General features: G+C 43.1%; 1 protein-coding gene and 1 long non-coding RNA gene across 2 annotated transcripts; one reads left to right on the top strand and one right to left on the bottom strand.

Annotated features, from left to right (window-relative positions):
* Positions 1-2,494: 2,494 nt before the first annotated feature.
* Positions 2,495-542,175, bottom strand: LRMDA (leucine rich melanocyte differentiation associated). The gene is made up of 6 exons (XM_054983958.1): positions 542,129-542,175; positions 541,649-541,775; positions 522,860-522,999; positions 496,167-496,293; positions 184,203-184,287; positions 2,495-4,802 (listed from the first exon to the last, which is right to left on the bottom strand). The coding sequence occupies exons 1-6, from the start codon at positions 542,173-542,175 to the stop codon at positions 4,723-4,725; spliced, it is 606 nt and encodes a 201-aa protein (XP_054839933.1). The 3' UTR covers positions 2,495-4,722.
* LOC129332881 (uncharacterized) lies at positions 233,870-240,171 on the top strand. The gene is made up of 3 exons (XR_008597348.1): positions 233,870-234,048; positions 234,132-234,279; positions 239,967-240,171. It is a non-coding gene; the product is annotated as an uncharacterized LOC129332881 (long non-coding RNA).
* Positions 542,176-1,153,433: the final 611,258 nt, after the last annotated feature.

Here is a 1,153,433-nt window from a genome sequence, read left to right on the forward strand (position 1 = left end):
GTGCTCCTTGCCCAGCCTTGAGACCCTTAATGAGGACAGTATTTTATTTATTAATTTAAATATCTGCCTTTCTACCTTAACATCACTCAAGGGGGCTTACAACTAATATAAAAATACATTTAAAAAAAAACTCAATTTAAAATCATAATCTAAAACTATCCATCAAATGCAGTTCTAAATAAAACTGTCTTCAGTTACCTCTTAAAGATCAAAAGAACCTCCCTGGAGAGGTTGTTCCATATTTGTGGGGCTGCCCCTGAAAAGGCCCTTTCTTGTGTGCACACCAGATGAGATTCTTTAGTCAATGGGACAGTCAAGTGGGCCTCTCCCTAGCAGGAACATATGGGAGAAGGTGGTCCTTAAAATACCCTGGCCCCAAGCCATGCAGGGCTTTAAAGGACAAGACCAACACCTTGAACTGTGACCAGAAATGGATCCGTTGCCAGTGTAATCACTGTAATATTGGGGTCACATGTTCCTGGAAGCTGCCCCCCTCCCAGTAGCTTCTGAATACCCTTCAAAGGTAGCCCCAAGTAGAACACATTGCAATTGTCCAGTTGAGATGGTCCAGATGAGCTTGGTCCAGTTGAGGGCCAAGCTACAAGTGACGAATGACACATGACACTTGAACATCATGTGATCAAGTGGAGCACAAGCAGAGCACAAGTGAACAGGGAGGAATACACGTGAGTCTGTTCACTTGCCGTTCAAGTGTCATTCGTCTCTTGTAGCTTGGTCCTCAGGATAGATATGATTGAATAAAAAATAGGTGCAGCTGACGTACCTGCCATGGTTGGGCGAAAGCACTCCAAACGACTGAAGTTACCCGGCTTTCTGCAGTGATTGCTGGGTTGAGCAGCATTCCCAAGCTGTGAACCTGACTTTTGAAGAGCAGTTTAACCCCACACAAGACCACAGACATATCAAGTCCTTGGTCTGCCTTTTTGTTATCAGTACTGCAGATAATCCTGCCCTTAGAGTCTTCCTGGATTCTCATGAGGGTTGCTGGCCAAAGGTGAAAGTGTCTTGCAGGACTTTGCCTGCCAGAGCCTGGTGGTGGCTGTAATCCTACCACGGGCCAAGCTGTCTTGCTGTCAGCCACCCAAGATGTCTACCATGAGCCAGGAGCAGTGGTGGCCTGCTAGTTCAGCTGGGAATCCCTTTTCCCTTCCCCAAGCCAGTGGGTAAAGGTTGGGTCACCCTGGTGACCCTGGACAGAACTGATCGCTCTCAAAATCCCCAAAACCAAACACACTTAAATTTCAGGAGCTGCATCCTATACTAGCACGTAACCAGAAGAGTTTAAATTACAAAATGAAAAGTATGACTAGTTACTAATCATGAACAAGCTCCATTGAATCAAAATTGCAATTGATCCATTGGAATGGACTGATGCCCAAACATAATCCTTGTTTTAGTAGATTAATCCTGAATCTGCAAAGCCTGTACACTTTAGCATGCCCTCTTGAAGCACATTCATGGGAGACCTAGGCTGTTTCCACACTACTCACCTTCTTCTAGAACGGGGCACAATGTCACAAAAAAAAACGTGGAAGATAGCATCTTCTCGTGCGAGTTTTGTGCGACGTCGCACAAAACTCGCGCGAGAAGATGCTATCTTCCATGTTTTTTTTATGACGTTGCACTCCATTCCGGAAGAAGGTGAGTAGTGTGGAAATGGCCCTAGAGGGCTCCCTGCAACCTGCAATCCACTTGGCCACCCCAATCTATCCTCCAGTATTCCTGGGGGGAGAAAGCTTTGTTCATTTTAGGAGCCTCTCTACTGGTATCTCGCTGTGGGGGGCAATGACATCATCTGCCTCCCTATAAACGTAGTCACCAGATTATTACAAACTGTGGCCCCAACCCCACCCCTTCTGCATTGCTTTGTTTTATACTACGATTGGGGAAGTTGGAGGGGGCCTGCCATCCGAAATGCTGTTTTGTATGCATTTGTGGTGTTTTCTGGTTTTTAAATGTATTTATATGTTTTAATGCTCATTGAGCATTTTACTGTAACCCGCCCTGAGTCCGTTTCTGGGGAGGGCAGGCTAGAAATCGAATAAATGAACGAACGAACAACAAGGTTACTTGAAGAACTGTCTGCTATACTTACTCACTGCAAGAGAACAAATGCCCCCACCTCAGCACATTATTTTATTGATACTTAGTAGGAGAACTGTAGACAGATACTGGTTTGTAATCTGGTGTGGCCAAAAAACAGACATACCGCACTGTCTGGCTGAATAGCCCAGATAATTATGCTGATTTTAATTAAAGTTGCTATATGCAACACTGCAAGAAACAAAACTCAAAACAAATTAAGCTGAGAACAATACTGAACTGCGGCCACCTGATTCATTCCTAAAATACTTTCGCCTCCAAAGAAGGAAAAACATTTCTGAGAATGATGCACATGGTTTTGACAGTAAAAAAAAAAAGTGAAGGGGAAAAAAACACAAAAGTCGTGTGGTCAGTTTGCAAGTGCGTTTTATTGTTTGAGGCAGGGTTAAAAAGCCCTTGATGTAGACAAGAAGAGAGATGCAACCAGACTGAATGAGACACAAGGTTATTCCAAACATCCCTGTGTGAGCTCTGCTGCCTTGGTCAAAGCATGTACTTGCACTTCCAAATCAAATGCAAAGTCAAATGGAAATGAGGACAGGTTGTGGCTGTTTCTGGCAAACCAGGTAAGACATGAATCTTCCCCCCTCCCCTGAAAGCTGTAAGAACCGATGCCATACCCCAATCCCCTACTTTTAATCATAATTCTGTTTAATAACTGGTGTACAGAGTATATTCCTATGACTTGTTTCAAACCAATCCCAGCCTTCTCACGATGGACAAATCTCACCTTCATGTTCCCCCATGCTGAGAGTCACATTGACATTTTTTTAAGTTAATGCATGAATCATCACATCATGAGCACGTATTTTTGGTCCTGATCCACCCTGTTGGAAAGCGATTTATTGGGTGGGGGGGGGGGAAGAAAATCATGCCCCAGTGAGTCAAAAATGTTCGCATTATCAAGAGACATGTTAGTTATGGCTCACTTCTGAACAATATGTACAACTCAGCACTTGCACTTCATCCGGCTATTTACAAATAGCTCAGGTGAGATGTGCTATGTGGTGTCTGCAACTGAATAAGCAAAGAAAATATTGGTCATCCGATGGGGACTTAGCTCTGTATATATATAAACATTGTTTTTAAATGGAACTGTTAAGACAAGAATCAGTACATCGTCTGTCCCTCATATCATGCCACATAATCTGTTTTCCCACACTGAGCATGCCGTTAACCCAGGAACTGAATTTATCCAGGAAATCAATGTTACGGCAGATGCAAGGCTGCCACTAAAAATGGCACCATCACTTTTCTTCCCTCCTCTCTTCCCTAGTAATACAGAATACATGGTGTGAATTCATCATATTCTCTTGCAAGTGGCAGACAATGAAGCAGAACAGGAAAATTCAGAGTACAGTGAAGCCACATTACACACTTTGGTGTTGACGTTACAGGAAAGAGAGGAGAAAACACGGGCCTGCTTTTTTCAGTGGTAGCCATGTGTCTGCCCTGACAGCTACTCACAGAATGTGTCACGTGCCCTCAGGAGGTAATGGCTTTCATCAAAGCAAGCAGAGGCTGCAGTTGGTTTTATATTTAAGAGAATCCTCAGCTCCCTCTGAAAACCGAGTCTAAACAGTCCATTCTGAAAAGATCTCCAAAAAGTGAGCAAAATGATGGGAGGCTGTGACTGCTTCATTTGCATACATACCAATGAGTAATTAATATTAGCAAGGCTACCAATACTGCTTAAGGATATTCTAAACAATGTACATGGCTTGGATTTCCAAGAGTAACCATAAAGGACTCTTCATGTCTCTTCCCCATCCCCCAAATTAATCCAGCTCTGTAGCAATTTTTACAGCCCTTCTAGATCCTTCCGTGTCCCTGTATTTTGATTTCTAAATCTAATATGTCCACACAAACACACACACAAAATCGTAATATCCCTGCCCAACAAGCCAGGAATAATTATAAACATTCCCAAGGCAAGTAATTTTTCCCTCTCCAGCATTTAAACGTTAAATAATACTTTTGATGGTTTTGTTCTCCCTCCGCTTTTGATGGTTTTGTTTTCCCTCCACCCCATGAAAAGAACACAAAAGCCACAACGTTCTGCTTGTAACAGGCCTACTGGTGTCCACGTGAAGCACCTAATTCCTGAGGGAAATGCTATTAGGTAGGTGGTGCTTCTGGAAAAATCTCAAACTGCAGCCAGTTCTTTTGATAAACATGTAGCTTTCTCACTCAAGCAGGCAAGCTGCAGATTTAAAAAAAAACGGTCTCTTTTTGTTGAAAACAGCTGAGCATGCTCAGTGAGGCCCCAGGTGTGACCTCTGCTCTTCTGTGAGTAGCATCTGGGCCAGGCAATCCATTACGGTGCTCTTCCTGTCAGGCCTGGTGCTTCACTGCAGCTGTCTGTCACACTGGTGGATGGGACCTGCTTAGAGGCAATCCTGTCAATCTCTGTGTGACTACTCAGACTAAAGCAGAAGGATGATTTTGACAGGTCTGGCAAAGTCAGCAGAAGGTACTGGAGGACTTTGGTTTACACATTCTTAAAAAAAAAGACAATACGCGGATACAATTTGTGCTTTTGTGTGTGTGTGTGGTATGTGTGCTTGCGTGGATGGTTCTGCAGACCCGCTGGGTGCCTCAGAGCTGGTCGTCGCGTATGAATCGGTTGCCCTCGGAATGCTTCCCGTAGTAAACGTAGCGGCATTTTCCTAGAACACCTGCAGCACAAGGGAAACAAAAGAGCCAGCGTTTAGCATTGGGTATAGACAGGGCTTTTTTTCAGCAGGAACGTGGTGGAACGGAGTTCTGGCACCTCTTGAAAATGGTCTCATGGCTGGTGGCCCTGCCCCCTGATCTCCAGACAGAGGGGAGTTTAGATTGCCCTCCGCACCATGGTGCGTAGGGCAATCTAAACTCCCCTCTGTCTGGAGATCAGGGGGCGGGGCCACCGGCCATGTGACCATTTTCTCTGAGGGCAACCCACTGAGTTTCACCACCTCTTTTCCCAGAAAAAAATCCCTGGGTATAGATGAGGATGCATTGCAAATGGCTGGGGGCAGGGGAAGTTAAGGCTGTGAGTCTGGTATGGTTAACAACCTTTCAGAAGCGTGAGGGGATTTAGCATTGGTCCTGGATAAGGCAATGCATCTTCTCGCATGCCTTGCCACCCTGGCCACTAGAGGCACCAGTCCTGCTGCACACCTAGTCATGGACATGATGTTTGAAGACGACTTTGTATATGTGAAAAAATCCAATAGTCAGCCTAAATTATGCAATTGGTTCCAGTTTGTAAGTGATGGTCACACTGCTCAGGTCTATGCATGTAGGATTTTATGTGTATCCTCTATTCAAATATTACGCCCATACAGGATTGCCTAATGCAATGTACATAGCCAGTAAAAGAGATGGGAAAGCATATACTTAGTTCCCCAGTTGGAGGAAGGAGAGAGCTGGGGGAAGAACCATCCACTCTGTCCCATTCATAGGAAGTGGCTTTCAACACATCCAAATCTGCAAGCACTTAATCAGCAAAAGTTTAGGATAGGGCACGGGGCATCCTTAACTCACTATTTAATTTCATGAGATTGGGTGAGGTCTACATTTTTTTTAAACAAAGAAAAGATAAATTAAAGGAGGATTAGTAAGTGGTTATTATTGATGAGCTAAATGGGACCCCCATGTTTGGAGGTAGTGTGTCTTATTCTAAGGCTAAAATTAATATTCTCAAATATTCAAAACAAATTTTGAATCTTTTGCTTATTGTTAATTTGAAATTGTACATAAAAATTCAAGAGTTTTAGACTTTGGGGCATCTTTTGATAGTTTTGGCAGGCATCAAATATGAAATCTCAAATAGACTGCTGTCATCTATCAAATGAAGTCATTTATTAAATATCAATCTACCTCCAATATAAAAACAATCTGTACCAGTCTTCAAATTCAGATAGTAAATAAAATTACATATCTATCAACTTCTGTCAGATACTATATACCAGCTATTAAATATTATCAAATGCTAAATAATAATAAACTTTAAAATACTGTCAAATATCAACTTTCACTTCATAGGATGTCAAATAGATATCAAATATTGGGAGAAGTCAAAATATATTTGCGTTATAGTTGTGTTTTACAGTTTTAATAAAATTTTATATATATATATATATATATATATATATATATATATATATATATATATATATATATATATATGCGCACTCACAGAATTTTGGACCAGTACTTAAAATATTACTGGACTCAAATGTTGACCAATACTTGGCATCACAATTCATATAATAGACCATTAAGGAGAATTTCAAAAAGCAAATTTGTTCCAGCTCTTCTGAATACCAAATACTGGCAACAAAAACCAAAGAACAGCCATTACTATCATAAAGTTCTATTCAGGGCTTTTTTTCTGGGAAAAGAGGTGGTGGAACTCAAGACCGCACAATGATGTCACTTTGGGTCAGTTGTAACAAGGGGGGAGTTTTTTAAAGTTTGAATTGCCCTCGGCGAAAATGGTCACATGGCCAGAGGCCCCGCCGCCTGATCTCCAGACAGAGAGGTGTTTAGATTGCCCTCCGCGCAGCGGAGTACATCTATGTACTTCTGAAGGTCTGTCCAGACCGCAAGTTTGTAATGTGATCTGCCACTGATGGATGTACAAGAAAATGGTGCAGACTCCATTGCATCCCATTGTCTGTCTAGCAATATAATATAGAGATCTTTTTAATAATAATAACAACAACATTCAATTTATATACCGTCCTTCAGGATAACTTAACGTCCCCTCAGCGTTTTACAAAGTGTGTTATTCTTATCCTCACAACAATCACTCTGTGAGGTGGGTGAGCTGAGAGAGCTCCGAGAAAGCTATGACTGACTCAAGGTCACCCAGCTGGCTTTGAGCGGAAAGCGAGGAATCAAACCCAACTCTCCAGATTACAGTCCTGCCGCTCTTAACCACAAACGGGCTTTTATGCAGAAGCATGTATCTTATTAAAGAGGTGGAGACCTTCCTGTGATTAGTCAAAAAATCTTGTGATACTCTTTCTGTCAGCCATTGTCTACGCCTCCCCTGTATTGCCAGATACAGTAAGTTCAATTTTTAAATCATTTCTAGTATCAAATTTGAATGTCCTCCTCCTCAAGAAATTCTGAAAGTCTAATTCAAACTCTTTTTTCTTCCCATGAAATTTTTCAAATATTTCATCCAAACAGCAGGAACGCTAGCTATTTTGGCTTTTCAAACAATGGCAGATATCATCCAGTGAAACAGCATCAATTTAGAGAGTCTGTCAAAATGGTAGTGACCCAGCAAATGCATATTGTAAGATGTAGCGAAGGATTTCCCACGGCTAGCTAAGGAAGGCTATGCATTTGCGGTTGTGTGTCTTCCCATAATCAACCAGGGGGAAGGCAGGGAGTACATGCAGTTCTCTGAATGGCAGCCATTTTCAGGAAACCGGAATGCAGAGAAAACTGGGCTTTTATTCTCCAGAATGTCTTTGCCTTGTGCACTGTGAAGATATCAGTACCCTACGTAATGTGGTTGGAAGGACTTGTTGGTTTTTAGGCATCAAAACATAAGGGCTATGAGTTAAATTTTTATTAGTATTGGTTGTTTTTTCCTTTACAACACTGCTCAGGCTCCTTTGTAGGACGGCATCGCTAAAAGCCGCATTTGAGGGCGGCTGCATTTCTCAGAGACTGGGACCGAGCCTGTTTATGGAGACCCTGGTGAGAGAGTGCGGCTTGATGGATGCTGGAGACTGCAGCTAGGTGTCAGCGCTTTGAAAATGAGGCAAGGACATGAGGTATTAATATTGTCAATGATCTCTTGACAGGAAAACAGATACTGCATTCACCATCAGATTTTAAATAGACATCAAGTGCGTTAATGACAAAAGGGCAGGCTTCAAACAAAGGGGGCTATCTGGCGGTGTACAGAGTGAGTCTTTGGGCTGGCAATAACCTGATCTGAAAAGACACTGTCAGGGCTACAGACAGGCCTGGAATTGTGTGCGGTGACAGAAAACAGAGATGCTGACAGAGATACCAGTGCCATATTATGCCACGTATATTCTAACACTGTCTCCAGCCCTAACAAAACCTGACATCCTTTCCTATCACTTATCGTATTCTCCGTGGTTCCTGCAGAAGATTTCTCCCCAGACATCATTACAGACTCCACTGTAGTTTTAAGGTTCCTGGCAGGCTAGTTCTGTCATGGAGGTTGGGTCCTAGGGGCCTAGGGATAACCTCAGTCAATCTAAATTTGGAGTTTGCGGCAGAAGCGCTCTCATTTTCACTGAGATCTCAGCTACTTGAGGTGATCTGAACGCTTAAGTGTGAGGAGCTGTCACCTTGAATAAAATCCTTAAAGTAAAGGCTCTCAGTTCTTGGGATGTTCAGCAAAGATGTCGGACAGTCTGGCAGCAAAGAACGGATTCCAGCTGCTGCTACTCGCCTGGGGATAAAGGTGCTTGGGCTAGTGACAGTTAAAGTCAGCTGAATTTTTTTTTGGAACTCCTTCAGCCTACAATTGTTTAAATTAACCAAGTGTTGTCTTCACCCAGAGTCTCCACCAAGGCGCACATCTATGATTCCATTGCCAGGCGGATTGTGTATACACTTCTTCTCAGAGGGCCCTGATAAAAGCACAGTTGAAAATAGTGCGTCAAGAATGTATTATTTTTTTCCTGTCATGAAGGTTATTTGTAAAACAATGGGCTTCCTTCTAATCCAAATGAGGTGACAGAGATTCACCCTCTTTTTGTCTATATAAACGCACATACCCTCCCTGCCTTTCCTTAACAATTGCAGAAACTGTGAAAATTATAGGGGGTTCTGTGTAAGACCATTTGATCTGATATACCAGATGTGCACACCTAGGAAATGTGCAGCTTTTATCTCTATAGGGGACACCGGTCCCCCACCCCATGTCATTGCACGTGTCGGCAATGTGTTTGCTCAATTGCATCCTCAGAAAATAATTCCAAAAATGTGTGTGCCAGGAGAGAGCGAGAGCCCCACATTTAATGACATATGTGGCGTTTTTAATTAAAATATCCAGCACTGGTCATAATAAGCTATGTATACTTCCAATGCATCAAAAGCTGTGAACGCCATTTGGAACGAGCTATCTGTTGGGGCTCTTGAAAAATGGCACCACGAGGCCTCTTGAGGGATCATCTTCTCCCAAATGAGGCTCCTAATTTTTCTTAAGTAGCCGCTTCCACTATCACCATAAGCTGTTAAAACTATAATTATGAAAAAATTGCATTGAGAAGATTCATTTTTAAATACACTCTTTATCTTTTAAATGTTTTCCCTCTGCGGAATGGATGTTCTAATTATACTGGGTAAGTAACAATCTTGCAATCGCTCGCGTGTGCTGAGAGATCAGCCACACTTCAACACTACATTGTAATGTCAGCACAGTAGACCTTCCAGAGCTGGAGTGCAGAGGGATGGAGACCCAATTATCCTCATAAACAAATACATGCATGCATGCTAAAGTAAGCTTTAAAAAATGTATCCCTCCCTCCCCCCCAAAAAATCAGGCATGCATTGCTCAGATAATTAGAATTCTGGGTCTGCTTCTTAGTGAGAGAACAGTGAGTATGTTTCCAGATGTGAGATTATATCACTGGGTCAAGTTTCATTCAAAATGATACTTAAAGCTATGGAACTCTCTCCCATTGTCACTTTTCAGATGTATCTTTTCAAAATTCTTACCAATAAAGGGGGTCTTCAGGTCTCAAATGGACAATGCTTCGCCAAGAAAAATTACAGTCAAGAACAAGTCACAAGCTCTCTTAGAAGGGCAGGTTCATAGAGTGGAGATACTTTTGAGTGGTGAGGTGGTAATTGTGGCTCAGAAAGCATTTTCCAATCTGGTTGGCTTCCTAGATCCACCAACTGCTGGGAACAAAGGCTGTTTCCTCATGCTATGAAAACATGGCTGTTTCCACACGGCTTACCTGATTCTGCAAAATAGTGAAATCTCGCGCGAAGACACTGTTATCGCGCGAGAAGACCCGATAACAGCATCTTCTTGTGAGATTTCGCGCGAGATTTCGCTATTTTGCAGAATAAGGTAAGCTGTGTGGAAATGGCCCATGTGTCTGGTAATACCATTCGTCTATCCACTCCCCCCTCCCCCAGCTCTGTAGCAGCAGACACCGTCTTCAGATCCTGCAGCACTGCCTCTGTCAGTATCTCAGCTGCAGGTGCCTCTACAGAGCCCCAGACCACCTTCACCATTGGGACAGCAGCAGCCGACACCCAGGCACAATCTGGGCCACAGCCTGCAGCCACCCAGCTGACTCACCTTTCTCCTGCAGTTGCCCAGGCAGCTCAACCTCACCTAGGCCCACAGGAGATTGATGGCAGCATGAGCCAGGCAAGCACAGGCCCCAAGCTGCCATGGGGGCCACTGTAGAAGCTTCAGAAGCAGCAGGGGTGAGCCAGGCAGAGAACAGAGCAAATGCCCCGCCCTGAGCTTGGATGGAGTGGGTGGGGTTGGGAGACTGCAGTCTACCTGGCCCTCTCATTGGATAGGTTGGGAGACGAGCCACTCAGGGAGGCTGGGTGAGGATTGGGAGAAGACCCAGGGAGGTGGGGCAAGGGGGATTCTTTAAAGGCGAGTTCCTGTGAGAGCTGAGGAGGAATTGCAGGGAGAGGTCGCTGGAGTGTGCTGTCACTTCCAGGGCAGGTGAAGGAACAAGGTGGTGCAAGCTCCTTCCCTGCCCATCTGAGGCCAGAGGACACCTGCTTGGGGAGCAGGCAGGATGGCAGACCAACAGGTGGGGGCACTGGTGAGGGAGGAGGCTCACAATATGCTCAATGAAGACTGTTCAGAAGTTTCAACTAATACAAAATACAACTGCTAGACAGGAATTGGCACCCTTCAAAACTCGGTCAGATTTAGAACAACCTTCATTGATTACCGGTTTGTTTCCAATCCATATTCATAATGCAGATATTAATTTGTAAAAGTCCTAAATGGTCTGGGTCCAGCTTATTTTAGAAAGTGCCTTCACCCATATGATTCCACCTTTAAGAACTATCAGTAAGGCCCCACTCCAAATTTTGGCTCCATCTGGATGTTGGCAATCCTAAATGCCCACAGTCTTTTCTGTGCTGCCTCCAAAACTGTGGAACACTTTCATACAGTGGTCCTTTTTGAAGCAAATAAAAACATTCCTAATTCTGCAAAACCTTGAGAAGATGAATTTGTTTCATTTATGTAGCATTTAATTTTTTTTAATTGTATGTTTTCAGTGTTTTGTTCTATAAACTGCTTATAGCTGGGGATGAGAGCATCTAGTATGACTTGGCAATCCAGAAGACACTATCTTCACCATCACTTGATTCTCTAACAATTTTGGCTTTCTACTTTTGTTTGTGTTCCCAGAACAAGGAAATGCTGTTTCAGCCTCCCCCAGAATGCTGCAGCAGACAAGACCTAATTCATACATTGCCTTCCTGGCACGGGAACGGCATCCAGTCCGCTGAAGGGAAACACACAATGGTGGAGCTTCTTCCCATCCAAATATTTCATAGCCAAAAGCAGGGCTTTTTTTCAGAGGGAACGCGGGGGAACGGAGTTCCGGAACCTCTTGAAAACGGTCACATGGCTGGTGGCCCCGCCCCCTGATCTCCAGACAGAGGGGAGTTTAGATTGCCCTCCGCGCCGCTGAGTGGCGCGGAGGGCAGTCTAAACTCCCCTCTGTCTGGAGATCAGGGGGTGGGGCCACCAGCCATGTGACCATTTTCTCCAAGGGCAACCCACTGAGTCCCGCCACCTCTTTTCCCAGAAAAAAAGCCCTGGCCAAAAGGCAACTCAGATGGGAAGGAACTATAGCAGTGACCGCACACACGTGATCTCCGGAGGCGGACATTCCTAGAGCAGTAAGGGAATATCATGGATCTGAGCCAAGGAGAAAGTGTGAATCTGATCCCAAACTACAGCTTGGAGGTGTTTCACTTGTTTGGGGTTATATAGTGGATGTAACACCTTCCGTGTTTTTTGTTTTTTAAATCCGCATATGGCATAAATTGAACCCAAGAGGCAAAAAAAGCACTCTTTGGTGGTTAAGTGTATGGCTACATCTACAACTGGAAAGTCCCTCCAAGAAAACTTGGAAAGATTTCAGCAGAGTCTTGAGACTTGGGGATTTGAAATGTTTTTTAAATGGAAATTTCATTTGTTTGGGTCCCCCCACCCTTTCTTTAATGTAAGAATGAAAGATTTATTTAAGCTGCACAGAGCATCAAGGATACATCAAGATATATACACCGAATAGATATTCTGTTATTGGAGAAATCACAAAGATGGAAGGAGGTGGTTGACAAAACAGTTCCAATTTGCTAAGGTTTATTTGTGGTGATCTTTTTGGTGGACAGGAGTGATTTGTAACTCAATGGGATATGATCGAAGGCAAAACACATACACACCCTGGCAAAGAGCTCTTGTACTATCAGTACCTGAACTCGTTTCTCGGACTGCAATTAAACCCTTTCTTCTAAGTAGAGAATAATGCCAATATGTGGGGTCCCTACTGAAAGCATAAGGAAATTGCAGTGAACTTAAATTTTATTTGTTGTGTATGGGAAGATCTTACTTTGGTTACCTACTCTGAAACTCCTGGGTGGGTGGGGTATTTATAGCCTGCATTTCTCACTGAGACTCAAGATGGATTAGTGAGAAGACATCCAATGAACAAGGCAGTAGGACCAGGGATACAAAATTCAATGACAATGCAAGCAATACTGAGAATAGCAAAATGCCTGAGGCAAGGTGTCATGTGAGCAAAGCAGAACATGGGATTACAGGGGCCATTTCCAAATGTCTTACCTGCCTGCGGAATATCGCGCGAAAGACCCGGAAGACAGCGTCTTCTCATGCGAAATCGTGCCAGGAAGATGCTGTTATCCGGGAGTTTTGCGCGATTTTGTGATTTCATTATCCGGGATTGCGCGATTTCGTTATCCGGGAGTTTTGTGCAATTTTGCACAAAACTCCCGGATAACAGCATCTTCCTGGCGCGATTTCGCAAGAGAAGACGCTGTCTTCCAGGTCTTCCGTGCGATGTTCCGCAGGCAGGTAAGACATGTGGAAACGGCCAAGTTATAAAATGATACGGTAAACACCAGATTACACCTGCAATAACAGATGACACCAGCAATAATAATTGCAGTGGTCTATTCCCACATGAAGCCGTTTTTCAGGATTGTTCCATCTCACAACAGTTCTAATTCCATCATAAGAAGGCCCTCCTGAACATTTCTGCTTTGCACTTTTCGCAGAATGATCGTCCTGTGGGAGTCAACATGGAGTCCTGGGTTGGAAAAAACTGCAATAGCAGCAGCAACATGAAAATTGCAACCTAAGATGGGAGAAGCCAGGAGAAGTGCAATTATATTCAGTGTAGACTAGCAGTTAAGCTGTCTGGTGTTGATGTGCTTCAGAGTTTCCACTACAGTTGCAGGTAAACTTCCTTCTCCAAAGTGAGGAAATGGGAGAACAGGATGGAGACGGCTTCAAGATTATTTTTAAATAAATACATTTTCCCCATCATCAATTGTGGGGGTGGGGGCACTTAGGCATTTGTCCAAGTCTCTGGAAATAAGCAGCCAAATTGATATTTAATAATACACCAAATTGTATCAGGACTATATATGTCACTCTGTTCAGTGTCCGGCCACAAACTACAGGTCCTTTTAGAAGGCACCCAGGTTGAGATACATTTTATAGCCCTCTAATCTACTGATAGTCTAAAAAAAGTCTCAGAGCTAATGTTCCCATTTTGGATACACCTGCAAAAAAAATACGGGCTAATGCTGTGCTTAAGGGTTAACATTAATATTGTACATCGGGGATTTTTATTGTTTTTACTGTTTTAACTGTGTATACTTTTATTGTCCTATATGAATTTGACAACCAGAAATGGTTTAATGGTTGTATCTAGTTTTAAATTTTAATGCTTTGATCATGTATCAAGTTTTAAATTTTAATGCTTTTGACCATGTCACGTCAATTTTATTTAAGCTAGTGTTTCTGTTTTGTTTGTTGTTTGTGACTTGTAATGGCCTATGGCTGAATACAATAAACCTTCTACTCCATTTTGGATACGGGGCAATGGAACAAACAACACACTGTTCTCTAGATGTCATGCTTAAGTTTGGAAGGGGGAAAAAAGAAACAGAGACAGTCTCTTCTTTCTTGAATGACAGTGACATAATGACCTTTGATCTAGGTATATGTTGCCTACAGAGTGAACAAAAGGGTAACTGAATTAAATTGTGGCAGCATCCGGAAATTGTAAAAATATTAAGAGTCTCTCTACACAAGACATCTGACCTGAGAAGAACACATGTTGGGAGAGGCAATGTTAGCTGGGAAGGGTAGTTTAAAAAGACAGAGCCGGCGGCAGGGCAAAGGCTTTGCTATACACTGGAGCTGTGTGAAGGGACTGTGAAATGCCAGAAGGGAAACGTTAGCCCATTATAACCTCTCTGGGTCCAAGCCCGGCTCTGGAAGGCAGCTCCAGCCCATTTCCATTCCTTGCTGCCCTCTGGTTGCGATTCCACATAGTTTTAGACTGGAGAGATGAAATTGACAGAGCCTTAGGGGAGACGAAGATGAAATTAACAAACCCTCTGAGGAGCAATCTCCACCAGCGCTCTTTTTAAACTACGCTTCCTAGCTAATATTGAGTCTCCCTACACTTGACGAACACGCGCCGAGGCATCTTGTGTAGAGACACTCTCAGTCAGAGATCTAAAATGCCCAATGAGAAAATCTCCATGCAAACGGGGATTCCCATGTTCCCTGCTGAATACAGCATTTTGCCCGGCATCAGAAGCTGCTCCTGAAATTCCCAGATGCTTGAGAAGCATTTTTAAAGCTTGGGGGCATCTATAGGAAAGGAGATCCTTGGACACTCTTCTGTCTGTATGGGAGCTCTCCATGTGGCCCTTGGGTCCCCAAGTTACGGTTGAATTTCTGCTGCCCAGATAGGAAAACTCAAATATAACACTAACAGATGACATAACTCGTAAGTACAAGGCACCATTAGATTAAAGAGTTCTTCAGTACATCACATCTCAATGGCAGTCCAAGTGGATGCTAGCAGTTAAAACACAGGCCAGATTTTAAAATATACACCAGTCACTGGACATGATTATATTCGCATTTGATTGATGTTGCTCTGCAGAGTCCAAATTTGCCATTAATAATTAACACCACTAATCCTAAACACATGACTTGGAAAGAAGTCTCATTGATCTGAGTGCATTCAAGAACGGCAAGCAGCTTCCCAAAGGTCTAAGAAATCTAGTCCCACCACGCTTAATGATGCTTCTGAAGTAAAGGCCTTGACCACTAGAGGGCAGCATTAATTTGTCAAACGAAGAGGCCCGTCCAGTGACAAACTAAATATTCTGCCAGGATAATTAAAACAATCCTGTTTGCTTTCTTCACAGCCCCATTTTATGTTCCATAATGATCAGTGGTTTGAATTTATACATTCAATGCTTTCTGGTTTGTGTCTGGAAATCTAAATTTCTGGTAGGCTAAGCACAGTCACTTGCCATTTATCAGTGTGAAAAACTGAAAGCAGCAATCAGGTGATGTTATTTTGTAGCCCAAATGGAAAGATCAGAATGTTTTTCTTTAATGGCAGGACAGCCACTACATTTCATCTGCAGCAAACTTCTTAGGTGAATCTGTAATTCCTACCAGGATGAAATTCATGTTGAATGCACACAGAATAGGGGGCAACGTTTCTCATGGTGGAGGAAGAGATTCCACACAATACCCAATATGGGACCCACAGAAACAATTAACCCTCATTGTTAGTTGGTCTGTAGCATGAGCATCTCTTATCAGTACAGGACACCATGTTGGGAGTCCAAAACCGTTGAAGAAATCAGTAAGACATGCGTCTAGAATACCCACTAAATTTCCTCCAAAGCAGAATGTTGAGCCTATGTTAAACTTTTTGGAAGTACAAGTATATAATAACTAGCTCATTGCCCTTCTTGTACGTTCTCAAAGACCTCCAGAAAATTTGAGCACCAAGATTTCTCCATCATAGAATCCATGCCGATTTTTGCTCAGCAGGGCCTGTACCTCTGTATGCTCAATAATTCTATCTTTATTAAAACTTGCCACCATTTTAATGCCCCCAGCGTTATCCTAACTGGTCTGCAATTTCCTTGCTCCCTTTTTAAAAAAAAATCAGCATTACATTTGCTTCATTCCAATCCTCTTGTTGATTTAAGTGACAAATTGCATATTTTCATTAGAAGATCAGAGATTTCACAGTTGAGTTGGTTAAGAACTCTTGGGTGTGCGCCAGTGACTTGTTACTTTTTAATTTGTCAACTATCCATTCACTATAATGTTATCTTTTGTCACTCTGTTTGAAGACTGAAAAATAACTGTTTTCCCATCTCCATACAAATACAAATAACAGGGACTAAAGTTGCTGGGACCACTCTGCAAATAGATAACTAAAATAAAATTATCGGGAGAGTGAAACAGCTTCCTTACAGCCCTTTACAGTTTATGACAACAAATGAAACTCCTTCAATGGCAAAAAGGCATTTTCATACTTTGGGAAGCATAATTTTTCCACTGAAAAACTTGCAGGCTTTGTTGGGGCAAACCTGCATTAAAATGCATCGGAAAACAGCAACAACAACAATAATAATTTTCAGCACCTCTATGAGGTTTACTTCCTGTCTTTGGGTCATTTGTGGGGGGGAATGACTCACTGCTTCCTCCTTTTTTGCTGGAGATCTGTGAGAGGGATCTTCCATGGAAAAAGAACTGTCAAAAATGAAATTTTGGGACATTCCATTCAAGAGACCGACCATCATTCTGTACAGTTATGCACATGACAGTTAAAACTTGATATGGTTTGGGGTCGACATACCCAAAGGACTGCCTACTTCCTTATGAACCTACCCAACCACTACAGTAATTTTTGGAGGCTCTATTTTGGGTGCCCCTACCTTCTGAGATTAGGCTGGTGGCAACCCAGGAGAGGGCCTTCTTGTTTATGGCGCTGAATTTCCTCAGGGAGATTCATCTGCCCCTTTCTGTTGCCATCTTCCGTCAGTGGATGAAAACAACTTTTTTGTTTTGTTTGACATTCTGGATCATATCGTGATGGATGGCAGTTCTAGAGTTGGCGCTCTTACCCCTGATCCTAACGGGTGTCTTTGCTTCAACTGTGCCATGTTGGTTTAGTAGTTATAGTGAGCCTCTGTCCGAGACAGGGAGGGCTGCCTCCCCACTCTGTAAAAGCTTCTTAATGCCCTCCTGGAAAACTCTGGTGGGGTATACGGCAAAAGTGGCAAAGAAGCCTCTCATTTTGAGTAGCATCAATGGGATAGTTGTTTGTGTTTGACATTCTCTCAGAGACCCCCTCCTTCCTGGCCAATGTTTTAATCGTTGTTTTTTGCGGATACCATGGATGGCCAAAAAGACGAATAAGTGGGTACTAGATTACATCAAGCCTGAATTCTCCCTAGAAGTTAAAATGACAAAACTGAGGCTATCGTACTTTGGTCACATCATGAGAAGACAAGATTCTCTGGAAAAGTCAATAACGCTAGGAAAAGTGGAAGGCAGTAGGAAAAGAGGAAGACCCAAAACGAGATGGCTTGACTCAATAAAAGAAGCCACGTCCTCCGGTTTGCAGGATCTGAGCAAGTCTGTTAATGATAGGACATTTTGGAGGTCTTTCATTCATAGGGTCGCCATAGGTCGGAGGTGACTTGACGGCACATAGCACACACACATGTCTCTGTGTGCATTTTAGCTCTAGTTTTAACTGTTCTGACGATGTGTTGTTGATCTTTTGGGTTGGTTTTAATGGGTTTAAAATGCGGTTTTATTATATATACTTTAATTTGTGAGCTGCCTTGGTGGCTCTTGTGAGGGCAGAAAGGTGGGATATAAATTTTGTTAAATACACACATCCACACAATTGTCCCTGTAGTATGTGGCTTGGCTCCTCATACCCTTTCGAGTAAGTAGAGGTTTTGCCTCATTATTTCCTGCTTCTAGTTGCATACATGTAAACTGGATCCTTGCATCTCTGGGATGCTGAGCCAGCCCTCATTTTCCATCCCTGATGTATGTGAGCTCCTCTTTTTGTTCCTCTGCAAGTCAATTAGGCACCCATTTTTTTATTGTGTAACTCATGTACAAAAACATTAGTTTTTAAGAGAGGGCCAAAAGACTATCCAGGTTGTCTTAATGGTCATAATGAAAACTTCTCCAGGATATATATTTGTATGGAAGGAAGTAGTGCTGAAATTCCAAAGCCTTCTTCAAAGCTTAACCACCCTAACCTAGAGAAAGTTGATCGGGCTTCCTTGATTGATTACATTCCTGACTGAGCGGTCCCTCAGTGGAACAGGCTTCCTCGGGAGGTGGTGGGCGCTCCTTCTTTGGAGGTTTTTAAGCAGAGGCTAGATGGCCATCTGACAGCACTGCTGATTCTGTGAAACTAGGCAGACCATGAGAGGGAGGGCAGGAAGGGTTACACCAGTGCTTAGTTCTCGTGGCCCCTTCTTACGGGCCTAGGGTAAGGCTGATCGCCACCTTGGGGTCAGGTAGCAATTTTCCGCAGGCCAGTTTGGCTAGGGATCCTGACAGTGTTTTGCCATCTTCTGGGCATGGGGTAAGGGTCACTGTGTGTGTGGGGGGGGGAGGTATTTCTGAATTTCCTGCATAGTGCAGGGGGGGGTTAGACTAGATGACCCTAGAGGTCCTTCCAACCCTGTGATTCTATGATTCATTTCTACATGCATCTTTGTAATGAATGAGTGTACAAATGAATGGAAAAACAAGAGGCAAGGCCCAGGCTTGGATCTGGCTTTTAACCACATGCTTGGGGGTGTCTAGTGAGTGATCGACAATGACTTGAAACAGTAAAAGTCTCTTCTCTTCAGACACAACCGGCACAAGGCAGAAAGTAATGAATTCACCATCTCTACTACTTTCATCGCAAGGATGAATACTCGTTCAAGTGTCTTGCAATGTATGTGTGATCATGATCTTAGCCTCATAATAACAACAGAGGCCAAAAAGTTGCATTCCTTTGCGAGTGCCAAATTTAGACTTCAGAACAGAAACATATCAGATGTCGGCATGTTCAGATTCTTTCATCACCATCAACTATACCTTCTAGTAAATTATTACAAGCTCAGGAGCTAGGATTGCCAACTCTGGATTGGGAAATTCCTGGAGATTTGGCAGAGGGAGCCTGAGGAAAACAGGGCTCGGAGAGAGGAAAGACCTTCCAAAGTGTTATCTCTGCAGCCTGGAAATCAGTTGTAATTCCAGATGATCTCCCGGACCCTCCTAGAAGTTGACAATCCTATCAGGAGTTGATAGCCTCTTATTTGCCTACAGTCACATAGGAGTAAGGTGGAGGCAGAAAACTGCAACCTAGAAGTCCTACATTCTAGTTCTTGCTATATGTTAACATCAATTCCCAAGATTTATTGTGTGGCTCAATATACCCCATTCTGGAAGTCTATGGATGAGTTCCTGCAGAATTCCTGGCCGCCAGATACGGTGACAACTACCAAGCATGTTGCGCCCTGGGAGACCGACCGGTGTGTGCTTTCCCGGGTTGCCTGTTGGTGGCGGGCAATTGCCAGGGGCTTTGCCACCTCCTATCAATTGACAGTGATTGGCAGGCAACCCAGCAAACCCTCAGGAGATTGCCCACCACTTGCAGGCAACTAGTAAGCCTAGTCATAGCAGACCCATTGAATGCTTGGCAACGGGGGGGGGGAGAACTGCATATTGGCAGCAGTTGTGATAAATAACCATGGTTAAAAATAAAGGTATATCCTTTTGGGAAGAAGTTGGTTGAGAGAGTGAATGCTGATAAGTACTGGAGAAATGTTCAAGCAAACTACAAGACAAGACCAGCCTTGCATTTTGCCTCAATTACATTTCTGAAAGGCCAAACAGCATGAGATGAGAACTCCAGACATATAAAATGAAAAGAAGACACAGAAGGCCCTAATAAGGATTACAGCTACAGCTCTGGGGAGGGGAGGTTAATACTTATCCTGGGCTGCTCCCCACACTGGAAATCCCCCCCCCAAGAGGTAGGCCCAGCCAGCATGGATGCCATTCTCTATTACCAGGGCTAAAAGCAGCCTAGAGGGCCCAGGGGTAAGAAAGAGTTAATCCCCCTGCTCCCTGGAATTACACTCCTCACACAGATTGTTCCTCGCACAGCTTCTTTTGAGGATCAAATGGTAATCTGGAACTCCAGTCACAGAACCCGAACAATACCTGTAAAATTGACCCCCTAGGATTAAAATTAAGTCTTCACTGGAACCAAAGCAGGGTATAATTTTACAACACGATTTTTCAGTTTTTCCATGTAGGGGTTATAGTCTTTAATTACAGTGCCCAGTGGCCTCAGCTGTTTATTTCTCTCTAGGGGCTAGGGCTGCCAGGTCCCCCAGTGGGCTCCTGGTTCAGGTCACGACAATGTCACTCCTGGGAATGACATCATCACATAGGCCACGGGGGAAAAGGGCGACTGCCAAGTCCCCCCGTCCTGCCAGGAGGGAAAGGCGACCTGTCAACCCTACTAGGGGCTCTACAGCAGGCTTTTAGCGCCTAAGGTGAACCATCTTATGCTGCATATTAGACTGTGGTTTTAACTTTTTGTATTGGCACAATGAAATGGTGTGTTTTACCTTTTATTGTGTATTGTTGTTTTAATTTATTGTGTTACTGTATGACGTTGTAACCCACCTGAGCCTGCTTGTGGGGAGGGTGGGTAAGAAATCTAATAAATTTAAATTAAATTAAAAGAGGTTTGTTATAAGGCTAAAACGCTGCTTTTGGAGGACTCTGGACCACCCCTGGCCTGCTTAGGCTGCCCGAGGTGTCACCCCCTCCTGGCCACTCGTGCACTGCCCATTGACCCGCTAGCTCCACCTCTCAGGTATCTATCAGTCTTTGTTCTATGGAGACTTTGCAGTGCTAATTCCTTGGCCCACTCCCATTCAGAAGGCCAAAACATGCCGCTTATTTTTTAATCTTCAATTTGCCCTCCTACTTCAGCCTCCTTTCCAAAAACATGTGGAGCAATGGAATCCCAAGGGACCTCAGGCTTCAGTTACCAAGAGTAGTTTTGTATTCAGTGGATGACTTTGCAGAAGATAAAAGATAGAGGCACAGAACCAGTACGGTATAGAGGGTCAGACTAGGATCTGGAGGAACCAGGTTCGAATCCCCACTTGGCTATAGAAGCTTGCTGGATGGCCCTGGACCAGTTAAACTCTCTCAGCTGAACCTACCACACAGGACTGTTGTAAGGATAAAGATCCAGAGGAGTTAGCCATGTTAGTCTGTAGTCGCAAAATAGTAAAGAGTCCAGTAGCACCTTTAAGACTAACCAACGTTATTGCAGCAGAAGCATCTGACAAAGAGAACTGTGGTTCTTGAAAGCTTATGCTATGATAACGTTGGTTGGTCTTAAAGGTGCTACTGGACTCTTTACTCTTTTGTAAGGATAAAATGGAGAAGAGGAGAATTATGTAAACCACGTTTGGTCACCACTAAGGAGAAAGTAGATTATAAACAAACCATTCAAGAAGAAACATTAAAACCCCTCTATTAGGGTCAGATGCAATGAAGAAGGCACCAAAGACTTATCTAACAAACATGATGTTTAGCCTCAAACCCAGAGAGCTGTGAGAGATTTTGGAGTATGCCGGTTAGTCAGTATTCACTCACTCTGACAACGTACTATAACATTCCTCTATAAAGCTGTTTGTCAGAAAACCTTGCAGTAAGCTCGTATATTCCTATATTCAGAAGGAGCCAACAGGAATTTCTGCGTGCAGGACCTAATAATAGAATGCATCTGGCAACACAGAGATGGTTCCAGATGTGTTCACAAAACACAAACTTTCAGTGACGTTTGAGCACATTCTCCCAAACAGGAAGGGAAATTGCAAAAGAAAGAGGCATGCCAAAATGCAATTAAATACATCAAATTAAAGAAGGAAATTAGACACCAGTTCTAGGGTTGCCAACTCTGCATCAGGAACTTCTTGGAGATTCGGGGGTGGTGGAGCTTGGGAAGTCTGTAGTAACTAAAGAAGTGAGCTGTGAAATCTCATACCCTACCACAAATTTTGTTAGTCTTATAGGTGCTACAGGACCCTTGCTCTTTTCTTCATGTTTTGCGTCATCTACTCTTCATTTCATGCTCCAGAGAGGGAACAGGAATGAACTCATGTGCCCCACCTATGCATCACTTCCACAATGGGAGCCCATACGTGCTGTCTGCAGGATCGGAAACTCTGCTTTTCTGAGTGTTTCCAATCACAGGGATAGCGCTTAAGAACATACACTTTGCACATACATGCGCAATTACGTGTAGGTAGGTAAAGGTAAAGGTGCAAGCACCGAGTCATCATTACTGACTCATGGGGGGCGGGGGCCATCGCATCACAATGTTTTCTTGGCAGACTTTTTGTTATGGAGTGGTTTGCCATTGCCTTCCCCAGTTATCTACACTTTACCCCGAAGAAACTGGGTACTCATTTTACCGACCTCGGAAGGCTGAGTCAACCTTGAGCCGGCTACTTGAACCCGGCTTCCGCCAGGATTGAACTCAGGTCATGAGCAGAACTTGGGCTGCAGTACTACAGCTTACCACTCTGTGCCACGGGGTTGCATCACCCCAAACAAATAGATCTCCATGGTGGCCTCACTCTGCTCCATCAGGACTAAACAACAGCTGCTGTGCCTGATGGCACCAAGGATTTAGATAGCAGCCTTTTGAGGGTACAAAGCTTAACAGGGGCACTGAACCTCTGAACTAGCCCCCTTTAAAAAAAACCCCAGTGGCAACCAAGCCCTGCTGAGCTGTCTGACTCTCCAGAAGGCCGTGGTGGGGGGAAGCACAACATAGTTAACATTAACCAAACAGTGATATATATTCATGTATGGAAGAAAGCAAGAGCAAAAGTCAAGAGGCAGATTGTGTCTGTGTAAAGTGTTAAGGAAATAGAACACTGTATAAAGTTTCTCTGATCTCAGTGAAGTAGGGCAGGGTAGGACCTGACACCTGACATTACAGACACTAGCAAGGAAAGTGGGGAAAATGAAAATTCCAACACCTGCAGAACACTCAAACTTCCATCGGGAAGCTTCAGTAGGCAGGACAAATGTGTGGGCCTCATGAAAGAGACTCATGCATACAGCTAGTCCTACAATATCTTTTTATGCATCTTCACATACCCATTCAAAATCAAAAAGAGTCCAGTAGCACCTTTAAGACTAACCAATTTTATTGTAGCATAAGCTTTCGAGAATCAAGTTCTCTTCGTCAGATGCATGGTACAGAGACTGGCATACCCATTTTGGATCACAAACCCAGCCATGTGACCTCCAAATCGGCATGATCTGGAGGTGAACTTGGGACACCATCAAGTGCAGAAGATAATAAACATGTCATTACTTACATTCATTTTCATAAGATACGTTTGCAAGAGAACTTCCCAATCAATTGCACTCCTCTTAAGTCGGTAGAAGGGTGAGGTGTCCTGTGGATTGATTGACTGATTTGTCTCAGGCACCCTAATATGAGCAGATGTAGCCCCCGGACCCTTCCTTAAGGAGGAGGCCATTTTCGGGCCTGCACTTTGGTTCTAACATGGGCTTGGGGCTAGAAAATTAGAATCTGCCTCTTACTAAAGGTAAGCTAACAGCAGTGGCAGTGAGCCATGCCAAGGACAAGGTGGTGAGTTGTTAAGCAGCAATGGAATGCAGACTTGCTCCCCCCTAGGGTCCACCTCAGGCTGATTAAACCAGAGGGCCATTCTCCCCAAGGACTTTGGAGCCTCCTCCATGAATAATTTGGCCTTAATGAACGACCCAGTCTCCATGACGATGAGCAATGGACTGGCCCCATTTACTTCCTCCATTTATCTTGGGGACCATACAGGAAGATTCCTGCCCTCTCCTTAATCTTGTTATTCACCCCTCCCCCACCCCAGAGCTGTGTTTCTCCAAACTTCCTCTAGAAAGCATTTTTAACTTTTATGCAAACTAGGAAAACTCCCCTTGTCAATGTCAGCTTCCATCCCACATTTAACTTGGGTGATTCGCCAGAATTAGGTTTTCAGATTACCGTAATGCAGGGCAGGATCTAGCAGGTGCTCAGCCTTATCACAGGCCCATCATCACTTATCTTTGCCCTACCTTATGACCGGCACATTCCAGGGTTCTGCAGGGTTTTTTTTCTGGGAAAAGAGGTGGTGGAACTCAAGACCACACAATGATGTCACTTTGGGTCAGCTGGAACAAGGGGGGAGTTTTTTAAAGTTTAAATTGCCCTCGGCGAAAATGGTCACATGGCACTGATCTCCAGACAGAGGGGAGTTTAGATTGCCTGCGCGGAGGGCAATCTAAACTCCCCTCGGTCTGGAGATCAGGGGGTGGGGCCACCGGCCATGTGACCATTTTTAAGAGGTGCCGGAACTCCGTTCCACTGCATTCCAGCTGAAAAAAAGCCCTGATCTTCTGTACTATAAATATGGCCCCCAGATCTTGAATACAGTTTTTCCAGCTACTGCCCTGTGTGGCACAGGTTTCTTGGAGACATGAGCTGGACTCTGTCTTTACACCCCACTCTTCTGCTCTTCATATACAGGACTCTACAGGGTTTCCATATACTACAGAACAGGCCGTACGCCCCTCCCCCAGCTTTTGTTTTCTCTTATAAACAGGTAGCTGTGAGGGAAAGAATTTTGGTTTGCTGCTTTGCACTCTCTCTCAGAGCTAAACTACAAGAGACAAATTACATGAGAACGCTCACATGAAGAGGTAACAGATTCTCTTTACAGAGAATCTTTACGCCTTTACAGAGGCGTAACAGATTCACAGGTAACAGATTCTCTTTACAGAAGCATGATCTGGGGGAGCCCAGTGACGCATGGTGTGAGCTTTCGGGGACCACAGTTCTCTTTGTCAGATGCAACTGGCAGGGAGAGCTGTGGTTACCGAAGGCTTATACTACATAGGAATTGGATACCTTCACTGCTACAAACTGACTGCACACCAAAAGGAAATGTTTACATTTCCAAGCAAAGGAATGTTTTGATTGCCTCTATTCTAATTGCATTCTGCCTTCTTGTGATTTATGCTCCCCTCCTTCCCTCTCTTTCCCCCTCCTCTTCTGTATTTGCCCAGTTTTGATCAGGCATCTGACGAAGAGAACTTGATTCTCGAAAGCTTATGCTATAATAAAATTGGTTAGTCTTAAAGGTGCTACTGGACTCTTTTTGATTTCACATGAAGAGAGTTACAGTGTTAGCCAGGAAGCCGAGTTTTAAAAGATAGATCTAAAGGCTCTGTCAATTTCCCCTCTCTACAGAGCCAGCAAAGATAGCTCCTCAGAGGGTTTATTTCCTCTTCACCTGCCAAAAGCTCTATCAGTTTCACCTCCCCCTCTATTCTTCCCTCTAGTTATTTTGAATTGGATCTAGACCTTAGTATACACTGGTTGAAGATCTCAAATTATTGTTTTAAATACCCCACAATGCATGTGTTGTCCTGGGCCAGCAAGGGGGTGCATTTGCTCATTACAGGGCCTCCAGGTGTGTAGTAATTCAGGTAACACAGAAGACCCTGAGACAGTGGCCGTTTCCACACTATTCACCTTCAATCAGAACGCCGCAGAACGTTGTGAACTGCCCCCCCCCCCGTGTGCGGAAGATAGCGTATTCTCGCGCGAGTTTTGTGCGACATCGCGCAAAACTCGTGCGAGAAAATGCTATCTTCCGGGTTTTGTTCACAACGTTTGGCAGTGTTCCGATTGAAGGTGAGTAGTGTGGAAACAGCCAGTATCTCCCCCCCCCTCCATTTCTACTCAAACAGGGTTAAAGAATCCTCTGGTGGCTGGAAAACGGCTGCTGTTGTTACTGGTGAGGCCTTCTCTTTAACTAGATCCTTCAGGAAAAAAAACAAATTAATCAAGAGGCAGCTGAAGTGGGTTTAATGATTGCATTCTGCATACAATCAGCTTTTCCCTTTTCTCGGGCCATCAATATGTCAAGGGAAGACATATCTGAAGGATATAGCTCTTAACATCAAGGTTATCTATTCTCCGCAAGGCTCTCACTCCTTACCGGGGCTGCTACTTTACGCTGCCTGTGCCTAACATTTTCATCAACTCGGCAATCAATCAAGGTAATAATGTTGTGCAAAAAATCAATTAACAACGCAATTAAACTTTCCTTATTATCTCAAAGGGCTGAAATAATACCTGAAGGGGAGATAGACTCTCTGAATGCAGACATCCATAACCCAATGTGAAAGTGAATTATGAGGTTAGACAGATGTAGGCATGTTCTGGCGTGGTTATTTTCAATGGGGTATAGCTCATCCAGGCAGCCTATCAGTCATTGCCAATCCTATACCCTAAAATTCCAAATTACTTTTAAGAAATATATGACGTGCAATATCCAATTCATATTCCTGTTTAAAGATAACACACACATATAGAGCTGTACACACATACACACACACACATACCCTGCCCATCCACCCTCAGAAATCTGAACAGGAATATTATTCAAAGACAAAATGATATTTCAGAGAGAACATAAAATATAAAAGCTATAATAACATTTACATCTGTATACCTAATACCACCCATGTCAGTAAATGCAGGCCATCAATTATACATAATCTCGAGTGTATATAAAGGAGCAAAAAAACAACATGGCACAACATTTTAAAACCTAGAGGCTTAAATTTGCAAACACCTATATCTGTGGCACCGTCAAACATTGTGAAGGAATAGCCCCAGCTTACACATATACAGTAGCATCCGTTACGACTCAAGTATTACTCATTTAAAAAAAGACAGAGCAACTGTATTATTGAGCAATTACACTCAGCTATCACTGAAATACTGTTCCCCGGAGCCAGGATTTTAAAAGTGCATCAAAATAACAAATGTTAACCCCTCACACATGGAAAGATATTTTGAGGTCTGCATAAGGCAATTTAAAGTTGAAGAAACCCCACAAGCACTTGACCCATGTGTAAAACAGGTCAAAGGAGATGAGGGACAATGTTCAAATATACCTAAACATAAACGAATATTTGAATACTTGTTGAGGTTTCCAAGGGAAAAAAATTAAAATGAATTAGGCTGCTTTGTCTAAAAGCAATCTTTGTCATCCCTACCCCACCTTGAACCTAGGCATACAACGCCAGCACTTCTTGTTTTAGCAAAGAGGTTAAAAATAAAAGATGATGAACCTACAAAAGTATTCAAGGAATGAGAAATCCATTTGGAAATATACAGTGAAGCGCCTTTCCTCTCATCTGGATCCCAAATCTTAGGACACAACAACGCAAGAACCCTTCCCCCCATTCCCTCTCAGACATTGCCCTTTATTAAGTATCTCTTGATGCCTTTGATAGCAGAAGAGCACTACAAAGCAATTCTCCCAGCTGTGGTTCCTTAAGTACATAACAGCAGCATTTTCAAAATGGTCTATTTTTACAATTAGCTCATGTAGGGCAAAGAAACTTGTTTGGACCAAGAATCTTTCATCCTCACCCCCTTCCTCTCTCCTTTCCTCTGTACTCAATTCTCTCTGGTTTTGTTCTCTGTTAGCACCACATGCTGTCGTCTCAGCTAGGAAGCATGTTATAAATGCAGGATTATGCCAAGACAATCCTCAGCAATTCTCACAATTTTTTGGAAACATCGAACATTTTTCCCCACATGAATTTCTGGAAGATTAGCATTATGGGACAACATGGGACTCTCTCCTCTCTTAATCTTAAAGGAACATAATTAATATGTTTTCATCTGCAGTGACTTCATTGTGCGTCTATCAACTGGAACCACTCCTGCTGTGCGCTTGATTCCGCAGACGATGGGGGTGTGTTGGATTTTAAATGATGTACTAGTGTGTCTGCTCTTTATATGCCATAGTTTATGCGTTATTCATGGGCTGCATTTCGAGGCATGGATGATACACAGATGTAAATGTTATTAAAGCTTATTGCGACTTAGGTCTTTTGTGAAATACATCTTTGTTTTCAAATAATTCTTTAAACTATCACAAATAACTAGCAGTACATGACAATGTCTTGGGGGGGGGAGCTTTTTATTACCTTGCTAAGCCTTTGTGATGAAAAGTGGGTTCCCCCTCCCCACTCTCTCTCTTTCTATTGCTCTCTCTTTGTCAAAATATAATGCAGTATGACTTGGCAGACAGCAGAGTCAGGTCTACAGGGTAAATGCTGAAGATCACCCCGTTTTGATAACATGCTCATTATACAGTATCAAAACAACAGATATTATTTGATTTCTGATTTGGCTGTCAAGGATATGGGTCCGAACACCAGAGGCCGGAGACTAACATGGTTCTCAATCTGATTTCCCTTCAGACTGTCATTAATATTTACCCAGAAATTCAAGATGGACATGGCAGAGGGACAATGCCTTGACAGATAACAAGCACATCAGTTTGCTAACCTCCACTTCAATGTATATTTAGACAATTTCCGATTAACAAAACAACATTTCCACTGACTGTGTTCACCTCTGAATTGGGTTAAGCAGAACAATGACCAGATTTAAAACTGAAGGCACCGATAACCATCCCTGGCTCCACATCACAGAAAAATAAAGCATATGAATAGCTTCTAAAATAAAACTTTGCTGCTTACATCAACCTTGGCAATAAGTATACAAAAGTAACTAGTCTACATTTTTTTACTCAAGCATACAAACACGTATTTAAGGTTGCCATCTTCTGCCATGACAAATTATGGACACTCCAGCTATTTTCAGCAGCACTGGGCAAAATGAGTACATTGAATTTCATCATGGATTTAGAAAGAAGTTACGCTGCTCCCAATTGTGTTGCTAGTACAGTTAACTGCATCACTTTCTTTTAACTATTACATACAGGACTGCAAAAGAGAGTACAAATGGTGCTTAGAGCTTGCAGTATTTCTTACTCACATTTTATAAATGGTGCCAGAGGAGCCACTGTGTGGAACAAAAAGTTAATTAACACAATGCAACTCTTCCTACAACAGATCTCAAAATGTCTGTTGCTGTAAGGTTTCCTTTCTCTTCTGGTGTTTCCCAGAAATGCTCGCAGAACCACTTATTTCCCAACACAGTCAGTTTGCAGAGCAAACAAACCAACAAAACCTAAGCTGCTCCTGGGCCGTCGTCACACGGGCTTCTATTTAGCGTGAAAATGGCGCAATTTCCCGGCAAACACCCACCTTATTCCAACACTGATGCAATTTTCTCTCTTCTGCTTTGTGCTTGATAGTCGCAATATTTTGCGCCTCAGTGTGAATGCCTCACATTGATGTTTTTCGCCTCGCCACACCATAGGCCCACCCTTTTTCTCTCTCCTCAATCCCAGAATCCATTTCTCCCGTGACTCCCCCCCCTTTTTTGTAATAATGTCCTTATATCGCTATAACGACATCACACAATGAAAATTTTCTGCTGAAGAAAACAAGTAAAAATGACTGAATTGCCATTAGAGAAATTTTTATTTTAACCCAAAACCAAATGGCCGTGTTCAGTCATTTTCTGTTTTTTTTTAAATTACAATGTTATAGCGATATAATGCCTTTTTTTTTTGTGCGGGAAAATTTTAAACTCCACAACCGTTCTATCCGACTTCCGCTTTCAGTTTTGCGTTACCGAGAGGATCTTAGGCGCGGAAGACTGCAGCCTCATCCAGCTGACTATTTCAGTTGTGCACACGGATTTCAGATTATTCAGGAAACAGCAGATTAGGAAGTTAATGTTATTCCGTTATAGCAGAATTAAACGCCCAAAAAAATTTTTTTTAAAGGGGGAGGAGCTGCTTCTGCACCCATTAGAGAGAACGGAACAGAGCGCTTAGGTGTGGACAGCTGGGAGCGCGAAGAAATGCGAGGTGACCCACAGAAACGTTACTGTGCCGATATCAGCGATAACGCTATATGCTGTAAATTTAACGGAACAGATGCCCGTGTGACGACGGCCCTGGTTTTAAAAAGTTTGCTGCCTGTAGCAGCCTTTGTCTTACAAATATTGTTTTTTTTTTTAATCCAAAAGGCATAACTGGTTGGAGACTCCGATGAAAGAAACTATTTTGACTGCTTAGGGAAAAAGGGAAAACTCTGCCTGTAATATGACTTCTACTTATTATGGACAAAGATCCCAAAATATGAAGGTCCCAAAATCAATTACAGACAGGTGGCGAGTGGCGACCCTACATGGTAACCAAGGGAACCTCTTAAATATTTAAAACATAAGATAGGGTTGCCAAGTCCTCCCTACCTATTAGCAGGTGGGAGGATGGGAGCAGTCACTTATCCCTCTCTTTTCACTTGAACGAGCTCCTGTAACACTTTTCAATGATGTCACTTTTGGTGTGGCATTTTCATTCAGTTGGGGGCCGATTCCTAAAGCATCATCCATTGCTTCCGGTCACACCGGAAATGATGCCATCAGAGGAGGACATGGGTGCATTCGCGCCCATTTCCCTGGCTGGCTTGCCTCCTCCTGCCGATGGCCAGCAGAGGCAGGAATCCCTGGGAGATTGCCCATCACTGGCAGGCATAAGGGAACCCTAACATAAGAACAGCCCTGCTGACTCAGACCTGTGGACCATAGAGTCCAGCTTCCTGTTTCACACAATGGCCAACCAGTCACCCTGGAGGGCCAACAAATGGCACAGAGGCCGAGGCCCTTCTGTAGGGGGATACAAAACTCAAGATGAAGTCAGGAGATCTCCTGGAGTTACAGCAAATTTCCAGATGACTGAGATCAATCCCCTTAGAGAAAATGGCTGCCTTGAAGGGCGGACTCTGTGGCATTATACCCTGCTGAAATCCCTCCTTCCCCAAACCCCACCCTCTCCAGGCTCCAAGTCCAAATGCCCAGGAATTTCCCAGCCTGGAGTTCACAACCCTCCTCTCCACTGATATTGCCTCCTAGCATTGGGTTTCAGAGATTGACTGCCCCTGAATATGGAGGTTCTCTTAACTCACCATGGCCTGTGGCCATTGATGAACCACTTCTCCGTGAATAGGCCACAGCAGTCCATGTGGTAACTTCCACAAAACTGCTCTACGGAAGGAACTCTGCTGCTGCTCCTTGCCTCCCCCTCCATTCACATGTCATCGGTCAAGTCTGGTACTTGATGGCTGATCTCATGTTCCATCACACACCCACGTAGGAGAGGGCTGTTCTCATAATTAGCTTTACATCCCCTAAGAGGTTCTTTGTTCCAGTCCAACATTTATGACAGGATAAGAGGAACTAATATGCAGGGGTATCTACATAATACACACTCTTCTTTTGTTTACAGCAAAAATGAGAAAGTTGACAGCTCGGAAATGTATGGACTTCAAGCCCAATTAATATCAGTGTTTGGGAAAGGATATATACAGCTATTACTCTGCTCCAAAGGGCAGGTCTGTAGAAATGAAGGTTCTAAAGTCATTGCTATTGTTCTCCTTGTCTTACTGGGGTGGGGGGGACCAATTATGAATCTTCCCAAACAGCAACTTGTGAAAAGACACTGGAGACAATCTGCTTGTGAGAAAATAAAGAATATCTGGCAGCAGTCGGTTCTTGTTTTCCCTAATACCCATTAAAAGCCTTCCCCCCGTAAACCGGTTTACAGCGACGCTGGAAACAGAGTTAACATTTTTATTTAATGAATGGTTGCAGAACGTTAAAAACAGACGATGCGCTTTTGCAAATGTGGCTCCTTATCCTTGGCTTTGTCTATATTGGCATTTTTTTCTCTCCCCCCCTTTTCATTTCCAATGACATGTCAGCCGTCTCTCACCAACCACAAAGGAAAGTTGAATGCAGGGCTTACAAAGTTAGGCTGACATTTGCTCTCTTCCAATAAAAAATATTTAGTCCATTAAACATAAATACCTGTCATTATGATACATGGACTGGGTACAAGCCTCCCGTTTCCCTCTGATGTTTATTACATCCAAACAACTGCAGTGCCTGCATGTTTTCAACTTTAGTGTATTGATTAAACTTTTAAATGGCTGCCATATAACCCAGGGACATCAGGAAGATTAATTTGCGTCAATGTTCATCTGTAATTCATTAGCCATTTATTCTTTACAACCACATGGGCTATCAAGAAAATGCAGGCCATTTTTCACTCCGCACAGGCTTGGGAACAGATCCTGAAATTGGTGCCGCATACCAATCAGTTCCCCAGGCCCAGCCTCTTAAACTGCTTGGCTTTTCAAAAGTTAAAAGTTGGGAATAAGGGTGGCACGAAGTGGAGGGAGGGAAAGGGACATAAAGAACCAGGAAAACGGACAAAATATATGTCCTCCGGGTACTCAAGATTTAACTGAGTTTGTCCACTGTCTTTTCATCCATGGATTATGGTTTCTTATTTCAGTCGGATTAAAATAACTGAAACTTGTTTCAGAGCAAGGGGCCATAAATAAAATGAGACACACAAATTCCCCACTCTCCCCTCCGCCCCATTTATCCTAGATGCAGTTACTGGGGGAAAGCCGCAGAGAAGACTTTGAGAGGGGGAACTACTTGTGCCTTAAGGAAGTAATGGCTGTAAATGTAAGGAGACGTGCATATTTTAAAACCAGCTCTCCCACTTATTGTAAAATTCTGGTCTGGGCTTTTATTTGGTACAATGCCCAGTTAAGTATCACTATGTTTCCTTAGGGCAGAGGTAAGCCATCTGGCTGCTGGATTCGCCCTGCTGACCCTTCTACTTGATAAGAAGTGCATATTAAAGACAGAAAAAGGGAACGAGTACAACTGTAAAGCAAATGCTAGATGCACACAGTTCTTCCACAGAGTGCAGAAAGATAAACAGAGTGCAAGCTGCATTTTCCCCCTTCCTCATCAATTAATATTGATGTCCTTGCTGCACTTCAATCCCTGATTCAAGTGTGCATTTTAGTGATGAAACCTCAAGAGGGCATAATGTATTGTTACCTCTAGGACCGCCAGGCCCATGCCTAAACCCCGATGTTGCATTTGGAGAAAAGACATCTTCAACATGTGGACATCACTTGCAGCTGAAACTCAGAACTGACAGCATTGATGCTCTAGAATTTCACTGATCTCATAGAGATCCCATGGTTGCTGTGCTGCCTCAGAGCCAAGCTACGCCTGACACAGGTTGGACGCTTGTCAGCTTCCCTCAAGTTTTGATGGGAAATGTAGGCATCCTGGTCTTGCAGCTGTAATGGAGAGCCAAGCTGTAAAACCAGGACGCCTACATTTCCCATCAAAACTTGAGGGAAGCTGACAAGTGTCCAACCTGTGTCAGGCGTCACTTGTAGCTTGGCTCTCAGTGGTGACCTGTGGTAAGATACCCCATCACTGTAACTACACTAACCAGGTTGCACTGGTTCCAAGAGCAGCCAACAAACCCTGAACAGTTTTGAGGGATAGAATGGGATTATGAAGAAACTGTGAGATACTTAGGGGTTGGACGACTTTCCCCAAAGGCTTAGCAAAGCAAACGGTTCTCTGGATTAGAATGATGAGACCATTTTATGCCTGGATTATTCTGTTGGATGCTACATTCGCATATTTAAACTCAGAAAACGCAAACTTGCATGAATGAGCAGAACTACTTCTACAGGAGTTAGGTAGGGGGTTCCCTGACCCGACTCACAGTCACACATACATCATGGGAACTTGCCTTAAACTCTTTCATGCTCAGAGTGCTGGGGGGGGGGGGGGAGGAAGTGCGTCTCATTCAGTCTTTCACTGTTTTCCAGTTCCTCGGGCTCCATGTGTTCTTGGTGATGTGATCCTTCCCTCCTTTTCCCTTCTTCCTTCCCTCCTGCACAGTTTTTCCGTGGTGGAAACAGCTGCAAAGGGTGCCTGATTGCCCCTTCCTTGGGCTTCGTGTGTCCTGGAAAGGGAAACATCCCCCCCCCCGCCCCAGCAATTTCTGCTCAGGAAAAGGGATGGGGGTGAAGTAGAAGCCCCGCCCCCCTCTGGCAGCATGCTCCAAGCTGCACCAAGTTTTTAAGGTGAGTTCTCCTGATCTACATGTGACTGTGTGTTGGTCTGAGGGACCACAACCTGAATCCTATCACACCTCGTATAGCAAGGAGAGCTGATCCAAGGAGAGCTGATACAAGGAGATTTATTTTTATTGCTTTACTTTTGTTTTACACATTCAGAAAACCAAAACTAGGTCATAATGAACCATAGAAAGAGCCGGCAACATGGTCTAAGAATCTAATGACGTTATCTTGAGCATCGAGAAATCAAATCCAATACTGAGAAAAAGGTAGCCCACTGTAATTGAAAATTGTTCATTCTTATCATTTCCGTTATCAGTTTCCAGTTTTTACTTTCAATGTAAGTCAATTTTATCATTTCTACTATCTTCCAGATTTTCCATAGAAGTTCTAATTTCAGCTGTCTAATTTCCCAATCCCCTTCTTGGCCTGTGCTCCAATTACAATAGCCATGATTAGTTCTACATCCTTACTTTGCACAACCATCTTCAGATATCTCCGCAACATCGCAATAAAGAATATATCTAGTCATTACTGCAGTTAGTTTCAATTCCTTCAATTGTGTTTAACTTCCCCATTTAAGACCATCAGTGGTGAAAACAGTTTGCTCTTCATTAACCGGCTGTGTTCCCCTGACACTTGTGGTGCTGCCTTTTCTTCTATTCCAAACCTTGAATATAGCACAATTCATTGGAATTTCTTTTCCCTAAAATTGGGACAGGTTGGGCACTGAAAGGTGCCACCCCTCACCCACCCCAGCAACACAGCAGCTGATCAGAGCAGTGCTAGGAATTAGCTAATCGAAGCTCTGGGCTGGGGTGCAGGTTAAGATATGACAGGAGAAGATTAAGATAGTCAAAAATTAGGTTTTGAGGGTTGAAGGAAAAGGATTAGTTTAACAAGAGTATGAATGAAGAATCTAGTTCTTTGGTTAAGTTCCTCTTTGTAGGTAACTGATTTAAGTCAAATGTGCGTTAAACTCATGTGTGATTGGGGGAAACCCCAACGTTGAGTTTAAATTTTGACCACATTCACTTTCAAAATGGTTTTGGAGAATAGGGGTGTGCACCAAAAAAAAAAATGGTTAAATCCAGATCTGGGGATCAGGGATACCATACATATTTGGTATCCCTGATATCCAGGTCAGATTCTCTAATCTGGTTCTGTAAATGTAGATAATCTCAAATATATCCAGCCATTATTCTCTATGGGGAAAACTATCCAGGGGGTTGGGGGCATTTTTCAAGCAATCTCCACCAAATTTTCGGGGAACCCACTCCTTACTGTCCACTAAAGACCCCCAAGTGTTAGAAGATCCGATTCTATGGGTCCCTAAACAAGGTGTCCCAACCACTCTCTGTGGTATCCTATGGGGGAAACATTCCCAAGGCTTTCCAGACAAAAAAGCAAAAGGGAACCTCTGATCAAAGGACACTTCCCAATGTAATGCAAGATGAACCAACTTTTTAAACCTTTGGTTTTGGATTGTAAGTCCAGCTCCCTTTTACTTTATCTTAACCTTATACCTCATGAGGGCCCTGGTCCTTATAAACACTCCTCATTATTTCCACTCACACAGAATTTAGGTATTCTGTACTCTACCCAAGCAGTAACCTCAAGAGCACCTTCCTTTCTATATTTATGTGACCTCTATATTTCTGCCTCCCCAAAAGGTTTTTGCTGCCACCAAAAGTTTTGCCTTAGATCTCTTCTACTCAACTGGTTTTACTGGAAGGTTTTGTTATAGATGGTAGTTTGACAAAACTGTCAGCAATCAAAGTAGTTGTGAGGGGGGAAATATACTTTTTTTGAAAAGTAGAATTTATTTGTAGGTACATAAGCTTGATGGTTGTGCAGTTTTGATAAGCGTATTGGTTTCAGAATATTTGGTGGTTATATGTTCTTAAAAGTATTTTCACAGACTCAGTCACACAAAGTAATTTTCCACACAAGTCTTCACTAAACACCAGCATCCAGGCTTACCTGGGGTGACCCGGTTATAACCCACAGGCGGCCTCCATCTTCCCAGCTTCTAGAAGCCCCCTGCAGGACAGCACACACTGCCCAGTTTAAATTTCTGCCTGGCCAATCAAGGCTGGCCAGCTGGGTTGCAAAGGGGCGGGGACAGGTGATGGACCTGAGAGGTGCGGTTTCCTCTCAGGTTTGCCACCAGGGCATAACAACTGGTGCCAGCCATGTCCCTCATTACTTGGCTTGTGGCCAGCAGTCCACCTGGTCCTCCCTCAAATCTTCAGTTTCCAGGGCACTGTTCACTGTCTGGCTACTAGGGGTCTTTGGGTAGGTGTTGCATGTCGGTGTGTGTGTGGGGGGGGCGTGTTCAGGGGACAGTATTTGTAACTACTATTCTTTGTCACAACTTTGGGTAGAGCATTATGAGGGAAAACAGGGCCTGCTAGCCTTGTTTCCCCAGTAAAAGGATCCCTTTTCAGAGCCAAGCTACAAGTGACGCCTAACACAGGTTGGACACTTGTCAGCTTCCCTCAAGTTTTGATGGGAAATGTAGGCATCCTGCTCTTGCAGCTGTAATGGAGAGCCAAGCTGCAAGACCAGGATGCCTACACTTCCCATCAAAACTTGAGGGAAGCTGACAAGTGTCCAACCTGTGTAAGGCATCACTTGTAGCTTGGCTCTAAGGGATCTTGGGAGTGAGGCACGGCAAGTACACAGGGCGTCTTCAGTCCCTGGTGGCAGGAGAGCCACACAGAGCATTTCACACAAGGACATCACAACAGCATTCTCTAGCTTCATTTGGGGGGTGTTTCTAAGGTTTGCTTCTTCTTGTTTATGGCATAGGGTTGCCAACATCCAGGTGGGGCCTGGAGATCTCCTGGAATTACAATCGATCTCCAGATGACAGAGATCAATTCCTCTGAAAAAAAATGGCGGCTTTGGCGGGTGGAATCTATGGCATTGTATCCTGCTGAGTTCCAGGCCCTCCCTAAATCCCACCCTAACCCAAGCTCCACTCCCCAAATTCCCTGGTCCGGAGCTGGCAACCCTATCAGCATGTAAAGGGTGTCAAATTCTCTATTTTCCCTAACATCTCTGAATCTTCCTGATCCAGTGGCAAGGCAGCAACATTTCTGGTGCGCTTTTCTTAATTTTCTGCACAGGTTTGGGACGAGGTCCAAGGAGTGTGCTGGCTGGGCTGGTGTTTTTTGACTGGGGGCGGGAGATTCCAACTTGGAAAGTGCATTTTACGGTGTGCCAACTGGATCAAGTGTCCATCCTGCTAGTTTTCTACTTAAGTTTAACTTTGGGAAGAGCGCTTATCTTCCACCTGCGCAACACAGACTGACAGAGGATATGATCAGTATAGCTGGATTATGCCAAATTGGCATATATCTGGCAATATATGCGGTATATGAATACCAAATTGCACACCCTTATTGGGAGAGGGAAAAGGGCTCCTGTGCGCGCGCCACACATGTAGGCTCTTTCTCTCTTTTCCTCATGTTTGCCTAGGAGATGTGTGGAACTGACAGCAAGAGAAAGAACCTGCCCCCCGGGGCAGCTCTTTTCTATCTGCAGAAGCAAGCTGGGTGGACAGACAAAGCTGCTCCTGCCTCCACATACACACATACACTGGAGCCATTTACCCCTTACCCCAAACCATTTTGAAGGTAACATGTTAAACTCAAGTAGCATTGGGGTTTCCCCCATTCACACACGAGTTTAGCACATGTGTGACCAGGGCTTACTGCTGAGTCTAAGGTGTGACTTAGAGCAGAACCACAAGTGACAAAAGGCACAGGTTGGACCCTTGTCAGCTTCCCTCAAGTTTTGATGGGAAATGTAGGCATCCTGGTCTCACAGCTTCGCTCTCCGACTGTTGTCCAACGGACTTTTCAACTGTCACTTGTCCAACATTCCGCCAAGCTGCCTACTTTTCCCATCAAAACTTGAGGGAAGCTGACAAGTGTCCAACCTGTGCCTTTTGTCACTTGTGGTTCTGCTCTTAGAAGTATGGGGCTTTTGTTATATGTTATAAACCCAGCTGGGAGAGAGCTTTTCTTTGAGGATGTTCTGTTTGAAGCCTAATATCCCACAACTCCTGGTGGAACGTTAATATTTGCTTCAACTGTACATGCATTTTTCAGAATCAATTTTGTTCTTGTTCGCTTTTAAAAAGCAAATCAGCTTGTACATGCCTCAGTTTACTTCAGTTATCAATCCAGGCTTGGGTAGGTTTATACCCAGGCCCAGAGTTTACTCTCTCAAACTGCTTTTTTAAAATTTTCCATTGAGAACCCTGGTGTAGTGGAGTATGGTAATGGAAGAGAAAAGCCTACGGAGTGGTGCCTAGCCCCCAGGAAATTTTCCTTTTTTTCACTGCCTTGATTATCAAGCATTCATGTCAAACCATGTAACACTGCTCCAACCAGTAGCTTTATCTGAGGCACGTCCTTCGCTTTCCATGTAATTTTCTACAATAGAGGATAGTTCTACATCTGAAAAGGTTATTTACGTTGACCTGCAGTTTTCCAACACTTAGATTCTCAGCAAGCATCCTTCCCCTCATCAATCTAATACCAAATTCCCACTATAGGCATTTAATACAAGCGATTCTGGACTTCCCTCCCCCATATTTCTCTTTCCATTAGTTTGCTATGATTTTTTGCTCAGCGAGGAGATATCGTTTTCCTGTAACTTTACAAGCCCTGCCTTTTGTCAGTTTAAGTCAGACCTTTAAACTACTTTAAAATATTTTTTGTTTGCATTGAATTATTTATGCAGTACGGACAGCAGGCCTCCCCCCACCCCCAGGCTTCAAGTGCAATAATGGTCTTGTAAGAAATGGTTTGGAACTATTACATAATTTACTTTACGTGCATTTTTTTAAAAATGCAAGAACATTACATAAAGGGGAAAAAAGGAAAATGCAATCCTGCTGTGACTATGGTTTTGAATGTCTATTATGACATCTCTTAATAAATACACACAAATATCCTAGAACATAACACTTACAGTGATAGAACCTAACCTATCCAGAGCAGTCCAATTCAAAATCATTGTCAAAATGTTTCCATTAAATGTGAAAATAAATTCTGATATTTTCCCCTATGATTAACAGGGCATTTGAATCAGGAACATGACAACTTGAGTCTGGGACCTATTCTAGTGACCTACCTGGGACAGTATAAGCTCAGAATCCTCTTCAGGCCCAGAAAAGGTGTGCAAGGGGTTCTAGTAACTTCAAGGGCCAATTTGCCATCGGCTACAGTCTGGGCTGGTATGGTACTAAGTTTAATGGCAAGTTTAAAAGATCCAATACCATTACTAAAATATGTTTTTAGTAATTAATGTTTTTAAAATTTAGAGGCCCCTCATAATCTGAAGCCCTAAACTGAATATAAATTTATCAAAGATTGAGCCAATGACTGTTGCAGGGCAAGCAACCTGTGCATGTACACTGAGAATGGAGTGATAGAAATCTGCTAGTACCAGGAGAAAACAGGCAGAGGCACAGGCAGAGAGGGAGAAGAGGCTACCCATGAAGAAAGGCATTTCAGGTTTAGAAATGGTTGGACTCCCCCCCCCCCACACTCAACTAAGATTGCTTTTTAAAATTTTATTGTTTTACATTTTTACACAACAGCAAATAGCAACAAGAAGATAAACAAAACACAAGGAAAAAAACAAAAAAAGGGAAGGAGAGAGGGCTTCTGTCCAATTTGGCTATAATTTAAAATACATTCATTTAAATCTGTTTCTGAATTATAATATCCTGTAATATAAATATTCAACACCTTAGTCAAATTTCAGGTAAGGGTCTCCATCCAATTAAAGAACATTTCTAAAACAGCTATATTCTGAAAATTCCATTAAATACATTATTGTCAGGTCATAGCCAATGACCTGACAGAGAGCCAATTTGGTGTAGTGGTTAAGAGCACAGGACTCTAATCTGGAGAACCGGGTTTGATTCCCCACTCCTCCACTTGAAGCCAGCTGGGTGACCTTGGGTCAGTCACAGCTTCTAGGAGCTCTCTCACCCCCACCCACCTCACAGGGTGTTTTGTTGTGGGGATAATAATGACATACTTTGTAAACCACTCTGAGTGGGTGTTAAGTCATCCTGAAGGGCGGTATATAAATCAAATGTTGTTGTTGTTGTTATTGTTGTTATTATTATAAGATCCTGTGTATTGTTTGTGCTCTAATGTTATGGGTATAGCTACAGGCTGATTATTTCTTGACTGTGGGCCAAGCTACAAGTGAGGAATGACACTTGAACAGCAAGTGAACAGACTCACATGTATTCTTCCCTGTTCACCTACACTCCACTTGCCCTCCACTGATTGAGTGGAGGGCAAGTGGAGGGCAAGTGAACAGGGAGGAATTCACATGAAAGCCAAGCTAGAAGTGACAAATTACACTTGAATGGCAAGTGAACAGACTCACATGTATTCCTCCCTGTTCACTTGCACTCCACTTGTACTCCACTCGATCAGTGGAGTGCAAGTGGAGTGCAAGTGAACAGGGAGGAATACATGTGAGTCTGTTCACTTGCCATTCAAGTGTAACTCATCACTTCTAGCTTGGCCCTAAACATTACCAGCCCTTGCTTTACATACTTTCACATCTCAGAGCCAAGCTAGAAGTGATGAGTTACACTTGAATGGCAAGTGAACAGACTCACATGTATTCCTCCCTGTTCACTTGCCATTCACTTGCTCTCCACTTGATCAAGTAGAGTGCAAGTGAACAGCAAGTGAACAGGGAGGAATAAACATGAGTCTGTTCACTTGCCAGCCAAGTGTAATTCGTCACTTGTAGCTTGGCTCTGAGATGTGAAAGTATGTAAAGCAAGGGCTGTCTCTCTCTACTGTCTGTACTGTCTCTACTGTTATCTGTGTGTTCTCTTAACCTCCTCTCTCCTTAGCCTGGGAAGAAATGCTTGCATGGACACTCACGGCCTTGAGGCTTCTCATTTATCAACTTTGCTCTTCCTGCCTAGATGCTTCCTTTTGAACATAGCTGACCATTACCTTAAAGGGGTGGGGATTTGAGAATTCACCAGTGCTTAGCATCCTATATATGTCTTGTGCTTGTAGGAAAACACCATTCCTGTCAAAAATGGAGTAGGATACTTAAACTGGTAGCTTATCAATAAAATTATTTAAACCATGCAGTGAAGTCTTTTGAGAGTTACCTGGTAAATCCTTACAATTATGAAACCATTCCAGATAATCTTAAAATATTTTTTTCTCCTCTGAATTAATCTAATCTTATTTATTAATTTTTCAAGTGCTGCTATATTTATAGCACCACCAATCCATGGAAACCCCTTTAGCATTTTTCCAGCACTGGGCAATAAGTATCCTAACCGCAACTAAAAGAAAGATAAGTGGGTTTTTTTGTTTGCATTGAGAATTTTCATTGGTAAATAAGTTGAGCAGAGCTAATTCAACAATCGATTTTATTTGATCCCAGGTTACTTTAACAATCTCTATAAATACTGATTTCCTAAAATTTGCTATAACTGGACAGGACCACCACATATGTAAGAACATATCTAATTCACCACAACCTCTCCAGCAATTTTTATTCTCTATTTTCATTGAGTGGGCTATCCTCCTAACTGGGGTCAAATACCACCTTTGAGACACCTTTAATGCATGCTCTTGTAAGCCTCTTGAAATTGATTTATGGGGAAATAACATGGTAAGGGGGTTTGAGTGTGTCAGTGAAGCTAAGAGCAACACCATCAGAAGCATAGGCTTGATCAAGAGTCTAAATTCCTGGAAGAGTCACTCAAGGCGGAATGGTCTAAGCTGAGACACCAGACTAAGATGTATCTACCTCCTTTGGGAATCAATGGTAACATCAGCAGAAGATCATTGAATGTTCCAGTGGTGATGGGAGCAGAGGAATTCTTGCAGATTAGCTACTGGGCAGCAGCAGTAGTGGAAGGTGACACTAGTGGAAGATCTTTCACAGATAATGGTAGTGTCACTTCAACTAACCCTCGTTAGTGCTGCGAAGCAGAAGAAGGCAATGGTAAACCACTTCTGCTAATCTCTTACCTTGAAAACCCTATAATGAGACAATCCAGAATGAAAAAAGATATACTGCTGGAAGACAGGACCCCACAGGTTCGATGGCACTCAATTGGCTACTGGGGAAGAGCTAAGGACAAGTATGAATAGCGCTATTCTTAATGATGGGACTGGATTAAAGCCAAAAGGACATCCAATCCTAAAATCTAGGGTTGCAAGGCTGATCCTGACAACCAGCAGGAGGGTTGGGGGGCAAGTAATGTAAGCAATGTCACCAACTTCACTATGTCATTTCTTGTTACAACCCAGAAATGACAATGGGTAGCTCTAGGAATTGCCAGAAACTTTATGGTTTTACTATAGAGTCTCTGGAGAGTCATAGAGCCACCCATTACCACTTCTGGGTTGTATCCTGAAGTGATGTATCAATGCAGAGGCCTACAAAATTTGTATTTTTCTTCCACTGCCATTCAGAGAGGTGATAGACAATAGAGAAAATTGATGGTAGGCCTCCTCCATAGCAGGGGGCCTGGTAAGCCTAGTAAATTACATCCAGAACAACTGTTAATTCAGCAGCTGATGACTCCTAGGAGTGAGTCATGTAATGAGACAGATTTGGCATTTAGATGTGAAATGTATCTGCATTTCTTTGCCCATAAAATCTCTCAAATGCAATACAACTTGGGCATTAACTTATTAATAAATTAGAAATACAGAATATAATATAGTACAGATAGTAGAGAAGCTTGAGCCTATGAAAGAGAATGAACAAGCATTATTAAAAATCTACCCAAATGTTTCCACATGATTAAGCTAATTGCTACGAAAATATAAATGGCTGCTGATCTTTCTTCTCCCAACATTCTGACTACCACCCAGTGCCCCATATTATAAAGAAACCAAGCATATTAATACAGTAAATTCCAGTAAGATGCACTATCAAGGCCATTCAATAGGTTAGGCTGTTTCCACATGTTCTTAAAGGGACAGCCCACTCACCGAACACTGCCAGCTTTTCTTCTTCACTCCACACGTCTCCAATTTCAAAACAGTAGCAGGCTGTTGTGCTTCCGTTTTTTTAGCGCCTTTTCTGAGAACACATTTCCCAAGTTCCCTGAAAAAGCATTGAAAAAATGGAAGCCAAACAGTCTGCTACCATTTTGAAATCGGAGACGTGTAGAGTGAAGGAGAAAAGCTGGCAGCGTTTGGTGAGAGGGCTGTCCTTTTAAGGATGTGTGGGAAAAGCCTTAGTTACTTGTGTAAGCATTTGTCTGGCTCTCCAGATCCAGCCATCTATCTATTAGATTATCCTAACGTGGTGCCACTAGTCTCTTGAGGCTCAGACTGAGAAATGGAAGGTGGAGCTAGGCAGACAGGAAGGTAGATCCTGGTAGGACAAAGGTGGACCCTAGTAATGCCTGATGATGAGGGTGGAAACAAAGCAAATCTTTATAGCCAAGCAGAAAACAGTCTGCTTCTGTTGCTGAAAGTTTACTCCTTTCCCTGGAGAAACTGAGAAGGCATTTCAAACCCTGAAACTATAGGCCAGACCCCGAGACTTGGGAACCCGACCACTAACATTCATTACTTACAAATCTATACTTTTCTACATTTAATCAATCTGTTTTAAACTGGCAATCTCTGCAAGGGGTGGAGGTTTCATAGTAGGGGTGCCAGGATCCCTTGCCCACAAGCATCTCAAAGGACAGCAGAAAAAAATTAGGGGGAAATGGGGGAAGTCACGCGAGCATTGAGCTGGTTTAACCATAGAATTTTCGAGACCCCTAGAGTGTTACTCCTCCTGACATCATGATGTCATTTCCATTTTTCCCACTGGAAGTGATGTTGTGCCCTGGTGTGATGCTGGTGCGCCCTTTCCTCCAACAGCCTGTCATCCCTATTTCAGAGACATTGAATGTCTAAAACCACTGAATAAGTAACTTGTGACACTGAACATGCTGCATGTTCTAAGACAAATAAATGGCAAAGTAAAGAAGGACTCTGAGGGATGTGGCTGCAACCATTTCAACAAGGGCCAGCTGAGTGACCTGGAACATAAGCCCACCTCTCTGGCGGTACAGCAGTCCCACTGCATCTTCTTCACTATCTTGTCTACAGAGTGCTTTCGCGATGAAAGGCACAGTAACACATGTAAAATATTATGGTTACAACTGCAAAATGAAACTTCTACGAGGAAAAAAGGCAGGCCCCGCCAAGAACAATAAAGCAATCAGTGACGAAGGAACGCAATAATGGGTTCTCTCTGCTTTGCTCGGCAGACATGGATTAAATTGTTTCAGCACCAGTCACCCAATCCAATTTAACAAACAAAGGGAAGGGAAGCGGGGAGAAAGAAGAGAAATGAGAAACATTTGCTTTTAAAAGCTCATAACTGCCGGTGTGTTCACAACACCAGCATGTCCTGTTACACCTAATACCTTTGTCAAGGTGGCCTCGTCTGGAACTACTCACTCACAATCCCTGCAGACGTTCATTGCAGGTTTTCCCCCCACAGTGTATTTGACAGCCCTAGATCTCTGCTTGGGGTCTTTGCTTGAGACAATCCAGATCTGCACCCCCTCTCGCACACACCCCGCTTGATATCACTCATCACAGCTTAAGCTTGTCTGGTTTGCACTAGCTATGACCTGGACTTGCGCACGCTACAAAGCAATAAGGGAACAATACCAGAAAAGTGACTGTTTGCACAATGCTGGTTTTTTCATAAAGATGTGCTTAACCTTCTTCCAATAAAATTATTGCTATAATATTTTTTCCATACGATGATTCTACAAATCGGTCTTAAATTACAGCATATAAAGAGCATGCTTGGTCTTATTTCCTTCTACTAAACAGACCCTTTGAACCAAGGTTTAAAGAGATTTATTTCACTATCCCCCCCCCAAATCTTTTAATAAATCAGCGCCCCAATTCTTAATACTCTTTTCCCTCCCATAAACAGATAAAATTGTAACCTCCGCTTCCTTGCCTTCTCTCTCTTTATATAAAAAACATCATCGCTGTGCTTCAAATTGATGGGAAAACCAAACCAAATGCAGGCTTTTGTTTTCAAGTATGTGTCTTCTGTAATAATGTCCTGTATTTTGCATGTTTGTCTGTACGTCCACTTTCTCCTCCAAATCAGATTAAGCGGAAAGGGCAGAAAAACCACCATTAGAAACCAGAGAGAGGTAACAGACTGCATGGGGAATTCCCTCTCACCTCTCAGGCTTATTTCCATACCTAGCAATTGGAAAGGGATGGAGATCACCATGATTAGGCAGGGTTGGACTCGAAGCAAATGACCAAGAAGAAGGTCAAGAACGAAGACGCAAACAATTAGCTTCTCCCTACGCATTTATGTATATTTCCAATTCTCTCCCGAATATGGACCCAAAGCAGCTAAGTTACAACATTGCTTCCCATGCCTCTATTTTATCCTTACAACAACATTCCTATAAAGCAGGTGATGTCGCGAGAGAAAGAGTGGCTCAAGGTCACCCCATTGGCAGAGTGGGGATTTGAACTTGGGTCTTCGGGATCCTAGTCCAAGCTTCTAAGCACTAGACCATTCTGGCATAGTGAACTACACCACAACTTCATTCCCAGCAGGACAGAGAAGTGCTCTGGAGCACAGGAGTGAGCTTGAGAAGTTCCAGGCTCATTCATGATAGTTTCCCTCCCATGCTGGCCAGGTAAGTGGTAGCAGGGGGCAGTGGCTGGGAGCGGGAGATCCCCTACTCTCATCAAGGGAATGGGATACCTAGTCCATCTACTCTTTATGAACGTATCTGACCACTATAGTCATCTTCCAAGGCCCTACTTTGGGTACCCCTGCCTTCTGTGATTAGGTGAATGGCAACCCGGGCGAGGACCTTCTCAATCATGGCACCAAAACTGCAGAATTCGTTCCCCTTCTACTGGTCCCCTTCTGTTACCAAGTGAAAACTTTTTTAATTCGTCTGGCATCCCCTCAGTGATCCCTCCTTCCTGCTTTACATTTTAATAGATTTTATGGTTTTGCATTATTATTTTATTTACATCATTTATAGTCCACCTTTCTCAGTTGGACTCAAGGCAGATTACACAGTGTGAGCTTAGTACAGTCAGTATCGAGGACATTTCCATAAACAATGCCATAGGGTAAATAAGTGCAAGTTTACAGGTGCAAGCACCAAGTCAGTGCTGACCCATGGGGGCACGTCGCATCATGGCGTTTTAAAAAGATGGAAGGCTGAGTCAACCTTGAGCCAGTTACTTGAACCCGGCTTCCACCAGGATTGAACTCAGAGCGTTAGCAAAGCTTGGGCTGCAATACTGCCGCTTACCACTCTGCTCTAGTTTACAAAGTTTCATAGCATTAGCAAGGATCCAACACAAGAGTTGAAGAAATGCTGAAACAGAACATAATCAATTCCAGGACTGATATTAGACAACATGAAGCATGGGTAGTACAGAGGAGTACATATTTAAAGCAACAGATACTATGTAAGGCAACATAGTGGTGAAGTCTATGGTCCCTAACTCATTAGCGAAGCATCTGAGACCCCCTCTCTATAATACAACCCTCCTATCTGAGTAAAAAACTTTTTTGAATTATTAAGTTTTGCATCATTTGCAAAAAGCCAGGCAGGCCGTTCCCTAGATTCCCTGGCAACCCTGGGCCTCTCTAGTTATAATTGTTTTAATTAGATGCTTTTGCTTGTTTTTTAATGATTTTTAAGAGGCATTTTTTCTATGTTTTTAATCTGTTAGCCACCTTGGTGGCACTGATGAGGGCAGAAACGAAGGAAATAAATCTTGTAAATCAATCTGTGTCACTCTAATTTCTTTCACTTCATTGTACAGCTGGCCATGTCTCCCAATCTTCCTTCCCTCTGCATTTATGTCTTCCTGTAGAAGCAAAACGTCTTACTTTCCAGTTCATATTCCCGAGTGTTCAGTTCAGAGTTTATTGTTTATAGCCATAGGCCATCACAAAATTACAAAGACCCCATTAAATAAGATAAAAAAGTAAGTAAAATATAACCATATACAGTACAGCTTTGCCAAAATTCCATTAAAACAGGCATCGATTAAAAGTCAATCAATAAGATCTGCAAGTTCAAGTAACGCCCTGAGTGCCAAACCTGGTCGGCTTGGAGTGAACAAACAATACTAAGTAATGCTGAAGTGGGCCTCATTGCGGCACTCAATTATATTTCACACATTCTATCACTCTCATGTCCTTCTCTGCTGAAAATGGCTTCTTCGGAAACCTGCTCTCTATTATGCAAACTGGCCAGTGGGGTTTTGTGTCACATGTCTATATATATTTAGTGTGCATAATTTCCACATGGCAAATGGAAATGAGAAAAGTGCATAAAGGGACAATGCTAATGTGCATTGCTCTTTTGCTGCTCACACGGAGGAAAGGGTTCAACAACCATTTGCCTATCTTTCAACTCGTGCAAGTTAAAAGAACCTGACATGCACTGGGGAGAGGGAGAGGAGCTCCTGGATTGGCAACTGTATATGTGGGTATATGGGCAGCCTGTGAGGACTGGATGTTAATCCTCTGCCACCAATTCCCCAACCGTGTTCTACGTACTTAACCTTAGTATAAAAGAGATTCCTGCGGTACTCCAGCTTTAGTAAAGCTGACTGAAAATCAGACTGAAAATCTATTTTTAAAACAGGTTGCTTCATTGTATATTTAAAACATTTTTAAAAATTAACCAGGAAAAACCAGCAGAATACATTTTTGATCTGAGGCCTGGTAATTTAATTTACTGTAAAAACTTAAAGGGGAGAGAATCTAGTTGATATTTCTCTCTCCTCCTCCAAATAAGCATCCAGTAAAGGAAAGCCCCTTCTGCACCAGGGACATTACTCTTCAGTTTCCCCTATAAAGTCAACAGGCATGGAATCAGCTTGTATGTGGCCACTCACATCTCTCATTTAGCTGCAAAGCTCCATTCCTGCCTCTCTCTGTTGCCCCCAAGCATCTGTTTCTCCACCATGGGATAAAAAGAGAATCTAAAACTTAATTATTTCTGATACCTAGATTTTAGCTTCCTATATAATATTCCCACCAGTGCCAAAGCAGAAAGAATAAAAAGGGAACGTCCCTGCCTGCTTTCAAACCAGCAATTCATCGATCCTGCGCGGGACTTTAATAAAAATTAATAAAGAGGAAAGGGGAGGGGGGAAGAATGGAAAGGAGGGGAGAGGATGTGGCTGTCTAGATGAGAGTAGCCAATCACAATGCAGTGGGCTGGCAGGGGGCAGGACAGGGGGGAAGAGGGTGGAATATCAAAAACGGAATAAACAGCATGCATGGGGAAACAGCTTACCACAAAGTGGATTTTTTTTTAAAAAAGTTGTGGTATAAGCATTTCCAGGAACCCGGGGGAAAGCCACATGATGGCTGGAGTGACTACTCCTGGTGGAAAATCTGGTGCAGGTGGTCACAAAAAAATGCTGCAGTATGGGAACTGAACCGTTGAAATAGAGCCATGCAGACTCGGCTGAAGACTTGGCAAGATAAAATTTACACCTTAAATTCAAAGGTTTAAACTCTCAGCAGTCTCCCCCCCCCCCCCCCGTCCACTGCAACAAAACTACACTACCATGACCCAGAGGCATTAAAGTGAAACTTTCAGGCTGTTTCCTACAGAAGGGGTGCATTTCAGAAGAAGGAATCTGTCACCCTGCAAAGTAGTGCTACATATAGGCAATACAGCCACAGACACCTGGGCTGGTACAGCCAGATTTTCCTCCATTCATCTGCTCTGGAGCAGCAACAGTGTTACAGCTGACTAGGAAACTTAGAGGAAGTGAGGCAAATGCTATCATGGTGCTGGCTTTCACTGAGCATGCAGACCACCACAGCTGTAGGGGCATAAAGAAGAGACAACTGAGAGCCAAACTACAAGTGATGCCTGATGCTAGTTGGACACTTATCAGCTTCCCTCAAGTTTTGATGGGAAATGTAGGCATCCTGGTCTCGCAGCTTCGCTCTCCGACTGCTGTCCAATGGACTTTTCAACTGTCACTTGTCCAACATTCCGCCAAGCTGCCTACATTTCCCATCAAAACTTGAGGGAAGCTGACAAGTGTCCAACTAGTGTCAGGAGTCACTTGTAGTTTGGCTCTGAGACGCTCTAGATAGAACAGAGGAGTAATACGTTGGAGAGAAGACAACTTACAGAAGACAGGCAACTTGCTGAAATACCATATACCTCAGCCAATTAAAAAAGATATTACTCATCTCCTGCAAAACAAGCTTTATTTTATAAAACTATTGATGCAAATTTGAAAGGTCTCTGAAACAAAGCACTGAGGAATCTTGATGGACACTAAAAGAGTTTTGCTAAGATTTGTGGAGCTACTTCAGTTAGAGAAATCTTGGGTTCATCAATCTAAGTCACAGCTGAGCTTTATCTACAGGGAAAGACAAATTTGGAGGATCTTTCTCAGGCAAAACATTTGAGGAATTTCAAGGAAGCAAGTTTCACTGAGACAAGTGAAATTTCTTAGAGGGGTTTCACACATGCGTTACCAATTATTTCACTAGGAGTGAAATTCAAACCAAACCCATCCTCCTCAGGAAACAACATCTGTGGGGATTTTGAGGGAAATTAAAAGAGAAGTGATGACCAGCAAAATCTCACAGGGGGTTCTGGTCATTTCTGGGTTATCACCAGATGTTTCCTAAAATGAAATTTGGTGTCAGTGTGAAGGTTTTCCCCCCAGGCAAAATGACCGAGAAACGCATTTCAGTAAGACTAGTAAAATTTCCAAGAGGTTTTCACACAACTCCAAAGGACAGCATGTTCGAGCCAAACTACATCTAGTGCATGATCACCACAGAGACTTACAGCAGAATACTCGCTGCAAGTTCCCCACGGGGACTCAATTTAGAAGTGCCACAGGAGCCCAAATCAAATCAGAACTGTGGTGCAGGGGGAGAAGGCTCTCCTTCCTTTCTTCCTTCCTTTCCCTGATCTGAAATGACCAAATGGGAATGATTTGCCTTGTCAAGCATTCAGTACACATGCAGCCCCCCTGCAGGGAAAATAACTCCCCTGGAGTCATTTTGGGTAGGGAAAACAGTGTGTGGAGGAAGGCTGGAGTTCCCTCTGCACTGCAGCCCCAATCCAAATGAGGCCCCTGCATGCTTCTAACTGGAGTTCCCATGGGGAACTTGTAGCCAGAGCCCTGCTGCAAGTTTCTGGCAGTAGAGGTGGGCATGAACCGAAAAATGGATCAAAATTTGACATGGACTGGCCCAGTTTGGCGTTTGCGAACAGTCAGATTGTGGGATGCACGTCGTTCACAGACACAACGACTTTTGGGGCGGTCTGGCGGTCTGTGAAGCCAGACTTCCTGGTGGCGATCAATCAATTCTCTAGGCCATGGAGGGGATGTCCACAGACCTTCTCTGGTTGTCAAAAAGAGAGCTCCTGTTCTTCTCTATGAGAGCAGAAGGTGTAAATTCCCCTCCACTTCTCAGGGAAGTGGTTTCAGTTTCCAACAGGCAGTAAGACAGTAAGAGAAACTGCAGGGTGGATTTCTCAGTGTAAGAGAAACTGCAGGGTGGATTTCTCAGTCACAGAGGGAGGTATTTGAAGCTTTTGCTTAAGATTTTGGCTGCTTCTGTTCCACAGCCAGGCTCAGGGGCTAAGCCTGTGAGGACTCACAGAATACTTTTATATATTATACTTATTAATAGTATCGTTATTATTTAGAGCGCTTGTCCCGGCTGGGAAGGTGCCTGGGAGGGTCAGGGCTCTGGATCACACCTCATTCCCCATGGGTCCTCCTGTCCCCTAGCCCACCAGTGCTTGCTGTCCTCTGGCTGCATCCCAGCAGAGGGACTCATTGTCCATAACTGGAGGACAATGGACTCATTGTCCATAACTGTTCCAGGAGGATCTGAACCTTTGGGAATTCCTTGCCACCAGACCATAAGGATTTGCGGTTTTGAAGCATGTTTTTGTGCCGTGGTGGTGCAACAAAGTGGTGAGTGCATGGGGGTTTTGGGTGCAATTTGTGGCAAGAGACATGATATGGGATTGTATGGTGGATTTGGGGTGGCCCCATGTAAAAATCAAGAGGATCCATGAAGATCCGTGCTTTTGAAGCATGTTTTTGCACTGTGGCGGCACCACAGATTGGTGAGTGCGTGATTGTTTCGGTGCTGTCTGTAGACTAGGACATAATCTATAACATGACAGCCTTTTTGTTTTGTTTCAATATAAAAATCATATGAATTTATGAGGATCCATTTAAAATATCTGGATCCGACTTTTACCCGCTCCCTTTGATCTGTTCCCAGAGACTGTCATTCCACTCTGGTGGCTGACATTCCAGCCCCAGAGCAATTTAGCTGCTCGTAGGGACTGTCATTCTACTCTGGGGCTGGCCTTCATTCCAGGCCCAGATAGGGTTGCCAGCTCCAGGTTGGGAAATTCCTGGAGAATTTGGGGGTGGAGCCTGAAGAAGGCAGGATTTGGGGAAGGGAGGAACCTCAGAAGGGTATAATGCCATAGAGATCTCCCTCCAAAGCAGCTGTTTTCTCTAGATCAACACATCTCTGTGGGCTGGAGATCAGTTCAGGGAGATCTCCAGCCACCACCTAGAGGCTGGCAACCCTAGGCCCAGAGCAGAGCAGTGCATCTAAGCTTGTGCAGAAATAACAGAGAACAGTGCCTCTGCAGAGCACTTTCTGTTCTCAGAGGAAGATTCTCGAACTCCATTCCACGTTTTCATTACAACTTTTTGGTGCTGCAGTGGATCTCAGTGGAGCCAATGCAAGTCAATTGGCATTTGCAACTCCTTTTATATCTAATGGAACTTTCCTGGGGGCAGCCGTTTTGGGTGTCTATAACTTGGACATCCAAAATCCAATCTTCACCAAACTTGGAGGGCGGCTGGAGGAGAGCCTGCTGAAGACTCCCTGTGAGTTTGGCATCTCTGAGTGTGTAGGGGGTCATCCTAGGGCCCCCAGAAATGACAGACCATGGACCGATGAATCAGTCTGCATACAGGGGTGGGTCCATGAAAGGTTTGTGGTTCGTGGACTGTGAAATGTGATGGACCACAGACCAACAGCCCATGTTTTTTCAACCCAGTCTGTGCCCACTTCTATTTAGCACATAGTTAATTTCCATGTGGGTCCATGAAAAGTTTGTCACCCATGGTCAGTGAAATGTAACGGACCACAGACCATTGATCCATGGTTTTTTCCCAGTCCATGCCCATCTGTCTGCTTTGCAGATATAATCTGTATTTTGGACCTTAGTTCATAATACATAAAAATCTATCCAGATTTTTTGTAACCCAAAGTCGCTTTCACATCAAAAAGAAGAAAGGTAAATCATGCCAACAAACTTAGTTAAAAAGAAGCTTTACTTTTAGAATATCATAAAAAATATGCAACTGAGAAACTGAACAGTACTTGTAGTACTTCTTTAACACAGGGTAGAAAACTGAGCTGTTCTGTAATCTGGTCATACCTTTTATTTTGTTTCAAATTTTACTAAATTCTGGGGTGGAAAGCAAAGGGCAAAAGGGCAACACTAACTTGACAGGTATTTCGGTACTGAGCAGGAATAAAGAAAAGGCCTACTCTTAAAAACTTCAATAAGTTATGCCAAAATCTCAGGCATTACAAAACAGAGCTGTGATGAGGTGACTGATTCGGATACTGTCAGGCTTATTAGAAAGTTCAGGATGCCAGGATTTGATTTTTAAAAGTGTCAGTTCTGAAGTCACCACCCCTCCTATATGTTTCTAATTAAGACAACATTATTGTTCACTTCTGCTGGCCACTACAAATAAAAGTGTTTTGGCAGGGGACAGGGCCAGGGGTAGGGGTGGGGGTGGTAGTTAGCTTAAAAAGATTAATGCAAAGGACTTAATAGAATGAGAAAACCTGCTGCGAAGAGCATAAGCAAGCCTCCAGCAACTTGGGTGGACTGCCTCAAGTGGATAATCGTCTCAAGATTGTTTTGAATTTGAATAATGGAGGATGAGTTTTTTTCCTTAAAAAAAAAAAACAAGCAAAAGCACTCATTAGGTGAATTTGACAACTTCTGCCGAGCCATTTTCAGCTTCACATTCAAGCTACATTTCATGAGAAGCCACTTCAAATTAGCTACAAATATTTTCACATTACAAAAATGAAGTTCAGTATTCTGGCTGGAAGAAGAGAATCGAAACTCTGGTGTTTGGAATCCTGATCATTAGTTGCATTTTCAGCACTTTCTGGAGATTTTTAAAAACACTCTTCTCATTCAACGGGCAATTTACAATATTGTGTTACTTGCGCTAACAATTTAAATGCAAACTGGAAAGCAACTGCCAAGAAGTGATAGTTAAAAGTTCCAGCAGGAAAAAAAAACATGGTATAATGCATTACAAATTTGTTAGTAGGATGCATAAATGCCAGGAAAGAAAAACACAAAGTAAGGATGCAGCTGTATACACACTCATCCTGGGACTAAGGGAGCAATCCTAAGCAAGTCTGTTTGGAAGTAAGTCCCATGTTATTCAATGGAGCTTACTCCTAGGAAAGCGAGTTCAGAATTTGAGGGCCAAGCTACACATGATGAATGACACTTGAACGGCAAGTGGATTGAGTGGAGGGCAAGTGAACAGGGAGAAATACACTTGCCGTTCAAGTGTCATTCGTCACTTGTAGCTTGGCCCGAAGTCCCAGGGCCAAGCTACAAGTGACGAATGACACTTGAACAGCAAGTGGATTGAGTGGAGAGCAAGAGAACAGGGAGAAATATACTTGCCGTTCAAGTGTCATTCGTCACTTGTAGCTTGGCCCCCAGAGTCAAATTAAACGTGCAGGTTTTTAAAGAACTGGGTCTGGTTTCCCCAGACCCAAATTGAGTTCCCCACATCCCCACAGCAGTTGTTGGGAATGATGGTTTAAAAATAAAGGAGCATCCCAACGGCCTCAGAATTCCACTGCGGGGGGAGAAAGAGCACCTGCCTTCCCCACAAGCTGTTTTCCAAAATAGAGCGCAGGCGGGAGGGGGAGGGTGTCTCGGTTTTTGCTGCTCCATGTGGAGTACTCTGTGCATGTGGAGCAGCAGAAACAGGGAAATACCCTCCCTGGTGCTATTTTGACACAGAGAAACAGCTTGCGGGGCAGCTCTTCCTTTCCCTGTGGTGGCGTTCTGAGGCCGTTTGGGCTCTCTTTTATTTGTTAACAGCCATTCCCCACAGCTGCTGCGTGGTTGCGGCCCGGGGAACAGATCTGGGGAACCTGCACCCAACTCTTTAAAAAATTGCACATTCAGGGCCAAGCTACACATGACGAATGACACTTGAACGGCAAGTGGATTGAGTGGAGGGCAAGTGAACAGGGAGAAATACACTTGCTGTTCAAGTGTCATTCGTCATGTGTAGCTTGGCCCTCAGTCACTCTACAAGAGACGTTTAGGCCCGTGTTCGTCAAGTGTTGGGAGACGCAATGTTAGCTGGGAAGCATAGGGTTTTTTTTAAAAAAAAATATATAGAAATTTTATTTAAAAAGTTATAACAATAGAAAGTGCATAAAGATAAACTTATACAAACACTACATTTGAGATTAAATTGAGACTTATACAAAGTGATATAAACACTACACTTGGAATCAGTTTGAAACTTATACAAGCACTGCATTTAAAATTAAACTATTATTAAAACTATTATTAAAATTAAATTAATTAAATTAAAATTAAATTAAACTAAAATTAAACTAAACTATTAGAAAAAATCATTCAGAATTTGTCATAACTGAACTTAATTGTGTAATGGCTCTCCTTCCTGGTTACTTATACAGACTATAATATCAACTTTTTTAGTTAGTCATTTCCCTGTGTTTTATATACTAAATTAATTAATGTTAATTTTACCTAAGTAGTCAAAAAAATCTTTCCATTTCCCCCAAAATTCAGCTATTGGTCTATTATGGACATAAGCAGTTAATTTGGCCATTGATGCATACTCATAAATCTTATCTATCCACGCTGACATATCAGGGCATATATCTGTTTTCCATTTTGCTGTGTATAGCACTCTTGCTGCAGTCACCATGTAAAAGGTCTCCCTGTTCTTTTCTAACATTAATTGGCAGGATGTTTAACAGCATGTTTTTTGGATTTAGCTCAAATCTGAGTTTGAGAATCTTTTGCATCTCTTCATGTATCTTTATCCAATATTTTTGTGCTTTCTTACAAGTCCACCACATATGGTAAAATGTTGCATCCATGCATTGACATTTCCAGCACTGTCCACTATAACCCTTACTAATTCTTGCAACGTATTTGGGAGTAGTGTACCATCTGAAAAACATTTTATACCAATTCTTTCTTAGTAACTGACAGCCTGTAAATTTTATATCCTGAGTCCATAGTTCTTTCCATAGGTTCATTAGAATAGTTTCTTTGAAATTTTCCATCCATTGTATCATATAGGTTTTAACTTGTTCCATTTCTGTGTGGCATTGCAGTAAAATTTTGTAAATTTTCCCTAAGAGATGCTTCAGATATCCAGATATTAATAGTTCAAATTCTGTTTTTTTTCTCAACCTACCACCTTCTTTAAGAGTTTGTTCTTTTAGCCTTGATACTGTTTGATCATACATCAGCCATGGAATATTTTTACCTTGGGCTTGAATTTCTTGCCAGGTTTTTACATTTCCTTTCATATCACTCACTGATTCATAGCTGAACTGATCAATTCTGTTTCTCGTGGCTTCATCATAATGAGCATTTATTGGCGTCATCAATGGGGAGATCGGTGGACTCAATCTATTTCTGCATTGTAACCATGTTTTAAGTAGTCCATCTCTTAATATGTGGGTCCATTCCTGTTTTTGAACAGATTTCAATGATTTCTTAAACCATAAATAATTATGGATGCCTTCTTTGGCATCCACTATCTCCAATTTTATGTGTCTACTATTCAGATTTATAATCCATTCTGTTATTCAAACTAGTGCTGCCACTCAGTGATACAATTTGATATTTGGTACTGCCAGTCCTCCTTGGTTTTTATCATCCTGTAATACTTTGAGTCTTATCGGTTTCATCATTTCCCATATGAAGTCATTTATTACTTTCTGCCACTTGTTTAGAATATTTTGGTCTACATGAATTGGGATCATTTGAAATAAAAAGTTCAATGTTGGTAATATGTTCATTTCGACAGCAGAGATTCTTCCTAGCCATGAGATATTCAATTTTTCCCCATCTCTGCAAATCTTCAGTAATTCTTGTCCAAACTTTTTGATAATCATCTTTATAAAGATTCTCATTTCATGCTGATACATTTATCCCTAAATAGTAATGGCACAATCCATTATTTTTCCAATCTCTTCTTTTTCTTCTATGGCTGTTGAAAGTAACATTATCTGTTTTCTTTTGATTTAGCTTGTATCCAGAGTACTGTCCAAATCTTGATATTTGTTCTATTACTATTGTTTATCATTGCATTGGAAATCTTGGCAGTGAGAATCAGGCAGGAAAGAAGAATTGCCAGAATAAAGGCGGGAAAAGAGACATATAAAATGAAAAGTTACGCAGATGATGTGGTCATATCAGTCATGGATAGATCTGTCTGTCTGTCTGTCTGTCTGTCTGTCTGTCTGTCTATCTATCTATAACTTATAGTCTGCTCTCCCTGCAGGTGGGCTAAGAGGAGATTGCAACAATAAGCAGTACACATAAAAAGATAAAATTAACAATAATATAATACAATAAAATCATCAATATTCCAGATTTGATAAAACAGCATCAGCTAGAGTGCTCATATTGATCAACCCCCATCTCAAATGCTATGATATGGGGGGGGGGAGCTGTTAAGTGGACAATAAAACCAGAAGTTTTGGAGAATTCGTCCACCTTAACCACCATAAGCCTGGAGGAACTTCTCCATCTTACAGGCCTGGTGGAACGATAACAGGTTCTGCTGGGCCCGAGTTTCCACAGACAGTGAGTTCCACCAAGCTGGTGCCATGAAAAAGCCCTGATCTGGTCGAGGCAAGGCGAACCTCCTTGGGGCCAGGGCTTTAGTATCTTGTGCATGTGGATTTTTTCAAAACAACAGGATTGTGATTGCACACCTTCAGATACTCTATCATACACTTCCTAACAGTGTATGGAACTATGGCCGCTGACATTGCTACTCAAAGTGCTATTACTGGGCCTTGCCTTATGAGTCTTGGTTGCTTGCGAAGCTGAGAACTAGGCAAGCCTAGGCCCAAAACACTCAGTGAAAATTACTGAGAATCCAAGTCAGCCCTTGTCTGCATAGCTCAACCTATAGGTTCTGTTCTTTGGTCATGTTAAGATGAGACGATGTTGGGAGCTGTCGTTATATATGTACAAGATCAAAAACTCATTGCACTAAGTCAGGCTGTCAGGCAGTGACAGCAAGCAGCTAATACATTGGGTGTATCATTTATTAATTTCTCATACACTGCCAGAGGAAAAAATTCTTAAAAGGGGGGAAGGCATTAGGGAAATATTACCACAGAATGAATTATTCCCTATTTCACTTGATATTGCTAGTTGTATTTATCTCCCTGAGAAGTTTTTTTAAATTCATTGGAATGACCTTTTCATTTTAAGCTTCTGATCAGAAAAATCAGTTGTACCACTTTGTGGCCTCAGAGTCATGTATAAGAGGACTTTATACTCCAGCGTCATGATAATTTCTTGTCTCATCAAAGAATACACAACTCAAAGAAAAATAAATTGTAAACAGGAGGAAACACTTCGGTGACTGCAAAATGTGGTTCAACACCTTGAAGGAGAAATCTACCGTCAATGCCTGCATTTTCTTTAAAATTCTCTGCAGCAATATTTCTATGGTAATATGCTCTTTTCATTGCTAATGAACTATATTTTCAACCCGCTCCAAACACATTTCCCAATTACATTATGCCTCAAATGTTATATTTTCTGTATCTGATTAAAAACTTGTAAAGGCAACTAAGCTATCTAAACCACAATTACATTATGCCGCAGTAGAATATTTTCTATACCTGATTAAAAACTTACAAAGGCAACCACATCACCTAACCATTTCACTCTTTTCTGGCTTGTCCTACAGATGAAAATACTGCAGTCTTAAGACTGGGGGCCAAGCTAGAAGTGACGAGTTACACTTGAATGGCAAGTGGAGTGCAAGTGGAGCACAAGTGAACAGGGAGGAATACATGTGAGTCTGTTCACTTGCCATTCAAGTGTAACTCGTCACTTCTAGCTTGGCCCTAAGCATTACCAGTTCTTATGCCTCACGTTTATGGCCACTATATACTTGCAGGGGCAACTAATTGCACCCTGTTTCGATCACAATGACTGATGGCAATTCTTATTGCTCCATGTATGGAAACACAGGTGCTAAATACTGAGCACAAAGTTCTGCTTGGTGGACGTCATAGCGTCATAAAGTCATAGCTAGCTATGATGTTAAGTACATAAGTAAAAGAAGGCAGGGAGATTGTTTCCACATATAAAACCATAAAGAAGCTAGCTGTTTAAAGCACACTGTGTCATTATGGATCCTCATTGAGGCCCTCTGTAGGTGAGGTGAGGGAAACATGAACACTCATGTGATCTTAACGTGCATACAATATCATGTGTCATGCAAGCTGTAATTCTTCCCCCGTCCCCTTTATGCAGGGAAAGGTCACACAAACTATTTGTTCTGGATGACTCTGGTCATACCTGATTCAGATATAGGCACGCACTTAAGAAGCCCTGAACATCTAGTTAGGACAGCAATTACATCAGTCCAAAAAGTATCTTACCCAAAGATAAGAAGGTCACAGGCAAGGAACCCCTTCTAAGAAGAAGCTCCCTATCAGTTTAGCTTGTCATGTTTATAGGGATTCAGAATCTCCTTTTAACAATAGCTGTCTATCCCAATTCAAAGACTTAAATTCTTGGCTAATTGATTATTAACTGGAGAGACAGTTTGGTGTAGTGGTTAAGAGCATGGGACTCTAATCTGGAGAACCGGATTTGATTCCCCACTCCTCCAAGCCAGGTGGGTGACCTTGGGTCAGTCACAGCTTCTAGGAGCTCTCTCAGCCCCACCCATCTCACAGGGTGATTGTTGTGGGGATAATAATGACATACTTTGTAAACTGTTAAGTCATCCTGAAGGACGGTATATAAATCGAATATTATTATAATTGTTATTATTATCTTATGACTTCATGCACCAAACAAGGTTATCCATATTTGAAACACCTTCTTGAAATATATAACAATAGTTAGTTCATCCTTGCTATTTGTTGTCTTAAAAATATCTCACTTAAGGACTACCTTATGTTTCTCACTTGCTACTGAATTTATTGCCTATACGTTTGCATAATTGTCGCTTATATCAATCATATGTATTTGCTATGGCTATAAAAATTGAGATAGCAGAGTTTATGTATATAGTTTATGCTATTTCTTCAACTTGAATGTTTATTGATTGTGTATTTTATTTCAATTTAATAAAAATCTTAAATCTTTTTAAAAAAAATTTAAAAAATAAAAAACAAAGTTTATGTAGAATTAGTGATTGGAAGTTTCTCAGACATCTGAATATCTTTTGGCCCTCTACCAGTACATCTATACTTGAATAAATTGCCGGCTTCTATAAAGTTAAACATTCCTGCCATTCCCAGATACACCCTGCATCTGGGCCTTGGTACATTGTATATATTGATATAAGTTACATGGCTCTTCTAATCTACATATGGCAATACAACTGTGTGACTCTATTGTTTTATACCCTTCTCCAAGGTTGTTTTATTCTAGGCCTCTAGACTCTAGTTATGGGGCTGAGCTAGTCCTGTTCTGTGTGCGTACGTATCTTAAATGACTTTCTTGGTCATATCCAGCAACTGTTCCCCTATAGTTATAGCTATATTCATGTTTTAGCTATATCCATGACCTATTAATTGGGTGTGGTGCATGTCACGTCTTATGCACATATTAATGTTTCCTCAACATACATACAAAGTTCCCTCATTGTTAAGTATACAAATCTGCCCAGGGGTAGATTGGGAGGCAAAAATGGCCATGGAAAGGGGGCCTGCATCCAATCCATGTTCCCCAAACAGAGGGAGAATGGATGTAGGAAGAGGGTCAAGCCCCACCCACTGACAGAGGAAGGGAAGAAGCATGTTCACAATTCCTACATGGCTTGCATGCAGCTACCTTATGTAGTGAGGGGTTGCACCTCACATCATATGGAAGATGGTGGCTTGTGGTGATGGACTGTGTCCAGCTTGCACTTCACATGTGGCAGTAGCCACTAGCTTCAGGGAGGCAGGGACTCTGGTGGCAGCCTGATGCGAAGTGGGGACTTCCCACTTGTGGTGGAGGTGGTGGTGGTACCTGCCAACCTCACGTTGGGCCACCATGGCCATCAGCCCACTGGGACTTTCTCTAGTGCTCTTAATCTGCCCCTAAACTTCCCATTGTAGAGGCTTGTTTTACATATAATCAATCAGGCAACAGTCTCTGTTGAAGCATTTAGGGTTGGATCCCACAGTTCAGTGGAGGGCGTCAATGCTTGCATATAAACACACAGCACATCCAGAATATTCAAAGTACTTTACACGTTTTATTTTTAAAAAACCTTTGCACCAGTCAAACAGGTTTGTATGATTATCCCCTTCTACAAGACAAGGTGGTGGTGGTTGAGGCTGAAACATGAGGGATGCCTGAACACCTGCTGGTTTGGCCTGTAATGTACTTGCCAATCACAAGCTAGAAGCCTGTTTTTCATTGGCAATTTGGCTCTTCATGAGCAGCTTCAGCCTGTTTGGTGAGTTACTTTCCACATGTTCAAAAAGTATAGTGGCGTACAGTACAATCTGCAGTATTTCATACATCCGTTTTTTCACACAACCTTCACACAACCATTGAATGCCTGGAAAATTGTGTTCTAAATTTAACATGAAATCCATGAGGAACACTGAGGGAAGATGATAAGGCGGAGTCTCCAGGAATGGGTACGGTTGCCAGGCAACTGGAAGAAGCTTGGGGCAAGGACATGGAGAGGGCACCAACATTACATGGCACTTCCCGGTAAAATCATAGAGTTTTCAGAGATTCCTAGAGCAAAATAATATTACCTATGGCATGAGAATGGACCATCCAAAGAGGTGGTGCTTTGACAAGAACTGTGTTGCCAAAATATCTAGAAAGCCAATGCAGCTCCAGAAAGTTTCATACATTTAAGATGAACAAAAGCTGTCTAAGCTTTCCTATAGAACTTCCAGAAAGCAAGGGACTCCACAGTCATTTCACAAATGTGGATAGTTGTATTCACACCAGGGACATGTGCTTGGGTTGTCCTCTCATTGAAGAGAATGAATACATATTTTTGTAAAAGCTTCATATGTGCACTAAAGTCTTCACCCCCTCAGTCACTTACAGAGCATAACTGCATTGCATGTGTATTCCAATTCATAGGCTATCTTTTGTTGGATTGGGACCCATTAAAATTCCTGTTCTAAAAACATCCATTCTTTATGAAGAACGAGAGTTCAAATCTACCCAATAAACGAGTTAAGTGCCATTTGTTCCTGAATATACTCTCTCTTGCAAATAAAACAGATTATGAAGGAAAATTTAATTCTAGAGGGAAATAAATTTTTGACTGAAATGAGAAATCACACTAAAAAGCTAATTTAAGGGAGATGAAATTAATTTGGGTGACATTTATTCTCTTTAGCAAAAATGGTGACACAACATATAGAGGCTCTGTTACCAGCAGATAAGAGGCTAGTAATTTAAGGCCAGGCATTGCTACCGTCTCCAACGATTTAATCCTTCTGATACAACATCCCTTGTGACCTATCATTAAAGGTTTAGCACAAAACTGACAATTATTATTAGCTGGTAATTGGATTTTGGAGATTCAGTACAAAGTTAGGATAATTTAAATGACTGCTGACATTGGAAAGATTATGTAAACGTTCTGAATCAGCGGTATTTATCAATATATTAGAAGAAGGGGGAAAACCCAAGTGTTATCACAGGCATGTGTAACAAAAAGAGGAGAAAGGTACAAGGTTCCGCAGAATATCTGTGACAAAACAAAGAATGAAACAGACTTGCCTGAAGGACCAAGTAGAGCCACATCTTCAACTGGCACTTTTGCTTCAGTGTATTGGGTACCAACCACAGCATAAATTCATTACCATGGCAATAGCGCTTCATAATGAGTAATGTGATGTTAACAGAAGGGCGGGCAAACCTTTACCTGTGGCTACACATGCACCCTTGTAGATTCCAGCGTATCAGGGGAAGAGATAGCCACATATGCTGCCCTGCACTAGCTAGAGGAAGAGTGGAACAAAAATGGGTGTCCCAAAGTGTGAGAAACCCCTGGACTTATCTAGGAGTCTCTGGTGGCTGCCACTTTAAAGAGACACTGCCTCCCAACAGCTGATTGGCAGCATCCCAGGAAGGAAGGAGGCCAGGATTCTACCATGGAGGAAAGGCCCTTGTGAGAGGTGAGAACAACCAGTGGGGATAGGTGTGATCTGCCATATTGTCTTAAATGGAGTCCAGGAGACAGTCTAACAAAGACCTTTCTGATTTCTCTTCACTGGATAGACCAGTTAGGAAGAGGAAGAGTAACATGGTGGCTGAAAGCCCCTGCCCAAGTGTTTTTGAGGCCTTGCAGTCCAGCCTGTAATTGTTTGCCTCATCTATAAAGTGAAAGGCACCCATCATCCAAAGGATGCTCCCCTGCCAAATTTTAGTCAGACCGGAGAAAGCATCTCTACAATTCTTGCTTGCACAGTGTGTTATGTGTTATGTGCCGTCAAGTCGTTTCCGACCTATGGCAACCCTATGAATGAAAGACCTCCAAAACGTTCTCTCTCTAACAGACCTACTCAGATCCTGTAAACTGGAGGATGTGGTTTCTTTTGTTGAGTCAAGCCATCTCATTTTAGGTCTTCCTCTTTCCCTGCTGCCTTCCACTTTTCCTAGCATTATTGACTTTTCCAGAGAATCTTGTCTTCTCATGATGTGACCAAAGTACAATAGCTTTAGTCTTGTCATTTTAGCTTCTAAGGAGAATTCTGGCTTGATTTGATCTAGTATCCACTTATTTGTCTTTTTGGCTGTCCATGGTATCTGCAAAACTCTCCTTCAGCACCACATTTCAAATGAATCAATTTTTTTCCTGTCAGCTTTCTTTACTGTCCAACTTCCACATCCATACATGGCAATGGGGAATACCATAGTTTGGATTATCTTGATCTTGGTTCCCAGAGAGACATCTTTATCTTTAAGGATCTTATCTAGCTCCCTCAAAGCTGCTCTTCCAAGTCTCAATCTTCTTCTGATTTCTTCATTTCAGTCTCCCTGTTGGTTGATGATTGAGCCAAGGAATAGAAAATCTTGAACAACTTCAATTTCCTCATTGTCAACTTAAAAATTGTGTAGTTCCTTGGTAGTCATTACTTTTGTCTTCTTGATGTTCAGTTGTAATCCTGCTTTGGTGCTTTCCCCTTTAACCTTCATCAGTAGTCGTTTCAAGTCTTCACTATTTTCAGCTAGTAATGTGGTGTCATCTGCATATCTCAAATTGTTAATGTTCCTCCCACCAATTTTCACTCCACCTTCTTCTAGATCGAATCCAGCTTTCCTTATGATATACCCTGCATAGAGGTTGAACAGGTAGGGAGATAATATGCATCCTTGTCTGACACCCTTGCCAATTGGAAACCATTCTGTTCAAAAGCTTGCATAGTAGGTATCGAAGAATACGGATTATTGCACATGCAGCCCATCACTGGGGAAAATAACACCCCCTATTGCTGTTTCAGTTCAAGAAACCAGCATGGTGGAACTAAGCCCTCCTTCCTCTGTGCTGGGGTACCAATCCAAATTGGGCTCCAGCGTACTTGGGAACTTTGTTCCTATCAGCTTCGTCTGACTCTGGGCAACCCCCCCCTCACATTTCCCAGGTAAACATTAGAAAACGAGACTGACAGGAAAAAGGATACTAGGATTCATGGTCCTCTAATCTTCCTCACGTTTAATTTGCCTCCTTAACATATACAACCTCTTATACTATGAGCTTCCAGTAGACTCCCAGTCCAAGGGATGAGACAACTTCAGCAGTGCTGCAACATCCAGTCGTGCATTCAGTGGGCCTAGAATTACAAACGTTTTCCGTATCTGCTAGAGAATCTCAAATTATGCCTCTGTTAAATCAACAGCATAAATTATGGATGTTAAGGTTGTAATGGAGCAACTGTTGGTAATATCCCGTTTTATGTAATTAGTCTGTTAGGTGTCCAATGTTGTAATCGCACTAAATTAACACACATATTCTCATATAAGTATATACAGAACTTCTTCACACAGTTTTCCGCTGCTTCTTCCCACTCGGAAGCGCCTTATATGTACCTCTTCCAGCGTTTACCGCTCCTTTTTTAAAACCTTACTAGCATCAAAATGTGTTTCTTCAAACATGGGAATTAAAATAGACCAAGAACTTTAGGTGCTGTTAATCAAACCTGACATCCAGGTAACAAGTGAGCATTCAAAGCAGTGTCCTCCCTGCACACACTTTTGTGTAAAAATGTCAAGACTGAAAATCCCACATTCAAGCCCTGCACAGTTCTGAATGCACGTCAAGAGCATGAACTGATGGAAGAAAACCTAGTTAATTCCTTTAACAGATTTGCTTTTTGAAATCAGTGTTCTGTTGTTCTCTTTTAACACTGACAGTGCAGTAGAAAAGTCTGGCCACTGCTGAAACGGCAAACATCACAGGTGTCAAATAGCAGGACCAAATGCACTAACTATTCTGTGCTGAAAATTTTAGAAATCCATCCAACTGATTTTACATAGTTTGAAAATGGCAGATACTGTTTGTCTGTATATATCACTTAATATTATGTCAATAATAATAATAACATTCGATTTATATACCACTCTTCAGGACAACTTAATGCCCACTCAGAGCGGTTTACAAAGTATGTTATTATTACCCCACAACAATCACCCTGTGAGGTGGGTGGGGCTGAGAGAGCTCCAGAGAACTGTGACTCGCCCAAGGTCACCCAGCTGGCTTCAAGTGGAGGAGTGGGGAATCAAACCCGGCTCTCCAGATTAGAGTCCCGTGCTCCTAACCACTACATCAAACTGGCTCAAAACCGAGATACCTGTCTGATTAGGTTCTTGTTCAATTCAAAAGGATCCAAAGCAATTTTGTTTTGTTTTAATGTATAGAAAATTAAGATAGAGGCGAAGGGAAACAAACAAACAAGCTATCAAAGGAGATGCCACTTAATATGTACTTGAAGGGCTGTCATATAGAGGATGGTGCAGAGTTTTTTCCCCGCTGCCCCAGAAGGTCAGACCAGAACCAACAGGCTGAAATTAAATCAAAAGAGTTTTCAGCTAAACATTAGGAAAAACGTCCTGGAACAGTCTTCCTCGGGAGGTGGTGGGCTCTCCTTCTTTGGAGGTTTTTAAGCAGAGGCTAGATGGCCATCTGACAGCAATGCCGATTCTGTGAACCTAGGCAGATCATGGAGGGCAGGAAGAATTACATCAGTGCTTAGTTTTTGTGGCTCCTTCTTACATGCCAATTGCCATTTTGGAGTCAGGTAGCAATTTTCCCCAGGGGAAAAAACAAAGGTCAAGTTACAACTTAAAATGTATACTATATCCCAAAAGGGTATTTATTATAGGTGTGCACAAAATTCAAATTAAAAACAAGTTAAAAACATAAGGCCTGAAAACAGGCTAAGTGCATATGTTAAAATTGCTGAAATGTTCTCCATACACAGATGATGATAGAGCCCAATGACCAACACAAAGACAGACCATATGCGTTTCAGCCCTAAGGCCTTCCTCAGTGGTCAACTGTACAACATTTATGAAAATCAAACACACCCACACATTCAGAAACTAATATAAAAATGCTCCCAATACTCTTATCTTTTGTATTGTGTGGTATATAATACAAATTGTTGCAGCAGGCCATGGACGGCACCCACACAATGCACTTCATTTGACATTTATTCTGAAGCTTGGTTTTCAATGTATTCAGGTGTGTTTCATCAATCTGCAGTTGCAGTTCCCTCTTTCAAAAACTGCAAGGAGTTAAAAAAGCAGGCTTGGCTCAGCGCAGACTCCATTTTGTGTGGATTTCTCTGGAGACTGTACTGTGAGAACACTGCTTTTGCTTGCTCTGGCCTGCTCTCTTTGCTTTTGGGTTTACCACCTCTGGATTTACCTGACTGCTGCCTGGAAGAAAACCTGAGAGCTGCTTGCCTGAGGAGGGTCAGCTGACTTCACCTAGTTTGAGAGTCTGAAAACTCATTGTTGGAGGGGGCAGGGGGGAGGAAGGTGGTAGGCCTTGTGTTGGGCGGAGAGGTGGCAGGGGAAGGGGGGAAGGGCCAACGATTTTCTTAGTAAAAGTTTAGTCATCACTTTTACTGTTTTGGAGGGTTGCCATTAGTTTTTCTGCTAAGTTTCGCTAGCTGTTCTGGAGGTGGCAGGGAAGATGGCTTTTTTTCTTGTTGTTACTTTAAAGACGAGATGCTTGTTTTGCTGCTTACTGGTGTATTTAAGAGTTGTTCTTGGGGAGGGGGGAGGGTTGCTTAAGCAGTTGCTTGCTGTAATTTACTGGTTTGGTGTTGAGGTTGATTCCCCTGCCTCAATTTAGTTATGTTGGGCTTTGTTGGTTCAGCTTGCATTGGGACTTGCATTTTGAGACTGGCTTTTGGTCAATGGCCAGGATGGAGTTGCCCCTTTGCTTAAGGTTTCTTTGGCTAGAAAGCCTTGGGATGTTTTCTCCCATAGGAAACAACGGAGAGTGGCTGGGGGTAGCTTGTTCAGGAGCCCATAAAATTGGACTCCTGGGTCTAATCTTCCTGAAATTTGGGGAGGGGTAGTAGTGGACAGGAAGGACTAGTCTCCCTGCAAAATTGGGTAGAGTTTGTTCAAAAAATGCCCTGCCCAGGCCCCCTGATCATTTTCCCCATAGGGAATAATGGCCGGATATAGATAGGAGACTCTAATTTTGCCAAACTAGATTAGAGAATTTGATTCAGAAATCAAGGATACCAAATATTTATGGTATTCCTGATATGCAGATCTGGATTAAACAAAAAAAAATGGCACACACCCCTACTTATAGCCCCTGTATTATTATTTTCATTTTATAGTTGATGGAGCAGAGACTTACTAACTTCCCTAGAAGTGAGTTTGAACTAGATAAGTATGTCATAGTACACAATGACGATGCTAACCACTATACTGATGTCATACCACATCAGCTCATTTAAAGAGAATATTGGTTTTGGCTTGTTTGTTTAAACCAGCTAAACACAGCATTAGGCATAGCCATGAGACTAACTGGATGCACATCTTAACCAAAGGCTTTTTTTTATTTAATAAAATGAAACAAGAAAGGCTCATGTGTAAAAAGCTAAGCCACTTAAGAGAACCAAATGATGTTTTTAATTTAAGATTTCTGCTGCACCCTATGTTTCAGGATCAGAAGGGATTTTTAATCTATCTAGCCTCTTGTTTTTCCTTACAACTGAGTCTAAGGAGGCCAACTTAATAACTACAAAATAAATTTGATCTTCACAGCTCAGTGAAAATAACTCTCTCTTTCTCTCGTCCTGACAGCTGAATGGTGAACCATCCAGTGATGGACTCCATTATGGGAAGGCAGGAGCCAAGATATCCCTTCAGCTCCTTCATTGTATGGGAACTCTAGAGACCTCATAGCCACTGATGAGATCAGAATATTGTTGCCAAGAAAAGAAAACCTATAATGACTACAGTCAAAGATTTGAAGGGTTTTAATACACTCCTTACTTAACTAAGAAACTAATAAGCGCCAAGCAGTCTTAAAATTTAAAAGAAGAAATTTAAATCAACACTTGCACACATTCTTTTTTCAGACAAAACCAGGGCTTTTTTTCAGAAGGAACGCCATGGAACAGAGTTCCGGAACCTCTTGAAAATGGTCACATGGCTGGTGGCCCCGCCCCCTGATCTCCAGACAGAGGGGAGCTTAGATTGCACAATCTAAACTCCCCTCTGTCTGGAGATCAGGGGGCGGGGCCACCAGCCATGTGATCATTTTCTCCCAGGGCAACCCACTGAGTTCCACCACCTCTTTTCCCAGAAAAAAAAGCCCTGGACAAAACTAACTTTAATTGCTATGCATTTATAAGCAAGCACACACAAACATTCACAAAATGCCCAGGATAGTAAGGAAGTCCTGAAACAAACTATATTCTTTATGTCAAAACCAGAAAGACACCTGGTGCCTCATGAGAAGTTCTCCGTGACAAAGGAGGATGTTGTTTGACACGGGCACAATCATCTGCTTGGGAAATATGCTTTTTCCTTTCAGCAGTTATTTGTCTCCTAGAAAAGGGATGCTTTTGGCTTTCTGCCGTGTGTGGCATTCAGCGCTATGAAAACCTGAAAATCATTTTCACCTGAGAGCATGTCAAGACACCAAAAATTAGACATGGGCAATGATAGCTCTACAATATTGCTTCACAAAGCTATCATCTGTTCCTAGCCAAAGATGCCTTTCTACTAGGAAAAAGTCCATGAACAAGATTTTGTAGATACTCACCAGCCCTGCTGTCCCAATTAAAAGTTTAAGACCCCATATAGCCTTCGACAATACACCCATATATTTATGCTTTCATAAATTCACTATCAATCTAGGCTGGACTACTTGAAGTTGTGACCTAACCTACTGACCTTTATGATCTCATAAAAAACTCTTACACTATGTCATTTTATTGCTGCTACAAGAGCAATAGCAAGCTCATTCAAGCTAAACTAGGAGGCAAGGTTAGTATGTTTATGTTTTTAGAGGTTTGCAAGGAATCTAAATTGCTTGTAGCTATGGAGGACTTTTACCCCTTTTTAATTCAATCAGCAAACTTGCATAATCCTAGTTTGCCCACAGTCTAAAACAGAGCAGGTTCCTCCAGGGCTAATAGCCCAACAGACACTTTAGGTAGACGTGCCACAACCTCTATCTGAAACAGATAGAGAATATCACTGTAAACTATCTTGGATGCCTGAAATGAGCATAAATCGTGAGAAGAAACTTTTCAAAGTCCAGCCATATTCTTTGACTTGGATTGGAGAGTGCCCTCAAGTCATAGCTGATGTATGGCAACCCCTGCTGGGGGTTTCATGGCCAGAGATTAACAGAATAGTTTTGACATTGCCTGCCTCTGCAACCCTAGTTTTTGTTGGAGATCTCCCACCCAATTACTAACCAAGGCCACCCCTGCTTAGCTTCTAAGATCTGATAAGATCTGACGAGATCAGGCTCACCTAGCCTATCCAGGTCATGGCAGCGTTTGACTTAACCAACCATAAAAGGTCCCCAAAGTTGCCTCATCTTGAACCAGATCATTCGTCTATCAAGGTCAGTATTGACTGTTCTGGAAGACTGTTGTGGGGGGACCATGGCTCAGTGGCTGCGTATCTGCTCTGTATGCAGAAGCTCTGAGGTTCAGGCCTGGTGTCCCTAGTTGAAAGGAATCAGGTAACAGGTGATGTGAAAGACTTCTGCCAAGGACCCCAGAGAACTGCTGCAAGTCAGAACAGACTGAATGTGCACACTTATTTGGAAGTGTCCAACTAAACCACCAAAGGGAAGATTTGATGATCAAAAATTTCAACAAAATGAATATATAGCCCATTGTTTCAGCCAGGATTATCCTGTTAGTATAGCATACTTTATTTTGAGGGTGAATGGAATAATGTTAAACTGTTGAGGGGGTTGGGGACTTATGGTGATCCCTGGTAAGGTTTTTCATGGTAAGAGACTAACTGAGGCAGTTTGCCTTTGCCTGCCTCTGCAACCCTGGTCTCCATTGGAGGTCTCTCGTCCAAATACTAACCATGGCCAACCCTACTTAGCTTCCAAGGCTTGGTTTGCAAGCAGTCATGGCTGTTGAAAACTGGATGTTCACCTACCAAATATGTTTGCCATGCAGCACCTGTAATTCTCTCCATTATACCAAAACACAAAAACCATCTTCTGACAACTGGCCAGAAGGGGGAAATACCAGTTATGTCAGAGGAAAATCATCCAGTAGGTAACTCTAGGTTCCTTGGCGTGAAATTTTATTGTCTTGTGATATGCAGCATGAGGACATTGGGTATAGGATCTGTGGATCCCTCTCTATCCTTGTTTCTACAATACAAAATAGGCTGTTTTTGTCTTATTATCCAGCATTATATTTTCACTCTCTAAATAAATCAATGGAGCTATTAAGAAGAATGAATATTATGAAATCTGACAAAAGTATCAATAAACCATTCTATGTATATACTATCAATAGGTTAGTTTACATTCAACTAAATGTTTACATGTAACTAAAAGAGAGAGAGGTTTCATCAAGCCTGACTTGTACTGGTAATGCCAATAATATTATGTATCAGATGCTGGGACGAAGGCGCCAGGATTTATGTCATCCATCACAATCTTAACCTGGAACTCAATAAAATCCATACAGTCTTTTTTCAAAGAAAGAACTAACACACTATATGGCATTCAGATTTCAAATAGGTAGTGAACTCAGACCAAAATATTTGAACAAAACTGCCTTTGTTTTTAAGAAGGAAGCGAAGGGGGGGAAAAGAGCTCATAGAGCTTCACCATTCGGTAATAATAATAATAACAACATTTGATTTATATACCACTGTTCAGGACAACTTAATGCCCACTCAGAGTGGTTTACAAGTATGTCATCATTATCCCCACAACAAACACCTTGTGAAGTGGGTGGGGCTGAGAGAGCTTCAGAGAACTGTGACTAGCCCAAGGTCACCCAGCTGGCTTCAAGCAGAGGAGTGGGGAATCAAACCCGGCTCTCCAGATCAGAGTCCCACGCTCTTAACAACTACACCAAACTGTGGGCTTTGAGATTTTCTGATAGGCCCCTGTTCCTTCCAAGAGTCTTCTCTGTCTGAAAGGAGAATAACATCCACAAAAGGCACAGCCTTTTTGCTGGCAAAACTCCTTATGAGGAATTTCCTTCCTTAGAGGACCTGTGTATATACCTTTCCCCCAAAAAACAGATTTAACACCTTATTCTACTAGGCATTCAAGGGATAATTTCTTGTTCTTATTTTGATATATATTTTGTAGGAATTCTGTTTTACATAGTTGCATTTGTTTTATGAATTTTATAATTAATAATTAAATTATAACTAAAGCTCTACATGACTCAGGACTGGGGTTTCTGCTCCTGCCCGGGAGTTCCGATCATAAAGAGAAGCCCATCTGACTGTCCCAACCAAAGATACTCATCTGGGGGGTACATGAGATAAGGTCTTTTTGGTGGCAATCCTGCAATTATGGAACAACCTCCCCAGGGAAATTACAAGGTCCCCTCACTTTTGATCTCTAGGTGGCAGTTGAAGGCATTTTTATTGAGAACTGCTTTCAATTACTTTGCTATTTACTGTGATTATAAAGTGATGTCTTTTTATATATATTTGATGTCTGTTGTAGGCCACCTTGAGTGCTGTAAGATAGAAAGATGACTAATAAATGTTTTAAATACATACATAAACATATATACATGTTAGACACCTTGTGGATCAAATGGATCGAAAGCTATGAAGTAAACATACCAAATAATAATAACATTAATAATAACATTAGATTTAAATATTGCCCTTCAGGACAACTTAACACTCACTCAGAGTGGTTTACCAAGTATGTCATTATCATCCCCACAACAACAAACATCCTGTGAGGTGGGTGGGACCGAGAGAGCTCCTAGAAGCTGTGACTGACCCAAGGTCACCCAGCTGGCTTCAAGTGGAGGAGTGGAGAATCAAACCCGGTTCTCCAGATGAGAGTCCCGCGCTCTTAACCACTACACCAAACTGGCTCTCTGTCATGATTCTGACATGATTCTGTCATGTATATAGAGAATACGGTGGTGGTGGAGAGTGCCTTTAAGTCATAGCTGACTTATGGCAACCTCTGGTGAGGTTTTCATGGCACGAGACTAATAGAGATGGTTTGCCATTGCTTGCCTGCCTCTGCAATCCTGGTCTTCATGGGACGTCTCCTATCCAATTACTAACCAAGGCTGACTCTGCTTAGCTTCTGAGGCTCACTTGGGCTATCCAGGTCAGGGCATATATAGCACATAGGTCCATTTAATTGTCTATAATAAAGTGATCTCTGAACTAAACCATGGAGGTGACTAGAGATAAAGGCACTTTTAAGAAATAATTATATGTGGTTAAACCTTGGCAAAGAGGCAGGAGAGTCTTGAACAACTTGCAAAGTTCACCTCTTGTTCAAAGGCCCATCATGTTAATATCTCCAGGGCTTTAAGAGGTAAACTTTTGAAAGCAAAATAAATTCTTTTTAGATGCAATGAAGAATTGGCAGTAGACAACCAAGAAAGGCAGTCCGCTATCCACCGACCAGGGCAGAACTGGATAAAAGAACAGGGTAGGACAGGAGTAGGAAACCTCTGCCACACAAGCCAGAAAGCAGCACACCATTAAGCTTGACATGCAGGGCCACTTTTCTACCCCAAAGATCAAGGTAGGCCCATATGGGGTTGACTATATATGGCTGATTCTGCACAGGTTGGATAATGCACTTCCAATCCTCTTTAGAGATCATTTGGAACTGAACTTTTTGAGTGTGAAACAAAAAATCCACTTCCAAACGATAGCTAAAGTGCATTGAAAGTGCATTATCCAACGTGTGTCGAATCAGCCTATGTCACACTGGCTCAGCTTACTCCAGGATCTCTGCCGAAGTACAACCCACACCTACGCTTGCTTTTATTTACCAGCACACCAAAAGCTTCACAGGTAGATGCTGTAGGTTTCTGGGCATTCAGGCCAAAAAGACTGCCTTCCTGTAGGGAAAGACATTGGCAGGGAAAAATGATATATATGGCATTAGTTGCTTCCAGGCCAAAGGAATGATCCAAAATGTTGTAAGCATAAGCTGGAAACAATGCTGTGATACCTCTTGATGTGATACATCAGATAATCCATTTTATTATACTTTATAAGAAAACTTGTTTGAATTGGGCTTGATGCAACGCAAAGTGCTCACTTTGCTTCTTCTTCTTCCTCCTCTCTCTCTTTCTCTCCCTCTCTCATCTGAGGCTATCAGGCAACCGACTGCCAATGTGCTGTGGAGAAAATCAAATTTTATATCTCAATGGGAGCTATGAAGCTGTAGTTAAAATGTGCTTATTGTGCGCATAAGCCTCATAAAGCAGAAAGGAAATAAAAGAAACCCAAATTATTTCCCCTTTTTTCATTTTTCAAGACAAACTCGGGATGCCTGGATACACCTGTGAAGGGTGAAAAATGTGAGGAAGTAATGTAGGAACAGAATAATGTATGTTCTTACAGTTTATGGATCTCAAATGCTTACTTGACCTCGGCACCAAAATCACCTCTAATCTTTTTTTTAAAAAAGTGAAGTTTCACAAATGATTGATTCTCTTGAGAAATGTCATTTTATCATCATTTTAGCATTCTTCATTGTTTCTTTTCTTTTCTATTTTTGCACCCCCCCCTAAATTATGTTAAAAATAAAGGTAGCTGGGTAATGAACATTGATCACTAATTTAATAAGGGTTATTATTATTATTGCTGCAGCTTGACGATCCTAATAAATTTCCCCCAACGTTTATGTACAAGAAAAGACATTTTATTCCCATTAAGTCATAGCTCCTCCCTAATCATTTTAACAGCTTGAATGTTAAGTACTTGTGTCCTCAGCTCTGCTATTTCAAAGCATTGCTCTAATACTCTTCCACAGTTCCCTACTCATCTCACCAAGGCTTGTGTAAGAGAATTCCTGGTGGATTGTTCCATGGTAACTTTAGACTGCTCATAACATAACCATGAATCTTCAGGTCCACTCATTTTTGGAAAAGCCATTAGCACAAAGTGTTGGGAGCTATACAGGAGGAGAAGCGGTTGGCAGAAAGATCTTACGCAGCTTGCATCTGTGATGTTTGTATTACTGCTTAATTTTAACGGTGGTACAGTCAGGGCTTTTTTTCTGGGAAAAGAGGTGGTAGAACTCAGTGGGTTGCTCTCGGAGAAAATGGTCACATGGCTGGTGGCCCCGCCCCCTGATCTCCAGACAGAGGGGAGTTGAAATTGCCCTCCGTGCGAGGGCACTCTAAACTCCCCTCTGTCTGGAGATCAGGGGGTATGGCCAACAGCCATGTGACCATTTTCAAGAGGTTCCGGAACTCTGTTCCACTGCGTTCCTGCTGAAAAAAAGCCCTGGGTACAGTAATGCTTCAAGCAATATTCTAACTTGCTATGAATATTCAGTGGTCTGAGCTAAAATCATCATTGAAAACAAAGGGACTTAAGATAGCAGCAAAGAACTTGTCCCATTGTTTCAAAACTTCAGATGGATCAGGAGGACCTCCGTATCTAATCCAGCTTAGTTTATACGTTCACAAAGAGAGGGGGAGAAAAGGAAGATGACCTGTCATTTGTGAAATATGGACTGGATACTGGCAATGGAATGGAAGCACTGCCTGTCCTCAGAACAAGTGAGAAAATCCATTAGCTTGGGTCAATAAAAGAGAATGCCTATTTTGAGACTTCCCAAGTCATCTCGGTGGCAGTTAGCAGAGATGAATGAGTCCTCCCTCTAGCTTGATTCAGAACTGGGCTTGGGAAATTGAGCAATTTTGATGAAAACATTGGCAAAGTCGATTGGGCTTCTTCTCAGTTCAGCTCCAAATTGTGGGTGGAAAACACATGGGTCTCCCAATAAGGTGACCGAGAGTGCCACAGGTTTCCAAAACCCACCCCAACCATCTCCATATCTCAATTTATTTGATTGTGATAGTTAGCACTGCTGCAATTGTTGTGGTATCGAGGGGAGAAACAGTTTCTTTCTTTCTTCTCCCCAGTTCCTTCGTGGTTTGAGGTGTCAGTTGTAAATGTAATCTTCAGGACACCCGATATCAGGATACCACCAAAACATTATTTGAGGATCTGGAATGTGTGGGTTGTCAGTACAAATGACAATGTCGACCTCAAGAAACAAAACTTCCAGAACACTATGGCAGTTTTACTTAAAAATGAATTTGAGCTCTAAAGTGAGGTTTGTTTTTTCCTTTGTGTTTTCCCACCTCCTCTTTCCCTTCTAATTAATAACCTATTCATTATTGATTTTTACAAGTGAACATTCAGCAGACCCTGGTGGGAAAGAAACAGGTGGGGATTCAGGTGGCATCTGCAGAATATACTACGACACTTCCTTTGCATTGCCAGCTGCTTCAGATTCCAAGTCTAAGCAGACACATTTGAATGGTTTCCAATGCCCTTTATGAACTTTATCTTCAAGGTAATCTAAGTACAGAAAGGTAGACCAGAAACAGAAAAGGCAGACTGGGAGCCAAACAAGGCTCCGGAAACTGTCAAACAACCAGCCGAGATGGTTATTTTATAGTCAAAGTTGGCAAGTCAGACAAAGCTTTTCATTCACAACCATGTTCTCGCTGGACTCCTCACCACTTTCCCCACTTCTTGCCCTTCTCTCTCTTTTTTTTTAATAAAATTTTTATTAGTGAGTGGTAAAACAAAGAAAATTTTGCAAATTTGACACAAATAATCCCATTTTACCCCTTGCTCTATCCCCCACCCTTTTCCTCCCCCCTCCCTATTGACTTCCAACAGCTTTCCAACCCCTAACCCTTCTTATTACTTAAATCTATTTCATCCCACTTCTTGCCCTTCTCAATCACAATCCAAGAGAAAATGGATGTGGTAAAATATATAGGGTCAATAATTAGACATCAGAGACATGGTATCAAGTAAGGTTCTTCCCATTTTAATTTCTACGTGAGAAGAGGAGAGGAGAGGAGAGGAGAGGAGAGGAGAGGAGAGGAGAGGAGAGGAGAGGAGAGGAGAGGAGAGGAGAGGAGAGGAGAGGAGAGGAGAGGAGCTATATGAGCAAATGGGTGCTCCGCATAAATTTCCCAGGGCTAAAGAGTCTGATTGAAGAGCTCAGTTTCCCCCCACAATGGTCCCCCTAAAATAAATGATTGTTACCAGTTAATACAATGGGTTGGATCCAGACTAAATTTTCCAATGCAGAATAGAACTTTCCAGTCTCCCCCCCTCCAATTTCAGCAAACTGATCTCCATGAAATGCTGCTCCTGTGAGGATAGGGAAACCTGAGGAACAACACGAGGGGGGCTAGAGTGAGAAGGGAGAATGGATGGAAATGGTCAGAAACCAACCCAATTTGACTAGAATTTGGCACCTGCAGATCTTGGGGAGGGGGGGGCTTCTCAGCTCAGATAAATGCACACATAGAAACTTGTTGTGTTCACATTTCCCCCTGTTATACTTATTTTTAAAAGAAGACTACATAACCACTGCTGTGACTGCTAGCTTGATGTACAGGTATTTCTTGAATCTATAAACTGGAACGGTGCTGAAACACACTGCTTCTTTTCTATAAACATAATATTTTAGTGCCTTTGGGCACAGAGAGTCATAGCAAGAAAATTTATGATTTAAACTAAGTCTAAAACACACTGATACGGTTGATACTGCTGGTCCACCCTTTATGATTTATTCATAAAACAATGTAAGACTAGATAATCCATAACTCTACAAACGAATGTGGTCTGGTTTAATTCATACCTTCCATGGAAACAGATGCTCATCATAGTTTCCTCAAAATGAAACAGATGTTCCACAGTTAAAATCCTGGTCATAAAGATTATTTTGAAAATCCATCTTACAGTCTGTGACAGACTGGGGGAAAAGACTGAAGGTATGTACTTAGAGGCATCTCGGATAATCAAATTGGAATTGGTTATTTTGATCATGTAAAGATTATCAATTATTTTTATCTACAGTCATGACAGTTGTGGAGTTGGAAACACTCCTAAGCCTTCATCGGGGACACTTGAACACTCTTTTGTTCAGCAAAGTGCAATCGGCAATCTTGAACACTTAAAAAAGTTCATTTTTTATACGTTCAAAAATGTCCAGATATGGTTTGTGAATATATGGTCTCAAAATGCTTTCCTTATTCCTTCCTCCCACCATCCATTCAATACATCTTACGAAAGAGATGCTTTTCTTTTGTTGTCTTGATATCGCTTGGGGGCTGTATGGCTTCTCTCTTTCATATTCCAGTCCTGCTTCTTTTGACTCCTTGGATCATCCAATGCTGAGTATTTTTGCATTAATCACATAATAATTATCTGTTCTTAACCTGGCCACTGGGGAGTGTAATTCTGTCCTGTATATGCACCAACATGATGAATGCTGCAAATGTCCTGAGTAGACATGGGCACGAATGGAAAAAAAAACCCCTGAACACCCTGTTTGTCGTATTGTCGAAGGCTTTCACGGGCGGAGAACGATGGTTGTTGTGGGTTTTCCGGGCTGTATTGCCATGGTCTTGGCATTGTAGTTCCTGATGTTTCACCAGCAGCTGTGGCTGGCATCTTCAGAGGTGTGAAGATGCCAGCCACAGCTGCTGGCGAAACATCAGGAACTACAATGCCAAGACCACGGCAATACAGCCCTGAAAACCCACAACCACCACCCTGTTTGTCGTTTGTTGCCATTCACAAACAACGAACAATGAACATGGACGACCATGAACTGTTCCTGGACATGTTTGTTGTTTGTTGTTCGAGGGGGCCAGAACTACCCCCAACCCCCCCACTTAGCCCCCCTCCCCTCAAACCCACTTACCTGGCCCTTTAATGATCCCTTTAAACTATCAGCTGGCAGGCGGCGGGGGGGATTCCCCCCTGCCGCCTGCCAGCTGATAGTTTAAAGGGCCCTGTCTTGGCAAAAACAGTAGTGTCTGCTGGCAGCTAGTTTGAGGGGTTACAAACTGACCTTCCCAATGTCCAATACCCACCAAATTTGCAGGGGACATAGTCCTCACTGTCCTCTGAAAACCCCCAAGTTTCAGAGAGATTGCACTCCGGGAAAGGCATGATCCAGGGGTCTCCCCGTTGGCTGTCATTTTCTCTTCACAGTGGCAAAAATGGGACTCTCTGCTGGAAGTACGTTGAACTCTGGGTACTTTAACTCTGGGTTAAAGCCAGAAGGAGTTCAGACAGAGTTCAGTCCCTGTCTCTGGTTGCCAAGGGGATTGATTGCATGTGCCAGACTGTCTGGCTTGACAAACAGCTGCCGAAGACAACAAACAAGGCTTGCAACGACCACCTGTTCATTTAGGATGGGGCTTCATGAACAGCTTGTTCGCGAACAGCAGATTGGGCTGTTCGTGGGTTTTTTCTGTTCATAATGCTGTTTGTGCCCATGTCTAGTCCTGAGTGTATGAAAGTCAGTGTGGTGTAGTGGTTAGTGTTGGCTGAGGATCTGGGAGACCCAGGTTCAGATCTTCACTCCACCATGGAAGCTGGCTGGGTGAACCACTCACACAGTCTCAGCCTAACCTACCTCACAGCGTTGTTGTGGTGATAAAATCAAGCACAAGAGAATGATGTAAGCCACTTTGGATTCCCATTTGGGAGATAGGTGGGCTAAAAATAAAGTAAATAAAATAAATAAAAAGTAACACATATACTCGAATGTACTTGATTTAATGACCTGGGAGCATGCATAATACAAGCAAAAAGGGAGTACAAAGCAGCTATCCAACCAGCCACAATGTTGAACGCTGCCACTGCACAGAGGCAAATCCACTCAAAATTCTGTCATTTCAAATGTAAGCAAACCATCAAGGTGACCATTCAAGTCTGAATGCTAATTGCATCTTTTGTGACATTTATAGCACCCTAGCCTTCATGCCATCAACTGGAAAAGCGAGAGGGACTTGAAAAGCAGTGCACTGAAAAAAGAGGAAGTTTGCACTTACAAATGGTGACAATCTCCTCTCCCCTAGCAAGCTCAGCTGACAATCTTTGCCCTGTTTCTGAACTGACTATTGTAATGCACTATACATAGGTCTCCCATCTAATTTAACTAGGAAACTCCAGTTGGTGCAAAATGCTGCAGCTCGGCTATTATCAAGAGCAAGCAGGAGTATGAATATCACTCCTATCCTGGAGTCACTCCATTGTCTACCTATCAGTTATCATGCTCAGTTCAAGGTATTGGCTATCACACTCACACAAAAGCCTCTTCACAGCCTCAGTCTGGTATACCTAGGGGACCGCCTCTCTTCCTATGTTGTTCCAAGGCAGCTTTGCTCATCTGAACAGGATCTCCTGCCTGTGCCACCATGCCCATAGGTAAAAGCAACAGCTGCCTGTACATGTGCATTCTTTGAGGTGTCCCCTACCCTGTGGAACAGCCTGCCTGAGGAAGTCAGGAGAGCCCCCACTGTCCTGGCTTTCTGCTAACAATGCAAAATCGAATTATTCAAAAGGGCTTTTTACTCAAATAGGAGGGCTGCATTGTAAGGAGGTGGTCTCAGATGCTTTACTAATGAATTAAGGACCATAGACTTCACCACTGTGTTGCCTTTTGTCCTATCTGTTGCTTTAAGTATGTGCTCCTATGTGCTACCTGTGCTTCCAGTATGATCCTACTGGGTAGTTATATGTTGTTTAATATCAGTCCTAGAATTGCTTATGCTCTGTTTCAGCATCTCATCAACTCTGTATCAGATTTTTGCTAATGCTAAACATAAAGGCAGTCCCTTGTGCAAGCACCAAGTAATGTCTTTGTAAACTTGCATTTATTTACCCTATGGCATTATTTACTGAAATGTCCTTGATATTGACTGTACTAATCTCACACTATGTAATCTGCCTAGAGTCTCAGTGAGAAAGGTGGACTATAAATAAATAAATAAATAAATAAATAAATAAATAAATAAATAAATAAATAAATAAATAAATAAATAAATAAATAAATAAATAAATAAATAAATAAATAAATAAATAAATAAATAAATAAATAAATAAATAAATAAGACAAACTGCCCATGAATAACCCGACGAAGAATGATGAGCAAGAGATTTCTACCACTACTAGACACTACAGATGGGCACGAAGCGGAAAAAACTGAACCACCAACTTTCACAAATCTGCCCCTGGTTTGCGAACCAGTTCGTTTGGTTCGTGAAAACGTCACATCCAGGTCAGAAAATCATCACTTCCGGGTCAGCAGAAGGTCACTTCCAGACCAGCAGAAATTCACTTCTGGGTCAGCAGAAGGTCTGCAGGAAGTCCATCCCCTGTTGCCTAGGAAACTGATTGATTGGCACCAGGCTGTCTGCAGTGACAAACCGAAAAACGAACCAAATGAACCAGCCTAAAAGTTCATTGCGGTTCATCAGAAATGGGATCTGACGAACCGTGGTTTGCGAATCACGGACCAGCCTGGTTCATGCTTAATTTTGGTTCGTATTTTCGTGCCCATCTGTAGTAGACACCTGGTTGTTCTGGAAATACAGTGGGTAATTCAATTTCTGTGTTCCTAACCAATGTCTAGGTATTCCTAAGGGTTTGTGCCTCTGGATGCAGGTTCATGCCTCTGCCTCTTCTCGACTGCCCATCCCCACATGCAGAAACTGAGTCCTGCAAAAAAACATTCATGTTCAAGATGTTTGTAGAAACCTTTTTCAGATGACCGGTCAAAGGGTGATCAGAACCCACCCTTCCCTTTTTATTGCAGCCATCATACAGCCTGTTTCCTATCATGATGTCATCTTAGATCTGTTCTGATTAAACATTTGATATCAACTTGCCAGCCTGAGTAACTGGAAGTTTGTGAAAGAGAAGGGAAGAAATAATGGTTTTCAGAGACCGTACAGGCTGTCTAAACTCCAGTGTGGTAGATGATGATGACCTGAGAAAAGCAGCATGGAGAGTGGGAAAATGCATTCCCCCAATGCACTCTTCCACAAAACCAAAGTGCAAGTTGATGAGGAAACTCTGTTAGCTCAATGATGATATATTTATATAGACACAGTTATATAGAGAGGTAAACAGAGAAAAACGTGAAACAAAGACTTAAAATATTACTGTCATCGTGACCACCTGACTACACAAATATATGTGTAATAAAAAAGCATAACAGAATGCCAAGAAAAAATAATAAAAGGGCTAATAGTTCCTAGCATTATAGAGCCAGTGGAGCACTGGGCATGCCCCCACGCACTCCCAGCAGTGTCACACCTCATGACAAACAATATTGGAAATTGATAGGGTTTCAGGAGCAATCTGTTATCTAACATGGAGGTCTCCTCTATAAAGAAATAAGAAGACAAAAATGCCATTAGATGGGTGCATAGCTTTTTGGATCTTAATTATCTGCTGCCAATTATTGATCCACAGGCCTCCCTGTGCTAGCAACTAGGGTTGCCAATCACCAGGTGGGGGCTGGAGATCTCCCAGAATTACAACTGACCTCCAAGCTACAGAGATCAGCTCCCCTGGAGAAAATGGCTGCCCTGGAAGATGGACTCTATGGCATTATATCTTGCTGAAGTCCCTTCCCTCCCCAAAATCTCCAGGAATTTCCTAACCTGGATCTGACAACCCTACTAGGAACAGCAAAGGAACCGGTCTGTTGGTGCCTCATCTCTACAAAGATACTTAAATGCCTACAACAAGCAAAAAAAAAAATCTCTAAGAATAAAAGTTAAGCGCTAACTACAAAATCAATGCAAGGAGGCACAGACCTTATTGGAATAAGCATATGCAACAATTGTATGAATTCACAGATGCCTTGGAACTCACATACCAGAACACCCTGTAATGTGTTGCCCTGTATGTGTGGCCAAATTTATTGCTTGAAAAAGGCTAACAGGACCCATTTGGTAAGCTCAAGACTCCCAAACGTTATGCAAACAGTACAACAAACTGTTGCGTGCATATCAAAAAGATCACACTGAAAGCACCAAGCACAGGCAGCACTGGAAAGCTGAAGATACTTTTGCCATCCTTTCAGAAGAAAAGTAGAAACCCTTCAAAGCAGCAGTGAAGGTCCAGCACATCTGCTATGTGTTTAATGAGAAGAAAATATTCCGATTGACCCTAGTTTGCGTGCTGAGCCTTACTGAAACAGTATACACACATTAGGAAAATTTCAGGCTTTCTGTCATAAAAACTTTACAACATAACATCAACTGAAGTTTTTAAGAAATGCATCCAGTTCCACCCAAAGCTCAGTAATGTCTTCATATAAAAATCTACAGTTTAAAGCATAACAATCCAAATATGAAGTGAGTCAATACCAAATCAGACTATTTTGCCACCTTGCTCAGTATCATCTACTCTGGTCAAGCCAACAGTTCTCCATGGTCCCAGGCTCTGACAGCAATGTCACCCAAGATCCTTTCAACTGGAGATGCCATTGTAACGGACAGGGCTTTTTTTCTGGGGAAAGAGGTGGTGGAACTCAGTGGGTTGCCCTTGGAGAAAATGGTCACATGGCTGGTGGCCCCGCCCCCTGATCTCCAGACAGAGGGGACTTTAGATTGCCCTCCGCGCCGCCGAGCAGCACGGAGGGCACTCTAAACTCCCCTCTGTCTGGAGATCAGGGGGCGGGGCCACCAGCCATGCGACCATTTTCAAGAGGTTCCGGAACTCTGTTCCACTGCATTCCAGCTGGAAAAAAGCCCTGGACAACGTGTTAAAGAGGGATGGGAAAACCAGGGTTCAAAAAAGTTACCTTGGCCAAGTCATTCTTTCACAGTCTAAGTTATCTCATGGGGTTATTATAAGGATGAAGGAGAGGTGGGACTTCATCTGCTGTCCTGGGCTCTCAGCAGGAAATGTAGGAGGAAATATAATAAATCAAAACAAATAGAAATTAGCTGAAACTGCTCACATTTTTTCATGAACATTTCCCAGCACTAATGAAAGTCACTTCTCTTTTTACAGCAACCACCCCAAGTTGCCATTTCCTGCCCGAAGTTCCTTGAGATGATGTACAAGTTTTAAAATCAGAACACTTTCATCTAAGAAGGTGGTAGATAATGCTTATTAATTTAATTTGCCTTTAGTTATACCCTCATATCATCCAAACCTGACTATGCAATGTTGTGATCACAATCCAACAATGTAGCATCAGCCACTGGTGTAAACAATGTTGGGCAAAGAGGTCAACATTCACACAGTTGGTGGCTTGGGGGAAACTATTTCTACTCCAACAAAATTGCTGTTTTCTATCAGAAAATTGAAGCTGGAAAACATTTGATGCAGCTCTAGCATAACCCTCAGGAAAGATGCCCAGTATAGAAAAATGCTACTGAAATGGGCCTGTGCAACTGTGGCATGCGAGAGATGCTTTAAAAGAAGTCTGAAAATTTAAAGTGCAGAAGAATTGAAGGCTTGATCAAGACGACTCGTCAATTACAGGTCCCACAATTGAACATTCTTCTAAATAATACACACCTGTCTGGAGCTGTAGATTTAACATTTGGCAGATTCCTTTAGACAAGTGTGATGAAAGGCATGCACTGAAGGGCATATTCGTAAGAACAATAAAGTCAGCAAATCTTAATGCATTTGAATTGCAGTGTTGTACAGCATATTTAGTAGAACTTGAAAGGCTATGAAGTGTCTACTTTTATTACCTTCTTACAAGGAAGTGTTTACTGAAACACATTCAGAGGCAATAAGGCATATTTAAAGTTCTGTCAGAAAGCAATATCGATGGAAAGAATCACTCAGGTTTCAACACCCTCTCACCAGAGGCTCAGCCAGAAGAAAATTCAAGAAATCAACGTGAAACGAGAGAATGTCATAAGTCAAGCTGCAAATCGTCGTGGGCACAGCACATCCCAAAACATGAGATAGGCCACCCTGAAGATAAAACACTCCCTCAGCTAAGGCCATCAGGAGATGGCTGCTCCCCTTCTCATCCCATTGCTAGTGCCGGGGTCACAGGATCAAACCTTCATGGGGGTAACCATTTTGCTTCCATACTTCCTGCTCCCGCCTTTTCCCCGGCTTTTTCTTTCCTACCTCCTCCTGAGTTCAGAGAAAGTGGTTTGTTTCATCTTTATTTCAGGTTTTCTTCTTGGATTAACATAAACCACTAAAACTGCCAACCTAAACAGGTAAACTTTTTTTAACCTCAAGTTTTTATTTCAAATTCTGAATGCTGCATCTTGAGAACAAAACTTGACGTGAGAGACCAGTTTTCAAGATTTTGTCAAATTCTGAAATGTTGGTTAATCTTTACTGTTTTGTAGGCTGAAAAATTGTGCAACCGAAGGACAGAAAACTAAATCACTTTTATTGCCCTAGCAGTTTCCCAATCTGGATAAAACATTACAATTTTACCAAGCTATAGACAACACAATTCAAATGATTCCGACAACAGGCCAGTCATATGAATATGGTGACGTCAAACAGCCAGAATTAAAATGAAAACCATAATGCAGCAAGAGCTGTCCCTCAACACTTTCTGTCAGTCTACATGCAGAGATGTTGCTTTATAAAGGTACATATTACAAAATTAAGATACGTTGATGCCGTACTTCATTCACAGTCTGTTGTGTCCCCTCAATAATTTTGAGGGAGCTTTCACCATCTCGAGACCTCACTCATTCACCATGGTATCCAAAGTGTTACAAAACTTACTAGTGACTTAGAAAGGTGGGGATTTTATATACACATGGCCAGATACATCTTGATAATTAAAGAGGTCTAAAACTGAAGGGTATGAAGTATATCACAAAATGTCCTAGATCCAGAGGACTTAGCTGTGTTAGTCTGTAGTAGCAAAATCGAAAAGAGTCCAGTAGCACCTTTAAGACTAACCAACTTTACTGTAGTATAAGCTTTTGAGAATCACAGTTCTCTTCATCAGATGCGTATCTGATGCATCAGAAGCGTATCTAACGCATCTGATGAAGAGAACTGTGATTCTCGAAAGCTTATGCTACAGTAAAGTTGGCTAGTCTTAAAGGTGCTACTGGACTCTTCGATATCACAAAATGTGTTATTCTCACATTGGCTAGCAAGCAGAAATTTAGTACATGGACAGTTTCTGATTATTCTTTCTTTCTTTTTTAAAGTGAACATGTGACATTTCGACATCTAACAGTCAAAACTTCATTTACCTTAAAATTCAGGGCAACATCTCGGCACAGAGTAAGTAAAATCACATTTCAGTTCCACACACTTTCACCAGTTTTAGAAGTATGACTGCAGAATGCAAGCTAAATTTTCTAGTCCAGATAAATTTATATTAAAAAATTTATACCCATTGTTCCTCAGAGGAAGCTTCCAAGCGGGCTTATGCAGATGATAGATAGTCAGGAAGATAACTCCTTGTCTAAAATGTTTCTAAACTAAAAAGGAATGGGACAGATTGACAAAAGAAAAGTAAAAGACAGACAGTAAAACAGTAATATTAATCTTCATCAAGATTGTTCCCTTTTATTCTAGATCTCTCATGCTTCTTCCAAAAGTTAACTCGCTATTCCCACACAACTCATTCATCAGTTGTGGGATCATTAAAACAAAAACTGTTATTTGTTGCTGACACTAACAGCAACATTTATGTCACCCTAACCTTGCTTGAAAAACAAAGCCTGTACATTTTAAACTCCTCAAGAGATGTACCCTATCAGCAATTGCCAAAAAACACTGCATGTATGTTTTGTTTCAAGTACCTGGTACTTCTTGCATACCTGCTAATTTACACAGCAGGGAAGGAGTTTATGTTTTCCCGGTGTAATAAATTTCAAGTGTCTACATCCTGCAACGTGACAATTATAAGGAGTTGTGAGTTTGATTAGTGAAGGGTAGATTCAAAGCAAATCACACTCCTACACAACTTGCTGATTTTCTATTGAAACAATTCAAAGTTTCTCTTAATGAGAAGAAGGCATAATTATACTGATATACACACTTGCTTTGTTCTTGTACTCACAGAACTCCGTGGTGAATTAAATGGAGAGGAACATTTAAAGAGGAGAGCACCGTTTCATCTTCTGTAAACTTAACTGGCAGTACTAGAGCTGTTTACATTGACAGTCTTCCCAGGGTCACACTACCAGAGGTTACCATTACTAGCCAAGCCCATCTCCACTGAAGCCGATAATTTACAGATGTTGTGTCATGGGGAATAAATTTTTTAAATGACAGTTTCTTGTAAACCCAGAGAATTCACTAGCAATGGAATCTCTCCACTACATTTCTATGTGAATTTCTGCTTAGGCCTTGCTCCTTTTCAATCAAAGAATTGCAAATTCCCTTCCACTGGGGGCAGGCAATTCTACCACAGCACAACTTCGTGGTGTACCTTGATCCTTCAATTATTCCTAATGTAAAGATGCAGCAGAATTATCCATCCACAGAGACGTATGCCTGTGGCTCTGCATGATTCACTCCTCTGGCTTCCTTTCAGTTAGGGGGCACTTTCAGAACAAACACTGAAGCAGAAACATAGGAGGTTGGATCCACTGAAATTGAGTAATTTTTACTATTATAAATTCTATTTTAAAATATTTTTCTGGTGTTACAGTGAACTGTGCCTCCATTTTTAATTCAGGAGAAAAGTGCCTTACCTAAGGTTGCCAGACCAAGCAACGAGTGGGAAGTTTGGGGGTCAGGGACATGGAGGGGTGAGAGATAACAGCCAGTTTTATTATAGTCTCTGGTGATTCCTAGAATTTTCCATTGCCATTTCCAGGTTGTACCCAGAAGTGACATATTGGTGCAGAGCCATGTGTGTGTGTTATGTGCCGTCTAGTTGCCTCCGACCTATGGCGACCCTACGAATGAAAGACCTTCAAAATGTCCTATCATTAACAGACTTGCTCAGATCCTGCAAACTGGAAGACATGGCTTCTTTTATTGAGTCAAGCTGTCTCATTTTAGGTCTTCCTCTTTTCCTGCTGCCTTCCACTTTTCCTAGCATTATTGACTTTTCCAGAGAATCTTGTCTACTCGTGATGATGTGACCAAAGTACGATAGCCTTAATCTTGTCATTTTAGCTTCTAGGGAGAATTCAGTCTTGATTTGATCTAACACCCGACCAGCTTTAAACTAGTAAAATAAGACATTCCCTTATTTGTTAAGAATTATACAAGTTAAAACTTCAGTTAAAATAGTACAAATATAAATATTATAAAATCTAATTAGCATATATCACATATCTTACAACAATTATCATAAATATAAATATAGCCCCGCATAAACACTTAAAAATTAGAAAGCAGAGATCTTAAACAGCCACCATATGGTAACCTCCTAAAGTGGTCTGAATTAAAGTCCAGATACGCCTAGTTGGGATCTAACACCTACTTATTTGTCTTTTTGGCTGTCCATGGTATCCACAGAACTCTCCTCCAGCACCACATTTCAAATGAATCACTTTTCTTCCTGTCAGCTTTCTTCATTGTCCAGCTTTTACATCCATACACAGCAATGGAGAATACTATAGTTTGGATTATCTTGATCTTGGTTCCCAGAGACACATCTTTATCTTTAAGGATCAGAGGCCTTTTTTATTTTTATTTTTCTCAGAGTAGTGGCAGGAAATAGACACCATAGGAAAGCCTAGCCTTAGCAGAAAAAACAAATCAAACCAGAACAACCAAATTGTTGTTTCCCTGATTGTTCAGCAATCCTAGCAAAAGTGCCCGTGGCTTAATTTTTCCCAAAGCTTTCAGAACTATCTGGCATAATCACAAAGTCATTTTTTTTGTGGCATTCTAAAATTCTAACATTTTGCATTTCCAGTGGAAGCACAATATCGGATCTTTGCTGGTTTTAACTAACTAGTTAAAAAAGGTGTTTTAATTAAAGACGCCTAGGAAATAAAAATGATCTGATCTCATGTTACCCCTGATACTTCTGAGTTCAGATTGCACATAATTGCTAAAAAATTGCTTCCTTAACTTCTATGTAATGAAAAACCAAGAAATAGATATTTTTCTCAATTTCTATTACATTTCTGTCTACATTGAGATGTATCAGACAAAATCTTAAATGTGACACCAATGTGAACATCACAAATATAATTTCTTTGACCACTGAATCTAAATGAAAAATAGGGGAAATGTGAACTGTTATAAATTTGAGCTAATCTCTTCAAGATGGGGGCTAAAGATGATCTACCACCAGGTAATCTGCCAGTTTAACAAGAGCTTGTCTCTCTTCGCCTCAAGTGACTATGTCAGCATCTTCCAAACCACATGGATAAATACATTGCTTTCCACCATTCCAATTCCATAGCTGTACAACTTTGTCCCCAAAACAATTTACCACAGCATTGTGGAATTTCTATAATTTTATATTCACAGTTAATTGGGAAATGAGTGGTCATAAAATGCCAAACAAAATTTCCTCAATGGAGAATTTTCCTCCCTGAATAGTTTCAGGTGGGTAGCCATGTTGGTCTATAGAAGTAGTAACCTTAAAGACCAACTAGATTTTCAGGTTATGAGCTTAAGAGTCAGAGTTCCCCGTGTAGAAAAAACCCAAGCTGAAAACTCAGAAGAGAACTCTTGCAAAGGCACATTGAAATCTGCAGGGGGCGCTAATCATTTGGAATTTCAAAGAAAACCCACAAAGATATAGAGCCAAATGCAGCAAAAATCGCCCGTGCAAAAAAGGTCAAAGTCCTGAACAATGTGATTCTTAAATCTTCCCCATGATATAGGCTGACCTCTAAAGGGAATCTTCTGACATGACATGGCTTATGTAGTTATTAAAATGTTTGTATTGTGCCTTTCAAAAAGAAATCTCCAAGGCAGCTCACAATCTAACAAAGTCCATAAAATAGAAAAGAAAATCATCAAAATAACAAAAGCTGCAAACAGCATGACTCAAGCAGCAGAAAACCAACAAAAAAAACCCCACTGATAAAAGTGCATTTCAGATTGCCTTTTCCCTTGGTACCTGAAGGCCCACAAATACGGAGCAAATAGACTTCCACCGGGAGGTTTCCATAACTTGGGTTTCACTGCTGAGGAGGGCGTACTTGACATATCTACCCACTGCTCCTCAGACGGTGGAAAAGCATGCAGCAAGGCCTCCAAGAAAGATTTTAAAGACTGGGTAGTTCATAGGGAACTTAGATCCAAGGCCATTGATTAATTTAAAGGTCAGTAACAGCACCTGAACTGAGCCTTATTACCAATTCGATCCATTGAAGGTTTTACAAAATAGCCCCTAATAAGTCCCATCCTGCCAACTACAGGCAATACTTTAGTGTGTCCTAAAATTACCAAGTCCAAGCCGTTATCTTTCTGGAAAACATGTAACTGGTGAACCAGATTAAGCAAAGTGTAGTCTTCACCACTATGGCCATATGGGGATCCAGGGGCAGTTGCAGAGTCAAAAACATCCCCATACTGCAAACTAGACATGGGCACGAACCTCATTACGAACAGAAAAAACCACGAACAGCCCAACCTGCTGTTATCGAACAAGCTGTTCGTGAGGGCCCATCCTAAATGAACAGGTGGTCGTTGCAAGCCTCGTTCGTTGCAGCCGTTCATCAAGCCAGACAGTCTGGCACCTGCAATCAATCCCCTTGGCAATTGGAGGCAGGGACTGAACTCTGTCTGAATTCCTTCTGGCTTTCCTTCTGGCTTTAACCTTTCAAATACTTCCAGCAGAGAGTCCCATTTTTGCCACTGTGAAGAGAAAATGACAGCCAATGGGGAGACCTGTGGATCATGCCTTTCCCAGGGTGCAATCTCTCTGAAACTTGGGGAGTCTTCAGAGGGCAGTGAGGACTATATCTCCTACAAATTTGGTGGGTATTGGACATTGGGAAGGTCAGTTTGTAACCCCTCAAAGTAGCTGCCAGCAGACACTGCTGTTTTTGCCAGGACAGGGCCCTTTAAACTATCAGCTGGCAGGCGGCAGGGGGGAATCCCCTCCTGCTGCCTGCCATCTGATAGTTTAGAGGGGAGCTAAGTGGGGGTGTTTGGGGGTGGGGGTGGTTCTGGCCCCCACGAACAACGAACATGTTCGGGAATGGTTCATGTTTGTCCATGTTCATTGTTCGTTGTTCATGGTTGGCAACGAACGATGAACAGGGTGTTCGGGTTTTTTTTTCTGTTCGTGCCCATGTCTACTGCAAACCTACATCTTACTAGAGAGCGCAACCCCTTCCAGTACAGGTCATGCTCCTAGCATTGGCTCTTGCTGAACATGTCTGTTGATGGAAGTATTTGCATCAGAGGAGAACATCTTTCTCTCGGTGCGGGGGGGGGGCAGAGAATTCTAGAAACAACTGGATTGAGCTGGAGGAAGAAGGAAGGAAATTGACAAAAATTATCACCACTTCCATCAGTGAAATTGCTCCACTGAAATTGCTCCACTGCATGCAACTTGTAGCCCAGTATTTGACAGATATACTAGTTTTTAGTTCAAGTAACAATGGCATTCATTTTCAAGATGCCACAAAAACCTACAAGATACGTTTCTCTAAGTGCATACTGACACAAATACAAACCCTTCCCATACTACAGTTATGGGAGGAGGGGTGGAAATTGATTCTTTTCTCAGGAATATCACCAGAGCACCAGATTTCCATAGCAATCATATGGCTTTGGCACTTCAAAAAAAATCTTGCAATCATTTTTTTCAGAATTGGGCCCTCCCATCCTATCCCAATGGCTGTGGAAGGTGAAGATACAGTCAATTAAAATGATATCCTTTTGGAGATTATTTAGGCTTGGAATCGAGAACCTTCAGAGTAGTTAATTAAGAAACTAATAACTGGCCACTGGCTAGAAACTTACTTGGAAAAGAAAAACAGGATTCTCTAGATTCCAAGACCCTGGTCTGCACACATTGCTCCAATCGTGTTCCAGCTGCATGCCATGCAGGAACTCCTAACAGTGTGGAAAATTTCCATGTGTTGTGTTGTCACATGTATTACCCCCAGGGTGGAAAGAATCAGAAATAGCCAGGCTGCAGCTAAGGTCAGCCTTGGATGACTGGGCAATGGAGTGTTTGCATGTCTCTTTTAGCAATAGGTATTTAACTTGGTAAATACAATGCAATATTGCAATCTATCAAACTTGGATAAACGTGGCCCTTAGAGGGCGTTTTGTCATTTTAATATGCAACAGGAAAAGAAAAGCCTCAAAAGCAATAGTTTAAATAAGAAACAACAGCATAATAATGATATCCTGGTATTAGCATAGCTATGAAACAACGTGGAAAAATAAACAGATGACAGAAAAGAGAGGGAAAGTAATGACACATTTTATGCACCCAAGAATAAGATTTAATCTTTAGAACATAACATCCTTTGTGGCTGTAAACCTCCTGAAGATCCTTGGCTGACTGTATTTTAACATCCAATTTCACCACAACATCGCACAATCAGAAAGATCGATGCTTCTTAAAAGAAAAGAAAGAAAAGATATGCAGCATTGCAAAATTGACCAGATATTAAAATCCCAAGAGAAGCTTCGGGAATGGAAGAAATCCAGCATGGCTAGAGCAATGACAATTTTAAGATAGACAAAAAATGGACCAAAAAATGACTTGAGGGAACTCATGGCAAATCTATGCTGAATCCTACTGAGTGGGGGACATGATGCACAGACAAAGAAGGTAATCCTTCAAGACCCTTTGAACACTGTGGGAGACAGAGTTATTTGAGCCAGGGAATCCTTAGCTTGAGTGGTGGTGATGAGGGGAGTTTTTTGCAGCAGTTCCCTAGTCTTGGCTTCTTATACCCAACTCCAGAGAGAACTTGTTACAGTTTTCTGCTTGAGTTGGAAAATATTTAGCATCAGCAAAGAGGCTGCAGAGGTGGTGTCCAGACTAGAGATGGGCACGATCCGCATTACGATCGAAAAAAACCCACGATAATGGCGATCACGCGATCGTGACCCGGCGGATCGTGATCGTCCACGGCCAATGATCCAGCGATCGGGAGGGACCTGGATTGGGGCATCTGGGCTCGGATCGGGGATCCAGACACTCAGTCGCCGGCAATCTATTCCCCTGGCAACGGAGCCAGGGCCTGAGCTCTGTTTGCTCTCCTGCCAGGGCCTGAGCTCTGTTTGCTCTCCTTCTGTCACCCTGGAAACCCGAATGGAAGCCCAGCTTTCCTTGATCAGCAGGGCTTCCTTCCAACCATGGAGCAGCAAAGCAGTCACAAGTTGGGAGAAGACACATAGGGGAGGGAGGGGGGTGTTCTGTAGCCATAGGCACTCCAATCTTATCCCTGCAAACCCTGATAGGCAGCTCTGACGGCCAAACACAGATAGCCAAGCACAAACACAGATGCCGCCAGCATCACCCACCGTTCCTGTATCGCTGGAAACAGTGGGGCGCCCCTCCGCTTTTGCCTCCATGATCCACAATCCACGGATCGGGAACAGGAGATGCTTGGTGTGGATGGTTAATTCGGGATCGTCGCCGGCGCCGATCCATGATCAGCTGGATTGTTAATTTTTTTGGGATCGTGCCCATCTCTAGTCCCAACTCTGTAGGCCCACTTGTTCCCCATCAACCTAAATGCTAAGGGCTCACCCTGCAAAGGTGAGGCGTTGCAGGGACCAGACTGTATGGATCTGCCAGTTGAATCTCAATAACTTCGCTGCAAGAGTCCAAGACTGCATGAGTTAAAGATTTATTGATGATCCCCAGTTCAGCATCCCAAAATGTTCTTTGATAGGAATAAAGTCTGGTTCAATACCCAGCATATATAGACATTTAAGCACAGCCCCCGTTCCCCCCTTCTATCTACAGCAAATCTACCTACAGCGAATGGGAAGGAATCTAGCTACAGTAGATATCTACAGGAATGTGAGCTAAGAGAATGTTTATAAAGTCAAGGTTATATATCTATGGCAACGGCTCTTTTCTTGCTAAAAGTTCAACATACAAGTAACTAACCAAGGGACCTAATCCAAGGAGACTATAAAGCAAAGTCAATCATAATCCATAGCAACATTTACCAAATGCTCATGTCAAAATTACAAGGTAGTCATACATATATAGTAATGCCTTTATAGTTAGGGTAACCACTCCTGAACCACCAATTTGTCAAGTGTGGCCAATGCTTCAAAGTACATGTATCAATAGGACATATCAAAACACAAGGTAAACTTTATATAAAGTAGTCCATTGTAGCCCACCAGTTATTTTTCTCTTTCTCCGTTCTTTGCAGGCAACAAGCCATTGTGAACAGTGTAGTTCCGGCCCACGGAAAGTAATATTCCTGGAGAGTTGGCAACGGGTGTGCTAGCATCTAAGACATCCCGTTTCACACAGCTTCTTCACTCGCCACTTTTAAATGCAAAACAATGAGTATTAATCTGTTCCAATGCATTGGTATCTATTTCATACAATTGTATGAAAGTGACAATCAGGTTGAAAACAGAGAGAATCAGGTCTGCTGTTGGATCCTAGGTATGATAGCTGAACAGGGTGCTCAGGCAAAATGTGTTTGACTATCAGATGCCAGGCAGAACATGGTAGACCAGGGCTGTTGTCTGGGGATTATACTTGTGGACAGGGCTTTTTTTCAGCGGGAACGTGGTGGAACAGAGTTCCGGCACCTCTTAAAAATGGTCACATGGCCGGTGGCCCCGCCCCCGATCTCCAGACAGAGGGGAGTTTTGATTGCCCTCCGTGCCGCTCAGTGGCACGGAGGGCTATCTAAACTCCCCTCTGTCTGGAGATCAGGGGGCGGGGCCACTGTCCATGTAACCATTTTTGCTGAGGGCGATTTAAATTTTTAAAAACCTCCCACCTTCTTCCAGCTGACCCAAAGTGATGTCATTGTGCGGTCCTGAGTTCCACCACTGAGTTCTACCACCTCTTTTCCCAGAAGAAAAGCCCTGCTTGTGGACCTCCCTTTGACACATGAATGGCCGCTGCAGATCTTTCCTTGTCAGTTTTTGAATGCTTCTCCTAGTCTATTTTGGTATAGGTCCCTGATTTAGATAAAATGATGGGAAAGTGCTGAAAGTATCCTCTGTGGTCTACTTCTGGCATTTCTCGACTTTTTAATTCATATAAATTCACTTGTTCATATTACCTATTTTAATTCCCTTGTCTACCCTCATGCTTACTGTACAAACATTATATAGTACAAACTAGGGCTGCCAAGCTCCTGGAGGTGATGTGGATCCCCCATCGCCAGGTCCTGTTGCCTGCTGTTGCTCAGAGCGGCAGTGGAAGAATTTTTTTTTAAATGCAGCCTCATGTATTTACCAGAAATTCTTACTGGAAGCTCTAGGAATTGCTGGAAATTCTATGTTTTTTCTGGTTTCTCATAGAGTTTCTGGCAATTCCTAGAGCTACCCCTTGTCTCTTCTGGGAAGAACTGCCTAGCCCTGCCTGGCAACCCAAGTACAAACACTGGCAGCATATTTTTGAACAATTCTTTAACCTGTTTTAGAAATATTCACCATTTTTTCCCTCTCAAATTTCTTTTAACCTCAGCTCTACATGCTCTGAACTGTTGTTAAATTGTTGGTGACCTAACTTGACCATTATTGTTTCCTTATCAATGACTTTCCTGAATATGCCTGCTTTTTTTAAAAAAAAGTGGGATTGGGGTATGTGAACATCCTTTTTTTTTGTCGAGTTATGAGAAGTTCTTATTCATACAAATCTCTCTCATACTAGAGTTATTCTATGAACTTTATAATTTGTCGATTGCGCATTTTCTGGAATGTAGGTGCTGCTGTCAACATGTGTCTCCCTCCCAGTAACAAATTTTTATAACTGTGTTTCCAACAAATTTTTGTGAGTGTGTCTGGAAATTTCCCATTTGTTTTATGTACAACTATTTTACTATTTGTTTGTTTGTTTATGTCATTTATAGTTTGCCTTTCTCACTGAGACTCAAGGCGGATTACACAGTATGAGATTAGTACAATCAATATCAAGTACATTTCAATACAGTATCAAGGACATGGCAAACAATGCCATAGGGTAAACAGACACAAGTAGAAAAAATACTGAAACAGAACATAATCAATTCTAGGACTGACATTAGACAACATGGAACACAGGTGGTACATAGGAGTACATATTTAAAGCAACAGATAATATGTAAGGCAATATAGTATGAAGTCTATGGTCCCTAACTCATTAGCGAAGCATCTGAGACCCCATCCCTACAATACAGCCCTCCTATTTGAGTAAAAAGCCTTTTTGAATAGTTTGTTTCTGCATCATTTGCGGAATGCCAAGAGAGTGGGGGCTCTCCTAACCACCTCAGGCAGGTCATTCCACAGGATAGGGGCCACCACAGAGAAAGCCCATTTACAGGATGCTGTTGATTTTGCCCATGTGCAGGATGGCACCTGCAGGAGACCCTGTTCAGATGAGTGAAGCTGCTGTGGAGGAACATAGGGAGGGAGGCGGTCCCATAGGCATGCTGGACCAAAGATGTGAAGAACTTTGTATGTAATAACCACTACCTTGAACTGAGCACAGTAACTGATGGGTAGCCAATGGAGCGATTGCAGGATGGGAGTGATGTTCATACTCCTGCTCGCTCCTGATAACAGTCGAGCTGCAGCATTTTGCACTAATTGGAGTCTCCTAGTTAACTTAGATGGGAGAACTATGTATAGCGCATTACAATAGTCAAGCACTGATGTTACCACAGCATGGATCCAAGTGGCCAGGTCGGCCATGTCACGATAAAAAGCCATCTTCCAGGCTAGAGTGAGGTTGTAGAAAGCATTTTTTGCTGCTGCCTTAACTTGTTTTTCTAGTAATAATGCTGGATCCAGTATAACTGCTAAGCTCTTAACTGAGACTGCAAGGGTCAGACTAACTCCATTGAAACTGGGGAGTACGATGTCCTTCAAGATCTCTGGCTTCCCAACAAGCATCACTTCAGTCTTGTCTGGTTTCAATTTCAATTTGTTGTTTTTCAACTATTTCACCATGGCTGTCAGACACTGATCTAAGATTTCTACTGCATTCTGTGGGGACCTGGATAGCGAGATATATAGTTGGGTGTCATCTGCATATTGATGACATCCAACTCCATAGCTGTGAATGAGTTCTCCTAAAGGCTTTACGTAGAGGTTGAATAACATGGGAGATAAAATTGCGCCCTGCAGAACCCCGCAAGATAGTACATTCTATTAACTTACTTAAATATTAACTGTTTGTTTTCTGCTAAATTTCCACTGTTTTCAGCATTTTTTCACTCATGTTAAATCTTTCATCTCTCCTTATTTCCCCAACATTCATTTTCTGAGTTTTGTTTGGTATTCTTCTAACACGGGCATCGTATTGAAGATTTTTCTTTGTCAGGTAATATTTTTCTTCCTTTTCTTCCACACATGAAAAGAACGTTTCTTTAACAGGTTTTCACCTTGTTTCTGTTACAAGATGTTGTTTCATTCTTCCCTAGAGCCAGATACATGTCTAATTCTGGCAAATTTCCAAACCTTTTTGATCCTGCAGGCACCTTTGGAATTCTGACACGAGGTGGAGGAGGAGCGTAACCATAAAATGCCAAGGAACGAGGTTATACATAGCTCGAATAGGAAATCAACATTTCAGGTAGAACCTCTGTTTAACAGGATGCCTTCTAATATGAACATATTGTTTAAAATATTTTCTTGCATACATGCACAGTAATGCAGAGAAGACCCTTATGCTATGGTGGTAACTGTTGTTGAAATAATGTTTAAAAAATCATCACAGCCAATCAGAAAGCTTGCTGGGCAAAGGCTCCACCTCACCCCATACGATTTTTTAAAACAGTTGGCAGGCACCAGGAATGGTGTTGGTTGGGGACCGATGGTCTACATCATCTGTGAATAGTTGGTTATATTTTTAAAATGTCTGTGCTTATTATATGTTCCCTTCTGTTTCCACACTGCATCATGGATGGAGCAATTTTGAATATGGTCCCTGTGCAAGGTATACAAGAGGCAAGATGTGGCACAGCCAGCATGAATTGCCTCTTGTGGGCTGCAAATGGGAGTCAAGGGGCAGTTGGTTATTTAAGGCTAAACATGCATGTTGTTTTTCCTACTGGGTCATCATCCATCCACCCCAGTTGTTGCAATGTGAAAGAAGTACCCACCCCAGAGCCAGTTTTGTGTGGTGGTTAAGAGCAGTAGGACTCGAATCTGGAGAACTGGGATTGATTCCCCACTCCTCCACTTGAAGCCAGTTGGGTGACCTTGGATCAGTCACAGCTTCTAGGAGCTCTCTCAGCCCCACCCACCTCACAGGGCATTTGTTGTTGTGGAGATAATAATAACATACTTTGTAAACTGCTCTCAGTGGGCGTTAAGTTGTCCTGAAAGGCGGTATATAAATTGAAGGTTATTGTTGTTGTTGTTATCCTGTATGTGAGAAAAGGGTTCCCCTCTGCAGTACACCTCTGGAAACCAATCGGATTTCTTCAGTGATAATTGCCAAAGCCAATTTATTTATCACACCTTCCAGAACCAGCAGAGGGAAAAGGTTGAAGAGGAAAAGATGATAATTTGCTGAGAACCCCGAGACATTGCTTGGTGGGTGAAGAAGACTTCCCTAGACTTGCCTTTCAGGATTACTTGAACTGGGAAGGGAGAGCAGAAACTAGAAGTCATTTAAGGCCTACCCCCTTTACTGATTCTAAGAGCCAAGCTACAGGTGACGCCTGACACAGGTTGGACACTCGTCAGCTTTCCTCAAGTTTTGACGGGAAATGTAGGCATCCTGGTCTTGGAGAGCCAAGCTCAGAGGGTGGTGTCTTGGGTGGTTCTTCTAACTCCTGCTGAACTCATAAGCTGTACTGAGGCTCGGTATTCAAGACATGGTGATAAAATGGATGTATGGGGATGTGTGGCACATGGACAGTAAAGAGGCAAGTTGACAAGTTAAACAGAACACGTGATAATCTTATCACAGATTTTATTTATATACCAGCTTCTCTCCTCCTCCATCCCACTAATATCAAGATTTTTCATCAATTTTTCTGCCCCACCTAGGGTTGCCAGTCTCCCACTGGAGACAAGGGATCCCCCACTCCCACCCTCCACCTTCCGCCCCTACTTACCTGGCCGGCGGGAGAGGCACGGGCCTCCCGGGCACACTCCCAGGCGTGCGGCATGCTCACGGGTGGCACCATGCACTCCCACGGGCCTAAACAAACCTAAAGCAGCCAAGACCAGGCCGCTGCTGGGTGGGGGAGTGCTCCCTTATGCAGCAGCAGCCTGTTCCAGGCCATTTTGGGCCCAATCCAGGCTGTTTTGGGCCCGTTTCAGCCATTTTGGGCCTTTTCGGGCCCAATCCAGGCCGTTTCAGGCCCAGTTCAGCCCGGATTGGGCCCCGCGTGGAGTGCAAGATGGAATTGATGTCATCACACAGGCCCAGAAGTGCATGTGTGCTGCGCACATGCACGAGTGGGAAGAAGGCAAGGTAGGTTCCAGGTCTCCAGTCTCTAGCTGGGGAGGCTGGGGGACCTGGCAACCCTAGCATCACCCCAACAGCATGAGTCCCATTTCTGTCTTCTACTGAGGCTTTCTTAGGCACCCTAAGTGGAGGGGGGAGAGAGATGCTCTTGATGCCATTTCATATTTACATCAAGTTATGGAAACCTGCCACAAATCACAGATATAAAAATAAATAATCCAACCACCATTTTTCAAGAGATGTCACAGAAGCAATTCTATAAATCAGGTGCCGCAAATCTTAGTTAGGTATTTTATGCCAAACAGTAGAAAATTAAACATCTTGAATCTTCTGATTTACGAAGGAGCTCCTGGTAAGCTCTCTGAGTGGGAAAGTATGATTGAGTCAGTCAATCAGTCAAAGATTTATTGGCCAACCAATTAGGCTATTACAAGTCTTCATCACACTGCAGATGTGTTGTGTGTGTGTGTGTGTGTGTGTGTGTGTGTGAAAAAACCAATAAACTTCTGAGATAAAAAACAAAAACAAATAAGATATATGTGTTCCAAATGATTAAAAGCAAAGCTTAATACATATGCACATTTTAACAACTTATGGCATTTTTTGCAATAAATTTAGTTCTTGGTTTCTGTACTGCTGTGGCAAATCTAGCAACCCGGAATATAATGTATGATAGAAGATAACTTATTTTAACCGTATCATCAAAATTGTCCAGACAGTAGAACAATGGCTCAATAAATTTTCTCTTGGATTTAGCCGAAACTTTGCAGTAGAGTAAAGAATGACAAGAGTCCCTGGTTAGCTGAGCTCCTCAAATATTCACCATTGGTCTGAAAGGTTCTGATTCCATTTCTCAAGACACTGGGGACAGAAAGTGTGGAATCAAAGTTTGCATGAGCTGTATGCGAGGAGGGGGATATTAGTTCACAAAAGTAGATTTCAGAAACATGCTGTTGGGATGGTAATGGGGTATGGCGAAAATAAGGAGGACTGAATTGATTTTAGGAATAATCATGAGTCCACTTAATTTAGAAATTATTTTGTGGGTTAATTTAACATTCATTTGGAGAATTTTACAGCAATGCATAAAATGGCAGTATAAGAACGCAGAATGTTACTGTCTTAACCTGTAAGAGAATTTATGACTAAGATACACATATACTCACTTCCAAAGTATTATTCTCCTATCCCAAATGAAGGGATTTTAAAATTGTCTCACCATATGCATATTCAGGAAATCCACTTCTCTCTAAGTGTAGGATGAAAATACAAATTCTGCAAAAAATTACGCACACTGAGCAAATATATAAATATAATCTACTGAAGAATCTGGGGACTGAATCAGGGTTTAGATGATTAAACATGAGTAGAGAACAAGAAAGGAATTTTATGCCAGCCACTGAAACCAACCTTTCCAAGCTTTGCTTTGCAACTGGGTAGGCTAAACACAGTATCTTTCTCCATGTTGGTGGAGCCACAGAATGTCAGATCACTAAGGGTAGAACTGCATATTGTCCCAACCACAGGTCTGCTGCCTGCTCTGTTCCCATAACTCTCCTATGTAATACGTAGTATTGAAATTGATGGTGTGGCGCCATCATGGTGTCTATCTCCACTTCTCTAGTTGCTTTGCTGGGGATGGTTATACAGGGAGATGGAAAAATTAGCAAGCATATCACATGCATTAGAACTATGCCTTATGAAGGAGAACTAGACATGGGGCTGCTTTTTTAGCAGCAGGCCCATGTACTGTGCAACACTCAGTTTAGCTGGTGCTTACATACTGCATTCAAAGGTCCACAGAATACACACAGCCTTTTTTATAGCTAAAAAGGCCGAGCACCAGCAGCTGAGATGATCTATCAGAGCTCTTTATTCAGCACACTGCTTTAAGTATAAAACACTTGGTAATTATTTGGTCATAAGCATCAGCAACTGTGATTTTCCTCTTATGTGCACTAGCCTAATAAGCAATCCAGAGCTTTCTTATTGCAACTTGTTAGAGGCTCATGAGTTCTGGCTCATTATACAGATTACACCCAAGAGTTGTTACAAGGGCTGATAGACTGACTGCCCTTTTCTCTGAGGACAAAATTCTTCAAAAGAAATCTTTCCAAGTACCTAGTGACAAGAGTAAACATGAATAGGAGGAGTGGAGGAGCCCAGAGTGGTTATCAGTCTATATTCTGTAAAATTTTGATCATTATAGGGAAGATGAGCGCATAAGAATTTCTTGTTAGCTTCTGCCAACTTTTTGTTCGTAAAATTATAAATGAAAAGAAAGCTGACCTGTAACTGTAAACACCGGTATATGATATTTAAACTAATATTAGATGGACCAATCAAGCACAGAAGACAGAATCTAAAAGTCAATGTAATGAGTAGACATGGGCACGAACAGGAAAAAAACGAACATGGTGTTTGTTGTTCGTTGCCATCCACGAACAACAAACACTGACAAACATGACCTGTTCACAAACATGTTCGTTGTCCATTGTTCGTGGGAGCCAACAGGCTCTCCTTCAGTCATCAAGATCCCTACCGCACCCCTCCCAGAAACCCTACCTGAGCAGACAGCAGGAAATGTACCAATAATAAATAATAGCTTAGCCCCAGAGCCTGGCAGCAGCCCTGGAACCTGAAGGGGTAGATCCCTATCGCACCACTCCCAGGAACCTTACCTGAGCAGGCAGCAGGAAAGGTACCAGTAATAAATAATAGCTTGGCCCAGAGCCTGGTAGCAGCCCTGGAACTTGAAGAGATAGATCCCTATCCCACCACACACAAAGAAAATTCAAGCTCCAATGCACTCTCCCTGTCTCTCTCTCCAAATGCCAACAGCAACTGTCTCTCCCTCACTGTCTGCAAAACCAGAGCTGAGAGCCCCCCTCCTCCCTGCTCTTTACTTCCTTGTAACAAATTTGGAGCTCCACACTTGAACGGAAGACCTGCCTATCAAGCTAAATTGGGCTTAGATTGGGGTTTCCAGGGCAACAGCAGGAGTTCAGACAGAGTTCAGGCAGTCCCTGCCTCCGGTTGCCAAGGGAATTGAGTGCAGGTGCGATTGTCTGACTTGAGGAACAGCAATGAACAGCAACGAATGAGGCTTGCAACAACCACCTGTTTGTTTAGAATGGGGCCTCACAAACAGCTTGTTTGCGAACAGCTGATTGGGCTGTTTGTGGCTTTTGTTAGTTTGTATTGCTGTTCGTGCCTATCTCTAGTAACAAGTTGTTTTAGGTGTTTTTGTTCCCATAATGCTTTGTGCGATTCTGCATTGGTCAGGAGCACAGCTGGCATATACATTTTAAAAATAAATATAAATTCTGACCCCAGCTTACCTCCTCAGGTCTGAGCTACCTCTTGCTCCCACACAAATCTGCATTTGTTTGACTGTCCTGTCCACATTTACTCACATCCTTAAAAGCTCTATCTGCCTGCTACTTAAGCCAAGTCTCCAACCCTGACAGCATCCCTGGCTGAACAATTTTGAATGATACCAGGGTAAGGATGTGGATTACCTCATCCATCAATTGATTGCCTGTTTAACAACATGCAGGAGTGTTGATGTAGTGTGGTGGCTATGGGACTGGGCTGCTAATTGGGAAGTCTCTGGTTCAAATCCTGCCATTTCCAGCGACTCAATGGAAGCCTTCAGATAAGTCACTTTCTCTTGGCCTCACATCTGCCATATGGGGATAATAATAATAATACTGACCAACCTTACAAGATGATTCTATGGGTTATAGGTTATACTCTGGTTACTCTTGAGTGCTGTGAAAATATACGAATTGTAACATCATCATCATCATCATCATCATCATCACATGTATTACTGTTGTTGTTGTTGTTAAATGTTTCATAAAGCCAAGTATGCTCTTTTTTAAAAAATTAGAAAAGAAAAAGTAAATGTTCAATATTTTATTTCTCTATATCCAAATATTTATATATGCCAAGACGAAGCTATTTAAGAGAAAGGAACAATACATTTTCTTTATTTCTACCAAACATAAGACTACAATACACATTAACATTTCTTGCTGTACATTTGTCATTTCATAAATGTTCAATATTCAATAAACAGTCGCCATTGTTCTACAAAGTTATCTTGTTCATGTAGGAAGTGGTCTACCTTTCAAGCTGCATCATGGTGTCATCAGATTCTAAGAAGATTCAATCCTTCTTGCAAACATGGCAAGTCTTCACATTACACAGTCCTTATGTTTATTGGGAGAAGCCATGAGGACATTGGATGAGAAAACACAGTGAGACTTTTATGCCCTCCAGATGAATGCTATCCTGCAGCATGGAGGGACAAGCAAGATCATCCTTCCCATTGCACTGTTTGTGTATACTCAAAGTGCCCCATGGAGATGTGTAGCCATATAAAGTAACATGGGCCGTTTCCACACATCCTTAAAAGAATGCTACCGGCTTTGCTCCTTTACTCCACACGTCTCCCATTTCAAAATGGTAGCAAGTTGTTTGGCTTCCATTTTTTCAGCGCCTTTTCAGGGAACTCAGGAAATGCATTCTCAGAAAAGGCGCTGAACAAATGGAAGCCGAACAGCCTGCTACCATTTTGAAATGGGAGATGTGTGGAGTGAAGGAGAAAAGCCAGCAGCGTTCGATGAGTGGGCCATCCTTTTACGGATGTGTGGAAATGGCCCATGTTACTTTATATGGCTATACATCTCCATGGGGCACTTTGAGTATACAAAAACAGTGCAATGGGACGTGTGGAAATGGCCATGATTTTACAGAGCCAATAGTAACTCCATATGGTGATTTAAGGAGAAGAAAACAGCCCAGGGGGGGAGGCTGTGGCCACTTCTGCCTGCATTCTCTGATCATGAGGAAAGAAGGGATTCAGAGGAGGCACAAAACTCCCATCATATATCTGATACAAAGTCCTTGCATTGTCCTCCTAACCATCATGAAGACTTCATAAGACTGACCCTAATACACAAACACAGCCACCCCATTTTATATATTCTAAAAGTATGCTTCATTTATTGTCAAAGGCTTTCACGACCGGAGAACGATGGTTGTTGTGGGTTTTCCGGGCTGTATTGCCGTGGTCTTGGCATTGTAGTTCCTGATGTTTTGCCAGCAGCTATGGCTGGCATCTTCAGAGGTGTAGCACCAAAAGACAGAGATCTCTCAGTGTCACAGTGCGGAAAAGATGTTGGCAGGTCATTTGTATCTACTCAGGAGGGGTGGGGTTGAGCTGAGTCATCCTGTAAGAGTTTCCCAGGGTGTGGAATGCTAATGGCAGGAGTCTTCACTGTATCCTGAGGAGGTTCTTTTGCATATGGATTGGTGCTTGATGTGCTAATCTTCTCTGCAGGGCCCTAAAATACATAAGGATTCAGTCCCACTCCGACTCATTGTGAGTGCCATTGGTTCACCGACATATGAATTAGCTAGACATCTGGCTGATCTCCTGCAGGACCACATCGGGAAAACCTCGTCTTACATCAAAGATTCAGCAGATTTCATCAACAAAATCAGTTCTCTGAAACTCAATCCACAAGACATACTTGTCAGTTTTGATGTTGTATCCCTGTTTACCAAGGTTCCAGTAAAAGACACTATTGCACTTATTAATCAGATTTTCCCAGAGGATGTAACAGCCTTATTCCATCATTGTCTGACAACCAGTTACTTCCAATGGGATAACGAATTCTATGAACAGATGGATGGGGTGGCCATGGGGAGCCCTCTCAGCCCAGTTATAGCAAACTTCTACATGGAACATTTTGAAAAAACAGCTCTAGAATCAGCACCCCACAAACCTAGTGTATGGTTCCGGTTTGTGGATGATACATTTATCATTTGGAGCCATGGGGAGGAAGAATTGATGGGGTTTTTAAATCATCTCAACAACATCCACCGGAACATACAATTCACAATGGAGAAAGAAATCGAGGGAAAACTCCCATTTCTGGATACCTTGGTCATCCGCAAAGCAAACTTTCAGTTAGGTCACAAGGTCTACAGGAAACCAACTCACACTGATCAGTACTTACACAAAAACTCCAATCACCACCCCCGACAGAAAAGAGGCATAATGAAAACATTAGGGGATCGCGCAAGACGGATATGTGAGCCGCACTTTCTCAATGAGGAAATTAATCATCTAAACCATGCACTTCAGGCAAATGGCTACTCCAGAAATGAAATCCGAAGAGCAATCAAACCCAGGATGAATCAAAAAACCAAGGAAAAACAGTCTCCTACAGGAAAAGTGTTTTTGCCATATATCAAAGGAATTACTGATCAGATGGGAAAGCTTATGAAAAAGCATAACCTTCAAGCAGTATTCAGACCCACCCGAAAAATACAACAGATGCTACGATCAGCAAAAGACAGTAGAGACCCCCTCACCTCTGCAGGAGTATACCGTATACCCTGCAGCTGTGGACAAGTGTACATCGGGACCACAAAGCGTAGCATCCAGACAAGAATAAAAGAACATGAAAGACACTGCAGACTTGGACAACCTGAAAAATCAGCAGTGGCTGAACATAGCCTAACTCAAACAGAGCACAGTATCTTATTCCAGGACACCAAAATACTGGACAACACTTCCAACTACTTTGTCAGACTGCACAGGGAAGCCATTGAAATTCACAAGCATAAGCAAAACTTCAACAGGAAAGAAGAAACCTTAAGAATGAACAGAGCATGGTTTCCAGTTCTGAAAAACACCAGGCTAACAAAACACTCTATACTTGACAATAGCCCTGCAGAGAAGATTAGCACATCAAGCACCAATCCATATGCAAAAGAAGCTCCTCAGGATACAGTGAAGCCTTCCTCCATTAGCATTCCACACCCTGGGAAACTCTTACAGGATGACTCAGCTTAACCCCACCCCTCCTGAGTAGATACAAATGACCTACATCTTTTCCACACTGTGACACTGAGAGATCTCTGTCTTTTGGTGCTACACCTCTGAAGATGCCAGCCACAGCTGCTGGCGAAACGTCAGGAACTACAATGCCAAGATCACGGCAATACAGCCCGGAAAACCCACAACAACCATATGCTTCATTTAATTTAACGAAATGTAACTGTTTGGGTTACTGAGGGGGGGCTGTTTTCACACTGCTTACCGGCCATGGAACATTGCACCAAGCTCCTAGAATGACAGTGTCTTCCTGGCACGATTTCACACGAGAACTGCATATAACTGTGCCCAACCTTTCTCTCCGATTGCAGCTTATTGCATTCAGACAGGTGCATATGTGTGGGCACATGTATGTGTTTGACAAGGGACAGTATTCCTAAATATCGCACACACACACACAAGTCTGAAGTGGTACAGACAACCATGTTTTCACCTTGGTCTATCCCTTTATTGCATATAATGCATAGTTAGGTTCTGATATATAGTTATTCTGCTGTTTATACCCTGCTCTTGAACACATCACACCGAACTTCCCTATACCGAATCAGAAGGTTGGCCCATCAAGGTCAGCCTTGTCTATTCAGCCTGGCAGTGGCTCTCCAGGGGTCCTTTTAACTGGAGATACCTTCTCTATTGTATCTTCACAATCACAACCCTGTGAGGTAGGTCTTCCAGCAAATTTTCATAACAGAGTAGAGCTCTGAACCCGGGTCTCACGGATCATGGTCTGACTCGCTACATGCTACACCACACCAATAATTTAATTGTTCCCAAACCTGTAACAGTTTAACCTAATCTCCTAATATATATACATGCCCTATATTCTCCACCTGTTTGCCTCCACTGAATGAGGGAGATGTTTTTGCAATCCAACATCATTGTTTTGCAAAGAAAAATGCACACTTGGGTTTGAATGACATAACAGATGCAATTAACGTACTCCAGACATTTTGTCTCAGAAATAGCCTGAGTTGTGTTAACAGTGACAGACTCAAAAGTAAGTCCAAATTAAATCTGACCTTTGTTGCTCTAAATAAAAAATAGATTACCCTTCCAAGCACTAAAAAGGCGCAGGAGAGAAACAGATGGTTCCGAGGAACACATTGGTAAGCCACCAATCACTTTTATTTTCAGTTACAAACTAATTATGTTAAATTAAAGACTAAAATTCAAGGCAGTCTGTCAGTTGATGGGAAGAGAAATAGACAGAAGGGAACTAGAGAACAGCAGTTAAGCTAATGAAGAAGAGACAAATAGGTTTGCATCCCGTTACATTAATACAAGGGCAGGATAGTATTCCATACTATAAGCTTGCTCTCTCACTCTCACTGAGACAAACACACCTGGTGGTGGATGCAGAGGAGTTAGCCGTGTTAGTCTGTGGTAGCAAAATCAAAAAGAGTCCAGTAGCACCTTTAAGACTAACCAATTTTACTGTAGCATAAGCTTTCGAGAATCAAGTTCTCTTCGTCAGATGCATGGTACAGAAACTGGTCAAATATATTTGACCAGTTTCTGAACCATGCATCTGACGAAGAGAACTTGATTCTCGAAAGCTTATGCTACACCTGGTGGTGGTGAGCTATATCCCCCTGTGCATTCAATCAGGATGGTAGAAGGTTTCAGTTCTATCTACCCTGCTGGCAAAGAATGCAGCCCTCCTGAGTTTTCCTAACAACCATGTGGGGTCGAATGACTAGAATATTGGACTAAGCTTAGGAAAACCTGGGTTCAAGTCCCCAAGCTCATTAGGTGACTTTGGCCCAGTCACTCCCGGTCAGCCTGACCTATGCCCTAGGATAAAACAGAGAATATTTACAAATGTTGCCCCAAGCTCCTTAAAGGTAAGATGGAGTAAAAATATACTTGAGCCATAAATATGACAGGAGCGTCAAAGTCACCTGCCTTCTACCAGAGGAGCAGAGAATGCTCTCCTCCCTTTGCCAGTTCAATGCAGAGCCAATGGTTCCGCACTGTACACTGTATTTTGATGGGCTGTTTCTTCTGGGCTTTCCCTGCTGAAAGGGAAGGGAAAGCTGACCTCCCAGGGACAGGAAAGGCGAAGCACTCTAACCTTGACTTGACATTTCCACTTTGAGCATCCACCATGTTGTGCTTTCAGCTAGAGTCGAGTGTTATAGATTAACCTGCAACTGGGGAATAACCAGGGTTTTTTTTCAGCTGGAACGTGGTGGAACGGAGTTCCGGCACCTCTTGAAAATGGTCACATGGCCGGTGGCCCCGCCCCCTGATCTCCAGACAGGGGGGAGTTTAGATTGCCCTCCGTGCCACTGGTGCAGAGGGCAATCAAAACTCCCCTCTGTCTGGAGATCAGATGGCAGGGACACCGGCCATGTGACCATTTTTGCCGAGGGTGATTTAAACTTTTAACCCCCCCTTGTTCCAGCTGACCCAAAATGACATCATTGTGGGGTCCTAAGTTCCACCACTGAATTCCACCACCTCTGTTCCCAGAAAAAAAGCCCTGGGAATAACAATGCTCACTGATAACTCTCTTACCAGGATTCTGCAGTTACTATTCAAGTGAAGGACTTGAAACATTCAAGAGGTGCTACTGAAGGGCTGACAGATTTTTAAATACTATTTTTATATCTTTACTGTGAGGGGCTTTGGAAGTCCTTATTAGACTGAGAGAGCAGGTTAAAATGTTTTTTTAATAAATAAAGGCCAGGGAACAAAATGTTGGGCTTGGGTTGGGAAGACTTAGCTTAAAATCCCTTGAAGCCTCACAAAGTTCACCGTTTTGCTTCGTGCCAGTCACTGGTTGCAAACTACCCCTCTGCTCAGCAAGGCTGAAGACTTCGCCCAGCCTAAAGCTCCTTTCTCCAATTTTGCTGAGCATATCTAGGTCAGGATTTCTCAACCCACTCTACTCCCAAAGGTTGAAAAATAGGAATTCCAGATATTCTATCCTGAGCTTCTCAGATAAAGGGAGAGGACACATGCGCAATAAGATAATGAAAACATACTAAACATTTTAAATGGAAATACCTCAATTCAAGGCTTTGGCTATCCCTTATGAAGCCCTTCTCATGGCCTTGGTTCCTCATATTTACAGGACCACCTCTCTCCCTATGCACTGCCCCCCCCCCATGGCAACTTCACTCACTGGAACAGTCTTCTACTGGTGCCACCCTACAAATGGAGAAAATAAACAGCTTCCCATACACATTCACTCTCTGTGGCAGCCCCACCTTATGGAATGGCCTGCCTAAGGAGATCAGGAAAGCTCCCACTCTCCTGGCTTTCTGCAAACTATACAATTATTCAGGAGGGCTTTTTTACACAGATAATAGGACTGTGTTGTAAGGAATTGGTTCAGAGAGAGGTGTTAGTAACAGGTTAGGGACTGAAGATTGCACTGCTGTGCACTGTTTGTTGCTGTAAGTATGCTCCTTCTGGGTAGTTCTGCATTCATTTGATATGGCATTTCTAAGCATTGTTTTCAACTCTATATCGGATTTCTGCTTCTTTTCAAATTTCTGCAGTCCTTACCCCATTGTATTGTTTATTGAATGTTCTAGCTGTTGATCATTTTGACTTACACTGTGTAATCCACTTTGAGTCACAGTGAGAAAGGAGGATTATAAATGAATCAACAAAACAATGAATGAATGAATGGATCTGTTAGTGGGCTTTTTTTCTTTTACTAAATGTAACTTGAAGAGTGGGGGGAGATCACAACAAGAAAGGCTCTTTCAATAATGAACTGAACAGCAGAAAACAATAGAAGCACTGGTAGAAATATGTGGATGAAAAAAAGATGAAGAAAATTCTGCATAATTTTGGAGTGGCTAAAGTTGCTAGGCTCAATCACGTGGGGGGGATGCACTGAAATTCTAAATGTCAGAGAAATTCATTGGATCAGGCTAGGGATAACTGACAGAAATCCCTAGGAAATGATATTTGACTACCTTCCCCCAACTCACTGCTTCAAAGCAGGGTTGATTACTGGATAACCACTGCCCTTACCGTTTTCTCAAATAAACAGCTTGACAGGCTCAAAGTGACAGACATCAATACTAATCTTCCCAGCCTGCCTCTAACCAGACCCTGAGACAAAGCAAAGTACACCTGCCTGTCCGCAGGACATACTTCTAACTTCAGCCTCACAGAAACCACTAACAATACTTATTAGCTGCTTCCTTCCATGATATGAGGTCTGTGCTATTTTTTGCTCCCCATTATTATATTCATTTCACTGCAGCCGGAGATCTCCCTGAAAGTAATTTAGGGGTCCTATATCTGCTGCTACACAGTGATTTGACATGACACAGCGACAGGAAACAGGGGAAAGGGATAAAAATAAAAGGACAAGGGATCAAAACAGCCTCAATTGGCTGTCTATGCAGAGCATGCCTATCAGCACCAATAACAGTTAACAAAGAGGAAGGTATCACACTCACGGAGGAGATGGATCGCCCATGGCAAGGCCGCAACTGACTGGAAGGTATCGATCCTCTATACTGATATTAAGGGACATACTAAATACATAATGGACCAGAAGCTTTGGGTTTTGCATAAATATTTGTTTAATTTTCATCTTGGAATGGGCTCATTGCAATTTGCTCTTAAACCATATTGCAATGGTTTTTGTTGGGTGGGGGTTGGAAATTCACCTGTAATTTGTGGTATACCCTAGAGTTTGCCCTCTGAAGATTCCATTTCCTCCTGAGGAACTGGTCTCTCTAGCCCGGAGGTAAGTTATAGAGATGTGCATAATGGGAGAAAAGAGCCAAAATTACACACAGAACTCGCTGTTTCAACTAGTTAAAGCAGCTTCTGTAATGCTGAACCAAAAACCAAGAAACGAAACCGAAAGGAGTCCATCCCACAAAAAGTCTGTGTTTCATTTCGGTTCATACCTTGCAGGCAGGCATATATTACTGCAAAAGTGTGCCTTTTCGGGGTTAAAGCCAAAGAGTACCTTCAGTTTTAAATAGCCCTCCCCAAAATATATGTCTCAGCTATGAAAAGTTTGAAAACAATGCAACAGAATAGCAATAGTCACAGTTTCCACTGTAGCTCAACAGTAGCCTGAAATTTTAAAAGAATTACATTCCTAACATACAACTAAAACACTGCAGTTGTCTGTTTTGTTTTGGGAAGTTCCTGCAGGTTTGGAGAGGGTGGCGTTTTGGAAAGGGAGAGAGATCACTGGGGATGTACCATGCCGTCCGCCTGAGAAGCTGACGTTTCTTTCAGGGGAACTGATCTCTGTGGTTTGAAGTTGAGTTGCAATTGTGGGAGATCTTCCGGTCATACCTTGAAGCTGGAAACCTCATAAAACACAGTGTGAAGTCTGCCCCAGTGGCCTCAGAGTAGGTGCGGCTCCTTTAGCTGTGAGCTGCAGCCTCCCAGCTTATTCCTGGCCTGACTGGGTCTTCCTGGCTTCTGGGGTTTCCCATGCTCCCATCACCTGCGTTCCTCCCGAGCTCAGTGCTGGGTTGCTCCCCCAGTGGGTAGACTGTAGCATCAGTCAGGGCGGGGAGTCCTGGGTTGCCTGACTGAGCTCAGCTCCAAGCAGCTCTGCCCTGCCTCACTGGCTCACCGAGACCGGACCTCTGTCCCTGCTGCCCAGTCTCATGTTGCCGCCAGTTGCAGCAGCTTTGCCCTTGCGCCTCAGCCCCCTCGCTCCTTCCTGCCTCTACCTCTCGCTCTCCACCTCCACCACTCCGCTCTCCAATGCCCACTACGCTTGGGGCTACCTGTCCTCCCTCTGAAGCTCCCGCCTTGCTGCCTCTGCCCCACCCCTCAGGCGGGGCATCCCATGCCAGTACATCACGCACAGCAACTCGCCATGGCCCTCAAAATGGAGCTCTGTTTTTCAGCATGGCCATTAGAGATCTAGAGGCTGCTGCTCCCTTCTTTAGAACAAAGTGCAGGCTCCATCTCTCACTCTTTCCATTGTTTGTGACAATTAAGCTACTTGTATCACAAGCTAGTCCTGAAAGGACGCTGCAGCTAATTTCATATAATAAATTACCACCTTAATGCACACGCTCAAAAGTGATAGGGCAGGATTTTTCTGCTTCAAGGCTGTTATCTTGCAGTCAGTTACTTAACCATGAAGATTTAAAGACTCAGAAGCCAGTTCCTTACGTGTGATATACTTCCAATTAAGATTTCCTACTCCTTAAATGAACTATAAGCTTCTTTACATAATAGAGAAAACTCCCCTTTTATTTTAAATGTTTCTGCCAATACTTGTTGGGGGATATTCTTCACCTGAAAAGGAAAAGGCCCAATACATACCTCAACAAATTATTAACTAAATGCCATTATAAATAATTCTCTTTAAATATATATCCCTAAGCATTTTTATACATTATGCGCCAACCCAAGAAACAAAACATTACATGGAAAGAAAGAAAAAGTCAACTGCATTCCCAACATAATTTTTAAATTGATTAAAAATGCAACACAATTTTGTCAAGAATACGTATTTCCAGCTGTTACATCCTAAGACAAATTTACAGCGAAAGTACCAAAATTGTAAAAGAGAAAATGTGGAAATAGGATGATGTATCAAATGCTGCGACAAATATGCACAATCAAAACTAGCTTGGATCACCACCGCCTGAACTGATTTTTGGTGACGCATTCATATTTCTTGTAGCCATTTTAAAAATACAGGCAAGATGTGGCATTTAAAGCACTTGAGGCTAAAACGTACATACAGGTTTAAACCGAGTCAGTCAAAAACACACGTCTGGTTTTAGTCCCTAAAACGATTAATTTATTAATTGTGGCCGGGAGGACTCAACCCAGGTTCAACAGATGCCATCAAGGCCAGAGGCAAGCAGAGAGCCCCAAATAATCCTGCCTCCTCAACAGGCAATACACATTGGCAAACACCCACATTTATTTTACATTTTGTGTGATCCTGCGACAATTCACAATCCAGAAAAAGACACTCTCCTATCCTTGCCTCAAAGATCACCACCCAAGCCTCCCCCCCACCAATATTATTATACCCTCGCCTACTGTTTTCATTTATTTTGCAGAAGGCTATTCGGTACTGATTTAAAAGCGAACGGCCATTTGTTCTTTTAAAGATCACTGCCCTCTAATGAAAGGTTCACAGTGTACCTTCACACCAGTTCATGTGGGCACAGCAATCTGTATGTGCCCAGATAAAATGGGCATACTCCAAGAGGGCTCCAGCTGGGCTTCAAACCCATCACCATAGCGCCTGTTTATGTCATTTCAGAAATTGAACAGGACTATCCTTTTGCAGTTCATGGGACTGGACACGTGGGATAAGATGGGTATGTGAGTATGCATTGCAAGTATGCACCGGGCTCGGAGCATGGGATTCTTCGTGCACTAGACAGTTAACATCATGGTTAATTATCTTCATGGATTTCTCTTTTTAATGCTGGATAAGTTAGTGGCCATTTGCGCATCTTGTGGCAGAGAATCCCATAAGCTATCAACACAAAGTGTAATGTACTTTCTTTTTTTTGTCTGGCCTTAAACAACTGCCCGTCAATTTTGTTTGGGAGATTACAGGTTCTAATATGATGCCTTCCCCACTTCATACCTTACGTTTGCCTCTATCTCACTTCTAGGACGTTAGCCTCTAACTTGGCAGGATCTTGGCTCGAAACAACTAACCTTCTCCCTCTCCCAAATTCCACAGTTCATCCATAAACAAAGCATGACACACTCTTTATTGCACACACATTTCTTTAAGCTGGTACTCAGCCTAGATGCAGACCGTCTGTTATCATCTCTCCGACCCCAGTTTTGCAAAAGAAAAAAACCTGACAAACCGGTTCTGATTGAAGGAGAAAAAAGGTTGACCCTGTTCCAGGTTCACTAAGCCAGACTGCCTCACCAAGCTTTGAAAAGCTTGAATTCCCTTCCAGGGCTAAAATGAAAAGGAGTTTCTTTTCTCAGTGACTTTGAAAAGAATGGAGTGGTGATTAACAGCAATATTTTTTTTTAATGAAACACAACCCTTCATCCTTGCCATCTTCTGACCATCCTCGCTGGTATGCAGCTCCCTGACAAGTAGAATAATAACGGTCATACATCACTGCCCTGAAAGTCCAATCATCTAAATCTTCACTCGCTCCAGCCTCTGAGACTCAATTACTTTATTGACATGCAATCTTCATAAGGGGAGAAATATTGTGCATGTAAGGTCACTTGGTTATGAAGACATATTATCATATTATCTGCATGAGGGTTGCAGGGCTAAGACCTGACAGAGCTAATTATAATGGTACATGATAGAGTGCTCAGTACATATTATTTGCTTGGCTGCAGCTAAAGGTGAGCTAAGACCCCAGCATCACACCAGCTCACATGAAAGGAATGCAGTTCCGCATCAAAAGGCTGTAACTTTTCAGAGACAGAGCATTTGGCACATGATGCATCCCGCTGTTCGGCTTCTTTATGTAACACATGAAGAGGCCTCAAAGGAAGGAGTCCTAAAACTTTGCAGAGGCAGTGTGCGAAACTATAATGTGCAAACCCCTACACATGCATGCACCTACCCCATGTGGCATAATCTGGGCATGTGCATGCATGCAATGTTCTCCTGAGACAGTAGCATTCATGAAGAAGCTATGGCTAAAATTAAAGAATAAAGCACATTTGCAACAGACAAACCAAATGGAACACGTACATCTTTCCACTGCAAGCACTATCAAGGACAAATGCAGGTGTGAGGCAGATGGGATCGAGCTCCCTGCCCTGGATGGGACACCACTGGCAACTTTGCCAGTGGTGAAGAGTCTGGGTGTGCTCCTGGATGCCTCCCTATCGATGGAGGCCCAGGTCACAGCGGTTGCCATGTCTGCATTTTTCCATCTTCGTCAGATCAAGCAACTTGCTCCCTACCTGACGCCCCAGGACCTGGCTACAGTGATCCATGCAACGGTCACCTCCAGGCTAGATTACTGTAACTCACTCTACACTGGGCTACCCCGGGCCTGATCCGGAAACTACAACTGGTCCAGAATGTGGCAGCGCAGGTCCTGACTGGTATATCTTACCAGTCACATATCACACCTGTCCTGCACCAGCTGCACTGGCTTCTGGTTGAATTCCGAATCACGTTCAAGGTGTTGATTCTTACCTTTAAAGCCCTGAGCGGGTTGGGACCGGCATATCTTCAGGACCGCCTCTCCCTGTACGTTCCCCGGAGACCGCTTCGATCAGCGGATAAATGTTTACTGGTGGTCCCCGGCCCGAAGGAAGCCCACCTCGCTTCAACCATGGCCAGGGCCTTTTTGGTCCTGGCCCCAGCCTGGTGGAACGCTCTGTCAATGGAGACCCGGGCCCAGCGGGACATATTATCATTCCGCCAGGCCTGTAAGACAGAGCTGTTCCGCCAGGCGTTCGGTGGTTGAAGGGGGCGGTGCCATGTCGGCCTCCCACCTTTGGGGTGGGGGAGGGTTCTCCCCACCGTTGCACTTGGTTAATTTATTTCATTATTGCTTTGTATATTGATTTTAGTATTGTTGTTTTTTGTTTTTATCGATTTTAAACTGTTCACCGCCCAGAGCCCCTGGGATGGGCAGTATATAAATTGAAATATAAATAAAATAAATATAAAATGCCACCAGAGCAACTCCATGAGCCAGCACAAGGAGACTTAGGCAGGCATATCTGAAATAATTTGAGATGGGTTTTGATGTGGGACTATAAAGGGGGGCGGTGGTTATGAATAGTAGCGTGCAATGTGTTTATAACTTGGATTTCAGTGGCTCAAACAGCTGTTCTGGGGTATAGGATTCTCTGAAACTTGGCAACTTATTCAAGTATCCACGGAGGGCCAAACCAGAAGTGATCCATGAATAGATCTCCCAAGTTATTTAAAAATTTGGTAAATAGTGGATGTGGGCAATGAGATCCAATGAAGTGCGTGTGATGAGATCTGATAAGGCATGGGGAATGGGGCTGTTCCTTCTAGCCACACCATTTTCTGGTCCTCAGGTTATCTCCTGGATCTGCAATTTGCCTCACTGATCTATTTTTTCCCAGCAGAAAAAAGCAGCCCCACAGGACCAGTTGGTATTAGGAAAACGGCATGTGAGAAACCCTTTTGCCACCCACCATTGCAGCCTTTATTTATTTATGTCCTCCCCAGTAGCTATTATTTGCCAAATAAAAATGAGCTGGAGGTGCAGCTACAGATCTCTCAGCATCCATCTAGTATGGCTGTGAACTTCGCACTCAGATTTAGCATTGCACAACAACGGTTTTCAAACTGTATTCTGGGAATCCTGGTGTCCCTTGGAACCTTATCAGAGGTCTTCTCAGTTGCATCCTAAGTCCAAACAATGCAATGGTGAGATCCAGGAAGTGGGGCTAGAGGTGGTCTTAGCTAATGGGCAATAGGGATGGCTGCCCTAGGCCCTGTGCTGGAGGGGCACCATCGTCCCATGATCCTGACTTCCCCCCAATGGAGGAAGGAAATGAGAAAATGAGCAGGGTTTCACCACTGCCACTTGCACTCGTTCTGTCCAAGGCTCGGATCACCTGCTCGTAACAACAGATAATAGAGACTGCCCTGTCCAGGACTTGGGCAGCCAGCTCATTGGTGGCCAACTGTGCCTGCTCCATCTGAGGCTTGTGCAGGTAACTTCTGGCGATGGCTCCCACTGCTTCAAATGGGGCAAGGGCTGGCCCTTGCCCAGCCCTGGCAAGTGGGGGGCCAGCAGCTGACAGAATGATTCTGTGGCCCCACCCTGGACTTTTGCCCAGGGTACAAAAATCACAAAGGCCACCCCTGGGTGGGGCCAAACCCTCCTTGAACCGAGCATGCACCATAGAATGTCAAAAGAATAACCCTTTGCAGGACACAGCAGTTCTGTGATAAGCGAGTCGATGGTGAAAGTGTTCTCTGAAGGTGGAAAGTTTGAAAGTCGCTGCTCCGCAACCAATTGGGTTAGGATGTGAAATAATTCATGGACACAGGCCCTTTGCATGGTTACAAAGAAAGGACCCGTAAGCCCCAACGGTCCCCTACAATTTTTAAACTAACATCTAAAAATCAGTTGAGGCCTTTTTCTTCCCTTTCAGTTTCCCTCAGCATCCAAGTATTCCATTCATTGTGCTGATGTTACTGGTTAAGTCTGACAGTCAAACTGTGTCTTTCCGAACTATTGGCATAACACAGAACAGATTATTCTTTGATGTTCCTTCTTTCCATTTTCCCCTCAGCAAGGAGCAGCAGCCACAGGAAACACACAGAGAATGGAGGGGATACTGTAAAGATTTAGGCAGTTAACTAGCAATGATATTGTCTCAGTCTCACCATGGGAAGTTCAGAGAGTGCAAATTAACAGGCTAATATGTGTTAATCTATTTCTTTACATTCAGGATTTCCTTTTGTGGTATTCAGTCAGACTTGGGTTCATTGTAACACCTACTCTATAGTTACCTTAAACAATAAAATTGTTAGTGCATCACATTGCATAGTTTTCAGTAGCCTTAAACCTGAAGGACAGCAAATGCACCAGTGGTCTCTTACCAGGGAGGAAGTTCAGTTTTCTAATTTCCCTCCCCGATTTTGCTGGTACGAGTTTGCAAAGTCTCCATTCTTCCGGTTTTCTGCAGTATTGCAAATTACGTAATTTGGGACTTCGAACTTAACGTTCTAGGCCCCCTTCCTTCATCATAATTAAAGTCAGGCATCTTAAAAACAACAACTCCCAGAGTTGGGGGAGAAAAGTGGAGTATTAAAAAGCAAGATGAGATCATCAGAGCTTGCTCATCTCTAGCTACAACCTGCCTTTGGGAGCCCCACTGCTGAACCCAGGGGCTGGGGCCTTCGACTTTTGTCCTTAAGTCCAAATGACACCATGTGACTCCTCCCAGACCCAGGCCTTAGTCCCAGAGGGTGGGGGACTCTAAAGCACCATGTCGAATACAGACATCCATCCACGCAAATGGTTCATTTTTGGTTCAGTCTGAAGAAGAGTTAACAGTTCAGGCGTCCTGATGCAGGACAAGTTATAGTTAATTTCTTTTAAAAAAATTTCATCAAAAGAACAAATACCTGATCTGTTTTAAGCAGGGGTCATTTTGTAGAAAAAGAGCTGGAGGAACTCATTATCATAACTCATTAGCATAACTCATTAGCATATGCCACTCCCTTTGCCATCACTGGAAGTGTGTCATTGGCATGACTGATTTGCATATGCCACACCCCCTGACATCACCTACCCTGGCTGTTTTGGACCCAATCCTGGCCATTCAGGGCAGAAATTGGGCCCAAAATGGCAAAAAGGGGCTGAAAATGGCCAAAAAGGGGCCCAAAATGATCAGGATTGGGCCACTGCTAAGTGGGAGAGTAATCCACCACCCGTCAGAGGCCCGATCCTGGCCATTTCGGCCCCAATCCAGGGTGAAATGGGCCCAAAATGGCCGAGAGTCAGGTGGGTGGGACCACCTGACATGTGACCTCTTTGGGGAACTGCTGGAACTGCATTCCTGTGCATTCCCCCTCGAAATGAGCCCTGGTTTTAAGTCAGAGCAGGACTGGATATGAAAATAGCACATGAACAACTGGAAAAGGGCAGCTCGTTTTATTTGTTTATTTCATCTATACCCCACCTTTCTGCAGAGGCAGGCAATGGCAAACCACCTCTGTTAGTCTCTTGCCATGAAAACCCCACCAGGGGTCACCATAAGTCGATTATGACTTGAGGGCAGGGTTTCATTTTTCCATTCTCCACAATGGGGACCCAAAGTGGCTTGCATCATTCTCCTCTTCTCCATTTTAGCCTCACAATAACCCCATGAGGTAAGTTAGGCTGAGAGGGTGTGATTGGCCCAAGGTCACTCAGTGAGCTTCCATGGCAGAGCTGGAATTTGACCCTGGTTTTCCCAGATCCTAGTCTGACACACTAACCATTACACCATGCTCGCTCTCGGTGTGTGTGTGTGTTTGGAGTGGAAGTCAATGAGCCTCTGTGTGGCAGATCAAAGGGACTGTAGTGTCCCTGTTTTCACCTGCAAAATGTTTAAGGGGAAGGAGCAATTTAGTTAAAGCCCACTCTTGAAATTCAGGGTACAGAACAAACTATTACTCAGAACATCCAACTGGTAGACCTAGGTCTGCTTGCATTCTCATTCACATTATTTACTACAAAAAATTAAAAGAATCTCAACTCAGGTAAAAACAGCTTAAACAATACATCGTGTTTTTTAAGAAGCTGCAGCAATTAAAAACAAGAAAAATCCAACCCTCAAAACTTAGCAGAATAAGAATCAAACAGAGGAAGACATTAGACCTTCTGGAAGAGTACATTCCATGATTCTGCAGTCACCACAGCAACATTTGTGCTCCTGGCAAATGAAAGTTGAACTTCATAAAAGATAGTGCTCAGTTCAAGGTCTTACATGAAACCAGCAACTAGTGTGTCACACACCATTTAGCTACTTCACTTAATTTTTATCATTTCCAGGAGCAGCTCTTGAGGTGGTTTACAGAGAAGACCCCAGTCCTTACCACTGAGCACTACTGAAGGGTGAGGGGACGTGGTTAGGGATGCCAGGTTGCCTGTTTTGACGGGCAACCTCTTGCCCTTCACCTTAGTCCCCCACTGCCACTTGATAGGGTAATGGGGGGGAATGGGGGGACAGCATCCCACAACGTCACTTCCGGCTACATAACCAGAAGCGATGTCCTAACACCATGTGGCACTCTCAGATCCACCTGGTTTTTATAGAGTTGCCCACTCCAGGTTGGGAAATTCTTGGAAATTTGGGAATGGAACCTGGGGAAGGGAGGGTTTGGGGAGGGGAGAGACCTCAATGGGGTATAATGCCATACAGTCCACCCTCCCAAGCAGTCATTTTCTCCAGTGAAATTGATACCTGTAGTCTGGAGACCAGTTTTAATTTCAGGAGATTTCCAGGCCCCACTTGGAGGTTGGCAACTCTAGGTTTTTAGCATAGAGTTTTGGGAAATCCTAGAACATCCCGTGATGCAGTGATGTCATTTCCAGTTATGCAGCCAGAAATGATGATTCAACATTGTGGAAAGCCATTTGACTAAGCCTCTGCCCCAGTCTCCTGGGAGATGCAAGCCGAGATGCAGCTCTCTGATGGGTTGGCATTGGGACATGGCAATGGAGTTGCTGGGGTCACAGCAGTATGGTGCTGGTGCTGCAGCTACTGATTGGATAGTAAGCCAACAAAGGACATAATCACCCTACATTTGTTCCTGGTTCCAGTAGTACCTTTGTGGTTGTGGTCCTGGCAGCTTGATCACCATCTCCCTATATCTACCAATATAAGAATACCACATCATTCTTTTCCCTCTTCTTCAGCAGCACTCAGTTTGAGGGACTGGGATATTCCTTGATTCCTACCCAATGAGCCACTGCTGATCTTTTCCAGTTCCCTGAGTTACTGATGTACACACAGATGGTAATAAAAATTACAATAAAGCAACTTGGATGTGACTACATCGAGATTCTTTTAGTGTGGTGTTTTACCAATGCATACATCACCATCGGTAAGATACTGCACAAAATGGGAAGGAGACAAAAACAAATTGAAAGAATACAAAGCCATTGCAAACTATACACACTTATCTTTCAGGTTTCATTTTATAAATTCTCCTAGTTAAACTGGAAATAAGGAAGAGGGGAATGTAGTGTAAAGTTCTTGAACAAGAAAGGTACAAAACAGAAGAGATCCATTCATTCCAATCATACTTTAAAATGATTCACAGCCAGATGCGTTCAAATCAGCTTGGCTGAAATTACCAATTAATTTGTTTTTGTTGGCAATTTGTTTTGTGTGAAAAGAAATGAGCTGTCTTGATAAAATAAATACAAGCTACTCTGTTTTATGTGTCAGTACTCAATCCCCCTACTCTGTGACTAACTTCTATAGAAGTCAGCAGGCTATCTTGAAATAAATGGTTTGCAGGTGATTATAAAAAGTCTGAAAACTATTGTTCGTAAGTAATCATGCAGCTCAGACAAGGAACACAATATGGTTTTCACATGATCCGGTGGTCTTATTATAGCTTTAAAGATCCTTCACTTAATCTTCAGGAGCAAATATTAGCCATTCTATATGTATTTTATAAATAAACAAATGCCGGTGATATCTATCCAAGCTACCACCTTTCAGTACAGTGAAACTTCTCTGCTACAGCTAACCACTTAGGAAGACTCACTCACAGGTCAGGGATATGCATGTACCTTCATCTAGATGTGAGGCAGAGGGAGAATATACCTAATATGGTGCAGTTATTATAGTGTCAGAAAAAGGATCTGGGGAACTCAGGTTCAGATCTCCTCTCTGCCATGGAAACGTGCTGGTTAACTTAAGTCCAATCACTCTTTCCCAGCTTAACCTGCCTTAGAAGGTTTTTGTTGCACTGATAAAACAAAGGAGGGGAGTACAAAGTTGCAAACCACTTTGTGTTCCTATTGGGAAGAAAAGTTGGGTATAAATATCTAAATATATAAATTTTGTAGAGAATTTACTATTATTTTAGGATGCAGAAAAGGTGATTGATTGCCTAAACTGGCATTCAGTATGGTCAGTTTGGGCTTTGGATTTAGACTAGCATCACATTCAATAGAAGCAGGGACCCATGAACAACTCACAGGGAACTTACCTCACAGTCCCCTGACTTCATTCTGACACCCATTCCCAGCCACTTTTCTATGACTTTTCCTCCCACTTCCACCTCCTCCTCCCATATTTTTCCTTCCATACCCTACTTCTTCTCCTCTCCTTCATCCCCTCACCCCCCCCACTATTTCCTCTGTCCCTCCCCTGAAAGCCTCCATGTGGTCGTTTCCCAAAAGATCAAAAAGAAACTTGGTTTAGTTTTATGTCCATTACATTTGTATTGCATGCTGGTAGCACACACACAGAGAAGCACTAAATACTTTGATACGAAGTAGAATGCATAATATTAATGACTTCGTTTGTGGCTAGTCACATAAAGAGAGAGAGATAGGCCAATCAAAATGACTAACATAAAAACTGAATGGCAACCATATCTACAGGTTTGTAAATTAATTACTTGCAAGCTTGTCAGGACCATAATAATAGAAGAACTGAAGCTCTTTGAAAACCTATTTACATGGAGATCAGGAAGTGGATAGAAATTTCATAATCTCTTTGCATAAAACTCTCTTAGGGTGTATACCTTTAGTCCACATCCTCAGGAAGTATACACGATGGCTTTGCTGTCCATTTCTAAGCACAACTAGTCCCTTCTCAGCCCACGAGCCTGTGTGCTTAGAAAGACATATCTCTGTTTAGGATGCCGCTGTTGGGCAAAAAAAAAAAGGATACATTTTTAGCGTGGAGAAATTTGACACTGAGGGGCACCACTTTCTAAGATGTGTTAGTAATATAGAAAGAAGGCAGTTTGCAAGATGATCTGTCTGTGGTGCCTAACACCTGCCAGGTTAGAAACCATCTGTAAGTAGGATTCACTGTTGGAGTTTATTTGCATGTGTGATGCCAAAGGACTCAGGTATTGAATTTGAAACAAACCAGCGGAAAGCCATCAGATTCCAAACAGGCAAATGTTCTTTACTGCTTAATTCTGTACCTGCTCGTAAGAAGGAAATTTACTGCCACTCTTTCTCATGACAGTTATAATAGCACTTACAAAAGAACTGAAGTCCAATACAATTCAACTGGTCAGTCGATGGTTGCACAAAATAGGAGGAACTACTAATCATGAAGATCTCATTTTTAAAAAAATAAAAGAATCAATGGGTCATGCTAATCTACACGATTTCTAATGTAAAACTCTTCTATCCTATGAAGAAGCAATCATTTTGCTAGTAAACGCTAAAATGTCCCTGTACGATCCTTTGAATTTGTTGATTTTCTATTTTTAAATCAACAACCATCACAATTTGGCTGATCCTAAATTGATTGCATAGAGATAGGGTGCTGGAAGAATTAATATTAAATATATTTCAGACTGATTTAAATTATTGTAATATGTTACTTTACTTACTTTTTGTTTCATTGGCATTACTTCAAATGATAATTGTAAACTGTTCTATAAATATAGATGTGAACAAGTACACAAAATGAGATAAGTTGTTGAAGCTCAGCTCTCATAATATGGAGCTGATCCAGCCAACCTCCAAGGAGCCTTCTTCCAATTTACATGGCTCTTCTTCCCTCAGAAGAATCACTTAAGTTGAAGGAAGTTTCCTTAGGATGGAGAAAGACTTTAAACTTTGCATAGTGGAGTGGGTGGATAGAGGTAGGATCCACCAAAATAAATAACAAATTATTATAATTGTTAATATTATTTATAAGAAGAAAACAATTTCAGTTGAGTTTAGATAGCCATAGTTTTTAAGGATGCTGATAAGTATCTTGCAATAATGTCATACTGTTTGCCTCTAACAAAAAACTGAAAGAGGGTTTTTGTTGATTTTTAGCTAAAAGATAAACTAGCTCTTGCTTTTGACAAGAGTTAGAGCTAAACTACAAGAGACGAATGACACGAGGACATTCACGTGAAGGGAGTTGCAATGTTAGCTGGGAAGCTGAGTTTTAAAAGACAGATCGGAAGGCTCTGTCAATTTCCCCTCTCTACAGAGCCAGCAAAGACAGCTCCTCAGAGGGTTTGTTTATTTCCTCTTCACCTCCTAGAAGGGGAGGTGAAACTGACAGAGCCTTCAGGAGAAAAGGAAATTAACAAACCCTCTGAGGAGTGATCTTTGCTGGCTCTGTAGAGAGGGGAAATTGACAAAGTCTTTGGATCTATCTTTTAAAACTCAGATACCCAGCTAACATTGCGACTCCCTTCAGCTGCATGTCCTCGTGTCATTCGTCTCTTGTAATTTAGCTCTAAGTGCATCTTCTACTGAGCTCTGAATGCAGGAAGAATAGGTAACCAAAGTCAGAATTGTGGAAGAAAGTTGTTGTTGGTGGGTGCAATTTTGTGTCCTAGCACTAGCTGTTTAGACAAGCAGCCAAACCAACCAGTCAGTTATTAAAACAACAAAATCTTTCAAGCAGTAAATCTCTGTCTAATAAAATGAGCTGTTTATTTAAACTTTGCTGTGCCGAGATGGCCTTTTGGAACGAAGGAAAGAATCCTCACAGCATAGGCCTTGGCAAGAAACATCGGAAGAACAAAGCCAACGGATGACAGCAACAGCAGAGAGAACAAGATGTGGAATGTGAACAGGAAAAGCTACATATGTAGTTTTTAGTGACTACATGAACATTTTGTTGATGGGAATACAAAGGAAAAGGTCACCTCTTTGGGCCTCAAAGCCATTTTATTAAGGAAATATGAGGGCTAAAAAGGAAACAAATGCTAATGGCAGCCCAAAACCATGAAACATTATTTTTTTTACATTGCCAAAGTTACTTTGAAGCTAACAAGGCCGGGCATGTAATTTCAGGTCTCTAGTGTTTCAGATGAACTATGGAATGTAAAGCATTCAGGACGCTGGCTAGATTGGGAGGTGTACGTGACTCAGTGTCTATAACGCATGTGGACAATATGACAGTGAAGATATCACCCACAGCAATGACAGAGCTGGGCTGGTCTCCAGAAGATGGGCACTGGAGAAAAAAAAAACTAAAATGAACGAAAATGAGCAGCCAGCTGCCTTTGGGGTAACAAGAAGCCCAAGCTAAAGTGGAGGGCAAAAATGAGAGTGGGCTTTACGGCTGGAAATACATGGCCATAGGGAGAGTGGGGTTGTCAAAACAAGGTGCCATTCAAGCTGAACAGGCATACAGCATTTTTAAAGGGTTTTGGTGAGTGGAATACTATGTGCATGGCAGACATTTTGCAGATGCTCTTTTGTTTTTGTTTTTTTAATTGTTTTTTATTTTTATTATGGTAAAGATAAAAGATAGAGCAATAGAAGGAAAATAAAATATAACAAAAACACAACTACAAAGACCCAACAGTGGCCTACATATCGATCTACAAAGTTAAAAAAAAAACAGTAAAAAGCATAATAAGCATATTACAGTTTTTCACCTACAACACTTCCTCTTTGTGGTCTAATTAATATCTTTTTTGTATATCTCATCTTCTTGATATCCCAAATCCCTATTCTTAAAAATCAAACCCACAAATCATTAATTCATTTTTCTTCATCTCTCACAAATGCTCTTTTGGTGTCATGAATGAAAACATTTGGAAGGAAGGCCAGCACACATGTCACTGAGTGGGGCACGAATATGTCAAGAAAATGTAACACGCTGGTTATAAATTTAGAATACATTCATTCATGTGGGCTCTAGGAAACAACAGTTTATCTAGGTCTTTTGACGAGCATCCTAAAATTTAACGAAAAACACTCCTGGCACGACACTATTCATTGAAAATAAGAAATGCTGCATCAAAACCTGTTGATCTCTCTTCAGAGAGACTCTTTGGTAAGCTCTGGCTCTCTCTCTTGGCATGAAACTGAAGCCTGTTGACTATTGCTAAGTACTGGAGCAGGGAAGCAAACAGAATTACATCAAGACAGAGGTAATGGTGGTCTGAAAGCCTTGTGGACTGGGCATGGTGGGAAGAGGAGAAGGGAAAATAGGAACACTTGCCTTTAAAGGGGTTGAACCTTCTTTCATCACCCATCAGCTGTCCCATCTTTGATCATTTCTAGGCGGCAATGAGAGCCAGGAGCCCTGACTTCAACCATCATGTTTCATTTATTTCCAAGAAGTGTCATGATTTCTAATCAGTAGACCCCCTAAACTGGCTAGCAAGAAATCTGGAGCCACTTGTCTCAAATTCAGACTTGGTTGCATTCTTTCAGGCCTTTATGCCCCCCAGACCAGATTACCGTAACATATTCTGTGTTAGGGCATGTGTTCGAAGACTCTTCAGAAGCTTTTGTTCATTTAGAATGCGGCAGAAATTCCACTGTCACATCACAATCTCAAATATTTAGCTCGGGACGTCCAGAATGTCAAGCCAGGACTCGTTAATCTACCTTGGGGTCCACATAGGAGAGCTCCTGTGGAAGTGCTGTCCTTATGTGTGTTGCACAAGATGGGAGACCTCATGTGCATGCATGTGTATTCCACATGGAGAGGTATGTGCTCACCCTTCTGGCTCAGCTGGCAACTTGCAAAGCATCCTGGAGGAAGCTGTGAGGAAGGACCAAGTCCGCCTTTTGCCTTCTCCTCCTTCAGCACTGATGGTTAGTGTATTTCAACACATAAATCAATACGGGCTCCCTTTCAGCAAGTCAAATTATGCAAGCAAATGTAGAGCATGAAGGCCTCCCCACCTTCCCTGAAATAGCTCCAATCTTTCTTAACCCACAGAGTCAGCAGTTCTCCGACGCCATCCAAATTCTGAATAAATAACATATGCGAATAGAAATGAACTCTATCCAGTTTATCTTTTATTATTCTTGCCTTGTAATTTATTGAGCTCCATCATTAATCAGACGAGGAGTTTTTAAAAAATATATGGAGATAAAAGAAAAACCTAAAGCTTTTTGGATGTTTTGATCACCTTCTTATATTACAGGTTATGTAAAGCCAAAAGAACCCCAACTCCCTTTTTAAACGCTAAGGTTAACCACGTAATTGCAGATCATTTTTTGCTGGATAACATCAAGTCTGTTACGAGGCAAAGTAACAGGGCCCGAGAATCAGCTGCTGGGTATGACCTCTGAAATTCACTCATTTGAATCTTCTTGAAGTGACACTGCCTGTCAAAAGTCATCAGCCAATCGCATTCCTAAAGTGAGTTGTCCACTCAAATTACCACGATATTTCCCCCTCTCCACATATTAAAATATATTATTGGACTCTCTGCCTATTCAGGCTCCTACTTTTGTGTTGCTACCTTGGAGAGAGGAAAAGATTCTTTTCTTCTTTTTTTTTTGCAGCCATGTCCACCCACAATATAAATCAAAACTCTGCTTCAATTTTCTAAAGAGTTCAGCAAGAGCTATAAAAAGAGGTGAGAATGTTTCTAACACATCCAACAATTATTCTGAAGCCAGCTGAAAGACAGAGAAATCATTACACTTATGCTATTGATGACATTCGGAAAACATCATTAGGAGAACATGCCTTGAGGGGTGAGTGGAGAGAATAGTGTTGGCCTAGTAAAATATATCAACTTTGTTTTTTCTTTCATTCTATGGGACACATTGCAGTTTCAACCTCCTCACCTATTTACCACAATATGCAAATTTCCTCTTTGTCACAAACTTTTCACCACATCAATGATCTCCACATATTTTCACCCTCAATATTAGTCCAATAAAAGAATAAAACCAGCGACTGCCTCTCCCAAGATACTCCTCCCTTGAGCAGAACTTCTATTTAACAGGAACTTATGTCTAAATATAGCTTCAAGTTTCCCAAGGACTTCCATGTTTAGAGCCAAAGAATATATCATATTGTGATCTCTGACTGTATCTCCCTTACCTTTTAAAAAAATTACCGAGGGAGGGAGGATGTCCAATTTCTATTTAGCATTTGTATGCTGCCTTTCTACCCAAACAGGGTTCCCAAGGTGGTAAACATTAAAAAAAAATTTAAAAAATTGAAACATTTCTAAACATTTTAAATAATATAAAAATAATTCTATAGAAACACACACAAAAACAAACAACAAAAAGATCAGACAGGAGGGCCAATAACTGTTACTGGGAGTATGCCAAATAGAACAAAGAAGTCTTCACCCACAAGCAGAAAATAGCAACAGAATGAGAAAGACGAATCTACCTGAAGAGAGAGTTCCAAAGTTTTTCTACCACTACCTTTCTCTGGTTGCCATTTGTCTAGCCCAGGGGTGGGCAAATTGCGGCCCGCGGACCACATGCAGCCCACTACAGAGCCACATGCGGCCCGCCAAGACAGTCACCTACCGGGCGCCTGGCACCGAAAGAGCAACGCTCTGCAGCTTTTCTCCCTCACATAGCTTGCAGCTATAGATGATATGAAATTAGCACAATAAATAAATTGAATAAAACTACCACTATTTTATTTAATTTATATTTATTGATTTTTATGATACAACTTATACCTTTTCTGAAATGCAAAGTTAACTAATGAATGCAATCATTTTAAAAGGTGCGGCCCTCCGCTAACCTCCGCTCCCACAAAGTGGCCCCCGAGCCAAAACAATTGCCCCCCCTTGTCTAGCCTAAGATGGTGGGGGCACATGAAGCAGGGCCTCTGAAGATGACCAGAGTGAATCGGTAGGTTCATATGGAAGAAAGTTGATGTTACAGTATGCTGGGCCCAAGCTGTATAGGGCTTTAAAGGTCAATACAAGCACCTTGAATTGGGCCTATCACATTCTGAAACCTACTTGCAAGGTAGAACGGGAACCACTGCAGAACAGTGCCTCCCAGGCCCAATCCCAAAAGATGGTCCGGAAGGAAACCACGATCGATGGTATTAAGAACTGCAGAAGAATTTACAGGGTTGCACTCCTCCTCCCGGTGCATGTCATCCACCAGGGCAACCAAGGCTGTTTCAGTCTTATAACCAGGCCATGGATAAGGGCCATGGTGCTTGAGCAGGGGCTTAATGATTCCTCCTCCAGGCTGTTTCCTCAATCGTAATCGCCTGCCTTTGGAGCTGTTCTTAGTGTCAGGTCCAGTGTATATCTAAACTGTACTGACTCCATTTTCTAATGCTTCTAGTGTTTAAGTGCTTTCTTCCCAGGTGCACCAGTTCCCATGCAGCATTCCCACCGGAGGAGACTGTTTTGTCTAACACCGTTCCACCAAGCATTGGCCTTGAAGAGAGCAGTTTCCCAGGACTGAGCGATGTTGTTTTCAGAACTGTGGGGGAAGGCTAATCCAGATGGGTATTGTTACTCTGTACCTTATGCTTGCCCTTCATTGGTAACAATGATCATGTACCATCCTGAGTCTCCTATTCAGGACAGTGGACTATAATGGACCTTTTCTGCAGTAAAGTTTCCTTTTTCAAACAATGGACTTGTGTTTGCTTCTAAAGGGAATTCTGTAGTGAGAGCCTTATTTAGCCACAGTCTGACATTTTGTTACCAATCATGTCTGAGTCGGGCCCAGCGGAATCCAAGGTTGTCCCGGACAGGGATCCTTTGTTTGATCCGTATGCGTCTCCCGACAATCAACCAGTGCAAGCCCAAGACTCCCAGGAGCTGGGAGCAACCGGGAACGGGACCAGAGCCTCCACTTCCACCCCGCCTCTCATCGATCTCGGTGCTGAAGGGGCAAGGCCGAAGGCGACCGCTCTCCCCTTGATCTCGGTACCCACCCCGTCGGAGTGGGGAGCCAGACCCTGAGAAACGAGAGAGCGCCGGGCCGGTGGACTCCATCCACGAGTTTCGATGGAAGGGCGCCAAAGCCTAGACACCGTCCCTGAGCTAGATAGCAGCCAACCATGGCGATATTGGAACAGGACGTTCGAGCAGACGGAGGGGAACACGTCCCACCGCGGCGCCCTGAGTTGGGATTATTCTGAACTTGCTCCGTGGAAAGAGCCAACGGAAGTTCCTGAACAAAGTTGGGAGCAGATGCAAGGTCGCACCCATGCTGTAGATACCGGCATCTCGGCAGTGACGGGCCTGGCCAAGGGAATTCTAGCAGCGAGATCGCGAGTCGTTCAAGGAGACCCTCCGCCTTGGGGCCCCTTTTCCCCGGTGAGTGCAACAAATGAAGGTTCCGTGAGGGAGCAACCGGGGCCAAGTCGAATGCAACAGTTAGAAGCTAAACTGATGGATATGGAAGAAAGTTTGGCTCATGCCATTCATCTAATCTCGGCCATGGGAGCAGGAGAGAGACTGTCCCCTGAAGAGATGGCGGTGCAGATAGCTACACTGCAAAGTGTCATCTCCTATCCGGTGGAGGGAGCCCAGCAACGGTCGTCACCTACGGGAGAGGGGGACGCCTGCCCTGGCGAATCGGGAGAACAACCCAAGGAATTTCCCAAACTGCACGAAATTCCACCGAGAGGGGATAACCCGGTTGAGCCACCCGGAGAAACTCCCACCGAACCCCCTAACTCGGGAGGGGATTTACCGCCAGACGAGACTCCAGTTGAGCGGCCTACGGAAGGGGAAGAAAAGCCAAGTGGGACACCGGTGATACCCCCTCATACTTCTCCAATAACGGTCCGGCCGGACCAATCGGGAGAACACCCGGCTCCATCCGAGGTGGGAGCCCCTCGTCAACCGCGGGAAACTGTTCCCGTCGGGCAAACTTCAGGGGACAGTCTACCAGCGCCACGAGGCCAGCCTTTGCTTCCCAGAATAACGACGCCTGGAGGAGCAAGCCCGCGCGGCCTTCCACCCATCCGGCCTTCGCCGCTGCGGCCCCTCCCGCCTCGACCGCAACTCATCCCGTTGCAGCAGCCACAGGACCAGCCCGCCTTACCACCCCCGAATCAACCGGGAAGCCAAAATACAAGCGATCCAAGAATGGCAAACACCCACCACCCGTAAAGAACTGCAATCCTTCCTGGGTTTTGCTAACTTCTATAGAGACTTTATAGCAAATTTCGCCCAAATCACGCTCCCCTTAACAGAACTGCTGAAAACAAAAGATAAAGGGGACCAAGCTAAAAAACCCTCCTCCAAACTACAATGGACCCCCGATTGCCAAACTGCTTTTGAAAGCCTAAAAAAGCAATTTGTAACGGAACCCATCCTCTCCCACCCCAACGAACAATCCCCTTTCATAGTGCAAGTCGACGCCAGCGATACGGCAATAGGGGGAGTTTTACTGCAGAAGGGGGAGGATGGAAGATTGCGGCCTTGTGCGTTCTTGTCTAGAAAATTTTCTGAGGCGGAAAGGAATTGGAATGTGTGGGAGAAGGAGGCTTTTGCAGTAAAAGCAGCTCTTACTAACTGGAGGCATTGGCTGGAGGGGGCGCGATACCCTTTCGAGGTCTGGACAGATCATAAAAATCTGGAGGCCCTCCGAAGCCCACGCAGACTGAATGCCAAGCAATTGCGATGGGCGGAATTCTTTTCCAAATTCAACTCGCCTACGCAACTTGGGGGCGTGGTAACTACTCGCAGTCGTGCCAAGCCGCCCCTCCCGGCCAACCAGGAGTGGAAATCGAAACTTAAAACTGAAGTGGAAAAGGAGGGGGATAAAGCTCCGCGAAACAAACTGACCCAATCCCCACAAGGGGATTGGCTAGCGGGGAGCAAGTTTTATGTCCCTGACAGCCTCAGGCTGGAGGTCTTGCAACGCTGTCATGATGCTCCCACTGCTGGTCAATATGGGTATCTGAAAACATTGCACCTAGTCCAAAGGCAATTCTGGTGGCCGGGCATGCGCAAAGACATTTCCCAATATGTTAGTTCCTGCCCCGTTTGCCTCAGCGCCAAAACCAGAAAAGGAAAACCTCCGGGTCTCCTGCAACCATTGGAAACGCCAAACAGACCTTGGGAAATAATATCTATGGACTTTATCACTGATCTACCTATTTCAAAAGGACATAATTGTATTTTAGTCGTGGTAGATCTGTTCTCCAAACAAGCTCATTTTATTCCCTGTACTGCTATACCCTCCGCTCGAAAACTAGCGGATTTGTTTTTGAAACACATCGTAAAATTACATTCTTTTCCGTCCAAGGTGATTTCGGATCGCAGCGGACAGTTCGTTGCCAACTTCTGGCGGGAGCTTTTGAGAATGTTGAATATTGAGCAAGGAATCAGTTCAAGCCACCACCCACAAACCGACGGACAATCCGAAAAAACAAACCAGATCCTAGAACAGTTCCTTCGTTGCTACATTAATTTTCAACAGGATAATTGGGTGGACCTTCTCCCTCTAGCCGAATTCTCATATAACAACAGTGTACACGCTTCAACCGGAGAGGCCCCTTTCAAAATTGTCTATGGAGCTCACTTCAATCCCTTCCCGTTGGACGCTCCTCCTCTCCATTCCTCTAAATTGCCAGATGTATCTTCGTGGTGGGGGGAGGCGGCGCAACAGTGGACTCTTATTAAGAAACACCTTGAAAAAGCCAAACTGGATTACAAAAAATACGCAGATCGCCATCGTGTGGCCGAATGGGATTTACAACCTGGAGATCATGTGTATATTTCCACAAAGAACCTGAAACTAGCTCAGACAAGCCGCAAACTCGCTCTGAAATTCCTGGGACCTTTTCCTGTGCGCAAAATAATAAATAAAGTGACTGTTGCTGTAACTTTGCCCAAGAACTTGCGCCATGTTCATGACACGTTCCATGTCAGTCTTTTAAAAAGAGCTCCCACCGATGACAAATGGCACATCAAAGCTCCACCCATTCCAACTTTAATTGACGACCAAATACACTATGAGGTACAACAAATTTTGGACTCTAAACTTAAGCGAAATCAGCTTTTTTACCTCATCAGATGGAAGGACTTTGATTCTGGTTACGATGAATGGGTGAACTCTGCCCATGTTCATGCTCCTAGATTAACCAAAGCTTTTCATACTCGCTACCCATATAAACCAGGGGGGGATCTGTTTTAAGGGGGGCAGAATGTCAGGTCCAGTGTATATCTAAACTGTACTGACTCCATTTTCTAATGCTTCTAGTGTTTAAGTGCTTTCTTCCCAGGTGCACTAGTTCCCATGCAGCATTCCCACCGGAGGAGACTGTTTTGTCTAACACCGTTCCACCAAGCATTGGCCTTGAAGAGAGCAGTTTCCCAGGACTGAGCGATGTTGTTTTGAGAACTGTGGGGGAAGGCTAATCCAGATGGGTATTGTTACTCTGTACCTTATGCTTGCCCTTCATTGGTAACAATGATCATGTACCATCCTGAGTCTCCTATTCAGGACAGTGGACTATAATGGACCTTTTCTGCAGTAAAGTTTCCTTTTTCAAACAATGGACTTGTGTTTGCTTCTAAAGGGAATTCTGTAGTGAGAGCCTTATTTAGCCACAGTCTGACACTTAGTCCTGGTCGGGGAAAGAGACACCGACTTGTATTTTACCAACTGTACAAACTGGTAACTCCATGTTGGATCCAAAAGCGTGGACTCATGTTGGATAAAAATTTGCAATGGTAAGAGGCCCCTCAGATGTCTAAGCTTGGCCCAGTGCTCACAGTCCTTTAAAAAGAGAGTACATACTTCCATAATATGGCACAGTGAGAAATACCTAGCTCGGTCTACGCTTTGAATGAAGACTTTATTTACAGTATTCTGGAATGAAAGACAGTCTGGTTTGACACGAAATACCTAGTGGGTCCTTTGAATGGGAAAAAAGCACAACAAATTACATTTCCTATGGACTTTATACATTCAAGAGCTTCTAGGGCTAAAGAACAAGACCTCCCATACAAGGCCTCTCTTGGCATTGGTTCCCTCCTGCTTAGGGTATGTTTGCAAGAGAAGAGGTATGGGGACCAGCAGGGAGGACCAAGTTTTTGTTTGGTTTGGGCTTGGTTTATATGGTCAGTGGGATTTCCAAACATGTTCAGTTCTCTGATTCCATCATTATCACTAATTCTCAAAGTGCACAACTTACAGCCTCCTAAAATTTATCTTTGATGAAAGGATTCACACACATACTGGAATATACAGGTAGAAACTTCAGATGGTAGAGGCAGAAATTAGGTTCTCTTAAGGCTAGAGATCTGAAACAAATTCTTATGTTCCTCAGTTCTCCTCGAATTCAGATGTTTAGAATAGATTCTTTTGTGTGACTGTACACAATTATACACAACTGAACATGTTTAATTGCTAGCTGAAGTTGCCAAGGTTAGAATGTCCATTTTAATGTTATATAAACTGACCATTAAATCTACCGTAGTTCTGTCATTTTCCTAATTTTTTAAACATTCCTTTACTGCGTTTGTTTCTTCTACGAACTGGTGGTAGCCCCCTGCTAGGTAATAACTAATTTGGTCTGACCTCTTTCAGGGGCTCAGAGTCGGACCAAGTGTCTCCCTGTACCTGCCATAACATTTTAAAACTATTCTATGATATATGTCATTAATCATTTGTTTTCACAAAGCAAAAATAATTCTTAATAAATGAAATAACATATGAAACTTTTTAAAAATATCATGTTCTTTTTGAGGTAATGACTGCTTTGTTTGTCTTTCCTTGGGGGCTCCTACTTAGACCCATCTCAAAAATAATGACAGCATTTTAACTCCCCCCTTTTGAAATACTAACAGTGCCATCTGAAGCCGAGTGACACACTTCTAAACCTATTGACTTCAATGGACTAAGAAGGGTGAAACTCTGCTTAGGATGGCCCCCCAAAGCATCTTCCTTCGTTAATCTGCAATTTTTAAAATGATTTTTATGATTCTAGGTTTTATGATTATCTGATGTTACTGTTTTATCAATGTATTTTTATCTGTATGTTGTAATCCGCCCTGAGCCTGTTCACGGGGAGGGAGGGCTATAAATTTAATTGTTGTTGTTGTTGTTGTTGTTGTTGTTGTTGTTGTTGTTGGTGGTGGTGGTGGTGGTGGTGGTGGTGGTGGTGGTAAAAAAGAAATTGTCAAGCTCAAATTTAAAAATTTGATACCTGTCTTGGAAAAGGGCTTGTTTATAAAAAGTAATCTGTTACTTCCCTTTTCTTAAAAAAGCAGAATGGCATGGGACCGGAAACATTTGTTCTGGATCAGAAAGGGAGATTTTGCTTAAGAAATACCCACTGGAACTGAAGAGTTTAAGCCAAATTGATTTCCAGCAGTTCAACAGCAAACCTGCCCTGGTCTATTCGAAATCCTGTTCACTGAGTGAGGTTTACTACCAAGAATGTGTTCTTAGGAGTCTGCATTGCCTTTCTCAGTTGCCATAAATAAGGAAACAAAAGCATAATGAATGCACTGTAATTTTATTTTTTTCAAAAGACATCTTAAACCTCAAAAAATAAAAATTAGCATACTAATGTAGAGAAATCTTAACAATTGAAGCTGTGGTGGTGTTACGAATGCAGGGAGGGATGAATAAGAGGGCAGGATAAAAAAAGCGAAATAAATAATAGCAATAATAAACAATCCCCAAACAACAAAAATCGACAGGTTCATGTATCTCTAATTATTGCTCATCTTGAAGAATGAAGATGAGGAAATATTAATCTTTTTTATGGTTTCCATGATAATCCTCCATTGACAACCTTTGATATAAGTGACACCACCTCTGGACCAGCAGGTGGCAAAATGTGCAAATGCAAACGCGCAAAGTCCTTTTGCAGACACAAATCCATGCAAACTCACACAGTCCTTTTGCAGACACAAATCCCTGGGTTCTGAATTTCTATCAAGCAGTTTTTCAGAGATCTGGAGTCAGCTGTAAGTTTTGCCAGCAGCAGGTCGCATCTTAATGCACCACGAAGCTCCATACCTGACGGCTACAATGACCCAAAAATATAGGGGACATTCTTGAATTGTGCATATCTATTTAGCTACTCCATAATTACTTTAAGCAATAAATAGAATGTCACCCATGAAATCCAAACCACAAGAGAAAAAAAATTCCTTCCATAACTGTCAGAGAAATTGGATTACGAAATCAAAACAGTATATATAATATTTGCTAAATGTTGTCTTTCAGGAAACATTAGGCACATTTTTTTTTAAAAAAACTTGCCTATGGGCTTCTCCTGGTATTGGATACATCAAAGGGTTTTCTTACTAGTAATTTGGGAAGTTTATGCCTCTAGGAGTCACTGCTATGATTTCAAAATAGAATTATCTGATGCTATGTGATTTCTTGAATCATTAGTTTTTCATCTCCTCCACCTTATTTCCTTCCTCTTCTCTTTTATTTTACATGAACACTGCAGCCAAGCCAAGGCCAGTCCAAGAAGGTTCATGGGTGTGGGGGGTGAGGGGGAAGCATCTTCCATTGATACTCAAACAACTCTTCATATACATTTTCTGCTAAAACGATTAAGACATTTTATAATACTGAATGTTTGCAACTGTATGTACTGGCATCTCAGGGTAAATGATATGCATTCACGTGCCTATATACACATATACACCCTTCAATGAAGCTCACCCATCCTGAAGCTCACTGGGAGACCTTGCACCAACCAACCCTTTTCCCCCTAGCCTATCTCATAGAGCTGCAATGAGGGTAATTGCATGCTACTGAGCTCTTTGGAGCACAAATGTGAGAAACAAATAATAAATCACATCATAATCCATGTTAGGGAATTTGAATAGTCAACATTACTAACTAAATACTGTGCCAAAAGTTATAATATGACAAGCCTATGAATTTCCACTGTACAGATTGTGCCTAAATGGAACACAAGATGGATCCCTGCAGAGGGCAAGGTCCTAGACCTCTATCTCCAGCCCCAATGGTGCCAGCACCAGATATATATCATTCTGTCCCATATGGGTAGTTGATAAGAGATGGGTCAATTAAAAAGAGGACTATCCAGCATAAAACATGATGCTTGGCCACTGTGCCATGGACTTAAGAGAAGTCCACATGAATGGTGCACTGTGTCAGACAGAGAAGAGGGTTACACATACCTTCAGACATGCTGCCACCAAATGCTCTGAAGTTGGGTGACTGTGTGTGTGTGGGGGGGATCACAGGTTAGATTGCTTGCCAAATCCACAAGTGACTCCTAATGCTTCCTGTTAACCTGGAAGGAGTGGAGGGCACTTGTGCTTTTGGCAAGAATCCACACATTTGATCTCCTCCCCAAGTTCACTCTCCCATCCCAACTAGCTCAGCATCCCTGTTAAGATGAAGACTAATAGAATTATTTTGGCAGCTGCTACTCTTTAAACGTTGTATTGGAGAGGTATCAAGAACACCTAGGCTTAACATTTGCCGGCTTACAGTGGGCAAACTCCTTAGGATTTGATTTGAGTGGCAGTGGGAGAAAAATAAAAGGGGGGGGGAGGCTCTGGGCCAGCATGTCGCTTCTGGATAGAACCCAGAAATGACACCAATAGCTCTAGGAATTGCTGGAGACCATGGCCGTTTCCAGACGGCTGACCTGCACCCAGGACGTCGCGCCACGTTTTGGATCGTGCCGGGGAAAACGCGAAATATCGCGTTTTCTCGCGCGAATTTTGTGCGACGTCCCAAGTGCAGGCCAGCTGTCTGGAAACAGCCCATATGGTAAAACCACAGAGTTTTACCATAGATTCCTGGAGCTACCATTGTCACTTTTAAATATTGTAGTTATAAACATATTCTGGATTTTTCTGTTGTTTGCTTATGATTGTCTATGAGCATTATTAATAAATAAATTGTCTATGAGCATTATTAATAAATGAATGGAATGGAATGGAATGGAACTCTGCTATTGCCATTTTGGTAAAGTCGTACCTGGAAGTTTTTTATTTTATTTATATTTCAATTTATAAACCGCCCATCCTCAGGGGCTCTGGGCGGTGAACAAGTTAAAATCAATAAAAACAAGAAAACAACAATTCTAAAATCAACATACAATAAACAATAATGAAATAAATTAACCAGGTGCAATGGTGGGGAGAACCTCCCCCACCCCAAAGGTGGGAGACTGACATGGCACCGCCCCCTTCAACCACCAAACACCTGGCAGAACAGCTCTGTTTTACAGGCCTGGCAGAACGATAATATGTCCCGCTGGGCCAGGGTCTCCATTGACAGAGCGTTCCACCAGGCTGGGGCCAGGACTGAAAAGGCCCCAGGACTGAAAAGTGACATATTATAGTTGGTAATATCAACAATGTCACTCTCCCAATCCCCCAATCCTCCTGTTGCTTGCCAAGCTCAGCCTGGCAATTCCAGGAACACCACAAACACCACCTTGACCATTTCTGGGCAAAGTGATGGCTTCTCCCTTTCTGATTTTTTGCCGACAGTCCATCAGTTGCTGCTCCTTACTCTTGAATTCCTTACACTCCAGAGACGTGTGTAGTGGAAAAATCAGGCAACAATCTAATTTAACATTAGAACGCACTTTAGATTCAATTAGTAACCCACCCAGATGAACATACTACAGTAGAATTGCAAAATACCAAAAGCTGAGAACGCGCTTTTTCAAAGAAATCTGAATAATGCTGTGCGTATTTCAAAAGTATTCTTTCCAGCTGAATCAGTACAAGCCTGGCAGAATAAAGGTCTTTGATACAAGGTGGAAAAATAGAGTTAAGATCTTGCAATGGCCCCACTGAGGGTCATTTATTGCACACACTTTTCAGCAGTGCGTTTGAAATGAACACCGTCTTTTTGCGAAGCAACGGGAGGTCATGTTATAATGAGAATACAATCAGCAAAATTGGTTATGGCTCGTTTTCTTTCTGCCATTACATTAATATTCTGTTTTGCTGAAAAAGACAAAAGTGGTGAGTCTACCATGTAGCTGTTTAAAGATTGTACGAGCTGATCAAGACCCACACAGTCCACCTTTAAAATACCCAAACCATCTGGCTGGCTGTCCCATGATAAATCTCTATGATAAATGTCTTCGTTTTGATGTTACAAAGGAACCACAGACCCGCGTTTTTGGCACAGCTGAACACACACTGGCAACAGTAGAATAGAACTCACATGTCCAAAAATAGAGAAGTAAATCATCTTGACCTGTGGGGGTGTACCAGATTTAGAAAAAAAAATCTGATTGTAATTAAAGGAAAAAATGGTTTAGACATCATAATTTCTCTCTGGAGAAGAGGAATTTTTTTATATAAAAAGTTCATTTACGGCATTATTCCAGACACACTGCTTCAGATCATTGTATGTCAGCATAACTGTATGTTTCAAATTCAAATGTAACCACATTTACAGTTTTCAGGGGGGAACATACCATTTCACCCATCATCACATATTGGATACATGTGTCAGCTGGCTCTATTAGTGATTAAATTCATACTTAGGGCATTTTCACACATTATGCAGAGGCAAACTTAGGTTTAAAATTGCATATGCACAGCAACAGCCAGTCAACTACAACTCCCTGATGAGTATAACTGTATGACACAAGTTATATCCTTACATCACATTTGTAATCTTCCATGTATAAAAACATGTGTGATACGTTCCTTGGTGTGCAAAACAAGCCATATTCAGAAGTTAACCAAAGGTTGAAGACCTGCAAGAAAAAGGGGCATTGCAAATATTGATCAAGATTTCTTTACATTATCCACAAGTGACAGCGGCAGCTCAAATCATTTTGCCACCTGAGGCTGCCTCTTCCACCTGTTCCTATTCTGCCCCTGCCTCCATACAGACCCAGGGAGCCAGAGGAGCCAATACCTCCTCTTCATTCCCCACAGCCTCTCTAAGTTGCATACACCTTATAGGGCTTACCAAAGTCTGAGATTTCTTCCTCTCGTGAAAGTCTAGCTATCATTTGGGTTGCTCTGGAACTGTTACTAGAGTCTGAGAGAGAGTTTGGTAGTCGGGTTGCTGATGTGAGTTGCTGATGTGATTCTGTGTGAATTTGCCCTTGCAGTGAGAGTCCAGATAATCACCGCTGGTGCCAGGGTTTCTGGTGCCTGTGGCCACCCTCCTGTGCATGTGCGCGCAGCGTGCATGCGCATGCGCCCCCGGACTGCGTGATGATGTCATCATGTGACAACGTTATCACACAGCAAAGCTGGGCCCATTGGCCGGCAGGTGGCTGGGGCAGCGCGAGGAGGCTGCCCACACTCGGCACACCGCCCCAGCCGCCTGCTGTGCCTGGCCAATGGCTGCTGCACTCGGCCAGGGGCGTGTGGTGGTGGCGGTGGCGCAGGGGTGGCCGGCTGCAGCAGCAGCTGTGGGCCAGGCACGCCAGCTCCGTAGCATGCACCTCCACCACCAGCACCCCCTCTGGCCCTGCGTCGCCTGTGGTGCCCACCTCACTGCCTCAATGGTGGCGCCGGCCCTGCAGATAGTCCAGGGTGATCCATTTAATCTCCATTTTTAGCAGTGGTCTCCTTTACACAACTGATGTACATTGATGTACATTGAAGCTCCCCTGCTGCATTCTCACATGACCCTCAGGATTCTCTGCCCACCCTGTTTTTATTTTTTTTTTGTTTTAGGAACATGGGTAACACAGCACTGCATAGAAATAAAGCCATACTTAATTTTAAAAAAAACCTCCATGTATTTACATACCACCTCTGATGATCCTTTCCTTCCTCCCTAAAAGGCAGGCCAAGCTGTGGGTGATTCTCTTCCGATTGGAGAGCAAGTGGAGCGCAATTGAACACAGAGGAATACATATCAGGGCCAAGCTACAAGTGACGAATGACACTTGAACAGCAAGTGTATTTCTCCCTGTTCACTTGCCCTCCACTCAATCCACTTGCCGTTCAAGTGTCATTCGTCATGTGTAGCTTGGCCCGTAGTCTGCTCACTTGCCATTCAAGCGTAATTCGTCACTTCTAGCTTGGCCCAAAGTCTTTAGTTTACTGAGAGATCTCTGTCTTTTGGTGCTACACCTCTGAAGATGCCAGCCACAGCTGCTGGCGAAACGTCAGGAACTACAATGCCAAGACCACGGCAATACAGCCCAGAAAACCCCCAACAACCATCTTTAGTTTACCATTATGAGCTCCCTGACATTCTCAAAAGTTGTGCTATCAGAATCCATGCTCTGAAGCTATATTGGGTTAGGACCGCTTGCAGCCATGGCCTGATCCTGGTCTTACATGCTCAAAACGCTCAAGCAAGTGTATCGTCCCCTTCACCTTCCTCAGGCAGACAAGGGCTGACGCAGCTGCAAGGGGTGTTCGGAGGTCAACCACCATAAATCAGATTATGCTTTATAAAAAATGCTACATTTTGGAAACACTCACCCAGGCCTAGGGAGTTACAGGAGACTGCTGCTGCTGTACACACAGCCCCAAGTAGGGCTCAAGGAATGTGGTAATGCATGCGGTTCCATGTGCTTAACCACAACCCTTGATGCAGTTTGCTGCCCCCCCCTTTGCAGCAGTGCTGTGCATATCCATTATAGCAGTTCTAGTTTCTGCATGTGGATTGCATTTACTCTCATGATTAGTTCTGCATTACCCAATGGTGGTGGGTGGGAATGGACGAACATTTCTTGAACAGCAGCCATCTTTCAGAAAACAGCTGTTAAAACTCAACTGAGTTGCAATAGCAGCTTGCGATGTGACACTGCATACTTCCCTTTCCAACATTTCATAAAAGAAAAACAAGGCCAACCGTGTGTACTTTTAATGCTGCTCTGATCTCCAAACAAGTATTGTCTTATGTGCTCCAATCCCATTCAATGCACTATAATTGGGGGGAAGGCTCTTCCCTAAGCCTGAACAATGTGGTAGCATGTTCTACAACAGACTGTCCTGCACTGATTTAAAAGGGTAGGGGGTGCACATTCAGACACTAACCAATCAAAAACACATGGAAAATACCCTGTTCTTTAACACGGTAAGTATAATTAATCTGTTTTTTGGAAAACACCTTTGGAAAAACAGAAAATGTGGTCAAACCTTACTTTGGCACTTCACTGGCTCAGTAAAAGCAGCAGAAGGAGGAGAAAGTGAATTTGCAGAAAATGCAAGTGAAAAGGATGTTCAACCAGCAGAATATACCAAATTGCTGCCACTGAAGGAAATGTCCAGATGGTTTTCTGCCAATCACTGCAGTGTCTTTGCCTTTAATTGCCTAGGAAACAGAGACCCATTCTCCTAGCTGCCTGAGGGCCAAGTTAGAAGTGAGGAGTGACACTTGAATGGCAAGTGAACAGACTCACATGTATTCCTCCCTGTTCACTTCCGCTCCACTATCATATGGCAGGCCATGCACCCGATGGTTTGTTAGTGCATACGATATATTATTCATCATCATATACCTTTATTGACGTAAAAACAATCACAAGATTGATAAGGTATCCGATCCATCACAAATAAAAACTTTTAACTATACAAATCCATTTCAGACTACTAAAATTACCTTTCAGTTTAAGAACCAGGTAGGGCCTCAGGCTCTGATAGGCTTCCTGCTGAACTTTTTAAGAAATATGCCGATTGGTGGGCACCGCTACTAGCATACGGATATACTTGTGTACACACTCAGGTGTTCAGCTACTAGACATAGGGTTACCAGCTCCAAGTTGGGAAATTCCTAGAGATCTTGAGGGTGAAACCTGGAGAAAGTGGGGTTTGGGGAGGGAAAGGACCTTGGCATGGCATAATTCCATAGAGTCCACCGCCCCCAAAGTAGCCATTTTCTCCAGGCGAACTGATCTCTGTGGCCTGGAGACCAGTTGTAATTCCGGGAGATCTCCAGCCACTACCTGGAGGCTGGCAACCCTACCTAGACACCAAGGGGATGAGGCTGAGTCTTGAAGGCCAGCAACTGAAGCTTCTCACACTTGTAACTCATTCTAAAAAATCTGTCCCCAACATCTCCCCTCAGGAGAAAATAAGGACAACATTTTACCTGTGAAAGGCACTAGAAAATAGGGCCTGGGCCTAGTAAATAGGAACATATGGGAAGGGAGACCTCGCTTATTCAAACGACCCACCCAGAAACACAATGGGTCATGCATAAAAGTTTTTTTTGGGGGGGGGGTGCTTCAAGTAGGTGTTTGATTCCCTTAACCCTTATACTGACTCCAGTTTGAGCCCACTAAAATAAACCGGTTTAGAATGGAGGCCCTATGCAGAGAATTGCACTGTTAGCCCCTTTCACGTCAACAGGAGGGACTTTTCTTGAATACAAGCACCCTGAGACAGTGAAACAAGAGCCCATGCAAATATCACTGACTAGCTCAGGAACCTCAGGCGATAATCTGATGACGGTCCAAATGCACAGCACAATGTGCATCTAAGCACCGAAGTTGCCTCGGCAAATTACATTGCTTGCAGCAGCATGAGCCTTCCCCTACACATTCTGGAGCGACTAGCAGTGCACAAATAACTTTCCCAAAGCATGAGCAGAGACAGATCGGGCAAAGGACTGGGATTTAAATGGCCTGTGAAACGGGCAGGGAGACAGCCGGGTTCATTGATTTGTGATTGCATATTAGAAAGTCAAAAATTAAATACAGTTGTAGGCTCATAATAGCCATCATTTTACAGATGCATAAATCTTCCAGCAGAATCATAAAAAACCAAATATATATAGATTACATGCTAAAATGATCTATACAGCCTGGACACTTCACAAGAGAGAAAGGAAAGCATTTTACATTACCCTTACAACTTTCAATTACACATATTGAATCAGCTCTTGATGAATTATAATGGGAACATCTACAGATTTGATATTAAGGAAACAACTTGATTGGATTCTCCCTTTCTTTAATAATAACTGTCCCCAGAATCAAAACAAACTGTCTCCTGCATAAAAAACATTGATTATCATTTTTCCTCCAAAAAGAAAAAGAAAAAACTCAACCTTTTCCTTTGCTTGCACGCAAATATATACGGCCCACATTCAGGGCCCCATTTGGCCCTAAATATTTGTCAGTTGCGGGGAGCAGCATCAAATGATAATCTGGATGAGTGAATAAAAGCTAGAGAGCCAATGTGGTGTTAGATAGTAAAAAGTCCAGTAGCACCTTTAAGACTAACCCGCTTTATTGAGGCATAAGCTTTTGAGAACCACAGCTCTCTTTGTCAGATGCATCAATATGGTGTTAGTGCTGAAAGACCTCAAATCCGCATACAGCCATGGAGCTCACTGGGAGACCTTGAGCCAATCACTGTTTATCAGCCCAACTTACCTTACAGGCTTGTGGTGCTGATAAAATATTGGATGTGTGCAGGGCTTTTTTTGAGCTGGGACATGGTGGAATAGAGTTCCGGAACCTCTTGAAAATGGTCACATGGCTGGTGGCCCCGCCCCCTGATCTCCAGACAGAGGGGAGTTTAGATTGCCCTCTGCATCGCAATCTAAACTCCCCTCCATCTGGAGATCAGGGGGCGGGGCCACCAGCCATGTGACCATTTTCTCCTAGGGCAACCTGCTGAGTCCCCCCCCCTCTTTTCCCAGAAAAAAAGCCCTGGATGTGTGTCTAGAAACCATCCTAATCTCCTTGAATGAAAGATAGAATAAAAATAATAAATAAAGAAATATGAGTTGTGGGACCTGATTTTTTTTAAAAAGTTCTGTATAATCTGCGATGACTCATTTACACTTGCAAGTCAATCCTAATTTGCAATTGTTGCATCTTGTAGCTTCCCCTCATGGAAAGTGGTGAGATGGTCTCTTTAATCGATCCGTCATTCATTACACATGTTAATGCAATGTGAGATTTATTGAAAAAAAAAAGATGAGGACCATGGGGTCTCTCAATTTTCTGTGGTCTCTTCTGAATTTTTTAAAAAAGTTTTCCATGTTAAACTAAACTGTGATTTGAAGAGTCTTTCTTGAAAAGGAACTGTACTAGTTCAAGTTCAGAGTTTATTGTGCATAGCCATAGGCTGTCCAAAAATTACAAAAACCCCATTAGATTAGATTAAAAAATGAGGTAAAATACAATTATATATACAATACAGATTTACCAAAAAATGGGGAACATTCCATTAAAACAGAACTCTACTATAAAGATGTACCATAAAGATGTCCTCCCCTTCGCTACACCATTCCTCCAACATCTTAATGGTAAGAGTGATTGCCAGAAGGCAGGATCGCCTTTCCAGCTGATCTTAATGAATGGGTAAATCCATAGAGGTACATCCTCTGCTACCTATCAAGAACTCTTATGGTGGTTTATGCCTCTGACATCCCACCCCAGTTCATCAATCTCTCTCCTGCACATGGTGAGCTGCCATGTGCAAGGCATAGACTAGATCATGCTCAGTACTGATTAAACAATAGCAGGATTATTCCAATGCAGAAAAACGTTCTCTGTCTGTATTTGTAGGATGATGGTGACAATATGCATTGATGAATATCGGAATCGCTTTCCCTAGTGGATGGTTGAATTATTCCTTAGCTTATCTCAGTAATGATTGAATGACCTCAGTAATTTCTCTTTGGCTTTTCAGATTTCAAACGGCTTTCTGAGTTATATTTTTCATGCTGTGAAATATTACTCAGCTCCAAATGTCTAATGTCACATGGGAAGGGTCAATACGCATTACTACTCCTGATAAATTACATAAAGAATTATGAAACAAAAAAAATTATGGGAGAAACAATGATTCATCATCCATTTAGAGATAGATCAATAAACCACATTAGACACTCATAGTATAAAATATCATGGACACAATCCAGCCGCAGGTTGTCCTGCATAAATCCTATTTTAAGTCAACAGAAGCTACATGAGAACACCACAATGTTCTGGTGCAGTTCCTGTCTATTGCAGTGTAACCTTGTGCAGAAGAACTGAGCATCATTGTGGTGTAGTGGCTACAGGATCAGACCCACCTGCAAATCCCTACTCGGTCATGAAGCTCCATGAGTAACCTAGTTCCATCACAGGGTTGCTGTGACTAAATCTCAAGGAAAGAACCATATCTAACCATAGTTTCAGGTGGGTAGCTGTGTTGGTCTGCAGCAGAACAGTGAGATTCGAGTCCAGTAGCACCTTAAAGACCAATACATTTTCAGGGTATAATTTTCTGAGAGTCAGAGCTCCCTTTGTCAGATACAGTTGAGGTATCTAATGAAGGGAGCTTTGACTCAAAAACTTATACCCTGAAAATCTTGTTGGTCTTTAAGGTGCTACTGGACTTGAATCTTACATATAAACATGTATAATTGGAACGGAAGTACCAAAATGTAACAGGTAGAGAGCGGATGAATGTCATTACTTATTTCCACTGTGTCTCTTCTACATTTTCCAACACTTTTGAGGCAGCTATCAATATATTAAAAACTGATACGTTTGAATGAAGCTTCCTTAAAGTCTTAGTGCATCTAACCTAGTGTTGTCCCATCAGTCTAGCAGTGGCTTTCCAAGATCTTGGGCACTGGTGGACCAGGAGAGCTGCACTATGCTGGGCAGGAATTTGGGCAACCGCTGGGCACCTAGATACCTTGGAGGGCTGGAGCTGGAGCCGTACTCACAAGTCACTGGGGCCATTCTACCATATGGGGCCGCCAACTCACATAGGCATTGGCTCCCACCCACTTTGCACAGGGCCACCCAGAGTCATGGTGGCCCCAACAGGCGGATGGCCCTCCAAGCCATCATCCCACTGGGTTTTTTAAATAGTGGCCTTAATGGCCAATGTGCCCCTGGCTGGCCCACATATTAACTCTTTACCAGTTGATTATGCCTACTTTTGGTGACTTTGTTCACATAGGGGATATTTCAAATAACCAGTTCCCGTTATCCCAAAATTTAAGATATAAAGCAGGGTTTACTATCTGCAGCATTAACTGGGGTGACTGTGTGTTTGTTGGTTTACTTGCCTGAGCCTTGAAGAAGCTCTTACCTGCTCTTGTGCCAAGAATTTGGTTCACAGAATCAAGAGGGTGCATTCTCAAGGAATGTACCAAATTTGAAATTTTCCTGCTCTTGCTGAGACCCTTCCTTCCTTCCCATTAACTTCCCATTAACTTCCTTGGATACTTTTCTCAGCAGAAACCTTTAAATCCATTCCAAAATTTCATATTCAGAAATGCTTAGAGGCATAGTTAGTGATGGACACACCCTCTGTTCTCCAACTTGCCCTCAGATTAGTTTAGACAAACCAAGCAGCTATGTGCTAATAAAACGGCCCATAGGCCAGCCTATGTAGAGCCTGATTCCAAGCACCTGGAAGGGGCCCAGAACTACATTGTGCACGGAGTGTTGTCCATCCAGTTTTTTTCCACCTTACACTATCTCCCAGTTTGCTTCCGGGCCCAATTCAACATGCCAGTATTGACCTTTAAAGCCATATACGGCTTAGGACCTCACAGACTGCTTATTCCCATATGAACCTACTCTACCACTATGGTCACCTTCAGTGGCCCTGCTTTGGGTGCCCACCACCTGAGGCTAGAAGACTGGCAACTTGGGAAAGGGCATTACCATCTTAATCAGAAAAGCATTGTGGACACTGCAGTGTATACCTTGCACTGCAAGCTGTGGAAGCTTAAAGAAAGCACAGCCATCACACCATGCAATTCATACCATTAAGATTGTTTGAGGAGGATTCAAACATTTTAAAGTGTGATGGGTTTGTTACCCCATGTCCCCAGCAACCAGCTTAGAACTGCCCCATTCTAAGTTTGCTATGCCCTCGCAGAGGATATTACTCTGGTCATACAGCTTACAGTTACGAAAGTATGAACAACTGCCAGGCTTGTCTTGCGATTGTGAAAGAGTTTCCAGGAAAGGTAAAATAAATTAGGGCTCGGATCTGATGAATCATTCTGCATGCCTGGAGGTTTGGATCCCATGCTGTTCTGATAACATTTGAAGTTTTCAGTCACATTGCGCAGGCACATCCAGGGCTTTTTTTCAGCTGGAATGTGGTGGAACGGAGTTCCGGAACCTCTTGAAAATGGTCACATGGCTGGTGGCCCCGCCCCCTGATCTCCAGACAGAGGGGAGTTTAGATTGCCCTTTGTCTGGAGATCAGGGGCAGGTCCACCAGCCATGTGACCATTTTCTCCAAGGGCAACCCACTGAGTTCCACCACCTCTTTTCCCAGAAGAAAGCCATGGGCACATCTATCAGGTACAAGCCATGCCTGTTTCCCCAACACCACATCTGCTGATGCCAGCATGAGCAGCAGCAGTGTACTCTCAAAGAATCCACATGCCCTGGCCTATGAACATTACTGGAACATTGTGGGATCCAACCTCAGGAAAGCAGTAGTCAGTCACATCCTTTCCAGTACTACATGAACCCAGAATAAGAAATAATCCTTGAAACGTGGAAATGTTTTGGACATATTTTTCATTTTCTTATCCTGCCTATCAATTTCTTATGGTTTCTTCTGCTCCCGGTCCCACCCCTTCCCACCATCGCACTGTGGAGAACGTAGAACAGGTGTGGAGAGTTTGTGATATTATCACACTTGCTTGTATGTGTGCGTGAACGTGCATGCATGCATGTGTGTGTGAATTAAGCCCAGCAGAAGGCAACAGAGAACAAATTACATCTTTCTCCCTGTGTTATTTGAATTTCATGGTACAGACCATGTGGGAAAATGGCTAGCATCCCTCAGAAAACCACTACAGGGTGACTCCATAGGGAGATTAAGTCATTACACTCTTCCAGTGATTATAGCACGGCTGCTTAAACTGCAATGCAAATTGGAAAACACTTCTCTGATCACATTCATTGCAAGGAGCTGGGCGCCTAGTGTTTCCATTGATGCTCTGTTTAATCAAATTATATCTCCATTTTCATCACATTGTAAAGTGCCAGTGACTGTCACAGCCCAATCAAAGCTCATGTGCCACCAACTTGTTTTTGCTTTGGAGGAAAAGATATTTAAACAGACTGTTTAATGATTTTTAAAGTTTGTCTTAAGCAAAACAAAATATAATAATAACATATAATAACATATAACAACAACAGCAACAACAACAACAAGAGCAGAAAGTTTAAGGGAACAGGTGGGGGAGAGCTGCAAACTGTGCAGTTCACCAAATTTATAGACTATGAAAGCAGATGAAATTATGCAGCAACTTATTGATAACATAGAGAGTTGCTATGGTTAATGATGGATCGACAGCACCCCAGACATTTGGCAGGCTTTCGTGCCATCCATTCTAGCAGAATTTTCCTTTTATGTAGAATTGCTTGGCCAGCTTGATACAAGATCTGAGAAGAGATCAATGTCTCTGGAACAACACTGTAGAAGTTCGGGTTAGAAAACGCCAGGTGAAATGCTTTGCTAATGACACTTGCGGCAGTTTTCAAAAAGTACACAGGATAACTGAGACATATTCCCAGAAATGGATTCTAGAAAGAAAGAGTCTCCCTGCCCTCAGTATGAAAAAGGAAGAGACTGTGGAGAATGCTATGCATAAAGTTTCAAAAATTAGTCTGGATATTGTTAGCACCCAAATCATAGACGTAGGAATCAACATGTCACACCACCACTGCCTTTACTTTTCTGAAGCAAAATTTCAATACAAGTTTGGAGGCTCCTTCAGAAGGCAAAACATCTCAGAAATTGGGAGAAAGATATTTTTAAAACATTAGCATTTCTCCAGGGCATTCTTCTGTACAGCCTTACTTGGGGATCCACAAAAATCATAACATCGGGACTTCCGTTATGGAGTTGGGCTGATTCATCTGCCCCTTATCCGCCTGGGAGTTCAGAATGGCATGCAGTGAGGTAAGGTGTCAAGAAAAAGGCCTATTTTCTACACTGAACTTCACCCAAAAGCAAAAGGTTGCTTTGGGGAATACTACAAGGAGTTTTAAGGGAAAGTCTCAGGGATTGGAACTTCTCAGAGGGCATTCTATGTATCTCTAGCTAGATCCTTGGGGCTAAACACACAGGCTTTTCCTTTTGTCATACCATGAAAGTGATATGAAACAGCTTCCCTCAGCCAATACAATAAATACTTAAGCCTCTCTAACAATCAGTAGGAAGGACTAAACACAGACAGATGATTTACCTGGCAACAGAAAGACAGAGAGAGAAGTTCCAGCACTGGCAATCAGAACAGGACTGCAGATCATTTTAAAGCCAACTGAAGAAGTGGCTATCCTGTGGCAGTGAATTCCACAAGTAAATAGTGTATTATGTGAACAAGCATTCTTTTTGTCCATCCTGAATCTACTGCCCATCAACTTCATTCAATGGCAACAAATTCTAGCATTATGGGTAAGGGAGAAAGACTTCTTTTTATCCTCTTTTCCCATCACATGTAGACATGGGCATGAATCGAAATATGAATTAAATTTAGTGACGAATTGGGCCAATTCATGTTTCGTGAAACATGTTTTGTGGGGCTGTAGTTTTCATGAAATTAATGACTTTTGGGGCCGATTCGTTCAATTCGTGACTGATTTGTGATGCCAGACAGGCTGGCGCCAATCCATTCATTCTCTAGGCAACATAGGCCTGGAAGGTCTGTAGACCTTTTGTTGCCATTGGAAACTCCAATCTTAGCCCACCCAATCTTGATAGGCAGCTCTCCCTGCCAACTGGAGAGCTTCCATTCTGCCTTATACAGCAAGGAGCAGGGGGGTTAATCCCCGAGACAACTGAGGAGATGAGCTTTCTGTAGCCATGGGAACACTAATCTCACCCTCCAAGCCCTGTTAGGCAGGTCTGTCTGCCAACCAGACTTCCTGTTCTGCTCTATCTGATCATTTCTTATATAAGGCATAGCGACCTGTTGCTGGGATTTGGAATGAGAGAGTGGAATTGGGAGCTTTGGGCTGGATTTGCTGCTGCTTTAAAAGAGACTCTTTCTTATTTTTAGCTCTTGGCTTTGCTAGGAAGGTCGTTGGGTGAGGGTGCCTTCTTTCCTCCACCCCATCCAACCCCAGTCTCAGAGCGTTGCCTGGCTCTGGGGCCTAGCTTGACTGAGCCCTACCTTTCTCCCCCCCCCCTTTAATTTTCTTTGCTTACATTCTTATTTAGAGCATTTGTTCTTGCTGACTTGTTGGGTGAGGGTGTGCGGAGGAGCGCCTGCTGAAGTCTCCTTGCGAGTTTGCATCTCTGGGTATGAAGGGGGCCATTGAAGTGCTTCTGACGAATCATGAAACTAATGAATCGTTTCGTGAAATGGGACAATTTTGTGAAAGTTCGTGATTTGTGATTCATGGAGTGCGACGAAGCACCAAACACTCATTTTATTTTTTCCCCACTTTGTGCCCATCTCTAATCCCATGTATGCTTTTATATATCTCTATCACATTTTATAGATCTCTATCTCCTCTTCCTTTGTTGTCTTTCCTCTAAATGAAAAGCCATAAACTCCTTAGCTTTTCCTCTGAGTGCCTACCCCCTGATCATTTTGGCTGCTGTTTCCAGCACTACAATGTCCTGTTTTGAGATACAGCAATCGGAAATGTACACAGACAGTATTTCAGATGCAGCCACATCAGATACTTACATGAGGTCATTACGATACTCGCCATTTTGTATTCATGCTGCTCAGCTATTATGAAACAACTATCTCTGAAGAACCGGGAATGTGTCATAATCAGGCAGCAGAAGGACTAGGGAGGGGTGGGGTGGGGGAAATCACCAAGGACCTCTAATCCATGAGAACACCACACTATGGAAGTAAAGGATGGACAGTGATGCACTTGTAATAATCTGCCAACAGAAAACAAGTGAGGCTATAACGTGTTTTTTATAATTACCTGTTGTTATTTTCAGACAGGGGGGGGTCATCCATTTCTCCCATCCTAAAATGAACAAGGCCTGATTGAAATCTCTTAGCATAATTTACAGCAGCATTATATTGTCTAATGTATTCCAGACTAACCTCAACCTTGGCAGCTGCATCTGCCACAACTGGAGAGACCCTCCTATCACACTTTTCTATGCATAATGAGATCTTCTAGATCAGAGGGGAAATCTGAGGGAAACAACGGAGACCATGTTAGAGCTATAAAAAGAACCCTGATGTCACAGTGTCACAGCCCCAAATGCTTTATTTAGAGCACTTGATAACTGATTTAACTTGACAACTATAACCGATAAGTCAAACAAAGCTAAAGCCTGGATTAAATCTGTTTTAGGATTAATTTTGTGTGTTACCTTGACTAGTGTAGCAACCATCTCTGTGAATCTTTGTCTGCGTGGGGACCCTAGATGCCTCCAGTTGTTACCATATCCGTCAAAAGACATATAAAGACTTTTACCCACTTGCTTTGGTTCCTATAGATGTGAAGTTGGACCCTTACCAGAATCTGATGCAAATCATGTATATTCTTTGATACTCTGAATGTTCAAAATCTGGCCAAACTAAGTTCTGACATTCAGAAACAGTTGAAAATGTGAGTGTTATTACTTCAGATAATGTATTTACTACTAAAAGAGTTATTATACTTTTAATGTAGCCATTGAGACAAGATCTTGGACACTGAAGGAATTAAGTTGACCAATCATCCACACATACTATAATTTGTTTCAATGACTGAAAGAGGTCCATTGATTGTATAATAAAGCTGGGGCAAGTTGTTCTGATGTCTCAAGATCTGGTTTCATTTTCCCAATCAGCAGGTGGTAGGATAGGCACTGAGGGCAAGAATGGCCTAGCAGATATGTCGGTGACAGGGCTGACATTCCTCCCGACTGGCATTTCTGTGCACAACATATACGGTTTCTGTTGATTACTATACTATCTCAGGCTTCAGGAGGGCTTTCTGGCTTTATGTAAGCAGGGGCCCTACATATATGAGATACTTTGTTCCCTGGGGAACATGAGCTATTTTGTTCCCTTCATCATCCAGAAGTACAACATTGTTTGTATATGCTGGCAGATAGATAACAGTGTAGTAAAGGCAAGATTCAGTCTTCCTCCTGGATAAACTTCTTGATTACCCTACAGACTGAAAGGCTAGAATAGAGGCAGAAGCAAACCACTCTAAACTCCTCTATATCCAAGCAGACATAGCAGGGGGCTCAGAAGGAAGAGAAGCACATGAGGATTTAATTACAGTTGGGAGGGCACCTCCATAATCATGTTTCTCATTGAAGCCAATGGAAACACTCCGATTGATAACTGATATGTTAATTTTAAAAAAGATAAAGGCATAGTTGCCAAATGCAAATATATTTTGCGCATTGTCTTTCTTGTGGGTATATATAACCCATGGAAGCAGAGCACCTCCCAAGGGGTTCTTGGGTGTTATGTAAACACATGTGGAATTTAAAGCATAAAGACAACATGGGCCATTTCCAACTACAAAGTTTTACGCAAATTGCGTCTTCCTGGCACGATTTTGCACAAGAAGGTGCTGTCTTCCAGATGTTTTGCACGATGTTCCAGCGGCAGGTAAGATGTGTGGAAATGGCCATGGTACTCAGTTTGCATAGCAGCAACCACAGAGGCAGTAGCATCCGTGCCAGTAAGAGATACATATAAAGAGGGGCTTCAGTTGCTCTCCCTGATGAGAGTAAATTGCATAGTTGCATCATGCCAGTGATGTTCAACACACTACTAAACCCTGTTCAAATGGCATGAAAAATTTTAATTACTTGGGGCATAATGAACATTTCCTCTGCTTGTAATGTTCTGCTGATCTCTGAATTAAAGAGATATCCCCTCTACATTGTCTTAAAATGGTAAACAAGCTTCTACATGTACACTGCCTCTTGTCCAGCCCTCTAAAGCTAGTTAAGTTTGTACAGCCTTGCAGAGAAGTTTAGATTTTTTATTTTTTCTGAAACTGACTGCAGTGAAATTCATGTGAATTGTTTCAAGTGGACATGCATATGTCCTCTGTTGACTGCTAAGACATCAACAGGAAATGGGCAGCATGAACATGTTCAATAGCATGTGCAACAACTGAACTGCAATGCTGAGGAGGCAATGCATGATGTGCACCATTATAAATATGGAGCTTGAGAGAAGGGAAAGCTGAGCTTTCTCTGAGTGCTTACTAAGAAAGCATGGGAAACTGAGCCCATTGTTAATTGATCTAGGGAAACTTACCCATCACTGGTGTATCTTGTTAAATACAAAGAATGTAACTTTAAAACCTAGTCTGGCTTTTGGTATGTTTGCGACTGCCACCATCCTCCCCTCCCCGCTCAACATATGTGACAGGTAGTTTTCCATTTTACTTAAAAGTATCGGTAGAACTAGAAAGCTTGCCTACCTTTTCATCTACATAAATTGTTCCAATAAAGATGTCGCATATTCCAAGTCTACACCACTTGATTACAATTGGCAATTTATAAAAACAGCATAAAAGAATCCCTAAAAGGTACAGTAAGTCTTTACAATCATTCATGTAAGATAATGGATTCCATTTTGAAAGTAAAAATAAAGAACTGAAATAAGATCTCTGGATATTTTATTGTTCTCCCTGTGCATTAACGGTGTAGTTTAATATTTCCTGCACTTATCGATGAAACCTTGCATCTTCGAAATACAGGAAAGTTTAAACTCATGATTTCCTTTAATATCTCAAATTAGTTGGCTACCATTGGTTTATAGGGATTATTAATGCATCTGTTCTTGGCATTTTGCCCTTCACCATTTGTCTTCAAGATCTTGCTCCAAATTCAATTTTTGCTGGATTTTAGTTACATAAAACTTCCAAAGAGCATTAACTCTTTTTCACCATATAGGCACTGCTTTAGGCACACAAAGAGCTTTAAAAGGCATCCCTCTTCATCATATGACATCTTTAATTTTAAACTTTACTGGATGTAAGCACATCTTAAATTACTTAGCTAAATAGGACCCATGGCCAGTATACACCAGTTACAGACGATTGGATTGGTACAGAAAAGTCAATCAGGTGTTATTCCTAAATGCTACTAAACCAGTATGTCTAAGAATGATTATACAACTTCATTGAAAGATGTCTGTGCTAGGATCTGCTCCAATATTCAGCTGACACTGCAGTCCTAAACAGAGTTATGTCATTCTAAGCCCATTGACATTAATAAATTTAGGTATGGTATAACTGTTTAGAAACGAACTGTAAAAAATAAAAAAGATAGGACTGAGGGTGTGCAATACAGCTTTCCTGAACTGGCTATATAGCTGGATTTATACTGATTCAGCATAATCTGGCTATGCTGCTTCACATCAGAGAATCCTGGATCAGATCCAGGAAGCTGAATCATGATGGGCTGGATTAAACTAGATTTATTTGGTTTAAGATGGAAAATGCTGCAAGCTGGCTTCTCCAAGCTTTTTTTCTGTTTCTTTCCAGGCATTGTGGGGGAGGCAAGACCATCTCCCTTGGCCTGTGCCCTCATGGCTTGCCACGCTCCTGGTTGGCTCCTTCTGCCTCCTGTCCCCAACTGGCTTCATGCCATGTTCCTGCCATGGGAGCCTGCCCCAGCGCTTTGAGCCATTTTGCCCTGTTGCCCTCTCCCTTGCTGCTGCTCTGACTCTGTCCATGAGGTCAGAGCTGTGGAGGGATTTCCATCCAGTCACCACTCCTGTCCGAGCTCCAAGAGAGCCCTTCAAACCACTGCCAGCCACCTTTTAAATGCTGTGGCTTGTTGTGCCTCCTCCTCACTCCTCCACTTCAGTTTTGGACTTTCTGGTTTGATATTGGGATTCTCTGATTTGACTTTGGTTCCCTTGCTTCACTTTGGTTCTGTTGGGCATGATTGGTTCAGTTTGCATGGAAGTGAGACTTGCATTTGGGACTGGCTTTTGGCCAGCAGTTGCCTTTGCTTAAGGTTTCCCTTTGCCTGGAAAGCCCTGGAAATATTTCCCCCATAGAAAACAATGGAGAGTGGCTGGGGACAGCTTGTTCAGGGGCCCATACAATTGGATGCTGGGTCTTATCTTCCTGAAAATTAGGGGGTCTTTAGTAGACAGGAAGGAATAGGCTTCCTGCAAATTTGGTAGAGTTTGCTTGAAAAATGACCCCCAACCTTCCAGATAGTTTTCCTGGCGTGGTACGGCCAGATAAATTTGAGATTCTCTAATCCTATCAAACTGGATTAGAGAATCTGATGCAGGCTTCGGGGATACTGAATGTGTATGGTATCCTTGAGACCCAGATTCATATTGAGACTTTTTTTGGGGTGCACATCCCTAGTTTTTTGGGTGGGTGGGTGGGTGGGGAGAAGGCATGGTATAGACCGATCTCATCAGATCTTGGAAGCTAAGCAGGGTCAGTACTTGGATGGGCAAAATCAAGGGAGACTCTGCAGAGGAAGGCAATGGCAAACCACCTCTGCCGCTCACTTGCCTTGACAATGAGTTTGCACAGAAAGTATCACTGAACTCAGTCCTAAACACTTATTGCAGGCTGAAGGACCCCCAAGTGTATCGATTCTAACAGATTGTTCAAAGAGGTGAAATCATTGTCAGGGGGGAGGGGTTCTATGTTAAAACAGAGAGACAACAACATTCCTTCCAGATGTGCAATAAGAAGTGAAAGTCACAGTATTCCCAAAGGAAGTAAGAATGCTTAGAATTTCAAAGCCCAATGCCAAAGAATACTGCCAGATCCACTCCACAAAAAATGTTTGATGAATTACCACAGTGAGCATTGACTCTGCAGATAAATGACTGCGAATAGACTACATTTATGCCTCAGCGGAGGAGGATAAATTTCCCTTTTGTTTGAAATGGGATGCATCAAGAATGTTGTTGTCCATTCCTCCTTTCACTAGAGTTAAAACATGTTACCAGAATCTGCAACTTTCTAAATTTAATTTGAGGCTGCTTGAACAGATTTAGATAAAAGACCACACAACTGTAAAACACATTGTGACTTGCCCTTTCTCTCCTGCTCCAGGCGGTACAAACACAAACAAAACAAGAGTGGTCAAACCACAACTCAAATCTGCTTCCCTGGGTCGAAAACTCCAGGGTTACGATCAGGGAATTTCGCGGCCAGCCCTGAAAGAAATAGTGGATGCCTACCCTACCATACTTAGTGGGACAACTGCTCAGCACACCCCAAACAGCAGAACAGATTCATCTATGGTTGCCCAGGGCCTTAGCCTCGAAAACGCAGGTACTCTAAGTATGCTCTTTCACCGAAACATTGCTATTGGTTTTCTTATAGCCTCCCTAGGCTGAATAATTCATGCTGAGAAATACTTGTATAGCTATGCATAAGAATCCCCTCCTCCTCTCTTCACCATGTTTATGTTGTGTCAGTGACAACTAAAATGGTAATGAGAAGAATTCCTTCTTCCATTAATCTGCCTATGGATTTGCTCTACTCTACGTTCCTTTCAATCTGCCTTCCAGAAAAACTTGGAAAACTGCTCACATTGGTTTCAGAACTGGCACAGTAAGAGTTTGCAGCGGTCTTCAGTTTGAATTCCCCCCTCCCTTAATCACTGCACACCAGCCCGTCAATACATATTGATGAGATCAGAGCAAAGACGAAACTTGACATGAGCCGAGTCTGCATGGGTCAATTTCGCTGATTCAGTTCCCATACTGCAGCGGATTTTTCGTGACCTTCTGCATCAGAATTGTCGCCATTAGTCACTCTGGCTACTATGTGGCTTATCCCTGGCTTTCCTAGGAGCGCTTTGACTTTTTTTTTTAAATCCACTTGCGGCAGGCTGTTTCCCCGTGCATACTCTTTGTTCCATTTTTGATGCCCCCCCTCTTCCCCCCTCTCTTGCCCCCTGCCAGTCCACTGCATAGTGATTGGCTACTCTCGTCTAGCCAGCCACTCCCCCTCCCCTCCTTTCCATTCTTTTAAGTCCAGCACAGGATCGAAGAATCACTGGTTTGAAAGAATGCAGGAGGAAGTTCTTTTTATATTCTTTTTGCTTTGGCACAGTATAGGGGGCTAAATATCTGGGTATCAAAAATAAAGATTTTAATATTGAGCTTTAGAGAGGTGAGAACAGCCACATACAAGCTGATTCCATGCCTTTCGGCTTGATTTCAGGGAATGTGAGGAGTCATGTCCCCATGCAGAAGGGGCTATCAAGACTCCTTTCTATACTGCGATTTAATCAACGAGCGCAAGCATCAATAACATGCAGAACAGTCATGTTATCAAACCAAGTCCAGACATCAAAAGAAGCAGAATGGTAGGCCACAAACACATCAATGCTACTCTGGAAACAAGTTGAAATCATTTGGAATAGCAAAATCCAGGAAGAAACTAGGAAAGGGGGAATTTTATATAGTTAATTAAGAATTTGTTGTTGTTCTCTTTTACTTCTGTATACTGTTTTTAAAATAAAAAATAATAAGAAAGAAAGAAAGAAAGAAAGAAAGAAAGAAAGAAAGAAAGAAAGAAAGAAAGAAAGAAAGAAAGAAAGAATGAATGAATGAATTTTGGAATGAAGGCATCCCATTGTCTAACTAGATTACAGCAAATATCTATGCTTGAGACACATTCTGTAATAATTCTTCAGTAACCATATCAAAACAATTCAGAACTTTACTGGAACAGAGGCAAGGCCTTCTCTGTTCCCTGCTAGGCCATAACCAGCTGCAGTAAACAACCAAAATAAGAAGCAGAAACTGAAACTAAAACAAAGGTGCTTTTCTCAAGGGGTCATGTTAAAATAACTATTCAGTACAATAAGGGAACATTACCAAAGTCAATGATATAAGAGTTTTTATTTAACTAACAAACTAAAACAGAAATTGGATGACAGTTAAAAGACGCCGATATAGCAAAACGTATTTGGATAGGTTCCTCCCCCCCCCCCTCTGAAAAGCAGCATTGGAGCCTAGGGATCTCATTCTCCTGGTGAGGGTGGGGGATTCTCTGCTCCAACCTTTCATTCCCAACAACCACTTACCTGGCCGGCAGGGAGGGGGGAAGGCAGGGAACGGGCTTTTCAGGCGCACTCCCAGGGCTGGCGCGAGAATGTCACTGACGTCATTATGCTGCCCCAACCTAGGAAAGGTGATTTTGAGTGGCAAAAAGCAGGAGGCAAAAAGGATTAAGCAATAGATCCCACTGCCTCTCTTCTGTTCCTAACAGCTGACAGGTCTCCTCCCAGCAGCAGCTCCTGACCCCCACCATCACTCAGTAGATTGGGACAGGAGAAACTACTGCAAAAATCACCATTGCATCATTTCTGGGGTGAACATGGAAGTGATGTCACGCTGCCCTAGAATTCAGTGAAAAATCCATGATTAACCATAGAGTTTCTACTAAATCCTAGAGCAGCATGACATCACTTCCAGGTCTGCTCCAGAAATTATGACCTTGCTATGATGGTGCTCCACCCATGTCCACCCCTGACCTTGCTATGATGGTGCTCCACCCCTGCTCCAGTATCACAGTAGGTGCCAACCACTGGCCGGCAGCCCTAACTTCAACAGATTCGATACCACTTATCAGATTTTTTTAGTGAACAAAAACTGGCTGAAGACTATTTGCGTCTCCCAAGCATCATCTGATTTGCCCTAAAATTTCATTTTAAGAGAGCATCCTTAGAATATCTAAGCACTAGTTTAGCAGTTACTTTGTTTTGTCTATATATAATTAAAATGACTATTTGTATATAATTCAAGGAATGTTTCAGCATGGCCACAGCCACCTTTAAAATTTTGCAAACAAGTGTTTAAAAATCATGACAACAGTGGCAGATCAATATGTGAACAACACTGGTTCATACTTGAGACTTGTGTCTTTTATTACATCTGCCCCTTAAGACCTCTGTGATTATTTTCTGGATCCCAAATTATTTTCTGGATTCTTATGCATAAGAAATAAGGAAAAACCTGCAAATGCTTATTACCACATTTCTTAACTGGCACAAAATCTAAGTAAAGCCTTGAGGTGCAAATGATCTGCAGTCTATTTAACATCATGGCTATTTATTTTTATGGGCACTCATTATTGCTCTTTACTTTAAAGTATGGGTACATTCCTGGCTGCAGTTTCCCTGCTTTGCAAACTTCACACTGCCTTCTTTCTTAATTTCCAAATCATCCTTAATATTTCATCAGTCAAAAATGCACTGCCACATATACTACGGGTTAGACTGTGCAATTACGAATTTGGGCCTTAGTGACACTTTTATTCAGGTCTCCCTCTCCCCCCCCCTCTCTCTTTCTTTCTTTTAAAGCCAGTCCTTAACCTTCCATCCCATGCTACCCACTTTAAAGTGTGACAGGGTGTGACATTCAAACAGAAACCAAGTTAGGACATGCAAATAGAACCAGAACCTATTCGTTTTGGCTGCTCTCAACTTGGGAAGGGAACAAATTTAATCTCCATCCTAATGGCGTCCTTGGGGGCACACCTGTTCAGTGCTAGCACCTCCATTGAGGCAACCCCGGTGATTGCCTCCAGTGCTGAGGTGCCGGAGGGGGCGCCAGGGGCAGGGGCGGGGACAAGCACGGCGGAGCTGGCAGTGGCAGTGTGCGGGCGGCTGACCGGAAGGGATGGGAAGCTGTCTGTGCTCCGCCCCAGCCGCCTGCCATGCCTGGCCTGCAGCTACTGCAGCCTCCCAGCTCTCCCGCGCTGCTGCTGCCGCCAATATGTGCCCCCGGCCAGGAGCGGCCGCAGCAGGCCAGGCACAGCAGGCATCCAGGGCAGCACACGGAGCAATGGAGCAAGAGGGCTGAGAGGATGCACGCGCACCTTCCAGCCACTCACCGTGCCTGGCTGGGCCGGCAGCCTCTCAGCCCTCCCACCCAGCCACCTGCTGCCCCGCAGTCTGGGTGCACGTGCACACTCTGTGCGTGCACGCATGAGGGGGCAGGAGCAGTCCAGAAGCAGTCCAGAAGGGGGCAGGAGCAGTCCCCGGCCTCAGGTGCCAGAAACTCTGGCGCCATCCCTGCACCCATTACTTGTTCATATGTACGCAAATGACTAACATTCCTGCTATGCGGGAAAATAAGTGCAGTACTTGTATGGGGAGAGGAGTGTGTCAGAAAGATTTATTTATTTATGTCATTTATAGTCCACCTTTCTCACTGAGACTCAAGGCGGATTACACAGTATGAGATTAGTACAATCAGTATCAAGTACATTTCAATACAGTATCAAGGACATTCCACAAACAATGCCATAAGGTAAACAGACACAAGTTTAAAAGACACAGCATTAGCAAGAATCCGATATAGAGTAGAAAAAATACTGAAACAGAACATAATCAATTCTAGGACTGACATTAGACAACATGGAGCACAGGTGGTACATAGGAGTACATATTTAAAGCAGCAGATAATACGTAAGGCAATATAGTGATGAAGTCTATGGTCCCTAACTCATTAGCGAAGCATCTGAGACCCCATCCTACAATACAGCCCTCCCATTTGAGTAAAAAGCCTTTTTGAATAGTTTGGTTTTGCGGAAAGCCAGGAGAGTGGGGGCTCTCAGGGGTGGAAAGAGAGTGCCAAGGAAATATAAGAGAAAGTAGAAAAAGAGAAAGTGGAGTATTGGGAGACACTGCCTTTTGATATTAAGTAAGAAAATTTACTTTTGATGGAAACTAAGAAACAAGCAAATATTTTTGGGAGGGGGTAGGAGGAATGGTTTGGTGGTTAGAGATGAAATTAGGTTTCGGAGCTGAAGGGAAGAGAGGTACAAAAGTCCCATATTACAAGTTTCACTTGCTCCGCAGCACTTATTCACATCTCTTTCTTTTTCTACTTCCAGCTTCAGCAACTGGTGATCTCAGGCAATAAGGAAGACAAGACGGGTGACGTCCCATGATCACACAGTCAAACAAACTACGTGGTAACAAAATAAAGCCAAGGAAGATTAATGATGCAAGGGACTGACTTCGCTCTCAATTGACTTCTTGATGTGCCACACAGCCCTGATGACACCACAGAGCTAATTATGCTTTGTTACCTCACAAAACCAAATCCAAGTAAAAGCAATGCTTTCTCCCCTTTGAAAAGAGAGCACTTCTGTTCTGTTATTCATACTCTCCACTGGCACTCTACTATGTCAACACAGCCCTATTGGTAAGAATATATGGAGCCTTCCACTTTACCAATCCACTGATATGTGACATTTCACATTCACCAGTTTGTAATAAAATTTACAATATCTTAAAACTGAGTCTTTGCTTACAAACCGGAGTGCTTAAATAAACACACACCGTTTTTATTATGGATTATGTGCTGAACCAGTTCTGCCAAGTTTAAAACAGAATGCCATAATTTCGAACAAATCTGAAAACATGCATATTTTTTCTTCTATGGAAAGCTTTTGACACACATGCCTATTTCTCCTGTCACGGAAAATGTCCATGAATATTTTGATAAACAGCCATTCCGCTACGGCACTTTAGCGCTGTAACAGCATCAGCTTTAGTGAACAAATGACAGAGGTTTGAAAACAATCACGTAAAGCTTAATTGTTTTTAGGAACAACTCAGCAGAAGTATGGACGATGAGTTTCGGAGAATACAGGGGGAAAGTCCTTGAAGAGTGAGAAATTTGGCATGCATGGATTCTGACCTTCATGATGGCTTTTAGTTAATTCTCAGTTGGTCGCTGCCTTTCCCAACAACTCAGAAAGGTGACCAAAGCTGTGAAAGAGAGAAATGGAAGAACAAACATCTGCTTTCAAGTATATGGATGAGGAAGCACCTCCTCAACCAGCCTGGGTGGCTACACCATGTTGCCCCCTTCCATGGCATTTCCTAACCAGGCTAGTTTGGTCTTGAAAGATGGCTCCAACCTTTGCCTTTAAGAACGGGAGAAGTGCTATATAGGTTCTAAGTAGGAAAGGTTCTCTTTCATTTGCTTTGCTGCTTTTTTAAGGTACATCCTTTATCATTCTTCAGTGGGCTTTTATTGCTTGCTGCGTGCAGTGAAAACTTTTGTAAGCCATCTCAAGAACTCCAATTAGGAAACAAGATGCACATTTTTGTTAGTTTCTTTGCTTTGCACCTGAAAAATCTTAGCCTACCTAGCAGGTTAGAACCTAAACAATCCAGGAATTGCAGCATCTTCCCTTTGAGACAAAGTATCTGCCATTTAAACCACAGTTTAAAACTAGAGTTTAACATTTGTATCCAGGGTTTTTTTTTCTGGGAAAAGAGGTGGTGGAACTCAGTGGGTTGCCCTTGGAGAAAATGGTCACATGGCTGGTGGCCCCACCCCCTGATCTCCAGACAGAGGGGAGTTTAGATCACCCTCTGTGCTGCAAGTGGCACAGAGGGCAATCTAAACTCCCCTCTGTCTGGAGATCAGGGGGCGGGGCCACCAGCCATGTGACCATTTTCAAGAGGTTCCGGAACTCCATTCCACCATGTTCCCGCTGAAAAAAAGCCCTGTTTGTATCCAAACTCAAGTAAAAGGTAACCATTGTTAATTTTAACTTTGTTACAAAGGCAACATTATGCCATGTTTAAGGGACGAAAGGGGACGACTAGAAGGAGTGATTGACCCCCACAGGTTGTTCCCCTGGAAAACACAACTTCTGCCCCAGGACAGAATGCAGAGAAGATTCTTGCCATGGGAAAACCAGTAGATCTGGTGAGAGGCCCAGGAAGAGGATGACAACTCTGTGCAGGAAGTGTTTCAGACCATTATGTAGAGCTCCCCTGTAAAGTATTACTAGCAATGTGATATAGGCCCAGGGGAAGAAGCTGCTTAGCCTCAAATCATGGTTACAAATACTATTGCCAATGCAATCGAATGCAAAGGCTGGAGATGGCAGGTGCCAGATCTTTTGTTAATTGTGCCCCAAGGCTGCACAGCCCTCTGCCTTCTGACATTACATCATGCTCTCTCCCCTCTCCCTACATTCTAAACAGCTCGTTCTCCAAAGCATTTGGAGTACTTTAGCCAAGCATTGCAGATTATTGTATTCTAAAAGCCCGGGGCCATACTGCATAAAGCACACTCGCGTACACTTTGTAATAAAACACGGCCTGGATTTATGCACTGGAACCTCTTTGGTTCCTTTCCCCTTATTTCCCAGGCAAATAAACTGATTTTTTTTTGTATCAGTGACATTGTTGTGGCTTTGCCATTCAACCCCAAAATGAGCCCAGTGAAATCAGTGGGGTGGGGGATAAGCGTACCTGTCCAGGTATTGCATACCATGGGACCGATTAAGATATATGAGAACAGATAAGTTTATAATCTTCATAAAACTTCATAAAAATGCTGGCTTTCTTTTGCCATTCTCCATATGCTAAAGGACTTCCATATGTGAGGGCTACCCTCCCCCTCATGCAACTTAGTCTATGGAAGGAACTTCTGAATATATATATATATTAATACAACTTTCCATCTAGTACTCTTCATTACCTGACACATAAGTCATTTTTGCACCTGAAGGCAAAAGGCACAGAGATCACTACTTCCACCCAGTCCAGAAGGGAGCTCCCTTTGTAAACACAACAAGGAAACAAGAGGCCAAAAAAATTGTGTACGTAGCCAAGGAGGAGGAATGCAGGCTCTTTACTGGAACCCCAAGGGATCCCCATTTATACTGCTAGTCTGTAAGGTTTGTGCCATTTGCTGTCAAGAATGCTGAGATTACATCTACTGAATTAGGGTGTAGCATGTTACAAGTTCATACCTGAACCAAAGAAATGATGCACAGAAAGTCATGCACACACCAACGTCTCTGCTTCTGTAAACAACTGCTTCATGCTGCCGGCCTGCCTAAGATGTTCTTAGATTTGATGTGCATAGAAGACACATACAAGACTATTTCTACATGGAAGTGTTTCTACAGTCCATAGCTGAGTCAATGTGGGAAGTGCCAAGCCTTAAGGAGCAGCCAGGATTCATGATGAGCTTGGACTTGACACAGGAAATACAATCATTACCCAAGCAGGGGTAATGACCTTGGGTATATTCTGTTGGGGTATATTGCCTCCAAACAGGGCACCCATGGTCAACTTCAGTGGGCAGGGACATTCCAGATGGCAGGCAGTATTCTGACCTGCAACTATGACGGTTCACCACACAGGACGCAGCAACACATCGATCCACTGTATCCTCTTGTATGCTCTGGACAGACAAGCAGTTCTGGGAATGCTGAACAACAGTCTGGAGATCAAAACTTTCTCCTGTGACTAAATGGAGATCGTTGGCATTGTCTGATCTGGCTAAGCGGAACCTGAACTGAGGGTGCACTTGAATATCATAACATCAAGTTGGAGGAGGATGAGGCAAATGGCACTTCTGCTGGGCTGTCTTGTTAGGATTCGGTTTAGGTCTGATTCCCAGCTCCTAGAACCTGTGACTATTGATAACTGTTCCTTTTCTAACTGTTCACCTCCAATTATTGGGACGTGACTTCTGAGATACAGAAAAGAGCTGGAAGGTCATGTCTGTGGCTGGGTCTTTATTGGTACCTGATGAGAAGAGGCTCCTTTATAATACAGTGATTGGGGTTGCCCCCTATCATATCTTGAAGTGCTCCTCTAAGGAATATTGGCTGAGAGATTAGCAATAGAGAAAGACTTCGGCCTACACACTCTGCTTGTACACCTTCTGGGGCACTACCTGGCCACTGTGGGAAACAGGAAACAGATAGATAGCTGGTCTGATCCAGCCAGGCTCTTTTAATAAAAGGAGAAAACATATAATTTGCACTTGCTTCTACATCCTTACAATGCTATACTAGATGGACGACCAGTTTAACATGGTCTGAAGCAGCTCCATATGTTCATATATACCTAATTATTCCTTTGTATATATTTCCTAATTTTGCGGTGACTATAAGGGTAGTTGTGATGGAGATCCTCATTATTTGTGCAACATGGCTTTAAACACCTGCATTTAATTGGTCTCATTTTTTTTAAAAAAAGTACAAGAGATGACTACCATGTGTACAGCTTCCTTGGTAATAGGGCGATGCAAGGATTCAGAGCAGCAGGGGGGGAATCAAGTTGGCACTCTCCCAAAGATTAACTACGGAGCTTTTGAAACTCAGAGTCAAACCACTGCCTGAATGGAAGATAGTTTCAGGTGGGTAGCCATGTTAGTCTGCAATAGAATAGCCAGATTTCTAGGTTATAAGCTTTCAAGAATCAAAACTCTCTTTGTCATATACAAGTAAGAATTATAGCTGAAGAAGGAACCTTGGGCTCTCAAAAGTTTATACCCTGAAAATCTCATCGGTCCTTAAGGTGCTACAGGACTCAAATCTTACCTGAACTAAAGGCCATTTCCACACTACTCACCTTTATCCGGAACGCTGCAGAACATAGTGAAAAAAACCGCGGAAGATAGCGTCTTCTTGCATGAGTTTTGCGCATTTTGCGCTATCTTCCGTGTTTTTTTCGCGACGATCTGCAGCGTTCCGGATGAAGGTGAGTAGTGTGGAAACAGCCAAAGTCTTTTATATTAAGCCAGTGGTTCTCAAACCTTGGGTCAGGATCCAAAACTGGTTGGCAATTCTCTCACAAGTAGGTCTTAGAACAAAGAAGAGCAATGTGAGTTGGGAGGTAATGGGAGGTCTAATGGCAAATTTGAGTTCCCATGAAACAGTTCTTCAGTAAAGCTATCTAGATTTATAAATAACCAATGTGAAAAATGCAATCTAAATTTGCCCCATGTTAAGTGGATTCCTACATTGCTTATCAGAGAAGGTGAAAGTAGCACAGAGTTATTTTGCATCCAGTCCTGAAAAATACAGGAAGCAGGTCCCACTTCAAAATTTTTGAGAGAGCGAACTATTTTATTAAGTATATTAAATAATGGGAATAAGCAAGACAACCAAAGGTAGGCATACCCTTTCATTATAAAGATATACAAGGGAAAAGTGAAAACAGAAGATACGCTCAAAGAAGACTGTATAGACCACCATCAGAGAATGGATGGAAAATCTTAAGGGATGAAGAAACATTTGTGGTGGGGGAGAAATACTCTTTTTGATTTTGCTACCACAGACTAACGCGGCTAACTCCTCTGCATCTGTTTCTCTGTTTTATATTTGTTAAGAGATGTGAAGGGGGGAATTCAGGTGAAAAAACTTCAGGTCTGATAGGAAAGTAAGTACAAAATGTATTTTCCCTTCCCAAATTTCTGTTTTTTCCCCAAAGAAAAGACATGGAAAAAAATGTCACCCCTCATGGCTTCAAAATTTCTGAAATTTTGCTTCTCTAATTATATTTTTACAACTCTTTCCCTTCCAAGCCTCTCTTCCTATAAGTTAAGGCAGAACACAAAATTACATTTAAAAAACCAATATAAAAGGGTCACCGGAAAGATCAAAAGCCAAAAACGATTCGACAACATTTTAAGCAGACCACAAAGCATCCTGAAATGTTTGCTCCAGTCCCTTATCTGTTCACCCATCTAGCACTCTAAAAAGTCAACAGGAAAAAACACTGACTCAGAGCCAAGCTACAAGTGATGCCTGACACAGGTTGGACACTTGTCAGCTTCCCTCAAGTTTTGATGGGAAATGTAGGCGTCCTGGTCTTGCAGCTTGGCTCTCTATTTAATTGAAGTTTGCAGAGCGGCAGTCTATGGGAGGGAGAACATGTAGTCAGGAGGGGGGTGCAGGCATTGGGCTCTCGCCAGGCGCCCCCCTTCCCCTCCGCTGGGTGTGTGTGTGTGGGGGGGGGGGGTCTGTAAACTTGAATTAAATGGAGAACCAAGCTGTAATACCAGGATGCCTACATTTCCCATCAAAACTTGAGGGAAGCTGACATGTGTCCAACCTGTGTCAGGCATCACTTGTAGCTTGGTTCTGAGCTAGCTAGGATTCTAAGTTACGAAAGGCCTGTTGGTGGACCCAGATGTAAAGCTGTGATGACAGTAGATGAGGACACAGGGTAGGGTTGCCAGCCTGCAGGTAGTAGCTGGAGATCACCCAGAATTACAAGTGATCTCCAGGCAACACAGACCAGTTCCCCTGGAGAAAACAGCTGCTTTGAACGGTGAACTCTATGGCATTATACCCCTCTGATGCTTTTCCCCTTTCCAATCTAAACTCCCCTCTGTTTGGAGATCAGGGGGCGGGGCCACCAGCCATGTGACCATTTTCGCCGAGGGAGATTTAAACATTAAAAAACTCCGCCCTTGTTCCAGCTGACCCAAAGTGACATCATTGTGTAGTCCTGGGAGCATGTGCGCACTTTGCACATGTGCATGTGGTACAAGGGGCACTACCTCCTGCCAAGAGTTGCCCCCTGTGCTGGCAACTCACTGAGGTCCACCGCCTCTTTTCCCAGAAAAAAAGCCCTGCACATCCTGCATAACCTTTATCATTTCACCCTCATATAAAAAGCCCCCCAATGCATCTATATCTTTAATTGGTTGTTTCCAGATATTCCATTTCCTTTCCATTCTGACTTTATAGCCTGGAATGCAACTGACGGAAGGCAATTTTCTTATTTTTCTCTCCTAGAAAAAGTTCTTCTTTTTAATCATCAGTTAAAATAGAACACATTGTGAATACGGGCTATGATTCATAATCCAGATATGGCTTTTCCCTTGAATTCCTGTGGTCTCAAAAATCCGGGCTCTGATAACTGAGCAAATGCCTACCCTTTGAGGTTCTTTGCGCACATCTCCATTTGGCTCCAGTGAAACTCCCCACATTATATTTTTTACCCTTGACATACCCCATTCCTTATGTCAACAATGGCCCACATTAGACTGCACTAAATTGACCTTGACTGATTTTAACCATCTACCGGGGTTTATTTCTTTTTAAAATCTTACTGCAAATTTACATTATTTCTTCATTCCCTGGCCCCACCATCTCTAAATATCTCACTAACTTTGGAACTGCCTAAGAAACTCCAACTTAATTCAGGGGAGAATCCCTTCAGATTTCACAGACAGAAGATGCTGCTGTTGCCACCCCCTGACACTTTTATTTATAACACCTTGCAGTCTTCATTTATAACCCTTATTAATAAAGTTCAGTCCTGTTGAACAGACTTTATTTTTCATTAATAGAAAAAAAGGGGGAAATGCGAGAATAAAATTATCTTCTGGATACATTTGCTTCTCATAAATTAAGCTGGCGCTTCTTCCAACTCTCCATTCCTTTAACACACCACTCTCAGTAATAGTGAATGCAGAGCAGGCCTCACTATTAACTGAGTACTTTGATATTTATTTGTATTTTTATCCTGTTCTTTCTATAGTAATGTAGAAATTCTGCTCAGTCTTATCTGTGTTCTCATCAGATGGGGATATGGAAAGGAGTAACAACCGGCTGTCTAGATTTTTAAAAGCAGCACAATTTGTGGGGGTTTTTTTTTAAAAAAAATATTTACTTCATTTATATCACACACACACACACACCACAATGGGGATCTAAAGCAGCTTACACCATTCTCCTCTCCTCCAGTTTATCTTCACAATAATTCTGTGAAGTTAGTTAGGATGATCTTGGGCAAGTTTTCATAGCAGAGTGGAGATTCGAACCTGGGTCTCCAGCACTCTAACCATTACACTACTCACCACAGCTAAAAATGGGGCATGTGTCACTGGGTCAGTTCCTTACATACTTAGATTGTCTCCATTTAAATCAATGGTGCAGAGGCACTCCGACCAAGTTACCCCACACCACAGCCCAGGCAAAGAGATATCCCGCACACAGCATGTGCTACAGTTCATTCTGCCACGACTGTCTGCTTCTCTCCATGGGTCTGTCTTTTGCCCACTTCCCACCATGCTGCTTCTTTTCATCTACCTGGCCCTACTACAGCTAACTGGAAAACCCTTCTCTCGCAACCTGATGGACACTTAGCCAGTGCCATTAAGGGCAGAGTCACACATTACTAACACCGCATGATGGACATGTAGACTCTGGCAGACATATATCTGAAGTTCCATGCTAGAACTCAACTCCCAGGTGTACAGAGATCAGGCTGTGGCATGCAAGGAAAAGGGGCTTCCGCCTTCTCCTCTGCATTGATTTCCTGACCTGAAACAACCCCAGGGAGCTGCTATTAGCCCAATCAGGGCAACTGTGTATATGTGTATGTATATGTGACTTTCTCCAACAGGCAAACAACAGCTGCCTAGGACTGTTTCAGGTCAGAGAAACTGTATTGTGTGTGTGCATGTGTGTGTGTGTGTGTGAAACTTCTTCTCCTTGCACACCATGGTCCCAATCCAAATTAAGCGCCACACCTGGAAATGAAGTTTCTAGCTGAAAAAATCCCAGAATATGTCTGTACGAAGACCCCATGGGGGAACACATGGACTTTGTAATTTATGAATGGGAATGAAGTGCATTAACATTTCTTTTGTCATGTGGCTCAGACTGATCTGAAGCTTATTGCAATATAAATATAAAAAGAAATTAAACAGGAAACAGTCACTTGTTCCCTATGAGAGTCATTTACATATGCCAAATAAAGAAAACACTTAATGCTCACAGAAAAATAAAAGGTGCCGTGGGCTCTTGGTTTTTATACAGTGAAAAAAGACATATGGAAAAGGAATGGATTCAGAGTTAGGATAATTAAAATTTTAGACAGAAAAGAAGGAATCATCACATCGGTCTGGGAAAATGGAACTCCTGATAGAATTTCTCCTGAGTGCTCAAGAAGACCATTTCTACAGACAACTCAATACTACATAAAGCTGTAAATAACTCCAGCAATCAAGATATTTGACTTAGGAAACTGGCGCCTGAGACAGTGTGACCTTTAAATAGAGACCAGATTGCATCTACTAACTAGCGCTAAAACTTTAATCTAGATCCTAAAATGCAAGTGCTTTGCAAACGTGCAATATGCATTTTAAATTGCATGAATTCCCGGAATGAAGGCCAAAGATTAGCACATGTGTACATATGTAGGCAACCACTGAAAGACAGATGACAAGATGGGAGGGTTTTTTTCTCCAACCAAGACAGAGAGACATTGGGTTTTGTAGCTTCAAAATCCATAAAACTGATGTGTTAAACTCTGATGGCATTCAAATTTATGCAGACTTTTGTGTCAGATTTCTGCTTAAAGGACCCAGATTCTGTGACACTTCTAAAGAAACAAAGCAAACTGGATAGACTCCTTATTCTCTTCCACTGTCACATGACCCTCAAATCAGAGTTTAAGGACAATTTCCACAGCCGTTAGTTCTTCACTGGTTTTGTCAGTTTATCACGTTAATTGCGTACAGTGGATACAAATTACAAAATCTTCTGAACTTGAGAAGTAAATCTAACATTTTATTACATTTCAAAACAGACACTTTATACAACTAATATACTGACCCCCCCCCCCTTCACTAATGTGACGGAAAGTGTCTGTTTTCCCTAGCGGCACGTAAGTACTAAAATTGCACCACATTGCATTTTGCTCTCAGCAGGTGGCAAAATGGAAAGTCAATGAGTGATTTTCCATTCTTTCTTTCAGGTTTCGGCTACCACAGGGTGATGGGGGAGGTTTCGAGTGATCCCCTGGATCTGGCAGATACCATAGGAACTGCTCATGAGTTTTCTTAAAAGACACTTTAAAAGATACCAATATCCTCAGATGTGTAAGAAATGTGTGATTTGTTCCTATGTCAATTTAGACTTATTGCCACACAAAATCAATAGAATCTGCAGCTCTCAAACAACAGAAGCTGACATTGTTGAGAGCAACTAGCAAGGATCAAGTCCTCTCCCCTTCTATTTGTGGAAGCAAAATACCACCCTCTTGCACAAAATGAAGGCATTCTTGTTGGTTGGCTTTTTTGTTTCTTTCCAAATGCAGACAACTGAGTGCTCCCATTACAGCAAGTATTGTCAGGGGCATGGGCCACACCGTATCCCGGTGCTTAACACACTAAAAAGCAGGAGTGGGGGTGGATTTCAAAGCTGAAAGAGGAAAGTTTGCTCAATACTGCCAGATGATGTTTACTTTGGGAGCTATGGAAGGAACTCTGATCATCCAATGAATACAGTCATTCATATTCCATAATGGGTAGCCAGGGCTTTTTCCACCCCTACTTTCGCAGGGAAGAAGTTGCAAAAGTTGTCCCTCTCTGAAGATGTCTCTCTCTGAAGGCAGAAAAAGGACAAGGACATACATAAAAATGAAATTCGTGACGTCTCTTTAATCGTATTTCTATATGTAGAAGGAGACAGGAATACAGTTGCCAACCAGTCAGTGTTGCTATGACCTAAACATGAAAACCATATTCCACTCTGTAACTAGTTTGGAGGCTAGGTAAAAAACGGTTTCAGCTCTGCCATGTTCCTGGCTGTGCCATAAAATTCTCCAAATATAATGCACACTCCTATCTCGAGATGCAACACACACACACACACACACACACACACACACACACACACACACACACACACACACACACACACACACACACACTAGAAATCAGATCTCAGAGAGGGGAAGACATATTTCAGTTCTGGTGTCCATGCATGTAATTGTACACCCAAGTGCACTCATTGTATAACCCTGTCCAAAGTTACTCCATTCTAAGCCCATCAACAGGTGTAGACTGGGGTAACTCTGCATAGGACGGCATTACAAATGCTTGTGTGCCCATCTCCCTTACCTCCTCCTCCTTCATCATTGCCTTTTTCTTGGTTAGCAGATGTTACTGAACGTGTTTTAAGCTACAACAGCTCTATAATAAATACAAACTGATCCTCTGCAAATTAAGGATTCGCTCATTTCTATTTAACATTATTAATTTTAAATCCCATTACGGATAGTTTACTAGCTCACTCAGGGAGATGAATGCCCATCATAACAGCTGCAAAACATGCCTTTGTATGTTAAGCATGGTCCCTGGTGGGATGGCAATAAGGTGTCTACCCGGTTATTTAATTCATACATGCCCCCAGTGATATTAGGAATGCTCCATGGGGGAATAGCTTCTGTGCTTCTGGGTGTGTGTAGGAAGGTGGGGGTTAGATATCAGAATTGGCAACAGGCACTTCAAAAAGGCTAGGAAACAGTCTCATGGGTTGTACCATAATAACCTCAAGCTTTCCTTAAAAACACTATCACGCTGTCCCCAACCCTTCCTTAAGTTCAGAATTCAGGTCCTCCTAAAGAGCACTAGCCTGCCCATACAGAATTTCCATGCTTATTTAGTATTCCAGTCCTGTCTATTTTCTTTCTTTCTTTGCAAAAATTCTCCATTTTGATTGTGTAGTCATTTTACAGCCTCACTGGAACAAATAAACAAACATCTGGAATCGTGGGGTATATTTAATTAAAAAGCATTCTGCTGGCCAAAATGGTAAAATCATGAAAAATTGCCTGTCTGCAGATTTTGAAAGGCCAAATGATGAAGCTGTTTGGCTACAGACTTGCACAGTCAATTGAAATTTATTGAGGTGCACACCTGCTGCACTCCCTCGGCACGTACCTACAACACCCATCACCATTTAATATTAAATTTGTGAGTGTTTTAATGGCAACTATTGTTTCAATAAAAGGGTGCGGTGTGCTCACTGCCTTTTAAATCCACATACTGGCTTTTTTAAAGGCTGCTTCTATACTGTGCTGATTCTTCAGTCTCCATTCCGGGCTGCTGCAAATGAAGAGCATTTCCCCTAACAATGTAGGATCAACATGGGATTTTTCTATGCACTTTCCTCCATCGGCAATTGGCAATACTGATTTAATTTTAAAAGCCCCTGAAAAGCCTTCTGGTGGGGGGGGGGCAGGAAAAGTGACAGCCATAAGTGACTAACGGAAAGAAAATGGTGTCAAGAATGTGTACCTTGCCATCCAGATGGCATGATGACAAGCCTGGCCTGAGTGCTTTCAGAAAAGATCAAACTAAATCAAGTTTGAAAAAAAGGGAGCTGAGGATGGGGAGAACCTGGAAAGTGGATGATTACAGGACAGCTTTGCATAGATGGATAGATGTAGGGATAGATGAGTCAGCATGCCTTGGACAGTGGTGGGAGCTACAGTGTGCTCGCTCTCTCTGTATGTGTTATTTTCCTGATAAGTAAGTTGCTTTTTCCTTGTCTAACATGAGAATGCCTCCTGACTAGAGATGAGCACAAACTGGAAAATTCCAAACCATGCGGTTCATGGTTCATCGTGTTTCACAAACCACGAACTTTCATGAATTTGCCCCGGTTCGCGAACCCATTCGTTCAGTTTGTGAAAACATCACTTCTGGGTCAGCAGAAAGTCTGCAGAGAGCCCATCCCCCCTGTTGCCTAGGAAATTGATTGATCAGTGCCAGGCTGTCTGCAGTGATGAATCGAAATACGAACCAAATGAACCGGGCTAAAATTTGTCATGGTTCATGAGAAATGAGCTCCCACGAAATGCCAGTTTGCGAATCACGAACCGGCCCTGTTCATGATGAACTTCGGTTTGTATTTCAGTTTGTGTCTGCCTCTACTCCTGACTCATCCTCTCCTCCTGTCTCCACTGAGAGAGATTCTCATGGTCTTCCAAAAGAGGATGACGTACTTTTCCAGAGCTCCTGCCATAAAGGCCTTATCCACATATCTGTCTGCAAGTGTGATATCAAACTAGTTGGCCATGTCAAATAGGAAAAGTTCACTTTATATGAGGATTCTTTCTTCTGTCTTCTACATGAAAATTCTGTGAATGGAATCTACCTCAATAAAATGAAAGTTCTATTTTTTCTACAATCTAATTGCCTAAAGATTACTTTCTGCATGTTGGAAAAACACTTCTGACTGGGTAACTCTGCTTGTAAACAAAATATCAATAATTGTTTCCAATAGAGACAACAATAGTTAAGTAGGACCCTCCCATATGATTAATTTTCTAAGGGAGAGAGAATGGCCCAACATTGGTTCTTTAGCACCCAACTCCTAGTCAAAGCAAATATTTCAGAGCTCCCAAGTGAAAACAAGATAAACCAAACATAGCAGCCAGCACCTTGAAAAGGAACGGGTCCACATATCAACAAGACAGGCAAACCCACACCAACTAGCAGCTTATTCTACTGGCTCCAAGCACCACTGTGACGGACAAAAGTTGCAAACAAAGATAAGCAACATAACACCCACCTCCTAAATTAAGTGAACAGCTGGCTCCTCTCCTAGCACCCACCCTTGCTAGACTAAACACATGTATTAACAGCAGCAACTGGTAGACTAATAATAGCAGAACGGCTATCTGCAGTGACAACCCCTACGGCATGCTTTCCCCTATATCTACTGATACTGACATAACTTCTTGGAATGCTCCAGATATGTCCGCCAACAATCAGAGGGTGGGAGGAGAGATTCTTTTGGTTCCAATTATTGGGTTGGAAGATCAATTCTCAATATTCCCAGCATTATTGGGTTGGAAGATTGATTCCAGTTAATGAAATTTGAGCAGCATTGTAGCCAATGTAAACACTCTTTCTTCAGGCTTTTGCTTCTTGAGGTTCCCTTGCCCGCGATCCTGATGAACTTTAGCTTCTACCAGTACTGTCCACTTGCTAGTTCACTCTTTTTCTTGGCAGCAACTGCTTTGCGCCATTTTTTTAAAAATAGAATTCCTCTTGATGCTTACTAGCCAACCAAAAATCCTATAGCCAGCAAGACGATAGTAGATTGTCAGAATGGCTATATGAAGATGTCACAAAATCAAATCCAAGCGAGGCAACATTTATTGCCCTCTCTTTGAATAAGCAAGATTATTTGCCCCATCTGGCAGGCTGCCCTGAACTTTCACTGAAAGGGGGCAGTATCCTCTCAGTTCCTGCTCAGCTCTTAAGTTTTACTTCTTGTAACATAGGGAGAATCCTGCAGTCCTTGGCCTAGAAATGTCCTGGGAGTAGGGTTGCCAGTTCTAAGTTGGGAAATTCCTGGAGGTTTGTTGTCGCAGCTTAGAGACAGTAGGGTTTGGGGAGTGGAGGGACCTCAGGGGGATATAAAGCCTGGAGGCTGGCAACCCTATGTGTGGGAGTGACAGCTTGAAGACTCTACAGCCTGCTTTGAATCCTCCCAGCATTCCAATCTCTCTTCCAAGCATTTTGTGAAAGGATACGTGGCTCTATACACCTAATCACAGGGCTCCACAAAGACCAATTAGCTGTCTTGGCAAAAAAAAGAAAGAAAGCCAGAGATCATGTCTTCCTTCTTTTTTCCTTCCAAGTTCCATTCTTCTGGCTGAAAACTGGGAAGGTAGATGATCTCAGTCACTGAAAACATTCAAGCCTATTAACCACTCTCCTTTTCTGACTGCCTCAAGAAACGGTTCATCCAAGTTTTTAGCAAATCTTCAGAGAGTTCATGTACAATTCCAAGTTTCTTACCCATCCTTCATTCCACATGACTGGCTGCTCTCATCATTATTATACACAAGACAGTGGCATGTTTTAATGCCAGAATTTTAACAGCCTACAGTATCCGTCCTGATAGAAATCCAACATTCTTTTGAAGAACAGACAAGAAATTGCTGAGCCTGAAAAATGACAGCAACACGAATCCAGTGACCCAAATAAATGTATGTTTTGAACCATACTAAGTCAAGGGTCAGAATCAAAACCAACTGCAATGTATTAAACATTCAGTAACATCTGTGTGGTTTCTGGAAAAATGCAGACACAGAAATAGAGACTTCTTCAACCGTTACGCAAGAAATGAAAGCTCTGTTCAAGGAAACATTCCATTTTGAACACAAGGGTAAGGAAACAAATGGCACAGTCAATGCCGGTAGAAAGATCAGAGTTGCCAGCCACCCTCCAGGTGGGCCTTGAAGATCTCCTGGAATTATAACTGATCTCCAGACTATAAGAGATCTGTTCCCCTGAAGGGTGGAAGGAGGGTGGACTCTATGGCATTATACCTCACTGAGGTCCTCCACTCCCCGAACCTCCCCAAACCTCCACACCCTCAAATCTCCAGGAATTTCTCAACACAGAGTTGGAAACCTTAGAAAAGATGGATGGCAGAAGTTGGGTTAAGCTGGATGAATGTCATATTAAGTAGCTCACTTTAGTTTTAACAGCATTCACCTGAGAGTTAGGTTTCTCATTGAGGTGGTAAGCCTCAGCCAACGTCGTACCATTTCAGTCTGCAATTGAGGGTTTGCATGATATGCTCCAGTTTTCCTGTCAGGAAGGCTTTTAACATGTTAGGAGGGGGGAAAGCTAGGCAAACCCCCTTCTTTATGACATGTGGAAGGAACGCTATGCATGGAGGAATATTTCATCATGTAGCCTAGACACTGATTTATCACATCACTGAGAACTAGACCTTAGTGCCAGGACTACAAACTGGCCAGTCTTACAAGTTATGCCATCAACAAAAGAGGCAAAAGAAGAAACAATAGCTGATTCCGCACACATTGGATAATGCACTTTCAATATGCACTTTAGCAATCGTTTGGAAGTGGATTTTTTGTTTCACACACGAAAAATTCAGTTCCAAATGATCTCTAAAGAGGATTGGAAGTACATTATCCAATGTGTGCAGAATCAGCTAAGGCAATCAAGCGGAAGTTACTCATTGAAAGGATGCACTCGATTGTGCAGGTGCAGAGAGGGAACGAACTGCAAACAATTCCATTCATTATACATCAGTGACCCAACCTATGTTCCTGGGGGAAATAGGTGCTTCTTCGCTGTCAATCAAGAACATGCAGTTTGCATATAGTGGAAAAAGGGTGGTGGCACTGATATGCACTTTATCTACCCACATGCAGCTCCTGATAGTTTGTCACTCCTACTAGTGCATGGGGGGATTGACAAGCATGTCTTACCATACCCATAGGACATACATGGGAGGAGTATGATTGCAAAAATGAGAAGATGACTCTTCTGCAAATGGAAAGTCACCTTCAGGTGAGGCAGAAGTGGTTTCAGCAAACTTTACCTGTCCTGTCCTGGGCTGGATCCAAAGATGGTGTTCTGCCGATGACAGTAGAATGGCAAAGGAGGGGAAGACAATTTTATCTGATTCTTATGCATACAGCAGATACAGCACTTTGGCCCCACACTGTTCCTGAGAGCCCCTTGACCCCCAAGAACAGAATTTGGTGGGACTTAGTGGACCGCAGCAGGGAAATTTAAGTAACTGATATTTACTTGCATAATTTATCTTCAGATTAGTCTTTCTTGCTATAAAATTGGTATCCTCTAGCTGTAGAGTTTTTTTCTGGATCTCCAGCTATTTTTTAAATTACTTTTTACTTGTATACAGAACACACACACATATACATAAATACATATACCTATATACATAGATCAATATCCAAACATTTAAAAATGAATCCATACACAATTGTACTCTGTATACCGTATGTTCAAACATTGATAAAGTTGTATGGGAGGTGAAAGTCTTTTAGCTACAGTGAGGGCATGGAAGGTCCTTTTTGTTAACCTTTGGTTAGGCTCCAGGAAAAAAGCAAATAGTTTAGAAGTACATAAATCAATGAACATTCTAATATAAAATTAATATGAGTAATGTTTTCATCCCCCAAACACTGAATAACTAGACACGTTTAAAGCATATACTTAAGAGACATGCCCCGTAATTTACAATGCCAGCAATCAGAGACTGCACTTACTTCTTTACTAAAAAGGTGTTGTGGTGTCCGATATGCCCTAAACAATTTTTTTTGCTTAATAAAGCCTTTTTCACACAGCCTGTGTAAACCATTTTGGCTGCTGGTTACTAGTGAATGCCTTGTGCCATTTCAGACACAACCAGTTTGACTGCTTATTGCTAACAATTTTTTAATAAACCTTTCCCCAAAAAAGCTGCTTCTGTCCTGTTTGCAGTGTAGAGTTGGGCCGGTTTTCTTTTAAAACTGGTTTTTCTGTTGTCAAGTTTTCAATCTTCTCCCCATTTGCTGTGGAGTAATGTTTGAAATGTCTGTGGTGCTTCTGGCTGCTACCTTTTAATTTTCCCACCAGTGTGGGTTTTTTTTTTTGAAAGTATATAGATTAGCGCTATAGTGCTATAGCATTGTAATGATATCTGTAGCAAGTTCTCTGAATTCCCAGCTTTCATTTTTCAAAAACGTAAGTCTCTAGTCCCTTAACCTTGGGGAGATTTGCTTTTTTTCTTCATATCGCATTCATCAAATTACACATCATAGTTCTCTAACAGCAGAAACTGCAGCAGGTATGAACAGATCCGTTTAAAGAGTGGCACCAGACCTTCAAAAGAGCCCCAAATGGATAATCCAAATAAGAGGAGGAATCCCAATCATTAGTACAAGTTAACAAATATGCCTATAACAACAATGACGACACTTGATTTATATAAAAGTAAAAGTACTAATATATATATTTATTTTAGCAATTTATCAATTAAATAATAACATTTGATAATAACTTTTGATTTATATACCACCCTTCAGAACAACAACACCCACTCAGAGCAGTTTACAAAGTGTGTTATTATTATCCTCGCATCAATCACCCTATGAGGTGGGTGGGGCTGAGAGCACTCTGAGAGAGCTGTGAGTCTGACCCAAGGTCACCCAGCTGGTTTCAAGTGGAGGAGTGGGGAATCAAACCCAGTTCTCCAGATCAGAGTCCTGCTGCTCTTAACCACTACACCAAACTGGCTGATGATATAAATGAAGATTAGGAAAGCCAAATCCTCCTTCTTTAACTGGAAGTTGCGTCCTCTTTAAAGAAATCCCAAGCAGTAAGGAACCCCATCTAAATTTCCAAAAAAGTATTAATGTTGCAAATATATCTACAAGGTATATGAAAAGGAATTGTGTGCAAAACATATAAATCTAGGTATAATATTTATTTTGAGTGTTTTTGAGTATTTGCTGAACTTGGCCTAATTTCCTTTCTCTTGCTGGAACGTTTGTGTCCCTTAGCTGTAGAGTTTTTTCTGGACCTCCTGCTGTGAGAGTAGCCGGATCAAAGGGTTAAGGGGCATGGATAAGATTGTAGCAACAAGTTCAGAGAAAAAAGGTTTGGTTTCAAAGAATATTGAGATAATATTTGTAATTACATAGCAATTCCTCCTGATACCTTATGGCTTCATGTCAGTTTGGCTTCCTTTGTGCCATATTACTTGCCGAAAACACCAAAAATGACTTATAAAATTCTGCAAATATCCTACAGAAACCAACAAAACAAGGATCTTTAATATTCATAACCACTTCTGCTTGGAACTCCAATATATTTTCCGCACTTACATTTCCCCCTTATTCATCTCATTGCACCGTATGAAAAGAGTTAAAGCAAGTGCTTCCTATTTATAGTCCCTGATTAAATGTATTTTACGATTCCTCAGGTTAACTAAATGATAAAAAACTACCCACAGGTTTTTTTTGGGGGGGATGGGGGATGGCACACATTAAGAAGCTTCATGCAGATATACAGAAAAATCAATTGCTAAGCATAAAGTGCAGTTCACATTAAGGAAACTACAGACTCTGACTAATTATGATAAGTTGCTATGTAAATTACTCCGTGACATTCCCAGCAATCAATTTCAAACTTAAATAGATGAAGCCTCTGGCTGTAAACTGAGATGGGAACCTAACAACTGTATCAATAACAACTAACAGTAAAGACTGCATGAGCAGAATAATTACCTGGGGGGGACACACTGTGTTTATATCCAATATTTTTTAAAAGAAAGGTATTTGGAGAATAGAAGAAGCATTAATCCTAAAACATTTTAACCTACTCTGAGACCACCTGCTCAACACCCGATCTTGTATACTTAACACACATTGCAGAGTTTTGATATTGCTGATACAGTTTGTATACATACAATGGCCTAAATCTGCTGTAAGATGTCAAGAATGGAAGGAATTTCCAACAGTCCTACAGGACTTCCCTGTTACCCCCTCCACTTGCAGCCCAATATGATCCCCCAAACAGACTCCTAGGAACACCATGTGTGTTATGTGCTGTCAAGGCACCTCCAACTTATGGCAACCCTATGAAGGAAAGACCTCCAAAACATCCTATCATTAATAGACTTGCTCAGATCCTGCAAACTGGAAAACGTGGCTTCTTTTATTGAGTCAAGCCATCTCGTTTTAGGTCTTCCTCTTTTCCTACTGCCTTCCACTTTTCCTAGCATTATTGACTTTTCCAGAGAATCTTGTCTTCTCATTGTAAGCCTGTACTGGAAAAAGGGGTTAGGGCCTAGGATCTAGGTCTGATTAATAGGCTGCAGATACATAGATAGACCAAACTAGCATATAACTGAGCTGTACCTAGGGTTGTGTTAATTTGCATGTTTAGCAAAGGCTCACGGGACACGTGTATAAAAAAGAGGTCACCATGACTGGGAGAGGTGGTATAATACAGGACTGGGCTAGCTGAAAAGACTGGAGAGAGCTGCTGCTGCTGCTGCTGCTGCTTGGAAGGCAAAGCTTGTTTTCAGGCTTTGGAGCTAAGAACATCATAGAGCTGAGACTACTGGCTGGAAGAGCTGAACTCTTCTCCCTGGAAGAACTGCAGTAGCTGGGAAGAGCTGAAGAAGCAAGAGCAGGAATCGCTGGCAGCTGAACTCATTGACTGCTTGAGACCAGCACCCTAGCACAGAGCTGCCCCACTTGCTAGGAGAAAAGGGGAACTGCTCCTAGGGCAACAAGCAAGCCCCAGGATTCAGACAGCAACTTCACAAGGAGAGTCTTAACTCTTAGGGGATGGGGGACCCTCAGGAAGAGCTTTGGGGGGATTTGGAAGTTAATTGCAAAAATCCCTCCCTTGTGTAGATGGAAATTTTAGGAGTGATATAACCCTGTGACTATAAGCGTTTCCTATTATATTAAAAAGCTATAAACAGGAACAAGCAAAAGATGTTTTAAATACCATTTTAAGACATGGTTGTATATTTTATCTAAAATCTACCCCTTTTGTTTGATCAACAAATGCTGATGACAGAAGAGGACTAGATTTTGCTTCGTTCTACAGTTTCCCTGAGATTTAAAGATAAGCATGGTGCTTGAAGATGAGGTATAGGAGGCTAATGTACATGAAACCTTTACAAGTTTTAACAAGGTCGCCGGTTAGTTCGGCAATTAACCTTCTGCCTGTTCATTTAAAGAAAAATGGTATTTCAGTATTTCTTCTTACAGCAGAATTACCGTAACGGAACTGCTGATAAATATCAGCGCAATCAGCTCGCAAACTAAATTTCTCCACCTTCAAACACAACAAGTCCTTCTCACTCTTTTGTGGACAATACTAGCATCTAACAAACTTGCCAAAATCTGAAGCTTAATGCACAAGTTGGAAATGTTAAAAAGAGTCACAAGTTTTGTTCATTCTCATGCCATGGTATTAGGAAAAAGCGCCATGGTAAAGGAGCCTAGCAGAGGCCCAGATTTTATTTCTATTTATTTAAAACATTTATTAGCTGCCTTGCTACCTTGCAAGAACTCGAGGCTGCTTCCAGGAGAGATGAATGAATGAATTCCTGGAGGTGGGGGGCAGGGGAAGAAAAAAACAGTCATTCTGAATTGTTCAAGAACATCAAAGAACCGAACATTTAACTGGAGTCAGCTAAATTGGAACAGCCTTGACTACACTGTGGGTTCTTGGGGATCTCATATAGGATTATTAGCTGTGCTGTCTGCTTGAGATATCAGTTTGCTTCCTATTCTAAGACACTGGAACTCAGATTAAGTTATAGTGAATCACAAGTATCACTGAAGCAATTGGACTTCAGTTAATTGTAACTAATCTGCTCTATTGATTCCCAAAGGGACTTACAGCGCAGTCCTAAACAGAATTGCACCCTTCTAAGTTAACAGAAGTTAATAGGCTTAGAAAGTACAACTTTGCTTAGGACTGCACTGTTATTCCCAGCTAATTTTAGATGGACTATGAACCCAAAAGTTCCAGTGCACTTTGTCTCATTAAAAAGAGAGAGATGTTTTAAAAGCACACCCCTGGAATTCCCTCCATCCCTATGTCTCCTTCCCTTCACTCACAGTCTGAAACGTTTATTTCTGCTTTTTGTGGACGGTGGGTTCTAAATGCCTCATAGTTCATTTCCATCAATCCCATTCTAAATGTAACCAGGACCGAGGGCAGCAGTAATGTTCTCCTTCTCTGCAAAGCACTTCTCAAACTTTCCTGAGTTTTAAAAAAAAGTTTTGCTGTCCAGCATAAAGGTATGGCTTCAGTAAACACAAATTGAACACTACCTTGAGTTTCTGGCGCTAGTTTTGTTGCTCTTTAGGAGTGGAGAGAGGGCAGACTTCCCTGAGGCCCCCAGCATGTTTACAGTGCCAAAGGTTAGCCGTCAAACTACCGTTTTGCCCGCCTGACCTTTCACCTTTGACCTTCAGGACTATGGCTCACAGAATCAAATAGGAAACTTATTTGCCTATCTAGTGAATTGGCATTCCTGGTTATCATAATTAAATACTACATTCTAAACTATGTAACCACATTTATTATGTTTATATTCTTTGAACACAAATACATTACTTTTGGTAGTGGTACAGGAGGGCGGTCTCAAGACTACGTTTTGCCCTAGATCCCAGATTGCTCTGGGTTCTTTGACATCAAGAAAAAGAATGAAAATTAATGTCATAGGAAAGACATTGCTTCATAAACTAAACTAATTAGGAAACGCATCACATTCATATGTTTTCTTTGTTCTGAAAAAGGGTGGGGGTGGGGCCAACCAAAGTGGAAACAAGGCCAAACACAGATGAATTTGGTCGTCTTGAGCCTCAAGCAGAGTTAATTTATGGCTGCCTCAAGTTGCTCACAAGAGACCCAGACTCTTGTAAACAAGCCCCTCTGGAGACGAACAAAGGCCGTGGTCATTTTCTCCCTTAGCTTCAGGTTGCAAAGAACTCTGAAAAGCTGCCAATATTTACATATGCAATCGCCAATTCCATCTTTTATGTGAGATTGAGACCATTCAGGGAATAGAAAAACCTCAAGAGTGGGATTCCAAAATGGCATGTTTATGTGTCTCATTCTTTTCTTGGTACACTCTTGACTCCAATTAAGTGCACTTTAAGGTTTGTGAGCTCAGAGAACTTCCTTATATTCTCAAGAATTCATTGATGGCTCACATGCAGCCTTCCAGCAGAATGTTCCAAACGGAATATGCAACACCTGGATTTCTGGAAAACATTCCTTAATTATTATTTCCTTGAGGATATAAACATGCTGACTGTCCAAGTGAGCCAACAGTGTCTTGCTTAGAACCAGCTTTACCGAGCCCTTGGATAGCTCCTCTGCTCTTGTTTCCTAAGGTGCAAATCTGGCCAAAGCAAAATATATTTAACTCCCAAAAGGTAAGCACGTGCTTAACAATCTCCCTGGAAATCACAGGAACTTGGAAGTGCTTAACTTTGGCTGGACTGTGCCCACCCACTTAATGTTTGAAATATAGACCACGTTATTTATTTACTGATTTTAATGTATATAAAACTCTGAATATAGCCAAATGAAGCTTCATAAATAATGGACTACAATTAAGAACAGCTAAAATCTGAAAACTAAGCATATGTTGTAGAGGAACCAACCATTGAGAACCTTTTTTTCATGTCCAAGTTGTTTGGACAAAGGTGTAAAGCTATATGGATGCTCCTGGGTGATAGAAGAAACATTGTTGGGACACAGAAAGACCACAGCATAATTGGTGTCACTATTAAGACTGCAAGACATGTTTCATCATACATTGCTCTCCAATATTGCAAAATCCAGTAAAGCAAACATTGCTGGGCATTGCTGCAAAAATAATTACATAATAAATGGCTGATTCAGCGGGTGGACTTTATGACAGCTGAGATCCCTCCCCTTCCCAAACTCCTCCTTAGGCATCCCCCCCCCGCAAATCCTCCTTAGGCATCCCCCCCCCACAAATCTCCAAGAATTTCTCAGCGTGGAGTTGGCAGCCCTAAACAGTACTAATATATTTTTAAATAAATCACAAATTCAGTTTTTAAAAATCTTTAATTGATAAATAACCACTTTAAAGAGCCAGTCTGGTATAGTGGTTAAGAGCAGCAGGACTCTCATCTGGAGAACTGGAGTTGATTCCCCACTCCTCCGCTTGAAGCCAGCTGGGGGTGACCTTGGGTCAGTCACAGCTCTCTCAGAGCTCTCTCAGCCCCACCCACTTCACAGGGTGATTATCGTGAGGATAATAACAACACACTTCGTAAACTGCTCTGAGTGTGGCATTAAGTTGTCCTGAAGGGTGGTATATAAATCAAAAGCTGTTTTCGAATGTTATTATTTAATTGATACATTGCTAAAATAAATATATATTTTAGTACTTCTACCAGTAGAAAAAGAGTTAACAATGTCAACATCATTAGTAAAATATGCAATTGTCTATTTAGCAATATTTGAGTTTATCACACTTTTGTTGCTGTTGCTAAGCATTATTTAATACATTCATTTGCTCTCCCAGTACAGTATTTCTGTAGCCATCTGAATATGTTCAACATTCTATTTTTAACCATTGCACTCTTCTCAACAAGAGCAGAACATTCTCTCTCCGGAGCACCAACACAGCTGTAATGAGCTCTAATGGCCCTCCACAGCAACGTGCCATCACCCGCTTAGAGCCACACACAAGAGCGCTTTGCTTTTGGTTTACCTCTGTGGTTGGTAAGGTCCCTTGATCCAGATGGAAGTGGTGTATAGTGCATTTCGGGGGAAATGGAAGCACCATCACTTGAGGGCTGGAAGAAGAATAAATAAAAATTTAAAAAATTCACATGCACATCCTAGAAGGATGATACAATAATACAAAACACAACAAGCCACAATAATTTAACATATAGAGTAAGAAACAAAACTGTTTTTAAAACCATGATGCCAGAGATGTACCATGAACTCTGGCAGGATCTATCAATATGTATTTCAAGTGACTCAAGTGAGGCAAATCCTCCTGTCCACTCTCATTTTAAATTTCTATGAACTTTTATCATTCGATATCTCAAATTTTCCTCTACCAAGGCCTTGATCTCTACTACTTGTCAGATACACCTCCAACGTATCTGCCATGTGTTATGAATTTCTTGCTGCAGTGTGTAGTGCACCTCTGAAAACATGCAGAGGAAACCTGTTTTGCTGACTGGTTGCTAGTAGAGCTGGGCATGAACCAAAATATGAACCAAAATTCATGACGAACCAGGCCGGTTCGTGGTTCGCGAACCAGCGGTTCATCAGATCCCATTTCTGACTAACTGCCACAAACTTTAGGCTGGTTTGTTTGGTCTGTTTTTTGGTTCATCACTACAGACAGCCTGGTGCCGATCAATCAGTTTCTTAGGCAACAGGGGATGGACTTCCTGCAGACCTTCTGCTGACCCAGAAGTGACCTTCTGCTGGCCTGGAAGTGACGGTTTTCTGACCTGGATGTGACGTTTTCACGAACCAAACAAACCAGTTCGCGAACCGGGGGCAGGTTTGTGAAAGTTCATGGTTCGTGAAATTTGACGAACCATGAATCACATGGTTCTTTTTTTCCCCGGTTCGTGCCCGTCTCTAGTTACTAGCTGCTTATCTTGCAGGTGTTTTGGTTACCATTTCCTGGCCGGCCTGCAAACGTGGCCTTGAAGTTCCAGCTCAGACTGCACCAACCTCCTAAGAGACTGAGCAGAGCTCATCCTTTCCCTCCTCCCCTCTCTCCTGGCTCCCTTGCTCAATGTGCCAAAATCCTTTCTTTCCCTTTGGGGGCAGAGACCTTGCCCTATAATTAACCTTGCTTTGCTACCTTGGGTCACTTCAGCCAATGATCCTGTCTGACCATCTTGATACTGGTATTCTTCTTTAATAAAGTAACTTTAACTCATATACCTGAGTGATACAGTGAAGTGCTTGGGGGAAATACCTGGCAAGACCGGACACTACTTCAGCACTCCTGAGCCCCTTCAGAGATTACTATTCTTCCCTACAGTTTCTTTAATTTCTCTCTGCTAAAAACAAGAAGGAATGCCAATTTTTGGGTTGTGGCTAGAGTGATGGACTAGGATCTAGGTGACCCAGATTCAATTCCCCATTTGCATGGAAGCTCGCTGAGTGACTCTGGGCCAGTCACACATACTCAGCCTAACCTACCTTGCAGAATTTGTCATGAAGAAAAAACAGAGGAGAGGAAAATGATGCCGGGTGCTTTGGGTCCCCACTGGGGGGAAAGGTGGGGTACAAATAAAGTAAAATAAAATAAAAATTAAAAAATTAAAAGTAATTGCTCAGTCACACAGATATATACAATTTTCTCTTTCAGGCGCACACAGTTTGCCTGCTTCAGATAATTAATCTTTCACTCAAATACACAAAGACTTTCTCTCAGGTGCACACAGTTTCCCTGCTACAAATAGAATATTTGAATATTTACTCTCCTATACACACATAGTTCAGGCTTCCACACAGGTTGTCTAACTGAACTAGAATGTGAATCCCCTCAGGCTTCCACACAGGTTGCCTCCTTTGCCCAGACTCAGTATTTCTCTCAGAAATGCATAGACACCCTCAGACTTCCACATAGGTTGCCTGCTTTGCCCAGACTGAATCTTTTTCTCTCTACTCAATAAATAAAAACTTCAGTTCACTCCACCCACTCTCTGGGCCAAGCTACAAGTGACAAATGACACAGGTTGGACACTTGTCAGCTTCCCTCAAGTTTTGATGGGAAATGTAGGCGTTCTGGTCTTGCAGCTTGACTCTCCAACTGCTGTCCAATGGACTTTTCAACTGTCACTTGTCCAACATTCTGCCAAGCTGCCTACATTTCCCATCAAAACTTGAGGGAAGCTGACAAGGGTCCAACCTGTGTCAGGCGTCACTTGTAGTTTGGCCCTCAGTCATCAGCCAATCATCTCACTCACTCATCCCTCTCTTTCACTCCCTTTTCATCTGTACCACACCAAGCATTTAAAGACACACACACACACACACTTAAAATCGTTACAAATCCCTCCTCCCCTTGTCTTTAAGTGGAACACATCTCTTTTTCAGAAGAGCTGTGTGCAGCTTCCTCTGTCTTAGGGAATATTTTATCGCCTCTGTAGTTCTACAGAGCACAGCCTATGCAGGTACCTCTATGGAAGAACGATAGGCAGTGCCCTCCATCTATTTCAACCTATGTGCTTATTCTTCAGGAGTACATTTATCTCAGGTTATTATAAAATATAAAAATGTAACTATACAAATACTCTTTAAAAACACTCTTTTTGGCAGGATAATCCTGACTGAATCCAGAAGCAGGCTTTTGAGCCATGCTGTGAAACTTGCCACTCGAATTCCAAAATCTCTTTATGCTTCCATGCAACGGAAACTTGAAATAGCATTCCCTGACAGTCTGTCAATCTGTTTGGGAGTCAAGCATGGAGGGGAATCTGGCAAGTATTAATGTGTGCCACCTGGGAAGGTACCAGCCTCCCCTGTTCTTGGAAGAACCCCCCCAGAAATTGGGGGAAATTGAAATATATGCAATACTTACATTCTTCTTTTACTGATTTAATAACACAAATGCATAATTTATAACTTAAGTTAGTATGTGAAATTATATTATTTGGCATATTTATGGAAATTAAAAGTATAAACGTCTTCATTTTCTATACCTGAGGGAAAACTACAAACCACTGCACACTGCACAGAATTCTCTAGTAACATTTTGATACATTATGGCATATCAATTGTTGCCAAAAATACGTAAGAATTATACATAGGAATTATCAATATATCTAATTCTCAATGTGGCCAAATTTGTGAATACTTAAATCAAGAGATTACAGCCATAAACAGACAAGAGGGATCTTTCTACAACCGTGAAAAAAACTCCAGGTTTGCAACAATTTTTTTTCCAAAATACAAGATGAAAATAATAGAAGCAGCACCTGTAGCTTTAAGAAAAGAAATCTCAGTGGCCGTTGTGGGGGTTGCTAGGTAACCACAACAGTATAGCCAGACTTCTAGCCTTGGTTTCTGTCAATAAAAGGCAAAAGGAAGTGGCAGGGCCCTTTCCAGGGCTGATTTGGCTTTTGAGAGAGGATTCATCAGGGACAGATGTCCCAGCAACCACTAGGTGACTTAATACCACATGATGTTCATGACTCAACCGAGACTGGTTGCTTGCTACTGTTCAACAGCAGCCAACCACTCCACAAAAGCCAGTGTAGCATAATGGTTAAAGACTGAGATCTGGGAGACTCTAGATTCAAATCTCCACTCTGCCATGGAAGCTTGCCAGGTGACCTTGGGTCAGTTACACATTCTCAGCCTTACCTAACTCCAAGGGTTGTTGAGAGGGTAATATGTAGGAGAGGAGAATGATGTAAGGTGTGCTGAGTCCCTACTGTGGAGAAAGGCAGGGTATAAATGAAATAAATAATATAGCTGAAGATGGGGGCGGGGAGTAAAAGGCTGGTTGGTGGGAGGGAGAGATGGATGCACGAAAAGCAGAGAGTCTATGGTAGCTTTCAGGGAGGGAAAAGGGAAATAGTAGGAGAGGGGAAATGAGATGCCCTCCACAAGTCATTGCTGGTCTCCCTCTTGTCATTATCTAATGCTGTACATTGTCTACAGTTGAGGATATGGGGGTTGCCAGAAGAAGGCAGATAAGAAATAGTGTGGATTGGGGATTCCGGGGAAAGTGAGCTTCTCCACCGTGCAATTGTCTCAGCAGCTAGCAACATGGAACTCAGGCATCATTTTCCCCGGTAAAGAATGTCGGGGGAGGAATGGAGGGAAAGCTGAAGGGGGGGCAAGTAAAGATGGGCTGGCTGGGAGAGGAGTGGAAATGAGATGCCCCCCACAAGTCCTTGTGATTGCTCTGCTTGTCATTATCAAATGCTGTAAATCATCTTACATAAACGTTTTCATACTACAAATTTTGAGTAAAACTTCTCTTTAATTTTACTTATTCCAAAAAGAGCAGGGAATCAGAGGAGGTTTTGTTCAGTGCTCCCCCAAATTTCCCAATTTTTCTAATAGAAACACTGATATACATTTTGCATGTGAAAACCCTTGCCCTAAGAAGTATTTCACGCATTCCAAGAAGAAAATATTTCACGGAGTTCCCCTTCCCACTAGTGAAAAGTCCTCAGGGGGGAAATGTATGTTTTCCCCCCTGAAATTTTCTGGGTTTTTTTTTCTAGGTCTTCACATCTCTACACAGAATTCTGCATAACATGGAGTTTGGCCTCTAACAGTGCAATCCTAAGCAAAGTTATACTCTACTAAGCCATATACTTATGTCTGCTTAATAACACACTCTAAATTTCACATTTTTGTAGGAACTGCAACACTATGCAGATACGCTATGCAATTTTTTAAAAAAGGAAACCTAAAACTGTGACACTATAATCTTCCACCAAAACTCCAGTACAAGATCCAGAGTGATATACTGGACAGAGTGTTGGACTGGGATCTGGAACACCCAGGTTCAAATACCTAGAGTCAAACTTTCTCACCCTAGCCTATCTCACAGGGCTGTTGTGAGGATCAAGTGGAAATGGGAGGACAATATGCATTGTCCTGAGCACCTTAAGGGACAAGTTAGATAAAAAATCTACCAAACATTACACAGGATATATGTATCTGGAAGAAAGCCACCAGGTGCAAATTCATAGCTGTCTGTTCCAACTGGGCATCACATACTCTTTATTTATTTTATTTGTAACCTGCCCTTCTTACAAAGATTCAAGGTAGATTACACAATGTAAAGCAACACAAATAGCAAGAAAATTTGGGCTCCAGCTGTGGTAAATGGCTGAGACTCCTTCACCTGTACAAAATGAAGGTGCTTTGCATTTTAATATACTTTTATGTGCTTTTAGCATTATAGTTTTATCATTTGATGCTTTCTATTCATGTTTTTCCTGTGTGTTTTAATTATTTAATTGTAATGGCCTTGGGCCTCATACAATAAACATTTTCCGACTTCTCACAATCAAAGAGCACGCGGCATCTAATAAACAATGCAATTGGACTAGGAGGATTACAAACATTAGGAACAATGCAAAAAGTATCAGATTCAGTGTGTCATCATAAACATTGCAAAAAATGGAATTACAAAAGTAGAAAGTGCAATAAGGGCAAGATAATGCATATAATAAAAAGTAAGGTAGACTACAATCCCATTCCCTTTATAAGTGCAGCCTCTTGAACCATTCAATTAAACTACAGTCCTATTCCTTTTATAAAGATGCCCTGATGAACAACTCGGCTTCATACAGTTTGTGAAATGACAGAAGGGTGGAAGCTTCCTCAAGCAGGCCATTCCATATGATTTCTTCCTTGGGATAAATGCAGCCCCAATCAGATACCTGTCCATTGTGCTGATCAAATGTTACGGGGTGGGGTGGACACCATGAGGTGGATTTAGTCTGTCCATGTCCTATTCTTCAAACAACTGACAAGCCCATTCGCTCATTTTCTTAACGTGGTTGTCTTCGTACTACCCCAGATATAATTTTGACCAGTAGAGGTGTTCCTCCCATTCAATGTGTTAGCTATTATCCCTGACCACTAACTGTATACTGTCAGTCACATATACAACACATATCTTTGACACAATCTGTACTGCTAATTTACTGATGCATATTTTTATTGAAAAATCCATGCATTTTATGGAAATGTTTGGAGTAAGAAAACAAAAAGAAAGTGCAAACTAATAACTGAGACTGAAAACACAAAGCTTCCTCATACTGACTCGGACCTTTGGTCTATCCAGGTCAGTTCTCATCTAACTGGCAGCAGATCTTCACAGCTTCAAAGTAGAGGCCTTTTGCATCATCTTCTACCTGAGCAGGAGATTGAACCTGGGATCTTTTGCATGCAATGCAGATGCTCTACCATGGAACAAAGGAAGCAACCTTACACTGAAGCAGACCCTGATCTCCATGTGCTGGAGCCAGTATTTCCTCAAGCCAAATGGCAACCTCAAATATTGGCTGCCTAGTGAACACATGAAGTTGGCTTATTGGTCTACCCAGGGTCAGTAGGTTATTGGCTGTTTTCACACTACTAACCTGCTTCCGTAACGTTGCGAAACATCGTGTGAAAGACGCGGAAGATAGCGTCTTCTCGCGAGAGTTTTGGGCGACATCGCAAGAGTTTCGCAACGTTATCTTCCCCGTTTTTTGCACGACGTTTTCAATGCTATGGAAGCAGGTTAGTAGTGTGAAAACGGCCATTGTCTACTCTGAGAGCAGCTCTCCAGGGACTCAGGCAGAGGTCTGTCACATCACCTACTGCCTGATCCTTTTAACTGAAGATGCCAAGGATCGAACCTCAGACCTTCTGCACACAAAGCCTACCAATCACCCAGGCAAAGTTAAGCATATTTGCCCATCCTGGCTTTGGACTGTAGACAAGTCCAACATTCCCAGTGAAAAGAAAATGGCATGCCAAGTACAGGTGCATACAGAACACTCTATTTTGACTTTGCAAATCTAAGGCAGTATGTTTAAGCTTTTGTCACTTACTTAAAGAGCGACCTTTCCCCTCTGAAAAGTTCCTCTAACAGATAAAAAAGAAGCAGCTCCATTTGAGACCTTTCAGATATTTTCTGCCTGCTCAAAGGCTCATAGTTGAATCCATGATAATAGCAAAGATTTCTCTTCAGTACTTTTAATCTCAATTTAGGCTGTTGACAGTTTGATGATAGCTCTTCTTAAAATTACTGGAAGGAAACTCTGCCTTTTCAGCAAATACTACTGATGGATCAAAATTCAAGAACTTCTAAAAAAAAAACTGAAATGAAGGGACAATTTTGCTTTATTTTCGATGTTAAGAAAAGTAAAAACAGACAGATTTCTTATGGCCTTCTGCTGGTCTTCCTTTCAGACAATAGCCTCATTAATGCCCTACTTAAGTGTTCAGTGACAAATGCTAGTTTAATTCTACCTGAGAACTATTTCTTACCGATGACAAGTGGTTGAAAAAAAAAACCAATTCAAATAATTTGAATGAAGTCTGAGTGAAAGCCGAAAGAAGAACAATAGCTTCCTCTTTTAAAAAACCCTTCTTTAATGACACTGCGCCCTTCCCCTATTTTCCAGACATGAATTGCAAAGAAGAACTATGATTCGTTTATATTCACGGCAATATTTTGATACAGAAAGGATTGGCATGCATCAGCTCATGTGTACAGATAGTTCTGACAGCCACATCTGAAGTTTCAGTTATGCTGCAAAAGTGACCTTCCTAAGAGATAAAAAGAAAAGTGCAAACAGAAATTGAGAATGCCTTACCAGGTGATAAGTGAAATCTACCCCCAAATACATACACCATGCATTCCAGAGATCATCCAGAAGAACTGGAATAATTTCCCAAATATCCTGTGAATGTTCAGAAAATTAACCCATTCTGAACGAAATCCCTGTAACTGTACTTGAAATGGTTCAAGATTTTCTATTCCTTGGCTCAATCATCAACCAACAGGGAGACTGCAATGAAGAAAACAGAAGAAGATTGAGACTTGGAAGAGCAGCTGTGAGGGAGCTAGAGAAGATCCTTAAAATGATGTCTCTCTGGGAACCAAGATCAAGATAATCCGGACTATGGTTTCCCCGTTGCTATGTATGAATGTGAAAGCTGAACCGTGAAGAAAGCTATCAGGAAGAAAATTGATTCATTTGAAATGTGGTGCTGGAGGAGAGTTTTGCAGATACCATGGACAGCCAAAAAGATAAATAAGTGGGTGTTAGATGAAGCCTGAATTCTCCCTTAGAGCTAAAATGACAAGACTAAGGCTATCATAATTTGGTCATATCATGAGAAGACAAGATTCTCTGGAAAAGTCAATACTGCTAGGAAAAGTGGAAGGCAGTAGGAAAAGAGAAAGACCTAAAACGAGATGGCTTGACTCAAAAAAAGAAGCCACGTCCTCCAGTTTGCAGGATCTGAGCAAGTCTACTAATGATAGGACGTTTTGGAGGTCTTTCATTCACAGGGTTGCCATAGGTTGGAGGCAACTTGACGGCACATAACACACACACAACTGTACTTCCAAATGGAGAATAATGTGAATGAGAGACATTTCTGCAGAATTCACCTGAGCCCTAATCACTCATGTGCATTTGTGATGCATTCCAGGCAACTGGACATCATGGGGTCTACTGTTCCCATGGGGGCAGTGGAAGAATATAGCTGAATCTCATCAGATTTGAGAAGCTAAGCAGGGTTGGTACTTGGATGGGAGACCACCAAGGAAAAATGGGGTTGCTCTGTGGAGGAAGGCAATGGCAAACCACCTTTGCTTCTCACTTGCCTTGAAAGCAGTTTGCTGGGGTCATTGTAAGTTGGTTGCAACTTGATACATGCACACACACAGATCCTGTGAAGCTGATCCATCATAGATGTACCATGCACATGCAGGAGTAGAGTCCATGAGTCTAACCTGTGCATCTGCCATATACTTTGTAACAGTCTGCATCTGGCTTCCTGTTTTTCAAAACTGAATATTGAGTGATCCAACTCGTATTTGTCTGCTACTGAATGTTACCAAAGGAAAAGCCTCGTCGGTCTTTTATAGCGAAATAAAACAAAAGTCCTGTGACACATTAAAGACTAATACTGAAAGAGATGCTGTTAGTCTTTAAGGTGTCACTGGATTTTTTTTTTTTGCTGAATGTTAGCCAGTTGATGATGCCATTATTTTACCTACCCTCTAATTACCCGTAGTTTATATGATAATTGGTAATTACAGGCATTGAGGCGACTTACTACTACGGAGTTTAGTAGAAACATTGAGGGGTCTTGAGAGGTCTTACTTCTGGGACTCAAAACACCATCTTACCTAAAATGAACAGTATTTTTAAAATCTCTGTATATGATCTCTAGATATCTCTGTATCCCTACATTTGATGCTAAAAATGTAAAACAAAATTTTACTCTTTTGATGTATTGCTCTTTTGGCTCAGTTTGGCAAGCAATTTCCTTATTAGTTGGAGAAAACAATAGGGGGAATAGCCTCCCTGCTACTGTCATCCTTTTTATGCGAGTATGCAAGGATGCTGTGATGCCTGTATTCTCTCCACCTATCTTAGAGTTGACAGATACCACCTGGGAGCCAGTTTGGTGTAGTGGTTAAGAGTAGAGGGCACGAACCAAAATACGAACCAAAATTAAGCACAAACCAGACCGGTTCGTGGTTCATGAACCACGGTTCATCAGATCGCATTTCTGACGAACTGCCATGAACTTTCAGGCTGGATCATTTTGTTCATTTTTTGGTTCGTCACTGCAGACAGCCTCGTGCCCATCAATCAGTTTCCTAAGCAACAGGGGATGGACTTCCTGCAGACCTTCTGCTGACCCGGAAGTGAACTTCTGCTGGCCCGGAAGTGACCTTCTGCTGACCCGGAAGTGACAGTTTTCTGACCTGGATGAGCCGTTTTCACGAACCAGATGAACCGGTTCGCGATCCAGGGGCAGGTCCGTGAAAGTTCGTGGTTCGTGAAATTTGACAAACCATGAACCACATGGTTTGGTTTTTTTCCAGTTCGTGCCCATCTCTAGTTAAGAGCAGCAGGACTCTAATCTGGACAACCGAGTTTGATTCCCCACTCCTCCACTTGAAGCCAGCTGGGTGACCTTGGGGTCAGTCACAGCTCTCTCAGAGCTCTCTCAGCCTCATCCACCTCACAGGGTGATTATCGTGAGGATAATAATAACAACACACTTTGTAAACCACTCTGAGTGGGTGTTAAGTTGTCCCGAAGGGCAGCATATACATTGAATTATCATGAGGATAATAATAACAACATACTTTGTAAACTGCTCTGAGTGGGTGAAAAGTTGTCCTGAAGGGCAGTATATAAATTGAATGTTTTTGTTGTTGTTTTTAATGAGGGACTAATATGTTGTTTTTAACAAGGACTCATCCACAGACTGAAGACTGCATATTGATAAGGTCATGGTTGTGTTTAAGAGCCTGGAGACTTCTAAAGATGCGAGGAAAGAACCAGGTGACACAAGACTGGCTAAGCCAACAGTCAGGGATTCTGCATGGAGAAGGCCTCAGAGAAGCCTGCCAGAGAAAAACAAGTTCTGAGAAGATGATCAGTCCCTTCTCGATAATGGAAGGCAGTTGATGGGAGATGATGTTTAAGCCTTCAACTACCACACATTTTTGCTAACTTTTCTCATTTAAAGTGCTAACAAAACAGAAGAGTCAGTTTTGAAGAGCAAAACAAAGTGGCAACCAAAAGGTTTGAATAGCTTCTCCCTTCCGTCCTAAGGCAAACTGATGATGCCCAAGCCAGCAATATGTATTTTACAGACAGTGAGCTTCATCATCCCACCTGAGCCTTCAGAAAATATAAAGCACAAAATGTGAGGGAAATATTTCAAAGAGATATTCATGGAATCCATAAAGTCACAAAAATAAAAACTGTTTTTAAAAATTGTAAGTATTTTTTTAAAAACTAGAGGTTCTGAAGCCTAAAAACAAAAAATAACTAGGAGTTCAGACTCTTAAAAGGACATATTTGCATGCATGAGATCTGTGCAACTTCACACAATTAGGTTTTCTTGTTGCTGCTGCCCCACTGATTCTGTTCCTACTAGAGATGGGCATGAATCGAATTACAACCCAAAAAACCACACGAACCAGGCCAGTTCGTGGTTCATGAACCAGTGGTTTGTGGAAGCTCGTTTCCACAAACTGGTCTACTGGTTCGTTTGGGTCGTAAAGGGGCAGTTTAAATGGCCATTTACCCAGGAAAATGGCCATATAAACCTTTCCTGCTGCTTGGAAGCTGCAGGTCCCTTTAAACTATCAGCTGGTATGCAGCCATTTGAGGGGCAGGAAGGCCATTTTCGGCCTCCTCCACTGCCGCGTGGGCCCACGCAGCCAAAAACAGCCTTCCCACCCCTTGCGGTAGGAGGGGGAAGATACCACAGGCCCACAGGGCAAGGTAAATTTGGGGCTGGGGCTGGGGCTAGGGCTGGGGGCCCTTACCTGCCTTGCAAGTGGCAGGTCCCTTTAAACTATCAGCTGGCAGGTGGCAAGGGGGGATTCCCCTGCTGCCTGCCCTCTGATAGTTTAAAGGGACCTGCTGCTTGCAAGGCAGGAATGGGCCCTTTAAACTGTCAAATGCCCATTTCCCTGCCATTGCTAAGCTGCCGGAAAGAGGCATTTAAACCCCACAACCACGAACTGGTTCGTAAACTTGCCCCAGTTTGTGCCAGTTCATGGTTCCTGGTTTGTGAAAACCCATGAACCACGAACCTCATAGTTCAGGTTTTTTGTGGTTCATGCCCATCTCTAGTTCCTACTGCAGCCTCCAGTTTTCAAAAGGGCATTTTGAAATTTCCATGAGCCCAGCTAATCTTTCAATAAATTCTTGGCAGTCACTTCTTGTTTGTTTGTTTGTTTGTTTGTTTGTTTATGTCATTTATGGTCTGCCTTTCTCACTGAGACTCAAGACGGATTACACAGTGTGAGATTAGTACAATCAGTATCAAAGACATTTCCATACAGTATATCAAGTACATTTCCATATAGGACATTTCCATAAACAATGCCATTGGTAAATATAAACAAATCTACAAAGACATACCATTAGCAAGGATCCAATACAAAGTAGAAGAAATGCTGAAACAGAACATAAGCAATTCTAGGACTAACATTTGACAACATGAAGCACGGTAGTGCATATATGAAGCAGCGGATAGTATGTGAGGCAACATGGTGAAGTCTATGATCCCTAACTCATTAGTGAAATATCTGAGACTTCATCCCTACAATACAGCCCTCCTATCTGAGTAAAAAGCCTTTTTGAATAATTCTGTTTTGCATCGTTTGGGGAAAGCCAGGAGAATGGGGGCTCTCCTGACTTCCTTAGGCAGGCCATTCCACAGGGTAGGGGCCACCACAGAAACAGCCCGTGTATGGGCTGCTGTTGATTTTGCCCATGTGCAGTCTGATACCTATAGGATACACTGATCAGATGAGCGAAGCTGCTGTGGAGGAACATATGGAGGGAGGCGGTCCCATAGGTATGCTGGGCCAAGGCCATGAAGAGCTTTGTATGTAATAACCAATACCTTGAACTGAACATGGTAACTGATAGGTAGCCAATGGAGTGACTGTAGGATGGGAGTGATGTTCAAGCTCCTGCTTGCTCCTGATAATAGTCGAGCCGCAGTATTTTACACCAATTGGAATCTCCTAGTTAACTTAGATGGGAGACCAATGTATAGTGCATTACATTAGTCAAGCCTTGGTGTTACCATAGCATGGATCCAGGGGGCCAGGTCGGCTGTGTTGAGATAAGAAGCCATCTTCCAGGCTAGAGTGAGGTTGTAGAAAGCATTTTTTGCGGCTACCTTGACTTCTTTTTCTAGTAGAAGCGCTGGATCCAGTACAATGTCTAGGCTCTTAACTGAGTCTGCAAGGGTCAGATGAACTCTATCAAAAGTGGGGAGTACAATATCCTTCAAGATCTCTGCCTTCCCAACAAGCACCACTTCAGTCTTGTCTGGGTTCCATTTCAATTTGTTGTTTTTCAACTATTTCACCATGGCTGTCAGGCAGCGATCTAAAACTTCTACTGCATTTTTGAAGAGACGGTGCTGGTCATGCAATCACAAAAAGTAGGCACTGGTCAACGTAATGACCCAAATATTCCCCATCCTTGGGGATAATGCCTCTTCACCAGTAAATGAGATGACCAAATAACTACCGTGCAGGCGCAAAGCTGCTTAGCACAGTGGTATTCTTGAAACAAACTTTGCCAGGCAACATGTTCAGGAGCTCATCATACATAGAACTGATGGAATTTTCAGCTGTCTGAGGACCAAGCTACACATGACGAATGACACTTGAACGGCAAGTGGATTGAGTGGAGGGCAAGTGAACAGGGAGAAATACACTTGCTGTTCAAGTGTCATTCGTCACTTGTAGCTTGGCCCTGAGTAAGAGAAGGAAAAGGGGACTTGGGCCACTGTCTTGAGATTCAATGACAACATGCAGTTCCACCCTGAGCATAAACAGCAAATTAAATTCTAGCCTTAAACAGTGTCTCTCAAATGGCACCGTTTCCCCAACAACATCTGAAATGGAAATGCCCTTTGAAAATGTTGAGATTGTTTTATTTTCATGCCAACAAAAGCAACTGCTTATGAAAAGTGAGATTCTGTCAAATCGTTTGTCCTGCTTTATAGGACACGAGGTTCCTTTATTCCAAGGAGACCTGTTAACTGGCTATCTTTCCATGTGCCGCCGCCAGTGGTTATGCCTGTTGCAGCGTTCCCCTACCTTTGACTCTTTAAATATTTATCCAGGATATGTGAGAAATTGTGCTCATTTCTATGGCATGCCATAAATTCTTTACACATGCACACACATCAATAACCATAATAGCCACTAATATATTGCGCCTGACAAAATTTTTACAACACAGGAAGAAGAGCCGTAAGCCAGCATCCTCTCCAAAAAGGATTCAAAGCGTGCCATGAGCACTTTGCAGAAAGGACACTGAAAATCATTAAGTGTGTGCACACACACACTTACATAGCCCTCATTTCCACTGCTGAATATATTAAACATGACAAACTTGTCATTACAAGGAGCCAGTGTCCTGCAAAAGACAGACTTATGAAGGATTCTTTTTTGGAATTGCTCCCCTATGTTAAAAACTCCCTGAAGACAGAAAACTAGGGAGCAAAGCACATCTCCTTGAAATACTAGTTTTCTATTCCCATTGTTCGTAAACCAAAACTCAACCCCTGCTATCTGCAGTCACTCCTACCACTTCATTCTCCTGCATGCAAGAACCAGGCTACTACGTTGGGCTGTTGTGAGAAGGAAAATGGTATAAACCCTAGAACAAAGCTCAGGCTACAAATGTAATGAATAAAATGAATGTTGCTAAAAGAAATATCTCCTCTTGCAGACATTTTCCTGGCTGATACAACAGAAATCCAATGCAGTAAGACAGCTATGCGGGCTGACCTACTTCAAATAGAGATGCAGTGGCTACAGACTCATTCCAATAGAAACATTTGTCTAGAAGCTGAAGTCTTGCAATTCTGTTAAACAAGAACCCTACAAGACAACAGTTTCACAACACATTCAAAGCTGGATGCCACATGGTTTGTGCTTATGTCATATCTGCTCGTTTTCAATATGGATAGTTTTTGTAGGGGGCCAAGTTGGAAAATCTTCTGCCCGGTTTCAGCAGCATGTATTCCTTCTATTATTAATGAGAAACAGAAAGAATCTAGCCTTCATCTCTTCTGAATAATAAAAAGCGAGCTGATCTCTAGGTTATCATCAGAATATTTATTTCTTTGCCTCATTCCAGGACCACCCACCCATTCCTGCAAAAGCAATCTTTCTCCCTTCCACTGACAAAGTCAAAGCAGAAGGGATATTCTATCCATGTGGGTCACGCCTACAGATCTAAAATTATCCAAAGTACAGCTTACTCGGCAAATGGTGTAGCGTGGTAGCTGGAGTACCCTACAGCTGAAAAGACCTCAGTGTAAACCTCACCTGAGCTACGAGCACACTAAATGTGGTTAATCACTAAATGTGGCTCGTCATCTGCAGTACAGGGATACTAGACTTACCTACAGGGTAGAAGTGCTGATATTATTATTGCCAGTAATAGAACATATACATTTATGTTATTTAACCAGCTCTTCCTTTAGAAAGTTCAGGGGTGGCACAAAGACGTCACTTCCCAGGAGTAATATTATTGTGCTGCCCCATGAGTGCTCCCATGCTTCTCAGTGGAGTGATTTGGGCCACCAAACAGGCCGAATTTGGGGCCCAAATTGGGCCACTGTGAAGCGCTCAGGTGCTCCTGCACCTGTGCAATGATGCTGCCAGGAAGTGATGTCACTAGAAGTGATGTCATCAGGGCTTTTTTTCTGGGAAAAGAGGTGGTGGAACTCAGTGGGTTGCCCTCAGAGAAAATGGTCACATGGCTGGCGGCCCTGCCCTTGATCTCCAGACAGAGGAGAGTTTAGATTGCCCTCCATACCGCACAGAGGGCAATCTAAACTCCCCTCCGTCTGGAGATCAGGGAGTGGGGCCACCAGCCATGTGACCATTTTCAAGAGGTTCCGGAACTCCGTTCCCCCGCGTTCCCCCTGAAAAAAAGCCCTGGATGTCATTGTGTGGGCGTGGGCCCACAGGCACATAATGGGAGCAATGAAAAGATAAGTACCTAGTCCCCCCTGTCCTGCCAGGAGTGTAAGGCGACCTGGTAACTCTAGGCACCAGAGTAAATGGCTGGTCTAGAATTTTTCAGCAGGTTGAATTCTATTCAATTGAAGACATCTTTCTATAACAGAAAATGGCCATGCCTTTTTAATACAAAATTCACAAGGCAAGACAAGCAGTACTATTATCACACGCACATATATGTACCAACTGAACCTAAGACTTAAATCTGACAAAGTAGACTTCAGTCTACAAAAGCTTGCATCAAAATATATTTGTTATTCTTTAAGGTACCATATGATTCTTAGTTGATTTTCAGTTCACCCTTCTGGAAATCTGTAATATAAATATTACATGGTCGACAATTTTATTTATTACCTTGAAAGAAAGAAGGAAGAACTTTTGCTTTTTAAGGAAGGGACATAGATCTTGCCTTCTGCCAAGCTACTGCAAACTAGGAGAGGAAGGTCATTTCTCCAGGGAGATTTATAACACAATGCAACCGTTCTTTCAGAAGATCCAACATGTTGTCGCTGCCCAGCCCAGCATCTCAGCTTTCCTTACTCGTGCTCCCAGGAGCTTATTTTTCCTTCTAAACGTTGCAATGGCGTCGTACACACTGGGAGGCATCCGTGTTGGTAAACTTGTAGCATAGATTAGTGATGAGGAGTCATTTTAATTAGGAAGAAATACCAGCTGTGTGGCGTTATCACAAGTGGTCTAATCTTTGCAGGCTTAATGAAGTGACCTGCTAACCCCACATAAGAACAGTGACTTGCTTTAAAAAGTAATTTGTCAGACATTTGACCATGGCACCAAACGCGAGACAAGCATTCGATTAAGGGTGCAGGAAAAAAACTTCACTTTTCATCTTATCAGCCACTAATCTACTTAAGAACAGCAGTATTTTGAGTCTAATGGTGTCTTATTATAGTAATAATAACAATAACAACAACAACATTCGATGTATATACCGCTCTTCAGGACAACTTAATGCCCACTCAGAGCGGTTTACAAAGTATGTCATTATTATCCCCACAACAAAACACCCTCTGAGGTGGGTGGGGCTGAGAGAGCTCCAGAGAACTGTGACTAGCCCAAAGTCACCCAGCTGGCTTCAAGTGGAGGAGTGGGGAATCAAACCCGTCTCTCCAGATTAGAGTCCCGCGCTCTTCACCACTACACCAAACTGGCTTATTGACCAACAAGATTATCAGGGTTATAAGCTCTTGAAAGTCAACGCTCCCTTCTTCAGATAATTTTGACACTTGAAATCTTCTACTCTTAAAAAATCTTGTTGGTCTCTAAGGTGCCAATTGGACTCATATCCTGCTGTTGACTGCAGACCAACATGGCTACCAATCTGAAACTAGTCTACTCAAGAGGTTCCTAAAACTGACTCAATGTACTGAACACTGCTGAAATTATGATAAATTTATTAATATAGTTTGAGGAAACACTAACTTGAAAAAAGGCAATTATGTAGGGCTCTGATTAATCCGAGTCGCCAGAGGTTTATTTCAGCAAATTATCAGTAATCATAGGGTGAAGGATTTTTTGAAAAGGGTTTTTGATAAAATAAATACCAGGAAAATCCAGGAAACAACAAGGATGTTCAAAGGATATTGCACAAAAAATTCTTTAGTGCACTCTACAGTGGTTTTATTATTGGGGGAACTCTCAACAAAATTCAGGAAAAAGAAACCCTGGATAAAATATCACAAATATGTTAATGTTACCTACACTTGCAGCTCTTATAACATTCAGAGATGGGAGGAGGAGCTTAGTAACACCCTCCCAACAACCATATTTAAGGGAAGAAAAATTAACTCATGGCATAATGGTTAGAGTGCCAGACTTGGACCATAGGGTTTTGGTTTTGAATCTGCACTTTGCTTTAAAGTTCACGGGATGACTTTGGGCCAGTTGCTATTTCTCAAGCCAATTTACATCACAGGATCATTCTGCAGGACAGCCAGTTTGGTGTAGTGGTTAAGAGCAGCAGGACTCTAATTTGGTGAACCAGGTTTGATTCCCCACTCCTCCACTTGAAGTCAGCTGGGTGACCTTGGAACAGCTCTCTCAGAGCTCTCTCAGCCCCACCCACCTCACAGTGTCACGAGGATAATAATAACACACTTTGTAAACTGCTCTGAGTGGACATTAAGTTGTCCTGAAGGGTGGTATATAAATCAAGCGTTATTATTATTATAGAATAAAATGGAATGGTCTTATTTATGTTGTCTTGAAGAAAAGTGGAGATAGACATGTAGTCAATCAACTTGCTGTCCAGAAATAGACTGGGCCCATCTCTGGGCTGTACACATGCTGAACGAGACATCAAAATCCTGCTAACACAGGTGGGTTTTCACAGGTTACCTAAATATCAACCAGGATGAGACCTAGTGACGGCGCCTCAACTAGGATTGCCAGGTGCCCCTGGCAACTGGAAGGGAGTGGGGATTTAGCAGGTTGTGGGAGGGGGTTTCCTGGTGACATCATCACATAGCTGGCAACATATTGATGTCACTCCATGCGCCCAGAAGTGACAATAGAGCTTCTCCAGATGATGCCGGGGATGCTCTCGTATTTGGGCAAACTCTACGGTTTTGCTATAGATCATCCCACATGTCCCACTGACATCACTTCTGTGTGCACAGAGAGTGACATCAGCACGTCAGGACACTGATGAGACTCCTCCCATTTCCCATATCCCCCCCCCCCCAGCCAACTGAGCATTAGCGGGAAGCACCTGCTGGTGGCAGGGGATTGCCCACCCCAGCTGGGGAAATGGCAAACTTGACCTCACCTGTGGAATGCCCTTCCCCTCAAGCCTTGTCTGGCACTTGCTTCACTGTCCTTTAACTGATAGGTCAAAATATTTCTCTCTACCAAGGTTTTAAACGGAGGGATTCCATCTTTTTTAGCTGTTTATGGTCTGCTTCTAGTTTGAGTACTGTTATATCATTTTAGGCTGCTGAATGTTGTTAGCTTGTTATGTTACTGATTATTCTTATGCTGCTTTTATTATTTTATCAAATTGTTTTTACACTGTGAGCCATTTTGAGCAGGTCTCAGGAGAAGCAGCACACACATTTTCTAAGCAACAACAGTAGGGCGACTTCCTTTGGACCACATTCTATAACTGTGACACCACAACAAGTCGCCAGGCCTAGAAAATCCTTGCACGAGGAAGTCATACTAAGCAGTTATTTCCAAGATGATCTTGGGGCACAGAAAAGAACAAAAGAACTTCCCCTCAGATGGTGCTGAGATTTTATTATCTTGTTTTCTGTCTCTTGTGTACATAAATGAAAAATATTTATTTGCATAAATATTTGAGTTTTATTTAAATGAAAACTACAAATTAGAGCAAATAGGTGACATTTTTGTTCAGCCCCTCAAGAATATGGTTTTAACTGTCAGCTGTTGGTGTGTGGAAACATGCTTATTAAATTAAAAATGTATATAGCGGTATATTTCTTTCCTGAACCTCCAAGGCACAGTGGTAAAACCTAAAACTAAATGCAAATTCCATGCAGAAGGCAGGATATGTCTTATATAACAACCACATCCATCTACATTTCTAGGGACCACTGGTTAAAGACAACACAAAATAGTCCTGTTATGTTTGGAGACCAACCGTGTTCTTCCAAATACTTCACCCTCAGATGGAAGCAGAAAGAGGCCTGTGGTTCATCTCATCCAATCCCCATTTAACCACAGATTTTTTTAAAAAAAATTCCATGTCTTAAATGATGCTCTATTCCAATTCAAAAAGCATTACTCCCCCCCCTTTTTTTTGCTCTTGTGAAACCTAACTGCCACTGTAAGCCAAACATTTCTAGGTAATTTACTTCAAGATTTAAAGAAAATAATAGTTTAGCATTTCAGACATTCATCTTTGACTTTAATGAATAGCACTATTGTCTCTCTTGTAATCAACAGGGTGAATTTTGCATTTTGCCACAAGCACATTTGTCTTATTTTTAAGCTATTTTATTATATGATGCTGTTTAAAAAACGACAACAACAACTGCTGGGATTATTTGATGAGAAGGAAGATATAAAAGGTGTTTAATAGGTTTGTTATAAGCTTTTTAAAACAACAAATGAAGCACTTTATATATTGTAAGGAAAATGGGAAGTTTTGACAAAATTCCTCAGAATCTCCTTCAGGTACAGGAGAGGCAGGTTGAAGCTTCCAAACTGGCTGCTCCCAGGGGTGGTTTGGTGGCACCAGGGCTTAGTCTGGTCAACCGAGGCTATGGTCATGGGATTTCAGGTTGAAACTTCTCCAGATTTAGCTACTGACCTCAGTAATTCAAAAACTAAAAAATAAGCCTTTTGTGTCTAAATTTGGGCTCCCTTAACCATGGTCACCAATGGAATATATGTTACAATGGATAACTTAAATGCGAACACTGTCGCTCATCACAGGAATATTGACAATTCAAGGTAGTGAATGTTCAAAGCAATGGAGTTGCAATGTTGATGTTGTCCAACATTCACTGATTCATCTAAATGTTTTCAGACATTCGGTAGATATATAAGGCGGGATTCTCAACATCCTGCTGTGAAATGTTGCCATTCTCCCATTTTGGGATATTCCTTGTCTCGTGTAATTTTTCACTCCCATTCATTAATCTGGTTAAAACCAGCGGCCAGCAAAATGCTTACCATGGGAAAGCAATTTATTTACTGTACTATTCCAAACTTATGGTGGTACAAAATACACGAAGGAGTTGCAGACTGCAATCCTAAGAAGAGTTACTCCAGTCTACGCCCACTGAAATCAATGGGCTTAGATTGGAATAACTCTTTTTATTATTGCATTGCCACTCTGTAAGAGTCTTACTATATAATTTTTAGTTTTTCTTTCCTCCACCTTGCAGAGAAATGTGAGGTTGAGTTGGGTGTAGCTGTTTCAGAAATGTTAATAAAGGGAAGAGATTTCTTATTCATTTAAGCTTTAATTGAGTGTAATCGATAAGTACCTAATGTATGGACATTATTTTTGGGGCCTCCTAGATGCCAAAAAAATTATGAGGCAGCAAGCATGTTTGGTGAATCAGACCTTGAATTTTCATCTAAAAGTGGCTTTGAATTATGGCTAGAGATAAGGTGTAAATGTGCAAGGGAATTTTATCCATGCTTCTCCCATGAATCATAAATGAGGGGAAAAATTACAGTCTAAATTGCACTTAAAAGGAATAAAGTCTTTTCATGTCATACATGATTTATCAAAATGATCTCATTTTAAGGGTACTGTGGTTATCTTGATTAATAACATTAGCAAGCATGATGAACAGCCTCTTTAATGGTAACACAGAATTTATCAGCAAAAAAAATCTACTTTTTCCAAAAAGGAAAAGAAGTAAAATATACAAAGGAACAGTTTGTCGCAGATACTGCTTAAGTAAACTTTCCTGTAAGCGCATTTCGATTTTGCTGGTCGAGGAGGAACACAGAGTGAGGGTGGGGGGAAAGCAATATTTATTTTACCATGAAATTACGTGCTGGCAATGGACAAACAATTTATTGTCAAGCACATTTTGAAATGAATAATGAATTTTACCTTCTGCAGCAGGCAAAACCACCATGAAAACTGATGGGTCACTAGCTAGCCACAAACATGTTGAACTCTGAAGGTACAGTGAACAGGACAAAGTGTACAATAGTTGTGGAAAATTACTTATTTTGTCTTTCAGCAAAGTTGGTCCCCTTCCTTCTCCCATACTACTAAATAGTTCAATATCCTCTTCAACATTTTGCTTTAATATCCTGCCTCATCTCCAAATTCTCCCTTAACTGAGCCCCTACCTATCCTCTGTTTGTTGAAAAAGCCTGATTCAATCTGCCCTGACTAATTTCCTTTTGGACTGTCAGATCAGAGGCCTTATTACCACTGTTCCTTTTATACCCATGAAGCCCACCCTCCAATAATCCTGCCCCTCAACCACAATTAATCTTTCCAGTTGCTACATTATTAACACTACCACCCACAGTCAGAAGATGCCTTAGCCTGGCTGGACCCCAGTTCCCCACCGAAGCATCAAAGATGTCAGTCACACACTAGTCAGAAAGCTACCTGCTGTCAACTTCAGAGGTTTTCTTCCTCTTCTACCCACTGATCAAACATTTTTTTTCTCTTTCTTTGGGAAGATTAATTCAAACTCCCCACCCATTTCCTCTTTCTCCTTTTCAGTTTAGTCAATGACCCGTCATTCTTGTATGAAAAAGAGGAAGCCGCAAATAATAGAAATCCTTTCAAAACAAAAAGTTGAGGGAAAGCAAATTTCAATCCCAGCTGTTATCAAGATTCCCCCTTTGCTTCCCACCCCCACTGCTTAAACACCTTGAAACAGTCTGAATTAAGGACCCATTTGAAATGTCTTTTGTTGATCAAAGGCCACAAGTCTTTCCACAATCATGAGGTGATGAGACTGCTTCAGAGGGGCCTGAAAGTGATTTGTTTTACTGTACCATATTGCACATTTCTAAAACCAGACCATTTGTTCCCTTTGATTTTTTTCAAGGACGTTAGCTATTCATTGCGTTTGCCCCCCCCCCAGTCCTGCCACCTTTGCCAACCTCTAGGTGGGGCCTAGACGAGAGTTCCCAGAATTACAACTAATCTCTAGAGACTACAGAGACCAGTTTCCCGGGAGAAAATCAAGATAGGTAGCCGTGTTAGACTGTCTGTAGCAGTAGAAAAGAGTAAGAGTCCAGTAGCATCTGTTAGTCTTATAGGTGCTACTGGACACTTGCTCTACTCCTGGAGAGAATGACAGTTTTGTGGGGCTTGTCATCACGCCAGATTTCTCTAAAAAGGATGCAATTTCCATTTAATGAAGAAAGAATTGTAGCGTTTCTGATCTTAGTTTATACCAGCAGGCATACTTGTTAGCTTGTACTGATTATTAGGGCTGCTCCTCTAAGGTGGATTGTCCATCTTGGGCTCTTTTGGAGGCTTCTTGTCTGGTCCAGAGATGGGCACGAACAGCAATATGAACTAAAAAAAGCCACGAACAGTCCAATCTGCTGTTCGCGAACAAGCTGTTCGTGAGGCCCCATTCTAGACAAACAGGTTGTCGTTGCAAGCCTCATTCGTTGCTGTTCGTTGCTGTTCGTCAAGCCAGACAATCTGGCACCTGCAATCAATTCCCTTGGCAACCAGAAACAGGGACCGCTTGAATTCTGTCTGAACTCCTCCTGTTGCCCTGGAAACCCCAATCTAAGCCCAATTTAGCTTGATAGACAGGTCTTCCTTTCAAGTGTGGAGCTCCAAATTTGTTACAAGGAAGAGCAGGGGGGAGGGGGGGCTCCCAGCTCTGGTTTTGCAGACAGTGAGGGAGAGACAGTTGCTGTTGGCATTTTGAGAGAGAGACAGGGAGAGTGCATTGGAGCTTGAATTTTCTTTGTGTGTGGTGGGATAGGGATCTACCTCTTCAGGTTCCAGGGCTGCTGCCAGGCTCTGGGCCAAGCTATTATTTATTACTGGTACCTTTCCTGCTGCCTGCTCAGATAAGGTTTCTGGGAGTGGTGCAGTAGGGATCTTGATGGCTGGAGGAGAGCCTGCTGGCCCCCATGAACAATGAACAACAAACATGTTCGTGAACAGGTCATGTTCGTCAACGTTCACTGTTCCTTGTTCGTGGATGGCAACGAACAACAAACATCATGTTCATTTTTTTTTCTGTTCATGCCCATGTCTAGTCTGGTCCCCTCTTTAGATGGAGTGCAGCAGGGTCTACTCATGTTAAACCAGATTATGTTCCTCCTGCAGTTTCTTCAGTTAGAGAACTATGGCGCATAATCATAGAATCATAGAATCATAGAGTTGGAAGGGGCCATACAGACCATCTAGTCCAACCCCCTGCCCAGTGCAGGATCAGCCTAAAGCATCTCTGACAAGTATTCATCCAGCCTCTTCTTGAAAACTGCCAGTGAGGGGGAGCTCACCACCTCCCTAGGCAACTGATCCCACTTTTGAACGTCATGATATTGTCATGACAATATCAGTTTGATCCATTTTCAGGTACTAAATTAACATTATGGGCCAATCAAGATTTTAAAACTGGGAGAAAAACTTTTCTGTGGAATGCTTGAACAGATGAGGATTTTTAATTTAGATCAAATGATAGCTTCTGAGCATGAATTTTTGTCAGTTTCTCAGCTGAGGTTTAGATATGATTCATTAACGCTTGCTGAATGGCAATATTTACAGCTACAACATGTGTTGGTATCCAAGTATGGCCCTGCAGCATTGAGTATTTTAGAATCTCCCACACTTTTGGTAAATTTTATTGAATCTGTGCAAAAAAAAAAAAAGAAACCTACAACATCTGTTTACAGATATTTCATATTGGTTAATAAATATAATATGCAGAATCTTAAAAATGAACGGAATAAAGAGTTAAACCGCCCAATTTTGCCAAAGCGATAAGGCCTTAAATGCTATCTCTAGCTGTTACTTTTATGGATCTTAAACAGCAACTTATTCAGCAAAAAAATTATGTTTACAGTATATTGGACACCATAGTACCTTTACAGTAAAGGACTAAGAACAATTTTTGGTGTTATAGTTTACAGGATACATCTCTTAAGCATCTGTTCTGACTATGTCCAGTTATTCTATTTTTTTGAGGAGGAAGTTATTACTCCTATTAACTTTGTATTAACCCATTGATCTTTGATGATGCTTACAAATTTTTAAATTATCTATCTGTATCCTAAAATTTAACTGATGGTCAACAAAAATGCCCTTATTTAGCTAAAAGACTTATATTACATCATTGGAGAATGGAGAGTCAAATGACAACCTCCTATAATTCAACAAATGGCGGACCATACAACTTTATCTATACTCGAACATATGGTATATAGGTGACAACTGTGGATAGACTTATTTTTACACAATTGGAAACCTTTTATGGATGATTATGCATCAATTTCTCACTATTGTTGTCATATGTTTATTTCTATTATTTATTAGGCTTTTTATTTTCATATACAATAAAACAGAAAAGAAAATAAACTGATCTCCAGACTTCAGAGCTCAATTTGCATGGATAAAATGGGTGCTTTAGAGGGTGAACCCTACGGCATGACATGTCGCTAAAGTCTCCCCCACCACCACCATTTTGCTAGGAATTTCCCAACCCAGAGATGGAAACTTATTGTCATCTCAAAGTCCTCAACCCCAGGACAGTTCAACATTCTATTGCATTGCTTATAATTAATATATTTTAGGAGTAAAAATAGCAATAATTTTATATAGATAAGTTACTTGGAGCTCATTAGATAAATTGATTTGGCTCATACAACCACTTTTTTTTACCCCTGATTTTCTGCAATCCAGGTTTGTGTAGACCTGGTCCAATGTGAGCTCAAACAGCTGAGGCTGTATCAGAAGGATGGCCTGCACGAGCGTGCAGGAATGTGCTGGCCCCGCCCCACCACCTGCAGGGTGTACAGGTGATCAGGTGATCGTGCAAAAGAGGGAGTAGGCCCATTATGCTTGTGCCCATTCTTCTTCCTCACACATTTACAGTGCAATCCTAAGAAGAGTTACTCCAGTCTAAGCCCACTGATTTCAATGGGCTTAGACTGGAGTACCTCTTCTTAGGATTGCAGTGTTAGTCAATGTGGGTGTCTGTACCAAGCTACCATCATAGAAAAGTGCTTTCATAGGCATTGTGAGGAAATTAAGCCAAAGAGGTTCCTGCTTACAGGTGCCCAACCTAAAAAAATAAAAACCATGAAACAATAGGAGAGGAAGCTAACAAAGAAAAAGAAGAGCCGGCATGCATTCTGAACACTTCCCATAAGCCACCAAGGATTTCAACTACAAGATGAGAGGAGAAAGGCTATTTTAAAAAGAAAAACACACACATTGGAACCCACCTTGTGTAGGGTCAGGGACGTTTAAGGGCCTTCTCCTAGGTGAACATCCTAAGCTAAGCCAAATTTTTCATGGGGTTCATTTTTCTGTAGTGAAAAGTGCCATTTCAGGGGCTTCAAAAGTTCTCTAGGAAACAGCATATTTCCCTTAGAAATAAAAATCCCCTTTTGCTGTAGAATCACAGCCATTTTTTTCTTCTCTTGGCAGAGTGCTTGTTAAGAGAGGGGAGGATAATGCACTATGTATTGTGTACATTTTTTACCACACAGTTCTACCGATCATGTAAACTGATCCAGAAGCCGTGCACAGAGACATGAATCTAACAACTGCATTGCCAGCAGTGGTTCATTTTCTTTTCAGTTTGCTTTGCCCAGCCTTCCCCTTCTTAAATTAATGATCTCCCCCCTCTCTTGTGACATATGAGTGATAGGAGATTAATCTCTATGATGGAAACTTGACCCTCCAAATTAGAGGTCAGAGCAAGTTTACTGTTATTAAGCCACTTTACTCTCTTTGTTAAAAGGCCTGGGAAAGTTACCTAGATGCTTTAGGAAATCTTCATGCTGTGCTGGGGAAAAAAAACTTTAAGCTGTACCTGAGGCCTCTTGCCAGACAGCTTAGTTAGCAGAAGGGGGTGCTGTAGTGTAACCTTTTTAAAGGCACAAATAGAGAAACTTTTTACACATTAAAGCTAGAATTTTAGGCACTCAGCATGCCTGCCAGTACAAATGCAACAATCAGGTTGCTACCACACTTCTCTGATTATTGATAGAGTTTAGAACAACATTGCTAAATGTGCAGACTTAAAATTTTAAGGGAGTAATATGTGACGCTAGCTCTCAGGGAATGTTCAACTAGCTCTAAACTTCTGCTTGAGATCAAGCGGGGTCCAAAACTTTGCTGTTGAGGATTAGATTGGCCACCTTGAGATCACCATCAAAACCTCTTCCAAAATGAAGAATACTTTGCAATTTGACTGGTATTTTCAAAATGTGTGAACAGGAAAGAAACTTGTACTATGCAATAATTCTCTCTACTGCTGAGACGAGGAAAGGCAGCGATTCCCAAACTGTGTATAAGAAGGCGCTCCGGCATGCATGTATTCATTAAAATAATTAAAGGGTCTTGTGATTCCAAGCTGGGAGGCTTGGGACATTCCAGCAGCCCTGGCGCAAGCTGAACCAAGTGAGCCCTGCAGTGCTGGCTGCTCTGCAGGGACCTTCTTGCGCCAATCAAGATTGCTGCAACAATGACAATGACAAATAATGGCCCATTGTTATTTTTGACCCAGCCTGTGTCTGAGCCAAATGGTGCTTGTAACATTGCCACCCCTCACACTGGCCGCGGGAGCATCCCTGCACTCCAATTTGGCCCCAAACTGGCCAAATTGGAGTGTGGGAGCGCTCTCGCGGCCAGCACGATGACATCACTTACAGAAGTGACATTGCCACACACTTGGCGCGATGACATCACTTCCAGAAGTGACGTCATCATACCACAGCCAGAGCAGCATGATGAGAGGCTAGAGGGACCTGGCAACCCTATGAAGCAAGTTAAAGGACCAACCCACCCCTAATCCAAGTGTACACCCCTCCCCCAACAACACTGCTTGCTGCTCACCCCCTCTTCCTGATTCACTAGCCTTCTTCTAACCATCTGTCTATGGCAGCGCATAATTCCGTTCTGTGAGATCATCGACAAGGGCAGAGGCACAGAATTCCTATGCCTCTGAGAAAGTTTCCCACTGCATCTCTGTCTGAGTTCCTGCTCTAGTCTTCTTTCTTTTTGATCAGAAGTCATCAGTGAATCATTGTGTTGCACAAAGGAGGTGGATCCTGTTGGTATCTGGTAATTTCTACACAAACTATAAATCATCCATTTCAGGGATAAGGGAAGTATCCCTCCAGATATAGTCCCAAGAAAGAGTCCCTCAGCTATCAGATGTTTGGGATACAATGGTCAAAGGTTTCAGCACAATCAAATCCACACAGCCTCATGGCTTAATTTTTTTTTTAACATGTCAGCTGTTAGACTAGCAACTGAACTTATTCCACTTCACTCCAGCCAATTCCTGCTTTCTATTTCATCTCCAATCTCCCAGAGACTCATCAAAACCACAATTTAATTACATCTTAAAGGGTGGAGGGAGAGTGTAAACATGACTCCTTTTTATCTTCTGATACATCTGGACAAGTAGACAATGTGCTAAAACAAAATAAATCTGGCCTGACAGTCACTTCAAAGGGTTCGGCAAGGGGCTTGCAGCTACTTAAGGCCCAGGAATGCTGTTGCTAAGCGTCCCTTCTCCAACCTACAAGCCCTAAAAGAAGAGCTCTTTCTTTCCGAAGGAGCTGAGCAAAGCAGAGAGTGGGAACCAAGCAGCAAAAAGGAGATTGGGGATTTGGTGGGGATTTTGAAACCAATAGCAAACTGGATGAGGAAAACCCATTGGCCTTGCTTCTTAATAGACATGGAATTTTACAATGCGATGGAAGGATGAATGCAAAGGGTCTTCTTTATTTCTCCTATCAGAAAATAAAAAGGCTGGGCAGATAATACGTTCCTTCTTGGGATACATTCAAGAGCAAGTTGACTCTTGCTACAATCCTTTGCCTTTGCTTCAACGGGCCAGAGGTGCATAGATCTTATATGGTGAAATCGCCTCCATATATTAACCACATTCTGGCACAGAGAAATCTACAGTGCAATCCTAAAAAGAGTTATTCCAGTCTAATTGATTTCAATGGACTTAGACTGGAGTAACTCTTCTTAAGATTGTACTTCTAGTGTATCAATGACAAGCTAGTGTGGCAAGGAGAATGCTAAGTTAGAATCCTTGTTATCTAGCTTATTATCTGACGGAAAACTTGTATGCATAAGCATTCAATTATATGAACCCCCGTTTGCAATCTGAAATGGTTACAGACCACACACCAGCTTTTTACCGAAAACTAGGCCTCAGTTCCCTGGGCTTCAAAATAGCTCAGAAAAAAAAGGACTTCATTGGGATAAGAACTCTCAGATCCCTTCCATGTTCTTACTCATTAATAATATTATCTCTTCTATTTTTTAATTTTCTAATAGCTATTGCCTGTGTACAATAATGGCATAAAACACAAGTATGGTATTGCAGGGTATGAAGTCTTTTAAATAGTACATTTCCCCCATCACAAGGATTGATGAAGAATTTAATTCTCTCTGTATTGCTGGACTATTTAAAGTTTCCACAGGCAAAAATGCCCTTCTGGGGATGCAGTGCCTACCAGAACATTTTATGCTGAAACCAGGTTGCTCTACATCAGGCAGATGTAGGGTTGCCAGTTGCCTGCTGGGGTGAGGGATGGTGGCTGGTGGGGGGGAAATATGCCTCCCAGCGTGCGTTCCTGGGTCACAGCGGTCCAATCTGGCCCCGGATTGGGCCACTGTGGAGTGCAGCAGTGCTCCCACTCTTTGCAGCAGCCCGATTTGGCCCAGACTGGGCCCAAATCGACCTGGATCAGACTCATATCAGCCCAGATCAGGCCTCTGCGGAGTGCAGCAGTGCTCCTGCGCTCTGCAGAGGCCTGATCTGGGCCAAATCAACCCAATTCAGGCCCCTGCAGAGCACGGGAGCACTCCCAGTGTGGCCCGTGGCCTGCACAATGACGTTACTTCCCAGAAGTGATGTCATTGCGCAGGCTGAGAGTGCACGTGCGTGGACACTCAACAGCAGGTAGGTGTCAGGCCTCCCACCTCCCGCCCAGAGGGTGGGGGACCTGGCAACCCTAGCCAGATGTGTTCACTAGAAGCAGCTGTCATTAAAGAAAAGGCTGATGTTGGCAACCTCTTGTAGATGGTAGTATGGGAGACCCCCCATTTACCTGATTGAAACATTCTGATGGTTATTCTTCAGTATCATAAAGATATCATCAATGAGCTTCCAGAATTTTTTTTGTTCATAGAACAGACTGGAAGCTGAACAAATTCAAGAGGCCAAAGTAGACATTATTCCGTTTCACATCTATATCAATCAATGCACAAGGCGAGTACTCATGCCATTCTCCACCTCACAACTAGGAATACGGCAAAATTATCTTGTTTACACCAAGTTTCAGTGAAAACTATAAAATGAATGAGTTACGGGGTTGTTTTCTGCCACCGATTATTTTCTGTTTCCAGAAAGAAACCTGTCATTGGTAAATGGCTGTACTTTGGGAACTTTGATTATTAATGTGCAGGTAACAAGGGACAAAATTATAAAATCCTGTTCCCCATGTAGAATTGAGGCAGACATTTCCCACCCCTCCATACACACACACATACACTCACCAGTTATTTCCAAAAGTTTTAAAAGGGAAAAGTAAAACAGGTCCTCTAAAACCCGTATCTTCCTTGAAAGAGCTAACAGCTGCAGAATTGGGGTGTGTGTGTGTGAATGATAGTTTTGCTTAAAAACTGTATGGACGTGAAAACGTTTTATTTCCTCTGCCCTCTCAACACTGCAACAAACCAAACCAGGGCTGTGTATGTCTGTAACATGCCTTCAAAAAGCAAACAAAAAGCCGTGAACTTTGCTTTATCTCTTACGATTCCTAAATACGAATCCAGAGTGGTACAGTGCAGTGGTTGAGACACAGGGGTACCAATCAAACAGGAAGTTCTTGGTTGGAATGTCATCTTTGCTCCAAACTCAAGGGGCAGCATTAGCATCTGGAATGGCTGCTATCTTAAAGAACCCTTTGGGTAGCCTTTGCAACTCATCTTCTCTAAATCATGATAGACCCTAATCTGGAATGTGGAGAGGATACTATTTATTTATTTATTTATTTATTTATTTATTTATTTATAGTCTGCCTTTCTCACTGAGACTCAAGGTGGATTACATAGTGTGAAATCAGCACAATCAGTAGCAAGGACAAGGGTAGGCAATCCACTTTGCAGAATTTCCAAGACGCTCAATATTATCTATACCAATTTAAATTAAATTTCAAAGTATCAATTAACATAAGAAAGAACTGATTTGCATATTTTGCATTATTTATTTTAGAGCTGCTTCGGTCTTTTTGCAAAAAGCAAAATAAAAGTTTCCTTTCTTCAATTTTATGAATTCCCAGAATATTTTCTTTTTTAAAAGCAGCTTCTCATGCATATATGGAAACTATCAACAATGTGAACAATTACAGAGTCTGTGATATTGCACAAATAAATATGCTTGGTGTTATCTGGAGTGCAATCGTATTTCCTAAACAAAGACAGAGGGCAGCCGTAACCACTTTTACTGCCTCGTATTGCTCTCATGTTCTAATTAAACAGGAGGTTATTTCTACTGCTTACACTGGCATTTATCTTATTTGAGGGTTAGATAATAATTATTTTCCCATTGCCAACCTAAATCTGTACATTAAAAAAAAAATTAGTCCTTGCTATGGTGACTTTGCTTTGGCACCTGGCAATAAGAGAATGGGTCATTTTGCAAAAGGTTGATAAATAAAACTTTTTTTTTGCAACTACTCCTAAAACAAGATAAAGCTGACACTTTCTCTTCCCCTCTAGCTTTAATAAAAGGGCAATGAGCTGTATTATTAAAGATATAGGTCAAGCAAACCTGATGATTTCAATCCTGTGGGGTGCTTTAAGACTGTTGTCATATTACCAAGATTGTTCTGCTGGCTCCTAATTATTCCTCTTGGTTGCATCACATTTTCATGTGATTTCTTGCACACTTAATGTCAAAATTGATAAGCTGCTCCATGTAAAAACACTACATTATTTCCTCACTTGTTATGTTAATACAGTGCAGAAACTGAGGAATGCTTTAATCTGGCTGACAAGGATAACACGGTCTAGAAATGTAATAAACTTTGTATCCTACCAAGGTGTTCCTGCCCTGAAACATTCCATACTGATTGACATCTTTTAATACACACGCACACCAACACACACACATACTCCAAGTTGAATATATGCTCTTATCTCAGTCCTCTTTAAAAAATCGGGTACGAAATGGATCTAGGGTAGAGGCAATTCACCTGATAGCTATGATCCTCTCCAGGGCTTTTTTTCTGGGAAAAGAGGTGGTGGAACTCAGTAGGTTGCCCTCGGCAAAAATGGTCACATGGCTGGTGGCCCTGCCCCCTGATCTCCAGACAGAGGGGAGTTTAGATTGCCCTCCGCACAGCAGCATGGAGGGCAATCTAAACTCCCCTCTGTCTGGAGATCAGGGGGCAGGGCCACCAGCCATGTGACCATTTTCAAGAGGTTCCAGAACTCCATTCCACCACGTTCCTGCTGAAAAAAAGCCCTGATCCTCTCCTAGTTCCCAGGGGTAATTGCCCACTGAGGAATACAAAGTTGTTCATTCTGTTAAAAAAACTTATTAGCAAACACGTGAAACATGAGCTTCATGTTTCTTAAGAAGAATGATGGCAATCTCTTGGGGAAAATATACCGCATTACATTCAAAGCACAAGACAGTATATGGTACATCAAAGGCTAAACCCATGGCTTTCTCAGTCCTGGCTCCTACCTGGTGGAACGCTCTGTCTACTGAGACCAGGGCCCGGCAGGATTTACTATCTTTCCACTGGGCCTGTAAGACAGAGTTGTTCCACCAGGCTCATGGCTGAGGTTGGGCCTCCACTGGCCAGAGGATGCAACGTCTACCCCCCTCCCTGTGAAAGCTGCCCGCCACTGTTTGTTTTTCAGCTGCTGTTACTGTGCTGCTATATCTAATTGTACTGCTGTATTGCTTCTTAATAGTTGTATTGCTGCTGCCAGGCACAGAGTGCTGCTATTTTTATATGATGTTTTAATGTTTTAATATGGAATGTTTTTAAATGATTTTAAGGTTATCTGCCCTGAGCCCGCTTGTGGGGAGGGTGGAATACAAATATGATATACATAAAATAAAATAAATAATACAAAGAGCCCTTATGCCTTGGGCTCCAACTCTAACCTAAGCCCGTAAAGTTTGTGATCCACTACGGTTAATACAGATCTCCAGACAAGGAGGCCCCTCCTCCTATCTCAACCCTGCTACAAACTTCTTAGATGGCCTTACACAAGCCATCATTTCTCACCCTTAGCCCTACATCAACAATATGAAACGAATAGTGAACTAACTAGCAGGGCAGGATTACTGAGAAAATGTGCTGGATCCAAAGGAGACCTCCTATCAGCAAAGGAGGTGAGGGTGTTTCTTGTCAAACCCGCCCCCCCCCCCCCACATACACATATACACCTGTAGAGCCTCACTTTGTCCCTTCACAGACAAGAATTTTGTACCGTTCAAGTAGGATGCAAGCAGGAGGAGGCAGGTGGGAAGTCCTGTTCCACTTGTTGCATCTTGCTGGCAAAGTACTGGATCTTCCAATGTATGTGAATCTTTGTAAATGTTCTAAAGTGTTACATTAAGGCAAAGGCAAATGCTGACCACAATAACAGCTTGAATCCCATGGCACATATGTGTAAAGTTGCATATGGCTATGGTTCTTTCTTACCCTCACATTCGCCAGCATAGTTACCCTGAGATTTCCAAGATGTAAATGTGGGATGCTGTGGGACTCACATGGACAAAAAGCCATATGGCCTTGGGGGCTGCTGTGAGAAGGAGCAACCAGGCTGGTGCCATCAGAAGAGAAAGGGGGAGACAATTCCACCTCGTTTCTCCTCTCCTTGCTACAGCTTCCTAGGCTACATAGCTTTTTGTCAACTGGAGTCCCAAAACATTCTGCACCAGCATCTTGCTCATCTTGCCATGGAACTGCAAGTGAAAGGAGGAGGGCAATAAAGAACGCAATGAATGTCCTTATATATGCATTCCGTAGGATGCAAGCCAATATAATTCTTTTCACCTGTGAATTATTTCTCAGTAGCTTACATGATTTCTAAGAAGGGACACTCAAGGCTATTCAAAAAATTGAAGATTCTTATTTGACAATAGAATTTGCCATTGCCATGTAGTGTGTGTGTGTTATGTGCCATTAGGCTGCTTTTGACTTATGGTGACTCCATGAATCTATAACCTCCAAAGAGTACTAACGTTAACAGCTTTGCTTAGGTCTTGCAAACTGAAAGCCATGAGTTCCTTTATTTTATTTTATTTTAATTAATTAATTAATTAATTAAATTTATAGTCCACCTTTCTCACTGAGACTCAAGACGGATTATACAGTCAATAGCAAGAACATTTCCCTAAACAATGCCACAGGGTAAATAGATATAAGTTCACAAAGGTATAGCATTAGCAGGAATCCAATACAACACAGCGGTGAAATCTATAGTGGTGAAGTCTATGGTTCCTAACTCATTAGCGGAGCATCTGAGATGCCCTCCCTACAATACAGTCCTATCTGAATAAAAAGCCTTTTTGAATAATTCAGTTTTCCATCTCATGTTGGGTCTTCCTGTTTTCCTACTGCCTTCTGCTTTTCCTAACATCATTGTCATTTCTAGTGATTTTTATCTTCTCATGATGTGACCATGTAACACCAACATGATTTTTAAAAAACTTTTAAGTAGCATCAGGGCAATTTATAAATTGAAGTAAATAATGTAACCTCACAGACAAGATAGAGGCAGACCAACTAGTAAAACCACGAAAGAAAGAAAGAAAGAAAGAAAGAAAGAAAGAAAGAAAGAAAGAAAGAAAGAAAGAAAGAAAGAAAGAAAGAAAGAAAGAAAGAAAGAAAGAAAGAAAGAAGTGTCCCCTTTGACTCTAGCTCCTGAACGTCAGATTTTGCTGCATAACCATAAACAAACTCACTGAGTAAAACGATGTTCTAGGATTTCCCTGAAACTCTATGGTAAAAACTATAGAGAGCAGAAAAGGTTTTGGATTGTAACGTGATGCAGCAAATTCACTTCCAGGTTCCTAGCTGAAAAGTGGCATCACTGGATTCCATTTCCCCTTACAAGCACTAGCAAGGAACAGAGACTACCAGTGAGGGATTCCCCACTCCCAGGAGGCATCTAGTAACCCTAGCCCCAAGTCTTCAGTTGATAGTGAGTGAATGTGAAAGCAGGAAGAAACTTCTTGAACAGTAATCTTCAACTCATGGATCAGAAGCCTCAGTTGGGTCACAAACTTCTAACTACTGGGTTATGGGCCTCTATAGTGGTGGAAAGGGGCTTTCAAGTCACAGCTGACTTATGGCAACCCCTGCTGGGGTTTTCAAGGCAAAAGACTAACTGAAGTGGTTTGCCATTGCTTGCCCCTGCTACCCTGGTCTTCTTTGGAGATCTCCCATCCAATTATTAACCAAGGCTGACCCTGATTAGCTTCCAAGATCTGATGAGACTGGTCTTGCCTGGGCTATCCACATCAGGGTGATCCCCTATGAAGCTGCTAAATTTTTGTTGCTTTTTGGATGGACACGCTGCTTTCAGAGGAAGCAAGAGTGTTTCTTTTTTGCCACACGCTGAGAAAAACAGGAGGACAGCAAGATGAGGTCACTTCACAGTGGAAAAGAAAACTTTTTAGCACAGATTGGAGTTCCTGTCCCATGATTCTAATGTCAAAATGACTGTGATATCATACCATCTTTATTGCAGCCTACAAGCCATAAAAACACCCCAAACTATCAACTCACACAAATCCCAGTTACAACATTCATCCAAATCCATAACCACATTTTAAAAGTTAAAACCTAAACATTTACACACGGGGCATTCACTCATCTAGTATTTTCATTGCAGAAAGCAAAATCGTGGCTACAGTGACCGTAATTCTTTGGTCAACTCCCATCAATAGCATCTGAGCATCCTCTGTTTCAAGCACCATTTTTACCCAGCACCAGTTCCAGAAAATCTATGTATGCTTGGACATAAAATCTACAATGAAATAACACATGAACCAACAACTCAACCAGGTTATTGGAACAGGAGCAAAATATACGAGCAGAAGGAATATTTTAATATCTCCCTGTCAACAATGCAGATTGAAACACGTTAAATCTGGCCAGCGTAAATGCATAGCAATATCTTGGGACAGTTAATATTTGTAAGTAATGCACATGTTGATGTAGGATCATTGCAACTAAATCAAAAAGAAGAGGATAACACCCTACGAGCTTTAGCCAGTGTTTCTTGAAAATCAATATCCTTTACATGGATGTTAATTGCTAAAGTAGCTTTGCTTGGCCCCAATGATTTAAAAAAAGAAATTGAAAGTCCCAAGGTGGCCAATTTCTTATGTATTGGGTTAAACCAAGATGGGATATGAGGATCAATCATTAGGCTATAAAGAAAATTGTTCTATCATTAATGAATAATAGTCAGATTCTGTATCTGAAGGCTGTAACCAGGCCAAATTTGTAAATGGCATAAGGCCAGTTTAACCTAGGACACAGAAGGTACACATCACATTACTTCCTATCACGAGCTTCCCGTCAGTGCGTCCCATACTGCTGCATGAGAGTCAAAGATGAGTTCCGGGTCTGGAAAGAATGAATACCACTGATCTAGAACATGGGTGGTGTTACTAACTGTTTTGAATTTGCAAAATGTCATTTTAGAGATCATTTTAAAAATATAATAGCTTTTTGAAACTGGTTTCTATTAATTAATAACAGTTCACCAAACAGTTGTCGGCCATGCAAATAAGTAAGAGAAACTTACATGTGAAATGTTGTGAAAGAAGACTTACAACCCCTGAAATAACTAACAATGGAATGAAATACTAACAGCGAGTTCACAAAAAGGATCTTGTACCTAGTTAATAAATAAAATTCTAGTAGGAATATTTCACGTACCTGAAAATGTTTGGATTTTTTAGTTTGCTTTGAAATCAACTAGCAGAATCCCGTAACTCTCCCAGCCATTTGAGTTAATCTTACTAATAACTATATAAACAATTAGAAATTGACAGAAAACTTCTGTTATGCATCCATATCTATGGTCCCATCCATACTGCAAGTGGTAACAGAATGGTCTCTTTATCCTCAGCACTGAAAAGGGAACCACATAGTTAGAACGGACACCACATGGGCAAAGGCAACTGCAGATGTCCTTTCCATCTGATCACCACAATGGCATGAAATCTCATCATGAGGAAGAAGTCTCCATGTTGATAGTGGTAAAGGCTATTTGATATGTGATAAACATATACTTAAGTTTATTTTTAAGTGCACATTAAAATGTGGTGCAAATTTATGCTTGCAAATGCATCCATCCTATAGGTCTTATCAGTCAATGCCTTCTCATAAAATATATGGCAATAAAGCTTGGTATATAGCTAGAGATGGGCATGAAAATAATGTTCATTGTTCATTGCCATCCACGAACAGGGACTCATGAACAACCACGGATATGACCCTGTTCATGGTTGGCTGTTCGTGGGGCCCAGCAGGCTCTCCTCCAGCCATCATCCAAGTTTGGTCAAGATCCCTACTGCACCACTCCCAGAAACCTGACCTGAGCAGGCACCAGGAAAGGTACCAATAATAAATAATAGCTTGGCCCCAGAGCCTGGCAGCAGCCCTGGAACCTGAGAGTGGGTAGATCCCTACCGCACCACTCCCTGAAACCCTACCTGAGCAGGCAGCAGGAAAGGTGCCAATAGTAAATAATAGCTTGGCCACAGAGCCTGGCAGCAGCCCTGGAACCTAAAGGGGTAGATCCATATCCCACCACACACAAAGAAAATTCAAGCTCCAATGCACTCTCCCTGTCTTTCTATCAAAATGCCAACAGCAGCTGTCTCTCCCTCTCCACTGTCTGCAAAGACTAGCCAGAGGTGGGAGCCCCCCCTCCCCCATGGTCTTTGGTCTCTTGTAACAAATTTGGAGCTCCACACTTGGAAGAAAGACCTGCCTATCAAGCTAAATTGGGCTTAGATTGGGGTTTCCAGGGCAACAGCAGGAGTTCAGACAGAGTTCGGACAATCCCTGCCTACGTTGCCAAGGGAACTGATTGCAGGTGCCAGACTATCTGGCTTGATGAACAGCAATGAACAAGGCTTGCAACGACCACCTGTTCATCTAGAATGGGGCCTGTTCTCGAACAGCAGATTGGGCTGTTCATGGCTTTTTTTTGTTCGTATTGCTGTTCGTGCCCATCTCTCTATATAGCTAATGTATATTTCATTGAACCAGCTTCTAACAACTGGAAACCCTCTGATGAGTTTACCTGTATGATGCTCATTTACTTTCAGCATTTTTATCACTAGAGGTTTGCATAATGAAAAAAAGGAGCCAAAAATACACAAAGAAATTGCTGGTTCGGCTCGATAAAGCAGCTTCTAGAACGGTGGAACAAATTCAGGAAATGGGGCTGTAATGCCTCCCCCCTGAAGAAAAGTTTGTGTGTTTTGTTTTGGCTCTCACCTGCACAGCAGCCAGCTAGCAGGCCACGCAGTGGCAGGCCATCTGGCAGCATTTGTTTCCCTTAACAGCAAGTCAATCAGCACCTAAAGGGGAAAGACTGAGCCCAAATGGCACCTTGTTCAGGGATCTGTGAAATGGTACCCCTTGGTCTTTTGGGCGAAGGGGTCTTTAGTGGACAGACAGTACCAGGTCTCCTGCAATTTTGTTGTCATTTGGTTGCAAAATAGACACTCCACCTCCCCCTTAAAAAAGTCCTGCATAAGGAATAACAGAACCCAAATAATTCCAGAATCCTGGAAAAACCCAAACCTACATCTCAAAATGGTGTCAAGTGACCCAAATATCTGAATACCTTTCCCAATACCCTAATCCCAAAATACCATTTTCCACCCAGGTGCGTATCCCTCATCTTCTGCCAATAGGTGTAAATTTCTGTTTTGCATGGTATTCACTGGTTCACATTGACCCTTCCTCCTGTTCATGTGATTTGTTTAAATTGTTGTCTCTGTGTGTGTGTGTCTTGTTTTAACGTTTTTATTCTTCACTGCTTTGGGGACCCTAAAATGGATGTAAGGGTGACTTAGAAATGTTTTATGTTTTAAATCAATAAATAATAAATAAGCAAAAATCTGAATTTCAACTGGACACAGTGATGTTGTCTCACTCGTAAGAAAGCTGGCTTTTGCCTAGGGTTACCATAATCAACTTTTTCTAATATGCATATTATACAAACTTGTTGCTGAATATACAAGTGAAGGGCATTACTGTGTTAGCTACCTGATGCTTTGCATCTCAACTTCTTAATAACCACCCCAAAATCAGGAAAGAAGGTGATAGAAAACATCTCTTTCTACTGACCCACTGCTTAGGCCAAGCTTTCCTCAGACTCTTCTGAAGGGCCGCCTAGATGAGACTGACATCCCCGGGTTTACTCCAGGGATGCACAGCCATTTTAAGAAGTGAATTGCTCATTGGGAACTCCTTTTAAATGCACCTTTAAACTCCTTTAAAATGGTGGCACATCCCCAGGGCAAACCTGGGGGACACTCATCTCACCTGGATGAGCCCTGAAACAACAGCAAAGGTTATCTGGAAGCGAGAATGAAGGAACAATGCCCTGTGCTATCCACGCTGGCTCCTTTTTACTTACTAGTGCACCATCTAAAATTATTCTCCAGTTTTGAAAACCTAAAGATCACCTACAGTGCAATCCTAAGCAGAGTTACTCCCGTCTAAGTCCATTGATTTCCAATGGGCTTAGACTGGAGTAACTCTGCTTAGAACTGCAGTGTTCTTTTTTCTGCTTTTCTCAATTGAACTAGTAGAGCTGGGGAAGAGACTGGTGGCCTTTTTATATTTTTAAAGAGAGAATATGCATTCTTATTATGTTACTTTTTAATCTTATGGTCCTAGTGTAATATTTGCTGTAGTTGTATTGATATTTTGTACTCCTTGGAGTTTATGGAGTCGATATTAACTGTATCTTTTATTTGTTAATTGTAAATTTGCTATGGCCAATGGCTAATTTCAATAAACTTACTAATACTACATAACTTTTTTAACAATCTGGAAAATCACACAGCAGCACGATACACTTTTCAATAAAATTACTTCAAACTGAAGAAATCACTCACAGAAGTATGGACTACTGCAGCAGACCCTCAACTAAAGCAAGCTCAGAAGCAGCAGCTTCGGACCGTAGGGAATTTCTTCCCACATCTGTCAGCTATAGTCATGATTTCCCATACTGGCTAAAACAAAGAAAGGCAGTATAGGCTCATTTCTATTCACAAATAAGAGAAAAATTGGCATAGAAGCTTGCCTTTAATTTAAAAAATAATAATCTGGCCATTTACAGGACCAAATACACACCAGCCAATGTGCCTGGATTCCAAGCAACTCTATTTTACCCTATTCGTTCGTGTGTTCGTTCGTTCATTCATTTGCAATGAAAATTTCGTACTGCTAACACACAACTGCGGCTCTTTGAAATAACTGTTTAAAGAAAAAAAAATCTACATGAATAAGAACTTCAGGCCAGGATACAGGAATAAATTCAGTAGAATAACAAACTGACACCAAAGTAAACTTTATATTATCCTAATTGCACATAATAAGTATAAATTAAATCCAATGAAACTCCTTGTTAGTTTGGTCACACTGATACTTAATTGCATTGAATTTAAGCCCCACATTTAAAGTATATATGGAAAATAATCTGCCTGGCCATTTAAAGGCTGACTCCACACAGCCCAGATGGAACTGTGTTTTCTCTTTGATCTCCTCCCTATGAGAGAAAAATCATGTCTTCCTATCCAAAAATCCATATTTAAATAGGGTGCACATTGGCCCAAATTAGATGGGATGATTCCCAAACTGCATTAGGGAACATGACTGTACATATTCGACCTCTGGCTGCTGGATTTTTTGTGCCTATGCACTACCCTAACCAAAGATTAACTACTTCAAGCAAGGGATCCCAGTCCTCTGGTGGGGGCAGGGGATCCCCTGCTCTCAGCCCCCACTCCCACCACCTCCCACCTGGCTGGTGGGAGGAAAAGGCACAGGGAATGGGCCTGGGAGGCACAAAACCTCCAGGGCATGCTCGTAGTGGCCACACTCCCAGAGGGGCATGATGGCATCACTTCCCCAAGTGATGTCATTGCGCTGGCAACAGGCATGCTCCCATGATTCACAGGGGCCAATTTTGGCTCCAAATGGTCTGAATCGCCCTACACAAAGTGCAGGAGCATGCCTGCCACCAGCACAATGATGTCACTTCCGGAAGTGACATCATCTTGTCTGTGTTGAACATGTACTGGCTGCACAAGCATGAGAGGAAGATCCTCCTGGTAAGTACTGGGTCCCTCCCTCCTACCAGGAGGGCAACCCGTTTCATGAAGTAGTAGCTGGTATCCATTGGAGCAGAGGGCAGGGCAGTAAGTGCTATGCAGAAGCAGAGTCAACAACAGAAATATCTAATTTAAGAGGAAAAATCCTGCCATATGCCCCCCTTTCCTACAGCCCACTAATCAGAACAGCGAGGTTTATGAAACAAAGAGGGGTATGAGCACATTATTCCTTCTGTCAACCTATACTTTTAAATACAGTTTTGCACAACGCATTATTACATGCACCAAGCCCTTGAGCGATTAAGGCTGGTGGCAATCGAAAGCATTCCCCCTCAACAGCATCCGGCGAATTCCTTGTATTTTTTTTTAATGGGCTAGCATATTCTGTAAATGCATCTGGTTATTCGTAAACCCATTGCTGCAAAAACTAATGTATCGCTAGCTGCTTAGTGAAAGTGGGGGAAATTATGTTAGCAATGATGTTCTACTCAGCAGGAAGAGTATCGGGCGCCTTCTTTAATGATTTACCAGTTCTAGTTGACTGAGCTTGCACCCTGTAAATGGATCATATGATCAGTGATCACAAGTCAAACGGCCTTTGTTATTTGCAGGGCGTGAGCAAAAAGCCCGTTGTATAGAACCAGAGGCTCGTGTGCAGCTGTGTGTAAGACATGGCAAGGTTACATCCAACGGGCGGTTAATGGCTCATACTAGCAAGCCTCCAGCAGCAAGGCAGCTCATGAGGTTGAATAATAAAGATGTAGATAACCCTGCAGGTTGGGAGTTTGGGGCACGCATTTGTAAAGACTAAAGGCACCGTTTTACCCAAAGGCAACAGTTATTATTCCTCTTCGGATGAAAGAATGCAAAGCAAAACATCTTTTGATCCCGAGTAGTGCAAAGGTAAGGAGGGCATCTGTTTAATTTTAATGTTTAAAGCTGCCATTGTATGGGTTTTTCATCAGAACACATTTTTTTAAAAGTACTGCTTTATGCAATACTTAATTTTACTTCTATCGATTTAAATCTATCACCTAGCTACATTCGTGGTATTACTACCAGCAGAGAACATTGTCCAAGTGACTTATCTAACAAGAAAATCAGGTGTGGCATGAAATTCCTGGGCCTGTTGTAAAGGGCTCTCATCTCACAGGGAATTGGTTAGGCCAGAAGACCTCACCTGTGTAATCGGAGGACTAAAATAAGCCCACCACTCTCCAAGAACATGCAAGATTGGTAATGGTGGCAAAATTTATTTTATTTATGTCATTTATATTCCACCTTTCTCACTGAGACTCATAGTGTAAGATTACTACAACCAGTGGCAAGGACAAGGGCATGCAATTCCATACAGTGTCAAGAACATTTCCATAAACAATGTGATGGGGTAAAAGAATATAAGTTTACAAAGATATAGTATTAGCAAGGATCCAGTATGGGGTTGAAGAATTGCTGAAACAGAACATAATCAGTTCTAGGACTTACATTGAACAACATAAAGCACAGATAGTATATACGAGGACATATTTAAAGCAACAGATAATATGTAAGGCAACATAATGGTGAAATCTTTGGTTTCTAACTCATTAGCAAAACATCTGGGATCCCTTTCCTACAATACCGCCCTCTTAGCTGAGAAAAAGGCCTTTTTGAATAATTCAGTTTGGCATTGTTTGTGGAAAGCCAGGAGGGTGGGGCTCTCCTGATCTCTTCAGGCAGGCCATTCCATAGGGTAGGGGCCACCACAGAGAAAGCCTGTGTATGAGCTCCTGTTGATTTTGCCCATGTACAGGCTGGCACCTGCAAGAGACCCTGTTCAGATGAGAGCTAGTTTGGTGTAGTGGTTAAGAGCGTGGGACTCTAATCTGGAGAACCGGGTTTGATTCCTCACTCAACTTGAAGCCAGCTGGGTGACCTTGGGTCAGTCATAGCCTCTAGCTCTCTCTCAGCCCCACCCACCTCACAGGGTGTTTTGTTGTGGGAATAATAATAACATACTTTGTAAACCGCTCTGAGTGGGTGTTAAGTCATCCTGAAGGGCCGTATATAAATAGAATGTTATTAATATTTATTATTATTATAAGGAGAGAGGTGGTCTCCGTAGGTATGTTGGACCAAGGCCGTGAAGGGCTTTGTATGTAATAACCAATACCTTGAACTAAGCACGGTAACTGGTAGGTAGCCAATGGAGTGACTGTAGGATGGGAGTGATGTTCAAGCTCCTGCTTGCTCCTGATAATAGTCGAGCCGCAGCATTTTGCACCAATTGGAGCCTCCAAGTTAACTTAGATGGGAGACCAATGTATAATGCATTACAATAGTCAAGTTTTGATGTCACCATAGCATGGATCCAGGTGGCCAGGTGGGCCGCGTCGAGATAAGAAGCCATTTTCCAGGCTAGAGTGATATTGTAGTAAGCGTTTTTTGTAGATGCCTTAACTTGTTTTTCTAGTAGTAGTGCTGGATCCAGTACAACCCCTAGGCTCTTAACCGAGTCTGCAAGGATCAGACGAACTCCATCGAAGGTGGGGAGTACAATGTTTTTCAAGATCTCTGACTTCCCAACAAGCATCACTTCAGTCTTGTCTGGGTTCAATTTTAATTTGTTATTTTTCAGCCATTTTACTACGGCTGTCAGGGAGCGATCTAAGATTTCTACTGCATCCTGTGAGGACCTGGATAGCGAGATATAGAGTTGGATGTCATACGCATATTGATGACACTCAACTCCATAGCTGCGAATGAATTCTCCTAAAGGTTTTACGTAGAGGTTGAATAACATGGGAGATAAGATTGCGCCCTGCAGAACCCCACAAGATAGTTCCCATTCTGGAGATAGCTGATCTCTGACGGCAATCCTTTGTGTCCGTTCCATGAGAAACAATTTTGTCTGTTAAAGAAGTCTGTCCACTGTTACTGATCTTCAATAAGCTTCCAAGGAACCACAGACTTCCTAGAAACTCAGTTGGAAAATAACTCACCTTACATACATTCTTTGGGATGGATCCCATGGATTTGTTTCACTAACAGTGGTACCTTCCTCTAATGAAAGGCTTTGCATCAGAAAAAGATGTCTCCATTGGCAAAACAAACCCATGGAATCTAACTCTTTGCTGTCTATCTAGTGGTACCCAATCACTCTGCTTGGCTCAGGGCAGCATATTTTGCCAGTCCATGGAAGATCCTCTTGTGTTGGTGGGATACACCTTGCACCAAGAGAATGTACCCTGAACTGAGCAGAGTAGTTGGATGCCACCCAATGTAGAAACAAAAAAAGCTTATTATAAAATAAATTACTAACAACACACTGATTCAATAAAAGTACTCTTTCTATCATTCTAGACCCATTCCCAGATGCAGAAGAGTAGCAAAGGCAGGGGATACTACAACAGACTGCCAGCCACTCCCCATGATGACCTGGCTTCTACATGTTGAGTGTAAAAGAGGGTAGCCAACTCTGGGGTTGGGAAATTCCTGCAGATTTGGAAGTGGGATCTGGGGAGGGTGGGGTTTGGGGGGCACGGACCACAGCAGGTATAATTCCATAGAATTCACACTCCAAAACAGCTAGGGAAACTGATCTCTGTCATCTGGAGATCAGTTGTAATTTTTTAAGATCTCCAGGCCTCAGCTGGAGATTGGCAACCATACCATAATGTCTAGTTGGTGCACATTTTTTATATATTCTAGATGCTTATAATCTGGACTCTATCTGAAGATCCTCATATGCGTATGATCATAGCAATAATAAATATCTACCATTAAAACTGAACTCACAGTAAGAAAAAAATAACAATAACTAAAAATAACTTACCAGTAGGAAATGTTAAAGCCCATTTACAACACACATCAGTATAAAAGCAGCATAAATATCTGAAAAAACCCAGTTCACAGCATAAAGCTATTAATGCAGAACTAAAACCATTCCTAAAAAAAGAGAGTGTAAGTGCCAATGTCCAAACAGAGGTAACGTAACAATCAAGACGAGGAACAGGGTTAAAAAAAACCCTGAATGATATTCAGAGCTTAAAATAATGTTTTTATCTGGCACCAAAACCATGCAGTCTTCGTGGTAGGCAAACAGTTGTGGGCAGGCCCTATTCCAAAGCGCAGAATCCACAACAGAGTGCAGGAACTGACAGTCTCTCTACACAAGATATTTTACATGGGGACGCTCAAAGGTAGGGAGACACAATGTTAGCTGGGAAGTGTAGTTTAAAAAGACAGCCAGAGGAGATCGTTCCTCAGAGGGTTTGTTAGTATCATCTTCACCTTCCCAAAGGTTCTGTCAATTTCACTTCTCTACAGGAGGGTAGTTTATCGCCTCAGAGGGTTTGTTAATTTCATCTTTGCCTCTCCTAAAGGGAGATGAAATTGACAGAGCCTTTGGGGAGGCAAAGATGAAATCAACAAACCCTCTGAGGAGCGATGTCTTCCAGCTCTATTTCTTAAAACTATGCTTCCCGGCCTCCATTACATCTCCCTTCATTTGAGCATCCCCATGTAAGATGTGTTGTGTAGAGAGACTCCCAGTTCATTGAGAATGTTGGCGTTTTACACCTTTTCTTTCTTTTTTTAAAGTTACCAACCATTTGGCTGGAACCTAAGGAACACGTGTTTACATTGAATGGGGAATGAAAAAGCTGCGTCTGTTCCTCTCTCTTCTCCCATAGGTTTTCAGTCGATCTGTCTCTGCTGCTTACCATACAGCAAATATGAACACTTGCTTCTTGCCACTGCAGATGGGGGGGGGGAGGGCGGGACAAAGAAGGAAATGGACAGCCAAGCCTCTGCCTTCATCAGGCCACATCTCCTTAGCTACACTCCTCAGGCTCTGTTGAACAAGATAGCCATAGACGAGAAAGAAAATGATGAACCAAGGGGCAAAGGCGGCATGGTGGCACCATAGCCAGAGTGGTGGGGTTATCCTCACTGCCCCACACAACTCTTCTACTCATCCCTGTAAGGCAGCATAAGCGCAGGCTCATCTGGGGGAGGGAACAGGAAGCATTTGCTCTTGGGCCCACCCCATCTCCAAGCCTGCTGGAATCCATGGACTTTACTTCTGGACCCGCCCAGTCTCCACCCCGCCCCAAGTCCCAGCCAGAATTTTTAAAATCAAAAGCGGGCAGCCCCACAGATAAAGTATATGATCCACATTCCTGTGTACCGAGCTGGAGCCGGATCTGACAAAAAATGACAGTGTGAACCAGTCCATCCATACCTTTTAATCGTGCTAATGCTCAGTATTGCAAACATTCCTTCCACCAATGGTACTTACTACTGAGATCTCATTTTCTGCCTTTTAAGAACTCAATTCACATGTCACAGCACACCCCTTGGGCCTTCCAGAACTCTATTTCAATATCTAACTGGGAGGAAAGGAAAAAGCATTCCAGACAGCCAGGTGTTACTGATCCACCCATTAAACCTTCAGTTATATAATATCCCACTTCACAGTAAAACACTTCAGTCATTAGGCGATCGTAAATAGATTAGAACTACATTTTCCCATTATTATGACTTTATGTGTTTAAAATGTATGTGGCTCACCAGAATATCAGAGGTGTCTATGATAAAGATTATCTGAAGCTTAAAAAGTTCATTACAAATTTAAAAATGAAGAGTGCTGTTTTTTGCAAAAAGGAGAATGATGATTAAAAAAGAATCAAATCTAGAAACTACTGTTCCATTGACCAGAGATAAGAACAAAGCCTTCAGAAGATGCCACCATGCAAATGGATAAGAACAGACATTGCCTGTTCACGCTCATTCTCTGTGGTGGCTTGTGGAATGGCCAAAGAGGTTATGAAGTAGGGTTGCAGGTTCCTTTACCCTCCTGGCAGGGGGGAGGGGGAGACCTGGCTCTTACCTCCTTATTCCCCTCTGTATGATGTCACCACGCAAGCACAGGAGTGCGTGTGCACTTCACTGCAAGCTGATTTGGGCCTCAAACGGGCCCGTTTGGGGCCCAAATCAGCCTGTGGCAAAGTGCAGGAGTGCACTTGGGGTGGCGCAATAATGTCAGCGACATCATTGTGCCACCCCAAGTGCAGCGACATCATTGCGCCACCACAGGAGTGTGCCCGGGAGGCCCATTCTCATGCCTTCCTCCTCTGCCAGCCAGTTAAGTGGAGGCGGGGGGCGGGGGGTGAAAGTAGGCGATCCTCCGCCCCCACTAGGGGAATGGGATCCCTATTATGAAGGCTGCCACACGTCTATTGTTTCTCATAATGTACAAAACGTAAATGTTTAGGAGAACATTTATACAAAAGTATTAGAATGGTAATATAATGGAACAGCTCAGGAGGCTGTTTCTACAACAGACAAGAGAGATGGAAGATTTCATGCTACAAGGAGAGAAAAAGGATTCGACAGGAAGCAGGTGATGAGTTCCTGTGGGCTGCAGAGTGCCCAGTAAGAAACCATTAGGGCATGAGGTAAGGGTTGCCAGATCCCCTTACTCTTCCACTTTCCACTTCCACCAGTAACCTGTGAAAAGAGGTCATAGATCCAGAGGAGTTAGCTGTGTTAGTCTGTAGTCGCAAAATAGTAAAGAGTCCAGTAGCACCTTTAAGACCAACTTTATTATAGCATAAGCTTTTGAGAACCACAGCTCTCTTCGTCAAATGAGAACTCTTTACTTCTTTGAAAAGTGGAAGCTTGAAGTCACAACTTCCCAGCAGGAGGAACTGCTGTGAGGGGGGATATCAGGCAATATTGCACCTCCTTACTTCTCTGCTGATGAAAGATTCTGTCAGCCTGAGAGGGAAGTGGGGGTGACATTTCAAGGTCCCCCCTTTTCACAACAGCCTGTCCATACTCATGATACCTTGTCTGTGGAACTCCCTGGCATCAGTTCTTTGGAGCTGCAGGGGGAAAGGTGAGAGCTGCAACTGCAAGCAGCCATTCATACGATATGCCACACGATGTGAGAAGTGGCCCAAAGAGACACAGCTGCTCTCATGAGGTGCATTTATGTCTGATATATACAAATGTACTAGTGGCATAGGAATATCAGGAGAAATGCAAACCACCAGGTGGGGGCTGGAGATCTCCCAGAATTGCAACTGATCTCCAAAAAATGGCCACTTCCGAAGGTGGACTGTACGGCCATATACCCCACTAAAATCCCTTGCTTCTTCAAAGGCTTTCTTCCCAAGCTCCACCTCCAAACCTCCAAGAATTTCTCAGCCTGGAGTTAGCGACCCTAAAAAGATTTGTGAATGCTCAAACTGCTGATGGAGTTGTGTCCTAAATGGGCTCTCTGAAGCAGACAGCTGTGTGCATTTTGACACTCCTGTTACATTTGCATCTGTCTTACGAAATGCCTACGCTCACCCATGAGAAGCAGCCTTTAATTTCCAAAAATGCATTTGCTGGAAGTATGCTAAAGACTGTAATTAAAAACATATTAAACATAACCTCCTTTAATTCTCCAATTATATAGATATACTTTACAGATACATATACACAGTTCTTAGTTGCAGTCAATTATATCATTTATTTTCATGCTGAAGCTGTTTGCTTCGCTGCTGCCTAGGTCTTGTGGCAATTGAACACGAACTTTATTCTAGGACAGGGGTCCCCAACCTTTTTGAGCCTGTAGGGACCTTTGGAATTCTGACACAGAATGATGGGCGCAGCTCAAAATGGCCACCACAGGAGGCCGACCCAACCAAAAACTGGCTGCCAAAAGGGGCAGAGACAACCACATAATGTTAGGGACTGAGGTCATACATGTTGGGAAAAAGGTTAAAAATAGCTTTCAATCAGAGGTGCAATGGATCTTGAATCAACAGAGAGTCGGCACACGAGTTTAGCTTTTAAAATCGTTTACTTCTAAAGGAAAAGGGTCACAGGATTGCTACAAAACAACAAACGCCTAGAGCTACATTCTTACCACTTGTTACAAACAAAGAGCTGGGATAACTGAATGGAGAATCTTCTTCTTCCTCCGTCTTCTTGACCCTAGAAAGAAAGTCACTTGACCTGTTGACCAATAAGAGTTTACAAACACACTTCAGTTTCCCGGGCTTGCAGATTATTGGCTCTGTGCCAGGTTCCCTTTCCAGGTCAATCTAAACAATAGCATGGTAGGTAAACACATTTACCCCATAATGACTGAATATCAGACCTTGCAACACACATATATTCCAACAATACATAATACTAACTCTTCCTCATTTCAGGCAGAAGCTTAACAGGATACCTTATAAAATATTTTCTTACAGGCACGCAGCTTGCCTTCGGTCACACAGTGAATATCTTTAAGCTGTGGTGGCAGCCGTGCTGAAGCGACTTTTAAAAAATCTGCACAGCCAGACAGATCTCCAATGGCCAATCAGAAGCCCCATCTGACCCCACCTACTTTTAAAAAACACTTGGAGGGTCCCCTATTTTAGGAGGTGTGGGAAGAAACCTGCAGAGAGTACTTGGGCTTAGGAATACCAAAAGTAATATCTTTTTGTATAGGTTATACAGGGCTAACTTAGGAACCAAACTTGCAAGACAAATGTAAATTAATAAATTCCTTTAATTCCTGTAGTATCATCCTTAGTACAATTATATAGTTTTATATACTTTCTCCAGTTAGTTTTCTTATTTGATTCCAAGGTTTCTAACATATCCCAAAGGGTACAATTGAACCTCTCAACTTTGTCCCGACAATTTTACTTAGCTCCACAACTAGTTCTGACTCAAAACTTGGGCCTTGGTCATTGTGGAATCTTCTGGGGAAGCCATAGTGGCTTACAAAATTTCCCCAAAGAGTTGTAACAACAGCTCTTGCTGTTTGATCCCTTGAGGGATACGTTTGTGCATATTTGGTGAAGTGATCAGTAACTACTAGAATATTTTAATGCCTGTTAACAACAGCAACAGCAACAGCAACAGCAACAGCAACAGCAACAGCAACTGTGCTTATATACCGCTCTTCTAGACAGATTAGTGCCTCATCCAGAGCAGTGAACAAGTTAGTGTTATTATATCAGCAGGTAAAACTCAGCTAGTTCCTTCTCTGAAATGCACATCACTGGTTAGATCAATCCTGTGAGCCACACCTGAGACTCTGCCAAGGTCTAAAACACGTACTTCAAAAACTCATGATGCTTCTCTTGCTATAAATTGAGAAATCCTTCCTTGTTCTGATATACTTAGTGGTGAAGCTTCAAAATTCAGAAGTGGTAAATCATTTTCTTTTGTATTTGCAGTGGGCAAACAGGTATGGACATTCTACTTCACAAGCCCTTGTAAGTTGTAACTACAGCGTGAGGATTCAACACAATATCCCTTTGTGTCAAATTCTTAATGCACATCCCTTTTCTCATGTTAGTTATAGTGAACTTCACTATCTGTGGGAAGACAGCCATCCCTCCTGGCCCAGCAACAACTTCTGGATCTTCAAAAAGAACTGTAGTTCCCTCCTGACATCTGCAACATACCCATTACTGTGCAAGACCCTCCATCTGGAACACTGACAGGTCTTCCCTACAGCATTCATATTTCACTCCCATCTTTAGCTTCAACTTTCTCCCTATGAATTTCCAGGTGATATCTGCAAGCTTCTGTCTAGCAGTGTGGCCAGCCCATCCTCTTCAAAGAACTAGATACTTCTTGATTACTATCGGCATCCATGTTAAATACATTTGTTCCAATAATAGCAGACACTCCTTGATTCATGAGCTGATCTGGACACACAAGAGCTAGAATCTCATATCCATCCTCCATCCCTTCCACATCATGTGGGATCTGCAATTCCAAGACTACAAATCCCAAATAAGGCATTGTCTGTCCTCCAGCTCCTTCTGTTTCTAATATATTCCCAATAGGCTGCAATGCCCAATGAGATAATTGGGTTTTATAAAACACTTCATAAATGCAGGTTACTTGTGAACTCATGTCTTTTAAACATGTGCATTTTACTCCATCCAGATACACATAATCATTACACACAAGTCCTACCACATCTTGCAATCTTTCTTTTTCACCCATGGCCAGAATCTCTTTTCTGGAGGCCCACTGACTAACTGTTTTGATCTCAGTTGTTTCCTTTGAACCCATTTGCTCTTGGTTCTCTGTGGTTCTCATTAAAATTTTATGAATATTAATTTAGGCTGATTGACACAGTCATGCTTAGGATTCCCAGTCCCCCACTGGGGGCAGGGGATCCCTCACTCCCACCCTCCACCCCCACCCCTGCTTACCTGGCAGGCAGGGGAGGCAGGGGCCTCCCTCAGGGGTGCTCCCTCGCGGTGCAGCATGCTCCCAGGCAGCACAGCAGGCTCCAGTGGGCCCAATCTGACCTGTATCAGGCCCAAATTGGCCCACATCAGGCCACTGCAAACAGTGGGACCACTCCCACGTGCTGCAGTGGCCCATTCCAGGATTCAGGCCTGATCCAGGAGATCCAGGCTGGAAACAGGCCGGATTGGGCCGGTGCAGAGCGCAGGAGCACTCCCGCACTCCGCAGTGGCCTGTTCCAGGCCAATTCAGGCCCAATTTGGGCTGATTCAGGCCCGAATGGGCCAAACTAGGCTGCTGTGGAGGGCAGGAACATTTCCCCGCTCCGCAGCATCCTGATTCAGGATGCATTGGCCCAAATCTGGCTTGATTCAGGCCCGCTCCTGGAGTACTCCTGGGGGCACCCACGAAATTGATGTCATTGTGTGGGCCCAGGAGTGCACGTGCACTTCGCGCACATGTGACAACAATGGAAAAGGTAGGTGCCAGGTCATCCACCTCCCACTGGGAGGACAGGGGCACCTGGAGACCCTAGTCACACTTAAAATGTCCTTTTAATCCACAATTAAAGAACCATAATCCTTGGTCATTCCTCATAGGTGCTAATTTGAACAAAAAGTGGTTTTGAAGACAAGGTTATTTGCTTGCTGAACAGTTAGCTTTAATTTAGCCATCTCTCTTTCAGATTCAAAATGTTTGGCTTTCCAATTTATTTCTCTGTCAACATAACTCTTTGGAGCCTTCTCTGGGATTTTTTGTTGCCCCCCCTGGTTTTACTTAAAGATCTTTCCCTTTAATGTTATCTCTTGTTGAAGTTTTCTTTCCTGTTTATCAAGAATTTCACTCTGCAAAGATCTCACAGCATAAAGAAGCTCTCTGTACTGGGCACTGCTTGGATTACTTCCAGCACCTGTTCCTTTTATTCTAAGTGCAATTAACAGTGCTTCCTACCAGCATCCTCTGAAGAACTGCTGCTGAACATACAAGTTTAAACCATCCTCTGTTACTCTCTTTCTTCTACAATTTGCATTGCCAGAGTGTAGAAATGATTTAGATAGTCTGAAGGGACATCTTTAGTATGCTGATAACTTAAATCTCATAAAATTTTGTTTTCCGTTCAGAAACAGGGACAATATTGTCATTTGCAGTTTCTAATATTGCAAAACATTCTTTTGCAGTATTTTTTTCCAGCTCCAAAAAGTACATGCAATGCAGGTGGAAGCAAACTGTCTATAATTTTCCTCCTTTTTGTATTTGCAGGAATGTTTTCCTCTTCCACTAACTCTCTTGCATGTACTCTCCAATCAGAATAATCTATTTCTCCAATAGGTTTAGGTGTAACTCTTGAAAAAGTGTTTAACTGCAGTTTTACGTCTGCTGGTGCAATCTTGGTTTCACTTTCAGCCTGCAACAGCTTGATTAACAATTGTTGCAATTTATGGGAAAGATTTAAAGCAGGGGTAGAGGTTCCATTGGTGTTCTTTCCTCCCCCATAACTTCCACTTAGCATTTTTTTCCTTTTCTGTGTTATATCATTTGCTCCTTCTCTAAACAACTTCTATATCTACAGGGATTACCTCCCACTTTCCATACAACCTGTGCTTCCAGCATGCATTCCCTATCCTCCAAACAGCATTGGGAGTCTGGAATTCACACAGTAATGTTCCTTTGTCTTGCATCTTTAGTCTTTGCATTTTATAATTGCACCAAACAGTTCAATAGCATTTTTATCTCTGCATTTACATCACTAGAATCTATATCATTTGACAGAACAATCCTATTTACATCAAAGCCCACTGTTTTGCACAAATCCATTTCAGGGATCTCTCTTTGCAAGTTCACTCTCAAGTCCCACACTAGTCAGGAGTAGGGTTGCCAGGTCCCTCTATCCTCCCACCAGGAGGATTGGGACCTGGCACTTACCTTTCCCCTGCTCCGTGGTGACCTTCCGCGCACACGCAAAGCACGCGTGTACCCGCCGGGCTGGTGTGATGACATCACTTCCAGAAGTGGCGGCAGTGGCGGCGGCCATGCAGGTGAAAGGGTACTCCCCGTGCTCCCGAGGGGTTAAATTGCCTGCTGCAGAGCCTGATTCTACTCAAAACAGGCTTGGTGTGGGGCACGATTCAGAGCGCGGAGGTGTGCCACGCTGCCCGGGGTGCAGTGCACCACCCAGAGAGCACATCCCGGGGAGCGTTCCCCCTGCCAGCCAAGTAAGTGGGCACAGTGGTAAAAGTGTGGGAGCTGGGGATCCCCCGCCCCGGGTGGAGGAATGGCACTCCTCGTTGGGAGCCTCTTTTGTAACCTCTTTTTGTATGGGTTCTATGGGGCTAATTTCAGAATCAAATGTGCAAGGTAAGTGTAAATTAAGAAATTCTTTTAAATCAAAACCATTTCAATAGTTAAAAAAAATATAACTAGATTTTTTTTACAACCAAACCTATAGGTGCAACAAGAAACTTGCAGCTTTGTCTTGGTGGTAAACCAAATAACTGGTTGTTTGGAACCACTTCAGAGCAAGCAAAGTCCAATTTTCAGGTCCTCCAAGTACCAGACTCCCTAGCTACAGTCTTGTTGGTTATGGAAACAAATTGAAACCCAGGCTTCTGTCTTAACTTTAGGAATTACAGCCCTTATTCAAGGTGATAAGAGCTCATAAAAAAACTACCAAGCACCCTAGCAACCAGCCAACTTCACCTTCCTGGGCTAAACCAACTAGTTCATGGGGGTTACACAAACATACCCCCTTTCATGAGTGAAGAGAGAAGAAGGGTGATTGCTAGGCTAAGCTTCCCATGTGCCCCCAATTCAACTCTCTGCCTGGCTATTACTGACAATCAGGAGGAGGAAGCAGACTGCTCTGAGATTGCCCATCATTGCAAGGCTATCCAGGCAAATGTCTGCAGACACGCTCCCGTGCCCTGCATGATAACATCACTTAATTATGCAGGAGCACCTTTTGCATAAGCACAGTGGAAGGAAATATGAGTATGCTGCACACATCCCCCATAGGGTTGCCAGGTCCCTTGTCTCCCCCAGTGGGAGATTGGGAGCCTGGCTCTTACCCTGCTGTCTCCGTGGATTCACATGTGCATGTGTGCTCCTGGCTTGCGTAATGATGTCACTGTCAGGTTCTGCCATACGCACCGCTCTGTGAGATTCCGGCCTGCCTGACTTCCACCTTAAAGGACCTTCAGGGAATATGCGGGATCCCGCTCTGTGGAAGGAGGAGGGTATACCTCACCCTTGCACCCTCTCAGTCCTCTCGCAGTTCCCTTCAACCTGACATTGTCCCGGCTGCCTTCCATGACAGCTGTCCCCATCCAGCTGTCGGTCTTACTCCTCTTACTCTTCGTCTTCTTTCCTCCGCCTCCTCTCTGCTGCTCTCTGCTGCTCTCTCATTCTCTCTCTCATTTGCGCTCGCGCACTCGCTCGCGCACTCTCTCTCCCCCTCCTCCACTCCACCACACTTGTACACAACAACCCACTGTGCCCTGTGGGTGGACTTCCCTTATATCCTTTCCCTCATTCCTGGCCCCACCTGCCAGTCACACCCCTCTTTTGCCCTCTAGCATTGGCCTTGGCTGCCTCAAGCAGCTGCACCTGGGATAGCTAGTTTGGCTGCTTTGGGCAGCTACAGCTGTGCTTTCTTGGCTGGCTGCCAACCTCCTCTGCTCCGAGCTTCAGGCCCCTGGGCAGCTACAGCTGTGTTCTCTTGGCTGGCTGCCAAGCCTCCTCTATTTGGAGCTTCCAGCAGCCTCAGCTGGTCTCTATTATTCCCTTCCTCCCTGTTTGCAGGTTGGGGCATGGCCCTGTGCTGCTTCTGCTGCCCTGCTGATAAGGTTGCTGGCTGGCTGATGGCTGGCTGTCCCTATCTCTTGTGCCTTCTCCCTCTGCCCTGGTCCCCTCCTGGCTGTCCTTACTTCCTCTGTCAGGGCTCTTAGCCTCCCACTGGAGGGTGGGGCTAGCTGGCTTCCACCTGCTCCTTCTGACCCTCTGGGGCTTGGGAGCTGCTCCACCTTCCTGTGGCTGGGGTGCCTCTTTTCCCCCTTCTATTGTTGGTCCGTGCTGGCCCAGGGTGTCCGTTGGGGTGGCTGGGTAGTTGTCCCTCAACTGTCTCCCACCCCTCTTCCTGGTAAGTCCAGGGGCTGAGCCTCAGATTCAGGACAGTCACTTCCAGGAAGTGATGTCATCATGCGGGTCAAAGGGTGTCCCAGATGTCAAAGGGCATTACCTGCACTCCCTGACAGGCCCAATTTGACCTGAAACAGGCCCGCTGTAGAGCATGATTCAGGCCACTGGGGGTCCAGGGGGTGCCCTGGGGAACATGCCCCCTGCCAGCCAAGTAACTGGGTGCGGGGCGAAGGGTGGGAGTAGGGGATCCCCCACCTCGGGCAGGGGAATGGTACCCCTACACCCACCTGACAATTGCCTGGGGAGCTGGCAATCCTATGCTGGGCAAATCTTTAATCCAGTTTGCTCTGTTGCCTCTCTTCCTTTTGTCTGCCAAAATAGTTTTCACAGCAGCCAGGGATCATAAACATTGTGAATGTGGCCAGATCTATTCCCAATAAAAAACAGGACAGTCATGGCACTTAAAAACTAGGCTATAGTCTTGAAATTGCTGGCACTGCTGTTTATTTTTGCTACAACAGGGTAACATGGCTACCCCTCCAAAAGAATGATACAGTTTCCAGAGGGGCTATGGGGAGAAGCAATAGCATAGGCTCTGCTGATGTCTTCTCACCAGCATTTCCTGGTGATGTGAGAAGAAGCAGTGCTGTGTCTGTCATGATGCTAGAATAATGTAAGTATCAGGCCAGGATGACAGAATAATGAAGCAGAGTTATGAGATGGTGGAATTTATCTGTTTTACTGATTGATTTCATTTATACACAACACACCTATGTCACATCTGGATTTTCAGAGTGATGTGACGTGATCCTGTTGGAAGAAGCAATGTCTGGTATACAAAGAGGAAGAAAAGAAGACCCTACAGGGTGCAGCAAGAGCTAGACAGGAGTGTGAGATCAGCAGTTTCCTTGTCTTGTCTCCAGATTGGTACTCTCAAAGTAATATCCTGCTTCTTCTCAGAACCTCTCTCCCTCAGGCAGCTAGATAGCCAGAAGTCTATCTCTCCGCTTTCCTGTCAAGTATGTTATTATTCCCCAAATAAACTCTATATCATGAGAATATTCACCTTTTTTAAAAAAAAATGCCTATTGTGAACTCTACGCTGCAGCTGCCTCCCCCCTATCTCTTTACTGCATCTTCTTCCTCAGTTGGGGACACCATTGACCTTGGCCACTCAGGAATGAATTAGATGATTTCACGAAATATGGTTGCCAGAACTGAGTTGGGAAATTCTTGGAGATTTGGGGGATGGAGTCTGAGGAGGGGGGAATGGGGGGTGTCCTCAGAATAGTATAATGCCATACAGTCCACCCTCCAAAGCAGCCATTTTTTTCTCAGGGATACTCATCTCAGTAACCTAAAGATCAGTTATAATCCCAGGAGATCTCCAACCAACACCTGAAGGTGTTGCCAATTAGGTTCTTGCCAATCAGGTTCAGCAAGAACATAAGTAGCCAGCCAATCAAGTTTGGCTATGTGACTGGGGGACAAATAAAGCCAACTGAGAGTAAAGACTTCCTGGACCAGCCACAATGGTAATTCCCATCTGGAAATATGATGATCAGTATACCACAACGGTACAAAACTAATTGGATTTGGCTATATGTTAATAACATGAAGGCAAATTAAGTCAATTCAGAGTGAGGATATTGCTTTTTTAACCCCCTTGCAATGACATGAGAAAATTGTCAAAAGGGGGAAGGTACTCTGCTGCTACTGCAAATGTTCATAGAAAAGTGTCTCCCTTTTGGCTCATACCCAAGTAAGTACACTTTGGAGGGAAAGATAGCTGCTTTTGAACAGTACCTTCTACAATGCATGTCTCAGTTTCTAATACCATCAGCAGCACTGCTATAATATCAACAGAAATACTTTAGTAATTTATATCTCAGGCTTCCCATTTCTAGGATTTATTATCCTTTGACAGCTCTTCATGTGTGAATTATTACTAAGACGGAAAAAAGGAAGTTTGTGCGGGCTTTACATTTTCTCTACCCCTCCCCCAGTGATACGTCAGAGCTCGGTTACCTTGGCAATCACATGTTATTTAGGAGCTACCCAAAAATAATATATCAGCAAAAGACAAGAAATTATCATACAACAATCAATACTGCCTTAAGCTCAAGTCATAAACCATAAATGCTCAATCATAAACCGGAGTGGGTAGAAACAGGGTACAAAAATTAAGGCAGAGAGCCGCCACCTTTGACAATAAAATTTAATCCACTTTTCTGCATAGCAGTAAGACTAATGACATTCAAGGAAACACAGCAAAGAATGGAATCTACTTTCTCAGGAATAAGAAATCTAGGTGGATGAGGAACTGAAAATTTCTAAATCATTTTGTCTAATTTTTACTCTGCTTTGTCTAATTTTTTGTCTAATTTTTTACTCTTAAGGAATGTCGGAGCATGATAAACATCGAACAAGTAGAACCGATATAACCTAAGGTGTTTACTTATCTGCATTTCAGGTATTCTTACACCAGCCATAGTTGTAGCCCCTAGCGCCTGCAATTCCTTCGTGAGATGATACAAAGACCTCTGGAAACTAGAGATGACAAGATTTCCTCTATTTGTTGTTCCAAAACATTTTTCTACTCTCCTTGAATGTGGTTTAAGAATTTCCAAAATAATTCCAGAATTAAAGCATGACAATTTATTTTCAACTTTCAATTCCTTCAGTCCATTACCAGATCTGCCCCCCAAATTCTAAATGATTAATATACAGGGAACATTGATTAAATATATAGAAAGCAATCTTGTCATGTCTGTTTGTGTGATGGCATGAAGATTCTTTTTGTGCTGTGTTTTATTTCAGCAAAACACTGCACCTGAAGGTCCAGATACACTCATGTGTACAATTACATTGAGATTGCTTTTTTATAGTGTTTTTATCTAGGTATTATTTATTTATTTAGAAACTGTCTTGGGAACTTACCCAAGGTAGCTGACAAGCATATGTGCACATTAAAACATTTCACAAAAGGCATCTTGATGTAATCCTTCTTATGGTGTACAAGAGGTCAAGATGAAGGAATGGAAAAGCTGTGGTAAGTTATGCATACACACAGCTCTGTATATAATTTGGAAATAAAAATGAACCTGAGATCTTTTAATGCATCAGTTGCACTTTGGAAACAAGACCAGGTTAGGAACCCCAGAATCTGGAAGGGAGAGAAAATTTCTGATGTGGAGAATCTTATATACTAATAGCTAAGTGGCCCTGATATGATGATATTTAAATCTGGAGACTGGAACGATGAAAAGTCAAGACAGATCTTCCCACACATCTGAAAAATGCCACCAGTTAGCAGAAAAATCTGAAATCTAAAAAAAATGGTTTTTTTTTAAAAAAAAACCCTCCAAAATCATAAAAGGAGTGCCTGTAGCTTTAACCAGATGGCCTCAGTGGCTGTCGCTAGGCAACCATGACATTTCAGTCAGTATTCCAGGCTTGCTTTTCATCAGTAAAAGGCAGGGGCAGGGTGCTTTCCAGGGCTGAGTTGGCTCATGAGGGAGGACTCATTGGAGCCAGGCCCAGAAAACCACTAGGTGCCTTGAAACCACATGACTTGCATGACTCTCCCAGGCCTGGCTGCTTGCAACTGTTCAACAGCGGCCATCTCCCCCAATAAAAGCCAGTGCAGTGTAGTAGTTAGAATATCAGAGTAGAATCTAGGAGACCCAGGTTCGAACCACCACTCTGCTGTGAAAGCTTACTGGGAGACTTTGATCCAGTCACACACTCGCAGCCTAACCTACCTCTCAGAGCAGCTGTGAGGATAATACTGAGGAAAGGACAATAGTGTAAGCTACTTTGAGTTACCACTGTGGAGAAAGGCAGTATATAAATGAAGAAAATTAATAAATATAGATGAAGATAGGAGGCAGATGATAAGTTGTTTAGTAGGTTTGAAGGAAAGAAGAATGTAGGGAAAGGTGAGCAGGTGGAGGCTGCCAGGAGAAGGTAAAGAAGAATTTATCTAGGGAAGGGGATACAGGGAAAAGGGAAGTACCTACAGCAAGTCCTTTCAGGTTCCCCACCATGCATTTGGGCCCAGCTCAGCCAGCACCTAGGCCACATGGGAGAGGTTGCAGGGACAGGTGAAAGGTGAACACAAGGGTACAGACAAAGGTGGGTGGGAAGGAGAGAAGGAAGCAGGAAAGGGAGAAGAGGCTACGAGGGGCAAGGAAGGGAAAGAGAACATGATGGGAGAGGGGCAAATGAGATGCCCTCCCTGCAAGTTCTTGCAGGTCCCCACTTGTGTATTTAATAGCTATTCAGGTTGGAAGGCTGCAGCGGGCAGGGGATGAAATTGCCCTGTCTCTTCCATCAGCACAGGTCTGTGCTCCCGGCTGGCGTGATGATGTCACTTCCAGGAAGTGATGCCATCATGTGGGTCAAAGGGTGGCCTGGGAGTGCTCCTGCACTCGTGAAGGGCTGAACTGCCCTCCCGCAGGGCCCGATTAGGCCCAAAATGGAACTGTTCTGGGGCATGGGAGTGTGCAGCGCCACCTGGTGGTGTGCTGTGCTACTGGGGGGAGCCCCAGGGGGTGCACCCCCTACTGGCCCAGCAAGTGGGGGTGGGGGTGAGAGGTGGGAGCAGGGGATTCCCCACCCCTGGCAAGGGAATGGCAAGCCCCCAGCTGGAGGAACATGGAAAATAGTGACCACCAGTGTCTTCTACAGGTTGACCACAGAACCAACCCACTAATTTTTCATCCAGATTGCTAAAATCTGAAAATGTCAATGGATGTAACCCAGGTCCACCTCACTACGTCTGCTGGGTGTTGCTTGACTTGCCAGGAATAATCATCATCTCTAACAGAATCGTGCTGTTGCAATCCATTTGTAGATAACTGAGCAAGCCTCTTTCAGAAGGAAAGGAGATTGTGATAGTTTTCATAGTAGGCAAAGGGGGTATCCTACACATATTTCCAAGTTTCCTTCTTGAGGTGTGTGTGGGAATTTCCGCATCAGTTAATTTGGAAGTCAGCTCTGATTTTTATGCATAGCCCAAAATATGTAAACGTGGAATCATCAAGAGTAGCAAAGAAGTCACAATCATGTCAGAAAATATCAATGAAACATTAGGGATGGAAAACACAGGCCTGACTGGAACTTCATACCTATAATACTTCAAATAATTATAATGGCTGCCATCACCTGGACATCCCAGGCAAACCCAGTCTTGTCACATCTCAGAAGCTAAGCAGGGTCAGCCTTGGTTAGTAATTGGATGGGAGACCTCCAACAAAGACCAGGGTTGCAGAGCCAGGTAACAGCAAACTACTTCTGTTAGTCTCTTGTCTTAGTGGTCACCATAAGTCAGCTATGACTCGACAGCACTCTCTACTACCAATTATAATGGCTAAAAGTGTACTCTGCAGGCCAAGAAACCATTGGTTCTAATCTTACCTCAGCCCAGAATTCATTTAGAGTCATAGGCAAGCCACTATTCTCTCAGTTTCTGCCTTCTAAAACCTGTCCCAATCTATAATTTATAGCAAATAATGTTGGCCTACTTTATGAGACTGTTTTTTTTACAGAGCCCTGCCTATAGAGCTAGCATATATAATAAACAATCCCATTTTATTTAAAAATAGCTATATTGTCCCCAAAACATGCATCCTGCTCACAGAAGCAGAACTTGATTATATATAATATTCAACAAAAGACCATGAATCCACAAACATACTTTTTTTCTCATATAATCAATCACTTTTGATGTTGGAATATAATCTATGCTCCTAATTGCTGATAATTTGGGATATTACTTGTGCAGCAGTCCTTTGAACAGAGTATTTTTGCTGTGGTTATAGGTAGAGATGGGCACGATCCAAAAATTTTTAATGATCCAGCGGATTGTGGATCAGCGCCGGCGATGATCCCGAATTAATGATCCACGCCGATCATCTCCTGTTCCCGAGCCGTGGATCGTGGATTGTGGAGGCAAAAGCAGAGGGGCATCCTGCTGTTCCCAGCGATACAGGAACAATGAGTGATGCCGGCGGCATCTGTGTTTGTGTTTGGCCGTCTGTGTTTAGCCGTCAGAACTTCCTATCAGGGTTTGCAGGGACGAGATTGGAGTGCCCATGGCTACAGAACACCCCCTTCCCCCTCCCTCCCCTGGGTGTCTTCTCCCAACTTGTGACTGCTTTGCTGCTCCATGGTTGGAAGGAAGTCCTGCTGATCAAGGAAAGCTGGGCTTCCATTCGGGTTTCCAGGGTGACAGACAGGGTGACAGAAGGAGGGCAAACAGAGCTCAGGCATTCCCCTGGCGCCTGAGTGTCTGGATCCCCTATCCGAGCCCGATCGCCCCGATCCAGGCCTCTCCTGATCGCCGGATCGTTGGCCTTGGCCGATCACGATCCGCTGGGTCACAATCGCATGATCTCCATTATCGTGGGTTTTTTTCTATCGTAATGCGGATTGTGCCCATCTCTAGTTATAGGCTATGATGTCCTTAATATTTATATTATTGCTATATGTTAGAAGAAACAGGTGGAAAAGAGGGAAATGGTACTTCATTCTTGCATTTCCAAAGTATGGGATTGCAGGTGTTAATCAGCATTTTTCTGCATTCTTGGGTGGATTACTAAAGTCATAGGAGAAGCTATGTGACCACTAATGGTGACGAACATGATAAGAACGTAAGAATAGCCTTGCGAGATCAAACCAGTGGTCCATCTAGTCCAGCATCCTGTCTCACACTGTGGCCAACCAAATTAATATGGAGGGTCCAACAACAAGGCACAGAAGCCAAGGCCTTCCCCTTATGTTGCCTCCTGGCATTAGGATTCAGAGGCTTACTGCTCGCTTTAGTCACCATGGCTAAGTAGCCTTTCATGAATCTCTCCTTCATGAACCATCTCGTAGTCATCTCTCATCCACTGGCAGTGAATGCCACAGTTTAATTACTTGTTTGAGTGAAGAATGATTTCCTTTTGTTTGTCTTGAACCTATTGCCCATCCACTTCAATGGATGCCCCTGAGTTTTAATACTATGGTAAAGGGAGAAAATCTCTACCTATCCACTCTCCTTCCCATGTATAGTTTGTTAATCCTCATGTCGCACACCCTTTTCTCTAAACTGAAAGGCTCCAGAAACGTTCCAATGAGAAAGATTACTGCTGCTACTGGCTGTGCAAATTGCATTGCTGTACATTTGGCCCAGGTGAGCTTGATCTCGTCAGATCTCAGAAGCTAAACAGAGTTGGCCTTGGTTAGTAATTGGATGGGAGCAGGGCTTTTTTTCAGCTGGAACACGGTGGAACGGAGTTCAGGCACCTCTTGAAAATGGTCACATGGCTGGTGGCCCCACCCCCTGATCTCCAGACAGAGGGGAGTTTAGATTGCCCTCCACGTCGCTCCTGTCTGGAGATCAGGGGGCGGGGCCACCGGCCATGTGACCATTTTCACCAAGGGTGATTTAAACTTTAAAAAATGCCTCCCTTGTTCCAGCTGACCCAAAGTGACGTCATTGTGTGGTCCTGAGTTCCACCACCTCTTTTCCCAGAAAAAAAGCCCTGGATCAGAGACCTCCAATGAATACCAGGGTTGCAGCAGGCAATGGAAAACCACCTCTGTTAGTCTTGTGCTATGACAACTCCACCGGGAGTTGCCATAAGTCAGCTGTGACTTGAGGGCACTCTCCACCACCACATATCAGAATTAAACGTTTCTATCTCCTACTTCTAGGTAAATACTGAACACATTGGTAGCTAAGCTTCTGAAGCTGGAGTGGTGGTGGTCCAGAAAAGACCCTGGAAGGAGCCCCAAGTGACTCCTTACCTGACTGTACAGTTTTCTCTATATAACAGTAAATATGCTACATTCACTCAAATGATCAGCTCCAAGGCCTGGCAGGTGCTTCTTGAATAACAGGGAAATTATCATTCCTAACATCAATTTCAAGCCAGATTTCGATGGTGGTTTAAAAATACTTCTCTAACCTATCTCAGAAAAGATATTTGGAGTCATAATTAGAGATGGGCACGAACCGGGAAAAAAATGAACCATGTGGTTCGTGGTTCATCAAATTTCACGAACCACAAACCATGAACTTTCACGAACCTGCCCCTGGTTCACAAACCGGTTCATTTGGTTTGTGAAAACATCACATCCAGGTCAGAAAACCATCACTTCTGGGTCAGCAGAAGGTCACTTCCAGGCCAGCAGAAGGTCTGCAGGAAGTCCATGCCCTGTTGCCTAGGAAACTGATTGATTGGCACCAGGCTGTCTGCAGTGATGAACCAAAAAACGAACCAAATGAACCAGCCTAAAAGTTCATGGTGGTTGGTCAGAAATGGGATCTGATGAACCGTGGTTCGTGAACCACGAACCGGCCTGGTTCGTGCTTAATTTTGGTTCGTATTTCGGTTCGTGCCCATCTCTAGTCATAATGCGCGACACAGTTAGGGTTGCCAAATCTGCGTTGGGAGGGGAAGGACCTCAGCAGGATATAATGCCGTAGACTCCACCCGCCAAAGCTGCTATTTTCTCCAGGGAATCTGATTTCTGTAAGCTGGAAATCAGCTGTAATTCCAAGACCTCTTCAGGCCTCACCTGGAGGTTGGCAACCTGAAGCAAAGTGCACTCCGATTACCCTTTGCCCATGTGAAGTACACAAAATGCTGGTTCTTTCTGCCCACTTTGGAACTGCTTAAAAGGAGAAAGATTTTCTCCTCCTTGACATTTGACATAATACTGAGCCAGGAAATGCTGCCGAAGCCAGTTCAAAGACAGTAGGAACCAGTAAAAGCCGCTTCGAAACGCCTCAGTGCTTTTCATAAGTGAACACATAAGGCGGGAGGAACATCTGTGAGCTCAGTCTTTTGGACTTCCAACCAGGGGAAAGGACTTGTGAAGGTGAATGGTTTGCAGGCGAAAGAGGTTATAAAAGAGACAAAACCAGGATAAAAATTAAATAAAAAGTAGCTGTCTTAAACTGTAATTGCACTTCTCTGCTGAGCATGCTTTCGGATATATAAATGTGATTTACCATCAGCTCGCAACTACAAATCAGGTCTTAAGAAACACTTGTGCTATGAAATTGTTTAATCTCATCAAGCTCTGCTTTCACAGCAAGCCATAAATCACAAAGTCTTTGTTATCATAGACCTCCATGAGCGCCTCTCAGGCAGGCAATGGATCGTGGGTATATATAATCCTGACTGCACAAACAGTGGGGTCGTTGCAGGCTGAAATACTTTCATAATAGCCACTGTGCAGCTGGTGGAACACAACCCTATGATGGATATCTCATTTCCTACAGTCGGCATCTATTTCGAGCAAATTATTACCACATAAATTTCTTGTCAACAGAAACGGCCAATTAATTAAGTTAAAAATTTACTCGTGATCACATCTACAAACCAAATAGAACTGCAAGGCAATTTTCCAGTTACTGAATATACTGCAGGTCAGTTTAATGAATAATTTTTAACTTTGTCATAAACTCAAAGACAGGCTAATATCTTGAGGAACCTGAATGGAAAACAGCTGCTGACAGATTTACACAAAATATATTTATGCAGATTCCAATTGCTGACATCTGGGGACAAAAATAAACTTTATACAAATTACAGCAGTGTCATTGGAGGAATGTGCAGTTTTGTTTTGTTGTTTTAACTATGAGAAGAATAACCCAAGTTTTCACCACAGAAATGCTGAATTTTCAATGGGAAATGTGCTTAGAAAAGAAGGGTTTTTTCACAGAGAGAAAAAAATAGAAGCTATAATCATATCAAACTCTTACGGTGCCATCCTAAACAGAGTTACTCCCTTTTAAGCTTAGAAGTGTGTAACTCTGCTTAGGATGGCATGGTAAACTGAGGCAATATGTTCATTATTGACTGAGAACTACTATATAAAATGGTATGGATTCTGGTTATGCTCAAACCTGTGTAACTTCTAAGCCTTTAACAGGATATTTTCCTTTCATAGTTGTTATACAGAGATATCATTTGATAGGTGTTCCTGTTAATAGGTGGGCAAATGACCAGGAGGACTCTTGCTTTGTGAAGAGGGGCAGAAATGCTCTTTTTGATTCCACTTGTGTGTAAAACAGGAGAAAAATTAGAACTACAGCCTCCATTCAAGCCCAAGGAGGCAAATTGATAAGAGCTATAAGCAGCTACTGACTTTGGATTATTATAGGCATAAAACTGGCCTGCATGATAACAGGCCTCATTTGAGAACACTTCATAATTTTTACTTTAATCTTTTCCCAGAGTGAAAGCACATATCTCTGTCACACATGCCATGTGATTTTTTTAAAAAGGGAGGAGAAAGCTAATGGTATAAGGAGACTCTCACCTCCAGGTCAGTGGGTCAAATTTATCCTGGGTAGCTACTGACAGAAAACCATTAACATCTACGGCTTCCTTTCATCCCTCTGTTTTTTGGAAAGGCAGCTAAATATCAAATTTTAAGTATATTACGGATGTTTATTAACTAGGGATGGAAGGGAAGTTTTCAATGTTCAATATATCTGAAACACACTTTAGTCTATAAAGATAATTCAGAAAACATTCAAATCATTCCAGATTCAGAGGGAAAGCATTTATCATGGACTAAAGACCTTTGGATGAGAACAGCTTCACGCTCAAAAATCATCCATTCAGGAAGTACAACCAGATACTCTGAAATGTTGAGACAAATATGTTGACGTATGTCTTTACTAAATGTTAATGACCTGTAAATATGTTTATTATCTAACCTGTATATAAGGTTTTTTTGTTTGGAATCTTGTTATTGTTGTATTACCATTTTATTATTGTTAAAAATTTAGAAATAAAAAGTTATAAAAAAAGAAATAGGGAGGACAGCTTCAACTAACCAAATCATGTTAGGCGGTGCTACAATTTTCCTTGCCAAAACAGAACTAACTTAAACTAGACTGAGCAATAATATGGTAAAAAATGGGTTGCAGTGAAGCAGTCATGCAAACTTACTCCAGATATTCTCAACTCCACATTCTCAGACTAATTTCAGAATGTGAATTCCTTGAGATTCAGATCTCAGCCTAGTCCTCTATGGACGTTATGGTGTGGATCTGTTCGCACATTGCAGGAGCACAATACATATGATCACATGTAATTTGAGTATTGGCCAACGTGTGGATTAATCCTGGAGGTACAGCTTCCATTCTTGTGAACTAAGCGTTGAAAAATCTGGGTTCTGGTTCACATGAATAGAAGCTGAACTGACATGGAAAACCTATGCATTGTCCGATTCACACATTATGGGATCATACATATCAGGTGCATTGTATGAACCCCACACACATCCAATTCACATGGTTGACAGGCTCCCATAACGCATGAATGGAATGCCACCTTAATGTCTGCAAAGGGCTCTGTTGCCAAACAATTCAGAAATCCATCATACTGATTATTCAATGGAAGTTGACAAAAAATGACAGTTTGTCCTGGGAAAAGGTCACAAAAACCCTCTTGTTGGCAAACACTTGTGACAAATTAAAGCTTTCATCTAATGAATTACTTCAGGTGCGTCCAAGGACTTGTGTTGCACTCTTTGGAATGTTTCATGGGTTCTTTCCCCTCTCTTTGAACAGCATCTTCTAATGGGTATATCACAAATGACTCGAGGAACCCGCCCTGAATTTCCAGAGTTGTTCCAGGGGATTGCTATTAGAGTAGCCACCCAAGAACATTAGATGTGGAATTAGATGTGCAGTTCCTTGGATTTTGAACTTTAGGTGTTACTGCCAGTGAACCCTGTGACCAGGGCTGGATCGAGGGGGGGCAGAGGGAGTAGCCTGCCCCCGGCACCACCAAAGAGGGGACACCGGGCGCGGCTGCCAGCTGCCCAGGAGCGCGCTGCGGCTTGCCACGTGGGTGGCTGAGCGCAGGGTTGGGAGGCCCTCACCAGCCCCGCCGATGGGCTTGCTGGCTTGCCGTGCGCACAGGATCTCCCAGCCCTATGCGCAGCCACCCATGCAGCAAGCCAGCTACCCCAGCGCACGCCCTCGCCACCGCTGCCACCAGCTCTGCAGCACACCATGTGCTGGGGTGGCCAGCTTGCTGTGCAGGTGGCATGGGGCAGCGGGGCATGTGAACCGCGTGGAGGACCTCCTAGCCCTGTGCTCAGCCGGCCACGCAGCAAGCCAGCCGCCCCAGCACATGGTGCACTGCGGAGCTGGCGGTGGCAGCGGCGAGGGCATGTGCTGGGGTAGCTGGCTTGCCATGCGGGTGGCTGAGCACAGTGGTGGGAGGTCCTGCACATATGGCAAGCCAGCAGGCTGCCCCAGCGCATGCACGCACCACCGCCACCACCAGCTCCACACCGCACTGGGTGCTGGGGCAGCCGGCTTGCCGTGTGGGTGGGCACGCCTCCCACCCTGTGTGATGATGTCACGAAAGTGACATCATCACGGAGCGCCTGGAGCGTGCATGCTCTGTGCACATGTGTGCAGAGACCAGGGCAAGGGCTGCACTGGGCGTCCATGCCCCTAGATCCGGCTCTGCCTGTGACATCCTGAAAATAAAACACATTGAAAAGAAGCATGATGCAGTACCATAACCAAGCAACTATCAGCTATGGGGCTGAGAACAATAATGAATAACCCACCCCATTGCCGACAGAACAGGAGATCTTACTGATGCAGTGAAAGTTTAAGGACAGCTTGGTGACTGACTCTGTGAAGGCTGACATACTTGTAACCATGATGCTTCAAAGCCCATTTCAGAAGCTTTAAGATGTGGAGTCATTTCTCCTGATTTACAGCTATTTTATGGAACTGGGAAAAGGACATAGCAGAGGTGTCAATAGTTCTAAATGAAGTTAAGTGATGTCCTTGAGACCAAATTCAGTTTTAACCCAGACTCTATTGTATTCCTGCAACCCACACCTCTATTGTATTTGTACATTGAATATCTTAGCTGTTGATCTTATTGACTTGCGCTGTGTAATCCACCTTGGGTCTCAATGAGAAAGGTGGGCAATAAATACATAAATAGTTCCAAGTAGTTTAGAATATTGAGAATCTTCTTTTCCCAAGTCAGAGCAAACAAAATCCAAACTGCGGCACAGAAATCAGAAATTCCCTCAATTAAGCTGTACATGTACACAAAGTGGGACTGGGTTGTAGATTTTGGACTCTTCTATGCCTTCATCCTACTTTCTTATATTGTGTACAACATAAAATCAGAAACCACAGTTACCATAGCTAGTGTGGTGTAATGGTTAGAGTGTCAGACTAGGACATGGTACACCCAGGTTCCAATCCCTACTCTGCCTTGGGTAGTCTCTCGCTCAGGGTTATTTCCCTAGCTCCTTGAAGGAGGCTATAGTTAGAGCTTTACTGAAAAAAATCCTCCTTAGATAAGAAGGACTTAGCTAATCACTGCCCAATATCTAATTTGCCATTCTTGGGAATAATAAGGGCTCATTTTAAGGGGAATGCACAGGAACGCATTTCTAGTAGTTCTCCAAAGAGGTCACATGTCAGGTGGCCCTGCCCACCTGATTTTTGGCCATTTTGGGCCCATTGCAGCCTGGATTGGGGCCAAAATGGCCAGGATCGGGGCCAAAACAGCCAGGAATGGTCCCGAAATGGCCCAGATTGGGCCTCTGATGGGTGGTGGATCACTCTCCAGCTCAGCAGCAGCCCGATTCTGACCATTTTGGGCCCCTTTTTGGCAATTTTCAGCCCCCTTTTGCCATTTTGGGCCCAATTTCAGCCCTGAATGGCCAGGATTGGGTCCAAAACAGCCAGGATAGGTGATGTCAGGGGGTGTGGCATGTGCAAATCAGTTATGCTAATAACACACTTCCGGTGATGGCAAGAGGTGTGGCATATGCTAGTGAGTTATGCTAATGAGTTCCTGCAGCTCTTTTTCTATGAAATGGCCCCTGGGAATAATAACATACTTTGTAAACAGCTCTGAGTGGGTGTTGTTGTCCTGAAGGACAGCATATAAATTGAATGTTGTTGTTGTTGTTGTTGTTGTTCAGCTACCAACTATTGATGGGGTCCAGTTATCTTTGCTGAACTCTGGGAGTCTGATTGGAAACTGTGCTTTCCTTGGAGAAGCAGGTCCCACAGTGGCGAAGTTGGCATTTTACTATCTTTGTCAGGCTCTCCAGCTGGTCCCCTACTTGTCTCTATCAGATCTGGCCACAGTGATTCATGCTATAGTCACCTCCAAGTTAGACTACTGTGATTCATTCTGTGCAGGGCTGTCACTGAAGACACTCCAGAAACTGCAGATTGTTCAGAATGCAGCTGCTAGGCTTCTTAATGATTCTTCATGGTTTGCTCACATACTGCCTATTCTAAGGCAGCTGCACTGGCTTCCAGTTGCTTTCTGGATCAAATTCAAGGTGCTGGTTTTAACCATTATGGGCAGACAAATTTATTGTATGTAGCTATAGGCCTTTACAAGTTAAAAATATATTTACAGCTCTAAAATTTAAAAATTTCTAAAATTACATCTTTCTCTAAAAATTCACATGTAGACATAAAAACTACATTTCATTTCAACAGATTGCTTTCTTAAGAACCACGTTTGCTCTAATTTTTCTGGCAGCTAGAGCAAAAAGTGCCATCCTGTTGAAGACAAAGGGATCCACATCTGACAGCATAAATTTTAGTTTGTTGGAATCTGAAAAGGAATGTAAGCTCTCCAATGTCTTTGCCAGAAATTTATTTCTGGGCTCCAAGTATAAAGGGCAAACCAAAACATAGTGGGGAAGATCTTCCACCGAACTTTTGCATATACAAATGCATTATACCTGGGGTATTTTTAAATATCATCCAGTGAGTAGCTCTGTTGGCACAATTTGGAAGCACAGCGATGTAAACACTCTTCTGAGGTTATAGCTACAAAGTACGAGACTCTGAGATGATCTTTTTAAAATAGTTTTATACCATGGAGCAAATTTTGATTGAACTATGAACGAATAATCGATTAAGGTGTCCCCATTAAACACCCATTCCCACAAATCGAGATTATTCGCGGAGGGATTCGACAAATCATCTGGAATGGTACAGTGAGAGATAATATTGAAAAATTCAGTGCGGGCTATGTTCTTACTTTGCAATAGACTAAAACTAAGTTTATTAAATGAATCAATATTTGGGTTATAACCATTAAAGTGCTTAATGGTCTGGGACCATCATACCTGAAGGGCTGCCTCTCTCAATATGATCCCCCACAACGTCTGTGTTCTTCATCTTGTGGCTTATTGGTGGTGTGCCCAGCCTCCAACTGGCTTGTCTCTCTTCTACCAGGTCGAAGGCTTTCTCTGTGGTGGCCCCACCCAGGTGGACCTCTTTAGGTACTGCTGGGCATGCAAGGTGGAATTGTTCCAGTAGGCTTTTAAGCAGCCATGATGCAGCATTTGGAAATTTTTCCACCTGGCTGCTTAATTTTGGGCTGTCCCAGTTATTGGGATTACATTGTTTTACTGACTGTAGTCTGGTGGGATCTTCCTGATTGTAATGTATATTGTTTATTATGGTTTTAATCTTTGTAAACTACTTTGGGCATTGTTTCAAGCAAGAGGTGGTATAAAAGTTTGAAAAATAAATAAAAATAAAAGCAGAACTTATGTCAATACAAGCGCAAAGAAATGTAAGTATCTGGTATGTGTTGTGTGGATGGAAGTATACTTTTGGGAAATGATTCCAGATTTCCCCTCTGGCTTTAGTCTGAATTGTTCTTGTATGATATAGAAACAGTTTTGACTGTTCGCATCTGACACATGTTTAGATAGAATTTGATTTTTTTTACTATATACAAGCATAACTGTGTAGCCTTAAGAACACCCTTATCCCCCGTCCCTCATCATGCCTCCAATATGACAATATCTATAACAGACCAGGAAGGACACATTATTGTAGTCCAATAATTAGAGCAAATGAGAAGATACAACTTTAATCAGAAGGGACGAACTCCATGGCAGAAGCTGATGTTCCTGATCCTGACCATCAACAAGAGCATAAATCCCAGTCAAGGGGCCTCTCCTTTCTCTTGTGAGTCCTTTCTACCATTAATTACCTCCTCATCTTTCTTGTAGAAAGAGTTTTTTAAAAATATACAGATGGAAGAAGGACCGGAAAGAAAGGGTGAGGGTGGTTCCTTTTGCAGGGGGAGGAGCTTTCTTGTGAAACACAAAGACTTTGATGTTTTCCCAAGAGTTCTTGCAAACAGATTCTAAGGCACGTGGCTGGGGGAACTTGTCTATTCACTACAAACATGTTATTTTCTTTGTTTTGGTGTAAGAACATGAGAAACCTTGTTGTGCTTATAGATGGAAAACTACCACTTACGTCAGCTTTAGTATTAAGGTTTCTCAGATATCAGTGATTGAAATTTCAAGATTTCAGCTTCCTTCTTGGGATCCCTGGGTGGGGTGCAGGAGTAAAATCTTAGGGTGATGTGCCAGAATCAGGGGGATGTTGTTATTTTCTTCTGTGCTTGACACTACTCTTTCTCTTCATCTTCCCTCCCACATACCTTATTCATTGGTTTCCACCCTGAGAGGACCAACACAGCAAATTAGCCCTTTCTTGGTAAGTTAAAGTTCCCAGTGAGTAACTTCCAGCCAAGCTCTAGCCATACTGACAATAACACAGAGCAACTTTCTTTGGATGTGATAAGAGTGACTGATGGACCCATCATGCAAGAAGCTCCTACAGAGGGGTCACTTAACTTGTTTTCAAGTGACCCCTCTGTAGGAGCTTCTTGCAGCCCCTCCCATCCTCTGTACAATTCCCCCACTAGTCAGGATCAAACATCATCCCCACTGTAACCCTAAAGCCAGCAGGGGTGTGAGAGGGGGAAATAGTGTGAGAGAAAAGTGGCGGCACATTATGCCACAATCTGTTCCCCATCCTAGAACCATGGCCAATATATATGTCTCAGTTCCTGTGCCTGTGGTCCAGAATGTCAGCTCATTATAATTGTATGGAAAAGTCAGTTTTATACTCTTTGGTTGGGGGGCACACACAATAGTTCAAAGTTCTCATAAAGCATAAAGTTTTCTGTAATGAACCATTCACAAGTCAGTGCTTAGCCTTGCAGACTCTTAAACATCTTTGTAACCAACAGTCCACAAATGCAGGCACAGGCGTGAACGCACATACATATACATATAAGCATTGCCTGAAAGCTGTGAACATCGTGAAGAGAGGGGAGAGCAAAAAACGCACAGCAGCCCGTCGGGAGACATAGAGGATAACTGTCATTGCAATTAATAGGATTTGAATGTATCAAAATTGCCAAAAGATTCCTTCACTTTTTGAAGGGTGTCTGACTCCTGCTGTGAATCAGACTAAGTGCTTGACTATTTGATAGAAATGGTGAGGATGTTTCCGTCTATGGTTGACTAAAACTCATTTAAATGCACTGAGATTGTACCCCTCCCCAAAAAAGGGGAAAGGGAGGGGAGAGGGCGACACGGTTGCAAAACACAAAGGTGCCTGAGGAACTGAATGCTCCCTCTTCTGTTCTGCTGCATTCAGCTGTCCCACCATTCTCCTGCCCCATCCACTGCTAATTCGCTGGCTACACAAACATGTGGCATTAGTTTAGTGGCCTTAAGCAAGCTTCTATCCTTCTGAGTTTCAGTGCCATCCTCCCTATATGGTGATTGTGATAAAGGCGGACCTCACAAGGCTATGGTAAAGATTACTGGGAGAATTAGCAGGATACACTTTGAATTCTGAAAGCGCTATAAAATGCTCTCCATGGAAATATACAAGAGTCAGCTTTTGGCATGGATCTTGTTGCAGTCAGGGGTATGGCTGTGGACAGGATTGCCAAGTGCAAGTTGGGAAATTCCTGTAGATTTGGGATTTCCACCTGGGAGAGAACTCAGTGGGGTATAATGCCAAAGAGTGCACTGTCCAAAGCTGACATTTCTTCCTGGGAACTGTATTCTGGATATCAATCCTAATTCTGGGTGATGTCCAGGCGCTACTTGGAGGTAGCTGTGGAGAGGGGCAGAGGACAACTTATATAAACCCTGGTCATCCTGGAGGTCCATAGAGCAAGGCAGGCCATGCCATTTATTTTCACATTGAGGTTGGGTCAAGTCTGAGTGGTATGAGAGGGACCCAGAAAGAATATTTGCCTGGAGGGGCCCACAGTGACTCTTGGCAGTCCTTGGCCGATTCCAGATGACTAACCTGAAGGCGCTGCATGCCACCATGTTCCGGATCGCGACGGGGAAAACGCGAAATATCGCGTTTTCTCGCGCGAGTTTGGTGCGACGCCGCATGAACTTTTGTCTCCATGATTAGCAATGTTTGGAAAGCAATATCACTGATCATCTGGAGGGAGCGAAGCCAGTGTGTTCACATCTGTTCTCACCCTCCCCTCAACCTTCAGTGAATGCGTGGGGCTTTCATCTCTATTGGGCTCCTGTGAAATAGTGGGAATGGAGTGGAATTCGTAATACAATGGCTTACAGTCTTATTCATATGGCTTTTTCTGTCACGGTGAAATAAGTTTAATTCAAAATAGGGTGAAATTCATGTCATTAATTGGGGGTCATCATGGCTCAGCAAAAGACCCCCTGGTTTAATCCCAGGGATCTCCAAAAAACTCAAGAATTTCAGATCAGAGAAAAAAATCTCTGCCTGAGACCCTGAAAATTCGCTGGCCATCAGAGTAGACAGTTCGAGGCTAGGTAGGCCATGGACTGAATTCATGATACCCAGTATAGTACAATGATTAAAATGTTGGATAAGGATCTGAGAGACCAAAGTTCAAATCCCCACTTATCCATGGAAGTTTGTTGGGTGACCTTGGTCCAGTGACACACATTCAGCCAAACCTACCTCATAGGGTTGCTGTGAGGGTAAAAGGGAGAAGAAGAGAATGTTGTCACCACTTTGGGTCTGTATTGGGAGGTAGTGGGACATGTGTACATGTTTATGTGCCATCAAGTTGCCTATGACCTAAGGCGACCCTATGAATGAAAGACCTCCAAAACATCCGATCATCAACAGCCTTGCTCAGGTCTTGCAAACTGGCGGATGTGGCTTCTTTTATTGAGTCAAGCCATCCCGTTTTAGGTCTTCCTCTTTTCCTGCTGCCTTCCACTTTTCCTAGCATTATTGACTTTTCCAGAGAATCTTGTCTTCTCATGATGCGCCCAAAGTATGATAGCCTTAGTTCTGTCATTTTAGCTTCTAGGGAGAATTCAGGCTTGATTTGATCTAGAACCCACTTATTTGTCTTTTTTGGCCATCCATGGTATTCGCAAAACTCTCATCCAGCAACACATTTCAAATGAATCAATTTTCTTCTTGTCTGCTTTCTTCATTATCCAACTTTCACATCCATACATAATAATGGGGAATACCATAGTTTGGATTATCTTGATCTTGGTCCCCAGAGAGACTTCTTTATCTTTAAGGATCTTTTCTAGTTCCCTCACAGTAGCTCTTCCAAGTCTTAATCTTCTGAATTCTTGGTTGCTGTTTCCCTTTTGGTTGATGATTGAGCCAAGGAATAGAAAATCTTGGACAATTTCCTCATTGTCAACTTTAAAATTGTGTGATTCCTCAGTAGTCATTAATTTTGTCTTCTTGATGTTCAGCTGTAATCCTGCTTTGGCACTTACTCCTTTAACGTTCATCAGAAGCCGTTTCAAGTATTCTCTTCACTATTTTCTGCCAGTAACATGGTATCATCTGCATATCTCAAATTGTTAATTTTCCTTCCACCATTTTTCACTCCACTTTCTTTTAGATCTAATCCATCTTTTTTATGATATGCTCTGCATAGAAGTTGAACAGGTAGGGAGATTATATGCATCCTTGTCCGACACCTTTGTCAATTGGAAACCATTCTATTTCCTCATATTTTGTCCTAAAAGTAGCCTCTTGTCGAGAGTACAGGTTGTACATCAAAACAATCAGATGTTGTGGTACCTTTGTTTCTTTTTAACACTCTCCATAACTTTTCATGATCCACACAGTCAAAAGCTTTGCTGCAATCTATAAAACACAGGCTGATTTTCTTCTGAAATTCCCCGCTAAATTCCATTAGCCATCGCAAATTAGCAGTGTGACCTCTAGTGCCTCTTCCTTTCCTGAAAGTGGGGCATAAATGAAGTAAATAAATGAATGTTCATGATAACTACATGTTCACGGTCAAGAAACGCACTCTGTTTCTCGTTCAGATGAATCATTCTTGAATTGGGCCCTTTTGGCTTGGCTAGGACCCACTTAAGTTTATTGCTCTTCTTTTTATGCCTCCCTCGCTTTGATTTGGTCAGAGAGAGTTTTTTCTTTGAAGACTAAGGCTGCCAGGCATTGCCACTTCCCAGCCTATTAAGACTAGCACGTCTCTGGAGATGTGAAGTTCTCAAGGACAGAGCCCTGGAAGACCACCTCTGGTGTTCCAGCAGATTAGCGCATAGCTTCCTGGGAGTGAAGAGTCGTGTCCTTCTCCTTCACCAGTGAGGCTTGGTAGCTGCAGCACTGCCCCACAGGCCTAGTCCATTTTTGATTGGTTATATAGCTCTGACCTGCTGTGGGCAGCGTCCCTTTAAAATGTGTCAGTCTATTCTTTGTTCCTCTCTGGGTTCCTTCATGGTTTCCTTTGGGATCCCTTTGTCTTACTTTACTTTGGGTCCAACTAACTTTGGAAACCATGCTATGGGCGGGACCCCATAGCTGGTCACTCTGTCTTTTGTCTTCTGGATTTTTGGATTTGTCATCTTAAAACCTTGTAGGATTCTGCTGCCTGCCTAAAAGGTAACATCTGGAATAAGCTTAGGGATTTTTAGTGTATGCTAATCAAGGTGTATTGTTGTATTGCTTCTCCTGCTGCACTCTTCTATAACACTTAAGAGTCATTTGTGTTACTGCTTCAATATGAATCCAGTACCTAGGCCAATTTGCCATATGCTACCCAGTTAACTTGTTTTGGACACAGCCTGCCAGGTGCCTACCTTGCAAGGTTGACTTCTGTTTGCTTAGAGCCCGGAGGGTTTGAGGCTTCCCCTTTGGCCTTGAGCTGTGGGCTAGTGAAAGGGGCTAGTAGTGGATGCTACCTGGGAAACTGAGGATTCAATTCCCAGTTTTGTATTTTTGATTCTGTCACCACTGAGAACTAAGACAGTCCTTCTGGGGGATCCTGGACAGGGCTGTTCTCCTTCTCCTACAGTCACAGAATATGTTGGTTGTTTGAAATATATTTTTTAAGAGGTATCAAAAGGTATACAAATAAACAAACTGTTTTCATTCTCTCTCAAATCTGGCAAGTCTGTTTGCATCTCAAGACAGAAATTCTATAGAATGTATAACAAAATCTGCATTACTAACACTTGATACAAATCATTGTAGCAGCATGACTGGGACCCATTTGAAATAAGCCAAGACTATTTCCTCAAAATAGACTACATGCAAGTTTGAAAAAAATCAGATTAAAAACATATGAACCTGAAACCATTTTATTGATGACTGTACAGTATATATTCCAACAGCTTACTCCCCGTGGAACTCTAGGGAAAAATCAAGAAAGAAGACAGGACAACCCAGGAATTTGCTGGACAAGTCCCAGAGTGTACTGTGAACACAATCCTTAATTTTCTGTTTACAAAAATCACACATTTTAGAATCAGACACTGTGACCATCCGCACGCACATATACTCCTGAAACACAACCAGCTCCTCCAGAAAGGGGAAAATTGAGGGAGGGGGATTGCAGCATTTCCCTCCCAAGGCCGTGAGGAGGCCAGCAGAGTTGCCATATTCTATACACAAAACATTTAATTTATAATAGTTAGAATCTGGCCCTTGACCAAGTTGAAAGAACTATGTCTTATTTCACTTGCTCTTGAGTACGTCTCTTTCGGTGATAAATGACTACGCGGTTTGCCAGTTCTCTCTTCTGTTTGGCGTTTTGTTTAGCTCTGCTAGTGACAAGCCAAGAGCTGATGCATCTGCTTGAATGTGTAATATACATCTTTGGTCAACTTAGCTTTTTTCCTTGACAATATTATGTCAAACAATCACATCACAACTGGCTCTGATCTCTTTGTTGTTAGCTAATAAATTAAAGGCTATTTATTATCTGCAATCCTTTTTCCCTTTTAATGGTGACACATTTGTGGTGAGTTATGGGGCAGCTTTATAAACTAGGCATTGGGCCAGGATCGGCCCCAGCGTTCATGTGAAAGTTCCCTCCCCCACTTGGCCTCCCAGCCTGGTGGTAAATCAAGGCCGCTGTCAGAACATGCTAAGTTAGTGTGCGTCATTGGGGAAAGCAGGAAGCATTGGGGGTATAATTCTGTCCATCAAACTAATATGTTATATCAGTAGCTTTGTAATCTTCAACAATAAGTTATAGGAAGTGACACCTAAGAATTCACTTTGAAAGCAACATGTTCCTCAGACCTTAAGCCAAAACAGACCCATTCTGGGGTGAGGATTTGTTGGATTTGCTGTTGCTGCTACAAGCCCTGTCACGAATCAAGAGTTGCCACATTTTAGACAACCTAGCAAACACTTCCCTCTATTTAGAGGGCTTGCAGCGAATACATAAACATTTGAAAGCACCCATTCCTTCTGGGGTTTTTTTTGGTCCTTTCCCCCTTTTCTTCTGCTTCACTCTTGCTATAGCCTCCGGTAGCAGGGTAGATAAATATACCACTTGAATGTTATGGTGACAAAGTGAACTCCTGACATACAGGAATGAATGGGTGGCTTATTTCCTTTGTGCTTTCCTCATCCCCCCTTTTCAACCTCTGCCTTGACAAATGTGGGAAATAGTTGTGGACAACAGGAACACCACACACACACACACACACACACACACACATCGTAGAGCATTTTTTTACACTCAGTGTTCACATGGAACAGAAAGACAGACCTAAATAAGAAGCATGCAGAGCTTCAGAGAGCTGAAGCTCCATTTTGCCTGTCAAATATTCATCTTCAGTGTATCATTTTAAAGTGCCACTGGAAACCAAAAACAAAGGGACTTGGTATTTTGTAGCAAAGTGATCAAAATTGAGAACAGGTTTACGGATACTCTTCACAGCAAGACCGCATGCCCTGATCTCAAGAATGGAGTGAATGTCTGTGACATCTTGCTTCTCAAGGGAAAGTCACATATACTGATGAGTATGTGGAACAACAAAATATTGCAGGAGCCACAAAATGAATATGAAAAATGCAGTTTGTTGAACAATTAAGCCAGTGTTCCTAGGCTAAGTTTTTGAATGGGGAACGTGTACAATAGTTGGTCATTAAGAAACTAACGTTAAGCATTAGGCAAATGTAATTTGAAATAGCCAGCTGGGCCTGGCTTGTATAAGGAATCAACAGTGAGCAATAGAGATGGGCATGAACTGAAATATGAACTAAAATTCAGCATGAACCAGGCTGGTTCGTGGTTTGCAAACCAGCGGTTCGACAGAGCCCATTTCTGACAAACCGCCACAAACTTTAGCCTGGTTCGTTTGGTTTGTTTTCTCATTCATCCCTGTAGACAGTCTGGTGCCAATCAATCAGTTTCCTAGGAAACAGGGGATGGCCTTCCTGCAGACCTTCTGGTGACCCGGAAGTGGCCTTCTGCTGGCCCAGAAATGACCTTCTGCTGACCCGGAAGTGACAATTTACTGACCCAGATGTGATGTTTTCAAGAACCAAACAAGCTGGTTTGTGAACCAGAGCAGGTTCATGCATGTTCATGGTTTGTGAACTGCGATGAACCATGAACTGCATGGTTCGGTTTTTTTCCAGTTCGTGCCCATCTCTTGTGAGCAATAAGGTACCATGAGTGCACTTGGTAGCAGGATCAACAGGCTGAACCGAGAACAAAATAAGACATACCCCAGCACAATGCACAACAGCAGTCACTGTTTTGAGGGAATGGCAATCTATAGCGAGAACTACATTTCTGCATAGTCATGAATGCAACATACATTGCCAGTGTTTCACAAGGCAGACATATTCATGACACCAACCAAACATATCTGCCAAACAAAACTGAACAAAACATGCACAATAAAGATGTAAAAGGTATAATGGTGAGCTGACTGGAGATTCAATCTATAGCCCGCCCTCCCCCAAAACAGGTTCAGGGCGGGTTACAACAATATAATAATACAAAATAGATATTTTAATACATTAAAACCAGAGTCATCAATATATACACCATCAAAATCTCAGATGGCAGCCCCCTCCACTCTTTCCCAACCAAAATATAAACAATGGAGGAGAGAGGGTACAAACTGGTGTCACCACTGTGACTTCACATATGAATGTGCAGCAGGAAATGGCAGTTGTGCACACTCAGTAGTTGGCATAGAGAATGCATACCAATGAGCAGCTCTAGTGGTAGATTTCACACACTGACCGGAACGATGTTGGGAAATATACAAAATATCCTATCAACCGCAATGTATCCCACAGTCAGTATACTCACATTGCCAACATTAACATGGAGCTCGAGTGTATAGATCAGACCATGTCCCCAATTCTCAGTTCTTTCTCCAAATATGAGTTCATTCTCTATACTGTTTGATGAAACTGCAAAACTGCTTAGTTTTTATGCACATTGTCCATTCCATTCACAATAAACACCATATTTACATGGCCATCCAAAAACTTAATGAAGATAATACTTTTTGTTGTGCTGAGTTGAGGAATTAATAAAGTCCTCCTTGACAGGTCTACTCAAAATCCTAATTAGGTCTATTCAGTAGGGCCAACTCCCTGGAAAGCATTCTTTGAATTGCACTGTAAATCCCAGATTTCTTCCTTCTCAAATGTTCCTTGTAAACTGTGTTTAAGAACAGAAATATTGTCACACTGAGTTGCAGAAAAAAGCCAAGGATCCCAAACCACCAAGGAGGACTCATGTACGTTGGCCACCAAAATAAATGTGAGCAGCACATAGGAACAACCTGTTGAATATCCAATATTTCCAGAAGTCCTTTGAACTAGTAGAAGACCTGAAAATAATCTTGCCCATAAATATAACTCACCTAATATTTCAGACTATTAATACCCAAGTAAGTTTTTGACCATGAAATCCTAAGCAGAGTTACTCTAGTCTAAGCCCATTCATTTCTGTTTAGGATTTTACTGTGACTTGCTTAATATTGAGATGTTACTTTATGCCTTTCTCTGAGGTCAAATATAAAATTCTGAATAATGTTTCAGAAGTTTGTTTAGCAAACTACGTTTTTAAAAACAAAAAATCTTCTGTTTAGCAATATTATGCCTCACTGACATATTTCACAAAACTGAAAAAAATCAGGTCATTCTCTGTTAAATAATATTAGGAAAATTCAGCAGCAGCTTCAAGACTTTTTTTACAGAGCATGAGATGAAGTTTGAAGTAATAAGTAATATTACATACAACCTCTTGCTCTAAACTAAAAAAAACTGTTCAAGTAACATGACTTTCTTAATATTTTCTATAAATAATAATAATAATAACATTCGATTTATATATCACTCTTCAGGACGACTTAATGCCCATTCAGAGCAGTTTACAAAGTATGCCATTATTATCCCCACAACAAACATCCTGTGAGGTGGGTGGGGCTGAGAAAGCTCCAGAGAGCTGTGACTGGCCCAAGTTCACCCAGCTGGCTCCAAGTGGAGGAGTGGGGAATCAAAGCTGGCTCTCCAGATTAGAGTCCTGGACTCTTAACCACTACACCAAACTGGCTCCCATATAAAGACTAACATGGTCACACTTGAATATCTTAAAAAATAATACTGGGGAACTAAGGGTGGCTTTTATCTAAATAGGAACCTACACTAAAAGACTGTAGTCTCTTCTTAAGCTGTTACCAATAGTTTCTGAACTATCACATTTTAGAAAAACAGAGATTTCTGAAAATCTCTTCTAAAGGTGATTTACAAAGGGAAATGTTTGACAAAAAAGTCATGTTGCACATAGACAAAAGTCCAACCATGGTCCTATAGATATAAGCAATACAGATATAGTAGTGAGTAGTGCTGTCAAATCATAGCTAATGTACGGTGACACTTGCTGGGGTTTCAACAAGGCAAGAGACTAACAGATATGGTTCGCAATTGCCTACTCTGCAATTCTGGCCTTCATTGGAGGTCTCCCATCAAATTACTAACCAAGGCTAGTCCTGCTTAGCTTCTGAGATGTGACGAGCAGGGAATACAGATAGAAGTCAAATTAATTTTTTTTAACAAACCTTAACAGAGAAATGTAGAAGGATAACAACCAAATACAACTATGACTGACCATTGCATAGTTCAGATGGAAAAACTGATGCAACTAGATGGTTGTCTACCAGTTATTAATGAGCTTTACTAAACCCTATGCACTGCCATGCCAATTAATTGAAACAGAAAAGTAACTCACAGTAAAGGACTGGCTTTTTGAACTGGATACCTGGAGCCAAACCCCACTGTCTGTACACCTCTGAGGCACATTGCTAGAAGAGGATGTTACTAGCTAATAGAGATGGGCACGATCACCACTGCGATTGAAAAATACCCACGATAATGGCAATTGCGCAATTGGGACCCAGTGAATCAGTTCCGTCAACGGCGACCAATCCAGCGTTTGGGGGGGGGGCTTGATTGGGGGGGACCATCGGAAGAGCCAGACACTCAGGCGCCAATAATCTATTCCCCTAGCAACGGAGCCAGGGGAATGCCTGAGCTGTATTTGCCCTCCTTCTGTCGCCCTGGAAAACAGAATGGAAGCCCAGCTTTCCTTGATTAGCAGGGCTTCCTTCTAACCACGGAGCAGCAACCCAGGGGAGGGAGGGGGAAAGGGGTGTTCTGTAGCCATGGGCACTCCACGTTTTTTGCTTTTTTTAAAAAACGGGGCTTTGTAGGAGGAATGGGTGTTTTTCTGTCTGTCACTCTCTGTTTTTAACCTGCTTTTAAAACACTGTATTTTGTGGGAAAACCTCATTCATGGTTCTGTGTGTGTGTTTAAAATATGCTTTTGGAAGACTGGCTGCTTGCTTTTAAAATCGGGTGGGGAGGAATGGAGGATTCTGTCCCTGCTTTTTTTAAAAGCTGGCTGAAACATGTTGATGGGATGTCTCTCTCTCTCTATTTGGAGAGGCAGGGACGGGTTGAAAACTCCCCCCCTGCTCTAAGTGTGTGTGTGTGAATCAGGGCCAGATCGACAGGGGGGCAGGGGGGTAGTCTGCCCCCAGCGCCGCCAAAGAGGGGGCACCGGGCACAGTTGCCAGCCCCAAGAGCGCCTGGGGAAAGTCGAACGGCGCGGGCAGCCTCCCAGCCACCTGCGCTGCCTTTTGCCTTTCCCGCAGGACAAGGGGTGGTGGGCTTGCGGGAAAAGCAAAAGGCAGCATGGCTGGGAGGCTGCCCGCGCCATTCGTCTTTCCCTAGGACAAAGGGCGCGTGGGCAAGCCAGCTGCCCCTTGTCCTGGGGAAAGGCAAAAGGCAGCGCGGGTGGCTGGGAGGCCACCCACACCATTCGTCTTTCCCCAGGACAAGGGGAGCACGGGCAAGCCGGCCGCCCCTTGTCCTGGGGAAAGGCAAAAGGCAGTACGAGTGGCTGGGAGGCCGCCCGCGCCATTTGCTTTTCCCCAGGACAAAGGGCCGGCCGCCCCTTGCCTTGTGGGGCAGGTGAATGGCGCGGGCAGCCTCCGAGCCATTCGCGCTGCTGCCAGCTCTGCAGTGCGCTGGGACAGCTGGCTTGCTGTGTGGGCGGGGGGGGGGTGACCCAAGAGAGTGCGCACGCAAGAGCCTGACTACGGTTGCCCTGGGTGCTGGCAACTGTAGATCCAGCCCTGGTGTGAATGTCCCCTCCCTGAGGGGAGGCAGCTCGTTGCCGGGTTAAAAACTCCCCCGCTGCTCTAAGTGTGTGTGTGTGTGTGAACGTCCCCTCCCAGAGGGGAGGCGGCTCATCGCCATCTCCCCGTGCCAGCCGGGCCTGGCAGCCGCCACCACCCACCTTCCCACATAGCTGGGAATAGCAGCACGCCCCGCTTTGGCCTCCCCGATCCCCGAACCACGGATCAGAAATGGGAGATGACAGGTGTGCATCGGTGATTTGGGGTCGTCGCTGGCGCGGATCCACGAACAGCTTGATCGGCAATTTTTTTTTGGATCGTGCCCACCTCTACTAGCTAACAATCTACTGTGCTATGGATGGGTGGCTCTGAACATGTTGATTAAGCAGCTATTAGGTGATGTAAAGGGTCAGCTGGATTTTCGCTTGGTCCTACATATCGTCAGATTGTGGTCTGGCTCATCAGTTTGCTGTGAGTCTATCCTGTCTATTCCACCTCTCCTGCATTACTTCTAGGCTGCCTATTTGATTGTGATTGACTTTATTCTTACCTGAGCTCCCTGACCAGACTGCTCACGTTGACACTCATCAACCCCCTAAATGGAGGTCCAAACGCCAACATATTTCTAAACTTTCATTCTCCAAAAGTTTAAGACCTGCTCATCATTTTTATTTAAATATTTTATGCCATTTTTCTCCACTATGTGGGCCCAAAGTGGCTTATAAGTATGCCCAAGCTTACATAAACAACAAAACAGGTTATGTAAGAAAGAAAACACTTGACATCAGAAAAACAACAATAGTAATAAGAAACAACTTAAAGCCATATTCACGGCCTATCAAAACTGCAGCACAAAATCGACAGCTCTCTGGAACAGGGAGGGAACGGCTCTTAAATCCAGTGCTAGGCAGCCCATTCCAGAGCAATATGACAACCACAAAAAAGCCTGGGAACAGGCCATCCCAACCCAACCACTCTATGGGAGGGGCTAGGGAGAGGGAACTGATGCAAAGGTTCATACAAGGAAAGACAACCTTGCAGCTATGTGGACCCAAATGAAGAACTCCTCCAGACTACAAACACACACACACACCCCATTAAGATGTTTCAGGAAGCTCCCCAAATAAGACATTCTCTGCTTTATTTACTGCTATAGGCCACCTGCATTGCAGCATCTTGGTTTTAAATGAAAGAGCGCACATTCTCAATCACCCCATTCAACAACAAACCTTTAGACGTGTCTAGAAACAATATCAGTCAATGTAGACAAAGACAGGCGTAATATGATAAAAACATTCTGCTTTAAACAAAACTTGAGCTGCTGTGTTTTCAGCTAACTGAAGTTTCCATGTTGTCTTACATAAAGCTCATTGTAGTAATCAAGCACCAAAGTTAAAGTAGCGTAGATCCACGCAGCAAGATCAGCTTAGCCTAGGAGAGAAGTTACTCTCCATACCATACATGTCCAAAAATACCCCCAAGTTTTCACATAGTCTTCCAATGAGAATGCCACCCCATCCAAAGTCGGCAGTACAGGTTCTTCCAAACTTTCATACTAGAATCACTCCCGTCTTTTCTGGATTCAGCTTCCATTTGTTTCCCTTTAGCCACCTGACAACAGCATCCAGGCAAAGTCCCAAGACAAAAACAGCTGCTTCTGGGGACTGAGTTATTGTAATATAGAACTGAGTGTCATCAGCATATGGATAACACTCAACCCCCAAACTATGGATAATTTCCCTGTGGCTTGAGATAGGTATTTAACAACTTAGGTGAAAGGGAAGAACTCTGAGGCTCCCAGGGTCAACATCCATGGCATTGACCTGGTTTCACCTACTGCACCTCTTTGCATCCTACAGGACAAAAATGACTGAAACCATCGAAACATCACACTGACTTCACTTTCCAAATGATTTAACAGAAGAGAGTGATGTGCTACATCAAAGACTGTTGTCAGATCTAATGGACTTAGCAAAGATACATTGCTCCTATCCATTTGGAGATGGAGATCATCCAAAAGAGCAACTAATGCTCTCTCTGTCCCAAAGCCAGTCCGATCTGAGCACATCCAGGATGTATCAACAATAATGCATGCCTACCACCACTCAACCTGGCTAGGAATGGATGTTGCAGAAATACCTCTCCAAAGACAGCCAATAAATCTAACAGGCTTAAACCACAAAATAACAATACGTGAATCCTATGGAAATGTTGGCAATCTCTGAGAAGCTTGTTTAACATTTATACTGGATATGGACCTGGACTCGTTTTAAATGTACTAATCTCATACTGCGTAATCCACCTCGAGTCTCAGTGAGAAAGGTGGACTATAAAATGACATAAATATATAAATAAAATTTTAAAAATCTAATGGAAAATTGGAAATTTTGAAGGATAGTAAAAAAAGAAAAAATTCCAGTGTAATATTTTCACTTTTGTGATGAGTGAAATGCTTTCAAGAGTTTTGAGCATAACTATCACCTAAGACAATCTAAAGTTTAGATCATGTTAATTTCAATGTATATATAGATATATACAATATAGTTTCATTCTGACTGAATCTTGTTTGTAACATTTCTCCCACCTCTCCTTCTATATTTAACCCAGCCTGATGGATGGTCATTTCTTTTCTTTTTTTAAATTATTAATAAGATTAAAAGCCCAGTAAAAAGGGCAGAGAAATAGAAGGAAAAAGTAAAGGAAAAAGAATACATAGAGAGAAAAAAAGAAAAACAAAAATTGAAAATAACAAAGAAAATAATATATGTTGCATTTTCCATTTTTCTCTACAACACCTATAATATTTTAACAAACATTACACTTTTAGTTTTAATATCTCCAAAATTTACCTTTTCAATCCTGCCCTCCTGCTATTTATTTTTCCCAAATTTGTCTCCTTAAAAATAAAAACCACAGATCATCAGTTCATTTTTCCTTGTCTCATGCAAAAAGTCAATAAGGAGTTTCCAGTTAACCATAAAAGTAGACAATGTTTTATCACTGATCAAAGCTGTAAATTTAGCCATCTCTGCTAACACCATCATTTTCACAATCCAGTCCTTGATTGAAGGCAATACTGTACTTTTCCATTTTTGCGCATATAAACGCCTAGCCACTGTGGTCATATATAGAAATAAGACACCATGTTCATTTTCCAGCTGTTTATCCATTAGTCCAAACAAAAAGGCTTCTGGTTTAAATTGTGTATTGATCTTCAACATTTTTTGTATTATCATATGAATTTGTGACCAATTTTGTTTTTGCTTTAGGGCAAGTCTACCAAAGATGATAAAATGTTCCTTTAACTTGCTCACATTTCCAGCATTTGTTTGACATACCTTTACTCATTTTTGCTAATTTATCAGGAGACATATACCACCAATACATCATTTTATAGAAATTTTCTTTTAAGTGTGGAACTCACAGTGAATTTGAGCCCCTTTACCCACATATTTTGCCACTGGTCCATTGGTATATTATACCCCAAAAATGGGGATTCAAGAGAATATACATTCTATTCAGAGAGACATAAATTGTTGTCACGTATAGATATGATCTGGGTATCGAAAAATTTGGTGACCAATCCTATAAGCGCAAGTTATAGAACCAAATGTAATACATTTAAGTGACAACTAAATAAATTTTTACTACAAAAAGAGACAGTCATAGAGGACTGTAAAAAAAGGCTAAAATAATTTTTTGAATTAAATTTGAACAAGGGTACAGACTTGAGAATGGTTTGGGATGCAAGCAAAGCATTTATAAGAGGCCACTTTATACGTCATACCTTGGAATTAAAGGGGGGAAAGCAGGAAAAAATGGAAGGTATTCTTCAAGAAATTAAAAAAGGAGGAAGAATTAAAAACTGTGCTGGGGAATGTTAAGGTGCAACAAGAGATAAAAATGCTTGCAACAACAGCTATCAATGTTAACAGTAAGGGATTTAGAGAAAAAGCTGAATTATGCTAAACAGAGAAATTTCGAATTTGCTAATAAACCAGGAAGGTGGTTGGCCTATAGACTGAGAAGAGAGAAAGAGAGAGAGAGAGAGAGAGAGAGAGAGAGAGAGAGAGAGAGAGAGAGAGAGAGAAATGATCTTAAAATTGCAAGATGGGAATACTATGTTAACAGAAAATGGTCCATCCAAAAGACCCATTTTAAGTTTTTTTTAAACTTGTATAGAATATAGGACATTTCTTTAAAGAAACTGAATGACTATTTAACAAAACAGAAGCTACCTAAAATTATGGAGGAACAACAACAGGTGATGAATGGCCCAATAACAATTCAAGAATTGGTGGAAGCAATTAAAAAGATGAAAACTGGGAAGTCACCAGGGCCCTGATGGACTATCTGATCAATATTATAAATGCTTTGAAGATGAGATGATTCATTGCAAAATACAATGAATTCAGTTTTATTGGGAGAAAAGATACCAGAGACTTGGAAAGATGCTAACATTATATGGATACCTAAAAAAGGGCAAGATTTGACACTAGCAAAAAATTATAGACCTTTATCATTGCTTAATAATGATTACAAACTATTTACCTCAATTTTAGCAGAAAGACTTAAGTATATTGTCAAAGACTTTATTCATGAAGATTAATCTGGTTTCTTACCCAAAAGACAGTTGAAAGATATTGGCCGTTTCCACATGCTGTTAAAGAGACAGTCTACTTACTGAAGGCTGATGTTTTTTTTCACAGATTCTAGATGCCTCCGATTTCAAAGCGGAAGCAGGCAGTTTGTCTTGCGTCTGATCAGCGTCCTTGACCCGGCACAGAAAAGAGCGGGAAATCCCGGTCTCAGAAAAGATGCTGATCAGATGAAAGACAAACTGCCTGCTTCCGCTTTGAAATCGGAGGCATCTGAAATCTGTGAAAAAAACCGCCAGCCTTCAGTAAGTAGACCGTCTCTTTAACAGCATGTGGAAACGGCCAATGACAGAACTGTACTGGATATAGTGGAATGTTTGGATAAACACAATGAAAAACAAGCAGCTCTAATTTTCTTGGATGCTGAGAAGGCCTTTGACAATTTGAAATGAATTTTCTTCTTTGAAGTTTTAGAAAAGATGAATTTTGGGGAGAATTTTATAAAATGGGTGAAATCAATCTACACTCCACAGAATGCCAAAATTATTGTTAATGCAAAATTAACCAAACCACGTGAGATTAAAAAAAGAACATGTCAAGGATGTCTGTTGTCACCACTCCTTTTCATTTTGGTATTGGAGGTTTTGAATAGAGACATTAGACAGGAAGAAAGGATTAGAGGTATAAAAATAAAAAAAAGAGTCATATAAATTAAAAGCCTTTGCAGATGATTTAGTTTTAATCCTGGAAGACCCACTAGAGAGAATTGAAATATTGATGGAGAAGTTGACAGAGTTTGGTACTCTGGCAGGTTTCAAAATAATTGAACAGAGAACAAAAATGTTAATGAAAAATATGGATACTAAAAATCAGGAATTGATGAAAATAACAGGTTTTAAGGTTGGCAAAAAGGTAAAATATTTAGGTATCACACTGACGGGGATGAACTGTATGCTATCTCAAAATAATTATGTTAGACATAGAATGAAATTAAAAAAGACATGTTAAGATGGGATGGAGTACAGTTTTCCTTGTTGGGGAGATTATCAGTTATCAAGATGAATGTTTTACCTAGGATGTTATTCCTCTTCCAGATAATACCTGTGTTAACTTCAGATGTACCATTTAAACAGTGGCAAAAGGATATTTCAACATTTATATGGCAAGGGAAAAGACCATGAGTTAAATACAAAATTTTACAAGATGCGAAGGAGAGAGGTGGCCTAGATTTACCTGACTTGAAAGTGTATTATGCTGCCACATGTCTAATGTGGATGAAGGAATAGATGCTTCTGAGAAATGAGAAGCTCTTGACATTGGAAGGTCATGACCTGAGGTTTGGATGGCATGCTTATTTGTGGTATGATAAAGTAAAGGTCAATATAGACTTCAAAAATCATTATATAAGGAGAGCCATCTTGAGAATTTGGAATAAATACAAACTGAGATTATCACAGAAGACACTGCTTTGGATTTCAACACAGGAAGGCTTTTATAGAGGTGGAATAACGACTAAACAGGGACGGTTGACTTATGGAGACTTACTAGAATTATCACAAGGAGACTATACATTTAAGACAAGGGTAGATTTAATAGTTAAAGGTTGTAACCGTCAATGGTTTTTCTATGCTCAACTTCTGGAAAGGTTTAAATCAGATAAAAAAAATATGGGGCTTTGATTATGAAAAGACAAGAGATTGAAAAAGAACTTTGTACAAATGACAAACGTTATTTCCAAAACGTATAAACTTTTGTTGAAATTTGAAACGGAAGAAGAATCTGTGAAAGATTGTATGGTAAAATGGGCTAAAAATTTTGGATATGATGGATGGTCATTTCTTTGCTTCTGAGGAAGTGAGCTCATACTGTCCAAATGACACCTTTCCTTTTATTTACTACAAAATTCATTTTCTATTTTCAACTTTCATTTCCCCCTGCCACTCAAATGGCAAAATCTAAGAGCCAAGCTACAAGTGACGCCTTACACAGGTTGGACACTTGTCAGCTTCCCTCAAGTTTTGATGGGAAATGTAGGCATCCTGGTTTTACAGCTTGGCTCTCCATTACAGCTGCAAGACCAGGATGCCTACATTTCCCATCAACACTTGAGGGAAGCTGACAAGTGTCCAATCTGTGTCAGGTGTCACTTGTAGCTTGGCTCTAAGATGCAAATACTACGGTAGCATAGGGTACAGCAACTAGCAGTTCTCTCTCTCCTTGCCTGTAGAATACTAAAGCATATTAAGGTAGAATATTAAGGCATACTTGAAAGCTCCTTGCATTGGCTGTATAGTACAATTTTATAAATGATGCATTTTTATGCTGTTAAAACGGTAAGGTTTGATAAGAAAGTAATACATGTATTTCTATTTTCCCGGTTTAATTGGCAGTATGATTGGTCAAATTCTTGGGTATATTCTTAAAAAGTGAGCACAGTTTGTGGGGGATCCTGGCAGCCACAATGCTGGTATTTGTGGATGCAAACTCAGACGTATGCTGAATTACTTTCAAAATATTTCTGACTGCACTAGCCTTTCTTATGTCCACTTGTGGTCCTCAACTGGTCAATAAACAGTCAATGTTAATATACTTCTATTGGCCAAAAACCCATCAAAACCAACATTGTGGACACCCAGCTTTAGAACATTTTTCCTTTTACTTGGTTCCCATTTAAATTATAAATCCCAAATCATGAACTACAATTCTTTAGAGCAGTAATCTTCAACCAGGAGGTTAGGATCCTCAGATGAGCTACATTGCTCCACTTGCTGGGTCACAAATCCTTTCCAAACCACAATTTTATTGATGTTTAGGGAAGAACCTAGCACACATGTATAGAGAACGAGGGGCCCGTGTCTCCTTCCTATCTTTCCTCACACATTAAGAAACTGAATAGCAAGGAAAAGACACTCAAGGGTGGTGAAGATTATTCCAAAGTTCTGATACTCGACTTGTTCCTCACTATGGAATACCTCCAGGAACTGAGCTTGAGTTTCCTGTCCTTGGCTCTCTGCTGCCTGCACTTCTTGCCTTGATGCTGGCAAGGTCATAATTCTAGCTCATCTTCCTGTCATATCATCCTGATGACATGCGACTTCCTGTCACATGCTTGCAGCTTACTTGGTCCCATGTCAGGAAAGATGAAGACACACTCAAGGGCATGGCTCAAACCACATATTACTAGTCACACAGTTCTGAACACAGTTCTGACATCAGTCAACAAAGCGTTGAGGGTCACAAAGGGGCTGTTTTCATTCTAATTAAGGAACTAGAATTATATATACTTCCTAAGTTCCACCAAGGTATTTTATTAAATATCAACTATTCAAATGATCAAATTGTATTTTTAAAATTATCAAAGCAGCAAACTGATCACAAATTGAACTCAGAATATACATCAACAGCCTCTTCTCCAGTTTTTAAAAAAAGATCCCCTAAAATGCTTTTATCTGTTCCCAACTGAACTAGATAGACAGGCCATGCTAAGTCACATAGAAGATCCTGTACCTTGTCATCACTAGTTATAGGGAATCAGCCCCAGGCTCAGTTCAGAATGGACTCAAGAGGAAATAAGCTAAAATGTAGCCTCTATTTTTTTCATCCCTGGCCAATGCCAAATTCCAGGTCTCTTTCTGCTCCCAATGATGTAATATTTTAATATTTTGCCAGAGGTTTCCATGAAAATGCTGAGGCTCCAATGAACCGTTTTAGAAGCTCCCCACTGATCTCTTCCCTTTTAATGAGCAGTGACAGGGTCAGATGGTGACAGGATGCTGACCTGTCCAGTTGTTTGGAATACTTTCAGTTTATTCAGCCTGAGGGTGTGGAAAGGATCCTTGGAGCTTTGAGACCTACAACCTGCTTGTATGACCCTTGTCCTTCCTTGCTAATTAAACCATTTGGGGAGGGGGCTTGACTGTGCCCAAGAGGTAGCTCATGCCTCCTTGAAAGAGGGGGTGGTTGCTTCAGCCTTGAAACAGGCTCTGCTTTGCCCACTTTGAAAGAAGCCTACCCTAGACCCAAGAGATTTCAGGAACTATCGATCACTCTCAAACGTTCCATTCTTGAGCAAGGTGATTGAATGGCTAGTACACAACTTCAAGCTTTCCTAGATGAGAGGAATTGTTTAGATCTTTTCCAATCTGGTTTTAGGGCTGGTAATGGGACTGAAACAGATTTAGTCACCCTGGTGGATGACCTGCACCAGGAGATAGAGGGAGTGTGACACTGTTGATTCTCCTGAACCTCTCAGCAGCTTTTGATACCATTGATCATGGTACCCTTCTGGACCGCCATTCCAGGCTGAGATTGGGAGGCACCATTGTGTGTTAGTTCCAGACCTACCTGGAGGGTAGTTTTCAGAAGGTGGTGCTGAGGGGTTGCTGTTCAGCCCCTTGGTCTTTAGGCTGTTGAATCTCACAAGGTTCCATCTTATCCCCTATGCTTTCAAACATCTATATGAAACTGCTGGGTGAGGTCATCTGAAGATTTGGGCTGGAGTGTCACTAATATGCAGATTATACTCAGCTCTATCTCAACTAATCCCAGGGAGGCTGCAAAAACCCTGAAGTGGTGCCTGGAGAGAGTTTTGGAGTGGATGCAGGCTAATAAACTGAAGCTTAGTCCTGACGAGATGGAAGTGCTATTGATGAGCAGAAGGTCTGATCCAGGTTTTAAACTGTCACCTGTCCTGGATGGGGTTGCATTCCCTTTGAAGGACCAGCTAAGTAATTCAGGGGTGCTCTTGGACCCAGGCCTACTGCGGGATAAGGAAAGATCTGGCCGCTGTGCAACATGCCCTTCTTACCTCTAGAATAGATAACTGACAGCACTGTATGTAGGGCTGCCTTTGACAAGTGATTGGAAGCTTCAATTGGTGCAGATTGCAGAACGCTGCGGCCAGGATGCCGACTGGAGTGGGTTATAAAGAACACATCACTCTGGTCTTCGCCCTGCCCCTCCACTGGCCTTTTATTGACCAAGGCTTGAAGGCTGTGTGGTTGCCTAGCAACAGCGACTGAGGACATTCATTTCTTAAAGCTACAGATGCTGCTTCTACTATTTGGGGAGGTTAACACCCCATTTTTTTGTTTTTATTTTAGATTTCAGATTTTTCTGCAAATCTACAACATTTTATCAGGTTTGTAGAAAGATCTGTCTTGTCTGTTCATGGCTCCAATCTCCAGATTTAAGTATCCATAGATTTGGCAACTCTGAGAATCAAATACAATGATGCTGCTGCGAACTTTAATGCCACCATGACTGCTAGCAGGACTTACCTTGACTCCCCTGATTACATGCAAGGAGAGCTCCTGATTACATTGATGGTTACTATCAGGCTCAACTGAATTCATTTGGACACATTGGAGCAACATGCTGAACAACAGGCTCCCGTCCTTACTGGCAATTGCTGAGCAGGGCATGAGCCAGAACAGGGTGTGCATGTGTGTTTGAGCTCAGCTGCTGATGGGGAACCACTGGCTCAAAATGAAGGTGGAAAATCTAGTTGTTTCCATAGCAGGGACTAATTTTGACTTAAAACCATCTTGTTCCAATCCCATACATACTCTGACATTGTAATACAACTGTCAACTTCTCCCCTCGGTCTAATATAAACAGAGAGAATTAGAAAGAACAAACAGCAGTTGAGTTAATCCTGTGCACTGCAAGTCTTCTGCTGACTTCATGATCTTTTGCTAGTTCTTGCCTATTTGTAAATGTTGTGGAGGCTAAAACTGCACCGATTTAGCAAGCTGGACCACAATTCCATAGTGATCTTCGGGGATTACTGTGACTTCCACTTTACCCATTCTTACTAATTTCTTTCCTATATAAAACGTTATGTAGGAGCCCAGCGTCTCGCTCCAAGTCAGACACACAATATCCATCCCATATTGTTCAAATAAGCACAACAGAATGTTGGCTATGCAAAGATCCACAGAGGTTTTCAGCTCTGCTTCAAAGATGCCTTTTGATTTTCCAACATCCATCCCCACATCATCAAATATCAAAACAAACATTAATGAAAAAAGCTAGCTGTGCAAGTGATGATAGATGTTACAGTAGCTATTACAGTGGTTAAATTGTGGATAAGAAAGCTCCCAGTTCAAATCATACCACAGCTGCCAACACCTAGGCAGCCATAGGCAAGCAGAGGTAAATTAAGACACGCTGAAGCACTAATCTGTGTGAAGGTTCAGAGGCCCCATAGCATTACTCAAAATGGTCATTTAGTTGCAGGCCAGCACTGAGAGGGGGAGGAGCGCTAGGAGGCAAGATGACAAAATACATCAGACAACCATGATGGAGGTAGAAGAGGCCACAACTTTATCGATTTACAGCTCACAGAGCACTGGTGCTGCATACAGCACAAATCCAAACACTGGCTGACCCGCCTGCCGGCCGATGACCACCACACCCCCTCAGACCCTTGCTGAAGGGGAGAAACCATGGGATGGCATTTAGTGAGGTGTGAACCCATGTGGGTGTGAACCCATGTGGATCTCCTGCCACCTGGGAGTGAGACTGGCCATCTTTTTGTATGTAGAAGCCGCTCATATTCTGAAGTCCTAAACTGAAGCTTACTTAGCTTGTACGTAAATCTGGTTCTGTAAGCAAGCCACCCTCATTTGAGCCTCTACGTAAAACACAAGGACCACACTGAGCAACCTTTTAGGTTTGCTGTAAGGACAAATGAACACAGAACACAGGAAGTTCTTTAAACATTCAAAATTGGGCTATGACAGTCCTTTGCAAATCAACAGACTTGATGATGTGACCAGTTTGCTCTTTTCTTGGGTGGCTGCCGTAATGGTGGTGCTGATTTTAACACCTTTCCTCAGTGGCCATCTTGCTCACTCTCTGGCAGCTGCCCAAGTGCTTACAGGAGAGTGTAGAGGCTGCAGAGAAGGGTGGAGAGGACAGGGCCTTTACTTCCATCCCTAGCATAAGGTCCACTCCTCAGGGAGGTTCACAGTTTACTCATCCTCTGCTTCCTCCAGTGGTGGCTGTTTCAGTTTGGGAACCACCTGAAAACCTCAAGTCTCACTGGCCAGGGTTGGCAGGTCCCTGGGGGCCCAGACTGAGGGCCAAGCTACACATGACGAAAGACACTTGCCTGGCAAGTGGATTGAGTGGAGGGCAAGTGAGAAATACACTTGCCATTCAAGTGTCATTTGTCACTTGTAGCTTGGCCCTCAGGGAACAGGGGCATGGAGGGCACTTACCTCGAGCATGTTCTGGAGTGACCCCACATCAAGCCATGAATGACACCATTCCCTGTGCGACATGGAAATACTGGGTCATGTTGGTGGCCAATTGAGTGAAAATTGAGCCCAAAAACTAAATTGGGGGCTGATTCTCACTCAGGTGGCCCCTGGCACAAACCATTACTTCTGCATCATTCCAGGAATGATATCGTTCCTGGAGCTACGTGGGAGTGCACAAGGGAGCTCCGGAGCACATGGGAGCACGCTTTGCCCCACCACTGTGTTCCCACACCTTTCTTCTCCCAGCTGGCCAGGTGAGAGGAGATGGGGTGGAGACTGGGAACGAGGGATTCCTTGCCCCCACCAGGGGACTGGTAAGCCCACGAATAGTCTTGCCTGCTTTCCAGAAATATGTGGTGTCAGGTGTCCCACTGAGGAACAGTGACCAGAAAAGTCACAATTGAAATATCAAAGTAGCCTTGCCAACCTGTAGATAGGGCCTGTAATCCTCCAGAAATTACAACTTATCTAGATCAGTTCCTCGTAGAAAATGGCTGCTATGGAGATTGGAATGTATGGCATTATACCATGCTGTGGTCCCTCCCCTCCCCAAACCCCACTCCTCCCCAGGCTCCACCCCCAAATCTTCAGGAATTTTTCAAACTGGAGTTAGCAACCCTATCAAAGAGCCACTAAGTATCACTGCACTTAATTTTAAAAAAATGGTGAATTGCCAGGGACAGAACTATCTCTCATGAATTCGTATAATACTTTCAAAGCCAAGCAAGTTAGTGGCAATCAATGTATACTGTTGTGGTGAACTCATTCTGTTTATTATGCATTGTGTGACGAAGGGTTGCCTTTTGTCAGTCCCAAATTTACAGCTAATAATTAGATGATTTTTTACAAAAGGTACCGCTATTTCATCATCTTTTCTCTTTCCCTACTTCTTTTTCACTTTAAATGTTTTAATTTTTGTTCAAATAGCAAAACCACGTTTTCTGGTTGGTTATTTCACCTCTATTCTCTCTGCCAAATTGTTTCTTAGGACTGCTTTCTACAGAGATTTCACACCAAATTATTTTGCAGAGGTGATTTTCCATACTTTCTGGGTATTGGCCATTCTACAGACTATTATCAGACAACCAAGCACTGGATCATGTTGTAACACAGGGTTGCCAACCTTCAGGTGGGAATGGGATATCTCGCAAAATTACAACTGAACTCCAGATGACAGAGATTGGTTTCCCTGGAGAAAATGGCTGCTTTGGAAAAAGAACCGTATGGCATTATAGCCCACTGCTGTCTTCCCCTCCCTAAACTACAGCCTCCCCAGACTCCACCCCCAAATATCCAGGAATTTCCAGTTACTGTTGTTACAGTAAACTTTGTGTGGGACTAGATAATCTCCCTAACTCTATCAATAACTTGGATGCTTTTTTTCTTCTAGTGAGCTGAAAGGAATGTACATTTCCCCCTTAGTTTATCCCACATCAGCCATGAATTAGATTAGGCCAAGGGGCAGAATAGATGGCTCCATTTCAAGCGGCAAATTGTTCTGAAATAACTTTTTAAAATCTTGTCCTATATGATGGAATTCTCTGCAAGTAGAACAATAACAGAGCAGGGACAGAAGTCCATACAACTTTTGTCCCTTATATGCTATTTTTTCCCATGGAAAAACATGGAAAATGGTATTTCCAGCTGCCACACAGCATGGGAAGACTAAACTTTTGTGTCTGGCTCAAGTTCATCCAATGATTTTTACAGCTTGGATGTTATTAGCAACCTCAAGGTTGCTAAGGAGCCTGGAATTTTCTCAGAATTCCAATTGATCTCCAAACTGCAATGATCAGCTCCCCTGAAGGAAATGGTAGCTTGGACTGGCAGACTCTATGACATCACATCCCGACTGAACTCTCCTCCCCAAACACCATCTTCACCAGGCCCCACCCTCAGATCTCCAGGAGTTTTCCAAGCCAGAATTGACAGCCATGCCTGGGTGGAGATCTGAAACTGCACCTTCCCAATTTGCACCCAACAGTCCATTAGATCACGCTGGCAGTGACCGTATTGTGCTTTTCTATTGCCTTCACAACACTGATAAGGAATGGGGAAAAGAAACAGGATTCTGTGGGATGAAAGCAATAATTCACCGGGCTGTTTTTGCAATCCCAGGTAATTCTAATCCATCAGGTGTCTATTGAATGGGCTTATGCAAATGGCATGCCAATCTCTTCAATGCCAGCTCCCTAAGTTATAACGATCAACTGATCCTCAGCGTAAAAGTTTCAAAATTATCCCCATTTGAAAACCTGTGAACTAAAACAGCATTTCCCCCCAAAGTTGTGGCAGTCACTTTGATGGTGAGGAAGGCTGACACAGAAACACATCTGCACAAAGAACATAATGCTACAAGTTGCCCTCTAAGCCCGCAGCCCGCTCTAATCTCTGAGGAGGAGAGTAAACAGCACAGGCAGGGGTTCTGCTTAACCCACATACGACTAATAAGTTTAAGATAGCAGGGCTATTTTAAATAAAAATCCAGAGTCAGTTTAATAGTATTTGTTATAAAGCTCTATCTAATTATATTAGTCAATCTTTATTAGAAGGCTCGTAAGCGCAAAGAACTCTATTATAATCCTTCTTTCTAATGATCTCTTCACTATCATAGTCATAAAGTCGGGGATGAATTAATCATCTGTTTGCAATCATGAGTAAACAGCGAGTCAATTAACAATTGATAAACAGCAGACTCCAGAGGCCACCGTTATTACGAATGCAAGCGCTGCTCATCTCCACGCCACAGCGCCTGCTCGGCTACTTAATTCACAAGCAGGCTTCGGAGCCCAGTCAAAGTTATCCATTTATCTAACTATGAGGCCACACGGACCGAGGGGAGGGCTCACACTGAGAGCCAAGCTACAAGTGATGCCTTACACAGGTTGGACACTTGTTAGCTTCCCTCAAGTTTTGATGGGAAATGTAGGCGTCCTGGTTTTACAGCTTGGCTCTCCATTACAGCTGCAAGACCAGGATGCCTACATTTCCCATCAAAACTTGAGGGAAGCTGACAAGTGTCCAACCTGTGTCAGGTATCACTTGTAGCTTGGCTCTCAGTCTCTGCTTGAGTTTTTGCTCACAGCCCAAGCACACATTAGGGTGCAGTTTTATCTCACTTCTTCCAGACGGGGTTTTGTTTTCGACAAAAGGGAGGCTTCAGTCAGGAGTAGAGGATCAATGTGCTTAAATCTGTCTCTCTCTGTTATTTTCCCATTCAAAATCATCCTTCTCTGATAAACCTGTTTTCCCTCACACCCTCCAGGGACCTCCTGTATCTTTTCCTCACCAGGTTATAGACAAGTGTGTTTAATGAGTAGTTGAGCCCTGGTTTGTTAAGGGAGTTTCTTCAAGTTTAGCCCTTATGTTAATACAACTCTTTGTGGTTTATGTGCATAGTATGTGGATAGTAGGACTGGGGAATGATGTATCCAGTAGGATGAGCATATCAGAAAGTATTCTTCCTTGCATAAATTTTGCCATGAAAACAAAAAAACTTGGGAAATTTACCTCAGGCCTAGGCTACTGAGAAGATTTTTCTACATTTGCAATGGTTGCTGTGGCATCTGTTTTCATGCAATAGCGAAGAGAAGACCAACAGTTATGAATATGGCCTGCCATACCGGAAAAGAAGTCATGGGTTCACTGTTTCAGGTGGGTAGCAACATTGGTCTGAAATAGAATAAGAAGATTCAAGTCCAGTAACATCTTAATGACTAAAAAGATTTCCAGGGTATAAGCTTACAAGAGTCAAGCTCTCTGATGAAGGGAGATTGACTCTAAAACGCTTATACCCGAGAAATCTTGTTGGTCTTTTAGGTGATACCAGGCAAGAATCTTGCAGGTGTCGCACTATGTCACACTTACCTGTGAAGAACCACCTGGCTGGATCTAGTCTAACAGAATCCTCATGAACACTGCCAACCTTCTCCTATTTAAAATGAGTTTCCCATCACTTCTCTTGCAATGCCCCCCCCCCAATAAATGCTGCAGTTCCTATAGAATGAGAGTTAGAAAAGAGAAGGAGAAGGGCAAGTTTTCTCTAATAGGAAGGGTCTATACTTGCATAGATCATCCTATCTAGTCCAGACCACAGAAAGCAGATTAGAAAGAGTTTGCAGAGCAACCAGTTCCAGATAACACAGTGAATGGAGTTAAGTTGCACTTTAAATGCAGAGGTACTTTACCTAGTCTCCCTGCCCAATCTTGATAGCAGAACTATGCTTGGGAACCTGCAGAATAAATGTGATCTAACAGCCACTACAGCCACCATGAGGCTGTCCTAGAACATTCTGATCCTTATAATGTGGCATATGCTTGATATGTCCCCCACCCCTCGGAGGGACATGGCTTTGTAATGGTGGAATTTTTCACTCTGCCCTTGTCACAGACTGACTGTTACTTGGTAAGATTTAGACTCACGGACATCTAGCACCTCTGTGAAGGTGTGGGGTTGGTTAGGATGATCAGTCACAGGAAGTTGATCGATCCAAGGGCTTTCCTGATGACTCTTGGGGATTTTCTGGCAATGTCAGGTTGGCATTCCTGCCGAAGTCCTGATTGACCTATGAAATGCAGAGATGACCTAGGTGGTGACCACAATTGCTCCAGAGCACTCTCTTTATTCCCAAAAAAACAGAATGCCTCTTGGTTTACTGAGGAGTTTGGGATGGTGAAACTATTGGACAAAAGGTAAGAGCGCAAGCGGACGAAAACTCAAAACAAATGCAACTGCATGTAGGTGAAAGGGCATTACTGTGCCTACTTTGTGGTGGTGCCGGTGATGGTGAAGTGGGATCACTACTTTGCCACCACTGCATCTGATGGAGGTTTTCTAGATTGGTAGCTGGTGGAGGTTTTCTAGACTGTATCTCTGGTCCCTGAAGATGTAGACCTGGAAAATGTACAGGTTCACTGTGATTCTTTTGCAATGCATTTTGTGGATAAAATCATTACTGCCCACTGTAAAAAAAGTAGTTGTGAAACCCAATCTAAAGAAAATATCCCTGGACCCAAATGACCTCAATAATCATTGCTGGGGGGGGGGGGGTGCTTGAACTGGAAGTGGCTACTAGTGAGTATGGATTATCTATAGACCCACTTCACTTTGGATTCAGGGTTGGAATGGGAAATGGATGCCCAAAATTGGCACCAAAAATCTACATGAAGGTGATAACATCTGGATAACTATAACGGCATCATTAGAGATTCTATTTCTTTAATTAGTTAATTCAACAGAAATACAGTCATAAATAAGCAGATGACCATCTTTTGTTTAACTTAATCACTAGCTGAATATACTTGCTCAATGGCTTTTGATGGCTACAAGATTTCCATGTACAAGCATAGCTGAAGGCTACCATCTAGAATGAAGTCCACATCTTCATGTAGAGACTGACACTGCAGTTGGGGCATCCACTGTAGCAAGTCATAGAGGAAAATGCCAGAGATTGGCAGAAGACTAGAGAAAAAGGAGTCTTGGATGGGAACTCCACTTGGATGGACATTTGGGTGTTGAGGAAAACCAATGTGTTTTGAAGGCTATCGCTGACTGGTTAGTTACTTGCCTATGTTCAACGTGATATAATAAAAATACCATAAGGCCTGCTTGGTGCATTCCTCAAAAGAACATAGACCTGATAGCAACTGCCCCCAGAATCACAGGTACACCAAGAAGTAGGGAGTCACACACAGGATGTAATATTGAAAGGCAATATATCTAAAAAAGGCTGTTTTGCAGACCACTTGTAGTCAACATTTCTTCAGACAGCCTGACATTCTTACAAGTTGCTTTATATACTCTTTTAAAACTTTTTTTTCATGGCTTTCCAGTAGAGGTGGGCACAAACTGAAATACGAATCAAAGTTCGTCATGAATTGGGCCTTTTTTGGTTCGCGAACTGGTGGTTTGTCGGAGTGCATTTCTGACAAACCACAATAAATCACAATGATTTTTAGGCTGGTTCGTTTGGTTCGTTTTTTGGTTCATCACTGCAGACAGCCTGGTGCTGATCAATCAGTTTCCTAGGCAACAAGGGGGCTGCCCCAGAAGTGATTTATTCATAAACCAAACGAGCCAGTTTGTGAACCGGCCAATTTCATGCCAGTTTGTGGCTCGTGGTTCATGAAATGCGACGAACCATGAACCGCAATGAGCCGCTATTTTCCCGGTTCATGCTTATCTCTATTTTCCAGTCATTCCTGGGAGATTTCCTTATACACCCAATTTTCCATTTCAGAAAGTCCAGCATTTCCAGGACACAGAAAACATCATGAGCGGAAAAAATGCAACCAAAAGGAAAATGGAGGGAAAGGGCTTGTGAAAGATTTGGTGAGTGGAAAGTATCTGTGGAAATTGCAAAGCTCTGTTAAAAAAATCATACAATCCGTAAATAGCTTAGACTGCATTTTTTTCTAACGGTAGCAATTATTTTGTAGCTTATAACTCAGCAGCAACTCTTGTTAATCAAGAAAAAAGGAGTCATCTATTGCATCTATTCTTTTATAGCAGAAATATTGCTTTATCAGCTTGTACATTTCAAAATAAAAAAGGGAGGGTAGGGGTTAATAGGAGATACACCAGGATTAGAAAATGAGGTCAAAGGCAATATTTTAACTGTATAGTTTTAAAGTTTAGTGAAGTTGGCACAAGCTTCTGGTTTCAGATTGCAACGCCTTGTGTCAGTACCAAAGAAATTATTCACTTGCAACCTTGAGCAATTTTATATTCCTGGCACTCCAATATCCTGTAAACTGTAGTGATAGCCCTCATCACCATAACAGTTAGGAGTTCACCCATAGAAAATATTTTTACGAGGCAAAAGCTCTAGTAAAAGCAACATGGATTCTGAAGAGCAACTGGAAAATCCATATTGACTGTAGGTTGCTTCCCTTGTTCAGCTACAGGTCGAAAGGACTCTGGGCACAAAACTAAGCATTCTAAATACCAGCAAACCATTCCACCAAAGCTCCTATCAATTCTAGTTGGTATTGTACAGCTTTCTGACTGACCTAGAAATCATAGTTTCAGGTAGGTAGCCGTGTAGGTCTGCAGAAGAACAGCAGAAATCTGAAGAAGGGAGCTTTGACTCTTGAAAGCTTATACCCTTCAAAAATCTGGTTGGTCTCCAAGGTGCCACTGAACTCAAATCCTGCTGTTCTAGAAATCATAGTTTCAAAGAAGCAAGATCAAATGGTAGCATCCCAAGATGTAACTCCTGTCCGAGGAAGGAATAGAAAGGGGTTTCTGCTGGGCAATCTTGTTGTCACTTAATGGACACCAGGCACCAGATCTCTAGAAACTGAAAGCCTAACTTGATTAGATGCTAGGAGATTCCTGAATCTCTTCCTTTCCCGTGAAGCTAATCTTCTCCTATCACTTTATTTATTGGTGCCAGACAGCATTCTTTCATTCCATCTTGCAAGCCACCAGCAGATTATCCCTGATCCAAAATGACTGATTTCGACATCCCTTCAACATTATTTTGTTGGCAGGACTGTACATCACAAAAATCAAATGCTAAATCAAAGCACTCCAGAAGGTGTGCATTTCTGCTACATGGAAACAAAACCAATAAGAGAAATGTCTTCAAAATTAGCTCTTTCTGAGCCTTTATTAATACACAAAGGGCTAGTTTTGAAGGGTTTCCTTTCTTGTTTCATTCTGCGTCACAGAAGTGCAAAGTGGTACTCTCTGTATGATAGAACTTTTTTTAAAAAAAACTTCAAAATTAATCCTTAACTCATATTTTTTAATGCTTTTAAAAATATTTCCAGAAAATGACTAGTTTTGAAGGCCTGTTGCTCTCATTTTATATGACGGCTAGGGTTGCTAGGTCTCCCCAGCAACTGGCAGGAGGGAGACCGGTACTCATGGGTGCTCTTTCCTCCACCCACCAGCAGCAGGGAACCTGGGCAAGTGCACGACGCAGGCACTCCTGGCCTGTGGACAATGACATCATTTCTGGAAGCGACATCATTGCGCTGGCCGGAGGAGTGGTCCTGCACTGTGCATGGGGCTAAAATCAGCTCCATGCAAAGCACGAAAGAACTCCCACAGGCAGTGCGATGATGTCCCTTCCAGAAGAGACATCATCACGCCCAGCCAGGAGCACGTACATCATGCATTGGCCAGGCCTACTTGCTGGTGGTGGGCGATAGCTGGGCAGCTTGCCACCTCTGCCAATCACCAGCAATCAGCGGGCATGGAGGCAAACCGGCAGCAGCACCCGAGAACCCGAATGGCAGCACATAGGTCTGCCTTTCCCCAGAATCTTTCTTTCTTAGGGTCTGTTCCTTGAAGTACCACAAAAATCAGTTAAGGGTTATCACTTATCAGTGTGAAACCCTTATGTGATAACCTTGGGTTAAAGACCAAATTAATCCTAATTGGGACAGAGCTGGAGGAGTCTACTCATCCCTAGTAAAAGTCAATACAATAGTCAAACCATAGTTTCACTAAACAGAATAGAATTAGGTCAAGATGGGTAGCCGTGTTAGTCTGTCTGTAGCAGCAGAAAAGAGCAAGAGTCCAGTAGCACCTAGAAGACTAACAAAAATGTGATTGTTCAAACGTAGGCCACTCCATTAACTAACTGCAATTAGAGTATTTCAAACTGAGATCTGAAACCATGATTTGAAGTTGGTTTATTAAACAGGATGAATCTTAACTATGGTTTCATGCAGGTGTCCTATGAATGCTGGGATCCTGCCTTAATCCTAGCTTGTTCCCTAGGGCCTCTCTTGTTGCAGTGCAGGTCAGGATACCATCTAGAACTCTGTAGGGGAAAGTGCAAAGGCAGTGAAGGCAAATATGGGTTTGAATAAGGATCTGCAAGCCAAATCCTGGCTTCACAACCTACCATAATTAAAATAAACCATGGTTTCACATCAAGCCTGAATGAACTGTGGCATCACAGCAGGACTTTGAGGTGGAAATCCAGGACTCTGGACTCACATGTTCAGCAGAGGGGCTCCCAAAGCAGGCTGCAGTTTTCCATTTGAAGTGTACTTCACCATCTGAAGGTGTGCTCCCATTTTACCATTAAATGCAGAGTTCAAAATTGCCTATCTGTACCACAGGCCTGAACTGAGGCTTCTTATTAGTTCCTATCAGCAAATGTGGAATCACATTCAAGATCAGCTGCAGTTTTCAAAAATTTCGATTATACATCAAGCTCATTGTAATGAGCCTGTCTGGAAGTTACCAAGGCTACCAACGGGCCAGGCCAGTCTTCTCCGTTGAAAGGTCATAGTTGGTAAAAGGCACTCTGAGCTATAGCTATTACCAGGATATCCAGAAAAAATGCCAGATCCTGAAGTATACCCAACCTGCAAAACTTGGCTTCTAGGGGAAGTACAACTGTTTTCAACACATTGAGCCCCATCACCCAAGTCCGCTGGCCTCCCAGCATCTCGATTTTTCCAGGATTAAACTTCAGTTAATTCACATTCACCTGGCCCATCACTAGCAAATTCTCTAGAAGTTCATTCTCAAAAAGGCTGCAGACATTCCTGCCTAGGAGCCACCTTCTACATTGAGCTGTAACTTAATGACAGCCGTTTTAATTAAGATCTACCGCGTAACATGGAAATAGAGCACATGTCTTTGACCACGCTAGGTTGTAATTGGGTGACTGCTTTCTTTGTCATTTGATTGAAGACCTTGATCATATTCATTTTAATAAAATTAGAACAAGTATCATTTCAGAAAGAGAAGTAATTATCTCTTAGCTGTAATCTGCCTTCCTTTAAAACGTATGACATCGAAGAGTTCTCCTTAATGGCAAAGTTATAGACCTGAGGCTTAATTAAGCATCTTTTCTAATCAAATTAACTTTCACTTCTTAAGTAGAGGGTTCTATCCTCAAAGTGGCTTTAAAACATTCTTTCCTCCAGCCATTATCTTTCAAGAGAGAAATAATGTCCTCTTGAAGGGATCCTCTTCCACTGAGTTATTATGCAATGGTTAGCAACAAATATTCCTAAAATAACACACACTTTCACAGATTATTTCAGAATGTATTTGGAATCTTTGGAATTATGCTATATTGCCAGGAGGAGGTGATTAGGAATAATTTTTGGTCTTTCAAAATGTAAGCAAATGATCATGAGGAAGCATTCCTTTATGAAGGAACTGCAAAATGCCAGACAACCAAACAACCTTCCCTTGTTTATTACTAGCAAGAGACATGTAGGGTAACTTACTAACCATAAGACTAAAATATAGAGATGCATCCAAAATGAAAATATTTCAAGCATCTCTTTTTGAACATGCTTGTGAAACCGATAGAAGTGCAGATACAGGCAGAATGTTGTTGAAAATTTAAATGCATTGCTGGTTTTGTTTCTGGAGTGCTCACCATGCCAAGATATTAAATTGCTGGTCACTTTTGATATCTGATGAAGAGAGCTTTAATTCTCAAAAGCTTATACCCTAGAAATCTTGTTGGTCTTTAAGGTGCTTCTGGACTCGAATCTTGCTCTTCTACTACAGATCAGCATTGCTCCCCACTCGAAACTATAGTAGCTTTTAAATTACTTTATTATCTTATCTGGTTGATTTTGCAATTCAAGAATACAAATGTAGAGATTATGCAAACTGAGCAGTGAACACATTCGGCAGACAAATATACTATTTGACAGCTGTGGTCACTTGGAAGCTGAGCCTTGGACTTTATTGCCTCTCTGCAGTCTAATTGGAGCAGTTGCTGAGCAGTTTTGTGGCTGTGCAGTAGCTTTAATTGTGGAGACTCTCAATGCTTCTGCTTTACAGCTTCTTTTGTATCCAAGATCAACGATGTTCAGGTCTATTAATTAAATAATTGGAAGAGCTGGGGCAGGGCCGGATCAAGGGGGGGCAGGGGGTAGCCTGCCCCCGGCGCCTCCCAAAAGGGGGCGCCGGGCACGGCTGCCAGCCGCCAGGAGCGCGCCAGAGCTGGCAGCTTGCCACATGGGAGGCTGAGCACAGGGTTGGGAAGCCCTCACCTGCCCTGTCGAAGGGGCGGCTGGCTTGCCGCGCACGCAGGACCTCCCAGCCTTGCGCTCAGCCACCCACGTGGCAAACCAGCCGCCCCAGCACACGCTCGTGCCGCCACCAGCTCCGCGGCGCACCAGGTGCTGGGGCAGTGGGCTTGCCGCATGGATGGCATGGGGCAGCGGGGCAGGCGAGCCGTGCGGAGGGCCTTCTAGCTCTGCGCTCAGCTGCCCACGTGGCTAGCCGGCTGCCCCAGCGCACACTTGCACTGCCGCTGCCAGCTCTGCGGCACACTGGGCGCTGAGGTGATGTCATCACGCAGCGCTGGGAGCATGCGTGCACTGTGTGCGTGCGAGGGGACAGGGCAAGGGTTGCACAGGGCACTGGCAACCCTAGATCTGGCCCTGAGTTGGGGCTATGTGCAAATGTCCGTGCATTGATTAAATGGACTTAGACAAACTCCAAAGGGTAAAACTTCTTCTCATACTGTTTGTTTACTTTTTATTTAAATGATTGGCTGCCAAAAGATGCACAGTGATGACAGGTTTGTGGGGTGGGAAACTACATCTCCCACTGGGCTGCCTAAGAACGCACATGCGTGAAATCTGCTGATTGCACTGCACTGAAAGGCTTGAATGTGCTTAAAGTAACCCGCAAAACAGGATCATGCTGTTCATGAAAAGACGAACATCTTGATGAAAAATTTGCTCCCTGCTAATAACCAGTGAGCAAAATGTAAGCCAAACCAACGGGTGTTCGAGCATTCCTATACAAAACTTAAGCTCCACAAATGAGGAAGTTCACTAGGCTAAATGCAAATTTCAGAACTTGTTTGATTCAATAAATCAAAGCAAATCTGATTTATTTGATACAAACTGTGTTTGGCAAACAGCTTGTTTAAGACAATGTCCGCCATTTCCAGCTGAGTAGTCGCATAAATAGGCCAATACTAAAAGTATTTATACTGACAAAGTAGCTTAGTGAGAGGGATATTTAGACTCGGCACAGCTGAGCATGTACGTCTCTCACGCTGGTGGATGGAAGCCCCTTCAAGTATCTGGGCTGGATGAGTTCTGGAAGCTAAATTTCATGATTGACAGCACAATCATCACCACTACTGGAGTTCAAATCATGTTGCAAAATTTGTCAAAAGTCTCAGCCTGCTTAGGATACCTACCCATCTCTGCCAACACAACTGATTCCCCCCCCTTTTTTTGCCAGGATACTCAAATAGCTTGGCAGCATGAGTCTCATCATACTCATCATGTGTGTGTCTTGGAATCCATTTGTCCTTCTGCTGTCGCCTTTTGGGGTGAGTATAACTGTTGCATGGTGCTGCAAATTAGGATATGAGCAAATAGTTACAAGTTGCTGCATTCATTGGCTTTCAGTAGTAAATAGGAATTTTGCTGAAATGTTACTTTCTTAAAAATACTTTTTTCATTTTATTGATAAGATTAAAAGCCCAATAAAAAGGGTAAAGAAATGAGAAAGTAAAGAAAAAGGAATGCAGAAAGAGAGGAAAAGAGAAGAACAAAAAAAGAAGAAAACAAAGAAAAATAATACATATTTCATTTTCCATTTTTCTCTGCGACACCTATCATATCTTTACAAACATTATCCTTGTAGTTTTGATACTTCCAAAATTTACCTTATCAATACTTCCCTCTTCTATTTATTTTCCCCAAATTTATCTTCTTAATCAAATCCACAAATCATCAGTTCATTATTTCCCATCTCACGCAGAACATCAATAAAGGGCTTCCAATTAACCATAAAGGTAGACAATGTTTTATCTTTGATCAGAGCTGTTAAGTTTAGCCATCTTTGCTATGAAATGCTACTTTTTAAAGGGCTTCTACAGTAGAGAACAATAGAGTTGAAAAAAATGGAATCTCTTTTGCTTAGACTATATGATATGAAGATGTCATACTCATACTCAGAAGTCTCAAGACACAATCAACAATATCTCCATTTGAAAGGGTCCCTTGCTTAAGGGACTTTTGCTTAAGAGCTCTGGGTTCTACAGGTCAGACTAGACAATACAGGACTGGATGGGCCAATTATCCAATTCTGTGAAAAGAGGCTTCATACGTTCATATGGAATGACTGATCGTGTGTTTCTGAAAATAATGAGGCAGAGAAACATGTTATCATCCAAAGACGTTAACTGATGTCAAGTGTGATGCTTTGGTGTTTTACAGTTAGCCTTTTCTGAAGAAGAGAATCGGCTATTTTTCATCATTAGACTTCTGTGGGCATGCCATGTCTTATTTGCTAGTATGTCCACGATCATTAGATTTAACAGCAAAACAGCAGGGAAATAGTCAGAGGAACACACCATTAAGCCTTTACTTTATCATCCCTCCTCCCTTCACTAAGCGTGCTGATTTCCCTCCATTTCTGTTCAATTGTGCTGATTGTCCGAACATTGAACGTGCGAGTTTCGTTCATGGTTGAGCCAGGCTGTTTTGCTCACTGCCACGAGAAGCGCCTGTATTTGAAGTGGAATCTGCTATTGAAATATTTAGTGACTAGGATTTCATTGGGAAGTGATCTGTGTGCAGTGAGGAAAGAGGTCCTTTTACACACTACTTGTAATGGAGTGGAAAATTACATTTCCCATTGCAAGAACATCCCCATTAGTAGGAAAGCATATTCTTTAGCAAAGAGCTGGAAAGCACCTCAGGCAGTGACAGGGCGACGGCCCAAGTAATGGAAGTTTGGAAAGACCTGGAAGATACTAAAATGAAAAAAATGTTTTCCTTTATACATTGTGGTTCCTTCATAACTGTTCTCCCGATACATCAGAGGCAATTGGATTTGGAACACTGAGGTAAAATACCAATTTAAACGAGCATGCTCATTGTGGCTGGGAAGGAAGCATAGCCTTGTAGAAAGGAAAATGTTATAATATTCTCCTTAAGTAACTGTCCTACCATTTCAATTTATGCTAGAGATGCTCCACGGTTTTAGCCTGCTGCTGTGACAGCTTTGCTACGAGGAAGATTTCATAGAGTTTGATGGGCTTAGGACCGGCTTATGAAAGACATGTGGATGCTGCTTGAAGCGGTCTCCACTGGGCCACTGGCTCCACAATGTGACAGAAATGGGAGCAGTGGTTTGCCTGCCTCTTGGATTGCCCCAGGTGGAAATTCGCTATGCTATATCCAGTGACTTCTAGCAGTCTGTGGTTGCATGAAAACTCTTAACAAGATGGCGATGGTTTACGGTGGCCTACTTACATTCTGTGTCAATGGCTGGGTCTGTTGGAAGTGGAGAAAATACACAATGCGGTGAAGTTATGTCATGTATTTCTAGATGTTATGGCTGATAGGGGAAGAGCTTACTATGAAGACATTTTAGTTGCATACACATAGGGTCTATATATATATATACATATTTATTAAAATATGAACACCCTTTTAATGTACATTAAAATATGTACTTATGTAAAATATGTACATGCCTTTCCCTTCTGGTTCAAGGTAGCTTACAATTCCTACAATTAAAAACATATAAACAACTTCCTCAGAAAATATCTGCAGCTTACACCCCATTAAAAAAACTCTTACAAGCAAAATGGCCCTATAATGCCTCTTAAAAACTTCCAATGATATCCCTCACCTGTATCAATGTATCAAACTTCCAATGACATCCCTCACCTGTATCACATCAACTGGATTTTAATGGTACAATATTTCATTATCTTAAATGTTAAGGGTATGCATTGGGGAAATTACCATGCTAATTCCATATTGTAAGTTAAGAAAGGGAAGGTGTTGAATTAAGAATTCTTGAAAATGTTATATTGTTCCATTTCCATTTCGATCAGAACCGATATCTGCCCACTGTTTTCCATGTTCAGGCAATGACAGATTTTCCTGAATGGGCATTTTTTCACCACATGTTAATTCAATACAAGGGAACCTAGTTCACCCTCTCTTCTGAAGAATCTCCAAGTTTCAAGTGAGCTGGGCAAAGGGGCCTGGTTTTACAGTCCCCTGAATAAGGCAACCCAGTCATCCCCTTTGAATCTATCCAGCCAGCGTCTAGCATAATCCATACGAGGTATCTCCCCCAAGAGACACAAGGAGTAGTGAGCACAACATACGCACAGAACACATGTGGCACAAAATGGTGGACATAATGGATGGATGCGGTTTAAAATTTCCCTCCCTTCTGAGGAGGACTGAGATTGACCAAGGCAATTCGCCTGATTGGTCCCACGGTTAAGATTGGCTAGAAGAAATGCTGTTTCTTGGGGAATAGGGAGAAACATTTTTTTAAAAAAATAAAAAGAAGAAGGGCAGGCAGGGTCTGTTAAATTCCAGACAATTAATTAACCAAGTTAAGAAAGTTATTCCAGGAAGATTCTGACTGCCTCAGATATAGCCTACTTGATCCAATGCTGGGTAAATTGGATTACTTTTAGGGTTGACAATATCTAACTGCACATCCTACAAACATTATTAAAATTTTGATATGATCTTTTAGACTTAGCCTTTAAGAATAGCTGATTGATTTTTTTCAATAGCATTTTAGTTATTCATTAAGTGCCTAAAAATAACCTAGGCACTGCCACAATTTAACTCAGAAGAAAACAGAAGTGGAAATACATTGTTGAAACAATGGACAGTAAAGAGTCAAGCAGAGTTAAGAAAAGGTGAATTTAAAGGAATTAAAATTTTTGAAAGAGCTAGTTCGGTAACACTTGGGGGTTGGCTGAGCAACGTAACACTGACTGTCCAAAGTTTCTTTGGTCATCAGCAGGTTGCTCTAAGACCAAAATAAATGGGTGGACATGTTTGGTCTTAGGACAACTGCCAACAAACAAACATAGATATTCAAGAATCAAAACCTACTTTATTTTATTTCTTCTGCAGACAAGAATAATAACCTGTGAGCCAGTTTGGTGTAGTGGTTAAGAGCACAGGACTCTAATCTGGAGAGCCAGGTTTGATTCCCCACTCCTCCACTTGAAGCCAGCTGCGTGACCTTGTGCTAATCTCAGTTCTCAGGAGCTCTCTCAGCCCCACCCACCTCACAGGGTGATTGTTGTTGTGGGGATAATAATGACATACTTTGTAAACTGCTCTGAGTGGGCATTGAGTTGTCCTGAAGGGTAGTATATAAATCGAATGTTATTATTATTATTAATGTGAAGCTTAATCGATGAAAAGTCCTGTAGTACCTTAAAGGCTGGAAAATGTTGTGGAAAAAAATTCATGGGGATATCATCCATCCATCCATCCATCCATCCATCCATCCATCCATCCATCCATCCATCCATCCATCCATCCATCCATCCATCTATCTATCTATTTCGGGCTTGGGTGCCTCTTTTAAAGAAGCCATCACTGGATCCAGCTGACCCGCTCAGATACTGCCCGGTCTCAAACCTCCCGTTTCTGGGTAAGGTGATTGAGCGGGTGGTGGCAGAGAACCAACTGCAGAATTTCCTGAAGGAGACCTCAGCCCTAGATCCCTTCCAGTCTAGGTTCCGCCCAGGACACAGGGTGGAGACACTGCTGGTTGCCCACACAGATGATCTCCTCAGACACCTGGATCAAAGTGGATCGGCACTTTTATTAGGCCTTTCAGCAGCATTTGACTCAGTCAGTTATGATCTTTTGACCCACCGCCTCACCAACGTGAGAATTCAGGGGACAGCACTACAATAGCTTTTCTCCTTTCTTCTCGGTCGGGGACAGAGGGTAGCACTAGGAGATAAGTTATTGTCCCGCTGGCCACTAGTATGTGGTGTGCCGCAGAGGGCGATACTCTCCCCTTTGCTGTTTAACATCTATATGTGCCCCCTCACCCAGTTGGTGCAGAGTTTTGGGCTTGGATGCCACCAATATGCGGATGACACCCAGCTATATCTGCTGATGGACGGCTGGCCTGGATCTACCCCCAGATGTCCTGGAGCATGCTTTTGAAGCTGTGGCTGGATGGTTGAGACAAAGTTGGCTGAAGCTAAACCCTACGAGATCCTGTACCTGAGTCGCGGAAACGTGGATTTGGGACCCCAGCTTCCTGCACTCGATGGGGCGGTGCTTACGCCAGCTCTGAGAGTCAGGAGCCTGGGGGTGATCTTGGATGCCTCATTGACAATGGAGGCTAAGATCATGGCGGTCCTTGTTCTTCTGTCTTCGACAGGCCAGGCAGCTTGCCCCCTATCTTTTGTCCTGCGACTGGACTACAGTGGTCCAGGCAACAGTCACCTCTAGGTTAGACTACTGTTATCACAGGCTTGCCAATGCGTGGGCATATAACACCGGCACTGAGTCAGCTGCACTGGCTACCAGTGGAGTACCGAATCAGATTCAAGATTTTAGTATTAACCTATAAAGCCCTATGCGGACTGGGACCGGCATATTTGCGGGACTGCCTCTCCCCATATGATCATGGCGGTCCTTGTTCTTCTGTCTTCGACAGGCCAGGCAGCTTGCCCCCTATCTTTTGTCCCGCGACTGGACTACAGTGGTCCAGGCAACAGTCACCTCTAGGTTAGATTACTGTAACACACTCTACACAGGGATTCCCTTGAATCTGATCTGGCGGTTACAGCTGGTGCAGAATGCGGCGGCATGTGTTATCACAGGCTTGCAGCTGCGTGGGCATATAACACCAGCACTGAGTCAGCTGCACTGACTACCAGTGGAGTACCGAATCAGGTTCAAGATTTTAGTATTAACCTATAAAGCCCTATGCGGATTGGGACCAGCATATCTGCGGGACCGCCTCTCCCCATATGAACCCCAGAGGACTCTCCGTTCTAGTGAGAAACATCTGTTAAAGGTCCCTGGTGCCAGGGAGACCCACCTGGCATTGACCAGGACCAGGGCCTTTTGGGTCCTGGCCCCAGCCTGGTGGAATGCTCTGAAGAGACTAAGGCCTGGCAAGATTTGTTATCCTTTTGCCAGGCCTGCAAGACGGAGCTGTTCCACCAGGCATATGGGCAGTGCTAGGCAGAGCCCCCCTGGCCGGTTGATGAGGGATTGGGCCCTCCTCACCACCAATACCCCCATTTTAAAAAACTCTTTAATACAGAGGTGCTCTGAAGTTGTTTTAAATTTGATCAGTGGAATTCTGTGCCACTAAGTTGATATTTATAATTGTATTTTAACTGTGTAAATTGGATTTTTTTAGAATTGTTAACTAAAATAACTGTTTTATATATTTTAACCTTTATGTATTTTGTAATCCGCCCTGAGCCTGCTGGAAATGTGGGGGCAGAATAAAAATTGAAAATATCTATCTATCTATCTATCTATCTATCTATCTATCTATCTATCTATCTATCTATCTATCTATCTATCTATCTATCTATCTATCTATCTATCTATCTATCTATCTATCTATCTATCTATCTATCTATCTATCTATCTATCTATCTATCTATCTATCATCTGTTGTCGCCTTTCTCATGAGACCCAAGGTGGATTACACAGTGCATGTCTATAATTTTATTTATTTATTTATTTAATTCAATTTATATTCTGCCCTCCCCGCATCAGCAGGCTCAGGGCGGATTACAATCGGTACAGTAATTGGTATAGTAATTTAAAATACATGTAACTTTATTAAGAAAGACAGCTAGGACATGCAATGATCCAATACTATATGATCAATACCTAGAACATTCAATGAACAGATACTATTCATTTTAGTCAGATGTATTTAGTCCGATGTATAAAAAGCCTGCAGTTTTTAAATGACCTATTTCTTTTTTTAATTTCAAATAATAGGCCAGCTATCCCAGAGGATTATGTGCAATAGACTATCCAAAAGGTGACCTCTGGTTCCTACAAAATCAACCCTTGATCTAATAAAAGAACAATTCCATGCAATCCAGAATTATACACCAATTTTGATTTTCAGCACTTAATCTAAATGGAATACTTTTATGTATTTTGTCTAAATGTACAAAATATCTATGGTATATTATTATGCGCCTTGAAGAGTTCAATTTATTGTTTAAAAATAGAAGAGATATTATAGCAAAGAACATTATGGTAAAATGTTTTAACTTTGAATTATAGGGAGGGGGGCTTAGAAACCCAACAAAAATTTTAATCTCAGTAATACTCCTGGTCATATTTTCCACTGTTAAGTGAGCAAAAAAATGTGTCGGAAAGAAATATAAATTTCTAGATGACACCATCTTTGATATTTCTAAGCATTCCTTTTCTAAATATATTCTTTATCTGAGCTGTCTCGAAGTACTTTTTAATACAATTAAAGGTACCAAATGAGTGCCAGACTTGTCAATTTCGACAACAAAGTGCTGAAAATCTTAGTGGAACCGAAAGATCCATCTCCCACACACTGTAATGAATAGGTTCATAAAAGGAAAATAGTTTAATTACATTTTAGTTCATGGATTGTTAATAGGCTGGAGTATCTAAATTGAATAATGTGATTCTGGTATAATAATTATGTGTAAATGAACTTGTTTAAATGATATTTTACAGCTTCTTTATAAAATTACAGCTAGAGGCAATGCAGTGATAGACACACAAAGGCCGCACAAAAATTATCATAAACTATTAGCTTGTTTGCAAAGGGTTTTATGTTAATCTTTTAGTACTTAAAGCACTCTGCAATTAACATATCACGGGGAGCTGCCTTGAAGCAAAGCCATGCAAATTGAAGTACTCAGATAAAAAGCCATTCACATTGAGAAAAAAAAATCAAAGAAAAAGGGTAGTATAGCACTCAGAGGGGCCTGGTTTTATATTTGAGATTAAGGAGGTGTAATGATTGTGTTATCTAACAACGGTTGTAATTAAAGCTTTTCTCCTGCAGACATGACAATAGATACAGCATTGATTTCACTGTTTTAATTGTGGAAGTCATTTCATTTCAGGGCAGAAGATATGAATAGCCTAAAATCAAAGGGGTAAAAGATGGCTTTGTTGATATTACTTGTTCAACAGCTGCCTTGTGGCTTGATACACAGATGAGAGGGAATGGTGAAAGAGATCTAAGGAGGGACTCCATATTGTAATTTTCCTGCCGGTTTCCTTTTCTTTCATTGGAAAACAAAAAAGAAACAGCAAGCAAGCCATGGATCTGGATAGCGATTGTAAACAAGGAGTCTTTTCATATCTTGATGTCATTTCCCCCCCTCCACTAGACTCCCCTGAACAAAAGGTGTTATAAAAGGACGAGGCCTGAGGCTTTTATGGCTGCACTTCACCAGCGACAAAAGTTTATGCAATAAAACCATCATCTGTTCTCACAGATATCACACTTTCAGTGGAATGTAGACAACTCTGTGCAACAGTAATTCTGGTTATCAGAAACACTACAGTGGCAAGAAAAATACAGACTATAAAGGCTGTTGCATTTTGTTTCTACATCTGCTACTAGGAGCCAAAACACACGTTAAGAAAAACCTAGGTTCAGCACGTGTTCTCTTACCTCAAGGTTTGCCGGGATCTGTAGGAGTCCTGGAAGCTTAAAGTAGGCGTCCTGGAAGCTTAAAGATCTGTAGGGGTCCTGGAAGCTTAAAGTCCTGGAAGCTTAAAGGATCTGTAAGCGTCCTGGAAGCTTAAAGGCGTCCTGCAAGCTTAAAGCTTAAAATACAGGCGCCTGTATTTCCCTTTCCCTTTTTGCTGCTCTGTAAATGCTAAACTTTAAGCTTCCAGGACGCCTACAGATCCCAGCAAACCTTGAGGTAAGAGAACACGTGCTGAACCTAGGTTTTTCTTAACGTGTGTTTTGGCTCTAGGTCTGTTATGATAGGTGGAACCAAAATGTTCCATGAGTAGGTTTGGAGGGGAACAATTTTGGTGAACACCAGCAGAGAATGGAAGCATAGGAAAGCAGTCATTTTAACAGCCCATTGTAACAGTTGCAGAGTGCTAAGCAAAGCATCTTTGTCCCACACTTCAGTCTCCTGTGGCATCAATTTAAAAAGTTTGTAACAACAAACATTATGCCATCTGATTATAGACTCTCTTTTACTGCACACAAAGGGGTTCCATTCTCCCTCCTGGGGCGGGGGATCCCTTACTCCCACCCTTCCCCTTCCCCCCTGCCCCCACTTACCTAGGTTGTGGGGGGGGTGCTTCCTGGGGTGCCCCCTGGGCAGCGCAGCATGCCCCTGGGCAACTCGGGGCATTCCCCCACCCACAGTGACCTGATTCGGGCTGAATAGCACTAGCAGTGGGCCCAATTCAGGCTGAATTGTGCCTCACAGCAGGCCAATTCAGCCCCCTGGTGAGTGTGGACATGCTCCCAGGCCGCCCTTTGACCCATGCAATGTTGTCACTTCCTCGAAACACAAAAACTAAAACAGGGATGCTGCAAGGTAGGTGCCAGGCTCCAGATCTCCCGCCAGGGGAGTCAGGGGACCTGGCAACCCTATGCACTCGTCACTTCACATCTACATCGGATATGGGGTAAAAACTCTTTTTATCCACTTGGTGAGAAGATTCTGATACTCAACTGAGTTATCATCTGCATGAGTTCAGTGTCTTCCTAGTTGTTAAGACTAGAAAAGCTGCTTATAAGTATTAGGGTAGTAACTATACATAAAAAACACAGAACCAATAAATTCCGTGACAAACAACTGGATTTAAGTATAGTGTTATAGCTCAGTGTTAGGACAGTTTCAATACCCAAAGGCAAGGAAATGCAAAATTAAAGATTTACTGCCCACAGCTGCCAGTGGAGTAGTGCAGTACTGCTGCCTGCCACCACTTGTACCATGTGCTTTAAAAAAAGGTTTATTAAATAAATGCAAGTCAGCCCAGTACCATATATTTCTTAGAACGCAGCAATAGGGTGGTGCTAATCTAGCAAGGACATACGTGGGAAGGCAAAACAGCCTAGGAAAAGGGCCCTGCCATACCCAGTGCCATGGAGGGAGGTCTGGCTGGTGACAATGGCAGCTGGCAAACTCAACCCAGGGCCAAGGTCTCTATTGTAAGAGTCTCGTCTCCCCTGCAATGGCCTCATGCAAAGAGTGGCATCTGTCCCTTCACACAAGGTAATGGGGAGGGCCAGCTCCCAGACACTGGTCCACCAGGACTTTTCCTGTTGGCCAAAATGGCTGATCTTCCCATGTAACATAAGATCACTAATGCCCAGTATTCACAGTACATTTATGTGGTTCTACTACTGCTATTTTGATTGCTGCAATGCATCTGCAGATTTTTAAAAAAATCTTATTTTTCACTTTCATAGTTACCATCCTGTGTAATGTTCGGCATTGGTACGAATCTACGTGCATGGGTTAACTTATGATGCGGCAAAAGGTCTGTATGGCATTCCCTCATTGTGCAGTGGTATCATCCCATCATTCCACAGTTTTCTCTCTTGTCTTATTGTGGACAGGCACATTATTCTGCCAGATCCTTGCACGTAAGTATGCTGCTTAGTTGCTACTCCAAACCACACCTGGATTGGATCCCACAGTAACTCTCTGTAGGTAGAAGAGATCCCTGGAGTGGGACTTCCTTACTTCCTTCATCTTGATGCAGCCTAAAATGCCTTCTGGAATTATTTTCTTGCGGGACAGGGGAGTCCCAAGACCAGCATAAAGAGCAGTCAGTGTTCTGTAGTGAGAGAGAGGAAATCAGCAAAACGTGCCATCTCCCCTTCTATCAGTGGAAAATTTCCATTGGATTCCACCCCTACAGTCCACAAATCTGACATTAAAAAGTGGGAAGGGGGACACACAAATATACACCACCAGAGCTGATGGTCTAATCAAACAATGATGTCATATAAAGAAACGTTATGTGTAGATATCATACAACACGCTTACCAAGCACAACTACCAGACTTAAGTGTATGTGTTTATATAAATATTCTCAGGTCTGCACTGAGATCTGATTCACTTTAACTGTGTTTGCTGCAAGTGCTTCATTCCATGAAGCATAAACTAGATCTAATGAAATCTGGAGAGCGTGAGATGTTCCTCTCTGGGTCATAACTGGGTCATAAAGTGACCTACTTATCAAGAACAAAATCACTCACAATTCACCCTCTCTTTGTACTTGTGCAGTTTGATGCATGCTATAAATGAGCGACTGTCTGGAAATGCCCCCCCACCAGTCTGATGCCCCCCCCCACAGCCCAGCAGGCACTGTCCTTAGGCCCTGCACTGTCACCTCTGGCAGTAGCTCAGCTGCAGGTGCCTCTACAGAGCCCCAGGCCATCTTCACCACTGTGACAGCAGCAGCCAACGCCCAAGCACAACCCTGGGGAACTTCCTCCAGCCCCGCCCCCCGATGACTCACCCTTCTCCTGCAGTTGCCCAGGCAGCTCAACTTCAGCCAGGCCTAGAGGAGACGGCTGGCAGCATGAGCCAGGCAAGCATAGACCTCAAGCTGCCAAGGGAGCCACTGGAGAGGCCCCAGAAGCAGCAGAGGCAAGCCAGGCAGAGAACAGAGTAAATTCTAAGCTGGAGTGGAGTGGGTGGAACTGGGAGACTATAGAGTCTACCCAGCCCTGCTATCAGATAGGCTGGGAGAAGGGCCACTTCAGGGAAGCTGGATGGCAATTGGGAGAATTTTCAGGGAGGTGGGACAAGTGGAGGCCTTTAAAGTTAGGTTCCTTTGAAGGCCAAGGAGTGTGCTGTTACTCTCAGGTCAGGAGAAGGAACAAGGCGATGCAACCCCCTTCCCTGCCCATCTGAGGCCGGAGGATACCTGTCTGGAGAGCTGGCAGGATGGCAGGGTGTCAGGCAGGGGCACCAGTGAAGGAGGAGGCTCACACCAACATTAGACTCATCGCCACAAACATGTCCTTGTTTAGAATAGTTTGCCGGCCTTTCCTTTTTGTTGTCATTGTGGGTGCTGTGCACCAAGACAGGAAAACAGTGCTGAAAGTGCAACATGCTCCAACACATCTCTTTAGTGGTGCAAAAAATTTTAAAACATTTTTTCACAGATCTGGAGATGGAAGAAACAGAAATGTCCATGTACAAACTAACCCAGGCAGCTCAGCAGCCATTGACAGACATTGAGTAATGACAACATGTAATGCATACCAATTTGCCAGAGAAGTATGTCTCAACTGAAAACTGTCAATTTCCCCTCCTTTGAACAACATGTTTTTCATCTGGAGGCAACAGTGGCAGACATAGTTAGGGAAGCAGTTGCAGCTAAACAGCATATAGCCAAGTCACCTTCCCCTGCCCAGGGTTCCTGCTGTCACTCCTGCAGCCGACAGGTGAAAAAGAATTTTTTTAAAAAAAATAGCTATTAGTGACATTTTCTCCTTATTAACAGGGAAATCTCAGAAGTTATATCAGTCTGCTCTAGAAGTCACCTAGGAGCCAAACTGGTGGATGATCCAACATTGTGGCTTCTGGAACTATAAACAAGAGTCTTGGCCTGATGAATACCTGGCCTGATCCTTGTGACAGAATCAATTAGATTTCATTTTTCACCTGTCCATCCTCCAAAGAACTCAAGATGTCATATATTGTTCTTCCCTCATTTTATTATCACAAATACATGGTGAAGTAGGCCAGGCTGACAGAGAGGGAATACTCTATGTTCAAGTACTAACAGTCATTGCTGTAGAAGTAGTTTAATTTAGCCACGTACCCTTGCTCATCAGCACAAGGTATAGTGCAAAGGTAAAGGTAAAAGTAGCCCCCTGTGCAAGCACTGAGTCATTACTGACCCATGGGGGGAAGTCACATCACAATGTTTTCTTGGCAGACTTTTTACGGGGTGGTTTAATAACAACAACAACAACAACAACAACAACAACAACAACAACAACATTTGATTTATATACCATCCTTCAGGACAACTTAATGCCCACTCAGAGCAGTTTACAAAGTATGTTATCATTATCCCTACAACAAAACACCCTGTGAGGTGGGTGGGGCTGAGAGAGCTCCAGAGAACTGCGACTAGCCCAAGGTCACCCAGCTGGCTTCAAGTGGAGAAGTGGGGAATCAAACCTGGCTCTCCAGATTATAGAGTCCCGCGCTCATAACCACTACACCAAACTGGCCACTTCCTTCCCCAGTCATCTGCACTTTACCCCCAAGAAACTGGGTACTCATTTTACCAACCTCTTTCCCTTATTTCTGAGCTTCTCCCATCCAATATAGCCAATATAGCCTTGGTCTAACCCCCTTTTCCAACCTCTAGCCCCCACAGAGGATCCACAACTTCTCAGTGGCTGGAAACACACATACATACACACCAGGGCATCAGAGATTAGCTGTGACACCTGAAGGGCACAACTGGAAGCCATCCATCACAGAAAGTACATGAAGATCATAGGGGTGAGCTGAACCTTGTGTGGGGCACAGACATGCCTAGAAACATCTGCACCTCAGTGTGAACTTTTCACAAAATGTAAGGCAGGATAGCAGAAGTATGAATGGGAGGAGAACCTTAGACCAGGTTGTGGCATGCATGTGATCACGTATGTATACCGGTTCCTTTCTTCAATCAATCTTCCAGGGTTTTAAAATTTTTATTCCATTTGTCCTCCAAGCATTCAAAGCTGTGTTCATAGATTCAGTGCCACAATGCCAATTTGGTTCAGTATAGGCAGGGCTTTTTTTCTGGGAAAAGAGGTGGTGGAACTCAGTGGTGGAACTCAAGACTGTACAAAGACATCACTTTGGGTCAGCTGGAACAAGGGGGGAGTTTTTTAAAGTTTTAATTGCCCTCAGTGAAAATGGTCACATGGCTGGTGGCCCCGCCCCCTGATCTCCAGACAGAGGGGTGTTTAGATTGCCCTCCGCACTGGCAGTGCAGAGGGCAATCTAAACTCCCCTCTGTCTGGAGATCAGGGGGCGGGGCCACCGGCCATGTGACCATTTTAAAGAGTTGCCGGAACTCCGTTCCACTGCGTTCCTGCTGGAAAAAAAGCCCTGATCATAAGGTAATCTCAATTGAGCTAATTCAGGATCAGTCGTGCTAGGGCTCAAATTAATTCATTAGAGCTAAATGCCATTTGAGTAATGCTGTCAGAACCCACTGGAGTCCCAGCTGGTCTGCAAGTGCCCCAATACTCCGCTTACCCAGATGGGGAAATTCGGCAGAGAGAAGCCCTTTCAGCAATGAAGGCTTCAGGCCTGGATACAACTCGGGTTAAGTAATCCTAAATGTTTCCTGCCACAAAAAAATTTACCTCGAAAGCCGTTAAAACCGAACAACACATCCAGGTTTCCTGGTACCAACGCAGGAGCACCTAAGCTTGGTCTACTGAAATACACAGAGAAACTTCCATACCTAATTTTGTTGGCTTGCTTTAATTGGGTTAGCCTATTTTTTTATTGCTCATATGTTGACGGTGTTGGCCTGTTTCTTCTTTAATCCTTGTGTTCTAATGGCTTTGTTTTCTAATGCATGTGTTTTAATGGCTTTGTTTCATTAGTTGTAAGCTGCCTCAAGCAGGTCTCTGGAGAGGTGGCATAGATATTTTTAAAATAAATAAATACCTTTCTGAGCTAAAGAAGGATGGGGCTGGGAATACTTACCTCATATGCAAATTGATTATTACAAATCACAAACTTAATTTATGAATCAAATAATAAAAACTTGAGTGGCATGACTAGTCCCTGATCATAGTAACAAAATACCAGGAAATAGTCATTATTGTATATACGGAGGTGGAGGGGGGGAATCACTCCCAATTAGAGATGGGTACGAACAGAAAAAAAACCCGAACATGATATTCGTTGTTCGTTGCCGTCCACGAACAGGGACTCACGAACAACCACGAATATAGCCCTGTTCATGAACATGTTCGTGGTTGGCTGTTCATGGGGGCCAGCAGGCTCTCCTCCAGCCATGATCCAAGTCAAGATCCCTACTGCACCACTCCTAGAAACCTGACCTGAGCAGGCACCCTTACATCCGATAATAAATAATAGCTTGGCCCCAGAGCCTGGCAGCAGCCCTAGAACTTGAAGGGGTAGATCCCTACCGCACCACTCCCAGAAACCTTACCTGAGCAGGCACCAGGAAAGGTACCAATAATAAATAATAGCTTGGCCCAGAGCCTGGCAGCAGCCCTGGAACTTGAAGGGGTAGATCCCTATCCCACCACACACAAAGAAAATTCAAGCTCCAATGCACTCTCTCTTTCGAAATGCCAACAGTAGCCATCTCTCCACTGTCTGCAAAGTCAGAGCTGGGAGCCCCCTCCCCCCTGGGAGCCCCCCTCCCTTGTTGTAACAAATTTGGAGCTCCACACTTGAAAGGAAGCCCTGCCTATCAAGCTAAATTGGGCTTAGATTGGGGTTTCCAGGGCAACAGCAGGAGTTCAGACAGAGTTCAGACAATCCCTGCCTAAGTTGCCAAGGGAATTGATTGCAGGTGCCAGACTGTCTGGCTTGACGAACAGCAATGAACAAAGCTAGCAATGACCACCTGTTCATTTTGAATGGGGCCTCATGAACAGCTTGTTTGCGAACAGCAGATTGGGCTGTTCGTGGCTATTTTTGGTTCGTACTGCTGTTCGTGCCCATCTCTACTCCCAGTACCTAAGATGGCCATGGTATTCTTGGGTATGCCTTTGTTCTCCTACAGGGACTACAAGTGACAGGGATATTTAGGGCAGCAATCTCCAAGCTGAGAAATTCCAGAAGATTTGAGGAGGGGAGTGGGATATGATGTCATAGAATCCACTCTCCAAAGTAGCTATTTTCTTCTGGGGAACTGATTTCTGTCATCTAGATATCAGTTGTAATTTTGGGAGATCTCCAGGCCCCACTTGGAAGTTGGTATCCTAGGGATAGCTCACAACATGCCCACCAATCAGGTCAGGCCCCATTGGGAAAGTAGTAACAATGACTACAGGATTGCCAGTTACAGACTACATGCAACCAGGTATAGTCAGAGCATTGTATAACCGACACTAACCAAGAGTAATATAACATTAAAATCTCTCTCACTGTCTATTTCTTTCATCTTGAAACATTTTCTACTTATTAATAGGGAAAAAATTAACAGGGAAAATATTAAACCACAACTTGATTAAAATTCTGGAGGTCTGCCCAGGATAAGAAGGTATTAGTTTGTGGGTGGGATCCAGATCACCAGTTAGCCATTTTTTGATCTAAAATAGGCAGGGGCAATAACTACAAAAAAAAGTATCCCACTGAATCAGCATGTGAAGCTCCACTTTTTCGGGGGGGAAACCCCAAGGAACTCCAGTTCTTGGAGAAGATAAACAACCCACAGTACAGCCTTTTACTGAAAGAAAGAATGGGCGGGAGGAGAAAGTGTAAACTTGAATTATTTATTTACAAATCACTGCTATTTTGCATTTTGCTAATAGTCTTAATTTTACCACTAGAATGATTCAGACTCATTACCTACTGGAATCCTTCATTCTGAATCTCTCCCCCACTCCGCCCCCCGTAAATAGCAAATGCACTAAACTACAGTGTAATTAATATAATTAAAGTATTAATAAAGATTGAAAGGATTGGACACTGCATGAAGTGCTTAATTTTGTGTATCTTTTCCTCTGATTGACTGTTTAGGTTTGTGTTTCAGCTGTCACCAAGATTACGTGTAATTAAGCCAAACGAAAGATGCTTCTCTCTCTTTAACCAGAAAGGATGGCAGATAATTCATGACTGTTTGGGTGGTGGGTGGTAACTCTGCCCACTCTTTTGTAGCTGTTACAATTTCACATTATTCTTTAGTCATGCATGGCACATTCCAGCGTATTTGGATACTTCCAGTTATCTGATATGTGAGAGAAATGAATTTTGGCCTCCTATAGGCAGTTTTGAAGGATGCTCTACAAAGGTGGCAGCACAGTGTAGGGGTTAGAGTGCCACACTAGGATCTGGGAAATGCAGGTTCAAATCTTCTCTCTGCCACAGAAGCTCATTGTGTGATCTTGGACCAGTCACAGACCCTTAACCTAATCTACCTCACAGAATGGTTGTTGTGAGGATAAAATAGACATGGGGGAGAACAATGTCATATTCCCATTTGAGAGAAAAACAAGGTATAAATATATAAATAAGCATAGATGAAAGCATATCTGCGTCTCTCGCCCTATATTTCCCAGGGGCTGCTTTGATCAGGAGACAAACAGCTACAGGTGATCCCTGGATTTAAATTCCAAGCACAGGACTACCAGCGCACATCTGTTTAGAGGACCTGGGAGCAGCTTATTGTGAAATTAGGACAGAGTATTTTAATGTAGTGCAGCCTTGACTGTCTCCTTAGGCAAACCAAACAGCCCTAATGGGTAGGGTTGCCAGACGGGGTCTGGAATAATACCTGACTTCATCTTGCCTCAACCAGGGCCAGGGCTTTTTTGGCCCTGGTAGAACTCTCTGTCTGTGGAGGCCCAGTCTCAACAAGATCTGTTAACATTTCACCGGGCCTGTAAGACAGAGATGTTCCTCCAGGCTTATGGTGGTTGAGGCAGATGAATTGCCCAACCAGTCCCTCCCAGCCTGGGGGGGCGGAATACGCCCCAACCTATATCTGTTAAATCCTAGCCATCCTGCCCATGTACCTTGAGGATGTTCTGAGATGAGGGGTGCTATGTAAACACCTTTGATGTTTTAGCACAGTATTTTAGTGCAGTTTTGTATTATTACCAATGTTTTATCATATGTTTTTATTATATGTATTTATATGTTGTGAATCTGCTCTGAGTCTTCTTGCAGGGAGTACTGACTATTAGATAGATAGATAGATAGATAGATAGATAGATAGATAGATAGATAGATAGATAGATAGATAGATAGATAGATAGATAGATAGATAGATAGATAGATAGATAGATAGATAGATAGATAGATAGATAGATAGATAGATAGATAGATAGATAGATAGATAGATAGATAGATAGATAGATAGATAGAATGCTGACCCTTAAAACTGGGATAAGGTGTTGGTGTGGTTTAGTGGCTAAGAGTTTGAGTTGCTAACCAGAAATTCAGAGTGTGTGATCAGGCTTTCTGAACCAGCTATTTGGCAAAATCCAGCTATACTAGTTCAGATAAGAGAATCCCTGATCTGATCTAGAAAGTAGGGTTCCCAGGTCTATACCCTCCCAGTGGGAAAGGGGGGGGAGGACTTATCTGATTTACTCTCCTAGCTTTCTGTGATAATTAATAAACCCCACATTTGGTGTTTTATGCTGCCCTGAACTCACGGAAAGATGAGGCATACTTATGGACATGTGGAGCCCAGTACGTGGGGGAAAGCTGGAAATAAATATTTCAAATGACTACATTTTTAAAATAAATAAATGCTTGCCGAATCATGGCAGACTCTCATTGTTCATGTTCTGCTCCATTTCTGATCAAGTGAGGGTGCCTAAGAATTTAAAAGTAGGGAACTAACATAATCAAACAACCCTAGTGGTAATTTCAGCATTTCTGAGAGTAACCTGGGTGAAGGGGGCCCATCTGGGATATTGAAATTTATGTGTGTTGAGCCAGATTATAGGATGTTATATCCATAGATAAGTTATTTTAGTGTTTTTATCTTTTGTATTCTTATTTATTGCTGTAACCCACCTGAGACCACTTGTGGGAAGGGCGGGCTATAAATTTAATAAACAACAACAATAATAATAATTTATGCAGTGTGGACAATCAGAACAAGACTTTCACCACTGGGGGAGATTCCACCCTTTCCACAATTACATGCTAAAAAAATCCCTCCCCCAGTGCTACCTTCCCTGACCTCAACCCAGCTAGTCTTCTTCTTGATCTCAGCCCAGAAGGGGCATGTTAAATGTCATATGCCATTTGGGTCCTCAACCTCGTTACTTTCGATTCTAATTCTCTGGGAATCTCACCAAACTTCTGGATGTGATTCCCATTTCATGGAGAAGCCCCCTTCCATTTTCACTTCCAAAGAACCATGCTTCACCTGGCAAACATATATTGAAACTCAGTTAATACAGATTCAAAAGTGACTTCTCCTTAATCTGGCTACCTTACCTCCCTCGGGTCATCTGCAAACATTATGGAAGTCCTTTGGTCCTTGCTAGAGAAAAAGACCCTCAGGAGAGCCATTATCAAAGTCAATCGGAATATCTTCCACTATGTTTTGGAATCAAATTGGTTCTATGGGTTCCTGGGCCAGAACAAGCTTAACTATCCCACAACACCTATTAGATCTCTGGAGAATGTAAATCTGTGCTCTAATTTCTCCATGTTATATTTCTAGAGCCACACAAAACATTAATGCCAACATTTACCTTTCCTAATATGCAAGGCAAATTATTGAACGTCCTGGCCACTGGAAAATGTAAAGTCTGTAACCACATCTGTTGATTTTATTGCGTTTGTAAATATTGTTAGCCACTTTGTAGAAAGGGGACATTTAAATATCCCAAATAAATACCTAGTCACTTCATTTATGGAAACGTCCCTGATACTGTATTGAAATGTCCTCGATACTGATTGTACTAATCTCATACTGTGTAATCCGCCTTGCGTCTCAGTGAGAAAGGTGGACTATAAATAAACAAACAAACAAATAAATAAATAAATTCCATGCATCTTACAAATGGTCTTCCTAGGCCATTTCATGCATTTTGGTCTACAAAGGTTTATGCCAAAATTAATTTCTTCGACATTAAAACTCTCTCTCATATTAGAGTAAGATGTCAACCATTGTGGAATCTTCATCATGGGCAGCCCAATCCTAAGAAGGGGGGGAAATGCATAGGGAGAGAACCAAGGCTTACGTGGGCGTAAGTGGCTCCTACGTGGGTGCAAATGCCCTTCCGCCGGCGGTGGCATGAGGCGTGCTACTGCCGCTGGGCCGCTGCCATCGGGAATGCCTGGTGGGCGGGTGGAGGTGGAGAAGTGGTGCAGGGCCCCACGCTGGTGCAGGAGGGGGCAGGCGGAGGGCGGGGCCAGAGTTAATTCACTCCCTAAGCCTTGCCAGGCGCGGGAATGCCCACAGCGGAGCAAAAGAGCTATGCCACAGAAAAAGGTGGCATAGCCCATAGAGGCCCATTGCTAGGGAAAACTCAGCCCCCTCTCTGAGCACCCTGCCCCGCCCACATGGCCTGAAGGAGCATACAATGGGAACTACCACAGGAGGCCAATCCGTGTCCGCTTCCAGGGCAGACAAGCCCCCCTCCCCACACCCAATCACCACCTCACACACCCTTCAAAATGTCTGGCTGCGCGGCTCATGACCTCAGGTAAGTGAGCACATGGCCAAAGGCTCTGCCCCTCAGACTTCTGCCATGGTTACTTTGAGCACAAGGCGGGATGGTACGCACGGTGGCGGGCACTGAGTGCACTTTAGGGACTTTGCGAGAAAAGTGGAAGAACTTTGCATTTGCTCAAGGGAAGAAGGGCAAAGTCCTGAATGTCTGGCTAACTAACAATCACCACTTATGTATCCTTGCAGGTTATCTGACTCTGAAGTTCCATCTCAGTAAAGAGCGAGGTAGCACTTAAGAAGGAGATGGGGCGGTGGCTAAGCCAGCTCGCTGATTTGTGCTGGCTCCCCCATCACCTGAACTCGCCTGACCGCTAGCCTTGGTGGGGGAGAGGACGGTGGCAGCAGCCCCTGCCTGCCCCAGAGGCAGATGCCCAGAAAACTAGTCTTGACCAGGTGTTTGTAACTACCTGCTCACTTTCTCCCTTAAAGGTAAAATCACCCCAAGGCAGAGCGCTTCCTCGCCAGAGGGTCTTGCATCAGCTGGTCGCTAGCTGCACCTGTGGAGCTCCCGCTGCTGCTCTCCACTATGTGCATCTTCTCAGATGTTGCAGTGTGGGCTTTGGCTCGGCTGAGTTACTTGCTGCACATTTGTGTCTTTCCCTTGCAGGCACGTTGTGACCCATCCGGGAGACAACCAAGCATGTCTGCTTCAGCCCTCCCCACTAATCCTCTGCGAGTGTCACTCAGATCCAGCCCAGGAAGCAATATCTTAAGGCAGTCAGCATCTTTGCCCCATCTCTGGGAGTGCAGAATGAGGGCTGCTCAAAACGCGTTGGCTACCAAGGGACAGTGGCACTTTTTCCAGTTTAATAAAACGTGTTGAAAAACAACAAACTTCTGTGTTTGCATGCCTGACTGATATTGTCATTAGCCCCTCTCTCAACACCTTGTCACACATGTCCACTCACACATCCCCACAAACGTTTCAAGCGGCACCCTGTCCAGCCTCCCTGCCACCTTCCTCCCCTCAATGTAACTTCAGGCAGAGGGGTGGGAATTGAACTGTGGCCCATAAATGCCTGCAGGGGGTGGGGGGAGGCACTGAGGACTTTCATTCTCTGATAGACTGAGCTGCTGGCATCTGATAAGCCAGGAAGATGGTCGCTGCAGGTGGAAAGCTGCTGCCAGGGGGTGGGGGATGTGTTTGCGGAAGCAGGGATGGACTTGGCATGGGGAAGGGTCTGTCAGTTCTCTTGGGGGGGGCATCTCCCCAGTACTGGGGCATGGCTGTCAAGGTCCTCCCCCCTGCCGTTCTCACTTTGTAGAGATGCAGTGATGTGTTCAAGTAGCTCAGCAGCAAGTCTGAGCACGCTTTTCATTCCCCTCGTTTCCAAACGGCCTCCCGGCCTCCCATGTGGTTCCCAATGGGCATTCCTGTCACTCATTGATGGCTCCGCCTCCCCCACCTGCTTCTCTGGAAATTGGAGACTACTTAGGGTTGCCAGTCTCCAGGTGGTAGCTGGAGATCTCCCAGAATTACAACTGATCTCCAGGCAACAGAGATCAGCTCCCTACTATCTGGCCCTACTTTTCAGGGAGGGGAACCTTTTTCTTTTGGTGGTGGCAGCGGCGGCAGGTATTTGCAGGCACACCAAGCTGCAGCCACCAGCCTGGCCCTTCCCACTGGCTGCACCGCTGTTTGCCCCTTGCCTGAATGTCGGGAGGGGTGTGGCCATTGGCTGGTGTGAGCAGGGTTGTCAGGGGAACGGTGGGCAGGGGCGAGGGCGGGGGCAGGGTTGGCCCTCCCTGCATCTCCCTGCATCTCACCTTGCCACGCTTGGGAACCAGTGGGACTATCCTGCAAAAGTCCATAGGAGGCCGTGCAGCGCCGCCCCATTTACACCGGCGCATGAGCAACGACTTTGCCTGGGGGGTTAGGATTGGGCTGTAAGTCAGAAATATGCATAGAAATATATATAGGTAGAAAAGTGGTTTGAGAGACTGGTTCCCTATGGATATCCATTTCTCACTCATGAGCCCAAGAATATGCATATTAAAACAAGCATTTACATTCTGGGAAAGTGTGTCTCCCTCACAGGATGAATCAGGCAAATATCGCCACATAAGGCCAGATAACATGGGAGAGGAGCAGTAACTACAGGAACTGTTAGGATTTTAAGCAAAGAAATAGCTCAAGACATGTAATCCTAAACAAAGTTACACCCTTTGGAGCTTTCAAAGCTCAGTGACTTCAATAGCCTTAGAAGAGCGTGAACTATGTTTAGGATTGCACTACTGAGTTTTTGGAATGCTGCCGGGGGTGACTTCAGAAGGCACCGAGAAACGACCACATCCAGTTCCTCAGGCCCTGTGACAGCTCCAAAACATGAGTTTTGCAAGGGGGTGACAAGTTCCCTCCCCTGATCACCATGGTGCCAAACTCTTTCCAGCAAAAGCATAAAAACCATAATGTAAACCAATATGCCTGTTTTGTTCACTTAGCAAAACCACCAACTCTAGGAGCATAACTTCCAAAGCTGCAAAAATGCTTTCCAAACACTTGTCCTTTAGCAATTCAGAATGCGTGTTTCTCAGGCCTGATTTTAATACAGCAAGACGGATGAGAAACTCCAAGATAAAATCTTAGCCGTCACCTATTTGTTTCTTAACTTGCTGGCAGGGTATGCTTTCCCCTTTCTTCTAAGCCATTAAAAGTGGGAGAATATAGACATCATACGACTGAACAATGGCTCAATCACAAATATTTTGCATTGTAAAGAGGTCACTTCAGATACATGCCGAGCTTAGTTGAAATATGAAATCTACCCGCCAACTTCAGGATAACCTTCTTTGTTTCACAGAAGGAGGGAATAAAATAAATCCTTACCACATTCACTGCATTGAATGCTAAACGGATTTTTATAAATGGGGAGGGGGGGAAGCACTCAAGGCACAATCAACTTTCTTATTGGAAACAAACATTAACCTTATCTATAATCAAGTACATGTACAGAAAGAGGTCGGATCCATTACAAAACCTTGCAGGAGGTGGAGGAAGTGGAGTGGAAGTTCCTTACTGGGTTTTAGTTAAGGCACGTTAACTCAACAAACTGCACGCAGAAAGCTCTCATCCAAGTTAGAGAAACAGTAACTGTTTATTTATCTAAAGAAATATATTTACATAAGTTTAGTGGAGAGAAAGAACTAGTAACTGATCTAACTAGCTAGGATGGATTTAGATTGAAAATAGGCCATCTCTCTCAGGAGGAGACACCATGCTGCCTCTCCTGGTGCATGCAGGGAAGAAGAGAGAGAGGAGGGGGAGAGAAGGGAAGGAAGGAAGTTCCCCTGGCATGAAGGAAATTGATAGCCGCCTATCTATCTAATTGACTCTATAGTCGATATATTGTCAAAGGCTTTCACGGCTGGAGAATGATGGTTGTTGTGTAGCACCGAAAGACAGATACCTCTGAAGATGCCAGTCACAGCTGCTGGAGAAACATCAGGAACTACAATGCCAAGACCACGGCAATACAGCCCGGAAAATCCACAACAACCATCGACTCTATGGTCGTTGCCTTCCTTCTTCTCTGCTGGCAGTCCTAAAGGCCTGAGCAGGAGACGTAGCCAGTCCCTTCTAACAGTTCCTCTGCCTTTACCTTTCCAAACCAGGAAAAATGGCTTCCTTTTCCATCTTTCACTTGTGATTATATCAGTAGAGCAGGAAGGAGAAAGCCATTTTAAATTATTCTCCCTTGTCACTGCAACATCCTGTTCAGTGGAGCTTATTGTCTACACGTTTCCATCAATTCTTCAGGTGGGCTTTCAGGAGAAAGAGCAGGCTATGTGGGGAAGTTGGGGTATGATCAGGGACAGTCTCAGCGATTCTGTGGCCCTGGGCAAAAGGCCAGGATGGGGCCTGAAAATCACTGCTGCACCATGCTTGGGCCAAGCGGTCAACCCTCACACCATGAGAGGTAGGTGGGATCCATCAGCAGAAGGCAGCTGCCTAAGTTCCAGAAGGGGTTGGTGCAAGTGGTGGGGGCTGAAGCCTGTTCTCTCCCCACTTCCATGTCAGGGGATGGGGTGCATAGTTAGGGGTCCCCACAGCCCAGGGCCCAATCAGCTGCCCCTGTTACACATTGGCTACACCCTGATGAGCTTCTCAATGTATCCAAACCAAGAATTAGTTGACCTTGAAAGTTCTCCTTCTCATTTACTGAATGCATTCTGGGCTATAAAAGGTACTGGAAACTCCTTGGATTTGTCTACAAATTTTGTTTAAAAATACAGATGAATGCTTAGCCTTGGAACATAGTCTGTATAACTGACGGAAAAGATTATAATTAGTGAAATCTATGGTAATATGTGACTTAAATTGTTATCACAACTTTTTGCTAAATGTTTCCTTTTAGATGTTCACTCAAGCAGCTAAGCTGTCTAGCTTCCAACCTTCCAGCCAACCATAGCTCAAATAAAACTTTATCTTGGTGCCTCTCAGCTTATTAGTTGAATATCATCACAAGAGATGGGGAAATGATCCAAACCACCAGTTCCAATGGAACAGCAGAAGCACAATGTTTGGAATGCCCATTTAATTGGTGTGTTGAGAAAGCGCAAACACAACATTATGTTTTGAAGTGAGGCTGTCAAGAAGGCACTTACTCTTGCGAAATATTTTTGGAGGCAATACAGAGATGAATTATTTTGCATTGCATCTCGCTGATATGCTATGAAATAGGTGGAGCCCAGAATGCTAACAAGAATTCCAGCCTTGGCTTGATGCTCATACATTTTTAACCTGCCCTCTTCAACAAGAAACTCAAGACGAGTTACAGTGTTATATAAAAATACAATAAAAACAGATTAAAACAGCATAATATATATATATAATATTATATATCTATATATTTGGCTTTCAAAACAGGATTTTTGTCTGAGAGTAATACTTATAGAAGAAAAGATTTACAATTTAAATACTGAATATATCACATTAACGGTCTTAGGTCAGAATTTCTGGATCTATGCAAAGTTCACCAACACAGAGCTGCTTCTCTTGTTCGGCCAGGCTCAAATTCACATGCTGGAAACAGTAATCTAAGTACCCAATTTTCTGGGATGTGTATCCCCTCCTTACATTTTGTTCATCTTCTGCTTCCTTCTATTTTTCTTGGATATTTTTCCTAAGGCAGAGGCTCAAAATTAGACTATATTCAGTGAATCTAGGGAGATGGAGAAAACCCTGAGAAACGTTTGTACTTTTATTGAAACTCTTTTGGCTTCCTTTCAAATTACTCATACATTTTCTCTGCAGAAGGTTCGCCATGTGATGTAACTGCTGGCATGCTGGGCCGTACTCACCTTTTTCCAGAACGGGGCCCAATGTCACGAAAAAAGCACGGATTATAGCGTCTTTTCGCGCACGTTTTGCGCAATGTCGCGCAAAACTCGCGCAAGCAGACGCTATCTTCCGCATTTTTTTCATGATGTTGTGCCTCGTTCTGGAAGAAGGTGAGTAGTGTGCAAATGGCTCTGGATTAGGATTGGGAGGTTCAAATTCCCACTTTGCCATGGAAACTTTGCCAGGTGACCTTGGGCCAGCCACACATGATCGGCCGAACCTCTCAAACACAGTTGCAGTAAGGATAAAATGGAGGAGAGAAGAATGAAGAAAGCCTCTTTGGGTTCCCATTTGGAAGAACAGCTGACAGTAAATGTAGAAATTAAATAAATACCATGAAATCCCTTAAGATTTCACTGGAAACAATGATTGTATTGCAGATCTTGGAGTTCTGATGCAAGGGAAATAAATGGAGATTACGAGTTGGATCCATGGGTGACTCTGACCTATCCCGGAATCTTCCATTCATGGAAGACTCCCTCAGTGAATATAAGGTGCCTTTCGATGAGTAGAAGACTCCTTCTCTGTATGGAAGATTTTGGCAATTTTAGATCCAACCCTATGTTCCTATCCTGTTATACAGCAGCACTGCCAATGCATTTTAAATAATACTATAACTTCATGCTAACTCGGGTAAAAGGCCATCACCAATGCCAATTTACATATAGAAAACTATATCAATAATGCCTTGACATTTTGCACTTGGAAGTAAGGTATTTTCCCCCACAAAGTGTAAACTTGATAGAGCTGTCATCTTTATCTGCTAAGAGGCATCCAAGGAAGTCACACGCATCTCAGGAATTTAAAATATTCTTTTTCATCTATTCAAAATTATCAACAAAAGGCTCATCGCCACTTCCTCTGGCTTTCACATCATTAAGTGTTGCCTTATACAAGCAAAAATCGTTGACATAACCTTTCATGAAAGAGGAACGACACCCCCCACGTCATTAAATGTGTGTTTAGATTTCTTTCATTTACAGTTGTTTTAAGTAAAGTTTCAGCTGTCAGCTGACTTTCTAGATGCAAAGCAAGGGCTGCCGTTCCGTTAACGAACCTGATGCCTACCACTGAATTCTTTGACAAATCGTTCCTCTCTCGCCCCACCACTACCAGCACCCTTAGCTACGCAAACCCCTACACAGGAAAACTGATGGAGGAAAAGGGAGACTATAAAGGAAGAAAGAAACTGCTGGCTTGGGGCAATCTTTCAATTTGTTAATGCTATACAGTCCTGAAGGCAAGAATGACGTCAGCAGAGCCACATAACAGGGCAGAAGACACTTAAATACTCTTTATGAATCTAGCACTTGGAACAGATCAGTTTCAATTAAGTTGTTTAACAATGAGATATATCTAACCAGGGCTTTTTTTCAGGGGGAACGCGGAGGAATGGAGTTCCGGAACCTCTTGAAAATGGTCACATGGGCTGGTGGCCCCGCCCCCTGATCTCCAGACAGAGGGGAGTTTAGATTGCCCTCCGTGCTGCTCGGCGGCGCTGAGGGCAATCTAAACTCTCCTCTGTCTGGAGATCAGGGGGTGGGGCCACCAGCCATGTGACCATTTTCTCCGAGGGCAACCCACTGAGTTCCACCACCTCTTTTCGCAGAAAAAAAGCCCTGTATCTGACAGTGTTAACATAGTAAACTGAATAAAAGATGACTTTATCATTCTCAGAGCTGAAGTGCACGGGGATGTTCTTTGGGGTCAGTCTCAGCCGATTTGCTTCCAAACTGGCTTACATATTTTTTTCTATTGAGCAAATGGCTGAGATGCACAGTTCCATCTGTTCGGACCTGGCAGAACTTTATTTACTTCATTTACATCCTGCCTTTCTCTCCAGTGGTGCCCAAAGTGATGAAGACATCATTCTCCTCTCCTCCATTTTATCCTCAAAATAATTCTGTCAAGAAGGTGAGACTGAGGGCCAAGCTACACATGACGAATGACACTTGAATGGCAAGTGTATTTCTCCCTGTTCACTTGCCCTCCACTCAATCCATTTGCCGTTCAAGTGTCATTCGTCATGTGTAGCTTGGCCCTGAGAGTGCGTGACTGGACAAAGGCCATGGAAGCGTGGGGATTTGAACCTGGTTCTCCCCAATCCTAGTCTGACATGCTAATCACTACTCCACACTGGCTCTCACTGGATATCAGTTTGGAGAAATGATGGAGAGGGTGGAAGATCCTAGATGCCTGGCTTTCATTCTGACCACTCCCTTCCAAGCTGCTGGTGGCTACAACAAACAGACTTTATGGTACTCCTGTCCAATGAAAAGGGCTTTATTCTTAGTAGTACATCTTAATTTAAAATAAAAAACCTTGGGTCCTACAATCTTTCCATGAAATACTTGAGTGCCCATTCTTATACGGGCAGAGTGGCTTGATATTTGAAGTTACACCATACTAGATTCCATGTCCCTTGTAACATTTTTTTTTCAAAAAAAATTTTATTAGGTGAGTACAGATTACAAATATAATTTTCAATTAAAAACCTAAATATCAATTTCCCCCCACCCTTTCCCTCCCCACTTTTTCAAAGACTTCCAACAGCTTTCCAGCCCATATCTTATTCTATAATTTACTTATCTATTCTCTCTATATGTTATTATCTCATATTTCATTAATAAACTAAATAATATCCATTAAAGTCAAATCTATTCAGAACTTCAGTCCCTTGTAACATTTAGATGACTGAAATTACATATGAAAAGTGGATCATAGGACAACGTTCCATTTCAGCTGTATGGATCTCTCCAACAAACCTTACTTTTGGGAGACATAAAACTTCTCTAAACGTTGCTGCTAGGAAAATTCAGAAAAAGAGGAGGTGGAAGTATAACTGAAAGTGATAACTGAAAATACAAGCTTTACATTTCTCGTTTAACTTTTTGTTCTTATTTACACATGTCATATAATGATTTTAAAAATTTTAGAAAATGTAAAAATAAGTAAAGCAATTGCTCTTTATGTGGACCGGTGTCCTGGAGAATTATGAAAAACAAACAAGGTAAAGTAAAACTGATTTACTTGGTATTGGAATGTGATATTTATAACATCTGTTTGGATTCCGGTTTGTTTTCCTTTGGTATGTTATAAAGCACTGTGCATAGTTCTACTTTACAGCTAAAGATTAATATGATATTTTGCTGGTGAATAGCCATTGCAATCTGCAAAAAGGCAACAATTATGAAACCTATGGCCAAATAGTAACTGGACAGAAAAATCCCATCCTCACTTTTAAGAACATAATATTTCTTCTGCTGGCTTTGTATCATTATTAAGGAAAGAGGTGTTTAATTCAGTTTGAACAAAAGGATTTTCAATGCAAATAGAGGGTTGTGAGATTGTCTGGTTTGTCCCAGCCCTGCCGCCCAGGTGTTCAGTGGAAGCTCTACACAAAGCCTTAAATTTGTATCACACCATAGGGACACACACACACACCTGCAAACAAAGAAGGCCCACAACTGTTTGCACAAAGCTTGTGTTCTTATACTGAATGCATGGTGGCTGGGGAATGGAGCAGCAGACAGAGCTATAATATTTTTTCTTAACTACCAATGCTAAGGAAAAAGCAATAGGCACTCCTGCACTCACCACTGATAACTGAGCCTGAACCAAGTGACCCCTACAGTTCTACCAATGCAACTGGAGCTCAGCTCAAGTCCAATCTCTGCCGACCCTCCAGGGCAGAAGGCCTCTGGGAAATTTCCTGGTAAGTTAAAGGGCCAGTTGACTCCTGCCTGTGGGGCAGTTTAAGCTGAAAGAATATGACTGTCCCAAGATGGCCCCAGTGATGTGAATGTGTTCTTCTTCATCATCATCATCATCATCACAACAACAACATTTGATTTATATACTGCCCTTCAGGACGACTTAACACCCACTCAGAACCGTTTACAAAGTATGTCATTATTATCCCCACAACAATCGCCCTGTGAGGTGGGTGAGGCTGAGAAAGCTCTGAGAGAGCTGTGACTGACCCAAGGTCACCCAGCTAGCTTCAAGAGGAGGAGTGGGGAATTAAACCTGGTTCTCCAGATAAGAGTCCCGCGCTCTTCACCACTACACCAAATTGGCGTAACACGGGAACAGGGTTTGCAATGAACATGAATCTCAAATTGTGAAGGCACAAGTACACAGGTATCTATTACTCTACTCCATGACTCAACATCTCCCTTTCAAATTGTCAATTATGGAAATGTGTTTCATCCAAAGATATCTCCTCGTATATAAAGAAAGGATGCTCTTGCTTTCTTTGAAAGTATAATTCCATAATTAACAAAAATTGCGGGCAGTCATGGGATTGTGTGACATATACGACTATGTAGGCCAGCCCTGATTACTCTGATCCATCACAAGGATTTTCTTGCCTTACTGCACAAATGACTATCCAAGCCGGCACCCCACAGCTTGAAGGCTGTACTGTCACTAATCTAGCTTGCTACAATGCTTTCCTACAAATAAAATAGGTAGGGACTCGGGAGCTATGTAAATGAGAACTGATCATTCTTTTCATTTAATTCCCCCCACCCCTTATTCCAGTCCATAGCAACAATGTTCACTTCACCAACTATGCCACCCTCAGTCACCAAAAGTCACCTCATCCAAATTAGTTCTGCTCATTCATTCTTGCATCTCACCTCTGTCCCTAGAACAGGGGTGGGAAATGTCCAGCCCACGGGCCGTATACAGCCCATGAAATCATTTGGACTGGCCCGCAAAGAGCGATGGAGCTGCAGATGAGCCCTCCCCACCCAACCCTTCCCCCATGCTCCCACTTACCCACTTGGTGGGGGGTGCGCTTCCTTGGGCACCCCCTCCCTGGAGGGCGCGCTCCCACACTGTGAGAGCAGGTGGCAGTGGCAGTGAAAGCAGGCCTCTCTTGCTGTCACCGCCCGCTTTTGCCACCGCCAAGAGCAACCCACAGCGCTGGTGAAAGTGGCCTGTGCCGCCGCGGCAAGAGCAAGGGGTGGCGGTGGCAGCGACAGAGTTGCTGCTGCCACCACCACCACCACTGTTGCCGCCGCAGCGAGCAGGCCGCAGCAGTGGTGGCAGGGAGAAAGGTGACACAAGCGCCCTTTCTCCTGCACACATGATGTCTCTCCCAGAAGTGACATCATCACACGCACTGCATGATGACATCATTTCTGGGAGCAGAGTTGCATGCATGCGTGCGCGTGCAGGAAAAGGGCCCTCCCCGCGTGAGACAACATAAAGTTGGCCCTCAGTGGGAAAAAGGTTCCCCACCCCTGCCCTAGAACAACAAAAGTTGTTTGTGAGAAGCCATGGCAGAACAGCAGGGGCTGCACTTTACTGTGAGTCTGGAATGGCTGCCTGCAACACATCCTTCCAATGCCCAGTGCACCAACACAGTATTTCCAAGTGTATAGGCTAAGAATGACACAGAAAGAAAAGATAGGCATGCCGTAGCATAGGTACCAGTGGCGATACAAGCAACTGTCCATTCTCTAGGATTAGAGCGGAAAATGGAGGTTCATCACCACTCCATTAAACCAGCCAAAGAATACCTATAATGAAAGGGCTGGGAAGTCTTATCGTCTGTGACCTCCCTCTCTTTTCCCAATGAAAAAGTGATCAATTTAGGTTATGCATTCAAATTCTTCATCTTCTCTCAAATATCATTCTGGGACACACCTCCCAATGGGGCAGTGTCTTAGTGACAGAGCATCTGCTTTACATGCAGAATGTCCCAGGTTCAATCCATGTTCAATCCCTATAGGATTGCCAACTCTAGGGCTGTTTCCACATGTCTTACCTTTGCTCAGAATGACCCGGAACATCGTGCAAAAAACATGGAAGATCATGTTTTCTCGCGCAAGATTTGCGCAACGTCGCACAAATCTTGCGTGAGAAAATGCGATCTTCCACGGTTTTTGCGCGATGTTCCGGGTTGTTCCGAGCAAAGGTAAGTCATGTGGAAATGGCCCAGGTTGAGAAAATCCTGGAGATTTGCGAGTGGGGCCACAGGAGGGCAAAGTTTGGGGATCTCAGCAGAGTATAATGGCATACAGTCCACACTCCAAGGCAGCCATTTTTCCAGGGGAACTGATCTCTCTAGTGTGGAGATCAGTTATAATTCTGGGAGTTCTCCATCTTTAGGCCCCAACTGGAGATGTATATGTTATGTGTGTCAAGTCACTTCCAGCTTATGGTAACCCTATGAATGAATGCCTATAGGAAGCATATTGATTCATTTGAAATGTGGTGTTGGAGAAGAGTACAAATAAGTGGGTTCTGGATCAAATCAAGCCTGAATTCTCCCTAGAAGTTAAAATGACAAACCTGAGGCCATCATATTTTGGTCTCATCCTGAGAAGACAAGTCTTGCTGGGAAAAAACAATAAAGTTAGGAAACAATAAACAATAAAGCCAGAAAAAGTTGAAGGCAGAAAAGAGGAAGACTCAAAATGAGATGGCTTGACTCAGTTAAAAAAGCCACAGAATGGTTTCCAGTAGGCAAGGATGTATATTATCTCACTATCTGTTCAACCTATCTGCAGAATTTACAAGGAAAGATGGATTAGGTTTAGATGAAGATGGATTTAAAATCGATAGAAAGAACATTAAGGATTTGAGAGATGCAGATGACACCATATTGCTGGCCACATTGCTTGTGTGAAAGCCAGTTTGGTGTAGTGGTTAAGAGAGTGGGACTCTAATCTGGAGAACCGGGTTTGATTCCCCACTCCTCCACTTGAAGCCAGCTGGGTGACCACAGGTCAGTCACAGCTTCTAGGAGCTCTCTCATCCCCATCCACCTCACAGGGTGTTTGTTGTTGTGGGGATAATAATAACATACTTTGTAAACCGCTCTAAGTGGGTGTTAAGTCATCCTGAAGGGCGGTATATACATAGAATGTTATTATTAGAAAATAATGAAGACTTGAAACAATGACTGGTGAAGGTTAAGGAAGAAAGTGCCAAAGCAGGATTACAGCTGAACATCTAGAAGATAAAAGTAATGATGACTACTGAGGAAATACAGTTTTAAGAATGACAATGAAGAAATTGACATTGTTATTCTGTTCCTTGGCTCAATCATCAACCCAAAGGGAGACTGCAACCAAGAAATCAGAAGGAAATAGACCTAGAAGTAGGTAACCCTAAATTGCTGGCATCTCCAGTTAAAAGAGCTGATGCAAAAGATCTCCACCTGAGTCCCTGAACAGCCTCTGCCAGACCAGTCAAAAGACACAATACTGACTTGGATGGATCAATGGTTTGACTTGATATAATTCAGCTTCGTGTGTGTTAATGTGCATTGTAACTAAGGATCGCAACAATCACAATTGAACCAGGATGTTTCAAGATTAGTTCATCTCATGATATAAGAACTGACTGACTTCCTACTATAATGTTTACGAACAGTATGTTTTGCATGGCGCATCCCGTGTACCTTACCAGGCAGAAACTCAAGCAATGACCATACAGAGAAAGGAGCCATTCTGCCTTTGCCGTTTCAATTCCAGAAGGTTTTCCCCCTTTCCTCCTCGCCAAACAGCAGACTTTTTGTAATGGCTTCTAAAAAGCAAAGCTCTTTGCCTTGTAGAGAAAAAAAGTTCTTCAACTTACTGTCTGAAATCCAGATGACAAAAAAAACCCACCCTTTAAAATGTAAGTAATTGAACAGCCTTTTTGTTTTTTCCCTGGATTGTCTTTCATCAGGTGTCTCAGTGTAAAAAAAATAAAATAAAATAAAAAGAAGCACTTTTTGATGTGTGTGACAAGTGACAAAACGGAGATACAAAACAAAATTATAGGAGGAAGTTTCAAATCATGTGGAAATAACTTCTTTTGTAGAAATTATTTTGTATAGGATTTAAAAAAAAATAATTCAATAACGCTCATAATCCTACATAACATTAACTACTTCAGTGACTTACATGTATAAATGGACTCTAGCTGAATCCTACCACAAGTCCCTCTGAAACATTGCCCTGTTTTGCACAATAGCAACAGGACAGACGCCCCCGCAATACAATTAACAAGTAGCAATTAGAAATTAATATACTTTGCAATAGCTGTTATTTGATTTATATTCTCCCTTAAATTCAAATTAGTATACATATAAATACAATTAACATTGAACAATAAACACAACAGAATGTATTGAAGCTTATATATTGTAGCTCAGTCATACAAACATAAGTACAAAAGTATATAATGGCCATTTCAGACCACAATTTTGATTTTCATTGGGAATCTGACTGTAATTGAAGATCTTCAGAAGTCAATCATTGACCGAGACATATCATCTCTCTAAATTTGTTGTCACTAGAGATGGGCAGGAACTGGGAAAATTCCAAACCATGTGGTTCGTGGTTCTCATGTTTCATGAACCATGAACTTTCACAAACTTGCTCTGGTTTGCAAACCATTTCATTCGGTTCATGAAAACGTCACTTCTGGGTCAGCAGAAGGTCTGCAGAGATCCCATCCCCCCAGTTGCCTACGGAACTGATTGATTGGCGCCAGGCTGTCTGCAGTGATGAGCTGAAATACGAACCAAATGAACTGGGCTAAAATTCATCTTAGTTCATGAGAAATGAGCTCCCATGAACCGCTGGTTCATGAACCATGAACCGGCCTAGTTCATGATGAACTGTGGTTTATATTTTGGTTCATCCCTGCCTCTAGTCACCAAATGCATTGCTCAGTTGGAAACCAAATCCTGGGACGTCAGCACCTTAAGGCTGAGAGCAAATGAGCAATGCTTGACTGGAACAGGGCCGTATTAACCCATGATCATGCCCCAAGGCTTTCAGGTATTTCAGGCCCCCTCCGGCACTTTAATCTTTCTCTCCACTACAGCTGATATCCTGACCCGGGTAAAGTAGGTACTAGAATGCAGTACATAGCCGTATATCCATTTTGAGGGTCTCCTGAAAAATTCTATTCACAATTTTAAAAATATTTTTATTGTGGGAGTAGAACTCTTCAAGAAAGCACATTTTGGGGGTATAATTGTTCAATACTGTAATATTTTGAAGTGAAAAAAATTATTATTTATTAAAATATATAATTTCTGGACAATTGTTTTAATATGAGACAATTTGTTTCACTTCAATAAGGAAGCAATTAATTATCTTATTAATAGAGGTTATATAAGAGAATCTGTTAATTGTAATTTATGTGGGTGTGCCTCAGCAAAAAAAATTGACGAGCCCCTAATCCCTGCGGGGCCCCTAGGCTTCAGCCTAGTCAGCCTTATTAATAATACAGCCCTGGACTGGAAGTCTTTTCTTTCTTCAAGCTTGCAAAATCTTGGGCTTTGCTAGGATAGCTTTTTGATGGGCGATGTAACGTAGCAGCGCTAGTAGGATCTGGTGAGGAAGATAAAGACTAAAAATTGCAGCTTCAATGGTAAACTATTAGTAACAGGTCTGACTTAACTATTTAAAAGTCCTTAACAATGGGGCTGTTAACTTGTAGCCTCTTTCCCCACTTCTCCTCAAACAGTTACAGGTACAGCTGAGGCACTACCTGTACCTTATGCTAGACACAGCAGTCTGTACCCCACCCCCGGAGATTTTGGGGTTTTTAAAGCCAAAATCAGCTGTCAATAATTGCAGGAAGGGTATGTAGAGAGAGATTGCTTCCAATCTGCTTTTACCTCCATACAGCAGCATAGAAAGTCCTCATATTTTTTCCAAAGACTTCTTGTGTGCCACTCACTTCAGAGGCAGCATTCTTAGGCCCAATGGAAGCCTTGAATGAGGGTAAGAGGGAAGATGCTGCCGTAGAGACAGGTTGGGGCTTTTGCCAGGGCTAGAAGAAAATCCATTTTCATCCAGGCCGAATTTCAGATGGCGTTTGGGCCCAGCTCAAGAACTGTAAGCGAAGAGTCTGTTTCTATGTCCCCACCTCCAAACTTCACCACCACCCTTACTAGAGAGAATGAAAGTTTGTCACATTTTGCATACAAGGCCCATAAGAAACAAAAAAAACGGAGATAAGTAGAAGATTAAATCCCTTTATGCCAATGTAGCTTTCCTGAGTAGGTACAGATTCATGAATTAAGAGCCATTTTTTGGGTGCTCACAATTATTCCAGCTGACAAACATCCTTTCAAACTTAACTATGTTTTAATGACTTTTTAATTGGCAGTTTTTAGACTTCACTAGAGACACATAAAATTGTGCTCTTTAAAAAACAGTTCAGTTAACCAACTGATGAAGAGGCTTTTTCCATTTTAATTGTTCAGCTAATTTTATTTCTGTGTTTGAGAGAGACAGATTACGTTCAGAGCAAAAGTGAAAACACTGGGCTCAGTCAGTGTTTCAAAAAATATTTTGATTAGGTTCAGCTCTGCAAAAACGCCCATTGGACATATGTGTTTTTTTTTTAATCTGAATTTTAAAAATGGGAAAGCCCATGTGACTACTCAAATCTATGTATATAATATAAATTATGTAGAAACTGATGAAATGAAAATATACCTCATACTGTACATCTACAAACTCTGAAGTTTATATATTCAATCCTTCATATTAGGCTCATAAAATTTTACTGTTGAATAAACAGATTTTATTACGTGTGACATCTGTAAAATAACAAATACGTTAGGTCTGGATGTTTTTTAAACTATGGTGTTATCAAAGGGCAAATGTCTATAGTAAGCACTGTAACCGAGGGAGAAAAATCTCACAATACATTTAGGCCTAGTTCTGAATGAAGCTGGTAAACCTGTGCCTGGGTTGTATCCAGGGCTTTTTTTCTCAGAAAAGAGGTGGTGGAACTCAGTGGGTTGCCCATGGAGAAAATGGTCACATGGCTGGTGGCCCCGCCTCCTGATCTCCAGACAGAGGGGAGTTGAGATTGCCCTACGCGCTGCTGAGCGGCGCGTAGGGCAATCTAAACTCCCCTCTGTTTGGAGATCAGGGGGCAGAGCCACCAGCCATGTGACCATTTTCAAGAGGTTCCGGAACTACGTTCCACCACGTTCCAGCTGAAAAAAAGCCCTGATTGTATCACAGCACAATATAGGGGAGGCTCATATACTTGAATGCTCCTCCATAAGCAATCTCTGCTCAAAGAAAAGTACCATGTCGCAGAGAAGGCAAGAGCATTCTCCTTGACTTCTACTTCATGTGCAGGAAACTTTTTTTTTTTATGGAAGAGCAATCAGACCCCTTGCCATTTGAAGTGATGCAGTTCAGACACAGGTAAGAAGTGGGCCTTATATTCTTCATTTGATGGTGAAGAGTGCTCTCAAGTCAGAGTTCTCATGGCGACCCCTGGTGGGGTTTTCAAGGCAAGAGACTAACAGAGGGGGTTTGCCATTGCCTGCCTCTGCAACCCTGGTCTTCACTAGAGGTCTCCCATCCAATTACTAACCAAGGCCGACTCTGCTTAGCTTCTGAGATCTGATGAGATCAGGCACAACTGGGCTATCCTGGACAGGGCATATTCTTCATTTACTCACAAACGTTTCTGTATCTGTTCACCACTGACTTAATTCTTATGTATAAGGATGTTTTATTTAATTAATAAAGTCTGTTTGAATTTTTAAAAAAACCACTGACTTAATTCTCAAAGTTCTATTTTCTTATCTTATTCCTGGTTTAAACAAAAACAAAAACTAATCCCCCACCCCCAAGACAAGATCAAAATTCCATCAGAGCGACTTCCGGTTTGGGATTCATGGAGGTCTAACGCAGCTCCATTTGCGGAGCTGACCGGACTGCCGTTTTAACCGGCCGGAGGGGTGAAAATAGCCCGCGGCCGACTGCTCTCAGGCGGGGAGCAGGCAAAGAACGCTCAAGACCCTAGGGTGAGTTAGATCTCGGACGAGGGGGGGCTCTACTCAACGAGTCTCCCACCCGATCCTTGAGGTCCCACCTTGCGACGGGTCGGCTATAATCTCTGCGGCAGTTTCGGGGCCAATTCGGCTGGCATAAGACCTACATACCCAAGCTTCGATCGGGGAAGGAAGCTGAGAGGAGAATTTAAGATCGAAACAGCGATTGCAACCCGAGAAAGGTGAAGAGAAGGTAAAGATCGCTATCTCTTGAAACGGGACAGATTGACAAAAACAGAGAGGAAAGAAAGTAGATTTTTAAACTGCAACAGACTAGTGAAAAGGAGGTGAAGACTCGGCAGGAGTTGTATTTTAAAAGAGACTAAGTTTAAAGAAGTTATTACAAAAATCGGACTATTGTTTTGAATACCTGTGGTTTTGGAGCTGTGGGAAAAAGACACCATCGCGAGACCTGCTGTGGGAAGGCGGGAGACAGGAAGTGCGTAACAACAATAGAGTGGCTGGAGAGAAGCGGCCCTTGCCGAAGGACAGGAAGTAGGGAATCGCCATTTTTGAAAGGGGAAGGGTCGCGGCTTCAGCGGAAGAGGAAGTAGGCCATTTTGGATTACAACAACATAGAGAAACCATAGAGAAAAGACGCCCGACATTTTGGACACTTTAAAATTTAATTTTGGCAAAGATTGGGACATTTGAAAAAAGGAAAACGTTTAATTATACGCCACGGAGCTAAGGAAGAGAGCAGATTCGTGGGAGCGAGCTAAAGCAAGCCCCATGATGTCGAAAAAAGAGTGGCAATCGGCAATAGAAAATCTGGACAAAAAACTTGTAGACATGATGAAAGAACTTAAGGACACGAAATTGGAGCTTATTAAGGAGGTTAAAGAGGTTACACAGACAGTAAAGTCGGAGCTGTCAGAAGTGAAAAAAGGCGTGGAAACGATTAGTAGTGAATTACAAGGAACGCAGCAGAGAGTTAAAACAGTAGAAGACGCGATGGAGAATTTAATAGACACGCAACAAACAGAGATGAGACTGGTGAAGGGGAGGATGTCAGTTGCAGAAACTAAACACATGGAGAAGCAGCTTCGTTTTCGTGGTCTGCCAGAAGTGGAAGGGAAGTCAGCGCAAGAACAGATGACTGAGGTGTTGGCTGAATACCTGGGGAAGGAGGAGGAGGAAGTTGTGGCTATCCTAGATGTGGCGTACCGTGTGAACTCGAGAATTGCAACCCAGAGGAAACTACCAAGGGATGTGATTGTGCAGTTTACAACTAGAAACATGAAAGAGAGGATTGTGACAAAACAATTTCAAGATCCATTGGAGATTGATGGCAAGACGATTATCATAATGAAGGAACTGCCCAGATCAGTGTTATTGGACCGGAAAAAATACAAAGTGCTAATTCAGACTTTGAAGGACATGAATATCAGGTACAGATGGGAGTTACCGGAAGGAGTGTCCTTTGAGTTTGGAGGGGCAAAAAAACGCATCAGATCTGAGCGGGAGATGGAGAGATTTATTAAGGACAATGAAAAAGACTTACCAACAAAACTATGAATATGGAGTGTAAAGTATTATCTTGGAATGTAAATGGACTAAACTCACCGAATAAGAGGAAAAATATTTTTCATTGGCTACTAAAACAAAAATGTGATATTGTTTGTTTGCAGGAGACCCATATTAGAAAACAGGATGTAAAATACTTAAAATCTGGAAAATTGGGCAAAGAATTTGTAGCGGCCTCCAACAAGAAAAAAAGAGGAGTGGTGTTGTACATAAAAGAGGAGCTGCAGCCAAAATTTGTTATGAGAGATGCGGAAGCCAGATTTGTAGCAGTGGAATGTATTTGGAATTTAAAGAGAGTGTTGGTAGTCGGACTTTATGCACCTAACGGTGCAAAAGAAAGCTTCTTTGAGGATTTAAGGAAGCATTTAGACGATCTTGCATACGACCAGATAATTCTTGCTGGAGACTTCAATGGAGTGACAGACTTGGAACTAGACAAAAAGACTACAACGGCACAAAAGAAAAGAGGACTATTACCAAAGCTTTTTTTTGAGTTGATTCAACAAGAGACTCTTGAAGATGTATGGAGGAGAGAATATCCTAAAAGCAGACAGTTTACTTTTTATTCTGCAAGGCATTCCACATTATCAAGAATTGATATGATCTGGGCCTCAAAAGACTTAGCATTATGGACTAAGGAGGTAGAAATAATGCCTATGGTAGGCTCAGATCACAACCCAATTATGTGGAAATTTGGAAAAAAGAGAAAAAGGAAAGCATGGAGAATAAATGAGGACTTGTTACAGGAAAGAGAAAATATGGAAATACTGAGAAGAGAGACAAAGTTTTTTATACAATATAACGTGAATAAAGAAGTACCAACCAATAAAGTTTGGGATGCATACAAGGCGGTTGTAAGGGGCATACTAATGGACTTAAATGGTAGAGCAAGAAAGAAGAAAGAGGAGAAAAGACAAGAGATTGAGGAGAAAATAAAAGCCAAAGAAATACAGCTAAAAAAGAGACCAGGGAAGAAGAAGGTATACCAGGAAATTAAAATACTTCAAGAACAGCTAAAAGCAATGAGCAATAAAGAATTGGAGTGGAACCTTAAAAGACTGAATCAAAAAGCGTTTGAGGGTGCAAATAAACCTGGGAAATATTTGGCATGGCAATTGAAGAAGAAAAAGGAAAAGAAAATAATAAATAAAATCTGTGAAGAAAATAAAACGTACTTGGAGCAGACTACCATTAGTAGAGCCTTTTATAAATTCTATACTAAGCTGTATAATAAAAAAGAAGTAAACAAAGAGTCAATAGCATCATATCTGGAGAAAACCAAACTTCCAGAAATCTCGGAAGCTTGGAGAAATAAATTGAACAGTGAAGTAACTGATGAGGAAATAAGTAAGGCAATACAATCTGCAAATCTAGGAAAGGCGCCAGGGCCAGATGGACTTACGGCTAAATTTTATAAGACAATGGCCAATGAACTGGCACCACTCCTAAAAGAGGTGATGAATGGAGTTTTTAGGGATCAAAGGATTCCAGATACTTGGAGTGAAGCGAATATATCATTGATCCCAAAAGAGGGCCAAGATCTGACTAACGTGAAAAATTACAGACCTATATCACTACTTAACAATGACTATAAAATTTTTGCGAAGATATTGGCAGAGAGATTGAAGGGGTGGCTCTCGGAAGTTATAGAGGAGGAACAAGCAGGCTTTTTGCCAGACAGACAAATAAGAGACAACTTAAGGACAGTGATTAATGCTATTGAATATTATGACAAGCGGTGTGACAAAGAGGTTGGTTTCTTCTTTGTAGACGCTGAAAAAGCGTTTGACAATTTAAACTGGGACTTTATGTTTGCCACTATGGAAAAGCTACAACTGGGAGAAAGATTCGTCAAAGCAATTAAGGAAATTTATAGAGACCAGACTGCAGCAATTGTAGTGAATGATGAACTGACCAAGAAATTGAAGATCAGTAAAGGAACAAGACAAGGTTGCCCGTTATCTCCATTGTTGTTCATTTTAGTATTGGAGATTCTGATGATACAAATACGACAAGATGAGGAAATACGAGGAATAAAAATAAAGGACTATTCATATAAGGTCAGAGCATTTGCAGATGACATAATGTTAATTGTAGAAGACCCACTGGAGAACATGCCAAAAGTGATAGATAAGATTAAAGAGTTTGGAGATTTGGCAGGTTTCTTCATTAATAAAAAGAAGTCAAAGATATTATGCAAAAACATGACTAAGCAGAAACAACAATCGTTAATGGAAACAACGGATTGTGAAGTAACCAGTAAGGTGAAATACTTGGGAGTTGAGCTGACTGCAAAAAATATAGATTTGTTCAGAATAATTATGAAAAATTATGGACTCAGATAGAGAGAGACTTGATCAAATGGAATAGATTGAATTTGTCATGGTTGGGTAGGATTGCAGCAGTTAAGATGAATGTGTTACCAAGAGTAATGTTTTTGCTACAGACAATACCAATCATCAGAGACTCTAAACAATTTGAAAAATGGCAGAGGAAAATATCAGATTTTGTTTGGGCAGGCAAGAAGCCTCGAGTGAAAGTAAAAGTTTTACAAGATGCAAAGGAAAGAGGCGGAATGCAACTGCCCAACCTGAGACTTTATCACGATGCAATCTGCCTAGTTTGGTTAAAAGAGTGGATGACATTAAAGAATAAGAAATTATTAGCCCTAGAGGGATATAAAAAATTTTTTGGATGGCACGCATACCTATGGCATGACAAAGTGAAGGTCAACTCGATGTTCCTGCATCATTTTGTAAGGAGAAGTTTATATACAATCTGGAAGAAGTATAGAAATTATCTACAAGAAGGAACCCCCTTGTGGGTGGTTCCATATGAGGTGATAGACCCGAGAGCTGTTGATAATGAACAACAATGTTTAACGTACAAAGAAATAACTAAAACTGAAGTATCTAAACTTAGAATAAAGACGCAAGAGGAACTATCACCTAACTATGATTGGTTCCAGTATAGACAGATTAGAGACTTATACAATTCAGACTCTGCAAAAGGGGGCATACGAACAGAGAACTCGGAACTAGAGCAGACCCTTCTTAAAGAAGACAAGAAAAGAATATCTAAGGTATACCAAGTACTGTTGAAATGGTATACTGAGGATGAGATAGTTAAAACACAGATGGTGAAATGGGCTATAAATTTCAATAAAGAAATAACAATGGAGGCATGGGAATACTTGTGGAAAACTACAATGAAGATAACGACATGTACTAATATCAAAGAGAACATTTACAAAATGATTTATCGTTGGTACATGACACCAAAGAAGATTGCGCTAGGGAACTTGAATACTTCTAATAAATGCTGGAAATGTAAGAAACATGAGGGCTCCCTCTACCACATGTGGTGGTCCTGTGAGGTAGCTAGGCAGTACTGGGGGAAATAATAAGAGAAATGAGTGAAATTTTACAATTTCAAATTAATAAGAACCCAGAACTCCTGCTACTGAATTTGGGAATGGAGGGAATTCCAGCCCAACATAGGACGTTGATATTTTATATGACAGCAGCTGCTAGACTTTTGTATGCGCAAAAATGGAAAGTACAAGAAGTGCCAACTATTGAAGATTGGATCTACAAATTGCTGTATATGGCTGAAATGGATAAGATGACAAGAAAACTGAGAGATCTGGACTCAGGGCAGTTTAACACGGACTGGGAGAAGCTGAAACAATATTTGGAGAAGAAATGGGAGGTGGGAGGAAAACTGTGGCAGTTTGAGAACTACTGAAGTATAATAAAAGTATAAAAGAGAGGGGTGACTTTACCGGGGGAGGAAGAGAAATGTGAACTTATAAGCAGTTAGATTAATTGATTGGTATATATATAGATATGTATAGGTTAACTGATAGAATATTGATAGAGAATAATCAATGATAAGGTTTAAACATGAGGATTGAGTAACTAACAATATTTTCTTTCTTTGATAAGATTTATATGCACCAAACTGAATGCATAGAAGAGTTAAATTGATGGACTATGTGATGAGCTATATAGAATTACCATAAAAAGATGAAATGAGTAATATATAAAGAACAAATCAAATTGTTTGATTTAAATGTGGGAAATCTTTATGGTTTATGATATATAGGTTTATGATATATAGAAATATTCAAAATTGGAAAATGGGATAAATTGTTTATCTAAAGACGTACAGTTTGGGTGTATAATAAGTAAAGGAGTTAAAGATGCACTGCTTAATATAATGGAGAATGTATATCTGTTTTAGACAGAGGAATTTAATAGAAGTAAGGGAAAAGGGACAGAGGGGGGGAAAGCTGTTGGAAGTCAACAAAAGGGGGGGAAAGGGAGGGGGTTAGAAATGAAAAATTTGGGGAAAATTGAATGTAATGTAAAAACAATAATATTCTAACCCAATAAAAAACTTTTCTAAAAAAAAAAAAAAAATTCCATCAGAGCTGAGTAGGACAGGCGAGAATGACATATATGGGATGGTCAGGCAAAAAAAGGAGACATATGCTTTTGTAATACAGATCAGAATAATATAAAGGCCAAATACAGGCATACTGATCATTTGCAATTGGCTTAAGTGTCTATAATGCTGCTTCCCCTATAAAAGGACAGGCATCTTTGATGTACCACTCCTCTAAGTGAATGATGCACCGGTAATGGCGTCCTCCATTGATTTGTATTTCTGGTCATGACTTCTCTCATGTGAAAGTAACATTATGTCCTCAGACTTTATCCCCCCTATTTTGGACACTTGCCTACAACTTTCAATAAAAAGATTTTCACATTTGAAAAGAAAAATCAATGATACTTGTGACATTCCAAAAAGACATGGCCAGGTTGTGCCATTTGCAGCGGCCGTTCCCACACATCTTACCTGCCTGTGGAATATCGTGCGAAAGACCCGGAAGACAGTGTCTTCTCGCGCAAAATCGCACCAGGAAGACGGTGTCTTCCTGGAGTTTTGCATGATTCCCCCCCTGGGATCCCCCCTGCCGCCTGCCAGCTGATAATTTAAAAGGACCTGCCCTTGCAAGTCCCTTAAAGGGGCAGTTTAAATGGCCATTTCCCTGGGGAAATGACCATTTAAACTGCCCCTGTAAATACGACCCAACGAACCAGTATACAGTTTGTGGAATTTCCGTGAAAAGGAGCTTCCACGAATCCTGGTTTGTGAACCCCGAACCAGCCTCGTTTGTGGGTTTTTTGGGGTTGTATTTAGGTTCATGCCCATCTCTAGCAGTGATACCATGTGGGACATAACAGTGTCCCTTTATAAAAGGGCATTTATGCTGGCTAGGCTAAACTCCTTTCTGCCTACTCAGGGCTACTATGCAGGGATACCTTAGTGGGATACAATGTGTAAGTACGGAGATGGTCAAATTGAGACTGGAATATATTCTGTTGATCTGTTGCTTTTGGGAGGAACTGAGGAAAAATATTTAGGACCGTTTATATGTTATAAATTATGTTTTTCTTTACAGAGAAGAAAAATTCAGCTGTTCTTAATTCAGATGTTCTTATTAGATAGTGATAAAAGGATCACATTGTCAGTTGCAAAATTTCTGTTGGCGGTAATTAAACATAAAAGGGGATAATAAAAGTTCTGTTTGAGTGTGATGATGCTTGTAGCCAGTTGTCCATTAAAGCAATATCATGTAAGTTAGTACTACAATTTTAATGATTGCCTAGATATTTTAAGTTTATATTGTTGCCAAATAATTATGTTTTTAGGACTGATCAATTTTATAAGTAAATTTTAAAAGTGGTAATTGTTGAAATATGTACCTTTTAAATATTTATTTTAAAATGGCGTGTGTCTCGCTGATGTGCAATCATGTAATTTTGAATTGATTTCAAGAATGTGATGGCCTCTGGCTAATAAACTTTGTTGTTGTAAGTTAGTTACCTTGTGGGCATGTCTGAGTGAAGGTCATCCTGCAGTAGAATCATCCCCCGCTCCCACCCTCCACACCTCGCCCAAGCTTACCTGGCCGGTGGGGAGGGAGGAACACATCTCCTGGAGTGCACAGCATGCTCCCATATGCTGCAGCGGCCTGATTCAGGCCTGATTATGCCTGAATTGGGCCCCTGAGGAGCATGGGAGCACTCCCAGGGTGGTGCGTGGCCTGCATGATGACATCACTTCCCAGAAGTGACATCATCACGCAGGCCGAGTGCATGGCCATGCTTTGCGCGGGCATGAGGAGCCTACTTAAGGTAAGTGCTGGGTCTCCCACCTCCCACCGGCAGGGTAAGGAGACCCGGCAACCCTATCCTGCAGATGGTCATAAAGTGCTTTAAAAGTTGACAACAACTTGAACTGACCATGGAAGCAAATTGAAAGTCAATGCCCCACATGGATCATCTTTTCAGAGTTTGAACAAGCAAATTCCTAACAGGAGAAAATAAGGATGCTATATCAACACAAGGAAATGGGAGAGGGGGTTTCACAGTTCTTCAAATCCAAGTTTCCTGTCATATAATCTCAGAAAGCCTAATTCTTCAGAAAGGTATTATCCCTGTCAGTTGTATGAGCAAGCCCAGAGTTGTCCTTCAAGATGGAAATCAGCATGTGTATCTCTTTGATTGTTTGGCAAAATCTCTAATAAAACTTTAGGGACTATTTACTCCATCTCCTGAGGAGGGAGGAAACCATTTGTTTTCCCTATCAAGTTCCTCAGGCCACACAACCAGTGAACCAACTGAGGAGCCTGCCATACTGGTCTCAGAAAATAAGTGATATAGGTGAGATTAAAAAGGCTATGGCTTGTCTGAAATCCAATTTCCTAATAAAACTGTAACAGGCTTCACCTGCCTAGCTCTAGTTTCAGTCACGTCTCAAATGAAATTTAAGCGGCCTATTTAAGTGCGAGAAGGATACTGACAGGGAGATTAAAGCAAATTTCCCATCGGTGTATACTCCATGGTACTTCGGAGAAAGTTGCATTTCGTTCTTCAATAAATGGCTCAAGCAATCCACGAAGCACGTATTAAAACAGCCACTTGATTCACGGAGTTATTTACTGTGTTTGCCCTTTAGGATCTGTTGATTCTGTATTTCCATTTTGAAAAGCTAAATGCCTCAGATCAATCAGTCAAAATTATGCTGGCTGCTCCTGCATCCAACCTTCTGTTGTTTTATAACGGGGACCAGGGTCTTATTTCAAGAAAAAGCCTGACAAATTTACAGCCACAGATGGAGAATTTACAACATTCATTGTGGCAGAAAGGAAAGGAAAAAAAAGGATTGAGGAAATAGGCAGGAGGAGGCAGGGAGAACTCCTATCAGGGTCTGTTGTAGTGTCCATCATAATATAGTTGTAAAATGCATTATATGGGAAATAATCTAAATAGATTGGAAGGATGTTTGTTGGATCAACACAATGCGAGATATTCCAATGGTTAAAGTAGTGCTGCGTTAAAGGATCCTCAGCATGGGAGGGTGGGGTTCTGCGCATATGTTGAATCATGTTCTAAGGCCCCACACTACTTACAAACCTGATACTCTTCCTTTGATCTTCTCTCACACAACTATGGAGAAAAATATACAGCCACCCTTTGTCTATCTTGGAGACCGCAAAAGACAGAATTAGAACCTTCATGTTCAGAGGCAGTCAGCAAATAACGGCAACAAACAGATGCACGACGTGTTGCATTTATTTGGAAAACATTAGTACAGTAGGGGTGGGAAGTTTGTAGGGGGTCCCTATATTGCTACTTTTTACCTTTGGGTAATGCATTTATAGCGCATGCTAATGTATTTGAAACTCAATCAGTGCTGAAAAATGAAAGTGCAAAACAGTATTTCTCTTTCTAGTCCAGCTTTCTCTCAGTCTTGGGACCCAAGGCAGATTACAAGCATTAAACACGCAACCTCTCATTCAGCAAAGCCGCTCTCGCAGCAGTTTGGAATCTGGCATTTCACCTGCCATCCTATGAATATGCTTAGTTATTCTGTGTTGAACCATACATAATGTAACTTATATTTAATGTTATTTGGTATATATTAATAATAACACACTACCTGTGATCTTTCATGCCTATTTGGCACCCTCGTCCTATTCCACACTAGGTTTACTGAGCTCTAGGTGGGATCTGGAGTTTATAACTGATTGCCAGAAAACAGAGACCACTTTTCCTGAAGGAAATGCCAGCTTTGGTGGATGGAGTCTATGACATCACATCCCACCGAGCTCCTTCCCTCCACTTCCCAAACTCCATCTTCTCCAGATTTCCAGGAATTTTTCAATCTGGAGTTGGCAACTTCCCACCCCATTACTACTGTTAGTTTCTGCAGTCTATGACTAGACCCACTGGCTCCCTCAGCCAGGCTCTGCAAACATCAGTTACTTGATCAGTCCACTTCATACAGAATCAAACCTTTGATCGCGCTTGATATTCCTGAGGGGCAGAATCCCATGACCAAGGCTGAATCTACACACCCGCAGAGCGTCCCAGTGTTGCGCTAAATGTTCGCTAAACACCCGGAAGTGTAGCGTCTTTCTAGCGCGATTCGCTAGAATCGCGCTAGAAAGACACTACACTTCTGGGTGTTTAGCGAACATTTAGCGCAACACTGGGACGCTCCGCAGGTGTGTGGATTCAGCCCAAGGCAATGCTCAATGGGGCTAGCCCTATTTTGCCATCACAACAACATGACAGCCCCACACTACAGCATGCTTAGACTTACCTTTAATCCAGCCCTAGAATAAAGAGCTGGTATCTACCTCCCATATTACCATCATCAGTGTTTTACTACTAGCAATGCAGATAAACTTCTAGAGAGATCATCAAAATTGTACGATCAAGAGATCTGAGAGGGCTGGTTGTAACACTTACTGGAGTACTCAAATAGCAAAAATATCAAGCGTCATTTCGCTGGACCTACTGGAAACTTTTAAGATGTGAATACACAATCCCTTCCCAAATGATCTCAGGAGTGTTAAAAAAAAATCTATTTCATTTCTAAACTGAAATAAATAGACCATATCATGGTTAATAAGCATGTAGGCTCTGGTAAAGTGCACTGATTCCCTGCTGTCTCATACTTGAGCCCTGTTGCACAGATGAATGTTTCAAAGTCTTCTGAGAAGCAGAATATTATAAGCCAGTCTGACATCACTAGTTCCAGGCAACTAGCTTATACCTAAGGCATATTAGCAGCGAAGAACATAAACAAAATTCTAGGACAATCATAAAACTAACAACCCAACTTTCCAAGGACAAAACAATAAAAATATTTTCTGCTTCTATAAAAATATTATTAGATGTATTTCCCTCCAGCTTTGTCAATATACTACAATGTCTTCTTGTGTCATTTTGAAACCTTGCTACTTTTCTAATACTTCAAAATGAGCTTCCAAGGTTCTTTGGTTCTGTAATACGTACCACTAATTTATTACCTTTGAAATGATGCTACTTTGTTTATGTTCTTTCATGACCACTACAAGTCTTTGGTATCCCCTACTGAAACACACTCAACTTGTAATAGCTATCATTCTGATAATACATCCAGTTTGTGTTCATCCAATGCTAATCTTAAGTAGGTATCTGTAGAAATATGACCAAGGCCACAAAATGGGTCAATTGGTGAGTATCTATTTTATTTATGATCCCCATATGAGAATGCAAAGGCATCGTGTGGGGAGAGACAAAATATTTCTCGCAGGAGGTAGATCATTTGAAATAACAAGTCTATAAGATCCAGAGGAGTTAGCCGTGTTAGTCTGTAGTAGCAAAATCAAAAAGAGTCCAGTAGCACCTTTAAGACTAACCAATTTTATTGTAGCATAAGCTTTCGAGAATCAAGTTCTCTTCGTGTATCATGCATCTGATGAAAAGAACTTGATTCTCGAAAGCTTATGCTACAATAAAATTGGTTAGTCTACAAGTCTATAAGGTAATAGAAGCCTTCTGGGGGACCTGCCTCCCTAAGCTAGAAGTAGGGTTGCCAACTCCAAGTTGGGATCTGGGGGGGGGGGGGTAAAACCTGGAGAAAGTGGGGGTTGGGGAGGGAAAAGACCTTAGCATGGCATAATTCCATAGAGTCCACCCCCCAAAGTAGCCATTTTCTCCAGGTGAATTGATCTCTGTGAACTGGAGAACAGCTGTAATTCTGGGAGATCTCCAGCCACTGGAGGCTGGCAGCCCTAGCTAGAAGTTATATGACTATTTTGCAGACAGCAGGTTAGAATCTCAACCATGCCCCACCTCATCTCATGACTCACAGTTTCATGAATGGATCAATCACCAAAGTCCGGGCGGGGTGGGTGGGATAAGCAACTTCGTCAAGCAGAGCACTTGTGTTAATCTAAAGATTTCTGACGAAGAGAGATGTGGTTCTCAAAAGCTTATGCTACAATAAAGTTGGTTAGTCTTAAAAGTGCTACTGGACTCTACTATTTTGCAACTACAGAGTAACACGGCTAACTCCTCTGGATCTAAAGATTTCTGCCATTGATGCATTTTATGTTATTCTGTATTTCTTATTCCAGTTTTTGTTAGGTAATGTGTGTTCAGGCGCACACACACGTGCGCACATGCATGCTAAGAGAGAGACTGTGTAAAATAAAACAATTTTAAAGCCTTTAACTTCCTTCCAGATATACGGTTCTACCACTCAAATAAAACTTACCCAAGTTTTTAAAAAATATATATATAACATCTTTAACGTGATTGGAATTTCATTCTATCCAAACTATAAGTGGCTTTTGGTTTAGCATCAGTTATGTCCTGCATTGCATTCTCTGTCAACACTTCACTGCAGTTATGTTTAAATACAAGATATCAATAAAAACATTGTTTAAATTGGACCACTCTTTGCTCTGTCAAATAACCTGCCGTGAATTCTTTAAAAATACACACACAAAAACCCCTAAACAATCAAAAGGAGAATCCCCCCCTTCAGTTTCATTTTGGTGAGCATTTTTTTAAACAGAAAGATATCAGGAAGATTGAAAATACTTGCATAAAAAAAAACAACCAAATGTCTCTAAGATGTTTTCCACACAACAACACTTTCTTTTAGAAGCTCCTGTGTTGCTGTGAATGCCAATGCAGCACAAAGGCAACAGGGCTTCTAGATGGCGAGTTTCCATGCATTTTCATTGCCCCAGGAGAATAGGCTTTTCCCAATTTTTTTAACCAATAATTCACATCCCATGATACCATTATAAAAAAAACTCAAAAAAGCTCCCCTCTCCCATGACAGGGGAGAATGGCTGCACAGAGGCTGGGAAAGGAAAAATGGTTGGACTAATAAAATCCAGATTTCCCCACCGACAAGGTAAGTTTAAGAAAGATTATAGAAAATACAAGGGAAAAACAGCTGGGCCGTTTCCAGACGGCTTACCGGTCCCCGGAACGTCACGCCACGTTGCGGGGAAAACGCGAAATATTGCGTTTTCTCGCACGAGTTTTGCGCGACGTCATGTGACGTCGCGCAAAACTCGCGCGAGAAAACGCGATATTTCGCGTTTTCCCCGCAACGTGGCGCGACGTTCCAGGGACCGGTAAGCCATCTGGAAACGGCCTTGGTGCACAGAAGTACCGTCCACAACCCTGTGCGGAAGTGGGAAAAACCTGTTAACGAACAACAACCAAACAGACCCAAATAACAAATGGGTAGATGACCTAAATATCACTAAACATTCTTCGCAATATCAAAACTGCATTTTTCCGCAGAGGCGTCTGTTGCATTTATTTTGGTATAAGTTCTCCACAATTCAGTTTATTTGCAGAACAAATGTAACTTGGTCAGTTTGCACAAATGATCAAAACTTGGAACACTATATACCATACAATGAATCATTATGTTTGCTAGAGGCAAAGACTTCATTTAATAGCTCTCTTGTAGTTTCAGCAGGAAGTGAGCTAAATACCTTTTAAATACCTATATCTTCAAACTAGGAGCTAAGAAAGATTGTTACTTCATTCAACGACCGTTTGCCTACACATATACTGAAACTCCCATAGGAGAGAGAGGTTTGCACACTAATTGTTAAAAACTTTCGGAGTTTCACAAGAAAACATTTTACTGCCCTTTAAACTTTTATTTTCCCAGCTGCAAAATGACTTTATTAAGAGAGATAAGTTTTAGTCTGCCACGTAACTTGGTACTGCCTGGTAGAGCTCTAAGTGGAAAGATTATAAGTTTGTGCTGCTCTTTCAGACAGATCTGGAACTAAAATTGATATCAGCTTCAAAAGATTTCCTACTTCAAGCTCCTTAGACCATACAAAAACTTTTGTTAGTTGCTGAAATAGCCTTGCTTGGTGTACTAAGCCGCTCATAAAATTAACCTTTCTGAAGGCAAAAAAGAGACATTAGAAGACAACAAAGTAATATGAGGGACCTAGTCTTAAAAACTAAAATGACACTGAGAGTTTGTGGCCCCCCCAGTCAGAATGAAAGGCAGACACAATATTTCGGTTCTAAAATGGGCTGCTTTATTAAATTACAACAACCAACATAAACTACGGCGAGGGCCTACCTAGCAGTACAGGTCAGGCCCTGGGGTCACTCCTAGACCTCTGCCCTGACCTGTATTGGTGAGACACCTGCTGCCCTGGGTGCAAGCCATCCATCATATGGCTGGGACCTGGCATGGCCAGGTGAAATGGTTCACCCCTTTAAAGCTTCCCTACCTGGCCGTACAGCGGAGGGGGGAGACTGGCTTGTCCATGGGTTCCCCACCAGGGCGTCTGTCCTTGCAACTGGGCCGTACAGCAGCCAGCTGCTCCTGACAGACCCCTATTCCCCACCAATGGGGAGGTGTCAAGGGTGCTCACTGGCCCGCTCATTTTCCCCTAACTTCAATCCTGCCCCCAGGGAATGAGTTCGGCCCACCATGCCAATTACTTCACTCATCTCACAGTGCAAGGTAGGCAAAAAAACTCCTCACCCAGGTGCCAATTCCAGACAAGGAGAGAAAAATTCCTAGCTGGCCCCAATAAGGTGACCAGCTAATCCTGCACTGACATAGGGTGAGGTGGGTGGGCTGAGCATGAGGCGCAACTGAGATGCTCGGGGGGCCGGAGCAGCCTTATAAGGCTGTCGGCTTCGCCGCCCAGTGAAGACCCGGATGTCCGGGAGCACGCCATCTGCCTTCCTCTTCTGAGGAGGCAAACTGCGGCCCCCGGCCAAAGTGGCTGTTGCCACTAGCTGGGAGGGCCGGATTCACGTAGGAATCACATGATGGCTTCCAAGGGAGTCTCGTTTGATATCTAAGGCTCCTTCATATATTACTCTGCTGGCCTGGGAGCCATTCTCGCACCACAACTTCCTACACTGAATTCACATGATAAATTCTGTGTCACATGGGAAGAGTCCACAATGGGATTCTTCACTCCACCCTAAAACTAAGCAACATTGGCTCAAAGAGTAGCCACCGAACAAGCAGAGACAAATACCATCTAAATCTGACAACCATCTTTCCCAAAAATTCTAACCATGAGTTGAGTATCTCTGAGCATATGCAGAATACCATACTCCTAAAGCATGATTTTAAGGACCTACAGCCAAAGAAAATTTGAACACATGCACAGTGCCTTTCTCTTCTGAGAGGCAGGTTTTTTTTTCATTTTTAAAAAATATATAGATGGGGCTATATTAAAAATCTATCCAGGCTCATAGGTCAATTGGCAATCCTAATACCACCAATCTACATTAGGAAAGAACTGATTTTATTGTTATGATAATCAATTACACACAAAAAAATTAATATATCCAAAGTATTAACAGCAGATAATCAAAAAAGCAGCCTCTAATCACAAAAAATTACAAATCAAATGTGCTTTACATTAATCATTCATTAACCAAATCATTAAATATACTCTAAAATTGTCTCATTCGCTTCCTTCCTTCCAAGTCTATTCTGTTCCAATAGTTTAAGAAGGGTTTCCAGCAACATAAAAATTCAAATTGAGCAACTCTCTACCCATCCCATAACGTTTTGTAAACTGTAATTTTTCTCATGATCATAACAAACTAAGGCTGTTTTCACACTGCTTACCGGCCACGGAACATCGTGCCAAGCTCCCGGAACGACAGCGTCTTCCTAGCGTGATTTCACAGTTCTCGCGTGAAATTGCACCAGAAAGACGCCGGGAGCTTGGCGCAATGTTCCGTTGCTGGTAAGCAGTGTGAAAATGGCCAAAACCTTATGAGGCCATACCTTTTCTCTTGGTCGTGTAGCTTAACTCCAATATTGTGCTAGCAATATCCTAGCAACAACTAGTAGCTTACTAATAATCTTTCTATGGGCCTTCTTCACCCTTCTTGTACACCAACTTAGAAGAACAATTTCAGTCTTAAACAATAATCTAAATCGTAGAATTTCTTTATGACAAGAATACTTTCCCAATACTTTCTAAAAACCAGCAGCAATTCTTAGAGGTTGTGGGAAACGTATTTGTCAATCTATCAGAGTTAAATACCACATAACTTTTGCTACGTTCTCTCTTAAAAATTAGCAAACAAAAAATTTGGCATTCATTAAAGACAACATAATTATATCTTATATTGATATCAGACAAGCCATGGGGGAAAGAGAGGTGCCAAGATTTCAGCATCTGCAAATCAAATATTTTTTGCAAATAAAACAAGTTCGGATGGGATTGTGTCAACTGAACAGCTTTGAAAGCATCTTAGATAAACCCGAGCATCAGAAAAAAATTGGTGACTAGGTTGCACTTCCTCTAAAGGAGCCGTTAGTTACTTGGAGGTGCTCCTGGACTCTGGGATCTTGTTTGGTGAGAGAGCCAGTTTGGTGAGAGAGCCAGTTTGGTGTAGTGGTTAAGAGCACGGGACTCTAATCTGGAGAGCCGGGTTTGATTCCCCACTCCTCCACAAAGCCAGCTGGGTGACCTTGGGCGAGTCACAGCTCTCTTAGCCCCACCCACCTCACAGGGTGATTGTTGTGGGGTAATAATAACACTTTGTAAACCGCTCTGAGTGGGCATTAAGTTGTCCTGAAGGGCGGTATATAAATCGAATGTTATGTTATTATTATTATTGTTGGAAAAGAGATGGCAGTGGTGGCCAGGGGTGTCTTTTATCAGCTTCTGCTGATGAGCCAGCTGTGGCCCTTCCTGGGCAGGAAAGATCTTCCCAGTGTGGTGCTTGCACTGGTAATGTCCAGATTAGATTACTTCTATGTAATCTCCATGGGACTGCCCTTGAATACTGTCCAGAAACTATAATTGGTAAAGAATGCTGCAGCCATAGTGTTGACTGGAAAGAGTTGTAGGGACCATATAACTCCAGTCTGGTTCCATCTACAGTGGCTCCCAATTTGCTTCTGGGCCCAATTCAGGTTGCTTTTAGATCCCTATATGGTTTGGGGTCAGGATATCTTAAGGTCGACTTTCTCCCATATGAGCCTACCCATCCATTCCAGTCATCTTTGGAGGCCCTGCTTAGGGTGCCCCTGCCATCTAAGGCTAAACAGGTGGCAACCCAAGGAAGGGCTTCTTGGTCATGGTGCCAAAACTTTGGAACTCCTTCCTCAGGGAGATGCATCTGTCTCTCCCAATTGTAGTCCTCTGCCAGTGAGGACTTTTTGGATTGCTTTGGCATACCCACAATAACTGTTATTGGCCTTCTTCCCTGATTTTGGTGTTATCTGTGTTTATATGTTTCTATTGAATTATTTTATATATATATTAAGTGTTTTATTGTTTTAATGTTAAAATGTTTTAATGTTTTTATGTTTATCACCTTGAGGACCTATCTGAGTGAAAAGGCAGCATAGTGGACAGACAGATAGAACACAATATTAGCAAACTTGGAGGGCAAAGTCTTGGTTTATAGAGGGGGAAAGACTTTGCAGTACCTATCTGCAAGGAATCTGGGTAAGCCTTTTTACAGAATCTTTGAAGATTTCAGCTAATGTGGGTTTAGGAAACATCAGACAGTCTTTTATAGTTCCTTATGTTTAATTTGCTCTATATTAATCTCTTCCACTATTGTGGCTTAAGTAGAATTTCTAAAACTGATTCTGGAATTGGAGCATACACAGTTGGAAACAGCTTTCAGTTCCTTCAGTTCAACTACATCTTCTTCACCTCAAGGTTACTGATGCACATGTGTACACTGCAAAAAAGCAATCTTGAAAAGATCATATTATGATTACATTGAGATTCTTTTGGTGCAATGTTTCATGGATTCACACAAAGGTAAATCTGAATACAAAAAGATTCTAGGTGCAACAATATACAATCACAAGTTGTTTTTTTTTGCAGTTTTTAAATAAATTTCAATATGTATATCAGGAGTGGAAAAACAAAAATGAACAGAAGGAACTGAAAGATGCAGCAAGTTGCACAGGCAGAGCACTCGGTACGAAGTTCAGAAAACAGATGTAGTAATTCATCAGTTATACTTCAGGAACATGATCAGATAATTCAGAATTCTAAAATCCAGAGAGGAATTCAGATGCAGAGAATTCTGGAAGCATTCCTAATTTCGGTATATATATCTCGCTTGATTTGTTTAAGCTTTAAAGGGGAAAAAAAGATTTAAGTGGTTTTATAGGAATTGCTTTGGGGGTTTGTATTTAACATGTTCTCAATCTTTCTTTCATTACAACCCTGACAGAATCATTAATTTTAGTCAATCAGCCATTTAACCAAAATAAGTCTCAGGTGACCTCCGAATAACATAATCAACAGAGAACCAGTCACAACAACAATTTTTAGGCTCTCTTGAAAAGGAAAATTAAACCAGCTCTGTGTGGCTCGGGGCGAGCTAAGCTGTAAATCTCCCCTTTTCTGATCTCTTTGTACAGATGAAAGAACTAGTGCCGCTCTGGATTACACAGAACAATTATGTGTTCTAAAACTCAGGGAATCAGCCTTCAGACAGCCCTAATCACTAGCAATTAACCACATTTTCTGACATCCTGTAATCACCCCACCAATGCTTGGGAACTCCTAAAGCCTAGCTTTAGGCAGCCAACCCTTATGGAAAGGGCGTATGTATTATTTTTAAAGCTTTTCATGTTAATATTTGCTGACAATTCCAGTCCCCAAAGGGGTCACCTCTTCTGAATAATCTGTCACTGCACACGTCCACTTTCCCACCTTTAAAGGTGGATAAAGAGATGTTATTTTTATAATTTACACTTGTATGTTGTCTTCCTGCCAAAGTGAGAAACTTTGAGTGTCTCTGCAGGAGACACCTGGCACGTGAAGAATGTCGGGAGATACAATGTTAGCTGGGAAGAGTAGTTTTAACAGACAGAGCTGGGGGCAGGGCAAAGGCTTTGTTATACACTGGAGCTGTGGTGAAGGGGCCATGAAATGCCAGAAGGGAAAATGGTTGTTGTGGGTTTTCCGGGCTGTATTGCCGTGGTCTTGGCATTGTAGTTCCTGACGTTTCGCCAGCAGCTGTGGCTGGCATCTTCAGAGGTGTAGCACCAAAAGACAGAGATCTCTGAGAGATCTCTGTCTTTTGGTGCTACACCTCTGAAGATGCCAGCCACAGCTGCTGGCGAAACGTCAGGAACTACAATGCCAAGACCACGGCAATACAGCCCGGAAAACCCACAACAACCATCGTTCTCCAGCCGTGAAAGCCTTCGACAATACACCAGAAGGGAAACTTCAGTCCATTATAGCCTTTCCAGGTCCAAGCCCAGCTCTGGAAGGCAGCTCCAGCCCATTTCCATTCCTAGTCCTCTGGTTGCAAGCCCACACAGTTTTAGACTGGAGAGATGAGGAGTACCGACCCTCTCTTTTAAAACTACACTTCCCAGCAAACACTGTGTCTCTCTACACTTGACAAACACACACCGAGATGTCTTGTGTAGAGAGATTCTTTGTTTAGGTTCTGTGATGGAATCCAGGGCTTTTTTTCTGGGAAAAGAGGTGGTGGAACTCAGTGGGTTGCCCTTGGAGAAAATGGTCACATAGCTGGTGGCCCCGCCCCCTGATCTCCAGACAGAGGGGAGTTTAGATTGCCATCCAGAGGGCAATCTAAACTCCCCTCTGTCTGGAGATCAGGGGGCGGGGCCACCAGCCATGTGACCATTTTCACGAGGTTCCGAAACTCCGTTCCCCCACGTTCCAGCTGAAAAAAAGCCCTGATGGAAGTCATAGCTCATCAAAAGAAAACAGAGCTCATGTCTTGCTAAACAAGGTCCAGTTTCAATCCCTTACATCTTCACAAAAACAGGATGGCTAGGTGGACAAAATGCATTGCTTCGGAACTCCCACAGCTGCTATCAGTGAGTCAGATTAGATAATAATGAGAGAAAAGGTCCAATGGTTTGACAGTATAAAGTAACTTCAAATGTTCAAGAGGCCCAGGACTGTCCAGGGAGCTCTGCAGACTGACTTTCATCATCCAACCCACAATCTACACTTCCAAGAAACATTGGAGTGTCCTCATATTTTCCATATTCCCCCAAGCTATGATTTGTACAATCAATAGTTTATCATCTAGACTGCAATATGAGTGTCCAAAGGTCAGATTTTTTTTCTCCTATCTGCTCAGAATTTCCATTTCTGTGGAAGTAGGGGCCTCTGGAGGAGATACGGCAATAGATTAGAATTGCACGCCAAATCCTAGTAAGCATAACCATGGCTGCAAGCCTATTTTAAACCTGTGTGGGCTGTGTACTATTTGCCGATCAGCTGTTTAGAAGAGAGAGTGGAGCCTAGATTTAGCCCTATTTTCACCCCTATTTGTAACCAAATACTTGATCAGAAACATTTTAAAATTTCAAGAAAGTATTTAACCACAGTTATTTTACTAGTAAGTATCTATTAATTAAGTAGAATGTTTCCTGAACCTAACATTTACTCCACATCTCCTACTCTGTTTTTCAGCAGCAACACACTATAAAGTTTTTTCTTTCGGTTGGAAGCTACTGTGTTTTTTTCATACTACACATAATAATAAATTGCTATAGAACTCTTGAAATCACTCATTCTAGGGTTTCTCCCCACTCTTCTTTAATGTATTCATTTGCTTTTCATACATTGAACCCAAAGGCCTTTTAGTTCTACAGTTTTTACATATTGCCTTGAATTTTGTTAATGGGTTTTGAGACCCATTTTTCTAGCCGAACCAGGAAATGTTAAATCTTTAGGTAAAGATAGAATGGTAGAAGGCCCTGTCTATCCACATGGACTCTGCATGTGTTAGGCATTCTTTCTGGTACACTCCTCGTATACAGATTGTATGGAAAAAATCTAAAGCATGGAAGCCACTATACAAATGGGCTTTGCATACGGACAGAGATGTGACAAACAGGAAGGATCCTGAGTCCTAGTTGACTTATGGCGACCCCTAGTGGGGTTTTCATGGCAAGAGACGAACAGGGGTGGTTTGCCATTAACTGGCTCTGCAACCCTGGGCTTTGTTGGAGGTCTCCCATCCAATTACTAACCAAGACCAACCCTGCTTAGCTTCTGATATCTGATGAGATGAGCTATCCATATCAGGGTGCACAGTTTTGTACACTTCATTAATGCCAGTGCAAAACATAAGAAGAAACCATAGGAACTATAATATCAGTATGTTTTTGTCCAACAGACATCCACAGACATACTTATGGGTTTCTGCATATGTAAAAATTAATTTGGGAGCACTTAGTATGGTCCCTCATCATAATACTCCCCTTCTTTATATAAACCTATCAATCATTCTTAGTCATGTGTGTAAGAGATCTTGTTGAATTCAAACAGGCAAAGGACTACAGAGAAAAATAACTCTGGCATAATGCTAATTTAAATACAGAGCAATGGATCTCAAGTGTATCTTCCTCTAAGCACAGAGTGATCTTCTAATGGAGAGAGACGCCTCACTTCACAGAAGGATCCAGTGCAGATGACATGCCCTAACTAAGAACTCAGTAGGTTTTTACTGTTTCAAATCTTGCACCACTGATGGTACCAGACTCAAGTCATTATTTTCACACATTTGGTCTCTAGATGCTGAAATTAAAAATATGTAACAGACTTTTTCCAGATGATATTTAGAGGGAAATATCTGTATTTAATTTTCTCACTGTGTTGACATATTTATTGAAAGTAATTCAGTCCTTAAAGTGCTAAGTTTATAAGCAGAAGCATCATGGTATATATTGTCATTCACTCCCACTGTCTCCAATGGAAGGGGAGACTTGACAAAAATTGCTCCCCCCTTATACCCGTGCAAAATTCTAGGTGAGATCTAAGTTTCAGAATTTCACTGAAAATCCCCATAGCCTTGAGTTGTACTATGACACGTGACATTGAGCACAAATAAAAATTTACCCTATTAGGAGCTATATAAGTAAATTAATTGTGGGAATATGGATCAATGGTGGGAATTAATGGTAGGGATGTGTATCTGTGTTGGTTTTTGCTTATCTACCTAAGCCTAGATTCACTCTTGAGTCTTTGCTTCCTAAGCACAGCAGTCAATTTGCCTATTCCTTAGTGCCAGGGACATTGGTTGCTAGACATGCAAATAGGTCTCAGATGAGAAAAGAAATTGGAAAAATCTGGCTGCTTAAGGAACTATGTCTCTTAAAATTGGAGGAAAGCTTTGATCTCTCTTTGTAGTTTGGTGAGGAGGTGGTGGGGCATTGGAGGGAAGCTCTCTCCCAGGTGAATGATCACAGGTAATCTAAATATAGTCTATTTTTTTCTTTCAGTCTCAGTTTTGGGATAGCACATCTCTGGTGCACAGTGGCACAGTAGTTCCAGAAAAGACAGGCAGAAAGACGTTACAGAAATGCAGGACAATGCTACAGAAAACAGTAATAATGAACTGAAGATATTTTAAAGCCCCAGAAATCAGAACTCTGAAACCATTAAGAATTGTATATACACACACAAGTAAAGATAGGTGTCTGGCCTTTTAAATCTGTGTTTGACAAGGTTGATATCAGCTAGTAGGAATGTAAATCCAACAGTATTGCCCCTGAGCTTTTCAGTTTAAAATAAAATATCCCCATAACACTACACAATTAATATTCCACACCTCAGGCTAAACATAACTGCTCCTTTATACGGAATTGCCTGGATATGTAGAATTGAAACAAATACTAAATGTCTTGCAGTAACTTTAAAGAGATCCATTTAATAAATGTTGCATTATCTGTAGTTATTTTTAATAGCTGCATATTGTATTAATAAAAACTACAGAGTCCAAGATTAAAGAGTATGTTTTGCTAAGCTGACAATAAAGCCCATTTTTAATAATAAGTCATACTACACAGGAGCCCTTGGCATTATTGGATTGCACATATTTTCATATTTTTGGCAGTCTAACAGCAATAAGCCACTTTTTATTGGAGAATTCTGAAGTGTATGTTGAGTAAACTATGTGCCTGGAAACATTAATTAGAAGCACAACTGAATGTAACCAATAGATTTCACAAAACATCTGGACAAGTGTGTGAGTGTGGCATGTGTGGGTTTATGTATGTGCTACACACTGAGTGTACTGTACAAGAATACACACACATACACACACACACATATATATATATATATCAACACTATATCGACACTAAATACTAATATAATGCTATGATGACTTAACACACACAAAGTTGAACAAAGATACAATGTATTTCTCCACTGCACAAAAAATGGGTGGGGTAGAGAAGACGAAAATATGTGACTCCCAGGGATTTGTGGAGAATTCTCTTCCCTGAGCCCCCCAACCAATATGATCCCCCAAAGCACCACCCAGACCCCTCTTTGGTCCTGTGGCTTTCAACAATAGTTACCTAATAATTTTAAGCTTTATTCTGTTATGATGACCAGAAAGTTGCTTTTACAAAAAGGAGTCCTGAGACTGAGCTTGGCATCTGGTGGGAGGGTTAGAGATGGGGGTATGACGTGCGCATGTGTCATTTTCACGTCAGTTCCAGGTAAAACCTGGAAGTGATGTAGGGTAGCTATAGGAGTCATCAGAAACTCTACAGTAAAGCAATAGCAGTGGTGGGCAACTAGGGATGCCATTTGGAGGCTGGATTGGGCCAGATCAGGCCCAAATTCAGCTGGATTCAGGCCAATTCGGCCCAAATCAGCTCACTGTGGAGTGTGGGAGCGTGCCGTGCCACCTGGGAGTGCTCTCCAGGAGGTGCATTCCCCCACTTTTCCCCCGCTGGCCAGGTAAGCAGGGGCGAGGGGTGGAGGGTGGCAGCAGGGGACTGGAAACCTTACCCCAATCCCAATTTCACACCCTCAAGTGATTGAGGAGCCGGAGAAAAAATAGCCTGCACATAGTTATTCTTTAGGATTTTCCCTTAGTCTCTATAGTCTTAGAGACTAAGGGAGGCACCCTAGAAAAAATAGCCTGCACATAGTGACTCTTTAGGATTTTCCCTTAGTCTCTATAGTTTTAGAGACTAAGGGAGGCACCCTAGAGTATCATCCTCCATTCCTCTAGGAACTGCCTCCCAAATCTCCCACCATTGTAAGGCAGTGTTTGGAACCCTATTGCCAGTTCCAATGTAATGTGCTGTAAAGCCTTTTATAACCTGGACCCCCATACTTGAATGATGTGATCCTGTGCAGCAAATGTACCCCTCTTAACAAGGTTTCCTACCAACCTACTACAGCGCCGGCCCAGGCAATTTCCTTTGCTACCCCATTGCTATGGAACAATTTCCTGGATGGGGTGTGGCAGGCACATACCCTTGGGGCTTTCCAGCAAGGCTGCAAAGCAGAACTATTAAAAGGCGCTTATGGGGCAACTGGAAGGTTATCAGCCTTATCAAGTTTAACTATCTCTTTTAATGATTTTGATAGATGGTTATTTCTGTATTGTATTTATTCTTCTTATCTGCTTTGGGTCCTGAGACTCCTGACCATATCGAGGAAAAGATGGAGTAAATAAATCTGTAATAAATAAATCTAAAATAAAGAATAAAGAATAATATTTAATAATAATACATTTTAATAAATAATAATTTAATAATAAATAATAAATCTGTAGCTTAAGAATTTCAATAATATTTGAATAGATGGTGATTTTTTCTTTTAACATCTAAGGGAGGCTGAAAATAATAAGTTTGTGGAGCAGGAATTGGCCGCAGATCATGAGGAAACAACTGTTGCCGAACATTGTGCTCTTCTTGGCTATCACCTAGAATGTGAAAATGTATTTAGAAACCACAATATATTGAAGCATTTATTTTCCTGAAAGCAATTAGGAATAAATAATCTTTCAGTTAACCACATCTTCTGCCTTCCCAAAGCTAAGAAGTAAAAGGGAAGGGGGAAAACTATTCTTATATCCCCCCCCCCTTTCTTTACTGTGTCTTTTCCCACTGGCAACAACAGCTACAAAAATGATCTTAGACAACATCAGGAAGAAAACAGAACAGTGTAGATCTAAGCAACAGCTTTAGGCATGGCAAAGGTCTGATGCAGGCCCAAGTGGGATTTTCTTTTTACTTAACCACAGACTCTTTCACTATCTTATATTATGCTGACTGCATTAAGCTTTGCAACCAACAGTGTGTTGTACATTGAGGCCCACAGATCTGTTTCCATTAATGGTGGCTCCTCACTGTCACGCAAGAGGCTCTTCCACTTGTGCAGCAGCCTCATTAACTTGTGTTTCAAGAACTCAGAGGGCAAAAGTCCAGAATAAGATTTAGTACCTCTTCTAATTCAACCACAGTACAGAAGTGGACTCCGGAGCAGAGCAAAACCCACAAAACAATAAAAGAATGTGGAAAACCTGCTATTCCTAATCTAGATGGGCGATGCTAGGATTGCCAGTTGACCTACTTCTTCCACTAGGGCAGGTGGTTGCAGCTGCCTGCTCTGCCACACAGGCCAATGGCATCAGAGCCAGGCTTTGCTGTCTTGGCTGCAACCTCAGAGGCAGTAGGGGCTGGCAGCGTGCTCCATGCTCATCCTGCTGTTGGCACTGCCTGTCAAGCCACTGCCCACTCTTGTGGCTGTGTTCAGGCTGCTGCTCCCTGGGCCGCTAATTGTGTCTGCAGCTGCCACTTCACCACCGCAGCTTTTCCTGACAACTGCCCCCTGGACTTGGGAGTCTTCCTTGACATCAGGTCTGCCAGAAGGGCTTGCGACAGCTGGGTGAGTTCCCTTAGGGTCCTTGGGGGCAGATAAGCTGTGCAAGGCAGCTAGTAGGAGCCTCACTGGTCCAGCGTTCATCCAGGCTGCATTGTGGCAGTGTTCCCAGTCACTGGTATTTGGGCAAAACTCTATGGTTAAACCATAGAGCAGGTCATGTTTCTTGAGCACCAGGGAGTGATACCAGCAGATCGTTGGCAAGATAATGATGTTGCCGGTGAGCCCCACAACCCAGTATGTCCCCTTTAACTCCACGCCAATTGCCAGAGAGGACCTGGTAAACTTAATCCCAAGGCCCTTTTGGTTTAGTACGATGGCATTTCTCTGGATCTAGGAAGTTTATTCAGAATATCTGAATACATAAGCTTTCCTTAATCGGCCTACTTACAGATTATATTGGGTTTGTAAAATTCAATTAATTAATGTATCCTGAACATTATGTAGGTGGCAAATATGATAGATCTGCATAAAGAAACTGCAATTCTTGATGGTTATGTTGCCGCTGCTCTTGGATGGTCAGGCAACAGTGAAACTGGTTACATTCAAGCCTGTTTAAATCTGTATGGAACTTCTCTTTTGGGATCCCTGCATTATACATCTCATTAAACAGGATGGAGGAAATTTGTTCATCCTAACCATTACAACCATCTACCCCCCCCCCACCGCCCTGTATCCACAAATGGCCTGAGTGGGATATCAGGAGCAAAATGTTCAAAACTGGGGGGAGGGGGCACATTACCCCAAGGTAATGTGCCACTACCATGCCGTTTTCACACTGCTTACCAGCCACGGAACACCGCACCAGACTCCTGGAACGACAACATCTTTCTGGCACAATTTTGTGCGAGAATGGCAGTTCTTGCATGAAATTGCTCCAGGAAGGCGCTGTCGTTGGGTTTGTAAAATTCTATTAGTTAATGTATTCTAAACATTATATAGGTGGCAAATATGGTAGACATACATAAGGAAACTGCAATTCTTGATGGTTATGTTGCCTCTGCTCTTGGATGGTCAGGCAAGAGTGAAACTGGATACATTCAAGTCCAGTAAGCAGTGTAAAAATGGCCCCAGTCTCTCTTAACTAAACCCTCAGCTGTGGAATCGAGAGACGATTTCCCAGCCCTACCAGGTATTAAACAGAAAATCAACCCTGCAACATAGGACATCTGTAGATTGAATTTCACAAAACAACTATTTGGGTAGCTGTGACCAAAATGGGCCAAAGTACTGGACTCAGATTGAAGCACTAAGTCCCAAATAACATCACAGAAGTATAATGAACAGAGTTTATTAACAAAAGTGCAAAAGAATAAAACCATAGAAGTGTGCAAACAGGAGAATAAAAGCTAAATAACTATCTTCAGGCAATAGACAGACTTAAGTCCCCTGATGCAGAAGTCACCATGTCCGGTTAAAAGCAGAGTCCTATGCCACACAAACCTCTGTTGGAACAGATCTCCAGACTACAGAGACTACGGAGATCAGTTCCCCTTGAGAAAATGTCAGCGCCAAAGGGTGGACTCTATAGTATTATACCCCCTTGAGGTCCCTCCTAGAGATGGGCACAAACCGAAATACGAACCAAAGTTTGTGATGAACCAGGCTAGTTTGTGGTTTGCGAACCGGTGGTTCGTCAGAGCCCATTTCTGACAAACCGCTATGAACTTTAGGCTGGTTTGTTTGGTTCATTTTTTGATTCGTCACTGCAGACAGCCTGGCACCGATCAATCAGTTTCCTAGGCAACAGGGGATGGACTTCCTGCAGACCTTCTGCTGACACATTAGTGGCCTTCTGCTGGCCTGGAAGTGACCTTCTGCTGATCCAGAAGTGACAATTTGCTGACTTGGATGTGACATTTTCACAAACCAAATCAACCAGTTCTCAAACCAGGGTAGGTTTGTGAAAGTTTGTGGTTCGTGAAATGCGACGAACCACGAACCACACAGTTTGAGGTTTTTTTGGTTTGTGCCCATCTCTAGTCCCTCCTCTCTCCAAGCCCTACTCTCCCCAGGCTGTACCCCCAAATCTCCAGGTATTTCCTACCCAACAGTTGGCAATCCTTGGCGAGGGCCTTTTCCTGTTATTTATTCCCACTCAGGAACATACTACCATTGGCCAAGATGATTAAATTTTAATTTTCATGCGTTAAATGTTAATCTGTTTATATTATGCTTTATTTTAATTGTTACACATACACACAGTGGCAGACCTATATTTTTGGGACCCTGAAGTTTGAACTGTTATGGAGGCCCCTTCTCAATGGTACTAATTACAGGGACATTTTGAGGCCATACGAAAAGGGTATTAGAGCATATTCTAAGGTCAATATTAAGTACTTCAACCCACTGGCTTATGATTCTGTCACTAAAATAGCCTTATTTTAATAACAACCATTTTTAAAAAACTCTATCAATTTTTTTTGAAAAATTCACTCATTAAAAAACGTTTCTTCAGGGCCCCTCCAGGATTAGGGTCCCAGAAGCTTAAGCTTCATTAGTTTCATAGTAGATCTGCCCCTGCATATACACAATGCTTTTTAATGTTTGAAATGTTTTAACATTTACCATCTTGGGACCCTGAATAAAGCTGAAAGGTATCAGAGTTATTTTTCGAATAAAATAAATAAATAACAAATCTTCAAATGCCAATGCTAGGAGGGAACAACAGGGAAAAAATTTTGCTTCTGTGTCCTATTAGTTCGCTCTCCAGGACAATGGATTGGCTACTGTGTACAATAGGATGTATACTGTGTCTGAATCAAGAGGTTCATCTTAGCCAGCATGACTTGTAGGTCATGTGTAATCCTTTTTTTTTTTTTGAAGCCAGCAATGTTGGAGGCCATCTACATATTTTGTGAAAATATATTCCACAGGGCCAGTTTGGTGTAATGGTTAAGAGTGTGGGACTCTAACCTAGAGAACTAGGTTTGATTCCCCACTCCTCCACTTGAAGCCAGCTGAGTGACCTTGGGTCAGTCACAGCTTCTAGCTCTCTCAGCTCCACTCACCTCACAAGGTGTTTTGTTGTGGGGATAATAATGGCATAGTTTGTAAACTGCTCTGAGTGGGTGTTAAATCATCCTGAGGGGTGGTATATAAATTGAATGTTATTATTATTAATGTTATTAAGTTAGCAATGTACTGTGTGAAGAAACAGATTTTTTTTTGTCAGTCCTCTACTGAATATCCTATCATTGAATTACTAGTAGTAATATGAGGAGAAGAAAAATTCCTTCTCCAACCTGTTTTTAATTGGTTTGACTTCTGTCACAGCCCCTTTTCTAATCACCCCCTTTTATTAAAGTATCTCTCTGTCACTATTCACTCACCCACCTAAGATCTTCTACATACTTAACAAACAGGACGATACCTCAGCAAAACAAATAATCAATAAAAACAAAACAAGCCAAGCTCTTTATTGGCCAAATGATCATTCTCGTTCAGTTTGAAGTACTTTATATGAGGCTCTCGGTTGTCAAGAGAAAGGTTTATACCTGTCCCTTCCATCTGTCACCGATCCAAGTATGATAGGTTTTTTTTACTCTTTTTGTTCAGTTTTGTAATCTACAAATACATTTATTGAACTTGCTTGGCTTTAGGAGTAATTGTAAGCTTTGTTTAGCAGTCACTCTAATGTTTAATGTGCTATATTGTTCTGGGAGGTTAGAGAAAACAGAATTGGTTCTCTGCCAGACTGGTCAAGAATATATCAGGATAATTCACAATACAATGATTCATTCATATAATTTATACACCCACGCACACACACACAATTCTCTCCTGTTTTTTTAAAAAAACTCAACACATAATAGTCAAGCCAAATGCCAGAATCAAGTGATCTTAATTCTTAAGCCTTTTACGATGATACACTTTTAAAAAGAAAATTGGCCAAGTGCATGACTCAATTAAACGGACTTAACCCATTTGTCAAGGGAGAACAATGCTATTCATACAACTTATGCTACAATCAACAGATGTCCTAGAGACATTCTTTCTGTATGGACAACAGTATTAAAAAGGGAGCAAGAAAGTATTGGTTTGGTATTAGGTTTAAAAGCCTTCTTTTGAAGGAATTCCTCTCTGCAAATTAATCGATGTACAAAGAGATAGCCAATCTTTCTCTACGGTAGTATCAGTTCTAAAGAAGCCCTGTTCACAAGTTACCTACGCTGAGTAATTCTCATGTTGCAGTCAACACATGCACCGTTGAATGTGTGATTCAGACCCCACATTTATCCAAGTACTGGTCCCCAGTTTCATTTGCTAAATGAACACACCTGATTCTTTCTTACAAAAATGGTACATACACTAAGGTTGTCATGTTCCCATTGGAAGTGAGAGCCTCCAGTCTCCTGAAGGTCCTTCCCACAACCGTTCAGCTGAGCAGCGGGAGAAAAAATGGGAGAGTAAGGGGGATAGTCATCAATAGCGCCCAGATGGGCTGATGTCACTTCCCATGTGACTGCAAGTGATGTAATTGTGCCTCTGGTGATGTCAGTCCCCCCCAATGGTGAGTCTTGCACTGGCAATCTTAATGTACATGCATACACTGTAACATGTGAACAGGGCTACTGACATATAGGAAGACTCATGGATCATAATAATAAATAATGAGATTACCTGATAGCTAGGCATAGTGTGAACAGCAAGTGGCAGTACCCTTCAGATTGTGCCAACTCTTTTTTTTAGCTAGGGAAAGTGTCAGCATTGCTCATGTGGCACATAAGACATACATGGACAGATTTCCACAGTAACACTGGAAACCGACGGGTAGTACTCTAATATTTCTGTCTCCAGTCCTATATTTTTATATTCATAGATTGCAGACCTTGCCCTGAATCTCAAAGCTATGCCTCACTGGTGTCCTTAAAGTCAACAGTGCTTCCTGTTGTCTTTGAACCACAATGCTTGTCATGAGTCAGCCCCAGCCCCAACTGGCCACCTTACCTAGTGCCTCAGAGTCCTCCTCAGAGTCCTCCTCAGAAGATGAGCAGGAAGGGCCAGCAGGATCTCCTCTAGAGTCGGAAGCCCCTGCAGAAGCTATGGGAGAGGAGGAGCAGTCAGAAACCACTACTGCTGCTCCAGAGGGAATTCAGCAAGAACAGCCTGGAACTTCTGCAGAGACTGTCAGGGGCGAGGAACAGCCAGAAACCTCCACAGAGGCTGTAAGAGACAAAGACTCCCCCAGGGCAACAGCAAAATCCGAGCTTCTGGGGCCAGCTGAAAGGAGGAAACTTAGAGATAAGGCAGCGCTGCTGGAGAGGCGTAGGAGTGGCCGTCTGCAAGCACAACGCCGAGCTGAGCTGTTCGAGGGAGAGGCAACAGCTGTCCCTCGCTAGGACAGTAATAAAGGAAGACGCTGAGGAAACCAAGCGTGGAAGCAACTCAGCTCGCCACTCCCAGCTACCTGGACATTCGTGTACCCTGCTCTACTACTTGCTTGGACTTTGACCTTGGCCTGCCTACTGACTACTCTTCTGCCTGCCCCCCTCTCTCTCTGACTGATAGCCTGACCCTGACACCTGGCCTGACTCCTGGACCCTGGTTTGCTGTCTTCTGTAATACTGAACTCCTGCCTGCTGTGTTCAGCCCTGCAGTACCAGTGAGCCTCCTGCCTGCTGTGCCCAGCCCTGTGCGCGACAATGCTGTACTAATTTAGGCATTCATCATATATCCAGGACAATAGAGAGGAATTCTATTGGTTAATACGCGGCACTAGACATGGGCACGATCCAAAAAATAATCCGGATTTAGCTGATCGTGATTCCGCGGCGCTGCCGAACCCTGGTTCCCGAACGTCACCGATCAAGTTCCGTTTCCGATGCAGAATTGGGAATCGGGAATCGGGAAGGCCGACATGGGAGGGCGCCCTGTGGTTTCCAGTGCTAAAAGAATGGTGGGTGACGGCGGCCACCAGGCCTGGCAGGCCCGGGGAGGAGGCGGTGAGCTGCCTCCCCTGCGGGGGCGGGGGGTCTGGCTGCTCGCCGGCAGCACCCCCCATGTGCCCGGCCACTGGGCCAAAGTGGAGCGGGGTGTATTCCCCGCCAAGGAAGGGAGGTGGGTGAGGAGATTAGAGGAGATTCGAGTGCCCATGGCTACAGGAGAACACCCCCTTCCCCCGCCCTCCCCTCTCTTCTCCCAAATGGACGAGACGGGCGCGCGCTTTTCTGGCTGCTCCGTGGTTGGAAGGAAGCCCTGCTGATCAAGGAAAGCTGGGCTTCCATTTGCGTTTCCAGGGCAACAGAAGGAGGGCAAACAGCTCCGGCATTCCCCAGGCTCCGTTTCCATGGGGCTCCGTTCCCTCGGGAACAGATGGCTGGTGCCAGACTGTCTGCAGACTGCAATCCCGAACATAAACCGATCGATCCGAACGAGACCCAGTAGAGCGCCCCACCCGAGCGCTGAACCGGGAGCTGTGAACGGAACCGATCAGCCCAGTCCCGATGGCGCAAACGCCAAAATTGGGGCACTTTTCAGACCGTAATTCCAATCGTGCCCATGTCTACTCGGCACTACAAACTTAATGTACTTCTATAAATTTTAGCAGTCATTTAAAGTCTTATCTCACATTTAAATACAACAAATGCTTTAAAAATGCAGTATTTGTGATTCACAAGCTAAATGCCTCTCTCCAGCCATTCGCTGTCTTCTAGATGCTCGATCACCTTTCAGGTTTTTTCTGTCTTGGAGAGAGAGATGCCTGGGCCGTTTTCACACGGCTTACCTTGTTCCGGAAAACAGCGAAATCTCACACGAAATTGCGCAAGAAGATGCTGTTATCACATGAAATCGCGCAAGAAGACGCTGTTATCATGCAAAATTGCGCAAGAAGACGCGGTTATCACGCGAGAAGATGCGATAACAGCATCTTCGCATGAGATTTCACTGTTTTCCAGAACAAGGTAAGCCGTGTGGAAATGGCCCTGGTCACCCATTGTGGCAAGAGAATTCCTGCTGGCCAACTTTGTTGCCTGCTTCAAGTGGCAGCAGGATTTTTTTTAAAAAAAATGTTGGCACTGCACACAGTATCATATCACTTCTGGGAAAAACCTGGCAGTGACATAACATTGCTCTAGGAATTGCTGGAAACTCTATGCTTTGCCATCGAGATTCTGCCGATTCCTAGAATTACATGATGTCACTTCTAGTTTTCCCAGGAAGTGATGCCACAGCGGACCTGAAACTTACAACCCCATGTTTGCACCCTCAAAGCTCCCACCAGTTGCTAGGTATGGCCTAGCTATCCTACTTGGCAAGGCTGCAAAAATAAGCAATACTTGATAACTGCAATCAACCTGGTATGTCACAAGTTGGTGAGCCAGCTGCAGCCTTTCCTGGATAAAAGGATTTTGTGGTTGTGGTGCGTACCCTTTGTAACATCCAGATTAGATTACTGCAATTCACTTTACATGGGGCTGCACCTGACGAATGTCTAAAAACTACAACTGGCACTTAATGGCAAGACTGTTGACTGGAGTGAGTCCCAGGGGCCATGTCGCTCCAGTCTTGTTCCATTTACACCAGCTTCTAATTTGCTTATCTGGGCCCAGTTCAAGATTTTGGTATTTTAGAGCCTTATGTGGCTGGGACCCAGTATAACTAAGAACTTCCATATGAACCTACCTGGCCATTGCAGTCATCTTTGGGGGCTCTGGTTTGGGAGTCCCCCTCATCTGAGCCCAGATGGGTGGCAAGCTGAGAAAGAGCCTTCTCAGTTGTGGCACCAAAACTGTGGAATTCTCTCCCAGATTGATCTGTCCTCTTTGTCATTCTCTATCATCAGGGGATGAAGACTCTTTCCTCACTGACTGACTCTTCTTCCTGCTCATCTTCTTAATTGGTCTCTCTCTCTCTGTCTGCATTATTCTAAAAGTTGGCTGGTAATATATTTTTAACTGTTTGTTATCTTCAGGGCACTAACTGGGTGGAAAGGTAGGATAACAGTGTTTTAAATAAATGCATAAGCAAGCTGCTTGGGGCTGCTTCAGATGTTTTAACATCCTATACAACCACTAGCTTCACTTCATTTTGGATAAGCAGGTGCCTTTGACTTAATTATGAAATGAAATAAGAACAGATTAGGAGCAGGAGCTTGCTTTATTATGCAAGGTAATTCCTGGAAATGCAAACTAGTGGTCCAAATATATGGTCCTCAGGGAAAGTGAACATTGTGTCCTAAAAGCAAAAAGCACTGGGAACATACTTCTGGAATTTTAAGGTGCTTAAAAAAAATCAGTCCAACTTAAGCCTCATTTGCTTAACAATGAGCCTTCTAAGAAATGTCTGGGTATAAATCATGGATTGAACACAAAGTTTTCCGTACAGAATTTGCAGACATTAGGGCTGACCTCAGAGGTGTCATAAGGGAAGTCAGGGGGCACCCTTACATTTCATGAGATTATTTCTCAGGAGCGCTGGCTCCTAGTTACTGTGAAGCCTAAAAAGGAAACGGCAACAAATGCATTTCAAATATATGAGGACTGGCAATTTAATGAGCAGTATGTGCATATGCAGGCCTTTGGATCCTGCTTTGACCTTGCAAATGAAACCTCTTCTCATTTCCCCGCCCTTCTGACATCGCTGATTTGCTTATCTGAACCAAGACGTATCATTGGTCTTCTGCAGAAGGCAAAACAGGTTTATGGTTTTCTACCTAAGATACATTTTAAGGTCAGGCGTAATATTTAATTGTGAGCTGCTGTAGCACAGTGGTTAAGTGGTTTGCCTGCGAATCAGCACTCTACTGGTTCGAATCCCACTACTGCCATGAGCTCAGTAGGTGGAGCCTTGGGTAAGCCACCCCTCTCAGCCCCAGCTCCCCAGCTGTATTGTGGGGGTGATAATAAAACTAACTTGTTCACCGCTCTGGGTGAGGCACTAATCTGTCTAGAAGAGTGGTATATAAGCACAGTTATTATTAAGATTATGCCTGAAATTTGTAACAACAGCCATACATAAATTCTCAGTCCTTATCAGAATAGAAATGGGGATGGTTTCAAGATAGTTTAAAAGAATACAGGACAGGTTATAAAGAAAGCAGAAGGTCAGGTCCCTTTATCCTCCTGTCAGGAGGGAGGGAGGAAGTTGGCATTCTCCTTTGGGGATGTTTTCACACGTACATGTGCTCTCGGGCCCATGCAATGATATCACTTCCGGGAAGTGATGTCATCACGCAGGGCAGGAGTGCTCCCACGCTTTGCAGCAGGCCAATTTAGGCCCCAAATGGCCCTGATTCAGCCTGTTTGGGGCCCAAATTGGCCTGCTGCAAAGTGCAAGAGCGTTCCCTGGGTAGCTTGATGTAACTCCGAGGAGTGATGTTATCACACTACCCCGGGAGTGTGCCCAGGAGGCTTGTTCCTGCATCTTTCCCTCCCGATGGATGGGGGACTTGGGATCCCTAGGTGTGTGGGTGGGGGCATTTTGTGGAGGATTTTGTGGAGAGCTGACATGGTGCTTACAAGTGGGGTCAGTGGGGCAAGCAGGCTACTACAGAAGCCTGTGAAGGGAACTTTGGTGGAGTTCAAATGACCAGAGGATAAAGAGGGAGGGACGAGAATGTACATGAGAAAGCAAAAAAGGAGGAGTAAGGCATATTATATCCATAGCGGTTATGTGTAAGAATGTTAATGGAGAAGGGGAACAGGGAGCAGACAAGAAAGGGGATAATAAAGCGAACTAAGTGGAAGAGGGAAAAGACTTCTGAAAGGAGAAAATATTTCTGATAATCAAGTGTTTTTCCAACATATCTGAAAAGGGGGGAGGTGTTGTCCAGAACTCTATACGGCAAGCTGCACTTCCTCTCAGTGCACTCGAATGGAGGCAGGGAGGAGGTGAAGTTTTGTGGACTGTAGGCCAACATGGGCAGCACCGGTCACTGCAGTGACTATTAACACAACACTCTTTAATTTTTTTTAACTTTCTTGTGGGAGAGGGATTGTCCCCGTAGCTCTAGAGGGAAAACCTGACTGGTATGTGTAGTTTTTCTGTGTTTTATTTACACCCTTGACAGCACATACCAGGTGAAAGATACAAATTCACAGCTTTGAAACAAACATCTACTGTTACACTTTCTTTAAAAAATGCTCTGTAGACAGGTGTGTCATCAGTGCTTCACCTTAGATCTTTGGCAAGTGGTAGCGAATGGTGCCCCATGCTGTGCCAGATTGAAAATCCACACCAAGAGGTTTAGACATGGCCCTAACATCAAGTGATAGCATTCTTTTGCAGGCAGTCTAGAGCTCTTACAAGCTTGCCATCGGCTCTGTACGGCCTGAAATCACGTGAGTGCTACGATGCCTAAGAATATGCAACAAAAACCAATGAAATCAGTGGTATACAGATTTCAGAAAAAAATAGCATCGTAAGGTTTATCATCTGAAACAACCGGGGAGATGGTATGTTGTTCACATTTTTGATCATTAGATTCATTAACGCATACCAAAATGTGTCAGTTTTCATATCGCACATGAGGCATAGGCAGAGCTTTTTTTCAGCTGGAACGCGTTGGAACGGAGTTCCGGAACCTCTTGAAAATGGTCACATGGCTGGTGGCCCCGCCCCCTGATCTCCAGACAGAGGGGAGTTTAGATTGCCCTCTGCACTGCCGAGCGGCGCGGAAGGCAATCTAAACTCCCCTCTGTCTGGAGATCAGGGGGCAGGGCCACCAGCCATGTGGCCATTTTCGCTGAGGGCAACCCACTGAGTTTCCACCACCTCTTTTCCCGGAAAAAAAGCCTTGGGCATAAGGAAGCCATGTAAACATCACAAACAAAAAACAGGTACCTCTGCTTATTTATGAGGTGCCTTCAAGGTATTTGCTGGATACAGAGCACGCCGTTCTACACAAAATATGTACCAAAGAACGAATGCCTTCTTCAGGCACTACATTACAACAATAATAACTGTGCTTATATACCGCCCTTCTGGACAGATCAGGCCACGCTCAGAATGGGGAACAAAGTCAGTTTACTGTTATCCCCATAGTACAGCTGAGAAGATGAGGCTGAGAGTAGTGGGTTACCCAAGGCCATGGCAATAGTGAGACAGAAACTAGCAGAGTGCAGATTTGCAGCCCAATTACTTAACCTCTGCGCTACAGCACCTCTCACACTGAGAATCCAGCAAGGCAGGTATAGTGATAGAATTTATAATTAAGAGACATTCCTTTATCTCTTCATGTTGATGAACTGGTAATGTATGGAGTTCGTTCTAGAATAAGGATTAGAGACAGCTGTGCAAGATGTATTAGTTGCTTATTCACATTCAAAACTTGTTTTAAGCTATTCCCCATTCTCTCTACAGATGCAGAAATATTATAGCAGGTTTGGGTAGCAGTAAAGAATAAACCCGCAAACAGGTGTAAGCAGGGCTTTTTTTTCAGCTGGAACACGGTGGAACAGAGTTCCGACACCTCTTGAAAATGGTCACATGGAGATTGCCTTCCGTGCCGCTCGGCGTGGAGGGCAATCTAAACTCCCCTCTGTCTGGAAAGCAGGGGGCGGGGCCACCGGCCATGTGACCATTTTTACCAAGGGTGATTTAAATTTTAAAAAACTCCCCCCTTGTTCCAGCTGACCCAAAGTGATGTCATTGTGCGGTCCTGGGAGCGTGCACACACTTTGTGCACATGCATGTGGTACCGGAGGCACCAACTCCTGCCAGGAGTTGCCCCTGCGCTGGCAACCCACCACCTCTTTTCCCAGAAAAAAAGCCATGGGTCTAAGCAAGTAGGCAGGCAGGGGGTAGGCTGAGATCAAGAGGCACTGAGGAGGAGTTAAGTATTCGCTCAGAGATCTTGTGTTCGGACTGAAGAGTGACTCATCATGATCCCGTATGGCCATGTCCTCTTAATTTTGGTACAGCCCCTATTATAGGGATAAGCATGGTACACAAGCAATAAATTATGCCAATAAAGTTCTTCTAATGCTAGGAAAAGTTGAAGGCAGTCAGAAAAAAGGAACACCCAACATAAGATGAATTGGCTCAATTACAGGAAGCTCCGGCCTTCAGTTTGCAAGACCTGAGCATGATGGTTAATGACAGGATGTTTTGGAGGTTGTTAGGGTCACCATAAATTGGAAGTGACTTGAGACAGAGCACATAACACACACAAAGTCCTGACTGAAAGCAGGGAAATCATGGGTTGGCGGTCTCCACTAATTCCCCCTTCCCTCAACAGATTCCTCTCATGCATTCTTCAGAGTTCTGTATCCCCCAGGAGTAGCATTTCAGGGAGATTGGTGGGCTGCAGTGGGAAAGGAAAGGCTGGAAAGGTGCACTCTGTCATTAGAAAACTGAGGGTCAAGCTATACGTGCAGTTTTTAATGCCCAGTTCGGGTTCCCTGCAGCCACACAGCAGCTTTTGGGGAATAGCTGTTTAAAAATATGGGAGAGCCCAAATGGACTTGGAATCCCACCACAGGGGAAGGAAGAGCTCCTTCTCCCCCCTCCCCCAAGCCATTTCCCCATTACAATAGCACGGGGAGAGTTTTTCCTCCCTGTTTTTACTGCTCCATGTGCACATAATACTCCTCCTGGAGCAGAAAAAGCAGGGGGGAACCTCCCTCCTGTGCAATTTGGGCAAGCGGAAATGGCTGGAGGGGGCCCTCGTCTCCCCTCTGAGACATTCTGAGGCCTTTTGGGCCGTCCTTTATTTTTTAACAGCCATTCCCCACAGCTGCTGTGTGGCTGCAGAGAATCCGAGTTGGATCTGAGGAACGAAGACCCAACTCTTTAAAAACTTGCATGTGTAGCTTGACTCTTAATCCGGATCTAATCCCATATTTCTTGAATGTATGTAGGCATACAAACACTGCCCAAACAGAAAACTAACATAGTGACAAGAGGAGCTGGACTAATTTGAACATGAGGGAGTGTTAAAAATGGGACCTCCGCCTGCAGCCTGAAGTGGTTGTCCACACCTCTGGATTCAACCACCTCATTCACTCGCGTGTGCAGGCCAGGCCTAAGGAGCAGGTGCCAGACTACCAGCTGATGCTCAATGACCTGTATCTTGACTCACTAACTTAAGGTGCTTTGTAAATAAACAGAACAGATATCCTTCTGCCACAATAAAACCATAAAATGAGAAATATAAAAGTATAATCGGATTCCAACTTGAGCACTTGCAGAATGCTGACAGTGCCTGGGCACTGCCCCGTGACAGAGGTGAAGCTAATCCCAGGGGCTGCAGGGAACATTCCCAGCCTGCTCTTCCAAGGAAGGCAGTGTCTGCCACTCTGTCAGCAAACTCTTTCCTTTGTGCTCATTGTATCACTGCACCCCAAAGAATCCTGCAAGACTCTTTACATTTGAAGCCTCTCCTTGACTGTAATCCATTTTCATTACAGCCCTTTGATCTCACTCTCTATTCTTTGTACACAAGCCATCATCGCCTTTATTTTCTATCATAATTGCACATGAAAGATTTTCCCTTTTGATACACCCTGAATGCCAAATCATTATCGAAAGGAGAGTGTTGAAAAGTGTCATGTGCTGCTCTCCTCTGCCTCTTGCTGGAGATGGAAACTCATACACCTGTGGAAGACAAACAGCTTTTTTCAGAGATGTGACACATCTATCATCCATCCACAGGATATGAGCTCCTCGGTCTGCTTAATAGTAAGGGGCCTGCGCATAGCGAAAAGACTAACTGCTGAAAGAAATTTGTAGCACATTGCAAACTGTCTGGCAGCCCTCCCGAAGCCTCAGCCCCATCCTGGCCTGCTGATAATTCGCAGACGGTGTTCCTGTGTGCTCATCATTCTGGCAGTAAGAGTGGCTAGATGGGGCCCCCCGTCTCTGCTCCTTGTCACACTGTCATTCAGGTACGTCTGTCTGCCATCACCTGCTGACAGCACCACATGTGTCTCAATTACAGCCCAGGCCTCCACTCGCATGGTTGATGAAGATGTTCAGCCTGCTCTGGCTAATAGCATTCGCTCTCAAAAGATGCATCTTCAGGGGGTTTGTGAAGGCAGGCGCCAGAGAAGAGTCTATGGAAATATTGCACACGGGACTTACCACAGCACCTGGCAATAAGTCACCAATTGCAAGACCGCGATTTTCACCCTGCGTCCATTCCAGTGATGGACAAATGAAAAGGTTGCTTCCCTTTCCATCTAAGATGGAAAACTGCCAGTTTATACAGCAAAACTTTTTTAAAATAAATGATTCTGTATTTTGAAGACAAGAATAATTAACTTCTTTTATGCTGCAACGTATCCAAGCTGGTATTACTTCTAAGGAATTACCCCTAAGTATGACACCCAGGGCTTTTTTTTCAGCTGGAACGCAGTGGAACGGAGTTCCAGAACCTCTTGAAAATGGTCACATGGCTGGTGGCCCAGCCCCCTGATTTCTAGCCAGAGGGGAGTTTAGATTGCCCTCCATGCCGCTCGGCAGCGTGGAGGGCAATCTAAGCTCCTGTCTGTCTGGAGATCAGGGGGCAGGGCCACCGGCCATGTGACCATTTTTGCCGAGGGCGATTTAAACTTTAAAAAACTCCCCCCTTGTTCCAGCTGACCCAAAGTGACATCATTGTGTGGTCCTGAGTTCCACCACCTCTTTTCCCAGAAAAAAAGCCCTGATGACACCCTTAACATTGTAGATGGTAACTCTTCTGCAGCGACAGCAACAACACACGAAATGGCCACCACAGCACATGTGCCTTTGCTAATTAGCAAGAGTACAGGAAAGCTAGGGTGGGCCTGGCCACAGGCAAGATATCCGCACTGTAACCTTTTCTCGCAAGAAAGGTGTTCCACTACACACCACCACCACCTTTGGCTTGTCCTTTTTGTGTCTTTTCCAGTACAACAACATCTCTTTAGAGATGGGGCAAACAGAAACGTACACAATATTCCAAATGCTGCCATACCATAGATCTATACAAGGGTGTTACTTTGCCATCCATATTGTTTGAAGCACAGAAATGTCCTTTTTCATCAGTGCTGCCTGCGGAATTGACAGTTCCATTGAGATTTCCACTGCAATCCCTCCCAAGATTTCTTTTCTGGTCAGATTTCTTGCCTGGCCAGTCACTGCCAGTTCTAACACCATTAGTATACATTTTAAGTCACAGATTTTGCAGCAATGTGCATAATGTAACACTTATTCACACTGAACTGCATATGCCATGTTGTCTCACCTAGTCTGAAGGTAGCATGAACCTACAATCTGTTGCTGAGAAGGAGTACAGCAGATAGGAACTTTGGTATTACTGATTGCAGCAAGGATACCAGACCAGTTCTTACTTCTTATTCCTGGCCTGGCCATTCCTGAGGCTCCACACCTACCAACTGCAGGGGCCAATACTGCACAATCAAACCCCCTCCTATGCTTCCTGGCTCCGTGAACTAAGCCGCAAGCTGTCCCAGATAGCCAGGTCCTAATCTCAATCCATGAGGTTCCTAGATGATCACTAAGGAAGTGGCCGAATGAGTTGGCCTTCCTCTACAGCTTTGCTTTTCTCTAGCTCTTTATAGTTTCCCATCTTTTATTAATCAACTTCTCTAAATATATTTTACCAGTGTTAAGGCACATCCAAGACAATGAGCAACACAAGAACGTAAGAAGAGCCCCACTGGATCAGATGAGTCGCCAATCTAGTCCAGCATCCCGTCTCACCCAGCAGCCAACCAATTACTCTGGCAGGCCAACCACAGGGGACAGAGGCTGAGGCCTTCCCCTGCTGTTGCCTCCAAGCAGTGGGATTTGGAGGCTTCCTGCCTCTGAATGTGGTGCAACAGTCAGAGACATTTAAATAGCCACTGGAAGGAAATGAAATAGAGATGCAGTTTTGAAACACGACCCGGTTACGGAGACTTTAATTTCTATCCTCGTTTTGTCATAAGTTCATTCTTCAGCAGTTGTTCTATTCTTAAGGGAATTAACAAACAGGGACAAGTATTTACGTTTTGGGCTGAAAGCCCATTCCTTATGGAACAACAGAAGGTCACATTTTTCATAACCAGCCCTCCTGTCCAACTTTCTGAGCTTAGTAACCAACAAGCTGCATCAAATTAACATCAGAACGATCTGCCTAGCATAAAATATCCAGAAGACAGTTTGGGTTCCCATGATACCTTTATTTTTTTTAAAACAATCCAGCAGCTATACTGTAAAATACTGCACAACTGTGATTTTTCCTACCAAGTCACCCACTGCATTTGGAAAATTGAAACCACGTGGTCTCAGAATAAAGCATACTTTCCCTAACACGTGATGCTACGAGACCTGAGGCAAGCCAGTGAGCATCCCATTCTGTGAGAAGCCTTGCACAGCATAGATTGCATCCACAGCTTCTTACTGAGAGGAGTGATCATTAGGGATGTGCGATCTGGGTTTGTGAAAAATAGCCAGATTTATGCTAATGTGGCATAATCCAGCTATTCTAATTCAAGAGGAAGAGCCCCAGATCATATCTGGGCAGCTGGACTCTGCCGGGCTAGGCTATCCAGCTGTAGGCAGCTGCCATAGGCAGCCGCAGCAGAGGAGGAGCAGCAAGGAGGGCGAGGGCAGAGGCAAGCTCCACACCACGGAAAGAGAGTGGGGTGGAGCTGGTGGGGTGGGAGAGGAGGGAGCAGGTAGACTGGATTCTATCCCATCTTGCCCCTCCATCACCCACCCAAGCTCCAAAAAAGCTGCCTCTGGTGGCTGCCAGGGGCAAGTCCCCCCCCTCCCCGCACTTCAGTTTCGGTCTGGGATTCTCTGGTTTGACATTGGGATTCTTTGGTTTGAAGTTGGTTCTCTTTCTTCACTTTGGTGCTGTTGGGCTTTTTTGGTTAAGATTGCATGGGAGAGAGACTTGCATTTGGCCAGGGGTTGCCTTTGCTTAAGGTTTTCCTTTGCCTGGAAAGCCTTGGCAATGCTCCCCCGTAGGAAACAACAGAGAGTGGCTGGGAGCAACTTGTTCAGGGGCCCATGGAATTGGACCCCACACTCTGAGCACATGGCAGGACAGTCATATATACTGTGAAACATGCCCAGAGTCAGGACTGAAAGTCTCTGCCCTAAAATAATGCCTGAATGCTTCTTCCCAGGGTTGGACAAAGGACTGGGAAACTGACTCCAGGGTGGGAAAATGAACTAGGAAGGTTTGAACTAGGAAGGTCTTTAGGTCTTCCTAGGAGGAACGATAGGTGTAAAAAGATTATTTGATGACCCATGATGGCTGGATGGGTGAGGCTATAATAGGAGAGTGGGTAAAGGATAAAATTGGCAGGCTGTGTGAATGAATTCATTCAAGTACTTCTGGAGACCTCCATTGTTCTATGGTTGTGCACAAACTCCAGGATGTTGGGCTAAGTTAGTCTTACTTCTCCTCTCACATTCCAGTACTTTTCCATCTCCTGCCTTGTCTGTGTTTTAAACACATGAGCAGAGGGGCTTATGATATTGCTATATTCATAAGTCTTAATATCGTGAGGGCAAGTATGAACCCTTACCCCGAGACTCGAGGGAAATTCTGCAGGCAGGGAAAAAGAGCCAGAGGCAACAGGCAAGGTCATTCCTGATAGTTATCCGAGCAAAGACAAAATCTGACCTTCTATAGTCCTACCAGAACAGGAGGGAACCAACGGGTTGCTTGGGTAGAAAGAGTCCCCCTAGGGCCTGGGAGGATATTGTAGCCTGCTAAACCTTTCAATTTGCCACTCTGACTGGTGGGGCCACAGACAAATGACCCAGAGCCTAGACACATGAACACATGAAGCTGCCTTATACGGAATGATACCATCAGTCCATCAAGCTCAGTATTGTCTACTCAGACTGGCAGTCTCTCTCCAGGGTCTCAGGCAGAGGTCTTTCACATCACCTCCTACATGACCCTCTTAACTGGAGATGCCAAGGACAGAACCAGGGGCCCTCTGGATGCCAAGCATATGGCCCCACCCCAGACAAAGTACAGTCTTGGCGTCCTCTGCCTGCAACCCCCCAATTGCTGTCAACTGAGAGAGTACTTAAATACATAGAATATCAGCACAATAAATATATTAAATCCTATCTACTAAACTACATAATGATAATAAATTCATCAGTAACTATGAATGCCAATTCACTACGAAGGCACAGTAGGTGTCAATGTGACTGTAAGACGCTGTCCTGAAAGTCAACAGACAAATGGGCACAACCGTGTTTATCCACTAACCTTAGGAAATGACTGGGGCGAAATCAGACTTGTAGGTCCCTGGGCAATTTGCTCCTCCTCTCTGTATCCCTAGTGGCTGACTGCCACAGAAGGCAACAGAGGTCTTGGTTTGACCTGCCCCCCTGTAATAATCGATTTTTGCATGATGTGGCAGCTGAAAGTCATATGATGCACTAAGTACAGTAAATAAATGGTAAAGTCCCTTCCTTCTCTTCTGCTGGCACTCACATCCAGTCAGTCTCCCCCTCTCGTCCACACCACACTGAAGGTCTACCATTATAAGGGAAATTGTCATTCAGGTTTTCAGGTATGGCTCTACTGCATAGGCAGGTAAAAGCAACTGCCTGAAGTGGCACAATTCACATCTGGTTCCTTCCTAGACACTTTCCAGTGTCTGGAAATACAAAAGAAAGGAGAAATTCTGCTCCCACATAAGTCTGGTTCTAGGATTGTCAACCTCTAGCTGGTGGCTGGAGATCTCCCAGAGTTACAACTGATCTCCAGGCAACAGAGATTAGTTCTCCTGGAGAAAATGGCTGTCCTGAAAGGTGCATCACCTGAGGTCCCTCCCTTCCTCAAATCCCACTCTCCCCAGGCTCCACCCATAAAAATCTCCAGGAATTTCCCTTCCCAGAGTTGGCAACCCTATCTGGTTCCCAAACCTGCTTCTGAGATGTCCCAGATTACTTACCGCATTTATTAATTACTATTCTAGCAGAATTTGTTACCACCACTATTACATGTTTATGCATGGTTTATAATAAAACATAACTTTAAAATAAAAAAAAGTAAACTGCATTAATAATGTTAATACTCACTAATACCAACTGTATAATTGGCATTATTACATTATGATTATTACATGTTTATGCACAATACTATTATTACTTTTATAATAAAATGGAACAAAATTCAATAAAATGCAACTGCATGAGTAATGTTAATGCTGGCTAATGTAATTTTTCTAACACTGCACAGCTGGAAATGGTCGCTCCTGCCCACAGCCTCTCCATTTGCCAGACTGCTCAATGATAAATGAGGTCTACACCTGTAGTGGAAGAAAAAGATCACTCATCTAACATTTTTTAAAAATGATATCGTCCCTCAACAAGCAGCCAAACATCCCGGTAAGCCATGCAGAGAACAGAATTGAAGCTGCCCGTCTGTAGCGAGACTGCAGGGAAACAACATTGATGCACCTACCATTTAGGTGAAAATATCAGAACCCATTGCTGTTTGTTGTCATGTTTTATATATTCATTTTGTACAGGTTTCCCAGTTTATTAGTTCTTGGTAAGTTTTTGTTACCCATGGACTTTTAACACACAGGCTTGATGAAAGGACCATAGATACTGAACAGAATAAAATTGCCAGGTATCTCCCCTAGTACACAAGCACTATCATTTTCAAAATCTATATTTCTACAGACTGGAAAGCCTGAGCCTTGGGAAAGTGAGATTACTATTCAACAGCAAAGAGCATTTACAAGATTGAATACAGAGGATGAAACTCAAGGACAACTCGGCGGTGCTGGCTGGGATTTAATCTTTCCAACATTTGAGACATTAAATTAAGTTCAGGAACATCCCCACAAGAATGGCAGGAATGAATCATGGCTGAAGTTAGCCAGAGGTAGTAGCACATGAAGGAAATGGAAGCTGGGTTATTTTTTGTCCTTTTCCTGAGATCACAAACATTTACTCCCAAACTGTGTCCTGAAGTTAAGGTTGTTAAGAATTATTCCCACATACTACTTGAATTTTTTTTAAAAAATCACAGGCAGGGCTTTTTTTCAACTGGAACACTGTGGAACAGAGTTCCGGAACCTCTTGAAAATGGTCACATGGCTGGTGGCCTCGCCCCCTGATCTCCAGATAGAGGAAAGTTTAGATTGCCTTCCACACCACGGCGTGGAGGGCAATCTAAACTCCCCTCTGTCTGGAGATCAGGGGGCGGGGCCACCAGCCATGTGACCATTTTCTCCGAGGGCAACCCACTGAGTTCCACCACCTCTTTTCCCAGAAAAAAAGCCCAGTTCACAGGGATATGAATTTGACACATTCATGTGATACAGTGCACATCACTCTCATTTCAAAACTAGCTGGGTAAATAAGATGGTGGCATGAACCCATGAGTCCATCATAGCCCAGGGTGTGGAACTGGCCACAAAATGCAGCTTCCGAAGAACTTCAACTTTCGATATTTTTTAAAAACCCAAGTTTCTGTGAAGATATGCCTATACAGGCAACGCCTCTGAAATCTCAGGAGACAGTGGCATAAATGGCTAAAAAGATTTCTCTAGTAATTTGCAAAGATCTTTACTCCTTCCAGTGGCTAGTAAAACCGGAATAATTGTTCCAAATAGTTTTTAAAAATGCAGAATTATGCAAACTGACACATTCATATGTCCAATTTGCAGAATGTATACAGGCTGTAGAATTCAGTTCTTCTTGGTGCAGAATTTGGATTGCCAGAATTTTGATCTTTCTAGATCACACCCCCCCTAGAACAACAATAACGGCAACAACAACAACAACATTTCAAAATGATCAAATAATACATTATGGGTCTCACTCTATTCTAACAATTTCTAAAAAGAACTGCCACTAATGTAGCAATTCAAATTTGCCAGGAAACACCAGAAAGAAATTTCACTGCTGTAGAAATTTATCATGCAAGACACTCAAGTCACCCTTCTCTAAATAGAAGCATCGTCTGGAGATCTGCCACAGGAAGCTGCTTCCATGACAACTTCTCTGTCCTGCCTTTGAGAGCTAGGCCTGCATTATATCATTGTAACTAATTTTTCTCCCAAAGTAAGAGATAATTGTGGGGGAGATTTTTTGGGGCCTGTGAAGTCTAGTCTACACAGCAAGCTACAGTAACATTCTCTTTTGAAGCAGCGGCATCTGGAAAGTGCTAAAATTGTAGAGCTTGTAACACCACCATTTTTTTTTTAGGGTATCAGCCACTACAGGGCCTAGCAAGTGAAACTTCTGAAAGAGTTTATATATTTTAAGAAACTGAGAACAGTACAAGCTACTTAATTCCACAGCCACAGCAGCACTCCAAAATGAGATTTTTTAGAAAAAGTTCTATATTATTGTCCATTCATTTTGAGAAAAATACATGAGACAGACAAAATATCTCTTCCCTTTCATGTTTTTTCGATTTATCTCCCGGTGCACACTATTTCCCCAGCCAAACATTTCAGAGGTGTCTTGAATATTGCTATTTTCTCCATAATCTCACCTCTCTCTCATTTTTTTTAAGTCTTTCTTCTTATCTGAACCATTTCTCAAGAAGATCCCATAAACATTACAATGATTTAGCCTCCTATTTCTCACTAGTTTCCGAAATCTGCTACAGGACACCAATCTCCAACAGTATGTTTAAAAAATTCTGTAAGATCTCTTTCCAAGACTGATTATGGGAGAATGTGTTCTTTTGATTCATGCTTGGGTGGTCTTTGTATAAAATACACATTGATGGGGAAGGGATATCTAAAAAGAAATGAAACGTAGCTGTATCTCATTCTTTTACGAAAAATTCGGCCTTTCCAAAAACAAGAGAGCTATTGCTTCATTATTTTTTAAATACTGAGGACATTCCTACAATCCAATCATACTAGCAAAACACTCTTAAGGGCAGGGTTGCCAGACCGAGCCAGGCAATGGAAAGAACTGCTGGGAGATTGCCTGCCACAAGTTGGCACATGCTAAGCCTACTTAAGAGGAGATCTGGGTCATGCCCCATAAGTATGATGTTCCAGAACAGTACGCTATGGTGATGTTGTGATAGGATTTTGCATCCAATGGATGTAAAAAGTAATGCTTATCGGCTCTGAAAATCAGGATACTAAAGAAAGAACACCGAGATATTAGAGGTAAAGAAGAGGAATATTTTCTAAACCTTTAAAAGCCAAATAGCAACAAAACGTTTGTGATATTAATAACCGTATCCTAGTATTAAAAGGATTATTCACTGAAAAGATACAATGTTGGACATGAAAAATTCAGAAAAGAGGGAAGGGTGCCACTGGAAAGGTATCCTTAATTAGGGACAGTTAATTAGAACCAGTGGTAATGTCCGCTTATGGGAAAGACACCTCCCCTGGTGTCCATAACATTATTCTACTGTCATAGATCCAGAGGAGTTAGCTGTGTTAGTCTGTAGCAGCAAAATCGAAAAGAGTCCAGTAACACCTTTAAGACTAACCAACTTTACTGTAGCATAAGCTTTCGAGAATCACAGTTCTCTTCGTCAGCTTATGCTACAGTAAAGTTGGTTAGTCTTAAAGGTGCTACTGGACTCTTTTCGATCATTCTACTGCACACCCAATAATTGTTATACTCTTGTATTCAAATGTATACCCCACCAACATGGCTTGTTTAATGCATAATTCGTGTTTAAATATAACTAGTTAAACTTTAGCAATAAGCTATTTTCCTGATAAAAGAAAAAAATATCCATTAATGCACACAAATAATCAAGTACCAGACAGCAATTGAAGAACAAAATATACACATTTGACAATTCAAAAATAAAGAACCCACCAAGATACATGCTAGCTTAATGCCATCATCAGGGCCTATCCCACAAAGTGTCACTGGAACAAAAACTGTCCTCCTGACCTTCTAAAAATAAAATCTGAGTAGGCTTGCTGGACGTCTTCAGGAGAGAATTCCATAATAAGGATAGCTCTACATACCTGCCCTTTGTCATCGGTGGAGCACCTAACAAAGATGTGTTAGTTTGCTCCCGTAATTAACCACTTGTCTATAGTTGGGACAAAGGGAAGTTTCCGAACAGTCTTCAAAGGCAAGTTCATGCAGAGTATGTGGCTGATTCTGCACATGTTGGATAATGCACTTCCAATCCTCTTTATAGATCATTTGGAACAGATTTTTTCGTGTGCGGAACAAAAAATCCACCTCAAACGATTGATAAAGTGCATTGAAAGTGCATTATCCAATGTGTGCGGAATCAGCCTGTATGACAGTCTAGCTTGAAGGTAACCATGGAATTACATCATTTAGGTCTTTAGCTGGGTCATCCTTTTCTAAAAGCTGGCATAGTTGGTGTTACCAACCAACTCCACAGACTCAGAAGTTTTACCTATCAGACCTCAATATTAAAGGGCTGTTTCCAAGCATGGGAAGGTTAAACTATATCAAAACCCTGTGTGGAAAGAATGCCAAAAAAGAGAGTAAATGACAACAGTTTAGGAGACGCCTTGAAGTGTACAGAACTGGCATTCCTGCTTCCTCCTGATAAGGTGCAGAATTCTCAAGTTAAGCTGTCCGGAGGTGAAATTGTGAGGGAGGAAAACTGACTTTGGCAGGCTTAATGGGTTTTAATGGAGCTCCTTCATTAATTACCCGAGTGCTGGCACTGCTTACCATGAACTTGACATTATATAAAAAAGCTTAAAAAAATCATTTGGCTGTGTGCACTTGAAGGTTACAAAAAATGCTTTTCACCAGGATGCTGCATTCGTACACTTATCTAAGGGTTTTTAATGTCATTTTACAGTTAATAATTAGCCTCCCCTTGGTCTCCACAAAGAGTGCCACCAAGACAAAAGGAAACATTAAGTGTGTTCGCTATACTTGCCACCGGTATAAATAGTCAAAGGGATGATTAATGAATGAGGGAGAGAATTAAACAGAGCCGGGGAACAAAGACAAAGCTCGTTTGCTTGGCTGCCCACAAACCAAGACAAGCCACAGTTGTAAAAGAAAAAACAGAAAAGTGACGAACACACAAAACACACACACACAGCTTAATAGACAGCTCAGGAGGACTTACTTTAACCCCCACATTATGACAGCTTCAAGTGCTTTATTAGAGCTTGGACACATTATGATGCAGAGGTCGTCTGAGGCTAAAACGCACATTTGTCGGGGAGGCCAGAGGGGGGAACGGGGGTGGGGTGGGGTGTCCCATTTTTGTGTGTGACAGAAAGAGAAGCAGAGAAGCCCCAAACAACTTAAACAGCACTCTTCAGAGCGCCATTGTGGAGCATGCCAAAATCGACGTTTTTAAAGAGTTGTTTAAAGGCATCAGACAAAGCAGAGGTGGCAGCATCACAAATCGCTCCGTAGAAGCCGCCTGACAAGCCTTGTCCATGACTTCAATGGCTACATTATAGAAAAGGATCCCTTTTTAACTTAAAAAAAGGAAGAAAATAATTGAGCAAGGTTATAGGAGGACAGACAACATGAATCCCACATGCCTTTTTTTTTTTTTGGTGGCAGCCCTGAGAATTCTGGCTTTCAGGATTCCTTTGGGAAGGGGAGTAAAAGCAAGTTGCTAGTCCTTTAAGTTACACAGTGATAACTTAGAAACTTGGAGAGAAAATACATCCTTACTCTCTTTTCTTGAAATGTATACTCTTTAACGGATAATAAACTAGATTCAGGTTTTCTGCACTGCCCGGTTTCTCCAGATGTATTACACTAAAGAATAAGTCTAATATATGGCGGCGAAGCCCCCACCGCCCAGGGCCATGTTCTTCTGGGGAGCAACCATCTTTTCTCAGTGGAGGCAGAGATGAGGCAACAAACAAGAACTGTGAAGTTTGCACTTTTATCGGCTTGTTTCTTTTACACAGTCAGCTCCAGCAGCTAATAAAGCCTGGTGGCTTAGCAAGTGCTCAACTTCACCTCCACCTGCTGCTAGTGCCACCTTTACTGTCGGGACCTTCCACCCAGCTCCTTCGTCTCTTGTCCTGGCTGCTGTACCCTTCCAGCAGGGTTAAGTCAGGATTAGCCCGTTTGCCTGGGTACTATGGGGAAAGCTTTTCCTAGCTCCTCCTGGAGCCAGAGATGCTGATGGCTGAGGCTTCAGTGGGTGTGGTACTTCCCTGCCCCCAAAGGCTCCCCAGTCTATGTTCCTACACCCTTCTGGCCTTCATCCAGCTGCCCATTACCACTTACAGCTGGGGGCTTTTATCCCTCTTCTCCTGGCCACTCCTAGTGCCTAATTCTCTGCTCTTACTCCAGAGAAAGAGCCCCGTGGCACAGAATGGTAAGCTGCAGTACTGCAGCCCAAGCTCTGCTCACGACCTGAGTTTGATCCTCGTGGAAACTGGGTTTTGGTAGCCGGCTCAAGGTTGACTCAGCCTTCCATCCTTCCGAGGTCAGTAAAATGAGCACCCAGGTTCCTGGGGGTAAAGTGTAGATGACTGAGGAAGGCAATGGCAAACCACCCCGTAACAAAAAAGTCTGCCAAGAAAACATCATGATGCAATGTCCCCCCATGGGTCAGTAATGACTCGGTGCTTGCACAGGGGACTACCTTTACCTTTTTTACTCCAGAGAAAGTTTTCCATCAGGCAGGTCTTTACATGAGAGAAGTCCCATTTCTCCATTCCTCCTCCTGCACAAGCTCTTCCCTCAAGGAGGCCTTTGCCCCAGAAGAGTCCTTTGCTCCAGAGGGATCAGACACTGGTTGGCCTTGCTTATATCTGCTCCTCCCTCACTGCTGCTGCCCCACTTGGCTCTCTTCCCAGCTCTGCCCCTGGGTGGCTGCCCTCTTTACAGCCATGCTCCCACTCCACCCCTGCTTCCCCAGTGCTATGGTGGCCTGGGCAGTGACAATGGCTTAGAATCTAAGCAACCCATGATGTCATGAATGGTAGGCATGACCATATAAAGCTACCTTATATCAAGCAATGCCATTGGTTCCCATAGTCCTGTACTGCTTCCTCTGATTGGCTGTGACTACCCAAAGTCTCTGGCAGAGCTCTCCCAATCCTACAACCTGCAATTCTGTTAAATAGAACTATCAAGGACTGAACCTAAATCCTTCTGCATGCAAAGGTGCTCCATCACTGAGCCCTTCCATATACAATATCTAGCCAAAGGATCTCAGGTTGAAGGTGCTGAGAAAGACCTCACACCATCTGAAACCCCAGAGAGCTGCTCCCAGTCACGATAAAGAACATTGGAGCTAGCTGGACCAAATCTCTAAGTTGGTACAAGGCAAGGTTCCTACATGTAATCTTCTGTGCACAATCTTTTGTGTATCTTCATTTCCAAATATCTTTTCCAAATATTTCCTAATTCATATTTACGTACGGGCAGTTTAGTTTTGGAAATCATACCTATCCATATTGCACCATGAAAAGAATATACGTACTACTTATTTTAATGAAAAATAGCTCAACTTTTTTAAAAAGTTAGGCGTTAACTTCTAAGCATTTATCCACACTGTTCTTAATCCACTGATACTTCGCCAGCATCAACCACAGGCAAAGAGAGCAGCTTATAATACTGAACGTCCATTGTTTGCTCAGAAATAGCTATAGCAAATAGCATTTCATTTATTTAGCAATAAAAGTACTTACGTAGCACTTCTAATCTTTACCTTGCAATCTGTAGTGATTAGTTGGAAGAACATTCTCAGTTGCTTTCTGCATCCCCATTTTAATTTGGGGTTTTGTTTCTGAGAATCTGTTACCCTCCCGGTAGGCAAGTAGGTTTTTTTACTGATTGATTTGTCAACAAGGGATGAATTGTTTAAAAAATGGCAAAAAAGAATGAAAATTGAATGGCACCCACCACTTCTTGCTTCCCGGCATTATCGCAAGGAAGGTAAACAGCTCTTAAGGGAAAGGAAGAGTCTTAAACAATTGATGGACAGCCAATCCAAAATGCATTTAATACATTTACTACAGTAGCACCCAGTGCAAGCTTTGCCAGCCCATCATTTTAGAAGTGTGTTCATAATATTATTCTGCATTCCTCAAAGGAAAAGAATGGTTCTGCCTAGTGCATGCTCTTAATTACAAAGCTTGAGCATGTGAATAATATACTAAAGCTGAATCAATGATTCATAGTTGAACTTCCCAGCTGAGCTTGAACAGGCAAAACTGGAGCTGGCAACTTGCAGCCAAAGACTGTGGTTCAAAGGGCTGGACTTGGACCAGAATGAGCTTGCGAGGAGTGTGTGTGTGTGTGTGGGGGGGGGTATCTTTGTTTTCCCAGAGTAGCTCATCACAGCATCTAAAATGTCGCTCCTTAAGAATCTCTCCAGAGCAGGATTCAAAGCAGCACGATGGGAATAGGACTCAGCTGAAACTGAAAATCATTCCCGAATCCACATCGACTGAACCATTCATCTGACATAACAAAAAGGAATCCTGATGTAATCATACAAGATTCCTTCTTTTTGTTTTGCGATTTAATCAAGACACACGTGCAGGGGAATGGACTTGAAATCTATAGGGGGGGAAATTGACATTACTGGATCTTTGCTAATACTATATCTTTGCAAACTTATATTCTTCTGCCCCATGACATTGTTTATGGAAATGTTCTTGACACTGTATGGAAATGCCTGCCCTTGTCCTTGCCACTAATTGTACTAATCTCACACTATGTAATCCGCCTCGAGTCTCAGTGAGAAAGGCGGAATATAAATAACATAAATAAAATAAAAAATAAAATTAATTGAAACTTTTGGCAAATTGGGTACAAGCAGCGGCCTGAACAAAGTCCAGAAGTGAGAAGTAGCAGAATGGCTGATTGCCAATGCATCGGTGCTGCTCCAGGAACACGTTCCAGCCATTAAACCAAGAAGCCCAAAATCCAGATTGAAATTGGGATGGGGATAATTTCATAAGCACCCCCAAAGCTAGTTCTGTGAGCCCAACAACAAGCACATTCTAATAGGCAATCTCTAGTCCAGCAATCACATGACTGGCTGAGCATGTGGCCCAGCTACTACACATGCTACAAGCTCCCTGCTGCCAATGACACAGGGAAATATCACCAGGGGGTTGCCATGTTGGCGGGCTGAATTGTATTGGCTACCACAATGCTGCTTTACACAAGTAAATCCTTTGCAGTAAACCAGTATTACTCTACCTTTCTCTCCAATGGGGACCCAAAGTTCCTTATATCATTCTCTTCTCCTCCATTTTATCCTCACTCAACCCTCCAACGTAGATTAGGCTGAGGCTGTGTCATCGGTCCAAGTCACCCAGCAAACTTCCATGGCAGAGTGATGATTTGAACCTGGGTCTCCCAGGTCTTAGACTAACACTCTAACCACTACACCACACTGACTCTCCCACGAATGATAAATGCATGTTGCAACTTTTCATTGCTTTTATACATGAGATTAATTACATGAAGGCAGGGTTTTTTTTCAGCTGGAACATGGTGGAACGGAGTTCCGGCAGCTCTAGAAAATGGTCACATGGGCGGTGGCCCCTCCCACTGATCTCCAGACAGAAGGGAGTTTAGATTGCCCTGGTGCAGAGGGCAATCTAAACTCCCCTCCGTCTGGAGATCAGGGGGCGGGGCCACTGCCCATGTGACCATTTCCGACAAGGGCGATTTAAACTTTAAAAAACTCCGCCCTTGTTCCAGCTGACCCAAAGTGATGTCATTGTGCGGTCCTGAGTTCCGCCACTGAGTTCCACCACCTCTTTTCCCAGAAAAAAAGCCCTGCATGAAGGAATTGTATTTTCTACATGGGAGTAACTTAGCAAATTCAGTCTTGTCTGAAGCCTAACAAATCACTTTTCTTCATTCCTTGGAGGAAGGGACTTTGGAAGACAAACATTTCAAACTCAAGGACCCCTGCTCCTCTCAGAGCTGGCTTCTCCTTAACTCAGAAGCAAACAAGGATATCGCTGCACAGCCACTGTCCGTCCCCCCCTTCCCCCGTGGCCCCACTGCTTGGCCAATGAATGTCTAAAAGCGCCACCAGGCCTTTGTTCCCAAGGAAACTAATAATCACCTAGCCAGAGGATTCTCTACTTCACTATGACAGTGACAGGTGAGAATCAAAAGAGAGAAAGAAGCCTATAAAATGGCAAAGGAAAACAAGAGGTAAGCATGAAGAAAGGCAGGTGGATGGAGGAATAAAGTGGCAGAGAAGGAGGGGAGGAGAATAAGAGATGAGGAGGGACAATGGGATGTTTTAGTCAGAATGCAAAATGACAAGCAAGGCAAGGCCTTGTTATCATGGACCACACAGGCAGTGCAAGCCTGAGGCCTGCTGAGATGCCAGCACTCGCATGCCCGCGTACCTATGGCATCACTCATCTGCTCCCTAAGGACTTTTGCAGGACAGCCATGCCAGCCACCAAGCCCAGGAAGGTGTGGCAAGGCTGCACCAGGGAGCACAAACCCCTTGGTTCCCCTGACAATCCTGCTGCCCACATGACGGGCACACGAGTGGCAAGAAAACCATGCAACCATGAATGGGCCATGTGCGGGCCATGATCCCCACTGCCCATTGACACATCCATCCCCCTTGTCACAGAGCAAAGGGGAGAAAGGGAAACAGACACATGTGTGGTGAAGGGCCAGGCCTCGTACAGGGCATGGCCAGGTCTCAATAGAAAAGAAGGGGGGCACACCAAGGCACAATGAAGGGGGGGGAAGGCAAATGGCGGAAAGAGAAGAGTCTTTAATGATTATGTAACCCCTTTGTGTTTCACAACAGCTTTGCCAGAAATCCAATACGGAGCTAAAGAAATACAGAAGCAAAGCATAAGCAATTCTATGACTGACATTAAACAACATAGGAACTACCCAGCAGGATCATACACATAGCAATAGTCAGGGCTTTTTTTCTGGGAAAAGAGGTGGTGGAACTTAGTGGGTTGCCCTCGGAGAAAATGGTCACATGGCTGGTGGCCCCGCCTTCTGATCTCCAGACAGAGGGGAGTTTAGATTGCCCTCCATGCCACGGCGTGGAGGGCAATCTCAACTCCCCTCTGTCTGGAGATCAGGGGGCGGGGCCACCAGCCATGTGACCATTTTCAAGAGGTTCTGGAACTCCGTTCCCCCGTGTTCCAGCTGAAAAAATGCCCTGGCAATAATAGTGAAGTTCCTCGATATTTACAGCGCTAGTAGTATAGTCTGTGGTCCTCTTTACCCCTTTACTGATGGATCTCTTTGAGACCACTTCCTTACAGTACAGCCCTCCTATTTGAGTAAAAAAACCTCTTGAATAATTCAGTTTTGCATTGTTTGCAAAAGGCTGGGAGAGTGGGAGCTTTCCAACCTCCTCAGGCAGACCATTCCATAAAGTGGGGGTCACCAACAAAGAATGCACATGTACGAGCAGCTGTTGATTTTGCCCACATGCAAGATGGTACCTGCAGAAGGCCTTATTCAGATGAATGCAGTTGCCATGGTGGAATATAAGCAGAGGCAGTCCCATAGATATGATGGACCAAGGCCATGAAGAGTTGTGTAGGTGAGAGCCAATACCTTAAATTGGGCCCGGTAACTGATAGGTAGCCAATGGAGTAACTGTAGAGTGGGAGTGATATTCGTGGTTCTCCTAGCTCCTGATAGTAGTCAAGCTGCAGCATTCTGCATCAAGTGGAGTCTCCAATTTAACTTAGAGGGGAGACCTCTGTACAGTAGTTTCCAGGTCTCCTGGGCTCACTGGTGGGAGGGGGGGCATTACTTGCTGTTCCTTCTTTCCCTCTCTCACGCACTCCCAGTCTCTACATGATGAAGTCACTTCTGGAGGTGACACTGTCACACTGACTGTGGGAGTGCTCCCATTTTGGTTCCAAATCAGACCCATGCAAAATGCAAGAGCACTCCCATAGCCGACATACTGGTGGCAAGCACTAGGAGGTTTGCAACCTCCTGCTGGTTGCGCCAGAGATCGGTGGGCAAGGGGGAAAACTGCTGGGAGTTTGCCCACCACTGGCAGGCACCTGGGAACTCTATTGTACAGTGCACTACAGTAGTGAAGTCTCAATGTTACCGTGGCATGGATCCAGGTGGCCAAACTGGCCATGTCACACTAAGGGGCCATCTTCCAGGCTAGACTGAAGCTGTGGAAAGTATTTTTTGTATCTGCCTTAACTTGCTTTTCCGGCAGTAGCTTTGGATCCAGTATAATCCGTAGGCTCTTAACTGAGTCCACAAGGGTCAGAAGAACACCATCAAAAATAGGGAGTACGATGTTAAATCCCCGGCATTTCCAGCTGAAAGGATCAGGTAGCAGGTGATGTGAAAGACCTCCACATGAGACTCTGGTGAGCCCCTACCAGTCTGAGTAGACAGGACTGGCCAAAGGTCTAATTCAATATAAGACCACTTCATGCACCCATTGCAGGGGCAATGCCTGCCCCCCCTCATCCATTTCTCATAGATTCACATGCATCCATTTCACATGGATTAGTGCAGGCATGGATCTGGGACCACAGTCTGGGCTTCTGGACCTAACTGAGAACAGCAGCAAGTGGTATTGTTTTGGTGGTACGGGCATGTGAGGAATTATGTTGGACCAACCATTACTTTGGCTTCACAGAAATGCACCCTGCAGAGATGTACCCAGAAATCCTTGCCTCTCGACTCGGGAAAAACAATCTCACTCAAATTGCATGGGTGGAGTTGGTTAGCAGGGGTCTTGGAAATTTAGTGCCAACAATGGTTCTGTAGAGAGTATGACTGTAATCGGGATCCCCGCAATAGTGGATGGGATAGAAAGACGCCAAGAAAAGTACGGTTAGGATGGTATAATGGAAAGTGGCTGGTGTAGACTGAGAAATTCTTCTGGAAACATCACATTGTCTGAGTGGGGTTGTGTGACATCTGCTTGAGAAGCATCACACACAGAGCATTGAGATGTGAGCATAACACCATGCATCTTTTTCAGACGAAAGACTGCAGAACATCTGCCACCTTGGGACAGCCTACAAAGATGGCAACTATTCCAAGCAGTAAGTAACCAACAGCGCTGCTGGTGGTTCATGAAGATCCACTTCTCACCTGGCTCTCCCTCCCAGATCTGTCAAATAGGTTTCACTTTTAGAGTATGTTTTAGATATCTACTTGAGAAAGAAGGCATAGGTCTGTGGTTTACACTGAAAAAGTCTGCGGGGGAGGGAGTATGCTAAGCTTGGCTGGACTCCTCCAATAGCAGAGAGGCCGTTGTGGATCCAGAATTAGCATCACAGACAAGGGAACATTGGGGTATTGTTGAACAAAATTTGAGTTCAGGGGCACCTTAAAGGCCAACACGATTTCCCAGGGTATGAACTGTTAAAAGTCAAAGCTCATTGTGTTAGATAGCTTAGACCCTGGAAAATATTGTTGGTCTTTAAGGTGCTGCTGGATTCGAACGTTGTTCTACAAATGCAGACTAACATTGATGCCCACTGGGTGAAATCAAGGGGTGGGCATTGCCACCTGCTCTGCTCCTGATCCCAGCTGGGCAAAGGGCTGGTGGGCACTGCCACATGCTCCGCTCCTGATCCTAGCTGGGTGAAGGGGTGGCTGGTATTGCCATCTGCTCTGGTGTCTGATTCCAGCTGGGTGAAGGCGGGGTGGGCATTGCCACCTACTCCGCTCCTGATCTCAGCTGGCTGAAGGTGGGGGTGGGCATTGCCACCTTCTCTGCTCCTGATCCCAGCTGGGTGAAGTCGGGGGCTGGCATTGCCACCTGCTCCACTCCTGATCCCAGCTGGGTGAAGTCCGGGGGCAGACATTGCCACCTGCTCTGCTTCTCATCCCAGCTGGATGAAATCAGAGGCATTGCCACCTGCTCTGTGTCTGATCTCGACCTGGGCTTCCCTCTGTGGCACACTCTTGGAGGGACGGCTGCCTCTTCTAGACTTTCCTCCATGGCAGCGCCCTCTGGAGGCACATCAGAGTAAGAAGTGAGTTGTCTGGATCACAATTAGCCTTCTATATAGTAAGATAATAGTAGACTCATCATTCTTTCAGTTGTGAAATTTTATGCACTTACGATTGATTTTCAGAGCTGTTTAGATGCAGTCTTGTTTTTAATATTTTAGTAGTATGCTTAAAACTAACAAGTTAAGAAGCAGTATGAGGTCAAGAGAGAGAAATTAGGACCTCCATTACCATGAGAGATACTAAAGCCAAACTCTACATCGCGTGCTCCTCTGGGTAGACTTTATGCATGGACCTTAGGTTCTGGGCTTTGATTTCCCATGATCCTCAACAAAGTATGGCTTTTTAAAATCCGCATCTGTGTCTTCTATTTGCAGCAGCAGCAAAAGTTACTTAAGAAAAAGCTGGAGCTTCACAAGTTCAAGTAATAGCAAGCCAGCAAGATCTATACAAGGGGCCAAAAAGCTGAACTGGCAATACGTAGATTAAGAGCTAAGTATAACAGAACTCCCAGTCTAATCTGAGCACTTGGCAATTAATTATAGTATAGACAACTGTTGCTATGCTGCTCCCAGAGAATGGAACACGCAAACATAGGTACAATGATATTGTACATTGTACCAACTAAAACATTTGCATTAGTAAGCACAGTCCCCCCCCCCCACCTCCCTCACTCCAGGTATAACTGAGAATCAGCCTTTTTCTCTCCTATTTGATTAAGAGTTCTGTGTAGATCTAAAGATTTTACAACAAACCTTTTAATAGAATGTGATTCAATATAGGCTATTGCTTTACTTCATTTGCAAATAAAAAGAGATTCTCAGCAAAATGTTTTGCTGGCTATTTTCTATTTGGGAGGGAGGGCAGGGAGCGTAAGATGAAATATAAACATGATCTCCAAGAACAAATGTGTATGTAAACAGAAACAAAAAAAATGGTGGCTATAAGATGAAGCGCATATTGAATTGTTCGGTATGCTTTATAGAAATGGTTTTAAAAAATTAGCCTTGCAATTACACTGAATGGTAGATTGCTGCAACTCCAACTTCGTTGATTTACAGCTGAGGTCGAGACCTTACCTAGGGCCATTCAGCGATTCCAAGGATGGTGTAGGTCCGGGAAGATATGTGAGATTCTGCTGCCCCTTGATAATTCATGTTAGCATGTTCTGGGAAAGTATAAATAGGCATTTGGTTTCTTCAGGGCTTTCCTATATGATCTACTATCCACATATTGTATCCTCTGAATCTTTCCTGATTTGTCTACAACTTACTCGAACTCTATAGTACATACCTAAGGAGCAATACTACTTGTGTTGATCAGAGATGTAATATATAGACACCGACTCTAAGCATCAAGATGAAAATGTAGCCAACGGAGACTTTACTGCCTATACAAACAACAATAGTGAAACATTCCCCCCTTCCTGGAGAAATGTATTTTAAAATACAATTAATTCTTTACCTCTCTGAAATGGTCTGAAAAAGAATGTTAAAGCAGCAGCAGAAAATCTCTCACTATTCACTCACTATCTTTGTTTGTCAGAGTAACTCAAGACAGTTCATCAAATGGCAGTACTTTCAGACTCCCTAATGCATGTTTTTTCTTGTTTTTTGTCTTTCTTTGATCATTTCTGTTATCCCCCTTTCCTAGGTTTGCTGAGTACTTACTGATAGCATACAATCTCTCAGCAATTTATGCTTCTGCCTGCCAATCGCCAGCTACTCGGTGGGAGACAGCAGGCTGCGGAAATGGTCATAAGGACACCTGTGTCCCAGGCCAATGACATCACCTCCTGCACAACTGGGAAGCAATGCCATCAAAGCAGGGTTGATTCGTTAACATTTCAACCAAAACAGCATTTTCGATATGTTTCGTGCGGAGTGTTACTGAATCAGCCTGGGCATGATGCCGTGACTTCCTGGTCTTAATGGAAGTGACATCATTGACTGAGGAAATGGGCATGTGTGCTCACATGTGCATGCATTGGTAAGTGCCTGTCACTCCCACTACTTCCCACCAGTTATCAGGGGGAACCTAGCAACCCTACTTCCTCCCGCCTATTTATTTACCTAATTCCTTTGTTTCACTCGCTAAAATCTGCTCCATGAAAATATCATAAGCAACACGCTTAACATGTAGCTTAAATGGATTTAATCAGCCAGGGCATCTTAAGTGTAGATCTGAGCAACATATCAAAGTCAACAATTTCTCTTATAGTGCACGGAAAGAAGAAGAATCTTCACCTATAAATGTTTTTTTTTCCATCCCATCAATTCTACAATTACTGAATTCCCAGCTCCTTTACACAAAGAATACCTCTGGTAGCACTTTAACGCCATTAGCAACTAAAATCAATGTATTTTTAATTCAGCTGCAAGCTCTAATCCATTTAATTGGTAGATTAATACACAAAAACTTTAGTCGATTAATCTGTGGGGGCTAATTTTAAACAGCGAGGGCAAATTTTAATTGAGAATGCTGAAAATTAAGGTGATGTTTGTTCATTTTGGAGTCTCTTTTCTTCTTGTGTATTATTGTCAAAGGGAATAAAGGGGGGCACAAAGGTGGCCTTTCTCTGTAACAACGTGGCACCTTTGGGGCTTTTTAAAAATCAAATGTTACCTCATACTTCCTTAAAAATCCCATGAAATATATTGAGGATGTATGCAGAATTCAGGTTTAGTTGTTTGATTAATGGCAGTCCAAATTTCCAACTTTGCTGACAAATAAGAAATGGGATATTAAGAAAATGTTAGCCTGTATCCTCTCTAATATGAAGTCTAGTCAACTGAAATACCAATACGCAACCAAGGTTAGACACTCATATAGCCATGACTCATATACCCAGTCTGGTAAAGGACTTCCAGTTTTTCATTGTCTGAATGCAAGAATGACATCCAATGAAGTAACATGTTTATAAGATCTTTGTGGCCCTTAATTGGATGTTGCATACTGTATCAGCCGCACTTGAAAAGATATATGCACAGTCACACATAGGAGCTTTTCCAGTATAACATTTCTCTGCCTGTGTTTTAAACATGCATGCAGAGAGACAACTGGAAAATGGCCAGAAGTGTACTTTTATTCATAATGCGAGGAAGGTCACACATAAGTAGGGAAACGGTGAATACCAAAACTGATCCAGGAGTTTTGCACCCAGCTGTTATGATGTGATGAAGACACACATCTTTAGTAATCTATATAGAAAAGAGTCCAGTAGCACTTTTAAGACTAACCAACTTTACTATAGCATAAGCTTTTGACAATCACAGTTCTCTTCTTCTGATGCATGACGAAGAGAACTGTGATTCTCGAAAGCTTATGCTACAATAAAGTTGGTTAGTCTTAAAGGTGCTACTGGGCTCTTTTCTATTTTGCTACTACAGACTAACACGGTTAACTCTTCTTAGTAATCTATGTTTGTCAAACAGGCCAGGGATCACAATACCAGAAACATCACAAAGATGCACGATAATTTTGAGAGTAAGATACTTTTGAACAAGAATCATACTGTCCAGTATTTAATAGATTTAAAGAAATAAATAGGACTCGAACAAAATATATCCACCGTGATAACGGAGATTTTGGGGGGGATGTAGCTGAATATGAAAACATTACTCCACTTGGGCCTTCACATGTACAAGCATCACAAGGAGGCAAGGGAATGCGAGCCATGGCAAGCACACATAGACTTCCTGTGCATGCTCCCATGTGCTTCCATGGGCAAAGGGACAGGAAAAACAGAACCCTATTAAATGCCACGGGACTCCTCTCAGTAGGGGTGCTGTGCCTATGCCCAACTATATAAATAACTTTTCCCCTACTGAGATATCTGATGTAACTGTAATATTACAACAGAAAATATCGATTCTCTTAGGAACACCTGATGTAGTTTCCTGGAACCAGGGTTTGGGAATTATGTACCCCAAAAGCAGCTTTCTGCTCACTGAAAGAGTAAAGGTACAGGTTTTTCTGGCATTTTTTCTCCCACCCACCCCCTTCTTTTTAAAAAAGTACTGCTAGAATGACTTTAATTGCTTGCATTTCTAACATGCACTCTCTTAGAAACATTTAGGCTCCAAAGACATTGAAATTTCCCATAATTTTCTTTCAAAGGGATATTGCATCTCAATCCCTTTCTGGATGTTTGTAGCTTGAGATGAGCTCTGAGCCAGCTAAAGGGCACTGTGAAGATAAGTTTCCATGACACTAGCCATAACTCTTTTATATTACCATCTGGCTATTTTATATGTAGCATTCAGAAGCAAATATAAAAAGATGATGTAAAGCTGAAATTATTTCCTTGATAACACTTGTTTTAAACACCGTGCCACTAAATAGCTAAAAAGTCTCAAAAGTGAATGCATAACGCATATAAAAGCTACAAACCTACTTACATAAATTCTTAAGATTAAAGTAATAACTTCTGGAAAAGGGTGGGAGAAAACATTCTACAATAAATCTATTTGTAATGGTATTTGGGTTCTAGCAACTGCTTTCATTGTTCTCAAGTGGCTTACATATAAAACAATACATTTGATGTATGATTTCAATTCCTTATGGAAAACTGTTCTATCTACAAGCAGCCTGTCAAACAAAACAAAAATAGGTTAGTGCTCTGAAGAAAAGCAGCACTTTAAAATATAAAGTAAGGACATAAGGGTTTTTATATTTTTTAAGGCAGTTTGAACTCTTGATAATCAAGGTTTGAGTAATCTCAGAATGTAAGTCTAGGAGTAAAAGAGGTTGCCACAATGACAAGCAATACTACAGCACTAACATCTTGTAAGATTAGAATTTATATTGCAATATACATGCCAGATCCAAAACAGGGTCTGATTCAACCATTAGCAAGAAGGTGAAATATACAAATAAGCTGTGCAAAAAAAGATGGTGTCCCATCAAGGAAAGTGTTTCACGAACCACCGAGAGGAAACATTGGCTGTTTCCCCACCCTTCCAATATGAGGAGTCACCTGCATGTCAGGGGAAAAAACGTCCCCATATTTTGTAATATTTGAATGGTTGGTATCTTGCGTGTGTGTTTTAATCCACCAGTATAAAGATCAGGTAGCTACAGCAATAGATTTTATTTTTATGTGCATACCTAAGGTAAAAAGAATACACAAAGTGATTACTTTTTCCCCTATGAGAAAGGAGAAAATAATTACCTCAGGACAGTTTTCACAAACACCAGCATACACGACTCTCATCTCTGGGGATATCTTCTACCACTAGTGGCATTAAGCCATGCTTATGGGCTGTATTGTTCTCTGTTTATCTGTTAGGATCCTAATTTTGCAGATTGCAAGATACCTTTGGAGGCTCTCACATAGATTCTGCATGTGGGGTTGTAGAGGCCCAGAGATTTCCACAGTGTGTATTTAACCGGAATATTTCAGTAGGTCATTCATCCCGTTAGGCAGTCAAGACTGAGCCACCTCAAAATGCATAAGAGTGCCGTATATAAATCTTGAAAGCAAACAAATAAATCCTTCAACCCACAGTGAAGAGGGATGCAATTCATAGAGCAAATTTGCTGGTACCCAAAGGAAAGCCATAGATCAGTCCTTCACAACCTGTAGTCTACCAAGCTGAATACAGCTGGTCACAGCTAGACATGGGCTTGAACAGAAAAAAACCCCGAACATGGTGTTCGTTGTTCGTTGCCATCCACGAACAATGAACAACGAACACTGACAAACATGATCCTGTCCCGAACATGTTCGTTGTTCGTGGGGGCCAGCCATCAAGATCCCTACCGCACCACTCCCAGAAACCTTACCTGAGCAGGCAGCAGGAAAGGTACCAATAATAAATAATAGCTTGGCCCAGAGCCTGGCAGCAGCCCTGGAACCTGAAGGGGTAGACCCTTATCCCACCACACACAGAAAATTCAAGCTCAAATGCACTCACCCTGTCTCTCTAACAGCAGCTGTGTCTCCCTGAAAGCCACAGCTGGGAGCCCCCTCCCCCTGAGTCTTTTCCTCTTGTATCAAATTTGGAGCTCCAGTCCACATTTGGAAGGAAGACCTGCCTATCAAGCTAAATTGGGCTTAGATTGGGGTTTCCAGGGCAACAGCAGGAGTTCAGACAGAGTTCAGACAATCCCTGCCTGAGTTGCTATGGAAATTGATTGCAGGTGCCAGACTGTCTGGCTTGACAAACAGCAATGAACATCAACGAAGGAGGCTTGCAAAGACCACCTGTTCGTTTAGAATGGGGCCTCATGAACAGCTTGTTCACGAACAGCAGATTGGGCTGTTTGTGGGGCTTTTTAGTTGGTATTGCTGTTCGTGCCCATCTTTAGTCACAGCTCACAACTACTCTTCCTGCTTTCTTTTTATCTGTGCCTGGTAAATCCCAATCCCGTTTTTCACTTAAAATGGGACACATCATCTTCAACACAATGCATAACTAGGGGTGTGCAAGGAAAAAACTTTCGGCTTTCTTGTTTCGGGATTACCCGAAACAAGATTCTCTACCGTCATTAGCCGAAAGCCGAAACAAGAATCTCTTTCGGGATTCGGGATTCGGCATTATTTCGGCATTCTTTCGGGATTCTTTCGGGTTTTTTTGCTGGGAAAATGCCTCCGTCTTTCAGGACGCCTGGAGGAGGCATTTTCCCACCAAATAAGCCCAAAATTGGTGGGGACCTTCTTCTAACCCTTCTCTAACAACTACCCAAGTTTCAGACAGATTGGACTTTGGGGGGCCATGTTATGGCCCCCCAAAGCAGGTCCCCCCATCCTCCCCATAAGAAAGCAAAGGAGCAGCATATTGTTAGCATGCTGCTGCTGATCTCTCTTCATTATTTCCTATGGGGAAAAAATGAAGAGGCAGGCTTCCTTTGCCAGGGGTGGCATTTTGCATGCAAAATGCCCCCCAGCCCTCAGGGGCCCTTCTACCACCCCTCCTCCCACCCCCCACCAAGGCTCAGCCTGCTCCCACTTGGGGGGGCCATTTCATGGCCTCCCCAAGTAGGTGCTCTAATCTCTACCACTGACAGCTGGGGGAGGCTTGTGTTGCCAGGGGTGGCATTTTGCATGCAAAATGCCCCCCAACCCTCTGGGGCCCTTCTCCCACCCCTCCTCCCACCCCCCACCAAGGCTCAGCCTGCTCCCACTTGGGGGGGCCATTTCATGGCCTCCCCAAGTAGGTGCTCTCAGCCCCTAAAGTCCACCCCTCACAGCCCCACACAAACCCAGTTCCCCCACCCCAGCTGCCACACACAGACCCAAATCCCCCCAGTAGCCCCTCACAGACCCAAATCCACCCCCACCTGCCCCACACCCACCATAACCCCAGGAACAGGCTGGCCTGCCCTCCCCTTTTGGGAACCCCTAAACTCTCTTTCCCAGGGCAGTTCTGCACAGACAAGGGGTGCCACAATGGTGGCAGTGCCAAATCGTCCCTGGGAAAGAGCACCTGCCCTGGCACACAGACAACCACCCCCCTGACCCCCCCACCACCCGCAGAGAAGGCTGGCCAGCCTGCCCCATTGTTCCCTATGCTGGGAACCAACCTCCCATCAAAGAAGGGAACACAGACACACAATCATTAAGTTTAAAAAACCTTTATTTTCTCATTTTCAAATTACAAGTGGTCAACAAATCACAACATATTACACTTATTGTCCCTCATAGCACAACACAACACAATTAACTACACATCAGAGAATCTTAAACACAATTTTTTTTTTGAAATGGACAAACAGTAAAGTTTTGAACATTACAACAGGTCACATAGTGAGCGGGCACAACAGGGCATGGAAACAGAAGATGATCATAATAACTACCAGCCTAATACAACTCTCCCTCCATAACATGACTTAATGGGGGGGAACCACAGCAACAAAATCCCCCCCCCAACCCTCTGGGGCCCTTCTCCCACCCTTCCTCCCATCCCCCCACCAAGGCTCAGCCTGCTCCCACTTGGGGGGGCCATTTCATGGCCTCCCCAAGTGGGTGCTCTGCTCTCATCTCTACCACTGACAGCTGGGAGAGGCTTGTCTTGCCAGGGGTGGCATTTTGCATGCCAAATGCCACCCTCACCCTCAGGTGCCCTTCTCCCACCCTTCCCCCCACCCCCCACCACATGCATTCCTTGACAATCAAGAAATCTGGAGTTAAATATAATGTGCATGTAAGTCCCTCAAAGACAGAAGCAATATGGAGGTAATGACCCATTTGATTTCCACAACCTCAGACACAATTAGGGATCCGTTTCCCCTTGGTGGGGGATCCCCCACTCTCACCTATCACCCCGAAGGGGGAAAGTCAGTGAATGAGCCTTCAAGGTACGCTCCAGGGGCTGCTGCCGTGATGTCACTGATGTCATCTGGCTGCCCTGAGAGTATGCCTGTGCTTTGCAGTGGGCTGATTTGGGCCCTACAGGCCAAAGCAGGATCCCTTGTGGCCCAAATCTGCCTGCTGTGAATTGTGCGTGCTCCCCAGCCTTGTGTGATGATCACATCACCTCCTAGAACAGACATCATCATGCCAGAGCATTGCCATTAAATGATCATGCGTGTGTGAACAGACCCTAAGTATCCTGTAGGCTTCAGTGATGGTATAGTAATGTTTTCACTCACATTATAGAGAGAGAGAGAGACAGAGAAGGGGGGGAGGCACTGAAGCTAGATTATTTCTTCTATTTTACTGTCCCCTTCCAAAGCCAGGGTGGCATTGGCACAATGCCCCCCTCCCCCCGGCCAGAGCCTTAGTACCAGTATGCATTGACAGGCCCATGCATCATAGTCCTTTTTGAGACCCAGCCAAGTTGTGCCTTTTGGAGAAAAATGTTCAAGTTGCTGGTGGGGGTATGAACAATTTTTAGATATCCACTGTAGTGCAATGGCTAGAGAGTTGGTCTAGAATCTGGCAGACTCTGATTCTGTGCCTTGTAGGCTTGATGGATGTTCTTGGCTCAGCCTAAGTAAACAATTGTGTTGTGTTTTCCAGAGGCAGTCTACGTGATTTTGGGGCCCTGGACAAATGTTCTGGACGGGGCCCCAGAACCAGTGCCGCCCCACCACTGGCTCCTTGCCAAGGCCAAGCAATTTGGTCACCTAGGCCCCAGATAGAGTGGGCAGGAGTGCGTTGTTTCCTTCCTCCCCCCCCTCCACCCCCTCCAACAACTAAGAAGGCCATCGGTGGAGTCACTCCAATGTGAGGCATGGAGCAGCTGTCTATTGTTAGCCTGGTTGTGATGAGGGTGAAACAAATCAAGGGAGAACAGCAATGTGTAAACCACTCTAGGTTCCCATGGGGGAGAAAACCGGGGCATAAGATAAACCTTTAATTTGGTGGGGAGGGGGTATATACATTTTATGTGTATGTGTCTGTATGTTTTATGCATTCAAATCACTTGTGGTGTACTTTAGAATTATATTGAGCTCCACAGTATCCCAAAAACCTTGTCCATGTATTGCAAACCGAAGTCAATCTACCACATCTAGGGTATTCTTCTTTTCCCTACTGCCTTCAATTTTTCTTAGCATTATTGTCTTTTCTAGTGAACCTTGTCTTCTCATGATGTGACATAAGCACTATCATCAATTGATATCTTCAAGGGAGAAAGCAGGCCTGATTTGGTCTGGATGCCACTTACATGTCTTTTTCGGAGTCCATGGTACATGTAAATTGAAACTTTCTTCCCACTTCACAGTGTGAATGCTTTTTCCTCCTATGAGCTTTGTCTAAATTTTACTGTACTGATACTGCTCATTTGGCCAAAAGGCCTGCCCTTGATCAATGCCACATTAAATACTTCATAATAAAAAAATGTTTTTAGAACCATTTAAAAGTGTCCTTAAGTGCCATACGCTGATTTAAAAAAACATAAGCTAAATGTTTGGGAACACAACCAGATATGTGAATGACTGAAATGCAGCCCAATCCCACTGCTACTTAAAATCCATTTTTGATGGAGGTCTGGATTGTCTTACATTGGTGTCATTGGGCTTGGAATCAGGAACCTGGAAGCGTTCCATGGGGGCTACAACTTTCATGCCAAGGCTAAGAGGGTGGGAACGGGATCTCTCTGGGGTGGCAAACTCTGGCCTTGGAAGTTACTGGCAATTTGGGGGTGGGACTTGTGGAAAGGAAAATCTGAGTAGGGATCTCCCCCAGAATCCATGGTCCGCATTTGCCCTCTAAAGAGATTGCCCTTGGAAGCAGCCAGTTTCTCTGTAGGGAACTACTCTCTCTAACCTGAACTCAAGCCCAACCAGGAGTTTGGCAGCCCTAGGAAAATTTCAGAAAAAGATGGCAAAGGAGGGCCAGCAACTGATAGAGGCATGGAAGCCCACACCAGGACAGTAGCAGGGGCCTACTTGGGCACAAGGGACAACCAGTGCTCTCATCCCCCATAGTCCACTCCTTACAGCCCCACACAAACCCAGTTCCCCCACCCCAGCTGCCACACACAGACCCAAATCCTCCACTCAGCCCCTCTCAGAACCAAAACCACCCTCAGCTGCCCCACACCCAGTACCCCAGGAACAGGCTGGCCAGCCTGCCCCATTGTTCCCTATGCTGGGAACCAACCTCCCATCAAAGAAGGGAACACAGACACACAATCATTAAGTTTAAAAAACCTTTATTTTCTCATTTTCAAATTACAAGTGGTCAACAAATCACAACATATTACACTTATTGTCCCTCATAGCACAACACAACACAATTAACTACACATCAGAGAATCTTAAACACAATTTTTCTTTTGAAATGGACAAACAGTAAAGTTTTGAACATTACAGCAGGTTACATAGTGAGCGGGCACAACAGGGCATGGAAACAGAAGATGATCATAACTACCAGCCTAATACAACTCTCCCTCCATAACATGACTAAATGGGTGGGGGAACCACTGCAACAGGGTCCAGCAGAACCTATGTCATTTCCTGTGGCTGTGCTTTCAGTTCAGACACACAAAGCTGAACTGGGCACTTCCAAGGCACTGGACAATGGTATTTCTGGAGCAGTTCTGCAGAGGTCTCCCCCCACCCCCACACCAGCCTCAGAATTTACCTGGGAACATCTGTGAGAGATCATCATTGGCCGGTGCCCATCCACCACTCTACCCGCATCCCCCAACCATGCAAACCCAACATTAACATCAAATTTTTTTTTTTTTAAACATGAACATTCAATCAACTTTTAAAAAACATAATCACAACATTTTTTTTTGGTTTTTTTTCCTTTTTTTTACATGAACAGAACATCAACTTTTAAAAAACATAATCACAACATTTTTTTTTGGTTTTTTTTTCCTTTTTTTTACATGAACGGAACATCAACTTTCAAAAAACAGTACAACAATTCTTCTACAATTTTTTTTTACAAGGAGTTCATCTGATAAAAACACCTAAGCAATCCCTATCTAACCTGTTTCTCCCTCCAGTAGCAATCCATGTTTCTGGGGCATTATTTCTCATAATAAATTTGGTCCCACAGGGTATGTCTCAGTGATGGGAGATGTTTTGAATACCCTGGGGGGGGGGCTTTCAAATTGCTGGGTGTTTTCCCTTTGCCACTGGTTCCTAACCACCCTCCCTCTACTGGCCGGTTTTAACTGTATATACAGGGTTTTATACAGGGGAGAGCGCGATTCCAAAGGATTGGACTCATAGAGGATGCAGGCCACAAGTTGGGCTCACCTCAGTCACTCTGGAAGTCCAGTCCTGAGAAATCGAAGAGGCGAGAGTTGACCTTCAGGAAGGTCAACTGCTCGACTCTCCATGGGAGAAGGCGAGTGCGATGTGGGCCGACAATGTCGCCCGCATGTGAAAAGACGCGCTCGCTCTCCACGCTCGTCGGAGGGCATGAGAGCAGCCGCTGCGCCTCGAGGGAGAGGTCCGGCCAGACCGACTCCTTCCTGGCCCAGTAGCTGAGCGGATCGGTGGAGAGCGACTCGCAGGGCTCCGCGAGGTAGTCCCTGACCATCGCCTCCGCCGGATCCTCTCTCACGGTCCTCACGACCCCAGAGGGGACGAGGGCCCACCGGAGCATCTCCATCTCCATCGGCACTCTGGTGGTGGCCTCGGGGGGGGCCTGCGCAGAGGGGGCGTCAGAGGGACCCGCACGGCAGGGCCCCTCTTGCGTCCCCCCTGTCGACAGGCGTCCCCTCTTGGCCTGCCTGCGCCTCACCCAAGAGCAGAGCCCGTCTCTGGCTTGGGTGAGGTTCCCGTCCCGCTCGGCGAAAGTGCCCTTTATGCGCGGGTCACACATGGTCGCCAACATGTATGACTCTTCCTTAGTGAGAGGAGTTAGCCTGGCAGCTATGCCCTGCTGCAGCCTTCTCACTAATGCGCGCACCGCTGGAACAAGGTCAGCACGGGGCGCGACCCGGTCTGCAAGGGTGGCCAGATTCCTCTGGAGCGTGTGCACCAGGGGAATGACCAGACCGAGGGTCGCCGTGTCTGACGAGACCGCCACAGTGAAGTCCTTGAAGGGCTTCAGGACCTCCACTGTCTGGGTGATGGTGAGCCAATCCTCCCGGTTGAACTCACCCACCTGACTCGCACCGCGGTGCTCGGAGAGCCACGCGTGGAGTGCGGCCTGCTGCTCCACCAAGCGCTCAAGCATGGCGCAGGTGGAGTTCCAGCGAGTGCTGACGTCAGTGATCAGAGCGTGCTCTGGCACACCTGTCCTGACCTGTGTCTGGCGCAGTTCGTGCGTGGCCTTCACGCTGCGCGAGAAGTGACCCGTGAGCCTCCGACATTTCTGGACAAGTAACTGGAGTTCACGGGTCCGGGTATCCACGGGTTCCTTCGAGGAGCCCAACCCCAGCGCATCTCTCACCACTAGGTGAAGCTTGTGAGCGGCACAGTAGACGCTCTCTCGGCTCACTAGATGCGCCGCTGCCCTCATGTTCTTGCCACCGTCCGTCACCATGCATCCCACGGTGGTGGGTCCCTGGCCTATCCACTCGTCCAACTGTCTCCTTAAGGTGGCAGCGATGTTCTCCGCCGTGTGGGACACGTCGAGCACCTCGGCGTGAAGCAAGGCCTTGCAGTAGCCGGCCTGGCGGTCTCGCATCCTTCCCTGTCTAGCTGTGCTAGGCACCTCCCCCCGGCCCCCACCCAGAACCGACTCGGGTTCCCACCAGTGAGCAGTAAGCGAGAGGTACGCTTGCTGCACACTTGGGCAGGTCCAGATGTCCGATGTGAAGTGCACAGTTCTCCCGGCAACCCGGGACAGCTGTGCCTTCACATGATCCCTGGCAGCCCTGTAAAACGAGGGCACCACCGATCTGCTCAACGACGTGCGAGCAGGGACGGCGTACCAGGGAAAGCAATCTTGGAGCAGCCCTGAGAAGCCGAAGTCTTCAACTACGGAATACGGTTGCCCATCCACTGCTATCATGTTGACGATGTGGCGCGTGATGCGCCTGCTCGCCCTCCGGATCCCCTCTCTGGGCACACTAGCGCCCTGCATACCAAGCATCTCCGGGAGAGAGGCTTGGCGTCCCTTTCCTGCAGGTACCCTTGGGGGGAGAGCACCAGAGGAGCCTGCCTCCTTCTGGCTAGCTGGCGGCCGTGCGGCGCCACTCGAACCCTCCTCCCGAAGAAGCACCGCCTGGTGGTGCCTCTTCATATGGTACCTCATCCCAGACGTGGAGAGATGCCACACATCTTTGCCACGGCTGACGCGCTGCCTACAATGCAGGCACAGGGCTGCTCGGGGATCCTCCGTTGTCTGGAAGTGCTTCCAGATTTCGGAGGAAAAGGGCATCCCACGCTTCCCAGGAGAAGCGCGTTCGGGACCACCCTGCGGCACCTCCTGTGAGGTGCTCTGGCCGGACACACCGTGTCCCACTCTCGGCCGGGCAGGTGGGGATGGACGAGGCTGAAGGGGCAGAGATGTGGGCTCTTCCACCACAGTCTCTGCCTCTTCCTCCCGCGTCCTCTCCTCCTGCACAGCCGCGAGAGGCCTGCTGCTGGCCTCAGAGGAAACTGGGGTGGACCGCCCCAGGGGGGGTCTCACGGGCAGTTCCTCCAACATCCTCCGGGTTCCTGGGGTGAGCGGGAGCGCAGGGAAAGTCATGTGCTCCGCGCCCATCCCAGGAGACACCACATGCTGCCCCTCCTCCAGCAGCTGGCTCGCAACCACTGGAGGAGGAGGAGCCTCAGCAGCAGGCCCCTGCCCAGTGCCAGCCCCTGCCTCACGCACCCGGGTTGGGGGTGGCCCTCCAGCAGCTGCCTCAGGAAAGAGAGTCTTGCGAACCCTCTTCCTGTCACCAGAAGCCAGGCTGGTGAACGGCAGCAGCGCAGGGGAGGGCCTCCTCCGCTCAGATGGAGGGGCTGCCGCAGCAGTCCCCCTCCCCCTCCCCTCCTCCCCTCTAGATTTCTCCCTAGCCTTTCCCCCGGGGCCCCTCTCTGCTTTCCTCTCTGACATACTTTCCCCTCCCAAATTCAACCCTAACTAATCAGAAAAGATTTAGAAAACAAAGGTCAACTTTGTTTTCAAGACCTAACTAACCTGCTATAAATCTGTGTTTCTAGTGGCTCTGTGACTTGGAGATGAACAATCAAGTGCCTTTTTAAGCAACCCTATTTATGTCAGGGAACCTGAGCCTGCCAATCAGCTGAATTCCTCTGGAATTGAGCTGGCCCTAAACCCCAATAACAGGTGACAAAGCCTTAAACACTCACACACTAGTATGCCCGGGCCGGCCTGGCACCACCACGGGTGCCAGAGATGGGCAGTGGAACCCTAGTTATGGGGGCACTAATGGGAAGCCTATTGACAGCTATTACAAATTTTTATATATATATATATATATATATAGAATTCAAACCTAACACTCACTCACTAATGCTTTCCCTGCTGAGTCCCTATTTAGTTTTTTAAAAAAAACTAGGCTCGGTTTCCCTAATAATTATGTTGAGGGCAATTATCCACTGATCACCTACCAACTGGCCTACCTACCTAAGAGACACTATTTAGCGGGACCGATGTATCTGTGGTATGTCGGTGTGGGGTGTGGATGTGGTGTTTTGAAGATGAGCCTCCCCCCTCCCAAGCTAGCAAGAACCCACCCCCAAGGCCACCCAAATGTGAACCCGGACTCGCTCACAGTAACACCAGTCCTGCAGTCCAGCGATGTTCAGGCGGTCTTGCAGCTGGTCCTCCTCTCCTCCACGATGCTGTCAAGAAAATTGGAAATGTTAGCAGAGTCAACACCACACGCCGCACACGCAACCCCAAAATTCAAGGCCCCGTTGCACAAGCCAAGTCAGCCCCCCCCCCTTAAAGGCTAGGGCCAACCAGCAGCAAAACAAAACACATCCACCCAGCAGAGCTTCTGGCCTGTGCAGGCCAGAAGCTGGCACACTCATTTTTTAGTCCTGTGAAACAGCAGTTCATGCCCACCCCACACTCAAACTTGAAAAATGAAACATGAAAGAAAGCAGGCACTGCGATCAATGCTGGCCCCCCTAACCCCCAAACAATATCCTCTTGCCCAACCAGAAAATGCCCCCCCCCCCCGGCCCAAGCCATAAAGACAGAGCCAAAGCATATGCTCGCAGGTAGGCACAGCAGCAGACATAAGCTCAAAAACCAAATTTAACAACAACCCTACCAGTCCACCAGTGCAGATGTCCAGCAATGTTGACCCTCCACGCAGAGATCTGCAGGCCGATGTCCACCAAGTGCAGTCCAGTCCAGAAGAGGTCCACCAACGATAAACAACCTGAATGTGAAGCAAAACAGTGAGTGCCAGGCCAGCAAACGGGAAGGGTTACCAAAGCCGGAGCAGCAGGCCTGTGTGTGGGCCGAAGGCTGGCACAGTTGATCAGGACGGAGCCTGTTGGGAATCCTTGCAAGCAGGGGACCAGACACAGAAAGGCAAGCCACACCATTCCAGATTGTGGAGCACAACTGTGAGTGCCAGGCCAGCAACCAAAAAGGGTTACCTTGGCCAAAGCAGCATACCTGTGTGTGGCCCACAGGCTGGCACAGTTGATCAGGACGGAGCCTGTTGGGAATCCTTGCAAGCAGGGGACCAGACACAGAAAAGCAAGCCACACCATTCCAGATCGTGAAGCACAACTGTGAGAGCCAGCCAGAAGAAAGGCTTCTGGCCTGTGTAGGCCCGAAGCTGGCACACTCTTGTTTTAATCTTAAAACAGTGGATCAAGCTTAAAGAAGGCAAGCACAACAACCAATGCTGAACCCCCCCCCCACCATCAAACATTGTCTGCCCAACCTGTCCCCCAGGCCATACCTGTGTGTGGCCCACAGGCTGGCACAGTTGATCAGGACGGAGCCTGTTGGGAATCCTTGCAAGCAGGGGACCAGACACAGAAAGGCAAGCCACACCATTCCAGATTGTGGAGCACAACTGTGAGTGCCAGGCCAGCAACCAAAAAGGGTTACCTTGGCCAAAGCAGCATACCTGTGTGTGGCCCACAGGCTGGCACAGTTGATCAGGACGGAGCCTGTTGGGAATCCTTGCAAGCAGGGGACCAGACACAGAAAGGCAAGCCACACCATTCCAGATCGTGAAGCACAACTGTGAGAGCCAGCCAGAAGAAAGGCTTCTGGCCTGTGTAGGCCCAAAGCTGGCACACTCTTGTTTTAATCTTAAAACAGTGGATCAAGCTTAAAGAAGGCAAGCACAACAACCAATGCTGAACCCCCCCCCCCACCATCAAACATTGTCTGCCCAACCTGTCCCCCAGGCCATACCTGTGTGTGGCCCACAGGCTGGCACAGTTGATCAGGACGGAGCCTGTTGGGAATCCTTGCAAGCAGGGGACCAGACACAGAAAGGCAAGCCACACCATTCCAGATTGTGAAGCACAACTGTGAGAGCCAGCCAGAAGAAAGGCTTCTGGCCTGTGTAGGCCCAAAGCTGGCACACTCTTGTTTTAATCTTAAAACAGTGGATCAAGCTTAAAGAAGGCAAGCACAACAACCAATGCTGAACCCCCCCCCACCACCATCAAACATTGTCTGCCCAACCTGTCCCCCAGGCCATACCTGTGTGTGGCCCACAGGCTGGCACAGTTGATCAGGACGGAGCCTGTTGGGAATCCTTGCAAGCAGGGGACCAGACACAGAAAAGCAAGCCACACCATTCCAGATTGTGAAGCACAACTGTGAGAGCCAGCCAGAAGAAAGGCTTCTGGCCTGTGTAGGCCCAAAGCTGGCACACTCTTGTTTTAATCTTAAAACAGTGGATCAAGCTTAAAGAAGGCAAGCACAACAACCAATGCTGAACCCCCCCCCCCCCACCATCAAACATTGTCTGCCCAACCTGTCCCCCAGGCCATACCTGTGTGTGGCCCACAGGCTGGCACAGTTGATCAGGACGGAGCCTGTTGGGAATCCTTGCAAGCAGGGGACCAGACACAGAAAAGCAAGCCACACCATTCCAGATTGTGAAGCACAACTGTGAGAGCCAGCCAGAAGAAAGGCTTCTGGCCTGTGTAGGCCCAAAGCTGGCACACTCTTGTTTTAATCTTAAAACAGTGGATCAAGCTTAAAGAAGGCAAGCACAACAACCAATGCTGAACCCCCCCCCCCACCATCAAACATTGTCTGCCCAACCTGTCCCCCAGGCCATACCTGTGTGTGGCCCACAGGCTGGCACAGTTGATCAGGACGGAGCCTGTTGGGAATCCTTGCAAGCAGGGGACCAGACACAGAAAAGCAAGCCACACCATTCCAGATTGTGGAGCACAACTGTGAGAGCCAGCCAGAAGAAAGGCTTCTGGCCTGTGTAGGCCCAAAGCTGGCACACTCTTGTTTTAATCTTAAAACAGTGGATCAAGCTTTAAGAAGGCAAGCACAACAACCAATGCTGAAACCCCCACCCCACCATCAAACATTGTCTGCCCAACCTGTCCCCCAGGCCATGCCAAGAATAAACTGCAACACCTTTTTGCAGAGGCAGGCCACAGCAGCACATTGCCCAGCATCAAAAAAATTTACAAAAATTTTAAAAAGGCCTACCAGGTGTCCTCTCAGGATGTCCAGCACAGTTGATCCTCCAGGCAGATGTCCTCCAGGCTCCAGGTGCAGTCTCTCTTCTTCTCCTCTCTCGGTCACAGCTCAGCAGCAGCAGCAACAGAAGTGTTCCAGACAGTCTTGCTCCAAATTTAAATCCCCTGCTGCAGCCTCAGCCAAAGATTTAAATCTATTGGCTGGCATGAGAATGCAGCAGTGGGATTGGTGACTCCTAAAGTCCCCAGTCCCCTGCCTTTCCCCACCCACACTCCAAGAGCCACCCTCCTCCTGCTCCCCCTCCCCTACCTGTTAGTTTTGGCGGGAATCTCTGCTGCTTTGCAAATGCAAAGTGCAATGCAATGCTTGCACCTTGCATTTGCAAGGCAAAGCAGGATTCCCTATCCTCCTTTGCAAGAGGGGTGGGGGGTGACAGAAGGAGTGAGTGATTCACTCCTTCTCCCCCCCTCCCCTCTGCTAAGAGCCTGCAGGAAGCCTTTGCTTCCAGCAGGATTTTGCTAGCCGCTTGCTAAGGCAAACGGCTAGCAAAATCAAAATGGCGATTCTCGAATGCCGAAAGAATGCCGAAAGAATCCCGAAACGTTTCGGGTTTTTCTTTCGGCAATCCCGAAACGTTTCGGCATTCCCCGAAACGTTTCGGGATTCTTGAAGAATGCCGAAACACTTTTGTTTCGGCATTCTTTCGGCATTCTGAATGCCGAAACGCACATCCCTATGCATAACCTTGGTTTCTAATACTTACATCTGTAAAGACACACTGGATTTTTTAAAAATCTTACCCTTTTTCCAAGAAGCACCAGCAAGCATTCAGAGTCCCCCCCCCTTTCTATTTTCACAACAACTCTGTGAGATATTTTTGATTGAAGGATAGTGACTGGCTGAAGAGCTCTGTACACTTGACATGTTGAACTCAATGTGCATAGAGGGGGAGAAGGCCTGAGTGATTATGCACAATCATTGGCTCATGAACACAGTCTATGTGCATAGGTTATGTTACCAGGACTGGGAACACTGAAAAAACCCCACATTCTTGGTCACAGGGAGAGTTCCTCTGCAAGTAGACTCCATGCTCACAAACCAACACAGGAATGAACCCAGTGCAAACACGCCTGCTCCCACTTTGTGTGAATTAATTTCAATAGCATGGGAGGAGGCAGAGCTCCTGCCTTCCTCCTACTCTATTTTTTCAAACTGTAATCACTGGGTGAGGGCAGAGTTATTTGCCCATCTTTGTAGCTGAATGTGGCAGCTCCAAAGATGGGCAAATTATGCCCTCTCTACCCTCGCAGCCATTTCAGCTCAGGAAAATGGTGCAGATGGGAAGGGGGGAGCCCCTTCCCATGCTGTTATTCCAGGATCAGTTGGGCTCCTGGGGACTTGAAAATCCCATGTGACTGAAGTTGTGTCCACGGAACTGGGGGTGGGGGACACTTGGACCCAACGTGGAAAAAAAAGTATGTGTTGTGTGGCCCTACACTGTCTCTTATTTCACATTCAGCAGCGAGTAAGTTTTAATTTAAGCTGTTGCTAATAATTCTGCAGAACAAATCAGTTCTGCGAGGATATCTTTAGCGAAGAGACAAAAATCGCCTCTTTGCTTTCAATTCAGAACAGGGCAGGCTAATCAGAAGATGAATGCAGTACATGACTGGTGACAAAAAATCTTGTGTGTTTGGGAGTAGTGATTCTTTGGAGTGAGAAGAGAGCCATTAACACACCGGTATGCCCCGTTTTCATCTTAGAAATATTACAGTCATAACATTGTTGCTTGCCAAGGAGCTCAACACTTCTCCTCTCATCAGATCTCTTGTCTCTGAGATGGAACTTGGGGAGAAGGGAAAGAACCTGTCATCATGACTGGTTGGCAGTGCATGATTATTAATCCTCTTTCACCTTTGCTTTCATATTATGTCTTATTGGGATCCGCCGCAAGAAAGGAAAAGATGGTTAGACCAGAACACGCTGGGAAAAGGGCATGGCTTAACTTCAAGAAAGGAGAGACAGCCCCGAAAAAATTGCATGTCAGTTTCTAGCTTCTGAAATTTAACTCCTTGCATGGGGGACTTCAAAGAGGCAGGTAACAGTCTTAAACACATCAGATTCTAAGACCTTGCAATTCTACAGTAGGCAATGAAAGCAGGTGGTTTATAACACTTTCCAGGAGTTGGTGAGTCACAGCCTGCTGGTTCTGAAGGCCTGCACAAGATATCTGCTGCAGAGAGCTGCCACTCTGGATGCAAGAACTGTGTGTGCCCACTGATGCATTGGTCAGACCCTCTAGTCAAGCTGGATGTTACAGCCTTTGACTTTGGGGTCAAGAGTTTAGTGATCAGCCTACCCCATCAAGCCATCCCTCCAGGCAGCAGATTCCAGAGCAGGCACCATTTCCCCACCTCTGGTCTCTATCACCAGTGAGTCATTAAAACAAATGAGCTCCAAGTCCACAGCAGAGAGCTCCAGGCCAGTTTCAGTGATTAATGATGTTTCTGCTTTTTTTTTTAGTGGTGCTGTTTAAAAGACATTTATATTTGCAAGTTTTAACTCTTCTGACAGTTATCAGCTATTGGCTGCCCTGGGAAGTGGTTTAATAAATAAAATAAGTAAAAACACATGGATATTTTGCTCCAGCTGCAAAAGCATTTCGATGGTTAACCTTTCTTAAAAAGATAATGTCCAACAATGTACCCCCCTCCCCAAATCCTTGCACTACAAGATAGGTAGCTCACAAAAGCAGTTGCATGATGGGAACTATGACTAGAATGTTCTGCTGAGCAAAGCAGGGCTACTCCCTGAATCGACAGTGTAAGTGTATTTGGACTTGTGCTCTTACTTCTAAATAGGCCATTTGCCAAATATCTGTTTGCCTTGAGAGGGCAGCAATAGTGTGGTTGCATCTCCATTGGAGCAGGTTGAGGAGGAGGAAAAAGAACTATTCTCATATCAAAGAAATTTCCAAACCACTCTAGTAACATTAACTGAAGCCCACTTTTTTACACATACCCAGGGTAATGTGGAAGCTGTTGCCTTGATGGGAATGACGGCTGCCAACCTCCAGGAGTGGCCTAGAAATCTCCAGGAATCACAGCTGATCTCCAGATAACAGAGATCAGTTCCTCTGAAGAAAATGGCTATTTTTGGAGGATGGACTGACTCTATGGTATTATACCCCACTGAGGTCCCTCTTCTCCCCAAACCCCACTCTCTTCAGGGTCCACCCCCAAATCACCCCAAATTTCTTAACCCAGAGGTGGCAGCTCTACTGGGAATGGATCAACATCTACCCCAAGGCTTCCTTTAATGCTCCTCCCAAGGCAATCATATTGCTTGAGGTATGGATATAGGGGACAGGGCTTATATTTGCATTTGTGCTGGAACTTCTTCAAGGGCTGCAGCAACACAGAGCAAAAAGAGAGGCCGCAATAGGGTAACTGTACTGTAAGCACACGGGTGCTCTAGGGGACAAGAATACATTTCCAAGCTCTTCTTCCAACCATGAGGTGTATGAAAAGTTTTCTTGATGTTGAATGCTACATACAGGGCCCTGCCACCAATTTTTGTGGCCCCTATATACAGTTGTAACACAGCCTTCCTCTGCCCACCACCCAAGCCAGTTTCAATCCTATCCTATATATACAACCTCGTAAGTAAAAAAAAAAAAGTTTTCTGTTTCATTTCTGAATAGACGATATCATGGTAATGGACCCCAGCAAACTGTACCTTCTCCTCTCCAAACTTGGGCCCTGTCTGTGCATGCCTTCATAACTCACTACAGCCAATCAGCATGCAAAAGAAAAGAAAAATTGTACTGGTGGTGCTACCAAGTTTCGTCATGGAGAATCTTAGAAAATGGTCAGAGATATCCATACTCAAAAGTCTCAAAACAAAGAGGAAAGAAAGCAAGCAAGTTTCAAACTAAAAAATTATAAAGGACGATAGCATGTGTGCAGGTCTTGTGGTTTCCATCCAACACTGCCAACTTTACCCAACACATTATTTTGCTTTTGAGCCGAGGAGCTTGTGATTCAGGTTGTATCCCTGTGTTGTTAAAACAACACTCACCCACCCCGTGATACTTAAATATTTCAAACTGAAGAGTAGCTTCCACAGTGCAGATATATATATCCGATTTCAGTAATGCTTACTAATGAAAGCTTTTAAAAGAGGGCCCCACTGTATAAAATTATCAATCTCTGTCAGGAGTGGTTAACAGCCTGCCTTGAGAATGCTGATTAAAACAAAAGGTCACAGCAAACATCGGTGCTCCAGAGACTCTTGCAGATAGGAGTGTAATTAAAATGTAACTCTAGCTGCGGCAGTGTTTTCCGTGTCAGCGTCTTTTCCAGCAGGGAACGGGGGCAAATCACGTCTTGAACCCAAGCTGCCATCGCAGAAGCAGCAAAGAAATACATCTGAAGTGGGGGGCTAATAGAGAGCCATCCATGTTAGCACTTCAGGTGCCACGCTGGCACCCAAACCGGCCCCCCTCTCCCCTCCCCTGCTCTTCTCCCTCCTTTTCCTTCAGTGCATGCACTATCCTTCCTTTTGTTCTGCTAGAGATAAGATGTATAAATTATGAGCAGTTGACAAAGTAGACTCCAGTGCCTGAGGCAGCTCATCAATCATCTTCCACATGTCAACAGGTAATTGATGTGAACCCTGCAGGCGCATCGCCGTCAGGTAAAAGGAAGAGGGAGGGAGGAATTAAATTTGCTGTCAGGAGCCGAGCAGCTGATCTGTACTTAACATTCTTTTTAATTTAAAAATTGTTTGTTTTAAACCCCGCTTGGTTTCCACAGGGTTCGCTGGCTTCAGAGGCATGGGCTGTGTTGCCAAAATCAAGCTCATTCCCCTCTCTTAAAAAAAAAAAAGACCTGAAAAGGGCTCCCTCACAGGGCAGCCACAGACCACCCAGTGACTGCCAGAAGGAGGTGAGGAACTGACTTTCTGCTTTACTGAAGCTTAACATCAAAGGCGTTGGCTATCAAGCAATTATCTGTCAAGTGAATCAGGTTCCAACCAATCCGCACGAGAAGAACAACAATAAAGAACTTTCCTGCACATATTATCTTATTTGACTCTATTTAAACATCTCCCTCTGTATCGTTAAAGTTAATGTCCAAAGCTTTGAAAACAGGACTTTTTACAAAAACGTAAACTTTAAAAAAAATTGCTGAAATGTGCGTGCTGTGTTTCCTGTGAGGTCTAAACCTGGTTTGTTTGCGAAATTATGTTAAAGAGTACAAGATGGAGCATCACGCATGGCATCACTTAATTTGACTTTGGAACACATTAACTTAAATGCTCCAAATCTGGAAAACATCTTCCCCTCTCTATGAAGAGGTGGCATAACTTCAACCATACCTTCAAAAATGGAATGTATTGCATTTGTGGCAGGGATACCTCCTACTCTGACTGGCTCTGCTGGTGGGACAGCCTGGAATGTTCACAAACATCTCAACTGTTTAGCAAATAAGCAGTCAAATGTATGCAGACACTATAAAACAATGGGAAAGTTATGTTTTTAGTTGAGATTAAAACCACACTCTAAGGACAAAAATAGTTTTTTGGACCAAGCTCAAGCTATGTATGCTAAATTATGAATTACTATTTAACTTAATTACTATGTGTGGCTGTGAGAGTCAGACACTCATCATACATAGATGTGAAAGCTGGGCAATGAAGGAAGATGAGAGGAAGAAAATTGATTCATTTGAAATGTGGTGCAGGAGGAGAGTTTTACAGATACCACAGACTTCCAAAAAGACAAATAAGTGTGTTCTAGATCAAAACAAGCCTAAATTCTCCCTAGAATCTGAAATGACTAAACCGAGGCTATCATACTTTGATCACATCATGAGAAGACAAGACTCACTGGAAACGACAATAACACTAGGAAAAGTTGAAGGTTATAGGAAAAGAGGAGTCAATCCAACATGAGATGGATTGAATCTATAAAGTAAGCCACAGCCTTCAGTTTCTAAGATCTGAGCAAGGCTGTTAATGATAGGACCATTTTTGTAGGCCCTGTTGCAGTTTAGAGGTTCATAGAGATAAAAGCAGGAACAAAGGCTTCTCTTGCATACTTTCACATCACTGGTTCGAAAGACAAGATGAGTAACATTTACAGGCCAGCAAAAGAATAGCATAACCATAACATGAAGCATTAGACCACAGTTAAGACAGCAGGGCGTTGTTGAGTATGACAGGTGATGCTGAGTTATGGAATTGCAATTCCATAACTCCATGCCCTGCCTGGAGTTTGGCAACTCTATGTGCATCTATCCTTTGTCTCCATAATGACAGAAGTCCAAAATCTCAGAATTTTTAATTTTGAAGAACAGGATAAACAGTTGGCTGTAAATGTTTCAACACTGTGCCATTGTCAAGTTCACAAAGTTTATGACCAAGAATCTGGGCAATTACTTTGGTTTCTGAAAAGTTGGGTATGTGTTCCCCCACATTTTAGAAATTTCATAAAAAATCAGTTGGGGGAGTCATAATTTAATACAAATGGTTTATAGTCAAACACAAATTCTGAAGACTTCTTAAGGTTTCTTAAGAGGCAATTTCCCTGAGCTCCCCTTTGATTTTAGACCCCCACTTTGCCCCCATGCAGTCATTGTGGCCCCTGTTGGATACAAGTAGGAATGGAGAGCCCTGTGCCCTTATATCCCAGTTAGAGATGGGCATGAACTGGGAAAAATATGAACCAATGAAAAATGAACGTGGTTTGTCGCATTTCACGAACCATGAACCACAAACTTTCATGAACTTGCCCCAGTTCGTGAACCAGTTCATTTGGTTCATGAAAACATCACTTCTGGGGCAGCAGAAGGTCTGCAGAAAGCCCATCTCCCCGTTGTCTAGGAAATTGATTGATCAGCGCCAGACTGTCTGCAGTGATGAACCGAAAACAAACCAAATGAACCAGCCTAAATGTTCATGGTGGTTCATCAGAAATGGGCTCTGACGAACTGTCGATTCATGAACCCCGAACCAGCCTGGCTCGTGCCGAACTTTGGTTCATATTTTGGTTCATGCCTATCTTTAATCTCAGTCAGAAGGTGTGAGGTATGTTGCAAAGACAAGCGTCAGGATGAATGCAGCTTGATTTGAGAAGAAATTAGAATCTGTAGTGAGATAACAACCCCATGGGATGTTTAAGCTTAAGAACCCCCGGAAGATTCTTATCCCATAGGATTCTTATCTCACTACAGATGCTAATTTCTGCTGTAATCAGGCTGCATTTACCATTGTATCTTTGGATCCTGACACCATTCCTTAGGACACCCAATCCAATTTGGCTGGGATATAAAGGCTCAGAGATCTCCGCTCTTACTTGTATCTAATGAAGCGAACTCTCACTCTAAAAATCTTGTTATTCTTTAAGGTACTGCTGGACTTGAATCTTGCTGTTCTACTGCAGACCAACACAACTACCCACCTGAAACTTTCCTGAAAAAATAAAATATCTAGGACTACTTCCTAAATCATTTCATAAGAAGCTATGTGCACAAGCAACTGTACCATAGCACACAGATACAATAAATCCTTTCCTACTTCCTGACTCTTGAACACACAAAAAAAACTCCCCAGAAAGTTGGGAAACGACCTGAGTCTTGCTGCTTAAATCTTAATCCTAACATTTTTCACTCAGTCTACTACCTGAAACATTTGAGCTTTCACTCCTGGCTGCGTTAGTTTAGGGAAGAGGACTTCCTGGTGTGCATGAAGGTCATGATATATCATACAAGTATGTGGAGAAAGAGACCTTAGGGTGATGCCAACATGTACAACAAGATTATTGTGTTCCTCGAACATGTGAGTATCACCTTGTTGCATCAGTGCAGCCTGAGTTCCTGGATTGAGTTTTTATGTCTTAAATTACAGAGCAATCACACATTGAATCTTGCAAGTCTAAGAAACATCTGTGAGGACAGAGGAGAAGATGTTCATTTTGAAAACCACCCCTCTTGCATTACAAACCAGGAAGAAAAATATTACTGCATGATTAACCTTCAAAGCGAGACCCGTCAAGATGATGATCAAAGTGCTATTGTTTTTAATACACACTTGATCTAATCCTAATGCACTTCACAAACAATGTGCCTCAGTTTAACATATATCAGTGGTAGACAACCATTTGCAATTAATTATTCAAGGCATACCGTGAACCTGGTTCCCTCTTAAGAAATCTCTAAAGGCACTGGAAATCTGAGAGAGAGAACAAGAGTGCTACTATCTCCATTCGCTGTCTAGTCAGGTTCATCCCATGTAACATACATAATAAATAATTAGATTGTGTTAGTTATTTTAAAACATCTGCTATATTATCTATGCCATCCTAGGAGACTGTGGAATGCCACAGTTCATCTCCTAACAGGTACCGCAAAGACAAGAGCCTATTCAAATAGTTTTATGGTAATTGCATCGCCTGCTTTTATCAGTCTCTAGGCTTGATTCACATACTCGGGTCTGGATATCGAAAGGCCAAATTGCACTTAACAAAGTATGCGAATCCACCATGAGGACTCGTAGCAATATTGGAACTGTGTGTTCCTAGTGGGGATTCCATTAAAAGTACCGGGGAGGGGGGCTGATTCATTTTGCAATAGCCCCACAGAGGGAGGTGGAGCTCCTGCCGTATCTCCTGTGCCATTTCCCCAAATGAAATAGCACCAAGGGTGTTTTTTGCCCTATTGTATGTGGCAAATAATGCCTGTTGGTAACATTTTGGCTTCGCAAAATGGTACGGGGGAGTGAAGAGCCTTTCCTCCCCTCACGCACAGACCTGAGCTGAACTGGCGCTTTTTAATCGAGTTCCCAAAGGGAATCACAATTCCAATATGTCCGCAAGTCCCTGTGGCAGACTCCTGTGGTTTGTAACATGTAGCTTGGCCCTGAGGAGGTCCTGTAGTGGTAGAAGACATGTATGGCAAGCATCTCGTCCCAGTGAAAAGGATCTCCAGTAGCAGAGATGAGCAAGAACTCAGCCTGAGACTTTGGAGAGTGGTTACCAGCCACAAAAGATAAACATAACCTTTATGAAGCATTGCCGAAGAGCACTAGCGCAGCCCTGCAGGATCAGAACAAAGGTCTGCCTAGTCCAGCATTCCAATATTGGCTAGTCAGATGCTTCTGGGAAGCTTGTGAGCATCTGGTAGTTGGAAACACACTGCTCTTAGAATAGAACATGGCACGGCATAGTGCCCCCTTCCACTCGCCTTCCTAAGCCATCTAAGCTAGCAGTCCACATCCTGTTGGGCTGTACTCAGCACCAGCAGCTTTATCTGTCCCCTTCCTCTTGCCATTGAGGATCAAGAAGGAGCTGCCTCATACAAAATTCCCTCCAAGGAGGGAAATGAGATCAGTGCCAGCTAGGTAGAAGCAAGGCCTTCACGACCACTGTCCCATAGATCTTCACTGTCTCTGGGAAAATAATTCAATTTTTCGGAAGTGGGAAGGGGTATTTTTAACTGAGAATGAATTTTAGCGGTTGCTTCTAATATTAATCACGCTATTATACCTATTTTAATTTTCATACTTGGATTCTTTCTGGTTAAGGATTTTGTTCTGAACACAGGATGGAGACAGCGTATAAATGAATGGTTATATAAACAGGTGGATTAAAAAAACCCAATGCTTTCATTCAAAACCACAATGCAGGGTTTATAGTGTTGTTGGGTGCACCCAACTCCTGTCACTGTTAATATCAATATTAGCTGGGACAACAGAAATCAATGCTAATGCAGTTATATCAGTGTCTACTGATAGAAGAGAACTTTTGTTTTGCCTGGAGAAAAGACTAATTAAAGTTCTCTAGCCCTGAGTGCATTGCACAGTTTGCCAGATCCAGGCTGTCTGCTGACAGCTTGAATCTCCTCTTCAGCCCTGAGAAGAGCTTTTTCTGCATTCATTTTGAAGTAGAAGCTTTAATCTAGCTGCCACTTCCAACACATGTTAGCCATCCCAAGGAACTTTTTTTCCTGTTTATTTCAGTTAGCAATTCTTCCCTCTGACAAAAAAGACTTCCAAGCTGGAGCTGATGTCTGAAAGTCCAAGAGTCCAAACAATTGTGTTGTTTCCAGATTCACTTATGTGAAAATGCATGAATGCATGAGTGGCTCTGGGAAGGAAGTACACCAGTAAGGATTTGTTTATGCATGATTGTATCTTTCTTGATTTCTTGACATGGACAATCGGTAGCTGAATGTGTGAACTGGATCCATTGCAAAAACAGAACAATTGAGGCTATGAAAAAAGATACAAAAGTTCCATCCATAGTGCTATGTCTGATAGCCCACTGAGAGCCAAGCTACAAGTGACACCTGGCAGGAGTTGGACACATGTCAGGTTTCCGAAAGTTTAGATGGGAAATGTAGGCATCCTTTCTTACTACTGCTGACAGCTCAGGAAGCTTCCCACTCCTGCTTCATGCGCGCCGGCCACAGCCTGCCTGGCCTTTGTGGGCTCTTCCTACCCCTGCTTCGTTGTCCAGAGGAAGCCTCTGCAGCTCCCCTCCTGTGGGATCAGGTCTGCCTGCCTCTCTCCGCCGGTGCCTGGCTCTCTGGAAGCCCCCCAGCAGGTGGAGCAGGCGCTGGGTGTGCAAGGCACGGAAAACTTCCTAAGCAGGAGGGGAGCCCTGCACCTGCTTTGCCGCCAGTGGCAGCACACCCCTCCCGGCCTCTGCAGCTCCCCTCCTGCTCTGTCTCGGACTGGAGAGCCACGTGAGATCCTGCAGGAGGCGGGGCTGCTCAACAAGCTTCCCGCGCCTTGCACACCCTGAGCCTGCTTCACCTGCTAAGGGGCTTCCGGAGAGCCAGGCACTGGTGGACAGAGGCAGGTGGACCTGATCGACGAAGCAGAGGCAGGAAGAGCCCACAAAGGCTGGGTGGGCTGCGGCCGGCACACGAGACAGCAGGAGCAGGAAGCTTCCTGAGCTGTCAGCAGTAGTAAGAAAGGACGCCTACATTTCCCATCTAAACTTTCGGAAACCCGACACGTGTCCAATTCCTGTCCTTGTAGCTTGGCTCTGATGCATGCGAGTCCCTCTTGGAGGATACAGGTATCAAGTGACAACGTGCGTGCATGGTTTTCTGGATCATCTGTTTATTTCTAAACTTCATTTACTAATGCCATCAGACACCACACTTCCATTATAATGGGCTGTGCATGCAAAGCATTAGGAAAAGAAAATACAGATGGGCTAAAGAGTGAAACAGGGGCCTTTGTTTCAGTGCTATATGTATAGGATTGGCCCTACTGTTTTTTAATACGAAGTAATAATATTGTAAAGACCATTCCGTATCAATTATACCACAAAGGACAATCTCACATATATAATGAGGGCAGCAATTCAATTATGACTTTGTAAGTTTTTTCTGAAGGTCCTAGATGCGTTTGAGATACAATCTGTCTTCCTAAGTGGAGTATTAGAGCAGCTCGGCCACCGACGTCTTCTATTGACTATTTTCTGAGACCCCCCAGCTACATTTTTTTCAATTGAATCATTGTTGTCATTTAATATACAGATGTACACATTTGTACCATCCTTCTTTTATCTTCTGCTGCTGGTTCTGTGGTTGCTTACCATCTTAATAATCTGCTTTAATGGCTGAATTGAACTAACTATTGTTACTGTGACTATCTGATTGCAGGCCGCTCCACTCACTATGGTTAGTTAGGGCCCATTAAACCAGGATCTCAAGTAGGGCTGCCTGCACTGCCTCAGCAAATGCTGGGAGATTTTGAGGGCATTGCCTAGGGAGGATGAAGTTTCGGGACAATGTGACATCATTTCTGGGTGACGTCACAGGAGAATTCCTACAGCATCACTATGAAGGCCGTTTTCCAGTAATTTTTTTTCTGCTGCTCCTCAATCTCTTGAGGGTGAGGATAGAAAGCAAATGGCCAGCCTAAAGTGAAGCCAGAGTCTCACGTTGGTTTATTAACCCCAGTTAGTCTTAACCAGGGCTTTTTTTCAGGGGGAACGTAGGGGAACGGAGTTCCGGAACCGCTTGAAAATGGTCACATGGCTGGTGGCCCCGCCCCCTGATCTCCAGACGGAGGGGAGTTTAGATTGACCTCCGCGCCGCCAAGCAGCGTGGAGGGCAATCTAAACTCCCCTCTGTCTAGAGATCTGGGGGAGGGGCCACCAGCCATGTGACCATTTTCTCTGAGGGCAACCCACTGAGTTCCACCACCTCTTTTCCCAGAAAGAAAGCCCTGGTCTTAACTATGGTTTCATATGATATATGAATAAGGGCATCTGAGTTTAATCCTAACTTATTATTTGGTGACACCCTCCCAGGCAACAGAGAGAAGGAAATGAAACAGATATTTCTCAGGGCTAATTAAGATTTGAATGAATTTCTGCAAGATGAATCTTGGTTTTCCTTATCTAAAGTATTGCTTTGCTTTATGTCTGAACAGAATGACGGTTTCATTATGCCTTTATTTGCTTTTTTGGTTTCTTTTGTAAAAAATATATTCATGCATATGTTTTAAAGGGGAGTCTAGAATAGTGATTTTCAGCACAATGAAGTTCAAGACTCACTGCCCCAAATAATAAAAATGGAAAATAGAAAATGGTAAGAAAGAAGACAATGGCTGTTTTCCATGAAATCATGCTAGCCGCTAAGTCAATTCAGAATTGATTTGTGAAAGGGCTAATTTCTAAAGTCAAGAAAGATCACTGTTCACTACCAAGATGACCTGATCTTGGAACTTTGTTTTTAGAGTGAGTGGGATCCAAGATCATTACCGTGGTTGGCTCTAACTACAAAAGGAATCCCAACCTACACACTCCCACTTGCCAGTACACCACCTCTACTATTTCCATACAGATGTGTTGTCCAGAAAACGTTTGATGTGATTGCCTTACAAAATCTCTTAAAGGGCAGAAAGAATGTAAACGTTCATGTAATCATCACAAAGGGAGAACCACAGCAAGCACAATTTTATTTTATAGTGTGAACAAAAGAAATTTTTATAAAACGATTGCATTTACTGTTGTTTGCACTCCTCTGGAGTCTACTAAAGCTTTAAGGTTACAAGGAAAGATTTCCAGTGCCATCCATAAATGCTGCTGCTAGCGCGAAAATTACGTTTTAAATTATTTTGCAGATGGTTAGCAAGTCGAGTGCACATCCATCTGCTGAAATAGTACGTGCTTGTGGCTCTAAATTTGGCTTGCACCTTCTAGATTTAAAGTCCATTTGGACAGACGTGTTCTCCTTTCTACTGAAGGGAGCCCCCATTAGCATACTGTGTTCCATAACTTACAGCCCCGTTCTGAGAACTTGCTATGCCAGCAACTAAGCACAAAGGAGTGGAGGCACCAACCGCTCTGTGCTATAAAACACATTCTTAAGTTGGTGTGACAGGGACAGGAAGATGCGCCAGAGTAAACGTTTAAGCCCAGGAGTGCCAATGCTTACCTCATTCTACTCCTTTAGCAACAGAATCACACAAGTCATTGGAAAAGTTGGTTAACCACTCCCGAGAGTTGCCACAAAAAATATTTGCATCTCAGTAGGCTTAGGAAGGTATAACAGGCGTCTAAGCCTTTCTTTTCCATGGAATATGAATGCCGATGTTTTTAAGCATTGTTCTGGGAAGTTCTCAGAATCACCTGGCTGGATTCTATTGGAAACAAAACACTGAACTAGACTGGCCCTTCATCTAATCCAGTAAGGTTTACAGTGTTCTTAGCCACTGGCACTGCCAGCCTTTGATACTTTTATGCCTTGACAGTCACCCCAACCTATCTTTACCTTGGAATAGTGACCGAGAGTATCAGGTTTGGTTTTCAGTTTAATTCAGCACTCAATCGATTTGTCTGATCGAGCTGCTTGTCGGGGCTACCGCTACTCCCAGCAGCAAAAAGAAATACACAATATGGTGGATGGCGCCAGCCATTATTGGAAGTGGATGTTGGAACCTGGTAGTGCAAGGGGCACTGCTGTCCACTATTCGTGCTATAACACTATAACCATCTTTAGTTCTCTGCTGGAAGTCTCTCTCCTGTCTGTGCTGGCCCATTGAAATTTTGGAGGTGAGCGCCTATGTTTGATTATTAATGCCCTCACAGGTAAACTTGTTAAATCTTTGATCAGTGCTAATAAAGATCACGATACTATACTAATGTAAGAAAAAAATTTACACAACCCAATTCCTGGACTGATCTGCAGGCACAGCAAATCTTGGGATTGGATTGAACACAACATCTGACCGATTGTTCAATATAACTCCTGCTGGGATCTGTAACTGTTATAATGCTATCAATAGCAAATTATAGCTCATATTGATTGCAGTTGTGGGACAGTTTTCTGAAACCATTTTTAACTGCAGCTAAAATCTGCTCAATTTTAGGATCATTTTACAGAGCAGAATAACATGGTACATGCCGTTGGACTACCATTTGAAGGGAGAAATCAGTGCAGAAGTAAGAGGGGCTATCCAACTCTTTCGGACTTGGGCCATTTCAATGCTGAAAATTGTGCCCCTTCACCAATTTTTTGACTTATTTATTTGTTACCCACAGGGGTCATTTCATAGAAAAGGAGTGGGAGGAACTCATTAGCATAACTCATTAGCATATGCCACACCCTTTCCCATCACCGGAAGTGTTTCACTGGCATAACTGATTTGCATATGCCCCACCCCCTGACATCACCTATCCTGGATGTTTTGGACCCAATCCTGGCCATTCAGGGCTGAAATTGGGCCCAAAATGGCAAAAAGGGGCTGAAAAGGGGCCCAAAATGGTCAGGATTGGGCCGCTGCTGAGCAGGAGAGTGATCCACCACCTGTCAGAGGCCCGATCCAGGCTGAAACAGGCCCAAAATGGCTGGGAGTCAGGTGGGTGGGGCCACCTGTCATGTGACCTCTTTGGGGAACTGCCAGAACTGCGTTCCTGTGCGTTCCCCCTCCAAATGAGCCCTGGTTACCCATATTCTCTAACAGTCACTTGGCTCCTGAAAAAAGAAACAAAAACTTGCAGCAATAAAAGCAACCATACCAATGTAACCAAACAGCCTGATTTAAAAAAAAATCAATTTAAAATAAAGTGAATCTGGGGAACAGAACTGAATTTTAAGGATAATCATTTTACAGAGCAGAATAATGTAGTTGCATGACGCAAGACGCAGGCCCTGCCACTAAACTACTGCCCATCCCCTAATCTAGTTTTGTCCAGCTATTGAAACAGAAAAATAAGCCAAATGGAAGCAGGGGTATTGTTCTGGCAACAGAACAGGCCCTAGAAAGCTTTGCTTTGGGTTCTATCTACTTTGAGGGCAAACAGTGCACTTGCAACACGAGCCATATGTTTAGAATGAAACCTGGGAAGTATAAATGACCCTCCCACCTCTCGCACTGCTCAAGGAAATTAATCTGTATTTGCACAACTAATCCCACTGTGTGGTTGGCACTGGCACAGCTGTTTCATTCAGTCATGTTGAGTTCAGCAAGTCAATGATCCTAAGAATAAAAAGGCTGAGGGCACCTCACAGTATTCCTTCATTCATGGGCTACTTGCAACGCAGTCGGCAGCCTTTTGTGCTTAAGTGAACGCGTTTAGTAAGGTAGCGGTGGGTTAAAGATTGCAGCGCCCTAATAAACTCCCAGGGTGGATAGAGAAACAGAGCTACCTCTCTCGGTCTTCCATTTTCCAAAGCACCCAGTTGCATTTTCTATATATATGATAGTCATCAGGGTCTCTGCACTTCATCTCTCCGTGTTCTGCTTCTTTTGAATAACTGTGTACTGAGTTTCTTAATGTCTAAGCCCCTATTTACCTCTGGGATCCAAATTTTTCTTTTTCTCCTTTGCAACAGTGAGGAAAGAACTATCCTTCAGAGCTTGCAAATAACTCTGGAAAAGTATGAAAACTTCCTTTCCCAAAGCTAGAGTGCCTGATCAATACATAGCAACCCCAATCAGAACGCCAACATAATGTAAGGGTTTTTTGTTGGGAAGAAATCCATAATGAAGAGAGGTTAATAAAAGCTGCTTTTTGCATAAAGCAATAGGAAGAAAAGGTGGTAGGAAAAATGGTTCATGACTCCCTAAAACAAGAAACTCTAACATTAACCTAACAATTATTTCATTTATTTAAATTTGTCTTCCCTGCTTGTGTCCTCAGTGAGGATTCACAGCATTTTACAAAGAAAGACAAGTATAATTGCAGCAATCAAACAGAAGATACGCAGTACAACTCCAGCTCCCGGTCTGAGAGAGGGGGCACTCACTGGGCTGGCTCACTCAAGGCCAGAGGCTACAAGCCATTTGCTCAGAGCCAAGTGCCAGGATGCCTTTGATGCATGCTTGTGCCTCTAGCCATTCCCAGGCTTAAATACCTGTAACAGGGAGGGAGACAGAAGCTCAACTCAGACATTTAGCTCATTCGATTAAATAAAAAACATACCGGCATTTAATCTGGCTGTTCATTTGCACATTAATGTCTTCAGGACACAGGTCAGGAATGTATGATGTCCCCAAAACACAGATACACAACTAGTCCCAAATGCAATTCCCTCAGTGAATCCCTGATAAAGTCAATGGAGCTTCCGTTGGCTCAAATGCACTCAACATCCCAGCCTCAGAGGTTTATCCAGGAGAAAAGAACACATCAGTGGGAAAGTGGCATGTTAAAAACAAAGCTCCCCTGTTGCTCATTGCTGTGTAAATCTAATTACAGTACAGTTTTGTACTGTACGTGTAGGGGACACAAGGTGCAGCTAAAAGATTTTACAGGATTGTGTTGATCATGTTACATATTATTCAGATGTTACTTTATATGTTGCTTGGTCCAACAGTTACTAAATCTTCCAGTATTCATACAAATCCTCCTCATTCTGCCTCACATGGCCCATAGTCCAACTGCGAGCAACTTCTCTTGTATTGTCACACTGGAATTATTTTCTGGGTCCACTGGGGCTCACAAGTATTTGCATGTGAACAGCATTTCTGGCAAATCACATATTAGAACTGGCTGGAATTTTGCCTTCTACAATATGTTAATCCACAGACTCTTATTTGGAAAAGAGAAAAGAACGAAGTCATGTCACAGGTAAGAACGCCACTGGACATATTTCAAGTTAAAAAAAAATTAAAAACCAAGATCTGCATGTTATTGTGTATTCACTTTGTGCTAACCTAAACTACTACTATCTAACAGATTAGCCTGCTGCCCCTCCTCCAAGGAGCTTGGGGCAATGTACATAGGTCTTATCTCTTCCATTTTATCTGCCTTGTGGGATAAATTAAGATAAGATGACTGGTCCAAGGTCATCTAGCAAGCCCAGTCTGACACTCTGACCACTATCCCACACTAATTCCACTTATAAAGTACCTGCTAGAGATGGTTTGCTCCTACAGCAGTGGTTTACATTTTCCATGCAGCTTGCTAAGGCAGACAGTGTAACTGCATACATGGTGGCAAATTAAATACCCATATCATTCAATTAAATACCCATATCCTGCAATCAGATCTACCCATAGAAGAGTATTGAGTTAGGAATGGGTGTGACTATTGGTTAAAAGCACTCACGCTATGGTGGATGAGGCATGTAGAAGACCTAAGAACCAGGTTCATGTTAAATATGAAGGAGAACTGGGGAAGTAATAGACCCAAGAGATCTAACTCAGATGAGCATTGTGGGAGAAGGAAACTGGCAGACCTCTGCCCACCTACCTCTGTGAGTAAGTTATGCTTCAAAACCTGAACATTTTTACCATAGACACCGATCCAGTTCGACCTTTTCTGAGTTGGATAGAAAAAAAGCAGGTCCTGGAAGAAGCAAGTCAACTGTACACAGTCTTGCAACTGACCACTCAGGTGCCAGTAGTTGGAGAATAAGAGTGGTAATAGAGGAAGGGAATGAACAGGCATACTGAAAAGTATAGTTTGGTTGAATGCCCCCAAAGAGCAGGGCTTTTTTTCAGGGGGAACGCGGGGGAACGGAGTTCCGGAACCTCTTGAAAATGGTCACATGGCTGGTGGCCCTGCCCCCTGATCTCCAGACCGAGGGGAGTTTAGATTGCCCTCCGTGCCGCTCCAGCGGCGCGGAGGGCAATCTCAACTCCCCTCGGTCTGGAGATCAGGGGACGGGGCCACCAGCCATGTGACCATTTTTTCTGAGGTCAACCCACTGAGTTCCACCACCTCTTTTCCCAGAAAAAAAGCCCTGCCAAAGAGTATTCTTCGGTCAAGGGGGATGGAAGCATCCCCCAAAGTAATTGGTTCTATAAGGCACCTTGACAATCCTTCTTGATCAAAGGGATTGAAATTGAATGAATCTTGAAAGACCCCACCTCCTATGTTCATGAAAGCTATTAAATACAACAAGCGAGCCAGAGGCAGTAAAGAATAAACTGGCTCGCATTCTTCTATCCAGTGATCACAGGCACCAGATCCATCATTTGTGATAATATGCAATTAAGTCCCTCAATGTCACACCTCCATTTCGGTGGACTAATTCACTAAAACTAAAATAAATTTATTTAAATATCCACTGATTGGAGCTCTTGCCACAGCTTGTAATGCCCAAAAGAGAGCCATAATGAGCCATAAATCTTTGTATTTTTACCTCAACATTCCAACATAATTGATGAGACAAGTCAGTCTAGACCTTGAACCTCATACACTTGCCCTCTGATGAACTTAACAAAAGCATCACATTGGGAGTCTCTGTTCTCCTCCATGCCCCCCGAAACTGAGCATTTTTTGAAAATGAAACCATTGTGCACTATTTCTATTATATTTATTTATATAGCAAAATTATATGCTGCCTCTTCAGACTCGTGAAAGTGGCTCACAGTGCAAAACATGATAAAATCATAAAACAGCATAAAAATAATTAAAATGAGCAAAGCATTGCAAACCCATCTATTAAAAACAGCATAAGACACTTAGCAGCCTAAAATGATCCTTGTAAAACTGTCTTCTGGTTTGAAGGAGAGTAGGAGACCATGAAAACACGGTTTGTCAGGATCTCCCCGACAAGCAGCTGATACAAGCCTGCGTAGGTGAAATGCCCCTTTCTGTGCTGCTTCACAGCAGCAGGAAAAGGGGTATTTCCACCCTTAGATCAGCTGCTTGTCGAGGATCTCCCTGACAAGCAGCTGATTCAAGCCAGTGGGGGCGAAATGCCCCTTTTGGTGCTGCTTCGTAGCAGCATGGAAATGGGCATTTAAATCCCACGAACCATGAACCACAAACCAGTTCGTGAACTGGGGCAAGTTCGTAAAAGTTTGTGGTTCGTGAAACGGGATAAATCACGAACTGCACGGTTCGGTTTCCCCCCGGTTCATGCCCACCTCTACTCAGGAGGCACCACTGGTTCCTCCCAGGCTGGGCCGCACTTATCATAAGGTTTCTGAGTGAAGGGAAGCCACTGGACATGTCCCAGGCCTGGCTAATGCTTTCAAAAGGCTTGAGGGAGGCAGCCAAGGAGGACAGACCATCTCTGGCTCCCAGCTCAAGTTGAGGTGATAATTTACTTTATTCTCATTCACTTCATTCTCATTCACTTCTGCACTTCATGTTTGAACATATGTATAGCTCACATTGTGTTATATAAAAGATAATGAAAAACTCTACTTACCCTGCTCTCATTCCTGGACATGGCCTGTGGAATATTCCTCCGTTGAGTTCACAAGGGACAGGACATCTAATTCTATGTTGTGGGGCAGCGGGGGAGACTTTCAGACTGATACAACTGAAAAAGCTAGTTCAGGGCCATTTTCACATCTTTAAATTAGCAGGATACTCATGGAAGGCTGCTGGTTTCCTCGCACGATTTTTGACGCCATCCATGTACAAAATGCCACAAAAGCGCCATCATCACTGCCTTCCTCTGTTTTGTAAATGGATGGCATCAAAAATCACGTGAGGAAGCCGGCAGCCTTCCGTGAGTATCGTGTTATTTTAAAGATGTGTGAAAACAGTTAGTGTAGATCCTTAGCAGCAATCTCTAACTATAGACTGCAAGAGGTGGGGAAAGTTAAGTACAATAGTCATAAAGGGATAGCGCCTAGTGGTGGAAAGAAGAGTAGGCTATACTTGATACTCAAAGACAGAGGATGATCCCCAAGACCATCAGAATCTCAGATTCCTAAGAACAGAATACATGGCTCACGCTGAAAACACTACAGTCGATCTGATTAGCCATAGAATAATATACCACCAGAACAGAACAATATACTACCAAATGTTGTCCAACAGTTGACTCCAAGGATGGGACATCCCAGGCTTAAACCTTTCTGCACTGTGTTTTCGGTTGTCAGATTTTAATTATTTCTTGGGTAACTTGTTTACTGTTTCAAAGGCAGGGTATAACATTTTAATAAATGTATCATTTTAGAATAGATATCACAGAAAAGGGAAGATGTCCCTTCCTGTTCTTAGAGGCATTCCACCCAAAGTATCTGGACTTGGTGAAAATACTGGATTTCCAGATCAAGCTCAGAGGTGAGATAGAAGACACATGTAGGAGAAACGGCACACAGCCAGGAACCCATCCAGGGCCAGACCAACATAATTTATAATATAAACTTGCAAGACCACACAGACACATGAAGGCCTAATGAGGAATTTGCTGCTAAACTGGCTAGATTCCAGCAGGCAGCAAGCATGCAACATTTACAGCTCCAAGAGAAGCATTAAAGAAAACTATTTCAAGGAAGAGGACTGTAGGATTCGGCAGCCTGCTGCAGGAATTAGAACCCAATAATTAATCACCTTCTGCTTAATCTGTGCGACTCAAGGTGCTACTGGATTCAAATCTTGCTGCTTAATCAGTATTATATTCTCTGCCATGTAACAGTATGCAACCTGTCTGTTAACGATTAAAATGCAAGATGTAACTGAAGCAATTGTACATAAATGTGTCAGTTAATGTTTACTTTTATCATGAACAGCCAGCAGCAAGCACATTTTTACTTAAACACTGGAGTTTTTGTCACCACCACCAGAAGTCTATCCTAGGCAGGCTTGCACAAGTTTGTACAACCAATTCAAACTCAGCCCCACTCCGAGCCATATACAGTGGCCCACCCAGGCTTGGTAAAATTTCGTTGTCTGCCTGAGATTGCACAATACTAAGCATGCTGGTTTGGGAGTTGCACAAAGTTGGGTTTCACAATTGCAGTTTTACATGTTTCCAATACATGCCCTGATCTGGTTGTGGAAACCTGTCATCATCACAGCTGAGCTCACTCTCAAAAGAGCCCCCTGGAATCCTTGTGGCCATTTTGACAGTCCCTCCTCTGACTTTTACCATGTGCATATAGTGAGATCACAGTACACAGGGAACACAGTTCCCATCTTGCTTCCCACTAGTATCTTCATCTTTACCATATGCTAAGACAACCAGATTTTTAAAGGCTATTACAGGATTCTGTTCCCCCAGAAGAAATGTCTAATGCATAAGAAATTAAAGAGAGAAATCAAATATTGACCTGGGTTAAACAAACCTGCTGTAATACAGTGCGAGGGACAGTCTAGTTTGGTCTCAAACAGACAAGACAAAAATCAGGCAAGATTCTATAAAGAAAATAACAAGTAAAATGAAGATGTTAGAAAACGACCATAAAACTGCTGGCAATAAGAAACGGAAAGAATTAAAACAATTCAAATCTATTGGATTTATTAGAAGAAGAAGAAATGCAAAAAAATCCTAAAATATTTAAAGCAAAGACATTTTGAATGTGCAGATAAACCAGGAAAATATCTAGCACAGAAAGAGAAAAAAAGGAGGATGCCTGGGATCAGGAAAAGCAAACAAGTGGTTTATCCGGAGGAAGAAATGCATGGACAAATACAGAACTTTTTCTCGAATCTTTACAAAGAAGACTTTATAGATGTCAAAGGAATGGAGAAATATTTATCAGAGATACCAATGAAAAGATTTACATTGGAGCATAGAAGAAATCTGAATCAAGTGATAACAATACAAGAAATTAACTACACTATAAAAAAAACTTAGGAAAGATAAAGCACATGGACCAGACAGCTTGACAGCAACTTATTATAAATGCTTTGAAGAAATATTAGCAATAACTTTGCAAAAGTAATGAATGAAACGCAAGCGAGAAAGTAAATATCACCTACATGGTGAGAAGTGAACATAACTTTAATATATAAAGAAGGGAACATCCCATTATTACCACAATCATATAGACTAGTCTCATTATTAAATGTGGATTATAAAATTTTTACAACAATCATGGCCGAGAGATTAAGAAAATGCATTCCAGATTTAATGCATGAAGCTCAACCAGGATTTGTTCCAAGAAGATATATGAAAGATAATATTAGATATTTGTTGAATGCAATTGAATATTCAAGGAGAAATGGAGAAAAATGGTATTTATGTTCCTGGATGCATAGAAAGATTTTGACAACGTATCTTGGTAATTTTTAATGAAAGTTCTACCAAAAATGAATTGTGGACCAGAATTTTTAAACTGGATGCAAAGTATTTATATAAATCAACAAGTTAAAATTTTAATGGAAAAAAACGAAATAGCAAAAGGAACCCAACAAGGTTGTCCAGTATCACCACTATTATTTATTTTGGCAATGGAAATATTGGCTATAAAAATTAGACAAGATATCAGGATCTCTGGAATAAAAAAAGATAAAGAATATACAATACAAAGTTATGCAGATGATGTCGATATATTAGTAATAAAACCAAGTATTTTCCTGAAATATATAATGGAAACAAAAAAACAGATTTGGAACTTATTCTGGATATAAATTGAAAAATAAAAAGACAAAGATGATGTTATTAGTGGGAACCAAAGTAGAAGAAGAAGAGACACAAAAAAATAACAGGATGTGTTGTTACTAAAAAAATCAATAAAATATTTGGAAATATATGTAACAGGACAAAATGATAATCTTTATAAAGACAATCATCAGAAACTTTGGGCAAGTATTATTGAAATTTTTCAAAGACTGGGAAGATTGAAAATTTCGTGGTTAGGAAGAATTTCTGCAGTTATAATGAATATATTACCAAAGTTGACTTTTTGTTTCAGATGTTACCAATTCATACAGATGAAAAGATTTTTTTTAAAGAATGGCAAAAATGATGTTTGAGGAGGAAAGAAGACAAGAATAATATTTAAAATATTACAAGGTGGGGAAAAAGAGGCTTAGTTGCACCACATATCATATTATATCACCAAGCAGCCGTACTAGACTGGATTCAAATCAAAGAAATATTAAATTGGAGATAATATTATGGATAAAAAGGAGAAGAGGTTTCACACTTCATTTCACTATTTTGCAACTGGGATCTCAGCTTTGTTGTTAGCATTTTAGAGGATAAGAAATGTATTTGGTTACTAATAAGAAAGCAGGGAGATCAATACCCAAGTGTAGGTTGAAGGGTTAATACTTTCTCCCTTCTGTTCCCTGCCCCAAGGCAAACTGAGGCTACACAGGGCTGCAATCCCCATGTTATGTATGGAACAAGACATGTGATCGTCTCTTCATCTGCTAGTCCATATAGTATACCAAAGTATGTGTTCCTGTTCTAGGATTGCCAGGCCAAGCCTGGCAACCAGCAGGAGGGTTGGGGGGGGCAGGGATGTGGGGAGGGCATATGATGTTGCTGACGTCACTACACCACTTCCAGGTGCCACCTGGAAGTGACAATGGTAGCTCTAGGAATCACTGCAAGTCTATGGTGAAACTATGGTGATTCCTAGATCTACCACTACCACTTCCAGCTTGTACCTGGAAGTGATGGGCTGGCAACTAGGCTGGAGCCTTTCTTCCCTTTATTTTTTTCCCTGTTTACACTTGGAGCAGCAGCAGGTAATAGATTGAATCTTTGGGAGTTTGCCATCCATAAGCAGGCAAATAGTAAGCCTATTCGTCATCGCTCATGCAAAAACCTGTTTACATACAGGCCTATGTGAATACACATGAATATGCACAGGCCCTATGTGTGTGTTATGTGTTGTCAAGTCGCCTCTGACCTATGGCGACAGTGTAAAGGGAAGACCTTCAAAACGTCCTATCATTAGTAGACTTGCTCAGATCCTGCAAACTGGAAGACGTGGCTTCTTTTCTTGAGTCAAGCCATCTCGTTTTAGGTCTTCCTCTTTTCCGACTGCCACTTTTCCTGGTATGCTGCAAAAATGCAAAGTAGTAGCATTGGGAGCGTCTGCGTAAACAAACCTTTGAACACATGGAGATTCTTCAACACTACATATTAATTTCTACATGGAATAAACATCTGCATGGGATTTGGCAAAGAAAGAGAAAAGATTAAATTCTGCAGCATGGGACAAAATAGATGAGAAAGGCTAACGGGGTAAGCAAGCAACATGAGTCACAGCTATGTAAAACTGAAATCTTTATGCCCCTTTACAATGCAAGAGTCTTTCAATTCACAAATAATGGGACTAAACACTAGTGGGCAGTGCCTTGCTCAATAATTATAATTTTGTCTTTGTGGAATCTCGAGACATTTCGTGCTTCTCTTCTGTTCCCTGCAGTCTGAAGAGTTGACACTGTCTGCCTCAAAGAAAGCTGGCCAAGAAACATTCTGCCAGAGGTTGACATGGGTGGCTCAGTTCAGCCATCTTGCAAAACCATGGGTTAAACTATGATTAGTGTGATTGTCTGAATGAAGGACACATCCCTCACTATGCCAAGCTAGGATCTGAAAACATGGTTTTTAGCTGATCTATTAACTACAGTTGTTGTGCATCAATGCAGACGTCCTGGCTTTTTCGCACCTACAGAGTGAAGGAGAAATCAGCATTTGTTGGGGCAAACCAGGATTTGAGCAATTATATGCAAACTGAATCCTGCTTTTTGGAACTAACCAGACTGTTGTGCCTGAACTAAGCCAATGTGTGGCTAGTCTGTAAGAGGTGGGCTAGCAGCAGGGCTTTTTTTCTGGGAAAAGAGATGGTGGAACTCAGTGGGTTGCCCTTGGAGAAAATGGATCTCCAGACAGAGGGGAGTTTAGATTGCCCTCCGTGCCACGGCGCGGAGGGCAATCTAAACTCCCCTCGGTCTGGAGATCAGGGGGCGGGGCCACCAGCCATGTGACCATTTTCAAGAGGTTCTGGAACTCCATTCCACCGCGTTCCAGCTGAAAAAAAGCCCTGGGTAGCAGAACATGATTGTCCCAGTCACCCCTGCTACACTTTCCTCACCCTTGGAATGCGGTCTACAGAGTTCCAGGCTCACTGATTAAAATTTGACTTATTCAGGTAATTAAAAAATTGCCTCCCAGCTAAAGATTTAGCTGACTAATTTCCAACCCCGCCCCCAATGCTCAAATGACTCAGCCTTAGTTAGCAGACAGAAACTATGTTAAAACAAGGACAAGATTTCAAATTTGCATGAAATAATTTGTCAAAAAGTGAGTGGGGAGGGGGGATTTATGCCCGCAAAATCCTTGCTTGAGCATCTTTTGGATAGAAATTCCCAGGTCAAAGCTAGCTACTATTAATGGATAAAACCTGGCAACGAACAACTAAGAATTTCAGACGGTAAAGAGCCAGGATCATGCTAGATTGGTTTTGTTAGTAAAAACAAATACAGTACCAGGATTCATTGTGATACAGAAATTCAGTGTCTGTTCAATAGAAGTGACGTTTATTTACCTACAAATTCTGTTTGGAGCTAAAGTTTTAGAAAAGCTGTTGAGGTGCATAAGCACGAGTAATGCAGCCACAATACTGTAAAATAGACAAACCACATGTCTGGCATTGTTAAAGCACAAGCTAAATGCACAACACTAAGATATTAGAGAATAAAGTATTGCAGCCAGAAAATAAGAACCAGAAATCTAAACACTTGCCGCCCTGCTTCCTAGCTTTACATCAAAACACTGTTTAGATGCAACAGCGTCTTTGCTTGCAGGATTTTAACAATGAAACAAAATATTAACTCACAGACAAAGTGATTTTGGCACAACAAAATTGTCTGAATCACAAAAAAACCATTGGCAACACTGGAAATCACTCTTGAGCAACTATAATCATTTGTATTTATGGGAGAAAGAAAAAGAGGAAGAAGAGAAATCTTTATCTTTTTTATAAACGGACAATATGGGCTAGTGTTAAGTGAGTAATAAAATATTGTCAGTGGAATTTCCAGCTTTTCCACATGCACACCTTATTCCTGATTTTCATAGCAGCCGATCTGCAAGGATTGGAATCAGTATGGGTACAGCTCTTACACGCATCTGCCCTCCCTGTGCATTTTTACAGTTGTGAGTTGGTTTATTTTCTTCCTCATGTGCATTAAAGAATCTGGATTTTCAAGTAAGGATGCTGTTGTCATTGATTGCCTCACAGCACACACATGTACACCTTTTTTATTTTGCACATGCTTATATTAATATCAAGATATAAGGTTTGGATTTTTTACAAAGGTGGAAAGTTAACATGCTGCTTGCCTTAGCATGAGGAAGACTAACGGGGGAGCTGCTCCATCACCCATCCCTATGGCACCACCCTCCACGGTCCAAACCAGAGCACCCCACCTGGGTCGACCCAGAGCAAAAAAGCAAAGACCAGCAGCAACAGGGCAAACCAACATCTGTGGGGATGGAGCCTGGAGGAACAGCAGCATTGTCCCTTTCAAAGTGTGTTGCTTTTTCTGAAGCTGGCAGTGGTCACCTCTAGAGATGGGCACAGTCCAAAAAAATTAATGATCAAGCTGATCGTGGATCGGCGCCAGCGACGATCCCGAATTAACGACCCACACCGAGCATCTCTCATTCCCGATCCATGGATCATGGATCGTGGAGACAAAAGCGGAGGGGTGTCCCGCTGTTCCCAGCAATACAGGAACAGTGGGTGATGCTGGCGGCATCTGTGTTTGTGTTTGGCCGTCAGAGCTGCCTATCAGGGTTTGCAGGGATGAGATTGGAGTGCCCATGGCTACAGAAAACTCCCTTCCCCCTCCCTCCCCTGGGTGTCTTCTCCCAACTTGTGACTGCTTTGCTGCTCCGTGGTTGGAAGGAAGCCATGCTGATCAAGGAAAGCCGGGCTTCCATTCGAGTTTCCAGGGCGACAGAAGGAGGGCAAACAGAGCTCAGGCATTCTCCTGGCTCTGTTGCCAGGGGAATAGATTGCCGGCGCCTGAGTGTCTGGATCCCCAATCCGAGCCCGGACGCCCCGATCCAGGCCCCTCCCGATTGCTGGATCGTTGGCTGTGGCTGATCACGATCCGCTGGGTCACGATCGCACGATCGCCATTATCATGGGTTTTTTCCGATCGTAATGCGGATCTTGCCCATCTCTAGTCACCTCCCCCTCCTCTGGGCCCCTTCCATTGCGGATATAGTTCTTTTTCCTCATATATCTGTAAAGGAAGGGGGCAGAGATTTGTTACCCAAATCGCTGTACAAGTGGAGGCCCTGTAACAAGCAAAGGCATCCCCTCACTGGCACAGAACAAATACATGTATGGTGGGGTATTTAAGACAACATTTTGGGATCTTTAACCTGTGTATACCAAGGTCCAGATGCAGCATAGTACCCAAAATAATGAGGGGGAATAAGCATTCTTAAAATGAAAGGGTATTAACTGAATCAACACAAGCTAAATTAAACAACTGTTATAAAATGAGAAAAGTGAAAAAGAGATTTAAAACAGCAAACCAAAAACGTAACCCAAATAGCTACCTGCCTGTAAGGGAAATGAAAAGGGAGAATCAAAGACATACAAGGCTGATCTCAGCAAGAAAGCAGAGGAGGGATCCCTTGGCCAGTTTGGAGTAGTGGTTAAGAGCGCGGGACTCTAATCTGGAGAACCGGGTTTGATTCCCCACTCTTCCACTTGAAGCCAGCTGGGTGACCTTGGGTCAGTCACAGCTTCTAGGAGCTCTCTCAGCCCCACCCTCCTCACAGGGTGTTTGTTGTTGTGGGGATAATAATAACATACTTTGTAAACTGCTCTGAGTGGGCATTAAGTTGTCCTGAAGGCCAGTATATAAACCGAATGTTGTTGTTGTTGTTGGTTATTGGCAGTAGAGAGGCAACATAGGGGTTTGGAAGTTGACCAGGCAGGAAAGAACATGCAGCAAAATGGGGCTGGGAGAGAAAGGCCGACTGTGGAGTTGAGATAACAGGTTGAGCTCCAAACCAGCTCCAAAAATTGGGAGCTGAGGGAGAACTTTTTAAACCTTTTTCTGCCAAAAACGAGGAAGGGAATAGATGTTGGCATCTGAATGGGACAGTGATAAAGATTCAATTTCCCCGTGTTTTTTTCTGTGCGGGGAGAAACCTCAGAAGAGAATCCTTGAAATGCCACATTGAAATCTAAAGGGAGAGTTAATCGTCCAGAATTTGGAAATAAACACAAAAGAGGTATGGGACCAAACATGGCAAAAATTGCCCATGTGAAAAAAGGCCGATATTTGAACCAGATGTATTTGGATAAATAGCTCTTGAGTCAAGGGTAGATGATACACTCCTGATGTGGCTAGTGGCTCTTGGAGTTCTGGAGGGCTTATCCCGTAAGGTATTGCATGCTTCCTCAGGAAGTTGTACAAGTCAGAATTTTGAAATGAGTCATAGACACAGACAGCTAGGTAGTCCCCATTTTTTCAGACCATTTGGAATCAGAACTTTACAGTCAGCCAATACCAAAAGCTTCCTTCTCCAACAGCATAACGCAGACTTGCTACGGACCAAAATCACGGGAAAACTTCACAGAATTGTTGAAGTGGAGTCCTGTGGTGACAAATGCATGCCATAAATCTTATAAACAAACATGTAAAAAAGAGACATGTCCCCATGCTGCCTGCATTTTCTTGACTCAGCCTTAGCTACTCCTTCATACACTAAGAAAGAAGAGCCTTGCTGAAACAGAACGGTGGTCCATCGTCCTGTATCACTAAGCAAACCTTTGCCTTGGAAAGCAGACCAATAGCCCTCAAATGAGTGGATTGGCTGGAAGAGGAGGGCGAGGGAAGTGAGCTTTCAAAACCACAGGCTCGGAGACCTCTCCAGCAAAAAGAAAACTTGAAGCACAAGGTACGCCCGTACAATTGAAGCATGTCATCTTGCCTATTAGTGTGATGTCTTTATTCAGAGGCCATCTGCACCACGGAGAGACAACGAGGCAGCTAATGTCAAGAGGAACAAATGCCTTCTCTTTTACAAGAAATGTCAAATCTAGGACAGTACAGAATTGACCCCAGGAATACCAACAGATGTTAGCTACAAGGTTTTGAGGGGGGAAAAAAATCAATCATTCCTACTGGGACTAATTAAGACAAAATAAAGAGCCAAAGGAAGAAAAATTGTGCCATATTATCAGGAACTTCATACATACTTTCCAAGCTCATTATTGGCTTGTTGCCCTGCGGCCTTTGGAGAAAGGTTAAAAAGAGGTGCAGGAGCTGAGACAATCACAGAAAGGGGAGGAAGAAAAAAAGTTTAATTCTTATCCGAGGTCTGAAATTTGGAAGATGCATCTCTAAGGAAGTTATAATTGTGGCCGTGTGTCAAGCAAGAGGTAAAAGCAATCTTTTACAATCCCAGCATGCCCTGAAGAGTTTTACCCTGCACATTGGCACACATATTGATCCTACCTTTTTGAACCTGATAATGTCACCCAATGCTGGCAGAACAGCACAGACCAAAAGCCAAATGATTAACATTTGCTTAACTGGAGAGTACCAAAGCATCAAGTTAAAAAATTCCATACGCAGATAGTAGAGGAACTTGCTTACCAAGACCAACCTAAAGGATAGTTCAGGTGTGTAGCCATGTTGGTCTGCAGTAGAACAGCAGGATTTGAGTCCGATGGCCAACACGAGACCAACAAGATTTTCAGAGTGTAAGTTTTCACGAGGCAGAGCTCCCTTCTTCAGACACGAGTAGGAATGGAGATCCCTGAGCCTATATATCTCAGCCACGTGGCTGGGGTGTTACAAGGGAGTGCCTCAGGATGCAAAGGTACAATGCAGCTTGATTAGAGCAAAAATTAGCATCTGTAGTGAGATATGAATCCTGTCTCTCTAATCAGCCCCAGGGAGAGAGCGGAGTCATTTTTCTGAATTGTGAATAAGGTCCTTTTCAACAATCTCACATTGGCCATTTCCACACGCCATTAAAGGGACAGCCCACTCACAAAACACTGGCAACGTCTCCGTTTGCAAAATGTTTTTGAGCCCCTTGGCTTCCATTTTTTCTGTGCCTTTCTGTGACCACGGAAAATGCGTTCCCAGAAAAGATGCTGAAAAAACGGAAGCCAAATGGCCCCCAACTCTTTTGCAAACAAAGACGTCTGGATTCCTGGGGAAAACCTGCCAGCATTCAGTGAGTGGGCTGAACCTTTAAGGGTGTTTGGAAATGACCTTTTAATCTCCCCTTGAAGTTTCTCTGTTTGAAGACAGCCACTTTTAGTCAGCAATGGAATGTCCTGGATGATTAAAATGTTCTCCCACTAGTTTTTGAGTGTTGTGATTTCTAATGTCAGATTTATTCTTTTGTGTAAGGACTGACCTGTTTGGCCAGTGTAGAGAGTAGAAGGGCATTGCTGACACTTGATAGCATATATAACATTGGAAGAAGAACCTGCGATGGTTTAACTGGCGTTATTAGGCCCAGTGATTGTGCTGTTGGAGTACATATGAAGACAGAGTTGGCATCTTGAGCTATTGGTCCCACAGTCCATGTCAGCATTGGGAAGTACATTATTATGACTGAGAAGCTGTTTACGGTTAGGGGGCTGTTTGTAGGTAAGAAAATGTTTGCCTCCCAATGCTTGAGAGAGAAGAGTATCATTATCCAGCATAGAATACATTCAGAAAAATGAATCCCCCTCCAGGGGTGAATAGAGACTTAGGATTCTTATCTCACTACACATGCTAATTTCTGCTCTAATCAAGCTGCATTGTACATTTTAAATCCCTTGTAACACCCACTCACCTTTGTCTGGGATATAAAGGCTCAGGGATCTCCATTCCTACCAGTGTCTTAAGAAGGGAGCTCTGACTCGCAAAAGCTTATACTCTTGGAAATCTTGTTGGTCTCTAAGGTGCCACTGAACTTAAATCCTGCAGGACCAACCTGGAATCACGACACTGCATGCAAGTTTCTGAACTCACCAGAAAGCATATGAATATAAAAAGAGCCTTGCTGGATCCAGCATATACACAGTGGCCAATCGGTTACCCTGGATGGCCAAGAAACAGGATACAGAGGCCAAGAATCTAATTCTAATTGCAACTCAAGAGGGACTTTGTTAGGCTACCAGCAAGAGTAAAGAAAAGAGTGTGGTGTCCTAATATCAGTGATGTGGGAGATTGGTTTCTATGGATTCTAACCACTATGCATCATCTCAAATCAAATAGGGTAATATTAACTAGCAGTTGGAGGCCATAGTGTGTGGTCATCCCCCCCCCCCAATTTATACAAAGCCCTGTTGTGGTAGATAGCAGAAGGTCCAGGTGGTGGATTCTTGACTGTCCTTACGTAGCCAAACACCACAGGGAGATTGTTTTACTGTACAATTTATCTTCCTGATTGAGGAACCAAACAGCGCATTCTTATGATGGGGAAAAAACAGCTGCATCAGTGAAGCAATTCCGAAGATACAAGAATCTAAGTGCCAAGCAGAGACAGCTTTTCAATGAGGCCCTTGTGTTGAGTAATCAGCTGTGAAGCTTATAAAATAAGTTGAAGTTAAGTGTGTATGTGTGTCCTTCACCCTCTCCCCGTCTGATCCCTTTTATCAATTCTGGAAAGAGTTGATAAAAGGGATCTCTTGAACTAGTGCTGCGTTTGTTAACACTGCACAATGCTTCAGATTGAGAGAGGGGGAGCAACGGCTTTATCAATTAATGAATGGTCTAAAAGAACACAGATAATTTGCATGTATGTCTAACGTGGCTAGAGTGTGAAATGAGTATACAGTTTTGGTGAACTGATTATTTTTGTTATTTTCAGGTGGGTAGCCATGTTGGGCTACAGTACAACAGCAAGATTCGAGTCCAGTAGCATCTCAAAAACCAGGATATACTTATTTATTATTATTATTTTATTACACTTCTAGACTGCCCTCCCCGTCAGACAGGCTCAGGGCGGTGTAACAACATATGGTTTTTACATAAAGATTAAAAACAATAAAAACATTATAAAAACATTAAAACATTATTCGATATACAATTAAAATTGGCGGATATAAATATTAAAATACAGCATTTTAGACGCAGGGCTTGGCTCTTGCATCATGCTGTGCGCCACACTTATGAGCTGCTGCATGGGTGTTGGATGGTCTTCAGTGGTATGGCTGGCGAGAGGACAGCCTAGGCCCCACCAAATGCCTGGCGGAACATCTCCATCTTGCAGGCCCGGTGGAAATCTTGAAATCTGGAAATCTTGTTAGTCCTTAAGGTGCTATTGGACTTCTTATTTTTGTTATAGATCAAAGAGATCGTTTCAAAATAATGTTCAACTTACAATATTTTTACCCTGCTGTAATAGAATCTGAGATTTTTAAAAATCTAAACTTGCTGTTCAAAAGGAATCAATCACGCAGGTATGGTAAAACTTCAACCTTGCTATGACAGCAGGGGGCATGATGTCTTTTCCAAGATGGTCAAGATGGTGTTCTACAGAAGGTTGTCCCATTTTATCTTCTTACCAACTGCAGGATATAAACTAGACAAAGCGATGGTGACTACCCACATTCCTGCAAGTTCCGTGGAAGGCTAGCAATGTCACCCCATGAACACCTTTCCTGGCTTCTGTGCCCTGAATATATCTGCTTAGGATTGCTGTCTAGAGACTAGAGGTGGGAATGAACCGGGGGGAAAATGAACCATGTGGTTCATGGTTTGTCCCGTTTCACGACCCACAAGCCACAAACATTCACGAACTTGCCTCACTTCACGAACCAGTTCGTGGTTCGTGGCATTTAAATGCCCCTTTCTGTAGTACTGCAAAGTGGCACAGAAAGGGGCATTTCACCTCGCCAGCTTGGAACTGCTGGTAGCTTCTTTGCCACTTTGTTTCCAAAGGGCTGTGCAAAACGCTTGGTTTTTATTCCCTTTGGCAAAGCCTGAAACATACCTGGGAGGGAGGGGAAAGCAGCTATTTAATTCTTTTCTGGCTTTTAAAGCCAAGAGGAAAGTGCAGTAATATTACAATGTTGCAATGTTGCTATGTTACAATGTTACAACATTGCAACACTTTCTTGCCTTTGAAAAGAAAAAGAGAGAGTGTGCATACTCCAAAGGAGGAAGGGAAAACCAGCCATTAAGCCCTTTTCCCAGCTTTTAAAGCCAGCAGGGAATAAACAAACTCCTGCAAACATGGGAAGCAGAACAGCCCGCACGCAGCCGCAGAGAAAGGGGCATTTAAACCTCGAATCAGCTGCTTGTCATGGATCTCCCCAACAATCAGCTGATCCAAGCACATCTCCAGTTGCCTAGGAAACTGATTTATTGGTGCCAGGCTGTCTGCAGTGATGAACCAAAAACGAACCAAACGAACCAGCCTAAAATTCGTCCAGGTTCATCAGAAATGGACTCTCATGAACTGCTGGTTCGCAAACCACAAACCAGCCCAGTTCGTGATGAACTTTGTTTCGTATTTGTTTGTGCCCATCTCTACTAGAGACTTGGAACCCAAGCCTTCCCTATTCAAACCCAGCACTGCTTCTTTGCTCAGCTCTGGAAGACAGTATCCCACAGTTCTATATTGTTTCACTAACAGGACTCTAATCCACTATAAAATAATACTGGCTAATGGGCTTGCTGTTTTGAGACCCTGAAACAAATAGTTCTAGCAGAGGACAGATAAAGCCTCTATGGGTTTTTTTTAGGTATTAGAACTGGGATATGTACAGTAAACAATTATTAGTAATCATGGGATAAAATCTCAATACACCTGAAATACACATAAAGGACTTAAAGAAGAGTTGTACGTATGTAACTACAGGGCAAGATGGTCCACCACTTCACAAAAGCAGGAGTTGACAACCAGCAGGAAAACAGGTCTATGATGTTTCTTCAGAGAGAAGGGACGCATGGCCTGCGGTCAAACGGAATCAGTTACACCAACCATCTTACGTTACAAGCCCTACAACTGAGCCAACCTCTGTGAAAGCCTGTCTTTTAAGCATCTTTGGAATTAATTCGTGGGGGAGGGAGAAAGAAAGAAAGAAAGAAAGAAAGAAAGAAAGAAAAGAAAGAAAGAAAGAAAGAAAGAAAGAAAGAAAGAAAGAAAGAAAGAAAGAAAGAAAGAAAGAAAGAAAGAAAGAAAGAAAGAAAGAAAGAAAGAAAGAAAGAAAGAAAGAAAGAAAGAAAGAAAGAATCAATCTGTGAGGGCAGCTTCCTCAGTCCACCAGTACCCTACGATGTTGTCTAGTTCTTACTAACACAGATGAGGAGATAAATCCATGTCTGCGGAGCATGACTTCTGGTCACAGGTTGATATTTCACACAAACCCTTTTCGGTTTTTATGATTTTGGCACTCCTACCACTCACACCAGTAGACCAGGCTATACGCGATCCAAATGCATATAGGTCGTATTATATGAACAGGGAAATGCATGCCTTTTCTAGCTTTGATACACATGATTGGAAACCCAGATATTTGGGGGTATGCATTCTCATGGGTCAAAACTAGATTCATGGTGGTTTTATGAAAGGCCATCAGCAGCAACAATTAAATGGAACCTCCATGTTCCTTTGGGTAGCCAGATACAATGGTGAGGTAAGCAGTTGTAACGGATGCAATGGTGCAACAGATGTAACGGTGAGGTAAGCAGTTGCCTTCATCCCATACTCAAGGTCTTCACATAAGTATAGGGATTGCCATTGCCACTGCTGTAAGTAGAAGGCTGAACCAGTTGCGCCCTGTGTGAGATCCATTATAGCTCTTCTTAGGTTTCTTAATTAGTCTCCAAGCACCGGCAAGTTTCTCTTCGGAATTCACAGGCTCATTTCTTCTGCCTTCTGTGGGCAGTAACATGTTCGGAATTGCTGTGGCTGATATTGTGTATCTTGTCCCTGGGGCTTCCTAGCATGTCATCTCTGTCTGACAAACAATTCATACACCGGCTCCTTTTTCCTGATTTATTGTCCAAACTTATAAGGAACGATTATACAATCAGGAGCCTGGAAAACCAGAAGCAAAATTTGGAAACAAACACTAGCAAGACAATCTCTTTTACTAGTAACTTACCAGCTATTTTACTGCATGCAGTGTAATGGGTAAAATTTTAAACTGTATGGAGCCAGAGCTTTTCCTCTTCCTTTTTTTTTTTTTAACAAATTTGTCTTCTCTTTATATAGAGATGAGCAGCAGCTGCTAGATTTCAAAGATAAGACCACCATGGACATATATGCTGCACATATATGACGGTGATTTATTTGGTGTCTCTGTCTTTGCGCGAGGAGCCCCGTGGCACAGAATGGTAAGTTGCAGTACTGTAGCCCAAGCTCAGCTCATGACCTGAGTTCGATCCTGGAGGAAGCCGGGTTCAAATAGCCAGCTCAAGGTTAACTCAGCCTTCCATCCTTCTGAGGTCAGTAAAATGAGTACCTAGTATCCTTGGGGGTAAAGTGTAGATGACTGGGGAAGGCAATGGCAAACCACCCCATAACAAAAAGTCTGCCAAGAAAATGTTGTGATGCGACTTCCCCCCACAGGTCAGTAATAACTCGGTGCTTGCACAGGGGACTACCTTGACCTTTGCCTACCTTACCCTCTAAATATTCTATTACTATATCCTAAGCAAAGCTATGGCTAATGCAAGTCCCTGACCCAATGAAGTGCACACACTTCTTTTAAAATGAATTTTTTACTAGCCAAAGTAGATGCAGAGAATTGTAGGTGCAACTTGTGGAAGCAGACCTGATCAAGGGGAAAGGGTCATTTGCCATTGTTAGTATCTGGCTCAGAAAATACAAGAGTGTGAAGAGTATTTAGCCTTGATGGGTCAAGTGTGTACAGCTGCTTCTACGCACTACTCTGTGCAAATACAGTCCCTTGGAAAGGACTCTACACATGGACCCTGGACTAACATGCAAAGAACGAACACAGATTTGGAGGCTAGAATTAGAGTGCCAATAAGAAGAGAGGTAGAAGTGCTTCAAATGCATTCACTGTTCTAAAAATAAATGCCTTGGAATTCAACAAATGTGTGATCACAAACATTTCCAGCACATGGTTGTTGTGGATTTTCCGGGCTATATAGCCGTGGTCTTGGCATTGTAGTTCCTGACGTTTCGCCAGCAGCTGTGGCTGGCATCTTCAGAGGTGTAGCACCAAAAAGACAGAGATCTCTCAATGAGAGATCTCTGTCTTTTTGGTGCTACACCTCTGAAGATGCCAGCCACAGCTACTGGCGAAACGTCAGGAACTACAATGCCAAGACCACGGCTATATAGCCCGGAAAATCCACAACACCATCGTTCTCTGGCTGTGAAAGCCTTCGACAGTACATTTCCATCACACTTTGCAAAGCCTGTCTGTCTACATCCTGTACCAGCTGTGGGCTTCTCTCTGGAGGAAACCATTTTGAGGACAAGCTCTGAAGTGCCAAACCAAAGAATACCGAAGAAATCTCTGCTTCCATATGAACCTCCCAGGTCTTTAGGTTTGCCTGGGAAGGACTTTTTTGGTGCCCTTTATTTTTAAGAGGCAAGACGTAGAGCTGCTACTGACAGGGCTTACTCCATGGTGACATCCCTATTGTGGAGTGGCTACTCAGGGAAATCTACTGGGGCCATTTTGTTATTTGGAGTTAAATGTTATGGGTGATGCAGGTGTCACAGATTATGTTTATTTCATTGTTGTTGTCATGGCCACACACAACAACAACAACATGGTGATTAACACAGCTTATGAATAGACAGCCAATGTGGAATAGTGGGCAGATCTATGGACTTACAGGGCAATCCTAAACAGTTACTCCAGCCAAAGTCCTTTGATTTCATTGGGCATAGACTGGAGTAATTCTTCTTAAGATTGCATTGTTAGACTGGGAAGGGTGGCTCTGGGTTCAAATCTTCACTGAATCTTGAGCTGGTCATTATCTCCCAGCCTAATCTAGCTTGTGGTGAGTTTACAAGGAGGGAGTGTGTGTTATCCTGAATGTAGGGTGGGATAAAGATATAATAAATAATGAAATAAATAGTATGTCTACAGCCAGCATTTCTTAGCAATAAGATAGGTTAGTATTATACACATAATGCTGCCATAGGCTAAGGATATATTAAGCTAGTGGCTTAGGTGGCATGAGGACTTCTCAATAATAATCTACATCAGTTTTTATAGTTGCTGGAACATTGCCGCACTTTGAAATACTGTCATCATAGCTAAATATAAACTGGATGCCTGCAAAGAGAACCAGAATTCTAGTCTAAAGTCAAACTCCAACTCAGACCTGGAATCAACAAGGAAAATCTTGAGAAAGCAACACTCTCTAAGTAAATATGCTATAATATCTATTTATCTGAATTATTCCTGATTAGAAGCAGGGATGGTGTGAAGAAAAAAGTACAAATCAGCAAGGTAAAAGGTTTTTATATGCATCAACAATGCAATGCTATGCAGAGTCACACCTGTCTAAGCTTGACAGATTTCATGGGTTTAGCCTGGACTAGCTCTGCATAGATCTGCAAAATAAATGTAGTAAAAATGTTACAATCAGGAGTCTAATGATCAGTCTTTATCAAGATATGTACAAAAAATTCATTGAAATGGTTTCAGATTTTCTTTTTTTAAAAGAATCCTGTTAGATCTAAAAGCAAAAATGTACTGGATATTGTTGAGGACCGTCAGAAGATCAAGAGGCTCATCCCATTCTCCTGGCATGATTTTAACCTAAATTTCCTCTAGATTATCGTATCAGCATTAGAAAAATGTTAATAATGGCTCAGAATTCTACAACATTACCACCGAGGGCGGGGGGGGGGGGGAGGTTTTCCCTTTTTAAAACATGGATATATCCACACTAGACCCTTGAAACCCATGTATTAGATTACTCTGGTCAGGCCTGTTTCAGATATAGGTGTGCATTTAAGAAGCCTTGAGTGTCTAGTTAGCTTTCATATCATTTACTACCTGGCCAGATGTATACCACAGATAACTTCTCAGGTTTGTTACCGGATATTGTACTCAAGTAATACAATTTTGGAGTCTCTGTTTTCATTTTAAGCCTTTATTATTACAAAATAATTATTCAGTGTTCTTAATATCAACTCAATCAACAGAAAACTATACTATTTATTTATTTATTTCAATTTATAAACTGCCCATCCTCAGGAGCTCTGGGTGGTGAACAACAGTTAAAATCAATAAAAACAAGAAAACAATAATTCTAAAATCAACACACAATAAACAATAATAAAATAAATTAACCAAATACATTAAGGTGAAATGGTGGGGAGAACCCCACCCCCACCCCAAAGATGGGAGGCCGACATGGCACCACCCCCTTCAACCACCAAACGCCTGGCGGAACAGCTCTGTCTTACAGGCCCGGCAGAACAATCATATGTCCAGCTGGGCCTGGGTCTCCATTGACAGAGCGTTCCACCAGGCTGGGGCCAGGACTGAAAAGGCCCTGGCCCTGGTTGAAGCAAGGCAGGCTTCCTTAGGGACTATCCATTATAACAACGTAGATCATTAAGGGAGAGCAATTACATGAGTCCAAAAGGTATCTTAACTAAAGATAAGGTCACAGGCAAGGAGCCCCTTCTAAGAAGAAGCTCTCTATCAATTTAGCTTGCCATATTTATAAGGTTTCAGAACATTCTCTTAACAATCGCTGCTTCAAAGACTCAAATTCTTGGCTAACTTATTATCTTATGACTTCATGCACCAAATTAATTATCCATATTTGAAACATATAACAATAGTTAGTTCATTCTTGCCATTTCTTGTCTTGACAAAGTCTATGCGGAATTAGTGATTACAAGTTTTTCATACATCTGAATATCTTTTGGTCCTCCACCAATGTGACTATCCTCAAATAACGTTGCCAGCTTCTATGAAGTTAGACATTCCTGCCATTCTTAGCAACTTCCTGCACTTGGGCCTTGGGACATTGTACATATTGATATGAGTTAGATGGCTCTTCTAATCTACTTACGTAACTCTATGATTTTCTGCCCTCCGAGGTTGTTATATTCTAGGCCTCTAGACACCCATGTATGGATGTGAAATTTGGACGGAAAAGAAAGCTGACAGGAAAAAAACTGATTCATTTGAAATGTGGTGCTGGAGGAGAGTTTTGCAGATACCTTGGACGCCAAAAAGACAAATAAGTGGGTACTAGATCAAATCAAGCCGGGATTCTCCTTAGAAGCTAAAATGACAAGACTAAAGCTATTGTACTTTGGTCACATCATGAGAAGACAAGATTCTCTGGAAAAGTCAATGCTGCTAGGAAAAGTGGAAGGCAGCAGGAAAAGAGGAAGACCTAAAACGAGGTGGCTTGACTCAATAAAAGAAGCCACATCCTCCAGTTTACAGGATCTGAGTAGGTTTGTTAGAGAAAGAACGTTTTGGAGGTCTTTCATTCATAGGTTGGAAATGACTTGACAGCACATAACACACACACAGACTCCCTTTGTGGCCCGTTTAGTTATGGGGCTAAGCTAGCCTCATTTCTGTGTTCAAAGGCATCTTCTATTACTTTCTTGGCCATATCCTGCCTGTTCTTCTATAGTTCCAGCTATATCTATGACCCCCTAGGTTTAATAACAGTAGCCTGTTCTTTTTGTTACAATATTCACTAATACCACTGCAACTGGAGAAGACAGCAACATTGGTTTTTGAACCAATGACCTGTGAGGTGAGAACACTCTGGGATAAGATAAGATACGTTGCTGATCTCCAGCACCTAATAAAAAAGGGCGAGTGGTTTGTTTGTTTTTTAAATAAAGTATTCCAAGTTCCAGTGATGTCTTGATCTAAGAGTGGCACTGAAAGAGAACAGCATGGATTAAGCTAGTGCTAGAAAGTCCACTTTCTCACCACTAAAACATCATCTCTCACCCTTATCTATTCTGAATCAAAGAATTTGACCATTCTGCTATAAAGCACAGTGTGTGGCAACTTTATCTAGCCTGCAACCTCACACAAACACATATACAAGACACCAGTCATCTGTTCAAGCATATCAGGAAGCGTAAACTGCAGGCAATAGTAAGATGTGTTGTGCGTTTCCCCCAACTTGGCAGTGCTATAATTCTTCTGTAACTATGAAACATCTGCAGGAGCGTTTCTCCCCCTTCTCTGCTCCATTCCCAGGATGCTCTCTGTGTCTGTTCTGAGCCACAGAAAGGTCAAGCAGCCCATCTGGAATCCCCCCCTTCATCCATTCTTGCGCTTCATCTCCCTGGCAAAAAAAAAGCACAGAGGTGGGGGGAGACCAGCTTCTGCTGAATTTGTCACTTCCACCTGTTCCGACAGGTCCCGTTGCCTGACCCACTGATAGCCCTTGGGGACATTAATCATACAGCAGTCAGAGCTGTGAAAGAAACAAGGCTAGGCTGGATCCTGTTACAGCCTCTGTCACCTACTAATCATGTTCCCTGACACAGGGAGGCTTAATCAGATGCTCGGGTTTCTCATTACTCACTAGTCTTGCAACAATTGAACTCTAATGTTCCTGAGAAAAGTTAAGGTTGCTTCTGGCTTCCTGTCCCCTCCACACAGCCAAGCCAGCCAGCCTACATGAAGCCTAAACATTTCCAAAAGTTGTGATTTTAGGCTGATGTTCCATAGCCGAATAGCCATTCAGTCACCACCACCCTTCCCGGAGAATGTTAATATTAGCAATGCTAAGAAGACGTTGCCACAGAAATTCAATGCATTTCTCATTAGCAAGCATTAAGTTTAGGCTCTAAAGATTAACAACTGGTCACAGTCGTGTGAAACTTCGGTTTAAAAGGTGTAACGTGAGGTTGTAAAATGTTTTCCAATATGGAAGTTGAATTTCAAAACATGAAATCCAGGAATACATTTTTAAAAATGCTTCCATATGCTACAACACTTACATTTGCAAACTGGGACATTCATTTTAGCGCCATATAGCAACAGGATATAGCAGGAGAGGTTAATAATTTCATACCAAATAAGGTACAGAGCTTGCTCTTATCCACAAGCAGCAGAATAGAAATTGGTTCTGCAAAGAAAGTTAATGCAAAACTTAAACCCACTTCAGTATTTACACCAGAAGTTATCTGACTCATGTATAGAAAACCTCTAGACTAAAATAAGAAAAGGTAAGGATTGGTAGCATGGTTTTTGAACCCGGAAACGTTTGCTAGTTTGCACCTGGAGGTTGGTAACAAGGGCAGGGAGTTATAGCCTATTTCTGATTTCCAAAAAAGCACAAGTGTACAATGCACCCACTGGCAAACACAAGTTTGTTGGGGGAAGAGGGAAGGATGAATCTTCTTCTCCATGGGCCCCACGGAAATCCAGATTGGACCTGTGTGCATGCCAAGAACCATACACTTTCCAGCACACGTGTGATCCAAAGTCTTTGTGGCTATCATAAAGAACTTTGCCTTTTGTGAACTGGCCATAAGAGCATCTCCATCAGGGAGACACATGGGGTTGCCAGCTTCAGGTTGGAAAAATTCCTGGAGATTTGGGAGGCGGATCCTGGAGAGGCTGAGCTTTGGGAAGAGAAGGGCCCTTAGCAGGATATAATTCCATAGAGTCCACCTTCTAAAGCAGCCATTTTCTCCAGGGGAACTGAACTCTGTCACTTTGAGATGAATTGAAATTCTGGGAGATCTCCAGCTACCAACTGGAGGCTGGCAACTTACATAGGGCCCATCTTAAAACACAGTGATCTATCAGTTTTCACTTTGGTTAAGTTCCCCATTTAGCTTTAGTCATGATTTAGGCTCTAACTGTGGTTGAACATGCAAAAGCTGCCGTCTTTGGAGTCAGACCATTAGTGCATCTAGCTCAGTGCCATGACTGGCAGAGGCTTTCCAGTTCTTTAGGTAGGGAGGTTTCTCTTAGCTTTACTACCTCAGATTCTGGGACCTTTTGCAAGAAAAAGAGATGGTCTATCATTAGAGTTGCCAGGCCAGGCCTGGCAAATAGTAGGACACCAGATGGGGCGGGGACTTCAGGAGTGGCTATCAGTGATCTCACGCCCCTCTAGAAATCGCCAGAATTCCTATGGTAAAAACATAGACGTTCTAGCATTTCCTAGAGATGTGTGATGTCACTTCTGTTTTTTCCCAATATTTTTTTTTATGTCACTTATAGTCCACTTTTCTCACTGAGACTCAAGGCAGATATCACAGTGTGAGATTAGCACAGTCAATATCAAGAACATTTCCATAAACCATGCCATAGGGTAAATAGATACAAGTTCACAAAGACACAGCATTAGCAGGCATCCGATACAACGTAGTGGTGAAGTCGATGTTTCCTAACTCAGTAGCAGATCATCTGAGATCCCCTCCCTACAATATACCTCTCCTATCTATAAAGCCTTTTTGAATAATTCGGTTATAACATCATGCCATGTGATGTTTTTTAAAAAAATATTTCTCCCCATTGGCCCATAGGAACATGGGAGGCCATCTTATACCATCACACCAGTGGTCCACCTAAGTCAAGATTTTCTGCTATGACTGGCAGCAGCTCTCATCCAGAGATCTTTTTCAATCTGGCTACTGTATCGGAGCACAGTGAGAGTGAATGAATGCTATCATACCATTCTCGATTAGTCAAAACCGTAGCATACTTAAAGTGGTAGGAAAGGAAAGGTTACTTAATGCACCATTCGGCCCAACTCATGTGCTGCCATCATTAGCAAAAGAGATGTTCCGAAAACACTGTTAACAGATAAGGTACACAAACTTGGGCAGGTGATGGCTTCCAAGAAAGTGACAGTGGTATGACATTAGCATTGTCACCATGAGGATAGTAGTCTTCAGTCTTTCCAGACCCCAGGCCCACTGAGCTGCAAGCACACGATAGGAAGACTTGTGACGTTTGAGTCACATGAGAGGAAGTGAGGGGACCAACCTCACTACTGTCAAGAGTAGAGCCATGTGCAGCAGATCAAGAAAGCCAGTGACAGCGAACACAAGCTAAATGCCAGGAGCTATACGGGCATGAGACACAAGCCAAGAGGCAGAACTGTAGAAACATCCTCTCCACTAGTAACCTTGCCACACTGATGTGCTATTCCTTGTAGCATGTGTGCAAAGAGAGGCAGGTGGTGTGCATACATGCTCCTAAGAAGCAGGCCTTCCCAAAGGCAGCAAAAATGGCAGCTCCAGAGGAGCTTGTGAATCAGCAACTGGGTCTCAGGAACCTACCTGCAGCCTACAGCTTGAAGGCCACTGTGTTCAAATACAGGCGTTTCTTTTGTCCCGCTGTCACATACATTTCACAGGTTTTTGAAATACTACAAACTCTGTCCACCAGTTACAAGAATGGGATAAGCGTCCACTCCCTAAGCAATGATGCCTCTATTGTATCACCACCGACACTTGGTAGAAAAGACTCATCTCTCTCCAGCTTCATGCAAACACACACAAACAGAAGAAGCACTACTGCCATGCAACAGCATTGACAAATGGAGAGCTGTTTGAAGTGTGCTGGCACATCTTTTTGTCCCACAGTGCAAGCACACCTTTAAGAACACCAAGTGGGCAAAATGCATTGGAGAGACAACTGGGTGACTCCAAGAAAAGGAACAGAAACACTTTGGTTGTTATTTTTTTTGTAATGGGCACAGAGTGGTAAACAGCAATACTGCAGCCCAAGCTCTGCTCACAACCTGAGTTCGATCCTGGCCGAAGCTGGGTTCAGGTAGCTGGCTCAAGGTTGACTCAGTCTTCCCTCCTTCCGAGGTCAGTAAAATGAGTACCCAGTTTCCTGGGGGTAAAGTGTAGATGACTGGGGAAAGCAAAGTCAAACCACCTCGTAAAAAGTCTGCCAAGAAAACGTTGTGATGCGACGTACCCCCATGGGTCAGGAATGACTCGGTGCTTGCACAAGGGACTACCTAAACCTTTACCTAGTCGAACCCTAACACTGCTTATGATTTTCATAATCTCTAGCCAATCAGAATGAAGGCTATGCAGCAGAATTATGTGGTATCATCCTCTGGCAGTAAAACGGGCCACAAAGGGTAGATTACAGGTGGACGAATCACATTTCATGAATTCACAATCTCTTTAAAAAATCTCCGTAAATCAAAAATAACGACAACAGAAAGGCTACGTATTTGTGGTCTTTATTTTTACTTGGGAAAAGCATTTAAACAGGGCAGTCCTCACTTGTTTAAAAATGGAACCAACATTGGCTGCTTCCACACACGTAGGATAATGCACTTTCAATGCTCTTTAGTGATCATTTGGAACTGGGTTTTCATGTGTGAAACAGAAAATCCACTTCTAAAGGATAACTAAAGTGCATTGAAAGTGCATTATTCAACGGGTGTGGAAACGGCCATTCTCTGCTGGCTCAAGACTCTCTCATTCTGTTGCCAGCATACAGACAAAACCAAAGAGCCTTATGATGAGAAAGTGTTCAACTTGAGTTGATGATTGTTCCTGGGGTCTTGAGATGCAAGGTGGGAATGAGGCCTGTAAAGTTCAACTTGCCAGTTGAAATCTTCTAGGTTTGCCTTGACTGGTTTTTTAAGAAAAACCTAGCCTTTTGCCAGACTATTGGTTGGGCTTTGGGGCTCTCCTTTTGTTCCTTCATCCAAACATTTGTTTCACAGAAGGACTGGTGTGAATGCAAAAGCAACACCAACAAGAGAGGGAAGTGCCTGGAAGGACATATTAGCCATGACGAGGGATGGCAAAGGCTAAGCAAGCAGCTATCACCGGGACCTTGGTTTATGGAAGGGAAGAAACAATACAACCCGAAACAGGCTGCAGCTGGTTAAATTGGTGAAATTTACTAGGCATGTACACAAGGGATGTGGCTAATTTATCATAGGGTGCTCCTGGGGGACCTGAGTTGTGCCAGCCTGTCTGGGATTTGCAAACCCCCCATCACACTAGTCTAATAAGCTAGCGTGCTATGCCTTTCTTGCAGAGGCCTGTTCAGTGCCAGCCCCTAATGCCCGGCACTTTCCTTCCTTCTTTCCTACTGCAACAAGCTTGTTAACAGCGGTTACTTTTGTGACCATTGCACAGTGACGGAAAATGAGCATATTTTTACCCTTTGAGCCACAAAAGAATGAGCCCTTTGCAATCAATCCAGATCCTCGTCTCATCTTGTCAGGGAGGGGGAGGGAGCTCCCGACGGCCCCTTACCTGCCTGAACTTGACCTGACAGCCAGCGAGACAAAGTCACCACCCAAGTGACGCTCCGTTCGACAGCCGCTGTTCAAAGCGACGGGTGCTTTAACCAGGTTACCAAACAATAGCTTTCCTGTGAAGCCTGCCACAAAAGGGCCTTCGACGCCCGCCTGACTTTAACTTCACCAAGGCTGAGCCGAGGACGGAGGCTGTTGTGTTTGTTTCTATTCAGTGATCCTTCCATTGCTAGCCTAGAAATGACAGTAGGTGGAAACGCTATCTTTCATTACAAAAAGTATAAATAGTGTAATCTACCAGCGCTGTCAATCACGATGATTGATTACAGGCTGTCATAGAGAAGAGTGACATATTAGAAAAGTTTTGTTAACAATGCCTATTGCTAGTCAGCCTGCCACAGAAGCTGGTGATTAATGTGTTGTCAGGCTGTAATCCCACACCCCTGGCTAATGAGGCAGGAATTTATCATCTTTAAAGAGTGGCAGATGTCAGAAGGAAAGGAATCCAAGTGCTGGAAACAATATACTTTTTCTTACCACGCCTGACAAGCCTGACAGGCCTAAAAAACCACAAAGAAGCTTTGTGTAAGCACAAACTTAAAAAGAGAGAGAGAGGGGAACTTTCGTTTGGTATCTTTGCTTTAAATACTGCCGTAAGCCCGTCCTCTATCTCTCAAAGGAGTCACAAATGAAAAGCTCCGTGAACTTTGAACCTTCCCCCCACCACCACCCTTGACAACTAGGAAATCTCTGAAATAGGGTTTCATGGCAAGTAAACAGGCAGCTTTCTTTAAAAGAGAAGCAGCAAGTAACTTTTAACTCTACATGTGAACTTGTGACTGATTTTTTTTTTTAAGGCAGCAGAGGGAAACGCATAAAACTCACAGCTCTGGCCTTTCTATGGCTTGCCCTGTATTCTCCCTGTCCTGGAAAGCCACTCTCCCCAAAAACTGTTGCATTAAAAGGGCGTGAGCAAATGAAACTGGGCCAACAGCATCTAGCAATAAGAAATGTTCTTTTCGAAGGGATTTTTTTCCTCCAGCAAACTAATTCCCAGAGTGGTAGATTTTCAGTTTTGGTCCTCTCTTTTTGTTTTCTTGCACACGTGTGTGCACATACACAAGAAAGATCACTTGCTTCCTCCTTCTCCATGGTTTTAGATTACTGGAAATTTTTCCTCAGGAGCACAACCAGGGCTTTTTTTCAGGGGGAACGTGGGGGAACGGAGTTCCGGAACCTCTTGAAAATGGTCACATGGCTGGTGGCCCCGCCCCCTGATCTCCAGACAGAGGGGAGTTCAGATTGCCCTCCGTGCCACTTGGCGGCGCGGAGGGCAATCTCAACTCCCCTCTGTCTGGAGATCAGGGGGCGGGGCCACAAACCATGTGACCATTTTCTTCGAGGGCAACCCACTGAGTTCCACCACCTCTTTTCCCAGAAAAAAGCCCTGAGCACAACTATATGGGGGAGGGGACTATACACATGGATTATAGCTAAAATCAGTTAAGTGGGCCTATGCAAATCCCTTAAGAGGGGTCCCTGTTGAAATTGTTTTTAGTTGTTATAAGTCTAGAAGAAAAACAAACAGACATTACTCTTTGCGGGAAGCCATTCAGATGTGGCCTGGCCCATTCTTAGCCATCTCTCACAAATACAGGTTAAACTAGGGTTGCTTATACTGTCTGAGGAAATGGGAGGAGGTTATCAGGTGGTGCTCAGAGAGGGTAGAGTTTGGGGAAGAATGGGACTCACCTCCAGGTGACACTCTGAGAATATCCCAAATTTCTAGGGTAAAAACTATGAAAACCGTTTTGAAGAATTTTTTTTCTCCCACTTGTCTATTTCCTGAGGCTGGGGGATCAGGGCCGATGGCAAGGATTTACATACTATGGGCAGGCAAATAGCTGGCCTAGGTTAAGCCAGTCCTATTACCTCTCTCTCTCTCTTTCACACACACACACACACACATTTAACACTATTGCCATAAGCAACTGAGTAGGCCAAGGCACTAGATATGTATATGAAAGGCAAATACCTTTGCTTTAAAAGGGATAAGTGAATGAACAGTGTTGAAAGCATTTCTGAAGCTGTCTGATGAGAACAGAAAACAAACAAATGCTCTTAAAATACACATGTTTTGAAATGTAATGTTGAACTTAACCAACAGGGGCTTTTAAAACTTATTACACACCCCATACCCCTTAATGAAATCTTTCACTTTCCATTTCTTTCACCTCCCTGGGAATTTGTGCCGGCAACTGAGCAATGGCTTAGAAGCTCCATAAACTATGGCCAGATGAAAACCTGCACACACCCAAACTAATTTGGACTGTGGAAGAATGACAGGAGGAGATGTGGAAATCTCAGGGGTCAAACTAAATGTAACTAAGTGGCCATGGCCTTTTCCTATTCACATGTAAACTGTGTGTTTTTACACCCAAAAAAGGGATGCACAGGGGAAGGGATATTGTGTGCACATCATTTCAGGCACTCTCTCTCCCTCTTTTGATTAGAGATGGGCACGAACCGGGGGGGAAATGAATTGTGCGGTTCATGGTTTGTCACATTTCACGAATCACGAACCATGAACTTTCATGAACCTGCCCCAGTTTGTGAACCGGTTTGTTTTGTTTTGTGAAAATGTGACTTCCAGGCCAGCAAATCACCACTTCCGGTCCAGCAGAAGGTCACTTCCGGTCCAGCAGAAGGCCACTTCCAGGTCAGCAGAAAGTCTGCAGGAAATCCATCCCCTGTTGCCTAGGACACTGATTGATTAGCGCCAGGCTGTCTGCAGTGACAAACCAAAAAATGAACCAAACGAACCAGCCTAAAGTTCGTGGTGGTTCATCAGAAATGGGCTCTGATGAACCGCTGGTTTGCGAACCACGAACCGGCCTGATTCATGCTGAATTTTGGTTCGTATTTTGGTTCATGCCCATCTCTACTTTTGATACCAGAAGCAAACCTGGCATGCCGCAGCAGAATCATATTAGGGTTAAGGCCGGGGTACCCTCCTACTGCTTTTGGTATAACAAGTTAACTACCTCCTCATCTACTATATTTGCATGGGGCAGACACATGAATAAACAAATGGTTATCTCTGCCCTGGACAGTTTTGGTGGGGTGGGGAAAGAAAAGAGAAATTGCATCAAACCTCCTCCCTTTCTTGGCCTTTCAAATGCCCTGTTTTTTGTTTTGTTTTGTTTCTCATTTTCACTGCCTTGAGAAGGTAATTCTCCTGGTTCTGAAATGTCTCTGACACACACTGGAAAAGATTAAATGAGTTGCTTAGGCTCATGCCAGTAAGGGAGGTAAAGGGGCAAATCATTTGTGAAAGGTTTTGACTAACATAATCCTTTTTCAAACACAGATACCTCCACTGATGCTGCCCTCCCCGCCCCCCACAGAGAAAGAGAGGGAGAGAGAGAGAGAGAAAGGGAGAGCAAACTAGAGCAGAGAGTCTCTGTCTTCTTTCAACAGCACCCACCAAGATAAAAAGCACAGTAAAACCTTTAGTCACGTAGAGTGCAATCCTAAGAAGAGTTACATCAGTCTAAGCTCATTGAAATCAATGGGCTAAGACTGGAGTAACTCTGTTTAGGATTGCACTGTGAATCTTCAAAATACAGCATTCTGATGAGAAGACATTTAAGTCTTTAATTCCAACTTTCTATGTGATAGAGGTGGATTATACATAAGTTTCTCCATTCAGGCAAACAGTAGCTCCAAGGAGCTGTTTCAGGCCAGGAAAATGGCACAGGAGGAGGCATAAAACCCCTCTCCCCACATCCCACACTTGCAGTCTGAATCAGGTCCCTGCACACCTGGGAATTGTACTGCCAGTGAGGAACATGCATTGCATGTCTGTCTGAAAGGCCTCAAGAAACATCTGAACCAGATGTTAGAATTGTGCAATGTGAAGTTAGACTACAAAGCTTCCTGGCTGATCTTGGGCCAGTCATTCTTTGTTAGCCTAACTGACTTGAACAGCTAACCTATCAGAACAGTGACAAGAATGAATACAGCTCATTCAAGCGTTCCAGGCACTTTACAGACATCACCACATAATGCTTACAACAGCCCTGCAAAGCAGGCCATTACTATCATGCCCATATTATATTTGGGATGGGAGGCTGAGAAATCATGTCCTTCTGAAGCCAACTAATCAGTTCAAGAAAGAAGCAAGAATCAAATGCCAAACTCAACCAATTAGCAGTTGTGCTATACCAGCTCTAACCATTTAATGGGATGGATCTGGTGGACTCAATCCACTAATGGGGTTTTAGCCTAGCTCAAGGGAAGGCATCACTGTTAGCATAATAAAACCACAGGATCCAACCCTGTTGTTCTTGGAGAAAATAGGGAGATCCAGAGGTTATAATGAATAATATGAGACTTTTATGTCTGATGGCCATCAGCCAACTCCTTAATATTAGGTTTGACTTCTACTTGGTTTGTGGGGAGGAATGAAGTTAGGATCTGAGATTTTATCCTTAAGGTAGAGTGAGCAGTATAAAACAGCTCTCCTCTGCTGGCTGTCAGAAGCCAATGCAAGTAAGAAGAATCTCCCTAAAAATTTAAATGACCCAATTCAACAACAACAACAAAGTTTATTAGCCAGAGGCCATCACATTCTCGAAATCAATTCAAAATTACATGATTGCACATCAGCGAGATGCACGCCATATTTCAACAAATTACCACCTTTAGAAATTTACTTAATAAACCAATCTTTAAATAAAATAAAATAAAATTGATCAGTCCTAAAAGCATAACTATTTGGCAACAATATAAACTTAAAATGTCCAGGCAATCATTAAAATTGTAGCTTACTATAATTTACATAATATAAATACCTAAAATTCAAATTACCTTATATTATCAAATTATAACAATACTTGTCTAGGATTCTGCACACTAAGCCAGGGTTTCCTCCTATTAATGACCATCCAGCCATATTTTGCCACTTGGAGCGTCGTTTCCCTATTCCTGTCTGCTAACATGATTATAATGTATTTTTTTCTCTCTTTCCCTGGAAGACTATCAATTATAGGTTTAATATATATTTCCCTAATATGATCATATATTTTACACTCAAAGAAAACATGTAAATGCCCCAATTTTTGATGCCCCCTCAAAGTTCTCAACACTTTTCAAAATGCGTGTTTTCCCTCCCCCCACCCCATCACATCTCTGTTCAGCAGACTACAATTTATTTAAAACATTTCTCTGCTCCTCTTCAGAGTCCTGGTTGAGGCAGCTTACAATAAAAAAAACAAACAGAGCAGGGCTTGTGAGGCAGATTTTAACTGGTGAGCTGGATAATATGGGAAGAGAGGATCCTTCTGGTACCGGTCTTAGCTCGTGTTCCCAGTCTGGTAAGCGTTGTGGGATTTGAAGAGATAGGTCTCCTTCTGCCAGAGATAAGGGCTTCCACTAGCAGAATGGATCTGTGGGATCCATCCCGTTATTTACAAACCCACATCTATTTGGTGGGAAAGTGATGTTCTCTGGAGTTACCCAGACTCAACTGAAGTCTCTGTTGGAACATCTCCTATGTTCAATGTTGTGTGCTTTTAAAAAAATCCTAGGGGAAAAAGGGTATTTGGGACAACTCAGCAAACCCACAGAAGTGCTTAACAAAGAGAGGGGGAGTGTCACGCATTTGTTAAGGAAAAGAGAATTCAAAGTGATATGCTGACTGTATGCCCCCACATCTAGCCTGGATAACGGGAGGAGGAAAACAGCTCATAAATGTCTACTTTCCTCAAAGCAATGCAGTTAAAGTTCCACTTTATCTCTCTAGGCCTGAAGGGTGTGCTTGCAACTTTGACATTTTTAAGTGTTTTGAGAAGTGTAAAAAATTATTGTTCTCGATTTCCTTTGCGGGGCGGGGGGACTCTATCTAGTAGGGCTGAGAATCATAGTGGTAAACTGTTAACCTCTCCCCCTCCCCTAGATTTCTCTGGGGAAGAAAACTGCTGCTATTCTGCAAAAAGGAGAGATCTACTCAGTACAGTATTGTCCACTGACATTATTTCAAATTCAGAAAACTCCATTTAGATCTTTTCTTATGGAGTCTGGAAATGGGAGACAGTAGCATGTGCACTCCCCTGAATCATAGAATCATAGGGTTGGAAGGACATCTAGGGTCATCTAGTCCAACCCCCATTGTGCAGGGGGTTGGACTAGATGACCCTAGAGGTCCCTTCCAACCTTATAATTCTATAATTCAGGGGAGAGAGGACTGCACGTGCTGCTGTCCAGCCTCCATAAGAGAAGATCTAAATAGAGCTCGTGCATGCAGGAAGCTTTAGGGGCCCTTGCATATATGCTGCCTCAGTTTCTAAAATGGAAAACTCAATGTAATAATAGAGGCTGTGGAGCACTGCAAAGAGACGGGTTCTTGTTAATCTCAACAGGCACAGGAACTGGGCATATTCATTTACTGTTATTCTGAATGTACACATTTTATTTGGGCAGCAATCCGGCCTGAGGAACTCTCTTGGTGTAAACAGGGTAGCTCTACTCATGAAAGGTCTTCTCCATTCTTTCATAAAAGCCAGGAAATACTCGGCATGCTCAGCAGGGCATTCTTGCACACATATCTGTGGATCACTTGTCATCTAAAAGTGAAGACAGAAAATGGTCTTTTTTGTTCAGTTACAAGATGGTCTGAACAAGGGATTGCTGCCTCTTGCACCTACCCTATCTGGGGCTCAGGCGCCTGGCTTCGAGACGCAGTGATGGCTCCAATTCACTTCACAAAAGCTAACAGCCACCCCTTGTTTGGCCCAGTGGGGCCTCATCCTGACTAGAGATGACAAGGTGTAAGAAATGTACAATGCCATAGGAAGCCATGCTTTTTCCAAACCAGTTCCGCCACTCTAAGAATCTCTCTACACAAGATGTCTTAAACAGGGATGCTCAAGTGTAGGGAGACTTGTGCAGAAGAGAGCGACGAGAATGATCAGGGGTGTGGAGACTGAGCCCTACGAGGAAAGGCTGAGGGCCTTGGGAATGTTTAGTTTGGAGAAGAGGAGATTGAGGGGGGACATGATTGCTCTCTTTAAATATTTGAAAGGCTGTCATTTGGAGGAGGGCAAGGAGCTGTTCCAGTTGGCAGCAGAGGGTAGGACTTGAAGCAATGGGCTTAAATGACATGCAGAAAGGTACCGGCTGGATATTAGGAAAAACTTTTTCACAGTCAGAGTAGTTCAAAGGTGGAATCAGCTGCCCAGGGAGGTGGTGAGCTCCCCTTCACTGGCAGTTTTCAAAAAGAGGCTGGATGAATATTTGTCAGGGATGCTTTAGGCTCTTCCTGCATTGGGCAGGGGGTTGGACTAGAAGGTCTGTATGGCCCCTTCCAACTCTGAGATTCTGTGATTCCGAGATGTAATGTTAGCCAGGAAGCATAGTTTAAAAAGACAGAGCCAGCAAAGATCACTCCTCAGAGGGTTTGTTAACTTCACCTTCACCTCCCCTTTGGGAAGGCAACCATCCCTTTCAGGGAGGAATCATCTCCTCAGGCTCTGTCTTTTTAAACTACCCTCCGGTGGAGAGATGAAATTGACAGAGCCTTTGGCTCCTTTTAAACTACACTTCCCAACTACCATTGCGTCTCCCTACACTTGAGCGTACCCATGTAAGATGTCTCGCGTAAAGAGACTCTGAGACACTCCCCTCATAATAAAACTTCAATTTCTTTTTCGAGTGGCTTAAGAGGCACATACAGGAGATTGCGGCTGAAAATGTAACAAGAAATCATGAGGATCCTACGCAAAGGTGGGTAGCATGTAGAGAGTAGGAAATAGTCTTGGGGAAAGGAGGAACTTTTACCTGCTCACCACCATAAATTACTTCCAAATTTATTAGGCAGCTTCGGCAGCTTCCCACTTTAAAATAATTAATAATCCACTGTATTCGGGACTCAAAATATGATTGCAGTCTGTCATAATGACTGTTTCGGCTTACAAGGTATGGTAAGGATTTATTAGAGTTATTTTTACAATCAATCAATGCTGCATAGGAATGGTGCCATCCTGATTTAAATTCCATTTATTAAGCCTTCTAAAATAAACTTAACAGGGGAATAGTGGCATCGCAGAATTGCTTTTCCTTGGCGTTAATTTGAAGATTGCTATTTCCCAGACAAAGTGTTACATCTGGCATGAAAGTCAAATCAGTTTTTGATGGATATAACCTGTTAGGAAGTTTTAACTAAGGCTTTGAAATTACACTCATTATCTAGTTGATTGGAAGTCTCTTCAAGGGGGCGATTTAAAGCAGTAATGAGCTTTTTGGGGGGTTGTGCCTCTAGAACTGCCGACCGAGAAGACTTGCAAGAACAGAAAAGTTCATTTGAAAGTCAAGTTTTTGGTATAAATTATATGCAGTTGTGCAAACATGTCAAACTTTGGTAAATTGGCCTTGTGTTAATGTCAACAATTTGGGGCCAAAACAATAACACAGCTTTCCGGAAAAGACATTACACCCCCACATTTGGAAAGTTTGTATAACTTAACCTACTTACTGTAATTCTGTGTGGATACCTATGCAAGAAGAGAGGCTGACTATGTATTTCTCCTTCATAAAATAGCCTTCTAATCACATCAGTGAGATGGAGTGGAATGAAGTGGCTGAGTTCTGTCAGGAAGACCCCAGTTCAAATTTTGCCCCTACCATGAACCCATCAGGCAAAATTTGGCAAGTCCTCTCTCAGCCCACTGTCCATATCAGGATAATAAGAACCCCCCCACACACACACACACGTTTTGTTTGCAGGGACTGCAAACAACAATCAACAGAAGATAATGGCTAGGATCCATACTAGCACACAAAGAGCTTTCGACACTCGATTAATGCTGTGCTATGAATATTAGTTTCGGCGTATGATTGCCAGGACCAGATCTTGAAAGCCATTCTATTCTGTGAAGACATACACAGAGGATGAAATTCATCCTACTTTCTTTTCACAATGATGCAGATACAGCAGAAAATTCACCCAACGGAATTCTCACATCCATGTGACTCTTAAAAGTACAGACGCTCTCTCAGAGTCTCTCTACACAAGACATCTGACACGTGTCTGACACGTGAAGAACGTGTGTCAGGAGATGCAATGTTAGCTGAGAAGGGTAGTTTTAAAAGACAAGGCTGACAGCAGGGCAAAGGCTTTGCTATATACTGGAGCTGTGTGAAGGAGCTGTGAAATGCCAGAAGGGAAATGTCAGCCCATTATAAACTCTCCAGGACCGTTTCCACATGGCTTACCTTATTCTGCAAAATAGCGAAATCTCATGCGAAATCTCACGAGAAGACGCTGTTATTGCGTCTTCTTGCGCAATAACAGCGTCTTCTTGAGAGATTTCGCGAGAGATTTTGCTATTTTGCAGAATAAGGTAAGCCATGTGGAAATGGACCAGGTTCAAGCCTGGCTGTGGAAGGCAGCCCCAGCCCATTTCCATTCCTTGCTGCCCTCGGGTTGCGATCCTACATAGTTTTAGACTGGAGAGGTGAAACTGACATAGCCTTTGGGGAGGCGATGAAATTAACAAACCCTCTGAGGAGTGATTTCCACCAGCTCTATTTTTTTTTAAATGATGCTTCCCGGCTAACATTGCTTCTCCCTACACTTGGTGAACATGCACTGAGGCATCTTGTGTAGAGAGACTCTCAATGTGATGACCCTATAGTGTAGGCCTACAGCAATGAAACCCAGAATGTAGCCTGTATAATATTTTCAAGTCTACATCTATGCATTCCTCATATGTTTAGGGGAAGAAACAGATGAGTTCATAAATTCAAAATTAGCATCCTCACACGCAGTCTGGAATAGTTCAGTCTATTCTACCTCTTCAAGCTATCACAAAGGAAGACCAAGATTCAAAGGTTCTCCCTTCTGCGGCAAATGCTCAAGGCTTCCTTGGCAGACAGGTTAGCATAGGATAGCTTCCCCGATGCTAGAAAGTTTGAAAAGCTCTGTTGTAATGGATATTCACAATCACCTCATAGTAACATAAACATTCTGATGTTACAAGTTCAGACCAAATTGTGATGCCAGAAGTATTCAAATACACCTCTGTTCATTCCAGTTAAATCATGATCTTCCCATAAAGAATTCTTGGAAAGGAGCCTTTGAGGAGGAATAGCAAGAGGGAATTTCCTTGAAATGTTGCATTCAAACAAGATTTATTAATACAACGTTTATTTTAGATGGCAGCAGCCCAACAGAGGAATCATGCAAAATAAAAGTGGATTATACAAAATGCATCTCACTGAAAATAAATGGAAGGTGCTGGTAATGTAGCAGAAACCTTGCTTACAGGGAGGTGAAGATATATTTATTAAAGTTTGTACTCTAACTGCTTTCTCACTTACACATAGGCATTTTGCTTTGACACAGAAGGAGACAAGGTACTAAGATGCTATCCTTATGGTCTATGATGGTTTGAGTTTCAAACTCTGCCCGTTGCTTTCCTAAAAACTTTGACAAGACTAGTGTTCATCATTACTTGCTTAGGCCAATTCCGCACGGCTTATCTGAAGCCGGGACGTTGTGGGACGTTGCGGAACATGCCGGAAAAAACACGATCTTCCGCATTTTTTCCAGCATGTTCTGCAACGTCCCAGCTTCAGGTAAGCCGTGCGGAATCAGCCTTATTTAGAAACTGCTTCAGGTGGGTCTCAAAGTGAAAACAAAACAATAATATCATAAAAACAACAATAAAAGGATTATCAATATTTAAAACAAACCAGGGACATAAAAACAGCATAAAACAATAACCAACTGTCCTAAAATTATATCCATTAAAGAGTCCTTATTATATCCATTAAAGTCCTAATTATCCATTACAGTATTAATTATATCCATTAAACAGGAGCAGACCATAAAAACAGTTTTAAAAGATGGAACTCCTCAGTTAAAAACCTGGGTAAAATCAAATATTTTGGCCTGGCACCTAAAGAACAGTACAGGAGGTGCCAGGGGAGCTTAAAGGGGAACTGCATTTCCAAGGTGAGGTGCAACCACTGAAAAAGGCCTGCTTCTGGTTGCCACCAAGTTCAGATCTGCAGGGAGAGGTATAGAGAGCACAACTTGGGAAGAAGATTGCAACTGGCAGGATGGATAGTTCAGGAGGAGGTGGTCCTTCAAGGACCCCTGCCCCAAGATATTTAGGAACTTAAAGAATCAGCAGGTTGAATTGTGCTCAGAAACAGATGGGCAGCCTGCAGGGTGGATAAAAATAAATGGTTTTTAAAAAATTAAAAACTGGATTTTTGAAATTTAAATTGGATCTTTTTAATTTAAACCGGATTTTTTAAATAAAATGTTTTTTGAGGAAAAATCTATCTAAAGATAGTTTTCTGTTTAAGATACATTATAGTTCAAATGTTTTTCATCATGAAATAAGGATTAGTTTTTAATCATGTAGCATGAGGCTGTATATTTACGCAATTTTTAATTTTTTGGTAAACGAATTCCATTAATCCATTCACATGTCATGCTCTTCCAGAGGTTTCTGTAAGATTATTGGGCAGTTTTTCTATCTAGAAGATATTATCACAGATGCTTGGTTTTACAGTTCTCAAAACTGGGAATTTGTGTCTGCAGAGATCATATGTCTCTTCTTCACGGCAAAAAGGTTATAAAATAAACCTAAAGAGTTGAGGAAAAGGCCTTAATCCCATTGTTCCTTCACAAATCTTTGTACACAGAACAAACCCCTTAAGTGCTAAGTTTCAAAAAATTCAATGAATAGAAGATTGTTGGGAGTGGAATAGATCTGCACAAGAAACTAAATGTGAGGAGTCTTTACGTAGAAAACCATGATTTAAATCTAGTTTTACTGAATAGTGATTTGAATCATGATTTAAATTGATTTGATTTTAATCAAATCCGCTCTGGCAGCCAGTGAAGATCCTCCCACATAGAAGTGATACGATACCTGTATCCAGCCCACGACAATAGCCTAGCCACTACATTTTGGACAAAGTGAATTTTCTGGACCATTTTCAGCCCCATGTAAAATGTATTACAGTAATCGAAACCTGAATGTACTCAGAGCACGGATCACTAAAGCCGATTTTTGAGGAATGGCCATTGCTGGCATATCAATCAAGGCTGATTAAAGACCATGGAGAAGATATGACCCTTCAGTTTGGTGTAGTGGTTAAGAGTGCGGGACTCTAATCTGGAGAACCGGGTTTGATTCCCCACTCCTCCACTTGAAGCCAGCTGGGTCACCTTGGGTCAGTTACAGCTCTCTCAGAGCTCTCTCAGCCCCACCCACCTCACAGGGTGATTGTTGTGAGGAAAATAATAACATACTTTGTAAACCATTCTGAGTGGGTGTTAAGTTGTCCTGAAGGGCAAATTTTATCATCATCGTCATCGTCGTCATCATTGTCATTCAACTGTAAGTCAGAATCCAGCAGCACCCCAAAGCTACAAACCTGCTCCAGGACACACTGACCCCTCAGAGCGGAACTACAAGTGACAAAAGGCACAGGTTGGACACTTGTCAGCTTCCCCCAAGTTTTGGCGGGAAATGTAGGCAGCTTGGCGGAATGTTGGACAAGTGACAGTTGAAAAGTCCATTGGACAGCAGTCAGAGAGCCAAGCTGCAAGACCAGGATGCCTACATTTCCCATCAAAACTTGAGGGAAGCTGACAAGTGTCCAACCTGTGCCTTTTGTCACTTGTGGTTCCGCTCTTAGTCTTCAAGTGGCTTGATGACTGAATACAATGCATGTATGAAGCAAAAATCCAATTGAAACTAATTTGTTTACTACCTATCAAGTAATCAGAAGTGCAGCAGAACCTTTGGCTGATCTTACATCTACTTTGAAAAACAATGCTTTCTTTTAAATAAACAAATTATCCTCTACAAGAGAAGAATCATTCAAACATATGTGACTATAAAGTGAAAAGTTGCCCGTGTGCATTATATGGAACCTTCCTAACACCCTGCTTCACATCTAGTGATTTCCTCGGTTCACACACTGCATGTAATCAAATGCTGAACATGATGGAACAGGTCTATGCAAACCAGGGCCCTTTCCACACTACTTACCTTCATCCAGAACGCCACGGAACGTCGCGAAAAAAACACGGAAGATAGCATCTTCTCATGCGAGTTTTGCGGGACATCGCACAAAACTCGCGCGAGAAGACGCTATCTTCAGCGGGTTTTTTCACAACGTTCCGCAGCGTTCTGGATGAAGGTAAGTAGTGTGGAAATGGCCCAGTTCTAACGCCGTTATTTTCATTGTCCCCTGGGGCCTGGAAGATTTCTAATTTTAGGGAAGGTGGATAGCCCAACAGTAGAGCACATGAAGAAAGTTTTGTGGCATTTCTACTTAAAGAATCCCAGCTACAAGGATCGGGCAAGCCTCCTTGCTAAGATATTGGAGATTGGCTGCTAGTTGCTGTAGACAATAGGGTACTATATGGACTAGGAGCTTGACTTGATACTTCATGTGTTCAGTCACAGGAGGACTCGAGCTCAGTAGTCAAGCATAGACTCCACATGAGGAGATCCCAGATCCCATTCCTAGCATCTTCAGCTAAAAGGTTCTCAGGGAGCAGAGCTTGGGAGATCTCTCTACTTGAGGCTCTGCCAATCTGAGACCAGCGATCTTCAGCATATTAATTGCTATCCTCAGGTAGGTTGTGGAGCCCCATCTGCTGGGTCACAAGCTCCTATAGAGCCACCATTTGTTTTCTCTTTTGGGGAAGGATCTACTGCTAGTGCACATGCCTAGAGAGCAAGTGCACCATACCTCATACCTCTCATTGCTCACAAGCTGAGAGGTGCAGTAGGACACCAAGGAGGAGTCCTCTATAATTCTGACTCTTAACGTGTTCTTACTTTATTACACCTTTGGGTGCACAGCTTGTGTTTCCTATTCTCATCTCTCTTGTTCTGCTGCTTACGCTCCTGGCCTTGACAATGTTGAGGTCACAATTCTAACTCCTCTTCCTGTCACATGGCTCTGATGTCACAGGACTGTGATGTCATGTGATTTCCTGTCACATGCTCAACGCTCAGTGGGTTCCAAGTCTAGAAAGACCACTGGAGTTGACAGTAATAGGCTAGATGGATGAATGGTTTGACTTGTATAAGATTGCTACAGCCTACTGTTTAAAAGGCGAGCCATGTTGGCAACGACTCACCTTTTGGCACAGGTGCAGTGTGCCTGCACCAGACCTCAGAGGGGCTGCGGAGGTGGTAGGGAGGCCCAGCGCCGCAGCACGGCCCTCCCAAAGCCTTAAAGTGGCTATGAAGGTGGTGGAAAGGCCCAGCATGGTGCAGTGGCCCAGTGTGGTACAGCAACCTGGCTTGGTGGCCTAGTATGGCCACCCTCCCAAGGCCTTGCAGCTACAGCCCATTGTATTGTTTCACACAACAGGCTCTGGTGTTAGTAAATTAAAACATGGCTTAAGCTTTGAAAGTATTCCAACAGTGCCACTGGTAGAGTTAGCTATGGGACAGAAATATAGATGATACATTAGCAGGCAGTTCCTTGTGTTTAAAATAGATGTTTATGCAGTTTGGCTTTCCTAATGTTTGGACATATAATTTATACTTCATTATAATCACTTTCCTCTACCCTTAGACATTAACTGTCCTCATTTAGGCCATGAAAGACTAGGAGGTATGCTGTGGTTATTTCATACCTAAGGAATGATTATTTTTGCTGTCGTAAGTGGAACGTTTATATAGATGCTAATAAAAATCCATTTTTAAAATTGAACTCGTGCATACATATTTGCTACAAATTAAATTTGTGGATCAATTCACATGTCTTGTGGATACATTGAAAAGATTAATTCACATTTCGACACCCATCCCTCTGGCTGCAAAATACATAATTTTATATATACAACTGAATAGGAACTTTATTTGCACCCTGCTCTCAAGCTGGAAATTTGTCATTGGGAGAATGTACTTTTTATATTTCATTCTTCAGAGTGAACTTGGATTTGTAAGGAGTTTTTTCCAGAGAGTTGCATACGCATAAATAACGCATTCTGTTAATCTTCTATGTTTATATTCCGCTAATGTCTTGGGGCAGGGAGGTTAACGAATTTATTTCAGCTCCAAATTACCTTTATGGCCAAGTATTAAATTTTGGGAACTAGAGACCTGAAAATTGAAATCATGTCAAACTCTTAACTACGGGTTTACTAAATTAGGCATGAAAATTCCCCACTCTGGTCTGTATGAGTCCTGTGTACCCCCAGAAAGGAATGAGATGACCACATATCTGCCAAGTCATGGCCACTGAGAATAATCTCTTAGCTTGGATGGCATTCGGTTTATTCGGCAGCCAACTGCTACAAATGCTGTTGGATTTTAATTGGGAAAGTAGCTTTATGCTCTCCCTCCCGAGACGGAATCTGGCCTCCTCAATTACCTTGAAATATGGAAACAAAATTTAACTCTTTGGGGGGGGGGGGTCTGGAAAGACCTGCATGCTTTTGCAGTCATCCATCAGCACTGTGTCCAATACAATAGAAAACCACAGCACTCAGAATCTGATTTATGGAAACTAAATTGTGACTTTACTTACTTCTCAAGACAACAGTCTATATGATTTCTCCCTTGCTAGGTCTTGCTAGATCAGTTGTAATTCTGGCGGATCTCCAGAGCCCACCTGGAAGAAGTCAACCCTAGCCATTTACTCTCTCAGCATAATCTCACAGGGTTATTGTGAGGGGGGGGGGGATCAGAGGAGGGGAGAATGATATTATAAGCTGCTTTGTGTCTCCATTAAGGAGAAAAGTGGAGCACAAACATCTAAATAAGTGATGAGTATGAGAGCATGCTGGCTTGCCTAACCCACACGGTCATAGATCCAGAGAAGTTAGCCATGTTAGTCTGTAGTTGCAAAATAGTAAAGAGTCCAGTAGCACCTTTAAGACTAACCGACTTTATTATAGCATAAGCTTTCGAGAACCACAGCTCTCTTCATCAGATGCATGGAGGGTATGAAGAAACTGGCCAGAGATATATAGGTGGTGAGGGAAGAGGGGTGTAGATGCCAATCAGTTGCAAAAGTCATGAAAGAGGTGGAGTGCACAATCCAGGCTGGGTGTGGCCCCTTCCCTCCATAGCAAAATCTGAATGGAATGCCTAAAAGGCAGTTGCTTCTGATAATGAGAGTGGAACTACAAGTGACAAAAGGCACAGGTTGGACGCTTGTCAGCTTCCCTCAAGTTTTGATGGGAAATGTAGGCATCCTGATCTTGCAGCTTGGCTCTCCGACTGCTGTCCAATGGACTTTTCAACTGTCACTTGTCCAACATTCCGCCAAGCTGCCTACATTTCCCATCAAAACTTGAGGGAAGCTGACAAGTGTCCAACCTGTGCCTTTTGTCACTTGTAGTTCCGCTCTGAGATAACCAACCAGAGTCTCTATTCAATCCAAGTCTGCTCGAGTCATCCCTGTTGGTGACTTTCTGGCAGAGGTGAAGTTTGACCAGTTGCCTTCCCACTTCAGAGCTGCAACATTATGTCAGGGCAAGATTCATCTTTCTGGGTTAATGGAACTCATGAGGAAACATTGAACGATCAACACCACTTCCTCTCCCAAGAATACGGTGGGTCTCACGATGTTATTTATGCAGGTAGGAGGCAATAGGTTGCTCTGAGTGAGCTAGCAGTTCACTGTGGCAGTGGCTATGAGCAATCATCAAGTCCTTTGATTTTTACAAGGTGTCCCTAACAGGCTGTTCAGGATGATTTATAGGAAAACAGGAGCCAGCTCTTCACATACAGGTGATCTGCAGACAGCGGCCTTGCCATGTGCCCTCTTGTTAACACTGAGGCAACTTGTAAAACTTAAAAGGGTTTCTGTAACCCTTTTCTATTAATGGGAGGACAAACACCACAGTAAAATGGAAGCAGAAAGCCTCGCCTGATTATATGATTTCAGAATGATGGTTCCAGGATATGAACTTTCACACAGAACACTTTCATTCCACTACCACCGACACACACACCCCGCCCTGCCCGACCAAATACGCTTAAATTGATGAAGAGGATCCAATTCCATTACAGATGAGAGCAAGCAGTGTACCCCGTGCATAAGCTAGCATCACAAACGGGACAAAACAGCTGGAACAGCTAACTACCAGCCACTGCCATAAGTCGTGAGTGCAACACAGTAACTGAAGCCAAAGTCAACCCCTCTCCACCCCTACTTTTAAAAAATTCATTCAAATATTCTCTGCCTGCGAAAGAGAGAAAGTGAACAGCATATAAGATACAGCATACTATGTCTGTATACAAATATATAAGTACATAAATATATCAGATCTTCTGTACGTAGTTTGGGTTATATTTGGCATCCATTGTATTAATACTAGTTCATGTTTACTTGCTGGTTAAAGTGTTTGTATCTAAATTTGAATTTCAATTAAGTTTTAAAAAAATATTGTTTGTTTACAAGTGCAGATCTGCTCTGGTGCTAAATATGCTGCCAGGGCAGGCCAGAGTACTCAAATCCTGGCCTGAGTCTGGGTGATTTTCCACTCCCAGAAACCCACACTCTATTGATGGACTTGGGGACTTGAGCTGGAGCCAATGGCCCCCACTTCCAAGCTGCAGTGTTTCCCAGGATTGCAACAAAGGATTGATCCCCTTGCACTCATCTGGGAAGTGGGCTCAACTTTTCCTGTACTACAAATAGGAAAGGTGCATGCACGAACACTACTACCTCCTCATACAGAGAGAATGAGGCCCTGTGTGATGGACTCTATACTGTGGATCTTATATTGTGCTGATCTTTGTGGGTGATTTTTCCCCCCCTGAACCCATGGTAATAAGTTTATGTTGAAAGATGGTAGCATTTGCTGTATGGACCACTTAAAGTAAGTGCACATGTAATTAAAATGACAGAAACAAGCAGTTTAACTTTAGCATAACTGAGGGACAAGCTGTTTAATGTTTCTTCCTCTGGTTCTATTATGTATTGGAACTTCCTTGCCTCGTGAGGACGAACTGATCCAAACAGCTTGGAAAGAAAAACTAAGCTTTTTGGACCACTAGTTAATGGGACATAGTGATTGATGGCTGTTCCCCTGGATTTTGGAGTATTTATTCCATTTAGGGTGGCTTGTGTGGGGTTTGCAGCCAGTCGGCTATCTAGGCAGCTTTCAAGGCCAGATCTGCTTAGCTTCAGCAGAGACATGACCCGGGGAGATCCAGAATTATAGTCATGAGGGACTCCAGTTTAGACCCTTCCACAATTTGCAGCGTTATAGTCACCACCTCCCAAATAAGACGGGGTTCTGTTCTTTCTTCCTTTGGAAGGGCAAACTAAACAAGACCCCCAAGTTTCAGCTGGCAAGATTGGGAAGGGCTGGAAAGGTTAGCACTCCTCACACCACAACTGTAATTTAGCTTTTAAAAGAGAAAAGAAGATGAGAGATCACTTGATCTAAGCTTTGGCATGTACTTTCAAGCCATTTTCTTTGCTGTGAACCTGGGTTTGACACTATCTTAAAAAGTCAATTGTTCAAAATGCAAGGGGGAGACAGGCACCCAAACCTATGAGAGCCATCAGATGAGAAACCCACTGAGCTTGCCTCTGGACCTTTGCAGACCCAGGACCCGAGGGGGACTAGAGCATGACACCAACACTCCCAGATACCTGACCAGCTCAGGCACTAATAATTATCTCGGTGAGCCCTCAGCAGAGGTGCCCTCCCAGCTTGGCCCCTGGCCTGGGAAGCCGTGGTGGTACAAATGCCCACGTCTTGATGAGTCTTCCTGAGCCCTCAACCTCACCGTGCTAAATGGCACTGTCCCCAACCCCAAGGGAACAACCTCCGCAGGGGCAGCCTGCCTGACTGTGCTGCTCCCACCTGACCCAAACATGCCAGCCCTCGTTTGAGATACACACTGGACTTGACGGGCAAGGGTACACGGCGACGGCATGGAGAACCAAGGGACAAGATGCTTTAGTAGCCTGTGGAAGCCCACGCACTCCGCAATGGCTAGGGGCAAGCCATGTAGGGCAATCGTCTCTGCCAAGACATGAAAGCCTACCTCCTGAGCCTTCAACCTCGCCGTTCTAAGCGGCGCTGTCCCAGACCCCGAGGGAACAACCTCCGCAAGCGTGGCCTGCCTGAGAGCTCCGCTTCCACCAGCATCACCCTCAAGGCAAGGATTCTTGCTTGGGGTGGATTCTGGTGACCCTCCCACTGATCCCTGGTCAGAAGAGCTGGTAGCCCTCTTTCACCCCCCAACGGATGTTTCGCTTGGCGAGAATGGAGACTACAGGCTCGGGTGGTGCCTCTTCAGGTGCCTAGTCAGGACCATTGACGACAGGTGCTTCAGCTTATAACTCCTGCGCACCAGGACATCACAGGCAAGGCACCGCACCACATGGGGGTCATTAGAAGAGGCCCAAAAGTGTCTCCATATGGAGGCATTGAAACGTGGACCACTAACTGTCCCAGGGGAAGGAGGACAAACAATCACAGGCAGCGCTGTGGAGCTGGCCGTGGACAACAGAGTCTGGATAATGGTAATCTGTCATCTCCCAAAAAGTGTGACTATTTATAGTTTTTCAAAAAATGACATCAGGGCCGTTTTCACACTGCTTACCAGCCACGGAACATCGTGCCAAGCTCCCGGAATGACAGCGTCTTCCTGGCATGATTTCTCGCACAGTTCTCATGCAAAATCATGCCAGGAAGATGCTGTCATTCCGGGAGCTTGGCGAGATGTTCCGTGGCCAGTAAGCAGTGTGAAAATGGCTTTTGTCAGCTGTTGCTTATTTTATTGGGGCATATCCACTGAGACATTCAGTGCGGAGAATTTTGGGGTTGCCTAAACCAGGGTAAAGAATACTTTCACTCTTCACTATTCCTTGTTGATCCCAAAAAGGGACTGATGAATGGATTTTGTGATAAAGTTTTGAAGAATCAATAAGTACTATGATAGACTCTCTCATCTAAATCAATTATTTTCAAATAAGAGATGTGTTTCTGGGGCTGTCAATACAGCACTCTTAAAAGCTCTCGCATAAAATATTACTATCCCACATACAAGATAGCAAACGCACAGTTTAGAAAAATAAAAAAATACAACAAAGATAGACTAAAAATATGAGATGAAACAGCAAAGCAAAGGAAAGCAGCTACAGAAAAACAACAAGAGAATAGCATCCCGCAGGACTTTGGGTCAGTCCCAGAGCACTTGCTACAGGCTGTCTCAGCAACAATTGAAACCAATAGTGCAAACTGTTCATCATCACTTGTGTTGCCCATAAACAGACCCATGTGGCAAGCATCACATTAACTTTTTCTTCTTACTCACAGAAAAATCTGCATCAGTGCCCATTCTATGAGATGCACGTACAAGGTTGCCTCAATCTGTATTTATTTATGCCGTATATGAGCACATACACAGATTCTCATGTGCAAATTTCTTATCTTATATGAAAGGGCTAAACCATGCATGCAAATTATGCATCGTTGGGAAATGTGCTACAACTGTATTAAAAAATAAGGTATTCAAAACTGGAACAGAGAAGGCACTAAAAAAAACCCCCATCGTTTTGGCACCTGTTCCCTATATATTCATTATGATGTGTGTCTATGTAAGTCACTCTATTTGTTATTCTTTTCCAGTGGCTGTAAACAAAAATTATTTCAAGTACTTTTCTTTCCCAATAACTAGGGCTTTTTTTCATCTGGAACACGGTGGAACAGAGTTCCAGAACCTCTTGAAAATGGTCACATGGCTGGTGGCGGCATGGAGGGCAATCTAAACTCCCCTCTGTCTGGAGATCGGGGGTGGGGCCACCAGCCATGTGACCATTTTCTCCGAGGGCAACCCACTGAGCTCCACCACCTCTTTTCCCAGAAAAAAATCCCTGCCAATAACTAATCCGGATGAAATTCCCATGAATTGTGCCCCATACTGACAGGATCCTTCCTTCCAAATTTCAGACAGATGGGTAAAACAGTCTGTTTTGGAGGTCTCCCATTCAATTACTAACCGAGGCCAACCTTACTGAGCTTCTGAGATCTGAGGAGTTCAGGCTCACCTGAGCTATCCAGATCATGACATGTTAGTATGGAGGAGGAGAGAAGAATTATGCAAGCTACCTTGAGTCCCCACTGGGGAAGGAAGGTGGGGTATAAATGAAGTAAATAAACAAATATTTTTTTAAGGGATTGATGTGGCTCGCTTTGCACAGTCTAATAAGTGGCTAGCTTGCAAGCAAGGTGTAGCTGAAAGAACAAGCTCCAACCAGCAGCACCCACCAATTTATCCATCAACAAGGCCAGGCCCCCAGCTCTTAACTTGCTCTAGCAAAGAAAGCTTAACTTCATCCAGGTGTGGCAAACCAACCCCAGTTATACACTCTGCCTGCCCAACCAGCATCACCTTCATCTTCTCCAAATTAAGCTTCAGTTTGTTAATCCTCAGGCACTCGACCACAGCCTCAAGATACTAGCTACTCAAGATATTGGTGACAGCCAATTCTGAAGCTCCCAACAACCTTGGCCGAAGATTTTACATATACATATTAGGGATTGACACACTCGAGATCTCACATTACACATGAACCCAAGAGTATCCAACAGCACAAATGTTCCGGTGCACTGGCATAAATCTTGCACTTGGGTTCCTGGCAACTGTTTACCTCTCTTCATTTTGCTTTCTGAGAAGCATCACTGAGAATCCCTTTTGTTCCATAAAAATCTTTTCTAGTTATCCCTTTCACACACTGTTTATTCTAGCATCCTACCTACTCTTCTAGTACATCTTAAAGATGTCATTTTCTTTTTTAAAAAGCCGTATTTGATTCTGTACTGAGCTGCATTTACTTCTGGAGCCGTAAGTTGCAGACCATTACACTATAGCAAATCAAACTATTTCTCACACACATCTCAGTCACACATAGAGCAACAAAACTGTTAATAGTGAAGCCAGCTGACGAAGAACTTGTGCATGCACTGTTCCAACAAGAGAGTACTTCGCATGGTCAAAGGGAAGGGGCAGCATTCATGAGGCTTACACAGAATCCAAGAAGTCCTTTCCAGGCCACTGGTCAGTGCCACGATTGGCAGAAAAACCTAGCAGTGCATTCCTCTTGGGTGGTAAGAGCAGTATATTTCAGTATTTACTGTGCTTTGAAGTATTGTCCTGTGCAGCCTTATTTATAACAGAACAGCAGGAACTTAATCTCCCCAACTTTACCTTCTATTCTATTTATTTTATTATTGTTTATTGTATGTTGATTTTAGAATTATTGTTTTCTTGTTTTTATTGATTTTAACTGTTGTTCACTGCCCAGAGCCCCTGAGGATGGGTGGTTTATAAATCAAAACAACAACAACAACAACAACGTTTGATAAGCAACCAGAAGCAGAGAGTGCTTCCCTGGCCTACTGCCTGGATGCTGTGGTGGAGTGGCTGAGGGTTAGCTGGCTGAAGGTAAATCCTTTGAAAACTGAGCATCTGTAAGGGGCAAAAGTATGTAATACTGACTATGTAGCAATGATGAAACCAATAATGTAGTTGCAATACAGATTAGTTATGAAATTTGCAATTTAAAATGCTGAACATAGAAGTATTCAACATAAGTATCAGTGTATCTCATAGAAAGTGTCTTTTAAAAAAATTAATGAAGGGGGTGTTGGGGAGAAGTCTTTTGTGTTTTATATATTCTGTTATATATAATTATTTGTGATTCACACAATTACATAATATAATCTCTTTTTTCTTTCTGTATCCCCTCTTACTATTATACTACTTTTTCACACACACAAAACGTATCAAAGGAAGGAAGGAAGGAAGGAAGGAAGGAAGGAAGGAAGAAGAAAGAAAGAAAGAAAGAAAGAAAGAAAGAAAGAAAGAAAGAAAGAAAGAAAGAAAGAAAGAAAGAAAGAAAGAAAGAAAGAAAGAAAGAAAGAAAGAAAGAAAGAAAGAAAGAAAGAAAGAAAGAAAGAAAGAAAACTGACGTCCTGTGGCTGGGAAGGAGTTCAGTTGTACAGAATCTGTTGCTCTCTTTATTTGACAGAGGCCAACTTTCTGCTGCACACTCCATGAAGTATCTGAATCCAGTCACAAACGACTGTGATGCTGAGAGATCTCTGTCTTTTGGTGCTACACCTCTGAAGATGCCAGCCACAGCTGCTGGCGAAACGTCAGGAACTACAATGCCAAGACCACAGCAATACAGCCCGGAAAACCCACAACAACGATCTGAATCCTCCTTTACCATGATGATGCTTAGCAAACAATGCGTTCTGGATCAAAGTCACTGTTTCCTTCTCCCATTCCACTCTCCCCTAGGGATCATTTGTATTGTTGAAAGACAGGAATAAAGGTTCCTCACCCCTTTTCAAATATTTGCAAAAGTACTGTACTGATTATTCTAGAGAGGGGGATAAAAATGTTCATGATAAATTCAACTGGATAATATACACATGGGGAAAATCTTCAATATTATAATGCAAATATGCTAATCTGACAGAAACACGACAAGCCCTTACTCTACAGATTCTGAGGCAAGTGCAAATTGATAGACGTTAATAAACCTCCTTTATATGCCTTTGCAATACCCGACGATATGGCCTCTTCACCCAGTCATTAGACAAAGTAAATTTTAATCTTGTTCAATATGCTTTACGAGCATTAATCTTAGCTTGGTGTCTTGGCTTTACCCTCTGTATTGGCAATAAATGCATATTTATTTTTAATAGACAAAAAAACCCTCAGTAGATGTAGCTATAAAGCAAAGCAAATCCACAAGATACTGTCCTCTTGAAAGGCATGCTACAAACGACATGTGCTAAAAACCTAGCTTGTTTCACAAAAAAATGAACATGACCTCGGCACTTAACAGATGCATATAAATTATCCTTACATAAGAATATAAGAACCCTGACCTGGATAGCCCAGGTGACCTGGATCTCGTCATATCTCAGAAGCTCAGCAGGGTTGGCCTTGGTTATTAATTGGATGGGAGACCTCCAATGAAGACGAGGGTTGCAGAGGCAGGCAATGGCAAACCACCTTTGTTAGTCTCTTGCAATGAAAACCCCACCAGAGGTTGCCATAAGTCAACTCCGACTTGAGAGCTCATTCCACCACCAAGAACATAAGAAGAGCCTTGCTTGAACAGATCCATCCAGTCTAGCATCCTGGTTCACACAGTGACCAACTAGTTGCCTGGGGGTGGGAGTCAAGACACACAGCACAGAAGCCAAAGCCTTCCTCTGATGTTGCTTCCTGGCACTAGTATCCAGAAGTTTACTTTGTCTAACTATGCAGGCTCTCTTTAGTCACCATGGCGAGTAGTAGGGTTCTCATTCCCCCTCTGGGAGTGGGGGATCCCCTGCTCCCATCTTTCACCTCCTGCCACCTGACTGGCAGAGGGGGAGGCAGGAAATGGGCCTCCCGGGCATGCTCCCAGGGCTGGCGCGACAACATCATGCCACCCTTAGAGCACTTCCATGCTTGGCAGCAGGCCAATTTGGACTCCAAACAGGCTTAATCAGGCCTGTTTGGGACCCAAATTGGCCTGCTGCAAAGCCTGCATGTGCTTCCCACCTTGCATGGGAGCATATGTGCACTCACACATCAGGAACGTGCAGAAGTCCGCCCCCCCTCCCACTGGGAGGGTAAGAGAACCTGGCAGGCAATCTCGCTAGCAGCCTTTGATGAACCTCTCTCCCAGGAATCTGTCTTATCTTCTTTTAAAGCCATCAGTACTTGTGCCCATCACTATACGTACTGGCAGCGAATTCCACTTTTTAATTAGTTGTTTAAATAAATAAATATTTTCTTTTGATTCTGCTGAATCTATTGTCTATCAACTTCATTGGGTGTCCCAGAATGCTAGTATTATAGGAGATGGGGGGGGAGGAGCTCTCTTTTTCCAATTTCTCTTCCTTTTGCATAACATAATTGCTTATTGTTAGCAAGTTGGAGCCTGTTTAATATAAATACTTCTTATTTCCCTCTTTATTCCTTGCCCCAGTAATACATTACAGGGAATTGAATCTTCTTGTGAGCCAGCGTTAATGTAAAGAAAACCATCCATTTTTGGATCACACTGAATAGCATTGACCACTGCAGTTTCAGGTCCAGCCCAACATCTTGAATATTTTCTCCATGAGGCCTTTTCAGCCAGTGAGGTTTGGTTATAAACAACTTCTGCGAGAAGAGGGAAAAAATGTTAGCCTGGTTCTGAAGGACAAGAGAACTATTGGCTCTTTACTGGATAGCTTGAAGACCTCAAACCACAGTCAGTCAAGGGTTTATCATTTAAAAGAAATAAGCTTGTGCTAACTCAGAGTTTTACCTCAGGGGAACCAACCATGTAAAACCATACAGCAGTAAGATTGCTCCACAGTTCATGTCCACAGACAGAATAAAATAAAAAGGCATTTCATAGTAGAAGCCATACAGCAAATATTGCAGAGGTTATCTTGAGGGGTACTAATGCATCAAAAGAGATAGTTTGTATGGTGATATTAGAAAAAAAATCACACTTCTCATTTGTGCCTGTCAAGCCTTAATAAAACGATAATTAAAGAATTATGCCCTCCCTTCCCACCACCCCACAGTCTGTCATGCAGGCTACCTGAAAGGAAGTGAGGGTTAAAGATGGAACAGAACTGTGGCTGTCCCCTTGCTTTCTTTGCTCAGTGGAACTAGGAACCTGGATAATGGTCAGGTTCTATGGAGTTCTTCTACACCTTTATGAGCTCACTCCACAGAATACAAGGAACAAAACCAAAATGGGAGAATTTTGCAGCAAAAGGAATGTACGGTCTCCTGGTGGGGAAGTGTCTTAAAAGATCAGAGAATGTATTTCAAAAAGCATTGCTTCCTACTCATCAGAATTATTTGTTCAGTTCCAAGGTTGATTCTGCTTAGCACTCATCCCACCTGATTTCTGACCTGTCAACATGTCAGGAAGCGTCATTTACAAAAGGCAACTCTGTATTATTTCAACAGAATGGGTTTTTTCCCCCCTAACCAATAAATACATCTTTTTGTTAACTCCAATATTCTCCGTTGACAGAAAAAAGGGCCTGGAGAATAATTAACTTTAATAGCTCTTCTCTGAATAGAATGGCACACCAGGATAGCACGTATAAATGAGCAAAATTTTAAATCTACCCCCCCAAAATTACAAGAAACAAAAATTATAGGTTCGGCTTTGCTCTAGGGAAAATGTATATTTGTAATAAATGTATCAAATCCTTTAAAAAGTGCACCCATTGACACTTCATATTTAGGCTGATTTGCTTTCCAAATCATGTAGACAGCACAGTTGCATACAATCTTTAAACAAGTATAACCAGGGAGAAATGTAGAGAGATTTAAGAGAGAAATAAAAACACGATCAGCTAGCTTGTAATCTTCTTTTCTCTTATTCTCCTCCCTATAGTTGCATTAAATTGCCTGTTGAGAACAATAACATATTTGTGCTTTTATAGGTACGAATGATTTGTATTATGTAAAGATTTGGCTAACAGACTAAAGACACATTCACACTGAGCATGGATTACATGCTGTTAATAATTTTCTGGATGCTCTGGGGGACCCATAATTCTAGAAGACAAAGCTTTGCTTTTGAAATACGCTCAGCAATATCACAAGGTAGATTTTTATTCAACCTTCCAGAACCACAAAGATTAAGTGTGAAAGTATCATTTGATGGAAAACCTTTTTGAAAACAAGTTTTATTTCCAAATGTTCAGAACTTACTGAGACAGTTTTGTTCTGAAGGAACTATTTCCTTAATCTGTGCAGCAGTTTTTCATTGAAATTCTAACCTGTCAAGTGTTGGTAGGTTCTGCCTAGATTGCTTTATGCAATATGCTTGCATATTTTAGTAGCAGTTGTACTGCATCATCGGTGCTGAAGTGTTAAGACCACATACTCTAATTTGTTTATGTTTTGCTCTCAAGAATGCAGAGGGTATGACTGTCAAAATACAGTTGTTCATCTCTCTCTTTTCCATTCTCTCACTATCTCTCACACATATACACACTCCTTCCTTAAGAAAACAAGGTTGGTTGGACATGAACGGTTAATATACCACAATACCACCCAATGGTTGGGCACAGAAAGGTAGAATAAAGAGGCCTCCTTGCTACTGTACAATTAGTAGGGTGGCCAGGCTGCACACTTTGGTGGGCAACCTCCCGCTCTCTGCCTTGGTCCCCCACTGCTGCTTGACAGGGCTGTGGGGTGTCTGTGTGGAGGGGGTGAAATGGTGTATTGTGATGCCTGGACATCACTTTTGGCTGTGCAACTGTAACTGATATCACAGTGACGTGATATGTCCAATGATTCCCTCCAAACTCTATGGTTTTTACCATAAAGTTTCTGGGAAATCCTAGAACATCCTGCCACACAGTGGTATCACTTCTGGTTGCACAGCCAGAAGTGACATTGCAGGAGGCTGTTTTTGGTAAGTCTCCTTCCCCCAGTCTCTTAGGAAGTAGTACCTGTCACTCCTTTCCCCAAGCTTTCTGAGCTTTCTTTGTGTCTGTCTTATTCACATGGATTAAGTAGAGCAGACATATTAGCAAACAAATGTGACTGCCCCATCATGTCTCACTCATGCAAACATAGACCATATCCTAGAACTCGTTCATTATTACTTCCCTGAGGCTGCATCATTTCAAAAGAAGGTCAACAGCTTGTAAGGCAATGTATCTTTCAAAGAAGCTGGTCCACCACTGCCATTACTGAGCCACTCACTGAAGAATGCCTGACAAAGATTCCAAGGAACCTCTGGGTTTCTCAAAACACAATCTGGGTTCCTCAAAACACAATCTGTAAACCACAAGGGCTGGATGTATCAGCAGCTGAGCTGGCAGGACATGACATTGCAGGGCCCTCATTTCTCCACATGAGATCCCTGTCATGCGTCAGCCTCAGCCTTGACTGGCCACCTTACCTCTTGCCCCAGAGTCCTCCTCAGAGGATGAGCAGGAAGAGCCAGCAGGGGCTACTCTGGAGCCAGAGCCAGCCGTGACAGCTGCTGCCCCGAAGGAAACTCAGCAGGAAGCCTCTGCTGAGGCTGTTGGAGACAAGGAGCAGCCAGAAACCTCTGCAAAGGCTGTTGGAGACAAAGACTCCCTCAGAGGAAAAGAGAAACCTGAGCACCCTGGGCCAGCTGAGAAGGGGGAAAATAAAGCAAAGGCAGCTCTGTTGGAGAGGAGAAAAAGTGCTTGTTTGCAGGCACAGCACCGGCTGGGGCTATCAGGCAGAGAGACAACACCTGCTCCTTGTTAGGACAGTATAAGAGAGAGAAGCTGAAGAAGCCAAGTGTGGAAGCAACTTAGTTTGCTACTCCCTGTGGTCAGAGTTCTGTGCCTGACCTGTCCTTGCCTTGCGCCCTGCTCTGCTTCTTGATTGATTGGACTCTGACCTCGGCCTGCCTCCTGACTTCCCTTCCATCTGCTCCTCTCTCTGACTTCTGGACTCCTTTTTGCCGGCTCCTTGGCTACTGACTTCCTGGCAACTAACCTTGGGACCATCTGCAGTACCAGTGAGCCACCTGCCTGTTGTGGCCAGCCCTGAGTGCAACATCCCTTAGGATCTGTGAACATCAGCATACATTGCCTTAGGTTTCAAACATTCAAGGACTTTGGAACACTTCCTGCCCTTGCTTCTCATGTATTTAGTCCCTCTCAGAAACATCTTAAATAAGAAGCCAAGTAATATATCCTTGCACCCGTATGGCAAGAAAGCATATGGTGTAGAATGTCTACATTAAAATGACCCAGGTAGTCGGTATTTCAAAAAGTTTGCCAAACAAGCACTCAATTGACTGGTCATAGTAGAAATTCTTCTATATGACCTTTGGTCTTTAGTTCTAATTAGTTGTCTGGTCCAAATTGCTCACAGTGTAAACAATGACTGATAAATCCACATTGGCTTCAAGAATTTATTGCACGGCAACAGCTGCCAACTGTCTAACTGTTTTAATAAAAAGCTATTTTCTAAGGTTTATGTTTTATTGCATGTATGACTCCCTTTATTGGTTAGCATTTTGGAGTTGTGGAAAAGGTTATGAATTTAGAAACTGACTGCATTCATATCATATTTAAAACTTAATGCTATTTTATTAAAGACATATGGGCCTCCAAAGTACACATATTAAATGTCATGTAAGAAAAGTAGCAGTTTAAATCATGGTCAAATTCATTTTTGACATGACTCCTGAGGCTTCCCAAGATCTGAACTATTTCTTTGTAAATCTGGCAGTTTAACCACACTCATAAATCATTTTCAAAGCACATTATTTCTTAATTTTAGTGCATTAGAAAGCATTTGGCCTACACAGTGAACTGTTTGTAGCAGTTATGTGATCTAAGTTGTACATTTATCCATACAAAGTTGAAGGGAAGGAAAAGAGCCTTCTACGTTAAAAAAATCACATTATTTACTTCCTTCCTTCTCTCTTCTTAAACCTGAGTAAATACAATCCCTGATTAAACTTCCAAGATGAAATTGCCATTCTGGCATTCTCTGTGTTAGAAGAAGACTTGCATCCATTAATTTTCAGACTATATATTAGAAACACAAAAGCAGCTGTAACTGAATACTTCAAATACCCTGTTGTGAACTCTTCAAAAGAAGGAAGAGCTATAGATGGCAAACCCTGTCAAACTCCATGAATAATTATATTTCATCACATTGCCTGTTTCTTCAGTCTCATGTTTGGATCCTGATACCTTGCTGATGGAAGTAATCAGGGCTTTTTTTCAGCTGGAACATGATGGAACGGGGTTCCAGAACCTCTTGAAAATGGTCACATGGCTGGTGGTCTCGCCCCCTGATCTCCAGACAGAGGGGAGTTTAGATGGCCCTCTGTGCCGCTCAGCGGTGCGGAGGGCCATCTAAACTCCCCTCTGTCTGGAGATCAGGGGGCAGGACCACCAGCCATGTGACCATTTTCTCCGAGGACAACCCACTGAGTTCCACCACCTCTTTTCCCAGAAAAAAAGCCCTGGAAGTAATGATGTAAATAGGTAAATGTATGTAATTTGTTATAGGAAGACTTGATTTTAAAAAAATTGACTAAGGGCAAAACCAGACAAAATGCTTGCATGACCCATGAATAGATCTCTCTCTCTCTCTCTCTCTCTTTGTTTAAAGTTTTGGGATGGAATCTAACTTGGGTCCACACCATGTGTGTCTTCCTGCCCCACACGATAACCTCCTCTGACTGCTGTTTACCAACAAAAACTGTGCAGGAGGTCCGTTCTCCTGATGTCTAGTCTATCCTGGCCCCACAATAGCTCTTCTTGGTGGATTGCACAATTAATTTATATGACAAACTTTTAACGTTTACTTTTATCCAAATGATCTCTAGAAATGCGACGAACTTGGCTAAAATAGCAATAAAAAACTTACATTTTAGAGAATATTTTTTTCTGCCATTACCCTGTCCAATTCTGCACTGGAAGAACAGAAGGGAAAATAACATTTGAAACGGTGCTGTCATTGCTAGTTTAACTGTGAACCAGTGGACTAGGCAGAGGATCATGTGACTGGCCCAAGACCACCTGCCAAGCTTGCATGGCAGAGAGAGGGGTTCAGACTCGTCCAACACTCTAACTACTACACAATAATGTACTACACAGACAATGTACAAATGTCCTATTCTGAAATTATATAAATTAACATCCAGATTTTCATTTGAGCTTCTGTCTGCAGCACAATTCCCCAAAACACACATTGCCCATCATTTTTTTCTTTTAATATTGTAATAGCACAGCAGACAGTAATGTCCCAGACTAAGCACATATTTTGCCAATGTAGCGATTTTCCAGATTAGGCTGGAAGACTGCGATGCAATTTGTCTTCCTGAACTTCCACCAAATAAAAATGTCCCATATCTATCTGCAGTGACAGCTACCAACAAAATCCAATCATGCTAATCATTTTTTGAAGACCAGAAAATCCGTGCCACTTTTTTTCCTACTAAAGTGACAGATGTTGTCACTGGTGGATGCAGATCAGAATGACACACATCTTTGGGAAACAAGTAAACTTTTAAGTAAAACAGATATTCCTAGTAACTTCACAAATATTAATTAATGCCTTGAAGATAAGTTACTGTGTGTATCCATGCATGGAACTCATCATCATACATACTGTAGTGTTAGATTGAACTATCTCCTATTTTTCTGAAATATTACCTGAAGGAAAACAGAATTTTAAAAAAATCACAGTAAAACAGGCATAAAACCAACAGAGTCCATAACAAGAAATAGAAGGGGGCAAAGAGAGGAGAAAAAAGAAACAAGAGTCTTCAGATGGAATACATTAATCACTTTTTAAAAAAGAAAAGCCATTTTTCCTGACTTTAAGCAGCCATTATAACACTCTATTCCAGTCTTCAAAGGAAGAATCCATAAGTAATTTGATGTTGCATCAGTTTTGTAAGCTTGGGAAAGAGAATTACACGTGTTGGATCACCACCAAGGTTTTAGGATAAAACCTCTGTGTCTCACACAGAAAACAGAACGGGGCAGGTAATGTCTACAAATGGTAAAGAACCACAATTCCACACCACCTACAAATGAAGAAGAACCCTAGGCCTTAATGGTTTTAAATAGGGTGGGAATTTTCATATTCCGACTGAGCTGAAATCATTGCTAGCAGCTGTATTTTCAGCTTCTATTTAAATCACACATACTGGCACCTATTGGGGCAAGTAACCATTTGCTGTTCTTTTGGTGGGTCTCAATTAGGGTCGCCAGGTCCCTCAAGTCTCCCAGCAGGAGAATGGGACGCTGGCTTCTACCTCATCAGGGGGGCTGTCCTTGTTGTGCCCGCACATGCGATCCCAGTGTGCATGATGACGTCACTTCTGATGTCATCACGCAGGGAGGAAGGGCAGAGAGAGTGGGCAGCTCTCTCTGTCTCTCTTGCCGCCGCCACGCCCCTTGTCCCTGCCGGTGCATGCAGCACACAGGCAGCGGCGGTGGCAAGAAAGCTCTCACGTGTGCTGCGGTCGCTGCTGCCCCTGTGCTGCCCACACCTGCAGGGACAAGGGGCACGGCAGTGGCGGCAGCGGCGGCAGTGAGACAGAGAGCAGGCTGTGGCCACCACAGCTCGATCTCTTGCTGCTGCCACCGCCGTGCCCCTTGTCCCTGCTGGTGTGGGCTGCAGAGCGACGGCGGCGGCCATGGCGAGAAAGCGGGTGGAGGCAGCAGCAGTGAGCGTGGCATGCTCTTGCAACCACCGCCTGCTTTCTCTCTGCCACCACCTGCTCTCTCAGCGCGGGAGCGCGCCCCGCACCTAGGGGTGTGCCTCGCCACCCGGGGAGGGGGCACCCCAGGGAGCACGCCCCCACCCACCAGGTAAGCAGGTGCGGGGGAGGGAGGGTGGTATCGGGAGATCCCCTGTCCTGAGCGGGAGGATGGGAACCCTAGTCTCAATAAAAATACAACCAACAAGAGAGAGTATCACAGTATTAAGTAACCAAACAGCAAATTCAAACCACGAAATCTTACTATGTGTTACCTTTAACATCCAAAAGAAATGCAAATGTTTGCATTTATTTTTGATGTTAAAGGTAACACGTAGTAAGATTTCGCAGTTTGAATTTGCTGTTTGGTTGTTTTGCTGGGTTCACAAATGATAATGAGGGGGACACATGTCAGACTCCCCCACCAGGCATTAAGGAATTCTGGCTAAGTGAGTGGACCCCCTTCAAGTAAGAACAGGTAGACAATACTGGAGGAGCTCACCAAACCTTTCCCCCAGCTTGCCTGGCATTGCTCTCCCAAACAAGGAGAGCCAGGAATTGCCCATCCTTGGCTGAGTTTTAAACATTTTGTTTTTAAACATTTTGTTTAAAACCAGAGTTCATCCTGGTAACAGTTGTATTTACCTAGTAGGTGAGAGCAAATGCTGCCAAATTAAGTGATGGGCTGCAGTTTGAAATAAATGGTTATGGTTATTAAGGCATATGGGATAGACGATCCAAACATGCTCGAGGGCATTCTCTTCTTAAGGACCTTCAAGTGGCTGAATTCTGACATGAAAATTAGACCCAAACTTAACAATGTTGAACCCAGCATTTTTCTTCTATTATTTTAAGCTGTGAAAATGTCAGTCAGGTGCAAATCATACATTCGTATGGATCAGTCCTGCGGGCTAATTCAGCTGTTACATTTCTTGCCCACATAAGCGCCACTGGCATCATAAGACCAGAGAGATTTTGGAACTGGTGACAGAAAAGATGTTGGATCTAGCCTTTCTGGTCCCAACCCAGCTCAGTTCAAGGGAGGGAACTGCCAGGAAGGCAACTGCCAAACAAGCCATTTGCACCTCATTGGCCCGATGAAGTCAGGTGATTATTTCCAAGGCTATATAAAAGCTTTCAGGTCAGGATTTCTTGTTGGTCTCAGCATTTAGGAAATCTGCTCTTCTAGTTAACTTGCAGGCTGCCTTTCTATCCTCTAGAACTACTTAAGGCAATGGCAAAGCACCCCATAACAAAAAGGCTGCCAAGAAAACGTCATGATGCAACATCCCCCTATGGGTGAGTATCTCTGCACTTGCACAGGGGACTACTTTTACCTTTAAGGCATATCAATCAAATCTGATAAAATACAAATCACAATTTACTAATTGTTAAAACTGCAACTGAATAATCAAAAGACTTTCCTTACCCCACTTCTTGTCTTTGTCCTGCAGACTGCTGGGCATACACAAAAGTTTGCTCAATTGTAAGGGACGATGGATCCTAAGGCTGGAACTAACTCCAGCAATCATGCTAGTTGGTCCACAGCACCTCTATCTAATGTCATGTTTAGGGGTGCCAACTCTAGGTTGGGAAATTCCTGGAGGTTTGGGGGTGGAACCTGGGAAGGGTGGAGTTCAGGGGGAAGCTCAACAAGGATGTCATTTATTTATTTATGATTTATTTAATCACATTTCTAGACCGCCCCGTCCCATCAGACGGGCTCAGGGTGGTTTAACAGCAGCTTAAAACAATAAAAACATTATAAAAACATTAAAACATCATATCATATCATGCCAATGCCATACAGAATACCCTCCAAAGCTGCTATTTTCTCCAGAACTAATCTCTGTAGTCTGGAATACAGATGGGCATGAACCGGGGAACCAGTTTGTTTGATTCATGAAAACATCACATCCGGGTCAGAAAATCATCACTTCCGGGCCAGCAGAAGGTCTGCAGGAAGTCCATCCCCTGTCGCCTAGGAAACTGATTGATTGGCACCAGGCTGTCTGCAGTCACGAACCAAAAAACGAACCAAACGAACCAGCCTAAAGTTTGTGGCAGCTCGTCAGAAATGAGAGCTGACGAATCATGGTTTGCGAACCATGAACCAGCCTGGTTCGTGCTTAATTTTGGTTCATATTTCGGTTTGTGCCCATCTCTAGTCTGGAGTTCTGGGGGACTCCAGAACTCCTGACTCCATCTGGAGATTGGCAACCTTAATCATGTTCCTATTCACAGAATTGGCAACACTGGTGGACAATAGCTGGAAAGAGAGAAAATCTCAGAGGGATACCAGCTGCTCTCTTTTCCTTTTGTATACCAGTGTTGTTTTAAGTATTTCTGATAGCTCATTTAAGTGGCACAGATAAAAACCAGAAGGCTCATACTCAGAAGTCAAACTTTCAAGATGTATATCAGTAACAAAGGACATAAAGAGCTGGAAAAATGTATATATTTATCTTAGGGTTCAGAACTGTATATTAAATTTTCTTTTAATGTTCGCGAGCCTACAAACTGATTTGCTGCTTGCTGGAAAGGGCCCTTCTGTCGAACGCATTTTTTACTGCAGGGTCCCAGATGTAACAGCCAGATTTAAAAGTCATAAAACACATGGAATTCTAAGTTAAGTGTGACGTTCCCTTTCATAAACTCACCTTTTTGTGGCCTATATGGTGAAATAAAGGAGTGGGGAATAATAGTGATTGTTTTCTGGACTAAACAGTACAGTCCTAAGCAGAGTTAACTTACAATCTTCACTAAAAAGAGTTACAACCTCCACTGAAGTTAATGGGTTTAGAAGGGTGTAACCATGTTTAGGATTACACTTGTCAGTTACTTTATTATTTTAAAGTTTGCCAGTCTCACAGAGTAGCTTCTTTATCTTCTAGGGCTTACAGAATGTTTATAATAGGATATTTAAAACTTATCAAATATTCTTTGGCAGCTTGATGCATAGCAGCAGAACCATCACATGCTGTAGCTATATGAGAAAAAATAGGGTTCCTTATTGTATCCTTCCATGTTTACATAACACACAAGTTCTGCTTTGGAGATTCCTCCCTGGCACATTATGTAAAAAGAAGCCCAACCATACTGGAAGTTTTAAAAATAAATTCCTTAGATTGTTATGGAAGCAACCATGTCTCCATCGGGGAAAGTAAAAAGGTGGTCTTTGGTTTCAATCTGTACAGTCATAGCTATGGACACAGAAAGCCATCCAAAACATGTTCAAAAATATATCATAATAAAATTTAATCTTGCTTGTAAAATTAGAAATTGCTTGAGAATTCTTAGCTTCTAAATTTACAAGTCTTCCCTGAGATTGGTCCAATCAGAAAACAGCATCCTGTTTCCCCCTTACCTCTCCGATACCCACTGGAACTTCGGACTTCCTGAAGTGATTGTGTGATGCCATGGCATCACTGTTAGTTGCATACCCCAAAATCATGTCACAGTGTTATGCAACGTTCTAGGAATTTCCCAAGTCTCTATGGTTTTTACCATACAACTCTGGGTAATTCCTAGAGCACTACTGATGCCATATCATAACTTCCAGATATGTGACTGGAAGTGATGATACAGTGTCACACAATGCTGATTTTTCAGTCCCTGCCCTCCCCGAATGCTCCTGGGGTTGCCAGTGGAAGGCTACCCTATTGTGTGTAATTATGAGTTTCTGCCCTAATGTGCAATACTCTACAATGTACAACAACATGTCACTTCCTTACACTGAACCTCATTTGCTATGTTGTTCAATACTCTCTCTCTCTCTCTCTCTCTCTCTCTCTCTCTCTCTCTCTATATATATATATATATATATTAGTTATCTGCTTCACAGCAGCGGTTTCACTATTACAAACACAGAATGCAGTTCAAAGCACATTAAGTATGCTCGGTCTTCGATTTATCTCAGTGGGTCATATGCATGTACACCTTTTTCAGGACTGTAGCCATAGACTACTATTACTTATTTAAACGGTTTGGGAAGTTTGGCCACCATTAATAAAGTAAATTAATTCTATTTACACTTGAACATTCAAAGCCCTTATGGAGTCAAGATACAGAAGCAAAAGATATTTATCGTTTTGAAATAGCTGGCCTTCCCTCTTGAGTGCTCTATTGTAAACATAAAAGACGCACAAAAAATGGGCGCTCGAGCTCCCTTCCACCACAACCCTCACCCATCCACTCAACATCTGAGCCCTTCCAGTGCTACTGTACATGCTTTGAAGAGAATAAGGCCACAGCTTTAAATAATTATGTCAAAGAGATGACAATTGTGCTCTTTGGAGGAGTAAGGATGAATAATTACAAGGCTGGGACATAATTAAGCAATTTTGGCTGTCGTATTCTTGAGCTGTCATTCTGATGTGAAGAGCTGTCAGGCTCAGCAACATGCTTTACACTGGACAGGCAACTTCCATTTTGAACTACGCTTGTGCCAGCAAAATGAGGTCATAGTTTGGTCATTAAACGAAGCTTCCGTGCCTGGCATGATGCCCCTTGCCCAGCCAGGCTTGCAAGATTTTTATTTTTTTTAAAAAAATCAAACATGAGACTACATTCAATATTTTGACAACTCTAAATATAAACATCACTGGGTAATGAAGTTCAGCTCGCTTTACGCAGCAAGACAGAACAGAGCCATCGCAACGTTAAGCTGTTTTCTAATGAATGACTGCATCTTCCTCGTAACGACAGTCCCATCACAAACAGACTTGAAGCAACAAAAGATGAAATGAAGCAAAGCAGAAGAAAGCAGCATTCTGTTCAGGAAAAATAAAAACTAGAGGAAGGCAGGCAGTTAGACAAAATTAAATATTTATGATTTCATGAAGATTGGTGATTGCTAGCTACTTGCATTTGAGTAAACAGAAGTGAGTCAGTGGGAAATATCCTGCCTCGAGTCTCATTTCGGGTGTTGATTTCTGAGGGGCATCTTGCTCTGTAAAGATTTTTATGTCAAGCATGAGATGAAAGCCATTTCTAGTGTAACTCTCCCCCCACCCCAACACACAAACCATCCCCTAATCCATTGTTTTCTACTGCTGAATAAGCTATTTATTTCCAGTTTATACTTACGGAAGAAAGTTAACCTCAAATTTAGATTTCAGTTTGAAGAACAGATTTGATGCCAGCAATGTAGTTCAAAGGCAAGTAATAACACACACACACACACACCCCACACACACACAATTTCCTTCCCTGAAAGCCCTCATAATCTCTCCTCTTTTCCTGCTTCCTTCTCTTTACCAGTCACCAGCCAATTTACCTTTATCCCCCCCACCCCCCACCCCCCCAATCTCCAGTTCTCCTACCTTCCTTATCTCTGACAGCCTTTCCCTGGCAAAAGTCTAGCTGAGTCGATTAGTGCTAGTTGCCAGGCTGGGCCCAGTTGTGCAGCAGAGAACCTGTAATGGCTTGCAGGAGATGACCCGCTTCCTCCCGTATCCCTCTCCTCATACTATTTCTTCATTCCCTTCTCCTAGCAACCCCCATGTTCTCACCAGGGCTTTTTTTCTGGGAAAAGAGGTGGTGGAACTCAGTGGGTTGCCCTCAGAGAAAATGGTCACATGGCTGGTGGCCCCGCCCCCTGATCTCCAGACAGAGGGGAGTTGAGATTGCCCTGCTCAGTGCGTAGGGCAATTTAAACTCCCCTCTGTCTGGAGATCAGGGGGCGGGGCCATTAGCCATGTGACCATTTTCAAGAGGTTCCAGAACTCCATTCCACCACGTTCCAGCTGGAAAAAAAGACCTGGTTCTCACCTTTTCATGCTTCTTTCTTTCCTTCCTATGGTTCCTATGACCTACTACAGGCAACATCCTGGCAGCAACATTCTGCACCAATTGAAATTTCTTCACACATCTCAAGGGCAGCCCCACATAGAGTGTACAGCAGTAATCTAATCTAGATGGACATGCACTACAGTGGCCAGATCTTTTCTGCCCAGAAATGGTCATATCTGGTAAAAGACACTCCTAGCCACAGCTATCACCTGCTCAACAGCAGATGACCTGTGGGGTTTTCCCAGTCCGTGCCTACCTCTATTATTGACCCATATGTGTCTATTCAGCATGTAGTTTCACCATACTGTTTCCTTGCAGCACAGCCAGCTTTTCATGAACATGTGTTCTCACACAACCTAAAGGAGTCTATTTTCCCACATCCTTGTTGCACTGCTGTTCCGCTCAGTGGGCAGTTGTTTAAACACTAAAATTAGTCATAATTCACATAAACAAGTCATAACTAAATGCTGTTTTTAAAATCCTACTGTTCGGTGTTCAGTTTTTAGCGATGTTAACGGCTGCTGATCTCTTTGGATTTTCACGCATGTACAATTCTGCAAAAATCAAATACTAACCTGTTTGGCAGCCATTGGAGGCCAAACTGAACAGACCAAGTCATTGCTCACATCTGATTGTCTCAGCAGAAACAATTAGTTCAACTGCCGAACATGGTTGCTTGGAAATTTTCAGCGTTGCAATAAATTTTGGGAATGAATAGGGAGGGAATTTCAAACATCACCTAGTTTTGCAAGTGACAATGGCTGCTTCCACACACGTTGGATAATCCACTTAGAATACTCCTTAGTGAACATTTGGAACTGCTTTTCCACGTGTAGAACAAAAAATCCACTTCCAAAGGATTGCTAAAATGCATTGAAAGTGCATTATTCAACATGTGTGGAAATGGCCAACGTTTATTTGGCATCCTCTCAGTGATCCTTCCTTCATGCCCAATGTTTTAAATGCTTTACTGAGCAATTCTAATCAGGAGTCTGAACGTGCTCAGGGAACCGACTAGCCCATACACGACATATCTCACTCTTAGAGTAACATAAGCCTCAGGTACTCTGGAGCAGCTCCCATGTGCTGCCCTGTCAGGCTTGTGCAACAACGGTGTCGCCCTGCAGCCAGCTGCCAGCAGGCCTCAGGAGTAAATCCCTGCACTGTGACTTGTTCTGCCCATTGTTGTTTTTATGGTCAACAAAAACGGGGGGGGGGGGGGCACAACCCAGCAGAAGAAGAGTAACAGGAGAGGTTGGAACAGAAAAGGTGAATTAAATTTAACTACAAATATACTGCAAATAAATAAAACACCAGTATATGAACATATACCAGTGAGGAAGGCCCTTGGGCCGAAACGCGTCTTGTTCTGGTTCTATACATATGGAGATACAATGTACTAATATACCTGTATATTTAAAAGCTATCTATGTGAATATTCAAGAGTACGGTACTTATATGCTGAACCACACTGTGCTGTTTTTTATCTTATTTTTGCACCGTAATTTATTTTATTCATTCACAATACATTTGTATTAAGTTTAATTCACTTTTTCTGTTCCAACCTCCCTGGTTACCATTGTTGTTTTTATGTCTTTGTATGTTTTTAGCTCTGGCTTTAATTTTGTGTTTTTCTTGGCTTTAATGGTTTTAAAATGTGATTTTATTATGTGTGTTTTAATTTGTTAGCTGCCTTGGTATCCCTAATGAGGGCAGAAAGGTAGGATATAAATTTGGTTAAGTAAATAAATAAAATGGAGAAGGTAGGTTATGCCAATTCAGTAGCCTGCATTACTATCCAATCAACATTCTACACTCACCCAAACTGATATACAAAATTGATACAGGCTGCGAATATTAACCAGACTAGATACATAAAATTTCTGATAAATTTGCATTCCACTGATGATAATATTTTCTGTGGAACATTGTACAATGCTCTCAACTTGTGCAGGTTTTCCAAACCATCATGTTCTTTACTGCTTGTATTTATAACACTCAACAATCAACTCACATTAACTTCAATGTGTAAGACATGAAGGACCAGTCCGTTAAAAAAACACCCCTTTGTTATTACACACATGAGCCCTGTGGCGCAGAGTGGTAAGCTGCAGTATTGCAGCCCAAGCTCTGTTCACAACCTGAGTTCGATCCTGGCGGAAGCTGGGTTCAGCTAGCTGACACAATGTTGACTCAATCCTTCTGAGGTTGATAAAATGAGTATCCAGTTTCCTGGGGGTAAAGTGTCGATGACTGGGGAAGGCAACGACAAACCACCGTGTAACAAAAAGTCTACCAAGAAAACATCATGATGTAATGACTCAGTGCTTGCACAAGGGACTACCTTTACCTTTTACCTTTTGTTATTACACAGCAAACATATGGGTGGATTTAGACCCAGCCCTTCAACATTATTATATTACCAAACATGTTACCAAGTATACAGAGCAGCCTATATTTATCTTGCTGGAATGGTCACTCTAAGTGTTGAATGCTCCTTTAAAATACCCTGCACACAGAAAACTAACATATCAGGGAGAAGAGTAAAATTGAATCCTCCTCTCTGCCTGTGAGAAAATCTGAAGTACAGCTCAGCTGTAGATTTACTAGCTCAGTCTAGAACTAGACCATGCTGTCTGAACCTTGCTATAAGACAGTGTCCATTTTGGTCTGAGAGTCCCTCCCTCCTTCCACACACACACACACCCCTTCTCCTGGGCCATTTCCACACTACTTACCTTCATCCGGAATGCTGCAGAATGTCGCAAAAAAACCGCGGAAAATGGTGCGCAAAACTTGCGCGAGAAGACGCTGGCCGTTTCCACACATGTTAAATAATCCACTTTCAATACGCTTTAGTGCACATTTGTAACTGATTTTCCATGTGTGGAACAAAAAATCCACTTCTAAAGGATAACTAAAGTGCATTGAAAGTGCATTATTCAATGTGTGTGGAAACGGCCACTATCTTCCGCAACATTCCAGATGAAGGTAAGTAGTGTGGAAACGGCCCTGGTCACCCCCATCTTCATGCCAGAATCAGATTCTCCTCTGCATGCTTCCTCAGGGTTTCTTCCAAGACAAGGACAGAGAGCTCGCAGAAGGAGGAAGAACACCGTGACCAATCTTACCATGCTCACTAGAAAGGACTATTTCAGGGAGAAGCCTCACCCACCCTCTAGCCTTTAATCAAAGGCCGCAGTGATTAATCCGTGTGCCCCAAGCACAGTCTGACACATTTAGCATTTCCCAAAGAAAGAGTTCCCTGTCTTTGACTGTCGCAAAATACCAGATAAGCGTGTTTCAATCGCCCACCAAAGTCCCATTTCTCAGACCAGATCATGGCTATTTTCACACTGCTTACCGACCTTGGAACATCATGCCAAGCTCCCAGAATGACAGTGCCTTCCTGGCACAATTTTCTGTGAGAATGGCAGTTCTTGTGCAAATTCGCGCCAGGAAGACGCTGTTGTTCCAGGAGCTTGGCACGATGTTCCAAGGCTGGTAAGCAGTATGAAAATGGCCCATGACTTCCTTTAAAAGCCAGTTTGGTGTAGTGGTTAGGAGCACGGGACTCTAATCTGGAGAGCCGGGTTTGATTCCCCTCTCCTCCACAAAGCCAGCTGGGTGACCTTGGGCAAGTCACAGTTCTCTTGAGCTCTCTTAGCCCCACCTACCTCACAGGGTGATTGTTGTGGGGTAATAATAACACTTTGTAAACCACTCTGAGTGGGCATTAAGTTGTCCCGAAGGGCGGTATATAAATCGAATGTTATTATTATTATTATTATTATTATTATTAAAAACACATACTCCCAGCTCCTCTCCCCCCCTTTCACTTGACAAGGCACACATCTGAGCTCTCACCTATCCCCTCTGCTCTTGCCAGCCTGAAAAGAACAGAAGTCTTCCTCTCTCTTTGCTGCCAACCCTTTACATACAGATAGAATCTTCTCCAAACTGGGCTGAATTAGAACCAAATCTTTGCCAGGGCAGATATAGTCCGCTCTACATATACCTTTTGAGCTTTTTGCCTCCCATCTTAGGCCATTTCCACACTACTTACCTTCATCCGGAACACTGTGGAACATCGTGAAAAAACCCACGGAAGATGGCGTCTTCTCGCACAAGTTTTGCGCGATGTCGTGCAAAACTCGCGTGAGAAGATGCTATCTTCTGGATTTTTTTTGCAACATTCCGCGGTGTTCCGGATGAAGGTAAGTAGTGCGGAAACGGCCTTTGTTTGGATTTCTGGAAGGACTGGCTCTTTAGGTGGACTTCTAGTATTGCCATTGTTTCAACTGCTTTAATTTGTTAATTCCACATCTCATACAGTTGTATTATGCACCTTAAACTTTATTTCTGTTTTTATTCAGATCTCAGTGTTCTTTCCAAGCTTGTAGAGAGTAGAGATGGGCACGAGCCAAAAAAAAATTGCTGATCCAGCTGATCGTGGATCGGCGCTGGTGACGATCCCGACTAAACGATCCACACCAATCATCTCCCATTCCCGATCCATGGATCGTGGATTGTGGATCCTAGAGTCCAAAGCGGGGCACACTGCTATCCCCAGCTATGTGGGAAGGTGGCTGTTGGCGGCGGCCCCCGGGCCCGGCGAGCACAGGGAGATGGCGACGAGCTGCCTCCCCTCAGGGGGCAGGGGGTCTGGCCACTCACCGGCAACACCCCCCATGTGCCCGCCTGCCAGGCCAAAAAGGAGTGCGCTGGCAAGAAAAGAATGGTGGGTGATGCCGGCGGCATCTGTGTTTGTGTTTGGCCATCTGTGTTTGGCCGTCAGAGCTGCCTATCAGGGTTTGCAGGGATGATATTGGAGTGCCCATGGCTACAGAACACTCCCTTCCCCCTCCCTCCCCTGGCTGTCTTCTCCCAACTGGTGACTGCTTTGCTGCTCCGTGGTTGGAAGGAAGCCTTGCTGATCAAGGAAAGCTGGGCTTCCATTCGGGTTTCCAAGGTGACAGAAGGAGGGGAAACACAGCTCAGGCATTCCCCTGGCTCCGTTGCCCTGGGAATAGTTTACTGGCACCTGAGTGTCTGGCTTCCCGATCTGAGCACGATCCAGCCCCGATCCAGCCCCCCTCCCGATCGCTGGATCATTGGCCATGACCGATCACGATCCGCTGAGTCATGATCGCACGATTGCCATTATCGTGGGTTTTTTTGGATCGTAATGCGGATCGTGCCCATCTCTAGTAGAGAGTCTGTGCTACTTAGTCCAGACCCTGCATTACTGCAAAGTGTCTCACTGTCTATATTTGTGGGTGTTGAGCCTATGCCAGAAGCTCTTAGGAGTGAGAGATGGCAGGGCAAAAAGGTTTTCTTCCTTATGATCATGCTGTTTGAGTGCGGATCTGGGGGTGAAATTGGAAAATGGGTCACATACAAATCAATATGTATCTATAAAGAATCTGACCCACAAGTTCATGTTTTGTACTTGATTAGGGGGCTACCAGTATGCCAGTTCAAGCTATACAGACTTAAAATAGCCAGATGTGACGTGCAGCATCAAACAAGTGGATTCAGCAGAAGAGAATTAATCTCACTACCCAAAGGCCACTTCAGCATGGAAATTTTGCAGTATTTAAAAACTTACCCACAGGCAATTGATACCATACACATGAAGGCTTGTGCTTATAGATTCTGTACACCAAATTTGTTTTAATAGATTTGAGCCCACTCCACAGTTCCTTAGGATAAACCAATATATGAGTAACATATAATAAAGTATAATGATGATAATCCTGTTGCACGCCAAGAGGTATTTGCTCATGACATCCAAAATGTTTACAAAAGGGAATACATTATGCTTGGTAATGACCTAGCAATTCTTTAAGCAAGCAATTTTGGAAAGGGCTATCGCCATATTAAATTTGTACCTTGCACTAAACGGATTGGGAAAAGTATATGTTTTAGCATAAAATTTAGATGATAGCTAATTCAAAAATTATATAGCTTGGGATATAGCTACTAGAACAAAGCAGCAAGGCTTAATGCTATCTTTGTGAATCAGAACTGCTTAAGACAGCGGTGAAATAGGTAAAAAGTACAAAATTGCATTCAAATAAACTAGAAAAGAGTTTGAACAGCAGTCTTTTTTCCCCCTTTATCCCTTGATTGGGTCAAGATGCATGTATAACTCTGCTCTCATTTTGCAAAACAAAACTGTCAGCAATATTAAAGGAAAATTCAGGAATGCCAAGATATTTTTAAATTGTGAGTAGACAGCATGAGAATGATTACAAAAGGGAGAAAAAATAAACATAACATCCTTTACACGTTCAATGGTTGCATTTTACAGGATTTAGTAAAGGAGGAAGCCTTTCATAAGAGCTTCAAAGGAAATGATTTCATTTATTGCAGGCTGCATTGTACGAGTTGAAATAGCTAAAGGCACTGGTAAACAATGTGTCAAACCAATCCCTGAGTAAGAACTGTTAAAACTTTAATAGTTATAAAATGAATCACTCTGAATTAATTTGCTTTCTGTGGCAAACATACAGCTGATAACAAATATATCTAAGCTACACTTCCATGCCTCCAAATACAACATATTCCATAACTGTTATGGAGCTGTTTAAGGGGATTGGAAATCTGCAATAAATTATTAATTGTGTATATTATAAAACAAACCAGCATGCAAAAAATTGCTTGGTGAAAACACAGACTGAGTTTAAGATAGCCCATAGATGCAGAGGAGGTAGCCGTGTTAGTCTGTAGTAGCAAAATCAAAAAGAGTCCAGTAGCACCTTTAAGACTAACCAACTTTATTGTAGCATAAGCTTTCGAGAATCACAGTTCTCTTCGTAAGATAGCCCAGAATTTTAAGACACAACTGGATTTCTACAAAAAGGACCTCGCTGTACAGAATGGTGTTGCCTGTCATCAGTGGAGTGTCTGGAGGACAGGGACAACAGAAACTTCTGCACTGTACGGTTTGACCAGTTTAGGGCCAGTTGATGCCAGAAAACTAGACTCTAAATCATTCATTTGAGAGACTCTCCCTCCAATCAAAATGAAACCGCAGTATATAACACTGGAATCAAGTCAAGGGATCCTCTCCCACAGAACATACCTTCTGCACAAAGTCTATTGAAATCTGCAATATTATGTAAGTCTAAATCCAAAGCAGACCTTCAATGGCATAATAGCATAAAAGATAGACTGGTACAAATTACAAGATTATTACAAGAAGAAGATAAAAACTTGTACAGATAAAATTTAAATGTAGCATTGGATCATCACTATATCTTATCTTAACGGATCTTAATGGCATGTTGGAGAAACAAAGCTACCTTCTCGTTGTTCCAGGAAATATGTCATTCAAGGTATATTGGGCTTTGATGTAATCTGACAGACACGACTTATTTCCAAGAATACAGTCATTTCGTAGAAAAAGAGCTGCAGGAACTCATTAGCATAACTCATTAGCATATGCCACGCCTCTTGCCATCACTGGAAGTGTGTCATCGGCATAACTGATTTGCATATGCCACGCCCCCTGACATCACCTATCCTGGCTGTTTTGGATCCAATCCTGGCTATTCAGGGTCAAAATTGGGCCCAAAATGGCAAAAAGGGGCTGAAAATAGCCAAAAAGTGGCTCAAAATGGTCAGGATTGGGCTGCTGCTGAGCAGGAAAGTAATCCACCACCCATAAGAGGCCCGATCCAGGCCGTTTCAGCCCCAATCCAGGCCGAAACGGGCGCAAAATGACTGAGAGTCTGGTGGGTGGGGCCACCTGTCACGTGACCTCTTTAGGGAACTTCTGGAACTGCTTTCCTGCATGTTCACCCTCAAAATGAGCCCTGGTCAAGATACTTAAAACGAATATTTGCATAAAAGGAAAAATTAAAGAGAATATGTGGGACTGTTTCAATACACTTTAACTTACACAGACAGAGTCTAGCAGGGTAGGCTACCTTTCGGAATCTGCCATATATGTAAATCAAATTATGTTTGTGTGGAAGAAATTCACAATGGATCGTGACGATTCTTCTAAATTAGTATTAGTCAACCAAATGCGTCAAACCATATATATATAGCACAAGACATATATTGCAATAATTGTCTTTTTCTCTAAAACAACCCAATTGCCTGCAAATGAGCATTAGCTCCTTAGATGATTAAGCATTTTGCCTTCAGGGAAAAAGTAAAAGTGCAGCAAATTCTGATTTTAGCAAAAGCAATACAAGTACTTGGTCTGCCACCAAATTTGAGTCACACCCCAGAAAAAGGTTGTAGATTAGAAACTCTTAAAAACTGACTACTAATCTAAATGGCTTCAACAACAAGATTTAAATTAAAAATAAACCATCAGAAGAACTATTTTAAAGATCCATTAATAGCCGTATGGTCTTAATTATAAATGCCTCACCACAGAATCCACGGGCTTCATCACTTTCATAAAGGCACCCCTCAAGGCAGCTTCTTCACGTTCGCTTGGGCTTACTTTTCGAGAATCCAGAAATTTCAAGTTGCTTAATTTGTGCAGAACAAAATACCTAATTTTTAAAAAAAGAAAGAACTTTGTTGATAATTTCCATTGAAATAATACAAGGTTCTCAATTTAAAGGACTTAAAATAAGCATACGGGGAGAAGAACTTGTACTTCACCAATGCAAACTCATTTTATGCTGGTTGTGAATTCTATTTGTTCTTGAAGTTTAGCAAAACAACTCCCACAGTCTGTACCTCATTTCCTAATCACATGTATTGTTGTGTATCTTTGACGTTCATTTATAGCCTGTTTTTCTCCCCAAAGGGGACTTAAAGTGGGGTACAATGACGTCATTTTCCTCTCTACCACAAAACCACCCAGGTCCAAGATCACCCAATGAACTCTCATGGCAGAGTATGGAGTTTAAACCAGTTCTCCTATATCCTAATCCAACACCCCAACCATTACATCATGCTAGTTCTCATAAGTCAATGGGCTCCACCCTAAATAGCTTTGCTCTCAAAGTCCTGTACTTTTAATGATACAAAAGAGATTTTCATGTCACCAATACAGCCTATCAGCTCTAAAAGACAAAGGAGGATAGATCACAGCTTATCAGTTGGGTATAAGTAACCAAAATAGCCAACAAGATGCAGCTGCAAACAGGGTAATACAACTCAGTTGTATTTAGAAGGGATAGGGAAATATTAGCAGGCTTAAACAAAGCAACACTATGGCTACATGTGCAATTATGAAATCAGAATAAGGGGCTGGATCCAAAGCTTGGGACTGAAGACAGAGGTATTCCTCCTTTCAATGGAAAAGAACTTTTGGACCCAACACAAGGTCTATTCTTCCTTAGAAATGTTAAATTTTCAGGTTCCTCACAACATCAGCCAGGACAACAAATTTTAGACTGTTTTGCTAAACTTACAAGGGATATCTTGTTCTTCTAGTGCCACAGTTGAAGTAATAAGGATTTTCCACTGCTCATGATCAGTGCAGAGTGGGATATTTCATTACATGCATCTGGGACGCCAATAACTAGACATGGGCACAAACCACATTACGAACCGAAAAAAACCCACGAACCGCCTGATCATCTGTTCGCGAACCAGCGGTTCGTGAGGGTCCATGGCCAATGAACCAGCATTCGTTGGAAGCACGGTTCATTGCATTTGCCCGCGGTTCGTGAAGCCAGACAGTCAGACACCATCAATCATTTCCCTTGGAAACGGAGCAGGGGGAATGCCTGAACTTTGTCTGCACTCCTTCTGTCACCCTGGAAACCCGAATCGAAGCCCAGATTACCTTGATCAGCAGGTCTTCCTTCCAACCATGGAGCTGCAAATTGGTTACAATTGGTTACATGGGAGAAGACACTCGGGGGAGGGGGAAGGGAGTGTTCTGTAGCCATGGGCACTCCAATCTCATCCCTGCAAACCCTGATAGGCAGTTCTGATGGCCAACCCCTTGTACACTGGGCCAACATCAACGGGTGGCTCTAATTGTATCGAATGGGAGTTTCCTGGGGGCCTCAGATTGGAGAGGGTATAACTCCAAGATCCCTATTGCAATCTTGACCAAACTTGGGTGCTGGCTGGAGGAGAGCCTGCTAAACACTCCCTGTGAATATGGGCTCTCAAAGTCCAATGGGGGCCGTTCTGACACCCATGAACCATGAACCTTGAACCAGTTCGTCAGCGGGAAATGTTCGTTTCGGTTCGTTAATTCGGGTTCATTAGCGGCACTGAACCACGAACCGCTGGTTCATTAATTTTTTTTGGTTTGTGCCCATGTCTACCAATAACACCTCCTTTGCTTACAGTGCTTGACTGGTTTCTGCTTCTTGTGGCCATGGAATTATCCCTCCATACATGTCACTGCTACGAGGCGGCTTTTTCTTTCCCTTACAGCTTGGTTTGCACACCAAAGTCATATGGAGGTATTTGCTCTGTGATATATTTCCATGGGACATATTATTTGCTTCAGTAGTATTATACAATGGGTAGCAGGATGGTGTTTATTCCCTTCAAAGTATTCAATACTATTAATCTGATCTAAATCTTTGCCTTCTTCACGTCTTGTTTTTTTCATACATAGCAGATTATATTCTAGTATCACACATATCAAGTTTTTGCATGCAAACTGCTACAAAACAAGGCACGATGCAAATGTAATTAATTTATTTAATTCCTTTCTTCTATGCCACCTCATAACTTCTTGAGCCAAGTGTACAAAAGATAACACGCACCAACAACCGAATTAAAGTCCTTAATGCTATTCTGAAAAGTGCACACTCTCACATGTGGGGTCAGATCCTAGATTCAAAGCTGATTTCTGGATCCCTTTTCAACTTCCTCTAACATTTCAGCAAGAAAGCTGGAATTTGGCTAGCCCAACACCCACACACAGATGTATTCACTTTAAAAAAAAAATGACAGAGCATGGCACAGTATGGCATGAATCAATGTTTTTTAAAAAACAGACCAGGAAAATGATAATATCAACTCATCTCAAGTGCTTGCTATTTACAGCCAGCCACCCAGATATGAAGCAGACTTAGTGGAGACGGAGAGAGGAAGCGCCAGATCCTTTCCTGGCAGGAAACAGAAAGGTGATTGATAATATTTCCTACAAATGCCAAGTTTATATAGACTGTCATTCTAGTAATCAGGCTGAGTCCCTCTGGCATTTGGAAGAAGCAACCACACATGTCCAGAACTACGAGGGGTAAAATGCATTTAACTTCCAAGGAAAGAGGTCTGCAACCAATGGAATAAAGCTCCTTTGAGGAGCTTGTGGACTGAATCCCCCTTCCTTGAATTCCTCAGTGAAAGGCTGGATGTTTTTACTTTTTAAAAGGTGCGGTACTTGAACGAGATAGCTCATTTGAGGCCTTCAGAGTTGACACAAGAGTAAAAGAGGTCAACTTTTATTATTTATTTACGCTTTCGTGAACCGACTCGCTTCTGTGAAGTTGGTGCGGCCTTGTAAATTCTTGAGGAAACAGAATATGCTCATCGACATGCATTAAAATCCATTGATAACCTGAATACAAGCCCTCAGACAAGGCACTCCAATGGGGAAAAGTAATACTAAATTTTAAAAAATGAGAAGGCCTCCGTACAAAACATAACATGTCCCATGAGGGACAATTTGTTAAGCTTAGCTAGATGTCTGGGGAAACTGAAATATTCTCAGACACATCTCCTACTTCCCAGGCTGCCCTTTGAACCCTCCATGGGCCTTTGATGGGCCTTATCTTTCAGTGGGAGAATATACTTCCATCTTATATTACGGGCAGAAAAGCTCAGAGGACAAGGGGTTCTTTTAAACACAGACATGAACAGAAGGAAACAGTATGTCAAGAGTAAAGCTAAGGGGGAGTGAAGACACCCAGCTAAGTGTAGAGTGAGAAAAGATTAATATTCGGGTGCAGAAAACATCACAGTTAGAAAATCAGCAAATGTTTAATGACTGAGTGAAGGATGCCATCATGAAGCAGGCAGCCACAAAAACAACAACAGATTCAGGCAGCACTGTCATCTCTTTGTCATCTTTGAATCAGAGCCCTAAATATCAGTCTTGTCTAAGCCGGTCTAAGAAAGTCGAAACTTGCAACAGAATTATTTCGGCAGGAATCGTCTCTTCTATTCAACATTTCTAGAATTTGTTCCCAAAAGAAAAAGAACAAGTAGCTCCATAGCAGGAAAGATGGCAGCAGTGGTCGGGGAGAGGGGAGGGGGGCTGAAAAAGTACAGCCATCTGTATCATATGAAAGAAATCTTCCTCCCATCATCTTGGCAGTGCAGATGTTGTGTAGCAGAGGATGATGGACTATAAAAAGGCAATCTGTAGCAGGCTTTAAAAGCTACCCTGTCATCAGTGTTGAAGCTTTGCAATAATGATGCCGTTTTGAAGAACAGTGGAATTAAAGCTCAACCACACAAATTCTTTCCATCAAAGAGGGGAATGCAACACACATCTAAGGCTCCATGTCGAACCATACATTCTGTAGCCCCACACGCTTATCCCTGCCCCATATTCCTCCTCTGTTTTTTCTCTTCAAGCAGCACTGACTACCATATTTCAGATTTTTCTGGGACTAGGAATACGCTCGGATAACTCCTGAATCATATGCATCCATGAGGACCCCTCTACTGAGATTTAAGACATCAGAGGAGATATTGCTCCAAGAGTTTCCATCTTTGGAGCCAAAGCTCAAGAGAATGATTAAATTCTCCTTAGTTGTAGTGGCTTCTCATCTATTGTCAGGCTTGTTCTCTTGCCTGACATTTGGTTACAAATAGAGGTGGGCACGAACTGACATAGAACCAAAATTTGTCACAAACTGAGCCAGTTCGTGGTTCGTGAACCAGCAGTTCATCAGAGCCCATTTCTGATGAACCACCATGAACTTTAGGCTGGTTCATTTGGTTTGTTTTTCGGTTCATCACTGCAGGACAGCCTGGCACCACTCAGTCAGTTTCCTAGGCAATGGGGAGATGGGCTTTCTGCAGCCCCAGAAGTGACCTTCTGCAGCCCTGGAAGTGATGTTTTCATGAACCAAACGAACCAGTCCATGAACCAGGGCAAGTTTATGAAAGTTCATGGTTTGTGGTTCGTGAAACGTGATGAACCACAAACTGCATGGTTCAGTATTTTCCTGGTTCATGCCCACCTCTAGTTACAAAGACCACTCAACATGTCCAATATGCTTATTTTCATAACACTTATCTAGATTGGTTAGGCTTGTCAGGTGCCCACTGCTGGCAGCTTAAGTCCTGGTGGTTTGCTGCTCTGCCCACCAAGCACTGGTGATTGGCAGGAAGTGGCAAGCCACCCAGTGATTGCCCAACATCAGCAGGCAACACAGACAAATGGCAAGTGACATCACCAATTTCAGCCCCTACAAGCCAATTCTTAAAAATCCAGCCCTGTGTGAAGTGCACTTGCAAGCAGCATGATGACATCACTTCCAGAAGTGATGTGATTGTACGCTGTCCGAGACCATGTGCACACAAAAGCCTGATCAGTCCTGCCTCCCACTGGCTGCCAAGAAGATCAGGCAACCCTGAGATTGGTAGCAGTTCAGTATTGACTTTTTTATATTTTGTAATTCTTTTCATGATGATGTTAATGCTTTTAAGTTTTATGGATTTTATTGCGAGATATCCAGAAGGACTCTACGGGCAACACATACGTTGAGTTTAGAAGTCGGGGAACAGCATGCAGAAAATTATATATATATATGATAGGGTCCCAATTCTGTACTGCAAATAGCTTTATCCCTAATCTGGTTACCACCTACACGAGTTTATAAGTTGGGGAACAGCATGCAGAAAATTATATATATCATAGGGTCCCAATTCTGTACTACAAATAGCTTTATCCCTAAACTGGTTACCATCTATACGAGTTTACAAGTCCAATTATTATGGTTGACATCAAGAGACCCACACAACTGCTTTGCAACCCCAAAGGACACTGCAATTCAGTTTCTTCAACACCCTCCTCCTCTCCCCATCTCAGATAGCAAAGCAGACTGGAAGCTGATACTTCCTCCAAACACTTCGTGAAAAAAGAAAAGTCCTGCTGGGCATGATTAAACTCTTGGGGTGTCTGGAAGCAGGTCTCTGGATACTGACCCTTGTTTTTTCCAAATGAGAGGGGTATCTATGCCTCCATTTGAAGCGGGAGTCCCAAGACAGAAAATAATGGCTAAAACCACATAAAAGAACACACTGTAAGATAAACCCAACCCTTGTAAATTTAATCCAGGATTATTTGTTGCTCCAGATCTCTTTATGGTGATGTATGACTTAGTTACTAAGGTTATCAAAGTAGTATCCTAAAGTTGCATAGTACATAAAACATACCAGTTAACAATGCAAAGAGGTTAACTCCCACAGATAACCTACTATCAGAGGGTTAAACCAGATGACAGGCCTCTGTCAGCTTCCAAGGAGCTATTGATGGTTCAATCAGTTTGTTTTGAAGGTAAAGCACAACAAAAGGGCACTAAACTTATTCAAACTGTCAGCACAGACTATCTGGAATGTTGCTTGCAGGTAAGTAATTTGGGGTGTTTTAAGACTATTATCAAACGGCAATGGCTGCAGAAAAAGACAGCTACTAATCACACAGAATGCAGCCGTCATAAAACACTTTATGGCAGGCACCAGGATCTATAAATTGCATGACACAGTGCAACTGCTGTCAACTTATAAAACTGCTAGTTATGGGGCCACTGTTTAATGAAAAAGGGTCCAAATTTTCCATTCTGCAGGTAGGACATTTTATACTAGCTAAGGGAATGTAGTGTATGTGCATTTAAAAAACCACACGCCGAGCCCCCTTTCAGAATTCCCCAGGACTGGTGTTCATTTATTTATTCAAAATATTTCTACGCTGCATTGTCTGTTTCCTGCTAGAGGGATCTTACAATTAAAAACACAATGCAAAAAACAAGCCACTAAAAAACAAGCCACTAAAAAACAAGCCATTGGACACAAGCAGCATAAAAACTATCTACGAAACAGAGGCAGACCATTAAGAAGCTGGTACGGCAGAGATATTGGAAGATATTGCACTGCCCACTTTCAGTGCAGTCTGTCTGACTCTTGCAGACTCTGTAAAGAGCCAAGAGGTTATACTGGATCCTGAGCTACTGCTAGAAAAGCAAGTTAAGGCAGCTGCAAAAAATGCTTTCTACAACCTCACTCTAGCATGGAAGATGCTTCTTACCTCAACATGGCCAATCTGGCCTCCTAGATCTATGCTATAGTATAGGGTTGCCATCCCCCCGCCCGAGGCAGGGGATTCCCCAATTCCCCCCTTCCCCCCTGCACCCACTTCCCTGGCCGGCAGGGGTGTGTGCTCTCTGAGGCGCCCTCTCCCCAGGTGGTGTGGTGCGCCCCTGGGTGAGGGGCACGCTCCTGCACCACAAGAGCGGGCGGCAGTGAAAGCAGAGAGAGAGAGCAGGTGGCGGTGGTAAGAGCAGGCTGCTCTCACCACTACCACTGTGGCCGCCACAGCCTGCTCTCTCACCACAGCCGCCACCACCCCTGTCCCTGCCGGCGCCAGCTGCAAAGGGGTGGCAGTGGCCACAGCAAGAGAGCAAGCTGTGGCCACCGCAGCTCACTCTCTCGCCGTGGCCGCCCCTGTGCAGCCAGCGCCAGCAGGGACAAGGTGGCAAGAGAGCGAGCTGTAGTGGCCACGGCCTGCTCTCTCGACACGGCGGCCACCGCCCCTGTACAGCCGGCACCGGCAGGGACAAGGGACATGTATATAAATAATATAACAGTGTCCTGTCCCCCATATTTACTTCTTGCATGTTTAATCCTAGCAAAACATTTCAGGGCTCTTCAACAGTTTACACTTCAAAATTGACAGCATCTCCACATAAATCTTAGACGAAAATATTTTGGCCTTGTCACAAGTCCACCACATATGGTAAAAAGAGCCCTTGTGTTTTTTACATTTCCAACATTTGTTTGACATTTCACTGTTTACATTTGCTAATTTTTTCGGCGTTAAATACCATCTATACATCATCTTATAACCATTTTCTTTCAAATTATTACATGTAGAAGTCTTCAAAGTGTTCTTCGATAAATATTCCCCACTTTCCATTGTAATTTCTTTATTGACGTTTATTGCCCATTTCACCATTTGAGTTTTAACAACCTCATCCTGTGTATACCATTTTAATAAAATTTTATACCTTTTAGAAATCATTTTTACTTCTTCACCAAACAAAATTTCTTCTATTTCTGTATTTTTTAATCTAAACCCCACATTTCTTTTATCAGCTTCAAATACATCTTTAATTTGTCTATATTGCAACCAACCATAATCAAATGGTAATTCCTCTTTACTTTTTATTTTGAGGTTGTCTCTATCACCCCACAATAGCTCTTTGTAGGTCAACCAATCCTCCCCCTTATAATACATATTTGGGTTCACCACTTCTGCCGGTACAATCCACATAGGTCTTTTTTCTCCCATAAATTTCTTATATTTTTGCCAAATCATGAAGACATTCCTCCTCACAAAATGACGCTGGAACATACCGTCCATTTTATGTTTTTCATACCATAGATACGCATGCCAACCAAACAAGTTATCATACCCTTCTAAAGCTAACAATTTGAAATTAGATAATTTTACCCATTCCTTCAACCAAATTAAACAAATCGCTTCATGGTACAGTCTCAAATTTGGTAACTGAAGGCCTCCCCTTTCCTTTGCATCACACAGCACTTTCATCTTGATTCTTGGTTTTTTTCCCTGCCCAAATAAATTTTTATATCCTCTTTTGCCATTTATCAAAATGCTTCTTATCTTTAACAATTGGAATCGTTTGAAACAGAAACATCATTCTAGGTAGTACATTCATTTTTACAACTGAAATACGTCCCAACAGTGACAAGTTCATTTTATTCCATTTCAGCAAATCTCTCTCTATCTGTAACCACAATTTTTCGTAGTTGTTTTTAAATAAGTCTATATTCTTAGCTGATAGTTCTATTCCCAGGTATTTTGTTTTCTGAACCACTTCACACTTTGAAACGTTCATTAATTCCTCCTGTTTCTTTTTTGTCATATTTTTACAGAGCAATTTCGACTTGGTTTTGTTAATACTAAACCCAGCCAGATCTCCAAATTCTTTAATTTTATCTAACAGTGCTGGTAATGTCTGGACTGGATCTTCCACTATAAACATCACATCGTCTGCAAAAGCTCTAAACTTGTAAGAAAACCCTTTGAGTTTTATACCTTTGATGCTATCATCTTCCCTTATTTGCCTCAAAAGTATTTCTAGCACCATAACAAACAGTAAAGGTGAAAGTGGACATCCTTGTCTTGTACCTTTTCTTACCTCAATTTTTTCTGTCAAGTCACTGTTTATCACTAACGATGCATTTTGTTCAGTATATATAGCTTTCACTGCTTTTATAAATTCTTGTCCCATTTCCATTTTTTCCATTGTCAAAAACATAAAATCCCAGTTTAAATTGTCAAAGGCTTTCTCTGCATCTGCGAAGAACAGGCCTACCTCTTTTTCCGGATGCTTGTCATAGTATTCAATGGTGTCCACACTACTCTCAAGTTATCTCTAATTTGTCTATTTGGTAAGAATCCGGCTTGCTCTTCCCCTACAAATTCCATTAAAAATCTTTTAAGCCTTTCCGCTATAATTCTTGCAAAAATTTTATAGTCATTATTCAACAGAGATATAGGCCTATAACTCTTAACATATAGGGAGGTTGTCTCAAAGAGATGCTTCCCTAAAGAGATATGGACACAGACTTCACCACTATGCAATATCTGTTCCATTACACCCTATCTGTTGCTTTAAATATGATCCTGCTGGGTCACTCTATGCTGTTTAATGCCAGTCTTAGAATTACTTATTTCTTCAACTCTTGATTGGATTTTTGCTGATGTTATGTCTTTGTAAATTTGCATTTCTATCCATCCATCCATCCATCCACCCATCCACCCATCCATCCATCCCCTTTTATTGAAATGTCCTTGATATTGACTGTACTAATTGCACACTATGTCATCTGCCTTGAGTCTCAGTGAGAAAGGCAGACTATAAATGAATGAATGAAGCTAGAACCACGTGATGTGAAATAAGTTCCTTATCATTATCTGCGGTAGTAGGAGGAGGGGGCAGCCATAGCTCCAGAGAAAGAAAAAACAGATACTCTCTTGGAAGGGTTGGCTTGGCTGCTTTAGCTACAAGCTCAAAATTCCAATTCTGGCAACTATTTTTCTGGGCTGCTGATTTGTTCAAATTCTGATTGTGGGGGAACTTTAATCAAATTTTGTGTATGGCTGTCATACTATTCTATGGTTTTATCTCCAAGCCCTGTTAGAGGCACAATATCCATTTAAAACAAAGAAGTTTTTTCTGTGATGACTGCCCAGCTAGCCTTTCTCCCCAGAAATACCTTTCTCACTCTGTCAATCTTTTAGACAAGTCAATCTTTTAGACAAGTCAAATTTTGTTAATATTTTCCTATGTTTTTAACTGCTGATTGTTCCTGTTTTCTTTGCTGCTGCCATCATTGTGTAGTGGTTAGGGTGTTGGACTGGGATCTGGGAGGTCCCAGTTTGAGTCTCCACTCTGCCATGAAAGCTCGCTGGGTGACTTGGGCCAGTCGTGCACACGAAGCCTAATTTACCTCACAGAATTGTTTATGATGATGATGATGATGATGATGATTTATAAACTGCCCATCCTCAGGGGCTCTGGGTGGTGTGTTATGTTATTTATTTGTTTCGGTTCACGGCCAGCTTTGAACTAGTAAAATGAGACATTTCCTTATTTGTTAAGAGGCCAATGGATTGCTTGAGCTTGGGAGTTCGGGACTGCAGTCAGCATAAATAACATCAGATAGACAACTGTATCTGTGAGCCGGAAGGGTCCAGGGGTGGTGAACAACAGTTAAAATCAATAAAAACAAGAAAACAATAATTCTAAAATCAACATACAATAAACAGTAATAAAATAAATTAACCAAATACATTAAGGTGAAATGGTGGGGAGAACCCCCCCCAAAGGTGGGAGGCCGACAAGGCACCGCCCCCTTCAACCACCGAACGCCTGGCAGAACAGCTCTGTCTTACAGGCCCAGCGGAACAATAATATGTCCCGCCGGGCCCAGGTCTCCATTGACAGAGCAGTCCACCAGGCTGGGGCCAGGACTGAAAAGGTCCTGGCCCTGGTTGAAGCGAGGCTGGCTTCCTTAGCGTCGGGAACCACCAGTAAACATTTATCCGCTGATTGAAGTGGTCTCCGGGGAACATACAGGGAGAGACGGTCCCGAAGATATGCCGGTCCCAACCCGCTCAGGGCTTTAAAGGTAAGAACCAACACCTTGAACCTGATTCAGAATTCAACTGGAAGGATAAAACGGAAGATGACAGAACAATGTTAGAAGGTGCTTCGAATCCCCATTGGGGAGAAAAGGTGAGTATAAATATCTAAATAAATATCTAAATAAATACAAAGAATGCTTAAAATCAGATTTCCTATTTTAAGTTTATTTATTTACATTTTTTATAGTCCGCCTTTCTCATTGAGATTCAAGGCAGATTGCCAAGTGTGAGTCATTACAGTCCATTTCTGAGATATTTCAAAAAACAACATAACAGGGTATATAAATAAAAGTTTGTAAAGATTTGGGTTTTACTATTCTTGAACAGATGGTTGGTAGCTGAGGAAAGGAGGGGCGTAGGTATTTTAAACAACCAAGCATGATGTTGACTTTCTGGAGTGTTGTGATAAAACCCTGACAGTTGCAGAAACGTATGCCCGCACTTTTGCGCAGTACATTCTACATTATTATTATATTTGCCCCAGACTTGCATTTTCACAGCGGAAATAGACTGGGATGGTGATAGTTGCGGGGGTAGGAATGTACCGAGCTCAGTCATGACTCATGACAGACAGAAGGGCAAATCATTTGCAGCAGAACATGAGGAAGAAACACAACACCATTTTATGTTACTTCAGCAACAAATAAGTGGAAATGACAATAGAGATTAACAATTCATTTACCAATTTGCTAACTGTTCCCTACAGTTCACATTGTTTTTTTGTAGCTTTAATGTTGACCTGTCAAGGTGCTTAGGTGTATATTTTCAAAGCGTTTCACAGGGTTGGCAAAATTCCAGCAGATACTGAAGCGAATGGCTGAACTAAACAGTCATACGTGTTGAGAGAAGTGATCTGACTGGAGACAGAACAACTTGCAAGCAATGCTGTTTTCAACAGGGCCAACAGGGGCTTTTTGTACTACCACTATCACACACAGATTCTGTTTATAAATCCATAACGCCAACACACATAATAAATTAATAAGACTATTTTTCCGCCACTGCCAACCTGGTTCATACATAGATTGGGTCTGCCTCCTCCAATAACTCACCAAAACTATTTGTAAGAGAAATTCTGCAAGGCTCATCAAAACTTTTGACTTCTCTCAGATGTTTCGCAAGAAGGATCCAGAGGAGTTAGCCATGTTAGTCTGCAGTTGCAAAATAGTAAAGAGTCCAGCAGCGCCTTTAAGACTAACCAACTTTATTGTAGCATAAACTTTCAAGAACCACAGCTCTCTTTGTCAAATGCATCTGACAAAGAGAGCTGTGGTTCTCGAAAGCTTATGCTACAATAAAGTTGGTTAGGCTTAAAGGCGCTCCTGAACTATTTTGCAAGGAGGAGGAACCCAGCTTGTCTTAAACTTTGCATCAGATAAAATTTCAGCAGAAACTTTTTTTTTTTCTGCTTACAATTCAGAAGCAACCCATTTATGAGAAATTAAGGTCATGAAAGTATTCTGATAATCTAAAATTCAACATGCCTCTTGGTACCTTAATGTATGGCAGTTAATGGATGTGCTCCCATTCTGTGCAACCTAACATGAAGAAGAGTATATGGAACAGGTTGAACTAAGAGTACGTGGGTGGGTGAAAAGTGATCCTTTGGTCCAAAGCCAAAAACATGAAAAGGGGCTTACTCAATCACACTGACAGTCCGTGTATTCTGGTATTCGCTTTCTAAGAGCAAAATTTCTCTTAAACATAGTGAATGAAAATGATGGCCATCACCTTATGCTCATCCCCTACACCTTAATACTCAGAGGCAGGGCTTTTTTTCTGGGAAAAGAGGTGGTGGAACTCAATGGTGGAACTCAGGACCGTACAATGACATCACTTTGGGTCAGCTGGAACAAGGGGGAGTTTTTTAAAGTTTAAATTGCCCTCGGCGAAAATGGTCACATGGCTGGTGGCCCCGCCCCCTAATCTCCAGATAGAGGGGAGTTTAGATTGCCCTCTGCGCCAGTGGCGTGGAGGGCAATCTAAACTCCTCTCTATCTAGAGATCAGGGGGTGGAGCCACTGGCCATGTGACCATTTTCAAGAGGTTCCAGAACTCCGTTCCACCGCGTTCCAGCTGAAAAAAAGCCCTGCTCAGAGGTATACTACATCTGAATGAGGAGGTTTTATGCAAATACAATATGAAAAAGACTCCTGCTGGATAAACATATTGTCCAGCATGTTGTTTCCAACAGTGGCCAGCCAGATATCTCTGGGAACATATACCTTCTGGATAGATCTAGCCTTTATTTTCCCCTTTGGCAGGGTTGATGAATCCTAGGTTTGCACACTAAAGTAAATTCTGCAAGACATCCAACACGCCTTCCAAACATACCTATCTAATAAGTAATTTTTAGTGCATCTGGATTACTGTTAGATACTGAATTTGTAATCAATACTGATTACAAATTCTGGCAAAAATTTATTTTCCACCTGGCACAAATAATGCTATACATTAGCAGTTAGGGCTGCCAGTCCCCAGTGGTGGTTGGGGGATCCCCTGCTCCCAGCCTCTGCCCTCTGTCACGATGACTCACTTGGCCAGCAGAGGGAAAGGGTCCTGGGGAATGGACCCAGGAAACAAAAATCCTCCTGGGCCAGTGAACAGCGGGCATGCTCCCTCTGGGAGTGATGTCATCATGCCCGGCAGTGGGGTAGGAGCATGCCCACCACTGGACACGATGGCGTCACTCCCAGAAGTGGCATCATTGTGCCGCACCAGGAGTGCACGAGAGAAAGGAGTCTAAACAGGTGAGTGCCAGATCCCCCCTCCTGGCGGAAGCGTAAAGGGTCTTGGCAACCCTATTAGCAGTACATTGTTGCTGGCACTGATTGACGTTCCAAATTCTGAAAAATCTCCGATCACAGTGATTCATACTGACCACTGCATGAATCTAAAATGTCTCAGTGTGCTTGTTGCACATCTCAAGTGCAGAGCAAGTTCTAAATCTTGGATCACAACAATGTTAGCATGTGGGGTAAAGGGAAAAAGTATATAAGCCACTGGAATATCCAATTGACAGGTCATGCAACAGGGCATATCCCCTATCGGAGCAACTAAGGGCCAAGCTACAAGTGACGAATGACACTTGAATGGCAAGTGAACAGACTCACATGTATTCCTCCCTGTTCACTTGCGCTCCACTTGTGCTTGAGTGGAGCGCAAGTGGTGCGCAAGTGAACAGGGAGGAATACATGTGAGTCTGTTCACTTGCCGTTCAAGTGTCATTTGTCACTTGTAGCTTGGCCCTAAAACAGCAGATGTATGCAGACTGCAGTATGTCAGGCTTTGCTTCCTATGTCCACAGATTTGCCTCTCCCCTTTGTTCTCTCTCATCTCTTTCAGCTTTTGTCCTGCTCCATTACCTTGCACTTGCGTTTAATTGGCAAGAATTGGGTCTCTCAGCATTCTGGAATGCACAAAAATGAAAACAACAATTGTTCACATTTTCATTCCTGGGTGGCAAAGCCAGGAGGCAGAGGAAGGTCCCATTTTTCTTCACAACATGTCTATCAGGCAGGTTAGATTGAGAGATAATGTTGGGGATTGGAACTTAAATCTAACACATTACTGATTGCACCACAGTGGTGTTAATATCAACAAGAACAACATTAGATTTATATACTGCCCTTCAGGACAACTTAACGCCCACTCTGAGCTGTTTTCAAAATGTGTTACTATTATCCTTACAACAATCACCTTGTGAGGTGGGTGAAGCCAAGAGAACCGAGACTGACCCAAGGTCATGCACCTGGCATCAAGTAGAGGAGTGAGGAATCAAACCCAGTTCTCCAGATTAGAGTCCCGCTGCTCTTAACCACTACACCAAACTGGCTCTACACCAAACTGGTGAGAAGATGCACACTGAGAAACATGTATTTTGGCGGGGAAACCTGGTAATTCCTTGAGTGGGCAAGCCAGTCTTGCACTTCATGGAATGACAAACAATGGAAGCCTAAACAGGGTTTCCCTAATCTAGGCCCATTTAAATCAATGGGCTTAGACAGGTGTAACCGCGAATTGGACTGCTCTGTTAAGTCATTTGGATCACCACAGCCATATTATGAAATCTTCTGTTCATTTAATTTAAAATGTTTCCATCAAAATATTCATCTCAACAGCAAGTCACCTCATTTGGAAAAGGCAATAGTCCTGTAAGACCCAAGTGAAAGTTTACTTTGCTTTGAGGAGGATTTACTGCTTTAGGAGATAACTTTAGATCAAAGGAAGCACCAGTTAAGGACAACTCATTCCCGCCCCCCCAAGAATTTGCCTAGAATTCCCCCCCCCAAAATGTTCTTCAAGAATTATCATAAGGAATCGTGTTTTTTTTTTTAAAGGCTGTGCGTCCATAAAGAATAGCCTTAAAAAAAAACCCATGGTAAGAGAATTGCAAATGCGGCAGAAAAAGAAATCTAGCCAAACAAAATAAAAGAAAAAGAAAGGGCCAAAACATTGGGACAGTGCACCTCTCTGCAAGTTCAAAGAGTGACAAAAACTAAAACTATACAAGCCACCTTGCCTACACCATTATCTCACAAATAAAAATGAGTAAGGTCACCTACATTTAAAATACTTTGTATTGCATTCTGACCCAGCAAATTTTTCACAGGCTGGTAATAACATGGTTCATGTTTTCACTGCAGATAATAGACCCCCACCACAGAACAGAAGGAGTGGTGGTACAAGACAAGCAACTAGCAATTATTGTGTTGACTCTTTGTGCTTTGATCTCTAGGTCACGACCTTTGCTTTCTCCAGATCTTCAAAGCACAGATTGCAGATGAGGTTATTTGGCATTATGCTGCTTTGCCTGTCATGTTTATTTTCAGTCCTAGAATCTCTCTCTCCAGCAACCCTCTCCGTATTTTGACTGAGTAACATTTAAGCACTCGGCAATACTTAGTAATAATACTAATACTTCATAATAGTAATGGTACTCATGCACATTATTAAACTTACACAAAGGAAATTTTGAGACCTTTATGTATCATCCAAGTCCAAAACAAGTGTTCCAATGCTATATTTGCAAAAATATTTTCTAACAGAGATATGCTGGTTTTGCTATTAAACATTGTTCAAAATTATTAAAGTATATCAAATGTCTAACATTTAAAGTTTTCACTTTGTAGTAGTTTGTTTTAACTTAAATAACAATCCAGCAATACACACATACACACAGAATAGTAAAGAGTAGAGATGGGCATGAACCCACCCACCCCAAATGAACCATGAGGTTCGTGGGTTTCACGAACCACAAACCACGAACTGGCACGGAACTGAACCAGTTACGAACCAGTTCATGGTTCGTGTGTTCATGGGTTTTAAATGCTCCTTTCTGGCCTTAGCAGTGGCAAGGAAAGGGCCTTTAACAGTTTAAAGGGCCCTTTCCTGCCTTGCAAGTGGCAGGTCCCTTTAAACTATCAGCTGGCAAGCGGCAGGGGGGGATCCCCCCTCGCCGCCTGCCAGCTGATAGTTTAAAGGGACCTGCTGCGATGGCCATTTGAGGGGGAGGGAGGCTATTTTCAGTCTCCTCCGCCACCCTGCAGGCCTATGCAGTGGTGGGAGAAGCCAAAAATGGTCTTCCCGCCCCTCCCAGGAGGAGAGGAAGGACACCGTGCACTGCAAGGGAAGGTAAGTGTGGGGCTGGAACTGGGGCTGGGGGTTGGTGGGGTATGCTGGAGGTAGGGGTGGGGGTGGGGTTTGGGCAGTTTAAAGGGCCCAGCCGCCAGCAGGTCCCTTTAAACTATCAGCTGACAGGCGGTGAGGGGGGGGATCCTCCCCTTGCTGCCTGCCAGCTGATAGTTTAAAGGGATCTGCCACTTACAAGTGGCAGGAAAAGTTTATATGGCCATTTCTCTGGGGAAATGGCCATTTAAACGCCCCTTTAAATACGACCAAACGAACCGGTATACCAGTTCGTGGAAAGAGACCATGCTAGATATAGGCATTTTAAAAAAAGAAATAATCAATTGTCGATAAAGATTTGCAACTTAAAACTAAAACTATTTTGGCTGTATTAAGACATCAGAAGCTGAACACTGTCTGTTGAGAAGGGCCATAAAGTCTGTTTGCTGCCACACACACACACACACACCACAATGTATGCAGAATACAACTGGAGACTTCCTGTCTATGGAAGCCTTGAATCTAAATCTAGGGGCGACTTATGAAGATCCTGTTGGGTTTTCAAGGCAAGAGATGTTCAGAGGTGTTTTGTCATTGTCTGCTTCTGTGGAGTGTCCCTGGACTTTTGTGGTGATCTCCCATTCAAGTACTAACCAGGGCCCAGCCTGATCAGATTCCAAGATCTGACAAAATGGGCTACCCTGGACCATCCAGGTCAGGGTCTAACATCTATATATTCATTTACAAATGAAATGATTATAGCTGACATCAAAAGAACCACACAATTTTACAAACCCATAGGGCATTGGACTTCAATTTATTTAACATCTTCCCCCTCTCCCCATATCACATAGCAAAGCACATTTCCAGAGGAGTTAGACATGTTAGTCTGTTACTGGAAAATTGTAAAGAATCCAGTAGCACTTTTAAGACTAACCAGCTTTATTATAGCATAAACTTTCGAGAACCACAGCTCTCTTCGTCAGACGCATGCATCTGACGAAGAGAGTTGTGGTTCTTGAAAGATTATGCTATAATAAAGTTGGTTAGTCTTAAAGATGCTACTGGACTCCTTACTGGTGGTAGATAGTGCCCTCAAGTCATAGCTGACTTATGGCAACCCCTGGTAGGGTTTTCATGGCAGCAGACTAACAGAGGTGGTGTGCCATTGCCGGCCTTTGCAACCCTGGTCTTCACTGGAGGTCTCCCATCCAATTACAAACCAAGGCCAACCCTGTTTAGCTTCTGAGATCTGACTATCCAGGTCTGGGCGTACTCCTTACAATTGAAGTACATTGAAGCTGAGGCCACCCCCAAGCACTTTATGAAAGAAGAAAAATCCCACTGGCCATGGTCAAACCCTTGAGGTATGCTTGAAATAGCTCTTTGAATTCTGACCATTCTTTTTGTCAGATCTCGGAAACTAAGCAGGGTCTGCCCTGGTCAGTGTTTGGATGGGAGACCACTAAGAAAGGCCAGGGTTACTACAGAGAGGCAGGCAATGGCAAACCATCTCTGCTTGTCTCTTGCCTTGAAAACTCCATGGGGCCACCCTAAGTCAGCTGCGACTTGATGGGTTTTATTTTGTATTTGAGTTCTGCACAATAATGTCGGGGGCTGACTGTACTCCTCGCATGTCAGGACCTTTTGCTCTTACTGTTTCCTTCTCTGACCCCAAGTTTACATACCTGACAACTGAGGGCAGTCCCTCATGCCCCTAACAAAGAGAGTTCTGAGTTCTGCCAAGGACTCAGGGGCCGAAGTGGGAGAACAGGAGGCTGAGAGCAGTGGGGTACTTACATTCCTTGCATGTACTTCACATTCCTGCACTCTCACACGCCCCCATCATGCCAGAAAATGACATCATTTTTCAGTGTGATGGAGGAGCAGCTGGGAGCACTGAAGCCAAGCTAAGTAGAAGTCCTCCATTTGAAGATTTCTACTGAGCTTGGCTTCAGCGCTCCCAGCAGCAACTTCATGGTTGGCACAAAGGGGAAGTGCAGGAGCACACGAACGCTCTTCTCTCTCCCCCAAGTGAGCCAGGCTGGGGGGCAGCAGGTGGGGGAGGGGTTCCCTTGCCCTGGGCAAGGAGATGGCAAGCCTCTGACCCACAAAAGCTTGTGATGTCATAAATCTACTGGCCTTTAAGGTGCCACAAGGCTCTTTCTTGCTTTTGCTGCAACAGATTAACACAACTACCTCTCCGGCCTTCCAAATTGGTTCCCATTAACCATTCCCCTCAAAAAAATGGTCAAAAGTATTTCTTGGAGGCAAAAAAAGGAGATTTATATTGATGAGATTGCATGTGTCAAGAAATAAAAATCATACCCTTCACAATTTTGGCAAGATGACTTCACATAATGTGCTCTAAAACTATCTTGACCTTTCTCCCTCTCTTTTTTGCAAATCAACATTTTGCACAGTCAATAATATAACAATAGGCACGATGGTTTTGATGTAGAGCTGTGTGACATATTATAAATATTACATCAAATAACCACAGAGAATGTCACTCAAGAAGACTTTTTTTTCCCAGACAGTACTAAATGAACCATGGGTTCTTGCCTCTGAATAGCTCCTTTAAGGTACTGCTTTTGCTTAGATGATTAATAGAAGGCATATTGTCAGAAAAATGTACTTAAAGTGAAAAACAGTAAACTGTAGAGATATCATTCATTTTTAAGCAATTCTGTGGTGAAACGCCTCATAAATTTACATGACGACACCATGTTCAGGCTCTTTGTAAGCTCGACCGCCAGCACGCTTTCCAGTTTGGGGTTAAGGCGATGGGAAAATATTTTATTCAATCTAGGCCACTTAGCAAAAGCCAAGATGACACGTTTATGCACAATTCAGCAGTTGGCTTGCTGGAAGTGATTTTTTTTTTAAATCTCTAGGCTAAGGATAGTTTTAAATCGGTTTTCAAGACTCTGAAACACTGAACATGGATTATCACTACACAGAGAGCTATAAGCTTGCTCATCTAGCTGGATACAAGCTGCACTTACTACAACATGAGGTGAAAAGAAAGTGCAGCTGTACCCAGGGCTTTTTTTCTGGGAAAAGAGGTGGTGGAACTCAGTGGTGGAACTCAGGACTGCACAATGACGCCACTTTAGGTCAGCTGGAACAAGGAGGGAGTTTTTTAAAGTTTAAATTGCTCTTGGCGAAAATGGTCACATGGCCGGTGGCCCCACCCCCTGATCTCCAGACAGAGGGGAGTTTAGATTGCCCTCCACGCCACATCGTGTGGAGGGCAATCTAAACTCCCCTCTGTCTGGAGATCAGGGGGCGGGGCCACCGGCCATGTGACCATTCTCAAGAGGTGCCGGAACTCCGTTCCACTGCGTTCCTGCTAAAAAAAAGCCCTGCCTGTACCAGTTCTCCTAGACAAGTTTCCCTTTCAGGTTTCTGATACTTTTTCCATTGAAGCAATTAATGTACGTTTTTAATCAAGACCCTCTTCACTGATAATTTCAGAATGCATGTGCTAATTCTACAAGCCATATTTAGCATCACTTACAGGCAGGTAGGTGGGTTTGAGCCATCTTTGTCCTGAAATTCGCCAGCATGTCTAAAAAGCATGCACACAGTCAAATCAATGACTGCACAATCAAGTGGCATCTCGCACTTGACTTCATCTGAGAACAGCTAAATGTTATATGAAGTGCATAGTTGCAACTGAAAATTAGGGACATTGCAAATGTTGCAGAAAACTCATCAGAGAATCGAACTGGGTCTGTTTGGCTCAGCACTGAATGACTTAATACCTGCTGAACAGGTTGGTCTCAGGTTGTTGCAAAACTCTGCGCGTAAAAGAATGCTGCTGATCCCAGTAGATCAACAGCTGTTAACATCACTAAGGTCTACTTAGACGACCACTGAATGGTAGGATTCTTTTTTTCAACACAGCATTTAGTTACATGATTTGTAAGTAATATAAAACTGTTTATTTAAACAATTGCCAGCTGAATGGAGAAGGAGGGGAGTAGAACTCCATCAGGCCATGGGATACTATGTATGCTTGAGAAGCTGAACTGTACTGTTAGGAAGAAATGGTTGAGACAGCGTTGCCAGTTCTGGCCTGGCAACCAGGAGAAGTCTGGGTGAAGTGGGGAGGGTGGCAGCCATCAGTGCCTGAGTGACATCACTTCAAGGAAAACTCAGAAGTGACATTAGTCCTCTCTGGGAATTGCTAAAAACTCTGTGGTTTTTCCTTAGAGTTCCTGGTGATTCCTAGACAGACATGATATCATTTCTGGGTTTCCCCAGAAGTGATGTCACTCCATCACTGATGGCAATTTTTTTAAAAAAAAAAATGGTTTCTCCTGCTGACTGCTGAAGTGCTAGTGGGCACATAACAACCCTCCATTAAAGCAATGTGCCATACAGCCATGAGCAGGTTAATGAACAGACCAATAGTTCATCGAAAACATGGCTCCATGTTGCTGAGCTACTGGGTATTTAAGCATCTCTAGTGAAAACTGCAACTATGCATGTTATTCTCCTGTTCATCTTCTCTGTGTCCTGTTGTTACAGTGTTTGGTCACCAGTTGTAGACACTGCAAGAGATGGGGTAGAAAAATGCCATCTTGTGGCATGGTTAAACTGACCTAAGCCTTGGTGGTGGAAATTGCCATGAAGTTGCAGCTGACTTTTGGCCCCTGTAGGGGTTTCAAGGCAAACCTCAGAGGTGGTTTTGCCATTGCCTGACTTCATCTTTCCAGCGTGGACTTCCTTGGAGGACTCCCATCCAAGCACTAATCAGGCTCAAGTCTGCTCAGCTTCTAAGATCTGACTTAGAAAAGGAAAATTAAATTCCTGGTTCCTGATACTTGATAGTTTGCCTTGGAGCTACTAGTTGCGCTCCTACCCAATACCCATAAAGGCATTAACTGTTCAAAATGGTGCCTCCATACAGGGCTTATACCCACAGCTAGTGTCACTTCCAAAGCTGTGGCAGTTCAGAAAAGCACTGGGTTCATACGGATATATGCCGTAAGTGCAAATGCTATTTCATATGACTGAACTTCAGTGAGGTCTGCAGTGCACAGGAATTTCCCTCCAGTCTGTGTCTAGTGGCTCAAATCCGTCTATTTCTTTTAATGATTTTAAGGTTAGCGGATTTAGAATGATTTGAGTCCAGTAGTACCAGTGGAGATCAACAAGACTTTCAGGGTATTCTTCAGATGCAGAGTGGAGATCCCTGACCCTTTGTACTGCAGCCAGAAGTGAGAGGATGAAGCAAAGAAAGGATTCAAGATGTAAAAGTACAATGTAGCTGAATTACAGCAGAAATGAGCATCTGTAGTGACATAAGAATCCTATATCTCTATTCAGTCCTGAAAGTTCCATTGTTCTGAACTTGTAAATGAATTCAGGTTCAGCAATCTCACGTTGTAATTTGCCTTTGAAGTTTCTTTGTTTGGGGACAGCCACTTTTAGGGCAGCAGTGGAATGCCTTGGAAGATGAAAATGTTCTCCCACTAGTTTTTGAAAGTTGTGATATTTAAAGTCAGATTTATGTCCGTTTATTCTTTTGCTCAGGGATTAACCTGTTTGTCCAATATAGAGAGTAGAAGGGAATTGCAGACACTTTATAGAATATAACATTGGAAGATGAACAAGTGAATGAACCTGAGAAGGTATAACTGGAGTTGTTAAGTCCAGTGATTGTGTTGCCGGAGTAAATACGGGGACAGAGTTGGCCTCTTGGTTTACTGCAGGCCTTGGTCCCTGAGAATGCTTGTGTTTAAGATTAAAGAGCTATCTGTGGGCAAGAAAAGGTTTGCCTTCCATTGTATTGTCGAAGGCTTTCACGGCCGGAGAACGATGGTTGTTGGGGGTTTTCCGGGCTGTATTGCCGTGGTCTTGGCATTGTAGTTCCTGACGTTTCGCCAGCAGCTGTGGCTGGCATCTTCAGAGGTGTAGCACCAAAAGACAGAGATCTCTCAGTGTCACAGTGTGGAAAAGATGTAGGTCATTTGTATCTACTCAGGAGGGGTGGGGTTGAGCTGAGTCATTCTGTAAGAGTTTCCCAGGGTGTGGAATGCTAATGGCGGGAGGCTTCATTGTATCCTGAGGAGGTTCTTTTGCATATGGATTGGTGCTTGATGTGCTAATCTTCTCTGCAGGGCTATTGTCGGGTGTGGAGTGTTTTGTTGGCCTGGTGTTTTTCAGAACTGGAGCCCATGCTCTGTTCATTCTTAAGGTTTCTTCTTTCCTGTTGAAGTTTTGCTTATGCTTGTGAATTTCAATGGCTTCCCTGTGCAGTCTGACAAAGTAGTTGGAAGTGTTGTCCAGTATTTTGGTGTCCTGGAATAAGATACTGTGCCCTGTTTGAGTTAGGCTATGTTCAGCCACTGCTGATTTTTCAGGCTGTCCAAGTCTGCAGTGTCTTTCATGTTCTTTTATTCTTGTCTGGATGCTACGCTTTGTGGTCCCGATGTAAACTTGTCCACAGCTGCAGGGTATACGGTATACTCCTGCAGAGGTGAGGGGGTCTCTGCTGTCTTTTGCTGATCGTAGCATCTGTTGTATTTTTCGGGTGGGTCTGAATACTGCTTGAAGGTTATGCTTTTTCATAAGCTTTCCCATCTGATCAGTAATTCCTTTGATATATGGCAAAAACACTTTTCCTGTAGGTGACTGTTTTTCCTTGGTTGTTTGATTCATCCTGGGTTTGATTGCTCTTCGGATTTCATTTCTGGAGTAGCCATTTGCCTGAAGTGCGTGGTTTAGATGATTAATTTCCTCATTGAGAAAGCGCGGCTCACATATCCGTCTTGCACGATCCACTAATGTTTTCATTATGCCTCTTTTCTGTCGGGGGTGGTGATTGGAGTTTTTGTGTAAGTACCGATCAGTGTGAGTTGGTTTCCTGTAGACCTTGTGACCTAACTGAAAGTTTGCTTTGCGGATGACCAAGGTATCCAGGAATGAGAGTTTCCCCTCACTTTCTTTCTCCATTGTGAATTGTATGTTCAGGTGGATGTTGTTGAGATGATTCAAAAACTCCATCAATTCTTCCTCCCCATGGCTCCAAATGATGAATGTATCATCCACAAACCGGAACCATACACTGGGTTTGTGGGGTGCTGATTCTAGAGCTGTTTTTTCAAAATGTTCCATGTAGAAGTTTGCTATAACTGGGCTGAGTGGGCTCCCCATGGCCACCCCATCCATCTGTTCATAGAATTCGTTGTCCCATTGGAAGTAACTGGTTGTCAGACAATGATGGAATAAGGCTGTTACATAACCTTCAAGCAGTATTCAGACCCACCCGAAAAATACAACAGATGCTACGATCAGCAAAAGACAGCAGAGACCCCCTCACCTCTGCAGGAGTATACCGTATACCCTGCAGCTGTGGACAAGTTTACATCGGGACCACAAAGCGTAGCATCCAGACAAGAATAAAAGAACATGAAAGACACTGCAGACTTGGACAGCCTGAAAAATCAGCAGTGGCTGAACATAGCCTAACTCAAACAGGGCACAGTATCTTATTCCAGGACACCAAAATACTGGACAACACTTCCAACTACTTTGTCAGACTGCACAGGGAAGCCATTGAAATTCACAAGCATAAGCAAAACTTCAACAGGAAAGAAGAAACCTTAAGAATGAACAGAGCATGGGCTCCAGTTCTGAAAAACACCAGGCCAACAAAACACTCCACACCCGACAATAGCCCTGCAGAGAAGATTAGCACATCAAGCACCAATCCATATGCAAAAGAACCTCCTCAGGATACAATGAAGCCTCCCGCCATTAGCATTCCACACCCTGGGAAACTCTTACAGAATGACTCAGCTCAACCCCACCCCTCCTGAGTAGATACAAATGACCTACATCTTTTCCACACTGTGACACTGAGAGATCTCTGTCTTTTGGTGCTACACCTCTGAAGATGCCAGCCACAGCTGCTGGCGAAACGTCAGGAACTACAATGCCAAGACCACGGCAATACAGCCCGGAAAACCCCCAACAACCATTTGCCTTCCATTGCTTGTGAGAAAACAGTATCATTGTCCCGCATAGGTTGCAAGTCATTAATGACATGTTGTTGAACTGGTTTGAGTTGAGAACTGTATATGACCACCAGTGGCATTCGGTTGTTGTTTTGTATGGGCCTATCTCGTACCAGGTTATCCCTTGGTATTACTCTGGCTTTGTCGATCTGTTTCCTGACTACATCAGGTGGGGATTGTCATTCCAAAGATGTGTGTTGTAGATCCTGCAGGTCATAATAATCTCCATCAGAGGGATTGGAACAGATGTGACTGTGGTTGTAAACGATGGATTGTTTGGTGTGTTTAAGATAGTGCCTAGAGGCATGGAGATATGTTTGCCAATCAGTAGGTTTCCTGTATACGGTGGTTCTTGAGCTTTCATCATGTATGTGTACAGTGGTGTCTAAAAAATGTACTTTCTATGTGGATTGATTCATGGTCAGGTTGATGTTGAGGGGGAAGTTGCTGAAAGCCTGGTAAAATTCCTCCAGTGCTACTTTCCCAGATGATGGGAAAGAGGGGTCCAGATGATAAAAATGTCAGCAATAATTCTAAGTACATGAGGGGTGTTAGCAGGTGGGAACTAAGAAAGCACTGTCTCAAGTCAGCAATTAAAACATTGGCATATTTGGGTGCCATACAAGTGCCCGTGATGGCTGTGCCATTAATCTGAAGGAATAAATCTTCACCAGATCTGAAGAAGTAGTGGATGTGAACAAGCAAAGTCAGATGTGGTGCTGTCAATGATGGTGTTCCTAATGACTTGTAGCCCGCCTTTGTGGAGGATATTGGTGTATAAAGACTCAGCATCCATGGTGGCCGAAATACGGTCTGAGAATGGAGTCCATGTATCCAGACACTTCAACAGTGATGGGGCCTATGCCAAAAACAACAGGATGTCCTGGGTCACTAGGCCTGATGTATTTTAGGCAGGAAATCAAAGTGCCTGGTCGAGGTTTCTGATTCTTCTTTACATCCTGATTCCCTTCTTTGCTTTACACCACTCACCTCCTGACTGGGGTATGAAGGGTCAAAGATCTTCAGTCTGTAGCTGAAGGGAGCTTTGATTCTTAAAAGCTTATAGCCTGAAAATCTTGTTGGTTTCTAAGGTTCCATGCGACTCAAGTCCCGCTACTGCAGTCCAACATGGATACCTGAAATTAGAACTCAGATTTTGATCTGAAAATGTGTGGAATTTAGCCTCTTTCTCAGGATTTCTGGAGAAAGATAATAACTGTGTTTATCTACCACTCTTCTAGACAGATTAGTGCCCCACTTAGAACGGTGAACAAAGTCATGGTTGTTATTATCCCCAGAATACAGCTGAGAAGCTGACCGGAAAGGAGTGGCTTACTCAAGCCACTCGCTGAGTTTATGGCAGTAGTGGAATTCAAACCAGCAGAGTGCTGATTCACAGCCCAACCGCTAGATCTCAGAGACACCAGGGTTATTTTCTGCTTGGTTCAAGAGGTTTTGCCATTCACTTCATCTCTCTAGGCTCAAACCTGATAAAAGACCCAGATCCCTCCCTGACTCATTAGGTGCCAGTTTGCTCCTACTAGGTACCAGTAGGCTCCACCCTATTGTACCAGGCTCCACCCCTTAGTTCTGGGCCCTGCATATCAGAATCTGAGCCTCAGAAGACCAGAAATCCTAAATGTCTTCTATAATCTGACATTGGAGACAGCCTTCTCCCCCTTCTCTCTCCTCTGTGACATGGCTGTTTATAGGAAGCGTGTCTAAAGTGACCACCTGGACTGAATAAGGATCCTTGATGTGTACACTATAAGCTGTGTGCCGACACCAAGTTGAACACATGTAGGAAAAGGACAGAGCCAGCAAGCAAACAGCATATATTTAAGTTGTGCACAAAGCTAAAGATGATGAGAGAGTAGGGGCCTACTTTGTCTTCGTTCACACACACACACCATCACCCCAAGCCCTCCAACCTAGTCTGTGTCTTGAGTTTAACCCACATTAGATCACACTAATTCCATTGAATTGCTTTTTTATCTCCGCAGCCATTTAAATGTTGACGAATACTTTCTGTCGGGAAGTCCAACAGCACTGGTGATTCAGGATACATACCTGTATCTTTGGTAATCCCCCTCATCGTTGTCTTTGCATACCAGCTCATTTGGGCAGGCCGTATTTCCCAGCAAACTGAGGTACTCCAAGGAAGGTGCTGCTTCCACCAAGTGATCCAGAAGGCTTTCTAATTCTGTAATGTGTCTAAAATTAAGGATGCATTAACATGAATGAAAGAAAAGCTTTTAAACAGCCATGTTGCAGTAACAGACAGCCATCTCCCTCTGACACATACACCTCAAATGGCATTCAGGAAAATGTCACATTAACTGTTCCCAGGGCAAAGGTGGACTCAGTCCAAGCCAGTTTTTTGGCACAGAATGAAAGAATTTGCTTGTGTTCCCCCACCCCCCCAGCTCCAAATTCTCTTTTCTTCTTTTTCTTTCCTCTCTGCAAAACATTAAAAACTTTGACAAAATGATGGATGATGTATGGGGAAATGGTTAGTCATTGTTGCAGCCATGAAACTTTTCCAACATGGCAACAAGCAGTTACTTGCACAGTACATTCATCACTAAACGTATTACAGTCTGTTGGAAAAATGAGTTTGCAAAACAGAGTCCAATGACCACAGCCAATGAGAACTGGACTCGCAGACAGAGAAATGTCCTTTGTGAAACCACAGCATTTAGTTAACCAGTGCATAGGCATAAATGCTTCAGCACAGGTTTCTCTGAGAACTTTGGCAATAAAAGACGGCAACACGTAATGCACACAAAGCTTTGTAGTGGAAGGAAACTCCACACACTGCCATTGGAGTGGCTATACAGCAAATGACTCTGCAGTCTTGGATATCTTAAACTTGAAAATGACTTAATGTGGCCACATCTGCAAGACAAGTTATATACATTTAAGAAACCTTGCAGAGACTCTGCTGATCAAACAAACAAGCCACTGTCACAATTATTACTGTAATTGGAGCCAAGCTACGTTTTCTTAATGTTCATTTTTTGGAGTCTAAATGTGTGTTTGACAGAGGATTCTAAGCCCAAGGACTGTCCCACTTCTGCATTCTCAGCTTCGTGAGCACAGCACCCTAAGGCGCTAAAGGAGGAGGAAGAAACCAGACCCAGCTGTGCTTTATGTCCACAGGACTTGGACAGAAAACAGGGAGGCTTTCAAGACACCTGTAGAAAAGCCCCCACAAAATTTCACTGTATCTAACTCCCGGGGATTTGCCCCCTCACCTGGTGATTGCCCAATGATCAGCGGGAGGTAGCAAGCCCCTCAGAGGTGGCCCACCACCAGTAGGCACCTAGGGAACACGCGCTGTGCGAACACTCCCTGGGGGTGCAGCAACATCACTTCCAGAAGTGACGTCGTTACGCCAGCCATGGGAGCATTCCCGTGCTTCGTTTGGGACCAATTTGGGCCTCAAACAGGACAAATTAGTTCCTTGCGGAGCACGAGACCACACGCGGCTGGGGCGGTGACGTCACTTCTGGAAGCGATATCACTTCCAGAAGTAACCTCCCAGAGGGAAGTAACCATAACCTCCCAGCAGGAGGGGAGAGGGACGTGGCAACACTAGATTTACCAAGACAGCCATCTATAGTACGCATTATGAGAGTTGTTAAATATATACCTACATACCCACACATATTAGCCCTCGGGTTGCTAAGTCTGGGTTGTGAAATTCCTGGAGATCTGGGGGTGGAGCCTGGGGAGGGCGGAGTTTGGGGAGCAGAGGGTCCTCACTGTGATATATTGCCATACAGTCCACTTTCCAAAGCGGCCACTTTCTCCAGGTGAAATTCAAGATTGTGAGTCTCACATTCAAAGCCCTTCATGGTCTCGGCCCCTCATATCTGTGTGATTGCCTCTCCCCCTTTGTTCCACCTTGGCAGCTTCGCTCCTCTGAACAGATACTGCCCTGTAGTTGGGTAAAATCAACAGCTGCCCGCACACCTGCTTTCTCTGTGGTAGCCCCCTCCTTGTGGAATGGCCTGCCTGAGGAGATCAGGAAAGCTCCCACTCGCCTGACTTTCCACAAACTATGCAAGACTGAATCATTCAGGAGGGCTTTCTACTCACATTGTAGGGCTGTCTCATAAGAAGTAGCTCAAATAGATGCATTGGTCGGGACAGGTACTATATGCTACTCTGTTGGATACTGTCTGCTGATGTAGACATGAGCCTACTAGGGAGTTTCTACGCTGCTAAAAATGCCATGTAAATAGTTATGCTTGTTTTCTGAAAGATTTTATCTCTGTGCTTTAGCTCTATGCTTGTTTTCAAATTTGCTGCTACCATTACCAATTGTATCTCTTTCACTGAATGTCCTATCTGTTGTTCATTATTATACTTTGCTCAGTGAATGTCCTAGCAGTTGATTATATCGTATTTTCATCTGTGTAATGAAATCACCATCACCTCTGTAGGCTAAAGATCAGTTGTAATTCCTGGAGCTCTGCAAACCCCACTAGGAGACTGGCAAGCAACCCTAATTATCTCAGATGAGCCTTAGAAGAGCCCTTTAAGGTAGACCTGGCTGTATCGTTAGCTCCTATTATAGTTGGTAAGCTGAGGCAAAAAGAAAATGGCTTGCCTAAGATCACCTAGCTGAGTTCATGGCTGCGGTCAAATTGAAACAGGAACATCCCAGCACATACACTTCATAACACACAAGTTCAAGAATTTAGAAACGTTTTGATTTGAGAATGCTTTCTACCAAAACCATACTTACTTTGATTTACATACACTGAAGTTTATACGCAGTATATACAAGCATATACACACACAGATAAATCTTTGTCTAACCAGTGACAGCAATTATTATTTTAAACTAACAGTTTCACTCTTCTGTTTTTCCCCAATCATATCTGGAATTGTGTATCATAGTTATTATGCTGTTATCTTAAATGCTCAGGTCTTTTATGTTGCTTGTCGCCCGACTTTGATTTATGCTTTCCTGTTATCTTTGTTATCTTTTGCAGATGGAATTTACCTCATTTCTTCACCTCAATAACTGTAGGCCAGTGGCATCGGCTTAGGACGGAGAAAGAACTTTTGCCCTTAAACCTTTTCCTTTCTCTTTGTGCTTACCAGTTTACATCTTACTTGCAAGCAAAAGTGGAAAGCTACTCAACGCAAGGGCCTTCCCCCTATGCTTCCTTCCAAACCCCAGGCCAAACCAAACATAACCCGGGAGGTACGTGAAGTGTCACCTGCTGCTTCCTGTTTTCCTTCAATATAGCTTTGGGGGGGAAGGGTTAAGCATGTACTCCCCGCTCTGGGCCATGCCTCCTATCAAACTCAGAGCTTAAAAAAAGGGTAGATATTCACGTCCCCTGCATCAAGTCTATTTGACTATAGATATTAACCAATTATATTCCTCCCCAGGACTTTTTGTGTGATCATTTACATTCAAATGTTAATGTTTTATAAAATGTTATGGAAGAACCAAAAGTTAAGTTGCCACGAACTCCCATTAAATACCAGGATAAGACTTGGGGCAGGGCTTAACAAATTGTAGGCACCATGCCACTAGGGCGCCCAGAAATTTCATTGTGGCGCCTCATATTTTCAAATGAAGATTTTATTGTAGTGTCTCTTGGCATCCTCAGTAGAAGTCCAAAGCCTTTCTATCATTTCACATTAGACTATGCTTTGTTATATGATATAAAAATGCACGTGTGTGAAGTTCTTGTCACTGTTTGCTTATAAATTAACTTTGCACCATTCATTCCTTAACCAGTGGCTTTCTATACTGGCTCCAGTATTTATTTAAATGGAGTTTTTCTAAAAGCAATAATCATGAGAAATTGGGGAGGTTAGAGTTAGAGGTTAGCTTTTTCTTGTGATAACATCAACCGGTTTATCCCATATTTATATACATACTACAACACTTTTGTCATAGTTTTAATAAAATAAAGAGAAATTGTGAAGAGTTTAGGATTAGGATCCGTGGGTAACAATAATTACGGGTATAAAAGCCTAAGGGGGGAAATCAGAAAAAAATTGGGGCAAATTCAGTTTTGGAAATTTTGAGGAGCACTGGAGGAAAAAATCCTATGATTTTTTTTCCTTCTCATAAACCTTGTCATGAGAGAAACACTGTTTATTAAAAGGTTTTACTCACCCAAAAGTGCATAGAATGGGAAGTTTTATGTTCTATGGTCTTTAGATAATGATAATTCCCAAGTTTACTGTAGACAGCATATTTTCAAGGGTCTGTTTAGTGATATGTGAATTTTTGGCAATACTTACTAAGCTATAATGTATTTAATTATAATACATTTTTGTCTTGTCAATGTTATAAAAGTTTTCAATATCCAAACATGCTGGTAGCTTTATCTGTGGCGACAGGGTCCAAATAACGCACTTGTCCAAATAATATATTCTCTTCTGTTTACTACAGAATCTGTTTTTGACACTTAACTTTCTTTTCTGCCTTTCAGATGGCAAAAAGTAAGATGCACATACTAAGAAGGCATAGGGTGAGCTGCTCTCTCTCTCTCTCTCTCTCTCTCTCAAGCATTGGGTATATTTGCAATTGTGCTTGTAGAAGAGTAAGGCATTTATTCTAGGGGTATGCACTGGAAAAAAATTTGTTTCAGTTTTGGATATGGGGGTTCTAAAACAAAGTATGTACTTTTTTTTTTTGCCTGAGACGTTGTTGACTTGGATATGTTCCATTGCTATAGCATAGTGGTTAAGTGGTTGGGTTGTGAATCAGCACTCTGATGGTTCAGCTCCCACTACTGCCATGAGCTCTGCAGGTGGCCTTGGGTAAGCCTCTCAGCCCCAGTTCCCCAGCTGTATTATGGAAATAATAACAACAGTGACTTTGTTCACTTCTCTGAGTGGACACTGCATGGGCAGTACATAAGTATACTTATTATTGTTGTTGGTAATCATGAGTTTCAGCCCTGCTGTTTGCAATGTAGGCTTCCAGGCTTTGGGGGGCAGCTGTTTTTGCCCTGAACAGCACCAAAATAACATAGAACACAGTCCTCCCTTTAAATCATTGACCGACAGGGTTTCCCCCCAGTTATACTACACACATGACAACAACGCACCCTGAAGAAGGCAAGTGTCGGCAGGTGCACATGGCAAGAAACTGGCTGGCTAAGAGAAAGGGGGGGATTAAAAAACAATCCCGCTTTATGTTCCCTTTTCCCCCCCTATAGTGCCACTAAATTATTACCTTTGGTGCCATGTTTCCTTGTGCTTACTCCCAAGGAAGTATCTTAAGAATTGCAGTCTATGACTGAAGTCTCCTTTCTAAATATTTCCAAAGGTGATAGCTGCGGAGGGCTCTCTCATTGTAAGGACTTGACAGGCAGGGAGACAATGCCATTTCCCAGGTAGAGGCGGGGGGGAGATGCAGTCATGCACAGGTCTGAATGGTGAATGCAGCTCAGGAAAACAAGATGCCACCCTGCAAGGTGAGCCCAGTGCTGCTGCTGCAAAGTACAGACTGAAATGAAACACACCAACTTTTTGGTGTGAGGGACTTGTTACAATTTAGTTTCCTCGATTTGGTGTAGTATTCTGGAAGCTGCTTTAATAAAACAAAACAGCAATTTCCAGGTGTGTTTTCAGCTTGTTTTTTTCGATTATGCACACCCTTAATTTATACCTTTAAATTTCACAAATGTACCAAAAAGAGGGAGGCAAGGTGTTGCAGTATAGTCTGATCTCATCAGATCTTGGAAGCTAAGCAGGGTCAGTACTTGAAGGGTGACCACCAAGGAAGACTCTGCAGAGAAAGGCTCTAACAAACTGTTCTGCTTCCCATTTGCCTTGAAAGCCCCTTGCTGGGATCACCACAAATCGGTTGCGACTTGATGGCACATATGCACACATGCACCAAGAAGTACCTTTCTGTATTCTATAAAATATGCAGTTATGTTGTCTAAGCAGTCCGATAATATTAGGTATAACAGGAAAGTAAGAACAACATATATTTCAGTTTTCTGCCCAATTTCCTTTCCCTTCCCCCAAAACAGGAAACCAAATGATAAAATTAGACCAAGTGACAAAAGTAGTCAACAAGATGAAGCTTGAATATTAAACAAATCTTTGTAGGAAACAGGGTACTTAAAAAAACAAAACAATAACGTTATATTTGAGAGAGGAAATAATATTCACACTGGAGTTATTTCATACACTGCTTAACAAACTCTGATTTTCCATTTCTGCTCAAAAGGAACCTACCACCAAAACTTCCTGAAGAGTATAACTGAGTAATACGCATATAATGTGTTTGCAAATATGTGCATGTTGCACTAACATTTTGACATCTATGAAGCGTATACCTAAACTATTTGTGCTACACACTTTAAAAATGCAAGGTCTGAAATAGCATCATCCATTGACTCCTTAGATTGTTACTCAGAAAGTGCGATCGGGCCATTGGGATCCCTGCTCTGATCATATCCAGGATCGATTACTGCAATGTACTCTTAGGGTTGCCCCTTCTGGGTTGGGAAATTCCTGGAAATTGGGGTGTGGAGCTTGGGGAGGTGGAGTTTGGGGAGGGGCAGGACATCAGAAGAGTATAATGCCATGGAGTCCACCCTCCAAAACAGCCATTTTCTCCAGGGGAATGGATCTGTGTAACCTGGAGAACAGTTGTAATCCCAGGAGATCTCCAGCCACTATCTGAAGGTTGGCAAGAAAAAGAGGGAAACCCCGCAGGACACACAATGTACTCACTTTCCCAATTTGTATATTAAAGTGCAAGTGCTCATTAATTTATCAATACATGAAACATCAAATTTGTAAAGTTCATAATAAATATTCCATATAAACATTGCACAATATCTCCCAAACATTGAAAGCAATTCAATAGATTGCATGGAGCAAGATACAATTGATACACATCTTATAGACACCCGGGTATGATAAAAAGTCCTTTCTGTTCACTCTTAACGGTCATGATTTCTTTCTTTAAGCCGTGCTTCCTCGGTCCCCTTGAAGTGTGGATGAGCCGTAGAGACGAGGCTGGTGGACAAACCTCCTCCTGCTCAATCTGGGGCCGGCTATAGTCCACAGATTCCGTTGTTTCTTCCTCAAGAGCGAGCTCTAAATCACACACGAGGAAAAATCACAGATGTAACATCCCGGTGCAGGCGGCGGTCTTTTCTAACGCCATGTTTCATGTATTGATAAATTAATGAGCACTTGCACTTTAATATACAAATTGGGAAAGTGAGTACGTTGTGTGTCCTCAGGGGTTTCCCTCTTTTTCTTGCCATTACTTGCAGGAACAGCCATTGTCTTATTGCTTTACTACCTGAAGGTTGGCAACCCTATTTATCTTATATGGGACTGCTTTTGAAATCTGTTCAGAAACTTCAACTGGTCCAAAATGCACTGACCAACCTATTGTTTGGAGCTGGGATACAAAGATCATATCATCTCTGTGCTGAATGATCTGAGGACTGTTTTAGGGGTATCATTTAAGCTGCTTAATTCTGTTTTTATGCACAAGCAAACTCTTGGCTTGTTTTAATAGTTGAAATTTTATGGTGGTTCTTTTTATTGAATTGTTTTTACTTTGTGAACCACCTCAAGCAGGACTTTGGAGAGGCAGCATATACATTTTCTACATAAAATTATTATGCTTGTGCTTTCTCCCTAAGCTGCAGCCACTGCATTATTGTCAATAATTGTATTTCCCAACTATAATACAAGCAAAAATGTCAAATCCTCCAAAAGATTCCATCTATCATTTGAGTTTCTCTGGTGTATAAAGGACATACATATATTTAAGTAGGCCAAATATTACATTTGGACCACCTTCTGAGCACTGCAAGATGCTCTCTTTGAGGGGCTCTTCATATATTATGATTTTAACAGATATGTGTACTGATAAATAAATTGTTATGTAGGCCCCAGAAACCTAATTAAAAGATTCCATGTTTGGTCTGTTAGCAGAGTCTTTCGTGCGGCATAGGAAGCGTAATTATAGGTGGTTGTGAGCTTGTCCTGCTGGCTGGTGTGTGTGCAGGAATGAAAATAATAAATAATACACTTGGTTTATATTTAGAAAAGAAATAAGAGTTCTTTATTGCAGGAACTCCATACTTTTTTTTTTGTAATATTTTTTATTTTCAATATCTAACATACAACTACTACATACATACATACCCTACAAAACAGTAACTACAAAAAACTACAATAACACAAGGGATGGGAAAAAAGAGAGAAAAAAGAGAGAGGGAGGGAGGGGTGGAAAAAAGGGGAAGGTGCCCTACAAACACTAAACACTACATTTCTGTTTTCCCTTCATACTGCCATTATTCAAAAGTTAAAGCTTTGTATTATATTGATGGAGTGGTTGACCTTACTAAATGCAAATTACAATTTAATTTCAAGTTAAATTTTTCTTCCCCTCCTGGGTCCCGGACGCAGTTCTCTCTGAGCAACTGCAGCCGCAGTGCTCGTTTCCTCCCCCTCCCCCTCAGGCTTCTCCATTTCATCTTGCTTGGTGCACTGGAATTCTGGGTTCCTGTCCTCAAAATCCCTTAGTTGATCTTCTGATAGTATCTTAAAGGCTTGATCTTTATGGCTGAACCAGATTCCTTCCGGGAATAACCATTTGTACTTTATTCCACGTTCTCTCAGAAGAGCTGCGAACTTTTTATACTTAAAACGTCTTTTCCGAACTAGAAATGGGACGTCTTTCAATATCTTAATTTTGTTGCCCAAGAAGTCCAAATCCGCATTGTATGAATTGTATAGGATAGTGTCCCGGATCCTCTTAAATGAAAAATCGATGATGATCTCGCGCGGCAACTGACGCTTCATTGCATATTTTGAAGTAGCCCGACGGGCTTCCAAAATGGCGCTTTTTACTTCTTTAGTTGCCCTCGCGGGTGTCGCCAATAGTTCCGAGACAAGACCCCGTAAATCCTCGTTTTCCTCCTCTTTCACATTCTGGAGGCGCAAAATTGTCTGTGTTCGTTCCACTTGTAGCCCGATCAACTGATTCTCCACCAGTTTAAGCTCTTTATTCGTAGCCTTCACGAGTGACGCACTTTCCCGAGCAGACTTCTCTGCCCCCCCCCGCTGCTTCCTTGATGGTTTTCACTTCGCTCTCAATTAAGCCCACCCTTTGATCTGTTTCATTCAGCTTGTCAACAAAGGGTTTTTTAGCTTCACCAACCCCCCTCCGAACTATTTCCTCCAGCGATTCTCCCTTTAAGGCAGCCGAAACTGACTTGCCAAGGGCAGGACTTTGTTTTTTTGTTGCCATTTTGGGGGGGGGGCTGCCAACCAAATTTTGAAACTCAGCAAAGGGGAAGAATGAGCCTTCTTAGCTTCAGATCTCACCTCTCCTTCACGTACGCTTGTAATAACAGAAGGAATTCGCTTACTTGTAGGCTCTCGCCTAGTTCTGCTCTTTGCCGTTTCTCATGGCCCGGCAGCACTCGAGGCGCCGCGCACGTCCGCCGGCCTCCGTGGGGACAAATGGGCGATTAACCCCCCTCATTGATTCCGGGGGGCTCTTCCCGCAGCGTCCCGGACCCAGCCTCCCTCACTGGGAGTTTTGGGGGCTAATCTTCGCAGATCAGCCGCCCGGACAGGGTGCTCGGCCGCTTCCTCTCGAGCCAGTGAAGAGGAGCGTCCGACATGGCTGAGAAAATGAAACCGAATCCCAGGAACTCCATACTTTGATAGAAAAGGAGGAGAGAGAGATCCTAACTACCGATCTAGTCTAAGGATGAACAAGGATGTTAGGACAAGTCCATGCTGTCAAAAGGGAGGGAGGAGAAGGAGAGAGGTGTTGCCTGGAACAAAATCAGGAAGAGAAGGAGTGAGAGGAAGGAAGTCAGGAGGAGGGAATCCTGAGAATAGCAATCTACATATCAAAAGACAGAGCAGTAAACAGAGTGCCCCGTCCTCCCTTTCTAACTCTTTGGTTTGTTCCCTTCTGAAACCTGAGGAAAGGGGCAGCGTTAAATCCTCCTCTTCCAACATGTACATGGTATACTACCAGAACCTGCTGAAGACAACTTCTAAATCACATACATGCTTTTCTTTAAACCACCTATGCAACACAGAAACAAGCTGCAGAGAACCCTAGCCCGAGCCTGAAGAATCAAGCTTTGAACTGAGTATGCAGAATGGATCTTTGTCTTATTCCCCTGCACCACTCAAAATTCCACTCCCAAGGGTCAGCGGAAAGGGAACTGATGGAAGGTGGGAATCAATGTAGTGAATTTGCTTCATTCTTGCATCTGAGTTCATTAATTTCATGGCTCGTTTCACACATTACATAAAGGTAAACCCAAGTATTGTCACCAAGTATACATCAGGAGAAGAGCAGGAAGAAAGCCAGCAGGTGGAACAGAGACCCCTCCTGGGTCACAAAATGGATACATTAAATAAAAAAATACAGAGATGGAGATCACAGCATCCTCCTCAGACAGGAACCATGGTAGAGATTTCCAGGCAGGGGAACCTAGAAAATCTCTAAAACAGTTGTGTAGGAGGGTGGGGCATTGTAAGTGGCAGGGACGTGATTCTTCTGAAGCCAGAGGGTTGCCTTTTAGAACTTTAAGATTTGATGGTATATTAATGGTAATATATGTTGTTGCTTTTTATAGTCGTTAATATTATGTTATCTACATATGCCTATAGGAAACCTAAAAACATGCATAAGAGAATGTCTTATTTGAGCACAGTTTTCTTTTTGTAAAATCTTACTCTTGTTAACAAAAGTCAAGGTATTGATCCAAATACTTATGCTACATCATCAATTATCCTGTTATTATAATATATTCCCAACAGTGTAAATCTCTATTTCAAAAACAAGAAGCAAGAAGATCTATACCAATTATTAATACACATGTGCACTAAAACACAAAGATAAGCACATCTTAATTTTCTCTGGCTTTTCCAGGTATATTATTAGCTCTCTGAACCATTTTAAATCAATGGGTTATCAGACAAATGAATAATGCATCTAAAGTAATTACAGGTTCAAAGAGTATATTGTATCTCCTATCATATACCTACTTCTGATCTTGGACCCTCAGTTCACATAAACAAATTCATACAATGAGGGTGCATATTGATAGGGGAGATTTTTCAACAAACCAAGGAAACTGCAAACCTTGGTTTGCAGAAGCAAGGTTGGTTCTGCAAACCTTGGTTTGCAGAAAAATCCCAAGGTCTGATTACACATGAAATCAGGGGAAACCCCAACCCATGTTTAAAATGTGACCACACTCACCTTCAAAATGCTGTGTGTGTGGGGGGGGGGGGTATGGGCTTGCAAGCAGGTGCAGAGATAGCAGTGGCTTCATTGGTCCCTGCTTTCCACCTAGTGCGCTGTGGCAGATAAAAGACAGCTATGAGAAGCGGGCCATTAGTCTTACTGCTGGCAACCTGTACCTACTCAGAAGACGTATCTGCCCAGGAGACACGCATCTCTAGCAGTAAAATGAACAGCTCACCCCCATAGCCCTCTTTTAGCTGCAAAAGCATGTAGAAACATGTGTCCGGGGTCTGAGGTTCTGCCCCCAGATTTAGCAGGGGAAGGGGAGAGGAGACAGCCAGACAACCCCCATTCCGCCGTTCAAACAGACACCAAGGCCCTGCCATGCCCAGCAACAGAAGAAAGGGAAGGAACACCCAAGCCCCAGAGAGTCAAACAGGGCAGGGGGAAGCCAGCCAGCTCTACTCTCTGGTGGGAGAATAGGAGCCCAAGCCAGGAAGGAGGGGGCATGGGCATCACAGGTGGTCAGACAGCGAGACCACCAGCAAACTTACCCACAGAAGCTGAAAAACAGCACCGGGCCACGCCTCACTCAGCAGGCAGGCTAGAGAAGAATGGGAAGGGGCAGCTGGGAGCAAAACAACCCCAGGTGGAGCTGCCTGAGGCACGCTGCAGGAGAAGCAGGGCAGACAGCCAAGGAGGCACAGGTGTGCCTGCCCCAAGCAGCCAGCTCAGTAGAGAGAGCTTGGCAGCTAGCCAAGGAGGCACAGGTGTGATGGCTCAGGGCAGCCAACAGAACAAATCCAGGTGCAACTGCCTGATCCAGCCGGGGCCATTGCTAGAGTGCAGGAAGGGGGCATGGCTGACAGGTGGAGCAGGGCATGGGTGAAGGGATAAAATGGAAGTCCACCCACAGGGTGGGGTGGGTTGTTGTGTAGGGGTGGGAGTGTGAGAGGGAGTGTGGGAAGAGGTGGAGGAAAGAGGAGTAGGAGGAGTAGGAGGAGTAGGAGTAAGACCGACAGCTGGATGGGGACAGCTGTCATGGAAGGCACCCGGGACAAGGGATCTGCAACTGAGAGGATGTGAGGGTGAGGTATACCCCCCTCCTTCCACAGAGTGGGATCCTGCCCGGTGCCTCACAGGGCAGCACCCTTGGCAGAACCTGACAACATGCATACATGTGTGGTCACAGACTAGGGCAAAACTTTATTTTCTCCATTTAAGTCACTGCTGACCAATACATGCCAGTGTTTTTAGGTCCCCCAAACTAAAAATGGGGGGAGGAAGGTGCAGGCAAGGGGTCAGGTGGGACAGGTACTTACTAATTATTGAAACATACCAACTTTACTAAATCAGCCTAGGCATGACCTGTTACTTCTGGGTCACACCAGAATTGACATAATTGGACCAGGATGTGGCCATGTGTATGCCCATGTCCCTGACCTGCATTCTGGCTTACCTCCTCCCTTTTCTCTCCATTGCCCCTGCCATGAGAGGGGGCAGAAACTGGGGCTGGCAACCCAAATAGATACAAATAAATCACGTGGGGAGTTTCTTAGAATGTTCCATTTCAGATGGAAGGTGAGGGGCTACATATTTCAGGGGTCCCCCATGTGGAAAAAACTCCCAGATGGCCAACAAAAAGATAAAGCTGGAACCTCTTCACTGACATACCAACTTTGTATTTGTAGATTATTATTTTTTTTACATTCAGATATGCAACCCCCACCTGCAGTGTGAAATAGTACAGCCCCAAGAACTTGTATTACTCAATTTCTTTTAATGCAGTCACACACAGACAAATCTTCACTATGGAAAGGTAAGTGTAGAATACCAGAAATATGCATGGTGAATTTAAATGTTTTGGAATTTACCTTGACTCAAAAAGGGACTGAAATTTAAAACACTGAGGTAATCACGTGTCACTTAGCAAAAGACAGACCAAGAATGTTATTAGCATATACAGAAAAGGATTTGTGATGTCCCATACCTCACAGACTAGTAGGGAAGGAGAGTTTGGGAATGTGGATGTTGGCAGTGGAAGATCAAGATGGAGCATTTGCCTCTCCTTTTCCCATTTCAGGTATTAAAAAGCTTGGGCATAGCCAGAGGGGCTCTTGGCCTGCAGCTTTGAGGAAGGCCACCCAATGGACCAGCCCTGTAATGACCCAATTCTTTTCTCTTCCTGGCTGTTCAATTGTATTTGCTTTTATTTACTTAGAAAAATTCTATGCTGCCTCCAAGGAGTACCTACATGGGATGTTTTACAAAATAAAACATTATAAAAACACAGCTCAATAAAAAAGTTAACCATTAAATACTCAGTATTACAAGCCTAGCCGTGCCAGGGTACAAAAACTGCCTAAAAGAGCAAGCAGCTTTTTAAGAAGTCTCTCAAAGTGTCTTAAAGCGTTCCTCAATTGAAAAAGCAGACAATTAAAATTATGTTAAAAGATAAACTTAAGTAAAAGCCTAGGTTTTTTTAAAAAAAACACCTTGACCTGGCACCTAAAAAAGAGTAGACTGAGGGCCAAGCTAGAAGTGATGGATGACACTTGAAGGGCAAGTGAACAGACTCACATGTATTCCTCCCTGTTCACTTGCGCTCCACTTGCACTCCACTCGATCACAGTCTGTTCACTTGTCGTTCAAGTGTTATTCGTCACTTGTAGCTTGGCCCAGAGTCTCTAGGAGAAGGGCTTCCCACAGGCCGTTTTTAAAAAAAATGTAAGCCACTTTGGATCCCGTGCTGGGAGAAAAGCAGTATATAAAAAATTAAATAAGTAAACTCTCCACCTCCAAATATGGGCCAGCGCTTTCAGAACAAGGAACCAAATGGAACAGACACACATTCCGCAGGGCCTGAAAGATGGAGATGTTCCACCAGGCACATGGTTGAGGCCTGATGATGTCTCACTCTGGCTGCTAATGCCCCCACCATGTCATCCTGAGACTATTTCTATTTGTACAATCTGCATCTCATGGTTTTCTGTACAGCCTCTGATATGACACCTGACGCCTTATTTATGTACTTATTGATTCGTTTTTATCTGTTTCAATGCGTATTTTTAACTTTGTGTGGGGAAGGTGGGATACAAGTCTAATAAACTTAACTCTTCTCAGTGGATGTGTCACAGGAACAATTTCACTGAAAGCCAAAGCATCTTTAACAGGGGTCGTAGTACCCTGGTTGATGGCAGGCTCTCCTCCAGCCATCATCCAAGTTTGGTCAAGATCCCTACTGCACCACTCCCAGAAACCTGACCTGAGAAGGTACCAGGAAAAGTACCAATAATAAATAATAGCTTGGCCCCAGAGCCTGGTAGCAGCCCTGGAACCTGAGGGTGGGTAGATCCCTACCACACCACTCCCAGAAACCCTACCTGAGCAGGCAACAGGAAAGGTACCAATAATAAAAAATAGCTTGGCCCCAGAGCCTGGCAGCAGCCCTAGAACTTGAAGGGGTAGATCCCTACCACACCACTCCCAGAAACCCTACCTCAGCAGGCAGCAGGAAAGGTACCAATAGTAAATAATATCTTGGCCCCAGAGCCTGGCAGCAGCCCTGGAATCTGAAGGGGTAGATCCATATCCCACCATACACAAAGAAAATTCAAGCTCCAATGCACTCTCCCTGTCTCTCTATCAAAATACGCTCTTTGCTTCCTTGTAACAAATTTGGAGCTCAACACTTGAAAGGAAGACCTGCCTATCAAGCTAAATTGGGCTTAGATTGGGGTTTCCAGGGCAACAGCAGGAGTTCAGACAGAGTTCAGGCAGTCCCTGCCTCCAGTTGCTAAGGGAATTGATTGCAGGTGCCAGACTGTCTGGCTTGACGAACAGCAAGGAACAGCAAGGAACAATGCTTGCAACGACCACCTGTTCATTTAGAATGGGGCCTCACAAACAGCTTGTTCGTGAACAGCAGATTGGGCTGTTTGTGGCTTTTTTTTTGGTTCGTATTGCTCTTCGTGCCCCTCTCTACTCATGAACCATGACATGCCAGTCAGAGGGAACAAAGATAGAACTGCAGGGGTGGTTGCTGCTTAACTAGGCTGCTGCTTAACCGAAACAACAAAGTACATCCCAAGAGACGTTTCCCACCTCTGCCTGTAAATCTATACTCCCTCTAAACCACACTTATAAGGTCAGAAGAACAATTTCTGTGGAAGCACCAATGTGCTAATTACAGTCACAATACATTGCTGAAATGTCCACTTGAGTACATATAATGTTATAAAGCTTAGCAGATGGGTTGGTTGTCACTGACATACACACAATACCTGAGGGCCTGCTTCAGGGTTTCAAATAATTTTTTGGGTTTGTTTAATTCCCATCTCTCTCAAATGCTGCTCAACTTACTTAGTAATTCTACACAGCTACTAGCATGAGAAAATGACACCGGACCTTTAATCTGAATTCCAAGCAATAGGGCTATCATGTTTGACAATGTGATAATCACTGCCGGGTGCAGGAGGGGGGAGAGACTAAGCAGGCCAGAGAACTCCTGACTTCCCCTTCCCCTCTCTCATTTCAGACAAGAACGGCCGGGCAGAAGTTCCAAGAACTTGAGAGAGGTACCTTCTGCCCCCATGTTCTTCACACCACAGTCAATGACAACTGATTTTCCACCATTATCCCAACTGAGCCAGCTGCCCCCTTCCCTTATGCACATTATGGTGATGGGGAAAGAGCTAGAGGAGTTAGCCATGTTAGAGCCAAGCTACAAGTGATGCCTGACACAGGGTGGACACTTGTCAGCTTACCTCAAGTTTTGATGGGAAATGTAGGCGTCCTGGTCTTGCAGCTTGGCTCTCCGACTGCTGTCCAATGGACTTCTCAACTGTCACTTGTCCAACATTCCGCCAAGCTGCCTACATTTCCCATCAAAACTTGAGGGAAGCTGACAAGTGTCCAACTAGTGTCAGGCGTCACTTGTAGTTTGGCTCTCAGTCTGTAGTAGCAAAATAGAAAAGAGTCCAGTAGCACCTTTAAGACTAACCAACTTTACTGTAGCATAAGCTTTCAAGAATCACAGTTCTCTTCGTCAGATGCATCCATCTGTAAAGAGCTGTAGTGAAAATAAAATGGATGACAGGAGAACATCATAATCCACTTTGGGCACCCATGAGAGAGAAAAATGGGATATAAATGAAGTAAATAAATAACATTTTATCTTAGCTACCTTTAGTTGTTGCTGGATTTTAAATGTGTATATTATTGATTTAGATTCTGTTGTTAGCTGTCTTGGGTCCCAACACTGTGGATGCAGTAGATTCTTGTTAAATAGACCTTAAAGGTAAGCCATTAACTACCAGAAGTAGTTGGTCATCAGTACTCTAGTAAATTGCTTCTTGGAGGAACCATCAAAGACTGCAAGATACATTCGACCTCAGATGCTTATGTCCAGCTAGTCTTAGGTTGCATGTCCATATTTCCAAATTCTCAGAGTAAACAACCTTTTTTCCTAAACGATATCCCTCTTAAAAATATTGTTTTGAAAGAATAAATAATATAAAGCCAGGATGTGCGCTGTTAATTTCATTTTTCCAAATATAATGCTGAAAATTGTTGCCTTGAGATTCAACGGTCTGCAGATTTGGCAAATTTGCTTTCCGTACACTTTAGATAATATGAATCTACGGTACCCAAGAGGTTAATTTAAGCTTTGTGCAAACATTCAACCAATACCTTGCCATGTCAAAGCATATCCCCTGACACTGCCGAAGGGCGACACAGCAGAAGGGGAGGGGATTAGACACACGCTGCGGATTGGTCCTGCAGATAGTTTATTTGGAGAGGGGGTTACCTCTTTACCTACAACTCAGTTTGCACGGGACACTCACTATGCCAGGAGAAGGTAATGCTTCTCGGACATGCCTTGTCTCTCCTGGTTACCCATTATGATTTGCGTGTGTACTCCAGAATCACCAGGAGAGGGGAGTATAAGAGACACCACTTTTAATCATTTGCAGCTTCCCATATAGAAACCAATGTAAGAATTCAGCACATTTTGCTTCTAGCAAAAAAGGGACCTTGGCCAGACCCCCATTTTCTCTGTATAGCACCCCAACATTCAGTAATCACAGTTTGGTGTAGTGGTTAAGAGCGCGGGACTCTAATCTGGAGAGCCGGGTTTGATTCCCCACTCCTCCACTTGAAGCCAGCTGGGTGACCTTGGGCTAGTCACAGCTCTCTGGAGCTCTCTCAGCCCCACCCGCCTCACAGGGTGTTTTGTTGTGGGGATAATAATGACATACTTTGTAAACCTCTCTGAGAGGGCATTAACTTATCCTGAAGGGCGCTATATAAATTGGATGTTGTTGTTGTTGTTGTTATTTAGTAATGTACTGACATTAAGTGGTCCCCATTTCAAATCTCACTTTAGCCCGTGGGGTGGATTGAGAGGGAACAAAATGGCCTTGGAAAAATGCCCTCCCCCTAAACAGAGGGGGAAAGGAAGGGAGTGGATCAGGCTGCCTGCCTCACACAGGGTAACTCTTGTGTACTGTTGCCCACCCACCGTACACTATATAATCAGTTAAAATTATTGTTATTATGATTATCATCATTACTGTTCTTCATAACATAAATCAGTATCAATGGAAGCTGTGTCAACGATATTGTCTTGTATACAGGAATTGGCTTGTCATTTGGGCTTTCAACTTATCCAAAGGGTCCCTCCCTCCAAAATGGAGCAATTTGGTAAGCGGGCCTATTCTGGAGAAACTGGTCAGTTCTATTGTAAAACAGACTCTCTGTTGGACCTCTGACAGCCTTACCTTTGCCTCAGCTCCCTGAGGAATGTACGACAAAACATAGACGAAAAAAGTTTTTCAGCAATAATGAAAACAAATCCACAATGCAAGGGAAAGGGTTTTTTTAAAAAAAAATGCCCATCCTTCTGTTAGCCTCAGAACACAGGGCTGCAGGTGTGACAGGAATTGCAGATTACCAACAATTCCACCAACAGGGATCGGGGCCACTGTTCATCTGCTGTGTGGTGAGGGATCTGCCACCATACTCATTTGAAGCCCAGAAGGGGAAATCAGCTCTCCCTCCACGCAGGCCCACTTGCTGGTTACAGGGCCTCTGTCTGTCCTGGCCGGGAGCATATTTAAGCCTCATGGTTCACACAGCCCCTGTTTGCTCCCCCTGAGTGGCTGCTGTTGCCAAATTTATCAAGACGTCTTTTCTTCAAGAGGCATTCCTCCTAAAAAGCCGCTACTTTCTTTATCTTGTTTCACTGTACGCTCAATTCCACTAGAGGTCAGCCTGGCACAAAACCCAGGCAAAATGAGTTCTGTTACCAAGCAAGCTGATTGTTATTTCCACCGCTCAGTCTTTTAACAAAGATTCCTTCAGAGCCATAAACCTAGGTCTCACACACTAAGAATCAGAGCAACAGGAAGATGTAACGAGGCATTTCGTTTATGAATGACCCATAATAAATTACAGTGAAGTATTCTGGGTGACAAGAGAAAGAGAGAGAATGCTTTGTTCTGCCTATGAACTATATTTCACATACTTTAATTTGGCTGACCCATAAGGATTATTTGACATTTGGCAGGGTTTCTCTCCCCCTCCCCTCTGTCGCCACTTGGGAAGGATATTTGGTTCTTGTTGAGCGTCAGGGTATGGAGGTTCAGTAACCTGGGTAACCGGAGGTCATTCCCCAGGAGATTGTTGTCCAAGATCAGCTCTTCCAAGCTGCAAAACGGCTCCAGTCCTTCCAGCGACCTGCAACGACAAAGGCGACAGGGAAAAATGATACTCCACTAAATCAGGGAGGTCATTATGAGTTGAAATAAATATTTTAACCTTCCCTTTCAAGGAGTGGGAAGAATTTTGGTTTAGTCCTGTCAAGAGACTGAATGACAAGAATTAGTGGCAAGGGGAGTTGCCGGTACAGCACCCCATCCTTCACTGGGTGGCAGAATGAAGGATGGGGGTCACTGAGTGAGTAGCCAGGACCCAAAACAAAAGGCTTCAGATAGGAGGCCCGCAGGATGAATTTGTCAATGTCTTGTGCCTTCAGGCACCCAGCCTCGCCTGACCCTAACCTCCATTCCCAAGATAAATAACTCTGTCACAGTTCACCTTCATTCCCTGGACACAAATTTAAGTTGTCATCCATCATTTCTGCTATGAAATATCATACCCCACTAACAATAATAAATACAACTTCAAGAATTGTGTCTCAGCGGCTACCCTATATATAAAACTACAGGGAAAGAAAAGACGAAGAGAAGTTTTTTTTTCCCTTCTACATTTTCAATTTTTTTAAAAAACAGATTAACTACTTAATTCGCTCCAGCACTTTTCTGGTGTTTTTTAAACATGCAAAACAGATCCAGAACTAGAAACAAAAGATTTTATTTTTAAATGGCCAGCTTGACCATTAGGGCAAATTAAAAAAAAAAACACTAAAAAACCAAGCAAAATCTTTTCAGCCTGGAAGCACAGCTCACAGGGTTGTAAACACACAGGCATCTGGCAGCCAATTAGGAAATCTACTGCGAAGGAATTAAAAAGCTAGCTTTGTGACTTTGCTGGGGCAGCCATTTCAATATTAACTCTTAATTTCAAAGCTTTGCAAGTTCTTACAGCACTGGAGGGGGGACCTTCGCATTAATCAAGTAAGATAGGCATGGTATATGGAGCAGACAGAGACACACGTTCACAATGCACTCACCTACCAGCCACCTACAGCTTTGCTGAGGTTGCATGACTTGACAGCTGAGCTACTGTGCCTACCAGGAGGGAAGGATCATCGCTTTATCTCCTTGCTGTTTCATAAAATGTGATGAATAAGGGAGATGCTAGTCTATACTATTTATTCATTATCCTATGACATTTATACTAAAGGGAATTACGGCCTCCCTCTTTCCTACCCTTCTTCAAGGTCTATCGAAGAAATGCTCTGTTAGAGACAAAAGAGTCCACTTGGCAAAGTACAAACCACTATGTATCCGTCCCATACAAAAATTAAAACAGGGCCAGGGGAGGGGAGGGGAAGTCCAATTGTGTTCTCTGCAAAATCCGTAAGAACAAAACGGAGGGGAAATAAAAGATGCAACCTTCAACCTACATTTGAAGGACACTGTTCATACATTAACCAGTGGAACTCCATGAGACTAATTATTCTGAGAGGGAGGTTAAGAAAGATACCACTATATCAAACATCATATAAATTTGCCTCAAGGAAGCAAATGTAACCAGCAATACGAGACGCAACATCTGTGTTCATACCCAGATTACTCTTCTACAGAAAAATCAGAGCATGAGAGCCCCATGGCTGCCATTGGAAGGATCATAGCTTAGTGGGCAGAGCACATAATTTACATACAGAAGGTTGTGGCGGGGGGGGGGGGAGAGTCTAATCCCTGCCACCTTTTCTTAAAAGGATTTCAAGGACAGGGCTACCGAATACCGAATTAGACCAATCATCTGATTCATTATTAGGCGGGTTCCAGTGATTGCAAGGAGGAAGGGGAGGTATATCAGGTATTGCAGCACACAAGGAGTTTACAATTTACAACTTTAAAATAAAACCCTAGAATTTATAAGCCCATTAAGGCTTCTGGAAGCAACAAAAGCGAATTAGTAATTTCTGCACCAGAACCAGAACACTATATTATACATTTCTAGTGTTAAAGGGTGAAATCCTAAAGACAATTTCCTGGGAGCAAGCCCCATTTAACTATTAATTAATTTAAAATAAATAAAAACAATTAATTTAAAATAAAACATTACCGTTAAGTAGACCCATTTAGGATTCCTCCCAAAAGCACGACGTACACATTAACCTCTAAGGTATAAACTAGTATTGTCCTCGTAGTGTACGTGATAAGCAGTGGCCGGCTGAGATAAATTTGCATCTCGCACACCTAGCTTTGGCACCGTGCCACGTCTCTCAAAGATCTCAAAGGGCTCAAGAATCCGGGTGAATTGTGTTTAAAATGCTTTGTATTCCTATTCCTTTCTTCAGAGTTTCCTACTTTCTCCAAATTTTTTTTTTAAAAAGTACAACCACCCCCAGACAGACAGAAAAATTTCTCTGCACAATAAATTACAGTGCACAGAATTCTACTGAATGCTACAAAGTCTTTCTATCGAATTTGACTTGCCATTGTCGTTGCAGAATCTGGGAAACTGCACGGCAGGGTTATAATTGATGCCAGGGTCAAGAGACCGGACAGTCTCGGTGACTTGCTGAAAGCTGCTTTAGGGGAACGAGCAGCAAACTCTTTTTGCAGTTATGATGGTTCGTTTTTGTTTATGCCAAGAGCCCAGCGGGCAAATGCCCCTTTAAACATTCAACTCTCCATATAAATAGTTAGTAGTGGATTACATCCAGTCTTCAGTTTATTGCCATCGTTTAAAATTATTTATATATATATGTGTATATTAAAAATAGGGCAATAAACCTTTAGATCACTCTTCCTGCTTGCCAAAGGGAGTTCAGAAAAGGCTGCTACCCTGTCAGCACCGCAGAGCCTCACGGAACGTTAATAGGAGATTTGTGAGTATGCGTGGCTTGGGTTCTGGTCTATGTCAACCTTGGAATATACATTGTTCATGAGTTATGTTATGCAAATATAATACTCTTATCATGAGAATCTGCAAACGGTTGGCAACTGGCAAGAAGAATAAAGCAGACATCCTAAACGGCTGGAAGGGAGGCATAAAACAAAATGACACTCGATGGGAGTGGGACAAAGGCCTTGGGATGCAAGGCGGGGGTCCCCTATTGAGACAGAGCCTTTATTTCCAAAGTAGAAGCTGAGCTCTAAATAGCTGCCTGATTTCCAGACAGGAGCAGAGAAAATTGTTTGCACAGTCCCTTCATTACACCTACCCAGTGTTTGATTTGTTATTTTGGCAATGGAACGTTAGTTGTCACTTTAGAAAGTGCATCACGTTATACAGAGACAATAGTGTAATGCCTTTATTAGGGCAAACTGAAAAGTTTTTGAATTTGGCAGAACTCTTATTGAAGCTAGGTTAAATAAAACAAAAGTGCGGAAAGGAAGAGACCAAAATACTGCAGGTTATACAGTAGAAGCACCGGTATGTTGCCTGGAACCTTTTTAACATATGGAAGAGGATTTAGACTGTTTCAATGAGGGAATACCCTGCCTGAGCAGAAAGATCTCAGGCTGATACAAAGCATGCTGGGTAAAATGGCCCCTCTCCATTTGCCTGCCATGACTCGCGTCTGTGTCTGGTTACACGGAAGGGGGTTGCTTCTTAATTCTTCCATTTGTATCATCTGTGGGGCAAGGGCTAGAGTACAATTAGGGCACAATCCGTCCCGCACAGCTGCTGCTCACGGTTCATTCATTTCAGTAGTATTTTCATTGACAGGGTGTTACCTGTACAATTTGATCTGGTGATGTTTGGAGAGCCCATGGCCTGGAACAGAATGGCTACAAGTGATAGTTAGTATCACACACACACACACAACACACACACACACAATCCCCTTGCTGCATCTCCACTCCCAATTCCCCCATCTCAAATAGCTTTTCAAACATGGAAAGGAAGAGACACGCACGCAAGCACGTAAAATAAATGCTGAGAGCTGAGCTACACGCCCCTTTGATCAGACTGTGGTGCTGTTCCCTGCTCCAGTTCTGACGCCACTATATGGGCGCAGAACTGGAAGAATACGTGTGTATTATCTGTTTTTCCTTTCCAAAGTCTTAAGGATTCAGAACCAACATCTTAGTTTCCAGAACAACATAGCCTTGAGTGACCCTGTCAATTCCTACAACAGCCATGTGCCTGAGTTTCCCCAGTCCTGAGCGGGGATCACATTCACTTACAAGCTTATGCCCAGGAGATTGTAAAGCCAAGTGTGTTTCTAGAGGGCTTCAAGAGCTTCAGCTGAGAAATGCTACGCAAGGAGAAGGGATTAGCCTCACTGTTTTTACTGGATGTTAAAGCACAAGCCCTTCATTTCTACTCTCGACAGGTTCCTGGCATTAAAACTCTGCAAAACTCGAGGTCGACAAGGAAAACTCTCTGCTTGTAGCAAAGAACCTTCTATCTGCTTTAAATTAAAAGCAATACAGCACAACCTCAACTGCATGAACTCTACCAAGGGCTCTGGTGGCAGGTAGCCATCCTCTCAAGTTGGTTTGGTGTAGTGGTTAAGAGCGCGGGACTCTAATCTGGAGGACCGAGTTTGATTCCCCCCTCCTCCACTTGAAGCCAGCGGGGTGACCTTGGGCTAGTCACAGTTCTCTGGAGCTTTCTCATCCCCACCCACCTCGCAGGGTGATTGTTGTTGTGGGGATAATAATAACATACTTTGTAAACCGCTCTGAGTGGGCATTAAGTTGTCCTGAAGGGCGGTATATAAATCGAATGTTGTTGTTTGAAGGGTAATCAACACTATTCATGTGCATTGCAGGTTGCTTTGACCCGTTCTAATGACATAAAAGCAGCCGTTATCTCGTCCCACAGGAACCATCTTCCCTTCCCTCACGGCCGGGCCGGCCTCACTCTCCCACTCTTGAAGGGGCACAAACGTTGCCAAGAGATTTTCAGTGCAATCACCAAAGTCACATCAAAATGACAAAACCTCATGATGCATTCCGCCCTGCCTGATTCCAAGAGAAAGAACTTTAAGTTTTCACTGTAATTAACCCTCTACTCGTTAAGATAATTATGATCAAGCTCCCTGTCACAGCTAATATCACGGAATCATTGCCTATGGCTTGCGCTTCGCCCTCATTAGCTTACAAAAACAGTGTGCTGAGCTGGCAAACTCTAGCTCCCGCCTGCCTGATGACTTAGAAGCTACAGATCTGAGATGGCAAAAATAAGCCTTTGGAACCCTCTTAGAAGCCTTTCAACTCAACATCAGAATTTCCCAAAGACTGTCTACATCCTATCATTCATAACATTATTAGATAAAATTTCGGGTCCCACTGAAAAAGCTAGACAATGTCCAATAAGAACGCCAAGTTTACCTATCACGTAGCCAGATACTGTTTGGTGATATTCAGGTCTCAGAAATGATATTGTACTGTGACTAGATCTGAATTCCAAATTGTTTTATATGTTCTATTCTATGCTTTGAATTTTCTTTTTAGTGCAACTGTGTTACATGATTGGTCAAATCAATGACCATAAATAAAGAAATAAATAAAAAGAATGAATAATAATAATAAAAAAACCACCTTTCACTGTTTAGGTATAAAAGAACTGGTGGTTTCTTATTTATACACAACAGTAATGCCGTCTACATGCAATTTTGTAAGGCTTGGCAGAGAAATTGATTTGTTTACTATTATTACTCTGGATTTTATCTTTTTTCATGTTATCTGATTTATATGATTATGAGGTTTTATTGTGTATTTTAACTTTATATTCTTGTTGGAAGCTGCCCTGAGCCTGCTTGCGGTAAGGGAGGGATACAAGTCAAAATAAATAAATAAATAAATAAATAAAATAGAGTTGGTATGGGGCAGTGGACAGCATGTCATATTGATTCCGCACACGTTGGATAATGCGCTTCCAATCCTCTTTATAGATCATTTGGAACGGATTTTCTTGTGTGCGGAACAAAAAATCCACCTCAAACGATTGATAAAGTGCATTGAAAGTGCATTATCCAATGTGTGCGGAATCAGCCTCAGACTAGGACCTGGGAAACCCAGGTTCAAGTCCCCATTGTGCCATGGAAATTTACTGGGTGACACTGGCCTGTCACAGTCTCAGCCTAACCTACCTCACAGGACAGTTGTAAGGATAAAATAGAAGAGAAGAGAATAAAGTTGGCTACTTTGGGGCTTTTAGAGAGAAATGCTGTGCATAAAAGAAGTACATTCGTAAATGTTTGTGTCTTATGGTAATAATATTTGTCTTTAAAATGAAGCAGCAGCAAAAAAAAAGCTGTGTTTGCAAAGGTAAAACATGAACAAAGTGTCTGAAACAGTTCTTCATAAGAAAGCTTTAATCGACATATATTAAATATTGTCTCCTTCTCTACATATAATTAGACATCTGACAGACCTAATGGCAGTAGCCCCTTTCTTCCCTTACAGCTCACCACATGTAAATCAGAGTTGTGATGTCCCACTGAAACTGAATTAAAGACACTATAAGTTCAAAGGGGAAAGCAGGTCTATATTTCTAATATTTAAAGGCCATTTTAAAGGCATTTCCAACACACTGAATTGGCCACGGTTTCACCATTTAAAATGGAGAGAGTTCATTACTAGTTTACTACTCATCAGTTAAGTGCTGCTTCCAAAACCGTACAGGCCCTCAGACAACTAGGGTTTACTTTGTTGTCACGAAAACCAACTCCCTTCGCCTGATTGTGGTAGTTATCACAGGTCATCTACTACTGACAGAGCCTTACAATCTTGTGAACTTCACACCCACAATAGAAGCATTTATCCAACATATCCTAAAATAGAAAAGGCAAATCATGTTGTCAATGACTCATTTTTTATCCCCACGCAGTCACACTAGTGGAGATAAAAAATGAGTCATTGGCAATGAACGAGAGCCCAGAGATTGAGTCTGCACCCACAGAATCAGCTGGGGCACAGGGGGAAGACAACTGAGCACGAGCCCCCGCTGGAGCGGTCAGCGGAGCTGAGCCAGCTCCTCCTGGGCTTCGACCTCTCAAGCCTCAGCTTCTGGCCTACACAGTGCCATAGATGGTGCAGGCCACCTTGAGAGCAGCAGCAGCTGAGGGAACAACTGGCCACGCCGCACCGTCACCCTCCAAGCTGCAGGCGCTGGCCTGAGTGGTGGCAAGGGCAGCAGAAGCCTCGGCATGGAGGGCACCACGTTTTCTAGAGCCCATTGTTTATACAACAGACTTGGTTGCTGGTCACATAATAGTTACACTATTGCACTGACCTAGAATGACGTAAAGTGATATTGCCCAAGACAGCACTCAACAACAATTCACAGGAAGGAATGATAATATAATAAAATAAGTGACAAGATTCACTGTTGGATGTAAGAAGCCCTATACAGGATGAGGGATGTAAAACCAGCACTACAGAATTCCACATGACAGACCTTGAAATGATTCAATCTCGTGAAAACATACTTAGATTCAGTCATTCTTTATTCCAATGAGAATCAGGTTCTGCACATCTAAATATGAAAGTAGTAACTAAATTCCACTTTAGAAATCAAACCTGCCAAGCCTCCCAAGCTGAGCAGGAGACATCCAAGTTTCAAGTAAGCACAATTTCTCCTGTTCTCCTGACCTCACCTTTATGGTTTTCAGTGTCTCTTTCACCCTGAGTTCCTAAGCCCTGTTCTTGTCTGTTAAATGCTTTAAAACACGATGCAGACAGGTGCATAGCTTCAAGGTGACTGCTCAAGTTGCCATCTTGTCCCCTCTCCTTGTCTGTTAAGGTGAATAAGCCAACTGGGCATTGCAATAGCCAAGCTGAACTCACCTTGGAACAGGAGGGTAAACTGGGTAGCTCATTTACCAGTTAATCAAGGGCCAAACTAGACACAATAGTAGCCCATGGTGGGAAAACTGTATGCTAGACATCTGTTTTGGAAACTTTAGGATTGGATAGACAAGCTGGATTCAGAAGTGGCCACTCTACAATGGACCAATGCCTGATTCTGCAACATCTAGGAGAGAAATATACAGCGAGGCCACCAAGAGCCTTGTATGCAGTTTTTGTTGGCTAAAAAAATGGTGTTTGATAGCATCTCGTGCAATAGACTCTAGTTAAAATTTGAAGAGTCTACAATATATCACAGATTGCTGGCCCTCATACATACCCTTTATGAGGATAACCAACTATCAATAAGATGCAACCTGCAAGGGCATCAATCTCGTAAGGTGCCAATTGAGAGGGATGTGAAACAAGGCTGCATATTTGCTCCTTTATTGTTTAATTTCTACATTAATTCTATGGTACAGTCCCTATCTAATCTGGATTTCCATTCCCCAACCACTGCAAATAGATACATCTCCATACTCCTATATGCAGATGACACAGTTATTCTGTCATATACTGAAGCAGGGCTGAGAAGAGCCCTCCAAGCCCGTCTGTCATATTGCAATGAGGAACATCTCACTATAAATTTTACTAAAACCAAACTACTTGACTATGTCAAAAGACCCACAACACATAGGTGGTAAACAGATGGACATAAGATTGAGCAAAGTGTTTAGATATTTGGTAGTTGTATTTCAGCACTCAGGTTCATGAGATGCACCCCTTTCTCGGGTCACGGAATCCAACCAAAAAACGGCCTTAACAACATTGAGATTTTTTCATACAAAAGAAAGAGCTCATATTCTATACGCCCTGAAGATCTTTCAAGGCAAGACAATACCCCAGCTTATGTATGAAGTGCAGGTATCCCTGAAGAAAGATTACTCCAAACTTGGAGTAATTCAATCAAAATTTTAAAGATCTTTATTAGGAGTACCAAGATGCGTCCACAATGCTTTGCTCAGGCTAGAGGCTAGATTAGTTTCATTGGAAACCCAGGCCTGGTTCCATGCCATCTGTCTATGGCTCAAGATAAAATTTTCTCCTTCAGGATTAACTCCTCTTGTTCTCTTAGATAGTATCTGCTCAAGCTGGGTCTCAATATTAGAACACAAATTGTCACTACTAGGTTTTTCCAGTACAGCTCTGCTCTACCTTGGCTACCAAGGATCCAGAATAATTATTAAATGGAGATTCTGGGACACTTCTTTACAAGCAGATAGAGCACGAGCTTTCTATGTCTCAGCAGTGGGGAACAGAAAGCAAAATTTTGTTCCACCCAGTTATCATTTTCATTGGAAATTCCAAAACACCGCAGAGCTTTTACTTTAGCATGTTTTAATGTTCTCCCCTCTGCTCTCTTGGAGGGGAGATACGCTCATATTCCATATGTAAACCATCTTTGCCCCTGCCAATCCAGACTGGTAGAAACAATAGAGCATGTTCTTTTATACAGTCAGTATTATCAGGAGATTTGAACAAAGTACATTTTACCAATTATTGCCGCTAAATCAGGCAGATCTAATCAATTTTATTCTGTGCCATGGATGCCCTTTTTTGAGTTCATTGAAAAGAATGATATGCAGCCTTCGAGTTCTATATACCGTAGTATTTTAGAACAGTAAAGCTAAAGAACTCTATTTAGTGTCATGAGTCATGACAATACTTTAATAAACTGCACTCATCGGTACATAGCGTTTCACTTATAAAAACTTTGATGTATATAATATCTGAATGTTAGCCTCACATTACGATTGTAACTTCTTCATGTACCAAGTTGTTGTATACACCAAGTTGTTATATGTTATAAAATGTTGTATTGTTTTGTTAAATAAAACTAATTAAAAAACATTATTCTGTGCACCTTTTAGCTGATTGCTGCAATGAAATTCCTGCCAAAGTAGCAAGATTCTGCACACTGGCTAGTTTAATCAGACAGAACATTTTAACTTCTTTTAAGAAATCTTAAGTATATTTTAATTATTTTATTCATTTCAGTGTGTGTGTGTTATGTGTGCCATCAAGTTGCCTCTGACCTATGGCCATCCTGTGAATGAGAGACCTCCAAAATGCCCTATCATTAACAGACTTGCTCAGACCCTGCGAACTGGAGGATGTGGCTTCTTTTATTGAGTCAAGCCATCTCATTTTGGGTCTTCCTCTTTTCCTACTGCCTTCCACTTTTCCTAGCATTATTGATTTTTCCAGAGAATCTTGTCTTCTCATGAAGTGACCAAAATATAATAGCCGCAGTTTTGTCATTTTAGCTTCTAAGGAGAATTCAGGGTATCCACAGAACTAAAATTCATTTTAGTACATAGTTGTATTTAATTCTTAAATATGTTTAGATTTGGAATTAATATACTTGTTATATATTACTATACATGCCGAAGTTGATCTTGGATCATAATAATAAAACTGAACAGGAAAAGGCAATGAATGGATTTTCATCTTCAGTACACATGAAGCAGACCCTTGAAAAAAATCAAGGTTTTGTTCAGCATATACTGAGGTTGTACATAAGGGCAAATTCTGCAGGTTGCTCCTTTCACACAACATGGAACTGACAGGATCAGAGGTAGTGCACATCTGTAAAAAGGATAATAAATCTAATTAAGACACATGCTGGAATTTGTACAACATCCATTAATGGAGTTAGATTCAGACAGGGACTCCTTTGTAATACTCAATACAGAGAGGGAAGGAGGAGGAGACAACTGCATACACAAACCTGCCAGCTAGCTGGGTTTGCACAACTCAATGTATTGTCTAAAATCTGCATCTGTTTGCTACTAAGGGATGATAGATTGATTTGACAGGTTAGAAACAACAGACCAAAGATGCTGAGGTCACCCTTTTCATTGGTTAGCTGAGTTCTACTAAGCAGTTTCCACAGTTAACCGTCACCCTGCAGCTGGGCTGGTTGGACCTTTAATACCTCCACCTGGTTTCACCCATGTTGTTAGGCCTGCTTCCCAAGCTGAGGTCCTTCTCCTTGTCCTGGTAGCTCCAGGATCTGGCCACGTCCTCTTCTGTCAGGGTTACAACTGGCCATAATTAACCTTGCCACTGCAGGCCTGGCCTAGTAGTAGTTATGGTCTTTTGGCCAGGAATGCCACCTTCCCAGTCTCACAGAGTCCTGTGTCCCTCCTACGCACTGTAGAGAGCGCAGGCCAGGCTGCCACTCTCCTTCCCTGTTCCTAGCTGGTCCCAGCCAGGTACTTCCCCCCTTACCTCCTTCAGCTGGGCCCTTTTTATCATTCTTCTGGACTCACCTAGTTCCTCCTGTCCATGTCTTTTCTTCCAAGGAGTAGGTCAAGTAGGTCTTTGTTCCTATCTGTACCTATTCTGCCCCTACTTTCCCCTGGAGTGCCTCCTTCTGCCTCATTAGAGGGCTGTTGGCATGCGTAGGACAGTGCCTGTGTCCCACCAAATTTCTAGCGACTGAGGTGAGATACCTACTTCCCCCCCTTTGCCCTGTGCATGCACGCAAAGCACACACACACACTCCAGCCCTGCGTGATGATGTCACTTGTGATGTCATCGCTCAGGAGCGTCTCCCTCACCTGAGGCGGGGGGCAGCAGCAAAGGGGCAGGGAGGTAGCCCACTTCCCCCTCACTTCCCCGCTCACTGCCATGCTGCCTGGGCACCCAGCTTGCTGGGAGCTGAGCTGAAGCAGGTGGCAGCGGCAAAGGGGCGGAGAGGCGAGCGGGGATGCAGCCTGCTTCCGGGTTGAGGGGGTCGTCAGGGGCCAGCATGGCACCTCTGTCAGAGTTCTTCAGCCACTAGAGGAGGCTGCTGGCACCGCCTCCATGGACGCGCCGGGCCTGCCTAGGGCTCAGGCATAGGTGTGTGACAGGATAGTTCGAGCTCCTAGGCATCTATAATTCCTTAGGGCACATTTGGATTTCTGTTTCGGCACTTTAGCATGCTCTAGCTCTTTGACTGGAAATGCCTGGGAAAGCAATCTTGGACTAGGAAAGCCAATTCCTGCTTAGCCACAAAGTTTGCTAAATGTCTTTGGGGCATTCGTGCTTTCTCCCCCAGACCTAATCAAAGAGTTGCTAAGGAGATAAAGGAGCCACACCCAGGTATACTTCTTTAACCTCTCTCAAGGAAAGGACAAAATCAAGAAGTAGCAGCAGTAGCAGGTAGAGATTCAGGATCAAAAGTGGCACCTAATCATCCTTTCAGTTTTTCAAAAGATGTTACCAGGGATACTTCACCTGCACACGAATACACAAAGCTGCCTTTATATTACATCAGACCCTTGCTCTATCCAGGTTGTGCATTTTGACTGGCAGCGGCTCTCCAATGCCTCAGGTCAAGGTTTTCCACATCACCTACTACCTGAGTCTACCTACCGGAGAAGCCAGGGATTGAAACTGAGACCTCCTGCATGCAAAGAAGAGGCTGCACCCCTGATAACCCTAATAGCAGGAAGTCCCTGAATACACACAAAGCTACAGAGATGCTGTGGATGTACACGTTTCCCTCCCCATACGTCCCAACTAATGCTAAAAGGAGTCTCGTGGCACCTTAAATACTAGCAGTAGCCTTACCTTTCATGGCTTTGAGACCACTTCATCAGACAGAAACCAAAAATGTTCTTTACTATTAACAGCTGTGTTCTGCATCTTATTTAGAAACACAGAGCAAAGCATCACCTCCCGTTTTTTCCTTAGAGAGGGGGAAAAAAACAGAGATCTGGGAGAACAGAGAGGGCTAGACAACATATAGCACACTTCAACTCCCAGTGTAGTAAGAAAGAAGGGAGGGGGAAGTAATTTTTCTCCCATCTTCCACAACAACCAAGGCTGGGGAGTGACAAGCAAATTGACGCACTGCTCAGAGGGCAAATGATAAATGTTTGATGAATTGGCCATCGCTGGAGGAGTGATGGGCTTCATATGTGCATAATGGACTAGCCGCCTTTCAATTCAGATTGCCTGCCAAGATAAGAAACTATAATGAATGGACCAAGCAGAGCCTCCACCATAAGAAAAGTATAATCTGACTAGTTTTAATAAACTTAATAAAAAAGATGAAGTGGAGAGAGGCCAGCAGAAAGCCAGCCTTTGTGACCAGCCACCAGAGGGGCCAACAATCACAGACGGACTTCACACATCAAGGGAAACGACTGGCATTTGTGTTTTGGCTTACATCTCACCTTCAGGAACCATCTCTGTCAAACTGCCATCAAAATGGGCTACAGGGAAAACTTAGTTAAGGGGGGAGGAGGCTCTTCCTTTTTATGGTACAGGTACTAATCATGCTGATATATTAAACTTATCAAAAATTACTTATCCCTCCCAAAAAAACCTTATCCCTCCATTAGGATTCCACAGCCTGGGAAACTCCTACAGGATGACTCAGCCCAAACCCACTTTCCTGAGTAGATATAAATTACCTGCCAACATCTTCTCCACACTGTGACACTGAGAGATCTCTGTCTTTTGGTGCTACACCTCTGAAGATGCCAGCCTCAGCTGCTGGCGAAACGTCAGGAACTACAATGCCAAGACCACGGCTATACAGCCCAGAAAATCCACAACAACCATTATCAAAAATTGTTGAAGAACTAGGAAACGAAACAGCTATGGCTTTGCGTGAGTTAAAGGCAGAATTAGGCCAAGTTTGCAAGGTATCCCTTTAAAATTGCATGGTTTTGGACTATATGTTGACAGCTAAAGGTAGAGTGTGCTTGTATTGGCGCTGAATGTTCTATGTATGCAAAGGCCAGTTGAAACAAATGTTGTACGAATTGAGCAAATGGTTTTATATAGATCTGCTGTATAAACAAACTAAAAAAAAAATTCAAAGGACAATTTTGTTCTCATCCTACCAAGGTGATTCTCTCACCCGGTGCAAACTTCTTAAACTTATGACTGATTACTTCAGAGATACTGAGAGCCACTGCGATATCACTCTGACCCATGTCATTGGAATAACCAGGATATCCTCCAATCATGTGAGGAGAGCCCATAATATGGTTCCAGCTCCACCCACCCACAAGCCAACATTAATAACCATTTTCTAAGGGCTGAGAGTAGCATTGGGATGAATGTCATGTAAGTTCTCTCATCACTGTGACAGGATTCATGTGTTAACTTAGCAACACAGAAGGGAGTGGCACTGCAGCCCCTGGGCAATGAGTGCAACAGTCCTTAGGAAGACACACACATTCTCGCCCTATCCCCCACTGCACACAAACATACACAGTTCATTTCCCTTACTCAAATTGCCAAACCTTTGAGATGGATTGTGGTTTTCATCTTTTTTGACAGGAGGCTTTTACTCACGTTAAATTCCCCAGGTTCTGACCACCTTGATCATCCCACTGATCAATCCCAAGGCCATCTTGGGCCTTCCTGATTTTTTAAAAAAACATTTATGGCTCAAAGAAATTCCGGGGTTTTTTTTACCCTGAACCTTCATTCTGTGTTTTTATTTACATGAGAGGAGGAATGTTCCGAACATACAGCAAATGGCAAATTCACAACTGTATTTTTATAGCTTCTTACAGTCACAGAGAGCTATTTCCAACACTCACATTTCAACATTCCATTCTGCATTGCAACTAATATTCCTTCAAAGGAGAAGACTGCCTACTAGTGACGTGTTTACAATGGGAGTATATTGTAGGGATGCTGAGAAGTAGGTTTCCTGCTGGCAGCCTTCTTTTCCCAGCACTGCTTCGAGCAGCAACAGGAGAAAAACATCAACAACAACATCACCAATGTCACTAACAGGGCTTTTCTTCAGCTGGAACGTGGTGGAACAGAGTCCTGAAACCTCTTGAAAATGGTCACATGGCTGGTGGCCCCGCCCCCTGATCTCCAGACAGAGGTGGATTTAGATTGCCCTTCACGCTGCTCCAGTGGTGTGGAAGGCAATCTAAACTCCCTTCTGTCTGGAGATCAGGGGGTGGGGCCACCAGCCATATGACCATTTTCTTCGAGGGCAACCCACTGAGTTCCACCACCTCTTTTCCCAGAAAAAAAGCCCCGGTCACTAGTATTACTTCACTTCCAGGGAAAACCTGTGACTGACGTAGGGTAGCTCTAGGAATTGCCAGAAACTCTATGGAGCAGTGACAGGTATTGCTACCCTACATCACTTCCAGGTTTTAGAAACATAGAACTGGAAGGTATTCCTCAAAGGTCATCTAATCCAACCCCCTGCACAGTGCAGGAAATTCATAGCTACCTCCTGTCCACTCCCCAGTGACCCCTGCTCTATGCCCAGAGGAAGACAAAAAACCTCCAAGATCCCTGGCAAATCTGGCCTGGAGGAAAATTCCTTCCTGACTCTAATGCGGCAATTGGCATTACCCTGGACTTAGTAAAAAAGGGCCACAAGAGCCTAGCACCAGCTTATCCTTTCTTGCCTTCCCTCTCACAATTTGCCTAAATTCATACTGTCATAGAATCAGCATTGCTTTTTTTTTTTTTTTGAAAAATTTTTTATTGGGTTAGAATCCGTTATTTTTTCATTTACATTCAATTTTCCCCAAATTTTTCATTTCTAACCCCCTCCCTTTCCCCCCCTTTTGTTGACTTCCAACAGTTTTCCAACCCTTTGTCCCTTTTCCCTTACTTCTATTAAATTCCTCTATCTAAAACAAATATATATTCTCCATTATACTAAGCAGTACATCCTTAACTATTTTTCTTATTATATACCCAAACTGTAAGTCTTTGTTCCATCTTAGATAAACAATTTATCCCATTTTCCAATTTTAAATATTTCTATATATCATAAACCATAAAAAACCTTACACATTTAAATCAAACAATTTGACTTATTCTCTATATATTACTCATTCTGTCTTTTTATAGTAATTCTATATAACTCTCATCACATAGTCAATCAATTTGACTCGTCTATACCTTCAGACATTCAGTTTGGTGCATTATACAAATCTTCTCAAAGAAAGAAAATATTGTTGGTTACTCAATCCTTATATTTAATCCTTATAGTTAATTATTTTCTATCAATATTCTATTTGTTAACCTACATATATCTATATATATGTCAATCTGTTAATCTAACTGCTTATAAATTCACATTTATCTCTTCTCCCCCTGGTAAAGTCACCCCCCTCTTCATTTTATTATACTTCAGTAGTTCTCAAACTGCCACAGTTTTCCTCCCACCTCCCATTTCTTCTCCAGATATTGTTTCAGCTTCTCCCAATCTGTGTTAAACTGCCCTGAGTCCAGATTTCTCAGTTTTCTTGTCATCTTGTCCATTTCAGCCATGTACAGCAATTTGTAGATCCAATCTTCAATAGTTGGCACTTCTTGTACTTTCCATTTTTGCGCATACAAAAGTCTAGCTGCTGCCGTCATGTAAAATATCAGCGTCCTGTGATGGGCTGGAATTCCCTCCATTCCCAAGTTCAGTAGCAGGAGTTCTGGGTTCTTATTAATTTGAAATTGTAAAATTTCACTCATTTCTCTTATTATTACCCCCCAGTACTGCCTGGCTACCTCACACGACCACCACATATGATAGAGGGAGCCCTCATGCTTCCTACATTTCCAGCATTTATTAGAAGTGTTCAAATTCCCTAGCGCAATCTTCTTTGGTGTCATGTACCAACGATAGATCATTTTGTAGATGTTCTCTTTGATATTTGTACATGTCGTTGTCTTCATTGTAGTCTTCCACAAGTATTCCCATGCCTCCATTGTTATTTCTTTGTTAAAATTTATAGCCCATTTCACCATTTGTGTTTTAACTGTCTCATCCTCAGTATACCATTTCAACAGTACTTGGTATACCTTGGATATTCTTTTCTTGTCCTCTTTAAGAAGGGTCTGCTCTAGTTCCGAATTCTCTATTCGTATACCTCCTTTTACAGAGTCCGAGTTATACAAATCTCTGATCTGTCTATACTGGAACCAATCGTAATTAGGTGATAGTTCCTCTTGCGTCTTTATTCTAAGTTTAGATGCTTCTACTTTAGTTATTTCTTTATATGTTAAACATTGTTGTTCATTATCAACAGCTCTCGGGTCTATCACCTCATATGGAACCACCCACCAAGGAGTTCCTTCTTGTAGATAAATTCTGTACTTCTTCCAGATTGTATATAGACTTCTCCGTACAAAATGGTGCAGGAACATCGAGTTGACCTTTACTTTGTCATGCCATAGGTATGCGTGCCATCCAAATATTTTTTTGTATCCCTCTAGGGCTAATAGTTTCTTGTTCTTTAATGTCATCCACTCTTTCAGCCAAACTAGGCAGATTGCATCATGGTAAAGTCTCAGGTTGGGCAGTTGCATTCCGCCTCTTTCCTTTGCATCTTGTAAAACTTTCATTTTCACTCGAGGCTTCTTGCCTGCCCATACAAAGTCTGATATTTTCCTCTGCCATTTTTCAAATTGTTTAGAGTCTCTGATGATTGGTATTGTCTGTAGCAAAAACATCACTCTTGGTAACACATTCATTTTAACTGCTGCAATCCTACCCAACCATGACAGATTGAGCCTATTCCATTTAATCAAGTCTCTCTCAATCTGAGTCCATAGTTTTTCATAATTGTTCTTGAATAAATCTATATTCTTTGCAGTCAGTTCAATTCCCAAGTATTTCACCTTACTTGTTACTTCACAGTCCGTTGTTTCCATTAACAGTTGTTGTTTCTGCTTAGTCATATTTTTGCATAGTATCTTTGACTTCTTTTTGTTGATATAGAAACCTGCCAAGACTCCAAACTCCTTGATCTTATCTATCACTTTTGGCATGTTCTCCAATGGGTCCTCTACGATTAACATTATATCATCCGCGAATGCTCTGACCTTGTATGAATAGTCCTTTATTTTTATTCCTCGAATTTCCTCATCTTGTCATATTTGTATCATCAGGATCTCCAATACTAAAATGAACAACAGTGGAGACAACGGGCAACCTTGTCTTGTTCCTTTACTTATAATCAGTTTCTTAGTCAATTCATCGTTCACCACAATTGCTGCAGTCTGGTCTCTGTAGATTTCCTTAATTGCTCTGATGAATCTTTCTCCTAATTGTAGCTTTTCCATAGTGGCAAACATAAAGTCCCAGTTTAAATTGTCAAATGCCTTTTCAGCGTCAACAAAGAAGAAACCAACCTCTTTGTCACAACGCTTATCATAATATTCAATAGCAATAGAATCAGCATTGCTGATGGATGGCCATCTAGCCTCTGCTTAAAACTCTCCAAAGGAGGAGAGTCCACCACCTCCCGAGGAAGCCTGTTCCACTGAAGAACTGCTCTGTCAGGAAGTTCTCACTAACGGTTAGCCAAAAATTCTTTTGATTTAATTTTAACCTGTTGGTTCTGGTCTGACTCTCCAGGGCAACAGAAAACAACTCCAATCCATTGTGTGGTGAGAGCCCATCATTTCCTGGAAATGATGGAGTGTTGTTGCCTGCCCTCCATGTCTCCACCCTCAATCTTCCCACCAGTTGCCAGGTTTTCCTTGAGGTCTAATTGAGCAGCTTCCGCTGCAGCACCACACGGCTGAAGAGGCCATTTGCATGGAATTTCCTATCATTGCCCAGCCTGGGAGCTTGGTGAATTCATTGGTCAGTTTCTGCTTAGGCAAGATCTTTTGATTATTTTAATATACTTGGGATTATAGACATTGTTTTTAGTAAGGTATTTAGTAAGGGGATTCCTAGACCTACTCTATGTCTCTTTCAGGTTTTCGCTGGAAGTGATGTCACCCTACACGCAATGGTGTGTTTTTAATGTGTATGGTTTTATTCGACTTTTGCTTTCTGAACTTTTTAAATTGAAAAGTATATTATAAATTTAATTTCCTTGTTTTTAAAAAATGCAATAAAATGGCAGACTAATGTCCAAAACACAAAATTTGAATCCTGATGGTCCAACAAAATTTTCCGGGAACTGAGCTTTGATTCATGAAAGCTTATACCCTGGAGAATTTGTGTAGGTCTTTAAGGTGCTACTGGACTCATGTTTCATTCTATTACTATAGACTAACATGGCTAACCACCTGAAACAGAAACAGAGTTTGATATTTGATTGAACATAAAATTTAGGGGTGTCGATTTCAGTAGCAACAGGACTACTCATATTGACTGGAGAATAGTAGTTAAAAATACATTTTATGCTTTAACTATGCCCCATATTATTGCCTCACTAAGCCAATATATACATTTAGCTGCCTGCGCATAAGATATTTGGCTTAAAATGTGGCTGAGGGCAGCTGTAAAATAGAGGGATTAATGTAGGTTACTCTATTTTTTACTACTACAACCATTATTAAACTGAGAAGTCAAAGGCAGTCTCCTCTTAAGTACTTAAAAACAACATTCTCCTTGATCCTCCTTATGCAGTTTTGTGCCACATAATCAGCTTGAGCATATTAATAATATGGGAAGGTTGGGAGGCTGGGACATGAAGGGACATGTGACATCGGCAATGGCACCAATGTTACTATGTCATTTCTGCATACAACTGTCATGTGTGCACACACCCATGCCATTGATGTATTCTCTGAACTAATATATTGCTCTGATCTGCTTACTGTATTGATCTACTGTATGATTTTATGCCATGCTCACTTTGTGCTTTGTAAGGTAGCCACATGCCATGCCATTCTAGGCTTGCCTGAAAACGAAAGTACTAATGCTGATTTCACAGAGAAAGTAACCAGCCTGTTATCTCTGAAAATATGCGGCCCTGGCCTTGCATCTGGAACTAAAAATGTAACTGTTTCCCAGGGGAGAGAGAAAGATTTTGCTTTCTTTGTAGTCTTCTGCCGTTTCTATCCAGACTAAGCTACTGTGTTCTCACACAACTTCTTAGACTTTTGCACCTCAATGCAAACTGCTCTAAGCGAGGGGGGAATAGTACTCCCTATATCAATAGCGCCTTTGCTTGTGTAATCATTCCTGCCAACCTTTCCCATCTATGGTGGTACCCAAGAACTTAATGAATCTCTGAATAAAAGACCTTTTCAACCAATGCACTGGGGTGCTTGCTGTGAGGGGTCTGGGGGGTCTATCTGCCATGGACTGCCGTCCTTAGAACTGACAACAACCTAGAACTGACAAAGTGCATTTATCACCATGATTTCTAGTCTCCAGTTGTACATGGCAGTGACATATTAACAAAAAGGCCTACAATAGTTTGGAGATTGCCCACTGTAAGTGAGCACACGTTAAGCCTACACATGCCTCAACTGCAAAATAATCTTGATAACTGTGGTGCTCTGGACTCCTTTCAGTCTGATTTCAGGACAGGCTATGGGACGGAGATGTCGCTAGTGGCTTTAGCTGATGATCTCTGTCTAAATGTAGACAAAGGGCATGCTTCTTTGTTGCTCCGCCTAGCTCTATCAAAGCCTTTGGTACAGTAAATCATACCATTCTGTCGAGGTGTTTGAAGACAGAAATAGGTATGGAGTTGTGCCTTGGACTGGTTAAAATTGTTGCTCATGGAATGGACTCAGAGAGTTCCTGTTGGGAGACCAGCAACCTTCAATGTGGGAACTATCTTGTAGGGTTCCCCATGTTATCCAACATCTATGTAAAGCTTTTAGGAAAAATCATTCATAGCTTTGGAATTGGATGTCATCAATTGGCAGATGATACCCAGTTCTATATCTCACTATCCGACTCCCTTGGTCAAATGGATGCAAGTGAAGAAACTGAAACTGAATCCAAACAATATGAAGGTTATGCTGGTTGCGAAGGCAGAGATATTGAAGGCTATTTCACTCCTCACTTTCAGCGGGGTTCAGTTGATGCTCGTAGACTCGGTTAAGAGCCTAAGGGTTATCCTGAGTACAGCACTGCTGCTAGAGAAGCCATTTATTGCAGCTGCAAATAATGCCTTCTCCAAACTCAGTTTCACCTGGAAGGTGGATCCCTACCTGGCCACCTGGATCCATGCCACAGTAACATCAAGACTAGACTACTTTAATGCATTATACAGAGGTCTTCCCTTCAAATCAACTTGAAGACTTCAGTTGGTGCAGAACGCCACAGCCTATTTATTATCAGGAGCTAGTCAAAGCATGCATATTACTCCTATTTTGCAGTCACTCCATTGCCTTCCTATCAGCTACCGGACTCAATTCAAGGTTTTGGCTATCATACACAAAGTCCTTCACGGTCTCAGTTCCTCATATGTACAGAACTGCCCCTCTTCCTATGCTCCACTAGGGCAGCTTTGTTCATGTGAACAGGGGCTTCTACAGGTGCCACCCTGCCCATGGGCTAAATCAACAGCAGCCCATTCATGTGCCTTCTCTGTGGTGGCCCCCACTTTATAGAATGGCATGTCTGAAGAGATCAGGAAAGTTCCCACTCTCCTGGCTTTCAACAAACTATGCAAAATTGAATTATTCAGGAGAGCTTTTCCCCCCACAGGTAATAGGACTGTACTGTAAAAGTGGTTCATAGAGATGAACTGGAATGGGATAGGTATAGTCTGTTGTACTGTCTGTTGTTCTAAGTATGCTCCTACTGGTTAGTTCTGCAGCATGTAATATATTTTGTCAACTTATGTTTTGTTTTCAGCTCTGAATCAGATTTCAGTTTGTTTTAAAATTTCTTGTACTGTTTACTGAATTTCCCAGCCATTGATTATATTAACCTACACTGCATAATCCACCTTGAGTCTCAGTGAGAAAGGTGGACTATAACTAACATAAAAATAAATAAAAATGCATTTTAAAAGTGAAAACAAACTACGCTTTGTCTCAGATTGTGCTTTTCCACACTGAGTCCAAATTCTGCTGATATGCAGTTAACACACTGACCGATATAACCCTAAAAAAAAAACAAGCCCAAAGAGCAACACAGGAAGACTCAGCAGAACCAATTCCTGCTGCCAGAAGAAGTTCCTAGCCCCACAAAACAACAAGACAAGGCCCCCTCCCTTCTTTGCATCAGAGTGCTGTTGCAGCTGCAGAAGTACCCCGAGGAAGCAGAAGAGAAGAAACCGATTCTCTTCAGAGGGCGAGAGCTAAAGCAACAACACAGTCAGCCTAGTTCAGACCAGGCCCATCCACCAGAACATCAACTCACTGGTCAGCGCACAGGCCTCTGTGGCCCTTCCAAATCTCCGACTGACCATTGGGTTCCATATGAAGCCATTGACCAGGACTGTCAATCTTTGTTTATCTCCCTAGAGGCTCCTCTTCCTCCTATCCTTCACAAGCGAGGATTGCCTCCGCTCCTGAAGAACCTCCCGCTGCCTCACTTTAAAGGGTGGGGGGAGTTGGGGAGTTGTGCACAGGAGTCTTTGGAGGGAAGGTGCTCCACACAAGACTGCGAGGAGGAGGCCGACAAGCTGCCACCCCGTGGACTGGCAGGAAGGGAGGATACAGATGAGGACCCAATTTGCCCTGCTGGGCCAGGCTTAGGATTGCCAGCCTCCAAGTAGTGGCTGGAGATCTCCCGGAATTATAACTGGTCTCCAGGCCACAGAAATCAGTTCACCTGGAGAAAATGGCTACTTTGGGGGGGGGGGTGGACTCTATGGAATTATGACATGCCAAGGTCCTTTCCCTCCCCAAACCCCACTTTCTCTAGGTTTCTCCAGGTTTCACCCCCCAGATCTCCAGGAACTTCCCAACTTGGAGCTGGCAACCCTAGCCAGGCACCATTGCTAGAGTCCCTCCACACCCTGCAAGCTCCGCAATACTTTGCAAGCAACCCTTTTTAGGGATGTGCAGAATGGCAGCCGAGAAATTTCGCTAGTCTTATTTGAGGAAATTTGACGGAGCAAAAAAGTTTCACTGTATCTTCCAAGCAGGAGCTCCTCTACGCTAGCTTTGAAATTTCATTTTAGGCAGCCTGGCTCTTTTAAAGGCATGCAGTTGAGTTGCCCATGTGTTAATCTGCTTTTTTACCTTCTGATTCCAGGTATTTTAGTGCCTCACTATTACTCTTAAAGGGTTTTTTTTAGTGTTTATGCTGAGATTTTTAGAGATAACTTGATGATCTAAGCCTCGTTTGGTTGGGTGCTTGGGGGTGTTAGCCCCCAAATTATTGCGTCTTATACGTGTTAATAGTTTTTTTAAACATTGTAAATCACCTCAGGAGCCAAGAGTGGCTGAGAGAACAAATAAATGGATTGGCTCTTGAGGATCTTTAACGCAAAGACTGGTCCATTCTCCAGGAGCAATCTTAGTGATTCTGGGGCCCTTAAAAAAATTCCAGCATGAGGCCCCAGACACACTGGCTTCCCACTGTTGCCCCCTCCCCATCTTGGGCCCGACACTGCGGGCAGGATGCACACTAGGGTTGCCAGGTCCCCTCTCCCTTAGGGCAGGAGGCGGGAGGCCTGGCACTTACCTTGTTCAACATTTGCATGCTCCTGGGATGTCACTCCCGGGAAGTGATGTCATTGGGCAGGACCTCGTGCCACCCTTGGGAGCACTTCCACATTCCGCAGTGGGCTGATTTGGGCCCCAAACATGCCGAATTCGACCTGTTTGGGGCCTAAATTGTCCCACAGTGAAGCACAGGAATTCTCCAAGGCCCTCTTGGCAGTGCTCCTGCGCTCTGCAGTGAGCCAAATCAGGCCTGCTTAGGTTCAGCCCCCTGTGAAGTATAAGAGCACTGCAGGGGCAGTGTGATGTGCCCTGGAGTGGTCCTGTACTTCTCAGCAGGCCGATTTTGGCTCCAAACGGGCCCAATTCAGCCTGTTTGGGGCCCAAATTGGCCCACTGCAGAGTGTTGGTGTGCACCTTGCTGCCCAGGAGCACACCCAGGGAGGCACCTTCCCTCTCCTGCTGGCCAGTTAAGCAGGGTGGGGGTGGAGGGTGGGAACAGGTATCCCCTAGCGGGGGACTGGCAATCCTATACACAACTGAAAGCTGGCTACCCGAGCATCAGATGGGTGTGCAAACGAGGGTAGCAGCAGCCTGCTCTTTGTCAATTCTCCCTCCTTCAGTAGCATGGCCAGCTGCCTCCTCCCAGCACAGGGCCTGGAGCAGCTCCCCCTGTTGCCGATTGCCTAAGACTGCCCCTGCCTATCCCCCTTGGCCAAAACATGCTATCCTGATACAAGAACCACTTGTGTCAGAGGAAGGTGCCTCATGCCAGGGCACAACGCCTCCCCAATCACAGCAGAGACTTGTGGTCTGGTCATGGCTTAACCCTCCATCTTTGATTTGTAGTCTTCTGATGTGGCTTAAGGAGATCTATGGGCAAAATAAGAACTTTAATCTGGCTGTATTGCCCTTATTGCATTTTAAGCTCTTCTTTGAGAAGACTTAAATGAATTTGCTCCATGCTGTTTTATATAACATCTTTGTGTCTATTTTGTGCTGGGTCAGGTATTTTTGATTTATTATGTATACTGATGGAGAGCTTTATATGAGAGAGAGAGAGATACCACTGAGAAAGGCCTTTGGGCTGAAACATGCCTGGTTCTGGTTCTGTACATATGGAGATAAAAGGTATTGTATGTGTGTGAATATGCTATGTATATATACAAGGGTATAGCACTTATATATTGAACCACACTGTTGATGTTTTTAATCATACTTATGCATTTTTGTTTGTTGAATTAAATTATACACTGGTGTTTTAATTATTTGTATTACGTTTTTAGTTATACTTAATTTGCTTTTTTTGTTCCACCCTCTTTGCTTACCCTTCTTCTGCAGGGTTCTGCTTGTTTGTTTTTTTGTCCCCTTTTTTTGTTGTCTTTATCGGTAAGTCTAAAACCATACCGTCCATTCCACCAAACCACTTTTGCGTTCCATGACCTCCTTCTGTTTCACGACTACCTAAAGTCACATTCTGCTTATAATGGTGGGGGGAGGCGTAGTTTATGTGCTTTTTAAAATACTGTGGGGAGATGACTCATGTGGAAAACATGGGATGGAAATATCTGAAACACATGACATTACATTTTTGTCTTGTGGATTTGTAAGTCTACCCCCCCCCCACCCAAATGCACTAGTCTTCTCAACCACCCTTGCTTTCCTTGAAATATGTGATATTAAACAATGCCTCTGTAGTTCTCAACTATGCACCGCTTTCCTTTCAAAATGGGTGATTCGTTCCCATTTCCAAATTCCAAGCAACGGGCATAATTTTTCTGCATAACAAACTGGTGAAATTATTTCGTTCCTGGGAAACTCTGGAAAAGCTCCCTCTACTGAAGAACACTGATGCAAGCAACGTACCCCACCTCCTCTCTCTGTGTGTGTTGGAATCTCTCAAATCCAGGAGAGGAGAGAGAGAGAGAGAGACAGAAAGAAAGACAGAGAGGCAAGACTTAGGAGTGCTGGGTGAATTATAGACTGCCTCTCAAGATTCACAGCTCTTCAAGGTAGGAGGTTAATATTCTCACATGTCATTGGGTCTGCTGGCTCCACTGATGGCTCATTGAATCAGGCAGCAAATTATTTCCTCATGTAGCAGAGGACATCACACTTCAAAGAAAGGGAGCCGGGGTCAAGACGGCTCTCCGGTTCGATTAATGAGCTGAGATCAGCAGAGGTTGCCTGTAGGTAAGAAAGTGACTGAAGCTTTTGACAAAGCTGACTTTTAAACTGGAATCCCACCCACCCCTATCCTCTGCACCAAAATTTTATTTCCAACTGTTACCTCTCACTGGCTAGGCTCAAAATCTCCTCCTTTGTTACTAGACACAGAAGCTGCCCGGCTATAGCAGAGGTGTGTGTGGGACCCCTGAAGGCCAAAGTTCTCTCTCTCCCCCTCCCACAAAAAATACAAAATGTTCAAAAGAATCAGAGCACAAGCCATAGTTACATTTTTTCCCCTTATCAAGTGAATCACAAGAACCCATTATTTCAAAGGTGTCTCCTTCAGCAAAAAGAAAATATGATTTTTTTAAAAAAGTTAAATGCAGACCATAAATAACATACAGGCAATTAAAAACATGCAGCTTATATATTGAAATGATTAGGAAGAGGTATAATCAGAAAAAAATGCTTGTTTCTGCCTGTTTGGATTTGCTGACTAACAGAATTCCTGGCAAATAACATACACTATCAAGTATTTCTGTACAACTTACAAAAAATTGCCATGGGAGCAGCAGATAAGAGAAAATTAAAACTTAACAGCCACTGTATTCATCTGTCTCACAAAAAAAAAGCTGAAAAGTATACTCATTTTGATGTCCCCCCACACAATGGTTTAATGCATATAAAAACCATTGAAATGAGCTTTATCAGAGTGGTATAATTTATAAAAATAAAGTGTGGTATCTCTATGGGAAGGGGGAACAACAGGGAAATTTTTTTCCTCCCACCATACTGCAGTATCACTAAACTACACAGGTTTAGAAGAATGGAGTGTGCCATCTGTGGGAAGGGAGTTCTTTTTTTTTCTCACACTGTATATTAGTGATTTGGCCTGAAACACAGGGGAGCAGGTACAGGTCGTGAGTAAAAATATCACAGGGGAGGCTTCTACGGGCCAGAATCTCTCAGCTAAATGTGCCAAACGGAGGCCAGAGACCCAGAATAGCATAGCCTTGGAGAGGAATAAGAAATAAAGCAGGAAGGACATAATATGGTCTCTAGTATATTCCAAAATAGTATAATTAATATCAATAGAAACAATCTACCTTGGTGCCCCAGGTAAGAGAAATGTCTGAAAATGGCAGGAATGTCCCTCAATACAGAAAAGAAGGTGGAGTTAATAAGTTGGGTTCCAGCCAATAGTTTGCGTGTGTGTGTGTGTGTGTGTAAAAGGGTTACATTAAACAGATTACAGTTTTATACATACATATACATATATGTATGTATAAAAGTAAACTGCAATCTATCCAATGTCAGCTAAAATGCAATTTATCTTTTTAATATTCTTGGTTAAAAATAAAAGTAGTAAGAACGTGTTAACACAGCATTCATTAACTGAGATGGCTAGCTATTACTAGAAAATGATTTTGAAATCCTATAACTATGGGAGTCTGTATTGATTATCAGCTCCTTCCTAGAAGGGGTTCTTTTCATTTCATTTGCTTGCTTTGGGGAGAAATAACAGGCTCCCTTTAATGTAGAATCAATGGACAGTATTAATTTATACTCCACTTTTTCCCAAATGGGGGCTCAAAGCTGCTTACATTGTTCTTCTCTTCTCCATTTTATTCTTTTAAATTAGTTAATGCTAAAGGTGCAAGGGTTTTCTAGAAATAGTTTTATTAGGGTACTGTACACCAAACAAACAAAAAAATGTTGAGGAATACCTCTGCCAGGAGATTAATGAATACTTGTCAAGGATCCTTAAGGCTGTTCCTGCATTTGGCAGGGTTGGACTAGATGGTCTATAAGGTCCCTTCCAACTCTATATTTCTATGATTCTTTGATCTGATAAAGATAAGCACACTAAACACCTATGGCTTCTTAAGTGTGCACCTATCAGTCAGGCCTGACCAGAGTCTCCCAGAGCAAGAATATAAGCATGTTGAAATTGAGGCTGAGTACATCCCCAACTATTTTCATTCCTTGACCATATGGTAGGGTTGACAGCGTCAAGTTGGGAAATTCCTGGATATCTGGAGGTGGTGCTTTCACAGGGCAAGGTTTGGGGAAGGACCTCAGAGGAGTATGATGCTTTACAGTCCATTCTTCAAATTTGCCATTTTCTCCTGGGGAACTGATCCCTATAGTCTGGAGAGCTGTTAGCATTTTGGGAGATATCCAGGCCCCACCTGGAGGCTGATAACCCTATCATACAGTCCTCAGTACTCAAGAATAGAGATAGGCATGAACAGCAATACGAACTAAAAAAACCCACAAACAGCCCAATCTGCTGTTCGCGAACAAGCTGTTTGCGAGACCCCATTCTAAACGAACAAGCCTGTTTCATTGCTGTTTGTCAAGCCAGACAGTCTGGCACCTGCAATCAATTTCCATAGCAACTCAGGCAGGGATTGTCTGAACTCTGCCTGAACTCCTGCTGTTGCCCTGGAAACCCCAATCTAAGCCCAATTTAGCTTGATAGGCAGGTCTTCCTTTCAAGTATGGACTGGAGCTCCAAATTTGTTACAAGAGGAAAAGACCAGGGGGGAGGGGGGCTCCCAGCTCTGGCTTTCAGAGAGACACAGTTGCTGTTAGAGAGACAGAGTGAGTGCGCTGGAGCTTGAATTTTCTTTGTGTGTGGTGGGATAGAGATCTACCCCTTCAGGTTCCAGGGCTGCTGCCAGGCTCTGGGGCCAAGCTATTATTTATTATTGGTACCTTTCCTGCTGCCTGCTCAGGTAGGGTTTCTGGGAGTGGTGCAGTAGGGATCTTGATGGCTGGAGGAGAGCCTGCTGGCCCCCACGAATAACGAACATGTTCGTGAACAGGATCATGTTCGTCAATGTTCATTGTTCATTGTTTGTGGATGGCAATGAACAACGAACACCATGTTCATGGTTTTTTTTTCTGTTCATGCCCATGTCTACTCAAGAATCCTTTAAACTGTTAGGTAGTCTGCCCCTTTTCACCTTAAATATTCATTTGGAGAGGGGATTAATTTGGATAGGAGGAAGTACCCTCCCTTTGAGACTTACCAGTTCCTCCCTAAAGTGCCACATCAGTTGCTAATGGAACAGGAAAGTTAAAACCTTAAGGGGTTCTTCAAGAAGACAGATATTGCACTCCTCAACTTTATTCTTTGCACCAGACTGTAGAAGTCATTTGCTTCTCTTTAGCCTAATGGCCACTGTGTGGAGTAAGATTTTGTAGTATCCATGTACTATCTGAGAGCCAAGTTACAAGTGACACCTGACACAGGTTGGACACTTGTCAGCTTCCCTCAAGTTTTGATGGAAAATGTAGGCAGCTTGGTGGAATGTGGGACAAGTGACAGTTAAAAAGCCCATTGGACAGCAGTCGGAGAGCCAAGCTGCAAGAGCAGGATGCCTAAATTTCCCATCAAAACTTGAGGTAAGCTGACAAGTATCCAACCTGTGTCAGGCATTACTTGTAGCTTGGCTCTTAGTCACCAGGACTCAAGGACAGCATGCATGCACAGTCCTTAGTGGAAGATCAGGCCTCTCTCTGGTATGAATGTGGAAACCACTATATTGCTGCATGTTCCAGGTTATCCTGCTCCCCAGGTGAGAGACAAGCCCTGTCAACTTACAGGGACTCCACCAGCTGTGATTTACATGTCACAGTCCAGGATCAGGGAGCGTGATCCAAAGGCAAGTCCAAAAGGCAGACCAAAGTCAAGCAATGTCCCAAGATTCCCCTAACAAGCAGGACAGACAACTGATGGCCTCCTAGAGTCTGCTCAGTCTTTATCAAGACACTCTGCTCTATTTTTACCCCTGCCAAAAAAAAATTAATGAGAGACGAGAGAGAGGGAACAAACTACCCTGACCGTCTCCATCTTCATTCCCACAATAATTTATGGATCATCCACAACGGGTAGTTGCATTGGCTTAAAGAGGATATTGCGGTGGCATCAGCTGGTCTGTGAAGTGGTTACTCTGAAGACCGGAACTCCAAGAGTTTATGCCTTTGGATCAGATCCATGAAAACCATTTCCTCTATTCTGTCCCTCAACTGAGACTTTAAATGTTTGCAAATCATTCATTAACATAGCCACTCATAAATGTTGTGTTTTTCTGGTTGTTGCATGTACACTGCTATTCCTGAGAAAATAATTTCTTTTTCCTTTTCTCTCCCCACCCTCTCATAACACCTTGCTTTGACTTTCACAGAATATTGCTATCCCCATTCGTTTTTTTCTTTTTTTAATAGAAGCCTTTATTCTAAGTGGATGACCTTTTGCTGTGGAAGGTGGTAAATGACAGAACTCCTCTCTAGGTTAAAGATATACAAACTGGTAAGTAGATGGAGGAGGAGGAGAAAGAGGATGATGATAAAGACACCTGCATAATTTAACAAGCTCAACTTTTGTTAAGACGTATCAGGCAAAGGCAGAAAGTCATTAGAATTCAGTGGTAACTCCACTTAAAGTCACTGAGAAGGTTGAAGAGCACTTTCTGTACCATGGCATTCCTGTGGCACAATGTGGGACCAAGATGGCAGGGCTCTGGATGTAAGCCATAAAGGCCTAATGGTCCATGTGCACGCATGCAGAGAAATTGCAGTGATCATCAGCCGAACTGTGTACCCGCCCTGATGTTATGACCCACCCTGAGCCTGCTTATGGGGAGCGCGAGCTTGAAATCTAATCAATCAATCAACCACTTCAAAGTCCAAGGATGTCACAAAATGACTACAAAAACAGAATTTGTGGGCTGGAGACCTGCGAAAGATGGATTCTTCAATAGATTAGCTAAATTTTCTTAAGCAGCTCTTGGGCCACACCATTTCTGGAACCAGGGAATAAACCCAACGGTCAGAAGATACCACATGTAGAAAATCCTGGGTAATGTCACATTCTGGATAGTCACTGAACCAAGGGGACCAAGGTGATACCAAGAAAGAAGAGTACAGACTGTAGCGAGGAGAACCCTGCTAAGTTTTATATTCTGGTCTTTTTTGCAGGGGAGAATTTTGCCACCTGGGCTCCATATCTCTTTGGGTTTTCTTCTGAAAAAGGCTGCTGTCTCAGCACAAAACACTCTAGTGTGAAGGTTAAAATAGAATCTATGGGTTTGGATTTTTCTTTTTAGCTCAAAGCAGATGTGTATGTGAGGGAATTGTATCTGTATGTTTACAACATAGCTTCCTGGAGAGGCAATTTGTATCAGGAAAATGGCATAGGATGAAAGAAGCCAGCATTGCTCCCACAAGTCCATAATTTTGATGCAGTTGGTGGGGGGGGGGGCGCAGCGGAGGGGGCAGGATGCATCTTTTAAAAAAAACATACAGGGAGATCTAATCAGTGGTTAACAGCACAGGACCCTAATCTGGAGAACCAGGTTCAATTCCCCACTCCTCCACTTGAAGCCAGCTGGGTGACCTTGGGTCAGTCACAGCTCTTCCAGAGCTCTCTCAGCCCCACTCACTTCACAAGGTGTTTGTTGTGGGGATAATAACATACTTTGTAAACTGCTCTGAGTGGGTGATAAGTTGTCCTGAAGGGCGGTATGTAAATTGAATATTGTTGTTGTTGTTAATCACAGCTATCCCTGTATCTCATCCAGTTTGGCTCCAAGCTCAGTTTTAACATGAAAACTGTATATTTGCAGTGTTATCTTTTAGTAGGCTTGGCGTATTTGAACCTGACAAAGACATGAGCCTGTGGAGTAATATTTAGCTGCATACACGGCCCAGGTGTTACTGAAGCAAGCACGACATCCATGTAATGCTGAGTATCTTAAAGTAAGAGGCGGTGTTTTAAAAAGAAAGGGAGAGCTCTTTTAAAATAAAACATTCTAATGGACAGGTATGAATCTTTCTATTGATTGCTTAGCCACGATTTAAACAACAGCAAAGGAACTCTCAATCTCCCCCCTCCCTGGTCACCACCCCTCTAACCACAGTTACCTCAACAGTGACATTACCTGCGATTAGGTCTATCAAGCATGATCAGAAACCATGCTCTGAAACTTATTTTAGAACTAATATTAAACGGGAACTGTAGCAGATTTTAACCATGTTTAACATCACTTGCTAAAGCAAAAGTAACTATATTTACGCTCACCAGGCAGAGCCCTCATTTATGAAGTGAGGGGGGGCTGTGATGACACTGGGGCTAGACAATTGGTAGCATGTCTGCACCAACCCTATGTCACGGTGACCTACTGGTGGAGTTTCTACACATATGGTTAACATCAGACACTTCAAAGGTTAGCGTCTTTCATACCATAACTTCTGACAGACAAAATGATTACGGTCCCCATATATGCTGAAAATATCAAAAGTCAAACTAAAGTGTGGGTCTGTTGAAACAATGCCTTGTCCCTTGTAAAGGGGGGGCGGTTTAGAAAAAAAATAAAGCAAAAATTAAATCATCGTATTATGTAATTAGAACTAGGCCTCAGGCATTAACAGTAAAGAAGGGATTAAGGCCTTCAACCACCTGGGTTGTCATTCTCTCGGGTCCCATTACCACCACCACCCCCTTATTCGTTTTTATAGCCAACAGATTAAAATGCAAGCGCCACAATCTTTGATCTTTCACTTGCTGACACAAATCCTTTCAAGCCTCCAACGTTTTTCTGCTGAGGTAATTAGTACTAATTAAAAGGTTTCCAACAGCCTTTGCTCCGGGTTTTTTTTTTCTTCCCCATCCGAAGAAATTGCTTTTACAAGTGCCTTCCATCTTCGAAATGTATGCATCGCTCACTTTCTTCTTTATCAGACTGGGAGAGATCAAGTAGATTAGTGACTCCATTATTTGCCAAGACAAAGCCAGACAACAAGCAGGTTTTCACTATCTCCCTGACCTGTTGAGGTGCAGGGTTTATATTCAGAAACAAGTGCCTTCACATGTATTAAAAGACAGTCCAATTATGCATTAACTGACAACAGACAGGGTTTCTGCCTTTAAGAATGGACATTATTTAATGATTCACTATTCTTAAAAAGGAGAGGTTCACTAATCAAACTGACAAGTTGTAGAATAAATAATAGAACTAGTTTGTTTTCACGCTTTTCTCTGTTTGTCTATTAGGCCGAGTGCAAACAATGTGTTTTTTTTAATTTAAAAACTACCGTGGATGCATTTAAAAAAAAATCAAATAAAAATCTGAGCAACAAACCTGTTTTTGAAGGTAACTTTAGAGACAATGAAAGTTGCCTTTCCACAAGTTTCTCCAAGTGGAAATGAATGGTAAAAGTTGACATGAGGATTAAAATATATCTGAGGACAACACAGAGTGTTTTACAGGTGATGAATTTACATTTCAAATATGAGATTGTAACAAAAAATAAAAATAATACTTTATCCTGAGGAAAGAGCGGAAGATTTCCCCCTAAATGAATGTTCAGCCAAGATGGGCACGGTATGGATCATGTTTCTTTATGAAGCTTTTTGTCTACAGGGATAAAAAATAAATTACATTTCAGGCAGCAAAACTGCTGCTCAGGAAAGAGGACTCAAAATTCTCACTTCCTATTGAATTTGACAGCAGCTCTCTCATGCGGTATTTGCTCCAGCACAACAGTTCAAGAATCACACACACAGCTGTAAACATCTACCTAACGTATCATTACAAACACAGGGGTCCAGCCTCCTCTTCCAACACAAGCACGGTGCTCCTGCTGGCACTAACGGGTGTTAAAGGCGCAGAGAGAATCCAGTGTTCCAAACTCGGAGGCTCTGAAACATTTCTAAGGAAGAACTGAGAATAAAATCCTAACCTGTCGGAAGTCAAGTTTCAGCTTCTACGCCTGTAAGAGAAGAACCATCAACTTCCCACCCTACCTTGAACCTTCTGCCCAGCGGGAATCCACATGTATCATAACGGCAATGTGATTGCCAAAGTTGCGAATCTACCTTCATCAGGTTGGATCCCTTCCCCTTGTTGCCATTAGCACAAGCGATCCAAAGGATCCAACCCACCACGTTGTGGGAGCCCATCACAGAAAGCAACATATGTAGCTTCACAGAAGGCTCAAATCTAGCCAACTTGGCAATTGGGGTTACAGATCCATGTCACAGACATCTAGATGAAGTATAGGGCTAATCATATCTATGGGCAGATTTGGGGAATAAAAATGAACGACCATTGAGCACTTGGTTGCTGATTGCCACTGAGACACAGGCAGGGCATCAAATCTTCAATTTCTTGGTTTCCAGTTGTGGATTGGGCTTGTGCCCCCTGACTCAGTCAAGACCTCATCTTGCCAGTTTGGTGGTTAGCAGGGCTTTTTTTCAGCTGGAACACAGTGGAACGGAGTTCCGGCATCTCTTGAAAATGGTCACATGGCCAGTGGCCCCGCCCCCTGATCTCCAGACAGAGGGGAGTTTAGATTGCCCACTGTGCCACTTGGCCATGTGACCATTTTCTCCGAGGACAACCCACTGAGTTCCACCACCTCTTTCCCCAGAAAAAAAGCCCTGGTGGTTAGAGCACGGGACTCTAATCTGAAGAACCGGGTTTGATTCCCCACGCCTCCACTTGAAGCCAGCTGGGTGACCTTGGGTCGGTCACAGCCCTTCCAGAGCTCTCTCAGCCTCACCCACTTCACAAGGTGTTTGTTGTAGGGATAATAACATACTTTGTAAACTGCTCTGAGTGCGTGTTAAGTTGTCCTGAAGGGCAGTATATAAATCAAAAGTTATTATATAAATCGAAGGTTATTATTGCCAAGGGTTCCCTGATGCTGAGGAGTGGGGTAGGGTGGGGGGGCACTGCAGACTGCAGGAGAAAGGGAGATAGGAAGAGAGATCTATTCTGTGAAGTTCTGTATAGGATCCCACCAATTACAATTGTAACGATCGAGTGACTTTGCAGAATTTACCGACTTTGTAGAATTATTTCAAGAGTGAAATAATTATGGCAGCCCTTCTTACATTATTATTTATTTGTTCCAAGGATTCCGACCTTTTGGAGCAGCTTTTCTGGAGGAATAGGAAACTGCAGGGGAAAGAGAGGAAAAAGTCCCATTCTACAAGTTGGATCCAGACTCAATTTTCCAATGGCAGAATGGAACTTTCCTGCCTTCCTCTTCCCACTGCAGCCTATTGACCTCCATGAAATGATCCTCCTGGGGGATAAGGGACCCTGAGGAATGACATGATGGGGGTCTCCTGTGGGAAGGAGCAGGGCTTTTTTTCAGCTGGAACGTGGTGGAATGGAGTTCCGGCACCTCCTGAAAATGGTCACATGGCCGGTGGCCCCGCCCCCTGATCTCCAGACAGAGGAGAGTAGGGGTGTGCAAGGAAAAAACTTTCGGCTTTCTTGTTTCGGGATTACCCGAAACAAGATTCTCTACCGTTAAAGCCGAAAGCCGAAACAAGAATCTCTTTCGGGATTCGGGATTCGGGATTCTTTCGGCATTCTTTCGGCATTCTTTCGGGTTTTTTTTTTGGGAAAATGCCTCCGTCTTTCAGGACGCCTGGAGGAGGCATTTTCCCACCGAATAAGCCCAAAATTGGTGGGGACCTTCCTCTAACCCTTCTCTAACAACCACCCAAGTTTCAGACAGATTGGACTTTGGGGGGCCATGTTATGGCCCCCCAAAGCAGGTCCCCCCATCCTCCCATAAGAAAGCGAAGGAGCAGCATATTGTTAGCATGCTGCTGCTGATCTTTCTTCATTATTTCCTATGGGGAAAAAATGAAGAGGCAGGCTTCCTTTGCCAGGGGTGGCATTTTGCATGCAAAATGCCCCCCTACCCTCAGGGGCCCTTCTCCCACCCCTCCTCCCACCCCCCACCAAGGCTCAGCCTGCTCCCACTTGGGGGGGCCATTTCATGGCCTCCCCAAGTAGGTGCTCTAATCTCTACCACTGACAGCTGGGGGAGGCTTGTGTTGCCAGGGGTGGCATTTTGCATGCAAAATGCCCCCCAACCCTCTGGGGCCCTTCTCCCACCCCTCCTCCCACCCCCCACCAAGGCTCAGCCTGCTCCCACTTGGGGGGGCATTTCATGGCCTCCCCAAGTAGATGCTCTGCTCTCATCTCTACCACTGACAGCTGGGGGAGGCTTGTCTTGCCAGGGGTGGCATTTTGCATGCAAAATGCCCCCCAGCCCTCTGGGGCCCTTCTCCCACCCTTCCTCCCACCCCCCACCAAGGCTCAGACTGCTCCCACTTGGGGGGCCATTTCATGGCCTCCCCAAGTAGGTCCTCTCAGCCCCTAAAGTCCACCCCTTACAGCCCCACACAAACCCAATTCCCCCCCAGCTGCCACACACAGACCCAAATCCCCACATTAGCCCCTCACAGACCCAAATCCACCCCCACCTGCCCTACACCCATAGCCCCAGGAACAGGCTGGCAAAGGCCAGCCCTCTCCCTTTGTTCCCTATGCTGGGAACTTCTAAACTCTCTTTCCCTGGGCAATTCTGCACAGCCCAGGGGTGCCACAATGGTGGGCACACTTCTGAGTGCCAGCTGGTCCCTGTGAAAGAGCACCTGAACCACAGACACCCTCCCTCAAATTCCCCCACCACCTACAGAGATGGCTGGCCAGCCAGCCCCATTGTTCCCTATGATGGGAACCAACTGCACAACAAAGAATAAAACAAGAACAACACAAAATAAAGTTTTAAAAAAATTATATTCTCCCTTCCAAAGTACAAGTAGGCAAAGCATTATGACACATTACACCAGCAGTCCCCCACACAGAAAAATTAAAACAAAACTCACTTAACATCAGAGAATCACAAAGCATGATTCCTGTCAAAAACACTTTTCTTGAACAGCTTTAGGTTACACAGCAGGGGGGAACACCAAAGGGCATGGCAGCACTATCTTACACAAAAATAACACAACTCGCTTCACATTAAAGAATCACCCCAAAAAATTGCTGTCAAAAGCACTTTATTTCTGTAACTGCTTTAGGAAGGCACCACAGAGCAGGAAAGCAGTGTACTACACAAAAATAACACAACTCACTTCACATCAGAGAATCACACAAACACAATTGCTGTCAAAAACGGTGAAGTGGGTTGTATTATTTTTTGCAGTACATTGCTATCATGCCCTGTTGTGCCCTCCTACTGTGTAACCTAAAGCTGTTCAAGAAATAAAGTGTTTTTGCCAGGAATTGTGTTTTTGTGATTCTCTGATGTTAAGTGAGTTGTGTTATTTTTGTGTAAGATAGTGCTGCCATGCCCTTTGGTGTTCCCCCCTGCTGTGTAACCTAAAGCTGTTCAAGAAATAAAGTGTTTTTAACAGGAATTGTGCTTTGTGATTCTCTGATGTGAAGTGAGTTGTGTTATTTTTGTGTAAGATAGTGCTGCCATGCCCTTTGGTGTTCCCCCCTGCTGTGTAACCTAAAGCTGTTCAAGAAATAAAGTGTTTTTGACAGGAATCATGCTTTGTGATTCTCTGATGTTAAGTGAGTTTTGTTTTAATTTTTCTGTGTGGGGGACTGCTGGTGTAATGTGTCATAATGCTTTGCCTACTTGTACTTTGGAAGGGAGAATATAATTTTTTTAAAACTTTATTTTGTGTTGTTCTTGTTTTATTCTTTGTTGTGCAGTTGGTTCCCATCATAGGGAACAATGGGGCTGGCTGGCCAGCCATCTCTGTAGGTGGTGGGGGAATTTGAGGGAGGGTGTCTGTGGTTCAGGTGCTCTTTCACAGGGACCAGCTGGCACTCAGAAGTGTGCCCACCATTGTGGCACCCCTGGGCTGTGCAGAATTGCCTAGGGAAAGAGAGTTTAGAAGTTCCCAGCATAGGGAACAAAGGGAGAGGGCTGGCCTTTGCCAGCCTGTTCCTGGGGTTATGGGTGTGGGGCAGGTGGGGGTGGATTTGGGTCTGTGAGGGGCTAATGTGGGGATTTGGGTCTGTGTGTGGCAGCTGGGGGGGAATTGGGTTTGTGTGGGGCTGTAAGGGGTGGACTTTAGGGGCTGAGAGGACCTACTTGGGGAGGCCATGAAATGGCCCCCCCAAGTGGGAGCAGTCTGAGCCTTGGTGGGGGGTGGGAGGAAGGGTGGGAGAAGGGCCCCAGAGGGCTGGGGGGCATTTTGCATGCAAAATGCCACCCCTGGCAACACAAGCCTCCCCCAGCTGTCAGTGGTAGAGATGAGAGCAGAGCACCTACTTGGGGAGGCCATGAAATGCCCCCCCAAGTGGGAGCAGGCTGAGCCTTGGTGGGGGGTGGGAGGAGGGGTGGGAGAAGGGCCCCAGAGGGTTGGGGGGCATTTTGCATGCAAAATGCCACCCCTGGCAACACAAGCCTCCCCCAGCTGTCAGTGGTAGAGATTAGAGCACCTACTTGGGGAGGCCATGAAATGGCCCCCCCAAGTGGGAGCAGGCTGAGCCTTGGTGGGGGGTGGGAGGAGGGGTGGGAGAAGGGCCCCTGAGGGCTGGGGGGCATTTTGCATGCAAAATGCCACCCCTGGCAAAGGAAGCCTGCCTCTTCATTTTTTCCCCATAGGAAATAATGAAGAAAGATCAGCAGCAGCATGCTAACAATATGCTGCTCCTTCGCTTTCTTATGGGAGGATGGGGGGACCTGCTTTGGGGGGCCATAACATGGCCCCCCAAAGTCCAATCTGTCTGAAACTTGGGTGGTTGTTAGAGAAGGGTTAGAGGAAGGTCCCCACCAATTTTGGGCTTATTCGGTGGGAAAATGCCTCCTCCAGACGTCCTGGAAGACGGAGGCATTTTCTCATAGAAAAGCCGAAAGAAAGCCGAAAGAATCCCGAAACGTTTCGGCTTTTTTCTTTCGGCTACCCGAAACGTTTCGGCATTCCCCGAAACGTTTCGGCATTCCCCGAAAGAAGCCGAAACACTTTTGTTTCGGCATTCTTTCGGCATTCTGAATGCCGAAACGCACATCCCTAGAGGAGAGTTTAGATCGGCCTCCGCGCTGCTGCGATCTAAACTCTCCTCTATCTGGAGATCAGGGGGCGAGGCCACAGCCACGTGACCATTTTCTCCGAGGGTGATTTAAACTTTAAAAAACTCCCCCTTGTTCCAGCTGACCCAAAGTGTCATCATTGTGCGGTCCTGAGTTCCACCACTGAGTTCCACCACCTCTTTTCCAAGAAAAAAAGCCCTGGGAAGGAGGAATCAGTGGAAATGGAAACTGCAGATTTGATCTGGATCCAACCCTATATGATTCTTTCTGCTCACAGTTCATGGGACTCAACCATATAATTCTGCATTCTTTGAAAGCCTATAGTAAGAGCTAGGGATGCTACTGAATTTCAGTGCTCTGAAGATTTGAATCAAACCCCCTTGTTTTGTTTTTGCTTTTCCCTTGTGCAAATCAAACCATAAGTCTTGAGTAGAAGCAGCCCATAAATAAATAATTTATTTCCACACCATTTTCTGTTTTCTTGCACCACATATTTCCCATTCACTTCACACAACTTTTAGCGTTATTTTTGCATCGATTGAATATAAAGGACAATACAATGCTGAGAAAGAAAATAAAAAAAAAACAAGGTTGGGAATCAGCAAGAAAAATGGGTGAAACAAAAAGGCTCACAAATCACAACCACAACATACAAAGGAAAAAAAGAAGCCCTTTTTTTACATATCTAGATAGTATAAGCAGAGGAAGACTATATCAGCAGCAAATGATATGGTAAAATAGCTTGGAATGTTCTGCTGTAGGTGAGGATGCATGCTTGAAAAAAAAATCTTCGTACATCAGGAAGAAGAGTTAATTTACTCGCTTTCTGCTTAAAAGGCTAGTTTTCTAGGTGTGGGCTTCTGTTTTTTTATTTCTTCTTGACACAAGCACATGATTCCCTGCCTGCAGTATGGCGTAAAAGTCCAGAGACAGTTTTATGATGTCACCTGACATTGTGAGATCATTCCCTACGAAAACTGCCTTCATGTAAGGTTGCCAGGTCCAGGATGGGAAATTCCTGGAGATTTTCGGGGTCAAGCCTGGAGAGGGTGGGGTTTGGGGAGGGGCCTCAGAATGATATAATGCCATAAATTCCACCCTCGAAAGCAGCCATTTTCTCCAAGGGAACTGATCTCTGTCACCTAGAGATCAGCTGTAATTCCGAGAGATCTCCAGCTAACACCTGGAGGCTGGAAACCCTACCTCCATGTGATCAGGTGACTTTTTTAAGCAGCCTGAAAAGATATAAAACACAAACTTTTTTGAAGGAAATTATTTAATTAGGTTTGCCAACTCCAGGTTGGGAAATTCCTGGAGATTTAAGAGTGGATTTTGTTGAGGATAGGGTTTGGCAAGAGGAGGAGAAGGAGTTCGGCTGGGAGGTGATACCATAGGGTCTGTTCTACAAAGCAGGCATTTTCCCCAGAGCAACTTATCTCTGTTGTCTGGAGGTCAGTTGTAATTCCAAGAGGTCTCCAGTCCCCTCCTGGTGGTTGGCAACCCCAGGTTAAATAGAAGCTTGACCCTATTAGGGCATAGGGTTGCCAGGTCCCCTTAACCCTCCCAGTGGTGGGGGGAAGCCGGCACTCACCTTTGGAGGTCCCTTGCATGCACACAAAGTGCACACATGATCCTGACACAGCATGATGATACCACTTCTGGGAGTGATGTTGTCACACCCAGGGTAGGCATGCTCCCACCCTTCACATGGGCCGATTTTTGTGGGAGGTGGGAGCATGCCTGCCACTGTGTGTGATGATGTCATTCCTGGAAGTGATGTCATCATACCTGTGGGTACAGCGCCCATTGTGTGCTGGCCCAGGAGGCCTTTCTCCTCCACAGGCCAGGTGAGTGGTGGAAGGGGGCAGAGGCTGGGAGCAGGGGATCCCTCACCTGGACCAGGGGACTGGCAGCCCTATTAGGGCACTGCACCCCAAAATGTCCACCACTGGTAGATGACAGGCCTTGGTGATTTCCCCTCCATAAATCATTGTTTCTGGCAGAAAATAGAGAAGACTTGAAACAACTACTGATGAAGGTTAAAGGAGAAAGCAACAAAGTAGGATTACAGGTGAAGATCCAGAAGACAAAAGTAATGACTACTGAGGAGTTACACAATTTTAAAGTTGAAAACGAGTAAATTGAAATTGTTCAACATTTTCTATTCCTTGGCTCAATCATCAGCCAAAAGGGAGACTGCAATGAAGAAATCAGAAGAAGATTGAGACTTGGAAGAGCAGCTGTGAGGGAGCTAGATAAGATCCTTAAAGATAAAGATGTCTCTCTGGGAACTAAGATCAAGATAATCCAAACAATGGTATTCCCCATTACTATGTATGGATGTGAAGGAGAGTGAAGAAAGCTGACAGGAAGAAAACTGATTCATTTGAAATGTGGTGCTGGAGGAGAGTTTTGCGGATGCCATAGACGGCCAAAAAGACAAATAAGTGGGTGTTAGATCAAATCAAGCCTGAATTCTCCCTAGAAGCTAAAATGACAAGACTAAGGCTATTGTACTTTGGTCACATCATGAGAAGTCAACATTCTCTGGAAAAGTCAATAATGCTAGGAAAACTGGAAGGCAGTAGGAAAAGAGGAAGACGTAAAACGAGAAGGCTTGACTCAATAAAAGAAGCCAAGTCCTCCAGTTTGCAGGATCTGAGCAAGTCTGTTAATGATAGGACGTTTTAGAGGTCTTTCATTCATAGAGTTGCCATAGGTTGGAGGTGACTTGATGGCACATAACACACAAACACACACATACAACTCAACCATAACAACTCAGCATTGATCACATGGAAAAGAGCAGGAAAAATATTATTGAAAATAATTTTGTTGGAGTTAAGTATAAAAAATAGTGCTGTATTGAATTTGTTACCCGGTTAAGATTTTAAGCAATATATGTATGAGCGCAGCAATTTGTATGTATTAAAAATTATGTATTTGTGTACATGCATAATGTATAAATCCATGCTTTATTTCAATAAATGGATATTCTATATAATTTGGGGTATCTGGATTTTATTGTCAATGCCTTTAAATTCCAAGTGGATTTCCTTTGCCCTAGTCCTCTTAATATAAGAATTCTTAAGTATAGAAATTTAGTTTTTAATATGGTTAAGTGAGAAAAGTAGTGTAGAGTCCCCCCCAGTATTTATTCTATCAGTAATTCTGAATACTAATAACAATACTAATAACCACCATCAACTAACTAGAACAGCAGCAGCTGTGATTTAAATGCCATTTAATATGCAGGCATTGAAAAATACTCTCATTTAAAGGTACCGTTGAATATATTGCTTCTATATTTGTAGCGCAGTTGTAGCATTGTGTTTAAATCAAATCGCATCCAAAAAATAAACTTGAATGGATTTTATTTAAGTCTGTTGTAGACTGCATAGTTTTTACGCAAAATACGCTAGGCTGCCAATTTTCAAAATAGAAAGGGTTTGCTAGCCTGTGTGTCTTCACAGCAGCCCTGGAGAATTTGAGGAGAGGTTAGTGAGTGTCTCTCCTCTAGGAGAATTCATTGGCCAACAAAGAGATCTGAAACTAGAACTCAGCTTCGGAGAGATGGAAAGCAAGGCTGCTTCACCTCGCTCTCATTATGCTTTATGAAACAGAATCCAGAATAACCGCTGCACTGTGTGACACACACACTCATTGGATCAAATGCACATTATTCTTTAAAATTATATATATTTGACACTTTAAAATGTTCAGAAACAGCAATACAAACATATGTATTTAAAAGCCAAGAAACCCCCTCCAGGCACCTGAAGTGACACCCCCTTCCCCCCCCCAAACAAAACGTGATTTGAGATTACTCATCTCAAGGTCAATTGAAACAGGGGTGCACCAGGAAAGAAGTGTTTAAACGGCAGCAGATTTAACAGCTTAACCAATAAAGCTACTCGAAGCCTTCAGTCAATGGGAATCAAAACAATGGTTTCAAACTATTTTATTCAATCTACAGGCAGGATTACTAGGTGAGAGAGCTCACGCACCCCTTCCTTCTGATCTGTGGGTTTTGAAAGGTTCCTTTTAACAGGGATAAATTATGCATCTCTTTTTAGGGCTGCAGTCACATGGACACCCATCTCTCTCGCTCTCTCGCTCTCTTTTTTAATGGTTTATATTCATTTTGCGTTGCTCCAAATCTTTCAGTCTCTTGAACTAAAGTTCAAATCCTTCTCCCCTGCTGCTCTGTGGAAGCCTCAAGCAGCAACAAAGTCTGAAATTCGGCCACTTAGTAGAAATTGATTTCTCTCAGATCCATGGTTAAGACCCCAAAGTCACCAAAGAACTCATCTTGGTCATATTTTTTTTTAATCGTAAATGAAGTCATTTGCTGCCATAAGCAGAACAAAGGTAATGACCCAAAATAGGATAAATGACTCCATCCATCATCATCTTTGGTCTCCCGACCCCCCCCCCCAAATAATCTGCAAAATGTCAATAAAGAATTCAAAAGATCGTGTGGATTAAAGTGCTTTCTCTCTTTCACACCCCCTATCTCCTTCACACTCGCTTTAGTCTACACAATCTGAAGAATAACATTTTGGGCTTTAATCACAATTAACGTTTCCTAGCAGGGTATAAAGTGGCTTGTTCTAAGATTCCATAGCAAATTAGTCTGCAGAATTGCCTTAATTGTTACGCATGAAGATGTCCTCGAAGTTTTGTCTTGGGGAAAGGAGGGGAGGGGAGAAAAGATCTTTCTCTCTTAACTGCCATTGTGTCGTCCTGGCTGCACCGCCTGCTTAGCGGGGACATTGAAGTGGGCCAGTGGCAGAAGCCACATCTCCAGCTTTAAGGACTACAGTAAATCTTCAAACAATTTATCCAAACAAAGGCCAGCGTGTAGAGAGAAAAATACACGGGAAGCAGATGAATAAGCAACATCAATTATGGGGGGGTTGACCTTTCTTGCCCCTCACCATGGCACAGATTTCACACCAAATCGCAGCAGATTGAAGTTGACGTGCCTGGAGTGAACACCCCAGCCTCCACAATGTGGCCACTCTGCATTCACCAGGGCTGCCAAGAAAAGGAGGGAGAAAATGAAGCGGAGGGGAAGGGGGGGGGGTGAGAATGAAAAATCACACATAATGGTCCAGGGTTTATTTTTACAGAAAGCAAAATAGCTCAATTTAAGCACTTAAGATGGTCGGAATTGGCTCACGTGAGATACACAAGGCACATCGGAAGGGACAGTTGAATCAAGAGGAGCTTTGAGGAAGACGGCCAGAAAGAAGAAGAAAAATTAAAACACCATTTTAGTTATACTTGTGAGCAGGGGACACAAGAGTGATAGATTGTATTCCGAGAGACATATGTGGATATAATAATCAACCATGCACTGTTGTTGTGGGGCAAAAGACCTTAAAGACACTGCATATTACAAGTAACATTAGTAACAACAATTCTTTTACAGGTTTACCACTCTATGTATACACACGCACGGAGCACATAACTGCTGGAATTACCAGCAGATCAAAGTATCCTAATGTGAATTGCAAACATTTAGCTCTCACTTGTTTGGCTACATTTTAAAAACAAAACAAAAAACAGCTCTCTTGAAAAGTAGGTTTTGTCAGAGAGAGAAGTCTGGAAAACAATTGCCTAGATGAGAGAAAAACACTCAGCCCCAGAAAAAGCCGCAGTGACTAATGCGTATCAGTTAAAATTCAGGTTCTGGCCTTTGGGAGAGTCTGTTTAAAGATTTCACCCTCTTAATTTGGCTGTAAACTGATTATTAAATACTGGTTGTGTCAAACGTTGGTTTTATTGGGGGAATCCCCCCCCCAATAATAAGACCTTTATGGGGGTTCACTTTGCTTGCACCCAGTTTTTCACAAAACAGCTAACACAACCAGTGGTTCAATGGTATAGCAACACACTAGACTAAGGTTGCCAACCTCCAGGTGAGGCCTGGAGGAATTACAGTTGATCTCCAAGTGACAGAGGTCAGTTCCTCTGAACAAAATGGTGATCCTATGCATTCTACCCCACTGAGGTCCTTTTCTAGGCTCCACTGTCAAGTCTCCAGGAATTTCCCACTCCAGAGTTGGCAATCCTGTTACTGCACCAGGCTGCTGCTTTTGCTTCCTGCAAGAAAAAAAAATCATTTTTGCTTGGAAAAGATTTCTGCTGCAGAAATTCTCCCTCCAAAGCAGCCATTGTTGGTAACCCTAGGTCCAGCCAAGACCCATCCACCTAGGCCTTCTGGTTGTTTTTCCGAGCCTCTGACTGAACACTGAATTCCATAACAATCCATTGCCCGGGCCTGCCAATCTTTCCTTAGCTTCCTATGGTTCATCCTGTACTATTTCTTCCTGAGTGGAGATTCCTCTGCCAAGAACGGCCTCCCTTTCTCTTCCTTTAAGGAAATATGACCTTTTGTAGAGGTGGATGTACCTACAAAGTTCCACAAAGACAAGAATGAGTCTATGGAGGCGGTTAACAGGTGGACACCCCCTTGGGTGGCTCTCTCCCAGGAGGGAGCTAATTGAACCTGGTACGGTGATAGTGCCACGTTTACCCTAACAAGCCAACTCCCTTCTCCAATATTTTGCTGTGAAAATAGGTTTCCTCAAAATCTAAATACAATTAATCAATCCCTTGGGTAATTCCACCCCCCTTCATACGCAAAATGCTTTTGACAATTAATTTTCTCTTGCTGCTTAGCAGTAAACTGTCGGAATGCCAGCGTATTCCTGGCATGATTTCTGACGTCATCGCGCCACAAGAGTGGCATCGTGGCGCGATGACGTCAGAAATAGCGCTAGGAAGATGCTGGCATTCCGACAGTTTACTGCTAAGCAGGTACGTGTGGATTCTATTCTCTCCTAATTTCCTCTTCTTTCTAGGAAGGAAATCCTTTCACCCAAGTGAGCTAATTTTTTAAAACAATATCAGAGATTTTAGGGACTCATGACATGAAATCATCTGTAGTTGGGGACTGCAGGGTGTTTCACGGGGTGCCTGTCTCTAGCCCTGACTACTCGATGAATTTAAGAGCTGCCTACTTTCTAACACGACTCACGGAATGCACTTGCCAACTTAGTGGTGAAAGATGCAAACATACAAAGAAAGGCGCCATCAAATGAAAAGAAGAAACAAAAATCAAGTACAGGAAGAAATCCCTGTGAGCTGCACAATGAGGATTTCAGGACTCTCGACCATTTTCAGTGTCCTGAAACATGCTCAGCTGTGACCATTGGTCACCAGCTCTGCCATATCCAATGAGATGCAGCTGACTGACTGCTGGAATTGGGTTTAAATCTTTGCTCAGCTGGATCCTCTTCTGCCAGCTTGCTACTTTAGGGCCTAACCTCTCCCTCAAGAGGTCAGAATAATCCCCATGTAAGGTGCCTTGAGCTCACTGGGGAAAAAGTGGAGTAACAAATGCAATTGACAAGTAACATTTTTTAAAAGAAACCCAATGAATGAGCTAAAAAATATGCCATTGTCCCTGATGTGAAGGCATAGGGTCCAGCAAATCTTCCACATTAATCACAAGAAATATTTTTAATTGTACCTCCCCATGAGACTAAAATTCAGATTTTTTTTTCTTCAAAGCTTTCTGGAATATTGGTTCCCAAACCCACAATCCTCGGGGCTCATTTTCATACTATGGAATTTACAGTGCAATCCTAAGGAGAGTTGATTTCAATGGGCTTAGATTGGAGTAACTCCCCTTAGGACTGCACCGTTACAGAGGAGGTTTTACTCTTTGTAAAAGTTTGATTTGATCTAATCAAACTAGTTCTAAAAGATGTTTTAGTAATTCATTATGTTTCCTTTGCATTCATTTTAAGGGAGAGAATATTTCCCCTCTTTTAAATTTCATTTATAACCTGCCTTCCACCCCAATAGGGACCCACAGTGGCTCACACCATTCTCCTCTCTCCCATTCAGTCTTCACAACATTGTGAGGTGGGTTAGGCTGAGAGGGTGTGGCTGACTCACAAGCTTCCGTAGCAGCACGGGGATTCGAACCTTGTCCATCACCTTAATCATTACACAACACTGGCTCACATCAGCATTCTCCCCCTTTCATTCAATTATGACAACATTTTTAGGGCCTCGCCCTCAGGATCCTACCTGCTGGACTTCAGGTAGAAAGGAGGCGTCTCCAATTTATAGTCAATTAAAATTCTCTCTGGGGCAGAAGGCACCAGGAGGAAGTAAACTAAGAAAGCAAGTAACGACAACAACAACTGCACTTATATACCATTCTTGGAGACAGAATAGTGCCCCACCCAGAACAGTGAACAATTCCCACAATGCATCTGGGGAACTGGGGCTGAGAGGACTGGCTTATCCAAGGCCACCTACTGAGCTCATGGCAGTAGCAGGATTTGAACCAGTAGAGTGCTGATTCGCAGCCTAACCACTTAACCATTGTGCTACAGGAGTGAGCACAGAGAGAGGTCTAAATAATGGATAAAATGCCACTGGGCACCATATTCAGAAGAAACATGGGTCCATTTCTGTACCTGTCATGCAGGGATCTGGTGGATATGCAAAGCAGCTGGCAGAGCTACCATCTAAGCCTTCTGCCCATTCTGTGACACTGATAGATATTTTTCATCACGTGCTAATGCGAGTCCACCCATTCACATGTAAAGCAAGCAAGTGCATTAGTAGGGGTGTGCATTTGGATACTTCTTAAATAAGGATTTTGGGGTACTGTTTCAGATCAGAAATACCTCTAGCCACTGGTTACACTTCATTAGGCCATTTGACTGCTGAAATACAGAAGCATCCCCAAAAGCGAGGCCTTTGAAACACTTTGCGTTTTTTGCTTCAATCATGAGAAATTGTGACCCAGAGTTAATTCTCAACATTCTCAGCTGTGTTAAATGAAAACTCAAATCCTCCAAGGGGCTGCCTATCACACACTGTTGAGGTGTGTGCAGTAGGCAGGGGTATACTTCATATCTACAGTTGCTCGTTCTAGGTTGGGAATTTCCTGGAGATTTGGGGATGAAGCCTGAAGAGGGCACAATTTGAAGAGTGGAGAGACCTCAGCAGGGTATAATGCCACAGAGTCCATTCTCCAAAGCAGCCATTTTCTCCAGGGGAACTGATCCTTCCAGTCTGGAGATCAGTTGTATTCTGGAATATCTCCAGGCCCCACCTGGAGGTTGGCTACCCTACTTGCTTCTGTACCATGCAGCAATAACAGCCTCCACCAGCACTGAACAGAGGATTCAGGAGCAAACATGAACGAACTCTAGGATCCCTGAAATATGTTGAGGATGTAAGAAATGTCAGGAGATAAGGGCTTTATAAGACACTGTGACGTGTTGCAAAAAAGAGCAACCAGAACAGCCTTCCCAAAGCTGCACAGGCAGGTGGGGGGCAGAGTCTAAAGATAGTTAATGAAACGCTATGATTCCCACTGACAGGGCTTTTTTTCTGGGAAAAGAGGTGGTGGAACTCAGGACCACACAATGACATCACTTTGGGGTAGCTGGAACAAGGGGGGAGTTTTTTAAAGTTTAAATTGCCCTCGGCGAAAATGGTCACATGGCCAGTGGCCCCACCCTCTGATCTCCAGACAGAGGGTGCCAGCGGCGCGGAGGGCAATCTGAACTCCTCTCTGTCTGGAGATCAGGGGGCGGGGCCACTGGCCATGTGACCATTTTCAAGAGGTGCCGGAACTCCGTTCCACCGCATTCCAGCTGAAAAAAAGTCCTGCCCATTGATATTACTAAAACCAAACAGACTTGGATTATTCCAGATGAAGTCCACTATTTTAGACACCGATAGTTGCAAGTTGACAAAGCTCCTACTTAGACAAAAAGCAACAGAGGAAACTGTCGTTTTTGAGATTTCACACATTCCCTAATTAATTCAAGAAGACTTCTAGTTTTAGATAATAATAATCCTTTTATCACTTGCCATCTAGCACTTGGTACAGTGTCAACACTTACATCTTTTTCCTCCTCACCAAAATCATTTTAAAAACATTTTTTTATCCTAAAATGTTCACCTCAATTTTTCAAAAAAAAAAAAAAGAATTAGCTCAAAGATAAGAGATTTCTTTCCATTTCAGTCCCACAACAAGGAGAATGTCAGCACAGCTTTTTTGACAGACAAATTATTGAATCAAAGAAAGAATATGCCATTAAACCCACAGGTTAGGAAGTGTCAGGAATGGCTTAAAGAGATATTCCATTTATCTTCAAAACATGCACGGAATGTCACTAATGTGTGTTTATCATGTATAATCAGACAAAGAAAATATCGAAATAAAGTACTCCTGCATACAATAGAAGTCTCCTTCCATCTCCCAAGATATCAGTGCTATTCAAATAGAATAATAATGATGAAACCCTTTTTTCTTGAAAATGGAAATCAAGCGAAATGTAGATAGAAATGATTTTCTGTAGTTGATGTACATTTCTAAAAGTGCATTAACAGGAAATCCAGAACTTTTTAGGTCAATTATACTGTCAGCATTGTCAATGCCACTGAAATGAATACCTAAGCAGCCCATATTCCTGCTAGAACAGAGATACAGAGTAAAATCCTGCATCCTTTTATGCTAGCACACAGCAAGACTCGCTGAGATGGATTTAAATAGTTATTTCGTTATACAACCTTTTTAATGAGACAAAAATTTGTTCCAAACAGGATTCCATTCTTGCATGCAAAGTAGTATCAGAAACATTTCAATAAATAATTTGTAATTTTTCTCTGATTTTTCCCAATTACCAGCTTACCTTTTCCTTCAGCTGCAAGCAGCACGTTTACAGTGCCATCCTACACAGCGTTACTCTGGTCTAAATACTTTTAAATTAATGGGACAAGCAGGGGACCTTCAAAGACTTGAGGAGAGTATTTCATTTTCGCCACATTTTCCTCTTTCTCTGCTTCCTTTTTTCCTTCTCACCCACCAGCCAACCTATTTTTATCTGCCCCCATACTGTTTTCAGCTTTCCCTCCCTCCCTCCCCATGGCACTCTCTCCCTGGGAAAACTCTGCTTGATTCCAGCCACCAGGGCCAGTTTCACAGACGGGGATTAGCAAGGGCTTGTGGGGGAGGGGAACCTCACATCCCCCTGTATCTCCCTCCCCATACTAATTCCTCTTTTCCTCTTCCTGGCAGCCCCATATCATCTCCTTTCCCTGCTTCCTTTTCTCCTTCCCACCCACCCACCTCTAACATTGTATTCCTCCCCATTTTCAGCTATATTTATTATTTACATCATTTATTCCTCATCTTTCTCCACAATGGAGACCCCAAGTCACTTACATCATTCTCCTCCCTTCCATTTTTTGTAGATACCAACTACCTCCCATTTGTATTGTATGACAATGTTTTAATAGCATGTTCAATGATATAGTAATGATTTACCAGTGGCGCTATACACCCAACTTAATGTTCAATCATAATTCATTGCCATGGCATCTCTTCGAGAAGATATAAACACACACAAAATATTGAAATGCTGAAAAAAATATCGAGGAGGATTAATTGCCTCAGCAAAATGGATCTTTGCCCCCCCTCCCCAGTCTGGAATAAAGAGGCAGACACAAGGCATTTGGGTATTTAAGGGCTACTTTTATTAAACAATTAACAAACTGTAAATACGGCAAGGGATCTAACTGCGGTACAGGTCAAGCCCGGTGTCCGTGCCAGGACTGCTGTCTTGACCTGTCTGGGCGAGCCCCGCTGCCCCGGGTGCGAGTCATCCATGCGCATGGTTGAAACCTGGCCGGCCAGGCAAATTGTTCCCCCCCTTGAAGTTCCAACCAGGGGGTCCCAGCAGCAGTCTGCCCTCTCAGCTGGTTGCCATGAAGCCCATCAGCCGATCCTGACAGACCTCAGTCCCCCTGGTGGGGATATGCCAAGGGTGCTCGCTGGCCCGCTCCCTTTTCCCAACTCTATCCTGCCACGGGCAGGGCCAAGAGAGGAAGAATGAGGAATAAAGAGAAGTGATGGATATGGATCAAGTGGAGACATTCATGGGCTGTGCTCCCATAGAAATAGGAAACACATCACAATTCTCGCAAGATAGTAAACAGCAGCCATTTGCAATTTCTCTACAGCCATCAATGCAAAGATAGGGTAGCAACGTAACAGCCTACAGGTTGAATCCAAGCATTGAAACAATATAATTAGACCACTGTATCAAATTTTAATCAAGGTATAGTAAAATGTTTGGCCACAGCTTCATGGGTAAGGAAAAGAAAATGGTGTCAAGTTGTAAGAAAGGGACATACATCATACTTTGGCATTTTGCTCGTAATACCCTAATTAGCCCAATAGTCAAGGCCATATGGAGCCTGATTAGTCATAAAAAGGTCCATTTATATGGGGAAATGTACTTTTGACCCATAACTCATTGCTTTGAGACCACAGTGACTTAATTTAAGTGGCAACAGGAAACCATAATTTGCCAAACCACAAGCAAGCATGAGAGAGATCCTTGAGGGTTGATTTTATTACCATAACAACCGTAGAGGGTAGGTCAGACTGGGATTGTGTGACTGGGCCAAAGTCACCCAGTGAGCCTCCATGGCAAAGTGGGGATTTGAACCTGAGTCTCCCAGATCTTAACCTGAAACTCTAGCCCACTACACCACATTGGCTTTTGTGGGGTAGATCTTGTTGAACAGTAGCAAGCAACTAGGCCTAGAGAAGTTACAAAAGTTGAATGGCAGCAAGTATTCTGGTGGTTGCTGGCAGACCCGGCCCCAATAAGTCTTCCCCCAATGGCCAAAACAGCCCTGGAAAGGGCCTTGTCCTTTCCCTCTATCTTTTCCTGACAGAAACCAATGCTTGAAGGCTAAGAATACTGTTGCAGTTGCCTAGCAACAGCCACTAAGAGCATTAGTTTTTTTTAAAGTTACAGGCACTGCTTCTATAATTTTTGTGGGTTACTTACCCCCAATGTTTTTTAAAAAACATTTCTAATTCTTCTGCAAATCAAGGGCTGTTTTCAGGTCTGTAGAAAGATCTGTCTTGTCTGTTCAGGGCTCCAGCCTCTTAATTTAAGTATCCCCAGATCTGGCCACCCAGAGACGTACATACAGTGATGATTAGACTGGAGTAACTGTATAAGATTGCACTGTTAATTAGATTTTTATTAACTTTATATTTTATTCTCATTTTTTCCTCCAAGGAGATCAGACATGGCTCTCCTCAACCCAATTTTCACTTTATGAGCACTCTGCGAGGCACTTGAGCTGGAGAGTGTGAAGCTGGCCCATCAGTGAGATGAGCAGAAATTCAAAACAAGCTTTCCCCACATCAGGTACAACACTGTAGCCAATGGCTCTCTGCATAATGCATTTTCAGCTGCTCAGCTGGAATTCACAGATGGATCACTCCCTGGGCTTAGGTGAATTGCACCAATGTGATCCTACAGCCCTTTTAATCTTTGCTTTCTTGAGCTTTTTATTAAAAGGAAAAGCATTTCCAAGATGCAAAACTCCTATATTTTTATTAATTGCGTGGAAGTAGAGATTTCTGCCGGTGCGCCTTTTTTCCTCACTTCTGCTTTGCAGTTTGTTTCTATTGAAATTTCCTGTTCTACAGGCCAGTTAATATTGCAAGACATCACATATTCCCTTTGTCTGTTTATTCCAGAGACATAGGCAGTAAATAGTTTAAATTGGGTCTCAAGTGAGCCGTTATGTGAGTCCTTTGTCTGATATAGTCAAAAACGACTATGCCAGATAGTAGGGTTGCTGACCTCCAGGTGGTAGCTGGTGATCTCCTGGAATTACAACTGATCTCCAGTCAAAAGAGATCAGTTCCTCTGGAGAAAAATTGGACTCTATGGCATTATACCCCGAAGATACCCCTCCCTTCCCCATATTTCATCCTCTTCAGGCTCCACTCCCCAAATCTCCAGGAATTTTCCAACATGGAGCTGACAACCCTACCAGATAGTCACCTACAGGGCTTTTTTTCAGCAGGAACGCGGTGGAACGGAGTTCCGGAACCTCTTGAAAATGGTCATATGGCTGGTGGCCCCGCCCCCTGATCTCCAGACAGAGGGGAGTTTAGATTGCCCTCTGTGCTGCCGAGTGACGCAGAGGGCAATCTAAACTCCCCTCTGTCTGGAGATCAGGGGGCGTGGCCACCAGCCATGTGACCATTTTCTCTGAGGGCAACCCACTGAGTTCCTCCACCTCTTTTCCCAGAAAAAAAGCCCTGGTCACCTATATCTCCAGTGCCAACTGGCTGACTGAATGCATGCACACACACTCCCATGTGTGCACAAAAACATCCCAACAAGAATACATAAGTGTAACAAATATTTTTGCTGTTGCAGACACTACCCAAAAATGCAACTATGTTCCTCAAACATTATTTAAAGGCCTAGATTAATCAATATACTACATATTTTAATTGATTTACCCTATTCACTATGCAATTCATTTCCTTGGACTCAAGGCAGCTAAAAGTGCCATATGAAGTTGCAAGGACCCAAAACATCCTAAGTCTGTGCATACAGTACAGTGGATGGTCCCAGCCAAAGCTGGCATATCCTTAGCACATAGAAATATATTCACACAGCTCCCTTGAAAATTTCCCATGACTCAAAATGTGGCAGTTTTTCTTTTATCACATGATATGGAAACCAAGAGCATCCATTTTCTCAGACTTGGAGACATTAAAAACATCAGTTGCCTCAAAAAAATGCTGTATTTCATTGAGATGAGACATGGGCATGCAGAACTCCAATTCTGTGCATTGCATAGATCCAGAGGAGTTAGCCATGTTAGTCTGTAGTAGCAAAATCGAAAAGAGTCCAGTAGCACCTTTAAGACTAACCAACTTTACTGTAAAATAAGCTTTCGAGAATCACAGTTCTCTGATGCATTTGACGAAGAGAACTGTGATTCTCGGAAGCTTACTCTACAGTAAAGTTGGTTAGTGTTTAAGGTGCTACTGGACTCTTTTCGATTGTGCATTGCATAGCTCTCATAGAGGGGGAAAACCTGACTGGAATGTACAACTTCCTGTCTATGTGGTATTATCATGACAGAACGCACCTCCGTTAAAAAAATGTTTCACAGAGAAAAGCTAGCATGTCAGGGAGAATGCTAGCTTTTCTCAAAATGCGTTTTCTATGTGCAAGATTTTTTTTTTTTGGCATGGAGCAACATTTTTCCATGTCAGTCCCTACCTGCAGTCTGAAGTGGTACATTCCCAGCAAACGTCCATTACCTTCCTGAGAGCTAGGCCCAGAGATGTCCGTACAAGAAATTATGCAACTAGCCCAAACAATGTCTTTATATAGAGCTCCAATCCATTTTAGTATGATAAAATACAGATTTTCCTCAAGTTTCAAGCAACTGAGGTATTACATATTCTCAACAGAAGTTACACAAGACCCCAAACTTCCCATCCTTTCACCATAAGTGCCACATGTCCACCATGTTCACATCATAGCTTGGGTTAAAGAAACAATTTGAAAACTCAGCAATCTGATTTTTTTCCTGATTTTTCGTAGTGTATCAGCATAATCTGCGACTTCATAATAATATGCTATTTGCTTGAGCAAGGTATAATGCCTATTACTGAAAGAAAGAAAGAAAGAAAGAAAGAAAGAAAGAAAGAAAGAAAGAAAGAAAGAAAGAAAGAAAGAAAGAAAGAAAGAAAGAAAGAAAGAAAGAAAGAAAGAAAGAAAGAAAGAAAGAAATTGGGAGAGAGTTTGGAGAATACATAATTCCTTCAGTGGCAACTTAAAGGGAAAAAAATATCAACAGGACAGGAAAAACAAATTGGACACCAGAAAAGTAAATAAAAATAAATCAAGAGAGAAGTATAAGGCAGCATTTCAACACTTTGCCTCTTGAAAATTTAAATGAATGCTCCTTGAGAGCAAACTACAAAATGCTAACCTTGAAGTGTTGAGTGGCAGAAGGAATTATGGGTTATTGTACTGTCAAAATGCCAGACAGCTGTATGTTGAGTTACTGTGTTATTTAGACAATCAGAAACTTGGAAGGGAATGTGACTTTTTTCCTCCCGTGTGAAAGCGCCTGACATACGTCATGATAATTTCTAAAGGGACAAAATGTGAGGTAAAAGAGAGAGAGAGAGAGAGAGAGAGAGAGAGAGAGAGAGAGAGAGAGAGAGAGAGAGAGAGAGAGAGACCCGGTGTCTTTAGGAAACTGCCTCACAGGCAGAACAGTCCTGCTAGCAAAATTAATATGTGATACATTGTTAATATTTTAAATGATTTTCAAATAGTAGATTTGCCTATGAATAGCCTTGTGTTTATATTATTCAGACTGGTATAAGTATAGTTAATGGGGCTAAAGGCTTTTGGTCTCGGGCTCACAAAAAGGCACCCTGTGGGTCACACTGCTGCCTCACCTGAGATTTGGGAGCTAGGTCATGTTCTGGCTGGCTGTGAGATTGAGAGCTGTTCACACAGAACAACAGACCCAAAGCAACCCCCCCTCCTGCGTGCTCCAATTCCTTTCCACACTTTTAATTTGAGGGAAACATCCCTCCTGACAAAACTGCAGTTTGCGTCTGACCTCCAGATCAGAATTAAAAACCTGCTTCAAACCACAACTTGCAAGACAAGCATAAACCATAATTTGCAGATTGCAGATGTAACGGCTACCTGAGGATGGCCACGAATAAGGGAGGGAAAGGAGGGAACTGGAGTATGGTATGGGGGGGGGGGGTGGAAGAGGAAGAGGGAGAACCTGACCCTGCTCCCAGGCTCACACAAGTAATATCAAATGATGGTTGAGAGGTACCCAAGTGCGCTCAAGGCAATATACGTGCCCTCCCCTCCTCCATTTTATGAGAGGTTTAAAGACTACAAACTCCAGACATGTCATTCCTCCGTCTCCTCCATTTTGAAGAAGCAGCAATCAAGGTCAAAGTGGCTCCTGGAGCTGATTTCGTCCTTAGTTTATGCTATAAAGCAATGCGGTGGTGCAGCCAGGATTAGAACAACGTGAACTCACTGAAACCGGGTAATTTTGCACCTCCAGAATTATTTAACAATCATAAAAATTATGGTGAGGTGTAAGGCTCAGTTGAATTAAAGCTAACATTTCAGTAAAAAGACATTTCAATTATGGTTGGCTTTGGTTAAGGGGTTTAAATGAGGAATGCCTTGTCTTTTCTTTTTTCCAGCTTATTAATTTTTATTTTTATTTGACAGTTAACCTAATGCTAAGATAATACTGTGTAACTTTAATGCTGAAAATTGATATATAGCTATAGGCCATGCTTTGTGATGGATGGGTTCTGGCTTTCTACAAGAAGCCATACAATTTGATTACTATTGTTCATATTGAACGAGGGTGATGAATATTCTAGATTAATATTTGACTGAATAATAATAAAAAATGATTATTACAATAAGATGTAGAGGACTGCTACTTCTGAAGTACCTTCTAAAATAGGCAGAGGAATAGAAACAGGCATATCATATGTCAATGGTCCCCCTCCGCACTGTACCCACCTTGTTTTTAATTCTTTTACTATAGAAAAGAATTAACAGCTGTGATCCTGATTCATACCCTTCTAAGCCATCTGGGCTTGTTCATCCATTCTCTAAGTGGGGGTTCACATAGGGTTGCCAACTCCGGTTTGGTTGGGAAATTCCTGGACATTTTGGGGGTGGAGACTGAAGAGGCCAGGGAGAGAGGATCTCAGCGAGATATAATGCCAAATGTAATTAACTGGAAAGTACCATTGAGGCAAAAAAAATTTCCCCCTAACTTTACATATGTTCTGAAGCTGCCTGAACCGGCAGTGAATAATCAGAAAAAGACTGCTGGTTTGTGTTGTATGGGTCGATTAAAATAACTATGGGGCAGTGGTGAAAAAAAGAAAATTCCATGCTAGGGACGGTTGGGGAACAGATTAAAAATACAATGGCCAGTATTCCATGCATTTTTGTTCTTTCTAAAATGCTATTGATTTAATTCCATTTGCTGCTACATTCATTAGTTTTTTCCGTGATTTCAATGGGAAGCACATTTTAGACAATAACATATTTGCTTTCCTTATAACTAAGGTGCAACTTTCAAGATTCCTATTCTTCATCTGAGGGATCTCCCCAACAAACATTTCAACAGATAGGAGAAAGGGTCCCAGTTCTTTGGCAATTAAAATTCTCATTTTCTGAACAAGTAGAGGCAAAAAAGCCAGGTCGAAGTGCAGAGCAGGTATTGGGGGGCGGGGGGGGGGGACTGACCTCAAGAAGGGCTGACAATTATACAGAAAACACAAAGGCTTGCATTTGGCATACTGTGATTCCTTTGATGTGCCCCTGTGAATACCTATTTCTGATTAAAATGCTCAGCTGTCTCAGCAGATCACTAAGGGAAAATAAGGCAGTGCAGAAAAAGATGCCAGGCACATTTGGACTGAGAGTTCCACTTGGCACCCCAGGGTAGCCAGACAGAATTCCAGAAAGGGCAGCGATGTTTGCTTGCACCTCCTGCAAGCAAGGATCAGAACAAGATAATACGTGCATCTGGTACTATCCAAAGGCAAGCAGTTTATCAAGTGGGCATATGCACCACTGAGCATCTCAGACTGAGCCCGGTTGACCTGGCCTTTTGCATGATTCTAATTCACCTTTTTCCATATTTCTCATAAGAGCTGTATACCAAAGATACTAGCAAGACTGTCTCCTTACAAACCATTCCCTCTTCCCCAGAGTGAGAGAGTTACCATCACTTTCTCGGTCTTAGACATAACATCTCATCTCTTGCTCATCAAATCAAGCAGTGTGAATATTAGATGGGGGGGTGAACACTTGGAATAATGGAAACCAAATAACTTAAAAAAGAATTTGCAGGATAAATTATCACAGTATCACCTAAGGTTATGACAACAACAGGTTTATATATTTATGCTACAGCTAACTGAAGGAAACAGAGAAAACCTTGCATAGTTAGATAGCCTCTCTATAGTAAATGCATCACACTCTCTCACATACATGCCAGCTACAATATAGTTGTGCAAATAGTGAAGCACCAGGAAAAAAAATAAACATACTCAGTTGAAAGGAAGCATAATCAGCTTAGGAAAGAGATGCTGGCTAGAAGAGGATGTTGGTTATATATAGTTAAGAAAGCTCTCTCCGAGGCACTGATCATTAATGAAAACACCAGTCAAGAGAACTATTCAAGAGAATTATGATTGGAAAAGTTCCCTGTCACTTACATTAACTCCTGTTTCCTAATACACTAGCACCTGAACTCTGCTTAGAGTCTCTAAACCAGACAGGAAGACACCAGAATATCAACACATTTTTATTACTTATTCTATTCATATTCCTTATGATAACAACAAAGTAAACATTTTCATTTGAATTGTGCACTAATTTATAAATGGACGCACATTCCTAATCCTAACATTTTTCTCTCTCTCTCTGTGTGTGTGTGTGTGTGTTTGTGTTTGTTTGTTCGACATCTGGAATACCATCAACAGCTATGTTAAGTCTTACATTTCAACAAGGGCAAATTCATGGAGGGTAGATTTATCAATAGCTAGTAGCCATGACAGATAAATAGAACTTCCACATCAACGAATGCCACTGAATAGGGTGGCCACTGTGGGAGATGGCTAGTGCATGAGTTCTGTGGCCTGGTTGGCCACTCTTGGAACCTGGTTGCTAGACTAGATAGACCTCTTGTCCAATTCAGCAAAGCTCTTCTACGAATGTCCTCTTGCGCAATATTAAGTTTGTTAGTTTCAGTGGTGTCTCAGCTTCCTTGGAAGCTGAAGCCCAGAAAGGGCCAGCATCTCCCTGCATTTCTAGCTTCTCAGCAGCAATATACTATACACATGGTTCGTTGCATCCAGTTATTTAGTCTTTATTATCTACACAAATATTCTTAATCATTTCCCCTCATACCCAGAGTGCTTATTTCTTATTTATAGCCATAAATAAAAAGCCAGTAAGATCATATTTTACAGACAGTTGTTCCAACCGCACCAGACCCTTTTCCAACATTACGAATCAGCATTCCTCTAAGCACGTTTTATTATAAAAAGGGTTTACCATAAATACTGGAGTTTGAATTCCACCCAAGTAATGCATTAATAGATACTAAACCATTAATAATTCTTGTACTTTTTTCATAAATGGGCAAAGTCCAATAAATAAACGATAGCTCTTACATGTTGGAGCAGGGTTAACAAGTGCCAAGGAGATTTCAAAGACAAACGGCTTCCAGGGGCTGCCAGAAGGTAAGATTCATAATGATGCCACAAATTCCAGGGGTCTATTTTTTACTGCCCACTATGGCAAGTATCTGAAATTAAATGCTAAGCAGAAATTTGTCCCAAGCTCTGACATGCAGTAGTTAAGGGTAAACAATCTCCAAAATTAAAAACAGATTCTCGATAATAAATCCTGACACATATATCTTCATAACAGACAACTCTCCCTGTAAATCAACAGCTTAATCCATCCCCACAGAAGCTGTTTTTGTATTAGAATAGATGGCTGGCCTGAAATATTTGATTTGTCTTCCCAACTTAATGAATACCCACAATTATTCCAATGGGGAGGGGGGATATTTTACAAATTATTCCGAAAGAGTAGAAGATACCTGAGATAGTTGTCATAAGAAAATGACATTCAAAGGGGGACAGAACACTGTGTTAACCCACACACAAAAGGCTCTTGGGATTCAAGATTCAAGACGTATATTGCCTTGAGAGCACATGGGTACCACTCAACACTATGCCAGAAAAGCCACCCTTTGTCATACACCAGCCTGCAGACTCGTCCTCAGATGAGGAGGCTGAAGATGGAGGTGGAGGAAGCTGGACACCTGACACCACCACAGAATGAGGCCGTTGGGGCAACTCCAGGAGCCTCCTTTGAAGTGCAGGATGAGCCCCAGGCGTGTGAGCCAGACTGCACATCCTGGGAATAGCCCTGTCATCAGATTTGGATAACCCTGAACTGCCTCAGCCTCATCGCAGGACTCACGTCTATAACCAGGCACTGCACCTTTAAGTACCACTAGCCTACTCCTGGAGGGGAGGGGCCTGTATCTCCTGGCAATGGTTTTTAAGGCCTTTGCTCACTCACAGCCTTTACTAGAATAACATAATAACAACAACAACAACAACATTCGATTTATATACCGCCCTTCAGGCCAACTTAATGCCCACTCAGAGCAGTTTAGAAAGTATGTTATTATTATCCCCACAACAAAACACCCTGTGAGGTGGGTGGGGCTGAGAGAACTCTGAGAGAGCTGTGACTGACCCAAGGTCACCCAGCTGGCTTCAAGCGGGGGAGTGGGGAATCAAGCCTGGCTCTCCAGATTAGGGTCCCACACTCTTAACCACTACACCAAACTGGCTCTCAGATGTATCAACCAGTATACAAGTGCTCACCTTCCTCTGTTGGCAGAGATCACAGATGACCAGTCAAAACAGTGGGTTGGGGGAGAACCTGGACCTCTCTAGTGACTATACCTTGTGTAATGCCACTTCACATGGAAAGCCAGGGAGCCAGAAATGAGATATATTATGGTCAGCATTCAAAGAGAAAAGCAGAGGAGAGGCATTTGGATGATCAAGGTCTGGTCCAAAGATGTCCCTCGGCATGAGATGCCCTTTGGTGGAACAGCTTTCCCCAAACAGCTCTGGCACAAGAATCTGCGGAACATCACTACTGAGGATTGTCCTTCTACTCAATTGTTCTTTGGATTCTCCTCACAGGACAAGATGAGGGTGGCTGGCATTGCTTTGCTTGACTTCCTGTTTCTTGTACCATACTCCATGGGGATTAACAGCCAACCTGAGAGGAGTATTGTTGTGTATTGGGCTGAGTTAGGCCAAACAAGGCCTCTAAGGTAATTGCTACATGGAATGTATTTACTGTTTGCACTGAGCTCCATAACATGTCAAGGTTCCTAACACACTTCATTCTCATTGGTTACATTGCCTGCACATAATCCTCATTGGGTACATTCATATGCATCTTCATTAGTTACTTTCTGGGGGCAGCAGCCAATCAGTCCTCTCAAATAAAGACCAATCAGTGGCCTGCCTGTACACTACATTGTATTTAGTTCATGCAAATGATGGTGTTCTAAAGTACACGTTCTTATTGGTTGCTGGCTATTTGTGGGGCGGGGTTTCTGTGTATATATTGAGGGCTTCTGTTCAGCTTGTGCGTCATCTAGTGAGTAGTGTCTGCTGTTGTCTGTCTGTTCTGGTTGGCAATAAAAAACCTTGTTTTGGCTGAAATCACTCTGGGCTGCAATCATTCTGAGCTCCAGGCTCAGAACACAAGTATTTTGCAGCGTTAAATATTTCCATGTTGGCAAAAAAACAACAACCCTCCCTTTTTAAAAAAAGTAGCAGCAACAATATTTCACGTGGATTCAAAACGTGGCAATTTTTGGAATCCAAATTTTAAATTTTGGATTGTAGTCATGAAACCGTTAAAAAACAACAAACTGGAATGAATTCAAGCCACTGCAGGTTAACTTAATGGAATGGATCTTTACCACTTCCCCCTTCCCTCAAACATCAACTCCTGAAGCAAAGAGGGTTGTTAAGGATAGCACAGGATGAAGCACAAAGAGATGCAGTACAAAATCGGAAGAAAACATCCCACCCACCCACTAACACACAACTGGAGGGAGAGGGTGGCCCTGGTGAAGGAGAACTGGCAAAACATTCATTCCATAAACTCCAGTTTGCAGCTCTTTGCCAAACTTAGTAAATTGTCCACATTTTATTTCTACTTACAGGTGGAGATGAGGCAGATTAACTGATAACTCTTCCACTGGCAGCTTGAAAAGGGCAAAAGCCGAAAGTTGGATTTCCATAGAAGGGATTAAATTTGACGGGATATTTTTTAGTATACCTGCATGATGCATTATATACACAGGCCACAACTCACCCCGAAGTAAGCAGGTTAATACTTCCTTGGTTTCAATGGGAGACATTTAAGCATGTACTTTTCACATTTTTCAATGGGACTTAAAAGTACTCATTTATATTCTTTTACCCCATGACATTTTTTATGGAAATGTTCTTGAAACTGTATTCATTTACCCCACGACATTGTTTATGGAAATGTTCTTGACACTGTATGGAAATGCCTGCCCTTGTCCTTGCCACTATTTGTACTAATCTCACATTATGTAATCCACCTTGAATCTCAGTGAGAAAGGCGGAATATAAATAACATAAATAAAATAAAAATAAATAAATAAATAACAACAACAACAACAACAGCATTGGATTTATATACTGCCCTTCAGGACAACTTAACACCCACTCAGAGTAGCTTACATATGTTATTATCCCCACAACAAACACCCTGTGAGGTGGGTGAATCTGAAAGAGCTCCTAGAAGCTGTGACTAACCCAAGGTCACCCAGCTGGCTTCAAGTGGAGGAATGGGGAATCAAACTCAGTTCTCCAGATTAAAGTCCTGCCACTCTTAACCACTACACCAAACTGGCCCTCATTGTCCATTAAAATAGTACATATACCAGGGCTTTTTTCTGGGAAAAGAGGTGGTGGAACTCAGTGGTAGAACTCAGGACTGCACAATGATGTCACTTTGCGTCTGCTGGAACAAGGGGGGAGTTTTTTAAGTTTAAAACGCCCTCAGTAAAAATGGTCACATGGCCGGTGGCCCCGCCGCTGGTCTCCAGACAGAGGGGAGTTTAGATTACCCTCTGAGCCACGGCGCATAGGGCAATCTAAACTCCCCTCTGTCTGGAGATCAGGGGGCAGGGCCACCAACCATGTGACCATTTTCAAGAGATGCCAGAACTCTGTTCCACTGCGCTCCAGCTGAAAAAAAGCCCTGATGTACACTATGCTATATCTGCACATGTGTGCCTGAGAGAGAGAAATGGGCTGTGTGCGTTGCTACCTAGCACAGACTTTTGGTACGGAGTGAGTTAAAAATCTCAATCAATGCATTAATAGCGTGGGAACAATATTTTATATGAACGCTACACTTCCAAGTAATGACAAATACAACTGGAACATGAAGAACAATCTTGTCTCAGGCTTCTTAACAGATAATGACTTCAAGGTCATTCCATTAGTGATCGCAGCAGCTTTTAAATGAAACACATATAACCCTGATCCAATTAATGAAAGTATCCTACATCTCTTATACATGCTAATCTTGAACGAATGCTTAAACCTTGGTCATTCAGCAGAGCATGCACTATAAGTCAAAATCAGAGAAGCACAATAACATTAAAGAACTCAGGAGGGCAATGGCTTGGGAGAGGGAGGAAGAGAGTGTATGCATCTTAGAGACAATTTCAGTTCTTTCTGTACCAGTTCCCAGTCATTTCTTCATTTGCTTTGAAGTCTCACACATTTCGGGAGAAACTAAAAATAAAATCCTTGCTGGTCAATAAGCAAAATCAGTGCCCTGTTTGTCTGTTGCTCTATTCTTTCTCTCTATTGCTAGGATCAAATTTCAAATTGTAAATTCTTCAGGGCAGGTGCCCAGAACTCATTCTCTAGCCAAACCATGTGAGTGTTTGCATGGGGAGTGTGGAGGCAGCATGAGGCTGTTTTCATATGTCCTTAAAGGGACAGCCCACTCACTGAACGCTGGCGGCTTTCCCCCTTCACTCCAGATGTCTCTGTTTTCAAAACAGTTGCAGGTCGTTTGGCTTCTGTTTTTTCAGTGCCTTTTTGGGGGCCACAGGAAAGTGCATTCCCAGAAAAGGCGCCAAAAATACAGAAGCCAAACAGCCTGCAACCATTTTTAAAATGGAGACGTCTGGAGTGAAGAGGAAAAGTCGTCAGTGTTCAGTGAGGTGGCCATCCCATTAAGGATGTGGGAACTGGCCTGAGAAAGAGGTGCTGATGCATCAGAGTACTGTAATTTGCTCTTGGCCATTGGTGGGGTGAGGGTGGTGATGGGCATCATCTCCTGTACTGGCACTACTGCTACCCACAACTGAACAGAGTCCGCGTTCGGTTTGGACCTGAGCAGTTCTGATGGTGTAAGTGGGTGTTCCTTGGCTGGGGGTGACAAAATTCCTTGAACTAGTCCTTCAAGGGACCCACCTTTTTATCATCATCATCATCAACATCATCATCATCATCATCATTATTCTGCAAGCACTACATACATTGATGGAAAAACAAGAGGCTTCGGGCCCCTCCATTTTGTTGCTCTGTGTGGTTTTTATGTTTTGCTCCTGAAAATCCTCTTCTCCTTCTTCCTTTTACTTTTCAGCTGCATACCCTCAGCCATGCACCCCACCCCACCATTCACCCAGTTCCACAGAATATTATTGTACATTTAAGAGTTGTGTTAGCAGGGGTTATCAGAACAAGGCTAAAATGAAAATGTTGTACTGCCTGAACTCTAGGCAGAATGGTGTGTTTACTATCTCTGATGCTTAATGCATCTCTGAAAAACAAAAAGTGGCATTTTCTTCAACCCTGTGAGCTTGCCAACTTAATCATGTTTTTATTCCTTCTTCTGCTTTTAAAACACCCACCCAAATATTAAATCTGTTTAACTTCTCATACAAATCTCTGCCATTCTCATTTTTCTTCTCCACAATGGGAGCAAACTGAGAAAATGAAGGCTCCAGGAATGATGGCTTTGAGGCACAGTCAGCGAATTCAAGAATAAGGAGATAGCAGATGGGTCCAGCAGGTCAAGGGGCTGTTGAGACCCTCACTATAAGCAAAGGGGGCAAGCTCCTGATTCTAGTTCAGGGGTTTCCATACCCTTATTGGCCATTAAGCCTGCAAATAGAACCCCGGAGACTCAACAAAGAGTCAGAGAGGAAACAAAGAAGGCCTAGGATTCTTCCAAAGACTTCTTGACTAACATTAGCTAAACAACCAACACTCAGTTGAAGTTTTATTGCCAGTCGGCACAATGGGAACAAGAATGGGCCACCATGGATGTTCAGCAGGATTTGAGTCCTTGAGCTTTTAGCCCTGGCTGTCCTCTGTCTGGGCAGGTGGTCCTCAAGATTTGCATTCTCTCTCTCTCTCTCTCTCTCTCCATATAAGTGATAAGTGTTGACAGCACTGTGTAAGTTCCTTAACACAATGTCCTCCCCTGGCTGCTATAAGACAGGGGGGAAAGGCAGCTTTCCATCGAGATGTGAAGGGTGGGGTCTACTTTTATGTGCAAATGGAGTATCAGGGATAGACAAGGGCACGAACCACATTACGAACACAAAAAACCCATGAACCGCCTGATCATCTGTTCACGATCTAGCAGTTCGTGAGGGTCCATGGCCAACGAACCAGTGTTCATTGGAAGCCCCGTTCATTGCGTTCGCCCGTGGTTTGTGAAGCCAGACAGTCAGGCACCATCAATCGATTCCCTTGGAAACGGAGCCGAGGGAATGCTTGAACTCTGTCTGCACTCCTTCAGTCACCCTGGAAACCCGAATCAAAGCCCAGCTTACCTTGATTGGCAGGTCTTCCTTCCAACCATGGAGCTGCAAATTGATTACAATTGGTTACATGGGAGAAGACACTCGGGGGGAGGGAGGGGAAGGGGGTGTTCTGTAGCCATGGGCACTCTAATATCATCCCTGCAAATCCTGATAGGCAGTTCTGATGGCCAACCACAGCCCTCCTGCATTGCTCTATGGGACCTCTGCTTATAAAAAGCACTGGGCTCCCAGGCTGGCTTTCACTTTCAGCAAGCAGTGGAGTGTAACAGAGCTGTTGCTTGCTACTTGCTAGCCTTTGGGGAGAGAGACAGAGTATAATTGAGCTGGGATTTTTGGGATAGGGATCTCTCTCCTCTGGTTCCAGGGCTGCTGTCTGGCTCTCGGGCCAAGCTCAGTGGGCACCTTGGCTGAGGGCTGACACACTATTATTGCTTGATCTGGTGAGGTCTGTGGGAGTGGTGGGCTAGGGCTCTTGACCAAACTTGGGTGCTGGCTAGAGGAGAGCCTGCTAAACACTCCCTGTGAATATGTGCTCTCTAAGTGCAATGGGGGTCGTTCCGATGCCCATGAACTATCAACCGCAAACTGAGTCGGTAACGGGAAATGTTCGTTATGGTTCGTTTGAGTTTGTCGGCAGCACCGAACAACGAACCGCAGGTTCGTTATTTGGGGGGGGGGTTCGTGCCCATGTCTAATCAGGGACCAAGGAATTAAAACCTACCCCAGCTTGGTCCTTACCTCTAGTGCTTTCAACATTTTTATTCCAGCCCTTCTGACTTCCACGGCTAAGTTAGTTGGAAGAAAAATATTGAAAGCATGGAAGAACAGTGAGATTAGATACGAGGGGTATCATAAGCTCTACTTTTGTTGATAGAGAGAAAGACTGACTAGTACCTCCAGGCTAACACTTGAATATATTGGGAAAGGAGGAAAAACTCATTCACGATCCAAGGTTGTCATACACCATCCTACCACTGAATATTACAGAGCTGCTCTCTTATATCTTATTAAATTGGTCAGGGAGGATGCCTTGGGTGGGTTCAGAGACCACAGAATATTACAACCCATGGAATTTCATGCCGAAGGACATGGGTTATATCTCAAAATGTGTTCCTCTTTGAGAGCCAGTTTGGTGTAGTGGTTAAGAGCGCAGGACTCTAATCTGGAGAACCGGACTTGATTCCCCTCTCCTCCATTTGAAGCCAGCTGGGTGACCTTGGGTCAGTCATACCTTCTAGCTCTCTCAGCCCCACCCACCTCACAGGGTGTATTGTTGTGGGAATAATAATAACATACTTTGTAAACTGCTCTGAGTGGGTGTTAAGTCATCCTGAAGGGTGGTATATAAAATGAATGTTGTTGTTTGTTGTTGTTGTTTTTGTTGTTGTTAAATCAATAGTAACAAATATTGGACAGATTATCTAATAGAATAAGTTTTAATTTGGATATTAAAAAATCAGCTCAAGTTTATGATAACGATCTGGCCTCAGGTGGCCTGGTCCACCAGACTCCTGGAGAACCAGGACTTATTCTGCAGACTGTCACTGGGCGGGGTCTGGCGTGTAGGAACAGGCCACCCAAGGGTCATGTGAACCAGGGGATTCTGCAGCACTTTCTTTCTTGCCATCAGCTTCAATAGACTAAGGCTGTTCTGGAAGTGGTCTCTGGAACTTTCCTGGTGAGGTCTTAGTTGGGCCAGAATCCTGCAGAGAACTAGCTCTAGTCTGGTTCCACAGCTGGCACTTGGGGTGCTAACCTGGAACTGCACATCTGTTCAGCTGTCTCAGCATGAGCCCAGATCCTCCACTATTCTTGCTGTGTGGAGGTGGATCCTGGCTCATAAATTGGGTCCTCGGCTGATGCTTAGTTGCCCCAGAATTGTGGTAGTGGGAGGGAGAGAAGGAAGTTCTGGTGAAGTATCCTCAGTCGCGGGCTCCTCAGGGACAACCTCTGGAAAAGATGGGCCAGAGTCTTCTACCACGCAGGGGTCTCCCTACGTTTCCTGCTCTCCGCCAGGCCAAGTTGCTGGCTCCCCAGGCTCCTCCACTGAGGATTCTGAGTTGGAATCCAGAGTCAGCTCAATGGGGGATCGTGACAAACAAGAGTATACTTCAAATAATTTTTTTTGCATGTTTCCACTGAGCATGCACAATCCAATTTACAGCTTTAACCAAATGAATTTCTGAATTAAATCCAGGCAACCTTATCAGAGGTGACTGATTTTCACACACAGTTCTCCTTCCCAGCCTTAATTTTTTTTTGTTTTGAATAAATCTGCAATGTTCTAATTGGAATAGAGATTTAGTTCACAAGCTGTTTTGCAGCTTAGATTTCATATCAGTGGATCTGGTCATGTCTAGGAATTCAGCTGAAGTGAGACTTGATGCAATCGGTACCTGCCAACATGCAAACATTTCCCCAACAGAAGGCTGTGAAGGGTACGAATGCCCTTTCCACGTTCCCTTGTAAAGACGCCTGTTTGCCAGGACAGTGACAAATAGCAGCACTTGTTCAAACAGCAGGTGGGACCATCAGGCTCTGCCCAGTCCTCTAAGCAAGAGAGGCCTTGTTAAAGATGTGCTGCTTGTCCCAACAGGATCTGCTGCATCTTAGTATTTCTCTCTCCCCATGACTGAGGCTTCCAGTGCCAAAACCTAGCTGGATCCTTGTGTTGTTCTAACCGTTTCGATCCAGAAGTTACAGTGTGTGATTTAAAAACGAACCGTCAAAATTAGAACAAGGATGCCTGCACAAGAAACATCTCCATATGGGCTATAATCCTCCAAGTACTAAATCTCTTACTCAAACAGCATCTGTAGGGCAAATTCGGAATATTCAATAAATGCTCAGAATTCTGAACATCTAAGCAGAGAACATCTAAATTCTACATGTCTAGAGGCATCTGACGAAGAGAGCTGTGGTTCTCGAAAGCTTATGCTACAGTAAAGTTGGTTAGTCTCAAAGGTCCTACTGGACTCTTTTCTATAATGTCTACATGAAAATCCACGATTAAAGATGTTGTCCCTAAACTATTTCATTAATAAATTATCTTTGGATGATGTTTAATAACTATTAAACGATGAAACTGTATGTATGTAAGCCCAAGTTTAGATCAGGGCCATGTGGAAAGAAGAGAGACAATTTAGTCTTTCAAACTCCTCAATCTCCTGCAGTTTTGCTAATGAAAACCAGCACCCCCCTACACTGCTTGTTAGTACTTTAAGGGGGCAGGGGGAGATGCGCTTTATTAAACTTTTTCCCCGTTCAGTTCTTAATCACAAGGTGGTTTGGAGCAGCAAAATTGAGCAAGGGACGAAGGGTTCAACCTCTCTTTCCTTGAAACACAGCCCCTGTCTGAATCGGTGCCCCATGTGCATGGAATCTGCCTTTTATCCACTAATGAAGATCTGAAATCCTCAGCACATCTGGTTTGGGCCCTTAGTTAAACTGTTTTAATTGATGCGGATGGTGAACGCTTTTATTGACTTGCCATTGATTTATTAGCTGCTGAATTTTTTGTAAAGCTTCTTTATGGGTGGAAACAGGGAGCGGGAGAACAGAAATAAACATGCACAGCAAAATACAATTAAAAGCAAATTGGCCAATAGCCAATTTTTGGGTTCTGAATTACTGCTTCTGAATAAAGAATCAAAGATGGTAATTTCTTTGTGAGTTGGTGGGGGGAAGGTTGTTGTAAGATAATTAATTAGGCAAGTCGTGGCTTCCTCTACCTTATGTGCGCCAGGTTTAAAGTAGCAAGTACCTCTCTTGGAATGGGTTGTAAAAATTTGAAACCAAGCAGAAATCCCATACAAATCGGAAACAATACAAACAAAATATAAGCAATTTGACACGACATATTAATCGACGCAGAAACTATCCAGTAGGAACAAACTTACAGCAACAGACAGTACGCAGTAGGATAGCCTACAGTCCTTATCCCTTTAACCAAAGCATCCCTCTGAACCATTTTCCTTACAGCGCAGTCAACGTATGACTTGGTCAATCCTCTGTTGATACATTTTGAAGGCTGTGAGAAACAAAGAGCAGTGCTTGAGATATGGGTCTGGCTTCAGCAGCCAGGGTGATCTCTTTCCAACAAAGAAATGATCCCTCACTACCACCTCATCTCAGGAGAGTAGATATCCAACAAGGGAGATTAGGCAATCAGTTCAATAAAAGGAGTAGATTACAGCCGATCATTGAAAATGCTTGAGGCCTTTTTTGAAACCTTTATCTTTTCATTCAATTGGCCCCTGTGAAGTGTGGGAGTGTGCCTGCCACCAGGCACAGTGACGTCACTCTGGAAGTGATGTCATCATGCCCAGTAGTGGCGTGCACGTGCAATGAAGACAAGAGAACTTGGCAATCCTAAAGTAGACATCCTCCCCAAAGAGCCAATGCTACCCAATGAATTATTCCAAACATACAGAGTAGACCCTTGTCATTTGTACATTCAAGATTCATTATTTCACGTATTCACAGGCCGTGGTCCTATCATGTGATATGTTCTCCAGCGGGTCTTTACTTCTACCGTGCTGTCATTATAAGCATTACATTGTTAAATTTTGCAGGATATTTAGTTATTTTGTTACTTGGAAGTAGCTGAACTCTGCATCCCAATATTAATGGATTTCACTGTTCATGGCGATCGAGGAAATGGATCCCCCTCAAATGGCAAGGGTCTACTGTAGCTAGAATTAGCTCACCCAATTGCATGTCCCCAACCAAATAATTTTCCAGTGCCACACAGAAAAGCAAATTGATTCGTTACGCCACTGGGTGCTGTTTAATGCAAACCATGAAGTAAATCGGAAGGCCCTACTTGGTCAAAACATCTGTCAAATTTTGCAGGAAGCGCCCTGAAAGCATAACATGGTACAAGTTAGTACCCTCTCCCCTCTGAGACAGATACCTTGTAATTTAAACCCTGTAACATGCAAAGGACTTTCCCTGCCCCATCCTGGGTAGCATCCATCATGAAACTCAGCAGTTGCTACCCATAAGGTGATGCCCTTAGTCACTGCTGTGTGTATTTACAATGGAACCACTAGCTGGCCCGCTGCTCGGGACTTCTGCCAAGTTGCAGCCAGTGGGCAGAAGAGCACGCACATTAGCAATCCATCTATATCACATTACAGCTGAATTAGAATGAGCAGTGAATGAGACAAAGGGATAAAGTATCCCCACTCTGTCCCAGCAGTCACTCTGAGTCTTTGTCCACCCAAAGGTCTTTTCTCTATATATGAGGCAAACCTTTCAAATGGCACAAAAGTCCAGTGGCACCTGAGAGACTAACAAAATTTATTCCGGTTTAAGCTGTCAAGAGTCAGAGTTCGTAGTGGTCTGACTCATGAAAGCAGTCCATGCTGGAATAAATGTTTATCGATCCAGAAGAGTTAGCCATGTTAATAACAACAACAACATTCGATTTATATACCACCCTTCAGGACAACTTAATGTCCACTCAGAGTGGTTTACAATGTATGTCATTGTTATCCCCACAACAAAACACCCTGTGAGGTGGGTGGGGCTGAGAGAGCTCCTAGAAGCTGTGACTAGCCCAAGGTCACCCAGCTGGCTTCAAGTGGAGGCGTGGGGAATCAAACCCAGCTCTCCAGATTAGAGTCCCGTGCTCTTAAACCACTACACCAAATTGGCTTTCAGTCTGTCGCTGCAAAATAGTAGAGTCCAATAGCATCTTTAAGACTAACTTTTTTGCAGCATAAGCTTTCAAGAATCACAGCTCTCTTCATCAGATGCATGCATCTGATGAAGACAGCTGTGCTTCTCAAAAGCTTATACTGCAATAAAATTGGAATAAATATTGTTAGTCTTTAGGGTGTCACTGGGCACCAGTTTAAATTTGCTTCAACAGAGGTTTCCCCTCAGAAATTACTTTCAACAGGAGAAGAGCATCCAATTCAGCCTAGAAAAAAAAATTGAAATGATACTGAAACGTTTCCCTTATACGCTATGCCTGACATATTTCTTACTTAGACCTTCAAGATCCGCAACACGGAGTGTGCTCACAAATGGAGGACCTTGTGGAAGCGACAGCGTGATGAAATGAACAGACGGTAGCAGAGAGGAAGTCTGGTTATGAAAAGTCACTGCTGGCTTACCATCTTTATTTTATTCAATTTCAGCAACAGGCTGGTGCATATTTTAAAACATTACCAAAGGCAGCAACTATATGCAAAAACACATCACCACACAGTTGTGGCGGGGGGGACACTGAATAATATTTGACAGAGACAAAAAAAATCCTCTCCTTGTTCTTCAGGCACATTGCTAAATTTGAGCTAGATTCTGGGACAGATTATTTCACACTTTGGAAGGCACAGACTGTCCCTTCAGTGTTTTTGTTTCACTTACCGAGATATGGTTTCAGATTAGTATTGCCAACTTCCAGGTGGTGGCTGGAGGAAAGGGCTGCTTTGGAGGGTAGATTCTACAATATTATAACCTGCTGAGGTCCCTCCCCTCCCCAAACCTCACCGTTCCCGGCTCCATCCCCAAAATCTCCAAGAATTTTCCAACAAGGAGCTAACAGCTCTGTTTTAAGGTGGGTAGCTTGTTGGTCACTCTGCTGTAGAAGACGAATATTCGTCCAGTAGCACCTTAAAAACTAGTAAGCGTTTAAGATTTCAAGACACAAGCTCCCTTTGTCAGAAAGAGATGAAGGGAGCTTGACTCTTGAAAGCTTATACTCTGGAAATCTTGTTGGCCACTGAGACATGCATTCTCAATGGGGGTGTCCTTCAGCGAGTGGGGTGAGGTTGTATCTGGGTTTGGATTTTTTGGATACAATTTTAAAATAAGGGGCATTGAATTTTTGAAGACCTGATTTTCAGAGGAAGTGTTATATGCGGAAAATTGTAATGGATTAACAATATGCTTATTATGCTTTTTACTGTTTTTTTTTACCTTGTAGATTGCTATACAGGGCTGGATCTAGGGTTGCTGGCGCCCAGGGAACCCTAGTCCGAGCCCCTCGCGCACGCGCACATTGCGCGCACTCCCGGCGCTGCATGATGATGTCATTTCGGTAATGTCATCAAGCAGGGCGGAGCGGTGGAGGTAGTGTGCGGGGCTGGGAAGCTGCCCGCACCATTCGCCTCCCCACAGGCGAATGGCGCAGCCGGCCTTGCAGCCCCCCCGCGCTGCCTTTCGCCTGCCCCGCAGGACAGGGGGCGGCTGGCTTTCCGTGTGCCCCCTGTCCTGCGGGGCAGGCAAAAGGCAGCGCGGGGGCTGCAAGGCTGACCACACCATTTGCCTGCCCCGCAGGACAGGGCATGGCCGGCCGCCCCCTGTCCTGCGGGGCAGGTGAATGGCGCGGGCAGCCATGCTGCCTTTTGCCTGCCTGCCCTGCAGGACTGGGGCGAATGGCATGGGCAGCCGCACTGCCTTTTGCCTGCCCTGCAGGACAGGGGGCGCACGGCAAGCTGGCCGCACCCTCTCCTGCGGGGCAGGCGAAAGACAGCATGGGGGGCTGCGAGGCTGCCTGAGCTGCTGCCTGTGCGCAGGCAGCTGCTCCCAGCATCCCCTCCCTGGCGGTGCCCGGGACAGACTACCCCCCTGCCCCCCTTGATCCGGCCCTGTCGCTATATAGGCGACTGTTGGCTCTGTGTAGTTGTGTTTTTGTTATGTTTTACTTTCCTTCTTTTGCTCTATCGTTTAACTTTTCCATAATAAAAATAAAAAATAATAATTTTAAACAAAGCCTCATTTTCACACAGAAATCAGTGCTTTTTCGCTGAACCAGATATCCAGTATTATTATTACTGCTGTTAATCAGCATGTGTACAGCACCCTGGAGTGTTCAAAGAGTTTCATTCACTCAGCAGTCCTTATAATAATCCCTGTAAGGAACATGAGTCATCTTCTGTACATTGCACTTGAAGGGTGGAATTTGAGAATGATTTGCCAAATACACAGAAATACGGATGCATTTGAAACAGGCTTACCGTTACGCAATGAGGCAGCAAAAGAAAAAAAGGGATGGTGGTGATGGTGCATTTGCCATGATGCCGCTCCTGGAAGAGCCATCAGAGAATCAGCAACACCCCCCCCCCACACACACACACACGGTTTGCCCCTCACCAGGGGTCATTTTGTAGAAAAAGAGCTGGAGGAACTCATTAGCATAACTCATTCGCATATGCCACACCCCTTGACATCACCAGAAGTGTGTCATTAGCATAACTGATTTGCATATACCACACCCCCTGACATCACCTATCCTGGCTGTTTTGGACCCAATCCTGGCCATTCAGGGCTGAAATTGGGCTCAAAATGGCAAAAAGGGGCCCTAAATGACAAAAAGTGGCCATTTTGGGCCCCTTTGGGCCTGGTTTGGGGGTGAAACGGTCCAGATCGGGTCAGTGCTGGGCAGGGGAGGGTTCCCCTGCCCAGCACTGATCCAATCCAGGCTGTTTCGGCCCCAATCCAGGCTGAAACGTGCCCCAAAAGGCTAAAAGTCAGGTGGGCAGGGCTACCTGACATGTGACCTCTTTGGAGAACTGCCAGAACTGAGTTCCGGCATGTTCCCCCTCGAAATGAGCTCTGCCCCTTGGGAATGGAGGGAATTCCAGCTCATCACAGGACACTGATATTTTACATGACGGCAGCAGCTAGACTTTTGTATGCGCAAAAATGGAAAGTACAAGAAGTGCCAACTATCGAAGATTGGATCTACAAATTGCTGTATATGGCTGAAATGGACAAGATGACAAGAAAACTGAGAAATCTGGACTCAGGGCAGTTTAACACAGACTGGGAGAAGCTGAAACAATATCTGGAGAAGAAATGGGAGGTGGAAGGAAAACTGTGGCAGTTTGAGAACTACTGAAGTATAATAAAATGTAGAGGGGGGTGACTTTACCGGGGGGGAGAAGAGATAAATGTGAATTTATAAGCAGTCAGATTAACAGATTGATATATATATAGATATATATAGGCTAATAAACAGGATATTGATAGAAAATAATTAACTATAAGGATTAAGTATAAGGATTGAGTAACTAATAATATTTTCTTTCTTTGACAAGATTTGTACAATGCACCAAATTGAATGTCTGAAGGTATAGACGAGTCAAATTGATTGACTATGTGATGAGAGTTACAGAGAATTATTATAAAAAGACAGAATGAGTAATATATAGAGAATAAGTCAAATTGTTTGATTTAAATGAATGTAAGATTTATATGGTTTATGATATATAGAAATACTTAAAAAATGGAAAATGGGATAAATTGTTTATCTAAGATGGAAATAAAGACTTACAGTTTGGGTATATAACATTAAAAATAGTTAAGGATGTACTGCTTAGAATAATGGAGAATATATATTTGTTCTAGATAGAGGAATCTAATAGAAGTAAGGGAAAAGGGACAAAGGGTTGGAAAACTGTTGGAAGTCAAAAAAAATGGGGGGGAAAGGGAGGGGGTTAGAAATTGAAAATTGGGGAAAATTGAATGTAAATGTAAAAATAATGGACTCTAACCCAATAAAAATTTTTTTCAAAAAAAAGAAATGAGCTCTGCCCCTCACACACTCATGGCAGCCATAGCTGGTAACTAGTGCTCACCAGTGCCACAGACCGAGCAACTTGGGTTCTCTCTCTACGGATAGCTCAAAACGCAAAAAAACAAACAGCCACTTAGGGAGGTCTGGATTTCAGTCCTCACCGATTCATGTCTTCAGATAAAGCTGGCACGGAAGGCATGGGAGGAAGAGCCAGTAAAAAAAAGAGAGAGAAAGCTGGCAACCTTCATCATGAAGCACATTGGGTGGCCCAAGACCTGTCATCATTCTCAGCCTAACATATTCCCTGGGGCATTTGTGAGCTCAAATACGTACACTATTCCATGCTCCTTCGAAGCAAGGCAAAATGCCAATGGGTGAAATCAATAATTAAATCAGAAATGGAAGGGCAAAGAAAAAGAGCAACATCTTTTTTTTAAAAATTTAAATGAAAACATACCTGAAACTGGTGGGGAGTGTGTGTGTCTTTTAAATCAGCCCTAATTTTAATACAAATTAATCCTGGAGTTTGAGTCTTTTTCTTGAAATGTACTTAATGAGATGAGATAGCAGGAGAGCCACAATCAGATCTCCCACATGCTGTGTGTGTTCCAGGTAAAAGCAGGTGCCAGGGGAAGAGAGCTGAGCAGGAAACCATTTTCCTCTGTATCCATCTGCTTTGTGGGGAAGGGTGGGGCTAGAAATTAGGACAACTTAACTTTCTTCCCCTTCACCAATGTCTCAATTGGATCGGGGATCTTTTCTCCTCCCCTCCTCGCCAATGCCTACTTTCAATGGGAGATCCATTAATGGATCTTGCCCAGGCTTGGCTTTAATCTCACACCAAACCATCAGACTGGCTAAAATTTCAGACATCATGTATCCTCTGGGCTTGACCGAGTCAAGTTTTGTAACTTGGATCATATTTAAATATTCAAAATCTTTACATCCAGCTCATTCATTTTGCATTAGAGTGTATTCAGCTAGTCACAGGGTGAGAATGAAAGCACAGTCTAAGGCTCTACAACCCTTCCCTGAAGCAGTCATACTTTCCCACAGCTTCGGAGATTCCACTAGGCATTTCCCACAAGCTTTGCAAGCCATGTGCTTCATGTCACCGAGCTTTGATGCGTGTGATCTACACGGTGTGCCTTGCTTGCACCTAATCACATAAAGGATACATGCACACAGGTATTCAAATGTCTGCAATTTAATACATAAATGCAGGCCTTTTTTTCTAAGAAAAGAGGTGGTGGAACTCTCAAGAGGGAAATGAGGGAGAAACACACAGGCCCCCTTTCAAAATGGACATTTCCTCCAGGGGAACTGATCTCTGTCTAGAGATCAGGGGGGCGGGGCCACCGGACACAAGAGGTGCCACAACTCCATTCCACTGCGTTCCCACTGAAAAAAAGCCCTGTATAAATGTAATTGCAACGATCCTAGGAGAGTTTCCAGAAGTAGAGGGTTTTATTTTTTTCATTTTAAATAAAATTGTGCTATTTTAAGTCTTGCTTGGCCTATCCTTTCATCAGATTATTTTGGACAGTGCAAGAGAAGCATCCAACACTAGACACTAAAGAGTTAACTAATATTTCCATGAGTTGGCAAATGTTCAGTCAAAACCTGGCCAACTGCCTGTTGTTTACTGAAGCTAAGGAAGAAGCATCTGCAACATTACCAAAAGCATATTGTAAAAGGCAACACATGCAAATTAAACCTCTTGAGCTATGAGTAAATTGCTGGGAAAATTTATAACTCATTTAATAAAACCTGAAGTAAATACATTGCCCTGGCTCTTAGGGAGAACAAAATATTTCCCATGATCCTCTCTCCTTCCCACCAATGGGGGAAAAAAAAAACCTTCTAGCCAGACTGTTACAATATTGAATTTGCGATTAAACTAGTTTTGTTGGAAAGAATTGTTCCTGCGATTGCATATTATTACAGACCGTATAGTTGATTTAATTTTACTTCGTATGTTTTGTGTATGAAAATTGAATTTATCTGCACAGAGTTCACGTAAGAAAGATGATTCTAGACAGCAATTGTGTGATTTATTTTTCTTAACTATGGTTAAGTGTTGCAACTGAATATTTAAACCATGGTTAACAATGGTTTGCATTACACGTGACCCAAGCAAATCATTAAGGCCATTTGCTTGCATCCACGACCCCTTTGAATATAAATAGGTCTGTTACTGCCTAGGCACATCCTCTGGAGATGAGGCTTGGTTTAATAATTGACCCAATGGTTTCACCATACATGTGGATTCTTAATCACAGTTAAGGTAACAAACTCTTAGCTGGTTCTAACCACGGGTGTTTCAGGTGGGTAGATGTGTTGGTCTGCAGTAGAATGACAAGATTCAAGTCCAATAGCACCTTAAAGAGCAACAAGATTTCCAGGGTATACATTTTTGAGAGCCAGAGCTCCCTCCATGAGATATAATGGTCAATTATTGTATCTGTACCATGCCATAGTGTTGCATTTGAAATACCAGCCCAAATGCAAATTTCTGTCAGCAGCTTGAGAGAAAAAATTGTCCTACAGAAACCGAGTGCTACTTTCCTGAGTTGAAGTACCTCCTGAAGGTTGTATTGTTAACAGCTAACTTAATAAAAGCCGATTAGAGTTATAAAAAAGGATTGTTTGCATGGACATACAGTTGCTGTAGCCAAAATAGGTACCTTTCAGAAGACAGTTCTTTGAGATATAACAGAATTAATAAATGAGACTTTGTGGTGGACACATTAACACTTCACCTCAGGACCCAAGATCAATGGAGGAGGGGGAAACAATGTTATCACCCAATAGGGTTGCCAGGTCCCTTGACTCCCCTGGCGGGCGATTGGGAGTCTGGCACTTACCTCGCTGCGTCCTGGGTCCTGGTTTCGCACGTGTAGCGCACATGCATTCTCGGCTTGCGCGATGACATCACTTCCAGGAAGTGACATCATCATACAGATCAAAGGGCAGCTGGGGAGTGCTCCTGCGCTCACCAAGGGGCTGGATCAGTCAGCTGCAGGGCATGATTCAACCTGCTGTTGGTGCGGGAGTGTGCTGTGCTGCCCAGCACGCGGGCACCCTGGAGGGTGCACCCCCCACCGACCAAGTTAGTGGGTGCAGGGGGGGATGGGAGCAGGGGATCCCCCACCCCAGGCTGGGGAATGACACCCCTATCACACAGAGCTCCTTAGCAGAAAGGTGCTGTAAACACGTACTCAGCAAATACACCACTGCAGCATTCCTGCCTTCTGGACCTTCCCCTCTTCCCTTCTGGGTTGATGAACTTTTGTAGCCATCTGCTGCCTTGCATATCTAGTGACTTCTACAAGAGAACATACAACACAAGTGTTGCAACATCTTTACTGGTTTCCTGTTAGTTTCCAGGCCCAACTCAAAGTACTTTAAAGCCCTAAGTAGACTGGGGTTCATGGACTGCTCCCCCAGTATAAATCTATGCAGAGCTTAATATCCTCCTGGAAGACTTGGTTGCATACATCCCTGCAAGTTATAGTGTCTCTGGATATGCGTGGCAGGAGCTTCTCAATAGTGGCACCAAAGCTAAAGAACTCCATCTCTAGGGTTGAGAAATCCCTGGAGATTTTGGGGATGGACCCTGCGAAGGGCAGGGTTTGGGGAGGAGAGGGACTTAATCTGGGTATAATGCCATAGAGTCCACCCTCCAAGACAGCCACTTTCTCCAGGGGAACTGATCTCTATGGCCTGGAGATCAGTTCTAATTCTGAGAGCTCTCCGGACACCGCCTGGTGGCTGGCAACCCTATCCATCTCCCCTGGGCCCTTTCAGCCCTTACATTGTTGGTTTTCAGATGACAGGCAAAGTTACTTTTGTTCCTGAAGCTGCTTGGTATCTTCCAACATTGGCTTTTTAATGCATTCTGTTTTCTATTCCTCCACTGTTGATTTTAGTTTGTTTTTCCATTTGGCTTATTTTGACTACTTTGGTTGCTTTGATTCATTGTGATTTTATAAACATTTTCACCAAGGAAGTTCAATGCCAAGGCAATCCAAATTTTGCAAGATGAATACATTATGCAACAATTTGCAATGTCTCTTAATTTTCAGCATTCTGTCTTGCTGCTCTAGGCATGGGCTTGTATAGGTGCTGGAGTTCTGCACAAAGCACTAGGACTCACTCGTCCCGCTTCAGAGATTTCAACAGGTTTGCCCTGTTTGCAAGCATACCTTGCTAGAAACTTGAAGGCTGAAATTCCTAGGAAACTGAGATGTGCAACGAAAAGCACATACTTCACTTTCATTGTATCCTCATGGAGTCAGAGAGCACAGCCCTGCCTGGATCACCATAAAATATTCTGTTGCCCCTTGGCTGTTTTCACATTGCAAACTGCCAACACAAAGATACTAGCCTACAAGTCATTCTTGCGTCTAGAAAAAAATGTGAAAAACATGATGTATGTGACTGTATCTAAAAAAGTCACAACTGCTGTAGGATGAATTGTAAACATAATGGAGCACTAAACCCTTTTTCCTTCCAAAAAAACCTCTATTTCGACATTAAAATGTGGTAACACAAAGTGGAAATGTTTTATGGAACGTAAGCAGACCAAGGACAAACATTAGAATTGTATTCTGTGCACCAATTTTACTGGTCCTATTTTCAACACGGGGTGAGGAAGAGGAAAATGGGAAGTTCAAGAACAGGGCATAACTAGAGAATATGTGACACAAGTTAGCTAAGCAGATCTGGGTCCACTGCTGTCCTATGGGATAAATCAAGATATAAATGTACTCTACATAAATAAATCTATTTACTTATGAGTTCTTAATGGTTTGCACAGGTACATTTTTTAAAATTCAAAATGCCATACATTTCATTATTAGAATTAACTGTACAATCTGGAGACTATGCTTCTAATTGTTTGCATAATTCATAATACGCAAGACGCAGTATTACATGTTTTTGCTTAAATTTGTCTTTGCTATTGTCTTTAAGCACCCTCTTTGTTACTGAAATCCTGCTGTTCGGGAGGAGATAAATTGTCACTCAGGTACAAAGGACAAGATAGATTGACCCAAGCTGTAACATGTTAGGATATTCAAAGTCACCAATTTCTGTATGCCCAAGCAATGCAGAGAACGATCCAGCTAAAATGAAGTGCTTTCAAGTCCTACAGACAGCAATGATTGAGGGCTTCTTCACACATTATTTTATTATTTTATTATTGCAATGGGAGAGATTATTAAATCTCTCCCCTTGCAACCTATGAGACCTAAAAGCCCATAATGTTTAAATGTTAACAACATGTAAGATGCATGTTGCCTAAAACACTGTGTGTATGTGTGTGTGTTTAATCAATACACTTTCAGAAGGTAATACATCGGAGATACAATTAAATACACCGGCTATTTCTCAACAAAAGCTCCACATGTAGTAATAAAAATTGAACATTATTATTTTAGACTCAATGTTCAAGCACTCTTTTCCTCTTTCTCATTTTTTTTTGCCGTCAATCACAGCCATCGGAGTTCTGTGACTGATGTATACTGACTGACAACAGAAAGAAAAATTTCAAGGCGTGAGTGAAATGACAGAGCTGTCACAGTTGCCTTGAAAATGAAAAAGAATAGATAATACTTTAGAAGGGGAGAAAGAGTCATAGACGGAGAGCCCTAATGTCCTGTTAGCACAAGTGTTCAACTCCTATCATGGCCCATCTAGACGAACCTGGCCTATCCAGTTGACATGGTTAAAAGAAAGCCAATTTCTACAGCCTAAAAGATAAAAAAAAATAAGCAATGCAGCACTTTTGAGATCCTGTGAAAATGAAGACAGAGATCTTACAATTAGGAGAGCCCATGGGTATATATTGACAGGGTTGAGGGATTAACAGAATAGGAAGAGATAGGCGTTAGGGACCATAGTGCAGAAGTAGGTCAGGAAGCAAAGAAGACAGTTGGAGAGCATCTTAGACTGACAAGCCAGGAAACAGTCAGTAAATTTATGCAGGACTGCCAGGGAGAGAGGGATAAAATTAGGGCCAGATTGGTGGGAGACCTTCGGTAAGCAGCCCTCGTCCCCCACTGCTATTCAGTGTGCTGGCAGGGGGCAAACAGGAAATTAATGTTACTGCACTGGGGCAATGCTCTAGCATTTCCCAAAACTCCTGGGCACATTGGAGGAATTATATATCTCCTTTCTGTTAGCAGACCTTGAGCCTGGAACCTCAGACAGAGCGGCTAGATCATGTGCAGAGGCCAGAATCTACCAAGGAACAGTGCGGATTTTCTTATATATTTCTTATATATTTCTTATTTTCTTTTTTATACTTCTTAATGTAATGGTTGTGCATTTATATTCTTACAACTATTCTGTTAATGCATGTTTTATACTGCTGGTATTTGATCATAATAAATGATTGATTGATCACTGGATGAATGCTATTCCGTAGAGTTTGGTGTGAATGCTAGAGCATCACTCCTAGGCAGGGATGACATTTCCTGGTTGTGTGGAAATGACATTGGCAGTGATGTCTCCAGAGGAGCCCCCTCTTGCACTGATAGGTCTCGGGTTGGTAGTCTTAGAGCCGAAATAAACAAGACGAAATACCTAGATTCAACTCGTATTCTCTTACCTCAAGGTTTGTCGGGAAGTGTAGGCATCCTTGAAACTTAAAGTTTAGCATTTACAGAGCAGCAGGGAGGGAAGTGCGGGCATCCTTGCAGCTTAAAGTCTCCTGGTGCAGCCAGGCGTCGCTCTGCAGGGCCAGGCCAGGTGAGGGGAAGGGAAAATGCCGCGATGCACCTTGAGAGCAGGAGGAAAGGTTCCCCACGCTTGCACTTCCCTCCCTGCTGCTGTGTAAATGCTAAATTTTAAGCTGCAAGGACACCTGCACTGTAAATGCTAAACTTTAAGCTGCAAGGACACCTGCACTGTAAATGCTAAACTTTAAGCTGCAAGGACACCTGCACTTCCCTCCCTGCTGCTCTGTAAATGCTAAACTTTAAGCTGCAAGGACGCCTACACTTCCTGACAAACCTTGAGGTAAGAGAACAAGAGCTGAACCTAGGTATTTCGTCACGTCTGTTTTGAGTCTTAGATAAAATTATAGAGGGCCCTGGTTACCCTGGGGGAAATGTACAAGAAGCAGGATGAGTCATTACTTCCTTTAACCTGGGGATACATCTGGGTGACTGGGAAAGAGGAAATCCTTATGTGGGGAGCCTTTGTTGGCTCTTACAAGTCCTGGTTTTACAAGACCAGGTGAAATCCTATTGGAACCACTTGACCTCTGCAGATTTGGAACCTACAGTTCTAGGGAAGAAAGGTAGGATTTAAAAGTAACAACTACATGTCTGTGAACTTGTGCTGAAATCACGCCCCCATACACAAATTTGTTTGGTTACTGATTTTGCAAGTTTTTTTTTTTTTTTAAGATACAGAAACATATCTGACGACAATGGGACAAAGGAATTTAATGTGTGTGCTACAGATAATAATGGCTCCATGCATCGACTGTTGACTCTCAAAAATACTGTATGTCTTACTCCTCAGAGGATGATAGAAACGTCACTACAGCATAGGCTTTTCCGCTAAGACCTTGTTAGAATGGTGGAAGAAACAACCAAATCAGAATTGCCAATACTGATCGAACAATTTCTTCCTCTTAAACACAGACACACATATTCAAATGTTCTATGTTCAGGATGAATTTTCTTAGAAACCATAAAAACAGCAGTCTTTTGCCTTCACCCACAGGAGCAAAACATCTCCCCAAGGGGAATCCTGTTAGTAAAAATAAAGCAACGGAAACGCAGTCATAGAAATCCAATGGGAACATTAAAGCATAACGAATTGTATTTGAAGTCCCAGTTCTAGTATTTTCCATAGAAACCTATGATAGATGTGTTTGCTGGACCAGGAAACCCCATCACAGCATGCAAAAATTCTCCTTTTTTGTTACAACCCACAAATTTCTACGGGATCGCTGATTGATGTAACCCTCAGATTAGAAATACACAACATGAAATAAAGTTCCCAGAGTGGAAAAAAAGAACTCCTTGATGAGACTGTTGAAAGAGCGATAAAAGCTTCACTCAAGGACTCCACTTTAGTATCAGATTGTGGGAAACTTTCATTTAAACAGCCCAATGGAGTCCATTAGCCATCAATCTGCAGGCACTAAATAAACCCTTAACACCTCTTCTTAGAAACTGCAACATAATCATCCAGCCATCCTGCTGGAGCTACTGACAAAAAGAGCTGTTTGAGATTGGAGAAAGTTTATAGGGGAAAGAAAGAAATTTCCTCCCGACAACTGCCCACAGTAAAACCATGCAATTTTATTTCTTCAATGGCCAGTTTAGTAAGCACAACACAGAAACACCGTCACTCCAGAGAAAAAAGACAAGAGAGAGAAAAAGAAATGTTTAGGGGCTCTATAATTTAAGATGATGATGGACCAGGTTATTTTCCAAGATGTTGGTCAAATTCCAGGACATTCAAATGTATAGATCATACTGCGTATTTAACAGAAAAGTGCATTTTAAACAATTAGCATTTACACTCTCAATTTTTCTGCAAATCAGTGCTAAATGGGCATTGGTTGAATGTACAGACAACCTTTAGGACTGATTTAGACATTATGTTGTTTAAGTATGTCCACACAAAAATGTCAAGGATGAGTTTGAACATATTTGCAAAATTATGTATTATACAAGTGCACTTCATCAGTATGAATAACTCTATTTATGGTAAACTCTGTTTAGGATAGTTTCAGGTGGGTACGATGGGTAGAAAATGGGGTGAACAGAAAGTGAATTTTTGGTAGGCTGGTATACACTAGCTAATTTCTGGTGCCTGCTGATGGTCATTATTCTTAAAATACAGGATTAGGGGAACATCAAGCTGAACCAGCAAGCCACTTCTGTTCTCAGATCGCTAAATTATGCTTTGACTTTTAGGAGATCCTAAATATGCATTCCTGCTTGTTTATGGAAATGTCCTTGATATTGACTGTACTAATCTTACACTGTGTAATCCGCCTTGAGTCTCTATGAGAAAGGTGGACTATAAATGACATTTTTATTATTATTATTAGTGGTGGTGGTGGTGGTCTACCAGGATGCTGCAGGGGGAAAAAATACTAGTATTTATTTCAGACTGAATTCTGCCCATTTAGGTTTTCCCTGCATAAAGATCAAAAACAGCCTTGGGGTATACAAAGAACACACTGGGAAAATTGGTTTAAGCATCACTGAAAGTCACGTGAGTACAGCTGAAAGGAGTATTCCTGTTGCAATTGAGGATACAAAAATGGGTGGAGAATAGAATCCTGAATTAATACAAAGCCATCATCACATTTGCCTCTCTGAAGTTCTGAACATTAATACACTTCTCTAGAATTATCAACATGTAATGTGGGATTAGCATTGTAACAGGGTGACTCATTCTACATTTTTTTCCGTTTAAGTCACAGCTGACTTATGGCAACCCTTAGAGTTTCCATGGCAAGAAACATTGAAAATCAGTCTGCCATTGTCTGCCTCTGTATAACAACCCTAGACTTCCTTAGCAGTCTCAAATACAAGTACTAACCAAGTACTGACCCTGCTTAGCTTCCGAGATCTACAGAGAAGAAGCCAGCCTGGACTATCCAGGAAGAGCTACAAAATAGTAAAACTATAATGGGCATGTTCAGATGTCATACTGGCTGTACATGTTAGATAATTTAGTAAGCACCTTTCAACTAAAAAGTCCCCCAAGGGCAGCATCTGCAGCATCTGTTGATGTTTTGCTTAACAGACAGGGGCTGTGGACTATGCTACTGTGTAATTACCGGGTAGCTTCTGCATTATTTAATATGCCATGTCTAATTGCTTATGCTTTGTTTCAGCTTCTGTATTGGATTTCTGTTTGTATTCACATTTCTGCAATCCATATCCTATTGCACTATTGAGTGTCCCAGCTGTTGATCCTATTGACTTATGCTGTAATCTTCCTTGAGTCTCAGGGAGGAAGGTGGATTATAAATAATGTAAAGAAAGAAAGAAAGAAAGAAAGAAAGAAAGAAAGAAAGAAAGAAAGAAAGAAAGAAAGAAAGAAAGAAAGAAAGAAAGAAAGAAAGAAAGAAAGAAAGAAAGAAAGAAAGAAAGAAAGAAAAGACAAAGCTATTAAGAGAACAAAATCATAAACTGGGAAGTATAAACGAAAATAGATAATTCATAATAGCAAGAAAACAAAACATGTATTATGGCAGGGAAAAAACCCCTCTGATTGCTTTGAAAGAAAAATAGTTTGACAATGGTTGAGAAAGATAAGCTACTTGAGAATTAGCTAAGTAAGAAACAAACGAAAAAAGATTATCCTTCTGATAACAATCAACCATAGGGATGAGGTGCTAGAAGCTACAGGAGATGGCTTTTTGGAAATCTATAATGGACAGTATCCAATAAAGAATTTCAATATTAGTCATTCTGGGATCCTTCAATGGCCTCAAGGATTAACAGTGCAGTTCTAGTCACAACCAGAAGTCAAATGGGTTTAAAAGAACAACTCCATTTAACGTAATTTCATTTGCTCTGCAGTAGAAGAGCAAAATTCGGGTCCAGTAACACCTTAAAAGACCAATTAGATTTCTAGGGTTGGAGCCGTAAGAATCAAAGTTCCCTTCTTCAGATACATTTAGAAGTGGAAGTATGTCGAGTTTTGTCTAACAAGAAGGTAGGAGGGGTATTTAAGGTACGGGAGTAAGGTATAATAATACTGTAATGAGCTTAATAGAGTCAGGGAAATCAGTATCTGTACAGGGAGAAGAATTCAGTATCCCTATTAAGCCCAGGGGGGGGGGTCATTGTTCAAAATTTGCAAATAAACTCAATTTTAGCTGAAAGCTAAAATTCTTTCCCATGTATCCAGATGATAAAATTTTATCAATGAATCTCAAGTGCAAGAGAGGTGTTAATGGCTGAGAGTTCAGGAAGCACTGCTCTAACCAAGCCATGAAAATGTTGCCATTTTAGGGCTTAATAGGGATATTGGATCCCTCTCTCACTACAGATGCTGATTTTCCCCAACTCTATCAAACTAATTACAGTATTGATATACCATACACCCTTACTTTAAACATTCCTCCCAACTTCTGGCTGGACAAAACCCTACATACTTCCACTTCTAAATGTATCTGAAGAAGGGAGCTTTAACTCTTGAAAGCTCATAGCCTAGAAATCTAGTTGGCCTTTAAGGTGCACACTGGACCCAAATCTTGCTCTTCTGTTTAGGATTGCACTTTAAATGTCCTAACTAACTTTCAGGAAGCACAGGATCAATTCTCAAGACCTAAAATCAATAAAACACTTGATCCAGGCACCTTGAAGGTTTATAAAACATTCCATCAGATTTTAGCTCCATTATAAGAACTATGCACTTGTGCCCACACTAGAAAGTATTTTCTTTTTTTTCTTTTTTTAATGTATAAACCATTCTTTATTTATATTTTTCTCCACTAGAAAGTATTTTCTAAACCATGAACTGAGGACAAGATAGTTTTTTAAAAACATTATAAGTAGTAATAATTCTGGAAAACATAGAGCTAACTGAAATTCTGGCTAAATAATTAAATGATATTATTAGCTAATGTCAGGGGGAGAGTTCAAATTGGGTTTATTGACAAGAAAAGAAACTCTCTGATAATACTAGGAGAGTAACCAATACCTATAAATAAAACAGATTTACAGGAAACCTTGTAGGATGAGTCTTCTTCTTTTTTTATAAAGCCTTTGACTGTGTAGAATGGCCATACTTGTTAAGTAACTGTCCATTTTGACTTAGCCATTAACATGGTAAAATGGACTAAAATGATTTATGTTAACACAAGGGGCAGCCTAGAAAACAACTTTAAAAAGTACAAGAAATTGATGTATTTTATCTTCTCTGTTGTTTAGTCTGGCTCTCCTTTCGCTATCAGAAGAACACAACTATGTATGAAAGAGATCCAACCTGGAACTGAGTCAAATATGTTTAACTATGTATTCAGATGCCATCATTACAAAACTTATTAAATTCAGTTTCAGACATTTTTCTAATCATAGAATAAAATTTCTGGTTGAATATAGATGTCAGCAATAACGGGGATCAATATCTTGAGTGACCACAAACAGAAAATTTTAGTCCAGTATGAATTTCATCTAAAAACTAGATCTGTACTTAGGAATAAATCTTACAGCTGAGATCATGCAAAAATATAATTATGATCCTTGGATGAAAGGAACAATTTTAATAGTTGGAACAAGTTCTCTTTTTTGTTTGCATGGGTTTTTTTGTATTGTCTACATTGCTGATATTGGTCGCAGAAAAACATACGTTTTGGCAAATATTGTCATTCCCTGCTTGTAATCTGTCCTCCATGTTCCTATTCATAGCACCCGAAATCACGTCTCATGACTAATGCAGTTTTTTAATGGCTAATACAAAGGAAAAAAATATTTTGTTAACAAGCCATTTGTTACGTCTGCACAAAACAATGTTAATGCACCCTCAATGCACCTCTTTTGGTCCATCTCCTCAGATACCACATTTTGGATTAGATTCCCCCCTTGTCTTTGCTAGATAGTTTGGCATTTGGGGGAAAGAAATATATCTTACTTGCAATTATTACCAGTGACTTTCCACATCTGATGTTTTCGAAAGGTTCTTTGGTTTTGTTTGTTAGCGCATCAATCATTCATGTTGGTAAATCATTACAATTTCCCAAATCAAAATTCTCCCTTGGCTGAGATGGACTCGACTAGACTTGAACGCAATGCAATCCAGACTGGGAAGGGGTATTCAAATGGTTCTTCCACAGAGTGAACTGACTTCAGTTAAAGCTGTGAACAGGCAGGAAAGCAACATTTGAGTTCAGGTGGGGGAGGCACATGATTCCTTACACCTCTGGCTCTGACTCCAGTGTCCCTTTGCCAAATCATGAGTGCACCACTTGTGCTTAACAGCCTGTAGCCAATTATGCAGAGAACTTATGAAATGAGATGTTTCTACTTCCTCTTCCTCCTGCAGCACCCATTGACCCTTGAAGTTTTGTCCCGGGGAGGGGGTTAGCAGACAATCAGGAAGCTCACCCTCCACTGCCTGGGAGAGATACCATGTTAGGAGAAGGACAGGCCGAAGCCATGCATTACACTTTCATGGGGCCACTTTCACGGGGCCCCACATTGTGGTATTAGGTTGTACTTGGGCTGACCCAGAATGAAAAACCATTTACAGCCACAGAAATCAACAGGCAAAGATACCTGATTTTCCCTCTTGTGATGCTTCCACACTTCATAGTGCCAGAGTTTAACCCAAGCTACATCACTGTATCATATTGGTGTAGTGGTTAAGAGCACAGGACTCTAATCTGGAGAACTGGGTTTGATTCCCCATTCCTCCACTTGAAGCCAGCTTGGTGACCTTGGGTCAGTCATACAGCTTCTAGGAGCTCTCTCAGCCCCACCCACCTCACAGGGTGATTATTGTGGGGATAATAATATAATTTGTAAACTGTTCTGAGTGGGTGTTAAGTTGTCTTGAAGGGCAGTATATAAATCGAATGTTATTATTGTAATTGTTATTGTTATTCTTGTTGTTGTTATATCATTTGGGCCAAACTCTGGCTTCCAGTTGAAGAACCTCTCTTCTAGCATCTATGTGTGCTAGACGAGCATTCATCATGCCATCGGTGAATGGTCATAGTGGGAAATTTAAAATGGATAAAAAAGATTTCCCCTCTCCCAAAGTGTTTCTACAATTTTCTGAAGGTTCACCACCACTTCTGAACTTCATTTTTCCAGCAACATCCAACTGTGAAGGGGGTAGTTGTTAGTTCCCAGCAACAGCAGCACAGCAGGAAAGGGGAACACATCTGTACTTCACACAATTAAAGAGAGTTGTTAAATGGCATTCTTTAGAGGCTGCAATTAGTGGATATGAGAGATTCCAGTGGCACACAAGGGAGAAGGTATGCTCTAATTATTTTGGACCTAAAACATTTGGAGACTTTGCAGTTTATAGGCAGCTCCTAAAATTGTGCCCAAACAGGGGGGAGGGGCACTGCAGGCATTAGAACAATAGTATAGTGTGCCCCTGGTGGCCAATTGTCTTCACAAGGTGGGCCTGTTACCCAAATTGGGGGGGGGGCTATTTATGAGTTGGGAGAATTATCGTACAAGGAGAAGCAGCGAGTGGTGGTATCTAGCAGGATCACCTATGTATATGAGGCTCATTCCCTCAAGTAAGCAGGCGGGTGTTCAACAGGAGTGGTTTTTTAATTAAAGGTGCAGTAAAAGAACACTTGCACAGAATACACACACAGAGCTAACTAGGAAATCAGTGAAGAAGAGGGAGATAGATTCAGAGAAGGGCTATATTTGCCAGTTTGGGGAAAGAAGAAGGTCCGTAGAAGTAGCAGTGAGGATGGCCAGCGTCTCATAGCGGGGAGAGAGGGCTCAGATGCATCTAAGGGTGTGTGGAAGGGTCCAGAACACACACACTGAGCACAAGGCTGAAGAGCCCAATTATACTGTGGAATGTACCCTGGGGCAGGATCGCTTCCTGTCCCAAAACAATAGCTTAATGGCTGTCTATGGAGGGGAGACAACAAATTGAGAAAGGCTTGTTTGTGCACATATAGGCAGAATTACCTGCGATATTTGGATGGGAAGGGCTTATCAGGTTCCTGAATAGCCCAGATTGGGAGGGAAGATGAGGGGAGATTTGGAAGGGTATGTAAGAGATAAAGCAGGAGCTTCTGGAAGACCTCTTTTGTCTTAAATCTTTGGACATCTCCATGGTGTGGGGCTAATAGTCAGTCTTGCCTCATGACTCACATTCCAGTATTTTTCCATCTCCAGGTGGAGTTGTGAACCGTCTGCCTGAAGCACATGGGGGGGGAGGCTTATTATAGGTCCATATTCATAAGCTGTTTTTTCAGTGGGAGGGAGGCTCTGACTACTAATAGGCTACCCCATCAAGAAACTTTTTCGGTTTCTACCTCCCAGTGACCCTGATGCAGCAGAGCTGCCTTGAGGAATCGGAGGACTGAATGGCAGCCAGCAGCCTATGCTTTGCTGCTCAAGAAAACAAGATCTCATGGGTTTAAGCTACAAGAGGATAGAAAGTCCACTGAAATATCAGGAGAAAATTCCTGACAGTGAGTGTGGCTCAACATTGGAACCAGTTACCTTGGGTTGAGTACTGTCCTTTGCTGGAAGTTTTCAGATGTCTGGAAAGCCATCTTTCTAGCTATAGATTTCCTGCAGCGAGCAGTGGGTTGGACAACAGTAGTCCTCAGTCTCTGTAGACCCAGGACCCACTGAGTTGCATGTACATGACAAAAAGTCATATGGCTGAATCAGGGAACAGGATGAAGGGGAGCCAGAGTAATGATCTCACCAGCGACAAGGCTAGTGAGATTATGATCTCACCAGCATCAAGGTGAGATATGATCTCACCAGCATCAAGCCAAAAGCCAGGGGGTATACTATACTGTAGTGAGGAACAAGCCAAGGATCAGAGACATGGAAGAATCCTCTCTACCACTGAGCAACTTCACTGCTGCTGTTCTCAGGAGCCATGCAATGACAGATAGGAGGTACAGCACCTTCCTCTAGGTAGTATTTCCTTTGAAAAGGCGACAGGGGAAAAAATGGCAGCTGTATAGGCACTAGCAGCATACAGGACAGGGTCCACAATCCATAAGTCTGAATACCACTGAACTAGATGGCCTATTGGACCCCCTTCCGTGTCAGGAGCTACATGGGAAAACAGATGACGTCTCCACTGATGGAGACGATACCGGGCTGCATTGGCCACTGCTGCAAGTCAGCCTGTTAGTTGCTACTCACGCACTTCAGGCTATGAAAATGAGACACAAGTTAGAGTGGAGGGGGGGGTAGAGATGCAAGTGATCCCCGACCCTGTGGCCTGCCAGCCATCAAGCCCTCTCATTTCTTCCCAGGTACATTTAATTCATCTCTCCCCTTCTACAAGCCCAATGCCGAACATGGCAATTTGCCTGATATCTGTCAGACATTTTTACCTGTTCAAAGAAATGAAGGTGCCGTTTTCTCCCCCTCCACCCCCAAAGAAATCCTCCTTTTCATAAACGGAGGGGTTTATTTGTACCTATGTCACGCACCTATGCTAATGGGGCTCTCTTGGATTTCAAAGCCATTATGGAAAAGGGTTAATTTCCCTGCTTAAACAATCCCCCTTTTCCCTTCTCGTCTCACTTCCTCCCTTCCTCCACTCCCCCTCCCTTTCGCAGCTCTCGTGTCCTGACCTTGCTGGTTCTATGCCCCATCCATCTTGGGCTGCTTAGCCATTTCGCTGGCTTCATACTGTGCAGATTAACACAATTCATCACCACAATCATCCTCGATTCATCACCCTTTCCAATGAATGTTTTGACATCCAGTTAATTTTCTGCTGATGATTTATCAAATTATAATTACCATGCTCTGAAGGACTCATTTATTATGTTGATACATGATAATGATGCCAAAGTGGATTGAATTTTAAGTAAGTTCGTTGCGATTATAACATATGCGTTATTGTGAGTAATGTTATACAATTTAGTTTTTTACAGCCTGGAAACTCCTGGGACTCTCTTAATGTTATAATAATCAATGCAAAAAAAAAGTCAGATTGCTAATTCAATCTTTTTGTACAAATTGTTTGGCTAGGGAGCAAGGAGCATGAAAAAGTTAAATTAAATTCAAAGCTACAGTTTAAGATGCTCTGTAATTAAAGAATACAGTAATTTAATTGGGGGTTCAACAATTGAACAAGTGAATTAGATATACATGTGGAAGCTTGGCAGTGGAGCTCATATGTTGAAGTTTCAGAAAGGAGAGGAGGTGAAGGGCCTGTTTACCTTTAAACCGCCTCCCCCCCTCCCAAAAAAACTTATTACTTAGTCATAACTCCATTACAGTTTTATCATCAGAACCAGTCTAAACAGACGACATTCCTGGCACACATTTCACCCGATTGCTAGCATTTCTTATATCCTTCCTTTAAAATCATCCTTCACCCTTTAAACGAATAAAAATTCTGTCATTCATGATAATTAAGTATATCACTGACCAGAAAAAAACTTGTCGAAAGTATTACTGTATTGTCTTTGAGCCCCCCTCCTCTATGTATCTATATAAAAAAACCCAGTTCTCCTAGCATTTCTGCTACACTAAGGAACTAGTGACTAAGGAACAGAACTAGGGTTACCGACTCCAGCTTAGGAAATTCTTGGAGATTTGGGGGTGGTGACTGGGGGGACGGGGTTTGAGAACTCAGAGGGAGGTAAAACCACAGTGTCCTCCTTCAAACGCCACCACTTTTTCCATGGGGACAGATCACTGTGGTCGAAATCAGTTGTAATTCCGGGGAAATCCAAGCCCCACTTGGAGGCTGTTAGTCCTAAACAGAACACAGGATGGGGTTACGCAGTGAGTAGCAACTTTGAATCTCAGTGGCTGGGGGGAGGCAGGGATCATCAGGATTTAGCCCCCACTACACTTCTGCTCAGATGTGGGTGATTGCCTTTCATTCTACTATGGAAAAAGGAAAAGCTGTGCTGGGGATACCTTAACTCCTGACAATGGGACATCCAGCCTCGACTAAAAGGGCAGCACTTCCAAGGTACAACCCCAGCAATATGCAACTCCTCTGTTATCCATGAACACACATACACCACCCATCCCTATAGTCATTTAGCGCCTAACACTAATGTGCCTTAAGGGAATGCCAAGAGTCTCCAGAAAAGGCTGAGCATTTGCCTTCATCTGGAGAGCTGGGTTTGATTCCTCACTCCTCCACTTGAAGCCAGCTGGGTGACCTTGAGCTAGTCACAGCTCTCTGGAGCTCTCTCAGCCCCACCCACCTCACAGGGTGATTGTTGTGGGGATAATAATAACATACTTTGTAAATCACTCTGAGTGGGCATTAAGTTGTCCTAAAGGGCAGTATATAAATTGAATGTTGTTGTTGTTGTTGTTATGCCATGGAGAAGGCAGTTCGAATAGAGAAAGAAAAAAAGGGCCACGTGATTGTGAGCCATTCTGCTGGAAGGCCAAATATGTCAACAACTAAAGAATGGTGATGAGTAACATAATATCTTGGGGAGAGGATCCAGAATCTGGTTCACTTGCTGAGAGCTTCCGCTCTCGGTTCTGCATCCATGTCTATCGGGTTCTGCGATTGCCCATATTGATGCTCTGATCTTACATACCAGGTATTCTGTTCCAGCCAGGTACTATTAGGCTCCATCACTGTCCACCCAGCTCTACCACCTGTTCTGATAGGCATCCCCTCTCATCGCCAAGACTGCTCCCTCTGAGCCTCAAAGAATGAGGTTCCAGAAACCTGGCAGCTTTAGCCAGAGTAGAAGCCATTTATGCCCCAATTTAGGGTCCACCTCTAGAAAGACTACCTTACATGGGACAGGATAAGCTGGAGGACTACATCTACCTTATAGTCATGTAAACCTATTGGCCATTATGGTAGTCTTTGGGGGCCTTGCTTTGGGTACCTCCACCATCCGAGGCTAGACATGTAGCAGCCCGATCCCGTTGGCACAGAGGACGTGCCAGTGTGACACAGGGGGAGTCAAAACCATAGAGCACATGTTTTTTAGGTACCCCTGGTACCAGTTTGCTCGTGTCAAATATATTTCACTGCTAACAAGGGCATGGCCAGGCCGGTCAAAATCAAATTGTACCAATTACTTGTTATCTGATGAATCTCAGACTATTACCATTAATGTAGCCAAATTCTGTGCCGCTTGTTACATAACCCAAAAAGATCATGTAAATCCCTTCATGTTTGCTAATGGACGAGGCCCGGCTGCAGGTCTCCTCTGGGTATTTTAATACATCTATATGTATGTACCTACCCTTTTATCTGTATATAGTTCACCATATAATTTTTAACTATTTTTATCTATTTATTAATATTATTGTCTATCAACTTTTAGATGTATGCTATACTGGCACAGTGCTATAATAATAAACTTATGATTCATTCAGCCTAAAGAAGGGTCTTCTTGGTTGTAGCGCTGAAACTCTGGAATTCCCCAGCGCGATGCCAGCAGGCCAAAACTTTTTTGTTTAGTTTGGTGTTTTCATATTGACCCTCCTTTCTGTTTACATATAATTTGATGTTTCACATATATGTACTGTTTTTTTAAAAAAAATTAACTGTTTGCTGACATGAAGGCCCACATTGAGTAGAAAGGCTGGATATAAATGTTTTGATGAATAACATGTAAATAAAATAAACACAAGGCTGGGCTGCTTAAATCGAGGCAGGAAAGCTGATTTCAGAGCCAGAAGGGCCAAAGCTTAAAGGCATGGTATCACCAGCTACACATTTGCCAAATTGCAAGTGAAGGGCATACCTCTACACACCACACACTCTTCTTCTATCCCAGGAAACAAGCATGACCAGGGTTTAATAAGGAGATAACATCATTTTCTGCCCCAAGTATTTGCCTAATGAATTAGAACTGGCCTTGGCCACCTTGACTTGCTCCACAAACACTATGAACAATGAAATCAATTAAATACAAAAATAAACCCTGTAGAACACTGGTATCACTCTGTAGTTCATGGAGAGCCGCATTCGCAATGACCATCAACCAAATGAACCCCGTTTACTTCTGCGCTTTTGAGAGGCTCTGTTCCTTTGGTGACAGTCATATTTCAATATTGGAACCACCTGCCAACCACAAGTCCCACCTGGCAAGGGCCTTGCCCACTTTACTGAAACAGAAGGTAGGTTCCACACTGGGGAATGGCACTTAGAAGAACCACAGGTGACATGTTGAAGAGCCACATATGGGCCCCAAGCCACTGAGTATCAATGTGGTAGAATGAGCAACAAACTGATCAAATGAGTGGTAGTGTCATCTAGGCCTGCCCAAATTATAAGGAGGGAGGGAGGGGTTGGGGGGGTTGTTATTTTATTTTGGTTTAACTGTAAATGTTTTTAATCCACTATTGTAAGTCACCTTGAACCACAATGAAAGCCAGAGTAAAAGTGTTTTAATAAAACAAATAAATAAACCACCACACACACACACACACACACACACACACACACACACACACACACACACACAGAGTCTGTTCTGCCCCGTTGGGTCACCATATTAAAGCTCTTGGATTATTCTCTGGGGAACAAATTGTGTGCAGGCCTGGTGTGAATATCTTTCCAATCTAAGTATTACTGTAGCTAGTACTGGCACAGGTATATAAATAATGATGAGCGACTAAGAAAGATCAAGAAAGAAACAATGGTGTGAGGCAATTACATTGGGACTTGTTATGCACTCCCACATATAGTTATAGGGGGAGTAGGGATACTTGATGCCACAAACATGAACGCGGAGTGAAGAGCTGCACAGTTTCCTGTATTTTAATGGACTGTTCCGCCACCCCCTGCCCAAGTGCCAAGCTTCCGTGATAAATTTGATACTGAACATTTGTATCCAATGGAACAAACAAGAGCTAAAACCAACATTTGTTTCATCTTATTACTTTTGATTCTTTCATCTCCATCTTCTGTCCACATGCTGACCCAACTGTCCGAATACAATTAACATCGCGGCAGATCCATTCTATAGATCTTTGCGTACTCAAAGTGCTTTGAGATTGACTGTTGCCCTTCCCCATTAAACTGATGTGCGGAATGAGTGCACATGAACAATGCACACTTAAGTCACAATTAGGAGAGTCTTTGATGGCTTCTGGGGCATTTATTTTCAGAGAACAGACATTTGAGCCATTTGTGCAGTGCTTAGAAAAGATTTGCCTTTACTCATGTATTTACTTTAAAACAGGTTTACTGTCATAAGAATACATGAATAGCCCTGTTGGATCAGACTAGTAGTGACCCATTTAGGTCCGCATCCTCTTTCACACAGTGGCCAATCAGCTGCCTTGCAGGGCCAAAAAAATAGGGCAAAGAGGCCATGGCTTCCCTCTGATGTGGATTTCCAGCACTGATATTCAGTGGTCTACTATCTCTTGATAAGGTTCTCTTTAATCACCATGGCTAGTAGTCATTGATGGACTGATCCTCCACAAATCTACCTCATCCTCTTGCAAACCCATCTACGCTCATGGCCAGCATGACTTCCATGGGCAGTGAATTCCACAATATAATTACTCATTGAGTAAAAGACTTCTTCCTTTTCTCTGCCCATTGGCTTCATTGTGTGCCCGCAAAGTCAAGTATTATGGAACAGGGTGAAAAAGCCCTCCTTGTCTACTTTCTTCACCCCCTGCATAATTTATAGATCTCTATTATCTCTCCTCCCACCCATTACTTCTCTTTTTTCCAAACTGAAACGTCCCAGAGGTGCTCTAACCCGTTAATCATCTTGATCGTCCTCTTCTGCACTTTTTCAAAGCTATGCAATAGCTTTTTTTGAGGTCCATAGTATCCCACATGAGTCTGCACCAAAGATCTACACAGGGACATATTTTTTTTAAAAAAATTTCACTCTCATAATAATCCCCAACATGGAACTTGACTTCTTCATTGCTGCCCAACGAGTCAACATTTTCATCAAGTGATCTTCTCTTTCACTCTTAACCATGAGTGATTCCGCACACGTTGGATAATGCACTTCCAATCCTCTTTATAGATCATTTAGAATGGATTTTTTTGTTTTGCTGGGGGAAAAAATCCACCTCAAACGATTGATAAAGTGATGGTTGTTGGGGGTTTTCCGGGCTGTATTGCCGTGGTCTTGGCATTGTAGTTCCTGACGTTTCGCCAGCAGCTGTGGCTGGCATCTTCAGAGGTGTAGCACCAAAAGGTGTAGCACTTTTGGTGCTACACCTCTGAAGATGCCAGCCACAGCTGCTGGCGAAACGTCAGGAACTACAATGCCAAGACCACGGCAATACAGCCCGGAAAACCCCCAACAACCATCGTTCTCCGGCCGTGAAAGCCTTCGACAATAGATTGATAAAGTGCATTGAAAGTGCATTATCCAACGTGTGCGGAATCAGCCCATATTATAGCCCATCAGCAAAGATTTAAAGTTAGGATTTTTTGTTCCAATGGTACATCATTTTATACTTGTGATCATCACTTAACATTATTTGCCATGTTGTTGCCCACACACACAATTTAGAGAGATCCTCCTGGAGCTTTTCACAATTGACCTCAGTTTCACAATCCTCCTGAATACTTTGGCATCATCTGCAGACTTGGCCATTACAATGCTCACCCCAATTCCAAATAATTTATGAACAAATTAAATAGCACTGGCCTCAATACCAAACCTTGTGGAATTTGCTAGTCACTTTCCTCTATTGTGAGAACTGTCCATTTATTCCTATACTCTGTTTCCTGTCATTTAACCAATTTCTAATCTAGAAGAGAATCTGTGTCTGATCACATGACTGCTAAGATTAGTTGGCAGTTTTTGTTGAGCTACCTTGTCAAAAGCCTCCTGAGCACCAAGGGAGTGGCCAGAGATGATCTCACTTCCGGAAGTGACATTATTGCCCGGGAGCATGCACACACAAAGAAGTTAAGTGTCTGGTATTTCTTAATATGCCATCTGGCAACTGAGCGGCAGAGGGCAGGGCAGCTTCCTCTTCCCCAGGCTGAAACCTAACAAAAAAGCAGTCCCAGTTGGAAGAGGAGGACAGAATACAAAGGAAGAAGGTTGGCAAAGACAGGGCAAGGGAAACCTGTCTTCCTGAGTGAGGCAGGGCCAGCAAACAGGCTCCAAACCTACAGAAATGACAGCAGAGTCTCTTTGTGTGTGTGTTATGTGCCATCAAGCCACCTCCAAGCTATGGTGACCCTATGAATGAAAGACCTTCAAAAAGTCCTATCATTAACAAACTTGCTCAGATCTTGCAAACTGGAGGATGTAACATCTTTTAATGAGTTAAGCCATCTCGTTTTAGGTCTTCGTCTTTTCCTACTGCCTTCCACTTTACCTAGCATTATTGACTTTTCCAGAAAGTCTTGTCTTCTCATGATGTGACCAAAGTACAATAGCCTCAGTATCGTCATTTCAGCTTCTAGAGAGAATTCAGGCTTGATTTGATCTAGAACTCATTTATGTTTCTTTTTGGCCATCTATGGTATCTGCAAAACTCTTCTCCAGCACCACATTTCCTGTCAGCTTTCTTCATTGTCCAACTTTCACATCCATTCATAGTAACGGGAATACCATAGTTTTGATTATCTTGATCCACAGAGAGACATCTTTATCTGTAAAGATTTTTTCTAGTTCCCACACAGCTGCTCTTCCCAGTCTCAATCTTCTTTGATTTCTTGGTTGCAGTCTCACTTTGGTTGATGATTGAGGAACAGTAATCATTATTTGTGGGTGGAAGGGAATGAATAACGGGCTGATGGCAGTGAGTGCTGAGAATGGGCAAAGGGGGGAACTCTATGTGATAAGTGCTCATGCCCACTGAGGCACGGTTGAACTGAAGTGTGACACAACTGTTTAAAAACTTTGAATTTAAAACAATATTCAAAATGGTATAAAAGTTCAATAAAAACACACAAACACACAATACAGAAAACACAAAAAATAGGGAGGCTAATGAAATTTGCTACAGTTATGACAGATAAGTTGATGCTACGACAAGGCCCTTTCTCAAGTTGCCGCCTGTGTAGCCTCAGATGGCGGGCGCATCCAAAGCAGAGCCTCCAAAGATGACAGAAAAAAAGTGGACAGGTTTATACGGATGAAGGGGTCCTTCAGGGATACTGGGCCCAGAAGCAAATTGGGAGCCAGTGCAGATGAAGCAGGACTGGAATGATACGGTCCCTACAGCCCATGCTAGTCAGTATTCTGCTTCCAAACAGTTTTCAAAGGCAGCCCCACAGAGAGTGAATTGCAGTAGTCTAAGCTAGATGCTATCAGGGATGCACTACAGTGTCAATATCTTTCCTGCCCAGAAAGGGCTGCAGCTGGGTCATCAGCTAAAGCTGGTGAAAGGCACTCCTGGAAACTGCTGCCACCTGTTTATCCAAAAAAGGAGAAAATGCTGTGACAAGTAACAATCTAACTATAAGTAGTAAACCAATGAAAAAAATACAGCAATAATAATCATTTAATGTATGTAGTAAAGAAACAGAATATAGAATATAGAAGGCAGCAGGTCTAACAGGAAAACAGGCAACCGAAACGTAGCACATACAATTTAAAGGTCAGTTTAAAGGTGCAAAGTGCTTACTGTGGTTGTAAACATTAAGTCATTGAATCCTATGAAATATACAAACTGCTAGTGCCCGTACAAAAAATGACTGTGCCTTCTTATTATATGCAGAAATTCAACCTGTAGTACAAATGTCAAGTACAATGGAAATAAATATACAATCAAGGTGCATAGGAGTAAAGTTCATATCCTTTGGGAGAGGGTTCTTCACAGCATATGCAGATGTAACCAGGGCCGGCGCACCCATTGAGGCCAGGTAGGCGGTGGCCTCAGGCACGGGGAGCCGGAGGGAGCGCCGGAGGAGGCGCGAGGGGCAGGTGCATGCACTACAAAACAGCAGCCTCCTATACCTCCCGCCCCGTGCCGCCGCTGCCACCAGCACAAGCCCCCGCCCGGGCACGGCCACTGTGGGCAGGCATCTGCAGCGGTGCAGGCAACCGAACGGGAGAGCTCGGAGGCTGCCCGCAGCAGCAATCGGGCCAGCAGTGGCGTGTGCTCCTGTGATGATGTCACGCATGATGTCAACTGGGGCATCGACAAGAGTGACGACCATATCAGCAGGAAAATCCCTAGTGCCATCTGAAATCCACTCAGATCCATGAGGGTATGAGGGCAGATCATCTTAATCAACTCCTGTTGGGGTCTTGGTATCCCTGTAAGCCTGAAACCCAGCAAGCAGTGATGTGTCCATAACAAGGGTTCAATCCTTCCACCTTCAGATCACCTACCTCCTGCCCAGAACAAAACACCAGATCAAGAGTGTACCCTGTGCAGTGTGTGGGGCCTGTTATTACTTAAGACAGGCCCATGATGGCATAGAGACCCTGAAATCTTGAGCCACTCATGACAAGGTAGCCTCAGCATGGAGGTTGAAGTCCCCTAAGGCAATCAGGCTAGGAGTTTTCAACACCACATCCAAGACCACCTCCACCTACCTAGACAGGAAGATGGTTATGCAGCAGTGTGGGCAGTACACCAAAAGAATCCAAATCTTGTCTTGCACTACTAACTAGACATGGGCATGAATGGAAAAAACTCCCGAATGAGCTGTTCGATGTTCGTTGCCATCCACGAACAATGAACAACTAACATTAACGAACATGACCCTGTTCACAAACATGTTCATTGTTTGTGGCTCCTTAAAGATCCCTTTAAACTCTCAGCTGGCAGGCAACAAACGAGGCTTGCAATGACCACTCGTTCATTTAGAATGGAGCTTCACAAACGGCTTGTTCGCGAACAGACGAATGGGCTGTTCATGGGTTTTTCTGTTCATAATGCTGTTCATGCCCATGTCTACTCCTAACACTAGACAGACATTCTCAAAACCTGCAGAGTCTTGTATAGGACATGGAGCCAGGGGGATACAATTTCAATAGATTACAGCAACACTACCTCCCAGCTCGCCATGACTGTGCTAATGCATCACTGAGTACGTCAGGAGGTATAGTTGGGAAAGGTTAACCTCCCCGCCAACACCCAGCCAGGTCTCCGTGATACATGCCAAGTCAGCTCTCTCATCCAGAATTAGACCTTGGATGGCTACAGTGTTGCCTGTAACTGACCTGTTATTTAAAAGCAAGCTATTATAGCTTAGCAGGATGTTGATATAGTTAACAGGATCGTTCAGAAGAACTCCAACCATTTATTACCCCATGCATTTACTACATCATCCCTTAGGGATACATCATTTTAAACCAGCCCCTCCTTTTCTGTTGACTTTCTTACTAAGCATCCTGGTGAGAATACTAAGAATTCTCTTTTACAAAACTCCTCTGCTAGGTTGGGTCCTAGCATGAGGATTGATTTATCAACATCATTTTAGACTGTTGTGTTTTAAGAGCTTGCATGCCCCGGCTCATATGTATTGGGGGATTTTATTGGCATTTTTTATTGATATCGATTTTATTGATTTCATTTTCATTTGTTCTTATTGATATGGTTTTTATAGTTTTCACTGTCTTAGTTGTGAGCAGCCTAATTCTAAATAAATAAATAAACTCCAGCCACCCCTTCAGAGAACTATGGATGCCAAGGAAGCAGAGAAGACAGTTAAGTTCCATAGTGCTGATGTGCCCTATGAAGCTAAGGCAGGTCTCCAACTATTGCTTTTGTTTTAAAACACACACAAACCCTTTTTTCAACCCTAGTGGGCTAATAAGAATAACAGTTTTCACAGCAACTGCGTAAATTAAAGTCATTCATTTATTAATCATCCTAGTCCAGTAATTAGTATGTAGAAAGTTAAATTGAGATGATGTCTTAAAATGCCACCCCCACCAGAGTATAATGACTACTTTTCATAAGGACTTCCTTACATAATGTATTCATCCTTTTTATGGATCCATCATATAGTATGCAGATATGTACGTACTTAATAGCCATTCACAGCAGGCCTTGGAGTACCTGCGAGGGAGCCGTTATAGCATGTGCTGCTAAAATCACATTAAGATTAAGTGGCAAAGCTGGCTGATTTCCCAATGTAGCCAAATGCCTTTGAAATGAACAATCCTTGGGTCCCCGATTGCAGGTTTTTTCCCAGTTATTCAACACACACACACAAAATGGGTATCATTCACCTAGAATTTCTACTATTCTAGACTCATTAAAATAAATCATGAATTTGAAGGTACGGGGCCCCATTTTTTTTTCTTTTTTTAGGTTTCATACTTACAATTAGGGGAGGAGCTGTGGCTTAGTGGTAGAACATCTGCTTGGCATGCATAGGGTCCCAGGTTCAATCCCCGGGACCTCCAGTTAAAGGGACAAAGCAGTAGGCATTAGGCAACGAGAAAGACCTCTACTGAGACCCTGGAGAGCTGCTGCCATCTGAGCAGACAATACTGACCTTGATGGACCGATGGTCTGATTCAGTATAAGGCAGCTTCATATATTCATATGTTTCTAAGGACTTCTGACATATAAACATTTGTATGCAACGAGCATGTTCAAAAAGATGTCTATCATATACAGGCACTCATCTAAGAGCTAAGGTTGGGTTCGGCTATCTGTTCTGTCCTCAGTGGCAAAGTTGGGTTTGTTGCTATGCAATGTATGAAAAGACCATAACAACCATGCAACCTTCCATCACGCATGAACTTTACAATGGCCATCAGTCTCAAGCCAGCCTACAATACCATCTTTCAAAACAGGGTTCTAACCGAAGCAGCATTTAGAAGACCGAGAGCTATACAAGTTAACTGATGCGGAGGCTGGAAATAAATTGGGATAATTACGCACACGGCAGTATTTAAGTGCATTTCATTTAGATCCTTAAGGATAAGGATCTAAATTTTATCTATGAAATTTTAGGTAGCGTTACACCATGACCACTAGCATTCTTATGTGACTACACAACTGACATTCTTTGGTATGTGTTTAAGTTCGTAAACTGGATCTTTTCTATAAGCAACATGTGTCTCATGGAGCTGTTGTTTCACACTTTGTGCTAAAGTGTTGCACGAGAAAAGTGAAACAAAATCCAACTGTATTCTTCTGTTCCCACCCTGCCTGGCATGCGAATCACGACAGAGCCAAGGTTTTTAGCATTTTATGAACTCTTGTGCACGTTTTTGCAAAACACGGATAATGGTAGTTTTTCTTCCACGTGGATCCAACCCAGTATATTTATTTGAATACCCACCAACCAACTCTTGTGATGGATGGAGAGAATATTATTACTAATAAGACATACTTAACTCTAGCCACCACAGCACAATCTTGTGCAGTTAATCCAGTCTACGTTCAATGCAATCAAAGGGCATAGAATGACATAGGACTGCCCTATAAAACTCCACCTCACACAAACATCACTTCCTGGAGGCTGCGACACAGTAATCTTCCCATTAGACAACCATTAAATAACAGATCTGGCTTTGAAGCATAGGGAGCAGTTTCCCGCTTCTGATTGTTATAATTTAAAAAAAAACAAGTTCCAGTACAGAGATGGGACATCATTTTGATATTATCTCCAAATGCAAAAATGAGTTTCAATGAAGAGCAAAAACTTGGTTGCAATATGAATGCTCAGAGATTCACTATAAATTTTTTAAAGATACAATCCAGCCAAAGCCGAGTGCTTTCAATTCCACTGATATCAGAGTAAGAGTGTTCATTCATAAAGGATCTGGCAGATTGATTGCTGCCATCACCACAGAATTTCATGCTGATATGACCTCAAACCTATTTTTTGTATATTTTGATTTCCTTAGACCTATGCAGATGTTCTAAATGGGTACATTTTATGAATGATGCAGAGGGTGAAATTATGTCTGTTCCTTGATGTCAAGATCCAAATTGTAGGACCAGAGTGCACATGATGAGTGAGACTGTGAAGCCTATGCATCTGGGGGCATAATACACACATACTCCTGTGCAGATGGGACAGTGATTCCGCACACGTTGGATAATGCACTTCCAATCCTCTTTATAGATCGTTTGGAATGGATTTTTTCATGTGCGGAACAAAAAATCCACCTCAAACGATTGATAAAGTGCATTGAAAGTGCATTATCCAACATATGCGGAATCAGCCAGTGAAACATATGGTAGTCAGCATGGCGAGGGGGTATGTCCAGCAGGCATGATCCTGACCTTTCAATGCTATGTAGGCAAAGTACCTATTTAGAACATCTGCACAAAACTTGTATCTACTCTCCCTTCTCATTCTCCAGATGCAGTAAGATCTGTTTCATGACATGCTTCTTTTTCCAAAAAAGAAAAAAAGAAAGCTTTCATTAAGAAAGGATCTCATTTTTATTCTGTTACCAAGATTTACAATGACTAAACTTTGGCAGTAAGAGGGGGAGAGAACCTCAAAGTGCATTTTACCCACGCCACACCCCCCAAAAGCAATTCTAATTATGAGGCAGAACAGCATAGAAGTAAAGAATCTCTTGCTTTATAAATCTGTTAACTTTGAACAGATCGTGTCCCCTCTGCTCAAAATGATAAACTTCCCAAGCTCTGTTATCCAGATAATTTTCAACCCCCCTCCCCAATCCAGCTGCTTATTCCCCCTAATGGAGAGTACCCCCCTGGATATCCCAAAAGAAAAAAGATAGGCCTAATAAGTGAGAGAGGTCAAACACGAGCCCTGCTATTTATTACATATACTGCAACCAGATGGAAGTAACTCATCCATCAAAGAACTCGCCGTCCTCATCGAATTAGCTTCTTATAAAAAGCCTCCTGCTCTTCCCTCTGATCCACATGGCTCGACTTCCTTCCCTTCCATGCACTTTTGGAAAATGAACCCTCTCTAACCCCATCGCTTATGTTCCCCGTTAAATCATCACCACCCATCACTCCGTAGCTATATTTAAACTTTACTTTTATCAATACCTATCCTGTAGCGGTGGGAGATATTAAAAGTGTACCAGGGCAAGGAAGGGCGTTTCTGACACTTGCGCTTTCATTCATCAGGCCCCTCGCAGGCCCGTTGGTGACACTGAAAAGATTTCACAATACCAGTGCAGCAGAAACTCATTCCCCTCCTCATCCATCATGTTCAACCTAGCAGCAGTTCGACTGACCTAATCTGTAATGCCTCGGTGCTCACTGGAGATTTCTTAAAGGCACCCTTCATTGTTGTTAGTTACAAAGAATAAGTCTGTGCTATTAGATAAGAGGGACTAAATGGTGCAAAGATTAATGCAATACTCTCTCATCCCCATGACCAGGGTTCAACCACTCGGGTCAAACTGGGACGTCTGTTTTCTGAGTTTGCGTGAAGATCACATCCGACATTCTTCCACCGCCACCGCCCAGATACATTTTTAACCAATTCTGAGAGGTAAAGAGGGCTTTAGAAGTCCAAGAGCAACACACCACCACTAATTCATCACTTCTGTCAGCTTTAGAGTAATATGCACCCATTGTTATCTTGCATTATAACAAATATATTAGTCTCTTCTCTACACAAAGGAGAATTATGAGCAAACCACATATGAGGTTTTGATAGAGCAGAGGATATTTCCCACTCCTTTTCGCTGTCTGCTCTCTAATGGGAATAGGCAGCCTTCATGAGAGCAGCAGACGTAAAATAAATTTGCAGGGCCCAAAGAGAAATTTAGCATAGTTTTTATAAGGTGAAAAATAAAACAGACAGCTGGATGCATAATATTATCATGGTAACACTACTACAGAGGAATAAGGACAACACATAAAGCAGGCAGTTCTTTGGGCCTTTTTTAAAAAGTTATAATTTCCTAAACATTTGCCAGCCATTTCCCACCAATGAAGGCCTCTTCAGAAAGACACAGGCACTCAATGTCTTAGTGCCACCTGAAACTTCCATCGGGGATAGTACAGAGAATAGCCATTCTAGTCCTCATTACGGCTCACCTGATGTGGCAATGGTGGGGGAAACTAGGGTTGCCAGGTCCCTCAAGTCTCCCAGCAGGAGACTGGGATGCTAGCTCTTACCCTGTCGCTGCTCTTAATGTTTTAACCGCGTGCGCGGCGCTCCTGGCGTATGTGATGATGTCACTTCTGGTAGTGACGTCATCACTCAGGGTCAAAGGGCGCCATGCGTGATGACGTCATGTGCACTGGGAAGGGGCAGAGACAGTGAGCAGTTCTCTCTCTCTCACTGCCACTGCCGCCATGCCCCTTGTTGCTGCCGGTGAGGGCTGCACAGCGGCAGCGGCGGCCGGAGGACAAGAGCAGGCTGTGGCCGCTGCAGCTCACTCTCTTGCCACTGCCGCCATCGCCACGCGCCTTGTCCCTGCCAGAATGGGCTGCACAGTGGTGCTGGTGGTGGCGAGAGAGCGGACTGTGGAGGTGGCAATGGTGAGAGCGGCCTGATCTTGCCACCACTGCCTGCTCTTTCTCTGCCGTTGCCACCGCCCGCTCCCGCGGCATTGGAGCGTGCCCAGCACCCAGGGGCACACCGCGCCACCTGGGGAGGGGGTGCCCCAGGGAGTGCATCCCCCGCTGGCCAGGTAAGTGGGCGCAGGGGGAAAGGGTGGGATCGGGGATCCCCCACCCCGGGCGGGGGGATGGGGAAACGTGTTTGTTTTCTAAGGTTGCAAGGTTCCCTCACCCTCCCAGAGGGCGGGGGGATCTGGTACTTACCTTTCTTCTCTCTGGGAGTGATGTTGTTGCACAGGCCCCGAGAGCACTCCTGCACTTTGTGCCAGCCTGATTTGGACCTCAAATGAGGCTGATATGGCCCATTTGGGGCCCAAATTGGCCTGGTGTGAAGTGCAGGGATGTTCCTGGGGCCTGTGCGATGACATCACTTCTGGGAGTGATGTCATCGTGCCACACTGAGAGCATGCCCAGGAGGTCTATTCCCCTGCCTTTTCCTCCTGTTGGCCAGGAAAGTGGGGGGGGGCAGAGGGTGGGAGCAGGGGACTTGGCTGCCCTACTGTTTTCATGCCCTTCATAGCTAGGAACACAGTGATCACTAGTGATAAAAAATGCTTTCATTATATTCCTTATTCATCCTGCTCATTTTTGTTACTGCAGGATTTGAGTCCAGTGGCGCCTTAGAGATCAACAATATTTTCAGTGTCCGACCCCACTGGCCAGATCAGTGGGGTCTAAGGATGGTTCCTTCAGTAGAGACCACACCACCGCCTCCTTCAATGCTCCAGGAAAAACCCCAGAGCTAAGGAAGAGATTGACAATGGCCTCCAATGGCCTCTCCTATCTCTAAATTTGGTAGGAATGATCCTTTGGGCAAGGGATGTCCTGGAAAATCTAGTCCTAGGGTGTGTAACATCATTAATGCTCCTGTTACCAGACATAAACCTCATTGCACACTGAAGTAATAAACCACTATGACTAGATACTTCACATGACTAGATACTCCTCCTTACCAAACCGCCACTTGACCTCAAACAAAACACTCTTTGTTGGGACATCTTCCTAATGTGTTAATTTTTCACATCCTAAGAGGTTTTTTTTGTTTTGCAATGGAAGATTTGATCTCGATCTGTAGTGTGTACATTGCATACAAAGTCTCACCACTTCAGTGAGAACAAGGCAAGAGTTCCTAGTTGGTTAATTAAGTCAAAGGAGGACAGTTAAACTGGCCCTGTTCAGTTACCTGAGTAGGTGCCATTTGCAAGCAAGCAAGCATACTATATGATTTCTGAAATATTACTAACCACTAACATAAGTATTGGTATCGGCCCAGAACTGGAAACAATTACATTACCAAAATTAGAGATTTTGTTTAGTCACCTCCCCCCCCCACACACACACACATTCACCTTTCTGGGATGATGAATCCAGCACCAAACATCTGTCCCACAAGCGAATATGCAGAACGCGTTGTATATAGTTGAATTCAGACAACTAACTGGGTCATGTAAGGATTGGTGAATGGGAGTAATTATCCCCTACTGGCAGGGCTTTTTTTTAGCTGGAACATGGTGGAATGGCGTTCCAGCACCTCTTGAAAATGGTCACATGGACAGTGGCCCCTCCCCCTGATCTCTAGACAGAGGGGAGTTTAGATTGCCCTCCATGCCAAGGGCAATTTAAACTTTAAAAAACTCCCCCCTTGTTCCAGCTGACCCAAAGTGACATCATTGTGTGGTCCTGGGGGCGTGTGTGCACTTTGCGCGTGCACATGTAGTACCAGGGGCACCACCTCCCACCAGGAGTTGCCCCCGTTGCTGGCAATCCGCTGAATTCCACCACCTGTTTTCCCAGAAAAAAAGCCCTGCCTACTGGCATAAGAATCTTATCACAAATACAGTGCACAGCAATGAAGAGCCACTGCCCAAGGGACATTTTATTTACATAGGTCTTCCCCATTGGGTGAGATGCTGAAATTGCACGCCCAACCCCAAAGGCACCCCACACATGCACTGCTCCCTTACTGGATAAAGTATTGAGTGAACCGTGCAGTATCACATTTGTTAGAAAAAAGGGCCTGCTTGAGCTCCCTTGAAAGAACATGGTCCAGCAAAGCTCACTTTTCATTTTCTGGGGAGGAAGCACACAAGCCATAAATCTTTACCAGGTTGAGATAGTTTCCCAGAACACATCAACCTAATACAGCCAAAGTCTGCCGTTCAATCCTTCCAATCTGCCCATTTCTTGTAACTGTGCCTGGCATTTCCCAGAGGTTTTGAATTTCAGCACAGCAAGAGAATAAATGCAGAGAAGTTAGCCGTGTTAGTCTGTGGTAGCAAAATCAAAAAGAGTCCAGTAGCACCTTTAAGACTAACCAATTTTATTTTAGCATAAGCTTTCGAGAATCAAGTTCTCTTCGTCAGATGCCTGATACAGAGACTGTATCTGTATCAGGCATCTGACGAAGAGAACTTGATTCTCGAAAGCTTATGCTAAAATAAAATTGGTTAGTCTTAAAGGTGCTACTGGACTCTTTTTGATCAAGAGAATAAAGTTCATTGCAGCTCGCAGGCCCTGAGGTTTACCGTGATGTGGCTGGAACAATACTAGGGACTCTGGTTGGTTCTGTTCCTTCCTATCAGATAGGAAAGTGCAGTAATTGTGCTACACAAACCCACAATTCTCTCATATTATTCTGGAAAAAGGACGCCCTTCAGCCCCCATTTTCACAAACATCTGTTTGGAGTCACAAGAGGGAGTTAATGCAAGTATAGAGAATTCACCGTCAGTTCTTGATGATAGACAGCTTAATCTGTCTTCTGCAGCTGATCCATTTTACCTTATGCCTAAGCTATCTAACTGTCTAGTGAATGCTGCTATATATATATATATATATATATATATATATATATATATATATATATATATATATATATATCCCTCCTGCCTCCCCCATCCCACAGCAAACCACTGATTCCGACAAAAATGATGCTCCTGGGGGAATAGGGGACTCTAAAGAATGATACTCAGCAGAAAGGGGAAATTGTCAAATTAGTCTGAATCCAACCCTTTTTTCTTAAAAAAAATGAAGATTTGACCAATACTGGAGTAGTGTGACTGGAATTTGGAGGTTACTCCTGGGACTGTGACATTTCACTGTTATGAGATGGGCCTGAATCCAGGGAGAGGGCAGAGTTTTCTGAACTAGGAAGTTTGTGTTTCATACTCCCCCAATTCAGAATTCACTCTGATTGCAGGTTGAAGCTGAGGTCTGTTTTACAGATTATAGAGCAATAAACTCAAGTTTGCTTTGTGGCAGAGCTTCAATTCCAGGCCTCTAATGAGTGGACCTGGAAGTCCTAAGGCTGCCTATGACTCGTTCATATGAACCGACTCTCTTACATAAAGGAATGAATTATGTATTATGATCAAAGACCAACAAAAAAATAGATCACTCTCTTACACGTGAACCTGCTGCACAGAGTGAATCAGATGTACTTAGTCCAGGGCTGTCTTCTCTGACTGGTGACAGATCTCCAGGATCGCAGGCAGAAAAAAGGTCTCTCTCACCTTTAACTAGAAATGCTGGGGATTGAACCTGAGACCTTCTTAGGGATCCCATTCCCTCAGTGGGGGCAGGGGACCCCCCACTTCCACCCTCCATCCCCCACTACCACTTACCTGGCCGGCAGGGAGGAAAGGTGCAGGAATGGGCCTCCCAAGCATGCTCCTGGGGTGGCACAGTGACATCATTTCCCTGGAGTGACATCACTGTGCCACCTTGAGAGCACTCCCATGCTTTGTAGTGGGCCAATTTGGGTCCCAAACAGGCCAAATCTGGCCTGTTTGGGGCCCAAATCAGCCAGCTGTGAAACGCACCCATGCCCCCCGCCTGTACAATGACATCACTTCCCAGAAGTGACATCATACATGTGTGGGGGCGTGATTTGCACATGCCTGAAAAGCACAATGGGAGCGGCAAAAAAGTAAGTGCTGGGTATCCCCCTCCCACCAGGAGGGTAAGGGCCTTGGCAACCCTAGACATTCTGCATGCAAATCAGTGGCTTTACCACTGACCTGTAGCCCAGCTCCACTCTTTTCTTAGGATGTATATTTCTCCAGAACACCTTATTTGTGCCTGATTTGCCTATTTTCTTCCTGGAACAAAGATCTATGTGGTTTAAACAGGTTTCAGAACAATTCCCATATTACATTCTTTTGACAATATTCCACACTTATGTATAACAATGGCATGCATAAGAATTAATATATTCCTTTGATTGTAATGTCTTACAGTCAACATCATCTCGCAAGATGGTTCACAGCGATGATAATAACCAATAGCAAACCATTAAGATTCTTTAAAAACTAGACAGACTATTGTTTTCAAACGGCCGAATTACTGTTGCAGATACAGAGAATGGGGTTTCGTTTTAGCTTATGGGACAGTTGTTCTTGGCGAAAAAAGTGGAGTCCCTGAGCTCTGGGCCTAATTTAAGGGACACCATGTGCACGCGCACACACACACACTTCATTTTTTCATAAAGATATACAGTGGGACTTTATATGGCTAGGGGTTAGTTCTTTTATAGTAGAAGGGAATTTGAAGAACTACAGAATCCATCTGGGTAAAATATGTGTTCCAGCCTTCTCATCACTTAACGCCACAGGTATGTTGAGCATCAAGAATCAAATTGGCAGCAGCTACCCTTCTCTGAGACCAAAATGCACTACTAACTCTTTATAGGAATGGGCCCACATGACTAGCAGAGATGCTTCTGTTTGGAAAAAATGAAGGGAGGCAACAGCCAAACTTTGTTAATCCAAACTGGAATGCTTGCTTAAGTCTTGTCTTTCAGCCACGTAAACAGATTCAGTTTCCCACAACCTGCTTTATGATTTTTCACAGTAAAATAAACAGCCAATTTGCCTGATGGCTACATTAAAGTAAGGTGCAGGGCCACTGTAGTATAATAGCGTTTGACTCAACAGGGGAGTTCAAATCCCTGCTCAACCTTGAATGAAATTGGGTGCCCTTGGGCAAGTCACTTTCTCACTCTGCCTAGCCGACCACCCAGGTGAGGATAAAATAGGGGAGAAATACTTATATAGATCTTTTTGAAATACTTGGAGCAAGGATGAGGTAAAAATTGGACTGAATAGGTAGTTCATTCTGTTATGTGGAGCCTAGAGGAAGGTAAAGGCAGGGCTCATTTCGAGGGGGAACGCGCAGGAATGCAGTTCTGGCAGTTCCCCAAAGAGGTCACATGTCAGGTGGCCCCACCCACCTGACTGTCAGCCATTTTGGGCCTGTTTCAACCTGGATCAGGGCCGAAATGGCCCAGATCGGGCCTCTGATGGGTGGTAGATCACTCTCCCACTCAGCAGTGGCCTGATCCTGACCATTTTGGGCCCCTTTTCAGCCATTTTCAGCTCCTTTTTGCCATTTTGGGCCCAATTTCTGCCCTAAATGGCCAGGATTGGGTCCAAAACAGCCAGGATAGGTGATGTCAGGGGTGTGGCATATGCAAATCAGTTATGCTAATGGAACACTTCCGGTGATGGCAAGAGGCATGGCATATGCTAATGCGTTATGCTAATCAATTCCACCAGCTCTTTTTCTACGAAATGACCCCTGGGTAAAGGTAAAGGTAGTGCAAGCACTGAGTCATTACTGACCCAAGGGGGGAATGTTGCATCACAACATTTTCTTGGCAGACTTTTTGTTACAGGGTGGTTTGCCATTCCCTTCCCCAGTCATCTATACTTTACCTCCAGGAAACTGGGTACTCATTTTACCGACCTTGGAAGGATGGAAGGCTGAGTCAACCTTGAGCTGGCTACCTGAACCCAGCTTCAGGAGCCCCGTGGTGCAGAGTGATGAGCTGCAGTACTACAGCCCAATCTCTGCTCACGACCTGAGTTCGATCCTGGCAGAAGCCAGGTTCAGGTTAACTCAGTCTTCCATCCTTCTCAGGTTGGTAAAATGAGTACCCAGTTTCCTGGGGGTAAAGTGTAGATGACTGGAGAAGGCAATGGCAAACTACCCCGTAACAAAAAGTCTGCCAAGAAAATGTCAAGATGCGACATCCCCGTATGGGTCAGTAATGACTTGGTGCTTGCACAGGGGACTACCTTTTAAAGGAAGGTATGCACCCTGGGCTGTATAAAGTGGGGCTGTATAAAATGAGGAGGACGACTCCCCCAACACGCTCCCCCCCACGCCAAACATCCCCTGATTTGGTACTCAGTGGGGGAGCAATCCTTGAGCAATTTCCTTGTCCCAAGATGATGAGTCTAAACCTTTATTAGCTGGAAAGTAATATAACATCTGAAATGAAAGCTCAGATGAGTGGATGGATCACAGAAAGCCACTGCAACAAAGACCCAAAAGCCGACCTATAATTTGGACATCATAAATCATAATTAAAATGTAAAGTCCCCAGTATAATGAATCCATGGCTAATTTAACATGCTTACATTTAACATGCAGGCTTTTATCATCGTCTTCATCTGTTATTAAAAATTGTACACTGGCAATCTGATCTGAAAGCAAATACCTGCCAAGGTTCCTTTGTTCAGTTTCACAGCTTCCACCCAAGTTCAGTCACCAAAAGGCAATGTCTTATCTTAGAGAACCCTCTTGAAAAACGTATTATGAAGAAACAGTCCTCCTTTTATATCGTCTTCATGTATAGTTGTTTCATCTCTGTATATTATAACCTGCTCTTTGATTCTCCTATCTAAACAATTATTTTCAAAGGACCAGCGGTGACTCCACGAAAAAAGGGTGTTACACCCTTCAGGTAAAAGCAGAGACTATATTCAAGGGAGCTTAAGCAGTCACCTTTCTGTTACGTTTTTGAACGTCTCTCGGGTTTTGCAGGTGGTTTGCCATTAGCCATGGCAGCTGGTGGTGTTCAGAAAAGGTAACTCAGGGCCAAGCTACAAGTGACAAATGACACTTGAACGGCAAGTGGATTGAGTGGAGGGCAAGTGAACAGGGAGAAATACACTTGCCATTCAAGTGTCATTCGTCACTTGTAGCTTGGCCCTCAGAATTCTTCCTGGGCATAGAAAGTCAGACACATGATGAGCCCGTAGCCAGAGACTGCTGGGGCTAACCAACGGAGATTGTGCCAGTCCAGTGATATTTTGACTTTTTCTTCTAGGAATAGCTGGATGTTGCCTGCCATTTTATATCACAAATTGTTTTTGAAATTGCTGTCAAAATAGGATCCACGGAAGTCCTTTAATGGTCTTGATTGAGTAGGAGGCATATTGCTTGTCTGATTGTAATGTTTTAACATGCTTCAATTTTTTAAACATTATTGCTACCAGCCCTGATAAAAGTTATATTATTAAATGAATAAGCAGTATAAAAAAGTCATTACTTCTCAGCAAACATGGAGCAACTGCATGAATAAACATGGGAAGATATAGATTCTTTTTTAAAAGGAGCAATTCTTCATACTAAAATACTAGGGCACATTTTAAATACTAGGTATTTATAGAACTAGGAGCATACATGATTAAACATGAAGAACCAGTGTAGTGCCCACAGCAACCTAAGTTCAAAATACCATTCAGCAATGAAGTTCTGCAACATTCCTTGGCTTGTATCCATCAGAAATCTTCTGCATGCACTACGGAACTTGTGTAAGCAGAAGTATTTTTTTAAACACTCACACTATACCTTTGTACTAAACTAAAGATAGCATATTCTGAACAGTTTTTCCACTTATGCAAGGCATCGTACAAGCAATTTCTGGGCCCTGTAAAATACAGGGAGGAAAACGCTATGTGCTGCACAAGATCTTGCGCAAACAGACCCTGTGCTAAGTGCATTTCCATTTCCATTTAGACTATGGCTGATTCCGCACCCGTTGGATAATGCACTTTCAATGCACTTTATCAATCGTTTGAGGCGGATTTTTTGTTCCGCACATAAAAAAATCTGTTCCAAATGATCTATAAAGAGGATTGGAAGTGCATTATCCAACTGGTGCGGAATCAATCATTGTTGGATCCAAGAACTTCTTCCCAAGGCCGTTCGGAAGATATAAATGGAAGCCCTAAATATTCCCTCACTTACCTGTTTAAAGGAAGGGCGGGACATAGATGTGACAAGCAAAAACGTAGTGTTAGTTTGTCTGACTTTATAAAAGACCTGTGAAATACAGAGCGCTCAAATGGCTTTCCCATTATATGGATCCCTCAACACACCACACTCATAAGCTGCCAGAGTTAATGGGCGGGCTGTAATTCTGCAGTGAAGAACATGCCGTAGGCTTTGCCTTTCAAACCCTGCAGAACCTTAAGTCAGAGTAGGGAGATGTAGAGAGAGAGAGTGATAATTACAAGAGCAAAGGACTATGGTTGTTTTCTCTCAAGCCCTTTCTTTATCAAGAGGCCTATAGAAAAATGATTGTGTTTATGGCATTTGAATCAGATATGAATTCCATAATTGTGAAGAAGTCAAACCAGCCCAGAGAATTAGCTACAGATTTTGTACACATCCCAAGTACCAATCATTCCACTTAGTAGTCAGATGTTATATCCTCATTTCAAAAAAGATACCAATGCTTTAAAAATAGTTTTAAATACCCCAAACTGAGTGCAGCTAATTAAGTTTTAGCCCAAGGTACCCACTGGAAAAAAAAGGATACTAACCGCCATGTAACATTGGGGTATTTCTTTTTAATTCAATTTTTTTAAAGTATCAGGAGAAAACCATTTCAGAATTTTTCTTCAACACTTATCTCAAAAATGGGCCATTTGATTCATGAACATCTCTAATGTATATCATCAGTGACTGATGGAGTTTTTTTATATGATTTTTGACAATTTAACAAGTCCTCCTGACAAATTAAATGGTTGTGTTGACAACTTAACTGTACTGCCAATCAATATTTTCAATTACTTTCATTGTCATTCAGAAAAAATACAACACGAGGTCACACAGTGGTAAATCCAAGGAAGGGAAATAAAATGATGCACCCTCAGTTGGGCGCAAAGAAAACTTAAAAACTTTGAAGCACAACATGCAATTTAAAGACTCTTTGTTTTTCTTCTTGAGGTATGTGGTAAAGCAGAAACACTTCTAAATTTAGAACCGAGTGGCATCACTCACTCACTCTACAATATAGTTTCCTTCCTTCCTATAAGCAATTTAAAAGTCATTAAACTTCAGCTACTGCCACAAAGGATTTCATTAAAAACAACTTCTTTATTGCATTACTTCCCGCTAAAAAGATTAATATTCCTAGCTCCTACACAAGGATAGGGCAAGCCATGTTACTTACACTACAATTCTTAAGAGCCTACCGGTCACTTTGAGAAATCTAAGTCAAACAATGCTAGGTCAAAGGTTAGTTGACTGGAGCTGTCCAATAGGGCAGCAGAAGATCAATAACGTTTGCAATGAATCAATGTCACACGGAGAAGACACTGCATTCTAAAAAGAAATGACAAGACTTACATAAATATCTGCTTTCTTCTCACGGGAGCTCTCTCAAAGGAAGAAAAAGATGAGAGTTTAACATGCATTAACCAAAATATGGGTGACTAGAAATACAGAACTGAAGGGGGAGGGGGATTTGTACAAGATGGTTGACAAAACAAAGTACTAACTTAGAAGCATGTGTGTGTTTAAAAAAATCGGCCAGCAAATTGTCAAAAACAGCCTAAATCAAGATACAACTTTACTAATAACAGTTAACCAATGAAAGTTAATCACTTTTTTGCTGCATTTTCAGTGGTAGGGGTTTAAGTACATGTTTTACCCTCTAAGACTTTCCCATTAAAATCAGTGGTATTTAAATATGCTTAATGTTTAAATTGAACGTCATTATTGTTATTGCTATTAATTTGGGGCTGGATTCTACTTCTGTAAAAATTATTCTCATTTTTTAATCTACAGTTTCTTATCAGATGTTGGTGTATCATTATTATTTCTTTAGATCTGAACTCTTGACCCCAGTGCATATATCTTAGACCATGCAGTTGGTGGATAGGGTACCATTCTCCTCAGCTCCTTTATCCTTACGATAATTCTATGAATCTCCTCCCCCCTCCTCTTCTATATTTGACCAGTTTCTGTTCCATGCATCTGACGAAGAGAACTTGATTCTCGAAAGCTTATGCTACAATAAAATTGGTTAGTCTTAAAGGTGCTACTGGCCTCTTTTTGATTTTGCTACTACAGACTAACACGGCTAACTCCTCTGGATCTATGAATCATGTCATTCAATGGAATCTAAATATTTAAATATTGGAAAGCAGTGTATTCCAAATATGTAAAGAAAAATCTGAGATGGTACTTGTAAAACTTTTATGGATCATTGCATTTTAGGGTTTACCACCTCTGGTGGGAGGGCTTGGACTGGTGAGCCTCATTCTCCAGACCAGTAGGAGAATGGTGCAGAGGCAGAAATGATGTCACAGTATGCATGACATTGCATCCTTCTGAAAACATGGATATGATATAACATGTGGCCACTCATGTAGCCAGAGGATCACCGGACATGCTTACATCACATATGGAGTTTTAGCCAGTTGCCTCCAGACCCACCCCAAAGTTCCTGGGGATGTCGGCTAGTGGCCTGACACCCTTACTATTTCCCCCCATCTGCATTTGCAATATGCTGTCCCTTCCAAAGCTACATAAAACATAAGTAGCTCTTTATTGATGGTTTTAGAAGGCTATTACTATTGTAAGAATTTTAAATTTTGACTTAAAATATCAATTTTTTTAGCTGTCATGGTTACAGAGATGAACTAGAATGTATGATAACACACTTCCAGTGCTAAAACACACTGACTTATTATAGGCACCCAACAACTGGGGACATGTATCTTGTTTCAAAAGGGTTAGATTCTACTAATTGCAAGTAGTACTTCCCCCCAACTTCCCCCCCCAGCCACTCCTTGGGATGCACAAAGAAAGACCGTCAGGGATCGGGGTTCTATCATGGTCAAAAAGGTGATGTGTTACGGGATGGGGGCTGCATGCAATGAGGAAGAATCAGATGAAATCACTGTCCCTCCATCTTCTTCTATTTTCTTCCAACACACCTTCCACCGATGATATGACTGTCCCTCCATCTTCTATTTTCTTCCAACACACCTTCCACTGATGATATGACTGTCCCTCCATCTTCTATTTTCTTCCAACACACCTTCCACTGATGATATGACTGTCCCTCCATCTTCTATTTTCTTCCAACACACCTTCCACTGATGATATGACTCAGTTCCCCCCTTCATGGCAATCCCTCCAAATGCCACATGACTTTTTGTCTAGAAGGATCCCCAAACCCAGTGATTTTTTTAATGAAGTCATGGACCTAAGGTTGCCAACTCTGGCCAGGGAAATTCCTGGAGAATTATGGATGGAGCCTGTGGGAATTTTTGGAGCAGTTTCACATGGAATCTATGCTATACCATAAAGTCTGCCCTCCAAAGTTGCCATTGTCTCCAGGGGAACTGATCTGTATAGTCTGGAGATCAGCTGTAATTCCAGAAGATCTTCAGGCCCCAAATGGAGGTTGGCTATCCTATGTAGAGCGGCTGGGGGAAGGCAGGGAAAGATTCCTCGTATATCTTTCCACATAGCGTTTTTTCATTGGTTCTGGCCCCATGGTGCATTGATTTGTCTCCAGAGTTCTGCACAACCAGTCAACCAACCAACCAACCAATTACTACCATCAAAGACAAGCAACTGCAAACATGGTCAAAATCCCCAATTCAGACTCCAAACTGATTCCCAGACTTTTTTGCATCCTGCACAAGGGAAGACCACATGTGCCGCAGAACGGATCTTTCCTCCACTTTTCTGTGTCTTTTCTCCCTGCACACATACCTGATCATTTTCCCAGCAGAGTCAAACTGCAACTTTTTAGACATGCAGAACGCTTTCTTTGGTGGGAGGCCTGGCCTTAGCCCTGTCTTTTGTCCTCCCTTTTATCCCTCTGTGCTCTGATTGGTTGAACAGCAACCATTCCGGGTATCTTTCCTGAATTTTAATTTTTTAAAAAAACAGTAACATTACAAGGTGGTGCCTTAATAAAAACAAAAAAGCCCTTGCAACTGACAGAAAAAAAGGCTGCAATATGACTAACACAAAAACACTGTAGAGAGTACTGAATCCCATTTGATGTTTTTAAAGTTTCCCCCTGTGCTTCCTGTACATTTTAGTCCATTCTTTTTTGGCATAAAAAATTACCATCAACATCGCAACTCTTATCTGCCCCTTTAGCTACGATGAGACCATACCCTCTAACGTTCCTAGATGGCCGCCAGTTAATAACGACGAAACCATGGATTTAATTGCCAGTTTGAAAATGAGTAGGGCCCCATGCCCTGATGGGCTTCCTGCCGAACTTTTTAAGAAATATGCTGATTGGTGGGCGCTGTTACTAGCTAATTTATTTACCCTTATCGATCTTTATGGCGTTCTCCCTAATTCGTGGCTAAATCCGAGTATAATTCCAATTTATAAGACAAGAGGACCCAATTTACCCAGCAATTTCCACCCTATTAGCCTTTTATCTGTTCTAGGTAAGTTATATGCTAAGCATCTAGAAAGCCACCTTACGGATTGGGTCCAATCTAGTGCTATTATTGGCCCAGAACAAATAGGTTTTTCTAAAAACAAGTCGACTCTAGATCATTGTCTTATTTTATCTGCAGAAAAAAATAACACACACCACTTTGGTTCGACTCTCATCCCCCAAGTGCGGAACTACAAATAGTTCACAAAATCCAATCTGTTATATTAAAAAAAAAATCTTTAAGAAATACTTTAAAGTATCTGGGAAGTTGGAGAGCTTCAGAAAACAAAAGCGAGCAATTATGAGCTGTAACGTTTTACATAAAGGAAACTGAAGCAAAGAATTGTCTCTTAAACCCAGCCTTTAACCATCTGGAGCTGAAAGCTTCCGCACGGCATTGTGCTCTGCAAATGTCAGATGCTGGTGCCCATAAAGCTTGTGTAGCTGCCTGCACAGTGTTCACTTACACTGTCTGAAATTATCCGTTTGTCTTCTTTAGACCAGCCAAGCAAGTTTGATCTGAAGCAAAATGTAAAGTGAATTGGTGGCCTGGAGGGCGGGAGAGGGGTGACCTCCTGAGGAAAAAAATATTTGAGGAATTTTGACGGTATTTGAAAGAGTTCGGATTCGCAAAAGATTTTTATGGAGGACACCTCACATTTGTAGGCTGTTGCCAGAAACCATTTAAAGGAAATTTGAACTGAATTTAGAGGAGGTTTTGCCTGAGGCAAAACATCTGAGGAATTCTGAGGGGAGAAAAAAAAATTTCCCAACAACACCAGCAAAAATTCTCAGGAGGATTTTGCTCATCTTTTATTATTTTCCTTATTAGAAACAAGCCTTCCTTGTGTAGACCATTACTAAGGGAGGCATAATCTTAATTCTGTTCATTCAACCCGCTTTTTGTTTGCATTGTGCTTGGCCCAATTATTAGCATGTCCGGTGATTTGAACTGAACACCACAATCAGCCTTATACTGGATCTGTCCATTGGTATACCAACATCACTATTGCCTATTTTCATTAGTAGCCACTCTCCAGGTTCTCAGCTATAGGTATTATACATCACTTCCTTCCTGATTTTTTTTTAACAGGAGACGCTAAGAGTGAACATTGAAATTTCTTCATACAGAGACACTACCACTTAGGCCTTACTCTAAAATCTTCACAGGTACCCATGTCCCAAGCTGGGCTTGAACCAACAACTTGCAGCTCATGATGTGGTACTTCAGAACAGAGAGCATCTGGAGTGCTGGCTCAGGCTCCCCAGCCCACCTCAGTTAGCACAACATGGGATACCTGCATCTGAAATGATGGATAGCAGTATGGCAAAACTAGGCCATGGCTTCTCTTTGTCAAGATGTTTTGCTTAGATTCCTCACAACAAATATGTCCTGGCTATTTCAGTTTCACTCTGATGTTCCCTTCCAGATATGAAACAAAATTGAGATGCTGAAGTTCTCTCCGTTGGCATGATGGGGTGAATAACCAATTGCTTCCTCTGACAGAAAGGTAAGCCTGTATCTTCAAGATACCTGAATCTGATTATTTCCCTCTTCTATCCTCCACCCTGTCCTTCTGGTCATATCACATCTATAAGACCGTAAGTCCTTCTGGCAGTCGCCTGTCTTCTTTGGACAAGGCTTAGCGGCGCTTTAAAACACCAAACATATAAATAGGAGTAACATTAGTAATACCAGCACAGCAATTTCCCCCCATAGTCTTGCACATCAGCAGGCTTAAAGAGATTCTCCCCTCTATCTTATGAAAGCTAGTCATGACAAAGGGCCTCTTCATGTTACACAAAATGCGAGCAAACACGAGTTTGTTTCGGGGAAACCCTAACCCAGCTTATCTTTCACATGTGACCCAATGCTTACCTTTATAACGGGGAGTGGGGGGAATGCAAATCAGCTCCCATGTGTGCATGGAGACAGGAGGAGTATCTTCATTCCTTCCTTTGCACCCACCTCCAGCTTTAACTAGCAGAGAAAGGCCACGGAGGGAAGGCTGTTTTGTGACCGGTTCCCCATGTCTGCCCAGAGGTGATTAGACAAAGGGGGCAGATCCTGAGCAGATATGTGGAATCAGCTGTAAGTCAAATATCTGAATCGCTCCCCTCAAATGGGAATAAAAGCTGGTCCAGAGGCGTTTTTTCCAATGAGAAAATGGCAGGAGAGGAAACGGTTAACGTATCCTTCTCTCCCACCTTCTAGTCTCCTTCTGGATAAAGCAATCCTGCCACCTACAACTGGATAACAAAATGTTTAAAACAAACACAGAAAGAAGCTAATGCCCAGTTGACCACAAATTAAGGCTGGAGGGAGAGACAAGGACTGCTGGCCCAATCCCCACCTTCCACGTGTTCAGATTAGCAATTTACACCCCGCAAAATGGAGAAGATAGAGATGCCCCTGATAAACATAGATCCAGAGGAGTTAGCCGTGTTAGTCTGTAGTAGCAAAATCGAAAAGAGTCCAGTAGCACCTTTAAGACTAACCGACTTTACTGTAACGTAAGCTTTTGAGAATCACAGTTCTCTTGCATCTGACAAAGAGAACTGTGATTCTCAAAAACTTATGCTGCAGTAAAGTTGGTTAGTCTTAAAGGTGCTACTGGACTCTTTTGGATTTCCCTGATAAACAGGATCTCGATCAACCCAGGACAACACTTGAATCCACCCACTGATGTTCGATTCTATGTTTTGAAACTGTCTGCACAGGGCTACAACATCTGAGACATAAAAAAACAAATCATATTATTTCAGGTCGTCTGAGTGGATAGCTACTATTACTTGCACTGCATAATAAAAGCTTTTTTGTTGTTTGGGGTTTTTTCCCCTTTAAGTACTAGAGGCCACAACTGCATTTGGCTGTTTCTATTTATAAATTTCTACCTTCGCCAGTGAAGGTTAACTATAAAATTCTTTCCATTCCTCCGTGTAACTGTAATGAAAGCAGACTTAATAGAACACCGGGACATAAAAGGATGACACAAATATCAAATCTTCCTAATAATAAGACTCTTCCTAGTTACTCGGATCAATAAGCTTCCAGTGTTAACGAAAAAGCCCCAGACACTTCAGCACAAAGTAAAATAAAATTTGTCTTATGAAAGACCCGTTTCCAGAAGTTAATTTGAAGAGACTGACTTCTTGAAGCAGATACCACTGCCTGTGTTGCTACAAAACCAATGGATTCTGCACAGTTCTGTTAACCATCAGCAATTATCTTCCTGTCAGAGCTAAAGGTAACAAATTTCCCCATATCCAGCAAGGCTATATCATCAACCGGACACCAGCATCATTTGACGGAAACTAAATCACCACACCAGCCAACAGCTCTGACAGACAAATGTGCTGCCTCGGAAAATCTAGGCCTATCACTGGAGGGGGGGGGACCTCTCCGCTTTCTGAGAAGAGATTAAATGTTGTAGATTCTGTAAGTACAGTACAGAGGAAAATCCTAAATATGAGAATTATTAATGGACTCTAGACTGGTCTTTTTAATCTGTTGCCAGCACACGCTCATCTGTTTTACCTTGATCTTCCTTGTTTCCTGACGGACAAGGAAGGCAGGGACTGTACATTATCCTAGGCTTAATCAGAGCCAGCAGGGGAAGAACAATGTAACCCCTACCTATCAAATGGATAGCATTTTAGACTCACTGTTCTTTCATAATGAAGATTGGGCAATAAAAGATATTGGCATATTGCTAATATGTTCAGTCCTTAGACCCAACAACAACATCCAGTTCACAACACGCTGCGTAATGCGTTTTTAACCTGCTCCGAAAACCAAATACACCATTATCACATTGCAATTGAGATTCCAGGCTGGAATTTCCTGTGGATCTGTAGTGAGAACTGGCATTTCCCTTCCCTCAAAAATGGAAAGAGAAATCAACAGATCACCCCATGACAGCCAGTTCACAAACTGCAGGCCACTACCTTTAACACGTGATGTTTACAAAATTACAAAGAATTTTTGCTAGGTACAAAATTGTTGCTAACTAGAAAAACAAATCAAAAGATCTGTTTTTATGGCAAATACAGAGCTTGTGTTATTTCTCCCCCCCCCCTTAAAATATGGTACTAATTATAAGCATTGTTTTAAGTAGGTGGCAAATTCTGCAAGAAGATTGGATGGTTACTGAGATTGATATTGATCTGTGTAGCCTCTCTCCTTTTATACCTGAGCCAAGTTAGGAATTAAGTTGAGGTTATTTCTATTCAACAGCTGACCAGTGATCTCTCTGTAAGGAGATACTCAACTACTTTGATGCCTCTTTTTATAGGCACACAACTTAAGGCCCTTGACAAGCGTTGGGCAAGGATCTCTTAAGGAAGGATAGATGTGTGAACATATCACTGAAGACTAAGCCTTCTCAGGACAGCAGATGTATAAATTGCAACTCAGATTTTACTGGCCAAGCATGTTTTGAGGGCCTCCACATGCAGCGTTCAAAGGATACACTGCACAGGACATCTTCCAAGCTGTGCCACTTTTCTTGCAGTTGTAACTCTGATTCTTAAAATATTGGTAGAAAATACATGCACACACAAATCACATATGAAATACTTTAAGACTGTCAGGGGCGGCTGTCTCATTAGAAAGAAGGGACGCATCATTCCTTCTTTAAGGTCTCGTTCAAACAATTGTTTGAGCCTGTAAGAGCTGTAGTTTTCCATCATCCTCTGCCAATATTGGCCCAAGTAGGCTATATCACTGTGATCAAGTGCCAAAAGCCATCCTAAACTCAGATCAGCACAAGGCAGGCAACAGTAGGGGACATCCATCATGATCCATCCAATATCTGGCAGGTCATCACGGGGCGGGCTGCCTTTTTTTTTTTGGCACAGCTAACAAAATGCACTCGTTTGCTCATAACTTTCCCCCAATTGAAATGTATCCTACCAAGACCAGTATCCCAAGTTCTACACAGTCTACTCCCCCCTAATTTAATCAACTATTAGGTACAGAATGAAGGCAAGTTCCTTGTTGTTGTTAAAAACATTTCTGTGTTGCCTTTCCACCCAAATAGGGCCCCCAAGGATTTTCTAAAAAGTGAAGTTCCCAGCCTTTTGTGCCTCAAATTCTTCTTTGGAGATGAGATTTTTGTTCCATTTCCTAATTCTGTAGCAATATATCTAGTTCAATGTTCAAACCTTCCTAGACCTTTCATGGATTAAAAATCTGGATTAAATGTTTTGAAGTCTCAACATGCACCTTTCTGGAATAATGTTTAGTCTAATTTGTTCACATCAGGGCTCATTTCGAGGGGGGAAGTGCAGGAACGCAGTTCTGGCAGTTCCCCAAAGAGATCACGTCAGGTGGCCCCGCCCACCTGACTCTCGGCCATTTTGGGCCTGTTTCAGCCTGGATTGGGGCTGAAACAGCCTGGATCGGGCCTCTGGCAGGTGGTGGATCACTCTCCCACTCAGCAGCAGCCTGATTCTGACCATTTGGGGCCCCTTTTCATCCATTTTCAGACCCTTTTTGCCATTTTGGGCCCAATTTCAGCCATGAATGGCCAGGATTGAGTCCAAAACAGCCAGGATAGGTGATGTCAGGGTGGAGGTGGCATATGCAAATCAGTCATGCTAATGACACACTGATGGCAAGGGGAGTGGCATATGTTAATGATTTATGCTAATGAGTTATGCTAATTAGTTCCTCCAGCTCTTTTTCTATGAAATGACCCCTGGTTCACATCTTTTTCACAAATATTGTTTACCAACATTTTTACACTAAGGCAAGTGTTTGATCCATCAGGATTAATTATCTGAATCATGCAACTGATCTGTCAGAAAACACAACTGGCATGAATAATTATCACATCTGAAATTCCTAAACTCATGTTCTAGATTTTACAATTCTTGCTGCAGATAAAATCTGCTACCCCAAACTTTTGCAGTAGATTTAATTTAACAAGGGGAAAATCAATACACAACATTTGTACAATAGAACTCTTGACAAAATGTTAATTATGACCACAGAAATAGACCAAATCCATGCGCTATGGAGTCTAACAATGATGAAGAGTCCAATCTTTTACAGTTACATGTAAGTTTAACGTTCACTTCCTCTTTCTGCTGCAGACCCCCCATCATCTTGTTCCTCAAGGTTCCCTGTTACCCCAGGAGCAACGTTTCAAGGAAATCAGTGGGCTGCAATGCAGGGGTGAGGCAGGAGAGGAAGTTTAGTCTGTAGCCAACCCTCTCGAACTCACTGAGATTCCTAATTTGCAAGCTAGAGTAAGAGTCTCTGTGTGAGAGATGCCTCAGTGAGTGTTCATCAAGTGTAGGAAGGCGCAATATTAATTGGGAAGTATAGTTTAAAAAGTCAGAGCCTGCCAAGAGTCCTCCTCAGAAGGTTTGTTAATTTCCTCTTCGCCTCCGGGAACGCTGTCAATTTCACTTCTCCGGTCTAAAACTGTGTGGGATTGCCACTAGAGGGCAGAGGGGAATGGAAATGGGCTGGAGGTGCCTTCCAGAGCCAGGCTTGGACCTGGAGAGGTTATAATGGGCTGAAGTTTCCCTTCTGGCTTTCACAGCCCCTTCACACAGCTCCAGTGTATAGCAAAGCCTTTGCCCTGCCACTGGCTGTCTTTTTAAAACTACCCTTCCCAGCTACTATTGCATCTCCCAACACATGTTCTTCAAGTGTCAGATGTCTCCTGTAGAGAGACTCAAAGTTATCGTTTAAACTTGTGACGGACAACTTCTTTATTCTTGGAAAGACATTCTATTCATGGGACAGTGGCCCAGGGGCTGGAACAATATTTTCCTACACAAGACTACCCCTTTCACGTAGAATGGCATCAAGGGGGAACCTTTGCTAGATGACTACCAAGGGACCAGGGTCTGTCATTGTGCAGCAGCATCTGCTGCCCCCTGTCCCATCTCTAGATGGTAGCTGGGCAGCCCACCTTTCCTTGGCATGCATGGTGGCTCCTTTCCCCTTCCAGAATTTTGTCCAGATGTAAATGAATCGATGAATAAACTGCATGAATCTGCATCTATGGCTAAACTAACTTCTTATATGTATAACAGACCAATGCTGGAATTCCACGAAAAATTGATTTTTTTTTGTTCATGTAGGTGGAAATTAAGAAAAATCAAGATTAGTTAATATGGACATAAATTGTCGAAGGCTTTCACGGCCAAAGAACGATGGTTGTTGTGGATTTTCCAGGCTGTATAGCCATGGTCTTGGCTATAGTTCCTGACATTTCGCCAGCAGCCGTGACTGGCATCTTCAGAGGTGTAGAACCAAAAGACAGAGCTCTCTCTGTGTCACAGTGTGGAGAAGATGTTGGCAAGGTCTACAGGAAACCAACTCACATGGATCAGTACTTACACAAAAACTCCAATCACCACCCTCGACAGAGAAGAGGCATAATAAAAATATTAGTAGACTGTGCAATATGGATATGTGAACCGCACTTTCTCAACGAGGAAACTAATAATCTAAACCACATACTTCAAGCAAATGGCTACTCCAGAAATGAAATCAGAAGAGCAATTAAACCAAGGATAAATCAAACCTGCGTTTGATTTATCCGTACCTGCGTTGCTGCTTCGAGCCCTACCTAATCGCCATACCTCTGCCTGCATTTCTACAAGCTAGCACAGGGGTGATTCAAAGTAACTGCACAATTTAGAGCTATTGTGCTCTACAGATGGTGAGCTTCTCTGTGCCCCTCCCTATTACCACACTTTAGTTAGCAAGACCGAAGAACATGATGAGCTTTCAGAGATCAGACTTAGAGAGTTCAAAATATAAGGAAGCCTAATAAATAAACAAAAGAATACAAGTGTTCTGTTCAAACTCTTGGGCTAAGCAAGGGAACAAAAAAAAAAGTGAAAACACGCAGTCTCCTGTCCCTACACTCGGTACCTCCTTTCATTTAGGAAAGGTTAGCTTTACTTGAAATTGCTATAAGTTATCGTTCATAATTACTTTAGATCTTCAAGTTGCAATTTCTCTCCATTGTACTCTGCCTCATGGACAAGATGGAACCCCTACATAAAAGCATAGGCCACCATGGCTTTTACCCATCCCAAGAGCTGCCCCAAATGGAAGAATCCCTTGCTCCTCATACTCTGAGCTTTTATAACCTCTGCTCTTCTCCCCCTCCCTTCTCCAGCCACTCTAGGGATAACTTTACTGTCCTTTCCTATCCAAAAGGAAGAGTTTTCCTTCCAGTCTTCACATTTTATAGCTCAAGGTGTGAGTTACTTTTGAGGAGGGGGGAGGTGGTAAGCCATCAACATAACTGAGAGGTTGAGTGGACTGTGTTGGGAGGGTGATGGCTCCTTTCTCCAATGCCCTCCCCCTTCTGCCAGCTATCCTTCTGCAGCAAGGCTCCTGTCCATAGACAGAGAGCAGTTCCAATAATTAAAATCACAGAACGAATTCTTGGTTGGAGGGCATTTTTCCACAATGCACACACAGGATTCTTTTGATTTATTATGAAACTAAGGTATGTGTCACACTACAGATTCCTTACTTATGTTATGGTATTGTTGTTTCGGAAGGTCACCTGGAGGAAGACTCATTCAAGAGCACCAGACTCTCTCCGCCTTCATACGTATTGCAGTTCCATTAATAGACCTGTTAAACTAGAGTGATTCCGCACACGTTGGATAATGCACTTCCAATCCTTTTTTTGTGTGCGGAACAAAAAATCCACCCTAAACGATTGATAAAGTGCATTGAAAGTGCATTATCCAATGTGTGCGGAATCAGCCTCCGTTTGGTTTTTTCTTAATGGGACCTCTGCAACTAACAAATATTATGCACATTGGTTGGTCAAAAATGTCTATTAAATGTCACACAAATGACTGTGACCTACTTCTCCATAAACTGCGTTATTTCCTTCCCTTTCATAAATTATTTTACAATCAACCGGATCTGCTTTATTATGCCCAATCCCACTTGCAGAAAGAAGTCACTATCGCAAGAATCCATCTCACCGGTTCTGAACTAACCACCCTTAACTTCCAACAAGCAGCAACTAACCAGTCATTACTTCATGGGGATTAGAGGTTAAACATAAACTTGATTATAAGCTATAAATGTGAGTAATTTGGAGTGTTATTGGTTATTACAGAAATGTATGGTAATAATTTCCTCTTTAATGAAAGGCGGCATGTTTTTAGTGGCCCCTGGATTCTTGTTTAGGCTCTGTAGAGGTGATCAGCGCATGATTAACAGCCATTTCTGAATGATGGGCATCTGGGATGAGATAGTACAAATGGATGCTCTCCACTTAGCTGCATCATAAAAATGCAAAAATGCCATCATATTTGTATGATAAACACAAAGTTTATAGGCAACGCTCTTTCTCGTCTCCTTGAAACTGCTCATAGCTCAGTAGGTGTTCTAGTTCCTGCTTGACTGCAAGTAAAACACAGATTTCAGAGATTCAGATGTTTCTGACAATTCTTTTTATGCAGAATCTAAACACACCGGGAGCAATCAAACACACGCTGCCCCTCTCCAAAATGCTTAAAAATTGGGGCAGTAGTCCAAGTTTGCCTGGAGATCACCCTGAGATCCTGAGCAGGCCTGGACATTGTGAGAGATGCAAAGGATATTGCTCGGTATGTGATACAGTCTAGAGGAAAAGAAAACACACAAGCCTTGGGCAACCTGGTTCATGCGGAGCAAAGTGACATACAAAGCAATGCTCAGTGGTGAAGAGGAGGCACCATGCATCAGTTCAGGTCCTCTTCTTTAGTACCAGTTCTATGTCCCCAAGTCCCACCAGCCAGTTGATTCCTTCATTGTGTTTTTGACTTAGGACTTACTTAAGAGTCTCTCTTTACAAGAGACTTCTGACATATGTTCTTCACATGTCGGGAGATGCAATGTTAGCCAGGAAGTGTAGTTTTAAAAGACAGAGCTGGCGGAGATCACTCCAGGGGGGACGGATTCTCTCGCAGCCCTCTGCCGCCTCTGGCATGCCAGACTGTATCTCCGTCTGGAGCCTTTGTCCTGCTGAGGCTCGGTTAATTCAAAGTTTTAAGCAGTGAGGGCAGTGGGGCAAAGGCTCCGGAAGGGGAGACAGTTCGGCACACCAGTGGCAGCAGAAGGTTGTGAGAGAATCCATCCCCTCCGGAGCAATCTCTGCCAGTTCTATCTTTTAAAACTACACTTCCTGGCTAACACTATCTCCCGGCGAACATGCGTCCAGATGTCTGAATATGAAACAGACATTACATCCCTGCCCACAGATCTCTAGCAGTCTTGTATAGTGGTTATAGAGGTGGACAAGGATCTGGGAGCCCCTGGTTCTAATCCACACTGTGCCACAAAAGCTTGCTGTGTGACCTGGATGTTTTCCTCACTACAGCTGGGCTGTATGAGCTGGGAAAAGAAGGCTCTGCACGCGTTCCAAATCACTGTCGCTTCCACGCTTCCCTCCAACTTCACAAAAGATGGAGGAGAGAACAAACGAATTCCGAGGGTGCCATTTTTAAAAATGGTGCAATGCCTTCCACAGCCATCTTGCTTTTGGGACAAAAAGCTGTGTTAGGTCAGCCCAACTTGTATGCAGCACAGGCAGTTATTTTAATAAATAAATAAATAAAATTTTAAAAAGGTAGCTACCACTAGAGGTGGGCACGATCCAAAAAAAAATAATGATCCAGCTGATCATGGATTGGCGCCAGCGACGATCCCGAATTAACGATCCACACCAATCATCTCCCGTTCCCGATCCGTGGATCGTAGATCGTGGAGACCAAAGCGGGGGGCGCTGCTATTTCCAGCTATGTGGGAAGGTGGGTGGTGGCGGTAGCCGCCGGGCCCGGCGGGCACAGGGAGACAGTGACAAGCTGCCTCCCCTCAGGGGGCAGGGGGTCTGGCCACTCGCCGGCGGCACCCCCCATGTGCCCGCCCACCAGGCCGAAGAGGAGCGCGCTGGTATTCCAGGCGAGAAAAGAATGGTGGGTGATGACGGCGGCATCTGTGTTTGTGTTTGGCCATCCGTGTTTGGCTGTCAGAACTGCCTATCAGGGTTTGTAGCGATGAGATTGGAGTGCCCATGGCTACAGAACACCCCCTTCCCCCTCCCTCCCCGGGGTGTCTTCTCCCAACTGGTGACTGCTTTGCTGCTCCATGGTTGGAAGGAAGCCCTGCTGATCAAGGAAAGCTGGGCTTTCAGTTGGGTTTCCAGGGTGACAGAAGGAGGGCAAACAGAGCTCAGGCATTCCCCTGGCTCCGTTGCCAGGGGAATAGATTGCTGGCACCTGAGTGTCTGGATCCCCGATCCAAGCCCGATTGCCCCGATCCAGGCCCCTCCCGATCGCTGGATCGTTGGCCATGGACGATCACGATCCGCCGGGTCACAATCGCGCAATCACCATTATCATGGGGTTTTTTTCGACCGTAATGCGGATCGTGCCCATCTCTAGCTACCACCACACCAGCAGGAATTTCCTTCTGAATTCTGATGACACAACAAAGGAATTGATCTCTCCTATCTGCACAAATGGACAGTGACACTTTTATGCAGTCCTTTTTCACTCTCACACACCTGCCAAGCTCAGTCACTTGAGTATATGCTTTGCAGACAGAAGGTGCCAAGTTCAGTCTCGCTGGTTACAAGGAATTCAGGTAGCAGGACTGGGAAACATTTGTGTTTTGCTCGAAACTTTAGGAAACTGCTACTAGTTGGAGCAACCAACACTGGACTAGAATATCTAGCTCCATACACCCAGGTCCATATATTCAGAACAAATCTGACTTTGAATTTTATTTCCCCCTCTATCAAAGGAAACACATACATACCGAGTAAGACCTCCTGTTAAAAATCAACGATGGTTGAAATACACTGAAGGGAAAAAAGAATTATTTTAAAATAAAAGTGCTGTGGTGTATGCCTAGAAAGAAGATTTTTAGTCTGCAAGAGTCATTGTTTTCTCTGGCCGAGAGGTTGCCTCCCGTCAAAAATAATGACCTCAGCTCGGAGCTTCAGGTATTACAGCCAACAGTAAGTCAATTTTTCAACTTGTGGGCCTATCACTTATATTTTGGCTAGATGTGCAACGCTATGAGTGCTATAAAGTTTTTATTGCTGGGAGTTTTGGATGACCACATTACTCACAAATGGCAAAGTCACCAGTGAGTTATATAAGCCTTCCCAAACAAGTGGTAATAAAAAGATCCCAGCGCCTTCTCCCATGTCTCCTCTTCAAGGTTTTGTTTATATAGCCTCTTTTATACTTCATCTTCACTGCCCTTCCTCGGTAAACCTCACTTTTTTGCTGAAAATGACCAGTTCCTGAGGAAAAAAATGTTTGAAACTGACCTCCCATCTTCTCCTCTTCTAACCTCTTTGCAACCATTGTCAAGAAGGGTTTAACCATTAGTAGAGACAGAGAGACATAGAACCTTTCAAGACAGATATAATATGGCTTAGGCCCAAGAAATCCAGAGCTCTGCACAGTAGTGGAGAGAATGGCTCCATCCCTTCCATGCTAACAAGTACAATGAAGCTTAACACAGCGGGCTCTTTTTCAGAAGCATTGTATACCAACAAAGTGCAAGAGAAGTCAAGCAGGCCTAGTGTAAGGGGTTTCGTGATGACCTGTCTTGTCACAGGAAAAGCTCCAGATAGCTCCCTGATTCCCCAGACCATGGATAAGTAAGCTGCACAGCCAAATCAATGGCAAATACAACTGCAAAACATCAGTGCTTCAGATGGCACAGGACTCCTTTTTTTGCAATCCTACTTTGGATGCTCAACCCTCCCGCACAATTGCCTGTACGAGCAGATAGGCATAGTTATGGGGCAAACATGTAAGCTGTCGGGGAGCAGGGCACAAAGAGGAAGTGTCACTTAATGAAGAGACACTACTTTTGGACCTGGAAGTGGCATTGCATAATGCCATCTCGCTCTTCATTTTTACTCCTGCTGCTACATTGAACAGAAGTGGGGGACAGGAGCAGGCGGGTGGGAGGTGGCCAAACTGGGCAATCTGGCCACCTTACACACAAGTTGTTGAGGATCAGGGGTCATTTCATAGAAAAAGAGCTGGAGGAACTCATTAGCATAACTCATTAGCATATGCCATGCTCCTTGACATCACCAGAAGTGTGTCATTAGCATAACTGATCTGCATATGCCACACCCCCTGACATCAAATATCCTGGCTGTTTTGGACCCAATCCTGGCCATTCAGGGCCGAAATTGGGCTCAAAATGGCAAAAAGGGGCCCTAAATGACCAGAAGTGGCCAATTTGGAACCCTTTGAGCCTGGTTTGGGGCTGAAATGGCCCAGATCGGGTCAGTGCTGGGCAGGGGAGGGTTCCCCCACTCAACACTGATCCATTCCAGGCTGTTTCGGCCCCGAAACAGGCCCAAAATGGCTGAAAGTCAGGTGGGCGGGGCCACCTGACATGTGACCTCTTTGGAGTTCTGCTGGAACTGCATTCCTGCATGTTCCCCCTCGAAATGAGCCCTGTTGAGGATCATATGCAGGCCTCAGTGCATGGAACCAGAACAACTAGGGGCAGGCAGGTAATCGATATGGCTACAGAATTTTAGTGATCATGGCAGCATTCGGGGGTAAGCGCCGTCAGAGGGTGGACTTCCCTGCTTTCAAATACTCCCACAAAGGTCATTAAGAATTTTAACTTGGCAAGAATCCTTATTTAAAGTTGCTCGTGATAAATGTCAGCTTTAGCACAGATTCTCCCTCCTAGCTCCCCCTTCAATTTTTTTTTTTTTTTTGCTCTCTGGTATAGCAGAGATTAAACCCAGATGCAGTTCACAAAGTTTGTACTTATCTCCAAGAACTTATCTTAAAGTTTGTGCTTATCTCCAAGAACTGTCTTTATTAAACTTGACCAAGCCAGCCTGCAGCCTGCAATCTGGAAAGTTGAGAATCCTCAGACTCAGCAAAGGCAGATGACACACATTAAATGGTAAAGAGTCCAGTAGCAGCTTTAAGACTAACTAACTTTATTGTAGCATAAGCTTTCGAGAACCACAGTTCTCTTTGTCAGATGCAATGCAATGCATCTGACGAAGAGAACTGTGGTTCTCGAAAGCTTATGCTACAATAAAGTTGGTTAGTCTTAAAGTTGGTTAGTCTTAAAAGTGCTACTGGACTCTACTATTTTGCGACAACAGACTAACATGGCTAACTCCTTTAGATCTATGACCATGGCCGTTTCCACACTACTCACCTTCATCCAGAACGCTGCGGAACATCGCAAAAAAACCCATGGAAGATAGCGTCTTCTCGCATGAGTTTTGCGTGCATAACTCGCATGAGAAGATGCTATCTTCCGCATTTTTTTCATGACATTCCGCAGCACTCCAGATGAAGGTGAATAGTGTGGAAATGGCCCCTATTAAATGGGAAACCTGGGGCAAGGCTAGCAGAATGAACCATTTTGAATATGATGTAGCTGTAAACTCCTTCTCTTGCTGTGGACTTTTGTAACTGTTGAAGTTGACAAAAGGTGGGAAGGAATCCAGCAAGCACATTTAGGTCTCCTAGGGATGTCATTACGAGGGCATACATGTGTGTTCATGGAGACAGGGAATGGGGAAACCATATAAGGAAACCTGTCCATAAACATCAGTGAGAGAATGTGAGGAGGGGAAAATATGTAAAAGTGGTTGGAAAGTAGGAGGAAAAACCACATGGCTCACAGCCTGAAGACAAGAAACCCAGATGCCCTGCTCGGGTTTCCTCTAAACAAGACATGGTGCCATGCTGGGTCACAGCTAGTCAGCAAAAGATTACATAATTGTTAGGAAGGCACAGGAAACTGTGCCAATGGAGAACAGATGATATGGGAAGATTGGCTAGAGCAGGGGTCTTCCCTGGTGCCCACAGGTGCCATGGCGTCCACGGATGCATTTCCTGGTGTCTGATAAGTGTTTTTGAAAGTGGGTGGGTCCAAGTGTGACTTTTGCCTAGCAGGGCTTCTGACTGGCTATTGGAAATTTGATTGATATTTTAAACTCAGTGATGGATTGGCTATCAATATTAAAATCTATGGCACCTCCTTGGTATAAACTAATCAAATTTGACCATTTAAGATCTCCCTACCTAGTATTTCTCATTATAACCTCAGAGTGTCTTTCACTGCTCTGCGCTTTCAGATGATACAAACAGCTCTTTCGGCAGGGCGTTATTCTCACATCCCTATGGAACATCACACCTGCATTTGTGGATTACCTACAGTGGAGAACCTTTCCCACTACCTATTTTATTGTCCATTATATAGTGTACCCAGAGCTAAATTCTTGGCCAGAATCCTACCAGTGACAAACACATATTCTGAAGTCGAGAAGATTGTGTTTTTGTTATCTGACACTGATAATCATGTGTCCTACAGAGTCTCTCAGTTCGCACTCGCAGCCAAAAAGATAAGATCTAAGGTGGTACTGAATGAGACTGTTTTGTGATTCCTGAGATAGTTTGGCATACTGTACTGTTTTAATTAATTTTAATTAACCTTTACAAACTGTGATAATGGATTTAACTGCTTATTAGTCAATGTTTGGCAAATTGTGATGGCCTATGGCTATAGACAATAAACTCTTTGGAGATTTGGAGATATTTTAAACTGAGCTTCTGCCCGAAATGTTGAAGAGCTACTATCAAAGCTATGCCTAACATCACTCCCTGACATTTTGTGTTTGGCTCTACCTCCCATGGCAGCCAATTTGTGGTTGCACCCACCGTGCTATCAGAATTCCAAAGGTGCCATAAAGCTCAAAAAGGTTGGGGATCCCTGGCCTAGAGAGGGGAAAGGGTCGGGATTACACTTACAGTGAAACGCAGTAGACTCCTGAGGTGGTAGTTTGGATTCAACGACTTCAGGCTGCCAATGTAGGAGCCATTGTTGAATATTCTTCTGTGTTAAAAACAAACTTCCTTCCATATTCTGACATCTTCTCCCCACTGTCCTAGTTTTCTGTTGGCAAGGGCCTTTCCACAATTTATTCCAAAACCCTGCGATCCCTCCCACCCCACATACACACCTGCAGTTTGAAGTGATGCGGTCCATTTTGCCTCCTCAGAACTCTTATCACTGCACTCAAATGTATGTGTTACTCAGGCAAACTGACTTAACTCTCCCAATCACCACAAATGTGGCTTTAAAAGTACATGGACAGCGTGCATAAGTATTACAAAATGAAGCTGGTGGAAGAGAATATAGTTGCTTGGTGGGAGTATGCATTCTGAGATGCCGTACTGAATCCTCTCCAGGCATTGAGGGCATTGATCACCAGTGGACAAGGTTGGGGCGGACCTTTGAAGCAAGGAATATCAACATGTTAAGAAACTTTGCTTAAATCTTCAAGGATTTTTTTTCCCATTAGAAAGACAGCATTGCACACATAGGCTCACATCGTATAAAACCACTGGTCAGTTAAACTATGGCTAGTGTGGTTCTCTGATTTGATTTATTGATTTGACTTCTATCCTGCCTTCCCATAAGTAGTCTCAGGGTGGATTACAACAGCATAAAACAAAGACATATATAAAAACAAGTAATAAATAGATCATAAAATACAATATAAGATACAGTATAGTTGTAATTAAACAAAGGTCTCCAAGATATGGCGTTCAGCACATCAACAATCACAGTCAACTGCGGTGGGGCCAGATGTGGTAGATCCACCCAGATCTGGGCAGTGGAGACGGAAAAGAAACTGGAATGAGATCCCAGAAAGAGGCCGGCAGGGTAGCTCGCCTGCTCCTCAGCTACACCCATAGTCCCAGCAGAACATCTCTGGCTGATTCCACACACATTGGATAATGCACTTTCAATGCACTTTAGCTATTGTTTGGAAGTGGATTTTTTGTTTCACACTTGAAAAATTCAGTTCCGAATGATCTCTAAAGAGGATTGGAAGTACATTATCCAATATATGCGGAATCAGCATCTGTTTACAGGCCTGGTGGAACTGAAACAAGTCCCGGAGGGCTCGACTCTCTACAGGGAGAGTGTTCCACCTGGCCAGCGCCTAATTATGGTTAGTTAGGGTCCATCAAACCAGCATCTGACACTGATTATTAAGAAGTTAGCCTTAACTATTATTTAACCCGATGTCCGAAGGAAGACATCTTGGTTTAATCGTGGCTTGCTTTCTGGTAGCACCCTCCTGGACTACAGAAAGAAGAAAATGAAACCAGCATTTGTCAAGGCAAACTAGGGCTTGAGCGATTGTCTGTGAAGCTGAATCTTGGTTTCGTGAACTTGCCATAGTTCAAATAAGCCACTGTTTTCGTGTCATGTTAGAACTGAGCAATACTCGGCTCCAGCAAAGGAGAAGAGGAGCCAACCTTCAACTCTTCCCTCCCCTGAACTCAGTGAGAGTTATGTTGGAACATTAATTCTCCCTGTGCCTCCATTTTGCCTCTTGAGGACAGGGATGAGCATTTCTTTCTGTACGTTTGCACAGAATCCTGCACAAGCAGCCCTTGGAGTCTCCAGGGGAACATGAATCTGGACAGTAATGTGCAAGAGGAAATAATCATGCACCTCTCGTACACAAGCATATACAATGCAATGGCCTGTTATTTATTTCCCTCCCAAAAAAGGATCTGAGACAATAATTCACTGATGAAAATGAAGAGAATATAAAGAAACTGGTAAGGGCAGACATACAAGGCATATTAAATTTACTTAAAACCTTGCCTTGGGAAAGCGTGCCTAAATCATTTATATATTATCTATACCTCGAATAAATAATATGCACCAGAAGAAAGAGGAGTGGCTTAAAGACGAGCACAGCCACGACTGAACAAAGTTTCTATATGATTTTGTTGGTGGTGGTGTTCCATATACATTCCACTTCATTTTTGGATATACCACTAAGAGCTTTCCTTCCACAGAACTGGAAGCTTAAAAAAAAACAATTAGAGGGCTTTGATCTATGCTTTGAGGATTAAAAAGGAACAAATTAAATACAAGATGCTTCATGGCTATAATTTTGGGGGCAGATAGGTGGGGAAACACGTCTAAAAACACCTAATAATTTGCAGTTTGCTAGCCCGGCATACTTCCATGCACAGTCCCCGGCTTTACTCAGGTAATTGGTGATATTGAAGCAACCCTGGCTCAGCAAGACACGCTGCTTTCTTCCCTCGCCTCCAGGCACCGGGAAGGATCAATATTTGTTAGGATTGCTTCTTGTTCCAACAATGTAAGATTTACAATACTTGCTAGGATCCTCACTTTGTCTTCACCCAACTCATCAGCGGAACCCAATTACTAACCTCAGACAAACAACATTAACATGAGCTGCTATGCTTCTTTATTGCCCTTCATCCAACTCTCATTTCGGGATCTTCAGGCAGTGGCACTATAACAGACACTACACTTTAAAGTGTGCTCCGAGGAATAAATTTCCAGTCTTTCATTACTCGTACCTTGATTTACTTCATATCATCTTGCTGCTATAGACAAAGATAACACACTGTAAATTACGGCTGTCCTGTCTCCTAGTTTCAGAGGTGGGGGGAAGGCAGGGAGTGACTCTGTTTACTCTGCCACAAGCCCTGGATACCCCCGTGCCACATATCTACCATCAGCCTTGACTATTATTTATTGTCATTATTTGAACGGCAATATTTCATACAAAATTAGTCTCCTAAAGGTTGGAGGGGGGATTTTATTTCTCAGTTTCTCTCTCTCTCTCTCTCTCTCTCTCTCTCTCTCTCTCTTTCTCACATACACACACACACTCCACACAAAGATACCTCAACAGTTAAGAATGAAAGATGTACATTTCGTATTGTTGATTTCACCAGTTTAGGGTAGGTAATCTCATTTAAACTTCCCTCACGAGGCCATTCCAGCAAATTTTTCAAGTCCTGAAGCCTTAATAATGCAATGGCTTTTGATACTTCACAGTTCATTATGACCTAATGCGCACTTAATGCGCAGAAGCAAAAAAAAACCCCAACACCCTCGATTGGAGGTTTCTTGGCTATGCCCGCCTGCCTCTCTCACATTGCTACTTTGTCAGAAAAGCAGTGGCTGGGGAAAACAGTCACTGGAAAAATTCCTCCAGGTTAGCTGTTGCAGTACCCCCTTCTTCGTCCTACAATCCCCTCCATCCTCCAACCTATTCCAGTGGCTGATAACGAAGAACATTAGTTTTATGCGACTTGTCAAGCTCAAATGAAAAGAGAGCTAACTTTAATGACACTGCAATTAATCGCCCCAATAGACAGACAGCTAAAAGACAAGATATTGACTTCATTAAGGATAATGTATTATGTCATTAAGTTAGTAGGGTCACCTTGTGTATCATATATGCCTGCTAATATATTGGCATTTTCCTCAAATAAGATAAATTCAGATATGAGTGATAAAGCTGATTAGAAAATGTTTAATCTAAAAAAGCTAGTTTCCTTATAGACTGCTGTTGCTAGTCTCAGGTGTAAGAGGCATTGTAAGACACTATTATAGATTCCAGATTATCTCAAATAACTGTTCATAGCCATTTATAACCTTGTTTTTTGTCTTAACTCAATTTCTAAAGTTAAAAAGGTGTTTTAACTGATGAAACCTAGATATCATCCGGCAATGATGTAGCTCCGATTTTTTAAAACAAGGGCAGTGCAGTTCTAATCCTCAGCTTCCCATCATCATGCAAGTGCCCATGGACCACATGTAAGTCCGAAAGGACTTACACAGGTGCGCAATGCTGGCGTGGCAAGGCTGGCCTGGTGTGGCCAGGTGAGATTAGGAGAGAACACTCTGTAGTTGCCCCGGCAATGCCGGCAGAATCCACCAACTGTAGGGCAGCTGCATTTGACAACGCCATGAGTGGCATGGAAAGGCATAGCCACTCCACAGGCTGGGCCATGTTTGCTGTCGCCACCTGCGGACAGCGGGTGCACATGGCAGAAAGCCCCTGAGATTGGGTTCACTGCACCTCGTCAGAGGCGCGTGCCTCGAGAAGAGCCCTGCCCCACAGAGAGGAGTGAAGGTATACTGAAGGAACAGACAGGGCATCTGCCCACACGCTCTCCCAATCCTCGGCCATTTCCACACATCTTACCGGCCTCTGGAACATTGCACAAAACACCCGGAAGATAGTGTCTTCTTGTGTGAAATCGTGCCAGGAAGACGCTATCATCCGGGAGTTTTGCGTGACATCGCGTCTTCCTGGCGCAATTTTGCCCGAGAAGACGCTATCTTCCGGGTGTTGTGCGCAACATTCCGGAGGCCAGTGTGTGGAAACTGCCCTCATTTCTGACAAAGGCCAGGCTGGCAGCTGAAGCACTTTTTGCTTGCGCACACACACACCCTGCCGCACATGCACCCTCTCCTGGAAATACAGGCCAGAAAGGCAGCAGGTCTCAGCAAGGTTCACACCCACAACCCCTGGCACTCAAGTCTTGGAGAGGCAGCTCCTTAGACACAAGCGGGGAGGGGAGGGGTGTTTCTGAAATGAATGATTTGAAAGCACATTGGAAACAATAGGAGAGGCTGGAAAGCCCATCGGATATCATGGGAGTCACCAATGCCCATCAACGTGCAGTGGCTCCACTGACTGCATTGAAAAAATGCAAGGAAAACGTGGGGTGAACCTCAAGAGTCATGCCCTGGTGCTGAGATGATGGAATGACGCCCTGGGGCCAGAGAAACTGCTCTGGGGGGCATTATTCTCTCCTCAGAGCAAGCTTCCTGAAATGCAGCCCTGCCTCTGCAAACGGCAAAACTGGCCCTGCCGGGGGAGCCCAAGAGCTCTTGAGACATTGCTCCACATCCCCGCATATCCCAGCATCAACCTCACTCCCCACATACAGTGGTCTTCTACCTCGCTTATCAGACGCCAGCAGCACTGTTGGAGAATGAGAGTCCTCTGTGGCACTCCTTCTCCAGACACATACAGGCAACACTCCAAGTCCCACCCTGCTACCTGCAATGAAATTGAGGAGGAGAAGAGGGGGAGCTAAGTGGGATTGAAGCCCCCAAGTTACCACAGGATCCCCACTCGTTTTGGCAGCAGAGCCACACAAAGGTGTGGAGGCACCTGGAGCCTCTTCAGGGCCACCCTATTCTTACCAGCTCAGAGGCCAAGAGCACCTTCTGGGATGTGTGAAAGGGCTGCCCTGTGGGGAAGTAAGGGGGGGAGCTACTGTCATCAACAAGTGGGCAAACAGACAGGGAGAGGGGTGTTGTTCAACACGGACTACTGAACAACTAAAAGTGAAGAGGATGTCTGGATGCGTGTTGCTAACTTCCCTTGCCCAGGAACGGAGCTCCACCTGTTTGTGAAGCAGTCAGGGCTAGGAGAGCCATTCCTCATACTGCTTTCTCAGGAGTGAGGTTATGTAGGGTGAGCAGTGGACTGATTGGCTGCTAGGGAGAGGGCTCGGCCACTGGGGGGGGTGTGTGCAAGCGGATTGGTTGCTTCAGTAGTCGGTATCCTATGCTCCTCTGTGCCGCATGGGCTGGGCCTGGCATGGGGGGGGGTGACTTTCCCCCTACAATTGGTGCCTATGGGCTATGCCATCATTTTTCCTGGCATAACTTTCCGCCACTGCAGTGGGCGCTCCCAAGCCCCAAACGGCTGAGAGAGAAGACTAACTTGCGCCCTGCTCCCTGGCCTGCTGGTGCAGGAATTTACACCTCAGATCTGCCTGTGCCCAGCTGCAGAGAGAACCACCACTGTAAGTGGGGTCTACACTGGAGTAGCAGGCAGATACACTGATATGGGGGCTTCTTGGCTTCCTAAGCACTCCTCCCCCACATAGGATTGCATTGTTAATCTGTTTTACTGCACTTTAAACAGAAATTACTGTATATCAGACTTGAAGCAGCAGCATAACCCTTTAGAAGATGGTCAGACTGGGGCGGGGGCTCTGCTTAGCTATTCTGAAGTGGCTCACTTATTCTAACCAACGCTTCACCTTAACACCACAGTTTACAAGTCCTCTCTTTTCTATTTACGTGGCTTTAACATACTTAGCTTCTAAATGTGGTGGTGATGAGTGCCCTCAAGTCATAGCTGACTTATGGTGACCCCTCGTGGGATTTTCATGGCAAGACACTATCAGAGGTGGTTTGCCATTGCCTGCCTCTACAACCCTGGTCTTCGTTAGAGGTCTCCCATCCAATTACTAACCAAGGCCGACCCTGCTTAGCTTCTGAGATGTGACAAGATCAGTCTCACGTGGGCTATCCAGGTCAGGGTTAGCTTCTACATAGTACAAAACCAACAATTCTCCTCTCAACTATCATAGAACAATACAAAAAATATATACAATTTTAATAAAGTACAAATAGTGAAAAATGTGCAGTAAGTCTTAAATAATCGCCGAAAAACAACTACAACGACACTATAAGTATAAAGAACAATCAGTCAATGAATATCCAGTAAATAACAGACCAAAGTATCATGAAAGGTAGTTAATAACAACCAGAGTCCAGTCAGAACACCTGGAAACCAGGCATAGCATTACACAAATAAGTAATTCAAAGTACCACGAATGACAATGTCAGTTCCAAGTAGTGAAATCAGCCCGCTATTCTCGCCACCGGGATCCATAGCGTGACCACAGTTGTTCAACGGAAATCCAAAAGGGCATGGGAGTTTCTGGCTATTACTTCAGCCCAACAAACCGCTAGCAAAATCTGTTTCACAGTAAGAGCTTTCTCAGGGGCTACCGTATAGAAAGTAGAAAACAGTCAAGTACAGAGGAATCACTGATCGACGGTGGCAATGTCCATAAGCCTTTGGAATTTTTAAAACATTTCTCCCATGTTACTTCAGTAACCCCTATGATATCTTTACAAACTCCTTAAGTATTATTACATATAGCAAATTTGGGGTGGGGGGTGCTCGGGTCAAAAAGGTCTTGCCTAAGATGGGCCGGGGGGAAGTTCAAACAGAAGTAGATAGCAAGGAATATTCCAACAGCTGCAGCTGAAGGGGGGGGGCAAAGGCAGTGCCCTCAAAGGTCGGCATCAGAAGGCAACAACAAAGGAGACAGAACCACAACGGCAGCATCATGAAGGCATGGGGTAATGACACCGATGGCTGGTACCAGATTCCGCTAGCCATTCAGCTTCTGCACATTAGCACGGTGCTGCCACCTGGGCCTGGTAGTTCTGTCACTACCACTGGGCAGTGGGAACAACAGCACTTGTTTGGGAGGTAATGGGATCTTCCCTGAGACCCCAAACTGTGAGCTACCATCGGATTCAAACCAAGGACTTCCAGATTCATAGTTGAAATGTCTACTACATGACATTTTCTTTTACAGTGGCCAGGTCATTCACTTGCTGGTCACTAGGTTTGCCAACCTCCAGGTGGGGCCTGGAGAGCTCCTCGGCTACTTTGGAGGACGGACTCTACAGTATTACACCTTGCTGAAGTCCCTCCCCTCTGCAACCCCACGCTCCCCAGGCCCCACCCTTCAAATCCTCATGAATATAACAACCCAAAGTTGGCAATCCTACAGCTAGTGATCCAGCCCCACCCACCCCCAACATAGATATTGCTGCTTTACATGAAGGCCTGTGTCACACTATTCCCTTCTTTGAAAATGGAATAATTGCACAAATCAGGCTTATGACCTTGTAGGCCTCAACACAGAATCACATTGCCTTAGGGCAGGGCTTTTTTTCAGCTGGAATGTGGTGGAACGGAGTTCCGGAACCTCTTGAAAATGGTCACATGGCTGGTGGCCCCGCCCCCTGATCTCCAGACAGAGGGGAGTTGAGATTGCCCTCCGCGCCGCCAAGCAGCGTAGAGGGCAATCTAAACTCCCCTCCGTCTGGAGATCAGGGGGCGGGGCCACCAGCCATGTGACCATTTTCGCCAAGGGCAACCCACTGAGTTCCACCACCTCTTTTCCCAGAAAAAAAGCCCTGCTTAGGTGCATGGCAAGAGGGAAACATATGTTCAGTCAGCAACCACCGAAGTCTGGACAGCTAGTAAGTTTATGAGCCGGGCCTTAGATTTTAGCCTCTGCAGGCAAGGACTGAGCCACTTTTGAGTTGCACTCCGTTCAGGGAAAATAACAGCCGCTATCTTTATCAGCAGTGCTTCATTGTTTTAAGCAGCAACTGAGCATTAACGGATAGCTGATTGACCTAAGTTCACTTGCTAGATCAGTTATGATGAATTCACTTCTGCCTCTTGGGCACCTCATTATCTCAGACAGGCTGTAACATTTGTAAATTAAGAGAGGATTGCAAAGCATTTAGGATTCTTAAAATATTATAAATTGTTCCAAGTAAAATGATTTCTTAGGGAACTACAAAATATGCACCTGCAGGAATTTTTAATGTTCAGGAAATCTCCAGTTCCATTGGTGATGCCCTGCATGACGACTGGCAGTATGGTACAGAGGAGAGAATGCTGGACTCCTACTGGCAATGTGTGAGTTTGAATCCCCATTCATCCATGAAGCTCACCACTGAACACCTCATAGGATAGTGGTACACCATGCTGAGTTTGTTGGATGAAGCATGGGATGCTGGTATTCTATTAACAAGAGCTAAGGGTGCCAGGTGTCTGGTTTTCACCAGGACAGTCCAGTACTTTGGGGGACTGTCCAGGGAAAACGTTCCCCAAATACCGGATACCTGGCCAGACCTCTCCAATGTTCCCTCTAAGCTTTGCAGTGTTGTGAGCTAAAAATCTACTTTGTGAGCCAAAATAATAATTTTCATTAAAGTTTTGAGTGCACCTCCTTAAAAAAAAATTTACAATCAACTTGTTTTGATTACAATCAAAACAATTTAACAATAAAAGCCATTAGGTGAAAGGGCCACAAAAATCAAAGTATACTTCTGTATAAAAATGGATATGTCCATGTTGATTACAAACGGGTAGTTGTATTAGTCTGTTGCTACAAAATAAAGCAGACATGCAGTGGCACCTTAAAGACTAGCACATTTATTTCAAGATGAGCTTTTGTGAGTCAATGCTTGCTTACTTCAGCCTCCTTCTGCACTAAGGCCAAGTTAAATGATGCCTTCACCATGGTGGCGGCTGAGATGCTACCTCCCCTCCTCAGCTCTCGGGGCTGAGGGGATCCTAGCGATTTTAGGCTGCATGGGTCAGGCCAAACCCGATCACTCAGCTCTGCTCTGTTCCCCAGCTAGAGAGCCAGCAGTGGCTGGAGGCGCTCTCTGGCACCACCCTGGGGGCCAAACCAGCCACAGCCAGGAAGGGAGAAGTGGGATGAGGCTCCATCCCTGCTCCATCCCTATAGGGCCCACCTGCAGATGCTGGCTGACTGGGAGGGCGGGGCCGCCTGAGGGTTAGTATCTGTGAGCTACATCTGAGAAGCTGTGAGCGGAGGAGTCAGAATCTGTGAGCAATTGCTCACGTGCTCACATTAACGGGAACACTGGACCTCTCCCCCTCTCCTATTGCCCAGCCCAGCCTCCTGTTGCTGCGCAGTACTGCCTAGCAGTGGCCAGCTAGCCCAGATGCCCGGCCGATCTCCTGCAGCTGTGTGGTACTGCCCAGGAGTGACTGGCCAAACCGGGGTGCCCGGAAGTGAGTCAGCAGATGACATCACTTCTAATAGTGATATCACCATGCCAGACTGGGAGTACGCATGTGCAAGTTTGCAAAAACAGCAAGTCCTGCCACACACCCCGGGTCCAGTATTCTTCCGGACCTTATCTAACAGCAACAGTTGGTCTGTGGTTTCCAAATTGTAGGACAGGGCCACTCAGTCAGCAGAGTTACTCCAGTCTAAGCCCATTGAAATCAATAGGTTTACATGGGAATATCTTTGAATAAGATTACATTATAAAGTTCCTTTTTATAAATTCACCAATGTAAAAGACTGATGTTCAACCCAATATCATCACCCAAATGACCACTCATTTCACCAGTGGGATGCGAGGAGACCGAGGTATGATATGCAATATCAGATGGTTAATAATTTCTTTTCTTTCTCCCGTTTTTGCAGGCTTCAGACTGTGCTCTTATTTTTCCTTCTGTTCCAGCCATCCCTCATGTGAGCACAGATTCGCACAGGTCATTACTTCAGTGGCCACGGAAGACAAATCAAGGCCACATGAAAGATATTTCCCCTGCACATTTTATTCCAACATTGCTTAATAAAGATTTTTGTGTTATTTAACACATTCCATAGCAAAGATGATAAAAAACCACACACCCTCATTTCTTTTATAAAAGATGGCTACTTTGCAAACATTGCTTAAGCGTGCTTATTGCAAGTATGGAAAAGTCACCGAAATATGACGCTTCTCTAATTATTTATAACAGCTTGCTCAGGTGGTTTATCCATAAGCACAGGCCTGTGTTGAAAAAGACTGTGCTGTTTTTTCTACACAACAGTTCCCCTACACAAAACTTCCTTTTTCGCTTTTTAAAAATTTATTTCAAGGAGCCATTTTCAAATTTCAATACCAGGGCAGCAAAACTCACACATTTGTTTTATTTCATCTGCATCTCTATCAGCACAGCATTTTAAAAATATTATTAAATGGAAAGGCAATTAAAAATAATATCAAATTAACAGGGCACACTCTATACCCTGATGAACTCGATAGCAAGAAGATAGATTGATTTACATTCAGCTGCATGGCACGTATTTGGGGGGGGGGGAATAATTCCAAGATTTTTTTTTTTAAGGTAGGAGATACAGCAAAGCTTGCCTTCCAACTAGTTGGAACAACAGCTCAGGGGCTGCTTGGGAAAGAACCAGGACTAATTAACGCCCCTCCAATCCTTCACTCTGAGAGCCGTACCTTTTAACCTGCACCCCATCTTTTCCAATATTTCCATTACGGTTGTCAAAAGCAGAAGTTTGGGAACCTTTCCCTGTGACCTTGGCATTTCTTCTCAGGCTTAATGTATTGGCATTTTTTCCCCTCCCTCTGACTGCATCGCTTCTCATTTGTCATGATTATTGTTGAATTTTTCAACTGTCATTCCCAAACGTAAATCAATGGTTGTCGACTTCCCCTTTGTCATATCTGCACAGCAAACAGCCTTTCCCTTCTAAATGAGGCTTCCTCCCCTTTCCATCCATTAAAAGAGCCTGTCTTTTGGAGAAGTCAATCCTTTGTTAGGTCACTCCATTTATCATTCTTCCAATCAGCACCTGACACACGTATTCAGCCAGGTCTTCAACCACACAATCATTGTTCATCTCCCCCCCACCACCACCCCAACTCGGTAATTTATTTATGCATGGTGTTTTTTGCCATCTATCTTGGCCAGTTTTACATTTTTCAGAGCCCTTCTACTCAGGTCTCTTATTTGCCTGAAAAGAACACAGAGGTTACAGGAGAGAGAAAGGGAATGTGTTTGTGAAAGTACAATGGATATGAGTCAGCTTGTCCTATACCAAATTAATACAACATTACCGCTAGAAGACTCTTAATGTTTAAGATTTTTTTGTTGTTGTAGAACAAAAGAATTTTGCTTTAAAAAACTTTACTGAAAAGGAAGTAATGCCCATATGACCTTTTCAACAAATCATAAGATACCCACCTGCGTTGCATTGTAATGAAACCTCTTTTTTTTTTGCAAGGTATTAGCAGGGCTTTTTTTCAGGGGGAACGCGGGGGAACGGAGTTCCGGAACCTCTTGAAAATGGTCACATGGATGGTGGCCCCGCCCCCTGATCTCCAGACAGAGGGGAGTTTAGATTGACCTCTGCGCCACTTGGCGGCGTGGAGGGCAATCTAAACTCCCCTCTGTCTGGAGATCAGGGGGCGGGGCCACCAGCCATGTGACCATTTTCTCTGAGGGCAATCCACTGAGTTCTACCACCTCTTTTCCCAGAAAAATAGCCCTGGGTATTAGTACTTGCAAAAATTATCAGCTTTCTCCAAAACCTATACAAATAGGTAGGCTTGGCTCATTTTACCACCCCCACCCCCCAAATAATTTATTTTTTTTTTTTGAAAAATTTTTATTGGGTTAGAGCATTATTATTTTTACATTACATTCAATTTTCCCCTAATTTTTCGTTTCTAACCCCCTCCCTTTCCCCCCCTTTTGTTGACTTCCAACAGCTTTCCCACCCTCTGTCCCTTTTCCCTTACTTCTATAAAATTCATCTGTCTAAAACAAATATACATTCTCCATTATATTAAGCAGTACATCTTTAACTCCTTTACTTATTATACACCCAAACCGTACGTCTTTAGATAAACAATTTATCCCATTTTCCAGTTTTGAATATTTCTATATATCATAAACCTATACATCGTAAACCATAAAAATTTCCCACATTTAAATCAAACAATTTGATTTATTCTCTATATATTACTCATTTCATCTTTTTATGGTAATTCTATCTAACTTATCACATAATCAATCAATTTAACTCTTCTATGCATTCAGTTTGGTGCATATAAATCTTATCAGAGAAAGAAAATATTGTTAATTACTCAATCCTCATGTTTAAACCTTATCATTAATTATTCTCTATCAGTATTCTATCACTTAATCTTTACATATCTATATATATCTCGATCAATTAATCTAACTGCTTATAAATTCACATTTCTCTTCCTCCCCCGGTAAAGTCACCCCTCTCTTTTATACTTTTATTATACTTCAGTAGTTCTCAAACTGCCACAGTTTTCCTCCCACCTCCCATTTCTTCTCCAGATATTGTTTCAGCTTCTCCCAGTCTGTGTTAAACTGCCCTGAGTCCAGATCTCTCAGTTTTCTTGTCATCTTGTCCATTTCAGCCATGTACAGCAATTTGTAGATCCAATCTTCAATAGTTGGCACTTCTTGTACTTTCCATTTCTGCGCATACAAAAGTCTAGCTGCTGCAGTCATATAAAATATCATCGTCCTATGATGGGCTGGAATTCCCTCCATTCCCAAGTTTAGCAGCAGGAGTTCTGGGTTCTTATTTATTTGAAACTGTAAAATTTCACTCATTTCTCTTATTATTTCCCCCCAGAACTGCCTAGCTACCTCACACGACCACCACATATGATAGAGGGAGCCCTCATGCTTCCTACATTTCCAGCATTTGTTAGAAGTGTTCAAGTTCCCTAGCGCAATCTTCTTTGGTGTCATGTACCAACGATAAATCATTTTGAAAATGTTCTCTTTGATATTAATACATGTCGTTATCTTCATTGTAGTTTTCCACAGGTATTCCCATGCCTCCATTGTTATTTCTTTATTAAAGTTTATAGCCCATTTCACCATTTGTGTTTTAACTATCTCATCCTCGGTATACCATTTCAACAGTACTTGGTATACCTTGGATATTCTTTTCTTGTCTTCTTTAAGAAGGGTCTGCTCTAGTTCCGAGTTCTCTGTTCGTATGCCCCCTTTTGCAACATCCGAATTGTATAAATCTCTAATCTGTCTGTACTGGAACCAATCATAGTTAGGTGATAGTTCCTCTTGCGTCTTTATTCTAAGTTTAGATACTTCAGTTTTAGTTATTTCTTTGTACGTTAAACATTGTTGTTCATTATCAACAGCTCTCGGATCTATCACCTCGTATGGAACCACCCACAAGGGGGTTCCTTCTTGTAGGTAAATTCTGTACTTCTTCCAGATTATATATAAACTTCTCCTTACAAAATGATGCAGGAACATCGAGTTGACCTTTACTTTGTCATGCCATAGGTATGCGTGCCATCCAAAAATTTTTTTATATCCCTCTAGGGCTAATAGTTTCTTATTCTTTAATGTCATCCACTCTTTTAACCAAACTAGGCAGATTGCATCATGATAAAGTCTCAGGTTGGGCAGTTGCATTCCGCCTCTTTCCTTTGCATCTTGTAGAACTTTTACTTTCACACGAGGCTTCTTGCCTGCCCAAACAAAATCTGATATTTTCCTCTGCCATTTTTCAAATTGTTTAGAGTCTCTGATGATTGGTATTGTCTGTAGCAAAAACATTACTCTTGGTAACACATTCATCTTAACTGCTGCAATCCTGCCCAACCATGACAAATTCAGTCTATTCCATTTGATCAAGTCTCTCTCTATCTGAGTCCATAATTTTTCATAATTGTTCTTGAACAAATCTATATTTTTTGCAGTCAGCTCAATTCCCAAATATTTCACCTTACTAGTTACTTCACAGTCCGTTGTTTCCATTAACAATTGTTGTTTCTGCTTAGTCATGTTTTTGCATAATATCTTTGACTTCTTTTTGTTAATGAAGAAACCTGCCAAGTCACCAAACTCCTTGATCTTATCTATCACTTTTGGCATGTTCTCCAATGGATCTTCTACAATTAACATTATGTCATCTGCAAATGCTCTAACCTTATATGAATAGTCCTTTATTTTTATTCCTCGTATTTCCTCATCTTGTCGTATTTGTATCATCAGAATCTCCAATACTAAAATGAACAACAATGGAGATAACGGGCAACCTTGTCTTGTTCCTTTACTAATCGTCAATTTCTTGGTCAGTTCATCATTCACTACAATTGCTGCAGTCTGGTCTCTATAAATTTCTTTAATTGCTCTGATGAATCTTTCTCCCAGTTGTAGCTTTTCCATAGTGGCAAACAAAAAGTCCCAGTTTAAATTGTCAAACGCTTTTTCAGCGTCTACAAAGAAGAAACCAACCTCTTTATCACAACGCTTGTCATAGTATTCAATAGCATTGATCACTGTCCTTAAATTGTCTCTTATTTGTCTGTCCGGCAAAAAGCCTGCTTGTTCTTCCTCTATGACTTCCGAGAGCCACCCCTTCAGTCTCTCCGCCAATATCTTCGCAAAAATTTTATAATCATTGTTAAGTAATGATATAGGCCTGTAATTTTTCACGTTAGTCAGATCTTGGCCCTCTTTTGGGATCAATGATATATTCGCTTCGCTCCAAGTGTCTGGAATTCTTTGATCCCTGAAAACTCCGTTCATCACCTCTTTTAGGAATGGTGCCAGTTCGTTGGCCATTGTCTTATAAAATTTAGCCGTAAGTCCATCTGGCCCTGGCGCCTTTCCTAGATTTGCGGATTGTATTGCCTTACTTATTTCTTCATCAGTTACTTCACTGTTCAACTTGTTTCTCCAAGCTTCCGAAATCTCTGGAAATTTAGTTTTCTCCAAATATGATGCTATTGATTCTTTGGTTACTTCTTTTTTATTATACAGCTTAGCATAGAATTTATAAAAGGCTCTACTAATGGTAGTCTGCTCCAGGTACGTTTTATTTTCTTCACAGATTTTATTTATTATTTTCTTTTCCCTTTTCTTCTTCAATTGCCATGCCAAATATTTCCCAGGTTTATTAGCACCCTCAAAAGCTTTTTGATTTAGTCTTTTAAGGTTCCACTCCAATTCTTTATTACTCATTGCTGTTAACTGTTCTTGAAGAATTTTGATTTCCTGATGTATTTTCTTTTTCCCTGGTCTCTTTTTTAACTGTGCTTCTTTGGCCTTTATTTTCTCCTCAATCTCTTGTCTTTTCTCCTCTTTCTTTTTCCTTGCTCTGCCATTTAAGTCCATTAGTATGCCCCTTACAACCGCCTTGTACGCGTCCCAAACTTTACTGGTTGGTACTTCTTTATTCACGTTATATTGTATAAAAAACTTTGTCTCTTTTCTCAATATTTCCATATTCTCACTTTCCTGTAACAAGTCCTCATTTATTCTCCAGGCTTTCCTTTTTCTCCTTTTTCCAAATTTCCACATAATTGGATTGTGATCTGAGCCTACCATCGGCATTATTTCTACCTCCTTAGTCCATAACGCTAAGTCCTTTGAGGCCCAGATCATATCAATTCTTGATAATGTAAGATGCCTTGCAGAATAAAAAGTAAACTGTCTGGTTTTAGGATATTCTCTCCTCCATACGTCTTCGAGAGTCTCTTGTTGAATCAACTAAAAAAAAAGCTTTGGCAATAGTCCTCTTTTCTTTTGTGCTGTTATAGTCTTTTTGTCTACTTCCAAATCTGTCACTCCATTGAAATCTCCAGCAAGAATTATCTGGTCATATACAAGATCGTCTAAATGCTTCCTTAAATCCTCAAAGAAGCTTTCCTTTGCACCGTTAGGTGCATAAAGTCCGACTACCAACACTCTCTTTAAATTCCAATTACATTCCACTGCTACAAATCTAGCTTCAACATCTCTCATAACAAATTTTGGCTGCAGCTCCTCTTTTATGTACAACACCACTCCTCTTTTTTTCTTGTTAGAGGCCGCTACAAATTCTTTGCCCAATTTTCCAGATTTTAAATATTTTACATCCTGTTTTCTAATATGGGTCTCCTGCAAACAAACAATATCACATTTTTGTTTTAGTAGCCAATGAAAAATATTTTTTCTCTTATTCGGTGAGTTTAGTCCATTTACATTCCAAGATAATACTTTACACTCCATATTCATGGTTTTGTTGGTAAGTCTTTTTCATTGTCCTTGATAAATCTCTCCATCTCCCGCTCAGATCTGATGCGTTTTTTTGCCCCTCCAAACTCAAAGGACACTCCTTCCGGTAACTCCCATCTGTATCTGATATTCATGTCCTTCAAAGTCTGAATTAGCACTCTATATTTTTTCCTATCCAGTAACACTGATCTGGGCAGTTCCTTCATTATAATAATCGTCTTGCCATCAATCTCCAATGGATCTTGAAATTGTTTTGTCACAATCCTCTCTTTCATGTTTCTAGTTGTAAACTGCACAATCACATCCCTTGGTAGTTTCCTCTGGGCTGCAATTCTCGAGTTCACACGGTACGCCACATCTAGGATAGCCACAATTTCCTCCTCCTCCTTCCCCAGGTAATCAGCCAACACCTCAGTCATCTGTTCTTGCGCTGACTTCCCTTCCACTTCTGGCAGACCACGAAAACGAAGCTGCTTCTCCATGTGTTTAGTTTCTGCAACTGACATCCTCCCCTTCACCAGCCTCATCTCTGTTTGTTGCGTGTCTATTAAATTCTCCATCGCGTCTTCTACTGTTTTAACTCTCTGCTGCGTTCCTTGTAATTCACTACTAATCGTTTCCACGCCTTTTTTCACTTCTGACAGCTCCGACTTTACTGTCTGTGTAACTTCTTTGACCTCTTTAATAAGCTCCAATTTCGTATCCTTAAGTTCTTTCATCATGTCTATAAGTTTTTTGTCCAAATTTTCTATTGCCGATTGCCACTCTTTTTTCGACATCGTGGGGCTTGCTTTAGCTCGCTCCCACGAATCTGCTCTCTTCCTTAGCTCCGTGGCGTATATTTAAACGTTTTCCTTTTTTCAAATGTCCCAATCTTTGCCAAAATTAATTTTTTTTTTTTTGTATCCAAAATGTCGGGCGTCTTTTCTCTATGGTTTCTCTATGTTATTGTAATCCAAGATGGCCTACTTCCTCTTCCGCTGAAGCCGCGACCCTTCCCCTTTCAAAAATGGCGATTCCCTACTTCCTGTCCGTCGGCAAGGGCCGCTTCCCTCCAGCCACTCTATTGTTGTTACGCACTTCCTGTCTCCCGTCTTCCCACAGCAGGTCTCGCGATGGTGTCTTTTTCCCACAGCTCCAAAACCACAGGTATTCAAAACAATAGTCCGATTTTTGCAATAACTTCTTTAAATTTAGTCTCTTTTAAAATACAACTCCTGCCGAGTCTTCACCTCCTTTTCACTAGTCTGTTGCAGTTTAAAAATCTACTTTCTTTCCTCTCTGTTTTTATCAATCTGTCCCGTTTCAAGAGATAGCGATCTTTACCTTCTCTTCAACTTTCTCGGGTTGTAATCGCTGTTTCGATCTTAAATTCTCCTCTCGACTTCCCTCCCCGATCGAAGCTTGGGTATGTAGGTCTTATGCCAGCCGAATTGGCCCCAAAACTGCCGCAGAGATTATAGCCGACCCGTCGCAAGGTGGGACCTCAAGGATCGCGGGGGAGACTCCTTGAGTAGAGCCCCCCCTCGTCCGAGATCTAGCTCACCCTAGGGTCTTGAGCGTTCTTTGCCTGCTCCCCGCCTGAGAGCAGTCGGCCGCGGGTTATTTTCACCCCTCCGGCCGGTTAAAACGGCAGTCCGGTCAGCTCCGCGAATGGAGCTGCGTTAGACCTCCATGAATCCCAAACCGGAAGTCACCACCCCCCAAATAATTTATGATCATTCTTACTAGCTAGTAAGTTTCTTCATTATTATTATTCCATCAATGGATATTGCAAAGCGTAAGAATACCTGCCCCGAGTAGCTTACCGTGTCTATAACAGTTGAAGCTGCTTTTGTGAGTTGCTCAAGGGTTCATAAGAAAGGCTGAGAGCTATATTCCCCCCACCTCTATTTACATGTTTGAAAGAGTTCATTGGAGGAATGGCAAGCTTGACACTCTTGTGAGCATCTTCCTTGCTACCGAGCATCACACTCCAAAAAGCAAAAGGAAATCCAGGCTGAATCCACACTTACCGGCACAGCGTGAAACTCGAGGCACGACGACGTCAGAAATCTCACCAGGAAGGCGCTGTCATTCCGACTGTTTTGCGCTACACCAGTAAGTGTGGATTCAGCCCCACTCTTAATTTTCAGCCATTCCCAATGGTCTTGTGTTGGTGTCACCCTCTACATCCAAGCAATAATAATTCATAAAAGTGGACAGGGTACAAGACAAAGCAGAGAGGTGAAGAGAGAAGGTACCAAGATTTTTTTAAAATATTCCTTTATTGGTGTGAAACAGAAAAAAATAAAAAAGCAAACAGAAGAAAAACAGAAAACAATGCTGGCTAAAAAACACTATTAGCAAATCTGTACATAGATATCTATAAAAGATTTTCTACTATCTAAAAGTAAGTCCATACTCAGTTGTCTTCTATATGTGATACATTCAAAATGTGGATAAGTTTATATCTTTTCAATCCAGCAATTTACAGGTAGTGTTTTTTTTTTCTTTCCAGTGCTGAAGTAGAAATCTTTTAGCAACTAAAAGGTCCATTTCTGTTGCCCATCAGTTAAATTCCATGAGACAGGCAAGTAGCTTATAATAGTACATTAACATCCTCAAAAATAAGTGAGTTTCTTAACACAAAATTATTATGACTAATAAGTTCCTCTTAAAAGGGCTGAATGACTAAACAGGTCCAGACCATATGCTTAAGAGATGCATTTTGTGAATGACACCGACAATTAGATACTGTGCTTAAGCTTTTCGTAAAATGATGTTGAGGTGTCCAATATAACCTAAACATAATTTTTTGCTGAAAAATATGCAGTTTAAGATCCATAGCTGCAACAGGTATATGGCTTAAACCCTTAACCCATTGCTTTACAAAACTGGATACCCCATATGGTTATTCCATTAATGTCTAAGGCTCTATGTATCATATTTCTTAACCAACCTCAAATATTTATATACAAATATTGTAGAGTTTACTTTCCGTATTGATTCAATAAGAATCTCCAAAAGTGGGGGTGATTCTGAAGCACTCAAAGCTTCCAGACCATATTTGGATACCAACAAATGCTGCATTTGTCAATACTGCCATTCAGCAGAAGTTGGCAAATCATATTTAGACCTCAGTTGTAAAAATGACAAGAACTCATACCTATCAATTGATGTAAAGTAAAAATCCCCTTATCTGTCCAAGCCTTCCATAAGAAAGATTTCTTCCCACTTTTTAAGTTTGGAATTGACCATAATGCTACTTTAGCATATGAAAACAGGTCAAATTGATATTGTCATGATATTATACTTCTCTAGCTGCAGAAATTGTTGCAGGAATCAAATCCATTTTAACATAAGCAATTCTTAATGCATTCCACTTAAAAAGTGGTTCTAAAAAAGAGGCCTCCAAAAGAGCCCAGATGGATTCTCCAAGTGAGGAGAGGAATCCTAATAATTGGTACATTCTAAAAGATGTGCCTGATGATAAGCACTACGGTCCAGAAGACCAAATCCTCCTTCATTAATTGAAAGTTGCATCCTCTTTAAAAAAAAATCTTGGGTGGTATAGAACCCCACATAAATTTCTGAAACAAAGTATTAATTTTATGAATATATCTACAAGGTATATAAAAAGGGATTGCACACATAACATAGGTATAATATTCCTTTTGAGTGTATTTATTTTATCCATAATGACAGGTTTAGGGTTGCCCATCGATCCAAATCCAAGGATATATCCGAGATCAGCTTATTAAACTTCAATAAAATCATGTTCTTAATATTCCTTGGGATCACCTAGATGGAGTCTGGGGACACTCAGCGTCAATGGGACTTGGTGAGGTCCATAAAATGAAGACACGGCTTCCAGAAGGTCCAGCAAAGGATCCTCACACTGGATTCCCACACAAGACTGGTAACCCAACAGACCATCTAGATTTGCAGCTAATGCTCAGAGGTGGGTAAGTCCACTCCAGCTATCTGGACAAATGAAAAATAACAACAGACAAAGCAATGCTCACTGTTGCCCAGTGGTTTTTCTTCCAAATCTCTCAGTTGCACTGGGCAAGACTGGTACACCTGGACTTCAACTCTGTCACCATCCTCAGCAGGAGAAACACTACCAGTGATCAAACTAGCTCCAGTACTAGTACTAGTGTCATGTAGGGCAGGAGAAGAACCTGGCACACAGCTGAGAGCCAAACTACAAGTGACGCCTGACACTAGTTGGACACTTGTCAGCTTCCCTCAAGTTTTTTTTTTTTTTAATACAAAGGGAAGAAAGGGAACAAGGGGAGGAAGGAAAAAAAACACAACAACTACAACATGTAACAACTATGCTACACAAAATGTTTTCCCTTCATACTGCCATTGTTCAAAAGTTAAAGCTTTATGTTATATTGATGGAGTGGTTGACCTTACTAAATGCAAATTACAATTTAAATTCAAATTAAATTTTCCTTCCCCTCCTGGGTCCCGGACGCAATTCTCTCTGAGCAACTGCAGCCGCAGTGCTCGTTTCCTCCCCCCCCCCCCTCAGACTTCTCCTTTTTGTCTTGCTTGGTGCACTGAAATTCCGGATTTTTATCCTCAAAATCCCTTAGTTGATCTTCTGATAATATCTTGAAAGCTTGATCTTTGTGACTGAACCAGATTCCTTCCAGAAATAACCATTTGTACTTTATTCCACGTTCTCGCAGAAGAGCTGCGAACTTTTTATACTTAAAACGTCTTTTCCGAACTAGAAACGGGACGTCTTTCAATATCTTAACTTTATTACCCAAAAAGTCCAAATCTGCATTGTATGAATTATATAGGATAGTGTCCCGGATCCTCTTAGATGAAAAATCAATGATGATCTCGCGAGGCAGCTGACGCTTCATTGCATATTTTGAAGTAGCCCGACGGACTTCCAAAATGGCGCTTTTTACTTCTTCTTTAGTTGCCCTCGTGGGTGTCGCCAGTAGTTCCGAGACCAGACCCCGTAAATCCTCATTTTCCTCCTCTTTCACATTCTGGAGGCGCAAAATTGTCTGTGTTTGTTCCACTTGTAGCCCGATCAGCTGGTTCTCCACCAGCTTAAGCTCTTTACTCGTAGCCTTCACGAGTGACGCACTTTCCCGAGCAGACTTCTCTGCCCCCCCCCGCTGCTTCCTTAATGGTTTTCACTTTGCTCTCAATTAAGCCCACCCTTTGATCTGTTTCGTTCAGCTTGTCAACAAAGGGTTTTATGGCTTCACCAACCGCCCTCCGCACTACTTCCTCCAACGACTCTCCCTTCAGGGCAGCCGAAACTGACTTGCCCAGAGCGGGACTTTGTTTTTTCGTTGCCATTTTAGGGCGGGGGGGGGGGAAACCGCCAACCAGATTCTGAAACTCAGCGAAGGGGAAGAACGAGCCTTCTTAGCTTCAGATCCCACCACTCCTTCGCGTGCGCTTGTAGTAACAGAAGGGATTCGCTTACTTGCAGGCTTTCGCCTAATTCTGCTCTTTGCCGTTTTCCATGGCCCGGCAGCACTCGAGGCGCCGCGCACGTCTGCCGGCCTCCGTAGGGACAAATGGGCAATTAACCCCCTGCATTGATTCCGGGGGGCTCTTCCCGCAGCGTCCCGGACCCAGCCTCCCTCACTGGGTGTTTTGGGGGCTAATCTTCGCAGATCAGCCGCCCGGACAGGGTGCTCAGGCGCTTCCTCTCGGACCTGCGAAGAGGAGCGTCCGACATGGCTGAGAAAACGAAACCGAATCAGCTTCCCTCAAGTTTTGATGGGAAATGTAGGCAGCTTGGCGGAATGTTGGACAAGTAACAGTTGAAAAGTCCATTGGACAGCAGTCGGAGAGCCAAGCTGCAAGACCAGGACGCCTACATTTTCCATCAAAACTTGAGGGAAGCTGACAAGTATCCAACTAGTGTCAGGCATCCCTTGTAGCTTGGCTCTGAGACTGGGGGCATGGTGGGCTAAGGCCAGACCATACATTGATGCTAATGTTTATTTAAATTAAAAAAAAAAACAGTGCAAACAGCAGAGGGTGAGAGAAAGCCAGAGCCATAGGTGGCCAGTTGCTACTGCTGGTATAGAAGCCGTCTTTATTTATTTACTTCAATTGTACCCCACCTTTCTCCCCAGAAGGGATCCAAAGCAGCTTAAATTGTTCTTCTCTCCTCCATTTTATCTTCACAACAATCCTATAAGGTAGCTTAGGCTAAGAATATGTGACTTCTGAGTAATAAACAGCTGGGATGTCAGCTGCAAGACCCTTAAATGCTCACAACACTCTCACATCAATCTTTTACTGGTCACTCCCAACAAGGGTCATATCCAGCTATAACCCTCTACATTTTTAGTGTATAATGTGGAGCAGGGGTCACTAACACAGTTCCCGTAGACATAATTGTGCCCACCAATAATAATAACAACATTCAATTTATATACTGCCCTTCAGGACAACTTAACGCCCATTCAGAGCAGTTTACAATGTGTGTTATTATCCTCACAACAATCCCCCTGTGAGGTGGGTGGGACTGAGAGAGCTCTGGAAGAGATTTGACTGACTCAAGGTCACCCAACTTGCTTCAAGCAGAGGAGGGGGGAATCAAACCGGGTTCTCTAGATTAGAGTTCTGCCATTCTTAACTATTACACCAAACTGGCTCTTTCCTGGGGCCTGCCAAGTGTTTTTAGAAAGTGAGTGAGGCCAGGTGGGTCTTTTGCAAAGCATGGCTTCTGACTGGCCACTGGAGTACTGATTGGCTGTGTAGATTTTTAAAAACTTTGTTTTGGCAGAAACGGCTACCATGGCACAAGGATTTTCAGTGTGTGACTGAAGGCAAGATTTAGCAGCCATTTTGTGGCTGGCTCTGCCTCCTGTGGCAGCCACTATGTGGCAGCCATTTTGTTGCTGTGCTCACCACGCTGTCAGAATTCCAAATGTGCCTGCAGTCTCAAAATGGTTGGGGACCTCAGCTGTGGAGACTCAGGGTCAATGTGACTAGCAAGACCCATAAAATGAAGATACAGCTTACATATTACATATAATCCCAGCGTAGGCTCATTCCTTACTAAGACGTTCTAGAAGTCTACTCTATAATATTTGTGCCCACTCAGCTTTCTTAGCCTGTTGTTATAAGATCTTAGAGAAGCTGGAGGATAGCATTATCATGTCTGGAGAATCAAACCCTCTAAATGCAAGTGGAATGGGGGAAATCCCTAAACACAGAGAAGGGAATTAGACCTGCCCACTCTCAAAATCTACACATGCCTAAAAAGGAGGAATGGGCAGTTTAAATGGGATTAAGCAGGATTTCTGACTGGCTGCTACTGGAAACAGAATTCTGCAGTAAATGTATCCTTGGTACTGTTCCAGCAAGTCTCATATGACATCAACTAAATACATAATCTTGCAAAATCTACAGCGTTAGCAGGACAAATTGTTGCCTCTTTTGAGCTCCCACTGCGAGCGTCCGGAATGGTTTCAGGAACCACAGCCCCAAGCTTTGGTTCCAAATGTTTTCATCATGCAATCAGTACTGTCCGTTTACATCAACCGGCCTAAACTGTTCCCCCAGACTTAATACCCTATTTGTATGGAGGGGGGGTGGGCTATGTGCACAGGATTCTTTGCATGGTTTGTAACCTGCCCCCCATCCCCAAAAAAACCAAAGATTGAGAATCACCTGTCAGGACCCTGTGAAAACAAGGCCTTGAATGCAGAAGGCAGAGAGCGCAGAGCCATCCATCCGAATCTAAACAACAGCAGATTGTTTGCTGCTAACAAATGGGAGGGAGGGAACTATATATTGATATTAATTACTGACCCAGCACTGTGCATGTATGTATAATGTGCCCAGACAGATATCCCCCTGTTAAAGCGAGGTTTATTAATTAGAACTGTAGGCTAAACATGAATGCAGCTATACAAAAGTGACTTCAGAAAGGTCTGAATGTTGGTAAATACGCAAAATCTGCCAAAAGCGCAGCAGAAAAACCAACAGCTGCACACTCAATTGCTCTTGCAATAGGCCCATTGCTGCAATTCACAGTCGAGAGGCACACAACGGAAGTCAGGATTGCCGAAACATGCCAGAGACTGGCAGAGGAGGACTCCTATTGTCCAAATACCTCTGATGAACCTCTTTCTGCCAACATCCCTGTTGCCGTCGCCACCCCCCCCCCCCAAAAAAACCCCACCCAGACCTGGTCAAAAGTGAGCTCCTTGCTGAAAATTCATCATTTGTCTACACAAATATAACCATCAGCTTTGCCTCTCCCCTGCCTTTTTTTTTTGTTGCTTTCCATGGGCTCTCCCCACCCCCACCCCCATTTAATGTCTCTAACTTTATGCCATGTTCCTTTCCTCTTTCAGCACGGCTGAGCAAGGCTGACAGGCGGATTCCTTTGCTTTTCAGGGTATTAAAGCCACTTTCTTGCTCTGACAGCCTGTTCTACTCTGCCACCTTATAGCTCTGGCTTCACACTTCTCTGGGCAGCCACTGCTTCTTGACAGACCACTGTCACTTCCCATCATCCTCTCTGTATATCCTGTTCTCTCCCCCTCAGCACGCATCCCGACTTTCCAACCAATGCAATTATTTTTTTTGACAAGCCATCCATCAGCTTTAACTTTAAAAGCACTTTCCGCTGATATCCATTGTTAAATCCCTTGCTTTTTATGGAGCTTGCATGAGAGAATATGATATCAGACATTCAAACTACCAAACCATGTAAATTTACTTTGTTCTCAGCTATGTTTCCAATTTCACGTCCAATTTTTCGGTACATTATGCGTAGTTGTTGTGCTTAATATGATGTTGTCAAATCCCATTAAAGTTCACTGCATTGCACGGCTTTAAAAACAGGTTACAATTTGCATTCTATAAAGAAAAGGAAGGAGTGCAGCCTGAAGTCAAGCTGAATCTTATTAAAATTATCTGTTCAATTGTTACATTTGTAAGATGGAGTAATTTTGAGGCATTAGCTGAGACACATATGAAAATGTCAGTGTGCCAACTAATGACAATGAAAGCAAAAGAAATATATCTGTGAAACTCAATAAAGCTCCTTTTGCTGGTGACATAAATTTGATGATAATCCAAGGAAATGAATAAGGGACCATACAGTTTGAATAGGAATTACCTTTTTCTATTAAATCAGTTTGGTGTGTTTCCACTCGGCCTCCATCTCGGTCCCTAATGCCACAAAGAGAGTCTCTCTCAGTGGACTAAGGAAATCCGTACAAGAATAAATTCCTCTTGAGGAATATGGTTCATTGTTAGAGAAGATTTCAAAGAGAAACCATTTAGCAACAAGGAACGGATTAATTTCTCTCTAGGCACGCTTATTGGGATGGACAGATACAGAAATTTGCTCACAGCCAGTCTTATGACAAATGAATACATCCGATTTTATACATTTCCACAAACAAGCAATACGCACACACACTAAATGTGCATTGGAAATGGGGGGGGGGGGGAACAAATTTCAATCTATTAAGAATAAAAAGTTCAGAAAGTACTCCAGATTTTAAAAATTCGTTTTCATGCATGCCGTCCCCATCTGGCTTTTCAAAGTACCTCTTTTCTTCCTACTCTAGGCTTTAATGAGGACACTTCCTGCACAGTTCTCCACTATAGCTAAGCAAACACATTGGAACAAATGAGATAATCTGCAAATGTGAGAGGCTGTGAATATCAACACTGTTCATGGTGCAGTTAAATTCATGTAAGGACATCTCCCAACACCAAAACCAGAGCTGAGCCCTACTTGTAAACATGAAGACCAGCTGTAGCATCCCTCTCCAGCTATTCTCAATCTAACACCCTCCAGTAAAACCGTGAAACTAATCCAGGAGGTGGTTATGCAGGTAGGAGCAAATCTTATTACTCATGGTCACAATCAGCCAGTAGCAGCTTTAGCCCCTATCTGTGGCCGTTTCCACACGGCTTACCTTCTTCCGAAAACTTCCGAAAAACAGCATCTTCGCACGCTGTTATCGCGCGAAATTGAACGAGAAGACGCTGTCTTCCACGATAACAGTGTCTTCCTGGCACGATTTCGCATACAAAGACACTGTTTTTCGGAAGTTTTCGGAAGAAGGTAAGCCGTGTGGAAACGGCCTGTGTTATGTCCTCAAGTATTCCCTTAAATAAACATTGGAGGCCACCCCAGCGCTGGACTGCTCATTCTTTATTAACAGAGATCTGGGGTAGGGAATTCAATGCTGTCTCAATTTCTAAAACCAGTTTAAATATTATTTTTTAAGTGCATACTTTTAAGGTGATTAAATGTAAACCATAAATGTTATATGTGAGTGCATCAGGTTGGTGTGTTACAAATATATGTGTCATCCAGGTACATTTACTGGTGAGCTACCATTGCCTGCATCTGTCTGTTGAGCATATCCCCAGTGGCAAACCAAAGTTTGTCTCTGCATAATGTGCGAATTGACCATGAGAGTCTGCTTTGACTAACAATGGACCATCTCAATGACATTTATATTCATGTATCTGAAACTGCTGCTACCAATAATAGATAGTTTGAAAGAAAATAAATTAACTATTTCGACCTAGCGGCATATCATCATCATCATCATCATCATCATCATCATCTTTAGTCCACCTTTATCACTGAGACTCAAGGCAGATTACACAGTGTAAATCAACCTGATCAATAGCTGGGACATTCAAACAGACAGTACCAAAGGGTACAGATGGCAGAAAATGAAAACAAGCAGAAAATCTGATACAGAGTTGATGCAATGCTGAAACAAAACATAATTATAATCAATCGTTTTTTAAAAGATCTCTGTTCTTTAATATAATTAAACTGATCACTAAAAATAATAGTAATCTCTAGGAAAGTTCAGAAATTATTTTTAGTCTAGTGCCTTATTTTTTGCTTTTCACAGTTGAACAAAATGACGGCAGAAAGAGGGGCAGTGGGGACAGAATGTGACTTAGCAGGTAATCTGAAAGGGACATTTTCCCAACAGAAGAGTCTGCAAATATTTCTGCTAATTGTCCCCATATTTTGGTACTACTCCCACTTTGTACTTTCTGCCAATTATTGCTGGTATCCTCGGGAATGTAGGACGATACCAGCAATAATGGGAATGAGGAGGATAGAGGCAGAAGCTATACTACATTATGCCTCATGCCCTGTGCTAGGCAACATTGTTTGATGGGGAGAGAGGAAAATATTTTGCTTGCATTCCCTGGGAGGCAGCCAGGATGTCAGAAAAAACAAGAAATATATGAATTCTCCTAATGTGAGTGATGTGAGGATCAAATTGCTGAGATTTCTCAACATGAGAAAATAGAGCTGATGTAGCATTGTGGTTAAGTGGTTGGGTTGTGAATCAGCAATTGAGATGGGCAAGAACAGGAAAAAAAATGAACATAATGTTCGTTGTTCGTTGCCATCCATGAACAGGGACTCACGAGTCACGAACAACCACGAACATGGCCCTGTTCACGAACGTGTTCGTGGTTGGCTGTTCGTGGGGGCCAGCAGGCTCTCCTCCAGCCATCAAGATCCCTACGGCACCACTCCCAGAAACCTTACCTGAGCAGGCAGCAGGAAATGTACCAATAATAAATAATAGCTTGGCCCCAGAGTCTGGCAGCAGCCCTGGAACTTGAAGAGATAGATCCCTACTGCACCACTCCCAGAAACCTTACCTGAGCAGGCAGCAGGAAAGGTACCAATAATAAATAATAGCTTGGCCCAGAGCCTGGCAGCAGCCCTGGAACTTGAAAGGGTAGATCCCTATCCCACCACACACAAAGAAAATTCAAGCTCCAATGTACTCTCTCTATCAAAATGCCAACAGCAACTGTCTCTCCACTGTCTGCAAAGTCAGAGCTGGGAGCCCCCCTCCCCCCCTGGTCTTTGCTCCCTTGTTGCAACAAATTTGGATCTCCACACTTGAAAGGAAGACCTGCTTATCAAGCTAAATTCGGCTTAGATTGGGGTTTCCAGGGCAACAGCAGGAGTTCAGAGTTCAGACAACCCTGCAATGAACAGCAACGAATGAGGCTTGCAATGACCACTTATTCGTTTAGAATGGGGCCTCGCAAACAGTTTGTTCGCGAACAGCAGATTGGGCTGTTCGTGGCTTTTTTTGTTTGTATTGCTGTTCGTGCCCATCTCTAATCAGCACTCTGCTGGTTCAAATCCCACTATGGCCTTGAGTTAAGCAGGTGGCCTTGGGAAAGCCACTCCCCTCAGCCCCAGCTCCCCAGCCGTACTGTGGGGATAATAATGATACTGACTTTGTTCACTGCTCTGAGTGGGGCACTAATCTGCCTAGAAGAGCAGTATATAAACACACTTTTATTATTGTGTTATTCCCCCATTTAAATGCCTCCCCACCATTTGTTAGCCCCAGTATGGGGTGGGGTGGGTGGGAGTCAATAACATGTAATGAAAGTAGGGGTGGAAGTCAGTCTTTTAAAATGAAGCTTGAGTGTGAGGTAAGGAGAGAGAAACAAAGCCCTTTCACTGGACCTTGATTCCATTTTGTGATACATTTTTCTCCCAGCCTGGCTCCAATATTTGCAGATAGCTGAGCTGTGAGAAAAACAATGATATCTAGCAAGAGCAGCAAGGCGTGTTTGTGTATGGGGGTAGGTGGTTTAGTTCTGCATTCTCCAGTTCTGTTTTAACTAGTTCTGCATTCTCCAGTCCCCCAGTGTTTGAACATCCTTTGAAATGGGGTGGCAGGGGGGCTCACCAGCCACGTTTTTCATGCCTGCTGCTTCCGTAGACTCAGCAAGTGAAAATGTTAAATTACCTATAAAAGACCGTGCATGATGTCCAGTACTGGTAAACACCTTGTGGGGAGGCAGGTGCATAGCTGTGTTTAGAGATCTAATTGGCAGAATTAAGATCACCAAGAGAACCTCAGAAGACAGATTAATTTGGTTTCTGGAAGATTCGTTTATCATCATCATATGAAATGGGTTGGTAAACATGCCAACTAAATAATGAGAATGAGGAGGTAAGCATTTAAAGAAATAAAATTTAAATAAATAAGAATATATGGGCCCCAACATGCTAAAAGCTTGCATGCAGCACAACAGCGCATTTTTGAAATGTAACCCATGCCAACGCTGCATTGTAATCTGCTTTTAAAACTTCTTAGAACTTTAAAAATGCTTTGTAACTTGAAGGGATGTGGGATGAGTCTAAAGCGGCACACTTGTTCTGGATCGAAGGCACAATCTTCCGATATTTCTGAATTATAGGCATGAACTTAGCAAAGAGTCTACCTCAAAGGCCCACATAGCTCATGAAACTGACAATAATATATCAAGTGGTCTAGCAACTACAATTGTAATACAGAAACCTTGTAAAAGCAGCAAATTTACATAAGATCAACAATTCTCCTGACAAATTTTATACAGCACTTTGTCACTAAAACACTGCTAAACCTTTGTTTTTTGCACACCTCTTAGACTAGGAAAGCTAATGAGAATCTCAGACAACATATTAAGTGATGGTATAGTCAATGCAGTTGAGACTTCATTTTATAAATACTTTAAAAACTATTACCCAATAACATGATGCAAGGAAAAGCTGGTGGAGACTTTGTCATCTCCTTGCATGCCCCTGTGTCTAGAGGACCTTTACATGTGCCCTGGATTTGTTAAAATTAAGGAACGTGTATTTTACAGCACCACTTTAATGAAAAACATCAGCACCACACACAAGATGCAGCCTCTTTTTTCCTGAGAGCCAGTGGATGGACAGCATTCTTAACCCACCCTTCTTCCTAAGAGCACCACAAGGCATATGCTGTTCTCATTACAAAACAGCCATGTGGGAGGTTAGGCCAGGAGGTAGCAGCTGACCTCAAATCCCTGTCCCTTCCCCTTTGCAGCTGGTTTTCCTTTAAAACCTGAAACCAGTTGTCATGGGGAGGGGGGGGGGTCATATGAGGGCTTTTCAGGAAGTGATGTGCGAGGAAAAGGAGGAAAAAAGTTTGCCCTTACTGGGACAGCTTATGGTTGATAAAAAGCTTTTAGGCCGTTTCCAGACAGCTTACCTTCTGCCGCTCCATGCCGCAACATCGCGGCTCGTGCTGGGGCGAACGCAAAATATCGCGTTTTCTCGCGCGAGTTTTGCGTGATGTTGCACAAAACTCGCGCGAGAAAACGTGCTATTTCGCGTTTTCTCCGGCACGAACCGCGATGTTGCGGCATGGAGCGGCAGAAGGTAAGCCGTCTCGAAACGGCCTTAGTTGAGGAACTGAAGTGGGAAGGCCAGCAATAATTTTACTGAGACAGGATAGAACTGGGAGCATGTGGTTGGCAAGGGAAGTGGGTAGTTAAGGAGACTCCCCTTCAGCCAAAAGAACAGGGCTATATCTTTAGTGTGGAAAGAGGGTTTGGACTCTGTGGAGTACCCTGGGTCTGCAGTAAAAGAAAAAGTGTGCTGTCTATACACCTGTGCTGTGTAAAAGTCTATACACCTAAGCTGTGAAGTTAAGTCAATGAAGGAACTTTGCTATAAGAAACAAGTTTGAATACACCAACCTCTCACATCTAAATACTGTAAATATTTGAAACTAAGCTTGAAAAAGACTATTGTGCCTCATACTTGAGAAGTATTCTGTTCAACAAACAAAATTTACCTCAGCTTTCCTTTTCCTGCCTAACTTTTCTCTTTTTGAACCTTGCTTAGCCTCTAGTGCCATTATAAAGGAAGTGTGAGCCTCTGCTTTTCCTCTACTTAAACATGGGCTGGGTAATAAACCAACTATATATACATGTGGAACAACAGGAACTCCAAGTTACACCCAAACACACGCTACCAAAGGCTCCCCAGTCCTAGTAAACAACCTTGTCGGTTTGTGAGTAAGTGGGGACAGTGGAGGAGTAAGCCAGACAACTAGGCCAGAGCTAGGTAGTGTATGCTATATACGATCCATATTTATTTATATGGAAAAGCAAACCAATTGCCTTGGAGAGCCCACAAATGGGCCATAGAGGCCAAGGCCTCCCCTTGATGTTGCCTCTTTGCACAGGGCTTCAGAGGTTTACTGCCTCTGTATATGGAGGTTCCTTTTACTGACCATGATTAGTAGCCACTGATGGACTTATTTTCAATGAATTTAACTAATGCCCTTTTAAAGCCATCTGTGTTCATAGCATTCACTACAACCCGTGGTGCTTCATGGCTGAGATGGGATTCGAACTTGGATCTCCCTGTTCCTAGAGTGACACATACTAAACACTACACCGTACATTCAAAGTAAAGAAGATTTCTAGTGAACCTGAAAGCTTTGCATATTCTAGTTTGTTCCTATATAAGAGATGTGTGTCATACCCTCATTAATTGCATGTATCTTTAAGTGTGTACACATGTATCTGCTTTTTTTAAACACCTCTGTCAGAATGGCTCTTTAAGATGTTTCACTGTGTTCACATCTTTGATCTGTATTTTGTTTATTTATTTAGTACAGTTTTAACTCCATCCTTCTTCCAAGGAGCTCAGAGTTCTTTCCTCCACTCTGTCCTTGCGACAACCCTATGAGGTAGGTTAGGCTGAGAGTCTATAATTGGCCTATGATCACCGAGTGCATTTTGTGGCTGAGTTGGGATAGGAACCTGGGTTTCCTCGGAGTTAGTCTGATGCTACACCACACTGGCCGTAGTTAGTTTTGAGGAAGCTTGACTGTGCCATCTGTTAGTGTAAGAAATGAAGTCCATGGCATTTATCGTAGATGTTTACTGAACTTGCAGTGAAGGACCTTGCTGACTATTTTCCTAGCTACAAAGTGCTGCTGACGGAAAGGAAGATCTTTTCCGCACAGAGCTTCCTGACAGAGTCTAGCCCATACTGCATCGATTTCTCTCTAGATTTCTGCACACGCAGTCAAAATACCCCGATTCAGTTGCCAAACTTCCTTTGTATTCTACACTGGAAAAGGCTGCATGTGCCGCAGAACTCATCTTTCCCTAGTTTGTCTCCCTGCACGCACAACCCAATGGTTTTTTTCCCCCAGTGAAGTCAAACTGCCACTTGTTTGAAGGGCAGAATGCTTTCTTCTATGTGAGGCATGGCCCTGCCTTTTGCCCTCCCCTTCATCCCCCTACACCCTGTTTGGCTGAACAGCAACCAATCCAATTTTCCCCCTAATTTTTCCTTAAACAGTAAGCTTGAAACGTTGGTGCCTAAAACAAAACCTTGCAATTGATGGGGGAAAGGCAGCAATATTGCTATCACAAAAACTCTGCAGAGAGCCCTGAATCTTAATTGGTATTTTAAAGTTACCCGCTGTGCTTCCTGTACTTTTTAGTCCATTCATTTTTGGATTATTTTTTTTAAGCTACACTGCCATGTTGGTGCTTTAAAACAAATGAACAAGCAAATTACCCTTGTAAATTTCCTCAGCAGATCAACTGATGAAACTGACACGTCCCCCCTGAAAGCTGGCACAAGAAATGGGGCATTTTTGTTGAGCAGAAAAAATAAAACAGATACCACTTCAGTCTGACCCCCTCAAGTGTGGAATTAAAGAGGCCCAAAGTGGATACAATCTCCATGGACTGGGTATTCAGAAAACTTGCTTTAAGCGTGCATGCAGAAAACACTGAACAAAGAAAAGGTGTGCTTCGCATAACGGCAAGAGGTAAAACCTCTTGCAAAAGGGACTTGGATCCATCAACCAGTCCTAACTAGCAGGGCTGAGTTATGCAGGCAAAGACCAACTTCATGACACAACTCCTTAACCTGCTAATCATTTCCCAAAGTAAATAAAGCGTGATGCATGTATACTGTACTCAGTTTGTTACCAAGTCCAATGAAATGCTCTCAAAATTAAACAAAACCAAATCAGTTCAAGCCACATAACATTAAAATCCTCAACAACATATAGTTAACTTTAATATTCAGAAAACGAATCTTTTTACAAAATCCAAACCCGTGCTTGACTTGAGAAAACAAAGCATTTATTAACCAAGTGCTGCCTAGCTAATAGGAAGATAGATGCTGAGCAGGAGAATTTGTTCTGACCTGCCTTCTTCAAAATCACAAACACTGACCACAGCAGGTACAGGAACTGGCAAACTCCAGGTTTCAACACCACAATCAGTTCATAAATAAATTACACTGGACTCCATCCAGCCTTACCATGGAAACAGTTCCTGCACACAATGGGATCCATTTAAGCCCTATTTTCCTTCTTTACTAATGTTCTCTGACCAAGAGACGAGAGGAAGGGAAAGAGACAGATTTCCTGTTCCCTGTAATGGCCTGATATGTGTTGGGGAAGGAGGAGAAAATGGAGGAATCTGGGCTCATGGAATGCATGCTGGGAGGGCAGGGAGTCAGTCTCTTTATGCTTTAAATGCGAGCATAGTGTCCTTAACTCCCAAGGAGTTTTGAGGATGGGGTCTATGAAATCGGCATTAGACAACATCACTTTCAGTTTCATACCCAGAAGTAACATCACGATGATGCTGTAGAAATTTCCCAAATAGAGGCAGGAAAACTCTTAGAAGATCATGTGAAAACTTGATGTTACTTCGGAGTATGGAACGGGAAGTGATATTGTGGGATCACTCAACACCATCCCACCCCCTTCATTTTGTACTCGCTGCTCCATCAAGAAGCAGTGGGAGCCTGGAACCTGGGGCAAGAGGTTGCCTGCCATAACAGGTAACCTGGCACCCACAGTCCACCATGAGACTGGCTCATTAGTTCTAAAAACAAACGCCCCAACAGTGGCATGCCTTCTACAGAAAACTTTCAGAAGTATAGAAGGAGTGATCCAAAGCAGCTCTTTAGGCATTCAAACCATCCCTCCATAGAAGTACAATCCAAAAATTGCTGTTCGGTATATGTGAAGCTCGTTCAGTTTGATATTCAAAAGTTACCATTAAAAAAATCCCGAGGCATTCAGTATTACAAGCTACAGCCTTTAGAGCAATTTGTATTTGGGTCCTTTTGCCAATCTTTTCACTTTAATTATGTAGCATTTTGACCGTAAGCTAAACTCTGATGTTACTGTAAAGTGCGTTCTACAGCCAATGCAATATCTTGTTAAAGTCACCCATAACCTTCATAAATGGCTTTGTAATGAGCAAACCTCGTTGTCATGCAGTAGGTATGATTGATGCCATGTATGAGTGAAATGAAGCCGCAGTGACCATCTCAATAACACGAACAGCTGCTAAATATTCATTTAGCAGAATGAGTTTAGAAAACTTTGAGCAGATTGCTTTCACAAGGCTGCTTTCAACAAAAGGAAACATAATTAACGAGCTAATATCAGCATGTGTCTGGCTAAGCTAATGAATATCAAATTACACAGAAACCTGTATAAATCATCATTATCCTGAATTTTAATTGAACTTGCAATTAAACATGACAAATTTTATATACACTAAACCTTTAATTTATACTTTCAAATATGGAATAATTTATCATTTTTAGTATTTCATAGTTAATTTCCCAATATGTACACTTCTAATTAACAGGGAGAGGCTTAAAAAGAGAGAGACAGAAAAAATGGTTTGAACAGCTCCGCTGGTTACAAAATATTCCGTTTCTTATAGATTGAAGTTTAAGAAGATAAAAACTTTATATTGAAATTCAGCAATGGTTTCCCTGTAGACTAGCATCTATAGCATGAAAGCATCTATCCCAAAACAGAACTCTGCCACCATGAGATGCGTAGATAAGGTGCTTATCTACAAGAACGCAGTCTAGCAGCCTTCTTTAAGAACACAAAATAGTTGCTGCAATCGCTGACAAAAAACCCGTCCTTTTGGCACAAACATACTGCAGTCCTACCTTCCCTGTTTGGCCACAAACAAGTCCCACTAACTTTGGTGCAATCTTTGCATAGCGCATAGGACCTAAAATGTAGATCTCTCAAAGAAGAGCATCCCCCCAAATATTTGGGAACATTCAGGAATATTTGGGGGCTCAATTTTAAGGCTCCCAGGCCAGTCTTTCTTCAAATCTCTCAGGGTTTCTAGGCAACAAGACGGAGGGTATGGGAGGCAACTGTCCCAGGCAATGCAATCAGGCAGTCGAGGGAGTACTTGCCCAGTCATGACAATTCTCACATCTCTCTAAAGCTCTGAGTATAGGCAAAAGAGAATCAGAAGTAGGCCTGCCTACAGCTGGACTCCATTTCAGAGCTGGATTTTTTGGAGTGCTCTCAATGCTTCTGCTTGCCGCTGCCACTGCTCTGGTCTGCTTTGTTTTGCCTACTGCCTGCCTGGGAACACCATTTCGTTCTCTGCCTACTGGTTGGACTATCTTCAGGACTGAAGGAGTCTTGTTTGAAAATTTCAAATAGGGTTGCCAGGTCCCTTTACACTCCGACAGGAGGAGTGGGACCTAGAGCTCACCTTATCTTTGTGTACATGCTCCGTGTGCATGGTCCTGAGGCAGCATGATGACATATATTATGGGAAGCGATGTCATCATGCAGTGCCCAGGAGCACTCTCACACTTTGTAGTGGGCTGACTTAGGCCTGGGGTGGTGTAATGATGTCACTCCCAGGAGTGACGTTGCGCCACTCCAGAAGCATGCCTAAGAAGCCTGTTTCCCCACCTTTTCCCTCCGCTGGCTTGGTGAGTGGTAGTGGGGCCAAGGGTGGGAATGGGGTATCCCCCCACCCTTGGGGGGTGTTTTGGCTGGGAACATAGAGGGGGAGGATCCTTTTTTTCATTCTGTTTCTTTTAAAAATAGTGTTCTTTGGTTTTATATTGTACTGCTTTCAAAAGGACTTTAAAGGCATTGTTGGTTTTGGCTTGTTTTAGAATTTAACTGCTTTGCATTTTAATTTTTGATGGGTTTGTGGCAGGAGGGGGTAGTTTTTCCAAGTTCTAGTTTTAAAAGTGTATCCATTTGCATTCTTCTGGTTCTGGTTTTTCAGTTGTTTTGCTATAGTTGTTTTTAAAGATCTTTCTGTGTTATGTTTGAGGATGTGTATTGTGGAGTTTGGAGTATTCTTAATGTTCTTCTAACAATTGTTAGGTAGGCTCTGAAGAAAATTTTGGCTTAGGTTTTAATATGAGTTAACTGTAGGTAAGCATTTATCTTTTAAAAAGCACAAAATTAATGTCTCAAAAAATAAATAGGCTTTGGTTAGGCTTCCAAAAAATCAAGTGTTTTAAAAAATTAATTGGAACAAAGGATTTACCTTTAAAATATATTAGGCTTACTTGGGCTTCAAAACAATCAGAACCAAATGTTTTTTAAAAAGGGGGGCATGCTTACCTTTTCGTCTTCCCCAATATTGAAGTCAACTTTTCAGAAAGACTAGGGATTAGTTTAATTTTTGAAGAAAAGAAAACGTTTTCATTTGTACATCTGAAGAAATAAACTAAGCTTTTAAAAAAAAAGATTTCCATACTTCTATCTCAAAGTTGTACCTACAAAAAATTAGCCAACTTTTAGGCTAGCAAGTCAAAAGCAGCTTTTTAAAAAGAAATCAAGAGAAGCAAGCCTAGCTGTGATTTTACAAAAAAAGAATTTAGGTTGTTGGGGTTCAATAAAAGGGGCAATTGTAATTTGGTTCTCAGGGAACAGGTAAACAAAAAAAACCATCAAGGGCAGCAGCCAGTGAGTCAGGTTCAAGAACAGGTTAGTGCTCAGACTCGTACGCTCCGCCCAGTTCTTTGGCATTCTTCCATCTCCAACAATCCCAGCCTACATTAAACGCTTTAACAGTTCCTCGCTATTGCAGAACATTTATGCTGACACGTCTGAACGCTGTCCTTTCAGCAGTTTTATATGGGAGATACAGAAATACTCCTTACTGAGATAGAGTTTGTCAATGCACCGTGGAAAAGGTTGACTCTTTGTCTCATATGATATTGGAATGCCCTCATTGCAATTCTTATTGTGAATTGTGGATTGCTCCTATTTAAATTAAACTACCTCCTACTCTATCAAAAGACAATACAGTTCCCTATTTGCCGGTGGACGGAGACCCAAGGATCACGTTGGCTTTGGCCAAGTATCCCTCCACTATATTTTCCTTAAAGAAATAAAGACTCCTTATTTGCTGCTCAAGATCATTGGAACAAAGGAAAGGAAAGGAAAGTTTCAGATTCAGGAGTGCAGTACAGTGTATCCTAGTGTAGTGGCCGGTTTACTTTGCTGAAGTAGTCCATGTGGAAAAAATTAGAGATAGGACGGGAGAGCAATGTGGCCTGGGGAACAGGCTACGCAAGTGTAGTAGGGCAGAGGGGAGGAAATGGAGGAGGGTTGCTGCTTGCCCCCATGAAGAGACCTGCTCCACAGCAGCCTTCTTCACCCCTTCCTCTGGCTGGGATGGTGCAAAGAAGAGTCCTTGCAAGGTTCGCTGCAATTTTGGCATCATTTGGTTGAAGGACAGCTAGTCCAGCCCCACTCAAAAAGTCCCCCATAGGGAATAATGGAACCTGAGTAATTCCAGAATCCTCCACCCCAAAACTAAACCTGAATCCTGAAACCATATTGGGGGATCTGAATACCAGCATTTATGCCCTTCTTGAAATCCAAAAAAAGACCATTTTTAATTGATGCACGTCCTTACCCGAAAGCTACCACTATTTGCACACCTGGAACAGTTCTTTTTCACATTGCTGCAATTGCATGCACGTTAATGTAGTGAACAAGTGCATATAGCACCATGCAGAGGCCCCAGTTCTTTCCATCCGCACTTCCACATGACCAGAGCCAGGATGTGAGCTCAGCTGACAACTGCCTGGGTCACTGCCACCTCCTCAAGCTATCATAAAGGGAGAGGGGACCAAATGACTGGCTGACACTTAAACTTAGGAATGTAGGGGCCCTTCTGCATGATCCCAACGTTACTCTAATAATGTGTCCAGTGAGGAAAGCACAACTTCACACACAAGTGTAGCAGATTCAGAGAGACAGCGATAGCCATTCTGCCATTCCCTGGGTGTTTTGCTTTCAAAATAGCTAGATTTGTTCTGCGGCACAAAAGACAAGCTGTTAAAAATGTTTTTAAAAGGTTCAAAAAATCAGGCATGCATAAGGTGAAGCCTCTCTCTGAATTACCTCCCACAATGCACATCGGAAATGCAACGCATTCACAACCATTATCTGAAGGAACTGTAGCACTTTCCAGTTATACAAAACGCTACTATTTGAGTACTGTGAATATGTGAGGTCAGCACACACAGACCTAATGTAGTGGAAAGCTTAAGGGGAATAACCCCCTCCCAAAAGAGAGACCCCCCCCCCCCAGAATGTGCATTTCTAACACAAGTGTGCACGTGCACACACCCTTCTGTAAAAATGACACACACACACACACCACATACATACTGATTCCTGTGATTGAAACAGATTTCAACTGACTTTCGTTCTGAGGTTTCCAAGCCTGATAGAACTAGAATATTAAATACTTCTGCCCCCCCTAAACACTGGCTGTTCCAGGCTGAAAAATGGCAGGACAAATATTTTCACAATTTATTAGATAAGGCAGAGTAGAAAGAGGCTCCTTAAATTTACAGCTGAAGGCTACCGGTGAGTTTACGACTTGTGGAATTGTGGCAGTCAGGTATTTTCTCATTACTGGTCTCTTACAGCAAGGATCAGGAATGCAGGGGGCTTTTTATTTATTTATTTGCCAGAGACTGTCTCGCCACTTGCTAGTTAAACCTTGTCTCAAGTTATCAACACTCTCTGGAGAGATAAGCTTCTTCTCACTTACAAGATGTCACTAATAATCGAACTTCCAAGACTCCATCTCGGAAAGAGCCACACAGGTCAGAGGAATTAACTGTCACCAGTCCCTGTGAAAAACTAAGCTCATCAATCTATAGCTCCTTGTCGTAATTAGAATAACGGCTTTGAAAATTTGGGGCGATGTTGACGCACTTTTATTGCCACAAAAGAGCTCCTATTTAGAACAACAAGGTGGTGGGGGGGAAGAAACCCTTGGTGTGAAAGTTAATAGTAAGTGCTGGTGGGGTTGTCGTGGAGACACCGACAAACAATTCCCTCGCGGCGACATTTTCAATGTCCTGCAGAAGAGAAACTGTCCTCTTTAGTGTGGAGCAGTATGAAGCTTATTTATGGCTACAGGGCTCAAAAGGATTGATGACTGTCGTAACGCGCTGTCAAATCCTTTACTGACACATTCATTTTTGGGGTTGGTGGGGGGAGCCTCTGATGTGGCAGAAATAAAATGGAGCAAGAAATGCTGAAGTCTTACTGGATTCTAACAGCGCGTTTGATACCGAGTGAATGATATGTCTTCAGCTCTAGTAATCACGTGTGTTCTGTTCTTTTTCGTTTTGTGCTTTCCTGTTCCTTTGACATGCAACCCATCTTACTCTAAGATCTGGCCATTCCATCAGTTGATCTCAAGTATCTGGTGAAATGGGCCAATCAGCAAGGATCATCTAAGATGCTATGACAACCACCATTCTAGCAGGCTCCATAAGAGGAATGGTATCCCAGGGCCAAGCTACAAGTGGTGAATGACACAAGTTGGACACTTGTCAGCTTCCCTCAAGTTTTGATGGGAAATGTAGGCATCCTGGTCTTGCAGCTTGGCTCTCCGACTGCTGTCCAATGGACTTTTCAACTGTCTCTTGTCCAACATTCAGCCAAGCTGCCTACATTTCCCATCAAAACTTGAGGGAAGCTGACAAGTGTCCAACCTGTGTCATTCGTAGTTTGGCCCTCATAGCCATGCGGAGCACATGTACTGGGACCTTCTGAAAACTCCCTCCAAACCCACCCTTTTTTCAACAAGAAAACTACTACCATTAACTAGTTGAACAGCAAATGTTCTAAAGGACTGGAAGCATAAAGAGGTGACCTTTTTTTAAAAAAAAAGGTTTGTGTACTGAGCTTTTTAAATTCTCCACCTCAGTTCTTAGGTACTTCCTAGGTAGCAACTCCATTAATAAGAATTATAGCCCAGTTTCAAAGAGTTGTTCCCTGCACGGAAGCACAGGAGAAGGTGATGAAATAGAAGCTCTGTATACCCACAGGAACCCGTTGATAGCTGGCAGGAAAAAAGAAGCATGAGTGGAAAAGAACTGCCACTATGGGGTGCGCAAATCTCATTTTGTGCTATAATAAGTAGATTTTTATAAATGCTCTAGTCTGATGATTGAAGACACGCATCAGTAATGAGGCTGAAGTCCCCCATTCAAATTTCAGGGTGAAGCTGCAGTTTGCCCAGGAAAATCTGTGGGTTGGGTCTAGTTGTTACTTTCTGCTAATGGAAAGGGAAGGGGTTGATTTTCACTCATTCCTTGGCCGCTTTCACACTGCTTACCAGCCACAGAACATTGCACCGAGCTCCCAGAACAACAGCGCCAGGAAGACGCTGTCAATCTGGGAGTTCGGTGCGATGTTCCGTGGCCGGTAAGCAGTGTGAAAACAGCCCTTCTCCCTTAGCAGACCTCCAATATGCTCTCACCCCACTGGAGCAACAATTCAGAGAAGATCAGTGGAATATAGGGGGAAGCAGGAAAATTTCATTCAGCTAGCATTTGGGATTGATTTCCTGTCATTTTCTTCAAAATAAAAGTGAAATGCATCCACGGGGCTGCCAGCACTATGGGAGGTGGGTGCTCCATTCTTTGTCCTTTCCCATTTTTCTGATTAAAATCATCCCCCTCACAAGCTCTTGCTTGTCTCCTAATGAGTAAGGGGCACAGGCAGGGCTTTTTTTCAGGGGGAACGCAGGGTAACGGAGTTCCGGAACCTCTTGAAAATGGTCACATGGCTGGTGGCCCCGCCCCCTGATCTCCAGACAGAGGGTAGTTGAGATTGCCCTCCGTGCCGCTGAGCGGTGCGGAGGGCAATCTCAACTACCCTCTGTCTGGAGATCAGGGGGCGAGGCCACCAGCCATGTGACCATTTTCTCTGAGGGCAACCTCTGAGTTCCATCACCTCTTTTCCCAGAAAAAAAAGCCCTGGGCACAGGTATGTATTTCTGGATCTACTTTTTAGGTTTTCTTAAGAAACTCTGGACCAGTAGTCATTACCTAGGACCTAAACTAGACATCGCATGAAATACGTGGTTACCACAGAGACTTAGAGCAGGATAACAGCTAAGCTGACAGTTCCCTGTGGGAACTCATTTCTGAAGATCCACAGGAGCGCAATTTGGATCGGGACCGCCATTTGAGGGAGAAGGGTCTTCAGACTCCCCCTGCTGTTTTCCTGACCAAAAATAGCCCTGAGGGCATCATGGTGATGGGAAATGGAGCCTGGGCTGGACCCCTGTGGACCTCCCAGCCCTGTAACATGTCCGTTTCCACCCAGGTGGAGGCCCTGATCCTGTAGCCAGTTCTCACTGAATGCAGGAAGCCTAGTCTGAGGGAGGACGCTGCTTTCTGCAACCACTATGATTTGGTGTCGTAAGTTTATTTCATCACCATATTTAACCGGTTACAAAACAGAATTTCCTGAGAGACCTTTAGCTGCATGCCATGACCTCAGGAAGAAGATGCAAAGAGAAAAATAATTCAGCAGAAAAGACGTGTGTGTGTGTGGGAGGGGGTCTTTTTGCCTTTTGCCATTCCCCCTTTTTGCTCCACAAGGGAAAAACTGGAAGAGTAGGGTTCCCAGGTGCCCACCCGTGGCAGGCAAGCTCCTGACAGTTTACTCCATTGCCCACTGATCACTGGCAATTGGTGGGAAGTTGCCAGCGATCGCTTGTCACCAGCAGGCAACTTGGGCATGCATGCAGCAGACACACACTCAGCGGGGTGCAATGATATCACTTCCTGAAGTGATGTCATTGCTGCCAGCAGTGGAAGTGCTCTCATGCTTCGTGGGGGCTGATTCTGAAAGAATCAGCCCGACTCAAAGCACGGGAGCACTCCCGCAGCCAGCGCGATAACATCACTTCCAGAGGTGACGTCATTGTGTCGGGGCCAGGGAGCAGGTGAGTACTGGTTCCCTCCCTGCTGGGAGCCGTGGGTGCCTGGCAATCCTATGGAGGATCCCTACTGACAATAGATCAAATGAAAACCTGGTACCAGACTCATGAGAAGATATCCCTAAAGGAACAGCCTACTGAAGAAAGATGGGGCCACTGTTAACTCCCCTGAAACAGTGGCTCATTCCTACGGATGAGAAGTTACTATATCAGAAAGCTGTGCTAACTTTCTTTAGCAACTTTTGTGCATGCAAAATCCATTCTGGAGCGTTAGGAAAACTAGGACCAAATCTCAATGGCTCTATATCCATTTTTCTTACCAAAAATTCTGGAGCTATTCCAGGCACGTAAGGCTGTTGGGTGCATTCATGAGCTCTGAATGTTGACATGGAAATGCTATAGTGTCGGCTGTTCAGTTCTCAGTTTGTGTAACCCATGCACAACTATCTGATCACACTGGCCTTTCACATTGATTTCCCCCCTTCTGATGGTTGGTTCTAGGAGCCTTAATAATATGTGAAAGTAGGTTTTTGTGTGTGCTAATACGATTAAATTGAACACTCTGCAGCCTTCTGAGTGCTCTACATGAAAACTCTCAGTAACCAAACAGATTGTCAAATGTTTTTAAAAAAATGAACACTAGCAGTCAGTTTTAATTTATTCCTGGCTATCAGCTTTTCTTGTCCCATTAGTTGCCATAATAGTAACAGAATGTTGAACAAAATACCAGAAGCTTTCATTAGAATCATTAACATAATTTGATAACTAATGCTACTTGATTTCTGACTTTTGAACTTTGACTTGAAGCTCAGCGCAAGATGAAATCTCGCTGACTGGATTGGCTTTTTTAAAATGTACGAACATATTCTATCACATGGCTTTGTTAACTGTAATTAACTTTTATGTTTGTTACAAGGTGCATAAGGTGGAGAAACAGCCAGGTTGATAAAAGAGGTGACAAAGGTGCCCACATGTCAGTCTCCCAAAATAAGGCTGTGTTTAATATAAATCACGAAGAGAACTGACTGAATACAGAAGAAGCCCGTAGATAAGTTAATGTTATAGTATTATTTTAAGGCTAACTTTTTGGAAAGCCCAGATCTTACGATTAATACATGGGAAGAAATTGGGCAGTTGGTGCCTGGTTTGTGACCTTTTAAGCTTGTCATTCTAATGAATGCAATTCCTTTTTCTACTACTGATTCCTAGACCACAAGAAAACATTAGGAAGGTGACTTCTTACTATTTTAATATCCGCATCGCCTGTCAAATGGTGTCCCCACATATTTTGGGTGGAAATAAGAAACCAAGCTGGTTAAAAGGACAACTACCTAAGTGACACCTTAAATTTACCATTTTTCCTTCTCTTTCTCTGTTTTCTTTAATGATGGTGGAAATTGTTTTACATTTCTTTGGCATTCGTGTAATATAAATGCATAGTGATATTGTTAACTGCCTTGGGTTTAAGTTTGCCTTAAGAAATAAATAAATGTATAATTTAAATAAATGTATAATAATCTCCGTGGCGCAGAGTGGTAAGCTGCAGTATTGCAGCCCAAGCTCTGCTCATGACCTGAGTTTGATCCTGGCGGAAGCTGGGTTCAGGTAGCCAGCTCAAAGTTGACTCAGAGCCAAACTACAAGTGACTTTTTTCACGTGGAGAACACTTGATTGTTTTTGCAAGTTTTTCTGGGAACTGAAGTCCGAGTGTCCTTCCCCTCTCTGTTAGAATCGCTGCCTGAAGAGCTAGAGAAAGCCGGCAGCAGCAGCAGCTTTTGCAAATCATTCCTCCAGTCACAAACCTGCTGCTCTGGAGAAAGCTTCCATGTCGGTGAAGCTCCCCGGGAGCAGGACGCCCAGGGAGAAAGTAGCAGCTGCCCGCCCCCCAACGATTGATGAGAGCCCTCTTGTCCAGCAGGCTTGTGACTGGAGGAACGATTTGCAAAAGGTAAGGACACTCGGACATCAGTTCCCAGGGAAATTGGCGAAAACAATCAAGTGTTCTCCACGTGAAAAAAGTCACTTGTTTTAATTTCTACGAGATGGATGTTTTATGTTTATATGTAAATCTGTTATGGGTTGTTGCATTAAATTGTTAATTAAAGTAAAATAATTTTTTTTTAAAAGTCACTTGTAGCTTGGCTCTCAGCCTTTCATCCTTCCGAAGTCAGGAAAATGAGTACTTGGTTTCCTGAGGGCAAAATGTAGATGACCGGGGAAGGCAATGGCAAACCACCCCGTAACAAAAAGTCTGCCAAGAAATTGTTGTGATGTGACATCTCCCCATGGGTCAGTAATGAATTGGTGTTTGCATAGGGGACTATCTTTACCTTTACCTTACTGTACAACCTGCATGCCTACTGAGAAAAAAGTACCACTGTGTTTGGCGCGGTGGGCAACCTAACTCCCCTCAGTCTGGAGATCAGGGGGCGGGGCCATCAGCCATGTGACCATTTTCGCTGAGGGCAATTTAAAGTTTAAAAACCTCCCCCCTTGTTCCAGCTGACCCGAAGTGACCTCATTGTGCGGTCTTGAGTTTCACCACTGAGTTCCACCACCTCTTTTCCCAGAAAAAAAGCCCTGCTCTGAAGTATTGTGAAGGCATGTCCCGGAAATGCATAGATACAGATACTGAGCTCTCTTGAATTTCATTTTAAGGACCGCCTTGAAAAAGCTTCACTGAAGCCTATGAAAGTTTTGCAAAACTTTCCAAGACAGGCTCTAACCTATTCAATCAGCTTGTGTCTCATTCATCTCAGAAAGATCTTTGTTAATGATGTCAACAGATTGCCTGATTCCATCATTTCATCATGGTGTGGCAAATAATGACCCAATGGACATGGCATCCAATTCAGGCGCAAGAAGTATGCGGTGGAGACACAGTCAGCTGATAAATCATGACTCTCTCTCTCTCTCTCTCTCTCTCTCTCACACACACACACTCTACATTTATTGTAAGGCCTACATAGGGCATTGGTGTGGCAGATAATGGACCAAGCATTTTAATGCCCAAGGGATTCACCCTTCTAAACCCAGCATGTGACTATGTGGTTTTCCTTCTTAACGTGTCACTGTGGGAAGAAGTTAAAAATTAATCATTAGGAAAAAAAACCAAATATTTTTGTCAAGCATTTTTGCCTGCTTAAGGAAAAAGTTGGAATTTATATAAAATCATTCAAAATGAATGTCTAACACAAAAGCACACAACAAACGTAGTTTTGGTGCAAATTCGATCATTAAGTGAGTAACAGCGAAATCCGAAACAGAGTTACCCCAGACTTAGGATTTCACCGTAAACCTCTTACCAAAAGCAGGAAGGGGTGACTCGCAAAGAAATCTTGATTAATATACATTTTGATGAGCTGATCAATCCTGAATAAATTTACATATGAATAAAATAGTTCTCAAGAAAAATATCACTTTTTTAAAAAAGATGATTCACACACATGAAACACCACACACCACCTTAAAGAGCAACCGGAATACCTCTTCCCATACAGAAAGGAACGCAGCTTCTAAAATGGCATGTGCTATCATTGGTTTCTGCAAATACTTGTCTTAAAAAATAATACCAATTTTTAAAAGTCGTCTTATCTATTTGCATCATTTCAGAAATAAAGCAGATTGTCTTTCTTCCCTGCCTCCTAAGACTGTATACATGGGAATGTGATCGGGTGTACATGAGTGTGCTTTGGCCAATGTTACATGTTTGTACTGAGCCCTAAGAAATAATGTTTGGGCTCTGACTTTAGCAGGAGGAGCTCTCATAATATTTTAAAAGTAAACGCATTTGCATCTCATTTGCATTTGCAGTGTTTGTTCTGAAAGACTGTTGTGGCTGTACGGCATATGGAAACTAAATAGGAAAAATGTTCCATTTTACTGCAATTTACAAAATATGTACTAGTGACCAAGTGAGCATTTGAAGAGCAACCTTGTGTCATCTAGAATTGCCAGACTGCAATCCCAAAGAGGATTTAGGGGCCTGGATGGGTAAAAATCATTGAGTTTTTGCAATGTCTAGAGCAGTCCATGGCACCACTCCCAGTCTGCACTGCCAGTGTGTTAGCATGATGCTGGCATATGCCCCTCCCATTTCCTCCCACTGGCACTTCAGGTGCCAGTGGGGGGTAAACAGGGTTACTAGGAGGTTTCTCACTATGGCAGGAGGCCTGGCAACTCTAGTGCCATCTGATTTAAAAAAACAAAACAAAACAGAGCTTCATAGCATCTTAATATAGTGTAAACTTAGGGCTTTTTTTTCCAGCTGAAACGCAGTGGAACGGAGTTCCGGATCCTCTTGAAAATGGACACATGGCTGGTGGCTCCATCCCCTGATCTCCAGACAGAGGGGAGTTTAGATTGCCCTACACGCCACTCCAGCGGCACAGAGGGCAATCTAAACTCCCCTAAGTCTGGAGATCAGGGGGTGGGGCTGCCAGCCATGTGACCATTTTCATCGAGGGCGATTTAAACTTTTAAAAACTCCCCCCTTGTTCCAACTGACACAAAGTGACGTCATTGGCCCTGGGAGCATGCGTGCACTTTGCGGGCGCACATGTGGTACCAAAGGCACCACCTCCTGCCAAGAGTTGTCCCCTGTGCTGGCAACCCACTGAGTTCTACCACCTCTTTTCCCAGAAAAAAAGCCCTGTGTAAACTATTTTCCATCACATATGTGAAGTGGACAATGAGTAAAGAGTCCAGTAGCACCTTTAAGACTAACCAACTTTATTGTAGCTCTCTTCGTCAGATGAGTCTGCTACTACAGACTAACATGGCTAACTCCTCTGGATCTGTGGACAATGAGGAACATCATATAGGCACAGGTCTGGAGCCAGGAAAGGTGGTGGTGAGAGGACAAGGGGAGATGAAAAGCTAAAGGTCAGGTATGCATCCTTCCACCTACAGCTGACAAAGCCCTGCATTGCTACGATTATGCCAAAGGTGATAACTTGTATCAAGTGTGTAAAGAACAAACTGGAGGGAGGGAGAAGGTAGGAGTACCCCTGGAAACTGAGATAACAGCATATTCTTTAATGCCTGAATGACAGACTGGAAAAACCAAAGGACAGCATAAAAATGAGCCTGGATGATATAGCCATTCTACCATATCTAAGAGAATGAGGCCATTAACGTAATACATAAAATAACATTTAGTAAGGAAACTAGGGTAATTCCTTAGCAGGAAGGACATTTAGCCAGGTTCTAAACCATTGCTCTGAATTGGAAATATTACTTATGTCTTGCGTTAAATTGAGTACAACTTCCTAAAGCACTCCCTATGAGGACACCTGTAAGGAACCGATTGGAATTGTTAATCTGCGTTGTTATATCCTACAAGGAATAAATATCCTGATTCAAAGTACAATATTGAACTCTTCATGTGCTCAGCAGCATTTCTGACTCGCTGTCCTTCCCCTTCCAGAAAAGGCCCCAATATCCTTAGACAAGCACTCCCCATAAAAACTTGAAAAAAATATTAACAACAAACACATCTTTATTTCTAATGCAACCAAAATGTTCTTTCAGTCATGACCAGTGAACAAAGGTGTTTGATGCACCCCTTCTTTACACAATCATGTTTTATAAGTGATATATATCAGGGTTAATTGTGCACTTGCTAGCCCACTAGAGAATTTCAAATGAACCAGTTTCTAGAGGAGATTCTTCCAAAAAATTATAGGGCTTGATTGGATGCTGTAAGACATTTCTTAGGTTCTTAAAAAAAGAGTGAAAAAAATCACTTAATACAGCTTTTACCCATGAAGAGATCCTGAGGTTGCTTACTTGTTTATAAGCTTTCTGCACATTGTAGTTTAAACAGAAATATAAAGTAGGCAGGGGAAGGCTAAAGTTTATCCGTTGCTGTTCAGGATCACAAACTTACATAGATTTGGGTTGCATGGAATTCCTGAAGTTTTCAGATTAGTTTTGGTTCATAAACCAGCCTAGGAAGGAACAAGAATTTATTCTGCTTCAGTATTTTTTCGTATATATGCCCCCACAAGTTAATAATTTACATGCAGTCATAAATGCTAATGAGGGCCAAACTATACAAGATGGTGTCCACGGGTCTAGCCCATGGATGCGGCCTGCCTGGCATTGGTTTTAAAATAGAGTGATGGTACAATCTGATTGGACTCACACAGTGGGCTAAGGCACTTTTGTCTCTTTTGCCATACCTTTTCAAGTGACAAAATAGCCATGGGCCAACTTGGTGCTTGAAAAGGTGAGGGAGAAGGAACAAAAGCAACTTGGCCTGCCATGCTGGGGGCACAATTGGGCCATCACAGCATTTTAAAATTGCTTTAAAATGGCAGGGTCCACAGGTCCCAAGACACCATCACATCTTCTCAGTCTTTACTCTAAGCATGGCAGGCCTCAGCCCTAGACTTAACAGGGAGGGGCAGTTTGTGGCCCACAGGGGTGGAGCGGTGCAGCACATGATGTCTGTCATTAATCCTGGGGCCCAGCAGCTCCTGACAGCCTTTTTGGAGCTGCGTGGGCAGCTAACAGTTCATGCCCAGCCAGCCAATCACAGCAGTGAGCTGTCTGGGTTTGTGTAAGAGAAGGCTTCACAGTAGGAGGACCTGGAAGAGGTAGTCTTCTCTCTGGTCCGTCAGCTGGGCAGGACCCCCTCAACACTTGGCTCTGTTAATCTGGATGGAGTTGTATTTAGAGATGGGCATGAACTGAAATACAAACCAAAATTAAGCACGAACCAGGCCAGTTCATGGTTCGCAAACCACAGTTCATCAGATCCCATTTCTGACGAACTGCCTCAAACTTTTAGGCTGGTTCATTTGGTTCATTTTTTGGTTTGTCACTGCAGAGAGCCTGGTGCCAATCAATCAGTTTCCTGCAGGCTTTCTCCTGGCCCGGAAGTGACCTTCTGCTGACCTGGAAGTGATGATTTTTTGACCTGGATGTCACGTTTTCACAAACCAAACCAATTGGTTCGCAAACCAGGGGCAGGTTCATAAAAGTTCATGGTTCATGAAATTTGACGAACCACAAACCACATGGTTCGGTTTTTTCTGGTTCATACCCATCTCTAGTTGTATTCCTCAGCTCTTGGTTGTTGTTTCTGTGACTTGGGGTTTTGAGTTTGCTAATTGTTTTCTTGCTTTGTCACAACTTCAGGTAGTGGTGGTTTGGGCATTGGGCCCAATTGGATCCTTCTGAGGCAAAACATGGCCTGTAAGCAAAGTTTCCCCATTACTGGGGAGCCCTTAAGGAATCTTGGGGGAGATGCATGGCAGGACATGCCCATCTCAGGGGCTATGGGGGCATGTTCACTTCCAGGTGGCAGGGGATCCACACAGAGGTGTGTGTCCATGTGGAGCCCCGCTTACTGTCACCCAGCAATTCCCCCCTTAGCAGGAGGGCTGAGGGGCCAAGGGGGATCACTGGCTGGTAGGCAGGTCAGCTGATGCTTCGATCTGTACCTTATGTGGCACCAAGCTGTAGTGTAAACCAATACAGTTGTAGCCTTTTCAATTCCAACAAGTTGTTTTGTGTCTTTTGTTGTCTTGCTCCCACCTCCTTGGTGCTGGGCCATCAAATGATGCAGTTCTTGTGAACTGTGAACAGCCACACATCACAAATGAATAGCAACAAAAAGGAATTTTTCTGCAAGCTACTTTCAGGAGAGGCAAATCAGCTTCTGCCTGTCTCTTTAATGCATGCAGATGAAAGGGAGGGTTGGATCTCAAAACCTGCTGTGCCAAGCACTTCCACTGGTATTGGGACGGTTGACTATTTTCTACTCATCTGCAATCCCTGTTCATGTTGAAAACTGTCTCCAGATGACCAAGAGACCTTCCAGAACAGGGTTTTTATTTTTGGTGTCTTGTGAGACTGGAGATAATATGTATTCTACTTGGGCAGTTTGAGCATTCAATTCAAGCCTTTGGGAACAGTTCAGAGAAAAACTGGCATCAATTAGAAAATCTCAGGCTGAACTGAGGAAGACCTCAGCTCTGAGGAAAGCAGCCTGTGCTTATAGATTGGCATCTTGCCCCCAAAATGGCCGAATGATGACCAACTTCTCCTGGGTTTGGCGGGGGGGAGGTGTTGTTGACTTTGAAGAAAAATCTGAGTCAGGGGCTTGGTCAAGTTGCAAGGATTTTCAACCATAACTTTGGCTGTCAATGCGCCCATTGTCATTTATGGTTGTCCAAGGAACAACAGCATGAAAAAACAGCATCCCTGTGGCCAAGGCCTACACTTTCTAAATCTCAAAGCCAACCACAGGTGAAATGATAATCAACTTCCAAGAAAAGGGAAAGCATGTTCATTTACCACCTCCCTCTCCCAGTCCTTTTCCTTTGTTCCCAGCATTTTGCCAACAGGACATATTACATGTATTTCTGGAGGTTGCTCCTGACAACCAACATGATTCTTTCATAAACTGCCGCAAAGTGGTAAATATGCTTAAATTCTCCCTCCCTCAATGATTTCCCCCAAAATTTGCATAGGGAAAACCAAACCATTTACATTTTTAGCAATTTAAGCATATGAAGAAACAGCTACATATGTAAGAGAAGACATTCTTTTCAGGATTACACAAGACATTTCAGGATTACGCAACAGCCCTTTCACAATGAACTTAACATTCTACCGTCATGCATTGGTATATCAGTGACCCAAGTGGTAGTTGTGCGCTTGAAGAATAACATCTCTGCTTCACTGTCATCAAATCCAAGTAATTAAGAACAATCAAGTGGGTGTTAATTGGATATAATAGAACAATCTCCAATCAGCCTAAGCCTACTATTTGCCTCTTACTAATAATTATGAACACTAAGCACTCATGCTAACCTCCTCCTTTCCAATGAAGCCAAACAGAGGTGCAGTATTTACTCAGCTGATGGCTTGTTTTGTCTGCAATTTAGTCTGTTTTAAGCCAAGAAACTCATAATTTGCCAAGCTGTCACCAGCTGCTGGCATTGGACAAAAGGATGAGAGGCCCTCAGTGACAACAATTCAGTGCATATCATCCAAGAGAAAAGGGCCGATCTTAATTAAACTGACCTCTGGTTCCCTATACAGTAGCAGCCACACCTGGACACTCAAAAGAGTGAAAAATTAAAGTTATCAATTGGTATTACTGCTCTCAGCTCTTAGCAGGTGCATCACATTTCCAAATGAAATCTGCTAAACCTCAATGTCTTTACACTGGCAAGATCCCCTCCCCTAGACAGACACTCCTGACCATGAAACTGGAACAACTTCCATATTGCCGCTTTAGAAATCACTTCCCTCTTTGATCACCATAAATGCAAGCAAATTGAAAAGTATTTGATTAAGAAGAAGGACCATCAGAAACACATTACCAGCAATTAAGCAGATGGCTTAGATGACTTAAAATTGCTTTTACATGTAAAACTTTTAAGTCTTCAATGTATTATTCTGGGGGGAGGGAGGAGTAGGGAAAATAAAGTACAAGGTAGAATGAGTCATATCTGCCTACAGCTGTATCAAAACTAGTTTTCTGCACTCACATAATAAATATGCTAAATTTGTAAAACTTCGTGAATCCTGCTTCGTATTCATATAATCTGGAACAACTCGGGATCTTCCAGCAAGGCTGTAAGACAAAGCTATTTAAAAGAACGTTTGGGTCACCTTGATATGGGCTCTGGCTAGAGTTGCCAAGTCACCTGGGGCTCAACCTGGGAGACAGGAGAGGGTCACAGGTGGGCACAGGGAGAACCTACCTCACACACGCATGCTCTGAATACTTTCCAAGGTGCACTGGGAATAACATCATTCCCTGCATGACACGGAAGTGATCCAGAGCACGCAGGAGTGGGGATGTCAACCCATTGCAACACCTTTCTCCCTGTCGGCTAGGTAAGAGGTGGCAGGGGGGAAGAGGCTGGGAGCAGGAGATTCTCCGCACCCACAGGAGGAATGAGATCCCTAGCTCTGGCTCATGTTTTAATTATGTATTTTAATTATTTTAATATATTTACTGTGGTTACTAGAGATGAGCATGAACTGAAATATGAACCAAAATTAAGCACGAACCAGGCCAGTTCGTGGTTCGCGAACCACAGTTCATCAGATCCCGTTTCTGATGAACCGCCACAAATTTTTAGGCTGGTTCATTTGGTTCATTTTTTGGTTCGTCACTGCAGAGAGCCTGGTGCCAATCAATCAGTTTCCTAGGCAACAGGGGATGGACTTCCTGCAGACCTTCTGCTGACCTGGAAGTGAACTTCTGCTGGCCCAGAAGTGATCTTCTGCTGACCTGGAAGTGATGGTTTTCTGTCCTGGATGTGACGTTTTCACAAACCAAATGAACTGGTTCATGAACCAGGGACAGGTTCGTGAAAGTTCGTGGTTCGTGGTTCATGAAATTTGACAAACCACAAACCACATGGTTCATTTTTTTCCCCAGTTCGTGCCCCTCTCTAGTGGTTACCCACCTCAGGTCGTACTTTTTCTGGGGGAAAGTGGAGTGTATAAATACTTCCTCCCCCCCCCCAAAAAACATAACTTCACCGAATTTATTTGGCTTTCACGAAACTGAATGACTAAATTTTGCCTTATTTTATAAAAAAATCGTATTATAAAACAAGTGTTAACGACTTGTTTAGACATTCTGTGGTACCTACAGATGAGAAAGTGAGCATGCCTTGGCATTTCTCCCCCAGAGAACAGCCCCATCTCTGCCAACAAAGAGCCCATGTGGGACCTCAACTGAGAGAACCATCCCCTCCTGTCCATCACATTCCTGTACCTCAGTGACAGGCAGTAAGAAAGTCAATAACATTGTCTGCGCACACACATCCTTTGGAAGCCTGCCATGAACCTCATTTCCCAGTTGCAAAGAAAATTAAAATACTGATGGAATTCCCAATACCAGACACATAACAACTGTGCACGCTGCATGACGGTAGACAAGAAGATGAAAAAAGGAAATCTAAAAAGCAGAACAAAACAAAGAAAACCAACTCAGCAACATACTTTAAGTGTGAAATATGATAATGATTTCAGGAGATAATGTTACAATGGACAGATATAACGTTTCCATTTTGAGTGGAGGATCAGTCAGTAATCTCGCAAAGACCTAGAGCCTTATGTGGGCCGCTGCCACTTAAATTCCAGTCAAATTAAATTAACAAGCATGTTGTATTTATATACAGATCCCTGCTATTGCAAGCCCCCCCCCACACACACACCTGTGCATCTTTTGGTTCCTTTACCCTACAATTTTTGGTTATGGGCCCTATCTAGCAAAATATCCATTTCCCTTACTTCTACCTACCTCTCAGTAATAGATAATCTGGTGTGGTTGGTCAGAGTCAAATAGGACCTAGGAAGCTCAGGTTTGAATCTCCACTCCGTGGAAGCTTGTAGGGTAACCTTGGGCCAGTCACACACACACAAGGTTGTTGTGAGGATACAACAGAGGAGAGCAAGGTTCGAGTCCATGAGCACCTTGAAAACCAACAAGATTTTCAGGGTATAAGCTTTCAAGAGTCAAAGCTCCCTTTTGTTAGATACTCCATCTGATGAAAGAAGCTTTGATTCTCGAAAACTTATAGCCTGAAAATCTTTTTGGTCTCTAAGGTTCTACCGGACTCCAATCTTGCTGTTCTACTACAAACCCACATGGCTACCCACCTGAAACAGAGGAGAAGAGAACAATGTTGTAAGCTGCTTTGGGTCCCTATTGGAGAGAAAGGCAGATTATAAATGAAGTAAATGAATATAAGATATACACTGATCAGGGTAAGTAAACAGTGATACAATTTTTAGAGAGCTGTTGCTTGGGGTGGCAGGCAGGCATGCCTCTTGGGAGTACAGAAACAACATCAACTGCCATTACCTTCAAAAAGTAGGCACAACATTGGCAAGTATGGGAAGCATACGCCCTGCTGTGGATGCCAAGATTGATGTCTAAAGGAGAAGGTGGACAACAAGTCTGAGAACGAAGAAGAGCCAGATGTCAAGAGAATCAGTTGGAAGAAGGGTGGGACGTTACCTTCGCACCACTATCAGGCTGGAGAGAGAGCTCAGAGGAACTAGGAACCATAGTGAGGACAGGCAACCTGCTTACCCAACACTGAACAAGGGCAGGTCCAAGTCCCATTTGTGACAGACTAGGATACATAGCATGCCTGGGACAGATACAGGGTTGGGGGGGCACTGCACGTCTCTCTGGGTGTATGTGTTAAGCAGCTTCTCTTTGTGGGAACATCTCCTGACCCCTTCTCTATCCATGTCTCCACTGAGAATGAGTCTCTCTTTTTGCCTCATGGCCTTCCAAGAGCTTCTACCATGAAGGCTTCATCCACATCTCTGCCTGCAGCCACAATGTTGAACTATGGCACAGGGGAAGTAATATTTTAGACTAGAACTCTTTCTTTCTACTCCAAGATATTGCCATGAATGGAATCTACCTCAACAAACTGTAAGTTCTATCTTTTCTACAATTTAATTGCCTGAAGATTAATTATTGCATGTTGTGAAATACCCTTCTGACTGGGTGACTCTGCTGCCAAGTGAATTATAGCTACTTCTAATACACAGGCTAAGCCCACACATGCATATGGGGAAAGGAAGCATTCTGGCCCCACATCCATTTGCAACCAAGCATGCAAGCCCCACTGTCTGCCTACACTGTTTGATCAAACATGGGCACTGCAGAATGCTAGTCTTCAAGAGCTTCTGACGACAAGGATGGAGCTGAGCAAGTACAACTTTTATGCATGTAGGCTTTGTGCCAACATCTGAGCAAATGTGTGTAGGAATGTGTGGGGTCAAGCATATTCAGTTGAAAGCAGGGGGTGGAGTTGGACTGTTGTGCTCATTCCACCTCTACCTGTGTGTCATATTTATAAGGCTTATATTTCAGTGAGATAACTGGAAAACATCTACAGAACTTCAGAGCCTACTATCAATAAACTGCAAGTTAGCAACCAATCTTGATAGATCGGTATCCTCTGGGGAAAGATGGGAACGGAGGATGATCAAGCAACCTTTCACAGACATGTTGCCTTTTTTTTTAGACTTCAGAAAATAACAGTTCCCAAGAAAATATTTTACAGATGAGAAAAGCAATGTGGACGAAGCTCCAAAAACCTCTGCCTAAGGCATTTCAGTCATAATTCCTTCTGCGTCCTTGTACCGTATGCTCACGTCTTTGAATGAACAGCAACAGTCCCAACAGCCAGTGCCTTTGGGGTAGCTCCAGGCCTTGTGACTCCAAAGCATGTGCAAAAAGTCATTTTAAGGAAAAGAAAACTGCTGAGCAGCAAGAGTCTAAATGTTCCATGGCAGATTTTGCAAACTTGCAGTTACGAAGAGAGATCACATCACAGAAACGTGTGCTGTCATCACAGTTTCCCAGAAACCTCCAATCGAAACCCAAGCATGCTACTAGACAAGAGTTGCCAGCTCCCTGCAGACTTTCAAGGGCACCGTCTGACAGCCCAAAGCCTGGCAGATCAGGGGACTGAGGTTGTTAAGGTAGAGTGGCACCTAGTGGGCACAGTGGACTTGTCTCGTGTCTCAGAGGAGAACTACACAAGACGAGTTGCACGAGTTTGTGCCAGTGAACAAATTTACGTGTGATCTTACATTCACATGCTGGCTTTCCCCCAAGCAGAACACGTGTCTGTTAATTTCATGGGATCTCTGGATGTGTGGTTGCGATTGCAAGTGTTCAGAAGTTGCTAGTGTAGAGCATCAGTTTTGTTCTGTCTCCACTTCTCTCGCCTGTTATTCTTGTTGGGAAAGGAATGGTGTAATTGCTCTGATTTACTTGTTTTATCATCGCTTCTCTAGTGTATCCTCTCTGTTCTGTTAAAAGCTGTAGTGGCCATGAACCAAGCTTGTTTTGTTTTCTAACACGACCTTTCTTTTTCATGATTTTAAAAATCCTTACTATTCCATGGGATAGCTTGCTCAATCACCTCCCCCTTTTTCATCTATTATACATCACTTGGTGTTTTGGGGGATGAAATGGAAAGTGTGATCTGAGACTGCCTGCTGCTGCTTGGTTTAACTCATTGTTTGGTGAGATGCTTTTTGTAAAAGTTGAGTTACTTCGTTGAAATCATGGCAATGGAAGCATTACTCCCCTTTCTCTCTTCGGAGTGTTAAACAATCCCTGATAAAGCATTTTACATACTGTTTTTCCAGAAGACATGAACACATCTGAATTATGTATTTACCCATCCTTTTCCTTTTCCTTCTTTACCATATCTCACCCTTCATTGCTGCAAACACAAATTTCTAACTGTGTGAAAAAACACCTCCACACCTCATAAACCTATGTGTGTCTTCCTTTTTCATATGGTCAGCTGCAGTGGGGAAACTAACAAGCGGGTGAACAGGTGGAGAGATGCAAGCCCTGGTGTCTGGCCAGTTTGCCTAGTATGCTGCCTTCCCACAAAGGAGCCCTGGCAAAGGAGCCCTGGAGGAGTGAGCCCAGGCAGTAGTGGCTGGCAAAAAGCAAGCAAGCCATCCTCCCCTTCCCATCCACATGCGCAGGGCTCATTTCGAGGAGGAATGCACCTGAACACTGTTCTGACAGTTCTCCAAAGAGGTCACTTGTCTGGTGGCCCTGCCCACTTGATTTTTGGCCATTCTGGCCCCGTTTCCACCAGGATCAGGGCTGAAACCACCTGGATTGTGTCAGCGCCAGGCAAGGGACCCCTCCCCTGCCTGGCACTGACCCAATCTGGGCCATTTTGGGCATGATCCAGGCCAAAACGTGCCCAAAATGGCAATTTTGAGCCATTTTGGGCCCACTTTGGCATGGATCGGGCGGTTTTGTCATGAATTAGAGCCAAAACAGCCCTGATCAGGCCACTGTCAAGTGGGGGAACACTCCCTCATCTAGCAGCAGCTGAATCCCAGCCATTTTGGGCCTGATCCTGGCTATTTTGGGCCACTTTTAGCCATTTTGGGCCCATTCAGGCCCATAATGGCCAGGATCGGGCCCAAAACAGCCAGGATTGGTCCTGAAACAGGCAGGATCGGGTCTCTGACAGGTGGTGAATCACTCTCCCGCTCAGCAGTAGCCCACTCCTAACCATTTTGGGTCCCTTTTCAGCCATTTTCAGCCCCTTTTGCCATTTTGGGCCCAATTTCAGCCCTGAATGGCCAGGATTGGGTCCAAAACAGCCAGGATAGGTGATGTCAGGGGGTGCAGCATATGCAAATCAGTTATGCAAATGACACACTTCTGGGGATATCAAGGATGTGGCATATGCTAATGAGTTATGCTAATGATTTCCTGCACCTCTTTTTCTACAAAATGACCCCTGCATATGCGCAAAGACGAGGTGCAGCATGGGATGCAATCCCCTAATCTCAGGGGATCTAGGATAAAATTTTGCCTGTCCACCCACAGGATTGAGAGATGTGTGCCTGTATGAGCAACTGCGCAAAAGGCTAATGGGAAAATGTGTACATTTGTTCGCTTACACAAACTTGCATAACTTGTATTGTGCACCAGTAGCAGTAGCACCTATAAGACTAACAAAATTAGTGGTAGGGTATGAGCTTTCATAAGTCACAGCTCACTTCTTCAGGTACAGCTAGAATGTGAGTCCATCTGTCCTTATTCTTGGAGAGTGGAGTGATTAACCCTCCCTGTGAAGGCTGTCCACCATCCTGTTTTAAATATGTATTAATTGAAATACACTGCTGTTTTAATGATGTTTTAATGTAGATGAATTTTTATTGTATTTTAATATGTTGTTATCCACCCTGAGCATGCTTGCGGAGAGGGCGGAATGGAAATTTTAAATGAATGAATGAATAAATGAATTGCAGAAACCAAGTGATAATAGCTGGTGAACGACAAAGGCAGGCGTGACTGAATAGGGTGGGTTAGTGGGTTTGGAGAAATTAGCATTGGTAATGAGACAGGAAACCTTTGTCTTGATTCAGTCCAGGTGGATGCATAGTCTTCTTGAGCTTCCTTATCAGTTGCAATTCAGCAGTCTGTTTTGTGCAGTTCCCCTCTCAGAGATAATGCCTGACAAACAAGGGGTAGATAAAACGCCAAAGGCACTTAGAAAATAACCTACCTCTAGAGATGCCTACAGAGGAGGCAAACCCCCTGAAACCTGAGAGGAGGCCACACTAGATTAATGGACTGTATGCAGCAAGAATCCCATGTGCAGCTCAGAGATCACAGAATGGGAGTTCCACCACCATTCCCATAGCATCCTCTAAAGCACTGCCCTGCCTTGGATTTAGAGCAGCACTGAGCACAACTGCAATGGTCTATAGTGCGAGGGGAGAAATCAATAAAAATTATGTCTCCTCCAACCCCAGCAGAAAATAACTGTAGGACAAAAGCCAGTTATTTTAACTTCTGGCTTGCTTTGATGATTGGTCAGGGGATTAGCTTGACTCTGTATTTAATTGTTTACAAAAGCAATACTATTACCTACCCCAGGTCTTTGGAAAGAACTAAACATTTAATACATAACTTTGCCTAAGTGCTAAGAGGCCTTATGCATTTGCACCATTAGCTCCCAAAGTTACTTTTAAGGCTCGGGATGCCTTAAACCACATGGAAAGGCAGGGTATATATGTTGTAATCAATAATAATCAAAAGAAAACCTTCCCCAGTTATTTGAGCTGCCTTTTTGCTCTGTCCTGTCAAAAAGCATTTGAAACGCAAAAGGGTTTAATGCTGCTTCCAAAGGGGAGCAATAAACACGCAGAAGATTGGAACCCTACAGTGAATTTCAGCATGTGTGCAGGGGTAGGAAATCCTGGAGGTGAAGGGTGGTCACAAAATAAGGCATCTTTGTATACCCAGACTGTGCAGAATTCCCTGTCCCCTAAAGAGTCCTGATGGACCTCTGCAACAGAGGCCGTCTCTTAGGCATGCTAGTCTCAGGCCATTTAAAGAATGCTGAGCCCAGAAGACAACAGGGCCATTTTCACACTACTTACCTGCTCCCGGAACGTTGCGAAACATCGTGCAAAAACCGCGGAAGATAGCGTCTTCTCGCGAGAGTTTTGCGCAACATCACGCAAAACTCTCATGAGAAGATGCTATCTTCCACGGTTTTTGCGCCATGTTTTGCAACGTTCTGGGAGCAGATAAGTAGTGTGAAAACAGCCCAAGCTAAAACTATTAGGTAATGTTCTCCCAATAACCATCAGAATCCTTACTTATTTTAATTTACAAAAATAGTGTCCCCTCCTCTCTGGAGAATGTGTATGGTCTCTGCCAGGCATAAGTTCCTTGTTTCCTTACTTTTTCATCTCTAGTACTTCAGCAGAACCGCAAATGTTATTGGCACGCTGCATTTGTCTCTACATGCTGATAGCTGTCTGGTGTTCGAAGGCACTAGTGATTAAATAGGAAATGATGACCAAATCATTTATGAAACGTTAAGAGGTTCTTCGCAATGAAGTTGACTGGCGGGAAAAAAACTTATTTTACTTTACAGCACTTACAGTTGGCTTTTCTCAAGAAGGTAGCAATAAGGTTTTGCACTAGCTGAAGCTTCTAGCCAGCAAGGACCATCCCAGTTAAAGCAAGTTACAGAAGTCCAGCCTCAGCATTATGAAGGCTGCACAAAAGAGAAGCATTTAAACATACAGAATCCTATAATAATAATAACACCTAATATTGCACAGGTGACTTGATGATCCCTTCCCATCTCTCCACTTCCTCCAAGTAGATGATCTCAGAAGGAGATTCCCAATTTCTTCATGTCCTGTAGGATTTGAGTAGACCAGATGTGACTACTGTTTTTCTACTCGAGCATATGAATTTAGCTAGTTTAGAAAATGTTTTAGAGCTCACCAGAAATTTGTAAAATGCCAACGCGAAAATTTTAATTGACTTATTAGCAATACCTCTTTTTTGAATGACCTTTTAGTCCTCTTTATAACATATCACCTACTTTTACTACCTTTCAGCTGACAGTTTCTAATATATTCCTTCCTACGGGATGATATCATCTGTCCTTGGATGGAATTAACTAAAGCACTGCACATTTAGAAGCTGACATTAATCCATATCCGCAGATTTTTAACAGCTGCTGGAATAAATATTGTTTCCATACATTAAAGCTTTGTAAATTTGACTAGCTGAAATAAATTGAGATTAAATGTACATCAGCAATATCAAAACTAAGAGGGAGGAAATGATAAATTTAAAGTTGGAGTGGTTGTATATATAAACAAGAAAAAGAATGTTTCTTGTAATTAGCAAGAATAATTCAGTTACAGGGTGAACAGAAGGTTTATTGCACTGCCATGACATGGTTTTATTTCTTCTACTAACCACATCTATAACAAAAGAAAAATAGCTAAAGACTGAGATAATGGCTTGCTATACAGTCCATGAAATATAGGCTTAAAAACACAGGCTCTTTGGCAATCTATGAATTTAGTAATAAGTAGGTACACCATTAAGGGTTCTGAATACAGCGTGATTGAAAGTTCAAAGCGGTGTACAGGGAGGCAACGATAAATCTTCCCACAAAAGGGAACTATGCAAGAAACTCCCCATGTGCCCATTTGCAAACTTTATTCCAGTAAGTCAATTAAAATACCATATATTCAATGGGAACTGCTCTTCTCATTTTCCCTTGACTTATGAACAGAAAATTACCCATCAGTAAATTAAAGGAGAGCAACATCTGTAGCAAACCAGCTTATTTTCTCAAAACAGCCATTGAATATGTGCAATTTGTCTCCCTGAAACCTAATTATTAGCTTCCATAAATGGTCTCAGCCACCTTTTGGGCCAACAGACCCTGTTAACTCTGTGCCAAGATACAGGAAAACAGTCTCCTCAATCATCTCCAGCGACCCTAAACATGCACCTTCAAAAGAAAGTAGGTAACAGGGCATTGGCTTAAATTCATGAGTCTGACGAATACTTCTCACCACCAGCAATCTTGTAATTTATATGCATATTTTCTATTGGGTACGGACAGAATGAATGAGAGAAAACAGCTCCAGGGACTTACAACATGCTAAAATTGAAGGAGAGGGAGTCATAAGGAAGAATTAATGGAGGAAAATCCACAGAATTATCAAAAATATCTTGTTTATAAACAAGTTTTATCATGTCGAGAGTATAACATGGGTATTCCACATTGCTGTGATACATTTTACTATGCAAGTTTCTGCTAACTACAAAAAAATTACAAAATCAGTTAGTGGATCCACAGGTGGGTTCATATACTATATTACTGATAATTTGAAAAAAGAACACATGAGGTTACTCTCAGTTATCTCAAGGTGCATCATTGGAAGCCCCCAGCCCCGCTCTTACCGGGGCTCGGTGTTTGCGGGGCTTGCAGGCAGGGGAGGACGAGCAGGCGAGCGTTCCCCTCGGCCCCGGCTCTGCAACGCGCGGCTCTAATACGAGCCGCGCAGAAGCAATTCCTACCCAGGCAATCAGTGGCTGGCTGGGAATTCAATTGAGGGCCATTGCAGGACCTGAGGGAAGAGGTTTTCCCTCAGGTCCTCGCAAAAATTATTTAAGCCGGGGCCGAGCGCGTCTCGTCCAGTCGGCTCCGGAACTGCGAACCCCTCCCACCCTCCGCTTATTTACATCTGGGTTAGCGTCTTAAGCCCCAAGGAAGTCAGGTTTGGCTTTGTATTAGCATACGGTTAGCGTTCTCTGTTAATCGTCTGGAATACTGTTTGATTTGGTGTTAACTGAAGAGACTCTTTGGAACAGTCTCCCTGTTAAAATTGTCACAACTTTGGGTTAGGCGGTTGGGCGTTGGGCACCGATCCCTTTGGGGGAAATCAGGGCTTGCTGGCACTATTTCCCATAGATGGGGATCCCCATAAGGGATCTTGGACCAGGCATGGCAGTGGCAGGCCCAGCTCGGGGGGCTGCCGGGGCATGCCTGCTTCAGGTGATGGGGGAACCACCCAGAGGCTTCCGCCCGGTGTGGACCCCATAAAACGTCATCCCGGGGTGTCCCCCTTCAGCAGGCGTGCTGAGGGGGTGAGAGAGTCATCGGCTGGCAGGCGGGTCACCCGATGCTGGGATCCGTGCCCTACGCTGCCAACGCTCCTTTTCCTTCCTGTAACCAATAAAGTTGTGGCCTGTCTTTATCCAACAAAGCTGTCGCGTAATTATTTCCCGCACTAGGACCCTGCCTTTGAGCTTGCCCCGCAAACAGTTGCTTCTTCTCGCCTTTGTAAAATGCCCAACAATAGGAGCCACAATGGCAGACAATTACCTTGAGAATACATCCAAAACTCATCAGTAGCAGCATATTTCATAAAAGGTGATGCCACCATTTTAATTTTAAAAGTACAGTTTACAAAACCATAGCACCACCTTATTTTATTTATAATTTCCTTATTAATAATAAATTGTTCACCCAGAAAACCAGAATTATAAGAAATTAAGAAATGATAGTGCCCACTCAGGGCCAACACCACCACTTTACATCCTGCAGAAAGGTGGGATATAAATTTTGCTAAATAAATAAATAAATAAATAAATAAATAAATAAATAAATAAATAAATAAATAAATAAATAAATAAATAAATAAACAAACAAACAAACAAATAAATAAATAAATAAATATCACATGACTACCAGGAGTCTATGTAATTCAAATGAGTATTTTTTCATGTCCAGCATCTAATACTGATGTTACAGAGTCCATGCTGGATCTCACAGAGGATTTCCACTAAGGGAAGGTGAGATTGTTTGCAAGTTCCCCCCAACTATACAACCCTCCAAATCACTCCTTATGCTCTTCCTGGAGATTCCCCCAGAGACATTTCAGAGGACAAAAACTTCCTTCAGCAGAACTTTTCCACAAGATCCAAAACACTGCTTATGTATTTCAGAGTGAGATACTTTCCACGGTTGACTTCAAACCACCTAGTATTATGTTCTGCTTCCATTTTACTATGAACATTTCATTTTACCAAAGGCAGAGCACAATGTGCAAAGTTTTGTTCATCAGAAGTTTATCTGCATGAAGAATTTTGAAGGATAGATTCTTACAAAGATGACACACCCTGAGCCCATCTGTCGGGAGGGCAGGGTATAAATCAAATCAAATAAATAAATAAATAAAATAATACACACAGTAAAGTCTCATGAACTGCATTCTCACCTATTTTAATTTATTAACATGCTCCTCCCCCTAGTTTGCATGCTTTGCATCCTAGAAGACACAACGTTCTAAAGATGTATGTGACATGGCAATTACAAGTACCAGAGCTGGAAGCATCCTATATATATTTATAAGGTTCTTGAGGAATTAAGAACCACCAAATCATGCTGGGAATGAAAGCAATCCTTATACACCTTGTTAACTAAGAGCTGCTTCACACATTAAAATGGTTAGGTGTACCAAGATGAAATACGTATACGCTTTCAAAAGGTCATACGTGACTGTGACCAACACACATAAGTCACATGCCTACTGTAGAGGAAGTCTAGCCATGGAATTAGGGTTGCCTGGACCGTCAAGTTAAGCATTTGCTGTTTTGGCCAAGCCAATTTGGCAGTCATGGTAACGTGTGAAATATCCCTTGCATCACCCCTCCTCAACAGTAAATAGAGAACCATGGAGCGCAGGCAATACTAAATCATCCAAGAGGGAAAACACGCCTCAGAGACAGATCCAGGGCTCATTTCGACGGGGAACGTGCAGGAACGCAGTTCCAGCAGTTCACCAAAGAGGTCACATGTCAGGTGGCCCCGCCCACCTGACTCTCGGCCATTTTGGGCTCGTTTTGGCCTGGATTGGGGCCGAAACGGCCTGGTTTGGGCCTCTGATGGGTGGTGGATCACTCTCCCGCTCATCAGCAGCCCGATCCTGACCATTTTGAGCCCCATTTCAGCCATTTTCAGCTCCTTTTTGCCATTTTGGGCCCAATTTTGGCCCTGAATGGCGAAGACTGGATCCAAAACAGCCAGAATAGGTGATGTCAGTGGGTGTGGCATATGCAAATCAGTTATACTAATGACACACTTCTGGTGATGGCAAGAGGCGTGGCATATGCTAATGAGTTATGCTAATGAGTTGTGCTAATGAGTTCCTTCAGCTCTTTTTCTATGAAATGACCCCTGGATAGATCTATAGCATGATTACGTATAGTGTGTCCTGCTTCAGCTTCCACTTTGCAGCTTTTGACACACAAATGCAACGCCAGCTTACATATCAGTAAGCTGCATGCACACTGTGTGAACATTCCTGCAAAAAAAAATCTCCTAAATATGAATGTAAGCCTGTACTGGAAAAAGGGGTTGGGGCTTAGGACCTAGATCTGATTAACAGACTGCAGATACATGGATAGACCAGACAAGCAGACAGGACTAGCAGATAACTGAGCTGTACCTAGTGTGGTATTAATTTACATGTTTAGCAAAGGCTCATAGGGCATGTGTTTAAAACAAAAGAGGTCACCATGACTAAGAGAGGTGGTATAATACAGGACTAGGCTAGCTGAAAAGACTGGAAAGAGGAGTGCTGAAGCTACTGCTCTTTGGAAGGCAAAGCTTGTTTCCAAGCTTTGGAGCTAAGATGGTTATAGAGCTGAAACTGCTAGCTGGGAAGAATTGAACTCTTCTCCCTGGGAGACCAGCAGTAGCTGGGAAGAGCTGACAAAGCAAGGAAGAGCAAAGAGCAGGAATTGCTGGCAGTTGAACTCATTGACTGCTTGAGAACAGTGCCCTTGTACAGAGCTGCCCCACTTTGTCTTGCCAGAAGAAAAGGGGAACCGCTCCTAGGGAAACAAGCAAGCTCCTGCTGTTGCAAGGCCTTCTGGGTATTTGGGACACTGTTCCAGGCATAACCTCTGGCCAAACCCACAGAACTGTCTGCCAACTCTACCAAGTGGACTGTGAGTAGGACTCTGCTCTGGGGACACTGGTTACTGATCCAGTATTGATAACTTTTGGAATGTTTTCATAATTCCTTCCTTCCACCACTTAAGGCCTACCCCTGATTCTGAGCCCTCTCCAATCCACCCCCAGAAGCTTATGGCTTCCTGATTGCCCTTGAGATTTCAGCTTGCATGGCTGGCACTAATCTCTGGAAACAGCCTGGAGAAGTTATATGAATCTAGAGACATGCTGGACAGCTGACCTGCTTGTTCTAAGTGCCCTCTAAGCTCCCACACAGCCAGAGCAACTAAGAGCCAAGCTACAAGTGACGCCTGACACAGGTTGGACACTTGTCAGCTTCCCCCAAGTTTTGATGGGAAATGTAGGCATCCTGGTCTTGCAGCTGTAATGGAGAGCCAAGCTGTAAAACCAGGGCGCCTACATTTCCCATCAAAACTTGAGGGAAGCTGACAAGTGTCCAACCTGTGTAAGACATCACTTGTAGCTTGGCTCTTAGTTTACTGGGGCTTTATGGGCAATGAAACAGATCAGGAGGCAACTTAAGTGGAAGTGGAGAAAAATGCACAATGAACACAACAAAACCCAGGTAAGAATGCCTCTAGTGGTTCTGTTCCTAGACTACCGGATGGTGTTGTCAGGGGATAGCCGCTTCAGCCCACGGCACTTGTGGGAGGGGGTCCCATGCTCTTTTACATCTACATGATGCATTTACTAAGTAAGGTTGTCTGGGGGACTGGAAGAAAGTATATCACCAACATGCAGATGATCATGATACACAACTCTTTTATTTGTTTGCTTGTCTGTTTCATTTATACCCTGCCTTTCTCCCCAGGGGAGACCTCAAGCAGTCCACATCGTTCTCCTCTCCATGATTTTATCCTCACACAAAGTAGTTTATCCTCACGCAAAGGAGTTTAGGATGAGAGGCTGTGACTGGCCCAAGGCGACCAGGTGAGCTTCCGTGACAGAGGGGGAATTTGAACCTGGGCCTCCCCGATCCTAATCTGACACTCTAACCACTATTCCACACTGCCTCTCTTTTTTACTCTTTCATTGGCTACAGGTGAGGTGGTAGAAGTTACGAACAACTGCTCAGAGAAGTAATGGCTACAGGTGAGGTGGTAGAAGTTACGAACAACTGCTCAGAGAAGTAATGTGCTAGATTAGGCAGAAGGAACCAGAAACTGAATCCAGGCCAAATGGAGATGCTACTGGTCAATAATATGGTTTTATCTGGATGAGGCTGCATTCTTCCTTCTGAATGTCTTTGGTGCTGGTAACTTCTGATAATGTCTTATTGTTATTTCGTGATGTTTTTGATTTGGATTTTATTTTATTATGCAGGACAGCCTGAGAATAAGGTATAATGCATACTAATAATAAAGGGATGGGTCCTAACAGCTGCCAGCAGCAGGTATGGGTCTTTACAGCATTCCTTTCCCCACAGGAGTCCCTTCTGACTCTCAAATACTATATTCCTTGGGTGGTAGGACCCATATAGATTAACAGCCACCTTAGAAAGCAGACCTACAGGATGCAATTTCATAGGCAGTTTTTAAGCTACCTATTTCTGTCCACTATGAACATCTACCATTTTGAGGCAAGTATTCCACTGAAACCCGGTAGGTTGTGCTTAGGCATATGCAATAACGTATCAATGGCATATCAGTGGTGCAAAGCCTTGAAAAGAATGGCACTGAGAAGATGGCTAAGTTTCTCCATTCCGCTTTGAAGTTGTGTCAAAGGATATCACAGAAATAAGCTATAATTGTATTTATGTATTTGTAATATAGTATCCTTTTAACTTTGTTTTTCTTTTTTTTGTAAGTGGATAACTTGAATTGTTGATATATGCTAATAAAGGCTAACTTGAACTTGAAAAGAAGTTCATTTAGAGTGCGTAAAACACAAACAGGAAAAAAACAATATTGTTTGTAACCTTGCAGTTTAAGCATGAGCTTTAAAGAGGCTTCATCTCTGGGTAACAAACAAAAAGGGTAAAGTCCACACATTGCCCCAGTTTGCAGTGGGGAAAGAGAAGGTATACTGTGTAGAAGCTCTGTAAGGGACTTCCTTATAGCTACCTTAGCTGTTATAACAGAAGGGCAGCTGTATCCTGACTGACTGCTCTGGGGTGCTTCTTTCCTTGAAAAATGTGCGGAACGTATTCTAACCACTGTTTGTCTCCAATGCCTACTCAGTGGTGGCACATCAGGAAAATGTGGGCTGCATTGTGGCTGAAAAACAGACAAGATATTCATACAGGGAGTTCTTTAGGAGGAGGAGCTGGCGTCCATGGTTACTGACTTGGTTATGATCAACAGGAGACAACTTTGGTTCAGGGAGGGAGTTGGGTGCAGAATGGGAATGAAAATAGAGATGGAGGTACTGGAGTAACACACACACATCCCTTGGTCTTCAGTTTGATTTGAGAAATTCATTCATCTTTGCCCGATCTGGTCCCTGTAGCAAGGCAAAAAAAGAGGGGGAGCAATGGGGTGGGTTGGGCTGGCCAGGATAGTGTCATACACTGTATACTTTTGTGTGGTTGCCAATCCCCTTTGCCAATCCGGCGAGTTTATAGGATTTTTTGTGACTGAGTGCCAAGCGCTCATAACAACATCCATCATTTTATTGGGGAGGAGAGGATGAGTTGGACAGCATCAGTTTGGGGCATTTAATTTTTTAAAAAATCATCCATGTAAATTGTAGAGTTAACTTATAAAGCAACGCTGATTTAACCCACAGTGTTCAGCAGGAGCAAGGCCTTAGTATATCAGCATGCATCTGACAATAAAGAGAGCTTAGTATTAGTCTTTTGGGGGAGAGTATGCCGACTGCACAGTTGCCAGACGTTGGGCTCTGTTGTCCGAAAGGGATAACGGCTTTCTATGACAGGACAAACTTGAGAGAGATATCCCTTTAATTCCCCCCCCCCAACCCCCAAACTCACACACATACGCACTTCACGTTCACATGTGTTGAAACTCATTGCTTCTGGAAATGAAGATGCTCTGGTGTCAGCTGTAAAATCTGTATCTCACTTTCTCAGACAAGTGGATATTTATTGACAGGGTGTGAGAGAAAAGGAGAGAGGAGAGACTGCTTGTCCTGGAGCCAGTAACCTTGGTGGAGATGCAATGTCACCAACACCAAGCCATCATTCTCGCCGATGTACAGCATATTATTTAAAGGGAAACAAATATCAGCCGCTGAATGTCACCGCAAGGACACGTCTCCTGCCTCTTAACTAAACTTATCAGTGCTGCGGTTTAATATCGTACCTTTTTCATCCCTCCCTCAAATTCGTCTTGCCAAGCGGCTCTTGACACTACCAGAGAGCAGTCAAAGACTAAGATTTAGTGGCATTTGCTTCAAACCACTCTAGATTTATTGACATCTCAGGCTGCTTTCTCCCTTGGTAACTGCACACAGGATTAATTTTAACCACTGCTTAATAGTTAAATTCAGAGCACAACACATGGCTCGTACAAACGGTCAGCACAGCAATGCTCTACAGTGTCTCCCAGGTCTGAATTCAATATGCCACTTAACCCATTTGGACTCACAAGGCCTTCCTTTTCCTTCCAGCCAATCTCTTTACCTTTTTTAATTGGACAGGCATTCGGTGATTGTTAATTAGTGTTACAGTTTTTAAAACATTCTGCTTTTAATAACACTTTTAGCACATTTTATATTTGCAGGATTCTTGTTACTAAACAGAAGATTCAAGGATATGGAAAATGAAATATTAAAACAGCTATCTCCACTGTGAAACTTAAGCTATAAAATCAAGGGTGCATTCAAAGCGTTTGTAAAGCTGTTCTGATTAGTACTGTTTCAACTGCTGGATGGAATGGTAGGATACGTGCCGTTGTCCAAGTCTGAAGCGTTAATAATAAAGTAGGACTGATTTCGAAACATACAGCGCAAATATGTACGGCAATGCCTTTATACTACCGAGTTTACAATCAATTCTAACTGGCAGTCTATGGAAGACAGGATACATTGAAGGTGACTCTCCCAACCCTTGCAGCAAGAAATCCAAGCTCTCTTGAGTAAATGGGTCTTTATTGAGATATCATAGACTTCGCCAAACATATGTCCATAGGTTACACAGAAGCAATTAAAGGCGTCTGGCTGTACACAGGTCTCTTGTTAAGAATGACGCATTGAGTACATGATACATTATATCAAGCCTTCCACATGTCCCCCCACCCCTCCAGCTCTCCCAGCTGAACATAATCAGTAGTGGGACGGAAGGAGCTGTCCCAAGGCCGCTGCGGCGAGCCATCCAAGATAAGGGCTCGACCGTCCTGGAATCTGGAAAGCAACAAGGGAACAGGTGCACAAGGCCATTGCAACATATCTTAAGCAGGGTAACAGTATGGAGGGACATTGGGCAACAGACCTGACACTAACACAACAGTTTCATGTTCTTCAGGGATCAGCTTCTATTTATTTCACCAAATGCTTTCTCACATGTCTGCAGATTCACTCAGCCAAAGTGGCTTCTTTCTTTCTCCTAGGATGTTGCCTCCCCGCCCCCCACCACCACACAAACACATACAGCCAGGGCCTATCCCCCTCTCGAATACTGTGGCCATTCAATCCACACCTTATCAAAATTCTCTTGATGCCATTTGGGATTGCCAGTACCGCTTCACAAATGCCAGGAGATTCTGAGGGTGGTGTCTGAGGAGGGTTGAATTTGGGGGGAATGTGATTGGCACTGCAATGTGACACTAGGAATTATCTGTAATCTCTATGGTAAAGACCATAGAGACACAAGGAAATTCCTAATGCATCACTATGGAGATGCACAGCTATGGAGATGCATATGGATAGCTATGGAGATGCATAGAAGTCCTATCCATAGATAGTACTTCTTCCTATCATATCGTGTTAAAAAAGCCCCTCCTCTTGCTGGATCTTTATTCTCTGTAGCTCTTTCCAGACTAAAGACTGTCATTCCTGGCTCCTTAAATATGGTGTAATTTTCTTGCAGGGCATGTTCTGCTCAGAAGGATTCTAACACTGTCTAAACCTCTCTTGATGCTTGATGCTATCTTGATGTTTCTGACTCGTGGAAATAATTTAAGTAGGAAAATATGACTATATAGATAAGCCAAAAGACATTTTTTTCAAAGGCTGATGAGGACTGAGTATTTTCCCCAGAGACACAGAATGCTGAAAGCATTTGAGAGTCATTCATTCACTGAGAACTTTGAGACTTTTACAAAGTAAGAAGGATGGATTCCACAGAATTTTCCTTCATTTTTAATCTTTTAAAATTTTATTAGTGCAAAACCATTAAAATAACAACAACGACGACGATAATAAAAAAACAAACAGGAGAGAGAGAAAAGAAAAAAGTGCTGGCTATAAAAACGCTACTGACAAATCTATACATAGGTATCTATCAAAGTTTTCCAAATATATAAAAATAAGCCCATGAGCAGTTGCCTTCTACATGCGATATGTTCAAACATATTGCATATATTGTGCCACACAAACTGGAGTCATGACGGGAAATCGTTCCAGGAGTTTTGCAAGATTTTGCACAGCCCGTAAGACATGTGAAAATGGCCCAGGTTTCCCCGGTACATGGACACTCCCTTGACAATAGTTCTGTTCTGATGAGTCCTGAGGGCTCATCAAAATGCAGGTTATGTTTAAAAATCTGAACTTGCTGGGCAACAATTGATCTTCTAGGACCACCAAGGAATCTGCCTTAAAATGCAGAGTTCTCTGAAATCCTAATCACGAGGGAGGCCAGCTCCATCATCCGTCTCTTAGCCTTTGTTAATCAGGCTTGCCATTCAGGTAATTCAATCACAGACCCAGAGAGGGCTATCAAGCCATTACCCAGCCTTTGTCCAACAGGCCTGAGCTGGCTAGCTCGCAGGTAACTCAATCACACCTGGCTGACTTTCCCATTCTTTCTCTACAGTTTTAAATCATGCCCATATTTGAAGTTCTTTCTATCTTCCACTCCCCTAAAACTCAAAGCTTCCAATAAGATTCAAAGTTTCTAAGCAGAACTCAATCTAGTCACAACAGAGACGCTGTCCCGTTCGCAGTGCGACTAAAGGTTCACACGAGCCACCTCTCCGTCTCCAAACCTGCTCTTGCAGAAACCGCTGACTCTGATCTGTGTTGCCACTTGGACTGTAACAGAGACTTCCAAAATGCCTCCTACTGGATCCTTCCTTCTTCCATCCTGAATTTCTATGCAGACCAGGACAGGTATATCTCTGCTGCCCATCTTAATCTATCGGCTCTGTTTTCTAAGCCACACGGCACCACGCAGAGAGCTGGCATTTTGCTCCTCTCCGCTAGTTAGGCCCTCATATCTGGAAAACTAGACACTCGCTTCTCCTTCATGCTGAGCCCCATTTCCCCATATTTATACTCCTAGTTTAACTCCTGCTCCAAACTGAAGTAGCTCTGGTTGATTTGGGAGTTAGGAAATGTGCCATTTGTATGCGCTTTGATTTAGTATTTGTGTAGAATAAGGAACTGTGCTATTTGCTTTGATTTAATGTTTGTTAGCATTGCTTAGGGTACATTCCCCACCCCAATATTGTACCCCATCCCTCAATAAACTCTTTCTGATGTCCTTTTCCTACTGAAACCCACTTCTCATACCTACCTCACAGCTAAAAGATTCCTGTTTCCACTCCTGGCAAATATATGTAAGCTAATTCCCCATGTCAGTCTGAACAAGTATGTTCACATCTTTGCAGGGATGGGGGTAATAATTGTACTAAACCAGCCCAAATCAGTTACACAACCCAACACAAAAACTCAAGCAGGAAGCTTAGCCTCCATAACAAGCCACACATATAACACACATAAATATAGCATATAAATAAGGATCTAAGCACTTAGAAGACTATCTAGAAAATTTATACCTGCTTTACCAGCTGGAAGCATTGAAGGACTAGAGTCTTATGGACTCTTGATTAATAGATAGAAGAAAACTCAAAACGCACACAAAGCAAAAGACTCAAAGACATGAGCTGATTTAGCCACAAACACACACTGTAGATGAAATCACTGTATATACAGCCAAGGAAGAATCAAGAAAATGTTTACTCATTATGTTCTCCCTGTCTCACACTTATCTGTCCTTGGCCCCTCCATCCACCACATAAGAGTGAGGCAGTCAGCCAGGTACATGCAAAAATTTGCAATGGGGAAGGGTAAGACAATACAACAGACAGGGCCAGAGGTGGCAAATTTGAATTTCTTCCACTATAAAAACCTCGTGTCCAGACAGACCCTCCCCCCTCTTCTCTCTGCCCAGTAGGGATCCCAGGTTCCTCAGTGGAGGCAGGGGGTCCCCAGCTTCCACCCTCTGCCCCCTCGCCACACCTGGCCAGCTGGAGGGAAAGGTGTGGGAATGGGCCTCCCGGGCGTGCTCCCAGAGTGGTGCAATGTCACTTCCTGGGAGTGACGCCATCATGCCTGCCTGAGAGCACTCCCACGCTTTGCAGAGGGCTGATTTGGGCCCCAAATGGCCTGTTTGGGGTCCAGATTGGCCCACTGTGAAGCGTGCGCACACCCAGAAGTGATGTCATCATGCAGGCATGGGGGGTGCATGCACGAGGAGGACACCCAGGACAATGCAAAGGTGAGTGACGGGTCCCCCTCTCCCACTGGGAGGGTAAGGGGACTGGCATGTATGCCCAGCATGTATGCTGGCAATTGTACATATCCATATTAAACAAACAAAGAAAGAAAATTTAAATATTTAAAATGGCTGGAAAACAGGATGGAGGCAGAAAGTTGGTACAGTTCCAGTGGGCTGGGAACCCTTCCAGTCCCTGTGCTTGCAGGCTCAAATCAGTAGGCCCTGGCCATCAAGAGGAAGAGGGTCTACAAAAAGACCCTCTGCAGTGGAAATTCTGCTGAATACAGACTAGGGTTGCCAGGAGTCCCAGGGGCCAAAGCAGGAATGCAGAGAAATGCAGGGGGAAGTGGGGTACCCGGCTCCCATGTGTGCATGTAGTGTGCACATATTCCCGTGCTCTCCTGCCTTGCCGGAAGATGACATTATTTTCTAGTGCGATGAGGAATCCCAGTGCACGCTGAAGTAGACCTGAGTGAAAACCGCCCCTTTGGAGGCGGTTTTCACTCAGCTTGGCTTAAGCGCACACGCACTGCAACTCCTTAGTCAGGTTGGAAAATGAGTGTGATGGAGAAGGGAGGGGTCGCTGTGAGTGCTGAAGTGGAGCTGAGTGAAAACGGCTGCCGAAGGGGTGGTTCTCACACAGCTCGGCTTTCACATGCCCTGGGATTCCACCTGTCACAGGTGTGATGGGGGAGCGCTGGAGCGCATGCACACGCTTTTCCCCACCCCCATGCCTCCCCCCACCCCTCTCTGGCCAGGTGAGCAGGGCTGGAGTTGGCAGGTGGAGTTGGCAGGTGAAAATGGTAAGCCCATGCTACCAGATGCATGATTAGAATGAAGCAGGGATTGTTCTGCATATGTTTAGCTACGCATGACTCTGGGCAATGATTTTCCAATTGTGTTCTAGGAAACTCTGGGGATCCTCAGCGAGAAAATCAACAACAGGAAACAAATTGCCTCAAAGTTCATTTGCCCTCCCTCAATGCCCCTTTCCCTAGAGGAGAACACTGGACATGTTCTAGGTCTAGAACAAATTTCCAGTTCACTTGGGAGGTTTCACAGACTTGACTGAAGCCTCATGCAAACTGACTGTGCCCCCAACACCATGTCTCAGAATCCTACACAACAGACAGCGGATCAGCAGCAGGCATGGGAATTTTGAGATAAACTTGTTGATTTGGTAAGTGTTCGCTGCAGTTTGAAAGCCACGGATACACCTAATTCTGCACTTGTGACCACTAAATGATCGCTTACTCTCACCCCGTGGTGAACCTTGAACTTCAACTTAGCTTCCAACGAAATGCGAACAAATACGACTGTAAATAAAGGGACTGTCAGAAAGGTAAATCTTGTTTTAAAAAGCAGGGGGTGGTTGGATCGCAATCCTGTCTCCCCTGCTGCTTGCCCTTTAGAAAACCTCAACAACTCATTTGCTTTTAAAAAAGAAAAAGAAAGGAGAGATCAGACCTAGAAATCCATAGAAATACTTTTTTCCAGGGGGGAAAAAACTTATATTTATATGAAGAGAAAGATTAAATAAATCATGATTACGACAGTAAACATGTAAATTCCCCATCCGTAAGCACTTGCTTTCCCCCCTCCCTGCCCCACTAACAGCCGCAATAAAGCTTTAAATGTAAAGCTGAGCACAACCAGCCATAAAAGTATGTAAAATAAATGAGGATAACATAATGAGGGAATCCAACATTCATCTCATAAATATAACATAACGACCACAACTAAAATGTCAGAGCATCTAATAAATCAATATGGTAGGACAGAGCTATCTTTATACTCAGCATACATAATATATATATTTACATGGAAGATTTTTTTTTAAAAAAAAGGGAACAAAAATATATTTAAAAACTTAACCCTATATCTTCTTTACCAGCTTCTGCAACATTTTACACAGAACTAGAGATTTTCTATCTCACTCACTTTGCTACAGAAGATATATCACATGAACAGATGGGTATGTGGACACCAATGAACACACTCTACAGTAGTAGATGCAGATATAAACATATGGAAATATCACCTATTAATAGTTCCTCAATTAAGAAAATACGGGGAACAAATTACAAGGAACGCCCCCTTCTCCCATTATTTTTTTTCCCCAAGTGGCATTCTGCGGCATTTTGCAACATTTTGCATTCTGCAATGCTCTTTCACCTTCCATAACACATGCACGAAGCCACAGAACAATGGGACGGGTTTTGCTTATACAACCCAGGTGTTCTTATGTCCCTTTCCATTGCAGCCACTCCAAGTTACACACTTAATACACATGATATCAATTGTCATCTGGATTGGCTTTTTCAATCAGGATACTTCTTTTGTCAAGACTTCAGTTGTCACATCTACCACAGTTTTTGTCTCATGCCAAATTTGATTTTATTTATCACCTATTATAACCCAGTTTTAACTTTATGGACTTTATGTAAACATGCTAGGATCAGGGCTCATTTCAAGGGGGAACGTGCAGGAACGCAGTTCCGGCAGTTCCCCAAAGAGGTCACAACATGTCAGGCGGCCCCACCCACCTGACTCTTGGCCATTTTGGGCCCGTTTCAGCCTGGATTGGGACTGAAATGGCCCGGATCAGGCCTCTGATGGGTGGTGGATCATTCTCCCACTCATCAGCAGCATTTTGGGCCCCTTTTTGGCCATTTTCGGGCCATTTTTGCCATTTTGGGCCCAATTTCTGCCCTGAATGGCCAGGATTGGGCCCAAAACAGCCAGGATAGGTGATGTCAGGGGGTGTGGCATATGCAAATCAGTTATGCTAATGACACACTTCCAGTGATGGCAAGGGGCGTGGCATATGCTGATGAGTTATGCTAATGAGTTATGCTAATGAGTTCCTCCAGCTCTTTTTCTACGAAATGACCCCTGGCTAGGATTATTAGGGACCCGAGGGGCCAAAGTGGGGGGTGTAGGGAGCTGGGAGCGGGGGCAGCAGGGGACTTACCTCCTGCATGTGAGCAAAGGGAGCACACACTCCCACACTCCCCCATCGTGCCAGAAAATGACATTATTTTCTGGCGCAACAGGAGAGCTATGGGCTGCGGTGAAGCCCAGTTCATTAAAAATCACCTCCAGATGGGCTGGAGGGCTGCAGATTGGTGTGTGTGTGTGTGTGTGTGTGTGTGTGTGTGTGTGTGTGTGTGTGTCTGTGTGTGTGTGTGTGTGTGTCTGTGTGTGTGTGTGGCAAGCCTAAAACATACACACTTGTATTATAGCCATTCGCTGGAATAAATAAACCTAAATCTGAAATCAGATACTGATTAATGTAATTTTAGCAGGCCTTACATTTTTTTAAAAAAATTCCCCAATACTCCAATTTGTATTTTATTTGTCTTGGTGTTGGAAGCCTGCCATCTTTTTAGAAACTTTCCCCTCATCTATTACATAATCAATACAACAGAGAACACACACTGAGCTGTGAGAAGTGGACTTTGGAAACACGGAAAATCAATTGCTTCTTTTCTCCAAGTGCCAAATTGCATAGATAACCATAAACTCACAAAGAATTAAAAAAAGGGAACATTTAATGAGAGTCATTTGTTTGGACGGTACCTGCTGCCATTTTGAGCCTTCTCTGCCCCACCCATTTGGTTTAGCTTTCACTGAATGTTGTATAAAACACTGTTTCAAATTGGCCTGACAGGGAACAGAAGCTGATTATTCGCCTCCTCCGCTTTTCAATTAGAGGAAGAAGAGGAGGATTTAAGTCTTTGAAGAGCTCCGGAGTCCAGCTGGCTCAAAAGCCCTTTGTATCAAAAAAGGAAACTTTGTAACAGTGATTGCCTTCAACTACTTGTCGGCCTGGCATTTGTAAATCTGTAAGAGTCTCGCGCCCCGGGTACAGCTGCGGAGATTGTCTAGGGTTCTTTCCCCCCAAAATGGCTCTGACCTCTTTATCCATTAAATGGAGAGAGATCTAGGACAAAATGACTCTTCTGACGAGCTGCCTTTGTCACTGGGACTTGGTGAGCTATGTAAGCCCTAAGAGAGGATAAAAAGATATCCGTCCATCAAAATAGCTTCTTATCCCAGTAGATTTAGGAAAGTGCCAATGCAAATGAGTTACGCAGTCGATGCACATGGAGGTACATCAAAGCAACAAAGGGAAACCTTTCAACTCAATCTTCAATTTATTGTTTAATAAGATAAATATTCATGAGCGCTGAAAAAGTGAATGAAGTCTTCCCTCCCCCCTAGTTCTTTAAGCACTTACCTGTGCACCATAGAAAGGACTAGAAACTTTTTTAAAAAGCATTTTAAAGGTTCAAATAAGTATCAGAGACAAAGAGAAGAAAGGAGAATGCTTTGGGAACTCTATGACGCTGGCAATAGATAGTATTGTAAAAATGCCTTTCATGTGTTGGGCACCACCAAAATAGCGGCTACCATGCATATTTCATAGTAATTCTAAAACTAACTTGTGAACAGGAAGCACAAATATGTGGGTTTTGGGATAACCAAGAATTTGAAGACCATGGCCAATCCTGGTTCATTCATGTGTTGAACCTGCAGATGCATTGCTATAGCTAAGCATAATCCCATTGTTTTCTGTGCAAGCAGAACAGACATACACACAAGGCCATAGCACTCCTTGGTTTCTAGGAAGGCCAACACTTATTTTATCGATGTACACTGACTTCTGAAGGGAGATTGACAAAGAAAGAAGACCATTGCAAATTAAAATCCAGTGGGATCCAGATGTACAAATCCTGCCAGGCCTTTATTTCATATGGCCTGGCTAACCTCGGGTCATGCATCAAAATCATTAGCGTGACCAAGCAGTACATTCATACAGACAGCAGTTACCACCAGCAATAGCAGAAGCAGTGGCTGTCTGAATACTAGAGCTGAATGAGGAAGTCATTACTCTGATCAACTTTGTGTTAGAACATTCATTGATTTTTGTGGGTGCTTATATACTTTCATACTGGGAGCAAGTTTGGTGTAGTGATTAACAGCAGCAGGATTCTAATCTGGAGAGCCAGGTTTGATTCCCCATTCCTCTACTTGAAGCCAGCTGGAAGACCTTGGGTCAGTTACCGCTCTTCGAGTGCTCTCTCAGCCTTACCCACGTCACAGGGTGATTGTTGTGGGGATAATAATAATGTGCTTTGTAAACCACTCTGAGTGGGTGTGAAGTTGTCCAGAAGGGTGGCATATAAATTAAATGTTATTGTTGTTGTTATTAAATTATTTGCTTGTTTGTTAGAGGATAACCAGTGGTCAATGAAAATGGATCCTCTGTGATCTTATTGGAGCCAAAAGACTTATATTACCACACTGGAGAGATAAATGCCCATCTTCCATAACTCTATGGACTGAGGATCTTACAACATTAGCAATATTTGAATATCTAGCAAAGGAACAATTGCATGAGGACTTTTAAAAAAGATATTTGGAGCCGTTTTCTATATGCTTATGTATAGACCTATCCCTCTTGGATACACACCTTAACGGGGCGAGGGGGTTTGAGTGTGTCAGTGAAGCTTAGAGCAATACTTTCTCTCCTTCTTCCTATGTCAGTTGTCTTCATCCCACTGTGATTCCCCTGTACTGAAGAATTACTCAGTTTTAAAGAGGACAATGAAGAAATTGAAATTGTTAAAAGATGCCTTGGCTCAATCATCAACCAAATAGAGGACTGCAACCAGGGATTTTTTTTCTGGGAAAAGAGGTTGTGGAACTCAGTGGGTTGCCCTCGGATAAAATGGTCACATGGCTGGTGGCCCCACTCCCTGATCTCCAGACAGAGGGGAGTTTAGATTGCCCTCTGCACCGTGGCATGGAGGGCAATCTAAACTCCCCTCTGTCTGGAGATCAGGGGTCGGGGCCACCAGCCATGTGACCATTTTCAAGAGGTTCCAGAACTCCGTTCCACTGCGTTCCCGCTGAAAAAAAGCCCTGACTGCAACTATGAAATCAGAAAGAGATTGAGACTTGGAAGGGCAGTCATGAAGGAACTAGGAAAGATCCTTATGTGTAAGGAAGTGTCACTGGAGACCAGGATCAAGATAATTTATCTTGAAGGAGAGTTTTGCGGATAGCCAAAAAGACACTGGAACAGTCAATAATGCTAGGAAAAGTGGAAGGCAGCAGAAAAAGAGGAAGACCCAAAATGAGACGGCTTGACAATAAAGGAAGCCATGTCCTCTAGTTTGCAAGATCTGAACAAGTCTGTTCATGATAGGATGTTTTGGAAGTCTTTCATTCATAGGGTCACCGGAAGTTGGAAGTGACTTGATGGCACATGACATACACATTTGTAGACTGGTGTCACCTGCCACTACCGTTGTCATATTTTGTTTAAATTTTTTAAAATAAAAAATTAGATAGCAATCAATGAATCAAGTACCATTGCTGAAGGACAAGAACAGGATCCTGCTTCAGTCTCCGTAGCCTGTTTGCAGACCCTTCTAGTTGATCACAGCATGCATGAAACAGAATGCTTGGCTGGGGGACCTCTGGTCTGATGGAGTACGGCTGAACTCCAAGAATTCCAAGAATGGGTGTAGGGAAGGAAGCAGTTTTGGGGAACACCAGGAGAGAATTGTAAATCCAGAACATCAATCATTACATTGTAGAAACAAACAGTTATGCCCTGCTAGGCACAAAAAAAAACAATATCCTGCCTCATTGTCTTCTGGCATTGGTTTATAAAAGGTGTCACAGCAACTATTATGGGTATTTCCACTATTTTGGCAGCACTTACTGGCTCCATTTAGACCTCCTGTTTCATCACAGCTCAACAAAAATATGTGCAAACCCAACTTGTACCCATCACATAATAGACACTCCTTAACTTACAACAGTTTGGTGTAGTGGTTAAGAGCGCGGGACTCTAATCTGGAGAATCAGGTTTGATTCCCCACTCCTCCAGTTGAAGCTAGCTGGGTGAACTTGGGTCAGTCACAGCTTCTAGGAGCTCTCTCAGCCCCACCCACCTCACAGGGTGTTTGTTGCAGGGATAATAATAAAACCGCTCAAATCGGGTGTTAAATCGTACTGAAGGGAGGTGTATAAATCGAATGTTGTTGTTGTTATTTCTTCTCTCTACTTCCTTCTCACACAGTGAAGGAATGGTAGTTCATGACTTTTAACTCTGGTTAAAACCCTTCCAGGATTATTAACAGAGTTTAATCGTGGTTTAGGATCACTGTTAGTGAAAGGAAAATTAACTCCAGTCAACTGTATACCTGAATTTGTACATCCAGATCACTGGATTTAACCATCAATCTTTCATCATTCTCAGCATGGGGGGGGGCGGGAATAGTCAGGTGCACACACCAGACAGCACAAGATGGTTTCATGCACATTTTTATTTCACTGTCAACTGGACACTTGGATGCAGTCATAATCCCCCTCCCTCAAATCAAACTGCAGAGTGTTTCTGGCTGTATCTACATCTATTCCTGGTCAAATTGATATTTTCCCACACAATTATGGATTCTGGGATATTTAGAAGGGCAAAGAAATAGCTTCTTTGTGTGTATGAACTGACAAGAATAATAGCCAAACTCTATGAATACTGTGTCTGGGGAATCTGATGTGGGGTAGCTGAGGTGTGGGGTAGCTGAGGTGTGCCTCAGTGGCTCCACCAGTATGTTTGTAACAGAGTATTTCAGAGAAATTAGCTATAAGCAAGGAATGTGAATCTGTGGAGGTCTTCTCCCACCTTTAAAGCCATAAACAGACTGGGACCAGCATACCTGCCGGACCGTCTCTCTCCATATGTACCCCAGAGAGCATTAAGATCTGCAAATAAGAACTTACTGGTGGTCCCCGGCCCCAGGGAGGCCTGGTCGGCCTCAACCAGGGCCAGAGCTTTTTCAGTCCTGGCCCCAACCTGGTGGAACTCTCTGTCAGAGGACACCCAGGACCTCCAGGATCTTATGTCCTTTCGGCGGGCCTGTAAGATGTAGTTGTTCCACCAGGCATACGGTTGAGGCCAGTCTTTGACCTTCTGATTGCTTAGGTACCTCCCTATCGGTCTCCAGCTAGGGGGGCGACAAAGTCATCTCCCCCCCCATAAGTGCTGTCATCAGAATATGATCAACTATGGTCCCCACCCACCCCTCTTGGATTGTTATGTTCAGATTGGGGAAATTGGAGGGGGCTGCTATCTGATAAGTTTTTAGGTATTTATGTATTTATGTTTTAGTATTTTAAATCTTATTTATATATGTTATATATTTTAAATGCTCATTCAGCATTTTATTGTACCCCGCCCTGAGCCTGTTCGCGGGGAGGGAGGGCTAAAAATCGAGTAAGTAAGTAAGTAAGTAAGTAAGTAAGTAAGTAAGTAAGTAAGTAAGTAAGTAAGTAAGTAAGTAAGTTGCCTAGTTGGCCAGTAGCACTTTCATGGCAAAATCTCACTAGTGTCCACAGGATTTAAGTTTGCCCACCAACAAACAGCTCAGGGCCAAGCTACACATGATGAATGACACTTGAACAGCAAGTGTATTTCTCCCTGTTCACTTGCCCTCCATTCAATCCACTTGCCGTTCAAGTGTCATTCGTCATGTGTAGCTTGGCCCTCAGATTCCGATTCCAAACAGCCTGCCCTAGAGGAATGGTAATATGTCTAGATATTTCTGCAATGGGCCTTGAGCATCAGCAAGTGTTTGCCCAGCTGGAGGGAGGGAGGGAGGGAGCAAATGGGAATCTGTGTTAAAAGGACCAGAAAGTTGTTGCTGAGCTGAATTATCAGTGTATGTTTGTACACAGCCTCTCTTTCTCTCCACCATAGTACACTGTTTCTCAAATTGGGGTATGGGGACCTCTTAGGGTCTGCAGCAATGCTGAAGCGATCTTAAGTCTCTTGTCCAAACTGAGGGTGTCAAGCCTATCCATATAATGTGAAAAATGAAACCAACTTTGTTTTCACAAATTGGGGGCAGGGATTGTCTACCTCAGAGTAAGGGCATCTTCTTCCCTGCCAGGTTCCTAATCACCACAGAGCACTAGCTAGAACAGGCGTCCCCAACTTCGTGCTCATACCAACTTATGCTCATACCAACCTAGTGCCTGCCAACACCTTTCCTGACACCCACAAAGTATTTTTAAAAAGAGGGCAGGGATAGGTGAGGCTTTTGCCCAGCAAGGCTACTGATTAGACACTGGAGTTCTGATGGGATATGTAATTTTTTTTAAAAAATGCTTCAGCAATAGCTGCCATCACAGTCACTGCAAGACTGAAGGTAAGTTGTGTGTAAGTAAGAAAATATTTTTAATCAGTAAAATTTAAAATAATAAATACTATTTTAAAGAAAATATTTTAAACAATATATTCATTTCAGAAGACATCTTGCTAAGTAGAACTTCTGCCTGAAATGCTGAGAGTGATGCATTACCTCACTTCCTGATATTTTGTGGTTTGCTCCCCATCCTGTGAAAGCCATTTTGTGGCTGGTTGGCTCTGCCTTCTGTGGCAGCCATTTTGTAGTTGTCCCGTTTCAGAATTTCAAAGGTTCCTACAGGTTGAGACCCATGGGATGGACGCTCTGCTGACTGATTGCTGGGCTCCTTGAAACCTGGGGGGGGGACCCTTCTCTTCTTTTGCACATGTGAAAAGCACATGAGTGTAATCCTCAGGCTCCCAATGACGTCACTTCTAGTTTAAACCGGAAGTGTCGAGGTCTTCGCAGGGCTGATTCTTTAGGAATGGGCCCCAAACACTGTTTTTAGCTGACTGCTAAAGAATCAACCCTGCTGAGATCCTGTCATATCTTGTTTAAACCAGAAGTGATGTCATTCAGAGTCTGTGGAGAACATGTGTGCCATTTTACCATGTGCTCCAGCCAGCCTCTCCACACCTACCCCTCCCCACTGGCCAGGAGAGTAAGTGGGGGCGGGGAGTAGCAGCTGGGAGTGGAGATCTGGCATCTCTAGTTCCAATAGTTCAGCCTTAGGAATCCCAAGGAATTTTGTTCTATTTTCCAATGCAAAGCATGACGGCAGGCCAATTCAATGACACTTAGACATTTATTAAGAAAGCTGCATCTCAGCTCAGCTCCATCCGTATGGGTGAGAGTGCAGTGCCAGAAACCTTAACAGCTCCCCCGCTTGGTAAATAAAACGTTAGGAGCTAGGGAAAGCCTGGCTCTACCACCAGTGGATTAGATCCGGCGACATGTGAGTGGAAAGGAAAATATACTTAGGGCAGTTCCACATGTGTAAGCTTGGGCACAATGGCTGCAGCAACACGCAGCACTTTAATATGTATTTTAACTGGAAAACAATGTGCATATGGAGCAATAGGAATATTCAAGAGATGAGTCACATGATTTCATGTAATCTGGTTTTGAAATTGTGTCAGAAAGAATACCTTGGAAACCAATTTTAGATGTTTTAAATACCAAAGAAGTAATTCCCCCAGTGCAACAAAGTTTAAATGCTTGTTTATTGTAATTCTTGGGTTTTTAACAATTTGCCAGGAGTGGTGTTGATAATGTCTTTTATGGCTTAGTTTTAATCCCTTTCTTGTTTGTACTGTACAGTTTTATCATTTCTTGTATTAAATTTGGATAAATTAAAAAAAAAAGAATACCTTGCAATTGTCTTGCAATTGCAGGGAAGTTAATGGGGACACCAATGCTTTAACTTAGCACAGACAGACGGCAAGGAGTAATTTTTAGTATTTCCACAGGGACTGTGGTGCACATGGAAAACTGCCATGGGATCCAACCCAGCATGTGGCACTGTTAAGAAAAATTGGGTTACCTTTTCCCTCTTCAACATCCCTCTCACAAGAACCCTAAAGACCCAAGAAATTAATGCCGTCCAATCGAGTATTAATGAGGGACTCATCAACAACCCTAAACCCAGGGCTTTTTTTCTGGGGAAAAAGGTGGTGGAACTCAGTGGGTTGCCCTCAGAGAAAATGGTCACATGGCTGGTGGCCCCGCCCCCTGATCTCCAGACAGAGGGGAGTTTAGATTGCCCTCGCGGAGGGCAATCTAAACTCCCCTCTGTCTGGAGATCAGGGGGCGGGGCCACCAGCCATGTGACCATTTTCAAGAGGTTCCGGAACTCCGTTCCCCCGCGTTCCTGCTGAAAAAAAGCCCTGCCTAAACTTGCCCTTTCCTCCCCAGATCATGGGAATTCGTGTTGATGCATCCATTGAAAGAAGCGGATTATTCGGATTGGCTAAAAAAATATATAGAAATTTTGGTTGTATGCTATTTTAGTGAATCTGCCAGTTTGGTAGTTTTAGCTGTTGTGTTGCTAGCCACACTATAAAAGGTGGATTACTTAAGAAACAATTAGGTGAGTATACAAAACAATTTGCAGGCAAGCTTACTCCTTCAGCTTCAGCAAGTGAAGTGCCTTTCAAGGCTGATTTATAACACTGTCGTCTTCAGAAGGCAAAATAATTAATAGGAGCATGGACTTCTAATTTCAGTGACTTCCAGAGAAAGTGGATTTCATTTGATTTATGATGGCTGGCGACTTTGCATTTTATCAGTTCATTCACTCATTATTTATGCTGATGACCAATTTCAATGGGTCGCTATCATCTAACTCGATACTAATCAAAGAGAATTAGGGTTCACTGCATTATTTAGAAGACACTAATTTATCTTCAGAACAAGTAGCAAGAACAGTTTGGGGCCTTTCCACACTTAAAGGGGGGAAAAAAGAAAAAGAAGCACAGCTGGCTAATTCACAGTATTTTCTTAGCATTACAAATGAATGCTGCAACGGTTAATTATTCTAAAACAAAGCAAACTATGGGCAGAATATCAACATAAGACACTGGAACAAACGAGAAAAAGGAACGCTTTGTCTGACTTCCCCCCGCTGCCAGATGGTTACAGCATGAGGTTTTCATTCTACTTCTGGGCATTCCAAAAACATTCTCAGGGCATTCCCAGACTGAGAGTTTGGTAAGCAATGGGATCAGCACCTTAAACACCTGCAAATCTCATGGTGCGTACGTTGGGTTGAATCCAACCAGCTTTCATGCTGGTAAAAAAGTAAGGAGATATCTTTTTTTGACTGCCCAAAAAGGCTATGCTGAAAGTCATGGGGTTTGCATGGACAAAAGTCATGTGAAATGGAGACTGTAGTGTGGAAGGGAATTGGGTTAGATCGAATGGAAAAGTGCCTAGACCCAACTCATTGCACAATCAGTGCAAATAGTATTGTGTCAGCAGAACCAACCCTCCAGTGCTAGTGGACACCACATCATCTAAGAGATCTTTGTCCCCGCTACCTGCTTTACATTGTCTATGCAGGAGGCTGTTACCTGGATGTGAACTAATTTCAAAGGCAGGCCCTCTCTATCTTTTCTTCCTTCTGTAGTACTATCTCTTCCTGTCTTGAACATTGTACAGGCCAAAGTTGCACTACATGATGGGCTCTGTAGTTTTCTATTGATGACTAAATCCCATGATGTGTGAGAGCATCCCAGAACCCACACAATACGGCAGCACATGGTAACATATAAAACAACTCTATGCTAAGTCATACCATGGACACATCTAGCTTTGTACTGTCTACTTTGACCAATAGCAGCCCACCACAGTCATATGCAGAGAAATGTGTATTCTCAATACCTGCTATGACAGGAGATTCCAGAGATCAAATCTGTGGCTTTTTGCATACCGAACACGTTTTGCTATTGAACTATAGATCCTGCTCTGAACCTTCCAGGAAATCCAGAATTGGGAGGAGGAGTGGATATGTAAGACTGCTCTTCCCATTTTTTGCATACAGTACTATTTAGATGGGGAAAGGGAGAGGAGTGTAGCCAATGCTGCGATTCTGCTGAAGCTAAGCAAGTCTGGCCCTGTTGGCTGCCTAGCTGGGGAAGAGTATGAGAACGGTTATGAAAGCTATTCTTCATTGGGTGTATGTCTAATAAATGCTTCTGGCCAGCTTAGTGACTGTACACACTAAGCAACAATTGCTAGACAACAATTAAATGGGTTTCTGCATAGGTATGCATGCCAAAGGCAACACCCAAATAGGTGTGCAACCATTTCACCAGAAGTGCTGCTATCGACATAGCTGCTCCGAGGATTTTAAAATTAGTCTGTAGAAACTAATGGGTGGTTTATATATTACATGGGGAAGCTCGTTCAAATTGTTTTGTGCAGTGGTGGCAGTGATTGTAAAATGTTGCTTGTGTTTAATATTCCTGCACGCTCACACCCTCACCTGCCGATTTAATGTTGCAGTGGGGTGCCAAACAGATCTGTGGGGACCTGTACTAACGTGGCATTGCAGATTGATAAAAAATATATTTTACCATCATGGTCATTATAAAGGTATCTCGAATCCACTCTGACGAAAACAGCCTACATAAATCTGATGGTTGATAACATGCATATTCTTGTTTCAAAGGAACTTTTCTTTTTCCCTCCTGGAAACTACTTCAGGTAGCTGAACCCTTTCACGAGGCAAGCCAAATCAGTAGAATTACAAATTTTATTACTCAACAAAAAATAAAAGGTGGCTCAAGGAAAATCAGATAATCTCCAATTCACAGCAAAGGAGACAACTGACTGAAGAGGTTTTATTATCTATGCAATAATTTTTACAATGAACTCAAAGTACCAATATAAGAAATTATCTGATGAGTTTAAAACATTAATATCTAAACAAAAGAACCTGTTTTTTCGCGTGAAACTAGCATTTTTCTTGCCAAAGAATAATTATGGACATTAAACTGATTAAGTACCCATTTGGATTAACATTCACAAGAGTTTTATTCATGTAAACAAAACATGCTCATCATATTAATGAGCTGAAATAAAACCCACCACTTGGCATACTTTTCTGCACCATATCCCAATTTACATTTCATTACTAGTAAAAACAAAGCTTGAACACATTTGGAAAACCTGTTTACCTTCAAACTGCTCTCAATTTATTGCGATTAATGCACATTTTAAAGTATTTTTCCTCCTACCTCCGAGGTCTGTGTTGACACTCAAGTCTAAAACAAAATTCACTTACACTTTACCTTCGTAGTCTAATAATGGCAACAAGTATGGTCAACAAATCCATTCTACTATACTTAATGCTTCTTGCATTAGAGCTGTGCTCCGTAAAATATAATTGAAGGGATTTCTGGAACTTTCTTTGTCAAATACAGACCTCTCCCAATCACTGAAGTTTACAGTCTTCCCTGAAAGTACCAGGCATCACAAGGCAGCTATCCTCAGACAGGTTACTGATGTACCTCCTTTTCTTCCAATCCCTCTTTTTAATAGACAGAATTAGCAATGAGGCATAGAAATTGCTATATAGCAGGAACCTCTGGGTTATTTTTTTAGGAAAAAAAAACCCTAGGTTTCCCATTACCTGCATACATTGCTTTGCTTATTGCAGAACTGGAATACGGATTACAGCCAACACAGCCTGGTGTTTATTTATTATTATTTATTTATTTTATTCAATTTATACCCCACCCTCCCCACAAATGGGCTCAGGGCAGCTGAGTGCCGGACCAGCATTTGGGAGACCTGAGTTCAAATCTTCACTCTGCCATGAAGCTTGTTGGATAACTTTGGGCCATTTGTTCATTCTAGAGGATATTGTGAGGATAACATTTATTTTATTTTATTATTTATTTATTTATTAGACTTCTAGCCTGCCCTCCCCACAAGCGGGCTCATTGCGGGTTACAATAAAATATAAACGCATTTTAAAATCACAATAAAACCACATCATAATGATCATAAAATACAGTTTCCAAGACAGCGACAAATATACCCACCCCTGTCAATAATGTACGGGGGAAGGGAACAGTCGTTGCTGTCCACACGACGACTCATGTGAGGGACTATATGTTGATGGAGGAACCATAATAACAACATTGTGAACTCATTGAAGGAAAGATAGGATAAAAATGTACTAGACAGATTATAGGAGTTTTAGTCACTGGGCTTCCAACATCGTCAGACCAGGATCCATCAAGCAAGGAACCCGCTGAGCTGCAAGCTCAGAGGGGCAGTTATGGCCTCACTAATAGAAACAACCTGACTTTGGGCAACAGACTAAAAGAGCCAAGGGCAGGAAACACAAGCCACTCACTATGAGGTGTACCATAGTGAAGAACAAGCCAAGGTATAGAACCATGGAGGAATTCTCTCCACCATTCAGTGACCTCACCTCACCGTCTTGCTGCTCTTTCTTGGGGTGCGTGCAGAGAGAGGCATACTGTCTGCACAGCAGGACTTTCTGCATGGCAACTCTATAAGGGCTTGAGGCTCCACAAACCACCTGATTTCCGACCCATAGGTTGAAGCTCACTGCCTTAGCGATTTCAGATGCAGATAAAGGAACTAAAATTTGAAATTACAAGATTCCTGCAGCACTTTGAGCTCACTGTTCAGGTTGCACTGTGGAGGTCTTCCTCAACGCCAAATACATTTAAAGTTATACAAGCAATTCCTAGGCCTCACTGGTGGCAGGATTCAAAGGCGGCCACACCTTCTTTGAGAAAGGATGGCATAATTCTCCTCACAGCCTTGACTTGTATTTGAGTTCTTCGGAGCCCCCTGACAGGGATTTATCCATCTTGTTATGCATAATGTAGCGTGATGAAAATCCATGTGGCTAAGCCATTTTGGCTCCTTCACAGTTACTATGGCAGCAGCTGACCCAATCACTGAGGGAGGTCACACATCATGGTTGCCAACCTCCAGGTGGGGCCCAGAGATCTCCCAGAATTATGCCTATCTCCTGACTACAGGAATCAGTTCTTCTGGAGGGTAGACTCAATGGCATTATATCTCCTGAGGTTTTCCCCTCTTCAAATCCTGCCTTCCCCAGGAATCTCTACAAATTTCCTGTTCGCAACCCTAATACACGTGAAAATGCCTTATACTGAATCAAACTCTTGGTCTATCAAGGTCCGTACTGTCTACTCTGACTGGTAGTGGCTCTCCAAAGACTCAGACAGAGGTCTTTTAACTGGATATGCTGGGGATTGAACCCAGGACCCTTTGCATACCAAGCAGATATTTTGCCACTGAGCCACTGGCCTCTCCCTAGTAAAGAGTAAAAGATAGACTATGTACCCACATGCATGGCACAGTCATTATTGAATCCTTTCCACAACAGCTAAGGCAAGAATTATTAGCAAAGCTTATTCCAGGGAGAAAATCACCACAGGTTGTAAGGCAAAACCTTGAAATGAATCTGTACTAGCCTCATTTATCAGCAAACGCTTGTTAGAAGGAACAGCTTATCAAAAGTCAACACACATCCCCAACAGCTAACCGCAAAACAGCTCTTTTTCATTTACAGTCAGTATAATTGGGTTAAGATATGCCTTTTTAAATGTTTGTATAACAAACGATTCCCTGCTTTTAGGGACTATAAATAGGATTGGCTATTTTTAGTTTTACAGGTTATAAATAGCCTCTACAATGCACTCAATGAACCTATTTCTTATATCCAAACTGCACAAAGCAATACTTTTTTTAAAAAAAATCTGATGCTTAAAAGAAGGACAGCTATAAAACTTGTATTGTTCATAACATTCATAAAAACTTGCATACGTACCTCCCCAAGTCCCACTTCCATTCCGTATATATGAAAATGCAATTTACTGTACGTCAAATAAAAAAAAATGCCATTTTCAAATGAATGACAACAGGTGCTAGTTAAATGATCAGACACCATTTGTTACCTACTCTCTTACTCTCATTTGCAGTATGATAAATTGCATTTTAGGAAAGTGCTGCGATCTAAGGGGTCTTGACATGTTTTTATTGATTTGCATAGGTTATATGCATGTATTCCTGTTTGTAGGCAAATAGCGCCAGGAGTAAATTCAAGTCACTGCAGCTCTTGTTTCAAGAAAATTGTAGTCATCGCAGGGGAGCCAAGATGGAGTGAGGCTGGGTAAAAGAGACATATGCAGCCCACTGGAATCTTAGAACCTCTATTAAGATTTATCGGCTGTAGGATTCTTTTGGGCTTCAACATTATTCTTAGTAAACCCTTTCTGTCTTCAGTTGTTTATAAAAACTGGCAGCTTTAGCAAAGACAAAAGCCGATGTTAGAGGTAGCACAATTTAACATAATAGTTCTTGCCTGTCCTCCAAATACCCTGAGCGGATGTTGAGGAGGAAAACAACAACACAACCACCCCATAACATATGTATAAATCCAAAGCTTCTCTTTGCCAAGTGCATATATTTTCTTTGAAACCATAACAGGAAGCACATATTCGACTGCAGTAACAATGCAAGCCCTAAGCATATTTACTCAGAAATAAGTCTCATTGTATTCCATGGAGTTTACTCACACAAATGTGTGCGTAGGATTGCCAGGCTAGTGACCCCTGGATCTTTACAACCTTCAACATTCAGTTACAAGACTTGGATTTGACCGCTACTGCCTCCAAAGGTTTGGGAGAGAAAGAACCCCATTGCATCACCCCACATTCAGAGACAGTGTCAGAGGCAAATAGTTCTGCCACACAAAAAGCAATCTAAGAGCTCTGCTAGATCTAGAATTGCCTACTCAGGGTTGGGAAATTCCTGGAGATTTGGGAGTGGAGCTTGGGGAAGGGAGAGAGCTCAGTAGGGGTGCAATGCCATAGAGTCCGCCCTCCAAAGCTGCTATTTTCTCTAGGGGAACTGTAGTTTGAAGATCACTTGTAATTCCGGGAGATCTCCAGGCCAAACCTTGAGGTTGGCAACCATAACTGGATTGGACCAAGGCCTCAAGTCCAACATCCTATTTTCAACAATGGCCAGCAAGGGGTTCTCAGAAGCCCACAAGCAAGAATGAAGCGATATTCAGAGCAAAGCATACTGCTTCTGAATCGAGATTCCATTTAGCCCCCATAGTTAAGAGCTAAAACACACGAGATGAATTACACAAGGATGTTCAAGTGAAGGGAGACACAATGTTAGCTGAGAAGCCGAGTTCTAAAAGACAGATTGGAAGGCTTTGTCAATTTCCCCTCTCTACAAAGCCAGGGAGATTGCTCCTCAGAGGGTTTGTTTATTTCATCTTTGCCTCCAAGAAGGGGAGGTGAAACTGACAGCGCCTTCGGGGAGGCGAAGGTGAAATAAACAAACCCTCTGAGAAGCGATCTCCATGACTCTGTAGAGAGGGGAAATTGACAAAGCCTTCCAATCTGTCTTGCTTCCCGGTTAACATTGTGTCTCCCTTGAGCATCCTCATGTTAATTCATCTCGTGTGTTTTAGCTCTAAGAGCAACGGAGGCGTGTTCTTCACAAATTTGTCAAATCCCTTCGGAAAGACCGAAGCACCAGTGGCCACTGCCACATCATGTAGCGGAAGATTCCAGAACTTGTGTGAAGCAGCATTTTCTTTGCCTGTCCGGAGTAAATCTCATTGAGGTCTTCAGGTTCTAGTGTTCCTTAAAATGATCTTTAAGGATTTTCTAATATGATACCTTTAAACAAAATTCATGGTGAAAGTTCCAGCTTTTTTATTTTCTTCATTTATACCTCACTTTCCTCACCCAAGGTGGCTTAAAAACATTTCCCCCTTTGCCATTGTCTTCTCACAACAACCCTGTAAGGTAGGTTAGTTTGAGAGTGCAGGATCGGCACAAGGTCACCTAGCAAGCTTCCAAGGCAGAGTGGAGATTCGAGCTTGGATCTCCCAAATCCCAGTCCTACACTCTAACCACTGCAGCACCCTAGCTCTTAGCATCCTCTCAACCCTGTTGTTGGCACCATCCCCCAGGGGACCCACAAAGTTTCAAAAACTGTACACACAACCTGGGCAAATTTTCAGTCAGCACTGATGGGGAAATTTGTGGTAATAGGAAGATCCTTATCCATCAAATTCCAGCGCTAAATGTTTATTGTAGAATCTGGGATTTCTTCACAGACAAGTATGACCACAACCCAAAGAGCCCTTTTATGTGTGTGTATGGATAGGATTTGCTTTCTTGTCTTCCCGGCAACCAAGGCTTTAAAAAAAAATGAAACTGTACAATTTTTTTCCTGATATGTGGGCACACATGCTTTGTTGATCAGAGTTGTCTCTCATGACGAGCTCTCAAGCTTCCATAAAACGGGGGGAAATGCGCTCACAACTCAGAATTTAACAGCATCAGCACAAAGAAGCTCACTTTTTAAATGCACCAATGTTCTTTTAGATGTGCACATTGCTTCCTAGAACTGCATACTGTATGTTTGGTTGCATACAAAACGAAAACAAAAACAATGCCCCAAACAACACTGCAGGCAGCAGCTCCTCATCTGTGCAGATGAGGCTTGAAGTTCCTCCAAAAGAACCAGGGCAGCATGTTAACAGACTCAGAGCTAAACTACAAAAGACAAATTATACAAGGACGTGCACATGAAGGGAGTCACAATGTTAGCCGGGAAGCTGAGTCTTAAAAAAGATTGGAAGGCTTTGTTGATTTCCCCTCTCTATAGAGCCAGCAAAGATTGCTCGTCAGAGGGTTTGCTAATTTCCTCTTTGCCTCCTGAAGGCTCTAGAAGGCGAAAAGGAAATAAACAAACCCTCTGAGGAGCAATCTTTGCTGCCTCTGTAGACAGGGGAAACTGACAAAGCCTTCTGATCTCTTTTAAGACTCCGCTTCCCGGCTAACATTGCGACTCCCTTCACTTAAGCATCCTCGTGTAATTTATCTCTTGTAGTTTAACTCTCAGTGTGCACTCAGAGTATACCACATGTTACTCTGGATTCAAACCCAATGGCACTTCTGCATTTGCATGCAAAGCAAATGTTCAGCAACTGACCCACTGCTCCTCCCCAGTAGAGAGTAAAGGCTAAACCACATTTCCACATGCAGGACGAAGCCATAATTAAATATGGCTGTTTCAACCCATCCCAAGTCTTGGGATCCATGATCATTCTAGCGGGGTAGCCATGTTAGTCTATTGTAGCAAAACCAAACAGAAGTCCAGCGGTACCCCACAAAAGCTCACTCTTGGAATAAATGTTGTTGTTGTTATTTATTAAATTTATAGTTCGCCCTCCCCAAGAATGGGCTCATGGTGGATTACAACATACAGATAAAAACACATTAATAAAACAGTACATTGAATAGGCACCATTGGTGCCTGTCTCGTCGTCAGTCAGGAGTCTTGGCATGATCCTGGATTCCCCTTATCTATGGAGGCTCAGGTCATGTCTGCGGCCTGGACTGCTTTTTGCCAACTATGGCAGGCTAGGCAACTTGCCCTCTATCTTTCAGTCCAGGACCTAACCACAGTGATCCATGCAACGGTCACCTCTAGGCTAGATTACTGTAACTCCCTCTACGCAGGGCTACCCTTGGGTCTGACCGAGAAACTGCAGCGGGCCCAGAATGCTGCTGCTTGGGTCCTGATGGACGTTCCATTCAGGTCACATATTACATCAGTTTTGCAGCAGCTTCACTGGCTTCCCATGGAGTTCCGGGTCCGTTTCAAGGTGTTGGTGTTGACTTTTAAAGCCCTAAATGGACTGGGACTAGCATACCTAAGGGACCGTCTCTCCCTGTATGTACCCCAGAGAGCACTTCGTTCAGCAGATAAGAACTTGCTGGTGATCCCTGGCCCCAGGGAGGCTCGTTTGGCCTCAACCAGGACCAGGGCTTTTTCGGTCCTGGCCCCAACCTGGTGGAACTCTCTGTCTGAAGACACTCGGGCTTGCCAAGATCTCGTATCATTTCGGTGGGTCTACAAGATGGAGATGTTTGTCTGGGCATATGGTTGAGGCCAGTATTAGGACCATCATTGAGCCTACCATCGCCTTCTCCTATCCAATGACATCCCATCCGTCCGGGTGTCTCCCTCTTTGTATCTGAGGGCAGGAATGTGCAATAGGCCATCTCAGTCATGATTTTAGGATATGATTTTAATTGTATTTATATAATTATGTATTTTATGAATGTTGTACCCCGTCCTGAGCCCACTTGCGTGGAGGGAGGGCTAAATACCAAATAAATAATAAAAGCCAGATTTAGCAGCATAAAAACAAACTCGTGTTGTTCATTTAGAAGGTGCCACTGGACATCTGTTTGGTTTTGAGATCCATGAGCCTACGCAATGTATGGAATCCTCTAATGCCTTTTGTGTATGTGCTGAATGGGGAAAAAATACTGCTAACACAAAGCAAAATACAAATTACGAAATGAGAGGAACTCCCATCAAAATGGCACCGTAGTCGTCTGGAGACGTGACAGTAACCTTCTGGTTCTCGTGATGGAAGGTATACTTATCCCGTTAGATGAAACAGTGATTTCACAAATAATGCTCCCCCAACGCCTGGCTGCCAGGCACCTACTCTGTGTGGACACCAACATAAAGTCTTGCAGAGAGCTCATGCAAACAACCAATAGCTCAGGTTGATCTTACTCACTTAAGGCAGTGCAAGAGCGAGGTGAGCTGGGACCTGGAGAGCACCAACCATTCGGAAGACGGTATTGTGATGATGGAAAAATCAGGGGATGACTGTACATAAGATATTCTAAAACACATTTTTCCTAAAGGAGGCCATTGAGCCTAGAGCTTCAAGAGTCCAGCTCCATTTTTCAGACTTAAAACGGTGTTTTACACACACACAGAGAGACAAAAACGACTGAAGCAGCTCTCTTGGGATTCTGCATTGAAGTTGTTCTCCTCCTCGTATTATCTCAGAATAGAATTCTGTAAGAGATCACTTAGTTTCTACTTAATATGAAAAATTAAAGACGGCTGGCATAACATTTCATAACAACACACTGCCTTATAATATCTTCACTAAATCTTCAGAACCACTGGGAATTTAACAAATGAAATCCTAATTTATATTACAAAATATAAAGATGAACGAGTTAAGCGGCAGTACCAAATGATTCCCCCCCCCCCAACCTCACCCTCACTCCATTCTGCAGGGAGATAATTAGCATTCCTAAACTTATTGCTAAATTTTTGCATGCAGATACATGGCACAGGAATTATTTTACTTTTCAAATGGCTTCAGGACAGCAACCTCACCCCCCAATACTTAAAGGAAGGAAGGCAGAATATTCACACCTAGCAGCCTTTCCTCCCAGAGTGAAGCTTACAAACATAGGATTTAAACCAGGGGTCCCAACTCTTTTGAATCCCTTCAGCACCTTGGGAATTCTGACATGGGGTGGTGCTTTTAGCCATAAAATAGCCACAGAGGGGGTGGAGCCACACACGCGCACGCAAAGGAATACCAAGTGCAGGGGAATGGAGGAGTAATTTTAAAAAATACACTGGAAAAGAGGAGTGACATAGAGAATAAAGCCAACATAGTGGTGGTAGCTGCTGCTAAAACAATGTTATTTTAAGTAGTGCAGCCAATCAGCTTCAGTGGCCAATCAGAAGCCCTGCTCAGCAGAAGCCACACCTGACCCCACCCACTTTCTACAAATACTTGGCAGGCACCAGGAAAGGCATCTGTGGGCACTATGGATCTAGGGATCCCATTCCTCCCGCAGGGGCAGGGGATCCCCCTCTCCCAGCCTCTGCCACCCCCACCTCTCACCTGGCTGAAGGGGGGGAGGCATGGGAATGGGTCAGGAAACCCTCTGGAGCACTCTCCTACATGCTCTGGAATGCTCCCAAGTCATGCCACGATGCAGTATGATGTGGACGCATGGGATCACACCAGAGGGCAATTGGGTAAAAACCAGCCACTGACATGACCTGCCACTTCCGCAGTGCTTTGGGAAAGACATCATTCCTGGTTCGACACAGAAGCATTCTGGAGCATGTGCACACATGTTAAGTACTCCTGTTGCATGCCCCCTGTCCCTGAGAGTTGAACCACAGAATACGAATTACACGAGACCAAGAGAGTGTCAGGAGTCCTGTCTTATACCAAATGCCCGTGTCCAGCATTCTAGCGATAAGCACGTGTCCTGGTCCAGGCATGCATTCAAAATTTTCTGCTCCAGTGTAGCCGCGACGGCGCGTGTACACGGTCACGATCAGTAAGTCGGCAATGCAGAGCATCCTTATTTCCTATATCTTCCACTTCCTATCTGTGCAAAGTGGAGATGCATGATGGGATATCTTGGAGGTCCGCGGAGAAAACCCATGCCACCGCGAACACGGGTTCGATGGAGGTCCTACAGTCCTGGCATGTGTAGTTGAAAACAACGTTGGAACATGTGTAAGTAAGTTTTTGTGTCATTCGCGTGTCATTCGTATCGTGTGGTCTGGCTCTGAGTTTAAGCCCTGGAGGACCTGGCAACCCTACATGAACCCCTAATTTAAACTTTTCTGTTTTTTAAATTGTGATGAAGAGCCAGCCTTCAGGGCCACTGAAAACACTTCCTAGCAACAGACTGCTCTTGTACTCAGCCAAGAGCCCAAACTCTTTTTCAAATCATCATCTCCAACTGGGTTGCCAGGTCTCCCTGGCAACCGGTGTGTGTGGGGGGGTACTTACCAATGTTGCACACATGAGCTTCTGGCCTGCATGTGATGATATTGCTTCTGGAAGAGGCATCATCATGCTGGCTGCAGGAGCGCTCCTGTGCTGCTTGGGGCTGAAATAGGTCCTGACAAAGTGTACGAGCGCTCCCCTGGGCAATGCGATGACGCCACTTCCAGAAGTGATGTCTTCATGCCTGGCTGGGAGTGCACACACAGTGTGTTTGCCTGGGTTGCCCCCTAGTGACTGGCGATTGCCAGGTGACTTGCTGCCTCCCGCCAGTTGCCAGAGATTGGCAGGCAAGCAGGCAAACCGCCAGGAGTTTGCCCACCACCGGCAGCGCCTGGGAATCCTAGCTCCAACATCTAACTTTCAGGTACTACATGATAGAGCTACAACAAGTACTAACTTTAATGTAATGCTTCATTTATTTATTAACACTGAAACCTCAGGGCATATAACTTGGCTTGAAAACAAAGACATTAAGAATACTTAACTAAAAGCTGTTTCTTATCCACTAGGCCCAGGATTGTCTTGGACTTATTCTGGCTAGTTTGTGTGGGCCCAGCATGCCCACAGCTTCCTGCACTCCTGCTTGCACTGAAGATCTTCTGGGTTAGCCTCTTAAGGAGGCAGTGCACAACACCAGGTGCCGAGACAAATCTGTCTGTGGCTTTACAGCGCCTTTTAAATAATCACCTTTCATAAGAAGGGAAAGAAACCCAGTAGGAATAGGAACATGGGTATAACCACAGGCAATGGATGTAAGCAAAGGCACAGTTTGATATTCAAGAAATAAAAACTTGTTTCTTATAAAAATCCAAAGGAAACCCAGAAATTCACACAGCATTATGAAAAGTTTTTAAAGCATTTAATTAATAAATATCGCAAAAAAAAATTAATAATAAAGAACACAAAGACTTCAACACTACCTGGTGGCAAACACATTTTCAAGCAGGGTTCAGAGCTTACTTGTGAACAATTCCTAGCCTAATGTGGATTCTTGAACTTGAGGAGGAGTAGGGGTGCAAGAGTGCTGCTGGGAGGGCCCTGGAGAGTTCTTGTGCTTCACAGTGGGCCCATTGGGCTGAAATCGGCCTGCTGCAGAACGTGAGAGTGCTCCCATGTTGGCTCTCTCCCTAGAGAGCTTCAAGCATTTTCATGATAAACAAGATCTGTAACATACCTTCTGGCAACTTCATTGTTCTCAACTAGGGATGTGCGTTTCGGCATTCAGAATGCCGAAAGAATGCCGAAACAAAAGTGTTTCGGCTTCTTTCGGGGAATGCCGAAACGTTTCGGGGAATGCCGAAACGTTTCGGGTAGCCGAAAGAAAAAAGCCGAAACGTTTCGGGATTCTTTCGGCTTTCTTTCGGCTTTTCTATGGGAAAATGCCTCCGTCTTCCAGGACGTCTGGAGGAGGCATTTTCCCACCGAATAAGCCCAAAATTGGTGGGGACCTTCCTCTAACCCTTCTCTAACAACCACCCAAGTTTCAGACAGATTGGACTTTGGGGGGCCATGTTATGGCCCCCCAAAGCAGGTCCCCCCATCCTCCCATAAGAAAGCGAAGGAGCAGCATATTGTTAGCATGCTGCTGCTGATCTTTCTTCATTATTTCCTATGGGGAAAAAATGAAGAGGCAGGCTTCCTTTGCCAGGGGTGGCATTTTGCATGCAAAATGCCCCCCAGCCCTCAGGGGCCCTTCTCCCACCCCTCCTCCCACCCCCCACCAAGGCTCAGCCTGCTCCCACTTGGGGGGGCCATTTCATGGCCTCCCCAAGTAGGTGCTCTAATCTCTACCACTGACAGCTGGGGGAGGCTTGTGTTGCCAGGGGTGGCATTTTGCATGCAAAATGCCCCCCAACCCTCTGGGGCCCTTCTCCCACCCCTCCTCCCACCCCCCACCAAGGCTCAGCCTGCTCCCACTTGGGGGGGCATTTCATGGCCTCCCCAAGTAGGTGCTCTGCTCTCATCTCTACCACTGACAGCTGGGGGAGGCTTGTCTTGCCAGGGGTGGCATTTTGCATGCAAAATGCCCCCCAGCCCTCTGGAGCCCTTCTCCCACCCTTCCTCCCACCCCCCACCAAGGCTCAGACTGCTCCCACTTGGGGGGGCCATTTCATGGCCTCCCCAAGTAGATCCTCTCAGCCCCTAAAGTCCACCCCTTACAGCCCCACACAAACCCAATTCCCCCCCAGCTGCCACACACAGACCCAAATCCCCACATTAGCCCCTCACAGACCCAAATCCACCCCCACCTGCCCCACACCCATAACCCCAGGAACAGGCTGGCAAAGGCCAGCCCTCTCCCTTTGTTCCCTATGCTGGGAACTTCTAAACTCTCTTTCCCTAGGCAATTCTGCACAGCCCAGGGGTGCCACAATGGTGGGCACACTTCTGAGTGCCAGCTGGTCCCTGTGAAAGAGCACCTGAACCACAGACACCCTCCCTCAAATTCCCCCACCACCTACAGAGATGGCTGGCCAGCCAGCCCCATTGTTCCCTATGATGGGAACCAACTGCACAACAAAGAATAAAACAAGAACAACACAAAATAAAGTTTTAAAAAAATTATATTCTCCCTTCCAAAGTACAAGTAGGCAAAGCATTATGACACATTACACCAGCAGTCCCCCACACAGAAAAATTAAAACAAAACTCACTTAACATCAGAGAATCACAAAGCATGATTCCTGTCAAAAACACTTTATTTCTTGAACAGCTTTAGGTTACACAGCAGGGGGGAACACCAAAGGGCATGGCAGCACTATCTTACACAAAAATAACACAACTCACTTCACATCAGAGAATCACAAAGCACAATTCCTGTTAAAAACACTTTATTTCTTGAACAGCTTTAGGTTACACAGCAGGGGGGAACACCAAAGGGCATGGCAGCACTATCTTACACAAAAATAACACAACTCACTTAACATCAGAGAATCACAAAAACACAATTCCTGGCAAAAACACTTTATTTCTTGAACAGCTTTAGGTTACACAGTAGGAGGGCACAACAGGGCATGATAGCAATGTACTGCAAAAAATAATACAACCCACTTCACCGTTTTTGACAGCAATTGTGTTTGTGTGATTCTCTGATGTGAAGTGAGTTGTGTTATTTTTATGTAGTACACTGCTTTCCTGCTCTGTGGTGCCTTCCTAAAGCAGTTACAGAAATAAAGTGCTTTTGACAGCAATTTTTTGGGGTGATTCTTTAATGTGAAGCGAGTTGTGTTATTTTTGTGTAAGATAGTGCTGCCATGCCCTTTGGTGTTCCCCCCTGCTGTGTAGCCTAAAGCTGTTCAAGAAATAAAGTGTTTTTGACAGGAATCATGCTTTGTGATTCTCTGATGTTAAGTGAGTTTTGTTTTAATTTTTCTGTGTGGGGGACTGCTGGTGTAATGTGTCATAATGCTTTGCCTACTTGTACTTTGGAAGGGAGAATATAATTTTTTTAAAACTTTATTTTGTGTTGTTCTTGTTTTATTCTTTGTTGTGCAGTTGGTTCCCATCATAGGGAACAATGGGGCTGGCTGGCCAGCCATCTCTGTAGGTGGTGGGGGAATTTGAGGGAGGGTGTCTGTGGTTCAGGTGCTCTTTCACAGGGACCAGCTGGCACTCAGAAGTGTGCCCACCATTGTGGCACCCCTGGGCTGTGCAGAATTGCCCAGGGAAAGAGAGTTTACAAGTTCCCAGCATAGGGAACAAAGGGAGAGGGCTGGCCTTTGCCAGCCTGTTCCTGGGGTTATGGGTGTGGGGCAGGTGGGGGTGGATTTGGGTCTGTGAGGGGCTAATGTGGGGATTTGGGTCTGTGTGTGGCAGCTGGGGGGGAATTGGGTTTGTGTGGGGCTGTAAGGGGTGGACTTTAGGGGCTGAGAGGACCTACTTGGGGAGGCCATGAAATGGCCCCCCCAAGTGGGAGCAGTCTGAGTCTTGGTGGGGGGTGGGAGGAAGGGTGGGAGAAGGGCCCCAGAGGGCTGGGGGGCATTTTGCATGCAAAATGCCACCCCTGGCAAGACAAGCCTCCCCCAGCTGTCAGTGGTAGAGATGAGAGCAGAGCACCTACTTGGGGAGGCCATGAAATGCCCCCCCCAAGTGGGAGCAGGCTGAGCCTTGGTGGGGGGTGGGAGGAGGGGTGGGAGAAGGGCCCCAGAGGGTTGGGGGGCATTTTGCATGCAAAATGCCACCCCTGGCAACACAAGCCTCCCCCAGCTGTCAGTGGTAGAGATTAGAGCACCTACTTGGGGAGGCCATGAAATGGCCCCCCCAAGTGGGATCATGCTGAGCCGTGGTGGGGGTTGGGAGGAGGGGTGGGAGAAGGGCCCCTGAGGGTAAGGGGGCATTTTGCATGCAAAATGCCACCCCTGGCAAAGGAAGCCTGCCTCTTCATTTTTTCCCCATAGGAAATAATGAAGAAAGATGAGCAGCAGCATGCTAACAATATGCTGCTCCTTCGCTTTCTTATGGGAGGATGGGGGGACCTGCTTTGGGGGGCCATAACATGGCCCCCCAAAGTCCAATCTGTCTGAAACTTGGGTGGTTGTTAGAGAAGGGTTAGAGGAAGGTCCCCACCAATTTTGGGCTTATTAGGTGGGAAAATGCCTCCTCCAGGCGTCCTGAAAGACGGAGGCATTTCCCCCCCAAAAAAACCCGAAAGAATGCCGAAAGAATGCCGAAAGAATCCCGAATCCCGAATCCCGAAAGAGATTCTTGTTTCGGCTTTCGGCTTTAACGGTAGAGAATCTTGTTTCGGGTAATCCCGAAACAAGAAAGCCGAAAGTTTTTTCCTTGCACACCCCTATTCTCAACTCTGCTCCTATTCAAATGAGAGCCAAAACACCCGTTAAGAAATACCTAGGTTCAGCACGTGTTCTCTTACCTCAAGGTTTGCCGGGATCTGTAGGCGTCCTGGAAGCTTAAAGTTTAGCATTTACAGAGCGCCTGTATTTTAAGCTTTAAGCTTCCAGGACGCCTTTAAGCTTCCAGGACGCCTACAGATCCTTTAAGCTTCCAGGACTTTAAGCTTCCAGGACGCCTACAGATCCCGGCAAACCTTGAGGTAAGAGAACACGTGCTGAACCTAGGTATTTCTTAACGTGTGTTTTGGCTCTGAGTGTCTTTCAGATGGACTGAAACTAGGGTTACCAGGTTCCCTGACCCTCTAGGTGAGAGGCGGGAAACCTGGCACTCACCTTTGTAGATGTCTTTGTGCGTGTGCTCCTGGGCTGCGTGATGATGTCGCTAGAAGTGATGTCTTCGCATAGGACCTTGTGCCGCCCCTGGGAGCACTCCCACATTCTGCAGCAGGCCGATTTCAGCCCATTTGGCCCGTTGTGAAGCACAGGACCTCTCCAGGGCCCTCCCAGTAGCACTCCTGCACTCTGCAGCAGACCAAATTGGGCCTACTTGGGGCTGAAATCGGCCTGCTGTGGAGCCTGGGAGCACTGCCAGGGAAGCGCAACAGGCCCCAGAGTGCTCCCATACTGCACAGTGGGCAAATTTAGGCCCCAAATCCACCAACTGTGGTGCATGGGAGCATGCCTTGGGAGGTGTGTTCTTCCACCTTTTCCCCTGCTGGCCAGGTAAGTGAGGGCAGGGAGAGGGGGAGCAAGGGATCCCTGCCCCCAGTGGGGGACTGGCAATCCTAACCAAAACCCTACATTTTGGCTGAACGGTAAAAGGTTATTTTTAGGCAACGGGAGAATGAGTTAAGATAGCCAATGTGTGAGAGAAAGCGTTCAACAGCCAATCATAGGCAATACAATTGGCAATATGGAATGAGTAGGAGAGTAGGATTACCAGTCCCCCGGTGGGAGCGGAGGTTCCCCTGCTCCCAGCCACTGCTCCCGCCACCACTCAGCCGGCCTGCAAGGAGATGGAAGTGCAGGGACTGGGCCCAGGAACTCTGGAGCATGCAGGAGTGTGTTCCGGAGCTGTTCCTTGTCGCACTGGGAATGAAGGAAGGGAAGGCCCCTGCATGGGGCTGATTTGATGAAAATCAGCCCCTTGGGGTTCCCCCCTATGCCTTCCCCACAACCCCTACCCCAGGTTGGGCTTCCTGCAACAAAACTTTTGAAGTTCACATGATCATTTTTTTCACTGATTCCGATGCACATTCACATAAGAAGATGTTATCACGTGTCCCATTTGCAGGTGTTCCTCAAAAGCTTCTAACAGGAATCTAGGAATCTGCTCATGGCATTTCTCTCACAGTATAATCATATACTTAAAGCTGCTTACACATTAGATTTGCTTAGGATACTGGACAGCTGTGCCAAGTTTTGTCTGATGCACTATTATTAGTATTATTTTGATGTCTTAAAAGCTTGGCTTAAGTGATCCCCATCCACTTAAATGTCCTCAAAATGGGCAGCTGGTTTGATTTTCTTTATCGTATGGTGCCTATATAAAAATATCATATGCGAGCATTTATTATTTTTTACTACAATTAATTCTAAACTGGTGGTATTAATGTGAAGTACCAGAAATGTAGGTTGGGATCACCAATTTAGAATTAATTAAGAAACATGCTCTGATATCTACTCCGATAATGGACTGTGCAAAGCATACATAACCCTTGTCCACAACAGAGTCTCCATTTTTTTCAACAGAGGTAGCAGATCCAGTCAGGATTGCCAGCACTGAGACTAGGGAAGGCTGGATTGTGGAGGGACCTCAGTGGGCTACAATGCCATAGAGTCCACCCTCCAAAACACCTGTTTCCTCCAGAGGAACTGATCTCTGTGGCTAGGAGATCAGTTGTAATTCCAGGAGATCTCCAGGCGCTACCTGGAGGTTGGCAACTCTAAATCCAGTGTTTATATTGGAACAATCAGATCTTCTGCCTCCACTTAAAATAACAGGACAACCTACACATGCAAAGGATCCATGAGCATTCAGGAATCTCTCATTGGAGTGACAACGTACATATCACTAAAAGCAACGTTGTAAAAGGCAATGTTTTCAACGGAGTGATTTTGGAGTTTGTTCTGCATTTGGAATACAACTTCCATTACAGAGAAATTTTATATGATTAAAATACAGTAATGAATATTTCTGTGACCTTAGACACTGCATATCAGGACTGGCATGCAAGCATTACAATTTTTGTGACTTTTTAAAAGCACATTGAATCAATTATCTAGGAAAAGCAGTAAAGACAAATCTAGATATTATTACTTTGCAGTATTTTAGGCCCATTTCCCGGTACTTCCCTCTGAACTTCTAACCTCTGAATGTCTACATTTCATGTATCAGAGAGCCAAGCTACAAGTGACGCCTTACACAGGCTGGACACTTGTCAGCTTCCCTCAAGTTTTGATGGGAAATGTAGGCGCCCTGGTTTTTACAGCTTGGCTCTCCATTACAGCTGCAAGACCAGGATGCCTACATTTCCCATCAAAACTTGAGGGAAGCCAACTAGTGTCCAACCTGTGTAAGACGTCACTTGTAGTTTGGCTCTTAGAGCACCTTTACTTTCACAGCATGCACCCCCCCCCACACACACACACACACTTCTCAAAATATGTGACCAGCTGATTAAGTCTTGCTCAGGATTCTATCACTTTTAGACCTTTTATCACTTTGACAGCTAGCATCAGGGCTTATTCTGTGGTGGCCCCTCTCATGTAAGGACAGAATGGCTGCTGCTCTTGCCTATTCTGCTGAATTTTGTAAATCAAAGTTTCAACGATTGGTCTGACTGCTGCTCTTGCTATTTTTGTTGTCCTTTGCTTTTATGGATTATTTTGTAGCAATTCAGGATTTCCAGTTATTACATTTTACTGTTTTGTACTTTTTCCCCCTGTGAACTGTTTTCAGAGTATTTCTGGTGAAAGGTGGTAAACAAATGTTGACAGTGAATAAAATATAAAGGCAGGAGAGAAAGTGAAATATAGTAAACGGCCCGAGTCTTCCAGCATCTGCACGCAATTCGAATGAAACTGACCAGCTACAGCCACCCTGAATAAAGCAGCCCATTTATCTGCGTTTTGTACCCCAACCCCTCCCCTTAGAAAACCGTGTGTTCAGCAGTCCTGCCAGAGCGCATGCTCTTTGTTTGTGCTTATTAAATAAAAGAAAGGATCACCTTCAACTATATTAATGATGGGCTGGCGGATGAAGGATGCCTGTGAAAATTCACAACATCTGTTTGCTCCACTCTCTCCCCAGCATGCTGCACCTATTTCTCATGCTTAATGATGCTCATCCACTCTGCAAGTTTTACGAACAAATGTGTGTTTAGCCACATTCATCATTCTGAATGAGTGTTCTTGATGAAGCATCCACTGGCCTGTTTCGCTCTTTCTGCTACACTTTAACAAATGACAACTGCTCCACGTATTTTTCATTTGTTAAAAAATAAAAAAGAAAGGCTAAGAGAAGGCTAGGCCCAGCATTTTTTAAAAAACTTCTCTAGTAACTTTAGCGGAGGGAGATGGGGGGATACGTAGCATTTAACACTGCATATATCCATGGCTATGAATCTCAACACAGAAACGCAAAATGTTCGAGAATTCCAGATGTGGCACTGGGCATTTTGGGACTCTCTATCCAGGGGAATTTCTACATACCTACACACTGAAAAAATCAGACCACACATACTCAATTTGTCTAGTGGGTTAGGCCTGCTCATAGCATAAAATATTCCTCTAAGAATGAGGAGGTAATGTGGTCAGTCAACAACCAGCAAAGGTCTACGTGGACTGGGTTGCCAACATTCCCACCTCCTTCAATGTAGACCCTCATATCATACCTAGCATCGTTCCTGAGTGTCTTCTGGACACGAGGAATAGCGTCAGCGGGGACACAGGGGCTACAATAGGGAAGAAGAAGAGTTCCGCTTTGAGTCAGAGCTCTCCTCATGGATCCAATCCACGGGTTTTTTTTTAAAAGACTAGAAGATGTGAAAAGCAAAAATCTTTGGCCAGCTAATAAACAGGAGAACAGATGAAGTGCAGAAGCAGCAATGCCCTTCGTTATGTTTCAATTTAAGGAATATTACAATTGTTTAAAGACAATGCTAACGCACAAGCCCCACTAAAATGAATGGGCGCTGTACCAAGACAAATCTGTGCTGCCAACTCTCAAACACCCATCTATGCATTTGAGGAGTTACACTAAGAAAACAGAGGTGGTAAATGGAGGAGGTAAATGCCAGGAGATTTGGAGGGGGTGTCGCCTGGGGCAGATGGAGGTTGAAGAGGATGTGAGGTCCTTTCCAGGTGATCTTTTAGCAATTTGCTCTAACCTCTATGGTAAAGACTATAGAGCCTAGGAGTCCATTTTTTATTCTGCTCCTCAGTTTCTTAAGGACAGGAGACTGGGGATGAGGGCAGGCAATTGTGAAACCTAACCCCATCCCATGCTTTATATGTAAGTAGGGGAAATACACGAACAAAAAGGATTGCCCCTACCCCTAGGCTTGCCGTCCTGCTCACCCCCACCTGCTGCCCCCAGCCCTGCTCACCTGGCCAGCAGGAGGAGGCACAGAAGGAAAGCATGCGCTCCCATGCTTTCCTGTCGCACCCATTTTCTGGCACAACAGAGGAGCAGCTGTACACTCCAGAAGCTGAGCTCAAGCCTGGAAAATTCCTGGAGAATTTGGAGGTGGAGCCTGGGGAAGGTGGAGTTTGGGGAGGTGAGGGACCTCAATGAGGTATAATGTCATAGAGTTCACCTCCAAAATAGCCATTTTTTCCCGAGGGGGACTGATCTCTGTAGCCTGGAGATCAGTTGGAAGTCCAGATCTCAAGCCACCACCTGGATAATGCAACATTCTCATTTGACATCTTGTGACAACTCACAGCCACTGCAGGTTTTAGGACATGGGACTGGAGGAGAGGCATTTGGTACAGAATGTCAGAGCAGCTGGAAAACCAGAGCGAAACATATTTCAGGCCTCAAACCAAGCCCCAGCATGATAGAACAAATTCAATCAAGTTATCAATTGGGAAACTCTTTCCAGCAAACCCTGCTTCTTGGGTAAGATGGATAACTTACATTTTGGAACATATGCAGAGAATTACCCAAAACAGATGTAAATGTGCTTGAACCAAAGGCTTCTTTGGCACGAGCTATACCTAGGAAAGTGGAGCATTTCATTCCACTTAAAGTGCTGTGCACAGCGGAGGAACTTCTGCCAACTAAAATGATTTTATCAGTACAAACACTATAGGAACTTCTTTGAAAGAACCATTTTTTTAAGGTAAAATGAAATCCATAAAAATGGAGACGCTGCATTTTAATAGCAATTCAGGCTTCTCAGATGTGTAAGTACTTAAGGAATCGATTACTATACTTAACAGAAAATTGTCCATGACAAATTTATAAGCCACATACAAATTACTACTTTTTCAAACGTCAGCAATGAACAATACTGCACAGCTGATGAATGCAGCTAGTATCCTTGATAAAAAGGGAATTTGTAATTATAACAAAATATTCAAATTACCAATAAAAAGTTAATAGTAGTAAAAATTCAAATTACCACTTTCTTAAGGAATGCCAGCAATCCTCATATTTCAGAACTTAGGGCCCACAGAGGAATTTTCTAAGAAAATTAATTTACATTTTTAGCTGAAAATGCATTTTGTCTTCAGTAAAACAGATTTGTATCTCAGAGTAGGAGAAAGGATTTATGCAAAAATAAACTCAAGGGATCATTACAGAAATACAAAATGTAATTTTCTACTAGAATTGTGAATTGCATTTACAAGAAATGTTTTTCAAATATGGCCCCAAATCACATAAAACACATATAGGAAGGAGAATTAGTATATTCATACAGCAACCTTGTTATAAAGCATTTTCTAAGCTATAAAATATCTTATTGAAGATTTTTTCCGCTTGTTTCAAAATCACATTAATATAAGAAAACTATACTAACTGTTCAGAAATGATTTTGGTTCTAAATATGTAATCCTGGTGCAGTTCCCCTAAAACATCTACATATATAAATTCAGAATAAAATTCAAGTCCAGCAATACATTAAAGATTAAAAAAAAATTCTGGGTAAGTTTTCCTGTGTCAAAGTGATCTTCAGTTTATCAAAGTTTAGGTTCACTGTTTCTGAATGCGGAGGTTCCCTTTTCAGTGCAATCCTATGGAGAGTTACTCCAGTCTAAGCCCATTGACTTCAATGGGCTTAGACTGGAGTAACTCTCCATAGGATTGCAGTGTTAGTCACTGAAGTAGCCACTGGTAGAACTATCCCTCCATGAATTTGTCTAATCCCATTTTAAAGCCGCCTGTGCCTGTAGCTATCACTATATCCTCTGGCAGGGAATTCCACATTTTAATTACTTGAGTAAAGAAGTATTTCCTTTACTGCTAATCAGCCTTCACTGGATGCCCTCTGGTTCTAGTATTTTGGAAGAGATAGAAAAAGTTTTTTCCATTCATTCTCTCTACCCCGTGCATAATTTTATAAATCTCTATCATGTTCCCCCTTAGTCTTCTCGTTTCCAAACTGAAATGTCCCAGACTCTTCAGCCTTTCCTCAAAGGAAATGTGTTCCAACTAGGGGTGCGCAAAAAAATAATAATTCTGAAGCGGGGAAAAGGGACAGAAATTGCTTATTGATCTGGTTCAGTATGCTCTGTAAAGTTATGATACACACTGGCAAACTTCCTGCCCTGCCGCTTATTTCACCAGATGGGAGGGGCAGGAGGGGTTTACCCCATGCTGCTTGCTTCAGCTGATGGGCAGGAGAGCTTTCTCCCTGGCTGGCCAGCTGAAGCAAGTCGCGCCAGGTTGCAAAGTGCCCTGTTCCATGCCACTTGCAAGTGGCACAGAAAGGAGCATTTTAACATTTAAACCCCCTTGGCTTGCTCCAGATAACTGGTAGGGGAGTCCCTGTGGGTCAGCTGGAGCAAGCTGAAGGGGGTTGCAAAGCGCCCTTTTCCCCACGGCTTGAAAGCCATGAGGAAAGGGGCCCTTTAATTTTTAAGCCCCCTCAGCTTGTTCCAGATGACTGGCGGGGGAGTCCCCATGGGTCAGCTGGAGCAAGCTGAGGGCGGTTGCAAAGCACCCATTTCTGCATGGCTTGAAACCCTTGCCATCCCTGGGCTCTTCTGAATCCACACATGACCCTCCTCTGTCATCCTACTGTCACTTCCAACTTCTACTGCGCTACTATTAATATTACCCCATGTTTACACTATGATTGCTTTTGGCTGAGTTGTCCCAAACCAGAGGCTCTCTAACTTCTGTCAGCTTTCCCTCTGGCATTACCATAAAAGCTGCTCTGACACATTTTTGATATTAAACCCTAGCAGTGTGGTTCCCTTTTGGTTCAAGGGAAGATTCCTTATGTACTCCTTTGACATGTACCAGAAAGTTCCTAACAAATCTAAATCCTTTCTCTGGCACCACTTTCTCATCAATGAATTGAGACCCCTTGTCTGGCCCCATCTAGCTGGTCCTGCATGTGGAACCGGCAGCATTTTGAGAATGCTATCTTTGAGTTCCTCACCTTTAGCTTTCTGCCTAGTAACCTACATTTATCCTCCAGGGCCACACAACTACATTTCCCAATGTCATTGGGAAATGTAGCCAACATGCACCATGACCGCTGACAACTCCTCCGCACTATTAACCCCTCTAGACAGTGAGTGATGTCCACAACCTTTGCACCAGACCAGCAACTCACCATGCAGTGAAAATGCATGTCAAGACCCCGCTCTCTATACTCCTGATAATGAAATCACCCACCAATATAATCCGACCTCCCCCTAGTCCTAGAGGGGCCTCCTCAGTACAAAAAGAAGATATTCGTCCATCATCCGAGTAAGGGGTCACCTCTAAGGGATCCTGTCCCTCCTTCTCAGCCTGATGCCCACCAACCATGAGACCCTCAATCTCCACAAAAAAGAAAGAGCTATTAGCACTGGAATGAGACTAGCTTGTAGGTCTCTAAAAGTCTTGTCCCCATACGTCTCCCCTTCAAGTCCTCTAACTTGGCAACTCTACACTCAATAGAACAAACTTGTTCTCTGAGAGCCAAGAACACCATGCATTGTGCAGATACCCACAATATCTAACGGGGGGGGGGGCACTCTCTGCTAAATATTGGATGGCCCACATTCTTCCACTGGCTTTCTACCTGGCTTGGTTGTTTAAAGGTAAATGATGGTTGGAAGCAGATGCTTATCTGAATCTGTGCAGATTTCCATACTTCACATGAAACTCGCATATTCAGACTACAGATGTTCTCTCCTGCTCTCCCCGACCTCCCTTATTGAACTACCAAGCTCAACTTCCTGGTTAGAAATCCCTGTTTGAAAGCAATGGATGCAAACCTTCAGGATATGTGTGTTATATAACATCAGCACTATGTACTCAATGAAACTATCATTCATTTCAGTAGGGTTTGTCTGGGGAGACTGCATGTGTGTGCATGCATGTGTGTGTACATGCATGCACTTATGTACTACATTAACCAGTATAACATAAGAAAATGAGGAAAGCTCCTACTCTAAAGAGTTTGCAATCTTAATTTTGTCACCTCAGGAGACCATACAGTGGAAAGGGGGTGGTCGAAAGGGTAGGGTACAGAATCAATTCAAGTATGATATCCCTAAGTTCCTTTGGAGAACCCAGGATGCTCTTTTTAGCCTGGCACATCAGCTGGGCCATTTTCACACGCAAAACTCTCGTGAGAAGACGCTATCTTCCGCGTTTTTCACGCAATGTTTCACAACGTTACAGAAGCAGGTTAGTTGTGTGAAAACAGCCCTGGTCACGTGGGAAACTGATTTGAGTAGTGCCTAAAGTATTCCAGGTTGACTGCTGGGTCCAAATCCGCTAAAAATCAGAAGCTATCAACTACTGGATCAAAGAGCAGTGGGGTTTGTGTGTTAAGGGGAGGGACGCAGCTCTGGCACCAAGTTACAACTCTGCTAGCTTCCTATCTATACATGCCCAGTGCCACTGAAGAATGTGTTTATACTTTGTTCTACTACAATTAAGCTTTGAATTCTTTTCTTTCAAAGATTCCTTTTCATATATATATATATATATCACAGCCAAATCGCTAAACATAACAGTCCATTAGTACCCTGCACCAACGTTACATGATTTAATCCAAGCGCCAAACTAAGATGACAAAGGCTTTGGCTGAAATAAATTACAAAAGAAATTATGCTCAAAGCAGATTTGTGCTGTGTGTATGGCAAATGAAGCTGAATGTTGCAAATCTTTCAAAGTTTCAGGTGGGTAGCTGTGTTGGTCTGTAGCAGAAGAGCAAGATTTGGGTCCAGTAGCATCTTAAAGACCAAATAGGGCCATTTCCACACGGCTTACCTTGTTCCAGAAAACAGCGAAATCTCGCGAGATTTTTCTGTTTTCCGAAACAAGGTAAGCCGTGTGGAAACGGCCTAGATTTCCACGGTATGAGCTTTCCCTTCATCAGACTCTCAAAAACTCTTATCTTGGAAATCTAGTTGGTCTTTAAGGTGCTAATGGACCCACATCTAAATCTTTCAAAGTGATTTTAAAAACATGCAAATTAAAATCCTCAAAAATGAATGTGTCCTGACTCCTGACATTTTATGAAAAAGAAACACAAAGTTTGGAGAGTTTGACCATGGCCATCAAGCCCACGGCCCACATCCTCAGACAAAATTACTTGTCTGAGGGTATAAGGAATAAGATTTAGGGCCAAATTAGTAATGACTGAATCTCCTGGTTCTCTTTGAAGCATAAAAGTTCCCTTCAGAGTACTGATATTTATTGGGGCCACAGAACTGAAAGAAGGACGTTAAGCCCTTTCTCCATACCATTTTCTCCCACTACAAATTGCCCCTCTTCCACCAAGCTACAACTTGTCCTACAGTAGAAAATAATACAGGTTCTTGTACATTTCCTTCATGTCATTTCCTTTGTGTAAATCATCCTATTGCTGTCCTTCTAGCACAGTGACTCCAATTGAAATTGTGCTATTTTTAGTCTCTAAACCACCAGGGGTCGCCATAAATCAACTATGACTTGAGGGCACTCTCCAAAACCACCACCCCTGACCTCCCATCATCACATACAGTTTGGCTGTTAAATTAAGGCACATAAGAAGATTCTTCTTCTCCGGGATCTTGCATGTATAGTAATGATATTTTTCCTAAATATAATCGTCAAATTTCTTCTTAATTTAAGAACAGGTTTAGACAAAGCAGGATAATGACAGAAATATATTACTTTTTAATCCTAATTTGTGCCCCTAATGAGCAGCTTAAAACATGAGGTATATTTTATGAAACTCATAAAAGTGAGGCAAAATCTAAATTATACAAGCGATGGTAAGCCATTAAACCACACTATAAACTATGTTAACTGCAAGAGAGCCACACCCACGTCCATCTGGTTTTGGATGGTTTTATTATTTTTAACAGCACGAGGAAGTGCATTTCGGCTACAGCAGCTGAACTTCATTGTTACCGAGGGGAAAGTCTCAGAACAAGTTTCCTTAAGTAATACACGCTACGGCAAACTTAATTGAACAAGCAGCTGATCTTTCCTCTCTATATAAATAGCAAGAATTTACACTTAGAAGCTATTCAGGGTGTTAAGATTTAAAAAAATTATCTATTTATTTTTCTAACGATACCTTCAAAATACATGGGGCTTTAAAGATGAAGAGAGATTGCAAGTTTTGGGGGGCCAGGATTGAACTCAATGACACCCAGAACACAGATGTTTGAGAAAGAACAGTCCAGATGTGCAATATCTGATGCTAATGCAATCGAGGCGTTATTTCAATAACTAGCTCATTTAATGAAAGAGCTCTTTTCCTGAGCCAAATCTAAAAAGTTGTATGGGAAATGCCTTTGAATCCTCTGAAGCTGTTTTACAAATGTGTTGTACTAACAAGTTCAGGAGGAAGCTGAAAATGGATTATCTTAATTTCAAAGCATGAAGCTGGGCTGCTAAAAACGAGTTTTGTTAGAACGGCGGTGAATTTTTTTAGAAGAAAGTATCATGCTGCAGTTTTCAGAAGCCTATTTTAAAGCCATCTACTCAGATGAATGAAAAAGGTATGGCTGTTGTGGTGGCCATCAGGATTATAACAAAAACCAGTTGCTCCCACTGAAGCCTATACTCCATTGAACGAAGGGTCTCTCTCTAGGCGTGCCTGTTTAAAGAGTTGGATCCAAGTTCCCCACACCCAATTTAAGTTCCCACAGCTGTTGTGTGGCTGTGGGGAATGGCTGTTAAAAAATAAAGGCGATCCCACATGGTCTCAGAACACCACTGTGGGGAGAGGAAGGGCTCCAGCAACCTCAAGCCATTTTCCAAACTAGCGAGCAGAGGGGATCTCTGTTTTTGTTGCTCCATGTGGAGTATTCTGTGGATGTGGAGCCGTAAAACCAGGGGAGAACCTCTCCCGATGCTATTTTGACATGGGGAATGGCTTGAGGGGGAGGCATTCTGAGGCCATTTGGACTCTCTTGTTTATGAATTCCCCGCAGCTGCTGTGTGGCTGCAGGAACCCAAATTGGGTCTAGGGAACCCGGATCTAACTTTTTAAAAACATGCACATCTACAGAGACCCTAAGTTCAAAACAGACAAGTTGCTGGGAGACACATGATCTAATCTTCCCATCATCTTTTAAAGTGTCTTTCAGGTGTCCTGGACCCCAATTCGAATTGGGACCGTACAGGGAGGAGAAAGAGGTTTAAACCTTTGATTTGAACATGATTTCGCCTATCAAAACCACCTCTCTCTCATGAGCACAAAACAGGTTCTTCTTGTTTTTTCTTCCTCCCAAGACCAATAGGAGCGAGGATACTCAAGGATACTCAAGCACCTGCCAGTTCAGCTCATGTTCTGCTTTACTGTTTCAAGCAAGGAGCTGATTTTCACCAAGCAGTTTGGGCATTCACAAGTATCTGGACCCTGTCTGTCAGGTTACTCTTTGCATATTCCAAAAGTATTTCCCACATGCACGTCCTCACACATCCTGATGCTAGTGAAGAAGTAGTTTGTTAACAGTGAGGAAAAGGGATCCCAGGGTTGGCTCATGAGCAATTGTGTGTCAAACACAGGATGTTTGTCTGCCAAACTAGTTTGCTGCAAAGGTTGTCGGATCCATAAATATTAGTGTGTGTGTAAGGGGGGGGGTTAATATGCATTGCACAAAACTCACTTCTCTGCATGGCCCCAATCAGAATTGGGGGGCCTAAGCACATGATCTGCATCTCCTCCAGTTTGACCCATAGAAAGTTGTAACACAAAAACCATTCAAAAAAGGTCAGGAGCTGCCAATTCCCTTGGCCAAGTGAGCACAACATGTTTGTCCTATGGGTGTCAGTCTACGTAAGTTTATGAAGTGAGAGATGAGTCCAAAAAGCCAGCTCCCTGCAAATCAAAGGTTACAAATGGGAAGCAACTGCTAGGTATATATATCCCTTTTCTCAGAGAAGTAACTTCCCCTCATCTCCTGGCCCAAGTTGTGGTTTCATGTTAGATACAACTAACACCAGATTCCTTCATATTCATGGTTTGCAAAAACACACGTCAAGCCATGGTTAAGATCTCAGATTTATGAGGAAACTGTGTTTTTTTACCAGTGCATAAGGAAGGGAGACGAGGTACACGTTTGCCAGGCAGGTATCCAACTTACTGTGTTCACCGAATCAGCACTACATCTGAACCTTGTCGTGATGAGCGCCCCCTGCTTCATCCCTGAAGTTAGCTGCTCGGGTTATTTCAGAGGTAAAATTAAGTCAATTGAAATGAAGGGACAGCATATTAGCGGTGAAGAGGGCTGAGCAGCGCAGAGAGCAATCTCAACTCCCCTCTGTCTAGAGATCAGGGGCGGGGCCACCAGCCATGTGACCATTTTCAAGAGGTTCCAGAACTCTGTTCCACTGCGTTCCCGCTGAAAAAAAGCTCAAAGAACCATTGCAAGAGGCACCCATAAAAATCAAGACACACTCAGGAGACATTCTTGGAATAAAGACAACTATTTCAACTCTGCCAAGTGTGAGGGCCTTTGAGAAAAATAAGCCATTACAACTTTCCCACATGTCCTTGTGAGAAAAACTACCCTCTTTAGCACAATAAGACTAAGATTTAAATGTTTCATTGACTAAGAGAGAGAAGATATCCATCAGCATTAGGAAGCAAAAGATCTTTTATCTCAGCTTTGTTCACTTGGTCAGTGAATAGAGAACATGAGTAATAAATGGAACCTAAAAATTTTGGAATCTAAAAAAAATTTATTAGAGCTTTCCAATAGAAGCTGCAGGTAGATGTTAGAAAAATATTTAGAGTAACCTTGAATGGTGAGTCATCTAGTTTAATGATGAGATGGCTTAAAGGTACATCACTTTGAAGGTAAATCACCTGATTTCTAACACAGCTCAAAATCGATTTCAGTTTTGACAAATTAAGAGGACAATTAAATAATGTTATTTTTAAAAAGTTTGAAAATATGCAAAATGCATCTTGTAGGTCACCAGTGAATTTCATATCTAAGAGGGGACTCAAATGCGGACCTTCCAAGTCCTAGCCCAATGCTCTTTTATATTGCTTTCCCATCCAGTTTCATATTCAGTGGGATAACATCCCAGTGTTACATCACCTGTCCAATTTGGAGACATGATAATGCCATTAAAGGCAAGTGAGGGTAACGGCAGGAGGAGGCTACTGAGGGCAATATGAATCAGAAAGCATTTTGGAAAAAGCAGTTTTAACAAAAAAAAATCAACAGAAAGGGAGACTTTTCTAGCAATAGTGAAAATTTTCATTAAAAACTGTAGTCCTACATTTAGGGTTAATTCAAGGTACCACCTCACTTTCCCATTGACTCTGTTGTTTCCATAACCAGCTGCAACTAGCCAGTTCTCAATCAACTACAGATTTGTCTTTATGTGTCCCTCATTTATGTGCTGGCACATGCTACACTCTCTGCTTTTTTGTCCATCTGGCTATGCTTTGCTAGAACCCTGACTCTTTACCCTCAGGCATATGTCTACCTGGTGTAATTACCATTTAAAAGAATAAATTTGGGATGTGATCAATACAGTATTTAAATAATCTTATGCTGCTGGTTGTCCAATAGATGGGACGAGTCAGGATGTCAAGTTTCCAGGGTACTATGATAAAAGCAAAAGTTATTCCACAACTGGGGAGAAGAAAAAAGGATGGCTTGCATGCAGTGTGAAGGTTACCTTGAGTGTATTGCAACATAATAGGTTTGTATTTAAAACAGAAAGCATTTTGATCTCGTTCCAGGCATATTGGTCTGTATAGGTTTGAAGTTTTCCTTTGGCAAAAGGAGTCCTAAGTGGCTCTTCAGTTGGAGGAAGACTTCATAGGCTGAAGAAACGTCTTCCAACCTACGGTAGGATACTGCCCATTATACACGTCATCCCAAAGTTCATGATAGGGAGAAGCTATGTTTGTTCTTCACATGTCTGCCCTGAGGCATGGGGCTACTTTAGAAAAATAATAAAAGGTATATGCAGTTGAAGAAAGCTGAACCGCACCTCTCCCCCGGACACACATCTCTTCTCATGCTCCATGCTGCCGCCACTGTTTTTCCTACTAGGAAGAAAAGTGCTTGCCACAGTAGGATTCAAAAGAAGGCAAGAGGGAGAGAGGGTTGCAGGCAGGTGAGCAAGCTGTCAGTCACTGGCTCCCATTCATGACTATCAGCTAATCACACCTGAGCATTAGCAGACAATCAGGTCGCCCATGCAGTTGTCAAGTCATTTGGATCAAACTTTGGATGTAAATAAAATAAATAGTTTGGCATAGACTGCACTCACTGCTGCTACCATCACTGCAAGGTCTCTTTTGGTCAATAGTAAAACCACTCTCTCAGATCGATATGTAAAATTGAAACTAAATGCTCCTGCTGAGTAGCAGAGACACACTTGGGCGAGAGTTCCTTGACCAAATTTGCCTACGACCACTCTTCCTAAGTCAACAACAGTTCCTACCAGTTCATTCACACATGCTTGTATATCAGTCATCATTCAGTCAACATATGAGTGGCTTCTATCGAAAAAATATCATCAAGTGATAGGAACACTTTGTTTAGGAGTTCTGGGCTGTGGCTGTTTCACACAGGCAAATCATATGCATATGTGAAACTTGCCAGGCCACCAAGAGCCAACACAGGCCTTTAGATAAAGGTTCACTCTGGGGCCCCTCACATTACCCAGACCCAACTCAAACACCACATGAAAACATACCATATGACTTGTCCAGCTATGGGGGTGAGCAGAGTGAAAAGGGCACTTGGAATGTGGACTCCTTTAGTAGCTCCCCTTGTTGTTTCTCAAACATGTGAAAGAACCAAATATATTGAATTGTCCCTCAGGAAGAATTTCTACCCCAAACGTCCTGGATTACGACACCTCAGCATAAGCACTTTCTTATCATCTGATATTGTTGCCTCCTTTGTTTATTCTATTCTATAAAGGTTTCTAGAGGGAGACAGAAGATCCATAAAATTTATCAGTTAGGAAAAGCTTAAGTCATCTGGAAAAAGAACACGAGTTATAATATACCCCAGGGGGTTACCAACCTTTTTCAACCTGTGAGCACATTGGGATTCTCCACGGCAGCTTCGCTCATCTGAACAGGGTCTGCTGCAGGTGCCAGGCTGCACATAAGAGATGGGCACGAACAGCAATACGAACAAAAAAAAGTCACAAACAGCCCAATCAGCTGTTCTCGAGCTGTTCGTGAGGCCCCATTCTAAACGAACAGGTGGTCGTTGCAAGCCTCGTTCATTGCTGTTCGTCAAGCCAGACAATCTGGCACCTGCAATCAATTCCCTTGGCAACCGAAGGCAGGGACTGCCTGAACGCTGTCTGAACTCCTGCTGTTGGCCTGGAAACCTCAATCTAAGCCCAATTTAGCTTGATAGGCAGGGCTTCCTTTCAAGTGTTGAGCTCCAAATTTGTTACAAGGGAGCAAAGAGCAGGGGGCGGGGGGCTCCCAGCTCTGCTTTGTAGACAGTGAGGGAGAGGCTGTTGGCATTTTCAAAGAGAGACAGGAAAAGTGCATTGGAGCTTGAATTTCCTTTGTGTGTGGTGGGATAGGGAACTACCTCTTCAAGTTCCAGGGCTGCTGCCAGTCTCTGGGCCAAGCTATTATTTATTACTGGTACCTTTCCTGCTGTTTGCTCAGGTAGGGTTTCTTGGAGTGGTGTGGTAGGGACCGTGATGGCTGGAGGAGAGCCTGCTGAACAGGTCATTTTCGTCAATGTTCATTGTTCATGGATGGCAACAAACAACAAACACCATGTTCATTTTTTCCTGTTCGTGCCCATGTCTATTGCACATAAGCGAAATCAACAGAAGCCCGTACGTGGGCTTTCTCTGTGGTGGTCCCTAGCCTGTGGAACAACCTGCTTGAGGAGGTCAGGAGATCCCCCACACTCCTGTCTTTCCGCAAACAATGCAAAAACCAAATTATTAAAAAAGGCTTTTTACTCAAATGGGAGAGCTCTATTGTAGGGATGGAGTCTCAGATGCTTCGCTAATGAGTTAAGGACTGTAGACTTCATCACTATATTGCCTTAAATATCTGTTGCTTTAAATATGTACTCCTATGTACCACCTGTGTTCCATGTTGTCTAATGTCAGTCCTAATATTGATTATGTTCTGTTTCAGTATTTTTTCTACTCTTTATTGGATTCTTGCTAATGCTATGTCTTTTAAATTTGTATCTATTTAACCTATGGGATTGTTTATGGAAATGTCCTTGATACTGTATTGAAAATGTACTTCATACTGATTGTACTAATCTCATACTGTGTGATCCGCCTTGAGTCTCACTGAGAAAGGCAGAAGATATACAAAAAAACAAACAAACAAATAAATAAATAAATTCTGATATAGGGTAGTGAGCACGATCACAAAATGGCCACCAGAAAAGGTGGAACAAATCACAAAATGTCAGTGAGTGAGGCCATACATCACTTTAATAGTAAAGCTTCAGCATTTCAGGCAGAAGGTCTGCTTAAGAGAATGCCTTTTCATATTCGCATACTATTTAAAAATATTTTCTTGTATATACACAGCTTAAATTTAGTCACACAATGAAGATCCCTGAGCTGTGGGAGCATAGGGGTCCCAGGTGCCCACCAGTGGCAGGCAAACTCCTGGGGGTTTGCCACCTTGCCTGCCAACCTGTTACTGGTCAGTGGGAGGTGGCAAGCTCCTGGAAGTGGCCCGCCACTGGCAGGCATCTCAGGAATGCGCACTGTGTGCACGCTCCCAACAACCACAGAGATGTCACTTCCAGAAGTGACGTCATTGCGCTGTCCACAGGAGCATTCCTGCGCTTCATTTGGGGGCAATTTGGGCCCCAAACAGGCCAAATCGACTCCATACAGAGCGCAGAAGCACTCCCATGGCCGGTGCGACAATGTCACTTCCAGCAGTAACATCATTGCGCAGGTGTTGGAGCACGCAAGCTCTTCACACACATGCAAAGAAGACCTTGCCATCGGCATGAGGTAAGTGCCAAGTTGCCCCCCCCCCCCCGACAGAAGGGTACAGGGACCTGGCAACCCTATGGGAGCTGTTGCTGAAATAACTTTTTAAAAAATCTGTCCAACTAATCAGAAACCCTCTGGTAAAAGTCCCAGCTGGCCCCATCCGCTTTCTAAAACATTGCGGGGTGCCAGGAAAAGTGTTGACGACATTGGGGACCCCTGATCTAACCATTGTTGGGCTATTTCAGCATCTATACATTCAGCCTCTATGCATTTAGCAATTATCAAGCCCTGAGGCCTTGTGTTTCATGTTAACAAACTGGACTCCCACCACCTGGATATGACAAAAGTTAAGTAGAATGAAGGAATTGGACTGGTTGCTTGCGACCAAACAAGCATGCTTCATTTTATAAAGTTAAGAGAACACATGGTAGCTGTACAAAATAAATGTACACACAAGTTTAATCTCACTGCAAAACAGAAAAGTTAGTTGGCAACAAAACTGCTAAACCATTCAAGGGAAATGGTCTGGTTCAAGACCACATTTAATTCCTTGTATAACTTTTCTACAACAATGTTTTGAAATGAAAGGGACAGGTTGAAAGGAAGAGGATTCATTCTTGAAGGTACCTGATCAAGAACAAGTACAAAACATTAACTATTATCAGGTACAATAGATCTACAAGTTACCTCAACAACTGAGTCATTTCTTCCTCCCATCCACAGAACATTTTATGAACATTATATCAATTTAATGCATTTCTGTGTTTCTTAAAAACAGCTATATCTCCCTAAAAAAACCCGAAGGAAGTAGCATTTAATGTGACAGAATAATATTTTTTTCAAGCAACCTGCTTTAAGGAGTGGGAGGAGATAGGGAATTTTGTCAAGGGGGCACCAATTTGCTTTACAGAGCAGGTGAAATGCAGAAACAGATGTAGAAATCACACACACAAAACCAAAAAATAATTTGTCATCCTGAACTGCTTGAAGGAAGATTTGAATTCAGCACACATTTTTTGTTTGCAAGCATGGTGGATTTGCCAAGCTACACCTCACATGCTGCACTAACCGTAGGGCATTCCAGTCACAAACACACTTTGATCTGCTGTGCTATTGGATTTCTCTCTCAAAGGGCTCTACTTTTCTTGACAATCCCAGAGGGGGATAAACACAGCCGCACATTTTTTCCCCATACATTGCTGCAAGATTAGTGTTCCGTATGCTTGTTGTTAACTCAGCCTTGCACCATTATTCCACAAGCTTGTCTCTCTAATGATGATGGCCCCAGGATTTCCTGGCTAATCTTAGGCAAAGAAAATCTAAGGAAATTATGTGACAAAGGAGTAACATGCAATAAGCCTAGATTTGTCTGGTGCGGGTTTCCCAAATGTCTGATTGCCAAGACACGCCTTTTTCCTGATCTAAAATGGGAGGCACATTTCACTCTTAAACCTGAAAAGCCTTCTTATAGTTAATTCAGGAATCAAACCCCATTTGAAGGAGCCTACCTCTAGTGTTGTGTGACATCTCAGATTAAACAGTAAACCACGGTTTGAAATTGGCTTGCAATGCAGAATCAGCAAAAAATGGTTTGATGGGAGTTTGCACACCATGGTATGTGATACATTTGATTTGACCCAAGTCCTGAATTTTATGATCAAAGATATCACTCTGTCTCCAGAGGCTGTGGTACCATGAGAAAAGGAAATGAATGCAAAGACAGGACTGAAAATGGAAACAAGCATGCATGAAGGAAGCCAGTATACAAACTACTTGCCATCAGAGAAGCTAGCAGTCTTCTGGACATGCCGCCATGAAGCAGGGCTCTTTTGTTGTATTTTTACTTCAGAAGCCATTAAATAAGCAAAATGTACTGTTTGATAAAAGACAGACACTCGAGAAATAGTCCAACAATACACAACCTACTGAACATATTAAAGCTTGCAGCTATCTTGGGTTATTTCCTCCACCTTTGGCACTTGATAGCCTCACTTAAATTTGATAAAATTAAGAGTTGAACAATGTCTTGAAGTTCCAGCACACCTTTGGAGGTCAATAAGCACAGCCAGTTTTAAAATAACTCTACAATTTCTCTTCGGACCTGACATTTGTGGGATTTATTTTTCTCAGATGTGGAATGTCTTCAGAAGAGATGATTGAGAGCAGTCCTCAGATAGCCTGAAATACACCAAGAGCAGCTTTCAGACTAGAATCATGAGTTCCACCATTCTACATGAAGTAGAAAATTATGGGATAGTTGAGGTGAGACTACAAAACAAATCTTATTTTGGAAAAGTCCATAACAGGATTCCCCAGCATGGTGACTGTGGGTGTCATGACACCTGACAGTACTTCCCTTGTCATCTGTCAAACTTTCCAGAAACTGGAGGGGATAGGGTTGCCAGGTACCCATAGTGTCCTGGTGGAAGAGGCCGGCCCATAACTCACTGAAGGTATGATCTTCACGCACGTGCTTTGTGTGTGCATGTTCCCAGGCCACGTAGCAATGACGCCATATCTGGAAGAGAAGTCATTGCACTCCTGTGGCCAGCGGTGATGATGTGACTTCTAGTAATGAGGTAATTGTGCCCTGCCATGACTGCGCCTGCTGCACGCTTGCCCAGGCGGGCACCTGGGAACCATAGGAGGAGGGATTGTAAGGCAGGGTTTGTTATTGCTTCCCTCATTCAAATGAAAGAGTTTTCCATTGGAGGATGAGGAGGACCAATAAGCAGCTGGGCTTTCTTAGTCAGTTTGTAGTTTGATTCCCTGTTCAGGATTTCCTTCTTCCCAGGATAGTTTGGTTCTGCCTCCTGCGGCAGCCATTTTGGGGTGGTGCTCAACACCCTCTCTCAAAATTCCAAAGGTGTCCCCAGGTCTATAAGATCCACTTCCTCATTGCAAATGCTTGGTCCTAAACGTCCAAGAAAAATCAAACTAGTGCCAAATTGCAACTAAGAAAAGCATATGTGGCCTCCTTTATGCAGGACGATCCAAGTTTAGTTTCTAACTCTAAAGATTGTTCCAGGACATGTCAAAATTAAATACAAACACTAACTTGAATTGTATCCAAAATTCAAAGTTAGGAGCTAAACCCATGTTCCTAGGCTTACATCTTGTGCAGTTCGTACAACCTACTGATGATGAAGAACAATACAGAAATACTCCTTTTCCTAAATTCTGTTTATTGTTTTCAAAATTTCAGTGATACAAATAACTCTTAAAATGATAGCTTTCCATAAACAATTGTTACATTCAGTATACATTTTCTAAATTATTATACATTCATACATTCATAAATAACATATATTTACAATTTGCATTTGATCATATAGAAATGATCATATCTTACTGTATTGAATATCCATCCTATTATGTGTTGTTGTACATGAGGATGTGGAAGTGGATGTATATAACTGGTAGTGGTGATACCAATAATAGTAATGTTTTGAGGTGATATAGAGGAATTATATACTTCCAATTTACCACAGATCTAGATCTTTAAGTCTTTTGGGGATTTCTTATTGTTTCATTATGTATTCTAAGATTAGGTACCACCTAGGTACAGGGCTTTTTTTCAGTGGGAACGCGGTGGGACGGAGTTCTGGCACCTCTTGAAAATGGTCTCATGGCCAGTGGCCCCGCCCCCTGATTTCCAGACAGAGGGGAGTTGAGATTGCCCTCCGCACTGCTCGGCGGTGTGGAGGGCAATCTAAACTCCCCTCTGTCTGGAGATCAGGGGGCAGGGCCACCGGCCATGTGACCATTTTCACCAAGGGTGATTTAAACTTTTAAAAACTCCTCCCTTGCTCCAGCTGACCCAAAGTGACATCATTGTGCAGTCTTGAGTTCCACCAATGAGTTCCACCACCTTTTTTCCCAGAAAAAAAGCCCTGCCTAGGTATAAAGTCTTTTGCTGTCACTTGGGGGTCCATACGTGCGAGATTGTTTGTAATGGCCACCACAGTATAATTGTCCCATAATTTTTAATGCCATAGAGAGAGATCTGGAGCATTTACATTTTTTCAGCGGGTGGCAATGGCTGCTTTGGCAGCTGTTAACAGGATCGACATAGTTCGTATCTTAATCTGTGTACCTCCTGTTAATGCCCATGTGCTTAGGAGCAAGGTCTCTGGCAGAAAGGGAATATGCGTACCTGTGAGTGTTTATAACTCCCAGAATGTTGCTACTTTGGGACAGTATAGCCAGCAGTGAAGGAAATCTCCTGTCTCACCACATTGCTTCCAGCAATGAGGTGACATGTACCAGTGCGAGATGATTTTGAATGCTTGTAAACTTTCAGTTACAATAGGAGATTTAAATAAGGGGTAGTTTCCAAATAGATATCCAGCCAGCTTCAGTCAGTTGTGTGTCGCGGATTTTTTGCCAGAGTGCTTGCTATGTGAGCGTACGTGTTTTATTCAAGTCAGATAATACATTATAAATGGCTGAAATAAGGTGTTTTTTCTACTCCTGTGCTTTTTTTATTACTACCTCAAAGTCTGTTTGAGGTTGCCTAAGAATGTTTTGCAAATCTATTTGAGAGCACATATGCACTACCTGAAGACAGGGCTTTTTTTCTGGGAAAAGAGGTGGTTGAGCTCTCTATTATCACAGGTGAGTGTGCCAAGCGCATGTGTGCTCCCAGAAATGCATGATGATGTTGCTCCCGGAAGTGTCATCACTCCCTGAAGTGATGCCACTACCTGGAACTCAGAACAATGCATTATGACAAGATACATGTTAGTAAGCTTGGGAAATAACACTATTATGAGAAAGGGTTTTTTCCCCCTTTCCGTATCCTCTACAAAAAGTGAAATCTTCCATTCTCTTTCCCAAACATTTCATTTCTTTGGAATCATATTTTAAAATATGCAAGATATGAAGGGGCCTCTAAAAATCCAAAACCCATATCACAAATCTAAATTCTAACAGATTCCCTCTGCCAACATAGAAAAAAAATCTAAAACTCTTACTCAAAATTCCACAGTCTGAAATTCCTAATCTAATGAATATTTGAATATTCAAATATTCAGGTAGGGTTTTGCTTTACTGGAGCAATTCAAAATTAGATACTCAACTTTAGCTGCATTAGTTATACATAGTTTAAAATGACTTTTTTTTGTTGCCTGCCAACTCTACCAACGGCTAAGCTGTTGTGACATAGTGAAATGTTCATAAATATTCCAATGTCCCACACAAACAATATTCATAAAAACCTCCTTAACACCCATATGTCCACTGCAATTTCAGTGACGTTAATCAGCTGAGGGCGGGGAGAACCATCTGAGTTACAGTTATTAAGACAAAAGAACACCTATATGCTGATGAATATATTGATGAAAGCCTTCTGTGACTTGGACACAGCTATCCATTCCTAGCATAAAACTGGAATAACCATAACTGATATTTTAGCTAATACAAATAACCATGACTGATATATCTAACTAACACAGAACCAATCTGCTTTCAAAAGCTGTGGGAACCATAACTATGTCAACTTCAGTCAACAAAAGAATGAAAGCAACACACACACAGCCTCACCCACCCCCATGAAAAGAAAGCAGAATGAACTCAAAAGCAGCACACATATATACAAAGCCCCACCCACCCACTCCCCCAATGAATATAAAACAGAATGAACTTAAAGTAGCACACACATATAAAGAAATCCCTGAATGAAATGGAAAGCAGAATGAACTTAAAGCAGCTAAGCCTCCTCTGCAAAGCTGACCCCAACAGCTATGCTTGCACTCTCTCTCTGTCTCTCTCACTCACGAATGAAAAAAGCAGAATGAACTCAAAGCAGCTAAAGCCTCCTCTGCAAAGCCGACCCTAGCAGCTCTGCTTACACTTGCTGTCTCTCTCTCACGAATGAAAAAGCAGAATGAACTCAAAGCAGCTAAAGCCTCCTCTGCAAAGCCGACCCCAGCAGCTCTGCTTACACTCGCTCTCGCTCTTGCTCTCTCTCACGAATGAAAAAAGCAGAATGAACTCAAAGCAGCTAAACCTGCTCTGCAAAGCCGACCCCAGCAGCTATGCTTGCTCTCTCTCTCTCTCTCTCTCTCTCTCTCTCTCTCTCTCTCTCTCTCTCTCTCTCACTAATGAAAAAGCAGAATGAACTCAAAGGAGCTAAAGTCTCCTCTGCAAAGCTGATCCCAGCAGCTCTGCTTACATTCGCGCTCTCTCTCGCTCTCTCTCATGAATGAAAAAGCAGAATGAACTCAAAGCAGCCAAAGCCTCCTCTGAAAAGCCAACCCCAGCAGCTATGCTTGCTCTCTCTCTCTCTCTCTCTCTCTCTCTCATGAATGAAAAAGCAGAATGAACTCTAAGCAGCTAAAGCCTCCTCTGCAAAGCCGATCCCAGCAGCTCTGTTTACATTCGCTCTCTCTCTCTCACTCACAAATGAAAAAAGCAAAATGAACTCAAAGCAGCTAAAGCCTCCCCTGCAAAGCCGCCCCTAGCAGCTCTGCTTATACTTGCTGTCTCTCTCTCTCACAAATGAAAAAGCAGAACGAACTCAAAGCAGCTAAAGCCTCCTCTGCAAAGCCGCCCCCAGCAGCTCTGCTTACACTCGCTCTTGCTCTCTCTGTCTCTCTCACGAATGAAAAAGCAGAATGAACTCAAAGCAGCTAAACCTCCTCTGCAAAGCCGAACTCAAAGCAGCCAAAGCCTCCTCTGAAAAGCCGACCCCAGCAGCTATGCTTGCTCTCTCTCTCACGAATGAAAAAGCAGAATGAACTCAAAGCAACTAAAGTCTCCTCTGCAAAGCCAATCCCAGCAGCTCTGTTTACATTCGCTCTCTCTCTCTCTCTTTCATTCACAAATGAAACAAGCAAATTAACACCTCAGCAGCTATGCTTGCACCCTCTCTCTCTCTCTCTCTCTCTCTCTCTCTCTCTCTCTCTCTCTCTCATGAACTCAAAGCAGAATGAACTCAAAGCAGCTTACCCTCCTCTGCAGAGGCCTGCTGAGCCCCAGCTCACTTTCTCACTCTCTCTCTCTCACAGAGGAATTAAAAAAAGCAGAATGAACTCAAAGCAGCTAAGCGTCCTCTGCAGAGCCTGCAGGGCCAAAGGAGGAAGGAATCACGCGGGCAGATTCTAGAGCTTCCGGAAGAGTGTTCCGAAGCGCTCCCCCTCAAAAAAAAGCCCTGCCTGAAGATACTGAAACCATGGAATTGATGTACCTAATTTGTCCTCTAATAGTATTCATTAATTCACGATTGATTGTGAGATCCTGAAGTAGCAGGATCTTGGCCCTTCTCCATTCTCTGAAGGAGTTATTACCCAATCCTGGTTGAAATCAGTGCTGATTTAGAACTGTTTGTAATCTGGATTTGTTTCATAGTAATTTTGTTTTAAGTACTTCTCAGACCTTCAGTACTGAGGTTAGAAATGGATTAGATTGTATTTTTTTAGGTCTGCCAGCAGTTCTTTGCCATACAGCTTCATGTAACTTACATGGAGTGGTATATTCAAGTTGTAGTGCAACCCATTCCGGCTGATGTTTTAGTTCCAGCAATTTAACTGCATTTATAATATTTAATCACATCAGGAAATCCTAGCCCTCCCCATTTAGAGCTTCATTGTAGTGTGTCAGCATTAACCCTGTGTTTCTTGTAGGGCCATAAGAAATCTAAAATGAGTTTTTACCAATTCTTCAATGTTTTAAGAGGTATCTTTATGAGTATAACTCGAAATAGGAAAATAAGTTTTGGAAGCATGAACATTTTAATCAAGTGTAACCTATCTAACCATGTCGGATTTGTCTTATGTCATCTGTTTAATAGGTATTGAATGTCTTTCATAAATTTATCATGATTAAGCTTTTGAATATCACTAAGTTTTTTTGGTATTTCTGTGCACAGATAGTATAGAAGTCATGGCCCATATAGACTGTTGTATTCTTTATTTCTGAAATCTGGTCTCTCTCTAAATTAATTTGCATCAATGATGATTTTCCTAGGTTTACTTGTAGGCCTGATATTTCTCCTGTTTCCTTCAGGGCCTGTTGTATGTGTCTAATTGTAGAAGATGGATGTGATACAAACAATAACATGTCGCCTGCAAACATTGAGAGTTTATACTCCTTCTCTCGGATTTGTATGCCTCTAATCTCCTTAGTTGCCCTTATTCTTTCAGCAAGGGGTTCCAGTGCTATCACAAATAGAAGGGAGGACAAGGGACACCCTTGTCTCATCCCCCTCTTAATCTTGAACTTTTCCAATGTTGTATTGTTTATTCTCAAATTCATTGTAGGAGTGGCATATATGGTATTAATTGCCCCTAAGAATTTTTCCCCAAATCCCACTTTCCTAAGCACAGCTGTCAGATATAAAATTTCAAATGAATCAAAGGCTTTCTGGATATCTAAGAACAGGAGAGCTCCCTTCTGTTTAGTCTGAGTACAGTGGTTTAGTATGTTGAGAACCTTATATGAAAATTTTAAAATCCATATGGATGAGTGAGATTGGTCTGTATGATGCTGCTTCTGCAATATCTTTACCTGATTGTGGCAGTACTATTACTGCAGCCTGAGCCCACGAAGGTGGTATGACCCCTGCATTTGGCATGTAGTTGCAGGCCTCTGCTAGTGGTTGGGCTAACAGTGTAGAGTATTTTTTATAGTATTCAGATGGAAAACCATCTGGCCCTGGGGCTTTGTTAGATTTCAGGTTTTTGATGGTCTCTTTAACCTCCTATGTCAAGATGGAGTTTTCCATTACGGCTTTATGCACTTCTGATAGTATCTTTGTTATGGGACATTTCAGTAAGTAATTTTCAATGTTAGTAGTTGGAATCTCTTTGGATCTATACTAGTTTTTGTAAAAGTTTAGAAATATCTGAATTTTTTTCTGTAGTATAAGCTGCAACCCAAAACAACTAATGTTGTTTGAAAGTTCCTTTTATAAATTACAGTAATGCACAATGATTGTAAATGTGTTGCTAACCATTTGTTAAAGATGATTTTATTTTTGCATTTTTGCCATTTTTAGTTGAAACCTGTATATCTGAGCAGTACTATGTCTTGACCCATGACTAACGCAAAATAAACCGCCTGGCTTCTCTGAAGCTGGGAAATTCCCCTGCCTCTCTGCACTGGAAATGACAAAAAGATGCACTCACATGACAGAATGACCTACCTCCACCCCAGTGGAGACTGACTGGAATGGAATCACAACAGTGAATTCTGCAGAGGCACCTCCACTGAGGGTAGTGCATTTGTGCTTCCAGACATCACATTAAAAAAAAAAATCATGGAAACATTTGGACACAGGAAGGGTCAGATAAAAATAATATAAATCCCGTGATGTTAGTCAATTGAAAGTAAGAGTGTGATCTATCAAGAAAGCTCCTACAGTTCCCACTAGAATCTCAGAAAGCAAAGCTTGGATGCAGAGAATGGGAAACTTAAGCCGAATTGCAGCATTTCTACAATAAATATTTGGAGTAGGACTGAATTCTCACCACTTAAATATATACGGGATGAGAAGAGATTATATAAAGTAGTCCCCCTCCCCCAACTATTTCTAGCAATGCCTTCTCTTGCAGATCTCAGTCAGGTCAAAGAATCCACAAGTTTTAAGTGATAGGGCTCTACTAGACTTTAATACATATTATACTCATGGCCAAATTAGTCCTATGGATGCAGTCACATTTTAAAATGTGCATCAGCCTCTGTGCAGGTATAAAGGGAGGTGGGTGTATTGTTTAAAACCATACAGGTGAAGGAAGCTGAACGTTGCCTATTTTCCTGCCTTCCCTCTCTCTTCTCTGTTCTTTTCAACATTATTCTGCACAGCTGGAATCACATGATCACATGCAGCTGCTATATACGGAATCAGACTATTGCTTTTATCAAGGTCAATCTTCTCCTCTGGCCGGCAGCAGCTCTCCAGGAGCCAGGTCTTTCACATCACCTCCTTCCAGATGCAGGGCACTGAACCTGGGACTTTGGTATGCAAAGCAGCTGCTCAACCGCTGAGCCCCTAAGCCACGGCTTTCCCCCAGTACTGCTGTTACTGGAGCCAGATCAGGGAGAAAAGCGTCTGCCATGACAAAATATGGCAAGATACAATGGAGGATGGGGAGGCTTCACTCGGACACTTGGTATGGCTCATTTAGTTTTTCCAGTTTGCACATCTCACACTTCATGAGTTAAATGGCACTTATGTTCCCTTGCCTGGGAGCCACCCAAATCCTCCATTGCTCATCTCCATCCTGGGATTCTCTGATCACTTTAGCTGCAACCGCAGCCTCATTCATGCTTCACGGACTTCTTTCTGGGAAGACGTGTTAGCCTCAATAAATCAAAAGCAAAAGGGAAGAGGATTGACATTGAGTTTTAGACCTGATTAACTGCAACGTGGCATGTCACCATGTGTTAGAAATCAAGAGTTCTTTTGTCCTGTGTCATTAATGCTACTCTCATTAATTGGTAATTGACAATGCTGTATTCTGCTTAGAAAAGCAGACCTTAAAAGTCGAAGATCTTTCCGTGCATTTGCTGACAGAATTTCTTTGCTTTCACTGCTAAGACTACAAAAGAAATATAACCTGAGCAGATTATGTTGGACTGACAATGTTGTTTACGCAAATGAGTTCTCTATTTGCTTTGATCATCATCACACACACTTTTTTCTTGGTTACTCTTCTAAAAAGGGCAGAAACTGTCTCTCTTAAGGATCAAGAACTTCGTCCTTCCCCATCTTCTGCACTATGAACTGCCCATCTCATGATGTGCTGGCCATGTAAAAGCATGAAACGGAAAACAGTGCCACTTTATAATAAACTAAGGCTACCTAGTTTTTTGTTTTAAATAAAAAACTACATGAAACAAAAGGTATAAAAAATTAAACTGGATTTGCTTAATGCAGAGTAATTCTTAATGATCGATTACAGTCTAAACACCAAGTAGAAAGGATGATGTACTCTAGAAACAGATAGTAGTTTCTTCAGAGAGTCAAAGGATGGCCCTTGTGGTTCATGGAGTGTGTGTGCATGCTCATGCTCACTGATTTCTTTCTTTTAAGGTTACCAACCTCCATTTGAGGCCTGGGGATCTCCTGGAATTACAAATGATCTCCAGACTACAGAGGTCAGTCTCCCTGCAGGACACGGCAGCTTTGGAGGGAGGGCTCTATAGCATCATATACTCATTGAACTCCTTTCCCTCTCCAGGCACTGCTCCAAAATCCTCAGGAACTTCGCAAGCCAGAGTTGGAAATTTATTCCACCATTGTCTATGGTCAAGCAAGTTTTTGAAGTAGTAAAGAAACCTGCAAAACATGTAAACAAGGCAACCATGTCGCCTTCATACCCATTCAATTCTATGCCAAAACACACATGACCTATTGCTTGTGTGGGCTTGTACTACAAGGCCCCCAGTTCAACAAGAGGGGGGGGTCCTAAGGCAAGCCCCACTCAGTCTCATAGCTTCCCCATCTGTAACAAGAAGGCAATAAACATTGAACTGCCCGTAGAGTTGTGTAAGGATGAAACTTGCTGAATATTTGAAAGTAGAGTACAAATGCTAAATAACATCGCTAAGGGTATTTCAATTTCTTCCAGTGTTCTCCAGGTGTTCTTAAATGTTCTCTTATTGGTTCCCAGTAATATATCTTTCCTATCTCCCTCCCTTCGGAATTGTACTTCATTTCACATATAAGAACAACCATGGTGAATATCAACTGGTAGGGAATATTACATAAAAATTAAAAGCGAAAAAGGAAAAATGGTGGGCTGTAAAATACTTCAAGAACAAATGCTGTGGTTTTACAAACAGAGGGAAAACATGCGAGCGCACTCAACTTCTTTTGACTGCATTAATCTGTAGTCAAATATTTCTTCTTAAAAGATTTTATTTTACTGGCTGTATATTTTCCCCAATATATTATATTTAGATGACAATCACGTTAATTTCCTTCACCCACAGATATCCAATGCTCCATTGTAGGATTTCTTATACTGTTTTCCTTATCCATCCAAGCTCTTACTATAACTGTTAAGGTTTTAATCTGCAAAAAAAATTACAAAATGATGACATTTTTGTGTGTGTGTTATGTGCCATTAAGTTGTTTCCAACTTACAGAGACCCTATGAATTAACGACCTCCAGAACATCCTATGTTTAACAGCCTTGCTCAGATCTTGCAAACTGAAGGCTGTGGCCTCCTTCATTGAATCAAGCCATGCCATTTTGGGTCTTCCTCTTTCCTAACTTTCCACCTTACCTAGTATTATTGTCTTTTCTAGTGTCTTGTCTTTTCATGATATGACCAAAGTACAATAGCCGCAGTTTAGTCATTTTAGTTTCTAGGGAGAATTAAAGTTTGATTTGATTTAGAACTCTTTGGCCATCCATGGTATCCATAAAACTCTCCTCCAGCAACACATTTCAATGAATCAACTTTCTTCACTGTCTGCCTTTCACTTTCCTACATAGTAATGGGGAATAACACGGTAGGAATGATCTTGACCTTGGTTCCAGTGAAATATTCTTATCCTTAAGGATCTTTTCTAGCTCTTCATGGCCGCCCTTTCAAGTCTCATTCTCCTTCTGATTTTTTGGTTGCAGTCTCCCTTTTGTTTAATGGTTGAGCCTTGATGTCTGGGGCTGATGTGCTCCCTGGATTCACTCCCTTGCCCAGGAAGTACCCTGCCCAGGAAGAAGGTGGCAGCAGCAGCCATGACTCACTGTCTTACAAGAGGAGGTCATGCTGTCTGAGGACACAGGGAAGTCCTCACTGCTGAGTCTACATGTGCCCACGGAGCCATGCTGCAATCCAGGATGCATGGGGTGGCCTCTTTGCATGGCCAGATGGTGGCTGCATGGCCTTCTCACGACGCAACCATGTGGCCAAAATCATGGGGACAGGCCAAGCTCCCCTCAGATGGTCCCAGGCAGCAGCAGTCCTCTCTGACACCTCCACTCCACCTGGCCCAGGAAGAAGGACAGCAGATAGCAGGCTGGCAGGCCTGCCCAGCCACCAATGGCATTGCAAACTCCAAAAGGAGGGAGCTGGGCAATCTAGGAGGAAGGCTAGGCCTGGGTGGTGCTCCAGTCCTTAGCCCATTGGCTAGCCCACCCGATAGGGGCAGGGGTGGAAGGGTGTGGCTGAAGGTGGGGCCAGGGATATAAATGAGAGCTCAACACACCCAGCTAGGGAGGAAGAAATGGAGACGCTGTGCCTATGCCAAGGAAAGAGATGGGTACAGCTCTTGGAGAGCTCATGGAGGTGTTCCAAGGGTGACACAAACCCACCCAACATTCCCAATTCTAAGGTGGTGGGTGAGGAGGTAGGCTGGAACCATGGACAGGCATGTGCTATCCCCCAAAGCAGGGGCGGATCATACAAGGAATAGAAAATCTTTACCAATTTCACTTTCTTCATTGTCTACCATAAAATTGTGTAATTACTTGATAGTCATTACTTTTGTCCACTTCATGTTCATCTGTAAGATTAATTCGGCACTTTATAATAGCTCATGTATCTATTGCAGAATTGGCCAGGGCATTTTGAGGACTTAAGAGAAAAATCCCAATGGCACCCCTCATCAGGTGTGAACAAGAGGCATGATCTACCAGAGACGTCTTACATGAGAACTTCCTTGAAATGAATGGGAGCTACAAAAGAAACCCCAATTTTCCCGTGTAATTATAGTAACATGACATTTCACACTGAACAGCTACATGAAGCTGGCATTTAGAATTCAGTTTTAGTAGCTGTGGGTACTGGGTGGGATAAAAGTAAAAATTCATGCATGCATAAATGGGCATAAACCGCGTCAAAGGCATTGCTAGGAGGCAGGGTAGAAATTGAAAAAAATAATAAATAACAGTCACAACAACAAGGAAATACACTGGGCTTTTAGTACTGTGTAACAGAAGATACAAAAAGCAGAAATAAAACCCTCCTCAACAGCAGGACGAAAATCGAACCCTTGAAAATTGAAAAGGAGAAGATGCCAGAAGAGATTCTTCAATGTCTCAGCTATTTACTAGAGAGATCTTTTCTCATTTGCTGATGGCTTTGGCAGACCTGGTTTTGTCACCAGTCACTCCGTACTTGGCTTAATTATGCAGCAGCCCAACAGAAAATTTTCTTTCTGATCACATAAATCACCTTGCTTTGACACCCAGCTCAATAGGGGCTGCTAGAACAATGCGGCAAGAGCTATCGACTCCATCTCTCAAGTCCACAAGGTGTATCATTTAGCCAAGAGTGATAATTAGACGCAGAATATACTGAAAACTGTCAATAGCCATGTCAATAGAAGGACTCTTAGATCTAACATCTAGCGAATCAATGGTGGTTTTCAGCTATAAAAATCAAGAAAATGATAGCTTTCAAATGAATGGTGGAAAGGAAACACAAGACTCCTTGGGGAGGAATAAAACAGCTCAATTTTCCCTCACTGAGTGGCTCTCCAACTGCCGTACTCAATGAAAAAGGTCACAGAACATTGCAGCAAAATATCTCTGAAACAAGATGTACAACAACAGCGGGACATGACATGAGGTACAAGCGTGCCACAAAGGCCTGTATATCTTTGACCTGACAGAATTAAAGCATGGATCAGCAGATGCCAGACAAGACAGGAACTGAAAGACAATGATTGATCTATGCACAGGAAAAGATGAGTGTTGCGTCCAGATCAAGTATCTGTTCGAGTAGGTCATAGGAACAGAATTCCAATTCTCTGCATTTAAGACTAACCCTGGCATTTTTAAGGAGCCCTTCTCAAATCCTCCAAGAAAGAAGCAAACAATGCTTTAAAGATTCATGCTCCAACACATCAAACTTGCTCTCCCTGAATGCACATTAACAAGCATTAACAAGGGCATTCACAGACAGTTTAAATGTACTCATGCTGCTCTCCACACGACCAGCTAACCATTTAAACCAGGCCCCCAACTGCTATACTGGCAGTGCTCACATGTCAAGACTGGTGGCTCCTTACCCCATATCATTAAAAAAAAAGAACGAACAGCAATACATACAACAGTGTAATACTCAGGTTAGTGCACAAAATAGCAAGATGTTTTTCATCATGTAGAATTTAAAAAATGAGACCCCCTTCTACATCTTGCTATCCCAGGTTTTGTTATTTTCACAACACTCACAGAGGACAACTATTAAACCTTGTAACAACTCTGAATGCTGTTTGGCGTCTCCCAGGCAATTACGTTTAGTCAATTTTGCCGCTTGTGTCAGTCTCTTGATCTTGTTCAGCCAGTCTTTCCAGTACTGGTAACCAACATTTTGACCTCCATTAATAAATTCCAGGTCAAACTGCAAAGCTCCTTTCAACATTCTCCATCCAAATAGCCAAACTGAATATTCTTAGGGCAGCTTGACTGCACTAATTAAACAGTACATGAGAAACTACTCCCCCAGCAGTGGGGGACAGATACTCCTGCATAAAGATTTAGCAGCATTCAAATGCCAGTTACAACCACAGAGCTATTTCCAAGCCCTGACCATTGTCAGCAAGTGAACACAAATTAAACAGTAAAGAAACTAGCAAACAACAACAACAACAACAACAACATTCAATTTATATACTGCCCTTCAGGATGACTTAACACCCACTCAGAGCGGTTTACAAAGTATGCCATTATTGTCCCCACAACAAAACACCCTGTGAGGTGGGTGGGGCTGAGAGAGCTCCAGAGAGCCGTGACTAGCTCAAGGTCACCCAGCTGGCTTCAAGTGAAGGAGTGGGGAATCAAACCCGGTGCTCCAGATTAGAGTCCCGTGCTCTTAACCACTACACCAAACTGGCTCTGATGACAGTTCAGCCAGAATGCTAAAGCAGAAGGCACTTTTGTTTATTTGACTGGTTTTTCCTATTCTTTATCAAGACCAATATTGAGCATTATCAATAAGTAAGCTAAGCAATCCCTCTCTCTCTCTTTCTCTCTCGGACTCTCTTGCAAGCAAATTCATGTATTTCCCCAAAGTTACCAAGGAAAACGTACAGCAGTTTGAAGAAGAAAAGAAAACATTTTCCTTTGGGACTGCATTATTTGCATGGTCTTAATAAATAGTTAACTGCACATCTGTACAGTTTTATTTAAGGCATGATCTTGTGTGTTAACTGCTACTAACGCACCCCAGCTTTCATGGGATGAATAAACACAGATTTATTAATTAATGCACTTAACATTTAAGTAGGCTGGAAAAAAATCCAATTTTAATTTAAATATACAACAGACTTTATCTGATTATTATTCTTTAAATCTGATTTTGAAAGATTCTAAGTTTAAATTGGATTAATTTTTATACTACATACCTACATTTAATGGTATGTGAATTTAATGTAAAATGTGTTAAAGTTTAAGCAAATAAGAATTTATGAAATTATTTGATTATGTTGGCTGTTTGCCTCTACAAAAATAGCAGTTAAAAAGCTGTTTCTCCAATAAAAATAAAGACTGGAATTTTTTTGTACATAGTATACTTAAAAGCTTGGTAGTTCATGTTCTGTTAAGGAGTTGATTGGAACGCCATTTCTGCAGACTATGAATTGCATGATTCTTGAACATATTCAAAAAAAAAATTTAAAGCATATTTTATTGCAATCCTAAATAGAATCACAATGTTCTAAACTCACTGACTTCAATGGAGTTCTAAGGATGTAAACTCTGCTCAGGATCGCACATCGGCATAGTTCCTTTTTCATACTCTATATTATGTTGACAGTGTTATCAACGTAAGATGAAGACCTTTTATTTTAAACTACAGGTCAGATTTTTAACCTTCTGACAGCACACTTTCTTCATTAACGTTTGAAGACTTGCCTCTGAGGCAAAAGGTCTGTATTCTTCATTCATAAAAATTATTTAGCTGTTGCCTCATAACCATGTGATTCTTGAACTGGAGTACAAAAACAAAAACAACCAATAAAGTCAGCAGCAAACGCTGCACAAAAACACCAACACAGTGTGCTCTTACTGCTTGTTTCCAAAGACTCCCATAACTTCGCTAGCCCCTCAGTCGTGTAAATCAGTGTTCAAATTACCCAAATTACTTCAGGTAACTTCAGGTTGATCAAATTATCCAGTGCTTCTTTCACTAAACAACAGGAAGTTCATTAATTCCACTGCCTTTAGCTTCCAAAGGAGTCCTTAACCTGATTTGTGGTCTGCTCTACCTGTTGCCAAAATGGCACACCCAACCATTAGAGAATCTTGTGTGTATTTTCTCCCTGAAAGTCTGGTGTGCTGTGCACTGCAGAATGGAAAGGAGAGGACCCCTCAAGGAATATGACATGGTTGTACATTGAAAAATAGGGAAGCAATTCAGCAGTAGTATAATATACTGCATGGGTACAGTAAGGAACATACACTGCAGCCGTATACAACGTCACAGTGCTGGTCCATTTGCTCATCACTGTATACAGGCAGCAACTTTTTAGTTTCATATGTAGACAGTAGTCTTTCCCATCACTTGCTACCCTATATAATGCTAGGTAGTGAACTTAGGACCTTCTGCATGCATGTTATCTAAATACTAGAGATGGGCACAAAATGGAACACGAACCCAAAAGAACCATGAACCAGCCTGGTTCGTGCTTCCCGAACCAGCGGTTCATGGAAGCTTGTTTCCATGAACGTTCAAACTGGTCTGCTAGTTCGTTTGGTTCGTTTTAAATGCTCCAAAGCAGCACAGAAAGGGCATTTAAACCCACTGATCAGCTGCTCGTCAGGGAGATTCCTGATGAACAGCTGATCATTTAAACAGCGGGGCTTAGCTGCCTGGCCAGGAGTTCCCGGCCGGCCAGCCAAGCCCCACCTGCAGTTTAAATGGCCATTTCCCCGCCGCTCCAGCCAAGCCACGCTGTTTAAATGGTCATTTCCCTGTCACTCTGAGTGGTGGGGAAATAGCCATTTAAACTGTGAGTGGGGCTTGGCTGGCTGGCCAGGAACTCCTGGCCGGGCAGCCAAGCCCCGCTGTTTAAATGATCAGCTGCTTGTCAGGGATCTCCCCAACAAGCAGCTGATCTGCGGGTTTAAATGCCCTTGTCTGTGCCGCTGCAAAGCAGCATGCAAGGGGGCATTTAAACCCCACAAACTACGAACTACGAACCAGTTCACGAAGTTGCACCAGTTTGTAGAAGTTCGTGGTTCATGAAAATGCATGAACCGTGAACCGCAGTAGTAGAGGTTTGTGCCCACCTCTACTAAAGACCTTCATACAACAAATTACTACAAATCACCTATTGGCCAAACTGCTCTTCCCAAACCCAATGTTTCTCTGGGAGAGATTTGCTGCCGTAGGAACACACAGATCCGGAGGTAAAAATCGCACCATGCGTACTGTACAGACATTTGACATAACCTTTGCATATATAGAAAGCACATTGGCTCCCATCTGTGTCATTACAAAGTAGAAGAGTTACATTGCAATCCTAAGAAGAGTTACCTAAATATGACCTCTGCAAATCTATGGGTCCAAACCTTCCATTTGCTGAAACAATTTGCTGAAACAACAGTGTAGGAGGCACTGCAGAATGTAACTGGTAGGCTTTTTCCCCCAGTTGGACTTATTTCAACTATTGGAGCTTTCTTAGAAGAAAAAAATCATTACAATCGGGGGGAGGGAACAAGAGAGAATCAGTAGATAGGAAGGCTACCGACTCTTCCTGCAAATGCCCCCTCCTCTTTTACTTCTGCATTGCATTACATGACACGCACAGATTGCAATATGCAGTGCTGCCCTAAAACTCAGGTAGTTCGCTGACATGCTACAGGACACACAAAGCAGCTAACTTGTCTTCACTTTAAAAAAATCTCTTTCCAGATAAGTGCGTCTTTAAAAAAAGGTCAGGTATGATGGACAGGATCTGAACAAAGTAGGCATTAGAGGACGGAATACAATCTCAGCACACAAAGTAGACAACAGCTGAGCTCATCACAAAACCATTACAAACAGGGCTTTCAATAGGTAAGATTTAACGATTTTGGGGCGTGTGTGACTTGCTTTTCAACCTAGAAATATGCATCTATTATATCAGCATGCAATCGCATTATTAAAACGTACGCCTGACGCTTGTCATAAGCTTCTGCTGATTAAGTTAAATTATATTGCTGGTGTCTAATTCCTCTAAACTTCATTTCTTCCGCAGCTCATAAAAACACGTTATATGTTCATCTTTTGAATTTCACTTGCATAATGGTAATAGTAACAACAATAAAAAAGAGATTTCATTAGCAGAACAATATAGGCTAAGATCCTATGTAATTTTCACATTCTGAACAGCAACGGTGTGAATTTGGGATACACCTCAAATATTGTATATTAATTTCAGTATGGTTAATAACCTGCCCGACAAGAATCCCACTAATTTACTCTTCACTGACAATGTTAAAAGAAAATGATTTATGCAGATCAATCACCCCACTCATCAAGTCAGGCGCTGACAGCCAGCCTTCATCATTGCTATTTAAAAGGCATGGCTGACAGCAAAGACAGACTCTTTGATTAAGGGCTCTGTCTGGCTAACCTTTTATTTGAAGAATGATTGCTGCTGAGTGACAAATACTTTTCCATTCATTTCAAGGCAAAAGATATTGACATTCAAATTCTTGGTGTCTACACTGAGCAGATGCTGCTGTTGGCAAGTGGCGTGATCACAACAGCAGGTATGCTGCTACTCTAGGGGAGGGGGCACCAAAACCAGAACTACTGGCTCGAGTTAAAGGTTTGCAACAAGTGCCTTCGACTGATCTCGCAGCCAAATCCGCTCCCTCCCCAACAGCTATCATCAGAGAACATCTGCTTGTTGTTTCTCTCTGGCCTCTCTTCTTGAGAAGTGTCCTAACCTCACCTTCACCTCGCTGGCAATCCTATTGGATGGCACTACTAAAAATAAAGAGAACTCGGCAGTGGAGTGACCCCTTCTCATGAGAAGGGCATCCTTCCCTCGTATACAGCCTCCCTGAACACCAGAGAACAGGGAATTCCCTAAGCAAACACTGCCTGTTCCCGTACTAATGTGATTTCTGTTGACAGTAATGTGAAATGGAAGTTGCATTTGCAGTATCACATACAAAAATCAAAGCCAATATGTTTGTTGCTTTAAGCTGATCCTGCTGTCACTTTCTACTTTATTGCATTATAAAAATGAAAAGGGGGGAGGGCGGAGGGAAGAGGAGATAGAAGCTGACCAAAGACAAGTTCTGCAGTGCCCTGACAACGATAAAGAGCTGTTTGCCTTTTCTTTATGAGTTACAGGCACTGTTTAATTTATAGATGTACTCATTAAGTGCAGAGGTTTAATTATTTAAAAACAATGTCCATGACTTCAAATGCAGTTTGCATAGTCAGAACCATCAGAGTTAATTTATGTTAAAATCTGAAAATATTTCAAACGCACTGGCGTTCTTTAGGATTTTAATCAAGGTAATTAAAAATGCTTGAAATAAATAATTAGTTTCATCAACCCACCCTACCATGAAGTGAGGCACAGGTGGGGAAATTAAAGGGGAAATCAATCTATTCTTGTGAATTTTTCTTCTATAGGCCTCCTGACTGAGTACCTGTAACATACATGTATACCTCTACCCCCCAGATAGTAGGAGACAAACTTGTCAGAATTCTATCAAGCCAGGGTAGACTTCCCATTCCAAGTACTAGAAGTCTATCCCTTCTAGAACTTCAATTAACTCAGCAATTAACAGTGAAGATTTTCTGAACATTACCTGAGTTGAAATCTTTGCAATCTCTGGTGCATCTTTCCGGGCAGTTCAATGCCTTTCTAAATTCTAACTAAACGTCACAAGGATCTTATACAAGAAATATTCTCAGAATCCAACTTTATCTTTCCCATGTATATAGCGCTCACCCTACACAATATCCCTCTCTGCAGACAGGTATTTAAGGCCTGGGTGTGCCTGGAGGTGTGAGCTCTTGAGCCTCAGGCTGAAGGGCAAGCATAACAACATACTTTGTAAACCGCTCTGAGTGGGCATTACGTTGTCCTGAAGGGCGGTATATAAATCAAATGTTGTTGTGTTGTTATAAAAGGGCCCTTCTCCTTCAGCTCTTAGACTGAGCGTTGGAGCCTACACCTGGGCAGAAGAAGATCAGTTAGCCGGGAGAAAAAAAGATATTCTTGGCAATCAAAAGCCTCCCCTCCTTTCTTCCTAGATGTATTTTCTTTTCTCTGTGTATTGTTGGCCACTTTGGGGAAGGGAAACAAATACCCTAAATAAATAATTTCCAGTGTTAAGGTAAGTTCTTAACACCAGCAGATCCAGCACTCGTTTCTATCGTCCCAATACCTGACATATATAGGGGAATCTGGTATAGGCCTCCCGGGGACAAGGAAAAGAAAGACAATTCAGCACGCCACTCGAAAGCATTCTCCAGCATTAAAACACATCTCATTTGGAATGGCATCAAAAGCAAAGAAATAAAAGGCACTGACAAAATCCAGGGCAAATAAACAGAAAGTCCTTGGAAGTTATGGATTAAAAAACCCACTTTGCAGGTCTATCACAAGGCTCGTAACGAAGGATTGACGCACACATTATGTTCACTGCAGGGATGGCATTGGAAACAGCTTCCCCATGGTGAGTCATCCCCATGGTTAATTATAAGACTGTCCAACAATTAAACACTTTTAAATAAGGCACTGGCTTTTAATTGATTTGAGTTTGATTTCAAATACATTTGATTATTACCAAAAATGTCCAGGCGCAAGGTAATTTGCAGTTTAACAAAAGATATCGCTCGTTTTATCAGGAAAAGCCATCTTTATTTGCCTTTTTCCCATTTCCTGCACACCGGAGCCTCCATGGCTTTAAAAAGTAAACAAGCATGCCGATTAACATTTGCCCTCACAAATTAATCTACCAATTAAATCAATTAACAGCTGGCTCAAAACTGAACAAGATGATACAAAGGATGAGCTACAGTTCATGAACAGGAATGCCAGCTGTACCTTGGAAAAAGGTAACAGTACCTTGCTGGTCAGATCAAACCCTTCATCTGCACAAAAGACAGCAATTAACAAACTACATCTGGAATTAGTAAAAGCAATAATAATAATAGAGTGTCATGCTGCGATATGTTGGTTCAAGGCGTCTTTCTGCTACATCATGAGTTTGGATCCTGGTGACGAATTCTACAATTGTTAAATGTTTCCTTCTCCTTTGGTCTCAGCCGAAATATTGTATTTCCACAAATATAAATGAAGTATTGAGAACAGAAGCCCAATCAGTCAGTTGGATATTGTTGAGCAGATCCCTTTGTTCAAGGAGGCAGGTGATTTCTGCCAATTCCCCCCTTCCCATGGCAAGTCTATCACTACCCTCTTATGCTGTCATTGGGGATCCCGCATCCCCCCAGGAGCAGCATTGGGGGGCATTGGGGGCTGTTATGGGAGGCGGAGATGAGAAAGTCAAACTCCATGGATGGAAATCCTACTACCTATAATAAAATTCAATTGGATGCAAGCTTTAGCCTAGTCAATTTAGAGAAAATGGAGGGGGAACCACAATATTATGTGTTGCAAGTCATCTCTGAAACACCACCACTTACAACACAAAAGACATTTGTACCAGAAGTGGCAACACTGAAGTATGTGTCCAGAGGGGAAACATTTCAGCCATGAACAGAGAAAGAAACCAAAAGAAGTCTGAGTCCGATGTATTGTCGAAGGCTTTCACGGCTGGAGAACGATGGTTGTTGTGGGTTTTCCGGGCTGTATTGCCGTAGTCTTGGCATTGTAGTTCCTGACGTTTCGCCAGCAGCTGTGGCTGGCATCTTCAGAGGTGTAGCACCGAAAGACAGAGATCTCTCAGTGTCACAGTGAGAGTCTGAGTCCGCTTGTCCAGAGTGAAAAGTTAAAGCTCAGCATCCCACTTTGTCGTAGTACTAATGCTGAGGAAAGGACATGATCTTTATGTTTCACATCCTAAATCCAGCTTAAGAAATGTCACAAAGAGATGTTGTTTGTGTGCCACTTTTGTTGTTGAAATTCTCTGTAATTTTGTGCCTGTATGTGCGAGTGCACGAACATTTGATAAAGTGGACTCTGGTCTGCAAACCTCGCCATGACTCTATTCGTTTATGGGATACCACATGGCTCATTTTTTTTAAATCCCTCTGCTGAGTAGCATTCCTAATCCTAAATCAAACTCATTACATACATGGGCATGTATGAAAAGTTTTGCATTTGTCTAATACTTGTACAAAGGGAGGTGGGGGGGAGGCAGTACTCAAGATCCGTCTGCTTGTTTATCATTATCAGATAAACTACTTGATCATCCTTCTATACAGGCACTTTTCTATTTTAAATAAAGAGCAATCTCCAATAGAACTGAAGGGCTGTCAGCATAATCAAAAGAAGAAAGTGCGTTCAGGTTATCACGGGCTTCCTTATATACTCCCAGCAATACCATTCCCCCCTCCCTTTCTTCTTAAGCATACTTGAATGAACTGTTTGAATATGTTTACTCTTTCATCTTTACAGCTTTGAAAACCTCAGACTTTATATCTGATCTACAACAAAGAGGAAGGACTGCATAGGTTGACAGCATGGGCGTAATTAAAAGACTACCATCAGTGAGGTGCCATGTTGAACAATAACTGTCGTATAATGCACTCCAGAATCAACTGTTTATATTTCAAACTATTGAACTTTAAAAAAAAAAAGGGTTTGAACAGGTGCAGGTTCAGTTCGTTCTAATAAGGGCTTTAAAGCAGAACTATGAATGTTCTATAGAGTACAGGCTATGCACCCGCTGCCCTCAATGTTTCTCAAGGGATTTCTGATCTGCAATAAATTATATAATGGTGTAAAATTTGTAAAGTGGCACATTTAATTAGAATTATGCCAACCTAAGCAGCTGTGAGTGCCCAGGAAAATGAAATGGTAAATTAGCCACTAAACTACACTAGCTCAATAGGACCAATACTGAGCGATGAATATGAAAGTCCTTGGTTCAAATCTAGCCTGCTTGGTTAGGTTTGGCAAATTACGGTGTTTCAGTGTCAGCTTCAATTGCAGTAATACTGACTTACCTTTTATGCTGTTTATTTAAGATATCTGTTGATCATCTTTCCACCAAAGTGGAGATTTATGGAAGAAACCTGGGTTTATAAACATTTTAAATAAACTAATTAAATATAAGCATTTGAGGAAGAGCAATAAAATTCGTAAACCAGCCGAATGCAACATAATCAGCAATAAAATATGAACAACAATTAGGCCTATTTAAAACATTTCATAAGCTATAAAACAAATTTCAGAACAATAACAGAGTCAAAAAACAATATTGAACGGCAGGTGGCAATGGACCAAAAGCACAAGGAGAGAAAAACCACACAGCAATCAATTAAAACTGGTTTTCTTTCTTCCTTTCCTATTTTGTCTACCACCAAAATATCGTGCTGCCACCATCAGCAGAGAGGAAGCTGAGACCGTTCCAAATGCAGAAGCATCTACCCCAGAAGTCCTGTCCCTCATGGTCTGTGGGCTGGCCCACAAAGTGCACAGTATCTGGGCAGAACTCTCTGCAGCCAGGCATGTTAGGACTACACAAACAACATCCTAAAGTCTGAAAGGTGTACTATGTAACATCATAAGACTCAAACAAGCCTAGGATTTCCAGACCTTCTTTGGCAACCAGTGGGCAAATTACCAGGCTGTGGGGAGTGGGAGGAGGCAAAAATGCCTTTATGCAATGTCACTTCCATCCCAAAAAACAGAATTGGTATTACCCCGTCACAGTAACACTCTAGGAATCCAACCTATCTCTATGGTTTTACTCCATGGATTCCCCCTCTCTGTATTCTCCTTCTGCTCATTTAAACAGCAGCAGCAGCAGACCGAGAAGGAACATCCAGCTAGACCAGCATTATTTTTCCAACAGCCAGCAGTTAGGTGATCACGGGAAGTCCACAAGCAGCGCATTGAAGGCAACAGTTCACCCCTGCTAGTTGTCCCCACTAGAGGCAGGCACGAACCAAAATACAAATCAAAGTTCGTCACGAACTGGGCTGGCGCCAATCAATAAGGTTCCTAGGCAAGGGGGGAGGGGATAGGCTCTCTCCAGACCTTCTGCTGACCCGGAAGTGATGTTTTCACAAACCGAAGGAACTAGTTCACGAAGTGGAGCAAGTTCGTGAAAGTTCATGGTTCATGAAACACGATGAACCACGAACCTCATGGTTTGGAATTTTCCCGGTTCTTGCCCATCTCTAGTCCCCACACAAGAGCTGATATTCAGAGGTACCTATAAACATGGGAAGCTTTGTATATTTATCACAGCACAGTTCTGGTTACGCAGTGAATTGATTTCATGGGATGCGGTTTCACACACACACCATCCCTGCAGCTCCATTGAGTGGGGGGAGGGCAAAGATCAAGGGTAGGAGGCCACCTCTATTCAATCCGAGGAAGGAGGAGCTAAAGCATCCACTCAGCAACACAGCTAATATACTGGGAAGTGGAGGAGTGCAATCAGAGTATAGCCAACATTTAAACTGGGGACCTCTGGGATCACAGAAAACTCTCTTAGTTACTAATTAAACAAGAGAATCCCTTGCAAAAATTCTTTTAAAGATCATTGGTTCTTTTTCATCAATCTTCAAACAGCTCTCTCCAGAAAGACAGGCCTTCAGTAACGGAAAAAGAACATGAATAAGAAACATTGATCACTGCTTTATTTTTTGACGAAGCATCATTTCTAGGCAGACAGCCAATCGCTGATGATGTAATAAGAATTTACTTAAGGTCAACAAGCTCCTTTTGCTTTAATCTACAAAGATATTTTATTATTTTTTCTTCCAAAGGATCTGTCAACACTATTAGCTTCTTGACAATGACTTTCAATATAAATGCAATTATTATTTGCCAATTGCATGTAAGTGGACTGATTTACGAGTGGGGGTAGGCGGGGGTAGAATTTAAGTGCTTATTCAGTCACCAATAGTTCTTGACACATTTTGCAATGGGGAGGAGAACATGTCACAGAGAGGAAGCTATTCATTTTAATTTTAAAAAATTATACCTTTCCAACTCCAAGACAAAGGCATAAAGGAATAAATAAATAAATAAAACTTCTGTGGAACATGCCAATGGTAGCCCTAATGGCAGGTAAAGAAAACCGGTGTTCTTCAAGGAGACATCTGATGAGAAATTGAGTATGCCCAGGTATGATTAAGAAAAACTCCAGAATTAATCTTAAAACAATTTTTTGACACTGGCTGCACCCACCAAGAATCCTGGGTAGCAACGTGCATGCACAGAGAGGGAGGGACCACACTTGCCATTCATTTTTTCTTTGACCAGCCACCACAGCAGAAAATCTGTTTTCCAGAAAATCTTTTCTCTCTTCTGGACTTGGGACCTCAATGGCTCCTCCCCCCTTTTCCCTATTCTCTCCTTTTCCCACCCCTGTTCATGGCACAGAATACTACCTTCAAGCACTGCATCACCTGTGGGGGCAAACTGCCTACTACCGATGTTTCTCTTGATTCAAACCTACGTTTGAATCATCATTTCTCATCATTATGACACAAAGAGAACATGAAGAAAATTAAAACGCCTGGTGGAACGCTGCCCAATGAGACCAAGGCCTGGCAAGATTTGTAATCTTTTCGCTGGGCCTGCAAGACGGAGCTGTTCCGCCAGGCATATGAGCGGTGCTCGGCGGAGCCCCCCTGGCCGGTTGATGGGTGGATTAGGTCCTCCTCACCACCAATACCCCCGCTTAAAAATCTTTTTACTGCGAGGATGCTCTGGAGACGATTTAAGTTTGGTCAGTTGGACTTTGTGCTGCCATATCGATGTTTATATGTATTTTAAATTGTGTAAATCTGGATGTTTTTATGGTTGCTAATTTATAATAACTGTTTTATATATTTTAACCTCTACATATCTGTAATCCACCCTGAGCCTGCTGGAAATGTGGGGAGGGCGGAATATAAATCAAAAATAAATAACTGAATAAAACTTGAAACTCTTTTTTATTTCTGCAGTTATTAAGGCTAATCCATGCCTGCCTCTTTATTCTCCGGCCAGGTGGCATAGCCTCCACCACTCCGTTTCGGGGGAACCAGGCTGTTCACATTCTGTTCTAGTCATGATATTCTGGACTCTTACCCTGCCTTTTCCTCCCGCTATCTATTCATGTAGAAAGGAGCAGCCTTTTCTTTCATTCCTACCAAGGCAAAGCAGGTAAGGACAACGGGGTAGGCCAGTGCTGTGTGCTTGGGACTTCTCAACTACTCGTTTCTGAAGAGCAGCTGTACATTTAAGGAAGGTAACGGCTAAGGATGTGCAGTCAAGATCCAAACAACAGCCATTTGTAGGAATTATAAATGCTCCAAATCCAAATCGAGTTATTTCTGATATTATTATTAAATATTATTATTATTTTATTTAACTTACAATCTGTTCTTCCCACCAGAAATCTCCCCATTCGTCACTTATTCTGGTGTTTCACTACCCAGCGCCTCGTGAGTAAGCCGAATTGCACTCCCCGGACTTCTCAAGCAATAATATGCTTATGATTGCACTGCAAATCCCTATTAGACTGCATGAAAGGCTTTTTCCTCACCCACCCTTTGTTTCCTTTTTAAAAAATCCATCCTATTGAAGAACACCCAATCGTATACTGTGCTGGGTTATTTTGGTTAGTAGGTAAAGGTAAAGGTAGTCCCCTGTGCAAGCACCGAGTCATTACTGACCCATGGGGGGGATGTCGCATCACGACATTTTCTTGGCAGACTTTTTACGGGGTGGTTTGCCATTGCCTTCCTCACTTTGGTTAGTATTAATAATATTAATAAAATGTATCACATGGTTTTGGTTTCTGAAAATCTTTAAATACAGTATTATAAATTTCTCTCAGGTACACACTGAAATACGCATTTTTTCCCACGCTCTCTTTTTGTTTCTATTCAAGACTCTATATTACTGATGTGTTTGAAGCCTTTTATTGTAATATCATAGCTGTCAGCAGTTTTGTATAGTGGTTAAGAGCGCGGGACTCTAATCTGGAGAACTGGGTTTGATTCCCCACTCCTCCACTTGAAGCCAGCTGGGTGACCTTGGGTCAGTCACAGCTCTTCCAGAGCTATCTTAGCATCACCCACCTCACAGGGTGTTTGTTGTAGGGATAATAATAACATACTTTGTAAACTGCTTTGAGTGGGCATTAAGTTGTCCTGAAGGGCAGTATATAAATTGAATGTTGTTGTTATATTACAATCCAAAAAGCCCATGAAAACAAAACCAAGTTTCAAGCAAAACCAGACCTTTGAATCTAAAATCCTAAATGTTCATAAGCTAATGCTATTACTCAGATTTTGGGGGCTGTTTGGGATATAAATTTCTATTCTTTCCAGCTTTCTTTCTATTCTTTTCTCTAATTTCTCTCTCCCATAGTGTTCCACTGTCTAACTTTTGACTGTAAGCTTCTTGGGGCGAGGCTTGACTTTGAAGGTTTTCTGCTGACTTTTATCCTGCAAAGTACCATGTGACTTTATGGTGCAGCAGTAGGGTTGCCAGCTCCAGATTGGGAAATTCCTGGAGATTTGGAGGGTGGAGCCTGGACAGCATAAAGTTTGAGGAGGGGGACCTCAGCAGGATGTGATAACATAAAGACCACCCTCCAATCAAGTAAGACAGCATGCAGCCCTACTGAATGAGGTAAAGGACTGTTCTTAAGCTCGTTTAGGTGGTATTTTAAGCAACTGATTATTGTGCTGGTGTGTTCTTAAGTATTACAAGGGGCAAAACAGAGTTAATTTGCTTGGACTCTGCCCACCATTTTCTCTTGGCCCCACCAGCCCCACTGGGCACCAACTGCCACTAACACTGAAGATATGTTTACTCCAAATGGAATACTCACTACTGGCATTTCAACTTTCTGTTAACTTAACTGTATCAGTTTAATGACTTTGCTCTTTGATCCTATGTAAGCATGGTTCTTAGAATTGCGTAAGTCACATCTCATACCATGTTTTCTTATCACCTTCAGACCATGTTAGTGAGCTTTCTATTTGGCTTTGCTTGTACATTCTGGAAAGCAGGCAGGGCTAGAGAGATGGCCAAGAGAACAGAGGCAAAAGCCTAGTATACTTTACCTCTAGGCAACAGGCAGCCTATTTGCTCTGTGGGGAAGATAAGCAGAGATGAAAGTCTGTCCTTATGCTTTTAAAGAGCAAATATATGTCTTGTTTGCATTGGATTGCACGGCACTGACTGCATTGCATTGGATTTGCATTGCATTGGTTGCAGCTATTGAAGGGATTCTTAAACAATAGTCCAATTAGTAAAGGAAAGCTGTTTTTAAATGGAACCAAAAAGCATGGGGCAAAGGAGCTCTTGCTCTCCCATACCTAACCATGGCCGTTTCCACACTAATCACCTTCATCCGGAACACCGCGGAACGTTGCAAAAAACCCGCAGAAGATAGCGTTTTCTCGTGCGAGAAGACGCTATCTTCCGCGTTTTTTTCGTGGCGTTCCAGACGAAGGTGAGTAGTGTGGAAATGGCCCATATTTCAGTCTGATATTTTTCTTCCTCAGCCTGTTGACTACTCATTTTGGAGTCAGGATGGGAGAAAATGTGCTTCAACTAGCACAGTGCAGTGAGGTGAGGCATAGGAGTGAATAGGCTTCAGCTCTCCTTGTCCGCATACTCTACTTTTGCAAAAAATCAAACACCCTTCAGGATCCCAGGAAAATAGGACCATTCAAGCTTTCATGTGCTTGTTCTGTAAATGAGAATTTTAACCTATTAGATTGATTTCCATTTCATGCCTTCGCAGCAAAAAATGACAAGAATCCAACTCTTATCTTTTGTTCTTGCTGTGCACCTCTAGCAGCAGTAACTAGAAAAAACACTTTCACTCTGGAAGTGACAATGAGGATGACCGAAAGTGGCGGAAGAGAGTGGGTAGAGAACAAGGTCTAGGTCAAAGGGCTCATTAAGGCACAATGGGGGAACCGCTAGTGTGCCAAGAAAGAGAACTGAAAATCCCTGTGAAACCAATCTACCCTTTCAGCAGAGGAGACTGGCTGTTGCATCTCTGAATGATGTGTGGCTCTGGCACTGCTCCATTCCAACGGGGTGGGTGAACTCTGGGCCAAACTAGACATGATGCCATCCTCGTGGCTCTCATAAGGAAGCCACTGCCATTTTAAAGTTGTTTAAAAATGCCACAAGTTCCTGATCCTGATTGGGCCTGTAGTACATTGATCTCATTTCCCCATGCAAGGCTTTTCAAGACTAAAACAGACACGAGAGGGGAGGGGTGCAGATGTTTTGGCACTTGGTAAGCCACAGGGGGAGAAACATGAGTGCAGCATCCCATCACACTGTGGATCCCCGTTGCATTTTTAAATGACTTTAAATGGCAGTGGTTTCCTAGGGGTGGCCATGAGGATGCTGTCACATCCAGCTTAGCCTTCTCTGTGCTGCTGCATTGGGTTCAGGGCTTTTTTTTCATCTGGAACACAATGGAACAGAGTTCCGGAACCTCTTGAAAATGGTCACATGGTGGGTGGCCCCGCCCCCTGATCGCAAGACAGAGGGGAGCATGCGTGTACTTTGCGCGCACACATGTGGTACCAGGGGCACCACCTCCCGCCAAGAGTTGCCCACTGTGCTGGCAACCCACTGAGTTCCACCACCTCTTTTCCCAGAAAAAAAGCCCTGATTGGGTCCATTCAGATCATTTGATGAATCTCAATGTAGGCAGAGAGAATGAAGACAAGGAGAATCGTACTGCCCAGTGATGAGGTAGTCCCGGTGGATCACTGTATGTGTCACTGCCTCCTTCCAATCAGCAGATTAGCGATTCATACAGCAACCCAGGGGTAGCAGGGGTAATTTTACTCTTTCACACCCTAAAGTATGTTTTTATTGGGGCTAAAACTAAATTGTCATCCCAGTTTTAAACTAAAAATTGTATTGCATGGATTCTAAGTGCAGCATGATAAAAGGCACAGAACAATGCATTGTTGCAAACATTCTGCCTGAACTTATGTTTGGCAATAGCAGCATAGTCAGAATTCTACTTATGCTGCAAAAGCCAAAGGCCACATTTTAATAAACTAAGCAGGGTAAATTTGTACAGCTGTGACTATGGAAGTGTTGGATAATTTAGTCCTGGGTTTTAAATCGGTTGTGTATAGTTTATTTAATATAATAATAACAATAACATTCAATTTATATACCACCATTCAGGACAACTTTATGCCCACTCAGAGAAGTTTATATAGACAGAAGCATCTGTCTATTTATTTTAATGCACCAAACCACTATGAGGTGCAGAGATAAACACGGGAAAGAAATTCATATAAAAAAGTCAAAATTAAAGTACTTTAAAAATGCATCTTCAAATAAAACAAGATCAAGTTCATAACAATATTGGACCTAAAATAAATATCTATATTGCCACGAGGAAGCACGGAAAGCAGATATTTTAAAGCAAGAGAGACTGTCACAGCAGTATGTAGACAAATTAAGTTTATTATCCCAAAAGTCACTTAAATAGGGACCTTCCAGCTGTTATAGAAGATCCCCAGAATGGTAGCAATTTTCTCAGGCAGATACACCTTTTGTGATGTTGGGAAACTTGATGCAATTAAGGGATTATCCCGCTTTATAATTCTGCGATTTAGAACACTTTCTTGTACGTTGCTGCTCAATTGCTGTATCACAGTCAGCTCTTTTTATTCAATTTTGCAGAAAACAGCACCAATGGAACCAGCAATTTGACCATCTCAATACTTCAGGCCCCAAACCAAAACAAGGAAGGAAAGAAGGAAGGAAGGAAGGAAGGAAGATGTACTCTTGATAAGTATAAAGAAGAGGTTGGGGTCTAATTTTAAGATCAAGAAGGGTGTGTGTAGATGAGGGGAGTGGATTCCTGGCTCCGTCCCCATGGAAAAGGAGTGGGGAGGAGCAGGGAGACAGGCCAGGAGCAACCAGAACATGTGGTGAAATGACACACACAAGAAGCCCTAACGACTCACCTCCAGTTGAAAAACAGATGCTACAGGGGCTCAGTGGAGCCAAATTGGCCTGAGACATAGTGAAAACGCTATGTCTGGGGCTGGGACCTCATAGCTTTCAGTTTTCAACCAGAAGTGACATCATTGCAGCTTCCAGAGAGCACACACCACAGAGAAGTCTAAATCGGGGCAGCGCTCCTACAAAGCAACCCCTCATCCACCACTTTTAATGTGTGTGTGTGTGCGTGGCAACTCTAATCACAATGCCTAAAATGCAAAGAGACATGCAGGAGTTGCTCCTAAATGATTCCAAAGGTAGTAATTCCACTACATTTTTGCTTACCTATTTACCTGGATTGTGCATGGCTCATATCTCAAACAGCTGCAAGGTGCAGCTGTTACCCCACAGCATTGTTACCCCACAGCACAAAAAGAAAATGGGTGATTCACACATGGCGCTTTTTTCCCAACCCTTCCCAATAATGCACAATGCTGCCTGAAACTATACAAGAGCCAATTGTGTCCGGAGGCTGATAAGTAGCATCACATACTGTGTGGATTTGGGGTGGAAATAGCATAAAATAGGCATTCTATTATAGGGCTATCAAATGCCTGGAAAGACCATGGAAATGCTGGTGTGAAGTGTCACCATTGAACACTGCTGTATTCCGTATCAGCTGTAATTACAGAAAGTTCCAGCCGTCACATTAATGTATAGGTAAAATATGAAATCAAACAGGCACACCGGACAACTCCACGCAAATTGAAACAGACTCTGAACACCATAAAATCTTGGTTCCAATCTTTCAACAGAAACCAAGGTGTTGGGTAGTGCGGTTCAGAAAGGATTAAAAATATGAGCACACTGGATCTTGTCTACCTTTAACTTAGATTTATCTAGAAGTACACAAGCTTTATTGCACAGCTTAACTCATTAAAATTTGACCATTTCTAGGGGAAATGTTTGCTAAGAAGGGTTTTTATTAAAGAATAGATGTAAACATTTTTGGCACATAAATAAAAAAGAGCACGCTTAAAAAAAAAAGTATAAGTATTTTACTCCAACCAATTGTTTGGGAGAGGGATTTGATTTTTTCCTTCTATATGGTTTCACAGGAAAAAAATTAGTTTCCCCCTCCTGCCAAGCACATTTAACTGTCGCTTGAAAGGATATCTGGAAAGATACCCAAGTGTGTAGCATCAATCATTATTTCTGTACTGAATTCTAAGCACATGCCCCAACAGAAATGAAAAGCAGTAAGGGACTATTTTTGAGGGTCTCTAACTGTCTTATTTTGGAATTCACAAGGCTTGTCAAATTGCTACAAAGTGGATAAATCTCTGCAAATACACAACTCACTTGAAACTGAAACATGATCCATGTGAACATGGAAAAGAATATGAATAGTTTCTAAAAATGACAAAATTTGTCAATCGGAGATGACGAAAAAGTCCACAGGAATGCAGAAAAAAAAATCTTGAGTTAAAAAGACATGCTCTGGTCTGAAGAGGCCGATCAAACAAAAGCTAAAGCCAACAGTGCTTCGTACTGAAAGTGACACGAGGGGAACGCTTAGTCAGTCCGAGGATCAAAAAGTGCTTAAAATAAAAACTCGGAATTGCTTGGTCAAAACACTTACTTAGTCAAATTAAAATGATACACAAACAAGTGTGGACTTCAGAAAATATTTCATGGAGGAGGGATGATGCTACGGCAAACAGGAACATCCTATTCCTCCATTAAGTCTCCATTGCCACCTTTCACCCACACTTCCCAATTCTACAGAGTTGGTTCCAGGAACAGTCATTGCCTCAAACCCTCCCGCTCCCAAAGCCTCAGTGGGGGAGCTCCACGGGTGGGGAGCAAAGAGAGGCTAAGGTGCTCCAAAGCAAGTCTCTGTTGCTCACTCTCCGAGGTTAATTCGCTAATCCTTAAATCTGAGAAGAGGCATCCCCCCACCAGACACACAGTTTAGAGGCTCCTTACAAATCTAATGTTGTAATGAGTTCCCACTTCTCTTCATTCACTTACTTCCCTCTCTCATCCGACTCATCTGTTTACCTTCTTCTCCTTAAGACTGAGGGGAAAGATAACATTATCCGGTGCTGCTGTTGGAAAGTTCTGTCCAACCTCCACGGACCCCCTTCCAGCATCAGTGCCTTTGTTTCTGCCCAACCATGGCACCCTTTGGACTTTCCATGTCAAGCAGAAGGGATGAGGAGGGACTGGGACAAAAGGAGAGAGCCGAGAAGGTGATATTGCAGCAATAATACTGCAGAGGCTTAGCAGGCCACTGTGTCCTTGCTTGTACACTGTAGAAGGTTTACTGTATTCAGCCATAGGCCATTACAAGTCACAAACAACAAACAAAACAGAAACACAATCTTGGATAAAATTGATGTGACATGGTCAAAGCATCAACATTTAAATGCTTGCACACAAACAGATGATGGAGCAGGGCGATTCAGCATTTTTCTGATCTAACCAAGTAACTGAAATGCAGGTGGCTTTTAGAAGGCCCACAGACTTCTCGCCCGCAAGGCTCTCCTGCAGTCAATCAAGAATAACTGAATTATACCTTGTGTAACAAACGCTGTGTCCGGTACATAAGAAGGAAGTTTTGCTGGAGCACCAAGTCACAAACTGCTGGCACACAGTAACGTCTGGCAGAACCATTCAGGAAGGTCCTTGTTAATGCATAGATACATAGCTGTTTTACAATGAATCAGACCACTGGTCCATTGAGCTCAGTAAAATCACAAATCCATTAGGCAAACCTTCAGCTTCCCATCTATAATACATGAAGCTTCCATATACTGATCAGGGCCATTGGTCTATCAAGGTCAGTATAGTCTACTCTGACAAGCAGTGGCTCTCCAGGTCTCAGGTGGAGGTCCTTCACGCCCCCTACTGGAGATGCTGTGGATTGAAACTGGGACCTTCTGTATGCAAAGCAGATGTTCTACCCCTGAGGGCCAAGCTACACGTGACGAATGACACTTGAACAGCAAGTGAACAGACTCACGTGTATTCCTCCCTGTTCACTTGTGCTCCACTTGATCACTACGTGTCATTCGTCACTTGTAGTTTGGCTCTGAGTCACAGATGCACTCAAAAGCCAACACATCAAAGGTCGCAGACCTTACACAATAGATGTTATGGGCTTTGACAGACCAATGATTTTTTTTTTATGAAAATTTTTATTAGGTGAGTACAGATTACAAATAGAGTTTTTATTTAAAAACCTAAATATCAATTTCCCCCCACCCTTTCCCTCCCCCCTTTTTCTCAGACTTCCAACAGCTTTCCAACCCATATCTTATTCTATTACTTACTTATCTATTCCCTCTATATGTTATTATCCCATATTTCCTTAATAAACTAAATAATATCCATTAAAATCAAATCTATTAAAAACTTAAACTTAATGATAATTAAAACTTCATTTTAAATGGTAAAGATCCCTATCTCTAGTAATTCCTCCAATTAATAACTTTCAAATTGCCATAATTTCCCCTTCACGTCCCACTTTTTCTCCAAATATTCCTTCAATCTCCCCCAGTCACTGAAAAATTCTTCAAAATTCTGGTCTCTCAGCCTCCTTGTCATTTTGTCCATTTCTGCCATGTACAGCAACTTTTGTATCCACTCTCCAATAGATGGTGTTTCTTGCACTTTCCATTTCTGCGCATATAATATTCTTGCCGCTGTTGTCATATAGAATAACAATGTTCTTTTTTTTTATAATTTTTTTTATTTTTCATAACTACAAAACACTACACCAGACTATCACAAGTAAAGGGGAGAGGGAAGGGACAAAGGGAGGTGGAAAAAGAAAGGGGGGGGGAATGAACTACAAACACTAAACACTACACTTCAATGTTTCCCTTCATACTGTCATAATACAAAAATAGCTCCATAGAATAATGATGGAGTGGTTAATCATACAGAGAATACACATTTCAAATTCTGATTAAACTTTCCTCCCCCTTCTAGGTCCCGGACGCAATTCTCTCTGTGCAACTGCTGTTGCGATGCTCTCCTCCTCCTCCCCCCCCTCCGGCTCCTCCTTTTCTTCGTTCTTGGTGCAGCAGAGTTCTGGGTTTTTATTCTCAAAATCCTTTAGTTGATCTTCTGATAATATCTTATAGGCCTGATCTTTATATCTGAACCATATTCCTTCCGGGAATAACCATTTGTACTTTATTCCATGGTCCCTCAGAAGAGCTGCAAACTTTTTATATTTAAAACGCCGTTTCCGGACTAGAAATGGAACGTCCTTCAAAATCTTGACTTTCAAACCCATAAAGTCCAAATCCGCATTGTATGAGTTATATAGGATGGTGTCCCGAATCTTTTTAGATGAAAAGTCAATAATGATCTCACGAGGCAACTGTCGCTTTGTTGCATATTTTGAAGAAGCCCGACGGACCTCCAAAATGGCGCTTTTAACCTCTTCTTTAGTCATCCTCGCGGGTGTCGCCAGTAGTTCCGAGACCAAATCCCACAGATCCTCATTTTCCTCCTCTTTCACGTTTTGGAGACGCAAAATTGTCTGCGTTCGTTCCACCTGTAGCCCGATCAGCTGGTTCTCCACCAACTTCAGCTCCTTTTTTGTAGCCTTCACAAGTGACGCACTTTCCAGAGCAGACTTTTCTGCCCCCCCCCGCTGCTGCCTTAATGGTTTTCACCTCGCTTTCAATTAAGCCCACCCTTTGATCAGTTTCGTTCAACTTGTCAACAAAGGGTTTTATAGCTTCCACCACCGCCCTGCGCACCAACTCTTCGAGCGACTCCCCCTTCCGCAAGGTAGCCGAGATTGACTTACCGAGAGCGGGACTTTGCTTCTTTGCTGCCATTTGGGGGGGGGCGCCAACAAAATTCTGGAACTCAACAAAGGGGAAGAGCGAGTCTTCTTCAGATCAACCTCTCCTTCACAAACGCTTGTAGAACAGAAGGGATTCGCTTGTTTACAGGCTTCCGCCTGTTTCTTTTACTTGCCGTTTCTCGTTGCCCGGCGGCACTCGAGGCGCCGCGCACATCTGCCGGCCTCCATAGGGACAAACGGGCAATTCCCCCCCCGCATTGATTTCGGGGAGTTCTTCCCGCCGCGTCCTGGACCCTGGCTCCCTCCCTGGGAGTCCTGGGGGCTAATCCTTGCGGATCAGCCGCCCGGTCAGGGTGCCCGGTCGTTTCCTCCCGGACCAGCCGAGAGGAGCGTCCGGCATGGCTGAGAAAACGAAACCGAATCCAGAATAACAATGTTCTGTGTTGCATAGGAACATCTTCCATATTTAAGTTCAGTAGCAGGAGTTCTGGGTTCTTTATTATTGAAATCTGCAAAATCTCATTTATCATTTCTAAAATATCTCCCCAGTACTGCCTAGTGACCTCACAAGTCCACCACATGTGATACAATGATCCTTCATGACTTTTACATTTCCATCACTTATCAGACATCTTAGCATTTCCATAAGCTATTTTTTTTGGCGTCAAATACCACCTATGACAGACCAATGATTTGATTGAGAATACACCACTGAAAAGACTGACTCAGCGGGTTTGGTAGCATATATTTTTTAAAAAGAAATAAACTAATAATAAAGAGTGGTTGAAAGGTGGTAGTTTTCCTATGGCATCTTGAAGACTAAAAATTTTATTGTGACCTAAGGTCTCATGGAGCACCCTGAACACTCAAGAAGCAGTATAAAATACTGGGTATTATTTGTGATTTTGGCAAATATACAATGAGTAGCTCAAAAAGTAAACTCCTACTGAAAGAGTTACATCATGTTTGAGTTCGGCACGGACTCCTTGAATCCAATTCTCCAGGCAGCTAACCAGCTCTTCTCCCACTTGCTAACCTTACCATTCTGGAGGAGTGAGCATAACGGCCACAGTGGATGGCTGTTCAAGCACAAAACATGCCTGAACCAGGAGCCATCAATCCTGCAAAGAACTATTCTTGAGAGAATGTATTTTCATGAAATACTTGAAATCAGATTTGAAACTTTACACCGTTTTCCCTCTCACTAGTCCACAAAGTCAGAGGGAAATTACTGAAAAACCCACAGCCCTATATAGTTTAGGACGAACATACCTGAAGGACCGCCAACCCCTTTATGACCCTACCCAGCCACTGTGGTCATCTTTGGAGGCCCTGCTTCGGGTGCCACTGCCTTCCAAGATTAGGCACGTGGAAACCTGGGACAGGGCCTTCTTGATAGTGGCACCAAAACTATGGAACTCTCTCCCCAGGGTGATTCACCTTTCCCCTTCTGTTGCTATCTTCAGCAAGGGAAGACTTTTCTGTTTCGCTTGGCATTCCCTCATTGATCACTCCTCACTCCCCAATGTTGTGACTGTTGTTTTTATCTTTTGTATTTATTTTAAATTCTGGTTTTAAATTGTTTTAAGGATACATTTGTGTTGGTTTAAACGACCTTTAAGTTGATATTTTAATTTGCGTGTTTTAAATCTGTTAGGAGCCTTGGTGGTCTTGTGAGGATGAACAGACAGAAATGAATGAATGAATATTCTTCTATATAGTTATATTAAGACCAGGAAAAATATTTTTGGAGCAATGCCAATGATGTGTATTGAATTCCTGCATCAACAACAAACAGAAACGGAAACAACAAACTGAGAGCCAGTTTGGTGTAGTGGTTAAGAGTGCGGGACTCTGATCTAGAGAACTGGGTTTGATTCCCCACTCCTCCACTTGAAGCCAGTTGGGTGATCTTGAGTCAGTCACAGGTTCTAGCTCTCTCAACCCCACCCACCTCACAAGGTGTTTGTTGTTTTGGGGATAATAATGACATATTTTGGGTATAATAATGACATATTTTGTAAACCACTCTAAGTGGGTGTTAAGTCACAAGGCATGGGCAGGAGAACTTCTCATTATTTTATGCTTCATATTGCCCATCCATTCACACAGCATTAATGCTGATTAATTGTGTTCTTGGTTGCTAACTGGTAATCCAGACCAATCCAGCTAAGAGCCAGTCGCCACATGTTCCATCATGGTCTCGCCCCTAAAAACTTGCATGGGTATCCCAGTTCTCCCTTCTCTGTTGTTGAGTCTATGCAAGAAAAGGGTAGGAAGGAAGGACCGCCACCTCTATTCATGAGCAAAAATTGGGGTAGATCCCACCAACCTCCAAGGAGTCTTCTTCCAGCCTAAGGAGTTTTCCTCCAGCAGACGGAAGTGATGGCTTCCCTGGGTTTAAACCTGTATCTGCAGGCACCATTTTAAATAGTGTAGTTTTTTAACACAGAGCCCTGAGACACTCCTCCAGAACAGGCATGCAGCCCTAATCTATTTGAGCGGGCTTGCTGATGAGCAAGTTTGTCCAAGGAAGTTGCAGGAGGAAGATAGTGACCTGGCTGCCTCTCATCACACCGCAGCAATAATAAGGTGGACACATGCTGCCTGTTCTGCCTCCCCTTGCCCAGGTTAGTGAAGGAGAGAAGGCTCGGATTCAGCTTTGGTGGTGCAGGGAGGGCAGGGAGAGGGAGGGCTAGGCGGGGTGTGCTGGGATTCAGCAGGCACAAGGAACAAGAGGGCCAAGCTACAAGTGACGAATGACACTTGAACGGCAGGTGAACAGACTCACATGTATTCTTCCCTGTTCACTTGTGCTCCACTTGCGCTCCACTCGAGCACTTGCTGTTCAAGCGTCATTCGTCACTTGTAGCTTGGTCCAGAGACGTCTAATCTCCCCCACCCAATCCCAGCTTCTTCCAGTTTGGAAAGTTCCTTGAATCCACCACTGTCAAACAATGGGCAGGAATGGGCAGGAATACAGAATTGACCCCATCTTGGGACAGTTAGTATCTGTTGTTGATTTTATGATGAACTGTTGTTTTATGAATTGTTTTAATATTTGTATTATATTTTTATAACTACTGTACTTCACTCTGAGCCCACTTGCGGGAAGGGCAAGTTAGAAATGTAATAAATAATAATAATAATAATAAGGTCAAGAAGCTGGATGAGTCTGTGTTTTGGAATATGCAGCAAATGATCTGATTTCTTAATTTTTTAAAAAAACCATTAGCAGCTTTTGAGTAAAAGACTTGCATCCGTCTTGCAAACCATAGTTTAAAAAATATATCTGACTGTGAAATCTAGATGTGTTATAACTAGAGATGGGCACAAACCAGAAAAAAACTGAACCATGTGGTTCATGGTTTGTTACATTTCACGAACCACGAACTTTCATGAACCTGCCCCTAGTTCGTGAACCAGTTCGTTTGGTTCGTGAAAACATCACATCCAGGTCAGAAAATCATCACTTCCAGGTCAGCAGAAGGTCACTTCCGGGCCAGCAGAAGTTCACTTCTGGGTCAGCAGAAGGTCTGCAGGAAGTCCATCCCCTGTTGCCTAGGAAACTGATTGACACCAGGCTGTCTGCAGTGACAAACCAAAAAATGAACCAAAGCAAACCAGCCTAAAGTTCATGGCGGTTCGTCAGAAATGGGATCTAACAAACCGTGGTTCATGAACCACGAACCAGCCTGGTTCATGCTTTATTTTGGTTCATATTTTGGTTCGCGCCCATCTCTAGTTATAGCCAAGGGAGAAGACAAAATATTTGGCTAAATGTTTTTAAATCTTTCTCGCGCTCTCGTTTTGTCAGTTACTTATTGATACATAAATTGGGGGAGCTGAATCTTAAGCTGCCTTCTACATGTACAAGGGAGGTTTTACACTTCACACTCTAACACTGCATGAGAAAAGAAGAGAAACCCAGCTCCTTCTCAAGCTCTTGCACAAGAGTTGCTACAACCTTGAGAACAACAGACGATACGTATTGTAGCACCGCACAAATTCTTCTGCTTGCATTTGCCCACATGTTTGCAAGTAGCTATTACACTTCTTCTCATGGTTCTCTGCATCAAACTTTTGCAATCAGACAACATGCAGTAAGGATCCAGATCTACTTAACTGCAGCACAGTTTAGCCCCCCCCCCCGGATACACACACACATACACACACACACACACACAGAACACACAACCTCCACAGAAAATGAGAAAAAGCTGACTATGCAGCTTAAAGCCCAAAGGACTCAATTTCTCCGTAAAAGTACCTGATGGACACTGTGACAACCTGATTGCCTTCCACCACCAATTTTGGGAACATGTGAAAAATACTGCCGTGCTGCTTGCTGGTATGTGGTCCAAGATGACTCATAAATCTTCCTTTATCTCCGTTGTGGTGTTAGCAGAAAAGGATGAGTCGCTTTTTTCCCCATCTCATTCACATGTCTATCTGTCTGTTACCGGTGCCCTTGAGCAAAGATTACTGATGCCCTACCTTTGATAGATGACACATCACAAGCAGCAGCTTTTCATCAAGTGAATTAAGCTGGAAAATGCAAACCTACCTGCCAACTCCTTCCCAACTTCCCACAATCCCTTTGTGTACTTTCCAACACACCACATGTGAGCAAAAAAGAAACCACTGTTCTTAACAAATATTGGGGAATTATAGCATAAGGAAACAAACTGTTACACTATGTGATTTTACAAATATTAAAAAAATAAGACACAGGTACACTGAATAAATTAACTAGCGTTCATTAACAGAAAATCATCCTAGGGTGTCTGCATTATTTGCCCTGAATTCCTATGATCTCAATGAGTTCTTTATGATGTGGCTACTGAGCAAAAAAAAAAAAGCCATTCTGCAGCAATGATCAACGAGGCAGACATTGTATCTGTCGGCTGTCTCCATACTGGGAATGTGTCGGCACTCTCAGGAAGCATTGCACCTCGGTGAAAAGGCTGCATTATACATTAGAACAAATTTTCATCCCGCAAATTAAATCTGTTACATGGCCTGTTTTCCTCATTTCTTTTGCTTCTCTCCCTTTTATCTGACACGATAAAATGCATCTGTAGGGTGTGATGGTCCCTGTGCGGGAGCTTTCAATCTTGCAATTCCGTGATGTCAATTAGGTAACTACAACGCTGCTAATTACCCCGACTCTCACAGTAAACACCAAGCTCCTCATCTGTGGCTTTATTTGCTTAAAGCCATAGTTTGGTCCGTGTAACCAACAGGCTCAAATCCCAGTTTATTGATGGCAGACTTTAAGATTATTTTGCATGATCAATAGCGACTCCTCCATCATACAATGTATAATAGTAAGAGCTGCATCTAGCTATAAGAGACATAACTATTCTTTCATTCAATTGTTAAGTATTCATTAAAGCTTTTAGCAATGACAGAACTATAAACTCGTGTGCATAATTTTCACTGAAACAGGCCTAAAAAGAACTTGCAGAAAATAGGATTAATGGTGCGAAATGTGTAATATATAAAAATAACCCTTAGGAGGGAAAAAAATCATGCAATTACATCTCTCACACCAAAGGCTCCAGTATTATAGGGTAATATTTCCTTAATGTTAGACTTCATTAACCCTAAAATAATCTCTCATAAATTTTGTTCATTTTTTAAAAAGAAAAAATTATGTTTATTAAACTACTGGATATGTTTAGGAAAACAAGACATAATCTACTGCCATAAACTTCTTGACTTTATCTGAATAATCAAGCAGCTCATAAATAAAATATCATATAAAGTGAGTGCTAAAATTCATTATTATAATAGCTGTGTTCATCATCTGTTTCATTAGCAACCCCTCCTCTACTTGAATAAATGGATTCTTTGGTCTAACAGAGCAAGGCCATTTACAAGACAAAATACTAAGCTGCTTTTTCTCATTTTCTCTTATCTATTCCTGACTTTCTTAAATTAATTCTTCCCTTAAATCTTATTGTTTCTTTTCAATGTAAGTCAGCACATTAGAGGGACTTGAAAGAAATGTGAGGCGAAGAAATGGGCCTATAGAGTATAAAGTTAATTAGAGATCTAAGTGACGGGTGATGAGATTTGATGGCATGTAGTACTGGAGTGAATTTAAGAAACTAATCTTCATTTAAAATGTTTGGAAAGAGAGCACCGAACAGAAGAGGAATTTAAGATACCAGATCTCCCTCTCAGCTAGGCCAACGTTTTCACTCGAGGATCTAGTTTAAGGAAACTAGGTTGTGACGCATGATTAGAGTATCAACAATTACTATTTAGCAGATTAAATCTAAAGATGGTAAAATATAAAAACCAATAAAATACTGGAAGAGAAACTCTCTTCTGAATGGAGCTCCCCTACAAATATGCATCTCACACAAACATTTCTTTTAAAAAACCCTTCAAATTATTTCTAGGCAAAAATTTGTCCCAAGCAGAAAAGGAAGAAAAATCACAGATTCAGTGAATGGCCCAGACAAATTTAAGAATTTTTAATGTCTCTTAATGGTACAGGTATTGACCTCAATTGAACTGCTAGGTGCTTAATTTGAGGGGCTTTTTAATATTTATGTTATATATTTATAAATATTTATATATTTAAATACCACCTTTCCAGCTGAGTGAATCCTATGGCAATAATAAAGGTTGCCAACTTTGGCTTGGGAAATTCCTGGAGATTTGGGAATGGAGCCTGGGGAGAGAAGAGTTTGGGGGAGGGAGCTCAGAGGTGATGGAACTCTATACAGTCTGCAGTCCAAAACTCCCAGCTTCTTCCAGGAAACTGATCTTTGTGGTGTGCAGATGAGTTGCAATTTTGGGAGAACTCCAGGCCCAACCTGGAGGCTGGCAACCATATACAACTATAAAAAATAAAAAAGATTTTAAAAACCCCTCATAAAACATATCTTAACAGACGGAATCAAACATAAAACATATTCAGCAAACTCTAATAATTTTTTAGGTTTTTTTTTTACTTCATTTACTTCATTTATAACCTGCCTTCCTCCCCAGTGGAGACCCAAAGCAGCTTATATCAATCTCCTCTTCTCCATTTTTTCCTCACAACAAACCCAGCAAGGTAAGTTAGGTTGAGAATGCATGGCTGGCCCAAGGTCATCCAGCAAGCTTCAGTGGCAGAGCAGGGAATCAAACCTGGCTGCCCAGATCCTAGTCCGATACCGTAACCACTACACCACACCAGCTCTCAGTATATATGAATTCCAAAAGCTTTCTGAAAACCAAGTATTTACATATCAGGGGCACTTAGAGCTAAACCACACGAGACAAATTACACGAGGAAGCTCAAGTGAAGGGAGATGCAACGTTATCCGGGAAGCGTAGTTTGAATTTCATCTCTCTCTACAGAGCAGGCTACATCACTCTTCAGAGGAAGTTAACAAACTTTGAAGCTCTGAAGAGAGGTGAAATTAACAAATCCTCTGAGGAGCAATCTAGCCGGCTCTGTAGGGAGAAGTGAAATTCAAACTACACTTCCTGGCTAACATTGCATCTCCATTCACTTGAGCATCCTTGTGTAATTCATCTCATGTGGTTTAGCTCTCAGAGGAGAGCTTCCACTGCCACAGAGGTGGACCTGACGATATCGTGGCCAAAGACCACCTTGGGTTTTAAAGGTCAAAACCCACATTCTGTATTGAGCTCGAAAAATCAATGGGCAACCAATGAAGATTGTAGAGACTTGAACGTACACATTCCCAAATATGCTTCAAAACCAGTCCTACATGCAACACATTGCAATAATTAATCGGATTGACAGTGGCCAGGGGGAACAGCTGCTATATCAACCTAAACTGGTAGGAAGTGCTTCTGGACACTTCAGTTACTACATTTAGTCCAGAGACACTTTTGCTCCGGATGTGTGGAGTGAATGTGCCCCCCTTTCCAATTTGAGCCCAGATTCATAGTAAGTAGGAAGGAAGGAAATCCCCTGGCTTAGATTTGACCCGTCTTAAAGGACCACCCCCAGTCTGGACAATGATCCACCTAAAGGGCTGTAAGGGATGTTTGATGAAATGGTAGAGTGCCTCTACATATGTGGGAATCCATTGAGAATCCAGACAGCATGAACACAGAAACAGAGCAAGAGTCCAGGAGCACCTATAAGACTAGCAAAATCGGTGGTAGGGTATGAGCTTTTGTGAACCACAGCTCACTTCTTCAGATACCACTTGGTCTTTTCTACTGCTACAGAAGCAGAGTTTAATGAGGGGGCTAATACAAACATCTGAGCTGGGGAATTATTGAATTCAAAAGAATCAAAATACCTTAGTTGTAGATTTTCCGGGCTGTATGGCCGAGCTGTATGGTCTAGAAAATCTACAACAACTAACGTTATCTGGCCATGAAAGTCTTAGACAATTAATCAAAATACCACCAAGCATTGACTAGACCACTCAGTACTAGAAGCAGACCAAGATACCCAGACACTTGTAAGGATTCAGACATGGCGCAAGCTACTCAAAAGGGGAGGTGAAATATCAAGCAATGGGGTAAAGCAGGGGAATATAGCTAATAGCCACCCATTGGACAAGTGCCCGGGATAGATGTTTCTATAAGTACAAATGCAAGAGTACTTTGGAGCCAGTCACAAGTAGGGAACTGAAGTTTCCTCCAGCTATAGGCCAAGAAGCTGGGTCTGGGGGGGGGGGAATACTTGTAGAGAGAGGGGAGATAGTTGCATAGGAGATGTGGGGGGGGCGGGGTAGTCCAGGGCTGACATTTCATAGATCCTTGAAAAAGCATGTCCAGGCCAGTGGTAATGTTGCCTTCAGCTCTTATTTTTAGAATCACACTACAGAACCACTGATCTTCTTAAGCAAAGATAGCATCATAGAGCGTGCTTTTCTCAAGATCCCTAAATTAGGAAAATTTAGTTTTGCCGTAAATGCACTTTCCAGGGATAACTGAAATCACAGTATCACAAAAGTGAGCACCCAAGGTAGGGTCTGCAGTTTCCAGCAGACCCGAGAGATGGAGGGCAATTGCCAAGGTATACATCCCCATTTGACTGCTCCTTGCAGAGCTATAGATCAGGTCTAATACAATGATTAGCTTTTGAGCAAACCAAATTTTGCTTGCAAAAGCCAACCTCAGTAGATTTTGGCCGTTTTCACACTGCTTACCGGCCATGGAACATCGCGCCAAGCTCCCGGAACGACAGTGTCTTCCTGGCACGATTTCGCGCAAGAACTGCAGTTCTTGCACGAAATCACGCCAGGAAGATGCTGTCGTTCCAGGAGCTTGGTGCAATGTTCTGTGGCTGGTAAGCAGTGTGAAAACGGCCTTTATGATTCTTGTTCATTTCAAGTCTGCTTGAAGCCAGAACCATAAAGACCACAAAAGCTCTAACGACATGTTGGTGAGGATGGAACTGTATGCTTGTATGCACAGATCCAGATAGTTATGTAGTTATATGAAGTCTGAACTCTACCCTTTGACAGTTGCTTCTGAAATAGATGTTAGGCCTGTTCATAGCGTCCTTTTAGCATCAGACAATGTCCTGATTTTCAAACTCTGCAAATAATCTCTCCATATAGACAGAGCACAAGGGCACATTCTCTCTGGTAGGATAACCAATCTATGCAACTGTTACATTTTCTTCTATATACTTCTGTTATATTCCAGACTTCAGACTTCAGACAACTGATGCAAGGGCTTCTCAAATTTAAATGCGTTAACACTACCCACTTCTCATGTTCTGGGCTGTGCCTGGCTCAAATTAAGTCTAGAGAGAATAGCCAAAGGACTTATGAATGGTCTCAAAGTAATGGAGTTTTTATTAACCTAACAGATTGTTATCAGGCAAAATAGCAAAAGCTGTCCTCTCCCGCAAATAGCTGGAGAGCCCTTGGCAAACAGGTACTATTATGCAAGACTGCTTAACCAAGTATTTGTCTGATGTACAATTATGACACTATGTAAGGGCCTTTGATCAAGGCAATGACACTCACACGCCTCATAAACTAAAGAATCTTTATTTTCATTACAGATCTTTTATAAAGTAGTTCTGACACTTGTAAAAACAGGTTTGCATTTAAAAACATTAAGAAAATATATGCCAGAAAGCCAGTTCGGTGTAGCGGTTAAGAGCAGCAGGACTCTAATTTGGAGAACCGGGTTTGATTCCCCACTCTTCCGCTTGAAGCCTTGGGTAACCTTGGGTCAGTCACAGCTTCTTGGAGCTCTCTCAGCTCCACCCACTTCACAGGGTGATTGTTGCAGGGACAATAATAGCATACTTTGTAAACCCCTCTGAGTGGGCGTTGTCATGAAGGGCGGTATATAAATTGAATGTTGTTCTTGTTCTTGTTGTTAAACATGTGAAAGGTAGACCATAGCTTGGCTTTGAATAATCTTTGGATTTCTGTGTTCATTTTGCGTTCTTACAACTTGAATTAATAGTTTAGGATTATAAATATCCTAGGAAATATGTAAGACCTCTAGCTCTAATATTTAGCAATGAAAATTGCCTATACTTGGTTAAGAACCTACCTGACAGCTAAGGCCATCTTCCAAGACCCTGCTTCCGGTGACCCACATTTTCAAATTCAGTGGGCAGCTGCCTAAGATAGGGCCTTCTCAGCTGTGGCACCAAAACTACAGAACTCTCTGCCCAGGGAGATCTGTCTGTCCCTTCTGTTGCCATCGACCACTAGTGGGTGAAGAACTTTTTTATTTTATCTGGTGTTCTCTCAGTGATTGTTCCATCCTTCCTTTGTTTTAATTATTGTTTTATATACCTTTAATATGTATTTTACTTTTGGCTTGAATAGCTATTACAAATTGCTTTAATGCTATGTTTCTCTAACATTTTATTTTAACAGTCACTTTGCTGGCTCTTGCCGGGTAAAAAGGCAGCATACAAATTTTGTAAATAAATAAACAAGCTTGAAAATTAGAACTAGTTTCTGGCATTAGCAAACAAGATTCATGACAAAGATGTTTCTGCGGAAAAGAAACTATATATATACAATATTCAAAATTGGAGCTATGCTACTATCTGAAGAAGGAACATTTACTTGAATATCACCATAATTAAATATCTGATTGTATTTTACTTTAGCAAATAGGTAGCCTATTTCATTTTACTGTCATTTTTATACTTTGTACTTATTTTAGTCTCTTAATCTAATTATTTTTTCCAGAGACCATTTTACTGCTAATAAATGAAAGACATGAAAAATTAAATTGCATAATAAAGCAGGAAGGATGTATAGTTACAAGATACAACGCCCCTGAGAAATACATATCCTGCCATGCTGGGGGTGGGGGCAGAATTAAAACAACTGCTATAATTCATTTAATCCAGTAGAGTTTCATACATGCTTCTCAACAGGTGTAACTGCACTTAAATCGGCTGTGCTGCTTAAAGCAATAGTATACATATTGCACTGTACAGGCAATAATTTGGATATAGTTAATGGAGCCATATATTTCACAAAAGAAGATTTTTGGCAACTCCAGCCTTTAAGGGAAGGGTGCTGTATGTGGTTTCCCACTGTTTCCTGATGCCCACTTGCTTCTGTCCAAACGCATCTCTTCTCTAAAGCTAAGAACCAGTCCTGACTTTTCTCTTCTTTTTTTAAAAATTTTTTTTTATTGGAATTAGAAATATTTTGTCATTTATAGCAATCAAATTACTTTAATATTCCAGTTCTAACCCCCTCCCTTCCCCCCCCGTTTATTGACTTCCAACAGTTTTCCAACCCTTTGTCTATTCTTCCCCTACTCATTTCAACTTATTTTGTCAATTAAACATATACTTTCACACTCTTCTAAGCTAGTCTATTATAACACAGTGCTAAGTCAATTTCCCTTCACTTATCAACTAACTGATACATTCCTGGCATGTTATTCAATAGTAATAATACTGGTAATATTCTCAATATCCTGTACTCTAACTTATTCATTCTAATGTCATCAATATGGGACAAACAATTTATCCCTCCCTATACATAACTTGAGTACTCATAAGTGATGAATACATTTATAAGTCAACCAATTTAACTTATACTCTATATGTTACTCTTTACTTCCTCTTATATCTCTTATCTTTATAACATAAAGTCAATCAATTTGACCCATGTTCTGCACATTTCTAAATATCGCTATAACCAAAAATACCTTCAGCATAAGTCAATCAATTTAACCTATATTCTATATGCTACTTCTCATTCCCCCCCTTCTTGTATTCATGAATTTTAATTCTGTTAATTCTCAATTACACCCCTATCTGCCAGCAACATAATTAATTAATTAATTTCTATTCTTATATATCACATAATAACTATTACTTAATACTGTATAGAATAATCAAATAGAATAATTGCTTAGTAATTCTTCTTTAACTCTCCTCCCCCCGGTATAGTCACTTCTCTCTTCTTTTGTTTTTCTTCAATAATTTTCAAACTGCCACAGTTCTCCTCCCACCTCCCATTTTTTCACCAAATATTGTTTCAGCTTCTCCCAATCTGTGTTAAACTGTCCTGGATCAAGGTCTCTTAGTTTTCTTGTCAGTTTATCCATCTCCGCCATGTACAGCAATTTGTGAATCCAGTCCTCGATAGTTGGCACTTCTTGTACTTTCCACTTTTGCGCATACAAAAGTCTAGCCGCTGCTGTCATGTAAAAAAGCAATGTCCTATGTTGTGCTGGAATATCTTCCATTCCCAAGTTCAGTAGCAGGAGTTCTGGGTTCTTATTAACTTGAAACTGTAAAATCTCACTTATTACTCTTATTATTTCCCCCCAGTACTGCCTGACTACCTCACAAGTCTACCACATATGGTACAAAGATCCTTCATGCTTTTTACATTTCCAGCATTTATTAGACGTGCTCACATTCCCTAGCGCAATTTTCTTTGGTGTCAGGTACCAACGATAGATCATTTTATAGACATTCTCTTTAATGTTAGTGCATGTCGTAATCTTCAAAGTATTTTTCCACAAGTATTCCCATGCCTCCATTGTTATTTCTTTATTAAAATTTATAGCCCACTTCACCATTTGCACCTTAACTACCTCTTCTTCAGTATACCATTTTAACAACACTTTATAGACCTTTGAAATTTCCTTTTTGTCTTCTTGTAAAATTACTTCCTCCAAGTCCGAGTTCTCCATTCTTATCCCTCCCTTGGCACAATCCGATTTATAAAGGTCTCTGAGCTGTCTATATTGAAACCAGTCATAGTTTGGAGACACTTTTCTCCTCTTCAATGGAGTAGATGTTGTTACAGAAGAGCCCATGAGCCCTCTGTGTCTGCAGGGAGCATCCGTTTCAAAATAGCTGCCTCCACTATGGAACCTCCCCGCATTTTGTGATAGGACACAGCCACCCATTGTGTTGTAGTGCCCAATATCTGTCAAATTCCAAAAACACCCAATGGTTCAACAAGCCTGAGGGCCCCTGAGCTAACACTTCCTGACGAGCGTATGGTTTGTGTTGAGCCTGAGTTTGGAGCTGTGTATGTACGATTTGAGCCTCAGGCATTTGTGTAGTATTACTGGATTTCTGGCATCCACATCCTGATTAGAGATGGGCACAGATCGGGAAAAAAACGAACCATGTGGTTCGTGGTCTGTCAAATTTCACGAACCACGAACTTTCACGAACCTGCCCTGGTTTGCGAACACTTCATTTGGTTCGTGAAAACAGCACATCCAAAGTATGGGATCAGCTTATCATAGACAAAATAACAGACAATTTAACCAACACAACACACAAATCCAACTTTTATGGAAAATGGTGGCATTTCTTAGACTACATTGATAGGACAGAAGCAAATCCTCCAAACCATTTATATCAGAAAATACTAGATAGTTAGTTATGAGCTAAGTTGCTTCAAGAAAATTTTGTATAATATCTTTAACTGTAAGAACTGCAAATCATAGCATTCTGTCGGCAATTTTATCTATGAAGAGTATCTTATTGTTACTTCCATATATTACTTTTTGTATTTACTGTTTAAGTTGTATGGTTGAAGTTGTTTATTGTTTTGTTGATAAATAAAATTTATTATTAAAAAAAACAAAACAGCACATCCAGGTCAGAAAATTGTCACTTCTGGGCCAGCAGAAAGTCACTTCTGGGTCAGCAGAAGGTCTGCAGGAAGTCCATCCCCTGTTGCCTAGGAAACTGATTGATTGGCACCAGGCTGTCTGCAGGGATGAACCAAAAAATGAACCAAATGAACCAGCCTAAAAGTTCATGGCAGTTTGTCAGAAATGGGATCTGATGAACCGTGGTTCGCGAACCACGAACCGGCCTGGTTCGTGCTTAATTTTGGTTCATATTTTGGTTTGTGCCCATCTCTAATCCTGATGTTTAGCTGCGGACACTGTCACAGATGCCAACTTTCGCCAAGGTGCAGCAACTTCTTTCTGAGAGACGTGCATTTAATCTGCATGCAAGCACATGGGAAAAAGCAGCAGTACTTAAAGACTGCCAAAATCCTCCTACAGAATGAAAATCACAAAGATAAATGTGTAAGTACAAAAGAAATTTTATGCCCAAGTATGTTTATTTATAGTTATAACAGCCTGCTAAATAGTCTAAAATAACAATACTAGTCACTGCATGCTTTAAATTAAACATCCGGCTCAACGCATAGAATGAACAGATGTGATCTTGTTAAGGCTGAAGTTTAGTTCAACAATAATTTGTCATCTTTGACATACTGTTAAATTGAATATACCTGCCAAACCCAAAAAACAATTATGAACGTGTATCTGGCGTTTTTACCTCAGAGTGTCTAAACAATTTGTGAAGCTGTGCATACAACCTATGGGAGAAACAAAATGAGCGTTTCCCTAACTGATACAACACGAACCCCACCGAATGTCTCACAATTTCTTTTTATGTGTGTTTTATGATACTGCCCAACTGTTTCAACGCTCTAGTGGCTGGACTTTAATGTGGTTCAAGCAGCTTCAAGGAACATCCCCAAATGTTTAACATCTGTGAAAGTTGGACCAGCAAATGCTGATTTTCAGAAGGTTACGCTGGCCAGTTTTCATTAATGATGTGTGTTTTTTTAATTTCACAGTTTTCTTTATAGGTTTTCTTATATAGGAAGGACACATAGAGTTCAACCTTACCACAATCATTAAACTTGTTCCAAGCTGTGATGCAAAACAAAACCTTTGCCACTGTGACACTGAGAGATCTCTGTCTTTTGGTGCTACACCTCTGAAGATGCCAGCCACAGCTGCTGGCGAAACGTCAGGAACTACAATGCCAAGACCACGGCGATACAGCCCGGAAAACCCCCAACAACCAAAACCTTTGCCAGTTTATATAACGGAAGAGAACTGCATTCCTGCCATTTTCTTTAAAATATATGCATTAAAAACGGCTTAGCATTTTAAATTATGGGAAACAAAATATATCGAAGCAATTATCCAAGTATTGTACTAAGGCAACATCACAAGCCCATGGGTTCTTCCTGCCCCCCCCCCCATACACACACCATAACAGGTATTTTTAAGATACTTTGCAATGTTTTAACTATGTTACCTAAAGAAAGGCTGAACATTCAACTAGCATTTTTAAAATTTAGTTAGGGGTGAAAGCAGCTGTTTCTTATACATTTTAGTCTGAGGTTTAATCAAAGCCTTACATTTGCCACCTTTCCAACTTAACTAATGGCAAGTAAGTTGGAAAATTACACTTGCAAAATTACAGACCAAACTTTATTCAAAGCAAATCTTAGTAAGTATGAAAATCCCTTTTATAAGGCAATTTATAGGAACTAAGGATTTACAACAACAAAGGACTAGTATTGGAAGACGGCTGTTATGTTTTCAAGATTTTTCAGTTTTAATTTTATTTACAGTCTGCCTTTCTCACCGAGAGTCTCTCTACATAATACTTTTGACACGTGTTTTTCACGTCAGGAGATGTGAACACAGTTTTAAATGACAGAGCCGGCAGAGATTGCTCCAGAGGGGACAGATTCTCTCACAGCCCACCTCCGCCTCTGGTGTCTCCCCTTCCAGAGTCTTTGCCCTGCTGAGGCTCAGTTAAATCAAAGTTTTATGCAGTGAGGGCGGCAGGGTAAAAACTCTGGAAGGGGAGACAGTCTGGCACACCAGAGGCGGCGGAGAGCTGTGAGAGATTCTGTCCCCTCTGGAGTGATCTCCAACGGCTCTATCTTGCAAAACTACCCTTTCCAGCTAACATTGCATCTCCCAACACTTAACAGGCACGTGCCCCGGAGTCTCATGTAGAGATACTCTGAGACTCAAGGTGGATTACAGGAAATAAACAGTGCAATCAAACAGCATAAGGCACCGGTCGACAATGCAATAGTATATTGGGACTAACACTAATCATATTAGGAAATCAATCTGACAAGAATTTCCAAACATTTCAGTGGGGTAGACATTTCAGGGTATAATTTCTCCCCATTAATTTGGGATGAAATTCTCAGTGACTACTCCCTTCAAAGTGCCAAAATTTTAGGCACATAGGAGAAAGCATCCCCTTTCTATGAGCCATTAAAATTCTCATTTGCCGATCAAGCACAGGCAAGCATAAATTGGCAAGTACATTTCCCAGAAGCCTCAAGCAGCAAGACAGTTGGTAGTGGTCTTTTTTTACCCACACAAACACACAAAGTGGAGTAAGCAAAGGGACCTAAACCCAGCTTACCTCCTCAGTGCATACAAGAGTCTTACATCACTGTGTTCCAATTCTTTATAATGTTTCTCCTAATCAACCTGCTTTCCCATATCAGCCCAAGAAAAAATATGCTTCAAGCACTTAAGATACAGAACAAATCACGGTTCAGCTTCCATGACCTGCACTTTCTGGTTTGCTTCACAATATACCCCCCCACACACACACACACTGTGTACTTTACACATTAACACCTGTCTTCTCCCCCCACGAGAGCTAATAGCAGCTTGGATATTGAGGGGTGGCTGCTTAGTACTCTGGCATGAAATTGCATTCCAACATCTCAAATTCTGAATCAGCAGTTCTCTCTCATATAGGAAGATAATGAATCTCTAGCATCTCAAAGGGTTTGAAAAGAGAGAAAGAGAATGTATATATTGTTCCATTGGGGAGGGTGTAGCCTCAGTCTTTGCCTGTATCTCAATCAACCAATCAATCATATAAATATTTGCCCCCTGCCCAGTCAGTCTATAGGGCAGGTAGGTTGCCTATCACCAGCACATCTGTCTACTGCTGCCACCCCCTCCCCACTTAGCTCTATCTGCTTATATTTCCTTCTGTCCTCTACAATGTTTATAGGCTGGCTGAAGCTGTCCCCTCCATCTGCTCTACCTTGCAAAGGCCTAGCCTCACACATACAGAGGCCCAGGGGCCATTTCATAGAAAAAGAGCTGGAGGAACTCATTAGCATAACTCATTAGCATATGCCATGCCCCTTGACAGCACCTGAAGTGTGTCATTAGCATGACTGATTTGCATATGTCACATCCCCTGACATCACCTATCTTGGCTGTTTTGGACCCAATCCTGGCCGTTCAGGGGCAAAATTGGGTCCAAAATGGCAAAAAGGGGCTGAAAATGGCTGAAAAGGGTCCCCAAATGGTCAGGATCGGGCCGCTGCTGAGTGGGAGAGTGATCCACCACCAGTCAGAGGCCCAATCCGGGCCGTTTTGGCACCAGTCCAGGCTGAAATGGGCCCCAAATGGCTGAGAGTCAGGTGGGCAGGGCCACCTGACGTGACCTCTTTGTGGAACTGCCAGAACTGTGTTCTGGTGCGTTCCCCCTCGAAATGAGCCCTGCAGAGGCCCCTGTGATGGAATTGCCCAGCCAATCAAGCTTTTATTGAGTCAGAAAACCTTCCCCAAGCTAATGAATCAGTGTGATAAGTTAGGGGAAATGCTGAGCATAAATGGTTGGGATTGTTCTAAGTCAGAACAATCGACTCAGTGAAAGTCTTTTTAGTTGGATGGAGTGCCTGCTCTACACATATCTGCCCAGGCTGACTCAAGAGTTATACTTCAAATTTGTTGCTCCAGCTCCTCCCACAGCCCAGGAAACCAAAATACCAGACAGGAAGGCACCAGCAACATCTAGATTTACCAACTTCCAGGTAGATCCTGGAGATCTCCTGGAGTTACAACTGATCTACAGACAAAACAGATCAGTTCCTCTGGAGAAAACAGTTTCTTTGGAATGTGTACTCTATGACATTATACCCTGTTAAGGTCCCTCCCCTCCCCAAACCCTGCCCTTCCAAAGTTCCATTCTCAAATCTCCTGGGATTTCCCAATACAGAGTTGGCAACAATAGTACCATCAGGGGATTAGAAAGATTTTCAGACATCAGAAAAAGTTGGATCAAAATAGATCCAATCAGGGCTCATTTTGAGGGGGAACGTGCTGGAATGTTGTTCCGTTGGAACCTCTGAAAAGAGATCATGTGGGTGGTGGCCCTGCCCAAGTGATTCCTTTTCCTCCCCTGAGCAGGCAGCGCTGGCAGCAACAGCACCCCATCACCACCCGGAGCAGGCCCACCACTGTGGCCTGCATGGCCCATCCTCCCAGCCTGCAGGCCGGTCGAGGTGACACATGGCCGGCGGCAGCTGGCGACGGCCTCCAGAGCAGACCCCGGGGCCAGCTGCCACTGCTGCGGCCTGAGCAGACCGTCCTCCCATCCTGCAAGCGGTGGTGAGTATATCTCCCTCCCCCCTCCTCAGTATCTGTGTTTTGCTGGCTTTATGAGCTCTAGTCTGTCTAGAAAAGCACTCCTGTTCTTGTTACTGTATGTTCCCCCTCCCCAGCTGTAAAGTGTGCCCTTGCAACATTTATTTTTAAAAATCTGTGTTTTGCTGGCATCACTTCCAGTGATGTCAAGGGGTGTGGCATATGCTAATGACTTATGCTAATGACTTATGCTAATGAGTTCCTGCAGCACTTTTTCTACGAAATGACCCCTGGATCCAATTAAGAATTTTCTCAATATTTCTTCATGCAGTGTGGTTCCAGCTGGATCTTTGTTCATAAATTTCAAACTGTGTAAATACTGAATATAGAATACTAGTATTCAGGACTAGGGATGTGCGTTTCGGCATTCAGAATGCCGAAAGAATGCCGAAACAAAAGTGTTTCGGCTTCTTTCGGGTATCCCGAAACGTTTCGGCATAGCCGAAAGAAAAAGCCGAAACGTTTCGGGATTCTTTCGGCATTCTTTCGGCATTCGAGAATCGCCATTTTGTTTTTGCTAGCCGTTTGCCTTAGCAAGCGGCTAGCAAAATCCTGCTGGAAGCAAAGGCTTCCTGCAGGCTCTTAGAAGACGGGAGGGGGGGAGAAGGAGTGAATCACTCACTCCTTCTGTCACCCCCCACCCCTCTTGCAAAGAAGGATAGGGAATCCTGCTTTGCCTTGCAAATGCAAGGTGCAAGCATTGTATTGCACTTTGCATTTGCAAAGCAGCAGAGATTCCCGCCAAAACTAACAGGTAGGGGAGGGGGAGCAGGAGGAGGGTGGCTCTTGGAGTGTGGGTGGGGAAAGGCAGGGGAGGGGGGACTTTAGGAGTCACCAATCCCTCTGCTGTATTTTCATGCCAGCCAATAGATTTAAATCTTTGGCTGAGGCTGCAGCAGGGGGTTTAAATTTGGAGCTAGACTGTCTGGAGCACCTCTGTTGCTGCTGCTGCTGACCGAGAGAGAAGAAGAGAGACTGCACTGCACCTGGAGCCTGGAGGACATCTGCCTGGAGGATCAACTGTGCTGCTGGACATCCTGAGAGGACACCTGGTAGGCCTTTTTAAAATTTTTGAAAAATTTTTTGATGCTGGGCAATGTGCTGCTGTGGCCTGCCTCTGCAAAAAGGCGTTGCAGTTTATTCTTGGCATGGCCTGGGGGACAGGTTGGGCAGACAATGTTTGATGGTGGGGGGGGGGTTCAGCATTGGTTGTTGTGCTTGCCTTCTTTAAGCTTGATCTACTGTTTTAAGATTAAAACAAGAGTGTGCCAGCTTTGGGCCTACACAGGCCAGAAGCTCTGCTGGGTGTCTTTGGTGCCTTTCTTCTGGCTGGCTCTCACAGTTATGCTTCACAATCTGGAATGGTGTGGCTTGTTTTTCTGTGTCTGGTCCCCTGCTTGCAAGGATTCCCAACAGGCTCCGTCCTGAACAACTGTGCCAGCCTGCGGCCCACACACAGGTCTGCTGCTCCGGCTTTGGTAACCCTTTTTGGTTGCTGGCCTGGCACTCACAGTTGTGCTTCACAAACTGGAATGGTGTGGGCTTTTTTCCTGTGTCTGGTCCCCTGCTTGCAAGGATTCCCAACAGGCTCCGTCCTGATCAACTGTGCCAGCCTGCGGCCCACACACAGGTATGCTGCTTTGGCTTTGGTAACCCTTTTTGGTTGCTGGCCTGGCACTCACAGTTGTGCTTCACAAACTGGAATGGTGTGGGCTTTTTTTCCTGTGTCTGGCCTCCTGCTTGCAAGGCTTTCCAACAGGCTCCGTCCTGATCAACTGTGCCAGCCTGCGGCCCACACACAGGCATGCTGCTTTGGCTTTGGTAACCCTTTTTGGTTGCTGGCCTGGCACTCACAGTTGTGCTTCACAAACTGGAATGGTGTGGGCCAGGGATGTGCGTTTCGGCATTCAGAATGCCGAAAGAATGCCGAAACAAAAGTGTTTCGGCTTCTTTCAGGGAATGCCGAAACGTTTCGGGGAATCCCGAAACGTTTCGGGTAGCCGAAAGAAAAAAGCCGAAACGTTTCGGGATTCTTTCGTCTTTCATTCGGCTTTTCAATGGGAAAATGCCTCCGTCTTCCCGGACGTCTGGGGGAGGCATCTTCCCACCGAATAAGCCCAAAATTGGTGGGGACCTTCCTCTAACCCTTCTCTAACAACCACCCAAGTTTCAGACAGATTGGACTTTGGGGGGCCATGTTATGGCCCCCCAAAGCAGGTCCCCCCATCCTCCCATAAAGGAGCATCTTCTTCATTATTTCCTATGGGGAAAAAATGAAGAAGCAGGCTTCCTTTGCCAGGGGTGGCATTTTGCATGCAAAATGCCCCCTTACCCTCAGGGGCCCTTCTCCCACCCCTCCTCCCACCCCCCACCAAGGCTCAGCCTGCTCCCACTTGGGGGGGCCATTTCATGGCCTCCCCAAGTAGGTGCTCTAATCTCTACCACTGACAGCTGGGGGAGGCTTGTGTTGCCAGGGGTGGCATTTTGCATGCAAAATGCCCCCCAACCCTCTGGGGCCCTTCTCCCACCCCTCCTCCCACCCCCCACCAAGGCTCAGCCTGCTCCCACTTGGGGGGGCCATTTCATGGCCTCCCCAAGTAGGTCCTCTCAGCCCCTAAATTCCACCCCTTACAGCTCCACACAAACCCAATTCCCCCCAGCTGCCACACACAGACCCAAATCCCCACATTAGCCCCTCACAGACCCAAATCCACCCCCACCTGCCCCACACCCATAACCCCAGGAACAGGCTGGCAAAGGCCAGCCCTCTCCCTTTGTTCCCTATGCTGAGAACTTCTAAACTCTCTTTCCCTGGGCAATTCTGCACAGCCCAGGGGTGCCACAATGGTGGGCACACTTCTGAGTGCCAGCTGGTCCCTGTGAAAGAGCACCTGAACCACAGACACCCTCCCTCAAATTCCCCCACCACCTACAGAGATGGCTGGCCAGCCAGCCCCATTGTTCCCTATGATGGGAACCAACTGCACAACAAAGAATAAAACAAGAACAACACAAAATAAAGTTTTTTAAAAATTATTTTCTCCCTTCCAAAGTACAAGTAGGCAAAGCATTATGACACATAACACCAGCAGTCCCCCACACAGAAAAATAACACAACTCACTTAACATCAGAGAATCACAAAGCACGATTCCTGTCAAAAACACTTTATTTCTTGAACAGCTTTAGGCTACACAGCAGGGGGGGAACACCAAAGGGCATGGCAGCAGTATCTTACACAAAAATAACACAACTCACTTAACATCAGAGAATCACAAAAGCACAATTCCTGTCAAAAACACTTTATTTCTTGAACAGCTTTAGGCTACACAGCAGGGGGGGAACACCAAAGGGCATGGAAGCAGTATCTTACACAAAAATAACACAACTCACTTAACATCAGAGAATCACAAAAACACAATTCCTGGCAAAAAACACTTTATTTCTTGAACAGCTTTAGGCTACACAGCAGGGGGGGAACACCAAAGGGCATGGAAGCAGTATCTTACACAAAAATAACACAACTCACTTAACATCAGAGAATCACAAAAACACAATTCCTGGCAAAAACACTTTATTTCTTGAACAGCTTTAGGTTACACAGTAGGAGGGCACAAAAGGGCATGATAGCAATGTACTACAAAAAATAATACAACCCACTTCACCGTTTTTGACAGCAATTGTGTTTGTGTGATTCTCTGATGTGAAGTGAGTTGTGTTATTTTTGTGTAGTACACTGCTTTCCTGCTCTGTGGTGCCTTCCTACTGTGTAACCTAAAGCAGTTACAGAAATAAAGTGCTTTTGACAGCAATTTTTTGGGGTGATTCTTTAATGTGAAGTGAGTTGTGTTATTTTTGTGTAAGATACTGCTTCCATGCCCTTTGGTGTCCCCCCCCTGCTGTGTAGCCTAAAGCTGTTCAAGAAATAAAGTGTTTTTGACAGGAATTGTGCTTTTGTGATTCTCTGATGTTAAGTGAGTTGTGTTATTTTTGTGTAAGATACTGCTGCCAAGCCCTTTGGTGTTCCCCCCTGCTGTGTAACCTAAAGCTGTTCAAGAAATAAAGTGTTTTTGACAGGAATCGTGCTTTGTGATTCTCTGATGTTAAGTGAGTTGTGTTATTTTTCTGTGTGGGGGACTGCTGGTGTAATGTGTCATAATGCTTTGCCTACTTGTACTTTGGAAGGGAGAAAATAATTTTTTAAAAACTTTATTTTGTGTTGTTCTTGTTTTATTCTTTGTTGTGCAGTTGGTTCCCATCATAGGGAACAATGGGGCTGGCTGGCCAGCTATCTCTGTAGGTGGTGGGGGAATTTGAGGGAGGGTGTCTGTGGTTCAGGTGTTCTTTCACAGGGACCAGCTGGCACTCAGAAGTGTGCCCACCATTGTGGCACCCCTGGGCTGTGCAGAATTGCCCAGGGAAAGAGAGTTTAGAAGTTCTCAGCATAGGGAACAAAGGGAGAGGGCTGGCCTTTGCCAGCCTGTTCCTGGGGTTATGGGTGTGGGGCAGGTGGGGGTGGATTTGGGTCTGTGAGGGGCTAATGTGGGGATTTGGGTCTGTGTGCGGCAGCTGGGGGGGAATTGGGTTTGTGTGGGGCTGTAAGGGGTGGACTTTAGGGGCTGAGAGGACCTACTTGGGGAGGCCATGAAATGGCCCCCCCCAAGTGGGAGCAGGCTGAGCCTTGGTGGGGGGTGGGAGGAGGGGTGGGAGAAGGGCCCCAGAGGGTTGGGGGGCATTTTGCATGCAAAATGCCACCCCTGGCAACACAAGCCTCCCCCAGCTGTCAGTGGTAGAGATTAGAGCACCTACTTGGGGAGGCCATGAAATGCCCCCCCCAAGTGGGAGCAGGCTGAGCCTTGGTGGGGGGTGGGAGGAGGGGTGGGAGAAGGGCCCCTGAGGGTAAGGGGGCATTTTGCATGCAAAATGCCACCCCTGGCAAAGGAAGCCTGCTTCTTCATTTTTTCCCCATAGGAAATAATGAAGAAGATGCTCCTTTATGGGAGGATGGGGGGACCTGCTTTGGGGGGCCATAACATGGCCCCCCAAAGTCCAATCTGTCTGAAACTTGGGTGGTTGTTAGAGAAGGGTTAGAGGAAGGTCCCCCACCAATTTTGGGCTTATTCGGTGGGAAAATGCCTCCTCCAGGCGTCCTGGAAGACGGAGGCATTTTCCCATAGAAAAAAGCCGAAAGAATGCCGAAATAATGCCGAAAGAATCCCGAATCCCGAATCCCGAAAGAGATTCTTGTTTCGGCTTTCAGCTTTAACGATAGAGAATTTTCTTTCGGCTTTCTACTTTCGGCTATAGCCGAAAATTTTTGGCTTGCACACCCCTAGTGTGGGCTTTTTTCCTGTGTCTGGCCCCCTGCTTGCAAGGATTCCCAACAGGCTCCGTCCTGATCAACTGTGCCAGCCTGCGGCCCACACACAGGTATGCTGCTTTGGCTTTGGTAACCCTTTTTGGTTGCTGGCCTGGCACTCACAGTTGTGCTTCACAAACTGGAATGGTGTGGGCTTTTTTTCCTGTGTCTGGCCTCCTGCTTGCAAGGCTTTCCAACAGGCTCCGTCCTGATCAACTGTGCCAGCCTGCGGCCCACACACAGGCATGCTGCTTTGGCTTTGGTAACCCTTTTTGGTTGCTGGCCTGGCACTCACAGTTGTGCTTCACAAACTGGAATGGTGTGGGCTTTTTTCCTGTGTCTGGCCCCCTGCTTGCAAGGATTCCCAACAGGCTCCGTCCTGATCAACTGTGCCAGCCTGCGGCCCACACACAGGCATGCTGCTTTGGCTTTGGTAACCCTTTTTGGTTGCTGGCCTGGCACTCACAGTTGTGCTTCACAAACTGGAATGGTGTGGGCTTTTTTCCTGTGTCTGGCCCCCTGCTTGCAAGGCTTTCCAACAGGCTCCATCCTGAACAACTGTGCCAGCCTGCGGCCCACACACAGGCCTGCTGCTCCGGCTTTGGTAGCCCTTTTTGGTTGCTGGCCTGGCACTCACAGTTGTGCTTCACAAACTGGAATGGTGTGGGCTTTTTTCCTGTGTCTGGTCCCCTGCTTGCAAGGATTCCCAACAGGCTCCGTCCTGATCAACTGTGCCAGCCTGCGGCCCACACACAGGCATGCTGCTCCGGCTTTGGTAACCCTTTTTGGTTGCTGGCCTGGCACTCACAGTTGTGCTTCACAAATTGGAATGGTGTGGGCTTTTTTCCTGTGTCTGGCCCCCTGCTTCCAAGGCTTTCCAACAGGCTCCATCCTGCTCAACTGTGCCAGCCTGAGGCCCACACACAGGCCTGCTGCTCCGGCTTTGGTAACCCCTGCTGCTCCGGCTTTGGTAACCCTTTTTGGTTGCTGGCCTGGCACTCACAGTTGTGCTTCACAAACTGGAATGGTGTGGGCTTTTTTTTCTGTGTCTGGTCCCCTGCTTGCAAGGATTCCCAACAGGCTCCGTCCTGATCAACTGTGCCAGCCTGCGGCCCACACACAGGCATGCTGCTTTGGCTTTGGTAACCCTTTTTGGTTGCTGGCCTGGCACTCACAGTTGTGCTTCACAAACTGGAATGGTGTGGGCTTTTTTCCCTGTGTCTGGCCCCCTGCTTGCAAGGCTTTCCAACAGGCTCGGTCCTGATCAACTGTGCCAGCCTGCGGCCCACACACAGGCATGCTGCTTTGGCTTTGGTAACCCTTTTTGGTTGCTGGCCTGGCACTCACAGTTGTGCTTCACAAACTGGAATGGTGTGGGCTTTTTTTCCTGTGTCTGGCCCCCTGCTTGCAAGGCTTTCCAACAGGCTCCGTCCTGATCAACTGTGCCAGCCTGCGGCCCACACACAGGCATGCTGCTTTGGCTTTGGTAACCCTTCCCGTTTGCTGGCCTGGCACTCACTGTTTTGCTTCACATTCAGGTTGTTTATCGTTGGTGGACCTCTTCTGGACTGGACTGCACTTGGTGGACATTGGCCTGCAGATCTCTGCGTGGAGGATCAACATTGCTGGACATCTGCAGTGGTGGACTGGTAGGGTTGTTGTAAAATTTGTTTTTTGAGCTTATGTCTGCTGCTGTGCCTACCTGCGAGCATATGCTTTGGCTCGGTCTTTATGGCTTGGGCTAGGGGGGGCATTTTCTGGTTGGGCAAGAGGACATTGTTTGGGGGTTAGGGGGGGCCAGCATTGATTGCAGTGCCTGCTTTCTTTCATGTTTCATTTGTCAAGTTTGCGTGTGGGGTGGGCTTGAACTACTGTTTCACAGGACTAAAAAATGAGTGTGCCAGCTTTTGGCCTGCACAGGCCAGAAGCTCTGCTGGGTGGATGTGTTTTGTTTTGCTGCTGGTTGGCCCTAGCCTTTCAGGGGGGGGGGCTGACTTGGCTTGTGCAACGGGGCCTTGAATTTTGGGGGTTGCGTGTGCGGCGTGTGGTGTTGACTCTGTTAACATTTCCAATTTTCTTGACAGCATCGCGGAGGAGAGGAGGACCAGCTGCAAGACCGCCTGAACATCGCTGGACTGCAGGACTGGTGTTAGTGTGAGCGAGTCCGGGTTCACAATTGGGTGGGCTTGGGGGTGGGTTCTTGCTAGCTTGGGAGGGGGGAGGCTCATCTTCAAAACACCACATCCACACCCCACACCGACATACCACAGATACATTGGTCCCGCTAAATAGTGTCTCTTAGGTAGGTAGGCCAGTTGGTAGGTGATCAGTGGATAATTGCCCTCAACATAATTATTAGGGAAACCAAGCCTAGTTTTTTTTAAAAAAACTAAATAGGGACTCAGCAGGGAAAGCATTAGTGAGTGAGTGTTAGGTTTGAATTCTATATATATATATATATATTAAAAAAAAAAAATTTGTAATAGCTGTCAATAGGCTTCCCATTAGTGCCCCCATAACTAGGGTTCCACTGCCCATCTCTGGCACCCGTGGTGGTGCCAGGCCGGCCCGGGCATACTAGTGTGTGAGTGTTTAAGGCTTAGTCACCTCTGTTATTGGGGTTTAGGGCCAGCTCAATTCCAGAGGAATTCAGCTGATTGGCAGGCTCAGGTTCCCTGACATAAATAGGGTTGCTTAAAAAGGCACTTGATTGTTCATCTCCAAGTCACAGAGCCACTAGAAGCACAGATTTAGAGCAGGTTAGTTAGGTCTTGAAAACAAAGTTGACCTTTGTTTTCCAAATCTTTTCTGATTAGTTAGGGTAGATTTTGGGAGGGGAAAGTATGTCAGAGAGGAAAGCAGAGAGGGGCCCCGGGGGAAAGGCTAGGGAGAAATCTAGAGGGGAGGAGGGGAGGGGGAGGGGGACTGCTGCGGCAGCCCCCCCCATCTGAGCGGAGGAGGCCCTCCCCTGCGCTGCTGCCGTTCACCAGCCTGGCTTCTGGTGACAGGAAGAGGGTTCGCAAGACTCTCTTTCCTGAGGCAGCTGCTGGAGGGCCACCCCCAACCCGGGTGCGTGAGGCAGGGGCTGGCACTGGGCAGGGGCCTGCTGCTGAGGCTCCTCCTCCTCCAGTGGTTGCGAGCCAGCTGCTGGAGGAGGGGCAGCATGTGGTGTCTCCTGGGATGGGCGCGGAGCACATGACTTTCCCTGCGCTCCCGCTCACCCCAGGAACCCAGAGGATGTTGGAGGAACTGCCCGTGAGACCCCCCCTGGGGCGGTCCACCCCAGTTTCCTCTGAGGCCAGCAGCAGGCCTCTCGCGGCTGTGCAGGAGGAGAGGATGCGGGAGGAAGAGGCAGAGACTGTGGTGGAAGAGCCCACATCTCTGCCCCTTCAGCCTCGTCCATCCCCACCTGCCCGGCCGAGAGTGGGACACGGTGTGTCCGGCCAGAGCACCTCACAGGAGGTGCCTCAGGGTGATCCGGAAAGCGCTTCTCCTGGGAAGCGTGGGTTGCCCTTTTCCTCCGAAATCTGGAAGCACTTCCAGACAGCGGAGGATCCCTGAGCAGCCCTGTGCCTGCATTGTAGGCAGTGCGTCAGCCGTGGCAAAGATGTGTGGCATCTCTCCACGTCTGGGATGAGGTACCATATGAAGAGGCACCACCAGGCGGTGCTTCTTCGGGAGGAGGGTTCGAGTGGCGCCGCATGGCCGCCAGCTAGCCAGAAGGAGGCAGGCTCCTCTGGTGCTCTCCCCCTAAGGGTACCTGCAGGAAAGGGACGCCAAGCCTCTCTCCCGGAGATGCTTGGTATGCAGGGCGCTAGTGTGCCCAGAGAGGGGATCCGGAGGGCGAGCAGGTGCATCACGCGCCACATCGTCAACATGATAGCAGTGGATGGGCAACCGTATTCCGTAGTTGAAGACTTCGGCTTCTCAGGGCTGCTCCGAGATTGCTTTCCCTGGTACGCCGTCCCTGCTCGCACGTCGTTGAGCAGATCGGTGGTGCCCTCGTTTTACAGGGCTGCCAGGGATCATGTGAAGGCACAGCTGTCCCGGGTTGCCGGGAGAACTGTGCACTTCACATCGGACATCTGGACCTGCCCAAGTGTGCAGCAAGCGTACCTCTCGCTTACTGCTCACTGGTGGGAACCCGAGTCGGTTCTGGGTGGGGGCCGGGGGGAGGTGCCTAGCACAGCTAGACAGGGAAGGATGGGAGACCGCCAGGCCGGCTACTGCAAGGCCTTGCTTCACGCCGAGGTGCTCGACGTGTCCCACACGGCGGAGAACATCGCTGCCACCTTGCGAAGACAGTTGGACGAGTGGATAGGCCAGGGACCCGCCACCGTGGGATGCATGGTGACGGACAGTGGCAAGAACATGAGGGCAGCGGTGCATCTAGTGAGCCGAGAGAGCGTCTACTGTGCCGCTCACAAACTTCACCTAGTGGTGAGAGATGCGCTGGGGTTGGGCTCCTCGAAGGAACCCGTGGATACCCGGACCCGTGAACTCCAGTTACTTGTCCAGAAATGTCGGAGGCTCACGGGTCACTTCTCGCGCAGCGTGAAGGCCACGCACGAACTGCGCCAGACACAGGTCAGGACAGGTGTGCCAGAGCATGCTCTGATCACTGACATCAGCACTCGCTGGAACTCCACCTGTGCCATGCTTGAGCGCTTGGTGGAGCAGAAGGCCGCACTCCACGCGTGGCTCTCCAAGAACCGCGGTGCGAGTCAGGTGGGTGAGTTCAGCCGGGAGGATTGGCTCACCATCACCCAGACAGTGGAGGTCCTGAAGCCCTTCAAGGACTTCACTGTGGCGGTCTCGTCAGACACGGCGACCCTCGGTCTGGTCATTCCCCTGGTGCACACGCTCCAGAGGAATCTGGCCACCCTTGCAGACCGGGTCGCGCCCCGTGCTGACCTTGTTCCAGCGGTGCGCGCATTAGTGAGAAGGCTGCAGCAGGGCATAGCTGCCAGGCTAACTCCTCTCACTAAGGAAGAGTCATACATGTTGGCGACCGTGTGTGACCCGCGCATAAAGGGCACTTTCGCCGAGCGGGACGGGAACCTCACCCAAGCCAGAGACGGGCTCTGCTCTTGGGTGAGGCGCAGGCAGGCCAAGAGGGGACGCCTGTCGACAGGGGGGGACGCAAGAGGGGCCCTGCCGTGCGGGTCCCTCTGATGCCCCCTCTGCGCAGGCCCCCCCGAGGCCACCACCGGAGTGCCGATGGAGATGGAGATGCTCCGGTGGGCCCTCGTCCCCTCTGGGGTCGTGAGGACCGTGAGAGAGGATGCGGCGGAGGCGATGGTCAGGGACTACCTCGCGGAGCCCTGCGAGTCGCTCTCCACCGATCCGCTCAGCTACTGGGCCAGGAAGGAGTCGGTCTGGCCGGACCTCTCCCTCGAGGCGCAGCGGCTGCTCTCATGCCCTCCGACGAGTGTGGAGAGCGAGCGCGTCTTTTCACATGCGGGCGACATTGTCGGCCCACATCGCACTCGCCTTCTCCCATGGAGAGTCGAGCAGTTGACCTTCCTGAAGGTCAACTCTCGCCTCTTCGATTTCTCAGGACTGGACTTCCAGAGTGACTGAGGTGAGCCCAACTTGTGGCCTGCATCCTCTGTGAGTCCAATCCTTTGGAATCGCGCTCTCCCCTGTATAAAACCCTGTATATACAGTTAAAACCGGCCAGTAGAGGGAGGGTGGTTAGGAACCAGTGGCAAAGGGAAAACACCCAGCAATTTGAAAGCCCCCCCCAGGGTATTCAAAACATCTCCCATCACTGAGACAGACCCTGTGGGACCAAATTTATTATGAAAAATAATGCCCCAGAAACATGGATTGCTACTGGAGGGAGAAACAGGTTAGATAGGGATTGCTTAGGTGTTTTTATCAGATGAAATCCTTGTAACAAAAAAATTGAAGAAGAATTGTTGTACTGTTTTTTGAAAGTTGATGTTCTGTTCATGTAAAAAAAAGAAAAAAAAAACCCAAAAAATGTTGTGATTATGTTTTTTAAAAGTTGATTGAATGTTAATGTTTAAAAAAAAAACCAAAAAAAATTGTTGATGTTAATGTTGGGTTTGCATGGTTGGGGGATGCGGGAAGAGTGGTGGATGGGCACCGGCCAATGATGATCTCTCGCAGATGTTCCCAGGTAAATTCTGAGGCTGGTGTGGGGGTGGGGGGAGACCTCTGCAGAACTGCTCCAGAAATACCATTGTCCAGTGCCTTGGAAGTGCCCAGTTCAGCTTTGTGTGTCTGAACTGAAAGCACAGCCACAGGAAATGACATAGGTTCTGCTGGACCCTGTTGCAGTGGTTCCCCCCCATTAAGTCGTTTTATGGAGGGAGAGTTGTATTAGGCTGGTAGTTATGATCATCTTCTGTTTCCATGCCCTGTTGTGCCCGCTCACTATGTAACCTGTGGAAATGTTCAAAACTTTACAGTTTGTCCATTTCAAAAGAAAAATTGTTGTTAAGATTCTCTGATGTGTAGTTAATTGTGTTGTGTTGTGCTGTGAGGGACAATAAGTGTAATATGTTGTGTGATTTGTTGACCACTTGTAATTTGAAAATGATAAAATAAAGTTTTTTTTTAAACTTAATGATTGTGTGTCTGTGTTCCCTTCTTTGATGGGAGGTTGGTTCCCAGCATAGGGAACAATGGGGCAGGCTGGCCAGCCTGTTCCTGGGGTACTGGGTGTGGGGCAGCTGAGGGTGGTTTTGGTTCTGAGAGGGGCTGAGTGGAGGATTTGGGTCTGTGTGTGGCAGCTGGGGTGGGGGAACTGGGTTTGTGTGGGGCTGTAAGGAGTGGACTATGGGGGATGAGAGCACTGGTCGTCCTTTGTGCCCAAGTAGGCCCCTGCTACTGTCCTGGTGTGGGCTTCCATGCCTCTATCAGTTGCTGGCCCTCCTTTGCCATCTTTTTCAGAAATTTCCCTAGGGCTGCCAAACTCCTGGTTGGGCTTGAGTTCAGGTTAGAGAGAGTTGTTCCCTACAGAGAAACTGGCTGCTTCCAAGGGCAATCTCTTTAGAGGGCAAATGTGGACCATGGATTCTGGGGGAGATCCCTACTCAGATTTCCCTTTCCACAAGTCCCACCCCCAAATTGCCAGTAACTTCCAAGGCCAGAGTTTGCCACCCCAGAGAGATCCCGTTCCCACCCTCTTAGCCTTGGCATGAAAGTTGTAGCCCCCATGGAACACTTCCAGGTTCCTGATTCCAAGCCCAATGACACCAATGTAAGACAATCCAGACCTCCATCAAAAATGGATTTTAAGTAGCAGTGGGATTGGGCTGCATTTCAGTCATTCACATATCTGGTTGTGTTCCCAAACATTTAGCTTATGTTTTTTTAAATCAGCGTATGGCACTTAAAGACACTTTTAAATGGTTTTAAAAACATATTTTTATTATGAAGTATTTAATGTGGCATTGCTCAAGGGCAGGCCTTTTGGCCAAATGAGCAGTATCAGTACAGTAAAATTTAGACAAAGCTCATAGAAAGAAAACGCATTCATACTGTCAAGTGGGAAGAAAGTTTTAATTTACATGTACCATGGACTCCGAAAAAGACATGTAAGTGGCATCCAGACCAAATCAGGCCTGCTTTCTCCCTTGAAGATATGTTGATGATAGTGCTTACTGATTAATGTCACATCATGAGAAGACAAGGTTCACTAGAAAAGACAATAATGCTGGGAAAAATTGAAGGCAGTAGGGAAAAGAAGAATACCCTAGATGTGGTAGATTGACTTCGGTTTGCAATACATGGACAAGGCTTTTGGGATATTTTGGAGCTCAATAATTCTAAAGTACACCATAAGTGATTTGAATGCATAAAACATACAGACACATACACATAAAATGTATATACCCCCTCCCCACCAAATTAAAGGTTTATCTTATGCCCCGGTTTTCTCCCCCATGGGAACCTATAGTGGTTTACACATTGCTGTTCTCCCTTGATTTGTTTCACCCTCATCACAACCAGGCTAACAATAGACAGCTGCTCCATGCCTCACATTGGAGTGACTACATCCACCGATGGCCTTCTTAGTTGTTGGAGGGGGGAGGGGGGGAGGAAGGAAACAACGCACTCCTGCCCACTCTATCTGGGGCCTAGGTGACCAAATTGCTTGGCCTTGGCAAGGAGCCAGTGGTGGGGCGGCACTGGTTCTGGGGCCCCATCCAGAACATTTGTCTAGGGCCCCAAAATCACCTAGACTGCCTCTGGAAAACACAACACAATTGTTTACTTAGGCTGAGCCAAGAACATCCATCAAGCCTACAAGGCACAGAATCAGAGTCTGCCAGATTCTAGACCAACTCTCTAGCCATTGCACTACAGTGGATATCTAAAAATTGTTCATACCCCCACCAGCAACTTGAACATTTTTCTCCAAAAGGCACACAACTTGGCTGGGTCTCAAAAAGGACTATGATGCATGGGCCTGTCAATGCATACTGTTACTAAGGCTCTGGCCGGGGGGAGGGGGGCATTGTGCCAATGCCACCCTGGCTTTGGAAGGGGACAGTAAAATAGAAGAAATAATCTAGGTTCAGTGCCTCCCCCCCTTCTCTGTCTCTCTCTCTCTCTATAATGTGTGTGAAAACATTACTGACAGACTATACCATCACTGAAGCCTACAGGATACTTAGGGTCTGTTCACACACGCATGATCATTTCATGGCAATGCTCTGGCATGATGATGTCTGTTCTAGGAAGTGATGTGATCATCACACAAGGCTGGGGAGCACGCACAATTCACAGCAGGCAGATTTGGGCCACAAGTGATCCTGCTTTGGCCTGTAGGGCCCAAATCAGCCCACTGCAAAGCACAGGAATACTCTCAGGGCAGCCAGATAACATCAGTGACATCACGGCAGCAGCCCCAGGAGCGTACCTTGAAGGCTCATTCCCTGACTTTCCCCCTTCCAGCCAGGTAAGCAGTGACAGGGGGTGATAGGTGAGAGTGGGGGATCCCCCACCAAGGGGAAACGGATCCCTAATTGTGTCTGAGGTTGTGGAAATCAAATGGGTCATTACCTCCATATTGCTTCTGTCTTTGAGGGACTTACATGCACATTATATTTAACTCCAGATTTCTTGATTGTCAAGGAATGCATGTGGTGGGGGGTGGTAGGAAGGGTGGGAGAAGGGCCCCTGAGGGTAAGGGTGGCATTTGGCATGCAAAATGCCACCCCTGGCAAGACAAGCCTCCCCCAGCTGTCAGTGGTAGAGATGAGAGCAGAGCACCTACTTGGGGAGGCCATGAAATGCCCCCCCCCCAAGTGGGAGCAGGCTGAGCCTTGGTGGGGGGGTGGGAGGAAGGGTGGGAGAAGGGCCCCAGAGGGTTGGGGGGGGGATTTTGTTGCAGTGGTTCCCCCCCATTAAGTCATGTTATGGAGGGAGAGTTGTATTAGGCTGGTAGTTATTATGATCATCTTGTCTAGTGTGGGCTTCTGTTTCCATGCCCTGTTGTACCCGCTTACTATGTAACCTGTTGTAATGTTCAAAACTTTACAGATTGTCCATTTCAAAAGAAAAATTGTTTTTAAGATTCTCTGATGTGTAGTTAATTGTGTTGTGTTGTGCTGTGAGGGACAATAAGTGTAATATGTTGTGATTTGTTGACCACTTGTAATTTGAAAATGATAAAATAAAGGTTTTTTAAACTTAATCATTGTGTGTCTGTGTTCCCTTCTTTGATGGGAGGTTGGTTCCCAGCATAGGGAACAATGGGGCAGGCTGGCCAGCCTTCTCTGCAGGTGGTGGGGGGGGTCAGGGGGTGGTTGTCTGTGTGCCAGGGCAGGTGCTCTTTCCCAGGGACGATTTGGCACTGCCACCATTGTGGCACCCCTGTCTGTGCGGAATTGCCCTGGGAAAGAGCGTTTAGGGGTTCCCAAAAGGGGAGGGCAGGCCAGCCTGTTCCTGGGGTTATGGTGGGTGTGGGGCAGGTGGGGGTTGATTTGGGTCTGTGAGGGGCTACTGGGGGGATTTGGGTATGTGTGTGGCAGCTGGGGGGGAATTGGGTTTGTGTGGGGCTGTGAGGGGTGGACTTTGGGGGCTGAGGGGACCTACTTGGGGAGGCCATGAAATGGCCCCCCCCAAGTGGGAGCAGGCTGAGCCTTGGTGGGCGGTGGGAGGAGGGGTGGGAGAAGGGCCCCTGAGGGCTGGGGGGCATTTTGCATGCAAAATGCCACCCCTGGCAAGACAAGCCTCCCCCAGCTGTCAGTGGTAGAGATTAGAGCACCTACTTGGGGAGGCCATGAAATGGCCCCCCCAAGTGGGAGCAGGCTGAGCCTTGGTGGGGGGTGGGAGGAAGGGTGGGAGAAGGGCCCCTGAGGGTAAGGGGGCATTTTGCATGCAAAATGCCACCCCTGGCAAAGGAAGCCTGCCTCTTCATTTTTTCCCCATAGGAAATAATGAAGAAAGATTAGCAGCAGCATGCTAACAATATGCTGCTCCTTCGCTTTCTTATGGGAGGATGGGGGGACCTGCTTTGGGGGGCCATAACATGGTTGGGTGGTTGTTAGAGAAGGGTTAGAGGAAGGTCCCCACCAATTTTGGGCTTATTCGGTGGGAAAATGCCTCCTCCAGGCGTCCTGGAAGACGGAGGCATTTTCCCATAGAAAAAAGCCGAAAGAATGCCGAAAGAATGCCGAATGCCGAAAGCCGAAAGAGATTCTTGTTTCGGCTTTCGGCTTTAACGGTAGAGAATCTTGTTTCGGGTAATGCCGAAACAAGAAAGCCAAAAGTTTTTTCCTTGCACACCCCTATTCAGGACAGATATGCTGCATCTCAAATGTTCAGGGTACATGATGTACATTATGACAGTAATCCTTAATCGCAACATTAAAAAACACCAGAGTGCTACAGCATCTCAAAATGGTACCCAGGCTCCAGCGTTTTGCATGTGGCGAGATCACTACTAAGTGGGAGGTCTTCTTAAATACAAATGGACAATCATGGTTCTGCTTTGAAGAAAATGTAGCTGAATGTTTAAAGAAAGGAAAAGAAAAACAATTCAGCAGGAAGCCTGGCTGAAAGCAGCAGTAGGGTAACAGGTCCAGTAAAAGAGCAAAGGAATATTTATTTATTTATTTATTTATTTATTTTTTATTTATGCATCCATGCATGCTTGCATGCTATTAATAGTCCACCTTTCTCACTGAGACACAGTGCTGATTACACAATCAGTAAGATGAGATTTCTAATAAGCTGTGTGAAATTTATTTAAAACATTTATAAACCACCTTTCCAAGGCACTGAACAACAGATATTAAAACATTGCAAAATAAAATATAAAATGTATAGAAAAACAAGGAAAACATACAGACATATAAACAAACAAACAGGCACATACATGCAACCATGAAGGAGGGCCAATAAGAGTTTACTGGGGGTATGCCAAATGAAAAAGATACGTCTTCACCGGCTGGTGGAAGACAATGACAGAGGAAGACAGATGAATATCCTTAGGGAGGGAGTTCCAAAGAGCCATGACAAAGAAGGCCTTTTCTCAGTTTGCCAGTGGTCTAGCCTCAGATGGCAGGGGCACCCAAAGCTAGGCCTCTGAAGATGACCGAAGTAAATGGGTAAATTCATAAGGGAGAAGGCAGTCCTTAAAATGCGCTAATCCTGAGCCGTATAGGGCTTTAAAGATCAATACCAGCACCTTGAATGGGCTGGGTGCCAGCGTAGATGGAACTAGACTGGAGGGATATGGAGTGAAATGAAGTGGTGAGAAGTCACCCAGCATGAAGCAAGAGAATCAAAGCTTCTAGCGGTTGATGTGCTCCACGTTTGAGGCTCCTTCTGGTATAGGGAGCAGGCTGAGGAAACTGCAGCTGGGCTCAGAGCCTACCTGGTGGTGTGAATGAACAGTTTGTTGTTTCTCTTCTTAATCCTTGAGGCCTGTTATCCTCCGCAATTCTACAGACATCCAGACTCAACATGCACCTCTCCAGATCTCCTTGCTTGCCAGAGATTCAACTAGCATTCCTCTTGAGAATTTTTTTCTAAATTATAGATCCAGAGGAGTTAGCTGGGTTAGTCTGAGTTGCAAAATAGTAGAGTCCAGTAGCACCTTTAAGACAAACCAACTTTATTGTAGCATAAGCTTTCAAGAACCACAGCTCTCCTCGTCAGATGCATGAAGAAACTGGCCAGAAATGCATAGGTGGTAAAGGGAGGGGGGAATAGATGCAAATCAGTCGTAAAAGACATGAAAGAGGGGGAGTGCACAATCCGGGCTGGGTGTGGCCCCTCCCCACCATAGATGAATCTGAATGGAGTGGCTGTTAGTTTTGATAATAAGATAACCATCCAGAGTCTCTATTCAATCCAAGTCTGATTGAGTCAAATTTACATATGAATTCCAATTCAATAGCTTCCCATTGGATTCTGCTTTTGAAATGTTTCTGTTGGTGACCTTTAAGTCCTTGGTGGAGTGTCCTGGTAGACTGAAGTGTTCTCCCACTGGTTTCTGGATATTGCCATTTTTGACATCAGATTTGTGTCCATTTATTCTTCTGCACAGAGGTTGGCTGGTTTGTCCTATGTAAAGAGCAGAGGGGCATTGTTGGCATGTAAGGGTATATTGGAGGATGAGCAGCTGTAAAAGCCAGAGATTGTGTCGTTGACACCATTGGGTCCTGTAATTGTAGTTTCTTGGTAGATATGTGGGCAGAGTTGGCATCCGTGTCTGTTACAGGGTCTGGTCCCTGTGCTGGTGACTCTGTTAGCTGGTTCATGATTGTAAGTGAGAAGTCGTTTAAGGTTGGGGGGCTTTCTATAGGCAGGGAGAGGTCTTCCACCCAGGGTTTGTGAGAGAGAAGCATTATTTTCCAGGATGGGCTGTAGATCGCAGATGATACGTTGGATAGGTTTGAGCTGGGAAATATAGGTGACAGCCAGTGGTGTTCTGTTGTTGGTTCTTTTTAGTTTGTCCCGGAGCAAGCTGTTTCTGGGTACTAGTCTGCCAATTTGTTTCCTCACCTCATTTGGTGGGTACTGTAGCCCCCAAAATGCTTGTTGTAAATCTCTTAGGTCAGTGTCCGATACTCATATCTTCATGCCTCCAGCTACCGACCGATACTCCTGCCTCCAGCTACCACCTAAAACATACCACTCGGTTGATTGTCTATAGCCAAACCTTAAGTTACAATTGTATCTGCTCCGATGCTCTTGATCGAGACTCTCACGTAAGAGATTTACAACAAGCATTTTGGGGGCTACAGTACCCATCAAATGTTATTTATAGCCTGTACATTCTTAAACTGCCCAACTGCACACACACCCCAAATAATAAGGTCCCATGTTACCTCGAAGTCTTGTTTAAAAGCAGTACACTCGCTTCCCCTTTCGTCTTTTATGCAGAGAATCAGATTTATACACATGACAACACAAGAGTCCATAAACTCTGTTCTAAGCAGTGAAAGTATTTTTGTTTTATTTGGAAATAATGTATGCATTGTTTGATTGCATGCCATTTAAAAAAAAAAACCAGGATCCCTTAAGCAATCCATCAAAAATTAAACACACACATATCGATCATTATCTGTGCATGTTTTTTTAAAAAGGACTCTCATTTCCCTCTCAGCCTTTAGGACGCCAAGGCGCATTTCAATCTAATGGCAGCCGAGGTAAACAAAAGTTACCAATCTACCTAGTGAGAGTTATAAAACTCAAAACATGCCATAAACAGCGCTGCAACTTTGTTTAACATACTATATTCTGTGAAGGCCTGTTTTATTTACCTCATGGTAAACCTTTATATATCAAAAAATGCTACAGAAGGCACAATACATAAATTATCAACCCGTCACATGAACATCCAACTAGTTAATCAAACAAATAGGACATGTAACAAAGAGAAAAGCTATAAATATTGACAACAAGCTGCTCCAGTCACACAAACATTCAATACTTCAGTTCTCAAGTGTGAGTTTTATATCAGTCCCCTTGAAACAGTTTGTATTCTCCAATAAATTTTTACAGTTGATTCACCTGCCTGATACCCTTCAGCCATTTCCTTCAGAAGCTGTCAAACCCGCCAACTATAATCTATGGCCCGACCAACAAGAACAGCTGTAGCCATTCTCTCGGCTGGTTCCTGCACCCTGTTCTGCATAAAATAATACATCAAGATTAATTGATTTCCCGTCAGTCTCTCAGAACAGAAAATTAATTTTCATGTAGCTATTTTCCCCGGCATATGAATTTTGTACATGGCAAGTAATTTAAGTTTTTAATTATTCATAAGCAAGAGAGAGAGGGAGGGAGGGAGAGACAGAGGGAGAGAAATCCCACAACATATGATAAACTAAGCGATTGCACGCCCCAAGGCCACAAACCAAGGCCTTGGGTTTGCACTGAGACAACCGCAGTGTTCACTAATGCCTATATAAATAATATATGTATTAACATACATCTTAGTACAACACCAATTTCTCTCATTCTGACCTAAGACTACCAGGGTCACACAGCAGCAGTTTGTCAAAGCAGCTCCTTTCAGGTTTGTCTGATGCACTAAAACCAGATATATAGAACACGCCAGCCATATTGGATTGACCTCTTGTAAGCTCTGAAGCACAGAACACAAGGGAAAGGCACTACTTAGAAAGATCTCTTAAAGTGGGATATCAAGGCACTGTTCATTCCATTGCTCCTCATTGCACTGAAATGCACATAGAAAAATGTAACTTTTATTATTTACATGCCAGGCTGTTGAAATGCATGCATCTTAAGAGTCTAACAAATCATTAAAACTTTGTGACATTGCAAATGGCTACTATAATGATTTGCTTATTTTTGGATACCACCCTATAATGGTTTGCTTAGTTTTTAACCTTGTAAAGCTTCTGCTTTGAACCTTAAATTCAGCTCCTCCTTACATTACCTTAAACTTAAATTTCAGGACAATTCTTTGTCTCAGCCAACATATAGTGGTTAAAAACGGCAGGACTCTAATGTGGAGACCCTGGATTGATTCCCCACTCCTCCGCTTGAAGCCAGCTGGATGACCTTGGGTTGGTCACAGCTTCTCAGAGCTCTCTCAGCCCCACCCACCTCACAGAGTGATTGTCGTGAGGTTAATAATAACTCATTTTGTAAACCACTCTGAGAGGGTGTTAAGTTGTCCTGAAGGGCAGTATATAAATTGAATGCTAAATTATATTTTTTAATTCCACTCACACAGAGCCTAGGTGTTCTCTACTTTACCCAAGCTTTCCCCTTGAGAACACCTTCCCCTTTGTTTGTATGACCTATATATTGCTGCCTCCCCGATTCTCTTAAAAGGTTTTCACCGCCACCAAATGCTTTCACCGAAGACCTCTTTGGTTTAACTGGTAATAGAGGAAGGCTTGTTACAGGTGGTAGTTTGACAGAATCATCAGCATGTGAGGATGGTTGTAAAGTAAATAAGGATCTTTTTTTCTTAAACAAAAGTCGAATTTATTTGTAAATACATAAGCATAATGTTTGCAGAGTAGAGATGGGTACGAACCAGAAAAGAACGAACCATGCGGTTCACGGTTCATCACGTTTCATGAACCATGAACGTTCACAAACCTGCCCTGGTTTGCGAACTGGTTCATTTGGTTCATGAAAATGTCACTTCCAGGCCAGCAAATCACCACTTCCGGGTCAGCAGAAGGTCACTTCTGGGTCAGCAGAAGGTCTGCAGAAAGCCCATCCACAGTTGCCTAGGAAACTGATTGATCGGTGTCAAGCTGTCTGCAGTCATGAACTGAAAAATGATCTAAATGAACTGCCCTAAAGTTCGTTGCAGCTCGTCAGAAATGGGCTCTGACGAACCACTCGTTCACGAACCACGAACCAGCCTGGTTAGTGATGAACTTTGGTTCATATTTCAGTTCGTGCCCATCTCTATTGCAGAGTTTTGATAAGTGTATTGGTTTCAAAGTAGTTCTTAAGCTTAGCAGTTTCAAATATAATTATATCTTCCGAAAGGTATTTTCACATATTCAGTCACACAAAGTAATTTTCCACACAGGACTTCACTAACTGAATAAACTCTTTTCACAGCCACACATGGATTCACTCAATCCTTTCCATTCAGTTTGCCTGAGATAGATCAATCTCTCACTCGGTTATACACAGACTTTCAGGTGCACATAGTTTGCCTGACTTAGACAGAATTTCTCAGAACACCACATAGAATCACTGACCTTGGCAGAATGAGACCTCTTTCAGGCTTCCACACAGTTTGCCTGTTTTGCCCAGAATAAATACTTTCTCTCAGAAACACACAGGCACTCAGGCTGCACACAGCTTGCCTGTTTTGACCAGAATGAAAACAAAAATAAATAACCTCCCTCCTGTTTTCTCCTTCATAAGAAAAAGAATCCAATCAGACAATCAGAGTAAAGCCTGTCACAGCAATAAGTAACTAGGCTTACTTACATTAGATAAACTCTTAGGGAACATCCAAATACCAGATAGACATCAAACACAATCAAGAATTCATTTCACATAATTTCAAGGCAAATCAATGCTGTTTTCAGAAAGACAAAAGCAATCTGCAGACTGCCCAATATGAAAAACAGATGATAATAGTGACCCATCAGATTGCTGTGAGGCTATATATGTCGATTACATATAGACTTTTGGGCTAAAAATGCAGTAATATTCAGGCCACAATTAAAAGACTTCCATAAATATTGATCCTTTCGTACAAAAAAACTGCATACTATCACACACAAAATCAGCCCCCAATAATGTAATGAAATTATAATGATTGTTTTTGGACAGCAATAAATAAACATTGGCCGTCGTCACACGGGCTTTTATTTAGCGCTAAAATGGCGCTATTTCCTGGCAAACACCCACCTTATTCCAACACTGTAGCGATTTTCTCTCTTCTGCTTTGTGCTTGATAGTCACGCTATTTTGTGCCTCAGTGTGAATGCCTGACATCGATGTATTTCGTCTTGCAACGTCCTATGCCCTCCCTTCAATCCCAGAATCCATTTCTTCCTGCGACTCCCCCTTTTTTTATTTTATCATGTCCTTATAACGCCATAACGACATAACACAATGCAAACTTTCTGCTGAAGTAAAAATGACTCAATCGCCACGGCAGAGTCTTCAGTGATGGGGATCACGTCAGACAGGGAGTTTTCTGCGGGCAAAGGGCTATTTATATAATTTCAAAGTCGGAAAAACAAAAGGGTCGTCATGTTTTCCTCTAACGGAATGTTTATATGCTGTTATTCCGTTATATCGGAATTAAACGCCAGAATAATAAAAAAGGGGGGAGGAGCTGCTTCTGCGCAGTTAGAGAGAACAGAACAGAGTGCTTCGGTGTGGACAGCAGGTGGCGCGAAGAGCCGTTAGGTGACCCAAAGAAACGATACTGTGCCGATAACAGGTAGGACGCTATATGCTGTAAATTTAACGGAAGAGATGCCCGTGTGACGACGGCCATTCTCTCCAAACATCCCTTATTTTAGTGATGATTGTACAAAACTGAGACATAAAGATCATATGTACAAAAGGATGAAAACTGATTTCTCACAACCTATGCGCTTTAAAAAAAATCTAGATTAATTTATTTTTGTTGGTGAGCATTGGCTGTGTTCATATTATTGTCTAAATTATCCACCAATTACAATATGCATTTGTGATAGGTTTTTCACATTTAGCTAGGGTTGCCAGTCCCCAGCTAGGGACAGGAGATCCCCCACTCCCACCCTCCACCCCGCCCCCACCTCCACTTACCTGGCCGGCGGGGGGAAAGGTAGGGGAATGCTCCTCCTGGGGCATGCTCCCGGGTGGCATGGCACACTCCGGGGTGTCATAGTAGACCAATTTAGGCCCAAATTGGGCCGCTGCAGAGCACAAGAGGATTCCATGGCCCATCATGCTGCCCCGGTGAGTGCTAGGTCTCCCGCCTCCCACTTGGAGGGTAAGGGGACCTGGCAACCCCACATTTAGCACATGTGACCCTGGACAGAAAGCAAGTAGCCAGCAATTGCCCAAGGGCTCTATGAACTGAGCTTGAAATTAGATGCCAAATCCTTTGCATCAAAATCTAGAAAACACATTTAGGATTTGCATGCAAACACAAGAAAGTTTTGAGATTGTCTAACTCCCACCAACTTCTACCTGAATCCGATTCCTGCGGCTGGAACAGTTTAAAGGTGATTAACACACCATAGGTCACATCATTGTTTCTAGTCTCCACATAGCCACCATCACACCTTCTTTACACCAAAGACATATTAAAAGAGCTGCGTCTAGTTTCGCCTCCTTTATGATACTTGTATTATGAGACCTGTTGCCTACATGCTCTCTCAGTTTTACACAGTATAGGAAGGCTTAGTTATAGACAGTAGAATGATAGAACGGTCAGCTCATAGAGGTGGCTATGAGGTAATAGGGGATCTTTAATACTAGAGGAAACAGACATTTAACTTACCGGAAATAGAGTTTATTTATAAGTACATATGCATAATGGTTTCAGAGTACTTCATTGGTTTCAGAATAGTTCAAAACAGTGATGGTTTCAAGATAGATACAGATAGATCTTCAAATGTTTATAAAAGGACTCAGTCACAAAGGCTTATTTTTCCCCACCTGCACCTTCAGCTGATATCATCCCCAAAATAAAACACACAGACTTCTTTCTTCCTTCAATACTTCACTCATAGAATAACTCTCTCCTCTCACATACAAACACCAACTGTCTGTTTCTCTCAGATCCTCTCTCTAAAAACTTGCATTTCACTCCACCCCCTAGAGAACAGCCACCGTACAATCACAGCACTTTGGACTCACCCATCCAGCCCCCCTTCTTCTTGCTTTAGAAGCCTTCATTTCCAACATACATTCAAAACCTCACATTAATTAGCTGAAATAAAACAAAAATATTTAAAAGGCAAGACTTTACAGGTCACATCATTGTTTCTGGTCTGCAAAATGCCACATAGTCACCATCTTCTGTACATCAAAGACATACTAAAAGAGCTGCTTCAGGTATTTCGAAAGTAGAGATCCCATTCTTCCAGTTGGGGCGGGGGATCCGTAACTCCCAGCTTCTGCCCTCTGCCACCTTTCACTTGGACAGGTGGGACTGGTGAAGGAATGGGCCTAGGAGCCCCACAGAGTGCTTCTGCACACTCTGGAGCATTTCCGTGTGGCATCGGGAATGACATCATTACCAGCATGACAAGGAAATAAAGGCTCCTATGTGGGGCTGGCCCCCAATCTAGGGTTGGGGACAGATTTTTATCAAATCAACCCTGTGTAGGGGCTTTAACTTCCTTGTTGTGCCAGGAATTACATCATTCCTGGCATGACAAGGAAGTCCTTAGGATGCATGTGCAACGCAACCCCATCCTCCTCCCGGTTTGGGCTCCAGGGGACCTGGCAACCCTAGTCAAAGGACTTGGTCATGCCTAATGAAATTTCAGATTTCCTTAGAACTAAAGACTTCCATATCTTTAAGAAAGCCTTCTCATTTCCAAGAGAAGTTTGACCTATAACATGGGCCAGGTTGAGGGATGCATGGTAATTGTTCTTTAAAGAAGACCACAACTCCATTGGGCATACATTAACAAAATGAGTCTGGCAGTTCTTTTGATTTTGGGCAAGTCTCTCTCTAAAATATCTTGTACACAAACTGTTTTAAGGTTTGGTGTAGTGGCTAAGAGCAGCAGGACTCTAATCTGGAGAACCTGGTTTCATTCCTCACTTCTCCACTTGAAGCCAGCTGGGTGACCTTGGGTCAGTCACGGATCTCTGGAGCTCTCTCAGCCCCACCCGCCTCATAGGGTGATTGCCATGAGAATAATAACACACTTTGTAAACCACTTTGAGTGGTTGTTAAGTTGTCCTGAAGGGTGATATGTAAATCAAATGTTATTAATGTTATTAAAATGAAGGAAAATTGATGTAAGATAAAAGGGGTTCTAGAAAACCGTATTCATGTATGCAGAATGAATCATGGGAGAGCAAATCTCAGCAGATCGTTTAAATGTTTTCTTGAATTACCTTCAAGAACTAGATGGAAAATAATGGTTGGATAATTAACTTACTTGGAGGACAAAAACTGGCAACAACACACAACTGGAGAAAAAATGTTTCCTTCATTTATTCAGAAATGAACTTCCTTATTTTGGAATGATATAATGACAATGTTAGATCATACGCTCCTTTGAGATAAACATAAGATTTTAGATTTTAAATTGCAATCTTAGATTGTAAATTTGTAATTTAGATTATAAATCGTAAGATTTTAGATTGTAAATTGAATTTAGCTTTTTTTTGTATGTTGCGGAGGATTGCTGTGCTTTATATGAACTGTTGTTTTATGAACTGTTTTAATATTTGTATTATATTTTTATAACTGCTGTACCTCGCCCTGAGCCCGCTTGTGGGAAGGGCGAGTTAGAAATATAGTAATAGTAATAATAATAGTAATAATAATAATACCCATATTTGAAATAATGACAACAATAAAAATAAAAGAGAGGAAAACAAAGGATGACAAAGAAAAACTTTCATTCCAGTTTTACAATTACATGAAATATGTATCCAGATATCCGATGGGGATAGTAAAAATATGCAGCATAAGCAGAATCTATGAGATGGGCTGTGAATGGTTAGCAGTGAAGAACCAGAGCTCAAGGTCAGCCAAGTATTAAAAAAAAATCAAAACGTGACTGCACATTTTTAAACAAAATGGTTTCAACCATAATGCCTTTAAAGACTTAACCCCCAACCTAGCTAAAGAGTTCACCTGCTTCTCCATGTTTTGTGATCATGCGCCATGTTCAAACAGCAAGAACATGCACAGAAATATTTGGAAGGCTGCTGCACATTTGTGGGGATTTTTACCACTGGAATTTAGCCCAAACATGTTGCTGAAAAGCTGCAAAAGAACAGTGATAACTGTGAGGGAAACTACACAAGATGCCCAGGCGTGTGTTTCCTGCAAGGTTCCCTGGGTAGTGTAGTCTTACAAAGAACAGCCGCTCAATGCAATTCTCCACCAGGGGAAGAGCGATGGGAAGAATTCTCTCTCTTGAAAAAAAGCCATGGGTTTTCCTCCGGAAACTCAGGGGCGGGGGGTGGGGATACATAACAGGAGCCAAGAAATTCATGGCAGCTTTTTGAGAGAGAGACAGAGAGAGGCAGAGAATCCTCAATGCAAATCTCTGCTAGGGAGAAGAGCAGTGGGGGGATTCTCTCTCTCTCTCTCTCTCTCTTGCAAAAAGCCACCCTAGATTTCCTGCTTCCTGTTAGGTCCAGTCTGCCCCCCTCTCATTTCAGGAGGAAAACCCAAGCTGAGGCTTTTTGCAAGAGACAGAGAATTCCCCACCCACCGCTTGTCCTCTGGTAGAGAATCATATCAAGTGGGTACCCAAAGAACCGTGCAAGATCCCACACATGAAGAACACACGTCTGCCATCTCGTCTAGTTTGGCTCTGTGAGAGTTTTCAGTGCAAAGGACAATCCTTTGGGGGGAATGATACTAGTACATGCTACAGTTACCTGTAAGGAAATTTCAGCCATTTGCCGGCTGAGTACAGTCATTCCATAGCAGAGGGAGTAGGCAGCTGCATCGCTTCCCACTATATATATTGGATATTGTGTGAGATCGGTGTTCTACTCATAAAGTGAAGAGGCTGAATTCTCAAGATCCTTCTGCTTGCCTCGTTATGGAGAAGAGAGTTCACAAAAATAAAGTCTGCATATGTCTGTGCCTAGAGTAGAGCACTCAGCCCATGCAGTGGGAAACAGTATGCCCACGTATTCCCTCCAACATGGTAAGCCAGCGAGAGGAGGCAAGTTGGAAATATAATTAGTGAGACGCCCAACTGGTGGGATGGTATACGGAAACATGGTCTGGGGATAGGCAACTCCTTCTATAATTAGCAGTTTAATTTCCTAGATGAAAGGTCAACAGTGCTCCAAACAGCTCTGTCCTATTTCCTAAGGTATCATTTGCACAGCGCAAAATAGTACAAGAAAAGAAGATGCATAACTAGACCAAGACACATGGAAGATTATACGGAATTAGATGCACCTTGATGAAGATTATTCATTTTTTTTAAAACAAGAAGTGCTTCTATTGGAATTATTTATTTATTTATTTATATGTATTCAATTTATATTCCACCCTCCCCACATCAGTAGGCTCAGGGCGGATTACAACCAAGTTTAAAAACAGTTTAAATACACAGATTAAAATACATACATACATACATACATATGTATATATGTGCATATATATATATATGTATATGTATGTGTATATGAATATATGTATGTGTATATATATATATATATGTATGTATGTATGTATGTGTGTGTGTGTATATATATATGTGTGTGTGTGTGTGTGTGTAAACAAAGCTGCACATAGTCTAGATGACCACCTTTTTCCCATCTCCGGAGCATTTTGGCAGGGAAATATGAGAGGTGGAAGTGTCACTAGTAGGGAGAGCATATGTTGTACTCCCAGGCTAGGGGGCACTGCCTTGCATCAACCATATGCCTGGCAAAACAGCTCTGTCTTACAAGCCTGGTGAAAAGCTAACAAATCTTGCCGGGCCCTGGTCTCATTGGATAGAGTGTTCCACCGGGCTGGGGTCAGGACTGAAAAAGCCCTGGCCCTGGTCAATGCAAGGCGGGCCTCCGTAGGGCCAGGGAACTTTAGTAGATGTTTATTGCTAGAACGAAGAGTCCTCTGGGGTTCATATGGGGAGAGACAGTCCCGCAGATAAGCCAGTCCCAGTCTGTGTAGGGCTTTATAGGTTAGTACCAAAACCTTGAACCTGATTCGGTACTCTACCATCAATCAGTGCAGCTGACGCAATACCAGCATTATGTGCGTGCACATTGGCGTTCTGGTGATGACCTGTGCTGCTGCATTCTGTACCAGCTGTAACTGCCGATTGTTCTTAAATTCTTACAGACTTTAAAACTCAAAACATTAGCCTTTCTCACTGAGCCTTTCTCACTGAGACTCAAGGTGGATTACTTAGTACAGTCAATTTCAAGGACATTTCAATAAACAATGTAATAGGGTATATAAATGCAAATGGGCAAAGATTTAAAACCAGCAGCAATCCAATAAAGAGTTGAAGAAATGATGAAACAGAGGATAAAGAGCTCTAAGACAAACATATTAAACAACACAGAATTACCCAGTAGGATCATACTTAAAGCAACAGACAATATATAGTAGAACACAGTAATAAAGTCTATAGTCCTTAGCTCTTGATTCTGCATTGTTTGATTTTGCATTGTTTGCAGAAAGTCAGGAGAAACTATTTAAACCAGCCCAAGGCACATCCTTTGATGCCCACTTTTGTCTCCAAATGCCTCAACAAGATGGCATAGTCTACCATATATATATGGTATATATATATATAAAATTTATTACAGTAAACAATTTGAAGGGAAGCAAGTAAATAGCAATTAAGAAAAGAGTGATGTTAAACAGAATACATCCCCATATAATCAGAGGTTTAAAATTTCAAATATTCTAAAAATTAAGTAAAAAATTCAAAAATGAAGATACAATTAAAACCTATCTATACTTCTTTATCCCTCTCCTAATTCGGTAAGCCAACCATCCAAATTTGGCAACCATCCTGGTCAACTTTTGATTGTTTCCCTCCAACGTAACTGATAAAAGAATTCTTCTGTTGCGACCTGGATAAGCATTAATAATACGGTTGATAAAAACTTCCCTGATGTTATGGAATAAACTACAGTCAAAAAAGACATCTTCTAATGTTTCGTCAATTCCTGTCCCACTTATGCAGTCTTTCTTCAAGGATCTGGTAAATCCAGTCTCCAGGATAGCTGAGGGAAGGGCATTATACCTTTAAAAGAGTAAAAATTCTCCTTGTGTACTATATTAAGTTACATATAGAGATGGGCATGAACAGCAATATGAAAAAAGCCACAAACAGCCCAATCTGCTGTCCGCGAACAAGCCTGCTGGCCCCAACGAACAGCCAACCACAAACATGTTCGTGAACAGGGCCATGTTCATGGTTGTTCGTGAGTCCCTGTTCATGGATGGCAATGAACAACGAACTTCATGTTTGTTTGTTTTCTGTTCGTGCCCATCTCTAGTTACATACCTCCTTCAAATAAGGGATCTGCTTTGATCTCGCCAAACGAGGAAGTGCGAGGTCGCTGTGTGGCACCTCAATCTCTGGTGTAAGGCAGCCAATGTCTTGTTCCCTGAAAAAAGGGTCCCTGCCCAGCTACAAGCAGGACATGAATTAGCCTTGATGAAGAAACCTCGAGAAGAACCTGCCATTTCCCAACAGAGTTGCACTTGCTGAGTTTGTTTAGCCGAAGAGTTAAGGCTCTTTCCAGCTAAGCTCAGGAGGCAGGAACAGGCGCAAGTACTTCAGGAGATTTTGGTCCCTGAACAATTTTAATGGGGTAAAGTTCCACTGGAGAAGAAAGCCTTGAAAATGTTTCTGTTGAAGAACAGGTGAGGTATTATGGGGGCATAGTCCACTCACCTGCCAACAGGGGGAGGCACCTTGGAGGGGAGGCATGCATGCAGAGTGCATCATGACATCCTTTTCCAGTGCGCCCGAGAAGTTATAGTTTTGGGGGTGGTTTTTAATCCCCCCCCGTGACCCATAGCAATGGGAGAGCACAAGAGCGTGCTCATGCAAAGGTAAGTAATTTACTCCACAGCTTGGTCACTGGAGATCTGGCAACCGTAGCACAGAGTCAAACAAACAGGCAGTGCTAGCTATAAAAGGACAGCAGTCCAGAAAGTCACAATCCCAACATGATTCTCCTAATCTACATCTCTGACAACTCTGTTTGCATGCGCCTATTCAAGTGTGCGCGCACACACGCAAATACGAGATTCAAGCCAGACAAACCAATTTTAATACCCAAGTTGCATGTGACTTACTTTTTAAATCTTTAAGACTGCCAACTGACCATTTCAGGCCCTGCCCCGCCCCATCAATGGCTATTTTCCCATAACATTGGCATAACAGAACAATGGGTCTATTTATAATCCTGTAATTAAAATGATTTTTTTTTAAGTCCCCAACTTTAAAGAGCGCTGCTAAGTTGGCACTGCTGCTGTAGAAGCATTCTGGCGTAGCTTAAAGGCCTTTGTTTCTATCAACTGAATTGGCTGCTTCTATTCCGAAGTGTAGCAAGAGGTTCTAATTATTTTTAGAGGGCTAATTAGCATTTAGTATTACATTACAACAAACTGAAGCAAAATTGTACCCCTTCTCCAATAAACAGCATTCACAGTGTGCAATCAAGCTGCTGCATGATGCAATGAGAATTAATAGCACCGCACGCCAATGGTAAATCCTACAACTCCCGCTGTGTGTGTTTAATAATTTTTCACTCCTTCCAGATTGTTCCCATCAAGCACAATTCCCCAGATCCTAATCAGCTTCCCTCCCCCATCTATACTACACAGAGATTTGAGCACTGAAAATTATCTGCAATTTCAAAAAGTGCTTTGTTGCGTTATTAGGCCACTGACCTAAGAGGTAATGGGTAAATAGTTTGGGGGGGAAATGTCCAAAGGACAATATAAATTAAAAGCTTATGCTCTTGCCTGCTGCTTTCAGTAGAGCTGGAAACAGCTCGAATTTCCACACATCTCTAACTCTAGCTGTGCTAGGGCCAATAATGTTGTATATTTGAATTAGATAAGGATTTTTGTTTGTTTAAAGTTTCATTTTAGGCAAATAATGCATGTAAATAAATGCCTTTGGGGGAAAGTTAATAAATTCAATCAAGTTGAAACTTGATTGAATTTTAATGGGGGGCCTTAATTGATGTTTTTTTAAACTTTTTATTTATTTAGTTATTATATTCCTGGTGAAGACCTATTCTTCAATATAGTGTTTTCCTTCAATGATGATGTTGCCATAGCTAAATTTGCGGGTTATGTAGCATTGTGATGGTACCTAATCCAACTAGAGAGCCCTCATTGGATGGAATCTGCTACATAATTATATCTAGAAAAGATTGTCCTCGCTTGCCCTGAATGATTTCATCATGCAGCTATACTGCTATCACCGATACGATAAATACAGAAAGCAACAGCATGAGCAGGAAGGAAATGGCCCTGAAGCAACCGTGGCAACAATGGTGTCAAAAAGCACAATGGAAGGAAAGTGCACCCCTCGCCCTCCATAAGTACTTTCAAATTGAACATCATAACCAGAGAAAGTGCTGCTTTGAAACGGAAGCATCAAAGAACATGCCCCTTGGTGCTCTTACATGGCGAACCATCCATAAAGCTCATCGTTTCATGTAACTCCTGAATATGTGCTGACTGTAGGAATTCATTGCCGGGGAAGAACAGGTGGTAGTTTGTCACACTAGTCCATGCAGGAAACAACAGGATGAGCAAGATCCTGTTGACCCCTCTTGGCAGCTTAAAACGTAACAGAAGCTCTGCTGGATCAAATGAATGTTCCGTCTAGTCCAGCATCCTGTTTCAAATAGTGGACAGCCAGATGCCACAGGGATGCCCCCTGATGACAGCTCACATTTGCTAACTATTCTCCAGCATTTAACAATCACAATCATTCAACAAAACTGGAATAGCCAACAACAGACCTATCTTCTATAAATCTGTCCAACCCTTTTTAAAAATCCATCTAAGGGCCAAGCTACAAGTGATGAATGACACTTGAACGGCAAGGGAACAGACTCACATGCATTCCTCCCTGTTCACTTGCGCTCCAGTTGTGATCAAGTGGAGCGCAAGTGAACAGGGAGGAATACATGTGAGTCTGTTCACTTGCTGTTCAAGTGTCATTCGTCGCTTGTAGCTAGACATGGTCACGAACAGCATTACGAACAGAAAAAACCCACGAACAGCCTGTTTGTCTGTTCGCGAACAAGCCGTTCGTGAGGCTCCATTCTAAACGAACAAGTGGTCCTTGCAAGCCTCATTAGTTGCCTTCGTCAGCTGTTCGTCAAGCCAGACAGTCTGAGGCCTTTCAATCAATTCCCCTGGCAATGGTAGGGACTGAACTCTGTCTGAACTCCTTCTGGCTTTAATCCTTCAAAGTACTTCCAGCAGAGAGTCCTGTTTTTGCCACTGTGAAAAGAAAATGACAACAAAGGGGATGACCCATGGATCATGCCTTTCCCGGGTTGCAATCTCTCTGAAACTTGGGGGGTCTTTGGAGGACAGTGAGGACTATGTCCCCTGCAAATTTGGTGAGTACTGGACATTGGGAAGATCAGTTTGTGGGTGTTTAAAGGGCCCTGCCCCTTGCACGTGGCCTGAAAGGGCCCTTTAAACTATCAGCTGGCAGGTGGCAGGGGGAATTCCCCCCGCCGCCTGCCAGCTGATAGTTTAAAGGGATCTTTAAGGGGCCATGAACAACAAACATGTTTGTGAACAGGGTCATGTTTGTTACTGTTCGTTGTTCGTGGATGGAAACAAACAATGAACAGTTTGTTCATTGTTTTTTTTTCCGTTCGTGCCCATGTCAAATGGATGAGCCTCTGTAACAACAGAGATCTGTTAACCGAGCACCTAAAATATAAACCCTAAAAACACACTGTGTCTAACATGAAGGTGTCTCATACTGAATCTGACCCTCACGTCATCAAGATCAGTACGGTCTACTCAGACTGGCAGTGGCTTTCCAAAGTCTCAGACGTTTTTCTCATCACCTATTGCCTGATCCTTTTGAACAGGAGTTGCAGGGATTGAACCTGTGACCTTCTATATGCCAAGCAGATGCTCTACCCCTGAGCCACAGATCCTACCATTAAGCCTCAGCTAAGTCAATCCATACATAAATGTTGCTTTGCTATAGTTTGGCAACTCCCCCAAATTTTCCCTAGCAGAATCTAAATTTACCTGAACGTTTACTTTAATTTTTAATGCATCACCCTACTTTCCCCACAAAGCTTAATAGTACTTTATTGTTATTGGATAAAGAGTGACAACAGCTACTGATTACTACAGTTTTTTCCTATGACACCCATTTCGAGGCACATAGCTCAAATTCAGACCACCACATGCACACTAAGAAAGAAATCCTTGCTCTACAGATTTCTTTTGATCCTCTTTGGACTGCTTGCAGCTGTGGGATAAAAATTTATGCCAGGTTTGTGTTCTGCAGAGACACTGGCTTCTGTAAGTGGGCATAATACAATATCACACTGGTGACTTTGAATTTGCTTCTGGCAAGTTCAGAAACGTTTGACTGCTGATGAGCAGCTTTGCCCGTAATTCTTATGGGGTTCTTTCTTTCCCATTGCAAGTTCAAAACCTGCCTTGTCATTCTGCATTAAAATCTCTTTGTATACTTCTTCCTTGTCTACATTTTGGGCTTCAAGTTAATGGATCATCCCTAGGACTGAAGTTTTGATATAAAACCAAGGATGGCTATTTCATTTCATTCAGAAATATAAATCCAATAGGCTAAAAATCCAGAATTCTAAGCTTTGCACTAGGCTGCCATATGTTGTATTTGATTTGTATTTCTATCAGTATCAACCGAGCATCCTCATATACACACACATACCAGCTATGTACATGATTTATAGCAAGTCAGTCAAGGCAAAGCCTATAGCTTCCCTTCACAATTTGACGTTATCAGATTACTTCAGAAGCTGGCAGCAGAAACTATAAGTAACAAGCTGTCACTGTAAATAAATCACTCCCTCAGAAATAACATTTAAAAAATATAGATTAGTATGAGCCAAGGACTATTTTGACACAGAGACATGCTCTCTTTCTCACACCGTTTTCCTTCAGAAACAGCACAAAATGAGTGTGTAAATGGGCGCTTGTTCCATCTGTGGCTTCCAAATAATGTGGGCACAGGGTCTTCATGGTGAGTTTCTTCTTTTTAATGTGTTCTTTTTTTAAGGCTGTGATATTTTTTTATTTGGAGGAACTTTACATTCATTTCAAAAATTAATTTCACACACATTTATAAATATATATCACACAAATGCATAATCATCATCCAAAATAATACCCCAAATATTGTCTATATAAGACACAAAATGCACATTGTGCATGTTAGACAAGTTCCCAAACTGCACAATCTGTACTGAAGAAATGGACACCAAGTATTGTCTGTCTGAATATATTAATTAAGTTAAATTTGTTCACCATCCACTCTGATTAGACTCAGGCAAGTTTACAGTGCTTTAAAAGACATGGCGGGGGAGGGGTGTGTGTAAGCCACGATTTTATATGCTGTGCATAACCCACAAATCTGCAGTCATATGGTACAAGAACCCAGTAACAAGCACAGAATTTAATATCCCAAACATCTTTGCTTTATTTCTACTATTTACATTTATTTTGTAATTCTTTAACTGTTTCAAGCCCTTAAGGGTCTGGCAGCAGTCTTGAAATTGTGTCAGAAATGCCAAGTGAAGTTTCAGAAAACAAAAGGGAGGATGAGGAGGATTTTCAAGTCTCGGAGCTAAGCTACAAGAGACAAATTACACAAGGAGGAGCACGTGAAGGGAGTCGCAATGTTAGCCGGGAACCTGAGTTTTAAAAGAGATCGGAAGGCTTTGTCAATTTCCCCTCTCTATAAAGCCAGGGAGATCCCTGCTCAGAGGTTTGTTAATTTCCTCTTTGCCTCCCCAAAGGCTCTGTCAATTTCACCTTCCCTTCTAAGAGGAGAAGAGGAAATAAACAAACCCTCTGAGCAGCCATCTTTGCTGACTCTGTAGAGAGGGGAAATTGACAAAGCCTTCCGATCTCTTTTAAAACTCATCTTCCCCGCTAACATTGCAACTCCCTTCACCTGTTCCTCCTTGTGTAATTCTTCTCTTCTAGCTTGGCTCTCAGAAGCGGGGCTTCAATGTCCTCTTTGCTTTTTCTACATAACTTTTACTTGTTTGTAAAGTTGCTAAAGTTTCCACTTTAACATTTTCTGCAAGGGAGCTCATATCTGACGGGCCCGTGTGACAGGTAGAGCATACCCCAGCAACACAAGAGCCAAGGAGAACAGCCAGTAGAAGCTGAGGGCTGGGAACTAGGTGAAGCTCTGACCGTTGGGGTACCAGTTGGGTTGGGGGGGTTGACAGATGGAGGCTGGGAGGGAAAGAAGGAGGTTAGTTGAACAGGAGCGTGAATTAAACATCTGCGGAGATACCGGATCTTAGCTTAAGTCCCCCTTTCTGGGGAACTGAGGTCTTACAGTAGGCCAGCAGGCTTTTCCAAATCTAATACATAACTTATTTGAAGTGGAAGGCTTTGTTTATGTTATAAAACCTTCTTGAGAGAGATTTTTCCCCTGGGTATGTACTGTTTTTGAATCCTAATGTCCTACAACTCCTGGTTAAGTCTTAATTTTTACTTCAAGTGTTTCTTTCTCAATAAACTTCATTCTTGTGTATTTAAAATAAAGCAAAACCATTGTGTTCCTTTCAGTTTCTCTTGTTATCATTCAATTACCAATCCAGGCTTATACACAGGCTAGGGCTGCCAACCTCCCTATGGCTATTTTAGAGGGGAGCCTATGGAACTATACCTAGGGTTGCCAGATGCTTTCAGGAAAAAAATACTGGACACAATTCCCCATCCCTATTCACTGGAGAAAAGATCTTTGTGCTTGCTCCTGGCTCGAGTGCGATGAAGTGACTTCTGGAGCAATGAGGTCACTGCCCAGCAGTTCCGGCTCACCCAGGCAGATGGACACCAGTGGAAATCTCCAGGAATTTGCAAGCCGAAGAGAGCAACCCTACAAGGCCAGCCTGCTCTCCTTCACTTCAATTACTCGCAATAAAAGCCTCTCACACTTGCTTCCTCTTTGGCGAGATTTTTTCGACACCCCTCAGTCAACTCCTCCCTCCTGACATTTTCAAGCAAGAGAAGGATGTGGGATGGGAATCTCCCAACTTTGGTGCCACAGAGGTGGGGAGACAGAGAGGTAGGTCCAGCAGTGGAGAGGCACTGTGCAGTAGGCTGGCTGGGAAAGCAGGTCGGCCATGGCTTCTTTTGTTCTGCCCCCCCCCGTGACAGCCCCGCGAACAAAGGAGGAAGGGAAGCAGGAGGGAGCCTAAGTGAGTGAGAGGGGCTGGCTGGGCTGAGATTGGTGATGATCCAGTGGTGCACCATTGAGGCCAAGGTGAGCTGGGTAACTTGCTATGTACCTATCGGTGGGGGACAGCAGTGCATCTCAGCTAGCAGCACCTTTTCTCCATCTCTCTCCACACTAAGCACAGCACTCCCTCAGTCTCCAAGGCTGAGCCACGAGGTGAGAATCACCACTGCCGGATAAGCTCAGAGCCAAGCTACAAGTGACGCCTTACACAGGTTGGACACTTGTCAGCTTCCCTCAAGTTTTGATGGGAAATGTAGGCGTCCTGGTTTTACAGCTTGGCTCTCCATTACAGCTGCAAGACCAGGATGCCTACATTTCCCATCAAAACTTGAGGGAAGCTGACAAGTATCCAACCTGTGTCAGGCGTCACTTGTAGCTTGGCTCTTAGTTTGCAGGCTCAACCAAAAGCAAAACAGATTCTGCCTTGCTGCTGCCATTGCCTTTCTATGGAAGCGTGCTGTTGCTTACTTTGCCTCTAACCCTCCGTTTCCTCATAAGCAGCGCAGCAAGCCATACACCCACCAGGGATCAAACGGCACACCATGGTAATAAGGCTAGTCTGTGCTGGGCACAAAAAGGAATTTCAAAAAAGAGAAAGTACCATGGCTGCTTGTCTGAATCTTGCAGGTGAATGGACCATGTTTACTCACACTGATCAAAGGTTCTCTACATATGTTTGTATTTGAATACTGTAAGCCAGAGCTTTAGAAGAACAGGATAGAAATATGTTTTAACAAATCCCGAAGCACATGACAACTACAAATCCTTGGTCCTGAGAACAGGCTTCGGGCTGAGTTCTTCTGGGTTCTGGAACTATTTCACAAAGCTAGGCGTCTCTGGATGAGGGGACAGAGGAAATGCCCATGGTTTTCTCACAAGGGAAACACAAAATGTATTTAATGTTGCTGCACTGCTTCCTAAAATGTGTTGCTTAATTTTTCTGTAGCCTTTGATAGCTTTAAGCCGTCTTCAGTACATTGGTTATATCTAGGTAGCATCAGGACAAAGAGAGAACCTTTATCCCTGGTGGCACCCAGGAAACCTGTACCTAGAGTTGCAAGGTCCCCTTACCCCCCAGGCCGGAGGCTGGAGACCTCCCGCCTGGTGCAATGCCGTCACTTACAGGAACTGTCATCATCGTGCAAGCCATGTCATGCCCCTGGGAGTGTTCCTGCACTCCACAGTGGCCTGATTTGGCCTGAAACAGGCCTAAAACAGGAGAACTCTGAGGCCCATCGCACCATCCCGGCAGCGCTCCCACACTCCACAGCAGCCCAATTTGAGCCTCTTTGGGGCTGAATCAGGTCACTGTGGAGCGCAGGAACACTCCAGGACCTGTCATGCTGCCCCGGCAGCACTCCTGTGCCCCACAGTGCACTCCACAGCAGGCTGAATCGGCCCTGTTTGGGGCCAAATTGGGCTCGTTTGGGGCTGAAATCTACCCGCTACGGTGCGCAGGCATGAGCCACACCACCCGGGAGTGCTCCCTAGGAGGGACGTTCCTGTCTTTCCCCCCGCCAGCCACGTAAGCAGGGGCGGGGGTGGGGGGTGGGAGTGGGAGATCCCTGCCCCCAGTGGTGGATTGACATCCGTAACTATACCCTCTCCCACCCCCACCCCTGATTCTAGGTCCCACTGTTCTCACTGCTCGGCCCAAACACCCAAGATTTCTTTACTGTCGCAAGGGAAAGCTTTCTGCTATAGAATTAGTAGTTACCAATGCAGTAATATGAAAAAGCTCTTTATAGAGAAAATTACTGTAATTATTATACTTCAGGAATTTAAATGTTATTTATATTAAGCAAATTTAATAGAGGAAAATCATACATATTTGTATTCTACAGTGCACATGTATATCTGATAGGTACAAGGACTTGGGGAATGAAATGGTTTAAATGAGAGAAACAGCCCTTTGTTTATTGCCTATAACCTCACTGGGGTTCTACTCCCTCTCACAGATGATTTGATACAAAAGAAACATCAAGAATTGTGTGTATTAAGTGCAGCAGGAACAGAGACAGCTAGAAAATGGGAAAAGGCTGGAGACGCTGGAGATTTCGTGAAAGATGACATGGTATTAAAAATTAGGTGTTAAGAGAACTGGAACCAGTATATAATTTATTAGAATATGTGATTTAGCTAAATATGTATTTCCAGAAACATGATTTTGCCAAAGACTTCAAAGTGGAAGATCTAAGAGTGGAAATATGAATAGATGTGCTTTATTACTCATATTAGCAAGAGTTAATAATTCAAAATTATAGACTATCAGGTAGAACTCAGGGTTGCAAGTAGCATTTAATCCTCTATTTCTACATGTTTGATAATGGTTTTTAAAAGCATCTGTTTCTTTTACCTCACTGCTCCGCAAGCTACATACAGCCCAAACCACGGTCACTCAGTGTAATTTCTTCACCCATGTTTGTATAGAAAAAGCAATCCTTTTAGGAGATACTAATCAGCAATGGAATGTGGGACCGATACGGAAATTTTTCATCAAATACTTCCTTATTACATCTTCTGCAGGAAGAAACAAAAAAAATCTATACTATAATATTAAAGAGTGTAAAATGTTTACTCCATGAGACGATCTTGCAAGGATGCTATCACTTTTAGAATACAAGTTGCTTACCCTTTGCAATTCCTTTAAAAATGTATGCCCTAGAGTGGGTTGATATACCATATCAGCAAACCGTCCTTTGGAAAAGAAATATTATTTATTTACTTAATTTATATTCTGCGTTTCTCACAGAGACCCAGTAGAAAAGATCTCCATGCTGTGTCAAATGTAACTTGATGAACTTCAAACTATGTAAGATAATATATTTGGGAAAGCGGCCCTTAGGCTATCAGAGTTGGGCCTAGGCTTACCGTTTTCTCATTACTGGCAGGAGATCCTCTGCTAGCAGCCACTGCTTCCCAACAGTGCTCAGCTGGCTGGTGGGGGAAAAGATGGCAGAAAAATGGAGGGAAGATGGGCAGCATTTCAACATGCTGACATCACTCCCTGTGCACCTAGAAGTGATGTCAGCACATTGCTAACAGACAGTTTTGCCCAAATGCTAGAGTGTCCCCAGAGTCCCTTAATGATGTGCTGATGTCACTTTGGGGTACATGGGGAGTGACGTCAGCACTAGAGATGGGCACGATCTGCATTACGATCCAAAAAAACCTACAATAATGGCAATCGCACGATTGTGACTCAGCAGATTGTGATCAGCCACGGCCAACGATCCAGAGATCGGGACGGGGCTGGATCAGGGCTGGATCGGGGCTGGATTGTGCTCGGATCGGGAAGCCAAACACTCAGGCGCCAGTAATCTATTCCTGGGGCAATGGAGCCAGGGGAATGCCTGAGCTGTGTTTCCCCTCCTTCTGTCGCCCTGGAAACCTGAATGGAAGCCCAGCTTTCCTTGATTAGCAGGGCTTCCTTCCAACCACGGAGCAGCAAAGCAGTCACCAGTTGGGAGAAGACACCCAGGGAAGGGAGGGGGAAGGGGTGTTCTGTAGCCATGGGCACTCCAATCTCATCCCTGCAAACCCTGATAGGCAGCTCTGATGGCCAAACACAAACACAGATGCCTCCAGCATCACCCACCGTTCTTTTCTCGCCAGCATCTTTTTGGCCTGGCGGGCGGGCACATGGGGGGGTGCCGCCGGCGAGCAACCAGACCCCTTACCCCCTGAGGGGAGGCGGCTCGTCGCCATCTCCCCATGCCCGCTGTGCCTGGTGGCCGCCGCCAACACCCACCTTCCCACATAGCTGGGAATAGCAGCGCGCCCCACTTTGGCCTCCACAATCCACGATCCATGGATCAGGAATGGGAGATGATTGGTGTGGATCGCTTAGTTGGGATCGTCACCAGCGCCGATCCACGATCAGCTGGATCAGCAATTTTTTTTGGATCGTGCCCATCTCTAGTCAGCACATCACTGACAACACAGTGATGTTGCTGGCAAGCACTTCTGGAACCAACAAGTCCCCACCCATCCCCTGCCAGTTGCTAGGGGGAATCTGGCAATCTAGTTGCGCTAGTTACAGTAGTTAAGAGCATGTACAATGAGCCAGGTGAGTCTCGATGTAGTCATCAGTTGACCATAGGCAAACCATCATTTCTTAGCCACATCCATCCATCCGTGTAATACAGCAATTGTAATATTGACCTTTTTTGGAGTAAGGATTATAGAAATAATATACGTCAAGCCTTTTTGTGCCTTCCACTGGCAGCCATGCTGCAGAATATTGCCTCACGTGATTCAGTGAATTGTGACACTCCTGGTGTTAGCCCCTGAAGGCAGAGAGAACAGCACTTTAGTTGGTGTATGAGGGCAGGGTAATTTCCCTCTCCCCTTAAAGTTCCCAGCTGTACCCTAGGTGTCTCTTGACTCCCAGAGGCAGTATTTTGAGGACTCAGTGGGCTGTGCTTGTGATAGTTGGCATCTAATCCATGAATTAACGTAGGAGAGCCTTCTAGCCTGGCTATGGCACAATGCTATGCCATGATCTCTTCCCTGACTCAGCTGACCAGAGACAAAATTAAGTTAGGACTGAGAGACAATGAAATACCACAGGGAAAAGGAGACAAAAGACACACAGAGAAACTGGGTTCCTGCGTTGGGGAATGGTGTTACAAGCAGGTCTGAAAAAGTATACTGAGGGCCAAGCTACAAGTGACGAATGACACTTAAACAGCAAGTGGATTGAGTGGAGCGCAAGTGAACAAGGAGAAATACACTTGCCGTTCAAGTGTCATTTGTCACTTGTAGCTTCGCCCTAAGTTGATGAAGCTCTGGGCTTGTCTTGTTGCATGTTTGTCAAGAGCGCTGGCTACCACGAACATACGTATCCAGCATTTCTGTTCGGAAAAGACAAAATGGTGAAAGCACATTTGTACACATACAAGCAAATCTTTCTGAAAACAAGGAATGTTTTTGGTGATTTGCCGTGTCTAGACACGGCAACTGGCATGGAGGTTAGTTGCTCACCACAGATGATAAACTAGCTTTCAACTTTTAAAAACAAAATTCTGAGGGGAAAATCTGCACAGTACTTCTAAGTATATGGCAGTTCCTCTTGCTCATTTCCAAAAGCTTATCCACTGGGTCATCTTATGTTCACATTGTGTATGTTTGCCAAGGGATGATTAAGATGATGCATTTGGCCCATATAAAGAACTCTAGGTAACTATTATCTCTCGTAATACAATTTCCCTTCCTGATGACAGTTCCTCTCTCAGCAGGAGCTTCCGTCATGAGAAATGGGCAGGCTACCCTGTGCCCACAGAAATCTTAGAGGCCTGGTGTTAAAGCTACTCAAGCATAACAAGAGATATCCCAGCAAGCTCACTGATTAGTTAGCTTCTACAACCATAAAGTCAACAATAATCTACCTACATGCCCTTTCTGCAGGTGGCTGGCCTATAAATGTTAAGTAAGTCAGTAGCAGTTCAGCATAAATTACTTTGGAAAACATTATGCGTAAACATTAATGCTGCAGTATGTCCTTAAATATACCAGAGGGACTTGGTAGTCTGCAAAAATAATCAGTTACCTGACTTTTCATTCTGTTTTTCCACTTCGCTATGGTTGTTCCCATCTTCATTTTCATTACTCTAAAGTAAGTCAGCCGCTACCGCAGTAGTTGTAATGCCTCTTCTAACACAAATCACCCCCAAACCCCAAACCACAGGACCGGACCAAGACTTGCTAGAGCTGGAGGAAAAAATGCAAATGCGTTTCTAAGCAAATTTTCTCCAAGGACGGGTTGCAGAGTGGATCATGGTGCACTCTCCCCGCTAATTAAGAGGGGACACAATTTGCTGGAAAATCTCTTGAGCAAATCCCATTGAAACAGGGTTGTCAATTTCATCCTGGCCCTACTGGGAAGTTGGGAACCCTACCCTTTGCTGTGTCTCCATTCTAGCACCCTTAATGACACCCAGATTCTACCACTTGAGAAGAGCAGCTTCCCTTTGCCTCATGATGAGGCTGTCTCCGAGGAACTGTGGTCAATGAAATGTCAAAGAGCTTTGTTCCATAACCATCTGACACAGGCTGTTAGAAAAGAAAGTGCCACAACTCTGTCATCCACATGAAAAAGCGCACAGCAGAAACCTGGCTTTGAAAAACCTGTGAATGAATGCACTTTCTGGAAATGTGTGGGCCCCAGTCATCCTAACTCTGCATATTCACGTGCAAAGAAAGAGAGATTCAGATCTACTTTTTAAACCAAAATTGAGTGAGGATTTGCAGCCGTCTCCCGACAGATGCTCCCTCTGAAGTGATCTGTAAACATTAGCACAAGCTCCCGGGATTCGGTTTCGTTTTCTCAGCCATGTCGGATGCTCCTCTCCGCAGGTCCGGGAGGAAGCGCCCGAGCCCCCTGACCGGGCGGCTGATCTGCAAGGATTAGCCCCCAGGACTCCCAGTTAGGGAGGCAGGGTCCGGGACGCTGCGGGAAGAACCCCCCGAAATCTATGCGGGGGGGGAATTGCCCGTTTGTCCCTATGGAGGCCAGCAGAGGTGCGCGGCGCCTTGAGTGCCGCCGGGCAACGAGAAACGGCAAATAAAAGAAACAGGCGGAAGCCTGCAAACAAGCGAATCCCTTCTGTTCTACAAGCGTTTGTGAAGGAGCGGGGGATCTGAAGAAGACGCGCTCTTCCCCTTCGGTGAGTTCCAGAATTTGGCTGGCGCCCCCCCCCCCCTAAAATGGCTGCAAAGAAGCAAAGTCCCGCTCTGGGTAAGTCAATCTCGGCTACCTTGCAGAAGGGAGAGTCGCTCGAAGAATTGGTGCGCAGGGCGGTGGTGGAAGCCATAAAACCCTTTGTTGACAAGCTGAACGAAACTGATCAAAGGGTGGGCTTAATTGAAAGCGAAGTGAAAACCATTAAGGAAGTAGCGGGGGGGCAGAGAAGTCTGCTCTGGAAAGTGCGTCACTTGTGAAGGCTACGAAAAAAGAGCTGAAGATCAGGCTACAGGTGGAACGAACGCAGACAATTTTGCGCCTCCAAAACGTGACAGAGGAGGAAAATGGGGTTTGGTCTCGGAACTACTGGCGACACCCGCGAGGACAACTAAAGAAGAGGTCAAAAGCGCCATTTTGGAGGTCCGTCGGGCTTCTTCAAAATATGCAATAAAGCGACAGTTGCCTCGCGAGATCATCATTGACTTTTCATTTAAAAAGATTCGGGACACTATCCTATATAACTCATACAATGCGGATTTGGACTTTATGGGTAATAAAGTCAAGATTTTGAAGGACGTTCCATTTCTAGTCCGGAAAAGACGTTTTAAGTACAAAAAGTTCGTAGCTCTTCTGAGGGACCGCGGAATAAAGTATAAATGGTTACTTCCGGAAGGAATATGGTTTGGACATAAAGATCAAGCCTATAAGATATTATCAGAAGATCAACTAAGGGATTTTGAGGAGAAAAACCCGGAATTCCAGTGCACCAAGCAGGAAGAAAGGGAGAAGTCTGAGGGGGGGGGAGGAGACGAGCACCGCAGTTGCGGCTGCTCAGAGAGAATTGCGTCCGGGACCCAGAAGGGGGAGGAAAGTTTAATTAGAATTTGGAATGTGTATTCTGTATGATTAACCACTCCATCATTATCTTATTGAGCTTTTTTTTTCATTATGGCAGTATGAAGGGAAAACATTGAAGTGTAGTGTTGATTGTAGGTTATCCTCCCTTTTTTTTCCTATTCTCCCCGCCCCTTTCCCTTTTCTCCATCTTTTCCCGTCCCTTGTGATAGTCTTGTGTAGTGTTTTGTAAAAAAAAAAAAAAAAAAACATTAGCACAAGCTCCCTTAAAAAATGTTTCATGGTTACAGTACAAAAGTTCATCGGAACCAATCTTCATGTTCCAAGTCCTTGGCCAACACATTCTCAGACTTTTAAGAAGATCTAACGTACGTCATGGGAAGTGATATAGCTAGTGATGTCAATATTAGAGATGGGCACAAACAGCAATACGAACAAAAAAAAGCCACGAACAGCCCAATCTGCTGTTCGCGAACAAGCTGTTCATGAGGCCCCATTCTAAACGAACAGGTGGTCGTTGCAAGCCTCGTTCGTTGCTGTTCATCAAGCCAGACAGTCTGGCACCTGCAATCAATTCCCTTGACAACTAAGGCCATTCTTAGTTCTTGTTGGTGGTGGACATTGCAGTCAAGTCATTGCCAACTTATTGCGACCTCTGCTTGGGTTTTCAAGCCAAAGAGACTAATAGAGGTGGTTTGCCATTGGCTGCCTCTGCATAGTAAACCTGGTCTTCTTTGGAGGTCTTCCGTCCAATTACTAAGCAAGGCCGATCCTGATTAGCTTCGAAGATCTGGTTAGATTAGTCTTGCCTGGGGAATCATAGTAAGGTCTTTTGAGTTCTTACTCTTGTTTAAAAACTACTGATAAATATTTTTGCTTTTAAAAAAAGCATGTTATTGTTCTTTTAATAGTTGTCTTTTGTTAGCTACCTTGAGCAATTTTTAAAAAGTAGATAGGTGGCATATAAGTAGCTAGGGTTGCCAACTTCCAGGTGATGGCTGGACATCTTTGGGAATGACATCTGATTTCCAGGCCACAGATACCGGTTCCCCTGTAGAAAAATGGCTGCTTTGGAGGGTGGACTCTATGGCATTATGCCCTGCTGAGGTCCCTCTCCTCCCCAAATCCTACCCTCTCCAGACACTATCCCCCAAATCTCCAGGAATTTCCCAATCTGGAGCTAGCAAGCTATAAATAACCTAAAGAAATAAAATGAGATTTGCTCTTTTGAGGTCTACTATTGCTTTTGCTGTACTGATTATCTACATACATAATGCATGAATCGTTGGGATTGCTCTCTACTCTCAATTTGCCTCCCTCGGTTTCTGTCCTATTATCTTCTGGGTTCTTTTAAACAGTGGTTAGTAACAACAGTATTGGGCATTTGTGGGGTGGCAATATTCTAAAGGCCCTGGTTGAGAACAGAAAAACAACAAAAAAGCTTCAGAGCTTGAAACGCGGAAACAGTCTGGTCGAAATGGTCTTAGACAGAGAACTAGCTGGAAAATGGAAGGAACACATAGTTATTACACTGTTCATTGCATGATTATCACAACCACACTTGACATATGCATAAAGAGTCACATTTGAGGGTTTGTTTGCAAGTAGCCTCAGGCTAACAGTGCAATATTTCCATAAAATCTCAAACTGCACTCATGCCCCTATGCTTTCTCTCCCCCCCCCCCATCTTAAAATTGCATTTTCTTATATTACCTCTCTCTATCATTGCCTGGAGGCTACTGCTTAAATGCGTGTCAATATAAATATTACTGAAAAGGTACCATTCATAAAATTAATCTGTCTTGCAATACTCCAGGTAGATATTTAAGCAGCAGTAAACAGCTAAGCATAAACTACTATTACCCTGTACATATTTATTGTATTTCCAAAGCTTGAAAACAGTTAGGAAAAATGGGAAAGTTACTTTTTTCCCTCCCTACTCTACACAAATTTGTTAATGGGTAGCATAATGGTAAGCCATGTTTGCTGGCATTCTGTAAAACATCTACAAATTGCCTTTGCAAGGCATTATAGGTTGTCAGACTAATGTAGTTGAAGATAATTTGGCCTTTCAGAGAATTGAACCTCACAGCACGATTATATTCCAGCACCAAGTGGAGTGTCACAATTATTCTTTCATGCTGAATTACCATATAATGCCATAAGCCTACCTGTCATGAGTCCTACAGCATAGCTTCAATTTTTTTTTCTAAATCTATGGCTCGTGGCCAAAAAAATTTTTTTTTTTACATCTAATGGAAATCTGATTGTTTTTACCAACAATAAATTTCATCGCAAATCAAAGGATATGCTTGGGCAAACAATCCGATACTCAAGGTTAAAAAACACACAAATAATAAATTGCTGGTGTGTCATGTTCAATTTTTATTACTGCATTACACTGCAATAACCATAACAGGATCTAAATTTGTTGTCAGAACATTAAACAAACCCCCATACTTCACAAAGGCATCCTGCCTCAGTAATTTACACAACGGAAACAACTATCAAATTTTCCACTGTCCCGCTACCATACCCATACATCAGTGCAGTTTATGTATTTGGACAATTTTTTGAATAAATTACTTCCATCCTGGCTGCTGCTGCCACTTCTGTTAAAAGTCATATCAGTTTTAATTGTCTCACTTGTCTATATGGAGCCACTGGGTGTTTTCCCCCTATTCTGGCTCTTTCCTGCCCTTACATCCTGAACAGCAGAATAAACTATGAACATATTTACACCATTCAAGGATCGGAGAGCAAATGCACCATTTAAAACATATACACCCTGGTTTCCCTTTGTTGTTTATCATCCTCAGCCCTATGAAGTTTAGAGCCATGAAGCAAATTAAAATATAAAACAATCCAAAGCAGACCAGTTCACCCTCCTCAGATTGCCAGGGACTAACTATAGCAGAGATTCAAGGAGGCAGACAAAACACAACATCCTGTGTTGAGTTTTCTCCTGATCCACACTAACTTGATGTTGTCGTCACATTATTCATTGCACGGGCAGCCACCGGAAGCAACCAATGACACAGTAGAGAGGTGCACAGCAATAACATCACAGGTTAAGGGTTATTATGCACTGCAGGAGATGGGGAAGAATCCGAAACAAGGATGTTGTTTTTGGCAGCAGCCCCATATCTTCAGAAACATTTAGTTGTGCCCCAAACTACTTTGCTTCTTAATAATTTGAAGAATTACTTTATGCTATGGCTTTAGACCCATCTGCTGATTTATAAGAAGGAAATCAATTCAAGCTTCCTGGTTTGGGGCAGGAAGAAGCATCTCCAACAGCAAAATGATTCTGCTATGTTCACAGTATGAAGCTTAGGCGACCTTTTGCAGCTTGGACTTGTGATCTTACCAGCAATCAATGCCCACCCATGGGGCTTAGCTCTTACTATTGCAAAGGTTGGATTCGAAAAACAAGAAGAACTTGCACAGAAGAAGAAGAAGAAGAAGAAGAAGAAGAAGAAGAAGAAGAAGAAGAAGAAGAAGAAGAAGAAGAAGAAGAAGAACAACAACAACAACAACAACAACAACAACAACAACAACAACAACTGTGCTTATATACCGCTCTTCTAGACAGATTAGTGCCCCTCCCAGAGCAGTGAACAAGTTAGTGTTATTATTATCCACAGCTGGGGGATAATAATACAGTTAGGCAGCTGGGGCTGAGAGGAGTGGCTTAACCAAGGCCACCTACTGAACTCATGGCAGTGGTGGGATTCAAACCAGTAGAGTGATGATTGACAGCCAAACCACTTAACCACTGTGCTATCTCTCTCAAGGATTGCGAGGGTCTCCCCGTCAACCTCAATGTATCTTCTTTATTCTCCCCCGCAACACCCTGAAAAGGATTCTCCTCAGATTAGGGTTGACTGGAATCCAGGGAATTGGGGGGGGGCAGTGGGTTTCTCGCACATGCATGCTGCAGAGACCCTCCAATGGCACCACTTTTGGTTGAAACTAGAAGCAATGACATCTCTCTGGGGTGAAATTGTACCCAAACCCAGTGTTTACACTATGTTTGGGATTTATTTGGCCCCCACAAAGCTGATGTTGCTTCCAGTTTCAACTGGAAGTGATGTCACCGGAGGGCCTTCAGAACACATGCACACCATTTCACAATGTGCTCCAGGCCTCCCTCCTCTCCATTCCGGTCAGGGGGTAAAAGATTGAGGCAAGAGATCCCCCAGCCCCACCGGGGGGGGGGCTGGCATCCCTAGCTCAGATTTATTTATTAATTGATTGATTTGATTTATACCTCACCCTCCCCATGAATGGGCTCAGGGTGGCTCACAACATCCATACATATATAATACATCCATACATATACAACATCCATACATATACAATAAGTTAATCATAAAAGCTATAAAATCAGTAATAATCTTATAACAGTCATTAAAATAGTCCAGGTGCCTTATATATAGGATACTTAAGATAGATAATCAGAAGTCCACATATGGGCCATAACATATGGGCATAACACATTGCCGAGTACAGTCACAGAAAAAATGGTGGTCTTAGATGGAAGGGGAAAGGACACCCACTCGTCTTCAGCCAAGGGACCAGTGGAACATCTCTGTTTTACAGGCCCTGTGTTCCACCAAGCCAGGGCCAGGACAGAAAAAGCCCTGGCCCTGGTCGAGGCCAGACGGATGTCCTTCGGGCAAGGGACCACCAGGAGTTGCTTGCCTGCAGAGCACAATGCCCTGCAGGGGACATAATGGGAGAGGCAGCCCCGCAGGTATGCTGGTCCCAGACCATGAAGGGCTTTAAACACTAAGGTTAACACCTTGAACTGGATCTAGAACTCCACTGGGATCCAGTAGAGCTGGCATAGCACAGGATGGATATGTGCTCGGATTGGCATTCCGGTGAGAATGCGTGTCGCTGTGCTCTGGAAAAGCTGTAACTTCTGGGTCAGGCTGAAGGGCAGCCCAGCATAGAGTGAGTTGCAGTAGTCTAGCCTGGAGGTGACCATTGCATGGATTACTGTAGCCAGATCCTAGGGTGAGAGATAGGGCGCCAGTTGCCTGGCCTGTTGAAGATGAAAAAAGGAAGACCTGGCAACAGTCATGACTGGGCCTCCATTGAAAGTGTGCCATCCAGAATCATGCCCATGCTCCTCACTGTCAATGAAGGTTTCAGCTGTACCCTGTCGAGGGTTGGGAGCTGGGTCCCCAGCTCTATCGCCCACGACCCAGACACAGAACCTCCATTTTCAGGGGATTCCATTTCAGGTGACTCTGATGTAACTATGCTGTCACGGCCTCAAGACCCTTGGCCAAGGAATCTGGAGCAAGATCAGACTGGTCATCCATCAACAGAGAGAGCTGGGTGTCATCTGCATACTGGTGACAACTCATCCCAAGAATTCGGGCTACCTGGGCGAGGGGGTGCATATAGATGTTAAATAGCATCGGGGAAAGAATTGCCCCCTGAGGGATGCCATATACCAAAGAATGATGAGAGGACGTCTGTTCCTCAAGTGTCACCCTCTGTCCCTAACTGTGGAAAAAGGAGATCAGCCATTGCAAGGCTGTCCCATGAATCCCCAAGTTGGCAAGATGGTGGATCAGGAGATCACGATCAACCATGTCAAATGCCACTGTAAGATCTAGAAGTATCAGCAGTGCTAACCCACCCTGATCCAAGTGTCGCTGCAGACTATCTGTGAGAGCAACCAGAGCTGTCTCTGTACCATGGCCGGATCTGAAGCCGGACTGGAATGGGTCCAGTATAGAGGCGTCATCTAGGTATACCTTCAGCTGTTCTGCTATCACCCTCTCAAATACCTTACCCAGGAACGGAAGATTCGAAACTGGTTTCATTAATAAGGGCTGCACCACTGCCTCCTTCAATGAGTATGGGAAAATCCCAGAACACAAGGATGATGATGTCAGCTAATGAGACCCAAATCCCAGCATCACTAGTTTTCACCAGCCATGATGGGCTTGGGTCCAGTGGGCATGTGATAGGTTTCACAGCACGCAGGACGCTCTCTACCTTCTCCTGGGAGAGTGGCCTGAATTGATCTAATATCAACCCTGAGGGCGACCAAATGGCCTCCAGTTCACACACTGCATCAACCATGGTGGAGAGGTCCTGGCAGAGTGACAAGATCTTTTCTGCAAAATAGTGTCCAAAAGCCTCACTGCTTATCACCAGATCTGCAGTTTTATTTGTCCTATGTGTGAGGGACGTTAAAGACCGAATCACTCTGGAAAGTTGTGCTGGGCGAGAACTAGCGGACGCAACACAAGCTGCATAGTAGTCTCTCTTTGCAGCATTCACCGCCATCTCATAGGCCTTCATAAACGTCCTATAAGATGTTCTTGTCATTTTGTCACAGAATCATCACCACACTCACTCTAGCTGTCTCAGCTCCCGTTTCATCTGTCGTAGCTCCTCGGTATACCAAGGAGCTACTCTAATTCGGGGGCAGAGAGGGCGGAGGGGAGTGATACCCTTTATCTGATTCCTTTATGTGATACCATACATAGCTCCTTTCTGTGATACCGTTCATGTATATTTCCTGATGGTATAGCACTCCCTAAAGAGCCCCGTGGCACAGAGTGGTAAGCTGCAGTACTGCAGCCCAAGCTCTGCTCACGACCTGAGTTCGATCCTGGCGGAAGCCAGGTTCATGTAGCCAGCTCAAGGTTGACCCATCCTTCCATCCTTCTGAGGTCGGTAAAATGAGTACCCAGTTTCCTGGGGGTAAAGTGTAGATGACTGGGGAAGGCAATGGCAAACCACCCCGTAAAAAGTCCGCCCAAGAAAACGTCGTGATGCGACATCCCCCCATGGGTCAGTAATGACTTGGTGCTTGCACAGGGGACTACCTTTACCTACCCTTTATAGCACTCCCTAACTAAAATCACTATGCAGGCTTTGGACCCACAATGAAATTCAAGAGAAATAAATTTAATCTAGTGTTCCATTTGGTTATCATAGTCTGATCCTCCAAACTAATATTTAAGATACCAGGAATATGGGCATAGGATTATGCGCTCCCTCCTCCCCATGAAATAAAAGTTGCTTCTTCTTTTTGTGAGTTGCTCTAGCTGTATCTTGCAATGATGTTCTAACTGAACCATCTACTGTTAGTGTTAACCACTCACCTATGATTCCAAACTATGCTTTTAAGTGGGTTTGCAGGTTTGTAAGAACCAGTATAGATATCATGCCAAACTATATCCAAAGCAACCAAAAATGGAGGATGAAAGTCGTGTAAAACAGAGGTTGGAGTTAGAGAGTTAGTGCTCAACCATCATATTTACATCACAGACAAAGATGTGAACCCAACCAACTTGATATGTTCTTTTTCTACATGAGAATTCCATATGGCTGTCCACAGCAATCCATGAATACTTAACACTGCTAGTGTGTCTGCTTTCTTCGAGACATGACTAAACCCTGTTAGAATGAAAAACATTCCTCATCCTGAACGCAGAACTGCAAGCCTCTTTCCCTATCAGTTTCCTCGCCTGTCGACAAGTAACAGCTCCATGGTCTTCTGTTCTTCTAAAGGGGGAAAAATGCAGAATCCAATAGAAGCAACAGATGTCCAGACTGTCAATACTGGATCCATCTCTCCATGTTAACTAAGGCCTTGTTGGTTGGTCCCTATTTATTTATAACCTCAAAAGCAATAATATAAACAGAAGTATGATTTACTTTGAGCCCTTCTATTATTAAAACACTTTGTCTTATTGTCTTATTGATTTACAATCTGTCCCACTTACTATTTTAGCATTTGAAAACAATCAAGGCATAAAGCTGCAAAATGTTTAGACATTCGTTGTTAGACAAGATTCTTTTTTTTTATTCTAGACTAGGAAAAGGGGGTGGGGTGGGGTTTAAGTCTTTGACTGCTAAGCACCATGGTATGGAAATGATTTATGGCCTCGTAGCAATAACGATGCAGCAGACCCATTAACATATTGGCAGACCTGAGGATGGATTATCAACATTGATTATTTCATGGACCACTGATGCCCATTTGTTAGGAGAAGCTCGAAGATGGCCTCTCCCAGACTGAAATCTTTTACGAGCAGACGGCATTTTAAGTATTAGAAACCTGGGATTTTATCTTTTTTTTCTTTTTGGCCCGCCACGCCTCCATCTCCCCTTAAGTCACCTACAAAAAAAGTATCAAAATGAAAGTTCATTCTTTATGACGGCCTTCATTTCTCAAGTCATCATCCCCACGTCGTCTTTAAAAATTAATGATTGCCAGCATTTAGCCACCGGTTGTTGCTATGAAGATCTATGCAAAATGCAAGGATCCCTATAGAGCATGTGATATATGGAATTCTCTTTATTACTACAATAAAACTTACTGACATTTCAATACTTCTGCAAATAGCATTATAGTATCAATCTTCTGAATTAGGTTGAAAATTAAGTTGTAAATTAAAAGAAAGTGTACTTTGGAATACAACATGATATGTCACCTAGAAAAGGACCTTTGTGCTTAACAGAACTGAGCAAGAAAATGGAAAAATAAGCCTAGCTGCCTCTGCATAAAGAATCTGGATTATAGTCTAAGATTAGCACATTTTGAGCATCCCGATATTTCAACTCCGAAGATTCACTGGACAAGATCAGTTCATCATCCTTTTAAAAATAAGGCTGTATGGGTGGCTTTGAATTAGAACTGAACAGGCCAGAACTCAGTTGATTCAGATCTCATACCCAGGCTCCCTTATCTAGTTTGGAGTGCTCTCCAGAGCATCCGTTGTCCTGCATGTTGCCACAGTATCTCACTCCTGGACATAACCTTTGCAGCCACTCTTGACTGTCCAAAATGCAGTTCATAGAATCATAGGGTTGGAAGGTACATCTTCGGTCATCTAGTCCACCCCCCTGCTTAATGCAGGAAATTCACAACTACCCCCCCACACTCCCAGTAACCCCTGCTCCATGCCCAGAAGATGGCAAAACATCATCAGGATCCCTAGCCAAACTGGCCTGGGGAAAATTGCTTCTTGACCCCAAAGTGGCGATCAGCATTACCCTGAGAGTGTAAGAAGGGGCCATGAGAACTAAACACTGATGCAACCCTTCCTGTCCTCCCTCTCATGATCCGCCTAGGTTCACAGAATAAGCATTGCTGTCAGATGGCCATCTAGCCTCTGCTTTAAAACCTCCAAATAAGGAGAGCCCACCACCTCCTGAGGAAGCCTGTTCCACTGAGGGATCACTCTAACTGTCAGGATGTTCTTCCTAATGTTTAGCCAAAGCACTTTTGATTTAATTTCAAGCCATTGGTCCTGGTCCAACCTTCTGGGGCAGCGGAAAACAACTCTGTGCCATCCTCTATACGAGAGCCCTTCAAGTACTTGAAGATGGTTATCATATCACCTCTCAGTTGTCTCCTCTCCAGGCTAAACATTCCAAGCTCCTTCAACCTTTCCTCATAGGACTTGGTCTCCAGACACCTCACCATCTTCGTTGCCCTCCTCTGGACATGTTCCAGCTTGTCTATATCCTTCTTAAATTGTAGTGCCCAATACTGGACACAATACTCTAGGTGAGGTCTAATCAGAGCAGAGTAGAGTGATACCATCACTTCTCATGAACTGGACACTATGCTTCTGTTGATACAGCCCAAAACTGCATTGCCTTTTTAGCTACCATATCACACTGCTGACTCATGTTCATGGTACGGTCTACTAAGATCCCTAGATCCTTTTCGTACATACTACTGCCAGGACAAGTCTTCCCCATCCTATAATTATGCATTTGATTTTTCCTTCCTAAATGCAGAACATTGCATTATCTCTGTTGAAATTTATTTTATTGGTTTTAGCCCAGTTTTCCAACCTGTCAAGATCATCCTGTATCCTTACTCTGTCTTTGACCGTATTTGCTACTCCTCCCAATTTAGTATCATCTGTGAATTTAATAAGCATTCCTTCTATTCCTTCATCCAAATCATTCATAAAAATGTTGAACAGAACAGGTCCCAGGATGGATCCCTTGGTTTCAATTGTTTTAATTATTTTTTATTTGGCTTTAACATTTTTAAGGTGTGTTTTTATTATGTACTTTTATTCTGGTGGCCTTGATGAGGACAGAAAGTCAGGGTATAAATTTTCTAAATAAAATAAATATAACCCTATGCCACAAATACATTATCCCAAGGAGATATATATCTGTGTGTACCATACACATATAATAAGGGTGTACATGCATTGCAATTCCTCTTCCTTTTTAGCATCACCTATTTAGTGACAGATCTCAGATACCATGGCATAATCTATCTTTTTAAAATATGACCTTAAAACCATCTATATTCTAGACTCTATTGAGTCCAATGTTGGTACTGCCATTTTATTATGCAAAGAACTTGCCCTATTGTATGTTGCACCTACAAGTTTATGCAGCTTAGCAACATCACAAGTTCACCACAAATTATGAAAGCCCGCACCGAAATGTCACACTTCTCAGGATACTTACGAGCATCTAATACACGCCGACAAGGAAAGAGGGCTGGAAGAGGAAGACTGAAAAGGGGGAATCAAAGAGACTCAGAAATGTTTGTGAGATTTTCAAAGCTAATGACACACAAGACTGATTCACTGCTCACCTCGCTCTGCTCACTCATTTTTCATATCATATTTTTCACTGCCCCATCAGCCTGCTCCACCAAGGTCAAATGAAAGAAATGAAAGTACGCATTCCACAAAAAGATTTATTACAAACCAATTTGTTTTTTTTTAAAAAAGGCAAATTTATTCCAAACTTCTGTCAGTATGAATAGGAGAAAAGTATAAGAAGAAAGGGGCATGTGTGCATGAGAGAGAGAGAGAGGAAAAAGAAAAAGGGCTAATTTGACAACTAGATTGCACTAGGATAAGTACCCTTGAATACTACAATAAATATTTGGAAAACAAAATATTTATTTAAAAAGTTATTTTAAACTCAGCCATGTTGGAACTCAGTAGTGACCTTTGACCTGGAAGCTCTGTGTATGCAATGAAGGAAATAGCAATGAAGGCCAGACTCTCTGCCTGAGTCAGAAGTGTTCTTTATCATCAATACCCCTGGAATAAGTTCTGGTGTCCTACATGGATTCTGGGAGGCCTGAAGAAAACCGAGCATGTTATTTGCCCGTTAAGTGCCTAACTTCAAAAACATAACTACATATACTCAAAAAGCAAGAAACCTCTTGAAAAATTATGCTTGCAGTGTGACTCATGAAAATAGGACATTAAGTAAGTTGTTTCTAAAGCAGTAAATGGTTAAGAATGGTACAGCTTAATTTTGCACAAATCAGACATGACAGTGGCCGTTTCCACGCTACTCACCTTCATCCGGAACACTGAGGAATGTCGCGAAAAAAACGCAGAAGATAGTGTCTTCTTGCACAAGTCTTGTGTGACATCGCGCAAAATTCACACAAGAAGACGTTATCTTCCGCATTTTTTTCGCAACATTCCACAGCATTCCGGATGAAGGTGAGTAGTGTGGAAACGGCCACTAACTCAGAAACGTGCAGCATTATCACAGGTTACCAAAGAACACTAAGACTATAGGACAGATATATGCAATAAAGCCTACCCAAAGATATCGATACATTTTGACCTTACTTTACCTTTTCAGAGCACAGTCAATGAAAAGCATGCAAGGCAAAGTAGGCAAACATCTGCCATCTGTCTTCTCTATTCTTGCAACCAGCATATAAAATTTTGACGTACTGGGCTCTGAATGACATTTTCCCCTACGATCCATCCATCCTTTCCTTAACTCCATCTTCTCATCCACTTTATGGAGAAAAACCAAACTAAGACTTGAAATTACGCTGTAAAATCATGTCAACGACTCTTCTATATCAACTAAAATCTTTTTTCCTTGGTTCTCATATTTCCATTTTCATTGTAGCCTGTGATCAAAGATCAGTGCATTTTAGTAACATACCACAAGTAGCAAGTTTTATGCACCTCAATGAATGGTAAAAAAATGAGCAAATTCAGATTCAGTAACAAGTGTCAGGGCTGTTGGAGGTGGTGGGGGTCTAGGAAGACAACATTCACCTTTGAGGTCAATGGAGCTAAGCAAGTCATGTAATTTGTTTTCATAAAATGTCTAGATTAGAACTGGGTGATGTGAGGGGCAGGCGGTGTATCTTTGTTTGCTGGCATACCTGACAATTGGAATGGAATGCCAAGTACTTTCACCTATCTACATAACCAGGATACGTCTAAAGAAACTCAAACCTCCAGACTATAATGAGAGGAGAGTACAACATATAATTCCTGTCCATAGTTCTCAAAGGGGTAGCCATATTAGTCTGCTGTAGCACAATAAAAAATGTCCAGTGGAACCTTAAAGACGAAATATTTATTTCAATATGAGTCTCCGCTCACTTCAGATGCGTATGGAAATCAAACTGAGGGCCAAGCTACAAGTGACGAATGACACAGGTTGGACACTTGTCAGCTTCCTCAAGTTTTGATGGGAAATGTAGGCATCCTGGTCTTGCAGCTTGGCTCTCTGACTGCTGTCCAATGGACTTTTCAACTGTCACTTGTCGAGCATTCCGCCAAGCTGCCTACATTTCCCATCAAAACTTGAGGGAAGCTGACAAGTGCCCAACCTGTGTCATTCGTCACTTGTAGCTTGGCCCTGAGTGTCTTTCTTATGATGCAGGTTATAGAGGGTGGGTGGGGGGAGAGGTTAGGCAGAGGGTTTAATTCCATCATGACCTTCAAGAACAGATTCACTATGTTGGGGAAAAGGAGGTAGAGAGATGTGAACTTACAAGTGTGACCCTCCTCTGTATGCTTGAAACAGAATTCCAAAATGCAGCCGCTGGGACGGCTGGCTGGCTTGCCACACGTGCAGGGCCTCCCAGCCCTGCACTCAGCCACCTGCATGGCAAGCCAGCTGCCCCAGCGCACATCCTCACCGCCGGCACCGCCGGCACCAGCTCCATGGTGCACCATGCATTGGGGTGGCCGGCTTGCCGCGTGGCCAGCTGAGCGCAGGGCTAGGAGGCCTCCACGCGGTTCACGTGCCCCACTGCTCTGTGCCGTCCATGCAGCAAGCTGGCTGCCCCAGTGCATGGTGTGCCACGGAGCTGGCAGTGGCAGCGGTGAGGGCGTGCATTGGGGCAGCTGGCTTGCCGCATGGGTGGCTGAGCGCAGGGCTGGGAGGTCCTGCGTGCATGGCAAGCCAGCCGCCCCATCGGCGGGGCTGGCGAGGGCCTCCCAACCCTGCGCTCAGCCTCCCGGGCAGCTGGCAGCCACGCCCAGTGCCCCCTCTTTGGTGGCTCCGGGGGAAGGTTGCCCCCCTGCCCCTGCCCCCCTTGATCCTGCCCTGGTGGGATACCTTACCAATTGCACACTCTGGGAATGTCGACAGGATTCTTGGAAGTTTGAGCCCTACACTTGGTAATATGACCCTTGACCCTCCTGGCTGTTTAAATCTGTTGGGGAAATGGCCCTTGCCTTAAACTGGGCAAGTGGTGCATTCACTCCTAAAGAAATCTACTTTGGACCCAGGAGAGTTGAATAACTACCATCCAGGCTCCAATCTACCATTCTTGAGCAAGATGACTGAATGAGTGGCAGCTAGCCAGCTTCAGGGATTCCCAGATAAAGCAGGTTGTTTGGATCCATTCCAATCTGGTTTCCAGCCTGGTCACGGGACTGAAATGGCCTTCGTTGCCTAGGTGGATGACCTGGGAGATGGACAGAAGAGAGTGTGATACTGTTAATTCAGCAGTGTTTGATAACATAGATCATGGTATCCTCCTGGACTGCCTTTCAGGGTTGTGTCTGAGAGGCACTGTTTCATAGTGGTTTCATTCCTTCCTTGAAGATAGTTTCAGAATGTGACACTGGAGGATTGCTCCTCTGCCCTTTGGCCTCTAAATTACAGAGTCTCACAAGGTTCTGGCTTGTCCTTCAAACTTTTTAACATCTACGTAAAACTTCTGGGAGAGGTCATCCAGAGAATTCTTTAAATGTTTTATATATACCTTATTTTAAATGCTGTTTTAATGTTTTGCTTGAAGCCTTGAAGATCCTATTTGGGTAGAAAGGTAGCATAGAAATGTTTTACATAAACAAATAAACAAAGAATGCCTGAGTCGACAAACCACGGTTTGTGATTGGCCAGTGAAGCACAAGCCGAAGTCATGATTTAAAATAGGATCACAAACTATGACTCAGTTCAGTATTTGTTGATATGTCTTACTACAAGTTTTGACAAATTTTCGTTGGACGTACAGGCCACCCCAAAATTAAAAAGCCCAGACTCACCCATACCAAATACATTTTTTTGCTGTCATATTAAGCAAGTCTAATATTGCCTCTAAGTTATAAATACAGTTACCAACTAGCCTGGAGAAAAGTGTCTTGTCTCCTGAATAGAAGATTAATGGGATGTTATTTATCAGGTGATAATATTTACCTCCATGTCACAAAAAGCTTCAACAGTCCAATTCCACACATTAATCCTCTATTAAAGGGATAGAACATTTTTTCTTGAGCAACATTAAATTCAGCAGATCAAGCTCTACTCTAAGAGGTAAGAACTTCCGTTTCTTGTGAAGAGCACAGCCTTGTGATGAGCAGGCTCTGGAATTCCTTCCTGAATAAGGTGCAGAATTGTTTCTTCCTCATCTTCTTTCAGATATGGTGCAAAACTTTTTGAGAATGTGAGGATGTCTCCCTGAAGAGGTACAGCCCAGGAAAAACTTGAAAACATTCACACACGACCCCTTACTTCCTGTCCCCTATAGGAAATAAGTTCGTGTGCATGTCATTGGAATGAACACACATTCATACCCAGTTTTTCTCACCTCCATCTTCTCTCCCCTCGCTTTATTGTCTTCCCTCTCTCAAATTTTAGATTGTGAGCTCCTTAGGGCAGAGACTTGTCTTTTTGGGCTCCGTAAAGCATCATGCAACTTGATTGTTCAGTGTAATTTTTTAAAAAAAACACCATTTGATTTATCTGAACGTAAACAAACTGGACTTAAAATAATGGGTTCCAGTGTGATGCCCTCTGGCATGTAAAGACACTAATTGCAGCATAAGCTTTTGCAGACTCACGCTTTTTTTCCTTTAAGTTCATGTTGTAAGGCACCACTGTTACCACTAGATTGCTTTGTAACTAAAACAGAGATATAGGATAAGATAAAGAATTACTCTCTATTCAACTCAAGCATGGAGTCCTTTGGCAGAGGGTGAATAGATTTCAAATAGGAGCCCTTACTTCAGTGATTCAGTAAATCTCGATCATAATCCTGTGTATATAATTAGTACACCAAGCCTGAATATACTGACAATTTATTATATGCGCTCTGAAAGATTCCAATACCATTGAAAGGTAAGCTTGAAGACTGAAGGTTTGGTTGCTTCCGTTTTAGGCCAGGTTTCTCTGTCCCCCCCCCATCCTTGGGGGGGAAGTCTCTTACCTTTGCCCACCCCACTAAGCATAGCCACCTGCCTGCCTTCAGCTTTCCTCTGGCTGCAGCAGGAAAGAGCAGAAGTTCTAATAGGGGTGTGTGCGTGCATGCGCACGCGCACTCATGCACGCACATGCGCGCGCACACTCTCACACAATCTGGGTGAACTGGATCCAGGTTTCATTAAAAAAAAAAAATCAGGATTCGTGGAATCCAGGCTAGAATCTCTGATCCAGCTTAGAGAATTCCAGATTAATATCTGGGGGCTGGAGAGGCATTTTTGAGCTAGCTCCACCAAATTTGAGTGAAACCCAGACTGCCCCTTGAAGACCACCCCAAATTTCAGGTGACTAGGACCCCAGGGTCCAAATCTATGAGCTCCTGAACAAGCTGACCCCAGCTAATCTTCATTGTTGCCTAGGGAAGCCACTCATGCAGGGGGAGAGGCAGAATGCAATGGGAATCCACTCCACCTGCCCTTCACTCCCACCCTGTCAGCCTTGCAGCACTCTCCTACAGTGGCATGGAGCTTGGTTCTACCTCCGTTTGCACTGCTGTCTCCTTCTCATTGGCTGCTGCGGCTGCCTGCAGCCCAGCCCAGTTTAAGCACTTAAACGGTGGAGGACTGTGAACTGGACTCTAGGATGATTAGATGGATAGGGAACTGGATAACCGCACCCAAAGAGTAGTTGTCAATGGAATCAAGTCTGATTGGAGGGAGGTGTCCAGTGGAGTGCCATCGGGCTTGGTTCTCAGCCCAGTGCTTTCCAATATTTTTATAAATGATCTGGACGAGGGTGTGAAGGGATTACTCATTAAACCTGAAGATGACACAAAGCGGGAGGAGTAACGAACACCCTTGAAGATAGAGATACAATTCAAAAAGATCTGGACATACTGGAAAAATGGGCCACTTTCTGTGACCCATTATAGGAACCCCAAAATGTATAGCTGGGATAGCTCTAAGATTAGAATTGGGCCAGAGCTCTACTAAAGCCAAAGTATGGCTGCATGCATTCAAACATAGGCTAAAGGTCTTTTTCTCCACAAAGAAGGATGGTTTGCTTTACAAGCTAAACCAAGATCAATTCTACCCTTGTTGGATGCAAGAAATAGCCTTGGCTTAGCAAAAGACAATATACTGAGAATTGGGAAAAGTGAAACTATACTAACTGTCAGGGCTTTTTTTCTGGGAAAAGAGGTGGTGGAACTCAAGCGGGTTGCCCTAGGAGAAAATGGCCACATGGCTGGTGGCCCCGCCCCCTGATCTCCAGACAGAGGGGAGCTTAGATTGCCCTCCGCGCCACTTGGCGTGGAGGGCAATCTAAACTCCCCTCTGTCTGGAGATCAGGGGGCGGGGCCACCAGCCATGTGGCCATTTTCAAGAGGTTCTGGAACTCCGTTCCACCGTGTTCCCGCTGAAAAAAAGCCCTGCTAACTGTCAAGAAACACATAAAAGATCTAGATTACTCCAGCTCAGTTATACGATCTCAGAGAGTATGTTCCGCCCAGTTCTTTGGTATCCTTCCACCTCCAACCATTCCAGCCTATACTAAATATCTAACAGTTTCTCACTACTTTAGAGCGTTCATGCTCGCACCCCTGAATGCGGCTCCCTCAGCATTCCTACATGAAAGATCCTGTAATTTGTCTTATTCAGGCAGATTCTGCCAATGTGATGTGACAAAGGTTGACACATATTGGAATGTCCTCATTATAACTTTTATCACGAATTATGGATTGTCCCTATTTTAATGAAATTATCTCCGACTGTATTAAAAAATAATATAGTTCCTTATCTGCTGGTGGATATAGACCCAAGAATTACACTGGCTGTGGCCAAGTATCTCTCCACCATATTTTCTTTAAAGAAATAAAGACTCCCGAACTGCTCCTCAAGATCATTGGATTGAAGGAGCTTGAAAGGAAAAGGAATACTGGGAAAATAGGCAGATTTGAATAAAATGCGATTTAATGTGGATAACTGCCGGGATCTGCATATGGATAACAAAAATGCAAAACATGCATATTGGATGAGGGATACACTTCTGGGTAGCAGTGTGTATGAACAATATCTTGGGATACAGGTAGATGGGAAACTAAGTATGAGCAGTCAGTGTGATGCTTGCAGCAAAAAAGGCAAACACCATCTTCGGGTGTATCAAAAAAGGCATAAGATCCAAATCACAGGATGTCATTGTCCCATTGAATACTACGCTGGTTAGGCTCCACCTGGAGCACTGTGTGTGCAGTTCTGGAAGCCTCACCTCAAAAAGAATGGGGACATTGGAACAGGTGCAGAGGAGAGCAACCAAGATGATCAACGACCTGAAGACCAAGCCCTATGAGGAAAGACTGAGGAACCTGGGAATGTTCATTTTGGAGAAGAGAAAGTTGAGGGGAGACACGATTGCTCTCTTTAAGTAATTAAAGAAGAGGGAAGGGAGCTGTTCCTGTTGGTAACAGAGGATAGGACTCGAAATAATAAGTTTAAACTACAGGAGGGAATGTACCGACTGGACATTAGGAGAAACTTCTTCACATTGAGAGTAGTTCAACAGTGGAATTGGCTGCCTAGGGATGTGGTGGGTTCCCCCTAATTGGAAGTCTTCAAGGAGCATCTGGACAAATATTTGTCAGGATGCAAATGGATGCTTTAGGCTGTTCCTGCATTGGGCAGGGGGTTGGACTAGATGGTCTGTAAGGCCTCTTCCAACTCTATGATGCTATGATTCTAACTCAGTGTATACACATACGACTTCCCAGAAAACCAGTCAGTTCTTGCATCAACTGCACAGTTATAGCTAGGCCCACAAAACAAGTTGAGAGACAAGTTGAGAGACTGTCCAAGGTTAAGTATTTGCTATGTATAAAAGTGCCAGAATAAATTTGTGCCCTGGAGAATCCCCCTCACCCAGCAAAATTTGTAACTACAGTAATACATAATACATATTCCTGTCCCCATAACCCAATATCAACAGTAAAACTACTTCATTGCCCAGCCTTGCCAAATGCCCCAGTTAGGCTCCATGACAGTCTACATTAATATCCAAGTTTATTAACAAGATAAAAATATCACCTTCTGCTTGCAAGAGCTCCTGGGAAGTAGCTGAGAAATTTCAGGGTGTGAGCACTTTATAGGATTGTCTGTGGGGGCCCAGTGTGATTGCCTCCATACTTTTCTTCCTCTTCACACAACCGCTTTGATTTCAAGCAGTCATGTGACCAATCTGTACATTAATTATACCATTATCCACCACAACTAATTCTGTCAATTCACTTTACAGGATGTTTTCATTCATTTAATTCATTTCTACGCCACCTTTCTTCCAGTGCCCTCCCAGAAATTTGCATTACGGCTAATGTCTTTCTACACAACGGAGACAATGCCATGGGAAAGGGGGGCGGGGAGAGAATAAGTTGATTCAGATAACAACCCTTACAAAACATGAAAGATCTTTAAAAATACCTTCCATAACATCCAACACAAAACAAAATATACAAGAATGTAAAGGAGCATCCCCATCTGATTATTATACTTTGCAAATATAAAGAATAAAACAATAGATAACCTATATTCCATTCTATTACTTTAGATGGTTGTGTAAAATCTCAGGGCAAACATTGTCCACTGGTACAGAAACAGGAAATTAAAGATGACCAACACAGCGCACACATGCACACATACAAATTCCATCATTTTCCAAAGACACCTGAAGTGCGTAACACCATTGTACTCCAGATCCCTGAATCTCTCTCCAAGAGCTCTAAATAATTAATATGTTTTGTATGTGCACACATAACAGAGCGCAAGTGAGACTTGCCCACACTGCTTACACAGCTCCTCCCAGCCAAAACAAATTACTAGAGAAGCTTGGAAACTCTATTACACAAGATATATTCTCATATTTTTTAAGCATGCTGTATTTTCATGCACACTCAGAAAAATTAATAGTAAAAGCAAATATATTGCCTAGGAAGTGTTAAAAACAGTAGCTATGATTTGCAAGCATTTTCTTTTTTTAAAAAAACGGCAGCAGTATCTGAGTCAGGAGAACAATCTTCAGTATATTTGGAATAACTCATACTGAAAAAGATAAACTATAGGATATTGTACATTCTTGCACTATTTCAGAGAGCGGGTGAAAATAATCAGTACTCATTACTCTATTTCTACCAGTTGGTTTGTTCCCTCTCTCTCTCTCTCTCTGAATCTAAGCAAGCAATACAGATTTAAAATGGGAGTAGGAGGGGATCGTGGATAAATCTCAAGTAATAATTTAAGATGCACATCTTTTACAGCGAGAATACCCACCTTACTAAATGAAGCACATGTATGCAATGGATGTTACAGATCACAAGCAAGCGCACTCTTAACTCCACAGTTTCAACCATGATCTACAGCTGCTTATTTTAAAAGCTAAAATTTCTTCCAGCTGGCAAAGTGCGAATATTAAATACATGCAATGAACAATTCCTATTTAATTCCATAATCATCTTTAACATTCTACATCAAAATGAGCTATTAAAGTAGGCAAGTAATCTGGAAAACAGGATTTTGTTTTAAGAGAAGCAGATTAAATACTATTATTGGTTGTAGCAAAGTAACAATACTTGGAGCAGATTAATTCAGTGGGGAAAAACACATTGAAATTACGACTGTGGAAAAGAAATTTATTCTGCTGAAAACACACTGTGCAAGCTTATTGGAAATGATCAAATGCTCAGTTTGAATTGAGTGAACGTGTTTGAATCTGGAAAAAAATAACTAGTCGGCATTTAGTAGATGCTCAATCCCCTTCACGTAGTTTAGGAAAATCTGCCGAAAAATCCTCCTGTGTTCTGTTAGCAGTAAGTAAATTGCTTGTGGGCTCCGACTGCCGGAATACTTTAGCAGGCAATTCTTCTCTGTCTTTCATTCTGTTTGTCTGTGTTAAATTCCCCCTCTGCCCTCATCCATTCTCGCATCCAGTTCCCAGCTCTGTCCATCCATCAATCCACACACTTTGTCAGTGCTGACTTCATCCTGGCTCTCACAATCACATCCAAGCCATCCTGCCGCCACTAGGGAGACTTTCGCCTCCCATCTGTGTCTCCCTGATCTGCTGACTGAGGCCCTGACGCTTGTCGTTTTCTATTGCACAGGCAAGCAAAAACACTAATACAGAACCTGATTTCTATCGTACAGCTTTTCACCTTTTCCAGCGGAGGGGAATAAGCAAAAGAAGAGACACAAAGAGAGATGTTTGTTGAATTTTCTAAAACAATTCGTGCTCTAGTCAGGTTGAGGCTCAATTCGTCTTCCCTCTGCGAAACATCAATAGAAATCACAGGGAGAAAATGTATCACTAATTAAGGGTTGATAAGCTCTATGTCAAGTGCAGTTTAGGAAAGAAAGCACTAGAGCTTATACAGGAGCTTGCCCAGCAGAATGGCTCACGGCACTTTTATAGTCATCTTGGATGAAGACTCTGTATTTCAAGCAAGGCTCGGTAGAAATGAATTACTCGAGAGAGGTTAACTGGAACATACTATATTTTGAAAAGAGAGGGATGGCCCCCGACACCCAAAAGTGAAATGCATAGAAAATACAAGATTACTGGAAGGTTCTGTTTGACAGAACTTATTTTGCATTGTGTTTAGGTTCTAAAGGCATTTGAGTACATGGTGGGGGGAAATGCTCCCCTGGACTGCCTTTTTTATTAGCAAGTGAAGGGGATGCATGGTGTTATGTTAAGAACAGCTTCTCTTAAAATTCAAAAGTTAGTGTGTTCTGTAGGGGGGGGAGTCCAGAGGAAGCTGAAGCCAACATGTAGCATTGACTAGGATGTAAAAGTGCAAATTTAAGGGATGGATATGACCTGAAGAATTATTTCAGAGAAGATACATAAAACTACCAAAACAATGGAAAAGAGAAGAAAGGAAAAAGACCCCCCCCCAACCTGGAAATTATGAAGATACCGATCTCACTTATAACAATGGGGCATAAAAACACATTACTGTGTATTATGGAAAGGAACATACCAAGTAAGCAACCAGCTGGCACCAAATATACTCCAGTTTTGATTCTCATTTTGGAAGTCACACGGTTAATACAAACACATACTCACAGGACTTTATTGCATTGCCTTTTTTGGTTGTTTCACTTGAGTTCCATTTTGCCATCCTTTGCCACAGTTCTTGACTTCAGTTGCTCCCATGGCCATTTAACCTGATCATATGTGGTGACCTACCTGATTTAGGTTGAAAGTATTTGTGATGTCATCACATCAGATGTAACATCATGACTAGAGATGGGTATGAACCGGAAAAAAACAAACCATGTGGTTCGTGGTTCGTCAAATTTCATGAACCATGAACTTTCACGAACCTGCCCCGGTTTGCGAACCGGTATATTTGGTTTGTGAAAACGGCACATCCAGGGCAGAAAATCATCACTTCTGGGTCAGCAGAAGGTCCCTTCTGGGCCAGCAGAAGTTCACTTCCGGGTCAGCAGAAGGTCTGCAGGAAGTCCATCCCTGTTGCCTAGGAAACTGATTGATTGGCACCAGGCTGTCCGCAGTGACGAACCAAAAAAACGAACCAAATGAACCAGCCTAAAAGTTCGTGGTGGTTCGTCAGAAATGGGATTTGATGAACCATGGTTCGCGAACCACGAACCAGCCTGGTTCGTGCTTAATTTTGGTTCATATTTCAGTTTGTGCCCATCTCTAATCATGATATCATAAACAACAGGATGAGACTGAAAGGTGGTTAAATGAAGCCAAAAGCAAAAAAAAAAAAAAAAAAAGGAGGAAAATAGAAAATAAGTCAAGATGAACACAAAAGTGTTCACAGCAAGCATTGGAAAATTATGAAAGTGGGAGGTGCTTTTTAAAGCTCATGAATTAGCCTCAGCGCTGATTATAGTGAATTGCAATGAAAGCAACTTTAAATATTAGGGGGGGAAATTCTTCCCATCCCTTTCCTCAGCCTTTATCATTTTATTCCATACTTTCTGTCAATGGGAAGCTTCTGCCAGCACAGCCCAAAGTTCGTCCACTACTTTGGAAGACTGGAACCCACCACGGCCAAGTGGCTCTTCCTCACCTTGCTAAATTTAATCCTGTCCTGTAATTTCCCCCCATTTCCTTGTAAGCAATTATTTTATTTGGTTGAATCTGTTAAAGAAAACTCATGCAGTTGGGGGGGCACACCCCCATTTTGTGCCCCTGAACTGACTGGCACACTGTGTAAGGATGACAGAGGAGACCTAAAGAGCAGAAAAAAGAGGAAGTCTTCTCTGCAGTGCTACTATACACAGACATCTCTAATTAGACAGCAACAAAATTTTATTAATAGGCTGGACATTATGGAATGAGCTTGTTATAAATGGGCCCTGTCAAAGCCTTATTCAGCTACCAAATGAGTATTCTCAGTTCACTGCTCGCATCTGAAGCATCACCGCTGGTGCCGGATAACAAATGATTGCTATTAACCGTATTGTTAGTAATGATGGCTGAAAACAAACAAAAACCCATAAATAACAGTCTACAGAAAAATTAACCCATAAACTTGATAGATACCCAGCTGAGAAATAATAAATGACACTTTGGATCCTGCTGGGAGAAGCGAGTGGTTTTTGTTTTCTCCTCTGTCATTAACACATTTTCCGTGCTAAAAATTAGATTCTGATATATAATTATCAACGCTTCGAGATATTAATTCTGCTATCACTCCCTGTTTCTCTGCTGGCTGGATGTAATGTTATTCACAGATTACTCTGAGAAAACACATCAGACACTTAACAGAGCAGGTCAAAGTGACAAGCTTTTGCTGGCAAGACTGAGCCCCTAAGCAGTACTTCTTTAAAGCAAAAAAAAAAAAGTGGGTGTGTGCAGAAGGGAAAGAGACAAGGATGCAAAACAAATTTCTCACATTAATTAACTCGGGTTTTCTTTGCAACCAGAAAAACACTTCTCCCCTATGCGATGTTAACTCAGCATATTCCCATCTGTCCTCGTGAAAGCTGTATTAAGAACAAGCAACTGACAAATAAGTAAACTTGCACCTGCACGTTCAACTGAAAAGTCCCTGTTTTCTTAAGTAAATACAGCTACTTGCGCAAAAATATGCAACAAAGATGGCTCCTCCCAATCACCTCATAATTCCTAAACGCATAGTACTGCATGTGTGCATGGACACACATATGTAAGTCAGTTTAAATGGAAACTCCAGAAGGTACAACGATGCATGATTGCACAATGCGGACCTTTTTGAAGATCGTTAAATTCTTTTTAGATTAAGTGCATGCTAGAATAATTTCTACATTCATTTGGACAGTTTTAAAAAACAGTATTGTTTGCTTGTTTAAACTTACTGGATCAAAGTTTCAATGATGAAAAGTCCTCTATTACGTTAAAAAGGAAATCTCAAGCAAGGAACGCACTCGCAACAGGGATTTGAGCTGTATATATCTTAGCAGCAGGCGTTCATACATATTAGAAATATGTTTATTTCTAATTTAGAAATCTTCTTAATTGATCTTTTTTCTGGGAAAAAGAGAGAGTTCGTTGAGTTCATCTCTGATCATAGTATTATTTCTCTAAGAAGAAATGTACAGGAGAAATCCAACAATGCTGTTAGAATAAGAGAAGAGAGGCCTGGGGCTTCTACTACACACCCTTCTCTCCCTGTCCCCGCCTAGCACTTTCTCTCCCAGGCCAAGTTCTGTTGATGATTGAGCCTAACCAAAAACCTCATACATTCTATCCACTACATTTTCCTCAGTATCTGGCACCCTATGATATTAAATAACTATAAAACTAGAAAGCCAAAATAACTAAATCACCTGGCAGCCAATTTCTGAGAGTTAAACCACAAACCCGTAAAATGGTGGAGTGTGTTGAAATAATGTAAAGGAAACCCATAAATTCAAACTTTATGTTCTGTAAAGAACAAATATGAAAAAGGCATCAAAATAATGAAAGATTGTTTATGTATTCTGGCATGAAATGGGAATGTGTTATGAGAGAGAGAGAGCAGTGGCAGAGACGGATCGACAGAGCTGACAGTGTGGTATTCATCCTACGCGGCACAGCAGACGTCCTGCTAGTGGCAGTCGACAGTGCAATAAATCAAGCGCTCTCGATGCTGTACCTACAGCTTATTACATCCAAGATGACAAATAAATAATAATCCCTGTCACAGCGGCCCTTTGCTCAAGGATTGAGCCTGAAACCTTTTGCTCATCACTCCTGGTCTTAAGTGAAAACACCAGAACAAGGGAATTGAAGGCCACGGTTTACTGAGCTCATGAAATACAAAAGCAAGCTGGGCAGAGAGGAAACTAATGCCGAAGCAAGAAAAAAGGTCAAGTAGTAAAGAAAGGATAAACATTTAAATAGCCCAACTTAAAAGGGGGCAGCGTTTAGCACCACAGCAGCCACACTGTGCCTAAAAATAAAAGACGGGTGGGGGTGGGGGGTGACAGCTCAAAGCACCTGAAACCTCTGGAGATGGTTGTGCCTTGGACAATTAGGTACATGGCTCTAGCCACATACCAACAGTAACAAGTTCTGACAAACACACTCAGAATTCCCATTTGGAAAGGTACACAGTGGACTTTACAGCATATTATTCTGTCTCTTATGACAAGTGTTTACACAGGTGTTTTGGTGTGCTCAGCTCTAAATAAAGGAATATGAAAAAAATCCCATCTATTGGCCAAAAACCACATCCATAAACTTGAAAACTGGCCTATTGTCCAACATTTAGATACACCAAGTCAACAATTCTGTGCAGTTATTCTACATATGTAGAGTTATATGCGTGGTAAGCAGTTTGGATTCAGGACTGTTCCAACCTTGTTTCTCTGTTGTGGAAATGGAATGTATAAGTCTTGATTTTCATGCCATCTTTTAATTCGTCATGCTGAATTTTCTCCATTAAATTTATGCAATTTTTTTTGTATCTACTGCATATAAAAAGGGTATAAACAGTAGAAGAAACAGACGAATAAAGAACGCAATCAATAAAAATAGTTGAAATGAAAAGATTCATAAATGACAACAAAAAAACTAAAAAGAGGTGTTGTTTGTACATTTCTAATATGGAGAACGCCTGTTGGTCCCAACCCCCTTGCCACATCCAACCGCCGTGCATTCCCAATCCTGTCTATACAAATGCAATGTGAAAATTTTTCTAAATGCATAATTTGTACCGTCTCAATACATAATTCGAGTCTTATGGCCAAACTAAACAAGACAGTGTCCACAGGTTGGACTTCAGGTTACCGTCCTGTCTAGTTCGGCCCTCGTACGACTCAAAGAACAGAAAAACACCATTCCAACTCTTCTGTGATTAGGGGTCTAACACATACCTCTGAAGTCTGGATTAGCTACAGTCATTATTGAATTTATGTACTGGGAGAGGTTTTTCAAAACCAGTACAGCAGAGATGTGTGTCAAGTTGCAGCCCTGTTTACTTTAAAATTTAAATTTCTGGTTTTAGATGGGAAAGCAGCCTGAGATGTGTGACTAGGCAAAAATTAACACTACCAAGGGAGCCCTGCCAAGGCCTGAATACTTTATTCAGGCATTACTATGCCTGTTCCAAAATCAAGTAATTGCTCTACATCTTCACTTGGATAATAGTCTCCCAACTTTATTAGCAACACAGAGTGTTGGGGATACACCTTGGTTTTTGATGTCACCTTCCAATGTATTTTACATCTTTGCTCCATGCCCTTAAGTAGAGCATGGAGGTCGAGCTGGTGCTGAGCCTTTTAAAAAGAAATAGTTTTGTACTTGTGATGTCTTAGTGGGCAAGGGAGATGTTACCCCCCACATCTGCATCTTCCTTGCCCCCCCCTTCCAGAAATGGCTACAAACGTTGAACTGAGGTTGCACCTTAAAACACAGATTATCATCCTGAATGTACACATCCACTATCATTCTGATATCTCATTGTTTCGAGCAGATATTTCTTTAAAATTGATTTGCATCTTTCAACCTCCTTGTCAAAATGTGAGTCGGTAGGACAACATGGTATTAAAACTGGAAATGCAAAATTGTAATCTGAATATGCATACCAAATTCCATTTTGATATCTCAGACGTTACCATGTTACACACATACACATGGAGAATGCATAATAGGAGAGTTAAAAACAAGACTGTATTTCACTCAGACCCATAATTCACCTCTATAAAAAAGTTCATCTGGGAATTTAAACAAATTCTATTTCTTTAAAGTGGTGGGGGTTTTCCCCCTCAATACTTGCCTTGCCTGAGGGTCAAGAGACCACCATTTATGAGATGAAAATAAAGTATAAAAATAAGTAAAGGAAATAAAGATATATCCCTTATACAAAACACACACACATGCGATAGTCTAACGTTTAAATAACCACCTGTCTCTTTCCACATTTGTATACTTTAGGGATAGTACAAAAGTTTTACAAATGGTACATACAGGAGAAAGATAGCTATGAAATCAAGAACCAAACAATAACTATGGCTTTCTCAAGTACAAAATCCAATATAATATCTTTTATTAGAACCAACCAAATTTGCTCAAAAGCTTATGCAAGTTTTCAAGCTCACCAGAACTCTTCTTCAGTTTGGATGTTACAAAATTTTAAAAGATTGGTGGGGAGGGGAGCAGATATTTCAGATCATGATGTTATAACCTGATCTTGCTGCCGTTCTCTGTGAACTCAGAGGAGACAAGTTATATAGAAGATCCTGACAGGCCCGTCAGGATCTTCTATCATTTCGGTGGGCCGGTAAGACGAAGATGTTCCACCAGGCGCCTCACTGAGCCTCCCACCAGCCTCCCACTAAGTGTGGGTTATACAATGTCCACCAGCCGGCTGGCCAAAATATGGGTACAGCACGGGGCTATTCAGTGCCCATTCATTTGCTGACCTACATATGGGTTGCAGTACATTATCTGTCCGCTTCCCTCCCCCTGTATGTTGATGGGCAGGAATCTGGAATTGACGCCATCTCGGGACAGTTATTATCTGTTTGTTGTTTTTATGATGAACTGTTGTTTTATGGTTGTTGTGGGTTTTATGTTGTTTTATGGTTTTTATATTAGTATTACATTTTTATAATCTGTTGTACCTCGCCCTGAGCCCGCTTGCGGGAAGGGTGAGTTAGAAGAAATAATAATAATAATAATAATAATAATAATAATAATAATAATAAAAAACAAAAAACATATCTCATACAGGTGAAACCGTGCCTAATACAGCTGGGGCTGCTGAATCATTCTCCAGTCATGTGCTAAATTGCTTTCAGTACTAGTTAATTTCTCAAGCTCAACATTTCCCAACCTGTGGGTCCCAACCCAAAAGAGAGTCTCAAAGCCTGTGAAAGTGGGCCCGAGACTGAAATTTTACTGATTTTTGCATGCTTTGTTTTTTGGGTTTTTTTAAAGTAGGTCACCATACCAAGTAAATGTGGACGTTTGGGTGATCATATCAAAAAGTTTGGGAACCACTTCTTCAGCTGCCTCAGAGGCAGCTGAAGGAGATCAATTTTTTAAATGTTCTCCCAGCATCAATACTTCCCTGCACATACTAAACTAGCACATTAGGTGGGAAAAGACTATGCTAAACTTTTCTCACTGATATGGTAGTTTATTTTATTTTATTTATTTTATTTATTTCAAATTTCTATTCTGCCCTCCCCGCGAGTGGGCTCAGGGCAGATAACATATTAAAATACAATAAACATCCATCTACATTAAAACATCATTAAAACAGCAGTGTATTTGTATTAATACACATTTAAAATAGGATGGTGGACAGCCTTCACAGGGAGGGTTAAGATTTTATACATCCCTTTTTTCAGGCCGGCGGAGGCCCAGCCTCAGCCATATGCCTGGCGGAACAACTCTGTTTTGCAGGCCCAGCAGAAGGATAGTAGGTCCTGCCGGGCCCTGATCTCAGCAGGCAGAGCGTTCCACCAAGTGGGAGCCAGGACTGAAAAGGCCCTGGCTCTAGTCGAGGCTAGGCAGGCCTCCTTGGGGTCAGGGACCAACAACAACCATTTGTCCCCTGATCGGAGTGTCCTCTGGGGGATATATGGGGAGAGATCGTTACATGCAGAGAGCTGATTACATGGGGAAGTATCCAAAAATACGGTCCCCTACCTGCAGTGGTACAGTCCAGAATTCTCTCTCCTTTATTTAATCCATTTAGTCCTATGAATCTGTGTAAGACGGTAAAAGGAGGCAATGATGCCAGATTTCAGGACACAGTGTAAATAACATTATTTACATTATGGACAGACTTTTGAAAAAAGCCCTGTATATTTATTCGATTTTTCTGTTATTTACAGGGAGACAAGAAGATGAAAATGGCAAGGACCTGACACAAGCAATGCGCATATAGTACTTAATTAACACTGTAAACTATGTTTGGGTCTTTCGTCAAACACTCCATAAGCCTGTTCTACATGTGCAGGATAGATATACTACTATGAATTTAATGCAAGCCCTCGGCTAATGATTTTATTTGAATAACTTATTACCCAATACAGGAAGCATCAACATTTTATAGAACAAGAACTTGGATTTCAGTAATTCCGCCTACGCTAATGCTAAGTCACTATTGGGAGCATTTAGTTATAAATTGTCTTTCAATAAAAAGTTAAGGGCTCCCAAAACAACAAAATGAAAAGACACAGCAGCTTAAATCAGGGAAGTCAATTTCCACATGCCGATCCTAAATATTTCATGGCCCTATTTTATTCTGACATTTGTAGATGACTAAAGTGTTACAAAGGAAATAAAATGCTGATTAAAGAGTTCACTGTCATAAAGGTTACTGAATTGTAAATGGCCCTTTCCATCTTCCTGTTAATAGGTACCCAGCTGTAAACATCAAGAAGGATGTGACGGGAGGGCTGTGCTGTTCCTTTAGGAGTCATATATACATTAATCACTGAATCACCAAGCCATGCTTAATTGCAAGTTGTATATCACACAAATCCATGGTAAGTAGAAGGAAACTCATTATTGCAGCTTCGTAACTACTGGGTACTTCTCATTTTAACCTTCTCACACCTGGGACACACTGTTGTTTTACAATGGGAATGCAGAGATGGCATTAAGCTACTAATTATAGTGGCATGGGCTGTTCGCCTGCTGCTTGAACATTCGGCAAGATAAGGCAAGGGGGAAAAAATAAAAGCGAAAGGAAAGAAAAAAGGATCTCCTCGTCTCAGTTCTGTTTGTTCCCGATTTTCAGGGACTGTTCTGCATGTCCTCCCCTAGGACGACCCATTGCAATCCTTGAGAGTTTACAGACAGTCGAAATTATAAAGGAAAAAAACTGCAGTATCTTTTGCTTTGACACAATTATTGATTTAAATCCCATACAATAGCACAATACTATTTAAAGGTCATCCAAAGAAAAATGAGTTTACACTTGAACAGAGAAAGCTTATCTGTCATGAAAGCATAATGATGTGTTTATACTCTCTCTAGAGGTGTGTGTGTTTTCCCCTCATGAAGACGGAAGCCAGAATACAGGTGTAATCCTGCTTTTATGGAAAAACACAAAGACGTTTACGTAGGTGACTGTCACGCTGGCCACTTCAATGTCATTAACAACAAGAAGTTGAGGCTTAAATTCTTGTCAATATTTAAACATTTACAGCACTATCAGGAAATGAGTTATCTTACACAAATCTGCTTGGAAGTAATGGGAGTTGTGCAAGCCCACCACTACGCTCTTGTGAAGTCCCCATTCTTTCAAAAGGCCTTTTATTTATTTATTTATTTATTTATTTATTTTATTTATATTCCGCCCTCCCCACACCAGCAGGCTCAGGGCGGATTACAACCATATACAATTAAAACACATTAAATAATTGATACCAGTTAAAACCATAAAACAGTCAAAGTTAGAGAGTTAAAAATACATATATATACATAATCATAATGGCACAGCAACCAACTGACCGACCTTTACCCATCTCTAGAGCATTATACAGAAGACCAGGGCTTTTTTTCAGCTGGAACGTGATGGAACGGAGTTCCGGCACCTCTTGAAAATGGTCACATGACCAGTGGCCCCACCCCCTGATCTCCAGACAGGATGTGGAGGGCAATCTAAACTCCTCTCTGTCTGGAGATCAGGGGGCGGGGCCACTGGTCATGTGACCATTTTTGCTGAGAGTGATTTAAATTAAAAAAAAACTCCCCTGTTGTTCCAGCTGACCCAAAGTGACAATATTGTGCAGTCCTGAGTTCCACCACTGAGTTCCACCAGCTCTTTTCCCAGAAAAAAAGCCCTGTTGGAGACTGTTTGCTAGATGGAGGTACTGTTAGTAGGGAGGGCATATTCTGCAATCTACCGGCCAGGGGGCTCCGCCTAGCACCTCCCATACGCCTGGCAGAACAGCTCTGTCTTGCAGGGCCGGCAAAAGGATAACAAATCCTGCTTGTGCAAGTAAATTTCCCATTATTATACTATTATGCCCTTATTTTTCTGATGCTTTTACACTATGGTTGGAAAATTAGTTTACAAAATGGATTTGGAATGGCTATATCAGGAAGGTTCAAATGAGAAGTTCAGTCTGTAACCATCATTTGACTCTTGGTGGCTCTACCACTATTTTTTTAAATTATCAAAGTGTTATTTTTAAAAATGGCCGCAGCTTAGAAAACAAAAGTAGACTTTTCAAAAACTGTAAAAACAGTATCTTGTTTAATGTACCCATTCTACCCATAATCAAAAGTATGCAAGCCCTGTAAAGCTCTTACTGCCAGATAACATCAGTTTTATTACAGAATTGACCTCTTGGGGAAGGGGTAGGTTTGTGTGGCAAGATACACTTGTAGCCAGTAGACTACTGCCTAGAGAAGAGAGCAGCCTCACACAACTGGGCTATCCTGGTGCAGCAGATCACCCATTATATTGGCATAAAGGGCTCCATGTGATATCATACATGCACACTAGAGCTTTTCTTGCCCTCCAGTTTCACTGAAGCCTCTTCCATCCCAAAAGCCCTGCATGCATACGCGAGGTGAGTTCAATCATGGCATGTCTCCCCCCTGGCCCCCATCCCTTGCTTTCACCCCCCAGGCAACCTGGCAATAATAGACCAAGCTGAGGGGAAACAGTTATGCTACGGTTGCCTGGGATGAGCTCAATATCTTGCTGCAGTTAGTCATGAGATAGGGAGTGACCCTACACTCTTTTGTTTCTTTCTAACATGTACAAGACCCTTGAGATTTTACCTCTACGACTCAAGCAACAAATTTGAGTATAAGGAAACATGGGCACCATGTTGGGGATCTCTGGCTTACACCTTCTAAGAACGGAAGCAATGCAAATATCGTAGAGAAGAAGGAAAACTACTACATATTTATGAAGCATCTGACTGAACAATTGCTTCCAGTGCGAAACTGAATAATTATCAAATATTCATTGTAACGTCATCTGAGGCGATTGTATATAAAGCTGCCCTTCTGCCTAAGTGAGGGGCTCGGTATGTGAATCCGGGCACCTTTGCGCCGCGTAAATAGAACACATCAAGCCAACTTCAGAGATCCTCAGAACAAACCATTATAGCCTTGGAATTCTTAAAAGGCAGTGCCTGATATCAAATGCCGTGCTAGAAGCTGATTTCCAAGTATGTAAGGAATCACAAGGATTAGCTTCTCAGACACTGACACATTTAATTGAAACAAGTGGTTTTTGTTTAAAAACAAAATATCATTATATTACAGATGATTAGAAAAAATGTTTGCCTAAAATACTGATGACTAGCACCCTAGACAATCATTGTGTAATTATATGCATGACATCTTATTACCAAGCATGAGGATCTTTACTAGAAAACAATGTTTTGTGTGTGTGTGTGTGTGTGTGTGTGTTATCTGATACTGTTATCTGATGATTTTAAAAACCCTACAATTTTCAGCAAAAAAAAAGACTTTAAGAATAGGAAGCATAGTTTCCCAAATTATTTTGCAGAGACAGAATTGGCTTCTTTTCAGTTACTCCATCAGTATTTTCCTTTAAAAAGGGGCTCACTCTGAAGTCCAAACATACCCTTCAGATGACTTTACATGGTTCAATTGCTGCATACATATCAGCTTTTGTGCAGCAGTTATGGAGGACACACGGTCATGTATACTTATTTGGGAGCCCTGACTCCAAATGTGTTTCATATACAAGACGGTATCTTGTATGGTATCTAAGCTGCTGCAGGAAAAAGCACTCTAGATGCACTTCTGTTTTTACATAGATATCTCCTGTAATATTGGCAGAGATGCCAGGTAAGTAGATCTGGTATCTGATTGGAATGAGTGGGTAGGAATTACTCCCCAGTCTTCCCTTCAACAGCCTCATGCTCAAAGGAACCATATGGCCAGTCATGTTCCTTGGAGTATCATTTACACCAGCGGTCCCCAACCTTTTTGGCACCAGGGACCAGTTTTGTGGAAGGCAATTTTTCCACGGAGCCCTGAGTTTGTTTTCCTGCAACCAGACGGTCCCATCTGGGAGTGATATGCAACCACGTACCTCGACGACCCTGGAGCCAGCTCTGCGCTCACCCACCACTCACCTCCTGTGTGGCCCGGTTGCTAACAGGCCACGGACTGGTACCGGTCAATGGACCGGGGGTTGGGGACCTCTGATTTATACCATATTCTTTTGACATTTCCCCCCTTACTCTTCAAAATGAAGGCATTTAATGTCAGTATTTTCTTAATAATTTGTAGACTCCTCTATGATGAAATCTTCCTGGTGTCACATTACCAAAAAAATTGATAATACCATATAGGATTTATATTTATTTATTTTTATTTAAAACATTTCTGTGCTGCCTCTCTACCCAAATAGGGTCCCAAGGTGGTGAACATTTAAAAATTTAAAAGAACACTATAAACAATTAAATTTAAATTTAAAACAACATTTAAAATAGTATAAACATAATTCAGTTAAGCACACACAAACACTCAACACCAAAAACAGGGAGAAGGGCCAATAACGGTTACTGGAGGTATACCAAACCAAACAAAAAAGTCTTAATCTGCTTAATCTACTGGTGGAAGACAGCAATGGAGAGGGACAGATGACTCCCTTTGGGGAGGGATTTCCAAAGGTTTGGAGACATGACCAAGAAGGCCCTTCTCACGCTGTCACTCGTCTAGTGTCAGATGGGAGAGGACCCAAAGGAGGGCCTCTGAAGATGACCAGAGAGTAGGCTGATATGGGAAAAGGCAGTCCTTCAGGTATAGCTGGCCCCAGACTATATGGGTATTTTTTAAAGGTCAATACTTGCACCTTGAATTGGGCTTGGAAGCAAATTGGGAGCCAGCGTAGATGGAACAAAACTGGAGTGATAGGGTCCCTATGACACATTCCAGTCAGCATTCTAGCCACAGCATTCTGTACCAACTTTTGGGCATTGCTGAGCGTTCAGGGGAATGTACTATTTCATTATAATCTTTCGAAGAATCCTATAAGATAATACTACTAAACTGCCTCCAAATTTCGTAGGCTGAAGGGGCTGAAGATCAATGTGAGTACACTGCCAAAGGCCACCAAAAGTACTCACGACTGCATTCACATTTGAAACAGGGACTTCCTGATTTAAATCATGGCTTCACTACACTACAGCGGCTCTTTGGTGACCTTTTACTAGCCCGTATCAGCTATCTTAATATGTACCCCTATGCTTGCTATTGTTCTCTTACTTCCTAATATGTCTAGTTGTCACCTCTAGTGGTCTCCTTTAGTGCTGAGCTGAAATTAAAGGGGGGGAGGATGATGTGAAAGTTTTTGCCAGAACTGAAAAACCCTGCACACACACTTTTTAATGGCTTTGTGAGGTGTTTATAGCAAAAGACTTGAGAACCTTCTTAGTTCTTAGCCCTGATTACCCATGTGATTAGAACTGACACACTTCACTTGCCCTTAATGAAGTGAGAATGTATCTAATGACTATATAGCACTATAACAACAACAACATTTGATTTATATACCGCCCTTCAGAACAACTTAATGCCCACTCCGAGCGGTTTACAAGATATATTATTATCCCCACAACAAAACACCCTGTGAGGCGGGTGGGGCTGAGAGAGCTCCAGAGAGCTGTGACTAGCCCAAGGTCAACCAGCTGGCTTCAAGTGGAGGAGTGGGGAATCAAACCCAACTCTCCAGATTAGAGTCCCATGCTCTTAACCACTACACCAAACTGGCTCTCTATGATATCATCACATTCAATGCATGATTCCTGAATGGCATATACAATTTGAGAAAGAATGTAAGAAAAAAGATCACAGGAAGAATACAGTGGGAAAGCAGTCGCCACAAGCAACCATGAAAAAGACAGGATTAAGTGGGGAAGAATGACCTCCAGTGCCAAAAATCTGTATGTCAAAAGCCAAACCTAAAGAACATTCCAATCAGCACTCTCTCATCTCCCTCATCTTCATCTATCCTCCTTAACGTAAACTTCCTCCAATGTCCTTGGCTCTCTTGCATTGAAGCCAGCCTACTGTAACAATTAGTATCAAACTAAGATCTGGGAGCTCCAGGTTTGAATCCCCAATCTGCCATGGAAGCTTGCTAGGTGACCTTGGGCCAGCCATATGTCCAACTATCTTAGCCTAACCTATTCCACAGGGATAAAATGAAGGACAGGAGAATGATACAAGCTACTTCGGTTCCCCTTTTGAGGAGAAAGGAGGGGTATAAATGAAGTAAATAAATAAATAGTGACAGACAGCATTGGGTGCAGGGGATAATTATGCCCTTGTCTTCAGGGTGCAGCTTGGCCCATCTTCAACAGTAAAAGCAGACTCAGTGTTGGAACTGATGGGGAGTCAACACAGGCCTGGTTTAGGTATGCAACAGTAGGAGGTGGTAATGGGGCAGAAGAGTGCTGAGAAGGTGGGATGGACTCTTATCACTTCAGAATGCAAGTAAGGAAATACATTGTTTCAAATTTCCCCTACATTAATAATTCCCTGTAAGTGGGAATTACTGCAAAACATGCAAAAACCCAGGCTAAAAACTATAGGTGTGCATAATTAAAATCATGAACCAGAAGAATCATGAAAATAACTGTTTCCAGGTCTTACTTGTGATTCTCCGGAATGGAAATGTTAGTCCTGGCTGCTTGGTAGTGACAAAACCCCTTCCTGAAAGTATCTGTGTGTGTTTTTTTCCAAGTTCTGTTGTTTACCAGTCGGGTTGCCAGGTCCCCTCACCCTCCTGGCGGGTACATACCTCTAGTGATCTTCAATCTGGGCACCTGTGAAGCGCAGGAGCATGCTTGCTGCCAGGCATGATAATGTGATTTTCAGAAGTGACCTTGCTGCGCCCAGTGGGAGCTTGACCACTCCATGCTGGCCCAGGAAGTTTTTTGTCCCGCAGGTCCATTCTCCGGGCTCCTCCCCCCCCAACCTTGTGAGTGGCAGTGGGGGGAAGAGCCTGGTAGTGGGAGATCCCCCACCCCCAACCGGGGGACTGGCAGTCCTATTTACCAACAATGCCGCATGAGTTTGCATTTCACTTTGAATTTACTGATTTCATGGAGAATATGTCCCTTCCAATCAAATCATTGCAAGGAAGGAGCAAAGAGCACTCCCAGTCAATCTCAAGCTGCAGAGAGATGCCAGTTCTCCTCGCTTCCCCCTCCTCCTCATTTCACCCCTCCTTGTAGGATGGAGACAGACTTTTTCCCCATGTGACATAAGAAAAGCTTGGCCTGCTCAGGGGGCCACAGATATAAAACACTTTGCTCAGTTTGCCTGAAACTTGGGAGTTCTTAAAAGGACAGGCAGAAGACACTCCATGGCAATTTGGGTGACATTTAGTTGAAAAAGAACAACTCCAGATTCCCTCCAGAAGTCCCCCATAGGGAATAATGAAAGTGTAATGATGTCTGGGGGTAGGGGTGCTGCAACGGAAGTTTTCCTCAATTTCTGAAAGAAAACAAACCATAACAAGGAATAAAGGCAAACACAGAGTTTTCAGTGGAAACAAAATATTGTCAGCCACTCTAACAGTAGGGAAAGGAAATGAATACAGGCAGGGCTTTTTTTAAAAAATACCCATGGCTGGCTGAAGCTCTCCTGCTGGATGCTGCTTGACAGCCATTTTAGGAATTAGTAGAGAAGATTTAGTGTGGCTGTACATAGAGGAACCTACTTTAGGGATGTCTAAAATCATCTCCACCCCTCCCCCTTTGTTCAATCTGCTTGAAACTTAGGGGTTCTTTACATTATTGGGAGGAGTCTGTTCTATGCCATTTTGGTACTGTGAAGTGCAAAAATGGCTGCTCCAGGAACTCCAATTGCATCCCCATATAAAAAAGCCACAAAAACCATGAGAATGAGAAAAAAACAAACTTTGACCTCGACCCAGCAATGCGCTACCTGAAAATTATCCAATCACATTAAACATTTCACGGAACGGCCCTGGATCTGAAACCACAATGAAAATTTTCTAGATACATGCTCCTACTAAAAAAACCTCTCCCTCCCTCTGAAGTGATTTATTTGCAGAGAGTGTTTATATAGGGCAACATTAACTCTCCTTACCTGGAGTCTGAAATAGATCAACTTATTCTGCCACCTCATTCTGCAGACAAAAACTTGGTCATAGAAAGCACACACACACACACACACACCATCAGCTCTTATGCTTCCAGGCACCAAGGAAAAGGGTGCTAGTGAAAAGGCTTCATCTCATTTTGCTTCATCAGTTGGAAAAGTAACTTGATCAGCACTGAGCACATGGCGGAAGTCAGTGTGAAGAAGTGCTTAGAATGCCAAACCAGGGCCGTTTTCACACTACCTTAATTTCCCGCTTTGTCCCCGCCTTTCCTAATGCCATTTCTTCCAAATCATTCCACACTCCTCTGGAAAACACGCCTTTCTCCCGCCATCCAGTTTCCTCACTGTCCTGTAAAAGAGCGCTTCCCCCCACCCCGAAGGCATGTAATGTGATTAATCACATGATATTTCAAACTCACGTGATCTTTCAAACTCCAAATCACGTGATCTCTCAAACTCACGTGATCTTTCAAACTCAAAATCACGTGATCTTCAAAATGGGAACAGAGGGCGGTGTGATTGGGCTGCGCGATCAACTTCAGGGGAATGAAAGTAAAAGTAAATTCTAGTGGGAGTGGATGGAAAACCCTTTTATTGCGGCACAGGAGAAACACGAATTAATTGTGTTCACATATATGGGGGGAAAGACGCAAGAAACCTGTCCAAAATAGGAAGAAACGGGATACTTTGAAGCGGAAGAATGGATAGGATTTTGCAGCACATGCACGAGAGGATTACGAAGAGGTGTGGAAAAACCAGCAAATGACGAGACACGGACAATAGCACGACGCGACAATAAGGTAGTGTGAAAATGGCCCAGGACTGCAGAGACCCAGCAGGTTCAAATCCGTGCTCAACCATAAAACCCTGGGTGAGTTGCTCTCTTCCAGTCTTTGACAGGTTTCTTGTGAGAACAAAATGGCGAGGAACTATGTTCACTACCATGAATTCTTTGGATGAAGAGTGGAATAAAAACGGAGAGGAGAATCAACCGTCTCCTCATCCACTGTGGCTATTGGAAACGGCAAATGGTTCAAGTTCCTTCCTGTGCCTCATGGGAGCGACACACCTATTACTAAACAGAAGACTGTATTCTAACAGAAGTGCAATGTGACCATCAGACAGTACTGATGGAAATGGAGCACATAATACAACATTCTTCTATGAGTTATGAATTCACTTATCTTTATAGGAGATACCCCATACCGTCTATCTCTGCATTCTTGGCTTAGTCAATGAGATTGGCAAATGATCAAGCCCTACCTGACATGACTTCATCTCTAACAAAGGACTTAAGTCTTCATCAGAACAACTGCAACCACAAAGCAAACAACTATGTGCAGTGGTCCAGGATGCTGGGTCACTACAATGTGCTGTGACCTCCTTCTCCATTGCCTATATTTGAAATGGGATCAAAGGTAACTTTTGTGATTAACTGGTCATTCGTAGTTACGTTGGACCTTACAATAGCCTTCGGTACACGTAGCCACAAGTTGCTACTTTCCCCATTGCACATCATTTGTAGAGTGACAGAACCTGTCAATCAGCACCAATCAGTGTTGACGGATGGTTATATGCACCGTCCATAATAGAACAGGCTCTTGACAGACACTGCAATTCATGCATATCACCCTTGGAGTCGTCATAGATAAGCATAAGGTTGAGTATCACCAGCATACAGAACAACGCAAATGTCACTTGACAAACTGCCTTTGAAACCAAAGGGAACGTCAAAACCAGGGTCTGATACAGCACAGGGGCATGCTGTTCAAACACGAGGAGGTTAAAATCACAGTGCAATCATTTCAGTATGTGAAAAGGAATGTTTTTGGATCTGAAAAACAAATGCCTTGAACAAATATCTGTAACAGAGAACATCTATTGGTACTGATTCTGATTAAACAGTGTGAAGAACAAGCAGTTCTTAAGATCATTTCTGTTTCTGACAGCTGGTAGCAAAGGTATGACTCCACTTGAGGGTTGTCAAGGAATGGGCAATGCTCTTTCCTTCATTCTACCATCTTGTCATTTTGAACTGCATGTCCCATTTTTCCTACTCATCAACATTATAGCCTCCAAATATTGGTTGGATACCAATTAGAGATGTAAAATTTCTGGAAATTTTGAAGCCCTTTTTCTTGGAAAGAAATGGAAATTTGGGCACGCGTGTGTGAAATACAATACTTGCTGTCCTAACAAACCTCAACTAATTTTACTGCTTTAACAACATAAAATGCATAATTTTAAACTAACTTGGATAACATTGCAATATTAGACATATTTACGGAATTACAAGTTATAAATGGCTTAGTTGTCTGCAAGTAAAATTGCAATGATACCCAATATTTGAGAGAAAACTGCAAGCTGATTCACCCTATGCAACCTTAGCACATGTAACTTAAATTTTGCCATCGGAAATTATAGGATTTAAACAACTTTGTGGTAAATACCATAAAATATATTATTTGGTCAAAAAAAGAGTCACAATAAAACTAGTAGCACATTTTGATACATAGTCAACTTTATAATATTAAGGTATTGAACTATTCAATAATGTACTATCACCATACACAAGGCATTTTCATTATGTACAAAATTAATCACATCTAAAAATAAAAGTATTAGCAAGAATACTCTGATCAGAATCAGTTTCTGAAACTTCTGATCTTGAGCCTTTATTTTTATTTTCATGCAGCTCTTTGGAATATTTGAGATGTGCACAAATTTAAACAAGCTTCTCTATTCTTTCACAAGTTAGTTTCTTGATTTGGTGTGAAAATAGTTTCTTTCACACGCTGCAGAAGATGGAGGAAGCAGGTTGAGTCAGAGGCTGTACACACTCCTTGCCACCATGTTGCAGGAGGAATATGTTTGGCAAAGTCTCAGATTTTACTCCTGGAGTTGGACCCAATTCCTGATGATGCCCTGTATTCTGCAACATTCGAATCTTATCGACATTGTTTCAAGTGTTGTTTCTTTGCAAATCCAGTCAAATGCAGCAGGAATGCTATCATCACTGACCTTTGACTCTCAGATCCAAGAGATATGCTACAGCATGGATTGTCTGGCAGCAAAATTCTTCTCCTTTTTGAATTATTTCAGCTTTCTTTATTCCAAACTTCTGAGTGCCGATATGCTTATGTTTTCCACAGGCACACTTACTCCAGGTTTTCTGGATATCTGATCCAAAAGGATCAGATCTGCTTTGGGCCTCTGTAATTCTACACTTGAGGAAGCTGAACTGAAGTGGTGTCTGTTTATTTTTTCTGCATTAAAAAAATGCCCCGTTTCTGCTGTGGGCTTTCTGTTTCATCAGTTGATTGGCTTAAGGACACATCAGTTTCCTTGGTTGACTGGCTGAGGAATCTTGCAAGTTTTTTTAATTTTGCTTTTAATGTACCAATGTTCCAACATTATTGTCTAAAAAAGAAGGGGATTTATGGTTGTTGTGGGTTTTCCGGGCTGTATTGCCGTGGTCTTGGCATTGTAGTTCCTGACGTTTCGCCAGCAGCTGTGGCTGGCATCTTCAGAGGTGTAGCACCAAAAGACAGAGATCTCTCAGTGTCACAGTGTGGAAAAGATGTAGGTCATTTGTATCTGCTCAGGAGGGGTGGGGTTGAGCTGAGTCATCCTGTAAGAGTTTCCCAGGGTGTGGAATGCTAATGGCGGGAGGCTTCACTGTATCCTGAGGAGGTTCTTTTGCATATGGGTTGGTACTTGATGTGCTAATCTTCTCTGCAGGGCTATTGTCGGGGATAGAATGTTTTGTTAGCCTAGTGTTTTTCAAAACTGGAAACCATGCTCTGTTCATTCTTAAGGTTTCTTCTTTCCTGTTGAAGTTTTGCTTATGCTTGTGAATTTCAATGGCTTCCCTGTGCAGTCTGACAAAGTAGTTGGAAGTGTTGTCCAGTATTTGGGTGTCCTGGAATACAGCAATACAGCAATACAGCCCAGAAAACCCACAACAACCATTGTTCTCTGGCCGTGAAAGCCTTCGACAATACATCGAACACCTCTACGAGAAGGGGATTTACTTCTTACTGCTGAGGTTAGTGTGTACACACAACACACTTTTTAGTCCATTCTTAAAATTTCCCTTAGTCCTATTGCTGCTGTTAGGCTTAGGAAACTTGAAATACTTTTTTTTCAATACATCAATCTTGCAACCTTGCAATGTTGTTTTAAAAAAATTTAAAAAGAAAGCATTGGATTAGCTCAACCAATCAGGATACAGGGGGATAAAAGGGAGGGTGAAAATCAGGGCCAGGACCAGGCCTCATACTGAAGAAAGCATTCTGCACTTCAAAAAAAGCCCTGGTTTGCTAGAAACAAAACAATGAGGTATATGTGCAGGAAGAAAACCGCAAAACTCTCGAGGGGGAAATTGACTCTGCAGCTGATATAGCCTTTCACCATGCAGAATGTAAAGAAGACTGGGAAGCACTTTGTGGTGAGAAATAGTTGCAGTATGGGGCCAGAACTGACAAAAAAATCTCCTGCAGAAAACATCTTCGAGTGTCAAATACAGTGGCTTCTATCTGCGCAATAAGTGGAGGAACGTCCAACAACAATGCACTGTCTGATTCAGATATGATTGCTGAAGAAATTGGATATGGAATCTTTAAAGAGGTTTCCGGCTGAATCCAGAAGATATCTTCATCAAGAACAGTGTTCTGTATACTCCTAGCTACTTTAAGATCTTCAATTATAACTGTTTCTTTTTTAAAAAACTTTATTTTTCATTTTCTAAACAACAAATATAACACTTTCTTAACATCAAATATCAAGAACCCTGTGCCGCAGAGTGGTAAGCTGCAGTACTGCAGCCCAAGCTCTGCTCACGACCTGAGTTCAATCTGGGCGGAAGCCGGGTTCAGGTAGCCAGCTCAAGGTTGACTCAGCCTTCCATCCTTCCAAGGTCAGTAAAATGAGTACCCAGTTTCCTGGGGGTAAAGTATAGATGACTGGGGAAGGCAATGGCAAACTACTCTGTAAAAAGTGTGCCAAGAAAACGTCGTGATGCGACGTCCCCCCATGGATTATTAATGAACTTTACCTTAACCTAACATCAAATATAACAATAACTTTTTTGTTCTTTAAAAGGTATATTGTCAGTGTCCATTTTCATTTATGAGTATCTAGTTTAGTTTTGGTAAGATTCCGAGGGTTAATTGTAACTGTTTCTTGAAGAGCTTCCTTGTGTTTTTAGTAAACTTTCAAATGAGATTACGCAACCAACTCATCTAGTTTTACTACAGAATTTGAGTGTTACTATTCTATTCTTATTATTCTTTTCATCTTGCTTCTTCTAAGAGGCAGCAGCAATAATATGAGTTGACTTTACTTATTTTATAATTTCTTTTGCTCTTCTGTAGATCTTTCCCACTGTGTCCAAATTCATGAAATCATTAACAAGCAGGTTTCGACAATGAGAAGCACATCCAATTGCAGTAATACGTGGAAATTTAACTATTATGATCTCCCATGCTGCTTTTACATTACTTGCATCATCAGTCACCAAAGCAAATACTTTACCACTCCCAACCTTTTCTACAACTTCACAAATTTTACTACAATTGTATTCAGCAGTGTGTCTGTTCTCTCCTGTTTCGACGCTTTTGGAAAACACCGGTAGAATGATTATCACAAAATTTATATCTTCTCTACCCATTTGCAAGTTTTGCAAGACACAATGGCCGTTTTCACCTTTCTTTAAAATAGCACAATACTCACGGAAGGCTGCCCAGGTTCCTCATGCGATTGTTGACGTCACCCATTTACAAAATGCCACAAAAGCACCATCATCACTGCCTGCCTACGGATGGCATCAAAAATTGCACGAGGAAGCTGGCAGCCTTCGGTGAGTGTCCTGCTATTTTAAAGACATGTGAAAACGGCCAATGCTTCACTGATTTTTTTCCTGCACAGATTGCATTATACCTTCATAATCAGATTTTAGAAGAGAAGAGGTTTCCTCAAATAATATCTTCTGGGCAAACTGCATGATAGTCTTGTACGCTATGTTGTTCCAGATGTGTTCCTTGTCAAGCCACTATTCTGAGAACATGGAAGGCTGCAGATTACTATTAGAAGGTGGGGCAACAGCTAAGTGGTTGGCATTCCATATAGGTCATATATAAAATTCCATTAATACCTCCTTCAGTCTTGAAAAGATGTACAATCCAAGTAAAAAGTTTGGAGGAAAAAAAGGTAGGGAAAAAATTAAAATTATTCCCAGCCACCAATATATTCTTGTTTTACTCGCTGGATCCCACAATAAAGTTTTGTCGCAACACTCTCTTCTAGTTTTGGACCAAATCCTTCTTTTAAGGCAACCACAACAGCAGCTTTTACGGCAACTTATGGCAGCAAATCCAGTTAGCTTATTATGTGCTGAGCAAATAAGTACTTTTATTTTGTCTGTCCTGAATATACTGCCAAGCATTTAACTGGGTGACTTTGAGTGTTTGTATCATTTAAAATTCCAATGCAATCTATAAATTTCATAATCATCGTATCATATCCCAGTTTTTGTTGTCTTTTTCCTCCCTCTAATCTATAAAGCCTCGATTGCTTCAGCTTTTGCTCACAGGGATGTTAATCCAAAAACTCTCCAGTGTTTTGCTTGAGTTTACAGCATTAGAAAAGGGCAACCAAAATAATCAAAGGATTTCATTTCTACTTTGACTATTTAGCAACCACCCCAAAAAATCTGAAAGTTTGCAAAGCTCCTTTAAGCCATTGACACCATTGTTCCATGTTGGCTGCTCCGGCCCTTTGGATGACATCAGCCCCATGGTTCACCACGGAGCTGGCTGACTTAAAGAGGGTTGGAAGACATTTAGAAAGGCACTGGAGAAAAACTCACGCAGAAGCAGATAGAATATGCTAAAGAACCCACTGGAGGACCTATGAAGCGGAAATGAAAGCAGCAAAGAAACATTATTTTTCGGCAACTATTGTGTCGGCTAGTTCATGACCATCCCAAATGTTTAAGATATCCAGACGAACCTTCACAGTCCCAAGAACAGACAATTAACTGTGAGGCCTTTGCTAAGTTTTTTTGCTGATGAAATAACATGAATACACTCTGATCTAGATGCTAGCTGCAATGCAAGTGAGAGAGAAGAAATGCCAAATACATCACGCAGCTTATATTTGGACTGCTTTGAACCAATCACAATGACAGATCTTAACAAGATCTTGATGCCTATGAAAAACCACGACTCGTGCGCTCGATCCTTGCTCATCCTGTTAACCTCAAGTAAGGACCACATATGTGAGCCACTATTGTAAATCAATCACTAACTCAGGGCATTTCCCCAACAGCTCAAACAGGCGGTTATCTATCCGCTATTTAAAAAACCATCCCTAGACAAAAACGATGTGGCCAATTATCGCCCACTCTCTAATCTGCCCTTTCTGGGCAAAGTGATTGAGAGAGTGGTAGCCGACCAACTCCAGACCTTCTTGGATAACTTGAACGCTCTGGACCCTTTCCAATCAGGCTTCAGACCAGGGCATGGGACAGAGACAGCACTAGTAGCATTAGCGGATGATCTCCATCTGAATATAGACAAGGGCCATGCCTCCTTACTGCTTCTATTGGATCTGTCTGCAGCCTTTGATAGAGTAGACCATGCCATCCTGTTGAGGCGTTTAGAAACAGAAGTGGGCATCAAAGGAGGTGCCCTGAACTGGTTTAAATCATTTCTCATGGAACAGGCTCAAAGGGTTGCTGTCGGAGATCAGCTATCTCCAGAATGGGAACTATCTTGTGGGGTTCCGCAGGGCGCAATCTTATCTCCCATGTTATTCATCCTTTAAAGCCTTTAGGAGAACTCATTTGCAGCTATGGAGTTGGATGTCATCAATATGCAAATGACACCCAGCTCTGTATCTCACTGTCCAGGTCCCCGCAGGATGCAGTGGAAATCTTAGATCGCTGCCTGACAGCTGTGGTGAAATGGTTGAAAAACAACAAATTGAAATTGAACCCAGGCAAGACTGAAGTGATGCTTGTTTGGAAGGCAGAAATCTTGAAGGACATTGTACTTCCCATTTTTGATGGAGTTTGTCTGACCCTTGCAGACTCAGTTAAAAGCCATGGGGTTATACTGGATCCAGCATTATTACTAGAAAAACAAGTTAAGGCAGCGGCAAAAAATGCTTTCTACAACCTCACTCTAGCCTGGAAGATGGCTTCTTATCTTGACACAGCTGACCTGGCTATTTGAATCCATGCTATGGTAACATCAAGGCTTGACTATTGTAATGCTCTATACATTGGCCTCCCATCTTAGTTAACTAGGAGGCTCCAATTAGTGCAAAATAATGCAGCTCAATTGTTATCAGGAGCGAGCAGGAGAATGAACATCACTCCCATCCTACAGTTGCTCCAATGGCTACCCATCGTTTACTGTGCTCAGTTCAAAGTATTAGTTATTACATACAAAGTTCTTCATGGCTTTAGTCCGACATGCCTACAGGACCGCCTCCCTCCCTATGTTCCTCCACGGCAGCTTCGCTCATCTGAACAGGGTCTCCTGCAGGTACCAGGCTGCACATAGGTGAAGTCAATAGCAGCCCGTACACGGGCTTTCTCCTTGGTGGCCCCTATCCTGAGGGATGACCTGCCTGAGGAAGTCAGAAGAGCCCCCACTCTCCTGGCTTTCCATAAACGATGGAAAATCAAACTATTCAAAAAGGCTTTTTACTCAAATGGGAGGCCTGCATTGTAGGGATGGGGTCTCAGGTGCTGACAAGTTGGGGATCATAGGCTTCATCACGATTTTTGCCTCATATATTATCTGCTGCTTTAAATATGTACTCCTATGTACAACCATCACTCCATGCTGTCTAATGTTAGTCCTAGAATTGATTATGTTTAGCTTCAGTATCTCTACTATGTCTTGGATCCTTGCTAATGCTATGACTTTACCTTATGGTTTACCTTATGGCAGGGGTGGGCAAATTGCGGCCCGCGGGCCACATGCGGCCCGCTACAGAGCCACATGCGGCCCACCAAGACAGTCACCTACCGGGTGCCTGGCACCGAAAGAGCAACGCTCTGCAGCTTTTCTCCCTCACATAGCTTGCAGCTATAGATGATATGAAATTAGCACAATAAATAAATTGAATAAAACTACCACTATTTTATTTAATTTATATTTATTGATTTTTATGATACAATTCATACCTTTTCTGAAATGCAAAGTTAACTAATGAATGCAATCATTTTAAAAGGTGCGGCCCTCCGCTAACATCCGCTCCCACAAAGTGGCCCCTGAGCCAAAACAATTGCCCACCCCTGCCTTATGGTATTGTATTGAAATGTACTTACTTGATACTGATTGTATTAACCTCACACTGTGTAATCCGCCTTGAGTCTCAGTGAGAAAGGCGGACTATAAATGACATAAATAAATAAACAAATAAATAAATAAATAAATAAATTTTAACTCTTCTCTCTTTCTCAACTGTGGGGCCCACACTGCTAATATGACACCACGATTCAAGTTGTAATCGCACCCTAACATCAAGTAACGTAGAAGGGGAATTTTATTTCCTGTTTACCAAGGTTCTATTTTCAGATTAAAGGGAATCACTACATTGGGCTCTGCGGCAGTTTTTACAATATTGATGGAGAGATCTGAAATTGAATAAGCAGCTGGACACTATCTGTCACTGGTAATAACTTCTTATTATGTCAGGGAATCTACATGCTGATCAATGAATATCCAAGTGCCACTGCTTATACCAATAATAAATCTCTCTATTGATTAACATTTCAATTCCTTGACATAATTAGGAGCTATAGACATGGTTACAATTTTTAAAACTCCTTTTCTTCCCCTTCTCAGTCTGGATCCTTCTTGTAACCCATAACGATCCAGAAAGTCTCCTTGTAAATTGAGAATTCAACAACCACCCAAGAGAAATCTTTATTTGTTTTTTGTTTTTGTTTTTTTAAACTAGGGGTTTTCCCATGCTCAGATTAGACTCCTATGGGCAAAAGCCAAGCTTGTTACATGCGACCGTAACCTGATTTATGCACCAATTTATTTTGTACATTAGGTGCACGGTATGCAGTCTGACTGATGCATAAAAATTTCATGCAAAAAGAAAAGAACTTGCTCACACAGCTGCCTTTTGGTTATTATTATCTCTTCTTGTGGTTAGCATCCTGTAGTAGGCAGGACAAATGATTGTACACACTGAACACATTTTCTCCCCTCTGGTCCAAAGCATTTGCCTAGTTTTCTATTTCACTTGCATCAGCCTATGAATAGCTGAACAGCTTTATCATTAGAGTGATCAGCCTGTAATTTAGATAACCCTTTTGAACTTCCAACATCCCACCCACCCCCCTCTACCAAGCCTCTCAGGCAGAAATCTTTTGTACATCTTCAGTGCCCAAGAAAAGCAAACAAACAATCCAAAAAGGTACATTTATTTTACTAAATTACCCTTATACCAATATGCTTGCTGCATTATTAATAATGAATTCAAAGTTATATTTCTCCCCTGGTTTTTTATTTCGTAAAGAACAGCAAGAAAAGCATCTTTCCGTCTTTCCTTTTATTGGAAGTCTCCTTTCATCCAAGAAATATGAGAGCTGAAATAAATTGTACCATCCTGCTTTTTTTAAAAAATTCAAATCTTTCCCAGTCCCAGGCAGTATGCTAATGAAAGCAGGTTGATAAATGACTCCCTGATATTTTCCAGACATTTTTCTCTCAGAAGTGCTCTAAACTGATGTAGCTCAAAGAGAATAAGGCGCATTAAGTCATTATATCAATTTTTGTTACCCAGATACTTCAGTCCCAGTTAAGAGCTGACAGCCTATATAAAACAAGGCAAGGGCATCATACGACTCCATCGATCAAACCTTGTCGTAGATAGATTGCCTATTACACAAATAGAACCAGCAGACTCAGTTCTGTAGTTTTTATGCTCTTCAATTAAACGATAACAGGGTACTTTCCCATAAATCTGCTAATTGCAGCAGAATTAATTTCACAAATTTCACCAAGCACAAGGGGGAAAAGTAACTGGGCAAGCGGATATAAACTAGCACAGGTTGTCACAAAGCTATAGGCTATACCTGGACTGCATTCGGTGTCACAAACATTTAGCTCCACTGTGATTCTCTGGTAAACAGACAGCTGACAAGCACAACACACTCTGTACCAATAGGAGACAGCTTTATTTTCTTGCTATAACTCCACTCCCTCTGTCCACAAAAAGAGAGGATGCACAAAATTACTCATTCTTTTGTTGCCGGCATTAAAGATTCCCACCAATCAGACTGTTTTCCTCCTAAACAGACCAGCAAAGGTTTCCAACACAAGCACTATGAAAACGTTGCCAGCAATCTGCAGAACGAGAAAGCCAGAACACAGCATTTCCGCTGCAAGAAAGAGCACAAGCAGCACTTACTAAAGGGAGCAGGACTTTAGACATAATTCTAATTACACCCATCAAGTACTGCTGGAATTTTATGGAAACAACAAATAGAGGGGGAAAAATTAGCTGAAAGGACAGCATCAGCTATCTACATTGTTTAATAAAAACAAGTGTATTGATTTTAGGGAGACGATGGGTCAAGCTACAAGTGATGAATGACACTTGAACAGCAAGTGAACAGACACTACGTGGTCAAGTGGAGCGCAAGTGGAGCGCAAGTGAACAGGGAGGAATACAGGCGAGCCTGTTCGCTTGCCGTTAAAGTGTCATTCGTCACTTGTAGCTTGGCTCTATCATGAAGATGCTTTGCAACAGTGAGCCACTGGTTTGAATAAATATTTATACATATTTCTTAACACTCAGATTCATAATGAAGTTTAGGTTCAGCCAATGGGAGTTTCAGTAAAATGCAGGTCCTCAGTGTAATCCGGTGAACGGATCACCATTTTCTAGGACACAAGAAGATACTATACTGTCAGCCTATACATACAAATACCAAATTTTAGTCTATAACAATAATAATAATAACAACAACAACAACAACATTCGATTTATACACCGCCCTTCAGGACAAGTTAACACCCACTCAGAGCAGTTTACAAAGTATGCCATTGTTATCCCCACAACAAAACACCATGTGAGGTGGGTGGGGCTGAGAGAGCTCCTGAGAATTGTGACTAGCCTAAGGTCACCCAGCTGGCTTCAAGTGGAGGATTGAGGAATCAAACCCGGCTCTCCAGATTAGAGTCCCATACTCTTAACCACCACTATTGTGCTCTCATTGCACATAGGTGAGAAGGGGACAGTCAATACTGGCAGATATAAGATAACAATGAATGGGCCTAAACCTGCTGTTCTTTGACTGTTAAGTCTGTATCAGTAGTGATGTCTACTAGACTTTAGATCAGAACTCCTGTAGATGTGAAGGCCTGGGGGTGGGGTGGGGGGAAGGAAAATGGAGGGAGGAAAATGTCAGTTGTCAGGAACGGTGTCTAAAGAACTGAGTCAAATTGAGATGACCAGAGAAGAAGTTCTAGGACTACTAAGAAAACTGAAAGCTAATAAGCCTGAACGTCCAGATGGCATACGCCCAATGGTTCTTTAGGAATTCAAATATGAAACTGCTGATCTACTAACCACTATATGCAACTTGCCACTAAAACCAGCCACCCTGCAGGATGACTGGAAAGTAGCAAAGTTCACTTTGAATTTTAAAAACAGATCCAGAGGGGATACAAGGAATTACAGGCTAGTCAGCCTAACATTTGTTAAAGATAAATTAGTAGGAAGTGTTATTAAAAATAAAGTCATCAAGCACATCAAGGAACAAAGCCTAGAGAAGGAATAACAGCATGGCTTCTGCAAAACGAAGTCCTCTCTCATCAACCTTTAGAGATTTTTGAACAGGTTAACAAACGTGGATAAGGGCAATACAGTAAATGGTTATATACTTGAACTTCCGAAAGGTAACTCATCAAAGACTCCTAGGTAAGCTTAACTGTCACGGGATAGGAGAACAGGTCCATTTATGGATTAAAAATTGCTTAAAAGACAAGAAACAGAGAATAGGAATAAATGGACAGTTCTCGCAATGGAGGGAAGAGAGCAGCAGGAACCCATAAGGATCAGTTCTGGGACCAGTGCTATTTAATTTGTTTAATCTGTATTTGGAATTGGGGGTGAGCACTGTAATGGCCAAGTTTGTGGATGATGCCAGATTATTCAGGATGGTGAAAACTTAAGGGGGGGGTTGTGAATACAAAAGGGCATGAACAGAAATACGAACTAAAAAAACCCCATGAACAGCCCAATCTGCTGTTCGCAAACAAGCTGTTCATGAGGCCCCATTCTAAATGAACAGGTGGTCGTTGCAAACCTCGTTTGTTGCTGTATTGTCGAAGGCTTTCACGGCCGGAGAACGATGGTTGTTGGGGGTTTTCCGGGCTGTATTGCCGTGGTCTTGGCATTGTAGTTCCTGACGTTTCGCCAGCAGCTGTGGCTGGCATCTTCAGAGGTGTAGCACCAAAAGACAGAGATCTCTCAGTGTCACAGTGTGGAAAAGATGTAGGTCATTTGTATCTACTCAGGAGGGGTGGGGTTGAGCTGAGTCATTCTGTAAGAGTTTCCCAGGGTGTGGAATGCTAATGGCGGGAGGCTTCACTGTATCCTGAGGAGGTTCTTTTGCATATGGATTGGTGTTTGATGTGCTAATCTTCTCTGCAGGGCTATTGTCGGGTGTGGAGTGTTTTGTTGGCCTGGTGTTTTTCAGAACTGGAGCCCATGCTCTGTTCATTCTTAAGGTTTCTTCTTTCCTGTTGAAGTTTTGCTTATGCTTGTGAATTTCAATGGCTTCCCTGTGCAGTCTGACAAAGTAGTTGGAAGTGTTGTCCAGTATTGTCCAGTATGGGGAGCCCACTCAGCCCAGTTATAGCAAACTTCTACATGGAACATTTTGAAAAAACAGCTCTAGAATCAGCACCCCACAAACCCAGTGTATGGTTCCGGTTTGTGGATGATACATTCATCATTTGCAGCCATGGGGAGGAAGAATTGATGGAGTTTTTGAATCATCTCAACAACATCCACCTGAACATACAATTCACAATGGAGAAAGAAAGTGAGGGAAAACTCTCATTCCTGGATACCTTGGTCATCCGCAAAGCAAACTTTCAGTTAGGTCACAAGGTCTACAGGAAACCAACTCACACTGATCGGTACTTACACAAAAACTCCAATCACCACCCCCGACAGAAAAGAGGCATAATGAAAACATTAGTGGATCGTGCAAGACGGATATGTGAGCCGCGCTTTCTCAATGAGGAAATTAATCATCTAAACCACGCACTTCAGGCAAATGGCTACTCCAGAAATGAAATCCGAAGAGCAATCAAACCCAGGATGAATCAAACAACCAAGGAAAAACAGTCACCTACAGGAAAAGTGTTTTTGCCATATATCAAAGGAATTACTGATCAGATGGGAAAGCTTATGAAAAAGCATAACCTTCAAGCAGTATTCAGACCCACCCGAAAAATACAACAGATGCTACGATCAGCAAAAGACAGCAGAGACCCCCTCACCTCTGCAGGAGTATACCGTATACCCTGCAGCTGTGGACAAGTTTACATCGGGACCACAAAGCGTAGCATCCAGACAAGAATAAAAGAACATGAAAGACACTGCAGACTTGGACAGCCTGAAAAATCAGCAGTGGCTGAACATAGCCTAACTCAAACAGGGCACAGTATCTTATTCCAGGACACCAAAATACTGGACAACACTTCCAACTACTTTGTCAGACTGCACAGGGAAGCCATTGAAATTCACAAGCATAAGCAAAACTTCAACAGGAAAGAAGAAACCTTAAGAATGAACAGAGCATGGGCTCCAGTTCTGAAAAACACCAGGCCAACAAAACACTCCACACCCGACAATAGCCCTGCAGAGAAGATTAGCACATCAAACACCAATCCATATGCAAAAGAACCTCCTCAGGATACAGTGAAGCCTCCCGCCATTAGCATTCCACACCCTGGGAAACTCTTACAGAATGACTCAGCTCAACCCCACCCCTCCTGAGTAGATACAAATGACCTACATCTTTTCCACACTGTGACACTGAGAGATCTCTGTCTTTTGGTGCTACACCTCTGAAGATGCCAGCCACAGCTGCTGGCGAAACGTCAGGAACTACAATGCCAAGACCACGGCAATACAGCCCGGAAAACCCCCAACAACCTCGTTTGTTGCTGTTCGTCAAGCCAGACAATCTGGTACCTGAAATCAATTCCCTTGGCAACCGGAGGTAGGGACTGCCTGAACTCTGTCTGAACTCCTTCTGTTGCCCTGGAAACCCCAACCTAAGCCCAATTTAGCTTGATAGGCAGGTCTTCCTTCCAAGTGTGGACTGGAGCTCCAAATTTGTTACAAGAGGAAAAGACCAGGGGGGAGGGGGGCTCCCAGCTCTGGCTTTCAGGGAGAGACAGCTGCTGTTAAGAGAGACAGTGTGAGTGCATTGGAGCTTGAATTTTCTTTGTGTGTGGTGGGATAGGGATCTACCCCTTCAGGTTCCAGGGCTGCTGCCAGGCTCTGGGGCCAAGCTATTATTTATTATTGGTACATTTCCTGCTGCCTGCTCAGGTAGGGTTTCTGGGAGTGGTGCAGCAGGGATCTTGATGGCTGGAGGACAGCCTGCTAGCCCCCATGAACAACGAACATGTTCGTGACAGGATCATGTTCGTCAGTGTTCGTTGCTCATTGTTCGTGGATGGCAATGAACACCATGTTCTTTTTTCCCCTGTTCGTGCCCATGTCTAGTCGTGAAGAGTTCCAGGAGGATCTCTCTAAATTGGCTGTGAGGACAACCACGTGGTAAATGAAGCTGAGTATTTGTAAGTGTAAGATAGTGTACACTGGAACAAAAACATCCTAACTTTAAATATATGATGAGGAACTTACCAAGACCAAGATTGAAAGAGATCATGGGGCTGTTGTGGATAGGTTGATGAAAATGTTGACTCACTGAGCAGCAGCAGTGAAAAAGGCATATCCGTGCTGCAAAATATCAGGAAAGGGATTGGAAATAAAATGGCCGATATCGTGACACCTTTGTATAGAGCTATGGTGTGAGCTCATTCGAAATGCTGCATACAGTTCTGTTTCCTGTATCTCTAAAAGGATATTGCAGAGCTAGAAAAAGTGCCCAAGAGACAACCAAGATGATTAAAAAGTTGGAGCACCATTTCCTATGAGAAAAGGCTAAAGACCTTGTTTAGAAAAGCAAAGACTAAGGGAAAATATGATAGAGGTTTATAAAATTATGCAAGGGGTAGAGAAAGGGGATAGAGAGAAGCCTTTCTCTCTCTCCCTTTCTAGAACTTAGGCACACCCAATGAAGTTGATGGGCAATAGGCTTAGGACAAAAGGAAATACTTTAGTCAATGAGTAAATTATGCCAGTGTATGAAGTGATGGCCATGAGCATGAATGGCTTTAAGAGAGGGTTAGCAGATTCATGGAGGAAAAGTAAACCAATGGCTACTAGCTATGGTAACTAAAGGGAACCACTATGTGCAGATCGAGATGGGTAGCCATTAGGCTGTCTGTAGCAGCAGAAAACAACAAGAGTCTAGAGGCACCTATAAGACTAACAAAATTTGTGGCAGTGTATGAGCTTTTGTGAGCCACAGCTCACTTCTTCAGATATCCCTGGACTCTTGCTCTTTTCTACTATGTACAGAGGCAGCAAACATCTGAATACCAGCACTAGAAGGTAGAATCAGAGGAAGGCATTGGCTGGCCTCTATGCCCAGTTTGAAACAAGATGCTGGAGTAGATGGGCCAATCCAGCAGGGCTCTTCTTACGCTCTTACCTCCACAAGTGTCACACCCCTGCAAATGATACAGCTTCAGTTCTAACTGCTGATCAATCCACATTCAAAGGTCTTCAGGAGTGAAGACGTGGTCACTGTAAGCATCTAACAAGGTAAAACAGGATTCTGCAGAAAGTAAGAGTCAATGTTCCCTTTAATTCTTGGCAGAGCGACATTTAGTAAAAGATGATGAAGCCACTTAGCATACGATGATCAGTCACCCCCTGGTTCAGGCATATCACCCTCCATAAACACTCCAGACAATCTCACCAATTTCAATAACGGAGGGAAGGGAGGCTTGCCACTTTTAATTGCTATGCTAATCTATATTTTTGAAGTGATTTGTTTAAATATAATTTTATATGGAGTTATATAGTTAGCAGGTGCTCTAAGAATCTACAACAGGATGCGAGCCAAAAAATTTTCTCCAGCAGATGGAAATTAGAGAAAACATAAAGAAGGGGCTTCCTTGGTCCTCTCTACAGCAAATTGCAACTTCAGCTTTCCCTAACTGTACATGTTCTTTCCTTCCAAGATGGCGATGATGATGCCACAAGAGAAAATGCACAAGTTTCTCCTTCGTTATCTGATATGCTTGATCGCCATCCCATCATTAATTGGCATCAAACAAGACAAAGATTTGATCAAAGACTGTCTTGTGAACAAAACCTTACTTTCACAAACACTCTCATTAATGTGACACTATGAGGAATTGTATTAAGTATAGTAAATTCCAATTATCTGTTTTTAATTTGTCTATTAAAAGTATTAACAAGAAGTCAAAAGAGACGGAAGCTAGTGAAGACACATAATTGGGATGGTCTAACTTTAATTAAAACTACTGGGTAACCTACACATGGACTAAGTTAACAGAACTGCTTTGGTGTAGCATCACTCAATATTTCTCCTAAACATTCATAACCCACATTCATAACTAATGGTAGCTGAAGCCAGCAGGCCTACCTTGTGATAGTCATTGGTTATGAGAGCTGCTGCACCGCAGTGGTTAAGTCACTCAGCTGTGAATCAGCACTCTACTGGTTCAAATCCCACTACTGCCACGAGCTCAGTAGGTGGCCTTAGGTAAGCCACTCCTCTCAACTCCAGCTGTATAGTGGGGATAATAACAACACTAACTTGTTCACTGCTCTGGGTGGGACACTAATCTGTCTAGAAGAACATTATATAAGCACAGTTATTATTGTTGTTGTTGTTGTTAGTGGCTAGGCTAAAAGCTAGACAATATGCAATAACAGAAAGACATTAAATTAGAAAGTGTTTGACTAGATGTTGAAAGATCTGGGTCCAAATCCCGACTCTGGAACATACTTGACATTTTGACATCCACAAGTCTGACCTGTTGACGCCAATGCCATTTTAGAGAAGAATTCAGCCTTCAAAAATGCTGCGAAGGCCCAATCCTGACCGAGCCTGTAGCACAGCAGGACTAGGTGATCTAGTTTACCATCACCCCCCACGTGCCTTTTCAAGGGCTGAAACAACCCTACAATGGCTTTGTGGGGTGGGGAACAAGCTCACCAGGTTCTAATTAGGATCAGGCCCTTGGGGTATTTTAAAATGCCACATTCTTCTCTAAAATGGCACTGGTGTCCACGAGTCAGACCCATCACTGCTGTAACGTCTAGTTTGGCCCTCAGCCTAACCTACTCAGAGGGTTGTTACGAAGATTGAAATGGGGAAGGGACGACCATGTACTCCTTGGAGGAAGAGCAAGATCAACATGTACTTGAATGATCAAATACACCTCTATGTGCAAAGGACTTCCTACAAATTTCATCTCAAGAGTGTTCACATTCTGGGAAACAGTTGTTTGATGTTTTTTTAAAAAAACATGGTTTTAAAATTTTGTTTCAATTATAAAATGTTTGGCTAGATACAGGGTACTGCATACTCAGAGCAGGGTCTTCTCCATCATGCAGTTAGATTGTAGAACTTGTTCCTGATCAGGTATCATACTTACACACCTTCAAGAGGCTCACTACAAAATCGCATTTTAAAGCAAGCAGTCGGGAATTTGGATGTTTTATTCTTATTGTTGTGGTTGTTTATTTATAGTATTATATTTTCTCACTGAGATCCAAAGTGGATTACATACTGAAAGAGAATACAATAACTAGGGCATTCACAGCAAAAATACGGTATGATCAGCAGTTGGGACATTCAATGAAAACAGAATACAATAGAGTATGGTAGCCACAAATTTGAAAAGCAGCATGAACACATAGATGAAACCTTTCTGAATTAAAGCATAAGTGATTAACATGATATCTTTAGCAACATCGAACTACCCAGTAGAAGTGTTACCTACATCAGCAGATTATTCCTACTTGTATCTGAAGAAGGGAGCTCTGACTCTCGAAAGTTTACACTCAGAAAATCTCATTGTCTCTAAAGGTGCCACTGGACTCAAATCTACTGCAGACATATGTATCTACCCACCTAAACTACATCCGCAGATCGTACCCAATACTCTAGTGTACAGTCTCTGTCCCTTACCAAGTTATCTCTTTGAACTATTTCTTATGACACAGCCCTATAATCGGAGTAGAAAGGCCTCCTAAATAATTCAGTCTGCATAGTTTGCAGAAAGCCAGGAGAGTGGGAATTTTCCTAACCTCCCCAGGCTGGCTGTTCCACAAGGTGGGGGCAACGACAGAGATAGCGCGTGTATGAGCAGTTGTTGATTTAGCCCAACTGCAGGGTGGTATCTGCTCAGATGAGCAAAGCTGCCATGGCAGAACAGAGGAAGAGAAGTCGTTGCACCGATAGGAGGGGCCTAGGCCATGAAGGGCTTTCAGTGAAATAAGTCATGAACTTGAATTGAGCCTGGTAGCTGACGGGTAACCAATGGAGTGACTGCAGAATGGGAGTGATGTGCATGCTCTGTCTAGCTCCTGAAAGCAAACAAGCTGCAGCATTCTGATCAGCTGGAGTCTCCGAGTGGACTTTGAGGGAAGACTTATGTAGAGTAAATTACAGCAGTCGAGTCTCGATGTTACTGTGGCATGAATCCAGGTGGCCAGATCAGCCATGTCAAGGTAGGAGGCCATCTTCCAAGATAGTCTAAATTGGGAGAAGGACTTTTTTGCTGCGGCATTTATTTGCTTCTCTAGCAGCGGTGCTGGATCCACTGAATCAGCCAGGGTCAACCGGACCCCATCAGAGGTGAGAAGCACAATGTCCTTCTAGATCTCTGCCTTTCCAACCAGCATCACTTCTGTCTCGTCTGGGTTCAATTTCAATGTGTTTGCTTTCAGTTATTGACAACAGCTGTCAAGCAGCAACTCAGTACCTCTACAGTGACACCAGAGGATTGGGATAGCGAGATATAGAGCTGGGTATCACCTGCACATTGATGACATCTAATTCCATAGCTATGAATGATTTCTCCTAAAGGCTTTATAGAGAGGTTGAATAACATGGGGGATAAAATTGAGCCTTGCAGAACCCAAGATAATTCCTACACTGAGAATAGCTGGTCTCCAGTAGCAACCCTTTGAGTTTGTCCCATAAGGAATTATTTAAACCAGTCCAAGGTGCATCCTTTCATACCTACTTCTGTCTCCAAATGCCTCGACAGGATGGCATGATCTACTGTATCAAAGGCTGCAGATAGATCCATGAAGAGCAACAATGAAGCATGGCCTTTGTCTACATTCACATGGAGGTTGTCAAGTAGAGCCACTAGAGCCGCCTCCATCTCTTAAAAGGTGCAAGCACCAAGTCATTACTGACCCATGGGGGAACGTCGCATCACAATGTTTTCTTGGCAGACTTTTGTTATGGGGTGGTTTACCATTGCCTTCCCCAGTCATCTATACTTTACCCCCAGGATACTGGGTACTCATTTTACTGACCTCAGAAGCATAGAAGGCTGAGTCAACCTTGAGCCAGCTACCTGAAGCCGGCTTCCGCCCAGATCGAACTCAGGTTGTGAGTAGAGCTTGGGCTGCAGTACTGCAGCTTACCACTCTGCGCCATGGGCTCCATCCCATAACCTGGCCTAAAACCAGACTGAAAAGAGTCCAGAGCACAAGAGTTATCCAGGAAGGCCTGGAGCTGGTCAGCTACTGCTCTCCCAACCACTTTGCCCACAAAGGGTAGATTAGAGACTGGGCAATAATTGGTTACATCGTTTTTGTTTAACGATTTTTTTTAAGTAGTGGGCAGATGACGGGAGAGACTGAAGGAAGGTGCCTTGACTTAGTGACTGATTTATGATATAGACATCAAGGGCTCCTTATGTGTTCTTTCAAGATTGTAGTAGCCAGGATGGGCAGGGGTCTAGTGTACATATTGACCAACATACTCTCAGTTGTGGCCACATGAAAACTCGGTGCTCCTAAAATACAAAATAACAATCGCACAAATGCAGCAAGATAAAACCTGTGTCAAAAGGCAAAGGCTTTGCCGCCCACCCCCCTGGAAGACCTTAACATATAGAAGATGTATATGAGTGAATTCATGGCTAGATATCGTTTCACAACCTTGTTTGCCATCCTGAACTGCTTGTGACCTTGCACATTTCCGTGGGCCCAAGGCAGACAGATACCCTGTGAGTCCTCCTGAGATACAGAAAAGTTTTTTTGTCATTGTTAAGTTGAATGTGCTGTTATTTCTGCAGCACACAATGTTCTTATAAGGTTATGAACTAGTTTGCATCGTTTCATTGAGAGAATTTAATACCATACTAAGTGTGATGTATCTTGTCTATGATTATTCCCGCTGCAGCAACTTTCTATAAAACCATTTTGAAATACTGGACTCCTTAACGCTCTTGCCAAACCTGCCAGATATATGATATGAATACTACCTTGCTCTGGACGGATGGAGCTACCCCACAGCAAAGCGACCTGCACGTTCCTCTCTCCTGTTCTTGGGGAATATTTATCCCCTACTAAAGCCAAGGAAATTCTATGAGCACCTCTTTAGGGTAGTTTATGACAGCATTATTAATACAGCTCAACAACCAAGTAAAATTAGAGATAAAATCTGAATAGGCCCCATTATTGTTTTTAGAGTGAACTAAATAAGCTATATAATTTCTTCTCTGACCTGAAGAATGCTCAGCCTTGTACCCACAAGGAATCAGTCTGAAGCCCTATGCATATCACATCCAAATGTCTCCTGAGCCTCAGTAAATCCAGAACTTGAACGCTGTGAATTCAAGCATATGAGAGCTTTAAAATGTCAGGCCAGCCCTTGGGGATTTAAATGTTTTACCGTTTTTATACAATGAGCATTAATTTCAAATGGAAAGTAAAAGCAGTTGTCAAACTTCAGACATTTGCTAACCCCCCCTCCCCACTCAAATTTCACAATTCTGTTTTGCATACTAAGCTTTTCTGAATGGTCTCCAACCATTCAAAGTTAATCCTTCCCTATCTACTGGACCTATAACTACGATTTTTTTTTTTAGCCAGAAAATGGCAAATATGCCACTTGGGCAGGGAGGAGGGAGCGGAATTTAATATGTAAAAATTGCAATACTGCACAACTGCCAGGGGAGGTGGGGGAGGGACTCTACAGATTTTGGATTTATCTTGGAAAACTTTTGAAAGAGGACCGCCTGGCTCCCTATGTCTCTCCACGGCAGCTTCGCTCATCTGAACAGGGTCTCTTGCAGGTGCCAGCCTGCACATGGGTGAAATCAACAGCAGCCCGTACATGGGCCTTCTCTGTGGTGGCCCCTACCCTATGGAACAGCCTGCCTAAGGAGGTCAGGAGAGTTCCCACGTTCTTGGCTTTCCACAAACAATGCAAAACTGAATTATTCAAAAAGGCTTTTTTACTCAGATAGGAGGGTGGTATTGTAGGGAGGGGGTCTCAGATGTTTCGCTAATGAGTTGGGAACCATGGGCTCCACCATTATGTTGCTTTACATATTATCTGTTGCTTTCAATATGTACTTGTATATACTGCTTGTGCTTCATGTTGTCTAATGTCAATCCTAGAATGGACTATGTTCTGTATCAGCAATCCTTCAACCCTATATTGGCTCTTTGTTAATGTTACGTCTCTGTAAACTTGTATTCATCTACCCTATGATATTGTTTATGGAAATGTCCTTGACACTGTGTGGAAATGCCTACTCTTGTCCTTGCTACTGATTGTACTGATCTCACACTATGTAATCTGCCTTGAGAAAGGCGGACTATAAATGACATAAATAAATGATCAGGGAGATGTTTATTGCAGTCTCTCTCCACCCAGAATCTTTTAATGCTATGTATTTCCAACAATTGCCAATGGGTGGTGGTCAGAAGGGTCTCTCCCTGGAGGTATACAACAGAAGCTTTTGCTAAGGAGAGTGTGTGCACAGACATTCATAGAAACCCATTAACAGAGCCACTTAGATAGCTTACTCTATTTTCTGTGTTTTTATTGCATCCATTCACTTTCCCAATGCGGCTGCCTACAATACAGAGCAGTGCAAGCAATGCCAAACACACATCAAGAATAAGCAGAGATCACCGAAAGAACATCTTACATGTTGTTGTCTCAGAAATCTGGAAAGGCAGGTTGTGACTTTCTTCATAGAAAACCAGGCAGATGCATATGATGGCCCTGACCTACACCTGCTGATTAGAGATGGGAACGAACCAAAATACAAACCAAAATTCATGACAAACCAGACCAGTTCGTGGTTTGCGAGCCAGCAGTTCATCAGATCCCATTTCTGATGAACCGCCAAGAAATTTAGGCTGGTTAGTTCAGTTCCTTTTTTGGTTCGTCACTGCAGACAGCCTGGTGCTGATCAATCAGTTTCCTAGGCTACAGGGGATGGACTTCCTGCAGACCTTCTGCTGGCCTGGAAGTTACCTTCTGCTGACCTGGAAGTGATGTTTTTCTGACATTTTCACGAACCAAACGAACTACTTTGCGAACTGGGGGGCAGGTTCGTTAAAGTTCATGGTTCGTGAAATTTGATGAACCACGAACCAGACGGTTCGGGTTTTTTTCAGTTTATGCCCATCTCTACTGCTGATACCATGATAAACTATACTTGGTCTACTATACTATACTATACTATACTATACTATACTATACTATACTATACTATACTATACTATACTATACTATACTATACTATACTATAGATTGTGGACTACATTTTTGAATATTTCCATATGCAAAAATAACTCCATGCAAGGTTTTTAAAGTTCTGATAAGAAAGAAAAGGTTCTAGCCTAAACTGCTACCTTTCCCCCTAGTGCACTATTTTTATTGTTTTCATTAAAAATAGCGCCGGGGAGGGGAACACATTCAGAAATGTAATGCACCAACAGCAATTCAACAGGATACGGCCCATTCTACCAGCCTTAGAATCCTGCCACTTCACTCTGTTGCATGTATAGACCTTTTCCTATGTGTTTAGGCCTTTTTCTGATCACAGGCTGCTAACTGCATACAACCACCAATTGCACTGGGCAGAGGCAGATGTCCCTGTCTGTGTTAAAAAGATGCAACTATCCAGTTCTGAGATGTAGACACAATACACCCAGCGAAGACTGTTTCCTGAACCTGTGCCTGGATACCACTGCATTGAACTTACACACATTTGATTTATACCATTTAGACCGCACCTTTTTTTAAAAGTCCCAAACAACGACAAGAACCTGAAACAACTTACCACGCAACAAGAGAGCATTTTGAAGGATGGTAGGATTTCTGCATTTACATTATGATTTTTATGTTTTAATATATTTTTTATGTTTGACTATAGTGCTGTGTATTGTCTGTTGCTGTCAGTATGCTCCTACTGGATCGTGTTCCACATCGTCTAACATTTCATGTCAACTTGCTTATGTTTTGTTTTCAGCTTTGTTTTCAGCTCTGTATCAGATTTCTGCTTGTTTTCAAATTTGTGCAATCCTTTCCCTATTGTATTTTTACTGAATGCTTATTGAATGTCCCAACCATTGATTGTATAGACCTACACTGTGTAATCCACCTTAAATCTCAGTGAGAAAGCTGGGTGATGGATGAATGAATGAATGAATGAATGAATGAATGAATGAATAGTAAGCCATGTTGAGTTCTATATGGCAGAAAGGCAGCTAATAAATGTTTAAAATAATAAAAACGTGCAGCAAGGCTTCATTAGTGAATTCCAAAATTTGAAGAGATTGTATGAATTGAATGAAGTCGCTCTGTGAAACAAGCTGACCATTGAGAGCTTTAAAGGTTAAAACCAGAATCTTAAACAGGTTTCAGAAACCAACACAGTACTTTTTTAAACAAGTAAAATATATTCACTGCTTCCCACCTCGGTGTCTCACCATAAGCACTGAGGCTATGGGAACTAGAATTGGTACCAGAAAATTGCGGGTATCATCAGTGTACCAATAGCACCAAACTCCAACAGGATTGATGCTAGCAGAAGGCAGGTGCTGTAACAATTACTCGGGACAATCCTAAGTAAACCTTCGTACTGTCGCCTGCTAATTCATTGTTTTCTCCAGTTTCAGATTCCCTCACCAGTTTTGCTCTGATGCTGTCATCTTAACTGCAGCTACTAGAAGGTGCTAACAGATTTCCTTTCCTTCCTTTTATTTACAAGCTCTATTGACCATAGATCTTAAGCTGAAATACATAGTTACATCAATTAAAATTTAAATCATCATAAAATCATTAAATCATCCAGTTCCAAGCAGAATAAAACATTCAAGGTGAAATATCCCAATAAAATATACATAGCATAAAATAGGTAATAAAAGATGGATAAAATCTGATAAGATTAAAATTATTCTAATACTACAATCACTAGATTTGTGAGTTATTTATAACTAAGAGCCCATTTGCAAACCCAGTAAATATACCCATTTCCATTTATGGTTAACACGATCCACTCCATTTAGAGGCCAGGGCAACTCTGGCTTCAATTAATATTTGGCTTAAGCTCAGCCATTGTCCATCGTGTTACTGGAACTGCTCTATTAATAGGATGGGGAGTTAGCTTAGCAGTCCAGAACTAAAACAGCGCGGATCTAGCCAGCTATACCAAGGTCCATTTTCAGAAATCCCCGTGACAAAGAGGCAGACTACAGATGTTCAGTCAATAACGTGTATTTTCTAATAATGTGACGTATGCCTGAAATTACACACACACATCCAAGATTACATACAAGATCTAAGAAATACAGAGTATGAACATTAGAGACCTGAGCAGGAACCCCACGATGACAAAGGGCATACTCACAAGCAGTAGGCATGTCAGAGATATGGACATGACATGATCCAGCGCCCGCACTGGAATCACAGAGAGACAGCAAGGAAGTCGGATGGGGCTGGCGCGCGCGCACCCTCAGGTTTGAGGGGCTAGCTTATATACTTTCAAAGCACCCAGGGGCTGGCGCCTTATTCTGTGGTTCTCACGACTTAAATCAAAGAAATTGAGCCCATCGGGACTGCCTTGATTGGACCATGTTTGAAGTCTGATTAATTTATAAATGACACTTTTGGGGAGAGGGGAGGGGAGGAGGAAGGGGAACCGGGCCGTTTGCTCATTCCCAGGCTCATCCCAGTGCCTTCAAGTCCGGAGTGCAAAGGTTGCTTTGATGTGCGCTTGTTGATTGCCCTGGCTGACTGATGATCAATCTCCATTCTGGATAGGTGTTAAGAAATGCGGAGGAGAGTGGGATTCTCTTGCAGCGTACGTGATCTGCTCGTTCCTTCGCAATGGCTTCCCAAAGCAGGCTGTTCCCCTCGGCTTCTTGGCTGTTGGCTAGGGCTTACCAGCAGATTGTCTGGCAGTGAGGGCAGTCAGCCCAAGGGAGGCTCCCGGCAGGAGCTGGCCAGGGAGCGCCTGGCCACCCTCGCAGAAGGTTTCCCCTGGCTGGCATCTGGCTGCTGGCAGCGTAGCTGGAGCCCAGAGTGAGGCAAGCTCTCATGGCAAGCAAGGGAGCAGCGTTTAAGACACAGTCCATGGTTGGCAACAGGGCAGCATCACACAGGAGAGTCCGGATATAAGCTTGAGCAGGGCAGTGCCATGTAAGAGTTCTGAGAGCAATTGTCCAGGAACTGTCAGTCTGTTGCAGCATCAGATATGAAACTGACACGTGTATTAGAGGAACACAGGCACTGCAGTCTTTTAGTGTAGAACTCAGACCCAGTTCGTGGCTGGCCTCTGGAGGGAGGGGGGCTGCTCGGTAACAATTCCCCCCCTCGGGGACCACCCGACTCAGGAGGGTCGGTCCCCGAACATGTCTTCACCGTTGAGCAAGAGTGGCACCTCTGGTGGTCGAGCATCCAGGGGGTGGGAGAGGGAAGGGGGAGGAAGGGGAGGTGTCATTTGCAAATTTGGTATGGAGAACCACACATCCAGATTACAAAATTTAGATCAGCCAATGGGCTGCACATCTCTCTGTCCAGCTCAGGAAAACTACCTATATAGGTATGCATAAACACATGTACATAAACACATACACACATATTTCCAAGATGCACCCGTTAGCACAAGCAGGAATACACAATTTCATAATATGCAAGATAACTCATATGCACATACTTAAGGGCAGAGATACTTCACAGAATGATCAGTGACTGTACAACCACAAGGTAATTCATTCAGGTAAAAGCGGGAAGCAGCACATACATGGTTTGAAACAATTCATCTCTCATTTCCGGGTGAGGGGTACATAGCAACTCATAAGCCCAGACACAGGTGTAAAGCAATTCATGAATGCATAGTAATTCATGGGTACAGAGCAATTCATAAAAGAGCAATTCATAAACACAAAACAATTCATTCATAGACCTATCCACTCATAGAGGGTGGAAGTAATTATACAAGGCTAGACATCGCATCACAATTCATGAACAGACATCATTCCCATGTGGCTAGACTCAGAGGTGGCTTACAGTGGTACAGATGCATACATAAGAACCATGGTTATTTCATATATGGCCAAAATCAAAAGCAAAGCAGGGACATGAGTACTGGTGGTATGGCCATAGGCTGAGCTGAGGACATTTTATACCGAGATAAAATATACGTAATGTGGTTCACAGTACAAACAAACACAAGGATAATGACCATAATACCTTAAAAGCACTTATAGTTGAGGAAAACAGATTTGAGAGAACAATTCATACGGCATACAACTTGGGGAACTAAATTCATAGGACTACACTTCCTAGAAGGCAAGTCGTTGGAATAAGTCCATAGGGACCAGGGGAGGAAAAAGATCACAGATGGCGCAGTCCACAGCACAGCTATGAGACTGGGTTGCATATATACAAGAGACAAGCAAACTTAGTCCATGTGTCTGTGCACTCCCCTAGACATCTGCGTTGAACTGCAGCGCTGGAGCGTGGGCTGGTAGACAAGACGTCAGGCACACAGTTTCTAGTCCTCATGGAGGTGGAGCCACAGGTGGCTGTCTGGAGGCAGATCGTGGGTCAAGAGGTAGAGAGGAACGCTCCCCCCCTAGTCCACAAGAGGGCCTCAGAGCGGTGTCCGGCAGGCAAAGTGTCCATGGGACCGGTTCAGTCCGTACGCATAAATGTACACACAACTATCATGGTTCATAACAACAAGGGTAATAAAACACGCAAGGGATGGACGGAGAGCACCAAGACCTGGAAGATCAACATAACAACAATTGGGTGCATGGTCAGATTGGATATTCCCGTAGCGGTGGGGCTCCAGCTGAGGAGGGCTAAACCTTAATATTCAGTATTACATTAATAATCAAAGGTAGTAACCAATAAGCAGTAATCAATTATAGTGGTTAATAAGCAATGATTGACCAGTAGGAATCAGCAGGCATAGTATACACCATCAGTAGGCCATAGTCACATGCAATCAATAATAACGGGTAGATGCAAGCATACAGTATTCACAGAGGCACAGTTTACAGTATAGCTGTCAAACAGTGTTACACATATATATACAGAAACAAGCTCATTCAGCCTATGAATACGTGAAACAAGAACACACTTCCACTCCGCTGTCACTTCGCAGTGCAGGGTCGGTGGGGATCAAGGAGGAGTTCTAGGCACACAGCTTCTGGTCAATTGGCTGGGTCTCCGCTTGGTGGAGCTTGGAGGTGGATGGAGTCATCTCCATTCCCTGTGGTCTGAGCATGCAGTAGCTAGGCTGGTAGGGGTGAGGCGCCCTAATAAAAGAGACCTCCCCCCCTAGTACCCAAGGGGGCTATACATCAGAGCGGCTTAAGGTAGGAGCTGCTGGGTGGGCAGACAACCTCATTGAGCATCATCACAGGCATCTTACATTCATATAAATCATGCATGCTTTTATACACATAGTACTAGTAAGCCATAACAATATGTATACACATACAGGGTGAAATGCAGTGAGGTAACACAGGCATTAAGGCAGCATAATCAATGCGAGAGTCCAATGGAAATCCAATAGTGTCAGTAAAAAGCAAACAATCAGAATGAATGGCAGTGCTCCACAAAAACATACAAGCATAGAATAAATGAGGGCATTATGTCAAAATAGCACATATAAAAAGCAACTGATAAAAATAAAGCATATCAAAATTAATTCAACCAGTATAGTGGCTTCCCCTGCCTGAGAGTTGACAGGTGAGAGGCATAGCAATGAAGGTGACAGAGAAATACACAAAGATTTCTAGGCAACCCTTAAAGCAATGTAACAGCAAAGCATTGACCATGAACATGGATGCAAACAGTTAAAGCGAAGAAAATGCAACAATATGATGCACAAAAACCAAAAGCACTAAGTGAATGGGATACTATGAATTAACCCTAGGCATTAAAGGCATAGGAATCAGATATGGTTGGTGAAGGGCAAGGAATCCAATCAAATGGCAGTGCCCTATGTAAACATACAAGCATCATCATAACTAGTGAGTCAGAATAGAACAAATGAAAAGGTAAATAACACCAATTCAATAATGTAAGGGAAAACCAAAGATAAAATTAGCTTAACACTTCATGAACTTACTGCAAAAAGCAGGTCAAAATTAAGAAGGCAAATAACAATTCAATAATGTAAGGAAAAACCAAAGATAAAAATTAGCTTAACACCCAATGAACTTAATGTAAAAAACAGATCAAAATCAATTTGAACAGTAAGCATAGATCGATGAACTCAGTTCAGGAATACATTCAATCAAATAAGTAACCGAATGAGGGGCAAAAGAAATGCAACTAGGTACACAAGGTAGGAAGGAAAGTGTTTACACCCCCCCTTGTATCAGAAAGGGCATTGGACAGAATAAGCGGCAATGTCCCCAAAAACAAAAATGGAATGACACGCATGTCCTTTAGCAAAAAGAGAAAAAAAATGAGGGGTCCCCTTGGAAGAGAGGGCTGCCCTTCCATGGAGCTGGTGCTGGCCTTTGAATCAAATCAGCCAGAAAAACGGAGGCAGCCTCTGGCCAGCGAAGGAGTCTCAAATTCTGCTCCTTTGGCTGCTCCGTAGGTAGGTTTCCAAAAGGGGTTGCTGGAGGGTCTCATGTCTGCTTCCTCAAGAATCACAAGAACACTAACAGCATTTGGAAAAGGAAAACATAGCAAAAAGGGGAAGGGGGAGGGGAAGAACTTCTTGCTGCTGAGCAGGTCAGCATCAAGGTAAATTGTACAGTAGTAAAGAGGACACTGGCTGCCGGGTGTTTCAAAGCGTTAATTCTCTATATCTTTATTCCAAACAGTTCTCAGAAATATCTCTAAACCTCTTTGCACATACCAAATGATCCTACCTCTACATATTACTTCCTATTAGACCAACTGAAATATACAGCTTGCCTTCATCTTTCCTTCTGCCTTAATAATTATTCTTTACACACACCATCTAGCTCCTACTTAACATCCAATATTAACATTTCACCCAACAATCCAGTCCATTTATTAGACATATAACAAAAGGGGATACATATATATATATGCCAGTACTGAGTTGGCTTAAGCAAACAAAAGAATGGGGTGGGTGCAGCTGTCAGCTATTCAAAGGCACCACCCTTCCTGCAAGGTAGGCTATTGGTTAATTCAACCGGGCATATGGCAGTTTATTAAAGAAAGATCCGTCCTACGGGAAAAATTTTGTCTTGCAGCATGTAATCAACAATAATGCAATGATGATGTAATAATTTTGGGTTTATGCCTTTAACCAAGATTGTCTGGGCTTCTGAAAACAATGGATTGGGTTGTGGGAGAGGCTATTTCTCCCCCCCTTGTTTTCAGAAGGCCAGTGACTTCCATAAAGTGGGGTACAACAAAGTGCCTCTGAAAGCAGAGGTTCATAAACATATTTAGAGAGAGAGAGAGAGAGAGAGAGAGAGAGAGAGAGAGAGAGAGAGAGAGAGAGAGAGAGAGAGAGAGAGAGAGAGAGAGAGAGAAAACCTTACAATTAAAAAAAGGATGGGGTTGTGGGGACCCGAATTTACATTCCATCCTGGAGACGTTCTACTACTCTTGGGTCCTTTCTATTCCAAGTTCTAAGAGGAAACCAATGAACACTTTTATTTAGGCTGATCTCAGCCTGGGAGCATTACTACATTCATGACTGCTCCTGGCACTGGAGGTTCCACCTTTTCACTAAACTTTGGGCTTAAGTATTTTAAAATGGGGAGACCGATGCACAAATGTCTCTGAATCAGTACAAATACTATTAAACCACAGATGCACCACACAATCTTTTCTTCAGAGTTGCTGGTTCGGGAAAGCTGAGACCAAGCTAGCTGACCTCAGTGATTTTTAACGCCGTTTTGGGTCTCCTAAGGGGGCTGCATTTGCGCTCCCATTTGACTGGTTTGTAGGGCCCAGTCACGGTGGGTTCCGCATAGCTTGGCTGGGTGCGTTCTATGGGAGCCAAGACAATTGCTTGGGGAATGGCTTCTTCTTTTTTTTTTTTTTTTAAGCTCTGCACATGCTCAGAGGCTGGGCCAAATTTCTAGTTCCGTGGTAGGGAAGCACAGTCTCTTCTGCTGCTCTCAGCATTAGACTGGAGGGGCTTCAAAAGTCCTATCCTATCCTCTGGAGTATTATTACACATAGTACTATACACCAGGAGTTTTATTACACTTCATGCCGATGTGTGTTTTTCTCTTCAAACTGGCCATTTACAAGGCTTTCTATTTCTTGAGGAAGTTTCTACGTTTTTCGTCAGCTCCTTCTTCCCTTATTGATAGTTTCTATCTCGTCTCCTTTCAGGTTTGGGTAAATTTAGCTTCCCGGACCATGGAGACCCAGGTCGGGTGGTTGAGACAAATAGGCGCAGAGAGGGTTAACACAGGCCTCCCGCTTTAAGGTGGGATGGCAGATTTTGACTCTCTTAAGGAGGTCTGCGGATGACAGATTATGCCTCTCTTAAGGAGGTCTTGAGGAGGACAGAAGTGAGCCACGTCTCCTAAGTTCTGCCCATAAAAATCTCTTAGGGTCCTGGTCAAAAGACTCTGTTCTACTTCTGCTGAGTTTCTGGCTCTCTTTTGGCAGTATTTGGCCAAGGCATCAAAAGGCAAGCAGGTCAGGAGGGAGCGTCTCGGCAAGTCACTGGAATGAGTAGAGGCGATCAACTCTCTAAGCAAACCAAGTTGACTCTCCAGAGCTCTCATCCTAACACAACAAGCCTGGTGGTTGGCCTTAATCTGAGCAGCCAGAAATTCAGCTACCTGTCTTCCCTTAATTGTCATTTTTGGGAAGATACTCTATCATGGACGGCCTTCGTGGTAGCACGGGCCATTTCTCGTTTGGAGGCTAGATTTCCTTTCTCCAAAACTAAATCACTTTTCTCTAACTTAAACTATCATCCTTTTTACTCAATATCCACAACACATTTATCCTATCTCAGGTGTCATTTTAACATTCCAAATCAGAGTTTTACCAGAAAAATCAGTCCTAGACAACACAACAAATAAGCCTTTTGCCTGCATCCACTAGGTCTGAGTTCCCTTGCTGGGGGACCTAGCGAAAGAGGGGGCCAGGATGAATTCTTAGCAGAAGGACTGTTTCACCTATCCGCAATCAAATTCAACCTACAAATTCAACCACTAACACACCGAGCAACTTCCCCGGCCCCTGAACTAGTCAGAAGTCGAGAGTGGAGGGAGTAAATTGGACCATAACTCAAGTATGGTGTATGTCTCGCACACAGAACCCGGCCATATCTGCTCCTGCTGTCTCCCCGGTACCAAGGGTTAACACCAGGTTACAGACTGTCCTGGGCTGTCTGCCAGACCACCACCCAGCCTGGAAATGCCCACAAAATACAATCCTCCTGAAGATGCTCAGGGTCCCTTGAGAAGCAAGGGGCCCTTCATACACACAATTTGCACACCCACACACAAACAGGGGGAACAGATTGCAGCTGCTATCCCTGCCGGATGGCAAGAAGTCACTTCCTACCATTCCTCATGCACACAAATACAAGCTTCCTTACACAAAATTCTTTCTTTCTTTCTTTTACCTTTTGCACTAGATATTATAAAATCTAGGGTGTCTGAGTTTCTTCAAGGAATTCTACAATCCATTAGATGTTCAGCTCTAGAGGGGAAACTGTTTTCTGTCCAAGCTCAGCAGCGGAGTGGGGGGGGGGGTGTCTGCTGGCTGGCAAGGGATGCTTACTTTGAGGGCTGATCTGGGGAGGTTAGCATTTCTCCCGGCTTGGAAGAGCCTGTCTTCCTCATCATCCGAATTGGGTTTCTCCTTTCCACAAAAATCCTGGAAAGCATCTCTAGCTATTTGGACAGGATTCCCAAGGGTGTTTTCCTTTCTTTACCACCCACTTCTCCAAGTGGGGTACTCTGGTGTTAGTACGGTACATTTTTATTATTATTATTTTATTTTTATTTTTATTTTGCACACTGATGCAATGCCCATGGGGGGGGGGTCCTTTAAGCCAGTCCTCTCCAGGGGCTTTTACAAGTCCTCAAGGATTCTTAAAGGGGCATACACAGGATTACACCGTCCTCTCCAGGGACTTATTTTTTTTCGGAGCTCCTCTCCTCTTAGTCCTCAAGGACTTTTAAAAGGGTTTCCAAAGGGGGTGAGGGTTTCCTTGCTTTCAACTCCTATTCTCGTGTAGGCTCGGTTACAAGCCACGAGACCAGGAAAAAGGCGCTCCCAGGTTCTCTAAACCCAAGAACTCAAAAGATCCCCAGGCCTACTGCCCAGAGACAGACTGTTAAAGCTGTCTCCAAGCCAAGACCAAAAGACCAAAGCGCGCACGGGGCGGCTGCTTGCCGCAAACAAAAGGGCTCAAGGACTGTTTCTGTGAGTCCCCAAGCGAAAAAAAACGCTCAGGAGTAAACTTTCTTTACTCCCAAGCAAGAATTGCCCGAGAGTCTTACTTAAAACTCAGGCACAGTGCTTCAGGAACCTAGCTGCAGATTCCCAAAGCAAGTTAAACAAACGAACTATCAACCTCTTCACGTTTCCTCCGGAGAGGAGGTTGAAGTCTAAGTGCTGGGGGGGAGCGGGGATTTGGACGGGCTGAGGAGGGAAGGGGGACGGGAGAGAGTTTTATATGTGTTGCTTATGAAAACTGGAGCCTACTTCTGTAATCCCACCCACATAGACGCGTTTAGGTGGCCCGGGAAGTGGCCAGGGAACTTCACCAGCACAGAGTTTCTTGCCCACAGTTAAAATAAGGCAATCTGTCCGTAACTGGCTGAAGGAGGAAAAGGGGGCAAGCCAACCCACGCATATAGATGCTCGCTAGAGCCAAACGCATTCACACATTTAATTCCCTAAGCTAGGTTGCTCTCTTTGCACGGAGTTCCGAAAAGTTTTCCTCTACGTCAGTTTGCCGAAAACAAATGTGTCGACTCATCTGGATTCAGACAAACCGGGCTGCCCACGCATTCTCCACCATTAATCTGTTACTGGAACTGCTCTATTAATAGGATGGGGAGTTAGCTTAGCAGTCCAGAACTAAAACAGCGCGGATCTAGCCAGCTATACCAAGGTCCATTTTCAGAAATCCCCGTGACAAAGAGGCAGACTACAGATGTTCAGTCAATAACGTGTATTTTCTAATAATGTGACGTATGCCTGAAATTACACACACACATCCAAGATTACATACAAGATCTAAGAAATACAGAGTATGAACATTAGAGACCTGAGCAGGAACCCCACGATGACAAAGGGCATACTCACAAGCAGTAGGCATGTCAGAGATATGGACATGACATGATCCAGCGCCCGCACTGGAATCACAGAGAGACAGCAAGGAAGTCGGATGGGGCTGGCGCGCGCGCACCCTCAGGTTTGAGGGGCTAGCTTATATACTTTCAAAGCACCCAGGGGCTGGCGCCTTATTCTGTGGTTCTCACGACTTAAATCAAAGAAATTGAGCCCATCGGGACTGCCTTGATTGGACCATGTTTGAAGTCTGATTAATTTATAAATGACACTTTTGGGGAGAGGGGAGGGGAGGAGGAAGGGGAACCGGGCCGTTTGCTCATTCCCAGGCTCATCCCAGTGCCTTCAAGTCCGGAGTGCAAAGGTTGCTTTGATGTGCGCTTGTTGATTGCCCTGGCTGACTGATGATCAATCTCCATTCTGGATAGGTGTTAAGAAATGCGGAGGAGAGTGGGATTCTCTTGCAGCGTACGTGATCTGCTCGTTCCTTCGCAATGGCTTCCCAAAGCAGGCTGTTCCCCTCGGCTTCTTGGCTGTTGGCTAGGGCTTACCAGCAGATTGTCTGGCAGTGAGGGCAGTCAGCCCAAGGGAGGCTCCCGGCAGGAGCTGGCCAGGGAGCGCCTGGCCACCCTCGCAGAAGGTTTCCCCTGGCTGGCATCTGGCTGCTGGCAGCGTAGCTGGAGCCCAGAGTGAGGCAAGCTCTCATGGCAAGCAAGGGAGCAGCGTTTAAGACACAGTCCATGGTTGGCAACAGGGCAGCATCACACAGGAGAGTCCGGATATAAGCTTGAGCAGGGCAGTGCCATGTAAGAGTTCTGAGAGCAATTGTCCAGGAACTGTCAGTCTGTTGCAGCATCAGATATGAAACTGACACGTGTATTAGAGGAACACAGGCACTGCAGTCTTTTAGTGTAGAACTCAGACCCAGTTCGTGGCTGGCCTCTGGAGGGAGGGGGGCTGCTCGGTAACAATCGGATATTACTTCCCTAATTCTTAAAGATAGGTACTGTTCTGCCTGGCTCGGGACCACCTATCAGAAATTAACAATGCTGGGCTTCTCATTTGAATCCCTACAGATGATGGCCCTGGACCAGGCAAGGGCTGTGGTCAAACAGCGTATACTGGATGTCGAAAGACAGAGGGATCTTGCGAGGGTCTCCAATTTCCTAGTCCCCCCCCCCGCAAACAAGATATGTGGTTTCTCCAGCCTCCTATCTATCAAGCCTGGAGATCCCGTCCCATCGTAGGGCTTTCTCATTAGCCCGATGTAATACATTCCCATCTGCAGTACTTGAAGGCTGTTATAAGAAGGTCCCGATGGCTGAGCGAATTTGTCCATGCAAGGCAGGGAAAGTAGAAACAATTGAGCACATCATGCTTGCTTGTACATTCTACCATGAAATACGTATAAAACATATCCAACCTGTATTGAAGAAGCTTTCGAGCCTCCCTGACACAGACCTAACTAATAAGCTCCTGTTAGGTGCCGATCCCCAGATCACGTTGGCTAGTGCCAGATTTTTAGCCGCGACTTGTATAATCTGCAGGGAATGTGCAAAGGAGTAACATCTGCTTTTATTTCTAACCCTGAAATCCCACACTTTTGTATTTATATTGACAAGTTTTTATATAATTATATATTTATATAATTATTTTTACAAAGTGGTGTATTTTGTGTATGATACTCACTTATGTTTTTATAAGTCTGTACTGGTTATCAACTGTAAATTAAAAAAAAGATCCACTCCATTGATGTTTTAGAGAGATCACCATTGTCAGAAATTTCATCACAGAGTAAGTTATTCCTGAATCAGAATGTGCCAATAGAAGGGATATCACCCAAGATTCTACAGGCAGCTGATATTTGGGCCAAACTACTGGCAGCTACTAGAAGGTACTAACAGTGCATGATGCTCTTTGAGACTTCTGCACTCTCTGCTTAATCTTGCACCACTTGTTACCTAATAACCACTCAAAAATCAGCCGCACAATTGGAGAAATTCAATCCAAATATGACTGGGCTCACTACATCGGAAATATCCTCCAACACAGCATAAAGATAATTTAGCTGTCACTTACTGTAAGTAAAATGACAAATATCCGTAATATCTGTCAGGATATGAATACTTTAAAAAGAGTTATGCAGCTGTCAACATTTTGATGACTCTAACAAGAGAAAAACAAACGAACAGAAAACAGACAGCAAGTCTGTTTCACATCCAGTTGCCAAACTCTACTATTACTTATATAAATAAAAAAAAATCAAATTACTTCATACAAAGAAGATGAACAGATAAAGATTCTGTAGTGAACTGATACAGGTAAATCAGCTGGTGCTTCTGATAGACTAGAACAGCATGTACTGTTTCAAATTTAATGTGTTTATGATCGAGTGAATATCTGTAACAATAAATAATCTGTGGAATTTAAATTGAGAAAAATTGTGCTTGCCAGTCTATCACTAGTCAGTGCATCTTTTAAATTTGGGTGCCGCTCCCACCACCACCATTTGCCAGGATTTAGAGAAATTCAGGAGGTTCCCCTGGTGTTATTCTGGGGATCTGATCCTGTAGCTGCAATAAGCTTCAGGTGTATTTTGAGCACTTCTGAAATTCAGTAAGATATCTGAGACAAAAACCCAACTTTTCTCCTTGTAGGAAAATGTGGAGTCTTTAGCAAGCATGAACTCTGGCAGGCTAGTGAGCCCAGTGAAAATCTGTGGTCCTTCACAAAACAAAGCTTAGGGAGAACAATGTTTTTAACCTTTCTGGGTTCATCAAAATGCTCAGTATAGTTGAGGCAGCTTTCAATTGCCAAGGTGTATTCTGATGATACTCAGCCCCAGAGACATGGGTCATAGCCAGTCTGAGGTGCCTTTCACTCTGGGACTTTAAAGTATTTCAGTACCTGCTCTGCGTACCATGTTTCACACTTGAAAGGTAGTCATGGGACGCAGTACCACTCTTTGTCCGTGGCATCCCTGATTTTTCTTCCTGCGGACATACCGTGATGTTATTTTTGAAGCTGCTGCCCAGTCGCAGCCGGCCCAATTTATGTACGTGTGAACACTTTTGTCCCTTTTTTGCTTATCTCCCCCTCTCTCCTTTTCCTCAGGAGCTGATTGGCCTGTGTGGAATTAACCAGTCTCTTCCTCCTCAGCTCTCTGAACTCCTTGTCCGCCATTTTTATCAGTAAAGTGAGGTAAGGGTCATAAGGCTGCTTCTCCGTTGGCTTCCTTGCTCCCAGGTTTGCATGCACTCTCTTATTTTTTTTTTCAAAGCCAGGAACCATTCTTAACCTTGCTGCTTATTCTCTGCTGGCTTTAAAAGTAAGGAAAGGGTAAAATGGCTGCTTTTTTCCTTCCTCGCTCTAGGGTATGTGCACACACACACACTTTTTTTTAAAAGCCAGGAATGGTTTGTTGTGTAGAAATGTTACTGCAGATTCCCTCCTAGCTTTAAAAGCCACGAAAGGGTTAAATGGCTGCTTTTCCCTTCCTTCATCAGTGGTATGAGCTCACTCTTTTATTTTTTTTTCAAAGCTAGGAAAGTGTTGTAATGTTGCTGTGTTGTGATGTTACTGCCCTTTCCTCCTGGCTTTAAAATGGCTGGTTTTTCCTCCTTCCCTTCTGACATAAAAAAAAGCTTTGCAAAACAAAGCACCAGAGAAGCTCCCTTTTAAAAAAAAAATGAGAATGGAACAAGCAGGAAAAGTACGTTTCCCCCCAAAACTCCATCACCAATTGCCTCTCCAGGGGGCATGGGACAACCCAATCAGCAAATACAGGTGGGGGATAGGTTCCAACATTGCAACGTTACTGCGCAGCACGCTAAAAGTTGTTGTTTTCTTTAAAAAAAGAGTGACGTGAATTTCAAAGCCCGAAACTGCACCGAGGCTTCAAAGCCAGTCTAAAATCATAGAATCATAGAGTTGGAAGGGGCTATACAGACCATCTAGTCCAACCCCCTGCCCAGTGCAGGATCAGCCTAAAGCATCTCTGACAAGTATTCATCCAGCCTCTTCCTGAAAACTGCCAGTGAGGGGGAGCTTACCACCTCCCTAGGCAGCTGATTCCACTTTTGAACTACTCTGACCATGAAAAAGTTTTTCCTAATATCCAGCCGGTACCTTTGTGCATGTAATTTAAGCCCATTGCTTTGGGTCCTACAAGAGCCCAAATTGAAACTGCCTTGGACGGTTTGGAACATGGGAATGCCATGCCAAAGCCATTGTGATGGGGGTGAATGCTCATAAATGGCAGTTCAAACCGTAAGTACAAAAGGGGCCCAAAAAAGAAGAGCGAAGCCAAGAACAACAATTTTTGCATAATGACTGCTCTTGGATTTCCAGTTTCCCAGGAGATTTTCTAAATCATTCCAGCTAAATCAAGCCATAGCTGGTCAAAAACAACAGTGGTGTTTAGCAACAAACAAGGACCAGAAAAAATGTAATATTTATAATACTCCCTCCATCTTCCACTCTCCTAAAATTCAAATCTTCCAATCAGATTCAAAGTTTCTAACTTGGACCCAATCCCATCGCAGCAGAGAAACTATCCTCCTCTCAATGCAAGTAGAGGTGCATAGAAGCCACCTCACAGGCCCCAAACTTTTGTAGCTGGTTTCTGGATCCTACCTGCTACCCTAGCCCCATGGCTGAAATCACTCTGTTCCTTCTGGGCTTCCCATAGCCTGCAACAGACTTCCTGTGCACTGGATCTTTCCTTCTTCTCCTGATTTCTACACAGACTAGGAAAGGCATATCTTTGCTCTCCATCTTCAATCTATCTCCCCTTATTTTCCAATTCACACTGCACCAAACAGAGAGCTGGCATTCTGTTTCTCTCTGCTAGTTAGAAAGACTGATCACTCACATCTCTTCTGTCCTATTTCCAATTTCCCTCCCACATTTACACTTTAAGCTTAGAGTAACTAATGCTGCAACTGGAATTGGAACAGTCTGGGGTGCTGTTGTCCTTTTCCTGATGAATCACAATCCTCATTAGGTAGAGATCCCTGTTCCCACCCCCTGCACAAACAAGTAAGTTAATTCCCCATGCCAGTCTAAATGGGCAAATTCACATGTTTGCAGGGCTGTAGTAACACCCTCACTGCCTCACAATAATGGAGGAAACAAACATGACAAGGACAGAGCTTCTGGAATCATTAAAACGTGGGATAGCAGCAAACATTTAATGTTCATAAACAAGAAGTCTGGCAAAAAGTACTCCAGGTCTACTGTATTTTACCTGTACCAAGTTTTTCAGTGGTCTGTCGAGCATTTTCACATCCATGGGCAACTATTACAGGATAAAAACGTGTGAACGTATAGCATACCTACCCATTGTAGCTTAACAGCATCCATGCCCCACCATTTATCAAAGTATGCAAATTCTATACAGTGTTGACGTTCCTCATTTCCAGCGTGATCCTCGTTGCTCAAAATGAGAGTTCCGTAGCACCTCTAACAAACTTACAGTTTACAGTAATTAATTAATTACAGTAAGTGAAATTTATCAGATGTGGAAAATGGAAAGTGAAGCAATGTTATAAACGCACAGGCCTGGGGTAGTGGTGGATATGAATCTGTTTTACCAGGTATGATTAACACAATAAACATCTTGAAAGCGGAGCTACTATTAATGAATCACTCTGTCATTTGTTGGATTTATATTCTACTATGTCCCAAAAACAGAGGGGCTTATACAGATACTTACATTTTGAATTAAAAGGGGGGAACCCCTCTATCTAAAATATGGATTCGCTTGCTTGGACAGAGAAGGTGGGATTTTTCATATGGTCTTCTTCCACTGTCAAGCGATTGAGACAATGTTGTCCTTCCTCTCACTTCAGCAGCCTACAGGGTAATCCTGCTTGGCCCAGGCTGTTCTTTTCATCGCTGATTATCATGTTGGGAGTTGTGGAAGCACCCCTCCCCCCTTTATGATGGATGGACGGATGGACGGGTAGGGGCAGGTCACTTCAATCAGCAGTTGCTGACGGTCCCTGGCCCCAGGGAGGTCCATCTGGCCTCTACCAGAGCCAGGGCCTTTTCAGTCCTGGCTCCAACCTGGTGGAACTCTCTGTCTGAGGAGACTAGGGCTCGGCGGGATTTGTTATCTTTCTGCCAGGCCTGCAAGATGGAGATGTTCCGCCAGGCATTTAATGGGGGCTAGGCTGTCCTCTTGCCAGCCATACCACTGAAGACTGCCCACCACCCATGCAGGAGCTCATCAGTGTGATGCAGGTCATTATGTAAGAGCTAAGCCCTGCGCCTAAAATGCTGAATTTTAACATTTATACTCACCATTTGAGAAATTTTATTGCACATGGAATAATGTTTTAAATGTTTATTTATAATGTTTTTATTGTTTTAAACTGTATGTTATAAATTGTATGTTGTTACACTGCCCTGAGCCTGTCCAATGGGGAGGGCGGTCTAAAAATGTAATAAATAAATAAGTTTATTGTATATGGCCATAATAAAGTTAAAGATAGTCCCCTGTGCAAGCACCAAGTCATTACTGACCCATGGGGGGACGTCCCATCATGACATTTTCTTGGCAGACCTTTTATGGGGTGGTTTGCCATTGCCTTCCCCAGTCATCTACACTTTACCCCCAGGAAACTGGGTACTCATTCTACCGACCTCAGAAGGATGGAAGGCTAAGGGCCAAGCTACAAATGACACTTGCCTGACAAGTGAACAGATCAAGTGGAGCGCAAGTGGATGGCACTTGATCCACTTGATCAAGTGGAGCGCAAGTGAATGGCAAGTGAACACGTGAGTCTGTTCACTTGCCAGGCAAGTGTCATTCGTCACTTGTAGCTTGGCCCTGAGACAACCTTGAACAGGCTACCTGAACCCAGCTTCCGCCAGGATCGGACTCAGGTCGTGAGCAGAGCTTGGCTACAGCTTACCACTCTGCGCCACTACAATAAGGAGGCCTTTACAAATTAAAACATAATCATAATCTCTCTTTTATGAGATTTTAGGCTCAAAACGTTTGTGCCATAGGATTTTTAGATTTTTTTTTAACAACAAAATGTGACTATTCTTTTGCAGTTGCTCAACAGCATGCTCCACTCTAGTATGCAAGGTTCAGGAAACCTTCTGCTGTATGCCTACATGGCTTCCACTGTTCCCACACATATTGAAGAGAATATGAAAATGTTCAGCTATTCAGCTGGAGCAATATAAAGAACCGAACATTAGTCTCGGCATAGCTATTGCTGTATCACCTGATATCATTCTACTGAATAACCTTAAGGATGTCCCAAAGAAGTTTCAAGATATCCTTCTATACTCAATTGCATTAGAATTATTCTTCTATACTCAATTGCAAAAGAATTATTCTTTGCTAGATACTAGAAGAAAGACGTATGTCCTAGCATCCAAGATTGGATTGAGAAAATTAAAGAAATTTATCTCGGGACTAAAATAATGTATTTGCAAAGAAAAAACATTGATAAACTAATTTGAATTGTTATGGAAACAACTGATTAATTGTATAGGAACAAATATGTAGATATTGATATTGTGTTTATTGTATTAAAATTAGTTTTATTTTTTTCTGTAAAGTATGTAATAAAATTTATAAAATTAAAAAAAAAACAGGAATATAATGTTTTGTCCCTATTCAGCTGAAAGCATCGTGCACATTGCAAATCCAGGTGGTCTTAATTGCAAGTAACGAAATTGTAATATTCAGTGAAAGCACCTATAACCCATCAGAAAGCAGTTCCTGCCAAAAAGATTGTCCCTCTATCACAAATACAATTGAAGCTGTTCTATACGGTCTGTTGACTCGTTTTTCGACGTCTCTTCTTTTTGCTGCCAAAAAGATTAACAAAGCAGATGATGATTGTTTGAGGGGCCAATCATCACCAATATCTCAAAAACGACAACTAGTAGACGTTATTACTGATTCTGGTTATTGTTGTGTAGCAAAAAGCAACAAATTAAGTCTAATTTATGAGAATACTACTCTCTGTCAAATGAGACCAGATTATGGGAGCATATACATAAACACATAGATGCTTGATGTCCTCCAGTGGTCTGACCTGAACGTGTGAATAAGCTATAAACCCCAAATACATCTTTCATATCATTTCATACCACCTCACACAAAATTTTCCCAGTGAAGTCTATTTGTGCCTTCAGCAGCCAATCATCAAGTATTAGTCAACCAATGAGAAATCAAGGCATGTGTGAACCCAGCTGTTCCCTAGGCATGGGAGATAATCAGCTGGAATGGACTTGTACCATTGGCTCCACCCACATTCTGTTGGGCCTTTGAATGTTACACTATAGGATGAACTCCGGGAAAAGTGGTACCCATACCCCATCCCAAAAAGGGACTGCAGACATGCAGATAAGGCAAGAAAAATCACCCCCAAAGTATTCCTCTTAAAAAGAATTACTAAACCAATAAAGTGCAGCCAGTGTTTAGATAGGTTCCCTAAGAAGCATCTTGTTTAAGATGATTTCTTTAAATATATTCCGCCAGGTACATAAAAGAAGAACAGAAAGCAGGATAGTGAACACAATTAGACCCGAGAGAAATAGAGATGTTCCAGTTTGCTAAACTGTAGCTGAGTTTCCTAAACATTTTACAACTGGAGAGTAAAAACTCAGCTGCCTCATGCCTGAGAGATTCTGATGTTCCATTTCAAACCCTCTCTTCTCCAGCCAAGATCAATTCTTGTAACAAAATTTGCAGTATTTCAGATTCCATTTTGAAAATGGTTTGAGTAAAGCAAAAGCAGAAGGTTCACAAAGTGGCCTAGAATAGAATTGCCAATATTCTGATGAATCTGGTATGTCTTACCCTAATCTAATGAAGAAAGTATGAATCTAGCAAATGGAATTTAAATTAATAGCATTGAAACAAAAGGCTGCAGCTGTTGCAGGTGGTGATATAGGAGAAAGCCTATATCAGGAAGATACTGTTATAGAGCGGGGTGGGGGGGACAGAAAGGGATAACAAAAGAAAAAGAGTGGCAAAAAGAGTGGCCAGAACATTCAAAATGCATTCCAGAACAGATGGAGTACCCACGTACTGTGATACCATTGCTCAGCATTGTTAATATTTCTTCTTTGTTTCAATCCCTGTTCCCAAGTCCTGTTACTTGCTTGTCAGATGTCCTATTCTATTAGCCCGCTCGGTGGGGAGGGCGGACAAAAAATCTAATCTAATAAATAAATAAATAAAATAATTGGCCAGTTTGGCTAAGGATCCTGATGGTGCTTTGCCATCTTCTGGGCAGGGAGTAAGGGTCACTGTCTGTGTGTCGGGGGGGGGGGAGGTATTTGTGCATTTCCTGCATTGTGCAGAGGGTTGGACAAGAGGACCCTAGAGGACCCTTCCAACCTTGTGATTCTATGATTCTATGAATTGCACTGACTTACATTGTGCAATCTGCTTCAAGACACAAAGAGAAAGGCAGACTATAAATAACGTAAGTAAATAAACGACTCAAAATGACGTGTTCATTATTCACTTCTGGCCATCAATCACTGTTCTGATATATGTCTTGATCTTCTCTGTGACCAGAGATTCTTGGAACAGATGGCACTTCTAGTGCTGTTGTTAGCTGAGACATATTGGACAGCAACACAAAACTAGTTCAGAGTTGTTTCAGCTGTGGAGACTCACCTGGACAGATCTTTGGGAAAACTCCTTTGAGATCTCCTGACAAATGCTGGATTTATTTGCCCTGCTAACTGGTTAGTTGTATGTTTTAAAAAGTAAACGTTTTGACAGATTATATTTCAAGTTTTGAAACAGGTTTTATAATGCTATTTATGTCTCCCTGAGGTACCTAGAGAATCCATGTTGTGTTGACTCTGAAGAGTATGATTTTAAATAAAGTGAAATAAAATAAATGTGCAGTGCCCCAGGTGGTACAGTGTTTTCCTGTGACAAAAATCATGCTAGTTTTCATGAGGAGAAGGATTCTCTCTGGCATGGACCTTGCAGAAACGCCAAAGAAGTAGTCATGCTGGTTGATTGCAGCCAAGTACAACCAACTCCAGTGGTGTTTTTAAATCTTAACACTTCCTTTCTGGAATAAACTTCCGCCATACCAGTCCTTTATAATCTAACACCTTCACGCATGTGGCAAAGCGGGCTCTCTCTCAATGAAACTGCCCATCTCTATGGTGTCACAAAAGTCCAGGAGGAAATGGCCTTCCACAAACTTCTCATATGAGTCAACACATGGACTATCCTTCATGTGAGAATCAGAAATGCATTTGAAGGACAGTTTTAATTCATTCATGAGAGATGGCGGTCAGCAGAGCCGTGCTAATGGACGTTGCCAGCTCTGTGACCCTACAGGGACATTCAAACTTTGCATGAGTGCAGCTGGTGTTCCCCTTCCTTTTCTCTCTCCATTCAGAGGCTAAAAGGAGACAGCTATTGCTGGCGGAAATACCAGACAAACAGTGCAATCCTATGGAGTTACTCCGGTCTAAGGCCATTGACTTCAATGGGCTTAGACTGGAGTAACTCTGCATAGGATTGCACCAAAAATGTTGTAATGTATTTTTTTTACTTTATTTCAAATAATCTGTTGACCCAATGATCTTAGACAACATAAATCACATAAATGTTTTATTTTACTTCAAATAATCTGTTGACCCAAAGATCTTAGACAACATAAATCAACATAAATTACCACCCTCTAATTCCGCCATTGGCTTGAAGCTACCGTCGCCACAAATTTTGCCACAGCCAGTGTTATACCAAAATCAGTATCAGCTAGCAAAAAAGCCAGGGAAGTAGACCTGAGGTAATCCCCGACTGAATCTAGAGATCTCTCAAAGGGGCCAGCAGTATGCACTCAAAGAAAATACGAGTCAGTGTTTCTGTTGCATCAGATCCAAAAGGACACTCTATCTGAATAAGCTACTCCTTGGAACCTGCTCAGCAAAACCTTTAACCTATGCAGAAGAAAAGCCCTTCAATATTTAGGGGCAGTCAAGTGATAAAAATGGTAGAGTAAAATTAGACGCAATACCAAAAACGTAGAGCATACTCTGCAAGCCCTTGCAAGGGTTGACTGACAATCTGAGGCCTTCAATACTTTCTCAAGAGATGCCTTTGCAGTCTGGGGGTCAATAATTAACAGAAATGCAGAGGGCATCCTCACAATATGCAGTTTAATAATAATAATAACAACAACAACATTCGATTTATATACCGCCCTTCAGGACAACTTAATGCCCACCCAGAGCGGTTTACAAAGTATGTCTTTATTATCCCCACAACAAAACACCCTGTGAGGTGGGTGGGGCTGAGAGAGCTCCAGAGAACTGTGACTAGCCCAAGGCCACCCAGCTGGCTTCAAGTGGAGGAGCGGGGAATCAAACCCGGCTCTCCAGATTAGAGTCCCGCGCTCTTAACCACTACACCAAACTGGCTCAGACTGGCTTAGATTCAAGGCTAAGTCTCCATTTTTAAACGTAACTATCAGAGTATAGCAACAGGAAGAAACTGGAAGATTTGCTAGAAAACAAAGCCTTCGGGTAAAGTTAGAAAGCCAACTTCCACGCTTGGCATTCCACTGATCCAAGACCCAAGGGCCAGAGAGGCCATGCAAGGAGGAACTCCATTAATTTTTCCAAAGGAAAGCTTCAAAGGGTCAATCAATAGGGTTATCTACTCCACAGATCCGAAATGCCACCCCATATAAAAGCTGTGAAAACAGTTTAACCATAAAGACCTAAATTGCTGCTGGCACAAACTGGCCCCCAGAAGAAGAAAGAACGAAAGGACAAACAGCCACCAATGAACTGACTGCGGAGAGGAGGGCATATTCTTTATGAGCCTCCCATGAAAGGGAATCTTGAATGAGGATGCCTAGTTAGCGAAACGGGGATACCTGCTCAATTGGTTGGTTGTTTAATTTCCAACATAGCTGCTTAATCCAAGGATTCTTTAAAAAAAAAAACATGACTTTACATTTTTCAAGAAGGCAGGGCTTTGGGCTGTACCTAAGATTTGATTTCAAGAAGAGTTCCGGTCATGCTGAGGGGGCTGGATCAACCTGTTGATCCTGAGACATCTTACCAAGCAGCCACCTTTAGTTCTTGCTGTGCCCGTGCCACCTCCAACATCTTTATCTGTTAAGTGATACAAGGCAACCTCTTTCTGAGTCTACTTCTAGCAAGTTAGCTGCACCGGAGCTATGACCCTGCTGGGCTTTTTTCTGCATGCCCTTCTTCTTTCCAGCCCCTCTGCAAATGTCCTCATTCAGACATCTACCATCCATAAGGTGGCTAATAACATTAGTATACATGGTGGTTTGAGAGGTATAGTGGTTGATGAGGAATGACTCTGACCCTAGAAGTGGGGAGTGTCGCATACTCTCCTAGAATGTGGCTGGATGGGGTACTAAAGTAGTGTTCCCAGTTGCCCACTGGTGGCAGGCAAAAGCTATAGAGAGAACCAGTAGTAAGTGCACAACAAGGAAAACAAGGGTTTTCCACCACCAAAGGCAACTCGGACAAGCACACAGTGGGCACACTCCTGGTGGGGCCCAATGACATCACTTCCTCAAGTGATGACATTATGCCCCAGGCAGGCATGCTCCCATGCTTTGCAGGGGCCAATTTTGGCCCCAAATGGGCTGAATTGGTGCTGCACAAAGTGCAGGAGCACGTCCACTGCCGATGCAATGATGTCACTTCCTGGAAATGATGTTATCACATCGGTGCTGGGAGCACATGCACACAAAGAAAAACTGGCAGGTAAGGGCCGAGTCCCCTACCTACTGCTGGGAAGGTATAGGGACTTGGCAACCTACTCTAAAGGCAAAGCAAGCAAAATGTTAAGATTCTCTTCCATCTTTTCTCTTAGTAGCACTTCAGGAAGCGTCATCTTGACATAGAGGACTCACTGTAAAAACCTGCTTTATAAGTTTATAACATAGTTTTCCAAATAGTGACTTCTGAAGTTATACCATTAAATGACTGACCATTATACTATTTCCAGTTAGGACAATATGAACTAGCAGTTTATCAATACCTAGGTATTTTCTCTGTCTGGCCAATTAATGAAAACAGAGGAGATTTATTCTTTAAAAAGTAATGAATGTAATTTTTCTCTCTGTTTTTACTGCTTTTTTTAAAAAAAAAAGATACTAAAAGTGTATTTCTTACAGGGTCTTCTTCATTTAACTACCATAATTTATGCAGATAAATGTTTGATGAATTGCACGAAGAATAGCATTCATATTGCCAACCATAAAAGTACTTAGCTACCATTTTCTTTTCATCCTATTTATGGATGCTTTATATTACTAAAAATCAAGTCACCCACATTAAAAATGATGTATTGTTAACGGAAAAAAGGTACTGAGGCATAACAAGGAATAATAAATTATTAGTCTCTGAAGGTTAAAGCCAAGTTTAAAAGCTATCAGAGCTTTGTTATACTGGAGTCTTTTCAAGACGCAGTTGACTGAGGAAGCTTTCATGTGACAAAAAGTGAAGGCTATCATCTCCTTGGGTTTAAGCTCCAGCAACAAACATTTCAGAAAGGACGGATCAATGATTGTGATAATATTCAAAATAATTCAGCTAGATACAGAACCAGTTGTAAGTGCACAACTTAAAAATTCAGCTTAACTTTGTCTAAAGAATGCTTAAATTTGATCTCCTGTTCTGAATGAACTTTAATAACAACAACAACAACATTCGATTTATATACCACCCTTCAGGATGATTTAATACCCACTCAGAGTGGTTTACAAAGTATGCCATTATTATCCCCACAACAAAACACCCCATGAGGTGGGTGGGGCTGAGAGAGCTCCTAGAAGCTGTGACTGATCCAAGGCCACCCAGCTGGCTTCAAGTGGAGGAGTGGGGAATCAAACCCGGTTCTCCAGATTAGAGTCCTGTCGCTCTTAACCACTACACCAAACTGGCTCTCTCACCAAACTCTCTCTTTACTACTCAAGAGCACAGGTTCATCGATCCACTGGAAAACATGTCGTTGAAAATTTACCCCATCTCTTGCTGAAACTGCTGCATTCATCCTCATAACAATCGGGCCAATCAAAATGAAGCAGACCCAGGCATAGATCTCTTCAATGCTTTTGTTACCTGGGGCTTTAACTTTCCACATTATGAGGAAATATTCATATTGAGAACAATCTTAACTATTCCTAAAACTTGCTAGGTGATGGTTCTGCTCTGACTGGCTGGTAGCTGTGTCCTAAGGGGCAGAGTGAACTGCAAGTTTTAGTCAGTGCTGGGGGAAGGCTTTTCAGTTCAGCCTTTGTATGTCTCAGACCAGTGCTTTTTCCCTGGGGGTATGCAGGGGTACCCCTAAATATTTTGTGAATCTAACGGGAGAAAGTAAAAATTTTAAAATGTTGGCATTCGCGCTAAACTGAGAGTACCCCTAAACATTTTTTTAGAAAAAATGTCTCAGACTTAATCAGGCAACCAGTGTGGAAGCCTGAAAGAGATTTCGTTCTAAGTCAGGCAAACTGTTTGGGTACCAGGGGCCAATCTGTGTATATCTGAGAGAGAAATTATTCTATCTAGGTCAGGCAAGCTGTGTGGAACGGCCTGAGTGAATCTATGTCTGTATGGATGAGAGGAGAATTTATTCTGCTAGAAAAGATCTGTTTGGAAAATTAGTCTGTGTGACTGAGTCTGTGAATATACTTTTAAATAGATATAATTATTTTCGAAACCCCTAAACTGAAGAACTATTTTGCAACTAATGTGTTTATCAGTACTCTGCAAACATCATGAAAGGTCACACAAACACAAAAGGTATGGTGTTCTTGAGATAAAAGCTTGGGCAAAGTAAAGAACATCTGAATCTCTGTGTGGAAGGGGGAGGGACGTGTTTCGGTTGTGACCAGAGCCCTCCTGTCCTGAGATTTAAAGGAATGCAAGGAGGAGCTGAACTGAAGGTCCAATGGCAAACGTTTATAAGGTTTAAAAAGAAAACACAAAACAAAACTATTACACAATCTCTTTCCTTATTCAAAAGAGAGGTCCTCTCCCATGTCAGCTGTACAATTTTCTGGAATCTTTACTCTAGCTTTCTGACCAGTCTTTGGACATAAAGCAAAAGTGAAGCATTGTGTCTCATTAATTTCAGTGGAAGAGTTTCAGCGCTAGAGTTAAAGCACATATTTAAACCTCTCTCACTAAAAAGCACCCATTTAAACCTCTCTCACTGAAACGTTAAACTCTAAGATTGATTGGATCATGCCCAGAATCTTTTTCTAATGATGTATTTTTCATAATAATTCTTGTATTATTCTGTTGCAAACTATTCCTAGATAAACTGATTTAATTTTCCCACAAATCATAACACTAGAAAAAGTATATGTTCTGTTAAAACAACAATGTTTAAGTTCCAAATTAAAAATATTCCATATAATTTTTTTTCATCTTTTCTTTTGGGTCATATCAGCATCACTACTAAGAACAAACCAACACAACGTAAATGTCACCTTCATGGTGACCACATTGTACCTCCCTCAACTGACTGTGGAGGTATTAAACAAAACATGTCAATTCAATATTAAATCCAGCATTCTGTTTTTTTTTAAAAAAAACGTTAGTAAACACACCTTAAGTGCATGGATTATAATTAAAAAGATACAAAGAGGATATTTACCTCATAGTCAACAACACTGACTGGATAATGAATTCATGGAGGACAAGCTACAATTAAAACCTGATTAAACACCCACAATTTTAAATCTGCAATTAGTGAGCCAATGATCACACCTATTAATAATCTGTTGGTGCTTTCAGTCTTAGTCCCTGTACCATTCCTTGAAGACACGCTGCTCGGATGCAAATGACAAAATGACGTTTATCTGCCACACACAGTTTCTGTGGAAACACATACACATATGAGCATCTGAATGCGGTGAAAACAACCACAAGTTTGCAGAAGCAAGCAAGCAATGTTTATTTTGGACTATTTAAAACAAAATATGGTTAAAGCAAAAAAGCACGGGGGAGAAATTCACCCACCAATTGAACTTTCCGTGTTTTTTTTCAGAAGGGCATTTTTCGATACCATTTTTCAGTGCAGAAAATTAATGCAACTTCACAACCAGTAAAAATGGGGGGAGCAGTTAATGCACCCCCCACCACACATTTATATATACAGACACACACACACACACCATTAATTAAGATATGTTTGACTGGTGGCAGTGGACTCAGTCCGGCCTGTGCTGCTTTTCACGACTTGTGAGTGGTTTTTGAATACTGGTAGACTCCCATTGCTGTTGATTATGTATGATTAATGATTTCAAGGAATAAAAAGAGAAAGGTCAATTTCTGAGTTCAAGACAGAGCAACTACACCGGGAGTAATTAAGGTACTTGTGTAAGCATGATTAATAAGCACAAACGGGCATACTGTGCTGTAAACAAGATGTAACCAGATGGTTAAGGATGAAATGGATATTTCTTTCGTTTTTTTTAAAAAAGCAAATGTTCAGCGCTCCAAAGTTGGCTTCCTCCCCACCTCTACCCTGCCAGTGTCTTAGAAGCTCATTGTCTACACAGCTTTCAAAGAAAAAAACAGGAACCTCTGCAAACATTCATCCATTGCAATCTTTCTTTTTAATTTTAAACACAGATAACTAGAGTTTGCATGTAAATGGATTCAACTCATCTTTGTTTAACGTTGCCTTTTATGTCGAGTTCCATGAATTGCTAAGCCTGACAAGGTTCACTGGGAATCTTTTTAATTCCCACCCACAAGCTCTCACTGGCTGTCATGTGACTGGCAGTATAGAGGGATCAGCCGTGGCATTTATCGAGAAAGCTGGGAGACAGGTGTCAGAACGGTCCAGCAGGCAAACCTAACGAACACTAATCAGCTCTGGTGTTCTTTTACAATCCATATCTAATTCGCAAGTTTCATTCTTTCTGAAAAACAATTACTAGGTTTTGAAGTTCATTGTGCATTTACTCAACTGTCTCTTCACATTAACGTAAAGTGGGAACAAGGAAAAAAACAGAGTCAGCAGGGAAGGGACATCAAACGAACTTAGGAGAGATGAAGGCTTTATTTTAAAAGTAATATAATTACAGATTGTGTAATGTTTTACAATACATTTAAATGTGACGCTGCATCTTTATGCATTGGAAAAGGTATTCACAGTTTGTATGTACGAGCGTTTTAGCTGAAGACAAAACGGGGAAACTACCAGCACAAATCTCTTGATGACTTGAAAACAAAAATGGTATAGATTTTAGGCTATCACGCCAAACAGCTGTTTGAACCACTTCTGAAGAATCTTTTAAGATTCTGCAAATGCAGCAACCACACTTAAAAGTTACATGAATCCACCAGTTAGAAACACGTAACTTGCACTAGACTCGGTGTTCATTGTACATCTACATATTTTCCAGGTACTAATGTTTTTCTAACCTTGATATTTGTCACACAGAAAAATCCTCTTACATTATCTGGTAAAGCTTCATGTAATCTTCCCTGGTTGTAGCATTATTGATACATGCTAGAAAATTTGCTTTTGTGTTACATAACTTTATGGGCTTGATTTCTGATAAACGTGGATTTGCTTTAGATACATTATTTTCACCTTTACACTTCTGTCTATAAAAACATCTGCAGGCCTCATAGCCTCTGCCTCCCTCCCTCACAGCAATAATTGTGTTTTTCCATGTAATGAATTTTTTCCCAAATACAATTCTGACTGGAGAATAACTGGGTAAACGAAAAACAAGTGCTTGTGTATTTCTTCCAAAAGCTAGAGTTTGGGGGTAGAGGTTTACTGGGAGACTCAATGGGTAAGAGCCCATGGAGTGAGAGAGATAAAAATCCAACAGATGCTCAGAGTCTGAGAAACTATGAGCTATAAATTCCAGGATCCTCTTTGGCCAGAAGTTCCAGATACTCACATAGATAAAGACTACCACTAATCCAGAGTTTCAATATAGAAAATTAAATAGATAAGTACATTCATTCTAAAGTAGGCATTGGTAATAAGACAGTATGCCATATTTAAAATATGCATAGCTTATCTGCTTAGTAAGATAACTTGCACAGGTCTCTTTCTTATGGGCTCTTTAATCCACCTTAGCTTCTGAAGGTAGTTTTTTTTAAAGGTTTCAGACAACAAGCACAACAAAAAACAAAAAAACCTCCTGATCAAATCAGGTATTGAAAAACCTGCATTAAAGCTTCACTAACTGTGGACAGTGACGGACAGTGTTTTATTCTAAATATGTATGAAAATGTAAAAACAATTGCCTTCAGAAGCCGAAGCAGGTTAAAGAGTCCCTATGAAAGCGACCATAGACTGTATACCCACTATGAAGATGAAACCAATGAGGAAACGCTTTAAAAATGAGGAAGTTAGCTGAATTCCATGGCTAGGAAAATATAAAAACGAAACAAACAAACAAGGAGATGATAGGTGTGTTTTCCAGAATCTTAAAAACACATACATCAATTTGAGGGAAAAAATCCTACAAGATTAAAAGATATACAATTTTTGAATAGCAGAACAAAGATATTTAACAGTTTTGACAGAAAGGCCAAATATTTCTATTAGCTGGTCATACAAAGGAGCTTTATCATCTACCCGAGAGAAGGAAGAAAAAAGCACATTTGCTTTCATTTGTAATATGTAATCTGTACTGTGCCAATTATTGGATATACACATACACATACATATCCAACAATCCGTGCAGCATATATATAGGTTCAACTCTTTAAACTGGCCAACTTACATGAGCCGAGCATATAATTAAATAAAGGTCTACGTATATGAGTTAATGGCTCAGGATGACAATTTTCACTAATTCTGGCATAACAATCTCGACAGTTACATCAAATTGCTAAACAGAATTCTGCTATAACATTCTAAAGGTTAGCAGTAAAGCAGGACGACGTTATAAGAAACTAATGCTAAAGGACTTTACTTTTGTGCATGACATTAACACACACACATGATATGTAGTATTTTCTCCCGCATCATTTTGAAAAATGATTCCAGAGGAGAGCAAAGCACGGATCAAGAAACTGTACTGAACAACTCAAAAAAACTGGTGGCCTGGGTTTCAGCCTTGTTGGTGTCCCCAGATCTCCTTCCCCTTCCCCCGTGTACTCATTTACAGAAATCTTTGGTCCCTTCTTTCATTGCAGTTTATACCTGTGATCCATACCCATTATGAAAACCAAGCAGGGCTTTTTTTTCAGCTGGAACGCAGTGGAACGGAGTTCCGGAACCTCTTGAAAATGGTCACATGGCTGGTGGCCCCGCCCCCTGATCTCCAGACAGAGGGGAGTTTAGATTGCCCTCCGTGCCACTGGAGTGGCACGGAGGGCAATCTAAACTCCCCTCTGTCTGGAGATCAGGGGGCAGGGCCACCATCCATGTGACCATTTTCGCCAAGGGCGATTTAAACTTTTAAAAACTCCCCCCTTGTTCCAGCTGACCCAAAGTGATGTCATTGGCCCTGGGAGCATGCATGCACTTTGTGCATACACGTGGTACCAGGGGCACCACCTCCTGCCAAGAGTTGCCCCCTGTGCTGACAACCCACTGAGTCCCACCACCTCTTTTCCCAGAAAAAAAGCCCTGAAAACAAGAAAAATAAAACAAAGTACCTAAAAGTTATACATAGTATAAAGGAAACATATTCAAAAGCAATAGTGGTCTTGGGAGCAAGGGATTCAGAGAAGACACATTTTCAAATCATTTTCAGTCAGGAAACGACTTGCAGTTTTCTGACTATTTATGGAAAACCTGTAAAAATCAATGCTAACCACATTCTTTAAAGGAGAGAGAGAGAACAACCTCATCACTGGACAAAATACCTTTCAAGTCCTGCCTTATTTCTGCCAGAGCAAAATATATTCTCTTGACAAAAACACATGGTAATTTTGAAAGACTGAAAAGCAAGTATCAGGTCACTCTTGTCGACTTCACCCTTCTAAGCCAAGCCCAAACTGGCAGTTTCTCTAGTTCAAGCTAATTGTGAGTGACTTTAGACATCAGGGCAACGTTGTTCCACACATCAACAAAACTGAGAACTGACAGGTAGGCTGCAAAACAATGACAGTCCCGGAGAAGCAAGTAGAAACACATTCTCATTGCTTCCCTCCCTCTGAGGAGGCCCTGATGGCAGAGAAACTATTTCGAAACCTACAATAGGATCACTGAGAGGTACAGATTTGCTCTGTATGGCCAGGCATCAACATTTATCCATGCATCAATATATGATACCACAACATACCACTATACTCATTTTATAATCTTGAAAGTGAGAAATACTTTGTGCAAGGTACTGTGGTACCTGGTATATATATTTATCAGTGCAAACTGTTGTGTATTTTAAATGCATGTCTGTTTCAAATAGGGATTTTTCCCTAGAAAATACAGCAGAGCGAGAGCCCAGCAATGTCCCTGCTTACTTGTTTTGTAAAGAGTCATGTATGGAAATATGCCACTATTTTGACTTGGGTTACCACTCCTAAGAACAAACCAGCTCATGAGAAGAGGCCCTCAGTGGCACTGAGATGTTTTGAAGAGGCATTTCAGACATGTCAAAACTCTTAATGAATCCTAGAAGTAAAAGGAAACTCTGTTTGCTTTTTATATTGATTTAACCAGGCTTCAGACTGTCAAAGTGCTTTTAGTTTTAACAGAAAATGTACAAAGTTAGATCTGCTTGTTTTGACAACTACAAAAAGATTTCAGTTATGTGTTATCTGCTGCAGTACCTAGACTTTCCAGAATGGAAATACTTTGATGCAAGTTCTTAATACTTCAATCTTCAGAAATGCGTTCAAGAAAACACTTGAAGTTTCCTTGGAGAGCCAGTTTAGTGTAGTGGTTAAGAGTGGCAGGACTCTAATCTGGAGAACTGAGTTTGATTCCCCACTCCTCCGCTTGAAACCAGCTGGGTGACCTTGGGTCAGTCACAGCTCTCTCAGAGCTCTCTCAGCCCCACCCACCTCACAAAGTGATTGTTGTGGGGATAATAATGGCATACTTTGTAAACTGCTCTGAGTGGGTGTTAAGTTGCCCTGAACGGCAGTATATAAATCAAATGTTGTTATTATTATATTAGTGCTACTGGTGAGTAGAAAGCCTGGCCTAGAATTTGAAGTATCACCTTTTCCAGATGAGTTTGCACTCTCCTTGAAGAAACAGGTCCATAATTTGGGGGTGCTCTTGGATCCAGGCCTGCTGCTGGATAAGGTGGCAGCTGTGACCAAGAATTCCTCTGAAAAGCGGAGAATGATATTTCAAAATAACAAGACACCAAAGCCACTACACAAACAGAATGGTTTGAAGGCCCTTCTGCCACTCAAACTAAGTAGCCTGAATTCTATAGGATGCCTGGATGGAAGCCCACCTTGAAACAACATCTGAACTACTCTGAGACTCTCAGTAAGAGAAATAAAATACAACAATAATAAACGAAGACCATGTAGAGAGTAGTTAAATGAAGATAAAGATCCACAGAGTCCCAGTTTGAAGAGTTTTCATCTGCAGTCTTCCTAGAACATTCACAGGGGTCTCTCATGCCTCCTTCTCCTATTGTGCTTCAGACAATTATGACCAATCCTGCCACTCACTGGCTGAGAGTCATACTATTCATAACAGAGATCTGTCAGCACAGATCTCCCATGGTGCATTTTATGTAAACGTAAGAGTAGCACAGGAGGACCTAGTTCAAATCAGACTTATAGTGCATGAGGAAAGGGGGAGGGATTAGCCCTTCTCCCGTGCACCGTTTTCCCAGTGCAATCTAGTCTGAAAGATATTTTCAGGTGAGTAGCTGAATTTAAGCTTTTGAGAGTCAAAGCTCTGAAGGTATCTGAAGAAGGGAGCTTTGACTGTCAGAAGCTCATACACAGAAAATCTTGTTGGTCTCTGAGGTGCCACAGGACTCAAATCCTGCTGGTCTGCAAGAGTTGTTATTTGACCCCCAAAGAAAAAATATAGCCGTATCAGAGGATACCTTTATGATATTAGTTATGCTGGAGGGGGAGATTTATAATAGTATAGGGGAAGACTGGTCCAGTCCCACCACATAGCAGCTCTGATGTGAAATGCCTGCCCACTGTGAGAAAATGATACTCCACCCCAAAATGAAGATTTGAACCTGGCTCTCAAAGATCCTAACCCAACGTGCTAAGCACCACACCGCATGATTTTCATGTCAGTACGTTGTTTGGAATGGAGAAATAACCCATCATTTGAGTCTCCACCAGCACTTCAAAGTGGTACAGCCCTGATACGGATTTATCCCCTCAGAGAAAATTAAGGCTCAGTTCTTTATGTTTGAAATGAGCCCCCTTCTAAGGGCTTCCAAGTTCTACCAAGATTAGCTAAAGGAACAAGCTTGAGTGAATAAATTCACCTTGTCCTTGCAACGTTTAAGCCAAATCTATCATAGTATACTTTACTGAAACTCAAGGAACTTGCTACAATGGCTCAATGGGGACTTCCACACATTAAATCATGGCCAGGGTCATACCTATCCATCTATTATATTTTTATCCCACTGGCAAAGTATATGGTTCACCTCTTATTTATTTTGTTCTCACATTAACACTAAGAAGTGAGCTCAGAAAGAGACTGACAAGTCCAAGGTCATCCACGGAGCATCACATCAGAGTTGAGACTGAACCAACTGTTGGCCAACATGGTAGCTTCTAGCAAAGACCAGTATGGTTGTACATGAAAACTTGCACTAATGGGAACCTCAGTATTTATTTATCCAATCAATAACTAGAATGTTATTCACCAATCAGGACCAGAACCCCAAGTTGTTGACCATTAGCCATTTTTCTTTTTTTTCTTTCTTTTTTAATAATAAATTTTATTTATCAACAAAACAATAAACAACTTCAACCATACAACTTGAACAGTAAATACAAAAAGTAATATATGGAAGTAACAATAAGATACTCTTCATAAATAAACTTGCTGACAGAATTCTATGATTTGCAGTTCTTACAGTTAAAGATATTATACAAAATTTTCTTGAAGAAACTTAGCTCATAACTAACTAATATTTTCTGATATAAATGGTTTGGAGGATTTGCTTCTGTCCTATCAATGTAGTCTAAGAAATGCCACCATTTTTCATAAAAGTTGGATTTGTGTGTTGTGTTGGTTAAATTGTCTGTTATTTTGTCTATGATAAGCTGATCCCATACTTTGGATAGCCAGTGGGAGATTAGTGGGGGTATTTGTTTTTTCCAAAAGTAAGCAATTGAAGATTTTGCTATAGTTAGTAGGTTAATGATTAACTCTTTTTGCGAGGATGGTATGTTTTGATTTTGCCAAAGGTTTAAAAAGATTAAAAGAGGGTCCAGTGGTATTTCGTAATTCGTTATTAATTTTATCTGTTTTAGTATCTCTACCCAAAATGCATTTATTTTGGGGCATTGCCACCAAAGGTGAGCAAATGTGCCTATACTGCCACAATTTTTCCAGCACATAGGCGAATAATTAGAGGTCATAAGCTTCTTTGGGGTTAGGTACCAACGAGTGAGAATTTTAAACGATTGAAGTTTGATATTTATTGCTTTGGATTTTAATGTCGAGGAAGACCAAATTTCTTCCCATTGATCCGGTGAAATTTGGGCGTTACAACCTTGTTGCCATTTGTTTTAGTATGCGTAATATTTTGGTTTTGGGGAGGTTATGATAGTTTTATAGATTCTAGAGATTAGTCCTCTTCCATTTTTCTCATAAGTATCCAGGTAAATTTAGATGTGTAAGACGGACAATGTGTAACTCAAATGGTCTACTTTTGTTTGCCCCTTGAATGTTGCCCCTTCTTAGCATGTCAAGCACAGACATGTGTAACTAGGCAAATTATAGGATTCTGCCTATGTATACTGAGGTCTCAGATCTGGGCAATGCCTCATACCAGGGTGGGGAGATTCCCAGAAACAAGCAGGTGGAAGACAAAATAAAAATATTGACAAACTAATAGAATGAGAATGGCAAGAGTCACAAAATAATCCACAGATGTTTTCAAGATCATGCACACAGAGTAAAAATGCTAAACCTAACACCTAATCAATAAACAAAAAGAAGGCAAATGAGAGCAAAAGGAGGCAAACGTCCAGTAGATGTGGAAATCCTATAGAGTCCTGATGCAGAGAGTGGAAAAGAGAAGTTAGATACCATCTCCTGACTCGAAGGAGCTTGTGTCAAGTCATATGGGCAGTAGCTGGACAATCAGGAAAAACTGCCATCCAGTATTGCGAATTTGGTGCAAAGATCAGGGAGCTCCTTGCTCAGGATTGGGTTGGAGCCAAAAAGTTTGAATTCTATTGGGTGATTTAAAGTTAACTGCCAGGCAGGAGAATGTTCAGGGTGGGTCTGTCAACTAGCATAGATGTTCATGATCAGGAATGTCATAGCATGAGGCAGTGATAAGTAAACAAAAGTCTGCAGGTGACAGATATCTCCAGGTAGATGATGGGTTTATAATAAGACTCATTACGTGCTATATTCTGCCTGACGTTAAGGCTATCAGAAAACCTAATTCTGAAGAATTGCCCAAATTTCAAGGGGAAGGCTGATAGGAGAGCCTCAACGTAGACCCAAGCTAGACTGCTTCCTCTATTGTCTGCTTGGAAGTTCCTGACGGTTGTTAAGAGAGATACTGGAACCTTGCCCTTTTACTCCTACTGAGCACAGTTGCTGCTGAATTCAGAGAATTCACAAAGTCTGGGCTGTGAGTATAACTGGTGCCTTGGAGGGTTCTCTGGCTGGGCCCCCCTTGGCTGGGTATCAGTCGTCCCCCCCAAAGCCAAAAAATGCAAGCCCTCCCCACTTTACCCCACTGCCTTCCACTTGCGACAAAACACTAATATACTGGACTCTTCCTTTCCAAGGCAGGCGGAGTATTGTACGTTTCATTTTACATTTTTTTCCGGCACCTCTTGAAAATGGTCACATGGCTGGTGGCCCCGCCCCCTGATCTCCGGACAGAGGGGAGTTTAGATTGCCCTCCACGCTGTGACCATTTTTGCCGAGGGCGATTTCAACTTTTAAAAACTGCCCCCTTGTTCCAGCTGACCCAAAGTGATGTCATTGGCCCTGGGAGCATGCCTGCCCTTTGCGTACGCACATGTGGTACCAGGGGCACCACCTCCCGCCAAGAGTTGCCCCCTGTGCTGGCAACCCACTGAGTTCCACCACCTCTTTTCCCCCCAAAAAAGCCCTGCATACCACAATCTAGAGAGGGTGCATTCAGGCACTCTCAAGGGCTTCGTACGCCATGGGGATCTCTCAGATTATTTTCTCTAAATAGCAGCCCCCTCGCCATGTTCCACCACATTCTTCTTAACTTCCTCAAATGCAACTTTTATTTGGCAAAGTAGGTTGATAGGCACAAGGTGTGGAGAGAATCAATGACCCTAGTTGTTTAGTTCACTGGTTGTAGGATGTAAATTGGCTTTTAACTTCCCTTAATGATATCAGAATATGGTTGGTGTTTTAGTTAGCCTCTCGGCTCCCTGAAAATGTTGCCAGCCACTAGGCAGTGCTTGAAATTAACAGATGTAGAATTTACACTGGAGATGTATTTTCAGCGGTTTATTCAGGAGTCCTAATAAAAAGGATAAACAGAAATAGCATCAAGCAAATGAAATTTACATTTCCAGACTTATGTTTCATAATGCTCATTTAAATCTAACTGACAAATGCTGGAATATGAACACAGTTAAAAGGTCCTCTCCCGTGCAGAAATATAAATAAAAATGATGGTTTTGCCACTTGTAAATATTTATGACACTTTATTAAATCTAAGTTATAATCTCAAAGTGCAGTGGAAACCTAAAAAATTTAATCCTTTTCGCCCTAATAGGATGTTTTGCAGCACACTTAATCATTTCATAGGTAGAGAATGCAATCCTACCTAAGGCACTTCTATTAGTTTCATAAAGACACCAATTTGAAAATGACTTATTACTATTTACGGATTCAGCCCAGACTAGCAATTAGCACTTTTTGAATTGCATCGGACAATGAGAGAACTTAATAATGAGAAACGAAAAGCAAGTTACATGTTGTCATCTATAACCCACAGTCCATTTCTCAAAAGACATGCTGAAGCATGGTGAATTTGCACCCAATTCCAACGTTAAAGGACATCTTCACTGGTGGTAGTTAAGAGAGCATTTCCCTGTATTCTGAAAACAGTCTTTGTTCAAGACCTCAGAAATGGAAACTGGAGGTGATAAAATGGTATAAGGGCAGCACCGCTTCAGATACCAGGTGACCACTCTCTAGATTGAATCCTCTTCCAATTTTTTTTTAAAAAAAATCTTAATTTTTTTTAAGGTTACACACACACACACACACACACACACACACACAAACATGAAGCTGCTAAATGAGATCCTCTGGAGCTTTGGGGTTGAGGGCCATCAATATGCAGATGACACTCAGCTTTTTATCCAAGCCTCTAGATGCCTCTCGTTTCTAAATGGGCACAGAATAAACTGAAGCTGAATCCAGACAAGACAGAGATAATGGTAGTTGGGAAGGCTGGGGAACAGAATCCACTTGTCCCAGATGGAATGAAGTTGGCTTTCTCAGAACAGGTCAAGAGCTTGGGGATGCTCATAAAACCTGCCTTGCTCTTTGAAAATCAGGTTCACATGGTGGCTCAGAGAGTCTTTTACCAGCTGCATCTGGTGTGCCAACCTAAACTCAGCTGATGTGGCCATGTTGATCCATGCTTCTGTAACCTCTCAGATTACTGCAACATGCTCCACATGGGGCTGCCCCCTGAAGACAACCTGGAAACTACAGCGGGTCCAGAATGCAGCAGCCCATCTATTGTCAGGGGCTAGCGCCTAGGAACATATGTTACCCATTTTGAAACAGCAACATTGTCTGGCAGCTTGCTTCTGAGTTCAATTCAAGATGCTTTCCTGACCAGGGACCCACATATTTGAAGGACTATCTCCTTCCATATGTCCTAGTGTCCAACTATGGTCCTCAGGCAGCTGTTTGTTGCCTGTCCCTCTACTTAGGGTGGCCCATTTGGCATCAACTGGAGCCCAGGCCTTTTCCTTTGTAGACCCTGCTCTGTGGAACGGGTTTCCTGCTCCTTGGAGATATTCAGGAGTCACTGGAAGGTTTGCTCGTTTGCCAAGGAAAGTGAAAGGAAGGCATCTGGGGGGGGGGGGCGTTGACTTGGTTTTAATTTCCAATTTTTAAATCCAATTTTTAAAATCCTCCTTGCAATATGTGGAAAGGCAGGGTGTCAAGAAACATGCTTGCCGAGTTCATTTCTTGTTTCGGTCACTTTGAATTAGGCTTTTGGCCTGGCTAAAATAATACATTTAAGTTTATTGAGCTCTCTCTTTATGCCCCCCCCCTTTTGATTTTGGAGAGAGACAGTTAATCCTTTGAAGACGGGGCCAAGATGGCACTGCCAGCCCTCAGTCTGATAAGACAGAGCCTGGTCTCCACAGGTGCTAAATTCTCAAGGACATAATTTTAGGGAGGCCGACTCGGGAATTCCAGTTAATTGGTGCACGGCCTCATGGGAGTGTAGCAATGAGTTCTTCCTTTTCTCCTGTAAGGGCTGGTTACTGCAGAACTGCAGTCACAGGTTTGGCCCCTTTTGATTGGCTAAATGGTTATGGCCTGCTGCAGGCAGCTCACGTTTAAAATGCGTCTTTTAGTCTGGCGACCTTTAGCCCTTCCCTCTATGGGTTCCTCCTTGGTTCCTCTTGGGGCCCCTTTTGTCCGGGTCCACTCTGGCTTGAAGGATCAACCTTTTGGTTTGAAGACTACACTGCAGGAGAAGTCCCATAGCTGGTGTCTATTTGGTTTTGTCTCTTGGAGTTTTGGACTTATCTTGAAGCCCTGTTGAACCTCATGATCTGCCTGGAGGTAACAGCTGGATTAAGCTATACGTTTCTAGTGTATGTTAGTCTAAAAATTTAGCCTTTGATATTTTGCTTCTCTTGTTGCACACGCCTATATGTATTATAATTTGACTTATTTCACTTCCTTTAATAAATTTTATTAGCTATATCTTGTGTGCAGTCATTCGTGTTAGTGCTTCAGTCTGAATCCAGTACCCTCGCCAATTTGCCATATGTGACCCAATTAATTTGTCTCAGGACTCAGCCTGCAAGGTGACTTCCCTGTAAGCCTGACTTCTGTTTGCTTAGAGCTCAGAGGGTTTGAGGCTTGTCTCTCGGTCTCGAGCTGTGGGATAGTTAGAGGGGCTGGTGGTGGCTGCTACCCTGGTAAGTGAGGATTCACTTCCCAGTTTTGTAACTTTGCTCTTGCTACCTCTAGGAAAGGATGGTGGCTTCCAGCGGGAACCTAGATAGAGCTGCTCCCTTTCTTCTACACAAAGTAAAGGTAAAGGTAGTCCCCTGTGCAAGCACCGAGTCATTACTGACCCATGGGGGAACGTCACATCACAACGTTTTCTTGGCAGACTTTTGTTACGGGGTGGTTTGCCATTGCCTTCCCCAGTCATCTACTCTTTACCCCCAGGGAACTGGGTACTCATTTTACCGACCTCGGGAGGATGGAAGGCTGAGTCAATCTTGAGATGGCTATCTGAACCTGGCTTCCGCCGGGATTGAACTCAGGTCATGAGCAGAGCTTGGGCTGCAGTACTGCAGCTTACCACTCTGCACCACATAAAAGCTTTAATAAATAAATAATATAGCAGGGAGAAAGTTTGTAATGTAATATGCTATGTTTTGCTTACTGTGCTAGTTTTCTTGTTTGCAAGTGGTTTCAAATATATGGGAACATTGTACCGCCATTATACACCACCTTGGTGTGTTGGTGAGGCCTTTTTAAAAGAAATGTTCCTTTATATTTTTTAAAAATGTTCCCCCTGTATAGTAAACTAGCACATGAAGCAGGAGGCTATGCTAAGCCTCATGCCCCAGTGTGCTTAATTTAATTCCTGCTGGGAGATTTTGATGTGAGAGGCTTTTTCCAAAAAACGGTATCCTCCTTACTGGCAGTATGTAAATTATACAGTTCAAAATTATACTACCTCAAATCACACCTAATTCAGTGTAATGCATAGGATGGGTCTAGATTTGTATACACAATGGCAAAAACAGGTGATTTGATCATCGGTGATAACCAATCAACTCTCCTCCACCTGTCCAAAGAGCAAACAGAAATTCAGAATATAAAACATCACTAATATACATTACAGACCACCCACCCAAATATCTAAGAAAGGCAGTATGTTTCCTTAAGGTAAGCTTATAACTAGAGGGCTGAGAGGGATGTCTACAATTCTCACAGCAGCCCGAGAACACCTGAATCTGATATAAATTATCCGTACCAGGTATGGGGGCACAGAGGGGGCTCCTCCTGTGACCAGCACATGACTGCTGAAATAAAAACTTGCGTCTCTCATCAAAGAGCCCTCCTGTATTTTTCAAGCGTTTATAACAAAGTCCGGTCAACATTCTGCCAGAGGTCAAAAGAAACTGGAGTCTGCTTCATAGGGACATGCAAACTTTGAGGTCAGTGGAAGGTTTTCAGAATAACGCAGCGATCTTAGGCCTTATGGCCCTCATTTCAACTTTACAAATAAGGCTTTCAAATGTTTAGAGTAAGCATGACCTTAATCATATATATTGATGATAACTAGATCCATCCAAGTTCGATGGGTCCTATGCTCAAATAAGAAAGTGAAAAATTTAAGCGTACACACTAGAAACTGCATTGGGTAAAGGTTTGCCTCCATTTTCATACAGATAAAGCCCATGTGTCCACTTCTCCTGTCACTCCTGCATGACTCACGTCCTTGTAAATTCATCTCTGCAGTCCTGGGGTTTTAAGCAGAAATTCTCATGGGCTTGGATCCCACAGGGGATTTCCACAAATGGAAAGGGGATTTTCACTATTTCCCCTTCCCTCTGTCTCCCCCGTCTTGCTGATCCGGGGAGTGGGGGTGCCCTCCAAGCAGAATTTGGATTTGCAGTAGGAATGTAGAGGTGAAGGAAGTCTTGCTGTGCTGATGAAAATCCCTTCTAGCTGTGGAGATTACTGGTAGACCCAAGCCATCTTTCCCTCTCGTACAGTGATCCTGTCGGTCTTCATCCTACACTGGGGAGGGGAAGAACAGTGAGGAGTACCCAGTTACATAGGCCTATTACTAACACCACAGGGTCCATCTTTTCTTGCATTATAAACTCCCAGGTAACCAACTTTTCAACCATCCTTTCCAAAAAAGAGGTAATAACCCTCTGAATGCCAATTCAGGGGCCTAAGGGAACTATTCCCTGTAAGCTCCTAGACGGCAAGTCATTTTCACACATCTCAGGTGCCCTTATTGGGGTAGCAATTGGAGCTGGCGCCTGTTGGCAAAGCAAGGGGAAGAGACAGTGCTCTTGAGCTGGTGTTGAAAAACTGCTTATTGTACAAGTAAGACACCCCCATGGAAATGAAAGGGAGGGGGAATAAAGAGCGGAAGTATTTCCCTTTCCCTCTATACGTCTGCATATTAGTAATGAAAATGTGTGGAATATGGGGTAGGATACTTTGACACCTACCTCTACCCCCCCCCACACACACCAATTTCCCTGGCCACTGTTGTGTAAGCCAAGAGAAACAAGTGGCAAACGGCTTGCTTCTTTTTATCTTAAGAGCCAACCAGCAGACACGCCTTGGGTCCATGCTCAGGGCTTTCACACGGCCACCATTGCATGTACAGATTGCCAGTACAGAAACAGCCCAATTTCTGCCTTTTCCAGGGGATTCTGCCCTTTTGGGCAATGAACCGGATGCTTTTCTGTATACCTGGTATGCACAAAAGCACTAATTAATATACTTGCAGTTTCTCAGTGATCTATGTATAAATTTTGAACAAACATTTTCTAACGGCTTTTGTAAATCTTTTATGAGATTTTGCCCTTTAAAACCAAGTATTTTAGAAAATAACTTTACAAGTGTGTGTGTCTCTCTCTCTTTCTCTCAAGCGCAAAAATGACAACCAAAGAATCTTATTTCAGTCAGGCACAGAGCTAATTTGCATTATCTAATGGAATCCAGGCACATTCACTTCAGTCTTTTAGTCTACTGGTTCACATAGCTTCTGAGGACCTTCTCATCACTATTGCCAATAAGAATCTACCCTGAGGTATAGAACACCATTTGTAAAAATCAAAATAAGCTCCAGGCCGGTTTTTCTTTCAATTTTGAAACAAGGATAATCTCAACGGGTAGGGAAAACACAAAGAACTTTCAAGTTATCTGTAAGTTAAAAGCCAGACAGTGAAACCAGACTTTCTTCAAAGTGAATGCATGTATCCTAGCTCCAAGCAAGCTTAGCTTCTCCATTTGACTGCACTGATGCAATCCATCCAAGAAAAAGACAGACTACACCTTCAAACTTGACTCATTTCAATCATGTATATACTTACATAGTTATTAAACTGTATATTTTTCATCACAAAGCAACAGCCAGATAGCAGCAGCAAGTCAACATTTAAGTGTTGCATAGTGGTTTGTGGTCAAACTTAGAGTAGAAAGCTTGTTTTATTGAGGAAAAAAAGTATACTGGCTCGATATCCCACACTTATTTGTACAGGTTCTAGGGAAAGGAGTTGTGTGTGTTGAAAGGGCAACCTTGAACCTGGAGAAGATCCCATTGGTTGTGGTAACAGGTTCCAGAGAAACTTGGTAAACTGAGGTAAATTGTCCAGAGAAAGGGGAACCCAATCCCCCCTCAGTGTTTATTTACATTAACTGAGGCTCAGTTTCAAAGTATTCATTCCCATTGGGAAGTTTGTAACTTCTGGGAGTGAAGACGAGCCAGTTTCTTAACTAACACATTCCACGCAAGACATTTATCCTGTTAAATACTTTATTTGATGAAAAATAAAAACTTGTTGTTCATCTCCATCTGTGCCTTACCTGTCCACTCAAATACATATGGAAAAAGGACTCCTACTTACCTCATAAACAATTATAGCATTATTCCAGCAGATTCCCCAATAAGAGGCCTGTGGGGGCATGCAATTTTCACGCTACCAACACTTTAATCCAAGCTCATGTCACACATTTTCCTGACTCTGAACAGCTGGGTAGAGAGGCCAGAGTGTGGGACTGGACATTTTAAGGAAAAGGCCCATGTGGCTACAGATGTATCTGAGGTATATCACTATAGCATAAGATAATAAATCTATAAGTCCAGCATGCAGCTGCCTCAGAGTTACATGCCCTCACTTTTCTCTCCCTGCCAGCCCCCACATGCAATCTTTTAATTTTCTCGCCTCCCCCCCCTACACCTTTTAAAGTACTGCAGTTTATTGCCATACTACAGATTTGCAATATAACAAGGCAAGATAACAAGAGAAAGAAACTGACCCATCAGTTAATCCCACGTAACATCTGTAGCCGCATGGGCCTTTTTCTTAAAACGTCCAGCTTCACACTCTGGGGGAACCACCATTAAGGCAGTGAGGAGGCAGTTGGAACAAATGAAGGGAAGAAAGCGATTTCTTCCCTGCCCCTCTGCTGTTCAATACAGCAGCGGCCGCAAGGAAGCCTTGGCTCCACCGTTATCTGGACACTCTTAACGTTCCAAGTGTGCACACAATGGAAACTCACCATGATCAGGAGATACAGGCATTGGAAAACATAAGAATTAAATCATGTTCTTGTGAGGCTTCAAAAGGGCTTAGCTGTTCTGAACCAACATGGATTCATCAGAAAGCCTGTGGCCTGCATAAAATAGCCAGAACCTAGCCACCTGTGCCATAAAACACGCAGTCTCCCTGAATTCTACACTGTTCCTGTAGCTTCTTCCAGTCCCCTGAGAGATCAGTCCCAAGATCATGAGAGCCACACAGGCTGGGGTGAGGTGGTGTTGAAATTGCTGCTCCTCCCTCTTGCGCAAGCACAGCTCTGCTGAGGAGATGAAGCAGTTTTATCCCTTTGTTCCTCCTCAATCTAGCCCTACAACCCTGGGAATGATCTTTCTAAAGGTCAGAAGAGGCTACAGGAATGGAAAGGTACTCGGGAAAACTCAGTGCCTTCCATGCATGGATGACCAGATGCAAGCAATTTAATTAAAATTGTTCTTGGTTCTCAGGCTTCAGATTTTAAGCCCTGTCCCCCCAATATCTCTGTGCATTCAGCTGATTTTTCCGAACTCCTCTAGAATATCAAACCAGCCAAATCAATAAGATTATGATACCTGGGGCATCTGTCATCAAAAGGCTTACAGCTGGAGATCTGGGTAGTTGGCTTCTTGGCAAGAACAAAAGAGGCACAGTGGGGTATCAAAGCAAATCACACAATGGAATCTAGAGAAGGACGAAAGATCAAAGACTCAGAAGAAGATTGCAAGAGTGGAGGGACCACGAGGAATGCACTTCTGCTGTGCCTTCTGGTTTTATGTCGGCAGGGCCGCAGCTACTTTCTACCCAAAATACTTCACATGTCACCTGGTTTGTCCTTAGAACCACTTGATTAAGTAGTCAGCATCATTCTGAATAGAGCTGATTTCCCCTAAAGGAACAGGTTCTTTAGCTTGAGGATGCTGTTGGACCTGGGCCTCCGGTAGGATAAAGAGGTGGCAGTGGTGGCCAGGGGTGCCGTCCACAAATTCTGGTGATGAGCCAACTCCAGCCCTTCCTGGACAGGAAAGATCTTGCCACTCTGGTTTATGCCCTGATAACATCTAAATCAGATTATTACAATGCACTCTCTATGCAGCCCTTGCTACCGTTGATACAAAATGCTGGGGAAGAATGTTGACTGGTCACATTGTTCCAGTCTTGTTCCATCCACACTGACTCCTAACTTATTTTCAGGGCTTAATTCATAGTGCTAGTATTGACCTTTAAAGCTCAACATGGCTTGTGGCCAGCATATCTGAAAGACTGCCTTCTGCTATATAAGCCTACCTGTCAAATCTGGTCATCTTCAGAGTCTCCATCTTGGGTGTCCCACTGGTTGAAGCTAGTCACATGGCATCCTGAGAAGGGGTCTTACTGGTCATGATGCCGAAACTAGAACTCCCTCCCCAGTGAGATTCGTCCTGTTTCCCACTATTGTCTAGGTTAAGATTTTTTGCTTTGTTTGGTGGACCCCCCATTAACTGTTTTTGGACCTCCTCCGTGGTTGTGTTGTTATGTGTGTTTTGTGTCTATATGTTTTTATTGAATTGTTTAAATATATATATTTATAAATTTATATAAATACACACACACATATGTATACATACACACAGACATATACATATATATATTATTTAAAAGTTTGTTACCTTGAGTAGATGCAAATGTGGCTAGAAACATTTTAAATACATATTATACTTTTACAACTGGGGACCCTAGTAGGGTCGCTTTGTTTTTACTGCATGGGCAGAGGCATGCTCAAAGCTCACCATTGAATGTGAGGCCAAATTTGCTCATCCCACGTTCCAGCTAGTCTCCTGCAGTTGCTGTACGCTCATGGGAAACATGCAGTGAAAACAGGAAGATTGTTCTGAGCACACTCATAAGGGGTCTTTGAGTAAACCGACGGGCAATGTGGTAAGGCTGATTTACAACTGTGTTAAAGCCTGCCTGCTTTGAACAATGCCTGTGCGATTTCCACTGAAGGATCAACAGAATTACATGAATCCTCGTAAAAGATCTGGCCATGCTGGATGCAAAGGCCATCCTCAAAGTCTGACATTTTCCTATAATACCGTTAATGTCTTTTTTAAAAAATGGCTAGCTCATTCACATTTCCAGAATCTTGTCCATAGGTATTCTCTGAACAAAGGCTTGCTTACCGGTAGGCTCCTTTAAAGTTTCCAACTCACTCCTTATGTTCTCCTTGAAACTACAAAACTGATGACTTCTCTTTATTGCCTCCATAATCACACGTCAACAGCTTCGATAAGGACATTATTATTTTCTAAATGTCGATATGCCTACCAAGTTTCCAAGACTATATCATGAACTCCGTCACTTGAGAGGATCTGCTCAACAAAATTATTATTTTTACACCAGGTGGGAGGGGGTAACAATGGAAGTGCACGCAAGTGGATACAGAGGAGAGCCGGTCACTTCATTTATTCACTTAATCTGCCTGGCTATCACGAGCCAAGTTTGCTCTTGGAACAGTGAGAAAGGCCAATTAATTTATCAATCTGCACTCTTCTCTGCCATAACGTATTTTCCTCTCCCCAACAAAAAAACGTGTCCATTACCAGCCAGGTCCCTGTCCTCCCAAGGCAGCTCGAGCAGCTGTATAATTACACTTCTTCCTTTGACAACTTGCATGATTGTTTTCCTAACAGTATATTACTTCGTTAGTACTTTCCAATATACGTTATTTTTAAACTGTCACTTTTGCCCAACTCATCCCAATTCACACTCGTCTGTTTATCATAACAATCATTAATAACTGTCACTCCACGCCATCAATTTAACGAACTCCTTCCCTCATTAGCATGTTCTAGCATTTGTTCCGTAGAAAGCTTGATTATTTTCTACAACAGGCCAAGCCAATTACTTTAGTGAAATGGAATCACATTAATCAAAACTTAACAAGGTGGCAAATTTAAAGATATCTGATTGCAAAAGACAGCATAACTAATATGTCAATGTCAGAGGTACTATGTAGGTATGCAGCAGCTGTACTGAATATATCTTTTCATGGACAAGGCCCCGTGAATTTTGACATTTCATAAGATCTGACAACTAACAAAGCGATATCGGAAAACTAGAGGCCGGGTTGAGCTGCTCCCGATGACTTCTGTGGATCCCGGCAAGGACAGCAGAGACAGGGATGTCGGGCGAGGGGGGCGGGAGGACAAAGAGGAAAAAATGGTGACCATCCACGTCTACAGCGCCGGCCAGACAGCAGTTCATCACGTTCCCATATGCCAAGACTTTTCTCTTTTACACGTTAAAATGATGATGCTCATCAATCACAAGTTGACAAATGCACCAGAACCAGCCGCAAAACATGCACAGCCCAGCAATCTGAAATACGCTGACACAACTTGCTGGAATATAATCTCTTTTTTTTTTCCCCTCATTCAAGTCTACAGCACAGGAACAAAATGGAGGGGACCACGCTGAAACATGATCTTGCTCTTCCAGCTCGACATAAACATGTTTACACTAATTTTTTTTTAAAAAAAAAACAAATAACGGTGACATCTGGATTCATTAAACTTGGAAAGGGGGTGGCAAAGGCTTAATTTTTCAGAGAAAAAACAAGCAAAATTTATTCCTAATTCATTTAAATAGCAGTACTGAAGATACCAGATTTATCTTGGTTCTACCACACAAAACAACTACTGCTCTTTTTTTTTACAAGAGAAAATGGAAACATTGATACATACGAAAAGGGAGTAAAGCATTAAAGGAGCTTACAAGTTTTGCTGTATAATGTTATTAGGCTAGGTTATATCATACAGTTCATGAAATTGCACTATGATTCATTTTTACAACTTAAACAGCTATTTGGTTGTGTTGCCAGGTTGAACGTGATAAATGTGTATGATAAAAGAGAACAAAGAAGGGCCACCGTTTGTAAACCTACCACATTAGTCAGCAGGTTAACCCACTACATTCCAGCATAGAGTTTATCTTCATCACATTTACTTGGATTATTATGACATACTGTAATAAAGCTTTATATTTCAAATTTAAAGCAACATAATGTAATATTTTGGAAGATTGGGGGGGGGATTCACAAAAATAAACTGATCTTGTTTCAAATCCTGGTTGATATTTTTGATGATTTTACACCAGAAGAAGAACAGCTCCCATCAGAAATGTTACTGAAAAACTGTATTTTGAGTACTTTACAATCTGAAAAGGTTATTTTACAACGTAGTCCCTCCGCTTCCGTTTTGTATTAGAAAAAAATAACCTGAAACATTCAAATTATATTTCAGTGAGTTACAGAACAAGTTTAGCGGCGAGGCGTCAAGTAAAAATGCAGCATTATTTACTATTGGTGTGACTCACAAAAGAGCAGACAACAAGAAATGCCTCCAGGCATGAATATTATTGTAGCCGCATGATATTATTGCTCATTATTAATATCTGGAATTCTCAAATATCCATGAATAGGCACGACAATGAAAGAAAACACAGATGTTTGCAGACAGTGTACGCCGTTGACTTCGCAGGTCACTTGTTCCTTTTAATTTGTTGGCTACTTCAGGACTATAAATGAAACTATTTATCCATTTTCATGCTTGTTTTCATCAAATGCAAAACGAAAGGCCCATTTCTTTACTTTTGAGGACCTCTCTTAAAGTGTTGGTCTATGTTCACATGTGACCCAGCAATAAAATATCACGCAACATCAGATCGTACTTGTGGCTCATGTAATAACTTTATCTGAGGCCACCTGATTTTTGTATAGCCTGGCAATCCCGAGGATCGTTTGAGGGGCTGAGTCTAGGTTGCCAGGTCCCTTTACCCTCTCGGTGGGAAGGGGAGGACCTGACACTCATCTTTAGACAGTCATCGCGAGCACACAAAGTGTGCATGTGTTCCTGACGCGGACACGACAATGTTACTTCCAGGAGTGATGTCACTGCAGAGGCCACAGGAGTGCTTCTGCGCTTCGCACCAGTCCTTGCAGAGCACCCGCGCAGCCTACACAATGATGTCACTCCTGGAAGCGATGTTGTTCTGCCACGCTGGTAGTACAGTCCAGGAGGCCTGCTACTGTGCCTTTCCCCCCTGCTGGCCAGGTGAGTGGTGGAGGGGACGGAGGCTGGGAACAGGGGATTCCCAGCCCCTACCGGGGGACCACCAACCCTAGCTGAGCCTGGCGGACCTCCAACCCTAGCTGAGCATCTGTATGCTTTCTCAATGACCTTAATGTCTCAGGGTTTTTGCTGTCGTTTTCCACTCCTACTTTTTTCTTCCCGCTCTTTCATCGATCCAATGCAGCAGGTGGTCAATGGGAAGAGGAGGCTGTCTGCTCTGCTGCAGCAGGTAACCTGGAAAACTGTTGTCAGGATCATAGCCAACCAGTTAAGATCTGCCTCTCAAGCCATGCATTTTGTGCCCTTGCTGTCAGAGGTGAGGCAATTACAGACAGGGCCTTCTCGGTGGTGACATCTCACCTCTGGAATATCCTTTACCTTGAGGCTTGCCTGGTGCCTACTTTACTTTCTTTTATGGACCAGGCTAAAACACATGTACGCCTATATACTACTTGTGCTTCATATTGTCTAATATCAGTCCTAGAATTGATTATGTTCTGTTTCAGCAATTCAACAACCCCATATTGGATCCTTGCTAATACTATGTCTTTGTAAACTTGCGTTCATTTACCCTATGACATTGTTTATGGAAATGTCCTTGACACTGTATGGAAATGCCTGCCCTTGTCCTTGCTACTGATTGTACTAATCTCACACTATGTAATCTGCCTTGAGTCTCAGTGAGAAAGGCGGACTATAAATGACATAAATAAATAATAAAATAAATAAATCTTTTAATCCAGGCTTTTAATTAGAGGTTTTATCTCACAAGCTGTAAAAAAATGGTCTGCCTCAGTGTCTGTGGATAGTTTTTATGCTGTCCAATGGCTAGTTTTTAATAGTGTGACTTTGATTTAATTGGAAGCCATCTCTGAAGATGCACAACAAAGAGGGTCAGGACCCAAATGCTCTGATGAAAAGAAAAACACCACCGTAACTATCTAACTACTTATACTTTTTACTGTCAGTTCAAATATTTCAACCCAAGTCATTAGAATTTACAGCCACTTATCAGTCTCTTTATCATATGCAAGTCATACAATGTCACTTTTCCAAATCCACAATCATAAAAGGATCACTCATATCGTTATATTTTAGTAAGTATAATACTATTAGTCAGTCCAATAATATATCTCTTTCTTATAGGACAAATGAATTTGAAAGAAGCCCGTGGATGATACAACTGTAGGATATGACAACTGTATTCATGGGAAAGGAGTTACAGACACGTTCTTGAGAAAGCAGCGGGAAACGAGGCAACAAAAGCCAGGCGCCTCGTTGGACGGTGTCTGGAATGAGGAATTTCTCCTACAAGGAAGAGATATATTATTGGACTAATAGTATTATACTTACTAAAATATAACAATATGGGTGATCCTTTTATGATTGCGGATTTGGAAAAGTGACATTGTATGACTTGCATACGGTGAAGAGATTGATAAGTGGCTATAAATTCTAATGACTTGGGTTGAAATATTTGAACTGATAGTAAAAAGTATAAGCAGGTAGATAGTTACGGTGGTGTTTTTCTTTTCATCAGAGCCTCTGAAGATGCAGCATAATAATGTCCTAAATAAATAAATAAGCATACATGTCAGTGACTTGAGTACAAGTCAGTGACTTAACTACATGACATTATGATATTTTTAGCATCAACATATGCAGAAGTTTCAGGGCTTTTAGGAACAACAATTAGTGGTGGCTACTAGAGATGGGCACGAACTGAAATACGAACCAAAGTTCATGATGAATGAGGACAGTTCGTGATTCGTGAACCGGCGGTTCATCAGGGCCCATTTCGGACAACCGCCATGAACTTTAGGCTCGTTCGTTTGGTTTGTTTTTTGGTTCATCACTGCAGACAGCCTGGTGCCAATCAATCAGTTTCCTAGGCAACAGGGGATGGACTTCCTGCAGACTTTTTGCTGACCCAGAAGTGGTCTTCTGCTGGCCCGGAAGTGACCTTCTGCTGACCCAGAAGTGATTATTTGCTAACCTAGATGTGACGTTTTCAAGAACCAAATGAGCCAGTTCGCGAACTGGGGCAGGTTCATGAAAGTTCATGGTTCATGAAATGTGACAAACCACAAACTGCACAGTTCGGGTTTTTTCTGGTTCGTGCCCATCTCTAGTGGCTACTACCACTGTAAGACGCCCACCTAGCCTAGCTTGTAGAATCCTGTGCTGCCCCTCCCAGTCATGGGGCTGTTCAGGTGAATTAGAATGAGAAACAAAATACCTTTGTCCAAGTTTTAGCAGAATGAATTCTGTGAAGTCACTCTTATGGTGCCATGACATACTGGTAATGTGATCTGTACTGTGAAACTGTAGCTGAGACCACAGCCAACCTTCTTCTGTAGGACGAGCTACCTTATTTCCAAATGGGGCTTTGAAAAAGTTGTAGAATCAGAATGTTCCTCACAACCAAACTATTTCCCAAAAAGGAGATACACATTTTAAACAACGATCACAAAAATTTGGGTCAGTGCCAAATACACCACCCATGCACCATTTCTTCTCCCCCTTCTCAAAACACACCTTCACATTTTAATACCTGTATGTTTTCCACATCAACTTGTGTCCCCCAAGTTAAAACCCCAACAAACAAGGCACACAATATGTAGCTGGGAGATGAACTTAATTCAATTTTTTTTATTCTTAAGAATATTTACTATTTGTAGATTTATTTATTTAGAACATTTGTATGCTGTCTTTCTTCGAAAGGCCTCAAGATGGCTCACGTTCAGAAAACGTTACAGAATCCATAATACTAGGAAGCAACTAAAACAAACAGCAGCCAAAACAAAGGAAAATCCACAAAATACTGAACTTTTTCCTAAATATCAGCAGAGAAAGAGCCTTTCTTAGATGTTCAGACAAACCGTTCCTTAGGGGGATGATGTAACAGAAAAGGCCCAAGAGCTGGCAAAGGAACAGAAAACAACTGGGTGGGGGAGTGCGGGTGAGAAGAAGCTGAAAGAACTGAATGTACTAGATCTAGTATCTTCAATGAACCAGTATTCACTGTGAAGGAAAGAGTATTATTTAGTGACAACTATCATACTTAAAATCTCTATATACTCGTAGGATCTTGCACCATATAAATTCATTATTTGCATAAAGACCTACACATTTTTAGTTTAGTTAGCCTTTCTCTCTGGTGACCAGCAAATCCTCAGCTCCTGTCACTTGTGTAAGTGTGGTGACCAGGGGTCATTTTGTAGAAAAAGAGCTGGACGAACTCATTAGTATAACTCATCAGCATAACTCATTAGCATATGCCACGCCCCTTGAGATCACAAGAAGTGTGTCATTAGGATAACTGATTTGCATATGCCATGTCCTTTGACATCACCTATCCTGGCTGTTTGGGGCCCAATCCTGGCTATTCAGGGCTGAAATTGGGCCCAAAATGGCAAAAAGGGGCTGAAAATGGCCGAAAAGGGGCCCAAAATGGTCAGTTTCGGGCCGCTGCTGAGTGGGAAAGTGATCCACTACCAGTCAGAGGCCTGATCCAAATGACCGAGAGTCAGGTGGGCGGGGCCACATGTCATGTGACCTCTTTGGGGAACTGCTGGAACTGCGTTCCTGTGCGTTCCCCCTCAAAATGAGCCCTGGCGGTGACAAAAAAATTATCTCCCATGATTGTGCTCTCATTTGGGCCAGCAAGATGGCTAACAGATTAAATATATATATATATAGTAAAAACATGTCTCAAAAACCATTAGAACCAAACAAATACATGTCATCAAAACAATTAAAATCTATTGCACATCTGCAGGTTGCATTTTCCACTGGCACTGAAGTTCCACTTTCACTCAAAGCTTTGGTGAAAGCCCTCCACATGCACAGAAATCCTTACTTACTGCTCTGTAGCCATTTTCAGCAACCCACAGAACAAAGAAGCAAAACACAAGCTCCAGCTCAAGCATGGGCTATGGTTCTAGTTGTGCCCCCTGTGGGTTGGTCTACCTACTTTTACATTACCTACATTTACATTACTTGCACACTCTCCCTCTGCATTACTTTCTGATGAGTACAAACCATAGCCTGCTATTACCCACATTTTTTCTAAAAGCAACCCTGTATGCGAGATAACTAAAATGTTATCTCTAAAAATGTTATGCACCAACAGATTTTTTTTTACTGGACATAAACTTGTATGCAAAAGTAGATGATGACATACCTATTAAAAAAACCCTAGTCTTGCATTGGAGTAAATAGTGTAGTTTTCCAGATCACATGCTTGAACTAATCAAAAGCGAACCGAATCGATGTTTTTAAGGTGGGGAGGTAGTAGGGTGGCCAGCTGGCAGCCAGAGGGAATCTGGGGACATACAAGGCACCATCACAGTGACATTGGGGCATTTCTGGGCAGAACCTGGAAATGACGGCAGACCACTCTAGGATTCAGTGGAAACACTATCGGCTGAATCTTCGAGCATTATTCTGTCACTCCATATTCAGCCTGGAAATGATATCACAATGTCACCAAAATGTTGATTTTAAAATTACATTTACTCCCACCTGCCTACCAAATGGTGAGCGTTGGCAGCTACAGGGGGAGACCTGGCAAGCTTGGTTGGGAGTGCAGGAGCCCATACATATTTGTATGAAATATTGCGTCATGCTTTGAAGTTATTTCTGTACTGACACTGGCTGTCCTCTTTTACTTTGTATATATTTTGCCTTCAGTATATTCGTTCAAGCACTGATGCTTTTAATCATCGGTATGCTTATTTTGGAGGGACTCTGTTACACACACCAAAAACTACCACTACCAAATTGATGTTCAAGTCTCTTGTTCTCATGGGTGTATGAAAAGTTTAACGCAAAATCCAGACAGCAAACACACCTGCATACGTACATAACCACAAACAGGTACAAAATGGCAATTTAATCACACGGTTTTGCAGAGGGGAGTCTGAAAGAAGAGCCAAGGCCTTTGCTATTAAAAATCCTAAACCATTTTCTGCCATTTTTGTTATTAATAATCCTAAACCAAAACATGAGGCTGCATTAAAAGACCCACACTGTATGAACCTCAGCTTTGTTTCCTTGGGAAAATGGCAACATACATATTAAATGACGATCAGCATTAAAGGCAATTAAGCTAAACTGAATGAGTCTGATCCCTTTAAGATACAGCAAATGAAAGCTTTATCTCTTGCCTCTTTCTCCCCTTTGTGCTGCAAAGATTAATCCCAGGGGAGGTTTTTTTTTTATTATTCCTTATTCTACCTATCTTTCATCTTCACCCCTAGACTAAGCAGATGGATGTGAATTCAAAGTTTTCTGATCTTTAGCACAAGTTATGGAGGGTTATCTTTGACTGTATATCTTTCTGCTGGCAGCGCTCCCTTGGTGATGAAGGATTAACCACCACAGCTGTCTCTTCCCAGAATGATGCAGTACAGTTCTCCTGGACTAGACAGCATCACTTAATCTTAATGTCCAGTCTTCCAGTGCAGCCACGCAGGACAAAGCCAATCAACATCAGATGCCACCAAGATGGACCTACTGCTTGGCCCTGGAGTCTCTCACCCTCGCACACCTATTAATCAACATCACCCAAGCCAATCCCAGTGTTGGCTTCTCGGAAACTACATTTAACACTAAACTAGGATGTACATTTTCTGGCCGAGGCATTTGCAGGGAATGGAACATCTTGAAGGTTTAATCCAAAAATTCTTCCCCCCACCCCGCCCCAGAAATTTATTTTTACAGGCTTTATATATTTTATTTATATACACACACACGGCCCATTACACATGTGAACAATCTGACAAGACCCTAAACTTCGCTCTTTAGATATTGATGACCTCTTGATTTAATGGTAATAATTTTATTTCAAGATGTGTGTGTGTGTGTGTGTGTGTGTGTGTGTGTTTTAATTACAACTCACACTGGACCAACAAGTAGAAAGGGTGGCTTGGAGGTCACAAAATCATGCTCACAAAACCAAAAAAATTACACAATTAACCAAATTTTACAGAGTGCTTTATGGTAGACAGGATAAGTGACCGGTATAAATTTGTTGTGATTTTTACAGGAAGCCTCTAAGGTAGGTCAGAATACTATTCCCCTTTTATAGATGGGTGGGAAGGCCTGAGGCTGAGAAAAGGTGGCTTACCTAAGGCCACAGGGATAGCTTAGGGCAGAGGCAGGAATTGAAGTAGGAATGTCACAGCTCAGTTTCCCATAGGGTTGCCAACCTCCAGGTGGAGCCTAGAGATCTCCTGGAATTACAACTGATCTCCAGCTGACAGAAACCAGTTCCCCTGAAGAAAATGGCTGCTTCTGAAAGTGGACTCGATGGCATTACACCCAACTGAGGTCCCTCTTCTCTCATACCCCGCCCTTTCCAAATCTCCAGGAATTTCCCATCCCAGAGTCTCCCAGCTACTATACCGTACCAACTCTCATCTAGTCAAGAAATGACTTTTTTGTTGTTGATACTTAAACTTATCTTAGGCAGACTTTTGCTCACTGTTTTCAAATGGGCTCTCACTCTACAGCAATTATAATTTAGTGCCTTCCCTTTTCTTTCGTTACAAATAAGCCAACAAAGTCCTCCAAGGCAAACGCAATAAAATGGTAAATTATAGCTGGAGTTTACTAAACAAATGCAACCTAGTTAAATTTAGAAAAATCTTCACTTTTGCTTACATTTGCAATTTTACTGCTGAACTACTGGTATTTCTTACTTATGCAAACATTAAAATGTATAAGAAATCCTCTTGTGTGCTATATATGCAGCAACTACTCTTGATTTATAATACCCAATTTAGAAAAAAAAAAACCACACAGAACTAAACCTGATTTAAATCACAGATTACTCTGTAAAACACAAGCAAGGAACTATTCCAAATCCTAAATGTAATTTAAACATATTTATATTTTACAGTGATGTATTTTCCCCATTCCTTGTCTTACTACTGTAAACTTTCTGTAATTATATAAGCAATTTCCCTGAGGTCACAACATTGATCACAGAAATATATGGTTCCACTATTACAAAACAACAGCCAGCTGTAAAATATCACTGGACATCTCACTACAGAATTTGTACATGTAATAAATGCAAAACAGGGGTACAGAAACACAAGCATTCCACAACAAGGTACTTCAAATGGAATGCGTGATTCTTCCCTCCTTTTGTAGTTTAGGACAAAATGTTAGATTTTAATGTCAGGGACAGGAGAAAAGGGCAGAACAACAAGAGGGCTGAAATGAGGTGAGTTGGCCAGGAGACCAAAAAAACCCTATAGATACATAAATAAATAAAGGTGGGTTCTTGATGTAGATGGAGGTTTTGGACTAGGATCTTAACATATCACAGAAAGAGCTCCTGGATCATCCCAGCTGGGACGAAGTCTTGGGGACAGTGACAGTTTCAAGCATGATGTCTCAAGCCACCTTTGCACACCACCATTCTAACATGACACTCAGGGCCAAGCTACAAGTGACGAATGACACAGGTTGGACACTTGTCAGCTTCCCTCAAGTTTTGAGGGGAAATGTAGGCAGCTTGGCGGAATGTTGGACAAGTGACAGTTGAAAAGTCCATTGGACAGCAGTTGGAGAGCCAAGCTGCAAGACCAGGATGCCTACATTTCCCATCAAAACTTGAGGGAAGCTGACAAGTGTCCAACCTGTGTCAGGCGTCACTTGTAGCTTGGCCCTCAGTTCATGTAAAGTAAGGGCTTACAGTCCTATCACGATGGACAAACTACTCATCATTTTTGCTCTCTTTGTACTGACGAACCACAAGAACCAAGCTCCCTAAGAGCAACCGAAGCCTATACACACAGGAGGACACTGAAAAACGTAAGAGGCGCCTGTTGGATCAGACCAGTGGTGCATCTAGATCAGCATTCTGTCTCACACAGAGACCAACCACTTTCCTCCGCAAGGCAACAAACAGGCCACAGAAGACAAGGCCTCCTCTTAATTGTGATGCCTAGCGCAGATACTCCAAGGTTTATAAGAGGCAAGACCTCTGACGCTACCACAAAGCCGCTAGTTCTCCCTCCTGCAGCACCCCTTGCTTGCTTGCTCGCTTACTTACATTTATACACCACCTTTCCACCCAAATAGGATCCAACAAAGTAGCAAACTCAGGCATTAAAACATTGAAAACATTAAGATAATGATTTAAAAGTATATATAAATATTATACAATAAATAAGAACATGCATACAAATGACACACACACAACCAGGAGGGCTGATAAGACTAGGCCAACAAAACAAAAGTATTTGCCTGCTGGTGGAAAACAATGAGAGAGGGAGGCAGGTGTATCTCCCAAAGATTTGGCATTTTAAGGCCTTTTCTCAGGTTGCCCCTGCTTTGGATGGTGGGGGCACCTGAAGCAGGGTTCAAAAGGTGAGTAGAGCAGACAACTAGGCGGTCCTTAAGGTATGCTGATCCAAAGCCACATAGGGCTTTATAGGTCAACACCAGCACTTGGACCTGGATGAAAATTGGGAGCCAGTATAGATGGGCAATGTAACTATTTTAGTTAAAATTTGCCCTTGGATCTTTATTACAGGGGGGAAGCCTTCCTGCCTCCCTTCCCGGCTTTCAGGCAACACAGGCAAGTGGCCGGCCAGCCCGCTCAGCCTCCTGTGTTGCTGCCTCTTTGCCTTCCCCCATTTCAAGCCTTCTGCATGCCACAGAAACAGCTGTCTAGCTAGTCCACTCATTCAGCCCCACTCATTCAGCCCCCGTGACATCATCACAAAAGCGTGTGCACATTTTGTGCACAAACAAGAAGACATACTGCTAGGGCCCCCATCTGGTGTTTGGGGGGGGGCGGAAGGAGGCCATCTGGCAACTCTAGTCACAATGGCTAATTTTCCACACAGATCTTTACCAACAGAATAAACACTTCTCTCACCGGCACAGACATAGGTTTAGTTAGGCTTTTCCACACAGCTTGCCTGACCTAGATTGAATAACCTCTTTGTGAGATACACACAGACTGACCCAGGTGCACACACAGTTTGCTTGAATTTCTCAAAACTCTACACAGATTCACTGAACTTGGCAGAATGAGACCCCTTTCAGGTTTCCACACCAATTATCTGACTTAGCCAGAATACACACTTTTCTCTCAGCACTCTAAAACTTTGTTCATTCCACCCGCTAGGGTACAGCTACTGTCCAATCAGATTACACTCCACTTACCCATCTAGCCCCCTTTCTTTCCTCAGAGGCCTACATTTAAACCCACAGTAACCAATATTCAAAATGCCCACATTAACTGGCAGAACTAAAATACAAAAACATATTTACATGCAAAACATTACATATAACTTTTGGGAAACAGAAGAGCCAGTGGCCAAGTGAACCATCGGGCAGTGGGGTCAGCTCCGGAATGCTGGGTCACTAGTAGACATGGGCACGAACCAAAAAAAATTACCGATCCAGAGGATTGTGGTTTGGTGCAGACCACGATCCCGAATTCCCGAACAGCAACGAACATCTCCCGTTCCCGAACCAGATCATGGATCGTGGATCGTGAAGGCCACATAGATCCCTATCCCCCAAATTTAATTTAATTTAATTTAATTTAATTTATTGTATTTATATTCCACCCTCCCCGCTTTCGCAAAGCCAAGCACAATTGTACTCTCTCAGTCTCTCTCTCCAAAGGCTAGCAAGTGGCAAGCAAGAGCTCTGTCCCACTCCACTGCTAGCAGAAAGTGAATCCCAGCCTGGGAGCCCATGGCTATTTATAAGCATGGGTCCCATTCAGCAACACAGAAGGTCTGTGTTTGGCCATCAAAGCTGCCTATCAGGATTTGCAGGGATGCGATTGGAGTGGCCATGGCTACAGAACACCCCCTTCCCCCTCCCTTCCCTGGGTGTCTTCTCCCAACTTGTAACTGCTTTGCAGCTCCGTGGTTGGAAGGAAGCCCTGCTGATCAAGGAAAGCTGGGCTTCCATTTGGGTTTCCAGGGCGACAGAAGGAGGGCAAACAGAGCTCAGGCCTTCCCCTGGCTCCGTTGCCAGGGGAATAGATTGCTGGCGCCTGAGTGTCTGGATTCCCGAACCGAGCCCGAACACCACGATCTAGGCCTCTCCCTGTCAGGTCCAGTGTATATATGAGCTGTACTGACACCATTTTCTAATGCTTCTAGTGTTTAAATGCCTTCCCCACAGGTGCACCAGTTCCCAAGCAGATTTCTCACCGGACGAGATTGTTTTGTCTAACACCGTTCCACCCAGGATTGGCCTTGAGAGAGCCCAGCTTCCCAAGACTGAAAGATGTTGTTTTGAGAACTGTGGGGGGAGGCTGGTTCAGCTGGGAACTGTTACTTTGTACCTCATGCTTTGCCCTTCATTGGTAACAATGATCTTGTACCATCCTGAGTCTCCTATTCAGGACAGTGGACTATAATGAACCATTTCTGCAGTAAAGTTTCCTTATTCAAACAATGGACTCTTGTTTGCTTGTAAAAGGGGACCTGTAGGAAGGGCATTATTTAGCCACAGTCTGACATTTTGTTACCAATCATGTCTGAGTCGGGCCCAGCGGAATCCAAGGCAGTCCCGGACAGGGATCCTTTGTTAGATCCGTATGCGTCCCCCGGCGATCAACAAGTGCAACCCCAAGAACCTCAGGAACCTGTGCCAGCAGGGAACGGAGCTTCAACTACTACCCCGCCTCTCATCGATCTCGGCAGTGGGGGTGAAAAGCCGACGGCCACCACCCTCCCCTTATTCTCGTTACCCACACCTTCGGAGTGGGGACCCAGACCCCGAGAAACGAGGGAGCGCAGGGCCAGTGGGGTGCATCAGCAATTATCCATGGACGGGCGCCGAAGTCTAGAGACAGTCCCTGAACTGGACAGCAGCCAACCGTGGCTGTTTTGGAATAGGACGACCGAGTACACGGAATGGGACACGTCCCGCCACGGCATCCTAAGTTGGGATTATTCGGAACTCACTCCGTGGTCGGAGCAACCAGAGGTTCCTGAACAAAGTTGGGTGCAGATGCAAAATCGCACCCTTGCTGTAGATTCCGGCATTTCGGCAGTTATGGGCCTAGCCAAAGGAATTCTAGCAGCGAGATCGCAGGACGATCAGGGAGACCCTCCACCCTGGGGGCCGTTTTCCCCGGTAGCAGCAGCCGCAGGAGGTTCCACGATGGGCCAACCGGGTCCAAGTCGAATTCAACTGCTGGAAGCTAGATTGGTCGACATGGAGGAAAGCCTAGCTCATGCCATACATCTGCTCTCGGTGATGGTGGCAGGAGAGAGACCATCACCCGAAGAGATGGCCATACAAATAGCTACACTACAAAGCGTTATTTCCCATCCGAGGGAACCCGTCCCGTGGCAGCCGCCGCCCTCAAGTAACCCTGGAAAGGGAGGGGAAGAGGGATCCTGCACCACTGGCCAGTGCCCTAACGACCCTCCCGAATCGGAAGAAGAGGGGGAACCCTGCCCTGGAGAGCCGGGAGAGCCGGGAGAAACTCCAACGGAACCCCCTAGACCGGACGAAGTTCCGCCTTCCGGGGATACTCCAGTTGAGGTCCCTGGAGAGAGTGGAGAGGAGCCAACCCGCCCGACAGAGTCGCCGGGGATACCCCCTCCAGCTTCCCCAATAACAGTCCGGCCGGATCCCAGGGGAGGGATCGCCACATCAAATGCCAGTAATTATTCCCATTCAGCAAATCCCAGGGGAAGGTCTACCAGTGCAGGTCGTGCCACGGGAACAACCTCCAATTCCCAGCTCAACGACGCCGGGAGGGGCAAGCCCGCGCGGCCCAGCACCCATCAGGCCTTCGCCGCTGCGGCCCCTCCCGCTTCGACCGCAACTAACACCTCTACAGCAGCCGGTAAGATTGCCTCCAAATCAACCGGTATTACCGCCTCCTAATCAACCAGTGCGGCCTATACCACTTCAACCCCGCCGACCCGCCCCGCAGCGACCAATCATGGCCCAACCTATTCGGCCACCTCCAGCTCAACCGTTACGGCCAGCGCCACCGGTGTTGCCACCGCCAGCCCAGCCGCTGTTGCCACCTCCAGCCCAGCCGGTGCTACCGCCGCCAGCCCAACCGGTGCTACCGCCACCAACCCAACCAAGGCCACCACCACCAGCCCAGCCGGTGCTACCACCGCCAGCCCAGCTGGTGCTACCGCCACCACCGCCAGCTCAGCCGGTGATGCCGCCACCAGTCCAACTGGTAAGGCCCCCTCCGGGACTCCCTGTCCCGTACCTACCACCGCAACCGGGAGGCCCCGGGCAACCATTACTGCCGCCACAACCATGGCCCCAACAACCTCCTCCCGCGCCGCAGGTGCCATTGACGATTCCGATGGACTATTACCCTGCACCAGCCCCGAGACAAGACCTTCCAATGGGGTGGGTGAAACTGGAAGCTACTTTTGACGGAGATCCATCCAAACTGGGATTTTTCCTAGTACAAGTAGTACAGTTCTTCAACCGGTGGGGACATCTTTTTGGAAGCGAGGCCAGCCAAATCGAACATCTCGGTTCTCGTTTACAAGGCAAAGCGGCAGACTGGTATGTAGGACTATACAATATTGGGGGCCCCAGAACTCAATACTTTACAGGGGTTGGTGGATGCCATCCGGGCACAATATGAAGACCCCTTGGAAGAAACTAGGGCCCGAACAGAACTGCAAGCCATTAGACAAGGCAGCATGTCGGCAAGAGACTATGTTACGAAATTCCGACAGCTAGCCGCTAAATGCCCTAGGTGTGAGGAATCCACCAAAATAATTCTGTTCAAACAAGGGCTGAACCCGAGACTTCTGGATAGAGCCCTTATGCAGGACAACCCTCCTACTCTGTTGGGCTGGATCCAGCTTACATGCGAAGTTGAAAATCGCATATTAGAAGTCCGTTTGGTTGAACAACAACAACAAACGGGACAAAGACGATCCTTAACTTTACAGAAGGGAGGAAGGGGTACTGGATACGCTACCCGCGGAGCGAGAGATGCTAGATGGCAGCAAGGTTTGTGTTTGCAATGCGGACAAGCTGGCCACTTTGCGGCACAATGCCCCTATTGGCCTGTGCAAAGACCTCCGCTCCAACTACGGCGGCCAACCCCTACTCCATTCCCTACATTCCAACGCCCAACACCAGCTCCCAGATCGGGCAGGAGTCATGGCACTTCCCAGCGACCTGCCTCAGACAGGGGGTTGGAGGCGGAAGAACTCATGGAATACGACCCCTCTACCCCAAATGTAGAGGGGAATCCAGAAAGCCCCCAGTCGGGAAACGAAATGGATCTGTCGTAAAAGGGCCCAAACGACAGATCCACCCCAAGCCCGTCCCAACCCGGGACCGGCCGCATGGGTCCATATTATTCATGCCAGTGACTTTGCTTAACCCGGAGAGGAAGATGCACATCCGTGTACAAGCACTCATTGACTCAGGCTGTTCAAGAGACATCATCGCTCCAGCCCTAGTCAATGGACTGGTCCTGCCAGTCCGGGAATTGCAAAACCCAGTCATTTTTGAACAAATGGATGGCACCAACATGAACCCTGTCACCACAGAAACAGTTCCAGTAGCGACGGGCATGGTCCAACACTGGGAGAAAAGGTCTTTCGTTATCAGCACCACGGCCAAATACCAGTTAATTCTAGGCAGCAAGTGGCTATGTGATCACAACCCCTACATAAATTGGGCAGAAGGATGTATCACCTTCAACCACGCCAACTGTAAAAACCATCGATGGAACCAAAATTGGGGTAGTGATCCAACCCACACCGAAAAAGCTCTTCTCACCCAAGAAGAAATAAATCAAATACCCGAACATTATTGGCCCTTTTTGAATGCTTTCTCCGAAGAAGAAGCTGATACTCTACCCCCGCACAGACGAACCGACTGCGCAGTAGAGATCTTACCCGGAGCCTCACTACCCAAAGGCCGACTCTATCCTATGAGTCTCCATGAACGGGAAGAGCTCCGGAAATTCATCGACACCAATCTCCAAAGGGGGTTCATCCGCCCAGCCAATAGTCCCCATGCGGCTCCGGTCCTCTTCGTGAAGAAAAAAGATGGGGGACTCCGGCTATGCACGGACTTTAGGGGACTTAATGCTGTGTCAACCAACAACGCCTATCCCATCCCGCTCATCCGGGACCTTCTCAACGTCGTGGCACAAGGTAAGATCTTTACGAAATTAGATTTAAAAGATGCTTACTTCCACGTTCGTATTAAGGCAGGAGATGAGTGGAAAACCGCGTTTAATACACCCCTCGGACAGTATGAATACTTAGTTATGCCTTTTGGATTGACGGGAGCCCCGTCTGTATTCATGTCCATGATAAATGAAGTTCTACATGAATTCCTTTATAAAGGTGTAGTGGTGTATCTTGATGATGTATTAATTTATTCAGACACCGAGGAGGACCACATTCAACTGGTTCAGAAAGTTCTGGCCACTCTAATGAATAATAAATTACCCATCAAGTTGTCCAAATGTGAATTCCATAAAACTGAACTCACTTACCTTGGTTACTGTATATCCCAAGAGGGTTTAAAAATGGATCCAGCCAAAATACAAGCGATCCAAGAATGGCAAACTCCCACCACCCGTAAAGAACTGCAGTCCTTCTTGAGTTTTGCCAACTTCTATAGAGACTTTATTGCAAACTTCGCGCAAATCACGCTCCCCTTAACAGAACTGTTAAAAACCAAAGATAAAGGGGACCAGGCAAAGAAACCCTCCTCCAAAATACAATGGACACCCGATTGCCAAACAGCTTTTGAATGCCTGAAAGGGCAATTTGTAACAGAACCCGTCCTCTGCCACCCCAACGAGAACTACCCTTTCATAGTGCAGGTCGACGCCAGCGATACGGCGATTGGAGGTGTATTATTGCAGAAGGGGGAGGATGGGAAACTGCGGCCTTGTGCATTCCTTTCAAGGAAGTTTTCTGATGCTGAAAGAAATTGGAATGTGTGGGAGAAGGAAGCCTTTGCAGTAAAAGCAGCCCTCACTAACTGGCGGCATTGGCTGGAGGGGGCGCGGCACCCCTTCGAGGTTTGGACGGACCATAAAAATCTGGAGGCCCTTCAAAGCCCTCGCAGACTGAATGCCAAACAATTACGATGGGCAGAATTCTTTTCCAAATTCAATTTCACTTTGAATTACCTCCCGGGCAAAACTAACTTTCTTGCAGACGCCCTATCGCGCATGCCCCAACACAAAAGCAAACGGGAGGAGACTATAGACACTGTCTTCTCACCTACGCAATTGGGAGGCGTGGTAACTACACGCAGCCGAGCAAGCCAGCCCCTCCCACACAGCCAAGAGTGGAAATCGAAACTTAAATCTGAGGTGGAAAAGGAGGGGGTTAAAGCACCTAAAACCAAACTGAATCAATCCCCACAGGGGGATTGGCTAGCCGGGAACAAATTTTATGTCCCAGACAGCCTCCGACGGGAGGTCTTGCAGCGGTGTCATGATGCCCCCACCGCCGGACATTATGGGTACTTGAAAACGTTACATTTAATACAACGGCAGTTTTGGTGGCCGGGCATGCGCAAGGACATTTCCCAATATGTAGGCTCCTGCCCCATTTGCCTCAGCGCCAAAACTCGGAAAGGGAAACCTCCGGGTCTTTTACAACCATTGGAAACACCTAACAGACCTTGGGAAACAATATCCATGGACTTTATCACTGATTTACCTATTTCGAAAGGACATAATTGCATTTTGGTGGTAGTAGATCTGTTTTCCAAACAAGCGCATTTCATTCCATGTACTGCTATACCCACCGCTCGAAAATTGGCAGATCTATTCTTAAAACACATCGTAAAATTACATTCTTTTCCGTCCAAGGTGATTTCGGATCGCGGCGGACAATTCGTTGCCAACTTCTGGCGGGAGCTTTTACAGATGTTGAATATTGAACAAGGAATCAGTTCAAGCCACCACCCGCAAACCGACGGACAGTCCGAAAAAACTAATCAGATCTTAGAGCAGTTCCTTCGTTGCTACATTAACTTCCAACAGGATAATTGGGTGGACCTTCTCCCTCTAGCTGAATTTTCATACAACAACAGTGTGCATGCTTCCACTGGGGAGGCTCCTTTCAAGGTTGTATATGGAGCCCACTTCAACCCTTTTCCGTTGGACGCTCCCCCTCTCTATTCCTCTAGTTCGCCGGATGTGTCTTCATGGTGGGGGGAGGCCGCTCAACAATGGACTCTTATTAAAAAACACCTCGAGAAAGCCAAACAGGATTACAAAAAGTACGCAGATCGCCATCATGCGGCCGATTGGGATTTACAAACTGGGGATCATGTTTATATTTCCACCAAAAATCTAAAACTAGCCCAGACCAGCCGCAAACTAGCGTTAAAGTTCCTTGGACCTTTTACTGTGCGCAAAGTAATCAATAAAGTGACTGTTGCAGTAAATTTACCCAAGAATTTGCGCCATGTTCATGATACATTCCATGTCAGTCTCTTAAAAAGAGCTCCAACCGATGACAAGTGGCATGTCAAAGCTCCACCCATCCCAACTTTAATAGACGACCAAGTACACTATGAAGTGCAACAAATTCTGGACTCTAAATTCAAACGTAATCAGCTTTTTTACCTCATCAGGTGGAAGGACTTTGACTCTGGTTATGATGAGTGGGTGAACTCTGTGCATGTTCATGCTCCTAGATTAACCAAAGCTTTTCATACTCGCTACCCATATAAACCAGGGGGGGATTTATTTTAAGGGGGGCAGAATGTCAGGTCCAGTGTATATATGAGCTGTACTGACACCATTTTCTAATGCTTCTAGTGTTTAAGTGCTTTCCCCACAGGTGCACCAGTTCCCAAGCAGATTTCTCACTGGACGAGATTGTTTTGTCTAACACCGTTCCACCCAGGATTGGCCTTGAGAGAGCCCAGCTTCCCAAGACTGAAAGATGTTGTTTTGAGAACTGTGGGGGGAGGCTGGTTCAGCTGGGAACTGTTACTTTGTACCTCATGCTTTGCCCTTCATTGGTAACAATGATCTTGTACCATCCTGAGTCTCTTATTCAGGACAGTGGACTATAATGAACCATTTCTGCAGTAAAGTTTCCTTATTCAAACAATGGACTCTTGTTTGCTTGTAAAGGGGAACCTGTAGGAAGGGCATTATTTAGCCACAGTCTGACACTCCCAACCGCTGGATCATTGGCCATGGATGATCACGATCCGCCGGGTCACGATCGCGCGATCGCCATTTTCGTGGGGTTTTGATGTTTGTAATGCGGATCGTGCCCATCTCTAGTCACTACTATCCTGCTATTATAATGCCTGAAAATTCCATTCACTGTAAGAGACTGGAGACAAGATGAGTGTCTGTGAGATGGTCCAAGAGGGGGATACGTTAAAGCTACCCACCTCATGGGCAGCCATTCATCCTCCAAGCCCCACAATTAATGGGGCTGGAACTGGAACTGGGACTGGGACAAGCTGGCCATATAGCAATAGCCCATTTGTTCTTTAGGCTTTTAAGAACAAAAACCAGCTGTAGCGAAGCATCACCCACTTGGCTTGGCTAGCACAATGCTGTGTGGCTCCCTCCCAATCTGTCCAGTTTCTATGGCAGTCATAGCAGTATGATATTCCCTGCCTGTCCCAGTTAGTGATGCTACTGAGCCTAGCCTGGGAGTAGAGCCTGCCCAAGAGGAGGTTTCCAGGGGCTCCAAGGACACACAACAACTGGGTATCTTGGCCTGTGACAAATTCAGCTCACTTGTGAGTTCTGGAGAGCATCAAGTACTGCAATACTACAGAAATGCGGAGTGGCAGTAAAGTGAAGTCAGACATCCCAGAAACACTGCAATGCATAAACTTTTCAGTGGCTTATTAAAATCCCTACAATCCATTTTTTCATTCTTAACTCCCTGCCCAAAACAGAAAAAAACAAAACAAAAAAGCCTTATGGCTTAAAGATGTCCAGTTTGGGGATTGTTGCTAACTTATACATGGTTAGCAATATGCAAGTAACATAATTTGGCTATGACCTTCAACTATACAGCCAATGCAAAACTGCAATCAGTATATTGTGTTTATTCTACAAACCTCAGGATTCATGTCTTTTTGATATATTGCAGGAAGAACCATAATTTACACTTTAATAAGCCAATGCTATCACCCATTGTTAGAACTGCTAGTGTGCCAGGAGAAATGAATTAACTTGGGCTGGATCATATCTAATTTTGGAGCTGGATTACTGACTAGGTTGTGGAACTTGAAGAACTGCTTATGCTGAAGGTCAGAAGATATAACTACTGAGCAATCTGTCTTGGTGAGCTGACCAGCCTTCACAAAGATGACAACTCACCCCTTTTCGTTGCCAGGTACCTAAGCTAAGATAGTGCTCGTAAACCTGGACAAGGCCTTTATAAGGAGTTAATTTTGTCTGAAGCCTGTAATGAATCTATGACCTTGGCTGGACATCACTCCCATGGCTGGATGTTTTACTTAGCAGCTTTAAGAAGAACAAGAATCCTTTCTTTTTTAACCACCCAGAAATGCGGTCCAGAGAGAAACACACATGCAATTATATTAACAGACATGCTACTTTAATGAGGAACTTTCCAAGCTTGACATTTAATGGCCTGGAGAATGGAGGCTTCCTAACAATGTTTTTGGTACGGTTGAGATATACTGTATTTCCCAGTATGTGGATGCCTACAGCAGGTTTGTGGAAGCAGAACAAAATAATTAATATAAATAACTGAAGTGAACTTTTGATGGGAAAGTTGAATGTCCACTTTTCCACGTACAAAGCCAGTATCTGTTATGCAGTACCCTGTTTCCTCAAAGGAGCTCAGAGGTGCATTCATGGTCTCCATTTTCCCTGTTTTATCTTCACAACCCTGTAAGTTAGTTTGGGATGAGTGAGTGTGACTGGGCAAAGATAACTACACCAGTCTAATAACTATACCATGCTGGCTCTGTTTACGTGTTTGCAGATATTTTAGGAACTGGGGATGAGAACCATGAATTATTATTAATTTCACAATGGATTTACCAAAGATGCCGGGGGCCTCGGATAGAATCAGGGCCGGTGCCAGGGTTTCCGGTGCCTGAGGCCGGGGGCAGCTTCAGGTCTGCTCCTGCCCCCTCACGCATTCACACCCGGACTGCAGGGCAGCAGGCTGCCCGCTCAGACTGCCCCACACTACTGCTGTTGGTGAGCACTCCCAGCCAGGCACAGCAGGTGGCTGGGGAGGCACACATGCATCCTCCCAGCCCTCCTGCTCTGTTTCTTTGCGCACCATCCCAGATGCCTGCCACACCTGGCCCACAGCTGCTGCTCCTGGCCAGGGGCGTGTGCTGACGGCGGTGGCAGTGGTGGCGCAGGAGGGCTGAGAAGCTGCATTAGGTGTGGGCCAGGCGTGGCATGTAGCTGGGACGGAGTGCGGGTGGCTTCCCATCCCTCCTGCTCAGCTGCCAGCGCGCTGCTGCTGCCAGCAGCATGTGCCCTCACCCCTGGCACCCTCTCCGGCGCCTCAGTGCTGGAGGCGGTTACCAGACCTGCCTCAATGGAGGCGCCAGCCCTGGATGGAATATTCTAGCAGCCTTCCTCTCTATGGCAGTTTGGTGGAATAGGGGTTTACTTTGCTACAGGTGACCAGAGGATGCAATTTTAGTCACTGACACTTTTAAGGCATACCCCAAAAGGCATACCCCATGTATACATACATCTGGTTTTAATGAATTAAATAAGTAATTTAATTAATTACATTAATTTAAAAACCTGTAACACTAAAATCTGGACCTTTCCAAACATTCCAACCCCAGTGCATAAGAACTGAAACTGATCCTTGCCATGTTTGCTTGGAAAACATGCTTCATATATTTATTTAATAGAATTAATTGTCATGTAGCGTGCACTTCAGATTTCAGCCTTAAAGAGATGCCCTTTGCCCAAAACAGGGACATATGCTCAATGTCCTATTTTAATTAATGATTCACATTCACGCATTTCCCAAAGGGACAGCAAGTCCCTAAATCACAGTTCTTACTTATAAAAAAAATACACATTCATCTCTATATGCCTTTGAGAAAGATTAATACTTACAGTTAACTATAAATTATAGTGATCATACTGTAAGACAGACTTCTGTGTTTCTAGAAATCTTGTAAATACTAATGATTGAAGATTGTTAGGGTCTAAGACACCATTCTTCTGGGATCAGAACGACTTGTAACATTTCTCAAATGACATAGACGGAATAAGTACATTACTGGTAATGCAGCCTGGTGGGGGCAGAGGGTGGACCTCCAAGCTCCAGTAAAATCCTTGAAATCTTCCCGCCCCCCACCCCCCAGTTAGGTCTTATTATTTTCACCCTATTTTGATGGAAGGAACAAAGCAATCCAACCCTGAACCATGTGCCCTCAGAGGAAGCCACCCCCTTACTTCTCCGCATGAGGGTGCCTGGTGCTCCTGGTGTGCCTCTTGATTGGAACGAGGGCCATCCCAACACAAGGACACTGTGGAAGACCACTTTTGCTCATTTCCTTTAAAGCCCTTCACGGCCTGGGGCCCATATATCTGGTTGGAACCCACACAGCAGAGGGGTCTGTTCTCTTAACAAGACAAAAGTTGTTTGCCGCCACTTTGATTGACTGAAAGAAAGCCTATCTAGGAGTTCATAGGGGCCTAAACGATATTTATTCATTCTCCGCCTTTCTCCCCAGTGGGGACCAAAAGCAGCTCACATCATTCTCCTCTCCTCCATATTATCCTCACAGCAATCCTGTGAGGTAGGTTAGGCTAAGAGGGTGTGACTGGCCCATGTCACCAACTTAGCTTCCGTGCCAGAGTGGGATTCAAACCTGGGCCTCACAGACTTTCGTCCAACACCCTAACCACTTATGTTGTGTTTGTAGGGTTGCCAGGTGTCCAGTTTTTGCCCAGACGTTCTAGTATTTTGGGGAACTGTCTATGAAAAACATCTCCCAAATACTGAACACCTGGCCCGGCCCCTCCCCCTCCCCACCTGTTGCCCGGCCCAGCTGCCTGCAGCTGCACTGCATTTCCTCCAGGCCAAGAAAGAGGCCTACCACTCAGGTGCCATGCCGGCTTCCTGCAGCTGCATGGCACCACCAAGGAGTGGCCAAACAGCCCGGGTACCCAGCCGGTATCCTGCAGCTGTGCACCACTGCCAGGCCACAGAAGGGGCCTGCCACCCTGGGAGCATGGTTAGCTTCCTGTGGCTGAAGGGTGCCACCCAGGAGAGGGTGGCCAGCGATTGCGCGGTACCACCAGGAGTAGCTGGCCAGCCCAGAGCATCCAGAATTGGGCCCGCATGATTACATCATTTTCTGCAGTGTCGTCATCACGCCATCCCAGGAGCGCACATGCACTGCGCGTGTCATTAAAACGAAAAAGTAAGTCCCGTACACCGCTCCCCAGGGTACTGTATTAGTCCGGACACAGTCTGACAACCCTATGTGTCACTGGCCCTCAAATTAAAATGTATATTTGTTTTAAAAATGCATAACCTTCCTTTCCTAAAAGGGTCAAAGGTGGCTTACATAAATACAGAATAAAATGCACCCCAGAAAAATTAATCATAAATGGAACTTGTACCTACATCTCTCATACGTCAGCAACAGCCCACAAAAGCCCTTGGAAACAAGGTCATTTTACATAGTCTTCTAAACCCAGAAGGTGTTTAGAAATGAGGAGCTTGACCTACTGCTTCTGGTAGGCCTTTGCATAAAAACAGCACAATGGTGAAGGAGGTGTAATTAATCACAAACACACACACACCTTTGACAAAAAATACTACAGTCAGAAGCTGGCACAACAAAAGTATACAGGTTCATATCAGGAGAGATGGTTCTTCTAGTATGGGCCCCATGCCATGAAGGTCTTTACGAGGTAATAATCAGCAGTCTAAACTGAACCCACTTCAGGAAGCCAATGCAGTTGTAGCTCAGGTATCTTATTAGCTTGTCCCCCACAAGTAAACATGGCACCACATTTTGCATTAGCGGAAACTCCCTAGTTGCATTCACAGAGCACATTTCAGCAATCAAGTTTAGAGATTACAGCAGCTTGGTCAAATCCGCTGTAATCAGGAGGATAATTTACACGCCAAAAATGCAGCTGGAAAAGGTATATAGCTACAGGAAGAACCTGATTTGCAAATAGCAAAGAAGGGTCCAAGGCAGTTTTAGTGGGTGCGGCTTGACACCGTATGAGACTGTAATGTCTGTTCCGGTAGTGTAACTGGAAGTGACATCACATGTTGCCTCAACAATGTAGTAATCCTCCAATCTCTATGGCTTTACCATAGATATCTAAGGGACTGCTAGTGTTGCCATGATCCATGATGTCACTTAGAGGTATTCGACCAGAAGTGACATTGTAAAACCAACACAACAGTACTCCCCCCCCCCATTTTTTCCCTTCTATTGCACCAGGCAGCAAGAGGCAGGCAGAGGCAGAGGGAGGGGTACAATAGAAGTCCAAACTTTTTATTTCATCAGCCAGGGATAATCCAAACTCCTCCAGAACATCAGTTTTTCTGACCAGCATCACTTTTTGTTCAACCTGCCCTCTCCTATTCCCCTTTGACCACTACATACATGGACTGATTCATATCAGAGACAGCTGCTTCTGTGGGCTTAGTAAAAAAAAAATCATAGAGTTGGGTGCCATGAGAATATTGATGAAATTCATCCCCAAAGCTCTGGGTGATCTCACTTACTGTCTTAGTATACATAACATTCCTTTAAAACATTTATAAGACAGTTTTTCTCCCAGATAAACTGCAACTCATGTTAAACAATGTGAATGAAAACAGAGAACCAGAAATGTCATGAAGACCCCACATACATGACAGCTTTCTGAGTGACTGGACAGACTGCAAAGCAGTTCCTATCATCCTTTCCCCCTTGCTCTAATTGATATAACAAGATAGGATGGTTCACGGTACCAAAGGTTGCTGATAAGATTCAACAAAATCCATGGAAGTGAAATGCTCTTGTCCATTTGTGAAGGGAGATCATATACCAAATCTGCCTCCATCTCAAAACTAGGCCTGAAACTGAACAGAAAAAGGTCAACTGCATAAGCGTAATTCAGTCCAGGGCCGATTCCAGATGGCCCTCCCCATCCCGAAACGCCGCGCGTCGTCACGCAGAAAACGCGAAATATCGCATTTTCTCGCACGAGTTTTGCGGAACGTCGCGCAAAACTCGTGCGAGAAAACACTGTATTTCACATTTTCCGCACAACGACGCGTGACGTTTCGAGATGGGGAGGGCCATCTGGAATCGGCCCAGGAATATCTGCCACATTTTCTCATGGCACCCCAACAGTTCTCTCAAGTCATACTAGTGCTCCTGACATATGATTTGGCAGTGCCATTACTGGAAGGCAGGAGAAGAAAAAAACATTCATCTCTCTCACTGTCCTTGCCCAGAGGGAGCCATATACATTTGCAATCCACTAAGGTAACACTTAGGGAGCCCCGTAGCGCAGAGTGGTAAGCTGTAGTACTGCAGTCCAAGCTCTGCTGACAACCTAAGTTCGATCACAGCAGAAGCTGGATTCAAGTAGCCAGCTCAAGCTTGACTCAGCCTTCCATCCTTCCGAGGTCGGTAAAATGAGTACCCAGTTTCCTGGGGGTAAAGTGTAGATGACTGGGGAAGGCAATGGCAAACCACCCCGTAAAAAGTCTGCCAAGAAGATGTCTGTGACAAGAAGATGTCGTGATGCGACATCCCCTCATTGGTCAGTAATGACTCAGTGCTTGCACAGGGGCCTTTAAAGTAACCTTTACCTTTAAAGTAACACTTGGTAAAAACAGTTTGCTTCTCCATCATGCATTCCTGCCCCCAAAGGTAGGATTTATCCCACCCACCCCATACACCCCAGATTAGATGAAGCATATGGCAGTGCAAACATATCCTTACAGAAAAATAATAAGTGATTACTTGAAACAAAAAGCATGTACAAACATTACAGCAGTATACAGTCAATGTAAACAGAGGGGAGTCAGATCCCACCTGCACACACTGGTTCCTTTCTGCCCTCCGTACATGATGAGCATAACATTTGAAAGATCCCATTGTGTGTGTTCATGTGTATATGTCTTAGGGCACTCAATAGTCTTACAAGATGAGCCAGTAAGAGGAATACCAACATATGTAAGATACAAACAGATTCATGACACAGATTTTGTGGCCTAGAAGCGTTATTTGGTCATCTGTGGTTGGATCCAAACAATGCTACTTCCCCTGTAGAATGATGAGGGGAGGAAGATTCTCACCAGTTCCCTCTTCCCAGTGCAGATACCTACTTTAGACTCCCCACTGTCCCTGTTGACCCCCTGTCTATCTCTCCTAGGATCAGAATTGGGGGAGGAGCTGAGTGTGCTGTAGCAGAGGGGAAGAAGTCCTGCTGTGCTAGCTTCACTGGTCAAGCAATGCTTTGGGTCTAACCCAACACCTTTAAAACCCACATATGGCTCAGAGCCAAAACACACGTTAAGAAATACCTAGGTTCAGCACGTGTTCTCTTACCTCAAGGTTTGCCGGGATCTGTAGGCGTTCTGGAAGCTTAAAGTTTAGCATTTACAGAGCAGCAGAAAGGGGAAGGGAAATACAGGCACCTGTATTTTAAGCTTTAAGCTTCCGGGACGCCTTTAAGCTTCCAGGACGCCTACAGATCTTTAAGCTTCCAGGACGCCTACTTTAAGCTTCCAGGACGCCTACAGATCCCGGCAAACCTTGAGGTAAGAGAACACGTGCTGAACCTAGGTATTTCTTAACGTGTGTTTTGGCTCTCAGTCCTCCCGATGCTAGATAGAACTTGGCACTGTGGGAGACACCCAACTGCAATCGAAACTGGTATCCTCACATCTCTTCTTATATTTTCCCTGTCTAATTCAGCAGTATGCCTTCATTCGAGATATCGTTATCCATGTACTGACGGGGCAGGGGCAGAATCAGTGCTGGACAGAATCTCGCTGCTCTGATAGGCACAGAGTGATGGATGAATCCAACATGCGGACTTAATTTTTCAAGGCCAGTTTCCCCCCATCTTATGGCACAGTTTGAGATCAATGGTCTGCGAAATACAAAATGTGGTGTTCTAAGAAGAGCCCCACTAGATAAGGCCATCTAGTCCAGCATCCTATTTCACACAGTGTCTAACCAGTTACCATGGAAGGTCAACAAACAGGGCATGGAGGCCAAGACTTTCCCCTGATGTTGTCTCCTAGGTTTACTGTCACTGAAGGTGGATGTTTGCTTTAGTCACCATGACTAGTAGCTGCTGATGGACCTGAATCTGTCAAATTCCCACTGTAGTGTCACTACACTAAAAGTTTTCCTGCACCTGAAAATAAGTGATTCCGTACACGTTGGATAATGCACTTCCAATCCTCATTATAGATCATTTGGAACGGATTTTTTTTGTGTGCAGAACAAAAAATCCACCTCAAACAATTGATAAAGTGCATTGAAAGTGCATTATCCAACGTGTGCGGAATCACTCATTGTTAACCAATAAAGTGGAGTAGGGGCAGGGAAGGGTGATGACACCATGTTGCATGTTTCTTCTTTCTAGGCTCTACTACAAAGAGGAGAAGTTGATGTGGGCCTGCTTTTTTCAGTGTCAACCGCATGTCAATGTTTTGGCCTCTCTGTCAAGAAAAAAAAAAAGAATGAAGTTGAGAAGTGAGCCAAACAATAAAAAAGATTGCACGAACATTCCAGAAACAGGTAAAGTAGCTATTTGGATGGCACTGACTTATTTTACAGCCACCCTAATAGTAACCCTACTGTCAAGTTTACTCAAAATGTCAATTAGAAACAAAACATCTTTGAAGTTGGGCTGCTACAAATTTAAATCAAATTCTCTACTCAGCTCTCCACTTTCTAACGCTAGTAATTTATATGTGCTGCATGTTAGGTGTTAATAGAATTACACGTGTGATATAGTGAACGTTCTTATACAATCTGAACTATCATAAATTTTATAAATTCTGAGTGCCGGCTACTGGAGCCATCAAATCTTTGCCAACAATAGCCAGCAGAGGTCTATTACTGAAGTGGCATTAATATAGAAATCATCACCAATTCAAAGCAGATAATAAAAGGACTGACATATTTATTATCATTATTAATTAACAGTTTTCTGAGATGGAATTAAATCAATATGCTGCTCTGATATCATTTTAACTAGTTATGCAAATCAAACATTTAAAACCCATGAATGGATATAAATGCCATTCAAAATTCACTTCACACTTATTACTGTAATATCAGAACTTTCAAGCTTTGCTAGTAAAAAAAAAGACTTAATGCTCATTTAATTATGCTCAGACATAAAGCTTATGGAACGAGAGTTGAAATAGCTGATTAGTTAGGAAGTCACAGTCAGGCTGTTACATCAGAAACAGACAATGAGCTAATAACACTGAACATCTCAGGCTTTTGCACAGGAATTTTCCTGGCAGATCCTATTAAAAAGAACAAGGAAATGTGTGGGAGAAAATGTTTTTTTAAAAAAAATTACAAAGTTAAGAGTCTTTTAAAAAGAAACTGGAGTGGGAGAGGAAACATTAACTGTCATTCGTATAAATAGGTGGAAAGTTTATGTTATTTAACCTGATGTTTTTTAATTGCATGATTACGTTTGGGGGTTGTATGTGTTAACTCTGTCCTCATAAATGCTACAATCTTATTTGTCAAGAGTAGTTGTTTGAAAAGTGTGAGAGACTGACAGGAAGACAGTGACATAGCGTGGGGGGGGCGAGAGGCGCATTATTTTGGGACGGCGCCTCAGGGCACTGCACCGAGCACAGCCTGTGCTCCGCGGGAGGCCACCTGCGGTGCCCTGGCCGTCTGCTATGTCGACGGGGCAGCCGGCTCACTGGGCGCTGAGCTGGCCATCCTGCAGCTGAGGAGCACACTGAGCAGGCAGTGCGGGCAACTGCCATGGAGGGCTGCCTGATGGGGGTGGAGAGGCGAGCAGCCTGAATTGCGGGAGTGCTCCCATGCCCTGCGTGATGATGTCACTCCAGTGCCGTCATTGCGTGGTCTCGAGAGCATGTGCATGCTTTGTGCATGCACGTGTGGAGCCCAGGAATTGCCCCAGGCACGCCAAACCCAAGCTATACCACTGCAGGAAGACCCAACCTACAAAAGTGTGCTTGTCCAATGATACTGGAGGAGATATTTTGACAGGTTCTGTGCCCATGATAAAGTTAGCAGAGATACTGCTTGGCTAATACTGCCCAAAAGCAAGACTTATGAGTTCCGAGGGAGCCACTGTCATCTCCAGTCAGGACTACGTGAAGGTGTATCCTGGAAGAAAACAGGAATGATTCAAGTATGTAAAAGAAACAATTCTAAAGCCTCCTTCTCACAGGATCGCTGGGTCGCTGTTCCCCATTCTGTTTTGCTGACTGGTTCACTTTTTGCCCATTGACCTCCCAAAGGACAAGGATGAAAAAAATCCTTAGGCATTAGAACTTCAGATGGTGATCACGGATTATGTACAATGCCAGTACTGCCAATCAGGAACGGCCCTTAAAAAATCCACATAATAAGTCTACCATTTATATACTTATTTAACATTTACAAATATACTAAATGCATTCAAGCTCAAGGTCTAAGATGTCCTTTCGGCTTTTTTCTGTCTCGTTGGCAAGTTCACCCTACAAAGGGATTTTTGTGGCAAGACAAGCTGGAGATGAGAAAATTTAGGCTATTCTTGAAAAACTACGCCTACCCTTCCACTGACTCTTCCCTACTGGTCAGCGTACAATTAGGACAAAGAGAGCTGTGGTTCTCAAATGCTTATGCTACAATAAAGTTGGTTAATCTTAAAGGTGCTACTGGACTCTTTACTATTTAGGATTGTGATCAAATTCTACCGTCCAAGCTGGATTTAGAGGTTCTGTGTGGGATGCAAAGTTTTGCAGATCAGGGATTTCCTTTTAGTCTTGCACGCTACCACCACCGCACTAAATCTTTGCAAAGACCCGTATACGCATTAAGGCTTATCGTTGTATCTTTAGTTCTCCGTTACACTCTTCTTATGCCCTTCCTTTAAGGAACTCAAGATGTTTCTCCAGTGGTAGAAAATAGCCGTTTGAAGTAGGTTAGGCTGAGAGTGGCAGTGAAATCTTGCGTGAAACCTCGCGAGAAGACGCTATCGTGTCTTCTCGTGCCATTTCATGTGAGATTCTGCGGTTTTCCGGAACAAGGTAAGCCGTGTGGAAACAGCCAGTGACTGGCCCAAGCCCACCCAGTGAGCTTCCATGTCAGAGTGAGGATTCCAAACTGGGTCTCGCAGATCCTAGCTATCTCATCCCATTAGCTGACAACAGATGTCCATCAAGACAAGGCAGAGGTAGGCAAAAGGCTTTTAGTCTATGCTTACCACTGCAGCATCAGAACTGTGGGAGTCAGCAGACCATGGAGCTACCCCTCACAAGAAGTCCGGGGCATGTAGAACTCCATTTCTGAAAAGGTAACAAGCACCTTTTGTGTCCTAGAAATGCACTGTAAATGCCCACATTGTTTTGCAAGGGATTCACAGCCCCGTTCACCACTCCATGCCTCTTTTAGGAAGACAATTTAATTTCCAAAACTCCCTCTAAGTGCATCTTCATACTGTATTGCTGACAAAAGCAAGACATGCTCCTGGCTTTGCACATTTCAAAAGTGTGATGCTTACTACCAGGGCTTTATTTCTGGGAAAAGAGGTGGTGGAACTCAGTGGTGGAACTCAGGACCACCCAATGACATCATTTTGGGTCAGCTGGAACAAGGGGGGAGTTTTTTAAAGTGTAAATCGCCCTTGGCGAAAATGGTCACATGGCCGGTGGCCCTGCCCCCTGATCTCCAGACAGAGGGGAGTTTAGATTGCCCTCTGCGCCGCTGCGCAGAGGGCAATCTAAACTCCCCTCTGTCTGGAGATCGGGGGCGGGGCCACCGGCCATGTGACCATTTTCAAGAGGTGCCGGAACTCCGTTCCACCGCATTCCAGCTGAAAAAAAGCCCTGCTTACTACTACAGAAGCATATTGTAAACACAATGAGTTGTATTCTGCCACTCTGCTCAGCAATGTGTGAAGGCTCCCTCTATCATAAGGAGCCTTCCCTCTTCTGCCACTGGTGGAAGAGCAGAGCAGCAGCGGAAGGCTGAGGAGACTGATTTTGCTGACCAGACTGATCGGATACAAGCCAATATCTGTGATGGCGTTTCGTGCAGCCAAGTAAGATGTTTTCAAAGCCAGAAGATGCCCTCTCATGGAAGAAAGTAAAGATTCCCATTTCCATATTAGAAGTTTGGAAATTAAATGCAGCACGTGCCATTACAAATGTCACCCAAATGACTGAAAAAGGAGCAAAGAGTACTTGACTCATACTTGTGTCTTCAAGGAAACAAAGGCTATTAAGTACTCAAAAAATAAGAGACGACAACAAATGCATTCATCCAAAAATTAGGCTCAACTGGATTCTTAACGGGCATTCAGTCTCTCGTAGAACTGGTTTCGAACACAGCAGAAACTGTTTTAGCATCTTACTTTGACTTGTTATTAGCGCTGCTTTAGCATGGAAGCAGCGCTATGATCCTTCTCTGACAAGAAATACCAGCATAATTTATTGCATTATTACTCCTCTGAACTGAAAGCAATTAATTACCTCCAGCAGGGATGCACAAGTGAAAATTCATCAGAGAAAAGTGATGAAAAATGTACCCACCACTTTAAAATAATAGGTGCTTAATAGCTTTTTTTGTTTGCTGGCTAATCTAGAGCATCTTAAAAATGCTTCTGGATTGGTTATCTGTTGCAAAACCAGATTTCCCCTCCTCCTCATATTAGTCTATCGTCTATAATCTTTTTTGGAGGACAGGAAGAAAAATCGGCAACCTTCAACAAAAAGCAAAAAAGCACACACACACATATAAATATATTACACACGCTTTTTCATACCAGCATGCTTTGCTGTTTTATGAAAGAAACAAAAAAGATCATAATCCAAGGAGTTCAGCAAAGAGTTGTTTAAAAAAAAAAAACACCTCCATAATTTAATGTTACCTAGCTTCAGAGGTCATTTCGTAGAAAAAGAGCTGGAGTAACTCATTAGCATATACTACGCCCCTAGACATCACCAGAAGTGTATCATTAGCATAGCTGATTTGCGTATGCCACACCCCCTGACATCACCTATCCTGGCTGTTTTGGACCCAATGGCCATTCAGGGGCGAAATTGGGCCCAAAATGGCAAAAGGGGGCTGAAAATGGCCGAAAAGGGGCCCAAAATGCTCAGGATCAGGCTGATGCTGAGCGGGAGAGTGATCCATCACCTGCCAGAGGCCCGATCTGGGCCGTTTCGACCCAATCCAGGCCAAAATGGGCTCAAATGGCCGAGAGTCAGGTGAGTGGGGCCACTTGACATGTGACCTTTTTGGGGTACTGCCGGAACTGCGTTCCTGCACGTTCCCCCTCAAAATGAGCCCTGCCTAGCTTTGATTTGAAATGTAACTTGTATACATTAAGTATATATTGGATGGGAACGCTGGGATTGAGAGCATGTGTTCCATAATTAAAGAGCATTTGCTGCCAGAGGAAAGCAACTTGATTGTGGATCCTGACCATTCGGGAGTAAATCAGTTTGTAAAGCAGCCCTTACTGCACAACCACTGCCTAGAGAACAGAGTAGCTGCCAAGAATATGGAGGCTGGCCAGCCCTGGGGTTTAGGAGAATGCAAGCCCACCAAGTAGCACCCCCTTCTCCTGTATTAGAAGAGACCAGAGGCTTAATGGAGTGGGGAGCAACCAATTCATCTCCAGGGCTCAGATAAGAAATCACCACAACCCTCTCAAAAATGTTTTTCCCCCCCATCTTTAGTTCCATCTAATTGCATTCAGGACCAAGGCATTTTTTTAGAGGCGGCGCCACAGTTGTATTATGCTGTCCCCTAAGACGACTCCCTGAGCTTCTTTAGGAAAATCAAAGGCTTCTGATCTGTGATGCAACTGAGTTACATAGTAACTTAGTTTAATGATACTTAATAGAATTTCCAATCTGCCTTTTCCAACTTTGGACACTCTAGGGGATACATGTAAAATAGCACAGAAAAATGATTGAAAATATTTCAAAACTTTGTTTCAGGTACATAAGCCATGATGGTCTGCAGTAGAACAGCAGGATTTGAGTCCAGCAGCCCCTTACACACCATCAAGAGTTTCTGGGTATAAGCTTTCAAGTGTCAAAATTACCTGAAGACGGGAGCTTTGACTCTTGAACGTTTATACCCTGAACATCTTGTTGGTCTCTAAGGCATTGCTGGATTTAAAACCTTGGATGTGAAGTGTCGGGGGAGACAAAATAATTTCAACTGTATTCTAGAACAGCAACATCATTGGGCAGGGAGTGGAGCATGCACATAGTTTAAAATGAGCCCATAAGATTTTAAGACTGGCTCTAAAAATAGAGGAAAAGGTAGAGTTGCCAAATCCAGCCTGGGAAATTTCTGGGAATTTAGTGCCTGGGGAGAATGGAGTTTGGGGAGAGGAAGGAACACAATTGTGTATGTGTATGTGTGTGTGTGTGGGGGGGGGGTGATGCCATAGAGCAAGGGTCCCCAACATGGTGCCTGTAAGCACAATTGTCCCCGCTGACACCTTCCCTGGTGTCTGCCAAGTGTTTTTAGAAAGTAGGTGGGGCTAGGTGGGGTTTTTGTCCAGCAGGGCTTCTGGCCACTGGAGCTTTGATTGACTGTACAGGTTTTTTAAAACATTGCTTTGGCAGAAACTGCTTCTACAACACAAAATTCTTCACTGTGTGACTGGAGGTAAGCTGTGGCAGCCATTTTGTGGCAGCCATTTTGTGGCCGCACCCCCCACACTGTGTCAGAATTCCAAATGTACCCACGGGCTCAAAAAGGTTGGAGACCCCTGCCATAGAGTCTGCGCTCTGAAGCCGTCATTTCCTCCAAGGGAACTGATCTGAATATCAGTTGTCATTCCAGGAGAACTCCAGGCCCCACAAGAAGGCTGGCAACTACAGGGAAAGGATCTATGGACGCTCCCTCAGCAGGATGCTCCAAGATGTGGGTGCCACAATTCATATCAGCTTCTTCAAGTCTTCTTGCTTTTATATACCTGCCAGTCCCTGGCAGTTAAATCCCCATGTTCTCCACAGTTAACACACAGGTGTTCCAGTTGAAGTAACTTTATTAGAGATCCATTCAGTACAAGGTGCATAGACAGTGGAAATTGGCAGAAGTGACGTAGGTAGGGTGAGAAGTGTTAGTTATAGGGTATATTCGTGCCTTAACCTGGACCGTTGACCGGGGGGGGGATTTTGGAGTGAGACATTATTTAGAGCAAGCAGTGAGAAAGATGGACTTATCTTTGGTTCTCAGGAAGAGCATACCAGGAGCCAGCTTCAGCTGGCTGTCAAGGACACTAGCTGAGCGGAGCAAGAAAGAGAAAGTAAACATTGCAAGATAACCCACTGGCATGGAGCAATAAAGAACTTCTCACGCTCTCAGGAGGCAGAGACAGAACCCACATACATTCATGGCAGATATGCAGGAGGCATATATGACAATACCATTAAAAGGCAGAATATAATGCAAGGCCTCAACATCGGATATCACACAGCAATGGGCAGGTTCATATAGAAAGAGGGAATCTTTCAAATCAGCAGCAATATTTGAAGAAGATTTTATGCTTTTTATCTTGAGCAGGGCTGGTCTGACAGGTGAAAGTGGCCTTGGCGCAAGCCACATTGAATGGCACTTGTGGTGCTCTAAGATAATGCTGCAGGGCCACTTGTCTCAGCACCACCACCAATGAGCACTGGGTTACCCATTACTCCCTCCCACAAACTGATGGCAGCATGGGGGGAGGCAAATGTTGGGGATTTTTTTCTGGGAAAAGAGGTGGTGCGACTCAGTTGGTTGCCCTCGGAGAAAATGGTCACATGGCTGGTGGCCCCGGCCCTGATCTCCAGACAGAGGGGAGTTTAGATTGCCCTCCTCGCCACTCAGCAAAATAGCAACTTCAAATACAGTACAAGGGCAGTAAATCCCACTAAAATAATGTTCATGTTTTGATATAAGGCATCATTTTCTTACACTCATCATTTGGACCTGTTTGCTCCTTGCTTCCTCATTTCTAAGCTTTCTTGAGTTTTTACCAATATGGATTAAAAACTCCACTCTATGATAATGAGGGTGACCTTAGTATATGAACCCAGGCCTTTTAGGAACACAAGCCAACATCCGGGACCCCACTGCCATTGGAATCTATGGCTGCTTCCACACGCGTTGGATAATGCACTTCCAATGCTCTTCTTCAGTGAACATTTGGAACTGGGTTTTCATCTGTGAAACTAAAAACCCACTTCCAAAGGATTGCTAAACTGCATTGAAAGTGCATTACCCAATGTGTGCGGAAATGGTCTATGTCTGAAAGTCTATGCTCCGAACCACACATGGCCCTTGAAAATTCAACACAGTGATGCTCCTAAAAGTAAAAACTCTAAGCTGGATTTTTTAAATTGCTTTCGATCTTTAAAAACTAACTTCAAATGTTTTTCTGCAACTGGTTTACCATTTGCCAGGTGGAGGCAGGCAATCTCTCACCTCTGCTTTCAGTCCCCCACCCTCAATAATTTGAGGAGCAGAAGAAAAAATTGGAGGGATGATGTCGATGGCGACACTTGGCATCACCCAGAAGTGATGTCATGTCAGTTGGCCCTAAGGTTCCCAGGAACCCATTGGTAGTGAGCAAACTCCCGGCAGTTTACCCCATTGCCCACTGATCGCCGGCGATAGGCAGGGGGTTGCAAGCCACCTAGTGATCACTAGGCAAGCTCATGGTGGGGTGCTTCTGATAGGGTGCGACATCACTTCCTGAAGTTATATCATTGTACTTCGCATGGGAGTATCCCTGCAGTTCACAGGGGCTGATTTTGACCTCAGAAGGGCCAATTCTAAAAACAATTGGCCCCACATGAAGTGCAATGATGTCACTTTCAGAAGTGATGTCATCACATGGGGTGGAAGCACATGCGTGCACAGGGTCCCCCCTTCCACCGGAAGGGTATGAGAACCTGGCAACCCTAGTTGGCCCTCCTTCCAGAAGTGACATCACATCCTCTATGCCACTGGAGGAATTTCCCCAATTTCTATGTTAAAGAACATAGAGATTGGGGGAATTTCTAGACTGTTACCCAGAAAGGACATCATATTCCTCTTTAACTCCACCCTCCTCAGGCACCATCCCCAAAATCTCCCAGCATGTGCTGGAGGAGAGCTGGCAACACGATTTTGCAAGCTGGTATTCTGGAGATTCAGTGCAAGTTCTCAACTGTCCATATCGAGTTATATTTAATAATGCCAAAACTTCATCTCAGAGTATTCCAGACACCTTGCTATGTTAAGAACAGATGCATAAAATTATGAGTATGATAAAAAGATAGAAAACGGGGAAGCTCACGGCATTTATTTTCTTCCTTTCACAATGATTCACATCAATATGATTCAGTAATTGTTTTTTCTATAAAGTTATTGGAGTAATTTTGCTCGGTATACTCCTGATCAATTCCTCCTCTCAAGGGCACCGTCGAAAAGTGATATTTGAAAACGGCCCCTGATAGACTGCACAGCTAGTCCGCGGAAGAGACAAACAACCTAATCCAGTGCAAATTAGTTCGGCTGCCAGCAATAGTTTTATACAAAGATGTAAATTATGTTGTCAAAATTGGTCGCTTTCGAGCGTGCTGCTCAGCTAACAAGAAACCACTTTGGCTGATAAAGATGAACACTAAGCCTTTCTCGCTTACAAATTTGCAAATCTGCTATTTCAGCATTCTGTTCGCCACAAACAAACAGCCCAGTATAATTGCTTCCTTCTTCTGCAATGGTATTTCTCTCATATAACACCATTTCTCTAGACTCTTTTTTTTTTTAAAAAGACACGAGCAGAAGCTTTTAAAAATAATGCCAGCCAGAACTGCCACCGTCACTTATTTTTAACATTTGCAATACTGCAACCTACAAGGCCTGGTTACTACAACTGCAGCCAGCCAGACCAACAATTTACAGGCCTGTTAAAGATGCCATCTTGTGACTTTTCACAACTGCTCTAAAATGAAAAGGGGAGAGATGCTGACACGAGATAGAGTAATACACATTAAGACAAAGCTTTGGCTCAAAAACCAGCTCTCCGTGTTTTATTTTACCAACTTAATTACATTTGCTTCCCACCCTCAAAGAGCTCAGAACCTTCCCTATTAGGACAGAAATGATGCGTTTTTTAAAAAAAATTTACCCGCGTGCTTAATTGTATACAAGATACATCTACATCTAGCAACGGTATGAAAATAATAATGCATTATAACTGTAATTATACTCAATGTAAGCCAGATAAATAAATTACAATTACCCTTTAAAGTTGCTAGTCACACTATTTGCTTTAAAATTAATTGCAGGTGCTCCTGAGTGCTTTATTAAAGTCCCAAAGTTGTATATTTGAAAGAACAGTACAGATGATTCCTGTTTATTTGTTAAATTAAAGCTTTGTTGGTAAAATTACAGTTTAATTAATATTATGGGTACTGTATAGCAAAACCGCTTACCTTGTGCATAATTTATTTCCACACGCATCTCTCAGCCCAGGCCTATTACAGCTCTAAGGCAGCTAAAATAAAATATATTCCTCCTTTGCTGGCATTTTTCTAAATAGCAGTTCACTAAATCAATATTATTCACTTGGTATTTTTAAAAGCAGTGTATCTTAATAATTACATAGCATTAGAGTAGGCAATAATTTCACTTGCTAAGCATATTAAATTTAGCAAACCATCAGTCAAAAGAGTTTGTTGTTCTTCAGAATTCTTAAGCAGTGAGCGAATGAGTTTGGAATCATGTTACTTTGGTATAAATGTCACATATAGTTTAGAAGGATGCGTGTGCCTCCCCAAGCAAACCCAATGCCATATATCTTTATTAGTTTCATTGGTCAGCGCAGTGACCAGTTGTTTATACTCATTACTCAAGACAAGGTGAACCATTTGGCACAGACTGCATTCACAGCTAAAAATGTATGACTTTGCAGAAAATAAAAAACACAGACAAGGCTACACACACACACACTTTACTGGAAGGATTTACAAGAAAAAATTTTGAGATCTGTCCTCTGCATCTAGTTTTCCCCATATGTATCAAGCCACAGACTTTCAGCAGTTTGGTTTTTCGTTCACTTATTGCTCCTTTGCCCATTTTAAAATAAATCCAACCATTCTTGTTAATGTTACAATCACAAGCAATTAATTACATTGCACCACTATAATTTATCAGACTTCATTTGGAGTCTATTATTTGAGGCAATTTTAATTTCAGAAGACTATAATTCAAGATGAGTCTTTCCAACAGCTCCATCAGATCATTAAAAACCAGAATTGAATTCTGCAAAGTTGTTTTCTGGGCCAGTATGACTTAGAATATTGGTTAAATTTCTAATGCTCAAATCGAAGTCGCAACGCAAGGCCTGTTTTCTACATGTTTTGAATGTCCGCTAAATTTTGAATACTGTTCTTGGATTCCTCAATGGCTTCCTTCAGACTGTTGCACCTCCAAGGTGCCAAAATATTCCCCCACTATTATTTTAGATGCCTTGAATTTAATAGGCATAATTTAACATAAACCCACAAAAATACGATCACATCGACAATGAATGAATCTCCTGGCAAACATTCAGAGAGAACGCCAAGACGCAGACACAGTGTGCAAAGATTAAGAGTCAGGATCATATCAAATGGCATGCTTACTAGTCCTCCTGACAACACAAGTCCATGCTACAGGTCTGTTCCATGACTGCCCAATGCCAGCGGCCTCTATACCACCATAATGCGTAATTGTGCTCAACCGGTAATATGGGCAAAAGCATACATTTAGTTTGGGAAGTTTAAGAAATTCTGCCACCGTACCCCATTTGCAAAGGAGTACACTGATGATGCCCCTGACCCACAGCAGGAATGTAACCAGTCAACAAATGAGGAATTCAGTGACATCGCTACCCTCCCCAGGATACATACAACTGGGCTTCCTCCTCCCCAGTTGCTTCTAGTGGCCCAGCAACCGACACAATTCTTTGGGGTCAAAAGAACGTGGCACAAGGAAACAACGGTGAGCATCACGTTGGGAAACGAGCATGACGGAGGAGTCGGTGCATGCTGAAGGAGAGCTCGGTAAAAACCACCTCCAGGGGGGCTTGCCTTCAGCGAGGACCAAGATTCCTTTTTCAAAAACACACTCCCAACAACTATTATTGACCCTGCTCTCTGATTGTGTGTTTACTGAATTGTTTTAAATATTTCATATGTACTCCATTTAAATGCTGTTTTAATGTCTTAAATGTTTTAATGTTGAAATGTTTTAATGTTTTGACATTTGCAGCCTTGGTGGAAACATCTGTTTGGTGGAAATGTGGCACAGAAATGTTTTGAATAAATTATAATAATTCTTCCCAGAATTCCCTGGAAGACGCGGCTGCTGTTTCCTACCAGTGATACCACTCATCCTTTGGCAAAGGATGTTATACTATCAATGATGTTTTGCCCTGTTACTCTCCCAAATTGTGCATGTTGGCTCCCTCCCACTCCCTTGGTGTGCAAAGCATTTAACAGTTTTTACAAAGTTCTTTGGCCTGGCTGCCTGGAAAGTCTTCTCGCTTGACATTGGCAACCAGGTGATCAATTGTTTACAAAACAAATGGATCCATATGACTGCTGTTTGTTCCCATCTCCAGCATGTATCGGTTGGCATACCATCCATTTCAAAAAACAGGCTCCAAATAAATATTTGCTGGATTAAGCTCTGGCCTAATTTAACACAGAGCAATCACCTGTTTCTTGTCCACTTATCTCACCATTTCTTGAAGGGTGTTGAGAGCCTCCTACTTTGGCAGCTGTTACAAATCCTCCATGCCAATCTGAGGGTGCTCGAGTCAGCCAGTCTCAAACAGCTGGCGCCTCGTACTATGAGTATCTATTTCGGCTGTACAGAAAATGCGTGAAAATACACCAAGGGTTGCCATCCTCCAGGTGGTGGCTGGAGATCTTTTGGAGTTGCAACTGATCTCTTGGTCATAGAGATCAGTTCCCCTAGAGAAAATGGCTGCTTTGGAGGGTGGACTCTGTGGCATTATATTCTGCTGTGGTCTCATCCCTCCCAAACCCCACCCCCCAAATCTCCAGGAATTACCTGACTTGGAACTGGCAACCCGAAATACACCTGACTCATATAGGAGCATATGGCATGATTCATGGGAAAAGATCCTCGCAATGTTGATACCACTCGTGAACAAACAAGACCCAAAAATCAAACTGGAGAATTAAACTGAACAAGGCAGGTTATCTAGCACAGCTGGCACTATCCTTCCCTTTGCACATATTTTTGAAATTACACACCACCATAACAACAATTTGCTATGAAAATAAAATTTTATCCATATAACTTTTAGAAATACATTCAGGCTTCAGACAAACCTTCTCAGAGAACAAGAGGAGAGGCTTAAGACCTGTATAAGCCTCAAGATCCATACAGGAAGAGGAGAAACATGTCTACGGAGGCAAGGCCCGCACAAGATATTACCTTTATGCACTAAATGTAACATTCAAGTTCTATTGCAATAAGTCCAGACTTTGGGAATTCTTTACTTAATCTTAGCGCCATAGCAAGCTCTATGTGTACTTCTGTGTCTATATAAATAACAGCCCCCCAAAATTTCTCGAAATTCTGAAAACAAGGAAAGCTTAGTGCTGTGATCTCTATACCTTTCTTCGTATTTCTCTTATTTTGCTTGATTTGTTCTGCATTTTCAATTTTTTTGCTTAATGTGTTTTTTGCATCACCAAGCCTGGCCAGCAGCCCAGGTTGTGGCCCCATAGTACCTTTTCCAAAACTTTTACTAAGTTGTAGGCCACAGAGATTCCAAAATTTAATTATTTTCATGTTGGTACAGTTGCCCATTTTCTGGATCTGCTTGGCATGCATGCATTAGATCTTATGTTGGTTACCTGGACCCAAATACCTTGCAGTAGTTTCCACCATAATAGAGAGATCATAAGGATATTAACAGGATGCTTAGACCAGCCAATAAACCTCCTCAAATACAGACTGTGGGCACATGACAGTCAACCTCATAACAGAGCAGCTGCTGAGATGACAGAAGCTGCCCATCAATGACATCATTGAGAGGCACTGGTAGGTGTGAGACTATATAGATAGGGGTTAAAATTATTCAGGCCCAGTCAAATTGCGCTCTCCACCAAGTCTACCCCATTCTTGAAGGGGAAGAGTGCAACATGCCTAGGGTTGCCAGGGGCCCAAGGGGCCAAAACAGAGCACAGGGGGCTGGCGGACAGTGGGGTACCCACCTCTCATGGACATTCCCATGCTGCATTGCAAAATGATGTTATTTTCTAGCATAATGGAGGAATCGCAGTGCATGCTGAAACTGAGTGCTGTGAAAACTGCTTCAGCGTGCACTGCAAGTCCTCTGTCATGCTGGAAAATGAGTAAAACTGAGGAGTCAGCATGCACACTGAAGTGGAGGTTTTCACAGTGCTCCAGGGGAGGTTTTCACCGTGCTCAGCTTCAGCATGCACCAAGATTCCTTTGTCGCCAGTGTGAGGGGGAGCGTGGGAGCATGTGCTCCAGGCTTTAGCATGCACTGCCAGCCAAGTAAGTGGGGCCAAGGGTGGCAGATGGGGGTGGGTCTTCCTCCACTCTGGACAGGGGAATGTCAAGCCTAAACATGCTGAACAGTGGAAGTTGCAAGCAGGGGTGTGCGCCAAGAAAAAAATGCAGGAAATCCAGATCCGGATTTCAAGGATCCTCCCAAAAATTCAGGATTCCTGAAATCTGTGAGATTCTCTGATCTAGTTGAGACAGATCAGAGAATCCCAGATTTATTTAGCCATTATTCCCTAAGAGGAAGGCTATCCGGGCTGCTGGGGGGCATTTTTCAAGAAAACCCCACCAAATCTGCAGAGAACCTACTCCTGAATATCCTCTAAAGATCCTCCCAGATTTATGAAGATTGGACCCTGGAGTCCAATTCTATGGGCCCCTAAACAAGGTGCCCGCCACTCTCTATTGTTTCCTATGGGGAAAATATTTCCAAACAGGCTTGCAGGCAGAAAAAGAGGGGTAAGACTGCTAGTGGCCAAAGGCACACAAATGTAACTTCAACACAGAGAAAGCCCAACAAAACCAAACTGAAGTCCCCCCAAAACCCAAGTGCTCCCTAGACAAGCTGCCCAGCCATTCACCATTGTTTGCTATGGGAGAAACAATTCCAAGCAGGCTCTCTGGCAGAAACACACAAGGCAAGGTCAAAGGCACACTCACAAATTGCAAGGGAAAGCACAACAGAACAGACCCAAATTGAAGCAAAGGAATGGATGGAATCCCCCCAGAACCAAAGTGAATTAAGAGGACCAACATCAAACCAGAGAATCATGTCAAAACAGAGAATTTCACCCAAACTGAACTGAAACAAGGGACACGGTTGTAACTTAGCCGAACAGAACCAGAGTCACTCAAAGAAGCCAGGCAAGCAAGGAGAGGTCCTACATGGATCGGACACTCACTCCCCACTTCCTGCCTCCCTCCCTCCCCTCCCCTCTTGGAAAAAAACATGAGAAGCCCAGGAGGGATCCAGACAGAGGCCAACCCCATGTTTCCAGGATTTACCTGGGGGAGGGGATTGGGGTTCCGAAATCACATCCCAGATTCTCTGATTAGGAAAGCCAGATTTAGCCAGATTAGCAAAAATCTGGCTTTCCTGAATTCTGAATCTGGATTGCACACCCCTAGATGCCCTGCCCAACACACCTCCTCAACACATCCAAGCTGAGAGGTGTTCTGTCCTTGCACGGATTTTAGAGATGCTTAGAAAGCAACAAGACACCATGCTTTTTTTTACTTTCTAAAGTTTCACATAAGATCAAAGGAGGGCTCTTGATCTTCTCCAGGATCAGGAAAAGGGTAGATGACTGGTTAGATAAAAAACGTGCTGGCTAGTGGCAAGCCATCAAACCGATTTGTGGATTCCTCTTTACCTGACCACTAGAAATCTTATTCAGCAACATATCTAGCTTTGGAGATTGCATCCATTATTGTCCCTTCAACACACAACCGCAATCCCATCTTTGCAACCAAACACAATGACTAGAAAGCTCCTTTCTAAAACAAACAAGAAAGCTGAAACTCTTGGGAAGCTGAATTCTGTAGTCACTACCACAATCTGCTACTTTCCTGTACCCTCACGACACTTAGTTCTGTCTTCAGCCCACAGGCTGTCATTACAAAACACATGCCAGTATTTTCAGAAAATCCTAGAAGGGGTACAGTCCACCAGAGACTCCTGGTGTGCAATTCACATTCTTTGTTTTGGGGCTGCTGCACACGTTTTCCCCACATTAACTGCCATGTCAGATGGGAAGTGCTATATGATTGTTAAATTTTGAAAAGACACATTTAATAAGCTATTCTAAAATCCAGGGCTTTTTTTTCAGCCGGAACGTGGTGGAACGGAGTTCTGGCACCTCTTGAAAATGGTCACATGGCCGGTGGCCCCGCCCCCCTAATCTCCAGACAGAGGGGAGTTTAGATTGCCCTCTGCGCCACTCGGCGGTGCAGAGGGCAATCTAAACTCCTCTCTGCCTGGAGATCAGGGGGTGGGGCCACCAGCCATGTGGCCATTTTCTCCGAGGGCAACCCACTGAGTTCCCCCACCTCTTTTCCCAGAAAAAAAGCCCTGCTAAAATCCAACACACAAAACCCCCTCTGAGCAATTTGCTTTTTTTTGTTAAAATTAAGGCTGTTCTTTGAATGATTGTGCTTCCATTCCAAGTTTGGGTGCCTCAGCCTATTACAAATTTCTGCAGACATATCCTACAACTGGGTATTTTTTTTTACAAAACTTTCCTACTTAGTAAAGCAACACTAAAGCCTTGTAAGTGCTACCTTTCTATCTTTTCAGTGTCCCCATGATTATAAGCTGTCCACCAGAAAAATCTTCCAGACCCCAAACTGAGAAACTGTGCAGCCTGTAAGAAAGCCATTGTTGGGCGAATATGCATTTCAGCCCTCTGACCTGTGACTGTGTTGCCAAATGAGTGCTTACACACAAAAACAAATGGCCAAACCGAGCTCGGTTTCCACTTAGAGGGGGAAATTTGCGTTAGAGGTGGCAATGGTGGCGGCCGAAGAGGGGTACTTGCTAAGGGCTTCTCTCCTTCATCTGGATTGTGGTATGAAAAGAACACAATGGCTTTTCTGAAGCAGTGAGCAGACGAGGCAGCTCTGGGAAGGAAAAAAAACCCTAATAGCTATGATTAATGACAATGGGCTAGAGGAGACTTGGGACACAAGCCGCTACATACATCATCCGTTCCCATCAGTCTCTGCTCTTCCCTGCCCCTCTTTCCTACTACCAGCAAGGCATTATAAAAATGTCTTATCGGCTTCAGAAGGGTGTTTTTTTTTCCAGAAACGGCAGCCCTTCCAAAAAAAAAGGAAGAAGAAGAAGAAACAAAAGAATGAAAGAAAAAGGAAGGAGGGAAAGAAAAGGGGGAAAGCGGGAGGGAAGATAGGGTGAACAAGAGAATGGCATGTATAATAACTGTAAGATATTCCAGAGGAAAATGCACCGGCTGTAATCATTCAAGATTTCAGCAACTTGACTGTTCACATGCTGAAGCCACATTTTCAAGGTCTTATCTGCCATATGGTTCCCTGCTTGGATGATTTATTAGGTGTAGAAAGCACACTGATAAATTTTACTGCATTTCCCTGAATAGGCAACCTACGGTGTCAATAACAAAGCTCAGGCCGCTTTAATGAAAACTGTAAGCACCAAAGGGTAACCATTTATTTATGAGTCACTATAGTATTACTAGGACAAAATTTATCTTCTCATGAACTCTGCAGAAACCAAATCTGGCCAGAGAATACCGAGATCGCAACCATATGCCAATATGCATCCAAACATCTCCCCCTGTATAGCGTGATGCTAACGGATGGAGCATAAAGATGGGAGAGGGGAACATATTATTTCAATCTACCAAATGCCAATTTAATTTTAATAATATTTTAAAAGCTGAAAGAACTTTGTTCCGCATGGCAGCTACCCATTACATTATAGAACACTGGAAATAAACCGTTTGCAGCTTCTTCAGTCTGCTGCATGAGTTTTAGCTGGTAACTATGGGTTTAGATGTATACTTGAGGAAGAAATGAGAGATTGAACCCAAAATTGTATATTAATGGTGCTGTTAAGTTCAGTCCGTAAACCTAAAGGTACTTCTCAGCACCACTCAACAAATTGGAAGAGAAAATCAAAAACTACATTTTTCACATCTAGACACTGTGCACAGCTGCAAACCATGTTGACACGATGAATTCTAGCCCGCTTCCAAATGATTTAATCATCATGATTCTTCTCACCACCCCAAATAAAAACACCAGGAGCTGCAGTTTCGTAGGAAAGTCGAAAATTCTTTGTTGCGGTCTAACTCTTCCACAGGAACAATAATTACATGGGCAGGGAGTCATAACAGAAGAAAACATTTGAACTGGAGTTTCAGAATTCACGGGAAATGGTTCAAATACAGGAAGTGTATCTACAATAAAAAGATACTAGGTTCATACCAATTTAATAATAATAATAATAACAACAACAACAACAACAACATTCGATTTATATGCTGCCCTTCGGGATGACTTAACACCCACTTAGAGCAGTTTACAAAGCATGTTATTATTATCCCCACAACAAAACACCCTATGAGGTGGGTGGGGCTGAGAGAGCTCTGAGAGAGCTGTGACTCCCCCAAGGTCACCCAGCTGGCTTCAAGCGGAGGAGTGGGGAATCAAACCCGGCTCTCCAGATTAGAGTCCCGCGCTCTTAACCACTACACCAAACTGGCTCAGTTTATTTATTTATTTATTTTGTCACATTTCTACACCGCCCTCCCCGTCAGACAGGCTCAGGGCGGTTTAACTGAAATAGCTTCTCAGTAGGAGAAACCCAGAGACCGTATGGTATAGGAACTAAGAATTTATCTGTAGAAATCCCTCGGACTCTTTCCAGAACCACCACACCCATTCTTCACTGACGACTTCCAGTAAAGATGACGGAGTGATCAGAAGCATCTCTGTGCTGCTTCTATCTCTTCTGTTTGTTAGGCGTTGATCTGGACCTGTCTTCTTTGATGCAGCAGTAATTTGCCTTTATTTACTGTTTTGTATTTTCTCTTGCTATCAACTTGAGATAAGTAGGCTTATGATTTTCAACTATGACCAATAAGGAGAAAGATACAAAGACATCTTGTCCTGGAGCTGGTATACCATTTCCCATGTTAGGGGAAAGGACCCCTCTGTCCTTAGATGTGAGTTCGCCCAGTGTAACACAGTTTATGGTGCAGAGACAGTAAACCGAGGCACACAGAAGGAAAAATGTTTTTTATTCTAAGGAACTCAAACTTTGCAAGTGTCTATAAAATAACAAATCCTCACTAAAAGGCTAATTAGGGCTAACATAACTGAAACACTTAGATTAGCTGACTAATACTCCCACAGGTCGGCCTCACCAATGGACTCCACGGCGTGATAACAGGTCTTGCGACGTTCAGATCAAAGCAGTGGTCCAGCAGCGTTGAAAGCAGTGAAAGCCGCGCCCCCTCTCCCCCAGTCCTTCGATCTATCTTACCAGAGACTGATTCAGGGATGCTAGAAACTTCTCCACCCAGGCATCTTGTCCCACAAGATGTCTTTGTATCTTTCTTGTCCTGGAGCTGGTATAGAAGTTCAGGAAGAAGCGATTTCTGTTGGAATATATGTGGACGCTTAGCTGGAAAAACAATTTGTGCAACTAAAACAACCGTCTGAGCAACGTAAAACAATAAGGCAATTCATAAGTCAATTCAACAATTTCAGGAATCGACTGAGGCTTTCAGTATACAAATTCAACAGATGGAAACTAAAAACGCTGCCTTGGAAGACTGAACCATTGCTCCTGAGACAGCTGTCTCAGCTTCACATAATGTTCTCTCTAACTGAATCTCTCAGCTTAGAGAGTTACATCCGGTGCCTAAATATTCGTGTTCTTGGACTCTCAGTACAGTCTGAAAAGATGGGACAGAAGAGGCTGGTTGACTTTATGGCAACACTACTTTGCAAGGTTCTGCAGCTTCCTGCTGATTATTAGATGCAGATTGAATGAGCTTACAGGATTCCTCGGGCACCAGGCATTGCAAAAAAAACAGCTCCAGTAATTGTCCAGTTTCTGTGAATGACAGTGAGAGATCACCTTTGCGCTTGGCTCAAGCAGATCATACTTTACCCAGATTATACTTTAAAAAGTGTCAATATTATATCATCAGTTCACAAAAGCTCTTGCAAGAGAGTTGAATTTGCAATACTGCATCAAGTATGCTGCCATCTTTGTGTCCGGTACCAAGATCAAATTAAGAACTTTTACAACTCACAGTGGGCAGAAACTTACCTCATCAGTCTAAAAAGAATAAAATGTTTGTGCTGATCATTTGAAGACAGATTAGAACATTTATACACACAGGGTTAAACAATGCCTTAAATCAGTGGGTTTGTTGTGGTTAGACACAGGGGTCATTTCATAGAAAAAGAGCTGCAGGAATTTATTAGCATAACTCATTAGCGTAACTCATTAGCATGTGCCACACCCCCTGACATCACCAGAAGCGTGTCATTGGCATAACTGATTTGCATATGCCACACCCCCTGACCTCACCTATCCTGGCTGTTTTGGACCCAATCCTGGCCATTCAAGGCTGAAATTGGACTAAAATGGCAAAAAGGGGCTGAAAATGGCTGAATTGGGCCACTGCTGAGTGGGAGAGTGATCCACCACCCATAAGAGGCCCGATCCTGGCCATTTTGGGCCCAGTCCAGACTAAAACAGGCCCAAAACGGCCAGGGCCACCTGACATGTGACCTCTTTGGAGAACTACCAAAACCGCATTCCTGCATGTTCCCCCTCAAAATGAGCCCTGGTTAGACTACCAGACTAGGATACGGGATGAATTCAAATGTTCGTTCAGCCATGAAGCTCACTGGGTGATCTCAGGCCAATTACTCTCTCTTGGCTTAAATTACTTCCCAGGACTGTAGGGAGGGTAAAAATGGAGGATAAAAATGAACACTGTTCTGAGCATTTTAGAGGAAGGATAGGGGAAATTTAATACACAACTAGAAACAGGATTAAAGCAGGTTTGGGTCTTCGTAGTACAAACATGTCTGGAATTTTCAAGTGGTTGTACAGTTTGGTTATGTAAAAGTTGTTCAGAGCTAGTTTTTCTCACAAGCAATGGACAAAGACTATGGTTGCCAGGTAACCCAGGGGCCAAAGCAGGGGAACTGAGGATTGGGGGCAGCAAGCAATGCTCCTCCATTGAGCTGTCATTTTCTGGCACAACGGGGGAGCACGGGAACGTGCGCCCGTGCTTCTCCCCTCCCCAGTGCCTTCCCCTCCACCACCTGATGAGCAGGTCCAGGGAGCAGCAGGTGGGGACAGGAGTTCCCCAGCCCTGGATGGGGAGCTGATAAGCCTAACAAAGACTGTAATGATCATGTAAAATTTCATACATATCCAAGCTGACTCGCTCACAGTGGATGAATCTCAGAAACAAGCAATTGCATTATACAACTTCTGGATAGGCGATCAACAGTTTTATATTGTCGAAGGCTTTCACGGCCGCACTGTGACACTGAGAGATCTCTGTCTTTTGGTGCTATACCTCTGAAGATGCCAGCCACAGCTGCTGGCGAAACGTCAGGAACTACAATGCCAAGACCACGGCAATACAGCCCGGAAAACCCACAACAACCAACAGTTTTATATTTCAGTGCGGCCATAACAGAAGACAATTTTAAGTTTACGGTTCCCCTAAAATGGTTCTGAAGGAGCCAAACAGAGAGGTGGCATTTATAATACAGAAAGTGGGTTACAAAGGCAATGGAGTAAGAGCAAAGGGATACATGCAATAAAAACTGCAATAGACTATAATCCTACTCCCTTATAAAATGTCTTCCTAAACTGCGGTATTCTACTACATATCTAATCCCTTACTGGAAATTCCCTCCTCAACATTTCTGTTTTGCAAATTCTGCAATATGATACAAGTGCAGGAGTCTTTCTGACCCCCTCTGGCAAGCAGTGCCACAAGGTCAGAGCCACCATAAAGAGAATGAGCATGGACGGGCAGTTACTGATCTTACCCATTTGCAAGGCAGCACACTCAGGAGGTTTTGCTCAGATGAACGAAGCTCACATGGCAGAGCATTTCCTGCAAGAATCCCACTCCTAGCTTGCATTATTGTTTGGCCCAGTAAGTGCGATATCTTGTTAAACATTTATTGTCATCTGAACAATATCACTAGCAATGACTTACCTGTTTGGAGAAAGTGAATGCAGAAACAATAAAAAATATAAAGCCTTGGTAATTAAGTGATGCCCTGACCTGGGTGGCCCAGGCTAGCCCAATCACAACAGATCTTAGAAATTAAGCAAGGTCGGCCCCGATTCGTACTTGGACGGGAGACCACCAGAATAAGTCCAGGGTTGCTAATCAGAAGCAGGCGACGGTAAATCATATCTGTTCATCTACCATCTTGGAAAACCCTACAGGGACACCATATGTTAGCTGCAACTTTTTACACACACATTTTATGCTCAAATACAGGATATAATGTGGATGCACCTCCAACATCGATACCAAAGTCAGTCACTGGAAATAATTAATCCAGAATGTTTTCGGAGCAAGGCCATTTGGGATTCATGCTAGAGACATTCAGATCAATGAGGCTCACATGGATTAGGATGTATTAAAACCAAGGCTGTCACTAGCAGATTGCCCAACTGAACCTGGGTTAATCTCCTCACCTTCCTCCCTGAATCACCTCAGTCCTGCTGTTCGACATCTGACTTTAACACTGTGCTAAACAGCTTTGTGGCTGCGCAGTGCATTATACGGTCATGCCATTCAATCTGCTTCCAGAGTCATGGCTGGGCCATCAGTGACCTGCTGTTCAAGCACAAATAGCTCTTAAATTGACCCCTCTTTACATCTGTGCAATACAGTGCATTGTTTTAATATCATACTGTAGATACATTTCCTGATTAGTGAATGCAAGATGTATCAGTTCCACTTTCATAGCAAGATGCAAAGAGACAATGAAGGAAGAACTCTCAATAGAAAATGTTTCATTTTGGTTTTAACGACATGCTTTCTAAGTCAGAGGAAGTGGCAGCTGTAATGAAAAAAACATGTAATTGTGCATGCGCAGGTTTCCCCCCACGAAACATTCAAACAGTCTGGATGGACATGTGAATCACAGAGTAATCAATCATCCTTGATTAATGGGTTAGTCATCTTGAATGCAAGAAAAGCAGATGAAATATCCCTTAAATAAATTAGAAAAGTTCCCATCAAATGTTGCTCCTACCCCTCATGTATCCAGTTCTACAAGTCTCATTACTTGATGGGTTTTAAAGTGAGCACAACCCACTTTACGTGTACAAGGAACTGCTTGTACTGCTTATTAATTTCATTGGATGACACTGAGCACTAGAGTTGTGACAGAAGAAGAAATCGCTAGCATTTTTCTCCACATGGTGCACAATTTAATAAACTTGGCTCATGTCTCTCCTGATGGAGTCACAGAGAGGAAAATAGTTGTTTAGTGAAGTTTGGAAGACCAGGACAGCAAGCCACTGCTAGTTCCTGGTTTCCTTACATTACATAATAAATACCCATGTCATAGTGACCGCCCACCTTTATTGGCCACAATCTCACATATATTGGTGTCACGTTAGCTCCCACTGAAAGAACATATGACATATTTCTGATCATTAAAATGAAAAGAGCTGAATACTCATTTATTTACTGTGTAAATTAAGTATCTGTCCTATAATATAGTACCTTCCATCACACTACAAATTCACTGAAGTCCAAACCTAAGCATGTTTTAGAAGCTTCTTAAGGCCAGTCTGTTATGACTAGAGACACGAACAGAAAAAAACCCAAACATGACATTCGTTGTTCGTTGCCATCCACAAACATGGCCCAGTTCACGAACATGTTCGTGGTTGGCTGTTCGTGGGGGCCAGCAGGCTCTCCTCCAGCCATCATCCAAGTCAAGATCCCTACTGCACCACTCCCAGAAACAGCAGGAGTTTGGACAGAGTTCAGACAATCCCTGCCTAAGTTGCCAAGTGAATTGGTTGCCGGTGCCAGACTGTCTGGCTTGACGAACAGCAACGAACGAGGCTTGCAACGACCACCTGTTCATTTAGAATGGGGCCTCATGAACAGCTTGTTCGCGAACAGCAGATTGGGTTGTTTATGGCTTTTTTGGGTTCGTATTGCTGTTCATGCCCATCTCTAGTTATGACTGGCCTTTATTTTAATGGTCAGGCTGAAGTTGAAAATGGGGGTGGGGGATAAACAATTAATTTGATTAGTTTAATTATGGTAGGGAAGGTTGATAGGTTTGTTTCCTATCATAACCCTCTCACTGAGTGCAATTTATAACCATAAAGAAAGAACGTATTTTATGTGGTTCATCCACATAATGTATTTCCTGAAGATATATCTCTTTCCTACTAGAAATCATTCAACACCAACTTTTTAATCATTTTTGTTAGGAAGAAGACTTCCATTTTAAAAAGATTAAAAACGGAGAGAACATTAAGGTCAAGTGATGTGCACCTAGAATTGATCTTCCAATGACACACATTTTGCTTGTCAGAGCTTTGTTCTCTATAGAGCCCAACAATTACATAGCCAAAATCTAACCACCTACCTGCTTACTGGACAGAGCTGTTCTGCACTGACATGTAGGTCATTTATGAAGCGATCACAGACAAGTACAGAAGTATTAAGGAGGATGGGACTTCATGGAATGAATAACTTTCCCCATCTTCAATATTTCTTATGTTCTTTTACAACAAATTGCTCTTTTCAAAAGAAGAGATAAAGAAAGACTCATAAAACAGGTGAAACCCTGCTCATTTGGAGAATTTCTTCCCCTTCTAAAAGTCTGAGATTACCTCAAAGTCATAAATTGAAAAGTCTTTTAGACTTTCAAGGTTAGGAATAGTCTAAGTTACTTCACGTATCTCTGTGCATTAAGTGAACAGAAAAACCATAAAAGACATACAAGGCTGTTGTATGAATAAGGCAAAGCTTTCCCCTTGAATGGCCTATTTATCTGGGAGAAAAGCTTAATTTCATAGGGATGTTTGGAATACTTGACCATACTAGATCAACAATTGGAAAGCTACCATGAAGTATCTGTATGGGTGGTTTCCAGTAACAGATTGGACCACAATCTATATTATTCTTTGATCTCTTTCATGATCCTAGGACACACACATCCAACATGAGTAAGAACGAATATGCTGGTTCAGGCACTGATGTCTGGAGAGAAACGTGTGTGTAAAATGCTGTCAAGTTGCAGCCAACATATCTGTTTATTTATTTACATCATTTATTCCCCATCGTTCTTCCTGATGGGGATCCAAAGTAGCTTGTATCATTTCTCCTCTCCTCCATTTTATCCTCCGAACAATCTTGTGAGGTAGGTTCGACTGAGAGTGTATGATTGACCCAAAATCATCCAGTGAGCTTCCATGACAGAGTGGGGATTCAAACCTGGGTCTCCCAGATCCTAGTCCAACACTCTAACCAATACACTGAGTGATTCCGCACACGTTGGATAATGCACTTCCAATCCTCTTTATAGATCATTTGGAATGGATATTTTTTTTGTGCAGAACAAAAAATCCACCTCAAACGATTGATAAAGTGCATAGAAAGTGCATTATCTAACGTGTGCGGAATCAGCCACTGTCTCTCTATGATGACTCCAATAGGGTTTTGAAGGCAAGAGACAAAGGTAGTTTTCTACTGCCTGCCTCTGCATTGCAACTTTGGATTTCCTTTTATATATATATATATATATATTTATTTTAATTTCTAACATAGAAAACTACAAAAAACTACAAAAATATAAAGGAAAAAAAGGGGACTGGGGAAAAGGGAAGAGCAACATATAAACAAAAAACACACACTACATCTACATGTCTTGTATTCCCTTCATACTGCAATTTTTCTTTAAAGTTAACTATCTAATATGCTATCAGATTGGTAGATCTTATAAAATACAGACTACATTCAGGATCAGGTCCTCTCCCCCCCCCCCCTGCGTCTCGGTCTCAGTTCTCTCTGCGCAGCTACAATAGCTGTGCTCATTCCCTCCCCCCCCCCACTCTCCCCTTCAGACTTTGGACTTTCTTCTTGCTGAAACTCCTGATGGTTAAACAAAAAGTCCCTCAGCTGTACTTCCGATGTTATCTTGTAGGTTTGATCCTTGTATCTGAACCAGATGCCTTCCGGAAACAACCATTTATATTTTACTTCACATTTCCTCAGGAAAGCCGCACGTCTTTTATATTTAAATCTTCTTTTACGAGCCAAAAATGGAACGTCCTTCAATATCTTAACCTTATTGTCCAGATAGTCCAAGTCCACATTATACGAATTATATAAGATGGTGTCCCGAGTCTTCTTAGATGAAAAGTCAATAATAATCTCGCGAGGCAGCTGACGCTTCATTGCATATTTTGAAGATGTCCGACGGACTTCCAGAATATCGCTTTTTAACTCTTCTTTAGTTGCCTTTGCGAATGACGCCAAAAGTTCCGACACCAAATCCTTTAAATTTTCACTTTGCTCCTCTTTTACATTCTGAAGACGCAGTACTGTTTGGGCACGGTCCACTTGTAATCCTATTATTTGATTCTCCAAGAGCTTTACTTCTTTACTTGTTGCTTTCATGAGTACTACGTTTTCGCATGCAGACTGCTCTGCTCCAGACGCTGTTTCTTTAATGGTTTTCACTTCGCTTTCCACTGAATCAACCTTTTGCCCCATTTCATTTAACTTCGCTACAAAGGGCTGCATAGCTTCAAAGACCGCTCGTCTGACCATCTCTTCCAGGGCTTCCCCCTTCCCCTGTAACATCGCCATCACCGATTTACTCATCGCGGGGCTCTGCTTTTTCGTCGCCATCTTAGGGGGGGGGGCACCAGCTAAGTTCCGAAACTCCCTGAAGGGGAAGAAATCCAAGCCTTCTTAGCTTCAACTCCCACCAATCCTTCGCATACGCTTAGAAATCAGAAGGGATTCGCTTACTTACAGGTTTTCACCTTAAATCTGCTTATTGCCATTCTCCATGGCCCGGCGGCACGCGATGTGCTGCGCAAGTCTGCCAGCCTCCGTTGGAGCAAACGGGCAATTTACCCCCTGCATTGCTTTCAGGGGGTTCTTCCCGCCGCGCTCCGGACCCTGGCCCCCTCACTGGGAGTCCTGGGGGTTAACCCTCGCAGGTCAACCGCCCGGTCAGGCTGCTCGGACGTTTCCTCCCGGACCTGCGGAGAGGAGCGTCCAACATGGCCGGGAAAACAAAACCGAATCGCAACTTTGGATTTCTTTGGTGATCTGTCATCCAAGTACTAACTGACTCTGCTTAGCTCCCGAGATCTGATGAGGCTGAACTAGCCTAGGCCATCTAGGTCAGGTCAGGGCATTTTACAGGCTTTAAAAAGCAGTGATATACTTTATATTTATAGAATATATTTTTTGAAATAACTGGAAAGAAGTAAGCTAACTATTTAAAAATATAAGTTTGATAAATATAATCTCTCTGCTTTTAAAAACCTGTAAAATTGTGGGAATCCATGCTTAGATTGTGACAGCTGATTAGATCACGTCTTCCATTCAGGTACCCCCCCCTCCGCTACACAATATAAACACATGTGACTCTTGAATGTGTCTCTCTTACAAGCCCTTTGACCCTTAACTCTCTCCTTGGGCAAAAGTACCCTCTTCAAGCACCCAGTCCGAAATCATCTAAGCACGGATCCTTCGATCTTGGCCTAACCATATTTCTAGACTAAGGTGAGAAAGGCAAGATTCAGCCAAACAGATTCTGTACAGAAGAACACGGATTCACGATCACAACCCCATAGCAGCACTAAGACCACAAGAAATGAAGACAAGGTTCCTCTATATCTAATGAGGGTTAAAGTGCAGGTGGAACTACAAAACACTGATTCAGCAGACCACATTGCTGTCTAACTATTCAGTCTGGTTCTATGCTTGGTTTGACAGGAGAGATTGTTGTTTGTATAATTAGGAAATGTCTGTTTCAAGGACCTAGGCCTGGCTTGCTTAAAGCATCAATTAAGAAGAGTCCATGGTTAACTCTTGAGGGCATTTGGAAAGCTTCCTTATTAGCATCTAAGAGATTAGTAGTAGTAGAATACGAAGACAAGGAGGAGGAGATGATGATGATAATGAAGAAGAAGAAGAAGAAGAAGAAGAAGAAATCAAAACTTTACATCTACCACATCATACCCTGTTGCCATGATATGGCCAATTTCCACAATCCTTCCTTCCACTGCTCAAAAGTTCCAGGACACAGCATGACTTTCAAACCATTTTTTAAAAACATGTTCAGGAAAGCCATACAGATTTTGTGACATTGCTCCAACTCATTTGAATACCAGGTTTTGAGGCAAATTCCACTACAAGGAAAATTTGTCCACATTTAACCAGCCTGCCAAGAACTGGGCTATGCTAACTCCAGTTAGTGAGATAGTTTTACTGGCCATGGCAATAAGGACTTTATGGAAATATGTGTATTTATAAACAGGAATACGAAAGGAAAGTAGGGCTTAGGGCCAGTGAAGATGCTAACTTTGACACCAACGAGATAGTTATTTGAACTTAGCTCAGTTGAACTTCTCATTCATACACAAGCCTTTTGCTCAAAGCTATAGTCCAATGCTGTGTTCAACATTCTCTGCCGGTGCAGGAATCACTTCTACAGGGCTTCTGGCACAATTTGCTTCATATGCTGTAAGGGAAGGGAAGGTATTGCTAAACAGGTTACACTTAGGCTTCCTAGTTGCCCATTGGTGGCAGGCAATCTCCCAGAGGTCTGTCCCATGCTTGGCAGAAGGTGGCAAACCCCCTGGCACTCACGCGCCATCAGCAGGCAACCCAGGAAAGCGCACACCGGGCCCACTCCCAGTGGGGAGCAATAACATCACTTCCCAAAGTGACGTCATCACACCAGCCACTGGCATGCTCCCATGCTTCACTGGGGCTGATTTTGGCCCCAAGCGGGCTGAATTCACCCTGCACAAAGTGCGGGAGCACACCCGTGGCCAGCAAGATGGCATCGTTTACCAGAACTGATGTCATCGCGCAAGCACTGGGAGAGGGATGGTCAGGAAATCCAGCAGATTTTCCTTCTCTTCTCCCCAACCCAAGTTGTCCGTTTGGGCTGCAGTGAAAAGCAGCAGTCACTTGAACTGCAGAGAATTGTTCTTTAAACTTTATTTACCGTCTGCTTTTCTTGCTGCGACTCAAGGTGGATTATACAGTGTACACCTCAAGCTAATACGACCAATAGAAATTATATGACTCATTCTATAATCCTAGTCCTATTACATTACTTATTACATAAGTAATGTAATAGGACCAGGATTATAGAACTCTGCAACAAAGCATGAATTATTACAGGAGAGAAACAATCTCTTCCTTATTTCCTTTCTGCAGTGGGGAGATCAGACGCACCGTTCACACTCTGACAATGACAAGGGTATATTCGTGCACTGAACGAGTTCGCTGAGAAATTTATGGTTTCTCTAAAACAGACATGATGCTTGGGGTTCTGTGACTGTCACTAGCAATTTTTCTTTTAAAATTTCTTTTAAATAGCAGGAGTGGGATCCCAATTCAAATTCTGGCTTAAGCTTTCTCAAGGCACATATTGCTATCCCTGACCAGAAATGACCTCATGGAGACGCTCTTTACCTCACCTATGAAAAGATAAAAGAACCACATCAGGATTTGTATATTTGCCCCAGCAGGGCAAAAAGCAGCTCAACGAGGCCATTTCAAGTCAGAAAAATGATGCGGGGCAAAGGTTTACGGTGTCCCCCGCAGTTGCAGTCCTGAACCTGTTAAAAAAAAAATCACTAGCAAAGCTTAATGTCAGAAGAGTTCTAAGTCCAGTTTTCTTCCCCACACGCAAATCACACAAGCCTCTTTCTGATTTACCAGTTCAGTGTGAAGAAGGACAAGGCCTGTGTCAAAAAAGCATAAATTATTTTGTTGGTTCAGGCCTCTCAAAGTCCATCTAACCCAGTGCTCTGCTTCCAACAGAGGCTGGCTGCATATCATTGGAAGCTTATGGATGAAGCTTGATTCAGCAGCTCTATCCAATTATCTAGGGAATATTCATTATTTTACCTTTTTAAAAGTGCGCATATTAGATATTCGGAGGCACTATGCCCTGTGCAAATCTTTCTTTCCCAAAACAAAATTGCATAGTACCATGTAAAAAAAAAAAAACATGATTTGCATTTTCAAGGATGTTGGAAGCACATAATGAGCAAAACAAGTATTGTCCCCCCTGACAGCTCCGCTTGACAAACCCTTGAGTGTTTGACAAGAAAAAGGTCATGTTTTTTGAAATCCTTGAAAGGTCATTCAACAACAAATCACATGAATGAAATCACAAGAGTTCAGGGAGGTTAACAGAAACACCACAGGCATTAAAGTGTGTTTTCAAGATAAACAAGGTTAAAAAAAAAACCTATGGGAAGTAACTTTCATTTGGGGGGAGGGGGGACAATAGTCCGGCTCCAATTTGCCACATACTATATAATTTTGATGCATTTTCTCTGGACTTGGTGTTTAAGGCAATGTATTATTCTTCATGTTCAGCCTATCTTGGAAAGGATTATCAGATACCATGCTGCAGCATTTAAATGCCTCTTTTAAAAAAGATATAGGCTGACTAGGGTACGGGGCGGGGGCTCTGTTTCAATAAGAGACTTTAAAAGAGAAAATAAAGCAATCTCCATCTCAACTAGAATCCGAAAAACTTCACGGTCCTGAAAGTCTACACGGTCTTTCAGCTAAACACTCAAGATCTGAAAATTCAAAATCTGAAAATGAAAAGGTCACATGAAGGTCAATTTCCTTTTTTACTAAGAACACACAGCATTGTTCACAGGCAGGAATTACAAGCGTTGTTTAGATAGGCTAATTGAACTACAGGATCAACACAGGTAGTGGCATGAGGAAATAAGATCAAGAGGCTATGGCTGGGGTAGGCATTGCGCAACAGTGCTCAATAGAAGCCTACTGAAGAATTTTCCTAGGGCAGCCAAGCAAATGGCCCCATAGTTTCTAGTACAAGATACACAAAAACTGCAGAAGCATTCTGGAAAACTCCCCAAGTTGCCTTTTGTGCCCAGGTTGTTGAATGCCTCTTTTCATAGCTTCTGGTTATAAAGATCAGCTTGTCTCCCCCACCACCCTCTTTAAATCAGCTCCTCTTCTAATTTATTTATGTGTGTTATTTATAGTCCACCTTTCTTACTGAGGCTCAAGGTAGATTACACAGCGTAAGTCAATATGATCAATGGCTGGGACATTCGGTAAACAATACAACAGGGTATGGATTGCAGAAATTTGAAAACACGCAGAAATCTGAAAGAGAGCTGAAACAATGCTGAAACAAAACATAAGCAATTTAACACGACATACTAAAAATAGTGGCAACCATCCAGTAGGAGGGTACTTGCAGCAAAAGATGGTACACAGTAGTATTGTCTACAATCCCTATCCCTTTACCCAAGGATCTCTCTGAACCATTGCTTTGCAGCACAGCCCTATGTTAAAAAGCCCTCCTGAATTATTCTGCTTTGTATAGTTTGCGGAACACCTTCCCAGAGCTATTCAGGCAGGCCATTCCATAATGTGGGAGCCACCACAGAGAATGTGGCTATCTTGTGGTTAGACTGAGTTGGAAAAAGGCCTTTCTTGCAGCTGCATTAACCTGCTTCTCTAGCAGCAATGCTGTTTCCACTATCCCGTATCACCTCTAGGTTCTTAACTAAGTTTGCAAATCCACTAGCATCGAAACACCTCCAGAAATGGGTTTCCTTCTCTGGTTGTATATATGACACCAGGTACCGAGTCCTGGAGCATTATACAGGTGCTATCTTAAATCAGTGGGGAGGTTTATATTTTGCTGTCCGAGCGCTAAAAGAAATCAAGACAACCAGATTCTCAACAGGAAAAGTGTTGAAAACTTGTCATCGAGACCATGATTATTGGGTCCCAGCTCTGTTGGGTTAAGCACATGGTCCACGTGGCCCACGTGGAAGTTTCTAGTTTACCGAAAATGTTCTTCTACGGTCAAGTGAGCATGATGGGAGCTCATCCTAGAGGCTCAATCTTCAATTAAATAGAAAGATTGTTTCAAGGTCAATCTTACAGCACACAGGTGAGGTCACACCTGGGAGTTCACCATAGAAGACGCAGAAGCTGCCACATACAGGGCTGAGGAACAATGTGAACAGTCTACCCCAAGAAGGCACATTGTAAGGACAACAATAAGAACAACAAATAAAGGACAACACCCCTCAGGTCTTCATAGTAATGCTTTATCAGCATTACTGAGCCTGGCCTGGTTCCTCATGGGAGGCTCCGTAAGTATTTAAACAGATAATGGTTGTAGACCCATCCAGTAAAGACTGGCATATGTCCTCCTGATGACCTTCTGGCTTCCACCGATGGGGCTATTAGAGGGACAGGAAGAAACAGCCAGGTCTCCTTCCCACCACATCTAGACCCAAGTGCACATAAGAGCCCCCCTCCCTCCAGCTTCCAACTGATATCAAAGGAGGGCCAGAAGCCACCAGTAGAAAGCTTCCTCCTCAAGGAACTTCCTTTCTGGCTTGCCATATGATTCTTGTCAGCTGTTTCGGAAACAATTTTTTTAAAAAATTGCAGTCATTTAGAGGCTTCCAGATGACTGTGTCTCTACTTGCTTTATTCTGCATTGCTTTTCATGGCGATTTTATCGAGTACTTGTAGCCCAGTACCTGTGAGCTTTCACTGTTTTTATTGTGTATTGCAGCCGACTTGCGGCAACTCCGTAGGGTTTTCAAGGCAAGAGATATTCAGTGGTCGTGTGCCATTGCCTGCCTCTGCATAGCATCCCTGGCCTTCTTTGGTGGTCTCCCATCCAAATACTGACCAGGGCCAACCCTGCTTAGCTTCCGAGATCTGACGAGATCAGACTGGGATTCTGATCATTGTTTTATGCTTCTTGTAGTTGGTTTACTTCTTGTAAGAATTATTGTGTGTTCCAGCAGCAGCAAGGCTGGATAAAAGTTAACTAAATTAAATTTTAAAATTTTTTAAAATCTGTCAAGGGAAACTTTAACACCACTTGACAACTAAAGTACCTCAAGTTCAGAATAAGAGGGACAGGCTTTAATTTCCAGTACATCCCAGGGGTGTTAACAGGAGCCAGTGGGGCATTCATGTCTTGGAGAGGCAGCATGGTGGAGTGGCTAGAGTGTGGTTGGACTAGGAGCTACGACAGCCAGATTCAAATTCTCACTCTGCCACGGAAGCTTGCTGGGCGTGCTTGGGTCTCAGTCTACTCTACCTCATAGGGTTGTTGTGGGGATTAATTGCAGGAGAGGAGAGCTATGTAAGTCACTTTGGGTTTCCACTGGGGAGAAAGGTGGGGGAGAAAGGAAGTACATTTTTAAAGGCACCATTTCTTTTCCAAAAACGGAATTACAAAATCTTTTACGCACCAAAGTAGTACCACGTGTCATTGCTTTTAACTTCTGGTTGCATATGCACTCATGTGAAGAGTTAAATGCTGTCGGGGAAAAAAATGAATTTTTTTATATGAGGTCTTGGGCTCTTCTCATTTTGTAGCAGATTAATCCTGAAGTCAGCACTTTCCTTCCTTTCAAGAAAGGAAAGTAAAACAGAAGGAGAGAAAAACCCACAACTTCCCTATGGATAAATGAACCAGACATCTGGCAGGAAATTTAGACTTGCCTTTGCTTGTGATCAACTGCGCTTTCTGGGCCAAGGCTGAGAGGGAAAAAAGCTGAAGGTAGATCCAGATAAGACACAGGTATTGCTGGTTAGGAAGGCTGCCGCACTGGTGGGAGCTTTCTTCTAACTCTAGGAGTACAGCTTTCTGGAATGTACTCCACAAAGAGCTTTTAAGTCCTGCTGGACTGCTGGAGAACCAGGGGAGCTTGGTGGCACAGTGGGCATTCTCGTCATCTGCACCTGTTTTGGAAGATATAAGTCTGTGCAGACACACAGATCCATGCTCGAGTTACTGAGAGGTCTGATTATGAAAAAAAACACTCTACACACAGCTGTCTTTGAAAATGATTTAGAATTCCACTGATGCAAAATGTACCTTTCTGTTTACTATCTAGCAAGGGTGTGCACCAAAAAAATATAATCAGTATTATTCAGATCTGGATATCCAGACTACCATATATATTTGGTATTCCTGATATTTGGGTCCAAAAACACCAGCATAATACTCAGATCTGGGTTTTATTCAGAAATCTGAATATACTTGGCTCCATTACTACTTATGGGGGAACCTCTCTGAGAGGCCTGGGGAGGGGCGTATTTTGTACAAACTTCACCAAAATTACCATGAACCTAGTCCTTCCTGTCCACAACAGACCCCCCCCCCCAAGTTTCAAGACAATTGGACAAAGGGGTTCACCTCTATGGGCCCCTGCCCAAGGTGCCCCCAGCCACTCTACACTGCTTCCTATGTTGGAAAAAATTCCAAGGCTTTCCAGGGCAAAGAAACTTTAACCAAACACACAGGGGCAACCCCTGGCCAAAAGCCAGTCCTCAAGCAAGTTGAATCCACAAATCCCAACAGAACTAATGCCAAACCAGAGAATCCCAGCAGAACCAATGTCAAACCACAGAATGTCAGCAATGGACACGGTTGCAAACCCAACAGAAACCATGTCAATCACAGAAGCCAGGCAGAACCAAGGTCAATATAGTAGCACAACAGAACAAGTACCAACACATCAGTGACACAGCAACAGAACCACCAACATGGCAAAAGCACTAGAGGCAAGCAATACATTGTAGTCCAGACTGGCAACTCTTAAAATATATAACAACTCTATACAAGCAAAAAAAAAAAAAAGAAAACTGCCCCCCCACAACAGCAACTCTTAAAATATATTAATTATTCAATTATTAAACCACACCAAAAAGCAAAAAAACAATCTGTCCCCCAGAACACTAGTAGCAAGTACTATACAACCACCAGGAAAAGCACCCCTCACAACAGTAAAAGCAATTAAATATAGCTTTAAAAGAAAGTTTAAAAGGAAGGGCTTGCCCCTTTCCCTTATACTATGCCTTCCCAATCCGACACTAGGCCATTCCCCCCCCCCCCCCGCAAGGAAAAAAACAACCTAAAACCAGGCAGAAGTTCCTCAGGTCATCCTCCAAACAGGCAGCAGTTCTTCAGGTCATCCTCAAGGCAGGAAGCAGTAATCCAACGTGCAGATCCAACAGGCAGTGGGAATTCCAAAAAGGCAGACTCCCAGAGCAGCCAGAGGCTAAGAGCACTCACAGCACACTCTCCAGAAATCTCACTCTAAAATGGCGACTGCTCTGATACAGGCCTTCTTATAATAACAACATTCCATTTATTTACTGTCCTTCAAGAAACTGAACAAGGCTCTCCCATCAAAGAATCCTTGTGATAGGCCAGACAACTGGAGCTCCTCCACCACTAGTGATTCACCTGCCCCCCCCCCCCCGCCTCACACCCCCCTCTCCATTACTGCCTGTGGGGAAAAACCCAGGAAGAAACAAGAAGGCAGAAGCCAATCAGCTTTAAAATGCCCAGCATGGTAATTCCCAGATAAACTTGAATAATTTGGGTATATTCAGGAATCCAGTATTCAGTAAACCTGTATCTACCTGGATTTATCCAAGTATGCCAAATATATCTGAATAATACTGGTAAGGCTATCTGGGGATGGCCATCGGAAAGATGTTATGCCCATCTAGATCTCTTTTCACTGCCTGTCTATTTGTTTCTAGATGCAACTGAAGGTGTTGGTTTTTATTTTTAAATCCCTTCATGACCTTGGACCCACATCACCTTTCCCTGGACAGGTCCAGCAAAGCCACTCAGCTGTCCTTTCTCTGGCTACAGTACATTCCTTTAGTGACCGGACTCAAATCTCTCTAGTTGCTGCTTATCTACTCTGGAGAGCAAGTGAGACAGTCCTTGTTTGATTTACCGAGAAGCTGTTAAACTCAATTATTTAGGAAAGCATTTGCTATGGACAAATCTCACAACTCAGGCTGGCCTGGAAGATGGCCCCTACCTTGACATGGCTGATCAGCCCACATGGATTCATAGCACAGTAACATCAGGACTAGACTACTGTAATGCACTTACACAGGGCCCCCTCAAAGGTGACGTGGAGACTCCAATGGGGGCAGAACACTGCAGCCCATTTAGCTTCAGGAGCTAGACAGAGCATGCCTATCACCCCCATTCAGCAGTCACTCCATTGGCTTCCCATCAATTCAAGGTCATCACCATCACATTCAAAGCCCTCCATGGTCTCCACCCCTCGTATCTGTGTGACTGCCTCCCCCACCATGTTCTGCCACAGCAGCTTCACTCATATGGACAGGGCCTTCTGCAGATACTACCCTGTAGCTGGACAAAATCAACAGCTGCCCTCATACATGCTTTCTCTATGGTAGCCCCCACCTTATGGAATGGCCGGCCTGAAGAGGTTAGGAAAGCTGCCATTCTCCTGGCTTCCCACAAACGATGCAAAACTGAATTATTCAGGATGGAGTGCTTTCTATCCAGATTATAGGGCTGTGTTATAAGAAGTAGTTCAAATAGATGTATTGGTAGGGATGGGGACTATATGCTAGCCTGTTGGCTACTATCTGCTGATGTAGACGTGTGCTCACCTAGGGAGTTTACACTTTGCTAAACATGCCATGTAAATTAGTTATACTTTGTTTTAGAAAGATTTCATCTCTGGGCTCGGCTTTATGCTTGTTTTTCATATTTTCTGCTACCATACCCTGTTGTATCTCTTTCACTGATTGTCATCACTGTTGCTTATTATTGTACTTCATTCAGTGAATATCCTAGCAGTTGATTATATTGTATTTTCCCTTGCACTGTGTAATCTGCCTTGGATCTCAGTGAGAAAGGCAGACTGTAAACAGTAATAACAACTCTAAGATTATGGTTTTGCTGGCTATTTCATTTCATTTGCTACCGTAATACATGTGGTACTGTAGTATCTGTCTTGGTAACAGCTAGACTAGATTACTGCAATGAGGCCCACACGGATTGCCCTTGAAAACTGTTCAGAAGCTCCAGTTGGTACAGAATGCTGTGGCCAGAATGCTGACTGGAGTGGGTTTTAAGAACCATATTACTCCAGTTTTGTTCCATCTACGCTGGCACCCAATTTGCTTCTGGGCCCAATTCAAGGTGCTGGTATTGACCTGTAACACCCTATTCAGCTTGGGGCCAGCATACCATAAGGACTGCCTTCTCTTATATGAACCTACCTATTTACTCTAGTCATTGTTGGAGGCCCTGCTTTGGTTGCCCCTAGCATCTGAGGCTAGACATGTGGAAACAGGAGAAAGGGCCTTCTCAATCATGGCGCCAAAACTTAGGAACTCCTTTAGGGTTGCCAGGTCCCCCTGTCCTCCAAGCAGGAGGTGAGGGGCCCGGCAACTACCTGCTTTGGTGCCCATCACATACGCACTCTCCTGGGTCCGCACAATGACATCACTTCTGGGAAGTGACATCATTGCACAGGATGCGGCCACCCCAGGAGCACTTCCACGCTCTGTGGAGGGGCTGAATCAGGCCCGAATTGGGCCCAAATCAGCCTGGAACGGGCCACTGCAGGGCATGGGAGAGCTCCCACGCTCTGCAGGGGCCCAATTTGGGCACAAATTGGCCCACATTGGGCCCACGGGAGTGCGCCACACCCCTGGGAGGCCTGTGCCTCACCCACCAACCAGGTAAGCAGGGGCGGGGTATGGAGGGTGGGAGCGAGAGATCCCTCACCCCCAGTGGGGGAATGGCAACCCTAAACTCCCTGCCCAGAAAGATTCATCCCCCCCCCCTCTATTACCGTCTTCCACCAGAGGGTGAAGACTCCTTTGGGGTTATTTTTTTAGCATCCCCCAATAATTCTAATCAGCCCTCCTCTCTGTTCTTGGTGTTATATGTTTGGGTGTATGTTTTTATTGAATTAATTTTCTACCATTTTAAATGTTTTAAATTTAAATGGTTGAAAACATTTTAATTTTTTAAATGTTTTCCACCTTCGGGACCCTATTGGGGTAGGAAGGTGGCATACAATTGTTTTAAATAAATAAATAAGTTGTTACCCATCTTGGGAGGCAGGTGAGTTAAAAGAAATATAGGCAGAGAGATATTTTAAAATAAATAAATGAAGGAGTCACTCATTTACCAAAAAAACAAGTTCAGAGAAGCCTTCTCTTGCAGCTCATAAATGCAAAACTACATATAAAATTCATGTAGAAAGAGCGGTGAAGAAACCAGAGGCAATTTTAAAGTGCCGACGTGGTTTCTCAAAAGGGCAATTACAGCAGATACACTCACGCAATCTGAGATCTGTATCTTCACATATACGTGTAATCAACTGCCAAACAATAAAAGTTGCATAACAAAACCACAAAATATGGATTGTAAGACTAAGTAAGGAAAACATTTCTTTGGCGATAAAACCCATTTACCATATTTGGCTTGTTGTACGAACAGCATAAACGCAGATTGCTATTTGGGTACAGCAGGGACACTATTACATGCTGATGTTTCAGACCCAATGCAATTATCCCACGTGAGAGTAAGTTCTGTAGAACAGCAACAGCCCCAAATACTGCTAAAATGAGTACAGGCGTGGAATAAATGGACCACAGCAGTATCGAGTCCATAAAATCAGAGTGCCAGAAGAGGCAAAGCCTGGCTTGATCAAGACTCACCCAGACTTTCACAAGCAGCCTGCAAAAGGTACAACCCACTACAAACCCTTACGGGGCAAGTGTCTGAGATCCACTTGACACTTAGGGGCTTCTCAGTTTTAAGTCCCTCTTGCATGAAAGAACGCTAAATGAAGACATCCCCTCTTGTCCATTAGCATTCTCTTCTTTAAAGGGGGCGGCAGGAGACACAAAAGCTCACACGACGGATCCAACTGACTACCAGAAACAAGACACCTCATTTTGTCTTCCTTGCCAACTATTTTAGCTTATTTGCCACGAGCACAGGGTATAATTAATATCACACAAGGAGCCAGCATTGTCATTTTTCAAATCATTTCCCTGGAAATGTTCTACACCTCTTAATGGCCCTGCTAATGCTGTAGCTGTCATGTTTTGGACAGCTGTGTTTTTACAAGACAAACTCAGCTGCGCCGTGTACCTCTCTGTAGACTTTTTAGCTCAACGGCTCAGAGGCCGTGAATGCCAGCTGGTAATGGCTGTATGGAAATCTTTGATTAATTCCCCCCCCCCTTTTTTTGGTGTTGACTGGTGCTCTGGTGTCACCTTCCCATTTTCTCGTTTTCCATCTCGTTTTACTTTTTTTAGGTCCCTCCTCAAGATCACCTGATCGATGAAGGATGAAACTAAGCATGCCAAAGGAGGGGGGAGAAATTGCATGACTGATGGAAGCCAGGACAACTGGTCCAGATGTGAAGAGAACACATCATCAGGACAGCAGCCGGGTCAATCTTGTTTAAAAGGCAGCGTGGCTCAAGAGACGAACTGTAACTTAAGGTAATAATTACTCAATATCTGGCACACACCAACAAAGAGTGCAATCCCTGGACAACTGAAACATGAATTAAGAAACAGGGAAAGCAGATGATGCACAAAGTATTTGCAGTTATTATCTGCAGTCTCAAATACCCAGCCCTCTCTTGATTCCCAGGTACACGTCTCTATGTAAAAACGGCTGAGAAAGAAACTCAGGATGTCTGCCAGCTTAGACATAAAAGGCTGGAGTTAAGGATATGAGCGGGCCATTATTTATGTAGTAGCTGTCTAAGGGTATTTTGGAGCATCGTTCATTGACTTGGCACATCAACCAATGCTGAGGCCAGTTCTAGAAGAGTAGCTGCGCTAGTCTGTTGCCAAAAGAAACACAACCTGGTGAAAGAGTCTTGTGGCTCCTTAAAGTCTAGCTAAGGTAGAGGCAGGAACTCTTGGGCGCAACAACCTATTTCAGGAGGCTCAGCAAAACATTTTCTTACGGAGACCAAAACGGTTAACGGCCAAATTAATGATGCCGCTAAACCCTGCCTTTATCATGAAGTCTAGGGCTACCATATGACCTGCAGTCTAAGAGCTAAGCTACAAGAGATGAATTACATGAGGAGGAGCACGTGAAAGGAGTCGCTATGTTAGCTGGGAAGCTGAGTTTTAAGAGAGATTGGCTTTGTTAATTTCCCCTCTCTACAGAGCCAGGGAGGTGCTGCTCAGAAGGTTTGTTAATTTCCTCTTAGCCTCTTAGAAGGGGAGGTGAAATTGACAGAGCCTTTGGGAGGCAAAGAGGAAATTAACAAACCTCTGAGCAGCCATCTCCCTGGCTCTGTAGAGGGGAAATTGACAAAGCCTTCCAATCTCTTTTAAAACTCAGCTTCCCAGCTAACATTGCGACTCCCTTTACGTGCTCCTCCTTGTGTAACTCATCTCTTGTAGGTTGGCTCTAAGCTAGCCTCAATTGTAGAACTTGCCACTGCAAATGGCCCCTTGTTTGTGAAAAATCTGGTTTAGCACCCTTAAGTCAAGGCAAAAACCATGCATACGGGTAAATTCTACGTTGCTACTTCAATCTTTTTTGAAGTACAAGGGTTATCAGCCATCAGCCAATTGGAAGGAATAAAAGAGTCGACAACGTCCTTGCTTTTCATGCTGCGTCTGCAAAATGCTGGAGGAAAGTGGTTCTCATCAGCACAGATGCAGCCAGTCTTCAGTTAGGAACCAGCCAGGCCAGAGAAAAGTGACAGGAAGCAGGATGCAGCTAAAACATGCTGCACAATTCCAAATATATACACACAGACCCTCTATTCTCTTCTGCATGATTTGCTGCCATTTAAAGAGACAATAAACAGCAACTTTAGATTGCTAACAACATGTCATTTAAGGTTTGCTGTTGCTCAACATCAAGGAAAATCAATGCCAGCTCTACAGGGGCAGAAAAAACCCTGAGAACTGAGCTCCATTTCAGATTTGTTTGAACTCATTTCCTTTCTCCACGGTTGCCCCCTTGTACACCCCCTCAGGCATCCCCTCACAGCAGGCATGACAGTTTGACACATTGACAGCTTGCACTGAATGACAACTGATTTGTACAAATTTCAAGCCTTATAAATCTACCTGTCACAACAACAACATAAAAGGGCTCGGACCCAGCAGGTAACTCAGAAAAAATCTTCCCCTGACGGCACTTTCTGAAAAGCCACGGCATGCCTCCTGCCACAAAATCCAACTATCATCCTTGTATAACTTTGAATAAAAATCCAGGGCCCATTTTCTTGCCAACAGGCTACCAATCGTCTTATTTAAAGATTATAAAAGAGTGAACAGAAGAGAAAAAACACACAAATGCACTCGCACACACACACACAGTTTCATTTCGTACAGATATGAAAGTGGTACCACCCGCTACTGCAGACTTTCCCCACACCATTCTCTTCTCCAGAGCTCAGGAAGAGCAAATGAGCAGAGATTTTTACGGTATTTAAACAATATCCCAGATTGCAATGGTGTTAGGCATCCATCACGCAACAGCCATTTAGGCAATGCTGATGGCCGCGAAGAGTTCAAGGGGGGGGGGGGTTGGTTTGTTGGAGCCACTCTAGAACCAAGTACAAATCTGTAATGCTGCTTTTTTAAAAAGGAAAGGTTTCTGAAATCTACAATTCAAGGTCTGTACGGCTAATCCTTCCCCACACCACACAAACCGGTAAGGCATGATGTTTTAATAGCAGCCGCTCATTCCTAATCCCCAACTAGCGATACAGAGCCAACTGGATTAAAAACAAAACACAATGACAAAGAGAATGTAGGCACCTGCACCTTGAAAGTACTCTACCTACAGTGCTAATGACAAAATGGATATACATTTGAAGATGAAGAATCGAAAGACGCAGCTATATATTTTCATCTACTTGTTTAAAATAGCTAGTTACCAGGCTCAATTCAAGGTCTTGGCTATCACATACAAAGCCCTTCACGGCCTTGTTCCCTCATATCTTTGCCTCTCTCCCTATGTTCCACCATAGCAAGTTCACTCATCTGAACAGGGCCTTTAGCAGGTGCCACACTGCACATGAGTAAAATCAGCAGCTGCCCCTACGCGTGCCATCTCCATGGCGGTCCCCATCTAATGGAATGGCCTATCTGAAGAGGACAGGAAAGCTCCCACTCTCCTGGCTTTCCACAAACCATGCAAAATCCAATTATTCAAGAGGGCAGACAGGAGGGCTGTACTGTAAGGAAGTGGTTTCAAAGAAATGCTTTGGTAAAGGGGCAGGGACTATAGACTATACTACTATGTACTGCCCGTTGATCCTACTGAGATGTTTCCGCATTGTTTAATATGTAAAGTTTAGAATGACTTTTGCTCTGTTTCCGCTCTGTTTTGATTTCTGCTTGTTTTCAAATCGCTGCAAATTTTGCATTTGTATACCTTATGGTTTAAGCTGTATATATTCATATGTTCCATGTTCAAATGGCTGTAAAATGTGCATTTAAATTTCTATGGTAAATGTACTGGCTAAGTGCTGTAATAAAGAATTATCTATCTATCTGCCTTATGGCACTGTTTGTTCACTATCCCTACTGTTGATTGTATTGACTTACACTGTGTAATCCACCTTAAGTTTCAGTGCGAAAGGCGGACTATGAATAACGTAAATAGAAATAACTAAGTAAATTCCTATCATACCTTATCTCCTTAGACTCAAGGCAGCTAACAAAGAAACAAATTCCAACTGTATGAAATACAACAAAATGTTCAAATAGCAACATAAAAAGGATAAAAACAGCACAGCCAGCGCTGCAAAAACAATTAATCCTCCACCAATAGACTTCTGACATATTACTGCCTTCTTCAATGCAGACAGAGAAGGCATTCTCCACACCCACACTAGTCTGCCACTGAAAAAGATTGGACTTGACAGTGGCCAAATGGCCGGTTCTGAGAAAGGGAATTACAAGGAGAAGGCATCACAGCTGGTACATGGGAATATACAGGGAGAGGTGGCTCAATAACAATAGCTATATTGATCCATCAGCTCCTTCATTTTCCAGGAAATGACTGTGGTGGTGTTGGAGTGATTTGTATGTTGATTTGAGCCTTTGAAAAAGACATTTTTGAAACAGGAAAGTAGGCTGGTGACACCCGTCAGGCTCTTACAGCCCAATTTTTGGATCGTTTCGGCTATATCCACTAGGCTGTGTTGTCGTTTGAAGATATTCCATACGGATATGAACAGTTCTGAAACTTCGAACAGATATTAACAGCTTTGAAACAGCACAAAGAACGAGCTAATACAGGCTTTTGTAGCCCAATTTTGGAGAGTTTCAGCTGTAACCACTAGGCAATGTTGTCATCTGAGGATACTCCACACAGATATTCATAGCTTTCAAGCTCCACACAGATATTAACAGCTTTGAAATAGAACAAGAACAGAGAAAATACAGTTTACAACTCTGGAAACTGGAATTGATTATTCAAAGTGGACTGAAAGGATTGGACGCTTGATGAATATTTATGAATATTTATGATTATTTAGGAATATTTATTTATGAATAAGAGGGGTCAAAAGGACCCCTCTTATTTGGCTACAGAAAAAGTCTGGACTGGACTGTGGCCAAATGACCAGTTCTGAGAAAGGGAATTACAAGACATTCTTAGAAAGCACAACTGGCACATGGGAATATACAGGGAGAGGTGGCCACAGCTATATATTTAACAAGATTTGCATGACAAAGCTTTGGAGAACCATTGTTACAGCACCAAGATCAGTTGCCAAATCTATGTTTTCAGGTTTTCAAACAAAGGACAGCTTTTCGCATGAGCTGTTTTTGCTGGACATCAAAAGCTCCCAGAAAGCTAAATTATGAAGACGTGCTTTAATGAACCCCAATAGCGGAGGGGCCACTGTTCAGCAGTAGGTCAGATGCTTTACACATGTGATATTCCAAGTTCCGTCCCTGTTATCCCCCAGCTGAAGGGTCTTGGGTAGCAGGACTAGGGAAGACATCCGGCCTTAGGCCTTGGACAGCCACTGACCGTCAAGATGAGAATACTGCGCTGTGTAGGCTAATGATCCAGCTCAGTTTAAGCTTCTTACATTCATATGCGAACTGGCAGATTCCATCCAGCATGCCTTAGTAGACCAAAAAGAGTTAATCTCTGGACTGTTTTTCCCTGAAGAATACTGGGCTGTTTGGCCTCAATCAGCATTCCTCATATCGTGCCCATAAATTCAACAAGAAATTCACGATCCTATTTTTTTTATTTAGACCACCTTGGGCCCATCAGCTAACTTGAAAGTTGGATTCACATAGCCCTTGTAGCTGTCCGTACTAGAGTGACACTGCCCACTTACCAAGAAAGAAAACACATCCCAAGGCTGCCTGAGAGGCGGTCACATGGAGCTAAAAGTCCGCCTCGCAACTGTATGGACGACATTCTCCAGAAAACAAGTCTTACATGTTGAAACCTACAAGCCTGTGTTGGCCAGCAGGATGATGAACCAGCTTTAGATCACGTCAGAGAAAACCAGGAACTCGCCCATGCAACTAAGAACTAAGCTACAAGTGTATTGCCCATGGTTCAGCTAGATTCCAACAAGCAATAGTCTTTAACAAAAGGAAGCAGCTTTATTCAGCAATAACAGCAATCCTCCACCCACCCAATAACCTTAGTCTTCCAGGCCACTCAGCAGCTGGGGGGTCTCTCTCCTGAAGATGCCCCCCTCCCTCCCTCCCTCCCTCCCCCTCCCCTCTCTCTCTCTCTCTCTCTCTCTCTCTCTCTCTCTCTCTCTCTCTCTCTCTCTCTCTCCCCCCCCCTCCCCCCTCCCCCCCTCCCTCCCCATGCACCTCTGAAGTTTTCCCCGTTTATGTAGCCACACCTTATCACCACCAGGTGCTTGCTATTTACAGTGCTGTATGCTGTGTGGAGATTAACTCCTTGCTACCCTGAGGCTGCTATTTACATGGAGAAGGGCTGCGTGGCTCACCACCGATCTCCTCGTATTTACAATAGTCTTCCGGTATTTCCACTACAACAAGAGACAAATTACTCGAGGAGGAGCACGTGAAGGGAATCGCAATGTTAGCTGGGAAGCTGAGTTCTAAAAGAGATCGGGAGGCTTTGTCAATTTCCCATCTCTACAGAGCCAGGGAGATGGCTGCTCAGAAGGTTTATTTCTTCTTCGCCTCTTAAAAGGGGAAGTGAAACTGACAGAGACTTCAGGAAGCTCTGTCATGTTAAATATGAGCTGCGTTGGGGGAAACACATGACCCACCCCAGCCCAACTCCCATTTAACATGTAACACTTTTGGCCTACTTTATCTTCACGCATTTTCTTCTTGAATCCTCTGTGGCTGCTACTGTTAAAAAACACCTGAAGTCACAATACATTGCCATAAAAGGAACCGAGCAAGATTTAAACATTTCAGTGCTGAGAGTTAAATATTAAAAGTTTCTTTTATTGGGAAGGGAGTATTCTCCTTTATTTGACATGTATTAATTACAGAGCCGTTTAGTGAAGATTTTAAATATGGCTTGGATCCAGACTTACATCTAAACAGGCAGAAGAATTTCCACACAAAATCCCTGAGGAGATTTCCACAGGTGGAAATCCCTGCGCCTGCAGAAACACTAGTTTGGCTCCAAGCCGTCGTGGTTTTTTTCCCACACTGTAAATTAAAATGATTTCTCTTAATTTATTCACTTATTTACAAAATTTATAACTCCACTGTTCTGTCTTCATTAAGGCCACCAAGGCAGCTAACAGATTAAAACCCACATATAACCGAAACACATCTTTAAAAAAAACCCAGTAAAACCAAACAATGCACATCATTAAAGCAATCAAAACCAATTAAACTATGCACACAAAAACTTTAAAACAACAATTAAGACAAAGAGCAGGAAGGAGGGAACACTGGTGGAACATGGCAACAGAAGGGGGCAGGTGAGTCTCTCTGGTGAGAGAGGGCCAGCATTCTGGCGTCACAACCAAGAAGGCCCCCTCCTGGGCTGTCACTGCCTAATCTCAGAAAGTGGGAGTACCCAAAGCGTGGTCTCGCAAGGTGACCGTTGAAGTTTGGTAGGTTCATAAGGAAGTGCGCAGTCCTTCAGGTATGCTGGTCTCGAGCCATATAGGGCCTTAAAGGTCTACTTTAGCACCTTGAATTGTGCATGGAAACATTTTGGGAAGCAGTGTAGGTAGACTAGTGTGGTCACAGCATTCTGCACCAACTTTTCAGAGGCTCCCCCATGTAGAGGGCACTGCAATAATCTAATCTAGATGTAACCAGGACACGGACCGCAGCAGCCAGATTTTTTCTGCCCAGAAAAAGTCACAGCTGGCTTACCAGTCAGAACTGGTAAAAGGCACTCCTGGTACAGCTGCCACCTGCTTATCCAGCAGTAGGAGTGGGCCCAGGAGCACGCCCAAAATATAGACCTGTTCCTTCAAGGGGAGTGCAATCCCATCCAGAATGGGTATCACCTTAAATCCCGGGTGAGAACTTTCACTCACCAGTAGCACTTCTGTCTTGTTGGAAGCGTCTATTTATTTGCCTTGTGCTCTGCAGGCTGGCCTGGTCTGGACTTCTCCAGAGTACAACTACTGGCCGGCCAGCTAGACTTAGGAGCACAGAGCAGCAGTGGGCCTTCAGTGGAAGCTGGATACTTGGAGCCTGGAGCTTGAAGCATGTGGCTTGTGCCTAGTGGACCAGTTGGTCCATCAGTACAGCCTTCTCCAGTCTCAGCCTAAATAGGCTGAGCAGTGAAGCAGTCCAGCTGCATCTGCTGGCAGGTCTTGAGGCTGTACTGGGCTTTGGCCAGGAGCCAGCGAGGAATTACCACTCTCGGTGTTCTGCTCTGAAACTACAGGAAGGTGGAGCGCAGCCAGGCTGGCACTTTGCCTTCACTGTGCCACTTCAGCCTGGGTCCTATGCCACTGCCCTTCTTGCGGAGTGGGTCCTGGGGAGCTGTGGGCCCAGATGCATGTCTTGCCTGGCAGAGACCTTGCGGGATACCTCAGGGGCTGGCGGTGGGGACTCACTCGCAAGCTCTGGCAGGGTGGTCTCTGGCATTGCTGGAATATGGTCAGCAAGTTCCTCTGCAGCATAAGGCCTTCCCTGATCCCGCTAGTCCTCCTGGTTCCCCGTTCTTGGCTCCTCAGTGTCTTCCTCTGAATCCTCCAGGTCAGAGTTGCTGACCTGGTCAGAGGGACGTGTGTGTATGTTTATGTTCCATCAAGTTGCCTCCTAACTAAGGCAACCGTATGAATGAAAGACCTCCAAAATGTCCTATCATTAATAGACTTGCTCAGATCCTGCAAACTGGAGGACAGGGCTTCTTTTATTGAGTCAAGCCATCTCGTTTTAGGTCTTCCTCTTTTCCTGCTGCCTCCCACTTTTCCTAGCGTTATTGACTTTTCCAGAGAATCTTGTCATCTTATGATGTGACCAAAGTATGATAGCTTTAGTTTTGTCAGGCTTGATTTGATCTACTTCTCACTTATTTGTCTTTTTGGCTGTCCATGATATCTGCAGAACTTTCCTCCAGCACCACATTTTCAAATGAATCAATTTTCTTCCAATCAGCTTTCTTCACTGTCCAACCTTCACACCCATATATAGCAATGGGGAATACCATAGTTTGGATTATCTTGATCTTGGTTCCCAGAGAGACATCTTTATTTTATTTATTTATTTATTTAAAATTTGTATTCCGCCCTCCCCACGAGTGGGCTCAGGGCAGATAACAACATACGAAAAATACAATTAAAATACAATTAAAAATTCATGTTCATTGAAAACAGCACACTGAAAACAAGATGGTGGACAGCCTTCACAGGGAGGGTTTTATACACCCCTTTTTTCCAGGCCGGCAGAGGCCCAGCCTCAGCCATATGCCTGCCAGAACAACTCTGTCTTGCAGGCCCGGCAAAAAGATAGTAAGTCCTGCTGGGCCCTGATTTCAGCAGACAGAGCGTTCCACCAGGTGGGAGCCAGGACCAGAAAGGCCCTGGCTCTAGTCAAGGCTAGGCAGGCCTCCTTGGAGCCAGAGACCACCAACAGCTCTTTGTCCCCTGATTGGAGTGTCCTCTGGGGGATATATGGGGAGAGACGGTCCCGTAGAGACACTGATCCCAGTCCACACAGGGCCTTATAGGTCAATAGCAGAACCTTGAATCTGTTCCAGTACTCCACTGGCAACCAATGCAGCTCACATAAGAATGGTGTTATATGCGCCTTATTTGGCACTCTCATAATAACACATGCTGCTGCATTTTGTACCAGCTGTAATCTCTGGGTCAGGCTCAAGGGCAGTCCCGCGTAGAGCGAGTTACAGTAATCTAGCCTAGAGATAACTGTTGTTTGGATCACTGTAGTTAAGTCACGGGGTTGACAGGTAAGGGACAAGTTGCCTTGTCTGCCGCAGATGGAAAAAAGAGGACTGGACAACTGCTGTGACCTGTGCCTCCATTTTCAGGGAGGCATCCAAGATCACCCCCAGGCTTTTAACCCTCAGAACTGGCACTAACAGTGCCCCATCGAGGGCCAGGAGCTGGAGTCCCAAACCTAATCCCCCGTGGCTCAAGTACAGGACCTCCATCTTCGTTGGGTTCAGTTTCGGCCGACTCTGCTTCAACCAACCAGTCACGGCTGCAAAAGCATGTTCCAGGACATCTGGGGCTGAGCTGGGCCGGCTGTCCATCATCAGATACAACTGGGTGTCATCTGCATATTGATGACACCCAAGTCCGAAACTTTGCACCAACTGGGCAAGGGGGCGCATATATATGTTAAACAATAAAGGGGAGAGTATTGCTCCCTGTGGGACCCCACACACCAAATGGTGGTAGGATGACAATTTCTCCCCAAGCGCCACTCTCTGTCCCCGACCATGGAGAAAAGAGACAAAACACTGTAAGGCAGTCCCTCGTATCCCCACATCGGCAAGGCGGTGAGTCAGAAGATCGTTATCGACTGTATCGAACGCTGCCGACAGATCCAATAATATCAGCAGCGCCGAGCCGCCTCGATCCAGATGTCTATGAAGATCATCTGTGAGGGTGAACAGCAATATCTCTGTCCCATGTCCTGGATGGATCCCGGACTTTATCTTTAAGGATCTTTATGGCCAGAGGGATACTTGACATTATTAGCCCACATCTGCTTCAAAACTGCCTTCAGGCACTGGTTCAGGATTTCTAAAGCCTCCCTGGGGTCACTCAGAAGCATGAGATAGAGCAGAGTATCATCCATACATTGGTGACAACCCACCCCAAATCTCCAGACGACCTCACCCTTCCCAATTGGCTTCATGTAGATGTCAAAAAGCATAGGGACAAGATGGAGCTCTACAGGAACTCTTCAGGCCAAGGGGCTGAGCAGCAGCTCCCCAGCACCTCATTTTGAAACCTATATTCCAGGTAGAACCAGGACCACTGCAAAATGGTTCCTCTCAGTCTCAGCTTGGAATGGTAGTCCAGAAGGATACCATGTTTGAGATTATCAAAAGCAGATGAATGCCGGTCCGGGACAATGAATAGAGTTGTACTCCCTCTGTCCTTCTCCCAGTGCAGGTTGTCCACTGGGGCAACCAAGGTCATTTCAGTTCCATGACCAGGCCTAAGATCAGGTTGGAAAGGATTCAAACCATCCACTTAAGACGCATGAGGGCTCATAACACACTGAAGCAAAGACACTTCAAAGTACAGCATGCATAAGAGCGAAAGATTCCAATAAGGCTATCGAAAGCATTTATCAAGAGACTCAGCAGAGCACCAAACAAGAGATATTGCCCAAGCTACACTTGCCATTTACAAGGATGCCCTAAGAAAAACCTGCATCTTTCATGGCAATGTAAGCTAAGACATGGGAGGGATGCTATCGGGCGTATTTCCTGCCGACAGCCAAAGGCCACTGCAATCTTAATATAAGAAATAACAGAAATTAAAAGGGGAAAAATTTGAAGAACATACAGAATTTAAAAAACAGTCCCCAAAACATTAAAAACATGATAAATAAACAATGAAGTCCAAATTTCCTTCTCATCGAACAGATTAAATTACAATGAGTTTGAACAATTTACTACCTGGTCAGACACAGCTTTGGCCCTAATTTTCTTACCCTCCAATACATACAGAGAAACCATGTTGAGTTACCTTGGAGTCTGTGTCAAATAAGTAAAATCTTTCTCTGTGTCTAAGCTCAATTTTAGCAGTGATGGATCCCCTCTAATCTCCTCCTGCTATTACTATCCCTTGCTACTCCATTTTATTCTGCAATGTTTCTGTATTACATAATCATTTTACAGAGAAAACTGTAAAACGTCATTGAGAGAGAAAAAAATGTTTAATAAGATAAGGCATCAAAGTACAAACCCAACTGCAGCTGCATATCAGAAGGCTGGGAAAACACGGCTAGATTCTCACCAGGATCAATGGGCAAGCAGATCTAAGAGATCACTAACTGGTTCAGTGCAATGACATGGGCCAGGATCCTCTCGTGTACAAGCAGAAATTGTTTCGGCGTGGACAACGTTTCTTACAAGACCGTCCAACCTTGCACAGGGAGTCACTGAAATGCCACCCCCCCTATACCCAAGCAAAGTATCACCCGCAATGAAGTTTAATTTTGTTTTTGTTCATTTTAAAATCTGCTTAGAAGCGTACTATTGCAAATAATGATGCCAAAATACTGACTCAGGTCTCACCCCAGTGCTGTGACTGTTTGCAAATGGAATACTAAATTACCATTAAATTTTTTCTTCATTTATTTTCTTTGTACTGCATCTTTTCTCCTCAAAGGGAACCCAAAGCAATTTACATCATTCTCCTCCATTTTATCCTCACAACAAACCTGTGAAACAAACCTGTGAGGTAGGTTAGGCTGAGAGAGCGTGACTGGCCCAAAGTCACCCAGCAAGTTTGCATGGCAGAGTGGGGATTCAAACCTGGGTCTCCCAATCTTCCATCCAGATACTGACACTCTAACCACTACATCGCACTGACTCTCGCGGCCTTACTTAGAGTTAGAGACACACCTTTAAACAGCCATGTCCACAATGCCATGCCCTGTGGGAGCCTCGTGGTATGTCCCCACGAGCATGCAATGCAAATTTAAAACCCAATTAAGAAAACCATCAGCAAAACAGTAGTCAAAAATCACAGAATCAACAATAAATAAAATGCAGTGGCAGTGCCTTGAAAGCCAACTTTTTTTAGAAATCAATATTTTAAATTGTGTTAATTTTGGCTCATGGACACAGCCAATCCATCTTTAAAAAAAAAAAAACTCGTACTAATAAGCAACTCATCTTCTCTGGAATGCAGAATAAAGAACAATTCAGCCCCATCGACCTTTCACACAGATACCCTCCATCAGTCTTCATTCCCTAAGCAGCAGAAGATGATAGTGGTCACAGTGTAGGTCAAGAAATTGGCTCAATCACCACTGCAAGGTTTAGTTCAAAGCCTCTCCAGTAAAGAAGTAACTTGCCCTGAAGGCTAGGAAAGGCCTCCCTCTGCCTAAGACCTTAAAGAACTGCCTGAGTTAGAACAGACAGTACCGGGACAGAAGAACAGTGGTCCAATGCTGCATAAGGCAACTGCAAATGATGAAGGAGGCATTTCTCTCAGAGCCGAACCACACGATACGAATTACATGCGAATGACACAAAAAGATACTTACGCGTGTTCCAACGTTGTTTTCAACTACGCGTGCCAGGACTGCAGGACCTCCATTGAATCCATGTTCGCAGTGGCACGGGTTTTCTCTCCAAGATATCCCATCATGCATCTCTACTTTGCACAGATAGGAAGCGGAAGATATAGGAAATAAGGCCGCTCTGCATTGCCAACTAACTGATTGTGACCACGTACACATGCCATCGCGGCTACACTGGAGCAGAAAATTTTGAATGTGTGCCTGGACCAGGACACGTGCTCATCCACAGAATGCTGGACATGGGCATTTGGGGTAAGACAGAACCCCTGACACTCTCTCGGTCTCATGTAATTCGTATCGTGTGGTTCAACTCTCAGTCTTCTCAACATGGACATGAACAACCTTAACACTCCCTATCTGTAATGCTATCTTAAGACATTAACTCCTGCTTAGACCACCAAGCCATTACTATGTTAATCCAAGGTCATTTGAACCTGCCTTTCTGCTTTTGCAAGTCCCCAAGGCGGTTAACCATCTAAACATACAATATAAATTATAAAAACCAATACAATCCCATTAAAATTAGTAATAAAACAAAAAAATCATAAAACAATTGCAGAGCTAAAACAGGAGCATGAGAAATGTATTCATTTTCCTCTAACAGCTGCCACTGTCGTATCTGAGAATCTGCATCAAGGGGTTTTTCCCTCTCCCTTAAGTGCTTGTAACTTACTAGCATCACCATATTAAACAGTTGCTTTGGTCGAAAAATAAGTTGAATCAGAGGACCTCTAATAGTACAGAGCCATTGATACATTTGGCAGATATGACAGGGTCCGTCTGGAAGACCCACAAATGCAGAGGAAGCCAGAAGCAGGCCCTTAATTTGTACACATAGGTAACCCAGCATACAGAAACAGGTTAACAGGATAAGCTTTATATGTAAGCAAACAGAGGATCAGCTAACCAGCCTCCACAAAATATTAACTAATGATAATGGAAAAGGAGCTCTCAAGCTTGGCTGTTCGTTCCAGCCTCTGACTCAGTACTCGGACCAGAGGATACTAATATGCTAATAGTCTGAGGACAAGAGGAGCCAACCTTCTGACAAATAGAGATACGGCCCGTGCCCTTCTTCAACCACGTGATCACCCTGGTACATGCAACTGACAGAGCTTTTGGGGCAGACCAATCAATGTGGAAAACGTCCTCTGGAGAAGGAGATAACACAGAAACTGCTGTTCCAGGATACGCAGTTTTGTACCAAACGAAACAGGAGAGGAGAAAACGGGTCTTTAGATGCTGAATGCCTTAACAGAAAAGATTGCACGTTTGAAGATCTCATAGGCGCATGCGAGGGAGAGGATGCATTCTTCAGCACACTCTTTTTGGCACAAGAGGAGGCCGCAATAAAAGACTGGGCTGTTTATGTGCAAAGTAATGTACAGAAGGCCCCGGATTCCAGGTTCCTGTTCTCCGGACTTGTGTAGTCAGTAAATTTCTGCTGGTTGCAACCATCAGTGTTATTTGTAACTGTCAGAGGAAGGGAAATCTGTAATTGTTAAGAGAGAAGAAGCCTGTGCAAATTCCTCCCTGTGCAAAGTGAACAGTCAATCACTTTTATAAGGACAGGAACAACCGAAACTATCCATTCGTATACTTTCCTTTAGTCAACAATATTACCTTTAGTAATCTGGGGAATGTGCATCCATAAATTACAGAAAGTGTTATTGCATTGCTGAATAAACAGCAACATTTCCATCAGCAGCCGTGGCAGCCCCACAAAGGTATAACAAACAGACTCAATCATTTTCTTGTCAAGCTTTGCAAGGAGTGCAGAGTTTACTGCTGGAGATAATGTTGCTTTCCTCAGCATTGTGTGCCAAACTGCAAACTGCTTATTAAAACAAAACCTCTTTTTTTTTTCCTGAGCAGTGTGAGTTGGATAATCACACACAGCACTCGGGGAGGGGGGAGAGGGACAGGTTTGATGCCCAGAGTTAGCAATCAAGCATAAGAGTTAACATTTGGTAAGTAAAAGCTGGTTGGGGAAAAGGAAAAATAATAAATTAGCTTAAAAGGACCTACTGGAAACAATGCCCCAGGTTGATCGATTTCCCTGTCGTGCCAGACAATGAGGGAGGAATGTAAGAGCTGCCATGACAGGTCAGACCAGTGATCCATCCCGCTCAGCATTCAGTCTACCAGCAGTGGCCTGCCCCATGCCCCAGGGAAGTTCACAAACAGGGCACGGTGGCAATATCCATCCTCCAATACATCCTGAGCATCTGGTAATCAAGGGGAGAGTGTCTCTGGAAATTGAAAACTGAGGTTGTGCTTTTGACTTTCATGGCCAGGAATCACTAACGCAAAAGCTGTCCTGTCCTTTAGGTGATCATTTAATCCCATTTTAAAACTCATTTCTATAACCACATTACTGCCCCCTGTGGAAATGACATCACAGCCTCTTTGATCAGACCACTTGGTGCACAAGCAAGCAAGCTTTTAAGTTATACAGAATTCGTCATCTGAGACATGATTACCAAGTTCTTGGTAACTGAACAGCATTGCACCCAGGGCCTGGGGTTGCCAGCTCTAAGTTGGGAAATTCCTGTCGATTTGGGGGGTGGGGTGGAGCCTGGGGAGGGTATAGTTTGGGGAGGGTATAATACCATAGGATCCGTTTTCCAGGGTAGCCATTTTCTCCAGGGGAACTGATCCCGGCCATCTGGAGAGCAGTTATAATTCCAGGAAATCTCCAGCCACCACCTGGAGGTTGGCAAACATATGCCTAGCAGAGATTGGCTTTTATCGCTGTCGCCTTAGATAGCCCTGTTCACTACTCAAGAAAGCACTACTCTAAGCCATAGATGACCTGCTCCTACATACCTTTATGTACAGATGAATGTTTGTAGGAATCTGGTATGCAAAGGGTTTGTACACATTTGAACACTGCTATAACAGGATCCCACATGTGTGTACATAGATAGTCTAGGATATACACTTGTATGCACATAAAGCTGCCTGAAAATGGATACCTGGGAATGAGCCAGTGGGTACACTCCCTCTTCCTTTCATGTACACAGACTTTATGTGCTTTAAATGATTTAGTAAGTCTTCAGAAATGTCATGTGGATAACAATGAAGGAGTATCACAGTGTGTTGTTATAATACCAAAATCCAAAATGCTAAAAAGCACCAGAGTGTATACTCTTATATAAAGAGGGTCACAAGACAGCAAGTTATAACTTTCTATTGCACTAAGGATGATAATCGTGTTTTCAAATGTTCAGAGTTTACATTTTGTGAGGAGTAGACATGGGCACGAAACAGGAAAAAAATGAAATGAGAGGTTCGTGTTTTGTCATGTTTCACAAACTGCGAACCACGAATTTTAATGAAATTGACCCGTTTCACGAAATGATTAGTTAGTTTCGTGATTCGTCAGAACCAGGGGCATTTCAACAGTCCCCTTCACCCAGAGATGCCAAACAGCAAGAGTGTGAGCCCTCAAAAGAGCAGAGAAAGAATTGAGAAGAAACAAAGATAAGCAAATAAACAAAAGGTGAGGCCTAGGCCCCAGAGCCAGGCTAAGGCCTGAGACTAGGGTGGGGTGCGGTGGAGGAAAAAAGGCACTCTCACCCAAAGACCTTCCCACAGCAAGGCCAAGAACTGGAAATAAGAGGCTTCCTTCAGTCTCTTTTAAAGCAGCTGCAGCCAAAAGCTCAATTCCACTCACTCTCTCACACACACTCCAATCCCAGCAACAGGACTTCCCTCTCCCTCTGTCCACTGGGACTGAAAAGTACAAGGCAGAGAAAGGTGCCTTATATAACAAATGCTGACATAGAGCAGAACAGGAGGTCTGTGGTTGGCAGACAGACCTGCCTAACAGGATTTGGAGGGGTGAGATTGGTGTACCCATGGCTACAGAAGGCCCACCTCTTCAGTTGTCTAGGGGATTAACCCCCTGCTCCTTGCTGTACAGGGCAGAATGGAGGCTCTCCAGTTGGCTAGGAGAGCTGCCTATCAAGGTTAAGTGGGCTTTGATTGGGGTTTCCAATAGCAACGAAAGGTCTGGGCCCATTGTTGCCTAGGGAATCAATGGATCAGCACCAGCCTGTCTGAAATTACAAATCGTTCACAAATCTAATGAAAGGGGCCAAAAAACTGTGCGTTTCGTGAAAACTGTGGCCCCACAAAACACGGTTTTGTGAAACACGAAACAGCCCAACTCATCATGAAAATTGTTTCATATTTCGATTCGTGCCCATGTCTAGTGAGGAGTGAGCCAGAATATTCAGCAGCTGTGCTGGTTACGATTAGAGACTGCTGACCTTGATGCACCAATCGCCTGATTCAGTGTAAGGCAGCTTAATGCGTTCATATGCCAATGGGTTGAAGAAAGGCATAGTATCCAGGCAGTCTTGAGCTGCACTGCCTTAAAGTGCAGATTTAAATAAATTTGAGCCTGCTCCAAAGATCAAGACTGTAAATACTCTGGACATGTGCTGCATGCTTCTCCTTTACTACACGGTAACCCACCCACTCAACTTACTTGGTATTAGGACATGAATTTCAATGCGAGTGTAATTCAGGAATCTCACATTTTAGTAATTAAAGCACTAATTACCATTTCTCCCCTCCCAGCTTTTCTAATAGTTTTGAATCTCATACACACCCTGCATGTATGCGCCTTAAGCCCTCCGATGCCTCTTGAAAGAAGAATATGGGTTGCTAATTAAATGTAGAAAAGACTTGTGTGATTACAATGAATCACTTTTTCTTGCATAGCTGACAACATACAGTACGACTACAAAGGGGGTAGCCATGTTAGTTTATCATAGCAAAACGGAAGTCCAGTGGCACCTTAAAGACTAAAATTTATTTCAACATGAGCTCCTGTGAGCTCATCACCTGATGAAGTGAACTGTGGCTCATGAGAGCTCATATTGAAATAAATGCTGTTAGTCTTTAAAGTACCACTGGACTTTTGTTTTGGCTAGCCTGCAATATAACAAATACTAGGTTTGTACCCTTATGACTTCATAGCTGTTCACTTCGATGTAACTATTTAAGAATTAGAAAAAAATAAGATATTCTTCGCAAAAACATGAAATAAGTCTCCCTAAGAAAGTGTTAAACCTTTTACAGACTGAATAAACTATTAAGTGGATGATATTCTCTAGTCCCCTGTCCTGTTGCCCTCGCACCATCATCAGGCCTCCTTCTCATCCAATGCCCTTAACTGAAATCTGAGCTCACCTCATATGGCTCCATTGCAGAATTCAGGCCTTGTTCAAGACCACTGGGTTGAACGAACAGCGAAAGAAAGAAAGAAAGAAAGAAAGAAAGAAAGAAAGAAAGAAAGAAAGAAAGAAAGAAAGAAAGAAAGAAAGAAAGAAAGAAAGAAAGAAAGAAAGAAAGAAAGAAAGAAAGAAAGAAAGAAAGAAAGAAAGAAAGAAAGAAAGAAAGAAAGAAAGAAAGAATGAATTCAGGCCTGTGTGTTTCCACTCCTCCAGGTGTTTAGCTATGACTTGAGGGCACCATACACACGCACAGGGGTGCTGACAGTGGTGTTGGGACATAGTAAGTGGAGGCTGCCCTATGTTGCAAGCCATGTTATTAATTCATTCTAAAGCAAATTATGTTTTGCAATTCCAAATGAATAAACTGAGAGCCAGTTTGGTGTAGTGGTTAAGAGCGCGGGACTCTAATCTGGAGAGCCGGGTTTGATTCCCCAGTCCTCCACTTGAAGCCAGCTGGGTGACCTTGGGCTAGTCAAATCTCTTCCAGAGCTCTCTCAGCCCCACCCACCTCACAGGGTGTTTTGTTGTGGGGATAATAATGACATACTTTGTAAACCGCTCTGAGTGGGCATTAAGTTGTCCTGAAGGGCGCTATATAAATTGAATGTTGTTGGTGTTGTGGCAGCTGTTTTACACAGAGTGGGTGCGGGGAGAGAAAAGACCCTGTCAGAGAAATTTCTGCAGCACTATATCTGTTGCTGCTATCCAAAGAAAACAGGTTGGCATAACTAAGCCAGCCAATATTCCTGTCAAACCCAGTTCAATTTTCCTAGTTTAAAAGAGATTGACAACCATTTTACTTGACTGAACAACAGGAAAGCCTGAAACACAAACAAGCAAAGCTTTACTGTTTCAAGAAAGCAGCCTTGCTGAGAAAGCCATTATTCTTGACTTTAGAAGAGCTTCTGTAGAACTTTTTCCTATAATTATCAGGGATCAGGGTACATCATGGTAGACTGACAGGTTTCTTCTTCAGCACCAAAACTGACAATCAGCAGCTGCTCAAGAGGAAACCTTATTCTTTCAGGATCCGAAAAACGAGGCTTTGAAGATTTTATTTGAACTTCCGAAAAGGACACAGTCAAATTCCAACAGCAACCCAAATGTCCGTACTGAGCGAGAGTAAGCACCGTCTAAAAGACATTTGGTGTTTGAATTACTGTTCAAAAATTTTATCTGCCATGGAAAATATGATCTTCCAGCACTCTTGCCTGCTTAACCGTTTAGAATTCTGCTTGTTTAATTCTACCCAATCAATCTGGTCCACATTGGCTCTTTATTTTATTTAAAGTATTTAACAGCTACTAAGACCCTCCAAGTTGTTTACAAAAATAACAGTGTTTAACTGTCAAAAATCAAAATGTTAAGACAAAAAAGGGAAAGCCTTGTCATAAAATGCAATAACAACAATAACATTTGATTTATATAATGTCTTTCAGGATGACTTAACACCAACTCAGAGCAGTTTACAAAGTATGTTATTATTATCCCCACAACAACAATCACCCTGTGAGGTGGGTGGAGCTGAGAGAGCTCTGAGAGAGCCGTGACTAGCCCAAGGTCACCCAGCTGGCTTCAAGTGGAGGAGTGGGGAATCAAACCCGGTTCTCCAGATTAGAGTCCTGCTGTTCTTAACCACTACACCAAACTGGCAAGGCCCCGGTGGAATCCCTTCAGACAGCGTTATTTACTCTGAGCTCTCTTTTTAAAAAAACAAACCAAGATCTTCATCTGCCTCCTAAATACCAGCCATGAAGGAGAGAGAGAACTTTTCTTCAAGAGTATGTTTCACAACCATCACTGAAAGACAATCTGTCATATGCTGCCCACCTATCCCACTTCTAACAATGGAGGCAGAAGGAACAAAGCTGGCTTGAGTTTCTCCTTTCAAGAACATTTATATCAGAGCAGTGTAATCCTGATATTGCAGATGCAGGGCTGAAAGGGAGAAAGAGCGGCTTGCCTAAGGAATCTGCAGAGCTCAGATGTGACCAGAGAACTTGCAAGGTCATCGCTCAAAGCAGTCATTGTGCCACACCAGTGCAGATTGCAGCTTTCTCTGTTTCCATTTGATTGTAAAACTGGATTTGAGCGGGTGTTCCATCGCTGTTGTGTGACAAGTCTCACAACATCAAAAGTTGCTTGATATTGATGATAACATTTCTCAAATTGTTCGACTCGCTCTTGCAAATTTCTGCACGCAAGGTGTCCTTCTCCAGCATAAGATAAAACAATATATATCTAAAATAATTATCTTTCTATGTTTGTATCACTTTTTTATTGTGCTTTCTACCTCTGTCATTAACTTCATGTCTACTGACTGTTCATCTTCATAGTCTTCCATCCAGAGACACCTTACTCTAGACTCCCGGGACAGAAAGAGGCAGAGTTTTTTAAAATTAATATTCACGCAAATGTATTTTCTTGTTATCTGTATTTCTATAGGATAATTAATCTTTCCATACATTATTTCTGGAGTTATTACTCACAATGATCACTATTCTGAAACCCTTACCCATTACAATATATCCTCTTTTCACATAATACTGGATATTCAAACATGTGGAAGGCTACAAAAATTTGCATAAAGGTTTGTTCTAAACACTGGTTCTGTTGGGTTGCCAAGTGTCTGGGCACTCCCCATCCCCTATCCAATACTCAATAGAGAGTCTCTTTTTAAGTCATGGTTTCTAAATTTTGTTGTCTTCTTTTTTGTTTTTATTGTGACTCACCTTGGGTTCTTTTGGAAAGAAGTAACGCCATCGCTCCGGCCATAGGAGAGCTCCCGTGCTTTGCAGGGCCCAACGCCAGCCCGATGATGTCACTTACGGAAGTGGTGTTGGCGCATCAGCACTGAGAGCACATGCGCGGTGAGACAGCCATCCTGGTGAGTACTGGGTCCCCCCATCTTCTACCAGGAGGGTTTAGGGACCTGGCAACCCTACCCTCCGCTATCTGAGGCTAGACGCAAGGCTTTTTTTCAGCTGGAACACGGTGGAACGGAGTTCTGGCACCTCTTGAAAATGGTCACATGGCCGGTGGCCCCGCCCCCTGATCTCCAGACAGAGGGGAGTTTAGATTGCCCTCCGTGCTGAGTGGCATGGAGGGCAATCTAAACTCCCCTCTGTCTGGAGACTAGGGGGCGGGGCCACCAACCATGTGACCACTTTCACCAAGGGCGATTTAAACTTTAGAAAACTGCCCCTTGTTCCAGCTGACCCAAAGTGCGGTCCTGAGTTCCATCACTGAGTTCCACCACCTCTTTTCCCAGAAAAAAAGTCCTGGCTAGATGGATGCCAACTCAAGAAAGGGCCTTCTTGTCCATGGCTCCAAAAGTTTGGAACTCCCTTCTTATGGAAGTTTGCTTGTCTCATTCTATTGTTCTCTTCCATCAGCAAGTAAAGACTTTTTCGTTTTATTTTGTATCCCCCCCCCCACTAACTGTTGTTGGCCCACCTCCCTGGTTGTAGAGTTTTGTGTAGTTAATATATTTTCTTGAATTGTTAAAATATTGTTTATATGTTTTACTTTAAATGCGGTTTCAATTTTTTTTATGTTGAAATGTTTTAATGTTTTTACATTCACTGTCTTGGTTATCCTATCTGGGTGAAAAAGCAGCATAGAAATGTTTTAAATAAAAATAAAATCTCTATACAGCATACCCCATTTTTACCGTTCTAAATCATGTTAACTTGTAAGGTGCTATCAGACTCTCGTATAATTTTGCTGCAACAGACTAGGGCAGCTACCCCATTTCTATCAATAGTCTTTACCCAGGCTGCCTCTTCTCCTTTAACATTGAGTTCCTGCACTCGCCTTCCCCTTTGACCTCATTTCTATGAGTAGCCAAGTCAGGCTTGGCTCCCAAGGCCCAGTTTATGGGTCGAGCTAAACAAGACACCACGTACGGGTCCATTCTAGGGGCCAGTGATGCAATTTTACCTGGGAATTGTAGTTTTCAAAGACAGAGCCACACGGGCTCACTGGGGGACAAGAAGGATGTCCTTGCAGCCCTCTGCCTGGCCGCCTCTGCCACCTGCTCAGCTGGTTTCCTTTCTCCTCCTGCGCTCTGGTTGTTTGCCCATCTACCAACCTCTCCCTCACACTCTGGGTGGCTACACGGCCGCACTTGTGGAGGGAGCAAAGGCAGGAGGACGACAGTCCACAACCCCAGACGTACAGCCACCACTATGCTGCCACCCACAATGTGGGGAAAGACAGGGAGCCAGGCAAGCAGCCATAGTGGGTGGGGGGGGTAGTCAGCTAAGCAGCTGGCAGAAGTGGTGGAGGCTGAAATCCCTCCCATCCCCCAGTGAGCATGTGTGGCTCAATCTTTGAAAACGACAGTTCCCAGGTAAAATTCCATCACTGGCTACTGGAACGAACCCATGTCTGGTGTCTCATTTAGCTTAACCCTAAGCGCGAAGCTGGTAGAGGACTGGCGTCTCATTTAAACTGCACTCCAATTAGAACCTCGGCACAATATCCACAGGGTGTCTGCTAAGCACAGCAGCACAGCTTAAACAAGTCACTAAGCTGATACAGAGGAGTTTATGTTTAAATCAGACCTAAGATCAGAGCTGTTTGCAGTCAACTCGGCCGGACCCTCTAGCGTGGAAGCCATTTTGTGGGATCTGGCTGTAGGGACTCATTGGTGAAGGAAGGCTTCTTACACATGCACTGAGGCATGATGCTTTAGGTTGCCAGCTCCCAGGTGGGACCTGGAAATCTCCAGGATCTCCAGAATACAGAGATAAGGTCTCCTGAAGAAAAATGGCTGCTTCAGAGGGAGGACTCCATGGTATTATATCCTCCTCTCCCCAAACCCCACCCTCCCCTGGCTCCATCCCCAAACATCCAGGAATTTCCCATCTCAGAGTTGGCAATCCTCATCATGTTCTGTGGGCCAAGCTACAAGTGACGAATGACACTTGAACGGCAAGTGAACAGACTCACGTGTATTCCTCCCTGTTTACTTGTGCTCCACTTGTGATTGAGTGGAGGGCAAGTGGAGCGCAAGTGAACAGGGAGGAATACACATGAGTCTGTTCACTTGCCGTTCAAGTGTCATTCATCACTTGCAGCTTGGCCCTGTGTCTATTCCAACACTGAACAGACTGCTGGGAACCCAACTCAAATGGGAGAAGCACCTCAGAGAACTTCTTCAGTACTCAAGAGCCAAAAGGTACATTCATGGGTTTTGCCTTGCCTTTATACGTAAAACAGTACTTCAGCCCCACACCTCTGCAAGAGTCCCTGCTTCCTTCGTAGGCCCCTATGGCTCAATGTGACCTTTGTACCTCAAAGACAATTCCTCCTGAACTACTGTCACCATAGACACTAATCCCAAGATGAGAGATGAAAGCAGAAACTTCAAGATCTTGAAAGAGAAGCAGACTCTAAATATCTCCTATCACCAGGCAAGTAAACAGACAAGCTATACAAAACGTATCCATGAGAGCTTGTACACCTACAAAGGATCTGCTCACGAGGTCCCAGACAAGGCATGGTGGTTGGGGATGAGCGTCTCCTTCCCTCCTCTTCCTAATAATATGACACACATTTGCTTTGTATAAAGGACTATATATAAATTTAGAAGGCAAGATGATGGACTCTGTAATGGCCCAAGTAATATACCTGTGCCGTTCACCCTGCTCCTCAGATCTCAGAGAACAAGGAATAAAGAAGATTTGACAAATCCTCTACAAATGCCCTGAGAAAGGTGATCAAACCCTTTAACTCTAAAAGCAATCTTTAATGCAGCTAGAAGTGTAGCTTAGTTTTGTCTGAAAGGCAGACAAGAAGCAAATCAAAAAGGGATTACTAAAAGCATAAAAGTAAAAATGCAGCTGCCTTTGGGAAGCAAACATATTTTTACAATGCAAAAATGTACAACAAACCAAAAAAGGATGCCTTCATTTTCATGCCCGGAAAATAAATTTATCGTCAGATTCATTTTCATTACCACTGCTGTGGTGATTGCCTCGATCTCCTCCCCAAAACATGGCTGATGCACTTAAGAGAGTAGTTCCTAAACCATGTCCTGGGATGCACATGAGAATTGCTAGTGTGGCACAAGAAGTAAGTGAAGTAACTAGAGGCTTTTGTGAGCCTGAAGCGCCCAGCTGCAGCTGAGGCTGCCTGGTGTATCTCTGCATGATTTAGTGATCTAGAGTCTTACGATCATCCTCTGCTCAGAAAGCAGTTCTCTGTCATTATTCTAGACCAGGGGTCCCCAGCATGATGCCCATGGGCACCATGGCGCCTGACAACACCTTTCCTGGCACCCATTAAGGGTTTTCATAAAATGGGTGGGGTCAGGTGTAGCTCTTGCCCAGAAGGGCGTCTGACTGGCCACTGAAGATCCTATGCAGATTAAAATAACTTTTCACTGGGCAGCTGTCACAAAGCGCTGGCTTTGGGGACTTCCGGTTTGGGATTTATGGAGGTCTGACGCAGCTCCAATTGCGGAGCTGACCGGACTGCCGTTTTAACCGGCCGGCGGGGGCAAAACAGCCCGCGGCCGACTGCTCTCAGGCGGAGAGCAGGCAAAGAACGCTCAAGACCTCAGGGCGCGTTGATCTCGGGCGAGGGGGGGCTCCACGCGACGGGCCCCCTCACGACCCTTGAGGTCCCACCCTGTGACAGGTCAGCAAAGATCTCTGCGGCAGTTTCGGGGCCAATGCGGTTGGCATAAGACCTACGTACCCAAGCTTCAACAGGGGAAAGAGGAGTGGAGGAGAAACGAAGATTGAAACAGTGATTACAACCCATGGAAAGTGAACGGGAAGGTAAAGATCACTATCTTCTGATACGGGACAGATTGTTAAAAGTAAAGAAGATTAAAAGTAGTTTTTAAAACTGCAACAGGCTAATTATAACGAGGAGAAGACTCGGCAAGAGTCGAAACAGAAAAAAGACTAAGTTTAAAGAAGTTATTAAAGAATTAGGACTATTGTTTTGAATACTTGCGGTTATGGAGCTGTGAGAAAATTCTGCCATCGCGAGAGCTACTGCGGGAAGTCGGGAAACAGGAAGTACGTAATAACAATAGAGTTGCTGGAGAGAAGCGGCCCCTGCCGGAGGGCAGGAAGAAGGGAATCGCCATCTTTGAAAGGGGAAAAGCCGCGGCTTCAGCGGAAGAGGAAGTAAGCCATTTTGGATTACAAAAACCATAGAAGAACCATAGAGAAAAGACGCCCGACATTTTGGATTTTTTAAAAGTTTTTTCTTTGCAAAAAGACTGGGACATTTAAATTAAAAATTAAAAAGACGCTTAATTTCACGCCACGGAGTTAAGGAAGAGGGCGGACTCGTGGGAGCGAGCCAAGGCAAGCCCCACGATGTCGAAAAAAGAGTGGCAATCGGCAATAGAGAATCTAGACAAAAAACTCTTAGAAGTGATTAAAGAACTTAAGGACATTAAACCGGAGCTGATCAAAGAGGTTAAACAGACAGTGAAAAGTGAGCTGTCAGAAGTAAAGAAAGGTATGGAAATAATGCAAAATGAACTGCAAGGAACACAGCAGAGAGTTAAAGTAGTAGAAGGCGCGGTGGAGAATTTAACTGACACGCAACAAACAGAGATGAGGCTGATGAAGGGGAGAAGGGCGGTTGCGGAAAGCAAACACATGGAGAAGCAGCTAAGATTTCGCGGTTTGCCGGAAGTGGAAGGAAAAACAGCGCAAGAACAGATGACGGAGGTGTTAGCTGAATACCTGGGGAAGGAGGAGGAGGAAGTTGTGGCTATCCTGGACGTGGTATATCGTGTAAACTCAAGAATTGCGACCCAGAGGAAACTACCAAGAGATGTGATTGTGCAATTTATGACCCGAAATATGAAAGAGAAGATTGTGACTAAACAGTTTCAAGATCCATTGGAGATTGATGGCAAGACGATTATCATTATGAAGGAAATACCCAGATCGGTGTTACTGGACCGGAAAAAATATAAGGCGCTGATTCAGATTTTGAAGGACATGAAAATCAGGTACAGATGGGAACTACCAGAGGGAGTGTCCTTTGAATTTGGAGGGGCCAAAAGACGCATCAGATCAGAACGAGAGATGGAGCGATTTATGAGAGACAATGAAAAGGACTTACCAGCAACAAGATTATGATTATGGAGTATAAAGTTATATCTTGGAATGTAAATGGACTTAATTCACCGAACAAGAGAAAAAGCATTTTTCACTGGCTATTAAAACAAAAATGTGATATTGTTTGTTTGCAAGAGACCCATATTCGAAAGCAAGATGTAAAGTATTTAAAATTAAAAAAATTGGGCAATGATTTTGCAGCGGCCTCTAATAAGAAAAAAAGAGGAGTAGTGCTTTACATTAAAGAGGAGCTGCAGCCAAAGTTTGTAATGAAAGATGTGGAAGCCAGATTTATAGCAGTGGAATGCGTATGGAATTTAAAGAAAGTGCTGGTAGTTGGAATTTATGCACCTAATGGAGCAAAAGAAAGCTTCTTTGAGGACTTAAGGAAGCAACTAGATGAACTTTCATATGATCAGATAATACTTGCTGGAGACTTCAATGGAGTGACGAATTTGGAGTTAGACAAAAAATCATCAACTGCACAAAAGAAAAGAGGATTGCTACCAAAGTTGTTTTTTGAACTGATACAACAGGAAACCTTAGAAGATGTATGGAGAAGACAAAATCCGAAAAGTAGACAATTTACATTTTACTCCGCAAGACACTTTACACTATCGAGAATTGATATGATCTGGGCCTCAAAAGACTTAGCGTTATGGACTAAGGAAGTGGAAATAATGCCGATGGTAGGCTCGGATCATAATCCAATTATGTGGAAATTGGGGAGAAGGAGCAAAAGGAAAGGATGGAGAATAAATGAGGACTTACTTCAAGAGGGAGAGAATATGGAGATGCTTAGAAGAGAAACAAAGTTCTTCATACAATACAACATGAATAAAGAAGTACCAACCAACAAGGTTTGGGATACTTACAAGGCGGTAATTAGGGGCATACTAATGGACTTAAATGGAAGAGCCAGAAAAAAGAAAGAGGAGAAGAGACAGGAGATTATGGAAAAAATAAAAGCCAAAGAAATACAGTTAAAGAAGAGACCGGGGAAAAAGAAAATTTACCAGGACATTAAAATATTACAAGAACAGCTAACAGCAATGAACAATAAAGAACTGGAGTGGAATCTTAAAAGACTGAATCAAAAAGGGTTTGAAGGTGCAAACAAACCCGGGAAATATTTGGCATGGCAATTGAAAAAGAGAAAGGAAAAGAAAATAATAAACAAAATATGTGAAGATAACAAAACGTATTTGGAACAGACATCCATTAGTAGAGCCTTCTATAAATTTTATGCTAAATTGTATAATAAGAAAGAGGTCAATAAAGAATCAATAGCGATATATTTGGAGAAAATGAAGCTCCCAGTAATCTCGGAAGCGTGGAGAGACAGACTGAACAATGAAGTAACGGATGAGGAAATAAAAATGGCAATACAATCAACAAATTTGGGAAAGGCACCAGGGCCAGATGGACTTACAGCCAAATTTTATAAGACAATGGCCAATGAACTGGTACCATTCCTAAAAGAAGTGATCAATGGAGTATTAAAGGATCAACAGATTCCAGATACCTGGAAGGAAGCCAATATTTCACTGATCCCCAAAGAGGGTCAAGATCTGACTAATGTGAAAAACTACAGGCCTATATCCTTACTTAACAATGACTACAAAATCTTTGCGAAGATATTGGCAGAGAGAGTGAAGGGGTGGCTTTCGGAAATTATTGAGGAGGAACAAGCAGGTTTTTTACCTGGTAGACAAATCAGAGACAATTTAAGGACAGTGATTAATGCTATTGAGTATTATGATAAGCGTTGTGACAAAGAGGTTGGTTTCTTCTTTGTTGATGCAGAGAAAGCGTTTGACAACTTGAACTGGGACTTTATGTTTGCCACTATGGAAAAGCTACAAATGGGAGAAAAATTCATAAGAGCAGTTAAAGGAATTTATAGAGACCAGAATGCAGCAATTGTGGTCAATGACGAGACTACCAAGAAATTGACTATAAGTAAAGGAACAAGACAAGGTTGCCCGTTGTCTCCGCTGCTATTCATTTTGGTACTGGAGATACTGATGATACAAATACGACAAGATGAAGAAATCCGCGGAATAAAAATAAAGGACTTTTCTTATAAAATTAGAGCATTTGCGGACGACATAATGTTAATTGTGGAAGATCCAATGGAGAATATGCCAAAAGTGATAGAGAAGATTAAAGAGTTCGGAGATTTGGCAGGGTTTTATATCAACAAAAAGAAGTCAAAGATATTATGTAAAAATATGACTAAGCAAAAACAACAACTGTTAATGGAAATAACGGATTGTGAAGTAACAACTAAGGTGAAATATCTGGGAATTGAACTGACTGCAAAGAATATAGATCTATTCAAAAACAATTATGAAAAATTATGGACTCAGATTGAGCAAGATTTGATCAAATGGAATAGATTGAATTTGTCATGGCTGGGAAGGATTGCAGCAGTTAAGATGAATGTGTTACCAAGAGTAATGTTTTTGTTACAGACAATACCAATTATCCGAGACTCTAAGCAGTTTGAAAAATGGCAGAGGAAAATATCAGACTTTGTTTGGGCAGGCAAGAAACCTCGAGTGAAAATGAAAGTTTTACAAGATGCAAAGCAAAGAGGCGGAATGCAACTGCCCAATTTAAGACTTTACTATGACGCAATTTGCCTAGTGTGGCTGAAAGATTGGATGACGTTGAAGAATAAGAAATTATTGGCCCTAGAGGGATATAAAAAAATATTTGGATGGCATGCATACCTATGGTACGACAAAGTAAAAGTGAACTCTATGTTCCTACATCATTATATACGGAAAAGCCTATATGCAACCTGGAAGAAGTATAGAGACTTCCTACAAGAAGGAACCCCCATGTGGGTAGTTCCGTATGAAGTAATAGATCCGAGAGCTGTCTATACTGAGCAACAGTGTTTAACATATAAGGAGATAACCCGAATAGAATCTTCTAAACTTAAAATAAAGACACAGGACGAGTTATCTCCCAACTACGATTGGTTCCAGTACAGGCAGATCAGAGATCTATACAATTCGGACTGTGTAAAGGGAGGCATAAGAACAGAGAATTCGGAACTAGAGCAGACACTTTTGAAAGAGGATAAGAAGGAAATTTCCAAGGTATATCAAGTACTGTTGAAATGGTATACTGAAGATGAAATAGTTAAAGTACAAATGGTGAAGTGGGCCATAAACTTTAATAAAGAAATAACAATGGAGGCATGGGAATACTTGTGGAAAAACACAATGAAGATTACAACGTGTACTAATATTAAAGAGAACATTTACAAAATGATCTATCGTTGGTACATGACACCAAAGAAGATTGCGCTAGGGAATTTGAACACTTCTAATAAATGCTGGAAATGTAAAAAACATGAGGGCTCTCTGTATCATATGTGGTGGACGTGTGAGGTAGCCAGGCAGTACTGGGGAGAAATAATAAAAGTAATAAGTGAGATTCTACAATTTCAAATTAATAAGAACCCAGAACTCCTGCTACTGAACCTGGGAATGGAGAACATTCCAGCCCAATATAGAACATTGTTATTTTACATGACAGCAGCGGCCAGACTTTTGTATGCGCAAAAATGGAAAGTACAAGAAGTGCCAACTATTGAGGATTGGACTTACAAATTGCTGTATATGGCCGAAATGGACAAAATGACAAGAAAACTGAGAAATCTGGACCCAGGACAGTTCAACACAGACTGGGAGAAGCTGAAGCAATATGTGCTGAAGAAATGGGAGGTGGGAAGAGAACTGTGGCAGTTCGAGAATTACTGAAATATGACGAAATGTAGAGGGGGGTGACTTTACCGGAGGGTAGAGAGAGAAATGAAAATGTCTAAGCAGTTATTTTGTTAGATTGCTATGTATAGAAAAACATATAGAAAATAGATAGAAAATAAATAACTATAAGGACCGACTAATTAATATTGTTTCTGGTATAAACGTGTAATATGTTAAATTGAACAAGTCTACCTGAAGAAATATAGGGATTAAATTGATTGATAATTTTTGAGGATAGTTATATAAAGTAATATATGGAATATAGGTTAAATTGGTTGACTTATATAAATGTATGGGTTATATGGTATATGGCTTATAGAAATATTTGAAACCAGGAAACTACGAAATTATGTTAAAAAGGGACAAATTGTTTGTCTAATGTGGAAGAAGGGACTTAAAGATAAGATAAGGTATAGAGTATTAAAAATAGTTAAAGAATTATTGCTTAGATTAAAGGGAAAGTATATGTTTGTCAGATAGATGAATTTAAAATGAGTAAGAGAAAAGGGACAAAGGGTTGGAAAACTGTTGGAAGTCAAAAGAAAAGGGGGGAAAGGGAGGGGGTTAGAAATTGGGAAATGGGAATTGATTGTAATATGTAATTATATGATTCTAATTCCAATAAAAATTTTATTAAAAAACAACAACAAAGCGCTGGCTTTATTCTCTCTTGCACCTCTTTCCAAGTGTTTTTTTAAAAAATTACCCTTCTTCTCCCCTGCACTTGGGCTTCTTCCCTGTATAGGGCTCCACCTCCTGTGACAGCCATTTTGCGGTGGCGCTCAGAATTCCAGAGGCAGCCTCTGCTCTAGATACAGACACACTGTCAGAGGACATAAACCCAGGACTGTGAATCACGAAGATACAGAAGGGGCAGGTTCCGCCAAGAAGTGCTCATTCCTACTCTTGTGCTGGCAAATGCAAGCTTGTGAGGGGTTATAAGAAAAGTGGAGAAAACATTCAATCATAATGCAGAAAAAGTGCCTCTGCTATCAAGAGTCTGAAGCGGGAAAGTGTAAAGTTTGAATGATATTATTTGATACCAGTTATTCAGAGTAATGGATCATTGGCAGTTGTGAGGGCAAGACATTCTCCAATATGAGAGACAGAAGAACCACCTTTCTAATATAATATAATGTCAAGCAACATAACCTGGTCTCTGCCACTTATTGGGCCAAGTGGTGCCAGATTGGAAAATTGACCGTCCTTTGCCGTGTTCTGCTAGGAGGGTCACTCAGAAACAAATCAGGAAGCTAGAAACCTTGCTCTTTTGGGGGGGGCTTCAAGTTGCAGCCAATTTATGATGACCCCCTGTAGGGTTTTAAAGGCAAGAGATGTTCGAATATGGTTTGCCATTGCTTGCCTTTGTCTGGCAACCCCAGACTTCTTTAGTGGTCTCCCATCCAAGTTCTAACCAGGGCTGACCCTGCTTAGTTTCCTCAATCTGATGAGATCGGACTATCCTGGGCCATCCAGGACAAATCCTGCATTAACAGATTCCAAAGGATGAATGAGAAATTATCAATTAAGAACCAAAATGAATTTTCAGTCAGACTTGCAGTCCACACACTTGGAGGGCAACAGCTCAAGAATTTTTAAATGAAAAGTTAATTCAGTGAACAAAATAACTATTTGATTCAACCAGGGCTTTTTTTCTGGGAAAAGAGGTGGTGGAACTCAGTGGGTTGCCCTCAGAGAAAATGGTCACATGGCTGGTGGCCCCGCTCCCTGATCTCCAGACAGAGGGGAGTTTAGATTGCCTTCTGTGCCACTCGGCAGCACAGAGGGCAATCTAAACTCCCCTCTGTCTGGAGATCAGGGGGCGGGGCCACCAGCCATGTGACCATTTTCAAGAGGTTCCGGAACTCCGTTCCTCCACGTTCCAGCTGAAAAAAAGCCCTGGATTCAACTTACATATTGATCTTGAGAAATAAAGATTATTTAAAAACACGCAAACTCACACAGAGCAAAAATGTTTGACTGTGCTGGTACTCAGTATTTATTCCAGGAGAGAGATTATCAATTACTTCAACAGGAATTGAATCACTTTGCTACAAACCCTTACAAAGCAACCCTAAAGCCGCATTACACCCTTCTAGGCACACTGACTATGCTTTGGATTGCACCGTTAAATACTTAAAAGAGAATGATGAGATTTTACATGAATAATTTTCCTGCAAGCACTTTAACAACCAGTATCACGGCTGCAATGTGTTTAGAACTGTAAATGCTACCTTATGATTCTCTTTAAGAGAAATCAAAATGCAAAAATATTTCAAAAGGTTTTAATGTCTTCACATTACTTCAAATGTAAGAAAAATGTACATCAATTTGTATTGCCGCTATCGTCAACTGATGGAAGGAGGAAGAAAAGAGAGTAATGGAACTCCAGATTTCCCGGTGTTTTCACATTAACAAAAACAATAATAATAAAAGCTCTTTTTAAAGCATCGGTCTGAAAACAGAAACAAAACATTCAGAATTTGGCAGAACACCAGAAAACTATTTTTCTACCACTGTAGTACAGTACATCAGGCTTCGGTTTTCAGCTGATTCCAGATTTCGTATTGTGCATATTTGGAAAATGCAAGAATGTTGTTGAAATATATGATCACTTATAAAACGAATAGTATGACAGAATTATATCAGTGGGGAAAGAAACAGTGGGGCTGTTTTCACTATAATCGTTGAAGTTCGCCAGTGAGCTCCCCAAAAGAGCGTGTCAATGCATCTTCCTCCTTTTACAGAAAATATATGTCCAACATCAACACTGTTATTTTAAAGCCTGAGTTATATATATTTTAATGTTTTTAATTCTGAACTCTAGAGGAAGTCGAGTATAAATAATGAAGTGTTCCAGATTGCACAATCACAGCCAAGATCAACTGTTAGCCAATGATGCAGCTGTTTGAGGACTGAGAAGTCCTCGAGGGGCTGTCTTGGAGGGGGCTGCGCTCCCCCCAAAGGAGCAGGTTCATACCTTGGGAATATTGCTGGATTCTGGCCTGTGACTGGAGTTCTCCTCTACTGCACACAGCACCTTACATTAGCTTTAGATGAACACCAGCTACAGACATTCCTAGAAAATGGCATCCAGACACAGTTATCTGTGTGCTAATCACACGTAAGTTAGATTACTGTAACTCATTTTACATGGAGCTTTTAAAAATGGTCTGGAAATGTCAACAGGTCCACCCAAAATCAAAAGCCAGGGTATTTTCAGGGACTGGATACAAAGACTGATTGTAAGGTTGCCAGGTCCCTGTGGCTCAAACTGGGGACTGTAGGGTTGCCAGGTCCCCCCCAGGAGTGACATCATCACGCCACCCCAAGAGCACATGCACACAAAGACAGGAAAAAATGTGAGTGCCCCCCCACCTCCTGTTAGGAGGGTAAAAGGACCTAGTAACCCTATTTTTTACTCCAAGTGCCAAGTTAAAGGCAGCCATTGAGATTCGTTCTATGATTCTTCGCTATGTCGAAAACATGCCTAACTACAGCCACTTCCACCAAAACAGCCAGTCTCTCACCAGAATACCACAATGCATTCTTCAGAGCCTAAATCACATATTATAGGGCGTGCTTATTCCCCACCCCCAAGTAAAACCAGTCCACTGAGGCTGCAAATACGGGAAACCACCAGGATCGACCCCCTGCCAATCTGTAGGAAAAGCAGTTGGGGTGGCGGTTTTGAACCTTAAAAGCCTAGAACCAGGGAAAAAAGAGTTAATTGGCCTCACTCTAGCCTGGTACTTTTTTATCCCCTATCTGCAGCAAACCCTGGCTGGATTTATATATAATTCCATTCAAGAGTCACATGTAGTTTGAGACCAAACCCTCCCCCCAAAACTAAAACATGTCCTCAAGGCATCCCATGATGCGGTGCTCTGGTTTATAACTCTGCTTCCAGCATCTCTTTTGCCTTGTTTGATTAGGATTTAGGCTGTGCTGACAGATTATCTTTGGAAAGACCCCTGGCTGGGCCAAAAAGAACAAGTTAAGCAAAGGATTAACCAATAGGTTCTCCCTAATGCAGTCAAACTGTCACCAAGATCAAAGGCTTCTGAAGAGACAGAAAGCAATTTAGGCAAGTGTCCTTAGATATATTAATGCAAGAGAAAATGAACAATCAAACCCTGCCTGAGTGAAAAGGATGTATAACACTTGGCTTTTGCTTCTCAGAAAGCTGTCTTTGTTTGGTTGGTTTTTAAAGCAAATTTCTATAATGCTTGATTTATATGTCTTCTTGGCACCTGCTGTCGATAAAAGCATTTTTAAAAAATGGGTAAATCTTGGGTGGAGATCCCTCCTCTCAAAGGGAAAATACTGAACTTCTTCAATACCTGCTTATTAAATACTGAAATCTGATCTTAGAATCCTAACAATCTGCCCCCACTTTGAAGTTGCAACTCCAACTGTGTTGGGAAATCAATTTGGAAGGCAAGAGGTCACAGGCTCTGTTTTTTCTTTTGCATATCATCCGTTACTGTCAGAGAGCCACAATCATGGAGATGTGTTTATGAGTTTAAGAGGACATAACCTAAGATTAACCTTCCTTGCAACTGATTTATTGGGATACCTCTCAGCAGGGAGGATCATACACCTACCAAAAAACTGGAACCAGCTATGTTCACAGTGGATGTTGTCTCCTGTTGGCAAAAATAATTAATAGCACTACTATTCTGTCAAATTTCTTAGACATCTACTTTAGAGATAGGCACGAACCAGAAAAAAAACGAACCATGTGGTTCGTGGTTCATCAAATTTTGAGAACCATGAACTTTCATGAACCTCTCCCCCCCCCCATTTCATGAACCAGTTCGTTTGGTCCGTGAAAACATCACATCCAAGTCAGAAAATCGTCACTTCCGGGTCAGCAGAAGGTCTGCAGGAAGTCCATCCCCTGTTGCCTAGGAAACTGATTGATCGGCACCAGGCTGCCTGCAGTTATGAACCAAAAAAAACGAACCAAATGAACCAGCCTAAAGTTTGTCGTGGTTTGGCAGAAATGGGGTCTGACGAACCGCTGGTTCACGAACCATGAACCGGCCTGGTTCGACATGAATTTTGGTTTGTGCCCATCTCTAATAACAACCCAAGGAAGTTGTTTGTGACATAGGCAGGGCTGAGACCCTCAAGCAAACACCCCTCTGGCTCATCTGATTGGTTCGTTACCCTTTGAAAGTGGCACAATCCATTTCTCTCTACCTTTCAGATCAGGAAGGCTCTCAAAGGGCACATAACAGTATGCAAGCTTTTTTAAGTTCTCCAAAACTTCTTGCCAGGGTGGATGTAGCAAAAGCAAACAGGAGTAATGTGGCACCTTAAAGGCTTAACACCATTTCATTCCAGCATAACCTTTCATGAACTAGGGCCCGCTATTTTAGATGCAATCTGGTGCCACTGGGCTTTTGTTTATTTTGCTACAAGTAGATTGACACAGCTGAATTATTTAATGTACCTTTTATTCCACCTTTCCATGGCAACACTCAAAGCAGTTGACAAATAATTTTTAAAATAATAGAAATTATAAAATTGTATCCTCCATTTGAACACTGAATGATGGGCTCCACTGCACCTCAAAAACATGACACATCAGTCAAGTCACAATTCTACATTTTTTAAACAAAAGCAGTTTTTAGTGGATTGTTCAACGCCTGGGGGACCCTAAAGTGGATCAAAAGGTGGCAATAAAATGTTCTAAATAAATAACAGAGTACATGCACAAAATTGGTGATGGTGATTGTTGTTAGTGGTGGCTCTTGTAGAATGCCATCAGATCTAATTCCTCTCAACCGTACCAACACAATTCTTAGAGAAACAAATGGGACCAGAATGCATGTTCACAGCCAATGTTAGCAACCAAAAACTGGTGCATGTTAGCGATAGGGTTACCAGCTCCTGGTCGGGAAATTCTGGGAGATTTAGGGGTGGAGTATGGAGAAGGCATGGTTTGGGGAGGGGAGGGACCTCAGTTGGGTATAAGGCCATAGAGTCCACCTTCCAAGGCAGCCATTTTCTCCAGGAGAACTGATCTCTGTCACCTGGAAATCAGTTCTAATTCCAGGAGATCTCCAGCCACCACCTGGAGGCTGGCAACCCTAGTTAGAGACAATCACCTTTGTTGTCAAGCACTACTGTTTTATATACTCCAGCTTCTACATTTCACTGTTTTTCTTTTCCAATATTTCTTTACTTACCATGACCAGAGAACACTATCTAAAACTAATCTCTAGTTTTTCAAACACAAGGACCATCACTTCTTTCTTTACATCTGCTGTCTGCTTTGCATAGGACCCAAGTTCCAATTAATGCCAAAAACAGATCAGAATAACTGTCAGCATTTATATTTTCAAAGGAAGTGCAGTCATTGCTTCACTCTCCCACCACGCCTTTTCTACAGCCCAAGATCTTGTTGCTTTTAGGTACCCATTTAACCTAATTAAGTCTGCCATTCCGTTCTGCAGTTGATATGAACTGCGGTCTCTGCTTTCCATCCTGAACAGAAACATCCTCCTTTTCTTTCTTCCCGCCCTCCCAATACAGTACCTTGGAGTTCTTGTTTATGCCAGCAAAACATCTGTTGTCACAAGAGGTGGAATATGAAGAAAGCAGATCTTGCACTCACAGGAATGACATTTGAGGGCAGCCATTTTTATTTCCCCACAGGAGTGAACGGACACCATTTATTTTTATGGGAGAAAACAGGAGTGGCACCAACAGGGCTTTTTTCAATGGGAACACGGTGGAATGGAGTTCTGGCACCTCTTAAAAATGGTCACATGGCCGGTGGCCCCACCCCCTGATCTCCAGACAGAGGGGAGTTTAGATTGCCCTCCATGCCACTCGGTGGCATGGAGGGCAATCTAAACTCCTCTCTGTCTGGAGATCAGGGGGTGGGGCCACCGGCCATGTGACCATTTTTGCCAAGGGCAATTCAAACTTTAAAAAACTCCCCCCTTGTTCCCGCTGACCCAAAGTGACGTCATTGTGCGGTCCTGAGTTCCACCACTGAGTTCCACCCCCTCTTTTCCCAGAAAAAAAGTGCTGGGCACCAAAGTACACCTTTTGGGACCAACCTTTTGAGGATTAAGCCTGCTCTGCAACCTCTGTCCTAGTTCTGATTTTTTGGTTCATGGCTAGAGTGTGACCAGAACACTATGAAGCGTCCCGATGTAAGGCTTACATAACAGAACCAATTGCATTTCATTTAACAGCAGTCCCTTGGAAAAAAGCAGCAACTCTGCTCTCCCCAGCAGGAGGGACATGTGGCTTCATGTGAGAAAAGCAACATGCCTCAGTTGTTATTGCAGGAAAGTAATCTGTCAAGCCCTGGCGGCTTTTGGCATGGTAAATACCACTGGCGAGATCAGAGAGTTGGATTCTGCTTGCAATTACTGCTGAAGGACCTTGGATGCAGCCGGCCTGCTATCAATTACTCCCCTGGCCTCAGACACTTGGACTTGTCAAGTTCCTGGTGTCTTCTGTTTTGTAACAGGGAGAGAAAAGGCTCCCCAGGAGTCCTTCTTGGAACTTTTTCCATGTGTTGTCTCACTCCTCAGCGTCTTTAACAGTACAATTAAGATTTGCAGCCCATTTTGTGTGTGTGTGTGTGTGTGTGTGTGTGTGTGTGTGTGTGTGTGTGTGTGTGTGTGTGTGTGTGTATTTCGCAGGGTAAAAGAAGGGCCAAAATAATCTTGCCTTGAAAGTCTGCCTGGAGAAGTCATTCATTTAAGCAGGGCTTATGCTGGAGACCTTGACAGTGGATCGTGTTTGAAACTGGCCTTGCTAAAGCAGCCCAAGCCAAGAGTCAACTCCTTCCCAATGACTCCTAAAACAGCGTTGATTCGCTGGGCTTCTCCGAGTGAACATTTTATCATCTTCACCAGCGCTATCCACTGATAGTGCCTGAGGGCCAAACCCTCACCTGGCCCTCTTCCTCCATTTTTTGTTCACCCCAAAGCCTTTTAAACTTCAAGTTAGACTAGGGTTGCCAGCTCCAAGTTGGGAAATTCCTGGAGATTTAAGGGGTGGAGCTTGGAGTGGGTGGGGTTTGGGAGGGAAGGGGCCTGCGCAGAGTATAATGCCATAGAGTCCACCCTCCAAAGCAGTCATTTTCTCCAGGGCAACTGATCTCTGTCAGCTGGAGACCAGTAGTAATTACGGGAGATCTCCAGCTACCACCGGGAGTCTGGCAACCCTAGGTCAGACCAGACTCAATTCAGGAATGTTTATTAGGTCTAACTTTTATGATTTCCCAACAGGAGGAAAAATTCATAACCTGTTGCTCTACAAAGAATAAAGATTATCCAGAAAGCAGAGGTGGATGGGAAGAAGTCTAAAGGTAAAAGGTGCTTTAAGAGCAGGCTTACTGAGAATGCCTAGACAAAGAGCAGAACCACAAGTGACAAAAGGCACAGATTGGACACTTGTCAGCTTCCCTCAAGTTTTGATGGGAAATGTAGGCATCCTGGTCTTGCAGCTGTAATGGAGAGCCAAGCTGCAAGACCAGGATGCCTACATTTCCCATCAAAACTTGAGGGAAGCAGACAAGTGTCCAATCTGTCCCTTTTGTCACTTGTGGTTCTGCTCAAAGACTCCCTATTACCCCCATACACACACACGACCCAAACCCATGGAAGTAAATTACATAACTTGCCTAGTTATCGGCTTTCAAGGTTGACCAGGCCCCAGAATCCTCTCCCTTCTCCCCACCTGCCCTGTCTAAGATACTTGGGATACTTCCCTCTTTTCTGGGAAAAGAGGTGGTGGAACTCAGTGATGGAACTCAGGACTGCACAATGACATCACTTTGGGTCAGCTGGAACAAGGGGGGGGAGTTTTTTAAACTTTAAATCACCCTTGGTAGTCACATGGCCGGTGGCCCCAACCCCTGATCTCCAAACAGAGGGGAGTTTAGATTGCCCTCCGCGCTGCTGTGCAGAGGGCAATCTAAACTCCCCCTCTGTCTGGAGATCAGGGGGCGCGGCCACCAGCCATGTGACCATTTTCAAGAGGTGCCGGAACTCCGTTCCACCACGTTCCCACTGAAAAATGCCCTGCTTGGGCACAAGATTCAATACAACAGCATCTTTGATGTTCTTGGTAAACTTGCCACTTAAACAGCCACAAGAACTCCAATTAAGCTAAAATAACAGTTGAGATTGTTTTCAGGAAGCTATTTCTGCACTAGTGGTCTACAACATTTGTAACCCTCACCATTCCAGAAGCAGATGTGATTTCTTTTTTTTTTAAGACAACTTTTAAGGGTCCGCATACACTTCCAAGACAAAATCTACTGCCCTCTGTGATCTTTCCTTGATGACATTCGTTTCAGATGCTCAGTACAAAATGGAAAGCTATATATTAAAGAAATTGAAAAGTACAGTGCATATCTTTTATTGGAGTTAAATATTTTCTGGAGGGGTGGGGTGCGCGCACGTGCGTGCCTGTGAGTGTTTTTGCTTGCAAACCATGTGAAAGGTTTCGGAGTTGATTTCGAACAAAATTAATAAGTTTTAGACTGGAGGCTTGTTAAGGCAGCTTTCGGTTTAAACCATCAATAGGGTTAGTCATGCAGGAAGAAGATCCTTTAAAGTTAGCAAAGACTTTGTTTAAAGCCCAAGAAAATGTGAACTGCCAGAATCTTTTGTGTGGATTTTGCAGCTTAAAACCCACTCCCCAGTGCATCGGCAACCCTCTATACCTTAACTGTCTGCTTTCTTTCTGAAATCAAAATCAGGATTAGGAGTCGATTTCCTTCTAGATAAAAAACAACAACAACATGTAAAGGGTGGGGGGGGGGAGACTGCATAGCTATTTCTTCATTATATTTATCAGGATAGTTTTGTATACTAATTCACATTAAGCGTCCCCAAAGGTCAGGGCAACACCCTGCCCCAAAGAGGTGCAGCACAGCAGCCGACATTCCATGGCAAGAATGATTTGTATGTAAATCCTGATCAAAAGGAAACCTGCACCCCCATTTTGTCAGGATTTGCTACCAATCTAACATTTAAATGGGCTAACAGCAAAAACTGGGGTTTAAACTGAAGAGTTTAAGAGAGGTGGCAAGCCAATCGCTCGCGAGAAGATCAGTTTTGGCAGTTCAGGTCACACAGCTCACCCGGCCATTTGTCAATGCCCAACGTTTTAAATAAATATGTATTCGTTAACAATGCCAAAAGCTCATTTCCTGGAGCTCTCCACTGTTCATTTAAAAAGAAATTCTTAATGCCAAGTTCACAGCCATGCATTATATATTCTCATTTCCCAACAGCCAACATTTAGAAGAACTGCTATCTAGACATTTATTTCCTTACTTAAAGTTTGCCTCCCCGACTGCAGTCACGGAAGTGAAATGGCATTTGATCACAGTTGTGTTAGTGTAACTCTGTGGCTGCATAAGGTATTGTACGGTCTTGTTCTACAAAAGGCAACTAGGTTTTCCTTCTGTGCGCTTAAATAAAAGTAGTTCCCTTTTCATTTATTACAGAAAGCCCAACAGCTTCGAATTAAAAAAAAGAAAAAAAAGACTACTACTCGTTCTATGCACCCAAGGGAGTCTTCTCAAAAGCAGCAACTTCGGCCTCCATGCCAAATTGTTGCTGAGACTCAAGGGAGTTTCAGAAACAGTTTTTGATTGGGGGGAAGGAGATGCTGTTCAAAGGAAAAAGAGTAAGATCAAGCTCTCCAGCGAGGACTCCAATGACCAAGAGCCCACATTAAGCAAATATTTGGATCTCAGACATTAGGACATTCCAGCACGCCCTTTAAGACTAACCTTAAACTTGTTGCTTCAAACTGTGAAGCATCTGGCATTAAAGACATTCTAAAATGGAAACAGTATGATTATCTGCTGTTGTCATTTTTGCTGCTGTGATTTGACATTTTGCATTTCCCTCTGTTTGTTTTCTGCTGTATTAGATTTGTAGTCTGCAGTCTTTCCACCCAAGGAGGAAAGGAGGGAAGGAACTATATTAACGAATCCCAACCTTGCATTTTTGTAGTCGATAGAAAATTGGTTGTTACGCAGTTCCCACATTTGCCTTGCTTTCCATCTGCATGTTCCTATGTCAGTACACACCCACATATATATACACACACACATACACACACCCAAGGTTTTGGGCGGAAGTCCTGGGGCAGGCAGCTCAGCAGACATAGAAACCCAACTACAGACATAGGAAGAAAATGAGGAGGCTCCTACTCATGCTGCACTGGACAAGCTGACCTGTTCCAAAAATGTTTCTGAGGATAATGTAAGCCCCTTGAAAGCCCAGTGAAATATAAGCAGCAGTTCTCCATCCACCCCTCAACCAGGCTTTGCTGCACTGTTGTTCTATTGCACCTTACAGACGTGTGGATTACAATAAATAAATACGTGCTGGGGGGCGGGTAGAACCAGTTGAGTGCCATAATAAAAACTGGCAAGTAAATAATCAGACCTGTCCAAGACCAGCATTTGCACCAGAGCAAAAACTAAGCAAGGTTGCATTTGTAGTTTCCCCCCAAACAGGTTATGATTCTTAAACCACGAAGTATCAGAGAATCTCATTGATGGAGAATTTTACTGACTCCCTCCTAAATTGCAAGATGGGGAGCCTCAAAGCAGCTGGGGAAGAGTTAGCATTACAAGCTCTGTGGCACATCAAGTGTGCCAATTTGTATCACCAACATGTCCATACAAACAAATCTAGGGCAGTAAACTTTGGCTAAACCTTCCTATCCCGATGCAAGGCAATGATTTTCAATAGATACATGTATTTACTAGTGTTCCACCATGTGTCAATCAGCCACTTGAATGCAGATGGGCGGGGTTTAAATTTAAAAAGCAGCACTCCCTCAGCATCAAGGCTTGAGCAGATTCACTCTCTCACACACCCAGTAGTTGTTAATGACAGTTTTACAAGCCAAAAGAGATGCAGTTTTACAAACAGATCTAGTTAGGCCATCTGACTTGCAAACGCCAAATTTTGCGAAACTTGTAAAAATATAACAGAATTATCAAATTGCACAAAAGTATATGCAACTGCTCAGTTTTCATGATTTATCATTGCTTTTTTTTTTGAGACTGTTTTTGAGAGAGAGGCTGGCCTAGACACATAGTAAACATAGTCTATCAGGACCAGGGCTTTTTTTCTGGGAAAAGAGGTGGTGAAACTCAGTGGTGGAACTCAGGACCGCACAATGACGTCATTTTGCGTCAGCTGGAACAAGGGGGAGCTTTTTAAAGTTTAAATCGCCCTCGGTGAAAATGGTCACATGGTTGGTGGCCCCACCCCCTGATCTCCAGACAGAGGGGAGTTTAGATTGCCCTCTGTGCCATGGCACAGAGGGCAATCTAAACTCCCCTCTGTCTGGAGATCAGGGGGCGGGGGCACTGACCATGTGACCATTTTCAAGAGGTGCCAGAACACCATTCCACTGCGTTCCAGCTGAAAAAAAGTATTTGGCTAATTATTTTGATGTAAACACTGCGCTGCTCTTAATGGTTAGCCAGTATTAATTTATGTTGATGCTTAATACCTTCTACTGATCATTTTTCTTTTAATTTAATTTGCAAACCGCCTCAAAAACCATTAGGCTGAGAAGTGAGGCATTACATTTTAAAAACAAATTGGTTGGCGGTTACAAGGTCCCTTTCTAGAAAGACTTAGGGGTGTCTACAAAAAATATATATCATTCTATTATTTCCATTTTGAACACAGTGTCTTTCAGTCTTCTACTGTTATGGATATAGCCAGAAATATAGGTGATCTGTTGATAGATTTGACCAAGAAAATCATAGAAAATATCTCTGTATGCAGGAGTACAGCTAACCTGGCCCCACAGCTAGACTTGCCACCAGGAGTCATTTCGTAGAAAAAGAGCTGGAGGAACTCAGTAGCACAACTCATTAACATATCTCATTAGCATATGCCACACCTCTTGACATCACTGGAAATGTGTCATTAGAACAACCGATTTGCATATGCCACACCCCCTGACATCACCTATCCTGGCTGTTTTGGACCCAATCCTGGTCATTCAGGGCCAAAATTGGGCCCAAAATGGCAAAAAGGGGCTGAAAATGGCAGAAAAGGGGCCCAAAATGGTCAGGATCGGGCTGCTGCTGAGCAGGAGAGTGATCCACCACCCATCAGAGGCCCAATCCGGGCCATTTTGGCCCCAATCCAGGACAAAACGGGCCCAAAATGGCCAAGAGTCAGGTGGGCAGGGGTCACCTGACATGTGACCTTTTGGGGGAACTGCCGGAACTGCGTTCCTGTGCGTTCCCCCTCGAAATAAGCCCTGCTTGCCACAAAGGGAGTCTGGAGGCCTAGAATAGAACAACCTTGGATAGGGGCATGAAACAAAGGAGTAGCACAGCTGTGTGGCTTTGTGTAGAAGAGCCATCCAACACATACCATCTAGGAGTATGCAGTTCAGTTTGGTTTTCAGAATTAAAAAAACTAATTTTAGCTGATTTCGTAAAATCCAGGTATACCAGATCAAAATACTGAATTCTGAATCAGGTTTGGAATAGTTTTACCAAATTAATTCGATAAAATTCGGTAATACAGGCGGGGCTGTTCCTTTGCTGTTTCCCTGTAAAGAATCAGCAGTTCCTGACCTTTTTGCAAAAAGCTTTTGGGGAGATCGTTTTTCAACAAAACTCCACCAAATTTGCAGGAAACCTACCTCTGTCCTCCAAAGACCCCCTCCCCAAGTTTCATGGAGGACCCGTGGGGTAATTCTATGGGCCCCTAAACAAGGTGGCCCCAGCCACTCTCCTAACAGAAGCAACCTGAAGCAAGTGAATGCATTGTACTTGTGGGTGAGTACTGTTTGGTTCTGTTCTGTGGTGTTCTACCTTTGGCTGAACCCAGTGCCTGGATGCTGTGAATGACACTGGTTCTGTTGAGCTAAGTTGCAACAGTGTCCCTTGCTTCAGTTTGGTTTCAGTGGAATGGGTGTGACATTCTTGTGTGAAGTTGGTCCCCTTGCTTCACTTTGGTTCTGGGGGGATTCTGTTCCTGTGCTTCTGTTTGGTTCTGTTGAGCTTTCTCTGGGATGAGCTCATCTTGCATTTGGGAGTGTGCCTTGGCCATGTCAGCCTTGCCCTAATGTGTTTCTGCAGTGGGAGTCAACTTTGACTTTTTTCCATTGGAAACAATGGAGTGGCTGGCGGCACCTTATTTGGAGGCCCATAGAATTACCCCCTGTGGTCCAATCTCTATGAAACTTGGTGAGGGCTTTAGAGAACAGTCAGGAGTAGGTTCTCTGAAAAGATGGTGGATCTTGGTTGAAAAATGCCCCCCAAACCCACCAGATAGTGTTTCCCATAGGAAACGATGGCTGCATTTTATTACTGTATTACTGGCCCAAACTACAGGATCAATTAGGTATTCAGAGAATACTGACTTTTTTCTCTGGTTTGGTATTCCTAGTTCAGATTTACCAAATTTTTTATTGTGTGCACACCCCCTAATACCAACAGATGCTATGTGTTGAGGGCCCAGGTGCAGAGAGCATCTGAGAATGGCAGGAATGTCTATCTTCATAGAAGTAAAGATATGATTCAAGAACAGGTGTATTGGTTGAGGGCCAAAAGATATTCATATATAGGAGAAGCTCGTAATTAATTGTTTTACTTTGTTAAGATAAAACATAGCAAGAATGAACTAACAATTTTCATATACTTCAAGAAGATGTTTCAAGTGTAGATAAGCTTGTATGGTATTTGAAGTTATAAGATAATTAGTTAACCAAGAATGTGCACCTTATCAAGCAGGATAGTTAGTTATTGTTAGGAGATGATGCTAAAATCCTATAAATATGAGAAATTTAATAGATTGGGGGCTTCCTTTTACAAGGGGCTCCTTGCCTGTGATCTGCCTATTTTGAGGGTAAGATAATTTCTTGGACTCACGTAATTATTCTCCTTTAATGATATATACAGTTATGATGGATGGCATGATTTTCTGTTGATTAACTAAAGTTGAGAATGTTGAGTAATTACATTTTAATAAATGCTTAGAATGGAAGCAGAGGTTCTATAATAGCATTTACTTGTGTACTATGCCCAGTGATGAACCTAAAATCTTATTGAGGTGTATCTCCTGCCACACATTAAAATATCTGACAGAGAAAAGCTAAATAGACGCCTAGGGCTTCTTAAGTGCACGCCTATATCTGAATCAGCCCTGACCAAAGTTATCCTGAACGCTACGCCCAGGGAATTCTTTCTGCATGGACTTCCATAAACCTCTGTTCATCATGATCCAAGATCCCAGTTGAATTCTGAATGCACTCTGTTCAAATGTGACAGTAGCCAGGCCTGACCGTGTGCCAAAATCTCCTGCAGCCATGTATTGCCAAGAAAATCTGTAATTAGTCAAGATGTCCTTTGTAATACTGAAGAAGATCAGATTCCCCCCAACTTCATCTTTATCGGGCTCCGATCTCTCTTTACTTGTTGGGATTGATCAGATAATCTTCTACTATATTCATTTATTAAAATACTTTTATCCTACTTTCCCTCCAAATGGAACTCAAAGCAGCTATACCCTGCATGTGCCCCCCCTCAAGACACACATCAAATACAACAAAAGTTGGAACTGTAAAATCACAGCCTGGTCTTGGATATCGTCCATAAATCTTTGATGAAATGGAGTAACTAATTCTTCTCCCCTTTATCCGTGTGTGGGAAACAGATTTAAGGAGCCATTAAGCATCTCTGAAAAAGCTCACCCAAGGATTCAGTAAGAATCACTAATGTAAAATAGGTATGGCTGTGATATTGATACTTACCATATTAGACAATCACCCAAATTTGTATTATAAATTCTTACTAAGTCTGGCAAATGTGAATAATATAATTATAAAAATATAAATTCTTATTGAGTCCTTGGAGTACATTTCCCTAGAGGTGACAGTTTGGTACAGAAACACATTAAGGAATCTCAGAAATGTTCTTCCACATGTCTGTGGTTGGTGGACACCAGGAAATCTTAGACAAACCATGGGACTCCTTTTCCTGTAATCCCTAAAACCGCAAGTTTGCAGAAATGCATGCCTGCCGCACTTTAAATGTTCTCTCTCACACCTCCCTGATCCTTGTGGTCATCCACACATACGTATGTGTGCAGTTTGTTTGTTTGTTTGAATAAGAAATGTAAACTCGTCTCAAACTGCTAATTGGAAAACCATCCCAAGCGATGAGACTTTCAATCAGTAATCTATGGAATATCCAGTTTTGATTGCAAAAATTCAATCTCGTAGGATTTCTCCGTTGTCCCTATGAAGAACCTTTTTTGCCATTACCTGTTTTCTCATTGAGGAACCACTAGTAAGCTCCCAAAGCAGCACAGGGTTCATAGGAACACAGTTTGAAATTCACTGTTTCTACCCACAAGCAATATCACTGAAATTCCTAACGACCTCATTTGACATGTGGATTGGGTCGGTTAAAAAAAAATTGGCCTATGTTACGAAGAGAGTGCCACTTCCTCCAGACATTCTTCTTCAACTCAGAATGTTAAATGATATTCTTAGTCAGCATTCAAAAGATCAGATGTTCTAATCCGGTTTACTGCTGGAGAAAGGCACAGACTGGAGTGAACTATGGAATTATTGGAAAATCCAACCAAAGACCTGCTTCTTTGGCAAGAGCCTGCAGTATGAAGGTCAATTCTATTTACTGTTCCTTGCAAACATTTTATGCAGCCATTGCTCCCCTCCATCCCATTTTAAAGCACTCTCTTGTTCTCAGGTGTGCCTGCTTGGCAGGACACAGTGAATTTTTAAGTGGCTCCCTGCCATGCCTAGTGTTGTGGGCACATCAAATTCACATCAAGGGAACATCAAATTCCTAGGGGGCAAGGTAACAGATAATAACTTGCATACAGCACCACTGGCATGCATGCATGCACCTACATTGTAAGCCAAAAGAGGACTCTTAGAAAACATGAGCGTGTAAATAGACTTTGAACTGCACCACGGGGCACTGAGCCCACCGCTTATTTTAACCAACTTCATGCTTACACCATAACAGCAAGATTGAAGGTAAAAGAAATAAGTATATTAAGTCAGATGAACAGATTATAAAAACCAGCCCTGATCAATCATCCATAGCAGGCCAGAGACAAGAACTCATTTAAATGAGGCAAATGTGTGTGTTTTATTAATTTTATTTTCTGTAACTGAATGGGCCTCTAGGCATGACTCAAAGATTGCCTAGCTAAGATAAAACATATATCCTGTATTGAGACTCTGGGACGCCAGCAATGAAACACAGGAGGGTTTCTGCCAGGCTCTCGAGACAGGCAGCAGACCCCTAAGACCAGGCACCCACATCCCGAAGAACGCCTGCTTTTGTTTGATTCTTCAGGTTTTTCTAAATTACTTGAAAGTTTCCTGCTAGCTGAGACCTGTTTGGCCTGGAAGAGAGGGAAACAGATATGTTCTTCTACCACTCTGGTGCAGGGACACTTGAAAAGAGCCATCCTGAAGCCAGACTCTTAACGCCTTTGCTGCAGAAGGTGAAAAATCACCACCAGGTGTTCCCCCACCTCTGCCCGGACAGCTATAAGGTGCAGGAAGGATTTTCATTTCATTATATTAAGATTTCCATAATCTATGAACCCCAGGGCTTTTTTTCAGCTGGAACGCGGTGGAAAGGAGTTCCGGCACCTCTTGAAAATGGCCACATGGCTGGTGGCCCCGCCCCCTGATCTCCAGACAGAGGGGAGTTTAGATTGCCCTCCGCGCCGCCGAGTTCCCCTCTGTCTGGGGCCACCGGCTATGTGACCATTTTCGCTGAGGGCAATTTAAACTTTAAAAAACTCCCTCCTTGTTCCAGCTGACCCAAAGTGACATCATTGTGTGGTACTGAGTTCCACCACTGAGTTCCACCGCCTCTTCTCCCAGAAAAAAAGCCCTGATGAAACCTACTTTATTGATATTCCAAGCCTTTCTCCAATTTCCTCCTTTTCCTTATTAAATATATAAAGTAGTATTCTGAGAGGGTTGGGAGGAAATGGTTGGTCAGTAAAGAGTCCAAGAACCCTTTTATCTGTACCTCATCTTTCAGGGGATTTCAGGAAAAGAAACCATGCCTAGAAAAATCGTAGGCCTTTCCTTTTGGCAGAGGAAGGGAAGAATGCCAAAGAACAGCCACCTTCCCCAAACCTGCAGATCCTTGGGTTTGCATAGACAAGTGATTATTTGCCTAGCTAAACTTCAAGACAAAGTTTATAAAAAGCATTTTAATAAGGATAATCGCATGCATGGCAACTCAAAATTATTACCGTATATTTTCATCATTCATGTGCCACTAGAAACAAAAGACTATTTATTAACAGAAAACAAGCAATGATAAAACAAATACATGGTCTATTTGAACAGAAAAAAATATCAATTAGAAAGGCAAGGAACATATTGCATCACAGCAAGGTTATCTATGCATGCGTTTCTTTATATTTATAGGTCATTCTATGCCAAAGAGAAAGAAATGCTTAGAATTTCATTTTTAAAAAGAATAAATAATCGATCTGGGGTCTCAAGGGCTCATATTAATATAAAATATATGAAGGGGAAAGGTGCCTTCTCCAGCCTCTCTCAATATTTTGTATAACCCAAAAGATACCATGGGCAAATCCACATTACTCATTCTAAGTCGCATGTTCCCCGCATTCCCCACGCAATCCCGAGTGCCGGTCACATTACCTCATTAAACAGACGCATTTCATTCACATTTCTCCCGAATATGTGGTCACAGGTTTTCAACAGGAGTTTCACGGTGGCCGTGAATGGGCCAATGCGCAATTTACGCAGTTTTTTTAAAAACCACCCCCCTTCCTGTCTCTCTGGCCGTTCCGAGAGTTCCTATTGGCTGATTCAACTTGCAAGTGCTCCGTAGTCTGCAAAAGACTGTTTTTGACTTCATAGCATTGGATTTATTGATTATGCTGTTTCTGAATCAAATCTGGTAGTTTGAAAAATCATTTTGGGGTGAATCCATCCTCAGAACGGACTCGCTAAACTTCCTTTTTAACTGTTTTTTATTTTTTTTATTTTATATTACTGTAATATCGAAATTAAGAAATGTTGAAATAATGACACTTCAAGGAAGTGAAACTTCAGTAAAATTCAGGCACTGAACTATCCTGCATAGGAAATGCCCACGAAAGCTTCCCACATGCTTCCAAATTTCCAAAAAAGAAACGGGAGAGAGCCATCAGTGCTGTCAGTGGGGGAAAGAGAGGCATCATTATCTTCAATGATGTTTCTTTATAAGGCAAGATCGAAATAACGGAAAAGTGCGCTCAAAAAAATTTTAAAAAATAGGCGGGAAAAAAAGGTTCTGCCCAAAAAAGCAGTTTTCGAGCAGCCGTGTGACCGGAGGGACGTGAGAGAAAGACGGATTGGAAGCAGGAATGTGAACGAAGAGGAAAAAACCGCGGATTGGAGGCAAACGGAAGATATCCGATAAACATGCGGGTAATGGGTGAATGTGGATTTGACCCATATCTAAATGAGCATCCACTCTTCTCACATTCCTCTTCATACTGAACATAAAGCGAGTGTCAGAAAAGAGTTCTCGCCTAGAATGCCTCCTGATGCAATAGCTCTCTGTGTGTAGCAAATCTTGAAGTGCAAACACGACCCAAACACAGATTTACCAACTCAAGAACATGGTCCAGAATCCGAACTCATTCACCCTTCACAGACAAACAGATAAACATTCCCATTTAAATTCTTTCCAACCCACATCAAATGTTCATGAAAGAAGCTCCATATTACATACAGCTTCCTTACTAGCTCTGTATAATATGTTACATATTGATCAGGAATGGAAGCCTATTCTTTTCTTAACCTATTCAGTCTTGACTGGATTAAGCTTCAGTTTATTCCGGCTGCAATCCCAAAATGCTTCCCTGGGACTGAGTAAACCCCACTGAATAAAATGGAAGTAAGTAGACCTAGGCCACTTCCACACCTCCTTAAAGGGACGGCCCACTCACTGAGCACTGGCTGCTTTTCTCCTTCACTCCACATGCCTCTGATACCAAAGCGGCAGCAGGCTGTTTGGCTTCCATTTTTTCGGCTTCTTTTCTGAGAACACAATTTCACACACATTCCTGCGTCACCAAAAAGGCACCGAAAAAACGGAAGCTAAACAGCCTGCTACCGCTTTGATATCGGCGGCATGGGGAGTGAAGGAGAAAAGCTGCTAGCATTTACCCTTTAAGGATGTGTGGAAACAGCTCTGTTTGGTATTGCTCATTAGGTCCAATCCAGTCCATTACTCATGCAAACACAGATTCAGGATCCTGTCTGCTAGGGGTGTGTGATTCAATCCAGTCTGAATATATAACCAAAAAATACCTTATCTGAACCAAATTCAGGATTCTTGGATGTACCTGTACTGGCTTCCCAGTTAATTCCGAATGTATTTGGAATTAATTAGGTCCATTAATCCCTATGGGGGAATCTTTCTGGGGCTTGGGGGGCCTGTTTGAAAGGAAACTACACTGTCTACCCAACCCAGGCCGTTTTCACACTACTAACCTGCTTCCGTAACGTTGCAAAACGTTGTGCAAAAAACACGGAAGACAGTGTCTTCTCGCAAGAGTTTTGCGTGATGTCGCGCAAAACTCTCATGAGAAGACACTATCTTCCGCTATCTCTCTAATGAGAGAATTGTCATGTGATTGGATAGACATGAGCTAATCATCTGGGCTGGACAGAGCGCAGCAGCTTTCCCTAACATGCGATGCCATTAATCTTTGAGTGTCACCTCTCTCCCCCTCCTTCCTTCCTCTCTCCTTGGCCGGGAAAGCAAAGAAAAGAGGGGGAAAGGGGGGGAACCCAAGTGGCACTTCTAGGGGGAGGAGTTCTGCAAGGCAGATTCTGCTGGAATATCCTAGTTCTGTTGGGCTTTGTTAGTTCTTCTGGAGAGCCTTTGGGTCAGTGGTTGTTCTTCTGTGTTTGGATAAGCATTCTTCATCCTGGAGGAAGCTTACAATTAGAGATGAGCACGAACCGGAAAAAACCCAAACCATGTGGTTCGTGGTTCGTCAAATTTCACGAACCACAAACTTTCACGAACCTGTCCCTGGTTCGCAAACCGATTCATTTGGTTCGTGAAAACGTCACTTTCGGGTCAGAAAATTGTCACTTCCAGGCCAGCAGAAGTTCACTTCTGGGTCAGCAGAAGGTCAGCAGGAAGTCCATCCCATGTTGCCTAGGAAACTGATCGATTGGCACCAGGTTGTCTGCAGTGACGAACCAAAAATGAACCAAATGAACCAGCTTAAAAGTTCGTGGCGGTTCGTCAGAAATGGGATCTGACAAACCGTGGTTCGCGAACCACGAACCGGCCTGGTACATGCTTAATTTTGGTTCATATTTCGGTTTGTGCCCATCTCTACTTACAATCCCCTCCTCCCATGCTACAATGAAGAGTGGATGAGGTGACCTTGTTCAGGGGCCCACAGAATTGGACCCCTTATTCTAATTCACTTGAAACCTGGTGGGGGGTCTTTAAAGGACAGGCAGCAGTCACTAATGCTGCAGTTTTGGTGCAGTTTGCTGCACCCCACCCGCTTCAAAAGTTTCTCCCATTGGAAATAATGGAGCATAATGTATTTGGATTTTCCCCCAAAGCTGAATCTATTGTACTAATATTTTGGGACAAGAATATCAGGAATATTGATATGTATTAGATTTATTAGATTTTTTTCCCTAGTGCATACCTCTATTGACTGCCTCCCATGGCCAAGAGGTAAATTAGACTGAGAGTTGGGTGCAATCCTTCATGGATACCCAGGTTCAAATCCCCCTACTGCCACGGAATTTCACTGGGTTACCAGCACTCGCTCCCAGTCTAACCTACCTCCCAGAATTTCCTCCCAAAACCAACCTTGGGATCTCATCATCAAACAGGATTAAAACTCAATTCATTTAAATGTCTTGGAAGCATGTTATGGTCAGAGGAGTCAAATTCTGTCGAAAAGTCTAATAAATTTAGGACCATCACATTTCTTTTATCTCTTTGTCTGGAGTAAGTCAGTAGTCTCTAAGGGGTTTTTGTTTCCAGCAGTCTTACTGGGTGACCTTGGACGAGTCACAGCTTATAGAAGCTCTCTCAGCCCCACCCACCTCACAGTGTGTTTTTTGTGGGGATAATAATAACATACTTTGTAAACCACTCTGAGTGGGTGTTAAGTCATCCTGAAGGGCAGTATATAAATCGAATTTTATTATTATTATTTATTATGATGACTATTATTTATTTATTATTTATTATTATAACTATTGCTCCTTTTATCTTTTTTGGTCTTGAGGCTTTATTCCTTCTGTGTTAACCAACTAACTGACTGGCTAACATGACCCAATATTTCCACAGCTAGCCACCACAAACCAGGCTAGACAAGGATCCTGTGGACTTGTTGCCGCCTGTACAATTCCACATTTCATGTTGGCACCCTCAGGGGTTTATCAGAACCAAGGCGGCAACTAAGTCCAACTGGATGCAAGTGACTTTATCCTTAAAGTGCCTCACAAACAAGTCACAATCGGCAATCATAAGATCAGTCTTGTCAACAACCAAAGGCTATGACAATCTAATAACTACTTGGAAAACCTATACTGGATAGTACTGTGTTGATGTAATATTGTTGACAAGGTCTTCAAACAGGTTTTCAAATGAGCTCTAGATCAGTTATACTTACTGCGGCTCTTCCGATCATGAGAGTTCCAGAAAATCATAGGAGTTCCAGAAAAGTGACTATTGTTGACAATTGGGATTGTTTCATCATTATTAAATTTTAGTCCAGGAGCACCTTAAAGACCAACAAAATATTCCAGGGTATAAGCTCTCATAAGTCAAAGCTCATTTTGTCAGATATCTGATAAAATGAGCTTCGACTCACAAGAGCTTATATTTTGGAAAATTTTGTTGATCTTTAAGGTGCTACTGGGCTTTAATTTGGTTCTGCTACTACAGACTAACACAGCTATCCAACTGAAACTGTTTTCATCATTACCATGAACCCAGGGTAAAGCTCATTTCAAACATAACACAACTTGCCCATGACTCTATCAAGCCTGTGTATGAGGCTGTGTCAACATAAGCATCTGAACAATGAAGTGGTCGATTGGGGCATGCCATGCTTGGATGCTAACTCATAAAATAAAACTCCTTGCAAGCAGAAAACTTAGTACAGAGAAAGGTTCTAACCATCTGCTCTGCAGAACTAAAATTAAACTTGAAGGGAAATTTTAACATAGGGAAGTATTTCTCTAAACATCCAGCCTGATAAAGAATTCCTGGAGAACCTGAAATCTTGCCTACTGTTCCATGTCATAACTCTGCTTTGCAAGCCCTTCCAGATATACAAGGGCTGGTGAGCATTCAATAGGAGTGGAGAGAGATAATCCTACATGGCTGAAGGTACTCTGGTAAAAAAAAAGAGTTATATTATAGTTATATATTATTGATCATGTGTGTCTGGGATGGTGTGCAGGGCATACAGAAGTCACGTGGCTCTTTTGGTTGATGGGAATTACCAGTGCGGGTCTCCACAACCTACGGAGTGAGTACTACTGCTTTGTGTCATATTTGATTGGAGTCCTTTTGAGTAATCTACCATTGGAAGTCAGAACTTGAATCTTCTGAACAATTTCATTTTCAGCACTCCTCAGAAAACCAAAGGGTATCTCACTCCTACAGAGGGGAAGAGAAGACCTTTGAGCAATTGCGCAATGCACAACAATCGACTCCCTGTTGGGACAACCAACCAGAGAGGTCATCAACAGATATTTCCCATAAGTTATTCTGAAACTCCTTAAGACTCCGCAGCCCAAGCCCAACCCTTGGGATCATGCAAGAGCTGGAAAAACCAAGGGTAACAATACACACGTTGAAGCTGATTTAACTATCAATGCTTCAGCAGAACAATTTGGACTTGCTGTGATTTGGAGAAACAATTTGTCTTTTCTGCAAACAGGCAGCAAAATAAGATTTCTACCCTCCCCCCTTCTGATCGGGATCAGGAGTGGAGCAGGTTACAATGTCTGTCCCCTGCCTTCACCCAGCAGGGATCAGTCGAGGAGGAGGTGGCTATGCCCACCTGCCAGCCTTCTCCTTTCTAGAGCTCATTGTATTTTTTGCCTCCAAAGGTCATTGTTACTAATTAATAATATAATATAATATAATCATAAATATTTCAGATTTGATAAAACAGCATTTGCTATGGCACTTATATTGTTCCAGCTTGGCTTCTTAAGTGCATTGTTTTTTCTCTCCCTTACACTCAGTATTGTTTGCCAGTCCTTGCCTTTTCTTCCCCCTTTTTTTTTGTTCCAGAGGGTAGCCATCTGGAACATGGGCGGAGGGGGAGAAGACAGGGGTGAGTATTTATTGTATTTATTAATCGGCACCAACCCCCAAGCACGCAAAGTGAATAAGTCATCAAGCAGGGGTGTTCAAATGTCTCAAAAAACAATCTGTTTAATGACAAAAATATTTATTCCTTTAAACGTTTTAAAAGCCCCAATACTAACAAAATACCCGCTCATCATTCTGAAGTTCAGAAGTCTTAACTATATTTTTTTTATTGTAATTCCTTGCAAGTCCAAAAAGGTTCCCACCAACCTCCACTACCAATTCCAGCTCAGAGCTAAAATCAGATTTACAACAACTGTCAAAGCTGAGGATGACAGATAAATTAATCTTCCCTTCATGAGTTTACATCCCAGCAGCATCTGGGATCCTGATCTGCCCCTAACAAGCACAGGGTCTCTACAAGCTGTCGTTTAAAGTTGATGTTTTCATGACTGGAGATGAATTATTCTGTCATGAGAATCTATTTATTCAGCAGTTGGAGGGTGCGGTTTTGGCTTTCAGACTGAATGATTTCATGGGTTAAGGTCCCCTTGAAGCTTCAGTTTCAGGCTCAAAACAGCCAGCCCTACAACACAAGTTGAATTTTTGCAAGGACATTTCCAGGGGAAAAGAACTGAATTGTGTGTGTGTGATATGTAATTTTCATTAACCATGAAATCAACAAAAGCTGCACCACAACAGGCAGGATAGTTTCTTCCATAAAATAGCTCCTGTTTAATTCAGCCTATTCTCATTTTCACAAGCTTAATTTAGGTCATTTCCTATTCCACTGGAGGGCTGGATAAACTAAAAAGCTCTGTACACTGTCAGGAAATGAAAATACTGTTACACAAATAAGCGTGCACAATACCTTGGAGAATTTTTCTCTCTGCTTTTTATACAAACCAACAAATCCTGTTAATACATATTTTTACTATTCTGGTTATGATTTTTGAGAAACATGATTAATGTGTTTCTAAGTGCCACCCCGCTTCCTCTCTTTGTTGGGATGAATTGCCCCTTCACAAGAGCCAGCGCCTCTTCAAGCTCTCAGTCAATCGGCCTGTCATCGTGTACTTAGGGCAGATGAAGCTACCAGGAGCAGGGCTGTGGAGCAGGGCCATCAAGTTAGGTGATAAGCCAGTTCACAAGACCAGATTCCTCATCTTTCCTCTACTACAAGTTGATTCCTACTGTATTAACGAAAACACAATTGTATCAAATGGGTCAGCACTAACGCTCAGGTTCAGCAAGGCAACCAACCCTTTGTATAAGATTTGTCATGTTTATTTGTATGGGCTACAGCAACATAGAACAAATGCATCAACATATTACACAGGAAACACCACATCTGCTCAGAAACAACAACAACAACAACAACAACATTCAATTTATATACCGCCCTTCAGGATAACTTAGAGTGGTTTACAAACTATGTCTTTATTATCCCCACAACAAACACTAGACTAGACTAGAACATGAGTGCTTTTGTACACAGTTGAGTCTATGGCTGATTCCACACACATTGGATAATGCACTTTCAATGCACTTTATCAATCGTTTGAGGTGGATTTTTTGTTCCACACACAAAAAAATCCGTTCCAAATGATCTATAAAGAGGATTGGAAGTGCATTATCCAACGTGTGCGGAATCACTCTATATTTGCCTGATTATGTGTCCAAAGTGTTCTTTCCCTGATAAAACTCATCTATGATTTATCATCGTAAAAGCCATTCTCGTATAAATCAGCCTTTACGAAGCTGTTCTTACATTTGTGGAATGTATATATTTAATATAGCCCATCTCTCCATTAAAAAATGCCCAAAGAGGTTCACACTCAAATTGAAAATACAATAATCCAATAAAAGATAGCTAAAACCCAAACTGGCCAGCAATCAGGAACAAAATGCTCATGTCTTTAAAACTGGCCACCAAGCAAAGACAAGATCGAATATAACTGAGAGAATAGAAAGGTACAGCAAAATTTTCTTTTCTATACCCAACAGGCTTTCACCTGATGCACAAAGCTTCATAATGTAGACATCAGGTAGATGGCACTCCTCAATCAATATGCTACCACAGAAAAGGCCCTAAACCCTCCCCATCTTAGCTCTGAAGGTGGGAGCACACAAAGTAGGGCCTATCAGAAATCAAAAACAACAGACAGCTTCAGGGGTCATATGCCAAAAACGGGCACAGTACAACTGGCGAGTCACACACAACTAGGCCAGTTTAGGAACATCATTTAAAAATCTTCAAATCGTCTCTTGAATCCACCTGCAACAGAGGAAGAAAAAAAGACTTCAGAAAATGAACTAGATTCACAACACAAGAGTGATCTGTTTGGGGGGAGGGTCAAACTGAAGCAGCAAAAGAAGGGGGAAAGCAATTTGCAGACGATATTCACGCAAAATGGTAGCTGTGGATGAAAGCCACTGGTTTCTCGCCATGGTCTGAAATGAAGAAAGACTGTACACACAGTGGGATGCAAGTCTACGTGTACGCAGATGATGAAGCAAGTGTATTGGGTTTGCACAAGTATATTCAAATACAATACATTCTATTTCTATAATCCTCCTATCTTTTCATTTGTGCTGGTAAGGAAGCATTAAGGAATGTACATTATGTGACTGCAACCAATACATACAAGCTCATTTGCATAGTAGCACATTAAAACTCTGCCACACTGTACATACCACATGAACTGGATCCCATGGGGAGGGGGAAAGAGACAGCAGGAAGGTGATTTAAAAACACACCCTCCATGGACTGTTGCAAGAATTCAGTTGTGAGGGCAATGAAACAGCTGGGGCTGTGTGTCTTGTGGTTCTTTCAGTATCGGGGGGGGGTCACATCTGTGGCACTGACCATACTTAACTGACACACAACTCTGCCATGACAGAGAATTCCACAAATATTCATGATTTTAGTCATTCCAACAAGAACACAAAAGATGAAATAAAGTGCATCATGATTCCGCGGATGGAGTTTCTTGTGTAATTCATCTTAAAATGCAATATTCTGTCATCTCACGTATCACTTGCTGAAAGCAACCATCAATACTTTTTGTCAAAAACCGGCACTCTGTGTAAAATGTTCCATCAATCTCTATTTACATAAAACAAAACAAAACAAAAACCCTTTCCGTACGGTTCTGTGAAGTAGAATGATTCCAAGGTTCTTGTCACCCCGTTTCATGCTCTTCTAAAATATTATTCTGACTAGCACCCCCCAAAAAAGTCTTAAATTTATGATACGAATCGGGCCTTAAGTTGACACGTGCCCCAGTGCATAAAAAGATTCAAAAGACAGATTTTGCCTGCTGTAGCAAACTTAGGGACAAATTCTGCTACGACAATTTAGGGGGGTGGGGGGACTTTGTAAATGAGTAGCGTTTAAAAACATGGCAGTTATAGAACCATTGCTGGGGGGAGGGATAAGAGAAGGGGAAAAATTTAAAATTCAAGAAAACAGGAAGAATAGCAAAATAAGAATCTTGCAAATTTGGCACCAAAACTGAAATGTTTCCCTCACATAGTTACTGGGCTAAAAAACAATATTAAAATCAGTCCCATGGCTAAATCATTCATGGCTGTCATCAGTCTTGGGATATGCCACCAAAAGGGGGCAGATTAGGGGTTCGGAGGCCGCTTTCACACTGCCACGGAACATCGCGCCAAGCTCCTGGAACGACAGCATTCTCGCTGTCATGCCAGGAAGATGCTGTCGTTCCGGGAGCTTGGCATGATGTTCCGTGGCCGGTAAGTAGTGTGAAAATGGCTGGAGTTCCCAAGTAAGGTGCTGCTGAGAGAAAGCACAGCATTCCTGTTTTAACCCATCATCTTGTGCATGTTCCACTGAACATGAGGGAGGCTCCAGAAAACATATTTGTCTGGGAGCCCATATTTGATCTGTGTAACCTTTGAAAGCATCCAGTGCCTTTCTAGTCTTCGTATTGTGAGAAGAAATCTTGACCATCACCAGTAATGGTAGAAAGATGGCTTGCTTTTCTCCTGGGTTCTTGGAACACAGTTTGGAAACCATTAAGGTGAGTCCCCTTGAGAAGAAAGGCATAAGATATGCCTATCTTAGATATCTTAAGATATCTGTCATCAGGGGTCATTTAGTAGACAAAGAGCTGGAGGAACTCATTAGCATAACTCATTAGCATAACTCATTAGCATATGCCACATCTCTTGCCATCACCAGAAGTGTGTCATTGGCATAGCTGATTTGCATATGCCACACCCCCTGACATCACCTATCCTGGCTGTTTTGGAACCAATCCTGGCCATTCAGGGCCAAAATTGGGCCCAAAATGGCAAAAAGGGGCTGAAAATGGCTGAAAGGGGGCCCAAAATGGTCAAGACTGGGCCACTGATGAGCGGGAGAGTGATCCATCACCCATCAGAGGCCTGATCCAGGCCGTTTTGGCCCTAATCCAGGCCGAAATGGGTCCAAAATGTCCGAGAGTCAGGTGGGCGGGGCCACCTGACATGTGACCTCTTTGGGGAACTGCCGGAACTGCATTCCTGTGCATTCTCCCTCAAAATGAGCCCTGTCTGTCATAAAGGTTTAGTTAGCCAAAAACAAGAGTCATAATTTAAGGGCTCCTGCATAAGACCATGTACAATGAAATCCTAAACAGAGTTACTCCAGTCTAAGCCCATTGATTTCAATGGTCTTAGAGTGAAGTAACTCTGCTTAGGATTTCACTCATAGTGTCAGTTAATTACACTGAAGATGAGTATGATTGTGCAAGAAGAGTCAACTTTCCCACCCTTTCAATGCATTTTTACGTATGAAGTGGCAGTTGTAATCCTTTAATCTGGGTATGGACCACGGAAGGTTAGTTATTCCCAAATCAAAATTAAAAGGGTATCATTCTGTACAAGGCATAAAAGCAAACATACCTAAGCCAAACATCTTTCAGACAGCAGCACACAAAATTAGTTTGACAATATTTCCAGTATGCAATTAAGAAGCATCTTTTCAGAAACTATGAGTACAACCTTATTAATATAGTATTTTTAAACAGCGACTAAAAGCACAACATTGACTCAACATACAAATACTCAGTGTTAGACATTACATATTCTTACCATATTCTTTCAACTGGAATCTACAGAAAAATCAAGGCTTCCTAATGTGTACGTTTATGTTTTATCACATTCACCCTTTTCATCTTAGGTGAGCACTTAAAACATTTTAGACACACAAACATTATGGATCAAGTGACCTTTTATTTCCATGCCACAAGGCTGAGCCCACCCAAATGCCTACTGGCTGGAGAAATAAGGTTTCCACAAATATGATCTGTTCTCAAGGAAGCATTTCACGGCATTTCTGAAACAGGCTAAGGTAAGGTATTAAAATGAAGTAGAACGAAAGCTTTCAAGGTGGTCAACAGCATTAGAATTAACATCTTACATTTCCTCCATTTACAAAAATAGGCAATAATACAGAGGAATAACTTAAGAGAGAAGTCTATTCAAAGTCTTCGATCAAATAAAAATTAACCTGCTTACCATTTATGCTTACAGCAACGTTTGCCAAATTTTATTTCGCAACTGGGCATATTGCAGAGATGCATCCGCCACAAAATACGCCTGATATGTGAAACATCCAGAAAATCTGGATGCCAATATAGGGGTGGTACTATTGCCAATCACACACACGCACTGCCCCAACCATGGTTCCACATAACACCTGATAACAATTCTGCAATTCTCAGATTGTTCCCTTGATTTTTTCCTGGAGTCAATTTGTTGTGATTTTTCATCCATTGTTGTGGAACAGAAAGTGCAGTTTCTACAGTATGGATGGTCTCTGTGATACAGTTGTTGACCTTCCTCTTCATTTCAATTCCTGACCTGTTACTTTTGAGTAGCACAGCAACAGCTGGCAGAATGACTCCAACAAGGATTAATCATTTCTCAGGGTGTGCTTTCCAAAAGAAAGAATTTGAGAAGAGCTTGGACTTTCTAGCCAGAATTTGCTGAAACATGGGTGTAGCCTTATGGGAAGGGTACATAAAATGCTTCCTAGGAACTGGATGCAGGCTTAGTGCATTTGCTGCTTAACAGCCACATGGAGACGGGATGATATGGTGCCCTGAAGTGATAGTAAAAATCGACTCACAGTTATTTATTTTTCTAAAGGTCACAGAGGTCTGACATTGCTGAACCATGTGAAGGAGCAAAGAAACAGTCAGAACAGAACTACCCCTTGTTTGGAAATTCCAGAAAGCAAATTAGAGTAGACCTTTGCCATTCGTGGGGGTTCCATTCCCAAGAACACCACAAATGGTGAAATTTGAAAATTCTGGAAGGCAGTTCTGCTGCCTCCTAGTAGCAAAACCCCCCCCCCCCACATTTCCTGTAAAATTTAATAATTTCATTATGATGGTGGAGATGTAGTGGGGGTAAACAGAGGCTGGGGTCCAGGTTCCATGACTGAATTGTGGACCATGAATAAGTGAAACAGCAAGTCAGGATCCGGGAAAGGTGAGGCTGTATTGTATTTCCATGCCAGAATATCCCATGGCTATGCCAGTCTTCCATCGTCATCTCCATGTACATGAATGCAAAAATGGAACAAAAGAGAAGAGCAAACAAACTGCAGTATGGAACCACCCCAAGCCATGATGACCCCCCAAGTGCAACTGCATACAGCTGCTCTTCATTTAAGTGGGGATGAACGGTCATGTCTGTCCCATCCCCGCTCAAGTAAACAAAGGCCGCACCGCATCAGCCCTCTGGATTGTCTCATTTGGAAGCAGGCAGCAGAGATCCTAAACTATCGCAAGCCTGGCTCAGGCTGCCTACTCACTAAACGCTCAAGTGCCTTCTCTTGGGTGGGGAAGAGGAACAGTTCATAAATCAGGAGGTAAACCTAATTCTACTTCAAACTGCTTGCCTAACATTAATAGTGCCTTTGTTGTCAATAAACCTATATTTGACTTCTCTTATTTTATTTATAAATTACTAATGCTTTTCCTGGGGCAAAATGGTTGAAGTAATAGTCTACACTAAGCTATATCTCTGTCAGCTAAAGGGGGAGAAAAAACACAGTACAAATTGACTCAATGAAGGGAAGCTATTAGCTGCAAATAGACCATCCCCAGTTCTGCTCAGTCATCAGAACCTAAACAGCCAAGCACTTACCATTCTACCTACCAAAAAAAAGAGTAAAATAAAATCTAGGGGCAGCCTAAGTATTTCATCGGCGGTCTGGACTAATTAAAGCGTACTGTGATAGATATAGATATAGATATTATAAATGCTATTTGGCAAACAAAAATCTTTGTACTCATATTGCTTGTTTACTCTATTGTCTAATTTATACAGACCCCTGGCCATGGGTAAAGCTTCTGCCTACGTATACTTTCCACTTGTACCCCACTGCAGTTAGATGAATCGATCATGTGCACAGACCTAATTTTAATGGAATTAAGAAAACAGAACATCATCTACATAATAGGATATTTACAAGGAGAATGCAATCACCTATCTACAACAGCTATCCAAGATGGGGTCAAAAGATGAGCAACAGCCAAACACACAGATCCTAGACTTGGGGAAAAGTCAATATTTGCTGAGGTGCTTCTCGTCAGGGTGGACTTACCTCCATTAGGGGAGTGCTTTGGACAAAAGTTAGGCAACTACTATAAACTCTGAGTAAGCTCAAGCCAAAGGTTCCTTTGGCCTTTCTTCCAACAAAGAAACACATACCCAGGTTAGTTCATGCTGCAGTTCTTTAAAATGATATTGTATTACAATAATTATCGTATTACAGTAATTGTGATCATAAGTCAACCAACTGTTTTCCTACCAGCATTCAAAAACAGAGGACATCAACAATTAATCATTTCCGATGCAGCAAAACGACCTCGCTTCACATGAGCAGAAATGCAAACATAAGAACCTATCAAGCTGACAATTTAATGTCCTTTTGCTTCACTGTTTTCTTTTTAAAAAAACCACTGACGCCTACCCTGCCTACCATCTCACCACTAAGGATGTGGTTTGCACACTGTCTTTCCAAGAAACCTTGATGTTCCTCAAAAGTTGGTCAACAGTTCTTCAATCTGTAATGACAGAGAAGCTTCCTGGAAAAGCAACTGGCAGGGGATCTTCGGATGTGTTCTCATGCTTCATTCCCAGTTCACACAAAAAAATGATGAATGATATGAACTGAAAAAAATATGAACCAATAGTGCAGCATAGAACGTACTCTAGAACATTCAGCCACATACAGGGGTTCCATGGCACCATGAGGAAGACATGAAGGGTTCCTCGGCAAAAGGCAACACGCAAAGGCAGAAAGTTTGAAAAATTATTCTGATACACAAGTTGCACAGTCAGCCATTTAATAACATGCATGCCTCTGCCATGAAATCTCTTGGCAGAGGCACACATGTTATTTATTTGTTTGTTCATTTGTTTTATTTGATTTATACCCCGCCCTCCCCACAGATGGGCTCAGGGTGGCTTTGAGTTTCCTTTAAAGCACATTTTTAATGTTGCCGAAAAAGTCACCCCTGATTCTCTAATGTCCGCTGAGATTAAGTATGTCACAGTAGTTCCACGACCATCGGTAAATAGCATTTTTTCCTATACGGTGACTTCTTTGCTTGGGTGATACTCAACCAACCAAGAAAATCATACACAGGCACAGGGCTTTTTTTCTGGGAAAAGAGGTGGTGGAACTCAGTGGGTTGCCCTCGGAGAAAATGATCACATGGCTGGTGGCCCCGCCCCCTGATCTCCAGACAGAGGGCAATCTAAACTCCCCTCTGTCTGGAGATCAGGGGCGGGGCCACCAGCCATGTGACCATTTTCAAGAGGTTCCGGAACTCCGTTCCCCCACGTTCCTGCTGAAAAAAAGCCCTGCACAGGCAACATGTAGATTAGGTGCAGATTCCATTTTCAGAAATACAGTAAAAACAAGAGTCCAGGGGCATCGCAGAAACTGTCAGAACATATTCCATATCAGAACATTTTCCATAGTTCAGATTACTCAAGATTTCCATTAAACTCAGGGCCAGAAATATCTGCATACTCCAATGGTAGCAGCAATGGAAATTTAAATAGGGCAGGGAAAACCCATGCAAGAGAGGGGATGATTGTCCTACTGTGTGAGTCCCAGCTTATAAAGAAGCCATCCCTACATCTGTGCTCTCCCCAGATTCATATTCTTACAAGAACAAACCCTTAAAATCATGAAGAAAGGATCAGGCACCCACCTATGAAAGCAACACACACACCACTTCAAAAGTAAAATTGGGAAAACGAGGCTTATCATCTTCCAATAATGTGCAGAAAAGTATCTGCTTGGGTTCTTTGTAAAGTGTGAAAACAAAAACACCCATGTTCACAATTACCCTACCAGTAAAGCCTTTCTACCACATGGGATGCCATTGTTCGTATTAGATTTGCGAGAAGTTTGGGAGGAAGGAAGCAACACCGAAAGGTAGCACGTGTTAATGTGTTCATGAAGACTTCAGAATGGATTCTTCCTCTGCTTGGATGCTCCCAAAATTAAAAAGGAGAGGCAAAAACACACATTCAAAAACCCCACACTTGGCCACAAACAAGACCTCCCTCTTCAAATCTTGCATTTAGAGAATATCCAACAAGCGCACATCTACTGCAGCACACTATAAGAATTCAATTTGGAAACCATCATCTAAAGCACAGAGGAGAACAGGAAAGTCATATTGCTATAATGCTTAGATTATCAATCATCTTGACAGCTTATTGGCTTTATCACCACACATACCATTAAAATGATGTCTGGCCTAGAATGTCAGCAAGCAAACATTAAACAGACCAGGATTAAAAAGCAGATCCCAAACAGCACTCCAGTAAAGTTTCCCTTCCACTCTGAAATTAGTTAGAGCTGACTAAGTAACTGGCGCTAGACTTTGAAGAAATATACCGCCTAAAAGGCTCAGAGCCTACACAAGCTTGACAAGCTGATAGGTAATGTCATGTTGTGGCAACTCTAAAGCTTCTCCAAGTTGATTTATCACATGCTGCGTGCATCAGAGTTGGGGCGCACACACACATCATTTGCCTCTTCTGAGCAGCAAGGCCTTGCATCAAACAGGCCAAGGAAACGCCTTTAAAGTCAGGTAGGAATGGTAATAATTCCCTATTACTGAGCAAACATTAACATTACACTCAGCATTAAAGCAAAATGTAAAGACTCCAGAGGATTTAATCAGGGAAGAGAAGATATTCATAATTCAATAGATTCAAAAATCGAAAAAAATAAAGGAGGGGGCGTTTCGTAGGGCTTTTTTTTTTAGGTAGAACTAAATACAGAAACCAAGTCAGCAAACAAAATCCTGACACGTTTTAAAAACAATATTGTTAATCACAAGGTAGTATAGAGCTCTCTGCATACTAATCATACGGCGATAATGGGCACTAGATGCTTGCTTCTTTGTAGTTACATCCCACTTTTCTCCATTTTGGGGGCCTAAAGTGGCTTATCACGCATCATTCTCCCCTCCTCCAATTTATCCTTACATTAACCACCCTGTGAAACAGGTCAGGCTGAGAGGTCACCCAGAAATTTTCCATGACGATTCAAACCTGGCTGTGTCAGGTACTAGTCTGACACTCTAACCGCTATGCATGCTGGCTCTCAGCTAAAGGCCTTTCAGCCAAATATAGGCTTGATTGTTTTAAGCTGAAATTCACACTAAGTGGTCACATAGCCCTCGAAGGCCCTTCTGGTCTAGAGTTCTGGTGTTCTGCCTTTTCCCTTTCCCTTTAGTTATAGACCATTATTTCTGGTCATCACCAATCTTTCCCCTTCCAAACCTATCTGTACATGCACAGAATTTAGCAGAGGGTTCGGGATTATGGCTCTGGGTTCACGTCCCACTGAGTTTCAGAGGAAGAAGAAGTGCTGAGCGATTATTTAAAAACCATGCATAGCTCCCTCCTGAAGTCCCGTGAGAAATCAGATCTCTCTGGCCCAGGGACAAGTATCCCCATCACTGGGGTAACCATTCTGCACCCTATCATCAGAACAGGCCAGGACACAACTTCATTTACTTATTTAAAATTGTATCCTGCCTATTTGAAGAAGCTGCGTGTAGTTAATGAGATTTAGAAGATTCTAGCCTTTAAAAATTATCAAACATTTCCACCGGCAAAAGACACAGTGCCATTTTCTACACAGCGCCCACCATTTTAGACCCAATTTCCCACAATTAATGCACCCTGTCTTTTCCACGGCCTTTCCCATCCTGTGCCTATTGCTCTCAGGACTTTGTTTCTCACTCCTCCCAAAGCTTTTCCCACTTCTCAGGTTTCTTCTCAGTGGAGCCAGGGTCAACCCAAAACATTCTGCTACCCCAAGCAGCTGCTGCCCCTAGTCCAAGACCCAGCCTTGGAATATTCTAGGGGATCCACGGCATGCATCTAAATGCACCTCACTTCTAGTGCTTATTGCACCACCGCATTCACCACCTAAGCAGTCCCAGAAAATGCTGAGATACATTTCAGATTGAGTATTGCTTCTGTGTCAGCGGCAGTGTCAGTCTGGGATATAGATCCAGAGGAGTTAGCCGTGTTAGTCTGTGTTGCACATATCCCAGACTAGTAGAGTCCAGTAGCACCTTTAAGATGAACCAACTTTATTGTAACATAAGCATAAGTTTTTGAGGACTACAGCTCTTGAAGAGAACTGTAGTTCTCGAAAGCTTATGCTACAATAAAGTTGGTTCATCTTAAAGGTGCTACTGGACTCTACTAGTCTGGGATATGTGCAACATTGCAAGTGATGATCGGACTATCTCCTGCCCAGTGCAAAAATGGTACATTTGATTTACCAGGTATGTCCACATCGCTAAAGAGTATGTACTGTTTACAAATTCTCTGTAGTAGCTCCACCTTGTGGAACGCCTCACCAGAGGAGGTCAAGACTAGACATGGGCATGAATGGGGGAAAAAAACCAAACACTCTGTTCGTCGTTCGTTGCCATCCACGAACAACAAACATGGACAAACATGAACTGTTCCTGGACATGTTCGTTGTCCGTGGGGGCCAGAACCACCCCAATCCCCCCCACTTAGCTCCTCGCCCCTCAAATCCACTTACCTGGCCCTTTAAAGATCCCTTTAAACTATCAGCTGGCAGGCAGCAGGGGGGGATTCCCCCTTGCCGCCTGCCAACTGATAGTTTAAAGGGCCCTGTCCTGGCAAAAACAGCAGTGTCTGCTGGCAGCTACTTTGAGGGGTCACCAACTGACCTTCCCAATATCCAATACCCACCAAATTTGCAGGGGACATAGTCCTCACTGTCCTTTGAAGACCCCCCAAGTTTCAGAGAGATTACACCCCAGGAAAGGCATGATCCATGGTTCTCCCCATTGGCTGTCATTTTCTCTTCACAGTGGCAAAAACGGGACTGTCTGCTGGAAGTACTTTGAAGAGTTAAAGCCAGAAGGAAAGGAAAGGCAGAAGGAGTTCAGACAGAGTTCAGTCCCTGCCTCCGGTTGCCAAGGGAATTGATTGCAGGTGCCAGACTGTCTGGCTTGACGAATGGCTGCCGAAGGCAACGAACAAGGCTTGCAACGACCACCTGTTCGTTTAGAATGGGGCCTCACGAACAGCTTGTTCACGAACAGCAGACTGGGCTGTTCGTGGGTTTTTTCTGTTTGTAATGCTGTACATGCCCATGTCTAGTCAAGACCCCCAATTCTTCTATCATTCCACAGAATGTGAATAACAGAGATGTTCAAGAGGGCATTTTTATAAAGGGATAAGAACTGCAGTAAAAAAAAAAAAGCAGTCTTGGAGGGCACTTTTATAAAAGGTATAGGACTGTGGTCTATTGCAGTGTTAACCTTTGTTTTACTGCCATCTTCTACCTTTGTAATCTACTTTCTACACTGTTTATGGTGGGTCATGCCTTAGACAGTTTTCTGTTTACATAGTTTCATAATTTCTGTAATCCTATTCCAACAGCATTGCTTATTGGAGGTCTTAGGCAGACTGATTAAAGTGTTTTTTTGTATTTTTTTAATCCATCGAGTCTCAGTAAGAAAGCCAGGCTATAAAGCAAGCAAGCAAACAAATCACGTACCTAACAAGTAGGAGCTAGGAAAAGGCTTGTCCAGTTCTGGCATCTGATCCAATTCCCTAAACCCAGCTCACGAGGCAGGCATTGCAGCATCACATCCCCTAATCCAGCTTCACCTTTCCCTACATTTATTTTATTAAAATATTTATACCCCACCTGACCCCCTTTGTGGCTCACACCAAATAACTATTCATAATTAAAACAAGACAACTCAATTTTTAAACCCTCAGCTTTTAAAGCCTGCTGCTTATACCTATTAAATGCCCCCCAAATAAAACACCTCTAAAAGCCACCAAGGACACCTCACATTCTTAGGAGCTTCTTCCACAAAGTAGGAGCCACTTGTGAGAAGGAACGGGTTCTAGTAACAGCCATACGTGGTAGGGTGGCACTTTTAATCATGTGAATTTGGGGGAGGTAGCAACGGTAAAACAGCCCATAACAGGGCACCGAGTCACTTTTTTTTTCATAGCTCAAGACCCGTGCGCTATTCAGACACTGATGAACAATGCATTAAACATTAGGTTCCAACTTGCAACCAAGCCGTGAGCTTTGGGGAACTGGTGGCAGGTAAGCATGTTCATGTATCCTTCATTTATTATGCTGATTGGCAAGGAAAAGGTTTTATTTGTACCAGGGTTTTTTTTCAGCAAGAACGTGGTGGAACGGAGTTCCGGCACCTCTTGAAAATGGTCACATGGCCGGTGGCCCCGCCCCCTGATCTCCAGACAGATGGGAGTTTAGATTGCCCTCCATGCCACTGGAGCAGTGCGGAGGGCAATCTAAACTCCCCTGTCTGGAGATCAGAGGGCGGAGCCACCGGCCATATGACCATTTTCGCTGAGGGCGATTTAAACTTTTAAAAACTCCCCCCTTGTTCCAGCTGACCCAAAGTGACGTCATTGTGTGGTCCTGAGTTCGACCACTGAGCTCCACCACCTCTTTTCCCTGAAAAAAAGCCCTGATCTGTACTATCAGACATGTGTACAGCACTGCTGCTACAGATGCAACACTAGCACAGTTGTGCAGTGTCCCATGGCTTTATGAATTTCAGGCATGCTTCAGTTGCATGCCAAACTGCTATGACCCCTCTTGAAATGAGATCCTGAGTACATGACCTGAATAACCCAGGCAAGCCCAACCTTGCCAATCTAAGAAGCTAAACGGGGTTGGCCTTGGCTAGTAACTGGGCAGGAGACCACCAAGGAGGACTTGGGGAGCTATGCAGAGGCAGGCAATAGCAAACCACCTCTGTTGTCTCTTTGCCTTGAAAATCCAGCAGAGGTTGCCATAAGTTATGGCAGCAGAGGTTGTCATAAGTCGATGACACTTTTAACCAGGGCTTTTGTTCAGCTGGAATGCAATGGAACGGAGTTCTGGGACCTCTTGAAAATGGTCACATGGCTGGTGGCCCCGCCCCCTGATCTCCAGACAGGGGGGAGTTTAGACTGGCCTCTGCGCCACGGCATGGAGGCCAATCTAAACTCCCCTCTGTCTGGAGATCAGGGGGCGGGGCCACCAACCATGTGACCATTTTCTCCTAGGACAACCCACTGAGTTCCACCACCTCTTTTCCCAGAAAAAAGCCCTACTTTTAACCATCATCAAGGTCTCCTTACTCAGCAGAATCAAGGTTAAATGAGGTCCCATTGTCGGGGCAAGATGCGATGGGCTCACCACCACTCTGGAACTACCTCCAGGGAGGCCTGATGGGCCCCCACAGTTCATAGTGCTTCAGGAATGCTTCATTTCATTCTGCCTGGCAGCCTTTTGGAGGTTGACTAACTGCTTGATCTCTGATAGTTTCACTGTGTTATACTTTTATGATGTTTTTACTTCTAATGTTATTGTGGTTTTACGGCACTGCTTTATTGCAAACTACTCCAGGCATCCTTTTGTGCCATAAAAGTAGTAGAAAAGGGTTTTGATAAATAAATCTCATATTATACTTCATATACAGTTCATTGAAAGTCCTCTGCATTACGTTACTGCTCAGGAAAGATGCAGCCATAGAATCGAAGGAAGCCCATCCAGCCTGAAGGAAGGGAGGAAGGACTGTCAAAATTCTAAGCACTGCATACCACGAGAAAAGAGAGAGAGAGAGAGAAAGGGGTACTTGTAAACTACACATACAGCAGAGATAGTTAAAGTTCTACTGCAAGGGCTAAGCAGCTCTAGCCTTGGAAGCCGCCAGGATGCCACACATAACCCACTCTGAACTCTCTGAATGAAGCTGCCACTGGAGGGAGGGGCCAACCAGATGTCCAGTATTTGGAGGATGTTTTCCCTGGACAGTCTCCCAAAATATCAGACTGTCCAGGTGAAAATCAAGCACGTGGCAACTGAATGGGTGAGGGTCACCCCTTGATTATGGCTGGTGTGACCCTCGTGAGGGAGCACCCCCCTCTCAGCCATCAGACCGCTAGGATTTTTCTCAGTGGCCTTAATGGCCGAGCCACCTCTGCTGTGATGGAACCTTCAGCTCTATTTAAACAGCAAAGAACATTAATAACAGGATCAAAAGTTGATTACAGGCACAGTGTACATAAAACATTTTTTTAGCATATATATTTGGACAATTCCCTGAATACCCCCTGCAGAAGTTGTTCCAAGTTGGTTTGCTTTTTTAAAAAAGTTCTTAGCTCAGACACTGGAGAAAATGTTATAAAAGCACAAATCTATACTCCATGCATACAGAAAACATTAAGCAAATGTTTGTAAGAAATCAAGTTTCAGTGCTTGAAACATATTCGGGCCCTGGCATGTTGCCTCTCCTGAAGGCCACATGATTTAAAAAGTCGCTGACTATCTTGTATGTGCGTTTGCTTAGGGTAACGTTGTGATGATAGATACATCCAGGAAGTAGTAAACCCACTAAATCTGGAAACAGAGTGGGAAAATAGAGAGGAGAAGAACAAAAAAAGAATCTGGCTATATAAGATGCTCTTTGTTGCTTGCTTGTTAAAGAATCCCCCTGGTACCACACAGGGGGATTATGAATTCACATGTGATTTTATCCCCTATTAAACTTTTAGTAGAAGGGTCAGTTAGCAGGAATGATAAAGCTCACACACAGTAAGAGTCACATGATGGGCAGCTCATTTCTCCAACTTTGAGAAACACAGACAATAGAGTTGGTCTTTAAGGTGCTATTGGCCCTGATCTTGCTCTTCAACTGCGGATCAACACAGCTAGCCATCTGAAACTGCAGTCAATTGGACTATTTTAGTATTTGCCACCGCATTTTAGGATTTTGCTACCTGAGAGCAGGAAATTATTCCATATACATATTCTCAACTGTATAGCATATTTAAGACTTCATTTCCCCCCACCAATTTTGCTTTCCAGTTACATTTCTTTCTTCTTCATTTTACAAGGAATAGAAGCAATACTTTTTTCCTGGAATATATAGCAAAGTAATCTTTAGTTTTCCATACTATATTGGGAAATGTGGTCGTTGGTATGCTGTTTTCCTATTCTAGAAAGCTTCCTTTGTATGTTAACAGGGCTATCCTACACACAGGATCTGCTTAGGGTGGTTCTGTATGTTTCCTAATATATTTTCCTTTTTCACAGCAGTATATTTGATCAGAACAGTTAGCAACACAACAAACTGGTGGCCTGAGGCCAATTATTTGCTGGATTTTCAGCGTCCTCCCTGTGCTCTTCTTCTTCCCTTCATTTTTCTGAGCCTTTCCCTCTTCCAGCACTCCTTTCCCAAGAGTCTGTTTTTTTTTCTTTTCCTGCCGTGCCCTTCCCCAGGATCAGAGCAGCTCAGCCAATAGGATTCAAAGGCTCTTCTGCCTGCTAAGGTCAGCTCAGCCCATCACTGGCAGAACATCTCCACTACCAAAAATCTCCTACAGTGTTCACTAGACCCTTTATTGAGACTGGCGCCTTGAAATTACCAAGATGTGACTTTTCACTGGACATGTTCCTCATATGCAGAAAAATTCTAATTACAAATCTTTATTTCCTGCCTTTCCCTTGAAGGACTCAAGGGAATTTACCACAACAAAAATCAATAATTTTTTTTTTCAAAAAGACAAATGTGGCTTCCTGAAGCCGTCTTGCTTTTTCCAGTGAACGTTCTAGGCTTGCTAGATTTTTATCCCGACAATATAAAATCAGCCCAAACCTAATCAACTCTTCTGGACATAGATATGCCTAGTAGTCCATTCACTCACATGCAGATACAGCACTAGTACTAGTACAAAGTAGAGATCCCAAATAAAACAGAAAACTAGGAAGGGAGCCTTTTTGACTGAAGACTTTTTCTTATTTCTATGATTCCATTCAAATCTCTTCATCACAGGGGGGGAAATGTAGCTTTAACACAAGCGTTTCATGCTTCACAGATACACATCACAGAACTGAACCCACATTCAGAGAGATGCTGGCCACTGAAACCAATGGGAAATAAAAGAGTACCAGTCTAAGAATATTTCACACCAATACATTTTCGAGACTTGGGATGAAAGTCCATTGCAAAAGTTTATGATGTATTCTACATGGAGAGCTGCTCAAAAACCTGAAGATTGACATTGCTGAGAACAGTGACCCATTATTTACCCTCAAAATAAGAACAAAGCCAAGGTCACAGTTCCAAATCAACCATGAAGGGGGAAATATTTTCAAGCAAACACAAAAGGGGACATCAGGAATTGTGGTCTGTTGGCAAGCAAATACCAGGCAGGCAAGATACAGACAGGAAATTTAAAAAAAAAAATCTGTCAGGTTGATGAGCAGGGAGTCTGGGAAGCTCTGCCTACACCTTAGCCCAGAATTACTCAGAGCTTTAGAGGAAAAGGTGGTGCCCTTTTGGCCCCAGTGTGTCATCTGACAACTACTGAACTATTACCAGCTGCTAGGGTGGGGCACCCGGGTGCAGGCCAGCAGTCCTGCTGCTCAAGACTTCTGTAGGAGGTTTCAGAGGTATAGTGTCAGTAATACACAGGGGTCATTTCATAGAAAAAGAGCAGGAGGAACTCATTAGCATAACTCATTAGCATAACTCATTAGCATATGTCACACCTCTTGACATCACCGGAAGTGTGACATTAGCATAACTGATTTGCATATGCCACACCCCCTGACTTCACCTATCCTGGCTGTTTTGGACCCAATCCTGGCCATTCAGGGCTGAAATTGGGCCCAAAATGGCAAAAAGGGGCCCCAAATGGTCAGGATTGGGCCGCTGCTGAGTGGGAGAGTGATCCACCACCCGTCAGAGACCCGATCCTGGCCATTTTGGGACCAATCCTGGCTGTTTTGGGTCTCATCCTGGCCATTTTGGGCCCGAATTGGTCCGTTTCAGCCCCAATCCAAGCCGAAATGGGCCCAAAATGGCCAAAAATCAGGTGGGTGGCGGCACCTGACGTGTGACCTTTTTGGAGAACTACCAGAACTACGTTCCTGAGCGTTCCCCCTCAAAATGAGCCCTGATAATACACATTAATGCTCTTCACACTACCAAGTTTACAGCTTGCACCACCAATCACAGCTGGCCCCAATAACCGTATGGTGCGGCTTGGTGGGGAGAAGGGGGCTGCTGGGATTTCCCAAATCAAACTGGGAACCAAGAGGCATGCGTTACTCTAGCATTTCTCTCTATATACACACACGTTCACAAACTTTAAATCCAAACCCCGTCCCGAACCTGAAAGCCATCTCTCACTGGAGGTAGCCAAGTCGGAATGCCAATGCCAAGAGGTAACTTCAGAAGAAGGCCTCAGCCTCTATTACTTGTTGGTCCTCCAAAGTAACTGGTTGGCCAGTGTGCAAGACAGGATGCTGGACCAGATGGGCCACTGGTCTGATCTAGTTGGGCTTTTCTTATGATCTTAAGTCAGTACGCAGGAACACGGCACCTAAGAAACTACACATCCAATTCCCCCACCATCTCCACCATGCAGAAGATTTTATTGTGCACTAACTCTGCACAGATGATGTCACAGGTATCGAGGGTCCAGAACTCTGAAACCCATGTAATATGCTCCCTGCTCACTTGGTCTCAACTTTGATAATAAGAACATCTCTTGCTGGCTTACTAAGTTTGCAAAATCAGTCAGAGTGCCCCATTGCATCAACAATTCTTGAGGCTGCATTCATGGCCGTAGTTAGGACAACAACATTGTTCCTTCATTTTGATGTGACTGCCAAAAGATACCCCACTTCAAGCCACATCTGTTGTTGCCGGGGGCAGGGGGGGGGCTTGATTGTCTGTTTCAAATGACTGGAAGTTTCTGTTACAAACGAAAGATTTCGGCGCAAAAAAAAAAAAACAAGTAAAAAGACAGATGTTGTCAAAACTGGTCTTCTTTCCCTTTGTGTTCTGGCTGCAGCCATATGTAAATTGTTGGGTGTTCTGATATGGCATGGAAGGTCTCCAGTGCCAGTTTATATGTCCGTTAGGATTCACAGGGTGTTACTACCAGTCATGTGTTTCTCTTTTACACAACCTATATGGAATGTGTATACATCTCAGATGTTAGTGGTGACACGACATGAGTCAGCATTATATGCTCTTAAAATCCCAAGAGCTCCCCGCCACCTATCCCAGCCTAGATGTGGCTCAGTTGCTTATCAGGACCCGGGGGGGGGGGCCTACGGGGTCCCTTGTACCCCATTGTTCCATTCTCAAAAGAAGCCCTCAACCCCTTGGCTATACATAGCACACAGCAACACATGAAACTGTCTTATCCTGAATCAATCAGTATTATCTACTCAGCCTGGCAGCCGTTCTCCAGGGTCTCAGGAGGAGGTCTTTCACATCCTCTACTACCTGATCTTCCGAGCAGCAGATGCCCAGGGACCGAGCCTGGGACCTTCTACATGTCAGCATTGAATAACCCAGAAATTTTAATCTCACGGGGTGGGGGTGAATGCAGACTTCTGACTACCCAGGCCCTATGTTGTTGAGATTTTTACTTTCAGCTATTCCATTTAAGAAAAACAGCTCAAGGAAGAAAAGGGGGTTTGTCATCAAAAGCATTTAGAGCCGATACACAAACACCTGTCAGCGGGGAGAAGGGGGGGTGGATTCTCTCATTTCTTTATTTCACCTTCCTATGAAGTAAGCGCACACAAAGCTTTCAGACGATTTTCATCTTGTGTTTTGAAGTAGCTTTCAGTTCACATGAAGGCAAACAATGGCAGAAAGTCAAAGTATAATAAAAGGAAGAGCATCAGGCAAGGACTAACAAACCTAAACTTTCCTCAGGTCTGAGTCTCTCGTTTGTTGAGCAGGGCTTCTGGTACAGCAAACCGACAGGGCATTAAGAGTGTCCACCAGAAACAGCCAGATTTTCTATTCTGATTGAGGGGTTGCTTTGTTCTCGGGTTGCTTTGGGCTAACAATTTAAAAATTGAAAGATTTTCCAAGAGAAGTTTCATCCGCAGCCTTTGTCCAGAAAATATAGCACTGAAATAGTCAAATTTTAAAAAACTAATCCACGGGAATTGGACAGAACTCAGCTCTTAGGGCATTAAAAAAGCCTGCTCCCCATCTATCCCCCTGGCAGGGATACACTCTATGCCAAAAGCTCCCCTCCACCCCTGCTCAGTCAAGAATGCGAGTTCCCTATTTGCCTTTCAGGGCCCAGTGGAGGTGGAAGATGTCTGTTTACTCCACCCATTCCTCACAACAGCCTGGCATAGTGACCACATGCGCATAAACACTGTGAAAGGAAAACCAGGCCCTGTTGTGCACTATGGGAAACCCTGCACGGGGAGCTGGATTGAGCCCAATAGTTCCTAGCCAAAGTATGTTAGAAGCCACTTGGTATCCAGTGGATTTCCCAATGAGATTACGCTAATGTTGGCATCCAAAACTAGCATACAAGCAAATGACTCTGTCGCACTCCTAATAAACTGTCCTGCAACTGTGCAAGAGGCTATTCCCCAATGACTCCCAGTTAACATTCTACACAAAGCCTCATTCAAGTCTCATTACATCTGGAACCACATCCACCACTTTATTTTAGCTTAGGAATGAATCAGAAGTGCTAAAATATTTGTGGTATTTGGAGGAGGGAGAGAACGTGGGGTTTTTTACCCCCTAATGGACTAAGATGAAAACAATTCTACAATTACACAAAGTCCAAGAATCTTTGCTTCCAAAGCACTGTGGTTTTTCCACGAAGGTGTTCCCCCCCCCCTGCCTGCTTCTCCCCTCTCCTCCCCAACCAAGGCATACTTTTTCACTGATACAATTACGCTTGAGTAGTTCTGAACTCCCAGTTAAGACTAATCTGTCTAACGATGGAATGCACCTTTCAAGTTTCCATTTGACAGAAATCCATCGTTCATCGTTTGACAATGCATATTCTTTTTGCTGACGGAGCTCCATTACTGGAAAAAGCTCAGTAAGTAACACCGATCTGAAACAACTATATATTGTAGGTGGCCAAGGAGGAGAAGGTATAGTGATTCTTAAGTGAAGAAAGTCACCATAAAAAGAGAGAGAGATGCTTAATTATTTAGGCACTATTTATGCCCTGCTCAGACTGGCTATGGTACGCTCTTACTGGTGTTAATTTGTAGAATTAACAAAACAAAACATCCTCCATATAAAAGAGAGAGGGGCATATGGTATATTTAGAGCCACTGTGGTACAGTAGATGGAATACTGAACCAGAAGGTGACATTTGCAACGCAGCTATGTTGTAGCATAAGCTTTCAAGAAACACAGCTCTCTTCGTCAGATGCATCCGACGAAGAGAGCTGTGGTTCTCAAAAGCTTATGCTACAATAAAGTTGGCTAGTCTTAAAGGTGCTACTGGATTCTTTACTATTTTTCAACTTCAGACTAACACAGCTAACTCCTCTGGATCTACAACACTGCTATGGAGTTTATTGGGCCAGTTTCAACCTAACTTACCTCACAGAATTGTTGGGAACTAAAACTGGATAATTCCACATATACCATCCTGGGCTCCTTGGAGAATGGAGAGGATCATTCAAGTAAACAGTTATGATTAAAGAGAAAGAAATCCATTTTATAAATTAAAATGGGCAAGGTACATATTTGCAAACAAAAATGTTATTCTACAATAAGGGGCCCAAAGCAGAATTTTACTCGCTACTGCAGTCCAAAATCCTAGGTGAAACTGAGAATTTCAGTATTTAGTACACAAAGGACAAAAATCTTGAGGAAATTAATCCAAAGCTCCGGCTCACACATTTAGCTTCAAAGCATTTCATTTACCGTATAACCTTATGGGCAAATACAGGGCTTTCGGCTACGCTAAGGAACGAACACTAATATGTTTAGTAAATAAATCAAACAAAAAGAGACAGTTGAAGGATTATCTTGAAAAGGAAAGAGCTGCTTTTAAGAAAACAAAGGATATTGCCACCCTTAAGCAAGGCTCTTGGGAAATGACAGTTTGCATAAACAAGTCCCGAAGCCAAGCCAAGGCATGTTCAGGCGGGTCACTGACAAGGCAGACTGAAGATGCGGCTATTTAAAAATTACTCTTCCATCAGTAAACAATCAGAAAGTGAGAGTGTCTGGGAAACGGCTCAGAAATAAAATGCACTGGGATACTTGCAAGGCAAGGCAAGCAGCCGTTCTCCCAGCCGAGGGGCCTGGGGACTGACAACTTGCAGCTACAGGTCCCCTCCTTATGGAAGAGCAAACATGGACACACGCACAAGACAACACAGGCTTCAGGTGCAAGCAGCAAAGCCAAGTGAGCTTTGTTCGGAGAACTTCATCAACACGGGCTCAGAAGGAGAATTCATTCTCCCCGGAGTAACAAGATAAAGAGCACGCTCTTTTCTATAAATCCCAGTTTCTAAATTCAATTTCCATGCTAAGTAAACAAATTGCTTGTTCCAGAGTGATTTTCCATGCAGATAGTATTTTCCAAAGGCAGCTATCCACTTTCTTGCTTCCCTTAATCCATACAATCTCTCCAACCTTCATACTGACCCCATCCTGGCTACACTTCCCTGCTTCCCCCTCCTGGCAGCTTCCACAAATGCAGGAGGACCTGGGGCCAAGCTCCCTCCTCAGGCACAGGCCAAGGCAAATGGCTTGTGTTCAACAGCAGCACAGAACAAGCCAGGACACTGCTGCTAGTCTCCACGTTCTTCTTTTCTGGCAGGTAGTCAGAAGGCTAAAATGCAGCTCGTTACTCAAGCTCCAGGCCTCCCAACCTAGGAAATCCTGCAGAATGCTCCAAGAGCTGTTAGCTAGAATCAGGTGCTGCTACCATTCAGTTGCGTTCCTGCTCCCTTGAGCTGCTTCTGCTTCAAAGCATCAGCAGCCCAGGAGAAAGTCAGAACAGCGGGATCACATGGGGATGGACAGCCTTTGCTCTGGAGTAGAGATGGGCATGAACTGGAAAAGAAATGAACTGTGCAGTCCCAGTTCATGAACCGGTTTGTTTGGTTCATGAAACCGTCACATCCAGGTCAGCAAAGGGTTACTTCTGGGTCAGCAGAAGGTCACTTTTGGGCCAGCAGAAGGCCACTTTCTGGTCAGCAGAAGGTCCATCCCGTGTGGCCTAGGAAACTGATTGATTGGCGCCATCCCGTGTGGCCTTTCTGGTCAGCAGAAGGTCCATCCCGTGTGGCCTAGGAAACGGATTGATTGGCGCCAGGCTGTCTGCAGTGACAAACCAAAAAAACGAATCAAACGAACCAGCGTGAAGTTTGTGGTGGTTCATCAGAAATGGGCTCTGACAAACTGCTGGTTCGAGAACCACAAACCGGCCCGGTTCATCACAAACTTTGGTTCAAATTTCAGTTCATGCCCATCTCTACTCTGGAGCTACACCCCTGCAGCTGCAGACAGTGCTCCACTTGTGGCTCGAGTACCTGTCCCACATCAATGCTTGAAAGCAGTGTCTGACTGACTCATGAACCACCTTCCTGGATCAGTTCAAGCATCCATATTGTCCAGCCTTCTGCTTCTAATAGCAGCTGGTCATATAAAACTAGTAGGAGGCATTTGTATAGCTCTTTCAGTGTTCAAAGCACTTCACGTGTGACAACACACTAATCCCAGGTGCCCAAAAACAAGCAATAAGCAGCTGTCTCCCGTCTTCCCCACAACAGCTGTCTCTCCACATGGATGTTCCCTATAGCTGTTGTGGCCAACACTGCTCATAACCATAGACCACTTCTTTGAGACAGAACTTGAAGACTGAGGTATGTATTGCAATTACTTCTGTGTACAATAGCTAGGGAGTAAACATTATTCAAGCTCCAAGAGTGTCTAGAGGAGGAAAGCCTTGGAGATAAGGGAGTTAATAACTTGTATGCACTTAAAGGAATACCACCTACACAGAACTGAAGCCCTCAAGGCTAATAATTCCTCATAAATGCAATAACTTGTGGGGAAAATATTATTTTTGTTCTTGGCCCCCATTATTTAACAGCATCTGATTGAAAGTGATGAGCCATTTGTTTTCTTCAGGGGACAGTCCCAATATAGCAACTCAGCACAGTGGAAACCTAACCAACAAATTCCATAGGTACCAGACAGCGGCAGTTGTCAGAGTCAAGGAAGGAAGTATGGCAGCTGTGGGTGGAGACAAGAGAGGGACTGTAACTCTGAGGCAGCTGTGCGACTGACTTATGGATTTGTCTTTATTAATTAGTGTAGTGATAAGCCTCGGGTACGTCTGCTGCTGCACAGGCCCCTTTTCTTAAAACATTCAAGTCACACACTCTGGCCTCTCCTTGGCTCTTTTTAAACCCCAGCAGCTCACAATCAGGTAAATGAGTGACATGAGCTTGTGCTGGTGGCATATAAACTGCTAAAATTTATTTATTTTATCAAATTTATACCCCACCCTCCCTGCAAACAGGCTCAGAGCAGCTAACAACGTATATTTTACAATTAAAACCATAAGCATATCTAAAAACCATAAAAACAAAACAACTAGTAGCACAATCAACTCAGGCTATAATAAATATCTAAAAAGAATGATATACATAGCTGCAGCGCAGCCCAGGGCAGCTGCAAGCGGAGCATAGGATGTGGCAAACAAGAAGGGGACAATTTGCTGACTCTCAACCAAAGGCCCATCGGAACATCTCCATTTCGTAAGCCCTGCAGAACTGTAACACGAGGTCATTATTTATGAGGTAAATGGGAATTCCTTTTCTGTAGATATCTGGCTGAACAGACAAGACATAGATGCTTATTTGTCTCAATAAAACAAGCTTTCTTCCCTAAATCCACCCCAAATCCCACCTAAATAAATACAATCCTGGCTACACTGAAGCTCTTGTCCGGAGTAGAGATGGGCATGAACAGCAATATGAACCAAAAAAAAGCCACGAACAGCCCAATCTGCTATTCGTAAACAAGCTGTTCGTGAGGCCCCATTCTAAATGAACAGGTGGTTGTTGCAAGCCTCATTCGTTGCTGTTCGTTAAGTCAGACAGTCTGGCACCTGCAATCAATTCCCTTGGCAATTTAGGCAGGTGTAATGTATTGGTCGAACTGTAGCTGATAGAGAACTCAAGGCTTTGCTATCAGTGGCCACTAAGTACGGGTGGCAGCAAATCAGGAGAGCCAGATAAAGACCAATCACTGAGCTGTAAATAAGTTACAATGTATGTGAGTTATGCAAACGAGGGTATTCTAAAGTACGTGTTCTCATTGGCTATAACTCTTTGGGAGGGAAAACTGGTATGTATATATATTGAGGGTTTCTGTCAGTTGTTGTTGTTGTGTGTGGTTATACTGAATAAAGAGCTGTTGGTTTACTTCAAGTCTGAACCCACTATTTAATACTGGCGACGAGGATGGGATCTCTGATTGGGTATGCAGCCCCAATACCAGAGCGATATCACTAACAAGGTGCTTGGGTAGGCAGCCCCAAGACCTAAGCTGAAATCTTAAGCGTGAGGAATTGTCACCTCCACCATCCGACATACGCTCGCGTCGTCCAGAAGGCAGACATGGCCGCTAAGGGCCACTTCGAACCGTTTGACTCAACAGCTGAGGACTGGGAATCCTACATTACCCGCTTCGACTTCTACCTTGAGGCGAACAAGATTGAAGACACAGATCTCGCGAGAGCAACGTTCTTCAGCGTGTGTGGGCGTTCCACGTTTGATATAGCACGGGCACTAGTGGCGCCAGCCCAGCTTCAAACTACACCGTTCGACACAATAAAGAACAGACTCAAAGAACACTTCTCACCACAGCCATCAGAAATAGCCAGCAGACACGCGTTCTACAACCGCAACCAAGCCCAAGGGGAATCCATAGCGGCATTCGTCACAGCCCTCCGGCAGGCAGCCCAGCAATGCAATTTCCCTGACCTAGAGATGGCACTTCGGGACAGGTTGGTGTGTGGGCTGCGAAATGAAAAACTACAAAGACGACTCTTTGCGAAGAAAGAGCTGACTTTCAAAACAGCGCATGAGGAGGCACTCGCTGCTGAAGCAGCAGAACAGTCTGCAAAAGAGGTCCGGCAGTCGCACACTTCCCCATCATCCCGCAGGGCCGAACAGGTACATCAGGGGTGTGTAGAGGACCTGTCATCATCAGAGGATGACGAAGAAGAGGTCCTGAGAACTAAGTTCCACGGCAAGCAACCGGGGGGGGCCACAACATTTCAGGGCACCCCTTGCGCAAGCTGTGGAGGACCTCACTGGAGGAAGTCCTGCCGGTTCCGGGAAGCACAATGCCGGAACTGCGGGAAGATGGGACACATCGCTCGAGCCTGTCGCTCTGCAAAGAACCAAGTCAGATCGCCCAAGTCCAGCCACAAGTCAGCACTGGGCTACAACAAGGCACCCAACCGCAAGAGCGACTGCCATACAGTCACTATACGCCACGCTAATGTAGCCCAGACTAGTGAGTCATCAGTGCAAGCATTACGACCTCCAAGCAGCAACAAAATAAAAGTAACCATGAAAATCCAAAACATGCCATGTGAAATGGAAGTCGACTCAGGGTCCGCGTTATCCATCATCTCGTCACACACCCTCAAGCTGATACGCAGAGGGTCATCCACACCTCATCTTGAATCAGCAAACATGGTGCTGAAAGACTTCCAAGGCCGCCGCGTGCCGATCATGGGCATCGGCACATTCCAAGTAAAGTACAAGGACTTTATTGGCCCACTACGATTAGTGGTAGTTCAAGGCCGCCAACCTAGCTTACTTGGCCTCGACTGGTTCCGCCCTCTCGGCATCCAAATCGCAGGCGTGCAGCGGCTGCATCGTGATGAGGTAGCATCAGTATGCAGAGAGTTCTCAGCAGTCTTCGACGGGGCCCTTGGTAATTACACAGGACCGCCTGTCTCGTTTGACTTAGACCCAGCCGTGGCCCCCATCTGCCTGAAGCCTCGCAGGGTTCCATTTGCGCTCAAGCCAAAGATAGATGAGGAACTGGATCGTCTGATCGAACAGGGGATCCTGGAGCCAGTTTCTCACGCTAAATGGGAAACTCCCATAGTAACCCCACTGAAACCCAATGGAGCGGTCCGAATTTGCGCAGATTATAAATGCACAATCAACAAAGCACTACAGCAACATGCCTACCCAGTACCAGTCGTGAGCCGTCTCCTGGCATCGCTTCAAGGGGGAAAGATTTTTGCCAAGCTTGATCTGGCACAGGCTTACCAACAACTACCTGTGGACGAGGCGACGGCAGAAGCCCAAACGATCGTGACACACCGAGGGGCGTTCAAGGTTAAGAGACTACAATTCGGCGTCAACGTCGCCCCAGGAATTTTCCAAGGCATCATGGAAGGACTTCTACGCGGAATTCCAGGCGTCATTCCGTACTTTGATGACGTCCTAATCGCAGGGGAGTCAGAAAGCGCACTTGCAGAGAGGCTTCGCTGTGTCCTTCGCAAACTACAAGACGCCGGCTTAAAGGTAAAGAGAGAGAAATGCCAATTCGCTGCTGAGAGTGTGGAATTCTTGGGATTCCTCATTGACGCAGCCGGTATTCATCCCACATCAGCAAAGGTACGGGCCATTAAAAGTGCACCTCCTCCAGGATCAAAGAAGGAACTACAATCCTTCCTGGGCCTATTAAACTTCTACCACGCATTCTTGCCACATAAGGCCTCAATTGCAGAACCCCTGCACCGCCTTCTAGATTCCTCCGCCCCCTGGGGGTGGGGCAGAAGAGAAGCCGCGGCGTTTGAAGCAGTAAAAAAACTACTGTCGTCAGAGAGCGTGCTGACACACTTTGATGAGAAAAAACCACTCGTACTCGCCTGCGATGCCTCCCCATATGGTATCGGAGCCGTCTTAAGCCACAGAATGCATACCGGGCATGAAGCACCCATCGCCTACTTTTCAAGAACCTTGTCGGCCGCGGAACGAAACTATGCCCAAATAGACAAGGAAGCTCTGGCAATCGTACCTGGGGTGAAAAAATTCCATGATTACCTCTACGGCCGGAAGTTCCTCATCGCAACCGACCACAAACCACTCCTGGGACTACTCTCTCCAGACAAGCAAACGCCTCAAATCCTTTCGCCCAGAATGCTGCGGTGGACGGTGTTCATGTCTGCCTACTCCTACGACTTACAGCACCGCCCCGGCAAAGCAATGGGACATGCCGACGCCCTGAGCCGCCTGCCACTTGCTGACCAGGGGACCGACCCATCTCCAGCTCATCACATCATGCTGCTGGAAGACTTGCCGAGTCCACCACTTAGAGCCTCCGACGTGGCGTCACACACTGCTAAAGATCGCACCCTCAGCCGCGTTCTCAACTGGGTGTGGAGGGGGTGGCCATCAGGCCAGCTGGCCGAAGAGTTTCAGCTGTTCCTCATTAGGCAGCACGAACTCTCAGTGCACAAGGGCTGTCTGCTATGGGGAAATAGAGTTGTAATTCCCAGCAAACTGAGACAACAAGTGCTGGAGGCACTACACAGCGGACACCCAGGCATAGTCCGCATGAAGGCAATGGCGCGCAGCTATGTTTGGTGGCCAGGCATGGATAGGGCTATCGAGGAATGGGTCCGTACCTGTCAGCCGTGCCAAGAAACACGCCCAGCTCCAGCGCAAGCCCCAGTACATCCTTGGGAGTCAGCGAGAGCACCCTGGTCGAGACTCCACATTGATTTTGCAGGGCCATTTCAGGGACAAACCTTCCTAATAGTTGTGGACTCTTATTCAAAATGGCTAGAAGTTGTTCCCGTCTCCACAATGACTACTGCTGTGGTCATTAGGGCCCTACGTCAGCTGTTTGCAACACACGGTTTGGCTGACACGGTAGTGTCAGATAACGGAACACAATTCACGTCAGCGGAGTTCCGGCAGTTCCTGGCCAACAACGGCATCAGGCAAGTCACGTCTGCTCCGTTCCACCCTTCCACCAATGGGCAGGCAGAACGGATGGTGCGGACAACAAAGGACAGCCTTCGGCGAATCAGCCAAGGAGACTGGCAATCGCGATTGGCTGCGTTCCTGTTACAGCAACACGTCACGCCGCATTCTACGACAGGGCGTAGCCCCGCTGAACTACTAATGAACAGGAAGCTCACCGTGACTCTCGACAGGCTGCACCCCGACCTAGCGGATGAGGAAAGGCCCATGCCGGAAGGAGAGGTAAGGACCTTCCAGCCGGGGGATCTCGTATATGCCCGCGACTACAGCGGACGTCTGCCATGGGTGCCTGCGACCGTGGACACCACAACGGGACCAGTGTCATACGCCGTTGTCGCTGCGGATGGCAGGAAACTACGAAGACACGTGGACCAGCTACGACGCAGATGGCCGACCAGGACAACGGGAGCCGAGAGCTTACCAACGCCCAGTGAACAGGATACCATCCCTCCAGAAACGGACAGTGAAGCTATACCACAGCAGGCACCAACGGTCAGCTCACCGGCTGCAGAGGCAAGTACTACCCCCGAGAACCAAGCGGAACTAAGTAACGGGCTACCAACTGCCCAAACACCGGCTCAATTGTCGGACGCACTTTGTCCCTCGCCTCAAGTGACCTTACGAAGGTCCCAGCGGACTCGGACTACTCCCAGCCACCTGAAAGATTATATTTGTTAGGAGGTCAGTTCTGACTTAGGGGGGAGGAGTGTAATGTATTGGTCGAACTGTAGCTGATAGAGAACTCAAGGCTTTGCTATCAGTGGCCACTAAGTACGGGTGGCAGCAAATCAGGAGAGCCAGATAAAGACCAATCACTGAGCTGTAAATAAGTTACAATGTATGTGAGTTATGCAAACGAGGGTATTCTAAAGTACGTGTTCTCATTGGCTATAACTCTTTGGGAGGGAAAACTGGTATGTATATATATTGAGGGTTTCTGTCAGTTGTTGTTGTGTGTGGTTATACTGAATAAAGAGCTGTTGGTTTACTTCAAGTCTGAACCCACTATTTAATAGCAGGGATTGTCTGAACTCTGTCTGAACTCCTGCTGTTGCCCTAGAAACCCCAATCTAAGCCCAATTTAGCTTGATAGGCAGGTCTTCCTTTCAAGTGTGGAGCTCCAAATTTGTTACAAGGGAGGCTCTGGTTCTGCAGACAGTGGAGAGGTAGAGACAGTTGCTGTTGGCATTTTGATAGAGAGAGTGCATTGGAGCTTGAATTTTCTTTGTGTGGGGTGGGATAGGGATCTACTCCTTCAAGTTCCAGGGCTGCTGCCAGGCTCTGGGCCAAGCTATTATTTATTATTGGTACCTTTCCTGCTGCCTGCTCAGGTCAGGTTTCTGGGAGTGGTGCAGTAGGGATCTACCTCTTCAAGTTCCAGGGCTGCTGCCAGGCTCTGGGGTCAAGCTATTATTTATTATTGGTACCTTTCCTGGTTCCTGCTCAGATCAGGTTTCTAGGAGTAGGGATCTTGACTTGGATGATAGCTGGAAGAGAGCCTGCTGGCCCCCACAAACAGCCAACCATGAACATGTTCATGAACAGGGCCATGTTCTTGGTTGTTCTAAGTCCCAGTTCATGGATGGCAACAAACAACGAACATCATGTTCCTTTTTTTCCTGTTCATGCCCATCTCTAGTCCTGAGCCCCTAATTCCCTATCTGAGAAGTTTCCCCCCTCCCATTTAAAAATGAAACATTCCTTCCATTGGCTCTGATTGCCTGACCAATACTTGGATTTGCATGAAGCCAAAATCACAAAGTTTGGTTCAGAGCCTGAGAGGGGTGGTAGGATCTTTGAAGATGAGTGCCACAGAAAGCTTTTCTGTTTCTGAGATCACAACGGCAAAAAGATAAGGGAATGAAGGTTTCCATTCATTCCACACCAATCTTCCTATGTAAACCACTGAATTACTATTGCCAAGACATTTCCTGTGTTTACAGTGTTCAGGTGAGTTGGTATATCCTGTTTTTATTGCACTGTTCTCCAACTTTGTTATTCCATCTCTGTTGCATTGTTTGTTTTATGTATTATATTGTTTTAGTGCAATGTTCTCTTAATTTTGTAATCCAGTTTTATTCACAGTTGGTTGGTTGTATGTTTTATACCATTATCACATTATTGTCAATTGTGTAATCCAGGTTCAAATCTCTCCCAACTCTGGCATTGCAGCTTGTTGGGTGACTTTGGCCTGGTCACACATTGTCAGTGTAACCTACTTCACAGGGTAGGCGGAAAGAATGATGTAAGGCACTTTGGTTCCCCATTGTGGAGA

The sequence above is a fragment of the Eublepharis macularius genome, chromosome 6, assembly GCF_028583425.1.
Source record: "Eublepharis macularius isolate TG4126 chromosome 6, MPM_Emac_v1.0, whole genome shotgun sequence".
NCBI classification, from domain to species: domain Eukaryota; kingdom Metazoa; phylum Chordata; class Lepidosauria; order Squamata; family Eublepharidae; genus Eublepharis; species Eublepharis macularius.

What these genes read in the sequence shown, in the direction of transcription:
- LRMDA (XM_054983958.1), bottom strand. Translation starts at nt 542,175, where the DNA reads ATGATGGATGACAACTTAAATTTGTGTCCAGGGAATGAAGGTGAACT. An exon ending in CCAGGGAATGAAGGTGAACT is followed by an intron (nt 541,776 to 542,128) that starts GTGACAGAGTTA and finishes TTGTCGTTGCAG; the next exon opens with GTCGCTGGAAGGACTGGAGC. An exon ending in GGGGATTACCAAAGATACAG is followed by an intron (nt 496,294 to 522,859) that starts GTATGTATCCTG and finishes TTTAAAAATTAG; the next exon opens with GTATTTTGTTCTGCACAAAT.